The 1153433-nt window shown below is 37.6% G+C and overlaps 6 protein-coding genes, 3 long non-coding RNA genes, 2 other non-coding genes and 1 pseudogene across 31 annotated transcripts; 5 read left to right on the top strand and 7 right to left on the bottom strand.

Annotated features, from left to right (window-relative positions):
• Positions 1–6954: 6954 nt before the first annotated feature.
• Positions 6955–21414, bottom strand: LOC145503740 (uncharacterized). The gene is made up of 4 exons (XR_014051717.1): positions 21166–21414; positions 19781–19891; positions 10467–12254; positions 6955–8490 (listed from the first exon to the last, which is right to left on the bottom strand). It is a non-coding gene; the product is annotated as an uncharacterized LOC145503740 (long non-coding RNA).
• Positions 21415–114847: 93433 nt separating this feature from the next.
• LIN7A (lin-7 cell polarity scaffold A) lies at positions 114848–262773 on the top strand. 18 transcript variants are annotated; one of them, XM_081597148.1, is made up of 10 exons: positions 114848–115418; positions 159849–159919; positions 164275–164393; positions 191914–192052; positions 193180–193226; positions 193482–193514; positions 212507–212578; positions 215068–215277; positions 253789–254007; positions 260433–262773. In XM_081597148.1, exons 7-9 carry the CDS (start codon positions 212519–212521, stop codon positions 254005–254007), a joined length of 489 nt encoding a protein of 162 aa, XP_081453274.1. In that variant the 5' UTR covers positions 114848–115418; positions 159849–159919; positions 164275–164393; positions 191914–192052; positions 193180–193226; positions 193482–193514; positions 212507–212518; the 3' UTR covers positions 260433–262773. The 18 variants fall into 18 exon arrangements, with proteins under 18 accessions (XP_081453274.1, XP_081453269.1, XP_081453276.1 ...); XM_081597152.1 differs by lacking the exons at positions 114848–115418; positions 159849–159919 and adding exons at positions 128519–128775; positions 131588–131738; XM_081597143.1 differs by lacking the exon at positions 159849–159919.
• A 59911-nt stretch (positions 262774–322684) lies between these two features.
• Positions 322685–330688, bottom strand: MYF5 (myogenic factor 5). 2 transcript variants are annotated; one of them, XM_081597135.1, is made up of 4 exons: positions 330608–330688; positions 326215–326741; positions 325285–325360; positions 322685–324876 (listed from the first exon to the last, which is right to left on the bottom strand). In XM_081597135.1, the coding sequence occupies exons 2-4, from the start codon at positions 326713–326715 to the stop codon at positions 324686–324688; spliced, it is 768 nt and encodes a 255-aa protein (XP_081453261.1). In that variant the 5' UTR covers positions 326716–326741; positions 330608–330688; the 3' UTR covers positions 322685–324685. The 2 variants fall into 2 exon arrangements, with proteins under 2 accessions (XP_081453261.1, XP_081453259.1); XM_081597133.1 differs by lacking the exon at positions 330608–330688 and having other exon boundaries at positions 326215–327001.
• A 3564-nt stretch (positions 330689–334252) lies between these two features.
• MYF6 (myogenic factor 6) lies at positions 334253–336081 on the bottom strand. Its single transcript, XM_081597132.1, has 3 exons — positions 335466–336081; positions 335082–335172; positions 334253–334884 (listed from the first exon to the last, which is right to left on the bottom strand). The coding sequence occupies exons 1-3, from the start codon at positions 335982–335984 to the stop codon at positions 334766–334768; spliced, it is 729 nt and encodes a 242-aa protein (XP_081453258.1). The 5' UTR covers positions 335985–336081; the 3' UTR covers positions 334253–334765.
• A 378-nt stretch (positions 336082–336459) lies between these two features.
• Positions 336460–405052, top strand: LOC145547484 (uncharacterized). The gene is made up of 2 exons (XR_014083856.1): positions 336460–336603; positions 404549–405052. It is a non-coding gene; the product is annotated as an uncharacterized LOC145547484 (long non-coding RNA).
• Positions 359772–602343, bottom strand: PTPRQ (protein tyrosine phosphatase receptor type Q). 2 transcript variants are annotated; one of them, XM_081597130.1, is made up of 45 exons: positions 601731–601784; positions 601282–601393; positions 600382–600608; positions 589721–589790; positions 580698–580897; positions 579366–579615; positions 577389–577517; positions 574768–574914; positions 568653–568825; positions 559696–559873; positions 558142–558303; positions 557864–558043; positions 557155–557262; positions 556741–557022; positions 545902–546084; positions 545448–545549; positions 530927–531047; positions 514109–514269; positions 512973–513118; positions 508890–509058; positions 507153–507443; positions 506614–506889; positions 506096–506247; positions 501976–502117; positions 498636–498905; positions 465104–465427; positions 441525–441646; positions 434914–435100; positions 431399–431643; positions 428785–428851; positions 422574–422732; positions 421890–422112; positions 420223–420296; positions 409771–409870; positions 407297–407425; positions 390250–390276; positions 389514–389595; positions 386399–386489; positions 381320–381396; positions 374756–374890; positions 374195–374320; positions 373246–373394; positions 369678–369813; positions 360168–360291; positions 359772–359922 (listed from the first exon to the last, which is right to left on the bottom strand). In XM_081597130.1, exons 1-45 carry the CDS (start codon positions 601782–601784, stop codon positions 359885–359887), a joined length of 6900 nt encoding a protein of 2299 aa, XP_081453256.1. In that variant the 3' UTR covers positions 359772–359884. The 2 variants fall into 2 exon arrangements, with proteins under 2 accessions (XP_081453256.1, XP_081453257.1); XM_081597131.1 differs by lacking the exons at positions 390250–390276; positions 601731–601784 and adding an exon at positions 602189–602343 and having other exon boundaries at positions 559696–559879.
• LOC145504044 (U6 spliceosomal RNA) lies at positions 379792–379896 on the top strand. Its single transcript, XR_014052036.1, has one exon. It is a non-coding gene; the product is annotated as a U6 spliceosomal RNA (small nuclear RNA).
• LOC145547485 (uncharacterized) lies at positions 405135–420731 on the top strand. The gene is made up of 2 exons (XR_014083857.1): positions 405135–407437; positions 418014–420731. It is a non-coding gene; the product is annotated as an uncharacterized LOC145547485 (long non-coding RNA).
• Positions 601901–694242, bottom strand: LOC145545638 (tenascin-R-like). Its single transcript, XM_081590483.1, has 18 exons — positions 694073–694242; positions 675731–675869; positions 673037–673140; positions 671247–671456; positions 667764–667811; positions 665847–665981; positions 665314–665449; positions 664491–664745; positions 662006–662220; positions 658106–658295; positions 657694–657999; positions 655901–656173; positions 650507–650776; positions 643037–643297; positions 638089–638219; positions 637716–637845; positions 602189–602349; positions 601901–601972 (listed from the first exon to the last, which is right to left on the bottom strand). Exons 5-18 carry the CDS (start codon positions 667809–667811, stop codon positions 601901–601903), a joined length of 2583 nt encoding a protein of 860 aa, XP_081446609.1. The 5' UTR covers positions 671247–671456; positions 673037–673140; positions 675731–675869; positions 694073–694242.
• Positions 694243–694377: 135 nt separating this feature from the next.
• On the bottom strand, positions 694378–1125567 carry OTOGL (otogelin like). Its single transcript, XM_081593187.1, has 61 exons — positions 1124559–1125567; positions 1116251–1116289; positions 990117–990248; positions 967676–967740; positions 869246–869285; positions 868258–868306; positions 861405–861471; positions 859628–859726; positions 855897–856051; positions 850462–850583; positions 844397–844602; positions 840265–840392; positions 839799–839905; positions 832304–832410; positions 831450–831575; positions 830041–830149; positions 828912–828958; positions 828310–828455; positions 827077–827200; positions 824444–824621; positions 820934–821058; positions 817546–817755; positions 814258–814423; positions 813409–813483; positions 810853–810905; positions 808864–809026; positions 794176–794283; positions 793278–793416; positions 782092–782226; positions 774141–774290; positions 772030–772149; positions 766753–766869; positions 765740–765896; positions 765060–765086; positions 759841–760008; positions 757820–758098; positions 755740–755857; positions 749744–749823; positions 749392–749433; positions 744433–744506; positions 740485–740662; positions 740100–740242; positions 739834–739857; positions 739649–739741; positions 733470–733659; positions 729769–729983; positions 723612–723753; positions 720630–720815; positions 719005–719217; positions 718425–718529; positions 717697–717804; positions 713017–713118; positions 712074–712178; positions 711948–711988; positions 706691–706754; positions 705411–705589; positions 704724–704828; positions 702371–702490; positions 700450–700495; positions 696625–696704; positions 694378–695669 (listed from the first exon to the last, which is right to left on the bottom strand). The coding sequence occupies exons 1-61, from the start codon at positions 1124765–1124767 to the stop codon at positions 695469–695471; spliced, it is 7401 nt and encodes a 2466-aa protein (XP_081449313.1). The 5' UTR covers positions 1124768–1125567; the 3' UTR covers positions 694378–695468.
• Positions 717374–717445, top strand: TRNAC-ACA (transfer RNA cysteine (anticodon ACA)). Its single transcript has one exon. It is a non-coding gene; the product is annotated as a tRNA-Cys (tRNA).
• Positions 1125568–1127875: 2308 nt separating the features above from the next.
• Positions 1127876–1130572, bottom strand: LOC145546422 (WW domain-binding protein 11 pseudogene; annotated as a pseudogene). The gene has a single exon (XR_014082920.1). The product of XR_014082920.1 is annotated as a WW domain-binding protein 11 pseudogene (transcript).
• Positions 1130573–1153433: the final 22861 nt, after the last annotated feature.

Genomic DNA, 1153433 nt, shown 5'->3' with positions numbered 1-1153433 from the left:
GCATTGTGTGCCTGTCACCCACCCTAGCGGGTTCACTGAGAGATGCTGTTGTTGCACATGTTGTAGGAAACATGGAAGATGAAGGCCTGAATATCTAGAGAGACTGGATATTATACAGTATTTCCCTCCCAAGGGCCAGATATTTTCTGGTTGTCCCTCCAGAACATTGTAGAGGCAACATTGTGGACCCAGACAGGGCTCAGGAAAAGAGCATGAAACAGGAGGGAAGGGGGCAGGGCACAACTTTTGAAAGAATGACATAGCCCAAGGGTATAAAATAAATGGATTAAAATCAAATGGGTCCAAGATGACAAGTCAAATTCAACTAAACTTTGATCCTCAATCTGCAAGCTAAATGACACATCCAGAGGCACCAGGACAGTTCCAAGGAGTGGGTGGTTCCCTAATTGTTGGAATGATCCTCCCACTCATTAACATATGAAATCACCCCACTTGGAAGTCACACCACATTCCATGACTGAAGCACTCTCCTCCTGCAATGGCCCATACCCAGTGGAGTGTGTTTCTCTCTGAATCCAAACAAATCCACCTCTTACCTATGCTGTGTCTCTCACTGAATTTTTGCAATAAGATATCAGAGCCTGAGCTTCATTAGGTCCTGAAGCCAGGCACGGCGGGTTTTGGTTGGGCTCAAGTTTTGGGAAAGAGGAGCTGAAGAATGGGAGGAAAAGTAGTGAGAAAAACGTGCCAAGGAATCCCTTTCATAAGCTGGCAGAAAATCTGCTATATACCTGACCTGTGCTCACAGTTTTCATTGGCCTGATCCTTGGCATAAAGAAAAGTAAGGACAGAAGGGTCCCTATCTGCTTGGGCAACAGCTACTGGGGCCCAGCAGATAGTGCAGCTTTGGGGACACACTGAGGAGTAGTCCCTCAATTGCATCCACTGCTGCTCACCTGTTCATGGGGGATTCGAGGAAACAAGAGACACGAGGTTGTAAAGGAATTAAGATTTTGTTAGCCGTATGTCCTTCCAGCCATCAGAGCAAGGACCTCTAACTTAACCAGAGGTCTTCTTGAATCTGAGACTGAGCCGTGTGAGCTTTCTGCCAGGTTTGTTTTTGGTGCCCAGTTTCCAGCACTCTGGGCTTCTTGTCACTTCCCCTGCACTGGATTTTCTTTGTGTTCTGCTTTCACCACGGGAGCTTTCATCGTGTTGGCTTCTGCTGTGCTTGGCCTCTACCTTGCAGGAGCCAAGCTGAGGTTGTTTCAGCCAGGTTAAATCCGAGTCACGGCACCACAGGTCAGGGGAGTTTGTAATTTCCTCAGTTCTGTCTCGTCACAGCAAAAATTTGAAGCGACGGATGGACCAGTGTTACAGCCCCATATTACAGCTCAGTTTTATTTAGAAAGTAAAGGAAAATACATCCTAGAGGTGTGATGGCAGGTAGACCCAAGAGACGCGAAGAGAAGCCCCCAATCCTTCTAGGCTTCCTCCTTTTATACATTTGTCTCCTCCCCTCTGAGCCTGCCCTATGCAAATTGGGCTAGCCAGGAGGGCTGTTTGTTTTACCTGAGGTCCTCACTCTGGTCCTCGGACCTTCCTTTATTCTATTTTCGAGGGTTTTTCCCTTCTTTGTCTTTTAGCCAGAACCATTTTGGACTCTTTTTTTCTATTCTAACTACCTAACTCATTTATTCAGGTAGTCTTGAGAGGGTAACAGACAGGAAGGCCAGGGGTCTCCAAACGGAGGAAACAGGCTGCAAGTGTCAGACATTTTTTATCTCTCTCTTAAGTGGCAGGAGGAAACAAACAAGTGTTAGATTTTTCCCCTTCACTATAAAAATTTAAAAAGAGGTTTTGCTTAAAATTCTGTGTTGCCAGGATGACACCTTACTCCACCTGAACTTAACTTTTCCCAAACCTTGAGCTAACCAATGCGTTTTTCTTATGGAAACGTTTTTCTTAAGCCATGTAAATGAACTATGTATTTACCCTAGACTCTGTCTTTCTTCAAGTTGCTTCCACTGAAAACTCAGAACTGATAAGGGCTCAACAAACCAGTATGTTTTACTTATACATTGTTCTCCTAATCTATGTTAATGAAACTATATATTTACTTGGAAACCTGCCTCTCTTCAAGATTCATGCCAATCGTGTTATTGCCCGGAATGACTCACCTGGTGCCAATGTTATCTCAAAATGCATGTTGTGGGTGAGGGGCCTGGTGCCACTCTGAGTTTTGAGACATCTCCGTTCTATAATTAACAGCTTGCTAGTAGCTCTATAACATCCAGCTAAAGACTAGCAGGGGGGCACTCTTTCTGTCCCCTTCTGATGTCTATGTCAGAAGCTTTCTCTATCTCGTTTATACTTTAATAAAACTCTATTACACAAAAGCTCTGAGTGATCAAGCCTCATCACTGGCCCTGAATTGAATTCTTTTCCTCCAGAGGCCAAGAATCCCAGGGTCTTTCATGGTTCAGCAATAACCTTTTAGCAGACAGCTATTGAATATCAATTTATGTCACATGTATATAGAAAACAAACACTTTTTGTTAGATCTCATGGTGTTTACATTCTAGTGATCAGATATAGAAAATAATAGCCTAGCATATACTATAACACAATACATAAATATTATTTGAGGTAAGGATGTGGGTTGTGATTTAAAAAAATCCACTGGATCATCGAGAAGGCAAGAGAGTTCCAGAAAAAAGATCTATTTCTGCTTTATTGACTATACCAAAGCCTTTGACTGTGTGGATCACAATAAACTGTGGAAAATTCTGAAACAGATGGGACTACCAGACCACCTGACCAGCCTCTTGAGAAACCTGTATGCAGGTCAAGAAGCAACAGTTAGAACTGGACATGGAACAACAGACTGGTTCCAAATAGGAAAAGGAGTATGTCAAGGCTGTATATTGTCACCCTGCTTATTTAACTTAGATGCAGAGTACATCATGAAAAACGCTGGGCTGGAGGAAGCATAAGTTGGAATCAAGATTGCCGGGAGAAATATCAGTAACCTCAGATATGCATATGACACCACCTTATGGCAGAAAGTGAAGAAGAACTAAAGACCCTCTTGATGAAAGTGAAAGAGAAGAGTGAAAAAGTTGGCTTAAAGCTCAACATTCAGAAAACTAAGATCATGGCATCTGGTCCCATCACTTCATGGCAAATAGATGGGGAAACAGTGGAAACAGTGACTGACTTTATTTATGGGGGCTCCAAAATCACTGCAGATGGTGACTGCAGCCATGAAATTTAAAGATGCTTATTTCTTGAAAGGAAAGTTATGACCAACCCAGATAGCATATTAAAAAGCAGAGACATTACTTTGCCAACAAAGGTCCATCTAGTCAAGGTTATGGTTTTTCCAGTGGTCATGTATGGATGTGAGAGTTGGAGTATAAAGAAAGCTGAGCGCCAACGAATTGATGCTTTTGAACTGTGGTGTTGGAGAAGACTCTTGAGAGTCCCTTGGACTGCAAGGAAATCCAACCAGTCCATCCTAAAGGAGATCAGTCCTGGGTGTTCATTGGAAGGACTGATGTTGAAGCTGAAATTCCAATACTTTGGCCACCTGATGCGAAGAGCTGACTCATTTGAAAAGATCCTGAAGCTGGGAAAGATTGAGAGCAGGAGGAGAAGGGGACAACAGAGGATGAGATGGCTGGATGGCATCATCGACTCAATGGACATGAATATGGGTAAGCTCCAGGAGTTGGTGATGGACAGGGAGGCCGGGCGTGTTGTGGTTAATGGGGTGGCAGAGTCGGAAAAGACTGAGCAACTAAACCTGAAGCTGGGAAAGATTGAGAGCAGGAGGAGAAGGGGACAACAGAGGATGAGATGGCTGGATGGCATCATCAACTCAATGGACATGAATATGGGTAAGCTCCAGGAGTTGGTGATGGACAGGGAGGCCGGGCGTGTTGCGGTTAATGGGGTCGCAGAGTCGGAAACGACTGAGCAACTAAACTGAACTGAACTGAACTGAAAGGGCAAATGAGTGAATTCCCTTAGGAGGTGATATTTAAATGTAGACCTGATCTATAGGGAGGAATTGCCAATATGAGTATCTGGGGGAAGATAGGAGAAAAGAAAGAACACCTGCAGGATCTCCATGGATGGAACAAGCCTGATGAATATGGGAGTTTGAAAGTAAACAGATGATGTTGGAGCATATTAAAAGATGGAGAGATGCTGTTTAGAGACAGGAGGAGGGAGATCATAAAAGACCTTATAGAATACAGAAAGGAATTTAGATTTTACTCTAAGTGTAGTTGAGAGCTCTTGGATGGATTTTAAAAATAGAAGTGTGTCAGATTTATGTTTATAAAGTTTTGGGGTTTGGAGCCTCCTGTTCTGATCCTTGGGGCTTCCCAGGTGGCTCAGTGGTGAAGAATCCACCTGCCAATTCAGGAGACATGGGTTCAATTCCTGGGTCAGGAAGATCCTGAGAAGGCAACCACTTCAGTATTCTTGCCTGGAAAATCCCATGGCCTGAGAAGCCTTTCAGGCTACAGTCCATGGGGTCGCAAAGAGCTGGACATGACTGAGCACACACACACATTCTGGTCCTTATGTCTATAACAAAAGGCCTTCAAAGAGCTGGCTTGGGGTTTGCTAGTAGCATACTGTCTCTTTTATCTATGATGTTTGTATTTCATAACATTTTAATACTGAGTCCCACTCTGACTCAAGTTTAAGAAGCCCTTTCTCCTAGACTCTGTATTCCAGTTTTACCTGTTGTATAGACAGGCACTTAATTCTTCAATCATTCTCAGCCTTTTCTGATTCTCTTGTCTTGTCCATATTAGAGAACTATAAAGAAATTTTATTCTCCTCACTTGCAAAAACAAACTTAAAAACCTAAACAAACAAACCCCCAAATCTTCAACATCTCAAACACCATTCTAGACTTCCTAAGACTCAAGAAAAGTTGAGTGCATTAGCACCCCCCTCCCAAAGTATATAATATTAACAGTGCTAAATAATGCCAAATACCCCCTACCCCTTATTCATTCACTGTCATAACTGACAATAATTTTCCAAATTGGAGTACACTTGATGGCTACTCTAGACCCAGGACATCCAGCCTGCTTAACAAAAATCTTAGCCTATTAACGTAGGCAAAAGATCAGTGATTTTAAAGATATTCCTCACCCCTTTCCTCAAAAACATTTTTCTCAACATTATCAAGACCATGCTTTTTGCATGTATGTTCTCTGTTATGAGAAAACATTGAAAATAAACAGGAGTCACTTTGTATAAACAAGTACAGAAGAGGCAGAAACTCAGTTAAGTAGATGCCTCCTTTATAATTTATAATTTAAGAGATCAGATGCACTCAGAACTGAACTAAACCTTTATTTTGTCTTTGAACAACACTGTTTTGAATGACTTAGACCACAATCAATATTTGAATTAAAAGTTTAACTCAAAAAAACACAGTTTTCTTAAACATATACATTTATTCTTTTCAGAATTAGGTAAGCAATAATAGAAAAGTGACTAACTTTTGCTCTGTATTCTTTGTTAGTTACCTCATGTGCAATGCCCATTGAGTCAAACAATGCTGCGTGTAGTAGCACTCTATAAGACTCTACAGAAGTAAAACAAATCTGAGCCTCCACACTGTAAGTGCATTTGTGGTAATTAGAAAGACCAAACTATTATAATCAAGTTGTAATAACATATGTAACAAAATTCTTAAATTTCTGTGAAAGTCAAAATATCTATGTAGAGCGGAGTAAAGATGGTTACTGTAAAAACTAAATTAAATCTATCCTACGGATTTTAGTTATGTTCTATATAACTGAATGGTAACCAAATGTTTTTGTGATTGTTATGATAACCCCAAAGTCGACTTGTTTTTCCACAAATGTTATTAGAAAGCAACATTTAAGTGACTTATTGCAGTACACTTTTAAATCAATTCAAAATAAATAATCCTGTGAATGTTTAACTGAACTTGCTGCAGTTTTACTTTTGGCAATTTGATCAAAATTTTTGTGCAAGATCTAGATCTAAGAGATTTGGGATTCTTGCTCTGTCTCACAAAAATATGCTTAATCAGTTCAGGTTAGAAAGATAACAATCAGAAAAGCTTGCCAAGGAAAGAATGTAACCCACTTCAGATTCCTCTTTGGAAATGGAACATAGGTTAAAAAACATTTAAAAATAATAATACCATTCATATGCAGTCAAAACAGATTTATTAAGAGCAAGAGAGCATAACTCTTTTAACTCTAAACTTAGCTGTAACTTGTCCTCTTATTAAGAAAAGGAACCAAGAAACCTAATAGGTAGCACTAGTGGTAAAGAATCTGCCTGCCAATGCAGGAGACACAAGTGATGCGGGTTTGATCCCTGGGTTGGGAAGATCCCCTGGAGAAGGGAATGGCTACCCACTCAAGTATTCTTGCCTTGAAAATTCCATGGACAGAGGAGCCTGGCAGGCTACAGTCCATGGTGTCACAAAGAGTTGAACACAACTAAGCGAACAAGGGGAAAATTGTTATAACAAAGAGGATAGAAGTTCAGTTTCTTGAGGAAGACAGTCCTTGCTTTCAGTCCTTACTCTGTTGCTTACTAGCTGTATGATCTGGAACAAGTCTCTTATTCTAATAAGAATGCACCTGCAATGTGGGAGACCTGGTTTTGATCCCTGGGTTGAGAAGACCCCCTGGAGAACAGAACGGCTACCCATTCCAGTATTCTGGCCTGGATAGAGTCAGACATGACAGAGCAACTTTCTCTTTCTTATTCTAAGACTCAGTTTCCTCATATGTAAAATGGGAACAATACTGGGGAGCTTAAGTGAGAGTGTAGATAAAGCACTTGGTAAAATGCTTAATTCATAATTGGCACTAAACAGATGGTTCTTTCTATTCATTCATTCAACATATTTTTTTAGTTATCAGGTATATGTCTGGCATTCTGTTGGCTACTTGAAATATCACAGGAGCAAGATTCTTGTTGTCATGAATTTATAGTTTAATAAGAAGAGAAAATTAAAATAATCAATTACAAGAAAAGGGCTGTGGGATAATGAAAGCACTTGATCATTCTTGAAAAAAGCTGGGGAAGGAGGTAAGCCAGAGAAGTCTGCTTGAACGAGATGATTTTTAAGCTAGAAATGCAGGGACAGACAGGTTGAGCAACAGAGGAAAAAGCTTATGAAAATGGCTGTAATTTTTTCAGAGATTCAGATAGGCATATGCTTTTCTCACCTTCATCTCTGGCCATTTTCATGTGTTGTAATCTCTGTCTGGAACACACTTGAGCCGCTTTGTACTCTCCCACTGTGTACTCACTGTAACACAGAGATTGTTACTAATGGTCAAGTGAAGATGTGGCCAGGACTTATAAGATTGTATTAGGTCAGTACAAATGTAATTGCAGTTTTGGACCATGAATTTTAAATCATTATAACTAGGCTCAAATACATCTTTATTAATCAAAATAGGGACTATAAAAATCAACACATTTTTGCCAAAAACAAATAAGTCTGTTTATTTTGGTAGCATAGAAATCCATGCTTCATGATTCAACAAACTCTTGGAAAGTACTTTCTGAATCCTACTGGTTGTGGAAGACTTTTCCCTGTGAAAAGTTGTTAAAATGCTTGAAGAAGTGGTAGTCGGTTGGTGAGAGGTCATGCGAATATGGTGAATGAGTGAATATGGGTTGCTAGGAATTTCCTAGCCCAATTCCTTCAACTTTTGGTTGTGCAACTTATCGTAGGTTGTTGTTGTGGAGAAGAATTTGGCCCTTTCTGTTGACCAGTACTGGCTGCAGGCATTGCAGTTTTATATGAATCTCATTGATTTGCTGAGCATACTTCTCAGATGTAATTATTTTGCCAGGATTCAAAAAGCTGTAATGGATCAGACAAGCAGCAGGCCACCAAACAGTGATTGTGGCCTTTTTTGGTGCAAGTTTTGGCTTTCCTGGTGGCTCAGATGATAAAGAATCTGCCTGCAATGCAGGAGACCTGGGTTAGATCCCTGGGTTGGGAAGATTCCCCTGGAGGACTAAATGGCAACCCACTCCAGTATTCTTGCCTGAAGAATCACATGGACAGAAGATCCTGGTGGGCTACCATCCATGGGGTCACAAAGAGTCATACACAACTGAGTGACTAACTTTGGCTTTGGAAAGTGCCTCGGAGCTTCTTCTCAGTCCAACCACTGACCCTGGTCATCACTGGTTGTCATATAAAATCCACTTTTCATCATACATCACAATCTGATAAAGAAATGGTTCACTGTTGTTGTGTAGAGTAAGAGAAGACAACACTTCAAAACAATGATTTATTTTATTTGTGGTCAGCTCATGAGGCACCCACTTATCCAGCTCTTTCATGCCACTGTGCTCTTCATCTCCAAGGCTCTCATCTCCTTTGCAAAACTTCTTGAACCACCACTGCACTGTATGTTCATTAGCAGTTCTTGGGCCAAATGAATTGCTAATGTTGCCGGTTGTCTCCAATGCTTTATGACCTGTTTTGAACTCGAATAAGAAAATCGCTCAAATATGCTTTTTGTCTAACATCATTTCCCTAGTTTAAAATAAATATAAAATAAACAGCAAGAAATAAGTTATTAGAAAAAAAAAACAAGAAATACACATTAAAATAACATAACCACATTCATTTAAGCATGTATTCCAATATCAAATGGCAAAGTTCAGCAATGCAAAAACTGCAATTACTTTTGCAGCAACCTAATATTAGTGCCTTTTAAGCCACTTAAAACTATATGGAATTTATCTACAAAATCACAGGAAGTTGAAATTTTTTTAAATACCTGTGCATGTACCTGTGTGTGTGTGACAGTATTGTTTCCTGGAGGGTTATACTCCCCATTATATTTTATTAGTTACCTTGAAGAAAGGAGAAATGGATCTTCCTGGGCTGCTGAGAAAACAGACTGATAGATGGAATGGTCCAGAAGCTTCAAGTAATAGCATTAAGTTTCAGATAGCCCCATGGTCAATGTGAAAACAGTATCTGCTGTGATGCTAGACTGATAATATGTATCAGGAAGGAAAACTGTGCCCAACAGGATATAAATGTTTAAGTATGCAGAATATATTAGTTCAGTTCAGTCGCTCAGTTGTGTCCAATTTTTTACCCCATGGACTGCCGCATGCCAGGCTTCCCTGTCCATCACCAACTCCTGGAGCTTGCTCAAACTCATAACTTGGACTATATGGACCTTTGTCAGCAAAGTGATGTCTCTGCTTTTAAATCCGCTAAGTTTGTCATAGCTTTTCTTCCAAGGAGCAAGAGTCTTTTAACTTCATGGCTGCAGTCACCATCTGCAGTGATTTTTAGAGCCCAAGAAAATAAACTCTGTCACTGTTTTCATTGTTTCCCCATCTATTTGCCATGAAGTGATGGGACCGGATGCCATGATCTTAGTTTTTTGAATGCTATGACAGTGACAACAGACACATGACTGTACTCTGAGAAAACTCACAGAAGACTTTATGCTAAAGCAAAAGTGAAAGTGTTAGTCACTCAAAGTGTCCGACTCTTTGTGACCCCGTGGACTGTAGCCCAACAGGCTCCTCTGTCCATGGGATTCTCAAAGCAAGAATACTGAAGTGGGTTGTTATTCCCTTCTCCAAGGGATCTTCCTGACCCAAGGATTGAACCTAGGTCTCAGGCGTTGCAGGTAGGTTTTTTACTGTCTGAGCTACCAGAAAAAGCTAAATTATGACCCAGGAAATGCAGGTCAGAGACAGAAGAAGAACTGGAAAAATGATTTGATTTGCCTATTCCACTCCTTGGATGGACATCAAGAAGATAAGACCAGTCAATCTTAAGGGAGATCAACCTTGGATATTCACTGTAAGGACTGATGCTAAAGCTGAAGCTCCAGTATTTTGGTCACCTGATGCGTACAGCCAACTCATTGGAAAAGTCCCTGATGCTGGGAAAGATTGAGGACAGAAGGAGAAGAGGGTGTCAGAGGATAAGATGGTTGGATGGCATCACTGATGCAATGGACATAAACTTGCGCAAACTTGGAGACATGGTGAGGGACAGGGAGGCCTGGCATGCTGTTGTTCATGGAATCCCAACAATTTGGACATGACTGGGTGACTGAACAACAATAACATTGCACTCCAAATAGACCAAAAATTCTTCAACCTAACTTTCAAGGCCCGCCATGGCCTCACCTCTCTTTAGGTTGCCATCCTCATCTCTTACTACATCTCCAAGTGGTTCCCTGGACTTTCAGTTTCTTTATGGCTGGTTCTCATAATTCTCTGCTAATACACAGTATTTTATTTTGCCTGACTTATTATTTTTTTTCTGAGATAATTCCTCCATAGCCTTAAGATCTCTCCTTATACATTGCCTCTTCCAAGAAGCTCTAAGTACAGTAGATGCCTCTGCTTCCACTGTCTTAGCACTCATCACACTCCACCCTCTGCCAGAATAAACTCCATCTTGTGAGGTTAAGGATCAAGCTTACCTTGATATCCATGCTATCCAGCGTGGTACTGTTACATAGTAGATATTTAGTAAGTGTTTTTGGAGACCATATCTGATTTGCCATTTGAGTTAACAGGTGAGTGAATTGATAAGGCAAAAAAAAAAAAAACCCACACACAAAAAGTCAAAAATCAAAATGACAAAAAAACTTCAAGAGCATGGATAAAAAAGAAAAAGAAAGACACTCTTGATGCTTTGCCCATGATGTTTACAAAGAGTTTACCACTCATCTTATTTAAGTTTTACAAAACCTTGTTAAAATGATAGGTTTATCCCTATTTTATAGGCAAGGAATTTAAACCTCAGAAAAATTGTTGTTGTTCAGTTCCTAAGTCATGTCCAACACTTTGCAACCCCATGGACTGCAGCACACCAGGCTCTTCTGTCTTTCCCTATCTCTCAGAGTTTGCTCAAATTCATGTCCATTGAGTGGATGATGCTATCTAACCATCTCATCCTTTGCCTCCTCTTTCTCCTTTTGCCTTCAATCATTCTCAGCATCAAGGTCTTTTCCAATGAGTTAGCTCTTCAGGTGGTCAAAGTATTGGAGCTTCAGCTTCAGCATCAGTCCATCCAATGAATATTCAGGTTGATTTCCTTTAGGATTGACTGGCTTGATCTCCTTGAAGTCCAAGGGATTCTCAAGAGTCTTCTCCAGAACCACAGTTTGAAAGCATAAATTCTTTGGTGCTCAGCTTTCTTTATACTCCAACTCTCACATCCATACATAATTATTGGGGAAACCATAATTTTGACTATATGGACCTTTGCTGGTAAAGTGATGTCTCTGCTTTTTAATATACTGTCTAGGTTTGCCATAGCTTTCCTTCCAAGGAGCAAGTGTCTTTTAATCTCATTGATGAAGTCACTGTCCGAAGTGATTCTGGAACACAAGAAAATAAAATCTGTCACTGCTTCCACCTTTCCCACTTCTATTTGCCATGAAATGATGGGACTGGATGCCATGATCTTAGTTTTTTGAATGTTGATATTCAAGCCAGCTTGTTCACCTTCATCAAAAGGCTCTTTACTTCCTATTCAACTTCTGCCATTAGAGTGGTATCTGAAAAATCAATACCTTGCTAAAGACTAAACTGATACTATTAGAAGAGGTTGTCCGTCAGTCAGTTCTGTTGCTCAGTCGTGTCCGACTCTTCGCGACCCCATGGACTGCAGCATGCCAGGCTTCCCTGTCCATCACCAACTCCTGGAGTTTACTCAAACTCATGTCCATCGAATCAGGGATGCTATCCAACCATCTCATCCTCTGTCATCCCTTCTCCTCCTGCCTTCAATCTTTCCCAGCATCAGGGTCTTTTCCAATGAGTCAGCTCTTCGCATCAGGTGACCAAAGTATTGGAGTTTCAGCTTTAGCATCAGTGGTTCCAATGAATATTCAGGACTGATTTCCTTTAGGATTGACTGGTTGGATCTCCTTGCAGTCCAAGGGACTCTCAAGAGTCTTCTCCAACACCACATTTCAAAAGCATCAATTCTTTGGGACTCAGCTTTCTTTATAGTCCAACTCTCATATTCATACATGACTACTGGAAAAACCATAGCTTTGACTAGATGGGCCTTTGTTGGCAAAGTAACATTTCCACTTTTTAATATGCTGTCTAGGTTGGTCATAGCTTTTCTTCCAAGGAGCAAATGTCTTTTAATTTCATGGCTGCAGTAACCATCTGTAGTGATTTTGGAGCCCAAGAAAATAAAGTCTGTCACTGTTTTCATTGTTTCCCCATCTATTTGCCATGAAGAGCTTGGACTAGAATCAAATCAGAAATGAAATGTTTTGAGTTAGAGTGTAAAATGTAAATACAAAAATATTGTTAAGTGCTGTAGAGCTTTGATTACTAAGTAGACTCACATGTACTGATATTTACAGTGAAATAAATACAGTTACCTTTGATGTGACTATAAACTTTGGTTTTCCACAGTTTTATGGACATGATAAAATAATTGCATTTTTTAAAGTTTGAAAATATGTGGGTAAAAGTATCGCAGTCCACCTAGTACTTGGATCTTGAGTAAATTCCTTACCCAAGCAAACAGTGGGTCATGGACCACATGATCCAAAGCATACAGTGAGTCATATGGTCATGATTTATTTCACTGTGGGAAAGCTGAGAGTTGGAAATTCAGCTTCAGATATCTTAAATCTCCCCTTCATGGGTCACAGCCTTGTCATGGTAAAGGGGTTTGCATAAATCAGTGAAGCTATAAGCTGTCCCGTGCAGGGCCATGTGTAGGCAGAGGACCCAGAGATCAAATTGGCAACATTTGTTGGATCATAGAGAAAGCAACGGAATTCCGGAAAAAAACATCTACTTCTGCTTCATTGACTGCTAAAGCCTTTGACCATCTGGATGACAACAAACTGGAAAATGCTTAAAGAGATGGTAGTACCAGACCACCTTACCTGTCTCCTGAGAAATTTGCATGCCGGTCATGAAGCAACAGTTAGAACTGGACATGGGAACAACAGATTGGTTCAAAATTGGGAAAGGCTGTCTGTACATTGTCACCCTGTTTATTTAACTTTTATACAGATTACATTATGAAAAATGCCAGGATGGATGAATTACCATCTGGAATCAAGATGGCTGGGTGAAATATCAACAACCTCAGATATGCAAATGATACCACTCTAATGGCAGAAAGTGAAGAGGAAGTAACGAGCCCCTTGATGTGGGTGAAAGAGGAGAGTGAAAAAGCTGGCTTAAAATTTAACACTCAAAAAACTAAGATCATGGCATCCAGTCCCATCACTTCATGGCAAATAGTGAAAGTTGCTCAGTCATGTCCATCTCTTTGCGACCCCATTGACTATACAGTCCATGGAATTCTCCAGACCAGAATACTGGAGTAGGTAGCCGTTCCCTTCTCCAGGGGATCTTCCCAACCCAGGGATCAAATCCAAGTCTCCCACATTGCAGGCTGATTCTTTACCAACTGAGCCCCAAGGGAAGCCAAACAAAAGGAGGGAAAGTGGAAGCAGTTACAGATTTTATTTTCTTCGGCTCCAAAATCACTTTGGACAGTGACTGTAGCCATGAAATTAAAAGACACTTGCTCCTTGGAAGGAAAGCTATGACAAACCTAGACAGCATATTAAAAAGCAGAGACATCACTTTGCTGACAAAGATCTGTAAAGTCAAAGCTATGGTTTTCCCAGTAGTCGTGTGGATGTGAAAGCTGGACCATAAAAAACACTGAGCACCAAAGAATTGATGCTTTCAAAATGTGGTGCTGGAGAAGACTCTTGAGAATCACTTGGACTTCAAGGAGATCAAACCAGTCAATCCTAAAGGAAATCAACCCTAAATATTCACTGTATGGACTAATGCTGAAGCTAAAGCTCCAATACTTTGGCCACCTGACCCAAAGACTCTGACGCTGAGAAAGATTGATGGAAGGAGGAGAAGGGGGCGACAGAGGATAAGATGGCTGGATATAATCACCATCTCAATGGACATGAGTTTGAGTGAACTCCAGGCGATACTGAAGGACAGGGAAGCCGGGTGTGCTGCAGTCCATGGGGCCACAAATGGTCTGACATGACTCAGCAACTGAACAACCACAAGAAATCTACATTTGCTGGTAAACAAATATCACCTTTTTTAACCAACAACATTTGCCCAGTTTTTCTCAGAGTAAACATATTTTTAGGAGTGGGGATTTTAAAAAATCCATATCTCTAATATTTTTAATGAACATTAATTAAAATAAATGTAAATGGCACCTCCAAGCTTGAGTGACTAGAATATTGAGAGAATTAAAGTTAAAGTTCTTGATACAAATATTTTGAAGATACAAAGCAATGGGCCAGGCTCTAACATCTGGTAAATAGTAGTACAATAGATGATGAAGAATATCTATACTTCAAACACCTTTAGCTTAGCAAGGTTTGGGTGTTGTTCCTTTATTGTTAGATCCTGTCATCATAAGATTTATGTCTTATCACCCATACATATAGTAATTTATTTGCAAGAAGATCTCTTATGAGATTTTACTTTTATGATTGTCATTTTTATTATTAACCTTGAGCTTTGATGCTTGTTTACTTGAGTATTATGGAAAATTGTACTTAATCTTTGTGGATTCTTTTTAGGAAATTAGAGTTTGAAATCATTCATATTTAACCAGCTGGCAATTACTTAACTGATCTTGTTATAACAGATGCAATTTCTTTACAATAGAATTAAGTCAATATGTATACAAGGCTGTTTAGAATCTTACAGAGTTATAAATGAATGAATTAATATCAATTATGATTAAAAAGTTTCTGAATGTAACAGAAACATCTGTAAAAGAAACAAAAATCAACAAGAATCTTTGATTTTAAACCAAATCCTTAATTTCTATAGACGATTAGCAGAGCCCATCCTGTTGGGACTAATATCAATGTTCTCATCTTTTTTTTGAATGATGTATACTATCCAAGGGCTTTCCAGGTGGTGCCAGCAGTAAAAAACCTGTCTGCCAGTGCAGGAGATGTAATAGATGGGGTTCGATCCCTGGGTCAGGAAGAGCCCCTGGAGGAGGACATAGCAACCCATGCCAGTATTCTTGCCTGGAGAATCCCACGGACAGAGGAACCTGGTGGGCTACAGTCCTAGGGTCTCAAAGAGTTGGACAGGACTGAGGCGACTTAGCATGTACGCAGGCATGCTGTCTGAGCTGGGTCCCAAACCCTTGGATGAGATACACTCGATATTTTTTTCTACGTCAGCTGTCTGGCTGCACAAGTTCTGTGGAAGACTCCAAGACCTTAGAAAATGGTAAAGCTGCTTGGCAAGAATCTATGTTCCCAATAAATCATAAGGAACAGAGTCTACCACTTCCTAGGTTTGATGGAACGTGAGTGAGAAATAAACCTCTATTGTGTTAGGACATTGAGATTTAGGGATAGTCTGTTTTGGTAGGTAGTCTAACCTGAATAATACAGAGGATGTGAGGGAAACCCCAAAGATTCAGTGTGTCTCCAGTGGAATATTACTCATCCATTAAAAAGAATACATTTGAATCAGTTCTATTGAGATGGATGAAACTGGAGCCCATTATACAGAGTGAAGTAAGCCAGAAAGAAAAACACCAATGCAGTATACTAACGCATATATATGGAATTTGAAAGATGGTAACGATAACCCTATATGCGAGACAGAATAAGAGACACAGATGCATAGAACAGTCTTATGGACTCTGAGGGAGAAGGTGAGGGTGGGACGTTCTGAGAGAATAGCATTGAAACATGTATATTATCATATGTGAAACAGAACACCATTCCAGGTTCGATGCCTGAGACAAATGCTCAGGGCTGGGGCAATGGGATGACCCAGAGGGATGGGATGGGGAGAGAGGTGGGAGGGGGGTTCAGGATGGGGAACACATGTAAACCCATGGCTGATTCATGTCAATGTATGGCAAAACCCACTACAATATTGTAAAGTAATTAGCCCCCAACTAAAATAAATAAATTTATTAAAAAAAAAATAAAGTAATCTGGCTTTAGAAATAAAAAAAGATTCAGTGTGTCTCATGTTTTCCTCTCAACATCCTCAACCTTGTTGCATATTAAAGTATCATTAATTATGCACCAATTGGTCTAAATAAAGGTAGCTTTGATCTGGATATTGCTAGGAAATCTATTTGTCGCTTGCTTCCAGCATTGCTGCAATAAGAAATGTGAGTCTAAATTATAATTATATAGTGCTTACCATAGGGCCAAAGTATTCCCCCTTTGTCCCACAAAACATTGAAATGATTTTGTTAATGATTACTGATGTTTTCCTCTCCCATAAGCTCCATATTTTCTGCTAAGACAATTTCCTATCAGTAGAAAAAGCACAATTTGGAATTCTGGGGAGTCTGATTTAAAAAGCTGCATTGGTAGTTAAAATTCATTCCAATTAGAGTTAACCCTCAACTTATTTGAACTTATAAAATGAATATATTTTCTATTACAAAATCACAATTTTATGCTAGCTATCAGACTGTTTAATTTTTAGCAATATAAAGTTTCTTATTCTTTAAATGCACACAAAAAGTTTGGTCCTGATGGCTAACAAAAATAGTACAGATGTTTCTGAAGTGGTGTACACTACTTTGACTTAATTATACACAGAACCCAAATAATAAGTCTCTGTTGTTCTGAAATAGCATTTTTGACTTACTGATTTTATGGGTAAATGAAGTATTTCTCTTAATTAATTCAATATAAGAGGATATGAGCATTTTACATTGTCATTTTACAGATGAGAAAACTGAGATTCAGAGAAGGAAGGAAATTTCCCCAAGGATCCACAGCTGGTAAGGGGGTAGCTGCAATTTGAGATTGACTCTGATGGTCTGAGCTCTTAATGACAGTCCATTAACCAAAATTCTCAGACCTGAGGCCCTGCAGATTGTTGAGAATGTTTCTGTGGATCCCAAAGAGTCTATGAACCTTAGATTGAGAAATACTATAATTAAATATTAAACACATGGTTAAAATTTCTACTCAGCACATATGTCTCATTTGGTAATATCTTGGTCTAATAAAACCAGAAACATAAATTTACATGGAAATTACAACACAGTTGCATCATGACAAAATAGTCTATCAGATGAAAAAAAAACAATCTATCAGATGATCTAAAATGTGGGTATACATACATGCAAATCTATTTTTTCAGTTATTGAAGACTCTAGACTTTGTTGGGTACAAATAGAGAGCTTCAGTTTTCCTAGATCACTGGCTTAACAATACTCTCCAGAGCAGTTTTTAAACCTCGGTATGCAAACCACTATAATGCCAAGACTTTAAAAGAAATAATGGAGCAATAATGTGTTCTTTCCTGAGACAGACAGAGCTGAGAGTGACTGTAGAGAAGACTTCAAAGCTGTTTCCTCCCTCCCTTTTTCCTCTCCCTATCTCTCCTGTCCTGCTTCTCAGAAGAAAGGCACACATATCAAAAATCTCTCTGGACATCCAAGAAAGTGACTTCAAAATATTGGTGTAAGAAAACAAATCAGCATCAATGGGTAATCAAGGAAATACAGACCACCTCAGGACAGATGTCTCTTTCTGTCTTGCAGATATTGCTGTTAACACATTACTACTGACTGGGGGATTTTTGCAGAAACTAATGCCTATGATATTACTACGTCTCAGCTCAACAATGTGTTGCAAGTGAAAAACTGATGTTTAAAATGTATCGGTATTGATAATTGTTGTTTAAACATATCATTTCTTCCAGCTTTTCATATTGTCAAAGAAAGCATCAATTTCTGAGGTAGTTCTAGAAGAGCAAAGCAAATAACATAGTTAAGAAACATTAAATAATGAAAATACTTCTTATTCATGTACTTAAAATAAGCAATTCTTTTCAGCTATTCCTAAGACTCATCCTTGGGAAACATCATTTAGCTAAAAAAAGAAAAAAAAGTTTGAAGAGTTGAAGCACTCTAGCTTAATGAAGCAGATCCTTCTAACATAATTGGAATATTTTTTGAGATTACCAAAATTTTCAAGATACACTGTATAAAACTTATGGGAAAAATCCTTATGCTTTCTTTCAGATTTGGTATGTATTATTCAAAGTAGTTAAAACCTATTTTATCAAGTCAAGTCATATTGTGAGATATTTAATTATTTAATTCTCCTCTTATTTCATCTTATGAAATGACTATATTTTCTACCTTCTATTAATAAAAAGTAAAAGTAAATGTTAGCCAGACTTGTTAGTTTTGGCTATAGAGAAGTTTCTCTGTTTAGATACAGGATTAGTTTGTTTGATTATGATAGCTAGTAAAATTAATAGAGTTCCTTCTGGTTTTACACATTCTTTATTTATTCAAATGACCAAGCATCAGCGTTTGATACATGTATACATAGATTTAACAAGGAAATATTTCTAGGTTAATAAATTACTTATGATCTGAGCTATGTAGTACATTGCATTATTAAAAATAAGTAATTAGAAATAGTATATTGTTTTATTATTTTATTTTATGAATTATAGAATTGTATGAATTAATCTTGTCTTAAAAGGATGCTATCTTACATGTTCTACACTATATTTCTCAGTGGTTTTGAAATACTTTTCAAAATAAGTATTGACATACTTATTTGAGTAGAAAAGTAAAATTAGGCTTTCCATGATAGTGGCTTTTTACTTTGACAGTGAGAACTGACTTAACTAATTGAATTGCTTGGTAATCAAATTTAGCTAAATCTGCAGCTCCAAAGTTTTTTAAAGTCTATCTAAAGCACACGGCAAGATAAAAACCTTTTATCAAAAAAAATTATATTGGTAAGTATGTACTGAAATTGAGAATGCTTTTATTTTCCAAATATTTCTGAGTATACTGAGGAGCAATTTTTAGTTCAGTTGCTAAGAGAACAAACCAGAGTAAGAAGACCTGAATTCACATTCTGAATTTATCGCTTTTTATCCAAGAAATATTAGGTAAATGACTTAACCTCTCTGTACTTCAGTTTTCGTCTTTAAAATAGAATATCAACAGGACCTATCCATAAGGCTATGAAGAGGGGTGAAAGGTTAAGATATAGGTTAAATTGTATGACATTTCTGTGTTAAATCACTTTTGACCTATAATTACAGCAATTTCATATGGTTCCTGATATAGTTAGGAATATAATTAATATTCCTAATATATTTCCCAGAAATGAAGAAAGTAAGTGATTTTGACCATGAGGTAACAAATCCTTTTGGTTAGTGTTTTTCAAATGTTTAGATATTGACAAAATTGAAGGAGGACCTAATTGAGCTATGAGAAAATAGGTTATTAACAACAATTTTTGATAATTATGTTATTTTTACTTATAAAAAGAATTCAAATAATTGAGTGATATTTATATTAAAAAATACTGTCATCCCTGCAAAAATGTTTATAAAAGCCACTTTTAACTATAAAAATTTGAAATAGAATTGATGTGAACTTGTTGCATTCTGTTGCTAAGAAATATAAAAAATATTCTAACACTAAGAAATATGACATAGTCATCTCTGCATACATTAACTAATATTTTGAAATAACTTAATCTCACTGAGACTCATTTCTAAGAAATTATTAGATATTTTAGTAAAATTTTACTTTTAGTTATTGCGTTGTGATGAATTACAGATTATATTGAACCAACTGGTTCCAGAAAAAAATACATGTTAAGTGTACAATTATAGGAAATTTTAAGTAAATCACATTCACTTTATATCCATAATCTAGTTCTCTTACCTCTGAACAGATATGCGTAAATCAACAAGTATGCTGCATAAGAAAACAACTCACCTGGATAGTAAGATACCAATGTTGTTGAAGACACAGTGTTGACTTCTAATTTCTGGTGGTGGCACTTCTTGAGACTTCTCTCATGGACTTGGTAAACACCATTTCTTCACTCTTAAGGCAAAGAAGTGAAAATCCATAGTTTCTTCTTTAGGTCAATAATTCACAACTTAAATACATTTCAGTGCTCCCTGTTTGCTGGGGTTGTGCTTAAGACACTCTAGGGTTGGGATGGAGACCAGGAATGTTCAGCGGTGGCGACCAGCCATCAGAGAGCTTGTAGCCTCTGTTATTTTCAACATTCTTTAAAATGCAGAAAACTGATGCTGCTTTTTTCTCAGCTTTCATGTTTTTGTTGTTGAATTTAAGACTTAAAAACATAGCTACTCAGCACACATACACAGAATGCAGCACACATTTTTTTAAATTGTACAGTGAAATGATTGTTAAAAACCACAGAATACATCCTCAGATCCAGGTGGGCTGAAGATCCCAACTTCGGGTTCTATAAGCAGTATGGTTTCCATCTTTTAGACAGATGCCATATAAATCCAAGACAGTCATGAACTAGAGATTACATTATTCTCCACAGAATAAGTCTATACTACTATTCATAAAATGAATTTTAGTGGAGATGCATTAAAAATATAAAAATAGATATGACCATTTCTAAGTAATCTGCCATTTTATTGAGAAATTTCAAGAAAAATCATGAGGAAAATTAAGATTATCAAAATCAACATTGTAGGTTAAAACTCAGAACAACTTTTAGTACTTTAGTATCAGTTGATTCTTCAAAAACTTTATTAAAGACTAAATGTACCAAAACTACAAGAGAATGAATAAAAATATAGCAATATAATTGTTCTAATTAAATTATATTTTTATAGGGACTCTAGCAATCTAGATGAAAAGAGTATTGCTTCAGTACACAAATATTTTCTAAAAATAATTATCTAATAACATTGCTTTTTTTGGCTTGTTTTTGGTCACTGTTCTCTAATTTATCACTGACTTGATCAAGTTAACATCATTAGGGTCTGGGAATAGTCTTCAAGTATATGAAAACAAATGAGTTTTAGAGCTACATTGAAGTCCTCTGTAACATAGATATTACAGAGACAAGGTAATATTTTCAGCCCTGCAGATATCAGTATGAGTAAAAACACAGAGAATGGTTGGGAATATATAAAGAAACCCAGAGAGTTCCCAAAGGATGCTCACTAATCGCAGTTTTCAACTTATATACCACATTATCCTCTCAGGGTACCATTGCATACAATTGATCCTGGCCCCACACATGGAAAGACAGCAGATTGTAAAGTTGATGTGTGCCTTTTCTTTATAGCTAAATCAATAACTAAATAGAAAAATCATTTAAGGCAAACCATAGCTCAGTTGGTAAAGAATCCACCAGCAATGCAGGAGACCCAGGTTTGATTCCTGGGTCAGGAAGATCCTCTGGAGAAGGGTTAGGCTACCCACTCCAGTATTCTTGGGCTTCCCTTGTGGTTCAGCTGGTAAAGAATCCACCTGCAATGTGGGAGACCTGGGTTTGACCCCTGGGTTGGGAAGATCCCTTGGAGAAGGGAAAGGCTACCCATTCTAGTGTTCTGGCCTGGAGAATTCCGTGGACTGACTATGCGGTCCATGGGGTCACAAAGAGTAGAACACGACTGGGCAACTTTCACTTTCACTTTTCATATACTTGTTAATGTAATAGGATCGCCCAAGAGCACTGTGTATTATTTCCACGTGTTGTTTCTCATTGATAATAACATCTGATTTATTCAGTGATCAATCTTTGGTAAATTCAACATCTAACAAATCTGAGAACCTGATAGTAAATGGATAAAGTTCTGATTGACTGTGATACCTAGTATTGTAAGATTCATGTGTCTTGTCTACTGGCTAGACCATTGAGTCAATGTTAGATATAATGAATGTACACTTTCAACACTTGGGTATCTTACTTCTCTGTCCACATTACATTAGTAAGAGCTTCATCTGAGAATTTGTGTATTAATTTCATAAATATTTTTTAAAACTTCTCATGTGCTCAGCACTTCACTGACAAACTAAATTATTTAATAACTAAATAATAGTAAGAAAGGAAATAGGGAAGCAACCATACTAAAGCCAAGCATAAAACTGATGATTGTAAAAATGACTCTAACTGTTAAAAGGCCTAAATTATGCTTGATATTTTCTGCTTAAAAAAAGCAGGAAAGTGTGTTTATTTTAGTAAAAAATAATAGTGTATTTTCAGGTTAGTAGAATCATAACTTGAAATACATATTATTTAAAAGGTTATTCTTGATACTTAAACAATTTGTTATCTGAAGTTCATTTATTGAAGCAAAGTAATTCATAACAGCAGCAGGTGTATGACATTAGTAACAGGCAGTGTCTCACTGCTTCTTCAGGAACTTTTAGAATGTATTCTTATAAAAATAGTCACCCCTAAAGGCTGGAACAGAAAGTTAATAAGCTTGAGATTAATGATTATTGCATTATGTGTCAGAAAATGGACACTGTGAAACAAAGCACAGCTAGGTTCCCTGGAGAAACCACAGCGGTTATTTTCAATTGGCTATTTCTATTAGATACGGGAATAGCACTGTGAAGCTTTGAAAATTTAATAGTCTCTGTCCTTCCTAGAGGACTAAATCAGCAGATTGAAATGAAATGTTATGCTGGATTTCAAAATAGAATATTGTGAATTATGTACACAAAATAATATTAGTGGTCATTCAGAAGAACAATCAAGCGTTGCACATGTTAAACCAACCATGTAGACTGGCATGGGTTCATAAGTTCAAGGGCTTCATAAAATACTGCTGTGTATAAGTAAACTTTTAAATCAAAATGGAAAATATATCCCTCAGATCTGCAGCATCGTGTATTTTTCAGTCTGAGCTATATATGCATTAACACATTTTGTGATCATATAAAATTCACAGGTTCCCAAAATAAACAACAAACAGTTACCTCCAATCAAGTTATGAACAACCCAGTGAAATTGAATTTGGCTAAAAATCAAAATTGGCAATCTGATCTTCTATAGATGTCCTTTTTTCCCTGTATAATACATCCATTGTTTTAACCTAACAACATGTACCAGTACTAATCATTAACAAAAACATCTATGCATGACCATCCATATATTTTGATATGTAAAACTGATAACTGTTTCTGAGCAAATGTTGCATATTTTACTTGCCACCTACTGATTTCTAGACGTTTCCCAGAAATGGCAGTTTTGAATTGATAATCCGACATTGTTATTATTATTTTCCTATAAAAGCATTCTAATTGTTCTTAGCACTCCATTATATATAATTATAGTTATAAGTTCAAATGAAATAAAAATAAAAATTCTACTGGATGTTTGATTCATCCATTTGTAAAGCAATTGAATAAAATGAAAACCTACCATCTGTTCTATAGATTAAAAATCCACACATTTGTAACATGGTCTTTTATAGCTTTTTGATAGCTATGATTTCCAGAGGAAATGTATTAATATAATTTTTATTATACTTCTCAAGTTATTTTGGATTCTCAGCAATTTTATGAATTTATGTTTCTTGGTCTGATCAGTTTTTCTTTCCATTCCTTATTTTGTATTATAAATCATATAGGTATTTTAAATAATGAAAATAACTTTTAGCTTATTTTCTTTAATGCTAAAAAGGAATTAAAAAAAAATGTGTTTTTCTGCACCCTATCACTGAAATCTCAAAAGAATGAGTTTTTAGACCTATTACAACCAGGGAAAATAGAGCTTTTTTCAGTACTGATATTGTATAAAATCACCAGATGGCATCTTGTAGTCCTTGTAGAAGATTTCTGTTCTCTTAGTAGACAAAACATTTAAAAGAACAGCAGAAAAATTATGCTATACCAAAAAGGAGGCATTTCCATGTACTAACTACTTATTTTTGTATTGTACTTCCCTCGCTTGTTAGTCTCTTGCTTCCATTTTCACTGATTTCAAAAAATATTTATTTCCTATGTAAACTGTAAGGTTTATAGACAAGGAGAGGTCTAAAATCAGTCACTAAAATTCTCTTCTTGAAATCTCTCTCCAAGGACATTTAAGTCCAAGGTGAATGTCAAGTATCTTTCTAAAGCTCCTAATATGATAATGGTACTTCTAATTTAAAGCTGAGCTTTGCTACAAAAGACAGAGCCCAGAAGACAAAATTAAATGCACAGTGTCTAAACTGAGCTCACTGATCATTCTTCTTTCCCTCTGAGAATCCCAAGCTGTGGTTTACAGACAGTTTTCTTGCAGGGAATGCTATGAAATAGCAAATGGAATTTAACTTATCTGTTACCTTGGGGCTGTGTTTACTTTCCTAAATGGAGAAGAAGTAGGATATAAAGAAAGAATCCTGGAAAAGTATACCATCTAGAACTGTTTCCCAACCACTCTTCTAAAGAAAAACATTATAATGGTCAAATATATTGTAGAAATAACTGATTAAACACAGATAAACATTTTTGTTTATCTGCTTGTTTGAGATGGCTCAGGACTTCTATTCTAATGTGTCAGGTGAATTTCTCGAAAGGAAATATGGATTAAAGTAGTATAAACAATTCTCTCACCCCAGTATATGTATTTTGTTGATTTCTTGTCAAGATTTTTATTCAAATGAATATACTTTGGGAAAAGTTGACCAGGAGAAAGGTAATAGTAATCGTCAGTTTTAAGGGATCAATTATAAAAGTTTTCTACAGTATCATTAATGGTGTAATTTTTTGTTTGAAGTGTGATGTCAGTGAATGAGCACACTTGAAATAATTTTCTATTCCAACTTCTATTGCTATCTTCTTTCGCGATCTAAAAGTAGGATGTTTTTGTGAAAACTTTGGTTAGCAGAAATAGAGTAAAGTAAAAAAGCAGTTACCCTAGGGCACATCTTGTTAACAGCATACAAAAATAAATAGAGATAAAGCACAGATGCTCACAGACAGTTCAAACCTATGGCGGCCTGACACTGAGATGCTGAGTGTAGTCCCAGGAAAGGAGTTTTGAGGTGCCCTTTTGCTGCTGGGAGGTAAGCACTGCCTCTACAACTGGATCCCTGTAAAACAAATACTGAATACTTATGTCCGTTTTTGCCTTTTTTCCTAAAAAAGAAAACCCTCTTAAGATTTGTTTCAGCTAGCAAAAACAGGTGTTAATGTGGGTCTTTTGTAAAAGCAAAGTGGTATGAAGGAAACTTGAAAAGAGCCAGATACCTGTATATTGTATTCCATTTAGGTATTTTGTATGTTATCATGCGTTTTCTCGAAGAGAAACTTCCCTACATTTAAAAATACCTGAGTAATTGAACTTTTTACTTTTATATAAGATGTGTTGATGGAAACTGTGACATGGTGCAGTTGCTCAAATAGATTTTTTTAAAAATTTCCTGCTAAATCATATGGAATGTTAAGTATGAAGATATCAATGGGACTATCTTAACAAACTTACCTCTATCACTTTAACGAAATTCCAGCTCAGGGAGGTAAAATAGTATGTTGAAGTTTGAGTATTTTTTAAAGCAAAATGGCATAAATGAGACAAGTTTATGTCTTTCACACATCCAGAGAGCCCAGAGATTTCCAGCCTAGGCTCCTGTCTTGTAAGGACTTCCATTCCCAAGGCCACCTCAAGGTCCCTGATAACTGTTAGAGTCTCAGCATTTAGGTGCTTATTTTAACCAGCAAGAAGAGAAGGATAAAAAGATTCTCTTTAAAAGCATTTTCTAGAAGTTGTGCACCCTGTTCTTATAGTCATTTGCTAATACTTAGACATACGATCATACCTAAAGGCAACGAAGCTCTGTGCCCAGCTAAAAATTGAGAATAAAGTAAGAATAGTAATTAGGAGATAATCAGAAGCCTCTGTACTCAGGTAGCTGGTGAAGGCAGAACTTGAGATTTAATTCAGCTCATTAGAAGTCCTGTCTTTTCTTTCTTTCTCACATTTCCACTTACTATGTAAATATACACAAGGTTCTTTTTTGTTACATTCTTCAAACTGTAATTCACATCTCCTCTCCTTCACGAAGTTTTTCCTAACAACCACATCTCAAAATGAGGATATATCTCTCTAATTTTGATATTGAGTCTATACCACAAAGTCTGAGCTGTATTGTATTGTAGATGGTTCTGTGTCTCCGAGAACTTTCCACAACAGCATTGCAAGTTTCAAGAAGCAAGGCAGTATAACTTTATTACAGGGTTGTGGCTGGCCCTAGTTTGTGATTTGCTGGATCGATCCAATGGTCTTTGAGTCCACATCCTAATTTACTGGGTGTAATCTTGTCTTACCCCTTGGCTTCTGTGGCATCACTGCCCAACTCTTCTTATAAGTGCCAACTAATGTAATTTTGGAACACTGTGTACCCAAAATCCACAGAAAAAGAGATATTGAACTCTGATCCCTCTCAGTGTTCATTTATAGGATATTTTATTTAGTACCATCAAAGTTTGTAGACTATTGCTCTATAGACCGGATCCAGCTTGGAGACATATTTTGTTTGACTCATATAAGGTCATTAAAAGAATGATATAGTTGCCAACATATAAAAATCAGAGATATCAAATTGTAAAGAAAATTGAATTTCTATCTGCTCTTAAAAAATAGAAAGGTCTGGCATCACAGGTCAACATTCCCACATGCTGAGCAGCTGTCATCCCTTGTGGAAGAGACAATACTTTGTGCTCACTAAATCTCATTTCTTTCCCTGTGCACACCACTAAATTACATTTCCCAATAAATTAGGTATGGCTGTTTGATTGAGTTCAATCTATCAAGTGTAGATTTGTAACTTCAAGGAATAGCTATTGAAAAAATTACCCATAAGATTCTCAGTGCTCACCTTCTCACCCAGCATGTCAGAGTGATGTGTTTTTACTTTGATAGTTCCTAATATCAAAAACAGATACCGGAGCTTTTATGTTTTTTATGTGAACTCCCTCAAAATAGGTCCAATAACTATACAATACAGCCATTTTTAAATTTCATGCTGCTTTTTACAGAATTCTATCATCAAGATATAAAATATGTTTAAGTGGCTTTCCTACAATAATTCCTTTACCCAAAAGCATCAAATATTTCCACACTTCTATCCTTCTCTGTACTTTTTCAATCTGTGTGACCTAATTTGAAATGAAAATATGAAAGATACAATTCAAGTCACCTCTCTTCTTCAATTTTATTCATATCTTTCTCTTTCCAGAAATAACTGTTAGCCTAAATTTGGAATTTATCATTCCCATGCACATTAAAAATTATTTTGTATAAGCAAGTATCAAGTTGCATATTATTGATTACATATTATTATTGAGTTATATATTGTTGTTGTTGTTCAGTCGCTCAGTCCAGTCCAACTCCTTGCGACCCATGGACTGTAGCACACCAGGCTTCCCTGTCCCTCACTATCTCTCTGAGTTTCCTCAAACTCATGTCCTTTGAGTCAGTGATGCCATCCAACCATCTCATCCTCTGTAGCCCCTTCTCCTCCTGCCCTCAGAACTTCCCAGGATCAAAGTCTTTTCAAATGAGTCTGCTCTTGGCATCAGATGGCCCAAGTATTGGAGCTTCAGTTTCAGCATCAGTCCTTCCAATGAATACTCAGGATTGATTTCCTTTAGGATTGACTGGTTTTATCTCCTTGCAGCCCAAGGGACTCTCAAGAGTCTTCTCTAGTGCCACAGTTCAAAAGCATCAATTCTTCGGGGCTCAGCCTTCTTTGTGGTCCAACTCTCACATTCATATGTGACTACTAGAAAAACCATAGCTTTGACTATACGGACCTTTGTTGACAAAGTGATATCTCTGCTTTTTAATTCACCGTCTAGGTTTGTCACAGCTTTACTTCCAAAGAATAAGCGTCTTTTAATTTCATGGCTGCACTCACTGTCTTCAGTGATTTTGAAGCCCAAGAAAATAAAGTCTCTCACTGTTTCCATTTTTTCCCCATCTATTTGCCATGAAGTTATGGGACCTGATGCCATGATTTTAGTATTTTGAATGTTGAGTTTTAAGCTAGCTTTTTCACTCTCCTCTTTCACCTTCATCAACAGGCTCTTTAGTTCCTCTTCACTTTCTGCCATTAGGGTGGTGTCATGTGCATAGCTGAAGTTTTTGATATTTCTCCCTTCAATCTTGATTCTGGCTCAGCTTGGACTATTAATTTTACTGCTACTATTATTTAAGAAGCAACAAGTGTTGTTTTAGATCTTGATCTAGGCAAGGAGAGAGGACACAGCATGAGCAGAATCGGGAGTGAACAGTGAGAAATCAGAGAAGGATGTGCTGGCAAGTGGCATCAAAGGATTGGGCAGTAGAAAGGACTGAAATGCGAATTGGAAAATGAGAAGGGAGGCACAGGAGTAATAAGCCTTACATACATCCAGCAATATTACTTATATATTACATAAACAAGTGTCAGTAAGTTATATAATGTTTGCCTATTGTAAAAACATACGCATGCACCACACAGAATGCAATTTTCTTTTTCTTATTCAATTTTATGTTTTGTTTTGAGAAAAAGAAAATGAATTTCTGTTAAACATTTTACTTATTTTTCCCTTTAAGCCTTTAAACATTTAATTAATTTGTGAAACAGCTAATTCATTCACATAGATTCCAAAGTCAATTAGCATAAAAAACTATAGAGTTGAAAGTCTCCCTCCCACTTCTGTACTTACAGCCACTCAGCTTCCACCCACCTCAGTCCCCCAAAATAGGTACCCATGGTTACTAGTTTTTCTGTATCTTTCCAGAACAGTTTTATAGGCATAAATAAATGTTAGCATGTTATGTATTATTTTGTACATTGCTCTTTAATTTAATAACTTATTGATTAACTTTTCATACCAGTGCATAAAGAGCCTTCTTATCCTTTTTTGGTGTAGCGTCATGTTTTATTTTTGAATGAACCTCCACTTATTTAACTACTATCCTATTAATGTACATTTAGATTGCCTCTATTTTTTAGCAATTATAAATAAAGCATCAATATATAACATACATATATAATTTTGCCTATATGAGTTATGGATGGGTCACTTCAGTCATGTCCAACTCTGTGCGACGCTATGGACTGTAGCCCACCAGGCTCCATGGGATTCTCCAGGCAAGAATACTGGAGTGGTTTGCCATGCCCTCCTCATATGAGTTATATCAGCTATTTATTATAACATAATAAATTAGCATTTTAAAACTGATAAGCATTGATTATCTCATATTTTTTGTGGACCCAGAATGCAGGCAGAGTTTATCTAGAGTCTTCCGCCTCAGTAAGTCTCACAAGACTGTAAAAAGTTGGATTTGCCAGTTCTGTGTCTTCATTTGAAGGCCTGCCTGGAGAGGATCTGCTTTCCAGCTCATTCACATGGTTGTTGTCAAGATTCAGTTCCCTAAAGACTTTTAGACTGAGGGCCTCAGTTCCTCATGGATTATTGGCTAGAGGCTTTCCTTATTTCCTTGACAGATGGGCCTCTTTATAGGGAAGCCAATAACATAGCAGCTTGCTTCTTCTAGAACAAGGACTCTATGACAGAGAGAGAATGTAATGTAAATAAGGAGCTGCCCAGAATCAGAAATAAATTAATAAACACACATGCATGGGTGTGTTTGTGTATGGATGAAGAGGCTGCCAGTGGAGGGGAAGGAGCAGCAAGCAGTGGAGCCGTGGACAGGGCATGAGAAGAGAACACTTAAACAGTCACGGGCAAGTAGCCCCTCACGGGAAAACCCTGCAAGACAGTAACAACCAGACCTGACACTGTGGGGAGTTTCGGCATGCTCCAAATGTAGGTAAGTGCAAGAGCTTGTAGTAAGGAAGTCTGAAGGAGGGGACATTCTGTCTCTAAGAAGGCTTGAAATTGACCTGCCAAGGCTAACTTCCAGGGCAGGGCCCCCAGGAGTAACTTCTAGAAGTGGAACTGAAATTTAGCATGACATAGATAACAAAGAGGAAGGAAAAGGGGTGTTCAGGCAATAGTTGGGGAGAGAAGAGAGGCAGGTATGTCAGGAAGCAAGTTGCTACAGGAAGCAACAGAAGAGTGAGCTCTGTGAGATCAGAGAACCAATCAAATCAAATCAAAGCATCCTTTAAAAATTCAGGAAAACTAATTTCACAGAAAAAAAAATGAGTAAGAGAAAAATAATGTGTGAATCTCATAAGTAAAAGGAATGAACAAGAAATGGAAGAACATCTACACAATTCAAAGACCCCAGAAAAGATATACAATAGATAGATAAATATTAAAACCATGCTGAGTGACCTAAAGGTATCAAGAAAAAGACATAATAAATAAACTAATAAAGATGCAACATGGAATCAGAATTAGAAACTCTCAGCAATGATACGACAGAACTAAAAAAAATCAATTTGACTTTTTAAATGCCCTTATAAATATTTTGTACCTTTAACTTGGAACACATGTGCTACAGTTTCACTGAGCTGTGTGCCTAGATGTGAGATTGCTCTATCAAGGGATGGGAACATCTTCAAATTTGTTTCAAATGTTCCCAAATTGCTGTTTAAAATCATTGTACTAGTTTACATTCAATCAGTATCTTAGAGAATCAACAGTTCTGTATTTATTACCCACTTCTTTTGTCAGCCTGTTATGGTTTTTCCAATCTATTGGGCCTGAAACAGTATCAAAATATTCTTTAAAATTTTATCTCTGTGATTACCAATGAGCATTTTTAATGTAATTTTATCAAGCTTTCTCTGAATTATCTGCTCACATCCTTTATTTTTCTTCTGTGTTGGTTCTGTTTTTCTTACTGATTCATAATAATTCTTTTATTTATTCTGAAAACAGTATATTTTGTTATATAGATTTTAAGCATTTTTTTAAGTTAAAGATCTATCTTTTTAAGATACATCCTTTTAGTGTACAATATCTCTTCTCAAAATAAACCTTGTAATTTTAATATAGTGTATATTTCAATAAGTTTTCATACATGGATTGGGGTGTAATGTTTTTGTGCTTTTTTCTCTCTCCTACCTCAGTAACAAAAATAAATGCCCTATAAATTCTTGAACATTTTTATTAAGTTTTGCTTTTACATTAGAGTCTTTAACCCATGTGGAATAGATGTTAGGTATAATGTAAGGTATGGTTCTAATAATTTATGTTTTCATATCAATAACCACATTTAAACCAGTTTTCACTAATACAAACAATGCTGCAGCTGGTACTGCTGTGCTTCCTTTTGGTAGCACCTGGAAGTGGAGGCCTGGGGTGAAAAGGATGCACATTTTTTCGTTCAGTAGCTATTAAAAAATTATTCTCCTAATGGAATTTTCGAATTGACACTATCACCGACAAAGTACGAATTCTGCTTCCCTATGAGTGTCATCAGACATTAATTTGAACCAGTCTGATGAATACTAATTGTTTAATCAGTAGTCGTTTTACAAAGATTTTTTCTTTCAATTTGTTTTCTTGAAATATATAATTACTTCAAATTCAAAGTAGGCTGTCTGTTTTCTGAGTTTGTATGATCTGTGAATCCTAGTCTACTTCTTTCAGAGTGATAAGCAAATATCCCAAAGAAGGTATTAAGCATTCCTTCCCTGCATTGTTGCCTTGTATGTAAGACACTATTTTACAGAAGATTAAGGAAAAGGAATTTATGATTATTTATTTGAATTTTCTCATGCCCATGCTTTAAATATTCATACTACTACTACTAACATATCTGCATGGGTACTTGACAATTTTTTAAAGAAATATTTAATTGGAGGATGTTTGTTTTACAATGTTGTGTAGTTTCTGCCATACAACATTGTGGGTCAGTCATAAGTATACATGTATCCCTTCCCTCTTGAGCCTGCCTCCCACCACCCACCCCAACCCACCCCTCTAGGTTGTCATAGAGCACTGGGATGAGCTCCTGTGATATACAGCTGTTGCTGCTGCTGCTGCTAAGTCGCATCAGTCGTGTCCGACTCTGTGCGACCCCATAGATGGCAGCCTGATATACAGCAACTTCCCACTATTTGTTTCACAAATGGTAATGTATATGTTTCAATGCTACTCTCTCATTATGTCCCACCCTCTCCTTCCCCTGCTGTGTCCACAGCACTTGACAATTTTAAAGAGTTCTAACATTCATTTGGACAAGAATTTAAAACTCAGATCAGAGTTTCTCATAACTAAATCTTAAGAAAAGTGATAAAATGTTCTTTTTTTGTGTCAGTGAGTCACTTCCAGTTTTTAGTTACCTGTTATTTTTTATTTTATCAAAAATGTTTGCATATTTATATCAACTTTCTATTTATCCCTTAGATTATTCATGCCTGAGTGGTGTGCCAGCTGTAGAAATGGAAGTTTAATGAGTTTCATGGGAATACTTCATTCCAAGAACAAAAACTAGAAAAGGAATAAAACACAAGGGCTTGCATACTAATATGGCCCCTTGTTAGAGCCAATCTCAGAACACAAAATGATAGATAGTCCCTACATAATATACATTTCCTTTAGAGACGGCTTTACTTCCAATCTGGCTTTCTTTATGTAAATTAATCTCCTACAGACACCACACTAATTCCAAATATATAAATGATGACAAATACCCAAAGGCAGAGGTTACTGTATTTCTCTGCACCCGCTCAGGTTTTATTTTATAGACTATTGCTTTGTTCTGCTGTCTTTTCCCTTCTTTTTCTTTTCTTTTTTTTAAAGAACCACTATTATTTATAATAGAAATGGTTGCCATAAAAACAAACATTTAACTTATTAGCATTCTACACAGACATTCTTTTCCATTGGAAGAGAGCCTTCATTTACTTTGGTGAAGATAATGCATTATAAAGCACCTTTTTTACATATTTAATATATGCCATGTAGTACTAGTCTGTTGGGACAGCAAGCAAAGTTAATTTAAAAGAGTAAAATTTAAAAAAAAAAAAAAGAGAGTAAAATTTAAAGTTGATCTATGAAATGCATAAAAATGGAGAACTAAGGTAATTACTCATACTTTTCAGATTTAAAATTCTGATATATATATAAATAAAAAGAGAAAGACTTTAGATCTATATAATTTAGACACATTATTTTATGTATAGTTTCCTTTTTGTGTGTGTGCATGTGCAAACACAGCAAAATACATGGAATTATAATCTTGATATTCTAACGTTCATGATAAATTTGATCTTAAATTTTACAGTAAGTAAAAGATTTTCAAAGCACTCTGCATCTCTTAAGCCCAGTGTAGTTTTGGAAGCAATATTATCCAGTGGTATTTGGAAGGAATCCATTCATTTGTCTGAAACACAGGCAGAAATATTGTTTGACTTAGTTTTGGTCACTTTGAACACTTTAAGTGGGTATCTTTAAGATGGATAACTCTAAATGTTCCAATTTCCTTAGATTTCAAAGAGAATAATTTTCACTTATTAAAGGAGAAAAGCACTGATTCCTTTACACATTAAAAAAAATACTCTGATGTGGTGCTTAGGTGACAATGGGGAAGGAGACAGACAAGAGAGACAAATAGAAATGAACATTAATGACTAATTTATGCAGAGCACTTTACACATATTTATATTATTATTGTGATTGATTCTATCTCTTGTAATCCACTCATTTCATTACAAAGGAAAAAGCATTCTTCTTTTTTTGACAAAAGACCTGAGACAAGTTAGCAATTCCTCTGTTTGCATGGTTGGTATCAGAGTTGGGATCAGAATCAAGATTTGAACTTTTTAGTCTGTATGAGTACAAAGTCTGGGTCCTATCCTGTCTAAAACACTATGCAACAAGGAGAAGTAAATAGGAAATTTTGACCAAGGGTGATAATATGTGCAAATGTGTTCCTTAAGAGCATAAGTGTGCTCTTAATGCTATTCTATATTGTAGAGAAGGAATGAATATATGCCAACACCATTTACCTAAGAAACACAGGTGGCTCAGATGGTAAAAGTGTATGCTTGCAATGCGGGAGACCTGGGTTCAATCTCTGGGCTGGGAAGACTCCCTGGAGAAGGAAACGGCAACCCACTCCAGTATTCTTGCCTGGAAAATTCCATGGATGGAGGAACCTTGTAGGCTACTGTCCATGGGGTCTCAAAGAGTCGGACATGACTGATCACTTCACTTTCACATAGTGATATATTAGGTTGGCACAAAAGCAACTGTGGTACTTTTAACCTACTAGAATTTACAAAAATCTTTTATGATTTAGATACCATTTACTGAAGACTCATTTTCTGCCAGTTATAGTCCTTTTATCACATTTCATCTGTTCAACATGCCAGTGAAGAAAAGAAAAAGTATTGGAAGTATTATTAACCACTTTTATAGAAGATACTGAAGTTCAAAGACTAATCAACATCAGAGAGCCTGTCAGGGATTTATCAGAATTTAATCTAAGGTCTCCAAACTCCTCTAAACTCATGCTCTTTCCACTATTTCAAACCAATTGCTCAATACATCAAATAGAAAGGACTTGCAAGATCCCGACAATGATTCCAAGTTAGAGAAATGGAAGAAGTGTTATGACTGTTCATACTTTGAAAATTCCTTTTTTTATACAGAGTGGTCCAACTATTTGGATTCCAAACATCCAAATCATTATGTCTATCCTTTATTTCACATTGCTCCAAGAAATTAACAAAGCAAAACAAAAACCTCAAAACCCCCCAAAAAAACCAACTTCACCATCAAAATTTTTTCAATTAGATGAAGAAATAATAAAAAATACTTATTTAAACTTTTTTGAATGTGATAGTAAATGCTGCAATGTTTCCAAACATCATTTAGAAAGACCATCTATTGTAATGGTTGAATACTATAACTCTAGAGTTCGACTTCCAGAATCCAAATTCTACTTTTAGAACTTACATTCTTAGGCAATGACGTAGCAAATTTAATTTCCTCCATATGTGTAATGGAGATAATAATACATCTCAGAATCATTTTGGATTCTTGATTATAAGTTTCAAAAAACTACCCCCCCCCAATTTGAATAGCCAAAATGTATTAGCTCATGTAAATTGAGATTTCAAAAGTTTCAAGAATGCTTTGATCACAGCTCTGGCTCCATTTTTACAAGGTTGTGTGCCAGTGCTGGCTGACTTTGGACTAGGCAAATGTCTGTAGCAGTTGTGATCCTCTTGTTTCACCCTGTTCCCTCCAGAGTAAGAGAGCCCTACTCTTCCCACAAATGTCAAATACAAGCCCTTCAGACTTCATCTGGATTTAATCATCTAGAGGCTCATGCCTACCCTTTAAAACCATTTCTATCAGAGGAAAAATGGCAAAGAGTGCTCTTACAGGTTTAGACCAAATGTTGATCTGGGGCTGTGTTCAGTCTTAAACAGACCACATAGCAGCTTCACAGTGACAAAAGAGAAATGGTGGCTGGGGATGTCAAAATCAGTGTCCCATGTGGCCTGCTTTATTAGGGTAGTTGTAGACTGAAAGAAATCATGTATGTAACGCACCAAGCAGAGCTTCCGATACATGGTAAAAGACACATAAATGTTAGATAATATCCTTCTACTGTTTTTACTTTATTTTTATTTTATTTGATAATTTTATTAGTAGGCAAATGAAAATATTGAAGGAAAGATTAGATACAGAATCATAAAAATAATTGTTCTAGGATATAATTCTATATAACTAAATTAGACTGTTGTAACTTTATGTGTTGAATTTGGGCTTAGAAGAGAACCAAATCATATATCTTGATTTCAACAGTTCTTTTCTCTCATCCTCCTTCATTTTTTTCCATCAAAAATATTTATATATTAAATTAATCTTTCAGCAACAGTTGCTTTGCCAATAAAACCCACTTAATTTCATTAATTAGTCCGTTGGTTCTCAAACTGCATGTATTCATGATACACTTTCAAATGCATCAATTTTGGCTGACTACTTAAAGGGATCAAAAGAAAATGGGGGATTTTTTTTAAAGCTCATTTTAGAAAATTGAAGGGATGAAAACCCTCATTTCACAGTTATACAGCTGTCCTCTTCAGAGCTGAGCCGCTGTGTAGTTTTATTTTCTGCTCTGACCACCACATTCTCATGAACTTGCAAGGCAAATCTGCCAAATGTTCTGATGAAAATGTCATTTTTCTTTTCTTCACTTTCCCTTTCCTTCTTATGTTTGTAAGAGATTCACCAAATCCAGTTTTCCATAATGGTGATAATAGCTAAAATTTATTGAGTGCCCATTATTTCTCATAGACAATTTAAATTTTTTTATATGCATTAATTCCTTTAATCCTCAAAATGGTGACATTTCTTATGAAAGGTTGTTATGGTCCTTTATGCTGTAGTACACATTATTTGTGAACCCTTGAGTATGTCTGTCTTTTAATACAATGTATGCTTTAGGAAGTTATCTTTATAGTTTGAATAAATTACTAAAAGAAAGAATGCTTTCATAGTCATCCTTCAGCATAAATACACACAGACACACATGCACACATCTATTCTATGTGGTAAGTCTCAAGCTCTTTATTTATTTTTATTGGGGTAGTTTCTCTACAATGTTGTGTTAGTTTCGGTTGTACAACAAACAACTAAATAAGCTGTATGAATACATATACCCCTTCCCTCTTGGACCTCCTTTACACCCCCACATCCCACTCATCTATGTCATCACACAGCTCCCTGTGATATACAGCAGGTTCCCACTAGCTATCTCTTTTACACATGGTACTGTATACATCAGTCCTAATCTCCCAATTCATCCCACTTGTGCCCAAACGTCTGTTCTCTATGTCTGCATCTCTATTCCTGCCCTGCAAATAAATTCATCTGTACCATTTTTTCTAGATTCTATTTACATGTTTTAATATGTGTTATTTGTTTCTCTCCTCCTGACTTACTTCATTCCGAGTTTCGAGCTCTTTAACTAGCGTCTGTCTCCATACACAGGAGCTCTGCAGTTCCTGAAGTTACAATTTTGGATTCAAGTACACAGGAAGAATTGATGATTTTGAACTGTGGTGTTGGAGAAGACTGTTGAGAATCCCTTGGCAGTAAGGAGGTCAAACCAGTCTATCCTAAAGGAAATCAGTCCTGAATATTCATTGGAAGGACTGATGCTGAAGCTGAAGCTCCAATACTTTAGCTATCTGATGCGAAGAACTAACTCATTGGAAAAGACCCTGATGCTGGGAAAGATTGAAGGCAGGAAGAGAAGGGGACGACAGAGGACGAGATGGTTGGATGGCATCACCAACTCGATGGACATGAGTTTCAGCAGGCTCTGGGAGGGAAGCCTGGCGTGCTAGGGTCGCAGAGTCAGGCACAACTGAGTGACTGAACTAACTGACACACGGAGACTGCCTACCTCTCTCTGATCATAGCTTCAAGTTTCTGGAAGACAGAATCTAATTGACCTAGCTAGGGTCAAGTGTCCATATATGAGTCACTCAGCTGTATCCAGGAGGAGGAATCTTATAGTTTAAAAGAAGAAAAAGGAGAAGAAAGGGGACAGAAGGGAGCAGGATGAGGAGAAAACACGTTATCGATTCGTCAGTTTTTGCTGTTAGTAATAATGTCTCTGACAAAAGGAAACAATTTTATATCAGTGTTTAGTGGGACTGTAGGAAATTGGGACATACAAGAAATCAGCAGAGCCTGAACAAAGGAAAAGGAAAGATACTTTATAAGGTAGGGTCCTTCATTTTATGTCTAAGGATCTGAGCAAGTGCTTTAGTGATAAGTGTGGAAAATGTATGAATTATTTCAAGTATTTTAATTGTGTTTAACTGCACAGCACACTTGTTTTCCTCTGTAGTGTGAGTTGAATCATTCTTATTCAATTTCTCATAATTTGAGTCAGAGAAACCATCCTAATATTGTTATAAACTTATATTGGAATAGAAACTTCCATAAGAAATTATAGTGAATATTCTTACACTAGCGCAGATCACGTAATTAGCAAAATTTGTAGAACACTGCAGTAATGATACATTGCTGTCTGCAAGTATTCTGCCATTATACTTATTATTTTTTAGTTATTTCTACAAGAAACGAATTGAAGAAAGATGATAAAGGCAAACAAAACACAGAAGTGCAATAGTCAGTTCCCTGGACATGATGTCTCTATAAGTTTCTTCACATCATTTCATAGAGAGTAATATGTGCTATAACTGAGTTCTGTTTGGAAGCTTTCTATGAACCCTGCTATTCTTGTCTTGTTTGAGCTTTCTCTCCACTGTACTGAAGAATATCATAGTTTTCTTTGTTAACATGAAGAACCACAGATTTTCTTCCAAAAAGCTTACTAGTTAGTATCTGTAATGTTCCCTGAGAATATTAACATGTGCAGTAAAAGAAAGAATAAAACCCTGCATTAGACATAGAAAACAGACTTATGAACACAGCTGGGGAGGGGGAGGGTGGGACAAATTGAGAAAGTAGCATTGAAATATATACTCTAACATATGTAAAATTAGATAGCCAGTGGAAATTAACTGTATGATGCAAGGAGCTCAAACCCGGTGCTCTGGGACAACCGAAAGGGGTGGCATGGGGTGGCAGGTGGGAGGAAGTTTCAAGAGGAAGGGGACATATGTATATCTGTGGCTGATTCATGTTGATATATGGCAGAAACCAACACAATATTATGAAGCAGTTATCCTCCAATTAAAAATAAATACATTTTAATAAGACCCTAAAAGAGCCTGAATTATCAATTTAAACTTAATCTCAAATCAAGAATGTGAAGTTTACCTCATATCCAAGTTCTTTTAAAGAAGGCAACATTTGGTATTATTCATCTTCTAATGTTAACAATTCCAATTTCAGTGCAGTGAGACCTCACTAGATTTTTCATTTGCATTTTGCTGATGACTAATGATGCTGAACATGATTTCATGTTTTTGGTCACTTGAATCTCCTCTCTTTGTAAGCCTTTACCTTTTCCCCATTTATAAAATCGTGATCTGTGGTTTTCTTATTGATTGATTTTCTTAATCTTATTGGTTGATTTCTATTGAATAAGAGGTATACATATTCTGAAGACAAGTTTTCCGATGGATGTATGTGAAGCAGTTATCTTGTTCCAGCCAGTGGTTTATCTCTCTACCCTCATGACAGTGTCCTTTGTGGAATGGGTATTCTTAATTTCATAAAAACCAACTTATTTTTTTTTCTTTCATCATTTGGTTTTTGTGAACTATTTCAGGGATCTTTGAGGACCTCAAGCACTTGAAGACCTCCTATATTTTGTTTTGGAAGGTGTATTATGATCATTTTATATTTATATCTATGATCCATCTCAAATTAAAATTTTATGGGTCAAGGTTTATCCATGTTATTTATGAAGATTCAACTGACTCATCATCATTTATTGAAAAGACTGTTTTTGTACAACAAACTTCAGTGACGTTCTTATCACCAAACATGAACATTGAGTCATCGTGCACGTGTCCTCAGTCGTAGCCAACTGTTTGTGACCCCATGAATTGCAACCCACCAGGCTCCTCTCTCCATGGTATTTTCCAGGCAAAGATACTGGAGTGGGTTGCCATTTCCTTCTTCGGAGGATCTTCCTGACCCAGGGATGGACCCCATGTCTCTTGTGTCTCCTACATTGGCAGGTGTATCCTTTACCACTGAGCCACTTGGGATTTCCATGAGCACACACGTGAATCTATCTGAGAACTCTCTGTTGTTTTTCTTTAATTTGTATATCTATCCTTGCACCAATATTTCTGTAGATTTATGTATTGATGCCTAAGAATATAAGTAAGCCAGCTTTATTCTTCTTCAAGATTTTCTTGACTCATTTTTTTGCATTTTCTTAATAAAGGTTTAGAATTAGCTTGTTAATTTTAATTTTTTTAAAATCTGCTAGGATTATTATTGGAATTTTGCTAAATTTATAGATTAATTTGGGTGTGATTTAGAAATTTTATTGCTTTGGGTTTCTATTGCTGCATAACAAATTACCACAAATTTGGGGAATTAAAATGACACTCACTAATTATCTCATTTTCCATAGTTCAAAGTCTAGGTGTGGTTTATCAAGATTCTCTTCCCAGGGCCAGGGCTCACAAGGCTGCAGCCAAATTGCTGGCAGAGTCTGGGATCTGACCTTAAACTCAGGGTCCTGTTTTAAGTATTCATTTCTTCTTCCTTCGTTTTCCATTTTTGCTGCACAGAGCACTTTATTTGACTGATTGTTGTAACAATTAAGGTAGCATCACAGTTTGCTCCGGATGTAAAATAAATTGGAGGATAGGGGATGGAATGGAGAGCAGGAAAGGACAAATGAAGAGACAACTAAATAATCCAGGAAGAGAGGAGCACAAAAGAGGGAAGGAATTTATAGCAAGAGGAAATACATAAGCCCTGGAGAAAGCCACCCATCAAGAGTGCCTTGAATTAAACACTTGCAACAGGTAAAAACTGGTTCAAATTTTTCAAATCTGCATTCGGTAAGTCAGACCTGGAGGGTGGAGTAGTTAAATAACCAGCATAAAACAAAGAAGCCAGATACCCTCTAAAATGGGGGTGGGAGGGCAGAAAGCTAGTCACCTGAGGGGTGGAGAAGTAGGATGGAGGGAGAAACAGGTTCCTGCTGCCCTCCCTCACCTCCTGATCTTGTTCTTGGATGAGTTTAGAAGTAAGCAGGTAGGCAAAGTATTACGATGAAGTTTTGACCAACAGTTTCATCAACATAAACTTTCCCTTTTAGGTTAGTCCTGTCCCAAGGTCAGGTACCCGTAATCCAGTTGGCTCTTCAACCTCACAGTTTGTGAATGTGTGAAAGTGGCCCCAAACCTATGTCAATACTCTGGATAAACTCAAATATTAATTTCACCTAGGTCTCATAGACATAGACTGTGATTTTATTGTTGATTTCCTGGATGCTCCTGAAGCCCTAAGGCTGAAGGGGGACCAAGTTGAAGTGGTAGATGCTCATGGTGAGGCTCATATAAGTGTCAGATATCTGGAAGACCCAGTAGTGATCACAGGACTGGAAAAGGTCAGTCCTCATCCCAATTCCCAAGAAGGGTGGGTCTAAAGAATGTTCAAATCATTGGACAGTTGCACTCATCTCCTGTGCTAGTAAGATCATGCTTAAAATCTTGCATGCTAGGCTTCAGCATTATGCGAACCAGGAATTTCCAGACATTAGAAAAGGCAGAGGAACCAGAGATCAATTGCCAACATTTTCTGGATCATAGAGAAGGCAAGGGAATTCCAGAAAAACATCTATCTTTGTTTAATTGACTATGCTAAACCTTTGACTGTGTGGATCATAACAAACTGTGGAAAGCTCTTAAAGAAATGGGATTACCAGACCATCTTTTCTGTTTCCTAAGAAACCTGTATGGAGGTAAAGAAGCAACAGTTAGAACCCTGTATGGAAGAGCTGATTGGTTCAGGGCTGTCTCCTGTCACCCTGTTTGTTTAACTTATGTGCGGAGCACATCATGAGAAATGCCAGGCTGGATGAGTTACAAGCTGGAAGTAAGATACATGGGAGAAGCATCAACAACCTCAGATATGCGGATGATACCACTCTAATGGCAGAAAACGAAGAGTTTATAGAGAGCCTCTTGATGAGGGTGGAGGAAGAGAGTGAAAGAGCTGGCTTAAAACTAAATATTAAAAGAAAAAAACTAAGATCATGGCATCTGGCCTCATTACTTCATGACAAATAGAAGGCAAAAAGGTGGAAGAAATGACAGATTTCTTCTTCTTGCTCTCTAAAATCACTGCTTATAGTGACTGCAGCCATGAAATCAAAAGATGATTGCTTCTTGGCAGGAAATCTATGACAAATTTAGACAGTGCGTTGAAAAGCAGAGACATTATCTTCTGACAAAGCCTTCTATAGTCAAGGCTATAGTCTTCCCAGTGGTCATGAAAGGTTGTGAGAGTTGGGCTGTAAAGAAGGCAGAATGCCAAAAAATTGATGCCTTTGAACTGTGGTGCTGCAGAAGACACCTGAGAGTCCCTTGGACTGGAAGGAGATCCAACCAGTCAATCTTAAGGGAAATCAACCCTGAATACTCATTGGAAGGACTGATGCTGAAGCTGAAGAAGCTCCAGTATTTTGGTCATCTGATGCAAATAGCCAACTCATTGAAAAAGTCCCTGATACTGGGAAAGATTGAGGGCATAAGGAAAGGAGGGCATCAGAGGATGAGATGGCTGGATGGCATCACTGATGCAATGGACATGAATTTGGGCAAACTTCAGGAGATGGTGAGGGACAGGGAGGCCTGGTGTGCTGCAGTCCATAGGATCACAAAGAGTCGGGCATGACTGAGTGATTGAACAACAACATCTGTGTTACAATAGTAATTATAGTAGTAGTTAAGGGCTAAGACTGACCTACAGGAATATGGATTGCATGATCTGATAGAGCAGTTGGTAGCCCAAAGCTAGGTCATCAAATTGAATGAAGAACAGGGGTCAAAGGCACTCAACACGTGGAACTGGACACAGTAAACAGAGTTCTTAATGAGCTCTAGGATTTCCTGAACTGTCAGTGTGGGGTGAATCTGGGTGTTGATTGTGACCTGAATCATTGGGGGCGATAATACTCACTTGACCCCTGCATCAAACATGGTAAATGTTATGAAGGGCCTTATCAGCTCATTGGTTATGTGATTTCTCTTTATTAATTTGAGACCTTGGTCTCTTTCTACATTAGATCTGTCTCAGGCTCATTCAGAGATCAGAAATCAGTATCTGTTCTTTCACCATATAGAAATCAAGGCAGCTTGCTTTGTCAAGACCAGGAGGGATGAGTTTCTTGACTTCTTCCTTCTTTGCTGTCTAAACTCTTTTTAAATGGCTCATGTGATTAGCCAGACCCATTCAGGACAATGACCCTTTTAAAAAAAATAATTAGAGATGTTGATTATATCAGTAAAATCTCTTCATCATTGCCATCAGTTCAGTTCAGTCGCTCAGTCATGTCTGACTCTTTGCGACCCCATGGACTACGGCACACCAGGCCTCCCTGTCGGTCACCAACACCCGGAGTTTACTCAAACTCATGTCCATTGAGTCAGCGATACCATCCAACCATCTCATCTTCTGTCGTTTCCTTCTCCTCCTGCCTTCAATCTTTCCCAGCATCAGGGTCTTTTCAAATGAGTCAGCTCTTCTCATCTGGTGGCCAAAGTATTGGAGTTTCAGCTTCAGCATCAGTCCTTTCAATCAATATTCAGGACTGATTTCCTTTAGGATGGATTGGTTTGATCTCCTTGCAGCCCAAGGGACTCTCAAGAGTCTTCTCCAGCACCACAGTTCAAAAGCATCAATTCTTTGGTGCTCAGCTTTCTTTATACTCCAACTCTCACATCCATACATATTCTACAGAATAGAAGCAAGTTAAAAGTCCCACCCATTGTTTCAAGGGGAGGAAGTAATGCAGTAGTGTAAATCATTGGGGCTCTTTAAAAAATTCTACATGGTACAAAATAGTGAGTTCCAATGTAGGAATGTGGCATTCTTTCTATTCATTTTTGTTACTTTTAACTTGTCTCAACCATATTTTGTAGTTTTAGCACATCTATTGGAAGATTTATTTCTAGAAGTTAGATTTCTATTATTATAAATGACATTTTATTGTTATTTTCCTGTTTTCTTAAACTTTTTATTTTGTATTCAAGTATAACCAATTAACAAATATTGTGATAGTTTCAGTATTATTTTCTACTTTTTGTCTTCCATATATAGAAACAAAATTTTATTATTTTTAAAATATTATTATTAATTTTGAATCTTGCTAAATTTATACAGTAATTCTCCTAGTTTATCTGGAAATATCACTAGATTTTATAAAGATACACAATCATGTCATCTGTTTCCCTTTATCCTCTCCATCTTTATCCTTTTTCAATACTTTTTGACCTGGACAGAAGCTACAATTCAGAGTTTAATAGAAGTGGTAATAATGGCATTCTTCCCTTTTCCAACCTAAGGAAAAAATGTTAAATATTTCATCATTAAATGTAATCATAGCTGTGGATTTTTTAAAATAAATATCCTTTACGAAATTTAGGAAGCTTTCCTCCATTGCAATTTGTAGAATTTTTTTATCATCATTGATGTTGAATATTGTCAAATAGCTTTTCTGCATTGATTGATATAGTTATTTTTATTCTTCATTCTCTTAGTGTTGTTAGTTATATTAACTCCTCTAATATTAATGCAAACATGCTTTCCTGAAACAAATCACAATTCATCATGATAACACATCATATGTTTTATATATTACTTTATTTGACTTGCTAATGTTTATTTAAGGATTTTGCCTACATGTCATGAAAGATACTGGCCTGTAATTTTTCTTTCTTATATTGTCTTTGTCATATTTTAGTATCAGATTTACTCTGACCTCATAAAATACATTGGAAAGTAGTCCATCTCTTTATATGCCAAGGAAGGTTTTGCTTTGATTAATGCTATGTGTTTTTTGTATATTTAGAAGGACTCACAAGTAATGGCTGGTACTTATATTTTTGTGAATGTTAATTTATAGATTCAGTGTCTTCCGTAGATATAGAACTGTTCAGAAACTGTTTTTTATTATGTCATTTTTGGTAAATTATCTTTGTCAAGGAATTTTTCCTGTCATTTATCCTGTCTTCCTTCTGTGTTAGTCTCGTCCAGGCTTCTAGAATCTGTATCCCTACTCAACTACCAATAGAGAGTAAGGTAGTTATTGACATAAACTCTTTTGAAGCTGTTAAGTAAGCTTACTATTAATGGTTGATATATTTGAAAATTTTCCATTTCTGTCTCGTAACTAATTGACAATAAACAACAATCAGGTAAATTTTGTTTATATTTAGTGTCTTTTAAATTCTTTTTTTAAGAGATTTTTGTTTCTATAGATTTTGCTAGTGAAATCTCAGTAGCTAAAGTCAGAGAGCTAGTAAAAAGTTTGAAAGGACTTCAGGCTGTTCTTTGCATGTTACTCCATCCACTGTAGTTTGTCATGAATTAGTCATCTAAATATCCTCTCAGTAAGTCATCAAATGTGGATATACCTTAAACAAAAATGAATTTTTTCATGTCTTCATAATGTCAAAACATCCTAATAAAAAGTGAAAAATCTGAATAACCATTTGAATATTGATAGCTTCTCCCTAAAATACATGATGTTTTGACTAGTTCATCTGTTGTATGGATATATATTTTTAAGTATTCTAGAGACACTTTCGTACGTGGGTTCTACAGTATTAGGAAATAGGCCTGAATTTGGGGAAATCTGGAATGAGTTACCAGATGTTGCTGTTGTTGTTTAATTTCTGAGTCTTGTCTGATTCTTTTGTGACCCCAGGCTCCTCTGTCCATGGGCAGGATTACTGGAGTAAGTTGCTGTTTCCTCCTCCAGGGGATCTTCCTCATCCAGAGATTGAACTCACGTCTTTGCATTTCTTGCATTTCAGTCAGATTCTTTACCATGGAGTCACCTTAGCAAACACACTTGAATTTGGGGAAATCTGGAATTTGTTACTCTGTGTGTGTGTGTGTGTGTGTGTGTGTGTGTGTGTGTGTGTATGTTAGTTGCTCAGTCCAACTATTTGCAGCCCCAGGGACTGCAGTCCTCCAGGCTCTTCTGTCCATGGAATTCTCTGGGCAAGAATACTGGAGTGGGTTGCCATTTCCTTCTCCAGAGAATCACTACCCAGGGATCGAACCCAGGTCTTCCACATTGCAGGCAGATTTTTTACTGCCTGAGCTACCAGGGAAGCCACTTGTTACCATATAGCTAATGCTTATATAAGTACTATTTTAACATTTTTTAAAGATTGGGAATAATTCATGAATCTGTGAAATGACAGTATTAGATTAAACATTTGGGAATTTTGAGTTTTAATTCTTTATTATGTCTTTTAGTTTTTACTTATTTCCAACACTTATAATTGTACCAAAATTTTACTTGTTTGAAACTAATCTTAGAATACTATATCATCCTCTTGTCAGCTAGAGAGATACTTATTTTTACAAAGTATAAAGAAACAAGGTTTCAATCTATACTGTTCTGTATAAAGTAAAAAACAAAAATCAGGCAAATAAAAATTGCCTGATTTTGTTCATTAGTTAATTGCTGTTTTCTCTCTCTTGCTTTGTTTTAGGTACTCTTGGAAGGATATAGCAAGCTATTGGAGGGGTTAGTGAGGGATCGGATGGAAGGCATGCATACCCAGACAAGGACATGTACGAGTTAAATATTCTGAGCTGTGTAATAAACATTATCAGTGTTTCACACACCAGGGACATATACTGTCCCTTCTGTACACTTCAATGCTTTACCCCCTCTCTCTCCCTGAGTAGATTCCAGCTGATACTCAGCTGACATGCCAAATACTCTTTCCTCTTGCTGCCAAAGATTCCTTTGATGACCTCTGTCTAGACCTCAGTCCCTCTTTACCCATATCTTTAATGCTTAAATGGTTTACATCATTTATTTTCTTATGCCAAGGTAAACTTGAGTTTGTGCCTAAAATCCAAGGAAATAGATCTGTAACTGTTTAATATGGAGGTGCAAATGTGTGACCAGCTTTCTCTTGTCAGTATCTATTTGGTGGCCCGATCAATGAGAACATTGATTAAATATACTATACTATTCAGATTCCACCACTTAAGTACTTATCCCCTTTTGGTCCTCATTGTTAAAATCCACGTATATTTCACAGGGTAGGCTCATACCTTACACTGCTGAACACTTGCCTTATAGAGAGGAATCGGCTGAAAACTAGTGTCAGTGGGCAAAAGAACCTTATTACTAAGTTAGAAAAATATATTGATAATGGAAGAAGGAGCCTAGCATGAAAATTAAATGTTTGGGATGCAGAAAACTGTCTTCCTATAGATTTGTCACATATTTACCTATGTTGATTTTGTCAAAATACATTTATTTTGCAAGTGGGACCAACTGAAAAAGACACTTTGATAAAAGTTGCAGATTATATTTTTAATCCTTTCATATGCATAATTTTAAATGAAGAGAAGATTTATTTTTCCTGTCTGCTATATATGAAAGATTTTCAGTTAAACAAATACCTCTTCTTTGTGCATAAAAGATTTTTTTCTAAACACAGCAGATATATACAGACTGAGATTTAACTATGGGAAAGAAAAAGATAAGACACACAGCTTATCTTCTGGCAAACCCTTTGTATTTTCCATTAAGCCCCTGTTACAGCAGTTTCAGAATCTTTGCAATCTAGTATCAGCATCATGAAACTTTAGAACTGATAAAGACAATCTAATTTACACCCCTCATTTCCCAAGTGACCAACAATCTCCTAAATCCCAGTTCAGAGGTGATTCCATAACATCAAAATGCCATTGTCTCCCTTACATATTTATTTTTATTTATAGTTGTTTCAGGGATGGAACTGGTATCTGTAAGACAATAATGTTCAGATTAGTTAGCATATTGGGGTAATTTTTGAGTAAGTGCTTTAGACAAAGCAGTGTTGACTAGCTATTAGTATCAGAGGTAGAAGTCATATGTTTTAGTGTATATTTTCTTCAAAGACTAAGTAACTATTTACTTATTTTCATGCCATGTGAAGATGCTGAAATGACATTATCAGTATTAAATGCAAGTAAGTTAATATAAAATCTAGTCAAAATTCTCCCTTGGCTAAGTGGACTTACACATAACACATGTATGATTTAGAATTTCCATTTTAAAAAGCGTAAATCCAAGTATTCAAGTGAGAAGTATTAATAAACCGTCTGTCTTTAATTACAGTTCAAATTACTTGCACTTTAAAGCATGAAACTTTACTAAAAATCCTTAGTTTAAATCCACTCAGTGTTTTTCATTTTATGCAGTGCTTTAAGTATTGAGTGTCCTGCAGCTCTGTATCCTTCTATTCATTAAATGAATATTTTGAGCAAAGAACTGACTCCTTGAAATGCATGTTGTTGCATTTTACTAAGTGAATGACTAAGTAGATCAAGAAAATAAACTTAAATTCTTCTGACTTAACACAGAATATTTTAGTGCACTATATTTTAGAAGTTATAATAGGTAAGAATAACTGGGAGGAAATATTATCATAAAGTACATAGACATAGACGTTTAAAATTGTTAGAGTTATAGGGTATTTCTGGCAGTCTAGCGGTTAGGACTTCACACATCCTTCACACTGTTGGTGGGCCTGGGTTCAATATCTGGTTGGGGAACCAAAATCCTGCAAGCTGTGTGGAGCTTCCAAAACATAAAAGTAAAAATATTAGATTTATAAAATTTCTAGATCTATAAAATTTAATTGTGAGAACATTTATTTCATTAATTAGAAAGACTCTGTCTTGAGCAATTTTCTCCTCCCCTTCAAACTTCAGAAAATGGAAAACTATGGCAAAAATAAAGTAAATGAAATTAAAGAAATATTTTTAAAAACTATCTGACCACTGTTCTTTCAGGTTAGCTGTATTTTGGTCATTACTTCCTATGCTCATCTAAAATCGTGGGGCCACATTTCAAGAATCACTGAATCACTTGATTTTTATCTACTTTTTCTTCAAATCTATTCCAATTGCCTCTTATTCTAAAGCTTTATTTGTCATCCTAAAAAATGGAATCCTTGAAAGTTTTCCCCTCTTCTGAATAACATATTATTCTGATACATGAATGTATTTATTATCTGCTATTGTTTTGAATCATATAAAATTGCCATTTGGCTAGTAAAACCGTTAAAATATTGGTAGTTTTATATAATTCAAATTAATATATGCCAAGCAGTTCATGTGTGCTTTCAAATGTGTGATTTATTTCATTCTGTCACATCCTCATTGTATACTACATTTTACTTTATTATATATAATTAAATACATATCAATATCCTGTCTAAGTTATAAACTCCCAAAGAAAAGAATAGTTACATTTTTTGTTTTTAATGAAGAAGAGCAAAAAAATTTTGTTGAATGAGCAAGCAGAAAAGAAGCAAATGCTATTATTGCATTAACAAATCCACTTTTAATATTTCTTAGCCTGAGTTCTGACTTCTTATATAGCTTCTTATTGGTTAAGAAAAAAAACAGAGAAGCAATATAAAATTTCTTCAATAAGTGATATGTATCTTTTAATACAGAAACATAGGTATTCATTCATTCAACAATATGTTGTCTTCACCTACAATATTTTGGACATCATATTATAGGCATGAGAGGAAAATAATATCAAATATTTACTGAGTTCTTATATGCCAGGCTCCATTCTACTGGTTTACATATTTTAAGCTCACATGAAAACTATGAAATACTATTGACAGTTATCAAATGGTGAAATTGAGGCACAGAGAAGTAACTTTTCAAGGGTATTTAGCTCGTAAATAGTAGAGAAGGGCTTCAAACAATGCAGTCTAGTTCCAAAGTCTGTTCCCTTAACCACTGTCTAGTACTGCTTCTCAAGACAAAATCTGAACACAACACACAATACATTCTGAGGTAAAAAATAATTTCTATTGTTTTCATCATGGTATCCTGAGCACCTATACCAATACCTCTTATATCTTATGTGCAGAAAAGCTGTTGTTGAATAAATGAATAAACGTTCAAGAATTCCACTAGAGAACTGATATGATGAGATAAAATCTGCTATAGACACAAGAAAAAAGTATTGTTGAAGGTCTCAGGATGCAGGAGCTAACCTTGTCTAATAGAATTAGGACATGTTTTTTCGAGTAATTTTTGAGTAGTATTGAAAAGATATTAGCCATAAGCCTATTCTTGGTGCAGAACACAGCATTTGCAAAAGTTTGAGTCTTGAACTGAGTTAGGTTGTACTGCTGGGTGTTAGAAGACAGAAGAGACTGGAAAACTGGAAAGCTGCTCTGAGATGGGACTATAAAGAGTGATGCATCTCAATTTGGGGACATTGCATTTATCCTAAGGGCAAGGGAAAGGCAACTGACTTGTTTTCTTTCTTCTTTTCTCTCTTTCTATTTGAATACCTTTTAAAAGTGATTGTCAAGTAATCCACTAGTGTTTTTGTTATTGTTACTATAATTGCTCTCAACTGTATTTTACTTAGATTTACTGAAATATCAGTCATTAAAATTACAAGTTTCAGATTTTAAAACAAAGTAGTAATGTATTCAACCAAGCCTCTACAAAGTCAAGGTGAATGAACAATAATTTAACTGTTAGAACAAACGTAAACACTTCAGGGGAAGATGACAGAATTTAGTTTTTACATCTTTCCCCCCACACAATGTCTAACATATATAAAAAGTACTTGACCTCAAAGAATCAGGGAGAAGTGATTCATTGTCAAGCAAAAAGAATTTTAAGTATTCAGTAGGAAAAAACTCTAAGATGGCTGATGTATTGAAAATAGCAGTTTTACATATGTTCAATGGGCTTAACAGCAGATTGGAGACAACAGAAAAAGATGTCAATGGAATTGAACATAGGTCAACTGAAATTCTCCAATGTGAAGATTGAAGAAAACATTGTAAAAAAATAAATAAATGAAGAGTATCACTGAACTGTGATAAATACTACATGGTCTGACATACATGCAAATGAAGTTCTAGAAATATAAGAGAGGGAGAATAGGGCAGATTAATCGGAGAAATTTTTCACAAGTGTGGAAACCAACAAGAAGTTCAGCTAACTCCACACAGGATAAATACAAAGAAAATACACTGAGAGACCTCATAATCAAACTACAAATGAGTATCAAAAACAAAGAAAGTATCTTAAGGAGCAAGAGGGGCGAAAAGATACATTATAATCAGAGGAATAGCTGTATGAATTAAGTGGACTTGTTTCTCATTAGGGGAAAAAAAAAAAAGAAAATGCAATAGCATCTTTAATGAGAAATCAGAACTCTATGTGCTTTAAGAAATCAGAATTTTATGTTATGAAAATTATTCTTTTAACAGTAAGAATAAAAAACACTTTTTTCAGATAAGCCAAGACTGAATTCATTTCAGATATCTACACTACTGGAAATGCTGAAGACTTTGTAAAATGTGACTGAGCAGACTGTTTTTGCTTTCTTTATGTATTCTTCCTATTGCATGTCACAATATCTTACACAGGTAATAATAAATATCTTTTCAGAATCCATGTGTGTAGTTAACTAACAAATAAAAAGTAGTTTTGGATTAGTTGTCTGCACTATCGATTCTATCATTCTCTAACTTCCACAGTTTTGTTTTCCTAGTCCAGTTCTGTTTTTCCTGGCATTTTTAGGTCTTGATTTACTTATATTCTTCAAAAAACTACTAAAGTTAGGTCAATATTTAAATAGAAAATGAGATTTGTGATAGCCAAACAAATTCTGAACCACCAATAATTTTCCTTGAAAGATTCATGACTTCATTTTAATCATTCATTATGCCTGAAGCATTTTGTTTAGACTTACAGTTTAGCATGGTACAATATATTTAAATATCTGTACCTTTATTTTCTGAGCTAAAATATGGTTTTAAAAGTATTAGTATGCATTTTTCTGGAATATGCTTTAAACTATGGTCCACAAGAAATAATTATGAGAAGTGTTTTGCTGCATGCACATGTGTGTATGTGTTTGGCCTGGACAAAATTTATTATAGCCCTAAACCTTCTATTACGTATTTTTATTATCTTGATTTCCAAAACTGGAATACAAACTCCTCATGGACAGAATATAATTTGGAATCCTTTGCTACAGTGTTTTCTCCCTAGTAGCTGCTCAGCTGTTGGTGAATGAAAGAATGAATGAATATGCTAGATGATAGAATCTCTCGTTGTGTGTACAATCTTCTAAATTCTAGTTATTCCAAAGTTTGATATTAAAGTAGCTGTATTGTTTGCCACACAGTCCGACTATTTATATGTTGTTGACCTCATAGCCGATATCATAGATTTATTTATTTCCTTTCTGTGTTTGTACTCTGCTCTCCCCTTTATGCCCTGCATTCCACTGAAACTCTGTTTATCTTGGTCACAGTACTTGCCATCTTAATGCAATTGCTTTCTTTCTATTTTCATATTTCAACTTTTAGAACCAAAACCCAACCCGTTACTGAAACATTTTTCTCTATGTTTCTATAATACCATATTTGCCTAATTTTCCTCCTGGTTCATCAGCTTCTAGATGTGTAATTCTATTATATAGTTTTGATAATTTATTGAGATGATGATATTTTTCTATAATACATTGATGATATAATATCAATATCTTTCCCACTACTAATATATCCTTGAATTCCTAAATGGATAAGTCTGTGTGGTTGCAGAGGATTATTAGCTTATTGTGATTTTTTTACTGAAGCATGTGCTCAGTTGCTCAGTCATGTATGACTCTTTGCAACCCCACAGACTGTAGCCTGCCAGGCTCCTCTGTCCAGGAATTATCCAGGTGAAATGGAATTATAGAATTATCCATAATTATGGAATTACCCAGGTGAAAATACCAGAGTGAGTTGCCATTTTCTACTCCAGGGGAACTTACTGACCCAGGGATTGAATCCCAGTCTCCTGTGTCTCCCTTGGTGGGCGGATTCTTTACCACTGAGCCACTTCAGAGTGTTGAGTTAGTTTGTGGTGTATAGAAAAGTGATTCATTTTCTTTTTCCATTATAGTTTATTACAGGATATTAAATATACTTCCCAGTGCTCTGCAATAGGGCCTTGTCACTCCTCTATTCTATGTATGATGGTTTGCATCTGTTAGTTCCAAACTCCCAATTCAGTCCTCCCCCTCTTCTTGTCCCCCTTGACAACCACAGGGCTATTCTCTGTGAGTTTGTATCTGTTTCTGTTGTGATTTTTTAATGAATCCCGAAGGTGTTTTTTTAATTCTACATATCATAAGCAGGTTTGCCTACAGTGAGTGAGGGAGAGAGAATTTTACTATGTTCTGAGCTCAGGAGGATGTTCACTTCGAAAATGACAGAAAAACGTTCTATTTTTCTAACCTGTGGTAGTTTGTATAGAATCAGTTGCATCTACAGCTAAGCCATTAAGGAAAGAATTCTTTCATAAATTTAATAATGTATTTTTAAATTTTTCCATGGTTATTATAAATTTTTTTTTTTTTACTTTGGAGTCAGTATTAGTAATTTTTCAGAAAATTGCCTATTTCAATAATATTTTCAAATTTATTAGTGGGTCTATGAAAGGTCTCAAATTTCATATCTCTGTATCTCTATGTCTAAAATTAATATTTTCTTTTATCACATTTGTTATAGAGTTTATGCTTTATGTGTTACACATTCTTTCTATTCCTACTTTCCAGAAACATGCAAAAACAAAAATAAGTACAACAGAAATCACAAATTTGGGATTTACTTATGAATTGTTTCTCTTCTAATATTTTAAAAATTTTCATCTTTCTACTTTGATCCCATTTATTTTTGTTCTCATATTTCTATAAACTACTTTCATCTCTTCTATATTCTTTATTTGAATAATTTATTAAAGTTTTCTTTTTTAAAACATGATGCCCTCTTTGAAGGATGTTATATTACTTCTGAGTATACATTTGGCTGTATCCCCTAAGTTCTCATTTTTCTTTTTATCTAAGAAGTTTTTTAATGCAGATTTTATTTTCTATTTGAACAAATAGTTGCTTTGGGAATTTTTAAATTAAAATTTTAAATTCTTACCCTTTGAAGGGCTCTCTCCTGAGAGAGATTATTTCCTATCAATGTTTAATACTTGCCAATCAGAACTTCCTTTTCTCCCCTGACATCCTGCATCCAGCAGTTTCTCCTTCAGATTCCACAGGTCTCATATGTTTTCTTCATATGTACATGTGGTTTCCACAATCTGCATGCTTCCTAGTTTTGTAGAAAATATAGTTTGTAAATTCCTCCTTTTCCCCTCTCCATTCTCCTTGATGCTCTGTATGGTTTCTAGAAGACCAATGAGAAGATAAACAACTAAGCCATTGCTACTATTTTTTGGAGACTGAATTTGTAAAATATTTATAGCAACTTAATAAATCTGCTACAGCAAAAAGAATCTTTTCTCTCCACCAAAGTCTCTGATCACTGAATATATGAATATACTTTTTATAGTGTCTCATTACTACTAAAGTTAATGTTAAATTAAACTTTTTCATCAACTAATCTGACTTTAATTAATGTTCAGGGATCCTGTATCTATTCAGAGAATGTATGATTAACATTTTAAAAACTAAATCGATTTTATACCTAAGGAATTATACCAACAGTGGTAGCTAGATTATAAAGCATATTGTCTGAATGTTTTTAATACTTAGAAAACTAAGCAAATAGCTAGAATAATCTATTTTTTGTCATGGACTCAGTTATTTATATGACTTAGTGAAGTATTATTGTTTGACTTCTTTTCTGAGTTTGATTTGTTCAATTTGTATGTATGATATGATCAAATCACCATGTATTTTAGACTCTTTTAGCTATTAAATATAAAATGAAAGTCCATCCAGATTTCTAAATGGAGGAAGGGTATTAATATTTATTAATGTAAGTTTAAAAATATCTTTCATTAAAAGAGTATTATTGAGATCCTGATTTTCAAGTTTTAGGTTACAGGCTATAAATAGTGATCTATACACAAGATCCACTCTTACCCAAGCTACATGTGAGCCTGCTACATATAAGCTTATTATTCATCACAATAGCATAGTCTCTCTTCCAGCTAACAAAATTGTCTTTAAAAATCCTAGTGGTAGATTTATACCAGTGAGCACTAACCTGTCTCATAATATTAAACTGCATGCACATTTCAAACTATCATACATGATTACCTTTAAAAGTTGCTACCTTTTGCTTGGCTCATTTCCAACACTATATTTTGGTTTCAGTTTTTAAAAATTTATTTATTTATTTATTTTTGATTGCACTGGATCTTCATTGCTGCATGCGGGCTTTCTCTACTCGTGATGACTGGGGGCTATTCTTGGTTGCGATACACGGACTTCTCCTTACGGCCTCTCTTGTTGTGGAGCCCAGACTCGAGGCACCAGAGCTTCAGTAGTTGCAGCACATAGGCTCGGTAGTTGTGGCTCCCGGAACAAGAGTGCACAGATTTCGGTAGTTGTGACACAAGGGCTTTAGTTGCCCCAGGCACGTGGAATCTTAACAGCGCAGGGATGTGTCCCCTGCATTGGCAGGGGGATTCCTATCCACTGTACCAGCAGGAAAGTCCTTGGTTATAGTTTTGAACACAACATATTGTGTTTTGGTTTGTTTTACACTTGTTTTACAATTTTAATTCATACCTTTTATTGTTACTTAACTGGGGCTTCCCGGCTGGCTCTAGTGGTAAAGAATCCGCCTGCCAATGCAGGAGAATCAAGAGAGGAAGGTTCAATCCCTGAGTCAGGAAGATCCCTGGAGTAGGAAATGGCAACCCATTCCAATATTCTTGCCTGGAAAATCCCATGGAGAGAGGAACCTGGTGGTCTATAATCCATGGGGTCGCAAAAGAGTCGGACTTGACTGAGCACACACACATACACATACATGGTTAACTTGATTAATAGTTTGCAGAGGCTCTATGGACTCTGCTAAGAGTAAACTGGATACTTCTGTCAAAAGTATTATAGTAGCATTGTGGTAGTTACATTAATAATTCCTATGATACCTACATTAATACATTTTCATGTAATTCACACCAACTGCACAAACCCATTTTCTTATTAATAACGTAACTGTGATATCTACAAAATTCAATCCTTCTCTTCTTTCATGCCGTAACTCAAGTGTTATCTTCTTGGCAACATCTTTCTTAGCCATCCTATTTAAAAATACACCTCCCAATGTCCCCTATCCTCTATCCTGAAATATTTTGCTCCATAGAATTTTTAAACAATTTCTGTTTATTTGTTTACTGATTTTTTGGCTTTACCGGGTCTTCGTTGCTGTGAGGGCTTTCTCTAGTTGCGATGAGTAGGGGCTGCTCTTCATTGCAGTGTGTGGACTTTTCACTGCGGTGACTCCTCTTGTCGCAGAGCACAGGCTCTCGGGCGCGCAGGCTTTCGTAGCTGCGGCACATGGACTCAGTCGTTGTGGCTCCCCGGCTGGGGAGCACAGGCTCCGTTGCTCCATGGCACACGGGATCTTCCCAGACCAGGGATCGAACCACCGTGTCTCTTGCGCTGGCAGGTGGATTCTTTACAATTGAGTTACCAGGGAGGCTTGCTTCATAGCATTTATCATCCTCTGATAATGTCTGTTTTACTTATTTATCTGTCGTCTGCCTTTCCTCTTAAGAATTTAAGTTTTCTGATGTCTGGAATAATATGTGCCCTGTCCATGTTCCAGTCTCTGCTGCCAGAATAGTTTCTGGAATGTAGTAGGTTCTCAATAAATGTTTGTTGAATAAACCAAAAAAAGAAAAGAAAAACAGAATAATATGGACCTTATAGAAAAAGATACGTAGAAAGTGTCAGGGGTGTTATAAAGAAAGTAACGTTTGGCGCAATCTTGAGATAGAAATACGAATGGAGTCTCAGTAATCTGGATTCATGTTTACAGTGAAGATGTTAAACTAGTAGTGAAATGATGATCTGAGCCTGGGTTACGAAGGGGTGAGAATGTAGTAGGAGCCGGAAAACGGAGTCGGTTATGTTCGTGATAGGTTGCTTCTCCATTTCCCTTCAGATGCTGGGTCCCATTCGGTCATCCTCATTGTGACTTGCCTCTCACTGTAAACAATACTCTGCTTCAAAGAGACAAGACAGCTCGGAGCCGGTTGATTTTTTCCCTCTCTTTGGCATGGATGGTACTCTGGGTAATAAAAACCCTTGATATAGTTGGTTTCTCTACTATTTAAGGTGCTCCTCAGTGTTTCATGAAGCAAACTGTTCTATAACTGAGAAGGCAGGCGCATCAATACCAAAGCAGCTAAAATCGTAGCTCATTTTGCCACTAGTACCTGAAGCAGAATGAAGAAAGCAGCAATATGCCAGGTGGAGAATAGTCACTTAGCTGGCTGATTACATCAAATGACTCCCAATGTAATCAGCCAGGACACATTTACCAAATTGGCATTTTAAACCATTATAAGGAAGCTGAATTAACTACCTCTGTGTGTGTTTTTAACATTATGTATTTGGTATGTACTCATAGCAGGCACTTAACACAAAATAGAATAAAATCATAACTGATTTCTTGGTAATAATAGACTTATCTTTACATTATGACTCTGCAGCATTGTCCTAATCATAAACTCTGTTAGGTATCAATGAATGTTTTTGATTACCTGAAATCTGTACTGAGACAAAGCAGACTACATCTTCTAACACTTAGCACCTGAATTTCCTTGTGTCATTTTCCATTTAGAGTCAATCAAGACTAGATTACAACTCACTTTTAAATGCCCCTAGTTCTTCAGTGCTATATGTCTGCCAGCCCCTGAATCATACTTCAGCTGTTCTATGTCCTTCTCTTGATTAAGAGGCTTTATTAGTTGGTTGTGATGCGGTTGTGATGTGGGTCCCTTGATCCCACAGAGCTCACTGTCCTGTCATTTTTACATTTCATTACATGGAGAAAATGAAACATAGGAAAGACTGGGGCATAATATACATCGTTTTTCTAACCTTTGAAACAGATGACATGACAAATGGCAATAAAAATGCATTTTAAATCCTAGTACAGTGACATTAAATTAATATAAATGGTAAGTTCTGTGACTGTCTTCCTCTTGCACTAAAAATAATTATTGAATACCACTGCCTTCATATCATAAAAAAAAGATTTCTAATGCTTGTTTTAAAGATGTTTTCAAAGCTAAATAATTTTTTTCTTAGCAACTTTAAGATTCTGAAAACATTAAAATTACAAAGATAAAGAGTTTATGAAGGCTTTTTTATCACTTCAACATAATTCAGTCAGAGAGCCTCTAAAATTTTACTCCTGGCGCAGAAAAGAAAAGACCTACCAAACTATTAACATTGGCAACCTTATGAAGGATTACGATTTTTTGAAATTTGACTTACTAAGACCAGAAATATAATTTTTTAAATTTAAAGTATTTAACAACATGCTGCTGCTGCTGTTTAGTCAAGTCATATCTGACTCTTTGCAACCCCATGGACTGTAGCCCACCAGGCTCCTATGTCCATGGGATTTCCCAGGCAAAAATACTGGAGTGGGTTACCATTTCCTACTCCAGGGGATCTTCCTGACCCGGGAATAGAACCCAAGTCTGCTGGAAAAACCATAGTTTTGACTATATGGATATTTGTCAGCAAAGTTATGTCTCTGCTTTTTAATATGCTGTCTAGGTTTGCCATAGCTTTCCTTCCAAGGAGCAAGTATTTTTTAATTTCATTGCTACAGTCACCATCCGCAGTGATTTTGGAACCCCCTAAAAATGACATATGTCACCACTTTCACTTTCTCCCCTTCTATTTACCATGAATGCCTGGATGCCTTCTATTTACCATGGGACTGGATGCCATGATCTTACATTTTAGAGTGTTGAGTTTTAAGCCAGCTTTTTCACTCTCCGCTTTCACCCTAATCAAAAGGCTCTTTAGTTCCTCTTCACTCTCTCCCATTAGAGTGGTTTCATCTGCCTATCTGAGGTTGTTGATATTTCTCCCTGCAGTCTTGATTCCACCTTGTGAGTCATCCCCCTGAGCATTCTGCATGATGTATTCTGCATATAAGTTAAATAAGCAGGGTAACAACACACAGCCTTGTAGTATTCCTTTCCTTGTAGTACATTGCCCCATGTCTGGTTCTAACTGTTGCTTCTTGACCTGCATACAGGCTTCTCAGGAGACAGGTAAGGTGGTCTGGAATTCCCATTTCTTTAAGAATTTTGCCCAGTTTGTTATGATCCACACGGTCAAAGGCTTTAGTGTAGTCAATGAAACACAAGTAGATGTTTTTCTGGAATTTCCTTGCTTGCTCCATGATCCATCGAGTGTTGGCAATTTGATCTCTGGTTCTTCTGCCTTTTCTAAATCCAGCTTATACATCTGGAAGTTCTTGGTTCAAGTACAGCTGAAGCTTAGCTTGAAGGATTTTGAGCATAACCTTGCTAGCATGTGAAATGAGCAAAACTGTACAGTAGTTTGAGCATTCTTTGGCATTGCCTTTCTTGAGAACTGGAATGAAAATTGACATTTTCTGGTCCTGTGGCCACTGCTGAGTTTTCCAAATTTGCTGGCATATTGAGTGCAGCACTTTAACAGCATCATCTTTTAGGATTTTACTTAGTTCAGCCAGAATTCCATCACCTCCACTAGCTTTGTTTGTAGTAATTCTTCCTAAGGCCCACTTGACTTCACACTCCAGAATGTCTGGCTCTAGGTGAGTGATCACACCATCGTGGTTATCCAGGTCATTAAGATCTCTTTTGTATAGTTCTTCTGTGTATTCTTGCCCCCTCTTCTTAATCTCTTCTGCTTCTTTTTGATTCTTATTGTTTCTGTCTTTTATCGTTCCTCTCCTTGCATGAAATATTCCCTTGGTATCTCCAATTTTCTTGAAGAGATCTGTAGTCTTTCTCATTCTATTATTTTCCTCTATTTTGTTGCATTTTTCATTTAAGAAGGCTGTCTTATCTCTCCTTACTATTCTCTGGAACTCTGCATTCGCTTGAGTATATCTTTCCCTTTCTCCCTTGCCTTTTGCTTCTCTTCTCTCCTCAGCTATTTGTAAAGCCTCCTCAAACAACCTCCTTACCTTCTTATATTTCTTTTTCTTGAGGATATCTTTGATCACTGACTCCTGTAAAATGTTACAAACCCCTGTCCATAGTTCTTCAGGCACTGTGTCTATCATATATTTGTCTCACTCTGTCTGACTTATATCACTCAGTATGACAATCTAGGTTCTTCCATGTTGCTGCAAATGACATTATTTCATTCTTTGTTTTTTAATCACTGAGTAATATTGCACTGTGTATATGTACCACATCTTCTTTATCCATTTATCTGTTGATAGACATTTAGGTTGCTTCCCTGTCCTGGCTATTATAAATAGTGCTGTGGTGAACATTAGTGTGCAGAACTTACATTTCTGGCTCAAAATGTATGCCACTGGTTCAGAAAGAGTAAAGATGCAGTAGGTATGGTTATATAAGTGAGATTATTAGGATTTGAAAACATACCCTCATTATCCAATCCTATTAACCAGATTTAAAAAATCCTTTCCATTGTTTAAAAACTGTAATCACCTTGCATGAGAGTATCCTGTAGACAATTAAATCAATTTCCTCATACCCAGTGGCCCAATCGTATTCATGATCTCCAGGCTTCCAACTGGAGCCATATATCAGCATGTTTCATACAGACTCAGAGAGCTTCAGAACTTTGATATTTATGTGTGTAAATGTGTGAAAATAGAGGATGCTCCGCAAAAGAGGGAGCAATATAATTTGAAACTGTGCTGAAGGGATCAACACTTCTCAGAGAGTCCTGATTCATTTAGTGTGTTACCTCAGTTGGCTAATATGGGTCTTGCTTCCCTAAGATGACTTGTGACTGGTTACCCAATTGATCTGAGCCAAGTTAATGCCGAGTATCCCAGACTTCCCCTACAGAGAGTGAGAATGAGTGTTTACTGCAGTAAGATGGTTGGTTGAGTTCTGGCCAAAGTCTGCCTCTTGGTTGGCCCAACTGAAGACAAGTCCATGGTGATTTTATTTCACAATTCCTGACATTATCCTGTCAATTTCATTTCTGCTGAAGTTAATTGGAGTTCATGTCTATTGCTTTCAATAGAGGGCACTCACTGGCTGATGCAGATTTGTGGAAATCATCTATGTCTTTCATTGATTGGAAAAGGTACTAGTGTTAATATGAATACACTTACTTGTATTTTTTTTTAACTGTTTTTTACTACCTTTCATTCTGTTTCAATACAGCCATCATTTTAAAAAATATTTATTTGGCTGCACCAGGTCTTGGTTGCAGCAGGAAGGATCTTCGATCTTCATTGTAGCATGTGGGATATTCAGTTGCATCATATGAGCTCTTAATTGCAGCATGTGGGATCTAGTTTCCTGACCTGAGATCGAACCTTGGACCCCCTGCATTGGGAGCTCAGAGCCTTAGCCACTGAACCACCAGGGAAGTCCCCTCTACTTTTAATTTCAGCTTTGAAACTAAATAACTGTGTGACTTTGAGCACCTACTTTCTTCACTTGTAAAATTAGAAGATTTGACCATCATTTGGCTTGTTTCCAAGCCTAAAATTCTTGATTCTTTACACCATAACCGAATCTACATGTAGCATCTCCAAACTACTTTTATTTTTAACCCAGTGGTTTGATAGCTCCCAAATACTAATGTGTCAATAGAATTAGAATTATTGATAAAGCCTGCTCTAAATCTGGGTGTTTTTATTTTTCACTTTCCTGCTCAGTGATATATTCACCAAAGTTCTAAAACATAAACCTACGTTCACTAGTTTATCCCCTGAAAAAGTGTTTTTTTCCTGTTTATTTTTAACCATATGATTATTGCCTTTGATTATTAATTTACAACAGTTACAACTAAATCAATGTCTTTAGTCTACAATAGAACATAATCTCCAGGCCAAAGAGGAGACAAATACAAAGAGAATAATTTTACAAATAGAACAATTGTGGTAAGTGCCACAAAGTTTAATAGGGTGCTGTGAGATCACATAATGAGACACCTGGCAGATAACTGCCTCTGAGAGAAGCAGTGTGTGTTTCGGGGGAATGCTAAGATGAAATTTGGATCACTCTAAGGCTGGCAGCTGATGGATAGAGGGCTTCTCCAGCTGATATGTTAAATGCAGATCAAACTGAGGCACAGGGTAATGTGTACTGTGCCAGTTTGCTGACATCAAAATGCTGTATTAATCCTCACTTCCTCAGAGTTCTGGAACCTGAAACCTCAAAGAGCTAAGATCCATGTTTCTTCCCCTCACCAGCCCAAAATAGGTGTTCATTTCACTTGAGAAGGAGAGAAATGGAAAGGCAAATGCATGCCTTCTGCTTGCTTCAAACATCAAGATATCTGCAAAACTCTGCCTTATATCTCCGCAGCCTGCCCTGGTTAGTTCCACTTTCTTTTAAACTAAGAGAATAAAAGTTCTCACCTACACGAAATAAATCCAAAATTCTCCTTAAGAAGCAGTGTCCTATAAAAATTCACTGTCCACAAAGCAGAAACTAGATTTTCTTTTAGGCCTCCTGTCCTCATTTTCTTTGTCACTTTCATTTAATTTAGGCTGGGCATGAGTTTATTTTCACAGGGGTATTTATAAAGAGAAGAAGAAAAAAGAGAGAAGTTTACATTTTAATTTCTCCAATGCATTCAAGATACTGGGGCTTTCTCAAAGGCACATGAATGTATGGATTTCCTTCATGGTGACAGTTTTCCCAACATGATAGCCTGATTAAGTGCCAGGCTCTAAAGAGAGTAGGCTGGGTTATTATTGATACTGTCATCTACATGGAAAAATCACTCAATCACCTAAGCCTCAACTCTTCCAGTCTGTAAAATGAGAACAGTAATAAGGTTGAATAATATACATTTTTTAAATGCTTGGCATAGTACCTGGCCAGTATCTGTTCAATAAACATTAGTTATTAACATAGCCATCATCATTATTTTAACAAAGAGCCAATACCAGAATAATGGTGGGAGTCAAGAGAAGGGGGGTGCAGAAAGACAGGCAAAGGAGCATAATTATGTTACAAGAGAAACATACAAGAAAACATTCTAACTTAATATGCTCACCTACATTGCACATTTTAACTACTTTTATTGACTATACCTCTTTGGATTAACTTTTATTTATTGCTTGTATTAAAAAGCAGCATGTTACAATGTTTAAAAGTAAGGTCTCGGTAAGATTTTCTGTTAGGTCCTTGCATTTTGGTCCTTTATTGTGCTCATCTTTGCATGAAATTTTCTCTTGGTATCTCCAATTTTCTTAAAGAGATCTCTAGTCTTTCCCATTCTATTGTTTTCCTATATGTCTTTGCATTTTTCAGTTAAGAAAGCTTTTTAATCTTAAGAAAGCTTTCTTATCTCTCCTTGCTATTCTCTGGAACTCTGCATTCAGTTGGCTATATCTTTTCCTTTCTCCTTTGCCTTTCATTTATCTTCTTTTCTCAGCTATTTGTAAGGCCTCCTCAGAGAACCACTTTGCCTTCTTGCATTTCTTTTCCTTTGGGATGGTTTTGGTCCCCATATTCTGTACAATGTTACGAACCTCTATCCATAGTTCCTCAGGCACTCTGTCTACCAGATCTGGTCCCTTGAATCTATTAACCACCTCTGTTGTATAAATGTAAGGGATTTGATTTACGTCATATCTTAATGGCCTAGTGGTTTTTCCTACTTTCTTCAATTTGAGCCTGAATTTTGCAACAAGAAACTGATTATCTGAGCCACAGTGAGCTCCAGGTCTTGTTTTTGCTGACTGTATAGAAATTCTCCATCTTCAGCTACAAAGAATATAATCAGTCTGATTTTGGTACTGACCATCTGATGATGTCCATATGTAGAATCATTTCTTGCATTGTTGGCAGAGGGTGTTTGCTATGACCAGTGCGTTCTCTTGGCAAAACTATTAGACTTTGCCCTGCTTCATTTTGTACTCCAAGGCCAAATGTGCCTGTTATTCCAGGTATCTCTTGATTTACTACTTTTGCAAGAATGCACAGAAGAACTGTACAAAAAAGGTCTTAATGACCCAGATAACCACAATGGTGTGGTCACTCACCTAGAGCCATATTTCCTGGAGTGTGAAGTCAAGTGGGCGTTAGGAAGTATTTCTACGAACAAAACTAGTGGAGGTAATGGAATTCCAGTTGAGCTATTTCAAATCCTAAAAGAAGATGTTGTTAAAGTGCTGCACTTATTATAACAGCAAATTTGGAAAACTCAGCAGTGGCCACAAGACTGGAAAAGGTCAGTTTTCATTCCAATCCTAAAGAAAGACAATGCCAAAGAATGTTCAAATTACCACACAGTTGCAGTCATTTCACATGCTAGCAATATTATGCTAAAAATCCTTAAAGCTAGGCTTTATCAGTACATGAACTGAGAACTTCCAGATGTTTGAGCTGGATTTAGAAAAGGCAGAGGAACCAAAGATCAAATTTCCAACATATGCTGGATCATAGAAAAAGGAAGGGAATTAAAAAAAAACAACAACATTTACTTCTACCTCATTGACTATGCTAAGGCCTTTGACTGTGTGTATCACAACAAACTGTGGAATATTCTTAAAGAGATGGGAACCTCAGACCACCTTACCTACCTCCTGAGAAACCTGTATGCAAGTCAAGAAGCACTAATTAGAACTGGACGTGGAACAAGGGACTGGTTCAAAATTGGGAAGGGAATACATCAAGGCTGTATATTGTCACCCTGCTTATTTAACTTGAAATAATACAAAATTCTGGACTGGATGACTCACAAGCTGGAATCAAGAATGCCAGGAGAAATATCAACAACCTCAGATATGCAGATGATACCACTTTAATGGCAGAAAGTGAAGAGGAACTAAAGAGCCTCTTGATGAAGGTGAAAGAGGAGAGTGAAAAAGCTGGCTTAAAACTCAACATTCAAAAAATGAAGGTCACGGCATCTGGCCCCATCACTTCATGGAAAATAGTTGGGGGAAAAGTGGAAACAGTGTCAGATTTCATTTTCTTGGGCTCCAAAATCAATGTGGACAGTGACTATGGCCACAAAATTAAAAGACGCTTGCTCCTTGGAAGAATAACTATTACAAACCTAGACAGTGTATTAAAAAGCAGAGACATCACTTTTCTCACAAAGGTCCATATAGTTAAAGCTATCGTTTTTCCAGTAATAATCTATAGATGTGAGAGTGGAACCATAAAGAAGGTTGAGTGCCAAAGAATTGATGCTTTTGAACAGTGGTGCTAGAGAATACTACCCTAAAGGAAATCAGTCCTGAATATTCATTGGAAGGACTGATGCTAAAGCTGAAGCTCCAATACTTTGGCCACCTGATGCAAAGAGCCAGCTCTTTGGAAAAGACCTTGATGCTGGGAAAGATTGAAGGCGGGAGGAGAAAGGGACGACAGAGGATGAAATGGTTGGATGGCATCACCAACTCAATGGACATGAGTTTGAGCAAAGTCAGGGAGAGAGTGACAGACGCCTGGCATGCTACAGTTCTTGGGGTCGCATAGTCAGACATGACTTAATGACTAAACCACAGCAGCAAGATTTTCTAAAAAATAATTTTAAACTATGGAAGTCACATCACTCTTTTGCCTTGCTCCAACTTTTCTAGCCTTATTTCAGCTGCTTGTAGTCACTATGCTCTCGCTTGCCAAAAGATTTCTGTGGCTAGCAACCTTCTCTTTCCTCTTTTGCTAGTAAATGCCCATTCATCCTCAAGTCTCCACTCAGCTTTACTTCTTTTAGGAAGCCTTCCTCAGTCACTCTAACTACCTCAAACCCCTTCTTATGAGTTCTCATAGTGCTAGAGACTTTTCCTTTGAGAAATGTTAAGGGTTGAATTGTAGCCCCTCAAATTCATATGCTGAAGTTCTAATCCCAGTACCTTAAAGTGTGATTTTATTTGAAGACAAGGTCATTACAGAAGTCAAGTTAAAATGAGGTCACTAGGGGGGTTTCCCACATCCCTTCCTTTTTGGGGGGCTTCCCAAGTGGCCCTAGTGGTAAAGAACCCACCTGCCAAGTGCAAGAGATGTTAAGAGACATGGGTTCGATCCCTGGGTCAGGAGATCCCCAGGAGAAGGACACAGCAACCCACTCCAGTATTCTTGCCTGGAGAAAACTATGGACAGAGGAGCCTGGTGGGCTACAGTCCATAGCATCACAGAGTAGCAACTTAGCATCCCCAGGGGGCTTCCCAGGTGGCGGTAGTGGTAAAGAACCCATCTGCTATCGCAGGAGACATAAGAGGCTCAGGTCCTATCCCTGGGTCAGGAAGATCCTCTGGAGAAGGGCATGGCTACTTATCCCACTCCATTATCCTTGCCTGGAGGATCCCATGGACAGAGGAGCATGGCAGGCTACAGCCCATGAGGTTGCAAAGAATAAGACATGACTAAAGCAACTTAGCATGCATGCACAAGGTCGCTAGGGTGCTCTCAAATCCTTGGGAGTCTTTGTAAAAAGTGGAATTTGGACACTGAAACTGTCACGAGAGGGAAGGTGATGTGAAGAGACACAGGGAGAAGATGTCAAGGAGGAGACCTGGAACAGATCTTTCTCTCACAGCCCTCAGAAGGAGCCAACCCTCTTGACACCTTGATTTTAGACTTTTAGACTTGCAGCCTCCAGAACTGTGAAGCAATAAATATCTGTTTTTAAACAATAATAATAATAATAATAAACGTAAAAAAAAACTTTTAAATAAAAGTCATGTCTCTGGAGTCACAATACCTGGATACAAATGTAGTCTGTACCATTTTCAAATTCTGCAATGTCAGGCAAATTACTTATCTGAGCCTCTGTTACTACATCCTATTAAAATAGGAGTAAAAATAGTGCCTGCCTCATAGGATTGTTGTGAGGATTGTAAAGCTTTCAGAAAACAGCCCAACACTAAGTAAGCATTCAATAAGTATTCAGTTCAGTTCAGTTCAGTTGCTCAGTTGTGTCCGACTCTTTGCGACCCCATGAATCGCAGCACGCCAGGCCTCCCTGTCCATCACCAACTCCTGGAGTTTACCCAAACCCATGTCCATCAAGTCAGTGATGTCATCCAACCATCTCATCCTCTGTCTTCCCCTTCTCCTCCTGCCCCCAATCCTTCCCAGCATTAGGGTCTTTTCCAATGAGTCAACTCTTCACATGAGGTGGCCAAAGTATTGGAGTTTCAGCTTCAACATCAGTCCTTCCAATGAACACCCAGGACCGATCTCCTTTAGGGTGGACTGGTTGGATTTCCTTGCAGCCCAAGGGACTCTCAAGAGTCTTAACTCAATATAATTATAAAGTATCATAGATTTTTTATATTCTTCCCCAAGAATCAATAGTGTTCTCTTATTTCTTACCCTGCAAAGCCTGTTTAAGGATTTTGTTCAGTGTGGTAACAGTTGATCTATAAAATTTTCATTTCAAAATTGAGGCTAAACTAAGCAGTATTGCCAAATCTCAAAATTTTTAAATTGATTTAAGCAATTGCATGGTATCAGTCAGAATTCAGTCATAAAAGTGAAGAAACCAGTCTGGTATTGCAACCAGGAAGACATTTAATACTGTGAACTAGTGGCTTAAAAATACATAGGAAGGGCTGGAGAAGCAGCGAACATAGAAAGCATTCATTATTAGTCACTGTTGCATCCCCAGCCATAAGGGCATTAGGAACTTCCAGGATCCCAGGCAACTTCCAGCGATGATCTCAGGTCACCGCTACACCAGATAACAATTTCCAGGAGGATGCAGTGGAGCTGCAAAGCATCTCTTGTTGAAGCCCAGGAGGTCTTCTGATCGGATGAAGAGCAATGGTTTCTGTTTCCCTTGGCATTTCAAACTTTGTGGCCTCTGCCTGGTGGACTCTAAACCAGAAACCTGCTGACAAGAGATTCTGGGAAATGAATTTCCTAGGCTTCCAGTCACTGTGGCATAAGGACAGCAAGGAAAAGAAATTAGAGTGCAGGCTGGTTGGTTCCCAAAAAATAATACACAATACAGTCATTCCTTTGGCTATTCAGCATGCATATAGAACCTTCTACCTATATTCAAATTTTAAAATAACATTATTAAATCTAACATATTATAATTATTTCTTATTCAAATAAATATATGCTAGCTCTTTCCCTGTAAAGGTATGGTCCCAAATTCCATCAGTTACTTTATCCAAATCAGGTGATATACTTATCCTTCTAGTTTGGTCACAATTCTTTTGGAATAAATAGCCCAAACTTTAAAAAATAAGTGATAAAATTAATCACCACCAAAATATTTGAAATAGGAGAAAGCAAAAAAATGACATAGGTTAATACACATAAATATATTCATAGCAAATTAAGCATGAAAGTATACCATACTTGGGCACTATGGTGATTTCTGCACCTGGATGTGAGTCAATAGTTGATATTAGTTACTTTCTTTCTCTGGTAGCTGTTCTTTGTCCCCTTTTCCCTTTGCTGCTCTTCTGGATTTTTATCTGGTGGAGTGCCAGGTAAAGAATTCTGTGGTCCCCACCTTCATTTGGCAGCTGTAATTCTCCATTCATTTCTTCCACCCTAAATGGAAGCAATAAGAGTTTCCCAGAGAATCCCTGCTATATCACAGGCCACTCCACTGTGTAGCAAAGACCTATTTTTCCTTAATTGTCAGGACTCTTCATCTAAGACTATTCAGTAAACCTCTCCTTTGCCTGTTGGTTCATTGGTGATCTTAACTTTCAGTTTTATAGAAATTTTGTTTTGTTCCAGGGTAGAAGTATCCCTCCCTTAGGTATCAGGGAGCCCGAAGCTATTAGGACAGGAATTGAAACAATAGTACTGATATGAATCATTCCCACTTATTCCGTTAGTTCCACACCTACATGTTCTCATTGTACTTTTAGATGATTGGGTAGTGGTAAGGTCGGTAAATCCTAGGGTTTTATTTTATTGCATCACATTGCACAGTAAATGAGTTTCTTTGTCAGAAACAATGTTTGAGATTCCATGACGATGAATAAGACATTCAGGGACCCAAAACTTTGGGAAAGCATTACAGAACTAAGGAATATTCATATACAGTGGCAGACTATTTCGGGGGGCTCCAAAATCACTGCAGATGGTAACTGCAGCCATGAAATTAAAAGACACATGCTCCTTGGAAGAAAAGCTATGACCAACCTAGACAGCATATTAAAAAGAGAGATATTACTTTGCCAACAAAAGTCTGTGTAGTCAAAGCTATGGTTTTTCCAGTAGTCATGTATGGATGTGAGAGTTGGACTACAAAGAAAGCTGAGCTTTGATGCTTTTGATTGCAAAGAATTGATGCTTTTGAACTGTGATGTTGGAGAAGACTCTTGAGAGTCCCTTGGACTGCAAGGAGATCCAACCAGTCCATCCTAAAGGAGATCAGTCCTGGGTGTTCATTGGAAGGACTGATGCTGAAGCTGAAATTCCAATAGTTTGGCCACCTGATGCAAACAACTGACTCACTGGACAAGACTGATGCTGGGAAAGATTGAAGGTGGGAGGAGAAGGGGACGACAGAGGATGAGATGGTTGGATGGCATCACTGACTCAATGGACATGAGTTTGAGTAAACCCCGGGAGTTGGTGATGTACAGGGAGGCCTGGCGTGCTGCAGTCCATGGGGTTGCAAAGAGTCGGATACAACTGAGCAACTGAACTGAACTAAACTGAAGTGTCTGTTCCACAGAACTCAAATTGCTGCCCTTAATAAGATATAAAAATTCAACATGTCAGTTTGTCACCAGGTGAGTGGCTGATCCTGGGAAATGGTGCCATACTAGGGACTCAGCTTTCATCTTAAGTCTTGACAGACTGCATATTCAGCACTAGTGTTCACTGGCCAGATTACCCTTAGAGAAAGTATGCCCATGTGGCTTAACTTTTGTACTTCCATTTGAATGGTCTTGGACACTGTTCTTTAATCAGTTTGCTCACCCCAGTGAGCAAACACTGGGGTGGCTGTTGAAAGAGACTGATTAACATCTATAGGTCACGTCATCTTATCTACTTGATTATTGAGAGTCTTGGCACTGTATGCCCTTTGGTGAGACAAGGTATATATGGGATACAAATTTCTTCACACTCAGTGATTACCTAAAAGGTTCTCTTCTGTTGATTTCCCATTTTCTTCCTCCTCTGACTTCCCTATTACTTATGATCCAATTATGTTCCTTCCATATTCATTATTACTCAGTAAATTCATTGAGACCGTCTATTAATTGGTGTGTACAGACTTATGGTTTGACTTACAATTTTTCAACTTTATGATGGTGCAAAAGTGATACACATCCAGTAAAAACTCTACTTCAGATTTTGAATTTTGATCTTTTCCCAGGCTAGTGATATGCAATCTGATACTCTCCAGGGATGCTGGTCAGTCAAGTGAGGATAAACAACGGACACTTTTACAGCTATTCTGTGTCCATACAACCATTTTGTTTTTCACTTTCACTACAGTATTAAACAAATTATCTGAGATATTCAGCACTCTATTATAAAATATACTTTGTGTTAGATGATTTTTTCCCAGCTGTAGGCTTGTATATGTGTTCTGAACACGTTTAAGATAGGCTAGGTTAAATTATGATGTTTGATAGGTAAGGTATACTAAAAACATCTTCAACTTACAGTGTTTTCAGTTTACAATGGGTTTATCAAGATGTAACCCCATTATAAGTCAAGGAAGATCTGTTTCAATGTATCTTGTTATTTCCATTACCAGCCAAGTGAAACACTCAATGTACTGTAGCTCAAGCTTGTGCCCAATAGGCAGGTCTTGCCTTGTCTTCTAGGATCCCAATTGAGGGGAGTTGTTATGATATATTGTGTTGTTCTGACTGGTTGCAGTTCTGTTTTCTTGTGTAAACCATCCTTCAAAGTTTCTTTTCTCATACAACTGGCTGTAAGAACCTTCCCATGAGGTCTCAAAGTATGTGGAGGGAGTTGTGGCAATGCAGGTTGCCTATGAAATTTAGAGGGGCCTTTTTCTCAATGATAAGGGGGTGAGGTGCAAGAAGAAGTAATTTGTCTTTTACTCTGGAAGGACTATGTCACCATGACATAGGCCAATGACACTTTAGAAACATCACCAAGATAGCAAGCCCTGGAATAATCTTGGAAATTATTACTCAGCTTCTGCCACATTGTTTGTCATGCCAAGGCATCTGAGATATTTGTTGGTATATCAACCAATTAGATGTTTAAAGGATGTTATCAGTTAGTAAACCCCAAACACTATGGGTTGAAGAGATGATTAAGATTTCTATACAGAATTCCTGTGGTGAGGTAGAAAATTAAAATAATTCTGGTAGGTGAAAAAAAAAACCCTGCTACTAGCAATATTTTTTATGAGTTTAACTTCAAAGACAGACTACAGGGTTTTAATTTATGTGAATTATTGCTTTAGAAAGATTCATAATTGGATGAAAAAACATTTTCATATCTAATAAGCAGATTTATAAAATAAAGCCAGTGAATGAAAGTGATATCTAAGAATAGGATAAAATTATTATGTAAAAAGAAAAAGTAAGCATGTAAAATGGCAAGAGCTAACAAATAGGATCATAGGATAGAAGTTAGAAATTAAAATTGAATTTTAGAGAGATAATGAATATGAGTTTGGAGAAGACTTTTGAGAGTCCTTGGAATGCAAGGAGATCAAACCAGTCAATCCTAAAGAAATCAACCCTGAATATTCATTGGAAGGACTGATGCTGAAGCTGAAGCTCTAATACTTTGGCCATCCGTTGAGAAAAACTGACTCATTAGAAAAGACCCTAATGCTGGGAAAAATTGAAGGCAGGAGGAGAAAGGGATGACAGAGGTCAAGATGATTGGATGGCATCACCCACTCAAAGGACATAGTTTGAGCAAGCTCTGGGAGTTGGTGATGGACAGGGAAGCCTGGCATGCTGCTGTCCGTGGGGTTGCAGAGTCGGACATGACTGAGCAACTGAATTGAACTGAACTGAACTGAATGAATATGAGGCAAAAGTGTGGCTAAGGCAAGGGAAAAAAAACAGTGATTATAAAGAATGCTGGGATAATCTACTTATGAATTATTCTGTCTACTATAATTATTTTTTTAAATTAGTATCTATGAAAGGGAAAATACCCCTGGTGCTAAAAGCAAATATGATTGGTATAGAAAAAAATAACATTTTGCTACCATGCTGATGTAGCAAAATCATAGATTTTATTTGAAATTTAAATGTGCCCAGTGTTCATCTTTATGTAGATATTTAAAACTGAAATACGCTGATGCATTATTTTATTTTCTTAGTTGCCATTGTTCTAATAAAATTTAAATATTTCTCTTGAATAATTCAATGTCACTCTCTCCTAGTAAAGTTAGTCACCTTCATGCTACTGTTATAAATCAGAAAGATATTGCTAGTTTTAAAAATACATCTCTTTAGTTCAGCTTTAACATGATAAATACAAAAACATATTTTCCCCAGTTTCTTCCAATTTAATTTTAATAATTATTTTATTTATTTTAACAGTCACATTTTATACCTTTATTTTATGGTAATGAGCAAATAACAGACTTATTAAAAATCAGAATGTATTTCTAGATTATTTAATTTCACTAAATCTAAAAGTTTCAGAATTTCACATTCTTAATACTGCAGTGCTGGAAAAAGCTGAGAGAGAAGCATCATTAAAAGTTTGTATTAGGCATCCATATTGTAGAGTTGACAACATGTTAAATATAATATAAAGCATAAGTGCTCATTTTCATCTGGTAGCATGTAATCTAATTTATAAGCCACTCCATATCCCTCCTCATCTTATATAAAATGAGTAAATAAAATTTTAGAATCTCATTTCCTTGTTTTATAGTTTGTTTTGTGTTTTATAGCTTACAATTCTAAGTGTTTGTCAGAGTAGGTTAAATGACTAGCATTCTGTTCTTTGTTTTTATTTTCAGATTTCAGCTTTGCCATTTTGCAAATTATAATTATATTGAAATATAATTCACATACCATAAAATTCAGTTACTTAAAGGTATAATTCAGTAGTTTTTGGCATATTCACCACTATCTAATTTTAGAACATTTGATTATTCCCAAAAGAAACCTGGTAGCAATCATTACTCATTCCTCCTTTACCTCAGTCCCTAGAAATCACTATCTACTTTTTGTCTCCATGGATTATTCCATTCAATATATCTCATATGAATGAAATCATATATTTGTTGTTGTTCTGTCACTCAGGTGTGTCTGACTCTTTGCAACCATATGGACTGCAGCACGCCAGGCTTCCCTGTCCATCACCAACTCCTGGAGCTTGCTCAAACTCATGTCCATCGAGTTGGTTTTGCCATCCAACCATCTAATCCTCTGTTGTCCCCTTCTCCTCCCACCTTCAATCTTTCCCAGCATCAGGGTCTTTTCTAGTGAGTCAGTTCTTCGCATCAGGTGGCCAAAGTATTGGAACTTCAGCTTCAGCATCAGCCCTTTCAATGAATATTCAGGGTTGATTTCCTTTAGTATTGACTGGCTTGAAATCATGTATGTGACCTTTTAATCTAGTACCACTCACTTACAATGATATTTTCAAGATGTATCCGTGCTGTAGCATGTATAAGTTTCTTCCAGCCCAGCGTTTCTCATGATGTACTCTGCATATAAGTTAAATAAGCAGGGTGACAATATACAGCCTTGATGGACTCCTTTTCCTATTTGAACCAGTCTGTTGTTCCATGTCCAGTTCTAACTGTTGCTTCCTGACCTGCATACAGGTTTCTCAAGAGACAGGTCAGATAGTCTGGTATTCCCATCTCTTTCAGAATTTTCCATAGTTTATTGTGATCCACACAGTCAAAGACTTTGGCATAGTCAATAAAGCAGAAATAGATGTTTTTCTGGAACTCTCTTGCTTTTTCGATGATCCAGTGGATGTTGGCAATTTGATCTCTGGTTCCTCTGCCTTTTCTAAAACCAGCTTGAACATCTGGAAGTTCACAGTTCACGTATTGTTGAAGCCTGGCTTGGAGAATTTTGAGCATTCCTTTACTAGCGTGTGAGATGAGTCCAATTGTGTGGCAGTTTGAGCATTCTTTGGCATTGCCTTTCTTTGGGATTGGAATGAAAACTGGCCTTTTCTAGTCCTGTGGCCACTGCTGAGTTTTCCAGATTTGCTGGCATATCGAGTGCAGCACTTTCACAGCATCATCTTTCAGGATTTGAAATAGCTCAACTGAAATTCCATTACCTCCACTAGCTTTGTTCGTAGCGATGCTTTCTAAGGCCCACTTGACTTCACATTCCAGGATGTCTGGCTCTAGGTGAGTGATCACACCATCGTGATTATCTGGGTCATGAAGATCTTTTTTGTACAGTTCTTCTGTGTATTCTTGTCACCTCTTGTTAATATCTTCTGCTTCTGTTAGGTCCATACCATTTCTGTCCTTTATCGAGCCCATCTTTGCATGAAATGTTCCCTTGGTATCTCTAATTTTCTTGAAGAGACCTCTAATCTGTTGTTTTCCTCTATTTCTTTGCATTGATCGCTGAGGAAGGCTTTCTTATCTCTCCTTGCTATTCTTTGGAACTCTGCATTCAGATGGGAATATCTTTCCTTTTCTCCTTTGCTTTTTGCTTCTCTTCTTTTCCCAGCTATTTGTAAGGCCTCCTCAGAGAGCCATTTTGCTTTTTGCATTTCTTTTCCATGGGGATGGTCTTGATCCCTGTCTCCTGTACAATGTCACAAACTTCTGTCCATAGTTCATCAGGCACTCTGTCTATCAGATCTAGTCCCTTAAATCTATTTGTCACTTCCACTGTATAATCATAAGGGATTTGATCCTGAACTGAACTGAGCATGTATCAGTACTTTATTCTTTTTAGGACGAATAGAACATAGCATTATACCACGTTTTGTTTATCCATTCATCACTTGATTGACATTTGGGTTGTTTCTACAGTTTGACTACCATGAATAATGCTGCTGTAAGTATTTATATGCAAGCTTTTCTGTGGACTTGTGTTTTCAAGTGTGTTGAGTATGTGTATATGTAGATAGGACTGGTAATGCTACATCATATTGTAACTCTATGTTTAACATTTTGAGAAAATATGAAGCAGTTTTTCAAAGTGGTTGTAGCATTTTGCAGTCCCATCAACAGTATATGAGGGCTCCTGTTCCTCCACACTCTAACCAATACTTGATATTATCTGTTTTGTTTAAGCCCTCCTAGTGTGTGTGAACTGGTACTTCACTGTAACTTTAATTTGCATTTCCCTAATGAGTGGGGGTTTCCCTGGTGGCTCAGATGGTAAAGAATCTGTCTGCAGTGCAGGAGACTTGGGTTTGATCCCTGGGTCAGGAAGATACCCTGGAGAAGGGAATGGCTACCCACTTTAGTATTCTTGCCTGGAGAATTCCATGCACAAAAGCACCTGGTGGGCTACAGCCATGAGGATCACAAAGATTTGGACACGACTGAGTGACTAACACATACACACAATGAATGAATGATGGTGTTGTGCCTCTTCATGTGTATATTTTTTTCTCATTGGTTTATCTATATTGAAATATTTTTTTGCCCTTTTAAGAATTAGATCATTTGTCTTTTTATTGTTGAGTTGTAAGAATCTTTTGTGTATTCTTGATACAATTCCCTTATCAGATATATGATTTGCAAATTGTATTCCCTCCTGCAAATATTTTTTCCTATTCTTTGGGTGGTCTTTTTACTTTATTGATGCTGTTTTTTGAAGCTAAGCATTTTGGTTTTGATGAAAATGAACTTATCCATTTTTTTTCTTCTGCTGCTTATGCTACTGGTATCATATTTAAGAAACCATTGTCTAATCCAAAATCATGAAGATTTATGTTTTCTTCTAAGATGTTTATAGTTTTAGCTATTACATTTAGGTTTCTGATCCATTTTGAGTTAGTTTTTGTATATTATGTGTGGTAGGGGTTCAATTTCATTCTTTTTGCATGTAGATATCCAGTTTTCCTAGTGTTTTTCTATTGAAAAACTATCCTAATTGTTAATGCCTACAACTAGCATTTCTATTTGCTTGTTATTCATCTATGAAATATATATATATTTAACATAACAGTATAAATAAATAATACTGGAAGTACGCGTATCAGTAAAAGTAAATTTCATTCTTCTTTTTTTAAAAAAAAGGCCAGGCTAAAAACTTCATGAATGCCTTTATCCCACTTAGCGTGTACCTACTTGGATTAGTATAAACGTCATTTTCCCTCATCTATGTTAGTTGGAAACTTAAGACCATTTCTGAATCTTTCTATTCACTGTCTGTTTCCCTTGCCAACAAAATTGTGGCCTAGATTTACCAAGAAAGGCTCTCATGTGAGAAACAAAAAGCACTGCTCCTGGTCAACAGTGGGATAGATTTGAGCTTCAGTGGATGTGAAATTTTGCAATAACCTCTAAGAATTTTTCTGCAAATTATCTGCCTTGGAGCTTCAGGCAACTGTAAACCTACATAGTAGATCCCTACAATTTCTTTAAATAGCCTGAGTCTCAGAAAGCTATCAGTGAATCTGAAAGTTATGATAGCTTTTTCTTACCTTTGCTCTTCCAACATAGACAATGGTTTTCCAAGCTTCCATTTCTTTATATTAAATCTCTTCCTCTTAGATTATTTAAAGTAATTTTTGTGTTTATTTTTCAAGTATAACTGATATATTTATGTTGGAAGATAAGCCACACACATATTTTTAAGTACCATGGAATCAAAATTATACTCACACATTTAAGATTTTTTTAAGCTTAACTATCATAAGAAGCTTTCTCTTGTTGCCATCTCCCTTGCCTTGATACTGCTGTAGCTTCATCTGGAATATCTACAAAAGAGCAAAAATTTTCCACTCATATGCCTTGCTGAGATCAGTGTCTTAGTCCCTGTGGCATAATGGGTTTTGCTTTCTATCCTCTGAAAAGCCATAGCCCAGAGAATGTTCTTTCTATTTTCACCAGATGTCTCCTCATGGATGATATATAGAACCTTCTCTGACTTGTTATGGGACGACTGAGTCTATATTTATGCCTTTATTAAGGAAGTTTATGCCTTCCTTCTATATTATTCCAATCCATCCTCCATTACCATGGGATGCTTCTTTTCATAAGCAACTAATACAGTCACCTCTTGCTCATAAATTTTCAGAGGTTCCCTACCACTTACACTCTTTAGTATGGCTTAAATTTCATTCTATACTATACTATACATACCACACTTGGTTATTTGACCCCCAGAACCTACTGTCTTACTTCCTTTTCCTTCCTCCAAACTATATCTTATTCTACCATGTTTTCCCTCTGTCTTGCAATGCTTACATGACTGGCAAGCTCCTAATCATTCTTCATGTCTTGACTCCAAAGAGCACATTCTCTGTGAAGGTTCTTATGATTTGATTTCTTCAGAGAAACTCGGGCAGAACTTTTCCTCTGCTCCCGTAGCTTCTTGCATATGTGTGTAAGCAAAGTATGTCTCAGTCATAAGTTCACTGTGGAAGTTAATTATCCATGTAAAACACTCAACAGAGTGCCTAGCACACAGTAAATGCTCATCAAAATATTTGTTATTATTTTTGTGCCTTTATTACTAAGCATTACCCAAAAATATAAAATTAGCACATTGAAATTTTTAGTTCTTATTATAGCTTTCCATTTTTTATTTTTCTACCTTTTATGTTATAAATTCTTTTTAAATAGTATTTGTGTTTCTGACCTGAGAAAATCCTGAGAATATTCTAGGCAGGGCTTGATGGCTAATAGTTACCTTTGCTAAAGACTGTCTAGTTGGTTGACAAATTTGGCAACTTGAAATTGAAAAATTTTGAAAAAGTTCTTAGGCCCCTATTTTTGTAATGTTTATTTGGCAGTGTCGGGTCTTAGTTGTGACATGCAGGACCTCTGTTGCATCACTCGGGGTCTTTTATTGTGGTACATAGGCTTAGTTGTCTTGCAGCAGCCGGGATCTTAGTTCCCAGACCAGGGATCGAACCCATGTTCCCTGCATTTGCAAGGCGGCCTCCAGGGATTTCCCTTAGGCTCTTATTGAAGACAGTTTGTTATGATTACGTACATGTTGCTTTGTATCTAAATAGCATGATGGACTGGGAAGAATTGAAGTGAACCAGCTAAGCATCTCTGGTCATGGCAGAGAAGAAACACAGTTTCAATTGCTCAGCTATCTGAAAGGTGGTGGTGCCAGGCCTGCTTTCAGGAACAGCTTAATAGAGCCACACAAGCTCCTTGCCTGCTCTGTTGGCTGCCATGAAGACATACTGGTAAAGATATCACCATCTGACTAAAGCATAGAACTTGACACAGACATAGAGTCAGGTCTATAACCTGAGTAACATCCTTAGACATCACTGCTGCTGCTTCTCTTAAGTCTCTTCAGGCGTGTCCAACTCTGTGCGACCCCATAGACGGCAGCCCACCAGGCTCCGCTGTCCCTGGGATTCTCCAAGCAAGAACACTGGAGTGGGTTACCATCACTAATACACTTTAAAAAAATCTTTATAACCACAATTCTTAGCAATATGTTTGTACCACATCAGACATTGGGTGAAAGATAAAAGGAAAAAAGGGGAAAAAAGAGAGAGAGGAAGAGGGAGAAATGGAAAGAGAAAGAAGGAAGAGAGGAAGGAAGAAAGAAAGAAAAGGAAGGAAAGGAAGGAGGAAATAAAGAAAAGAAAGGAAATTCAAGGTAAAGAAACGAAAGGAAGAGACGGTTGGAGGTGACATTTCTTCCTTTTACTAAATTACCATGCCCGTCTTCACTTTCCTGTTGCCCATACCTCTGGGTTGTTTGCTAAAGAGTGTTTTTTTTTTTTTCCCTCTACATCTTTTTTACATTATGCTATCTTGAAACAGCCAGTTTCTATTGTAACTATTCTTTTATACCTAGAGCAGTTATGGCAGACATAACTAGAGCTTTCCTGGATAGACAAGAAGAAAATAGGTCCTCTTAAAATCAGGAACGTCCATGTGACTTGCTTAGGTACGTTACATGTAAGCAGCAGTAATGAGTGTCTATTTTCTTCTTTTGGATAGAAGCATTTCCAAATGGAGAGAAAATGTTCACTGTCTCTTCCCTGCCAGGGTGAATACGGAAGCATCGTGTTAAGAGAGCAATTTGGAAACTAGCATATCCTTGTGTCACCACGATACACACAGTTTTCTGGCTAACCCAAGTTCATATATGTAACATAAAAAAAGAATAAACATTATTGAAACTTCCTAGACATATATATCTTTCATAAAGTTGATCACTTGGGCTACACAAGTCATTAGCTACACTGAGTTTCAGCCTGACCTCACGGTATTATTGGTCCATCTCTCAGTGTCTTGGCAGAAATTCTTTATCAACCTTGTTGATGCGTGTGAATGAAAAGGAAGGTTGCATGCCCCATTAAAGTAATAATATAGAAAAATCTCTGGCTTACAATGAACAGCTACCACAAGTAAAATAGCCACTATTTCTCTCTATTGATATTCTTTTACCCTGATAAAAGACAAATTCTTATGACTAAAAGAATTCTTTCCTATCCAGTACTCTTCTTACAAATAAATTCTACCTTCTCAAAATAATGACCATCAATCATTTTTTTGGGTTCCATGCATTCCTAATTATATTCAGTTCCAGCCTAGCTCCTATGATCTGATATAGCCCAGTGTTCCTTTGCTCTCTGTTCCATAGTACTTAAAATTAGCTGTAGTTACTCACATATTTTAAGAAATGTGGAAGGCTAGGTCATTCTGGTTTCATTTTTCTCACTGCAGGAAAATGAAGGGTGTAATAGGAGCAGAACCGTTTCCTTGTTTCCCAGGGATGTGTCTATAGTTCTGTTGGGGGAGTTTGTAATTCCTCAGTTCCGTCTCGCCGCAGCAAAAATGTGAAGCAACAGACGGACCAGTGTTATAGCTCAGTTTTATTGGCAAGCAAAGGAAAATACATCCTCGAGGCATGAGGGCAGGCTGACCCAAAAGACATGAAGAGAAGAGAAAGAAGCCTCTGGCTCAATTTTTGCTCCTCTTTTTGTATGTTTTTTCTCCTCTCCCTGAGCTTACCCTATGTAAACTGGGCTATCCAGGGGGGCTGTTTCTTTTACCTGAGGTCCTCACTCTGGTCCTCGGACTTTCCTTTGTTCCATTTTCGCAGGCTTTTCCCTTCTTTGTCTTTTAGCCACTGCCATTTTGGACTCCTTTTTCCTATTATAATTACCTAACAGTTTTAAACTAAATTAAACACATCAGCCTGACAACAATAATTACTTTCATAAGGAGGAAGCCCTTAAAGCGCTTTGCATTCTTCATTTATTTATTGAAAAAAATATTTACTCTATAATGATAGTAGTTCAGGTAGTTTTCCAAGTACTGGTGGCCCTGCCCTCATGGAGATAACAGATGAATAATATACAAGAAACCAGAGGAACTAGAAAATGTCAGATAATGATATGGGTTACAAATAAAATTGAACAGTTGTTGGACTAGGCAGTGCCTGGGGGCGGTCACTTTAGAGGGGGGTGGTCAGCAAAGATTTCTTGTTTTATTTGTGGGCTCATACAGGTGAGTACACACCTGGAAGCAAAACAAAAATTGTAGTAGATAGAAAACTACCCTCCAAGATATTAGTGAATTGGGGAAGAACTAGGACCAGATTGACTCCAGAGAATCTGTGTTACTACACATGCCAGGCCCCCCTTCCAACAGTCAGGCCTGATCCAGATCCAGCCAGAAATTTCCACCAGAACAAGATCAGGGTTTATGAAAGTGGTGAATCATACTGCATTCTGACCCTGCATTTGGCTCTGAGTGATGCCCCAGGCTGGAGACATGTAAAGCCAATTCATTTCAGATCTGAAAATATCATCAGTATTATATTCACTAAAGACCCTCATTTTCATCACAGAGCTTTTATTGACAGACATGAAAAGGTAAATTATTCTAATCAAAACCAAATTTTTTAAAAAGTTACTGAAAAAAGTTCAAGTACCTTGGGGATACTAAAGATATTTTGTTCTGTGTCAACAGTAAATGAAATAGTCCTTTAGAAAAGCTAATAGCATGTGGATTACGTAGTCAACAAGACTTAATGCACAGTGAATTGGAGCCTTTTATTAACATCTAGGAGGGCAATTATTGAGCCTCAGTGCGTGGAAAGCTAAAAAATCTCCCTCTGAATTTCTCACTCATGCTCATACAGAGGATGACTTTCCAAAAGCTGGGCAATCATTTAGCTGACACCTACAGACTGAAGGAAAGAAGGAAAAGATAATTACTTTTTATTTAGTGTTTTTGGTGGCTACTCATCCCAGGTGCCTTTCCATTTCCAACTGGAATATTTTACCAGGGTATCAACCTTTGCCCTTCTACACACTCTTCAGTTATGTTCAGGTCATTCTGCAGCATTTACTGGGACATAAACATGGAGGCACCATTGCTGTAGTCATAGTTTATCAGTTCAGCAGAGCAGTGTGCATATTCCCATAAGACAAGTAAATACAAACTCATAAAAGATTAAAAAGTACATATTTACAGAATCAATATCGAGACTGTATTTAAGAGATGGAAAATCCTGTGCTGTAACCATTTCCAAATTACACATGCATAATATCTTCGATAAAAGAAATAGAAAACAAAGGACAAGAAAGAAAGTAAACAAAGGATTCTATTGTCTTGCCTCTAATTTTTTAAAAAAGCATTTTATAAGGTAAGATCAGCAACGAAAAGATAATGTCAATACTGGGAGGAGATGAAGGGAAGAACCAAATGCTGGAACACAGGTTGAGAGCCTCTGCGGCGTACACCCTTAGGCTAGGACAGGAGTTAATCCATCCCCCAAGGGTTGCCTCACAAGAGCAGACTGTCTATTAACGCAAGGTTGAGAGACTGTCTTATTTATTGTCTTGGTTTTTGTTGTTTCTTTTTGTAACTAAAGCATAATGGACTTTTTTCTCCTATGTTTTCATTTGAACCAAGGTTATAAAAGGGATCTGAATTGTATATTAGCCATTTTACATCCTCATGAAATATCTCAATATGACTTTTGAAAGTGAATGATTGTGTGAGGTATGTTTAGAATAGTAAAGTCATACTGGGAAATGTGAATTGCATTTTTGACATTTATCCATAAATTAATTACTCAAGTATTCATGCATGAGGAAAAATTGTTGAATTATCTTCTTATGTTAATTATTGACCAAGATCTTGTTAATATTAAGATATACATCATTCTGGCATTATTTTCTTATGTGTAGTGTGTCTCCAGAAATAAAATAAAAGCCTCTAGGGAAATCAAAATGCCACTACATTTTACAATTATCAGTAAAGTCTAAGTGATAAATATTGCTTTTAAAACACCTGGGAAACTATAATTTCTAAAAATAAATTGTAAACTAAGCATGATTTTATTTTGCAGGGGTTTGAAGCTATGAATCAATTTATGCTTGCCTCTATTAATTTAACCTATTGTTCCCTCACTTTCCTGTTTCCAAGGAGGTGATAATAATAACCCCTCTGTATCTCCTAGGTGCTACTATGAAGATAACTGGAATAATATATGTGAGCATGCTTTGGGACACTTGAATGAGCATGCTTTTGGGACAATTTGAAAGAATATATAAATTAGAATGTGGCTAAGTTAATTTTTGTTGAGGAGCTATAGAATGAGCATTTAATAAGATTTTTATACTTTAAAGAAAATTTCATAAGCATATTCAACATATTTCAGTAAAAGAATCAGTGACTTAACACATCCCCTGATTCAGGTGATTCAGAATAAATGCTATTGATTTCCTCCTGACTTTGTTATTTCTGATCCTTCTAGTAAGTCCTCACAGGTCAGCATTCACTAGCACATTTTATGGTCTGTTGAGCCTAGATTCAGAAACACACCCATACCCTCCTACCCTGTGTTACCACTATAAACAGTTAAGTCAGTGGCTATCTAGAGTTAACAAATTATATCCTTTACATTAATTTTTAAAAGTCATTGTGTTATCTTCAATCATAATTGTGTTACTTTAAATCCACCATTTTATTCCTAAATAGGGAGAAATAATGATGTAAGTTATCAGAAACAACAGATAATCCACTGATCCTTTCCACAGAATAACCAGTTGTGTACAATGGGGACCGTTATGGGGATTGTAAAAATGTGGCTGTTACTAGGATGAATTTCTTCTTTCTATATCTTTAGTATATTATTGAACGGGAGTCCCATCTGTGCTCTTCAACCCCCTTGCCAGTGGCTATCCATGGTTTCAAGGTCATCAACAGTCAGAAAATGAATGCAGATTAATATAGGGAATTGAATTTAATTCTCATTACTCTGGAGAAATAGCACTGGGAATGGATGTTATGCCTGCTTGTCTAATAGATCCTTCTTCTGTGTTCCCAAGGCACCTTACCTCCAGAAATATTTTCACTTGGACAAATAAATAAGTCAGACAATGGCATATATCCTTTAAAAGATCAAAAACATGGATTGTGAAGTTTAACCCCCAGAAACTAGAGTAGTGGTGGGAAAGAATTAATGTAATATAAAATATTTGAATGAATGAATAAAAAAATTCATTGACCATTTAAATCTCAATTTGGAAAAAAATGTTACTCTTTTATTCTGGCGTTAGATAAAAGTAGAAAAAGAGGCTTGGAAAGGAACTTTGGAGAAAGTGATGGAATTCAAATAGTCCTTTAAAACATTGATTGCTTTCTTGGGAAAGGGAAACACCTCATTAGGCTATTCAGTTACACATAAATAAAGCAAGCACTCTGCCTCCTATTTTTTGTTCTTGAGGGAAACTGGTACAATTATTTGGACCTTTTAAATCAAAACTCTACTTGATTTTTATTTTGTCCAAAATGTATTTCTCTCTTTTGTTTGAATATGTCTACAGCAAGATGTCCTGCAATGCCAAAGTATTTGCTTTGTAAACATTGTTTATTCTTCTTTGGAAAGTTACTTATGAAATAAAAAGATGAGTCAGGGTCACATAAGATGATGATAGTTTCTGTGGAGTGCTAATTTTTCAAGTGTTACCTCCATTACACTATTTGAACATGAAACTTTACAGACTAATTCCAAGTATTATGTTATAACTTTATAAACAATTCCAGACAAAATTTTCCAAATTGAAGTTTTTAAAGCAAATAAACATACTTAAGAACTATAATGTTCAGCCAAGATCTAATTTGGCATTACTGTCAATAGAACACAAATTATATGAAAACCTTGATTATAACAATGTAATAAGTAATTTTGCTGAGGGCTAAAATATTAAATTATATGAAATAAATATATAATTTGCAATTCACTTTGCTTTATTATTCATCCAAATATCTTTCTCTTTTCAACGGACTAACCAAATATGCATCATAATATTTAAACTTGTTCATTTTTGGTATTTTGCTGACCTTCAGTAATAAAAATTACCAGAGCCTAATGGATATTTTTCAATGTGTTTATTGTGAAGTAACTAAGTGTTATTCGCTCAGTTATGTCTGACTCTTTGTGACCCCAAAGATTTTAGCCTGCTAGGCTCCTCTGTCCATGGAATTCTTTTTTTTTTTTTTTTTTTTTATGTCCTGATTTTATTTATTTATTTTTTTTTATAAATTTATTTATTTTACTTGGGGGCTAATTACTTTACAATATTGTAATAGTTTTTGCCATACATTGACAAGAATCAGCCATGGGTTTACATGTGTTCCCCTTCCCGAACCCCCCACCCACCTCCCTCCCCCTCCCATCCCTCTGGATCATCCCACTGCCCCGGCCCCGAGCCCTTGTCACATGCATCGAACATGGAATGGTGCTCTGTTTCACATATGACAATACACATGTCTCAATGCCATTCTCCCAGAATGGCCCACCCTCACCTTCTCCCTCAGAGTCCATAAAATTGTTCCATGCATCTGTGTCTCTCATTCTGTCCCGCATATAGGGTTATCGTTACCATCTTTCAGATTCCATATATATGCATTAGTATACTGTATTGTTGTTTTTCTTTCTGGCTTACTTCACTCTGTATAATGGGCTCCAGTTTCATCCATCTCAGTAGAACCGGTTCAAATGTATTTTTTTTAATGGCTGAGTAATATTCCATTGTGTATATGTACCACAGCTTCCTTATCCATTCATCTGCTGATGGACATCTAGGTTGCTTCCATGTCCTGGCTATTGTAAACAGTGCTGCGATGAACATTGGGGTACACGCGTCTCTTTCAATTCTGGTTTCCTCGGTGTATATGCCCAGCAGTGGGATTGCTGGGTCATATGGCAGTTCTATTCCCAGTTTTTTAAGGAATCTCCACACTGTTCTCCATAGTGGCTGTACTAGTTTGCATTCCCACCAACAGTGTAAGAGGGTTCCCTTTTCTCCACACCCTCTCCAGCATTTATTGCTTGTAGACTTTTGGATAGCAGCCATTCTGACTGGTGTGAAATGATACCTCATTGTGGTTTTGATTTGCATTTCTCTAATAATGAGTGATGTTGAGCATCTTTTCATGTGTTTGTTAGCCATCTGTATGTCTTCTTTGGAGAAATGTCTGTTTAGTTCTTTGGCCCATTTTTTGATTGGGTCATTTATTTTTCGGGAATTCAGCTGCAGAAGTTGCTTGTATATTTTTGAGATTAATTGTTTGTCTGTTGCTTCATTTGCTATTATTTTCTCCCATTCTGAAGGCTGTCTTTTCACCTTGTTTATAGTTTCCTTTGTTGTGCAAAAGCTTTTAATTTTAATTAGGTCCCATTTGTTTATTTTTGCTTTTATTTCCAATATTCTGGGAGGTGGGTCATGGAGGATCCTGCTGTGATTTATGTCGGAGAGTGTTTTGCCTATGTTTTCCTCTAGGAGTTTTATTGTTTCTGGTCTTACGTTTAGATCTTTAATCCATTTTGAGTTTATTTTTGTGTACGGTGTTAGGAAGTGTTCTAGTTTCATTCTTTTACAAGTGGTTGACCAGTTTTCCCAGCACCACTTGTTAAAGAGATTGTCTTTTCTCCATTGTATATTCTGGCCTCCTTTGTCGAAGATAAGGTGTCCATATGTGCGTGGGTTTATCTCTGGGCTTTCTATTTTGTTCCATTGGTCTATATTTCTGTCCATGGAATTCTTTAGGCAAGAATACTGGAGTGCGTTGCCATTCCTTTCTCCAGGGGATCATCCCAACCCAAGGTTTGAATCCAGGTCTCTTGCATTGCAGACAGATTCTTTACTGTCTGAGCCACCAGGGAAGCCCTATTATGAAGTGACACTTGTCAAAGGAGGAAAGAAGAATATATTTCATTTAATGGTCTGTAGTCATAATTTATGTTTCAAATATTTAGTCTTACTATATATGGACCTACATTTGTAATATTTTCCAAGTCCCACAAATGTTAGGTATAAATCTGAGGATGATTTGCTCTGAAGGAAGTAGTCATTTCTATTTTTACTAATCTTGTGAAGAAGCTAATCAAAGTATCAAAGTATAATTTTCTAAAACTTCAAAATATAACTCACAGAAACAAAAAGTAAACTCAAATCAAAAACATTAGTGAGGGATTAAGCCAAATGTTAAACTGATTCAATGCAATAAAGAAAGGACAAAGTATACACTATAGTCAGAGAAAAAATGCCGAAATGACATTGCTGAATGAAATGCAAAACTGTTTAATAGCTTCCATGACCATAAAATGTAACCTTTTAGGTTATCTTTTCATTTAGACAGAAATAATTTGTATCTCAAATGAACAAAAATCATTAACAATTTAACAATCTTCTAAGGGTTAACAAGGTCTTCCTTGGTGGCTCAGATAGTAAAGCATCTGCTGGCAATGCAGGAGACCCGGGTTCAATCACTGGGTCGGGAAGATCCCCTGGAGAAGGCAATGGCAACCCACTCCAGTACTCTTGTCTGGAAAATCCCATGGACGGAAGAGCCTGGTAGGCTACAGTCCATGGGGTCACAAAGAGTCGGACACAACTTCACTTTCACTTTCACTTCAAAGGTTAACTTCTAACTGCATAGAGTGTGGAACTTTATCAATAGTAAATCCTTAATCAGACAAATCTGGGTCCTCTTAGAAAATTAGATAAGCCTCAAGCAGACCTGTTAGATATTGCATCCCAAGTTTTGGATACTTTTTCTTAGTAAAGGAAAAGAAACAAAAGCTGGGAATTCAGTCTTGAGAGGGACTTCTCTAACAGGAGCTTGGGCAGTGGGCCAGGAGTCTGTGAATGGAGACAGACTCAAAAACATGGCATGCGGTAAGAGGAAGTTGGCCCCAGCCATTTAGAGACAGGTCTGAAACAATACCAGGAGGTGCCCTGGGACTGGGACTCTTCAGAGATGGGCCAGGATGGGAACACTCCAAGAACAACCTTATTATAGTGTAATTATAATTTATTCTGTATTTTCAAATCCTTTATCTCCAGCCTTCAATAAAATCCAGCCAAGTGGTATTATAGCCTCACATTTAGCTGTGTTGTGGGAACTTAAAGAGAGAGTCTCTTTTCCGTTTGTGTGAGGTATCCCTGTAAGGCATGAAGTAAAAGGGCAAGGGCAGTGGTTTTCCTCATGCTGATACCAGAATAGTGATAGCAACAGTAGCTAAAGGGTATGACTAGCAAGAGAAATTACTCACCATTGAAATTGTTGGTCAGGTGCTATGTTGATCAAATACAGCTAATACCAGTGAAGATCAGTCATCTGAAATACTTGGGCAGACATGTATCTGAGATACTTGGGCAGGTATGTATCAGAAATACTTGGGTAGGCATGTATCAGAAATACTTGGGCAGGTATGTATCAGAAATAACTGGATACGGGTTCTGGAAAAAATTAGCTATTTACTTTGGACAAATGAAACAGGGTCCAGAACATCTGGCTTGTTGAATTGTAGTACCATGATTATAGGTATGAACTCTATAGAGTTATATTTCCTGGTTCAAATCCTAATTCCACCTCTTAATAGTTGTATGATACAATCTAGCTTCTTTATGCCTCAGTTTCTTCATCAGTGATAAAGTATAAAGTATATCTACCACACAGGGTTGTTATGAGATCTATATTTGTCTATCTGAAAATAGTTGAAATGGTACCCATCATATTGTATGCATTTTGGTAATCTCTTGGCATAAGTTCTATTTTTGCCTTCCTTCATTCACTTTTGAATTGTAGAAGTAGTAGCCTGCAAACTGTATTTCCCTGTTTAGTTGGGTACAGAATGTTGGAAAGCAAGAGGAAGAGAGATGCTGTCCTTCTTTGCTTCTGGAGATGCCTTCAGCAGGGGTAGTGACAGTAGGGCCACGCAGGCTCTGCAGAGGGAATATGGCTCCCAGGTTCCCCCTCAGCTGCAATAACAATGGGGACATAGCGTCCGTCAGAGTAGTGGCATGATAAGGCTTCAGCCCAGGAATGGTACCAGCTCTGTATCAGAGGATAAAGCACTAAACTCTTTGGTTCACCCAGCTTTTCCAATAATTTTGTAACTAATTCTGTGCATTAAATCCCTTTACTCTTGCAATATCTAGAGTGGTTTTTGTGTTTCTGACTGATGGACACAGTCACTACTGTGTCCATTATTATATTATATATATTATATTATTTCTATTATTAATGTAAATTATACTATTGATGTTATTATTAATATCCTCTGAAATATTATCTATGAACCAAAATTCTAAAAATATAACCTTCTTACCCAATTTTTCCGATCTACCACTCTAGTCATTTTTCTACAGATTTCATCCTTGAGCCAGAAGCATATAGACTGAATGATCAATTATTATATGAACTGGTTTGTCATTTAAATACACCACTATAGGTGTATATCTGTCACTGATCGATGACCTAGTAGGTAGGGAGATTTATTTCATTTGATACCAGTCTAAGAAAGATCATATTATTTTGGAGAATGGACTTTGAACAATTAGAAAAATGTATAATCAATAACAGGAGAGTTCTTATGTCCTATATAAGGCATACTGTGTGACTAACCTTTAATACATTATCTTTCTCCAGCTCTTTATTGATTACTCATGACATAACAGTTTGAAGGAGAAAACATATACCATTAAGTAACTTTGTTTCACAGCTGAAGCTAATGTAGTAAGGGAAAATGCCTTGGTAAGAGAAGCTATGATCAATGGATTTAGCATCCAGAAGTATAAATTCCTAGAAGGATTTGTGAAGATGAGAGCTTAAAACTGGGGAATAATTTAGAAAATGGTCTGTAAAAGACAGAATTGATATGAAGGAAAAGTACCTCAACAATTAACTTGAAATGTTCAGAGATCGATCTGGCTCACATTTTTCCTTTATTCTAATTCTTCCTTTTCTTTAAGGGTTGAGTTCTGTTTTGAAACAGCCATACTCATCTTTTCTCATTGTCTTTCTCTGTTAGTCTCTGGAGAAGACTATTGTTGGACTGTCATCTCTTTACTCTGGTTTTTGCTAGCAAGCAAGAGACTCCTCATTACACAGTTACACAATATAGCTGGTCATGAACCATGTCAGTTGGAAAATGTCTTTACTTTGAATGAAGTTTTTCCAACAGTTTATTTCAGCAAACAGCTTGCTTGGCTATGTTGACCTCTTTATTAATAACCTAGAGTTTGTAACCATACAACGTGTGACTAAAAATAAATAAGACTGATATCCAGGTATGACATGTAAGCCAGCATCATTATTACAGTTATACTACTGGAGATATCTGATTAGTCTATGCGTGAGACTTTCTGCAAGCTGGAAAAACAAAATACAAGGAACTTCTGGGATATAATTGGAAGAATCATTGATTAGAAGACAGTATGTATGCTGTTCTAAGTTGCTTCATTCATGTCTGACTCTTTACAGCCCCCATGGACTGTAGCCTGCCAGGTTCCTCTGTCCATAGGATCCTCCAGGCAAGAATACTGGAGTGGGTTGCCATGTTCTCCTCCAGGGGATCTTCTTGATCCAGGGATTAAGCCAGTATCTCTTACATTTCCTGCACTGGCAGGCACTGAGGAAGCCCAGAAGACAATATGGCAAAAGAAAAATAACACTGTCTTTGTAATCAGACCATTTGAGCTCAGTCCCTGACTCTTTCACTCTAAGGATGAATTCATATCTTGTTTATCCCTCTATCCCCCTCCTCCTCACACACACACACCACACAGGCCACACCTACAGTTTATATCTTAAGTTAGGTGACTATAATCCACAGGCCAAATTCAGCCTGTCACCTGTTTTTGTAAATACAGCTTTATTAGAAAATAGTCACATCTATTTGTTTACATATTGCCTAAGGCTGTTTTTTCACATCAAAGTCAGTTTAGTCATTGTGAGAGATAATAGGTTTCAAAGGCTAAAATATTTACTATCTGGTCCTTTACAGAACATATTTGCTTATCTCTGGCTTAAATAATAGTAGAAGCTCAAGAAATTTTAGTCCCATTTCTTTAGCTAGAAAAACAATATGACAGAACATCTAGTGCCCAGATCTTGGTTTCTAATAAAAGGATCCAGAGCTCCTCGGAGAAATGTCTGAATCTACGGGCTGAGGCACGAAATACATAGCATGAGTCTGGAGCATCTTGTAGTGCCAGAAATTAAAGAAATGCAAAAAATAAAAAACTAAACAGACAAAAGCAGGAGTGTGTCAACAGGACACAGGAGACATGAGACAATTCCCAAAGCTAACAATTTGAGTAAATAGATAAATAGATTTTATCCAATTATAGCTCAAAGTCTAAAATAAATCTCCATGAATCCATACTGATATCAATAAGTGAGTCAATAAATAAATAATGGGGGTAATAGAAAAATCTATGGTACAGAAAACTTCCAAATACTTTATGTAGATACTCTGCTCTTGAGAAGCGAAACATAACTCTCCAGCTCTCAAAGTGGGCTGTGCATGGTGACTTCCTTCAAAGAGTTACGGTAGAGAAAAGGGAAAGAAAAAAGAGTAACATTAGAGAAGCTTGAAGAACACTCCTTCAGCCAGATGATAAAGGTCAGCATCATCAATAATAAGCCAGATTGATGGGAATGTACTCTTGATATGATATAATGAGAATAATACTTTGTCTCTCTGGTCTTTCTCCACAAAATATATAACCCAGGTCTAATCATATGGAAAACATCAGACAAATCCCCATAGAGGGATATTTTGCAAAATATCTGACTGATATGCCTCAAAACTGTCCAGGTAATCAAAAACAAGGAAAATCTGAGAAAGTGTCACAGCCCAGAGTAGGCTAAGAAGATATAACTACTAAATGCATTGTGTTTTTCTAGATGGAATTCTGGGACAGAAAAAGAATATTAGGTAAAAACTAAGGAAATCTTTAACTATAGACTTTAGTTAATGATAATGTTTTGATTTTATTCCCACATTAATTGTAACAAATGTTTAATACTAACATAAGCTATTAACAATAGTGGAAACTAGGTTTCGAGTATACATGAACTCTGCTCTATTTTGTAATTTTTCTATAAATCTAAAACTATTGTACAACAAAATGTTTTAATATTTGGCAGAATGCTTGAAAAGTTATTATATTTTGATGACCATAAATTCTACATTTTGATATAGAAATTATTTCACTATATAGATCCAACAAAGCAGAATAAAATGAAGTTAGAGTTCCAAATATGTATATTCTTTCACAGTCATATACCATACTAACATGTTTTACATGAAAACTGTGTACCTTTTGAATAGATAACTAATGGTCTCCAATCCTAAAAATACTAGAGAAATAAGAAATTCTTTTTCAAGTAGAAAAGACAAAAATAACAGGAAGTAGCAGTCATATTCTGAAATACAATAAAGTCATTGAGAGGTTCTATAATAGTAGCAGCATAAAAAGGAGAGAAGGACACAGCTAAAGGGTAAAATCTACTGGGGATACATTTAATCCAAGTATTGTATTTTGGAAACTACCCAAAAGCAATGAGAGTTAGCATAACATCTGGAAAATCAAAGTGAGTGCTACAATAGAATGGCAGTTCATTTGTATATTTGGGGGAGAAAATCAGCATAATAAGAAAGAAAACAAGTTTTTCCACATTTAAAGGAAAAAAATAGTCTACATCATGGACATATTTCCCAAATAAATATCTCCGAGGTAGAAAATATGCAGCCTATAATCTGCTGCTTGAAATGCAAGGGCAATTCTATGTCAAGAATACATCTAAAATTGACATACAATTCATTTAAGAGATTGCGGAAGTTTGAATACCTTAAAAAACTTAAGCAAAGAAATCCAAAGCTGTCATCTGAAGCATTTTAAATCTGTGACAATATGCTTAGTTATAAAAGGATGGTTCAAAGCCAAATTAAGCAATGCTGGCAATCTTACTGAAAGAGTAACTGATATTTCACAAGGGCTATGTCACATCAAGTTGGAATAAGGTATCACGGATATCCTGGGCCTCTGATGCTAGAAGCAAAGTGATAGACCCTGAGTTGCTGGTGCTGCTGTTGCTAAGTCGTTTTAGTCGTGTCCGACTCTGTGCGACCCCATAGATGGCAGCCCACCAGGCTCCCCCGTCCCTGGGATTCTCCAGGCAAGAACACTGGAGTGGGTTGCCATTTCCTTCTCCAATGCATGAAAGTGAAAAGTGAAAGTGAAGTCGCTCAGTCGTGTCAGACTCTTAGCGACCCCCTGGACTGCAGCCCACCAGGCCCCTCTGTCCATGGGATTTTCCAGGCAAGAGTACTGGAGTGGGGTGCCATTGCCTTTTCCAAGACCCTGAGTTAATCCTCAGCAAATATCTTTTTCAATCGTGTTGTTCAGTCGCTCAGTCATATCCGACTCTTTGAGACCCCATGGACTGCAGCACACCAGGCTTTCCTGTCCTTTTCCATCTCCCGGAGTTTGCTCAAACTCATGTCGATTGATTCAGTGATGCCATCCAACCATCTCATCCTCTGCCATCCCCTTCTCCTCTACCTTCAGTCTTTCCCAGGATCAGCGTCTTTTCTAATGAGTTGGCTCTTCGCACCAGGTGGACAAAGTACCGGAGCTTCAGCTTCAACATCAGTCCTTCCAATGAATATTCAGGACTGATTTCCTTTAGGATTGACTGATTTGATCTCCTTGCAGTCCAAGGACTCTCAAGAGCCTGCTTCAACACCACAGTTTCGAAAGCATCAATTCTTTGGCACTCAGCCTTCTTTAAGGTCCAACTCTCTTTTCAATCTACTTGAAGATAAGCAATCTAATCATTTAGAAGACCTATGATAGTCTTTTCAAAAGACATATGAATAGGAATGTAGTTAACCACAATGAGTGGTTTCAAGGGTTTCCTCTGCCCTAACAGAAAAAAAAAATTAGACCCACCCTTCCATTGTGTAGAAAATAGATTTTTTTAAATGGATAGTCCTCAAGCAACTCAAGTGACTTAACTGTATCTATTTTGTGATGCTAGATCAGAGAATATATGTTAAGTAGAAAATATTTATTAGTTTATTGGTACCCTATGCTAATAGTTAAGCGTAGAAAATCTATACAATGTGCTATTATGAACTTAATTATCAAAGTAATTTTCAAAATCTGATTTACTGATTAACTCCAAATTGAATATATAAATTCTACATATGCTTGTTTTGTCCACATGTGGCTTGATGTCCACAGTTTGAACATTTTTTTTAAAGCAACTAATATTTCTTTCAATGAAGAGTAAAACATTAAAGGTGAAACAGACAGACTGATTCCTTTGATTGCTTGATAGTTATGTTGTTTAACTTCTTGGCTTAAAGGAATTAATTTTGCTTATTCCATTATACCTTAAAATAGATCATTTATTAACATTCATTTATTTAACAAATGTTTATTGATGGCAAAATTTGCATCAGCTATTGTGCTAAAACTCAGAGGATGCAACTGTAAACAAAATCAGAAAGAGTCTCTGTCCTCATGGAGTTTAAAGCCTAAAAAACAAGACAGGTTGCTCTTATTATAATTCCTAGGAAGGACAAGTGCATGGTGCTATGTGATTTAGTGATTTAGTCAGACTTGGAGAAAGTATCTCTGAGAGTCAGAAGGAAAATTTCCCAGGGAGAGAGCAGAATATATGCTACTAACTTACGATGGAAGATAGTTTGGACCATGGATAAGCTTTGAAGGTCATGGTAAAAATGTTTGCCTTTAAGAGGACAGGGAAAGTATTTAAGAGTTTTACCCAAAGTTACATAATTATTTTTGCATCTAAAAAATGTCATGCAGTCTATGTGTGGATAAATGGTGAGATGAGGCTGGGCTGGATGCAGGTAGATTGCTCAAAGGGTTATTATAGCACTTAGAAGTCAGTTTTTGAGAAGAGGAGGCATGATGTTTTTACTGGAATTGCTAAAAATGGATAGATTTGAGAGACATTTAGGAAATAATGTACACTGGTCTTGCTGATGGGTTGAATATGGCGGCCAGAGATAAAAGGGACTTCTGGTTAGTACAGCCTCATGGGTATTGAAGACAGCCTATAAAAGAAGATTATTAAAATGTGGGGAAATGTGGTCTGTAATCGATGATTCAATTTTGGGATGTTCATTTTAAGATACCTCTGAAACATACAAGAAGGGATGACCCAAGGAGCACTTCCAGAATGAAGTGAAGTGAAGATCAGGGTGAAGATCTCCAAAAATCTGCTCCCTATAAAAACAATGAGAACATTAACAATTATTCTCAAAGTCAACTTTTTAAAGACTCCTGAAATTAACTTAAGGCTTTCAATAATTACAGAAGCTATTATGCAATAAAAATGACTAGATCTCATAAGAAGAATAAGCATTGTGGCATTTTTAACTTGCCTGACTCCCGTCACCCCCTTTTCAGCTCTGTTGTAGAACTGAAAACTTGCAGACTCACAACTAGATAGCTGTAACAACCAGAAGTCTAGCAGCCAATGGAGGGACAGATTTTCCTAAATCTGGATTTTGATAGAAAATTTAGGAAAATCTGGCTTGGATTTTCCTAAAGTCTCATCTCCAGAGAAAGGTTATTATTTGACCTTTCTAGCAGCTCCTAGGCAAAGTTTCATTCTTAGAACTTGCCTTTATTTGACTTAACCCAGAACTCTCTCTGTGTGACTCTTATCTCCAGGATATTTGTAGAAGATATTTAATAGCCATTGTTTGATACTATAGCTAGCTGAGGCAGTGATACCATCTGTAGCTAACAAGAGGTTGACCAGAAATCTCAAAAAAGAAAAGAGGAATGAGAGGGATTTGAAAGAGTCCAAAAATTCCTGAAAATCTAGAAGGTGATGTTAATATGCAGGACTGTGCATATCCCCAGGAATGACCTTGAATTCCCTAATCTTTCACTTTTGACTGATACTGATGCTCTGCCTAGGTATGAGGTAAAGACTAAGCCATCCCTGGTAGCTCAATGGTAAAAACTCTGCCTGCCAATGCAGGAGACATGGTTTCAATCCCTGGTCTGTGAAGATCCCACATGCTGCAGAGCAACTAAGCCTGTGCTCCACAATTGTTGAGCCTGTGCTCTAGAACCCAGGAGCCACAGCTACTGAGCCCATGAACCCCAGCTGCTGAAAGCCAGCTGCCCTAGAGCCTGGGATCAGCAGCAAGAGAAGCCACTGCAGTGAGAAGCCATACATTGCAATGAAGAGTAGCCCCCATTTGCCACAACCAGAAAAAACCCACAAGCAGCAATATATATATAATTTATATATTAAAATATATTATATTTTATTTAAAAAATATAGGAATAGTGCTTGTCAGTAAAAAGGAATTAAGTACTTATACTATAACATGCATGAACCTTGAAACATCATGTTAAGTGAATAAAACCAAACGTAGAAATGCGTATATTGTGTGATTCCATTTATATTACATGTCCAGGTTAGGATATCTAGAGAGGTAAAAGTTTAGTGGCTGCTAGGGGATAGAAAGGTGGGAATGGGGAGTGGACGCTTCTGGGTATGGTGCTTCCTTTTGTGGTGATGAACATATTCTAAAGTTATATAGTGAAAGTGAAAGTGCTAGTCACCCCGTCGTGTCCAACTCTTTGTGACCCCATGGACTGTAGCCCACCAGGCTCCTCTGTCCATAGAATTCTCCAGGCAAGAATACTGGAGTGGGTTGCCATTCCCTTCTCCAGGGGATCTTCCCGACCCAGGGATCAAACCCAGGTCTCTCACATTGCAGGTAGATTCTTTACCATCTGAGCCACCAGGGAAGCCCAAAGTTATATAGCAGTGATGGCTGTACAACTTTATTAGTGTGTGTAATTAAATAGTTTAAATGGGTAAATTTTAAGGCATGTGAATTATATCTCAATAAAACTATTATAAAAAAAATTTCACGTTGAGGAAATAAAAAAAATACAAAAAAAAGGATGAAATGATAAACTTGAATGTTTGGCATTTATAGAACAGATAAGTTTGACTGCAAGTTAAAAAGCTTTCTGTTAACCATTTTTGATATGTTGATACATAAAATTTCATAACTATCTTAGTTCATTCAGACTGATAACAGTATATCAGAGACTGGGTGACATATATAGAAATATATTTCTCACGGTCCTGGAGTCTGGAAAGTCCAAGACCAGGATGCTAGAAGATTCTATTTGTAGTGAGGGCCCTCTTCCTTGTTCTCAGATTGCCGTGTTCTCTCTGTGTCCTCACATGGTGGAGGGAAAGAAGGAGCTTTCTAGGATTTCCTTTATAACGGTGCTGATCTCATTCATGAGGGCTCCATCCTCATGACCTAGTCACTTCCCAAAGGCCCCACATCCAAATGACATCGTATTGGGGGTTAAGATTTAAACATATGAATTGAATTCATTCAGTGCATTCATAGCAATAATGAAGTTACAGAGCACAATGTTTAAAAGAATATAAAAAATAACATAGGAGAGATATGAATAAGGGATTCTGTGAGGAAATAGTTTCAGAGAACATCTTGGAGATATTATATCTATGTCCCTGCTTTATACTGGTTTAAAGCTATCATGTTAGAGAACATAAATATGACAAAAGTTACTTTGAATCCAGACAAGAAATATTATTAAGATAGAAGGAGCCAACTAAGAAAATTAAAGCATCTGGTCCTTTGCTGTTTTCCAAGCTAAACTTTTCAAAGCAATTTGGGTAACAGGACAAAGCATAAAAACAGAGCAAAAACTAAAGGAAGTTATTCACAGTAGCTGAAATAGCTGAATGTAAAATGCAAAGAATTTTTAAGGCATTGGTTCTGCACTTTGAGAATACTTGAAGGTTTTTCAACAGAAGCTAGAAGATGGACACCTTTTAAATGAGTAAAGAGATCGAAATGTAAAAGAAACAAGATTTTCCTCCATGTATATGGTGCATTCAAACCACTAGGAAATTCTTAGGACCAATTATATACATCTTTATTGTTGGTGGTGGTGATGGCTGTTTAGTCGCTAAGTCATGTCCAACTCTTGTGACTCCACGGACTGCAGCCCAGGTTCCTCTGTCCATGGGATTTCCCAGGCAAGAATATTGGAGTGACTGTCATTTCCTCTCCAGAGGATCTTCCCAACCCAGGGATCGAATTCAGGTTTCCTGCATTGCAGGTGGATTCTTTACCAACCAGGGAAGCCCAGGTACATCTGTAACAAAACTAAGAAAAACATTTTTGAGAGTGTTAGTTTTCCACAAGTAATACACTGTAGCATCAAATAAATCAATCTCCTCGCTGATTTATATTGTCTTGTATAATTAGAGTGTCTCTGTCTGCTTTGTCCACATTAGAGTCTTATTCAAAAAAGTGTTCATATCAATTCAGATCCTCTTGGCCAGGCAACCTGCTGGTATTTAAACAATTGCCAACCTTTAATATTAATATCAGAACTATCAACATGAAACAAACTGGGATGGCAATAGATAAATTAGTTTTTGAATAGTGGTGAAAAGTTGATATGGTCCATAGCCAGTCTTTAAATGTCATTTTTAGAGGGGGGCGGTAACGCAGAATGAGGAAAGGTAAGCTTTGAAATTAGGCTCATGAGAGAGGGTGGTTATATTCCTTAGCTTCTCTGGGTATTGATTTTATTATCTGTAAATAAAGAATAATAATATCTTCTTTCTAGAGATTCAGCAAAGATTAAATTAAAAGTTGTAGTTAATATTTGTGTGTCCCTGCCACATAAAGGGCCCTCAGTCACTATCACTATCATTATATCTGTTATTTTGAAACCTTACTTTATAATATAACTAAAAAACATCAGTTAAAAAAGCAACACTTTGTGATGTTATAAGATGTCCAGATATTTATAAAAAATCATGATCAGCTTTGACCAACAGTTTCATATCCTAAAAACTTGGCTCCTACTTGCATGAGAAAAAGTGAGGAAAAAATAATATCTCTACTCCAATACGCCAGAGGTACAGTGTCCATGAAACAGTGTTTTCCTCATTTCCCACTTCAAAACAAAAAAGAAATAGTCACCCCAAATGGAATCATATAACAACTGGTAGAATGAGAAAAATGTCAAACTCTTTTGGACCTTCTCTTCTTCACAGATGAAAAGTAGAACACAGAAAAATGATTATTTTGCAAATAACTACACTTGCCACTCAAATACAAATAGTGCCTGTATCGGAATGCTCACAAGTATTTCATACTTATACAGGGTGTATTCCAGTCTTGCTATTCTACAAAAGAAAGTTAGCTACAGCTTTGCTTTGATGACATATATTATGGCAAATTTTCACTAAAACAATTTTCATTCTTTCTTCCCAGCTCAAAGTTGCCATGAGATCAGTGTACCTTCTTCACCTATCAGTATCCTAAGTGTAACGTCTCATCCCTGGTGTGCTGCAAAACTGACTTAATACTGGTTGAATGAATGAAATATTCAGACTAGGTATGCAAGGAACACATCTGCTACCGTGTTTCAGGAGGAAAAGATACAGGTTGTCCTTATATACATGCAGAGGCAGGCACTCCTCAGGCAAAAGCTCAATGGAGGTGATATGACAAAGGGGAAGAAGTTTGGGCTTCCCAGGTAGCACTGGTGGTAAAGAACCTGCCTGCAAGTGCAGGAGACTCAAGAGATGAGGGTTCATTCCCCAGACTGGGAAGGTCCCCTGAAGGAGGACATGGAAACCCGCTTCAATATTGTTGCCTGGAGGGTCACAGCCATAGCGTTGCAGAGTCTGACACGACTGAAGCTTAGGGAACTACAGTTACAGAGGGTGTGTGAGTGTGTGTGTGTGTGTGTGTGTGTTAGGTAGGGAGGTGTAGAGTAGATAATGGAACCGGCGACTTTAAAGGCAGAACACCTAGAGAAAACATTTTTTGGAATTCTATCTGGGGCTACATATGTGACTGAAACTTGGCTAGGTGTAATGGTAGAGGAGCCTCTTTGGTCAAGTAGCCAGAAAAAAAAATATATGCAGGAGTGAACTGGTACATTTTAGTGCAGGAGAATTATATTAATAGGAATACAACTTTTGAGTGGGATTTAGAACCTAACCCTCATTTAATTTGCATTTAATGCCTAAGCACATGAGACTGATTCCTGTTCAGTGAGGCCTCAATAGGTAGTGACAGTCTGGAAAGAAAGATGTAAGCTGTCAAGGTCATCGCCCTATCTTTTTCAAAAATGGTATGCATGTCCAACTGCTCACATGCAAAACTTTGGTTAAAATCCAGTGAGCGTTGCCCACTGTATGCCAGTGACACTTTATCTTGTTACCTCCTCCTAAGACACATTTATTTACATTCATTAAGTTTACAGAGGCTGATTTATTAAAACAGAATGGAGTAAATCCTTCAGGCAAACAAAAACATTTTATAATTCTCATCCATCATTTGTTCTCTATTAGGAATTTGATAGTTGTCATAAAGTCAAGAAGAATAGCAAACACGCTTACTGCATGCCAGACCATTTCAAACAGTTTACACGGATTATCTCATTTGACCTTCATAACAATGTATTAGGTTCATAACAACCTATTAGGTAATCCACTTTTGCAGATGTGGAAACAGAGCAAGACATACTATCATTTAGCCAAGGTCACACAGGTCCTAATCACTGGATCTAGGATTCAAACAGCAGGCTGATATCAAAGCAGAGACTCTTAATCTTGAAGCCATCCTCTCACTGAGCACTGAGTCATTCACTCCTGAGGGTTTCAACTTTGTTTTGACTTAAGTTTAGCACAGTACTCCTAAAATGTTAATGCATTTAAGAACTACTGTATCAGGGTGAAAGTGAGTGTTAGTCACTCAGCTGAGTCTCTTTTGTGACCCCATGGACTGTAACCTGCCAGGTTCCTCTGTCCATGGAATTATATAGGCAAGAATACTGGAGTGGGTAGCCATTCCCTTCTCAGGGGATCTTCCTGACCCAGCAATCAGACCTGGGTCTCCTGCATTGCAGGCAGACTCTTTACTATCTGAGCCACCAGGAAAGCCCACTATATAAGGAGATAGACCCCAAATCAAGTTTTACAGATGATAGAAAGGATTTTCCAAGGGCATTTTTTGCCTTACTAGCTGACTTTAGAACTTAACCCTAGAAAGAAGCAATCTCACCGTAATTTGTAAGATCACTGCCAGCCTGTGAAGAAAATGAAACATAAGTGGAAGTCAGTCCTCCCTAACAGGGTGCTGGGATATGCCAATTACAGATAACTTATCTATTCATTGGGGCTCAGACGTTTTTAGGTAACACTAGTCTACTTGTTGTATTGCAGTTAGTGTATGATATTTAAGATACAAAATAAATACTTAGAAATATTTTTTATTAGCAGTGTTGCCTTGTCAGACAAGTTTTCATCACTCTTCATTTGTTTGTTCATTCATTTGTCCCTTTCCTCTTTTCCTTCCTTCTTTCGATCTATTTATTATTCATTCACTACTGTATGTTAGGTATGCAGACAAATTAAAACAAAAGAAAATGAAACTCAAACATGGTTTTGTCCATGTTCAGCTTATGTCCTTTAAAAGAATAAGGAGGTTTCATATTTTTCAGTATTGGTTTAACTCTTAGAAACATGCTCAGTGTTCATTAGTGGAACTGGATCTTTTGCCTAAAACCACAGAAAAATTTTAAATGCATAGAATTATGCTTTCATATTAATATTTTAGAACTCTAATGGGTAAAATTCTGGTATAAGGATTATAAGAATCTTATTTGAATTTGGTAAATGTATTTGTTTGTCATAACAATATTTTCTTTTAATGCTGGATAATAGAAATAATGTGTTTAGCCCTAAAAATGTCCATCTGTTATCGAGCTGGGGAAATTATTTTCAGTTGTCTATATTCTGTTTTTATATTTCTACATTTAAAATTTTCTTAATAAAAATTCCTGGATTTTAGCTTCTAAACTATTCCAATGATACACATAAAATTAGACAAGTTTGATGCCCAAATGCTACCATGAAAACTTCTAGGACATGAGTAACATTAGAATATTATTAAATAAACTCTGTAGGAGAGGGAGATTCTAGACCAATAAGATGAGGAAGTTCAACCTACATCTCATTCTGGAGGAAACACAATTACAGTTATTCAATGCCATAAAGTAATGCCCATCTGAGAAGATCTCCTCTAATGGAGGTGTTGCCAAGTTTTAGAAAGACATCTTAACATATTTAATTTGTTTAAATTTTACAATGAGCTTATATGTTGTATATCCAGGAAAATGAATGTATGACTCATGGATTCTATGAAGTTAAAAGAAAATGAAAGTCACCAATAAGCCAGTGACACAAATACAACCCTTTTTACGATAGAATACATTCAGGTTTGTAAAAATTAAAAGACAATTTTCAGTGATTTTTTAAAAATCAAAATAGACTTTCTCTGTCAAAAAAATTAACTTATGGGATAAGCAAGGGAATGATAAATTTATACACATGTGTATATAATGCCCAAAGCTGACAAACTTGGTTTGTGTGATTGTTTCACTAAATTATGCAATAAAATTTGTAACTTGATGGAAAGTTGTTCTCCAGAGTTCTCTTTGAAAGGTGAAGACACAAAAGAAAGTTTTGTTTATTCCTCTTTAAAAGGATTTTTTGAATTTAATAAGCATGACAACTTAACAGTCCATAAAATGTTGTTTTATATTTCTTTCTGATACCTTCAGTTCCCTCAGGATTTGTATAAATGCTTTCCAAATTTATCAATGGAATGTCTCAAAAATAATTTCAAAAGACAATATTAATATAGGTAAAATAACCTGGGTGAAAATAAAAGCAAATACAGAAGTAGAAAATCTAAAGAGTGCAAAGAATAGAATAATACTCAAGAAGACAAGAAGCAAAATACAGGCCTTCTTTAATCTACACAAATGTTAACTTTCTAAATTAACAAAGTAGTGAAAGAACATTGATAATAATTTAAAGTCTCAAATTTGAAGAAAATTGCTACCTGGAGTTGGTGATAATTAGGCAGTAGTATCCTTGACACATTATTATACTATAACCCAGATCTAAATCACACTGTGAAGATGAGCGGTCAGAGAATATGAAGGCCGAGTTACTGAAGCTGCAGATTTGGAGTCAGAGGTTCTTTCCTTACATAGAAGAAACTAATAGTCATTGAGAAGGTGGATCCCAAAGGACTAGAAAACTACTAAAAAAGAAAAATGACCTGTCGGATGATAATTAAAATACCTGCAGGCCCAGCAGTGATGGTGCACCTCAGTCCCTGGCTTGCCAGAGAGACATGTAGTAAAATACCTCTTTCCTCACAAAATCTATTTTTCAATCAGATTACTTGGCAATATTTTCTGAGGAACTATGTTTCCAACACTATATTGAAAATGAATAGATGACTGGCATTTTCTTTATTTTTAAAACACCTTGAAAGTCAACTTTATGGACTGTATTTCTTCAATAACCTAAGGAGTCAAGGGAGGAAAAAATTCAAACATGGGAAATAAATAATAACAAGTGAAGCAAATACAAGTATAGAGATGAAGGAAAATTGAAGGGCAGAAATATAAATGCTGCAATTTTATCTCCACTTTTTCTCCGAATGATGTTGAATGCAACAATTAACCTGGCTCTAACCTCCACCCACACCTCCCATTGACTCAGTGGGAGCTCTTCACAGAGCTACAATTATGAGCTGCACATAACACAAAATTGTTAACTTGCTCATTTACCATCTCTCCTGTTCCCTAAATATTTTATCTCATCTCCTACTGTAAAAGTTCCACTGACATCAAATAGAGATACTTTAAGTCTTAAGAGTTATAACATTTATATATACCTCATATGAAAATAGAAGATTAAAAATCTCATATCTATGCTTAAAATATATCTTACCCACATATGAATCTTAGTTTTCTATGACAACTAATCTGGATAAAAATGCCAGTCACTAAACACTAACATTATGACGCTGAAAGTGGGAATGTTGTTCCAAAAGACTTGGGGTAAGGAGAGGAAGATACCTCCCACCTGATGTTATAATTTCTACAGGCTCAGTAACATGTTCCGTATTTTTCTTCAGGCTTTGTCTCTAATTTTAAAACTGGTGTTAATAATAATTTCAATGGACATCAATGATCCAGTATAGACACCACCATTTAAATCTCCATAACCACTCCCTGTCCTCATCTAGTTCATTTCTTCAAAACATTTCAACTGAATGAACATATTATTCCTTCAAAGTTTATATTGGAATGAACAAATTTCCTCAATTATTCCCTAAAATCTGTCCTAATGAATATCTTATTGATGTAATAGCAGTATCTGCATCACATCCTATCTATAACAAAATCTCTCATATTTTTTCCTATTACTTCATTGGTCTTTTTAGACTACCTGAAGATAAGCCACTACAGTTAGTAGGAGTTCATGAAAGAGCAGAGAGTTACTTGGGGTATAAACAGTGATGTTTTAGGAAAGATGTGAGGTGTTAAGAAATCTTGAGTCCTCAGAATTTCAAATTTAAGCCACCGATTACTTTTCCTTTGTACACCAGCATTACTTCTATGTTTTGTTGTTGTTTAGTTGCTCGGTCATGTCTGATTCTTTTGTGAGCCCATGGACTATTCCTCTGCCCACGGGATTATACAGGCAAGCATACCAGAGTGGGCTGCCGATCTGCCATGGTGACAATGAAGAATATGGCATTGAGTGCTTTCCAACCATTCAACCAAGCTATAGTTCTGTGTGAAGGCCTGTCTGTGTGACCTCAGAATAGGTCTGTTCTCTTCATATGTGACTAGAACATCATCAGTTGATATGGATAATTTTGACTTTTTCTACTCTATATAGTGTTTATAATCATTTTTCTATAATAAATTTTAATATACTGTTTCAAGAAGAACCTCATATCACCTGCCTGCTTAAAAAGCTTTAATGGCCTTTTGAATAAATTCTGAACTTTTTTGAGTGACTTCACAAGCCATCTATGGTACCTGCCATTTCTTTTCCCTACAAGCTTCTTCCTAATTTTACTATTTTGCTACTTCCTTCACATCTTCATACTGTTTCAATAATAACATACATGCCATTGCTTTTGAGGAATGCATTTATACATTCTGTTCAGTTCAACTGAAAGTCTATTCAGATCTACCTCCACCTAAGAAATGCTTTTGTTGGGATTTCCTTGGTGCTCCAGTGGCTAAGACTCTGCACTCCTAATGCAGGGGACCTGATTTCAATCTGTGGTCAGGGAACAAGATGCTACATGCCACAGCTAAGAAATCCCACATACAACTAAGACCTGATGCTGCCAAATATACAATTATTTTTTAAAGAAATCCTTTTGTTTCTACAGACCCAGCATAAATGCCATCTCTCTCATGATGCCAACCATGTTCCATGAATTCCTTTGTTCAGGTTTTACTGTTCTGGCATTTATCAAGCCCTACATTTTTCAGGAGAGATGAAGCCAAAGCAAAAACAACACCCAGTTGTGGATGTGACTGGTGATAGATCTAAAGTCCAATGCTGTAAAGAGCAATATTGCATAGGAACCTGGAATGTTAGGTCCAGGAATCAAGGCAAACTGGAAGTGGTCAAACTTTGGCAAGAGTGAATGTTGACATTTTAGGAATCAGCGAACTAAAACAGACTGGAATGGGTGAATTTAACTCAGATGACCATTATATCTACTACTGTGGGTAAGAATCCCTTAGAAGAAATGGAGTAGCCATCATAGTCAACAAAAGAGTCTGAAATGCAGTACTTGGATGAAGTCTCAAGAACAACAGAATGATCTCTGTTTGTTTCCAAGGCAAACTATTCAATATCATGGTAATCCAAGTCTATGCCGCGACCAGTAATGCTGAAGAAGCTGAATGGTTCTATGAAGACCTATAAGACCTTCTAGAACTAAGACCCAAAAAAGATATCCTTTTCATTATAGGGGACTGGAATGCAGAAGTAGGAAGTAAAGAAACACCTGGATTATCAGGTAAGTATGGCCTTGGAGTACAAAATGAAGTAGGGCAAAGGCTAATAATAGAGTTTTGCCAAGAGAACGCACTGGTCATAGCAAACACCCTCTTCCAACAACACAAGAGAAGACTCTACACATGGACATGACCAGATGGTCAACGCCGAAATCAGATTGATTATATTCTTTGCAGCCAAAGATGGAGAAGCTCTATACAGTCAGAAAAAACAAGACCGGGAGTGGACTGTGGCTCAGATCATGAACTCCTTATTGGCAAATTCAGACTTAAATTGAAGAAAGTAGGGAAAACCACTAGACCATTCAGGTATGACCTAAATCAAATCCCTTACGATTATACAGTGGAAGTGACAAATAGATTCAAGGGATTAGATCTGATAGAGTGCCTGAAGAACTATGGACGGAGGTTCATGACACTGTACAGGAGACAGGGATCAAGACCATCCCCATGGAAAAGAAATGCAAAGAAGCAAAATGGCTGTCTGAAGAGGCCTTACAAACAGCTGGGAAAAGAAGAGAAGCGAAAAGCAAAGGAGAAAAGGAAAGATATTCCCATCTGAATACAGAGTTCCAAAGAAGAGCAAGGACATATAAGAAAGCCTTCCTCAGTCATCAGTGCAAAGAAATAGAAGAAAACAATAGAATGGGAAACACTATAGGTCTCTTTAAGAAAATGAGAGATACCAAGGGAACATTTCATGCAAAGATGGGCACAATAGAGGACAGTAATGGTATAGACCTAACAGAAGAAGAAGATATTAAGAGGTGGCAAGAATACACAGAAGAACTAAACAAAAAAGATCTTCATGACCCAGGTAACCACAATGGTGTGATCACTCACCTAGAGCCAGACATCCTGGAATGTGAAGTCAAGTGGGCCTTACGAAGCATCACTATGAACAAAGCTAGTGGAGGTGATGGAATTCCAGTTGAGCTATTTCAAATCCTAAAATATGATGCTGTGAAAGTGCTGCACTCAATATGCCAGCAAATCTGGAAAACTCAGCAGTGGCCACAGGACTGGAAAAGGTCAGTTTTTCATTCCAATCCCAAAGAAAGGCAATATCAAAGAATGTTCAAACTACTGCACAATTGCACTCATCTCACATGCTAGCAATGTAACGCTCAAAATTCTCCAAGCCAAGCTTCAACAGTACGTGATCCATGAATTTCCAGATGTTCAAGCTGGATTTAGAAAAGGGAGAGGAACCAAATATCAAATTGCCAACATCTGTTGGATCATTGAAAAGGCAGGAGAGTTCCAGAAAAACATCTATTTCTGCTTTATTGACTATGCCAAAGCCTTTGACTGTGTGGATCACAACAAACTCTGGGAAATTCTTCAAGAGATGGGAATACTATACCACCTGACCTGCCTCCTGAGAGATATGTATGCTGGTCAGGAAGCAACAGTTAGAACTGGACATGGAACAACAGACTGGTTCCAAATCGGGACGGGAGTACGTCAAGTTCAGTTCAGTCACTCAGCCGTGTCTGACTCTTTGCGACCCCATGGACTGCAGCACTCCAGGTCTTTCTGTCCATCACCAACTCCTGGAGTTTACTCAAACTTATGTCCATTGAGTCGGTGATGCCATACAATCATCTCATCCTCTTTTGTCCTCTTCTCCTCCTGCCTTCAATCCTTCCCAGCATCAGGGTCTTTTCCAATGAGTCAGCTCTTCGCATCAGGTGGCCAAAGTATTGGAGTTTCAGCTTCAACATCAGTCCTTCCAATGAATATTCAGGACTGATTTATTTTAGGATATGCTGGTTGGATCTCCTTGCAGCCCAAGGGACTCTCATGAGTATTCTCTGACACCACAGTTCAAAAGCATCAATTATTTGGCACTCAGCTTTCTTAGCAGTCCAACTCTCACATCCATACCTGACTACTGGAAAAACCACAGCTTTCACTAGACAGACCTTTGTTGGCAAAGTAATGTCTCTGCTTTTTAATATGCTGTCTAGGTTGGTCATAACTTTTCTTCCAAGGAGCAAGTGCCTTTTAATTTCATGGCTGCAGTCACCATCTTCAGTGATTTTGGAGCCCTCCAAAATAAAGTCTGTCACTGTTTCCACTGTTTCCCCATTTACTGGACATGAAGTAACGGGACCAGATGCCATGATCTTAGTTTTCTGAATGTTGAGCTTTAAGCCAACTTTTTCACTCTCCTCTCAAGGCTGCATATTGTCACCCTGCTTATTTAACTTATATGCAGAGTACATCACGAGGAATGCCAGGCTGAATGAAGCACAAGCTGGAATCAAGGCTGCCAGGACAAATATCAATAACCTCAGATAAGCAGATGACACCACCCTTATGGAAGAAAGAGAAGAAGATCTAAAGAGCCTCTTGATGAAAGTGAAAGAGGAGAGTGAAAAAGTTGGCTTAAAGCTCAATATTCAGAAAACTAAGATCATGGCATCCAGTACAATCACTTCATGGCATATAGATGGGGAAACAATGAAAACAGTGACAGACTTTATTTTGGGGGCTCCAAAATCACTGTAATAGTTACTGCAGCCATGAAGTTAAAAGACACTTGCTCCTTGGAAGGAATGCTATGACCAACCTAGACAGCACATTAAAAATCAGAGACGTTACTTTGCCAACAAAGGTCCATCTAGTCAGAGCTATGGTTTTTCCAGTAGTCAGGTATGGATGTGAGAGTTGGATTATAAAGAAAGCTGAGTGCCGAAAAACTGATGCTTTTGAACTGTGGTGTTGGAGAAAACTCTTGAGAGTCCCTTGGACTGCAAGGAGATCCAACCAGCGTATCCTAAAATAAATCAGTCCTAAATATTCATTGGAAGGACTGATGTTGAAGCTGAAACTCCAATACTTTGGCCACCTGATGTGAAGAACTCACTCACTGCAAAAGACCCTGATGCTCTGAAGGATTTAAGGTGGGAGGAGTAGGGGAAGCCAGAGGATGAGATGGTTGGATGGCATCACTGGCTCTCGATGGACATGAATTTTAGTATGCCCTGGGAGTTGGTAATGGACAGGGAGGCCTGGTGTGCTGCAGTCCATGGGGTCTGCAAAGTGTCTGACACGACTGTGTGACTGAACTGAACTGGTGCAAGTCAATGCTTTGAGCAAGAAGTAAAATTAATAAATCTCTGAAAGAGGAAATTTCTCAGAGATGGTGTTTCAGTAAGTGGATCTACTTGCATAGCTGTGGACTTGGGGAATGGCACAATAAGATTATAGGCAACAGAAAGATCTACCTGCAAGAGCAAGAGGATGAGAGTTAATCGAGGACCAGGAAAGGAGGGAAGACAGAGAAGCAGAGAATGAGGCACTTAGTTTAAGAAAAGCATAATTTGACCCTACTGAGAAGTTTAGGAAATTGATCTTTATGCTTCAGTTTGAGCCCCAGAAAGATCATATTAAACCAATTAAATTTGTAATAATTTTTGCTTAGAGCATTGGAGGATAAAAACAAGAGTTTATAACTCTCTCCTGAACATGCTGTCCATGCTAATGTTGCATTTTGCTCTCAACTTGCTAATTACTGGCAGTATGGCCCTCAGCACACCTACAGTAAATTCTGTTACTGCCTCAATTATTGTACAGTGTCACAATCTGAGAAGAACTTGAAGATGCCCTTTTCATCTGTTCCTACTATTTTGAATTAATTCCATAGTACCAGAATTTGAGAGAAATGAATAAATTGGGCAGGATTAAGAAAAAAAAATGAAAATCAGAAATTAAGTTGAAAAGAAAAAGCCACTGAAACCACATTTTAAATAGAGCCAAAGTCCAAAACAAATAAGCCTTAGCCATCACTAGTGTCCTTTTTAAGGATCAAGGCAATAGAGTTCTCCCCTCACTATGGTAAGATTCTCTAGCAACAAAGACACTCAGTTATAATAATTATGTCCCTCCTTTTCTTTAGTTCTCAGAAAATCCTGTAGAAGATCCTGGTCCACTTGGTTAGCAATCTTTTGATTCAAAATCACATAGTGTAGCTTTCTCCTCAAAGGTGTGACATTTTATTATCTGCATACAGGAGAGAAAATATCTCCAAGTTTCCTTTAAAAGTGATTGTAAACTGCCTCCAGGAAGCATTCAAAGAATCTGGACTTTCCTTTGATTCTGTATGCCTTTAACACATAGAGATTTATTTATACTACCACTTATTCTTGTTGATATATCATTGTGTAATTAAATCTTTGATTTTTCATTGATGCTTCTATTTTCTTTCCAAATATTTTGTAATTCCTCAAAAATAACTTGAATGTCTCCTATTTCTTCTAACTCATTCCCAGGTACAGCATCCTAGTCAATACTCCATCAAATACTGGATAGATATGTTATTTTTGAAAATTTTCTATCAAGTGCAATGTGACTTATTTTCTGATCATTCTAATGATGCCTGTTCCCTGCTGCATATTTCATCACAACTTTCTCTTTTATTTTCTTTGTGGACTTTATGGTATGCTGGTAAATATTTAACAACCAGCTTTCCAGAAGAAAGCTGCTGCTGCTAAGTCACTTCAGTTGCGTCCAACTCTGTGCAACCCCGTAGATGGCAGCCTACCAGGCTCCTCCATTCCTGGGATTCTCCAGGCAAGAACACTGGAGTGGGTTGCCATTTCCTTCTCCAATGCATGAAACTGAAAAGTGAAAGTGAAGTTGCTCAGTCATGTCCGACTCTTTGTGACCCCATAGACTGCAGCCCACCAGGCTCCTCCGTCCATGGGATTCTCCAGGCAACAGTACTGGAGTGGGCTGCCATTGCCTTCTCCTTCCAGAAGAAAGAAAGAAAGCTAAATACTCCTACTTTGGCCAGTTTAAAGATACCAATGTGATGTCACAAAAAATGATATTGGGGCGACAGGCACAATAACTGGGTCTCCCATAACAGTGTAAACAGGCATATCACTGTTTGTGGTTCTTACCATTACCTAAGATTATCTGATAAACATTTGCTGGATAAAAGCATAACTATAGACTCAAAATTGAATATATTAAAAAATTTTAATGTAATGATAATAAAAATATTTTTAAAAAACCATCAAAATTTGTGGGTTCTAAAAGTTCAGAAACATCTCGTGAGTAGATGTGAGAAAGAGATGAGTCCAGTATCACTTTTAAAAGTAATTTTATCTTGCCTCTCTGTGTCTCTTAGGGTTTATCTGAAGGTGGAAATATGAGGATGGAATGCATAAACAAAATGAAGAAAAGCTTTGAATTTAAATTCATTATAAAATATCAATCATAACTTCTAACTGTGAAAATAGAAAAACGTTCATTTCAAAATGAAACAAAAACATCATTTTATATTTTATGAGTTAAACAGGCATAAATAAAACATTTTATTATCAGGAAGCCTTTGCACTTATTATATGTGCTATTGCCTATGGCAGAATTAGAGCAAACATTACATTCATTATTTGCATAACAGATAATGTAAAATAATGCAAATAAGACCCTACAAGTGAAGATTAATTACTCAGATTTCATATTTCTTTCAGAGTTTTAAAAAATTTCTTTTGAAGGAGATGAAAAATAATTAAAATTGACATTTTATATTTTTATTGCATCTTCAATTTTCTGACATCCAGCACTGAATTAGTAACTCATTCTGATGTTAGTAATTTTTAATCTAGATGCTACAACACAATTTTTTTCTTCTTAGCCTAGATGGTCTTTGTACATTTCATTGTATGATGGGCACAAAGCAATTCATGAAAGGTTCATTACATTTCTGTTAATTACAGTATCTGTCACACCCTGACTCTCCATGGCCCTCTTAGGCTTGTTTCTTATGCTCCAAACTGAACTGCCTGTTTTGCCCAAACATACACCACGTCCGCTTTTCCATCCCTGGCTTTTCTCTCCTGTATCTCAGAATACCCCTTTCCCTTATCTCTGTCTTTTGTAATCCTGACATTATTATAGATTCAATTCAATCTTTAGTCATTCTTTGCACAACACGTAGTCACTAATTAATCTCTTTCTTGTTTGTTTCTTTGTTTGTTGTCTTTCTCCCCCTATAGAATATAAGCTATGTGAGAAAAGGGCCTTTTCGTGTTCGCTACAATATAGCAGTGCCTAGAACAGCATCTGCTATATAGTAAGTAGAGTATTTATTGAATGAACAAACAGATAATAGTTATTAAACAAGTCTAAGATTTAGATATTTTGCCATGGACATATTTGCCACTCAGTTTTTAAAAAGTCTAAGGAAAAATAAATATAATAAGAGTCTCAATGATTATTTTAAAAAAACACACAAACATTTATATTCCAAAGTATAGGTTGGCACTTCATCTTAATCTAGCACTATTTTGACTAAGCTGTGAGAATTAAAGAAGATAACGTGATATCTTGAATCAGTCAAAAATAATTTCTAACACCCAAGGCTGAAAGAATTCCAGTTTGAAGGTGCTATTTTCTTCATATGAAACTTTGCTTATTATACTACATTTATAATCTAACTAAATGCATTTTCTTAGTATGCTAATGCTTTATGCAAACCTTCTCTTGATTTTGTCATATAATTCACAAAGATTCAAATAAGTGAAACAGACCTTAACGTAACTTTGAATGAATTTTTTAACAAGAACAGATTTTATATTCAAAGTAGATAGTCATTTTAATATTAACCTGTATTTATATAAAATGGAACCAGTATTGTAGTTCTTTCCTCCTTTGACCTAAATTTCCTCCATGCATTTCTCTCTTTGAGTATATCCCAAGCATAACATGAAAAGACAAAAGATACATACACACACACACACACACATACACACACACACACTCACTCTGAAATAAAAGGCTGAAATCACTAAATCTTGAATAGTGCAAGATGAAGTGTGTTTTTCAGTAGAACAAACAGGGGCTCTTGAATACAGGTGCTACTATTTTTAAGCAAGTTGCTTAGCCTTTCTGAGTCTCAGTTTACTTATCTATAAAATGGGATAATAATACCTAATCCTCTAGGTTGAAAAGATAAGGAAAGAGAAACCAACCTAGCCCCAAGCCTGGCACACAGAAAGTGTTCCGTAAGTATTTCTGAATTAATGAATTTCATCGAAAATAAAGATGCCACAGAAGTATATTGCTACATATAATTTAATGAAAAGGTGCATTGACTGTGAAACCAAATAGCTAAGATAAAAGTATAAACACAGGTGTCTTTGATAATTTCCTAATTAATACACAATCAGCAAAGCATATTCAGTATATTTGAATAGATCAAGTATACTAACCTTGATGAAACACCGTGGCTGGTACAGGAGTGATCCAGACAGTTATTCAAGCGACCTAAGTATGGCTTCCCTGGTTGCTCAGATGGTAAAGAATCCCCCTGTAATGCAGGAGACCTGGGTTTGATCCCTGGGTTGGGAAAATCCCCTGGAGGAGGGTATGGCAACCCATTCCAGTAGTCTTGCCTAGAGAATCCCCATGGACAGAGGAGCCTGACTGGCTACAGTCCATGGGGTTGCAAAGAGTCGGACACGACTGAGTGACTAAGCACAGCACAGCACACAGCACAAGTATGGTCATTATCTACCAAAGCAATAAAAGAGATTAAGGACATTTTTTTATGTTTCTACATATCTCAAATCAGTTCAGTTCAGTTCAGTTGCTCAGTCATGTCCGACTCTTTGCAACCCCACGGACTGAAGCATGCCAGACTTACTTGTCCATCACAACTCCTGGAGCTTGCTTAAACTCATGTCCATCGAGTTGGTGATGCCATCGAACTATTTCATCCTCTGTCGTCCCCTTTTCCTCTTGCCTTCAATCTTTCCCAGCATCAGGGTCTTTTCCATGAGTCAGTTCTTCACCTCAGTTGGCCAAAGTATTGGAGTTTCAGCTTCAGCATTAGTCCTTCCAATGAATATTCAGGATTGACTTCCCTTAGGATGGACTGGTTGGATCTCCTTGCAGCCCAAGGGACTCTCAAGAGTTTCTCCAACACAACAGTTTGAAAGTATCAATTCTTCAGCACTCAGCTTTCTTTATAATCCAACTCTCACATCCATACCTGACTACTGGAAAAACCATAGCTTTGACTAGACGGACCTTTGTTGGCAAAGTAATGTCTCTGCTTTTTAATATGCTGTCTAGGTTGGTCATAGCTTTTCTTCCATGACTGAGTGACTTTCACTTTACATATATACATATCTCAAATAGAAATTCACAAATGTTGTTGGAGAGACAGTAGCCACTCATCCTTCATAACAGATAATAAATTATTTGCTATTTATTTTCTACGCCTGTGCAGACATAAACTAAAGGCATTGAATTTGCCACTACTAGAAACAATAATTAAAATCTCTGACTCTTTGCAAAGATATATGGTGATTTGTTCTTCCTCTTACTTTCTCTTTCAATTCTTAAAAGAACTCTCCAGAGTCAACACAGAGGGAGAATGGTAGAGTAAATTTTCAATTAGGGAGCTCAAAGCCTAAGTCCAGAAACATGCTGTTAAATATTTGGTGCTGAGAATACATCAGGAAACCAAAAGACAAAAAGCCAACTTTCTTGGACTTCACAGTCTGGGATTTGTGTTGAAATGGCTTTTAGAATTATGAATCAAGCCACCTAAATACATATTCATGATAAAATATGTTGTTAAGAACTACTCAGGTGGCCAAAGGATCTGTATATTCTTTTCATCCTAAATTATTGAATGAGGTTTGATATTTTGTGCAAAGCCCGGGCACATACTCTCTTATTATTGTCCACAATTCAACTTCTTTCTATTGTTTGATTTAGGGGATGTGAATAATGATAATCAGCCAGAATTGTTGCTTCTTCCTCTCTCTCCCAGTATATCTTTCCATGGTGCTTACAGTACTTACTGCTCTCATTTTTGCTCAGAGCTCACTTATATTCTCACAGCCTGCTCATTATTTGTTTCCCAACTTGTACTGAGCACCATCTAGAAAAAGGGCCCAGTCTTATTCATCTTTGTTTGGCTAACACCTAGCAGAGTACTTGCCATACAGTTCAGGTGGGATGTGTGCTTGTTGTATGCATATATTTGTATATACTTTACTGTTTTCAAAGCACATACATGTGTATGAGCTCATTAGACCCTCACAAAACTCAGTGAGCTTGCAGGCAAGAATTAATTCCCTCATTTTACAGAATCTCAATAAGCTTGAAGATTAAAAGTGTCCTTGTTTGACAGATGAAGAAACTGGGGATCAGTGAGAGATTATGTGGTTTCTGGAGAGCATATAACTGAGACTTGAATTTCAAGATCGGGGTTCTTTCTAGACACTAAATGAAAACATAAGCACGCTATTATAAGCAAGAGCTATTATTTTAGGTAAGTCTTTAAGGTCTGTTAGGGTTTGACCAATCATCTTTGACTTTCTCAAATCACTCATGAAATCTTGTTTGTTTGTTTTTTCAAACATAAACCATGAGATGGGAAACGTCTTCAGAAACCATCCATACTGTAATCAGAAGACAATGACGTAGATTATGTGCAAATATTTTGCTGTAAAACAGTGTCTGTCTTCAGAAGTATACTGCTAGCCAAAACAATTCTGCTCTGTCATGAGGAGAGGGAAGGAGGCAGCTTTGTCATTTCCAATCCTGAACTCATAGTCATCACCATTCTGCTTACATAAGATATCTATATCTTAATTTCTTGATCAAAATGAGAGTCCCTATGTGGCAAGACAGTGAAAGCAATCTGTTAAGGTGAAGGGGTCACAACCAATATTTGAAAGTTCTAGTCACTGAATCTTGATTGACTGACTCTAAAGTCATCCTTTTAAAAACATCATCTCCCACTAGATCCCTGGCTACTGGAAGGCAGGGACTGTACTGAATCCCTCAAGTCAGGCGATGGCCTAGTTCAATTCCTGTCAAACACATTAATTAATCAGCAAGTGGTAACTCTGAGTAACCACTGGCTATAGAAAAACCTGGAAAAGTGCTAGGTACGTGTCTTTCAAATTTTGTGATAGAAACTTCTTTTTGTGATTTTTAATTTAAAACCATTTTAAAGAAGTTTACTTGTAAAATAAGTTATTTTCTAGGCAATATACTGAGGTCCTTAATGGAGACCTAGTGATGATGGAACCCTGGCTTTAAGTCAGTTATCTTGTGTACTGTTAAGAGTCAACATTCCAAAATAAACTTTAACAGAAATTAACAGCAACCACAATTAAAACCCCACATTTCTGAACTAGAAGCATTTTCTCTCCAGGGGATGGGATTACATCCCCTCGATTACAACTAGAGGATTGACAAACTCTCTTAATCAGAAAAAAACCATCTCTGCCTCCCTCCCCTCTATCCCCTTTCATTCTTCCCCTTTCCCCCAAACGCACGTAAGCTGTGACCATTTTATTCGAGTGGAAAGTTGAAAGAAAGCAACACGGTAGCTACACCCATCCGGTGCTCCTCGGAGTGGAACAGCAAAGTTCCTTTCCAGAGCCAGCAAGGCATTCGCTCTCCGATACCTGCTCAGCTTCACGCCGCATCTGAAGGTCTGCCCGCCGCGGAACGGTTGCGTCTCCATCTGGCTGCCAACCCACCCAGGCTCTCTTCTCCTCCACCACCACCTTCCCTCCTCCCCCTCCTTTCCGTCTTCCCTCACCACCCCCGCCCCCAATCTCCTCCTCTTTTTCTCACTACAAGCGGTTGCTGATGCTGAAGCCGAGCGTCACTTCGGCTCCCACGGCAGACATGGCGACATTGACAGTGGTCCAGCCGCTCACTCTGGACAGAGGTAAGGGAGCGGCTCGCCCTCCAGGCCACTGCGTCCCCGGCCAGCCTCCTCCTCTGGCCCCCGCCAACTCCCACCCGGACCGCCAGGCAGAGCTCGGGCAGGAGGAGCAGGGCAGCGAGGACGAGCGGAGAGGGCTTTCGCGCCGACAGCAGGACACTTTCTTCCCCTTTCTCCGCCCGCCACGTCCCCGCTGCCCCTGCGCGCTACCATCGCCCGGCCCAGGAGTGCCTCTGCGGGGCTCTCGCAGCCCTCGCCGCCCCTTTCAGCACCTCGGCGGCTCGCCTCCCGGCCGCCGGCTTTGTTGGAGCGGAGGCGCGGGGACCGCTAGGCGCTCGCCCGTGGCTCGGGGTTGGAGAGGGGCAGGGAGGAAGCTCGCCGTGCCTGGCGAGGGCGCCTGCAACCGGAGCCCAGGGAAGCCTACAGAGGGAGCCGCCTGGCAGCCTGCGCGGCTGGTGGCCCAGGACGAAGGAAGTTTGTCCTGGCGCCGGGGGGCGAGGGTCGGTCCGGCTGCGAATACCCTGGCAGCCCCCCGGGGACGGGCCAGGCGTACCCCTGGGCGGCCGCTGCCGGGGCGCGCGGCGGCTGGGAGCTGCCCTCAGCGGAAAGGGCGAAGCGAAGCGCGGACAGCGGGGCCGGGGCCGGGGCGCAGCGTCGCGGCAGCCGCGCCCGGCTCTCCCGGCTTCGCGCTCGGAAGGCGGCGGGGGTCGCGTCTGCCCTCGCCGGGGGCGGCTCTCCGGCCGTGGCAACTCACAGTTTCTCTTGCCCCAGCCAGCCTTGTTCTCTCCCAGCCCGGTGCCACGGATATACCCGGGCTGCGGAAGGCGCTGGGACGTAGCGCAGGCTGGGTTGCAATTCAACTTCTGACCTGCGACCCTGTGCGTCCTGCTTTCTGACTTGACTGGGGAAGCAGCGTTTGCTTCCTTTCTAGGACCTCCCCAAACCCAAGGATGGAATCCTTCGCTGCGATCGCGGCCTCTCCCGCGCAACAGTGCGGGGTTATACCTGTCCTTGCGTGATCGAGTTTTCTTTCTGGCTTTCCGACGTCCGGTTATGAATGCTCGGGAGTCCCACGACTCTGCTGCGGAGGACACCTGCTCATCCTGGTCCGCAGCGGCCGGATTTAGGACCCTGTGCGGCCATTTGGAAATGGTGTGCTCAGATGAAAATGATTCAGTCTGATGTGCCTCTAAAAATATTCTTTCTGGAGGATTAAACCGGACTGTGGGGCAAAGCAAAAGAGCATCCTGCTGCGAGTACAGTGAAAAAGCCAGCAAAGTTAGGAAGGTTTTTTAATTTGGAGAGATTATGGGGTGACTTTAACGCAATCTGTTGGCGCCAGAAGAGATGTTAAGTGGTGCCCATAGCAACCTTACTCGGGGTACGAGTTGAAAGACAAAAAATAATTGATTTTATGCTGGGAAATGTTGGTTTGCCAGCTAGTAAATTAATAATAGTAGTTAAAGAGTTCAGAAATCCATTGCATAATCCATGATTTCTCCCCAGTATCATCATCTCCACTAAGCAGGATAAATCCATTGCCTCTAAGAACCTAACAGATGGCAAGCTATTAGAAATTATGGACTCCCAGGTATTTCTGTTTTAATGTAATGAGATCTTATATTGTCCCATTACTATATCACCGTCTTTAAACATCCCAAGTAAAACGACTACATTAGGAAAGAAAGGACAGGAAAAAAAAAAAAAGCAAGCAAACTCCCAAGAAAATTGCATACCTGAGCAATTTTATATACTACTACTACTAAAAACATTTCACTTTGAAGGGCTTACCTTAAATGCCTGATCAATTGTGGAGAGGAAGTGCAATCAGAATAAGATCTGTTCTTAAAGTTTGTTCTTGTTCACAGTCAGACTGTACCTGTCCTTCCCAGCTGTGATTCACGGAATAAGTAGCTCAAGAGGCAAGTTGGGTGAGACTGAATGTATCTGAATAAATTCACCAGCAGCTCACTTCAAGGTCTCGTAATTTACGGATGGTGGGTTATTGACATCATTACTGTGTATGAAGTCAATACATATTCATAATTTCCCCTCTAAGTTGTTAAAATATGATTAATTTGTTAATTATATCATAAAATTGATGAAATAAACTGATGAAACATTTCCTACAAAAAGCGAAAAATATCTGAAAAGATAGTACTTATCTGGTTCCTGGGCATAACTCTGATACTTACTTTGGAGGAGTTGGTCAGCGTCTTTGGGCAGCAGTTTTCCTTTTTGGCACATAAGGAGTTTGGAGTGAACGATTCAGGCAAGGTGCAACTCTAAGAGCCTAGAATTTGGTGAATTAAAATTAGGACTCAGTTTCTGGTCACCTACTGGAGGATTTCACAGATAACTTCCTCGCCCACCTCTTCGAGGTGTTCTTTGATGTGCTCTGAGGTCACCCACTATCACCCACTACTTTGGCCTCATCGAAGTATTTCTCAAACTGTTGCATCTATCTCCTTTCAAACGGAACTCATTGAGGGAAGGGACCATTTCTAAATTCATCTCTGTATTCTCAAAGCCTTCCATAGTCCCTGATCACAGTAGAAAATTAATGTTAAGTGAACTAAAGGGTTGCAACAACTTAAGCATTGTTAAAATACAGGGGTTTCATAGTGAACAGAAAAAAGTACAGCTCATAGATTCACAACATTTTAACCCTGGGAAGAAAGGCAGGGAGAACACAGGCTAATGATTCTTAAGCTTTCTTTCCTCCCATGCTCTTGACAGATTTCCATTGCAACTATAGCTCACTGAGCTGTGATTATTAAGCAAGGAGGGTCATGGCAGGTGGGCAAAGGAGAGAAAGAGAAGAAGATGCCTTATAAAGCCCCCTTCCCAGGGCATCTTATCAAGCAAACCTGAATACATAATCCATGTGTATTCTGCAGGTTCTTTTCTAGCATCTTCATTTTTCAAATGAAAAACATGAAAGAAGCAATGATAAGAGATGTTTTCAAGGTTACTCTGCTAGTCACTGGGAGATTTTATGCTAAAATCTAATTTTTCTTGTTTGATGCCCTTTGGCATTATCGATGGATTCATCTGCAATCTTTAGGGCAGTGGTTTTAAGCAATCAGATCACAGCTAGAGCTTGAAATTAAGATGGAACACCCCCAGAATTCCAAAGATACCATCTGAAAGTAAACCTCAGTAGTCTGCACTAGCTTTCTGGGTCTTATCCAGGAAGCAAGCCTTTGCCAGAACCAGGTTGGCCCCCGAAAGGACAAATAGGGTGGCTTCATGTTTTCACTGCCCTGTGTATATCCTAAACTCTTTTCCTTCTGTGACCAAGACCTCAGATTAACTCTGTGGGGGCCTCTGGGTGGCTTTAGTCACAGTAAGTTCCTGTTCACCCTGGTCCCTGTCACTTACTGAGTGCTTACAGCAAATCAGAGCCTACTGTGGGATTGCTGCACGTAGGTGAGCTAAACAGAGTACCACATGGTCTTCATGGTAGTTAGAATCTAAGGAGGAAAAGAGATTAAGCACGCACACACACATGCTCATGTAAATCATTCATTCATTCATTGAATAAATAGTCATTTATCACCTTTGTATACAAGATGTTACAGGAATGCCAGAAAGTTTCTGCTTTTATGGTCCTTAAGAATCGAGTCACAGAAACATAAGTAAGAAATTCATTCATTCAACAAATAAGTATTGAGTGTCAGCCTTTTGGTAAGCACTGTTTTAAGCAATGTGACGGTCCTAATGAACAAAGTAGTTAAAGGCTAATGGAGTTGACATACTAAAGAGAGAGCCACACACTGAACACATAGGTATATAAGTGCTAATAAGAAAAACTAAGACTGGATCAAAGAAAGGGATGTGGTGCTGCTTGAAACTTGATAGTCAAGAATTGGTGACGTGGGAGGAGAGACCTGAGGAAAGTAAGGAAACAAAATTATAGATATCTGGAGGAATGTACTCGAGAAAAGGACCTCATGCATGCGTCCTGGGAGCATCAAGAAAGTCAGTGTGAAAATGTGAGCACAGGGAAGAGTAGAAAAAAAGACAAAACAACAAAGGGTTTGTGGACTGGCCAGGGGCCAGATGATGTAATTTATAATTAGGATTAGAGATTAGTTGAAAATGTGACGTGCTCTGCAAACAATGAACATGACACAAAGATAGAGAATAATGAGGAAGTACCTATTTAGATGGCTCACTGAGAAAGTAAAATCTAATCTGAGTTCTGATGCATTAATAAGACCCTTAGGAAAAATATTATGAATAGAGCAAAGAATACACGAAAGAGCAGTTCTCCATCTACAACTTAGCTACCATCCCATGAGTATATCCATAACCAAGCAAATAATCGGAAAGAAAAACTACCAAGAAATAACAACACTAAGTATGTATTTGGAGTAGGTATTTGGTTGTAAGTATACAAAGAAAACCTATAGATCAACTGGTTGCTTCTTATTGCTAGACTAAAGCACTGTATATTATAATTAGATTTTCAAAGACATCCTGAACATTATAATGTACATGTCACTATGAGTAGATTTACATGTGGAACCCAAATGGTGATGAGATATATTCATTTTCAGTGTAATATTTTATATTAGACTGTGATATAGAAAGTAGTAACTGTAATTTACCCTTGTGGCAAAGAGAAGATGCTGATAAGGGGATTAGTGTGAATAGTCTCTTCCAGAATATAAAATGTTCAGTGCAGTTCCTACACCTTTGCCCAGATCTTAATCTCTACACCAGGAATGACCTTCAGCTAAAATCAAGGGAATAAAGCAGTGTGCAATCCATGTACTTAATACTATCATAGCAAAGAACATAGGAATACTTCATTGTATTAAAAATTGCATGGATTCAGGCACTTTTCTTAAGTCCAGTAGCTCCAACTCTCCTTCACTTTTCATCTCAAGGTCAGAAAAGATAATACAGTGGAATTCTTCAAAATTTTCCTTCTGCTTATTTTTTTACCCTTATTTTTAACCAGAATTTTTTTTTTTTTAAATCATGACTTATAAGGAAGTCTTTACATGACTTATAAAGAAGACTCACAAAATCAACTCTTGGAGAAAAATGGATAATTAAAATAATTTCCAAGAGTAATTGAAGTTGTGTAATATTCAATACTTGAGACTTGACTTATAACATGATCAATAGTTTACAGTCTGCATTTAGGCACCAGTATGAAATAAAATGCTGGTGTCATAGCCACCAAACTTTTATGTGAGTTAAATTCAACTTGGATACATTGCAAAAATGTAAGTGTAAATCTTGATTTCTTGAATTTTAAAATAAGTTGTAATCTAAAATATTGATTAAACAAATTTTGATGTGTTTTTTTCTTTAAGAAATTAAAACTTTTGCCCTTTAAAAATTCTAGTAGAAAACCAAGAGCTTTTATTTTGTGGGTTTCAACCTTATGAAAAAGAAATGAGTGCAAAAGTTGAATGCAAATGAAAATCCCATGAGTGTCACACTTTTCATAAAATTTGTGATACGTTAAATTTTTTCTCTCTTCCCTTTTCCCTTTCCAAGGCAAGCAGAGCTTATTATTTTATGTATTTCCCAACTCAAGCCTTGGGCAACCTATAGCTTTTCTAATCAGCTGTATTCACCAGTTTATATAAAATCTGTATTTTCCTGAAAATTACTTTTGTTCGCAGTTCAAAGGACTTTTCCCTTCTCTCTCTCTTTGTTTTTTAATTATTTAGTATGAGGAGAGATTAAGGAAGAAGGATAGTAAAAATTAAACTAGTTTTTATGTTGTTTTAAGGTTGTATGCCCTGATAGTTGTGGTGGGGAGGAAAGAAAGAGGGTTTAACTGTATTTTCTGGCTCTTGTCCTAAAATCTTTTTACATCAGTAGCCAGGTATATTTTAGTCTACAAACATTAAGTATTTGCATTCTTTCTTATGTTTTCCATAAGCTTCACTAAACATTTAAAAAATATACTTATATTTAATTTTCTTTGGAAATCAATATTCGAGTTTCTTTTTGCAGTATACTTAGAGAATATTTTCCAGGAATCAGAACTGTGTCATATTTATCTTTTCTTTTTGTTGTCTGATATGTAAAGTTGGAAAGAGAAGGAACCAAACTTCTAAAAAGCCTTGATTATTGCAAAAGATATTTTCCATTTAATGAGAGTTGTAGGCACCATTTTAAAATTGAAATTGAAAAATTAAGGATGGAACTTCCAGAAAAATACAGAAATTTGGCAAATACCTTCTAGTTTCCTATTTCAGCCATCTAAGCTCTGAGCTGTATTTGGTGCACTCTGGTCATTTATGAAAGTAATGCTTTTGCTTTTGGAGTACTTTTTCAGAATCGCTAGGTAGAGTTTAGCTATTTAATAGGGAATAGAGAATACTTGGAGAGTAGTATCAAATTGGAAGATATATACTGTTAGGGGTGCTATTATAAGTGCAGAGCTAGTTCCTCTTGGAGAAAGCTCTTTACTTAGTTCTGACACCTGTCTACTAGGATTCAGTGTTCATTAGATCAGAGACTATGCTGAATTTGTTTGCATAGAGCTCAATGCATCGTCTGGCACATGGTTGGTACACTCTTCATATTGATTGATTGAATAAATGGATGAATGAAATTGACTTAGTTGGACTAGCTATTTTAGAGTCATTCTTAATAATAATAATAATAAAAAGCCTTCCAACCTGTGATAATGTAAAAGTGGTAGCTAACCATACTTAATCACTTTGCTTTGTGTGTGTATGTGTGTGTATGTGTGTGTGTGTGTGTGTGTGTGTGTGTGTGTGTGTGTGTGTGTGTGTGTAGCAGACCTAAATGTGGAATGCTCTCCAGGGCCAAGAAGGGATGTGAGTTGCCAGTGCTAATGCTTGTAGCCCTACTTCCATTGCTTGCATCCACCTGCCATCTTAACTTGTTAATTGAACCAGACAAGTTAATGCCAGAAGACAACTGAAAAGGTTAGAAAAAGAGACAGGAGGAGGGCCAAGCAGAATCCACCTCTTCCCCCCAACCCAAACACACACATAAGCTATACTGCCTTATTTTTCTTTTAACCACAAATGGATGAATGATAGAGCTGTGTCCCAATAAACAAGTTAGAATGGCTTTAATTTGAAATCACTCTGGGTTGGCAAATGAAAATACAAGCTAAGCCATGTTGATTACATAAATGTTACCAAAGGTAACATCAATATTACCAAACCGTAACTCTGGCCTATGTGATAAAGTTATATTTTATTCTCCATGACTGAGTTTTACTACCTAATGTGCTAGCTGAATTTGAAGATTTGCCTATTAAAAGTAAATGTGCCCAAAGACTACTTGAAAAAAGTTATGCTGAATTGAAACTTAAACTGAAGTTATACTCAGATAGTATCTATCTTCAAAAACAAGGGCTTCTAAATTAAACTGGTGGTAAATTCCTCTAGAAACACAGTAGCTATTTCAAGTCCAACTGGTTCTGCTATTTTTGTTTACTTGCCTATTGTGGTGATAGTTAACGAAATTGCAGTATGATCTGTTCTTTTTCTATCCAAGAATCATCTTTTACCAGAAGAAGGGAAGGGGATATAGTAATGGGAATTACGAATGGCAATAATATTTAAACTCAAGTTAGATGGACTTCAAATGAGTTAATATGTTCAAAATACTTAAAACAGGCCTGACACATGGGAACCATTTAACAATGATAGTTATTTTTTCTGAGTCCTCAAAGTCCAGGAAGGCATCCTTTGATATCCGCAGGGCATTGGTTCCAGGACTCCCTGCAGATAACAAAATCCTTGGGTGCTCTAGTCCCTTATGTAAAAAGGTGGGGTACAGTTGATCATTTGTATCCTTAGGCCCTTATGTTCCACATTCCGAGATTCAAGCAACCCATCTGTGATTAGCGGAATCCACAGACGCTGAACCCCCAAATATGGAGGGTCAACTGTACTCCTGCCATACTGCCAGGAGGCAGGGCCAGATAACGTTTGTTCTCTTCAAGCATACGGTACTAAGAGGCAGTTGTTGTTCAGTTGCTAAGTCATTTCCTAATCTTTGTGACCCCATGGACTACAACACTCCAGGCTTCCCTGTCCGTGGATAGTTCTCCATGCTATCTCCTGGAGCTTGCTCAAACTCATGTCTATTGAGTCAGTGATGCCATCCAGCCATCTCATCCTCTGTCACCCCCTTTTCCTCCTGCCCTCAGTCTTTCCCAGCATCAGGGTCTTATTTACAATGAGTCGGCTCTTCTCATCAGGTGGCCAAAGTATTGGAGCTTCAGTTTCAACATCAGTCCTTCCAATGAATATTCAGGGTTGATTTCCTTTAGGATTGACGGGTTTGATCTCCTCACTGTTCAAGGGACTCTCAAGATTCTTCTCCAACACCACAGTTTAGAAGCATCAATTCTTCAGCACTCAACCTTCTTTATGGTCCAACTCTCACATCCGTATATGACTACTGGAAAGACCATAGCTTTGAGTATATGGACCTTTGCTGGAAAAGTGATGTCTCTGCTTTCTAATATGCTGTCTAGATTTGTCATAGCTTTTCTTCCAAGGAGCAAGCATCTTTTATTTTCATGGTTGCAGTCACTGTCCACAGTGATTTTGGAGCCTAAGAAAATAGTCTGTCACTGTTTCCATTTTTTTCCCTATTTGCCATGAAGCGATGGGACTGGATGCCATGACCTTCATTTTTTGAATGTTGAGTTTTAAGCCAGCTTTTTCACTTTTACCTTCCTCAAGAAGCTCTTTAGTTCCTCTTCCCTTTCTGCCATAAGGGTGGTATCATCTGCATTTCTGAGGTTATTGATATTTCTCCTGGCAAACTTGATTCCAGCTTGTGCTTCATCCAGCCCAGCATTTTGCATTTTGTACTCTGCATATAAGTTAAATTAGCAGGGTGACAATATACAGCCTTGACGTACTCCTTTTCCTATTTGGAACCAGTCTGTTGTTCCATGTCTGATTCTGACTCTTGTTTTTTGATCTGAATACAGGTTTCTCAGGAGGCAGATAAGGTGGTCTGGTATTTCCATCTCTTTAAGACTTTTCCACAGTTTGTTGTGATCCATGCAGTTAAAGGCTTTAGTGTAGTCAGTGAAGTGGTAGATGTTTTTCTGGAATTCTCTTGCTTTTACTATGATCCAACAGATTTTGGCAATTTGATCTCTGGTTCCTCTGCCTCATCTGAATCCAGCTTGTACATCTGGAAGTTGTCAGTTCACATATTGTTGAAGCCTAGCTTGAAGAATTTTGAGCATTACCTCGCTAGCATGTGAAATGAGTACAACTGTATGGTGGTTTGTACATTTTTTGGCATGGCCCTTCTTTGGGATTGGAACGAAAACTGACCTTTTCCAGTCCTGTGGTCACTGCTGAGTTTTCCAAATTTGCTGGCATATTGAGTGCAGCACTTTAACAGCATCATCTTTTAAGATTTGAAATAGCTCAGCTGGTATTCTAGCACCTCCACTATCTTTGTTCATAGTAATGCTGCCTAAGGCCCACTTGACTTCACACTCCAGGGTGTCTGACTCTAGGTGAGTGAACACACCATCATGGTTGTCTGGGTCATTAAGACTTTTTTGTGCAGTTCTTCTGTGTAGTCTTGCCACCTCTTCTTAATCTCTTCTATTTCTATTAGGTCCTTACCATGTCTTTCCTTTATTGTGCCCATTTTTGCGTGAAATGTTCCCTTAGTATCTCTAATTTTCTTGAAGAGATCACTAGTCTTTCCCATTCCATTGTTTTGCTTGTTTCTTTGCATTATTCACTTAAGAGGCAGAGACCATGTTTATTTTGGTATTCTGTAGAAGCAAGAAGCACTTGGAGATTCCTGGAGGTCAAAATAAAAAGTTTCCTGTACAATTACCTAATCTGTCAGCTACCTCTTTCCCCAAATCACTTCTTTCTTGATGCTTCTATAACATTATTTTTCATAACTGTACTACACAATATAGAAAATTTTCATTTACACTACTGTCACCCTAGCAGCATAAGTTATTTATATTCATCTTTGTGTGTGCATTGCCTATCACAGTGCCTGAAAGATAAGTGCTCAAAGGTGTGCTGAATAAATTAATTTGTTTTTTCCTTCAAATACCGCATAGCTTCAGGGGATAAACCTAGGTAAGTTACCAAAGGATACAAGATGACAGAATTTTTATTCAAGAAAAAATTTCCTGCATTTATTCTGTTTAAAATTAGAATAGGTGCCTTCCGGGAATTCATGAACATCCTGTTACTGGATTACTGGAAAAGTACAGGTAAAAGTTGAATGACAAATTGGAAAAGTTGTTATAGATGGACTTTTAAGATTCAGTGCTTGTTAATGACACGAACCAGAATTTATGTAGATGTTTGGGGGTTTTATTTTATTCTGTTTATCTGCAATATCAAAAGTGTACTAACATGGATGGACCATGAGACTGTCATACTGAGCGAAGTAAGTCAGATAGAGAAGAAGTATCGCATGACATCCCTTGTATGCAGAAACTAAAAAGAAATGATACAAATGCACTTATTTACAAAACAAAAACCGATTCACAGACTCAGAGAATAAACTTATGGTTTCCAGGGGAGAAAAATGGGATGAAGGGATAGTTAGGAAGTTTGGGATGGACAGGTACACAGTGCTGTGTTTAAAATGGATAACCAACAAGGTCCTACTGTATAGCACATGGAACTCTGCTCAGTAGAATGTGACAGCCTGGATGGGAGGGGAATTTGGGGGAGAATGGATATATGTGCATGTATGGTCCAGTCCCTTTGCTGTTCACCTGAACCTATCAACACATTGTTAATCAGCTGTACTCCAATTGGCTATATAAAATAAAAAAGTTAAAAATAAATAATTAAACAGTTGACTGTGGAATATATAACCGAGAGTGAGTCTCTGACTCTTGTTTAGTGCTGTTTAATTGTGAAGCATCCCATGATGCTGAGAGAGGCATACAGGTGTCAGTCAGGGGTGTGAGTGCTAGATCCAGACATCTGGGTTCAAGTCCTACCTATACCTGCCACTTCCTTTGCTCTATAACCTTAGCCTGTTAAAATCTTCTCTCTGTTCTTTACTTTTCATCTATAAAGTTGCAAATAATAGTAGTGTCTTCCTCCTAAATTTACTGTAAAAGTGAGAAAACATATGTAAGTGCTCAGAACACTGCCAAGTTCATACTAATAAATAAGTGCTCAATATTAATTGATTATTCCCCACCCCCTTCTCCCCAGGGCATGTATTTTTCCCAGTGCAATAAATGTAAAGTGTACAAGCTTCAGATTTAGACAGATATGGATTTGAATTGCAGTTCTGCCACTTACTATCTGTGGGAGCTTAGAATACTGCTTACTTTCTCCATATACTGTTTCTTTCATCCTTAATATAGCAATAGTGATGCCCACTTTGTATGGTGATGCATTCCTTTGGTTCTTCCCTCTCTTAGCCATGCAAGACAGGAGAATCTGCCATGTGCCAGGTACCAAGTCCAAGGCTAGGGGTGGAGCGTGCAGTCCGGGGAAGACAGACATTATCAGATAATTTATGATAACATAGTTTGAATATTTTAGCAACAGCTCACACATATTGAGTATTTACTACATGCCAGGCATTGTGCTTAGAGGTTTTCATATTTCATTTCAATTAGTCCTGAAAACAAACCTCTGGTGTCGGTGCTATTAGTATTTTGAAGACGTAGGAATTGAGGCAGAAAGAGGCTAAATAAAGGGATTGGAACTCAGGCTGGTTGATATTGAGGCCTTGAGCTTAATCACTATGCTACACTGCGGAGAGCAAGTGAACAGGTCTGTAACAGGGTCTGTAACAAGCCTTGAGGAACCTGAGCTTGTCAGGCATGGCAGGCACAGAGGTGCTTGCAGCGGCTTCAAAGAGCAGGCAGACAGGTAAGAGGTACCACCAGGAGAGTCCGTTGTCCTGACAGAAGGGAAAGTCAAAGCTTACAGAAGGGACGTATACTAATGTTGGTAAAGACTAATTGCGATGTATTTTTAAAGTCTAGCATAATTATTTGAAAATAGCAGGTGTTTCATACACAGTTGTGCTTACTATTAATCATGTTTATTACTTTCTTAGTACAAAAGATGAGAATACCAACATATGAAATTATAAGAAAGTACTAGCAACATTCTGTTCCTTCTTTCCATGCTGTGCCAATGAACCGAGAGATAATGACTGTGACATTCGGATTTTCTTTCAGTGACCTGTCATGCACAGGTGAAACGTCTTCACAGACCTGAAGTGTTGACAGGCTCACAGAGGGAACTGAAAAAGTGATAACAGGGCCCCAGGTCACTTTCCCTACAATCTTTTCCTTTAAGTGGAACGAGTGCAGCACCACCTGACTTTTCAGGCACAAAGAGAAAAATCGTGACTTCTTTTCCTTCCTTCAAGATTGGCTCTAAATATCCTGAAGGGTATAAACACACTATGCTTACCCATGGTCATTAAAATAAGTGCCTTGGGGTTTTAACATGTGTTTCAGTGGCCCAAGCTATGCCGTATTTGTCTAGCACCTAAGCAAACCTCCTGTGAGGTAACTAAAAATTATTCCTTTAGGCTAAACTTGTTAATTTGTTAACCATTTTTCACCTGAAAATATAGGATTTATTTCCTTCTCTTTTCTGGGTACAGCAAATGTTCTCTGGAAAATGGAGTTTTTGTAAAAGTAGAGTGGAAGATAAAATAAGTAAAGCAGTACACCAGTTCATGTTACTAAAGGAATGATGAGATTTTGTTTGCATGGCTCAAAGGGAAATTCTGCATCCCACCAGCTTTTCAGACTTGTTTTAGTCAGTTGAGGTTGACAGATACTCACCTCTGGATAAATAAGGTATTCTGGATCATGTAGATGCTCATTTCTTCTGATGACTTACATTTTCTAAGTATTGACAGTTTGGCATCCAAATGATAACTTCGTATAGCAAAATATTAAGATTGTGTATGTTATGGACTGCATGCTTTTGTCTCTTCCTTTCCCATTCATATGTTGAAGTCCTAAGCCCCAATATAGTTTGGACGTGGCGCCTTTAGGCAATAATTAGGCCTAGATGAGGTCATGAGGGTGGGGGTCATGATGAGACTGTTGTTGTTTTTCAGTTGCCAAGTTGCGTCCAACTCTCTGTGACTCCATGGACTGTAGCACACCAGACTCCTCTGTCTTCCACTGTCTCCCAGAGTTTGGTCAAATTCGTGTCCATTGAGTCGCTGATACTGTCTAACCACCTCTAGAGTTCTAGGGCTCTCTCTGTCCTTGCCGTGTGAGTATGTATACATCTAGGAGGCAGATGGCTGCAAGCTGGGAAGGGATTCTCACCAGAAACTGAATTTGCTGGCACCTTGATCTTGAACTCCCCAGCCTCCAGAACTGTGAGAACAAAAGGTCTGTGTTTTAAGCCACTTAGCCTATGGTAGTTTGTTATAGCAATTTAGGCTAAGACATTGTAGCACTCATCACATGATCTTGGCCTCAGCAATCCTCTATCCCAAGTAGTTGAATAAATTAGCAGTGGGTAAGATTAGTTGTACACAGGTATACACTGAAGTATGCATGATTTCCTGCTTAGTTTCATTTTTCCCCACAGTGGGTTTAGAAATCTTTATCTTGGGGCTTCCCTGGCGGTCCAGCAGTTAGGACTTGAGCTTCCAGTGCAGGGGACACAGGTTCGATCCCTTGTAGGGGAACTAAGATCCCACATGCCACACAGAACATCCAAAAAGAAAGAAATCTTTGTCTTACAAGTTCTAACATGTTTTCGAAGCTTCTTTTCTTGGATTGTTCTCCATTGCTTTCAAATACATCGAATTATTTAAATACATTTAATTATTTTTTTCTTACAGGTTTCTCCTGGGTATCTTTCAAGGTGAAATTTTCTGTTTGTAAATTACGCCTTTTCCAAATGTAAAGGAGCTGTAACTAAGCATGTTACATTCAAATAATATTTTACTCATCTAATATTTATATAAGCCTTTGCTTATTTTGGGCTTCCCTAATAGCTCAGTTGGTAAAGAATTTGCCTGCAATGGCAGGCAATCCAGTTCGATTCCTGGGTCAGGAAGATCTGCTGGAGAAGGGGTAGGCTACCCACTCCAGTATTCTTGGGCTTCCCTTGTGGCTCAGATGGTAAAGAATCTGCCCACAATGTGGGAGACCTGGGTTCGATCCCTGGAGAAGGGAAAGGCTTTTTGCTGTAAGTCTTTCTTTAATGTCCGGGGGTAGAGTTGACAGTATGTATCTTTAACTTATCACAGCCTTCCTTAATATATTTCCAGCTGCTTCCTCCTGGCTTTTATGCTATTGCTATTTCGGTGCCATAAATGCATAATTCAATGCTACTAATCATGCTTTAAACCAGGGCTTGGTTATAGACCCCAAACCAAATTCAGCTTGTGAGCTAAAAATGATTTTTTTTACATTATTTTAAAATGGTTGGAAATATAAAAAAGAAAAATATTTTGTGACACATGAAAATTGTATTAAATTCAAATCTCCATGTTTATAAGTAAAGTTTTATTGGAACATAGCCATGCTCATTCATTTGCCTATGGCTGCTTTCCGGCTACAGGGGCAGAGTTGAATAATTGCAACAGAGACCATTTGGTCTGTAAGGCTAATACTATTTACTCTCAGGCTCTTTACGGACAACGCCTGCCAAGCTTTCAGAGCAGTGAAGAAATAGAAAAGAGAGAATGTCTTTTATGTTTGCATTCAGTTTAACCCTTTGAGTTGCTTGACCTCAGCTTTCAGTCTTCCTTGTACACAGTGTCCCAGATGGTTCTTGCTCTTTGCTCTCTCCATTCCCCCAGAGGTAGACTACTGTTGCTCGATTCTTGGTACTCGCTAGCCTGGTGGTGGGGGACAAAGGGGCTTCTCTCTTGTCCCAGCCCAGCCTTGGTCTCAGGAAGACCCTGTTCCTGAGTTTCAGGAATGGGCTTTCTCAGTGATCCTGTCTCTCCCTGGTCTACCAGACTAAACCTTTCCCTCATCCTTGGAGGGTCTTGGTGGGAGAGCTTCCTGTCCCTTCTTCAGTAGTAGGAGACCACTAGTAATACTGGTATAAGATCACAGAGTTAGCACTCTTCCCTGCCTCCCTCTCACTCCAACTTGGGGTTGGTGCATGTACGCGTGCTCAGCTGTGTCCACTCCTTGAGACTCCATGAACTATAGTCCGCCAGGCTCCTCTGTCCATGGGACTTCCCAGGCAAGAATACTGGAGTATACTGGGGGAATATTGCCATTTCCTGACCCAGGGATCGAACCCGAATATCCTGCATTGGCAGGAGGATTCTTTTTCACTGAGCCACCTGGGAAACCCCCACCTTGGGGTAGAAGTGTTTTTTCTTTTATCTGTCTCCTAGCTGTAATGGGTTTTTACTTTTACTCTTAACTGTGATCCATTCTATCTCACCAGCTCCCAGTGAAAGTTTGTAAAAAAAAGCATGTGAGAGACTTCCTTAGCGGTCCTATGGTTGAGATTTTGCCTTCCAAAGGAGGGGTTGTGTGTTTGATCCTTGGTCAGAGAGCTAAGATCCCACATGCCTCGCAGCCAAAAAACCAAAACATAAAATAGGAATATTATTGCAACAAATTCAATAAAGACTTGAAAAATGGCACACATTAAAAAAAAAAATCTTGCAAAAAAGAAGGTCTGGAATTATTTGTCACTTCCAGAGGTTTTATATTGTCATGTTAGCTCATGTTTGGACTTTCCTCAGTCAGTTAAACATTTTAGCTGATTCTCTTTTCCCCCTTGTATGGCACCTAATATCTCTCCTGCCCATGCTGGATTTGAGCCTGGCTCACCTTCCCTCTCCACTTGGATGGGTTTCTATACCTTTTACTATTACTTTTGTGCAAAGTTAACTCATCTTATGTGAGCTGTAATTCACACTAACCTAATTAAGTAAGAAAGTGTGTTCCCAGTTGGGAAGACCGACTTTGAAAGCATTTTTGCAGGCTGGTTAATATTTGGTATTTATTTGCCCATCTGAGCAACTATTTGGTTAGGCAGACTATCTTTATGTTGTTGCTCACGTTTCAAATTAAGTGACTAATTTGAGTGAATCTGTAGTATGGCAGACTGAGCTAACACAGAACCTCTCCCATTACAAACATCAAGATGTGCCAGATAAAATTCTAACAATTAAAAAACTCTCTATAGTTTGGATTGCAAGTGAGAAAGTGTAATCTCCAGGTGCCAGGAATGAAACGGGAAGTGAAGGCTGGAATGGCAGTGACATCGAGCCGACATCTTGGTAGATGAGGACAGAGGGAGATGAAGTGATGCCAAGTGGTCACAGACTGAGAAATAAGGCCCATGGCTGGGGACAAAGCAGGTGCTGGAGGTAATATGTTAAATTTTCATTATACCCATACCCTAAACTGTGTTACTTAGTTTGGACTCTGAATATATACCACTGAGTTAGCTCAGAACACTTTCTCTCAAGAAACGTAGATAAAATGAGTCTGAGCCTAGGACAGACTAGAGGAAGTAAAATGAAAACACTCTTAAGAAACATCCAGTCACACTGGTTTCTCATAGAAGAAATAATCCCTGCCAAATGGGAGCTCACAAATAAACATTAGAAACAAAGGAAGAGGAGAACACAGGAGTGAGTCAGTGCTGACAACAGGTCAGGGGGTGAGTGAGTTCTGTGTTTTGTGTAGAAGGAACAGAAATTCATAAAGAAGAATGAGAAATATAGAAGAAATCAGAAAGAGACCATAAGCATATTTATAATGATTTAAAAGTGCACTCTAAAAAATAGAATTTATAAGGAAAGAACATGACACTGAAAAATAGTAAGTATGCTAAGACAGAAGACTTTTTAAAAATAAAATAACATTAAATTATATTAAAATTTTGAAAAACTTGAAAACTTCTATGTATAAGACCATTGAAAAATTTACATATAGGAAAATTAGCACTGTTTTGCTTTATCTGATACTATGGGCTTATATTAGAAACAAATGTGGAAACTGAATGGACGCTATTGTCAGTTAAGTATCAAAACAGCCAGGAACTGGGGGTAAGGTTTATGTTTAGTTTTGATTTTCTGAAATGTGAAAGTGATCATGTCACTCCTTGCATTAAACTTTTTGGTGGCTTATCGTTTTCCAACATTTTAAATATATCTTGATATGTTCTTAATTTTATGAACTGACTATACACCAAAAATAATTTATGTATGGCGTTTCCTTTTTACTATGTATGTCCCAAATGCCTAGAACACAGCCTGGCACATTGCAGGTGTTTAATGAATGTTGAATAAAACTCAGAGTCTTAGCACTGTTCTCTTTGTGGGGAGAACCTTTCCCTTCTTCCTCCCTTTTCTTGGCAAATTTCTACTCGTCTTTTTAGCGTTTGGGTTTCAGATTCCTCAAAGAATCTTTTCTTGTTTTCTGAGACTAATTTAGTTCCCTCTGTTTTATGCTTCCTTAGCAGTTTATAAAGCCCTTGTGTGTGTGTGTGTGTGTGTGTGTGTGTGTGTGTTCAGTCACTCAGTTGTGTCTGACTCATTGTGGCCCTATGGACTGTAGCCTGCCAGGCTCCTCTGTCCATGGGATTTTCCAGGCAAGAATACTGGAGTGGCTTGCCATTTCCTACTCCAGGGGATCTTCCTGACCCAGGAATTGAACCCGTGTTTATTGCGTCTCCTGCATTGGCAGCAGGATTCTTTACCATTCGAGGTATCTGGGAAGCCCGCCCTTTTGTAAATTCACTCAGATACTCACTCCAATATTTCTTGAGTGCCTCTTAAGTCCTAACTCCTGTTATAGGTCCTGGGGATACAGCGGTGAACACAGACATAAGTTGAACTCTTGTGAAGCATCTATTCTAGTGAGGTGAGGGTGGTGGGTGGACAAGACAAACAAGTGAGTACATAGTACTTTCTATAGTTTTAAGTAATCTGAAGAAACACAGGGCAAGGAAAGCAGGGGTGGATCCGGGGAAGTCGTCCTGCGTTAGATATTAGTAAATAAGGCGTTTTCCCTGAGGATAATTGGAGAAAAGTAGCCCAGGGGAAACGGCAAGGGTAAAGGCCTTGAATGAATAATATTCTGAAACTATTTCAGGAAAAGCACTGAGGCCTGGTGTCAACAACGTGAAGGGTAGAAGGCAATGAAGACAAAGAGACTTGTGGGTCTCCAGTTGTTTTTTGGGTGGGGGTGAGGGGGCTTCCCTGGTGGCTCAGATGGTAAAGAATCTGCCTGTAATTCAAGAGACCTGGGTTCCATCCTGGGGTGGGAAAGATCCCCTGGAGGAGGACATGACAACCTGCTCCAGTATTCTTGCCTGGAGGATCCCGTGGACAGAGGAGCTGGCGGGTCACAGCCCATGGGGTCGCAGAGAGTCGTACACGACTGAGTACGAACTCGCACTCGGACAAGTCGTGTTGTTTTAGTTGTTACAGTTCTGTCTGAGACGGGCAGGGCTGAGGGGGAAGGCGCAGGGTATAGGTCCTGCCGGGAGAGTCCTCGGAAAGCTGGGTCCTAAAGGTGTAGCGTCAGGAGCAGCCGCGAGGCGGCGCTAGGCCGCTCCCGGAAGTGCGGCCCGAGGCTGGGAGCCAGGATTCCCGGCGCTGGCAGGCCTAGCCTCCCGGCTGGTGAGCCCGCGGACAGAGAAGGGTTTTGCGTCGGTGTGGGGTCCGGGGCCTAGCCCGGTGGCGCCCATCTGTTTGAGGGATAGTTTGGTTGTCCCAGCCCAGCGCAGCCGCCGCGGCAGAAGGTCTGCACGCAGCAGTTTTCAGAGCTGCCAGCGTGGTCGGGGCAGGGTCCCAGGCCGTCCGGTCACCACGCAGGTGCTGTCGGTAACCCGCCGCCAGGCAGGGGGACTGCGGCCGCTGAGGGCTGTCTGGCCGTCTCAGGGACGAGCTCCGGAGCGAGCGCTGCAGGTAGGCCACAGGCCCTCAGCCTAGAGGAGCCTGAGATAGATAGACCACAGGCCCTCAGCCTAGAGGAGCCTGAGGTAGATAGACCACAGGCCTTCAGCCCAGAGGAGCCTGACGCCTGCTGTTTTGAGGACTTTGACTTTTATTCATAAGATGATAAAGCCACAGGTGGTAGGGTTTTTAGTTTGAACAGGCTCTCACAGCTGTGTTGACAGTAGGGGTAAAAGGTAGACAGGGAGATTAGAAAGTAATTAAAAGAATCCGTCCATATCAAAGATGATGGTGGTTTGGATCTGGGTAGTAACAGGAAAGGTAGTGATAAGTGGTCAAATTCTGGACTTGCTAGGAAGACCTAGCCAGCAGGATTTGATGAAGCCTTCATTGAGTATAAGGTGTAGGAGAAACAAAGCAATTAATAGAGAATCAGGTGTTTGGTTTGAGAATCAGACAAGATGCCATTCCACCTGAGATTGAAAAGACTCTAGAAGAACATAGGAGGGAAGGGGTTATGTCCAGGAGAAATACCGAGTTTGGACTTGCAGAGATAGAAGTTTGAATTGGCAGCTGTATATAAAACTCTGGAGCTCAAGACAAGAGGCCAGGATGGAGATACAAATATGGGAATTATCAACATATAGATGGTATTTAAAGCCATCTACGGTCTGTCTAGTCAAGGCTATGGTTTTTCCAGTGGTCATGTATGGATGTGAGAGTTGGACTATAAAGAAAGCTGAGCACTGAAGAATTGATGCTTTTGAACTGTGATGTTGGAGAGGACTCTTGAGAGTCCCGTGGACTGCAAGGAGATCCAACCAGTCCATCCTGAAGGAGATCAGCCCTGGGTGTTCATTGGAAGGACTGATGTTGAAGCTGAAACCCCAATACTTTGGCCACCAGATGCAAAGAGCTGACTCATTGGAAAAGACCTTGATGCTGGGAAAGAGTGAAGGTGGGAGGAGAAGGGGACGACAGAAGATAAGATGGTTCAGTGGCATCACTGACTCAGTGGAATGCAGCAGCTGCTGCTAAGTTGCTTCAGTCGTGTCCAACTCTGTGCGACCCCATAGACGGCAGCCCACCAGGCTCCCCCGTCCCTGGGATTCTCCAGGCAAGAACACTGGAGTGGGCTGTCATTTCCTTCTCCAGTGCATGAAAGGGAAAAGTGAAAGTGAAGTCTCTTAGTCATGTCCGATTCTTAGTGACCCCATGGACTGTAGCCTACCAGGCTCCTCCATCCATGGGATTTTCCAGGAAAGAGTACAGGAGTGGGTTGCCATTGCCTTCTCCATCAGTGGACATGAGCTTGAGTAAACTCCGGGAGTTGGTGATGGACAAGGAGGCCTGGCGTGCTGCGGTTCATGGTGTCACAAAGAGTCGGACACCACTGAGCGACTGGACTGAACTGAAAGGCATATGGAGGATGAAAAGACGTGATGTTTGATGACTCAGCTCTTGGTAATTACAACGCTTAAAGGTGGAGAGGATGTGTAAGCACTAGCCAGGGAGAAAAACTAGAGAGTGGTGATCAGAGGCCAAGTAAATGAAATCTTTTAAGAAGATGGAAAGATTTATCTATGAAATGGTATTAATAACAGGTGAAGGAAGACATTGTCTAGGAATTGACCATTGTGGTTAGCAGTGTGAAGGTCACTGAGGGTCCTGACACTTGTTTGAAATAGTGGTTGAAATAGTGGTAAAAGCTTCATTGGTGTAGGCTCAAGAGAGAATAAGAAGAGAGATGTTAGTGACAGTATGGACAACTTTTTTGGATAACTTTTGCTTTCAGAGAAATAGTATAGTAGTAGCTAGAGGGAGATAAAATACTCAGCATGACTGGAACTCCTGTATCTGTAAGAATGGTAAGAACTACACTGATAACAATTACGTCCATCTTATTGACTGCGTTTTGCCTGGTACCAGTGCCCAACCAAAAGCAAATGTACAACTAATTATTTCTTGAACAATAAGTACCATTTCAGTTAAAATTGTAATTAAAAAATTTTAAGGTTTGGAAGTATTTTCAGGAGATGTTACTTTTTTTAAATTGGATAAGAATATGTATTTTGACACTAGTTAAGAAATGAAGTGATCACAGATAATGTGATCATTCCACATCTACTTACCAATTTCCCATCTGGCTCAATTATGCTAAGCACCACATACCACCTTTATTTCAGAAAAACAGTGCAATAATGACAAATTAAGTTGCTAAAAATATTCAGTGCAGGTAACTTTATAGTTTTTCAAATCATGGAGATAAGAAAGGAAATACATTTTTCGTTAGCATAGTAGAGAAACCATTAAGTCTTTAAAGAGATGTTCGTAGTATCAGAGTTATGTGTGAAAGGTTGATTCATTGCTAAATGATGGTACTCATTTATTTGATGAAACACATTTATTTGGTTTGAAGATGAGCCGTTGTAGTACAGTAGATCCTAGGCTTGACATACGGTGAACTACAGAGATGAGTGAAGTCATGAAAGATAAGATTAAACATGTAGGTTGCAGTGAGAGGCGCTTAGCTTTGTTTGATGGGTAATCTAGACAGGGAAAATAAAAAAATTTTTTTAAACTTTTGAGTAGGGAAGTGAAATCATCTAAGCTGTATATTTATTGGTTAGTTTGAAAATTGGCTGCAGGATCTAATATATGGGGAAGATGAATGCTTTACAAACATAACTCTGGAAGATTTTATTGGATGCTCTTTCAAAAACTTTTAATGGTAAAATTAATTAGGAAATATTGGGTTTCCCAGACATCAGGCTAAACAAACTGAAAGATGTTTAACGTGTAGCCTTTAAGATACTTTTTGAATCTACAAGTTGTATGGAATATGCAGATCATGGGACTCGTTATTCCAGGAACCCTGTGATTCTTTGGAACAGTTGACAATTTGGAGCTATCATCATATTACCGTTGTAATCTGAATGACATAACATGAATTTGACGAGGAGCTTTGAAAATGGAAAGGAAGGAAGAGATCATGATAGGCATGCCTTATTGACTAATAGATGGTGAAAACGGGAGAGGAAAAAGTCAAAGGGAAAATACGGGTCCACAGCTTTGATGAGCTTAGCTTAGCACCTAGTGAACTTTAAGATGCTGAAAGACAACCAAAAGTAAGTTAGAGTTCCTCTCCCCCAAGAATGCTTTTATTGTCTGAAACCATAGTTTCATGATTGTAATGAAAAAGGGTAGCAACACACTATGCTGCACACTTGAAACCGATATAATATTGTAAATCAACAGTTAAATTAGGGCTTTAACCTGGAAGTCTTGATTCAAGGCTGGAAACAAGTTTTAGCGCAGATATCATGTAGCATATAGTGCACAAGGATAATCTTGAAATGATTAGAGCATGAATTAGGGATACTGAAGAAGTATAGCTGCAGGTTTTTTTTTTTTCAGAAAAAAATGTGGGGTACAGCAGAAGAATAGTTTTAGAAAAACCGTGGCAGCAAGTATGTGAAAGTAAGCATCATTTTCTGTATTTAGACTGAGATATAAAAAGATAACCTATGTAAAATCTGTTTTTATGCTTAGCATATTAATTCCCCATGTCAGTAAAGTGTGATGCTTCTTTCAGAAATCCTAAAGGATGTCAATTAAAATCCTCTGCATACTTGGGTAGTCAGTATATTGTGATAAGCTGGAAATTCCTCACTTTTTCAGTTTTGTCATATGTCCATTGTGTCCTTATAAGGAGTACTATCCTAGGTTTATGACTCCTTTCCATGACGTTCTCACAGGTCTGCCTTTTGGGCCTCCTTGTGAACCTCTGCTCTCAAAGAAGCACTTGTTCTCTACAACTGTGCTGTCGGTACTTACAGGTGTATCATGGAAAGTCTAGGAATTTATAGAATGGTTGTGAAAGGCTGAAAAAGTGTCAGAAATAAAACCTTTAAAAAAATCAGAAAATTGAGATTAAATAAAACACAATATGTCCTTTGTTGTATTAATATCCTTTGCATAATCGCATCTACCTGCATAAGTTCTACCTGAACATAAGTTCAGAAGGAGATGCACATAGCAACGCATGTAGATGCATTTTCAAGGTCAGAATGTAGTTTGGAAGAAAAATATGGAGCAGACGGTAAGCTCATAGGAAAATTAAGTCAGCCAGCTCTCCCCAGATGGTCATCTTTATACTGTTTTTTTTGTAGTTTGCGAATTAGGCACCTGTGTTTTCTTCAACTCACTCTGTGCCCTGTGAATTCTTACATTTGACATTTTAATTGCAAATAAAAACAATAAGTTCTGATTTTTTTCCACCAAAACCCTCATATTTTTTTATTTTTTTAATTGAAATGAAATAACACTTATTCATATTTTGGAATTCCTAAGATGCTTATTTGAATTTTACAGTTTATTGCCTGGTATGATAGTGGTTCAACTCACATAAAGGATTTCTTTTTGCACTTCTCAGGACACTGGTTTGAGTAACTTTTAAGAACTGTTCAACTGTGTGTATATATATATATATATATATATTTTTTTTTTCTGTAGAATGTATTTTTAAAGGAAATATATGGTTCATGATAAAAATAGCTGTATTGATTTCATATCTAATTTAGTTTCAAATGTTCCTTTATTGTGACAGTCTGATGTTAAGTACATCATCTAACCCCATATATAAGAAGAACATAATGCCTTTAAATACACAATGATTTTCAGGTAAACAATATGTTTTTTTCAGCCACTGCTTTCAGACTTCCGTGGCATTTGAACTGGCATTCTGTTATTGAAATGTCAGATAAAAATAGTAATGCTACCTCTATCCAAGCTTAATAAACCAACACAATTTCATCTTTCTTTGCTTCATTTATATGCATTAATAAGTGTTGACATTGAGATGCATGTGGGAGAAAAAGGATTCCTAAGAGAGACATGTTAATCTTTCTCCTTTCCTGTTAAAGATATCCTTGATAAATGAAAGTAAATTTATTTAAAGCATTGTTAGAATGTGATGATGTTCTTGCACCTGAGTTAAGGTATTCAGTGTATGTATAATTAAAGATAAAACTACTTAGTAAATTATGGCAGGTGTGGCTTATGTTAATGACACTTGAAAAATAATGCTTTCAAATTAAACTTCTTAATATAAGAGTAGCTTGTTTTGCATTAAAACATGTGAATTCATACTCAGATTTAAGTATTGGGATATTATATTCAAAAGATAAAACAAAGCTAAGCTTATTTTATTTAATTTTCTCTGAAATGGACCGAAACCCAGCTATTTCCTATAAATTCAAGACCTTGTTGAGCAAGCCATTTCAAGTTTATTGCATTTGCCTCTTTGTTTTGAGGTCAATTAGATCCTAATGACTCATGAACTAAAAAAGGTACAAGTATAATTTTAAGGGCATCTAATGGTCTATGGGATTTAATTTTTTTCATCTGACAAGAAAATATTGTTATTTTAATCTAATATGAAGTTGTAGCATCTGTTTTTATCTAATTAAATGTTTTATTTGTGAATTTTAAACTTAACTCCTCATGCTTAGAGTCTGCATCCCAGCCTCCAAGTTCCATCTCCTAGATCTTCCTTAGAATTACATTTGAAAAATGTTTCTGATACATTTTCATGCATACAGCAGTTAAATTATGGTTACAGAGTCAGTGGAACAGTCTTTTTGTGCAGTGTGTTGAATAGCATCATATAAGTCACCCCTACTCCAAAATATTTCCTCCATCTCTGGCCATATATTTTCTTTTGGCTCATTTGTTTATTCAGTAAATATTTCATGAGCACCTGCCTTGTTAATGGCCTTCAACTGGGCATGGACAGCAAAGAAAAACAGAAACATGGTTCTTGTTTTCCTGATGCTTACAATCTATAGGAGAGAAGTAGTAGTCAAATAATCCTGGAGATAAACATAAAATTATAATAATGATAAGTACTAGGAAACAAAGATGGACTGTGAAGGAACCATGGCACTGAGTAGGCATTTAATAGTAGGTACTTAATATCTGTTGGCTGGATTAATGAAAAATAATTGAATGAAAGGGATAACATGGAGAATTATCCTAGAGAAAGCTTCCCTGAGGAAGTTATATTTGATCTAAGATCTGAAGCATGAATAATCACTCAGTTGGTAAAGAGTACAGGAAAGAGAGTTTCAAAGAGAAAAACAAGGTTTTGTGGCAAGATGGACCATGGCAAGTAAAAGAGAGTGAGCCTATAATAAGAGTTCAAGATAGAACATGGTGCCAGAAGACACTGGAGTGATTAGTCTTCATTCACAGACAAAATGATTGCATAAAAAATCCTACATGTATGCATGCTAAGTCACTTCAGTGGTGTCCAACTCTTTGTGACTCTATGGACTGTACAGCCCACCAGGCTCTTCTGTCTATGGGATTTTTCAGGCAAGAAGACTGGGGTGGGTTGCCATGTCCTCTTCCAGGAATCTTCCTGAACCAGGGATCGAGCGAACCCATGTCTTATGTCTCCTGCATGGGCAGGCAGGTTCTTTACCACTAGAGCCACCAAGGAAGCTCCCTAAAATGAATAGATGACTTTAGTAGGTGAGAAGATATAAGGTTACCAGGAAAATATCAATTGTACTTCTATATAACAGCAGTGAGCAATTGAAAACTAAAATTCAAAAAACAATAATATTTATGATAGCATCAAACTCATGGAATACTTAGAGTCAAATTTAACACAATTTGTATGAGAACTGTATTCTAAAACGTACAAAATGTTGCTCAGAGAACATAAAGATTTAAATAGAATGGTATACGATGCTCATGTGGTTAGGAATTCAACACTGTAAAGATGTCAGTTTTCCCCAAATTGTTACACAGTTGTAACACAATCCCAGTTAAAATGTTAATGATTTTTTTAATTGGTAATTTAATTGTAAAATCTATATGAAAATACAGACAGGATAGAATAGCAAAATTGAAAACCAAGAACAAAGTTGGAAGGTTTATGTTGCTACTTCATATCATAACTTGCTGTAAAGATATAGTAACCAAGATGATGTTAGTGTAAGTATTGATATGCCAAGCAGTGAAATATAAGATAGAGGTCAGAAACAGGCCCACAAGTGTATAGCCAATTGATTTTCAATAGTTGTGCTGGGGAAACTCAATGGAGAAAGGCTAGTCCTTTTAATAAGTGGTACTATAAGAATTTGATACTCTATGCAAAAAAATCAAACCTGACACTTCCTATCATACTCAAAATTCATACTCAAAAAAACTCAAAAATGCACCATAATTCTAAATGTAAGAGCTAAAATTATTATACTCTTTTAAAATAAAATATAGAAGAAAATCTTTGAGAGCTTGGATTAATCCAAGATTTCCTAGACTGAATGTAAAATGCATGAACCATAGTAGAAAATGATAATAAATTTTAAGTTGTTGGTATTGTCAAGAAAGGTATTGTTAAAGAAATTTTCAATTAAAAGGTATTGTTAAGAGAATTAAAAAGCAACTCAAGAACCAGGAGAAAATATTCACACAATATATCTGTTAAAGGATTTGTATCCAGAATAGCTCAGATGGTAAAGAGTCTGCCTGCAATGCAGAAGACCCGGGTTGGATCCCTGGGTCGGGAAGATGCCCTGGAGAAACGAATTGCAACCCACTTCAGTATTCTTACATGGGAAATCCCATGGACTGAGAAGCCTGGCAGGCTATAGTCTGTGGGGTCGCAAAGAATCAGACACGACTAACACTTTCACTTTCACCCCAAATATGTAAAGAACTCTTAAAACTCAACAATTTAAATAAATAACCTAGTTAAAAAAATAAACACAAAATTTAGATAGACACCCCGGAAAAGAAGATGTACAGATGGCAAGTAAACATATGAAAGGATGTAGCAGATATGAGAATATTTATTTAGAAAATGTTGCAGTCATTCTCATGAATTGTCCAGATTTGTGTATTCTGTAAGCTATTTTTAATTAAGGCTAAGTGACAAAGGCAAGTCTGAACAATTTCAATGAAATATTGAGTAGTGTTGTGGATAAAGATCAGGCCTGGGGTTCAGAGTAGCTCAGTCCTAATTCCGACTTCATCATTGACATGTCAGACTACAGAGAAAATATCAAATGTGACTGAACCATCACATCCAATGTCAAAGCATGCCTCTTCCTCCTTGCTGAAGTGGCCATTCTTCAGGTACTTGCATACCTAGTCCTGGAAATAGACTTTTAGTATTAGAAACTGTATTCACTGATGAATGGGAAAGCCTGTTTGATTATGGAAGTATAATATCATTTAATCTAAATCCTAAAGTTAAATATTAAGTAGAAACAACAAAAAAAATCACCCACTCTTTGAGAAGGATAATTTTTATAAAGGCACCTATGTCAGAAAAAATATTACTCAGAAAATAGAGTTAATAGAATAAACAATACATGCTTTAACAAATATCAGAATATCAAGAAAATAAGCTGATATGAAAAACAGTCATAAAGAGAAAATTTGGAAATAAGGAGATGGAAAATGCCATACCAGGGAAAAGTTAGAACAAAAATAGGCAGAATGATATTAATAGAATTCAAGCCAAAACTAATTATGACAAAGGATGATATTTAGTAGAGAAACATTAGTAAGAATCTATTAGAATCCTAAACCTAGCATTGATTTAGAAGTATGTGTGTATGAGTCAGAAACTGTTAGTGGAAAAAATCAGCTATTCAACACAACTTTCTCAGAGATTGACAGCTAATAAATAGACAATAAAAAGTTAGACTATTTGAAATCTCAGTAAAACATTTAACAAGCTCAAGCACCCATTTTATGTTTGTATCTGTATTATCTGTTATTTTCAAACATCTGTGACGTTTTTACCATGTATTACTCCAAAAATTTGTTAAGATGTGAAATGAGAACTCCAAGTAATTTTCTCTGATCAATATATGATGCAATCAAAAAGTAAAGAGTAAAGTACAATTCTCTTAAAGGCATTCCCTTGAAAAAAATCATTTTTCTGTAAAGTGTTCACTTTAATAAATCAAAATTAAATGGTGGGCTACAAAGAAATGATCTGTCAAAAGAAGCAAGATATTGGTATAATGGGATTCTGAGAAAAAAGTAGACCATTAAAGCACACAGATTCCCTGGTGTCTCAAACCCACCTGTAATGCAGGAGACCTGAGTTCAGTCCCTGAGTCGGGAAGATCCTCTGGAGAATGGAAATTAAAACACACACACACACACACATTAATAAGTCTAAGCAAACAATAAAGAAGGAAGCTGTATAGATAAAAGCAGATATTAGTAAATAAGTGGTGATGAAACAAAATATGTTTTATAAAATCAAATGCTGGATCTTTGAAAAGACCAGAAAATGAATAAGTATATTGCCATGTTTGATCAAGGAAAAGAGCAATGTTATAAATAAATAACTTTGAAATAAGAATTAGAACATAGCTGTAGATATTGAGTTGTTTTTTTTAAAGTATCAAGCACTGTATACAACCTTAGAGCAAAAAAAAAAAAAATGAAAATTAAGATGAAATATATATACATTGTAGGGGGACTTCCTGTGTGACTCAATGGTAAAGATCCACCTGCCAAAGCAGGAGACACAGGTTTGATCCCTGGGTCAGAAAGATCCCCTAGAGAAAGAAATGGCAACCCACTCCAGTATTCTTGCCTGGAAAATACTGCAGACAGAGGAGCTTGGTGTGGGGTATATAGTACATGGGACTGCAAAAGAGTCAGACATGACTTAGTTACCAAACAACAGCAATACCTTGTAGAACCATAGAAATTGTTTACATTAACCATGAAGTAATAGAAAATCATAACAGCCTGATAACAAGAAATTAAAAAAAAAAAAGGTAAAACTTACTGTAAGAAAGGCCACAGGTCCTGATGAATTTACAAAGATATTTTTCAAATAACAGAAAAATACTTTAACTATTCCAAAGTATATGTTAAAATTAATGGAAAATATTTGGTAACTCAGTGAGTAAAATACTAGATAGAACTCTGTTTATTATATAAAAGATGATCTGAATATAAAGAAAATGATTATCATAAAACTAAAATTTTAAAGAAATGAAATCGCCATATACCCATAATTTAAAAGTCTTTGTAAAATAATGAATTTGGGGACTTAGAGAAAAATAAAAAAGCTACTTCAATCTTAAGCTACAGTTATTCACTTAAATTACTTTGAATCATCTTTGAAAGTTTTAATTTTGAAAGAAGGATTAGTGATAGTCTTGATAACATAATAAACACTTTACACATTTTTTAAAGAAGGAAAAATGTCTAAAGCATAGGACTGAAATTCATATTTACCTATAAACCACCCTGAGAAGTGAATTATTTTGTAATTAGAGGGGAAAGTAGCCATCTGTTTCTTGGTCATCTTTAAATTTATTCAATAGATCATGTAACTATACTCATGACCAAATAGCACCTTATTAGTTACTGTTAGTTTACTATGCAAATACAATAAGTTACTCAACAATTATTTTTCCTCCTCCTCTAGTCCCAAGATTTATTTTAGAAAAGAAACATCTATGTAAAGTCTGACAAAGCAGCCCCAGGGAGCCTAACATAATGAGGAGGAACTCATTATTTCATCATTTTTAGTTGGAATTTTAAGTCTTCTTTTGTACAGCCTGAGAGTAATCACATTCTCAACAACTATTCATTCACCATAGAATTGCTGCAAACACCACGCTTCACTTTGTCCTCTAATCATCTTTTAAAGACGAAGATAGCACCACACTAACCTCACCATACAATTATCAAAGTAACTAAAAAACTGAGTGTCAGTATGATATAGTAGTGATACTGTAACAGAGGAAACATATTATTAAGTAGCTTGATAGCAGAATAATATATCTGAATGTCAGTTTAGATAAAAACATTCATCTGTTCTTTAGTTTAGGAGACATTTGAGGACATGAAAAGTTAAATTTGTAAGATTTCTTTATAATGAGCTCTTTGAAAACACCCAGCTTGATTGGGTGTCTCTACAACAATTCCCTGATAAAATTTTTCCCTTCCAACTTCCTGAGCACTATAAAAAAGGGAATTGGAATGTACTAGTAATACTTACCAGGAAAAAATTCCAGTTTTATCATATACACAGGGGGAATCAGGCTTCTCAGGTGGTGCTAGTGGTAAAGAACCTGCCTCCCAATGCTGGAGACATGAGAGACACACGTTCAACCCCTGGTTTAGGATGATCCCCTGGAGAAGGGCATGGCGATCCACCCCAGTATTCTTGCCTGGAAAATCCCATGGACAGAGGAGCCTGGCGGGCTACGGTCAATAGGGTCACAGAGAGTTGGACATGATTGAAGGAAGTTAGTACTCCTGTCTCCTTCATTGCCAATTACTTCAGGTGGAATCACTGCCAATGTAAAAGCTTGGTAATTTTTGTTGTACTAAGCTGGAGATATACTAAAACTCATAGTGTCTAAGGATCCATATCTTTTTTGTGTCTAGTATTTTAAGATTTGCTATTCAGTTCCTCAGTCCTGTCCAGCTCTTTGCAGCCCCATGGACTGTAGCACGTCAGGCTTCCCTGTCCTTCACTGTCTCCTTGAGTTGCTCAAACTCATAACCACTGAGTTGGCCATCCAACCATCTCATCCTCTGTTGCCCCCTTCTCCTGCCCTTAATCTTTCTTAGCATCAGGGTCTTTTCTAGTAAGCTGGCTGTTTGTATCAGGTAGCCAAAGTATTAGAACTTCGGAATCAGTCCTTCCAATGAATACTCAGGACTGATTTCCTTTAGGATTGACTGGTTGGATCTCCTTGCAGTCCAAGGGACTCTCAAGAGCCTTCTCCAGCACCACAGTTTGAAAGCATCAGTTCTTTGGTGCTCAGCCTTCTTTATGGTGCAACTCTCACATCTATACATGACTACTAGAAAAACCATAGCTTTGACTATACAGATCTTTGTTGGCAAAGTAATGTCTCTGCTTTTTAATACGCTATCTAGGTTTGTCATAGCTTTACTTCCAAGGAGCAAGCATCTTTTAATCTCATGGCTGCAGTCGCCATCTACAGTGACTTTGGAGCTCAAGAAAATAAAGTCTGTCACTGTTTCCATTGTTTTCCCATCTATTTGCCATGAAATGATGTGACTGGATGCCATGATCTTTTTGAATGTTGAGTTTTAAGCCAGCTTTTTCACTCTCCTCTTTCACCTTCATCCAGAGGCTCTTTAGTTCCTCTTCACTTTCTGCCATTAGGATGGTGTTATCTACATATCTGAGATTATTGATATTTCTTCTGGCAGTCTTGATTCCAGCTTGTGATTCATCCAGCCCAGCATTTCTCATGATGTACCCTGCATGTAAGTTAAATAAGCAGCGTGACAATATACAGTATTTTAAGATGTTGGGCAATAATGATTTAACTTTTTATTGAGAAATGTTAGGTAAGGAGTTATGAAAGGAAAAGTAAAATACATAGACTTCAGTTTAAAGCTTTGTGAAAAGTGTTTTTGTTCTTTCATCCAACTACATCTAAAGTCAGTTGAGGGCTTAGATGAAGCACAAATAAGGGATAGTGGATGGACAGGCTGGTTGGCTGTGATGCACTGTTGAGTATCATCTTGCTAATCTCTATGTGCTAGTTGTATTCCTGAAACTTTATTCCCAGTACTTAATTGGCTAATGAAGAAACACCCATTATATTCATTTTCTAAGAAATTTCAGAAACAATTTGTATACACAATGTAGTTTTGACAAAATATTTTAAAATACCTCCTAGAGAGTTAAAAATAAGGCTTCTCTAAAAATTTTCACAAGTTCTGAAATAAACTCTGATCTGCTTTCCAAGTCATCCCCATGGTTCTTACCCCTCCCATTTGTAGGTTAAATGTGATCTTTATAAAAAGATGGAGTCTAGTCCCTTAAATCCTAATTTTCTCTGAATTCACATTTTGTAAAAAAAAATCTAAATCTTGTCAAATTGGACTTGATATAGTATCATTGTTAACTAGTGAGGACAAATACTTATATAATATTAAAAGTATATAATATATACTACTTATCTCACAACAACATTTAATTCCTCACAATCAGTCTTATTCAGCAACCAGTTTTTAAGTGCCTACAATTATCATGATTCTGTAGTGGATACAACAGAGCATACAGAAATTAGTAGGACACTGGTGTTCTAATATTTAGTGTGAAAAAGGGTTGTAGATTGTTCCACTTCTTTTACACATGCAAGAATAGATTACATTTTGGCCAGGTCTAAGTCCTCATATATTTCCCCAACACAGTTAAGTCAGGTGTTCATTTGTGTAGCTGCCAAGAAGGCTGGAAACAAGAAAAAATGAGATGAGCTAATTTCACTGTCATTAGAAGTAAGGTTATAGTTGCCTTTCATTATGTAAAGACATGGAGGCAAGATTAAAAAGAAAAGTGAGGTGAAAATATAGAAAAAAGGGAAAGACATCAACTATAGTAGAGATAAAGCTCAAACAGAAAAGGAAGTTGAAATTTTTGATTTCCTGAGGTTTCAGGTAATAATAGGCAAATTAAGCTTCAATTTTAGGTGCTGGGAAAATCAGATGAATTTTTTTAGAAAGGAAGAAAATAAAAAGAGGAAAACGTTGAATATAGTTCCTGGAAAAACTGGCAACATGTTATTCATTCAGACCATGTAACAGGGATTGTTTGACAAAGAAAGCTGTATCTTAAGCTTTGTATACCTAAAGATTTGTTTATTGAGTAAGTAGTCACTTTCAAGTGAAATGAGTACCTACTACTTCAGAGAATCGCTTAGTAACTACAGCTTTTCATTTGTTGCATAAAGTGTTCCTCTGATTGCAGTAGGTTTGGCAAACACTTTGAGCAGAGTCTGGACCAGGATTTTTCACTCTATCAATTCATGATTTTAAGATTCTAGTATTGTCAAACTTCTTTGTGGTGATACTTCAGTGTCATCCCAAATCCTGGGAAGAGAATTCATTCAGCTTTTGATAATAAATATAAAGTGGGATTATTTTTTAACAGCATACTAAGTAAGGTTTTTAATTTGAGCACATTTAAATTGAGCTAGTTCATCCTAAGGTTTACTAAATTGTCTGCATTTAAACAACATGGCAAGTGTGGGTGGATCCAAATAGAGATGAGTGTCAGATGAGAAGGACACACTGGTTGTCATGTCTCATTATAACTTGTAAATTGTCAGAGTTGCTTTCCATATCCGAGCAATGCAAGTGCAAAGCATTATTGTCCACATATATTAATTTGTTGGTACACATGCTTTGTTGTGCAGCATTAGATTTTTAAACTGGATGTTCTTTGATCCAATTTTTGGATACATCATAAAGCTAGTAATCAGTCAGTAGCTCAATTCAGTTCAGTTCAGCTGCTCAGTCGTGTCCGACTCTTTGCGACCCCATGAATTGCAGCACGCCAGGCCTCTCTGTCCATCACCAACTCCCGGAGTCTACCCAAACCCATGTCCATCGAGTCAGTGATGCCATCCAACCATCTCATCCTCTATTGTCCCCTTCTCCTCCTGCCCCCAATCCTACCCAGCATTAGGATCTTTTCCAATGAGTGAACTCTTCGCATGAGGTGGCCAAAGTACTGGAGTGTCAGCTTCAACATCAGTCCTTCCAATGAATACCCAGGATTGATCTCCTTTAGGATGGACTGGTTGGATCTCCTTGCAGTCCAAGGGACTCTCAAGAGTCTTCTCCAACACCACAGTTCAAAAACATCAGTTCTGCGGCGCTCAGCCTTCTTCACCGTACAACTCTCACATCCATACATGACCACTGGAAAAACCATAGCCTTGACTAGACGAACTTTTGTTGGCAAAGTAATGTCTCTGCTTTTAAATATGCTATCTAGGTTGGCCATAACCTTCCTTCCAAGGAGTAAGTGTCTTTTAATTTCATGGCTGCAATCACCATCAGCAGTGATTTTAGAGCCCAAAAAAATAAAGTCTGACACTGTTTCCACTGTTTCCCCATCTATTTACCATGAAGTGATGGGACAGGATGCCATGATCTTAGTTTTCTGAACGTTGAGCTTTAAGCCAACTTTTTCACTCTCCTCTTTCACTTTCATCAAGAGGCTCTTCTTTTCTTCTTCACTTTCTGCCATAAGGGTGGTGTTGTCTGCATATCTGAGGTTATTGATATTTCTCCCAGCAATCTTGATTCCAGCTTGTGTTTCTTCCAGCCCAGCATTTCTCATGATGTACTCTGCATCTAAGTTAAATAATCAGGGTGACAATATACAGCCTTGATGTACTCCTTTTCCTATTTGGAACCAGTCTGTTGTTCCATGTCCAGTTCTAAGTGTTGCTTCCTGACCTGCATACAGGTTTCTCAAGAGACAGGTCAGATGGTCTGGTATTCCCATCTCTTTCAGAATTTTCCACAGTTTATTGTGATCCACACAGTCAAAGGCTTTGGCATAGTCAATAAAGCAGAAATAGATGTTTTTCTGGAACTCTCTTGCTTTTTTGATGATCCAGCGGATATTGGCAATTTGATCTCTGGTTCCTCTGCCTTTTCTAAAACCAGCTTGAACATCTGGAAGTTCACGGTTCACATATTGCTGAAGCCTAGCTTGGAGAATTTTGAGCATTACTTTCCTAGCATGTGAGATGAGTGCAATTGTGCGGTAGTTTGAGCATTCTTTGGCATTGCCTTTCTTTGGGATTGGAACGAAAACTGACCTTTTCCAGTCCTGTGGCCACTGCTGAGTTTTCCAAATTTGCTGGCATATTGAGTACAGCACTTTCACAGCATCATCTTTCAGGATTTGAAATAGCTCAACTGGAATTCCATCGCCTCCACTAGCTTTGTTCGTGGTGATGCTTTCTAAGGCCCACCTGACTTCACATTCCAGGATGTCTGGCTCTAGGTGAGTGATCACACCATCATGATTACCTGGGTCGTGAAGATCTTTTTTGTACAGTATTTCATGTACATTATTAAAAATGTAGACTTAATAATGACTTCTATAATACTGTACATGAACTACTAATGTGTGGCTAAATTTAGTTGTTCAGAGCCATCCTACTTAAACTCTGTTGGTCAGATATGGCTATGTCTTTAAAAAGAGGACATCTACTCACCTTTTCAAAGGAAATTTGAGTAGCATAGTTTCATTCCTATAATTTAACATTTCCTCTTCAAACATTTCCACTAAATAAAACAGGAAGTGAGGACTCATAGAAAGAAAGGGTTATAAGTATAGGTCTCATATATAGCTCATGTGCCAGGCACTCTCTATGAAAATCTCATCATAATTATATTCTCTTTCAGACTTCATAATAGCTATATGATCAGTATTACCACATTTTATAGTTCTCAGGTCTCTGACTTTTGGGTTTATATGCATATTCTCCAACTGCTTGGTGCAATGATAAAACATTTTGTATAATCCTTAATTGACCCTGAATGGAGGGATCTTATATGGACAGGAAGAGGCTAAGCAGGAGAGAAAACGCCACCCTGTTATTAATGACTCTTTAAAATAATTTTGTCTTCCAGGTTCTGATGCTTTTCTTCCACCTTGTTACTCTTGTTACTTGTGAAGTTTGTTGACACCATTTGCTTACGGGTAAAGCAGCAGACACAATTATTAATGAAGCAGGCTAACATGTATGACTGTATTGACTAATAAATCCTTTTCTGTTCAAGAGACATGTTCTTGAGACCTCATCATACAGATGTGCGTCCCCTTGGGGTACTGATTGTTCTCTCTACCCTTGCTGTCCATGTCTTGCCGTCCCCACTGCCACCATTTAATCTAAGCTTTCACCATTTCTTGCCAATGCCACAGTTATAGCCTTCTTTCTAACTGGTTTTCTGTGTATGCCATTGATCTGCTATAACTAATTTCAAACAACAATCATAATGATATTTATGAAACGTGAATCAAATTATATCATTCTTCTGCCAAGAATTCTTCAATGACTTTTTTTAGTAATTACACTAAAATAAAATCTTCTTATAAGATCTTTGCATGAAGTCTAATCTCTGTTTCCTATACAGTGGTATGTTGGAATTGGTACTTTCTGCCTTGTGAGAGCTGATTGTTAAGTAGTCAAGAATTCTTCAAGCCAGTGATACCATGTCAGTAGTTTGAAATTGGTCATGGTTGGAGTATTTGCACTACAGAGATCAGTTGTTGTTGGAGAGTCCCTCAGTCGTGTCTGACTCTTTGTGACCCCATGGACTGCAGCACACCAGTCTTCCCTGTCCTTCACCATCTCCCAGAGCATGCTTAAATTCATGTCTATTGAATCGGTGATGCCATCCAACTATCTCATCCTCTCTCATGCCCTTCTCCTCCTGCCTTCAGGCTTTCCCAGCATCAGGGTCTTTTCCAGTGAGTCAGCTCTTTTCATCAGGTGGCCAAATTATTGGAGCTTCAGCATCAGTCTTTTCAGTGAGTATCCAGGACTGATTTCCTTTAGGATTGACTAGTTTGATCTCCTTGCAGTCCAAGGGACTCTCAAGAGTCTTCTGCAACACCATAGTTCAAAAGCATCAATTCTTCGGCACTCAGCCTTTTTTATGGTCCAACTCTCACATCCATACATGACTGCTTTCCAGCTTTGACTATATGGACCTTTGTTGGCAAAGTAATGTCTCTGCTTTTTAATATGCTGCCTAGGTTGTCATGGCTTTTCTTCTAAGGAGCAAGTGTGTTTTAATTTCATGGCTGCAGTCAGCATCGGCAGTGATTTTGGAATGCGAGAAAATAGTCTGTCACTCTTTCCATTGCTTCCCCATCTATTTGTCATAAAGTGATGTGACTGGATATCATGATCTTTATTTTTTGAATGTGAACCCCATGAACAGAAACCAGAAAGTGCTGCAAATAAGAACTTTTGTGTTTTAGAGAACTGGTTGTTAATCGTTTACCAGCATACCATTGTGGCTGTTGCTTCCTCCCTGTCTCACATAGTGCTCCACTGACACTAGTTTTATCTACTCTAATATGCAGGCTTGCTCCCTTCAGTTTAGGGTCTTTACTTGCTCTTCTTCTTGTCTGAATATTCCTCCTTTTGGGTTTTCATATGGCTGGCTCCTTGTCACTATTCAAGTCTCAATCTGGTGTCAGCTTCTCAGAGAGGCTTTCCATGACCATCTTTTTAAAAAAATATATTTATTTGGCTGTGTCAGGTCTTAGTTGAGGCCCGTGGTGTCTGTAGTTGTGGCATGTGGGCTTAGTTGCTTTGCAGCATGTGGGATCTTAGTTCCTGGACCAGGAATCAAACCCATATTTTCTGCATTGCAAGGCAGATTCTTAACCACTGGGCCACGAGGGAAGTCCCTCCATGACTATCTTAATCAAAGGACCACCATCCATGTTTGACCTCAGTTTCTCAATAACATCAACCTTATTCCTGCTAGAATAATGCCTTAAAATCATTTCGTTTCGTATTAGTTTGTATTTGGCTGCAAGTCACAGACAACCAAATAGTTAAGCGTGTATTTTTCTCGTAGACAAGAATCATGGGGTTGCACAGTTCAAGGCCAGTGCACAGCTTGGTGATGACATCAAGGGCTTGGTCCCATCCTTCTTCATACCCCACCTTCCTCAGCACATGATAGTCTTTTCATGATCACAAAATAGCCAGTTCACATTTTAGCACATTTGAGCCTGGCAACAGATGAGGAAAGAGGAAGGGTGCAAAGACCAAAGTGCTGAAGTGTATGCCAGCATTTTATCCATTTAAAAAGCCTTCCTGGAAGCCATACCCAGTGACTTTACCACTTATAACAACTTGGCCAAATGACAGAAGAGTCTGGAAAGAGAAGTGTGTTTGCTTTCCAGCTTTTGTAGTAGAAGAAGGCAAGGAACGTGAGGGTTTGGATGACTTTGGGGGTAGATAATTCATGTTGTTTGCCATAGTACTCAATAAATTTTTATGAAATTTGTGATGATATGTCTTAAATGACCCAGCTCCATCTTTATCCAAGTTCCAGATGCAAATGAGTCATGGTTAAATTCTGCAGTCTAAATGTTAGAAAAGTTAAAAAAAGTCATCATTAAGGAAAGAGATGATAATTGAAGTATTCCAGGTGACTGGAAGCTCCTCCCACTAAGTTTCAATATTTTGTTTTTGGTTATAATATTCAATTATTTTAAGGAAGTTTTTCCGGAACATGTTATCTTACTATCATCAGGGAGTTGATGACAATTCGATCATTTTCATGATTAAAACATGTTATCAATATGAGCATATTGATTATCAGTTCAGTTCAGTTGCTCAGTCGTGTCTGACTCTTTGTGACCCCATGGACTGCAGCACGCCAGGCCTCTCTGTCCATCACCAACTCCTGGAGTTTACTCAAACTCATATCCACTGAGTTGGTGATGCCATCCAACCATCTCATCCTCTGTCATCCTCTTCTCCTGCCTTCATCTTTCCCAGCATCAGTGTCTTTTCAAATGAGTCAATTCTTCGCATCAGATGGCCAAAGTATTGGAGTTTCAGCTTCAACATCAGTCCTTCCAATGAATATTCAGGACTAATTTCCTTTAGGATACACTGGTTGGATCTCCTTGCAGTCCAAAGGACTCTCAAGAGTCTTCTCCAACACCACAGTTCAAAAGTATCAATTATTCGGCACTGAGCATTCTTTATGGTCCAACTCTCACATCCATACATGACTACTGGAAAAACCATAGCCTTGACTAGACAGACCTTTGTTGGCAAAGTAATGTCTCTGTTTTTAATAGGCTGTCTAGGTTGGTCATAACTTTTCTTCAAAGGAGCAAGCATCTTTTAATTTCATGGCTGCAGTCACCATCTGCAGTGATTTTGGAGCCCCCCAAAATAAAGTCTGTCACTGTTTCTGCTGTTTCCCCATCTATTTGACATGAAGTGATGGGACCAGATGCCATGATCTTAGGTTTCTGAATGTTGAGCTTTAAGCCAACTTTTTCACTCTCCTCTTTCACTGTCAACAAGAGACTCTGTAGTTCTTCATTTTCTGCCATAATGGTGGTGTCATCTGTATATCTGAAGTTACTGATATTTCTCCTGGCATTCTTGATTCCAGCTTGTGTTTCTTCCAGCCCAGCGTTTCTCATGATGTACTCTGCATATAAGTTAAATAAGCAGGGTGACAATATGCAGCCTTGATGTACCCTTTCCCTATTTGGAACCAGTCTATTGTTCCATGTCCAGTTCTAAGTGTTGCTTCCTGACCTGCATACAGGTTTCTCAAGAGGCAGGTCAGATGGTCTGGTATTCCCATCTCTTTCAGAATTTTCCACAGTTTATTGTGATCCACACAGTCAAAGGCTTTGGCATAGTCAATAAAGCAGAAATAGATGTTTTTCTGGAACTCTCTTGCTTTTTTGATGATCCTGTAGATGTTGGCAATTTGATCTCTGGTTCATCTGCCTTTTCTGAAACTAGCTTGGAATTCTGGAAGTTCACAGTTCACGTAGTGTTGAAGCCTGGCTTGGAGAATTTTGAGCATTACTTTACTAGCATGTGAGATGAGTGCCGTTGTGTGGTAGTTTGAGAATTCTTTGGCATTGCCTTTCTTTGGGATTGGAATGAAAACTGACCTTTTCCAGTCCTGTGGCCACTGCAGAGTTTTCCAAATTTGCTGGCATATTGAGTGCAGCACTTTCACTGCATCATCTTTCAGGATTTGAAATAGCTCAGCTGGAATTCCATCACCTCCACTAGCTTTGTTCATAGTGATGCTTCCTAAGGCTCACTTGACTTCACATTTTAGGATGTCTGGCTCTAGGTGAGTGATCACACCATCGTGATTATCTGGGTCGTGAAGATCTTTTTTGTACAGTTCTTCTGTGTATTCTTGCCACGTCTTCTTAATATCTTCTACTCTGTTAGGTCCATGCCATTTCTGTCCTTTATTTAGCACATCTTTCCATGAAATGTTCCCTTGGTATCTCTAATTTTCTTGAAGAGATCTCTAGTCTTACCTATTCCATTGTTTTCCTCTATTTCTTTGCATTGATCCCTGAGGAAGGCTTTGTTATCTCTCCTTGTTATTCTTTGGAACTCTGCATTCAAATGGGTGTATCTTTCCTTATCTCCTTTGTTTTGCGCTTCTCTTCTTTTCAGGGCTATTTGTAAGGCCTCCTCAGACAGCCAGTTTGCTTTTTTGCATTTCTTTTTCTTCGGGACTGTCTTGATCCCTATCCTGTACAATGTCATGAACCTCTGTCCATAGTTCATCAGGCACTCTGTCTATCATATCTAGTCCCTTAAATCTATTTCCCACTTCTACTGTATAATCGTAAGGGATTTGATTTAGGTCATACCTGAATGGTCTAGTGGTTTTCCCTACTTTCTTCCATTGAAGTCTGAGTTTGGCAGTAAGGAGTTCATGATCTGAGCTACAGTCAGCTCCGTCTTCTTTTGCTGACTGTATAGAATTTCTCCATTTTTGGCTGCAAAGAATATAGTCAACCTGATTTCAGTATTGACCATCTGGTCATGTCCATGTGTAGAGTCTTCTCTTGTGTTGTTGGAAGAGGTTGTTTGCTATGATCAGTGAATTCCTGTGGCAAAACTCTATGAGCCTTGCCCTGCTTCATTTTGTACTCCTAGGCCAAATTTGCCTGTTAATCAAGGTGTTTCTTGACTTGCTACTTCTGCATTGCAGTCCCCTATAATGAAAAGGATATCTTTTGGGGGTGTTAGTTCTAAAAGGTCTTGTAGGTCTTCATAGACTCATTCAACTTTAGCTTCTTCAGCACTACTGGTCGGGGCATAGACTTGGATTACCGTGATATTGAATGGTTTGTCTTGGAAACAAACAGAGATCATTCTGTTGTTTTTGCGATTGCATCCAAGTACTGCGTTTCAGACTCTTTTGTTGACTATGATGGCTACTTCATTTCTTCTAAGGGATTCTTGCCCACAGTAGTAGATATGATGTTCATTTGAGTTAAATTCACCCATTCCAGTCCATTTTAGTTCACTGATTCCTAAAATGTCGATGTTCACTCTTGCCATATCCTGTTTGACCTTCCAATTTGCCTTGTCTCATGGACCTAACATTCCAGATTCCTATGCACTATTGCTGTTTAGAGCATCGGACCTTGCTTCCATCACCAGTCACATCCACAGCTGGGTGTTGTTTGCTTTTGCTCTGTCTCTTCATTCTTTCTGAAGTTATTTCTCCACTGATCTCCAGTAGCATATTGGGGACCTACCGACCTGGGGCGTTCCATCTTTCAGTATCCTATCTTTTTGCCTTTTCATACTATTCATGGGGTTCTCAAGGCAAGAATACGGTGATATAATGTAACGTATTGAAGAGTTATCTTTTAGGACTTTGGGCAGTATTATGTCTGTTTGCCTCAGTTTTCAATGATGCTGCATTTAAAAAATAAATTTGCAATACCTTTATTGTTTTATTTCGAATCCACTTTTATGACAGAGTAGAAAAATAAAGAAGCATGGGCACTGGAGTCAGACACATCTGATCTTGAATCCTGACTCTACCATTTCCTAGCTGTGTAGCCTTGAGCCAGATAATTCATCTTTTTCAGCCTTAGCTGTTTTTAAAAATATTTCTTTAACTATTCAATGAGGACAGTAGTAAGTAATCCTTTTACGTGTTTTTGAGGATTTTATAAGATGATCTAAGTAAGGCACCTTTTTCTGGATCACATATTAAACTATCATTAACATACAAAGTGCATTTGTGGACCACTTCCTGCATCAGCACCACCCAAGATGACTACTAAAAGAGAAAATTTCAAAGCTTCCCTGTCAGCCTCTTTTTTTTTTTTTTAAATCTTAATTTTATATAAATGGTACAAGGCTAATTTTTTGTTGTTGTTGACTAAAATTTGAGAACCACTGATTTCAGTCCCAAGCAAGTATTTATTGATCAGATTAGCTTAATCTCTGTTAACAGGCTTGGATGAGAAGTGCTGGGAATGAAGAATATGCTTTCCTCAGCCATATCTCAAATGTAGACCAGATTCTAGAGCCATACTGCCAGGATTCAAATCCTAACTCGTCAACTTACTAGCTCTTTCCCCAGAGAAGTAATTTTAACTCTATGGGTCTCAGTTTCCTTTCCTGTAAAATGGAGATAATATTACGTACCTCATAGTGCTAAGAGAAGGAAAATGTTGCAAATTCATGCTATACCAAAGTCTATACATGACAGCAGTTAGTATTATAAGTAACATTGTTTTTAGAACCCACAGGTTACACCTTAAGAGGCCATATCAATGATTCTCAACATAGCCACACATTATCACTGGGGAGCTCTGAAGATTCTGATGCCCAGACCATATCTGAGAACAGTGAAATCATAAATAATATGTAGGTAGGATCTAGGTATCTGGTTTTTGTTTGTATATTTATTTTCAGTTCCTGCAGGTGATTCCAGTGGGTAGCAAAGGCTGATAAAAACTCTTCCCTATCATTTGAAAGCTCTCCAGAGAACTCCTGGAAGTTCAGTGGTTAGAACTCAGTGTTTTCATTGTCAGGACCTGGGTTCAGTCCCTGGTCAGGGGTCGAAGATCCCCTAAGCCAGAATAAATAAATGAAATAAAAGCTCTCCAGATAATTCTGATGACCCCTGAACATTACTTGAGAGAGGTATACTGGTAAATGAAGTAGAGGTTAATCTTTATTGAGAAAGGGAAAATAAGAGCTCAGCCTCTGACCAAGAAAGCCTGCAGGACACAGGGCTATTATAAAAGTGTTGAATGTTGAAGGAAAGAGCTATTAAAAGAAAATCTATTATTGGAATAAAAATAAAAGGCACAGGGTCTGGAATCACTTAGATCCAGACTCCAAACCCAGGTCTCCTATTTGTTAATGAAATACTTAAATTCACTATAAGCTTCGGTTTTCTCTTTGTAAAGTGTGGATATTTACTACCACATAAGGTTGTTAGGGGCTTCCCAGGTGGCTCAGTGATAAAGAACCCTTCTACCAAAGCAGGAGAAATAAAAGACAGGGTTCAATTCCTGTGTTGGGAAGATCCCCTGGAGCAGGACATGGAAACCCACTCTCGTATTCTTGTTTGGAGAATCCCACGGACAGAGGAGTCTGGCGGGCTACAGTCTATGGGGTCACAAAGAGTCAGACATGACTGAAGTGACTTAGCAGGCATGCAGCACACAAGGTTGTTAGAAGGATAAAATGGGTAAAGAGATGGAAACTCTTGGCTTGTAATGACTCCTACTCCATAGACATTAAAGGTTTATTGTCATGGTTGCTTTTTGAAGTGAGATTAATGGGATCCAGAGTGTGAGAGAGAGTGAGGAGGGGCAAAGGCAATACCCAAGTACTGTGCTTAGATAATAGGATAGATAATGGAGGTACGAACCGGAGAGTTGGTAGACGAGAGGAGGAGTTCATTTCAGGAAAGGCTTCTGAGATCTTCTTGCTTTCTTAGTGTTTATCAAGCCGCCTCCCCACTCCTTTTCTAATATTCCTTCCGATGTGAGCTATCCTGGTAAATCCAGACTCCTGTATTAGTAACCAAATTTTGTAGGAAAGTTTCATAAAATGAGTGTAAGGAGGTTCTCAGCAAGAACCTTAAGGGGACTCGTAAACAAACTACACACAATTTATTGTAGTTGTTTCAAGAACAATTATTTCACTTATTGAAAGGTTTATTTGACTTCCTTACAGATCTTGGGCCTTGCCGGTTTCTGGTACTTTTATAAAACTAAAGGGAATCAGAATTAATTTTAAACTCCATTTAAATTGCATTTTAACATCCAATTTGTCACTCACCACATCTTTGCAGTACCAGCCAGACCGAGGCTGGAAGGACCCGATTTCTGCCATTAGTTTTTAGGCTTCTTTTGGCTTTTACCAACTGCTGTATAATCCCATGACCTCACATTGCTAGATTCACTTGGGTGGGTGCCAGCAAGTGGACTCTGGTGCCACTGCTTTCCACGTCTCTGCCTATGGCCAGGTAGGCAGTGGGCAGGCAGATCACCTGTGCGACCCAGAAAGCGGTTGTCTCCCTCTGCAGGTGACCCCCAGTGGCTACAATTGGTTCTATTTGGACCACTCCTTGCTTGGATCATTGAAGAGAAGAAAAGACCTATTTTTTTGTCCAAAGTTAATGACGTAACAATTCTTCATGAATCTTTTTTTTTCATCTCACAATTACCTCTTCATAAGTACTGGAAAAGGCCTATGGTGTAATGTAACAGAGCTGGCCCAGCTTTTAGTAATTTTTGGTGGAGTGAAGGGTGGCTAGCTTCCTTGATAGCTCATTTTTGAACAGTATTTCTCAATTTTGAATGATCATAGGGATCATCTGGAATCTTAAAAACAAAGAACCTGATGACTGAATCTGACACTTAGAGATTGTGGATACAATTATAAAGTCTGGGGAGCAGGCTGGCTTTACGACTCCACAGTGGTCAGGGTGACCAGCCTTTGCTAGGAGCACTGTTGCAGAATAGGGTAGATACTTGACACTACTTACTTTCATTTATGGACTTTTACCAATAACTCTAAGACTCTCAAAAGAATCCCATTCAGTATCCTGTTATATAGGGTGTCAAAGAATAATAGAAAGTGCAGGAGTTTGGGGACTGCTGGGACGAAAGGAAACCTGAACTATCATTTTGTTCATATCTCTTTGAAACAGGATCTATGAAACAGCTTTAGAATCAGTTGAATCTTGGGATTGACATATACACACTACTCCGTATAAAACAGGTAACTAATAAGAACCTACTGTATAGCCCAGGGAACTCTACTTAATACTCAGTAATTACCTATATGGGAAAAGAATCTCAGAGTGGATTTATGTTTATGTGTAACTGATTCACTTTGCTGTACAGCAGAAACTAATACAACATTTTAAATCAATCATGCACAAATAAATTTTTTTATAAAAGCTAAAACTAAAAAAAAAAAATCACTTGAATAATTTTAACATTCCTGAGCCTTATCCTCATGGCTCCTGAATCAATGTCCCTCAAGTGGCAGTGGGGAGGATGTCAGGAACCTATATTTTAATACATTTCTCCAGGTGATTCTTAGGCACACTCATGTTTTAGAACCATTCATTTCTAGCAGAGGTTGTCAGCATGCACATCTGAATCACATAGGAGTATAAAAACACCCATGCCAACTAGACCAGGGGTTCTCAAACACGGCCTTTGTCAACCATTGGCATCACCTTGAGGGCTTCCAAAAGCCCTTGCTCAGGCCCCAGCCTGTGCCAGTCACACTGGAATCTCTCTGCGAGACCCAGGCATCCATGACTGTCAAAGCTGGCCATGTGGTTCCGGTCTGAAGCCAGGATTGAGAACCACTGTACCATATCTTCTGGTTTAATTCATTTGGGGTGAGTCTCAGGCATTGATAACTTATTGTGGCAATCATTTTGCAATATACATATATCAAATAATTATGTTGTACACTTAAACTAACACAATATTCTATGTCAACTATATCTCAATGAAATTGAGGGGAAAATAATTTCTAAATGTACCCCAGGTAATTTTAAAGTGCAGCCCAAGATAAGAACTCCTGAATAGTCATTTTCAGCTTTCCAAACTTCCAATTCAGTCACTTGATACCCTTTAGCCTACACATTCAGGCTTTTATCCTTCCTGCACATCAGACCCAACCCAGTCTTGACCAAAGCTGATAGCGATCTGGAGGCTTATTCTCATGAGAAGTTAGTTATATGTCCACCTAGACATAGGCCTTGAACCCCTTCTTTTCTAGTCTCATCAACTAATCTATCATTCATTCAACAAATATAAACACCCAGTATTTGTCAAGGACTCTTCATTGAACTATGGCTACAGTAATAAATAATACACTGTTCCTGACCTCTCAGAAAGCTTATGTATTTGCAGGGTGAAGGAGGGAGACATACATACAAAAAGAGCTATAGCAGAGAGTAGTAATTATTACAATGGATAAGTGAACAAAGGACTGTGGGAATACCAATGTGATAGCAACTAAATCTGCCTTGGAGAGTCAGGGAAGACATGTCTAAGGAGAGGCTATCTAGGCCAAGTCTTCCCTCCGTGACCTGTCACACCCTCCATGATGTGATTTCTCTCTACTGCATTTCTTGCTACTCTTGACCTGGTTTCAACTTTGAACATATTAAATGCTCAGTTCTTTGAATGCCCCACACTCTCTTGATAAAACTTCAGTAGTCTGCATTTGTTTGCCTGGAACTTTTTTCTCCTTTTCCTCATCTGTACCTCCTACCTAGGGCTCCGCTTAGCTGTTATTTTCACAAAGAGCTCCTCACTGACCTCCTGGATGATGATACATGTCCTGGTTAGACATCTGTGTACTAGCCCTATAGAGCTGCTTTTATAGCTCATGCCCACTTATTAGGTACCTGTGGTCCTTCAGACCTATGAATGCCATGAAAGCAAGAGCAACCAGTGGTCTCTATTACCAGTGTCTCTCATGCCTAGCACTACTGGATGAATAAATTATTGCATTCCAGGAACAGGGGATGATATGTACAAAATCACAGAGACATGGTGTTCTGTGTTGTGTTCTAGAATAGCAAAAACTTTGGATGATCAATGTATAGGTTCGGCAGGAGGAGGTTTTTAGAGATGAGTCAGAAGAGGTTGATTGTTAAGGGCTTTGTATGTATTCCTAAATGGTCTGAACTTCACCCTGTGCAACAGGAAGCCAGAAATAGGTTTTATGCAGGGGAGTATAATAATGAGGTTTATCACTCTATGAGCAGTGTGGAGAGTGGACTGAAAAAGAAAAGCCATTTATAGAACATTAGGGGATATTCCAGTCCCTAGGTGGAAAATAATAAAGGCTTCCATGAAGCAATAAAGCACAGGGTTTCCATTCAAAAGGCATTTTGAGACTGCACCTATAGCACTTGCTGACTAATTACATGTGGGAGTGAATGTAAAAGATGATGCCGTGGTCTAGCTTGGAAGACAGGCTGGGTGGAGATGCTGTTAATGGAAATACGTAATGTAAGAAGAGAAGAGCTACTTTCAGGAAAAAATGAAGCAAGCACAGTTTTAAACATGTTGAGAGTTCCAACTACCTGTTGGAATCTAGATAGAGTCTTTCATGTAGTTAGAAGTACATATAGTTCTTAGCTTGGTATCTTATTGATTGTGGATGCAACTGGTTTTGTCTAACTGACTATATTGACTTTCAGTTAATGTACAAAAAGACAGATTTTTGAAACTGACAGTGTCTTACCGATTTCATGATTTGTGCTTCCTTGGGCCGCAGTTGGTGATACTTCAAGGGAGAGTCCATTAAAGTTACTTTTTGGTTCTTTTCTTTAGTTAAATACATAAACCTATGCCAACCCCACCTGAATTTTTAGGTGGTAGCAATGCTTCCCCTAATAGCTCAGTTGATAAAGAATCCGCCTGAAATGCAGTAGACCCCAGTTCGATTCCTGGGTTGGGAGGATCCCCTGGAGAAAGGATAGGCTACCTACTCCAGTATTCTTGGGCTTCCCTTGTGACTCAGCTGGTAAAAAATATGCCTGCAATGCAGGAGACTTGGGTTCAGTCCCTGGGTTGGGAAGATACCCTGGAGAAGGGAAAGGCTACCCACTCCAGTATTCTGGCCTAGACAATTCCATGGACTTTATAGTCCATGGGGTCGCAGAGAGTCGGACACGACTGAGCGACTTTCACTTTCAGTCTTATTATGGGTGACTATACGGTTATGTTTTTTTCCCTCATCTGATTGTGTGTTCAGAAAAGAAGCATATCTTATTCCTCTTGTCAGTCTTAGTGGCAAGTATACAAAGTGATGGGTGGAGGGATGAATTAATTATTTAATTAATTAATAATCTGATGGCAGGGATATGGGATACTTCCTGGAGTTAATCATGTAGGAATTGAAAATCTCTATATGTAATGTCTCAATGTCTGTTCGGTGAGTTATTGGCCACAGCAACAGAGGTAGAAGAGATCACTGTAAATATTTTTAAAATGGCCTTCATCTTATCATTTTCTCTTGACAATACAAAACCTGGGAATACAATACAATACAATCCTGGGAATTTTAAAGCTATGGTTATAAACGACTGTGTTTCTTGATCTGTATCATCAGGTGAAAGAGAAGCATTTAAGCTAATTGTTGTCGAAAAACTCTTTTGGTGCTAAGAGATGGCTAGGTGGGTACATGATCAGATTTTTATTTTCAGAAGATAACTTTATGGATCATATGAAGTGGTTGTAGGAGAATAAATGATTCTAGTTGGACAGGGGAGAGATGATGTTGAGGGTCTGCAATAATGCAATGGCAGCAAAATGGAGAGAGCTCGTTCATTCATTCATAAATATGATATCAAGTATTTATTTACTGTTTTACAGCAGACTCTGAGGATGCAGTGGTGAATAAGCCCAATTAAATTCTTACCCTCAAGGAGATTATAGACAAGTAGAGAAAGGGAAAGGGAAAGGGAAAGGGAAGTTGCTCAGTCGTGTCCGACTCTTTGCGACCCCGTGGACTGTATCCTACCAGGCTCCTCCATCCATGGGATTCTCCAGGCAAGAATACTGGAGTGGTTTGCCATTTCCTTCTCCAGGGGATCTTCCCGACCCAGGGATCGAACCCAGGTCTCCCGCATTGGAGGCAGACGCTTTAACCTCTGAGCCAAGATGCACATAAATCAGATCATCATACTAATAAACATAAAAATGCAGGTTTGATAAATGTGGAATTAGAAAAGAAAAACTGAAAAAAAGCCTCTCAGAGGTAAAATTGACAGAACTCATTTGGTTATTGGGGTATCAGAATATACAAAAGACCTGCTTCCTGCTCTTTTTTGAAAGAATATTCAGACTAATTTGTGTAACAGAAATAACATATGAGAAATACCATTGAGGAAGATGTATTATGTGACAAATGGTGTAGAACAGGTTTAAATGACCTTTTACCAAAAGATGAGATCAAAAAACTATGAATTGTAAATTCTGCTTTTGCAATAAATTCCACTAACTTTTCATTGTCACTGTTTAATTGGAGTAATGGTACTTTTTGATAAGATACAGTTTACTCCATGTCTCTCTCCATTTTGATTTTTTTTTATTCAGATGTTGCCAGAGCAATTGAGTTACTGGAAAAACTACAGGAATCTGGAGAAGTACCAGTGCACAAGCTACAATCTCTCAAAAAAGTGCTTCAGAGTGAGTTTTGTACTGCTATTCGAGAGGTATGGGACTAATATTTTTATAACTATATTCTGCTGTATGCCTTCTGAATAGAAAGCATGTCTTTTCCACACAAACAGTTGAACTAGTTAAGAATGTAACTGCATCTTAAGCTTTCTGTTTTCAACTGCTTAGATAGATGATAAAATATAATTTAGTCTGCTAAATTCCAAAATTAGATTCAGTTAGGATTTATGCATTCATGTAAAACCAAATGTTGAGCTTATGGTGCCCGTGAAGTGACTACTTCAGTGGGTGACTCTACATAGTCTAAACTTTTTAGTAGTCATTTGAAGTCATCTGGAAATTCAGGTAGAAGTAGTCATCGTTAATGGGGACTGAGCTTTTCTTAAAAGAACACTCAACTAAATCTTTCTCAGGTAAATCTGAAAGAGTAACTCACTACTGACTAAAGTTATAGTTATCCGAAAATTACTGTCTAGTGCAGTGATGGGAACGGGCTGATAGGCTCTTCAGCACACCTCTGTAATGCTTTCCTGTTAATGGTTTCAAAAAGCCTGAGGTAGAATAAGTGTGTTTAAAATGACTGTTTGAATTTTTTATTAATTTGTGGTGGAATTGACTAGTCAGTTAATGAATTTCACTGGTTATAAGATAATTCACTTAAGGTATATACTTTACAGTGCTTTATTCAGTAAGCCCATCACCTCTTCCGCATTTACTTAGCACCTAAAGTGCATATATCCAGCATTATTTGTCCTGCCCGAAGTCCTCAATAGTAAATTATGTACTGTCATCCTTTCCAAAGTCAGTTGAACCCAGTGGCTGCCAAGAGGGTTTGTGTAGCAGAGGGCATGCATCTCTCAGAGATGCTTGTATCGACCTTCCTCTTTTTTAAAAAAAAAATTGTTTTTCTTTTTTTTTTTGACATAAACACACTGCTATATTTATTTATTTATGTATTTATTTTTGGCTGTGCTGAGTCTTTGTTGCTGCACATGGGCTTTTTCTAGTTGTGGAGAGCGGGGTCTGCTCTCTAGTTGTGGTTTGCAGGCTTCTCATTGTAGTGACTTCTCTTGATTGTAGTGACTTCTCTTGTTGCAAAACATAAGTTCTAAGGGTGCTGGCTTCAGTAGTTGCAGACAAGGGCTCAATAGTTGTGACTTGCTGCCTCTCGGGTACGTGGGCTCCAGCAGCTGTGGCACCAGGGTTCACCAGTTGTGGCTCATGGGCCCTAGAGAGTGCAGGCTCCAATAATTATGGCACGCAGACTCAGTGGTTGTGACTCACGGGCTCTTGTGCGCCGGTCAGTAGTGGCACTTGGGCTTCGTTGCTCCATAGCATGTGGGATCTTCCCAAACTGGGGATTGAACCTGCAACCCCTGCATTGGCAGGCAGAGTCTTCTCCACTGTACCATGAGGGAAGTCCTCAGCCTTCCACGTTGCAACTATACTTGTGGTTAATGCATGTTCTCTGCCTGAACAGTGCTAGTTTCTGAGTTGTCACTAAGTAGAAAGCCTCAAGTGACTAACATTAAGACACACAAACCTCTCTCACTGCATATTTAAGCCATGCCTACCCAATGAGGTTAATATTTGAATTTTGCTAGGATTTGATTTACACTGTGCTTGTGCTAAATCTTTACTACGTGAGGTTGTCAACTACTTAATTTTTGTTTACAGTGAATGCAGCTTAAGGAAGTAGCCATAATTCTATCTCTAAGTTTTAATCTGTGAATTTAATTTCTCCAGGTGTATGAATTCTCGGCCATCCACTGGTCAGTGGGAAAGGTCTAAGATATGTAGAAACCCCACGGGCCTCCTGCAGTCACTCTGTAGACTAAGGCTACATCCCCAATACACTCTTTTTTTCCTTCACAGAGTGCTATTCCCCTGGGGTTTGGTGGCTGACTTTTCATCTTAGATATTCTGTCACCTTTCTACTTTCCACAGAATTAACTAAAGAATAGTATCCATTAAATATATGTCTCTGCTCACTGGGAATTTGGCTTGTGATCCATGTAAAGTCTCTACTTTAATGGAACTTAAATTCCAGTGAGAAAATGCTGATTAATAAATATATAATACCATGGCAGAAAATGGCACTATGGAGAGAAATGAAGCAGGGTTAGGGGAGTTCAGGTAGGACTCTCTTAAATTAGAGTGGTCAGAAAATAACTTAATTGAAGTCACGGAACAAATCACACACGTATTGGAGGGGATAGTGTTCCAGGCAGAGCAAACCACAAGTGAAAAAACCCAGAGACAAGAATTACCTTAATCCATGGAAGCAAAAGCCGGTTATGCCTTCAGTGAAATAGGAAGGTAGGCTTCCTTCCTAGAAGCAGCTAGAGAGCAGGAAACACAAGGCCTCACAGGCCATGGTTAGAACACTGGATTCTATCCTAAGCATGATAGGAAGCCCTTGGAGCATTTTGACCTCACCTGCTCAGCTTAAAAATGTTTTTCTGACTGCTGAGAATACATGGGTCCATGCAAGAGTAGAAACAAAGATATCAGTAATAAGGTAATGTGTAGTTCAGGAGATGAGATGATGGCAGCCTGGATGAAGATGATGACAATGCAAGTTGTAGGGAGTTGTCAGATTCAATATATATGGTTTTGAGAATAAAGACAATAGGAATTGACATATAGAGTATATGAATAAGAGAAGTCTCAATGGATTCTTAAATTTGGACCGGAACAATTGGATCAATGTGATGTAACTAGATGGGAATCCTCGGGGGTGGACGAGGTTTAGAATAGACTATACAAGCACCCTGTTCTGGATATAGCAAACTGATAATTCTTTTCAGAAATTAACCTAGAGATGTCTGGTAGACATCTAAGTCTGAAGCTTAGGGGAGAAGCTGCTGCTTGAGATGTAAATACAGTGTAGATACCTGTTCAAATAAACACACAGGCCTTTTTCTTTAAAGAGTTGCTAAGGAAAGAGAAGATTCGAGTAAAAAAAAAGGAAAATGTAAAGAAATATTGGAGCCATTGTATAGATATTATAAATACATCTTACAAACTCTGTGGTAAAGTATGGTATCGTTAGTGGTCCTTGGAAATTTATAACTGATGTATAAGCAGTTCAGAAGTTTTAGAAGGGAGAAAAAAGATGATATAATTTATCTACCTTACATTTTATAAATTTCACTAATAAAATTAGTTTATATTCACATTACTGTCCTTAGTAATAATTTTAAAGGCAATACATGTTATATAACATTGATTTGGTCCCTTCATCTCAGCTAACATCTCATAGTAGTTGCATGGTGTTGTTCATATTTAAGTTTGGAATTTTTATTATCCTTATGGTATTTTTATGCTAACCATAGGAAGTAATGATAAAAATAGCCAATTTGTATACAACAATTCTGAATCGTAGAATAGCATTGTGATCCCATCTAGTGAAAGTTCTTCAGTGAAATATAAGATATGAATGCACGTAGATGGACAGGTAAATCCACAAGCCAGTAAAGAAAAGTACAACTAAGAAGTATGATGTAAGATGCTGACTCCCTGAAAATTAGCTTTAATTTTACTCCTGGTCTCTTTGGTATTGACTGTTATGCTTGAGTGAAACCACTCAAGTTGGGTTTCTTATTCATAATAGGAATAATACTCAGAGTCTCTCTGATTAAATTATTTGAGTTTTCAGAAATATTTGCCAGTTAATACTTCCCAGTGTGAAAGTTATAAATGTTGTCATCACAGGAGGAGAAAAGAACTAGAACTATAGAGGCATCATTCTTTTTTAAAAAATATTTATTTATTTTTTGGTTGTGTTGGGTTTTTGTTGCTATATGTGAGTTTTCTCTGATTGCAGTGAGTGGAAGCTACTCTTTATTATGATAGCCAGGCTTCTCATTGTGGTGGCTCCTCTTGTTGAGGAGCACAGACTCTAGGCTTCAGTAGGTGTGGCACTCAGGCTTAGTAGTTGTGGCTTGCAGGTTCTAGAGTGTGGGCTCAGTAATTGTGGTACATGGGCTTAGTTGCTTTGCAGTATGTGGATTTTCCTGGACCAGGGATCGAACCCATGCCTCCTGCACTGGCCGGTGGCTTCCTATCTGTTGTCCCACCAGGGAAGTCTGAGGCATCATTCTTAGTTGCGTTCACTGGAGCAAAAAGTAGGTACAGCTCATACCATTGCCAACAAGACTTGTAAAACCCAAATTATGCTTAAAAAGAAGGGAGAACAACCTATTGCAGTTTTTTGTAGGTTTTTTTTTTCCATATGTAAGTGTTAATAATAATTATTTTATGTTGAGGCAATCCTGTATTTTGCTTTACATTCAGGTAAAGCCACTGAATCAGCATTTGGCATATGTGCAGCAATTACATGGGGAGAATAATTTAATGAAATTTAATTTTTTTAATGAAAATGGATGATTAAAAGAGATTACATGTTTTCTCCACTTAACTAATTTTATTTAGTCTGTAAAAAGGACTGAAAAGGTTTTGTTGCGATCAGTACTGAAATAAGACCATCTATATATACAACAAATAAAGCCCTGATCTATTAATAAATGAGTTACACTTGAATGACAGTCCATGCAGAGATTTATTCATAGAATACAGATAGTAGTTGGCAATACTTATCTTGATTGTGTTTTTTTGCTCAGTGATTTTAAAAGGACTGATTAATAATTCACTTGTACCTATTCAGTACAACTAATTTTGGAGTACATGACAGAAAAATAGAGTGACGGGTAGTGCTGCTTTTCCAAAGTGAAAGGTATTAGCTCACAAAGAAAGTTCATACAAAGTTTGGGATGAGAGGTGAAATTTATAAATTTATTCTCCTGATATTCCCAGCAAAAACTATTTCTATGACTTTAAGTGGCTTTCTCAAGTTTTAGTTAATTAACTTGAGTGATCCAAACTTATAAATTAAAATATAGGGGAAAATAAGGATTGAACTAAAAGGATTATTAAATGTTGTTTTTTGATAAGAGAATTTCCTAAGATAATTGAAATGCAGTTTGAATAGCTCAATTGACAAGATATGGACTTTCCCCCAACATTTTGTATTCTTCGTGCCTCAGAGTAAGAAATCAATAGTATAGGAATGGTCATATTTTAAGAGGACATCCAATTTCTGCAACAGAATACCAAAAATTTCTTTCTGAAACTAAAGTGATTAAAAAAGAAAAACAAACAGAATTAGCCATCTATTTACTATCATTATCTTCCAAGTTTTAAGGCATTTAGGCTTCCTGCTTTTCAGAGTCATGTGCTTATTGATCTGGTGTATGCAGACTGTGGTGAGCACTTACTCCCACTATTATGCCTGTCACTTGCTTGTTTGCACCAAATACACAGAACTGAATGATATAGTTACCAAAGACTGCCTTCCTTGGGCAATCACCAGATGGTATGTGCTAGTAATTTCTAATGTAGTGTAACTATAGAATAAGAAAATAAAACCGACTCTACATAGAAGCTATCATTCTGTGATGGTGGATCATTGAAAAATATTGTAGTTCTCTTGTCCTTCTTAGCACATGTTGCAGTTGGATTTCCCCACCCTCCTTTAAGCTACATGGGGTTATGGGAACCTCTTTGGCTAAGGATATGCGAGTAGAAGTTATGTGTGCCATTTCCTCATGGAAGCCTTTGAGTCAGTGCAGTATTTGCCATGTTCCCTTCCCTTTTCACGGAGAAGGCAATGGCACCCCACTCCAGTACTCTTGCCTGGAAAATCCCATGGATGGAGGAGCCTGGTAGGCTACAGTCCATGGGGTCGCTAAGAGTCGGACACGACTGAGCAACTTCACTTTAACTTTTCCCTTTCATGCATTGGAGAAGGAAATGGCAACCCACTCCAGTATTCTTGCCTGGAGAATCCTAGGGACGGCGGAGCCTGGTAGGCTGCCGTCTATAGGGTCGCACAGGGTCAGACACGACTGAAGCGACTTAGCAGCAGCAGCAGCTTCCCTTTTCATGTGCCCTAATGGACATGAGTTTGAGCAAACTCTGGGAGATAGTGAAGGATAGGGAAACTTGTCATGCTGCAGTTCATGGGATTGCATAGAGTCAGACACAACTTAGTGACTGAACAACAACTAAGTGATGTTTTATGCGATAATCAATCATCCTGGATTACAGAGTGAGAAAATGAGAAATACAGGGTTTAGCCAACTCTTAATAAACATATCAGCTCAGCAAAAAAATAAATCTTTGCAACTCTAAGCCCCCAAGACGTTGGGGTTATCATACCACAGCAATACCCAGCTATCCTGACTGATACTAAAACAGTTACAAAGTCAAATTTACCTTGGCAAAAGGTTATAAGCTGTATCAGCCCTTTCACTGCTATAAAACAAAGTTAGTTTTTAAAAGCTAGGTTGTATGTTTAGTAAGCAGTGATAAATCTTTTTGAAACTATGTAAAATTGGTATCTGATATAAGGACCAATGCACATTAGGTGTCTCATACATTTGGTCATATTTTGTTTGCTTCTAGCTCCCATTTTCTCTTACCCTCTTTTTTTTTTTCTTCCTTAGAATGGAGCTTACTAACCTTCAAGCACCACCTCCCACCCCATCTAACTCCCACACAATTTCTTTATGAAGGAAATTTCTTTGTCTTATAGACTTAAAGGTATAATCAACATAAAAGAAATAGTTAGAATGTATTGGTCTGAAGTGCCTTCAGTCTCCAGTAAGATTTTTTCCTAGAGCAATGTGTAGTTTGGGAATTATCCCTGCAATTCTCCCACCTGTAATATGTGGGAAAAAATGTCACTACGAAATATTTTGTCTGATCAGAAGGAGCAGCAAAATCATTAGAGCCAGGTTGTAGTAAAGTCCCCCAATGTTTGAATCCCAACTTAGCTATGTATTTTTGACCTCCATAAAATTTTATTTGTCATTTTTAATAGGGGGAGTAGTACCATCAGCTTTGAGGTCATTGTGATAATTAGAGATCATACATGTACAACTGCCTAGTACTGTCTGGCAGCCAATAATTACAAAACCAGTTAATGCTATTATTATCAAAGAGTAGAGTCCCAGATTATTACTAGGTATCACATTTTTGTAAGTCATGAAATAGATAACAGTTGGGGAGAGAACTGGTAGCTTCTATAGACGAGATGTAAGAAAACCCAGCAGGCTAATAAACATATTCATTGCCCCCACTGCCATGTACTAAAACAAATTGAGCCCTTGCATCCTAATTCCACAGTCATATGGGTCATAGCATTATGACACAAGTGCTTGTTCTTGATGCTCTTTTGTTCATCTTAATTTACTGTGTGGATGAAGACACAAACAGCAACCGTAATTACCTTTATGAGAAGGCTAATGATTGGTAATATAATAGCATATAGATTTCTAATTATCTTAAGAAAACATATCCTCAAATCAATAGTGACAAGATGAGACGAAACAAGGATACACAGAAGGAGAAAGAAGAGTTGGAGAAAGGGAGAAAACATATCCTCAAATCAATAGTGACAAGATGAGACGAAACAAGGATACACAGAAGGAGAAAGAAGAGTTGGAGAAAGGGAGAGTGAGAGGAATGAAGGAAGAAAGGCAAGAAAGGAAGCTGGTTGATATTAATCATGGCATAATGTACTATAATGGAAAGACAGAAGGAACATTACATGGAGTCAGAAAGAGCATTGAGAATGCATTCAGACAACCTGGATTCAAATCCTTGCTTGGCCACTGAACTGTGTGATCTTGGGCAAGTTACTTAAACTCTGTGATCTTGGTTTTGTTTAGCTTTTCTTTTTCTTTTTTTTTACATAAAATAAGGTAACTTCCTAGGACTGTTGGGAGGATTAGATCAAATAAGATAAAAAACCCCAAAATACCTTGAGTAATATACCTAGCTAAAAGAGGAAGTAGTTAGGAAATGGTGCCTATTTTGGTGAAAAGTTTAGTGGTTTTAGTGATAATACAAAATTTTAATATGTTTTAATAGAAATATTAGTTAAAAATATAGAGAATAATAGTTCTATAGTTATCAATCATCCAAATAGATGTAGAATTTTTTTTTCTTAGGAGGAGGAACCACATTTTAAGTAAAATGTTGACAGTCTAGTAGTGTTAGAATAAACAAATATAGTAAGGAATCTGGAAACCTTGCCATATGATGGGAAGTTAATAACAACAGGGGTTATTTGGTCATATTTCAGGTTACTTTAGAAAAAGAGTTTTTAACTTAACGTAATATATATAGACCCTAGTGGCTCAGGTGGTAAAGAATTTGCCTGCAGTTCAGGAGACCCAGTTTTGATCCCTGGGTCAGGAAGATCCCCTGGAGAAGGGAATGGCAACCCACTCCAGTATTCTTGCCTGGAAAATCCTATGGACAGAGGAGCCTGGCAAGCCACAGTCCATGCTGTCATAAAGAGTTGGACACAGCTGAATGACTAACACACACCATATATAGGCTTCATGGTGTAGATGAAGTAAGAACAAGTATATATATATATATATTTTTTATTTCTTTTATTGGCAAAAAGTTTATGGCAAAATATGTTTTTAAAGTTTTACTTCAAATATGAATGGAGTGGCATGGATTCATTGTATAAAATTATCATCCTTGTTATATAATGGCATCTCATCAGAATTAACAAAAATGCATCTGAAATGATGTTTATGCATATATTTTGTTTGTATTGAACTTAGCGTAAGTTGGCAGATGACAAAGAAAAGAAAGCTTGGTTGCTCTTACATTTCCTTTGATTTTGTTTGCATTGCCAAATGTGATGGGGCACAAAAGCCAAACTTTCTCTTGTGATAAGTTTCCTGCCAACAAGAGCATGAAGTCAAGGAACCTTATTTCTGGGCATCTTGAAAGTACATTACATATTATAGAATTTTTCATTTTTTTACAGAAAAAGCTCAGCTTTTAAAAAGTGAAAATTTAACTAAGACTTCTATTTTTCCCAGTGTATCTTGACACATTTCCAAGCAAAAAGAAGCCATTAAATAACTGAGAAAAGCTTGATCAAATCATGTTTGAAATGGTGGGTTGCTCAGAAAAATAACAAAAATACTAAAAGAGTGTCTCTGTTCACTTCACTTAATTCTGAACTTTGACATTTTGCCAATATTTTGTAGCCAGTTATGGTGAAAATAATAGTTGTGCATTTCCATTTGGCATGCAATTGGGTGAAAACTATGATTGTTTCAGTAAAGTTCTGATTTTTATCTGTCTCGTGAATGCTGATACCTTAATGTGTATGTGTGTTATTTACCGCGTGAATATTTTCAAGGCCAATTGTTTCAACAGTGAAAAGCTTCTTTGTCAAGCAGAATTTCTAATGGAAGAAAACTCTTTGATACCATGTGCACATGTGGACTACATATGGAGTTTCTGCATCCAGCATCCAGCTTGCTTGCTCTGGTGAAGACAGGCATTCCCACTTTTCATAGAGACTTACTTCTTTTAACATCAGGGTAAATTAGTGTCACAGACTCCGATAATCATCCTAAAAGATGCCTGGCCTTCCCTAATCTCTGGAAAGTGGTCAAGTAATTTCACAGCTCTAGCCTGGAATGTGTATTTTCAAGTTTTTACCTAGGAATGGAGCAAAATATTTTCTTTTTATTTGACAAAAGATTCTTGGCTTTCCAGAATGTAAGTGTTAATATGCTTGGTTGAATTTGGGTCAGAAATTTCAGTGTTTATTTTTCTAAGTAAAGGATTGCTATATCTTAGCAAAGTTTGACAAGAGATGCTCATTCATGGCTGAATTTTCTTGTAGCGATAGGGCACAAGAAGGAGGCTATAGTCAGTCCCTAGATTCCACGTTTGCTGATCTTATTATGGTTACTGTTGGAAACAGCTGCCATTTTGGTGGGAGAGCTGAAAATTTGTGAGGTTTCCAGTGCTGAAAGGGTATCTGTGAGGGGAAGGGAGTTGAAAAGGAGAAAGCCTTGTCAGTGTATCTACATGGAAGATCTGCAACAACTGGAAAGCCTGCAAAACTCTTTTAAAGGTTACTTCTGCTTAGATGATTTAAATGAAAAAAGGATTCAAATGTCATTCTTTGCTGACAGAGGGCCTTGTTGCTGATGCCAGCCTTTCCAAAAATAACATCATTTGACCTGAGAGTAAAGGCTTTGCTAGAACCTGATTCAACCTGAAGTGTGTTAGAGAAAGCTCAGGTGTCAATGGAAGTCCTACTCTGCTCTGATGAAGAATTTAACCGACTGCTATTGAAACTGATCTGAACTGCTGCTTTGAGCACTTGCTGCTGTGAGAACAGACACTAATGGATTGGAAACTAAAAATGACCTAAGTATTTGTAAAGTGAAAGTGAAGTCACTCAGTCATGTCCAACTCTGTGCGACCCCATAGATGGCAGCCTCAGGCTCCTCTGTCCATGGGATTTTCCAGGCAAGAGTACTGGAGTGGGTTGCCATTGCCTTCTCTATTTGTAAAAGATCAGTCCAAGTTTCCCCTTTTTCTAAACAAATAAATCAACCTTCTTATTGAAGCATACTTTAAGTAGACACAAAGTTTTCCTATTTTGTATGAATTGTTTAATTTGGAATTATTGTATTTTACAGGAAATGATTAATTTTTACAAAAAAAAAGAGAGTCATAGTATTGTTTGTGAAGTGACTCAATGTCAAAGGCAAAACAATGGCATGAACATTTACATATCTGTTTTTCTTGGGATAACACCATATACTTCATTAGACCCTCAAAAGGGTCCATGATATGTCCTCCCACCTCACTCCTCAAAAAATGAAGAAAACTCCCTAATAAAGGGTGATGGTATCAGTTGAGAAATACTACATGACTAGTTCATCTGACTTAAGGTCCCTCCAATTCTATGAATCCATACATAGTTATATAGCAAGTAATTAATGTTTTCCTTGGTGTAGATTATATGGAATTACATAAAGTTGAGCATGTATGCATGGTAGGAATATGAGACTATGTGAGACTCTGTATCAATTAGATATGGGAAAGACAGATACCATGAGGATTTTTAAACTGATAAAAATAGTAACGTGTCCTCATTTGATTGAATTTTTTTGGAGAACCTAATCTATTAATATCATTTTATCACAGGAAATTGCAAAAGCAATGACTGCATCACTCACTGGAAACAGAATTTGTAAACTACAGTTATAGTTCTATTCCTGCAGCTTTTTCAGAGAGAAGACACATTTTAAACAATGTGAAGAGTGTTTATAGCATCAACATGTCACTTTCTGGTGGCAAGAACAGGGTCTGTGTGGCAGGAACCATTTTAGACTATAATTGCACTAATGGGTCATTGATCTTACAGATATCTAAATAGACCCTTAAAAATCGTCTGTAATGACTCTGAAGGCTGTTAGCATCACTGTTAGGTAAATACTCAGCTCCAGCCTTTCTATTTGCTACTATAAATGATAAAATAAACAGTACATATTTCCAGAAACTTGTAATTACATGTAATACTTACACAGTAGTTCAAAATAATAGAGTCTTCAGAGAAGTTGTGTTTTTTATCAGTCAGATAAAGTGAACATTCTGTCTTCTGTTGAGATCATAGGACTGGAAATCAGAACTTCTGTTTTTAGCCCCAATGATTATAAAGTTTTTTTTTTTCTCAGTGAACAAATCATTTAACCTTTCCTTGCTTCAATATTGCCAACACATGTGGAGACAAGTCTGTTTGTACAAGCCGTCTAAAATGAATGTTAAGTTACAATCAGTGTTTTTAACAAGATTGCTGTTATCCCTGAGTGTGATTTGCACACAGAAAAGGGAATGAAATTAGTATCACTTATAATTCAAATATATGCAAGGCAATTACTAACTTCCTCCCTCTCTTCTTTTTTCCCTTCTTCCTTCTTCTTTTTTTTTCTTTCATATAAGATTTAGGGCTGAAAACTGACCACTGCATCTTGCATGCATAATTTCCTTGATTTTTATATAGTCTGAGTGCTTGCGTTTAATTCTGAAGCACATTTATTTTCATTTTATGTGTTTAAAATGTTATAAAAAGGTATCATGCTGATGAAATCTTTGGGAATATATTCTTCTCCACTTAAAGTGAAAGTGTTAGTCACTCAATCATGTCCAACTCTTTGCAAATCCATGGACTGTAGCCTGCCAGGCTCCTCTGTCCATGGAATTCTCCAGGCAAGAATACTGGAGTGGGTTGCCATTCCCTTCTCCAGGGAATAATATTATAGGGCTAAGTTCAAGCTTTTTTTGTATGTATTGCTTTGATTCACTTGTTTTGACTGTTGTGTGATAGTCCATTGTGTAAATGTTTATTCACTCTCTCATTGGTGAGGATGTGAGTTGTTTCTAATTTTTCACTTACCATCATTGGTACTGCTATTAACATACATGTATGTATTAGATGATTTGGAGAAGGAAATGGCAACCCACTCCAGTATTCTTGCCTGGAGAATCCCATGGATGGAGGAGCCTGGTAGGCTACAGTCCATGGGGTCGCACAGAGTCGGACACGACTGAAACGACTTAGCAGCAGCAGCAGCATTTATTAGATGATTAAGACTTCTCATGGATATATATGTAGATATAGAATTTTTGGATCATAAGGTATAAAATGTTCAACTTTTTAAGAGATAATACCAGTTTTTAAACTTGGTTGCTCTTAATTTATACCCCAAATGCAATATAGAAATTGTGTACTCACATTACCTCTAATCCTTGGCATATGAAACATTTGAATTTTTACCAGCTGAATATACTAAAATGGGATCTCATTGCAGTTATCATTTGCATTTAATTGATCACTAAATTGTTGAGTATCCCTTCTTCTGATTATTGGTGATATGTATTTCTTTATCCATGAAACATCAGTTTAAGTGTTTTCCTGTTAGTTTGTGCTTTTATATATGTATGTGTATATACATATATATTTAGTATATTCTTGTTTTCAATTCTTTACTGGTATATATAGTGAATATATTCTGCTACTTTGTATCTTATCTTTAAGATGTCTTACAATTGTTAATTTTTAAATATTCATATTGATCATTTTTTAAATAATCAGTGCTTTTTTGGTATCTCACTTCAGATATGTTTCCCTACCCCAGGTTCTAAAAGATATTCCACCTGTATTTTCTATTAAAAGTAAAACTTTTTTTTTTTAAATTTATGTCCTTAGTGTGAGGTAGGAATCCAGTGTTTTTAATCTGTAAAAATGACTTTATTTTCAGCTCTATTTATTAAATAATTCATGGTTTCCTCTGGTTTATTGCATCATTATATACCAAAACCTATACACATGGATCTGTTTCTGGTTTTTCTGATTAATTGGTCAGTTTATCTATCTCTTCATTATTTCCCTGTTTGCTCATTGGGAGATCCAAGGCAATAAATATTGGAAGTGGGGAGAACAGGGAATGAGGAATAGTTTTAATTCTATCTAGTTTTGATCCTAGCTTTTTTGTGTGTGTAAAAGTAAATTAATAAGAGTAAGCATTTCATGGATCAGTGGACAATGATGAATATATGCCATAAATTAAAGGTTATGATAATTCCAATTCTGCTCTTTGCACCTGAGGCCCAAGGAGGGAGGGAAAAAAAACACATAGCCAAATGTTCTTAGAGAATAGTTTCACATTCACAATTTGTGGGTCTCTTTCTATTTCTTTCATCAAGGTTAATTAAGGTTTTAAATAAAGTCTTACTAGAATGAAGTAAGAGAATGTCTGTTTCAATCATCACAGTATAATTAGCATCTAGTATACATAGTGTGTGCCAAATAATGAGTATTTATAATTATTTGTTGACTGCACAAAGAAATTCATTAAGTAAGATGGCTCTTCTTCATTTGTAGATAAACATATGTTTGATTTTCATAAGTCTTGAATTTCAAATAGGACTCTTGAGTTCTTACAAATCCCAGGTAAAACATGTGTTTCTTACCTTTAGGAAGTTATAAACTTCCTTGTGATTCTGATGATTGTGAATCTGGTAAAATTATGGACGATTTTTTCCCAGAATATGTAAATATGCAGTTTTTTTTTTTAAATTCAGAGGTTGATAAATCCTCTATAACTGATCCATTTGGTATCTTTTTTTTTCATCTCTTAATTTTACAGATGAGAAAATAAGATCTTTATGTAAAGTTTACATTGTCTTTCAAGCTAGTTAGAGCCTGAATTAGTATAGAATCAAATTTCATGATTCCTTGTCTAATCTGGTTTCACTTGTTGTGAACAGTGGCAAAAACAGAATATTCTGAAATGTGGAAACAGTGAAACATTTGTTTCACTACTTATTGGTAATGAGCTAAAATAATTGGAAAATTGCATCATGATTCCATTTCCATAATTCCTCTTCATATCATGTTCCATGTATGCCAACATCATTATTTAAAATTTTTGCTTCCAGTTATTTTATTTGCTTCATTTAGCATGAGACAACGCATGGTGTTTTCATAATGTATTGTATCATATATTTATTATACAAATTTCCAGAAGGCAATGTAAAAATTTAGTTACTAATCATGGCATAATTGGCATTATATCACCAAAACAGTTATGACATTCCCAGAAAATTTGAGTCCCTTCTGCAATAACTTAGGGTTTGGGGGGAACTATAGCTGATTTATAATAATATTAGCTTCAGGCACACAACATAGTGATTTGATATTTTTATAGATTTTACTCCAAAGTTATAAAATACTGGCTATATTCCCAGTGTTATATATTACATATTACATTCTTGTAACTTATTTATTTTATGCCTCCTATAAAATTGTCTCTCTTAATCCCCTTCACCTATATTGTACCTTACCCAACCTCTCTACCTTCTGGTAACTACTAATTTGTTTTCTAGATCTGTGAGTCTGCTTCTGTTTTAATTTAGTATTTTTAAGATCAAGCTTTAGGAAGTCTTTAAGGATATATCACACATATGCATGTCTATTCAAATGTGTCCATAGTCCTTTTCTAAGTTAGCTCTACGCGCGCGTGTGTGTGCTAAGTTGTTTCAGTCGTGTCTACTCTTTGTAACCTTATGGACTGTAGCCCACCAGGCTCCTCTGCCCATGGGATTCTCTAGGCAAGAATACTGGAGTGGGTTGCCATGCCTCCTACAGGGGATTTTCCTGACCCAGGGATTGAACCTGTGTCTCCTGCGGCTCCTGTATTGCAGGCAGATTCTTTACTGCTGAACCACTGGGGAAGCCTCAGCTCTACATGCAGGGAAGCCATTTCAACCAATAGCCACAACTTTAGGGAGAAGGCTTGCTTTCCTAGATAAAGAGAAAAGAAACCTGTTACTGGTAATCTTATCTTCCAGAACTACACTGTATCCTCATGTGCACCTGTTAGTCATAAGAGACCCCTAATATTTATTAAGCCTGATACTTGAAAACTTTTGAACTGTGTTTTCTCTCTCCTGCTATTTCCCGTAAATCAGCAGTAGCACATCCCAGTCTTGGCCGACTGGCTAAAGTCCAGCCAAAAATTCCTTTGCTCTTCATTCCCAAATTGCCAGCAACTGGAGGTGAAATCACAGCATCTAGTTCTACCAGTTAATAAGCAAGAAACAGCAGTCATATTAATTAATTAATTAATTAATTATTTTTATTGAAGCATAGTTGCTTTACAATGTTGATGTTAGTTTCAGCTGTGCAGCAAAATGATTCCACTATATGTACATAGATATCTATTTTTTTCCTATTCTTTTCCCTTGTAGATTATTATAAAATACTGAGTATAGTTCCCTGTGCTATAGAGTAGATGTTTGTTGGTTATCTATTTTATATAAAGTAGTGTATCTAATTTAACCCCAAACTCCTAATTTATCCCTCCCCTGGCCCCTTCCCCTTTGGTAGCCATAAGTTTGTTTTCTCTGTCTCTGGGTCTGTTTCTGATGGCAGTCTTTTTTTTTGACAACAGTCATTTTTAAAGGCATCTTTCCAAGTTTCTCAGGGGCTATGCAAAGAAATAATGCAAATATAAAAATCAAATAAACAAAGAACTAACTAGACAACAACAAGAGCAACTCAGTAAACCATAAGGGCCTGGCTGTCACACACACTCTTCCTCTCCTCTGTCTTGCTACTGGAAAGATGGGACTTGTTGTCAGAAATACCAGTAATGGAAAATCATGGACTTCTGGATAGCTCACAAAAGCATCACCTTGATGACAGTGGACAGATGTGTACCTTCTGCATTAAATATAATAATGTTCCTCTTTCTTTAAGGTCAAGAAAAGAAAGGAAAATTAGCCTCTCTGGAACACCCAGTAGAATAGATTATTTCTCTTTCACTGATTTTCTTGATATCATTTTCTTCACACACCATGATATACAATTTTTAGGTCCTGTCCACTTGGAAATATCAGTAGGCATGCAATTACACAAAGATGATAGGGCTGTACTATGTATTTCTTAAAGAATACGCAGGGCTAACTATTCTGAGAACTACAAACTCATATGGAGTCAACGTGGGAAAGGTTACTGGCTGTGTAGTGAAATTAAAGAATACTACTGCCTGAAGTTTCTGATTGAAAGAGTATTCTGTTAAATTTTCTCTGTGACTACTTATTTAACTGCCAGATATTTTTGACTCCTTATTTCAGAAAGTGAATTATAACTGGATTCTATTAAAAATTTCTTTGAAAATCATTCAATTTCCTCACAGAGGGGACAGCAATTACTTTTGTGTCTAGGTTAGAGATTAAATAACTATCACTGCACATTGAGAGAATTGGTATTGCCAGACATTAGCTAAGTAAATTAGACTTGTGTCAACAAGCTATCAAACGTATCCTTCCTCTAGATATGACAAAGACTCATGTCACTTATATTTAAATAAATAATATATCCAAATAATTAAGTTGGAAGAAATTAAAGGACTTACAAAATTATGGAGGCCCTGTAATAGTTCGGTAGAACTTTTCAATAATAAATACTTTAAATGTTTGAAGATAGTCCCATGAGAGGTCAGTAATGTATTAATTACTGTGGTTGAAGTGTTTGTAATCATGAATATGATTTAAATCACACTGTTGATATTTCATGCAAAATACCTTGTCAAGCATAGGCAATTATTCAAACAATAGTTAAAGAAGAAATCCATTTAGAATGTTCATTTGCCTTAATTCATTGTATCATACAACTACAGCTGAGGGAGGAATTATCAAGATCTCCATGACTTAAGGACTTAAAAGTAATAGAATTGCTGAATCATACCTGTTGCCAAAATCTTGGCTCTCTGTGGGCCAGTGCCAAAGAGAAATATGGAGACAGACTTATGGAGGAGAAGGAAAGAGTGGCTTTATTACTTTGCCAGGCAAAGAGGGAACACAGTAGGCTAGTGCCTTAAGAACTGTTCCATTCCTCCCCCTCCCACCTTGTGAGAGGTTATATAGTCTGGAGAGGAGTATGTGAAAAGGATCAAGGCAGTAAGAGTCTTATATTTTTTCTTCTGCAAAGTTTCAAAATGGTGAGGTTGCTGACAAGAATAGGGTGTGTGCAGGGTCTTAGGTGATCAGTCTCCTAATCTTGATGAGATTATCTGATCCTTTATCTTGCCTCAGATGGTTTCCTGACTGCTGGTCCTTTGATTAGGAATTTTAGAACTCAGGTCCTGAAGTCTGGAGTCTTGCCTATAAGAAATGGGGGACAAAAAGACCTTCATGCCTGGAAGCCCCACAGGGCCCTGCTCTGCATCATACCTGATGTTCAGATTTTCATCTTAGAAAGAATAAACTTGGGTAATGGAACAACAGACTGGTTCCAAATAGGAAAAGGAGTACATCAAGGCTGTATATTGTCACCCTGCTTATTTAACTTATATGGAGAGTACATTATGAGAAACGCTGGACTGGAGGAAGCACAAGCTGGAATCAAGATTGCTGGGAGAAATATCAATAACCTCAGATATGCAGCTGACACCACCCTTATGGCAGAAAGTGAATAGGAACTAAAGAGCCTCTTGATGAAAGTGAAAGAGGAGAGTGAAAAAGTTGGCTTAAAGCTCAACATTCAGAAAACTAAGATCATGGCATCTGGTCCCATCACCTCATGGCAAATAGATGGAGAAACAATGGAAACAGTGAGAGACTTTATTGTTTTGGGCTCCAGAATCACTGCAGATGGTGATTGCAGCTATGAAATTAAAAGACGCTTGCTCCTTGGAAGGAAAGTTATGACCAACCTAGACAGCATATTAAAAAGCATTAAAAAGACACTTTGCCGACAAATGTCCATCTAGTCAAGGCTATGGTTTTTCCAGTGGTCATGTGTGGATGTGAGAGTTGGACTATAAAGAAAGCTGAGTGCCGAAGAATTGATGCTTTTGAATTGTGGTGTTGGAGAAGACTCTTGAGAGTCCCTTGGACTGCAAGGAGATCCAATCAATCCATCCTAAAGGAGATCAATCCTGGGTGTTCATTGAAAGGACTGATGTTGAAGCTGAAACTCCAATACTTTGGCCACCTGATGCGAAGAACTGACTCATTTGAAAAGACCCTGATGCTGGGAAAGATTGAAGGCGGGAGGAGAAGGGGATGACAGAAGATGAGATGGTTGGATGGCATCACCGACTCAATGGACATGGGTTTGGGTGGGCTCCGGGAGTTGGTATTGGACAGGGAGGTCTGGCGTGCTGCAGCTCATGGGGTCGCAAAGATTCGGACACGACTGAGCGACTAAACTGAACTGAACAAAGTATCCATATAAAATATGATTTAGTCATCATGGTATAAAAATAAAAGCAAATGAAATTGACTTATAGTTACAACTTTAATAATATTTGCATTGCCAAATGCAAAGACAGATTGAAGTGTCCAAATATTTGAACATGTGACTATACATACGAATTTCCCCAATTTGAATTTCTGTATAATTAAAATTCGACCCTGTGAAGTTAATAGCTTAAAAAAATTCCCATAACATTTATTCTGTCTTTAGTTAGCTAGTTATAATGATCTAATAGTGAGAAAAATAAATATTGACTATGTGATTATATTTCTTAAAATATTTGCATTCTGTAGAAGATAAAATGTTTTTCAATCATTGAATTTCTAGTGATTTAAATGTTTACATTTGTTCATTTATATAAGATTCCAGAAAGTTTTTGACCATCAAATACTTATATATAATTTTGAGAGATGTTTTACAATGGATGCTTAATTAGATACGAGTTTACAGGCAGAAGACTCAAAAGTTAATTATTTATCTGGCTATTTATTTATTTAATGTTAAATGTTGAGATGTTTACAAATATTGGTTTCTTTTGAGGAAAGCAGTATTTTGAATTATTAGAAAAGCACATGCTTATTGAACTATATTTCATTGTGTTTGGTATCAATGTACATTGTTTTTGTTTTCAGTTACTAAGTTGTGTCTGACCCTTTGCAACCCCATGGACTGTGTAGCCCACTGGGCTCCTCTGTCCATGAGATTTCCCAGGCAAGAATACTGGAGTGGGTTGCCATTTCCTTCTCCAGGGAATCTTCCTGACCCAGGGGTCGAATACACACATCCTTTGTCTCCTGAATTCCAGGCAGATTCTTTATCACTGCTTTGGAGAAGGAAATGGCTACCAGTCCAATATTCTTACATGAAAAATCCCATGGACAGAGGAACCTGGTGGGCTATAGTCCATGTGGTTGCAAAGGGTTGGACATAACTGAAAGACTAACACAAAGATTAACACACACACACCGATCTTTATCACTGAGTCACCTGGGAAGTATGTCAGTGTACATATTAGCAACTGAAAGAAGCAATACAATGGCTAATTTGAGTATATAAAACTATCTAATTGGATTCAGATTAGTGGCCTTGTAATTAAGCTTGTTGATTTACTTATAATGCCTCTATTATTTCTAATAGAGGAGTAACCTTTTAGAGATATCATTTCAGATACTGCAATTCAACATATGTAATTTTATATTAATGGAGGAAGTTATTTAGGAAATAAATAACATAAACTATATGCTGTGTTAACTCTGAGGGACATTTCTTGTTTTCCACTCTTCCCCACCTCTCCATTCACTTGGCTTCTAAAACCTAGTAACCACTGATATATTCTCTTTACCTTCCATCCTCCCAAAGCCTTTACCTGTTAGTGTCTGGAAGAAGGAAAGAAACAGAATGAGATGAGTGCACTCCCCCTCCAGCCCACCTCCACTCTGTTTTTAGCTTAAGGTTCTTTAATTCTGTGTATGATATTGGTTCTTCTTCTTTTTTAATGTGGCAGTCCTGGGTTTCTGACCTTGGGGCTTAGATCATTTTTATATGAATGCTTTTTCCATTTATAGCAGAATTTTCCACTGACCTTTCCTAAAGTATATACGTAATTCCTTAGAATCCTTATTTGCTGCCTAAAATGATACAGACATATTATATTTACACTTTTCAGGTACAACAGTAATTTACGCTCGAAATTAGTGAATCTGAATGTACCTATGATAGTGCAACAAAAATATTATACCCTATGCAAAGAAATACGAATTTTCAGTATGCAGCTAGTAGCTGGAGGAGCTCTTGGTGAAGTTCATAACTCATGTCTACACAGCCTGGCCATAGTCTTGGCTCAGTTGAAACCTGGAGAGTTACCTCCTGCTCACAATGTCTAGTTACAGAAGGACTTTGTCTTCCTTTGTGGCTTCCCAGTAGGCCATAGATGATGGTTCCAAGCATGGTAGGTGTTTGTGATGATAGTTATAACTTAGTGTACCTTTGGAACATTTCTTCAGTCCTCTATGTTTGCTGTGCTCCCCACTTCTGCTTATTTTGCAGCAACTGCTTGTCTTTCACCCTCTGCCCAGTACTTCTGGACACTTTTTGTATGTAATGTCAGTTGTTATAGGGATAGCAGGATTCACCCTTCTTTTTATTGAAAAGGAGAGTATATTTACATTAGTAAGTCTCCTGAACTTCTCAAGAGTGCCATGTAAAAATGTGCACTGAACCTTTCAGGTGCACCATTCAATTCTGTGGTCGTCCTGAATTTGAATATTATTACAATTTCCTGGCAGATGGCTGTGTCTTGAGGAAGGGCCAGCTTTTTCTAATAGGCACAGAAGCACCAATTGTGCTAAGAATAGGACTGAGTTTCTCATAACATTTTCTTTGTCATGTTGTGCATTTATCACAGAGAGGCAATACTATGTACACTGACATTCTAAGAGAGACCACAAATTAGGATTTAGCAGAAGTTCTTGGAGCCTTGAAACCACCAAGTTTCCTCTTCCTGATTTAAACATTATCGTTTCTTTTAACTTTCCCCATACAGCATGGCTTCCCTTCCTTTAAATCATCTAGTTATTTCCTCTCCATGAAGAACTCCGAAGTATATGAGAAATGCTTACTGGAAACATTTGATTCTATAATTTTCTATTTTGTATGATTGTTTTATGTGCAACACAGTTATATAATTCACGTCCACCTACTCTCAGTAACCCATGGGCCAGATTTAAGAGTATTCAAATGTGACCTCTTACACTGAAAAGAAAAGAAAATTTGTAAAAAAAAAAAAAAAATTGCATAAGGAATAATTCAATTGAGTTAGGCTCTTAGTAGCTGTATAGTTGTTTAAATTTATAGCAGTACATATACTGTTTTGGACTTCTCAGGTGGTTCATTGGTAAAGAATCCACATGCTAGTGCAGGATATGTGAGTTCCATCCCTGGGTTGGGAAGATCCCCTGGAGAAGGAAATGGCAACCCTCTCCAGTATTCTTGCCTGGGAAATCCCATAGACAGAGGAGCCTGGTGGGCTACAGTCCATGGAGTCACAAAAGAGTCAGACATGACTTAGCAACTAAACAACAACAAAATACTATTGTATGGCCATCTACTTCTTAGAATCTTCCAAAGTGTGTTATTCAGTGAAATGATCCCCAGCAGTTTTAAAATTAAGGATATGGCTATTTGAGGATACTTGAAAGGTGAATTTAAAAAAGTCAAAAGGTGCCAGCAGATTTGGTTTTTGACCTAAACTTCTGAGACCCTACCAAGCACATCCCATGGTGCTCTTATGGAGTACAGTGCCCTCTGCCTGAGGATGACTATACACAGCCCACTAAACACTGTGACCATTCTGACCGAATTGGGTATAAAGGGTGGACAATCCAGGTGTCCACAGAACGGCCCTCACCAAGGAATCCTCTAATCAGATTGAATGCTCTGTTTGTGTGGGACCAGAAAACATATGCATTGCTGAATGCCAGCATCCTTTCTCCACCTAATCCACAATTTAGGCCACCTCAAGTTCTCCTTATGCTTCACCTTGCAGCTTTTTGCTGGGAATTGTGTCCTTGTTTAGATTGGGTATCACATCCTTAACAGTCTTCTAAGCTGTCAAGTGCAGAGCAGTTGAGATACAGTGAGTAGGTTTTTGACACTGGAGACAGTGTCTTCTCTAGGGTTTCCTAAAGGGTGAGCCTGTCCTGCGACTTGATAGCCATTATGATTGATCAGAGCCCCTCGTGAAGCCAGCCCAGAGGCAGGTGCTGCCTCCAGGGATCTCATCCAGTAGGTTGTATACGCTCACTTAGTAAACTAAAGCTCAGCAGTGGGTCTGCTGAGCGCTGTGGCAGGTAGCATTTCTGATCTGTCTTGTCAGAGGACAGTTCAGTGAGATACTACTAGCCACTTTTTTGGTTTCTGAATTAATTAGTTCCTGGCAACTTTGACCCCAATGATACCAAAAGACAAATAATACACATTTGTGAAGAACGGCATAACTCTGTCAGTTTATTTCATTATCAGCAGGGCTAGTGTGTCTTTATCCTTGAGTAGACAAAACACTGACATGTTGGAATAACTTTGTGAATGATTACCTTGCTCCTAGGTGAATGGCCTCCCATGATTATTACTACAGTCTTGTGGGAGGCAACTTCAGCATTATCAGAGGGAAGAAAAGTTACCCAGGTGCAGTCAAGTTGTTAACCATCCATAATTTCACCACATGGGGCTTAGAATAGCTGTTTCCAGCTTTCCCTTGCTCTGCTCTCAGAGTAGTAACACTTCGGAGATAAGTATTTTCATGTGGACTGTAAATCTGAAGTATGCTTACATGAAAGTTGAAATACTACTAATATGTTAAATTGCCAATAAAAGATGCATGCAGTGAAAGTTTTTTACACATTTCTGGGCGTGAAGGGGGTAGGTTGCAAATACTAGAAACATGTAAACTGAAAAGAATGAAAAATTACTATAATAAGACTTCTATCGCAGAAGCATTTTTTGAGAATGAGACGTTCTAGGTGGTATTCCTCTGAGCCCTGACATCTTCCTGATTTCTCATGTTTATGGAGCATACTGTTCATAGAAAGAAAGGAGTGTAAGGAAAAAATGCACAGAAGTCTTGCAGAAGAGGAAACCGGTTGAGGTAGATGGCACGCTGCAAAGCAGAAAATGGAAAAAAGGAGCCCGGCAGATCCTCCAGGCTTCCTACCAAACAACTTCCCTTAACTCTCTAACTGGCAGAAATACGATTTCCTTCAGGTGCTACACCCCTACCTGTTTACTCCTGGCCCCAGAAGGACTCAGGAAAGAGTGACCCAAGCCTCAGCTAGAAACATCAATATAAGGCAGTGCCACAGGGGTATTCACCTTGTGAGCGATTGGTTTAGCAAGGTGGTAAAGGGAAGTCACTCAGTCATGTCCTGCTCTTTGCAACCCCATGGACTGTAGTAGCCTACCAGGATCCTCCGTCCATGGGATTTTCCAGGCGAGAGTACTGGAGTGGGTTGCCATTTCCTTCTCCAGGAGATCTTCCCAACCCAGGGATTGAACCTGGGTCTCCCACATTGTAGGCAGCTGCTTTACTGTCTGAGCCACCAGGGAAGTCCAGCAAGATGGGAAAGTAACCCTAATCTAGCCGAAGTGGCATGAGTTGAAGTCCTGCAAAGAGTTTCTGAGAAAGATATAAATGCTATTAAAAAGATACATCCAAGCAAGTAATTCCCTCTTTTCTACTGGATGCTATCCTGTCTGGATATAATTTTTGAAACTACAACAGTCATTTGAGGATTACAAAGAGAACAGGCTCCAAAAGACAAAGCTGACATTCTGAGCATGCCAGAGGAGTAAAAACCTGGGTCTCTGATGACAAGATGAAGACTCTTTACTGTCTAGATTCACCTTACCTTGAAATTTCTTCTTACTAGCTATTCTCAGCGCTTGAGCCCATGGTTCCCAAACTTCGCTGCACCATGAGAATTACCTGGAGCACTTTAAAAAATCCTAATGCCCGGCTCTCACCCCACTGAAGCTTGATCAGAGTGTTGGGTAGGAAGCCAGACATGAGTATATTTTAAGGATTCCCTGGTGACTCCATCATGCAGCACCATTTGGGAACCATCTGTTTTGAGCCATTTTGAATTACTTCTTTTGTTATTTCCATCTGAGTGCTCCCTAACTGAAACAACAGAATTTAAACTAAAAAAGAAGTTTAAACTAAAAACATAATTTGTACAAATAACTATACTGGATTACAAAAAAGAAATAACGGTAAGAAAACTATAATAAAAAGTCAGAAAAATGCTTTAATAGTTTTCAAAAGGAACTTAGCAAAAGGAATTGCGAAGTCAGTACTTAGCAATCTAATTGAACCATATTCAAATGTAATTAAGTACCTAAAATTCTTGATAGAGTAGTCTAACTCTACTTTTTTTATAAAGCTTTGTATCTATTTAATAACCTGAAGTTTAATTTATGTAAAAATAATTAAAAGTGAGAGAATCCTTTCATCTTTATTACATTTAGTCTTTGAAGACTATGTCTACATAATAGAAACAAATTTGGGCTTTTATTATATGTAATTTCAAGAAAGAAAATTTTATTTTTCTTGTCAGCTGTTACAAATCTCCTCAACCACACACACACATTTTTATTTAACACTGGTGAATTAGATTAAGACCGTCTGATATCTTCTTACCTGGCCCATGATTATCATAATATTGAATTTAGAAAGCATCTAAGAAATGGTCCACAGTGACTCATGCTCCACATGGGGGAGACACAGACAACAATCCTAACAGCTCAAGGTGAATCGTGGCAACAGTTTTGTGACTCAGCCACTTTATAGAAGAAATATTTTCCACTGTCTGGAAGGCTGCAGTTCCTCTTATGTTGAGGAGGGTAGTTTCTTGTCATCGCCTTTGTAGGGTGGAGATCACAGAGGAGTAACTCTTTCAGTTCATCTGCTCATCTAAGGGTCAGAGGACAGCAGCCTGTCTCTCTTCTCACACTTCCATGAAACACTACGCTTTGAACCCCGAATCTTGCTGAGAATTTCAGTGTCACCTTGTTGTGTAAGAGTAGGTATTTTGGGCATCGACATCCTGACCATGTATGTGATGACACTATATCTAATATGACACTACATCTATATCTAATATGACAGCTGCCAGAGAAAACTTCTGGTTTCTTCAAAGATGTTCTTGATATCCTACAGCTATCATTGACCCCATCCCTCTTTTCCACTGCTCAGTCACTGTACTGGGGTTTTGATTTCTTTGTCTTCATGTAAGATAAAATCTATATAGATATTATATAATAAGTAAGCATCTCTAATCTCATTAGACAGCAGAATAGACCACTCAGTTTAAAAAAATAAGCCTGGTAAATTGACAGGTATATGGGCTTTTCATTTTATTGGTCATATTAATGTAAACTTTCTTTAGTTTTATAGTGCACAGTGATAATTTGCTTAACAGAGGACAGGAGTGACTACACAACCTTATTCTTTACATTCTTTTTAAAATATACACTTATATAGGCAGTAAGAAAATAAAGAGGACACTATAGAGTTTGAACCAGGCATGCAATCAGAAGGTTGTTTTCCTTTGATGCTGAGTGGTGCTGACAATTATCTCTGATAAAAATGAACAAGCAATGTGATGGGAATAACCAGTGGCTGAGAAAGAGATTCTTGGCATCAATCTAGATTGATAGCTGTTACCTGAGTAAGGGTAGGTAGCAATGAGGCACTTCAGCCTAATTAAAACTTTCTGAGCATTTCCACCCCACCCTCTTTCAAAAGTTAGATTCTTACAGGATTTAATTTGAAGGATATGGAAATACAAAGGCAGGTTCTTGTCATGCCTAAGAACAGGTTAATTATGCATTCAGATTCAACTCATCTTCCACATTGATAAAATTGACCCACTTTTTCTTTCAGAGAGAAAATGTCTTATGAAATATTTTCACATAAAAAATACTGCATTTTGGTGCCTTTCTTCTTACATTCTATAATTAAACCTGGCATATCACTCCCAAAAGTTAAATGAATTTCAGTTCATTTTCAGGTCTGGGCTTTTTAATGAGTTAGCATCTCTGCTGCCTGAGACAAGTGGCATTCATTGCTTTGCATGCCATAGAATTTTTCTGACGGTAGTGATAATGATGCAGATGTTTGTCTTTGTGGGAATCTTCCAACAGTATCCCTAATTAAAATGCATGCCTACTTCCTGCAAATAAAAACATACCATTTTTCAAAACAGAAAAATTGAAATGCCTTTATCCTAAGATGGCAAATGTAAACAGCCCATTACTTTCTCCACATCATTTTTGCTGTATTCTGTTGTAGCCATAAAGTCATTTTCTGAAACTTCTCTTTCTGGTCTTGATATGGAACGAATTTCTCCAAAATCTTACATAGTTTCCAAGTGGACTGGGAATATTTAGAGCCGTAAATTTATAATTAGAGCATGGCATCAATCTTTGGGAATTGACTCTTGAAATTGATTTGCCATGCCATCTTGAGCCTTATGTATAGGTAAGCTCATTTGGTTTCAATAAAGAAATAAATATAGTTGCTGTTAGTATTATATCCTTAAACTTAAGAGTGTGACTTTGTCTTTAGAGATTTACAGAGATGGAAATAATGAAAGATCTATGTAAATAATCTTAAATAAATTTTTTAAATTAAAGTATAATTTATATATAATTTAACAAATCTTTTTTATTTTTTAAAAATCTGAAATTTTGCAAAAATGCAGCTGAGATTTTTCCAAACTAAACTCTAGATATATTTTGGTATTTAAGTGAATGTTTGCTGTTGCCCTATCCTCAGAGGAGCATTTTGAAGTGTTCTCCCAAAAGCTAAGTGAAGTTCAGTTCATTTTCAGGTCTGGGCTTTTTAACGAGAAGTTGGAATTCCTATACACTGTTAGTGTGTCAGTGAGAATGCAAAATGGTGCACCTGCTATGAAAAACAATATGGAGGTTCCTCAAAAATTAGAAATAGAACTGCCATATGACCCAGCAGCCCATCTTCTGGGTATTTATCCAAAAGAATTAAAATCAGGATCTTGAAGCGGTATTAACACTTATCCTATTCGTAAGCATTCTGCATGCCTGAAGGTCATTATTGCTTTATTCCTGAGCATCACCGTAAGCCTGACCCAGACCACTAGATGGGGTACAGGATGGATGAGGACCAGAGATGTGCGTTGTACCCACCATTTGGTCATTAAAAAAAAAAATAGTGTTTTATATTTACTTGTCTATGTTAGAAGACTATGTCAAAATGCAACATCAGATGGGCTGCATCAAAATATTCTCATTTTCAAGACTTATTTACTGTCAGGGGGTTATTCTGAGCCTTCTTTCTCCTTTGTTGTTGACAGTGCAATCATAGTCATTAGGACATATTACATAAAGAACTCATCAGAATAGAACGGGAAGAGACCTGAGCAATCTGGATAACCCAAGTCAAATGAAATCTGCCATTAGTAGCAGCTTGGTGAAGTTCGTGTGCATCTATGGGTAGGTGCTGTCCAGTGTTCTTAAGGACAAAAGCTATGATGTAGCTTTCACAGAGAATGTTCTTGCTAGATTAACTTTGTTTAGGCATGAGTTATAGTGCTGTTAGCCTTGAGTTCGATATTAATGATCAACAGTATATATTGAATAAGGTGTCTTTAAACAAAAACTCACATAAAAAGACTAATAATTGCTTGAAGGAAATGTAACCAGGGGGCTTGTAGGATCCAAATTCTGAATTTTCCTTAGGAGCAGTGGTGGAGACACTTGCTCCTTGGAAGAAAAACTATGACCAACCTAGACAGCATATTAAGAAGCAGAGACCTTACCTTTCCAACAAAGGTCTGTCTAGTTAAAGCTATGGTTTTTCCAGTAGTCATGTATGGATGTGAGAGTTGGTCTATAAAGAAAGCTGAGAGTCGAAGAATTGATGCTTTTGAACTGTGGTATTGGAGAAGACTCTTGAGAGTCCCTTGGACTGCATGGAGATCCAACCAGTCCATGCTAAAGGAAATCAGTCCTGAATATTCATTGAAAGGACTGATGCTGAAGCTGAAACTCCCAATACTTTGGCCACCTGATGCAAAGAACTGACTCATTGAAAAAGATTGACGACGGGAGAAGGGGATGACAGAGGATGTGATGGTTGGATGGCATCACAGACTCAAAGACATGAGTTTGCGTAACTCTGGGAGTTGATGATGGATAGGGAAGCCTAACGTGCTTCAGCCCATGGGTTCACAAAGAGTCAGACACAGCTGAGCGACTGAACTGAACTGAGTGGTTCAGTATTTGCTAATTCAGTGTTTGCAGAGACTTTATAGACTAGAAATATTGCAACTAAATGGAATCAGTGGTGGTGCTCATTTTCAATATAATCAATTCAAGAAGAGAGATCAAGCCTAGGAATGCAGTTGTATAATATAAAGAATCATAATTCATAATTCTCCAGATTTCTGGACATTGTGAAACATGATTAAGCTACTTTTGTAGGGTCCACAGAGATTACCAAAATGTGCCTCACTGTAGGGTTAGTGTATGCTGAAGGATGTGGTCATAACTGAGACAGTTATAGCTTCTGCCTGATAACTTATTTGGAAAAGGACTAAATCTGTTTCTCTGTTTTAAAGATCTACTTTGAAGGCTACACAACTACTGTCTAAAAAGTCTTTAAGTGGTGAGTTAGCACATGTTTTAAAAACACTTTCTAAATAGTAGGAGAATCTGAGAACCTTTGGAAAGTTTAAGTGATGATGAAATCATTTGGTATTAAAATCCAGACCAGAAGTCATTATTCTTTTTTTACTCATTTTCAACATGTATGTATAACCTCTTCCACTCTGGAGCTTTATTTATTAAATACTCTTTCTTTGTACTGACCTAATTTCAGAAATGATCTGTTTTAGTAATTTTCACCTTTTAATTGTTACAGAAAAATTTATCTATCGCAAGCATTGCTTCCTATGTAAGTATATAAGAACTTTGTTCCTATGGACACATAATTTGGCAGAAAATCAGATAGAGAATTACTAGAACTATAATTTGTTAATATCGTCTCTTCTTATTGACCTGTCCATAACTCAGTTTTAACTTCATTTAACTTTCAAGTAATTAAAATAGAAAAAAAAGCAAAACAAAACAAAAATAATTAGTAGTTTATAAATCACACAAGCTAATTCTAATAATTGGGGTGGGTGGGTTAGGCATAAAATTCTGTAGTTTAAAAATCTATGTCTGTCTTCAGTAGGAATTTTCCTAATTCACATTTTCTTATGAATATCAGAACCAACTATTTAACATGTCTGTGCCATTAGGATTCTGATGAGTAATGCTAATAGATAGAATTTGGGTTTGCATTTTAATGATCTGACTCTGATCTAATTGGTGACATACTGAGTTGAATTATACAGTGTATACTTTTATGCTCAGGAGTTAATATAAATTTGGCAGTGAATATGCTAAAGTAGATCAGAAAATAATTATGAATACTGTTTCTCTTTTTTATTAATCCCATCCCGTTTCTTTAGTTTTTTATCAGGCTTCTAGTTACCAGTAGTAACTGGGCCTGTATTTTCTTTAGTCTGTCAGAACACAAGACAGAGGTAGGAATAATCGAGTATGAAGTATATAAACTATGGTAAAAGGGTAATTGATAAATGAACAGATCTCTCACATGAACAGGTGATAAGATCTACACATAGAGCATCTTTCATTTTTCAGTCACTTTCATAAATATACTTGGCATGTATATAAGATTAAATATGATGGCACCACCAAAATAATATAGAAGAATATTTAATACATGGGGAAAATGTTTCCAGTATTTTAAGTGAAAAATCAGATTATAAAGGATACGCAATGACTAACTTGATACTGATTTCTTAAAAATCAATAAATAGACTAGAAATAAATCCCCTAAAATGTTAATAGTGGTTATATCCTGATACAGAATTATGAATAATTTTAATTTCTTGTACAGTTGTACAAATTTTCTGTAGTGTGTATTGATTACTTTTACTGTCAAATCACTTTTAAAAAATTTATCTCTTGATATTCCCTCTTTCCTGAATATATTTTGAAAAAGGCGAATATATGAGTTATTTAAAGTCAAAAAAGATCCTTTGACTCTATAGGTTAAATATAAGACTAAGGCTCAGTTTATAAATTACATAAATAGATGCTGGAATCCCTCAAGACCCTCATATCTTCTGACTCTAAGTTTCTCCCAGAGGATAACATATACACAAAGGACTTCGCTTACCAACGAACTAAATAGATAACTCACAAATTATATCTTACAGCCCATATTCTTCCTCTTATCTTCAGACCTACATGTAACTGTCTACTGAGCATCTCTTGGAGATGACACAGTGATTTAAACTCATTATCCTGCATCCATGCCCATGCCACCAAACTAGACCCTTTTCCATCTTTTCTCACCTAGAGGCTTCCAACACCCAGTTCTGTTTGGTTTACTCCTTAATTGTATTTACCATCCTGCTCTGAAGTATATCCAGCATCTCTTGCTTGCCAGAAAATAATAGTCTCGTTTTCAACCGTAATCCATTTATAACAACTTAAATATTGCACAGATCATACTTTAACTAAAAATTTATTCATTGTTTATCTGAAAATCCAATCTAATAAGGCATCCTGTATTTTTACTTTTACCTCTGGCAACTTTATATGAGCTATAATAATTTTATTCCAATCAACTGAATAATCAGGCTGGCTTTTACTGGGTTAAGTTTTTTCTTTACTATTCATTCAATTAGCTGATATGACTCATATGACAATGACAGTATATACCTAATTGATCCAAAATGTATAGTTCATTTTCCTGATAAATACATAATTTGAAAAGTAGGAATTGATTTTACAAATCTTGCAGACTTGTAAGTACACTGGTAAATTTCATGTCTGCTTAGCCAATATCCTAGAATTTTGGGATCCTTCATGAGATTTCACATGGTCTTAATTCAATCAGAAAAAAGGATTTTAAGCCCCAAACTTTGTTTGAATTTTACTTAAAATAAGCACATAGAGATTATCCAGTCCCTTTGAATGGTGCTACACTAATCGGAAATGACATCTTCCCAAAATTTTGTTCAAGCGTTTCCTGTCACAGGGGACTCTGGCTGTGTAACAAGGACAGGATGGGAACAACTGCCTTAAGGGATTTCTTTTTTAGACAACAGTAAGGAAGGAGATTTCTCCCTGGTGGCTTGGCCACCTGTCATGTGGACCCTGTGGAAATTCTCCATTGTGATCTTATTTTTTCCTTAAAGTTATTAAATAATTTGTACAAAATATTTAATTTGTTCAACCTTATGAAAGTTCTGTGTGCTAAAAAACCACTAGGAAATATAAGCCAATTGTAAAAATAGAGACGTGAATAGTTAATGACATAGTTTTTAAAATTATAATCATCCTTCACTTTATGCTTCTGCTTTTTATAACAGAATAATTATAATTAGTTGTGAAACTATAAAACTGAACAAAGTATCTTCTGTTCCTTTTGGAAAATTTAAGTATATCCAGAATCATTTTAATTCACTTACAACAAATGATATAACTAACTTCTGGTAATTTTTAAAATGATGGAGATTCTAAAGACTGTGATATGTAACTTAAACCAATAGTTCTATGCCTCCCTACTGAGTTCCTCCAGAACTAAAACAAGAAAAAAATATGATATGCCATCCAATAACCATCAGGCATGAGAGGGCATTTAATCCTCTTTGGGAAGTGATCCCACATTACCCTCCTTGAAGGTCCTCTCATCCTTGCCACATCATTTGGGAAGTAGAGTGCTGGAGAACTTTCTTAATGTGCACTTCTCATTAGAATTAGCCCACGAACAACATTTTAGAAAAAGTTCCCATCCTTTTATAACTTGCCTAGGAGGATAGAAAGCCATCAGTTTTACCTTCATCTATATCTAAGCATTGATGATCACTTGCAATTTGAGACTGTATTTTCCTTAAGCCTGGTAATACCGTTTTCATAAATTCACTGTAATGCACGAGTTAGGTCACAAATTATGGACCATTTTAATTTGGCTTTTCTACTGTTGTAGTCTCCTTATGTCCTTTAAAACAAATCGCAAATCGCTTGTATCACATTGCAGCAGAAAAGTCTTGAGTTACGAAGTTGAGTTTTGAAATGAGATTTGAAATGAGAACCATGAGAGGTAGACTTGAGATTTCAGTGCTATTAAGATGGTATCATCCTGGAGAAGGAAATGGCAACCCACTCCAGTATTCTTGCCTAGAGAATCCCATGGACAGAGGAGCCTGGCGAGCTACAGTCCATGGTGTCGCAACAGTCGGACACGACTTAGTGACTAAACCACCACCACCAGCACCACAAGATGGTGTCATAGCCAGTGGTCCAGGAGTGCTCAGATCCTCTCCTGCATTCCATCCATCTTCTTAAGTGAAGTCGCTCAGTGGTGTCTGACTCTTTGCGACCCCATGGACTTATAGCCCACCAGGCTCCTCCATCCATGGAATTTTCTAGGCAAGAGTACTGGAGTGGGTTGCTATTTCCTTCTCCAGGGGATCTTCCCAACCTGGGGATCGAACCCGGGTCTCCTGCCTTGCAGGCAGACGCTTTACAGTCTGAGCCACCAGGGAATCCCATCCCTCTTCTTAAGGGGGTACCAACCAAGGTGAAAGACCCAAACAGGAAACAAATGACCACTTTGTTATTAGCATGGAAATCACCCAAATCCTCCTCTCTAGTGTGTCTCTTTCTGGTAAAATGTAGATTGGAGAATGAAGACTGGGCCTAGATATACAAATGAATTCCCCATTTCCTCCAGTATGAATCTGAGATGTCAGGTTTGGCTTAAGAAGGTAGAAGAGAAAATGAGAGGAACAGGTCCATCTCCTCCAAGCTGGCAGCCCCTACCTGAGTTCCCGTGACATGGGTGCAAAAAGAGCAGAGGATGGGTCTCATGGCTCCTGACCTTTTAGAGACCCTATCAGTAACCATGGCCTAATAATAGTTCCTGGATGCTGACCAGTCACACTAACAGACAGATCTTCCTTCCCCGAGTATACTGAGGCAATAAGTAGACAGTTGTACAGAAGCTAACACGTGAAAGGGAAAGACCAGAAACATTTAGTTCCCCCACATGTCACATTTGTTTTCAGTCTTCAAATTCAACATTTATTATTTTTGGTTTTGGTTATAAGCAATGCCACTATTTCTGGCAGGAAATGTCAGCTGACATACTGATTTTACCAGTAATACCATCAAACATCTGCTTTAATGACTGAACCCTGTTTTTAAATCATTTCAACCTAATAGAGGTGTATTATCTTTTGCTTCTCTATACCTGTCAATATTTTTCTTGTCCAAAAGGGTGGCCTATTTTCATCAAAGTTGATAGTCCTAGAGAGATGTATGTAGTGTGTGCTTAGATGCTCAGTCATGTCCAACTCTTTGCAACCCTTTGGACTATAACCTGCCAGGCTCCTTTGTCCATGGAATTTTTCAGGCAGAGTACTAGAGTGGGTTGCCATTTCCACCTCCAGGGGATCTTCCTGACTCAGGGATCGATCCTGTGTCTCCTGCATTGCAAGCGGATTCTTTACCCACTGAGCCATCTGGGAAAAGACATTACTCAAGAATTTTTTTCACAGGATTGATTTGACCCTTGATGATCTTACTGTAGTAGACATGACTTGTAACCAGTGTGTGCTTTTTTCTTTTCTTTTGAAAAAGTGGTTGGTTCTAGACATTAAATTTTATGCCCTAAATGTGTGGTTTGCTGCTGCTGCTGCTAAATTGCTTCAGTCATGTCTGACTCTGTGCGACCCCACAGACCGCAGCCCACCAGGCTCCCTCGTCCCTGGGATTCTGCAGGCAAGAACACTGGAGTAGGTTGCCATTGCCTTCTCCAATGCGTGAAAGTGAAGTCGCTCAGTCATGTCCGATGCTTAGCGACCCCATGGACTGCAGCCTACCAGGCTCCTCTGTCCATGGGATTTTCCAGGCAAGAGTACTGGAGTGGGTTGCCATTGCCTTCTCCAAATTTGTGGTTTATAGGAATTCTAACACTTTGATTTTAAACAGAACATTACCACAGTTAGAAATGCATATGGGGACTATGTCTATACATGGATAGCTATAGATTTAAATGTGTAAAATTTAATTATGGCTGCCATTTTTCCAAAATGAAAGAAAAAATTCTAGACAAAAATGAGATATTTTAAAAAAATATCTCCTCCTTAGTAGATGGGCCACTTTCAATTGATCTGAAATTATTTCTACAAAACCTCCTAAAATAAGTAGACCATGTATTTGGTGACATAATCTCTATTTTTATTTTATTCTAGTCACATCTCGTACAGTGTACATATTCACATCAGGGCACTTGATTTTTGCATGCATGGACTCCATTAAATGCAATTAAATTTAAAGCCACACAGATTTATTTTATATACTATTACCTCCCTTGGCCTAAAATTTACTAAAATAAAAACTGCTGAGTTTATATTTTGATAAATACATTGGCTTAGTATTGTGAATGTTGTCCAAAAACCTAGGTGACCTTTAATTATATATGCACATGAGGGATCTCAACCTTCACTTTTAATGTTATGAAAATATTTAATATTTTAAAATCAGAGTCCACACCAAATATTTTTTCTTTATTCAACCCTTATCTGAGTTTCCAATTCTGAAAAATCAAGAAATTCATTTAAAAATTATAGATAGCTATAGATATAAGTATCAGCCTCAATACTCACATTGCATTTTTTTCCTGCTTTCTTTTTAATAAAAACCTACATTTAACAAGCCTTTAATGAACACGATAATATGGTAGGATTTGGGCCATGTAATTTTCCCATTTGGACTTTTTTCATTCCTTTTCTGTAATCTGATCATATGTCTTCCTACTTTTCTCCCTCTTGAGGTTTAATGTCATTTTCATTTTTTACAACATTGCTGAAAATTTTCTTTCTTTTTTCCAGTCACTGATATGAAGGGGTTTATTTAATCTTGACTATAATTCTATTGACATTTTAGTAGTTAGCTTGTCTGTAATAAGGCACTGGAGTATTCTATGTTTGAAAGAGATATTACCATTCATTAAAGTATGCGTTGCTTTCCACATTTATAAATTTTGAGGAAAGGGGGCTAATTTCATCTTCTTATTATATTAAATACTTTCTTAAATATATGTAGGGCTTCCCTGGTGGCCCAGATGGTGAAGAATCCGTTTGCCATGTGGGAGACCTGGATTTGATCCCTGGGTTGGGAAGATCCCCTGGAGAAAGGAATGGCTACCAACTCCAGTATTCTGGCCTGGAGAATACCATGGACTGTATATGTATAGTCCATTGGGTTGCAAAGAGTTGGACACGACTGAGCGACTTTCACTTTAAATATATGTAGGTTTTTGTATTTCGAAATCTTTATTTTTAGTTTCCAATATAACAGTTAAGTTTCTGAAAGTTCTCATCTCTTAAATATTTTCTGCCTTATTAAAAATCAGGCATATAATTGCCATAAAGTGATACTTCCCCTTTTCAGTGTATAGTTTCAGAGTTTTAATAATCCCATGTAGTCATCTTAACCATAACCTATATCAAAGTATTAGAACAGTTCTAATACTCCCCCAATTTTCTCATGCCTGATAGTCAATCTATTCCCACCCCCAGCTACTGTTTTCTGTCCTTATTATTTTGCCTTTTCCTGAGTGTCATATAAATGAAATCATTAGAGAGTCTGGTATCTTTCACTGAGCAACATGCAGTTGAGATTCATCTACATGGTTTCATGTATGAATAGCTTGCTCCTTTTTATTGCCCAGCAATATTCCATTGTACGGATGTGCTTCCATTTGATTATGTATCTACCTTTGAAGGCTATTGAGTAGTGACCAGTTTGTGGTGATTATGAATAAAGTATGCGTGCATCTCATTTTTATATGAATATCATCTTTATTTATCTTGGATAAATAGCTAAATGTAGGTAATGAATCTTACAAGATTAGGTTTAAATCTATAGAAAACTATTATTTTGTTTTCTCAAGAGGATGTGGCATTTTCCATTCCCACCAGCAATGTACAAGATTTCTAGTTATTCAACACTCTTGCCATACTAATTATTGTCAGGATTTTTTAAAAATCTTGACATTTTAGTAAGTGTGTACATGGATCTAACTATGGTTTTAATTTGAATTTCCTAGTGATTAATGATGTTGACTATGTTTTCATAGTTGCCACCCATGTATCTTCCTTGATGACATGCCTGTTCAGATACTTTACCCATTATTATTATTTTTTTTTCTTTTAAGAGTAATGGTTTGTTATTTTTTTATTTTTTTTTTATTTTATTTTTTTTTATAAATTTATTTATTTTAGTTGGGGGCTAATTACTTTACAATATTGTAATAGTTTTTGCCATACATTGACATGAAATTATTTTTTTGACTTGCCATGAGGCTTATGGAATCTCAGTTCCCCAACCAAGAATTGAATCTGGGCTACAGCAGTGAAAGTCTAGAATCCTAACCACTAGGCAACCAAAACTCTCTCCATTTTACCCAGTTTTTAATTGGATTGTTTCCTGTTACTGACTTTTGAGAGCCCTTTATATATTCTGGATAGGAGGCCATTTTTAGCTATACATTTTGCAAACATTTGCTCTCAGTCAGCTTGTCCTTTCATTTTCCTAGTTAATTTCTGCATTTTTTAACTATATTTTTATTCTTTACTCTTAGTTTCTAAACCCTCATATTAACAAATCTACTTTCATTTCTAACAAAACTTGCAACTTTTGAAATTGGAAGAGACTAGAAGAAAACAGACTCCAAATATAGCATAGTTACATATAACATTTACTTGAATAATATAGCAATGAGGAATTCTCTCGGCTGAAAATAGCATAAAATCCAACTTGAGTGACTTAGACAAATAAGACTGTTTTTCTTCATTACAACAAGTTGAGAGTAGGCAGCTGATCACAGGGATTCAGGAGTCCCATGTGATCAGAGCTGATGTCTATACGTTTTGTTGGCCTTTCTCTTGCAGTTAAAGGTTGCTATCACAGCTGATAATATTCACTCAGACAAGAAACAGAGGGAGAGAAAAGGACAGTACTTGTACCAAGACAGCAACACTTTCACAGAAACCTCTCATCCACTTCCAGTTGAATTCTCACTGGACAGAACTGGGTCATGTGTCTAGTCAGTGCTGGGAGGAGGGGGTTGAAAATAGGGCTTGCGTAAGGTGAGCCTACCTTGTCTCTGTCTTACACAACAACTTTAAAATAACATCAAAATGCAAAAGTCAATAAAACTATCTGCAAGAGCAGAAGACAACAATCAGAATCTAGTTTTGAACTCAAAAATTTTTTCTGTGCTTGCTGGCCAAGCAACTAAACTCTAAAGGCATCTTTCCAACTGAATCTTAGACATGCATGTAATAGTAATAATAAAAATTTGGCAGCTATTATAATAAAAGTGTAAGAATAAGATGTCATGGTTCATGAAGCCACATAACTTTTTCTTCTTTGGCTAACTCTTGAAGATAGTGTTTTACATAGTAGAAAAGTAAGATTCATAGATAGTACGTTCTTTAAAGTCACATAGAAAAGGGACTGAGGAAAAGAAACTCATGATATAGACTTGTCATCCCTTTCCTACATCTCTGTACCAATCAGAGTTTTCAAGATCAAGAACAATGATTCAATGTAAAGTTTATATTGATACTGTCTACATAGTCTATGATAAATGAAAGCTCAGAGGCAAAAATCCTCTTGGACTTGAATTTTAGCTATTTGTTTTAACTCTATCTAAATGGGAGCTTGGTACACAAGAGAAGCTTTTGCTATGTTTGCATTTGTTATTCTCTCAGTGACATTTTTGACCTCCAGAAAAAGTAAACTATCTGCTTTTAAATATAAAGAAAAAGTAAAATTTAAAATTTTCACTTAAAATATTTTAAAATAGCCCCTCTAAGGTAAACGTTAATATTAGTTCAAAGTTTTAGAAGGAGCCAGTATTTTTTTCTTTTCATATTTTGGCCTATATGCCTAACATACTGAGTTCAGTTCAGTTCAGTCACTCAGTCGTGTCCGATTCTTTGCGACTTCATGAATCGTAACACACCAGGCCTCCTTAGCCATCACCAACTCCTGGAGTTCACCCAAACCCATGTCCACCGAGTCGGTGATGCCATCCAACCATCTCATCCTCTGTCGACCCCTTCTCCTCCTGCCCCCAATCCTTCCCAGCATTAGGGTCTTTTCCAATGAGTCAACTTGTTGCATGAGGCGGCCAAAGTATTGGAGTTTCAGCTTCAACATCAGTCCTTCCAATGAACAACCAGGACTGATCTACTTTAGGATGGACTGGTTGGATCTTCTTGCAGTCCAAGGGACTCTCAAGAGTCTTCTACAACAGTACACTTCAAAAGCGTCAATTCTTCGGCGCTCAGCTTTCTTCACTGTCCAACTCTCACATCCATACACGACCACTGGAAAAACCATAGCCTTGACTAGATGGACCTTTGTTGGCAAAGTAATGTCTCTGCTTTTTAATATGCTATCTAGGTTGGTCATAACCTTCCTTCCAAGGAGTAAGCGTCTTTTAATTTCATGGCTGCAATCACCATCAGCGGTGATTTTGGAGCCCCAAAAAATAAAGTCTGACACTGTTTCCACTGTTTCCCCATCTATTTCTCATGAAGTGATGGGACCAGATGCCATGATATTAGTTTTTTGAATGTTGAGTTTTAAGCCAACTTTTTCATTCTCCTCTTTCACTTTCAACAAGAGGCTCTTTATTTCTTCTTCACTTTCTGCCATAAGGGTGGTATCATCTGCATATCTGAGGTTATTGATATTTCTCCCGGCAATCTTGATTCCAGCTTGTGTTTCTTCCAGCCCAGCGTTTCTCATGATGTACTCTGCATATAAGTTAAATAAGCAGGGTGACAATATACAGCCTTGACGTACTCCTTCTCCTATTTGAAGCCAGTCTGTTGTTCCATGTCCAGTTCTAACTGTTGCTTCCTGACCTGCATACAGGTTTCTCAAGAGACAGGTCAGATGGTCTGGTATTCCCATCTCTTTCAGAATTTTCCACAGTTTATTGTGATCCACACAGTCAAAGGCTTTGGCATAGTCAATAAAGCAGAAATAGATGTTTTTCTGGAACTTTCTTGCTTTTTCAATGATCCAGCGGATGTTGGCAATTTGATCTCTGGTTCCTCTGCCTTTTCTAAAACCAGCTTGAACATCTGGAAGTTCACGGTTCACGTATTGCTGAAGCCTGGCTTGGAGAATTTTGAGCATTACTTTACTAGCATGTGAGATGAGTGCAATTGTGCGGTAGTTTGAGCATTCTTTGGCATTGCCTTTCTTTGGGATCAGAATGAAAACTGACCTTTTCCAGTCCTGTGGCCACTGCTGAGTTTTCCAGATTTGCTGGCATATCAAGTGCAGCACTTTCACAGCATCATCTTTGAGGATTTGAAATAACTCAACTGGAATTCCATCACCTCCACTAGCTTTGTTCGTAGTGATGCTTTCTAAGGCCCACCTGACTTCACATTCCAGGATGTCTGGCTCTAGGTGAGTGATCACACCATCGTGATTATCTGGGTCGTGAAGATCTTCTTTGTACACTTCTTCTATGTATTCTTGCCACCTCTTCTTAATATCTTCTGCTTCTGTTAGGTCCATACCATTTCTGTCCTTTATTGAGCCTATCTTTGCATGAAATGTTCCCTTGGTATCTCTAATTTTCTTGAAGAGCTCTCTAGTCTTTCCCATTCTGTTGTTTTCCTCTATTTCTTTGCATTGATCACTGAGGAAGGCTTTCTTATCTCTCCTTGCTAGTCTTTGGAATCTGCATTCAGATGGGAATATCTTTCCTTTTCACCTTTGCTTTTCGCTTCTCTTCTTTTCCCAGCTATCTGTAAGGCCTCCTCAGATAGCCATTTTGCTTTTTTTCATTTCTTTTCCATGGGGATGGTCTTGATCCCTGTCTCCTGTACAATGTCACAAACCTCTGTCCATAGTTCATCAGGCACTCTGCCTATCAGATCTAGTCCCTTAAATCTATTTGTCACTTCCACGGTATACTCATAAGGGATTTGATTTAGGTCATATCTGAATGGTCTAGTGGTTTTCCCTACTTTCTTCAATTTAAGTCTGAATTTGGCAATAAGGAGTTCATGATCTGAGTCACAGTCGGCTCCCGGTCTTGTTTTTGCTGACTGTATAGAGCTTCTCCATCTTTGGCTGCAAAGAATATAATCAATCTGATTTCGGTGTTGACCATCTGGTGACGTCCATGTGTAGAGTCTTCTCTTGTGTTGTTGGAAGAGGGTATTTGCTATGACCAGTGAGTTCTCTTGGCAAAACTCTATTAGCCTTTGCCCTACTTCATTCTGTACTCCAAGGCCAAATTTTCCTGTTACACCAGGTGTTTCTTGACTTCCTACTTTTGCATTCCAGTCCCCTATAATGAAAAGGACATCTTTTTTGGGTGTTAGTTGTAGCTCATAAGTGAATATTAGCTGAATGAATTAATGAATGAATCTTTTTGAACCAACTCACTACACTTCCGATGCTTTTATTGAATTGATCTATATTTGTCAATTTTGAGTATCTTAGAATAGATTCTAGGCTTCCCTGATGGCTCCTCCTGCAGTGTGGGAAACTTGGGTTAAATCCCTGGGTTGGGAAGATCCCCTGGAGGAGGGCATGGCAACCCACTCCAGTATTCTTTCCTGGAGAATCCCCATGGACAGAGGAGCCTGGTGGGCTACAGGCCATGGGGTCACAAAGAGTCAGACACAACTGAGTGACTGAGCACAGCACAGCACAGCAGAATAGGTTCTAAATATACAAAATGTAGTTGAATTTGTGGGACTTATTCAAGGTTAGTGAATTATTGATTAAAATGTAAAATAAAACTCTGTAGAAGAGTTTTTATCAATTACTTGACTTTTCACTAGGAATTAAATGTAAATTAAATGTATCGTATCCAATAGAATGTGCTTAGAAATAGTGTAGCTGAAGTTTGCCAAACGTTTGGGGACCCAAAAGATTCAGAGGATCATAAGCCCCATCCACTGTCCCTTGAAGAAGCCTATACAACAGTTTTCTGTTTTCCCTTCAGAAGCTTTCTCAGGGTATCTGGAAAGTACTTTAGCTTTCCATAACAACTTTCTTCAAAAATTTATACTTTTACAATTGTCCTTCAAAAGTAAGATAGGCAGGGATAGGTTTTGCTCCTTAGGAAATAAAAGGCTAAGAAACGTTCATAAGATGACCCAGCTAATGAAAAAATAATTAATGTCTCTAGGCTTTGACTTAGAACATGACCTTTATAGCTCACTTTTGAAAGCCAAGTAATCAGAATCTATTGTATTTTATAGGATGAAAGGCTGACAATAATACTCGATTTCACTTAGTATGTTATAACCAGAAAAGATGATTAAAATGCTGTTTCACTTTCATTTGGAATGATACGGTTGTAAATTTACAGCCACCACTTGTTTAGTGGTAGATACCATATAAAACCCAGAAACTTTTATTCTGAATATAAGAACTTGTGACATCTGCACATCTGTTTCAACACATGCTGTCAAAATAGTAGTGGTCTGATGTTGTCTCAATATAAGAAGAACTGATGTGGTTAAAAGAGGAAAGATTTGGGAGGCAGTTAGATATGAATTTCTGTACCAAATTGACCACTGACTAGCTGTGTTATTGTGGGCATGTTGCCATCTCCATGGCTGTTTTATTTTGTACAGAATGCTTGAACCACAAGTTATGAGAATGAAATGAACTCATAGATATAAAATGCTTAGTACTACACTTGGCCTACACTTGATATTTGACTCCAAAAATTATTTATTTAACATTTACAAGACCCTTTACTCAGTGCTATACAAGTTATATTTTACAACTCACTAATTATTACATAGCAAAAGAAAATAGGTATCTCTATTTATTAGTTCAGGGTTTTCCAATCTCAGCTTCATTGATGTTTTGGTAGATAATTCATTATTGAAGTGGGGGCAGGCTACCCTGACCATTGTAGGATGTTTAGCAGCATCCCAGGCCTCTACATACTAGAGGCCAGCAACACCATCACTCTCCCCATTTGTAACAACCCAAGATGTCTCCAGACATTGCTCAGTGTCTCCTGGAGGTGGGAGCAAAATTGTCACTAGTTGAGAACCACAGTCTTGGATCAATTCTTCCTAAAAGTGTTCACAGCCTCCTAGTCCTTGAAGATTCTTCCTCAAAGTTCCCAGGGTCAAATACATTGGGAAACATTAAATAGTAATAATAGTAATTAATCTTTTATGCATTTACTATATCCTATGGACAGTTCTTATCTCATTGAATCTTCACAACAGAAGAACTACAAGTTAGGTGCTGCTTTAAGCACAGTTTTCTAATTAAAAATTGAGCCACAGAGAAATCAAGTAACTGATCAAGATCATACATTTAATAAGTGGCTCAGGGCTTGTTTCCTCCAGAGCCTGTGCAGTTATCTGTACACACTACTTCTTGCATAGCCTGTTTTTAGATTCACAATTCATACTGGGGTGATAAGGATAATTATTCTTAATCTGTGTTTATCACAGACTCTTAGAAAATTATTTTTTGCTTTTGTGCTTCAATTTTCCTCCTTTTATTTTTTATTGAAATATAATTGACATATATTAGTTTCAAATGTACAACATAGCAATTTGATATTTGTCTACATTGTGAAATAATCACCACAGTAAGTCTAGTTAGCATCCATAACTGTGAATAGTTACAAATTTTTTTTCTTTTTTTCCTTGTGAGGAGGACTTTTATCACCTACTCTCTTGCTGCTGCTGCTGCTAAGTTGCTTCAGTTGTGTCTGGCTCTGTGCGACCCCATAGACGGCAGCCCACCAGGCTCCGCTGTTCCTGGGATTCTCCAGGCAAGAACACTGGAGTGGGTTGCCATTTCCTTCTCCAATGCATGAAAGTGAAAGTGAAGTCGCTCAGTCTTGTCCGACTCCTAGCGACCCCACGGACTGCAGCCCACCAGGCTCCTCCATCCATGGGATTCTCCAGGCAAAAGTACTGGAGTGGGGGTGCCATTGCCTTCTCCAGATTTACTCTCTTAGCAACTTTCAAATATACATATATAGCTCCATGGGGTCGCAATGAGTCAGACATGACTAAGCACGCATATATACACAGTACTGTTAACTGTAGTGACCTTGCTGTCCACTGTGTTCCCATGACTGATTTTGTAACTGAAGTTTGTACCTTTTTGCCCACCCCAAACCCTCTCTCTGGCAACCACCAATCTGTTTTATGTATCTATGAGCTTGGTTTGATTTGTTTGCTTGTTTTGTTTTTTTATTTTACATGCCACATATAAGTGAGATCATATGGTATTTATCTTTCTCTGTCTGACTTATTTTAGTTAGCATAATGGCTTCAGGATCCATCTACTTTGTTACAAATTGCAAGATTTTATTCTTTGGCTAACTAGTATTCCATTGCATGTTTATCCACTGATGTCTACTTAGTTTGTTTCTATACCTTGGCTCTCCTAAATAATGTTGCAATGAATATGGTGTGTGCATATATCTTTTTGAGTCAGTGTTTTCATTTTCTTCGGGTAAATACCCAGAAGTGGAATTACTGGATCATAATGTAGTTCTGTTTTTAATTTTTTGAGGAAATTCCACATTATTTTCCATAGTGGTTACACTAATGGGACTTCCCTGGTGGCTCAGATGGTGCAGCGTCTGCCTACAGTGCGGGAGACCCAGGTTTGATCTCTGGGTCAGGAAGATCCTCTGGAGAAGGAAATGGCAACCCATGCCAGTACTCTTGCCTGGAAAATCCCATGGATGGAGGAGCCTGGTGGGCTGCAGTCCATGGGGTTGCAAAGAGTCGGACATGACTGAGCGACTTCACTTTCACTTTACACTAATTTACAATTGCACCAACAGTGCATGGGGGTTTTCTTTTCTCTACATCCTCTCCAACTCTTGCTATTTCTTGTCTTTTTGGTAATAGCCATTCTAACAGGTGTAAGGGAGAAGGCAATGGCACCCCACTCCAGTACTCTCGCCTGGAAAATCCCATGGACAGAGGAGCCTGGTAGGCTGCAGTCCGTGGGGTCGCTAAGAGACGGACAAGACTGAGCGACTTCACTTTCATTTTTCACTTTCATGCATTGGAGAAGGAAATGGCAACCCACTCCAGTGTTCTTGCCTGGAGAATCCCAGGGACAACGGAGCCTGGTGGGCTGCCGTCTATGGGGTCGCACAGAGTCGGACACGACTGAAGCGACTTAGCAGCAGCAGCAACAGTGTGAGATGATATCTCATTATGGTTTTGATTTGCATCCCCTGATGATTAGTGATGTGTTAGTGATGTTGAGCTTCTTTTCATGTGCCTGTTGGCCATCTGTGTATCTTCTCTGGAAAAATGCCTATTCAGATCCTCCGCCCATTTTTACGTTAGATTGTATTGTTTTTGCTGTTAAGTTGAATGAGTTTGTATATTTTGAATGTTATCCTCTAATCAGATATGTGATTTGCAGATATTTTCTCCCATTCAGTAAATTGCTTTTTCATTTTGTTGAGGGCTTCCCTTGCTGTGCAGAAGAGACTCTTAATTTGATAGAGTCTCATTTGTTTGTTTTTGCTTTTGTTACCTTTGCTTTTAGAGTCCGATCCAAAAAATTATCTCTAAGATCACTATCAAGAAGCTTACCACCTATGTTTTCTTCTATGAGTTTTATGGTTTTATGTCTACTATTCAAGTGTTTAATCCATTTTGAATGAATTTGTGCGTATGGTCTAAGATAATTGTTTAGTTTCATTCTTTTGCGTGTGTCTGTCCAGTTTTCTCAACAGTGTTTATTTGTAAGACTGTCCTTTCCCTATTGTGTATTCTTATTTCCATTATCATAAATTAATTGACCATACACATACAGGTTTATTTCTGGGCTCTCCATTCTGTCACATTGATTATGTCTGTTTTTATGTCAACACCATACAGTTTTGGTCACTACGGCTTTGTAATATAGTTGGAAAACAAGGTGGGTGATGCCTCCAGCTTTGTTCTCCTTTTTCAAGATTGCTTTGTCTATTCATGGTCTTTTGTGGTTCCATATAAGTTTTAGGATTATGTTCTATTTTTATGAAAAATGTCTTTGGAATTTTGATAAGAATTGCATTGAATCTGTAGATTGTGTTAAACTTAGATAAATGAGAGTCTTCCTTATGGAAGGACATTCCAAACAGAACACACAGCATGTGCAAAGGCCTGAACAACTCAGAGGGTGTGGTATGTTTGGTTAATGCTCAGAGAGGAGGAAAGGAAGTAGAAAAGCAAGACTAAAGAGTGGAGACTGGGTTTTGCATTGTTTTGCTAGCTGGACTTTTGTAAGAATTTGACTTTGCAACCTTTACTGTAAGGGCAACAGGCAGCCAGGAGCACCGAAGCAGCATGGTCTGGTTGATGATGATAACTAAAATCCATAGTGCTTTGTTGGTGGAAAGACCCAATTGACATTAATGCAGTGCTTTGAGCAACAGATAGTAAGTCAGGATGGAGCAAAGGGGTCAAATTTGAGAGAGCTTTAACAAGTGAAACAGGCTAGAGAAAATCTTCCTCTTAAATAGACTGAAGAGCAAATAAGCAGCATTTGTGGAAGGGCTGTTTCTATGAAACAAAATGATGTACTGTCTAGGAAGTAGCATGGAAACATGTATAGCACCTATTTTGATAATCTGAAGAATTTTCATTAACAGGTCCCGGTTCCACAAAATGCTATTCAGAAAACTGTGCTCTTCCCTGTTTAGATTTCCTACAGAAATTGGATACCCCAGTTATTTAGTGGAAGTACAAGATAAAAGGTAGATTCTAAGTAGTCTTCCTGCCTTTCTAGTCCAGACTACTTTGTCTTTCTTCTCCTTAAATATGCTACCTGGGGAAGATGAATCAGCATTAGTGGGGAATTCAACCAAATGTATTTGAGAAATGAGCCAATAAAAAAATGTTGGGAAATTAGTCCCAGACACTCAACGAATGGTTGTTGAATGGATGAATTGATCAACTTTTGAATTGACCTTAACTTTTAACTTAAGCATATAAAGTAAGATTAATAGAAAGGAAAAAAAAATCTTCAATTTAAATTTTCCTATTTTATCTTTTATTGATATAGCTTATAGGTCACTCCTGAAATATACTCCAGTATAATACCAAATGGACTTTTACCTTTGTGCTTTGCCGTGCTGTGCTTAGTCGCTCAGTCGTATCCAACTCTTTGTGACTCCATGGACTGTATCCTGCCAGACTCCTCTGTCCATGGAATTTGCCAGGCAATCATACTGGAATGGGTTGCCATTTCCTTCTCCAGGGTATCTTCCTGACCCAGGGATCAAACTCGGGTCTCCTGCATTGCAGGCAGATTCTTTACTGTCTGAACCACCTTGGCAAGAGGGAGGTGCCACTTTGAGGACACTGAATCCAGGAACAGACCTAAGCTAGGAGTATGAGAAAGAGAAGACTCTTTCTTTAGCAACTTAAATGAGAAGCTTGATGTGGCATGCATGAACAGTTCCCACCATGGGAAGATTTATTATTTAAACCTTCAAAATGAGCATATAATCAAGCATATTTAGTTATGTTATTTTTCAAAACATCTTCTTCAAACTGTCCTTTAAAAGTCATCTTCTATACATCAATTTATTTAAAATTAAGCAATATATTTTAGCAACTGATTTCCTAACCCTATCCCTGGTAGTTTAGAGGAAAAACAATATTTCTTTTTTTTTAATTAGTTTATTTTCTAACTTTGCAATATTGTATTTGTTTTGCCATACATTGACATGAATCCACCATGGGTGTACATGTTTTCCCTTTCCAGAACCCCCCTTCTACCTCCCTCCCCATCTCATCCCTCCAGGTCATCCTGGTGCACCAGCCCCAAGCACCCTGTATCATGCATTGAACCTGGACTGGCGATTCGTTTCACATATGATAATTTACTTGCTTCTTATGTTTCAACAATCTCTGTAGTTGTGTCTAGAATCATACTTAGTAATGATATGTTTTTTTTAAGAAGTACCTGTTGGGGTTGGCATTCTGAGAGTGTTATTTCAGATAAAAGGAACCATACTAAATAATTATTCTTATTTACTCATTTTTCAGACAAAAAGTATCAAAGTGCTAAAGTGGTTAAACCAAGACCTCATAGTTCCCAAATTGTATTAAAAGGCGCAAACACAGGTCCATTAGTCAGCAAAACCTATATGCTTACTATAACATCATTCTAGACTCAGATTTTACCCTCCATTCTTTCCATTTCACCTAAATGTTAACATGAACCTGTAGTTGATATGTTGTTCTATATACCAGTTCCGAGAATCTCTTTACTTGTCTTTGCTCCTGAATCTCTGTAGTTACAAATTATGAATGTGTATCAGTAACACATTCCAACATGCATACCTTCCAGTGTTCAAGGGAAAGATATTGTAATCTCAGTGTTGTGGAATATTAATTTTGAAAACTATTTTTAAAGTATCACCTAGATTCAGGAAATAATTATATACATCATTTTATTACATATTTGAGAGCTAGAACTGTAAATAATGGTAAAAATTTTTACCAAAGGGTATTTTATAAAACCAGATATAAAAGTTTTATTACTTGATAAACAAGGAATGCCAAATATAAAACTTCTGAATGAAAATAATTGCCTTATCTTTCCTACAGCAACATCCTCCACCCCATCCGAAAAAATAGGAGGCATTTTTGGATCAAATCATCAGGATAATTGATCCAGGCCTGTTTCACTTTGTGATAGGGAACTTCTGTCTTAACAATGAAAATTTATTGTCCTATCTGCAATGAAAGAATTGATATTCTTAATGTTCTTACACATTCTTTTGTTATGTGAACATTTTAGGTGTATCAATATATGCATGAAACGATAACTGTTAATGGCTGTCCCGAATTCCGTGCCAGAGCCACAGCAAAGGTAAGACTTGAGTAACTTTAAAAATATACTTGACCCCAGTGATCTAGTAATTGATTGTGCGCGTGTGTGTTTCAGGTATTCTCGTGTGTACACTGTAAGAGAATTTAGACATCAGTGGCAGCCCAGAGTCTAGAACCAGTACTACTTCCCAGGTAAAAATCCTAATGGAAAATTGAACGTTTCTGCTGCTTCTGTAGCTTAAGAAAGGAGAATGATTTCATTAAACTCACTAAATGTTCATTTGGCACAAGCAAATCTACTGGTTCATCATATGAAATACTTCTTGGTTTTCTGACACATTCTTCTGATCCAAAAGAACCTGTTAACTATTCAATGCATGGAAATTTATTTGCACAAGTCTAAAGGTTTGACTCAAGCTAGACATGGCAAGAATTCACCTGATACCCACTGATGCAGGATTTTTCCATGTACTGCTCAGAAGAGCAGCTGAACAAATACGATATTGACCTAAAGGGAAGGCTTGTCAGCTATTGTGGTAGAGACTACATTTGCTCTTGAAAAACTCCAATCCAGAGATTTCAGAGACCCTACAAATGAAAATGTTACAACAGTAGGATTGTGAGATTATATGGAAAATAGACCACAGGAAATAACAGTTTTAACCTAAAATCACTAGTGCAGTTCTTATTTTATAAGTACAGAAATGTTATAGTAGATACACATTTGCTTTTTAAAAGCTTTTCTCTTTCTAATAATATATAAGAAATAACTATTGGAAATAATCAGAATTTTCCATTTAATTCTTTTGTGTTACATCACCTCTTAACTTGGTTTCTCTCCTGACTTTTAAGTTTTCATTCTGTAACTGAACACTGTAGACTTGTGACTATTTTTTTCGTTTTTGTTTTTTCATTTTTTTTTAACCCAGGCACAAAAAGGGTATTATTATCATTACATCATGCTTTGCTTGTACTGAAGTGAAACACACACAGAAAAATGATCCCTACATGGTTTAATTAAGGGGAAAGTGAATTATGTAGTATTTTACCATTCTCATTTCTTATTCATGTAGAACAGCAGGATAGCAGCATAATGTTGCAATAGCACAATATTTTCTGGTTGTTTCTGGGCTGTCTGCATTGCATCCATGTCAGCCATTAAAACTTATGCATGACAACAGGGTTTGCATGAGCAAATGCATGTAGCTAAAAACAAGCCATTATTTCCATTTCATTCACTATCTTTCACTAAATGCAGACAGTAGCATAATGCTAAGTTGATGTGTTAATGCTGTGTGTGAAAAAGAATGTACAGTTGTTGGGAATCAGTATTTTCACAGTGTTGAGTAAATCACTTTATAATAGACATCTAACCAGCTGTGGTTAAGGCAGGTTACTGGAGGTGGAAAATAAGAAGCAGGCAATATTCTTACTTTATTTCCATGGAAGGGAGGGGGTGAAAACTAATGGTAAGTTGTTTCTTTAACTTATTTTTTTAAACTAATATATATGAATTTTAAAATAAACTTAATGTCCATATTAAATTGTATTTTGTACATCTAGGTATAAAACCATGGACTTCTCATTTTACCTACATTGCTAGAGTAGTTGAAATATTAATTTTAAATATAGGGGGTAAAAAAACCTGTGCCAGATAAGAGGACCTCTCATAATAATAGAAATACTGATGTAAAATAATTATAATCTGTTTGAATCTATTATTTTGTTTTAGCTTTTTTTCTTTTATGCATTTTCAATTTAGGAAAAAAGAAACTAAATTTTCTAAGCCAATGGTTTGGCAATAGCAAAATTCTAGATATATTCACCAGTATACATATATATATATGTAAAAGTGCTCCTTGGTGTATTGAGTAAATATTTATGAACATTTATCAGGTGTCGCTAGTGGTAAAGGACCGGGCCACCAATTCAGGAGACATAAGATATGCAGGTTCGATCCCTGGATCAGGAAGATCCTCTGGAGGAGGGCATGGCAATCCACTCCAGTGTTCTTGCCTAGAGAACCCCATGTGTGACCGTAGGGTCACAGAGTCAGACACAGTTGAAGCTAGTTCATGCATGTACAAGCACCAAGTTAGACTGTATAATACAAAAAAGAGGAAGCCACAATCTCAGCCCTTAAGGTGTTGGTGATCAACACGTATATAATATATGCAATAATTATAGTTTATGTACCGTATTTAGGTATCATATGCACCAAAGCTATTTGGAATCCAAGGATAGGAGGAATTGCATCTAACCAAGGTCTCTGGGAAAGATTTTTATGTAAAAGGGAGAACTTTATCATAATGGGTAGGATGTAGAAAGGTGGAAATAGTTGGGCTGAGCTTTACCAAAGAAAGGAATTATAAAGGACATCTAAATGAAGAAAGCCCCCTCCCTTTTGTATTCTTTCTTTCACAGGAGAATGCTATAATATAGGAGGAGTTGCCTGGTCTACGCACTGCAAATCATGTGAATAGCCTTATTTCCCTCGTTTTATCACCAAATGATCATCTTTTCTTTCAGGCTACAGTTGCAGCTTTTGCAGCTAGTGAAGGCCATTCCCACCCTCGGGTAGTCGAACTGCCAAAGACAGATGAAGGCCTTGGTTTTAACGTGATGGGAGGAAAGGAGCAAAATTCTCCCATTTATATCTCTCGCATCATTCCTGGAGGGGTGGCTGAAAGACACGGAGGCCTCAAGAGAGGAGACCAGCTGCTATCAGTGAATGGAGTGGTATGTTCATAACATAATCAGGGGATTTTCACTCTAAGTACATCCTCTCCTCCCCCCACTGCTATTATTGAAGTCAGTATTGAAATCGTAGAGCAAATCTTTATTTTTGTGTCCAAACAACTTCCTAAGCATTAATGGATAGCAAACCTACAAAAGAAATAATTTTATAGCTTTGATGTCTCATTTTGGCTTGTTCAGGGATAATAAAGAGGACCTCCTGGGGAAATCATCCCAAGATATTATTCCAGCTAGTAGAATTTTCCCCACATAATACTCTAATTGAATTAATTCTTAACATAATTTCAAGTCACTTTTATTCAAAGTTTGTTGTTGTTCATTCACTGAGTTGTGTCTGACTCTGCAAACCCATGGACTGCAGCACACCAGACTCCCCTGTCCTTCACTATATCTCAGAGATATGAATGAATTTGCTCAAATTCATTTTTTCTCTCGGAGTTTGCTCAAATTCATGTCCATTGAGTTACTCAAAGTTACTGTAAGCAAATATACACATTTAAAAAATAAAGCTAGAACTTTTACCCTATTTATTTTTCATTTTCATTATAAAGGAAGGATAGCTTTTAATATGTATAATAATAACAGACATGGAAAAGGCTAATGCACAGGTAATTCTTTAAGCCAAGTAAACAGCTACAGTAAAATAAAAATATATTAGCTCCTTTCCTGAAAAAAAAAAAAGTGCGAGTATCTATTCATCATATTTATCTTAGTTTTCACATGAAGTTAAAAGTATGAACATACATTTTTTTGCAGCCTCATATTCTTTGGATGCCATTACCTCCACATGTAATAATGGGTTGTTAATGAAATGGCTTCATGTGAAATGAATAATTCTTCCCTTATAACTTCTACTTAAATAAAAAATAATAACACAAAAGCAAAAATTTCAGAAGTATGAATAGAAACATCAAAGCTTACTTTTCTTTTAACCTGGGATCTGTCTCCTAAGAACTTAAGGTTTAAAAAAATAAATTAGATTTGTGTTCTTTGTGGTCATAGTGATCTCTGCCAAGGACATAATTTCCAAAATAAATGCATTTGAAATGTGATGTTTTGTTTATAGCCATGGAATAAATTCTTCTGTATTTATATCTTGCATTTTTTTGGCCTGACTAGTAGTTTTATAGAACCCCAAATTATTCAACTCTTGATCTCTCATGTACATCAAAATCACCAATCCATGAATATTTTATATCCCTCAGCATTCCAATTCTAAAATTACCATTTCATTTACTTTTTCCTATGCAACAATGCTTTAAGATGAGCTTTTTATTGACTTTTAGATAACTAGGACTTTTTCAAAGCATGTTTCAACTGATAATTTCATAGCCATGTTTTCTAGGGGAGGACTCTAAAGCTGGGTCATGCAATTAAGTCACAATTATGTCACAGTGCCTCACTGTGTAAATTTACGATTTCTCTGAATATATTGAATAGATCAAAGGAAGAGTATAAATTTTTTTAAAAGAACCAAAAATATATTCATAGTAAGTGTATTTATCTAAAGCCACAGAAAATTTATATTAAATCAATATTAATTGACTTTATTTAAGCTATCTGTCAAAAGGACAAAAGAACCTTCGTTTAACCCATACATTTGTAGGGAACAGAGCTGTTGGCATTTAATAATCACTCTGCCATTCCTTGCAATGAGCTGGGACTTTATCTGGCAGAGTGCGGGTGGAACTAAAGCAATGGAATCAGACACATCAGACTCTACCACTCAATATCCATGGATTTAATAGATTGTTGTTGTTGTTCAGTCACCCAGTCATGTCCGACTCTTTGCGACCCCACGGACTGCACCATGCCAGGCCTCCCTGGCCCTCACCGTCTCCCAAAGTTTGCCCAGGTTCATGTCCATTGCATCGGTGATGCCATCCAGCCATCTCATTCTCTGACATCCTCTTCTCCTTCTGCCTTCAATCTTTCCCAGCATCACGGACTTTTCCAATGAGTTGGCTGTTTGCATCAGGTAACCAAAATACTGGAGCTGCAGCTTCAGCATCAGTCCTTCCAATGAGTATTCAGGGTTGATTCCCCTTAAGATTGACTGGTTTGATATCTTTGCTGTCCAGGGAACCCTCAGGAGTCTTCCCAGTTTGAAATCATCAATCCTTTGGCACTCTGCCTTCTTTACAGTCCAGCTCTCTCAACCTTATGTTACTACTGGGAAGACCATAGCCTTGACTATACAGAGCACACCGTCTAGGTTTGTCGTAGCTATCCCGCCGAGAAGGAGTTGTCTTCTAATTTCATGGCTGCAGTCCCCATCTGCAGTGATTTTAGAGCCCAAGAATAGGAAATCTGTCCTACTTCTACCTTTTCCCCTTCTATTTGCCATGAAGTAATGGGGCCGGATGCCGTGATCTTAAGTTTTTTTAATATTTAGTTTTAAGCCAGCTCTTTCACTCTCCTCCTTCACCCTCATCTAGAGGCTCTTTAGTTCCTCTTTGCTTTATGCCATTCGAGTGCTATGATCTGCATATCTGAGGTTGTTGATGTTTCTCCTGCCTATCTTGATTCCAGCTTGTAACTCATCCAGCCTAGCATTTCTCATGATGTGTTCAGTGTGTGTTAGTCTCTCAGTCGTGTCCAACTCTTTACAACCCCATGGACTGCAGCCCGCCAGGCTCCTATGTTCATGGAATTCTCCAGTCAAGAATAGTGGAGTGGATTGCCATTCCCTTCTCCAGGGGATATTCCCGACCCAGGGATTGAACCCAGGTATCCTGCATTGCAGACAGATTCTTTACCATCTGAGCCACCAGGGAAGCTCAGTGTATAGGTTAAATAAACAGGGTGACAGCAGGCAGCCCTGTCATACTCCTTTCTCAGTCCTGAACCAATTAGTTGTTCCATGCAGAGTTCTAACTGTTGCTTCTTAACTTGCATATAGGTTTCTCAGGAGACAGGTAAGATGGTTTGGTAATCCCATCTCTTTAAGAGCTTTCTGCAGTTTGTTATGATCCACAGTCAAAGACTTCAGCATAGTCAATGAAACAGAGGTAGATGTTTTTCTGGAATTCCCTTAGTTTTTCTCTGATCCAGCAAATGTTGGCCATTTGATTTCTGGTTCTTCTGCCTTTTCTAAACCCAGCTTGGGCATCTGGAAGTTCTTGGTTCATGTAATGCTGAAGCCTAGCATGCAAGATTTTAAGCATGACCTTACTAGCATGGGAGATGAGTGCAATTGTCCGATGGTTAGAACATTCAAGTACTACCCTTCTTGGAAACTGGGGTGAAGATTGACCTTTTCCTGTCAGTAGAAAAGGATTTATTTAATGGATTAATAACCCCTAAACTGAATTTCCTAATCTGAATAAAGTGAGCAGGGACTAATTTTAAGAGGTCAAATGAAAATTAAAATGAGGCAAAATCTCTGTTGAGAACTATCCTGTGATAATTTGGTCACACACAAATTAAGCGTGTAAGTGTGGTTAGTGAAGAAACTTGAAGAGAGTTAGCAGTCCCCCTATGATATTGCTAATGCAAGTTATGTAAGTTTTAAACCAAATTCTGCTGTCCATAAAACCATATTTTAGCAAACATTTATTAGCAAAAAGGCATTAATAGACTCATACAACCTGTTCTGTTAAGTTTGATAACATCCTAGTTCTTGGTCCTTTCTATATTCCAATCATTACCTTGAAAAAAGAGTTTATTTGAGGCAGATGAAACAACATTCCAGAGCCAAGATTTTTGTTATAGTCAGCATCAGACAATCAGAAATTCTATTAAACTGGCAATTGGAAATAAGAAGCTTTAGTGATCAAACTTATCCCACTAATCCTTTGGTTCAACCTGTAATCCTCCTTAAGATTTTTGCAACTTGGTCATGCAAAGGTGGGAAATATTTCCAGAATCTTTAGTATTCCACTTATATTTAAAACCTTTAATTTTGTTGATTAAGTTCCATTTTATCATGCTAGTTCGTAAGTCACTAATTTTGCCAATAAGAATCCATTTCTGACAAACTGTTGCTAATAAACAAAACATCCTTAAGATGGGTATAACAAAGGCTTTTGTAGTGTGACCAGCCTCTGGACTCATACCTTTCTGATGTAATGTTTGCTGACCACCTAGACTGAGTTAGACTTCTCAATTTGTAATATAACATATTGCATATCTATAAAATCAAACTATGCATTATAAACTACTTATTTTAAAGTACCTAAAGGTAAGTTGTATACATTTTAACATCACCTAGTATTTATCAGGTATTCATCAAAAGGTAGTTTTCCTTCTGTAAGTGAGAAATTTCATGACCCAGTGGGTTTCCAATTGTCAATCAAAGTAGTTAATCCAATGCAATAACCCTGGGCTGCTAACACTGAATCCACAAGTCTTCTCAATATAAATAATTCCAGACAGATAGCAGTATTTAATGGAAAAAAAAATTGTTCTGTAATGGAAGGACCACAAAAGAGAAAATGTTAGCAAATGATCAAGTTTACACTTTAAAATCAAGTACCATTTGGGAAAATTAATATGGAATATTTTCAGAACATACCATCCTAAACTGAGAACAAATTTTGTAAGAGTGATTTGAAGAAATGAAGCAAACCTTACTACTTCAGTACAAGTCTTCTGGGGAAAATTTCCTACTGTCTTACTTAAAAAGTAAGGAAATTGTTGCATGGACCTTTAAACACCTGAAAAGATGTCTTAATTATGTATGTTATGTGCTCTACCCGCATTTAGAAAGGATATATCATTATTATCTGGGCTTCTCTGGTGGCTCAGATGGTAAAGGATCCTGAAGTGCAGGAGACCTGGGTTTGATCTGGCTACCCACTCCACTGTTCTTACCTGGAGAAGTCCATAGACAGAGGAGCCTGGTAGGCTACAGTCCAAAGGGTTGCAAAGAGTTGGACATGATTGAACGACTACTTTTTTTTTTATCATGATATCTGGTAAAAAGTAAAATATGTTAATGAAGAATTATTAACATGGCATGTTAGGTAATGAAGTGGCATAGAAAGGGAAAAAATCAATAAATAGAAATTTTTAAAAGATACAGCAACAGAGCAAGTAATATTTTTTTCTTAGTGCCTTAGAAATCAAAATAGAAGGCGACTCGTACCAGCTCAGCCATCATTGGTAGAGACTTTTTTTCTGTCCCTGAGCTCCAGGAGAAATTTCCCCTGGGATTTTTACAAATGAGATATTGAATTACCTAATACAATTTTATAGAAAATGCAGAGGCCTTTTGTGCATGGCTACTTCTTAGGTCAACCCTCAATAAAAATTTAGAACTGAATGCTCAATTAAAGCTTAAAGTTAACAGGAAGTCAAAATGTTACAGTTAGAATTTATAGCTTTCTAATGATCTCCTTTTCACTCTTTTATACCCAAGTGTTTCATCAGCAATTTCAAGAAAGAACTAAAGGCCCATATATAAAGGTTGCAGCCAGTGTGCAGCCAGCAGGGACTGTAAATACATTTAGTGACAGAGTCTGGATATTTTTTTTTAAATGCCAATGGAATGGTACAATAAGCTAAATTTAATAAGAATTTATGGGAAGTCCTGCCCATTTGCCAGACATTCTATCTATGTGCAGAATCAGGAAGTGTGTTAGTAGCTCAGTTGTGTCCAACTCTTTCCCATGGAGAAGCCCACTGGGCTTCTCTGTCCATGGAATTCTCCAGGAAGAATACTGGAGTGGGTAGCCATTTCCAGGGGATCTTCCCAACCCAGGGACTGAACCCAGGTCTCCTACATTGCAGGCAGACTCTTTATAGCCTGAGTCACCAGGAAATCAGGCAGGGAAAATCAAAATCAGGCAAAATCAGGAAGGAATGGCTAAATATCAAAACCTGAAGAAAAAAAAAACACCTGAAGAAAAAAAAGTCTAGGGGGTTTCAATTGATTTCGAGAGAAATCTGAAGCAAGTGAAGGGAAAAAAAAATGTGATTATAGGGGCCATTAATACAAATATGCATAAACATGGAAGGAAGAAGAGACTGGTTCAGCTCTGAACGTGCTGTTCAGCTCACACCCCACTGTGCTCTGATCCTGGTTCCATCTTTGCAAGGAACAATAAGCTCGTCCCTAGTCAAGCAGTCTTGTACAGGAAGAAGGACTTGGCTTGTTTAGGGCAGAGAAGAGACTCAGGAGAGCAATGACTGCCTTCACATGTCCTCCATCGTGTGAGACACCAGATGGTAGAGCCAAGGCCGGTGGGGGAAAGCCACAGGGAAGGCAGATTTTAGGAAAGGCTTATTGTGAGAAAGAGCCATTAGACACATAGGGAAGGACGGAATCATAAGTCATAATGTGCCCATCACTTGAAGTTTTAATCAAAGATTATAAGACCAACTGGCAAGAATATTTCAAATTATGTGTACAATACAGAGGGCTACAAGAGTTGACCCCAAGGTCCCTTCTAACTCTGTGACTCTGTGTTTCCAGATGGTATTTTGCTGAGACTCCTGTATACCCCTACACACATGCAAACACACACACTCTCCTTATGCATGTAAGGAGGCTCTCTGTGTACCTTACTAATGAGAAACTTTTCTTAAACGGAAGTATTAGACATGGACTACAATATAATTTTTTTTTAATTTAGTACTTCACAGTTTATGAACAGTATTTACCTAAGATTCTCTCATTTGTTCCTCAAAAAAGTCTTATGAATGGATAGGGCCAGAGTTTGTTTTCTCTCTTTCTCTTTTACACATACACACATGCACACACACACACAGGTACACACAGAGAAATGGATACACCTTTGCACACCCAAGCCCACACCAAATACATACATAAAAAGTGAATTTCAGCCTTTATTATGACCATAACTGATGCTTACCAAGTATAATAATTGGTTACTGAAAAAGTAAATCCCAGTGAAATCTGAGTAAGCTCCAGGACTGTGCTTATGTCAATGCCCTGATTTTAATACCATACAGTTGTTTTTTACAAGATGTTTGTGTTGAGGAAAGCTGGCTAAAGGGTCCACAGGGTCTCCTTGTACATTTCTTTTCAACTTCCTGTGACTTAATAATTATTTCCTAGTAATATTTTAAAAGGGAGAAAGTCCAAAAGAATCAGTATGATAGCCTCCCATACTGACGGGAGAGAACGCAGGTGGGGAAAAGGGAGGCACAGGATAGAAAGATAAAATAAAAGCACAAGAGATTTAAAACTGTGTCATAGTGAAAAAGAGACCTTCATTAGCTCCTGAAATCCAGGCATTGTTTTTGAGCATCACTGGTGGGGAAATTGCAGTTAAATTTGCCCAACTCTGTAGTTAATCCTAAATAAAGCTGTCGATACAGTGTATGAACAGTGCTAATTGATTTTTAAGCATAACAAATGAATGAGTAAAAGTTGAGGGATGAAACAGAATAAATTGTTTTCCTGGAACCTGGCTTTTCTCCCATTTTATAAATACTTCTGCCAAGTTAAGGGTGAGTACTCATAGCCCAAATTATGTATGCAGAAAGGCTGTCAGATGTGGAATGAGGATGAAACAAAAATGAGAACTCTCTAGATTTGAGCTTTGTGAAACTACAGAGTCCAGATGGAAAATCTATATTAAATCTTCTTTAGCTATTATCTGAACAAAGAGAAAATACAAAGATTTTTTTTAAATCACTATGAAATACACTATAAACAAGTAACAGGTTCCCTTGCTCGCTCCCCAAGGGGGTGGTGGTGAAGCTAGTTCCTTATATAAGGTGAGGGTAGGGGTCAGGCCAGAGGGATGGATTAGGTGGTTTGCCCACCTGTTTTTGTGATGTTGAGTGCAGGGTTCATGCTCAGTACCCTGTTTTTAGCTCCCAACACCTTGTTTCTGCTCCTGGCTCTTTAAAAGTGGCAGTGTGTTTTTAGTCTTTTTATATCTCATTGTCCATAATCTGCCCCAGTTGTTCATGCACAACTAAGATAGAAAGGAGACTATTACCTCCTTACAGAAAAGAAATTTACATTAACAGTTAATAATAACTAATAGTTAGCAGCTATTGAGTTTATAAAAGTTATCTGCCACAGTGGCAGATACTTTCACATACTTTCTTTTATATAACCTTCAGATCAGCCAAGTGAGGAAGATATTATCTGTTTTACAGATGATGAAATAGAATCCCCAAATTGTAAATGGTCATATTATAGTCATATTATAGTCCTTTATAGTTTCTTTGTATTTTGTTGCTGGAGGAGACATTTGTCCATTTGCGAGCACTACAGCAAGGGGTCCCAGGTCCCAGGTTGTCTCAGCCTTGGCTGAAAGAAGAGCAGGGGGAGTGGGTCATGAAGAGATGGACAAAAGGAGCTGAGGAGTGGTGGGAGCCAGACAGGTCAGATTCTTAGAGGTGCTACCAGAAAGGTTATGTTTTATTTTAAGGGCAATAGGAATCTCTATGTTGTCCATCAACCCTAAAATCTGGTCATATGCCAGGAGTTTCTGATACCTACTGTGGCTAGTCCTGCTACAGTCCATGGGGTTGCAGAGACATGACTTACAGACTGAGCAGCAACAACTATGGCTAGTCACTAAAAAATGAAATGTGTTATACATTTTCTGTTTTAGTATAATAGTATTATTTTTTCTATATTGAAATTTTCTTTCTAAACCCTTAAACCACTTGAATAAGATCTAGCATCTGATAACAACTTTAGAAGTCATTTTCTATTTTTACTTTCAATGAAAATTAGAAAGCCTTATTGTCAATTGATATTTTCAAAATTTCAAATGTTTTTACATTGCAAGTTCTTACAGTTTCTGAAGAGTTTGAGGTTAGTCTAACTATAATATGACCTTTTACAATTTGGGGATTCTATTTCATCATCTGTAAAACAGATAATATCTTCCTCACTTGGCTGATCTGAAGATTATATAAAAGAAAGTATGTGAAAGTATCTGCCACTGTGGCAGATAACTTTTATAAACTCAGTAGCTGCTAACTATTAGTTATTATTAACTGTTAATGTAAATTTCTTTTCTGTAAGGAGGTAATTGTCTCCTTCCTATCTTATAAATTAGCCTGCATGTAGATTTAAACTTTTAGCTCAGTGATTTGGTGATTTCCTCTGCTTTCTGTTTATTTTCAAGAGACAATAAAAGTCTCCCATTAAATATTCTAATTTCAGAGGCAGTTGGCTCCCACTTGTGTGCTCTCGATTATTGGCAAGTCATTGAAATTTTGGGTGTCCTTACATCTGCAAAACTGATGTAATGACACCTTTCCTAACTACCTTTCCTGATGAATATAAAACAGAATTGATAAATATAGCACTGTCAAAAACATAATGACTTTCTCTTTCCACAAAAATAAAGCATTATTGCTGTATATTATTATTAAACAGCCTTTTAATAAACTCCCCAGTCTTCATATCTTTTTTGGCAGCAAAGTCTTAATTTACAAAAGCAGAAAATTAGAGCAAGGATTGTTCTGTTGGCTGAGAAACAGGCAGTTCACTGTGAAGGAGTATAGGGTTTGCCTTCAAGTTTTGTGCTAGGTTATTTTCTGGCATCACTTATGCTTTATGGAACTCACTAAGCCCAATTATCAGTTATTGTTTTAACCATTATTGGAGAAGCCAATTTCTGTTGCCTAAAAGCTGTTCTTTATGATTCGATTTAAGCCCAACTTGCTTGAGAAGGACCATTCTTCTAACTTAACTAAATATTGGCCTGGAGACTACTGGTACCAGCCTAAAGCAAAGTTGGAAAATTTTTAATACAGCCACAGCTCCATAGGTCTACCAATAAAATTCAAACCAAGTTAATCTCAGAGTTTGTACAGTTTTCTAGAATGGATTTTTATCTTCTCCTGTTCTTGAAGAAACAAGAACTTTCTTCTCTTGTACTCAAAGAAAGAAGACACTGATACAGATGGGAATCAAATAATACTTCATGAGTAGTTACACTACATGTGATTTCTGAGAGGTTCATGTAAGATGCCTAAACTCTAAGTCAGATGTTAGTTGCTGAGTCTCAGAAATGGGAAACTCAGTGAGAGGGTCTTGGAAGTTGTGGTACCAGAACCACGCATTTCTGAGTTCAGTCATGGGTGTGGACAGTTTTAATGAAGTCGCAAAGAATGTCATATTGAACCAGAAGCCTTCCCTCCTTGGTTTGCTCTCTCTTCTCTCATGGAGGCAGAATCATCAGTTGGTAATTTTATTACTGTTGACTTTGCTCTGAAATGTAGATTACATTGTAACTATTCAGTGGCATCTAAAAGCTTCTTAGAAATCTTGTGTCTATTCATAGGTGTGCTGGCATCACCAGCAACTATGCAAATATAGGGTAGCTTAAGATTTAAGAATGTAGCTTTGAATATGAAGCAAGGCATGAGACTTTTACATCCTGGAGTTAGAGTTTGCATATGTTGCAGTTATGTTTTTGATGGAACAGGAATTTAAATCTTTGTATGATTGGTATACACAAGATCTGATCTCCTAGCATCAGCCTGAGCCTAGTTCATCACCCAGCACCAGCATCTCAACTCAGTTTTTTGTTCTGAGCTCATCACCACTATGCAGCAGTCAGTCAATATTCAGAAATTTAGTAAACTGTAACATTAGAAAACTTGAGGCTTCTAGACAGTCACTGAGCTTCTACCTCTGAAAGCCAAGGAAGCATGATGCTGTAGTAGACTTGCTTTTGTAAGAGTACATTTTTCTTCCTTGAAGTAGAAGTAGGAGTGATAAATGTAACTACAATGAGGACCAAGAGGAGATTATGTACATAAACAGAGATGACCAAGTGGGAGCTGTGGCAGTCTAGAGAGGAAATGCCCCATCACAGTTCCAGCTGGTTATTGCCATTGGATAACATGAACAGTGTTGGCTGATAGTTCAGAATTTCTGAAAACAAAAAACACCTTCTGGCTTTGTAGAGAAGATGATATATAAGTAGAATCTTAAAAGGATAAATAAGTTATCTATAAAAATGTCAGAGCGAGTAGGTTGATGGAGGGTTAATCCAGGAAGAGGAGAAAACATAGGTACTAACATATAAGGAACAACATGATGTTTGCAGTTAAAGAGTAAGGCACAGTGTGGTGGGATTGGTTTTGGAGGGATGGGCTAGGGCTATGTTGTAGTGTGCCCCATAAGCCACAATAAAGAGCCTGGACTTATCATTTGAAGGTTGTAGAAAATGGCCAGCATCACATGCTTTTATTTGCATTTAGATAATTGTTCTGGCAACTGCCAGCATGTGACTGTAGGAGTATGTGAAGGAGTGGAGAAAAACTTGGACGTGAGGAGATCAACTAGGGAACTCCTATGAGTTTTGGAGAGATGTGATGAAGGTCTTGTGAGGAAAGAGATAGGGTAGAGAGAAAGGAAGAGTTTTGAAAACTATTTTGAAGATAATGGTACTATAAGCAAGACCTGGTGGTTGACTGGATGTGAGAGATAAAGGAGAGGGAATTACCAAGGAATTCCCAGGTTTCTGGTGTGGATCCTGCCTCCTGCTGATACAGAAGAAAAGATGTTTCAGCCTGAGCTCTCGGTGGCCTTGGATCAGAGGCAGGAGCCCACAGGCACCAAGGACAGATGTAAAGAAAACTGAATTTCTAGGCCTAAGAGTACCTTTCCACTTGGTGATGATCCAAAATGTGTGCTGGTGACTTGGCAATTAAAAAAAAAAAAAAAGATGTTTCAGGTAAGAAAGTGAGAAGCCCAGTACTCAGCAAACTGTGGTGTCTGTGGGTCATCATCAGTGTGAAAGTATACAAAATAGAATGAGTCATCTGGTTTTGGAGAAGGACATAGGTTTTAGGCCATGGGTAATTTTAAATGCAGTAACTGAATTCTAGCAAACTGGCAGCATTTTAAAGTAGAAAGCTTTATTTTTTTTAAATTCTACTCTGTAAAGTTTTCTCTAAATCTGTCTTAATTGGAGTTTCTCAACCTTTGAACAGTTGAGGTTAAATGGGGTAAGGCTTTGTTGGAGAGGCTGTACTGTCTATTGTAGGATGTTTGGCAGCACCCTTGGCCACACTCCACTTTGCAGTGGTGACCACTGAAAGAGTCTCAGACATTGCCAGCTCTCCTCAGAGCGGTCAGATCATGCCTAGCTGAGAACCATTTTCTTAAACTAAACTGGTACAATTTCCTGGAGACTGATAAAAGCCAAATATTAACTGCACCATTAAAATCTAAATTGTGTACATTATACACTGTATGGTGTATGTGAATAGAATGGACTTCTCCCAAATCACAGCACGCAGGGGATTCCACAAATGAGGCCAATTCTTGCAAAGAGACTTTATCCAAGGCTTGTCTCTGAATTGAGGATCTGTGAGGAAGAGCCCTGCAGTTGATCCTAATTACTGTCTATAACAAAGGCAAGGAGATTGACAGCCCACCGTTATTAAACCTGTCTCTACAGGCAAACAGTACTTTAAGAATACCATTTTAAAGGCTTCATTCAGACTGCCAAAAAAAGAATTATTAACCACATGCCATGTGCTTGGCACTGGGAAGGGACAGTTTAACAAAACATACATCATGCCTTAAAGGAGCTCACTTTTATTGAATTCTCCTAGAAACCTCAATTTAAATTTTTCATAAATAGAGGTGGCCATATTAGTCATTGTCCTGAGCTGTAGCTTTGGGTGATTTATAGAAATTCTGTGTCAATATGCCATAAACAGAAATATGGTAAGGCCTCACTACTTTTCTGCTTAAGTCTAGAAAGCACAGTATCTGTCTGACTACTCAATAAAGCCAAAAGTGAAGTTTACAGGGAACCTGAGAGCCCTCTGAGTTTTACAATGGATCTGAAATAAGGCAGGCCACAAGGCTAGGAGAGGGATAGCTTCTAGTCCTGAAATTCTCTGTATTTTGGTGCCCATGATCTGTTTAAATTATTTTACAGTTTATATGAAATGATCCCTATTATATTGCTCTTCACTCTTACACAACCTTAGAAACAGTTTTAAATATTACTGACCAGTTTGTAGCAATTTCCAGCTAATTACCACAGGGACCTATGATATATACTGTTTCACATGGGTCCTCTTTTGTTGGATGCAACTGGCAGAAGGAATAATGCAAGAACTTTCTGATGCTAGTTATCAGATCTCACATCATTTTATGGTATCAACGTCTATAGGTATTAAAATGTAATTTCCTCCAGTTGCATTGAATATAATTTTGCACATATTTTGAGTGTTCCACAAAGTAGCCAATCACTTTAACCTTCTTCACCTCTAGTAAACATTTAATTTTTAAGGAAATCATGAGGGGTTTAATTATGTTCAATTTTTAGTAAGCATGTTCTATTATACTATGAAGAAAACAAGTCAAATATAGTCATTAAAATCCCCTTTGATGCACTTTTTATTACTGATACTTATAGGAATGAGGGTAACCTATGTTGAACTTTTAGCTTTACCTTTCTTGGTTGTGTTATTCTTCCTAGATCAAACCTTGAGCACCTGCTCAGCTATTTACCAAACCCTAAGTCTGAGAGCTACTGAATAGGGCAGTATGTTGACAAAATATACATAAAATACCCTGTCTCAGGAGCACATATGTGGCCAAATGAGGTTATACAACATTGCCTGGACATTGTCTTAATATTCATCCATTCATTCAGAAAGTATTTATTATCAATTATATTTCAATTAAAATAACTCTCTCCAAAAAAGCCATTGAAAAAAATTTATTAAGCATCTCAGTGTACCAGGCATTACTTGGGGCAATCTGGATTCTTCATTGAAAAAGAAAAAGAGAGAAAAATCGTTTCCGTCTTGGAATCTACATTTCAGTAGAGTAGAAAGCAATAAACATGTAAATAATAAGTGTGGGTATAATATGTATATATATAAAATGTATAATGTTAGATGGTGGGAAGTACTAAGGAAAAAAGAGAAATCAGTACATATGAAGGAGGGCAAGGAGTGACAGGGTAGAGAGGGGAGGATGTGATGCTGGGCAGAGTAGCCTCAGAGAAGGTGATATTTGAGAAGAAGAATCAAGATGAAGGAGGGCAGGGAGTCACGGGAGTATCTAGGGAGAAACATTCCAGGCAGCGGGAAGAATCGGTGCAAAGACACGAAGAGGGTAGAGCACTGGCATGTTGGAGAAGCACCAAGGAAGCTAGAGATGAATTCAGCAGTAGCAGCTCACATTTTTAATTTTTAAAGTTTTTTCTAATTAAAAAAAAAATGCAACTTTTAAAAAATATATCTTCTACCTAATGTATATGCCCCATTTAGCATCATAGTTTGAAAATCCCCAAACATTAGGTTTAGAAATAAAGCAGGCAGGCCCCAAGTGTAGTAACAAAGCTGATAACAGAAATAACAGAAAAGAGTTCCTTTGAGAGCTTACAGGCCAGGCATTCGCTCAGCACTCTAAATGCACTGGGCGATTTAAGTCTCACAAACTAATTCAGTGTAAATTATGAAATTTGAGGAACAAGCTGGTAACTTCTCTGAACCTTAGTTTCCTCACTGCTAAGAGATGATAATAACAGTGGCTACCTCGTCTTTATGTTTTGGTGGTTAAGTGACATAATGTAGCTCCTGACCCATAGTAGGTACTATATAAGTTAGTTGTGTTGATTGTCACGAGTTCATAATTAAGGGAGCAGCCACTGGTTTAATTAGGAATCATTATGTTTTCTCAGAGAAGTGACAACATAGTTAAGTTACAAGTTTGTTGATGAACTTCAATCCATAAAGCTTAGATATGGATTCTTTCATTCATTTGGCAAAGTATTATTGGGCCTGGTATTGTTTTAGTCACTGGTGAAATAAAAAATAAATATGCCTGATTTCACCCTTACAAGTATGAGGACAAATAGGCAGGGAAGAAGATTATCTTTGCAACATAGGTTATTTTGTAAATAAGGTTAAGTATAGGGTTCCATGGGAGATCATAAAAGAGGCATCTCACCCAGGCATGGGAGGGCCAGAGATGGTTTCTTCTGTGAAGAAAATTCACAGGCAAGTAGGTGTTGAGTAGATGAATGGAGGCAGTAAGTAAGGTGAAAGAGCTACCTCATAGTAAACAATCCTAGAGTCCAGACATGAGAAAATTGCCAGTTCATCTCTTTGGACCCTTAAGAGTTGGCCAATGAGGCTAAAAATATAAGCAGGGGCCAGATCGTAATGCAAAGCAAACTGGACTGTAAACCTGGGGCTGTATCTGAGCAATATGGAGATTCGGAGGCTTAGTCTCTCAGTGGTGTCCAACTCTTTGCAACCCCATAGACTGCAGCCCATCAGGCTCCTCTGTCCATGGGATTTCCCAGGCAAGAATACTGGAGTGAGCTGCCGTTTTCTTCCTGCAGGGGATCTTTCCAACCCAGGGATCAAACCCATGTCTCCTGTGTCTCCTGCGTGGCAGATGGATTCTTTACCCCCTGAGCCATCGGGGAAGCCATATGGGGATTAGAAGAATTGTAAGCAAGAGAATGACACGATCACGTTTGCGTTTTAGAAAGATTACTGTGATTGAAATCTGAGCAGTGGTCTAGAGGCTGGAATTTGAAGCAGGCTAACCAGGGGATAGATATAACTTAATGTTTAATGAGAGAAGAAACAGATATTATGAACCCGTTATGTAGGTAACAGCTATGTTTCTTTGTTGCAACACGTTATTTGGGGAAATGGGAGGGGAGGATCAGTAATAATCGTACCAAAGAAAAAATATAAAACCAACTCCTTTCATTTTCAAAAGAATTTCTAGGTCAACTGATTTGTAACTCACTCTGGGATCTCACATCCATCAAGCTTGAAATCACTGTAGTTTTTCATTTCAGGAGTCATTAGTGAGAAACAAAAACTTGACCATGCAGTATTTCATAATTCTTCCTCACCATTTCTCACTCAAACATCACCCTGGATTTATAGCATTCACACTTAAACATGAGTGACGTAGCAGGCCATATAACTGAAGCTAGCATGGACAAATAAACTACCAAGAGGAAATGGAGGGAAGGAAATCTCAGGTTTCAACAAATTAACAGTGATGCCAGGAGGAAAAGCATTCAGTCATGACCATTTGAATGGAATCTCCGTGGCATTCCCTTATAATTCGGGTTTTGAGCTCCCACAAACCACTGTTCTATATCCATAATTTCTGAGGTAATGTTGCAAAAACCCCTTTATTTCACCTAAATTGCCCAGGCAATTGCAGATAGAATTTATTTTTTGCTCAAATTACTTCAAAGCTGTGCCTTAAAGCACTTTTAAAATTATCCTTTGTCCCGCCTTCTTCAGTTTATCCTAGAATGCCTTTCCCTCTCACTTTCCTCATGATGATTCTGGGATACTGTATCAGAACAAATTATACAAGAAATATGTTGGATGAATCCTTATAAATTTCTGAAGAATTCAATGTTAAAAAGCTAAAATGCGATGTTTTAAAAAGCCTCTTTAATCATTTTCCTTTCCATCACTCCGTTCCTGTTCATATCCCCCCATGAGGAAACACTATGTGATGATGGGTATTTATTCAAGTGTTTTCCTTTGTACTCAAGTACACATGCCCAGAGACACACACAATCAATTATTTGTTCATTTTTAGACATAAAATGTAAAAGACAATACAGAGCCATAAGTAAGGCCAGGCTTGGCGACAGATTTATTACCCTCTAACGGTGTGCCCATGGAAACTTCCTGTGCTTCACTTTCTTCATGTATAAAATTGGGAGGACAAGATTACATACCTTACCAGGTTGTTAGGAAGAGTAACTATTTTGATAAACTTAAATCAGTTAGAAAAGTACTTGATAGAAGTCACTCATTGAATGTTAGTTCTTACTATTTTAAGTTTTTAAAATACACTAATATCTCCATATGTACTTTGCTATGACTTGCTTTTTCAGTTAGAACTATCTTGGATATCTTGTCTTCTTATTACATACTCATGTTTTTTAACCTACTGTAGAGTATTCCATGGTATGTGGGTACTAGAATTAATTCAACCATCCCCCTGTTGATGGACATTCAGCTTGCTACCCAATTGAGGTTTTTTGTTTTGATTTGTTTCATTTTTTATTGTAAACACTGCTTCAGTGAAAATCTTTATGTATATGAATGACTATGTCTTCGGGTGAACAGGTGGCAAACCAGGTAAGGAGAATATGGGCACACTTTAATAAATACTGCCAAATTGACCTCCAACTTATATTTCAATTGTATGAAAATACGAATTTCTCCAAATCCTCAGCAATACCTTATCAATTTTTTTAAAATAAGTGAACAATTTTTATTCCATTCTGGATTTAATCTGGATCTCCCTAACTAATAATAAAGTCGAACATCTTTTATCCGAGAATTTTATGAGAGGGAGCTAGTCACACAAAATCCTGGCAGGAATGAACCAGGCATGTACAATACAAAAAAAAACTCCAGTTTAATTTGGGGTTTGAATGAGGGGGAAGAGAGTCTTAGAAGGTAGAATTGGAGAGGCCAGCTGGGAGTAGAGAATGGAGGTCCTTACAGGCCTTCATAAGGTGGTTACACTTTACTTTGAGCAAGAAAATAACATATTAGAGAGTAAATGCTATTTGGAATGGACTTTGAATGATGAGTGGAGGTTTACTAAGATAGGAGAAGGAGGCAGAACAATCGAGTCTGAGGAAATAAAATGAGAAATTACGGAAAACATGAAAATATGTTGTGAACTCAAGAGCATGATGCTCATGCTCATGTTGAAGCTGAGTATAAGGAAATATGAGTTGGGCATGCCTGTGTGATGGAAGTGCTTTGCATGCAATGGGATATTTTTATTTTCATTTCCAGAAAATGGAGAAATAATCATGGGGTAAGGCAGGAGTCCTGACCCGTAGGCCGTGGACCAGTACCTGTCCGAGGCTTGTTAGGAATTGGGCTGCACAGCAGGAAGTGAGTGTTTGTCTTTCACAGAACTGGTCCCTGGTGCCAAAAAGGTTGAGAACCACTGGGATAAGGTGACCCACATTTGTTGGTGCATTCTCTGGGCCAGGTATATAGCACCCGGCACTTTACATGGGTGATTGATAAAATCTTAAATGACATCTTTAAAGGCAGTGTTATTCACACTGTTTTGCATGTTGGGAACTGAGGCTCAGGAAATGAAATAACTTGCCTGTCTTGAAGTACAGCTGGTAATCTTTGGGCCTAAGCTTCAAAGCCAGTGCTCCCCAGACTGGTTGGGGAGAAACAGTCAGTGTAGATCAGTCCCTGCTTTCAAGGACAGAGTCCATCAGAGCTGTATTCTTTCTGCCCTTCGCTGAATTGTCAGCAGGGCTGAGAAGACCAAGTGACTCAGGCTAGAATCTGGAGAATTTAGACAAGAGAGAAACTGGAGGATATTTTAAAATCATAAGAAATAAGAGGGAGGAGAAGATGAGATGAGATGGTAAATGGGGAATAAACATCAACCAGTATCCATACTTAACTGTGTGTGGGTTGAGGAGAGAGTTAACAGCGCCCCCTGGATGGGGGAGAAGGCGATGGCATCCCACTCCAGTACTCTTACCTGGAAAATCCCATGGGTGGAGGAGCCTGGTGGGCTGCAGTCCGTGGGGTCGCTAAGAGTCGGACACGACTTCACTTTCACTTTTCACTTTCATGTACTGGAGAAGGAAATGGCAACCCACTCCAGTGTTCTTGCCTGGAGAATCCCAGGGGCGGAGGAGCCTGGTGGGCTGCCGTCTATGGGGTCGCACAGTGTTGGACACGACTGAAGCGACTTAGCAGCAGCAGCCTGGATGCCTAGTGTGGGTGGCTGCATGGTTAGTGATGGGCTTCCTTGATGACTCAGGAGTAAAGAATCTGCCTGCCAATGCAGGAGACACAGGTTCCATCCCTGGGTTAGGAAGATCCCCTGGAGGAGGAAATGGTAAACTGTTCCAGTATTCTTGTCTGAAAAACCCCATGAACAGAGGAGGCTGGTGGGCTCCAGTCCATGGAGTCGCAAAGAACTCGGACATGACTGTGGGACTGGGCACAACTGTTCAAAAAGAGAGGTTTTGTTAATTATCATTTATCCACACAATGAAATGCCATACAGCAAAATCATGTTGAACTGTGATTTCAAATTATTTCTAGTAGTAATTGGCTAGTGACAGCAGGAGTCAGAGGGGAGGGGTAAAAATAATCTTTGGAGGTTAGAGCCAGTTAGAGCATTTAAAATCAGTAAAGTGGTAGTGTTTGGAATTACCTAAAAAACTTTAAACGTGAAATGTCCCTTAAATTTTCACTCCTCCTCTTGCAAGAAGGCATCTGTAATTAAATTAAGCATTATAGCTATTGTTAGTGTTTATTATTCATGGTACCTAGCAACGTAAAAGTCCCTTCTGTCTTACACTGTACAAGAAACACATTGGACAGCTCTGGATTCAGGCAACTTCTGCGTAGACTTGTTGTATTTCTCCTTTATGCTTTAAAGAATTGGTAGGGCTTTTAGGATTCTGAAACAGGTTAGATAATAAAGGGCACCCTTTGATGGGTTTGTTGAATAATTTCAGGGACCTGTTATTGCCTCCATGATACCCCTTAGAAAACAATGGTCTCTGTGAAATCACTAGAATAAGATACTGAAGGAAAAAAGAAAGCTATTCTGGTTGACAGAATCCTGATACAAGCTGACATTTAGGGTGAGGAGATGGCATGATGTATGTATGCAACACTTAGTGAAAGTCCCCAAAACTTCCTATAGGCTAAGCTTTTGTCCAGGTTGCGAAGTCTGTCAAAGAACCTTCCAGTGTTAGTCCTGTCTCCAGCACATCAGAGCTCACCTGCCATAAAAAACAGTGGATGGGCTTTGGCATTTGTCCTTGGGGATCCAGCCTGTGTCAAGGCATGCTGCCCTGGTTCAGCAACATTTAACGAAACTGAATCTGGGTACTTCTTCTAAGCTAGCTTTGCCATTTAAATCATATTGCATTATCCTCTGGATTCTGCGGTACCAGAAGGCGAGGATGCCCCATGGTATTAGTTCTGTCTTTAAGGTGTTGGCAGAATTTCAGAGTAAACAAAAATGACTCATCTGCCCTTGAACCTATTCTTCCAAACCTTTCTTTTCTCTCAGATCTCTCCTTCCCTTTCCTCATACTGCCCTTTGGTGTTCAATAGACCCTTCCTTCTTTGATGAAAGTGCTCCCCTTCATATCTATTGAAAATTCAAGTTCCACAAGGGATACTGTAAAGACAAACATTTACTGAAGAAATAGCATGTACCATGTACTATTATGGACCCTTCAATATTTACAACCTGTGTTTTAATCAATGACCAACTGTCTAGGCTTGCCCAGGACCAAGGCATTTTAGGGGACTTTCAGTACTAAACTAGGACAGTGTCCATCTGAGACCTGAAACACAAAGAGGAGAGGTCATTTTCTAAAGGTCACACTCTTCAACAGTGATCAGTTATGACTCAAACCCCTGGCCTTTGTGGCCTGTCACACTCTCACACTGGCTGTACTGAGGGCTGGTCCAATGATTTGATTGAGCAATCACACTTGATTTTAGTAACTGAGATGTATTTACATACCTAAGTGGAGCTGTAATAGCACCAAGTATGAGTATGAGGTAGGTAGTTTTAGGTGGGTATGTTATCACCACCTCCACAACCCCGCTCTTATACCAAACCAGTGCAGTTCAGTCAATTCAGTCACTCAGTTATGTCCGACTCTTTGCAACCCCATGGACTGCAGCATGCCAGGCCTCCCTGTCCATCACCAACTCCCGGAGTTTACTCAAATTCATGTCTGCTGAGTCAGTGTTGCCATTCAAGCATCTCATCCTCGGTTGTCCCCTTCTCCTCCCGTCTTCAGTCTTTCCCAGCGTCAGGGATTTTTCAAATGAGTCAGTTCTTTGCCTCAGGTGGCCAAAGTATTGGAGTTCAGGTTCAACATCAGTGCTACCAATGAATATTCAGGACTGATTTCCTTTAAGATGGACTGGTTGGATCTCCTTGCAATCCAAGGGACTCTCAAGAGTCTTCTCCAACACCATGGTTCAAAAGCATCAATTCTTCGGGACTCAGCTTTCTTTATAGTCCAACTCTCACATCCATACCTGACTACTGGAAAAACCATAGCCTTGACTAGACAGACTTTTGTTGGCAAAGTGATGTCCATGATTTTTAATATGCTGTCTAGGTTGGTCATAACTTTTCTTCCAAGGAGCAAGCATCTTTTAATTTCATGGGTGCAGTCAACATCTGCAGTGATTTTGGAGCCCCCCAAAATAAAGTCTCTCACTGTTTCCACTGTTTCCCCATCTATTTGCCATGAAGTGATGGGACCAAATGCCATGATATTAGTTTTTTGAATGTTGAGTTTTAAGCCAACTTTTTCATTCTCCTCTTTCACTTTCAACAAGAGGCTCTTTAGTTCTTCTTCACTTTCTGCCATAAGAGTGGTGTCATCTGCATATCTGAGGTTATTGATATTTCTCCCAACAATCTTGATTCCAGCCTGTGCTTCATCCAGCCCAGTGTTTCTCATCATGTACTCTGCATATAAGTTAAATAAGCAGGGAGACAATATACAGCATTGACGTACCCCTTTCCCTATTTGGAACCAGTCTGTTGTTCCATGTCCAGTTCTAACTGTTGGTTCCTGACCTGCACACAGATTTCTCAAGAGGCAGGTCAAGTGGTCTGGTATTCCCATATCTGTACGAATTTTCCAGTTAGTGGTGATTCACACAGTCAAAGGCTTTGGCATAGTCAATAAAGCAGAAATAGATGTTTTTCTGGAACTCTCTTGCTTTTTCGATGATCCAGTGGATGTTGGCAATTTGATCTCTGGTTCCTCTGCCTTTTCTAAAACCAGCTTGAACATCTGGAGTTTCACAGTTCATATAGTGTTGAAGCCTTGGAGAATTTTGAGCATTACTTTGCTAACGTGTGAGATGAATGCAGTTGTGCGGTAATTTGAGCATTTTTTGGCATTGCCTTTCTTTGGGATTAGAATGAAAACTCGCCTTTTCCCGTCCTGTGGCCACTGCTGAGTTTTCCAAATTTGCTGGCATATTGAGTGCAGCACTTTCACAGCATCATCTTTCAGAATTTGAAATAGCTCAACTGGAATTCCATCACCTCTGCTAGCTTTTTTTGTATTGATGCTCCCTAAGGCCCACTTGACTTCACATTCCAGGATGTCTGGCTCTAGGTGAGTGATCACACCATCGTGGTTATCTGGGTCATGAAGATCTTTTTTATATAGTTCTGTGTATTCTTGCCACTTCTTCTTAATATCTTCTGCTTCTCTTAGGTCCATATCATTTCTGTCCTTTATTGTGCCCACCTTTGCATGAAATGTTCCCTTGCTATCTCTAATTTTCTTGAAGAGACCTCTAGTCTTTCCCATTCTATTGTTTTCCTCTATTACTTTGCATTGATCACTGAGGAAGGCTTTCTTATCTCTCCTTGCTATTCTTTGGAACTCTGCATTCAAATGGGTATATCTTTCCTTTTCTCCTTTGCTCTTTCTTCACTTCTTTTCACAGCTATTTGTAAGGCCTCCTCAGACAGCCATTTTGCCTTTTTGCATTTCTTTTTCTTGAGGATGGTCTTGATCACTGCCTCCTGTACAATGTCATAGTTCATCATGTCCATAGTCATGTCCATAGTTCTTCAGGCACTCTGTCTATCAGATCTAAATCCTTGAATGTATTTCTCACTTCTACTGTATAATTGTAAGGGATTTTATTTAGGTCATACATGAATGGTCTAGTGGTTTTCCCTCTTTTCTTCAATTTAAGTCTGAATTTGGCAACAAGGAGTTCATGACCTGAGCCACAGTCAGCTCCCGGTCTTGTTTTTGCTGACTGTATAGAGCTTCTCCATCTTTGCTGCAAAGAATATAATCAGTCTGATTTCGGTGTTGACCATCTGGTGATGTCCATGTATAGAGTCTATTCTTGTGTTGTTGGAAGAGGGTGTTTGCTATGACCAATGTGTTCTCTTGGCAAAACTCTATTAGCCTTTGCTTCATTCTGAACTCCAAGGCCAAATTTGCCTGTTACTCCAGGTGTGTCTTGACTTTCTACTTTTGCATTCCAGTCTCCTGTAATGAAAAGGACTTGCTGAGAGTGTCCAGGAGTCTCCAGCAGAGGCATGGGTCAGTGGTGGCTTACTGCAGGGTTGGGGGCACTAAGTGTAGCATTACATGCATGCAGTCTTTTGAAGGAGGTCACCATTATCTTCATTACCTCCACCATAGTTTGGCCCCAGGTAAATAGCTGGGAGTCCCACCCATCAACAGGAAATTGGATTAAAGATTTACTGAGTATGGCCCCACCCATCAGAACAAGAGCCAGTTTCCCCCTCAGTCTCTCCCATCAGGAAGCTTCCATAAGGGTCTTATCCTTCTCTATCAGAGGGCAGACAGACTGAAAACCACAATAGCAGAAACTAACCAATCTCATCACATGGACCACAGCCTTGTCTAACTCAATGAAAATATAAGCCATGCCGTGTAGGGCCACCCAAGATAGACGGGTCATGCTGGAGAGTTCTGACAGAATGTGGTCCACTGGAGAAGGGAATGGCAAACCACTTCAGTATTCTTGCCTTGAGAACCCCAGGAACAGTATGAAAAGGCAAAAAGATAGGACACTGAAAGATGAACTCCCCAGGTCGGTAGGTGCCCAATTTGCTACTGGAGATCAGTGGAAAAATAACTCCAGAAAGAATGAAGAGACAAGAGCCAAAGCAAGAACAACACACAATTGTGGATGCGACTGGTGTATTTGAAGCAAAGTCCAATGCTGTAAAGAGCAATATTGCATAGGAACCTGGAATGTTAGGTCCATGAATCAAGGCAAATTGGAAGTGGTCAAACGGGAGATGGCAAGAGTGAATGTCAGCATTTTAGGAATCAGTGAACTAAAATGGACTGGGATGGGTGAATTTAACTCAGATGACCATTATATCTACTACTGTGGGCAAGAATCCCTTAGAAGAAATGGAGTAGCCATCATAGTCAACAAAAGAGTCTGAAATGCAGTACTTGGATGCAATCTCAAAAATGACAGAATGATCTCTTTTCATTTCCAAGGCAAACCATTCAATATCACAGTAATCCAAGTCTATGCCCCGACCAGTAATCCTAAAGAAGCTGAAGTTGAATAGTTCTATGAAGACCTACAAGACCTTCTAGAACTAACACATCCGAAAAAAGATACCAAACCAGACCTGGAAGCAAATATTGAGTCAGCAGTTTTGATGTTCCTGCTTCTGAACATTTGAAAAAGTCTCTGCTCGGGGTTGGGGGTGGGGGGGGATTTAGTGTCAGAGTGTCATGGCTTGGGAGAGTGTAGGTGGGTAGACCATATATTTTGGAAGCACAAATCAGTGTGAATCATGATTGGTAGGGTTCCTTGTAATCTTTACTTCCCACATGAAGCCTACCACTCAAAAATTAACAGATTGATTTAAAGATCTCATTTTCTAGGAATATTTTTCCACACAGCTTTGTCCTAGTTTCACATCTCTAGTGTTCACATTTGTACTCTTGAAGATGGCTGTAGGTATGTGCATGTATGTGTATACATATGTGTATATGTGTGTGCATGTGTGTATATGTGTGCGTGTGTGCATATGTTTGCATGTGTGTCTGCTCAGTCATCTCTGACTCCTTGTGACTCCATGTACTGTACCCCATCAGGCTCTTCTGTCCATGGAATTTCCAGGCAAGGATACTGGAGTTGGTTACCATTTTCTGCCCCAGGGGATCTTCCCGACTCAGGGATTGAACCTGTGTCTCCTGAGTCTCCTGATTGAGAGGCAGATTCTTTAGCACTGAGACACCTGTTGTTGTTCAGTCACTCAGTTGTGTCCAACTCTTTGTGATCCCGTGGACTGCAGCATGCCAGGCTTCCCTGTCCTTTACCATCTCTCAAAGTTTACTCAAGCTCATGTCCATTGAGTCATTCATGCCACCCAACCGTCTCATCTTCTGTCATCCTCTTCTGCTCCTGCCCTCAATCTTTCCCAGCATCCGGGTCTTTTCTAATGAGTTGGCTCTTCGCATCAGGTGGCCAAAGTATTGGAGCTTCAGCATTAGTCCTTCCAATGAATATTCAGGACTGATTTCCTTTAGGATTGACTGGTTTGATCTCCTTGCAGTCCAAGGGACTTTCAAGAGTCTTCTCCAGCACCACAGTTTGAAAGCATCAATTCTTTGGTATTTAGACTTCTTTATGGTCCACCTCTCACATCTTTACATGACTACTGGAAAAACCATAGCTTGGACTATACACAACTTTGTCAGCAAAGTGATGTCACTGCTTTTTAGTATGCTGTCTAGGTGTGTTATAGCATCTTTTGATTTCGTGGCTGCAGTTACCATCTACAGTGATTTTGGAGCCCAAGAAAATGAATTCTATTACTGTTTCCACTTTTTCCCCATCTGTTTGCCATAAAGTGATGTGATCAGATGCCATGATATTCATTTTTTGAATGTTGAGTTTTAGGCCAACTTTTTCACTCTCCTCTTTCGCTTTCATCAAGAGGCTCTTTAGTTCCTCTTTTGCTTTCTGCCATAAGGGTGGTGTCATCTGCATATCTGAGGTTATTGATATTTCTCCTGGCAGTCTTGATTCCAGCTTGAGCTTCATCCAGCCCCGCATTTTACATGAGGTACTCTGCAAAGAAGTTAAATAAATAGGGTGATACAGCCTTGATGTACTCCAGAGATCAAATAGTCAGAGTTAAATAAATAGGGTAATACAGCCTTGATGTACTCCTTTCCCAGTTTTAAAGCAGTCCATTGTTCCATGTCTTGTTCAAAGTGTTGCTTCTTGACATGCATACAAATTTCTCAGGAGGCAGGTAAGGTGGTCTGGTATTCCCATCTGTTCAAGAAGCTTCCACAGTTTGTTGTGATCCACACAATCAAAGGCTTTAAATGTAGTCAATGAAGCAAAAGCAGATGTTTTTCTGGAATTTCCTTCCTTTTTCTGTGATCCAGCAGATGTTGACTATTTGATCTCTGGTTCCTCTGCCTTTGCTAAATCCAGCTTGTACATCTGGAAATTATCAGTTCATGTACTGTTGGACCCTAGCTTGATGGATTTGGAGCATTACCTTGCTAACATATGAAATGAGTGCAATTGCACGGTAGTTTGAACATTCTTTGGCATTGCCCTTCTTTGGGATTGGAATGAAAACTGACTTTTTCCAGTCCTGTGGCCATTGCCAAGTTTTCCAAATTTGCTGGCATACTGAGTGCAGCACAATAACAGCATCATCTTTTAGGATTTGAAATAGCTCAACTGGAATTTCATTACCTCCACTAGTTTTGTTCGTGGCATTGCTTCCTAAGGCCCACTGGACTTCACACTCCAGGATGTCTGGCTCTAAGCGAGTAGTCACATTGCTCTCTTGTAGTGTTTGGTTCTTTAATAGTTCCCTCTCAGGTTTGCTCACATTATGCACCCTCATCAGGTGAATCTCTAGCACACTCTTTCTTTCCCTAACAAAGTGTGGCACTGTGGAGGGACTGAGAGAGCAGTTTTTCATGAATTTTCATTTTTAATTAGCATAACAGTTGTCATGTAGGGAACTGGTGCTTCTAAATTACTTTACTGTGATTAGAAGCAGTTGATTTACCTAAGTAGTCTTAAACCTGTTTCCAACAAATTCCATACATTATTTATTAATCTAGTTAATACATTTTTTTTCTTCCTAGATAATATAAAAGAAACTTCTACCTATTCCAAAGGCAAATTATATTTTGTTACCGCTGTTGTCCTTAAATGCCTGAAGCCCTACAATAACAGGATCGCACAGGAAACAGTTCCGCAAAGAGCCAGTGTTTGTTGGACCCTTTTCAAGTGCCAGGCTCTCTTCCAGATGCTTTGTGTATGTTAAATATAATGATTCTATAAAGCAGATACTCTATGATACCCTTTTTAAAGATGAGAAAATTGAGACTCAGGGATGCTAGGCAGTTTGTCTGAGCTCACAAAGCTGCTTTGTAAAGAAGCTCAAATTCAAACCTAGGTGGTACTGGCTCCTTAGCTTAATAAGAAATATATATGTGTGTATGTATGACTTATTCATTGACTAAGTATTTATTGAGCATACAATAGATGCTGCACATAGATAAATAAGACTCATCCTGCTCTAGGATGATCTGATGTCAGCAGAATGATTGTAAACTGATAAATTACAGTGCACTGAAATAGATATTAGCATTTAGGCAGGAACAAAGTACTATAGGAGAGAATTAGCAAATTTTTTCCAAAGGTAAATGTAATACTTTTGTATTTGCCACTTTTCTTCAGGAAAAAAGAATACATTTAGAAAGGGTATTAACCTATTTGAGAAAAGGAGAGGATCAGAGAGTCATAAAGGTTTGTTTTTGTTTTTTTTTTCCTGAATATATCCTATAATTTATGTGGGGATATTCTGTTCTTAGTTAAACATCCAATCAATATGTCTTTTTTTAATGACCAAAAATACTAACTAGAGGCAAAAATACTACACCAAGGCAATATTATAAGATTTCCCTCACCTACCCAGACCTCTCTCCTGGAGTAACATAAAAAAGGAACTGTTAAAGAGGGCATTTACTGTTCGAAGTAGTTATAGTCAAGGGCACCATGTCTAAACACTAATCTTCACATCAGTGACTGGCTGGCTGTATCAGACAGAGTTTTATGATGTTGCACGTTCCTAGGTCATACTGCTATGGATCTTGATATGGCAAGTCTAGGATACAGCCTAGGTCTCTGTATTTTACAAGTGCTTCAGTTGATTACTGTGTACATCCAAGTTCAAGAACAACTGATCTGAAAGTACCCATGAAAAGGAGAGCCACTGATACAATATTTACTTTCTATTATCTTGTTCAAGGTTATGGATTAGTTAGTAAGAGTCTAGTCTCTGGAAACAGATTTCAGTTAAGTTCCATCTGTTTCACTGACTAGTTGGGGACCTGGGACAATTTTCTTAAGCTCTGTATTGCCTTTCATACAGTGTTATTATAAGGATTATATACAATGCACACAAAGCAGCTAGCAGTGCCTTGCACTGAGTAAGTGCTCAATGAATGTTAGAATACACACACACAGGCTCACACACACATACCTAAGTTTATTACGTATAAATGATCATTTCATTTCAAATGAAATAATTTTCCACAATTACCTTTGTAGGAAAGAAGTGGGTCTGTCTTTGGCTATAGAGGGCCTTTTCAATGTTGAGAATTATAATCCACTAATAGTGAGCATGTAGTGATTCTTCACTGGCCAATTTATATGCTTTAGAGCTAGGAGTTGACACATCTTATACTCATCATTAATTCCTATCCTTCACATCCTGTAAAAACTGACCCACCACAATCTAAATTAGTTAATCTCGAAAAGCAGAATGAGATTGTTAAAAGAGCTGTCATCAAAGGTAATGAGTTCTAATCCAGCATCGCAACTAACAAATTTATAAAATGGACCAGGTCACAGACACTCTTAAGTCTTTATTTTCTTATGTATTAAGATGCAAGGAGACAAAATGAGGTGGTTTCTAAGGGCCTTTACAGCTAGAAGGTTCTGTGTTTCTGAGATGCTTAATTGTACCCAAATATCATAACCCAATATCCTTGACATAATTTCTTTCTTGATGACATCATTTGGCCTTTAATCCAAAAGAGTGGCTGATGTATTTAGGAGCCTAAACATGAACTTGACTCTAGATATTCCTACAGTAACTGAGAGGTATAGCCAACTCTTGCTTATCCAACAAAGTGTTTAAACAGCCTATCAGCAAGCTGGTCAGGACTGTGTCCATGTAATCCTCACAGAGAAAGAACTCCATGGGGTCCTGGGTACCGCTCATCTGCCAGTTGATTGTGCTCAGATAATGAGGTCCCTTTCCAGGCAGGCATCTCTTCCACTGGAGGCCTTAGATCAAAATCTAGCAGCTAGTTTCTCTATAGCAGGGAAGAGAGAGTACCTATCATGAGCAAGTATGCAATGTAATCCAAAGCTCCCTCTTTTTAAGATTCTTAATCAGCCAGGACACTGAGGGTACCAAGAAATAGCAGCCATTTTGATAACTCACAATGTGTGGAAATAAAAACTATTAAAAAATCGGAACACGACCATGTTGAAAATTTGGTTCATTCACCATCTACTGATTTGTTAAACTTCAATCAAATTAACTTTAAAGCTTTCCAGAGCTTTCTACTACTGCATGAGATTACTAATGAAACAAGTATGCATCTCGTTAATTACTGAGCGAATTTTTCTCTCATTCCTGAATGAAAATATATTGCTTTATATATTAACATTATAGACGACCCAGTTCTTAAGCCTTTGGAAATGGTAATAGAGCCATTTGAACTCTCCTTTTCATTATTGATTTCTACGTGTACTTTCTAAAACTTTAGCAAGGGAAAGAAGTAGTTTCAAGATGGGAATGTCCGTCCCTCCTTGTGCACTTTAATTCAGTGAAGGCCCCTGTCCAGACTAGGTGCTTCTGTGGGGTAGGTAATATTTTTCGGGGCTTTTCTCTTTTTGGACCACTTCTCTTTGGTCTGAATATTTCCTAGATACCTAGTTTACCCCATGCCTTCCTCACCACCCCTCACCTCCTTCATGACATACATCTTTTATCAGATGTCTGTTGGAAAGCCTCGTTAACTTAATCCATTCTAATGAATTCCTCAGATTGCAGTAGGTACAACCGAACTCTTAAAGCAAGAGGATGAAACTGAAAATTGCAAAATTTGTTTTAGAACGTATGGAAAGCTCTTATGAAAAGTATGCAATTTCAGGTTTTTTAATGGAGGAGGAGGAGATTCCACTTTAAAATCAGAAGTTTTCCTAGGTCTCCTCAAATCACATAGGGCCACATTTTCATCCTATGTGACAAGCTAGTGCTACAAGTTTTCAGTGACTTCTCAAACTGGGATAATTTTTATAAAGGACAATTCCTGAATCAGAAGGGGGTATGTGTGTATATTTATCTATATGTGTGTGTGGGTGTGTGTGTATGTATATATCTGTGATAGAGAGACAGCTTAACTGTTTTACAAATAAACTATCATATTTCAAAACATGTTTTAAATATTTAGCTTGAAATAAGGCTTAGTTTCATTAAGAGTGAGAAGGAGACTAAGTCAAAACTAGGAATAAATGATAAACTGTCAGGGCTAGGGAAACCTATTGACGGGTGTTTGTTCATCAGCATGTATATCCTAACAGAGCAGATAGCTTGACCTTTTTTTTAATTTATGGAACAGGAACTCCACAGAAAGGTTGTCTGCTTTTTTGTTCTTACTTTAAAAGGGAAAGAAAGGAGAGAAAACTGCCTTATTCTTATTAAGAAGTTATACTGATGGACTGAAAGCACTTCAGAGATAAATTATAGATTAAGAAGACAAACATATTCCCTCAAAAATATTAATAAAGTAGACAAAGCCAATGGAAAAGGAGAGACACCCAGAACAGTCTTCTAGATGCAGATTTTCTGAAAGCAATTTAAACAACAAAGTTAAGTGTTTGAAATGATACATTCTACAAAGATGTATCAAGTCTGTACAAAGATGTACAAAGATTCTACAAGTCTCTGAGTTACCTCTTAGTTTCTATTATACTGCTTAATCATGTAATGTATATTATTTTTAACATAGCATTTTTACTAGTGGAAATGTTGAAGCGTGACAGTCTGACCAGATCCCATGTGGATTCTGTGCCCCGGTGGGGAAGACAGTGAAAGGTACATTCAGACCAAGAGACCTGTTAACTCTGCTGAGCCCCTCAAAACCAGAGTCACTATCTGAGCCAAAGATAGAGCATTGAGACAAAAAAATTTCTGGATTCAAAGAATGTTGGAGTCTGCCTTTTATCAGTTGCTAAGTGTGTGGTGGAGAGCAGATGGCTCTAGTGTAAAGAACCTGCCTGCCAGTGCCCGTGCAGGAGATGTAAGAAACGTGGTTAGATCCCTGGGTGGGGAAGAGCCCCTGGAGAAGGAAATGGCAACCCTCTCCAGTATTCTTGCCCGGAAAATCTTTGGACAGAGGAGCCTGGCAGACTACAGTCCTCAGGGTCGCAGAGTCGGACATGACTGAAGTGACTTAGTATGCAGCCATGCACACATGGTGGAGAGCAGGGCTGAGGGTGAGTGAGGTAGCTTTGCCAGTTCTGCAGGGTGGAGTGTGAAACCCCAGCCATAGTTCTCTCAGCCATCCACTGTGGTGAGAGCCTTATGGCTCCATGTATTAATCCCACAGCCCTCCTGGGGCAACTCTAAACTGCAGGCAGAGTGCCTACCCGGGCATAATGAGCATCTAAAGGTCTGACCTAGAATTTCCAACCTTATTAAATGAAAGCAAATAGGACAAAAGCCAAAAAGAAGTCTGGAGACTAATCATCTGGCCTAGAAAACAGGTGAACCATTGTTATTAAAACATAGAACTTGTTAGTTTTAATATTAAAAAAGAAATTAGGGAAGGGTATGAACAAGCAAATCATCCAGTTTTCCTTTTAAAGGGGAATTCCATACATTAACAGTTCACCTTGGGGCAAATTACAAAGAAATTTCAAGCACACTGAAAGAGAATTTATACTGTATAAAGTTGTCAAAGTTTTCCCCTGTGCATGTTCTTCCAAAGAACTTAGTAGAGTATAACTAGTGGAATAAATGCTTAATAAACATCTGTTGAATGACCAAGTCTGTGACTGAGTGAATAGTTAAATGAATAAATTAATCAATGAATAAGCCTATTTTCCTAGGCTTCAGCCACAGATAAAAATTCACTCTGCTCAACAGCTATTTATAACCCCCTGCACTGTAGTTAGTCCAGATTTGGCAAAGGAGTGGTTATATAAGTTGCCTCCAGGGCTCTCCACAGTCATTTCTTAAGTCCTTAGTACCTGCCTGGCTTTCAGACAGATGACTGAAGGCTACCGATGACATTGTTTAATTCAAAGCTTTTTTTTTTCCTTAGTCCACGTCCATCTTGCTGAAGCAAATGATAGAATGGAACACAATTTCTTAAATCTTCAAATATGTATGATAGTTGTAATTATGAATCTCAAGATATAACTTGTGTGCTTGAAATGAAAATTATTTTTTGGTAACTCAATGTAATATTCACTTGAGTCTCCCTTCTGCTTGTGTTGTGAAAATGTAATCTAAACCAGTTTGGGGTGGCCTTTTCTGCCACTTCAGTGCCACTCTTCAGGGTTCTGGCAGTATTTAAGCCTGTCTTGATCCCTATCTGTCACATCACATACATTTCTTGGAGCTTTACCTGGGAAGCAAGTCAAAAAAGGCCTTTGCACTTTGATCCTATAAAATAGAGGTTATGTCATCTGCCCTGGGGGTCAGCTGAGAGGAAAGGATTGTCTCCTCTTCTCAGGGTTCTATGATGTCTGATTATAATTTTCTTCTGTTTTATTTCTCCCTAATCCCTGGTAGTTTAGTTGGTAGAGAACCTGCCTGCAATGCAGGAGACTCAGGTTCAATTCCTGAGTTGGGAATATCCCCTGGAGAAGGAAATGGCAATCCACTCCAGTATTCTTGCCTGGAGAATCCCATGGACAGGAGCCTGGCAGGCTATAGTCCATGGGGTCGCAAGAGTTGGACACAACTTAGCGACTAAACCATCAATCCCAACCTAGAGATACTTTCGAAGCTCTGGGAGAAGCCTCTTGGAGTTGACTTACAGTAAACTTAGTTACCCCAACTGTTGTTTGTGCCATTATGTTCAAAAGAGTATTTTGAGATTCAAAAGCTAAGAATTGATTTTTTTCTTTTTTTGCTTTCTGTCATATCATATTTGTCTTACAGGTATGTGTGCATGTCTGATTTTATCCTTAGTACATTTCTCTAAAGTAAAATTCGTTATTTATAAAGGGTTTTATCCATTGCATTAACAACAGTGCCCAGCAGAAAAACTGTACTAGTTTTTGTCACAATATTACCAGTGTGTGAGTACCTTTGCCCTGCATCCTTGTCAATACACCATATTTTAAAATACATTTTCACCATTTTTAAATTAAAAACAAAATATTTTTTCATCTGCATTTGTTTGATTATGAGGGAGGTTGGACATTTTTTTTCATAGGTTTATTGGCCATTTTAAAAAATTATTATTTGTCCGAGAGTTCACTTGCCCATTTTGCTTAGATCTTTATTGACTCGTAAGAGCTCTTCTTTTGGTTCATTGAAAAAGCAAGAGAATTCCAGAAAAATATCTACTTATGCTTTATTGACTATGCAAAGCCTGTGACTATGTGGATCACAACAAACTGTGAAAAAGAGGTGGAAATACCAGACCATCTTGCCTGCCTCCTGAGAAATCTGTAGGCAGGTCAAGAAGCAACACTTAGAAACAGACATGGAACAGCAGACTGGTTCCACATTGGGGAAGGAGTCCCTCAAGGCTGTATATCGTCATCCTGTTTATTTAACTTATATGCAGAGTACATCAAGCGAAATGCAGGGCTGGATGAAGCACATGCTAGAATAAGATTGCCTGGAGAAATATCAACAACCTCAGATATGCAGATGACACTACCCTTATGGCAAAAAGTGAAGAAGAACTAAAGAGCCTCTTGATGAAAGAGGAGAGTGAAAAAGCTGCCTTGAAACTCAACATTCAGAAACCTAAGATCATGGCATCTGGTCACATCACTTCATGACAAATAGATGGGGAAACAATGAAAACAGTGACAGACTTTATTTTCTTGGGCTCCAAAATCACTGCAGATGGTGACTGCAGCCATGAAATTAAAAGGCGCTTGCTCCTTGGAAGAAAAGCTATGACCAACCTAGACAGCATATTAAAAAGCAGAGATGTTACTTTGCCAACAAAGGTCTATCTAGTCAAAGCTATGGTTTTTCCAGTAGTCATGTATGGATGTGAGAGTTGGACCATAAAGAAAGCTGAGTGCTGAAAACTGATGCTTTTGAACTGTGGTGTTGGAGAAAACTCTTGAGAGTCCCTTGGACTGCAAAGAGATCCAATTAGTCAACCCTAAAGGAAATGAGTTCCTGAATATTCACTGGAAGGACTGATGCTGAAGCTGAAGCTCCAATACTTTGGCCACCTGATGCAAAGAATGACTCACTAGAAATGACCCTTATGCTAGGAAAGATTGAGGGCAGGAGGAGATAGGGGAGACAGAGACTGAGATGGTTGGATGGCATCACCTACTCAGTGGACGTGAGTTTGAGCAAGTTCTGGGAGTTGATGATGGACAGGGAAGCCTAGTGTGCTGCAGTCTATGGGATCACAAAGAGTTGGACATGACTGAGCTACTAAACTGAACTGAAGAGCTCTTCATTTGAAGAATATTAAGAAATTGACTGTTGTATATTGAAAATATTTGTTTCAGTTTATTATTTGACCTTTTTTATAGCATGTGAAATGTTCCTTTGGTATCTCTAATTTTCTTGAAAAGATCTCTAGTCTTTCCCAATCTGTTGTTTTCCTCTATTTCTTTGCATTGATCGCTGAGGAAGGCTTTCTTATCTCTCCTTGCTATTCTTTGGAACTCTGCATTCAGATGGGAATATCTTTCCTTTTGTCCTTTCCTTTTTGCTTCTCTTCTCTTCCCAGCTATCTGTAAGGCCTCCTCAGACAGCCATTTTGCTTTTTTGCATTTCTTTTCCATGGGGATGGTCTTGATCCCTGTCTCCTGTACAATGTCACAAACCTCTGTCCATAGTTCATCAGGCACTCTGTCTATCAGATCTAGTCCCTTAAATCTATTTGTCACTTCTACTGTATACTCATAAGGGATTTGATCTAGGTCATACCTGAATGGACTAGTGGTTTTCCCTACTTTCTTCAATTTAAGTCTGAATTTGGCAATAAGCAGTTCATGATCTGAGCCACAGTCTGCTCCCGGTCTTGTTTTTGCTGACTGTATAGAGCTTCTCCATCTTTGGCTGCAAAGAATATAATCAATCTGATTTCGGTGTTGACCATCTGGTGATGTCCACGTGTAGAGTCTTCTCTTGTGTTGTTGGAAGAGGATGTTTGCTATGACCAATGCGTTCTCTTGGCAAAACTCTATTAGCCTTTGCCCTGCTTCATTCTGTACTCCAAGGCCAAATTTACCTGTTACACCAGATGTTTCTTGACTTTCTACTTTTGCATTCCATTCCCCTATAATTAAAGGGACATCTTTTTTGGGTGTTAGTTCTAGAAGGCCTTGTAGGTCTTCATAGAACCGTTCAACTTCAGCTTCTTTGGCGTAACTGGTCGGGGCATAGACTTGGATTACCATGGTATTGAATGGTTTGCCTTGGAAATGAACAGAGATCATTCTATCGTTTTTGAGATTGCATCCAAGTACTGCATTTCGGACTCTTTTGTTGACCATGATGGCTACTCCATTTCTTCTAAGGGATTCTTGCCCACAGTAGTAGATGTAATGGTCATCTGAGTCAAATTCACCCATGCCAGTCCATCTTAGTTCACTGATTCCTAGAATGTTGACGTTCACTCTTGCCATCTCCTGTTTGACCACTTCCAATTTGCCTTGATTCATGGACCTAAGATTCCAGGTTCCTATGCAATATTGCTCTTTACAGCATCGGACTTTGCTTCTATCACCAGTCACATCCACAGCTGGGTATCGTTTTTGCTTTGGCTCCATCCCATCATTCTTTCTGGAGTTATTTCTCCACTGATCTCCAGTAGCATATTGGGCAGTTACTGACCTGGGGAGTTCATCTTTCAGTGTCCTATCTTTTTGCCTTTTCATACTGTTCCTGGGGTTCTCAAGGCAAGAATACTGAAGTGGTTTGCCAAGCCCTTCTCAAGTGGACCACATTCTGTCAGAATGTGTCCTGTCGATAAAGGACAGAAATGGTATGGACCTAACAGAAGCAGAAGATATTAAGAAGAGGTAGCAAGAATACACAGAAGAACTGTACAAAAAATATCTTCATGACCCAGGTAATCACGATGGTGTGATCACTCACCTAGAGCCAGACATCCTGGAATGTGAAGTCAAGTGGGCCTTAGAAAGCATCACTACGAACAAAGCTAGTGGAGGTGATGGAATTCCAGTTGAGCTATTTCAAATCCTGAAAGATGATGCTGTGAAAGTGCTGCACTGGATATGCCAGCAAATCTGGAAAACTCAGCAGTGGCCACAGGACTGGAAAAGGTCAGTTTTCATTCCAATCCCAAAGAAAGGCAATGCCAAAGAATGCTCAAACTACCACACAATTGCACTCATCTCACATGCTAGTAAAGTAATACTCAAAATTCTCCAAGCCAAGCTTCAGCAATACGTGAACTTCCAGATGTTCAAGCTGGTTTTAGAAAAGGCAGAGGAACCAGAGATCAAATTGCCAATATCTGCTGGATCATCGAAAAAGCAAGAGAGTTCCAGAAAAACATCTATTTCTTCTTTATTGACTATGCCAAAGCCTTTGACTGTGTGGATCACAATAAACTGTGGAAAATTCTGAAAGAGATGGGAATACCAGACCATCTGACCTGTCTCTTGAGAAACCTGTATGCAGGTCAGGAAGCAACAGTTAGAACTGGACATGGAACAACACACTGGTTCCAAATAGGAAAAGGAGTACGTCAAGGCTGTATATTGCCATCCTGCTTATTTAACTTATATGCAGAGTACATCATGAGAAATGCTGGGCTGGAAGAAACACAAGGTGGAATCAAGATTGCCGGGAGAAATATCAATAACCTCAGATATGCAGATGACACCACCCTTATGCCAGAAAGTGAAGAAGGGCTAAAGAGCCTCTTGATGAAGGTGAAAGAGGAGAGTGAAAAAGTTGGCTTAAAGCTCAACATTGAGAAAACTAAGATCATGGCATCTGGTCCCATCACTTCATGGGAAATAGATGGGGAAACAGTGGAAACAGTGTCAGACTTTATTTTGGGGGGCTCCAAAATCACTGCTGATGGTGATTGCAGCCATGAAATTAAAAGATGCTTACTCCTTGGAAGGAAGGTTATGGCCAACCTAGATAGCATATTTAAAAGCAGAGACATTACTTTACCAACAAAAGTCCGTCTAGTCAAGGCTATGGTTTTTCCAGTGGTCATGTATGGATGAGAGAGTTGGACGGTGAAGAAAGCTGAGCGCCGCAGAATTGATGCTTTTGAACTGTGGTGTTGGAGAAGACTCTTGAGAGTCCCTTGGACTGCATGGAGATCCAATCAATCCATCCTAAAGGAGATCAATCCTGGGTGTTCATTGGAAGGACTGATGCTGAAGCTGAAACTCCAACACTTTGGCCACCTCATGCGAAGAGTTGACTCATTGGAAAAGACCCTAATGCTGGGTAGGATTGGGGGCAGGAGGAGAAGGGGACGACAGAGGATGAGATGGTTGGATGGCATCACTGACTCAATGGACATGGGTTTGGGTAGACTCTGGGAGTTGGTGATGGACAGAGAGGCCTGGCGTGCTGCAATTCATGGGGTCGCAAAGAGTCAGACACAACTGAGCAACTGAACTGAACTGATAGCATGTGAGACACAGAAACTTAACATTTTTTAAAAAACGTTTTATTTTATATTGAAATGTAGCCAGTTAAAAATTTGGTAGTTTCAGGTGCACAGCAGAGTGACACAGATGCACACAGACACACGTCTACTCTCCCCCAGACTCCCCTCCCATCCAGGTGGCCACATAACCCTGAGCAGAGTTCTCTGTGCTGTACAATGGGTCCTTGTTGGTTATCCATTTTAAATATAGCACTGTGTACATGTCAATCTTAAACTCCCTAACTATCCCTTCCTCCCACAAGTCCCCTCTGGTAACCATAACTTTGTTCTCTTCAGTCTAAAAACTTCTGCTTTTTAAATTTGATTTTATGGGGGTGTCTTTTTTGGTATTTTTACTGAAGAACTACTTTTATGTTGCAAGATGATGAACACTGACCTATGTTTTATTTTAGTTATTTCATGGTTTTATTTTTACATTTAAATTGTTAATCACCCTGTTATATGTAGCATAGCATAGACTGTGAGACTGGAATCCACATTCTTTTGTATCATTTAATTATTATCTGTTCCAGCATTGTTATTTAACAATCCTTTCTTCCTTTAGTCTGAATTTCACACTTATCGTGTAACATACAAGTTTTATGCGGTGGATCTGCTTCTAGATTCCGTCTCGTTCTCCTCTTTTTACATCAATAAGACACTACTTTAAGCATTGTAAATTCTTTTTAAGTGCTAATACCAGATAGGAATTCCTTTTCATTATCCTCCTTCATTATTCCTTTTAAATTTTTCCCAAGGTTTCTGGACCAGTGCAATTACTCTGCCAGGTGAAATTTAGAAATCCTATTCTAAATGTTAGTGTTATCTTTTAGGTCTTCATTATTTCTCATCCTCCTAACTTGAACCTCCATTCCATCCATCCTGTATCCTAGGGCAGCTAACCTGCTCGTGGTTCAACTACAAATGCAGCAAATGATAACATTGATGGCCATAAATTTGCCATACCTTCTTTAAATTTCCAGTTGTTAGATAGAGGTTGTACTATATAATACTAATTTTGCATTTATCTCCAGAGCAAAGAACATGGAAACTCTCCCCTTATGAGGTATCACTGTTGTTTCAGAGTGTGGAAGGAGAACACCATGAAAAAGCTGTAGAACTGCTTAAGGCTGCTAAGGACAGCGTCAAGCTGGTGGTCCGATATACCCCGAAAGTCCTAGAAGAAATGGAGGCCCGCTTTGAAAAGCTACGGACAGCCCGGCGTCGGCAACAGCAGCAGTTGCTAATTCAGCAGCAACAACAGCAGCAGCAGCAACAAACACAGCAAAACCACATGTCATAGGTAAGAGGTGCCCTCTACACAAGGAAAGTCCCATACGCACATAAGTTTGGTTTTTCAAAAAGTATAGTTTCTTAGACAGCTGGAACATAATCATTAGACTTAATAATCCAAACAAAATCAATCAAACAAAACATAATGACCTCAGAAAATGTTAACGAGACAGTTGCTTATTTTATGTTTCATTTAGCCAAATTCCCTGGAAATGTAAGCTATTTTGAAAATTATATACTTTGGGAGGGCCAGGTACAGACTATACGATGCCTTTGTATAGATTACAGAACTGCAGCTATCTGTGCAGACACACATCCTCTGGCACACGGTTTCATGACAAGAGTATGGGCTACATTCCAGCCCCACTTACCTCCCTGGCCAGTTGCCTTTGCACAGTGTACAAACTAAACAATTATATAGTGCTAACCCTGGGAAGATCCGCTTTACAATACTGAAACCATTTACTAGAAAACTGCTCCATTGAAAAGGATGAAATAGAGACCTGCCAGTATTTATGCTCTGAGATTTTTGAATTCTCTTTGGGTCTTCACTTAAAATGTGTCTCAGGGATACCTGTCTTTCTAAATTTCCCTTTGTGACAAGGGTAAGTCAGGTTTTGCTTCATGTTTTTAGAAAAATTCAAAAAATAAAAAAAGGAGAGAGCGAAAATTCAGGAAAAGTTGTTAAGAGTAAGAGTCACCATCTCTGAAGTGCCTGCTGTGTGCTAGGCCCTTCTCACGTGTTATCCCTAATCCCCAAAAAACCCTTCACAGCAAGTATCATGAAAACACCATTTTTTAGATGAATGATATGAAGCTTCAATAGTTTCAATGGATTCCCCACAGCCACACTTACAAGTAGCAAAGAATTATTTCTCCTTCTTACTCTGCCAAGTAATTCATCTGCCAACATTAGGAATTCTGGAGTTACATACATTTTCCTTGCTATCCTTTGAAAGAGACAGTTTGAATCTTTGATACCTCTATACTATAATGTATGAAAATGTGTATTTAAAATGAGATTCAAATATTCTTGGGAAGATGACAGTGGGTAATGGTGGTTTTAACTCATTCAATATCAGATTACTATTTGCACAATGAGAAACACTGGATATGAGAAGAGATTTTCAATTTTTCGTGACACGCATGAAAAGAAGCTACATGAGGAAGTTAAATAAGAGCATGGGACTTGTTCTCAGAGGGTCCTGGGAATTCTACTATCTTTCTTTTATAACCTGCTAGTTTTATTACAGATACCATAGTTTGGTATCTTTGTCTGAAATTACATTCCATTCCAAAAACTACATTTATTCAACAATAAATATCTATTTGTCACTGGGAAGGGCCAGGCACTATTTAATGGGCTTTGGAAACAGCATGAACAAAGCACAGTCCTTGCTATCCAGGTGCTTACATTATGGTTGGAGGGGATAGTTAATTAACAAGTAGGTAAAAAATATGCTATTGAGACCAGTGCTTGGTAGAATCAAAATAGTGTGCTTTGATAGAGACTGGCCAGGTGATGACTTTCTGCGAGGTGATCAGGCAAGACCTCTCCAAGGAGGTGACACTGAAGCTGAGGTTGAATGACAAGGAGAAGCCAGGAAACAAGCATCAGAAGAGGAAGAAATAGGCCAGTGCACTAGCTCTGTGATAGATACGAGGCTATTTGATGTTTGAGGAATAGAAAGAAAGCAGAGGTGGTGAGCGATAGAGTGAGGAGGATGGTGAGACGGACAGAGGCCAGGTTACAGAGAGCTTTTCAAACCACTGAGGGAAGTTGGATTTCATTGCAGTGGAAACCACTGAAGGTTTTTAAGCAAAAGAGTGACATGATTTATGTGTTAAAAGAGATCACTCTGGGTGCTATAGGGAGAATAGATTATTGCAGGATAAGAGTGAAAATAGAGACCAGTTAGGATACTATTATATAATAGGCAAGAGATATGGTGGTTTGGACTGGCATAATGCAATGATTTGGATGCATACAGACAAGTCATTTTGTCCATATCCTCCTTCTCTCTAATCCATTTCAAACACAAAGGTGCTGAACATTTGTACTTCTAGAATCCTTTCAAATGTCTTTTTGCTAATAATAACAGCTCACTATTCTTCAGCCAAACATTGACATTCTTTTCATGAACTCATTTTTTCTTCCATTCTCAATAATACCGACTTGTAGCAATTCTCCTAATTATTTTACCACACTGGCCCTTAGTAAAATTGTTTAAAAGTGTTTTGAAAGAAGTATGTGCCATTTAGTCTTCTAAGATCTTACTAAAAGCTTCCTCTTATGCTCATTCAGCCATCTCTGGAAGTATACAACTTGGCCGTAAATACTGATGGACCATTTCTCTGTTCCATCAGTGTTCATGAAATCACTTGAGAATTTCCTACTGTCTCATTATCAAAGACTAACAGTTTTAATAAAAAGCATTTAAAGCCATGTTTTTTGCTACACAGGATAGGGTAAAGTTCTATTTAAGTGAACATGAAATTTATATTTATGCCTGCCAAGATAGCACTTGCAATATACGATATAATGGCCCCTTGAGATGAAACTAGTGACCATTTCAAGTACAAGCAAGGTACAACTAAGTCATATCATCCATGGATTTTTATGGTGGATTCAGTCAGAGACTTACATTAGCTCTTATTCAACTTTTAATTAATTAGATTTTTAGGGATTAAATGGGATTTGTTACACTTGCTAACTCATACTATGGTTGCTTTTGAGAAGAGATCTGAAACGGTTTACTTGGAATAGATTGCTAATTTTTTTTTTTAATTTTGACAAGTCAAGCAAAGACCAGGTAAAGCAAAATTACTTGTCAGATACTATCTTATTTTTATCACATGAAATATAATTTCTATTCCATAAATTAGAAATAATATTTTTATATGAGATGGCAGAAGTTATGAAATAACTAGCAATGGTCAGTGGTGCACACAGATGGAAAATAGGTTTAATGCAAATAGTGTATGGACAATGTGTCTTATGCCTACTGTTAATTTTAAATTCCCCTGAAGTGCATCTCAGTTGTCTTTTCCCTAACTTCCATATTTGTTTATCAGGAAGAATAGATTACATTTTCTAAAATGTAGTAAGTATGATCACCTTATAATTATATTATAGAAACCTATGAATATAGGGTTTTTTAAAAAATACTATAACCACTTTTTCTGAGAAACAGTATTACATTTCTTTAAGCATTTTTTTTTTTATTGAAGTGTGGTTGACTTCGATTATTACTTTCAACCAAACAACGTAGTGATTTAACATTTATAATACATTACAAACTGACCATCACAGTAAGTCTAGTTACCACCTGTCACCATACAGAGTTATAGTATTATTGACTGTGTTCCCTATGCTGTATATTATATCCCATGATTTATTTATTTTATAACTGGAAGTTTGTACCTGTTAATCCCCTTCACCTATTTTGCCTTCTATCCCATAGGCATCTCATTTTTAAAAGTGTGAGTCTATGTAAATCCATATTTCACTCAGATTCTCAGATTTCCAAAGAATAAAAGTGATAAGAACAGAGAAATTCTTTTTGAGATGTCAGCATTCTGAGGAAGTCAAGACCAAAAGCTTGTTTAATTTCTCTGACTTTCTGTTGCCAGATCCAGGATTCATTTACATTCAAATACAGGCTGCATCTTAGCAAATTTATTAATACACAGCAGCTGACCATTGCCAGTAGCCTCACTGACTCTCTCTCCTCCTGCTCTTCAGGCCCCCACTTCCCTTATTGTATTCACTACATCCTGTTCTGTACCTTCCTCTGCCACAGTCACAAGCCTTGTGATCTGATCCTGGGAACTACTGCCAGAACTGCCAGCCCACTTGCTGAGAGATCCCAAAGGATGACTGATAAAAACTGAATTTAAGGAACCCAGACTCATCAAGCAGAAAACTGAACCAGAAAATAATCATAATGCTGGATAAAATTTGTTAAGCAATCAGGGTACACATGTAAAATTACTTAACCCTTACAATAATCCTTTGAGTATTAGGTACTATTTTAAATCTCATTTTAAAAAAGGAAACTGAGTCATGTAGGATTTTGTTTTTAAGTCTACTGATGTCACAGCTAGGAAGTTATAGGGCCGTGATTCAAACTCAGAGATACGGGCTACAAAGCCTCTTTCTTTTAACAGCTGTGCTGCTCCACCTCTGTATTCAGTGGTACCTGCCCTTACGTGTCCCATCCCTCGTCGTAGACACGTTTGCATGAGCTTTCCAGGAATTCAGTCTCACAGCGCTCCAAGCTGGCATTAACCCTCACCAATTGCCTCTCAAACAGTGCCTTATGCTTCAAAGTACTTCATCATCACAGGTCTGTTAGTTTCCTGTTGCTGCCCCCCAAATTACTACAGATTTAATGGCTTAAAACAGGGCTCCCCAACCCCTGGCCTGTGGACCAGTACCGGTCCACGGCCCGTTAGGAACCAGGCCACACAGCAGGAGGTGAGCAGAAGTAAGGGAAGCTTCATAGCTTCGCATCACTCACATCACCACCTGAACCACTCCCCACCCCCGTGTGTGGAAAAGCTGTCTTCCATGAAACTGGTTCCTAGTGCCAAAACTGTTGGGGACCACTGGCTTTAAAGAATACAAATTAATTTTCTAGTAGTATTATAAGACAGAGCCCAGCACAGTCTCACTGGGCTTTCAGAGACTCCAGGGAAGATTCATTTCCTTGCCTTTTCTGGTTTCTAGGAAACTGCACTCTTTACCTCCTGGTTCCATTCCCCATCCTCCAAACCAGCAGTGACAGTAGAGTCCTCACATTGCACCCACTCTGACCTCTGCTTCCACCATCATCTCCCCTTCTCTGACTCTTCTCTCACTTTCTTCCACTTCTAATTACAAGGTATGGACCCACCTGGACAGTTCAGGACACTCTCCCTGTTTTAACACCAACTGTCTAGCAACCTTACTTCCATCTACAACTTTAATTTCCCTTTACCATGGAATCTTAACACATTCACAGGTTTGGGGATTTGAACGTGGACATATTTCAGAGGTCATATTCTGCCTACTATAATGGCTCATTCAAAAATTGGAAAGCGATTTGATCAATAAAATTTAAACTGTGTGGGAAAGGCTTTAAAAAAAAAAAAAGAATCATTAATCTGTTTAATTATAAATCAGGGGAATGAGGGAAATAGAGAACATTTTGTGCAGGTGGTTCTTCCCAGTGGGTATTTCAGTGACGCACCCTTCAGAGGCCCAGTGCTCTCTCAGCTGCCTGCATATCCCATGGGCCTACTTCCCCTCTGGGTAGATGAAGAGACCCAAGACTCTTACTAAAATTCACCTGCTGACTCCCATTCCCTTGGGACATGTAACTCTACGATAAGTTAAGTAATTAAAAACTCAATTATTTGGTAGCTCTGTCACTTGGAAGCTAAGGGACTAGGAGGAAGTTATTCAATGTAAGGTTCATTAAAATGGTCTATTATGGAAATTAAATAAGAAAAAATATGTAAAACTTAAAATATGTGGCAATTAATGAGCACTTAATAGTAACAGTAGTAGTGTTGGTATAATAGTCACAATATTAATGGCAGATATTTTTATGCAATATCTTGTTAAGTGATTCCTGAAGAAGTACAGTGGCCTCATGCTTGACTTTCAGTTCTACTCTGTAGGCCCAAGGTGCTTTTAGGCATTTCTCTAGAAGGCTTCGAGCTGGAGAGTGCTGATGCAGAGGAGGCAGATTGCAAACCTACACCCATCCCACACTTTTGCATCAACTTGACCAATTCGTTAATTTTTTTTTAATATGGTGTTATACATTCATTGAAATAAAAATATCCACAGCTTTAAAAACAAAGATTGAAACCACTGTTCTTTCTGAAAGAAATGACTCCATGACAGTGGGAAAGTGACAGGTCTGGGGGAATGTTTGGGGAGGCTGCTCCCCCAGGTCTGACCACATGGGGCATCTGCCTACTCTGTTCTACTCTGTGTCAGGCTCACCTCGTGAGAGAAGAAGCAGGCCTACTAACTGCTTCACAGAAGGGATATTGGTAGGATAAGCCTATCAGAGAGAGGAGCAGGGGCACCATTCAGAGTCATAACATATAAAGTTATCTCTTTGCCTTCGTGAAGAAAAACAGTCATCTGGAATTGAGAGGAAAAAATGTTTTACTTTTGAGATGTTTCCAAACTGATTTTTAAAAATTTAATCTTAGGGAATAACTGTGTCTTTTCCATCCTCATTTGATAATTACTTCCTTTGCAAACGTCAATTTTTTTTTTTTTTTTTGCCTGTGCAAGACTGCATGAATGATAGTGCCTAAAATAATCCTCGCTGTTCTCATATAGCAGGTGCTCCTTTGATATTTTTAGCATATTGTTGTTGACAAATGAATACTAATCACTGATTTCTCTTCATTCTCCCTCCACCCTTTCAGGTCCTTGAAGCTACTTGATCAAACACTCGATAGTCACAAATTTGAAACCATGCTTCAGAATCCCAGCACATAGTAAAGGAAAAGACAACACTGATAATTATATCTGTCAAGAAACTGTGAACACGTGGTGTATAAATTCTTTACCAAGACAACTCGACACCTTCTTTCTCTGGGGCTGAACCCCCGCCGCTCACGTGCTCTTCCCACACACTGACCTTCCATTCACTGCAGTGGGAATTCTCAGCGTGTGAAGGGAGAGGTTTTCCAGTCTGCAGACTGAAACAGTACAAGAAGAATAAAGTCTGTGACTTTCACATAAATCACCAAGGCCAGGGTTAAGTGAATCTTGGGTCTATAGCTTTTCCAGAGATTAACAAATCCCTTACTAGGCTATAGTTCAAACTGCATCAGTTCAAGGTTGTCGCTACTTAAAAGAAATCTACACATTGCCCCTCACCTAGACCTGTTCCACATCCGTAATGCTGAGTTGTCCAAATGAGAATTCCAGTTAATTGCAAATTCAACCTCTGTTCCCCTCCTGAAAATGGCAAGTTATTATACTATATTTATACTCTATTCAGGTTCTAGAATCAATTGGCTTTTTGTTTTCCATTTCCATGAATTTTATTATGCATTCATTAATAGTGAGGCAATTTCAGCTCAACTTTTAATTCGTTAGAAGCAAGGATAGAGAACTCTAGTACTGTTTTTTTTTCAAATTTAAGTTTTGTATCTATTCTTATTAGTTCTAACAGAATATAATGTTTATTTATTCCACAGAGTAAATATTATCAGAGTATATTTGCTACAAAATTAGGTCTTTTCTTACCAAGTGTTATGAATCTGGCAAGAGAGTACTAACAAGGATGAACTGATCCTTGTATAATATTTATATATAACCCTCTCTAAACATTTTTTGTTAACTTTATATTTTTGACTGATAAACTGAAGAAATCTCAACTCTTTTTACCTACACTGATGTTCTGACATAGAAGTCTATTTGATATTTTGTAAAGCTTAGGGCTTTACAAAACTAAATTATAGATGTGCATATATATACAGAAATACATCATACAAAATCTAGATCAGTTTTCTCAAATATAAAATGGATATTTTTGGCAATATAAGATCAAAAGTAAAATTCCTTTTCAAATTAGGCATATAGAAACCAGTGATATTAATATTGTGAGTGAAAAGTTACTGCTGCTTCCAGGGTGAAAATATACCTACTTCATTACACATGTTCATGTAGGTAAATGGACAGTGAGACATCTTCTTTCAGAAAGTATCATATACTGGAAAATTATCTGTTAGAGGCACCTATACTGATCATAACTTTTAACTTGTGAATCTAGGCACATAAGTCTGATTTCACTTCATGCTATTATCAGGAAGCAATAACTATTTGGGCGCTTAAATACCTTAGCCACACACATGTACCTGAAGAAAGAATAAATGTCCAGTTGAAACATTCTAGAGAAATCATTAAAATTGAGGGAAATATTTGAATATTCCCTTTCCTCAGATGTAGCCATTGACTCCCCAAGAGACAATTAATTTCACATTTCAGATAGTCCCCCAAATTAGAAATTTAAGAAGCTCAGTTTAGGAACTGTTTTCTTGAAAATATAACCAATTGGAGCCACCACACATGTTTCATTTTGCCCTTTCAGGTGGTCATTACAGTCAGTACCAAATTCTCCTATTCTTCATAGTCCATCACTCAGCAGAGGACAAACAGTAAGGAAACCAGGAGGTGAGCCTATTTCAGCAGTGTCTTGCCATGGTAACAGATTCCCATCCCTGCACACATATCATTTTTTTACTAGAGAGAATGGAGGTGGGGGGGAGGAGGGCAAGGGTAAGGACCCTGAATGTTATGTAAAATAGGTTTACAAAAGAGATAAGCATGACTAAAGGGAATGAATGGAGAATATGTGAGTAGTATTCAGTTTGAAAGAGGTAGTTCTCATTTTTATAAGAAAAATTTAATAAAGCATATATTTTAGTTATCATTTAACAGAAAAATATTAAAGTTATTCAGGCTATGCCGCACACTCTCATAAAGGGAAATCATTGCACCCTTATAATGAGGAAATGGTCATTTCAACACATCTCAGTACATTGTATAAATTTGGAGCTTAAGGTATATTTTCATTTAGCTGTAAGTAGTTGGTTAATATTAAATTATCATGTGTTTTCATGTCAGCATAAATATTGTCATAGTATTACAGAAGCAACTGTCAAATGAGCAGATAGCTTACATTGGTGTTTTTAGAAGTCTTTGTATTTTATGCTTCATTTGCATAATATTAAGTGCTAATAAATGTATGCCAAGTCATCTGTCTGAGTGAAGGGGCAGTCCATCACACCTAAGGCATCTAAGGGCAGATTACATGTCATGTTGGTCCTGCTTACAAATGACCAGCCAAATGGCCAGTTTTCTTCAGTAAAATCTAGTTGGTGAAATGTAAGCCTTCCTGTGAAGTTTACATCAAAAGTAGCCATCCCTAAGACTTAGAGAGGTCCTTTGTGGTTCCCTAAAGTTTCATTGAAGCCAGAAGGAAAAGGAAAAAAATTACTACAACTTGTATTAATGCCTTTTATTATTACTGATCACATTAGAGCCACTGAGATGTCCAAAATCATATCAAAATAAAGACATAGGTTGCTCCTATATGAAGTTCAAACTTTAATATCATAAACAAACGAGATATTAAAAGGGTAAAAATTTGTTGTAACTATTCATCAGTGATCCTAGTGAAATTTAGTTCCTTCCCTTGACCTGGTTGGTAGCCAGATTTTTCTAAACTCTTTCCTGCTATGATTTTTGAAGGCAAAATACACAGAACGTAGTTCAGTAAAAGAATCCTCAAACCTTTTCATTGAGGCATTTACATTTTTATTCTGTTGCTCTTTGAAATAGAACATCCACAGGGAGATAATGGGCTTAAATTACAATTGACTTCGGAAAGAATAACAGATTTTGTGCTTCCTCAATCATATAATCAATAGGGAATTCTCTAGTTATGTGAACTACCACTTTTAAGACAATGCAGAGATCTAAATGCAAAATCTATCATTCAGGAGCTTTTTAAGAATTCAAGGCTGTCTCTGAAGAACTTCGCTAGAGATGGATTACACCAATTTACAAATGCAGTTTTCAACCGTGAGAAATCAAAGTGATCTGATCTCAGTTCATTTTACTAAGCTGTGCCCATAGAACTCTGAGATATTTTGTCTACATTATTTTTAACATCTATAGGTATTTGTGGATGTGTGAATAATATCTGAATTTCTCATCTTTTGGCTAGTTTGTGTTTATCATGAACACAGCTTTTTAGTAAGACCAGCTTTCATAGCATCATGAAGTAGAAATCAATGCTCTAAAGTTTCAGGGAGACCAACATAAGGGAAATTCTCCCAAAACATGGGAGTAGTCTTGCACATCTCATCCCTCTCTAAATTATAAAATCTCTGAGAAAGGGCTGTGACTGCCTTGTGGACTGCTGTCTCCTAGCATCTGGAAAAATGCCCAGCACAATAGAGGCACTCAGTTAATACTTATTGAATGAATAAACAATTACATAAATGAATGAAATTAAATAAATGGATTTTACCTTCTGATAATTTGAAAAAATTCATCACTTTATTTTATACTGATGGGCATTATAATTTCTGAATTACATAATTAGAACCAGAATTGACTCTTCATACTTTTTAGATATATGAATTTGACATCCATTACTTCAAAGGGTTCAAGGGTTTGAGGACACTGAGATAGGCGTGTTTGCATATTCAGAGTTTTTACAATGAATAAAACTCAGCATTTCTTGTTATTTATGAAAGCTCCCTGAGTTATAATCCAAACATGGAACTCCATTTATAAACTTTGTAAAATATAATATTTTAATTTTTACAAAAGAAAATTTAAATTATCATGCATATTGTTAATAAATGTTCCTTAACAACTTTTCTCTAAGGCAATTCCTTGTGATTAGAGACACTATCTCTAAATCTCTTGCTTTCAAAAAAATCACTTTTCCTTTCTCATTTGATTCCTAGAATATATCTGAGCTAAAGATTAATCACATAGCAATTAAGACTTTTCAATGTGTTTATTCATCTAACAAACATTTTTGTGTACCTACTATATGCTAGGTTTTGGATGTAAAATGACAAACAAGACAGATATAGCCACTGCTTGGAGTTTGCTGTGAGGAACTCAACACTTGCTCTAGCAGTTAACTAGAGTTTACCGTCTCATGGGTCCTTCTTCACAGCTGATAGGAGAAATGAAATCCCTTATGCCATGGAAATCATAAAAGGCTCTCTGCACATATTTATGTAAGCTTGCTTTTCTAAAATACCCCACAAATATGCTGCTCAAGGAACCCAAAACCATAGTTAGACACTAGTGAGGTAGGTAGTAATTTACTCATAACTGACACATAGCTCTTACTAAGTTCTGTGCTCAGGACATTCATAGACTATATCACTGAATCCCTTCAACAACTCTCTTTAGTAGGTTCCATTTTATCGACAAGAAAACTGAAGCACAGGTATGTGACCTGTCCAAGGTCACACAGCAGATGGAACTGGGATTTGAACCCACACAGTGTAACACAAGAGCTCATGTGTCTTTGCATTTTCTGTGGCTTGGGGGATGCCATTACATTAAAATAAATGTGTCACTGTATATAAAAAGTACTTTGAAATTGTAAAGTAGTATACAAAGATATATTAGTAAAGTGTGATCAGCAAACCGCATCAGTGGCAGAAAGAGAGTGAGACCTCAATCTTATGTTGCAGCTTCCTCTCATGAAGAATATATGAAGCCAGGGAAATAGATAAACATACAGATTCAGACAGTTTCTGACATGCAATAAATATTGCAATGACTTTTCAGAATTATTTATTGTTAGCCACTGTGTCTATTTGGTGCTACAAAAAAAAACCTGAAAGAAACAAAATCCCTTGCTATAAGGGCTTATAATAAATACACAGTGTGGAGATGAATCAAGGATATTTCACATTTATGGGGAAAGACTGGCCAATAGTAATACTATTTTCTCACCACTGCATGTGATTGTGTCTTTCTAGTTGTTTTCATTATTTTTCTGAAAGAGCTGCAAAATTATGCAGTGGTTCAGCCTGACCAAAGTGGTATTATGCTGCTGGGAAGTAAAAGTACTAGATACCAGATTGGAAGTACTGTCTTCATTATCAAATTTAAGTTCTTTTAAAGCATGAATATAGAGGGACTTTTAAATGTTCCAGACATTTGATTACTTGGATGTTAAGTTTTTCATGTTTCTCCTTTCCAGACCACACTGTGAGATCATGCTACTGAGGGGTTAGGTTCTAAAACCAATGTGAAAGGCAAAAATTGAGATTGGGCTAACATTATTACCACAATCACGTAGATCAGTGTCCATACTTCTAGAGGTAAGCAAGAACTGACACCTTTCGGAACAGTAAACTCACAACTCCCATCTCATTCATCAACAAAGAGGAATCATATTCATTATTTAAATTTGTTCTCTCTCTGGCCCCTCCCAGTTAAATGAGCATGTGATGCAACTTAAATGCTGGTTCATATTTGTGGAAGCAAGGAGTCTTCTTATGAAGACTTTTTATTATCTCCTCATTCTTTTCAACTACCAACTAATTACTCCTTTAAATAATTAAAATTTTGGAAAGGTTAACTTCACATGTAATACAGTGCTAAGGAAACTCATAAGCGTTTTGTCCAAAGCCATACTTTACTTCTCTTGACACCTTTATTTTTACTGGAGATACTACTATTCTCTGTACAGATTTACTGATCTTTCTTATTTGTCATTCACATCAGTTCTTAGATTCTTTAGATTTTTACTTTGAAAAAGTCTCCAACTGTCTTCTCTTACACATTTTTTTATATTCCTACCTATGAATAGAAACAGTACTTCTTACAAGGACTTTTGTGAGCTTTAAACTGTTTTCCCAATTATCATGTATACCCATATATATTTCTCTATATCTTGATGCTTGATAACTCCCCCTGCATTTATTCCTTTGCTCAAAATTCTCCAAGGGGTCCCTCAAAAAAATGTAAGATTTCTACTCAAGACTCTTTAAACCAAAATACTAACATGATGATGGAAAAGAACTTTATAGTGTCCTCCCCTCACAAAGGCAAAACATAGAACATGAAATGTGATGGTATGGAAATCTGGTACATGGTCTGTGAAATACCATCATGGGGTTCTATGACACTGAAAAATATTGCAAGTTTTTCTTCAAGATGAAATCAAATGCAATGAGAGACTACCAGTGTTCTGTGGTGAAGATACAGGAATATATTAGATTATGACCTAAAAATTCCAAAATATTTGCTTGTGGTGGTGATGGTAGTGTGTGTGTGTGTGTGTGTGTGTGTGTGTGTGTGAGAGAGAGAGAGAGAGAGAGAGAGAGAGAGAGAGAGAGAACGTGCAGGGTTGGGCTAAGATGCTAACATTTGTTCAGTTGCTAAGTCATGTCTGACTTTCTTCGACCCCATGGGCCATAGCACGGTAGGCTTCACAGTGTTCTCAAGGCAAGCATACTGGAGTGGGTTGCCATTTCCTTCTCCAGGGGATCTTCCTGGATCAGAGGTCGAAGCCATGTCTCCTGCATTGGCAGGCTGATTCTTTACCACTGAGCCACTAAGGAAGCCCTATGCTAACATTTTTTTTTTTTGAAAGTCGCTCAGTCATGTCTGACTCTTAGCAACAATTCTCCAGGCCAGAATACTGGGGTGGGTAGCCTTTCCCTTCTCCAGGGGATCTTCCCAACCCAGGGATTCAACCCAGGTCTCCCACATTGCAGGCGGATTCATTACTAGCTGAGCCACAAGGTAAGCCCAAGAATACTGAAGTGGGTAGCCTATCCCTTCTCCAGCAGATCTTCCTGACCCAGGAATTGAATCGGGGTCTCCTGCATTACAGGTGGATTCTTTACCAACTGAGCTATGAGGGAATCCCCATGCTGCAAGACAGAGAATGAGTAAAAGCTCTATCTAGTTGGGAAATACGCATCTCAAACCATACTTGGGCCTAATGCATGGTTTGAGATGCGTATTTCCTGACTATATAGCACATTTTTACCCATTCTCTGTCTTGCCATCCAAGTTGACCACTACCTATTCCTGGATACTCTCAAACGTTTCTTCCCCTGAGCTTTTGATTATTTCTGAAATGCCTCTCCTTCCCCTGAAAAAAAATCCTTAACTTTTATGGCCCATTTCAGATGGTGCTTCTTCCAAAAAGCTTTTTGTAATTTTTCCAGGTCTGATGTTATCTTCTCCATCATCAAATCTCACTGTGGTATCTGCACCTCTCCTTAGTGATTTTCTTTGCTTGTCTTATGTATATCCATTTTTGTCTTTATCATCTTGATTTCCCCTGAAATTAGTAATTACATATGGCATGGGTGCTTAATATTTCATAAAAGAAATTACCTTTCACTTGTCAACTTCACAGAATGGCTTCCAGATTATTTTGGGGGCTTATCTCAATTCTCAATAGCTCACTCATGAAGTCCATGTGAACTGACAACTCAACACCAGAACTTTTAAAGAGAAAAAAGTCTTAATTTTTGAGAAATTTTTATTTTTTTTAAACAGAACATAAATATAAAAGAGACATCACTTTGCCAACCATCACTAAAGGTCTGTATAGTCAAAGCTATGGTTTTCCCAGTAGTATGTATGGATGTGAGAGTTGGACCATAAAGAAGACTGAGCACTGAAGAATTGATGCTTTCAAATTGTGGTGCTGGAGAAGACTCTTGAGAGTCCCCTGGACTGCACAGGGATCAAACCAGTCAATTCTAAAGGAGATCAACCCTGAATATTCTTTGGAAGGACCGACGATAAAGCTTTACCTATGCTGATATTGGCCACCTGATGCAAACAAACAACTCATTGGAAAAGACCCTGAATCTGGAGGTTGATGTAAATAATGTAGATGACCATCACCACCACCACTCCCTCTGCACACGTACACAATGATGTACTGCTGGTTTATCCCCACATATTTGGTTGCTTATTCCACGGGAGAAATGATGAAGGGTAAAACTAGGTTTCAAGTCAACAGCCAAACAAGATGGGCACCATAGTACCACTTCCAACTGGACTGTAGTCCTATATTAATGGTCCTCTCCATAGCTGCTCTCCAAAGGAACACAGGTCTACCTACTCTTTGTTAATTCTTCCCCACCTCCAAACTCCCCCAAATTGCTGCATTTGAAATGGGGGTTTGGGAGAATAATTACTATTGTCTCAACTGCTTTAGCTTACCCTGAAAAATAAAAGTTAATCAAAATCATAACATTTCACTAGTGTTCGTCACATATTGCGGAGTTTTTTGTTTTTTTGTTTTTTTTGGTGTGGCCAGCACAAAGTTTTATCTGTGTGTGACATTTATATAACAATATGTTCAACATTTAATTTAAATATGATATTTATTTAATCCCTCTCTCCCAACCCCAAAGGAAAAAGAAAACCCACAGCATCCTAAAGGAAAATTCCCATACTTAGAACTGCATTTCTTTTTTTTTTCCTTTGTGTTAGAATGATTACAAACAGAACTTCAAGAAATATCCTACATGAATACAATTTCAAATTTCAAAGAGTTTAATTGCTACCTGTCCAATCTTGCTTCCTATGGGTTTTTTTCATTAACTGTATTGTATCTAAAAGAGCTATAAGAGTGAGAGGCTAATGGCTGCCTCAGAAGGAGACCCATACCGGGTCTATACCTGAATTTTTGATAACACAACTTTTCTAGCATCTGGTCCTTAGCTTTGCAGACCCAGGCTCATTTTTTTCCCCTAAGAAATCTAGGGACAGTCTCAGCTAACATCTGTCTTCTCAGAATAATTACTAATAGCACCCCCTTTAACTCTCAGAAGTGCCCCAATTTAGACAACACAAGATGTTGTCAACCCACTTAGAAATGATAAAGCCCTAGGATGATAATACTTATTAACCTTCTTCAATTCACAGATTGATTGGGAGGATTCTATTTCGTTGCAAGTAAACAAAACAAGATTCAATAGAGCTTGAGTGAAAGAGGAATTCACTCCTGGCAAAGCAAGTCAGGTCTGAGATCTCATTGTTGACAGAATTCTCGCCTCTTCTCAACTCTTCCCTAAGCCCTGCTTGTCCCTCCTCTTTTTGTTTGTGACCCTTGTTTCTCTTCCTTGTCTGTTCCTCCTTACTCTTTGCACCATCCGGCATAGGTCCTTATAGCTCTTAATCTAAAAAGGAAACTCGATTCTTACTCTTCCAGTCTATATTGTACAGGCAGACTCTGAATGGCCATGCTTGGCTCTGGTGCTCACCTCCTGAGGCACTAAAGGAAAAAGGCGGCATGACTGGCTAGCCTAGGTCACACCCACATGCCTACTGGGTATGTTTGTTAGCTGCAGGAAATCCAGGAAGAGGAGCACACTAACAGTTCTATTCAAGACAAGTTAGGAAAAGAACCACAAACTAATGCAGATATCAAACGGGGTTCACCTACAGCTGAGATAACACCCAGTGAATCAGAAGAGTCTTCTTAGATACAAATTTAAGTGGATGGTAAAATCTGAGTAGGATTTGAGAGGTTTGGAAGGAGTCTGGAATAGCTTTGAGACAGACATTGATTGGAGGCGGAGCACTATCTCCAATCTTGGATTAAAACAAGAATCGTGTGTCAGTTTTAATTCTGAAGCCCACCAAGTTAAGCTGGGCTCTGACAGGAAGTCATTGTAGGTTTGGCTGTCTGGGGTTCTCCAAGTGTCCATAATCAGTTGCCCATCAGCTCAGTAGCTTACCTTCTAGGTTGGTTGACTCCCAACTGAGGTGCTTCAGCAGTCCTCCATATGGTGTCTTATCCTCCAGCAGGATAGTCTGGGCTTGGCAAAGGGAAAGAAAGCAAGAGATAGCAGGGAGGTGGGACGGAGGGTCAGGATGGGTAACACATGCATACCCATGGCTGATTCATGTGAATGTATGGCAAAAACCACCACAATATTGTAAAGTAATTAGCCTCCAATTAAAATAAATTTTAAAAAATGTAAAAAAAAAAAAAGAGAGAGATAGCAAAAGTCCACAAAGCCTTTTTTGAGAGTTAGAGTCAGACTGACACAATGTCACCTCCACTACATTCTTCTGACAACAGCAAGTCACAAGACCATCCCATATTCAAGAATTAGGGGTGAACTCTATCTTTTGAAAAGAGAAGTTCATTGCAAAGGGCATGCATACACAGAGGGACAGAAAAAGCCATTTTTTTGCAGTCAATGCATGAGTACTTTCACTGAAATAAGATGACTGGAAACGCATCCTCAGTAGGCAAAGTTAACAGAGTTAACAGGTAACATTTATTAAGTGCTTACCATGTTCCAAGTACTGTTCTAAGAGCTTCATGGATATTACCACATTTTAATTCTTGGAAAGTCTTTCATTTCAGAGAAGTAGACTGCCTGCATATGGAAGTCTAGATGTGGCTTCCTTACTTATTAGAAAAGGAAGCAGCTGAGTTCAAGGTCAGGAATTTTCTGGACTCTGAGTTGCTGTCCCTCATCAGAAGTCAGACTACTCTGCATAGTTGCTGCTTGGGTTCCCAGCTGCCTGTGTAGAAAGCAACAGCTAACAGGATGATCTATCAGTCAGGGTTCTCCAGAGAAACAGAACCAATGATATCGATATATATAAGAGGAGACTTCTTATATGAATTGGCTCCTGTGACTATGGAGGCTGAGAAATTGCAAGATTGGCCATCTGCAAACTGGAGAACAAGGAGCACCTATGTTAGACTCCAGGAGAAGACAGATGTCCCAATTCAAGCAGAGAGTAAATTCACCCTTCCTCTACCTTTTTGTTCCACTCTGGCCCTTAATGGAGACTACCTTAATGCAGACTACCCAGCTGCACAGGTGAGGGTGATAATTGCTTGGTTTGCTGATTCCAGGTGCTAACCCCTTCCAGAAACACCCTCACAGACACACCGGGGAACATTTTAGCAGGTCTCTGGGAACTGCTTAGTCCATTCAAGTTGACACATAAAATTAATCATCACAGGTGGTTTCAACCTTTTCTTCTCAAACAGAATGCAATCCACTAAGGCAGATATAATAAGATGTTGAGAGAATTTGGTTTTCTGTTGGCTAGAATTATGGCTAAAGTCCAAAGCTGAAATCAGAAATTACCATACATTCCCATAATCTAAAGAAAACCTTGGACTTTCTAAGAGGTAGTAGAACTAGCCCAACTCACTTCAACCCCTCAGGTACCACCAAACAGGGAAGAGAAAGGGAGAGAGAGATGCGGGAAATGCAGTTTTTGGAGAGAAAGCTTTCAGTCTCCACCTCTGTTCTTAACCAGGCCAAGCCATGTGAGAGAGGGGAGCCTCAAGACAATCTCTCATAAAGAGTAGAGGTGACTTTAAGGGAAAAAAATTGCTAGAAACTCACTACCCAGCTGGAAGATTGCAGAAATCTATCATTCCCCAATGTTGCCATTGCTTCTGCAGTTGAATGCGTGAGAGCGTTCTTAGGAGAATTTTGAGACAGGTTCCTTGAGGAGCGTGGACATATATAAACAGACTGAAGATTGTGGGGCCCCATGCAAGGTTCGTGCCAGCAGGATTTGCAGGGAATGTGGTACCTGAGAAGAAGATGCGGACAAATGTCCACTTCATTCCAATTCCCTTTGACCCTCTAGGTTCACAGATGAGGGCCTCAGAACTGTCACTCTGTCCATGTGATGAAGTGTGAAACTTAGAGGAGGGGCTTGGATTTACATCAATGTCGGGTCACTATGTGTGTGAATGCTAAGTTGCTTCAGTCCTGTCCAACTCTTTGAGGCCCTATGAACTGTAGCCCGCCAGGCTCCTCTGTACATAGGATTCACCAGACAAGAATACTGGAGTGGGTTGCCATTTCCTTCTCCAGGGGATCTTCCGACCCAGGGATCCAACCTGAGTCTCCAGCGGCTCCTGCATTGCAGGCAGATTCTTTACTACTGAGCCACTGGGGAAGCCCTGTCAGGTAACCTTACAAGCTGCTAAATGCTTATTCTCACTGACTTTGCCTCTGACCAGTAGCAAACCTCATGGGCCAGAAAGAATCTATCAACCACACTTTGAACAGCAGCTTATGTATACTTTGTAGAATTGTAGAATTGTGTATCAAACATAAAGATTGCACTTTTAAATAAAATCATATTTAATTTCAATAAAATAAGCTACCAGAAAATTGTGGATTCTGTCCATGATATTTCCAATAAGGACAGCAAGGGAGAAAGTCACCAAAACGTTGCTGGAAAAAAAAAGATTAGAAACAAAAAACCCCACAAGGTATAGAGATTCTTCAATAAACCCATAAACCTATCAGAATTGTTACATTCTAATTTTGAACTTTAAAAAAATCCTTTTGTGAGTGCTCACCTCGGATTAAAGTCCTAACAAAGGACTTGCTTCAAAATTTAATCAATCTGGTAACAGTGTGACCGAACCAAGGGTTCACTGCCAGAGGCTCACAGAATCCAGTATTATGGCACTGGTTTTTGAGAGGTCCACCTGCAAGGAGACGGGAGGAAGGGCTTAAATCTGTCTTCCCAATCTGGGATGAGGTCAAGCCTATTATGAACTGGAGAGCAGGACTAGTATGCAGAAGCACTGGCGGGGCAGGTTCCCATTGGAGGGCTTTGGGATTTGGCCATTCAGCGACTAAACAACAAAACAGTAAAGAGGCTTCAGCACACAATCTTCCAAGGTTACGGACCGTTCACTTCCAATAGTGTTCCTTTCTTCAGGCTCCGGTCAAGTTCTGGGCCTTTGGTTCCCCAAACCTTTGGTTCTGGGTAGTGTATAAGGTTATAATTTTTCCTCCATGCATGCTCCAGCTGTGTGACTTGCAATTTTGTTGTTTTTCTGCAAAACACCGCAGCATCTTGTTAGGAACAGGACCGAGCTGGTTTGGGGCTGGTTCTGTGGAACTGGCTTCTCTTGTGGCTCAGCTGGTAAAGAATACGCCTGCAATGGGGGAGACCTGGGTTCTATCCCTGGGTTGGGAAAATCCCCTGGAGAAGGGAAAGGCTACCCACTCCAGTATTCTGGCCTGGAGAATTCCATGGACTGTATAGTCCATGGGGTCGCAGAGTCGGACACGACTGAGCAACTTTCACTTTCACTTTCTGTGGTTACAGGAGCCTGTTATGATGTGATTTCCATTGTGTTATGATTTCTACTCATCGTGTGTGAAGCTCAGAGGATTTTAGCTGAGTACAACAATAATTCAAACTGGAGTCACAGCGGCCAGTGTGGACTGCCATTGTTAGTTGTTTTGAAACGTCCAGTATAGGACAGTGAGGATGTTGCTTTAGATAATAAATTTGTCCAATAATGTCCATGGAAAGACTTCACTGAAACTGAAGGGGATCTCATAGAGGCAAGACCCCGGAAGGCATAATTGTCTCACCCTACCAGCGGACTCGTTAAAATGAGGCCATGAACGAACTGACCAGACTCTAAGCTGTTGAGAGCTGTTCCAAAGGGATGCTGCCGGAAGCTCTGTTGGTACAGAAGGCATCTTCAGATGAGCGTGAGACCTGTTGCTGAACTGGAGACCATCTGTCAGGCTGAGACACCACCTCCTGGATCTCTCTTCAGAGTGGTTCGTAACCTTGTTTTCTCTTTTTTTACATGACTAACTTTGTGCAAGGTTGTGTGATTGTGTGCCATAAACTGAGTATATTGCTAAATTGAATATTCACTGCACTTTGTATATTTCTGATCTCCTGTTTCTTACCTCTGGGTCCTGTGACATAGCCCTGAATGATATTATTTATAACAAAAAATACAGTTATCCCTTCATATCTTCTAGGTCTGCATCCAAGGATTCAGCAATTTCAGATAGAAAATATTGGGAAAAAATTTTTTCGTAAAGTTACAAAAAAGCAACCCTCAAGTTTGCCACACACCTGCAACTATTTCCATAGCATTTACATTTTATTTACAACTATTTCCATAACATTTACATTGTAACAGGTATTAAAAGTAAAATATAGATAGTTTAAAGTGAATCAAATGATGTGCTGGATAGTTTATATGCAAACGCGACACCATTTTATGTAAGACTTGAGCGTCCTTGGGTTTTGGTATCCGTGGGCGTCCTGGAACCAATCTCTCTTGAATACAGTTAGGACTACGTTTGGTCTTTAACCCCCTTCCTGGCATAAAGCCCCTAAAACCCTTGGCATTTCCTGTGATGAGAACAAAGGTGTCTTTTGTTATGTTAATGAAATAGTTTTTGGACACAATTGGATTTTTTTAAACTATTTTTTAATTGAAGTATAGTTTCTTTTACAGTGCTTCGGGTGTATAGCAAAGTTGATTTCAGTTATAGATCTGTTAGAATCTTCTTCAGATTCCTTTCCATTATAGGTTATTACAAGATATCAGATACAATTTTCTGTTCTTTATAAATCTTTATTGTTATCTATTATATATATATGTGTGTGTGTATGTGCGTGTGTGTGTGTGTGCTACCCAAGTGGCATTAATGCCAATGCAGGAGACATAAGAGACTCAGGTTCTATCCCTGGGTCAGGCAGATCCCTTGGAGAAGGGCACAGCAACCCATTCCAGTAATTTTGCCTGGAGAATTCCATGGACTGAGGAACCTGGCAGGCTACAGTCCATAGGTCACAAAGAGTCAGACACAACTGAAGCGATTTAGCATAGCACACACACACGCATGTGTGTATTAATATATATCTGTTAATCTCAAATTCCCAATTTATCCTCCCCTCCGCATTCCACTTTGGTAACCATAAGTTTGTTTTCTATGTTTGTGAGCCTGTTTCTGTTTTGTAAATAAATTCATTTGTATTATGTTTTAGACTCCACATGTAAGTTATATCATATGATATTTGTCTTTGTCTGACTTAGTGTGATAATCCATGATGCTGCAAATGGCAGTGTTTGGTTCTTTTTGATGACTGACTAATATTCCATTATATATATATATATATATATGTTTATATATCTTTATATATTCATCTGTTGGTGGAAATTTAGGTTGCTTCCATGTCTTGATTATTGTAAATAGTGCTGCTATGAACACTGGAGTGCACGTATTTTTTCAGATTAGAGTTTTCATCTTTTTTGGATTTATGCCCAGGAATGGGATTGCTGGATCATATGACAACTCTATTTTTAGTTTTCTAAAGGAACCTCCATACTGTTCTCTGTAGTGTCTGCACCAACTTACATTCCCATCAACAGTGTAGGAGGGTTTCCTTTTCTCTACCAGTGGGCCTTAGGAAGCATCACTACGAACAAAGCTAGTGGAAGTGATGAAATTCCAGTTGAGCTATTTCAAATCCTAAAAGATGATGCTGTGAAAGTGCTACACTCAATATGCCAGCAAATTTAGAAAACTCAGCAGTGGCCACAGGACTGGAAAAGGTCAGATTTCATTCCAATCCCAAAGAAAGGCATTGCTAAAAAATGCTCAAACTACCGCACAATTGCACTCATCTCACACGCAAGTAAAGTAATGCTCAAAATTCTCCAAGCCAGGCTTCAGCAATACGTCAACCATGAACTTCCAGATGTTCAAGCTGGTTTTAGAAAAAGCAGAGGAACCAGAGATCAAATTGCCAACATCAGCTGGATCATCGAAAAAGCAAGAGAGTTCCAGAAAAACATCTATTTCTGCTTTATTGACTATGCCAAAGCCTTTGACTGTGTGGATCACAATAAACTGTGGAAAATTCTGAAGGAGATGGAAATACCAGACCACCTGACCTGCCTCTTGAGAAACCTGTATGCAGGTCAGGAAGCAACAGTTATAACTGGACATGGAACAACAGACTGGTTCCAAATAGGAAAAGGAGTACGTCAAGGCTGTATATTGTCACCCTGCTTATTTAACTTATATGCAGAGTACATCATGAGAAACGCTGGGCTGGAGGAAGCACAAGCTGGAATCAAGATTGCTGGGAGAAATATCAATAACCTCAGATATGCAGATGACACCACCCTTATGGCAGAAAGTGAAGAACTAAAGAGCCTCTTGATGAAAGTGAAAGAGAAGAGTGAAATAGTTGGCTTAAAGCTCAACATTCAGAAAACTAAGATCATGGCATCTGGTCCCATCAGTTCATGCGAAATAGATGGGGAAACAGTGGCTGACTTTATTTTTGGGGGCTCCAAAATCACTGCAGATGGTGATTGGAGCCATGAAATTAAAAGATGCTTGCTCCTTGGAAGGAAAGTTATGACCAACCTAGATAGCATATTAAAAAGCAGAGACAGTACTTTGCCAACAAAGGTCCATCTAGTCAAGGCTATGGTTTTTCCAGTGGTCATGTATGGATGTGAGAGTTGGACTATAAAGAAAGCTGAACGCCGAAGAATTGATGGTTTTGAACTGTGGTGTTGGAGAAGACTCTTGAGAGTCCCTTGGACTGCAAGGAGATCCAACCAGTCCATCCTAAAGAAGATCAGTCCTGCGTGTTCATTGGAAGGACTGTTGTTGAAGCTGAAACTCCGATACTTTGGCCATCTGATGCGAAGAGCTGACTCATTTGATAAGACCCTGATGCTGGGAAAGATTGAGGGCAGGAGGAGAAGGGGACGACAGAGGATAAGTGGTTGGATGGCATCACCGACCCAATGGACATGGATTTGGGTAGACTCTGGCAGTTGGTGATGGACAGGGAGCCCTGGTGTGCTGTGGTTTATGGGGTTGCAAAGAGTCGAACACGACTGAGCGACTGAACTGACTGATGTCTCCAGCATTTGTTTATTTGTAGACTTTTTGATGATGGCCATTCTGACCAGTATGAAGTGGTACCTCATTATAGTTTTGATTTGCATTTCTCTAATAATTAGTGATGGAAGCCCCCTGGTTTTTATTCTTAGAGGAAATTAATTACTATTGAGTGTGTGTGAGAGAAAAAGAGACCTTGCTTTATAAGAATTGAGAAGGAACTTATCCTTGGTAACAGTTCCAGTGAAGGTGTGTATAAGGGTAGATTCTGGTTTTGAGGGGCCTGAAACTTATACTGAGGAGAGTTGGAAAACAAAACTTGTTAAGAAAAGTAACTTAAAAACTCTGTGAAAAGCTGCATATTCATTTAGTGTGAGAATAGAAATCACAAGAAATTATAAAATTTCACAACTTGACAAATACCATAAAATCCAGATATTACATAATTCCTAACTTTCCCTTTCTTGCTCTTTTGTTCTTTTTCTTCTCTGTCTCTCTTTTTTCTTTTTGCTGTCTACTCTTTGAATTGCCTCATGATACAACATTGATTTAAAAATATTTTCCATGAAAAAAATAGATCTTTCAGCCATCTCCTTGAAATTTGGTTGATTAAACTTTGTTGCTGTTTTTAAATTTTTGGAAGTTGAGATGAATTTCTTACAACTTTATAACTTATATTTGGAACACCAAATTAATTTTTTAGGGCTGTGGTTAAATTTGGAAAACTTTCTGTCATATATAAGTCATAAGTTCACAGGACAGTTTTTGCTCAGTGATTTATCTTAATATTAATTCTATTTGAATTGACAATACTCTTGTAAAAATTTAATAAAGAGAAACCTCAGTTAAATAGAGTCTGGAAACCAGAACAGGAGCTCTCATGCCCTGTGAGTATAGCAGAGCCCATCTGGAAGAAAAAAGACTCCTCTTCTTTCTTGGCAGAGGGCTTCAGCCAGTGAAAATCTCTGGACTCTGCCACAGCCCTCCAGACTCCCTTTTTTCCTCTGTGTTCTTCTCTTGCTATTCAGGGACTTGCATGTGGCTCACCATGGTTGCAGACTCCAAATTGCAATTCTCTGCTGATCACAAATAAACTCATCCTTGCTGCAGAAATACTTGGCAGTCAATTTATTTTAGGACAACAGTCTGTAAACACTTTGATATCGGTGTCCTCACTGTAATATAGTTGTAGTGCATTACAAGTTTTTAAAGTTTTCTTCTTCTGTCAGTGTTTCTTATCAAATCTACAAAAAAACAAATCTTTTCCCACTCTGTTCATATGAAGTATTAATACATCCTTTTGATTGGATTATCTAGCAAGCCAAGAGCTTACTTACTAATTCCATTCAAGCTTATCTTTATCTTTACCTCTTAATGAATTGCTTTTTTGAATAGGATCTGATTTTATTGTTTCTGTTGCTATAATTTACTCTTCAGTGTCAGATTAAATGGTACTGATTTTAAGCACTCATTTTTGTGACCTTTTCTTTTCATATTTCAGTCATATGAACTGGAACATCCTCTCAGTTCATCATTAAATGCATTTTAAAGTGACAAAATTATATCCATAAATATCCATATCAAGAGTTTATAATTTCTCACTTGCTTTATTGAAACATTCCAGGCTGTCTTTATAAATTGCAGATAAAATGGAGTATCTGTAACTCAATGTGCTCTTGTCCTGAACTCAAAATGCCCAAGGCCACTGGAGGGGAAATGTAAAGAAGGACCAGTCATAGTGAAAAATGGTTTTAACAGTTTACATGAAAAGACTTTATTTTTTGCAAATTGTATAGAAACACATGATGCTGTGAAAACATTTGCTAGGGCCTCTCTCAGGGCTAGCTGCTGTGAGGAGCCCAAAGCTTAAGTCTCATTAGTTTCACAGTTATCCTGCCTCTGCTTACAGATTTTCAGAGTTACTTGCAGATGGGTAGGGTAAGCCTACCTCCTGTTGGGTGTGCATATGATTTAGGGGATTTCGAGACTTAACTTATAGAAGAGAAAACCTAGAGAGGAGAAGCTGATGCAGTTATCTTTCTAGGAATGCTGGATTAGACTGAACAGTTGCCACACTGCTTTGGGCCTGGATGTCAAAATGGAAAGTCATAATAAGTGAATAATTACTGCCAAGAAAAGCCTCTCCTCTTTGTTCGTGTGTGTGTGTGTGTGTGTGTATTATAAAGAATATGAACTGGGGAAAAGCCTAGGTCTTACCTACCATTCCAGCAACTCAGAAACATCTAGTGAAGCATCAGTCTTCCTCCAGGTTCCAAGAATGACTCAATCTCTCTTTTCCCCGTTTTGGTTCCCTAACACCTGATGTCCCAGCGGATAGCTCTGTACACTAAAAATGAAACAAAAATTTCTCTGTATAAATGTTAGGATATTATAATGGAAGGGATATTTGAAGCCTCAGTGAAATTAAAAAAAAACAACAACAACGATTTAACCTAATGCAGGTCCCAGCTGCTGATAAGATGAGAGACAATGGACTTCTGAATGCCAATTTGAAATATTATTATTATTTTCTAATGTGGTTCAGAAGACATGATTTTTCAGTGTTTGAAAGTGCAATTTTCTGTTTGACCACCAGGTAGCAGACAAATGCCTTGCAAGAAAGGCTCTTCAATCACTAGAACATAAAATGTCAAAAACATACAACAAAAGGAATGTAAATAATGCCAAAGACATAAAGTGATTGATAAACACAGTGGTTCTTTCATTTAAAAGATGCCAGAAGGCATATGCTAAAACAAAACACTTCAGCCATTTTCCTTCTTAAATATATTTAAAGATTTTATCAACTGTCATTTACTTTGTGGGTCTGGGTTAAAGAAGTGAGATCTCCTCTTTCTGAAGGTGAGCAAGTACTAATAAAAGGAATGATGTCCTGTGTACGCTGCCTGCTTCCTGGAACTACCTGACATGTCTAAAGAAGGTGAACACTGTGGATGTCTTCATAGTTAATCTACTGACAGAGACTTCCCTAGAAGTCCTCTTTAGTCATAATAAAGTGAAAAGTGAAAGCGTTAGTCTCTCAGTCATGTCCAGCTCTTTACAACCACATGGACTGTAGCCCACCAGGCTCCTCCGTCCATGAGATTTCCCAGGCAAGAATACTGGAGTGGGTTGCCATTCCCTTCTCCAAGATCTTCCTGACCCAGAGATCGAACCCAGGTCTCCCACTTTGCAGGCAGATTCTTTGCCTCTGAGCCACCAGGGAAGTCATAATAAAACTAGCTGTGAAAAGAGAAAAAGGGAATTCTCAATTAAACCTAGTGTGTAAATGCTAATAAATGGTTTAACCATTGGCAGATTTTAAATTAGACTCCAACTCACCAACTGTAAAATCAATAAAATTTTAGTACAAAATTCTTCTTTCTAGGTGACTTTAAACAAACAATCCTTTAATACACAAGCTCACTATGTATGTACTTTTCATTAACGTAAAGGACAGGCATACCTCATTTTATTGTGTTTCACTTTACTGTACTTTGTGGATACTGCTTTCTTTACAGATTGAAAATCTGAGGCAACCCTGAGATGAACAAGTCTGTTGGCACCGTTTTTCCAACAGCATTTGCTCACGTCATGCCTCTGTGTCACTTCTCAGTAATTCTGAAATTTCAAACTTTTTAATTACTGTTGTTAGTATATTTGTTATGGTGCTCTGTAATCAGTGATCTTTGATGTTGCTATTGCAAAAAGATTATGACTCACTGAAGGTTCAGATGATGGTTAGTAATTTTTAGCAATCAAATATTTTTTGATTAAGGTATTTTTTTTAGACATAATGCTATTGTACGCTCGGTAGTATAAACATAACTTTTATATGCACTGGGAAATCAAAATAATTTGTGAGTTGCCTTAAAAATTCTGTGACTTGAGTTGCTTTTTAAAAAAATCTGTGACTTGAGGTGGGGTGAAGCTGAACCTGCAATCTATCTAAGGTATGATTACAATCACTCAGTGTCATAAAAACCTCCCCTGGGTTTTATTGAAACAGGCTTTCTCCAGAGGACAATTAATCTTAGGTCGAATCAAGCTGAAAAACTTGTCTTTGATATCTGGGCGTTCTAATCTTCCCCCTCCCTGGTCTGTAACTCTTATACTATCTGTAACCCCACCCCCATCTTCCCTGAGTGCCAACTAGTCACATGATTGCTCCTCCCGCCCTCGCAGCACCTGTCGTTCTAACCTCAGCTGCCATAAAAGACATGGTGACTGGCTTTCAAAGTTACCTTCTGAGTGCTGACTATATTTTTACAGGTCTTGAACACTTAAGCTGCAGGGAGAAGGTGCAAAACTTTTAGACTCAGAAGTCAGAATGTTGGATTTAAATCTCAGCTCTGTGCCTTACTATCAAAATGCTTAACTTCTGTGTGATTTCTTTTCCTTTTATGTAAGACGGGAAATAGTTCCAGGACCTAGTCACAGACTGCTGTGAGCCTTGACTGAGATCATGGGGCAGTGTGTCTGGCATGATGCAGACTCTTAATGAGTGCTAGTTGTATGTCTTCATTACAAGGGGCTTTTCATAAGCCCCTTCTCGGGTGACTGGAATCATTACCCCTGACAGGTTTTCCCTTAAATAGGTCAGAGGATTCAGACCAAGGCTATGACTTAATGCCTAGATTGCAATTGGAAAGAACAACTGTTCATGACAACAATTGTCATGCTTTGGAGCCTTGCACAAGCCATCTAATCCTTTCTACAAATGAACCTTTTACTTTGTGAATACACATTATTGATTAGACAGACAAATATTCTATTTATTGTAATCTCAAAGCTGCTTTTCAATTAATAAGTTCAAAGGTAAGTTCTCAGATAGAGATCTCAAATCCAGCACATCCAGACTGAACTGACCACCTCACCCCCATTCAGCACCCTCACATCATAATTTATGGCGGCTCCAACCTGCTAGTTTTGTAAGCCATATACATTGGAGGGACCCCCTCACTCCCCTCTTTTTCTCACATCTTACATTCAGTGTGTTAGATAATTCTGTTGTCTGGACCTTCCAAGTATTTCCTAAAGCTGACCACTTTTCACTAATTATATTCCCAGCATCCTGGTCCCAGCCACCATCTCTCACTTGAATTACTGTAATAACTGCCTAACCAGTCTCTCTGATTCTACATCCCCAACCCCAGCCTATTCTCAACACAGCAGCCAGATTCTTTAAATATCCAAGTCCGAGTGTGTCACTCCTCTGCTGAGAACTCTGTGATGACTCTTCACCTAGAACTGAAGCCAAGGTTTTTGCAATGTCTTTCCAGGCTTCCTGTGATGCAGCTCTCACTTCTCCGCCTTGAGACCTCCATTAGCTCACTCCCCTTAGATCACATTGGCTTCTGTGCTGTTCCTCAATAATATCAGGCATGGCCACTTCAGCCCTTTAAGCTAGCTATACTCTCTACCCAAAACATTCTCCCATCTTTGACCTATTCCTGCAGATCTTGCTTTCGAAACTGTGTTCAGGTCTTATTTTCACAGTGTGGTTTACTCTGACCACTTGATTTAATATTGCCACTTGCCTGTCCACACCCCGCACATCCCAGCCCATATTTCCCTCTTTTACTTAATCATTTGCTCCTTAGCATCATCACCTCTAGCAGCATACATTTGTGTTTATATCCTGTCTCTCCCTCTGTTTGTCTCTCCATCTTTTATGCTGCTTATTTTCTTTTGTCTATTTCCCTCCACTTGACTGTAAGTTTCACAGAGGCAGGTATTTTTCTTTTTCTTTTATTTATTGATGTGTCCCAACTACCTCAAATACTCATTATTTCCTGAAACTAAATTGGAGTGTACGGGGAAAAGTAATATGTAGAGAGGAATTAAGATACATTGAAGATTTATTAATCAATAAGCACTGTTCTAAGCATTGTTCTAAGCACTTCCACATACAAATTCACTTGGTTTCCCCTTGTATGTGAGATTGGCAAAAGTCAAACTTCTGTTAACACAGATTCTTATTATCATTTCTTGCCAAGGAGATGCTTTTCGGAAGCTAAAATACAATAGTCATGTTTTATATATAGCTGGGACAGAACAGTAACAGTAACAAGAATGGGGGGGAATCAAAAAGAAAAGAACATGAAAAATTATTTGAAAGGGGTTTCAAGTTGTGCATTAGTACAGCCTTACAATGCTTCAGAGTCTAGCAGTTAGGTTCATCAAATGCAAGCTCGTGCTTGTAAAGTCATTTTCATTTTCTTAGGAAAACTGGTTTGGATCCAGATTATTAAAAAAAGTCTCAGCAGAAGTTAAACTTGATAATTTAAAAGATAACTGAATTCTACAAACGTATATTGAGTGGACATTATGTAAGCAATGTGTGAGTGACAAGTAGGATAAAAACAATGAGGCATTGTCTTTTCTCAGTAAGAGGTTATAATTGAGTAGGAGACACAAGACATGTAACACTGATAATTATAATTCACTGCAGAAAGTGATAAGTGCTATCATAAAGGTACAGCATATAATAGAAAGATAGGAATAGGAATGATTAAATACTTAGAGATATTCACTTTTAAATTTCAGTTTAAATTTGTGTATGTGTTTATCTCTTGCAAGATGCTTCAACTAAATTGACCTCCGCCAACTACCAATAATTGCTGTGGGTTTTATATTATGTTATCAGACTCTATACTCTTCATTTGTCACTACCTCAATTTATTTAAGTAATGCTTTGCAAAGTCCAAAGCCCTGAATCTTGGAGCTTAAAGATTACTTTTTTAATCTAGTAACTTTCCATAATATAAAGTGCTAACTGGATTCAATTTAATTCATCATTTTATGTGAAGTTGAAATGAATGAGAAAATATAGAATATGAATTCCATATAAGACATAATTCAAGCATCTATTGATAAAAAATACTATAGTGTTAACATTAATGCATTTATATAGATGACAAATATTATAAATATATAACCAGATCAAAAATGATGAAGAAATTCCCATGCTAATATTCACTTTTTAGTGAATGATAACGTCAGAATCAGAAACCTAGAATTATCTCTGACATCTCTTTATCTTTCCTCTCATCCAATAGCCAATCCAGCATCAGATCCTATAGACTTTTACCTGCAGAGTGTCTTTTAAATGCATCCACTTATCTCCATCTCCACTGTTATTCTAGTCCCATCTACCATATCTCACTTGGACAATCACTATGGATTCATATCTGGATATTTTACATTGACCCTTTCCCCAATAAGTCATCCTCCACTCTATGGTAAGAGTGATTCCTGATGGTGTGTGTGGTTATTTTGGGACCCCAGGTGTTGAGAATTGGGTGACTCATATTTCTCAGTTCATGGCACACTGTCATCATCAGTCCCTGTAATGTGCTTCTCTTATTTCATATTTTATTATTTGCCCCCATACTTCTCATTACCATTCTTTTCTTCCCTCATTCTGCTAATTCATGTAGGTAGATATACTTGTTAATAAATATGATATTATTTCAATGTAATGAGTTTAAAAAGTGTATTAACGTCCCACTGCCCTATTCCATGTCCTGAATCTAAATTCTTTTGTTCAGCATCAATTTATTGAGCAACAGCTAAGGGTCAGGCAATTTTCTAGGCCATTGGAGATAATAAGAGGAAATGTAATGGACAAAAAAATGTCTTCAGGAACTTATATTTTAGTGGTATTATGTGCTCAGTTGTGTCCAACTCTTTGCAACCCTATGGACTGTAGCCCACCAGGCTTCTTTGTCCATGGGATTTGCCAGATGAGAATACAGAAGTGGGTTGCCATTTCCTCCTCCAGGGAATCTTCTCGACCCAGGGATTGAACCCATGTCTCCCACGTCTCCTTCATTGCGGGCGGATTCTTTACTGCTGAGCCACTGTAACAGTACAGTTACTGGTACTAGCTGTAAAATGGGGATAATAATGGTCCCTATCTCATAATAATATTAAAGACATTAAAATATGTAAAGCACTTAGTGTTTATATAATATAGTGTTTAACATATAGAAAGTGCTTTGCAAGTTTTTGTTAAGTAATTAAAATAATGAAGTTATACCAGTGGTAACAAAAAAAAGAGATGAGTAAAACATAGATGATGTTGGATGGTGATAAATACTGGAGAAAAATAAAGCAGGAAATGAGAGGTAAGATGTGTGCAAGGATTAGGGATGTCAAGCACCTCTGTGTTCAGAGAAGATGATGTCTAAGTTAAGGCCTAAAGGAAATGAAGGTGTGAGCCACATGGGTATTTGGAGGAAGATTATTCTAGGTGCAAAAAACTGAAGTTCAAGTCCCAAGGTAGTAGTGAACGAATGTGTGCAATAAACAGCAAGGAGGGGAAAGAACATACAGGTAAGATAAGAGAAATAACATGGAAATGCCTCTTCAAGGACATTGTAGATCACTTTAAGGAATTTAACTTTTGTGCTGAATTATATGAGAAACTATTGAAGTATTTGAGCAGAGGAATAACATGATCAGATGTATGCTTCATCAGGAACTTTCCGATTAGTATGTTGAGAATAGAATGAAAGAAGCAAGGCGAGAGCAAGGAGACTAGGTAAGCAAGTGTTGCAATAATCTTGTGTGAGAAAATGGTAATTTAAACCAACATGGTACCAATAGAGATGATAAGAAGTTCTTTGGGTTTTGGTATATTTAGAATGTGGAGCCAACAGGATATTTTGATAAGTCATTATAGTGTATGAAATAAGAGTCAAAGATTACACAAAGAGATTTTCTTCTTTTGCCTGAGTAACTGAAATAATGAATTGTCATTTTTTGCATGGGGAAGATAAAAAATTGTGTCTGTCCATGTGCAGTTTGAGATACCTATTAAACATCTAAGTAGAATGGTCCATCAGACAGTTGGATTTATGAACTTATAGTTCAGAGGGAAAAAGCTAGACTAGAAAGAGAAGTTTGGGAGCCTTCACCATTTGATAATGTATTAAGCCATGAAACTGAATGAATTCACTAAGGGAATAATTACATCATTATAAAAAGACACTGATGCCTGAGTCACTCTAACATTTTTAGATCAGAGAGATGAAGAAAAAAACAGCAAAAAAAAAAAAAAAGCAAAGGATGTCCTGGGGGGCAGTTCTTCATCTAGTCTAAAAGAGATTTTCTAAAGGCATGTCCTTTTTAGTCTATGGAAATATACCTCAGGTCAAAACAAGGACCTAGGTTTGGGGATTTGATGAGTTGAGAAGACCAAGAGAAATTGCAGATAAACACCACTGAGCTCAAAAGGCTTTCACTTTTTAAACATTTTGTAAAGAAGCTAAGAGACATCCACAAGCAAGCAAAGTGGAATGGGGTAGAGGGCACAAAATACCTGTCCAGTGATTGACAGTCTTTCTCATTAGCTCAGCCATTGCTCACTTCCAGCAGATTTGTCTCCTGGTCTTATTGCAAGGCTCACCTGATGGTCTGCATGTGGCAACTTGTAGGCAGCTCTGCATATTCTGGAGGCCTCAGGGAGTCAATGTGCTTCATAGTCTGACAAGGAGACCTATATGCTAATTGGGGGAACTGGGCACTCTGGAAGGGCCTCATATTTGATTAGTTTGCAGTTGTTTCAACCTCATTTTGATTGGTTAGACCCAAAGTTACACAAGCCATTACATCATTGATTGTACAACTTTTTTGCAAGTTATATCACCCCTTATAATTATATTCCAGAACTTTCTTTACTTTTCAAAATATGTTTACACCTTTGAGGCACAGCAGATAAGTTTATCTTCTTTAACTGAAGTGCTCTGTGCTCACCCAAAATGAGGTAAACATGTTTACAACTTTAACAACTAGTGAGAAAAACAGGTTTATAAGCAAAGAACACCTTTGGTGGGGAAGTCTGTTTACCACTTTAAGCACAGCAAAAGAGATTTTTATTCATTTGATTAAAATGAAAGATGAGGCACACTTAACAAAACGTTATTTCAAACATGACACATGACTAACCATATTATCATTCTTCTGCTTCAAATTCTTCAAGGGTGTACTGCTCTTCTTAAGACAAAGACCAAAATATCTAAAGTGGCTACCAGGATCCTACAAGGTCTGGCTTCAACACATCTTTACCTCACAATGATCCTTTTCATCCATCCTGGCCCTTCTGATGGAACCTCATGCAGTTCCTTTGCTTGGAAATCTCTTCCCTGACGCCACGCCCCTACCCTCCATTCACCCAGTTAACTCCCGTAAACCTCACAGCATTTATTTATTCCTCAGGGAAGCCTTCCCTGACTTTTGTCACTTACTCTTAAAGCACCATATGTTTTTTCTTTTTAACCATTGTATCCTTTGTAATTTAAATTTTATCTGAATAATTATTTGAGCAATATCTTCCTACTTAGAAAGTACATTCCATTTCATTCCAGCAATTAGCACAATGACAGTTTAATAGCAAGTTTTTATTAATATTTGTTGAGTGAATCAGTAAATAGAAAGTACTTGTCATTGTGTTTTAGTGGAACAGAAAACAGCTTTCATTTCCTCTTCTTTTTGCATTTATTCTTTTATTCCCTTTTTAAAAATAATTTTATTTGTTTACTTATTTTTGTCTGCTAGGTCTGCATTGCTGCTCAGGCTTTTCCCTAGCTGTGGCAAGCGGGGGCTGTTCTCCGGTTGCAGTATGGGCTTCTCACTGCAGTGGCTTCTCTTGTGGAGTATGGGCTCTAGGGTGCATGGGCTTTGGTAGTTGCACTCTGGGGCTCTAGAGCACATGCTCAACATTTGTGGCAAATGGGTTTTGTTGCTCCATGGCATATGAGATCTTCTCAGATCAGGGATCAAACCCGTGTCTCATCACCACAGTAAGCCTAACATCTGTCCACATACATGGTTACAATTTTTTTTTTTCTAGTGATGATAACTTTTAAGATCTATTCTCTTGGCACAGCTTTCTTAAAGTGATTATTTTTTCCACTTAAAAAAATCCAAGTTGGAAGCACTATGTTATATTGAGAGATTCTGCATGTAATATGGTCATCTTAAATTTACCATGAAACTGAATTTTTTGCCTTAGAGATGCAGAAGCTAGAATAATGGATATTATAATTCATGCTCAGTGATGTTTCAGACAACAAATGTGACCGGTTGTTAGTCTGAATATCTAAAATCTATATATTACTTTTTGGAAGAGCACAGCTTATTAAGAAATAAATGTGAGTGGAATTTGACTCATCCATAGTTCTTATAATAAGTTTTAGGATTTTTATAGGACATAACCACAATGCCTATGGGTATGAGTCATGAAATGCCTGAACTGAATATACTCACATTCAATCAAAGAAAGAATTTTGACAACTCTGTTGACACTTCAGTGCTTCCACTGGATGTTTTTAGATTGTAATATGTATTCTGGGTTGACTAGCATCCACATTCCTTGATTATTGTTAAATAGATTTGCAGAACTTCAGACTGCCATCCATCTCATGCTACCCAAAGATTTATTACATGTCCATGTCGAAAGCCACAGTATTGTTTTTCCCATCTAAGAAGAAGACACTTTTGCTTCAGTGCCTGCTGACTGCCCACGCCCACAACCTATATTTTTAACTCTAAGCCCAAACATAACACACTTTTTTCTTCATTTTCTTGTCTTCTCCTTGTATCATTTGATTCGAGAGACAAAAGAGGGTACAGCTTGTATGATAAGAAATTTGGAGCTTGATCTTAGACTTAAATGAGTAAGAGGAAGGGATCTTGTTGAGTGAGGGTAGAAAAGGGAAGAAACGTTAAAGCAGGCAGAGGATGGAGCAGCAAGAGACTGAAGACCTTGCCCAGCTAGAGCAGCATGCCTTCCAGAAGACAGCTGTAACATCGAGTAAGCTGCAGGCTTGAGAGTTGAACAGAATCATTTGACAAAATTATAGTTTTGATTTGTTAAACTCTGGAAAAATTGCACTGATTTTTGCCTTTATTCATGCCCTCTCCTATATACTATTTTCACCATAGTATGTATCACTATCAAAAATGTTCTTACTTACTTATTTATCATTTATTTATCAGTTTGTTGTTTCTAGTTTCTTTAGTCCTACTCTGTAAGCTCTGATAGCAGAGGCCTTGATGGTTTTGTTCTGGACTGTATACCCATCACCTAGAGAGGCATACAGTACTGAGTAGACCCTCAAGGAAACTTTTCTAAAGGAATTAAATAATGCTTAAAGTCCCCACAAATATCTCTTTCTTCCCTGTAAAGTCTTTCCTGATTCCTTTAGAGGAAGCAAGTTATTCGCTCTATATTCTTAAGTATGTTTTATTCACCCATGCAGCCATTCATTCATATATTTATTCATTCCTTTGTTCTTTCACGTATAGTATACATTCTTGTAACAATCATTCATTGATTGTGGAGGGGTATGCTCAGCACTGAGAGAAGTAAGAAGGATCTATGGTTGAATAAAACTGGCTGCAGTTACCATTTAGAGAGGACACAGGAAGTCCAGGCCTATAGTAGAGATGTGCACAGACATTTATGAGGGTTCATAGGAAAGAGCTATTAATCCAGCCTTGCAGGGGCAGGAAGGGCTTTCAAGAGAAGAGATCTTTTAAGCTGAGGTCTAAAGAATGAGTAGAAGGGAATCGTATTACAGAAAGAAGAAACATCATTTACAAGGCCGAGAGGCTGAAGGGGAGCATGGCAGATGTTAAGAACTGCGTTTTTCATCTGACAGATCCCAGCAGAGAGACAATACCATGCACACAGTAAGTACTCAGCAAAGGTTTACCCCAGTGGTTGTATGGTTTCTTCATTGAAAAACAGAATAGTTACGGAAAATAAAAAATAATCCATAATGTGAGTTACTCTGTGCTTTCTTTACCTTGATTTAAAATCAGTATCATTTCTGTCTCCTGCTACATCAATACATGGCTGAAATAGCATTAATTCCTACCCATATTCTATTTTAAATGTCATAAAGGACAGAATCTGTGTCTTCGATGTGGTACCATCACTGCACCACACTTCACATTTGAATGACACAGCAATTCCTGTCGTGGGTGGCAAAAAGGGCATGAGTACCAACCATTTCCCCATCCTGCACCCTAACTGTTTGTTGTTGTTTAGTCGTTAAGTCAATCCAACCCTTTTGCAACCCCATGGGCTGTAGCCCACCAGGCTCCTCTGTCCATGGGATTTCCCAGGCAAGAATACTGGAGTGTGTTGCCATTTCCTTCTCCAGGGGATCTTGCTGACCCAGGGATTGAGTCTTCTGCATTGGCAGGCAGATTCTTTACTGCTGAGCCACGAGGGAAGTGCTGTACCCTGACCTACTCTGTGTCTAAAAGGAAAGCTTCATCCACCTCTATCTTGGGAGAAGGAAAGCAGGTGCTTCATATCTATCAAAAAGCTTTCCCTGATCTTTGGCAAAAACAACTACTAGATTATTCTTTCAGTCTTCTGGGTCTTCAGTATATTCCATGCTAGTTAATATGGAATAACTTTGGAGGATTTCTTGGCAAACGTAATTCATGGCTGGCTTTTCTCTGTTCTTTATGATTTCTAGCCAAGTCCCATCTGTTTTGTAGTTTCAGTAGGAACTTGTCATAGAAGAGATTCACTGCCCACCTAAGGTTTAAAGGAGTGTCACAAAAGCTGCAGAGATATGTTTCACATCTCAATCTGTAAGAAAAATGCAAATGCTTGTACCCAGGGTACATATGAAGCCTGTTAGAGTCATAAAATGTGTGTTATTATTGAGATAATGAAAAGACATTCAAGATAGGTAGTTCAGTAATTACTTCACTCTAAAACAAACCACCAAAATCATATGGCATATAACAGGATCCCAAGGATAGGGGTTGCCAGGACAAGGTCAGCCGTGAACTTGCGTAATATTTTGCATCCTACCTGAATGGCCATCTCAGCCCCACAGCCTTTAATCGTGTCTAGTTTTTCCCTTTCCTCTCTTTTCCTTATCATTCCTGACCTTTTCCTGACAATGCACATACAAAATCAGAAACCTTAACACAATTTCATTTACTTGACACCATTTAAAAATATAACAGTTTTACACAACAATTGAGATTCTTAGTTTCTCTTGGAAAAAACAGGCTTGCATTCTTACTTGGTGATAATTAGAGCTGACAGTGTAAACTCCCTGGATTCTGTATTTGCCCCAATCCTCACTAATCCCTTCAATCACACACAGACTCTTTTACGTGTTTACATTATCTGTTTTGTTTCTATAGGAGTTTGAATTTCATTTCCCTAATTTTCTCTTTTAGTGCCCGTATCTCTCATGTATCACAGTGCCTGCTCTTGTAGTATACAAGACCTTTCTCTTATTCAACTGTTAGCTCTATGAGATCTCTGCTTCATTCTTGGATTTCCAAAGGGCCTATAATGATGTTCAGTGAATACTTGATGAAAAGTCAATACAGTAGATTCGAAAGTGAAGAAAGGACTGGGTAAGACATTTGGCTCTTCTGTTAAATGCATTGTGCGATCTTCAGCAAGATGTATCTCCATCTGGGGGGGTCTCAGTTTCTGAGTTTTTAAAAATAGGAAAGTTAGTTTAGATGACCATAACTTTCTCTTTACTCTAGACTTTCATGACTCAGGAGTTCTTTGAACTGGACTTCCCTTAGTTTCTACAAATTTTCCAGCTGGGTCACAAAATCCTCACCCTCTTCGCCATGGAATATGAGTGAGGAATTATTCTGATTATAGTTTTGCAAAGGCAAGCAAGAGAGCATGTCAAGGAAAATAATACTTGGCACATTGTGAATGAGGTTTTAGAGCAAATATTTTTAGACTGCATTTATTCTTTGATGTGCCGTTATCTAAATCCTCCTTGCAGGGCTCTCATTTCAGATGTGATTTAGAGTTAATAATATGGTAGGAATCAAGCAGTTCTGTCTTCCCAGTTATGCCACACAAAAGGGGAAAATACAGGCACCAGAGAACTCATGATGAAGAATATGCTGAGTCATGTGTTCCTTTATATTCTGCAGAGCAGAGAGAATTCTCTTGCCATTTGGAAGATAAATAGTAATAATTGTAGTAAGTTCTTCTTTATCCCCAGCAGGGCTGTCAGAATCTGAACAGTACCTTTTTACAGTCTTACAATGAGGGATACAGGCTCCCTGGTGTATTGGGGAGGCTCAGAATCATGTCAAGATTTATTCTGTTTTCCCTGACTTGGCCTTAGACTGGACGTCTCAAGCTGAGGAAGTGACATCTTCCTTAAAATTTATCACTATAGAAATCCATTGTGGAAATTTTTAATATAAATAAAGCTTCATATTTGTGTAAACAGAAATGTTAGAATTAAAATCAACTAAAATTTTGCCGTGTAGATAGCTTCTTTTAATAATTTAAAATGCACGCATAAGTTTGAAAAGGATATTTGTCATTTTATCCTCTAGTATCTTTCCCCTTCCTCTCAGCATGGCTGTCTGTGGAGTGTCATGTCTGACTCCCCTGTGTGTAATGTTGGTGAGATGGCGAATTTGACATTAGAGAGAAAAATCGTTTCCTGACTTTTATATTTCTGTATGGAGCAGTCTTCCTCAGCCTCAGCACCACTGACATTTTGAGCCTGAACACTGTTGTAGGAGGATGTGGTTTGTGGGATGACGGGCAGCATCCCTGGCCTTTGCTCACCAGATACCAGTAACACCCTCCAATTTTGACAACCGAAAATTTCTCCACACACTGTCACAGGGGCAAAATTACCCTCGGGTGAGACCTAGCGGTATCGTGTGACTGTGCTACAGCAGACTGCAGGCCTCTTACGAAGGAGGAGTGACTTGGCTGTGTGGAGACTTGGAGGGAAGGAGCTGAGCCTCCTTGGCCTGCATCTTCTGGATTCCCTTTGGGATCAGTTTGCCTCCAAAGGACATAACCATGGTCTGCTCTTACTTCTGGTATTCCAGCTGGAGCTTGCAGTTTTGGTGGTGACTTACTTAAGTGTTCATTTTGTCAAAGCTAGCTAATAGTCAAATCTGTACTACCATGGCATGCTCTAAAGGTCGCACAGGCTTCCCAGGTGGCACCAGTGATAAAGAACCCACCTGGCAATGCAGGAGACACAAGAGACCTGAGTTTGATCTCTGGGTTGGGAACATCCTCTGGAGGAGGAAATGGAAACCCACTCCAGTATTCTTGCCTGGAAAATCCTATAGGCATAAGAGCCTGGTGGGCTACAGTCCATGGGGTGGCGAAGAGTCAGACACGACTGATCTGCACACATACATGCACAGTTGACTTTGTTTTAAACTGGCATGATTTAGTTGAGTGGCTTTAGGACTTGAGATTTTGTGAGTGCAGGCTCCATGGTTATTTTGATCTTGACAGGTCATCTCAGCATAAAGTGGCTTTATCCTCAGTCAGTTGACTGTATCTCAGCAAAAATGGGCCACGGTGGCCTTGTCACATGTTGACTGCTTGGGCTCTAGAATGTAAGCTGCTGTGTAGCTTGGCTGTAAGCAGTATCCTGCCATGGCACTGCAAAAGAGATGGAAAAATGCCTTTGTTCTTTTTTGTACATCGATAAGGAGAGAACGTTTACCACTTATATTCTGCTTTTTTCAGTCAGGCCTTCAGATTGGGACTTTGAATAGCAGAGGCTCTTGAGTTCCAAATGAACTACACGAATAATTTCGAACTTTAAATTATTAGTGCCAAGCCTGAACAGACAGTGCTAGATCAGCTGCCTGAAATTCCATCCTTCTTTTTGTTGCCTTAACTGCATTCCTGGAAGAGGAAGAGCTGACATTTTTGATTCATGTTCCTTATCCACATGTTCCTGCATGTGCACCCTCCATTCCCATCACCACATGGTCTCAAAATGGCTGGGCCTTTATTCATTACAGAAGTTCTAAGCTAAGTTTAAATTTCAGAGGCCCAAGCTGATTTTATTTATATTAGTTTGGTCGATTTTGGAAATTATGGAAGAAAAAGTAAAATAAGTAGTTTTTTTACCTTAAAGAGAATATTCCTTCTTCTTTGCTGGAGGCAGAAAAGAACCCAAAGAAACATTGCAAAACTAAAAGTTATGAAAGTAATTAAAGAGCCCTGTGCCTGAAATAGCGTATCTTGGAATCACAGTTCCCAAGAAATCAAGAAATGGTTTGGAATAATATGTTTCAGATATATACTCAGAAAGGAGCAAGAGAAGAATACAAATAAAGAAGAAAGGCATTTTAAGTAAACTTGAGGAAGAGAAAACATTCTTTAATTTTACAATCATAGATGATATTTTAGACAGATAGGAAGAGAAAAATGGCATTAGATCTTCAAGGCTACAATAAACAGATATTTTAAAAAAATAAAAGAAAATGCTTCCTGGTCTCATTTCTTGAGAAAGTATAAAATAAAAGGAATTATTTCTGTTACTCCAAGGAGTAACTAGGATCAGGTAACATATAATAGAGGAAGAGAGGCAAGATCTTAACGGGCAGGTTAAAATGCTGCACTGAGAGAAGGATCCACTAAATTGCTGACCTTGATCAGCACAGTTACTCAAGTAAAGCTACACAAAGTGAGCACACCTGGACACACACACCCCTGAATAGCTGTATCAAACAGTTTTAATATAGAGGATTTGGACCTATTGAGAAGAGAAAACTAGAACACTGATATAGAAACTCAAGAATTACTTGGTAAACTTTCAAGGTGACAGCTATTGTCAACAAGCCTGCATATATTGCCTCTGTCTTAAAAGGATATAACATTACGAATCCAAGGGAAGACAGACAAAATGATATGCTAAGGGAAGTTGGGCAGAATGAGAACAGAGTCCATGACTGCTCTGAGTGTTTGCCTGATAGAAGAGCATCTCCTAGGTGAGATTAACTGACTTGGGGAAAATAAAGGTGGATATAATTTGTTTGAATTATGGGAGTTTTTTTAGCAGCCCCATAAACTTGATGTTTTTGTCTAAAGCAGACACCAGGAAAACAAAATCTAGACAAACATGGATGAAAGATAATGTTTGAGCCAGAAAACAAAGATAGGAAAAGAAAGAACAACACATTCAAATTTGGCCAATAGTGCTAGTTCCACCTCTCTAAACTAGGAGAGGGAGCAACTTAAGAATCAGGTAAATTATAAAAGCTGGACTGAACTCTTCTAAGCAGAGTAGGAGAATCTCAAAGGGAAATAAAATATAATAAGCTCTGTAGAAATATATATGCATGGGAAAGATCTGGAACTTTCAAAAGCTTCAAGAAGACAGTGTCTTGGGGAGCACATGGCCGAGGTATTAGTCTTTGCTGGACCCTGAGACATGAGCTTCAAAATTTTGACAGCAGCATCAGTTCAGGAATCTGCTGGAGGAAAGTCTGTGGTTGAGCAAATGTGGAGATCAAAGGTGATAACCCTCCCAAGCATGCTGGTTTCACAAGCCTAAAAAATAATAACAATGAAAAGCAGTGAGGACAGCCACTATGCTTGGGCCCAGGAGGAAGCGGAGACTTAGTCATTTAGCGTAGAACCACAACATAAGAAGCACAGATTCTAGTGAGAGATGGAAATAAAGAACTTCTGAATGTGTTGAGTAAAAACAAATTAGACCTGGTCACTGGGAATCCCACATTGCAAATTTTTAAACTTTGCAAGGAAATAGCAGTATCACTGTGTTTAGCCAAGCATTTGCCAGGTTAGTTAGGAAGGAAGATTTTTCCAGAGAGAAGGAATGGTGTCTTCAAGACTAAGAGGCATGAAATAAATGTCACAATTGGAAGATTGCAACTAGGTCAAGTGATGGAATAAAGTAATGACCAGAAATGAAGTCAGAGGCTAGATCTCATGTTAAAAAAGAAAAAAAAAAAAAGCCTGATGTACAGGATGTACACTCAGTACAATATACTGAGTGTATATTAGAAGGGAATATTAAACCAAAAAATAAACATTTTTTAACATAAAGTTTTAATAATGGAAATATTTTCTTCTTTAGGAAATGTCTTGGGAAAAGTGGCAGTTAGCAATATTCACAGTAAGATTGATAAAACTGAGCTGGGAAGGGAAAAGGTGCTACTGGAAGTGGCAAGTGTATACAATCTGCTGTATCTATTGTCTATTGCTGCAGATCAGTGTGCCCCCCAAATTTAGTAGAGTAAAACTACAAACATTTATTACTCTATGATTCTGTGAGTTGGATGGGTGACTTCTGCTGGTCTCACTGGAGCTTCCTCACAGGACTGTATTCAGTTGGTGGACTGCTTGGAGATTGTGCTTAGCTGACGCAGCTGGAATGACAGGCGCTTTCTCTCCATGCACTCTTATCTCAAAAAGGTTTGATAGAGCTTCTTTACAAAGCCTTGGATTTCCAAGTGTGAGGAGGGACAGCTACAAGGTCTCATGAGTCCTAGGTTCAAGAACCTGTACAATATCGCTTACATGACATTTTATTTGCCAAAGCAAGCTACAAGATCAGCCCACGGTTGATATGCAGCAGAATATTGTGGCCATATTTTCAGTCCATCCAATCAACTAATAACCTGTTGACATTTTGTGGTCAAAATCAGTTGAGAACTGACCTCAAGTATCTGAATTAAAATCCACCTACCAGCCTGTGATGTCATCCTCCTAGTCTTAAGTCTTCGGGTTCTTTAAATGCTGCTCCCAGAGAGGCCCTATATTATATGAATTAGTCTCCCCTCTTCTGCACAATATTTGTAGAATTCATTTTTGTTTTCTTTTATTCTTGTGTGAATTTTGGGGTACATTTTGTATATTAAGTTCATCCATCCCCACTCTCCCACATTATTTTTTCTCAATACATTTAAAAACAGAAGGTATTCTTGAGTTTTCTCTTCCTGAACATATTTACTCTGGTGAATTCTGATTTGCTCCAATCTGATTGGTCAGAAGAACGACTGTCCCCTTGAAATTTCCCCTTAACCCATTCTTGTGTTTTTTTCCCCCCTTCATGGATATTATGTCTCTTTTTCTTTGAAAACTCCCTCCTACTAGTGAAATGCATCCTTTAGAAACCTTTTGCAAGATGGTAAAATTTTTGAGGCTGTGCATGTCTATTAAAAATGCCCTTTTTCTACCTTCACATTTAATTGAAAAAAAAAGTCTAGATCAAAAATAATTGTACAGAATTTTGAAAGTATTGTTCTGCTGTCTTCTAGATTTCAATATTACTCTTAAGATGTTTATTGCCTTTTAGATATCGATCATGTGAATAAATCTGTGTTCTCTTGGAAGGTCTTAGAATCTTCTCTTGCCCTCCGTCTTCTCAAACTGCAATACTGATGTTATTTGATTTGGACTAATACTCACCCATTATGTACCAAAGTCAGTTCAACTTGACAAACCCTGATCTTTATTTCTGAGGAATTTTTTTCATATTTTTCTTTCTATTGCTTTCTTTAGTCTCCATTTTTAGAATTCTTACTATTTGCATGTTAAAACACTTGACTTGGTTCAGTAAAATGTCTAATCTTTTCTATGCTATTTTCTCTCTTTTCTACTTTTTTTAGGAGGTATCTTTAATTTTATTGTTCAATTCTTCTCTTGAAAATTTCATTGTTTTATTTTATATTTCCATGATCTCTTTTGCTCTCCAAACATTCCTTTTATGTAGGACTATTTTTATTTCATGATATACTAATTTCTAAGCATCACAGAGGTTGAATCTTTTGTCTGTTCTACTTAGTACTGAATCCACAGTGCCTGACACATAGCAGGCACTGAGATAGTTGCTTAATGATTGTCCATGGAAATATTTTTATAGATTTTTGAAGACTGTTTTTTTTTCTCCTGCACAGTGTCTATTTCCCCCAAGTTTTTATTTTCCATTTATTTTAGCTTCTTTCATTGTACATCTCCTTATTCTTCATTGTCTGCTCAAGTTTAAAACCTCAACTCTGAAAAGCTGATCAGAAGCTCTATACGTATACATAAGAACTTATTGATGGTAGATTTCCTTATAGGATTAGTCAAATTGAATTTAAAATATTCAGTCCTAGTTTTTAGCATACATTTACTTAGATTTAACCACAGAATGTTCTATGTCATGTAGAATATATTGAAATTTCTCATTTTAACATGTTCAATCATTTTTTTCATCTTCCTGAATTCCTTTTAATCCTTACCATAATAGTCTACACAAAGTAGGGTCACATCAAGTGTTTCATCTCAATTTTACTATGCAAATATATTCATATAAATATGCAAAGATCTATATACAATGGTATACATTACAGTATACATTGCACTTGCTTTGTAAACAAGCAAGTGCTCATTAGTTTGTAAAGTGTAAAGCAAATGATGGTATAGTCATATAAAGGGACACTACTAATTTTAAAGAGCATGAGGAAGACCTACATGTGCTGATATGGAAAGATGTCTGAATTTTGTTTTAAGCAAGGTGTGAAACAAAAAAAAAGTAGGTGGTATTCTACTTGTATAAAAAATGAATAGGCACAGAATTTATTATCCCATTCCTACAAATAAAGCCCAGGTTGTGGTCGGAAGTGGAGGGAACACAGTCTCTACCTCCTTTGGTAACTTACTATAGGAATTAATAAAACTTATTAAAATAAATCTTATTCTAGGAATTAATAAAAATATATATCAATAAAACCATTTTCTTATTTATGTAAGACAAATTTTAAGTTATTTCTTTATATATTACTCACTGTATTTCAGGTACCCTTTTATGTACATGTATACTTCAAGTACCTTACAAGTATTCACTTTAATTCTTACAATTTTCACCATTATTGTCTGCATTTCTAGAAGAGGATTCCAAGACACAGAGAAATTAACTAGTCTGTGTAAATTTAGTATCTAAGATTTGAATCTACAAGATTCATGTTCATAACCTATTCTTTGACCACTATACTATCCTATTTCTTTAACCATTCTTTCAGCCCAAAGCATTTCTAGCTGGTATATGGTTGGAAGAGCCAACCTTGATCACTCTAAAGTTACAGTTAAAAAATTATAGTTGGTTATTCCAAAGAAATTGCAGGAGAAAATGGCAACCTTTTCTAGTATTCTTACCTATAAAATCCCATGGACAGAGAAGCCTGGTGGGCTTTAGTCCACGGGGTTGCAGAGTTGGACATGACTGAAGCAATTGAGCACATTCCAAAGAAAATGAATTTTTAAACCTTTTCATCAAACTGCTATTTAATATGCACTATTACTTGTATCTTCCTCTATTAGATTACAACTCCTATTGGTATTTCATTTTTATGTCTGCATCCTTATAAAGTCATAAATTCCAGACTTGCATTTCTCTCACCTGGTGCTGAAAGCAGCCAAGAAATATTTGTAAACTTGAAATCTAAGAGGTAGATTTTCACCACAAGAAAAAAGAAAATGGTAACTATGTGAGGTGATGGATTGACAAATATGTTAAATTATCTTGATTGTGGTGATCACTTTACAATGTATACATATATCAAACCATTAAGCAGTATACCTTAAATATAAACAATCTTTATTGTCAATTTTATCTCAATAAACCTGAAAAATACCTTCATTTGTACTTCTGTACTTTTCCTAGTGTCGTCTTTTCTGTAGCTAGAGATACAGTCAGCAAACTGGCAGATTCATCATAGCATGAGTTCAGGCTAGGCTTAGGAATAGATTCTCCTGCATACCCTCCCCTAGCCCTCTGAATTATGCCAAACAGTTCCTTTTTAAAGCTTACAAAGTGCACCATTGTTTAGTCACCAAGTTGTGTCCGACTCTTTGCGACCCCATGGACCATAATTTTAGTTAACTCATATTTATATATTATGACTGGCATGCCAAAGTTATTTCATTCCTACAACATTAAAGAAAATATAGAAGATTAGAATAATATATTCTTAAACACTCTAGCTGGGGGGCTTCCCTGGTGGCTCAGCAGTAAAGAATCTGCTTACAATGCAGGAGATGCGAGTTTGATCCCTGGGTTGGGAAGATCCGTTGGAGGAGGAAATGGCAACTCACTCCAGTCTTCTTGCCTGGGAAATCCCATGGACAGAGGAGCCTGATGGGCTACAGTCCATGGGGTTGCAAATAGTCAGACATGACTAACTAAACAACAACAATAACAGTCTAGCTCAGTTCTCATTCTCGTATTTTAAAAAATTATTTTATGGAAGGGACAGGTGGATGGTGATTTTTATTAATTTTCCCTAGAAGCCCCCTGGGAACCTTCCTATCTTCCTATCAGAAGGTCCAGTTTACCCTTCTGATAAACCCTAACTAGCCCTTTCTATAGCACTGTCTCCTACTGAGAAAAAACTGTTTCAAAGGATAGTGGACATTATCACTGGTGCTCTAGCTCTACCCAGGTCCCCACACATTCCTGATCTTGTGTGTCCATCTCCAGGTTCTGTATGCCTTGTTTCCACACAAAGTGCGTACCCTGTCTAGAACGACTTTCCCTGCAGATGCAGAGAGCAGGAAGTTCCTGGGAAGTCAACAGCAGGGCCCTTAGGCAATGACTGACTTGTTATAGGAAAGCCCAGATTCTTTGCCTACAGTGAGGACAAATTCCGAGATAGAATTTACATTCCAGAGATCCCGATGAGATCAGGCATGACTGGAACTTTGTCTGAAAGCACATCCATTCTTGGCTTTTTCCCCTTCTCTGTTCTGATTCTCTCACTCCATCCACATTTTTCTGGGAACACTTCTTCAATAAACTACTTGTACATGAATCCCTGTTTTGAGATCTACTTCTGGAGATGCCGACTTCCTAACCTAAGACATGAAAGAACAGATCTTCATCAGGTTGGTTTTTTTTTAATTTAATTTAACATTTATTTTTGTCTGTGCTGGGTCTTCCTTGCTGTATGACTTTCTGTAGTTGTGGTGAGTGGTGACTACTGTCTAGTTGCAATCCTTTAGCTTCTCACTGAGGTGGCTTCTCCTTGTGGAGAATAGGCTGTAGGGTACACAGGCTTCAGTAGTTGCAGCAATGGGCTCAGTAGTCACATCTCGTAAGCTCTAGAGCACAGGCTCAGTAATTGTGGCACAAGCTTAGTTGCCCCACTGCACGTGGGATCTTCCCGGACCAGGGATCAAACCCGTGTCTCCTGCATTGGCAGGCAGACTTCCAACCACTGGATCACTAGGGTAGTCCTTTTTTTATAGTGTAAGAGTCTTCTCAAACTCAGTGCTCACCTATGTGTCTATGTTTTTGAATGAGCTAGATCTGTTTGCTTTCATAGGATTTTTCTCCCCATCAACTTAATTCATACTATGGTGGTATATTTGTGTTTTTGTTTCTTTTTCTTGAAATTTATTTCTAAAATTTAGGGTTCTTCTGGCTACTGACCAGTGTCTTGCACTCCACAGCCTCCTAAAAACTGTATTATTCACTATCAATTCTTCCTCAAGAGTTCAGGTTGATTCCCAAATAAATATTTTGAGATCTTAAATAATTTTATGCATGCATACACACACAAGTGCATATATGTTAAAATATCTGTTTGGTAGAACAAAGTCCTTTAATCTTTCACTCTTACTGCTCCTAGGTTACTATTTCTGATTATGTGGATCGGTCATTCTAATCATCCCCTTTCACATCAAAATGACCTGAATCAGGGTGATTTTTGCTGTCACTCTCATGAAAATTATTTAACATCATGATTTGTTATACGCATAGATACCCACACATTCCTACAGGATCTTCCCAACCCAGGGATCGAACCTGGGTCTCCTGCTTTGCAGGTGGACTCTTTAGCACTGAGCCACCAGGGAAGCCCATAGATGTATACACACACAAATAACTGAAGTAGTGTTTTAAAGAAAACAATACTTATTCTTATTACATATAGTATGATCTGATTATATGTAAAAAGAGTAAGTATTGTTTTCTTTAAACTGCTATGAAGTAGTATTGCATTCTACTTCATATCTTGACTCCACTTAAATATATTAACCTTAAAACATCTCTTTTTTCTCAAACTTGTGCTTCTATTTATTTTGCTCATAGAATCTTAATACATTGTAATTGTTATGATTCAGTGTGCTTTATTGATCTCACTTTTATGATTTTCTGCATTAACGGTACATATAAAATTTAAATTTAAAAAATGAGACTTCCTCTGACTATAAAATCCTTTTAAAAATGTTTCTGTGGGATTAAGTTATGATTTTACAGTTAGTAGTAATGCATAATTGATGAAAATAGCTAATGTTTACATATCTTGATAATTATTAAACATAAAAAGTAAAATTATATTGTAAATACCCCTTAAGTGAAAGTCTGAGCCATCAGGGAAGCCCAAATATCCCTTAATGAAGTACATACTTGTTTTGAGGCAGTCATTCTTGTCAGTTCATATATCCAAGAATGACTATTATTTATCACTGAAGTAAAACAGAATTCAGATCCATTTTTTAATAAAAAAAGCACTAAGAAATTTTATTCACTTACGTATGAATGGAAGAAGGTAACTGACTAATAACTAATGTCTTTTAGTTCATCAAATTGTTTCTAAGTTATATATCAAAATCACACAGTGATCTACAACAAAACACTATTTTTAATGACCTATCAGTAAGTACCTTAATTAGATCCTCCATTAAATAAGTGAAAGGGGATGATTAGAAACCACCTGTCATCATAAGGCTATGTTAGTCAGTCATTACAGTCATTCACGGAATATACAACAGTGTTTAAATATTGTTTGCCATCCTGATGATTTTTATACCTGGGGTCAGTGTACCCTAGTAAGAGTCAGGATGCATGAGAGGAAATCTTTGACTCATAAAATGGAAAACAGATTGTTGTGAGAGGAGAGATGGAGAAGAACACATCAGAAACTTGCTGAGATGTGCTCCCATGCACACATGGCTTAAACAAGTGTCCATATGGGAATCAAGTATCTGAAAATCTATTCCTTTGAAATTATCTTGAAAAGTCTTCATATACTTTGAAATACATGAGTGACTCAGCCTGGAGACTTCTGCCCTAGGGTTTGTATATTTAGGAATGAGATTGTTTTATCATAACAGTGTTCATGATTAAGATAATTATTTGAGGGACAAGTGAATATCAAATAGTTATTCTAATTTACATTCCCACCAAGAGCATTTAAGAGCTCCCAATAGCCCACATCCTTATCAACACCTGAGACTCAGATTTTTCAACATTTGTCAATCTGGTATGCAATAAAATGAGAGCCAGTTATAGTTTCATTTTGTACTTCCTTGATTACAAATTAAGTTGACCAGCTTTCTATGTTTATTGGCCATTCAGGTTACCAATTTCATTTTTTAATGATTTTTCAGGGTTATATATTTTGTCCAGTGTTTGATTGTCTTTTTCATTATTTATTTGAAATATTTTAACATGCATATATAAAAATATATAGTATACTTTTATGTAAGTATATTAGGTACAATCCTTTATTGGTTGATGTGTTATAAAACTTTCTTATCTGTCGCTTATATTTTCACTTTTATATCATATTTTTTGATGAACAGTACTTAAAATTTTAGTGTAGAAAAATGTATCACTTTTTGTGCTATGTGCCTTATGTAAGAAATCCGTTGTTATCTGAACATTATAAAGATATTCTTCTATAAGTTCTTCTAAAGGCTTTACTTTTGACATTTATATTCTACCTAGAAGCATTCCTTCCTCCCTCCCTTCATTTCTCCCTCCTTTCTTTCCTTCCTCTCTTTCTTTTTCTCCTGGGATAATAAAATGTCCAGGCACAGCTTGTCGAAGAGCCATTTCACCACTGAATTTATGATACCACCACTTTTATACATTAAATGTATTACACTTCCTCTGCCTCACTGCTCCATTTGCTTCTGAATCAATACCAAACTGTCTAATTAATATCAAGTAAAGCATGTAACCCCATCTTTGGCTTCTTCAGTTGTATCCTGGTCATTCAGCATAAATGTTAGAGTTATGGTTTATTATTTCCCAATGAAATTATATTGACTCTAGAGGTTAAATCTGATAAAAATTGACATTAAAAATTATAGGCCCCTATTTTTGAATATTGTATACCTTTATTTTTAGTCAGATACGTTTGCACATCTTACAAGTACAGTTTTATAAGTTTCTGCCAAGCAGTAAGAAATTTTTAGATATTGATCTTCAGTTAGCCACCTACCTGAACTTTAGTAATTTTTATATTTAAGTTTTATATACAGTCATCTTCTCTTTGTCAACCAAGGACAGGTATATGACTTCCAATGTTTTTCCATGTCAGAGTTGAAACCAGAAGTTCAGCTCTTTCTTAGAGCCCTGTGTTGCTCACTCCCCTGCCACCCATTTTATAAGGGACCAGCTCCTGAATGCTACCTACCTAGAGGCATTTTGAGGGCTTCCCTGGTGGCTCAGACAGTAAAGAATCTGCTTGCAATGCAGGAGACCCAGATTCAATCCCTGAGTCAGGAAGATCCCCAAGAGAAGGAATGGCTACCCACTCCAGTATTCTTGCCTGGAGAATTCCATGGACAGAGGAGCCTGGCTGACCATAGTCCGTGGGCTCACAGAAGAGTTGGGAATGACTTGGCAACTGAGCATGAGAGCAAAAGGCATTATGGAGCACAGGTTTGGCAATAAACTCATGTTGACTCCACCATCAAATCAAGATCAACTGATACTGTTAATGCCACAAAACCAAACATAGTACAACAACCTCATATATTATATTTGGACCCGTGGCTTTCATACAGCACTTTCCTAATTTTCTTAGACTTCTCTTTCCCAGCCTCCTTCATCAGTTTCTCTTACTTTCCTTGAAATATTGGCAGTGTTAAGATCCTTAAAAGGATCCTTCTTAATCATTTTCTCTTTAATCTACACTCCTTTCGGTACCTTCATCACTTAAGTGAATATTAAGCTAATTTAAAATCTCAAAATTTCCATCCCAGTCCTTTTTTAAAACTTTAAACATATAGATCCAATTGCCTTTCATCATTTCATCACTGAATTTTTAAGAAACATCAGTAACTATTTTTGATTGATGGAGTGATCAAAGGGTGTTTTGAGCTTCTTTTTCCTACAGTGTTATTAATCTGTGAGTTCAGTAACTAGTTCTTGAAGATCATTGTTAGAGTCAAGTTGAAGCTCAAAGGCAAAAAAAATGTCTTGTTTATTTCCTCCACATGTGATTATAAACATCTTGGAAATACAGTAGGTACCACAATTTGTTCATTCTTGAAGGGCTCATAAAATGTTTTTTAACACTTGAATAATGTTAACTTGTTAGGGAAAAAAAGTGCCCAGAATAACTAATTCTTCCTTTGCACTTATTTTACCTGTTTATTGATGTCCACAAGTCAAGTAGCACTGACATAGCATTTATGTTGGCCTTAAAATTATGAATTGATGATATGGGGTGGAGATAATAAAGAGGAGGTGGTCAGAACTGGGAAAAGTGGAAAGAAAAAGAAAGATCAAAATGTAGATTATTTAGATAAGATATAATTAGATTTACTCTGCCTTTTTTTGAATGTAAATAATCTAACAAAAGGAAAAAAGGAAGGGATTCTGTCAAACACCTTGATCTTGAATGCTAGTCTAACATTTGAGTAAATTTCCTAATCTAACTAGTTTCATAATGTGTAAAATAATGCATGTATAGAAATGATAGCAGTGACTCTCCTTAGGTAAATTGCCAATAAATATTGAAAAAGCAAGAGAATTCCAGGAAAACATCTACTTCTGCTTCATTGACTACGTGAAAGCCTTTGTGTGGATCACAACAAACTGGAATATTCTTGAAGAGATGGGACTACCAGACCACCTTAACCTGCCTCCTGTGAAACCTGTATTCAGGTCAAGAAGCAACAGTTAGAAACAGACATGAAACAACAGACTTGTTCCAAATCGGTAAAGGAGTACATCAAGGCTGTATATTGTCACCCTGCTTATTTACCTTATATGCAGAGTACATCATGAGAAATGCTGGGCTGGATGAAGCACAAGCTGGAATCAAGATTGCCAGGAGAAATATCCATAACCTCAGGTATGCAGATGACACCACCCTTATGGCAGAAAGCTAAGAGGAAATAAAGAACCTCTTGATGAAGATGAAACAGGAGAGTGGAAAATCTGGCTTAAAACTCAACATTCAAAAAATGAAGATCATGACATCTGGTCCCATCATTTCATGGCAAAGAGATGGGGAAACAGTGGAAACAGTGACAGACTTTATTTTCTTGGATTCCAAAATCACTGCAGATGGTGACTGCAGCCATGAAATTAAAAGACGCTTGCTCCTTGGAAGAAAGACAATGACAAACCTAGATAGTGTATTTAAAATCGGAGACAGTAATTTGCCTACAAATGTCCAGTTTTGATCATAGTCAAAACTATGATTTTTCCAGTAGTCATATGGATATGAGATCTGGACAATAAAAAAGGCTGAGCGTTGAAGAATTGATGCTTTTGAACGGTGGTGTTGGAGAAGACTCTTGGAAGTCCCTTAGACTGCAAGGATATCCAACCAGTCAAACCTAAAGGAAATCAGTCCTGAATATTCATTGGAAGAACTGATGCTGAGCTGAAGCTCCAATACTTAGGCCACCTGATGCAAAGAACTGACTCATTGGAAAAGACCGTGATGCTGGGAAAGATTGAAGGCAGGAGGAGAAGGGGACGACAGAGGAAGAGATGGTTGCATGTCATCACCGACTCAGTGGACTTGAGTTTGAGCAAACTTCAGGAAATGGTGAAGGGCAGGGAAGCCTGATGTGCTGCAGTCCATGGGATCACAAAGAGTGGGACATGACTGAGCGATTGAACAGCAAATTAAAACAAGGCAGAGCATTAAAGTCCTACAAGATGTAGGTGCATAAATAGATGTCAGAAGTTAAGGGGGTCCAATTGTCTACTTGTTACTGAAGTTATTGAACACCAAATTAGAATTATTCAATCAGGCTTCCTTTCAGGTTTTTAACATTTCCCAACTAAATTCTTAAAGAAACCCCTGGAGAAGAGAATGGTACCCTACTCCAGTATTCTTGCCTGGAGAATCCCAATGACAGAGGAGCCTGGCAGGCTACAGTCTGTGGGGTTCCAAGAGTAGGACATGACTTAGTGACTAAACTTCTTAAAGGAACAGAGAACACTTCTTTAGTCCTTACCTGGGACCCAGAATCAGAAGACAGTTGAAAGAAGTAACAGTTTTCTTCGTTAGCACCTAAGGCTTTTCACCAGACTGATATATCCTGAGTTTTAGGTTTCATGCACACTTCACTGAATTAGCCTGAACAGTTTGAAAAGAAAGACTATCTTCTAAAGACAAACAAGAAAACTACCTTTAAATTCTCTCAACTCTGCCTAGCCATTGTGGAATCAGTTTAATATTCTGAAGATGTGCTATTCAACAAGATGTATGTCCAAAGTTAAACCTTCATGCTACTCTGGTTTCTCCAAGAACAGTTCCTTTTTCCCTAGTAAACGCTGCAAAAATGTACAAAGAGTAACTAATAACCTGAGATTGTTTTTATGTATTATTTGTTGCCTGATTCATTGTGGTCAGATTGCTTCTCATCCTACAAAAACCTAACCTCCTCATGGAGGCAGGTAACCTCCCCCTGTATTGCCTGATTCTTTTATGCCTCCACATAAGTTTTCTGCACATTGATGACTCAATAAAGACCTGACAACTGGTTATATTTTAGGTTTGTATATTCCAAACAGAGGCATAAAGAGGGTGAATTCTGACTGAACAAGCATAGCCTTCTAAAGAAGGAACATTTGGGAAACATATTTGTTAAAGAGACACTCAAAGGTACCTCCTTCTAAAATGGCAAAAAAAAAAACCCCACAAAAACCTGAAGCCAGTTGCATATCAGAAATGGCATCCATTAATCTCTTTGCCAGGCAGCATAAAGCAAAGGGACCTTTGAAAGCAGTTGCCCTTAAGAATGGAGTCATGGTTTAATGTGTTTACTTTGGAGCACCTTGCTTTTAGAAGCCAGCACCTGCACCAGACTGACAGAGTCACTGCTTCTGGGAGCAGATTGGGTAATGATGCTGATGACATTTATGTTCCAACGTTTTGAGAATTAATTTACAATGGAAATAGTTCTTAGTGCACTGAATACATCGTTGCAGTGAAAGATTGACTCCCAGTTTATCAGCTATAAACTATGCAGCCCAGCTTAAGTCCTTTAGAAGGCAAGCATTAGAGATATTACTCAGAGCTATTTAGGGTTCATAATTCACTGAGAGAATGTTTGAAATATGAGGGTATATACCACTTTAGTAAAATCAAGAGCAAAAACATAGGAAGGGATCTGGTAGAGGAGAAGAACAATGAAGAAATGTGTTCCAGGTGGCTCTCTGTCTCTTCCCTCCTTTGGTCAGACTTTCTATGAAGCCATGCCATTTCATCTCTGATAATCCCCTGTATTTTACTTCAGCAATTCCCATGAAAGAATTTTCATCATTTAGTTTCTCTTCTTTATCACTAATTTATAGCCAGCCCATCATTTTTATTAGAAAAAGTTCTGTAAATATGTTATGGAAAGTAACATAAAGTGTGCATCTTCATATTACTTTAGAATTTTGTTAAAGGTTTACATGCCCTTCATTTCCAGTCTTCAGTGAAGACTAATATTTTCCTAGTACTTCTGGAATATTCTCCAAATAACTCTGACCACCTATTTTTTCAGGGGGAGATGAGTACTGAAAAAAAATACATGAGGGAGGAATAAAGTTGTATTAAATGTACATCTAAATGTTAATTAAATTATGGCTATAGGAATGAAGCTTGTCTTGTAATTGTAAAAATTAATACAGATTATGCAGAGGGATTGGCATAAACTATCATACTTCAGTAAGCTAAAACTAATGATCGCATTTAAAGGCTAAATATTGAGAGTCAGATATAGTGGAGTTGCAAATTATGAGCACCTATTCTTGGCCTTGAAATAAACTTGGAATAAGCTCTTGGATTGAAATCATTATTTTTATGTGTCTTTAAATTACCATGGTCTTCCTCAAAGATATCTTGAGTATGAATAATATGTGGGAAGTGTCAGTTTTATAGGGGGTGCTCTAAATGATCACTGGGGCAGTAGGGAAAGACGTATACTCCAGTTAGCCTTCACGAAGCCCATTGTCAGAGTTCTATATGAACTTAATGGGTTTTAAGTAAGTCTGGTAAGTATCCTTCATATACACCTTCCTGCTCTCCCAATCCATCCCAACCCTTTCTTCTTTTGGTCAAATCTAATGAGAGCAGACATGTCTGTGTGCAAACACACATGAAACATTAGGGCTGCTTTTAAAAGCCAACAGATTGGGTAATATTGATATAAGAAGAGTTTATTTAGGTTGTTATGCACTGGTATGTTTTCTTTATTAAAGTGTCTATTTAGAAGATTTGGAAAAAAACTAAAAAGTAAAAACTAATGAAGCAATTAAATTTATAGTTCCCTCTTGCCTGGAGAATCCCAGGGACAGCAGAGCCTGGTGGGCTGCCATCTATGGGGTCGCACAGAGTTGGCCACGACTGAAGCAACTTAGCAGCAGCAGCAGCATCCAAACATACTATCATTCTTTGTACATTAATACTTAGAATATGTAGTACAAGTACTGCATGGAGGAGTTTGTAACATTCTATAAACTGTCATTCCTTTTGACTGAACGTTTACTGGGAGCTAATACATAAAGTAATTGAAAAAAATACCACCCATAAAAATAGAAATCTTTTATATAACTTACCAGCAAGTGATATGGCTCAGTGAGTAAAGCTAGAATGGGCATACCGGAGATACTCAACCCTTTGTCAGTGTTCCCAAATGCCACAGAAAATATAACACAGGAAACTTGATAGCCATGATTTTATGAATTAACCTCCGGAGAGGATTATACTAATAGTTAGAATCCTATGTATTTTAGTTTCAGCAAGCTCTAAGTCTTGCCACTCTACTTTTGTTATACCTTGACTTTGGAAGTGGTAATTTTGCCTACCATACTTGAGCAAGAGTTAAGATTGATATACCCACATATGGTGAAATAGCCATATTAACATAAGTAGATAGAAAACTGTGACTGCAATATACCAATCACTGGTATGTGATTTCTGTATGTAACTCAGATATTTTTCTCTAAGGATTATTAGGAACTAGTTTTGTAGCACTTTTGTATCATATGCTCACATATTTGTTCATATTTCAGAATTTAATTTATACTGTGAAAACATTTTAAAATTCTGTCTTTAGTTATTCATTTGAAGAATGAAGGCCAAAGTTTAGAAAGAAGATGGAAAGGAGGAGATAAAGTCTCTGGAGTTATGAAAATAGGATTTTATTAGAATTTTTAAACTAATCAAAATAAAAGGAACAGTGATTTTGGTTAGTTTATTTAAATAATTTTAATATAGCATTATGTAACTTCCTATTTAAACAGTAATATCTGTTTGAAAACTCTAGAGTTTGCCAAACTGAGGTTGAAACAATTTACCTTGGAATTTTGATTAAATAGTTATTGCTAGGCAGGAAAAAAATCAGTATGCTTATATTTTCTCTGCTGCTGCTGCTGCTAAGTCGCTTCAGTCGTGGTTGACTCTGTGCGACCCCATAGATGGCGCCAACCAGGCTCCCCCGTCCCTGGGATTCTCCAGGCAAGAACACTGGAGTGGGTTGCCATTTCCTTCTCCAGTGCATGAAAGTGAAAAGTGAAAGTGAAGCCGCTCAGTCCTGTCTGACTCTCAGCGACCCCATGGACTACAGCCTACCAAGCTCCTCCATCCATGGGATTTTCCAGGCAAGAGTATACTGGAGTGGGGTGCCATTGCCTTCTCCGATATTTTCTCTAGTTCCACATAAATATAACTTCTGGCTATGATATTTATTTTAATCTATCTCTAGTGCTGTAATGTCTTAAGTTAAACCAAGTTACCAACAACTTGTCAGATCCCTAGATTAAGAATAATTTAGTGTATTAGGAAATAATTCTCAAAATCCCTGGCATTTTGTATGAATTTTGCTGTCAATAGGCAAAACAATCTTCTCCATGTATGGTATGTGTTCTATACATAAGAATTGATTTCAGAGCTAATACATATATATCTATAACTAACCTTAAAAACAGCTTGTAGAAATGGGTGTTAAGAACTCTGTTATGACTTAGGAATATAAAACACAGAGAGAGAATGTAACTCGATCAACTTATAAGCTAGCAACCTGTGACTCGACCAAAGTCAGTCTTACTTCACAAGTCATTCCCTTAACCATACACATAACTTTCTACATTATTTATGTGGGATCAGAAAACCACAAAAAGTTTCCATGTGATAGTACTAAAGACCTCTTGAGCTGTTGAATCACATCATGGATTGAGTTGGTTGTACCAAGATGCCTTTCGTGGTCATCAAGTATACTGGAGACTTTATACCAGTACAGAATACTTAACCTTTCTGCCTGGCCAGAAGTCTAATTTGAGCAGTTTTACTTTGATGCTCTATTTTTGATTGGTTAAGCCATTCATCCTGTTTGACATTGTTGTGTGGTGTTGCTATGCTTACTTGAACCAGCTGTCACATTCCAGCCTAGAGGTGGGTGAAATGATTCGTGTTTATATGTAATTCTGAAAGGGCTTTTAGATACTTTGAGTTGCCAATATGTCAGTATAAAAGACATTTATCCTTCAAGCATAGCAAGCCTGGAAGACTTTCAAAACTCTTCATATAACTTTATAAAAGTTTCTTTCTGCCATTTAAATGTTGGCAGACTGTTCTTATGCAATTATTTCTTGCTCTGTTATTAAGCCTGTGATTGTAAAGAGCTGTCTTTGTAGCAGATACTCATTTCTTCATGTTGAATTGATTCTAAATTTGTATGAGACTATTCGTGTCATATATCCTGTCTTTCTGAAAGAGATTATAACATGTAAAGCAGGATAGATGCTCTGATCTACAATTAGATACAGGAAGAAGTTTGAATTCCTCCAATAGAGGTTCTGCATAAGAATACAGATTAATATGAGAATACGGAACTTCAATGAGCTTTTATTTTATACTCTTTATATGCCTGAAGCAAGTCCAAGTGCTGGAGATACATAGAATAGTTCTGCACTGAGAGAACTCTTAACCTAGTAGCAAAAAATTCTAAACCCACATACTTTTAGTATTCTTTAGCCACAAATTCACATTCCTTCCAAAAAGTATTGACAGCTTCAATCAGTGGAGTTGTGGGTACTGTCACCCAGGAAGTCATCTCAATTCTTTGTCACTTTCCTGTGTAGAAGCTTTTATCTTCCAAGATAATATTATCCCTGTTCACAAAATGTAAAGCCAACCAAGCAATTGAAAAAGTAACTTTAAAAATCAGTAATTTCTTCAAGAAAGAAAAAACCACCAACTCCATATCAATCAGTCTCTTTATCATCACACAAAACACCCAGTTTGCCAGTTGTTTTACTCAAACTTCAACTTACAAGTCAGGTTAGCATTTGGACATAGAATGAATATTATTCAAAGGCACTGTCTTCAATGATAAACTAATATCTTTATTTTCAAGGTATATTTAGTTTGGAGACAATTTTTCAAAGAACAAAGGTATGTTTCTGTTATGATCATTACTTAATTACAGAAATGATTTTATCAAAGTTGGCATTTCAAAAATACCTTATTATATTTCAAAAATATATTATACATTATTATTATAATACATTATTATATTCAAAATAGTTATTTAAGAGGATAAAATCTACTTTTAGTGAACTGAATCTGATATTGCAGTGCTTCGTTTTTATATCGCATTTTAACTGCACAGAAGGAAAGTGTTAACATTTAATTGTCTGTGAAATATTTTCAAGGAGTTAGCTTTGATGTGAAAAAATAATAGTTACTTAGCTGAAATGTTGTAAGCCTGAGACACCCAACCCAATGAAAATTTTTCAAATGGAAAGAGTGCATCCACAACAAATAGTATTTAAAATGCATCTCTGATCATATAAAGCTTTTACTTTCTTCACTGTTTACTAGTTCTCATTTATTTCAGTGTTCACCTGTTTACTATACCACTATTCCTATTTTAGTGATACATCAGCATTTGCAACCTGAGTAGCCATTCCCTAATTAAAAAAAAAAGCAAGGAATAATGATTGGTAAATGCTCAAGCTGAGTTAACTCAATGCTGTTTGTCTGGATGAAAAATAAGAAGGGCGGTCGATCAGTTAAAAGTTCTAAATGTTTGATGGTGATGTATCATGTAACCTTACCATCTGGATGACTGGATTTTAGTCTTTATATCCAGATGTTTGGCATCATGCAGACACAACCTCAGTGGTTCAATCAGTCGACAGTTTTCATTGAGAACCCCACCACCACCCTTGTGCTGGACAACTCAGCAAGGACTAAAGGAAATGTTCCCTCATGCCTGGGCTATTACAGTATCCTGTTAATTAGTTCTCTTAACTTTACAGTCTGTCCATTCCAAACAAACTAGGATACTAAAACATCAGTTTCAAGATCTTAGTTACTTGCTCAAGAGCCTTTTGTCTTGCCTCAGGTTTTCACTGAATTCTAGCTGCTTCGTAGGAGTGTAATAGAGTTTCCAAAAACTCTGCTTATAAATTATCATGTTATTTACCTCTCTGGGTGTAAGCCCTCCCTCATCTGTATCCTTGAGTGGATAATACTCAATTCTATGAGCTGTTTTTATGCTTAATTATATATTTTCTGCATCAGACTTAGATATCTGTTACTAGCAACATAATAGTCACTCCATTCATGGAGGTGATTATTTTTATCTACTCATGATCAACATCAAAAATCCATGTAAAATTCAATTTCTAGTAGGAAAAAAGTGATGAATAAATGTTCCTTCTTAAACTTCATTTACATTTAATACTTACCCTAAAATACATTGATATAAACTGTCCAGTTTGTAACTTTTTGAGGAGGAAAGGAACCCTGTTCCATTATGTGTAGGCAAAGACTGATTTAATAAATTATAGTGTAGGAAATTATGCTTATTATTAAGGAAATACATTATTGTTTCTACTGCCACTACTTCTATAATTTTAACAATTTCTTTTTGCATTATCTAGAAAAACTAAATTAATTGTTTTGAGGGGACGGGAGGAATCAAAAATATTCTAAAATTTCTGGCATGCTTACTTATGCTTGTGGTACCATAAAATGAAATAGGATATGTAGCGGTAAAAGATAAGTTCAATTTTGTCCATGTTGAGATTGCCATCAAGAGAGAGAGTCTGTTGTTCGCTGAATATATGAGTGGCCTTCAGAAGAAAAATTTGCAGATTAATACTTGGAGAATGTTTTATTGATTCTTTCATTTGCAGATACACTCAAGGTAGCTCATAGTGACACATGAAAAGTAAGGGAATCACTTGAGCCAGTTAGTTCAGTCACTCAGTCGAATCTGACTCTTTGAGACCCCATAAACTGCAGCACGCCAGGCTTCCCTGTCCAACACCAACTCCTAGAGCTTACTCAAACTAGTGTCCATTGAGTTGGTGATGCCATCCAACCATCTCATCCTCTGTTGGCCCTATCTCCTCCTGCTGTCAATCTTTCCCAGCATCAGGGTTTTTTCTAGTGAGTCAGTTCTTTGAATCAGGTGGCCAAAGGATTGGAGCTTCAGCTTCAGCATCAGTCCTTCCAATGAATATTCAGGACTGATCTCCTTTAGGATGGACTGGTTGGATCTCTTTGCAGTCCAAAGGACTCTCAAGAGTCTTCTCCAACACCACAGTTCAAAAGCATCAATTCTTCAGCGCTCAGCTTTCTTCATAGTCCAATTCTCACATGCATACATGACTATTGGAAAAACCATGGTTTTGACTAGATGGACCTTTGTTGGCAAAGTAATATCTATGCTTTTTAATATGCTGTCAAGGTTGGTCATAACTTTACTTCCAAGGAGCAAGCGTCTTTTAATTTCAAGGCTGCAGTCACCCTCTGCAGTGCTTTTGGAGTCCCCCCAAAATAAAGTCTCTCATTGTTTCCATTATTTCCCCATCTATTTGTCATGAAGTGATGGGACCAGATGCCATGATCTTAATTTTCTGAATGTTGAGTTTTAAGCCAACTTTTTCACTCTCCTTTTTCACTTTCATCAAGAGGCTTTTTAGTTCCTCTTCACTTTCTTCCATAAGGGTGGTGTCATCTGCATATCTGAGGTTATTGATATTTCTCCCAGCAATCTTGATCCCTGCTTGTGCTTCATCCAGCCCAGTGTTTCTCATGATGTACTCTGCATATAAGTTAAATAAGCAGGGTGACAATATACAGCCTTGACACACTCCTTTCCCAATTTGGAACCAGTCTGTTGTTTCATATCCAGTTCTAACTGTTGCTTCTTGATCTGCATACAGATTTCTCAAGGAGGCAGGTCAGGTGGTCTGGTATTCTCATCTCTTTAAGAATTTTCCACAGTTTGTTGTGATCCACACAGTCAAAGGCTTTGGCATAGTCAATAAAATAGAAGGAGTTGATTTTCTAGAACTCTGTTGCTTTTTTAATGATCCAATGGATGTTGGCAATTTGATCTCTGGTTCCTCTGCCTTTTCTAAATCCAACTTGAACATCTAGAATTTCACAGTTCATGTATTGTTGAAGCCTGGCTTGGAGAATTTTGAGCATTACTTTACTAGCGTGTGAGATGAGTGCAATTGTGCAGTAGTTTGACCATTCTTTCAATGGCAACTCTTTCAGTGGCAACCCACTCCAGTACTGTTGCCTGGAAAATTCCATGGATGGAGGAGCCTGGTGGGCTACAGTCCATTGGGTCACAAAGAGTTGGACATGACTGAGTGACTTTACTCGAACATTCGTTGGCATTGCCTTTCTTTGGGATTGGAATGAAAACTGACCTTTTCCAGTCCTGTGGCCACTGCTGAATTTTCCAAATTCGCTGACATATTGAGTGCAGCACTTTCACAGCATCATCTTTCAGGATTTGAAGTAGTTTAACTGGAATTCCATCACCTCCACTAGCTTTGTTTGTGGTGATGCTTCCTAAGGCCCACTTGACTTCACATTCCAGGATGTCTGGCTCTAGGTGAGTGATCATACCATCGTGATTATCTGGGTCATGAAGATCTTTTTTGTATAGTTCTGTGTATTCTTGTCACCTCTTCTTAATCCTTCTGCTTCTGTTAGGTCCATATTATTTCTGTCCTTTATTGTGCCCACCTTTGCATGAAATGTTCCCTTGCTATCTCTAATTTTCTTGAAGAGACCTCTAGTCTTTCCCATTCTATTGTTTTCCTCTATTACTTTGCATTGATTACTGAGGAAGGCTTTCTTATCTCTCCTTGTTATTCCTTGGAACTCTGCATTCAAATGGGTATATCTTTCCTTTTCTCCTTTGCTTTTTCTTCTCTTCTTTTCACAGCTATTTGTAAGGCCTCCTCAGACAGCCGTTTTGCCTTTTTGCATTTCTTTTTCTTGGGGATGGTCTGGATCACTTCCTCCTGTACATTGTCATGAACCTTCATCCATAGTTCTTCAGGCACTCTTATCAGATCTAATCCCTTGAATCTATTTGTCACTTCCACTATATAATCGTAAGGGATTTGATTTAGGTCATACCTGAATGGTCTAGTGGTCTTCCCCACTTTCTTCAATTTAAGTCTGAATTTGGCAATAAGGAGTTCATGATCCGGGCACAGTCAGCTCCCGGTCTTGTTTTTGCTGACTGTATAGAGCTTCTCCATCTTTGGCTGCAAAGAATGTAATCAATCTGATTTCGGTATTGACCATCTGGTAATGTCCATGTGTAGAGTCGTCTCTTGTGTTGTTGCAAGAGAGTGTTTGCTATGACCATTGCATTCTCTGGGCAAAACTTTGTTAGCCTTTGCCCTGCTTCGTTTTGTACTCCAAGGCCAAATGTGCCTGTTACTACAGGTACCTCTTGACTTCCTACTTTTGCATTGCAGTCCCCTATAATGAAAAGGGCATCTTTTCAGGTGTTACTTCTAGTAGGTCTTATCATTAGAACTGTTCAACTTCAGCTTCTTCAGCATTACTAGTTGGGTCATAGCCTTGGATTACCGTGATATTGAATGGTTTGCCTTGGAAATGAACAGAGATCGTTTTGTTGTTTTTGAGATTGCATCCAAGTACTGCATTTTGGACCCTTGTTGACTATGATGGCTAGTGACTCTGGTAAAGAATCCACCTGCAATGTGGGAAACCTGGGTTCGATCCCTGGATTGGGAAGATTCCCCGGAGAAGGGAAAGGCTGCCCACTCCGTGTTCTCACCTGGAGAATTCCATGGACTGTATAGTCCATGGGGTTGCAAAGAGTTGGACATGACTGAACGAGTTTCACTTTCACTTGAGCCAATGGACACTAAAGCAGGAGGACTTCTCTGGAATCAAGATAATTCTAAAGATCCCCACGTTAAGCATTTATAAGTCTTCATCCTAAGTCTCAATCATTGTTCTTTTTCTTTTGTTACCATTTTTTTAGTTTCTGTTATGTATTAGGCACTAAACTAAGCATTTTGTATGCCTTTTGCATGGTCAGTTGCTCAGTTCATTTCAGTCGCTCAGTCATGTCTGACTCTTTGCAACCCCGTGGGTTGCAGCATGCCAGGCTTCCCTGTCCATCAACAACTCCTGGAGCTTGCTCAAATTCATGTCCATTGAATCGATGACGCTGTCCCACCGTCTCATCCTCTGTCATCCCCTTCTTCTATCTTCAGTCTTTTCTAGTCGCTCAGTTGTGTCCAACTCTTTGGAATCCCATGGACGGTAGCCCACCTGGCTCCTCTGTCCATTGAATTTTCCTGGCAAGGATAGTGGAGTAGGTTGCCATTTCCTACTCCATTTGTATGCCTTATGTCATGTTATTCTCGCAAAAAGTCTTGTGATTTATTCTATCATTATCCACATCTATAAGTGAGTATGGGACTTCCCTGATGTCTCAGATGGTAAAAGCGTCAGCCTACAATACGGGAGACCCGGATTTGATCCCTGGGTTGGGAAGATCCCCTGGAGAAGGAAATGGCAACCCACTCCAGTATCCTTGCATGGAAAATCCCATGGACAGAGGAGCCTGGTAGGCTACAGTCCATGGGATCACAAACAGTCGGACATGACTGAGCTACTACACTTAGAAGTGAGTAAACAGCTTTTGAGAATCTAAGTAACTTACTTAAGTCCCCTCAGCTAATTAGGTGGGAATCAACTTCAACTCTTATACAGGCCTCATAATGATCAGAAATAGTGGGGACATAGTGGGTGCTGTGCTCTCTTCTGTTTCTGAGTTCACTGTACCCCACTACCACTTGGCTTCTTTGGTTTACTTAACTCAGATTGTCTCATAATTTCAGCCTGAGTATGGCCTATCACAAACTCTCCAGTCCCATCAACATCATGACCTTTCAGTTTAGTACCCACAATTAAATGGTGATTTATTTTTCTTTCTTAGTCTGAACTCATGACAATAAGTATTTGTTTATCTCAGTGCAGTATTGAGATCAAGCTATGCACTTCATAAATGTTGGTCGGTCTTTGGCTTGGTTGCCCTCACATAAGATCCACATCCCTGACTAACAGTTACTAATAAGGATAGCCAGGCCAAGCAGGATGCATGTGGGGCAGCTTCCCTTAGGAGATGAATGACTGAAGCAACTGTAGAAGCATCTCTACCATAAGAACAGGTAGGCAGGAAAGGTCCACAGTGAACCAAAAGAAAAGAGAACACACAATAGAACCATAAGAAATAAAGATCTGAAGATTGGCCAGAATAAGAGAGGTCGGTATAAGAAACTAACATAAACAGAAAAGTACGAGAACAGCAGAAAAATAGAAAACAATGTCAAGGAATTGCAAAGAGAGCTCAAAAATAAAGGATGCGTTGCACAGCAACAAAACCTTCCACAACATCAATTCTCATATGTTCCAGGGTTGAGCAAGAATGGGTCCTTGCTCTTAAGGTGGAGAAAACAAATGGTAGTAATCATAGAAATTAATGTACGATTGCAGTTCTGAGACATGTGACAGAGAAGAGTTATATAGTGTTTTGAGATCCTAGAGTAAGAAGACTTGATACTGTGAAAGAATTCAAGAAAATCTTGCTTAGACTTGATGCCTGAGTTGAGATCTGAAAGGAGTGGGAATGGACTAGAAGTAGAAGTGAGAGGAGCACTGCAGACAGAGTGTGCAGAGTGGCTTTGGCAAGAGGGCATGTGGCTGGAGTGCAGACAGCAAGGAGTTGACCAGAAAGAAGTAATGCTAGAGAGGTAGATAGAATATGGACACACACGAGGTGGAAGGTCATGTTAACGAGCATGTTCTGTGCAAATCCTACATTCAGTAAGCTGGGAGGGGAAGGGGGATGATGGGCACGATCGGATGAATATTCTGAGATGGTTGCTCTGGCTGCAGTATGTCATTGTTCAGTCACTCAGTCCTGTCCGACTGTGACGCCACAGACTGCAGCAACAGGCTTCTCTGTCCTTCACCATCTCCCGGAGCTTGCTCAAATTCATGTCCACTGAGTCAGTGGTGCCATCCAACCATCTCATCCTCTGTCGTCCCCTTCTCATCCTTCCTTCAATCTTTCCTAGCATCAGGATCTTTTCCAATGAGTCAGTTTGTCACATCAAGTGGCCAAAGTATTGGAGTTTCAGCTTCAACATCAGTCCTTCTAGTGAATACTCAGAGTTGATTTCCTTTTAGGATTGACTGGTTTGAGCTCTTTGCAGTCCAAGGGACTCTCAGGAGTCTTCTCCAGCACCACTGTTTGAAAGCATCAGTTCTTCAGTGCTCAGCCTTCTTTATGGTCCAATTCACATCTGTACATGACTCCTGGGAAAACCACAGCTTTGACTATATGGATCCTTGTCATCAAAATGATGTCTCTTCTTTTTAATACACTGTCTTAGGCTTGTCATAGCTTTTCTTCCAAGACTGCAGTATGTAGTCAAAGATCTAAGAATGACATTATGCAAGATTCTTTGTTTCAGTTAACAAAGCTCCTACTCATACTTTCTTTTTTTAAAAAAGATCTTTGTTGGCACCAAACTTTTAAAGCATGATCACGAGCAGATATTCAGGCATTTTGCAATCCATATATTTAATGATATTCTCAGGAGTATGTCACTCTACCTCATAGGTCTGATTTCTATTGTCTTGACTTTATTTTTAGGCAGGATCTCCTCTCCTGGAGTGACATGGCAGCTTCAGCCTAGAGGAAAAAACTCTCATATTATTGCCTTAGCAAAAATAGAACTTTTTTCCTACAGTTCCAGAAAATATCCCAGGACTGACACTTACTGAACAACTTGGTCACACATCCATTCATGAAATAATCGTATGGCCAAGGAAGAGGGCACACTCATGGTCAGGTTCACGAGGTACAATCAATCCCACCTGAACTACATGGCCCGAAGAGAGGAAAGGGACAGTCCCCAAAGACAGACTTGGATGCCGTCCCCAGAAATGAGGGATCCAGGGAAGTTACAGGGGACAGGTTAAGGTCTTAAGATATTCCTGAATCGAGATAACCGTAGTTTGGATTGAGGGTAGAGATTTGAGAGGTATTTAAGGAGAATAATTTTGTAGGATTTTGTAATGAATTAGACAAGAGGTAAGGGAGATTGAACTATCAGGAGTATGTCCTAAGTTTGATGTTTGTATAACTGGTGATATCTATCATTCACTGAGAGAATCACCACTGACAGGGCACCAGGTTAAGATGCAGAGAGAGAGTAGAACAGCATGAGCTTAATTTGGAATGTGTTTACCGGGAGGTAACATGGAGACATTCAAGAGATACTAAGAATCTAAAGGTCAGTTGGATATGTAGTTGGATATACAGGTCTAAAGATCAGGGAAGACATCAGGGCTGGAGGATAAGCTTGTCCAGGGTTGGAACAGTTTTATTATTTTAAAGGTTGTAATGACGATGGAAAGTGATAGAGGCAGAGCCAGATTACAGTCAGTAGAATGGGAGAATAGTAACGAAATTGTGACTACAAGTATATCCTAGTCATTAGGTAGATTAAATATGGACACAGATTCATTACTACTTCATGTGGTGTTTAGTTTGCTTCTCAGTGTTTCTTGATTGACTTTAGTAACTTTCTTGACCAGAAGAATGCAATAGACATAATTTTCTGGGACTTTCGTGCTATATCATAAGGAGCCTTGTGATTTCCACCTGAGCCTCCTGGAGTATGTTCTATGAAGAGGCCCAAATAGAGTGTTCTTGGGAAAACATTATAATCCATAAGCCTCTATTTCTTTATTTGCATACTAATACACACAGTAATTTTTAGTTGTTGGTTTATCATTAGTGTTCACTTAATCTGTAATGAAGGGAATTAAGTAACATAAAAGGTTTTCCCTTTACAATGGATTATTTTTATAAGGTTTTAATACTATAACAATTTTAGTGATAACTATTAGTGTTATCATAAGCTATCATTATGGCAAGTAAAATTAAAAGGAGAGCAATATGTTAATAATTTTAGACCCAGTTTAGACTTTGCATTAAATTTTAGGTCCTTTGCTCAGCAAATGTACTGTGTTAAACAATTAAATCATTAGTCCACTAAAATGAAACCAGAGTTCTTAAAGATATAAATTTGATGTTCTGTGCTTTTTGTGACAGTGTGGGAATATTCAGTGGTGATATTTTCAGGGGTACTTTGCCATTTGAGCAGGGCTTTTCTGAAGTTACAAATAGCTGTACTTTAATACCATTCCCAGAAATACCGCCTCTGAAAGTCAGAGAATTGAATTACTTCATTAATCTAGTAACTGTTGTAACCTCAAATAGAGAATTTCAGGAAATACCACTCTCAGATTAAGTGTTTGTAGGAATGCCACCTTAAAGAAGAATTTAGGGCTATAATAGAGCCAATAATTTTATCTGACTTGCATTTTTCAAATGAGAAAAAAGTAGGAGCAATCAAGACACCTTGATTTGTATTGCAGCTTGCTTCCAAATAGTACTTCCCAATTTCCATAACCTCACTGGATACAGTTTTCCTGTGTAACCCAGTGAACTTGCATTTCTTAGGCAGAAGGAGAAAGGAATCTCTTTTGACTCTTATTTCCAGAGAACCCCCTCCCAATCAGACTGCAAATGGGAAAGGGAATATTTTCCTTGTTTTCCTATAAATTGACTGTTAGTGGCATGTTTTCCACCAGCTGAGGTGGGTCTGATGTAGTCTTAGTGGCAGCCCACCTGTTCACTCCAAGGAATTTGTAAGATGGCAAAATCCTGTCCTTAATTGAATATTTTGTCAGTATCACTGTTTCTCCCCTCTTCTCCCCTACTTTGTTGGAGAAGGGAAGATTTTTCTGGATCTGGATTACTGTAACCAACTCCCAAGGCCCTTGTCAAAAAGTATATATGACTGGATGTGATGTGTGTTGTGCTGAGCTGTTTACTGAGCAGACACTAGGCTTCACTGTTAGTCCACTGGAAATGAGGTTAATTAAGCAAAGCTATCATGGAAGGTATTGTCTTTAATCATACATTGATCACCATCTGTATTGAATCCAGAGCAATGAAAAACTAAATACTTTGAGGCATTATTATATTAACTGAGAATATCAAATACATTTGCAAGCAACTGGGATTTGGTAGTAAAATTAATTTTTATTTGCTTGAATTAAAAATTACATAGATTCTCAGCTTACTTTTATTAAATGCAACAGAATATGGTCATGTGTTTTAAAATTGAACTTTTAAAAAAACAGTCTTTAGATAGTTTTTTCTAGTTCTACTAGGAACAACAAACTTCCAATTTCTTCATAGAAGTAGGAGACACTGTCTAACAAAAGTGAATCACTCAAACTGAAGTTGAAATTATATGTGAATCTTTATAATGCCCTCTTGAATTCTTTTCACTTCAAATCCTCACACTATCAAATCATGGATAAAGACTTATTTGTGTGCTAAAAGTCAGCATCCCATATCAGGGCATGCTGCTAACAGAGTGACAGTGGCTACAGTATTTCTTGAACCCATCCCATCTTCTCTCCTTTTCTTTATGGAATAATGTCTATTCTTTTAACCCTGGTGACTGGACAGGAGAAACATATCAGAAGTAAGGGCAAATCTTTCTGAGAACAGTACAATTGCCAAACTCCAGCAGAGCTCATATGCTTTGGCTGATGAATACATGTAACTGCAAACCCTTAGAAATTTTGAACTGATTATAGGAGAAGACAATTATCTTTATTTGCTCTCTATGAACAGCCAACTCAGATGCTTCAGTGATATTTCCTTTTTATCTCTCTCAAAGGTAATAACCTTGTGAGTATTATTATAATGATTGACTACCTAATTTTCCACTTAATTGTTGTGTTTTCATCTCAATTCATTTCTAAAGGAGATTTTTAAGTGATGAACAAAAAGGTACATGTCCATCATGCACACACAACACAGAATCATAAAATATAATTAATAAAACAAAAAAGGCTGTGAAAAGGAAGAAGGTAATTAGAGTCTGCTTCACTTTACTATACATTGTGTAAATTTTCTTATGCCAGCACTTTAGTGATAGGAAAAAAAAGCTCAATACCTTTAAATATTTTATTGACAATATTAATATACTAATTTATCAAGATATTTTCAGGCAAATAGATATATATCACCTTAACTCATGATTTCTAATGTACTGTAGCTATTATAATGACGTAATGTTGTACATTATTTTTGTTTAAAAATATGTTATTGTCCTAAATAACTTCTACCTTTGCTCCACATACACACAACTTTATGTTATATGGTACAACATTAAGATAAATGAAAAATTTTAGTTAGCAGGCACCTTTGAATATGCTTGAAGTAGAAATGTGGGATTTTCATCTGTGACACCAACAGGACCTAAACTGAGTCCATGAGATGCTATTCAGATTTATCTACAAAACCGACTGTTTCAGTACTTTTTGCCCCACTTTAAAGATACCATATCAATGACTGCCAATTCCATTAGGGGGTTCTTTTGACAAAATCATAAACCAAAATATTTTCTCGCTTAAACAATTTTATTTATTGTGGAGTTTCCAAAAATCTCTTATATCCTGAAATCATCCACAAAGTACTATTGTGTGCTTAGATTAAAAATGTATTTCTTATAAGAAAATGTTAAAATATATACCATTAGCAGTATTGTTATATTTTATTTAACACAATATAAATCAAAGGGTTAAAGAGAAAAGCAAAACAGTTAAATATATTTAAAACTCCCTATAACTGATTTACATCTATTCTAATGATTTAAAGAAAAAAAATAAAGCACTAAACATTAGAGGTAATATTTTGATAAGCAATATTTATAAAAAATATAAGTTAAGCATTGCAACAAACTACCTTTGATGAACTGCCCCTATAAGAAATAATATCATTGGAACTATATATCTAAAGCAAAGATGAAGGAAAAGAAGAAAAAAAGAAAGTATAAATTGCAATAGTGACTTTTTAAATACACTTTCTTATAAAGTGGCAAGATAATATTTACAAATTTACAACAGAAAAAAAATGTTTATTTACAGGTTGTCTTGCTTTTGGATTTTTGGTGCCTCCTTCCTCTTGTGTAATAAGCCTTCTGGCAGAGCTGATCTAGACTTTTAGTTCATAGCACGTGATAGATGAGCCTTGAACTAGAGGCGCCTGGAGTTGCAGGCTGAGAATCGGGGCTGGCAACTGGGGAGAGAGAGGCTGGATCCTGGAGAGGCAATCCAGGTTGCTCTGAGTTGGTGATCCGATCCACTATGCTGGATAAGCAATCCAAGCTGGATAAGGAGCTTTTATCCGTGGCATATACTAAGGACACAAGGAGAAAACCATTAAAAAAAAAAAAAAAATCCTTCCTTATGCTGCCGCTTAAACTGCAGGTTAGCTCCTTCGAAACCCAAAAGTCAGGTGGTCACAGAAAGCCTGATGTAGAAATTTGCAACAAATATCTAGCAATTCATGAGGATGAAGTTGGGGAGTGGAGAAGCACCCAGGTAATATTTCAAGCAAAAGCTCACGTCTGTGTGTATGTGCATGGATGTATCTGTTAGGAGGAGTTTGAGCAGAAGATGTGTGTTTATTTTGCCCTGCCAAAACCCCCATAAATACCATTCTGTTCTCTTCCCAGTACTGCATGGAAGAACAGACTCTACTTTGATAGGCTAAATTCTGAAGTTGGACTAGTCTTTAAACTCCTCTGAAGTCATTGGTTCTTACCATTTGGTACATCAGGACAGTAGACGCTGTCAAAACTGCTGCTCTTTCTGGACCAGACAGGGCTGTTACATTCAGGCTATAATAAAAGACACAGAAGAAGCGTTTGTTTTCAAGTCTTGGCGAAAGGTGCTCGGATCTCGGGTGAGGCAGTACTTGCCCACTAGCTCCATAAGCTGACCGCTCTCAATCACCTTTATTACCTTGATTTAGGAAGGGCTAGCCTCACCAAAACGCAAGGGCACTGAGGTCAATCTCTGTGCTTGGAGAAGAGGAGAGAGGCAGCAGAAAGAAGAGGGTGGGTGGAATTCAGCAGCAGTGTGCACTGGGTTAACCATGCAAAATGGATTGGAGTAGAAGGAAGCCACACTAATTCAGAGAGAGAACACTTTCCCAAGGCAGAAACACATTAAAACCTGGCAGCACTGGCGCAAACGCCCTCTGAAAAGAATGCATGAACATCTTTCAGCCAGGCCTCAGCAGAGTAGGGGCTGGGGCCATGCAGGCATTTCTTTCTGTTTCTCCCTTCAGTTACAAACGGTGGGACAGTGGAAGCCTCAGACAGTTGCCTTTAGATGTTAGTGTATGTCAAGGTCCACTGGTAGTATATACTGGAAATAAACTGAGTAATGGAGAATACATCTGATTGATCATTCACAGCCAGCTATCTCAAGTGACAACCTGCTCCTTCAATGTGCACCTAGAGTAGGTAGGAAGTCAAGACAAAATCCTGTTCAACAGCTGTCTGTATGCTGGCATCTGTCTAAATGTGGCATCTCTCTTCTCTGCCAGTACCTGCCCCACCCCGCCCCCCAGTACCCAGCTATCCACCAGTAACCACCGAATATCTGGTTGCTACACCTGGTCTAAATGAGATGTAAGGATTTCTGTAAAAGTTGGGAAGGCCCTAGCGGGTCCAGAGCCATCTCTTACCATGCCATCGGAGCAACTGGAGGTGGGGCTGGTGGGCTCAGAGCAGCTCTGCCCCGGCAGGCTATAGTAGTTTTCCACCTGTTCCCTTAGCAGCTCCTGCAGGCTCTCAATGTAGCGGATGGCATTCCTGAGGATCTCCACCTTGGGCAGCCTCTGGTTAGGGTTGGTCGTGGTGCACCGCTTGAGCGTGTCGAAAGCCTGGTTGACCTTCTTCAGGCGTCTCCGCTCGCGCATGGTGGCCGCCTTCCGCCGATCCATGGTGGTGGACTTCCTCTTGCATGCTTTGCAGGCCCACATGAGGCAGTGGCCGGCCTGGTGGTGGCCCGTAGGTGCTCGCACGTGCTCGTCCTCGTCTGAGCCTTGCAGGTCTGCCTTGTGAGCCCCGAAAGCAGCCACTCGCGGCTCAAACTCGTCCCCGAACTCGCCCTCGGGGGACGGGATGCAGGAGCCGTCGTAGAAGTACTCAGAGGGCGAGAACTGGCAGCCGTCCATCATGTCCATCGTCTGCAGAGAGGCAGGGGGTGGACCTGGACAGCGGCGAGATAGATAGGGGAGAAACCGGAGCCTGGCGCCTCTGAGGGCAGGGAAATCCCGGGCCGAGCTCCCTGGTCGGTTTCTCTGGTAATTAACAAGGGCAGACGCCTGGCGGCCTGGGTCTGCCGCTCTGGGGTTGGGGCTCTTTATATATTCTTGGGGGAGGGAGGCCGGCCCCTGTGCCCCGCACTATTAGCATATCCCACCGCAACCCCCGCCGGGGCTGTCTGGGCAAACCTCCGCCTTTTCTCTAGAGACAGTTTGCTGTTTACTGCCCCTTTTGACGCTAATGGTTTTACTGCGTTTCTGCTGGGGCGGAGGTGATGGCTCCCCAATCCGCTTACTTGCACTCCTTCGATTACCTAAACCAAGGGACACTTAGAGGGTGTCACAGACAAAAGGAACGAAGGAAATCCAGCTTCGTACAATTGCTCTCACATTTAAAGAGATAATCAGTAAATAGAACTCCCCATTTCAGTTGACACCAAAAGTGGACCCGCCTTCCCAATTCGAGACATGAGGATCAACTTTATTTTCAGGTATTTCTCTTTTTCCTGAACTTTAGTTGTGTTAGGAATTTTTTCAGCCAGGAGGCCAAATAACAGTTGCTAAAAACTGGAAGTGGCACTTTCAATAATGAAGTGGCTCTAGATTTTTTTTTAATCTGTTTTGTTTCTCATCAGATTGCCATTATGTAGGTTCTGTGTTATTGGCGGTAACCTGGGAGGTTCCTTTTCTCCAAAAACAGCTCGCTCTGAGTTTTCTCTCCGCTCATCTGAAGGGCGTGGGCACAGGAGGGCCAGGTGACCAGGAACACACCTGGCTTCCTCTCTTTCCCGCTTCTCCGCCTGTTTGCTGAGCGCCTCCTCCTGTGATGGACCTGAGCAGGCGGAAGATCCACCCTGACTGCGTCTCTAACATTTGTGCTCTAAGAAACCGGGTTTTAGATGATGAACTCCTTCACAGGGTCTCCTCTCCCTTCTCCCTCTTTCTGCCCCGCCCTGTCATTTCGACAGTCTAAATAGCCAAGCTGGGCTTCGGGGTCGCTAATTTTCTGCTTTCAGGCAAACTAACACCGTTACAGATGCGTCCCAGCTGCCGGCAGGGCAATCTTTCTCGGCTCGTGTAAAATTTCCGACTCCTTCGACCAGAGTAACTTCACACACTTTGGCGACAAAAGCCTTACAGAAAAGCAATCACAGCAGGGTCTTTGAAACTTGGTGGCTAGAAGGCGAGAGGGGAGGGCTTCCATTTAAGTGACAATGAACCTATTAATCAGCTTTTGTCAATCCTCCTCCACCCCGACTTAACTCACTATCAAAATCACTTGCGGTAGGGGGTGGGGAGAGGATAGTTTTTATATATGGGAAAAAACTATTACTTCAAGGTCTACACAAATAGACTTAAATGTTCTGAGGTTTTGGACCAGGCTTGTGGACTCCTTAAAAAGAAGCGAGTTCACACCTTGATCTTGGGTCACAACTGTTGTGACTCCGAATTAACAGGGGCTGAGGAGGCTTTCTTTTCTATTACATTTTTCTAAAATTATTTCCCGAAAGCAACCCTGGCAGACAGATTCCCCCATCTTCAGGGGCCAAAGAAGTATTAACTTTCTCAGGGTGAAATCTGCTCTCCAAAGTGAAGGCCCCAGAAATCAGGGGTAGGGGAATGTCAGTCACCGAAGTTTGCTACAAACATGCCTGCCGCTGTCCCCTTTCCCAAGTTCTGTCATCTCTAAGACAAAGACACTACCTCCACCACCACCATCCCCACCTACCCCTTGAAAATCTGGCTCCTTTTCATACCAATGGGCAGCTTAATTGGGCAGTGGGACTTAATCTGCACCTTATTTTTAGAACTGTTAACAAGTAGATGCCTTTCAAATGAATAGGTACCCAGGGCTACACCAGATAAAAGAATTGAGTTCCTAAAGGACCCACCCAGGGGAGTGAAAACATTCCAAAGCGTGCACGTTGCCACCTCAGCAGCACAGTAGTGGGTAGATATTCTCATCTAGAAATTCTCAGCCAGGCACCACAGGTTCTGGTCAGTAGCACTTTCTTTGGCTATGTAGTCCAGACTGTCACACACTGGCCAAAGCTAATACAGACCTGTGTGCCTATTTAAGATTTGGGCACAAATAAATTTGCTCCTTCAAGTTTAAGTAGAAGATAGAAGTTATGCTTCTGGCTTGCCTTTCAGGTGATTTCTTTTCACAAGGCACCTAATGTGCTTTGTCCCCAAAGTTGTTAAGCATGTGATATTTGTAAGCAAACAATTACGAAGAGTTTTCTCTTGGGAAGCACTGTTCCCGACACTTGCTATGTATGCACTCAGTTATGACTTCCAACAATTCTGTGGCAACTGTAACTGGACCCATTATTAAAAGAAGGCAGCCAAGCTCGGGGAATAAGTCATTTGCCCCAGGTCACACAGAATTGGAAACTAGGCATCGCTTCTGGAGGGCTTGAGCTCCTAGAGGTGAATTCTCCGATCAGTTCCGGCTCCGTGTCGCGCCCTTAGCGCTCCAGAGCAGACACTCGCAAACGCAGGTCCGGGGAGCTTTCCCTCAGCTCCCGGCCTGAGAAGACGCTGTCACTCAGGAGGCCCTGTCAGGAACCAGAGGTTAAGGCTGTCTTTGGTAAGGTGATCTCAAAACAAATTTACCAGAGTGCCGCGGGCCAGTGGAACTCAAGAAGCCGAGAAAACACAAGAGCCCGGCAGCTTAATGGAACTTGCTGAGGGGAAAACAGGGTCCGGGGTTGAGGACCCTTGGGACCTAAGCGCTGAAAAGAGGATCTCAGAGCACCAAAGTTAAAAACCAAGACAAAACTTTGAGACCTCTGTCAGGGGCTAGAGGAGAAAGAGATCAAAAATGGGAAGCAAGCTACAAAGAAGGTAGGAAGCCAACGCATTCAGAGATGCCTGGGCCCCCCAAATCAGGAGATACTCCCCTGTTCTTTTCCCAGGAGAGACCATGGGAAGGGAAAACGGGAAACTGAGACAGGGAAAAACAGTTTTTGTTGTTGTTGTTTTTGTTTGTCTTATTTTTGAGGGGGTGGGGAATTGAACAGAGAAGTATTTTAAAAGTTAAAATTTACTTTTTAAAAAAGGTCTTTTCCATTGCTTTTCTACTCAAGGGAAGAGAATGGCCTCTTCTCAAAATCAGACTAGATTGGCTTTTGCTTCTCATAGAAAAGAATGAAAATACAATCTGTTTTACCCTATTTCTCCAGGGACGTGGATGTCTTCCATGTTCCACCACTGACTCTGCTAGGAAAATATCACAGTAGGCACAAGATGAGAGGAAAAGTCAGCCCAGCTGGGTCATATAAATAAATGCTCACCAAGATTCTGATGAAGCAGATATAATGGTTTTTAATTTTTTTGTGTTATTTTACATTCTGAAGCAAAATAAACACATACTTAATTTTCTTACAATTTAGACTTACAAGCAGGTTTTAATTGCAAAGACCTTTAAGTAATCATCAACTTTTTTTTTTTTTGAGAGCCTATTTTAGTTTGAGCATTATGGCAACAATCCTAGTGTTGATGGACAGACCACACCAGCAAAATGATGCTCAGAGCTTCCTTTTCTAGTAAAAGTTGCCCACCCAAGGAATTCTACATGATTAAAAATTCTCCCTGTTTCTCTCAGCAGGAGAAATTAAATATACATAGGAAGATAAGTTCATTTCAATTCACTTCTGCCCCTACCTGAGACCCTTATCAACTTTTGGATAATGGAAGTTGTTCTTGAAATTTTGCTTATTATATTTGACATAACAATGTGCCAAACAATTTCAAATCACTATTAGTTCCGGGAACCAGGCACACACCTAAGTAAACACATTAGTACCTGCCAAAGCTGCTGGAAGAATTTGTGGAGAAGACAGCTGAGGAAGACATTGGCCTCTGCCTAGTTCGAAGACTCCCAGGAGAGATCAAAGGCCTAAGTGAGGACTTTAAGCAGCCTTGAGAGTAGAGAAAGTAGGCAGTCCTTGAAGCATTATCTTTGTTCCAGCACATGGCATAGGCATTCCATCTCAAAGGCTGACTCTGAACTAGGCTTACAAAAAATTGCTTTTTCAGAATGAAACCTCTAAGAAGGAGGGTCATCTTTTGTAACACTGCTGACTCTAAGGGAGTGGCTGGAGGAGTCTGTTGGAGAAATGCCTTGATGACTTGGTTCTTTAAGGAAATGCCATGTTATTGCTAATTTACTAATGCATTAGATTTGGAGATGAGATATTCAAAGTTTAAACTAAAATTTTTTTAAATATTTTTTCCAGATAAGGTGTTGTAAGAGGAAAGTTTTGAGATGAATGAAAGGGATAAAATATTACTAAGAAAAAAGCACAGACAGGTAAATTCTAACTTTGAATTTAAAAATGTCTTAATAAGGGTGAAGGTCACTATAGCTACCCAAGACTTCTCTACCAATCTCAAGAGGAGTTGGGATTGATGATTTTTAGCATCATACCTCCATCCCCAAATCATATGAAAGAGTCTGAAAAAAAAAAACGAGTCCTTTAGACGAAGGGTATTTCCACTGTGTTTAGGCTTGAAATTCAATGATCCAGGTGTGATGATTAAAGTTAGTTTAAGAAAGCTAACACTTGATGTTCTACAGATTATTTCTTTGGTAACATATAAGAGAAAATTACTTGTTATTTTATACTTAATAACCTCTGAAATGAGGCTCAGTTTAAATCTCAAATTGCTTATCTTTACCGAGTTATTAACATCTTGATTTTCTGTTTCCATAGCCCTGTTTGTTTTGGCTTTGGCCTTAGTCAAGATTACCATCATTAATATCAAATAAAAACATTTTAATTGCAAACACACCAAGGATTCATTGGGAAGCCTACCATGTCAGTTGTAGCAGTGGAGGTCACATGAAGTCTTTGGGAAATATTTGCTCTATTTAATGAAGAGACCTTCTATGGGCAAACTTATTCCAAACAATTTCTCAGGTTACTCAACTAAGGAAGATAAAGAGGATTTGGTTTGCAAAGACCAAATAAAATCTATCAGCAAGTAAAGTCCATGAATTGATAAAAAACATTCTGCTGCTGAGCAGCTTATAACACAAATCTTCTTATTATAAATACATGTGCAATTATAAAGTTAAATGAGTTTACCTGCTCAGTTATAATATCCTATATCAGTTGTGGCATGAATCTGATTTTCTAAAATATAGGGGTGTGTGTATGTGTGCATGTATATATATATAATATATTCCATATATTATATAATTAGGAAATCACTATTGATTCTCAAAAAAAAAATCATAGATACATAAAAAGCATGATTAAGAGGTATACATACAATCAAGACATTTTCAGTCACATGTATTCAGATTAGATAATTTGCAATGCTTGACCACATACATTTTAATTAAATGACTTCTCTAATTTGGAGTTTACTAGCTAATCACTCTAGAGAAAGAGCTTTTGAAAAACAGTTGTCAAATTCAGTCAAATTATCCTACAGGCCATAAATGTACCTTCTTCTTTCTCAAGACTTCTCTTTCATGATACATAAACGATTAAGGGAGAAAGTTTGAAGCCATTGTTGACTGGCTCAAAATCCTGGCTCTATACTTAACAAAAGGAAGAACTTCTCTCTGCTCCAAAGTATCTTTTTCTTGTAATAAGAAATAACAGCAGGACTTCTCTCACAGATCTTTGTAGGATTGTACGAGTTAATAGGTAAAGTGTTAGGAATGGCTCATTCATCTGGCTGTTGCTCTCATTGTTATTAATAGTATCCCCAGCCAGAGCCTGAAAAGAAGATAGAAAACTAACTCTGAAGGAACTGTGACTTTTGGTGGAAGAAAAGCTTCTTGATGGTAAATCTGGTTACTAATGAAAAATAAAAACAGCTAACATTTAATGTTTCTTTTGTGATCCATTTTGGTTAAAGACTTCACAGTGAACCTTCACAACCCCAGGAATTATATAAATGAGGAAACAGGACAAAGAGAGGCGCAGCGACGATTCAATCCAGTTATCAGCCCACAGACGTTGGGCAGTTTGCCTCCACTCACTCTCCCACCTGCTGCTCTCACACTTTTGAGAGGGATCATATGTCCAGATCAGTTTCCTTTATGTAGCGTTCTACATTTTAAAAGTATTTTAGGAGAAACTGGAATTATTCATGCGCCCAGAAATTTGCGTAACTGTTATACTCAGGCCCCACTCCAGTACTCTTGCCTGGAAAATCCCATGGACGGAGAAGCCTGGTAGGCTACAGTCCATGGGGTCGCTAAGAGTCGGACACGACTGAGCGACTTCACCACACTCAGGCAGAGGCCTTTTGAAATGCTGAAAGGGCAAGATACTGCTTCCTGCCTGCAGGGGGCGCGGTCTGTGGCGGCATCTGGGACGCCTGTGGTGGGCGTCAAGGTCCAGGCTGGGGCATTAGGTAGCAAGGTTGGGCTAGGCAATGCTGAGTTCGATTTGATTTTTCACATTTTTGAACTGAGTAATAGCTGTGGAGAAAAAGAGGAAAGGAAGCAGTTAAGGGAGGAGGGAGAGGGAGTGAAAGTGCCATCTACAGAATGAGAGAGAGAAGTAGCAATTCCAAAGCAATGACTTGCCCTTCTCCTAGGCTTTGCTTCCCACTGCGATTCTTGGTGGTCGTTTCTTCCTGAGGTTACAGGATAAACAAACCTGGCACACGTTGTAAAACCCTCACAGTGAGGAGCTCCTGGGGCTTCAGGCCTCTCTGGGGCTTTGCTGTTTAGTCCAGCTAAGAGGTTTCATGTGTGTTGTGGTCTTTTGCCCTCAGCCAGTTAACCCTTACCTCTCTGGAAGCAACCTTCCATCAAAGACGCCTACCCCACCTCAGGAGACAGATCGTCCCCTTCTTTTATCTTTCTATCTGGAAAACAAACCCAAACCACAAGAGGCCTAGAGGATATTCCAGTCTTCCAGCCACCAGTCTAGTTCAAGAAAACCAGGGAGGGACGAGAGACCTGGCTTACAGGCCAGAGCAGCCCTTGGTACACCATATGAATGCTTCCTCAGGAAGGGCCCTGCCTGTAGAGTCAAAGAGGGAAAGTAATTGGGGCAAAATTAGCCGGAAAAAAAAATTTTTTTTTTTTCTGGTGTGTGTGGTGGTTATTTCTTGTAAGGATGAGACTTTCTTGAAGATTCAGTTGTTAATTTTGATAAAGCAAATCTCACCCAGATCTGCAGGTAAACGGCTCTCTGTTTTAACTAAAACAAGAAGAAACGGGGTGTTGATAAAAGGGGAAATACAGATTCCTTCCGGATGGTCTTCACTTCTAACCACAAATGTGAGATCTACATGAGACAGAAAAGTGAACAGTTCAATTCAGACACAGGAAAACAACCCATTTTCCTCCTTTTAAATCGACCCATAGGTAAACATCCAAATAAATGGGTTTGGGTGGTGTCTAAATTAAAATGTGGTTCACCTTTATTTATGCCCTCTAAACATATTTTTTTTTCCAGTGGAATCAAATTAGACCAACTTTTGTTCATAGAGAAACTTATCTTTTAATATTACAATACCAGGATCCTCGCACGTTTTATATACAATATGTCACTCTCATTTAAAATATATTTCTTAGGTTTACATAAAAAATGAAAGTACTAACGTTATTTACAAAAATACATTCAATACCACTAACATTTAGATGCAACGTTCCCACTTTGCTTTAAACAGGAATGAACTTCTTCTGAACATGGCACAAAAGGATCACCATAATAAAAGTAAATATATTACAAAACCAACCAAACAAAAAGTAAAACCGCTAGATCTAAGCCACTCGCGGTTCCCAAGATACAAGCCCAAAGCCGAAAGGCTTTTTCATCCGAGCGTGCACAGCAGTTTCCAAAAAGTTTCTTTGTGAATATGTCTCCTTCCCTATCATAAACTCCTGGGTCTGGCTTCCTAAATATTAACGTAACGTGACCTAAAGGATTAGGCGAAGCAGGGAGGGTGGGATCTTCCTGCTCCGTGGAGAACGTCCGGAGCACTGAAGTTACTTCTCCACCACCTCTTCCATGCAGGGAAGTTTGTGTTCCTCCGAGGAAATGCTGTCCACGATGGAAGAGAGGCATCGAAGGCTACTCGAGGCCGAAGAATCAATGCTTGTCCCTCCTGGGCGCAGAAAACACACAGACACATAAACATACTCCCCATGGAAGGAAGGCAGCTCAGCTCCCCGAGCTGGGAGCGCCAGCTCGCAGGGCACATCCCGGTTCCCGCTCGGCTCCGAGAATTGCTTTCTGCCCCCAGAGAGCTCCCCAGCCCCCTCCTGGGATGTTCTCTAGTAGCCCTATGCCCTTTTACTTTACCTTCCTTAGCAGTTATCACGAGCCCCCTGGAATGATCCGAAACACTTGGCCACTGGGAGCTGCAGGTGCGCAGGAAATCCGCACCCTCAAGCTGGAGGAAAACCGAGGCAGCAGATTAGTCAAGAAACATGGGTTCCGGGGGCGGGTTAGGGGGCCCTCTGTGGGGGGTGTCTCCCCTGTTTCCTCAGGCCGGGTACGAATTTCCTGCCTCTTGCAGGCACCCCGTGTTCACGGGTCACCGGGGGTTCATTAGAGAGGGAGCGGCAGGGGCGGGCGAGGAAAGGGGACGGGAACGGAGACGGAGCAGCTGGAGGTTAAGGCCCCGAGGAAGGCGTCTAATCACCCTATCCATTCCCCGGCCCCAGCGGCAGCATCTGGGCTTACATTTTCTTGCTTGGGTCTGTAGCTGAAGGGGTCCACCCCTAACTCCTGCATTTTGTCCTGCTGATCCAGCCGGTGCAGCAGGTCCTGCAACCGCTCGATGTAGTTAATGGCGCTCCGCAGAATCTCCACCTTGGGCAGCCTCTGGTTGGGGTTGGCCACAGTCCGTCGCTTCAGTGCCTCGAAGGCCTCGTTGATTTTCTTTAGTCGCCTCCTCTCGCGCAGGGTGGCGGCCTTCCGCCGGTCGGTGGGGGCCGATTTTCTCTTGCAGGTCTTGCAAGCCCAGATCAGACATTGGCCGGGGCAGTGGGGAGGCTGCAGGCCTGGGGGCGCCAGGACATGCTCCTCTCCGCTGCTGTCGCTCCCGGCTTCCGGGGGCATTTGGTCCTGGCAGGGGGACAGGGTACCATCACTCCCTGGATACAGAGGAGAGCCCTCTGCCACTTCTAAGGGCTGCAGGGTAACATTTTCCCCGTCCAAGTAGAAGAAATAGGAGCCAGTTTCAAAAAGGTCCATCATCATGTTCTCTTCCTTGGCCTCTGACTTGGTCTGAACTGGGTGATGGGCTCAAAAACCCAGAAGGTTCTGGGTGGTTACCCAGATGGCATTTAATTAGTGTGGTGACATAAGTCGCCCCAGCTTTATATATAGTAGCTCCTGAAACTCAATCCAACTTTTAGCTGTCATGGAGCATCAGTCTCTCAATGTGATTACAGCCAGTGCTCTCTAGAACATCTAGTTTGAAAGAAAACTGAGAAGTGTCACCTTCAGAATGATGTGACAACCTATATGCAGGACAGGTTAAAGCAAAATAGACTCCTATAATTTAAACAAAGCATCGAACACTTCAATTTGGGACACTTTAGAGGCTAACCTGCTTACAGGACAAGTTCAAAACAACTGGGGATTAACACTGCACTGTTCCCCTCCCCCAGGCTCATCTGAATTCTAAGTATAGACCCATGATGAAAGATTTCAAAGGCAATAGCCATTGCTCCAAAATAGCTTGGTTAATATTTGCAGAGTGGTTCAGCTCTTTTCTCTCTCCTGCCTCTTGAAAAGATGCTATTCCTGTGATAAAACCATTACAGTCCTTCCAAGGTTATACATGACTTTCAGGCTTCAGCCTCAATAGCAGCAGGTAAATCTCTTTCCTCTCTTTTACTAAGGTTGTCTGACAGTTTGGGAGCTGGAAGGGGTGGCTAGAGGGTGCTCAGATTCCTTCCTTGGCTATCTTTTTCTGGAGGGTGGCAACTAAGATCCAAATTCCATATCCCTCCATGGTGGACCAGTAGTGCCTATAAGGTAAGGGGTGGGACTGAGGATGGGGATGCAATGAATGTAATAATGTCTCTTGAGTAATAGTTTTAGTGGAAATGTGACTCACAGCTATTTGATATTCCAGGATCCAATGTGGCGCTCTAAGGCTCCTCTGTTAAGGCTCCTGTTCTACAGTGTGCTCATGGCTTTTTCATTAGCTTTCTTGGCACCCTTTGATGCCAGATAAGTTGTTTCATAGGATTCAGCTGAGAAAGGTAGCAACGAAGACACAAATCAAGGAAGAGTGTGTTTAACTGCAGCTTGCCTGTGGTTCAGTACACACAGGTATGGTGGTTGGGGAGATGGTACAAGATAAGGATGAAGTGCAAGGCCCCTAAATTCCAGAGAAGTCCCTTCAAGTCCTAGCTAAGTTAATTTCTATTTCTGTGTGCCTAGGTAATACTAGGTTTCGATTTCTCTTAAGATAACAATGATTGCCTTCTGGAATTTTGGTGACAATTCGATTAACTGATCCCATGTGTATGAAGCATATACCCTTACATTAGCTACTTGATGAACATTAGCTATCATTGAAAGCATAAGGCTATGTCAAGGCTAAGACCATTTCTTATGAAGGAAGTGAAGCACAGCTGTAGCAGGTAATTTTTCCTCCTATTGAAATTGTTTAATTTTGTTATATCCTTTCCTTTTCCCTTCCCTTTCCTTTCCTTCTCAGAGCTCTAGAAGACTCTTTCCAACTATAAATTGCCTTTGGGATGACAGTCACCTCTGGTTTTGGCCATTAGAGTTAGTGCCTGAAAAACTAGATGGAAACATAATATCTTCTTCTTCTACCCCAAGCAATAATAATTATAGGCTATGCTCAATATGATTTCATTTTTTTAAATGAATAGGCTGAATATAATGTCCTTGGACTCAATCGTCAGACAATGTAGAAACTAGTTACATTTTTGAGTTAAGTCGCTTACTCCAGCAGATAAATCTTCATAGATTTTCCTATCAAGCCATAGACCTGAGATGTTAAGTTTGGCCATTTTGTGCTGTTTTTACATTTTTATTATTGTGCAGCTGTATAGTCCTTATGAAGTATGAGAACAATTTTTCAGTTTTTGAAAAAGTAGGAGGTACAGGGAATAGTAAGAATCCAATACTTTTGTACAGTTTTTCCTATTTCTGCCAGTCCCCTGGTTGCTAATATCAGCAGTTAAGATTACAGATTGGAGGCTCCAAGAATTCATGGAATAGCCTTGAATATATTATGGAAAATTACCCTGTGCTCTTAACTTCAGTCTGTGCTGCATCTTATAATGTGAAGACAATTTGAAAAGTCATTTTGAACAGTAAAATTATATAGCATTATTGCTAAGATTATTAAGAAAATGATATCTGAGATTCATTTATTCAACATTTTGAAGTTACTTACTGAATGCCAGATAGTGTCTTGGGTGCCAAGAATAAAGCAGTGAAAAATGATCCCTTTTCTTATGAAGATGGAATCTAGAAGGGTGAGTGAGATTGACTAAGCAATTAAAAAAATGGGAGAAATAGCATTTGAATTGGGATGTAGAAGGCCTAGATCACAATCGTTTTGGGCCTCTGAGAATTTAGTCAACCCTAATATCTCAAATTCTCAGGTTTTTCACCCATAAAGTACATAATGGCAAAGATACCATATTCTCAAAGGTCATGATAAAGTTTTTAAAAATGCAAAATCACTTCAAAAATGTTGCATACCTATAAAATAAAAGTGTTTTTGTTACTGCAGTTAGGTTTACAGAAAAAAATGAGGTAAGAAAAATATTGCTTCTCAGAATTTTGTTGCTTGGATGATAGAAGTAATGTGTAAGGTGATAATGATTCTTAGACTCACCTCTGATTTTAAGACGTTTCGGGCAGATCTGAGAGAGTCTATGCATCATGAACCTGCTAAAGAATATGGAAGTGAACTTTCTCCTTTATTTTTTCCTTATTTAAATATCGCCACTGGAGAAACAGTGAGCTCAAAATATAGACAGAGAAGATTCTAGAAAGAAGAGGAAAAATCTTTGGGGTGCTAATCAAGAGCAGCTTCCCAGATAGGGGTGGCATTTCTTTGTGTGAATTCAGCTATCACTACTTAACTGTCATTTCTTATTAAATTACAAAATCCCTTTAACAACATTTTCTAGAATTCAGGCCAATAATATTAGTCTTGTTATTCACCTTTTTCAAACAGATTTTTCCCTTTTTTGTTGTTTTGAGGGCTGAGGTAGGGATGGGAAGAGAGAAAAAAGGAAATGCCAACTTGGGAAATAACCATTTTTTATTAGATTAGGTAATGGGAAAATACACAATGATTCCAAACAACTAACTAGTGAACTCTTGGAACTCAAACTGTTTACAGAATGTGAGATGCCTGTAATTGCAATTACATTATTTCTCAGTACAACGTGGGAGACACAGATCTCGACAAGTGGTCAAAACGGGTTTATCCTCCAAGCTTTAGATAGTTCAAGTGCATTTTTTTAATTATGGAAAAAGTAAATAATAAGAGAATAATAAAATCAAATATCAATAAGTCATTTCAGGGGCCTAGAGTTCATAGCAAAATGTGAAAGTAAGTTAGTGATAGAATTGAGAGTTTTCAAATAGTTTTCAAATTATTCTTACTTCATGCTTTGTTATTTCTAAATGCATTTTCTTCCCATCGTCTCCACAAAATCTTGAATATGTCCAGCTTTTCCTCTCTGTGAAAAAGAGTAGGAGGAAAAGGATTATGGCTAGCCCAACCAACAGTGGGTTTCCGCTGTGAGCCTTTAGGAAGGTGTTGTATCTGGTGGGAAAGCAGAGTCTTGGAGTAAGTCAGAAACTAAGTTCTAGCCATTCATAATTACACATTCCAAGCTTGTTTTAAAAGAGATCAAATGGCATATATAATACATACACCATATATTTGTTGTTAGCATAAAATGGAAAAATATATGTTGAGTCCATATTATGGGGTGGGCACTCAAAAATATTAATTTCCTTCCTTCCCAATTCATATGGCTTCTGACTGAAATAGCCAAAGGGAATTAATTGAAGTATGCAGATCTGTTAAGACAGATGTTTAGGATAAATGTAGGGATTTATTTGTGTTAGTTGTGTAACAGTAGTGAAAATATTAGCACTAGTATTAGTTGCTCAGTCATGTTGAATTCTTTGTGACCACATATACTGTAGTCCTCAAGGCTCCTCTGTCCATGGAATTCTCTAGGCAAGAATACTGAAGTGGGTTGCCATTTCCTTCACCAGGGGATCTTCCTGACCCAGGGATCAAACCAAGGTCTCCTGTATTGCTGGCAGATTCTTTACCATCTGAGCCACCAGGGAATATTAGCACTAGTGACTCCAATAATCATGTTTCGTGTATTTACGCCCTCAACAAAGTTCCAGTTTACTAGGGGGGCAGACTCTGATTTAAGAAAAAATTACACAAGTGGCTAGGAAATTGGAGGAAGAGAATGTGGTTTGTTATGAGTGCGTAATGATGAAGAATCTGTCATGAATGGATGGAATGGTCTGGGAAGTTCCTTAGATGTTGGGTTGGTATTTCTAGGGAGCAGATTTGAAGATTTTTAACAGACCTGACGATTAGGGTAGTGGTGACAGTAGGAGGAAGTTCAGGGAAGAAGTAGACACAGCATTAGTCAGAAACTGATGAAGAGGTTTTTGTGGGTTATACCTGGGGAATTTGGCTGTATTGTCGCATTTGTTGTTCAGTGACTAAATCCTGTCAGACTCTTGGCGACCCTGTTGCCTATCGTGCACCAGACTCCCCTGTCCTTCACTGTCTCCCCTAGTTTGCTCAAACTCATGTCCATTGAGTCAGTGAAACTGGGTTCAAAAAAGAAGATTCTGTTAGAGCTGAGAAAGCAGAACTGAGGGCCAGCTAGAAAATAATTATACTTTTTCAGCAGCGGAAATAAAGAGGAGGAAAGGGAATAAAAGAAAGAGGAGCTGGAGGAGGAGGAGAAGGAGAGAAAGAAAATGAACAGCGCGAAGTCCAGCCTGTGGGGAGAAGAAAGATCAAGTAGCAAGGCCAGGGAGTGGCCCTAAAGAATAGAAGGTGAAGGAAGGGCCGCTGACTGAAAGGGAAAATTCAGAAGAGGTGGATTAATGCTATAAACTTGTGGCTGCTAAATGAGTAACATGAGCCCGTGCACCTGTAATTTACCTAATCTTCAGACAGTTTGTGCCCAGAGATTCCCAAACACTGTGGTAAATATAGCTTGTATGTAGACTGAAGGAACATTCGAGTTACTGGTGGGGACAAGGGGGAGGGGCCAAACCACGCAGAGGAGAAGGGAAGCTTTTTTTTCTAATTCGATAAGGATTTTATTTGTCGTTATATTTTAAACATTTTTCTTAATTGGAGGAAAATTGCTTTACCATGTGTTGGTTTCTACTGTACAACAACGTGAATTAGCGATAATTATACGTACATTGCCTCTCTTGTCAGCCTCTCTCCCCTTCCCCTATCTCACTCATCTAAGTCATCACGGAGCACCAGGCTGTGCTCCCTATGTTACACAGCAACTTCTCAGCAGCTATCTGTTTTACACATGATAGTGTGTACATGTTGACGCCACTTTCTCCATTTGTCCCAAAGGCAAATCCTCGGCAACCTCCAGATAGTGGCAGTGAAAAGCTGGGCAGAGAAAATCTGGGCTGGGCAGCGGCCTTTTTCAAGCAGCTCTGAAGAAATGTGTCTAAGACAAGCAGAGAGGAACCAGAGAGGCTGCTCTTCAGAAGTTTCAAGAAATTTATATTTTACTCTTTGCTCTTAACCCCCCTTCCCTTCTTCTTGGGCATAGAACACAACTTCCACAAAAACCTATGTTCAGTTCATGTACTAGACACGAAAGGCTACTGAAGGAAGCTGCTGCTCATTTATTTTTTAGGGAAAGAGACAATAAATAGGAGTGTTTCTCCTCTAACCCAGAAACACTCATTCCTTGGTGCTTAAAAAAAATGAAGTTCCCTTTGTAACTCTGCGCACTCCCTGTTTTCACTCAGGTTGAGGGATTTTAGAGCAACATTCGTGAAACATTACAGTGTTTCTAGGTTAAGTGTTTCTACCCAGTGGGTCGCCAGTTGGCGAAGGTTTGCTTAGGACAAGTACACTGAAGGTCCTGCTTTCAGCACTAAGCCTGGGAAATTCCCAGGCAAATCAGAACGAGCTGTAAGCACCTAACCAGGATAGACAGGTAGGATCTATTCATAGATATGAGCAATGAACAGAGTACAGGATGTATAGACTTTTTACTTTAAAGAGAATTATAGTGATTACAAGTATGGGATTTGATGTTAGATATAAGTTCTAGACTCAGCTCTGTCACTTGCTAATATTTGACCTTGGGCAAGTAATTTAACTTCTCTTAAGTCTCAGCTAGCCCGTAAGATGGAAATACTATTACCTTATAATGTTGTTTTAATGATTAAAACAGTGTTAATAAGCACCTGATATACAGTGTCCAGCACATAGTAAACCATACAAACTGGTATTATTTCACTTAATTGAAGAAAAGAAAAATCACCCAGCTACCTCTTGCCTCAATAAATCATACTTTAGTTTTTTTGTCCTATATATGACCAAAAATTTTATATAATATAACATTATGTAATGTAAATTTTATATTAAATAATTTTAAGAATATAAATATAATATAATATCATGTATGTATGGTCTTTTTCACTTAAACTTAATAGTTTATATAATCATAAACTTTTTCCATGATGCTCCATAATACTGTTTAAAATGTCTAAGATATATGGAATGGGCTTTCAGTGTTGTTTACATCTTTTAAAAACTAAATGATTGTGATCTTCAGATGATCCAAATTATAGTAGGGTCTGGTGTTACCAGCTTGCTAAGCTAAACAGATGTCTCTAGTATAGAATGGTTAGCCAAGTATTTTGTTACTGCCCTCCAACTGGCTGGTTATGACATATTGTCCAAAATAGTTGGTGCTTTAAAGCCTATGTCAGAGCCTACTGTGACAAATAGTCACCACTGTACAAACACATTTATCCCATAAAGTTTCTCTACCGGTTTGGAAAAAAACAGTTGTTTAATCAGACATACACACACATTTCACACTTTTTCAGAAGTTCAGACATTTCACCTTGAGATAATACATGTTAGCTTTTAGGATAGTAAGTGGCAGAAGCATGCCAAAAGTGGTAAAATGTTTAAATGGTATATAAACTGGTGCTTTTTAAGTACAGGAATTATTTCAATGTGTTGCTAGTCAAATAAAAATTAATCATGTTAAGTTTTGTCTTCCCTGATTTCAAGATCTGGGCTAGGTGTAATTGGAAAAGCCATGCTGTATAATTTCACATTGTAAGCACAATCATTTTATTAAATAATTAACTTTTTTTCATTTAAGTATAAACTATATGAGATTAAAAGCTGTTTGACACTGTAATATTCCAGGATTTGTAGAGTATAGCATAAAGAGTAGCTATATATACTTTATTTTGTAAAGTTGTAGCCATCAGTCAATTTTGAAAAAAAAAGTGGCAATTCCTATGTTGAAGCACTTTAGATAAATGATTTCATTATATATCACAATGTTTTGGGCTTCCCTGATAGCTCAGTTGGTAAAGAATCTGCCTGCAATGCAGGAGACCCCAGTTCGATTCCTGGGTTGGGAATATTCCCTGGAGAAGGGATAGGCTACCCACTCCAGTATTCTTGGGCTTCCCTTGTATGTCTCAGCTAGTAAAGAATCCGCCAGCAATGCCGGAGACCTGAGTTCGATCCCTGGGTTGGAAAGATTCCCTGGAGAAGAGAAAGGCTATCCATTCCAGTATTGTGGTTTGGAGAATTCCATGGACTGTATAGTCCATGAGGTTGCAAAGAATCAGACACAACTGAGCAACTTTCACTTTTCACAATGTTTTACCAATAAGATTTATCTCCATTTTAAAAAAGGGAATAAAACAATGAGAAATTAATCTACTTACCCCAAATCACATGCTTATTAACTAAATTCTGACTCTCAGAGCAGCTCTTACAGCTCATAAATTGGTTCATATCATCAAATGGAAGTCCTTACTCTGAGTCTCCTTACAGTGCCCAATAGAAGAGTAGTCTGCAATAGAAAAGAAAAGTCTAAGGGCAAGTTAACTGAGAGGGCCTTTCAGCATTTATTTGGCCACCTGTAGGATAACTTCTGTTTTTCTAGTGACCAAGAGTGGTACTGTTGATAGCTGTTGGCTGAGATCTGGACCTGTGCTGACCCATTGGGAAATAATGATGCAATGGTATTTTCCATGTACAGTGCCATATACAGGCAGCCTGTCCCAGAGGTCATGAAGTTGCTGCTCAAATTCAAATGCTTGAAACCCATGGTCTATTGTTTACTTAAAAATACACAATAAGAAGGAAAGAGAAAGACAGCATAGTTTAGCACACTTACGACAGGGTAAAGGGGGGGTGGAGAGACCTCACTATCCAAGTCTTGAGTTACACAGTGCGTATGTGCATGTGTGTGCGAAGTTGCTTCAGTCATGTCTGATTCTTTGCAACCCCATGGACTGTAGCCCACCAGACTCCTCTGTTCATGGGATTTCCCAGGCAAGGATACTGGAGTGGGTTGCCATGCCCTCCTCCAGGGGATCTTCTCCACCCAGAGATTGAACCCACGTCTCTTACGTCTCCTGCACTGGCAGATGGGTGCCCTCCTCCAGGGGATCTTCTCCACCCGGAGATTGAACCCACGTCTCTTATGTCTCCTGCATTGGCAGATGGGTTCTTTACCAGTAGTGCCACCTGGGAAACCGACATAAAAAATGCATTTATGTCCTGTCTTTCTTCCTTCCCCTTCAGTCTGCCCTGCTTACAGTAAACCAGTACAAGGACCAGAATTGAGGATAAGCAAGGAGTTTCACCAGATAGGTGTCTGAACAAATACACGGATACTCTATATACCTAGTCAAAACTACAGCTTACCTATAGTGAGCCGCATCTACTGTATCTACTGGGCGGCTAGCAGATTATGTGGACCAAACTGGATTTCGCCAATAAGTAGTCATTTTAAGACTTCTTGAATATGGGGTTTCTCAGGCACATTTGGTTGTTTGATGCTTAATTGGCCCTCCAGCCCTTTCTGTGTTGACAAGCATAGGCTGTACTCACTTTGTAACCTGTTTTCCCAATCATTTGTTTTTATATTTAGTTTCATCTACTCTCTTATACTCTATGGTAGGATTGAATATTCTTAAGTAACAGCAAGTATATATTATAGCTCCTTTCAGAATAGTTCTTTACATGTTTTCAAGTATAATAGAATTGCTGTTGCTTGATATTTTCTAGTATCTTGCCTAATTTCTTTGAATTCTTTAATATAAATCTCTTTATAAAAGTTTCATAATCTCTAATTTCTATTTGCCATTTACCATCTCTTGCTCTTTGCTTCTTTTTGAAAGTTGTTAAAAAAAATAGTTTGGGCTTGAAAGGTTCCTTTTTAAAAAAAATGGTGGGTATGTTTTGTTCCAAGAATTACCACATCAGCTGTGTGTAGAATTTCTTTCTAAATTTGTTTTCAAGATAACAGACAATCATATGCTTTTGGAGATCAACAAGGTAAGGTGCTTACGTAGCCCTTAAGAAAGCATTCTTTTCTCAAAACACAGACTAATGTGGATTGTGACAAGCATGACTCTTATGATGGATATTTGGTAAAGTATGATTTTCTTTTCATACAAACCAGGTCTCTATTAACATGGTTTCCTCAAGTCCACTTCTCACTTTCAAATCCTCTAGGAATTGACACCAACTGCCCATTTTGACACTTGCTCATTAATTTCCTTTCAATAGGACGATTCTCTCAGCTGTTGTGGCAATTTACGGTTTTACAAACTCTTCTGGTATGGCTCTTTGTTGACTATTCTTTCTGTGTTCAGGAGACGGTGTGACACCAGAGCCTGCAAGTGTGTCACAGAGTCATTAGTGTAGTTCACCATTTGTTCCATTTCCACTCTCACCGAGGGAGACTTCAGCTGACCCCTTAAAAAGTCAAAAGAACAAAATCAATTAGTTCTCTCCAGCAAGACTGAATGGTCTTGCTATCAAGTAAATCCATGCCAGTGCTTTCTTTCCTAACCTGCATTGTTCCACACACCCAACCTGACTGGATCCAATAGGTCTCTAGTTTACAGAATTTTTTTTTTTCCAATTGGAAGGTGTGTGTACACACATTGTGTGAGGGAGATCATTTCCCAGCCATGATTGGAAGCTCTAACAGAACCCAGGAAACAGAGAATGATTTTTTTAGCCCCTTGTGAAATATGAACGACCTTGCTAATTTCTATTCATGATTGGGAAAACCCCAGTACTTTGACAATTAAAGAGCATAAAAATGAATAATAGAAGGAATGGCTGTAGAAGAGTATAGTATTTGTTTTGTAATAAAATGAAGCGGAACTGACTGTATGACTTTTCTGTGGCGCAAGTTCTTTTCTTGTGTGTCAAGTTTTGTTTTGGGTTAGTGAGAAACAGCACATCACCAAGAAAGAATGCAAGAATCATGGGCTACTTTACACTTTACCAATCTGTGGTGCTGTTCCTGGAAATGTTTCTGTTTGGTGTTTTCCAGAAGGTAGCAAATTTTTGTGTGTGTGGTTGCTATGCTTAAAGATAAGTGTAATGTGATATTTGATTATTTTATTTTACCTTTGTATTCAAATCAGTGAACATGGTTTAATCTTTCAGATTTTGTTTCATCTTATGATATAATAACACTAAGAACATATGCCGCTTTAACCAAGTAATTTCAAGCTATTCATTCGTTAATGTTCCCTACATGATTCTACAACAGCTAGACTTCTTATGTTTCAAACTTTATTTTTACTTCTTGGAGTGTTTGGTATTTTATATAGCTTTCTAAAGCTCCCATAGCAGAATTTTTTCTTTAATCTTATTCATTTCAATTCACTAAAAAGATTATTTTTTTTTTTCTGACTTTGAAGAAAATCCCAGTCTTCTCTATGGAATAAGTTATCTTTTGAAGATTAAAGTGATGATTAAAATCAGCTTTTGGACATATGATAATACTATAATACTATTTTTGGCAGTGGTGTGTTACTTAAAATGTTTTATAAATGCATTATCTTAGCAATAACTTCAACCACAGGAAAAAATGAAGCACGATCTTATAAGATTAGTGTGAGATTTCCTGAGGGTGCAGTAATTTAGCTCTACTTTCAGAAGTGGGCAGCAAGACTTTTCTGGGGCTCTGGGGCTTTTAATAGTCTATCTAGAATAAAGACAAATAATGGAGCCAGAGGAGGAAGGAGAGGGGGAGAGGCAGGGAGGGAAAAGAAAAGCTAGAAGAGGGAAATGTAGGGTTATAAAATCAGTCCTGAGTTCAGAATTGACCACTAGGCTTCTATCAGAATCTACTCTTTTTATAAAACAACTCACAATGTTTGAAAATCAAAGGCCTTAGCCTAAATCACATCTTTTTAATAGTATGCTTCCTTGGTAATAAAATGTGGTGAAAAAGCATAGAATCACAGGAAGGTTGGGAGCACTTGATTTTGTCTAGTATGTTCTCATTTCAAAGTTTATGACTATAAGAAAATACTCACAAGGGACTATTTATGGCATGTGGATCATCAGGCGATTTCTATTTTTCACAACTTCCTCTTTTCCTATGTCTCACATTGATTACAGGATTTGCTTCTGTGGTTGTTCATAGCCAAGCTTTTATCACATTGCCCTCCAGTGCTCATTTGTTCATGTAGTCCACCCTGGAGAGCAGGAACTATGCAATCATCACAGTAGTGCTTAGAAGACTACCTGGGGGAAAACAGGCACTACGTAAGATCTGCTGAGTAATAATTGTCAAAACCCTCATCATCTTCCCTGAGATGAAGTAGCATCTTTCCTTATCAGATACTTGTTTCTTTTATTTCTATTTGTGTTTGTGATTTGGTGCTTTGCCCAAAACATTGTGCATCTAGATGAGTGAAAGATACAATGCTCATCTTATTTTAGTAGAAGTTCCTGGAAACTTTATGGGATAAGAGGCACTCAGCTTAAAAAAAAAAAAAAATTATATAGCAAGCTTTATTTCTGGAGCTGGAATTGCTAAGCCCTGGATACTAAATCTAAGTAATTAATTGCTTAGTCTGGCTGTCACAACAGAGTTATGCTATGCTATGCTATGCTAAGTCGCTTCAGTCGTGTCCGACTCTGTGCGACCCCATAGACGGCAGCCCACCAGGCTCCGCCGTCCCTGGGATTCTCCAGGCAAGAATACTGGAGTGGGTTGCCATTTCCTTCTCCAGTGCATGAAAGGGAAAAGTGAAAGTGAAGTCGCTCAGTCGTGTCCGACTCTTAGCGACCCCATGGACTGCAGCCTACCAGGCTCCTCCATCCATGGGATTTTCTAGGCAAGAGTACTGGAGTGGGGTGCCATTGCCTTCTCTGCACAACAGAGTTAGAGTACATCAATTTGTGTTTAGGCACTCATGCTATGTTTGTAAGAAGACAGTATGATAATTTATTGGCCACTTGTTTTAAAAGTATTGGTGGGTTGCTTGTTTCTCGTCACCCAGCTTCTGAATACTTGGTCATCCTCGTTCCTGGCTTCCATGTCATGAGAGTCTCCCAGCTGACCCTGAGAGTGAAAGTCTTGGGACATGTGGTATCTTAGTGTTGGCCATTCTTCTGGACACTCTCCAGTTGCCACCATTTCACTTCCTGAACTTTACTTGTTCAGAATTGCCTGGGTTCCTGAGGTAGAATAGTATGGAGCCCAGCACTGGCTCCAGTAATCCTTAACTTCCCTCTTTGTATCCTTCAACTTTCTTCTTAATAAAGTCTTAGCTTTATAATAATAAAAACATTCTAATTTACCTTGAAATAACTTAATTTTGTATGACATTTTTTAGTCTAATATTAATACTTATTTTTAAAAAATGGTATCTTAAATGTTTCATATCATGTAACATTTACATAGCCATGTAAGGTGGCTCAGATAGTAAAGAATCTGCCTGCAATTCAGGAGATCTGAGTTTGATCCCTGGGTCAGGAAGATCCTCTGGATAAAGGAATGGCAATCCACTCCATTATTCTTGCCTGCAGAATTCCATGGACAGAGGAGCCTGGGGTTGCAGACTTGGACACGACTGACTAACACTTTGACTTTCACTTTCTTTTCAATACGTTTATGACAACTTTGAAATGATCACAATAGTCTGCTGTTGAAATAATCAGGCCTCAGTAAACTTCTTAGGAAAGAACATGTAATAGTGGAATACTTAGTAGAGCAGACCTCTCCTTTCACGTGACTTAAGATCTTTTGATGAACTCACTTATTAAATATTTTTTCTTGTAAATTACATGTAATTCAGGCCTAAACTCTGAGAGTGAAATGGTCATACTTCTAGCCAATGCCATTAACTCCCAAATTGTCTTATTAAATAGCTTCATGAAAATGTATTTATTTATGGTTGAGCTGGGTCTTCAGTTTTGCTCTAGTGGGCTTTCTCTAGTTGCTGTAGCCGGGCAGTTACTCTTTGTTCTGGTTCCCAGACTTCTCATCGCAGTGGCTTCTCTTGTTGCAGACCACAGGCTCTAGAGCACTTGGGCTTCAGTAGTCGTGGCTTGTGGGCTCCAGAGCACGGGCTCAGGAGTTGCGGGGCACAGGCTTAGTTGCTCCGAGGCATGTGGAATCTTCCCAGTCCAGGGATCAAACCCGTGTCTCCTCCATTGGCAGGCAGGTTCTTTACCACTGAGCCACCAGGGAAGCCCTAAAATTCACCATTTTAAAATGTGTCATTCAGCGGTTTATAGTATTTTCACAAAGTTGTACAATCATCACCACTATTTCCATCACCCCCAAAAGAACTCTTGTACCCATTAGTAGTCACTTCCTGTTTCCCACTCCGTTCCTGGCAACCACTAATGAACGTTCTATGGATATGCCTACTTTGGATATTTAGTTTAAGTGGAATAATTGCAATGTCTGGTTTCTTTAGAAACCGTGGGTGAAATGCACTTCACTTACCTTTTCTGGTCAAGGTTTTAAGACTTTCACATCCTCCAGGCAGCATGCAGCCTGAACAATAAGATGCCTGCCTGAGTTGTTTTAGAGGAACTTGGAGTCAGCTGCATCTAGCTCAGGATGAGCCAAGAGTCAGCTGTGTCTAGTTCGAGCTGCGCTCCTTAGGGCTAGAAAGGACCACTGACTCCTGGTCTGGGCATGCGCAGGCATGCACGCTTGTGACCTTTAAAAGTGTGCAGAGGCCTGTAGCTTACCTATGCCTGTGCAGTGCAAAGATTCCCTTGGCTTCTCCGAGATGATCTGAGACCTATTTTCCCATCTCCTTGCTTTGCTTCAAACCTTGGCATCTCACCGTTTTGGCTTGCTGGGAGTTGGGCAAAACAAACCAGTGAGTAGCACCTTGACTTAGCATAGAGTTTTCAAGGTTGAATATTTGAATAAGTACTCCATTCCTTTTTGTGGCTGAATAATATTCCATTGTATGCATGTACCACGTTTATCTGTGTTTTGGCTATTATGAATAATGTTGCGGTAGCAACTTGTATGTGCGACTGTCTGTGTGGAGCCATATTTAGTTTGTTTGAACTGGTACCATAAGAAAGCCTCCACAATGCAGTTAGTTGATAAATCTTTTAAGTCTCTATGGTTCCTCCTCTACAGCTTTATATCTTTTCCAAAATTTTTTTTTATTAATTTATTTAATTTGGAGGCTAATTACTTTAGAGTATTGTAGTGGTTTTGCCATACACTGACATGAATCAGCCCTGGGTTTACATGTGTTCCCCATCCTGAACCCCCTCCCACCTCCCTCCCCATCCCATCCCTCTGGGTCATCCCATTGCCCCAGCCCTGAGCATTTGTCTCATGCATCGAACCTGGACTGGCGATCTGTTTCACATATGATGATATACATGTTTCAATGCTATTATCTCAGATCATCCCACCCTCACCTTCTCCCACAGAGTCCAAAAGACTGTTCTATACATCTGTGTCTCTTTTTCTATCTCGCATATAGGGTTATTATTACCATCTTTCTAAATTCCATATATATGCGTTAGTATACTGTATTGGTGTTTTTCTTTCTGGCTTACTTCCAAATTTTTTTTAAAGAATTGAGTCATTTGTCCTGTAGTTTTCCAAACTCTGAATTTTGTTGATTGCATTTTTTGGAATAATTTAACATGTTTTTCTAATGTCTATAATTTCATCAGTTGGTAGCTGGACCTAGATGCTTGATTGGATTCAGACTTGATGGGAGAGGGCGAGCTGGCAAGATTACATTGTACTTTTTTATTCTACAAACGTGTCTGGTTGTCTCTCTCTCTCTTTTTTTTTAATATAAGCAGCCATTGATGACCTTTGCCTAGATACATAATGAAATGAGAAGTTGTGATAGTCTGTTATTTATTTATTAGCTAGAATATGGTATAAAGAAAAAAAAAATCTGCCCTCAAATATTTTGTTTTAAAAGTGATTTTTATTTTACTTTTCCTTTCTGATATTTCATTATTAGTATAAAGAAATGCAACAGATTTCTGTATGTTAATCTTATATCCTGCTACTTTGCTGAATTTATCACTTCTAGTAGTTTTTGTGTGGAGTCTTACAGAGTTTTTTATTTAAAGTATTGTATCATCTGCATATAATCACAATTTTACGTCTTCCCTTTCAATTTGGGTACCTCTTATTTCCTCTTGGATACCTTTTCTTTTGTTTCATGGACATACTTGTTTGAATTCTTATAAATTTTAGATAAAATGTAAATGTTTCACATTCGGCTAATATGACCCACTCGGCATTAGACGTTGGTGTTTATCCTGAAAAGGTGAAATTATTTATGATTTTTTGAGGGAAATTAAGACCAAAGGAAATAAGGCATGGAACGTACCAAGATTTATTCACTCCAACATCCATCTTGGTTTATCGCAAGGGGGTTAAATTTGACATGATTTCATTTTTTTTTTTTTCCTAGCAGCCAATTTCCCTGCATCATTTCTGAATAGCAACGTATCTTTTCTTCCTTGGTGGGTGATATTTTCTGACATATTAAAATCTTACGATGTGGCCTGAAATTTGAAAACTTGTCTGTTTCATTAGGTATTGCTTCTTATATTAGTTAAACACTTCAACTTTATTTTTATAATAAAATATTTTAACATATGAAAGGAAAGTTCTTTTCTCATCACTCTTAATCACACAAAAGTTTATTTCTCAGTTATTAATTTTTACAGATGTTTTCATAATGTGAACTTAAGATGTCATAAATATGAAATAATCTAACACTATTTAAGATTTTTAAGTTGGCATGTTAAACTTATGAAGTAATTTGAAAATAACCATGTTTTTTTATAACAGTCTTCCCTTACTGAAAAATCTGATCATATCTTAGATTTCCCTGTTCTATAGTTTTCTTCAGAAGTGCCCTCCGAGGTTAGCCTCTGGGTACTTTATGTTTTGGATGTTATCAGTGAACTGATTTTTCCCATTATTTCTTATTAATTTGTTATCATTTTTGAATATTTATTTTGTGGTCACTTGTATTTGAGAACCTTTATTAAAGTCTTTCAGTCTACTTATTTGTATCTTCTCGGTATGCAATATTTTTGTATCAAATAATGACAATTTTGACTTCTGTTATTTTTGTTTTTCTTATTGCTTTGGTTAGATAAGCAGTATATATTTTTGGTACCTGATTTTGACAAAATCTTTGTCTCTCAAATCTTTCTCTAGTGCCTTAGTTATATGAAGCCTGTATGTATTTTTCATGCAGTTCCCATTTATTTAGTACCGCTAAGCCACGCTGAGGAGTGATATAGAGATACATGTGTTTGTGTATCTCTGTCTACATCTGTCTTCAGAAAGTGAGGGGTTATTGAAGCCGGCCTGAGTCTCTCTACTTTGTGTCTGTCCCTGTGGAAGGGCGATGCTTCTAAGTCTGGCTGGCCAGTAGGACCCTGATCCCTAATGACCCACTTCCCTTCCTCCGGCTTTTCTTGGATCTGAGCGGTGCCAGCTCCTGGATTCTCTTTAGCCTTGCTCCACCTGCCTGTTATGATACGATACCTCCTTTCAGTCCACCCTCGTGTGTCCTGCTAGCCTGATTTGCCACCTGTTGCTGGTTACTGTCCTCTCTGGCCCTCGTGTCTGTCTCCGTTTGTGTACAGATTGGCAGCTGAGTCCAGACCTGCCTCTGCATCTCAGCACCTATCTCACCTCGTGGAATATTTTGTTTCAAGTTTCTTTTGAAACTTCCTCTCTCTGCTTTTATAGTCTAGTTTTGATGGAGTCTTTGGGGAAAAAAAAACAAACATATTAAACCCCTACCTGTCTCCTTATGGAGTAAATATAATGTAATTTAAAAAAAGTGTTTGAGTACTTTGGCTGTAATATTCCAGTGGCTGTTGAAATATGTTGAATTTCTATAAGTGGTCTCCAAGTTTTATGTTTTGAAAGCTTACATGCTTTTAACATGCTTTTTACATGCTTTTAGGAAGTGAGCTGTGTGTTGGTACGCACACAGTATAAGGATATTGGCCATTAGCTTTGCTGTTTACAAACTGCTGTGTATGGAGAAATCATGTTTGTTGAAGTGTCTATAAGACAAAAAATACTGTTGAACTCATTTTTAGTATGTTGTCCAATTGTACAGAATTCCTTTTTGTCACCTTCAGTTGTTCAAAGGTGTTTTTTTGCATACTGTTAAGATCTTAGTTTCATTCTAGGTAACTGATGATCCTGAATAAATGACAAATTACTGTGTACTCATTTTCCCTGCTCCCCTACTTTCATTTGTCTTTGATCCAGTAGTGCTTGTTTGCTCCTTGATTGACAAGATATTTTAGCAAATGGAGCTTGGTAGGAAAATACACTGTTGCGTAGGCAACATTATTTTACTTCTTCTAAGGGAAACTTTCCAAGTGCACATATTAGTTCAGGTGTACCTCATACAGAAGATGATGTTATACAAAATGCAATGAGGTTAAAATTGTGAGAAAAAGTTAGTCTTATTCACAAGCAGCTGACCATCTAGTAAGAGGGGGAATATGAGTGGAGGATAAGATCTGTTGAGAATATAGGAGCTAAAGCATGGTATTGAGAACATGTAGGATGTGTTAAGGCAGCAAGTATCACAGTTTGGCTTAGGTCTGGAAAATTGGAGTAAGACTGTGGGAAAAACATTTTACGAGTTCAACTTAATAGGCAATGACAGGCTCCTGAACGGATGGATAAAATGATAGAGCAGAGAGCTAGGGAGAGAAATTTGGCAATGAGTTCCTGAGAATTGGGAAAAACAAACAGTACATCTTGGTTTGGATCAATACATATTGGAGGAGGCAGCAAATTGCAGAAAGAATATCAAACTTGATACTTGAATTCAAAGGGTAGCACTACCGCTGGCTGACTATATAATATGAATAACTTGCATAAAAGGGCTTAGTTTAGATGATATCCAGAAACGTCTGTTCTTGAAGATGAGAGTAATGAGACTTCACATGTATGTTCTGTGTCCAAATAGGCGAGATCAGAGCTACTGTGTATCTGATGGTCTCTAGGTACTACAATGGTGTGTGGTAGCTGATGCTGTAGACTCTAAAGTCAGATTTCCTCTTTCAGTTCTAGGCTGTTTCACCTACTTGATGTGTAAACCCGAGCAGTTTATTTAACCTTTTTTTTTGCTTTTGTTTTCTCACTTGTAAAAGGCAAATCCCAGTACCTACTTCCATGAATTGTCAGGAGATTAATATTTATAAAATTCTTAGAAGAATGCTTGGCACATAATGATTCATTAAAGAAAGCTATTATTATTCATGGTAAATAGAATTATAAGTATTTCATGCAAATGAGTCATATCAAAATTATAAGTGTATTCTTTAAAATATAAATAAGTAAAAACTCTGAGGTAATAGCCCAGAGAAGTAGATGTTGATCCTGTTAGTATGCACCAACTTTATGAATGTGGTGCCCTTAGATTGATGAAGCTCTGTTTTCCAGTATAAGAGTCCAGCAAGTGAATTCATATCTTCCATGGCAGTTCACCTGAAACTATAAATACTAAGTGAATAAGAACTGGTGAATTCTGTGGAAAGCACTGGCAGTATGTCAGGTTTTATTTTTAATGTTTAAAGCACTGACTGCTAGTCCTTTGGGAATGGAGTAAATAACAAAGTAAACATTTCTCTTCATATTGCCCTCATTCAAGCAGATGAGCAGGATACTTTGATAGATTAGTGAAAATAGTACATAAACATTTAAGTCATTGTAATAAGCTATTAAGGTTCATACTCACACTTTTAAAATTATGAAATATTTCAAACACAAAACTTTAAAGAATAATATTTTTTATTCATTACTTAATTTTAACAAATCTATGTGGCCATATAAGCTTTAGACAAAATTTACAAATGTGTTTGAAACCCTTGTGGTCCCCTTGATTTCATGGCAGTTCGTCTTCCTCCTGAGTTCCTCCCATGTCAGAGGAAATCACGATTCTGATACCCTTACATTACAATTTATGATTTTACATATGTACTATAATCAGTGAATCCACTAAATATGCAATGCTTGTATTTTAAAAACGTGAGTAGCTTACTGTAAATATCTTAATTTTTTTCATTATTCTATTTTTAATCAACTTTATTGAATTATAATTTACATGAAAAAAAGCATTCATTGTATGTATACAACTTAAAACATTTTAACAAATGAATATATCTGTATAAATAACACTCTATTCAAGATGCAGAACTTTCAGCACCCTCCAAAAGTTCCTTTTTGTCCATTGCAGTCAATTCCCCACATAAAATCCACTCCAGGTGACCACTGATTTGATCTCCATCACTATAGATTAATTTCACCTGCTCAAGAACTACATCTAAATGGACTCTTACAGTATGTATTCCCCTATATTTGTCTTCTTTTCACTCAGTATAATGGCTTTGAAGATTTTTCCTGTTCTCATGTGTGTCAATATTTCCTTTTCTTTTTATTGTCAAAAAATGCCACAACTTATTCGCTCATTCCTGCTGATGGGTATTTGGATTCTTTCCATTTTTGGCCATTGTAAATAAAGTTGCTAAGAGCACTGTTAATACAAGTCCGTTTCTAGAAATATTTTTTAACTTGTCTTGGATAAATGAGTAGGAGTGGCAATACTGAGTAATATGGCAATAGGGTATTATCAATAGGTCTATTTTCTTTGTGAGCTTTACAAATTTTATCCTTATCATTGGCTTTCAGGGACATGATTATGATATGCAGCTTCCATCTTTACTAAATGTGGTCTCAGGTGCATCTATTAAGCTTTTATTATGTTTATCTGTGATAATGGACACAGCAGAGGAATTTAGAATCTTAGAGGAATTTATAAGGATTACTACTGCGACTGCCAAGTCGCTTCAGTCGTGTCCGACTCTGTGCAACCCCATAGACGGCAGCCCACCAGGCTCCTCCGTCCCTGGGATTCTCCAGGCAAGAACACTGGAGTGGGTTGCCATTTCCTTCTCCAATGCATGAAAGTGAAAAGTGAAAGTGAAGTCACTCAGTCCTGTCCGACTCTTAGCGACCCCATGGACTGCAGCCCATCAGGCTCCTCCATCCATGGGATTTTCCAGACAAGAGTACTGGAGTGGGGTGCCGTCGCCTTCTGGGATTAATCAGGTATAAAAGTATTATATAGGTGTAAAAGTATTCTAAAAAGTTTCTAACTTACTAAAATGACTTCTCAATCTAATACTTTCAGTAAAAATGAAAATAATTCAAGCTTGCAATTCTAAAGAAACAATCCTGTTAACAAGGGAGAATAATGCTTTTCATCACTGTCTATTGAGTTAATTTTATTTTCAAATGACTGTATTGCGGACACTAATTTGGTATGTCCATTTGAAACATCTGAAATGGAAATCGTCTTCATTTGTTTTCCAAATCACATTTTGTTATTTATATACATGTTTATCTATTCACTTTAGTCCAAACATTCCTTGGGAATGCTCTTAATCATTCATGAAAAGAAAGTATCACTGGTCTTATTTAGCAGAAGTCAATATATCTGCTATAATTTTCTCTTTAATGTGTGCATGTGACACAGACATACAAACATGGAGCTAACATCACGAGGTACAATACAATCGTAAAGCGGGGTGTGTCATCTTACTGATAAGCATACACACTGTCCAGCCTGGATAAAATATTGTAAAAAATTATCTTTGTGTGATTCTTTGTACTTTTTGAAACACTTTCATATGTGTGGTCTTATCTATTCCTTAGAACATCTTCATGAACTGATGGGTATATGAGTTTTGATTCCAAATGGTATCTTTATGCATGTTTATGATGTCATTTACCACACAGTATTACTTGTCCTAAGAAGGCAAGCCAAGAGTATGCTTTATAAACATTTTTATTCCACATTTTCACTTTTTAGTGTCAGGCAGTTGAGAATTTCAGATCATTTTGTGTTACTGGCATCATCAGAATTTTTACGGTGAGTTTTCTAAAAGTTGGCCTACAAAAATGGACCTGTCACAATAATGTCATGACGTAGAGAGTAGTTTGCTAAACTTCAGTTTCATTTTTAAAATCTAGTGTTTGATACCATATGTGAAGAGTGAATCACCATCTCCTCTACGAAGAGGGCAAGGTTTAATTAGCTTTTACAAAAGACTTATTATACATTTCACCTATAAAGTGAAAGAAAAAAATTATGCGTTTTAAAGCAGCATGAAAGTAGAGGTGATACCCACAGCTGCTCTCATTTCTGACAAACAATTCTGAGAGGCTCCAGTTTCATTTGGTTCAGATGAAACACATGTTGCTCATTTATTGTACATATGCTTCAATGTATTTTGACAAATCTGATCTAAAAATGTTACAGATGTTCTTCATTATTTTAATTTGCACTTAGTAGCCACCTATAAAAGTTGGCTGTAAACCAGCCTTTTTCACAGTATAATTAATAGAAAATTTAGCTATTATTAATATGTGAATTTCAATTTAGTTTCAGTTACAGTTTTGTGATGCAACTAGTGAACTATACACTTAATGGGTGCTGTTACAGGTGTTTTATATATAATGAAGACGAATCTTTTTAGACATGTTTCGAATAATTTCAGGTGGAAATAAAGTTATTATAATCCTGTCTTTTAGAGATTTGTTATTCATTGTATGGCCTGAAATCAAGCAGCAATATAACTTGAGTACTTTCTAGAAGTGAAGAGTCTTAGGTCTTATCCTAGACCTGCTGACGCAGAATCTACATTTTAACACAATCCCCAGGGGATTTGTATGCACAGTTTATACACATGGGTCAACTCAATTCTGTACTTGGCTTTATATAGATACTATCGAAAATGGACTTGCTTATGGATTGAACTATTTCTTTCCTTATTTAATACATTTAAAAGTAGACTTCCAGTATGTTCCACAGGTTATTATCTGTCTTCCATGAATACAAAAGTTCATATTCATAAGTACTGGTCACCACAGGTTTTCAGTGAGTGACACATGAAGCAAATTGAAGAACTTCCCACTCCAATTTGACTATTTTAGAGTTCTCATCATTTCTTACTGTTTTCTCTAACTTTCTATAGAGTAAACTTTCTGGTTTACTTTCTGGTTGGAACATTAATGTATTTATTTACACACTCTTGCAATTAAAAAGTAGAAAGCGGAATTGCTGGGAAAACTAAAGGATTTAATTTCTTCGACGATAAATTCAATTTTTAAAATTAGTATTTTTGAGTACCTTGGGAAATGATCATATATTACTTATACTACATTACATTATTGTAATTATATATAATATACTTCATGTTAATATAATCACTAATTATATATTAACATGTGATACAAAATCAAATTTTTCTTTATAAGGACCTCTGAAATCATGCTGCAAAGTAACTCAATTCCTTAAAATTGAATTTTATTGGCCATTACATTTCTATATGTATATTCCAGCAGAAATATACTATGATTCTTACCATAGAAGAAATAAAATAATACTATTTTATGACCCTTAATTGAAATCTATGACAATAATTTCATATAGTTCAAAACTTAGCACATTGTTACTATCTAAAAAAAAGGGTGAGTTATTTTCTTTAAAAAATCTCTAATTTGCTACGGTCTAGTTAATTTTGTGTGTGTTCAGTTCCACCAAATACACTCCTCAATAATCAGCCTTAGGAAATGAAATAAAGACCATTTTATGTTATCTATTCAGAAGTGTCTGTTGGCACCACAGCAGCACATCATGGGTTTTCAAACTTGAGACACATTACATTTTTATTACTGTTTTCATACATTTCTGCTGAAAAAATCCTTCAAAATTGTTATTAGGTTGAATACATATCTGTGGACATATACTGATACATTTAACCATACAATATAGTGGTATAGCTTGTTCCTGAAAACATACAGATATAGACAGGCCAGAAAAGTACCAGACAACTTCATATGATCAATTGCACTGTTTAATTTTTCCTTCTGTTTTTTTCAAGCTAAATATTACAGTGCAACTGAAATAGCCCTAAGTGTACCCAAAGAGCTACTGTGTGTTGTATAAAGGCTAAGTAATCCGGGGAGTGTCAGGGGGTTACTGTCAGCTGTTCGAGATTATGAGATGGTATCTCAGCACTCATAAAACAGAGGATTCAAAACACAGGAGCCTACATGGAAGTACAGATCATTATGACAGTCCTGGAAGTTATCCACGAGAAAAGTCAACACCCTGGAGGCCAAAATAACACTACTGAATCAACATTTACAACTTTTGTTCAAGATCGAATCCAATATGTAGGGAAAATTCACATTGAAACATTAAATATAATTTTAAATTTGGCTCATTCCCCAAATACAGAATGGCTTCAGAAATCTCTGGGCTATCTCTTCTTAAACAATTTATAATATTCTGTACAAAACAGACAATTATCTTGAATTAGCTATTTCCTAGGACTGTTCATAAAATGTAAGTTTAGTAAGGCACAGTAAGGGCAGCATAGAGATTTACTTAAGGCTATATATTTCAAATCAGAAGAATAAAGGGATAATTTTGGCCCCTGGGGTTTGAAAATATCTTCCAGTTGTAATCTTTGGTCTGAATATTTACATGGTGGTTTCTTCCCATTCAAGCTCAACATCACCTATAACATAAAAACATGCCATAAGAGAGAATTGAAGTTAACAGTTCAAAAGATTTAAATGTTTCATGATAAAAATATAATGCACATGAAAGGCTATTATCCTAACTGGGATTAGAGAGCAATTAAAAAATTGATATGTTTGCTAGCCAAGCTTCTAAACCATTTTCAGCAAATGGTGATTGTTGAATTAATGCTCCTGTTATAGGTGGTAAACTAGTAAGTTGATATACAGTGCCTCTGTTTACCTTCCATGGCATCCAAAGAGTCCATCTTCTGAAGTGCTGAATAGTTAACAAAACAGATGAGCTGATTATTTCCTTTACTTGATAAGAGATCCAGAACGCACTGATGTAAAAAGATATACTGTGCCTAGACACCAAAGAAAGGGTGGTTAAATAAATGGATGGGGTGGGGATTTTTCTTACGAGGAGGAGCTATACTTTTACAGTTAAAAGTAATATTGAATTCATCAAATGTTAAACAGCTGAGTTAAAGGCACAGAATTTACCAAGTATATAAATGATATTTCTATCATTTCAAACATAAGGTTTGCTAACCTCCTGTGGGGTTTTTTGTAGCTTCCAGTTTTTTTTTTTTAAGTACTTGTCATTAAATACCAAGTGTTCATATGTTCTTTCTTGCTGTGATTATAAAAACTAAAAAAATTATATTATTTAAATTTGTTTATGTTTTTCCTGTTAGGCATAATTGAGTAATTTTTCTTACACTTTCCTTGTTAGAATGGCTTTTGGAATGTAGATGCTAAATTTACTTTCAAAAGCTGTGACTGAGCATACCTACACAGCAAAGGCACATGTAGAGTATATTTAACAATTCTGTTAATCACCCAACATTTGGCCTACTTAATGTCAAGGATCTGGTCTCTGTAAATACAAGGCAGTTGACCATTGAGATATCCAAAGACTCAACATTTCATCTAAAGTTTGGAATAAATTCAGTGCCACCTGAGTTCTTTAAGTTTATTCAATATAATTCAATGACCTGTTAGCATTTCTGGGTTTGGACTTTCCCAAAGGTTAGTTAAGGTTTTTTCTACAATCATAGAAAAGCACCCTCATTTTCACATAGGAAAGGTACCTGAAGTTAAAGGAATATAACCAAATGTTTAAGGTAACACACATACACACTGACAACTGATTTAAATAGAATGTCCTCTAGGTGATCATCTTAAGAAGTTATATTTATATCTATTGCTAACTATACCTCAAAACCTTTTTGGAATTACAGTATTGAGACGTTGTTTGGTCATTATCGGGAATACCTCTTTCTTCGTGGATTACAAAATGTTTCCACAGACGTCTCATCAGTGGAATGTCGGTTCTGTGAGGACAGAACTCTGTGATATTCACTGCTATATTCCCATTGCTTGTAATAGTGGCTGGAATGTGGTAGTTGCGTAATGAATGTTTGTTGACTTAGCCTCATTTAATTCTCACAGTTAGCCAATCTTTACCATTTAAGGACAGGCTTCATTTGGAGAGCATACAGAAGTCATTAGAGATCAAGTGTGTATGTAAAAAGGATGGTCAAGTTACATAATTCAATTTTGGTGAGAAAGGAAGGGTTATAAGGGAATAAAAATTGTATTGAAATTGCTGTTAACATTCTTCTCAAGGTAATTCTAAAAGAGTATTTTAAAATGGACATCACACAGGGAGTAGCATTATTAGCAGAAATACATTGACATGATATAATTTCTTTGAAAACAGCATTCATGTAAATTTATGATTTCCGTTATTTAAAAAAACACATTTGAACTTGAAGTCACATTTGATATGCAAAACTTCTGACTGTCCAGATCTCATCTTCTCCACTGGAAAGAATTATGGGTGTGAACTGTGCCAGCAGGGCAGGCTGAGCTCCACCGGGCAGTGCTACATTTTCCAAGATCTCTCTGCAGTGGTGTGTTATTGCCAAAGAGTCAGTGAAGAATTCAATTCCAGTTTCTACCCTAGATAGTCCTGTTACCATAAGAATTAAATTTTTCTGGTGTTCGGTTTCCTCATATGGGGGATCAGAAAGGCTATGTTGTAAGACTTAAGGCCAGCCGGATAGATAGAGAGATCAATTGATCGATCGATGTGGCAGCAAACAAGAAAAACTAGGCACCAAAAATAATTCTTTTTTCTTCTTCTTCAGGAGTTTACATCAGCTAATTTTCAAGAGATCCAGAGCAGGAAAGAGATTTCATTATTTGAGGTAGGAATAGTGTCTCAGGATATTATCTCACTCCGATTCTCTGAGAAGGCTCTTTCAGATCTCTTGGGGCTGCTGTGAACTGTGGCTTGGTAGACAGTGAAAGGACTTTTGGTTCTCCTTGCTTAAACCCCTCGGGTGTCTTTTCATGATGCTATGTTGCCGAGGTTCCCACCTCCCCACCCCTGGCCATGGCTACTGTAGTGTGCTGAGACAGCATTCTTCACAGACGTTGGGATCATTCCCAAGTGCAATAGGAGAAAATAAGAAACCACTCTTGTGCAAGGCAATGCTGATTTGTAAGGACAGGAGCTAAGGTGTGGTCCTTTTTTTCATCACAGAGAAAAGACAGCAGAGACCTTAGATTCTGGGAACAAAGTCAGGTGAAAGACAGCTAGCTGTGCAGTACCATGTTTTAAGCAGGGACCTGAGAATTGTGATTTATATGGTTTACAAAGTGGAGGCTAATTATTTAGTAAACATGGATCTACCTTAATTTTATAACTTCTTATGGAAAGGGTGGAAGTGAAAGTGTTAATCGCTTAGTCATGTCCGACTCTTTGCAACTCCATGGACTGTAGCCTACCAGGCTCCTCTGTTCATGGGATTCTCCAGGCAAGAATACTGAAGTGGGTCACCTTCCCCTTCTCCAGGGGATCTTCCTGACCCAGGGATTGAACCTGGGTCTCCCATATTGCAGGCAGATTCTTTACCATCAGAGACACCAGGGGAAGGTTACCTATACTTTTTATGGATACTGATGAAGATGTGCCTTGTGCTCAGTCATGTCTGACTCTTTGTGACACCATGGATTATAACTAGCCCGCCTCCTCTATCAATGGGATTTTCCAGGCAGGAATACTGGAGTAGGTTGCCATCTCCTTCTCCAGGGGATCTTCCCCATCCAGGGATTGAACCTGTGTCTCCTGCATTGGAGGCAGAATCTTTACCTGCTGAGCCATCAGGGAAGATGAAGATGTATTCATCTCAAATATCCCAACTAATATTCATGACTTCTACCTATTGATACAATGACTTTTATCAGGATTTTAATGACCCACCACCTTTTTATCCCAGAAAGCATTTGGCACAACTATACTGTCAGACATTTACTGCATGCTGGGCATTTACTGCATGCTTGGTGCTTTCAGATACTGTCTTTTATTTAATACTGACAATAAACTTGTGTAACACAGCTGTTTTACAGAAGAGAAATAGCTTAGAGAAGGTAACTAAACAAAGTCACAAAGCCAGAAATTAGCAGGACTGGAATCTGAACTCAATTCTCTGACTCCAAAATTTATGCTCTTTCCATTCCCTACCCAACCTACAACAGTTTCCTCTGGCTGGTTATTCCTGCACAATGTTTGAAGTTTATAGTGTATATTGAGTACTAAGGTGTGCGAAATTATTTGCAGGCATTCTTGAACACACTTGTTACAAAGTTTGGTTCCACGAAGTTGTACAACATGACAAAATCCAACTTTTATTATTTGAAGACTAAATCTAGTCTCTAGAAGGAAAGAAATCCCACTCATTCCCATCCTTTAACTCATCCAGGAAAGTCAACCCATCTTGAACAGTGCCAAGAACATTGCTCAGCAGTGCACATGTGTACACCTAAGAACATGGAGGAAAACGTTAGCTATTTATCCTATTATCATATTTTAATAATCAACTGTGGTGTTGTAGAAGACTCTTGAGAGTCCCCTGGACTGCAAGAAGATCCAACCAGTCCATCCTAAAGGAGATCAGTCCTGGGTGTTCATTGGAAGGACTGATGTTGAAACTGAAACTCTGATACTTTGGCCACCTGATGTGAAGACCTGACTCACTGGAAAAGACCCTGATGCTGGGAAGGATTGGGGGCAGGAGAAGAAGAGGACGACAGAGGATGAGATGGTTGGATGGCATCACCAACTCAATGGACATGGGTTTGGGTAATCTCCGGGTGTTGGTGATGGACAAGGAGGCCTGGCGTACTGCAATTCATGGGGTCGCAGAGTCAGACACGACTGAGCAACTGAACTGAACTGAATGGTTGTATTGATATTGAAGTGCTTAAAAGATCCCTAGATAAGAACCAGCTACAAAATTTGTGGGGCTCAATACAAAGTGAAAACGCGAGCTTCCTTCTTCAAAATTGGGGCTTCCCTGGTGGCTTAGATGGTAAAGAATCTGCCTTCAGTGCAGGAGACCAGGGTTTGGTCCCTACGTCAGGAAGATCTCCTGGAGAAGGAAATGGCTACCCGCTCCAGTATTCTTGTCTGGAGAGTTCCAAGGACAGAGGGCCTGGTGGGCTATAGTCCATGAGGTTGCAAAGAGTTGACTAACACTTTTCCTCAAAATTAATAAAGATTTTAAAAACAGTGACAGCAGGCATCAAATCAAGTGCAAGGCCCTTTTGAGGGTGGGGACCCATGAGTTTGAATAGACTGCATACTCATGAAACCGAGCCTGGCCACAAGTCACAGTCCATTTCTAAAGTTTTGTAAGGGAAGAGTGATAGTTCATTCATGTGTTCCCTTTCAGCATTTAAGGGAATGCATATGGATGACAGTACCTAGTTTTACTTAGCCATTACATAATTAAAGTGGCTTTAAAAGATTCCTACAAAAAGACTTGAGATTAAAGATATTATTTATCAGCAAAATACAAACGAATGACAAGAAAATGGCAGGACTGACATTTTTCATACCCCTAGAATAACCATCTTATAGCCATACTATGAGGTGAAAACAAACAATGTAATCAGATTTCTCAGTGAGCTAGATCACTTAAAAAACTATAAATAATTTAAAATATATATTTTAAGACCATTATTGAAACAGTTATTTTCTGCTAAGTATGTATTTTATCTTCTGAAAATACCTAATGATAATATAAGTAAGTATTAGTCACTTTGTTGTTGTTCAGTCACTCAGTCGTGTCCAACTCTTTGTGACCCCGTGGACTGCAGCACGGCAGGCTTCCCTGTCCCTCACCATCTCCTGGAGCAAGTTTAAACTCATGTCTATCAAGTTGGTGATAACATCTGATCATCTCATCCTCTGTCGTCCCTTTCTCCACCCACCTTCAATCTTTCCCAGCGTCAGATTCTTTTCCAAGGAGTCAGTTCTTCACATCAAGTGGCCAAAGTATTGGAATTTCAGCTTCAGCATCAGTCCTTCCAATGAATATTCAGGATTGCTATCCTTTACAATTGACTCATTGGATCTCCTTGCTGTCCAGGCGACTTAAGAATCTTCTCCAGTACCACAGTTCAAAAAGCATCATTTCTTTGGCACTCAGCCTTTTTTACAATCCAATTCTCACATCCATCATGTGATGTGACTACTGGAAAATCCATAGCTTTGACTATATGGACCTTTGTTGGCAAAGTAATGCCTCTGCTTCTTTTTTTTTTTTTGAGATTCTTTTTTAAATTTATTTTTTTTAATTGAAGGATAATTGCTTTACAGACTTTCGTTGTTCTCTGTCAAACTTCAACATGAAGCAGCCATAGATATACATATAACCCTTCCCTCTTGAGCCTCCCTCCCATCTTCCTCCCCATCCCACCCCTCTAGGTTTTTACAGAGCCCCTGTTTGAGTTTCCTGAGGCATACAGCAAATTCCCATTGGCTATCTATTTTACATATGGTAATGTATATGCTGTCTAGGTTGGTCATAGCTTTTCTTCCAAGGAGCAAGCATTATCTTTTAATTTCATGGCTGCAGTCACCATCTGCAGTGATTTTGGAGCCCAAGAAAAGAAAGTCTGTCACTGTTTCCATTGTTTCCCTACCCATTTGCCATGAAAGGATGGGACTAGATGCCATGATCTTAGGTTTTTGAATGTTGACTTTTAAGTGAGCTTTTTCACTCTCCACTTTCACTTTGATCAAGAGGCTCTTTAGTTCTTCTTGGCTTTCTGCCATAAGGGTAGTGTCATCTGCATATCTGAGGATATTGATATTTCTCCCAACAATCTTGATTCCAGCTTGTGCTTCATCCAGCCTGGCATTTTGCGTGATGTACTCTGCATATAAGTTAAATAAGCAGAGTGACAATATACAGCCTTGAGGTACTCCTTTTCCTATTTGGAACCAGTCCATTGTTCCATGTCTGGTTCTAACTGCTGCTTCTTGACCTGCATACAGATTTCTCAGGTGGCAGGTAAGGTGGCCTGGTATTCCCATCTCTTGAAGAATTTTCTACAGTTTGTTGCTATCCACATGGTAAAAGGCTTTACTGTTGTCAATGAAGCACAAGTAGATGTTTTTCTGGAATTCTCTTGCTTTTTCTATGATCCAGTGGATGTTGGCAATTTGATCTCTGGTTCCTCTGCCTTTTCTAAATCCAGTTTGAACATCTGGAAGTTTTCAGTTCATGTACTGTTGAAGCCTGGCTTGGAGAATTTTGAGCATTACTTTACTAGCGTGTGAGATGAGTGCAATTGTGCGGTAGTTTGAATATTCTTTGGCATTGCCTTTCTTTGGGATTGAAATGAAGACTGACATTTTCCAGTCCTGTGGTCACTGCTGAGTTTTCCAAATTTTCTGGTATATTGAGTGTAGCACTTTCACAGCATCATCTTTCAGGATTTGAAATAGCTCAACTGGTATTTCATCACCTCCACTAGCTTTGTTCACAGTGATGCTTCCTAAGGCCCACTTGACTTCACATTCCAGGATGTCTAGCTCTAGGTGAGTGATCACACCATCATTGTTATCTGAGTCATTAAGATCTTTTTTGTATAGTTCTTCTGTGTATTCTTGCCACCTCTTCTTAATCTCTTCTACTTCTGTTAGGTCCATACCATTTCTGTCCTTTATTGTGCCCATCTTTGCGTGAAATGTTCCCTTGGTATCTCTCATTTTCTTGAAGAGATGTGTAGTCTTTACCATTCCATTGTTTTTCATCTATTTCTCTGTATTGTTCTCTTTGGAAGGCTTTCTTGTCTCTCCTTGCTATCCTTTGGAACTCTGCATTCAGTTGGGTATATCTTTTCTTTTCTCCTTTGGCTTTCACTTCTCTTCTCTTCTCAGCTATTTGTAAGGCCTCCTCAGGCAGCCATTTTGCCTTTTTGCATTTCTTTTTCTTAGGGATGGTTTTGATCACCACCTCCTGTATAATCTTACAAACCTCCATCCAATAGTTCTTCAGGCACCATGTCAATCAGATCTAATCCCTTGAATCTTTGTCACTTCCACTGTATAATCATAAAGGATTTGATTTAGGTTATACCTGAATGGTCTAGTGGTTTTCCCTACTTTCTTTAATTTAAGCCTGAATTTGGCAGTAAGGAGTTCATGATCTGAGCCACAGTCAGCTCCCAGTCTTATTTTTGCTGACTGTATTGAGCTTCTCCATCTTTGGCTGCAAAGAATATAGTCAATCTGATTTGGGTATTGACCATCTGGTGATGTCTGTGTACAGAGTAGTCTCTTGCGTTGTTGGAAGAGTGTGTTTGCTATGATCAGTGTGTTCTCTTAGCAAAACTGTGTTAGCCTTTGCGCTGCTTCATTTTTTACACCACGGCCAAACTTGCCTATTACTCCAGGTATCCCTGGACTTCCTACTTTTGCATTCCAGTCCTCAGTCATGTCCAGCTCTTTTCAACCCCATTGATCATAGCCTGCCAGGCTTCTCTATCCATGGAATTCTCCAGGCAAGAATACCAGAGTGGGTAGCCATTTCTTTCTCCAGGGGATCTTCCCAACCCAGGGATTGAACCCAGGTCTCCTGCATTGCAGGCATATTCTTTACGGACTGAGCCATGCCATCACTATTAGCAAGGTTGTCATAATTGCTTATTTGACCTTTACCTCATGGTTTTCAATTTATTTGTGTATACTTTATAATGTACATAATTGTTCAGTCTACATTTTTAAAATATATATGTATTTTTACATGTGTATGTGTTTGTCACGCAGTCATGTCTGACTCTTTGCCACCCCACAGACTGTTGTCTCCCAGGCTCCCCTGTCCTTGGGATTTCCCAGGCGAGAATACTGGAGTGGGTTGCCATTTCCTTCTTCGGTGAATCTTCCCCACCCAGGGATCAAACCTAGGTCTCCTGCATTGTAGACAGATTCTTTACCATCTGAGCCACCAGGGACGCCCAGAAATTGAATGCTGAAACTTTTCTCCTGAAAGTGATGTACATTTTGTAAAGTTTGGTTGTCTCTGATCTAGAGCCACATCTTCTTAAGAACATTAATGTTCCATGACATGGCATTATGTGTTTTGGGGTCAAAAGGGTTCAAGGATACCATAGATATATAAGTTTGGGAAATGTTGTTCACAAAGGCTCTGTATTTATAAATGTCAATGCATATTAGCATAGAGGCTCTAAGAAATTTCCCTGGTGTCTCAGACGGTAAAGTGTCTGCCTACAATGTGGGAGACCTGGGTTCAATCCCTGGGTTCGGAAGATCTCCTGGAGAAGGAAATGGCAACCCACTTCAGTACTCTTGCCTGGAAAGTCCCATGGAAGGAGGAACCTTGTAGGCTATAGTCCATGGGGTCGCAAAGAGTTGGACATTACTGAGCGACTTCACTTTTCTAAGAAATTTTCTCAAACTTATTTTAGCAAAGAGCCTGTCTTCTCCCACCTCTAACAGCTGTAAAGCCACTTATGTTTTCTAGCTGGTACCCTAGAAAATACCATTATAGACGATCTGCATATTTACTGTGAGAAAAATCTGTGTAGTATAAAAATATCAATCCAAACATATGAAAAGAATATCTTAGTATAATTAGATTGGGATTTGAATTTTGACCCAGACACTTATAACCTTTGAATATCATTTAAATTCTTGGAACATCTGCTTCCCTATTTGTAAAGAAGAGCTGGTAATACCTAGCCTATTGATTAGTTTCATTGGACCTGCTTTACAAATAAAGAATTAAATGAGATAATACATGTAAATGATCTAGTATAGTACTTGGAAACTACTAGACACTCAGCAGAGGGTTCTCAGTTTCATTACCATTATACCATGCAATTTCTTTTATGACAGAAATCTAGATTTTAAAAATACTTTTGCTTCAAAACCAAAACAACCAAACGAAAACTCCAAGATATTTGATAGTATTCTGTAACAAACATTATTAGTACTAATATGCAAAAGGGATAAATATGGACAAGTGAAATACATCGACCAACATCATAGTTAATATTTTAAACTTTTCCCAATTACAACTTCTAGCATGTTTACAAAAGAAATTAATTGGATTCATTTTCTGTGCTTCCCAAACACTAAAGACAAATCTCTTTTACGAATTATTTTCTACATGCCTATCAGCATAAACAAGTTAGGATGAGTCGTCAGTAATGGTGTTGAAGGATGACTGGAACATGGGCTTCAGGTCTCCTATAATCTCCATCAGTTGCCAGCCCCAAGCCCTCACCCCCACCCCAGAGGTTTATAACATAAGAAAAGAGTGTCTGCTTTGTAGCCATAGTCCATGTCTAACCAGATTGGTGCCACTAAGATCCTCCCAGGAAAAATTCTAGAGCTGACACTGCTTGCAGTTTTAGATTTTCTTACCAGGTTTTGTACCATACACATTCTTTCACTTCTCAGTTCAGCTACTAATCCATATATATCCACAAAATCATGATCATTTATATGTTGTGTTAAGTGGTCCAGAGCAATAAAAACTCCAGTTCTTCCAACTCCAGCACTGTAGGAAGAGTGAAATTACATGCAAGTTATTCAGCAAAATGGTTGTTCATGTGGATGGTGATGAAGAAGATAAACTCTAGTAGCGATAAACTCTGGTTGCAATAAACTACATATAGTTTTTCTTATTTGGAAGTGGATTTTCTTTGGAGTTTCTTTGTGCTTATGTTGTTCCCAAGACTGTTTAGAAGGAGCAAGATGATTATCTTAACAAGCTATCAAATATTGGAATTTTTTTTAAAACCAGTTGAACTTTTCATCTTCTTTCATAATGTTTTAAGAGGTGTATTTGGAGAAGTACAGGAAATATTTTAAAAACTCACTGAAAAGTCTTAACACCAGAAACTTTGAATATATTTTTGGTTGCCAGTAGGGATGCTAAACATGGAAAATGTCAACTGTTTAGCCCAGATAACACTTCTTCTACATCATATTGGTAAATAGACTCTCATGTGTTCTTTTCACTTTCCCTAGAATTTCCTTTTCCTTCCATAGATAATGACATTGGAAAGCTGTTTCCTTTTAAGAATTTAGTTTAATACTGAAGGACAGTATGTGCTCCATATAAACTGTTAATTGGTAAACCTGACAAGATTTATTCAGAAGTTCCAATTAGAAAGACAAGACTCCTAAGTACTTAAATTAATATAGGAAGTAAATCTGAAAAAAAGGCATTTGAAAGGTCACCTAGTCTTACAAATGTCACTTTGAAAAATATGAAACAATACAGAAACTACTTCTGTAGGTAAAGAATAGTTGAATGTGTACATTGCTTGTGAGTCAACCTAAGAAATAGCATTACAACATAACTCTGAACATGATAATGCATATATATGCCCCAGCAGAGTAATCAATCATTACATTGTTCAGTATACTTTGAGTGTCAGACCTGCCCTAGGCATCTGGGGTACAGGAGCGAACCACACAAAGTCTCCAATACTTATGGAGCTTAGATTCTAGAGGAGGGAGGATGGGAGAGAGTCCACACAAAAAATAAACATGCATAAGGAATGCCCAGTGGCGATAAGTGCTATGTGTGTGTGCTCAGTCATGTCCGACTCTTTGCAGCTCCATGGACTGTAGCCTGTCAGGCTCCTCTGGCCATGAAATTTTCCAAGCAAGAATACTGGAATGGGCTGCCATTTCTTTACCACTTGCGTCACCTGGGATGCCCAATAAGTGCTATGGTGAAAGATACAAATTAAGGAGATAGAAGGTGACAGGGTAGGACAGGGTCATCAGAGAAAGATTCTCTGACAATGAAACTTGAATAGGGTTAGAAGTGCGCCATGTGGGTACACGGGAGAGGAGCATTACGGCCAGAAGGTGTGGGAAGAGAACAGATCCGAGTCGGGGGGTGTTCTCATGTTCAAAGAAAAGCATGGAGACCAGGGTAGGGCGAGTGTGTGGAGAGGTGATGGGGGACAGGGATCAGAGTATTTGCTATTGGATTGGATGCAGAATGTGAGAGGAAATGGAGAGTTGAGGGTGAGTCCAGGGTTTCTGGGCCAAGCAGAATGGATTGCTCTTGACCAAGATGGGATGAGAAGGAGTGAGTTTGGAGATGGGTCCAAACATTCTGTTTTGGACACATTACATTTTCAGAATATTGTGGTCATTTTATTAATAGGTTGTCATGTTGAACTGGAAGCTAAATGTATAGGTCAAAAGCTAAGGTGAGAAGTTGGGGTTGGAGATGATCATTTAGAAGAAAGTTTTAAAATGATACTTAAAGATTATTAATATAAGCATACTTTTTTCTTCTTTTTCATCTATTAAGTCACAAAGGATGAGGCTACTCTTTTTGAGTCTAGAAGAGAGAAGGTACTTTACCTTTCTAGTAAATTTTTTAAATCCACGATTATAATCCAGTGGCAGTGTATATGTAAAATAGGGAGACATTACAGGCAGCTTACTATGCACTTTAATCACCAATAATGCCAGTTTAAAATCAATCAGTGACTTTAAAAGCAAAATGTTACTGTATTTATACTATATACCAGTCTGTTAAAAATTTTATGTGTATGGAGAGTATATGGAATTGGGAGGGTAAGAATGAGGCTTTTACTTTTCATTTTATATGTTTTTAAATGTGAAAACATATCTCATAATGAGGACGCTTGTATGTATTACTCATACAATTTAAAAAATCTAAAATATTCCTGGAAAATGTAGACTCATTTAAATTATGTGTTGAGTTTCTTCATCTAAATAAAAACTGGATGGATTAATATTTTCTTAAATATTAACTACATTAATTATAGTATATCCCCATTGGAAGAATTATCCATCAATTGATTTTGGAGTTACTATAATTAATAATTACTCTATTAATGTGGTTAAAAATCATTACTTAAATGTTTATTGTAGCAAAAGATACATGACAAAATTTACCATTTTAACTGTGTTTAAATGCACAGCTTAGTGGCATTAAGCACATTCACAGTCTTATGCAACCATCACCAATATCTGTTTCTAGACTACTTTCATAATCCCAAACAGAATCTCTATACCCATTAAACAGTAACTCTCAATTTCTCTAAGTCCCTGGAAACCACATTTCTACTTTCTGGCTCTATGAATTTACCCCTTTTTTAGGTACCTCATGTAAGCAGAATCATAAAACAGTATCATTATTCACTTTTTCTCTTAAACTACAACTGTTGAAGAGACTCATGCTGAGATTAATTTAGATATAACATGTTAGAAAGCATAAATCATATCAGTATGTCCAGAACTCTGAATTTTAAACAGTTGTGAGCTTTATTTATTTTTGAGGGGGAGTATTGGTGTTTCAGTGGTATAAAATACCAATAAAAATAAAAGTGAAAACCTTAATTTATTCTATTTATCATGTTCAAAGAGCTAGGTCAAAGAGAGATATTGGAATAGCTTGCAAACATTTGGAATCATGCTTGGGTTGGTCACTTAATTTGATCTTTATTTTAAAGTTCATTTTCTTTATTCTTTGTAACTCAAATCTCGGAAGTTGTTTCTACAAAAAAGTTTAAGTTATTATAGTAGACTAATCTCAATTGAAATAATGAAGGATCAAAAGTTTATTCATAAAACTCAAAAGATTCTACACACCCAGACTCATTCACATCAGTAGTGGGCTACAATTTTTTATATATTTTAAGGGTTTTGAGAGGTATAAATCCAGTAAAGATTTCATAAAAATTCCTGTAGCAGGATATATATTTTGTCTTCCTTTTAGACACAGTCATTACTCATTTTATCTCTGCCATATAACCTTTTATAAAACTACATCTTGATTTGTTATAACCAGTAAAATATCTGAAAACTGAAAGCTGGATTGAATCTACATTAATATTCTACTAGAAAATCAATAGTGTCACGATAACATAAAGGTCACACTGAGTTTCAATCCCATTTCTAGTATTTCATAAAAGGCTCGGAAAATCTTTCTTACCTACAGTGGACAATCATGGGTGTGGTGACATGCGCTCTGCTTGCTCGAACCAGCTGCACAAAGTGAACCAGAGGGGCGCTGTTTTCAGGAACCCCGTGCTCAGGCCAAGCGGTAAAGTTACACTGTCGAATGGTCATGCAATCCCCGTGCTAGACAGAATGACATGTTAAAGAAACATGATAAAGTTATTTAAGCATCACAGTGAAGTCTGAATGTAGCTGACTTCCCACGTTTTCAAGGTGATCTTTTAAAATGACAGTTTACAAAACAAAGAAACTGTGGTTTCTTGATTTCCTATAAGAGAAGTCTTCTGCTATTGCTACACTACAGAAAATTGCCTTTGTATGAATGCAAACAGTGAGCATGATTGTTGCAAATAACATTTTGTAACACGAGACTAGTAGATTTTGAACAGTTTTGACCTAACAAATAAACAGGCTCACAAATTATTCAAAACACTGGTATTGAGTATCTGATAATGCCAGAAAGTATAAAGATCCTTATATCATTTTCTATGTGTATATGTATTTACATATTAAAGGTGGGATCTAAATGTTATTGATTCTGTATTCGTTCTGGATTAAATAGAAAATCCAACAATTAAGATATACATAGAGACACGTGATTTCAGAAATTCCTGTTTTAAATAAAATTTTACAGTTTCTTCATAAAATAAGATAAACCTAGTGATCTAGTTGTTTCCTGTTTCTTTCCTTGTTTATCTAAGAATTTGATATTAATTAGTTAATATAAACTTTAAGTAATTTGGAATTAAACACAATGACATAGATATTGAAGGCAAATGCCAATTCAAAATTTCTATTTTGAAGATAATAGAAAAGCATTACTGAATATACAGGAATATGTCTAGAAATTAATTTTACTTTAGACATTTAGAACATTCATATTTTTTATCCTGTTTGACTTCCCCTCCTCATCTTTTTTTTACCCTTTCAATTTTCAGATCTCTGATGGTCCAGTCTATCTGAACATCCTCCATTAGTTTTGTAATCACTATATCTCCAAAGACAGTAACTGGTTTGTTGTCCTCTGGCCAATATTGATGACATCTGATCTGTAGTCAAGAGAAAATTCACCAGTTATAAGAACCAGTATATATATGTGCATATATATATATAGTTCAAAGTTATTGCTACTAAGGTACAACTGCCTTATACATGCCCAAGTCATTGATATGTCAGAGTATTAGCTAAAATTGTCACACATGTGCTAAGTCACTTCAGTCGTGTCTGACTCTTTGCAGCACCATGAACTGTAGCCCACCAGGCTCCTCTGTCCAAGGGATTCTCCAGGCAAGAATACTGGAGTGGGTTGCCATCCCCTCCTCCAGGGGATCTTCCTGATCCAGGGATTAGACTCTCATCTCCTGCATCTCCTGCTTTAGGAGGCATGTTCTTTACCACTAGTGCTACCTGAGAAGCCCAACATCACACATAAATTAACACAAATGTAAACTAAGGTTTTGCGAAAAGCTTTTCAAATAACTTACCCGCCCTTTTTCAAAACACTGTGTTAGCATTACTAATGTTTTTGCTCTGGTTTCCCACACCATTCTCCAAAAGTCCCCAACTGTTCCTGGTAATGGACCTTGAGTAGCAATAAATTCATTTGGACATAAGTAGCCCTAGAATGATATAATTACAACATTGCATCAATGTTTACATATATATATAATATTTTTAAGTTTTTGAGACATATGAAAAACATACTAGTTGTAAGATAATCTAATATTCTAAAATAGTGCATATTTTTGAATGCTAAAAGATACTCAAAATTTCCAACATTAATTTTAACCTCATAATGTAATATACAACTAGCTGTTCTTAAAGTTTATTTCTAACTTTGAATAAAATAGTAAGGCTAAATAATAATAATACCATATTATGGCAGACAATATGTTAAACATCTTTCAATTAATCTATTTCTGATGAAAACCTTATGAATTAGTACTATTATTATCCTCATTTTACAGATGAAGATGGAAGCTAAGAAATCTGAATTTCCTCAAGGTCTCACAGTAAGATAGTCTGGATCCAGAGCCAGCTGTCTTACCCACTCCACTAGCTATTGTTATAAATTTAAAGAATGTACAGATGTTTTCATATAACCCTGCAAGAAATTATCTACATAAATGATGATATTGGTAATTATTCTCCAGTGCTTAAAACCAAGAGTAATGTGGAGATAATAAGAAGATTCATTTAACTATTGTAGAACCTGAGATTTGTCTCAACCCTGTTATGACAGCTCTTGCACATTTTATCAAGTTGTTCTAAAACTCGGTCTATTCACCTGGACTGTAAGCATGCCACGTGAGTAGCATCTGTGGATTTTTCTTAAAGTTTATGTATAAATTTTTAAAAAGTGATGGAATTACATCTATTTCAAACATCAAAATATTTTGAGGAATGAGGTTTAAGGGTGAATTTTATTTTTAAATTGAATTATCTCAGTAGCCGGAGAATATAGTATTACACAGAATAGTATACATTTTAAAGTTCAAGTGGTCTTAAAATCTAATCCAACCAGCTTATTTTACTTTAAAGAATGATGAGCCACTTTAGGTGATTTTTCCCAAATCACAGTGCTAGTCAGTGACAGTTTCTGGAACAAAACCTTCAGTCTCCTAAAAACAAACAAACAAAAACTATGTGCTAAAGCATTTCTGTGTTTCCAGTCTCAGTTGAAATACTTGAGTATGTAATTATTTACATTGTAAAGGGTTGTTTGTTTGTTATTTTTTTTAGGTTAAATAGTACTATACAATCAATGTAGAATGTTAGGAAAATTCAGAAATATATATTAAAAAATGTGGTGTTCATCTGTAATCTCACTATCCCGAATGAAGTACTGTTAATATTTTAATTTCTTTACAGCTTTTAAAATGCACATCCAAATAATATTTAGGAGTGCTTACTGTGTGCCAGGCACTATTCTAGGAACTGAGGATTCATCATTGACTAAAATTCCTACCCTGATTTGTCATATATTCTAGTTAAGGGAAATAGACATTAAATCTGTTAACAGGTCTATTAAATGAGCAATTTACATAGCTTTTTTAAAGTGATAATGCTATGAGAGAGAATTTCAGAAAGCAGGGTGTTCAGAAAATGCTCATTGGTGAAATCTGAGGAAAAACTTGAAGCAGAAGAATGTTGTAGGAACTGCAAGCGGGGACAGTAACAGAAGGTGACATTGGAGAGAACAAGAGAGGGAAGGCAGCAGTGCCGTAGGCCCTGGAGCAGGTAATTACAAGAGTTTGGTTTTCACTCTGGATGATACAGAAAGCCATTGAAAGATTCTGAACATATATACAGTGTGTTTAATAGTTTTACTCTAGTTTCTATACAACAAGCTGATAGTGGTATAAAAAGGGAAAGGAGGGAGAGTAGTTAGAATATTGCAACAATTCAACCAAGGAATGCAGTTTGGGTGACAGGAATGGGCATTGTGATAAGTAATAAAATCTGGTGTATTTTGAAGACAGAGCCAAGAGAATTTGCTTATGGATTGGATACTGGGTATAAGAAAGATAGGAGTCAGTAACGATTCCAAATAAAGATGGGGAAAAAAAAAAAACTTCAGTATGAGCATATTTTAAAATTTGTTTAATTGAAGTATAATTGATTTACAATGTTGTGTTTCTGGTGTAAAGCAAAGTGATTCAGTTATACATATATAATATATATTCTTTTTCATATTCTTTTCCATTACAGTTTATTGCAGTTTATGGAAAATCATTCCCTGTGCTATGCAGTAGAGTTTGTTTATTTATATAGTACATTGTATCTGCTAATCTCAAAGCCCTAATTTATCCCTCCCCACCCACTTTCCCCTTAGATAACCATAAATTTAAATTTGTTTTCTATGTGTGTGGGTCTATTTCTGTTTTGTAAATAAGTTCATTTGTATCATATTTTAGGTTACACATGTAAGTGATATCACATGGTATTTCTCTTTCCGTTTCTGACAAATTTTACTTAGTGTGACAATCTCTAGGTCCATCCATGTTGCTACAAATATCATTATTTCATTCTTTTTTACGGCCAATATTCTGTGTGTACTCATACATACACACATATATACCATATATGTAATATATATATACACACTCACCACATCTCCTTTATCCATTCCTCTATTAGTGGACAGTTTGGTTGCTTCCATGTCTTGGCTATTGTAAATAGTGCTGCTATGAACACTGGGGTGCATTTATCCTTTCAAATTCTAGTTTTCTCCAGATACAATCTCAAGAGTGGGATTTCTGGATCATAAGGTAACTCTCATTTTAGTGTCTTAAGGAGGCTCCATACTGTTTTCCATACTGGCTGTACTAATTTACATTCCCACCAACAGTGTATGTAGGTAGTTTCTTTTTCCCCACACCTAGCATAAGCAGACTTAAAAGGAAAATCGAGAATTCACAATAGACATAGTAAACTTGAAATCCCATTTGGATATTCAAGTGGAAATGTCATCAATGCAATTGGGTATATGAGTTTGGAGTTCAGAAAGAAGTCCAAACTATAGACATAATTTTAAAGTAGTCGGCAAATAGATCTTACTTAAAATCACAAGAATGGTTGAGATCATCAAGGAAATGAGTTTGAAAAGCAGCAGCAAATTCAAGGAATGGGCTCTAGATAATTTCAGTGTTTGGTAGTCAAGGAGATAAGAAAGAACCAAAGAGACTGAGATGAAAGAGTCAAAGCCATAGATGGAAAATCAAGAGAATGTTGTCCTAGAAGCCAAGTGAAGAAAGTGTCTTAAGGATGAGGACAATGAAGTGTAATTTATCAATTTTTAAAATATTTCTCCTAGTCATTTGCATTTCCCTATTTCAGGGATTAAACATCCTTTGGTACTATAATCTTCTATCAGTGTAGACCAAATCTGATGTTTCTGATATGATTATGGCTTATATGTATCATAGCCTTTAATCTTCAGTCTAACTATGGTAAAAGCTATCCTCCAAGTGAAGTAATTTCAGACATCTTAGGTTGACAGGGAAGATAATTTGGGTTAGTGGGTTGGAGTCTTCCTCTTGTCCCATTACATAATGTTCGCTCTCTTGAAAACATTTCTAAACTCACTTGTAGAATTATTAGCTATTTACAAGGATGCAGTATTTATTTTCCTCTCTACCTCTCTCCCATGGTCCATCCTTAATCAAAAATTTCCAGCTTCCCGTTGAGTCCTAGCTTTAGAAGTATAATTCCCAAGAACAGCCAAGGCCCGAGAGGTAAACATATAGTAATCTAATTACAGATCCTGGCCTGGTGTTTCCTAGTCTCAAAGCACATACTTCAGACCACCTACTGGTATTCCCTTTTCCCTTCAGATTTCACTTTTTCCCCTCATCTGAACACTTATTTTGCTTTCTTCTCTTGCTCTATAGTTCTTCTCCCTTTTCCTCTAGCATCCAAAGAAATAGGAATCTAGAGTCCATTTGTAGATGGCCTCTCTCTTTGGCTCCTGGATCAAGTGTTCATCACATGGAGGTGCCATGGAGGAAAACTGGAGAGTGGGGAGAAACTGAGGTGTCCTTCATTCTGAGAAGTCTTTACTGTCTGTGAAGTGAAGACTGCCTAAACTTGGGAATGGAAAAGTGAGAGGCCACAACAGTATTATGAGTTTATTTCCATCTTTTCCTGACATCACAGACAAAGGAGATTGCCCTGAAAGAAAAGCAATAAATATACTGCCCACTTTGATACTGAAACTTCCCTTAATGTAAAGTGCTTTCCATGTGCACCTGCTTACTATGCAGCTCAGTAAGGATGATGCATATCATTACATATGGGTCATAGTGACTTTGTTGTAAGGTTTATTATATTACAACATCACTTGACCACAGAAGAATGTGTATATTCCTTATATATTCAGACTTAGTTTATTGTTCATTCTGCATTATCTTCTTCTTATGATTGCCTCCTGACAACTTACAATATTTAGAGGGAACACTGGGAGTTAATTAGTATTCCTTTGTTTATGTAATCTGTGTGGTTCAGTTATACCTCCTAAAACTGTCTGGTAGCCTTCCTAATCATGTTCATATCCTATACTGTCATCCTGTAGCTAGTTGAACCTTTTAGGCTATGAGGTATTCATTTGTGTCTACTTAATTGGTAGATAAGACTCAATATATAATTGTCATTTTGGAGTAATTACTAACCAAAGTAAAATTTAGAATGAATGAAATTCTTTTCCCTCTTAACAGAGGCTTGTGGGGAGTGGGACATAGGACAGGTTATGTTTGATGTTGGGGAAAGGATGGAGCAATATATAAGCAGAGCCCCAGTGAGACCAGATGAAATGGCAGGCCTAGGTGAGAAGATGATGAATAAGAAAAAAATTTTTTAAAAATGGGTGTATGGGCAGTAAAGGAAAGCTTCAGATATCTGTAGAGTCAAAATGAGAACCATGATTAACCTTGCTACCTATTAGAATTGAAGTCAGTGGTGAAGATTCAAGGGTACACATCTTGTTTTTAAAAAACTGTATGTGCTTGCTTCGGCAGTACATATACTATAAGCGAGCACGTACACTAAACTTGGAAAGATACACAGAAGATTAGCATGGGCACTGCACAAAGATGACAGGCAAATTCATGAAGTGTTCCGTATTTATATTTGATCAAATTATGTATACAATCCTTTCTAGAAGAGGTGGCTTATTAACAGGGAAGAAGATTGCTATATTATAGTTCTAAGAATTAGGTAGGAATTAGCGTTAGGTATTTTAGGTTTTCTTTTTCATAATATCAAAGATACAGCCATCAGTGGGGTATTTTAGAATTCCAGGGACATCAGGAAGGAGTATCAGTCATCAGTTTTTTTTTTCTTTTAACAATAAAACATCTTCAAAGTTTTTGCCTCAATGTCTTGCCCAGGCCTGCCATTTCATTTGGTCGTACTGGGGCTCTGCTTATGTGTTGCTCCATCCTTTCCTTTCCCCATCTAGAGAAGAGTTCATTTTCTTAATTCAAACTAGTTAAATATCCTGGATGAAACAAGTCACTGATTTGCCTATTACCTTTTAGAAAAGTTGTCATTCTGTTAGAATACTGTACTTATTATTAATCTGAATTTCCGTTGACTATGTTTTAGTGTATTTATACATGGTGAACTCAGTTTCTGAAATTAAGCTTTTTATTTGCAATTTTCTAAAAACAAACCACAACTGTATGTTTGAGTAGTTTAGAGATAGAATCATCTGCCTTAGGGAGGAAGTAGGTGAGTCAGTGCCAAGAGAGGCTAATCTCTAATTATGAATAATTTTTCAGAAAGATTTTCTAAGTGACTGGATTAAATAACCATAGGAGCAATTCCTCCTCTGAGATTTCATGGTTGTGTCAACCCAAGTGGAGGTCTTGGGTGCATATAAGGTTTCTGTGTACCTAAGATAGTGGTGAGCATTGAGAGACCAGTTAAGAGTCACAGAGAAAGAGCTCCTTGGAACACTCTGGTTATATTCCATTTTCGATCCTATGTAGAAAGCATTTATTATCTGTGCTGTGCAGCATAGTATATTAAGCCTATCACAGTTCACCCCACATTGGTTCACTTAAGATATGTTTATTGAGTGGCTGCAAAAGAGTACACATTCTCTAAGTAGCTGAGGGTGGAAAGAACACGACATCATAGCCCCCTTGAAGGACTGAAAATCTCGAAGGGAAGCAGAGCACAATGGGTTTTTATATTATATAGACATGACTATCCATTTGACTGATGCTCTTTGAAAAATTGGCCCACTTCATTGTATAGAGAGGATCTTCTGACAAACACAGGAAACAGTGGAAAGTCCAGGGGATATGCAGTTTGAAGTTGTGCATCTGCTGCTTATTAGTGAAATGATTGTTGGGTAAATTATAATCTCTATTTGGAACTTCCATTTCCCCAAGTATAAAACATGGTATACCTAATGTTGTAAGGAACTGGTACATTAAATCTATGGAGGTTATAATGAATTTCTTGTTTTCAGTAGTTGGAAGAGTAACATTATTGCAGTATTTATGTTTTATTTAAAAAATGTATATAAAATAGCAACTTACAGAAACATAGCTGGCATTAATATAATCTGATCCTGGAATACTAGCATCAGCTATCAGCTTCACTCTGTTATTGTTATCTAGAAGGAAAGATAAGATATTAATACTAATTTACTTTTTAAATTACCATTACTTTTTTCTATAAAATACAAAGAAGTTTGTGATATAACATTCGAGAATTACAGATGGCTGTAAAATTTTAAAGTAGAAGTTCCCTCTTATTCCATATTTCCACAACCTAAAGACAATGACTGTTAATATGTTCTCATATTTATTTCCAGGAAGTTCTATACATAGTCATATAAAATTAACCACAAATGGAGTGCTGGTCCCTCTATTCTGCAAAAAAATTTTATTTAGCCATATCTTTCCATATTAGTGCAAATAACCATATCTATTGGGTTGGCCATAAAGTTTGCTCAAATTTTTTCGTAACATGTTACGGAAAAGCCTGAACAAATACCTTTACTGACCTAATAGTTCATTACTTTAAAAGGCTGTATAGTATTTCATTGTATGAATATAACATACTTATTCAGCTCTTCAGGATGACTGAAAATCATATCATTTTGTTATTATAAAATGCTGAATAAAGAACTGAAATTTTGTATATATGTTGGAGTCTATTTGTAGAATACATTACCAGCAGTAAAATTCCCAAATCATATTGTACTTCTCAAATTTTGCAAGATTGATAAATTGTTTTCAAATTATATCAGTTCACTCTGAACAAAAGTGTTTGAACAGTTGGAACAATTGTTTCTTCTCACTTTCACTACCATGAGATACTATTCAACATTTTAATTTATGACCTTCTGAGAGACACAAATTGATTTATCTTAGTATTTATTTTGATTGCCTAACTATGAGTGAAATTGAGCTTCTTTGCTTGCATATTAGCCATTTTAAATATCTTTTCTATAATTGCCTTTTCATATTATACTATTTTTTATTTTTTAAAATATTTTATACTAAAAATGTTACATGTATTGAAATTTTTTTGGTTTGTCATTTGTCTTTGACTCATTCAATTTATCTGTTAGCTATCTTGCCATACATAAAATTTATATATATTGTAATCAAAGTTCTCATTTTTCACTGTGGCTTTCTGTGTGATACATACAAAAGTCTTTGTCACACCAATATTCTTATCTTCACAGATTCATTCATAATGTCTTCCAGAGCTTTAATAGTTTTTATTGCTTTTGTTTTAAATATTTTGATTTTTGATCCATTGGGCTTCTTTTATTTGGAGACAGAATGAGTGGAAATCTATGTTTTATTATTTGTTGCCATTTAGAACAATAAATAGTGCATCCTTACCCCCTTATTCAAAATACCACTTTATCATACACTAGTTTTCTCTGTGTTTAGGTCTATTTCTGGAGCTCTTTCTTTAATTTAGATGCCTATTCTTCCTTTCACACCAAACTTTGAATTACTGTTATTTAGACTATTTTACAGTCCAGCAAAATTAGACAACCCTTTTCCCATTATTTTTCTTCAAAGTATCAAAAAATATTTTTCCCTGAGAATTTTTGCCAAATTGGTATTACAGTTGAAATGTCCAGTGCTAATTTTCACTAGATAAGGAAATGATACAAAGTTATCTATTACTAAATTCTTTTGAAGTTTTAAAACAAATTTTCCTGGGAAGGCATTGAGTAGTGGAGCAAAAATGGGTAAGTGGGTTTGAGTGGGAATTCCAGATGATCTATCTGGCATTTTTGGCCTTGGGTGAATTGCTTCACTTCTCTGTTTCTTTGTTATCTCAGCTACAACATATAGTTATAATATTTATTTTGTAGAGTCCTCCGAGGAAAACATATGAAAGTTTACAAAACTTATAGCTCTGTATGGAACACAAAACACGTTCTCAAGTTCTTAAAATTAAGCATATGTTATATGTTAAATGACTTTGCTGTATCATTAAGTATAATGACCCAACCAATGTGTTTGAATCTAAAGGGGGATCATTCAAGCAGATTTCGTGAACCATTTATGTCCCGAAGATTTTGAATTTGGTATGATGTGCCAATTTTAATGACGTTGTGTCCAGTCATGTAACTAAGAAAGGGAAGCCATCAAGTTTCCAGTCACTCAATATCTGAGTGAACTGTCCGAGTCAACTGAACTGTCTGAGTCAACAGCAAGCTAAACTTTTCTTCATGGTGTTGGAACACTTCTCAAGGTCATAGTGTCCTGTCAAACAGAGATTTGGAAATCTCTTCTGCACGCATTTGCTGCTAATTCTAGTATCTTAAAGCCCTGTAAGCTAATATGTTCTAAAATGCACTGTGATATTTGAAATCTTTCTTTCTACATTACTCAGGGGAAACAATGAATCTCACTTAGCTGGCTCAAGCTAGAGTTCAGACTCTACTAAAATGAATTCATTCTCTATGGGAGAAAAAAAAAACATTTCTTCAGCTTTATGGCTTCTCTGCAAACACAATGAGAGAATATATTAGTTTAAATATTGCATTTTCTTATTCCGTGTGTGTGTGTGTATGTGTGTGTGTCAGGTTGGGGTGGGGAGGGAGCTGGGAACATATGGGTCAGTTTGCCTGTATGAGCGGATGTGAGTTTACAGCTTGTCTTCCAACCCAGATTAGGGAAATGGGTTTGTTATCTCCAGACCATAGACCCTAAGGGCCTGTAACTAAATTTTAGTCACCCAGAAACTTAGAGGCTTTTAAGAGTAAGCAATTTACTGACTACTAACAATCGTAAGAACTAATATTGATTGAGAGCTTCCTGTGTTCTATATTAGGCAAAGTAATTTACATGCTTATTTTATCTAATCCTTAAAGTTATGAGGTCGACATTACTAAATAATATCCAGTAACTGAAGTAGTTGTTAGGTAAACAGAAATGTAATCCAGGAAGTTTGATTAGAGCCCACGTTTTTAGTCATTTTACTATACAGCAGGTAGTATGTACTAGTTGAATTAATAAATTCTTAATAAAATTATTGAAAAGTATAAAATTATGCCTAATAAAATTATTTCTTATAGACCCTCCAGTTCTTTAAGATGACAGTTAAGAAAAAACTTTACCCCCAAAACCCATTAAAGGATATTGGATGTGGATGTAGTATATTATTTGAAAAATGACTAAGTTTTCTGTACTGAAATCAAGAAAAAACAGAAAACAATTGGATATTATCCATTTGACTCTAGCAAAGGTGGAAAAAAATGTATGCAATGTTTATGATATTCCCAAACATCCTTGATTTACAGTTATTTATTGTCTTAGCAATCACTAGTTATTTTTGTCTTAGCCTCAGATATTGGGATTGTCTTACTCCTCAGTTCTCCTTATATTAGGGATATGTATGTAGTTATGTTCTCCTTATGCTGTAAGTGCTAGCAAGCTAGCACTGTATGACTTTAATGGCCATTATGTGAACCTAGAAAATAAGGCGCTGAAATCTTAATAACAAAAGATCAAAATGTTACATATAAAAAATCTCACATATCAAATTTTTATATATTTAAAGTCAGATATGCTTCAATCTTTGGAAATAAGCTAGATATGTTTTATTTACTTATATATAATGATATACAGTGATATACATTACTTCAACCGCATACACTACTGTAAATAAACATTAAATATTCCATAGTAACTGTCCTTCAATCAGACTATAGTATTTATTTTCACAGAATATCATTAAGCATGAAGCAGAGAATCTGAAGGAAATTTATATATGGATGAATATAAAAACCTGAGACTTTCTGTATCTCTTAAACTTAGGATGTATCCCACCCAGGTTAACTCTCTGAAAGGGAAAACAAAAAGACTTATTAAGAAAGGTCATGCCAGAGGAATTTAGAGATGTAATACTAACATTCCTTATTTCCTACAAAGATGCCTTATTTGTCAACTTACTCTTAGAGTCATTTACCTATGATTTGTTTTGTTCCGGAAAGGATTTTAAGTGATTAAAGCTATTTGTATTTTCATCCTTTTCTAATTCTTGGGAATTAACAGATTCCATTAGGTTACTGACTTCTAGATCATGTTTCCCTAAATTTGTTTACTTCATGCCTCAGTTATCCTCTAGTTCTAGAATAACATAATATGTTCCATTTTTTTGGGGGGGGGCTATCCATATCCTTATGATTTTACCTTCTGTGATTACATATTTCTCAAAGTCTGTGTCTTTCTAGACAGAAGAGTTCAATTTTTATATGTATGGAATTTTCCCCAATACAGTTTTGAAAAGGCATAGAACATAGAAAAAAATATATACACTAACTCTAAAATTAGGAATATTTTAAAACTCTAGACTTTGAAACAATATTGACAACACTTCAGAACTTAACATATCACTTTTTAATTTCATAATATAAAAATGTATTGAATCAGAATATACTTAGTAGGATAATATGTTGAAAAATATAGCAAACACAGCTATCATTTAAAGAGGAATGCTGTGTTTTTTCTTTCACATTACTGCTAATTCTTATATCAATAATATGGTTTCTTTTTTTCTCATCAGTATACACATTCATTTTAATGACATTTAAGGACATAATAACAGTGTAGCATGTACTACGGTTTCTTACTGATTGAAAAATGTTGACTGTGGTAAAGCACAAGCCTGCCTCCTTTGTAAAAACCAACCCTGGTAATCATACATTTACTCTGATCTTCAACAAATATTTTGCAATGCACTTTTTTATATTCCTTTACAAAGCACTGCCATGCTCTTAAGGAAACTAATGCACACAGTTACACATGAACTTTCTCTTTTCATTTGAGAACTAGGTCTATAGGAAGATATTAGAGAGGTTTGTTCCTTGGGTTAAATTACAAAGCTCAGAAAGTACCAGGGCTACAGTTTCTTACACCTGCATGAATAAACCTTGTGTGAACAAGCTGAAACCCATGTACATTAACTTTAGTCAATATTAACAAAGTCAAAGAGATACAATTTATAAGTTGCTGCTAATAAAATGTATTATTATAATTCAATTCATACATAATACATATTTAAGAAGAATGCTAAACTGCATTTTGCGCTCATTTGAAAAGCTTTCAGTATCTAAAACCAGAAATAGTATGTACACATACATGGTTTTATGTTTGGAAAGCGGTTTTTTGCTCTGTTCCAAGGCAGATCAGCATCGGTTGAAGAAAGATCCTGAAGAAATTTTGGTAATTCCTGTGGATTGAAGTCATTGCAAAGTTTAGATTTATTTCAGAGTTCCACTTAGTAAAAACACAAAGTTCCACTTAGTAAAAGACTAAGTCCTTTTATTTTTAAAATGAAAACACTTCTCATAACTGCAGAAGCAAGGTCAAATTAACAGTAAAAAACTTACATGAAATTACACTGAAAATATCCTGAATAGAACTGGTCCTTGGGCTCCTGCTTTCTCTGGCATAGTTTCTTTGTCCTCTGTGACGCTCTGAGGTGCGGCAACCATGCTAGCAACGCCCTTTCATACTTTACTTATGGTTTCCTCAATTATTTCCTGTGTATTATTTAATATTTTAACATCTACTTAGTAGGGGAAGGGAGTTGGTGATTTATTTTTTGTTTTTTCTCCTTGGGCAGTGTGATTTCATGCCTGTTAATTGGTACAACACTGGTCAGTTTGAGAAGATGCCAAAGGTCAACTCCTGTTCTCAGTGGGCATTGTTAAATCGATAACGGAATGCAAAGGTGTGATTAAGAAATATCAGATGCTGAGGGAGTGTCAAGGAGATCTGTTATTGATATTTTGGTGGAAAATTATGATATCCATTGATCATTTAAAAAGCTGTGCAAGAAAATAGGTTCATTATTTTATCGAGCTGATGATTTACATTTATGAAATTTATAGTTTTCCATATTAGAAATGTCTCATATTACCAGATTCCTTTAAAAGTGCTAAAACTGTGGGGTTTACAATTTTTCAGCATTATTAAAAATTATTTCTTTTAGTTGGATAATTTTCCCTTCTCCCTTATTTTTCCTCTGAGAATTCTGGACAGTCTTTTGTATGTATGTATGTGTTAGAGAAGAGGGACAAGGTTAAGCGTCTGAATTCTGGTGTTCTGGCACCAAAGGCTTCGAAAAAATTTTTAACCAAGTGAGGAATCCTAGAACAGCTTCCTTGTATCAGGTTTTGGGAGGATATATCAGCATATTTATATGAGACAAATAGAGGGGAAAAGGTGAATTGGAATCACCTTCTATTCTGTATTTACAGAAGTTTCCATTTATAGATTGAAATGACTCTGGCCTTGATAATCAATATTCAGTTACCAGGTCGACTGTTTGGTTAGTAATATTATACTCAATGGCCTCCTTATCAGGGCACATGGGGCTTCAACCAACCTTCCTAAATACTTAGCTCTTTCTCCTACTGTTTCTGCTTGTTAGTGGATCACAGCTGAGAGAGATTGTTTTGCATCCTTATGCTTTCACATTTCTCTCTAGAATACCTTTTCCCCTTTCTCTACTCATTGGACTTCTGCTCTGTCCTAAAGTTCATCTGGCTGGTCACTTTTCTGTAAAGTCTTTTCTGATTGCTCTCCAGACAGATGATGCTCACTTCTTTCTGCGTATCTCTATCATGACACTGTGTATTTGTGATTTCTTAGACATGTCTGCAGTTCTTATCATAAATATGAACTTCTTTATGGTAGAAATCATCATTATAATAACAAATGCTTATTGTGCCAGCCACTGTTCATAGTATTACACATCATTCAATCAGTTTAGTATTCACAATTCAGTAAGATAGATACAGATGGCGGACACTGAAGAACAGAGTTTAAGTAATTTGCCCAAGGTCACTTAGCTATAAAATGTTGAATTGACATATGTCAATGCCTAGTGCAAGTAAGAGCTTATTGATATTTAAAGTGTAAGTGAATATGACCTGAGTTACAAGGTTTATCAAATATATGCGTCAGAGGCATTTGTTATTAAAACAGTTTTGCTTTAAAAATTGACACAGCAGTAGGATTAAAAGCAAATAAAAAAAGCCATGTCCTTACATATTTATATATATATATATAAAACCCAAGTACTTAAAACCATGATCTCCAAAATAGTTAAATTAGAAACCTTCTCAGTATATGTGAAAATGTTATTGCTAATAAAACTTTTCAGATACTCAGTCATGTATAATGTAACTATATTTGCTATATTCTAATAAAACTACCCTTTGGTTCCTGAAAAATTGAAAGTTCTTTCTGTATAAATGCTAAGAAGAGTTTTATGGTACCACTGATTTTGTTAAGTCCAGATCAATATTTAAGTAGCATAACCAAAAAGCTGTAGGAAATACCATTAATCTTCTCACATTTTTGTTATTATTCCCTGAGAGACTGAAATATTACAATCCTGAATTATCCAAGCCAATTGTTTGAGTCTTTGTTCACACACTAAAATGTTCATGAGAAAACAAATATTTGGTAACATTTAGAAATCTGTTTTTATTTTTCTAATACAAAATAGGAAAGGGGCTCACAAATTTTAAGATAGCTTGTAGATCTAATACATGCCTTATGTTTTTAATGTAATTTCAATTATTTAGATATATAAAATGCTAAAAGCAATAAAATTAATCTTCTAACTTTCAAATAGTCTTAAAGTGACAAGTTCTTAACTTCATATATTCTCTTTAATGTGATAGAGCACTTATTCCATGACAATTTAAAAATAAGCCTGTAAAGCACAGGTGTTATTTATCTATTTTTGTACAGTTCTAAAAAACATTGTTTTTTTATAATTTCTGGAAACATCTAATTCTGTTCTCAGCTTCATCTATACCGCTAACATAAACTAAGCAAGCAAATATGAAATGAAATTATTTAGTTTCTAAATCTAAAAGTTATTGAAATATATGGTACCACCCAAACCTTGCACACATACAAAAACCAGTGCATCCAGCATTCTAGGGTTGCTTCTACTTCTGGGTGACGAGCAGGGGACAAACGGGGCCAAGTTGCCCTTGATGGGGAAGTCTGAGGAGCAGCACCTTTTCCTGACACAGTAGGTGAATAATTCTGTTCAGGTTGCACCAGAGGCTGCTCAGTGTAATGTTACTATCCAAACAATCAACCTGGTAATTGGGTATTGATTATCACGGCCAGAGTCCTTCATGGCCTTGCAAGCTTAAACTGGACATGAAATGTGACACATGAAACGACTGGAGGTCTGGCAATGTTGTGACAACTGCTAGTAACATACCGAAAATTCTTCTTGAAACTTTAGGTTGTTGTTTGTGCAAAGCTCTTCAACATGTTGCAGGAAGGATTTCTTGCTTATCGGCCTCCAAGCAAAGAAAGGTATAAAATGGAGTTATGTTAGGTTCAGTTCTTTTCCTTTAGTGTGGACACTGCCTTTATAGTTGACCAGTTAGAGGACACAGGACATTTCAAAACCACACCGCCCTTTAAAGTCACTCTGTCATATTTACAAAATTAGCTTTCCCCCTTTGAGTTCACTTTCTCTGTATTTCATGGTACAGAAATCCTTCAAATTTTAAGTGACTTTAAATGAATGATTGCACATTTTAATGAAGAACGTTTCTCAAGTAAATGTAAGGGCATAAAGTTATCATTGATTCCTAATGCATATAATACCTCTTTGTCATACAGAGAACATTTTATACATTACAAGGTTTTAGAAGATATAAAATATTGCAGTGACCTCATTCTCATAATGACATGGTTTTTAAACCCTAAGGAGTTTAAATATCCCTGTATTACTTCCCAAGCTAAAATACAGACATGCAGGCTTCACCCCAGAGAGAGAGAAAGCATTTCTCCAGTTACCATGCAATTAGTCATGCTTTTATGATTTATATCCAGCTTGGAGGTTTTTCTACCAAACATACAAAAAAGGAACCACACATTAAGATTCATTGAATCAGGGAATCTAGAGTTGGTATGCAAAAAGAAGAAAAGATACTTAACAAACTTACTTGATGGATTTTCTATAACTAAGTAACCTGCAACAGAAATTGTGTTAAATGCATTATGAGTTGAGGGTACAGCTCTGAGTTCTAGATTAAAATTAGAAAAACATGGTAAATCAGCAGTTATAACATGCTATACCTTTAACTGATAGGTGATCATTATTTTAAATTCTATATTATTTTTAAAATTATATTATTTGGACCCAAATATGGCCAAGTAATAATTTGGCTTCTCTCTCAAACCAAGAAGGTCATGTTTTATATTGCTAGGCATTTGGGGCATTACATCAGTACAGGTTACTTTTTAATATATTGCATAATATTTATTGCCCTAAAAATGTAAATGTGAATCAAATTTTTTTCTTTGTCCATGAAGAATGCTGAATAAAGGAGGGTGATTATTTGAAAAATGACATAAAATTGCCTAAATCTTGTTTCCTGAGTGTGTCTTTGTGAATATATAACCATAAAAAATGACAGTCATTTCAGTTTCTTTAGATATACATTTTTGTGACTGTTCATTAGTCAAGTTATTTATACTCTAAAAACTGAAATAATTTTGAACAGCTAAATAGACTGTGTAACGCCCAAATTCAGAGATGGGCATGTCTTTAATAACACACTTGTGATGCGCAACAAATTAGCACTGCAAAAAAACACAAAAGGCACAAAGTATGAAATAAAGTGAAGAACATACACCTTTATCAAAGTTTATGATTTTTAATATCAGGGATAATTTTACTATATTTCTTAAGTCACAAATATAAGAGGATGTGGATTTTGAAGTAAAGGGCAAATGAAAAAATAGATGGAAAAATGTGGCTTAATAAATACTATGAAAATGGTCACAAAAGGGTTTGTTCAGTGAAGAAAACGTGAGTCAGACTATGTTTTATTACAGTACAGGAACTGGTGAAAAATACAGAGGTGCTGCAGTAACTGTTATCAAGACGAATGATGGGATTCTTCATTAATGCTGTAGGTGTCTCCAGGCAGAAGGAAGTATCTCTCAGCTCCACAGGGTGTGCCATAATCAGCATGGCATCACAGTGATAAATAGCATTACTAGAGCAAAGACTTCCCTGGTGGCTCAGATGGTAAAGCATCTGCCTACAGTGCGGGAGGCCCCAGTTCAATCCCTGGGTTGGGAAGATCTCCTGGAGAAGGAAATGGCAACCCACTCCAGTATTCTTGCCTGGAAAATCCCTGGAAAATTGCCTGGATGGAGGAGCCTGGTAGGCTACAGCCCATGGGGTCACAAAGAGTTGGACACAACTGAGCAACTTCACTTTCACTTTCAGAGCAAAGTCTTGGTGGATGAGCTAGTGGGCTTCTCGCAACACCTTAGAGTGATTCTAAGGAGGCAACAGAGAAATCCTGACTAACTAGATAGATGGGCTTCCCTGCTGGCTCAGGTGGTAAAGAATCTGTCTACAATGCAGGAGACCTGGGTTCAATCCCTGGGTGGGGAAGATCCCCTGGAGAAGGATAGATATGGAGATGACTGAATGGGATATTGAATCAAAAAATTCCTTAATTTGGGGATAGGAAGACGAAGTATATGAATTGGAGGTCCTGACTTCTGACATATGCAGTGGGAACTCAGGCAACAATCAATCCCCATAGAAAATAATTACCCCTCAGCAAAGACCAGCAAGAAAAAGCAACCATGCACTAGATCCACACCAATTCAATGGCCGTGCATTTGGGCAAACTCCGGGAGATGGTGAGGAACAGGGAGGCCTGGTGTACTGCGGTCCATGGATCACAGAGTCGGACCTGATTTGGCAACTGAAGAACAACAGAGACCCACACTACCCAAACTCTTTGAAGAGCTGGGTACCCTAATGTTCGTATGCCATGATACTCTTCAGAAACAGGGACAGAATGGGGGTCAGACTGGGCAAATCTTAAGAACTGAGCTTAAGATAGAAATGAACAAGATACTTACATTAACAAGATCGATGTCTCTGTTACCATGCAGAACTGGAAATTCTTGAGTTGTGTAGAGATCATTTTTATAATATCAGGGAACATTATTCAGTTTATGAATGGTGAAGTTCAAACACCACATCTGCTTTAGTGACAAGCCTGTGATTCACCTATTTAAGGACTGTCAGATAGCTATCCTGTAATGGGGAGATTCTCTTTTCCCAGAGGATCCAGGATTATTTGAGATAGTACTGGCAAAAATACTTTTTCTGGGCTATCTAGAACCTGCAGTAGAGCTAGTTTGTAGAGCAAGAAATAGCTGAAGCACCAGATTATTATTATTCAAATCCTTGTTCTATTTTCACTAGTGATCTATTCTTATTTAAAAATTATTAATATTTTATCTTTATAGTCAGTGTCTTTTCAGTGAAGAACTCCACAGAAGGTTGATTTTATTATTTTACATTTGAAAGATCTCTCTAGAGATATGGATTTATTTTTTGTTTGTTTTTATTTTCTTTTATTGGAGTATAGTTGATTTACAATGTTTTGTTAGTTTTAGGTATATAGAGATAGTGATTTTAAACTGTACCTGGCTAGCTATTAGATTTGGGTGAATATTTGTGAATTCTTACAAAATAGAGTGCCCTTTTTGGCTTCAAATACCTGTTCCAACAATTACCAGCTATATTATTTTGAGTAAGTTACCTCAACCTTTCTTAGTTCCTAGTTTAGACAATAGGGCAAATATATGTAAATCAAGCTCATATATGTAAAATGCTAGGAAATTTCTACCCCTGACTTTGGAAGCAGTACGTAAATGTTGTATGCTATCATTACTATTATAATTGCTAGTTCTAGTTTTATTGTAAAACTCAAGTTCCTTTTATAGACCTATTCTACAATTGATACTAATAAAAAGAATGAATTTTTTTGTTTCTAAAAGAATGTCCTAAATTTTACTCAAAACTGGGAAGACTGGATTGTGCTAAATTAAGCAGGGAGATTTCCTATAGTTTATTCTTCCTAATCAGAGTCCCAGAATAAAGAGTGATCAAAAGGTCAGTTTTCTAGTTCTCAATTCAAATTCAACACCTCTAAGGACCTTACCCTATTCTATTACAGAGAAAATAATTTCTTCCTTCTATGAAACTAAACTTCTATGGACAAATCACCTTCCATCTTCTATCATGGCTATGTAAGTACATGTATTAAGGACCCATGCATTGAGGTTCATGTATTACTTGAAGGCAGGGATGGGGTTAACATTTGGCTTACTGCAAGCCGCTCATAAACTTATTTGTAGTAGACAGTGAATAAATCATTGTTAAATATACAACTGTGGATGAATATAGACTAAGATACATAGTAAACTAAATACAAGTGTTCTGATTATTATGAGAGAATATCTGAATTAAATGAATTTTCCACAAAAATATTAATCAATTGAGAATTATCATGAGATGCTACTCAGAGGCTTAAACAAACATGATCAATAGATGCATCAATAAACAGTGTACAAGTCTAAACAAAGCCATATTAAATCCTCTCACAACAGAAGTTAACAGGTGCTAGATACGTAGGAAGTTACATGAACAATGAAATTGCTCTTGTCTACACAGTAATTTAGAAAATAGATTTAATAAAACGATCCATTTTGGCTTTATTTACTTTTCAGTATCACTCCCTTAAACCCATTTTACATAGTCTCTTCTTCACATTTGTTTTTACATATTGTGAGAAACAAGGCTTCTCAAGTCTGTTTTTACGAAATTTTCCAGTCTGTGCTTATCTCACAATTATGTGTGAACTGAAATAAATACCTACCTAGATATCTTAAAATTGAGAAGATATTTTGTCATAAATTACCTGTTTCAAATAGCAATTAGTTTTTTTTTCTTGTTTTTGTTTGTAGTGCCCTTGTCATTGCCTTGATTCTTAGCCTCATATTGAACAAGTGTATTTTTCTCAAGTGTTGGCTGCATTCTAAATTTTATTTTTCTTTGAAGTTTTAAAGTTTTACTTGTAAACAAGAAAAAATAGTAATTTGGACAATTATACAGGGAAGTGGAAAAGGAGATGGCATATACTATGAAGAAAATGCACTAACTTATTGCTGATGAAGAAATTAAATTCCTTTATGGAAAATTATTTGGTTAGATAAGCATTAAAAAACTCACAGAAATTAATGTGTATGAAAATCAACAATGTTATTCAGGAGTGCTATTTCAAATAAAGTGATCTATAGACATACTCAAAGAGACTCAAAAAAACTTTTTATTAACATTTAAAAAAAACTTAAAAACTTGTTACATGGAGAGTGTTTTAGATACTTTAGTGAATAAGAGTATGTATTCACTCACAATACTAAAGGATACTGTCAAATCATATTCATTAGTGTGTAAATCAATTTGGGAATTGTCCAGATTTCAATAAGATAACTGACCAATTTCTAATATAAAGGGCTAAACACATTTTATTATATGAATCTTAGCTTAAATCCTATGCCCTTTTGTTGAAAAGGGTATTATTTCATGTCTGGGCTCATTTTTTTTAAAGTCTATCAAAAACTTAAATTCCACTCAGATTACTCTTGATAGGTCCAGAGAGGAACCATTTATTTATGTTGGCAGTGGTGATTGAAGACCATATTGTCACAGAGACTCAGCTTTCCCTCAAGGTCAATTAGTTGAAATCTATAGGGAATTAAAATATAGTCCAAATAGAGAGCTACAGATGATAGCCTATAGATGGGCAGCTTAAATCAGCATTACCAGTGGCATAGGACAAATAGGAGAAGCCGTGTTTTCTACTTAACCAGTTTTAAGTTAGGTTAAACATTTTACTGTAAAAATACGTATTTCTCACACTAATATGTACTTCATTTTCAATGAAAATTTTTTAAGAATCTACCTGGTTGCATGAGACAAATGCTCAGGGCTGGGGCAATGGGATGACCCAGAGGGATGGGATGGGGAGGGAGGTGGGAGGGGGGTTCAGGATGGGGAACACATGTAAACCCATGGCTGATTCATGTCAATGTATGGCAAAAACCACTACAATATTGTAAAGTAATTAGCCCCCAACTAAAATAAATAAATTTATTAAAAAAAAAAAAGAATCTATCTGGTAAAACATGTTAGTTGATTTTCCTAAGTTTCATAAAATATTGAGTGTGAAGTTTTTAGTTTATGTATTTCAATTCATTAATTTTTCCAATGTTCACATTTATTTCTACAATGACTGTGTTACTTATCCAAAGCATTTACTGTAATGCTTTCAAAAGGATCTTAATTTTTGTTTTTTTCTATTGTTTTTATTCATTATAGGCTTTAGTATTCTTTCAGACTTTTATCAAATCACCAATGACTTTTCTCTGGTCTTTAGTACACATTAATAATATCCCAACCAACAGCTGACTCTAAAACTTCACTTTATAAGGTAAACATGCCACCTTAGTAAGTGAGTAATGTAATTTTTTTATCACAGTATTCATAGACCCTGGCACTTGTAGATGCCCAATTGATATTTCTTTCACCCAAACAAGGTGAAATGGACTTTTAGATACATACAGAAAAGCAACGTTCTTGCTGTCGTCAAAGAGGTGATGTAAGATTTCCAGGGTGCCAAGAGTTGAATTTTCCTTTTTACTAAGCACATGTGAACACAAACTCTTGACAGATTCTTATTTTGTAAACCATGTATTCTAAATTAAAATTGTAGTCATAAACCTAGTTACCTCAGGGGCAAAAGGGCAGAAGCAGTAAAGATGGTGAGGAAACTGCCGACAGCTTTGTGGGGAGATCGGCAAGGGTTCTCAGGGAGGGGACTTAATGAAGAGCAGACAGATGACATAACACTATCTAAAAGGAAGTCCTGACAGCCTGAACCGGCAGGCAGGTAAGCACAGAAACTATTCTCTCAGGGGTTAGAAGGTGACCTCAAAAAACTAGATTTGAAAGACTGCTACATCTATTTTAACTGTTTTGATTTACATAGAGGTATTTAAAGGTTCTGACTAACCCAAACTATATAGTTCCATCAGAGTAGGAGCTTTGACCAAACAGAGCACTGTTGACTGATTCTAGGATAAGAAAATGTGGTTATAGAGGAGAGGCAGTGAGGGTTTGATAAAAATGGAAGCATTTTTCTCTGAGGTACTAATGGCATATCTGGTAAAGAATCTGCCTGCAATGCAGGGTACCCAGATTCAGTCCCTGAGTCAGGAAGATCCCCTGGAGAAGGGAATGGCTACCCACTCCAGTATTCTTGCTTGGAAAATCCCATGAACAGAGGAGCCTGGCAAGCTATAGTCTCTGGAGTCACAAGAGTTGGACACAACTTAGTGACTAAGCCATCACCACTAATGGCATAAAGCCAAAAAGGAAAAAAAAAAAAAAGTAAAAGGATTCTGTTTAATGATGACAGAGAAAGGCATTTGGCAGAGTTTCTCAACCAGACCATTTGTGAGTCTGGAACAATGAGCAGTCAGCTGTGAGTGCTGGTTGGAAATGGTATTTTCTGTGTGATGTGATCACTGAAATCTTTAGCTCAGGAGTGTTTTTGGCAGATGTTTGAATCTGATCAAGCAGGTCCTTTGAGGAAAATGTATCTTCATGAAACTAATCCTGTCAATGGGAACTTGGCAATTAGTTAACAAATAAAACAAGGTTAACTATGATTCCAAAATGTGAAATGTGGTTAGAGTAGACATGCGCCTGCCTTTCTCTGTTTGAATTATTACTCTGAGTACTACTCACAGTTAAGAGAATGTCAGGAGTCTTGGCTCCATCCAGCCTTGTGGCTCATGGGAATTGACTCCTCTGTCATAGATCTGGGATTCTGATATTAAACGCCTTTTCCTTCTCTACCTCCATTCATAGCCTTTACTGAAGAAATTGAGTATCTCTGCCACACTCAATTGCTGGGTCCCTGATAATGCAGTCATTTTGCTATGCTTCCCTCAGAATGTATACAGCAATTTTTATCCTAGGATAAAAATGGCATTGTCTGAAAGTGTGCACAGTTGGCTGTCCATTGGGTAGGGTAGAAGTCAAAATTCTATGAAACAGAGAATGTGATCATCTTGGTTCTCACAGATTACTACCTGTAGTAGTTGAAATGAGCTTGTGTGGAATGTGAACCCAGACTCTACCCATCAGACAGAATTCTTGTGTCATCGTAATAATAGGCCAGGAAACTTGTGAAGAAATCTAGGTAAAAACTTATTTTACTATCAAAGTTAACACAACACAATAACACAGCAAATTTCTCAGGCCATGCACATTGTGAGTCAATGTGCATTTTGATAAGGTTAATTTACAATAGCATGCAATATCATAGAGGACACTTAGTAAGTAGAAAGTTTAGAGTACTTTTAACTGTTTTTTGGCTTTGGAAAAAAATAGCATATTAAACAACAAAACACTTCTTATCATGTATTTTAAAATATAGAGCACACCATCTGAAAAGATTGATCACAGCAGAGCTCTGCATCACCACAGTAACTTACTGGATGACAAAAATCTCCTTTCGTCTAAAGAAAAATGAAGAGTATCTGGAAGTAAAGATTAATTTTTTAGTATAAAAACACATACTGCATTGCTTTTTATTTGCTGCTATAAGAACTTGAGCATGAAATATCTTGAATTTCATTCTACTGTAGGACATTTCTTGTCCCAAAGTCACATTTTGTTCAGACATTTCTTATCTGGATTCACATATTTTTGCCATTGCTTCCAAAATAGTTTAAGACAGAAGTAAAATTAACGACCAGAATCTGTCAGAGAACTGATGGAAATTAAAATGCTAACAATTTTACAAAGTATTTCATATATTGGTCAAATTTTGTGTATTCTTAGTGAAGTCACAGGAATTGCACTACTAAATACTTTTCAGTTTCTGCAAGATTGAACCTATACTAAAATGCTATCATTCTTTTCCCCCATATGCCTGGAGAATAAGTAATTCAAAAGAAGCAGTTCTTAGAATAGAAAAGAAAACACTACTTGAAAGAAGAAAATACTCTGCATAGAAAATACTACTTGAAGAAGGATATCATGGGCCCTTGTCTTGTTCAGTGTGTTTGTGTTGATTCCATGTAATATGCTTCAGAGTCAAATACATTCACACAAAATTATAGGTGTATGTTGATACTTCAGAATCAAACTGACCTGCTTGCTATCATCTTGGCTGTCCTGTCCTGTCCTGTTAACTAGATGCATGACCTTGGACAGTTACTTAAATTCTCCAGGCATCTTTTATTTTTCATTTGTAAAATGGAGATAGAAGTACCAACCACAAAATATTAAATGACTTGGCTGAGATTATTACATACAAAATTTACCACATAGTAATTGCTCTTAACAGTAGCAAGTATTATGTTAGCAAATCCTATATATGAAAGTAGACTGGGGTCATTTTTAAATTTACAAATATTACAAATAACAATACTGAATGTATTCTGATTTACAGTTTACAAAACACATTCATAGGATTCTTTTAAATGGTAAACTTCTGAAGGCATATATATTTAATAAAAATCTAACATGCAAACTTCTCAAGTTATTGATGAAAGATACTCTTAAAATAGCCATTCAGTTGTTTGCTTCATTTTGTTAGAATTTTAATTCCACTTATGATTACTAGATTGGGACTTGGTCTTAAGATAATGCACCATTACATTCACTTAGCTAAAATAGGCAAGATAACTAGTATTGAATGATGCCCAAAATTTGAAGGGAAAAGTTGAGGACTGGAGGAAAAGGAGTGTCTGTCAAATAAGAATATTAGTGACACCGATTAATATTTTCTATTTTTTCTGACTTAGTCACCAAAAGAAACACAACTTCTAAATTCAGTTTAGAAAGGAGACAATGAAAATTAAAAACTATTAGCCAGTAGTATCTTCATCTTTTCAAAATTCTGTTGGCTTATTTAATTTTGTGTTATAACTCTTTTGGAAAGGCAATCTGTGTTACAGTTAAATTAGTTAAAAGCAAACCACGGGGCCAGTTAGGCTGAGCAGTGTTTTTTCTCTTTAAAATTATATCTTTATTCCTTTAAACTTTCCCAATAATTTAATCCTAGGATTTAACATAGGATTTTTTCCAGGAATATAGATAATCTATACAATTAAAATATTGCATTTTTTCAACTTCATTGGAACTTTTTAAAAAAACTGAAATATAGTTAAATTACAATGTTGTGTTCATTTCAGGTGTACAGCACAGTGATTCTATTATATATATATACTTTTTTCAGATTCTTTTTCCTTAGAGATTATTACAAATACTGAGTATAGTTCCCTGTGCTATACAGTAGGTTCTTGTTGGTTATCTATTTTACATATAGTAGTGTGTATATGTTAATCTCAAACTCCTAATTTATCCCTCATCCTTCCTTTTTCCCTTTGGTAACCATGAGTTTGTTTTCTATGTCAGTGAGTCTATTTCTGTTTTGTAAATAAGTTCATTTGCATCTTTTTTTAAGGATTCCATATATAAGTGATATCCTATGATATCTGTCTGGCTTACTTCACTTGGTATGATAATTTCTAGGTCCATCCATGTTGCTGCAAATGGCATTATTTCATTCTTTTAAATAGTTCATTGTATATATGTATCACATCTTCATCTGTTGATGGACATTTAGAGTGCTTCTAAGTCTCGGCTATTGTAAATAGTGCTTCAGTTAACATTGGGGTGCATGTTATCTTTTTTAATTGGAGATTTCTCGGGATGTATGCCCAGGTGTGGGATTGTAGGATCATATGGTTCCTCTTTTTAGTTTTAGTTTTTATGGGACCCTCCATACTGTTCTCCATGGTGGCTGTACCAATTTACTTTCCCACCAACAGTGTTCCCTTTTCTCCACCATCTCCGGCATTTATTGTTAGTAGATTTTTTGATGATGGCCATTCTGACTGGTGTGAAGTGATACTTCATTGTAGTTTCTATTTGCATTTCTCTAATAGTGATGTTGAGCATCTTTTCATGTGCTTTTTAGCCATGTGTACGTCTCTTTGAAGAAATGTCTATATAGATCTTCTGCCCATTTTTGGATTGGTTTTTTTTGTTTATTTCATTGATATTGAGCTGCATGAGTTGTTTGTATAGTCTGAAGATTAATACCTTGTCAGTCACTTTGTTTGCAAATATTTTCTTCCATTCTGTACACTTTCTGTTTTGTTTATGGTTTCCTTTGCTGTGCAAAAGACTTTTAGTTTAATTAGGTCCCATTTGTTTATTTTTGTTTTTATTTTCATTACTTAAGGAGATGGATCAAAAAACATATTGCTGTGATTTATGTCAGAGAGTGTTCTGCCTATGTTTTGCTGTAAGTTTTATAGTATCTGGCCTTACATTTAGGTCTTCAATCCATTTTGAGGTGTGTGTGTGTGTGTGTGTGTGTGTGTATGTGTGTGTGGTGTTAGAGAGTGTTCTAATTTCATTCTGTTATATGCAGCTGTCCAGTTTCCTGGCACTACTTATTGAAGAGGCTGTCTTTTCTCCATTATGTATTCTTGCCTCCTTTGTCATAGATTAGTTGACCATAGATGCATGCATTTATCTCTACTTTCTACCTTGTTCCATTGACCTATAGTTCTGTTTTTATGCCAGTACCATACTGTCCTGATGACTGTATAATAGTGGAAGTCAGGGAGCCTGATTCTTCCAGCTCCATTTTTCTTTCTCAAGATTGCTTTGGCCATTCAGGGTCTTTTGTGTTTCTGTACAAATTGTAAAATTTTTTTGTTCTAGTTCTATGAAAAATTTCATAGGGATTTGATAGGGACTGCACTGAATCTGTAAATTGCCTTGGATAGTATAGTCATTTTCACAATATTGATTTTTCCAATCCACAAACATAGTATACCTTTGCATTTGTTTGTGTCATCTATGATTCTATGATTTCTTTCATTGGCATCTTATAGTTTTTGGAGTACAGGCATTTTTGCCTTCTTATTAAGGTTTATTCGTAGGTATTGTCTTCTTTTTGATGTGATGGTAAATGGGACTGCTTCCTTAATTTCTCTTTCTGATCTTCCATTGTTAATATATATAAGTGTAACAGATTTGTGCACATTAATTTTGTATCCTGCAACCTTGCTGAATTCATTGGTGAGCTCTAGTAGTTTTCTGGTAGTATCTTTAGATTTTCTATGTATAGTATCATGCCATCTGTGAACAGTGAAAGTTTCACTTTTCCAATTTAGATTCCATTTGTGTCTTTTTCTTTTCTGATTGCTGTGGCTAGGGCTTCTAAAACTATGTTGAATAAAAGACATCCTTGTATTATTCCTGATCTTAGAGGAAATGTTTAGCATTTCACCATTGAGTATGATGTTAGCTGCGGATTTGTCATACATGGCCTTTATTATGTTGAGGTGTGTTCCTTATATGCTCACTTTCTAAAAAGTTTTTCTTGTCATAAATGGATGTTGAATTTTATCAAAATATTTTTCTGCATTTATTGAGATGATCATTTAATTTTTATTTTTCACTTTGTTAATGTGGTGTATCACACTGATCACTTTTCAGATACTGCAAAATCCTTGCATCCCTGGGATAAATCCCACTGGATCATGGTATATGATTCTTTTAGTATACTGTTGAACTCAGTTTGCTAGTATTTTGTTGTGGGCTTGGTCTGTGATATTGGTCTGTAACTTTTGTGTGCGTGCTATCTTTGGTTTTGGCGTCAGGGTGATGGTGGTCTCACAGAATGAGTTCAAAAGTGTTCCTTTCTGTGTAATTTTTGGAAGAGTTTCAAAAGGATAGGTGTTAAATCTTCTATAAATGTGTGGTAGAATTATCTGTGAAGCCATCCGATCCTGGACTTTTGTTTGTCAGGAATTTTTAAATAACAGATTTAATTTCAGTACTTGTAACTGGTCTGTTCATACCTTCTGTTTTTTCCTGGTTTAGTCTTAGTTGGTTGTACCTAAGAATTTGTCCATTTCTTCTAGGCTGTCCATTTTATTGACATATAGTTGCTTGTAGTAATTTCTTTTTTTTTTTCGAACATGGAATGGTGTTCTATTTCACATATGATAATATACATGTTTCAATGCTATTGTCCCAGAACGTCCCACCTTCACCTTCTCCCTCAGAGTCCATAAAACTGTTCTATGCATCTGTGTCTCTTATTCTGTCTTGCATATAGGGTTATCGTTACCGTCTTTCAAATTCCATATATATGCATTAGTATACTGTATTGGTATTTTTCTTTCTGGCTTACTTCACTCTGTATAATGGGCTCCAGTTTCATCCATCTCAATAGAACTGATTCAAATGTGTTTTTTTAATGGTTGAGTAATATTCCATTGTGTATATGTACCACAGCTTCCTTATCCATTCATCTGCTGATGGACATCTAGGTTGCTTCCATATCCTGGCTATTGTAAACAGTGCTGCGATGAACATTGGGGTACACGCGTCTCTTTCAATTCTGGTTTCCTCGGTGTGTATGCCCAGCAGTGGGATTGCTGGGTCATATGGCAGTTCTATTCCCAGTTTTTTAAGGAATCTCCACACTGATCTCCATAGTGGCTGTACTTGTTTGCATTCCCACCAACAGTGTAAGAGCGTTCCCTTTTCTCCACACCCTCTTCAGCATTTATTGCTTGTAGACTTTTGGATAGCAGCCATTCTGACTGGTGTGAAATGGTACCTCGTTGTGGTTTTGATTTGCATTTCTCTAATAATGAGTGATGTTGAGCATCTTTTCATGTCTTTGTTAGCCATCTGTATGTCTTCTTTGGAGAAATGTCTGTTTAGTTCTTTGGCCCATTTTTTGATTGGGTGGTTTATTTTTCTGGAATTCAGCTGCAGGAGTTGCTTGTATATTTTTGAGATTAATTTTTTGTCTGTTGCTTCGTTTGCTATTATTTTCTCCCATTCTGAAGACTGTCTTTTCACCTTGCTTATAATTTCCTTTGTTGTGCAAAAGCTTTTAATTTTAATTAGGTCCCATTTGTTTATTTTTGCTTTTATTTCCAATATTCTGGTAGGTGGGTCATGGAGGATCCTGCTGTGGTTTATGTCGGAGAGTGTTTTGCCTATGTTTTCCTCTAGGAGTTTTATAGTTTCTGGTCTTACATTTAGATCTTTAATCCATTTTGAGTTTATTTTTGTGTATGGTGTTAGGAAGTGTTCTAGTTTCATTCTTTTACAAGTGGTTGACCAGTTTTCCCAGCACCACTTGTTAAAGAGATTGTCTTTTCTCCATTGTATATTCTTGCCTCCTTTGTCAAAGATATGGTGTCCATAGGTTGCTTGTAGTAATTTCATATGGTCCTTTGTATACTTGTGGTGTCCACTGTAACTTTTCCATTTTCATTTTTAATTTTGGGTCCTCTTCTTTTTTTCTTGATGAGTATGGTGAAAGTTTTATTAATTTTGTTTATATTTTCAAAGACTCAGCTTTTAGTTTCATTGATCTTTTCTATTGTTTTTTTCATCTCTATTTCTGCTCTAATCTTTGTGATTTCTTTCCTTCTACTAAATTTGGATTTTGCTTGTTCTTTCTCTAGTTGCTTTAGATATAAGGATAGGTTGTTTGAGATTTTTCTTATTTCCTCAAGTAAGTTTGTATCATTAAACTTCCCTCTTAGAATTGCTTTAGCTGTGTCCCATAGGTTTTAGATCTTGTTTTCGTTTTCATTTGTCTTTGTATTTTTTGATGTCTTCATGATTTCTTCTGTGATCCAGCCTCAGCAGTTTTAAAGAGACAGGTCTGTGCTACCAGTGTGTCTGTATGCTCATATAGCTAATATTTTCTCCTAGAAACATTTCTCACTTCAATGTGTTAATGATGAAAGAGCCATCACAAAACGTTTTTGTGAATTTGTTTATCAAATAGCAAATCCCAGGGTCATTGTCTAATCTGGTGAATGTAGAATAGATGAACCCAAATATTAAATGTTCTTCCTACTATATATTGCTTATGTTCACTAAAAATATACAGAAAATGGCATAATGAAATGATATCATTATCATTCCAAACAAGAATTTAAAACATTTTCTTTGCATATCACTGAATGTTCTCTTGGATTTATAAAGTACTAAATCTTTAAATTTCACTAGTTTTCAAGAAGAAAAAGAATGAGAGAATTCGTCTTCAAGTCCTTTATGAAACAAGGTATAATATAATCAAATGATATGAGTTTACATATATGGAAATTATAGGAAGAATCTTTAAAAATGTATATAGCTATACATGCAGATATAGTTTCTTAACTATAAGACCCTAAGTCCTAAAGTTGATTTTGAATATCAATTATTGTAATGACCATTTTTGGTCAATTAGATAACTCCATTAAAATTAATATTTTAACTGCTGATTAGATATTTTATCATTTCTGTTACAGACAAGTGACAACATATAACACTGAAGAAAACTGGCAGTCCAATTAGCATGAAGAAAATGGGCAGTTTGGAAGGAAAAGAATTTGCCTAAACCTCAAGTGGAAAGAGCATATGTTGGGTAGATTTAAAGGAAATTGTCTAAGTTCCTTCTTATAAATAACCGGCACATGGCATAAGTTACTCAACAATTTGGAAGCTAACTCAGACTCCTTGATTCTTCACTCTCAGAATCTACCATCAATCCTTGTGGCTCAGTCCTCATCAGACATATGTGGCTTTTGATAGATTTAGACTTTTCAGTACCTGAAATACAGGCAAAGAGCTTTAGAGCTTCCCTGAAGGATGACCGCATGCATATGTGCACATGGATAATTATGAATCTGTTGTTAATTACTATTTTTTCTAGTCTTATCATCTAATGTATGTGACTTTATTAACATGAAAAACCTTCAATAAATAATAAAGCTGGAGACAGTTATTTTAATAAATTTCTGTAATCAAGCAAAGCATATTAGTATGTGACATTGGAATTACCAATAAGTATTACAGTTATGATTACTAGAGTCATAACAAACAAGGAAGCAAAAAGCATTGAAAACTAAAATTTCTAACTTTGATATGATTAGCAGTAATATATACCAGTTTTCTATGAGCAAAAGTAGATAAAAATCATTTGAAATATACTTTAAAGACAATTCTACATCTATTTACAAATAAAGTGACATATATAAACAAACATGGAAGCAGGAAAATAAATAATGTTTGATGAGGCTGTCCTTGAATTTTAAGTACCCACTAGTAAATAATCTATACAGTCTTTGCCCACCTTTTCCATTAGCTGTCATGACAGATATTTAAAATATATATCTTATCCCTTTTTGATAATGGCTGTGTTCAGTGGAGTAGGGCAAGCTGTGAAAACACAGAGCTTAGAGGATCTGACCTCACATAGCCTCTATAGAATGGTAACCTTCTTGAAAAAGAATACTTTCTCCAATACTGACTGGCTTTTTTCACTGTATTATAACTCCTAAAGAGCCTCATACTAGAGACTTTTGGGGGATTAATAAAGATTCTTTGGTTTGATTCCTGGGTCAGGAAGATCCACTGGAGAAGGGAAAGGCTACCCACTCCAGTGTTCTGGCCTGGAGAATTCCATGGGCTGTAAAGTCCATGGGGTCACAAAGAGTCGGACACGACCGAGCGACTTCCACTTAAAAAAATACTGTAAACATGTTTGACTGCTTAGAAATTCACATGAACAGATTCAACTAAATTGTTCAAAAAACTAAAATTAATTACACTCAGAGATTTGAAGTTTCATTCCTTTTACGCTTCACATGTAGAAGAAAGACGAAGATACCAGGCCTTAATTGAGAAAGGGGTGTGGAAAGGGGGTTGGGCCCACAGGGGAAAAGGAGAAAAAAACTTCCTTTTACTCTGCAGCAGGACCCTTACAGAACTGAGGCATAGCCTATTACTACTGATGTTCTATTGTTACTATGATATGATTTAGCTTGGGCAGGTTACTCTGCAGATCTATTGATCTTTTATGTGGTTTAAATATATATCTTACAGTCTTTGGAGCACTATCCATTTAGATAGGAATAACCCATATTAGAACATAAACAAATGTAGATAAGTATAAAGGAATTTTCATATCCAACGAACCAAAGTACTTTGTAATTTACTGATAACACCGAGTAACTTTCATTTTGTAGCATTCAGAAGGACCCTGCTTATCAGATGACACTTCCATCTATAGCACATATTAGATGTTTTTAGACATGCTGGAAATATTTGTGCAAAGTCAGTCTATTAGGTAAAGACCAGCTTTGGTAAATAACAACTATAAATGATTAATTCCTTTTTAAGTTTAAGACCTTTGGTGTCATATTTTCATAGTAATAGCTTCTAAAGGTTCAACACAACTATACAGCTACTTTGTAACAATTGTCACATGCTTGTGAGCATCATAAAGTACTGAATCTCATAAGAATCTAAAACTTTCTGATGATAGTTTTTATTAGTTTTAAGAATTTGGTTAATTATCTTAATAGAAGTTTTTCAAATGTTTCAACATTTTGAAAAACTTATGATTTTAAAAGAATATAAAATTACTTAACATTTACAATTAAGTACTCATATTTCCGAAACATTTTGATGGCACATGCTTAATGCATACTTTAAAATTTTTCCTTTCAAAGATAAATTTTACTTTGTATTTAATCCTTAAATACTAAGCAATTTAAAAAATGAAGTGTTAATATAATTTAGACTTTAATGTAACTTTACATTAAATAAAATCATTTTTTACATTAAATAAAGAGCTTAAGAAAGGCTTTTATAAAAAATGATAAAAAGAATGTCAAGTAGTAACAAATTTAAATAAATATGTAATTTAAAACATGGACAGGAAAAATCCAATGTAAAAAAAATACTATCATATGTAGTGAATTATTGGACATAATTTTAAAGATTTAATGTATACAAATATTGTCTCAGGAAGAAAAAAACTTTGCTGAACATTATAGACCCAGGTTCATATTGAACTCAAAGTATTAGGAAGATTAAGTGATTCTCTGAACACCAGTGAGAAGTGTGTGGAAGATGGAGGTCACCCTTTGAAAGAAAATCTCTGTGACCTGTGTAAATAGAAGCCCCACAATCACTTCCAACAAGTACAGGTCACAATAGGGTCATGGCTCCAGGCCCTTTGGACCACTGTTCGCCCAGAGGAGTGTGCTCACCGCGTTAATCTCTCGTCCTTCAGTTCCAAGTCCGCCACAGTGATGAGCTGATCCAGCTTGAATTTAGTGTCAATAATTTCTGCATCCCGAGGAGAGTATGTCCCACCTTCTTTCTGCTTCTGTCGAATTCTAAAAGTAAGTGTAGTAAAGTCCAAGGAGGAACTAGCATAGAAAGCACGTATTTGTATTTAGATTTCTTTTTAAGACATTAGTCAAATAATTTCTTTGTTGGGATCACTTCTATGGACACGTTGCAAATTTACAGCTACTCAGATTCTTCTCCCTGTTTTAATTCCACAGAATATATTCTACTATAACTTTTTAACATGCTATTTTTAATGAGAATCAGTTCTTCAAGGCCTGAGTCCACTGACACATTTAAAGTATAGAGTGAATGAGACGGATGTTGTGAGCTTGTTTCTCCTCCCTCAAGCTGTTCCATAGGTTTATCATAAAAAGGAAATATGCCAATGTGGTCACAGCTCATTGCTATCAGCACCAGTTCAAATAGACAAACTTCCACTGTTTTTACCTACATAAAACACTTACATATGATAAGATACATAAGTGTTTTATAAAAATATTGCCAAGTATGTATATCTAAATATAATTATATATTCTTTATATAATCTAAGAATATAATATAGAGCCAGAAAACTCAGGTTCAAAAATAAAAGTCACCTGAATCTGCAAATCAAATTGATGTTAAATATAAAGTAATATTTAGCTTTTCTATCTTTTGTACTGCAAATATTTAATACTTATTATGATTTGTGTTGAGGATGATATAGAAAATATAACATATGGTCCTTATCCTCAAGGACATAATTTAGTTGAGAAGGATTGGAATGTAGAAAAAGCATACAGAGGAAAAATATTCAAATTACAACTTGTAAAACAGTAATTGATCAGTTATGAAATGATATTACAACTATTGGCACTTAGAAGAAATAAAAAGGAGAGTTTGACTTGGGTGTTGCAGAAGGCGGAGGAAGCACATTTACAGTTGACTGAACAAAAGCAGAAGTGTGTGAAAGCCTAAGGGATGTTCAGGTGAGATTAAACTCTGTTGGGTGAACAGCCACATGTAGAAAAGTTGTAGGGAATAAGAGGGGGCCATTTTCTGCCCCCTAGAGGAGTTCATCCTATAAAGAAATGATTTGGGAGCAGAAGAACACTGTGAACACAGTGGCTGCATGTCCCTGGGGGACAAGGACCATAGCTTGCACAGTATAACTCTCACCATCTTCTGGCTGAATCTGAGAACACTATCTAGTTTAAGAAAAATATCTTTCGAAAGCCCTTCAAATTTTCTATCAAAATGATAATTTAAAAGATTCAAGAGGAAATAGAGGATGCTTGGCAAACACAATACAGGACAACATTCTTCAGATAAAGCAGAGCCTACTGAGGTACTTAGGAAATTAGCGTAACGGTTATTTTTACAATTGGAAGGTCCCTCTAACTTGGCAATCTATCTTATGAAACTGGATTTCAGAATCACAACTAAGATTTCCCCTGTGCTGTGTGCTGTGTGTTTGTCACTCAATCTGTCTGACTCTTTGCGACCCCAGGAACTGTAATCCACCAGGCTCCTCTGTCCATGGGATTCTCCAGGCAAGAATACTGGAGTGGGTTGCCATGACCTCCTCCAAGGGATCTTCTCAACCCAAAGATCAAGCCTGATTAAAATATTTTTAATTAAACCTATCAGAGTTATTAAATATTCAAAGATGTAGAAAGCCTGGCACCTTCCCCTTTTGTGTAAACTTGTCTCTCAGTCCTACATCTACTTCTTTGTCCTGCTTTGAGATATTGGAGCTAGACTTCTTGGCCAGCTGGTGGGATGTTGAGCCTTCTTAAAAGAGGACACTAGTCATCCTGCAAGGCAGTAGGGGCAGGGAGACAGTTCCCTTGTGTGTTCTAGGGCTGCATTATTATAATTCATTGTGGAAGGCCAGTAGTCCACCTAAATGAGTTCTAGCGGCTTCTAAAGTTCATGCTGTCTCCGTCCCATCAGAGAATGATGCTAAGTAGCTTCAGCCCATCCACAGTCAGGCAGCAGGGACTGCTTTCACTGTCTAATTCCAGGCTGCCTACCCTCCAGTAACAATGGGCAGCTTCTACAGACCAGCTCCAGCCGCTTTCTCTGTCCTATTTCTTTGCTCACTGTAATAGGAGACGTGCCTGTGGTGGCCATTTCGTGACAAACTTGGGAGCGAGACAGCTTCTAGTTTGTTCACGTATTGTCCACTTTCCCTTAGGCTAGAGAGAGCAGCTTTGTTAAAGTTGCTACTTTTGGATCCTTTAGTGTTTTCTTTTACTCCTTTTAATAGTTAACTGTTTGTATTTGTTAACAGTTGTTATTATTAAATGCCTCCCATTCTAGTAACCACTGTGGGCTTCTGTCTCCTACTTAGACCGTAACTGTCCATAAAGCATCTTAGGAATAAGTCTTATGTAAATAGTCTTACCTTGCAAATACAAAAACAGCTGTTCCAAGAAGAATGATGGAAAGGATACACAAAGTGACTGAAAGTATAATCTCTACAGTTCGTTCTGAAAGTCCTTCACCTGAAGAGAAAGTGTAACATGACCATTAATTATTATTATATGGGATACTATGTTGGGTCTAAAATACAGAAAGATATACTTTGGCCTATTTCTCAATAACGTTAACAAAATGTACACATATATTTATCTTCTAGATCTTTTAACTTTGGACCTCAGTCCTTGGTCCTCTTTTTTCTATCTAAACTCACACCCTTGGTATACTAATGCAACCTCATGGTTTTAATTTTCATCTATATGATGATGTCTACTTATCTGTAATCTAAGGAACTCCAAATTTGTATATCCAATTGCCTACTATACATCTTATATAGAAATGTAATTAAATTTTAAAAATCAGAATGTCCCAAGCTGAACTCCTATCCGTCCCTCCTTTCAGCTGCATCTTTCTTCTTCTTAGTTGATGGCAACTTCATTTGTTCTAGTTGCTCAGTCCCCAAATCTTGCAGACATACTTGACTTTCTTATTCACAGAACACATCCAAAATCTCTGAGGAAATCCTGTTGACTCTGTCTTCTAAGTATGCACACTTTTCGCTAAAAGAAACTAGGGAAAATTGGAGGGATAGTAATCCCAAATTGTGATTAGGGCACAAAAGGAATTTGGGACATCTAATGGGGCAAGAAAGCTAAGAAACTATCAAAGGCTAATGGTGTAGAAAGAACAAAAGGTCATCTTTAAGAGGTCCTACTGGCCAAAGATGGAACATTTTAAAATTATGATGAATAAAAACTGAAACTGATAAAAGTATATTCAATATCAGTATAAAAATCCATGAGTTCTAATATTATTCAATGAAATAGAAATGAAAATTAAAATAAAAAATACTACTTTGTAACCTCTGGTTTTAGTTAAACTACTTTTCTTTCACTCTGAAACTTTGAAATTAAAAGGAGAAAATTAAGCCTTTTTTCCCCTGGCTTTCTATTTTTATGAATTAAAAAAAGCCCTAGTTAAGGATAAAAAATTCCTTTTTAGAAGAAAATTCTGTCTAATAAATGGGGAAGAAATAATAAAATTGGAAATTAATTTTGCATTCCTAATGAAATAACTGACTCAGGTAACAATCACAAATGCATCTTTAAATGACTAGGAGGTTGATAGGGACTTGAACAGTTAGGGAATGTCAGACTATCACCTCACAGATTATTTGCTGGTTATAAAATGGGAAAAAAACTTCCAGTGAAGAATCATGCTGTCACTATCACTAAATTAACTGATCAATTTTAACATCACTGAAAATGTGACGAGACGAGATATTATATACCTCCTAATGTGAGGTATTTTGACCTACACAGCAACACCTGTAAAGTATTCCTGCCAAAATGTTCATTGTGCATATTCAGACCTTTAGATCTTATCTCTAATTTATAAGAAAGTAGGAAAAGTAGTTCAAGAATAAAATGACATCAATAAAGAGCAATCAGACAAATTCAGAACATGGAACCACTTATAGGACAGCTCATCTGGTTGCCTAAAGGAGTCTTTGGCAGAGGAGTGGGGAGGCGGGAGGAAGAAGTCTCTTCTAGATGAAAATAGATGAGAAAGGGTGAAAACTGAAAGTGTTAGTCACTCAGTTGTGTGTGACTCTTTGCAACCCCATGGACTATAGCCCGTCAGGCTCCTCTGTCCATGAGATTTTCCAGGGAAGAATACTGGAGTGGGTTGCCATTTCCTTCTCCGGGGTATCTTCCCAACCTAGGGATCGAAGCCGTGTCTCCTGCATTGTAGGTGGATTCTTTACCATATGAGCCACCAGGGAAGCCCAGGTTAAGGGACACAACAATCAAAAATAATGTGAATCTCTCATTTGATCCTGTTTCAAAAAAATTATAAAGAAAAAAAATCAGAGGATGTTTTGAAAATATGTGGTTTTACGTAATATCAAGGATTTAACATTAATTTTGTTTAACTGAAACAATATAATAAAAACAGACTTATTAGAGAAATAAGCTAAAGTATTTGGAGTGGAAGATAATGTTTTCTATAATTTAAAATACTTCAGAAATAAAATGACAAATGCACAAATAGAGCAGATGTGGCAAACTTAATAGGTACTTGGGGTTCATTATACTATTCAAAACTTTTCTGTAATCTCTATTCACCTTTTACTACCTCTTCTGCAAGTAACCTGATCAAGGCCACCATCCTGTTTTGCATGAATTATTGTATGGACACCTAACAAGTCTTCCTGTATCTATCCTTCTCTTCTATGTATTCTCAGCATAGTAAGCAAGAATAAGGCTTTTGAAATATTACCTCTCTACTTAAATTCCTCCTGATCTCTCACAGACAAAATCCAAAGTCCTTCCAATGGCCTATGGCCATAGGTTAATGGTCTCTGGTCCCTCATTAACACTCTGGTTCCCTGTTATCTCTTTGACTTCCCTTCCAATCGCCACCTGGCTTACTGCTTTGGAGCCAGACTGTCTCCTTATTGTTCTTGGGATACACCAGGTCACTTTTGACATAGGGCTTTGTCCAGCTTCTTCCTGTGCCTAGAAAGGAATTTCTCTTGTGGATCTTCCTGGGGAGCCATGTCATTACCTTTAAGAATTTTCTCAAATATCACCTAGTCAATGAAGCCTCTTACAGACTAAATATATGTGTCCCTCCAAAATTCATATGCTGAAACCCTAACACAAATTCAATGTGACAGTATTTGAGTAAGGATGTCATTAATGTTATTTGAGATCTTAAGGGTTGAGCAGAATCAGTGTCGTTTTAAGAAGAGAACACCAGAATCCTATTCTCTCCCTCTGTGTGCACATACTGAGGAAATGCCACGGCAGGACACAGCGAAAAGGAGGCCTCCTCCCAGCCAGGAAGAGAGCGCTCACCACATACTGAATTGGCTGGAACACTTCCTACCTCCAGAACTGTGAGAAAGTAACCTTGTTGTTTAAGCTATGTCTATGGTCTTTGTACGGAGAAGGCAATGGCACCCCACTCCAGTACTCTTGCCTGGAAAATCCCATGGACAGAAGAGCCTGGTAGGCTGCAGTCCATGGGGTCGCGAAGAGTCGGATATGACTGAGCAACTTCACTTTCACTTTTCACTTTCATGCATTGGAGAAGGAAATGGCAACCCACTCCAGTGTTCTTGCCTGGAGAATCCCAGGGACGGGAGAGCCTGGTGGGCTGCCATCTATGGGGTCGCACAGAGTCGGACACAACTGAAGCGACTTAGCAGCAGCAGCAGCAGCATGGTCTTTGTAATGGCAGCCCAAGCAGACTCTGACATTACCCTGTTTAAGATGGAAAGTTACAACTCCTCCACTTCCTGTCTTCCCCCTCCTACCTCCTCTGCACTCTGTTCTACTTTTTCCCCCCTCCATAACCCTCTTAATGTATCTTAAAATCCATTTATTTATTATCTTATTACCAGTCCGGAAGTAGGATTCCTGAAGACAGGAGTCTTTATTTTATTCTAAACTGTATACAAAGTCTGAGAATAGTATCAGGCACATAGCAAATATTCAATAAATACTTTTTAAAATACTGATTAAAAATTCAGTTTTGAAGTAAAAATTAAAAGTTTTCAGGTTGAAGATTAGGCATTAAACCAAATAACTATAAAGTGTTTGTTTTTTATACAATTAGTAATTATCATCAATTTTAAGTTATATAATTTTACTATAAAAAGTATTAAAGTCAGGTGACAACATAAGTTAACTATTTGTAAAATACACAGGGATTAATGTTTCACCTTTATTCCCCTGGCTTGGTGCTTATAAATGTTAACAATCTAAAAGAGTTTCTATGGCTCCTCTGCATGGTGGATTTGAATAAATACTGAATCTTAAACATGTATCAGAGTTTCATGGTCACCTAGAATCTTCACCTAAATTTAGAAGACACTAAATGAGCATATAATAGGTCATAAAGTATTTTAGATACACCTTTTTCACACATTAAAATATAAATGGCTTGTTTCATAAATTTTCACATGCTCATTCCTAACTGGATATGCTTGAGAAAGGAAACATGAAGATAAATAAAGAATCATCTTTATCAGGTAGTATTGAGTCACTAGACCTTGGAATCTAGTAGAAAAGAAATGATTTCATAGACCATAGAAATTTTCAGATTAGATTACCATTTCAAAGTACCAGCCAAGTGAAGTGAAGAAATGACATATAATATATTAATAAACAGTAGGTAATCCTTTTGGCACATGCATTACAAATGTACTGTTAGGAAAGGACAAAATGTACTGTGATTGTCCAGTACAAATTTTGATTCACTGCTATGTATGTACCTACCAAGCATTACCAGTACAGAATGAAGTTATTCTCTAAGTCCTTTCACAGAAAATGGAACACTTCTGCTTGAAAGTATGAGCATTCTTTTTGTAATATGTACAAGTCATTTCCTAATGAGACTTAAAATCCTATGAAAGGCCAAATCATTTTATTTGCATAACAGAATGTTCTACTATAATTAAGCAAATCATAATTATAAAGCACTAATTTTTCATAAGTATTATCTTTTGATTAAAGTTATCATTATTTAAACTCAGCCTATGGATCTGACTTTTTAAGCTAATTTTATATCTCTAAGAAGAAGCTTGAATTAAATGAGTTATAAAGCTCTTAGGACAATGTCTGTCTCTTGATACAGATACATAAGAGAATGTGACTTTGAGCTTTATAACTCATTTATTATGACAGAACTTAAGTAAAAAAGTTCTCTTTTAGCCCTGTACTAGCCATCCAGAATATTTAAATACTGCACAAAGAGCTTACTAAAAGTCATTCTATGTGATAATTCAAGAAATATCTATTAAAATACCCTAAATAAATGCTACTTTCATATATCAGCTATGCAAAATATTAGAAGTAGATACTAAACAATTGTTTCCAGGATGTAGAGAAAAGTCACACCTATTGTTTACAAAAAACAAAAGGAATTACTGCATTTTTATGTGTAAAAATAAAGCATACTCATGCATTAATGTTAGCCTTAAAAACTGAGAAGGTGAAAAGAGAACAGCTAGAAATTGTTTAAAATATTGAGAAGAGAAAATGGTACAGCAAGGATAGGAAGTGTGCATGAGCAGAAAAATTAGCAATAGTAATGAAATTGAAAGCTACTTGGGCACTTAGTAATTTCTAGGCAATACAACATTGCCTGAAGTCAGGTTGCCTGGGTCTAAAAGCTGGTGGTGTACTTCCCCAGCTCTGTAACCTTGGGCAAGCTGCTTAAAGACCCAGCTTCAGATTTCTTAGCAATACATTAGGGATACCCATAAATAGGAAGTCACATTATAGGGTTGTAGTGAAAAAATACATGAGGCTATATGGAAAATACTCATGAAGGGCTTGGCACATAAGTAAACAATGTTTAATATATTTATTAATAACCTTTCTTATTCACTAATCTGTACATTCATCTGATTTAATCTCCCAGTTAAGTTTATGAAAGTGTGAAGTGAAAGTGTAGGTTACTCAGTCGTGTCCAACACTTTGCTACCCCATGGACTGTAGCCCGCCAGGCTCCTCTGTCCATGGGATTCAGAGGCAAGAATACTGGAGTGGGTTTCCATTTCCTTCTCAAGGGGATCTTCCCAACCCAGGAATTGAACCCGAGTTTCCTGCATTGCAGGCAGATTCTTTACTGTCTGAGCCACCAGGGAAGCCCAGTTAGTTTATGAATTGGGTATTATTCTACTTTTGGAAATGAGACTGCAGAGGTTAATTTGTTAAGTGACTAATAAAAAGTCACAAATTCCATATATGCCAAAATGGCCTGAAACATGCTTGTCTGGTTGCAGAGTTTACGAGCTTGACTATCACATTACTACTGCCTGTGAACATCATAAAACTTCCCCCTGTTACTTTTGCCACAAAAAATATATAGTGACTCCCTATTTTTCTTCCCAAGCGAGAATACTGGAACTTTTCATTGTTAGCACAGTAATTAAATGAGTGTTATGACAAAAAAAAAAAGAAAAAAAACAATCACAGAGTGCCTTTGCCGTGGAGCTTGTTTCCTCTCTTTCAGCTTTAATGAAGCCCTGTGAGGAGCGTAAAGGAGTGTCTGGTGTTCAAATCACAGGAATCCTCTATAATGAAACCTTGTAATCAAAACATTGCCTGCAAGCAGTTTCCATAAACTTATATACCTAAGGAGGAGAATTTGGTGAATTTGTGAATTTGTTGAATTTGTGAATTTGGTGAATAAAAATTCTAAGGCTCAATCCTGAATGCAAATAAAAGCAAGTAAGTTGTAAGTATATCTTTAGGATTAAAATGATGACACTTGTCCTTTTGCATTATTCCTACAGGTCATCAAGATTTCCCCAGGTGTGATTTCTCTTCCACCTTATTCATCTTTATTTAGCAAAAAGCCCTGTCTGGCCCCTTCTCGCTTGTCCTGCTGCTAGCCTTTTCACTAATCTTAAGCCTTTTAGTTCATCTAAACAAAGTGATTCTTTGCTCCTAATTTAACATCCCAATAATAATATCTCTACAGTCATAGCCATTATCAAAATGGTCTGTCTTGTAAGTGCCTGTCCTATACTAACTTCAAAACACAGCCTTCAAAAGGTGCTTAAATCCTGAAGACTGTACTGATAGATAACACAACTTGAAGCTCCTTGCCTGTGGTGTGCAAAATACCAATGAATGACTATACATCCAGTGATGGTTTGATGATCTAGATGGGACCTAGACTTCTTTGGCTAAAGTGTGAGATACACTTAAGGATTGGGCAGGCTTGTGAGAAATGCTGGGAGCCACTCGTCCTGTACACTAATATATGACATATTCAAGAGAGAGGACTCAAAGTACATCCTTTGTACTCTTATGACCCCGGGGATATTATACCAATGCATTTACTATTTGCTGGCCTCCACTCTCACAGCTATGAAATCATTCTTGCCATTGACCACTGCCCACTATAGAAATGATCGACTTTAGTTCTTTTTTGAGTCCTTCTACTATATCCTCCTCAGTAATGTTCTTTTTCCAAAAACTATGACTTCATGCCTTTTTTGAATATCAACTGTAGACCAGCACCTTTTCTGGAGGTGCACTTTAGTGCCTGACTCATCAGAGTGAACCTGACAGACACAGAACCACAATATCCAATAGCTAGCTTAAAAAAAAAAAAATTAATGTGAGCAGAAATTGACGGTGCTACTTCCATTAACCAGCAGAATGACTGAGCTACTTTGCTCTACATCAAAGAATTCTGCTCCAGTGGTACATGACACATTACAAATCTGAACATTTCATTTCACTATAACCGAGGGTTGCACTCCTTTAAACTCCATCTACTCCTGTCCGGTACTGTTTTACTAGCTGCTGCTGCTGCTGCTGCTGCTAAGTCGCTTCAGTCGTGTCCGACTCTGTGCGACCCCATAGACGGCAGCCCACCAGGCTCTGCCATCCCTGGGATTCTCCAGGCAAGAATACTGGAGTGGGTTGCCATTTCCTTCTCCAGTGCATGAAAGGGAAAAGCGAAAGTGAAGTAGCTCAGTCATGTCCGACTCTTAGCGACCCCATGGACTGAAGCCTTCCAGGCTCCTCCATCCATGGGATTTTCCAGGCAAAAGAGTACTGGAGTGGGGTGCCATTGCCTTCTCCGTTTTACTAGCTAGAGATAACTATCTAGGTAGCAGAATTCCACAAGGTTAGAGTGAGCATTACAGAACAAAAGCCTATTATCAAGCTGCTGTCTGTCAGGAGAGAGCCCGCTGAAGGCCACTCTAAGGAGGAACCTGAAAGGCTGTCCTAATGTCACTGGTCTATGCATGCTCAGTCGTGTCTGACTCTTTGTGACCCCGTGGACTGTAGTCTGCCAGGCTTTCTGTCCATGAGATTTCCCAGGCAAGAACACTGGAGTGGGTTGCCATTTCCTTCTCCAACAAATAACATGAGCCCTGAAAAACTGATTGTAGATACATATGACCCTTGCCTGTCACTACCCCTTACCAACCCAAGGGCATTCTACCTACCACGTCCAGTCTGGTTCCCCAGTGGCTCCTCCTCTAACCTTGCTAACATCTGGTGCTCTGCCCTTCCTTCTACATCTTACATCCTCTGACACTCCTGCTCTTACCAGGGCACACAAACATTAGCCCCTGGGTGACTGGGGTGGTGGTGATGATTTCAGGAGAGGAATCAGAGAACTTACAAGCATATTTCTCCTACCTTCTAGAATTACTGTATGCCACTGCCTTGGCTGTGAGAGAAAGGAAGGAAAAGAAGAGACCATCGCCGAGAAACATCTTGAGACCACCTGTGGCCAGTGCTGAAGGGGGCCCATCCTTGGCCACAAGGATGCTGTTTTGCAGTATCTGAGGAGTCATGTCTCTGTGGACTATGGTTCCTAATGCTTGACTTTCCCTCGTCTTTCATGCCTATTAACCCAAGTGTGTCAACTTTACATTCCAGACAACCAGTTGAATATGTTGTTCTCATATCAATAATCTATACAAACCCAAGAAGCTGTGAGATGAATAATACACAGCAAATAATACAACAAAGTAACTCTTTTTAGCACTGCATCTACAAAATGTCATTTCTCTAAGATGTATGAGCTAATCCATTTGTCCTACGTTTCTTATCTTCCATCAGTTAATATACTGGGGTCAGCATTTAGCTGTGGTAATATGTGGTTTCTGAATGCTATACTCTAAAGGAAATTATGTTGATGCCACTAAAACATTTACTGTGGCAGTGTCAGGCGTGATAAACACATCCTCCAAATGCAGAAACACTTGACAAAAGTTTAAAATGATTGAAATTATTATGTAAAAATAAACCAGTGATGTTTATGGAATTAAGCAGACAGCAAGCCAATGAAATTTGTTATTCTTTTATAAACATTAATGTAGCAATGGTGTACTACATTTCATTTCTTCAAGATCCAAAGTTTCCTTAACTAAGTGGAGGCCGCAGAAACTGGCTTTTTATACAATTAATGGTCCAGAACCAGATGAGAATTTCTAACTAAAAATGGTGGAACATTTTCTATCTTCTCTCAACCATAACTCTCACTGAAGTCTATTGCACTGATGATATATACTGTGGATCCGAACAACATACAGAGTTCCATAGGCTCAGAGACTGGTACACAGGAGATAGAAAGTTGTGAATTACTCAGAGAAATCCTAGGGAAAGAATTGCTCCCAAGGAAGTATAATTTTAAAATCTTTCATTATAGCCTATCAAAAAAGAAGCTATTAAACATTCAGCATTTTTATTAACTATAAAAGGTTAATATATTTACCCATATTGTTTTACATTAGTCTTTCAAGACAGATAATATCACCATTTTCCAAATAAGGAAGCTGAGGGTAATAGAAATTATTTTCTCAAGTGGTAGAGTCAAGATTTGAATCCAGATCTAAATCCTGCATTTGCAGTTTAATGGTTATAAAATTTGTGCTGACAGAGCCACTTAATCACTGAATCTGGGCCACAGTTTCCTCATCTGCAAGATGGAACTAACATTAGCAACCTAACCGGGTTTCTGAACCTCAGCACATTGATTAGGGGTTAAATAATTCCTTGCTAGAGAGGCCTGCCTATGCCCTGGAGGATAGGCAGCAGCATCTCTGACCTCTTTGCCCACTAGATGCCACTAGCTCGGCTCCCACACTTATGACAACCCAACCAAAAATGTCTCCAGACATTGCCAAATCCCCTGGACAGCAAAATCACTCCATTGAGAACCACTGACCTAAATTTAAAGGATAGTTGTGAAGGAGCCATCAGTTTATACATACTAAGGACCTCAGAGTGTGTCTGGCACAGAATATTTAATGTTATATATGTTGATGGTGAAGGAGGCGGAGGAGAGAAAGAGAAGTAGTAGTAGGAAGGGGAGGAGGGGGAGAGAAGGGGAGAAAGAGAAAAGAAAGAAGTACACTTGCATCTGACTGAATGGTACTTACGTTTTATCCAGGCCTGACTGGGTGGATATAATTGAAAAACTCATGAAAGCACTGATCAGAAAGAAAACTTTAAAAGACTGATAAACTTCTAACTTTTAGGATTATTTCAGAAAAAGTTCCTTAATCCTTTTTCACTTTTATGAAGTAAAAATGTTTTACATAGAAGATTACATATTAAAAAACCAATTATTTTCTTAGTGTAATATCCGTACACATCAGCCTAGACTGAATACCATATTGATATCTATGTCCAAATTTGAATAGATGGAGCATCCATCACTTCAAAGAGTATTATAAATACTACTCTTTCCTTAGTCAAGATAATTAACCTGGAAGTGATTTTATACTTGAGAACATTCAGTCACGGAATACATTTACTAAGGAATATTACAGCTATGATTAGCATGTTGAGATTATAAATGAAATTAAACTACAAAAATGTCTTACTTAAAGTCTTAACAGGATCAGAGTAATCAGAGTCAGTAAATTGTCCCATGACATTTGTGGCTCTAAATTTAAATCTGTGGAAGAAGAAAAACAATTTACATATTACTTTTTTTCTATGTATAATTTAAACAAATAGCTGTGGGAAAATACATTTTTGTTCAGAGAACATGAATTTACAAAGTATAAACTTAGAAAGCTGCCACCATCAGAACAAATAGTATCTTTATGTGAGATGAATAATTGTCTTGGACACAGACCTTTTCAATTTCATCAAAGTGTGACTAAAAATTTGACCAGATTCATGAATAGTCAGCAGTTAATCAGATTAAGTAGATCATCTCCCTCATAGATTTGTTTGGATGAAATGACTTAATGTGAGCACAAGCACACTGTAATTAAACATAACTATTACACTTCAAACCACCTTTGAAAATACAAGTGAGCCAGATTTAGAATGATCATATAGAACTTACCTTGTTCACATGTAAATAAAGAATAATGCTTATTAATTCTGAGTGTGCACAGCTATATTTTCACTTTATATGCTTCCATGACATACAACATAGAAAATGGGTGCAGAAGAAAATCAACCTTAAAGATCGCTGGATAATTCTATCACCACAAAGACAATCAAAATTTACCTTATTTTAAAACTATGAACATACAAGAATTTTAAAATATAACATCAATCTACATTAATAATCTCTGCCATTCTCAAATTCTTATGATTTTGTGGTTTATATGAAATGTTTTGGTAAAATTATGCAAAACCAATACTTCTTGGGTAAAAAACTTTATAGTGTATCATATCTGTAACTATTATTGTATGATGATTAATTTCAGGGCATAACTTAGTAACCCAATTAAGTGTTCTTAATAACAGATGGTAGGCATTTGGAAAAAAATGCTCTAACTTCTCTTTCTAAAGTTAAGTTGCCCTAAGATGTTTATGAAGAATTGAATAATGCTTTAACTAGTAGGCAAAAGTGAAACTAGCTGTATTTTTCAAATTTAGTATTAACAATTATATTTTGGAAATTAAATTTTTAAAAATTATAGTCATAATAGTCAACTTAGTAGGAAAAAAATAAGCCAAATTTAGCAAAGCATTTAATAGAGCTAAAATATTAACATCTGTTTTTATATTAGACTATTATAATCTACACAATACCAAATACTAAAGGAATTGTAAATATTTTAATACATCATTTAGATGTTTGATAATATGAAGAGCTGAAAATGATTGTTATGACTGACGTAAAGTGAAGCCACAATTAACTGGAAGACAAGGATAGTGTTTCTAAAACCGTATATACATCAGCATGCATGGCAGAATAATTAGTTGAGAAAGACAAAACATTACACATTAGTCATCCGAAAAGAATTAAATTCTCCTACCTGAGTTCTCCAATTTGCACAATATTCATATTGCCCTTAGTTACTTATTTCAAACCATAATTACTTTTAAGTTTGCCTAGTTTCCCTAGAACTGTACTTTTACTGAATGAAAGGACAATGCCTTGTTGATCTTTATAATGCATCAGGTCACAATTACATTATGGATATCCAGTACTTATTGGAAAAAATGAAAGGAGGGGTAGATGGATGGGTTAAAAATGTCAACTAGCTTGCTATCATGATGCATAGTAAGCATAAATTGTACTTACAAGTATTGCTTTTTTGGTTTCAGAGGTCCATTGCAGATTTTGTCTTCATTACCAGCAATCATACATGCATTATCAGCACCTATGATGTAAATTTCTTCATTGCCACTAAACTTTGCCTTTCCCTCTGTACATGGGGGGTTAGGAAAGCCTTCATTTGTAAAATATGGCCTTGGTTTATTAAAATATGCATCATACCACTTTGTTACATTTCCATCATGCTGAGCTATTTTCAGAAAAAAGAAGAATTATTACAAGTCATATCCAAATGTATTTTCACATTTATAAAAGACATTTCTATAATTGCATGAGGAAAATCTGGATGCAACATCTTTCACTTTCTGAACCACCAGGGATGATTCAACTGATCTACTTGGATAAGCAGGTAACCCTATCCATCCCATCACACATGAATCCATAGAACTGTTATGGAGAATGACATCTCAGAGAAAAAGCATTCTTCAGTCAAGAGTAACTCTTTCCCACCTTCAAAGAAGCTATCAAGACTGCATCCTGCCAAAATCCTACCAGCATATAGAATAAAAATATTTTAACCACATCTCTTTTAATTTTGATAAACTATTTAGGCAAAAATTAATGATGTTACTAATTTTGAATTGAAATGTCTTTAGCATTCAGCAGTCCACACTCCACAATTTAACAAGATAACCTGGCATGTGATGATACCTCCAGCTTCTGCTACAAGCACTTGTACATTTTTGATTGGTCCATGATCATCATTGTAGTAACATATTGGCATTCTGATTGTAATTGTTGTTGAAGTCACAAGAAGTTTTCCTGTGGCATCATAAATAGGGGTTGGTTTGGTTTTTGGTCGTGCTGGAGCTATAAACATGAAGAAGAAATATCACTACCTGTTGATGTTTTGTTCTTACAGAAAAGAGAAAATCATTTTAAATTCTCCTTTCATACAGGTAATTTACAGATAAAGTGATGACAAACATAAATAACATGAAACATTTTTGTTTGGATACAGCAGATATTTGGCAATTATTACCTCCTAATGATATAATTATATATTTGAGACTTGCCTGAGATAATGGAGCCCAGGTGTGATTTTCAGACATCTGATTCCTCTTCAAGTATTAAATTCAAACTATATATACATATATATATATATATAATTTTCACAAATATATTAAATCATACTAATATTTTAGTGTTTTTTTCTCTTACTTCCTTTAGCTGGTTCACTAATTTCTGTTCTAGTCATACCAGGAGCCCTGCCCTCCAACCCCACAATTATCCATACCAAACAACTAGGTGATATCCTCTCATATTTTTATGTTCACATAATCATATAAAAATACATAAAGTCATACATAATGGATTTTTCTCACGATACATTTTAATGGGGCTCTGTTAAGTATTATAATTACACCACATATTGCTTTTTTTATTACAATGACTGTGTGAATCTTTTCAAGTCACCAAGTTCTGGGTTAATTCATTCTTGTTAATAACTATATTATATGTCATGGTACAACTGCATCACATTTATTCACCATTCACTGAGCGATGGGAATTCACTTTTCCTTCAGTCTTTGAACATTTGCTTCACTAATCAGCCTTATATCTTTAGTCTTACTCACTGATTCTTTTATTTCTATAGAATATATTCCCAAGGGCAGAATTTCTGAAGCAAAAGATACATGTACTTTTAACTTTAACACAAACTTACAGAATAATTTCTAAAAGTGTCATGATAATTCACATTTTACTATCAATGCATACAAGTATCTTCAAAACTAATATTTGTAGAAGTTCTGCTTGTTTCATCTCAGAGCTCCAAACACTAGCTGTTTGAGCATCAGTAAGAGAAACCCAAGTAAGATGGTAGATGTTGCAAGAGGGCATCAGAGGGCAGACACACTGAAACTAAAATTACAGAAAACTAGCTAATCTGATCACATGGACCACAGCCTTGCCTATCTCAATGCAACTAAGCCATGCCGTGTGGGCCACCCAAGACAGAAGGGGCATTGTAGAGAGGTCTGACAGATTGTGGTCCACTGGAGAAGGGAATGGCAAACCACTTCAGTATTCTTGCCTTGAGAACCCCATGAACAGTATGAAAAGGCAAAAAGATAGGACACTGAAAGATGAACTCCCCAGGTCAGTAGGTGCCCAATATGCTACTGGAGATCAGTGGAGAAATAACTCCAGAAAGAATGATGGGATGGAGCCAAAGCAAAAACGATACCCAGCTGTGGATGTGACTGGTGGTAGAAGCAAAGTCCGATGCTGTAAAGAGCAATATGGCATAGGGAACCTGGAATGTTAGGTCCATGAATCAAGGCAAATTGGAAGTGGTCAAACAGGAGATGGCAAGAGTGAATGTCGACATTCTAGGAATCAGCGAACTAAGATGGACTGGAATGGGTGAATTTAACTCAGATGACCATTATATCTACTACTGTGGGCAAGAATCCCTTAGAAGAAATGGAGTAGCCATCATGGTCAACAAAAGAGTCCGAAAGGCAGTACTTGGATGCAATCTCAAAAATGATAGAATGATCTCTGTTCGTTTCCACGGCAAACCATTCAATATCACAGTAATCCAAATCTATGCCCCGACCAGTAACGCCAAAGAAGCGGAAGTTGAACGGTTCTATGAAGACCTACAAGACCTTCTAGAACTAACACCCAAAAAAGATGTCCTTTTCATTATAGGGGACTGGAATGCTGAAGTAGGAAGTCAAGAAACACCTGGCGTTAATAGGCAAATTTGGCCTTGGAGTACAGAATGAAGCAGGGCAAAGGCTAATAGAGTTTTGCCAAGAGAACGCATTGGTCATAGCAAACACCCTCTTCCAACAACACAAGAGAAGACTCTACACGTGGACATCATCAGATGGTCAACACCAAAATCAGATTGATTATATTCTTTGCAGCCAAAGATGGAGAAGCTCTATACAGTCAGCAAAAACAAGACCAGGAGCAGACTGTGGCTCAGATCATGAACTGCTTATTGCCAAATTCAGATTAGATTGAAGAAAGTAGGGAAAACCACGAGTCCATTCAGGTATGACCTAGATCATATCCCTTATGAGTATACATTAGAAGTGACAAATAGATTTAAGGGACTAGATCTGATAGACAGAGTGCCTGATGAACTATGGACAGAGGTTCGTGACATTGTACAGGAGACAGGGATCAAGACAATCCTCATGGAAAAAAAATGCAAAAAAGCAAAATGGCTGTCTGAGGAGGTCTTACAGATAGCTGGGAAAAGGAGAGAAGTGAAAAGCAAAGGAGAAAAGGAAAGATATTCCCATCTGAATGCAGAGTTCCAAAAAATAGCAAGGAGAGATAAGAAAGCCTTCCTCAGCGATCAATGCAAAGAAATAGAGGAAAACAACAGATTGGGAAAGACTAGAGATCTCTTCAACAAAATTAGAGATACCAAAGGAACATTTCATGCAAAGATAGGCTCGATAAAGGACAGAAATGGTATGGACCTAACAGAAGCAGAAGATATTAAGATGAGGTGGCAAGAATACACAGAAGAACTATACAAAAAAGATCTTCACGACCCAGATAATCACGATGGTGTAACCACTCACCTAGAGCCAGACATCTTGGAATGTGAAGTCAGGTGGGCCTTAGAAAGCATCACTACGAACAAAGCTAGTGGAGGTGATGGAATTCCAGTTGAGCTATTTCAAATCCTGAAAGATGATGCTGTGAAAGTGCTGCACTCGATATGCCAGCAAATTTAGAAAACTCAGCAGTGGCCACAGGACTGGAAAAGTTCAGTTTTCATTCCAATCCCAAAGAAAGGCAATGCCAAAGAATGCTCAAACTACTGCACAATTGTACTCATCTCACACGCTAGTAAAGTAATGCTCAAAATTCTCCAAGGCAGGTTCAGCAATACATGAACCGTGAACTTCCAGATGTTGAAGCTGGTTTTAGAAAAGGCGTAGGAACAGAGATCAAATTGCCAACATCTGCTGGATCACCAAAAAAGCAAGAGAGTTCCAGAAAAACATCTATTTCTGCTTTATTGACTATGCCAAAGCCTTTGACTGTGTGGATCACAATAAACCGTAGAAAATTTGGAAAGAGATGGGAATACCAGACCATCTGACCTGTCTCTTGAGAAACCTGTATGCAGGTCAGGAAGCAACAGTTAGAAATGGACATGGAACAACAGACTGGTTCCAAATAGGAAAAGGAGTACGTCAAGGCTGTATATTGTCACCCTGCTTATTTAACTTATATGCAGAGTACATCATGAGAAACGCTGGGCTGGAAGAAACACAAGCTGGAATCAAGATTGCTGGGAGAAATATCAATAACCTCAGATATGCAGATGACACCACCCTTATGGCAGAAAGTGAAGAAGAACTAGAGAGCCTCTTGATGAAAGTGAAAGAGGAGAGTGAAAAAGTTGGCTTAAAGCTCAACATTCAGAAAACTAAGATCATGGCATCTGGTCCCATGTCCTCATGGGAAATAGATGAGGAAACAGTGTAAACAGTGTCAGACTTTATTTTGGGGGGCTCCAAAATCACTGCTGATGGTGATTGCAGCCATGACATTAAAAGACACTTACTCCTTGGAAGGAAGGTTATGGCCAACCTAGATAGCATATTTAAAAGCAGAGACATTACTTTGCCAACAAAAGTCCATCTAGTTAAGGCTATGGTTTTTCCAGTGGTCATGGATGGATGTGAGAGTTGGACAGTGAAGAAAGCTGAGCGCTGCAGAATTGATGCTTTTGAACTGTGGTGTTGGAGAAGAGTCATGAGAGTCCTTGGACTGCAAGGAGATCCAGTCAATCCATTCTAAAGGAGATCAATCCTGGGTGTTCATTGGAAGGACTGATGTTGAAGCTGAAACTCCAATACTTTGGCCACCTCATGCGAAGGGTTGTCTCATTGGAAAAGGCCCTAATGCTGGGAAGGATTGGGGGCAGGAGGAGAAGGGGACAACAGAGGATGAGATGGTTGGATGGCATCGCTGACTCTATGGACATGGGTTTGGGTAGACTCCAGGAGCTGGTGATAGACAGAGAGGCCTGGCGTGCTGCAATTCATGGGGTCGCAGAGTCGGACACGACTGAACGACTGAACTGAACTAAAGTTGCTTAATCAAACTTCAATTCTCATATTTATAAAATCTTTTAAAAAAGCCTCTTAACCATGCCATAAATTTGGCACTATCATTTCCATTTTATAAATGAGGAAAACAGCCTTATGCCACATAGCTGTGAAAGGGAAATATCTAGATGTGAACCAAATCTTTTTGTATCGATTCTTTAGCTAACTCCTCTGAGATGTCAGGGTTATGATGATATTAGATATGCAGGAAGTTTACTGAGGGAAATATTTGTGAAGAATGGGGGAGCAGGGAGCAATAGTTGGTGGCAAGATCACAGTTCTGACAATTGTAAACGAGGAGAAGGAAAGAAGAAAGGATGTGGCAGGAACAGCCACCAGGTTCAAGGGAGGCCACTGGGGAGCCCCCAAGACAAGGTTTCCAGGTACAGGAATCTGCCATTGGGCAGTACTTTCCAAATTGATATGACAATTGTTAATCCAGTGTTACTCCATGTCATTAATAACATTATGCGTATTCCTGGAGAAAAATTCATTTTTTTTGACCCCATCACTGCTACCAGTACTCATCCATCTTCTCTAGATAACTGGTCATGAGTCTGCCTGCTCTATGTAAGGTGTGGGAAGTCAGAAATAATCATCTTTACTGGAGGATGAGCAAAGTATTGATATGAGAAATTTTACTAAATAAATATAATGCATCTATTGTTACATACTGAATATATAAGTCTGCCACTGAATAACAAAGAAGTAGTATCACAGTTACATAAACTACCCAATGGTGAAAAAATAAAATTTATCAGCTTCGTCTTACAGTGAATATTTCTTATTCTTAACAAAGCAAGTTTCTAGACACTGTGGGTTTTTCAGATTCTCTCTTAATCCTCACAACATGAGGTAGGAACTAGTATTATCTCTATTACACAGGCTTAGAGGTGTTAAGAAACTTGTCTAAAGCCAAACAAGGTATCAAGCGGCCAACCCAGGATTCAACCACAGCGACTTGACCCTGGACCGGCCTAAAGATGGCATTTTTAATCACTGTGCTGTACTGTAGTTATCAAAGACTGAGAGAAGCTAGTTTTCATTTTAGAAAGAGGAGGATCAGGGGGAATTCTACTAAAGCTCAATATATTTTTTAAAAAAATCTCTCTGCAGGTTTTACACAGGTTTTTAGAGAAGTGACAAAACTGTGTGTACGTTTTCAGTCTTGAGAAGGCACCTGAATAACTGAGTGGCCCTAAAGTCCTTTTAATAATCTTCTGTGGGGTTTGTGGAATTTGGTGAGGGAGGGAGTCTCTAAATTTTTATATATTTTCTATGAAAAAAATCCCTGTCAAGATGAATTGATAGATCTACTTTATAGCCAGAATCATAAAGTTGATTATATGGTAGTTCAGTAAACACCATTTTATTAACTTAAAAGAATCTGACTTTCAAAAAAAGATCAGTCAGAGAATCTGCTTAGAACTAGTCAAAGTCCAGTCATGGGTAATTTAAAGAAGGAGATTTCTTTTCAATAAAATTTAAAAAACATAAAATACAGTCATAAAGTTTGTCTCAGCAAAATTTCAGTTTAGCAGAAAAGAAATATAGCAGACATTCTTGTAATTAACATGGTAATTTGCCTCATGATTTAGGTATTTTAATTACAGCTTTAATAAGCATATATTACTACTTATTACTTAATGTATGCTTACTATATGAATATGCATCATTTAAAAGCTTAACTACATCCTTAACTAATACAGAATATAAATTATAATTACTTTTTAAGATAATAGCATTTCATGGGAAGGCAGCTCATGTACCTTTAATATCCATGGTTATTCTCATTTGAACCTTTGGCCCTGCACCAGCACTATTGATCGCATAAACCTAAAACAAAGAAACATCTTGTTATTATTTTCAAATTATTGCACAGGTGTATGGATAAGCAATTATGATTACATGTCATTTAAAAATTATTCTATTTTTTTAAAACAATTCATATAGTCTATTAATTATATTTTCTTGCACTCAAATTTATATAATATATGGAAGAAGAATGTTAGCAATAAACTAGTTCTTACAACTGATATTATGGTACTAAGCCCTGAGAACAAAGGCTCAGTGACCTAAATAGCCCTATCATAGAGACCAAGAAAGATGTGGCTTCTGTTTGAACCCGTAGGAGGAAAGAGCAGAAAAGTCACTCTGTCTACACTCTCTCTTCATCTACTCTAACATCTGTTCCTTTTCTCTGTAGCTAGGTAACTCCAGCTTTCTTTAAATCCATATTCAAGACTCTCTTTTTTTTTTTCCTTCTGAGATGAAACCCTATTCCCTCAGCCTCCCAGTTTTCCTGTATTAAATCATCCCTCTGAAAGTTGGCCTTTCTGCCCTGCTTCACCCCTGCCCCTAAGTATCTGACGCTATAACCTGCATAATGCAGCATATACACATAAAGCATTTCTGTTTGTATCTGCAGAGGGTGATTTACACAAATGTGAATCCTTTCAATCAACTTTGTGCTTAGGAAGCTGCAGACACAGGCTCTTCTTTAATTCACTGTATCTCACTATATATTAATCAAATAATCACTATGTTCTTCCCAATTTCATTATATTCAATAAACACAATTCAGAATGTATCTTTACTGGAATTAATAAATTTGTTTCATACATTAGTGGTCCACCCTCCACCCTATGCAGTTTAGAAGTATTTTGATTGAATTAAAATAACATATATGATGTGGCAGGTATAGTAAATAAACCAAGCCTATAAAATGTAGCTTAAAAAATATCTAAAGGAAATATTTACTGGTGTATGTAAACTTCAAAAAGAAAGTATTTAAAATGAAAAGTGGTGCTACAATGTGTTTAATTATTTATATTTCTTTACAACCTAACATTTAAGTGGAATAATAAAGTTGAGCAATGCTTCTCAAGTTGCAGTGAGCAAAGAAGTCACTCACAAACCCTGTTAAATGAAAATCCATAGGTTTTGATTCATTAGGTTAGGACCCATGTGAAAGTTACACATTTCTAGTAAATTCTCAGGTGTTGAGGACAATGAAAATTGCATCTTGCAAATAATCCAAAGACTGATTTATTTTTCTTTAAATTATGAATTAGTGGACTTCCCCTGGTGGTACAGTGAATGAGAGGCCACCTGCAGTGCAGGGGACATAGGTTCGATGCCTGGTCTGAGAAGACTCTACATGCCACAGGGCAACTAAGCTATGTGCCACAACTGCTGAGCCTGTGATCCAGGGGCTGTGAGCTGCAACTCCTGAAGCTCACACACCTGGAGCCTGTGCTCCACAACAAGAGAGGCCACTGCAATGAGGAGCCCATGCACTGCAACCGAGAGCAGTCACTGCACAGCAACGAAGACCCATGAATAATTTAAACATTATGAAAGAGTTGTACTTTATTTCCTATTTTCCTTTTATTTGCGAGAGCCAAAACTGTTCTAACACTTGTTTCCTACCATCACTATTAATATCTTATATAGAAATTACTATTCCTACTACTAATTTTTCAGATAAGGAAAAACAGGCACAGATTTGCAGAAACTGCCCTGAAAGAAACTAGCAGAGCCAGAATTTGAAGCTAGGTCAGTTCATTCTCTTAACCACCACCTTCTCTCTAACAGATCTTTTAGAATGGGGGTCCATTTAATGGTATGTATAACAAGAATCCTAGCAAGTCAGATTATATAGTGAGTGAGGGAAATAACACAAATTATTAATGATGGTTTTCTGATATAAAGAGTTTGTTGGAAGATTAGATACTTGACTTTTGGTTACTTGAGCTACTTGAATGCTTAGGATGAATTCTATGTTGCTTAACAGATGATTTTCTGAATTATATAGTTCTTTTTGAAAATTCCAAGACATGCTATAAAAATAGTGAAAGGGTGAAACAAATTGTATGTGTATGTATATGAACTCACATATATATTTACTTTCCAAAATGGATAATTTAGAATTAAGATATAAAGTGTTTTTAGCTTTTAGTAATAGTTGTGTGAAATACATGTGAATTTCAATCATACAAATAGTTATTTCTGCCCTTTGCCTTTGCTATTTGCTTTTCCATTTTCCATTTATAATCACACAGAAACAGTCTTCCTTTAGACATAACTATCTATATATCACTGCTCTTTAACTTTTAATGTGGACTTTTTATATACTTTATTTTTGGATTTCCAAACTGTGCAAACTTTTCTGTTATTCACATATTTTCACATCACTTGCTGTATTAAGATAGGAAATCAGCAATTCTGTTTCACCAAATCTTTTTCACTTGGCATGTCTTAAGCAATTCCACAAAGAGATAAGAAAACTGTAGTATTACATAAGCTGCAATATTTTCGAATGCTGAGTTTTTCAATCAAGTTTGTAAAATAGATAAATAATTAAAAACTATGTATACTTACACTGATGTTGTATGTATGTCCACCTTTTAGTCCTTCTAACATTGCAATGACAGATGTATCAGTTTTCTGGATAATACTGAGGTTGTGAATCTGGACAGCAGTAGGATCATCTTCTCTGTAAACCAAAGCTTGATACACTTGGATATTTCCATTTGGTTGAGAAGGAGGAAGAAATGTTAACTGAAATTTTGTAACTTCATCTGGTATCTTCTGAAATGTCATGTTGTTAGGTGGATCCTTAGGGACTAAAAATATTTAGCAGTTAAAATTATTTGAAAATTTGTGATCTCCATATAAAATTGATTTGCTTCAAATTTTTCTCAAACTTCTCTTTACAAAGGGTATTATAATGTAGACTCACAGGAAGTTGCAAAAATCATACATGCAGTTCCCTGTAACCTTCCCCCAGCTTTCCCCAGTGGTGACAACCTATATAACTGTAGTTAAATATCAAACCTGGAAACAGAACTGGCACCATAATATTAACTTGACTATAGGTCTTATTCAATTTTCACCATTTTTCATGCTTTCCTGTATTTTTGTATGGTTCTGTGCAATTTAATTCCACGTATAGATTCCTGTAACCATCACCAGAAACAGGATACAAAACTATTCCATCACCATAAAGAAAAGTCCTCCTGCTCTCCCCTTATATTTGCACTCCATGACACCTCGACATGGTCAGTCGCCATCTCCATAGTTTTATTAGTTGCAAAAGACAACAGCACATTGACCTTGAGATCCAGAGTTGCTGTGTATATCAACAGTTTATTCTGTCTTTATTGCTGAGTAGTGTTCCACTGTACTAGAATTTGTTTAATCATAAAATCATTTGGGTTGTTTCCAGTTATTTTGTCATTATTCCTAAAAAGCCTGTTAACATTCATATAAAGATATTTGTATGAACATTAAGTTTTCAATTGTCTGTGATAATTGCCTAAGATTGTAATTTGTGGATCTATGGTGAGTGTATGTTCAGTTTTATAGATTACCAAAATATTTTTCCATTGTATCAATAGTTATACCCTTTTATATTACCACTGGCAATGTATGAGAGATCTAGTCTTTTTGGACTTTTTCCAACATTTGGTATTATTACTATTTTCAAAATTATTTTATCTGTTCTAGTAGATGCATAGTGATGTATGAGTGTGGTTTTAATTTACATTTCTTAATAGATAATAGTGTTGAAAACATATCTTGAGTTTATTTGCCAATCATATTTCTTCTCTGGTGAAATATCAGTTCATGGTCTTTTTCAGTTTTCTTATTTTTTTGGCCATGTGGCATGTGGGGTCTTAATTCCCTAACCAGGGATTGAACCCATGCACTCTGCAGTGGAAGCTTGGAGTCCTAACTACTGAACTGCCAGGGAAGTCCCCTCTGCAATTTTCTAATTGGATTCTTTTTAAGTGTTGAATTTTAACATTTATTTATATATTCTAGATATTCCTGTTTATTTTTGACAAATAAAATTTGCCCTAACATATAACTAGCCAAATATAAATAAATTATTATGAAAAATAACACAGGGTAAAATTATTTTATAAATGTAAGAACTAGTTCTTGTCAAAATATATAATTAGTATTTTTTAAAATAAATTTAATGGTTGAATGAACATATTTATTTTAATTACATTGAAATGTGTATATTCTTCCATTCTAGGTAATGAATTTCTATGAAGAAGGCTGTTCATATTTGACTATGAATAGCTCAGATATTCAGATACACTTGTAGAGATATCTAGAGATAGTTCCCTGTGGCAAGCAAAACATAAGTAAATAAATAACAGAAAAAAAGAGAGAAGCAGATAAATATGTTATTGTGCAAATATCACAATGTGAAGAAATGCATAGCTGCTATAAAAGTTAAACTGGTTCAACACACATTTTCACAATTGCTATTATACATTTTTAAGATATATAAGGATATACATATTTCTTTTTATGAGAGATGTTTCTCTAAAATTAGGATCAGCTTTAAATTTGAATAAGTGAAAAAATTACCTGAGTGTTAGAAAGAACTTCCTATCCTCCAGATATCTTTGTTTTCATATCTAAAATCTACTCTTAGAGGTTTAATAAAGGTTTATTAAACTATAATACCCTCGGAAAAGGTATCACATTAAGATTTTTGATGAAAGTTTTATGAACATGAACAAGTTTAGCAGCAACTTTTCTCACAGATGGGCAGGATAAGGGAGAAGTGCAAAAAGTAAGAAAATAAGACCCTGAACTATACATGGCCACTAAATGCAAACAAGTAGAATTGTAGGGTGCTGAGGATAAATGTACCTTTCAATTTAGAACTGTAAGTTTATAGATAATAGAGTATGCAGCATAATGAAAAGACATCTAAATTTGTTTTACCTCCTATACTTACCTTACAGATAGCAACAAATAAACTATAGCAACACATCCCTTCATGTGCTCTTTCCAGAGTTATATCTGCTGGCAAAGAACATCAGGAGTCTGAAGGAGGATGGGGCAAGCGAGTTCTGGGAAGTTGACTTTCCACAGTAATTTCTCACAAGTTACAATCTTACTATCCACTCAGACCCTGTTCATACCAACTTGAGGCAATCTGTACGGATTCTGACATTTGTCAAATAGATTACATAATAAAACATGCCACTTGGCTAAGTGAAGAGAATAGATATGGTAAACATAGCTGGGTGTTTAATTGGCTCCTCTGTCCATAGGATTCTCCAGGCAAGAACACTGGAGTGGGTTGCCATGCCCTCCTTCAGGGGATCTTCCCGACCCAGAGATTAAACCAAACCCATGTCCCTCACATCTCCTGCATTGGCAAGCATGTTCTTTACCACTAGCAGCACCTGGAAAACCCAGATAACTTAATAACAGAGTGGTGGTGGTTTATGCTGCAGTCGCTAAGTCATGTCTGACTCTTGCAACCCCATGGACAGTAGCCTGCCAGTCTCCTCTGTCCTTGGGAATCTCCAGGCAAGAATACTGAAGTGGGTTGCCATTTCCTTCTCCAGGGGATCTTCCCAACCCACGAATCGAACCTGGGTCTCCTGCATTGCAGGCAGACTCTTTACCGACTCAGCCCTCAATGATAAGAGTATTGGAAGCCCTCAATAATAGAGTATCATTACTTTAATGTACATTTAAACCATGGGACATAAATAATTAAAACGGAATTTAAGGTGAAGCTTTATTGGCTATTGACAGTTGGAAAAATCATCTCTTAGGCAAGGTTGTCCAACTTCTAAAATATTTAGTGTTGAAATAAACACACAAAAAATACACTTGGATACCTTATTATGAACTAATTTATTTTTGTTTTTACAAGTATTGACTATGCTACATAATTCCATTTTGCATGAAAAATACAAATAGAAAGGTTCACTTTTGTCAGTCCCAGTGAGTCATTGAATTTATGCTTATATACTTAAAAATTTCTTGTAACATATGCTTTGTAGTGTAGAGTGTGAGAAACTGTAAGACAGACACTTAGTCAATTTTTAGCAATGATGAAGTAAATGCCTTACCTGATTCTAAAGTAGTAACAATTATTTCAGCACTTGACTTTCCTTCCACATATGCAGCACTGATATTTCCAGTGAATGCAGTGATCACCACGGAATACCTTGTGAAGATTTCCAAATCTTTAACTTCTATGGTCTTATTTTCTTCATTTGACTTGACTAATGAAATATTAAATTCATCACTATCTACCTATAGGAAAAAAAAACATAGCTAACAGGAAGCAGCACTTGAGTTACAAATCACTAAAACATAATAATAGAAGCCTACAAGTGGTATATCTTACTAGCCAAGATTTAAAATTTCTTTTATTTACAGTCAGATGGTCCTGGGAAATCCAAAGTGCTACTTTAAGAGTCTACTAACTAGCATTTATTTCAACAGTTGAAAGTAAAAGAAACAAATCAACCACAATAATCAAAAAAGCAAAAACCATCTCTGTAGTCAATGAAACTTCTACTCCAGTGTTTTACAGAGGAATGAATATAGGTTGGTACATAGTCATCAAGGGTTCAAATCCCAACCTGGTCACTTAGTAACTTCCACAGCATTTGATAAGTCATTTATGCTCTGTGTCTAACTTTCTATGTATGTAAGATCAGAGTGATAATATCTAAACATTTATAGTATTTTGATGATTTAGAAAAAAACAGATCTGAAATAGCTAGCAAAGAAATTTGTTTTTTTTATCATGACCCACAAAAGTGAAATACATTTGGCAACATAATGTCCATACACATTCAGGATGTATGTGTGTGAATGTGTATTCTCCATAACTGCAAACCGCTTTTCAAACTTCTTTCTAAAATGCCCTTTGATATTTTCTGCTCTTTTAAATTTTATTCCAATTCATTTTTAAAATGCTGGTCATAACTGAAGTTTGAAAAACTGATCTAGCACCATGCATGGTACTAAATAAGGAATTGATTAATGTATATGCAGTTATTAAATGTGTACAAATGAGTATGCTTAGGTATAATAAATACAGTTGTACTATTTATTAAAACAGTCTGTCTTTGATGGAGAATCTGGTCTACTCACTGTCGGGAGTAAACATAGCTAAAGTTTCTAGCACTAAATAGAAGGACTTTTCCTGAGATGAACAGAAAACTCAAAATCCTCTTATGCCTACTTCTATCAGGTACTTGACTTGAAACACTTAAAAACAAGTTGGATACACTGTCCTCACTAAAAAGTTCATTTTCAACTTGACCCTTTCTTATAACTTTGAAAGATGTATTTTTGTTCAATATGTTCTTCAAATGCTCTTTTCTAAGTTTTTTAACTGAAAAAGACATTGCTATGAGAAGCACAGAAAAAGCAGATACAATATCAATATTGAAAAAAAAAAATCAAACAGATCGAACCATCTTGAGAGAGAGCAGTGGGGGAAGATACTCCAACCTAAGGTGGCAGAAAAACAGGTCCGCGTAGGATTCCAACTGATCAGGTTCCTGTATCCTCTGGTAGAAAGTGTGTGTTTAATTGGTTGTCAACATTTCAATATCACATACAAATCAGGCTTTTTAAATTGCCCCTAGGACTATACTTAAATGTATGCTGGCTAACAATTATCTAAAGATGAGTGATGGGTAACTCTTATAACAGGGTAGGGGTCTCCAACTCATCACTGCCCACCACTTAGCTTCATGTTGACTGCTCTTCATGATCCTTAACCGACTACTAGAGCTATTTCAACTCTGGTTTTATAGAGTTGAGCTGAATTTCTCAAGATTCCAAGCTACTTGGTAACTGCGATAGGATTTGATCCCAGGTCTTTGAAGAGTTCAGACCTCTCTTCACTACCACAAGGTCATGAGACTTGATCTTATAAAGTAAAATTAAGTTATCCCAATGCCTTCATTAAAACATGGGTAACACATCGCAGTTAGTAAAGAAGGAAATAAAATGCATGTGATGTACCATATCTTATAAAATATATAGTAAAATTCCAAAAGAATGCTGTGCCCTCAAAAAACAGCATGTACAAAAATTCATTTTCTGTCTTCACTAAGCCTACTAAATTTAACCTTCTCTGTACAGTGTCCTCTATATACTATGTCCCCTATAACAGAAACTTTAATTACTCTGTAACATTATATTCCAAAAAGACTGGATACCTCATACTCTATAATTATCTATATTCTGGTGTTCTAGACTGTGAGTTACTTGGAAGCAGAACTTTATGTTTTGCATCTTTGTCTTGGTGAAAAGAAGCTACTAAGTATTTGGTAAGTTAAAACATAAAAGGAACATAAAACTCTTAGAGGAAGACACAGGCAGAATACTCTATGACATAAATCACAGCAAGATTCTCTATGATCCGTCTCCTAAAGTAATGGAAATAAAAACAAAAATAAACAAGTGGGACCTAATTACACTTACAAGCTTTTGCACAACAAAGGAAACTATAAAAAGGATAAAAAGACAACCCTCAGAATGGGAGAAGATAATAGCAAATGAAACAACTGACAAAGGATTAATTTCCAAAATATACAAACAGTTCATATAATACCAGAAAAACAAACAACTCAATCAAAACGTGGGAAGAAGGCCTAAACAGACATTTCTCCAAAGAAGAGATAGAGACGGCTAACAAACACAAGAAAAGATGCTCAACATAGCTCGTTATTAGAGAAATGCAAATCAAAACTACAATGAGATATCACCTCACACTGGTCAGAATGGCCATCATCAAAAAGTCTACAAACAATAAATGCTGGAGAGGGTGTGGAGAAAAGGGAACACTCTTGCACTGTTGGTGGGAATGTAAATTGATAGTCATTATTGAAGACAGTATGGAGATTCCTTAGAAAACTAGGAATAAAACCACGATATGACCCAGCAATCCCACTCCTAGGCATATACTCTAAAGAAATGAAAATTGAAAGAGACACATGTATCCGATTGTTCATTGCAGCACTATCTACAATAGCTAGAACATGGAAGCAACCTAGATGTTCATCGACAGATGAACGGGTAAAGGAGCTGTGGTACATGTATACAATGGAATATTACTCATCATAAAAAGGAACTCATTTGAGTCAGTTCTGATGGGGTGGATGAACCTAGAACCTATTATACAGAATGAAGTAAATCAGAAAAAGAAAAACAAATACCGTATACTAACACATGTATATGGAATCTAGAAAGATAGTACTGATGAAATTATTTGCAGGGCAGCAATGGAGACACAGACATAGAAAACAGACTTTTGGACTCGGCGGAGGGGGGTGGGGGAGGAGGGAAAGGGTGGGATGAATGGAGAGACTAACATGGAAGCTTACATTACCGTATGTAAAATAAACAGTCAATGGGAATTTGCTGTATGACTCAGGGAACTCAAAAGGGGCTCTGTAACAACCTAGAGGGGTGGGATGGGGAGGAAAGTGGGAGGCAGGTTCAAGAGGGAGGGGACATATGTATACCTATGGCTGATTCATGTAGATGTTTGGCAGAAAACAACACAGTTCTGTAAAGCAATTATCTTTCAATTAAATAATAAATTTAAAATGAAAATAAACAAACAAAAGGCCAGAAAATTCATCAATTTCCAGTAGAATCATCCAGGATGATATCTGAGCCCATATATCCTTACTGTGCTGTGCTTAGCCACTCAGTCCTGTCTGATTCTTCGTGACCCCATGGACTGTAGCTCTCCAGGCCTGGAGGATTCTCCAGGCAAGAATACCGGAGTGGGCTGCCATGCCCTTCTCCAGGGGATCTTCCCGACCCAGGTATCGAACCCAGGTCTCCTGCATTACAGGTGGATTCTTAACCATCTGAGCCACCAGAGAAGCCCATCTATCTTTACTAAAGAGTGTCAATTTTTACTTCAAGTCTTTTAAGGGAAGAGCTATATGCCCTTGTGGCTAGTATTTGGCAGAGGCCATGGTGCAGCATAAATCTTAAATTCAAGGGCATGTGTTCTTTGGCCTGAGAGCCAATGACTTCTGGGCTTCTCAGGTGGTACCAGTGGCAAAGAACCCGCCTGCCAGGTTAGGAGCCATAAAAGATGTGAGTTTGACCCAGCACCCAGCACAATGCTGGTATTTGAGTGTAGTTAAAGTTGTATTGGGAGTTTGAGATTGACATGTACACATTATTATATTTAAAATAGATAACCAACAAGGACCTACCCTATAGCACAGGGAACTCCGTTCAGTAGTCTATAATAACCTAAATGGGAAAATAACTTGAAAAAGAATAGGTACATGTATATGGATAACTGAATCACATTGCTGTACACTTGAAGCTAACACAACATTATTATCAACTATGCACCAATATAAAACAAAATTTAAAAAAATAAACTAGAATTGTGTTGAAAGAATGAAGGGAAGACCACTTTAGTTCCCAGAATCCTAGGGAAACTGTGAAGTGTTAGAATCTGTTGAATTTTTCCCATCTTTGATCCAAAGGTGTTTTGGTGAGCACATATTTCAATTTGGCAAATTGTATTTGCTTTTTGATGGTTCTCCTATTTCCATCATGCCATTGTGCTGGTTTTAGCCAAATCTTAACTGTTTGAGAAGTTTGTTTCTTTTTTTATCATCTCTGTGCCTCAATTCTCCTATATGCAGAAGTAAGATTGTAATATTTACATCAAAAAGTTATTAGATAAGATACAATAATACAATGCAAATGAAGAGGCTAATATGTAACTGAAACAAACTGAGCAATTACAGTAGTTATGGTTCCATCCTTCTCTCTTTCCCTTACTCATTTTTAATCTCAGTAAGAACACTGAGAGAATTAGGTGATAAATCACCTTTTGTATAATGTTTTACTTTTCCTTCCTTTAAACACAACCAAACTCCATGAGAGAGCTATTTTCTCTAATAAAGTGTCTTCTAGTTAATAGAGCACAGTGTTAACATTTTATAATTTGCTTTTAACACTATTTCTGGAGCATTTGTCATTCATGTTGATTGTTTCTGGCTAATTATGAACTAAAAGTCTTCACAAATATGCTCTAAAAAAGGAGGATCATAAACTGAAGAGTGACTGGGAGAAAAAAATGTACCAACAATCCTTTTCTTTTAATCATGACAGGTCTTTTGAGATAGAATTATTTCCACTTAAGAAATAATATAAAGGCATTTTAAAAAATCTTAAAAGTTAAAGAAGAGATGAATAAATACAGCAAGAAATGGAGGAGAAATTCACCATGGATTACCTAATTTAATGCCTAGACGCCACCAGAAGAGACTGCTCATTAGCTCCAGTAAAACTCAAGCAAGATGCCAGGAGAAATTTCCAGTTCTAACCCTAGCTAACAACTCTACATTATTCACACTGTGGAGCACCCTGTTGTAGGCAAAAGGCTTGACTCTCATGCTTGGGTTTCCTACTATCTGAATGGCTACTCCAATCCGGTGTTTCCAGGTGCCTTTTACTCAAATGTTTGTATTCCCCACGACACTATCTTCAGGTTAATCCTTACAGAAGAGTTTCTTATCCTAAATGTTTCATAGTTAATCTCATCTATTCATATTGTTTTATCCATCATCTAAATACCAATGCTTCCCAAATCTGGAAATATAAACTTCCTCTCCTGAGCTACAGATCCATGAATGATACTGCTAATGGGTTCTCTTCACCTGGGGACTCCCAGGCATCTTAGCACATCTAGTTCTGAATCCCTGCCTTTCCTCTACACGTCCGTTCCTCCTCACAAGTTTCCAAATCATATATCTTAAAAAGTCATCCTTGATTTTTATTTTCACTCACCATCCATGGGTTTTTTTCCTCCAGATCCTGTAGATTTAAATTATTTTTTGTATTCTGTTACCCTCACTCCATTTCCTTATCTTTTCTTGCCCAGTTTTACTCTTATGGTTTCCTGCCTCCTTTAATTTTGTACCCCCAGGATTGGTCTAAAACTATGCTTTACAATGTGATCATACTGATTCTGTAAAATAGAAATCTGTATCCCAATACTGCTTTATTTCCACAATTGGCACACCACTGAACTTACCATGACCCACATTCCATAACAGGTTTTAAGTCGGCCTCCCAATCGAGCCTCATCTCTCAGCTTTTTCTTTTTGAATGTTCCACTGAGGTACCTAAACTACTTGCTTTTTATTGAATGAAGCTAACTTTTTACACTTTTATTTCCACTACCTTTTCATGTTCTGCTTCAATCATTTTCAAAGTTGAGCCCTGATATTGTCTTATTTTGGAGGTATGTCTCCTAATGCCATGGCCATTCTTTTGTATTTTAAGTTCTTTTTCACTGTATTTTAGACTGATATATTACTCTCAACTTAAACTCAACTTAACCTCATTTATCTATATCATCTATACCCTGAAGATAAATAACAATAACCATGACGACAATATTTTGTTTGCACTTCTTGAATATTTACTAGGTATCAGGCAATGTTTTAAGTTCTTTATGTATGTTGACTAACTTAGTCCTCACAAAAACTCTGTACCCTTGGCAGTATTATCTATCTTTATTTTACAGATGTGGACACAGAAACATAAACAAGTAAAGGAAGCTGCCCAAGGTGTAACAGAGCTAAGACTAAAATTCAGTCTGGTTGCAAAGCCTGAATTCCTAACCATGCTCTATACGCCCTTTCACAGAAGATAAGACAGGCCTTACTGATTTGATGTCTATCAAATAGAAGGTTGCTCCAGTAATGACAGCAGGCTCACTCCAGCTGATGCTGATGCTAAGAGGTGATGTTGCTACTACACGCACATTTTCAGGAGGACCATCTGGAGCTATGAAAATAGAAAAAATTCAATTACCTTTCTGCATTTAAGCTAGTATTTACCATAATATGATGACAGAAAAGACCATAAGAAGGATAATGATAATGAATTATATATTACAGTTCACAGCATACTACAAGGCATTGCCAAATCAAAAGATGTAATTCCTTTAAAAATAATTACTATACATAAAGAACTTCCACATGAGAAATTACTGTCATAAATACATGATTTTTAATCTCAAAACAACATTTTGAAAAGAAAGCATTACTAATTGCTAAAATAAATCTATTTGAATAAATAAATAATTTTATTTTAAAATAGCCTGATAATGTTGTTTTAAGAAACTTGCAGGAATGCATTTGACTACAGAAAAATACAACTTGTTCAATTGAACTATATTTAAAATATATTTCCTTACAAATGTAAATTGGATTGGTTTATTGTCTTCACTGAAGGGATAACATAGGAAATAGGTTATACAACTGACCTTATCATTACAAATGTAAATATTTCCTGAATTCATTTTGATTCCAAACAAATTCTTTTATTTGTCCTACTTTTAATATTATTTTCTTTTCATCAGGAGTGCAGAACAAGGGATAACATTTTAAGGAATTGACTGCTGAAAACTCTTGTTTAAATTTTAATTTGTGAAACGACTAGGAACTAGGAGAGTTTTCAGTTTGTTAAGAAGGAGTTAGTCACAGTTAATTTGACATAGACATTGACTTAGAAACACTGCTGTACACATCTCTCTCCTAGTCTGGCCCCTTGTCAATACTAGGGGCATTATATATTGGGAGATGAGTATTTCCCAGCACTTCTGATTTTTAAATCCACGTAAACAAACATTACTGAACGATATCATTCCTTAGATCCTGAGAAGGTGTAAAGAAGAAGATAAAATATTCCTTTCCTGAAATAAATTTGTAACCAACAAGCTGTATAATCTTGGTCAAACAACAAAACTTCTGGACCTCAGTGTCCTCTTCATATGCAAATTTCACAGTGCTTTAAAAAGAGCTACAAGTGAGCGAGCACAAAATGTGTGAAAGTAGCCCATTGGCGTCTAGTCCTTTTTGTCAATTAATACAAAATATTATTACAAAGGGCAAAGGAATGATAAGAACTAATTAGAAATACAAATAATCTGTTATGAGAGGGCAGAGGACAAAGTGGCGAATACAGATGGGCAGGGAGTCAAGGCAAAGTTGCACAGACAGGATTGAAGAGACTTTGAAACATGAGAAGGATTTCAATAATCAGAAGGACAGGCTCAGGGGCACTTCTTTGCTAAGAGGGTCAGAAGCAAAGCCCCAAAGATATAAACAACAGGGTCCACAGACAGATAGAATTTTACTTCTGCAGCATGGCTTTCCATGGTAATCTTATGTTTATTATTTTATACACTGAAAAATATTACTCTAAGAAGGGGTCCACATGCTTCACCAGACTGTCAAAGGAACCCACGATGCAAAAAATTTTCAGAATCCCTATATTCAAGGAATAGAGATATCACAGAAAGACCAGTGTTCTTGAAGGGGTGGGGTAGGGAACAAGCCAACTAGTCATTTGGGAACTAAGTTAGGCAGCACTCGATGATTATGTTAAAGGGTTTGAAGTTCGTTCTTTAAACAATGGGATGTCACTGAAAGTTTTGAAAAGCAAAGTACTTTTCTAATGACTTAGGAGGAAATCTCAGGCAGCTATGAAAAAGATAAGTGCTCTGAAGCAGTGAGTTCAGACAGGTAATTTCCAAAACGTCAGGTGAGATCTGATGAGAGCCGAAAGTAGAAGAGTGACAGTAGGGAGAGAAAGAAGGAGATGAACCCAGAGTCCTGGGAAAATTTAATAAAAAGAACTTAAGGGCTGACTAGCTGTGAGACAGAGGGTGTAGTAAAAAGCCAATTCACGTATTACTGGGGGAGTACTGATAGAATTCACAACAGCACCTTCAAGAACAGATAAGTTTTGATAGGGATAAGACCTTGGCTGCTGCTGCTAAGTCGCTTCAGTCGTCTCCGACTCTGTGCGACCCCATAGATGGTAGCCCACCAGGCTCTGCCATCCCTGGGATTCTCCAAGCAAGAATACTGGAGTGGGTTGCCATTTCCTTTTCCAGTACATGAAAGGGAAAAGTGAAAGTGAAGTTGCTCAGTCGTGTCCTACTCTTAGCGACCCCATGGACTGAAGACTACTAGGCTCCTCCTTCCATGGGATTTTCCAGGCAAGAGTACTGGAGTGGGGTGCCATTGCCTTCTCCGAAGACCTTGGCAGGGGATGCTAAATTTGGATCTGTACTGATTAAGCCTGAGATACTCACTAGGATTGAGATGCCTACCTGGCAACTGGAAAACCGAGTCTAGAACAAGGGAGATGGGACCAAGATGAAAAGACTTTGTTAAGAAATTCCAGATAATTCCTTACAAATTGGGATAGTATCAATATGGCAAGTATATCTGGTTCAGGTGAGTCACAGGCTCTGAAGAAAGCCAGAAGGTTTATTTCAACACTAGGTAAGTATTTAAGATGCTTGTAGTAATGACAATCTTTGGACTATTAATGAGTTCTCGGTATTTAGGACATTTCCAAGAGAAATGATATTATGTGTTTTGGAATTTAGGTGCCCAACTCACCCCGGATTCTTTACCGTTGGAGCCACCAGGGAATCTCTCAACTCAGTCCATAAAGTATTTTTTAATAGTAGCATTGAAAAAAAAATAATAGTAGCATTGAAATAATTTAAAGAAGTACTCAGATGTTACTACAGAGGATGTATCAGAAATATTACGTGGGAAAATGGTTTGTGGATGACAAACATATCCTTCTACTTGTACCTTTACTGAATTTTTTGCAATACTCTGAACACTGACTCATAGATGCAGTCTATATGACATCCAGGGGAGAGAGGGAGGAAGGGATGCTCCAGGTATCTGAGGTGTGATGAGCTGAGGTGCTAATAGTAATGACAGAATACAGTACATGATTTCTCTGGTGATTAGTGTAGAAGAGATCATGGGATCTCAGCACTTAAACACTAGCTGCATATACTGAGATCTTCAGTCATATTCTAATATTAGGGTCCTAGATTTAGGAAAATTGTAGCATAATTCATTTAGATACCTGGACATAACAAATGATAGCTATGAGAGGTCTCTGCCACCAGCATAACTAATTGCTTTTGGATGCCTCACAGGATAATGCACTCCATATTCAAGAGTGGCAATCCTGGGCTCCCCTGCTGGTCCAATGGTTGGGAATCCACCTGCCAATGTAGGGGACACAGGTTCAGTCCCTGCTCGAGGAGGATCTCACATTCTGCAGAGCCACTGGGCTAATGCACCACAACTACTGAGCCCACGCGTCGCAGCTGCTGGGCTCACGTGCTGCAATGACGGAAGCCTGTGCACCTAGGGCAGTGCTGGTGCTCGGCACCCAGGGAAGCCGGCACAGTGAGAAGCCCATGCCCCAAAACAAAGAGGAGCTTTGGATCGCCATAAATAGAGAAAGTCCGTGTGTAGCAACAAAGAATGAAGACACAGCACAGCCAAAAATAAAATAAATATATGTTTAGAAAAAAAGAGTGGCGATTTCTTTCCTTCCTGGATATTGCTTAGCAATGTTATACCCATCTTAACAAGTAGTAGCTTAACAAATAGAAGTTCTGAATCTCTATATTTAACTGTTAAGAGAGGAGTGGACAGGCTTTAGGATCAGGTATTCCATTACTCATCATCACTATATACTTTCCTCATGGAGAAACCTGCTTTGAAAAATATAAGATATTTTGTGGGTTTCAATGGCCTGTCTCCTGGCTTTGACTCTAAAAGAGGATGGGTCAGAAGCTAAGTAAAACTTTATGAAGGTGTTTATTAATTAATAATATTTTAATTATTTACCCTTCATTAATGTTTTCCTCAGACCTGCCCTCTAGGTTCTATAAGAACCATTGTGGAAAAGAAGAATTTTTGGACAGGTTGCATATTTTAAGTGGTATGAGACCGGAAAATATTTTAGCCTACCTTTTTATTTATGCTCAAATTCTCTGTTGGTTTTTAGGTGAAATTTATGCATTTATTGAAACAATAAATATTTATTGCACATCTTCTACGTGCCAGGGACTGGGAGGACACCAAGCCTACAGAACTGATCAGGATAGTTATGATTCTACCCATTTAGGGCTTCTAGTACTGAACACCTAAACTCAAGGCCTTTTCATACTATTCATGGGGTTCTACAGGCAAGAATATTGAAGTGGTTTGCCATTCCCTTCTCTAGTGGACCACATTTGTCAGAACTCTCCACCATGACCCATCCATCTTGGGTAGCCCTTCAGGGCGTGGCTCATAGTTTCATTGAGTTAGACAAGGCTGTGGCCCATGTGATCAGTTTGATTCATTTTGTGTCATTGTGGTTTTCATTCTGTCTGCCCTCTGACGGATAAGAGGCTTATGGAAGCTTCCTGTTGTGAGACACTGACTGTGAGGGAAACTTGGGTCTTGACCTGATGGGCGGGGTCATGCTCACTAAATCTTTGACCCAATTTTCTGTTGATGGGCGGAGCTGTATTCCCTCCCTGTTGTTTGACCTGAGACCAAACCATGGTGGGGTAATGAAGATAATGGGGACCTCCTTCAAAAGGTCTAGTTGTATTCAGTGCCCTTGACCGTGCCACAGGCCACTATCAACCCACGCCTCCACCGGAAAACTCTGGCCACTCACAGGCAAGGCTGGGTCAGTCTCTTGTGGAGTCATTGCTCCCTTCTCCTGGGTCCTGGTGCGCACGAGGTTTTGTTTGTGCCCTCCAAGAGCCTGTTTCCCCATCCTGTGGAAGTTCGGTAATCAAATCCCACTGGCCTCCACAGTCAAATTCCCTGGGGGTTCTTAGTCCCTTTGCCAGATCCCCGGGTTGGGAAACCTGTTGTGGGTCCTAGAACTTTCTTAACTGTGTGAGAATTTATTTGGTATAATTGTTCTGCAGTTTGCAGGTCATCTAACTCAATGAAACTCTAACTAACAGTGTGAGAATTTATTTTGTATAATCGTTCTGCAGTTTTTGCCTTGTCTAACTCAATGAAATATGAGCCATGCTGTGCAGGGCCACCCAAGACGGATGGGACATGGTGGAGAGTACTGACAAAACATGGTCTGCTGGAGAAGCGAATGGCTAACCACTTCAGTATTCTTGCCTTGAGAATTCCATGAACAGTATGAAACGGCAAAAAGAAATAACACTGAAAGATGAATTCCCAGGTCAGTAGGTGCTCAGTATGCTACTAGAGAAGAGTGGTGAAATAACTCCAGAAAGAATGAAAAGCCAAAGCCAAAGTGAAAACAACGCTCAGTTATGGATATGACTGGTGATAGAAGTAAAATACAATGCTGTAAGAAAAATATTACATAGGAACCTGGAATGTTAGGACCATGAATCAAGGCAAATTGGAAGTGGTCAAATAAGAGATGGCAAGAATGAACAACAACATTTTAGGAATCGACGAACTAAAATGGACTAGAATGGGTGGCTTTAATTCAGATGACCATTATATCTACTACTGTGGGCAAGAATCCCTTAGAACAAATGGAGCAGACCTCATAGTCAACAAAAGAGTCCAAAATACAGTACTTGGGTGCAGTCTCAAAAATGACAGAATGATCTTTGTTCGTTTCCAAGGAAAACTATTCAATATCCTAGTAATTCAAGTCTATGGCCCAACCACTGATGCTGAAGAAGTTGATGTTGAATGGTTCTATGAAGACATATAAGGCCTTCTAGGACCAACACCCAAAAAAGATGTCTTTTCATCATAGGGGACTGGAATGCAAATGTAGGAAGTCAAGAGATACCTGGAGCAAAAGGCAAGTTTGGCCTTGGAGTACAAAATGAAGCAGGGCAAAGGCTAACAAAATTTTGCCATGAGAACACACTGGCCATAGCAAACACCCTCCTCCAACAACACAAGAGATGACTCTACACATGGATATCACCAGATGATCAATACTGAAATCAGACTGATTATATTCTTTGCAGTCTTAGATGGAGAAGTTCTATACAGTCAGCAAAAATAAGACCAGGAGCTGACTGTGGCTCAGATCATGAATTTCTTATTGCCAAATTCAGACTTAAATTGAAGAAAGTAGAGAAAACCACTAGACCATTCAGGTATGACCTAAATCAAATCCCTTATGATTATACAGTGGAAGTGACAAATAGATTCAGGGGATTAGATCTGATACAGTGCCTGAAGAACTATGGACGGAGGTTCATGACATTATACAGGAGGCAGTGATCAAGACCATCCCCAAGAAAAAGAAATGAAAAAGGCAAAATGGTATACTGATGAGGTCTTACAAATAGACGAGAAAAGAAGAGAAGCTAAAGGCAAAGGAGAAAAGGAAAGATATACCCATTTGAATGCAGAGTTCCAAGGAATAGCAAGGAGAGATAAGAAAGCCTTCCTCAGTCATCAGTGCAAAGTAATAGAGGAAAACAATAGAATGGGACAGACTAGAGGTCTCTTCAAGAAAATTAGAGATACCAAGGGAACATTTCATGCAAAGGTGGGCTCAATAAAGGACAGAAATGATATGGACCTAACAGAAGCAGAAGAGATTAAGAAGCGGTGGCAAGAATACACATAAGATCTATACAAAAAAGATCTTCATGACCCAGATAACCACAATGGTGTGATCACTCACCTAGAGCCAGACATCCTGGAGTGTGAAGTCAAGTGGGCCTTAGGAAGCATCACTACGAACAAAGCTAGTGGAGATGATGGAATTCTAGCTGAGCTATTTCAAATCCTAAAAGATGATGCTGTGAAAGTGCTGCACTCAGTAAGCCAGCAAATTTGGAAAACTCAGCAGTGGCCACAGGGCTGGAAAAGGTCAGTTTTCATTTCAATCCCAAAGAAAAGCAATGCGAAAAAATGTTCAAGCTACTGCACAATTGCCTTCATCTCACATGCTAGCAAAATAATGCTCAAAATTCTCCAAGCCAGGCTTCAACACTACATGAACTGAGAATTTCCAGATGTTCAAGCTGGATTTAGAAAAGGTAGAGGAACCAGAGATCAAATTGCCAACATCCATTGGATCATTGAAAAAGCAAGAAAATTGCAGAAAAACATCTACTTCTGTTGTATTGACTACGCCATAGCCTTTGAATGTGTGAATCACAAGAAACTGTGGAAAATTATTTAAAACAGAGGACTAGCAGACCACCCTACCTGCCTCCTGAGAAATCTTTGTGGAGGTCAAGAAGCAACAGTTAGAACTGGACATGGAACAATGGACTGGTTCCAAATTGGGAAAGGAGTATGTCAAGGATGTATATCGTCACCCTGCTTATTGAACTTAAATTCAGAGTACATCATGCAAAATGCCAGGCTGGATGAAGCACAAGCTTCATCAAGATTTCCAGGAGAAATATCAATAACCTCAGATATGCAAATGACACCACCCTCATGGCAGAAAGCAAAAAAGAACTAAAGAGACTCTTGATGATGGTGAAAGAGGAGAGTGAAAAAGTTGGCCTAAAACTCAACATTCAAAAAACTAGATCAGGGGCTCTGTATCAACCTAGAGGTGTTGGATGGGGAGGGAGACGGGAGGGAGGTTAAAAAGGGAGGGGATATATGAATATCTATGGCTGATTCATGTTGAGGTTTGACAGAAAACAACAAAATTCTGTACAGCAATTATCCTTCAATTAAAAAATAAATTAAAAAAAAAAGTAACATCACACACACACAAGAAAAACTAGGATCATGTCATCAGGTCCCATCACTTCATGGCAAATGATGGGGAAACAGTGGAAACAGTGACAAACAATTTTGGGGGGCTCCAAAATCACTACAGATGGTGACTGCAGCCATGAAATTAAAAGATGCTCACTCCTTGGAAGAATAGTTATGATCTACCTAGACAGCATATTAAAAAGCAGAAAAGTTACTTTGCCAACAAAGGTCCGTCTAGTTAAGGCTATGGTTTTTCCAGGAGTCATGTATGGATGTGAGAGTTGGACTGTAAAGAAAGCTGAGTGCCAAAGAATTGATGCTTTTGAACTGTGGTGTTGGAGAAGACTCTTGAGGGTCCCTTGGACTGCAAGGAGATCCAACCAGTCCATCCTAAAGGAGATCAGTCCTGAATATACACTTGAAGTACTATTGCTAAAGCTCAAGCTCCAATACTTTGGCCACGTGATGTGAAGAACTGACTCATTTGAAAAGACCCTGATGCTGGGAAAGATTGAAGGTGGGAGGAAAAGGGGATGACAGAGGATGACATGCTTGGATGGCATCACCAACTCAATGGACATGAGTTTGAGTAAACTCTGCAAGTTGTTGATGGACTTAGAGGCCTGGCGTGCTGCAGTCCATGGGGTCACCAAGAGTTGGACATGACTGAGTGACTGAACTGAACTGATACTCAAGGCAGGCATTTTTGAGGTGCTGAGTTAGAGGGAAACAACCAAAATTACAAAGATCATGGGACCTCTATTTCAGGAGAGGGAGAAAAATAATATATATCATAAAAATTTAAATATGTAACATATAATTAAATTGTATACTGTTGGGAAGTGATATCTACCATGACAAAAAAATGAATCACGATAATTGGAATGGGAAGGTGGATAGGAGTTACTATTTTAAAAAATATGGTGATCAGGCAATGCCTCTCTAAACTGGTGACATTTAAGCAAAGATGTGAAGGAGGTGAAAGAGCATGGGAATTTTTGAAGAAAGACTGTCACAGGGAGGAGAATGGCCAATGCACAGTGTCTGAGACAGGATTGTGCCTGGCGTGTTCTAGAAAATCAGAGATTCCAGTGAGGCTGGAGCCAAGTAAATCAGAATGAGAGTCAGAGAAGAAGTGGGGCCAGATTGTTCAGGGTCTTTAATGCCATGCCTCAAGTCTTTTTAAGAACTGCCTTCATAGACAAGAAAGATAAAAGCCATAGTTTAATAAACTAATATCATGAACTAGAAGAAGCCTCTATAGGTTTTGATGTTTGGTATCTAACTCCTACCAGGATGATGGACAAAAAGTCATTATATCATGAGGACAGATTATCTCCAGAAATCTGATTCCTACAGCTTTACAACATATATCAACTCAGTGACTGTCGGGACTACACTTTTAAACCTCACTGTAGCAGACAGGCAAGGTGCTACACTATTGTTGCCCTGATAAAACGGACAGCTTACTGAAAATTTCCTGTGACAAGAAAGTTGACGAAGGTTTTTTCTGTGATTAAGTTGATGGTAGCATGTTTTTAGAAATATTTTCAGGAAATAATTCTTCTATGTCTGTGTCATCTCTGCTCTGCACTTTAGATCTTTGGGGACTCAAATGAGGACAGATCCAAAACATTTCTCAAGGGAAACTTCAGCTAGTCTTGCAAGTGTGTCTGTAGACCAGCTCAGGAAACAGTATGATGCCTTGCTTCAGCTTCTCGTCTTTCATAGTAAAATGTCAACCCTGCATCCATGCCTTTAATACCAGCAATCAAAGCCCTCATCAGGGAGTGTCTGCTACCCCAAGCAGAGCTGAGAGGAAAATGACATTCAGAGATCATTCATGGAACACACTAACTACTTGAACTACTAAATATTTTAAGTTCTGTACACAAATCAATCATTATAGAAAGGCAAGGCATTTACCCCCTGGCTGAACTGTGCTTTAGTTCTTGAACTTGCCTAAAGTCTTTTTTCTTTTTTTTTTTAGGAAATAATCACTGTTAATAACATTTGCATTTTCAGTAAACTTCATAACATTTCCTGTTTTGTTACATAAGTGTTCCCTGTGTTAAATCTTTTATGAAATATTTCTCTGAGAACATATTATATTAATCTATATTCTTGAAGAATCACAATATGATGGAAAAAGACCTTCTGTATCTGAAATAAAAAAATAAACATACCTAACTAAACTTCATAAATATGAATATACTATATGCATGTAGTATATAACAATATATATTTCATCTGTGTAGAGCACTGAAAGACAAACATCTGATTAATTCATGGATATTTTAATAGAAGTATTTAGAACACCAAAATGCTCAAAGTATATTATAGAACAGCATCTAATTATTTTAATATTGTACAAATATTGTAGTGTACTTTTAAGCAAATAACATTTTCAAGTTTCTTTTAGACAGTTTTCTCTTGGAACTTATCAAAATTCCAAAAATGCATAATAAAATAATTCAGTATTATTTTTCTCTTTTATTCCAGTGTGTAATAAACTATTACTAGAATTACAGAATACAAAATTATGGGGGAATACAAAATTATCATTATGAACGTCAACTACCAAAATAAAGGCAACTGAAAGCAATAAAGGTATGGGGAGTGGAAAATATGCCAGTTTAAAAGCTTAATAATATATAAGCATCTTTGGGAGACTTTGTTTGTCTCCCCATAAACTGTCACATTCTGATTTAGGATTGTTTGTGAAATGAATCTAGTCAGTAATGGGCCAAGATATCACTATACCCTTTCTCTTATAAATCACAGCAATTTACTCAGTAGGAATGATCTATCCTTATTCTCTCATTCCCCATAATCCAATCACTTCCTCTCATAAGCACTTTTCCCCTGGTTTGCACAATAATGCATTTTCTGTAACTAACAACCATCATTTCCTGATTATCATGCTTCTATCCTTGCACAGGAATGTGGGTCCTCTGTGGGTCAGGGTCACCTTTCCCATCCATCTGTGTCCCCATGTTAAGTGTGTTAGCTGAAAGGGGAGTCTGGATACACCATCATTTTGCCTAGTCCATATAAAAGTTTGAGTGCCCCCAAGTCTATGCCACTTTGATTAAGAACCATCACATTTTGGTGTGTCTAATACTGTGCTTTCAGAATAAGCACATTCAAAGACTTATTAGTAACTTTGCCTGCAGCAGATTCCTGTAAATTTAATGATGAAAATGTTGTAGAAAATTCTCTATGGTTTTCCATGCATGCTGCAGTGACCTTCCTAAAGAATAAACATAAATAAATAAATGACTTGACAGCAGCTCATAAGAAAAAAATCTTGAGTTCCATACACATTATGATTCAAACTATCCACACATCTATTTGAATTTAAGTTCAATTTAAGTTTATTTAAAGGTCCTTCACTCCAGGGTATTTTAGTTTCAGGATTTGGTACACTGGATCACCGGGTTCCTAGCTGCTATCATCACTAAATGAGGGACTCCCATTCTTTCTTAGCTTATTCAAGTATTAACAGCCTCTAAGACTGCTGAGTTGCCATACCCGAAAGAATTTGCTATAGGTTTTACATGTCTCTCAGGGCTAAGGGAAATCTCACTGTCTGGGTGATTTCAGTGGATTCCTTACATCTTAAACAAGTCAGGGCATCAAGAGCCCTGAAAGAGTTCAGCAGTGACACTGACCATATTGATGTGGGACAAGAGCGTCTTGGGCACATCCCACTGGTCACAATTCTGCACTGTTGGCTATCCTTCCTGGTGGTGAGTGTTTCCTAGAGCCGAGTGACTTCACTGCCCAGTGTGAGACACTACTGCTGGTGTCTGAAATATTTCCTACCATTTTACAAGACTAATTTTGTTCCGGGAGGAGCTAGACTTCCCAACAGCAAGATGGTATCACAAAGGGCAAATATTACAAGCATAAGAATCTGACCTATTAGACTGATGAGTACTGAGGATGATTCGTGGATGCCTACAGTATTAGACCTCATTGTAGGTCTATTTTTTTTGATGCTGAATGAGTAATTTTCTGAGTCATTTCAGACCGGCTTAAGTGGGAAAAAATAGAAAATACCAAAAAACCCTCACTTCCAATACTAGCGAGGCCAGGTAAGAATGAAAATATTCTCATACTAGTTCCATTGCTTTTATAATCAGATAATATGAATTTTGCTAGAATTGCATTATGTTTACAAAACAACTGTTTATAACAGTAGTTCTCAAAATGTGGTCTCCACAATAGCAGCATCAATATTACCTGGGAAATTGTTAGAAAAGCAGATTCTGAGATCACATTCCTTACCTACTGAATCAGATGTGGGGAGGGCTCAGCACTCCATGCTTTAACAAGCCCTCCTAACAATTCTAATGCCTGGGGTACAAGTTTAAGAGCCATTGCTCTATAAAATCAATGTACAACTGGAAAAAGCTGTGGCATGGGCCCTTCAGATTAGAACTCTTGATAACAAGGATGGAAAGGGGGATTAAATTATTGTTTCTGTGAAGACTAGGGATGTAGTTAGAGATGAAGGGCTTGGGAGCTGGTGATAAACATGGAAATGTGCATCCAGCCAACAGATACTCCACACACTGGCTCCTTGCACCTTTCATGTATTTTAATTCTGGATGAACTATGTGGAGAATTCTCCCTACCATCACTCCCTTCTATTTCTAAAGTTTCTAGAGTAGTAAGAGATTATCATGTTCCTTAAGAATATAAGACAACATCAGTTCTATGGTACCTTGAAGCTACATGTAGGAACAAGCTGGAATAATTCAGATAAGGCCATCATCACAGCAAAGAGTTAGGACTGAGAAAAGTGTTGCTACTTCATTCTCCCATGCATTACATGTAGGTATAATCAGTGTATAATAGCTACCAAGGGTATAACTAAAGAGAAAAGAAACCAAAAATATAGTTAGAGGTTATGTGTATTAGGGCAAGTCCCATTCAATTTGTTTGAGAATGGAGACAGGTGGATTATAATTAGAAACTTGCATAGTATCTCTAGGTCTTTCTCAGATTTGGTTTTCAAAGCTAATATCACATACTGATTATCCTTTAAATTTCCTTTAACTGTCTGGTTTTTAGTGATTTGCTGAAAGACATTCAGTTATTCATGCAAATGTAGATCTCTAATTATTTTTATTTATATTCTAGAAAATTTGCTTTAACAACCTAACTTGCTTAACACCCTGGGAAAACATTTTTGACATTATAGAATTGATTTCATCAAATGTATAAGCTTTTGCATGGTAAAGAAATTATAAACAAAAAGACAACCTACAGAATGGGGGGAAATATTTGTAAATAATATGACCAACCAGGGCTTAATTTTCAAAATGTATAAACAGCTCATACAATTCAACAACAGAAAACCAAATAACTCAATTGAAAAATTGACAGCAGTTCTAAATAGACATTTCTCCAAAGAAGAAACACACATGGCCAAAAAGCATTTGAAATGATGCTCAATATCACTAATAATGAGAAATACAAATCAAAACTTCAATGAGGTACCACTTCACACTGGTCAGTGTGGCCATCATTAAAAACTCTATGAATAAGAAATGCTGGAAAGGAGGTGGAAAAAAGGGAACCTTTCTACACTGTTAGTGGGAATGTAAGCCACAATGGAAAACAGTAGGTAGGTTCCTCAGCTAAAAATAGAGTTGCCATACGATCCAGCAATCTTACTCCTGGGCATATACAGACAAAACTCTATAATTCAAAAAGATACATGCATCACTATATTCATAGCAGCATTATTCACAATAGCCAAGATATGGAAACAACCTAAATGTCCACTGACATATGAATGGATAAAGAAGCTATGGTACATGTATGCTGTAGAATATTACTCAGCCATAAAAAGAATGAATGAATGCCATTTGCAGCAACATGGATGCAACTAGAGATTATCATACTTAAGTAAGCAAGAAAGACAAATACTATACAATATCACTTATATGTGAATCTAAAATATGCACAAATGAACCTATCTATGAAACAGATTTACAGACATGGAGGACAGACTTGTGGTTACCAAGTGGGAGGGGATCAGTGGAGGGATGAAGTGGGAGGTTGGGGTTAGCAGATGTAAGCTATTATATATAGAACAGATAAACAAGGTCCTACTGTATAGCACAGATAACTATATTAAATATCGTATGATAAACAATAATAGAAAAGAATATGAAAAAGAATATATGCATAAATGAGTCACTTTGCTGTACAGCAGAAATTTTTTTAATTTATTTTTAATTGGTTGATAATTGCTTTATAATATTGCATTGGTTTCTGCCATATATCAACATGAAGCAGCCATAAGTATACATATATCCCCTCCCATCTGAACCTCCCTCTCACCCCATCCCACCCTTCTAGGTTGTCACAGAGCACAGATTTGAGCTCCCTACATCATACAGCAAATTTCCATTGGCTATCTAATTTTACATATGGTAATGTATATGTTTCAATGCTACTCTCTCAATTGGTCCTAGCCTCTCTTTCCCCTACTGTTTCCACAAGTCTATTCTCTATGTCTTGTATAGCAGAAATTAATGCAACATTGCAAACCAACTATACTTCAATAAAAAAATTAAAAAATACTGAGTTGAATGCTTGCCTGGAAAATCCCATGGATGGAGGAGACTGGTAGGCTGCAGTCCATGGGGTCGCTGGGAGTCGGACACGACTGAGCGATTTCACTTTCACTTTTCACTTTCATGCATTGGAGAAGGAAATGGCAACCCACTCCTGTACTCTTGCCTGGAGAATCCCAGGGACGGGAGAGCCTGGTGGGCGGCCGTCTCTGGGGTCGCACAGAGTCGGACACAACTGAAGCGACTTAGCAGCAGCAGCAGAATGCTTGATTATATAGTTTACTTTTATATGCATGCTGTAATTTCCTTTAAATTCTGATTTTACCTATCTTCCCTTTGTAATCCTATTTAACATCTTCCACCTCTTAGTTCTTTCACACCACCATGAGGCTTTGCTAGTCAAGATCTAAGAGCTCAAGCTCTAGCCTAGAAATGAAGGCGGCTCATGAATAAACTGATGTGTATAAAGATCTTAGACTAATATCAGCACATAGTAAACACTTGCTAAGCTCAGTTATTGCTGTCATTATTAACTATCCAGCCAAGGCGTCTCAGCTCAGTTACTGGGCCCAACCAAAAAGTGCCCTACAATACCAGACATAGCAATCCCATACTTTCTTCAGAAATGGGAGTCTTCTGTAGTCAAATCCCTACTTCTTTTATAAATGCAGAAGAAAAGAGAGCTGAAAATTTGTTAACTCAGTGCCTAATACTGAGGCAGACCCAAACTGAGGTTAATGACCAGAAATCACAAAGAATTAAACTTACTTCACAATTCTTTCTGAACCAAGAGAAAGAAGATTCTCAGAAAACTCAAAATAAATTAAATTCAACATGAAATTTGAAGTTTGAGATGAGAAAGTGGGAGAATTCATCAAATTATTAAAAGATAAAATACTGCTAACTATTATTGGAAGAAAGATTTTTTTCTCCTTTTCTCCTTTTGATAAATCAGATTTTCTATAATACTGATGATTTAGAAAAAATAATATAATAAGCATTCTTACCCTTTGATTTTTAGTGATTTTACTGAAAAACATATTCTACATGCTTATGCAACAGGATTTCAAAATATTTTTATTTATATTCTGGAAAACTGTTAATTACCTGCAAATGTTCTTTTAAATTAAATATACAGTTGAATCCTTTAAAACTAATTTTATGTAATCACTATTATGTTTTTTAAACTATGACTTCACCTAAATATCCTTTCTTTCTAAACATACTTAGCAGCCCAAATTTAGACATTGTTCTCCTTTGCCTTCTTCATGAACTATCAACCTATTATATCCCACTTCATAAATTCATTAACAATTTATTATCTCAGTTAATTATTTAGATACTGCTAAAACTTCAATCTACTCTGAAATTTATGAAGAAATTATTTTCTTTCATGGTTTGAAATACTCAATTTATGTGCATATTTCTTCCCTTTAAGCAGTAATTCATACTTATGTTAATGAAAAAACACATATCAACAATATGAAATATACTGGTTTTGTGAAAAAGAAGCTGAGCATGTCACACATGAATAGAAACTGCCTGGGAGAATTTTAATTTTGACAGGCACCATGCAAATATTTGAAAGACAATTTGACAAAAAGAAAATTTGAAGAAAATTAGTATGAATGATTTTGCAATGGAGAATTTTGACATTGAAATACTTTTACATTAAAATCAATGCCTTTCTTGAGTCCAAATGCCACATTCATCCAGTCTTAAATACTGAGTAGGCATAAAGAGTAGAAACATACATAAGACATGATCACTGGTCAACTCTGCCTTTAAGGAGCTCAGAGTTCCACAGAAGAGACAAATAATTATGTTGTACTAGGTTCAGTGTTTAGAAACAACTTTTGGAAGGTGCGACTAGAAAGAGGAATTGATAGAAGGCTTTGCAGAGGAGATATTTGGCGTGAAACATAAAGAAAAGGGCTTTTGGTCTCCAAAAGAGGACAGAAAGGACAGTAAGAAAGAGCAGCAAAGATTCTGAAGTGAGGAATTGACAGAAGGCTTTGCAGAGGAGATATTTGGTGTGAAACATAAAGAAAAGGCCTTTTGGTCTCCGAAAGAGGATAGAAAGGACAGTAAGAAAGAGCAGCAAAGGTTCTGGAGCACAAAGGGGAAACAGCAAGGGGTGTGTGGGGGATATAAGCAAAAATCAGGTAACCTTATCAGTTCAGTTCAGTTGCTCAGTCGTGTCCAACTCTTTGTGACCCCATGGACTGCAGCACACCAGGCCTCCCTGGCCATCACCAACTCCCGGAGTTTACTCAAACTCATGTCTATTGAGTTCATGATGCCATTTAACCGTCTCATCCTCTGTTGTTCCCTTCTCTTCCTGCCTTCAATCTTCCCCAGCATCAGGGTCTTTTCAAATGAGTCAGTTCTTTGTATCAGGTGGCCAAAGTATTGGAGTTTCAGCTTCAGCATCAGTCCTTCCAATGAATATTCAGGACTGATCTCCTTTAGGATGGACTGGTTGGATCTCCTTGCAGTCCAAGGGACTCTCAAGAGTCTTCTCCAACATCACAGTTCAAAAGCATCAATTCTTTGGCACTCAGCTTTCTTTATAGTCCAACTCTCACATCCATACATGACTACTGGAAAAACCATAGCTTTGACTAGATGGACCTTTGTTGGCAAAGTAATGTCTCTGCTTTTTAATAAGCTGTCTAGGTTGGTCATAACTTTTCTTCCGAGGAGCAAGTGTCTTTTAAGTTCATGGCTGCAGTCACCGTCTGCAGTGATTTTGGTAATCTTATAGAGCATATCAAAAGGAAACAGAAAACTACCAAAGATGTTAGACAGAGAAATAACAAATAGGTGTATTCAAAATCTAGGTTTAGGGGGAGGGTAGAGAAAATGAGAGCAGAAAGACCATTTAGATATTTTTTGTAATTTAACAGTATGAATTTAGAGACCCTTAACAGAGAAACATAAAAAATTCAAGAAATATTTAGAAGGGAAATTTGATTCAGGTATGGACTGAGGGGTGGGGATGGCTAAAAAGAATTAAGAATGATTCCTAGATCCCTGACTTGAACAGTTAGGTGAACAGTGTATAATACACTGAGACAGGGAACATCTAAATAGGAGAAGGCATGCAGTCGGGCAGGAAGAGTAGTAATATGGGGTTAAAGATGCCTGTGGGAACCTAACTGGTCATACTAGTAACTTCAATCTATAGTCTAGAAAAGAGAGATGTCATCTTGAATTACACATTCGGGAGCCTTGGGTAACTAACTCAGAAGACTTTCGACAGCAACTAATTAATTTTGCAGAAGTACAACTATCATGTCTAGAATAAATTATATTTGCTTCCTCTACTGCCAACAGGATAGAGCCTATTGTAAAAACCCACTGCCACCAATTGGGCTTCTTCATGTCATGAATTATATTTTCCTATTTATGGCTGACATCTCTTATTATTATATAATTGCTTCTTTATAGAAAGCAGAATATCTGCCTCTATTATGATAGCATTCACATTATAAGTTCATTACACCATTTAGAAGATATCAAGTAAAACAACTGAATATATAATAATGCATCAACAATGTCTCATTTTTTAAGATGTTAAAGAGTGCTTTGCTCTTTATTTGGTTTTCTTCTTTTTAAATCATAAAGTTGCATTCCTTGGAAGCTTCTTTGATGAGGCATGTTTTCCTGAATTTTTTTTAACCTAACAGATGTTTGGGTAGTTAAAATTCCTCATGAGTATGGTATCCCGTGGTTTTCACAACCTAAGTGTTACCCCAGGAATTTTCCTTTCTTGCTGGTTTCCAGTCTTGGTGGTCTATAGGAGATGCACATTATGAGAGCCCCATTTCATTCCATACTAATTTCACACCCACACTCTTTTAAAATTGTACATTTCCTCAGCATTATAAGTACCTATTGTGGACTGCAGAGATATTTAAAAACTTTCCATTCTCTATTCCTCCTCCATACACAACTCAAATCCCTTTTGAGTTTAAGGGTAATCAAAGAAGTAAGAGATAAGTAAAATAATCTGGAACACTTTCATGTTTCAAGTTAAATATTTCTTCCATTTGTAATTTCTGTGCTGATGTTTGTAGCTATGCATACTCAGTGTGAAGAAGAGAGCAATAGCTGTTATGCAGATGATTTAAGGAGAAAACCAATTTGGCTTCAATTATCTCGATCAGAGTAGGTGGGAGAAAGAAATGTTTGCTTGAGGTGGCTGAATATTGTTATTTTTATTCACTTCAGTGTACAGAGGTAGATCCAGATTCAGGAAATAACCCAATTTAATTCTCAGCTTGCATTCTAACATTGTTCCCTGCATCTTCAATTTGAGTGCTCTTCCTTATGAGCTCAGAGAGAATTAATACAATACATATTCTTATTCTATAAGCCATATTAGAACATTTTATAATATTATTCCAAATGGGTGGTCTTTTTATTTGAGCTGTTCAAATGTTGAATCATTTGACCTCAAACTAGCCATCAATTACTAGCTCCTTATCAAAGAAGCTCCAGGTTTTGATTAAGAGGTTCTGGTAATGAGTGCTTGGGCAAAATCTGATGCCATTAGAATAAACTGCATGAATTTTAAATACAGATTTTATATTATTTAGTGTTTTTTTTAATCACAGGAATGACTCACTTTCATCATTTTATTTTCTTATATTATAAAATGACATAATACTTTTTTGAATCATACTTAATAAATTTCTTCATTCAGATTACCTTTTATGTTTGCAAAATGTCTGTAATGCTTTTCAACTTTGGTATGCAGAATCAACATCTAATCCTTATTTACTTTATTTAATCTTAAAAAGATTACTGCTCTTCAAGATTTTTGTTGCTTGACTATTCTCTTATTCTTATACAGTATGTTAGCTCACTATATATACTGTCTTGTAACAATATACATGGTGTATTTTCATCTTTCATATCAAATGCCACCTCAGATTATCTCTCCTTGGCTTAATATAATAACATATTTTTTACTGTACATTTATAAAATTCATTTATCATTAGAAAAATGTCAACTTCATTTATGAAACTAAATGAAGAGTGACCAACTCATTCTCATAACTTCCAAAATTAATTTATTATTCCCACCCCCATATGAATACTCAGCTGAAAAGCTAGTAAGTTTGAGAATGCCAAGAAAAATAATACGTCTGTTGTCACAAATTCTGAAATATACTAATCTTTTCACTTTTCTCTCTTAATCACAGTGGTAGAAATGCTACTGTATTCTCTTTTCTATTTTATTGATAAACTGAAAATTAGTTTTTCAGTCAAAAATTAGTTTTTAAGGATAAAGAAAAAGAAAAGAGGAGAAAAGTAGTATAGAAAGTCTGCTTAACTATTAATATTTTTCACAGCCGGTTATTCTCTGATGGAGAATTTAAATTGTGGCAATGAGATACTAGACTAAGAGAGAGGAAAAGTGTCAGATAAAATTCACACTGGTACTCCACACAAAGGTACTCTTTGGATTAGTCATCAAGTAAAGATATGGGAGCTGGAGTGGAAAAAAGCCAAGATTATCCTCTCCATTGCATCAAGAACCAACAAACTAATCAACCAACCACCAATGACAAAGGAATACATCCTAATAAAATGAGAAAAATAATGCTATTTAAAAAAAAAAAGCTCACACTCATTGTGAAATATTTGAAGTAGTCTACCACCATTCTTTTAGACCAGAATGAGCAAAGTAGCATAGCAGAGAACTGAAAATGACCAAGTTCTAGTGAGTGGGTCATAGACCTTAAGGGTAGAGAGGGAGAGAAGGGTCTCTGGTAGAAGCAATGACACTCAAGTGGAAAGACTGCCAAATTTTCAGGATTAAGAATGTGGGATTCTCACCTGTCAATGCAGGAGACACAGGTTTGATCCCTGATCCAGGAAAATCCCACACAGCAACCCAGCCCATTCGCTACAATTATTGAATGTGCTCTAGTGCCCAGGAGCTGCAACTGCTGAGCCCATGTGCCACAGCTACTGAAGCCCTGCATGCCCCAGAGCCTGTGCTGCACAACCAAGAGAAACCATTGCAATGAGAAGCCCCTGCACCATAACCAGAGAGTAGGCCCTGCTTGCTGCAACTAGAGAAAAAAACCTTCACAGCAATGAAGACCCAGCACAGCCCCAAATCAATCAATTAATAAAATTATAAAAATTTAAAAAGTTTTAAAGTGTGTAACTTGAAAAAAAAAAATGTGGATTTGGTAACAATCTAACTTCCTAGTTTCCTTTACCAGCTTTCGAATTGATCAGGTAAGTTGTTTAGCACTAACCGAACATCTAGCACCACCCTGTCTAGAGTGCTCAGGGAGATAAGGCATTTAGAAACTCCAATTCCTGGCTCACTGTAGGAGGAAGAAGCAGCTACTATCCAAGGGAGATGCTCAGGAGGAGGAGGGCAGGAAGCTTCAGTGGCAGCAGATGTACAGGCATACAGTCTATTTTAACACAAGTAAGTAACGTGAAGTGTGAGTCACCCAGTCGTGCTCGACTCTTTGCAACCTATGGAGCCCACCAGGCTCCTCTGTCCATGGAATTCTCCAGACAAGAATACTGGAGTGGGTAGCCATTCCCTTCTCCAGGGAATCTTCCCAGCCCAGGGATCGAACTCAGGTCTCCTGCATTGCAGGTAGATCCTTTACTATCTGAGCCACCAGGGAAGCCCATTTTAACCAAAGGTAGCAAATTAGTTGCCCACAGGCAAGATTTGGACTACTGACATGTCTGGTTTGAAAAACTGAAAGTTTTTAAATTTAAAACAATTTGTTACAACAAGAAGTTGAGTGTTTTCACCATAAAAAATTCAGCTTTCCTATTTCTCTGAACACATCCTACATCCTAATAGCATGAATTCTCTGTAAGACAGTAATCAGCCAGGGATGAGTAGTGGTTGCCCCACAGACAGCACATTTTGTTAATTTGCCATGGTGTTCACCTCTCTCAATCACCTTACATCAGCAGTCTGCTTCATTCATCATGATACCTGTATGATGTCTTCAGTAACAGTTGTCCCTGTGACTTTAACATGTATTAATTCAGTGTCCCATTCTTCTCTCACTTGTAATTCTGATTATTGTTATTGGCTGAAGCAACTAAAATTTCTAACTTTACCTATGTTCTAATCTCTAAGCATCTGTTTTTTTTCTGTTTTCTAGTCACTTAGACTGTAAGAGTTATTTCTTCTCAAAGTTAACAGAGTAAACATAACTATACTTATTGACTAAACAGCTTGAACTTGATTTTTTCCATATTTTCATTTTCTTTGTTATGGCACTGTCATCCTCTCTATTCCCTGCTTTAGAAAACAGTTCATGCTCCCTCACCCATTTTAGCTTATTCAATCAAGTTTAACTCCTTCAGGAGATATTTATGGAGTGCCTACTGCTGCCAGGTACCATTCTAGGCAACAAGGAAATAGTAATGATCAAGACAAATTCTAAAAATAAGCAAATACATAACAATAAAAATGATCAGGTAATTATAAATTCTCATTAAATGATATTCTTGAAATACACTGCATGGCTCTTTTAGATTGGGTGGTCAGGGAAATTCCTTCTGAGTAGGAATCATTCAAGCAGAAGTATACATTACAAAGAGCTGCTCGTGCAAAATGGACATGGAAAAGCATTCCAGTGCAAAGAAACCGGGCATGCAAAGCCCTAAGTTCTAGGACTTCAGTGTGTTCAAGCAACACAAAAATTATCCAGTATGAGTGGAGGATAATGGGTAATGGGGAAATGGTAATGGATGAGGTTAGAGAGTTAGGTAAGAGTCAAGTCACATAAGGGCTTTGTTAAACATGTTAAGAAATTTGAATTGTATTCCAAGAGCAACGGAGATTCATTGAAAAGCTTTATACAAGGAAGTGGCATCATCTGATTTACATTTTAAAAGATAACTATGAAAGCTAAGGAGGTCAGTTAGGTTAAGGCAGTGGTAGCAGTAAAGGACAGGACTAATAGTAATGCAAAAGGAGGGATGTGTTTAGACAGTATGGTAAAAATAAGTCATTAGCAGAGTAGAGGAGGAAAAGAACAGTGCAAGATTCTCATTTTCTACATTTGGATGCTGAGAAAGCTTAGTGTTTAGATCACGTTAATTTTGAGAGGATATTAGACCCATCTGCCCAACGATGTCAGTTCATCAGTTACATATACTGATTGGGTTCTAGGGAGCAGTCAGACCTAGAAATAGATATTTGAGAATGATCACTATATAAGGAGACTTTAAAGCCATAGGATAGATCTCCTAGGTATTATGCATTGATAAAGAAAAGGGCCAACTATGTATCTTTGAACACTCCAATATTTAGATTTGAAAAATGAGAAGGAGAGAGAATAAGCAAAGGAAACTGAGAAAGCGCTATCAGGGAGGTAAGAGAAAAGCCAGCGGGAAGACCTTACAGAAACCAAGTCCAGGTGACACAGAGGAGAGGGTGGACAACCGCACTGAAGGCTGAGCTGTCTGGATTCTATCACAAATGCTTAACTGCATTAACAGACATTCATTGAATATTTACTATACAAACATTATTCTAGGTAACCCTGGGAATAGTAACAAGAGACACATTTAGTGACCCCCCCCCAAAAAAAAGCTCTGGATCAAACTTTATTTCACTATTTATAAAGATCTACAACAGCATCAACGAAACTCCATGTGCATGTGTATGAATGTGTGTGTGCGCTCATAAGCCTACAATCACTGACAAGGTGGTAAAGCCTGACTTAAAAGCAGCAGAGCTTCCAGATATGAAGGGAAAATGTAGGCAAAGCCAAAGGGTACTCAATGGCCAGTAGTATGGCCTGATGAGAAACCACAGAGAAGACCATAATGCTTTGTAGTAATGTAAGACTCTACGACCTTGGTGTAATTCTGGCAGTTTGAGAAAAGCCCTAATAATGACTGAAATTGAGTTTCCCATTGGGATTGAATTCAATAAAAATTAAATGCTATGATGGTAGTGATGTTATTTAAGCAAGTAGGGCAACCAGTTAATTTTAAAATATAAAACTAAAGTAACGAGAGCAATCTTTACCTATATTTTGAATGACTTCTATGGAAAAACATTTAAACAGCTTTTTCTTTAATCCAAAATTATAACACATACACAGGACAATACTTACGACCAGGCAGGGTTTGGGTAGATATCCAATTTGAAGCATTGCCATAGCCAGCATTGGTGCTGGCAGCCACTTGGAATCTATACCATCTAAATTTCTTTAATTCATATACTGTCTCTTCAGTTAGGTCAGCTTCATAGAGGTACTGAATTTTTTGATGTTCAACACATTCTTCAGAGTCCCATTCTCTGCATTTTTTAGCCCGAAGTTGAGTGGTAATCTTGTAGTTTTGGAAGTAGCCAAAGATAGTGTCAGGTCTCATCCATGTCAATGTTGCACTAGTTGACTGAACATTGGAAAAAGCAATATTCATGGGAACACTGGGAACTAAAAATTAAAGGGAAAAAAAGAAAACAATTAGAATTACTGAACACTGTGTAAATGGGATGAAGAAACAGGACTTACAAATATTTTTTTACTATGCACATAGTGGTGATCTTTCATTACAACTACCCTTAGATTAATACGCCCACATTTAATGAGCAGAAACTTAAGGCGATGCTTCAGAGAGCAATGATTCTAAGGGTTAGGGGACAAAACAATTGTGATATTTTTATTCCTAATTTTGCTCCCAAATTTACTCACAAGTTGCTTATAAAAACTTACTTTAATTCCTTATATAAACACTGGTAACAAAGGAAAATTTCATGCTTATATAATCCTATGTATTTTCGGAGGTATGGTCTGAGTTTTACTATTCAATTCCCAAGAAAGACATTCTTATGTTTAATAGACTAGATAGATATAAGCACATCTTACAGTAAATGCTGATTATAAAATAATTTAAAAAACATTATTAAATTAATTAATAATTTATATAATTGGGTAATTTTATTTTATCTTGCACATATTTAAAATTAGTAAAACTCTTTCTAGAACATCATCAACCACACTGACATTAACACACAGAATAAGGTATCACCAACAATCACATGGTCCTACTTGGGACCATTATCAGATTTCATATTATCTACTGGTTTGCTATACGCATACTATGTGTCAGGCTCTGGGGTTGGTGTTAGGAAACTAAAATACACAGGCTTATGTTTTGTTTTCAAGAAGTAGCCACTTATTAGACAAGTAATTTAAGTGTATTACAGTTGTAAATATAAAAGAACAAAGCGATATGAACACTTTCTTCAACCATGCCTGTCCTTGCATGTGTGCAAGGAACTGCACTCAGAAGGCCGAGGTAGGGAGAATGATAACAGTGATTCGTATGAAAATTACACTAGACATAAAAACATTATGTTAATATGCACATTAAAGATAAAATTAAACAATAAATGAGTTAGAAAATTATTCATTAAAAACTCATTCATTCCTAAACGTATCATATTCAGATTTCAGTAAATACCCCCACCAAAGAAGCCCAACATAACATACAGTATTTTGCACGATGATTGCATGCGTGTGTGCTCAGTCTCTGAGTCGTATCCGACTCTTCTGTGACTCCATGGACTGTAGCCCACCAGGCTCCTCTGTCCATGGGATTTCCCAGGGAAGAACACTAGAGTGGGTTGCGATTTCCTTCTCCAGGGGATCTTCCTGACCCAGAGATCAAACCTACATCTGCTGCATTGGCAGAAGGATTCTTTACCACTGAGTCAACAGGGAAGTCTGCATGATGATTACTGCTATGGAAAAAAAATAAGAAAGGGAAGAAGAGTTCCAAGATAGGGAAATTTTAAGCCTGAGTAGTCAGAGAGAAAGCCTCACTGATGAGGAGACATGAAGTTCCTGATGAAGGTAGGGAAGCTAGCCACGTGAATATTTTGAGGAAGAACATTTCCAGCAGAGGGAAATGCATGATGACATTCCTAGGTTGGAATCATGCTTGGTAATATTTAAAGAATAAAAGAGGCCAGTGGGCTAGTAGGAGGTGAGATCTGAAAAGAAACACTGAAGACTCGATTGTATATGATGTAGAACACTGGTCGGAGAAGGCAATGGCACCCCACTCTAGTACTGTTGCCTGGAAAATCCCATGGACAGAGGAGCCTGGTGGGCTGCAGTCCATGGGGTTGCTAAGAGTCGGACACGACTGAGGGACTTCACTTTCACTTTTCACTGTCATGGATTGGAGAAGGAAATGGCAACCCACTCCAGTGTTCTTGCCTGGAGAATCCCAGGAACGGGGGAGCTTGGTGGGCTGCTGTCTATGGGGTCGCACAGAGTCAGACACGACTGAAACGACTTAGCAGCAGCAGCAGCGGAACATTGGTATGACTACTTGAGCAGGAGTAATTACAAGTTCTAACATAATATTTTCGCAGAATCACTCTAGCTGTTTTGTCTAGAATGGACAAGGGAGAGAGGGTGAAAACAGAGTAATTAGTTAGCTATTGCAGTGTCAACATAAAAGATCATGATGGCCTGGAGCAGAAATGCAGCGCAGAAATGAAGTATTCAGATTCTGAATATAATCTGAAGGAGAGCTGACAGGATTTGCTGACATGTGACATATGAGGTAAAAGAGAGAGAGAGAGAGGAGTAGAGGAAAGCTCTAAGGTCTTCATCTGCAAAAAGAAAGATAAAGTCACTATTAACCAAAAAAGGGATGACCATACAAGAAGTAGACTGTGCAGAGTAAGACGAAGGATTTCTTTTGAGCATGTTAACTTTGAATTGCCTATCAGATACACAGAAGAGGTCAAATAATAGATGTATGCATAAGTCTGGAGTTCTGTAGAGATGTCTGAACTTGAGTTAAAAATTTTGAATTTTCTCTTAAATTTTTACAGCATTATCTACAATTTTTTAATGTGAATACTAATTGTATTACACAAGTCAATCCCACAAATAGCTATATCAACATTAAAAAATTTAATAAATAGTCAAGTCAATCTGCGTTTAATGGTCTCATCCAATAGTACGTCACAACTCTATTTTCATGGCTCAAAAACAGCAAATCAATTTGGTCAAGTTAGTCAAATAAAAGTCAAAAAAGCTTTTTTTTTTTAAAGATACAAACTGGAATAGTTGATATTATCATCCTGTATAGGCATAGCCTAAAACTTGATATTTATTTCTATTTGTTTTACAGACTTATAGATTATATATTAATATTCCCTAAATCTGAAAAGGGGTTTCCTAGGTGGTTCAGTAGTAAAGAATCTGCCTGCCAATGCAGGAGACACAGGAGACATGGGTTTGAGCTCTGGATCAGGAAGATCTCCTGGAGAAGGATATGGCAACCAACTCCAGGATTCTTGCCTCAGAAATCCCATGGACAGAGGAGCCTGGCAGGCTAGAGTCCAGGGGATAGCGACGGAGCGACTGAGTACACACACACAAACCTGGAAAAGAAGAAAAAGTCTAATGCAGTAGAAAACAAATAGTAGATTACTTAAAGCTATATGATCATATACAATGAGCCTGTTTTCAAATATTTAGTATTTTTTATCATCATATCTTACTGTATTTAATCAAACATTAACCTTTAAAAAAGTAGCCTTACAAACAGAACACTTACTAAACTACTTACAGTATATTCCCTCTTGTATGTCTAGTTATGAATAAGAACAATTAGAGAAAAAGTTATTTTTAAGAAAAATGTACCTTTGCAGAGAAAGAAGTTAATAATTGGCTAAAAAGTAGAATTTCTGTTATTTATTGAAATCCTTCAGCCACTAAATTTTAATTCAGACCACTTGATGATAAGATATGTTTTCAAACTACGCTAACACAAAGCAGAGAAACCTGACTGATTTGGGGGTACAGAAAAAATTTTAAGAGAAAAGGTTGCATATGAACAGAGAAGTTTTCACTAACTATAAAGGCAGAGATTCAAGAAGAGGAGGGTAAAGTGATCTAAATCAACTATGGCTTATAATTCACATTGGCAGTAACAGAGTCTGGGGACATACTACGTCACAAGATTATAGATCGCTTGTCAAGCAATAGAAAGCTATATCAAGCTGTCAGAATGAGATGTTCAGAAGTACATTTTTTCAAATCCAGTCATACTCGCAAATAGGTAAAGGGACAAATTCATAGACCATTTGATTTGTTCAGCAAAGAGAAAATAATATGGTAGCAATAGAAAAGAAGTGAAGTTTTAGATCTATTTTGGTGGTAGAATCCATAGAACAGGCAGATGAATCAGAGGATCATAGAATCAGAATTTGATGGCAGCTCAGAGATGATCTCCGTCAACCTGGCTTGTTATGTCTGACCTTTATGGAGACAGATCTCCCTAAGAATTTCAGTACATATGCCTTCTTCCAGGCTTCCCTGGTGGCTCAGATGGCAAAGCATCTGCCTACAAGGCAGGAGACCCATGTTTGATCCCTGAGTGGGGAAGATCCCCTGGAGAAGGAAATGGCAGCCCACTTCAGTACTCTTGCCTGGAAAATCCCATGGACGGAGGAGCCTGGTAGGCTACAGTCCATGGGGTGGCAAAGAGTCGGACACGACTGAGTGACTTCACTTTCTCCTTCTATGCCTTCTTCCAGTTTTTCAACCAAACACTGATATAGGTGCTGATGCAAAAAAATTTTGCAGCTATAATTAAGAATCCAAATTGGTTTACTTTAAAATAAGGAGAGGGAACTTCCCTGGTGGTCCAGTGGCTAAGACTCTGCTCTCCCAGTGCAAAGGACTTGTGTTCAATCCCTGGCCAGGAAACTAGATCCCACATGTCACAATGAAGACCTGGCATAGGCAAGTAAGTAAATAAATACTTTAAAAATAAAGACTAAAATAAAATTTATTAAAATAAAATAGAGATTATCCAAGGGCCCTGATTTTGTAATGAGTCCTTTAAAAGCAGAGAGATTTTTTTATTTTTTTGGCTAGTTACCAAAGAGGAAGTATTTTAAGCAAGAGATTAGATTCAATGTACAAATATTTCTCAACTGCTGGCTCTGAAGAAGGAAGGGACCACCTGACAAAGAATTCAGGACCTCTCTAGGAGCTAAAGACAGTTCTTGGCCAAAAGCCAGCCAGGAATTGGGAATCTCAGTTCTACAACTGTGAGAAACTGAATTCTGCCACAACCATATTAGCTTGGAAGAGAACCTTCACCCCATGGAATCTTGATTTGACCTTGTGAGACTTCGTGAGACTCTGAGAATCCAGGCATAGCACACCAGTAGGACTCTGACCTACAGAACTGTTCTCTAATAAGTGGGTGGGTGTTGTTTTTCAAATCACTAAGTTTGTAATAATTCATGACATACAATAGAAAAGTAATACAACTTTCCACTAACAAATGACCAATCTCTACTTATCTAACCTGTTCTTAAACATACAAAGGCAAACTAAAAATCTTGAGGGGCTTTTTAAAAAATTGATTCCAGAGCACTCTATTATTTTGTACAGCCTTCCTTATTTTAAACTGATATCTACCATCCTATAAATCCTAATTCGACACTGAAAATCCACCTTAAGCAGGCCTAATCCTATTTTCATTTCCACTTTACTCCAACATTTATACCAAAGATCTATAAAGGTTTTTATTCTGCATTCATATCAATAAAAAAAGATCGAGCAATTACTCCAAATTTATTTATATATTATATAAATATATACATCATATATGTATTATATATATTACATATATTATATATGTATATATAATATATGTATATATATAAATGCCAACCTACATGTTAGATTGTGTCTCTGAAGGTCTAGACTAATTCTTGGAACAAAATAGGCATTTAATAAATATTTTTGAAAGAATGAACAAATGAATAAGAGGGTATTACAGGAGATTTGATTTAGATAGATGGTCACCAGACTGTTCCTGATGAATTATAATTTAATTGGAGATCTGACAGATAAAATGTAGCCTCCCTGGTGAAAAAACATCATGTTAAGACATTGGAATAAGAAAACATAGCACAGTGGAAACACGTACAGAAGGCTACTGGGTATAAGAAGAGGTGAATGGGAAGATAGAAAGTTACAGGTGTAGGCCAGAATCAGATAATGTTGAGCCTTGTAGGCTAGATTCAAGATTTTTAGTTTTCTCCTAAGTGCAGTGGGAATACTTGATAAGTTTTGTATTGCCTTTTAATTTGCATCAAAACCATTGACTGCTTTTCTCCCATAAGATCCAGTGTGTGTGATCAGAGATTTCCTTTCTTTCCAGTCCATCACCAACTACTCCTTTCCTGTTTCCTTCACCGAGGGTTTACTAAGCAGCTAGAGGTGGGAGGATAAAAGGATGCATTCTCTATTTAGGAGCTGGAGAAGGCAGAAGAGGCTACCCTTTCCCTGTATTCAGCAGAAGGGATGATGAGATGCACATGGCTCTCTGACCAACTTTTTTATCCCCTCAGATCTCAGGAAAGAAGACTTTAATGGCAAAGTTTGTGGCACAATAAAAAAAATTTCAGCAGATTAATATTGGTCCACAGGCTCTACATTCTGTAAATAAGTTTTGAAGAGAAGAAAAGGTCTAGATAGGACAGTACTTTAACTTGACAAAGAAGCAAGACCTATACAAGTTATTTTAACCTAACTAAAGGAAGAGTAACAATAATTGCAATTGCCTTCCTTATGACAGGCACAGGGATGGGCCTGGCACAAGACGTCCAGAGTCTGGCATGGGCCACTCAGTAAGTATTGATACGTGACTAAATTATGGTTCATAACACAGTCCTTTGGTTTTCATGTGGTACAAAACTTTGTCCACATTTTTCACTCAAATGTATTTAGAAAGATGAACCAGAAATAAATCTAATCTGAGGCCAAATATATAGTATAACTTCATAGACAGTTTTTTTTTTTTTTAACAAGGCTACCTCAGATGTGCACATAAATAACTAGCAGTAAACTTCATTTATATCCAGCATCTTCTCTTTTGATGAACTGTGTGCTGAACTAGACTATTTCAAGGCAACTGCCCTATTGAATTACAGATACGAAAAGGATTACACTCATTTTAGCATGGAGAATCAGATTTCCATTCTTTAAGAATGACTAAAAACCTCAAACTTTTTCTATTCACAGATGGTACTCATTTGAACACATCATTCCATGCTTCCTGGAATAATCATGCAGCTTGCTTAGATTTTCTGAACATGACTGAACTGTGATGAAGCGATCAACATTCTCTGCCAAGGTATTCCGTAAATTATATTTTTATTCATAAATTATTCTTATCAGAGAAATACTTTTATCATGGTTGAAATGAAAGTCTACAGATCTATACAAGTAAAATTTGTTACAGTTAAAATGCATATCAGTTTTTAGTGATTACTTAGTATATCCCACTTAGAAGATGAAAATGTGTATAAAATATAATTACTTTCTAAACTTCTGAATATCAATTATTAGAAGTTGCTACACTCTTATAGGATGGTAGCATTAACCTGGTTAACTGTGGTAATATGCAAGACCAAGTTTCCTTAATTCTTCAGTCATGACTGCGTACATTTATCTTCAAGCACAGATACACTCTCTTTTAAGCAAAACAAATGTCTGAAAATTTAATATTTATAAATATCTATAAACTTACCAAAGTATCAACACAATCTTTCCTAGTTTAGGAATATTTTTGTCTCTACTAATTTTAAATAAACTACAAAACGCAAAGTACAACTATATGATCTGAGCATAAACAAACAAAAGTACAGTTTGCTAACACCAACATAATATGGATCAATATAAACATAGGAATGCCTGCAAAGTTAAGTGCAAAAAAATTTTCTCATACCGGATAAATTTTGCACTAACTTGAATTTAATCAATATCATTTACAGATTGAGTGGTGTGGGCAAGGCTTAGGGTATATATGTAAAATTAATTTAGCCAATAGAAACTATCACATATAGGTGATGCCAAAAGGAAGTTTCCAAGGAAAGAGAAGGTCTGGGAGGTATAACCTGAAGGAACAATTGATGATTAGTAGAGATGAGGGAGAAATAATGTTTAAGTAGATTAATAAGGAGAGAGATACATTAAGTAGCAACAAGATGTCTGTCATGGGCTGGGAAGTATACCAGATTAGAGAAAAGAAATTCTAAGGAAGTCATAAGAAAAAAATGGGAGAGTGGGGGCAGGTGGTTGTATTAAGTGTGCTGTTATTGAAAGGCACTGAAACTTTGAGATATGAACTTAGATGACTACTGCAGAATGTAGAGAACAAGGGACAGAGATTAACTGGTAAAGCATAAACTTAAAGAAAATCCTGAGACTCTGTATAATTAGTTATTAGGAAAAGGTAAACTTAATAGAAACTGGTTAGATACCAAGACAATGTAAATTACAATGATAACAAAGAATAATTAAGAACAGAGCTAAAAGAAAGAGGCAAAAGAATATTGGCAAAAAAATGTGGTGATATAGTAGACAGAGAAAAAACAGAAGTAAACAAGTAGAATAAACCCAAGAATCAAATTAATAGATCAAATGTACACTGTACACTTCCTAGAAGTAGGCTATGATTTGGCTCTCAGGCAACAGAAAATAATACATAGGAAAAAATTAAGACGGTAAATCTCTGTGACCATAAATAAAGGCAAATTAAATGAACAGGAAACATGCAATAAACTCTGGTATTGAGATCAAAGATATTGCTCTCCCACCTCTCCCTGACCCCCACCAAATCACACAAACAATACCATATAATTTAACGAACAACGTCATCAAAAACATCCTTACATAGGAAATACGTAGTATGTTTAACTTGGCTCTTTCTTTTGTCTCTCAATGTAGGTGGGCAGAATAATTATCAAACACATTTATGTAAACCTATTTCTTCAGAGGTTCTAATTACTCAGTTTTAAGTACACTTCTCTCTGGCAGCCTTGCTTAAAGCAGAGATAGATTCTGCAGTAGCTGAAACAAAATTTCCCAACATTTGTTATGATTTTAGGTGATACTACAAGGCTGAGAATATGGAATGATGCACTCTTATTAGTATGCCAGATTAAATCATGAAAATTTCATCTTCATGAAAGAGAACTGAGAAACTATCTATAAATAGGACTAAGGTTTTCTAAAAAATATTTTAAGTGTCTGTCATGGTGCATATATAGGTAGACAATTAGGGAACCAAAATTCTATGGACCACAGCTATAATAGTTTTTAAACCAAATATTATTAAAAACATAAGATTCAGAAAAATATCTCAGTAAAACTTCAGGGTGGAAATGTCACTTTCTTGGGGAGAAATCAAAAGAAAAATGATGACATATTCTATTTGGAGGCAAAGTGAGTTGATTTGTTTTATAGAGTCATTAGTTTGACAGCTCTGTATAGCAAGTCATCTCATGAGAATATCTATCAAAATGACAACTTTGATTTGAAGTAGTTTATCAGAAGCAGTTCTTAGGGGAGTAATTATATAACAGAATTAATTGTCTATTAAGACCACTCATATTAATAACACCTGGAGACTAAGTTGAACTACTGACACTGAAGAAGAAATGAGAATGATATACTGGTTAGTGGTGATTTGCTTGAGGATGGATATGAATAAATAAAATGCTAGTTTCAAATCTTGTTATCATGAATATATAGAGCTGTCTTGAGGGCAAAAGCTTAGTTTAGAGTAAGAGGTGAAAGAAAGAAATTCTGAGACCACCAAAAACCAAGAGAAAAGAACATATTTTAACAGAAAGAAGCAATTAAGGAATTCTACTCAAATCTTGAAAAGTTGTGAAATGAAAGTCACTCAGTCATGTCCAAAACTCTTTGTGACACCATGGACTATACAGTCCATGGAATTCTCCAGGCCAGAATACTGGAGTGGGTAGCCTTTCCCTTTTCCAGAGGATCTTCCCAACCCAGGGATCGAACCCAGGTCTCCCATATTGCAAGAGGATTCTTTATCAGCTAACCCACAAAGGAGTAAGAGGTAGGGAGAAACAATTTGGCTTTGAATCCATGAGGTGAATAAACGTTTAAGGGGGATGGTATTTACAGTATCAGAATAGCTGCTGCTGCTAAGTCACTTCAGTCGTGTTCGACTCTGTGCGACCCCAGAGATGACAGCCCACCAGTCTCCCCTGTCCCTGGGATTCTCCAGGCAAGAACACTGGAGTGAGTTGCCATTTCCTACTCCAATGCATGAAAGTGAAAAGTGAAAGTGAAGTCGCTCAGTTGTGTCTGACTCTTAGCAACCCCATGGAATGCAGCCTACCAGGCTCCTCCGTCCATGGGATTTTCCAGGCAAGAGTACTAGAGTGGGGTGCCATTGCCTTCTCCGATCAGAATAGAAGATGACCAAAAAAAAAAAAATGAGTCTCTGTCAAGTCAATATTTAATCCAGGGTAAATTAGAATAGGAAAAAGAAATTAAAAAAAAAAAAAAACTCATGTAAGCCAATAATGTCAGGCACACATTGGTACATAAGAAATATTTAACAAATAAATGAATATGTGAACCAACTAATGGATGGATACATGGATGCATGGGTGAATGCATAGATTTCAAGAAGAAAATATCACCAATGCCATCACCAATACTGATTGATGAGCAAGTGTCACCATTGCTGATTATAATCAAATGCTACTTAAAACCATTCTTTCTTAAAGACTGGCTGTATGGAAAACCTTGATAGAGTGAAATATACAAAAAGACTCCTGGATCTAAAGTTTGGGGAAAGTTCTATAAGATAAACGGATTTGGGTTTTTCAAGGATTCTGAGAGAGAAAGAATAAAAGCAGAGAAGTAGGGAAAAAAATCAAGAGGAGAAAGGATCAAAGGATTGAGTGAGACTGGAGACACGTGAAATAATGTTGTTATTGTTTAGTCCCTAAGTCATATCCAAGTCTTTTGCAACCCCATGGATTGTAACCCACCAGCTTCCTCTGTCCACAGGATTACCTAGGCAAGAACACTGGAGTGAGTTGCCATTTCCTTCTCCAGGGCATCTTCCAGACCCATGGATTGAACCTATGTTTCCTGCATTGGCAGGCGGATTCTTTACCACTTAGTCACCTGGGAAGTCCGTGAAATAATGTAGCCAATAGAAAAACTGGTTACATTTTGGATTGCCAAAATATTTAAGAACAAAAATACCATTAAAGTTATGTATATTACTGCAATGTAAACCCTTCCTTTATGTATTCACAAAATGTTCAGTAAGGCTATTACACATAAAAGTGCACGGTGTGACTAGAATTGTCAAAATCATGCAAAAATTTTCCTGAAGTAGTCAAAAATTTATATAAACACATTCTATTACCCCAACCTAATAAGTTTGAGAGATCTGTTCTGATCATGCCAGAATAGCTTGTGTGTCACACTAATCTTTATGCAGATAACAACTATGACCTCTGTGGGGGAGGGAGGGACAGCTTCTGGCTTATGGTATCAGGGATGCAGGATTGCCAGAGTAGTTAAAAAAGGAAGAAGTCACCAAGAGGTTAGACCCAAACTCTGGGTCTGAACTCCCTAGAAATCCTTGGCCATTCTCATAATTGCAAAAGTATATAGGGCATGCCAAGAAGCAAAGTGGAAAGAAACAGATGAAAAACTTACTGGAAATTTTAAATGCTTCCCAGTGCAGAGGAGATAAAATTCAGAATTTGAATCACACCAAATTAAGGAATTAAGTAGCAAGCCTCATTTCAAAATCCCAAAAGGATCATACATTTACCTTGCTCTATTGTCCCAGGACTAAGGAATTCTCTCCACAGATAAAGTTGAAACCAAAATCACACATTCACAAAACTATAATTCAGTAACTTAGTGGCCTGTTAGAATGAAAAGTTAACACCCTTCAAAAGAAGATAACAAAATCCAGAGTTTCTGCACAACATCACCAACAACACAAAATTTAGGTTTAAAAACTACTATGCAGACAAGAAAATTTCTACCGACAGAAAAATGCGTCTCAGTCAGAAGGAAAAAGTGTTCAACAGAAAGATCACAGAATAACACAGGTGTGGAAATGAACAGAAAACTAATTTAAAGAAGCTATGATAAATATTTTATTTGACTTAATGGAAAACAAAGCAAATGAGGAATTTCAGCAGAGAAATGGAGATAAGGAAACAGAACTAAATGGAAATTATAGAGTTTATAATACCTGACATGATACTGAATTTGTTTAATACCAGATTAAAGATGGCAGAATACAGTCAATGAACATTATGGCACATCAATAGAAACCTGATCTACAGAATAAAGGAAAAAAAGTTAGAAATTTTAATAAAGCCCTGTCCTTTAAGAGGTATGGAATTAGAGTCCCAGAAGAAAAGAATAGTAAAGGGCAGAAAAATAATTTAAAAATGATGGTCCCAAATTTCTCAAATTTTAGAAAATTATTAATTTACCAATACAGAAAACTAAATGAACTCACAGCAAAATAAATGCGACAAAAACCACACAAACCATATTATTGTAAAATTGCTTAAAAGAAAAAAAACCTTGAAAATTGCCCCTTAAATAATCTTTCATACATATAGATAGTGATGTAAATAGTAGTTGACATCTCATCAGAAATAAGAAGAACCAGAAGACAAAGGAAATACATCTTTAAAGAGACAAATATTGGGTTGGGTGACTATCAACCCAGAATTATATATAATCCACAGAAAAAGTTCCTCAAACGTGAAAACAAAATAAATCTATTTTCAACAAAGTAAAATCTGAGAGAATTTCATGCCAGCATACCTGCACTAGCAGAAATTCTAAATGGAGTTCTTTACTTGAAGGAGAAATGATGTCAAATATAACTTATAACTACTGGAATAGAAGAATACCAATAATGATAATTATATGGGAAACATATGGTCTTTATTTATTTTAACATCTACTGGCTATACAAGTAAAAGTAATACCATAAATTGTGAGGTTTAAAATGTAAATATATGTAAATCACTTAAAATATATAGATGGCAAATGTATGACAATATATATGTAATTGCACTTTTGCAAAGTTCATATATTTTATGTGAAGTTGTACAATATTAATTTAACTAAAATAAACTCAGGAATTACATTGTAACCCCTTGATCAACCACTAAAAATAATGACAAAGAAGTATAGATAAAATCTTATAGAGAAAATAAAACACAAAGCTAAAACCTCCAAATAAGGAGACAACAAAGAAGGAAGGCAATAAAGAACAGAGGAACTAGAAAAGAGCTAGAAAACAAATAGTGAATAGAACTAACCTCAACTAACTCAATTTAGTTTAGTTCTATTTGCTATTTGTTTTCTATCTCTTTTTTTCCCCTCTGTTCTTTCTTTAATGGGCTTCCCCCGGCGGTGTCTCAGATGGTAAAGAATCTGCCTGCAAGGCAGGAGACCGAGGTTTGATCCAGGGTCAGGAAGATCCCCTGGAGAAGGGAATGGCAAATCACCACAGTATCTGTGCCTGGAGAATTCCATGGACAGAGCCTGGTGGGCTACAGTCCATGCGGTTACAAAAACTAGGACACGACTGAGCAAGTAACATTTTCACTTCCAACTTACTTAATTACTTTAAATATAAACAGATTAAATGCTCCATTTAGAAGACAGTGATTGTCAAGTAAAATAAAAATGAAAGACCCAATTATCTGCTGCCTGCAAGAGAAAATTTGCACACCAGACAGTTTAAATGTGATACAAATAATTCAAAAGTAAAGTTAAAAAAAAACATACAAAACAGTAGAGCATGTGCCTATATTAATATTAGACTAAAGAATCTTTAAGACAAGATTTTATATTATATATATTTATATTATAAATATATATTTATATTATTTATAATATATTTAATTATTATATTATATATAATATAGTACATTAATATATACAATTAATATAATATACTTATATTAAATATTAATTATAATTAATACATAATAAACAATATATAACATATTTATATTATTAATAATATATGTTATATAATATAATTTATATAATGTATAATATATAATTATATATATTATATATTACAGATATTTACCTATATTATCTATATTATCTATATAACAATATATATTATTGGGCTTCCCAATAATATTGAGCTTATATATATTATATATTAAAAAATATATAATATATATAATATATTTATATATATTATATATATTATACATATTTTATATCTATATATCTATATTATATATTATAATATTATGTATAATTATATATATTATAATTATACATTATAATATATACTACATAATATATGATATATATAATATATATCATATCATATATTATCATAATATATATACTATATATTAGATTATATATTATATAATATATAATGATATAATATAAATAATACATAATATATAATATATATTATATATATCTATAATATATATTATATTTATATATAAGGATTATATATTTTATACATAATTAAATTAATATATTTATTAAATTAAATTATTATAATTTGTATTATATATTATAATAATATATAATATATTATTATAATATATAATAATATATTATATGTTTATATATATTTATATTATATCATATGAATAAATATATATTATATATATAATATATTCATATTATTATTATATTATTTATATTATATAAAAATATAAGAGATAATTTATAATGATTAAATGGTCAGTTAGGAAGTTATAACAATTAATACTGTGTATGTGTTTAATAAATAAAACTCTAAAGTACATAAACAAACTACTGACAGATTGAAAGAAGAAACAGACAAATCCACAATATATTTGGATATTTTAATATTTCCTTATCAATAACTGATAGCATAATTTTTGCTGAAAAGTGATAAGAATGTAGATTTGTAAAACATTATCATATTGAACTAATGGACAACAACTGAAGAATAGACCTTATTTTCAAGTATGCATGGAAGAATATTCAACAAGATAAATTATATTCTGAGCCATAGAAACTGTCCCAATTAATTCTTAAAAATTAACTTGCATAGACATAATCTCTAACAATGGCTATAAATTAAAATTTGATAGTATGTAGATATCTGGAAAAGTTCCAAATATTAGAAATTAAATATATTTTTAAATAACTATGGCTTAAAGAAGAAATTTCAATGGAAATTAGAGAATATCTTTATTGAGAGTAAAAGTCAAAATTTCTGATATATAAGAAGGAGATTTATAGCTATAAATGTTTATATTTGAAAAAAAGGATGCTTAAAATCATTATGTTAAGTGAAATATGCTAGACACAAAAAGATAAATACTACAAGATTGTATTATGTGTGGCCTATAAAAAAGGCAAGTTCATGCAAACAGAGTGGAACAATGCTTGCCAGGGACTGGGGGGAGAGAGGTGATGGAGGATATTTGTCAAAAGTTATAAATTTTAGTTATATGAATAAGTTATAAAAACCTAATGCACAGCATGGTAACTATAGTTATTTATGATGTACTGTATACTTGAAAATTGTTAAGAGAGGAGATCTTAAGTGTTCTCACTACACACACAAAAAAGGTAAATATGTGAGGTGATGGATAGTGTGATGGGGGAATCATTTCATAATGTATACATATATCAATGCACTGCACTGAATACCTTAAATATATCCAATATTTATTCATCAATCATACCTCAATAAAGCTGGAGAAAAAAGAAAGTAAAGGAAAAAAGCTATGATCTATATCCTCACCATAAAAATACAGAAAAAAGAAGAGCATATTAAAAGTAAAATATTTAGAAGGAAGAAAGTAACAGCGATCAAGACAATTCACAAACACCTGTCAAGCCATATACAAAATGATAGTGCATCTGATCAAAAGTGGTCCATCCCAGGAAGGTAAAGTGGAAGTCGCTCAGTCGTGTCCAGTTCTTTGCAACTTCATGGACTATATAGTCCATGGAATTCTCCAGGCCACAATACTGAAGTAGGTAGCCTTATCCCTTCTCCAGGGGATCTTCCCAACTCAGAGATCAAACCCAGGTCTCCCGCACTGCAGGTGGATTCTTTAACAGCTGAGCCACAAGGGAAGCCCAGGTATACTGGAGTGGGTAGCCTATCCCTTCTCCAGCAGATCTTCCCAACACAGGAATTGAACTGCATTGTAGGTGGATTCTTTACCAACTGAGCTATCAGGAAAGCCCTCAGGAAGGTAAAGTTCACTAATATTTTAAAAATTAATCATATACCATAGTAAATCATAATTTACCATAGTAACAGAAGACAAGAGAAAAAAGCATATGATCAAGGGCATCTATAGACATCCTACATTACACATCATACAAAACAGTAAAGGACAGATGCTTCCTCCTTCAACTGGGAACAATGCAAGGGTATCTGCTTTTATTACATCTTTTGATATAGTATCAGAGTCTAGCCAGTGCAATGTGGTAAGGGAAAATAAATCATACGTTTTAGAAAGAAAGAGATTTAAAATTACTTTAATTGTAGATGAAACGATATTTTTAAATGCAGAAAATTCTAAAGCAATATATACCAACAATCTTCTATGTCCAATAAACAAATTTAGCAGTTATAGGATACAATACCAAAAAAACAAAAATTACCTGTATTTCTAGATTCTACCTCAAACAACTGGTGACTAAAATTAAAATGACTCTACTTCCAATATCATAAAACATTAGATACGAATAGTTTAAACAAAAGATGTAAAATTCATTTGCTGTGAACTACAAAGCACTGCTGAAATTGGAGTCTAAAAATGGAGACATATACCATGTTCATGGATTACTTAATATTAAATGACACTTCTCCCTAAATACATGAATAGATTAAATGCAATCCCAATGAAAATGCCATAGGGTGTTTTGGTAAAAATTAACAAGGTGATTCTAAATATAAAATTTGTATGGAAATACAAAGAACTAAAATAGCTAAAACAACTTGGAAAGGAACACATTTATGGAAGTTACACTACCTGATTTCATGATTTGTTTCCTACAAAACTGTAATAAACACAATGTGGTATTTATGAAGGCAGACAAAACAATAGACGAGAATATATTTCAGAAAGAGAGTGAAGTGCATACAGTCAAATATTTGATTTTTGACAAAGCTACCAAGGTAATTAAATAAGGAAAAAGAAACTTTTTAAAAAATAGTTTTGGAAAAATTGAGTAAATATATTATAAAGGAACTTTAATTCACACCTCATGCTATGTATATATACAAAATTCTAGGTGATTTATGGATATAAATATTAAAGCTAAAACTATACACTTTCTAGAATAAAAGGATAATACTTTCATGATCTTGAAGTAGACACTATTTCTCAGGACACAAAAGGTACTAATGTGAAATTAAAAACTGCTGATTTGGATTTCATTAATATTAAAATAATCTGCTCATCCAAAGGTACCATTAAGGAAATAGTCAAGCCATTGAATAAGGGATATTTGTTATACATACATCTAGTAAAGGATGTGTATTCAAAATATATAAAGAATTCCTATAACTCAGCACTAAAAAGAAAAGCCACTCAATAAAATATAGGCTAAAGTGTTGAACAGAAAGCTCCCCAGAATGACAGACTAGTCCTCACTTTGCATGTTCTAATATGTTTGAATTTCTGTTTTTATGGTTTAATTAAATAACCCCTGTCTGCCCAAAACAAGGGTTAAACTTTGTTACCTTTATATATTAACTATGAGTACTTGCATAAAGTGCTTCACTGTTATCAGTTCTGTCCACAAAATCATTACATAAATAATAGATGCAGGGACTTTCCTGATGTTCCAGCGGCTAAGACTCAGCTCCCAGTGCAGTGGGCCTGGGTTTGATCCCTGGTCAGGGAAGTAGGTCTCATATCCCACAACCAAGAGTTTGCTTGCAGCAACTAAAAGATTCTGCATGCGCAATGAAGACTGAAGATCCTAAGTGACGCAGCTAAGACTTGGCACAGCCAAATAAATATTTTTTAAAAAGACAGATGTACATTATAACCCGAGGCCCAACATATCATTTCTTCTGAAACTCGTCATCGGTTGGTCACTGTGCATCTATTATTTAGTTCATGCACAGGCAGCAAAGTGTGTTGTTATATTGCTTCCTATCTTCCATGTTCATATGTCACATGCCCATATGCATGTTGGAAGCTAATCTGAACTCTGAAAGGAATATAAAAACTTGCCAAGTCATAGAAAAGATGCTCTCTTTATATCATAAGCTGAACAGTGAGAAAAAGAATGCAACCACTCTTGATATGTTTTTAATAAAGAAAGTTAATACTTTCATTCTCAGTATTTCTAATATTTTAAATTACAGTATATTAAATATTGTTTTTATTGTTTTTTCATTTCCCATGTATTTTTAACTGACAGGAACAGAGTTTTTAATGTAGTGGCAAACTTTTTGGAAGGTTATGGAACAATCATCACTTTCCCCATTGATTACTAAGGTTGCTTTGCACACATTTTATAGACAGCTTTGCACTCATCTTTATGGCCCCACACTACTAGGTAAAGCAAAAACTGCCTTTATATGAAGGATCAATAACCATGTTAAAGGAATTAACATCATTAAACATCACTGAAATGAAACTTGAACTCACAATAAGAGAGAAGTTATTTTATACCAGCTAGACTGTCTAAAATTATAAAGACTGATAATGCCAAATTCTACCGACACTGAGAAGTATGCTGTTGGGTGAGTATTTAAAATCATACAAGCACTTGTTAGTTTCTTGAATAGTTAAAACATGGATCTAGACTATGACCCAGGAAGTCCAAAAAAAAAAGTTTTATACAAAAATATCGATAGCACTTTTATTCATAACACTTAGTTTGGAACAGTCCATATGTCAATCAAAAGAAAGTGAAAGGGTCAGTCGCTCAGTCATGTCCTGCTCTTTGCAACCCCGTGGACCAGAGCCCCCAGGTTCCTCTGTCCAAGGAATTATCCAGGCAAGAATACTGGAGTGGGTTGCCATTTCCTTCTCCAGGGAATCTTCCTGACCCAGGGATCGAACCCAGATCTCCTGCATCGCACACAGATTTTTTACCCTCTAAGCCACTAGACATACAAATAATGGACTATTCAAATGATGGAAAATGACTCAATAATAAAAGAAACAAATTGATGAACCCTCAACATGAATTTCACAATTATGTTGAAAGAAATAGGCCAGATATAAAAGAGTACATATAGTTGAAGAACAAGTGAAACTAATCTATGTTGACTGAAATCAGGATAGTGGTTGCCTTGAGGAGTGGGTGTCCAAGGGAACTTTCTGTGGAAGATGGAAATATTCTATATGGTGTTAAATGGTGGTGGTTATATGGCTGTATGCCTGTGTGGAAACTCATTTAATTGTACAATTAAGTTCTGTGCATCTCACTATATATAATTTCCCATAATTAGAAAATGTTTAAAAAAAAGATGTTTTAAATTTAAATTTAAAATGTTTAAATTATTGTTACCTTCCCATTAGAAGGTAACAATAATTTAAAAATAAGTTATACATTTATATAGAAAATTAAAATACTAGATACTGATACACTAATATTTTATGAATCTAGATATTATGGAAAAAATCATGATCTTTATTGTATTTCTCATATGTCCATACTAGAAAAGAAGCCTTACAGATTAGTCCAAGAATGTCAACCACTACTTTCAATTCTCTTTTGGTAACTGTTCAATCTTCAGGAAGATTTCCTAATAGTAGTTATAATAATAGCATTCTATCCAGTTTCTAAGGAGTATGTCTCACACAGTTAATAATTTCTCTGTAATAATGTCCTAAACACAAAATTAGTTTCCAATTTCAAGTCTAAACTTTAAAAATGTTAGGCTGCCATACATAACAAATATTAATGTATTATTAATTAGTATTAATAGTGGCATTAATATTGAATTGTTATATTTAATAAGTTACTAATAGAATCTTGGCTTTAAAAAAATCTTATCTAGAGCTTCTGTGGTAGCTCAGTGGTAAAGAATCTGCCTGCTAATGCAGAAGACAAGGGTTCGATCCCTGACCCGGGAAAATTCCACATGCCATGAGGCAACAAAGCTTGTGTATCACAACTATTGAGCCTGTGCTCTAGAACTCATGAGCCACAACTATTCAGCCCACAGGCCACAACTATAGAGTCTGTGCTTTACAAGAGAAGCCATTGCAAGGAGAAGCTCATGCATTGCAACTTGAGAAAAGCCTGTGCAGCAACGAAGACCCAGCACAGCCAAAAGTAAACAAAATAATAAATTTTTAAAAATCTTATCTAAAATAGACCAATTTAATTAGTAATAAATGTCAGAAGGGCTTCCCTGGAGGGTCAGATGGTAAAGAATCTGCCTGCAATGTGGGAGACCTGGGTTCAATCCCTGAGTTGGGAAGATCCCATGATAGAAGAAATGGCAATTCACTCCTGGCCTGGAGAATCCCATGGAGAGAGGAGCCTGTCAGGCTACAGTCCATGGGGTTGCAAAGAGTCAGACATGACTGAGCGACTTTCACACACGCAAAAATGTCAGAAAATTGAGCTATTCGATTTTACCATATCCTTTAATTGGTGTAGATTTCATTATTGTGATCCATATGGAATTATATTATCGTTCTAACCCTGCAATTGTTTCTAAAGTAATAATTCATAATAAGGTATCCAGGCACTGAATTAATGGGTGATTCAAGGATGCGGTGAATAGGGGGTAGTGAATATTTAAATTACAATAACAAAATTAATATACTAAGAAATGTTACTTGATCTGAATTCTGAAAGTGTTTCATCATAGAGTGGCTCTTATTTATGCACATCTTATATTTACAAAATGGCTTTCTCCTCAAAAGTTGTTTTCTTATATACCATGAAAAATATTTGAAATTCACTGTTGAGGTTAACAATAATTTGTACAACTTACTATTTGTTTAAAGCCTTTTATTTATATTCATACTGCACTGATTTTTCTTAATTGTCTAAATCAATGTAATATTGTTAATGAAATTGCGCTATCATTAAAACCCATTTATTCTACATTTCAGAATTTTTTCACCATTAGTAAATATTTTTCCCTGAAGTTTATAATCTCATAAAAATAAGGAGTACATTCCTGAAGCTTTTAGGTCAAAAGGTTACCAAAAAGAAAGAAGAGGGGTTTTGCATGTATACACACATGCATAATTTACTTAAAAAGGGAAGTAAAAGAAAATAAGAAAAAAAATGAGGTGAAATTGAGGAGGAGGTTGATATGTAAAGGCTGTTATGAAAAGTATCAACTACAGCTGCATAGAACAGGAATGGAAAATAGGGTAATAAGATATGCCCCAGTTCCTAAATAGGTTAATAAAAATGTTGCTTGAAGAACAGCTGGCTTTAGCTGGAGCTGGAATGAAGAAAACAGTGGTTGCCTGGAGTCCATTTAATGAAAGGTATTAGAACATCAGTGAGGTCAAGGAGAATTATGCAGAGTAACTCAGATTCATTTTTTTTCAAAAAGGAATTACATTTAAAAGGACTTTTAAACTTATAATTTAGAATTTGATACCTATGACACAAATTCATAATGGCAAACATTACACCTTTGGAATTGATCCAGGATAAAAAATGTGATATGTGTCTAGAAACTATAAAATTTCCCAGAATGGCTTCAGTATTTCATAGATCTTATTATATTAATAACTCATAGTATTTTTAGTATCATAGGTTAAGCACATATATGATCATAGAAAATTAGTTTTCCTAAATTTTAAATCCATATTTGGATAGAAGTATATAAATATACCTATAACATAAATATCCCTGCACAAATTAATGAAATTCATATTATGTTTCTGAATTTCCCTACTCCATAATGACTCTATTTAGATAATGTGAAATAATGAGAAAAATATTTTCATTCCAATAAATACAAATGATTGGGTGAATTTCTAAGGTAAGTGAAGTATCATAATATAGTAGAAAGAGTCCTGGATCTGCAAGAGTTCTGCTAACGATTAGCTAAAGCAAACTCAGAAGATATTAAGCCTCTCTGCCTCATTTCCCAAATTTGCAAAATGAAATGACTGATGGGGTTATCTCTGAAATCTAATGAAGACCTAAGATTATATAATTCTAAATTTTAAAAGCATAAGAAAATAATTTTATTTTGTGAGAGTCTTCCTAGTAGCCCCTGGCAGAGTACTTCATACATATTAAATAAATTATTCTTCAACATACAGATAAAAAGGGTACTACACATGATATTCAACATATCCTCACATATGAACTTCAGGCTTTCGAGATGGAGTAAATATATTCACCTGGTTCCCTCCACAAAGTACAACTAAAACCATGGACATTAAATATAAAACAAACATAAGACTCTGAAAGGTGGTGAGAAGGCAAAGTGACTAGGGAACACAAGACCCAGGGAACAACGCAGCAGTGAGCTCACTGGGTTTTCCTTTTTGCTGCGTATATTCCCAAAGCCAGCAATCTCCAGCTGCACCCAGCTCAGCCTGAAAAAGCCTCAGTAAAAGCGTGCTTCCTCTAACAGAAAAAACTAACAAACAAAAAACAAAACAGTGCAGCCTAGGCAAGGTAGAAAACGTTTAGACAATAATAGCTCTATCCAAAAACTACAGAAAAAGGCTGTGGTCCTTCTCCCTCCCATGACAACAAAGGCCAAATGAAGAAACTACTCTTCTGCCTTCACTAGGCAGTAATCCCAACCATCCTTGATAGAGTGAGGCAAAATAGTGAGCCACAACTTTCACCCTTTCCAGAGGGAATAAGATCCATTCACCGTGTCAGTGGAGAATATGGGGAAAGCAGTTATGAGGCACTCCTGCTCTTCTTGGTGGAAGCCTAGTGGGCAGCCTTCTTTCTCATGCTCAGTCAGCATCCTCCCATTGGGTGTCAACAAAAGGCCAAATGGGAAACTTGGATTTCTACCCACAAGGCAGAAATGGAGAGGTGCTCTCATTTTCTCTACCAGAATGTTATCGAAGGAAACCATCACAAATTTAATATCCCTAGGAATTATAGGACTATTCAAAGAATCTATTAATATTTCATATTAGCTGAGCTGTGGTCATTGTGATTTTAAAGGGTAACTTCATTTCATCCAAGGTGTAAAATTGTTGGTATTATCCCCTTATTATCCTTTTGATGTCTGCAGTATCTGTAGTGATCTCATTCCTAAATATTGGTAATCTGTGACTTCTTTTTCCCTTTCTTGGGCTCACTAGAAGCTTGTCAATTTCATCTTTTCAAAGAACCAGTTCTTTATTTAACTGATTTTTCCTCTTGCTTTCTGTTTTTTATTTCACTGATTTTTGTTCTTATTTTTATTATTCACATCCTTCAGTAGATCTTCCTTTTCTTTTTCTAGACTCTAGTTGAGGGGAGGAGAGTTAGATTATTAATCTGAGACGCTTCCTCTTTTCCAATGTATGCATTTAGTGGTATAAATTTCCCTCTCTTCACTGCTTTAACTGTTTCACACATTTTGATATATTGTGTTTTTATTTCATATCAATTCAACACTTTTTAGTTTACTGTATTTTTTATTTCTCTTTTCTTTGTGACAAATGTATCATTCAGAAGTACCACTTTTTACAACTGATTTGATATAAATTTCAGCTCCAATTTTGCATCCTGAGAGTCTTAAACTTAATTTTAAAGCTCCTCGAAAAGATATTTCCATGCCTAGATGGTTCCACTGAAGAACTCTGCCAAATGTTTAAAGAATTCTCAGGGGGCTCTAGTGGTTAAGAACCCACCTGCCAATGCAGGAGACTTAAGAGACGAGGGTTTGACCCCTGCGCCGGGAAGATCCCTTGGAGAAGGAAATGGCAACCCATTCCATTATTCTTGTCTGGAAAATCTCATGGACAGAGGAGCCTGGTGAGAATAGAGTCACAAAGAGTTGTACATGACTGAAGTGACTACACAAGCACACAATCTTTTCCAGAAATTAGAAGAGATTTATATTATTAAGCTAGTATTCCCTGATACTGAAACTAGACAAAGACAGTGAGATGCATCATGAAAAAAAGGGAGAGGGCACAGATCAATAAAACTAGAAACAGAAAAGGGTAAGTTACAACAGACAACACAGAAATGCAGAGGATCATGAGAGACCACTACAAGCAACCATGCACAGATAAAACAGTCAACCTAGAAGAAACGCACAAATTCTTAGAAAGGTACAATCTTTCAAGACTGAATCAGGAAGAAATAGAAAATAAGAACAGACTAATCACAAGTGGGCTTCCCTGGTGGCTCAGATGGTAAAGAATCTGCCTGCAATGCAGGAGACCTGGGTTCAATTTCTCAGTCAGGAAGATCCCCTGGAGAAAGGAATACTACCCACTCCAGTATTCTTGCCTGGAGATTTCCATAGACAGAGGAGCCTGGCAGGGTACAGTCGATGGGATCTCAAAGAGTCAGACATGACCGAGTAACTAAGTCGGACACAATTGAGCGACTAAAACTTTTTCAATTACAAATACTGAAATGGAAACTGTAATTTAAAAAAACTCCCAACAAATGAAAGTCCAGGATCAGATGGCTTCACAGGAGAATTCTATCAAATATTTAGAGAAGAGTTAACACTTATTCCAAAAAGCTGCAGAGGAAGCAATACTCCCAAACTCATTCCATGAGGCCACCTGATACCAAAACTATACGAAGACAGTGGAAAAAAAAAACCCTCCACAATACTACAGATCAATATCCCTCTTGAATTTAGATGCAAAAATTCTTAAACTATGAGCAAAAAGAAATTAGTAATAAATACAAAATGTACACCATGATCAAGTGGGGTTGACTCCAAAGACCAAAGGATTGTTTGGTATTAGAAAATCAATCAATGTTATCCATCATATTAACAATCTGGCAAAGAAAATTACATGAACGTATGAATCATTACAAAATAATTTTATATAGCATTCTTGAAATGATAATATTACAGAAAATAGAGAAGAAATTAGTAGTTGTCAGAGGGTTAAGATGACAAGTACAAGGAAGGTAGGCAGGAGTTGACTGTGGCCATAAAAAGGCAACAGGAAAAATTATCCTCATTGAAATATTCCCTATATTGATTGCACTGATATAAATAAGGTGGCTGTGATACTGTATTATAGTTTTATGAGATGTTTCCATTGGGGGAAACTAAATAAAGGAAACATGGGATTTCTCTATATTATTTCTTATATATGCATGTGAATCTATAACTATCTCAAAATAAAAAGTTAAACTAAAAATATATCACAGAAGACATGCCTTTCTTAAAGATCTACCACATAATTTTCTAAAAATATTTTGTGGCTGAAATTTTCTACTTAAGGCACCTAAAGTATGGATATTGAATATTCACTGTGTCTCTATCTCTCTTCTAGGCCTATATATTGATTGTTTCATTCATTCTTTCATAATACATAATTATTGAGTATCCCTATATGCCAGACTGATTTCTGGGCACTGAAAATAGATGTGAACTGCACAAAGGAAAATTCCTATTCTCATGGAGCATGCAATGTAATGAGGACAGACAGATCCATAGACAATGACACATACAAAGTAAAGCAGGAGAGAAGGATAGAAAATCCTAGCTGGGAGGAGGTTCAATCATAAATAAGTCAGGTCCTCTTTGAAGTTGTAGCATTTGAGGGTAAATTTCAAAAGATGAGGGGCTTCCCTCATAGCTCAGTTGGTAAAGAATCCGCCTGCAATGCAGGAGACCCTGGTTCAATCTCTGGATCGGGAAGATACGCTGGAGAAGGGAAAGGCTACCCACTCCAGTATTCTTGGGCTTCCCTGGTGGCTCAGCTGGTAAAGAATCCACCTGCAATGTGGGAGACCTGGGTTAGATCCCTGGGTTGGGGAGATCCCCTGAAGAAGGGAAAGGCTACCCACTCCAGTATTCTGGCCTGGAGAATTCCACTGACTGTATAGCCCATGGGGTTGCAAAGAGTCAGACACGATTGAGCGACTTTAACTTTCACTTTCAAAAGATGAAGGGGGAGATACATACATTACTTAGGAAGCGAATGCTGGGTTGTAAAAGGACCTTACGGGCCATTAAAATGACTGTGAATTTTATTCTTCATGATTTGGGTGATTCAGTAAGTTATTTGTAATGAATAAATCTTTCTAAAGAGATTATTGCAGTGTTTAGGAAAATGGCCAAAAACGCATCACTGTTTTCAGAGTCAACGTATGTTGCTTCTTACTCTAAATTTAGCAAAGTTCCCATTTTTCCATAATATTGAATTCAAACTTCTGCTACAATTACACAAAACAGAGTAAGGTCCACCTGAGTTATTCAATCTCACTTCTTATCATCTTCAATACAACACTGTCTATATAGCCTTCCATCTCAGCCTAATCCCTGGTATTACAATCCTTTATTCTACATCAGATCTTCCTAAACCCCACCATCTAAGACTGCTCAAATAAAAAGAAGAATGTTTTTTGATATGTACAACTGACATTTTCTCACAGCATGTTGAGGAACAACAATAAAGAATATTTAGAAAAGTTAGCGAGTTTATCGATCTATATCAGGCAACCTAAGTAAACATTAGATTAGTACCTGACTGAAGAAAGAAATTGAAAGTTAAGTCGCTCAGTCGTGTCCAACTCTTTGCGACCCCATGGACTGTAGCACACCAGGCTCCTCTGTCCATGGGATTTTCCAGGCAAGAGTACTGGAGAGGGTTGCCATTTCCTTCTCCAGGGGATCTTCCTGACCCAGGGATCGAACCCAGGTCTCCCACACTGTAGGCAGATGCTTTACCATCTGAGCCACCAGGGAAGTCCTAGTACCTGATTATGAAATTCTGAAATTCAAAAACATATCATCATCTTCTAATTAGGTAACTGCATCTAAATTTCTCCTATAAAGCAGTTTTGAAGCTACCAATGAGCAATATCCAATTGCTGTTCCACTTTTTCATTACAGCCCTCAATAAAATGTATTTTTCCTGAATTCCTGTTTGATTCCTCAGTCCACAAAATTCAATCCATAAAATTCAAGGTTTGTGTTTAATTGCTTTATATTTACTAAATGTGTTTTTACAATATGGTAGAGTTATTTGGACCTATAGATTTGAGATCACCAATTCCATTTGGGATTCAAACGGGTCTTGAACCCCAAACACAGAGCCTGGGCATGGTGGTGGTGGTTTAGTCACTAAGTCATGTCTGACTCTTGCAACCCCATGGACTGTAGCTTGCCAGGCTCCTCTATCCATGGGATTCTACAGACAAGAATACTGGAATGGGTTGCCATTTCCTTCTCCAGGGGATCTTCCTAACCCAGTAATCAAAACGGGGTCTCCTGCACTGCGGCAGATTCTTTATTGACTGAGCTATGAGGGAAGCCTGGGCATAGTAAGCATTAAATCAGTATTATATTGGTCAAATGTCCAACACACCACAAGTATAAGGATACTTTTCATCTCAAGCTCACTTTTAAGGAAAGTATCCTATTTAGAAAAGGCAGAGGAACCAGAGATCAAATTGCCAACATCCGCTGGATCATCAAAAAAGCAAGAGAGTTCCAGAAAAACATCTATTTCTGCTTTATTGACTATGCTAAAGCCTTTGACTGTGTGGATCACAATACACTGTGGAAAATTCTGAAAGAGATGGGAATACCAGACCACCTGACCTGCCTCTTGAGAAACCTGTATGCAGGTCAGGAAGCAACCATTAGAACTGTACATGGAACAACAGACTGGTTCTAAACAGGAAAAGGAGTATGTCAAGGCTTTATATTGTCACCCTGCTTATTTAACTTATATGCAGAATGCATCATGAGAAATGCTGGGCTGGAAGAAACACAAGCTGGAATCAAGATTGCTGGGAGAAATATCAATAACCTCAGATATGCAGATGATACCACCCTTATGGCAGAAAGTGAAGAACTAAAGAGCCTCTTGATGAAAGTGAAAGAGGAGAGTGAAAAAGTTGGCTGAACATTCAGAAAACTAAGATCATGGCATCAGGTCCCATCACTTCATGGAAAATAGATGAGGAAACAGTGGAAACAGTGGCTGACCTTATATTTGGGGGCTCCAAAATCACTGCAGATGGTGACTGCAGCCATGAAATTAAAAGACGCTTACTCCTTGGAAGGAAAGTTATGACCAACCAAGACAGCATATTAAAAAGCAGAGACATTACTTGTCAACAAAGGTCCATCTAGTCAAGGCTATGGTTTTTCCAGTAGTCATGTATGGATGTGAGAGTTGGACTATAAAGCAAGCTGAACGCCGAAGAATTGATGCTTTTGAACTGTGGTGTTGGAGAAGACTCTTGAGAGTCCCTTGGACTGCAAGGAGATCCAACCAGTCCATCCTAAAGGAGATCAGTCCTGGGTGTTGATTGGAAGGACTGATGTTGAAGCTCCAATACTTTGGCCACCTCATGCGAAGAGTTGACTCATTGGAAAAGACCCTGACACTGGGAAGGATGGGGGGCAGGAGGAGAAGGGGACAACAGAGTATGAGATGGTTGGACGGCATCACCGACTCGATGGACATGGGTTTGGGTAAACTACGGGAGTTGGTGATGGACGGGGAGGCCTGGTGTGCTGCAGTTCATGGGGTTGCAAAGAGTCAGACACGACTGAGCAACTGAACTGAACTGAATCCTATTTAAGTCTGTATGAAATATATTGTAAAGCATTTGAACTTCAATTAAAGTAGCAATAATAGTAGCTATTTCTCTTTGATCTGTGACAAGCAATTATAATGGCTTTTGTGCTTTCTGCAATTACTGACTGGTAAGTAGAATGTGGCAATTCACTTGCTTAAGAACAAACAGGATCACACAATTTGCCTGCATGTTCGACTTCTCACGTCAACTGAGGAGAGTGATGACAGTGGGATGTAGACAATGGAAAAAATAAACTTTTGAATTAGTATATTAATTTGCAACCTTCAGAAACACTTTTACCACCTACATTCACTCTATTAAATGGTACTTAAGAATGGTCTCATTTCTTCTATATTGTATAAATATTATATTTATTTTTTTAAAAAGCTGGTAAATGGAAGTCAGATTTTGTCATAATCACACTTTTTCCAGTCATCTTGACACTGCTCAGAGAAATCCACAAAATAAGGTACCAAAGAAAGTACATAAAAACACATTTCTTAAAGCGTTCTTAGGGGAATGGTGGTCATGGCATTGTGTAAGGGGACTGAGAGTTGACATGTATGCTATTAAGCAGTACAGGGACATTTGAAAGAACCAAGAATAGAAGGGGGAAAAGAGGGAAATTAAACTTTCCTATTCAATGCTGATCCACTAATATATGTGAAAGCTCAGAGGACTTCCTCTAGGTACCTAATACTTACTATTAAAAACTAGTAAAGAAATCACTGCCGAGACTTCTTTGGTGGCTCAGTGGTAAAAAAAAATCCGCCTGCCAACACAGGGGACACGGGTTCGATCCCTGGTCCAGGAAGATCCCACATGCTGTGGGCCAACTAAGCTCATGCATGGAAAATACTGAAGCCTACACGTCCTAGAGCCTGTGCTCCACAACAAGAGAAGTCCTCGCGCACTGCAACTAGAGAAAGCCCAGGGACAGCAGCAACAAAGACCCAGCACAGCCAAAAATAAACAAACAAAATTTTAAAAAGGGAAACAAAAAATAAATCACTGCTGAAAAGAACACCCTAAAAGCCACAACTGCATATTTCACTTTCTTTCATTTATGTTTTGGGCATCCAAGGAATATAACTTCTTTTCCTCTTTTGATTCTAAATTACTGAACTTGGAAGACCTTTGAATAAATCCAAACTGTAAAACTAACTTCCAGCAAAAAGAACTTTTCAAACTCAATAGTAAATAACCATATTTACTAAGATTTGAAAATAATATGGAGAAGTGTAAGCATTTTGAATCAATTTGAGATTTTAAAAGTTAAGTCTTGTATCCACACAAACTTGCTATAATATTTTTACTGGTAAATATAATATACTTGGACACAAAATACTGTTAAAATCACCCGGTTTGAGGGGCCTTCATCTATATATACCCTATTTCAACACGTTTGACTGTGACAATGGAACCAGTTTAGGCACTGAACGCTAGTCTCCTCATAAATTCAATCATCATGAAGCATGTTGAACTGTGCCCAGATATCACCAAGTTTACACTGAGAAAAATACCCAATAATTTCTGAAAGGAATGTTAAGGTCAAACACTAGGCAACAAGGGCGTGAGGCAAATTTGATTTTACTTCATGTCAAAAATAAGTACAAAGTCAGTGACTCAGAGCTGATTTTACACTGTGACTAATCTTAGACCACCATAAATTAGAAGTTTGCAACAGCTATAAAACTGCTTCCACTCTGAACAACGAATCTCTAATTCTTACTAGGGTCTCATCTACAAACAATTCATGTGAACCCAGATAAAAGCAAATTATTTACCTCATAAAAATTGTAATCATAAATACAGTTACATATTAGATCTGAAAATTAATTTCAAAGACAAATTATTTAAATATTTTGAAGCAGCAATTAACACTCATATTTCACATGAATGACTCTCCTTAGCTGAAAACACTTTTACATTTACTGTGGAGAAAATATCTATACTTTTACCTGATGGAAATGTGGACATAATATATCAGAGTAGAGTAAAACCCTTATGAAAAATCATGAATTTCATGAGAACACAATTCATTTCTTTTACAAAAATCTGAGTGCCTAGAATGCCCATGTCTCTCTGCTCTGAACTGTTAGTAAAACAAAGACAAGTAAGACAGTCTCCACAAGCAAAGGGTATACATATACAGTGGAAAAGGATGGTTCTCAAATTTCAGCACTGTCTCACCCACCTATCTTGTTTAAATGAAGATTTGTGAGTTTTATTTTCTAAACTCTGATCCCATAGGTCTAGAGTAGGGGCCTCAGGGATGTACAGGTATGTTCTGATGCAGGGAGTTGGAAGTCCTAACTTTGAGAAACATTGTCTTTAGTGACAAGGGAGTACAGAATACTTGGTACAATATGTCTAATATCTGCCTAATTCATTAGTTTAGAATTCTGGCAACCTCCATTCATGTGGTCTTTTAATCCTGAGTTAAAATCTAATTCAAATCTTTAATTAAAGGATTTTTTTTTTTTTTTACAAAGACCCATCCTTAAGTTCAGGTGGCTCTACATCAAGTGTACATACTTTGATTATGTGTCTCTTTTCTACTCGTTGAACTTCTGTTTCATTTCTGACTGCGCAGCCACCTTGAGTACTAGTGGGATTAATAATAATGAGTCCTCTGTCTTGTTTTCTGAGTCTTAAACCTCTCATTTATCTCAGAATTTCTGTCCTGTCTTTTGTTGCCCTTTCTCTAAGACTCAGCTCCCACCCAATTATCAGGACCATTTTACCTGGTACTAGACCACCCTGGTGGAGACCACCTGCCTGGATATGAACATATTTCCTTCTCTCAGACTCTGTACAGTGATGATCTGCTGCCCACCCACTGAGGAAACACCTGCCACCCCTTTCTGGATCTCTCTGACACTGTTTGCCTGTCCTCTCTGCTACATATCACCTGCCATCAAAATTCCTAGGTCATCTAGTCCAGTCATTCCCAAAATTTATAGAGAGTCATCAGAGAGATGCTTAAAAGTATAGATTGTTAGGCTTCGCCTCTTGGGAGATTCAGCCAAGTCTAGGGTGCAGTCCAGGAATCTGTAGTTTTAATGCTTAGCATATCATTAAAGATTTGTACACAAGAGTAAGTAAAACTTCTGGAGTATTCTGGGCCATCTCTTACGCACATCAACTTTCATTATCACCTCTGTGCTTCAGATACTTAAATCTGCACATTTAATTCTTATCCTTTAGGAAATAAAATTCAACAGCTAACACATAAAGGTTCTAAATTGTATGTTAGAGCCAATTCAATCAAAGTAAGCGGGTGGAAAGATGGTACTGATGGGCAGGCTGGATAAGTATGGGTGATAAGGCCACTTTAGGGTATTATTATAGGAAGCAGCAAGTCTGAAATTAAATGGGGACAGTCAGGTTGAAGAAGAAGAGGCAAATGGCAGAGATTGAATTGATAGGCCCTGATTATATGTAGGAGAGGTGGGAGGAAGAATCACATGAAAATATGAGGCTTTGTCCCCAACTGATTATAAAGAACAGGTACAGAAAAGTGAGGAAGAAAAGGAGAATTCACATTACATCAATTCCACTTTGAATATAGTTAGGGTTGATATACCAATCAGGTCCTCAGTTGAAATTTTCTAAAATTTGTGGGATTGTTGGTATGTGTGTATGCACACAAAAGAGTGAGAAATAAAATAAAGTGTATGAGAAAGTAGATTAAATTGATGGAGCTATGTTTTAGAGGAGACATGAGTTTGAAACAAAAATGAGTAGTTAGATTCCTGAAAACAGAAAGGTAATGACATCCCTGAGGGAGGATATTTTGAGATATAAATAAAGATATGGGTAAATTTTGAAGGAAAATGAATCAATAACTTTGATGCTATTAGTAAAATGAATAAGAACATCAAAGATGGATGATTGTGGGGGTAGATTATGTTCTGAGTAAGAGCAGAATTTTCCGATGGAAAATTGATGAAGTGTAAATAAGGGATGTACACGGTATAGAAGATTGTAGGGCAGTTGGGAGAGTTAGAAAATAGCTAAACAAGGTAGAACCATTTACATTTTTCTCCAGCACTGTTCATCAGCCAGCATCTAGTGAAAACAAACAGTGAGATCCATTCAGAGTAGGGAATCTCCTGGAAGATGAGTCACAATGACATATTTTGAGATGCATCCATTCCAGATGAACAGGGAAAACCCCGAAGTCTCAAGAAATGTTGCCTTAGAAGGCTGAGAAGAAAAGAATGCTGACCTGGATGCTGAAATCAGAGAGAAGGCACACTGTGTCCTGAAGCTCTGTGGTGTATAGCCTCAAAGACAGAAAAGTAGAGAAAACTGGGTGATGCTGATTTCAAAAGGAGGAAAAGGCTAAAAGATGTTTCCAAGATAAGGATCTAGATGTGCCAGAGGTAAACAATTATGTCAACCCCCACAGTCCCCACTAGGGAGGACCTCCAGGGAAGTGGTATTACCAGGAAGGAATCAGGTTTTGATTGATATGAAGAAGTATAATAATTAGAGATGGTAGAAGATGAAAGAGGTTGTGATAAAGGATGGATCACTGTTAGGGAGGGTGAGAGTTTTCTTCTTTGAAGACTAGAGCTTAGTGACCTAGGTATCTTTATCCCAATAATATAAAGATGAAGGCTGTTATAAAGAGAAGGAAATAGAAAAAAGTGAGCTGACACTGCAACTATGGAATTCAGGGAAGCATTAAGAATGCCACAAAAATCAATTTTAAAAAGATATTATATATTTATCCCCTATTTTAAATTATGATAAGACATAATTCAATGTTTGATGTTTATATAATACGAAATACACACTTGTAAAACACAAAAGATTTTCTCTTTTTTCCTCCTTTCAATCTCCCATTGCTGTGGCGGTAGTTCAATGTACCACGCAGCTTGTCCTTACGTAACATGTGGGATAAAAAAGTATGTGTTCTATTTTTTAATATTTCTTATATAGTTTGGGGCAAATATGCTCCAAAGATTACAAATGTTATGACAAATGTAAAACACAGACCAGGAACAGTTATGTGTTTCAGGTTAGTTCCCTTTTTCAGGTAAATGACTGGCTTCAGGTCAATTACCTGTTACACATTAGTTACCTGTCTCAGGTAGCGTGCTGATGTTGCAGGTCATTTCATTACCTTCACCAGCTGAGGTTGAAGCTCTTATTTCAAAGACATAAGAGGTATTGGCAAGAAGTTTCATGAATGTATACATGTGATCTTGGGGAGAGATGTTTGTAGCATTCCTTTCAACTGTTACCGTATAATGTGTAATTATTCCGTTTGCTTTTTTGGGTGGATCCCACTTCACTGAAGCTGACTGCCAGCTAGTTGCCATACACTGTATGTTCTGTACAACATCTGGAACTTAAGAGATAAGCAAATGCCCAAAGTTAAAATTTATACACATGTAACAGATAAATGATTTAATTATGCGATTGCTAGATAAAATCATGTTTAGGAGTAGAGACAGAATAAAAATGTAACATATCAACCTTTCAAGTGTGTTAGCCGCTCAGTCATGTCCAACTCTTTGCAACCCTATTGACTGTGGCCCACCAGGCTCCCCTGTCCATGGATTGCTCCACGCAAGAATAATGGAGTGGGTAGCCATTCCCTTCTCCAGGGGATCTTCCCCACCCAGGGATCAAACCCAGGTCTCCCACATTGCAGGCAGATTCTTTACCATCTGAGCCTTTGAACATGTGCTCAGAAACTTCTTAACATGGACTGAATCAAATGGCCCATTTTCTATGTAACCATGTTAATCCTTACAATACTGAATCCACCACTGAATATTCTCCTAGACCCAACATCAACACAGCCTCAAATACTCAGAAGCAACTGGGTAGCTAGCTTCAAGTTCAGGCAGTGGTTGAAGCCTGCCCTATTCATCTTTTAATGGGAAGGAGCAGTCTTAGCCATACTTGATGATGGAACTTTCTAATGCAAAATATCCCAGGTGGCTTAGTGGGTAGAGAATCTGCCTGCAAGGCAGGAAACGTGAATTCCATCCCTGGGTCGGGAAGATCCCCTGCAGAAGGAAATGGCAACCTACTGCAGTATTCTTGCCATGGGAAAATCCCACAGACAGCGGGGTCTGGCAGGCTATAGTCCATAGGGTCGCAAAGAGTCAGACATGACTGAACGATTAAGCAAGCACACATATAGATGCAGGTGCCTCACCAATGTGGCCTAACAGTACTAGAAAACATGTAACTAAATTTGGGATTTTGCTTATATATTCAGATGACTTTTGTAAAAATCGTGAAGACCTGATCCCTCAATACTTAAAAAAAAAAGACTGAAGATGGAAACCAGTCCCAGTTTTTGATTCAGTCCCAGTTTTTTCTAGAACTTCTCTGAGTTTACTTGGAAGTAGCTGCTATAGTTGGCAGATCTGGTTAAAGAGAAATACCCCAGGCCCACCAAAGTGACCCTGAGAGTTGGTACTTCTAGGGAAATATCTGATTATCTAAATGTCCCCTCATGTTAGCATAGCTTATCTTGTTACAATACAAAGAGGATGCTGTAAAGAAAATTTGCATATTGTCAATTTGTGGATTACAAACAACAAGCAGTAAAAAGAAAAAGCCTGTCATTATGGGGAAGCATAGTTATTTAAAGAATACTCAAGTCATATTTGACTTGCCTACAGTTTTCTCCTCTGGCCTAAATTTCTGTCTTTTCAAATCCTTCATCCTCTGTAAGATAAAGACATCAGAACTAAAGGAGAAAAATTTAGGGGTGTGTGTGGCATTTAAAAAGATGATTCCTCTGTTGATCCAAGGTTCTGGCAGTTAAATATGTTTATTTGCTTTCTTATTTTCAAAAACATATACCATTATTTTCAAAAGTAAATGAACAAGAGACAGTTGATAATGTGCTTAAGTTTAGATTATAAACCTAGATTTTGTGAACATCCATTTTACTGACTCTGTAAACCCAAAAACAATTAATTAACCAGCAGATACTACAACACTTCAAGTAGAAAATTTTATTTAACCAATCAGGGCACAGGGTTTTATGGAATTATTTTATTTCACTGGTAAAATATATTTATAGGTTTATAGAACACTGTCTGTAAGATTAGCCTTAATTTTTATCAATGTAATATGCATGTAAATGGTTTAAATGTTTCATTTTTTCTTTATGGGTTTAGCATTTTTCCATAGTATCACTAATTTATGGTACACATTTCCTACAATCATGTCCACTTTTCACTAGACGTCAGAGGCTGATGTTCCAGTTCAGTTTTTTCACTAATTTTCTCAGCCCTTTTAGTCTCATCTGCCTGAATCATGGCTTCTTCATCTGAATTATAGGAACAGGGCAACAGTAATATTTTTTGAGTATTTATGTGTCCAACACTCTAATAAATGCTTTATATGGATCTTTTCAAACATTTTTTCATAACAGTCTATGGGTGGCTACTGCTAAAATATGCTTCTTTTTGGTTAAAGATACAGAGGCTCAGAAGAGTCATGTGCCTTTGCCAAGGTTTTACTAGTAAGTCGCAGAGCTTGGATTCAAATCCAGACACTGATTTCAGAGTGTGCACTTTTATCCACTATAAATACTATTTACTAAGCATGTCTTAGGGGCATGCCATGAAAAAAAAGTATCAGGTATTCACAAATTAATGTGAAATGATTATCAGTGAGTGGTCTACAATTTCAATTTAGGGATTCACTAAATGCATCCAGACCTACAGAGACGAAATGACTAGCACAGAATCAAGTGCTTATTCAATTTAAAAAAAAAAAAGAGTGAGGAAGAGATGCTTTTAAAAAACATGTGCTTCTAGTTGAAAGAAGGAAAAGTATTAAATCTTTAAATCAGTTCTATATGAAAACTATTCAACACATAAAATTGAGCTATCGCAGGTCAGTGACACACAGGTAAGTTGTTTAATTAGACCAATGGTATTTCATAGTCTTCATAGTCCCCACCACATGTCACAGATGAACTATGGAGAAATACAAGCTTACATACTGACTAGTGCTCTTCAAATGTCACAATATACATTATTGTATATATTGTGACAACATATTGCACAATATACAAAAAAATCATAGATATTTTTCATGAAAATATGAATCAACCAGTTAAAAGTGATTAATGGCTTTTCTCTTTTTTTTTCCCCAGCAATCTCAGGTAGTACTAGGGATTAGGTAATTTTCATATATATCTAGTAGTGTACTTTGCTCCTAAACTAGTCTTTTATTTCAACTTCCTTGGTCCAAAATGAAAAAAAAAGGTATAAATATATATTTGATTGCAGACAACAAGATCCAGTCTAGCCTGAAAGTACTAAAATTCAACTTCTTTGAATGAACAATTAAATATTGATACTTAGTCACGTAAACTGAGAAAGGAAAGGGAAAAGTGTTAAATACAAAATAAAACATTTTAGGATCCAAAAACCATGTCTAACCTGATTCTTGGGTTGTGAATTTTACTATGTTACTAAATTGATTGCCATTTCCAACTTTTGTAAAGGCAGTTATGCTGATGGAATAGGTGCTGACTGGTTCCAGTCCAACAAGCTTGGCTTCAGTTTGAAAACCTGAAATATTCTGAAAAGCAGGAAAAAAAAATTCTTAGTCACAATGCATCATCAAAAAACTTGTTTATAATTGGAAGAAATATTTTTAATACATAAAAATTATGTCTTCTATGTTTAACCTATGATTTAATAAGCATGGGTATTTTTAATTAAAAATTTAAAAATTAACCAGTTTTTGTGTGTGTCCCAGGGTATGCTCAGCTGACGGCACAAGGATGAACTGGACACCTATCAACACTGAAGAATATCATACTTGCCATTGGTTTTTAAAGCTGAAGTGTTTTGTTTTTATTTTGTCTCTGATTTTTACTTAGAATTACATATGATTACTTCCTTTAAATTTGCTGAAATTAAAGTCCTCAATTGGAATCCAACTTATGAACAGTCAGTGGTACTTTATTTTTCTTGAATTCATCAAAATTCATCTTTTAGTTCTCAGTAACATTCCGTTTGTAAATTAATTTATTCATCAGCTATTATATGCTAGGTGCTGGGAATACAGCAGTGTATGAGACAGAACCTCTGCCCCTATGAAGCTAAGCTTCATAAATTATGAGTTTTTCCCAGACAATTCCTAAATTTCTAATGTTATGCAATCTCCTAGGAAAATGAAAAAACGAACAAAACAATTATCACAGATGTACAAAAAAGGATATGGTTTCTCACAGAAAATTTTACCGTCAAATACAAAGACTTCATTCAAAGAGAATTGTCCTAACAGAGAGAGCACTTAAGATTAATAGTTATCCTATGGGGGAAAAAAGACAACCTCTTATGTGGTATAATTTTAAGAATACTGTATTATATCTGATCCAAAATATAAGCCACTTTGACTTATACATTAAAAATTTCAGTGGCAGAAATTTAGCAAGAATACTAACTCTCAGGGCACTCATAGTTAGAATTATATTTTAAGCTAATCTCTTACAAGTTATTGATATCCCTTATGAATTCACTGTATTGTACAATTTTCTTTCATTCTTTCTTAATTACTATTTACAAAGCACATGATTAGATAACCAGGAGATTATAAAGATATATAAGACATGGTCCCTGTCATCCAAGAACTGTTATATTCATTAGAAAAAGCTACCAACAACTCTATACGGAGAAAAAATTAAACACAAGCAGATAAATTTTGACTTGGGTTAGGAAGGGTGAGTACTCAGAGAAATGACTGAACTCAAGATATTACAATAAAAAGTGTGAGTAGCTTATGGGTAGTAGACAAAGTAAGCTGTAAAAGGGAGACATGGGTAAGGAATATTTTCAAACATATTTTTAGCAGAACTTTTTACTAAATAATTTCTTTCAGTATGTGTGAGTGACCTGACTGGGATGGCAGGAACATTTGGAGTGGTCCAAGAATTACTATGCCTCCACAGACACACATGTCATTGGAAAGGTAAGAGAGAAAAGAAAGAAAAGAAACTGACAGTTGGGACACAGAGGTAGCTGAAAACAGAGGAAAACAGGACAACACACTCAGAAAGAAAGCCACACAGTGGGAGGAAAGCAGATAAACTAGATATGGAGAAAGGAAAGAAGATAACATAAGGATACGTACAAAGGAATCTGAAAGAAACTAAGGCTATAGATGTAAAAAGGAATAACTGAAAGCAGTAGTGGATTTTAAAGGAAAACTACTCTTTCCACCTCAAAAAGCATATATTTAATACTTTATGGTATGAATATTATGTTTATAATATAAAAATGCTTATAGTGAAATTTCAATGGCAGCATTTCTATTGAGAAAATAGATGTCTAAAAATCTTAGACTATAACTTATTTTCATATTCAGGTAAAGAAGTACTGTTATTTCAGATTTAGTGTTATTACAATGCTGAATGAAATTCATTCTTTTGTAAACTATGGCAAAAAGAACAATAGGTAACATGTTTTTCACATACTGGGGATTGTTTTAAATGTTTTATATAGATTTTCCTCTTACAGGCTTCATTTTTTAATAGCTGCATCTTTACAAATCCCATTTTGCACTTGAGGAAACTGAGTCATGAGAAGTTAACCAACTGCCCCAAGGCAGCACAGTAAGTCTTGAAGGCGGGGTTCCAACCATTTGGAAATTATTGCAAATTATTCCAACCAATAATTTGATGCCAGAGTCCTTAGTTCATGACTGTGCTAATGGTGTTGATGGTAGACATCTCTGTTCTGAGGGAAAGATCACACATATACATCCATGCTTCAATATTCATAAGTGTTTATCCTAGGAATGGCCACATTCCATATTATTTAAAGATAATAAAAATCATTATTCCTTATGCTACAGCGTTACTCACTGCTTTTGATTTTTTTTATTATTCACGTTGTAAGCTACACATGCTATAAAAATAATTTACCATTTATTACCATGTAATAAATTATAATGCATATAACACTGGGACAATGTTTACGCAGAGTTTTTGCATGCTCCATGCTGTAACTGAAAAGCATTCCAGTACTTCATATGCCTTTGGGGAAAAAAATAAGAACACTTTCTCAAATAAATGCTAGTCTATTGCAATATAGTTTGGCAATTAAGTGCTATAAATCATACAGGAATATTTGAGATCCTTTGTTACATTAGTTCTTTGGGTATTTTTCACTGATTCTGAAGCCTAAAAATGTAGGAGTAAAAGGGCGTTTAGAATGGAAACTAATTAGCATTGAAGGAAAAAGAATAATGATATATCTTAAAAGACCAATTAGTGTGAAATTATACTATATCTGGGAAGGTTACTAGAAGTCCGGGATAAACACATCTCTGAAAAGGTTAAAAATATTCACTTGATACTTCTTTTAACACTTTGTCGTTTTCCCTCAGTTATGGTTGCATTTTCCACAGTTTCAGTTACCTGCAGTCAAGCTCAACTCAAGATACTAAATGGAAAATTTGAGAGACAGACAATTTATAACTTTTACATTGTGAGCTGGTCCAAGTTGTGTGATGCAATCTCCAGGCATCCTGCTTCCTCTTGCCCTGGGTGTGAATTATCCCTGTGTCCAGTGTTTCCTGCCCGCTGGTCCACAGGCTTTTTGGTTATCAGATCAACTGTGGGATAGCACAGTCTTATATTCAATACACCCTTATTTTACTTAATATGGCCCCAAAGTACAAGAGTAGTGATGCTGGCAATTCAGAGATGCCAAAGAGAAGCCGTAAAGTGCTTCCTTTAAGTGAAAAGATGAAAGTTCTCGACTTAATAAGGAAAGAAAAAATTGTATGCTGAGGCTGCCAAGATCTGTGGTAAAAACGAAGCTTCTGTGAAATGCTGTGAATCGGGGAAGGGAAAAAATTATACAAGTTTTGCTGCTGTATCTCAAACTGAAAAAGCTGTGGCCACAGTGTATGATAAATGCTTAGTTAAGATGGAAAAGGTGTTAAATTTGTACAAGAAGATGTTTTGAGAAATAGAGACAACATTCATCTAACTCTTATTACAGTTTATTATAATTTTTTAAATTTTGTTGTTAGTTATGGTTGTTAATCTCTTACTGTGCCTAACTTATAAAGTAAACTTTATGACAGGTATGGATGTATAAGAAAAAAACAGTACATATAGGTTTAGTACTATCTTTGGTTTCAGACATGCACTGGGGGTCTTGGAATGTAACCCTTGCAGCTTAGGGGGATGACTGTAGAAATATATTACACTTAAGACAATAACAGGTTTTAAATAGTCTGAAAAAATTTACGGTATACTTTTGCAGCATTAACAAAATGGTGTAATTATTTCTTAACTTGCAGATACCTAGAACTTTTAAATTCTAAATTAGAACACTCTACAAAGTACTTTATTTCCATATTTGACACACGTTTGCTGTGTTTTTCTCAAGCATCCTTAAATTGTGGGAAACCAAATAGAATTTTTTTTTTTTAAAGATGGCTTTTGTGTTATTTAAAATAGTCCATTTCCCCCCACATGTCAAAATATTTTACTTGAATTTCTAAGTTTTTGAAATAAACATATAGTGTTTATCAACCTACCTTATAAAATATAGTATCAGTTTCATGTTCATGAATTTTTAAACTATATATTTTAACAATACCGCCTGGAACAGGACTTGGACTCCATTTCAGCCATACAAGGTCTGAAGTGTAGTTGACTAAAGTCAAATTTTGAGGAGGTGCTAAAGGCACTGCAGGAAAACACATTACAAAACTTACATTCATAACATTTTTAGCAGAAAAATATCATTGTGACTCTAGCTTCTGGAAGACACTAGTTAAGAAAGATTTATAAACTGATCGTGTTTTAATTGCAGAAATAAAGAACATAGGTAGTGATGCTTTGTACTTGGAATTCAGAAGTTCCAAAGTAGCTTTAAACAGAACAATTTGTTCTGAAACTCAAATTTAAAATGTTCAGCAAAGCAGATGAATAGTTGTCAGCCTATTACAAATAGACAATCAAATATCCTTTCATTTTCCATGCTTTTCCTTAAAAAGAGAGAGCAAGGGCTGCAACAGTAAAATCATTGGAAGAAACACGGATTCGGGCTTACCTGACTCATCTGTGTAAAAGAAAAGAACACTGGAAGGACCGAGTCCTTTTATAGTTCTTGCTGCAGCAAAAAAGCTATATAATGTAAATGGTGAAAGCTCTTCCAGTATTACATAGTTATCAGAAGTAACAAAAGAATAGTTCTCACTTGGTCCTTGTAAAGTTAAATCATAACTTATTATTGCACCATTTGGTTTTACTGGGGGATCCCATGATAAAAGAACTGAGGTAGAGGAAAGGTTTTTAAAAGTGTTGATTATTGGTGAAGTTTCTGGGACTATAAAAGAAAAAAAGAATATTAAATGAAACAAAAGTGAATTAGTATCAAAAAGAAGAGACTTCAATAATAATGGGACTTAATTTTATCAACAAGTAATTATTTTAAGAAACTCTAAACCTTATTGTGTTTATTGAAAGGCTAATTATTTAAGAACAAACAGAATCTATGTAGTGATAAAAATAATGTTTTCTAGCAGAAAGCAGTATAAATAAGAGAACATCAACAATCTGCGTAATAGGCAATAAAAGGGTCCAGCCTACCATCTTCTTCAGTTCTGATGTGTAGTTGGGCAGTATATGTATCAGAGAATCCTTTTTCTGTTGATGGAGTGACTTTTAATATATAGTCAGTATATTTTTCCAGATTATCAAAATACATGCTTTTCTCATATGTGACTAGAGGTGGTCTCACGTGGCGAGGAGTCTGCTGTGAGCTCAAAGAAACATAGTAGAAGACTAGACCATTTGGTTGAGACGGAGGGCCCCAGCTTACATTTATTGCAGTTGACGAAATGGACTCGTAAGTCAGGTTTCCAACAACTCCTTCAGGTACTATGATAGGTAATGTGCAAAATATAAAAATCATCAGTCACCCGAGGTAAAATTTAAGTAAATTCACAAACCAGAGACTCATTGTTGAAAGGGTGACTACTACATCACCAGCTTCTTCTACATTGTTTAGATCCACACGTGGCAACATCATCTACTACAAAATACCTTCTAAATAATTACATTAAAATTATGTTCAAATCATTCAAGATAAACCTTGTCATCTCTAATATGTGTGAATTGTTTTATACAATACTCTCTTGGCTTTTCTTTCCTACAAAATGGGTATTATGAGCCTGTGTAGATTTTGAGTATGTGATGGAAATTATGTGTATGAGACTGAGTGTGCAACTATGTATATACATGTATACTCAGATTTTTAATTTCTTTCTTCTGGAGATTATCCTTATTGTATGTATGAAGTCACCCAGGACCTCTCACCAGGAATATGCACAGGGTTTATTATTCATGGTGCTATAATATTGACTGATAAAACATTACAGGTTGGTGAAAATCTTGGGAGAGATCTGCATTTAAAGGATGCCTGAAATGATGTTGACCACATACTGCTCTAAACATTTTAGCTAAAACTCCCCAAACTTATATACTTTGCATATTCTCTCATAGCTACGCTGCTGATCAGTGAGTAAAGCATTTGAAAGATTATCCCAACAATGGGGAAAGCATTCCCTCTTCATACTTAAAGTGTCTGTCAATTTACAATCTTCAAATAATAAACATGAAATTTTACTCTCAGCAGCAATTTAGGTCAATATCGTTTCTCAATAAGAGACTAGCCTTTTAAAAATAAATGGACCATAGAAACAACCACAAGAAGAAGTAAGCAGTGATCCATGTATCACTGTATTCTTGAAACTGAAACCTAAAAAACAAGAGCTTCAATCATTATAGTTTTCTGAATACTCCGCACAAACAGAATTCTGCAGAATCCACATAAGAGGAAATGGTCAGAGTTAAAAAAAAAAAAAAAGGTATTTGGGGCGTATTAGTCATAAACACAATAAGAATAAAATGCTGCATAAAGTCCTTTGTGAGTTCAAAGACTGAAAAGGAAACGAGTTGCTAGAGAGAGAAACAATGTCATTTCTAGAGCAAATGGATATGAAGTATTGGAAAATCTCTCCTCATACACAACAGTATTTTCACCTCCATAACCGATGGCTGTGATCTCTTTTGAAGCAATAAAGGTGCCAGAATTTTTATAAATGGATGGTAGCAGTTTCCATGAATAGAAAAGGTTGTTACTGTTGTAATAGGTTTATAGCTATATTAATGCATTGTCAAATTCCTCTGACTAGTTAAATGTGCCTAAATAAAATATAGATTTTTTTTTTTACCAATACATAACAAATAGAAAAAGATTCTGAAAAATTATGAAGTTTTAAATTAATCCTATTAAAGATTAACAAATGCTTTTCATTTACATACTGTCTTGATCTGTGTATACGTGAACTATGCCACTGCTTTTATTCCCATTTCCAACTGAAGTACTTGCTGTTACCCAAAATGTATAGTAGCTGAATATTGCCAGTTTATCTATTATTGCAGATACGGTCATATTGTCAAAGTCATTGGTTACTTCATGGAGTGTAACATTCTGAAAAATAAACATATTGTTTTAATTGTTCAGAATATATTTTAGCATACATAAGCATTTCAAAGTATTATTCATAGATTGGTTGCCTCATTGTTTTAATATGTTAATTTTTGAGGAAAATCAACATATAATTTTTTTATTGCAATAATTAAACTGGAAATATATTTGTACTAAAAGAGGAATCGATGATAGCAGTTTTATTAAATTGATACACAGATTAGCAAAGAGTTAAAACTCCAAGCTTAGCTGGCAGTAGGGAAGGTCCAGTAATGAACTGAAAAGGCTACAATGTGCTGATCAGTGTTAGTTTCCCTTACAAAACATTCAAGTATTTTTCAAAATTTGACTATATATTTTTAAACAAGTTTGGGAATATTATAAAAATTTTCTTTTTTTTTCTTCCTATCAACGATGTAGGAATTATGAAAATCTTCACCTCTCTCTATGAGTTCAAATGGTTATAATTCATCTTTCATAAACCCCTTCTTTTTCTACACTCATGTAAAGAAATAGGAAAGCAGTTGGATATACTCTCACATGATCTAAGAAAAAATTTTAAATTCTCTTGCCTGACTCCTAGCTATATTTGTTCCAAGCCATTTTATGATAATTAAAGGAATTGTAATCATTCCCCCCTTTACCAAATTTTAAATACAAAACCTGGTTAAAATCAACTCTAAAATAAAGAAAAATAGACTTTTTAAAAAGTCATGTGTGTAATTAAATATGAATTAAATATGAATAATTTTATAATAATATATTGCTGTACAGAGAAATCTGAATCATTCCAACCTGCACAAAGTCCTTAAAGTCCAAAGACCTGAATTCAATTTGGACAGAAGTCCTGGATAAATCATCTGATCATAAAACTTCTCATCCTCTAACTAAAATGGGAAGAACCTCTTCAAAAGCCTTCACATAGGGCTTTTGAAGATTAGATTATATGAGGCAAATAAAACAACACCATCTCTGGAACATGATAAAAGAAAAGTAATAAATAGTAAAAAGCTAATTTAAATTAATAACATAGGATAATCAATTTGACTAAAATTTATAGTTAGCATGGTTCTATGATGCATCAACAAACAAAATTCTGCAAAATTTTCTGGTTCTTTGACAATATGTGGGGTAGTGAGTGTCATAAAAGATCTACTTCAATTTTGTCGTGACTTATTAAGTAATAGACAAGTTAAGACATGATTAATCTCACACAAAATATGATCTGGGAACTTTAATATCTTCCAACATATATACTTTACAGATGGCATAACTGGCTTATATAATTTATCTCTTAAAATATTAATGTAGCCTTTCTATTTTTCTTTGCTATAAAATTTACTCTGATTATGTATGACCCTGATGACAATTAAGTAACAAATTATCCAGAATTTATTCATGCTGAGTGTGAGTAAACATGCACAGACATGTAACAAATTTAGAACCAGATCAGTTATCCAGATGATTATCCCATTCATCTATCTAATTTGAGGGGGAAAAAAAAGTCTTGTGCTTCAAATTATCTAATTAAGGCTTATTCTTTGAGAATAATAAAATACAGTAATAAAATAAAATAAAATAAAATAAAATAATATAAATACAGTCAGAAGGTATTTAGTAAAAACTTCTCAAACTTGATTAATCAAACCAGTACTTATTTAACACTTTTTAATAAAAGACACTGTGTCAGGCACACTGAGGGGACACAAGTGGGTAAATGTTAAAATGGAGAAAAGTAAATGTGAAACACAATGGGCCACAGCTGGAGGAGGCACAAGATGGATTGCCAAGTTGTAGCAAGGAGCTTTAACTCCAAAGTCAGAAGGACAGATTACTTCAAACCAACTCAAGCGCTCCAAATCATAACTAATTACTGAAAATAATGTTTGTCTGCTATAATTATTTTTATGTTCTGTGATTAAACATTTATTGAGCATTATGATACAGTAGCAGAGGATATCAGGGAATCGAAAGACAAGAGTCACACACAATCCTTTTCTTCACATTATCTGCTATGGGATGAGGGAGCTAAGACAAGTAGCAGATACCAGGAATAGAAAGTAGACTATGATGTGTCATGCATTAAGAGATACTACAAAGTTCTATGGGAAGAAGAAAGAGAAGGAAGAAAATAGTTATACATCCATCCTGCTATATAATTTTCATTTTGATGATTTCTTCTACTCTACCAATCCAAAACAGAAAATTAAATAGTGAAGATTTTTATGCTATATTTAACTAATTTTAGAAATAAATTAAAGCACAGATGAACTTCAAGGAATATGAGAAATGTTTTAACATCATTAGCCTGTGCCTTCTTGCAGCTGTCACACTTAAAAGCATTCTTAAGATAACTTAATAAAAGATTACATTTTTTAAGATAGATGAATTGCAAATGGGATCATATTATATACTCAGGTTTGAATAAGAAAGTTCATAAAATCACCTTGAAATTATAGTCAGACTTTTGCCCTTGATGTGGACAAACAGAACCAAAACGGAATCAGACACAAGCCATAAAGTAAACTGTAATAGAGACAAAACCTTTGCTAAGGTTCAGAACTACTGAATTTTGAATACTGAATATTGGTTAAATGCATGAACAAAAATCTGCAATTTGAATGGCCTGATGACATAATGACAAATTATTAAATTTATAAACAAACTGGGAAAGAATGCACATTAAATTTCCATTTTCCTTCCCCAAATAGAGCAGAACAAAAAGAAGCAGCAAAAATTGTTTGATGTACAGAGTTAAACAAATAAACAGATTGTCCTTTCTTATGCAACCTCACTCTTAGAGGGCCTGGAGCAGAATATTAAAATCCAACCAACCTCTGGACTGTCTTTAACTCACTGCTGGATAAGGCCTAAGACAGCGTGCAGAATTCTGCTCTGACTATTTTCACTAGCTTAAACTGCACTAAAGCAAGTCATACTTTAGAGAGGTTTCTGCTCACAAGAACTAACTCTAGTGGCTAAACTTGGGTTATTAATCACAAATTGAATTAGGCAACTTAGAATTATTGACTCCTCTCTATCCTCCTTCTACTAAAAAGGATGCAATGACTTAATAATGGTCAGAGTAATAATTAACATTCAGTCAACAGTTCCTAGTAGTAAGGTACATATTCTGTAAATGGCCATTATTTCTTCTCTATCAGTGTTTTCCAAATTATATTCCAACTCTCTGATTCCTGATTCAATCACAACTGTCCAGTTTTATTCTTTTCATATGTTAGAGGTCTGTGAAATAGTTTGGAGAAATAAAGGAATCCAGGTGAAAAACTAAAAATATTTCTCTAAATGAAAGGCACTTTAGCTATTTTAATAACTATTGTTGTTCATATTTCAGAAAGTATCCATCTGAAAATTATGCAACCCTATAACCTTGCATATCACAAGTTTAATAAGCACATTTTGGTACTTTCATTACATCTGATACTAAGTGATAACAATGATGATGATGGTGATAACCCCCTGCTACTAACAATGGAAAATTTTTAGACTTGAAGAAAAATACTCAAACACATCCAAGCATGAAAACTATCATACACAAACAAAGGGAAATTTTTTAGCTGAAAAACAATTGAGGGTAAGTGAAACCATCAATTCTCTGGAGAAATAGCACTGAGGCCCACATTTACATACAGAATGTTTAAAAGGTGGCAGCTTCATAGTTGGTAACACATTTGAAGCTGATCCAGAGATGTGTGTGTGTGAGTACATGGGTGCATGTGTAGACAGACAGATTAAAATATATTTATTTCTCCACCACATTTTTCTGTGTCAATGGGAGTTTTATAAAATGTCTATACATAATTCTCAATGTAAGATAAGAGATGTTTTCTACTATGCCAAGTCTTTATCAACAGAGTTGAGAGATATAAAGAAATAGGAGAAAACTCAGGTCTTACCTGAATGAAAGTGCCTGAAGTATTTCTGTAATAAACAGAATAATATTGTATAATCCCGTTAGGTTTTGAAGGAGGTGTCCAGAAAAGAAGTATTGATGAAGAACTGAGGTTTGAATAATGAACATCTTTGGGAGGATCACTTGGTGCTAAAATACAAACAGTTGAACACAAAATTGTACCTGTGTCTCCAAATAATGTCTGAACTGTTCCAAATGTTACCTGTGTCTAAGTTATGACTGTTAAAAATTGAGAATATCTAATTAGAAGTCAGAAATGAAATCCATAAGGCTCATTGGGCCATCCCCATTAACACTCTACCATAGCAATATCCAAGCAGAGGGCAAATGGATTTCTTATTCATAAAACACTATCCCAGTTCTAAATCATGCCAATGCCTTGGATTAAAAACAACATTATGACAAGTTTCCAATATAGAATGCATACTATGAAATTCTAATTTAACTCAGCATTTTGAAATTGAATAACAGAAGACAAAGGCACAGAGCTGACTTCATGCATTTTGCTTCATGAAAAAAAAAAAAAACACTAGGACCTCCCTGGTGGTCCAGTGGTTAAGAATTTGCCTGCCAATGCAGAGGACATGGGTTCAACCCCTGGTCCATGAAGATTACTCACATTGCAGGGTAACTGAGGCCATGCACCATGTCTGCGGAGCCTGCACACTAGAACCCAAGCTCCACAATGAGAACAGTGAGCAGCCCACACACCACAACTAGAGAGTAGCCTCCACTCCCTGCAACTAGAGAAAGCCCGCGCACAGCAGTGAAGACCCTGCACAGCTGAAGACAAAATAAATTATAAATTAATAAAAAAAATAAAAAGCACACTAAATGCTAAGTGTTGAGTTTTGTGCTGAGTGCATTTACAAATATAAATTCATTTACTCCTCAAATGGACCCTAATAAGGTAGGTGATATACCATATCCATACAAATGGGAAATTGAGGCACAGAGAGATTAACTAACTTTCCCAACCTCACACAGCTAGAGTGACCAAAAAGAAATTTTGTGTGTAACTTATGACAGATATTAGGCTTAATAAGACATCTTTATATTTAATGCATTTTTTTCTGAATAGGATATTCTTTTACTTGGGCTACATTCATAAGAACTCACCTCCCTCGGGTGTTCGGAAGCTGATGATATTGCTTCTCTTTTCCCCATCACCAAATCTGGTACTAGCTGTTACATAAGCATTATATTCAACATTGTGGTCCAAATCTGAAAACTCTAATGATGTTTCAGTTGCATTAACAGTTTTTAATGATGATCTGTCCCTAAGAAGAAAAAAAAATTATCTGTACAACCGACCTTTAAACATATATACATTTTCAGCACAAGTACATTAAAAATAAGCAACATTTATGCATATTTATTAATCTAGACTGATAGAATAAAGATGCTACTTATCCTGAAATGCTGAAAAGAATGAGTTTCAGAATAATTCAATACATAAGCTTCTTTTGCTTTCACGTATATTCAGTAGTCCAAATAAGTGTTAATAGGATGTTCATATTAGAGTTTGCTTTTAATAGATCCTATTAAAATTAACTGATTTTTAATAGATCTCTGGGAATTTTGTGTATTCAAAGTAACTATAGCATCCTTTTCATACCAGTGTTTTAGTTGTTCAAATATTTGTTCTTTGGAAGTGTAAGCATAATCTTATTCACACAGTATATTTATCAAATCAATTTTATAAATATTGTATAACAATAACATTTATTTCAGACCCAATTCAAATAAATAAATTAAAAATATCTGAATGCTGCTGCTGCAGCTGCTAAGTCGCTTCAGTCGTGTCCGACTCTGTGCGACCCCATAGACGGTAGCCCACCAGGCTCCGCCGTCCCTAGGATTCTCCAGGCAAGAACACTGGAGTGGGTTGCCATTTCCTTCTCCAGTGCATGAAAGGGAAAATTGAAAGTGAAGTCGCTCAGTCGTGTCTGATTCTTAGCGACCCCATGAACTGTAGCCTACCAGGCTCCTCCGTCCACGGGATTTTCCAGGCAAGAGTACTGGAGTGGGGTGCCATTGCCTTCTCCGAATATCTGAATAGCTATATCTAAAATAATGAGTATGGGTTATTCTTTAATTAGAAGATTTAAAATAATGGATATAAAACATAACAAGAAAACAAAAAGTAGAGATTATATCTCTTACTCAACTAAAATCTTATATATATCTAAAATATTACTTTGGAAATGAAAGTAAATATTGATTCACACTCTTCAAGTAAGTACCAAAGTCCCAGGAGAGGGGGGAAATGTCTAAAGGGCATACTGTTGCTAAGTGATATGGTACTACAGTTCATTTCAGATATGTTGCTTCAGATTCTATAGAACTGGATATAGATTAGAATCTAAGCTAAAGAATATGTATATAATAATACTGAAAACTGTGCATTTTAAAAATAAATTTATATTTTTAAGAGCAATACAATTAATTATTAAAGGATCATATTTATTAAAATATGATTAACATCACAGAAAAGATACATATCTCATGTAATGTAATGTCTTTTTTCTTCTTTAGAAACACAAGGCATCCAAGAAGTAAATGGATATTCCCTCTGAACATAAAATGCTTTTGTTTCTCTACCACTAAAATATATGAATACTGAATCATTAAGGGGAATAAAAGATTTTAAGTGAATTAAGGGTATACACAAAGAGATAGTTTTACCATTACAAAAGCATCAATTCACTCTAAATACAAGTATGGTTATCTGAAAATAGTTGGAAAGCTGACCATAGTGAGAATTATGGATTCAGAATATGCAATTGGAGACAGGCACGATTAGCCAGGCTATTCAATGATCTGAAACAGTTTCATCAGACATCCTTTTCCAGAAGCTATAGGGAGAACTGAGTTCTCTCTTTGACTTCGCTAAGACTATAGAATACCTTTTAAAACTTAATGCTGTAGCTGTTAGGCTATTAGTCTGAGAAAGATGCCTTGTTATAGAAACTTTACCCAATTCCAGACTCCTGTCATTGGTCACAGACCATTAGAACATTACAATATAGCTAATCCAGTTCAGATCTCTAAAGCTACGAAATTAGAGAAATAATATCTGCTGCACTATGTGACTACCTTCCTGCCCTGATCTTCACAGCAAAATATTGTAGATAAGTATCTGCCTACAAGATATAAAGGACTTCCCTGGTGGCTCAGTCAGTAAAGAATCTGCCAGCAATGCAGGAGATTTGGGTTGGGAAGATCCCCTGGGTAAAGAAATGGCAACCCATTCCCATATTCTTGCCTGGGAAATCCCATGGACAGAGGAGCCAGGTGGACTATAGTCCATGGGGTCTCAAGAGTTGGACACAACTTGGCAACTAAACCACCACCACAACAAGGAAAACCCCAATTATGCTCCATAGATAATACAGAATCAAGGCAATTACTTCAGAAATGCAGGTCAAACATAAATTTTGTCTTAAATATCTGGGTATTTCAGTAAAAAGAAGGCAGCCTTTATAAATTACTGAATAACAAAGTCAATAGTTCATCTCAGTAAGCATATACAGATATAGTATACATATCTACTCTAATTTATCTCCAGAGAGAAAACAGTGCTAACAAAACTTTTTCAGGTACTGATAAGTCTTGTCTGTTTGGGGTTTGTTTGTTTCCTTTTGGAGTTAATTGTGGCTGATATTTGAATAACTATGGTAGAAAAGTATCTGAGCATAAACTTCAGTGGAAGTTTCAACTTCTGATACAAGTTCAGAATGCATCTTGAGTTCATAAAGAAATGGTTTGCTATTAAACTGAGAACCAGAAGTAGTAAAAGGAGAGAAAATTGACAGTGTTCCCAAGGATCTGACTTCACCCTCTTTGTTCTTATGCTATTGCCAGACTGGAGGAAACACACAGAAACCTCTGGGCCGAAGCCTGAGCTCTCTTCTCTCTGAACAGCCATCTCATGAACAATCCTACAGTTCAGAGGGTCACTCTCTCCCATGCATGAGAAACTCACTTTGATGCTGCTATAATCAGTTTTTTCTCCTGGTTTTAACTGGTTTAGTTTAAAAATCTGTTTTGTTCTTATTAGTTTAAAAATATTTTATTTCCATTTATAAAAGCATGTTTTATATAAGGCTTTCCTGGTGGCTCAGTGGTAAAGAATCTGCCTGCCAATGCAGGAGACATGGGTTCAATCCCTGGATTGGGAAGATCCCCTGGAGAAGCAAATGTCAACCCACTCCAGTATTCTTTCCCGGGAAATGCCATGGACAGAGGAGCCTGATGGGCTACAGTCCATGGGTTCGCAAAGAGTCAGACAACTTAGTGACTAAACAACAGCATTTTATATCTTGATTTTTCACTCATGTTAAGAACAATAATCTACATTATTTTTTTCTAAGTTGCTTAATTTGAATATGTCATAGTTCTTCAGCCTACCCCTTATAAATTAACATTTAGGCTGTTTCTCTCCTTTTTTCTTTAGTTACTAATAACAACAATGCAGTAATCATTCTTATTCAAATATCTTTCCATAACGGTACTTTTATTTCTACAGGTTAAATTCCCAATAGTGTGATTGAACCAGATGGGTTTAAAAAAATTTTTTTTTAATGATAAATCATAATGATTTGGAGTCACAACAACAAGTGTGCAAACTTTCACCACTAGTCTGGATAGTAATCTTAATTTCTGCAAGTTTAATTGACCAGAAACACTTAATCTGCACATCTCTGACCATGAGTGAAAAAGAATTATCTTCTTATTGGTCATTTGCAGTCCTAATTTTGGAATAACTTCTTTACAAATTTTCTTTTATACACTTTTAGTGCCTTAAATGGAAAACAGCATATATTGAGAAGTTAGGGAGACATTTTTCTTTTAGATAGTGTTCCAAATGAAGAGATATCTTCATAAGGGGAATCATATATTCCCCATCCTTTCCATATTTAGTACTGGTATACATACAATCAATATTCAACAAAATTTATTAAGCACCTATTTTATGTCAGGAATGATGTTAGATATAAATGAGAAAGGGACAGGCCCTACCCTCCAAATAGAGAGACAAAGCAGTAAATAATTAAACAACAAATCGATTAAAAACAATAGTTTTCCCCCTATTAGCTAAAAGCAAAGAAAAAAGAGAAAGAGATGAGTGAAGAAATTAATTGGGACCAATGAGTAGAAAAGCAGAATAAATCACAGCCTCCAGAGCTGCAGAAAATGTTCACTAGAGAGCAAGTTTGTAGGATTTGAGAGTAGAATAGGGAGTTGAGTGAGATGGAGAGAGGAAGAGAGAAGGCCCATTTGACAGAGCAGGTCTAACTCTAATGTATCCAAAGTCATAAACTGCATGCAAATGGAAGGAACATAAATGGGACACAATACTTAGAAGATCAGCCAAACCTCTTACACAGTGCAGATTTTCAAACTGAGGAAAAAAACTCTGGAGAGTGTTGAGTGCTATCATTTTACTGATTTAATTCTATAAACTAGAATATAAATTCTATAAACTAGAATATAAATTAGAACATTTTTAAAGCCTTTTTGAATGAGAAATCAAAAGACTTTAATGACTGAAATTATTCTGAATAAATATAAAATTATTCTGAATAAATTTCTATTCATCTGCACTCACTGGTAACAACAAGAAAATGTCTTGAGATGAAATTAATGGAGATTTAAGGCAAAGTTATTTCCTAGTTAATTTATACTTCTCGAAACACAGGCCACATTTTGACATCAGGGCATAAAGGAAATTCTAGAACATAAGAGCAGTTTCTTTGCTCTGCTTTACCAATTCCTTTGCTCATTTCTTATCACATCAAGACTATGCCAAGCAACAATTACCTATGAGGAATCATGAGTACCAAAACCATATGGAAAGATTTAAACAAAATTCCCTATTTCCCAACTGTGAACATGAATGGTTTCCTAGACAAAGTTTGAGACTCTTTGAAAGGTCATGGTCTTAATCCTAAATTTCATAATTTGATATTTTGTTCCATGTGGGCAACCTAGCCTAATGATACATTCATTCCTATACATTCCTATGAACTTATTATAAAAACTTTAATCTGCTATTATCTGAATATTCTACATTAACCCTTTCACTCACCAGATACCATTCCCCAAAATAAAGAATTTCAATGCATTTACTTGACTCTATCAAATAATTTTCCCCCTCGCATGAACCAGCAATTTCAGTAATTTTCCTACTCTAAGGACACTGGTCTTCTACGTTGCATTTACTCTAGAATTTTTACACAGCTGAACTATATCACTAGGTTAATAATTATCAAACTAGCATGGCATAAACAGCTGCACATTCTATGATCCTAAAGCTTTTCTAGAATCTCAGAGAAAGTCTGAGTCTCAGTGAGGTATTCATTTATTGTTACTCTTACTCCTACTCTCAACATTTGGTTAGCTGGTTGATTTCATTTGATTTGGTTTGACTTTGTTTTGCTCGTTTGCCTTTAACGGAAAAGACACACTTATAAGATTAGAAGAAAAAGCCACTCTGGAGAATGAGGTTGAAGCTCATTTATACTCTTATAAACGATCCTCTTGAAGTCAACATAAGGAATTAGGATCCAGAAGACAAGATGAGGGACTGTACTTAAGCTGGAGGAGAAAGATTTCAACCCCTAAGAATGAACACAAATCCCTCAGGCCAGAATAAAGAGTTTGGGTATTATTCCAAGAGTAAAGTCAAATCCTTTGAATGTTTTCTCCTGGGTGTAATCTTTGGGTGAATGATTAAAATAAAATTTAAAAATCTCATTTAATAATGAGATTCATTCTTCTCTCTAGATAGATAGATAAATAGATGAATAGATAGATTCTTATTTAAGCCTCAAGTCTCCATGTGTCTGGCCTGTCCACCCCTCTAGCTTCATCTCTTTCCATTTGCTTTCTGTGCCATTATACTCAAGACACAAGGCTATCTTGCTATTGCCCACACGAAGCTTCTTGCTGTTAACCACATATGATGACATTATTTGAGTTCCTATATCCAGTTGGTGCAGCCCTGGACTTCTCAGCTAAATATATCATTGTTTTGTTTAAGACAATTTAAGTTGGGCACTATAACTTGAAACTAAAAGAATCCTGGCTAACACTTACTCCCATTCTTTAATAGTTTCTCATACTCCTTGATCCTGAGTATTTCCACCATCATCTTCACTCCTCGCTGAACAAGCTCACTTTTTGTCTATTTATCATTTAAACGAGGGGAACCAGTAATTAAACTGATTTACACATAAAACTGTATGATTATTCTCTCATAAGGGATAAAGTCCATAAACTGTATGTGTGTTGGTTGCTCAGTCCTGTCCGACTCTTTGCAACCCTATGGAGTGTAGCCTGCCAGGCTCCCCTGTCCATGGAATTCTCCAGGCAAGAATACTGGACTGGGTTGCCATTCCCTTCTCCAGAGGATTTTCCCAACCCAGGGATCAAACCCAGGTCTCCTGCATTGTGGGAAGATTCTTTACCACCTGAGCCACCAAGGATAAAGGCCAGCAACTAATGTAGACCAATATTAAGCCAGTGATTTTTTTTTTGGTAGAAATATGCCATATGAATTGATGCACTAGAGTTTAATCTACCATAATTCCATTAGTCTTTATCACAAAAACTGTTATCAAACTAAGACTTCTCTAATCCTGTAAGTATACTGTTGAGGTTTTAGAACAAAGGCCAATATAGAGAGCTGTCACAGCTCAGTCAGTAAACAATTTGCCTGCAGTGCAGGAGACCAAGGTTCAATTCCTGGGTCAAGAAAATCCCCTGGAGAAGGAAATGGCAACCCACTCCAGTATTCCTGCCTGCAAAATCCCATGGAGAGAGGAGCCTTGTGGGCTACAATCTATGGGGTTGCAAGAGTCACATACAACTTAGTGACTAAACCATCTAATGATTTGGGAAAAGCATGATTTGGGAGTAATACAGATCTTGTTATGATTCCAGCTCTATCATCTTCTAGGACTGTAACTTTAAGCAATACTTTAACTTTATCAAGACTTAATTTCCACAACTATAAAGTGGTGATAATATTCTTTGCTCTATGGTACTGTTGTGAAAAACAAATAAGGATATATAGGGAAGATACCAAACACAACATTTGTCCCCAAATATTAACTACTATAGTATCCCTCAAGTCCTTTTCTTTAGCTCTCCAAGATGTTTTGTTCCCCAGTCACAATCTTTCCTAGCTTTGTACGTTTCACAAATGTGATAAAAGGAGCCCTGAAGGTATTAAAACTCAAGATCCACACAGGCAAAATAAATGACTCAGTTCAGTTTAGTCGCTCAGTTGTGTCCGACTCTTTGCGACGCCATGAATCACAGCAGGCCAGGCCTCCCTCTCCATCACCATCTCCCAGAGGTGACCCAAACCCATGCCCATTGAGTCAGTGATGCCATCCAGCCATCTCATCCTCTGTTGTCCCCTTCTCCTCCTGCCCCCAATCCTTCCCAGCATCAGGGTCTTTTCCAATGAGTCAACTCTTCGCATGAGGTGAAGTATTGCAGTTTCAGCTTCAACATCAGTCCTTCCAATGAACACCCAGGACTGATCTCCTTTAGGATGGACTAGTTGGATCTCCTTGCAGTCCAAGGGACTCTCAAGAGTCTTCTCCAACACTACAGTTCAAAAAGCATCAATACTTCAGCGCTCAGCTTTCTTCACCGTCCAACTCTTACATCCATACGTGACTACTGGAAAAACCACAGCCTTGACTAGATGGACCTTTGTTGGCAGATTAATGTCTCTGCTTTTCAATATGCTATCTAGGTTTGTCATAACCTTCCTTGCAAGGAGTAAGTGTCTTTTAATTTCATGGCTGCAATCACCATCAGCAGTGATTTTGGAGCCCAAAAAAATAAAGTCTGACACTGTTTACACTGTTTCCTCATCTATTTCCCATGAGGACATGGGACCAGATGCCATGATCTTAGTTTTCTGAATGTTGAGCTTTAAGCCAACTTTTTCACTCTCCTCTTTCACTTTCATCAAGAGGCTCTCTAGTTCTTCTTCGCTTTCTGCCATAAGGGTGGTGTCATCTGCATATCTGAGGTTATTGATATTTCTCCTGGCAATCTTGATTACAGCTTATTTCTTCCAGCCCAGCATTTCTCATGATATACTCTGCATATAAATTAAATAAGCAGGGTGACAATATACGCCCTTGATGTACTCCTTTTCCTATTTGGAACCAGTCTGTTGTTCCATGTCCAGTTCTAACTGTTGCTTCCTGACCTGCATACAGGTTTCTCAAGAGACAGGTCATATGGTCTGGTATTCCCATCTCTTTCAGAATTTTCCACAGTTTATTGAGATCCACACAGCCAAAGGCTTTGGCATAGTCAATAAAGCAGAAATAGATGTTTTTCTGGAACTCTCTTGCTTTTTTGATGATCCACTGGATGTTGGCAATTTGATCTCTGGTTCCTCTGCCTTTTCTAAAACCAGCTTGAATATCTGGAAGTTCACAGCTCATGTATTGTTGAAGCCTGTCTTGGAGACTTTTGAGCATTACTTTACTAGCGTGTGAGATGAGTGCAATTGTGTGGTAGTTTGAGCATTCTTTGGCATTGCCTTCCTTTGGGATTGGAATGAAAACTGACCTTTTCCAGTCCTGTGGCCACTGCTGAGTTTTCCAGATTTGCTGGCATATTGAGTGCAGCACTTTCACAGCACCATCTTTTAGGATTTGAAATAGCTCAACTGGAATTCCATCACCTCCACTAGCTTTCTTTGTAGTGATGCTTCCTAAGGCCCACTTGACTTCACATTCCAGGATGTCTGGCTCTAGGTGAGTGATCACACCATCGTGATTATCTGAGTCATGAAGATCTTTTTCATACAGGTCTTCTGTGTATTCTTGCCACCTCTTCTTAATATTTTCTGCTTCTGTTAGGTCCATACCATTTCTGTCCTTTATCGAGCCCATCTTTGCATGAAATGTTCCCTTGGTGTCTCTAATTTTCTTGAAGAGATCTCTAGTCTTTTCCATTCTGTTGTTTTCCTCTATTTCTTTGCATTGATCACTGAGGAAGGCTTTCTTATCTCTCCTTGCTATTCTTTGGAACTCTGCATTCAGATGGGAATATCTTTCCTTTTCGCCTTTGCTTTTCGCTTCTCTTCTTTTCCCAGATATTTGTAAGACCTCCTCAGATAGCCATTTTTCTTTTTTGCATATCTTTTCCATGGGGATGGTCTTGATCCCTGTCTCCTGTACAACATCACGAACCTCTGTCCATAGTTCATCAGGCACTCTGTCTATTAGATCTAGTCCCTTAAATCTATTTGTCACTTCCACTGTATAATCATAAGGGATTTGATTTAGGTCATACCTGAATGGTCTAGTGGTTTTCCCTACTTTCTTCCATTTAAGTCTGAATTTGGTAATAAGGAGTTCACGATCTGAGCCACAGTCAGCTCCTGTCTTGTTTTTGCTGACTGTATAGAGCTTCTCCATCTTTGGCTGCAAAGAATATAATCAATCTGATTTTGGTATTCACCATCTGGTGATGTCCACGTGTGGAGTCTTCTCCTGTGTTGTTGGAAGAGGGTGTGTTATGACCAGTGAGTTCTCTTGGCAAAACTCTATTAGCCTTTGCCCTGCTTCATTCTGTACTCCAAGGCCAAATTTGCCTGTTATGCCAGGTGTTTCCTGACTTCCTACTTTTGCATTCCAGTCCCCTTAATGAAAAGGACATCTTTTTTGGGTGTTAGTTCTAATAGGTCTTGTAAGTCTTCATAGAACCGTTCAAGTTCAGCTTCTTCAGTGTTACTGGTCGGGGCATAGACTTGAATTACTGTGATATTGAATGGTTTGCCGTGGAAACGAACAGAGATCATTCTGTTGTTTTTGAGATTGCATCCAAGTACTGCATTTCGGACTCTTGTTGACCATGATGGCTACACCATTTCTTCTAAGGGATTCCTGCCCACAGTAGTAGATATAATGGTCATCTGAGTTAAATTCACCCATTCCAGTCCATCTTAGTTCACTGATTCCTAGAATGTCGACGTTCACTCCTGCCATCTCCTGTTTGACCACTTCCAATTTGCCTTGATTCATGGACCTAGCATTCCAGGTTCCTATGCAATATTGCTCTTTACAGCATTGGACTTTACTTCTATCACCAGTCACATCCACAGCTGGGTATTGTTTTTGCTTTGGCTCCATCCCATCATTCTTTCTGGAGTTATTTCTCCAGTGATCTCCAGTAGCATATTGGGCACCTACTGTCTTGGGGAGTTCATCTTTCAGTATCCTATCTTTTTGCCTTTTCATACTGTTCATGGGGTTCTCAAGGCAAGAATACTGAAGTGGTTTGCCATGCCCTTCCCCAGTGGATCACATTCTGTCAGACCTTTCCACCATGATCTGTCAGTCTTGGGTGGCCCCACATGGCATGGCTTAGTTTCACTGAGATAGACTAGGCTGTGGTCCATATGATCATAAATAATCATAAATAATAATCATAAATAAATGACTAAATGAATTTAAAAGAGAATAAAAGATTGTGGTCAGAAAGAAAGACACCAATACAGTATATTAATGCATATATATGGAATTCAGAAAGATGTTAATGATGACACTATGTGTGAGACAGCAAAAGAGACACAGATATAACGAACAGACTTTTGGACTCTGTGGGAGAAGGTGAGGGTGGGATGATTTGAGAGGATAACATTGAAACATGTATATTAGCATATGTGAAATAGATCGCCAGTCCAGGTTCGATGCATGAAGCAGGGCACTCAAAGCCCGTGCACTGGGACAACCCAGAGGGATGGGGTGGGGAGGGGAGTTCGGGATGGGGGATACATGTACACCCATGGCTGATTCATGTCAATGTATGGCAAAAACCACCACAATATTGTAAAGTAATCAGCATCCAATTAAAATAAATAAATTGGAAAAAAAAAAATAGTGTCGTAGGAACTAAGTTAAACTGCAAAGCAAATGCTCCACCTAAAGACAGGCTTTATTCAACTCCAGCTGATTTTTTTTTCCCCATGGGGAACATGGCAAAAGTATTCTGATTTTTTTAAGAAACAAAGGAAGCTGAAGTTTCACTGCTCATTTAGAAATACTACAAAATTCTGTTTAGAATTTATTAACAGTTTGTTGGTCCAGCAAAGCATGAGTGGCCTACTGCTAGCCTGCTTGTCACCTTAGTAACCAAGCTTCATCCAATTCATTCATGAAAGTGATTAATCAAAAAGAACTAAGACAGAGCTCTTAACATACCACTAAAAAACTGAAGAAGTCAAATGATCAAAAGCACCCTTGTGTTCAACCACTCCTTCCATCTCTGTATCTCCCACCACCCTAATCCAGCTCCACTATTTCATTTTTACCATACCAGGCACCAACCTCTCGACAGTCTACTCATGCTACCTCCACGCCTTCACAGGCCGTTCCCACTCTGAGATGTTCTCTTCAACTAATCTGTCTTTACCACCTTCATTTCAAATGTGAGATAAACTCAGGAAATTTGAAATGGCCCCCTTCCCACTTTGATTATTGATCTATATCATGCATTGAAACCATTAGGCAGTTTTAATAGAGTGAAAATCTTTTTAAAAACTGGAAGAAATAGGGCTAAACATACCTTTTTAGCATAACAAAAGCCATTTCCAAAAGTAAGCTTTTCTGTTACAGGGGAAATCATTTCACCAGTAACATTTAATAAAACTCTACAGTAAAACTGTTTTGACTTCCTAATATATTGCTCAGCAAGTATTTTTAAATTATTTCACATGAGCATATTTTATCTCTAATTAGTCTACAATCATTTTAAGGTTCTATATATTTTTTTATCTCCCCACAGAGTTTAATAAACATTTGTCAGACTGACTGATTCAGAATTGTTTCTCATAATGACGACTAGGAAAACTGAGAAAAGTTTAAAAGCCAAGATCTGTGTATAAGCTAGAATTTTCAACATCATTTTCATTCCACAGTCTTTTAGCTATATTTTATGGACCATTCACTTAAAAGTTTTATGAGCAAGGAAGAAAACTACTGTTAAATTTTACTGACATTATAGAAATAAAATTGCTAAACAAATCCAAGTTGAATTCAACTATAAAATAAATACATACATTGTATAAATTAGTTTACTGTAATACCACACCTCAATCCAAAGTATATTAAAAGAATAAGCTTAGAGGGCTCTAATAGAAATTCATTTATCTAATAGTGGTTGCCCCAAGAATGAAAGGATTTTTTCTCATTTGAAAATGTATAAACATAATTTACCAGTATAACTGAGGAAAAAGTGTTACTTAGATGACAAAAAATATCTTACAAAGCAAACTTTAGAATAACACATTATTTTAAAATGCAATGTGTTAAAGAAGATTTCTCAACACACTATCTACAAATCAAATATGACTCGCATAGTAGTGGTTATAAAATGATTGCACAATAACCCTCATGAGCTATTTTGTAAAGAAATACTCATGACAAAGAAAGAAGTCTCCAGTATAACAAATATAGTAGGTAACCTGCAATTTGCAGACACACTGAAAATAGCAAATATCCAAAGATGTTGCTTTTTAATTTTCCAGGCAAGAATACTGGAGTGGGTGCCATTTCCTACTCCAGGGGATCTTCCCAATCTAGCGGTTGAACTTCTTTTGAGTTTCCTGCATTGGCAGGTAAGGATTCTTTACCACTAGCACCACATGGGAAGCCCTAATGTTGGAGCAAGTCCCCAGTTATCCAGGCTAAGCCTCTTATGGCATTCAGTCTCTTCCCGTTTTCTTCCATAATCACTTGTCAGAGTCTGTAACGGTCTGAGTGCTGTCATTAGAGATTTCTGTGAAGCATTGATCTCCGCATTTGTATTAGCACTTTTTCAACATTGTCCTAAACCAGGCTTTCACCTTCTCATGTGGGGACTCACTGCCTTCCAATTGGCTCCTCAGTATTCATCATATGCTTCAACACAAAAATCTACTTGAACATTCTTCATAATTCATGAGATGGAACAGCTTGCTTCCTTCACAAAGATTTTTTTTTTTTTAAGAATTTGGTAGTTAGTGAAAGAATGAAAATAATGGAAGTTGAGTATTGTGAGAGAAATATGAACCCCTGAAACAGGAACTCTGCTAATAAAAATAGAGACCACTTACACAGTACTTTAAGAGAACACCACAGATAATTCAGTGGCAGAGTCACGATTCAAACCTATGTCTCTCCACTCAGAATGTGCTGTATGGTATCATGATACATGCCTCCTATCCTCCCCAATTAAACTGATATGGCAAGAGTTCCAAAAAACCAAGAAGGAAAGAAAGTGAAGTCGTTCAGTCATGTCTGATTCTTTGCAACCCCATGGACTGTCGCCTACCAGGCTCCTCCATCCATGGGATTTTTCAGGCAAGAAACTGGAGTGGGTTGCCATTTCCTTCTCTAGGGGATCTTCCCAACCCAGGGATGGAACCCAGGTCTCCCACATTGCAGGCAGACGCTTTACTGTCAGTGCCACCAGGGAAGCCTCCAAAATCCATTACTGATTAGTAATAGTGATACAAAAGGAACCTGGATCATGATATCCCTTTAACTACAGAGGCTAAAGCTTCCAGCTTAGGTAAGAAAATACTGGAAATTTAAAAATATCTCTTATATACTTCATTACCATTTATATCTTTCAGTCTAGTACAGCTGATATTCTTAAACTTGTTAAGATGTATTTCCTGTTTTGTTCTTTCTTTATAAGATCTAATTCTAGTCAACAGAAGGTGTCCATTGTCTGGAAAAGCATCACTACTTTTATGCCAGAAATGAAAAGATAATAAGTCTGTACTAAATTTTTAACTCTTAAAATATATTCTTCATTCAGTCATCCATTCAGCAGATAATTTAGTTTCAATTATGAGCCAGGTAGTTTCCTGTTCCAATACAGCGATGAACAAACCAGATCTTGAAGCAGATAGGATCTTAATCTCTCTGCCTCTTCTATCACACTTGCCTCCTCCCTATGTATGGTGTGTGTGAGAGAGAGAAAGATAAATAAAGCCAAGTTCTATTGAGGAAAAAGTGTTTTCTATGTTCTCTTTCCACATTAAGAGTCAGTCCAGCATGAATATAGGCCATAAAGTTTTATAATAATTCATGGTATAGAAAGGAAGAATTACATGCAAAAAGAAAGCTTTCAGCAGTCAAAAAGAAAAGAAAAGAAAAAGTTTTGCACTACTAAGAAAAGGTGAGGGAAAGAACAGGACAAAGCTGTCTGACTGGAGTGTCCTGGGACCTTAAATTGAGGGTGAAGTGAAAGTGAAAATGTTAGTTGCTCAGTCGCGTCCGACTCTGTGACTCCATGGACTATAGCCTGCCAGGCTCCTCTGTCCATGGGGATTTTCCAGGCAAGAATACTGGAGTGGGTAGCCATTCCATTCTCCAGGGGATCTTCCTGACCCAGGGATTGAACGTGGATCTCCTGCATTGCAGGCAGATTCTTTACTATCTGAGCCACCAGGGAAGATACGTTGAGAGTAGGTGGTGAAAACAAATGAATAGTTAGTGAAGGAAGTGCCAGCATAGAGCTTCGCCTTCTTAGGATGGAGAGGAAAATGGTAAACCTCTTAGAAAATCTCTGTCTTCAGTATGTCATTACTAGTTAAGTAGTTAGGTCCAGTGATTATTAATACTTATGTCTGGTAAGATCTAAGGGCTCTTCCACTGGAGCTAAGGAATGGTGTGGAAGCCACCTGCCAGTCCTGCACACTACAGGTAGGTTCAGAGAAAACAACAGACAGCATATAGCTACCTGAGGGTTGAGACAGACATGCTAAGAGATCCAGGGCACTAGAATAAATCTGAGGTTGGATCAAGGCTAAAACAGAAACTAAAAACCTTGAAACTGGAAGCTATGATGGCGGGGAGGGTAAGAGGGGGAGTCCCAGAATGGTTCCCAACAGTCAAATGTGATGAGTCACAATATCCCCGACTTGAGATCCCCTCATCCTACTTTCTGTGGTCTCTCCTACACCTACAATCCATCTTAGGAAGTGAGACAGAAATGGCACACCGCCTGAAAGAAGAGAGAAAAATGTGCTACTGGGGAGTTGAACTCACACAGCATGATCACTATACAGAGTAATGATACCGTTTATCAGAGTAGGACCAGAAACCCAACCAGAAAATCCTGCTTCTCATTAACTTTTTTCACTTTCAATTTTTTTCTAACTCAGCAAAACATTGTCATAAATCTCTGAGTCATTACCTTTGGTTCAAAAATCCAGAAGTCATCATTGATTCCATTGATTTATCTCTCTTTTCATTCCCATAGCCAATTCATCACTGGGTCCAAGCAACTTTTCTTCCTAAGTGTAATAAAAAGCTGCCACTTCTCTCCTCTATCCCAGGATCATCTATAGCCCAGATTACTAAAATAATCTCCCACCTAATATCCCTGCTAGCACGTTTCCCCCTACAATTTTTTCTGCATAAAGTACCCACACTGCTCGAAATTCTTTAATAATTCCCATTACAACTGAAATGAAAACTGAATCCTTATGATGGCTTAGCTCCTGACCTTTGCCAGCCTCCTACTCTCCAGTATAACTCTCCGTCTCTCCATCTGTAGCAACACTGACCTCCTCTATGGTTTTCAAAACAAATGTGTTTCCTCACAGAGCCTATGCACTTGATGTTCCTTCCTCCTGCAGATCCTAGAAGCTCCTTCTTGTTCAGATCACAAGTAAAGGCCATATATTCTTTTGGAAGCATTCTATCAAAAGTAATCCTCTTTCCCCTGATTCCTTCTCTTTTGTTTATTTGTGGGTATATAATCCACTTATTTCTTTAGAATGTAAGCTCCTTGAGGGTAAGGGTCTTATGTGTGTCTTGTTCACAGGTACATATCTACTCTATCAATATTATTGAATGAAGAAATGAAACCCTGAACTGATAAATGAAGGAGTAGGGGAATAGAGAGGAATGGTTACCTTGTCTCACTGCCTCTCCTCCCATTATCATCCCTAATGCCACTCCTAATTTTGCCAAAGAGTAGGCTAAGGGACTTGGAATCAGGCAATGAAGAATACAGGAAGGGTAGTCCTAAGGAGCAGTATGCAAAGGATTTAAAGAGGGATTGGGGGGGAAAAGTCTTAATTTAGGGAAGAGAAGAGTAGACTTCTTAAAAACATCGTACATAGCATCTCACCCAATGCCAGACCTTCCAAGTAAGAAATATAAAAGAAGAAATGTCTATATTCTATAAAGCATTATGTAAATTGCATTTTCAAAGTTGAAATATTTAAAACACATTAGGAAATATGTTATATCACTTATGAATCCTTTTACCAGGATTTATAGTAGATCAAAGTGAGGCTTCTAATCTATTGAGTTTCCATGAAGCAATATATTAATAGCATGTTGTTAATTGATTAGAAGCACTATAGGATTATGTCTTTTTTCACAACTGACCCATAAATAGGCAAGTAGGGTAAAGGTGATCAGTAAAAAACAAATACACTGCTTACATTTCAATGGACAATTGACCTTAAATAATAGAGTTCTGGAGAAATATCTTTTAGTTAAATTTTAGTTTAAAATATTCTGCTCAAGGAAACTTAAAAGGAGAGTGGCATAGAGAATATTGGAATAATATTCTGAACGCTTTTCACATATAGTTACAGTTGTATTCACATGACCAGTCCATGATGCTGAAGAGCAGGATTCTACTGTAATTACACATAATACATTTATTTTGTTTTGATTACAAAATTCACATTATTTGACTATGCTTGGACCTCCACATAATATGGGAAAAAGTTGTTTCTTAATAAAAGCATATAAACTAACCTATTAATAATCAGATTTCTAATGTAGCTTCACAATCTGAAATTTTAAAACTGCATTCCTATTATGTTACAGATTAATACTTGTTCTCAGAACTATTTCCAAAAAAGAAAAAAATTCTTACCAGACATAAACTGTGTAATAGAGGATAATTCCATTTGGCTCCGGGGGTGGTTTCCATGACAACTTCACCATGACACCAGACAACTGTTTTACAGAGAAGTCTTGTGGGGGAGAATCAGGAGCTGAAAAGTTAGGGTATAAGATAATATATTAATATTTTATTAAACATACATAAGAAGCAGCAAAAATAGAAATGCACAAAATTTTTATTTTGAAGTTTCTGGTAAATGAATTGGGTACAGGGCCTTTCTCCATGGGCTTGAGAAGCTGTTTACTTTCAAAATGAGATGATAAAAGAAGATTTTGCATGGTGGTGTTAGAACATCTGTTTCTGTGATTCAATGGAAAAAAATATTTCATGAGAAAAAAGAACAAGGGTTATGACACTGTGATTCACCTACCATTCAAGTAAATACCATATCTTGGTAAATTATCCTCTAATAAAAATAAAACTACTTGGGTGAGTAAATATACAATAAAAGAGCTCCCCAAACAATAAAAAGAATTGGGGGAAAAAAATCACACGTCCAAGAAGTGGTAAAGTGATAAGCCTAACATTGTGAGAGCAACTGACTGACCTCACAAATGAAGACTATACTCCTCAATTTCATTTGTGTCATTACACTGCAAAATACCATCAAAATCTGTTCACTAAATCTTCAAAATTGAATGGTTTACAAAGGAAATGCCAATGTAGCACATAAACAAATATATAGACATTTTAGGGTCTATTTCTAATTGTGCTATAATAGTGTAAGGATTCAAATATTTCAGCCATTCTGCATTGAATAAACACACAAAAAATACTGTAAACTAATTATCAAGTGTATATTTCAACTTAGATAAAACATTTAGAATGTCATTTCTCAGTTGCTATATAATAGCAGAGTAATGTCTTAAAATATTAACGTTTATTGCATGTAAAGGGGTATACATTACTACAATTTTGATCACTGTTTTAGTTATACATGGAAACTGAGCTCACACCTAGTAGAAGTTCTGAGTATTAGTTCAGATTTCTTTAAACAGTTTAAATTTATAGATTAGTATTGTGCAGATCACTTTTTTTTCCAGTAACTTGAAGATGTTGTTTGAGTTATATTTTCTTTCTGACTTTTGGGATAATCCCAACTATAGTGTATGTGTACACATACATGTGTGTTTTCATTATTTTAATAACAATTTTTCAAAAAAGAGTTTATTGAGCAGAGAAAAGCTTTATGAAATAAGTTTCACAAAATAACAGTAGCAGCTGTATTTATATTTACAGTTGGTATTCTCCCTGGCGCTGCAATAAAAATGCTATCAAACCTGATTATCACAGAATAAATATATCATGTGGAGGTGTTGTTTCCCAAGATATGAATTACCTCTAACTGAGAACTTTCTTTCATTTGTTAAAACAAAAACCTGTAATATTTTTCTGAATATCACCACAAAACTTTTATTATTGGAAAAAAAAGAATTTTAATCAAAACTAGCACTGATACAGAACATTGTATGTTGTAACTAAGCATTTCTCTTTGATAATATGCTTTATGCTTTAAGATGTTTATGTGGAATATCAGCTCTTGGTGTTTTATATTTAATCTTCAATATATTCTTGAGTAGTTTCTTTTTTATGTCAAAATTTTTATTACTAAAAAAGTGTGATTAACATGCCTTTTTAAGTAAAATAATGCATATCTACTATATCAAAGTTTTAACCATTTTAGCATTTGTCAAAATTACTTTTGCACTCTTCAGAAATAGCTTAGTTGGTAAAGAATCTGCCTGAAATGCAGAAGACCTGGGTTCAATCTTTGGGTTAGGAAGATCCCCTGGAGAACTGAAAGGCTACCCACACAGGTATTTTGGTCTGGAGAATACCATGGAGAGTCGGACACAACTGAGTAACTTTCACTTTCACTTCAGAAATGCAATTTTAAAAAATGAAATTGGAAAAACTAGAATAAATAAATGCAATATCTCTTGCAATCTATCCAATTCATCATGACAGAGATATGAGTATAGATAAGAAGGGTCTTCATAAGGCTCTTACTTTCTCTGCTTGTCATGATCATTCCTATCCCTAACCCTCCCTCTACTCATCTTGCTTCAGGCCAGAGCTTAAACATAACTTAACCTGCTACATTTTTCTGGATGCCTCAATGTAGCTAAAGTTCTTTTTTTCTCCTGGTGAACACTTATACCACACCAGTAATTATAATTATAAAAATTATTTGTCTACACATTTGTCAAATTTAGATCTCTTCTAAAGTAGGTAAGGAGTTCCTAACACCCAACAACAAGCAAAACTTCTGAGGCTTTTATCCATTCTGGATTTGCTGTAATTTTTCTATAAGGGGGCTTCATTCTTTACCCTGTTTTTTAGCAATTATGTCAGTGACTGAGCCAGGGACTTAGATGGATGTTTACCATAACTTCATATTTTGAATAGCCCAGGTATAATGTGAAACTATTGACTTGAGCAGTAATAAACTCTGACTGCTCAAAATAATAACATGTGTTGTCTACTGGTCTAGGTTCCTTCATAAACAACCTCAAATTCTTACTACGTGGGCTATTTAATTAGATAAGAAATTAAGAAGTGGGTACTACATCTAGTGAAAGTGAAATCACACAGTCGTGTCCGACTCTTTGTGACCCCATGGACTATAGCCTACCAGGCTCCTCCATCCATGGGATTTTCCAGGCAAGAGTACCGGAGTGGGTTGCCATTGCCTTCTCCGACCACATCTAGTAGGGCATTGCTAAAATGATCTAGTACATCTTTCTGAGACCTTATCTAAGATAGAAGACAATCTAACCTTCTACCTAGCCTTTAACCACTGTCCCACAGGGAAAATTTATTTATTTGGTAAATTTTCAGTTTGAGAGCAAGAACAATCTAACTATGAAAAAATGAAAATTTGTACAGGTAAGTTCTGCTAAAGAAACAAGCATAGGAAGCAAAGGGAATAACTAAGGAAGACAAACCCATGAGAAGACACAGAGACTGGGGCACCTGGTGAATGACTATAATCTGAACATCCACAAAGCACAGTTCAATGGGAAGATGGGGAAAGCTTGAGAGGGTGAAAAAAGATATTCTACAAACACATGTCACATCCAGAACTATTCCCCCTGGCAATGGGACTTACTTTTGCAGGAGAAGAAGAAGAATATTCTCAAAATACACAATGTAAAACATATAACAGGCAAATCCAAATCCAAAGTGCATCTCTCAAAAGTAATTTTCTTTTTAGCATGATAAGAAGAGGTGGCAAGAATACACAGAAGAACTGTACAAAAAAGATCTTCACGACCCAGATAATCACGATGGGGTGATCACTCACCTAGAGCCAGACATCCTGGAATGTGAAGTCAAGTGGGCCTTAGAAAGCATCACTACGAACAAAGCTAGTGGAGGTGATGGAATTCCAGTTGAGCTATTTCAAATCCTCAAAGGTGATGCTGTGAAAGTGCTGCACTCAATATGCCAGCAAATTTGGAAAACTCAGCAGTGGCCACAGGACTGGAAGAGGTCAGTTTTCGTTCCAATCCCAAAGAAAGGCAATGCCAAAGAATGCTCAAACTACCACACAATTGCACTCATCTCACATGCTAGTAAAGTAATGCTCAAAATTCTCCAAGCCAGGCTTCAGCAATACGTGAACCGTGAACTTCCAGATGTTCAAGCTGGTTTTAGAAAAGGCAGAGGAACCAGAGATCAAATTGCCAATATCCGCTGGATCATCGAAAAAGAAAGAGAGTTCCAGAAAAACATTTATTTCTGCTTTATTGACTATGCCAAAGCCTTTAACTCTGTGGATCACAATAAACTGTGGAAAATTCTGAAAGAGATGGGAATACCAGACCACCTGACCTGTCTCTTGAGAAACCTGTATGCAGGTCAGGAAGCAACAGTTAGAACTGGACATGGAACAACAGACTGCTTCCAAATAGGAAAAGGAGTCTATCAAGGCTGTATATTGTCACCCTGCTTACTTAACTTATATGCAGAGTATATCATGAGAAACGCTGGGCTGGAAGAAACACAAGCTGGAATCAAGATTGCCGGGAGAAATATCAATAACCACCCTGCTTATTTAACTTATATGCAGAGTACATCATGAGAAACGCTGGGCTGGAAGAAACACAAGCTGGAATCAAGATTGCCGGGAGAAATATCAATAACCTCAGATATGCGGATGACACCACCCTTAGAGCAGAAAGTGAAGAAGGACTAAAGAGCCTCTTGATGAAGGTGAAAGAGGAGAGTGAAAAAGTTGGCTTAAAGCTCAACGTTCAGAAAACTAAGATCATGGCATCTGGTCCCATCACTTCATGGGAAATGGATGGGGAAACAGTGGAAACAGTGTCAGACTTTATTTTTTTGGGCTCCAAAATCACTGCTGATGGTGATTGCAGCCATGAAATTAAAAGACGCTTACTCCTTGGAAGGAAGGTTAAGGCCAACCTAGATAGCATATTTAAAAGCAGAGACTACTTTGCCAACAAAAGTCCGTCTAGTCAAGGCTATGGTTTTTCCAGTGGTCATGTATGGATGTGAGAGTTGGATGGTGAAGAAAGCTGAGCGCCGAAGAATTGATGCTTTTGAACTGTGGTGTCGGAGAAGACTCTTGAGAGTCCCTTGGACTGCAAGGAGATCCAATCTATCCTTCCTAAAAGAGATCAATCCTGGGTGTTCATTGGAAAGACTGATGTTGAAGCTGAAACTCCAATACTTTGGCCACCTCATGCGAAGGGTTGACTCATTGGAAAAGACCCTAATGCTGGGTAGGATTGGGGGCGGGAGGAGAAGGGGACGACAGAGGATGAGATGGTTGGATGGCATAACCGACTCGATGGACATGGGTTTGGGTAGACTCCGGGAGTTGGTGATGGACAGAGAGGCCTGGTGTGCTGCATTTCATGGGGTCGCAAAGAGTCGGACACGACTGAGCGACTGAACTAAACTCAACTGATGCCTACAACTTGGTGAAGTAGCATTGTAAAGTGGTCTCAGTAGTAAAGTTGATTATATTCAAGTTAGGAAAGGTGAGCTTAAAAGTTGAAAATGAAGGCTATTAACATTCAGGAATAGCATTTTGGCAAATTATGGAGAGAAATCTGGTAAATAGCCTGAACTCATTAGCAAGCTAATCTTAATAACATCAAAAATGCTGCAGGCCCTTCCTGATCCCAACTCCTTGTCGCGGATTCATTGACTTATTGTGTGGCGAGCAGAATGAGCTTGGACTCCATAAAGGTCGCCCTGGGCATGAAATGACACATGTATGTAATATACCTGGCACAGGATAAATGTTATGAGTTCTGTTCTCCTGGAATGTTTTTGCTTTTAAAAGCAAGAGATTAAAAAGCAACTTAAGGAGAGAACAAGATGGCGAAGGAGTAGGTGGACGTGGAGTACATCTCTCTCCACGGATACATCAGGAATACATCTTCAGACACAGAAGTCCATGTAGAACACCAGCTGAGAGTGAACAGGACTACCTGACCAGTGGAAAAGAATATATAGAACCAAGCCAAACTTGGTAGGATGAAGGAACTTGTGGGAGAAACAGGAGTGTTAGTAGGACTGGACCTGCCCTCAGCCGGTGGGGGAACTGAAGCAGGGGTCCAATCCCCACATTGGGCAACTCTGAGTCAGAAGAGACACATATAAGGCTGAGAGTGAAACAACTGATCTGTGGCAGCCTAAATGGAATGAGAATCAGACAGTCCTTGCCACAGCCATACACACCCCAGACAGGGATGCAGGGCCCCTGGAAGGCGCAGTGGCTGGGACCTGGAGTTTAGGGATTGTGGAGTAATCCCAGGACAAGGGCTGCTGTTGACTGTGGAGACACGGATCGAGGGGATGTGAGGGAAGAGATTGTGGTGGGAAATGCCTGTGGAGGAAAGCCAGGCAGCCATGGAAGCAAGGCGATACTGCTGAGTCACGCATAGAGGGTGGAGCCATCACCATAGCCTCTCTCACCCCACAAGCCAGCATCAGCAGCTGAACAAGAGAGAGACTGGCCCATCAAACGCCTGATGCACTGAACTACAGAGTAGAACTCCACCTAGGCTGTCCCTTCAAGTGCCAGATGCACCAAAATACAGAGTAGGACCACACCCAGCGTGTTCTTTTAAGTGCCTGACAGGACGATCTACAGAGTAGGACCCCACCCAGGGTGCCCCTTTAAGTGCCTGATGTGCTGATCTACACAGTAGGACCCCAGCCAGGGGGGCCCTCTATGTGCCTGACACGCCTAACAATAGAGAAGGAGCCCAGGCAAGGGAGCCTCTAAGTGCCCGAATGGGCGGAGCTATGGAGAAAGACTGACCAAAAAGGCCTTCTGATCGCCAGCTACGAGAGGCTCAAAAAAAGATGCTGACAGGGCCATAACTCCTGCCACAGAGGCAGTCTGTGTCCCTGCACATTTAGTGCCGCCAGGGTCCCCGCAAGCCAAGCAGCTGCACCACCTTCACACTCAACTCTCACTAGGGCAGAGCTGCCACAGGCAAAAAAAGTCTTGCGTCTATGCGCACAGGGTCACTTCAGTCATGTCTGACTCTTTGCGACACTGTAGACCGTGGCCTTCCAGGATTCTCTGTCAGAGAGGGGGTTCTCCAGGCAAAAAAACTGGAGCGTATGGGCCAATGCAGGTTGCCATACCCTACTAGAGCACTATATTTCCTGCTGCCCTAGCCGCCAACCCCCCTGAGTACCTGATGCTGCCAGAACTGTGCAACCCAAGCAGCTGCAGCACCTCCACAACCTGGCCCTCACAGGGGCAAACCCAAGTCCTCTAGGGAAGACTCAGGAGCAAACCGCAGTGGACAACCCACATATAGAGGTGGAAATAAAACCACAATCGAAACCGAGCAGCAGTGTGACTCAGGAGGAAGACCCTTCCCACCAGCTGTACGAGCTGCACATTAAATCCACATGGTCAACTGGCAGACTCTGTGTCTATGGAATATATAAAAGGTCACTGAGAGCTCCCACAAAAGAAAACTCACTAGCTCTGATAGCATTGGACACTGGAGGCAAGAACACACAGGAGTAGGACCAGATTAGAATCTGAGCTGCCCCCACAGCAGGTCCAGAGATCAGCACAGTGTTGGAGGGCATCCTAGGGAGGTGAAGTGGACTGTAACTCCGGCGAGGGAAAGGACTCTGACAGCAGAGACTCCAGAAAAACATTTATTATTCTTATGTTTTGACCTGTTCTGTAGATTCTTTCGGAATTTTTTTCTCCCCACCCCCCTTTTCCCCCTCTATTGTAGTTGTCGATTTTATTGGCACTATGGAATCTAATTAAGCTTTTGAGCTTGTTGTTTTTTTTCTCAGTCCCATTTTTTATAGTTGCTATAAACCTCTGCCCCTACACTGGGCTTTTGCAGTTCTGTGGAATTTTCTTTTTTTTTTTTTCTTTTCTCTTTTTTAATTTTTTAAACCTGTTATTATTTTTTCTACATTTATTCCTTTGTTTACTTTTCCTACTGTTCTTTTTCCCTTGCTGCTGCTGCTAAATCGCTTCAGTCGTGGCCGACCCTGTGCGACCCTATAGGCAGCAGCCCACCAGGCTCCTCTGTCCCTGGGATTCTCCAGGCAAGAACACTGGAGTGGGTTGCCATTTCCTTCTCCAATGCATGAAAGTGAAAAGTGAAAGTGAAGTCGCTCAGTCGTGTCCAACTCTTAGTGACCCCACGGACTGCAGCCCACCAGGCTCCTCCGTCCATGGGATTTTCCAGGCAAGAGTACCTATCTATTCCTTACAGTACATATCTATTCCTTCTTTTTTTCTTTCCTTTCTTCTTAACATATTTGTTAGTTTTATTTTCATTGCTTTATTCCTCAATTGGCACCTTGCTTTAGTTTTGTTTTCCAGTTTGCACTTTAGTTAGTTTTGTTCTGGTAGATGTAACTTTTGCTTTCCTTTGTTCACCAGGTCAGTCTATTGTATTTTATTTTTGTTGGACTGTTTTGATTTTGCTTATGGGTGTATATGTATATGTGTATATTCAGTCACGCTTTTTATTGTTGTTTTAAACATCTGCCTCTATATTGGGCTTTTGCAGTTCTGTGGCGTTTTTCTTTTCTTTTTTTTTCTTTTCTTTCTTTTTTTTCTTCTTTATCTTTTTTATAATTTAAATTTTTAGTTTTTTTAAACCTATTACATTTTTTCTACATTTATTCCCTTGTTTGCCTTTCCTACTGCTCTTTCCCCCTTGCAGTTAATCTTTAATGTATATAAATCTTCTTTATCTACCTCTATTTAACTTTGCATATCTATTCTTTCTTTTATTCTTTCCTTTCCTCTCAACATATTTGTTAGTTTTGTTGTTATTGCTTTATTCCCCACTTGGCACCTTGCTTTAGTTTCGTTTTCCAGTTGGTGCTTTAGTTAGTTTTGTTCTTAACAGGTAAGTATAATTTTTGATTTCCTTTGTTTGCTGAGTCAGTCTACTGTACTTTGTGTTTGTTGGGCTACTTGACCTTGCTCATGGGTTTACATGTATATGTGTGTATATTCCATTATTTTAAGTATTATTTCCTGATTTTGTAACTTCCATTTGCCTGGGGTTCATCTTTGTTTTCTCATTTTTGTATATTTGTTTTAATCTCACTTAATGCCATAACAAACAACTTGTGAAATCTTTGTTCCTGACCAGAGATCACGCCCTGAGCCTTTGGAGTGGGAGCACTCACTCCAAGACTCTAGATTACCAGAGAACTAACTGTAGGGAGTATCACATAGTGAAAACTCACACAAAGGAAACACTTGAATACAGGACCTGGCATCAACCAACCACCAGTAGCACCTTGTGCAGGAAATCTAAACAACAAACAAAACAACTATACAAACCCAATCACCAGCAGACAGGATGATCACCTCACTCAGCCTTGCCCATCAGAGGAAAAACAAACAAACAAACAAAAACTCAGCACAAATCTCACCCTACACAAACTACTGGACCAAACTTAGGAGGGCAGAAACCAAAAGGAAGAAACAATTCAACATTGAAGCCTGGGAAAAGGAGACCTCAAACACAATAAGTTGAAAAAAATAATGAAAATGCAGAGAAATACTACATAAATGAAGTAACAAACTAGAAACACAGAAGTTCAAATAAATGAAGAGGAAATAGGCAAACTACCTGAAAAAGAATTCAGAATAATGATAGTAAGATAATCAAAAACCTTGAAAACAAAATGTGAAAAATGCAAGAATCAATTAACAAAGACCTAGAAGAATTAAATAATAAACATACAGAGACAAACAACGCAATTACTGAAATTAAAAATACTCTAGAAGGAATCAATAGCAGAATATCTGAAGCAGAAGAATGAATCAGTGAACTGGAAGATAAAATGTTGGAAATAACTTCTGAAGAGCAGGACAAAGTAAAAAGAATGAAAAGAACTGAGGATAGTCCAGAGACTTCTGGGAATATATCAAATGCACCAACATTCGAACTATAGGGGTCCCAGAAGAAGAAGAGAAAAAGAAAGGATATGGAAAAGTTTTGAAGAGATTATAGTTGAAAGTTTCCCCAACATGGAAAAGGAAATAGTCAATCAAGTCCAAGAGGCACAAAGAGTCCCATACAGGATAAACCCAAGGAGAATCTTGCAAGACACATACTAATCAAACTAACAAAGACTAAATACAAAGAAAGAATATTAAAAGCAGCAAGGGAGAAGCAGCAAGTAACATATAAGGAAAACCCCATATGCTTAACCGCTGATCATTCAGCAGAAACTCTGTAGGCCAGAAGGGAATGGCAGGATATATTTAAAGTACTGAAAGAGAAAAATCTACCCCACAGGATCTCATTCAAAATTGATAGAGAAATAAAAAGCTTTTCAGACAAGCAAGAGAATTCAGTACCACCAAACCAGCTTTACAACAAATGTTAAAGAGACTTATATAGTCAAGAAGTACAAGAGAAGAAAAAAGATCTACAAAATCAACCCCAAACAATTAAGAAAATGGCAATAGGAACACATATATTAATAATTACTTTAAATGTAAATGGGTTAATGCTCCAACTAAAAGACACAGATTGGCTGAATGTATACAAAAACAAGACCCATATATATGAACTGTCTACAAGAAACCCACTTCAGACCTAAAGATACATATAGACTGAAAATGAGAGGATGGAAAAATATATTCCATGAAAATGGGAAGCAAAAGAAAGCTGGAGTAGCAATCCTCATATCAGACAAAGTATATCTTAAAATAAAGAATATTACAAGAAATAAGGAAGGACACTACATAATGATCAAGGGATCATTCCAAGAGGAAGACATAACAATTGTAAATATCTATGCACCCAACATAGGAGCACCTCAATACATAAGACAAACACTAACAGACATAAAAGGAGAAATTGGCAGTAACACAGTAATAGAAGGAGACTTTAACACCCCACTCACACCAATGGACAGATCATCAAAACAGAAAATTAATAAGGAAACACAAGTCTTAAATGATACATTAGATAAGATGGATCTCATTGATATCTTCAGAAGATTCCATTCAAATGCAGAATAATACACCTTCTTCTCAAGTGCACATGGAACATTCCCCAGGATAGACCACATCTTTGGTCACAAATCAAACCTCAGTAAATTTAAGAAAACGGAAATCATATCAAGCATCTTCTCCAACCACAACCCTATGAGACTAGATATTAATTACGAGAAAAAAAAACTGTAAGAAATGCAAACACATAGAGATTAAACAACACATTTCTAAATCACCAACAGGTTACTGAAGAAATCAAAAAATTTCTAGAAACAAATGACAATGAAAACATGACAACACAAAACCTATGGGATGCAGCAAAAGCAGTTCTAAGAGGGATGTTTATACAATACAATCCTACCTCAAGAAACAGGAAAAACATCCAATAGACAACCTAACTTTACGCCTAAAACAACCGGAAAAAGAAGAACAAAAAAACCCCCAAAATTAGTAGAACGAAAGAGAAATTTATTTCTGAGCAGAAATAAATGAAAAAGAAATGAAAGAAACAACAGTAAAGATAAATAAAAATAAAAGCTGGTTCTTTGAGAAGATAAACAAAATTGACAAACCTCTAGCCAGACTCATCAAGAAAAAAGAGAGAAGAATCAAATCAACAAAATTAGAAATGAAAAAGGAGAGGTTACAACAGACAATGCAGAAATACAAAAGATTATGAGACTATTATGAACAACTATAAGGCAATGAAATGGATAACCTGGAAGAAATGGACAGATTCTTAGAAAAGTTCAATATTCCAAGACTGAACCAAGAAGAAGAAATTACGAACAACCCAATTACAAGCACTGAAATTGAAGCTGTGATCCAAAATCTCTGAAAAAACAAAAGCCCAGGACCAGATGGCTTCACAGGAGAATTCCATCAAACATTCAGAGAAGAGATAATGCCTATCCTTTTAAAACTCTTTCAAAAAATTGCAGAGGAAGGTACACTACCAAACTCATTCTATGAGGACACCATCACCCTGATACAAAAAACAGACAAAGACAACACACACAAAAAGAAAACTACAGGCCAATATCACTGATGAACATAGATGCAAAAATCCTCAACAAAACTTTAGCAAACAGAATTCAGCAACACATAAAAAAGCTCATACATCATGATCAAGTTGGGTTTATTCCAGGGATGCAAAGATTCTTCAATATACACAAATCAATCAATGTGATACACCATATTAACAAATTGAAAGAGAAAAATCATACAGTAATCTCAATAGATGCAGAAAAAGTCTTTGACAAAATTCAGCACCCATTTATGATTAAAACTCTTCAAAAAATGTGCATAGAAGGAAACTACCTCAACATAGTAAAGGCCATATATGATAAGCCTATAGCAAACGTTATTCTCAATGGTGAAAAACCGAAAGCATTTCTCCTAAAATCAGGAACAAGACAAGGGTGTCCACTTTCACCACTATTATTCAACATTGTTTTGGAAGTCCGAGCTACAGCAATCAGAGAAGAAAAAGAAATAAAAGGAATCCAGATTGGAAAAGAAGTAAAGCTCTCACTGTTTTCAGATGACATGGTACATACATAGAAAACCCTAAAGATAGTATTAGAAAATTATTAGAGCTATTCAGTGAATTTAGCAAAGTTGCAGGATACAAAATCAATACACAGAAATCACTTGCATTTCTATATACTAACACTGAAAAATCAGAAAGAGAAATTAAGGAATCAATCCTATTAACCATTGCAACAAAAAGAATTAAATATCTAGGAATAAACTTACCTAAGGAAACAAAAGAAATGTACACAGAAAATTATGAGACACTAATGAAAGAAATCAAAGATGACATAAACAGATGGAGAGATATCCCATGTTCCTGGGTAGGAAGAATCAATATTGTGAAAATAACTATACTACCAAACACAATCTACAGATTCAATGCGATCCCTATCAAATTACCAATGGCATTTTTCATAGAACTAGAACAAAAAATTTCACAATTCACATGGAAACACAAAAGACCCTGAATAGCCAAAGCAGTCTTGAGAAAGAAGAATCAAGGTGGAGGAATCAACCTGCCTGAATTCAGGTTATACTACAAAGCTACAGTCATCAAGACAGTGTGGTACTGACACAAAAACAGAAATATAGACCAATGGAACAAGATAGAAAGCTCAGAAATAAACCCATGCACCTATGGGTAACTTATTTCTGACAAAGGGGACAAGAATATACAATGCAGCAAAGACAGCCTCTTCAATAAACGGTGCTGGGAAAACTGGACAGCTACATGTAAAAGGATGAAATTAGAACACCATATACAAAGATAAACTCAAAATGGATTAAAGACCTAAATGTAAGACCAGAAACCATAAAACTCTTAGAGGAAAACATAAGCAGAACACTTGATAACATAAATCAAAGCAAGATCCTCTATGACCCACCTCCTAGAGTATTGGAAATAAAAACAAAAGTAAACAAGTGAGACCTGATTAAACTTAAAAGCTTTTGCACAGCAAAGGAAACTATAAGCAAGGTGAAAAGACAACCCTCAGAATGGGAGAAAATAATAGCAAATGAAACAACTGACAAAGGATTAATTTCCAAAATATACAAGCAGCTCATACAACTCAATGCCAGAAAAACAAACAACCCAATCAAAAAGAGGGGAAAAGATCTAAATAGACTTTTCTCCAAAGAAAACATACAGATGGCTAACAAACACATGAAAAGATGCTCAACATCACTCATTATTAGAAAAATGCAAATCAAAACTACAATGAGATATCACCTCACACTAGTCAGGATGACCATCATCAAAAAGTCTACAAACAATAAATGCTGGAGAAGCTGTGGAGAAAAGGGAACACTCTTGCACTGTTGGTGGGAATTGATACAGCCAGTATGGAAGATGGTATGGAGATTCCTTAAAAAACTAGGAATAAAATCACCATATGACTCAGCAATCCCATTCCTGGGCATATACCCTGAGGAAACCAAAATTTAAAAAGACACATGTATCCCACTGCTCCTTGTAGCACTATTTACAATAGCTAGAACATGGAGGCAGCCTAGATCTCCATCGACAGATGAATGGATAAAGAATTTGTGGTATGTATATACAATGGAACATTACTCAGCCATAAAAAGGAATGCCTTTGAGTCAGTTCTGATGAAGTGGATGAACCTAGAACCTATTATACAGAGTGAAGTGAGTCAGAAAGAGAAAAGTAAATATTCTAACACATATATATGTAATTTAGAAGAATGTTACTGAAGAACTTATTTACAGGGCAGCAATGGAGAAATAGAGAATAGACTTATGGACATGGGGAGAGGGGAGGAGAGGGTGAGATGTATGGAAAGAGTAACATGGAAACTTGCATTACCATATGTAAAATACATAGCCAATGGGAATTTGCTGAATGGCTCAAGAAACTCAAACAGGGGCTCTGTATCAACCTAGAAGTGTGGGAAGGGGAGGGAGATGGGAGGGAGGTTCAGGAGGGAGGGGATATATGTATACCTATGGCTGATTCATGTTGAGGTTTGACAGAAAACAGCAAGATTCTGTAAAGCAATTACCCTTCAATAAAAAATAAACTTAAAAAATGCTGCAGGTTGACATAACAGAATCTACTACAAAACTTATTAAATGTCTATTCTTGTGAATGTTAAAAGTGATAAACATGGTCATAACATACTCAGATTGATGTTCAAGCTATTTGCACAAAAATTTTAGCCTTAAAAATTCCCATGGAAAAAAAATTACTGATTTTTACAGAGTATGAATGACTTAAGAATAAAAAAATGCATTTTATATCTGATTTTACTGAACATAAATATGACTTTGCAAGCTTCTTTTAAATCGTGACAATGAAATCTCCATATAAAGCTGATGCAGTACATAAGTGCTACTCAAGGCAAGGAGAATTCTTATATCTTCATTTTATATACATGTTTATTGAAACATGACAGATTAAAAATTTATCAACTATTCACTGTGATATTTACCATCTTCTTCAGTAAGCACATTTATGGGTGCACTCCGAATTCCTTCACCTTTGAGTGTACTAGCTGACACCTCAATTGTATACTGCGTGTACTTCTTCAGTCCTAAATAGAAATAAGACAGATAAGACTTACACAATAACCTTTAATTATATGCAGGAAACAACTATGAAATATTTCTTAACAACCTTCCAAAAGTAAAAACTAAGCGGAAATGTAGTTCTTTGAACAGTAACTCCTATGATAAAGACAAAACAACATAGAAAAATGTGGAAAAGAACTGACTGAAAGTACTCTTTCATGTGATTTGCAATAAACTCCTATCTTATTGAACCCAAGAGCCAGAACTGTCACACTCTGCATAAAACTAATTACACTTAGCACTTTTAACAACAAGTTAATGTTTTGTGGTCTCTCAGCAAAATAAATGTAAATATCCAATATTATATTCTTTTACCTTTAATAGTCTGGATCAAAGAAGTTGTATTTATCATTCTTTCCTCATTTCCATTACTTTTCATTAGATAAATCGTATATTTTTGTATAATTCCATTGGGACTACTTGGAGGGAAGAATGACAGCTCAATCTCTCCAGAGGAAATATTTTTGTAAGTAATATTTTCTGGTGCACTATCAGGCACTGAAAAAAATATATATATACAGCATAAACAATTCTACACTAATAATGTATTCTGCTGAAGTTTTCACCCCAATGGTCTAGGATACACACACATATACACACTTGTCAAGTCACTTCAGTCATGTCTGACTCTTTGTGGCCCCAGGGACTGTAGCCTGCCAGGCTCCTCTGTCCATGGGGATTCTCCAAGTAAGAATACTGGAGTGGGTGGCCATGCCCTCCTCCAGAGGATCTTCCCAACCTAGGGATCAAACCTGCATCTCCTGTGGCTCCTGCATTGCAGGGGGATTCTTACTACTGACCCACCAGGAAAGCCCATACACACACACATAGACACACACACACACACACACATCAGAACATTCACTAGAATGCAATTATAATAAATACCCTAAATGTAGAAAAATATGGGTAAATTATAGCACTTGCAACTGTGCAAGAAAAATTTCATCTCAAAGAAAATTCATACTACAACTCTACAGAATAATGTTTATTGGATGATATTTTTTATCAAAATACTTGAGACTATACTAAACTGTCTTACTGTGCAGAACATGCAGATACAGTGGTCCCGTGGTACATGGAGGGAAATGGTTCCAGGTCCCCCATGTCCCCACCCCTTTCATGGATACCAAAATCCAAGGATGCTCAAGTCTCTTATATAAAATTCCACAGTATTTGCATAGAACCTAATGACATCCTCCTGTATACTTTAAATCATCTCTAGATTATTTATAATACCTAATACAATGGAAATACTATGTAAATAATTGTAAATACAATGGAAATGTTATGTAAATAGTTGCCTGCCAGCATACAGGAAATTTAAGTTTTGTTTTTGGGAACTTGTTTCCTGCAACTTTTTTCAAATACTTTCAATGCACAGTTGGTTGAATCTGTGGATTCAGGGCCCACAGGTACAGGCTAACTGTACAAGAAGGAGAACTTGAAAATACTTAAAAATTGTTTCTGTCTTTCATTAATAATAACATATAAATGGTTAATAGATTAGTTTTGATATACAACATGATCTATAACAAGGCAAGGATCCTCTCCTAGACAAAAGGAAAGGATATAATAACCTGGTGTAATAACCTGCATATAATAACCTGGTAACAAAACAGTCTCCTAAGGATGTGTGTGCTTAGTCACTCAGTCTTGTCCAACTCTTTGTGACCTCCTAAATTGTAGCCCTCCAGGCTTCTCTGTTCATGGGATTTTCCAGACAAGAATACTGGATGGATTTCCTTCTTCTTCTCTAGGGGATCTGCCTGACCCAGGGATCAAACCTGCATTTCTTGTTTCTCTTGCATTGCAGGTGGTTTCTTTACCCGTTGAGCCATCAGGGAAGCCCAAGGATACAATTTATCAATAAATAAAACACAAGTTTCCTGTATCTACTAATGCTTTTATTATATTGAATGTAATGGCCACAAAATGGTTCTCTACATATATTCAACTACTAATACTACATATAGGATTCAATTCTAGAAAATTGGATATTGGAAAAGGTACACTAAATTGAATGATCATTATAATTAAAAGAAGTAAAACTTTACATAAAGTTACCCTTTTTCTTGTAAGGAATTGCAGAGCTGGCAAAGAAGTCAGAAATCTATGGTGGACCAAAAACAAATACAAAAAATAAAATAAAATAAAACAAACAAAATACAAAGTAAAAATAGGAGTCCTGATATGAAAGCTGGAACTAAAGCCTGCTCTGACTTATAGGGTAATGGTTAATCCTGGTGACTTTGAGTTTCTGTATTAACTGCTGTGTGGAGAGCCAGAAAAAGAAGATAAAACATTTGGCCAGTAGAAGGGTAAAAAGTATCCCTGCATCAAGTGTTGGATCCCCAAAGAATGCAATTTCAATAAGACCCAAGATACGGGCCAATTCAGGGGGCACTCTGAATTCTTCAGCAGAGTGCCATAGAATTGAATCTGAGTGGTTCTTCCTGTACTTGTGCAATGAGGTACGTTCACTCTCACAGGACAAGAAGTGAGAAAGAAATCTACCAAGCAAAAGAGGACAGAAAAGTAACTTTTTTCCTCTTATCATGCCTCTGGATAGAGAGGTGGAATAGAAAAAAAGAAAAATAAAAAAACTATGTGTTGTTGGAACTGTAAGCCTATCTGTATGAGCACACGTGGCCCAAATTCATGGACCATATATAATCACTTAGAACCAGACATGGAACAATGGACTGATTCAAAATTGGGAACAGAGTATGTCAAAGTTGTATAATGTTACCCTGCTTATTTAACTTAGATGCAGAGTACATCATGTGAAATGCTGGGCTGGATGAACACAAGTTGGAACCAAGACTGCCAAGAGAAATATTAATAATCTCAGATATCCATTTGACACCACCCTAATGGCAGAAAGCAAAGAAGAATTAAAGATCTTCTTGATGAAGGTGAAAGAGGAGAGTGAAAAAGCTGGCTTAAAACTCAACATTCAAAAAACGAAGATTATGGCATCTGGTCCCATCACTTCATGGCAAATAGATGGGGAAACAATGGAAACAGTGATAGACTTTATTTTCTCGGGCTCCAAAATCACTGCAGACGGTGACTGCAGCCATGAAATTGAAAGACACTTGGTCTTTGGAAGAAAAGTTATGACAAATCTAGACAACATATTAAAAAGCAGAGACATTACTTTGCCGACAAAGATCGATATAGTCAAAGCTATGGTTTTTCCAATAGTTGTGTATAGGTGCAAGAGCTATACAATAAAAAAGGATGGTGGTGGTGATTTAGTCACTAGGTCATGTCTGACTCTTGGGACCCCATGGACTGTAGCCTGCCAGGTTCCTCTGTCCATGGGATTCTCCAGGCAAGATACTTGAGTGGGTTGCCATTTTCCTTCTTCAGGGGATCTTCCCAACCCAGGAATCAAACCCAGGTCTCCTGCATTGCAGAAGTCTACCTACTGCAGACTGTTTACATTTACCATTGCAGATGCTTTACCAACTAAGCTATAACTGAAGCCCAAAAAAGGATGAGCACCAAAGAATTGAGGCCTTTGAACTGTAGTGCTGGAAAAGACTCTTGAGACTCCCTTGGACAGCAAGGAGATCAAACCAGTAAATCAACCCTAAAGGAAATCAACCCTGAATATTCATTGGAAGGACTGATGCTGAAGCTGAAGCTCCAATACTTTGGCCACCTGATGCAAAGAGCCAACTTGTTGGAAAAGACCCTGATGCTGGGAAAGATTGAAGACAGTAGGAAAAGGGGACAACAGAGGATGAGATGGTTGGATGGCATCACCAACTCAACAGACATGAGTTTGAGCAAGCTCTGAGAGTTGGTGATGGACAGGAAAGCCTGGCATGCTGCAGCCCATGGGGTCACAAAGAGTTGGACACTACTGAGCGACTGAACAACAAATATAGCCTAAAAATACCTCTACTTCAGAATAGAAATTAAAATGAATTTGTGATACTGAGTTGCCATTACTCAGAAGCAACTAGCAGAAGAAAACACACATTCTCTCTGAAGAAACTCAACTTTAACTTTAGGTCACAATTAGACAGAAAAGTGATACCAATTGAAAAACTACTGGAATTCTCTACCCAGAAAAATTAACAAGAGCAAAATACCAACACAGTCAGCCAATCAGAAACAGAGAGAAAGCCATCAATCTAATCTCACTAGCTAAAACTGTAAGCAATGCATTTACACAGAAAAATACTTGCAGGAGATGAAAGACCATAGTTGGAAAGATAATGGTTTAAAATTGCCTTCATAGAACAATAATGATTAACTTGAGGTTTAAACAATATAAACTATATATATATATACATACATATATATATATTATCATTGCCAATACTAGTAATGCCATTACAAGTTCTTTTCCTTCAAGAGAAAGAATTCAACCTTTTTACTGGTATTCTAAATACAATGGATATAAATATGCTACTAATAAATTTAGTAAAGAAAATTCAGAAGCCTTGAAAATAGAGAAAAGTACCCGTCAACCCCACTGTTACCTGTTATGGAGTGTATTGCATTTAAGGCAGACTTAACAGGAAAAACTGACATAAAAATGCTGACATTTCCAAAACTCTGGGAAGAACTTTAATTCAATGTGCAGCTTGATATAACAATATAATCCTACAATCCCTCCCCAAATACTCAAAATCTTCCCTAGTATCTTCCTAAACCAATGCATTAAATTGAGAAAAATCCTGAACAAGTACTCTGTTTCCTTAATCTTCTGACTCTAAGTGAAATCTCAAAACTGCTTGAGAATACTACAACATAGCACTCTTGGGTTGGTAGGTGTTTGTTTTTCTCTCCTCATCTCTGTAACCATAGGACCTAGAACCCTTTCCATATAGAGATCTGTTCTTTCCTCTTCCTGAAAAACTCTAGGTGTTACCCCTCCTTTAAGACAATCATCCAGTGTTTCTCTGCCATTTCTCCAAACATCTTAAAAATGCAATCATCTGACAACTGACCTCTCTACCACTGTGAGATGTCGAATTGATGGAAATAACCTATGTAATTCCCTAGACTCTGTATTCCTTGAGCTCCACAATTCCAATAATTTTTTCCTCCGCCTCACTTTAACCAGTAGCCTTCATGGCAACACCTGAGGCCTTCATCACCAATAACTGCCAATATTCCTCTCTTTGGCAACTATCTACCTCTCCAGCTGATTGACCGCTATATTGTCAATTGAACAGTCACTGACCCTCATCAAGTCTTTACTGTCCATCACCACTCTTAATGTCCTCATCTCCCTGCTTACTCAGGTCAGACTTAGTCTATCACTAAAATCACTCCCTAGCAATCTCCATCAACTCCTTTTTTTTTCTTACTTTTCTGGCAAAATTTCAGCATTGGTTGAACTGAACTCCAGGCTAGTCTACATCCGCAATGCAACAGGTGAACATGTCTGAGTAAAATACCACTTCATGCTGACTAGCCTTACTTTAATTTATAACCTCAAATCTCAATCTTTTCCATCACTTGGAAGCCTATCTATTTTTCAGTTAATTCAGTCTTCTACTCTGTTATGCTTGTTTTCACCATCATCTCTCTACACAAACATCCAGTATCTCCTCCCCCTCTTTATTCAACCCTGATAAACCTGCTTCTAATTTCATGAGAAAATAAAAACAGTCAAAGAGGACTATATATTTTCCTACCATTCATCTTCAACTGCCTTCTTATCTAAAACCTAGTCCACTTCTGCACTAAATTCCATTCCATCTACCTAGTTAAACTTTAGACTTGATGTTTTTTCCTCTCTGTTGTATTTTTAGTTGTTCTCTCATCACTGAATTATTTCTATCATGATATATACATTGTATGTGGCTTCCCTGGTAGCTCAGCAGGTAAAGAATCCACCTGCAAGCAGACCCTGGTTAGATCCCTAGGTTGGGAAGATCCCCTGGAGGAGGGCATGGCAACCCACTCCAGTATCCTTGCCTGGAGAATCCTCATGGACAGAGGAGGCTGGTGGGCTACAGTCTATGGGGTTGCAAAGTGTCGGACACGACTGAGTGACTAAGCACACATACACACACATACATCGTATACGTGTGAACACACATCAGTTATTGCTCTATTCTGTCCTCCACTCTATATCCACATTTCTCAAATTTTGCCTTTACCCATTTTCTCCACTTTCTTGCCTATCATGCTCTTTTAGTCCCACTTCAGTTAGGCGTTTTCTCCTCATTTTTAACCATGAAACGTACTGTCATGGTGTCACCAATGGCCTTCATCTTGCCAAACCACTAATCAATTGTGTGTCATTACTTCACTGTCAGGGGCTTCCCTGGTGACTCAGTGGTACAGAATCTGCTTGCAATGCAGGAGACACAAGTTTGATCCCTGGGTCAGGAAGATCCTCTGGAGAAGGAAATGGCAACCCACTCCAATATTCTTGGCTGGGAAATCTCATGGGCAGAGGAGCCTGTCAGGCTACAGTCCGTGGGGTAGCAAGAGCCAGACATGACTTAGTGACTAAACCACCATCACTTCACTGTCAGTAGCACTCAACATAGGAAACAAATTGCTTCTAATTTAAAATATCTATTCATTAGACTTCCAAGATATGATCTTCTCTTCACTTTCCTCCAACCTCACTGGCCACTCCTGCTTAGTCCTTGACTGGCTCCTCCTTGACTTCCCAAAGTCTCCATGTCCTATTATCTGAGGATATAGCTGTATGCTTCTTTTCAACTCTATCTGCACTCACCCTGATGTGACTTTACCTCATCCTTGACTTTGAACACCCAACATATGGTGATGCTTTTAGATTGTGTATTCAACCCTGGATCCTGTCCATGAGTTTTAAACTTATATGCCCAATTGCCTTCACAACAGGTACTTGAGTATTTCAAACATGTTCAAAATATGAACTTCTAAGTTTTCTCCAACCTGATCTCTTCCCCAGACTTCCTCATTTCAGTAAATGGCACCTCATTCACCAAGATACTTAGGCCAAAAACCTAATAGTAAATCTTGAGTTTCCTCTTTATTCCCACATCCAATATATTCAGAAGCAATCTTCTAAAACTGCAAAACATACCAAATTCTCATCGCCTAATTCTCCAATAGCTTCACATTAAAATTAAACATCACATTTCTTAGTATGGCACCCACGAAGGTATGATCCTCCTCTGCCTCTCTCTCCCTCCTCATCTGCTAATTCTATCCCATAGCTCACACTGCTCAAATGAGAGAAATGGTCTCCTCTTTCTCAGACACATCAAGTGCCTTCCCTCTTCAGGAACTTGGTAATTGTTATTCCTCCTCTGGAACATTTTCTTCCTTATCCTCATCTAAGTAAATTTCACACATTATTAATATCTCTAGGCAAATATAACCTCCTCAGAGAGGCCTTTTCTCAGTCTTCCACCTCAAATTGCCTGCTCATTCTTCTATAACTCTCTTTCCCTGATATTTTTTTTCAAGGAATTTGCCAGTATCCAAAATCATATATATTATTTGTTTACTGGTTTATTTTCTCTGACCCTTCTAGAATGTTAAGTTCCAGAAAGACAGAAATTCTGCTTTATTTACTGCTGTAACTACAGTGCCTAGTTTAGTGGTAGTACGTGATATGGAATCCATAAAAAGTCTGTTCAGTGAATGAAAAACTATGCTCCAGATGGTATAGAATATATTTAAAACAAAGGAGAAATTTACATCTAAGGAAAGTAAGTAAAATTGAATTGAATAGCTCTTTAATTGCAAGGGAAAAAAGGAATTAGTGATGCTATGCTTTAATTTTATAAATCAGTATAACTTGTGACTTTAAAAAATTCTCATTGGAATTCACTAACTCGTCCCTGTGGATTTACCTGCCTACCACCAGTAGTCAAGATATAAATATGCAGCCCTGACCCCAGGCTGACATCCTATGCATTTTTATTCATTTCTCCTTAGGGGATAACCCATGCTGGATCTTCAGGGAAAATAAAGCAAGATAGATTTAATGACTTGGTGATTTTGGAGAGTAATCACATATTTAAACTTTTCTGAAATAGCATGGTGCTTCCAATAGTAGAAGTATCATGTAAAATGGATAACTCATGAATGAAAAGTAATTATTATATCAGTTGGAACAAGCTGGAGCTATTAAAAACTAAAAATAAAGAATAATTTAGTTCATGATGATCCTAAAATAGTGGGACATTATCTTGGGTATGCCAGATTATTGTTTAGCATAGATAGTTTTAATGTTACATAGAGAAAGTACTAAATGCCTTTCATTAACATGAATAAATTTATACAGTCCCACACAAAGTTTTGATCAACAACTAAGTTAAAATCCCCTAGTAGTTATTGCCCCAATTCAGACTTACTCAAGGCAGTAGTTAAGGCTTACTGTAAAGAAAATTATATCTTAAAAATGGAAAGGAAAGAAAACATACATATATAGATCATCAAAGGGTAAATCTGTATGGGAACTTAAAGTTCTTTATGTGGTTATTGTGCCCTAAGTATGAGAAAATATAAATTAATTTCTTGTTTGTTTATTAACTGCACATTCTATGCTTAAAACACACACACAAGATTAATCCTATATAGATTTTTCCTGCTTAAACAGAGGATTTTACGTTCAAGCATTATAAACTCTAATTACCCAATATGAGAAAACATCTGAACAAATAATTTACTCCTATTTGTAATTAGCAGCATTAACACTATTAATTAGCTGTAGTTAGCTTTTGTAGTTAGCTGAGTTAGCACAGCTCTCAATTTCTCATGAAACAATATTAAAAAGTGGGATCTTGATTTTTACAGTAAGAATAGAGGGTGTATTTACTATATTTAACAAGAACATTGATCACTGGGAATAAACAGTTGCTCCTGAGTACATCCTGCTTCAAATGACACCTTGAGATTGTGTTTAAAATTCTAGCTACTTCTATTGCAAAAAGAACTCAAATTGGTGGTTCAATTGTATTAGACATGATCTAGGAAAAGTCACTGATGCAGATTCCATTGCCTGTGAAACATCCAGTAATTAATATTAACTTTAGGAGGGTGGAAATTCATTTTCTTGTGCAGTGCTAATAGAGCCCAGGTAAAGGTTGCTATAGTATAAATTATTTGCTGAATATTTGTTGAAAGGATAAACCTCGCAGACCTTAGTTTTTCATTAGGAATGCAGATAATAATACCTTATTGCTTTATTGTAGAATTAAAAAGGCAAATTTTTGTGAAAGTCAATAGAAGAATATGCTGTAGATACTTAAAATGTGCTTCATTTGCTTTCATTAAAGTCACATTGTGGAAAAAAAAAAAATATGCTTCTTTCCTTGACATGGTGTAAAATGAAACCAGGTGGAGACTTTTGTCAAAAATACTTATTTTGCATATATTTATAAAAGCAGTGAAGCATGCTAATATATATAATAATTATTTTACACCATAATATACAATTAATGATGATTAAAAAAAACACTCTTTTCATTACTCATTCCTGCCATTACAACTGTTGCCATCCCCTATGGTCAATTTTATGTCATTTCATTTTATTAATTTATATGACAGTCTCAAGAGGATGAAAAGTGAAAAAAAAGTGTCAGTCACTCATTTGTGTCTGAATCTTTGCAACCCCATGGACTACAGCCCCCCAGGCTCCTCTGTCCATCGAATTCTCCAAGCAAGAATACTGGAGTGGGTTGCCATTCCCTTCACCAGGGAATCTTCCCGACCTAGGGATCGAACTCAGATCTCCTGCACTGCAGACGGATTCTTTAAAGTCTGTGTCATCCTCTATGGTCAATTTTATATCAATTTATTTTATTAATTTCTGCGACCAGTCTCAAGAAAGTACTTTTGCCCAAAGGTAAGCTGGTTTACTAGATTCCTGATTCCTCAAGATCAGAGACAGGGCCTCACCTCCAGCATCTGGATGAACCATAAGAAACTGCTGATATTTAGCCAATTATGACATATAGAAACAGGGACTCCAATCGTTCAGCCAGTAGCTAGTCAACAAATATTTATTTTTTAAAATGCAGGGATAAAATAGTAACTTTACATTTAGTTTTAATTCTAGGCATGTGCTACAGAGTTGGCCTAAAAGTGATACTCCAATGTATGTTTATAAGCATAATATAAACAATGCACTAAGATCATCAGGCAAATGTCTTACTTTGTGCTATTTGCTCTTGTACACTGAAACTGAAACACAATTAATTCTTTGCTTACATTATTTCATTCATATAGGATATACACCCTGGCCACAACAACCTATATAATGTCCATTCTACCTAATTCTTTAAGATTAAGGTCAAATGCTACCTCCTCTGTAAGGCTTCCCCAGGCATGTCCTTTCTGTGCTCAGACTCTACACCTCTGTCTATATGTATATCTCAAGAATGTATACAAATATACACACATACATAGACAGATGCATAGAATTTACATGTATTAAGTCTATATACATCTATGGGCTTCCCAGGTGGCTCAGATGGTAAAGAAGCTGCCTGAAATGCAGGATACCTGGGTTATACATCTATAGATATATATCTACTTACATCTTTACATATGTGGCTCAGACAGTAAGGAATCCACCTGCAATGCAGGAAATGTGGGTTTGATCCCTGGGTCCGGAAGATACCCTGGAAGGAAATGGCAACCCACTCCAGTACTTGCCTGGAGAATCCCTTGGACAGCCGAGTTTGGTGGGCTACAGTTCATGGGGTGTCCGCAGAGTCGGACACGACTGAGCGACTAACACACACACACACATCTATACATATATATGTATAAATATAGATATATCTGTAGATAGATGCATATGGATGTATACAGAATTTATATAGATTATAGATAGTATAGGATTCTATTCTTATGAATGTGTCTCTGCTATTTCCTAGTTTCAAAGCAACCTAATTTATAGGTACACTGAAAGGACTTCTGATTTCTCAAGATACTTCCCTTGAAAAAAAAAAAAACACTGACTTTTATTCCGGAGTTCCCTTATATATAAATCAGATTTTAAAAATTTACACAGCAAGTCTTTTCCCACACCTTCCCACAAAGAGCATATAAATTCCTGGATTATACAGAACAGAATGACAGACTTTAGGTTATGTTAAATATAAAACAATATGACAATTATCGGCCATGTTTACCTCATTAATATGTATAGGAAAAAAAACTTACCAGTCTCAGAAGTCCTCACAGAAAGTATAGAAGATAACTGATTGCCATGGCCGAATCTGGTATATGACCTTACAGAAATGTTATAGACGGTGAAAGGTTTTAAGTTTCTTAAAATTATGTTTGTTGTTGAAGTGTTCTTCATGAATAAGGTATTTACATTTCTACAGAGCACTTCATAGGCAACAATAATCCCATTGGGTTTCTCAGGTGGTGACCACTTCAAACTTATTTCACTAGCAGTAACATCAGTAACTTCAACATCTTGAGGTGACGATTCTGGTTCTGGGGGAAGAAAACAATATGTGTATTTTTTATGTTTATTGCTTCAGACACTAAAGGCAGCATGAGGTAGATGACAGTAAGCATGCAACACCATTTGCTTCTTTTTATTAAAACTGCACCTAACATTCTTACCATCTTCTGGAGTTCTCACGAAGATGTCATTTGCTTCAGACAAAGAACTTTCTCCAACAGTGGTTGAGGCAGCCACTCTCATTTTATATTTTGTGTATTTCTTTAACCCTGTAAGGAAAATAGGCCATTTGTTCAAAGTCCCTAGAATACTATTCCTGGAGTAGTGCCATTTAACACAAGACTAGTGAAAATAACTTATCTGGGAGACTGGTTCTCTAAATCAGCCTCCTATCATCCCAATCTCCCAAACTTCCTTGGTATGAGAGCCTTCCATCTTGATGAGGTTTTAGTTCTCTCCTAAAATATCAAGGCAATGGTCTGAGACTGAAGAAACAATTTTTGGCACACTGCAAGGAATGTAGCTGATTTGGCACAAACACCACGTCAGCTCAGTTACTTCAGCTGATGGTCACATACAGTCAATCAAGCCTTCAATACTGAGTTATTTTGATGCATCAGGCATAAAATTCCATAGGTCACATATATTTTTAGGATACCTGTGGTCTGATGACTTTATTTTCAGATAAATATAGTGAAAGAAAAACAACATTTGATGAAGTTATTTCTGCAAGTATTTTTGAAGATATCCATGGGAGCATAGCACAACAAAATCTGGAATGATGCAACATGTACCCCGCAGTGTTTAATGGCATAGAGAGATGTGCATTTTCCATCAGAAGAAGAATGTCAAAACAAAATTTTGTTCTACCTGTTATGAGAAAGTTGTTATCTATAGTAGTCATCTGGAATGCTCTGTTTGTATCCAGTTCCATTGCATAAATTGTATAATGAGTTATTTTCCCATTAGGATATTCTGGAGGATCCCAATATAACAAAATAGATGAAGAACTAATATTTTTATAGTTTATAACTTGAATGGAGCTTGGCACTTGAGAAGAAGAATGAAAAATTAATATGAATGAAAAGTATTACAATGTACCAGAGCGATATCTGCAGGTAACTATTTCAAAGGAAATATATGCTTACCTTGCTCAAGTGTCCTAACATTGAGAACCGTTGGTGGTCCTTCTCCCATGATGGTGAAAGCAGATACACTAATCATGTGCTCAGTGAAAGGTACAAGTCTTCTGATAACGTAGGACAGCTGTTCAGCAGCAATGTCAGTGATATACTGATTCCTTGAAGTTCCTATTTGAAATCAGTTTTTAAAAAATTTAACAAGTGTTTGGCTTTGTGATCAAAATCATTTTTGCTTCCACAGTGAAATTTTAAACCCAATTTCACATTATTCATTAATCTCTCCATGTAATCCCTTATATGAAAGGTAGATACATAATTAATAATAAATATACTGAATGTACTCCAATAACATATATAGACATTTTGTGCTCATAATATAGTTTTGCTAGCTATTATACACTATCCCAGAATAAGAGGTTAGTGTTTTGAGAAAATATAACTTTCTAAAAAAGACAGGTTAGGAATTCTTTTCCTAAAAAACAACCGGGCAATAGCATCAAATTGAAATATTATAAGTCAATGCTGCATTATGACATAAAAATCATGGAAATAAGATTTTATTTGGACTCAAAATTCACCACACATTTGCTAAATCCATTAATGATTTAAAGTAAGCATGCTTATAAAACTGCCACATAAATATATCTGGACAAGGATTTCAAAAAATAAGTTAGTTTTTTTTTAACTTATTTAGACTATGCACTTCCAACAGTGATAATTAGTGCTTAGGCCAAACAGAGTATTAAAAAAAAAATCTGTATCAGAAATCATGGGCCTCTTAATTTTTAGTGTCTTCTAAAAGTTGTCTTCTTTGCTCAGGAAAAACTTGTCAGTAAATGAAATAAGCATATATTGAATGCAATGTGATACTTTTGCCAAATTCCACCATCAATATAACAAATTTTAATTTGGAAGGGAACAAATACCAAATTAGAGAAAAAGCAACAGGAGAAAACTTTTTTCCTCACTTAGCATTTTAGAAAAAACAGAGATAATTTAGATCTGTTTCTTCTAACCAAATATTTTTAATTCACTGTATATGACATTCTCCTTATAGAAACAATAAGATCCCTTGACCCTGAAGAGTAAGTGTATACACTAATGATATCACCACATCACTGGGGTCACCTCCACCTGTTGATCACCCCACGCACTAGAGTTGTAACTTTCTGACCTATTTACCTTCAGTGACATTTGAAAACCTATTAGTCAAAAGCTGCAGAGAGTGTGAGGCCTGTGAATGATTTGAAGATATGTTAATCCTTTCCCATCACACCTGCTTTGGCAACTGTAATAACTGATTGTCTCTGCAGCTTGGCTGGAGACTCTAGGGTGCTACTTTCTCTGGAGGAAGGTCAGATGGGTTAGGAGGGGCCAGCTCCTGCCTGTGTGGCATTTCCATTTGCCGCATGAGGTTATCCAACAGTTAAAGAAAAAAAATCTGACTCTAGCCCATGGACCATTAATAATTGGGTTGAACTCTGAGCTAAGGTTCATATCTGTGCTAGCTAGTACTGGTGGTTTAAATACATTTCACACAGAACAAAAAAATGTACCTACCAAATGTTGAAGGCTGGTCTTCAGCTCTGCCCCTCACAGGAAAGTAATTATGTGGATGACTGTTATATATAACTGAAGCAAGTGAGTACAGGTCAGAAGACATCTCTGCTGAGCCCTCAAATAATCCTGCCATTGACTCTACTATGCTCACAGTTTCTGGAGCCATGGGGTTTATATACTGCACCTGAAAACAGATATTTGCAGACAGTGATGGTTACACTTAATAATGGCTTCAATCAAGTACTAGTTTCAAAAACTAGTAATTTGGGAATGATAAATTTTTTAAAGATAATATTATTTCCATGACTACTGTCTCCTTTACACTCCAAATTTTCATTCTGAAACTATTAAAATCCTGCATCACTGTAGCCCATTATGATCAATTCCATATCTTAAAACTCCATACTGTATTGTGCGAAAAAGGAGATAATTTATTTCTGACTCAAAAATGGTAAAAAAAAAAAAAAAGCCATCCTCATGCAAAATTTCATGACTAAAGTATTTTAACTGCTTACCACCCAATAATAAGTTGTCTAGGCCTAGTGCCTTATTAAAGTGTGTTTTGCTTTGCCATCTATATGTCCTCATTTATACACCAGGTGTGAGCAGCCTGCATGCCTACTGGGTACATGTCAATAATAATAACCTATAATCGAGTGAAGTTACAGACATGAACAAAATTACACGGAAATAGTTTTCAAACAGTTCAAGACAGACCTATGTAAGGCTATGGATCTAACGAATATTTTAGGTAATTGTGATTGTTCCAAGATGCCATAGTGTACCTCACATGAATCGAGTTCACCAAAGTAGCAAATAATGACATGAAATAAAACATCATGAGCATATTACAAGTATATACAGTATAGTTTTATATTAGGACAGCAAGAGAACTCTCTCCATTCTTTCCACACAGCATAACAGATTGAAACAAATAGAAAAAATCTGAAAATAATCTAGGTTTAAATGATACCAAGACAATATTAGTAATTGTGTTGACTGTGATAATAGAATTACATAATGAATTAGAAATTCAGTATTTTTTAGGAATCCATACTTAGTTAGGCATGTAAGAGCAAAAAGGATATGAACTCTGGAATTTATTTCAATACACCTGCATCAACAGCAAAAATGAGAGATGGCAACAAAGACAGCATGTTGATAATTACGGAATCCAGGTGATAGGTTAATGGATACACATTATATTCTTTTTTTCTTTCATTTATACCAGTTCAAAATTTTCTAAAATGAAGTATTGGGGGAAAAAAAGACAATGTTCTAAGAACTACTCTTTTTTTGTCAATTTCTACAAGACTCACCTCCAAGACCTTTTTTTTTAGAAGATTTTTTTGAAAGAAGAAAATCACTCTATTCCTTCCAAATCCATGTTCTTGCACCCTCAGAATTTCTAATTAATTCATAATATAGATTTGATTTATTTACAAATTTTGGTACACCTATCTTTTAATTATTTTTTGAGTTGAGCCCAAAACAGGCTTTTACTTCCTTATGAACATAAAGCACTTAGTATTTTTTTTTTTAAAGTAGATGCTCAGAAGAATATCAGGAAGGCAAGGAATTTTAAGGCTACTTCCTTAACCAGTTACAAAGGCAGATCATTTGAATATTAACTCTTCCGAGAAATAAAATCAAGAAAAGATGTAAGGATATATCTAATTCTCTAAATGATATTTGTAAGATAAAATTATCTAAATCTTATTTCTTTACCCAGGGAAGTATTGTGATGAAAAGCAGAGAGATATCAATAATATTTACTCAAAAAATATTATGATAAAGCACTCTGGATAAGCAACCATACTTGGGACAAACTAAAGATCTTCCACCTTCCAAGGCACAATTCAACTTTACTTCCACTGGGAAATCAGAGAAGGCATGAATCACAAACACATAATTCAGAGATGCTCTGGTATTCCAGTCAATAGTTTAACGCCTGAACCACACAGCTGTCTCCACTATCAATCAACCACCCTTTGAGAATCCAGCATACAAAGCACTACAGAGGGTACAATGGGGCAATACAAAGAATTTCCCCTGAACTATGATTTTGTGTTAAATCTCACAATATTTTATACCAATGTCAGATACATTTTTGAGAGTTAAGCCATAGTATCCCATCAATTAACTAAGTTAAGCATCTCTGTTGACAAATTACTGTTCCAGCCTAAGAGGTGACTGAGTAATTTTGACTACCTGAACTTCTCCCAAATACGCTGGAAGGACTCTCCTTAAATATAAGTGATTTGAACTTATAAATTTGAACTGGTTTTGTAAAAATCCAGAATGTTACTAATTATCACCAAGTGTGTCACGTTGTGAATATTTCTCACAGTTTCCCTCTTTAAAACAGGGATTAGGTTTTTCAAAGGATGAAAAAGAAATACTTTTAAGAGCAAAAATGATAGGAAAGAATCAGAACTTAAGAAAGTAATGAGAAGTGGCTGAGAAGTAGGAGTGGAAATGAGTGATAGAGAAGGAAATAAAGGCCTATCACAACTCCCCCAAGTTTGGACTCATTGAGTTAGTCTAGCATTCTCAACGCCAGCACTAATGACATTCCATGTTTGAGAATTTTTTTGTTATAGGGAGCTGTGCAGGGCATTGTAGGGACCAGCATCCCTGGTGCCTACCCACTGGAAACATATTCCCTGTGGTGACAACGAAAACTTCAGAGATCTCGAAATGTCTCCTGGAGAGCAAAGTTGCCTTCGATCAAGAACAACTGAGTTAGGCAATGTCGCAATTCATCAACATGAAAGCCTTCTCATATGCTACCTAGGAATCTTTGGAATTGATATGAGAGAATTAGAAGTCTTCAGAGTTCATTTCCTAATCCACCTGAATAAACCAACCTGATTCTACATGTAACAGTCTTCATTATAGCTAATATGATTGTGTTTTCAAAAACTTTACTATATCTATCAATTTACACTTTCTGGAAGTCTACTCAATTGATTTAATGAAAACGTTGACTTATTCTTAAGAATCCATATTTTATTATAAACTATGACTTATTCTTAAGAATCCATATTTTATTATAAACTATAACATGATCTGTACCATTTTCAACCAGTGGTAAAAAGAATTTTATAATTAGTATATGTTTGAAAGCCTTCTAACAGAAACTGTATCATTCTGCACTTATTTGGGTGACAGATCCTTAAGGCTTGATTCTGTCTATGTTCCTAATGCTTAATAAAGTAATCTTATCTCTAGATTTCCCTTACTACTTTTGATTCTTGTCCTCAGCCTCATTCTGGAGCAACTGGCCAAGCATTTGGCTTGCATTCTTCTTATGTTCACCACTGACAAACATTTATATACTTGAGAAATATGTTGAATGAAAAGATGTCTCTATACAAAACTCAGAAATTTGTGACACTACATAGTGAGATGTCTTTGGGGAGAAAATCCCTCAGGATTTGATCTGAAAAACAAATACAGAAGTACAGAATGAGATCTGAGTGTGAAATTCAATTAGAGAGCGGTTAATGAAGAGTGGACTTTAGGATATTTTTAAACTTTCATCTAGGTAGAATAAGTCTCCCAAATAAATTAATTTTATTCTTTGCATTGATAGAAGCAGAAAATTCATGCTAAAGGAGAAAATAATTCTGCTCAATTTGGCTCTAGTCAAACTATATATGGAATATAGTGTTCAGCTGAGAAAGTGGCTCATCGATAAACTGGAAAATAAATACACAGGAGAGTAATCAATAATATGAATGACTGATGAGAAACTGAGGATATTAAGCCTTAGGGAAACCATGACCATTATTTTCAAATGATAAAAAGTTAAATCATTATATATTGTTATTACTACTGGAGACGTCAACATTTAAAGCTACTTTGTGTCAAGTACAGTGATAAATATTTTTACCCGTGTGATATCATTTAATTATATCCCAAAGAAAAAGATATTATCATCTCCATTTTACAGTCAGCTGTTCAAGTTCATAAAACTAGTCATAACAGAGGTAGGACTGGAATACATTTCCCTGGTTGCAAATCCTAGACTCTAAGCTACTTTAAGCTACCGTGTGCGTCTGGAAAGAAGAAATGGGATAAACTGGTAAACATTAGAGAACAAATACTTCAGTTCAAAACTGTTAAAGAACATGGTAGTTTCTTATTTATATATGTTCTGGACCTATCATAGTGCCTGGAACTTTATAGTTACCTAATAAATGCATGCCTGTGAGACCACAAAGAAGCATGGTTTAAAGCTTATAGAATAGGAGCTGATTACATGGTTGTGGATACCCTACTGTCAGAGTTGATCAAATATTTTAGCAGAGGCTGTATTTCCAATCATTTATTAGTCATGTTATTGATTACCTTCATATATAAGCTTGGAAGTTGAAATAAAAGTCCTCAAGCCCTGAGATTAAATTTTCAATTATTTTTTTTCAAATATGTGTTTAAATAGTGAGAGTAAAATCCTATACATATTTTAGCATGCTTAAATAGCTCCTGTCTATTAAGAAACAAACAAGTCATGAGAGGTCACCGGAAAAAATTTCAATAAGGGTGATGATGTCAGATCAAACCTAGCATAGGATGATTATATTTTAATGCTTTTTGAAAAGTGTCATCAACATGATGTATGCAGGTAGCTAAAAATACAAGAGACGACGAAGGATTTACAATGAAAATAATATTTTCCTGTCTGTAGCTTTCCAACTGCGAGTTTTACTCTCTAGAAAAAACATTTTTTTGAGATTTTGAAATCAATTGTCTATTTTTAACTAAGATATAATCAACATATAACATCAAATTACTTTCCAGTGTGCAACATAATGATTCAATATTTGTATATTTGTTGGAAGCAACATGTTTCGTCATTTCTGTTTCAGTTCTTATGGCGTTACTTCTAAAATCACTAGATAATATATTTTTACTTTTCCATTAAGGCTCACTTGAGCTTCCCTTGTGGCTCAGCTGGTAAAAAATCTGCCTGCAATGTGGAAGACCTGGGTTTGATCCCTGGGTTGGGAAGATCCCCTGGAGAAGGGAAAGGCTACCCACTCCAGTATTCTGGCCTGGAGTGTCCATGGACTGTATAATTCACGGCTTCGCAAAGACTCACTTACTTTAGACAGTATCAATTGACTCTCTGCTACAATAGGAAAGCATTAATTACTAAAATAGATGCATATTCATGTTCCAAGTCCATTCTCATTTTTTATTTACTTTCATAGTTTAAATGCATTAATACTTTTAATCAGGATGGATTGTAATCCAGAGACTGCAGAGCATAGCCTCTTTCATGATCCTTTTACCATCCCTACCTCCTGCTGTTAATGCTTTTGTATAATCCCTTCCTCTTGCGTGGGAAGTGTGATGTTCATCCAACCAATGGAATAAGGGAAAGGCGATGGGATGTCACTCCCATGGTTACAGCATATAGAATGTCCTTGCCAGCCTGATGAAGTGAATGGCCATGTTGGGAAAGTTCTGTTGCAAGAAACTGTAGGGGACCCCTATGAGCTGGAGCTAAGGATAGTCTCTAGTCAAAGGGCCAGCAAGGATCCAGGGCCCTCAGTTCTACAATCAAAAGGAAATTAAATCTGCCAAAAATCTAAGTCAGCCAAGAAGTAGATTCTTCCCCAGTTAAGCATCCATATGAGAACACAGGAAGGTAAGACCCTTAACTTCAGCCTTATGAGACCCTAAGCAGGGAACCTACACAAGTTGTCTGGATTCCTGACCCACACAAAACTGCGAGATGATAAATGTGAATTGTTTTAAGCTTGAGGCAAACTGTTATACAATGGAAAACTAGTGTAGTAAGCTAACAAAAATAGTCCAGGCAACCCTGAGCTGGAGTGAGGACACAAGAATGGAACACAGAGGTATGAAGCTTACACTTTGAACTGGCCTTAGCATTGAATGGCTATTATATGCTAAGTATAATCAAAGTCAGATGTAATTCCAAGATTTTAAGCCCTCATAAAGACAAGATAATGGTGCCATTATCCAAAAAGAGAGACGTTAGACATATAGAAATGCCACAAAAGCCTCCCAAATGCTTCGACAATGACTTTCAGATCAGAGATCTGTGGTGTGACCAATCCAAGGGGATAGGGAATCCTAAGCCTGTTATTTTGTGTCTGGGTTTCAACTCAGTCTCTCTCCTGACCTTGGTATTGATCACTAAAACTATCAATTACCCTTACAGACTTTCTTCTTCTGTCCCAAAGGAAAACTAATAGATCCCTATCACTGTCCCAGGATTTTTATCTACCGTCTCCTCCTTCCAATCAAGAACCAAGTCCTATTATCTCAAAAAAGATGCTTGTTTTGTTGTTTTATGGGGGTAGATGAGTTTAAATGTGATGAGTCCTGGCAGAACTTCCCCACAAATGATTGTAATTAGGGATGCAGAGTGTCAGAAAAATCATCATGGAAAGCAAGGTGAAAGAGTCATGCAAATAGGAAGCAGTGACTGGAACTGTGAGGCTGTCAAAAGGGAGTATAATAACAAGGCTAAAGACAGTACTGTCTGGAATACCCTTATAAGCAAGGAATTAGAAAATAGTAGAAAAATTTATTCATTTTTCATCATACAAGGCCAAATTCTTTTGCAAAGTTGCAGTATATGACAGTGGAGCAAATACTAGGGAGAAAATTGTTGTGTCAAAAGCTGGAGAGTGGGAGGTAAAGGATTGGGTTTTGGAGGAAACAGGGAAGATGGGGACAGTTAAAAACATACATCTGCCTTATTTGACATGTTGGAGGTCACGGGTGACTTCTAACAAGACTTCAAGGATTTCAAAATTTCTTAGGACACGGTGTGGAGGCTATACTCTGAGAAGTTAAAGAGTGAATAGAAAATTCCTTATCCTACATCAAGGAAAAGGATATACTAAGCCAGAGGTTTTATCTGTTATCTCCTTTACTCCTCATCATACCCATCAATATAAGGCAGGCATATAAGTTCTACTTTAAAAATGAGGACAGCAAGTCTCCAAAAGTTGACTTGTTGAAGGTCATAGAGCGAAAAAAAGGTAGAGGCAGGGCTAGGACACTAGCTCATTTGGACTTAAAGCTTCTGCCACATGTGTCTCCCACATCAACCTCTTGAAAGGTAAACCCAGACACCAATCACACAGGAAAGCAGAAATATCAATAATGGGCCTGATCTAAGGAAGAACTATACAATCACAGAAATAAAGTATAATGTCTCCTTTTATTGAGACTGAAGGAAACTAATATTGTGTCCCAAGGGGATGAAATGTCCAATGGCGTGATTAATAATTAAACAGGTCACAATTATTCAGGTCACCAATCTTACCATACACCAGGTGGAGTTCTACACTCTTCACACATTAATCCATTAAATCCTCACTAACAACTCTGTGTTATACAGACTCTTAGAGTCCCTATCTTAAAAAGGAAACGACTTCAGAGAGGTCAGGTCTACTCTTCCAAGGTTAAACCATCAGTAAGGGCAAAACCAAGGTTTAAGCTCAGCATTCTGTCTCCTGGGTCCATGCACTTAACCTCTCTGCTGTAAACACACCAAGTGACCAAATGAGGAACATAAACCCAGATTTGTATATACCAACGCTCACTTTATCTCTATTATGTCACAGGGATTGTGGATCATATCACCAGAAGTCTTTCCAGAGTCTCTTAGTTTCAAGAGAAAAAGAGGTGTGGCTTATCATTCAATAGATGTCATTAGCAGAAGTGGGAGACCTGCCACACAATCCTAAAAGAACTAAAGTATCTAATTTGAGGTCTTCTCAGCAGGAGCAGAGGGTTAAGCTTTTGCCCTGTGCCTGAGCTGTTGACTAAAGTATCAGGGAAAGCATAACTCACCATCTTTTACACAAGAGGAATGGAGTCAACGTTGGATTAAACTATAACCCTGGGCCAGAGACGTCAAACAACTGTACTGAGTCCTGGTTGGCCAGAATGCATGAAGCACACAGTAAGGTAACTTTCAGGTGAGTGTCAGAAATGGAGGAAGTCTGGGACTAGGAATAGAATGGACAATATACATGGAGAAAAACAAGAGCACAGCTAGAAGAAGTAATGATTCTGGACCAAATGAGTGAAATCTAATTGCTGAATAACCAGCAGGTAGGGCCTCCAAGTTGCAGTGAGTGTTACACTCACTGGTCTTAAATAGATGTATTTTTTGTGAGCCCCAGGAACCACCAGTATCTGGATACAATCAGTCTAAAGTCTTAGAAGGATTTCCCAGGTGAACAGCTGGCTGGATGAGGTGAATGAAGACAGTGAAGGAAAAGTTAGTGCTGCCTATATTGGGTTGGCAAAAATGTTCATATGGATTTTTCAATACTGTTGTACAGAAAATCACAAAACAATTTTTGCCCAACAGAACACTTTCAAATAGAAACAAAGGGGGGAAAGAAGGCTTCCAGTGTGACTAGAAGAATATATTGCCCTCTTATTTTATATTTTGAAATGATTTCATCACTTATTTATTTGATTTCTTTAGTCAAATGCATATTGTTTGTTTTTAAATGAGGTAGCTTTGAGAAATCTGGCTTCCTAAGACTAAGGAGGACAAAAACATTTGTCAACAACAGTTATTAAAGTTATTGTGCCTTTCTTTGGCAACTATTCCAAATTGCAAGCATAACCTTAGGAGGAGTATTTAAATCTTAACAGAAATTTCCAAACAATTCATTAACTTTATTACCATAATAATATTCACTTATGGAAATACCTTTAGTCCCACTTAATTGCCCAATTAACATTTTTCATATGCTGAAAAAGAATAATAGCACTTAACTAATAATAAATGTCTTGAAATGAAATATGATGAGCTAGATTATCAGCATAGCTAAATTTGCTTCACTTTGTACTTTGAAACTTGTCAAATATTTTATGTTTGCATGTTGGCAAATCTCCCAAAAACAGGTAGCAAGGGCTCAACAAAATAAGAAATTTAAGTGCAGTACCTCATCTTTTCCGATGAGCAGAGTATCTTCTAAAATCACTCTTGTCTCAGAAACTAATACTTTCACTCGATATTGGTTAATGATTCCATTTGGTTGTTGTGGTTTCTTCCAAGTAATTCTTATTTCTGTGGCTTCTACTTCTGCAACCTGCAAATCAAATACTGCACCTGGAGCTAAAAAAGAGAAGAGGAGGGAACTTTAAAAATACATTCTCAAATTTCTAAAAATTCCTGAAGTCAGTTCATGACTGAAGACATATAAGCTATTCTATTAGAAAACAGACTAAAACAATTTACTAATTTATTAACAATTGGATTTGTATCAGATCCTTTAAAAACACAGATAAATAATGTTAAATTTCTATACATTGTTCTTCACATGTACACAAGAAACAGAGTAACATGGAATAATTGTCCCAAATCAAAATGACATAACATTTATTCAGAACAAATTAATTTATAAAAATAACTTTCCAGGGAAAGTTGTTTATGACTGATGAATTCCCAGTAGAAATCTTGAAGGCTTTACAAAAATTAAAACATACCGAAACATAATATCTAGAATATTCTGAATGCAATTACATGTAGCTGGTAAACTCTATTAGGCAATTTTTAATTTATGTTTGAAAAATTACTTGATTTTTGTCTGCTGATTTTATAAATTATGTGAATCTCAAATTTCAGATGCCCTTACTCTTTGCAGTAGTAAAAAAAAAAAAGAAGGAAAAATAATTGGTTTTAGATAAGGCACCAAGTACTTAAATTCCAGTTAGAAATTCACCAAGTGGTGATCATTTTGTAATGTATAAAAGCATCAAATTACTAATAAATACACAAAATAAATGTATGTATGTCATCAAGAGCAACTACTAGGAAATCTCCCAGTACAACAGGACTAATCAACCATGAAAAATTCTACTTGGGGCACTTGTCCACTTTTAGTTTATATTTCATTGTGTGATTATAAATAGCCAATTCCTCCCTCCACATTTAGTCCCCTTATCTATAAAATGGGTGTCATTAAATCTTTCCTATCACTATACAAGATTACAATAAGGAATAAATGGTTCAAAAGACTATAATACGTTGGCTGAAGAAAGAGAAAATGTGACATAAAAATGCTGTTCTTTATGATTAGGATGTGGTCATACATTAAATTTATTTCCCTAAGGTAAAATATTTCACAGATTTAGCAAACTCCAGTTGGAAGAAAAACATATTAAGGATAAAATACAAATGAAGAATGACTCTATTCTTCTTTAAGATAACAGAAAGGAATTAATGTCATAACTCCCATAAATATTATTTATAATTAATGAACCTAATTAAGCTTAAAGTTAAACATGAAGTTAGCATAATCATGTAGTATTTCATCTTAGAGATTAAGAGTTGGGTTTTTCGGTCTCTATAAGGTAATCAGTACAAAAAAAAAATCTCCTTATATATTTTAATAGAGTAAATATTTCTAAATGTTTGTTGACTAGTGAATGACTAGCTGAACTCTGGATTAGAAGCCTATTATTTGATTATTGCAGTCAAGTCTCCAGAGTCCAGTATGGGTAAAACCCGTGCTCAAAATTAAGAGATAAATGCAACATGGGTACACTTATAACTTGTCAATCCTTTCAATCTCCTTTTCTAAAAACATTTTGTTGTATCTCTATACAGAAGGATAATTCTTTACCTTGATTTCCCCACAGGTATTCTAATCTGAAGGAAAAACAATTTAATCTTTGAAAGATGGAGGAAGAGTTCTAAACTAGAACCCCAAAATAAATGATTTATTCATTTGTCATTCAACAGACTGAGGACTCATCATATGGTCACTGTTCTAGGCATTTAAGGATAGAGGAGGGAAGAAGACGGATTAAAAGCCTTGCGTAGGTCACCTCTTATATAAGCTCTATTTCATTCCATTCATTGCTACTAAACTTATGTTTCTTTCATATTTATCATAGTTACGTCATTCAAGAGTAGAAAACCTTTCCAATTAACCATAGAGTATGAAAACAACACAGCTATTTAAATGGCAAAGCTCCATTCCACCTTTCTTTGACATTTTTGGGGTTGCTGTGTAGATGAAGTCTTAGTACTGCATAATATAAATCAAAGAAAAGATCTAGCACTCTCCCACCTAATTTGAACTCATGTAGAATCACAATTGAAGAAGCCACTTTAATAACTACATTGATCAGAGTCATCAGATAACTAAACCCTACCTACTATAAAATAACTGAAACGGTCAGTACCATTTGATGCAACAAGAATTACCCACTACAGTATATTTAAATTGTACCGTCTCTTATTCTGTTAGCCAAACCTAAAAATAATGGACATTGTTTATCTTCTAACTTATATTTTTCAATATAACTTAATAAGTATTGCCCCATAACACTAATGCCTAAAAATCACAATCCAAAGTTAAGTGGTTCTCTATTACCCTAAAAATGTACCCCAAACTTGTGTAAGAACAACTGTAAGGCTATCTCTTTTTTATGAAAGAAGAAAAAGCTTAGGGGATAAAGGAAATGAAGGAGATAGCACTGTATCTTGTCTTTGGAAAGACACTCGATATGTTACACCACAAATTCTTATGGTGAAACCAGAGAAGTGTGGATTAGATCAAACTCCTTTAATATTGATACCAAATTAACTAAAGAAAATCAAACACACAAGGCAATTATTCATGGTTCAGCATTAATTCTGAAGGTGTTGTCTATGAGGATGACCTATGAATCACTCAGGCCAATACATCTATAAATTTTACTAATAAATAGGAAACAGAGTATACATACAATTGGCAAAAAAAAATATTCCAAATGATTAGAAGTACAACTGTGGCTTATTTATGTTAATGAATGGCAAAAATCATCTCAATTTTGTAAAGTAATTATCCTCCAATTGAAAAAAAACAACTCCTAGAAAACAATGAAATGGAGACAGATGGCATTGGGGTAAAGAAAATACATTAAAATAATTTTTGCCCTTACCTAGCAAATTAAACTTCCACTGGAAGTGAATTTTGTAAAAATCTACTGAATCTGAAAATTTGAAAAATAAAAATCATGGAGAATCCTGAAAAATACAAAGTTGACAGTTTCTCAGTGATCTCCCTAGAAAGATGTTACTACTATTTGCAGAAAATAGCAAATTGAAATTACTGAGGACAAGTCTTCACTTCAATAGTCTATTTATGGGGGAGCAAAGATGGATTTCAATACTTTTTTTGCTTTTAAGACATGATGTAAACTTCCTTAAAAGATATTTGACACTAGTCATAGAGAAATTTTAGGGGATTTTGAAGCAGCAAAATTTACTTAAGATTTTTTTAACCCATATAAAAATAACAAGTAAAAATCTGTTGTCAATGCTATATTCAGCAGATTGTTTCATTTTGGAATGGCAACTATGATATTTTGTAACATTGGAGATAATTATCATTTTTTCCAAAACCATCTCTTCTTCATGCCTAAGTAGAAATCTGCTCAGTAAAATATTAAGGGTATGCAGAAACATTATGAAAAACATAGGATAACTGCTTTCACAACATCATGTTGATTTTCTTTGATAGACATGGAACATATCATTCTCAGTATTAATGAAATCAGCCCCATTATACATGTATTTTCTATAAGAAATCAATTCAATATTTTTCTATGAATATCTGGAGATTCGTTAGAACTTAGGCTGTTTTAAAATATATTAATTTAAAAGCTGGCCCTAATTGTTTTCCTAATTAGGCTATAGACTATTTTTTAAATATGGAGAAGAAAATTGAGTAACTAATCAGAATATGAAGAACCTGTTATATTAATGAATAAAATGAATAGTAGAAAATTAAAGTATCAATTATAATTCAAAGTGTGTATGTGCCAATGAGTTATTTGATTGTTCTCATATAGCTTAAAGATTCCTTTATGGCAAATTTTTAATTAGTGGGGCCAGGATTAGTGTGTCAGAGTCTACATTCACTGCATTTGCCCCAGTATTTCACTGAGACCCCTATGGCTGAACAATTCCTTGAGAACTGCACAGAGGAAGCAGGTATGCAGAGGAAATAACCATGCCATGCTTGCCTTTACAGCAACGAAGGCCACCTTAGTTGCCAGCGGTTTCTGAGAGCCACTTGGATGTGGTGAGCAGATGATGAGTAATTCAGGAGGCAGTAAGGCAAAACTGAGGTAAATCACTGGGTATACCGTGCAAATAGAGTCATCTATTCAAAATAACGTGGCATCAAAAACAATCCTTGTGAAGTACATTGAACAATGTCCTTAAATATTCTATTTATTATTTTGTAAATTAAAAAATAAAGACATAAAGAAAGGGAAATAAATGTTTAAGTAATATCCTAAATAAAATGGAATTGTATGTGGCAGTGTATTATCTGGGCTTGCTTGGTGACTCAGACAGAAAAGAATCTGCCTGCAATTCAGGAGACTCAGGTTCAATCTCTGGGTCAGGAAGGTCCCATGGAGAAAGGAATGGCAACCCACTCCAGTATTCTTGCCTGGGAAATCCCATGGACACAGGAGCCTGGTGGGCTACAGTCCTTGCAGTTACATAGAATCAGACATGACTTGACATCTAACACATACACAGACACATTATATTACCTAGTTCCCCTGTTTTGGTCAAATGCTATAAGCCAAGAATGATGACAATAAAACAATTATCTTAAACTGTGGATTCAGTTTAGAACACCAAAATCAGCTTGATTTGAAATAAGATTGAATTTATTTAATTGTATAAGATGAGAATAGAAATTGGTCAATTGGATTGGTTGAGAAAAGACCAGATGCAAGGGCTCTTAAGTCTGATAAAGGCCACATTGCTGGCATGTTGTGTTTGGCAGGCATACATAAATCTGTCTAGATTTCTTGAAAATTCTTAAGAGCAGGTTTAGGTAGAAGTGGGAGAAATTTCAGGTCTAAGGGAGAAGACATACATGCTAAGACTCTTCTGATATAAATGCAAAAGAGAAATTTTGGTATGAAAAAAATAAAAACACTTTGTTTATGATGGTGCTGCTCTTTAATCTGTGTATCGAAACCATGTACACATTACTATTTTCATTTGAAATCGATGTCACATAAATTTTACATTCTTTCAATAGCAAAATATTCTCAAGGGTCATTCTTTGAAATGGGGGAGAAGTACAAAATTCCCTAATAGCTGCTGCCCTCTCATGGTCAAACACTTGAATGATTTATCTGATGAAGGTATCCCAACCTTGTTTGTGTGTGTGTATGCATGTGCTTGTGTGCACACATGTGTGTTTAACTCACAACTGATTGAATGTTAGCTATCACATAAACAAAATCTGCTTTATCAAGTGTTAATGTGATCGTAAAAAAAATTGTTGAATTTTCCTAAATAAGTACAATATATAAAGGCATTGAGGAAATTTGGTGTGGGCCCAGAAAACAGGTTGTGAAATGGCATGGTAACATTTTTCAAACACTACAGTTAGCCTTAGAATGTGGTATATAACATATACAAATAAAAAGTTTCTTCAGGGGAAATTTTGAAAATAATTTCAGTCTATTCTGGTAAATTTATATTATGCACCTTCCAGGAATCCTCAATTGCCTAGAATATCCTTTTGATTATAAATAGCATCACCGACTCAATAGACATGAATTTGAGCAAACTCCGGGAGGCAGTGAAGGACAGAGAAGCTTCAGTCCATGGGGCCACAAAGAGCTGGACACGACTTAGGTACTGAACAGCAACAACAGCATAGGCATAGTGGGATATATGGATTTCTCTGAACATTATTTTGTGGAAAAACAGAATATACAATAAATAATGGGATTTAAACCATGTTAAATGTGTTTAGTCTTCTTGAGATTTTGCCAGTACTATTCATTGTGAAGATGCAGGCTGACACAGCATGTAATGTTTGCTGTAATGTTTACTTGATCTTTGGTCCCTCTTATCATGAAGCCTGCTCTGGGTTTAGTGTTTTGAGGAACACATGTTCAGAATGTACTAGGTAGTAATTTGATAAGGAAATAACATGAATTAGATAAATATCAACTAAATAGTTTCTAATACAATGTTTAACTGATTCAATAAATTTCTCATTCACACACTAGAGGAGATGTCCTTACCTTCTGGAGGAGTGAATACTGAAATATTTGACTTAGGTCCAATCCCTGCACTGGTTTCAGCCGCAACATAAACGTCATATACCGTAAATGGTGTTAGATTAGTGAATGCAAACTTAAGGTCCTTAGTGCTATTATCTAAAATCTGACCTGCAAAAAGCAAAACATAACTGTGGATTATGTATTCTTCAAGCATGTAATCATTCTTACATTAAGTATAGAGTAATTAAAGCATTAACCTATGCACTGACATTTACTATTACAATTTTCAAAGTGAATATATGTTAAACATTTAGCTTAGAATTGTACTAGTGTCAATTTAACCAAGATGGAAAAAAAAACATAGAAATATTTCATGTTTAAAATTACTTTTGTATTAATATAAAGCTCTATTGAACTGTCATATTATTTTTTGGCATATTTTAAAGGAATGTGTTAGGTTTTACCAAAATAAAAACAGTGACAGTGTTTCAAACTCAAATTCAATTAAAATGCTAAATCTTCTATCTTTTATAAAAAGACATATTTAGAAATGTTCTGTAGTTTAGTTTCTGAGCAAAATTTCTTAACTGGGCCGTCATCAAAATTCCTTAAATCCTCAACTTTATTTCTGAATAACTTTTTCCCCTTCTTGCTATAACTGAAACCTAGCTCTTCCCTGAGACCATTGCTTCTGTTCCCTGCAGATCTTCCTCAAGGGTGGTGACAGATTGATTACTTTTTCCCCAGAGCCCTCAAGTGACTAGGTGGTCAGGTATGATATGTGTTCTCCTTGTTCCTCCTTGCTCTGTCTGAGACTATTGCTAATGACTTCCACGTTGCTAAAGTCAACAATTAGTAGATACACCTTCTTGAGTTTTAAGCCTCACAGATGAAAGAATACCTTGTCAAAATTTTCAAAAATAACACCAAATAGAAGAGGTGTATCTGGGTATCCATGTGTGTCTGTGTATTGAGCAGGGAGGGGAAAAAAGGACTATCATATTTTTAGGTCTGAAAACATTTCAGAATTTTAGGAGCCTAAATACTGTATATTGTCACCCTGCTTATTTAAGTTAAATGCACAATACATCATGCAAAATGCTGGGCTGGATGAAGCACAAGCTGTAATCAAGATGGCTTGGAGAAATATCAATAACCTCAGATATGCAGATGACACCACGCTTATGATAGAAAGTGAAGAGGAACTAAAGAGCCTCTTGATGAAAGTGAAAGAGGAGAGTGAAAAAGCTCACTTAAAACTCAACATTCAAAAAACTAAGATCATGGCATCCAGTCCCATCACTTTATGGCAAATAGATAGAGAAACAATGGAAACAGTGACAGACTTCATTTTCTTGGGCTCCAAAATCATTGCAGATGTAGACTGCAGCCATGAAATTAAAAGACGCTTGCTCCTTGGAAGAAAAGCTATGACAAACCTAGACAGCATATTGAACAGCAGAACTTTGCCAACAAAGGTCCATCTAGTCAAAGCTATGGTTTTTTCAGTAGTCATGTATGGATGTGAGAGTTGGACCATAAAGAAAGCTGAGGGCTGAATAATTGATGCCTTTGAACGGTGATGTTGGAAAGACTCTTGAAAGTCCTTTGAACTGCAAGGAGATCAAACCAGTCAATCCTAAAGGAAATCAACCTGAATATTCATTGGAAGAACTGATACTGAAGCTCAAGCTCCAATAGTGTGACCACCTGATGCAAAGAATTGACTCATTGGAAAAGACCCTGATGCTGGGAAAGATTGAGGGCAGGAGGAGAAGGGGATGACAGAGGATGAGGTGGTTGGATGGCATCACTGACTCAATGGACATGAGTTTGAGTAAACTCGTGAGTGGTGATGCACAGGGAGGCCTGGCGTGCTGCAGTCCATGAGATCACAAAGAGTCAGACACGACTGAGCAACTGAACTGAACTGAACTGAAGGTACCCAGATATGAGAAATAAAGGTCACTCATGTGATTGATGACAGATTCCTAGAAATTTCAAAATGAGTTTTTAACCTTTGTCTATTTTTCTATTCTTTCAAATAAATGGCAGTATGTGCATTTATGTTATTTCATTACTATTTGAAATAAATTTCTTTCATAGAACCATAGAATCTTGGATTAAGAATTATAGAGCTTACTTAACTTCCACTAGTATAGTTTTTGAAGCCCTCAAAATATCTGACAAGTAGATGTCCAGCTCTTGCTTCTTCATAAAGATGTGACTTCACTACACTATAAATTTGCTCATATTATTTTTAGAGACCTCCAATTATTTGAAATGGTTTCTTTGTTCTAAGCAGAAATCTGATTTAATATAGCTGAAGCCCATTTTTCTTCATAAATACATTTGCAATCAGAGCAAGTCAAGGTCCTCCTGATCAAATATTTGAAAAAATGTATATCCTCTAATGTTTATCTTCTTGAGGGATTCTCTCTCACTCTTTCAGCCCTTTGTCATGAACATGGACAAGCCTTTACCATCCTTATTTATGGCTTTAAACAAAAGGTTTTAAGAGTTTCAACATTGCTAAGGGTCTTTTAAAAACAGTTCAGTACTTTTTAGAAAGTTTGAAAATAGTAAAATATTTTATACAATTCTTACTCCAAAAGATAAACATAAAATTGATTAAGACTTACCTGATGGCCCATATAATTCAACTCTGTAACTAAATTTTCCTGTTACTACAGTTGGTGGGTCCCATGATATTGCAAAGTACTTCCCTGTAACATTGCCTGTTATACAGTTTTGTGGTGGTCCTTCAGGCACTAAAATTATTATGGAAAAAAATGAATTAAAAGCACCTTATTAAATACACAAAATAAAAAATCAGAGAAAAAATAAAATATCACACGGAAAAGCATTTTTTCAACTTAAAAAATAGGCTATAATTGAAGAATGCAAATAAATGGTGGATCATTAAACTCATTTGCAATCATTACTATTTTTATTTAATGTTGTACATGACTGCACTGAGTGTTTCATTACTATGCTGTTCTTTGTACAGTTATGTTGTCCTGAAGCATATATATTAATATGTATTGCATTCAACAAGCCCTGAACATCTGGCTTGATAAACACTCTCCCTCTGTTGTACACAGGTGGAAGGGCCAAAGTAGTACCTCAACTTTCGGAATCTACTGGCAGTGATTTTACTTTTTCTATCAATATCTGTATTTGGTTCTGAGAAGAAATTTATAACCTATATCCCAATGTAATATCGGTGACATAAAAATAATAATGATGCTTAAAAGTCTGTTTTTCATTTGTTGTTGTTCAGTCGCTCAGTCATATCCAACTCTTTGCAACCTCATGAACTGAAGCACGCCAATCTTCCCTGTCCTTCACTATCTCCCGGAGTTTGCTCAAATTCATGTCCATTGAGGTCTAATTTTCATAAATATATCTAATATTTTAAAAAACCTTTAATTGAAATAAAACATTCCAAACATTTTTTTAAAACAAACTTCTTGTCAACCAAATTTCACTTTGTGTGACTCTCATGAAATTATTTCTTTTTTTCTTAATAAGAAAAAGTAAGGAGTATGGAAGAGGAAATGGTCTTATTCAGAGATTTTTATTTAAATCAAGGTAAAAAACCTTCACACTTACATGTAATGAAATGATAAGACCTAATACCTAAGTCATCAGAAAAAATACTATGCTTTAGTGAAATTACCCTACCAGACAGAAATAATGTCCACTGACCTAAAAATCATCAATCATAACTGAATGTCTGCTACTATATATTTCATCTTGTAGTATGTAATACAGTGACATAACAGTATTGCAGCTGGTAAGAATCCTCCTGCAATGCAGGAGACCCCAGTTCCACTCCTGGGTTAGGAAGATCCCCTCGAGAAAGGATAGGCTACCCACTCCAGTATTCTTGCCTGGGAAATCCCATGGACACAGGAGCCTGGAGGGCTACAGTCCATGGGGTCACAAAGAGTCGGACACAACTGAGCCACTAAGCACAGCGCAGCCTATATAATATAATTAAACATACAAATACTATACCTGGAAATATATACTCTTAGAATTTAGTAGTAATAGTATCTAATAATGCTCATTTAGTACTAACACCATACCCACAATGAAGATGTCTCCATTCATCACAGAAAGAAACTGCAGTACAGAGAAGATACAGGTAGGTAGGCATTTTCTAACTACTGGTTTTATCTGATACTGAATGTTAATCACATGATATTCCTGCTACTGCAGGTGTTATCTCCACATCTGGTAACAGCAATATCAGTGAGAAGAGTCATCACCAGACGATAATGTAAAATGGAGACGAACAGAGGCAATTATTAAAAATTCCTGAGATCACAGAATGATAAGAGCTGATCTTAGGAGCATGGTTATTAGCTCAAGAATCTTTTCTTTCAAATCTCCTTTTTCCTTTTAGATGCTTATGTCAGTATCTTAAAAGAGTATTGAAGTTGAAGATGCTCCAAATGGCATGCTTATTATCCATTATTAGAGAGAAAAAAGTTACTCAAAGAGAAGGAAGATCTTTAACAAAAAAGATCTACATGAAAAAAAAAATGAAAGATTATTCTATGAATAATTTAACATTTTTCCTACAAAAAAAAACAAAAAAAACAACGTACCTGATTCCGGTGTTCTGACAATCGTACTATCAATATAACCTGCTTCAGTTGTAACAGCAGAAACTTCAAAAAGATACGTTGTATAAGGTCTCAAATGTGTCACTACAAAACTGATAGGCTCTTTCCACACAGAGCTAATCTTACTCCCTGACAATGTGCTAGATGAATACGTCGTACGTGATGGAGGCGTGACTCTCTCCAGGGTTGGCGAAGGGCTGGTTGTACTCCATAAAAAAGATTCATTATTCTCCTAGTGAATAAAATAAGCATAAAATGGGAAAATAATGTATCGCTTGGTAAAGATAAGTGTGATTCTTTTTTTTATATTACAAATATTATTTTGTGTGTGTACTACTCGTTATAGCTACAGATAAATCTGCTAGATTTTAATTACACTCGTTTATTTTCTACAGTTACATGGTTAATACCATTGTCCATAGTTTTAGAATAGAATATGTTTATTTACACCTTAATCTTTCTTATGAATAGGATTTCATGTGACTTTGAATAAAGGTATAACTACAGCAAAATGATTATTAAAAATTACTTTTAAATCCACATTAAAAGTTTAAGAGCCAAAAAGATAATTTTTTTTCCTTTTGTGAAATTTCAAACACTGTCTTAAACATCACTGTCTTACTATTATGATCATTTTTCCCCATAAATATTCAAAAGGTAACACCAAAAGAACATGTGGGTGTGTGTTTATGTATATTAGAAATATATCTAAATTAAAAATATTTGTGACTTCCGTTAACTTAAAGCATTTAAAAGAAAAGTAATTTTGTTTGTCTTTTCATCAACAGTATCACAATGATCACTAAAATTAATTTTTTAAAAGCATAATTACAGTATTTCCAAGGATTTCACATCAATGCTTAGCGTAGTAACAAATTCTTCACTAAGGATAATATACAACAAAAACAATCAAATTCCACAAATTTAAACTTTACTATTTTGCTCTCTTCCTCTCCTGTCACATGGAAGTATTATCTTTTTCCCAGTGATATCCTATGCTCTCCTACTTTAAGGCTTATAAAGTATCCTCCACCCTCACACAATCACCTACTTATTCCAAGACCTATCACAAATGCTATGCCTATCAAGCCTTTTCAGAGCTCCCTAAGGGATTTTTTTATATCTCACTCTTGAATTCTCAAACTCTTCTCTTATTTTACCTTAACTATAGCCAAGTGTATATAATATGATACTATAAGTAATCAAATAGCTAATAATCACTTTGGTAAAATACACAGTATCCAGATGCTGGGAGTTTCAAGATGTAATTTACCTAAAATTTTTGAGACACAGAAAATGTTCCATGAGACTTACATTACATCCTGGAAGCTTTCCGGTCAAAATGTCCTCTACTCTGATTGAAACATCCTTCACGACTATCCCACTTCTGGCATGTTTAACACTAATCTTGAAGCTTGTAATTTTGCCATTTGGTTGCCGAGGTAAATACCAAATCAGGTTTACTGCTGAATAGTTAAAGGCCTCGACGGTGAGATTCACTACTTTTCCTGGAGCTGGGGACATGTAAGGGATTGAAGAAGAAGAAAAATATTGTTATAAAACTTAGAATGACATTTATATAATTCCAGGATGTTACAATTTCCATGTTATATCAAATTAAATATGTAATACATTGGTTAAAATCTATTTGGGTAATACTCCTTAAAACGTATACTAGGGTATACTTTTTGAAATGATTTTGCCTAAAATAACAAATTAGAAATTGGGCCCACAGACTTGTGTTTAAGAGGCAAATAAGCTGTGTGGATCACAATAAACTGTGAAAAATTCTGAAAGAGATGGGAATACCAGACCACCTGACCTGCCTCTTGAGAAACCTGCATGCAGGTCAGGAAGTAACAGTTAGAACTGGACATGGAACAACAGACTGGTTATAAATAGGAAAAGCAGTATGTCAAGGCTGTATATTTGTCATCCTGCTTATTTAACTTATATGCAGAGTACATCATGAGAAACGCTGGGCTGGATGAAGCACAAGCTGGAATCAAGATTGCCAGGAGAAATATCAATAACCTCAGATATGCAGATGACACCACCCTTATGGCAAAAAGTGAAGAGGAACTAAAGAGCCTCTTGATGAAAGTGAAAGAGGAGAGTGAAAAAGTTGGCTTAAAGCTCAACATTCAGAAAACTAAGATCATGGCATCTGGTCCCATCACTTCATGGCAAATAGATGGGGAAACAGTGGAAACAATGAGAAACTTTATTTTGGGAGGCTCCAAAATCACTGCAGATGGTGATTGCAGCCATGAAATTAAAAGATGCTTACTCCTTGGAAGGAAAGTTATGACCAAACTAGGCAGCACATTAAAAAGCAGAGACATTACTTTGCCAACAAAAGTCTGTCTAGTCAAGGCTATGGTTTTTCCAGTGGTCATGTATGGATGTGAGAGTTGGACTGTAAAGAAAGCTGAATGCCAAAGAATTGATGCTTTTGAACTGTGGTGTTGGAGAAGACTCTTGGGAGTCCCTTGGACTGCAAGGAGATCCAACCAGTCCATCCTAAAGGAGATCAGTCCTGGGTGTTCATTGGAAGGACTGATGTTGAAGCTGAAATTCCAATAATTTGGCCTCCTGATGCGAAGAGTTGACTCATTTGTAAAGATCCTGATGCTGGGAAAGGTTGAGGGCAGGAGGAGAAGGGGACGACAGAGGATGAGATGGTTGGATGGCATCATCGACTTGATGGACATGGGTTTGGATGGACTCAGGGAGTTGGTGATGGACAGGGAGGCCTGGCATGCTGCGGTTCATGGGGTCACAGAGAGTCGGACACGACTGAGCGACTGAACTGAACTGAAGCTTTTTTCAGGATTAATAGGTCAATAAATCCATCAAGAAACTAGTTCAAATAAGTCTGAAAAATATTTAATCAATAGTTGTTTATGGTTATACAAATTTGAATAATGACTATGTTACCATCTGATATACTTTGGAATTATGTAAATTCCTTAGATAATGCCGTTGCTGCTGCTAAGTCGCTTCAGTCATGTCTGACTCTGTGCAACCCCATAGACAGCAGCCCACCAGGCTCCACCGTCCCTGAGATTCTCCAGGCAAGAACACTGGAGTGGGTTGCCATTTCCTTCTCCAGTGCGTGAAAGTGAAAAGTGAAAGTGAAGCTGCTCAGTTGTGTCCGACTCTCAGTGACCCCATGGACTGCAGCCTACCAGACTCCTCCATCCATGGGATTTTCCAAGCAAGAGTTCTGGAGTGGGGTGACATTGCCTTCCCCACCTTAGATAATGAAGAAGTGGCAGATTCTTAGATAATGAAGAATTGGCAAATTCAAACAATTATCCATCCATTTGAACAAAAATCACATTTTTTAATGTAAGTAAGTATCCAGTGTCTAATATAAAGTGGATACAACAAATTGGTTGTGATTATTATATTTTAACCTTTATACACCCTCAAAATCAACTTTCATCAGAATTCATGATACCTTGTTATTAAATATTAGTAATATGCATAATAATAAGCTGTGGGCTATTTTAGTTGGGATGACTGTTAATTCAAGGTTAGCTGTGGAAAACTGACCAAGTAAATAATCAATGTCCTTTACAATACAGAACAACGAAGTCACTCCCGAAAGAAAAAAAAAAAAGAAAATGATGTTTTAGATAAAACATGCCTAGTAATAAGAAGGCAATGGCACCCCACTCCAGTACTCTTGCCTGGAAAATCCCATGGACGGAGGAGACTGGTAGGCTGCAGTCCATGGGGTCGCGAAGAGTCGGACACGACTGAGCGGCTTCACTTTTCACTTTCATGCACTGGAGAAGGAGGTGGCAACCCACTCCAGTGTTCTTGCCTGGAGAATCCCAGGGAGGGGGGAGACTGGTGGGCTGCCGTCTGTGGGGTCGCACAGAGTCGGACATGACTGAAGCGACTTAGCAGCAGCAGCAGTAATAAGAAATAAAATAACTGGAGTTTAGGTGTACATGGTAGAGAGGACTAACAAGATGTGATCTGAAAATGAAAGCCATATAAATTATATAAGAAAGTTAGGCCCTGGGAAAGAGAGGTGTATGTGAATGATAGAAATTAAAGAGTAGTATTAAGAAGAGGTGGCAAGAATACACAGAAGAACTGTACAAAAAAGATCTTCATGACCCAGATAATCACGAAGGTGTGATCACTCACCTAGAGCCAGACATCCTGGAATGTGAAGTCAAGTGGGCCTTAGAAAGCATCACTACGAACAAAGCTAGTGGAGGTGATGGAATTCCAGTTGAGCTATTTCAAATCCTCAAAGATGATGCTGTGAAATTGCTGCACTCGATATGCCAGTAAATTTGGAAAACTCAGCAGTGGCCACAGGACTGGAAAAGGTCAGTCTTCGTTCCAATCCCAAAGAAAGGCAATGCCAAAGAATGCTCAAACTACCGCACAATTGCACTCATCTCACATGCTAGTAAAGTAATGCTCAAAATTCTCCAAGCCAGGCTTCAGCAATACGTGAACCGTGAACTTCCAGATGTTCAAGCTGGTTTTAGAAAAGGCAGATGAACCAGAGAGCAAATTGCCAATATCCGCTGGATCATCGAAAAAGCAAGAGTGTTCCAGAAAAACATCTATTTCTGCTTTATTGACTATGTGGTCTACTTTATTGACTATCCACAGCCTTTGACTGTGTGGATCACAATAAACTGTGGAAAATTCTGAAAGAGATGGGACTACCAGACCATCTGACCTGTCTCTTGAGAAACCTGTATGCAGGTCAGGAAGCAACAGTTAGAACTGGACATGGAACAACAGACTGCTTCCAAATAGGAAAAGGAGTCCATCAAGGCTGTATATTGTCACCCTGCTTATTTAACTTATATGCAGAGTACATCATGAGAAACGCTGGGCTGGAAGAAACAGGCTGGAATCAAGATTGCCGGGAGAAATATCAATAACCTCAGATATGCGGATGACACCACCCTTATGGCAGAAAGTGAAGAAGGACTAAAGAGCCTCTTGATGAAGGTGAAAGAGGAGAGTGAAAAAGTTGGCTTAAAGCTCAACGTTCACAAAACTAAGATCATGGCATCTGGTCCCATCACTTCATGGCAAATAGATGGGGAAACAGTGGAAACAGTGTCAGACTATTTTTTGGGGCTCCAAAATCACTGCTGATGGTGATTGCAGCCATGAAATTAAAAGACGCTTACTCCTTGGAAGGAAGATTATGGCCAACCTAGATAGCATATTGAAAAGCAGAGACATTACTTTGCCAACAAAAGTCCGTCTAGTCAAGGCTATGGTTTTTCCAGTGGTCATGTATGGATGTGAGAGTTGGACGGTGAAGAAAGCTGAGTGCCGCAGAATTGATGCTTTTGAACTGTGGTGTTGGAGAAGACTCTTGAGAGTACCTTGGACTGCAAGGAGATCCAATCAATCCATCCTAAAAGAGATCAATCCTGGGTGTTTATTGGAGGGTCCGATGTTGAAGCTGAAACTCCAATACTTTGGGCACCTCATGCGAAGGGTTGACTCATTGGAAAAGACCCTAATGCTGGTTAGGATTGGGGGCGGAAGGAGAAGGGGACGACAGAGGATGAGATGGTTTGATGGCATAACCGACTCGATGGACATGGGTTTGGGTGGACTCCGGGAGTTGGTGATGGACAGAGAGGCCTGGCATGCTGCAATTCATGGGGTCGCAGAGAGTCGGACATGATTGAGCGAATGAACTGAACTGAACTGAAATGAGAAACTTAACAATAGCTGCATTTTAACAACAACAACAAAAAAAACAATTTGGGAGGATGACTAATCATTAATAATGGATGACATAATGGATAGAAACTTTCTTCTTCAAGGGGATTTATCAGTGGAAATAAAGCTTAAGAAGGACAATGACAATATGATAAGTCTCTAATACTAAAGATTTAGCACTAAAATTTCTTTTGGGGAGATAAAATATAATAAAACAAAAAGTCTGTCAAATATCTGATGCTATGGAATTATAAGAACCAAAGCTTTTGCCATTAATATTAATCATTGTTTTAAATTTCTTTGTCTAAAGTATGTAAATTTTGTAAAAATGCCTGAAGTTTATATTAATAACAGACTGCATACAAGCTGGTACATTTTCAAATCGGCCTTAGCAATCATGAGAATCTGCTCAAGTGTAGAGAAATTTGATTTTATAAGGTAATCAAACTTTTAAAATTCCAAAGTATGATTTCAAAATATCTTTTAAAGCAAACTCAATATAATAGATAAAAATTAATTAAATCTATTAAACAACATTTAGTGAAAAAGAGGTTTTCTTATTAACTATATTATTTTTGCCCCAGTAAAATATATGTTTTCTTTTTTTGACTTGATGGTGTCTGAAGACTAATTCTGGCTCTTTTTTGTAGCTGACAGGTCTTCCTGTACTTTAAATATTCTAGTTCCTACCTCTGGACTTTTAGAAACCAAAATCCCATCATCTCTTGATTTTTATAGAGTGAATTTATCCATCTTGCTCCAAGTAAAGATATGATACTAAAGTATCAAAAAATTCTATTTATAAAGTCACATCATCTTTCAGATAATCCTTTCACACACTTTGAGATCATAGCTAAATAAGTAAATATACAAGTATGTGAAACTAACTAAAACTTTTCAAAATGTACACTATACAAAACATACATTTTCTTGAACCAGAAAAAAAATCTTTCTAAATAAAAAACAGAGACTTCTGTAAAGAATTTTCCTACATTACTAAAGATCCATCAAGTTAAAAATGAAGGTACAAGGGATATTTATAATATTTTAGAGATAAAATAATTTCTACATTTGTCTGAAATAATGATGCATGGGAGATTAAAAAGTTGAGATTTTGTACTTGTGGATGTAATATCAGCTTAGAATGGTATAATGGGCTAACTCTGTATGAATACTTCAGGAGTATTTTTATTCATGGAGAGAGAAATTATTTCTGGCTTAATAATAATAAATACAATTTATTTATTCCACAGAAATTTTCATTAAATTTGAGTTCGGCATAACATAAGTAATAAAAAGGAGGCTTTGGGGGAAAAAATTGTACGTAACTGATCTAACTAAACTTAGATTTGCATTTTAACCTCAACATTTTTTTAAAATGATAAGGTAAGAATGATTATGTGATTATGTAATTTCCCCAAGAAAACACAGCGAGTCAGAAACAGAATGAAACTCCTGTTCCAGGATTATTTCCATGCCAACCTAGAGTTTTAGTTTGTCCCAATCATAATTTGCCAAGAGAGAGAATGACTCTAGAAATTATGTCAGTTAGCAGAATATAAAATATATAAAGTTCAAAATGATGTCAAGTTGGAATCATAATCTGAACTCATAATGTACCAGGCTTTACCAAAATGAGTGTTTTTAAAAAAGATCAAACTATTTAAGTCATTCAAAAATTATTCCAATTATTTTCTCTAAAAGTGTAAGTCATAAATTGTCTTTCACATCCTAATGAATACTTAATCTTAAAAATAATAATTTTCTCAATTTTTAGTTGTGCTAATAATCTGAATATAAGTAGGTTCAATATAGTAAAAGACTTCAAGAATCATTACTTTCTAATTTTAAATAAACTCTAGAATTTTCTCTTAATTCTTCCTATGGCATAGAGCATCTCTTAATGGGGTCTCAAATAAGAACTGGACATAAAGCTTGTCACATGTTTCTTTTAACACTGACAACTGCATAATCCTCTCGAGATACCCAGGGTCCATTTCAGTTTATCCTTTTGGCAATGAACTGCTGGAAGATTTTTATCTTTAAATATACAAAATATTTATTCAGTTCAGTAGCTCAGTTGTGTCCGACTCTTTGTGACCCCATGAACTGCAGCACACCAGGCCTCCTGTCCATCACCAACTCCCTGAGTCCACCCAAATCCATGTCCATCGAGTTGGTGATGCCATCCAACCATCTCATCCTCTATCGTCCCCTTCTCCTCCTGCCCCCAATCCTTCCCAGCATCAGGGTCTTTTACAATGAGTCAATTCTTCGCATCAGGTGGCCAAAGTATTGGAGTTTCAGCTTCAACATCAATCCTTCCAATGAACACCCAGTACTGATCTCCTTTAGGATGGACTGGTTGGATTCCTTGCAGTCCAAGGGACTCTCAAGAGTCTTGTCCAACACCACAGTTCAAAAGCGTCAATTCTTTGGCACTCAGTTTTCTTTATAGTCCAACTCTCGCATCCATACATGATCACTGGAAAAACCATAGCCTTGACTAGATGGACCTTATAGTTATATAAAATTATAGAAACTTTTTTATAACACTTCTCTAGTGTATTACTTGGGCTTCCCTTTTGGCTCATATGGTTTAAAGAATCTGCTTACAATGCAAGAGACCTGGGTTCAATCTCTGGGTCGGGAAGATCCTCCTGGAGAAGGGAATGGCAACCCACTCCAATATTCTTGCCTGGAGAATTTCATGGACAGAGGAGTCTGGTGGGCTACAGTCCATGGAGTTGCAGAGTTATACACGTCTGAGCGAGTAACACTTCTATCTATTACTTAGTAACCCATTTATTTATCCTATCCCACTGGAAGATAAACTTCACTAAAAATATTTGCTATTGATTGGAGATGCCATTATTTACTAACTATTTTTCTATTTATTGGTTCTGTTTGGTGTTATAAATAAACAGCCAAATTACTAACTAACTAAATTACCTCCATTCCATAACAGCTTATTTTTATCACAAATGTTATATTCTACTAAGCTAATATTTGCAATAAAAAGCAAGTAAATGTGTTATATGTCAAGCTATTCAAATGGAGAAAAATTAATTTGTTGGCAATAAAGATGGATAGAAGGAAATAGGGGTTATTTTAGAAGGTGTAGTCAGGAAAGGTAAAGTGAGATTTGGATCAACTGGGGAGAGAGTTCTATGGATATTTCCTTAGTCATGTCTGACTCTTTGCGAAGTGGGTTGCCATCTTCCTCCTCCAGGAAATCTTCCCGACCCAGGGATTAAACCTGTGTCTCCTGCACTGCAGGCAGATTCTTTATCTGCTGAGCCATTGGAGAAACCCCCATGGATATTTAGTGAAGGAGTATTCCAGGCAAGAGGAACAGCTAGAGAAAAGACCCTAAGATGGAAGATCAGTGTGACTGGAGTGGATGGAGGGAGATGGAGAATAGAAAGAGATGATTCAGCAAGGGTTAAGGGCACCCAGAGCAGTGTAGGTCATGGGAAGGACTTAGGTTCTTGCTCTGAATGAGACAGGAGACATGTTAGGAAGAGAGAAGTAATGGTAACCTAGCTTCTGCTTCAAAAGATGATGTGACTCTAGTGGGGAGAGTACACTATAGGCAAGTAAGCTAGAAATAGGAAAACCAATGAAAAGGCTTTCAAATGATCAGGCAAGAAATGATGATAGATTTCATAGGGTGATTAACAATAAGGGTGAGATTCAGGATATATTTTGATATAATGCTGGCAGGATTTCTTGATAGATTATACAGTACTACTGATTGATTGCAATCAAGGATGACATCAAATTTTTCTTCTCAGTCACTGGGAAAATGGAGGTAGCTTAAGTTGGTTTGGTAATGACTGCAAGGTATGGAATAATATGATAACCATTACAATCCATATTTGATCAGTCCTGGGTGTTCATTGGAAGGACTGATGTTGAAGCTGAAACTCCAATACTTTGGCCACATCATGCAAAGAGTTGACTCACTGGAAAAGACCCTGATGCTGGGAACGATTGGGGGCAGGAGGAGAAGGGGATGACAGAGGATGAGATGGCTGGATGGCACCACCAACTCAATGGACATGAGTTTGGGTAGACTCCAGGAGTTGGTGATGGACAGGGAGGCCTGGCGTGTTGCGATTCATGGGGTCACAAAGAGTTGGGCATGACTGAGCAACTGAACTGAACTTAATTGAATGTCATAATACTACTTATGATTTGATTTTAAAATGCAGGATGCAAATTTGCATAAATGGCACAAGCCTATTTTCACTAATATATAGTCACAAAGGCATATATTCGTAGGAGAAAAAAGATCAACCAGAAATGTATGTTTTTATATAACAGGGCCATGGATAACTTTCATTTGGGGTTTTGGTTTTTTTTTTTGTATTTTGGGGTATTTTTAAGTTTTCTAAGATAGCACTTAGTGTTTTTACCATCAAAAAGAATAATATATATTTTAATGAATAAATTCACTATCCAAGAAGACTCTAAAAGTAACTGAATGACAAAGCTTTGAAAATTTTATGCATTTTAGTGCCAGATTTTGTTTATATCCCTATTTATTTTAAATGATGAAAACTCTTAAATAAGTTAATTCAGAATAAATAATTTAGGAAAATTACCACTTTCTGCAGTTTGGAAGAGAAATGGGTCACTAAACACTCCAATGCCAGCACTGTTTTCTGCAGCAACCTAGAATAGACCACAAAAATTACATTCAAGGCTTATACTCTCTAATTAAACAGAGTCTGAAATAATAAAACTTTGATTTGTCCGTAAGATAAATAATAAAGATACTTTCCCCTCTAATTCCTAACAATACTCTTGAAGTAGAAGCAAATATAGAGCTATTCAGTATTTCCATTTCCCTTAAGTGAATATTTGCAACATAGTCTGAATCAACAGATTTCTCAGATTCCTGGTAGAGAAATTAATAATCAAGTTTAATGTCTATTAGTAGCAATAACAATTTAAGTTACTATTTATTAAGCAACTTCTGTACACTCAGAAATTAACTAGGGATTTTACACATCTCATTTTATCCACATAATCAAAATACAAGGAATTATTGCCAATATTTTACATATGAGAAAACTGGTTGAGAGAGGTCAGGTAACTTGCCCCATATCACAGGAATAAGTGGTAGAATCAGAATTCAGTTGAAGTTGTGTTTATTTCTAAAGCTCAATTTATTTCTACTATATTCACTCTAAGATGCCATGATTATTTCTGTAATGAATATGATGAGACCATAAACACAGTGTCTGACTTTAGAGTTTACAATCTAATTAGACAAATTTTAAAAATAAATAGGTAATCATTTAGACTAAATATTCTAGAATTTAAAAGATAGAAACTATTTTGGCTTGAAACATCTAGTCAAATACACTAGAATAGACAGAAAAAGTGTCATAAATGAGAACTCTTAAGCTTTTCTACATGCCATAACTGGAATCAGACAGCCTTGATTTAAACTGCAACTCTACCAATTCTCAGTTAAAAAGGTTATCCTATTTTCCTTTACTTTAAAATAGAAACAATATATCTATGTCATAAAATTATTCTGAATACTAAATGAAATAACACACATAAAATACTAAACAGGATTTCCCCATATCATGTAGATTTGATATTAACATTTGAAGATATCAAATGCACCATGTCAAATGCCCTTTGAAATTCTGCAATGGCTAACATATATTTGAATAGAATAAAAGTTACAACAGTAGTTAATAAAGTGTGGGGTAAGAAAGAGAATAGGGGCTTCCTTATAGTCCTGAAATAAGAGAATCCAAAGGAATAAAAATTTAAATTCTGTAAAAAATAGATCTAAGCAGAATGAGGTTGGCTATATTACCTATCAGTAACAGCTTCTTATATCACATTAAAAGATAATCTTTATTATTTTGAATAGTATATCTTAACATATAAGTTGAATGTGAGCTTATGATAGAAAATATCTGTGCCAAATAATTTTCAGGTGTCAGTTAGAAAAAGGTTGCCCACTCTTTAACTCATGTTTCTGCAGAGATATAGTCATTGTTTCCCTGGTGGCTCAGATGGTAAAGTGTCTGCCTGCAATGCTGGAGACCTGAGTTCGATCCCTGGTCAGGAAGATACCCTGGAGAAGAAAATGGCAATCCACTCCAGTAGTCTTGCCTGGAGAACTCCATGGACAGAGGAGCCTGGTGGGCTACAATCCATGGGGTCACAAAAGTCGGACATGACTGAGCGACTTCTTTGATTTTTACCACTGCATAAGTAAAAGCTTATATTTTTCTTTTGTCATTTGGGGGATGCCTACTCTTGGTATGCCTACTCTCTTGTTATTATGATATTTGATTCTGCAAATAGGCATACTTGCAATTAGATTTTAAAAACAGGCAAGTGTCTCTTTCTTATCATTTCTTCCATTTAGATGGTCATCTCAGTTACGTATGATCACATATTTACACAGCTTTTTCTCTTGAGTCAAAACTAAAGAACATGTTGACATTATACTGAAAATAGGGAGGAATGAGAAAATGCCTGTATTCTTTACCATCCCCTGGCAATATTATGTGTGTGTATTGCTCTGTCGTATCCAACTCTTTGCGATCCATGGACTGCAGTCCGCCTTGTGTCTCCTACATAGGCAGGCGGATTTTTTTAACCACTAGCGTCACCACATGTCTCTTAACTGTAAACATTTTCACATGGCCTAACTAACATAAGACTGCTTTTCTCATGCTCTTCTTTAATATTTTAATAAAGTGTTCTTAGATTTTGTATATTTAGCACTGTAAAGGGATAAATTTTTTGTAAACATAAAAGATATCATACGCATCCAGGAAATATTTGTTGAATGGAACCAATTAAAATCTGTTGTTCTTTGAAACTGGTTCTTTAGAAACCTTCAAACCATTATCCAAAATTACAATAACATGGAAATATAAGCAGATTAAGAGAAAAATAACAAAGCTAACTTCAAATTTGATTAAAAAGTAGAATATGTGTGCTTGTAAAAGCTATTAAACTTTATTTTTTTAAAGTCACTAAACTAATGCTTTCTAAAATAGATACATTATATAAATACACACACACACACACACACACACACACACACACACACACAAAGATTATAACATTTGTTCAAGTTTTAAAAGCCCAGATGGGCAATGAGGACATGATTCAGATGATCATTCTTCAAGTCTCTTGCTGCAAAAGCTTGACCTGTTGGGATAAAACTCCTTCACTTTTAAAATGAATGAAATAGAGGCGGGGCTAAGATGGCGGAGGAATAGGACGGGGAGACCACTCTCTCCTCCACAAATTTATCGAAAGAACATCTGAACGCTGAGCAAACTTCACAAAACTACTTCTGAACGCTGGCAGAGGACATCAGGCATCCACAAACACAGCGCATTATCTTCAAAAGAGGTAGGAGAAATTATAAAAGATAAAAAGAGAGACAAAAGAGTTAGGGACGGAGAGCCGTCCCGGGGAAGGAGTCGTAAAAGAGGAGAAATTTCCGAGCACCAGGAAACCCTCTCACCGGCGGGTGTGGGGGAAGATTTCTTATCTTGGAGGGCAACATAACTGGGAGAAAAAATAAATAAAACCCACAGATTACGTGCCTAAAGCAACTCCCAGCAAAGAACCCTAGACGCTCGCATCCGCCACCAGCAAGTGGGGGCTGAACGGAGAGGAGAGGGTGGCACTGCTTAGGGTAAGGACCGGGCCCGAGTGCCCTGAGGGCAATCTGAGGGAGCTAACGTGAGATAGCAACCTAAACTGTGGGACAGCCAGAGAGAGAGAACTATCCCGCGAAAAGCCTAACTCTAAGGCACTGCAGGCCCGCTCACAGAACAAAGGACTGAGCGATACCAGAGGAGAGCTAGCTGGCTGCGGACCGCCCCATCCCCCGCCGGACACAGCAGGCAGGCGGGGCCAGCCAGAGCCGGAAAAGGGCAAACTCGGCCCCAGAGAGGGCACCCCCTACCAAACTGCAAACAGGCTCCCAGTTGTTAAGCAAAGATTGCCTGAGATCCCGGAGGGTCGACAGCCGCCGGGAGGGTCGCAGCCAGAGACCAGCTCCCCAGAACCGACACAAAGCACACCGGAGCCGGGCGCGCCGGTAAACCGAGGCGGGGACCAGGGAGGTGATAAGCCGCACCGCCCCAACAGGGGAGAGTGCACTCGCCAAACTCCTGGCCGCCTGAGCAGCTCCGACCGGGAACGGCACAAACCGTGGGCGAAACTGAGTCTGCGCCTTTGTGGAGTAACCGGGAGCCTGAACCTGAGCGGCTTAAACCTGGGAAGTGCACGCATCTCAGGGCCCACTCCCCGGCCCACTCCCCGGCCGAGTAACCTGAAGCCTGAGCAGGGTAGACGGGGAAAGCACACACGCCGTGAGCGGGGGCGACCCCAGTGCGGCCGAGACACTGCGAGCTCACCACACACACGCCAGGTTTGCAGTGTTCCTTCCTCCCCACAGCACGACTGAACAAGCGAACCTAAAGAGACCACCTCCACCCCTTTGTTGCAGAGCGGAAATTAGATACTGAAGAGACCTCAAACAGAAGCCAAATAAACAGAGGGAAGCGCCTTGAAAGTGACAGGCCAACAGATTAAAATCCCTGTAGTTAATACCGACTGCATTGAAAGGGGCCTATAGGTCTTGAAAAGTATAAGCAGGAACAAGGATCTATCTGAAACTGAGCAGACCCCACATTGCTCACAACAGCTCCAGAGAAAGCCCGGGATATATATATATATATATATATTTTTTTTACTATTATCTTTTTTTTTTTTAACTTTAAAAAAATTTTTTTTCTCTTCTTTCCTTTTTCTTTAAGTCCTCTATTACATCTTTAACTTTCATTTTCATAACCCACTATTAACTTGCAAAAAAAAAACCCTATTTTTAAAGCAAACTGCATACATATATCTTATACCTTTTGTATTTTCTTTTTTACTGTTTTTTTCCTGTTTTACTTTTTTTACTGTTTCTTTTTTTTACTGTTTTACTGTTTTTTTCTTTTTACACTGTTTCCTTTTTTTTCTTTTTTTATATTGTAAGTTTTATAAGAGTCTAACCTCTACTCTAGATTTTTAATCTCTGTTTTACATATTTGATATCAATTTTGTACATTTAAGAACCCAATGTTTAGGACCCATTTTTACTCAGAAGTGTGATCACTGGCCTGATTACTCTCTCCCCCTATTGATGCTCTTTCTTCTCCCCCAGGGAACCTCTATCTCCCACCCTCCTCCTTCTCTTCTCAACCGAATTCTGTGAATCTCTGAGGGTGTTCTGGGTACCGGAGAACACTTCGGGAACAGAATACTGCCCAGATCTCTCTCTCCTCTCTTGATTCCTCCCTTCCTACTCATGCTCACCTCTATTACCTTCCTCCCCCCTCTCTATGTATCTCTGTGAACCACTCTGAGGGTTCCAGACTGTGGAAAGCACAGAGGGAAGTGCTTACTGGCTAGATTGCGCTCTCCACATTTGAATTCCCCTCTTCCCGTCCTAGTCACCTCAAACCCCGCCCCACCCACCTCATCTCTCCATGTAACTCAGTGAACCTTTCTGGGTATCCCTCACTGTGGAGAATCTTTTCACCATTAACCTAAAAGTTTTATTATTGATGCTGTATGGATGGAGAAGTCTTGAAGCTACTGCAAGAATAAGACTGAAAGCCAGGGGAAACATTAATTAATAAGAGACCATCCAATAGCCTCCACATATACACTGAAACCAAGCTCCACCCAAGAGCCAATAAGTTCCAGAGCAAGACATACCACGCAAATTCTCCAGCAACGCAGGAACATAGCCCTGAGTATCAATATACAGGCTGCCCAGAGGCACACCAAATCCATAGACATCTCAAAACTCAATACTGGACACTCCATTGCACTCTAGAGAGCAGAAATCCAGCTCCACCCACCAGAACACAGACACAAGCTCCCCCAACCAGGAAGCCTTGACAAGCCACCCGTCCAACCCCACCCACAGTGAGGAACCTCCACAATAAAGAGGAACTTCAAACTACCAGAATACAGAAAGGCCACGCCTAACACAGCAATCTAAACAAGATGAAAAGGCAGAAAAATACTCAGCAAGTAAAGGAAAATGAGAAATGCCCACCAAACCAAACAAAAGAGGAGATAGGGAATCTATCTGAAAAAGAATTTAGAATAATGATAATAAAAATGATCCAAAATCTTGAAAGCAAAATGGAGTTACAGATAAATAGCCTGGAGACAAGGATTGAGAAGATGCAAGAAATGTTTATCAAGGACCTAGAAGAAATAAAAAGGAGTCAATATAGAATGAATAATGAAATAAAGGAGATAAAAGACACTCTGGAGGGAACCAACAGTAGAATAACGGAGGCAGAAGATAGGATAAGTGAGGTAGAAGATAGAATGATGGAAATAAACGAAGCAGAGAGGAAAAAAGAAAAAAGAATAAAAAGAAATCAGGAAAACCTCAGGGACCTCTGGGACAATATGAAACGCCCCAACATTCGAATCATAGGAGTCCCAGAAGAAGAAGATAAAAGGAAAGGACATGAAAAAATACTCGAGGAGATAATAGTTGAAAATTTCCCTAAAATGAGGAAGGAAATAGTCACAGAAGTCCAAGAAACCCAGAGAGTTCCAAACAGGATAAACCCAAGGCGAAACACCCCAAGACACATATTAATCAAATTAACAAAGATCAAACACAAAGAACAAATATTAAAAGCAGCAAGGGAAAAACAACAAATAACACACAAGGGGATCCCCATAAGGATAACAGCTGATCTTTCAATAGAAACCCTTCAGGCTAGAAGGGAATGGCAGGACATAGTTAAAGTAATGAAAGAGAATAATCTACAACCCAGATTACTGTACCCAGCAAGGATCTCATTCAGATATGAAGGAGAGTTCAAAAGCTTTACAGACAAGCAAGAGCTGAGGGAATTCAGCACCACCAAACCAGCTCTCCAACAAATGCTAAAGGATCTTCTCTAAACAGGAAACACAGAAAGGATGTTTCAACACGAACTCAAAACAACAAAGTAAATGGCAATGGGATCATACTTATCAATAATTACCTTAAATGTAAATAGGTTGAATGCCCCAACCAAAAGACAAAGGCTGGCTGAATGGATACAAAAACAAGACCCCTATATATGCTGTCTACAAGAGACCCACCTCAAAACTAGGGACACACACAGGCTGAAAGTGAAGGGATGGAAGAACATATTTCATGCAAACGGAGACCAAAAGAAAGCAGGAGTCGCAATACTCATTTCAGATAAAATAGACTTTAAAATAAAGGCTGTGAAAAGGGACAAAGAAGGACACTACATAAACATCAAAGGATCAATCCAAGAAGAAGATGTAACAATCATAAATATATATGCACCCAACATAGGAGCACCACAATATATAACGCAAATACTAACAAGTATGAAAGGGGAAATTAACAATAACACAATAATAGTGGGAGACTTTAATACTCCACTCACACATATGGATAGATCAACTAAACAGAAAATTAACAAGGAAACACAAACTTTAAATGATACAATAGACAAATTAGATTTAATTGATATTTACAGGACTTTCCACCCCAAAACAATCAATTTTACCTTTTTCTCAAGTGCACATGGAACTTTCTCCAGGATAGATCACATCCTGGGCCATAAATCTAGCCTTGGTAAATTCCAAAAAATTGAAATCATCCCAGCCATCTTCTTTGACCACAATGCAGTAAGATTAGACCTCAATTACAGGAAAAAAACTATTAAAAATTCCAACATATGGAGGCTAAACAACACGCTTCTGAATAACCAACAAATCACAGAAGAAATCAAAAAAGAAGTCATATTATGCATAGAAACGAACGAAAATGAAAACACGACAACCCAAAACCTATGGGACACTGTAAAATCAATGCTAAGGGGAAGGTTCATAGCAATACAGGCGTACCTCAAGAAACAAGAAAAAAATCAAATGAATCAACTAACTCTACACCTAAAGCAACTAGAGAAGGAAGAAATGAAGAACCCCAGGGTCAGTAGAAGGAAAGAAATCTTAAAAATTAGGGCAGAAATAAATGCAAAAGAAACAAAAGAGACCATAGCAAAAATCAACAAAACTAAAAGCTGGTTTTTCGAGAAGATAAACAAAATTGACAAGCCATTAGCCAGATTCATCAAGAAACAAAGGGAGAAGAATGAGATCAACAAAATTAGAAATGAAAATGGAGAGATCACAACAGACTACACAGAAATACAAAGGATCATAAGAGACTACTACCAACAGCTATATGCCAATAAAATGGACAACTTGGAAGAAATGGACAAATTCTTAGAAAAGCATAACTTTCCAAAACTGAACCATGAAGAAATAGAAGATCTTAACAGACCCATCACAAGCACGGAAATCGAAACTGTAATCAGAAATCTTCCAGCAAACAAAAGCCCAGGACCAGACGGCTTCACAGCAGAATTCTACCAAAAATTTAGAGAAGAGCTAACACCTATCCTACTCAAACTCTTCCAGAAAATTGCAGAAGATGGTAAACTTCCAAACTCATTCTATGAGGCCACCATCACCCTAATTCCAAAACCAGACAAAGATGTCACAAAAAAGGAAAACTACAGGCCAATATCACTGATGAACATAGATGCAAAAATCCTTCATAAAATTCTAGCAAACAGAATCCAACATCATATTAAAAAGATCATACATCATGACCAAGTGGGCTTTATCCCAGGAATGCAAGGTTTTTTTAACATCCGCAAATCAATCAATGTAATACACCACATTAAAAAATTGAAAGATAAAAACCATATGGTTATCTCAATAGATGCAGAAAAAGCCTTTGACAAAATTCAGCATCCATTTATGATAAAAACCCTCCAGAAAGCAGGAATAGAAGGAACATTCCTCAACATAATAAAAGCTATATATGACAAACCCACAGCAAACATTATCCTCAATGGCGAAAAATTGAAAGCATTTCTCCTAAAGTCAGGAACAAGGCAAGGATGCCCACTTTCACCACTACTATTCAACATAGTTTTGGAAGTTTTGGCCATAGCAATCAGAGCTGAAAAAGAAATAAAAGGAATACAGATAGGAAAAGAAGAAGTAAAACTCTCACTGTTTGCAGATGACATGATCCTCTACATAGAAAACCCTAAAGACTCCTCCAGAAAATTACTAGAGCTAATCAATGAATATAGTAAAGTTGCAGGATATAAAATTAACACACAGAAATCCCTTGCATTCCTATACTCCAATAATGAGAAAACAGAAAGAGAAATTAAGGAAACAATACCATTCACCATTGCAACAAAAAGAATAAAATACTCAGGAATATATCTACCTACAGAAACAAAAGACTTCTATATAGAAAACTATAAAACACTGATGAAAGAAATCAAAGAGGACACAAACAGATGGAGAAATATACCGTGTTCATGGATTGGAAGAATTAATATAGTGAAAATGAGTATACTACCCAAAGCACTCTATAGATTCAATGCAATCCCTATCAAGCTACCAATGGTATTTTTCACAGAACTAGAACAATTCATCTCACAATTTGTATGGAAATATAAGAAACCTCGAATAGCCAAAGCAATCTTGAGGAAGAAGAATGGAACTGGAGGAATCAACCTGCCTGACTTCAGGCTCTACTACAAAGCCACAGTCATCAAGACAGTATGGTACTGGCACAAAGATAGAAATATAGATCAATGGAACAAAATAGAAAGCCCAGAGATAAACCCACGCACTTATGGACACCTTATCTTCGACAAAGGAGGCAAGAATATACAATGGAGAAAAGACAATCTCTTTAACAAGTGGTGCTGGGAAAACTGGTCAACCACTTGTAAAAGAATGAAACTAGAACACTTCCTAACACCATACACAAAAATAAACTCAAAATTGAATAAAGATCTAAACGTAAGACCAGAAACTATAAAACTCCTAGAGGAAAACATAGGCAAAACACTCTCTGACATAAATCACAGCAGGATCCTCCATGTCCCACCTCCCAGAATATTGGAAATAAAAGCACAAATAAACAAATGGGACCTAATTAAAATTAAAAGCTTTTGCACAACAAAGGAAACTATAAGCAAGGTGAAAAGACAGCCTTCAGAATGGGAGAAAATAATAGCAAACGAAGCAACAGACAAACAATTAATCTCAAAAATATACAAGCAACTTCTGCAGCTGAATTCCAGAAAAATAAACGACCCAATCAAAAAATGGGCCAAAGAACTAAGCAGACATTTCTCCAAAGAAGACATACAGATGGCTAACAAACACATGAACAGATGCTCAACATCACTCATTATTAGAGAAATGCAAATCAAAACCACAATGAGGTATCATTTCACACCAGTCAGAATGGCTGCTATCCAAAAGTCTACAAGCAATAAATGCTGGAGAGGGTGTGGAGAAAAGGGAAGCCTCTTACACTGTTGGTGGGAATGCAAACTAGTACAGCCACCATGGAGAACAGTGTGGAGATTCCTTAAAAAACTGGGAATAGAACTGCCATATTACCCAGCAATCCCACTGCTGGGCATACACACTGAGGAAACCAGAATTGAAAGAGACGCGTGTACCCCAATGTTCATTGCAGCACTGTTTACAATAGCCAGGACATGGAAGCAACCTAGATGTCCATCAGCAGACGAATGGATAAGGAAGCAGTGGTACATATACACAATGGAATATTACTCAACCATTAAAAAAAATACATTTGAATCGGTTCAAATGAGATGGATGAAACTGGAGCCCATTATACAGAGTGAAGTAAGCCAGAAAGAAAAACACCAATACAGTATACTAATGCATATATATGGAATTTGAAAGATGGTAACGATAACCCTATATGCAAGACAGAATAAGAGACACAGATGCATAGAACAGTCTTATGGACTCTGAGGGAGAAGGTGAGGGTGGGACATTCTGGGAGAATAGCATTGAAACATGTATATTATCATATGTGAAACAGAACACCATTCCATGTTTGATGCATGAGACAAATGCTCAGGGCCGGGGCAATGGGATGACCCAGAGGGATGGGATGGGGAGGGAGGTGGGTGGGGGGTCCAGGAAGGGGAACACATGTAAACCCATGGCTGATTCATGTCAATGTATGGCAAAAACTATTACAATATTGTAAAGTAATTAGCCCCCAACTAAAATAAATAAATTTATAAAAAAATAAATAAATAAAATGAATGAAATATTTTAATACTATTTACAAAATAATTACCTTGATTTCATATGTTGTTCCAGGATTAAGATTAGTAAGAAGAACTTCCAGACTGTCTGGTTTTGTTCTAACTTGTGTATATGTTGCCTGCATCCATGGACAAACTTCCTTATATTTTACAATGTAAGATATAATCCTCCCATTTGGATTAGGTGGTGTATTCCAAGACAGAAGAATCCCAGCAGATCCGACTCTTTTCCCTGCCAGGAAGACTGGAGGCCCAGGTTCTATTTTTCAAAAAATGAATGTTGTTATAAGGTCAATCAATTATTGTAGTTTCACAAACATATGTAAGAAAATTTACAAACTGTAGACTTTTAAAGTTCCCAAAGACTAAGTGTCTCATAAGTGTAAGTTTATCCTCCCTAGAGCTTTGCTACCAAGAGAAAAAATTATTAAATGCTATGGGGAATACCAAAAACATTCTTTTATAAGAATGTGAAAAATGGAATGCTACTAAATACTACATGCCAAATATAGTTTTAATGCCAAATCACTTTTTAGAAACACTCACTTGAAGCAAGGCTTATACACAAACACCAGGGAAACAAGAGCCAGCCTTACAAACTGAGTAATTCTTTTGGAGCAAGTATACTGAGTTTATTTTCATGGTTTTGTATTATTTAAATATTACCATTAACAGTGTCTCTGATCCATTTCACAAACAAGTGTGGAAAAATTATCTTTGCCCTTTGAAAGTAAAGGAAGATAAAGAACCAGTAGAATGCAGGTTCTAAACAGATCACTTTCTTAAGTTTCCAGTTTGCTTTAATTACTCAACTGTTTTCATGCATTCAGTGCACATATTGCCAATGTAAATAGTTCCATCCAATAGATTTATAAAGGGTCCAAATACTTTGTTAAAAAAAGAAAGAAAGAAAATTGAAAACATATACTTACTTGTCACATTTGTTGTCACTGTTCTACTAACAGGTGAACTATATGTTGTAGCAGAAATGGAAGAGATGGTTACATCATACCTTGTACCAGGAACAGCATTAGAAACATCAACCTTTTAAAACACCAAAAATAGATGACTATGTTAAAAATTCTGAAATGTAGGAAAGCTAAAACGATAAATCTATCACAATCAAAAAAGTAAAGTTAGCACTTCACTACATAACTCTGTACTATCACAATGTGTTTCCTATTATTGTAAAAATATACATTTGTTATAGCAGAAATATTTACAAAATAACATGCAATAAAAACTTACAAAACATACTACATTATCAAAGACTAAATCAGTATTTCTATCAATCCTAGTTCATTGTCACAACCATTTAAGAGTCCTAAGAAATCTATAGTCCATTGATTAGCCCTGGTATTTAAGAGTGTGTATAAAATACCTGTGTCTCTGAAGTTCCAATAAAAAGTAAAAGAAAAATGATAAGAAAACCCATCATTATCACATTTTTCAGGCAGTAGAATCACATTGGTGGCTCTAGAGAGAAATGTTGCCTGCATTAATGATTTAAAGACAGATCCTCCTGGCAAGTGCACAATTAATGAGCCTGGATTACTCAATAGCTCTGCCCTTTGTTAAACTATTCATGAACCCTTGGATGGCTGGCTGTAGGTTCAGGGTAGACTTAAAAAAAAACAGACATTGCTAAGGTAACAGTCCACCAATACTGAAACTTACACTCATCAATTCGGCATCAGTGTTTTTGTCTTCACCTTATGCTTTTAAAGAGGCTCAAAGGAGGAAGTTTTCATGGTGGATGAGTTTCATAAAGAACTTTCCTATTTGGACTAAATATAAAATACAAGTTGGCTTGGCTAAGTATAATAATGAAAACAATACCTGATATTCTCCACCTCCAAGATCTCTGATAGTAACAAAGCCACTGTCAGGAACAAGATCCACATGAAACCTGTCCACGTGGCCAGAGGGAAGGCTCCAGTGCAGAGAAAAGGAATGTGCAGAAATATTGAAAGCTTTAAGTTTCTTGGGTTTTTCTGGTTCTGGTATTGAAAAACAGAGGTTTAGAATAGAGTTATTCTCCCAAACTTTCAAAGGAAAAAGGAAAATCAATGGTTTAAGGGCCAAGTTTCAAAACAACCACATTGTTAGAAAGTGTCAGAGCCTTTACATTATCGTTAACCCTCTGTAGGTGTTAGGCATGTATATCTTTTAAAATATCTAGTTTTAAATTTACTTATCAGAAATGATGTATCAATTTATGTATCTGTTTCTGGGATATTCCTTATCTACTAAAATCTGTTGGTTGACCAGATTGTTTTTTAAAACTTATGTTCTAACTAAAAAATCAAATCATTTTAAAAACAAGTAGGTACAAAATACTTACGCAATTACCTGGATCTTTATCAAACAGAAAATAATTTGAAAAAAATAACAAAGTATGCCAAATATTTTAAAAGATGAGTATTTCTGATGAATATTTAGTTAGGTGTTTCTTTAAAAGAAAAGTTTTCATATTGGAAATGAAAACAAGATAAGATAATTTTTAAACAATAACTAGTAATTGTCCTAGCGACTGCAACCATATTTTTTTCTACCTTTTCTTTCACTATTTCCAAAGTTTTGTTTATGCTGCCTGTACCTACTTGCAGGGAGTTTTCCACATAAAGTTCTTTGGATTGGTTGCCAGTGAGTCAGGTTTGCACTTTCTTATCTTTAGTGCAGATTCCAGACAAACAATATAGGGGGAGGGAGATTATGAAGCCAAGCATGTGAAAAACATCCTGATACAGATCCACTCTAACACCATTTCCAAAAGAAAGGAGTCTGGAATTAGTCCTTGAACTCCGTTTATCATTTTAACACTCCCTTTTCCACCAGAAGTGATTTGAAAATCAATATATTTAAAAAATTAATTGTACATTTCCTAACATAACTGATAGGGCACATTGCATAAAATACATATCTTAACAGGCAATTTCCTAGTGTATTTGGGGGGGAGGATATCGTTTTAGAATAGTTTTTCTTTATCTCCTTTGAAAAATTCCTTTAATGGTTATAATCATCTTGCTAGTGTGTGCTAAGTCGCTTAAGTCATGTCCAACTCTATGTGACCTTATGGACTGTAGCCCGCCAGTGTCCTCTGTCCGTGGGATTCTCCAGGCAAGAATACTGGAGTGGGTTTCTGTGCCCTCCCCCAGGGGATCTTCTCGACCCAGGGATCGAAACTGTGTCTCTTCTACTTGAATTGGCAGGCGGGTTCTTTAACACTAGTGCCACATGGGAAGCCCAGTGACTGAAGATAATATTGATCAATTAATTTTCACGTCACATCCTCAAAGACACAAACATTCTCTAGGCATCACCTCCAAGCTGTCTATGCAGTGAGTACCACAGTTTCATAATAACTCTTTAGAAATGTGGCACATCTAAGGTGAAAGATGTGCTTTCTAAGGTGATCAGAGAAATACCCAGTTTGTGATGGGTACAATTTCTTTGTTGGGCATAGCTGCTGGCATTTTTCCTGGATGATTCTGCACACAGACCTATGTCCTCTGTATTCTCATGCTTGAGAGAAAAGGCCTTTATTCTCCTCGCCAGTCCATGTTAAAATAGACACAAGTTTAACGTGACAGAAGTCCAACCACTACTCACACTTACTGATTGTGAGGGCTAATACTTTTTCTTCAAGAGTCCTAAAAAAGTATCTAACATTCAAGAAGTCTTACTCAAGAAACAAGAAAAAGAGCTGGGATGAGACTTGGAGAGAAAAATGAATATAGAAGTAAAGGGCTGTTTACTAAGATGGTGGTGAGGGAGAGAGGATGTAGTTTCCTGGACGGTCTACAATTACACACTGAAGAACTCTTGGCCAAGGATGAAGTCTGTCTCACTAAGAAGAGGAAGAATATATTTGTCTGGATATCTTCCAATCTGATAAAAAAAGGGAAGGCCTGAAAGCTTCAGGATAGCTTGGTAAAGGCCTCTCAAAGCAAAGTGAATAGAAGCCCTGCAAATGGACAGAATATAAAGTGACTGAGGAAAACCAGCCTGAGCTGTGGGATCATTTAGGAAAGAACAGTCTGATGGTCATGAAGGTTGCAATAAAATTTTAGATTTTTTCCCCCCTAAATGCAATGGAAAACATTGAAAATTTTTAAGCAGACAGTCAATCTGACTTATTTTTAATTTTACAAGATTACCCTGGAAGATGGGGAGATAAACTGGTGAGAGGCAAAAGTAGCAGCAAGAGGCCAATTAGTAGGATACTGTGGTTCTGAACAGACAGGAGGGAGGCTTGCCCTCAGGAAAAGGGAGGAGAGGTGAAGTGATACTTGAGTCATTGTGAGTGGAGCTTTCTGGATAAGAACTGAAAGATTCAATTAATGAAACAGATCCCATAATAAGTACATGATTTGTATTCCATGGAATTTAATCTCTGAAAAGGTAGAAAAATATGAAGCAAAAATATCACTCTCAATTTAATTGTTACTAACCAAAAAAATCAAATTGTGTGGTAGCTTTTGAGTTATATATACGTATCATATATATATATATCTTATATATATCTTTGAGTTTTATATATATATCTCACACTGTGTTCAATTTAATTAATATATGTATCTTATATATATGTATCATATATATATATATATCACATATATCTTTGAGTTTTATATATATATATATTTATCTCACTTTGTGTTCAATTTAATTAGGGCTGCTGCTGCTGCTAAGTCGCTTCAGTTGTGTCAGACTCTGTGCAACCCCATAGACGGCAGCCCACCAGGCTCCGCCATCCCTGGGATTCTCCAGGCAAGAATACTGGAGTGGGTTGCCATTTCCTTCTCCAGTGCATGAATGGGAAAAGTGAAAGTGAAGTTGCTCAGTCGTGTCCGACTCTTAGCGACACCATGGACTTTAGCCTACCAGGCTCCTCTGTCCATGGGATTTTCCAGGCAAGAGTACTGGAGTGGGGTGCCATTGCCTTCTCCGTAATTAGGGCTAGCAAGAGTAATTCTCGGCCTAGTTAATTTTTTAGACCAGAATTTTCCAAAAATTAATCCTTAGTAACCTAAATCCCTAGAATTTAATAGATGTCAGTGATCAAACCATTTTTGTCAAATAATTCCTTTTTTTACATGAAACAGCTTCCTTTATTGCAAGTTAACTCAGTTTTAAATAAGTTTAAATATGTGACTTGTGCTTCTCTAAAGCAGCACTATCTAATAAAAATATAAGATAAACCACATTAAACAAGTAAAAAGAAAAATGCCAAGTTAATTTTAAAAATATATTTTATCTAACACAAAAATATCAAAAATATCATTTCACATATAATCAATATGAAATTATTAATGAGATAGTCACTTTCTTTCATACTAAGTCTTTGAAATCCCATGTGTCTCTCACACTTAGAGCCCATCTGAATTTGGACTAGTCCCATTTCAAGGTTCAATAGTTATGTATTGCTAATCACTGCATACTGGACAGTGTAGTTCTAAAGCATCTCTCAACTTTTCCCCTTGGTATTTCAGTAAATTTACCTCAACTGCATTTTGAGAAGCTGAGAAAAAACACAAGTATGATCCTATGATGTCTATATAGGAAAAGAGTTCAAAAGAGTTAAAAGGACCACACATACTAAGTTCTGATACAAACTATGGTGGATTAACCTTTGAGACAGAGATTAAGAAGAGATTCCAAACAGAAAAGCAAGCTGCTTAGGCAGCTCCTCAGTAGATTCTGATTCTTAAAAGAGCGCATACAAAATGAGAGCACAATGGTGCATACCTTGAGATACCCATAAAGAGTCCCACAAGCCTATCAGAACAGTGCTAAGGAAACAAAGCCTCCAACGGGCAGATATTTTAAAAGAAAAAGTGAAGACTTAAAAACACACCATTATTATTAACTTTTATTTACATTTCCTATGTACTGACACTGTATATGATAAGCTTTCAATATCACATTTAAGTCTTTTAATGATTTATCATAGGTTGGGCATAATATATGTTCTGACCAAGGAAATATCAGACATGCAGAATAGTAAAAAGTAACTCATATCAAGTTTATGACACACTATGCACTGTTCTAAACTTTTCCACTGATTGTTTTATGTAACAGCCGTAACAAATCATAAGGCGATACTATGATTACTGCCAGTTAAAAAGGAGAAGGTTGAGGAAGAAAGTATGTAGGTGTCTTCACTGAGGTCTCAAGGAAATAGGTAAATAGTAGGCCCAGAACTTGGACCCAGAAGCAACATCTTCAGAGCTCAAGTTTCAAACACCATGAGAACTGCACTCTTGTAACCCTCACAAAGTGGCTTATGAACAAGAGCAGATGAAAAAATTCTAAACATATTAGCATTTTAGAAAGGATTCAAGCATTAAAAAGGATGACCTAAAATTTTTCTTTCAAATCTAAGAGGATTAGTTGAGGTGACCTCAACTGTCAAAATATGTCCTATGTCAAGGCAACATATATTTATCAAGTTCCTGTAGATTCCTCATACTTTGAAAATGGGCTAGGTATAAATTGTAAACAAAATAAACATCTTGAGACTTGCCTGGCAGTCCAGTGATTAATACCTCACCTTTCAATGCAAATTCGATCTCTGGTTGGAGAGTTAAGATCCCCCATACCTTGTGGCCAGGAAACCAAAACAAAATAGAAGCAATATGGTAACAATTTCTAAAAAGAATTTTAAAATGGTCTGTGTCAAAAAATCTTTTTAAAAATATTGAAAAAATAATATATATCCTTTACTAAATCAGCATCAAATTAGGTGCAACAGGTGTCTAAAAAAATCAATTTTTAGTAAGGGCACTGGTCACAGGTCCTATAACTGGATGTATGCTGTGCTTAGTCACTAAGCCATGTCCTACTCTTCGCGATCCCATGGTCTGTAACCCACCAGGCTCCTTTGTCCATGAGATTTCCCAGGCAAGAATACTGGAGTGAGTTGCCATTTCCTTCTCCAGGGCATCTTCCCAACCCAGGGATCGAACCTGAGTCTCCTGCATTGGCAGGTCGATTCTTTACCACTGAGCCACCTGGGAGCTCCCTTATTACTGGGTAACTGGGTTCAAATTCTAGCTTTGCCACATAAATTAAGAATTTAAGCAAAATCCTTAACCTGCCTGTACCTCTCTGGCCTCATCTAATGATGATAATCCTCTTTGCCACACATTTATGTGGGAATTAAGTTAATACATGTAAAGTGCCTAGAAGAGTCGTCTGAACACAGCAAGAGCTTAGTAAAGGCAAGCTATGATTGATAGCTATTGTTCTTTCTGCCATCTTTCCTCATAAACCCTCGTCATCTCTTAGTAAAACCACGCTTTACTTCTTTTTCACTTCTCAGTTATAGCTCTCTCCTCATATCCACTCAGTGCTCTGCCCAGCACTGCATCTTTATCACTACTTTTGCTCCAGAGGTCTGTCAGCAAACCTAGGTTACCTTCTTTTCCCATTTACTTTTATCTGATCACCTCCCAAATTCCTGCTCTCCAATACCTACCTCTAATCTCTCAAAACCATCACCTAAAATACATGATTCAACCAGAGCATACAGTTCCTGCTATTTCATGAAGTGCTTTCATCTTTCATTAAAATGGCTACTGATATTCCATATCTTCCACAAAAGTTTCCTATTTTGGCAGTATCTTGCTCAATTTTTCCTCTGACCAAATTCTAAGTGAGCAAATCCTGTCATTCACACTAACCACACTATCTCCTTGCCTTGTGCATAAATAAAACATTTTATTTATCATATATTTGCTCGACATTTGCTCAGTGTACTATTTAATCAGTGCTTAACACAGACCTACTGTGCTTTTGCAAATTTTTGGCAATTTCTGGACTTCTGGGGATTGCTAGGAAAAATATTTGGTTGTCACAGTTAATTATTCCTTAATTATCACAATTAAGAGGACCCTACTGGTATCTAGTGGGTAGAGGTCAGGGATGCTTCTAAACATCCTAAAATGTACAGGACAGATTCCCATAAGAGAATCACCCAGCCCAAACTGTCAACAGTACGGCAATTAAGAAACCTTGTCATAGACTAACTAAAACTTCTACAGTGGGTCCAGTTTTAATGTGTTTGATTAAATACTTTACCTATCATAAAATCTTGAAGAAAAAGACACTCAATACATCATTTAACTCATGTACTTTTTAAGAAATATTATTACATATATAAAAATTAAAATGTAATAAAAAATTTAAAAGTCATAAGGAATCTCAGAGATCATCAACTTTAAATCTAAGTAACTTGCCCAGTAGTACTCAGCTAGCAAGTATCAAATACAGGAATGCGGTTGGTATATGAATTGCAAACTCTGCCTGTATTCATTATCACACAAACATCACATTTAGGAGAATAATAGTATGTAAAATACATAGAATAATGCCCCCTTCGAGGATGCCCACAACCTAAACCCTGGAACTTGTGAATATATTACATTACAGGAAAAACGGACTTTGCAGATGGAATTAAGAATATGAACCTTAAAACAAGGAGAGCAATCTAGTTTATCTAGGTGGGCCCAATCTAATCATAAGGCCCTTAAAAGTGGAAAAGAAAGGCAGAAGAGTCTGATGTAACAGTAAAAATGTAAAGCCAATTGAAGCATGAGTGCAATCCAATTCTGTTTTATTGTCTTTGAAGATAGAGGAAGAAGGTCACAAGCCAAGGAATGAGATATGCACTAGAGGGGGATCAGATCTCAGCTGACAGCCAGCAAGGTTTAATCTGTGTGTAACCTCAGTCCTACAGCCACAAGAACAGAATTCTCCAAATAACCTGAATGATCAAAGAAAAGGACTCTCCCCTAGAGCCTCCCAATATCTTGATTTTAGCCTGATCAGAAACTATGTCAGACATGACCTACAGAACTCTGACACAGTCAATTTGCATTATTTTAAGCCACAAAGCTTGTGGCAATTTGTTACAGCACCACAAGAAACAAACACAGTGTGACATCCACATAACAAATGTCTGTGGACTGAGTTATCATCACATGTCTGCTTTGGATTATCTGTCAGATCCATAGCCTTAAAGCTCATTTAAATGTAGTCTCATTAGTTATTAATTAGTTATTACTGCAATCTTGTTCTCTTATGAAAATTTAAATATTAATAGGCTTAACAACTTCATTTGGATATAAAAAATGATGCTTTAAATTACTCAGAATAGGATTTTGTTCTCTTCTCATATAGAAACAAAATCTTGCAATGCTGAATTGCTTAAAATTCCACAAACACACCATATCATTTACACCTCCATAAAAGTTATGCATAGACTGTTCCCTCTCTTGAATCCTCCTTTCCACACACCCCACATGCCCCCTAATTTGATTAGGAAACTCCTTATCTTTTTGCAGCCCTGGAGAGACTTTTCCATCCATTTAGTACAGGTAATCATTCCCTTGCTGTGCAACCACAATAAGACTGAAATACTTCCAGTGCTTCACCTCCTAATTTGACTTATACTATATGTATTTCCATGTTCATAATCTTTAATCCTCTTCACACACCATAAGACTGTGCTTTTTCATATGTATAGTACACAGTAGAATATTAAAGAATACAGTTGTAGGAGAATGGATGATCCCCAAATCAACCACCTAATGCTACTAGCTGGACCTCTCATTTGATGTGATATTGTATATAGTATTAGGCATATTTATCAGAGTACTGACTATGTGCCAAAACTCTGTTATCCAATTTATATCTTACATATATTATCTCCAAAATCCTTAGAATACAATGAGTATTTTTACCCTCTGAAATATTCTATACACTATAAAATTTCAAATTTCAAAAAAATGAAATTTTATCTTAAGCAGCACAATATGCAAAATGTGAAGTTTTTAAATATCAAAAAGAATTTGTAAATATACCTGCAATGACTCTAATAAATGTGCCAGACCCTTCAACACTTCCTCTCACTCTGTATACTGTGATGTTATATATTCCACCAGGAGTCAGATCCGTAACTGTGTGCTCAGTCTTCAAGCCCCAAAGAAGATATTCTTCTACAAAAGTTCTGTTTGATATATAAATCTTGTAATGAGTGAAATTGGTCTCTGTTGGATTCCACCTTAAATGTGCAGAAGAAGTATTCACAGCTTTCAAGGTTAAGCCACAAATCCTGGATGGTTCTATTGAAAAGGTAAATATATATATAAGTAAAAACTGCACATATATATGAAAAAATAAAGGAAACATAAATAGTATAATTTAAAAATCTATGTAATAATCCTTGAATTTATTCAAGTATAATGTAAGACATCACTCCTCCTCACTCATAAACAATATGAAACTGATTTACAGTGAATTTATAAACATCAAGGAAGAAAAAAATAGAAGTTTTCTCCTTTACCAAACCCCTACCTCAATAGAAAATGAAATGTATTTATAACATTATGACATGTTACATAGCACATGTGTGGATATATATATACCTATATTCCATATATGTGGCATACATGATACATATATACATATATATATGTTCGCTTCAAATTATTAAAAAACTCTATGTAGTTCCCAATAAATGTAGACAGACTTTTTTTTAAGTTCACATATTTTTGAGAGTTCTCTTAATCATATCATGATCATCATTATTCCTTAATTATCAAGCTTTATGTTTAAAAATAGCTTTAATTATCTGGGGCCAAAATACTTTCAGTTCTCATAAAACTATAAAGTAAAAATTTTATTTATGATATTTCCTTACTTGTAGCCACGTTTTTCATTACAGATACGCTATAATCTTTGCCTCTAACTGTCTTCACATGGAACACGTAGTCCACACCTGGAGTCAGATTCTTTACTTTGGCTTTGTTGCTATATACAATTACTTGAAATAGCTTTTCCCTTCTAGATGTCATACAATAGGATATCTAGAGAAAGAGATAAATTCATATTTTTCATGATTTAAAAAGTGTCTGTCACGAACTCCATACTAGTCACATCACATAAATTAATACTGCAAGATAGGGGTTGTGATACTTCCTATCTTCACCAAGAAGTAATTTGGAGGTAGTTGAGGCTGGATAACTTAGTGACATTCACATAGCAATAAGTTTAGTGAGCCAACATAGGAGTTTATATACTAAAAGACCAATAGCCTCCAAATGTTTCTAAATTTCACATATAGGTGTATATACATATATATATATGTGTGTGTGTGTGTGTGTATATATATATATACACACATATATACAAACACATGATATATATATATATATATATATATACACACACACATAATATAATAGATGTGAGTGAGACTTTACCTGTTGGTCCACCTGAAAACAAAAACTGCTCTGTAACATTTCATGCATGCCCATTGTCCCAACTCCAGGTAAGCAGAAGACTAGAGGAAGTGAAGGCAGATATTGCTGAAGTCCCAAGTCTCTGACCCTGTGGAAGATGTCATGGCTTTCTCCTGGCTGCCTACGGGATGGAAAGAGGGTGCTTCTGCCCACAGTCCAGCTAAATGAGGAGGGCCCCGTGGATATCACAACCATGCATGGAGGATGTCTGCTAGAGAGAATGACACATTCCAGTTGGAAGGTAAGAGGCAGCCTGCTTCCCACTCATGTGTCTGGTTGATCAGAGAAAAAGGAAACTGGGAAGAGCTGACAGTAATCTGTGTGTACCTTTGCCCTGACAAAGATGCCACAGTCTCCCGTGGGTCAAGTGTGACCACACAGAGTGATCAGACTTGAACCATCTTACCAGTACCTCATCCAAGAAGTTTGACCTTTGTGCAAACACACCCGAGCAGCAAAAAGTAGTAGGATATGATATAAGAGGGAAGAAATGAGAAGGGTTGGAAAAGATAGAGCTGGACCTGGGTCTGTCATGTCAAGGACATGGGTACGGTGAGTAACCCCCACCTCCCTCACAAAGAACTCACACATGTGTCCCAGGAGAGAGACTGTATTTTAAGGGCTGCTAAACAGGTACCAATGGAAGCCAGTCAGTCTTACTCAAGGGAGCAGTAAAAAAACAGCAGGAGAGAAAACAACAAAAATAAGCAGCTGGCAGAGAGGAGGCACTTCAATTTTTGTTGACTCAATGAATGATGTGTCACGTTCCATGTCAGTTTATGCTTCATTATAACCATCTTCCATTATAGCCAATTATTCATTAAAACTTTCAGAATTGGCATTGCCTTTAGAAATTTTCAGACTTGTCTGATAGTTCCACTACTTTGGGTTTTTTTTTTTAATTCATTAGAAGCTACTTATAACAATCTTTACTCTTCTATATTCCATATTTCAAGGTGTAAAAGAAAAAGAAAGATACATCTAAATGAAAGTAATCACATTCATTTTATAATTTTAATTATATTATACTTTAAAAACCACTTGTTATGTGGTAAGAGTCAGAGAAACAAATTTCCTGGGCCGACATGTTTCTCACTGTCTTGTGGGAAGAGTATTTTGTTACTGAAGAAAGATAATCGTGAGGTCTAGAAGCATATCACTGCTTATTGATTTATAAGGTGTCATTGGCAATTATCTTGTTTGTCTGGCATATGGTAAGATAGGAAAAGTGAACAGAATGCTGAGAACTTCTGGTATGAAAAAGGATGGTAGGAGAAAGTACCATGTGGTAGAGGAAGAATATAACCTTAATGAAATGCTAAACTCAGACATACAAAGAATCATAGCAAGGCATTAATGAAGGACTGAAGGAAAAGAAATTGATTTTAGTGATCTCAAGATAAAATTATGAAATTTTTAAAAATAAATTTGTAAAATAGAGGTTTGTGGAGTTCCAACTATGTGGACTCCATATATCTAATAGAAATCAATTGAAGAAAATGTAATTTGTTCTTTTATTTCTACTTTTAAAGCAGAATTTGAAGACCTGAAATGATTAATTTTAAATGATTAGGAAAACAATCCCAATTATACATGTACACTTTGCTAAGCAACCAGGATACTGTTGCTTAATTCATTAAAATTTAACAAATAATCTCATTGGTAGAGAAAGACTAGAATAACTATTAGAGATGGTTAATATAGTTAATAAATATAATCTGAATCCAAAAGATTAACATGATTTCTTAAAATAAGTCTTACTTAATACATAAATTACAATCTCAAAAAAAGTGTTCATATAAAAATAGTAAAAAGTAATTCTAGGAGTATATATTTCATCTAACAACAAATAATTTTATGGCCTCAGCCAACCCAAGGAAAGATCATCTTTTTAGCCATTTGCCTTGAAACATGAGAATTAGGACAAACAGATAAGGGTGGAAAATGTGCATCTTCTACAATTAATACTATAAATACCTAGAATTTTCTCTAGGAAATACCTATACTAAGTATTGGAATGAATTAAATCATTCTAGAAAGGATAGAATTTTTCATGAATCATTTATTACTCAAGATGCCCCAATCATTGAATGACATTTACAAATGACAAACAGAATGCTCCCCCAGACTTGCTCATGTAAAATATCCTCTTCTCTTTCCAGTGAGTCTGAATCTTACCAGTTCCCAAAAGTTCATCTCGAGTTCTACCCTTTGCTGATAACCATGTTCAGTATTGACACCCTCCCTCCATAACCTCAATCATATATGGCAGGGGTCCCCAACCTCCAGGCCACAGACCAGTACCTCCTGCAGGGGCAGCATTAATTAAAAATAAAGTGCACAATAGATGTAATGTCTTTATTACATGCACTATGTATGTAACACATACATAATTACATGTATCATCCTAAAACCACCTCCCTCCCCCAGTCAGTGGAAAAATTGTCTTCTGTGAAATTGGCCCCTGGTGCCAAAAAGATTGGGGACCACTGATATATGGGAACACTGTTATACAAAGTTTTATTTATTTACTAAATACTTATTGATCATCTATTACAGGGAAACATTATTCTCAGTACTAGGTATTTCACAGTAAACAAGACAGAAAAGGCTTCCCATTGTAAGGAAGTTACACTCTAAGGGTGACACCTAATAACAATCAACTCAATAAACAAATGAACGAAATAGTCAGCTACATCTCAGAGGAAACAAAGAGTGGTTTTATTTAGAGTAGGTAGTCAAGGAAGGAGATGAGAATATAAAACAAAGACTTGCTCGTAGTTTAGCTCTACAAGGATTAAGTCATTAGCCACGGCAGCTATTAACCTACAGCGCACCCTGAAAGGAATTTGGGATGCAAAGCAAGATGAGGCATTCTGTGCTTTGGATAAACAAGCCCATCAGAAAGTTAGATGTATATCTCAGGAAGAATTTTCATGAGCCCAGATTCTTACATTTTTCCATACATAGAAATCATTCTAAAATCATTACCTGATGTATCTGTGTCTTGTGACTAACAGTGACCTTTTACTGAGAAGTATGCTTGACTGCATGTATTTCTTAGCCCTAAATCACATATTAGGGCTTCTCCCCTACTTCTGCACAACAGTTCCCTCAGACCTATGGAGAGGCTCTTTCCTAGGCTGCAGCCCTCATAAATTCTCTGAATAAAACTAAAACTCACAACTCTAACATTGTGCATTTTTCTTATGGTCAACAAATGATTCTGGAGCTGAGAATCCAATGATAGAAAAAAGTTGGCCAAAACTGAAGGTGAGATACACATGCAAAATGAATGTTAAGCACAAAAATCTTACTACGGGGATGTGCATGGCATGCTAAAGGAACTAGAAAGAGAGCCCAGTATGCTAGCAGCATAGAAACCAAGCAGGCAGCATAATTAGATGAAAGTCCAATCAGGTGAGCTCTTGGAGACCACTTTAAGGTTACATAAACACATAACGTTTAGACTTTAAGTGATGGGCAATGGAAATCTAAAGGATATTGTTAAATCAATGAGAGACATTATATCTCTGTCACCCGCATTCTCTCTGGCCACTATGTGCAAAGTAGATAATATGGAAATCAGGAACAGAGACAGAGGACTTCCCTGGGGTCTAGTGGTTAAGTATTTGCCTGCCAATGCAGGGGACATGGGTTCAACCCCTAGTCCTGGGAGATTCCACATGCCATGGAACAACTGAGCCTGTGTGTCAAAACTACTGAGCCTATGCTCTAGAGCCTGCAAGCCACAACTCCTCAGCACCTAGAGCTTATGCACCTAGAGCTTATGACCCATGCTCCACAACAAGAAAAACCACCACAATGAGAAGCCTGCGTACTGCAACTAGATTAGTCCCCACTCGCAGCAGTGAAGACAGACACAGCACAGCCAAAAATAAATAATTAATTTTAATTAAAAACATATATCTTAAAAAAAAAAAAAAGGTGGAGGGGCACAGTCCTAAGATGGCAGAGGAATAGGAATAGGATGCAGAGACCACTTTCTCTGCCACAAATTCATCAAAAGATTATTTGAACACTGAGCAAATTCCACAAAACAACTTCTGAACACTGATGGAGGAAACCAGGCACCCAGAAGGGCAGCCCATTGTCTTCGAAAGGAGGTAGGACAAAATATAAAAGATAAAAAGAGAGACAAAAGAATTAGGGATGGAGACCCACCCGGGGAGGGAGTCGAGAAAGAGGATAAGTTTCCAAACACCAGGAAACGCTCTCACCAGCATTTTGGAATCTCAGAGAGAAACATAATCTGGAGGAAAAAATAAATAAATAAAACCCACAGATTATGTGTCTAAAGGCAACTCCCAGAGGAGAAGTAGCCCAGACGCTTGCATCCACCACCAACAAGTGGAGGCTGAACAGGGAGGCATGGGCTGCATGCTTAGGGTGAGGACCGGGCCTGAAGGCCCTGAGGACAATCTGAGGGAGCTAATGTGAGATGTGAGATAGCAACCCAAACTGTGGGACAGCCAGAGAGAGAGATAAAGAAAAGACAGAGAGAGACAAAGAGAGAGAGAGAGAGAACTTTCCCGTGTAAAGCTCTAACCTAAGGCACAGCCTAGACTGCGCACAGAACAAAGGACTGAGCAAATACCAGAGGAGAGCTGGCTGGCTGCAGACCAGCCCATCCCCTGCCAGAGGCAGGGAGGCAGGCGGGCAGCATCCAGAGCCAGAAGGGGGCAAGCTCAGCTCCAGAGATGGCATCCTCCACCAAACTGTGAACAGGCTCCCAGTTGCTAACCAAGTTTTCCTTGGATCTTGGACGGTTGACATCCACCAGGAGGGTCACAGCCAGAGATCAGCTCCCCAAAGGAGATACACAGCACACCTGAGACAGCACTCCCGCCGCACACCCAGGAAACCGAGCGGCTGGGACCAGGGAGGTGATAAGATGCCCTGCCCACCTGGGCAGAGTGCCCTAACCAAGCACCTGGTCGCCTGAGCTGCTTGGACCTGGGAAGGGCACAAAACTCAGGCCAACCGAGTCTGTGCCTTTGTGGAGTACCCAAGAACCTGAACCTGAGCAGCTTAGACCCGGGGAGTGCATGCAATCCAGGGCCCACCTTAGACAGTTCCCCTGCAGAGCAACCTGAAGCCTGAGCAGTGTAGACCAGGAAAGCACACAAGCCATTAGTGTGGGCAAACCCAGTGTGGCCCAGGCACTGAGAGCACTCCCCACACATGCAAGTGATATTTGTTTGCAGTGTTCCTCCCTCCCCGCAGCACAACTGAACAAGTGAGCCTAAATAAGTGACCACCTTCGCACCCTTGTGTCAGGGCGGAAATTAGACACTGAAGAAACTTGCAAACAGAAGAAGCCAAAATAAACAGAGGGAACTGCTCTGGAAGTAACAGGTGCAACAGAGTAAAACCCTGTGGTTAGCACCAAATACATTGGAATGGGCCTATAGACCTTGAGAAGAAGTATGAGCTGGAACAAGAAACTATCTGAAACTGAACTTACCCCACACTGCCTGCAACAGCTCCAGAGAAATTCCAAAATATATTTTACTATTATAATTTTTAATTTTTTTAAATTTTAAGTCCTTTATTACTCCTTTCATTTTCATTTTTATAACCTACTACTACCTTGCCAAAAAAGACCCTATTTTTAAAGTGAATTTCATATATATTTTTAATTTCTGTGATTTTGTTTTTTTTTAAATATCGCATTTTTGAAAGTCTAACCTCTATTCTAGACTTTTAATCTTTGCTTTTTGGTATTTGTTATCAATTTTGTACCTTTAAGAATCCAATCATCAGTACCCATTTTTACATAGGAGTGTGATTACTGGCTTGATTGCCCTCTCTGCCTTTTAACTCTCCTTTTTCTTCCCCAGGTCACCTCTATCTCCTCCCTCCACCTTATCTTCTATACCCAGCTCTGTGAATCTCTGTGTGTGTTCTGGGCTGTGGAGAACACTTAGGGAACTGATTACTGGCTAAATCTGTCTCTCTCCTTTTCACTCCCCCTCTTCTCCTCCTGGTCACCTCTATCTCCCTCCTCCCACTTCTCTTCTCTGTGTAACTCCATGAACCTCTGCATGTGTCAGAATGTGGAGAGCACATAGGGAATAGATTACTGGCTAGATTGCTCTCTCTCCTTTTGATTCCCCCTATTCTCCTCCTGGTCACCTCTATCTCCCTCCTCCCTCTTCTCTTCTCCATATAACTCAGCGAACACCTCTGGGTGTCCCTCACGGTGGAGAATCTTCTCTCCATAAACCTAGATGTTTTATAATTGGTGCTGTATGGATGGAGAAGTCTTGAGGCTACTGTAAGAATAAGAGTGAAATCCAGAGGCAGGAAGCTTAAGTCCAAAACCTGAGAACACCAGAAAATTCCTGACTCCTGGGAACATTAATCGACAAAAGCTCATCCAAAAGCCTCCATATTTACACTGAAACCAAGCTCAACCCAAGAGTCAACAAGTTCCAGAGCAAGATATACCACACTAATTCTCCAGCAATGCAGGAACACAGCCCTGAGCATTAAAATGCAGGCTGCCCAAAGTCACACCAAACCCACAGACACATCAAAACTCATTACTGGACACTTCATTGCACTGCAGAGAGAAGAGATCCAGCTCCATGCACCAGAACACCAACGCAAGCTTCCTTAACCAGGAATCCTTGACAAGCCACTCGTCCAACCCCAACCACAGGGAGGAACTGCCACAACAAAGAGGAACCACAAACTTCCAGCATACAGAAAGGCCACCCAAAACACAACAATCTAAACAAGATGAAAAGGCAGAAAAATACTCAGCAGGTAAAGGAACATGATAAGTGCCCAACCAAACCAAGCAAAAGAGGAGATAGGGAGTCTACCTGAAAAAGAATTCAGAATAATGATAGTAAAAATGTTCCAAAATCTTGAAAACAAAATGGAGTTACAGATAAATAGTCTGGAGACAAGGATTGAGAAGATGCAAGAAATGTTTAACAAGGACCTAGAAGAAATAAAGAAGAGTCAATCAATAATGAATAATGCAATAACTGAGATCAAAAACACTCTGGAGGGAACCAACAGTAGAATAACTGAGGCAGAAGTTAGGATAAGTGAGGTGGAAGATAGAATGGTGGAAATAAATGAAGCAGAGAGGAAAAAGGAATTAAAAGAACCGAGGACAATCTCAGAGACTTCTGGGACAATGTCAAACACCCCAACATTTGAATCATAGGAGTCCCAGAAGAAGAAGAACAAAAGAAAGGGCATGAGAAAATACTTGAGGAGATTAATAGTTGAAAACTTCCCTAAAATGGGGAAGGAAATAGCCACACAAGTCCAAGAAACCCAGAGAGTCCCAAACAGGATAAACCCAAGGCAAAAAGCCCCAAGACACATGTTAATCAAATTAACAAAGATTAAACACAAAGAACAAATATTAAGGGCAGAAGGGAAAAACAACAACACACAAGGGGATTCCCATAAGGATAACAGCTCATCTTTCAATAGAAACTCTTCAGGCCAGAAGGGAATAGCATGACATACTTAAAGTGATGAAAGAGAAAAACCTACAATCCAGATTACTGTACCCAGCAAGGATCTCATTCAAATATGAAGGAGAAATCAAAAGCTTTACAGACAAGCAAAAGCTGAGAGAATTCAGCACCACCAAACCAGCTCTTCAACAAATGCTAAAGGATCTTCTCTAGACATGAAACACAGAAAAGGTTTATAAACTCAAACCCAAAACAACAAAGTAAATGACAGCAGGATCATACTTATCAATCATTTCCTTAAATTTAAATGGGTTGAATGCCACAACCAAAAGACAAAGACTGGCTGAATGGATATAAAAACAAGACCCTTATATATGCTGTCTACAAGAGAGCCACCTCAAAACAAGGGACACATACAGACTGAAAGTGAAGGGCTGGAAAAAGATATTTCACACAAATGGAGACCAAAAGAAAGCAGGAGTAGCAGTACTCATATCAGATAAAATAGACTTTGAAATAAAGCCTGGGAAAAGAGACAAAGGAGACACTACATAATGATCAAAGGATCAATCCAACAAGAGGATATAACAATTATAAATATATATGCACCCAACATAGGAGCACTGCAATATGTAAGGCAAACGTTAACAAGTATGAAAGGGGAAATTAACAGTAACACAATAATAGTGGGAGACTTTAATACCCCACTCACACCTATGCATAGATCATGCAAACAGAAAATTAGCAAGGCAACACAAACTTTAAATGATACAATGGACCAGTTAGACCTAATTGATATCTATAAGACATTTCACCCCAAAACAATGAATTTCACCTTTCTCTCAAGTGCACACGGAACATTCTCAGGAGAGATCACATCCTGGGTGATAAATCTAGCCTTGGTAAATTCAAAAAAGTTTAAATCATTCCAAGCATATTTTCTGATCACAAGGCAGCAAGATTAGATGTCAACGGACCGCACAGAAGTGTGGCAGCTGTGACGGACTGTGCAGAAGCGTGGCCGAAGAGGAGCTACACCAAGGCCGAGGCCAGGGGTGGCAGCCGAGAGGAGCTACCCCACGCCCTGAGACCGGGGGCAGCTGAGAGGAGTTTCCCCAGGTGCAAGGAGTGGCAGCTGTGGGGGCACAGGAGGGCCGAGAGGAGTTACTCCACATTCAAGGTCAGGAGGGGCCGTTGTGAGTAGATACCCCTTGTCCAAGGTAAGGAGCAACAGCTGCACTTTCCTGGAGCAGCCGTGAAGAGATAACCCACGTTCAAGGTAAGAGAAACCCAAGTAAGATGGTAGATGTTGCAAGAGGGCATCAGAGGGCAGACACACTGAAACTATCATCACAGAAAACTAGCTAAGCTGATCACATGGACCACAGCCTTATCTATCTCAATGAAACTAAGCCATGCCATGTGGGGCCACCCAAGAGGGATGGGTCATGGTAGAGAGGTCTGACAGAATGTGGTCCACCGGAGAAGGGCATGGCAAACCACTTCAGTATTCTTGCCTTGAGAACACCATCAACAGTATGAAAAGGCAAAAAGATAGGACACTGAATGATGAACTCCCGAGGTCTGTAGGTGCCCAATATGCTACTGGAGATCAGTGGGAAAATAACTCCAGAAAGAATGATGGGATGGAGCCAAAGCAAAAACAATACCCAGCTGTGGATGAGACTGGTGATAGAAGCAAAGTCGGATGCTGTAAGAGCAATATTGCATAGGAACCTGGAATGTTAGATCCATGAATCAAGGCAAATTGGAAGTGATCAAACAGGAGATGGCAAGAGTGAACGTCGACATTCTAGGAATCAGTGAACTCAGACGGACTGGTATGGGGGAATTTAACTCAGATGACCATTGTATCTACTACTGTGGGCAGGAATCCCTTAGAAGAAATGGAGTAGCCATCATGGTCAACAAAAGAGTCCAAAATGCAGTACTTGGATGCAATCTCAAAAACGACAGAATGATCTCTGTCCGTTTCCAAGGCAAACCATTCAATATCATGGTAATCCAAGTCTATGCCCCAACCAGTAACACTGAAGAAGCTGAACTTGAACGGTTCTATGAAGACTTACAAGACCTTTCAGAACTAACACCCAAAAAAGATGTCCTTTTCATTAAGGGGACTGGAATGCAAAAGTAGGAAATCAAGAAACACCTGGTGTAACAGGCAAATTAGGCCTGGGAGTACAGAATGAAGCAGGGCAAAGGCTAATAGAGTACTGCCAAGAGAACATATTGGTCATAGCAAACACCCTCTTCCAACAACATATGAGAAGACTCCACACATGGACATCAACAGATGGTCAACACCGAAATCAGATTGATTATATTATTTGCAGCAAAAGATGGAGAAGCTCTATACAGTCAGCAAAAACAAGACCAGGAGCAGACTGTGGCTCAGATCATGAACTGTTTATTGTCAAATTCAGACTTAAATTGAAGAAAGGAGGGAAAACCACTAGACCATGCAGGTATGACCTAAATAAAATCCCTTAGGATTACACAGTGGAAGTGACAAATAGATTTAAGGGACTAGATCTGATAGACAGAGTGCCTGATGAACTATGGACAGAGGTTCATGACACTGTACAGGAGACAGAGTCAAGACCATCCCCATGGAAAAGAAATGCAAAAAAGAAAAATAGCTGTCTGAGAAGGCCTTACAGATAGCTGGGAAGAGAAGAGAAGTGAAAAGCAAAGGAGAAAAGGAAAGATATTCCCATCTGAATGCAGAGTTCCAAAGAACAGCAAGGAGAGATAAGAAAGACTTCCACAGTGATCAATGCAAAGAAATAGAGGAAAACAACAGAATGGGAAAGACTAGAGATCGCTTCAAGAACATTAGAGATACCAAGGGAACATTTCATGCAACGATGGGCTTGATAAAGGACAGAAATGGTATGAACCTAACAGAAGCAGAAGATATTAAGAAGAGGTGGCAAGAATACACAGAAGAACTGTACAAAAAAGATCTTCATGACCCAGATAATCACAATGGTGTGATCACTCACCTAGAGCCAGACATCCTGGAATGTGAAGTCAAGTGGGCCTTAGAAAGCATCACTACGAACAAAGCTAGTGGAGGTGATGGAATTCCAGTTGAGCTATTTCAAATCCTAAAAGATGATGCTGTGAAAGTGCAGCACTTGATATGCCAGCAAATTAGGAAAACTCAGCAGTGGCCACAGGACTGGAAAAGGTCAGTTTTCATTCCAATCCCAAAGAAAGGCAATGCCAAAGATTGCTAAAACTACCGCGCAATTGTACTCATCTCACACGCTAGTAAGTAATGCTCAAAATTCTCCAAGCCAGGCTTCAGCAGTACGTGAACCATGAACTTCCAGATGTTCAAGCTGGTTTTAGAAAAGGCAGAGGAACCAGAGAGCAAATTGCCAACATCCAATGGATCATTGAAAAAGCAAGAGAGTTCCAGAAAAACATCTATTTCTGCTTTATTGACTATGCCAAAGCCTTTGACTGTGTGGATCACAATAAACTGTGGAAAATTCTGAAAGAGATGGGACTACCAGACCATCTGATCTGTCTCTTGAGAAACCTGTATGCAGGTCAGGAAGCAACAGTTAAAACTGGACATGGAACAACAGACTGGTTCCAAATAGGAAAAGGAGTCCGTCAAGGCTGTATATTGTCACCCTGCTTATTTAACTTATATGCAGAGTACATCATGAGAAACACTGGGCTGGAAGAAACACAAGCTGAAAACAAGATTGCCAGGAGAAAGATCAATAACCTCAGATATGCAGATGACACCACCCTTATGGGCAGAAAGTGAAGAAGAACTAAAGAGCCTCTTGATGAAAGTGAAAGACGAGAGTGAAAAAGCTGGCTTAAAGCTCAACATTCATAAAACTGAGATCACGGCATCTGGTCCCATCACTTCATGGGAAGTAGATGGGGAAACAGTGGAAACAGTGCCAGACTTTATTTTTTTGGGCTGCAAAATCACTGCTGATGGTGACTGCAGCCATGAAATTAAAAGAGACTTACTCCTTGGAGGAAGGTTATGATCAACCTAGATAGCATATTGAAAAGCAGAGACATTACTTTGCCAACAAAAGTCCATCTAGTCAAGGCTATGGTTTTTCCAGTGGTCATGTATGGATGTGAGAGTTGGACTGTGAAGAATGGTGAGTGCTGAAGAATTGATGCTTTTGAACTGTGGTGTTGGAGAAGACTCTTGAGAGGCCCTTGGACTGCAAGGAGATCCAACAAGTCCATCCTAAAGGATATCAGTCCTGGGTGTTCACTGGAAGGACTGATGTTGAAGCTGAAACTCCAATACTTTGGCCACCTCATGCGAAGAGTTGACTCATTGGAAAAGACTCTAATGCTGGGAAGGATTGGGGGGCAGGAGAAGGGGACGACAGAAGATGAGATGGTTGGATGGCATTACCAACTCGATAGACATGGGTCCAAACCCATGGGTCCAAACTCCTGGAGTTGGTGATGGACAGGGAGGCCTGGCATGCTGCAATTCATGGGGTTGCAAAGAGTCGGACACGACTGAGCGACTGAACTGAACTGAACAGGGAAAAAACTATTAAAAATACAAACACATGGAGGTTAAACAACACCCTTCTGAATAACCAACAAATCACAGAAGGAATCGAAAAAGAAACCAAAATATGCATAGAAATGAATGAAAATGAAAATACAAGAAGCCAAAACCTATGTGACTCAGTAAAACAGTGCTAAGGGAAAGGTTCATAGCAGTACAAGCTTATCGCAAGAAACAAGAGAAAAATCAAATAAATAACCTAACTCTACACCTAAAGCAACTAGAAAAGGAAGAAATGAAGTACTCCACGGTTAGTAGAAGGAAAGAAATCATAAAAATTAGGGCAGAAATAAATGAAAAAGAAACAAAGGACACCATAGCAAAAATCAACAAAACTAAAAGCTGGTTCTTTGAGAAGATAAATAAAATAGACAAACCATTAGCCAGACTCATCATAAGAAAAAAGGGAGAAGAATCAAATCAACAAAATTAGAAATGAAAATGGAGAAATCACAAGAGACAACACAAAAATACAAAGGATCATAAGAGACTACAATCAGCAACTATATGCCAATGGAAAACTTGGAAGAAATGAACAAATTTTTAGATAAGTACAACTTTCCAAAACTGAACCAGGAAGAAATATAAAATCTTAGCAGACCCATCACAAGCACGGAAATCAAAACTGTAATCAGAAATCTTCCAGCCAACAAAAGCCCAGGAGCAGACAGCTTCACAGGTGAATTCTACCAAAAATTTAGAGAAGAACTAACACCTATCCTACTCAAAATCTTCCAGAAAATTGCAGAGGAAGGTAAACTTCCAAACTCATTCTATGAGGCCACCAGTACCCTAATATGAAAACCAGACAAAGATGCCACAGAAAAAGAAACCTACATGCCAGTATCACTGATGAACATAGAAGAATCCTCAACACGCAAAAATCCCCAATAAAATTCTAGCAAACAGAATCCAACTACATATTAAAAAGATTATATATCATGACCAAGTGGGCTTCATCCCAGGGATGCAAGGATTCTTTAATATCCACAAATCAATCAATCTGATACACCACATTAACAAATTGAAAGATAAAAACCATATGATTATCTCAATAGATGCAGAGAAAGACTTTGACAAAATTCAACATCCATTTATGATAAAAAAAAAAAACCCTCCAGAAAGCAGGAATAGAAGGAACAGACCTCAACATAATAAAAGCCATATATGATAAACCCACAGCAAACATTATCCTTAATGGTGAAAAGTTGAAAGCATTTCCCCTAAAGTCAGGAACAAGACAAGGGTGCCCACTCTCACCTCTACTATTCAACATAGTTTTATAAGTTTTAGCCACAGCAACCAGAGAAGAAAAAGAAATAAAAGGAATCCAGATTGGAAAAGAAGTAAAACTCTCACTGTTTGCAGATGACATGATCCTCTACATAGAAAACCCTAAAGACTCCACCAGAAAATTACTAGAGCTAATCAATGAATATAGTAAAGTTGCAGGATATAAAATTAACACACAGAAATCCCTTGCATTCCTATACACTTACAATGAGAAAACAGAAAGAGAAATTAAGGAAGCAATTCCATTCACCATTGCAATGAAAAGAACAAAATATTTAGGAATAAATCTACCTAAAGAAACAAAAGACCTATAATATACAAAACTATAAAACACTGATGAAGGAAATCAAAGAGGACTCAAATAGATGGAGAAATATATCATGTTCATAGATCGGAAGAATCAATATAGTGAAAATGAGTATACTACCCAAAGCAATCTATAGAGTCAATGCAATCCCTATCAGGCTACCAACGGCATTTTCAGAGAACTAGAACAAATAATTTCACAATTTGTATGGAAATACAAAAAACCTCGAATAGCCAAAGCAATCTTGAGAAAGAAGAATGGAACTGGAGGAATCAACCTGCCTGACTTCAGGCTATACTACAAAGCTACAGTCATCAAGACAGTATGGCACTGGCACAAAGAGAGAAATATAGATCAATGGAACAAAATAGAAAGCCCAGAGATAAATCCATGCACCTATGGACACGTTATCTTTGAGAAAGGAGGCCAGAATATACAATGGATTAAAGACAATCTCTTTAACAAGTGGTGCTGGGAAAACTGGTCAACCACTTGTAAAAGAATGAAACTAGAAGACTTCCTAACACCATACACAAAAATAAACTCAAAATGGATTAAAGATCTAAACGTAAGACCAGAAACTATAAAACTCCTAGAGGAAAACATAGGCAAAACACTCTCTGACATAAATCACAACAGAATCCTCTATGACCCACCTCCTAGAATAATGGAAAGAAATCGTAGAAAAAAATAAACAAATGGGACTTAATTAAACTTAAAAGCTTTTGCACAATGAAGGAAACTATAAGCAAGGTGAAAAGACAGACTTCAGAATGGGAGAAAATAATAGCAAATGAAGCAACTGACATAGAATTAATCTCAAAAATATACAAGCGGCTCCAGCAGCTCAATTCCAGAAAAATAAATGACCCAATCAAAAAATGGGCCAAAGAACTAAACAGACATTTCTCCAAAGAAGACATACAGATGGCTAACAAACACAAGAAAAGATGCTCAACATCACTCATTATCAGAGAAATGAAAATCAAAACCACAATGAGATACCATCTCATGCTGGTCAAAATGGCTGTTATCAAAAAGTCTACAAACAATAAATGCTGGAGAGGGTGTGGAGAAAAGAGAACCATCTTACACTGTTGGTGGGAATGCAAACTAGGACAGCCACTATGGACAACAGTGTGGAGATTCCTTAAAAAACTGGAAATGGAACTGCCATATGACCCAGCAATCCCACTGCTGGGCATACACACAGAGGAAACCAGAATTGAAAGAGACATATGTGTACTCCAATGTTCATCGCAGCACTGTTTACAATAGCCAGGACATGGAAGCAACATAGGTGTCCATCAGCAGACTAATGGATAAGAAAGCTGTGGTACATATATGTGATGGAATATTACTCAGCCATTAAAAAGAATGCATTTGAATCAGTTCTAATGAGGTGAATGAGACTGGAGCCTATTATACAGAGTAAAGTAAGCCAGAATAAAAAACACCAATCAGTATACTAATACATATACCTGTAATTTAGAAAGATGGTAACGATGACCCTATATGCAAGACAGCAAAAGAGACACAGATGTATAGAACAGTCTTTTGGACACTCTAGGAGAAGGCGAGGGTGGGATGATTTGAGATAATAGCTTTGACATGTATATTACCATATGTGAAACAGATTGCGAGTCCAGGTTTGATGCATGAGACAGGATGTTCAGGGCTGGTGCACTGGGATGACCCTGAGGGATGGGATGGGGAGGGAGGTGGGAGAGGGGTTCAGGATGGGGGACACATGTACACCATGGCTGATTCATGTCAATGTATGGCAAAAATCACTACAATATTATAAAGTAATTAGCCTCCAATTAAAATTAATTAATTTTAAAAAAGGTGGGGGCTTCCCAGGTGTTACAGTGGTACAGAGTCTACCTGCCTATGCAGGAGACCCAAGAGATATGGGTTCAATCTCTGCGTTGGAGAGATCTCCTGGAGAAGGATATGGCAACTCACTCCAGTATTTTTGCCTAGAGGATCCCTTGGACAGGGGAGCCTGGCAGGCTACAGTCCAGGGAGTCAAACATGACTGAGCACTCACATACACACATTTTAAAAGAAAAAAAAAAAAAGAGGAGGTAAGAGATTGTCATCTGTCCACTAGGCTGTTGGTCTCAGTAATAAATGAGGATGAGGGTGGTATAGTGGAGATAAAGAGAGCTGGACACATTAAGGATCCACTTCAGAGGCAGAAGTGGCAGAACCCACTGATAGACTGAGGGATGAGGGAATGGGAAGAATCAAAGATAACTGAGCAAGTGATTTTAGGACATGGTCCTTCCCTGAGATGTAAAAGAATGGAGGAGCTGTAGTGGGCTCACCAGGGACAGGCAGAGCCTTGTAAGCCATGATAAGGAAACTCTTAAGCAAAAGAATGATATTTTATTTTATTAGTACTTTTAAGAAAGAGCACTCAAATGGCTGTGTGACAAGGGAGAGGCTTAGTTGCCCCATGGCATGTGGAATCTTCCTGGACCAGGGATTGAACCCATGTCCCCTGCATTGGCAAGCAGATTCTTAAACCACTGGACCACCACTGAAATCTGTAAGGCTACTTTAGCGGTGATAAATTTCTTTAGCTTTTGCTTGTTTGGGAAACTTTTTATCTTTCCTAATTTCTGATTAATAACCTTGCCAAATAATGTATTATTGGTTGTAAGTTTTTTCTTTCAGTATTTTTAATATATTATGCTAATCCCTTTTGGCCTATAAAGTTTCTGCTAAGAATTAATCAGTTGAAAGGAGGGTTCCCTTTCAAGTTTTTCTCTTGCTGCTTTTAAATTTCTAACTTCTGACATGTTAATTATAATGTGTCTTCATGTGAGTCTCTTCGAGTTCATCTTGCTTGGGTGTCTGTGTTTTCTGGACTTGGTTCCTTTACCAGGTTAAAATTTGTCTCAGCTGTAATTTCTTCAAATAGGTCTCCTGGAACTTTCTTTCTCCTACTGGGACCCCTTAAAAAAAGTAAATATTGGTATGCTTAATGTTGTTGCAGACATTCCTTAAGTTACCCCCATTTTAAAAAATTCCTTTTATGTCCTGTTGGTGATTTCTGCTACCCTGTCTTTCAGACTGCTGATCCATTCTTCTGTATCCTCTAATGCACTGTTGATTCTCTCCAGTGTATTTTATTTTTATTTTTTTTTATTTAAAAAATGTTATTGATAATATTGGTTTATAATGTTAACATAAATATCATGTGTAAAATGTTGTATTTCTTCTTCGGTATATGGTACAATGGGCTCACCACCAAAAGCTTAGTATCTGTCACCATACAACTCACCCTCTTCGTCCATTTCACACTCCCCTCCTACTTGTTCCACTTGGTAACAAGTACTCTGTTCCAGGTATCTCCAGATAGTTTGGCTTGGTTTGTTTGTTTATTTTTGTTTTGCTTCTTTGTTTGTTTTTATATTCCATATATGAGTGAAATCATGCTGTTCTTTTCTCCCTCTGACATTTAATTTAGCATAAGATTTCAAGGTCCATCCATGTTGCTGTAAATGGCAAGATCTCATTTTTATGGCTGAGTGGTATTTCATGATATATATATAGATATATTTATACACACACACACACACACACACATATCACATCCTCTTTATCCATCATCTTTTGATGGCACCAAGGTTGTTTCCATATCTTGATTACTGTAAATAATGCTGTGATGAACATAGAAGTGTATGTAAGTTTTCACAGTATTTTTATCCTTGAATAAATATCCAGAAGTGGGATATATAGATTATATGGTAGTTTTATTAATTTTTTAAGGAAACTTTATACTGTTTTTCATAATGGCTGCACTGATTTTAAATGTTTTAATTTTATTAATTATGCTATGCTATACACTTTCTCTCCAGTGTATTTTAAATTTCAGTTATTGCAGTCTTTAATTCTTACCAGTTCTTCTTTATATTTTCTACCTCTTTGTTCAAGTTATCACTGTATCCATCAGTTCTTCACCTCAGTTCAGTGCACATCTTTATGACTATTACTTTCAATGCCCTTTTGTTAAATTGTTTGTCTCCATTTCATTGAATTCTTTTCTGAAGTCTTGTCTTGTTCTTTCATTTGAAAGGTTTGTCATTGTCCTCCAAGTTTTCCTAACTGTGTTTGTTTCTATTTATTAGCTTTACCTAACAAATAGAATTGATGCTTTCGAAGCATCAAGGAATTGATGCTTCTGAATTGTGGTGCTAGAGAAGAGACTTTTGAGAATCCCTTGGACAGCAAAAGATCAAACCAGTCAATCCTAAAGGAAATCAATTCCAAATATTCATTGGAAAGGCTGACCCTGAAGCTCTAATACTTTGGCTACCTGAAGCCAAGAGCCCACTCACTGGAAAAGACCCTGATCTGGGAAAGATTGAGGACAAGATGCGAAGAGGGCGACAGAGGATGAGACGGTTGGATGATATCACTGACTCAATGGACATGAGTTTGAGCAAATTTCGGGAGACAGTAAAGGACAGGGAAGTCTGGTGTGCTGCAGTTCATGGGGTAGCAAAGAGCTGGACACGACTTAGTGACTGAACAACAACAATCAGTTATAGCAGTTACATCTCCCAGTCTTGAAATAGTGGCTTTATTTAGAAAGTTTTCTGTGATGCTCAGTGGCATGGTCCTCCCTGATCACCAAAGCCAGATGCCCCTGGAGTATCTTTCATGTGAGCTGTGTGTGCCCTCCTTTTGTGGTTGGGCCACGTTCACTGCAGGCTCACTGGTGGGTGGGACCAGTTCCCAGTGTGACTAGCTGTGAGGCCCAGTTACAACTGCTGCAAGTATACTGTTGGACAGAACTGATCCCCCAGGTGGGGGTTGCTTAGGGGGGCACTGGTGCCATCCAAATCCACCTGCTATACGGAACAGGTTAGGAGTCACTTTGGAGAATCTAGCCATGGTGGATGGATGAGCAGGACTGACCCTCAGGGAATACTGGGGCAGGGCCCATGGTGTTGGTTAGTTTGACTGAGAGTGATAGAAATGGTGTCTGCCAGCACCTGCCTAGCTAGGTGGAAGGAGAGTTTAGGAAAAAAAAAAAAAAAAAAACCTGCACCTACCAGTACTTCCATTCCCAAAGAAAGTTCCACCAGATCCCTGCCCTTCCAGCACACACCCTAGTCAACGAACCTTCTCTTATGATCTAGCTGTTTTTCAAGCTACTGCCTCTTCCCTGGGACTCAGAATCAGTGAGTTTGTGTGAGAGCTCTTCAAGAGGAGGGTCTCGATATTTCACAGCCTTCTGGATTTCCCAGATATAAGCCCTGCTGGTTTTCAAAGCCAGATGTCATGTGTCTCTTACCCATGCAGCTCCCCCAGGCTGAGGAGCCTTCCACGGGGCTCAGGCCCCTCACTCCTCAAGGGGGAGTTGGTTGGAACAGTACTCCCCACTTGTGGGTTACCCCACAGGGCGTGTGGGTTCTAACTAGACTGCATCTCTGCCCCTCCTACCCATCTCAATGTGGCCTACTCTTTATATTCTGAATTGTAGAAAATCTGTTCTGCTAGTCATTACGTGACTCTCAGAGATAGTTATTCTATATGTAGTTGTAGTTTTCACGTATCTATGGGAGGAGGAGAGCTCAGGGTCTTCCTACTCCACCATCTGGAGCCAGACTCTCTATAATCTCTCTATTTTAAAACCTGCTAATTAGCCAATTTAATTCCATCTGCTTCCCCTTTACCATGTAATATAACATATTTCAGGTTCTGTGAATTAGGCTGGATCTTTGGAAGGTCATCATTCTGCCTACTACCCTCTTTGTCTTTAGTACCAGCTACTATAAATAAATAAATATGGATTCTTTTTATGTCTATCATATAATAACTATTATCTTATTTCTCATTATGAACTGTAATTGTTAAGAAATTCATACTCGGATATAAAACTCAGATGTACTAATTAGTTCATTTCAAGTGTCTGGCAATTTTACTGCTCTGGTTCCTTTTAGATGTATTGATTCTATAAATTATTAAACTCTATATTGCTTTTCACTTTCAGGAAACACCTTTTGTTGTATCTGCTCAAATTTTAATGACTTTATAACCCCCATCATCCATAGATCCAGAGCCACCATTTTCACACAACATGGGACCTGCAACAACAGTTGACTGAAACTGGACTGGGTGTCTAATATTTGAAATAATCACAGTCCCTTCCTTGGGAATTTAGGGAGCATCTGTCTTTTCTGTGGCTCATAATGTACCATTTGTGCTTGGAAGTTGTGCATGGCATTCTTCCATTCATCACGTGGATTGCTTAGCAGAAAAAGTTGGTCATCAGGAAAAATAAGTAAAAATAAACTAAGGCTAATGAACAGAAAGAAGTAGACAGACTTTAAGAAAACAATCCCTGTGGTCTCAATGGCCTTAAATATCTGATTCTGATTTTCCCAAACACCCAGTTATAGTCTTTGCCTTTGTCTCCATGAGGCACTCTTTCATTAATACAATAAATGTTTATTTCTTAACTATTTTAGGTTGTTTTCTGTTCTTTATAACTAAAATCACCATCTCCTACTACTACTAAAGTGTGGAGAACTTGTTTGCCCCCATAGATTACAAAGCAACAGTGTTATCCCCAAGGACTTCCCTGGTGGTCCAGTGGCTAAGACACTGAGCCCCTACTGCAAGGAGGGGGCTGGATTCCCCATGGTGCCACAGGAATTCACATATTGCAGATAAGAGTTCACAAGCTGCATCTAAAGATCCCACATGCCATAATGAAGACTGAAGACCTGGCGCAGTCAAACAAATAATTTTTTAAATAAATAAATAATTTTAAAAGAAAAAAATAATGCTATCTCCAGAAGCTTACTCACTCTGAAAAACCATACAATGCAGGATGTAGGGTGTATATAATATATCCTCACTTGATGCCAGGTTACATTTTTAACAACAAAGAGAAACAAAAAAATGCATGTATTTATATCACAATTAAAAAGCAGCCTCTCTGTACCTCTTTCTCTCCTACCCTCTGGACTGCAAGTCTCCACTCAACTAAATCTGTAGGATGGAGCTGAAAGGAAGATAGTAGCATATCACCCAGCTTTAACTTCTGGAATCTTTGCTATAACCGGTGCTGTCACAGAAGTATTGTCCTTCAGCACCATCATTTCTTTATTCACAACTTTGTACTACACATGCATGTGTCTGTCTCCATTGGAAAACCCAAACATTTAAAGTCAAGTACCAGCTTTTACGCAAATTTGAAAAACTCCCATAACAATTTTGTACTTATAAAGCAACAAATAGAAAATTTATTTTGGAGGAAAACCTTACAGTAAAGGAGAGGCATCATAATTTCTTAAGCTATTAATGTAAAATGAAGGACAAAAAAGAGTGAAATAAAGACTTCAAAAAACATCAAGTTTGCATGACACAACTTTACCTGAAACTTCTCAAAACCTCCTTGTGGGAGTTTCCAAGACAAATATATTGTGCTTTCTTCCTGCCCCAAAATCAGTAAATCTGATGGTGGGTCTGGATCTAGGACAAGGAAATAAAATAGGAAAAGAAATCTTAAAAACAAATAAGCAAACATTTCTATCATCATGTTATCTACACTGGACTGATAACCTTGACCCTCACACTATGGAAGAGAGGCAGGATACTTAGGTTATTCTAGTCAGCTTTAGCACTATGTGAGAGTCTCAGTCTTTGCATCTCTACAGTGGTGGAAGAGGAAAAAATTTTCTAGAAAGCCTTTTTTCACAATAAAATTATGGATTTCATATTTATTTTTCTCATAGCAGAATTCAGTATGAAATTATTGGAAGTGAGATTTGGGATGGGATGGGGAGGAAGGTGGGAGGGGGTTCAGGATGGGGAACACATGTAAACCCATGGCTGATTCATGTCAATGTATGGCAAAAACCACTACAATATTGTAAAGTAATTAGCCCCCAACTAAAATAAATAAATTAATTAAAAAAAAAAGAAGTGAGATTTTTAACTGAGAATTTTATGCACTGCATAAATTAAGAGATCTATCTAACCCCCTTAAGTTTCCAAACTCCTTTTCCCTTTAAACACTTTATCTGAGGAGGTTCTAGAAACTTATTTTTCAAATCAGTAGTACGTCCCTATTTCTAATTTATATTTCAAACTGAAGTGAGGCATTTCTTTCCTTAACTGGAAGAAATATAATGCTAAAATTTTATTGGAATAATCTCATCTCTAAAATTCAAATTTTATAGGAATTTTTTTTCCTTACTTATAGATTTAAGTTTATAAGAATTCAATCAGTGGTAAATTTAAACCTGTGTCACTGATTGACAATCCTTTTCACTCTATTTTTCTTTTATGCATATTCTCTTTCAGCTGGAATTATTAATATCTTACCATCCCCCCATATTCCCATGATATATCTAGGTTTATTTCATATAATTATTAATATTCCATCTGCTTCCAAATGGATTTGAGGTGGCTTGCAAAAAAGGAGAGGCATAAAAAGACCAAAAACTATTAATTGACAGTGGAAGACAAAAGTCAAATTGTAAAGTGGGGAGAGTGTGGGGACAGGGGGAAGGTTGCCCGGTTTGTTTGGGAAAACATAGCCAAGCAAAAAATCTCTTAAAACGCAGAATGTACTGTTAATCCCAGGGTAGAAACAATGAGCTTGAGGTCCAAGTAGAATAGTGATACAAAGCCAAAGAGTCAAGAACGGGAGAGGCAGAGTCCTTCCTATGTCATAGTGGCCTTTCCACTAAAGCAGAGTGGTTACAAGGACAGAATGTGATGTCAGGGAAATGTGGGTTTGAAGCTCTATCATCCTGAAGAATCTACTGAAATTCTCTAAACCTCAGTTTCCTCATCTGTAAAAAAAGAAAAATGTATCTCATCATGATAGGTAGAATGAAGGTTGTGAAGGTCATGATTGAGAACTAAGTGACAAATAGCACAGAAAGTGCTTAGCAAAGTTCCTGACAAAGAACAAGCACTCTGTGATAACCAGAGTGACGGCAGGATGACAATGGCAATGACAACAGTAACAATGATAATAACACAAACAAATCTAAGCAGAGATCTAAGGTGCTTTCCCTGAGACAAAACAATACAAAGGCTTTTTTTTTTTTAATGCCTTTGCTCACCTATTTCTGATGTTTTAGGATGATCTTTGTGAGAGGCAGCAGAGTGTCTTCTCAGTCTGAGAGTTAGATACCTGGGTTAAATCTCACACCTCTGAACCTTAACCTACAGTTTAGGTCACCCAGGGAGATTAAACACAGTAACTTAAGCACCTGGGCTTCCCAGGTAGCACTAGTGGTAAAGAACCTGCCTACCAATGCAGGTTAGATGTAAGACACGCAGGTTCGATCCCTGGGTCAGGAAGATCCCCTGGAGAAGGGACTGGCAATCCGTGCCAGTATTCTTGCCTAGAGAATCCCATGGACAGGGAAACTGGTGGCTACAGTTCATAGGGTCGCATAGAGTCTGACGCAACTTAGCACAGCACAGTCACCATGCTGGGGTACGATAAATACTCACACTTTTTTAGTTTATTTTCCAGAATTGTTTTGACTATTGCTGCATTTTCCAGTGCTTTCCCTCCCTCCACATGGCAAACCCTGCTATGAAGCCTCCTCTCACACTCAGGCATGGGTACCTGAGCACACATCCGTGTGATTGTGACCCACAAGTAACAGGGCGCTTTGGAACATCCGTGTGTGTTCAGGGCAGGCAGACATGTAGCGATGCTAACGAGGTCAGAGGATGCAAACTGAACCCAATAAATGCAATTGAAAAGACAGCACCATCTATTTTTTCTAGCTTCAGAGTTTCGTTTTTCATAAAATGTTAATAGATATAGTCAAAATATTAGAAAAATACGAAGTATTTCATGATGACAATATCTTAGGGTTTTAGAGTACTCTGAACTTTTCACAAAAAGCTTTGCATTTGATTTTAGCAACAAGAGTTTATACCCAGGCAGGAATAATTATTCTCATTGTTTAGGTGAGAGCTTCATAGTTTTGCCCAAGGTCACAATAAATGACAGAGAAAGAACTATAATTCAGGCGTTCTCCATGTAAGTGAAATGCCCCATCTCTTCAAGCCATAGTGTCATAAACCACTTCTATTTTAACTGATGGTTAACTAGATATTGGGGCTTCCCAGGTGACTCCAGTGGTAAAGAATCTGTCTGCCAATACAGGAGATGCAAGAGCCATAGGTTTGATTCCTGGATTGGGAAGAGCCCCCTGGAGAAGGAAATGGCAACCCACTCCAGTATTCTTGCCTGAAAAATTCCATGGACAGGAGCCTGGTGCGCTGCAGTCCATGGAGTCGCAGAGTCAGACACAACTGTGCCTGCACACCACACAACTAGTTATTGACTTTAAACACAACAATTTCCCTTATTTTCCCTTAACCCCTGAAAAGTTAATTAAATATAAAATGAACTTACAAGTGCTAACCATGAGGACAGTAGGATGGCTTCTCTTTAGTCCCTTAGTAGCTATAATGCTAATTAAAAAATCAGTCCCCGGAGAAAGTCTGTTAAATGTGAATGTCCTACACATTAAAGAAAAATCACCCATTAAGATATTTAGCTCAGAAACATTTGGAATTTTATGCATTTTTTTTTTTTATTTTCTATTATGAACACAATTTTCTATGCTTAAACACAAGTGGCTATTTGGAAATCATAGCTTCTTAAGTGGAGAAATTTATGTCAAAAAGTGTATATGTCATGCATACAAGCATGATGATATCCTGAATTAATTCATTACTATCTATCCACATACATAATTTAGCACTGTACATCAGATTTAGTTATTCTAATCACACTACAGTCCAAAAAGTTGTCCTGCAAACTCTTATAATTTCTATTTATACTACACTACTAAAACAGCTTTCTAAAAGCACATATAAAATGTTAATCTTGTGTTTCATGTAACTTAACATAATCTCTTTTTAATGTTTTCATACCTTTTTGTGGAAGGCAGGATTTCTTCTTTCATTAAGCTTTTGCTGGATATTGAAATAATATATCCATCGAGAAGACTTCTGGCTGAAGGCCAACTAAGGGTTACTGCATCTGAATTCCTACTATGATTCATAAATTCAACCGCACTTGGGGCTATATCGTTTAAAACATACACATAAAATAACATTTTCTACCATACAAAGCACCTATTTTAAAACTGCTTTGGATTTCTTTGACTCTGCAAACTCTGAGGGTAACCAAGATATTCCTTTTATTCCTCCTGGTAGATATGAGAAGTTAAAAGTCAAGAGAGTGAAAAAAAAAAAAAAACCAGCAAGAATCATTTTAAACTTTGAAATACAACTTATATGTATCCCAGCAGTGTTGTACTCAGTATTTACCCTGCAGGCTGCAGTCTATGGGGTCGCACAGAGTTGGACACGACTGAAGCGACTTAGCAGTAGCAGTAGCAGTAGCATAATGTAGAAAGAGGTTATATCTTGGTTTAGTGTAACCACCAACCTCAGAAATGCCTATAAAGATTTTCAAGGCATCATTCTAGTTAAATACCAAATAGTAACAAGGTCAGTCAACAGGAAAGTTCATTGCCATCTAAATATGAAATATTACCCTTATTTTTCTGAAGAAAAATGTTAATATAGTATATAACATATATTTTATTTCTCCTTTAAAATTCTTCCACGTGTGGGAAAGTAAAAAAAACTACCAAGATATTCTCTCTCATTTCCGTTCTTTATTATTACAATAAAGGAACACCAGACCTGACCAGTTTCTAAATACATAAGTCAATCAATCTTCCCATGCCATCAGTGTCAAGAATAACTAAAATAGTTATTTTAGTAGAATAGCTGACAATTTTACTTCACCTAAATTTGAAAATGTACACATTTTGCATACACCCTTTCCAATTATCCTTTATTTCATCTGACTACCATGGAATAAGTCACCATCTGCCACTGGGAATAAGTTGCTAACACTGGGGAAATGGCACACTCCATTGTCTGTTTAACTGAACAATGGAAACATTAAATCACAAAGGGAGACTCTGGACAGAACCCAGGCAGTTAGCAACTCTATTGTCTGGAAATACACATAACAAATGAGGTTCTTCTAATTCATACAAGGGGAAGTAGAAAAAGAGACAAGAGGCAATACTGCCTGCCCATAAAGAAAATTTGTAAAGAATGAACTATTTACTAACTTTTCTCTAAAAGAACCAAATGAATATATGAACATTGAAACTTATAAAATGTTACAAGTCAATGAAACCTGGCTAAATAAATTTTTCTTTAAAAAAGAAAATAATATATAAAACAAAGCATTTTTATGGAATCCTTCTGATTATATTAATAAAGTATTTTTGAAAAGTGGAAACTTTTAAAAAATTGAACATTAAAATAATACCAAAAATGCTTACACAAGCTGTACCTGTCTGTATTTCTTTTGTGTAGGGAGAGCTGTCTTTAAAACCTTCTTTTTCAGTGCGAATTGAAAAGGTGTACACTGTGGCAGGATCCAGATTACAGAAGATTGCAGCTTCTTGAGATACCTTCTGGACCTGACAATCCAAAAGAATAACTTACCAAGTGTTCATTTAAGAAACATTCCACAATCAAACACAAGCAAAAAAAGAAAAAAAGATTGGGGGTTATTTAATTTTACTATCCAACATGCTGTTGTCGTGTCCGACTCTGTGACCTCATGGACTGTAGCACGCCAGATCATCTGATCTGATGTAAGCATGAGTAATATTGGTTTCAGCATGAAAGTTTAATTCCTCTGAGAGTCCCTTCTAACGTACCATGAAAGCAGCAGCACAGTTTATGCATGTGATTTCATAATGCTGAAAATTCCCAACAGCTCGACTCCAGAGAATTTCAATGGAAGAGTCCGTAACATTGCCCTCATGGATATTTGATGGTGCTTCCAGACCTATGCAAAACACATAAAACACTAAATTGCTCCTGGATGTTTTCTAACCAACCAGCTTTTTCTTTTATTTGTCCCTTCAAAGAGAGTAAAAAGCACAACACACACACAAAAAGGACAATGTAGTTTATTAATGAATTATCTACTAATCAACTAATTAAAAATAGTTGTTTATACATATAACAGCTTATAAAATATGATCATCAATTGTACTCAGAGTCACTGGAAACACCATTACATGCAGCTAACTCTGATGCTACAGCAAAAACTATGTGAGAGCGAATTCATGGCAGCAAATGCACAATATTCAAAGGAGGAAAATGAAATTAAAGCTTTCTGAAACTACTAAAACACAACAGACATAGAAATATGAAGGCTAGACAAAGAAGTAAAAGAATTCCTTTGTACCAAATATTGGCTGAAGTTAAGAACAAATTTTATCTGATGAGTTTTAGTGTTTAGTTTTCCCACTTTAAAGATTTCATCTAGCTAAAGGAAAATAATTGTTTTTAAAAAGCTGAAAAATGTCAGCTTTAGAGTATTGTCTTATATACTACTATTTCTGCTACTGATATAGTGATATTGATATAGTTAGAGGATCAAGTATCACTTATTTTTAAAGACAAGAACTGTAAAACAGTATGTTGCCCACAATGATTCATAATATAAAAGGCAGAGAATATAAATATAAAAAGTACATAAAAATTACAAGCAAAAGTAAAATATAAACATATATCTGAGCTGATTATAGATATGTTGAAATGCTATTAGACTAACATGACTTATGATATCAGTTTGAGATTATTTTGTGGAAAAACTGAGTTTAAACAATAACGGAAGGATTACAATTTTGGGGAAAAAGACACATAATATAATATGGTATAACAATATATGTAAAGATGTGTAATCAGGAAGAGCAAATCATTAAGAACCTTGCAACTTATTTACATTTATAGTCAGAAATATAATGATTTTAGGACACCATGCAATTTTTGTATGGCATTTATTACTACTTGCCATCAATTTCTATATCAACTGGATGCACGTGTGTGCTCAGTCATGTCCAGCTCTTTGTGACCTTATGAACCGTTGCCCACCAGGCTCCTCTCTCCATGGGATTTGCCAGATAAGAATACTGGAGGAGGTTGCCATTTGCTTTTCCAGGGGATCTACCCCATCCAGGGGTCAAACCTGTGTCTCCTCTATCAGCAGATGGATTCTTTACCACCAAGCCACCATGGAAGCCCTGAAGGAAAGGGACCCACATACACTGTCCATGGAAATATACATTGGCACAGTCACCATATAGAACAGTCTCTGAAAGCCAGGAAAAAACAATGAAGAAAGCTAAGCCTAGGATATGACATTCCTACACCTGGGCCTATATCCCAAGAAAACCATAGTTGAAAAAGGCACAGGCACCCCAACATTCACTACAGCACTGCTTATGATAGCCAAAACACAGAACCAGCAAAATGCCCACCACCCCACACAAGCTCAGAGAAGATGCGGTGTGTGCATACAATGGACTATGACTCAGCCATAAAAAACACATGACATTATGCCACTGGCCGCCGCAGGGATGGACCTTGGAGGATGACACACTAAGTGAAGTCAGTCACACAGAGGAAGACATATGACATCCCATCTAGGCGAAATGGAAAAGGAGATACAAATAAACTAGTTTTAAGAGATTCTGAGAATTCAACATAGGGTTCAAAAAAAAGTAAAAGGCCAGGGGTGAATTAGGAGGTCAGGACTAACACATGGGGGTCTCCAGTGACTCAGTGGTAAAGAATCCAAGTGCCAAAGCAGGAGATGTGGGTTCATTCCCTGGGTCGGGAAGATCCCCTGCAGGAGGGCATGGCAACCCACTGCAGTATTCTTGCCTGGAAAATCCCATGGGCAGAGGAGCCTGGAGGGCTATAGCCATAGGGTTGCAAAAAGTTGGACACGGCTGAAGCAACTGAGCATGCACGCACACATTCATGCACGACTAACATACACACAGAAATCTGTATTAGTAATAGATAATCCACAAGGATTATCATCATTCCTTCTATCCCGAAGGACCTGATGTTCAGCACAGGGAACTCTGCTCGACCTTCTGCAATAACCTCTATGGCAACAGAATCCAAATGAGTAGGTCTGCTGTTTGTATGTGTTCATATCCATGAACTGACCTGGTTCTCACACCATAATCGAACCAGGCGGTTGTACAGACAAGAAGCACATTAGAAATCAACTACACTCCGACATACCATCAGCCTGAAATTAAAGAAAAGGAAAAGGAAAAAAAGCCATGCCTAGTTTTTCCCCTCTGACCTCCCTGACTTGAGCTGCTATCCTATCCCTGGAGCCTGAGACTGGACTGTGGGGAGGTCAAGACAGTCAGGCAGGGTGTCTTTAATTCAGTCTTCTCTTAAGCCTGTACTGAATGGTTTGCTCTGTCTGGGACCAGAGTCCATAGTGCACCCAAAGGATGGTGGCCTGACCCTCTGTCCTTGGGGACCTTGGAAAAGTCACCTAGCCTCCACATCTGTTGGTGCTTAGGTTTCCAGCTCAAGCTTCCTTCCTGAGAGTGCAGCCTCCTAAGCTCAGGCACCTAAGCATCCTCTGCAGAGTGATGTGGTCCAGGTTGGGATTAGTCCATACAGGGGGTTGAAGCTTTAGAAGAAGAAAGTAGTAAGACAGAAGCCCTTGGGTGTTTGCTCTAATTTACAGCCCAGGACTTTCCCTAAGGCTATGCTGTCGCCTTGTGGACATTTTCTGTAACTACAACTTGACAAGTGCTTACTGGAACCTCCAATCCCTGGTGGCTCAGATGATAAAGAATCTGGCTGCAATTCAGGAGACCAAGAGTTTGATCCTTCGGTTGGAAAGATCCCCTGGAGAAGGGAACAACAACCCACTCCAGTATTCTTCCCTGGAGAATTTATGGACAGGGGAGCCTGGCAGGCTACAATCCATAGGGTTGCAAAGAGTTGGACACAACTAAGAGACTAACACTTCCACTTCCAATTCACAGGGCCTGGGTGGCTGCTAATGACAGCTGCCCCCAGGAAATGTCCTGGGGCAGATATAACAGAAATAAATTCCAAACACTGCCGACTTTTACAAAGCCAATTGCAACCGGTAAAATTTCCTCACTCCATTTAAGGAAAAAAGAAAAACAATCCAAACTACCAAAGGACAAGATGCTCAGCATCCCTAATTATTACAGGAATGCCAATCAAAATTACAATGAGAAATCATATCTCACCAGTCATAATAGCCATCCTCACAAGTCTACAAACAATAAATGAAGGAGAAAGCCTGGAGGAAAGGGAACCCACATACACTGTTGGTGCGTATATACATTGGCACAGTCACAATAAAAGACAGTCTCCTAATGCCAGGAAAAAAAAAAAAAGAGAGTGCTAAGCCTAGAATTTGACATTCCCACACCTGGGCCTATATCCCAAGAAAACCATAATTCAATAAGACACAGACACCCCAACATTCACTGCAGCACTACTTAACGATAGCTAAAACACAGAACCAGCAAAATGCCCACCACCCCATTCAAACTCAAAGAAGATGTGGTGTGTGTATACAATGGAATATTACTCAGCCATAAAAAAACACATGAAATAATGCCACTGGTTGCCACAGGGATGGACCTTGGAGGATTACACACAAAGTGAAGTCACCCACACAGAGGAAGACCATAGCATGTGATGGCCCTTCTGGGAAAAACAAACAAAAAAGGATACATATGAACTAATTTATAACACAAAAAGAAACTCTGAGAATTCAAACATACAGTTCAAAAAAAACAAAAAACTGAAGGGCCAAGAATGAATTAGAAGGTGTGTGTGGACTAACATATATACAGAAATCTATATCTGTAATATATAATCCACAGGATTATTTTTGTTCCTTCCACCCATCCATCATCCATCCATCCACAAAGAACTAACATTCAGCACTTGGAACTTTGCTCAAGCTTCTGCAATAACTTCCAAGGCAAAAGAACCCAAAAGAGAATAGCTATGATATACCCATACATATCGTCACTGAACCAGGAGGCTGAACACTGAAAACAAGAACAATATCGCAAATCTATTATACTCCAACATACTATCAGCATGCAATTAAAGAAACGGAAAAAAAGCCATGTTTATCCCTCCAACCTCTCTGACCTGGGCTGCCATCCCATCCCTGGAGCCTGAGCAGTCTTGGGTCCCAAGATTAGACTATGGTGGGGTCAAATTTCAAGTATTCCAAATGTTCGAAATTTGTAGAATTTTTGTGACTTAAATTAAAAGCAATGTGAATCTCAAAATGTAAAGTATTGGTATGTACACATATTATACATAGTAATTTAAAATATTCAAAGAGATTAAGAAAATATGCACTTGTTTTTTTCTAGACAAACGGCAGCATGGGGAGTGTACATGATAAGTATACACTTATCACGTGCTTTAAGAGACATTATCAGGGCTCTCAGACTCACAAAGTATGGTCTAGTTTTCATAATTTACCTAAAAATTACTCACATTCCTCACTCTTGGATTAAGTCATTGAAAGTTCCAATTAATATGCACATGTGGTTTTTAGGTAACAGATAAGAAAAACTTCATGATCTCTCAATTTTAAACAAGGTTAGCTTTATCTGTATACTAGGCAATTATAGATCAGGCTCAGTAATGAGGTTTTTGCAATAGTTTTAAAGGATCTTTGAAACTGATTGCATTACAATGAACACAGAGTACTAATTTGAAATGGCACACAAATCAAAATCGAGAAGCACCTTAGGCAAGTCCTAAAATACTTACATGTTTTTACTGCAGGTACATAATATATATTACTTAATTTAGTCCCACTGATGGTAGAAACAAAGAAATTATATTCTGTGCCTGGGGTTAAATTGTCAACAGTTATTTTGTTGTCTTGTTTCAAAAGTCTGGTTACGTTTGGACCTTGGTCACTTGCAATATGTACGCCATCAAAAACTCCAATATCAGGCATCTGAACAAATAAGATTACAGAGGTACTGTGGCTTTCATAAGGAATAACAATCTGAACTGGTTTGGGCTCTGAAAGATAAAAAGAGATATTTATAATTAGTATGGTCTTAAAACTTTCATATTTCTCTAACATGTTCTAGAATTTGTGAAACAATTAAATGCTTATGTATTCAACTTACATTTACTAGGTTAGCATTGGACAGAGAAACAAAGAGGACATTCTGACAGATCATATATACATATATATGGAAAGGGCCTCATTAACTTTCATTTTTTTGATTCTCATTAATAGTCTCAAAAACATAAAAATCTGAGATCTGTTTTTTACCTTCTTATCTACTTATTAAGAAAATACTTTTGAAAACCTACATACCAGAAGGAATGCTCAAAGAAAGTAAATAAGGCCAGATTTCTGCTTTCATAAAATTCTCAAACTGGGAACTTGCATGCTCCTGTGTACCTACAGATGATGCCTAAGTATACTATTCGTTTGTGTGTTATGTGATTCATACATTTAGTTCCATCCTTAGGATGGTGTTTGTCCAGTTCTAAAAGAATCATCGAAATACAATGAAATTTGTCATTATTTAAAAACGAATACAAGCAGATCCCTAACTAGAGTTTTGCATGGTTAGAGGGACATGAACAAAAGGCTGTTGAGAAGAGAGAGAGAATTCTAGCAGAAGTAACAACACTGGGGACGGCTTTCCAGAGTCGAGGAAAATGTTTTATCTGTCTTACAGGACAGAGCCAAGTCTCCCAGAAAGAACGTCCAGGGCACAGAGAGGCAGTCAGGAGGGAATCCCAGACCAAGAGAAAAGCATCAGCAAGGCCTGGAAAAACTGGGCATCATCGTGTATCCAGGGAATACCAAGTTCTTCCAGCTCTTTACTAGCAGGGCAAGTTACTAGTCACTAGTCGTTGGCAACTAGTTTCCAGTCACTAGTCTTTAGGAAGTTTCTAACCATGCTGTGCCTTGGTTTTTCCTAAACTGCTCAGGCACAGGCAGGCCCTCAGGGTGGTTCAAGCAGGGGGTGTGTTTGAGGAACAGGGAGCGGTCATGGTCCGAGGCTAGTCACTGTCCACGAGAGGCTTTGCCTGCCACGCTTGGTGAAAGCGACTCAGGCGTGTCCGACTCTTTGGGACCCCATGGACTACACAGTCCATGGAATTCTCCAGGCAAGAATACTGGAGTGGGTAGCCTTTCCCTTCTCCAGGGGATCTTCCCAACACAGGGATCGAACCCAAGTCTCCCGCATTGGAGGCAGATTCTTTACCAGCTGAGTCACCAGGGAAGCCCACGCTCTGGAGGTCCGACTATTCTGTCTGCACAGGGATTTTGAGCAGACATTTCATTTTTAGGAACGTGGTTCTGGCAAAAATTTGGTGGAAGGATTCATTCACATTTTATTTTCTCCCTGACATCTGTTAAAGAGCTTTATTGTGCTATTTAGAGGAGATTAAAATTTAGATAATCTCTATCCACATTATTTTTTCCTCAGATCAATTTTAATTTCAATTCTATTTTTAGATTATTGGGATACTGTCCAATATATCCTTAGGTCTGTCTTTCTTCCAAACAGATATCTTCTCAATATACATTCTAAAAATGTTTTTTTTCCCCTCTCCAGAGAATGATTAGATGACCTTCTCTTCTCAGTTTGTTTTTCTTCTTCTTCTTTTTTTTTTTTTTTTTGGTGACATCTGGTTTGATACAATGGAACTTGTTCTAAGTCACTGTTAAATATCTGACTTTACCTAGAGACAGTACTATCTAAAAGGATTTAAACACACATCTATAATTAGAAATATAGAACATAAAATCTGTGCACTATCTCCATCAATTCATTGAGCTGTAATAATAGAACTTTCCTGTTCTGTTCTTGGTGGTTATCAGGAAATGTTCACTATACTAACCATAACACTTTCCATATAGTATGTTACTGGGTTTCAAGGCACTTTTACCATGTTTTTCTTTTTCCAGTTCTTTTTACTTTTCTTCTTCTGTCATCACTAACATCTTTGGTGGGTTTCCTCTCTAAATTCCATACAGTTTGGAAAGCTCTCACAGTAAGTATGACTTTTCCAAGACTAGCATGATATCCCACAAGTATCCATCCCATCTGAATCGATGGGCAATGATCTGTGAACACTTCTAAAGATACTTTGAACAGAAATTAAACATCTGGGGTTTGGAAATGACTGACTGATATACTCATGGAGACAATCACTTGCACCTTCTTGGGTACTGAAAACATTTTCTAGGGAGACTCAGTGCTTTAAATAGGCCTAGTTTACTCTAGGCTCTAAAAGTATACAGTTGAAAACATTCCCTCCAGTGGGTAAACATGAAGTTTTACAACAATTCCACTTGTCCAGGCAGATGTAGTCAACAGTATTAACGAGTGATATGTTAAAGCAGAGGGGCACCAAGGCTGGAAAGGTGTAGAATAGGATAAAGTTATTCCTTCTCTTCAGAACTATACTGCAAACTTCTGAAACCTCAAGTGGGAGAAGGTTACACTTTAAAAAAAGAAAAAGAAAGGCATTGCCGTTTCTGGTGGATTCCAACGAGTCTCCACCTCTGTGAACATGACCTCCGTCCTTACCTATTTTCCTGCAAAATCTTTTTTCAGAGGAAGTGGCAACCTGAGAGCTGTATGAGGTTTTTTCAATATGAGATAAACTAAACTAGGCCAAATTCAAAGGCTTTTATTATAGGTTTGTTAGAAGAGCCCTCAGGGATGCCCAGTCTATCTTAAAATTTATTCTTTTGTGAGAAAAAAAAAAAAGAAAACTCAAACACCAGTTCTCTTACAGCTCTCCTTCTGTCAAGAAAAATGGGTTCATTAATTCCTCTGATAAAAAGAGACACATAAACAGCTAGAACAACTTTACTTCCCATTACAGATGGCCAAAGCTCCTCAGTGCCATCACTCTACTCCTGCAGGGAGATAAAAATAACAATCACCAAGACTCTCAGAGTGTTTGCTTGGTGTCTGAGCCTTTAAATTATATTAACTGCATAACGTAGGTAAGATTATCATCACTCCCATTTTAGGGAGAAGAAAACTGAAGACCAAAAAGATTGAATGACTTTCCAAAGGACATAAACTGGTCATTGTGGAGCTGGAACTCTAACCCAGGTAATCTGGTTCCAAGGTCCATTGTCATAAGCACCGCCTTCTCCCAAAAGGCACATTTTATAGATCAGGTGCATAGTAATAACCGGAGATCAAGTTTCATTATCAACAGTTGCTTTCGAGATAACACAGACAGATGGAGAGAGAAGATTCAAAGGAAAAAGGAATGTGCAAATTAATTTTTTTTCTACATGTCTGTAACATGTAGAAGCTCATTAAAAGGTAAAAGTCCCTCTATGCTTGACTGCCTCAAAGTGTATGGAAGAAAGAGAAACAGGACATAATATCAGGTTGGCCAAAAAGTTCATTTGGGTTTTTCCATAAGATTGAAAACACCCAAATGAAAATTTTTGGCCAATCCAATAAAGGATAATTATCAGTAATTATTTGTTAAATGAATACAAGGAAAGAATATCTATCTATGCACCTTGGGATAGGCTAATATTTGCTTAACCATCTTGACACAAGTAAAAATGATGAATGATAAATAATCAGGTGATGCCAAAAGTGATTATAAAGTTTAAGAACTGAATACAAAGACCGACAGGATTATAAGAAATAGTGGAGGGCTTCCCTTTGGCTCAGAGGTAAAGAATCTGCCTGCAAATGCAGGAGACAAGGGATTGATCCCTGAGCTGAGAAGATTTTACATGCCATGGAGCAGCTAAGCCTGTGCAACTATTGGGGCTGTGCTCTAGAGCTGGGCAACCACAACTTCTGAATGCCCTAGAACCAGTGCTCCTCAACAAGAGAGGCCATCACAATGAGAAGCCCGCACACTGCAACTAGACAGCAGTCCCCACCCATCACAACTAAAGAAAAGCTTCCCCAGCAGTGAAGACCCAGAACATCCAAAAATAAATGACGTTTTTTTTAAAAAGAAATAGTGGAGTATTTGAAGGAGCTAGAGAAAATTCACCAGAAGGAGAGAAAATATAGACACCACGAGCACATAATGGGTGTTTCCAAACATGATGGCCTTTCACACGAATCAATGAGTAGATCTGCTTTGTGACACTCTGGAGTAACAGACACGGTTCCAGACTAGAGGGAAATTATAGAGGTGCATTATACAATGATCAGAAGAATGGTATATCCTTGCTGCATTGGCCAGAAGTTCTGTTTTTGAACTTTGAAACAGTTCAAAAAAAACAACTTTAAAAAAGTTAAATAGAACTTTAAGCCCTAAAATTCTATTATCCTTCCTCAGATTTATATATGTTAACCCATGTTTCAGTATTCATGTTAGATACTGACTTTATCAATAAGTATCTGAATTAAGCAGAGTCTAGTACTCTTGCCGGGAAACTCCCATGGATGGAGGAGCCTGGTAGGCTACAGTCCATGGGGTCGCTAAGAGTCGGACACGACTGAGAGACTTCACTTTCACTTTTCACTTTCATGCATTGGAGAAGGAAATGGCAACCCACTCCAGTGTTCTTGCCTGGAGAATCCCAGGGACAGGGGAGTCTCGTGGGCTACCGTCTATGGGGTCGCACAGAGTCGGACACGACTGAAGTGACTTAGCAGCAGATCTATGTTTGCACCTGAAGATAGATATCTGAATAAGATTTCAAAGGAACTGATTATCTAGAAAGGATGGTAAGATTTGTTTTTAGATGGTAAATGAGTTGAAATATGCTAAGTTCCCTAGAGTCAAACAAGAATAGGACTTTACAGGTGAAAATCAGTTTAAAAATACATTCAGTGATCTAAATCTTTTGGAGCAAAAACTTAGGCCCAGAGACAATATGGGGAAAATCTAACCCCATCCTGGTAATGATTGGTGGCTCTAAGACAACAGCTCATTTCCCATCTACACATTTTAGTTTTACACTTCCATTCTGCATATAAATTTATGTTGGGTTGTTTAGTAGATATAAAATAGATTTTTTAGCAATATATCTTGCTTAATTATCAAACTGTCTTCTTTTGCATAACTGTCTTCTATTACAATTATCTTTAGGTAGTTTTTCTCAAAAATTTAGGTATGGAACTATGGAAATAAATTTCAGTTTAGTCTTTGAAAGATAAAATGGGAAGATTTGATGTTGGTAGAATATAGACACTGCTAACACATAATTTTTTTTTAATTAATTCATTTTTCCCACCAGGCTACCCTTACTGTTAACTAAAAGGCCTGTGAGGTCCAATGATCTTTCCTTCCTCAGAGTCATCACTATTCACCTAAATTAGTCAAGTCAAACCCCAGTTTCTCCCTTCCTCTGCTCATCATCAGGGGCTTCACTGGTAACTCATGGTAAAGAATCCACTTGCAATGCAGGAGATCAGGGTTCGATCCCTGGGTTGGGAAGATCCCCTGGAGAAGGGAATGGCTACCCACTTCAATATTCTTGCCTGGAGAATTCCAAGGACAGAGGAGCCTGGCGGGCTACCATCCATGGCGTGGCAAAGAGTCTGATGTGACTGAGTGACTTTCACTTACTCACCATAAGCACTCCAGCATGAAAGCTTGGACTTTCATATTGTAAAATGTGTCCACTACTTTCCAGCCGCACTTCCCTATCTTGCTCACCACCATCCTTTGCCTAGACCCTACAACACCCTGGAACCAGTTTCCCAGTTCCATTCTCGCCCCTATACAAATTATTCTTTGCCCGTATCAGGAAGGACATTTTTGTGACAAGGTGACCTCACCTTGTCACCTCTCCTGCATAAACCCGTCAATGACTTTCCACTGCCCTCAGAACAAACTCAGAAGCACAGCCTGCAGGCTCCATGTGCTCTGACCCCTGAATCCTCATTCAGTATCATTTCCTACTACACCTCTCCCTCTTCCTTATTCTGGCCTTTCTGTTCTCAGATGCCAAGTTTGTCCTTGTCTTACATTCTTCATGACAGTTGTTCATTTCTAAAGTACCCTTCCTCCATCTTCTTCTGCTCTGGCTCCTTCTTATCATTTAAGCCTCCATCAAATGTAACTCCTATTACAGTCCATCTACAGTAGCATCTCCATCCCTCTTCAATTACTCTTTTAAACAAGGAGTGTCATTGCCACACTCTTCTAGCAAGGAACAGTAAATCATTAGCCACTGCTGTTGCTGACCTACAACACACCCTGAAAGGAATTTAGGATGAAGAACGGAATGAAGCACACTACACTTTGTGAAAACAGGCAAAACAGGCCCTTAAACAGTTGGGTATGCTTCAGGAAAAATTTTAATGACCCCATATTCTTAACATCGTCCCATACTTGGAAAAGCACTAAAATCATTAACTGAGACATCTGTTCCTTGTGACTAGTAGTAATCTTCCACCATGATATATGCTTGATTGCATAGGTCCCTTAGCCAAAATCACCTGTATACTGGCCTCTCCCCCTGCCTCTTTGGAGCAAGTTCCTCAAAGCTCTCTGAGAGGCTGTCTCCCAGGCTACAGTCCTCAGTAAGATCCCTGAATAAAACTGCAACCCACTGCTCTTAGGTTGTGCTTTTTTTCAGTTAACACTCTCATTGACATAATTTTTCTGCTTTCCTTAAGGTTTATCACAACTTGTAAATATCTATGAATATTATTTAATGTATTTACTTTTTTTCCTTTTCTTTCTTCCCCCTTATTACGTTTTCAATAATTGTTCACTGAATTAATTTTGTTTGAGAAATGAAAAATTTTTTGGTCCTAAACCTTTTATACACTGTCAATATTTCCTTCTAGTGTGCTACAGCATGCCTCTGTGGATACAATAAAAATTACAAACAGTGCCTATATATCAGGCATTGTTCTATGTCCTTATATTTATTAAATCAGTTCTTCTCAGGACAACCCATGCAACCTGGGCTTGTGACTATTATTTTCTTTCACTTTACAAATTTGGAAACTGAGGCATAAACAGGTTGAATGCATTGCCCAGGGTTAGTCAAATAGCTGAACTCAGATTCAAACCTAGATAGTGTGACTTTGGGATGAAGTTCCGAAACATAAACAGTGCTGCCTTTATATAAGCATAGGACATTTGCAAGATACAATGGATGGAAATTGCTCCAGATCCGGAAATACACCAACAATCTATTTAAAAAGGTAAAACCTGCTACCAGAGAAATCTATCAGAAACTATTTTATAATACCCCCAAATCAGCAAATATCTGTTAAGAAATGAAAAGTATCTGATTCTCACTTAGAGTTTGTTGAATAGTTACCAGCTCGCTCAAGTTCCCACTCATTACTGTTGCCATTCCAATCTCATATGTCATTCCAGGGATTAAGTGATCAACCTTGAATCTATTAGCATCCTTTACAAAAAACTTCCTGATTTCTTGAGTATCCGATATGGATTTGATTTGAATGTAAACCTCATGGCCATCTTGTGGGAGTTCCCACTGGAGAATTATACTGTCTTCATCCACATCTTCAGGCTTTACACAAATTTTCTGAGGTGGATTAATACCTTTGAGAAATACATAAATACACACATTTTAGCTTATTGTCTGTTATTACTCATGCTGTTAAGTAAAAATATCTCAATTTAGTATTAATTCATGTTTAAAGTAAATAAATCCTCATGTCCCCATGTCTTGAAAAGGACTAAATTTTAGAGAAAAATGTGTCTTTGCTATTACTATTCAAGTTTTGGAGAATGTTCTTGATTTTTTTGTAATAACTAAACAAAGACACTAGTTTATCTTCTTACACAATTTATTTCAATATCATGCCTTACAATTTTCACTACCACAGGACTGGAAGAGGTCAGTCTTTGTTCCAATCCCAAAGAAAGGCAATGCCAAAGAATGCTCAAACTACCGCACAATTGCACTCATCTCACATGCTAGTAAAGTAATGCTCAAAATTCTCCAAGCCAGGCTTCAGCAATACGTGAACCGTGAACTTCCAGATGTTCAAGCTGGTTTTAGAAAAGGCAGAGGAACCAGAGAGCAAATTGCCAATATCCGCTGGATCATCGAAAAAGCAAGAGAGTTCCAGAAAAACATCTATTTCTGCTTTATTGACTATGCCAAAGCCTTGGACTGTGTGGATCACAATAAACTGTGGAAAATTCTGAAAGAGATGGGAATACCAGATCATCTGACCTGTCTCTTGAGAAACCTGTATGCAGGTCAGGAAGCAACAGTTAGAACTGGACATGGAACAACAGACTGGTTCCAAATAGGAAAAGGAGTCCGTCAAGGCTGTATATTGTCACCCTGCTTATTTAACTTATATGCAGAGTACATCATGAGAAACGCTGGGCTGGAAGAAACACAAGCTGGAATCAAGATTGCCGGGAGAAATATCAATAACCTCAGATATGCGGATGACACCACCCTTATGGCAGAAAGTGAAGAAGAACTAAAGAGCCTCTTGATGAAGGTGAAGGAGGAGAGTGAAAAAGTTGGCTTAAAGCTCAACGTTCAGAAAACTAAGATCATGGCATCTGGTCCCATCACTCCATGGGAAATAGATGGGGAAACAGTGGAAACAGTGTCAGACTTTACTTTTTTGGGCTCCAGAATCACTGCTGATGGTGACTGCAGCCATGAAATTAAAAGACGCTTACTACTTGGAAGGAAGGTTATGGCCAACCTAGATAGCATGTTTAAAAGCAGAGACATTACTTTGCCAACAAAAGTCCGTCTAGTCAAGACTATGGTTTTTCCAGTGGTCATGTATGGATGTGAGAATTGGACGGTGAAGAAAGCTGAGCGCCGCAGAATTGATGCTTTTGAACTGTGGTGTTGGAGAAGACTCTTGAGAGTTTCTTGGACTGCAAGGAGATCCAATCAATCCATCCTAAAAGAGATCAATCCTGGTGTTCATTGGAAGGTCTCATGTTGAAGCTGAAGCTCCAATACTTTGGCCACCTCATGCGAAGGGTTGACTCATTGGAAAAGATCCTAATGCTGGGTAGGATTGGGGGCGGGAGGAGAAGAGGACGACAGAGGATGAGATGGTTGGATGGCATCACCGACTCGATGAACGTGGGTTTGGGTAAACTCCGGGAGTTGGTGATGGACAGAGAGGCCTGGCGTGCTGCAATTCATGGGGTTGCAGAGAGTCGGACACGACTGAGCGACTGAACTGAACTGATTCTCTGGAAATTATAATGCCTTCCTTTTAATCTCATTGTCTTCTGTCATAAGCCTCCCCTAAACTTGATAGTTCTTGGGCACAATGATCAATAATTAGCTCACGTTTGTTAAGGATAATTATGCAATTTTAAACTGTTCAATAGCTTTACCTTGGTTTGGTGGTTTAGTTGCTAAGTCGTGTCTGACTCTTGCAACCCCATGGACTGTAGCCCACCAGGCTCCTCTGTACATAGGATTTTCCAGACAAGAATACTGGAGTGGGTTGCCATTTCCTTCTCCAGGGAATCTTCTCAACCCAGGGATTGAACCCAGGTCTCCTGCACTGCAGGCAGATTCTTTACCAACTCAGCTATCAGAGAAGCTTTACCTTAAATAATCTTTAAAGAATTCTCCATGATTTTCCAATCCCATTCACCATTGCAACAAAAAGAACAAAATATATAGGAATAGACCTACTTAAGGAGACAAAAAAGCTGTATACAGAAAATTATAAGACACTGATGAAAGAAATCAAAAATGACATAAACAGATGGAGAGATATTCCATGTTCCTGGGTAGGAAGTATCAATATTGTGAAAATGACAATACTACCAAATGCAATCTACAGATTCAACGTGATCCCTATCAAATTACCAATGGCATTCTTCACGGAACAAAAAATTTCACAATTCATACACAAAAGACCCCGAATAGCCAAAGCAGTCTTGAGAAAGAATGGAGTTGGAGAAATCATCCTTCCTGACTTCAGATTATACTACAAAGCTACAGTCATCGAGACAGTGCAGTATTGACACAAAAACAGAAATATAGACCAATGGAACAAATAGAAAGTCCAAAAATAAACCCACACATCTATGGGTACCTTATTTTGACAAAGGGGACAAGAATATACAACAGGGCAAAGATAGCCTTTTCAATAAGTGGTTCTGGGAAAATTGGACAGCTACATGTAAAAGAATGAAATAGAACACTTTCTAACACCATAACACAAAGATAAACTCAAAATGAATTAAAGACCTAAATGTAAGACCAGAAACTATAAAACTTTTAGAGGAAAACATAGGCAGAACACTCAATGACATAAATCAAAGCAAGATCCTCTATGACCCATCTCCTAGAGTAATGGAAATAAAAACAAAAGTAAACAAGTGGGACCTAGTTAAACTTAAAAGCCTTTGCACAGCAAAGGAAACTATAAATAAGGTGAAAAGACAACCCTCAGAATGGGAGAAAATAATAGCAAATGAAACAACTGACAAAGGATTAATTTCCAAAATATAAAAGCAGCTCAAACAATTCAATACCAGAAAAACAAACAACTCAATCAAAAAGTGGGAAAAAGACCTAAACAGACATTTCTCCAAAGAAAACATACAGATGGCTAACAAACACAGGAAAAGATGCTCAATATTGCTCATTACTAGAGAAATGCAAATCAAAACTACAATGAGATATCACTTCACACCAGTCAGAATGGCCATCATCAAAAAGTCTACAAACAATAAATGCTGGAGAGGGTGTGGAGAAAAAGGAACCCTCTTGCACTGTTGGTGAGAATGTAAATTGATGCCACCACTATGGAAGACGATATGGATGTTCCTTAAAAATCTAGGATTAAAACCACCATATGACCCAGCAATCCCACTCCTGGGCATATACCCTGAGGGAACCAAAATTGAAAAAGATACATGTACCCCATTGTTCATTGCAGCACTATTTGCAACAGCTAGAACATGGAAGCAGCCTAGATGTCCATCAACAGTAGAATGGATAAAGAACTTGTGGTATGTACTCCAGCCATGCCCAATCTACTCATCATTTCCTAATGTTCAGTCATCAGTCTTCAAAAAGCCTTTTCTGGCTTTCCCAGGGATAGTAGGTAGATGCCTCTGCTTCGGTCCTCTCTGTCTACCTACAGGCTTTTTGCCCTCCTAGCAGCATCCTTCTGGATCCCCACTCCTGTTTGGCTCACTCTTACCTTCCCTCATGACTCAGCGTATCACCCCTCCACAAAGATTCTCATGGCTATCCTTGTACCCCGGGCTGAGTTAACTGATTCCTCTCTATGCTCCTATAGTATCAAGAGCATAAGCCTTCATAGCAACTATAATACAGAATCATTATTTTAAAAAACTTGTCTCACCCCATTAATATGTAAGCCCTCTGAAGGTAGATCCTAGTCTTATTCATCTTTATATTTCTAGTCTCCAATGCAATTCCTGACACTAAAACATAATCTATTGAGTAAATAATGAATGGGAAAAAAGGAATATTGCTTCAACCATAGGAAAGTAAAAGAGCACTGGATTACTAAATCCTTAAACACGCACTGCTATGTCAGTTTATAGTCAACATACATAGAAAGTCACACAATTAAATGTGCAGACTCACATGTACCTTTCTCCTGTCCCTCTACTACACAAATAGGTACATCCCATGGAAGATTTTAATGTGATTTAAAAATTAATGAATCTGTGAGAAATCCTCCTAGTCTGCCTGTCGGTTAAAAATGAAAGCATCTTCCTAAAGTGTCAGGAACTCAATCAGGCATGTATCAATTGACATGCTTTGTCTGAGCTTGGGGATAAGAAAACATCTGCTCTCTAGTATCCAACTGGAAAACTACTTCTGATAAGGATTTGCAACACTGAATGCATGTATCTTAAGTATTTGCATTCAGTAAGCATGAAATGATGTATTTTATTATTTGTTTTACAAATAATCATCATTGTCATCTTCAAAGAATCCCAAGTATTCCCAAGTATGAGAAGGTTAATTAATCTGTGGCTGTGCACATGCAGGTTTTCCATTCCTCCTGGCTCAGTTCTCGTGTGTTTAAATTTTAGCTGGTGAAATTTCAAAGAACTTTGCATATAAACGTGTTAACTATACATGCCCAAACTATACAATGTGCTGAGTTATGTGCTTTTATGAATCGAGTTTTCTCCTTTCAAAAAAGACTGACTTTAGGGGGTAAATAGAATGCTTAATTAGAAGATAGGTTACTTTAATGATTATGTTCTAGACAATGATTCAACAACTGCTTTGCCGAGGTGAGTGTAGTTTAGAAATGTATTTGCCAAAAGTCCTGGGGTGACACTGCTTCCTAGAGATCAACGCATAACATTGCGTAGGAAAAGAGCATGATCACATGTGCACACCTACTTGTTGGGTCTGAAGCTATCAAAGAGAACTGGGTGACTAATCTTCATCTTTTAGGATAATTTATTTTCCAACAAAGGCTATGATAAGAAATATTCCTTCCAGGAACTCTGGTAGGAAAAATGCAAATACTTAAGGAGTTCATGTAAATCTAAATTAATTTAGTATTTAGAATCCATGCTTAGAATCATGATTCAACATCTAGACAAATGTTCAACTGTGATCATTTTGTACCTATAAAGAATCAACACAATTAAATTTCAGCAAAACAGTATTTCAAAGTATGCAGTTTGTACTGATCAAAAGGCAAAATGTGCCCATACCTGTAATGGCTGAGATAGGTTTCTCAAAGTAGCTTAGAGTTCCTCTTTCTGCCACACTGAATAGATAGATCAGATAATGATGGAAAAATTTGAGATTTCCAATTGTTGCGGATGTGTTGGGTTTTTCAACAAATACTTCTGATTTAGCATTTTCAGCATCCAGAATAACCACAAAATAATGGTCAAAAGATACAGGATCTGGAGCATCCCAGTGTAAAAATATTTCTGTTGGGGACACATGAGTAACTGTGACATTTTGGGGTGATAATGGACCTAGTAGATGAGAAGAAACCAAAAAAAAAAAAAAAAGGCATTATACTAGTGACACGGTTTGGCAGAGCAACCTCTTACTTCTCAGTACTTCCACGATACTCTAAATTTGGAGAGAAAAGGAAAATTAGATTTGAGCCCCGACCCTTCTAATTTATTCTCCAACTTTCTGAGTGAATTACTTATTCTGAGTCTCAGGTGTTTTGAATATAAAATGGGAATTATAGTAGTAATTATGAAGACTAAATAAAATATGGAAGGTAAAGCACTTGTCAAAGTGTTTGACACACACTACTGTTCAATTTTATTACAAGCATCACCAAAATGATACTTCTGGCACTCAGTCATTGTATGTTGTATGCGTCATTTACTTCTGCCTTGTGAGACAAGAGGGCAGGGACTGCATATTATTTATTCTTCATCCCTAACATCACGGGAACTCAGGCACCCATCCTCTTACAGAAATAGTTCCCAACTCCAAATTGCTTCATCCAGTGCCAGTTATTTCCCTAGTTAATCCCTCCATATTAGCTTTCCTAAAATGGCATCTTGCACATTATCAGCCTCAAACCTGTATCCGTTCCCTACCCTCCCAACACACAGACATGCACATTCTTTTTGATTCTTTCTTTAGAAGCAATAGTTCAACAGTTAAAATAAGACCATCTGGGTTCCTGGATTCCTGTATGGCTTAACAAGCCATGTTAGTCTAGTCAGTTTACTTATCCTTTCTGAAGCTCAGTTTTCTCATTTCTCTATAGCTACTCCAAATGCTGAGAGTCAGACTGTAAAATAATGCATTAAAAGTACTTGGAAAAGGTAAAACAAGACTTAGAAACCATCTTCATGGATTTCCTTTGTTTCTAAGGTCAAGTCCAACCATCTAAGACAGAGACTGCTGGCATGCCCAAATCTGATGCCACCTACTGCTCAAACCACTGTTACCCTCATGCCTGAAGATCTCCAGTCGATGCACACTGTTCTTTTCCTACAAATTCACATCACCACACTTTTGCTCACGATGTGCTTTTCTTCCTTCAAGTTTGAATCTAAGCCTATCCTTTCCATAATTCTGCCCCTGTCACTCACCCTCTGAATTCTAAAAAACATTTATTAAATGTACTGTGGACTGGGAATTTGGGTAATTACATTTTTCTATACAGTTTTGTTTGCATTTAATTTTATTCCTTACTAATTCTCTCCATTGTAAGTCCCTTATAATCCAGGATGCATGTCTGTTTCTCTCCTGCTTTAGCATATCAAATATTCAGCTTCACCCCAACTTATTATCTACTGTGAACTGGGAACCAGTCTAATTACTGTAAATAAGATATAGTTCCTGCCCTTCTGGGTGTATAGTTTAATAGGAAAGCCAAACACATAAACAGATTCATTGTAATTTAAAATGGTTAAAGAGAGATTTCTCAGAATGTTATGAGCAAATAGCAGACCCTCAGGAATTACGTACTCATGATGATATTAAATATTTGAAAAATTGTACTTTCAGATGTCTTGTAACTTACGTGTTTCAACAACGAATACTGGACTTAAAGTAGTTTTTGCCTCCCATTCATTTATTGCAGAGAATAAAAATCTGTAAACACGGCCAGGATACAATTGTGTAATTGCTTTCTCTGTAGTATCTGGGGGGATGCTTTCAAAATGTTGCTCTTCTGTACAATCTAAATAATATTTAACGATAATTTTATACCCAAGTTTCAGCCACTTATTCAAATTATTCCAAGCACTCAAATTATTCCAACTAAACACAACCTCAGTTGTTCCAACATCCTTTGTATAGAACAAAAGGTTTTCCTGCAGAGAAGGTGCTAAAAGAAATAGAAGAGAATTATTTTTATTAGAAATTATAATTCTATCTTTAAAGCAATAAAAGAATAAGGTGCATGAATAGATAAATACTAAAAAAACAATTACATTCATATTCACAAATATATGGCAAGGGAACATAACAGAAAAACCCTGTAAAGAAATAGTTTGATCCAGTTGAGTTTTGCTGTAAAATGTAGCACTCTGTTTCATTCTTGGGTAGTAGTGGAGAAGAAAGTATTTCATTTTCCTTAAGGTCAAAAGATGATCCATCTGTCCATGTGAGATGACCTTCTTTCTGTAATAAGATGTACAAATTAAGTCAATTTAAAAGAAAGGTCACATTTCAAATATGTGTATGTCAAGATTTTTATTAGATATCTATATTATAAAATTTTCTAAGATTGTTAAATCATCAACCAGTTTCATATTTTCATGTAGATTTCCTTCATGATAAAGATTCTGAGCTGGAGGCAGAGTTCATTTTCATCCATTCATTAGCCATGTCTTCAGGAGAATAAATTTTCACATTAAATCTCTGTTTTCTCATCTGTAAAATAGGTATAATGATAGAAACTACATCTAATTTGTTGTGAGCATTACAGGCAGTGCATGTGAAGTGCTCAAAACAGTGCCAAGCCTGTGCCCTATATTATTCAGAGGTTGTTTTGATTCAAGTCATCAAATAAGTCTTAGGCATCAGAAGAGGTTTCTATTGCCATTCTGGTAAGGACGTTAGTAGTGAATATCATCAACCTCAACTTTCACAAGTAATAAATCTCTCTCTAGGTAGTAGCTACTCTCCTTAAAAGGGGTAGTAGGAAAAGTAAAAGCTTTGACAAAAATATACCTGGATCCTAATCAACAGTTTTGTCACTTAATATCTAAGTAACAGACAACTGCTAACCTCTTAGAAATGAAATATTTTCACCAGTGCAGTGGAGCTAATCAGGACTGCTCTGCATGGCAGTCAACAAGTTTAGAGTATGAATGCAAAAGACCAGGCATATAAGAGTGCCTCAAAATCAAGTATAATTCTTAGAGACAGTGAGTTCTATGAAAACTGAGACTATGTCCATACTGTGATTATGACGCCATCCCCAGCATCAAGCACAGTGCCAAGCTAGTGGCATGGATGAAAACTAAAAAGACCTGCTCCCTTCAGATATTCTAGAGATTTTAAAGCAGTACATTCCAATTCCATCAAGTAGAATGGAGGAGTATCATTTCCCTAAAGAGTCTGCTGTATTGCATATATTGTACTGCCATTTTGAATACAGACAGAAGCTCAGAGGCAGTATGGTCAAATGATTAGGGCATGAGTGTTGGTCAAACAGATACAGGTTTGAGGTCTGGCATGGCCATTTATTAGCTATGTGACCCAGGCTATTTCTGAGTTCATTTTCCTTATCTATAAAATGAGAATAATTACATTGCCTATTCATAAGGTTGTTGCAAGAACTCAATGAGAATTACCTATGTAACCCTTCCAAAAGTAGAATATAGAAATTATTAATCTTTCATTAAGTTCCTATTGAGTGGTCAAGTCCCATTTGGAGTCTAGGACGTAATGATGAATCAGTCTTTTTCTATGACATCCAGTAACAAACTCACACTTACTCATCATGGGTTTACTTAAACGGGTGATGACTTTCTCAGTCTACCACAAGGATTGACCCAGAAGTTAACTCTGATGTCAACCTCAAGAGACCAGCTTGAAAGGTCGTAGAGTAAAATGGTTAAGATCAGACTCTGATGCCTGTCCACAGATGTGCTCATTTCCTCTTATGTCATACAAGTAAATCACATAGAACTGCATTTAGAAGATATTACCAAGGAAGGTTTTTTTAAATAGTTACTTTGATGTTTTTCTCACTTTCCAAATTATTTTTAAGTATCTTAAAGCAGAATCTGTATCTTAGATGCTTTAGAAAAATTCATAACCACCTCAAGGATTCCTTGAGAGCCTCACTTTGCCTCTTATGAGCATATGATCTAACTTCATAACAAAAACCAGTAACCATAACTGTTAAAAGAAAGCATTCTAATTTAAACAGTTCAGAACCACCATGCTAGAAGCAGGAAAGAAATATATGTATATAACTGGCCTCCTGGAAAGAGACTAGCAAACTGGAAGGGGGACTTCTAAGATGAACTGTGGTTTGAGGAATCTTTATTAGAATTTCCTTCACTGCCCATTAAAAGATAAAGAAATCTCATTAAGGGAATGATGAAAATGAAGTTAAAGATTGCCAATAGTTTCACCCAAGCTTACACAAAGTTCCAAAGGAAAACTGGTATCAAAACTGATAGAATTTGCCTTGGGTCACGAGAGATCAGGGTATCTCATGGAGAAGAGTGGCAGGAAATAAAAATAGATGGAACACCAAGAAGAAAACACAGATTAGACAAAGATAGTGTTAGGTCTCAAGTTTTCCTACAAAACTTTAACCAAAATGAGATTTCATGAGCTATTCCACAGTGTTAGGAATGTTTGGAGAAAAATGTCACTCTCTCCTCATCTTACTGGTATTGACTAAAATCTTCAGATTGTTCTGTATCTCTTTTAGTAAAACTGAATGCTAAAACCTGGATGTCTACAGTGAAAGAAGTGAAATGGAGACCTCCAAGTTTTCAGGTTCATATTATTGTATTGTTCACAGAGTCAAGAAATAGAGAAAGTGGAGCAGGTTTGATGGGAAGGATGTGACAAGTCAGTTTTGGCAATATTGAAGTGTCTGTGGAAAATTTCAAAAGGGATAAATAAGCAGAAGAAAATTAGATGATGTCTGAAACTTTTGGAACTCTGGTGTTGGAGAAGACTCTTGAGAGTCCCTTGGACTGCAAGGAGATCCAACCAGTCCATCCTAAAGGAGATCAGTCCTGGGTGTTCATTGGAAGGACTGATGTTGAAGCTGAAACTCCAATACTTTGGCCACCTCATGCGAAGAGCTGACTCATTGGAAAAGACCCTGACGTTGGGAAAGATTGAGGGCAGGTAGAGAAGGGGACGACAGAGAATGAGATGGTTGGATGGCATCACTGACTCGATGGACACGAGTTTGGGTGGACTCCGGGAGTTGCTGATGGACAGGGAGGCCTGGCGTGCTGTGGTTCATGGGGTCTCAACGAATACGACATGACTAAACGACTGAACTGAACTGAAATTCATAAGAGGAAAGTGGGCTAGATAAACACTTGAGAACTGGTTCAGGTGGAAAAAAAATAAGAAATGGATAAGATCACTCATATTTAAGAGGGGTCTGGGGAAAACCAAAATTAAAGCAAAATTAGGTAAAGAAATGAATGCCTACAAAAGAGATTGGAAGAAGTGGGGAAGGAATGAATAGACAGGGAAAAGAGGGATTTTAGGACAATGAAAATAATCTGTATTATAATAAAATGATGGATACATATTATATTTATCCAAACCCATAGAATGAATGAAACCAAGACTGAACCATGATGGAAACCCTAGGCTTTGGGTGATCATGATGTATCAACACAGGCTCCTGGGTTGTAACAGATTACTATCCTGGTTGGTGATGCTGCTAATGGAGGAGGCAATGTGTGTCTGGAGGCAGAGGGTACATGGGTAATCTCTGTCTTTCCTTCAACTTTGCTATGAACCTATAAACACTCTAAAAAAGAGAGATACTGGAAAAATAAAGAGAAACAGTGTCTGGCTTATAGGAAGTGAAGTGAAAGTTGCTCAGTCGTGTCCAACTCTTTGCGACCCCATGGACTATATAGTCCACCGAATTCTCCAGGCCAGAATACTGGAGTGGGTAGCCGTTCCCTTCTCCAAGGGATCTCCCAACCCAGGGATTGAACCCAGGTCTCCCACATTGCAGGTGTATTCTTTACTGTCTGAGCCACCAGGGAATCCCCAGCTTATAAGAAGTACTTATTAAATATTTACTGAATTAAGGTAAGAAGGAATAGATTAATGAATGAACACAGGTAAAAACAGTTTTATCACAATGCATATTCTTTATATCTACTGACCTTAAAGTCGTTAAGACCAATCCATATTATTATTTGATTCTTTGACCTGAGATGTGAAAATACAAATTTTTTTTCCTCCTCATTTTTTATATCCATCAGGTGTGCAGAACTTAAGGATAGTTTACAGTATTGCTGGGCTATATTCCATGGCTTACTCTCTTTGCTAATTCTATAACAGCTATTTTTTAATGCTACCCATCCTTGTGAACACGAACCTACCAAAAGAAAAATGCTTTTGTTAAAGATGGATTCAGCAATATAACATTTCATAATTATATTTCTTAACATCTACAGAGGTTAACTCTAAAAACCTCATAGTATTAACTGTGCACTTTCCCTATGTTTCTCCCAAACCAATAAAAGTGCTAAAGCTGCTTTATTCTAGTAGTAAGTGAATTACTACCAACTAAAATAGTTTTAAGTAGCTTTAAGAATTAATTATACAGAATTATTGCCCAATTACAAACTTTAACACAAAACCACAAATATTTTTCTTTCTAAATTACTTTAGGTTACCCTTCCTTTCCCTTACTATTATACTGCTAGAGAACTTTTTAAGTGTATTTCAGGCTTCTTTTTAATTTAGAGGGCTCTCCTGGAGTAGGAAATGGCAACCCACTCCAGTATTCTTGCCTAGGAAATTCCATGGAACAGAGGAGCCTGGCAGGTTATGGTCAACGGGGTCGCAAAGAGTCAGATATGACTCAGCATACATGTACACATACACAAGACATCATGCTTGCTATGAATTCTGCTCTTTGCCATTTGATTTCAAATGGGTGCACTTTCCAGAAAAAAAAACTGGAATGGCTGGCCATTTAGTCCTTTCTCCAAGATTACACACCGCAGAAAGACAGGAAAATATCAGCCTGTTCAGAGTAAAAACTGTTCTTCAGCTCATGCTGATGAAGCATCAGTGACCAACCCAACATATTAGAAAGATGTAAGAAGGATTTTTTTTTTAATTGGAGTATAACTGTTTTGCAATGCTGTATTAGTTTCTACTATACAACAATCCAAATCAGATATATATATATACACACACACACACACACACACATATATATATACATACACACATATATCCCCTCCCTCTCAACCCTCCCTCCCATCCCCCTCATTTTACCCCTCTAGGTCATGGCAGAGCACTGAGCTGAGCTCCCTGTGCTATACAGCAGCTTCCCACTAGCTACCTGTTTACACATGTTTGTGTATATATGTCAGTGTTACTCTCTGAATTCATCCCATTCTCTCCCTCCTCCATGTCCACAAATCCATTCTCTATGTCTGCATCTTTATTCCTACCCTACAAATAGGTTCGTCATCAGAACCATTTTTCTAGATTTCATATATATGTGTTATATATATTTTTTTCTTTTTCTGACTTAGTTCACTCTGTAAAGGATATTTTGAACTGTTGTCTTGCTTTCATTGGGGAAGAAGTATGAGAGGAAATACTTTAACTACCTTATTGTCTTTTTATTAACAAAATTTATTATAAAAGATATTGTGACTCATTTATTGTTCCTATATAGGGTATTGAAATGGAACTCTTATCACAGAAAGAGCATTGCCCCTATTAGCCATCTAGGACTCTGTTCTCAAACCTTTTCCTAACATGTGTGAGAAGTAACAGGAAATAGGAAGACACCAAAAAATTGAACACATTCAGCTCTCCCTTGCAGTATTTCAAATCTAGGTCAAGTCTGATCAGGGATGAGTAATGGAGAAACTTCAAATAGAATGAAAAATGTATATATTTTTTTCCTCCTTCAGGAAAGATAGATTTATTTGACACAGTTTCTTAAAAGAATTTTCTTCTTAAAGATACAATCCGTTGACATACCATAAAGTAATCATTCTAGACTAGATGCTAAATGTCCTAGCATCCGATCTGATGCTATGTCTCTGAAAAATAACTTGAGACCAGAGGAGTTGGTAGGTAGTGCTCTAAGTCTGCTGAGCTGTACTTTTCACCTTTTATTATTTATGAGGGTCCACTGCATTCTGGGTGTGCTAATGAAATATTTCTATGTTATACTATAGTTTTAATGATAATATCTGAAAATGAGACCATTCATTGATATATTGAAGTTACCTAAAAATTCATGGACTCTATATGTTGTTCAGTCACTAAGTCATGTCCAACTCTTTGCAACCCCATGGACTACAACACACCAGGCTCCTCTGTCCTCTAGTATCTCCTGGAAAATCTATATGAACCATAGTCAGAGTTAAAGGAAAGAGCATCCACTCGGTTCAGTTTAAAAGAGGTGGTGGAAGAAAAATTATCTTTACCAGCTAAATCCGGCTTGTTCAATAAACCAGTCAAATATCAGAATAATATAGTTAGAAAAAGAGGGCTATGCTAATTCATTTACAAGTAGTTTACACTGGTTAATACTTGGCTGAATCACTTTTTAAAGGCTACCAATTTATCCACAAGATACATAATAAATATATAAATTAATAAATATTTACATACCTGTTTCAATTTGAATATCCAATCTCTGAAGTATATTTATAAAATCCAAATGCAACTGTTTAAATTCAAGTGTAAAAACATATAAGGTAGCAGGTTTCAAATCATCCCACTCATAAAACATGACATTCTGCATAATTTTTGAAGAATTATTAAGTGATATTGACACCAAAATGTTATCAGAAGATAGCACACTCCAGTTAAAAGAAACACTCGTACTTGTTGCTACTGTTTTAATATTTCCAGTTGATACTCCACCTAAAAGATCAGGGCTAATAATTAGCACAGTTTCAAATAAAACAGAATGAAACAAAAAGGATATTGAATTACCAAAGATTCATCATGAATCCCAGGGACGGGGGAGCCTGGTGGGCTTCCGTCTATGGGGTCGCACAGAGTCAGACACGACTGAAGCGACTTAGCAGCAGCAGCACCATGATGGAAAACTTGATCTAACTATAAAATCTTTCCTGGATTATATGGGAGTTTCTAGCACTCTATTTAGAATGAATGAATTACAACAGATTACAATCCACATTATAGTATTTTTAAGGATAATCTGGATTATATGTAAATCTACACTATACCTATCTACTATATTGGCACACATTAAACGCCAAAACTGAAAACTGTATTCTTACTTTAGCTTCAATTTCCTTTAAATTTTGAAAACTAAATTATAATCAAACAAAATACTATCATGATGTGGTTTTTGATTACCATTACATATCTGTTCATCACTGTAAAATTCAAATTATCTGGTAATAAAACATTCTCCCTTTCAAGATTAGATAAGATAGCTGAACAACACATACACATTACTTACGAGTTTGAAATGACTTTTCACTTAAAATTTGTCCATATTTTACAGACTGTATACTGATGTGATAATCTTCATTTTCTTCTAGTGTTACTATTGATTTTGGAAACTTTTGTGGTTCTGCAAGAATCTTTTTAACATTCTGTAAATAAGGAGATTCATTTGCCTAAGAAATTTTTATTAACTATGTAAGATACATTATAATTAGAAGTTTGACTGCTGTATATCTTCATAAGCAGTTTTTCCAATATGAAATGCAAACATAAATTATTTTTACATAAAATATTACTTTTTAAATACTGTGTAGTATATAAAGTCTATAAAGGAAAATTCATAAACATTCTAATGATGAAATAGTCAAATACTATTTTGATCTGTTTATTAATGATATTTCATAAAATGCTAGAATTACATATATTAGTAAAATTAAAGTAATAAATTGCAATAGCTATTAAATTCCTATTTATGATGTGGCATTTAGCTGTAACAAATTTACTATGCCCACTTTTATCAGAGCCATAAAATAAAAGATGCCTTACTTTTTGAGTAAAATTATTAACAAGTTGGTATTTTAAAAAATAAAATTCAGGATTTCCTCCCTTAGGAAATTCATCCCATTCAATACAAACTGTTGTTTGTTTATCCTTTGGTATATAGTGGAAACTTTTCGAGATCTGAAATGAGAAAGAAAAATAATGCTGAAGAAAAATTAAAATGCATTCTTGGTTATTGTTTCATAAGCAAATTTACAAAAATGAAACCTGAACTATACCAAATTATAATTTAAAAATATTTTAGAAACATTAATTTCTACACATGAATTAAATAACATCCATTGGATACACTATAAGCACAGTTTGGGAAAAAACTTAAAGGCAAGTAAACATAAAAAAAGAACAAAATAATGCCATTTGCAGCAACGTGGATGGACTTAGGGATTATCATACTAAGTTAAGGAAGTCAGAGAAAGACAAATATCGTATGAGTATCACTTATATGTGGAATCAAAAAGGGAATGATACAAATGAACCTATCTACAAAACAGTAATAAAAGTCACAGATGTAGAAAACAAGTTTATGGTTACAAGGGGGAAAGGTTGAGGAGGGATAAACTAGAAGGTTGAGATTGACATATATACATCATTATATACAAAAGAGGTAACTGATAAGGTCCCTACTACACAGCACATGAAACTCTATTCAATACTCTGTAAAGACCTATATGGGAAAAGAACCTTAAAAGAGTGGGTATATGTAGAAACAATTCACTTTGCTGTACAGAAGAAACTAACACAACTCTGTAAATCAACTACAATAATAGGTAAAAGAAGGGCAAGTAAATGAAAGCAGGCAAATTTTAGATGCATGTTAGGAAACCCCATGGGCTTCCCACGTGGCTTGGTAGTCAAGAAGCCGCCTGCTGATGCAGTAGACGCGTATTCAATCCTGGGGTTAGGAAGATCCCATAGCATAGACATGGCAACCTACTCCAGCGGTCGTGCCTGGAAATTTTCATGGACAGAGGAGCCCAGTGGGCTGCAGTCCATGGAGTTGCAAAGAGTTGGACACAACTGAGCAACTAACACACACAGCACAGTAGGAAACACGGTGATCCTGGGGTCAGCCGGGTAAGGAAACAAAGGCCCAGCACACCATCTTAGCATGTCAACCCGTGTGCCTTGATGACAACAGATTCTTGACAACACTTAGAATGAACCTAAATTTGAGTGCAAAATTCTTGTCTCTAATTTTAAAAGCTTGGTTCATTTGTAGGTAAAGAAAATATTAACAATTGAGGCAAAACAGCCAGACCACATTATCAGAGACTTTTATGTTCCCAAGATGACAAATAAGAATTCAACTCTCAAGAGAATGATATATTCATCAAACTTCCTACCAAAAACAACTTTAAAATGTTTCACTATTACCTTGTCTTTTACCAAATTCTGATCCTGCTTTCTGCAGTGATTATCCCCCCAAACAATTTGCAAGCAATGAAAAACAGCTGCCACCAATATGCATACATTTGCAGAGCAACCTAGGAAAGACATTTTTTCTTAGGTACTAAATATTTAGTGTCATTTCTCTTATACTCTGGAGAAGGAAATGGTAACCCACTCCAGTACTCTTGCCTGGAAAATCCCATGGATGGAGGAGCCTGGTAGGCTGCAGTCCATGGGGTCGCAATGAGTCGGACACCACTGAGGGACTTCACTTTCACTTTTTACTTTCCTGCATTGGAGAAGGAAATGGCAACCCACTCCAGTGTTCTTGCCTGGAGAATCCCAGGGACGGGGGAGCCTTGTAGGCTGCGGTCTTCGCACAGAGTCAGACACAACAGAAGTGACTCAGCAGCAGCAGCAGCAGCTCTTATACTGTTTTTCCAAAATATTTCCAACGCAATAACCTCTTGCCCATTAGTTATTCCAAAAAGGGTACATTAAAAAATGTCTTACCTTAACAAAATATTGTATGCAGAGCAGTAGAATAATTGATTTCTCCATCTGCAAAAGTACATTCAGCTCAATTAAACATGTATATTTTTAGCTTCAAAACTAAACTATTAAACATTCCTTAGGTTGTGCATGTATCACTTTAAAATCAGGTCTTTACGATTTAGACTGCTCATCCAACCACACCTTAAAGCATTGATAAGTAAGTGCTTCATGTTATTGTCCACCCAGTAAAACTGGATACATCAATACTTTTCAACAAATGACAAAGAGCCAAACAATTTTCTTCTAGGAGCTGCCATAATTAAATACAAAGCAGGTGTTAGCAATCAAACGAATTATCAGGCAATTATACAAAATTACATTGCATTGTGTGAAAGTATTTAAGCTTAATTAATGAAAATCTAGAACACCTACACACTGCTACTTTGCTGGAAGTAATTCCTCACATTTTAAAATTATACCATCCTTTTGAAAAATATTTCAAATACTGTGGATGAAATTGAAACTTAATGAGAAAAACATTCAGTATTCGACTTCTTTTGTTTTAAAAATGCATTGATCCAAAAAGCTTGTGTAACTTTTCCCAGGAACCTTAATCACTGGGGACTTAACTCTCACATTCAACTTGAGATATAAAGAAAAAAAAACAAAACTTTTTTTTTCAAGAAATACACGTGTCTCAAATTGAGAAATACCATTAATAGCAAATAGGTCCCCAGGATCAATCTTAAAGCTCTCTAAAGCTCATTCTTTTAAAGCAGGTTTCTTCCTACAAAATCCTCTATAGGTGTTCTTAAATCTTAAGCAGGTGTTCACCTCAGATAAAATGCAGCCTGGTTAAAAAATACCTAATCATTCAATTCACAGGCTCGTCCACAAAACTGCAAAGCTTTAACCCTCTTCACTTTTCTCAGCAACCTGTTATAAGTGTTCCCTTGGCAGGGCTGTGGTATTAACTTCCCTCTCCCCCAAATCTAAGCAGTCAAGTCGAATTTCGAAGGTTTGTGTGCTATATAAAAACACCAAAGTGCAAATATCGCTCCCAGCTGCCTGTTCAAGTCCAAAAAGTATGTTAGTCGTCACATCGGACTCTTTTGCGACCCCGTGGACTGCAGCCCACCAGGCTCCTCTGTCCATGGGATTCTCCAGGCAAGAATACTGGAGTGGGTTGCCAGTCCCTTCTCCAGGTGATCTAGCTGACCCGGGGATCCAACCTGGGTCTCCTGCACTGCAGGCAGATTCTTTACCGTCTGAGCCACCACAGAAGCTCCAGTGTTAATTGCTCAGTCGTGTCCGACTCTTTGCGACCCCATGGACTGTAGCCCACCAGGCTCCTCTGTCCATGGAATTCTCCAAGCATGAATACTGGAGTGGGTTGCCGCTTCCTTCTCCAGGACAGTAGCCCCAACCCCCACTCAAATTCAGCTCTTAAGTTTCAGCGGTTGCTCCCAAAGTGAAGAAAAAATTAGCAGCAGCCCCGAGGCGCGCCGTTTTAGCAATAGTCCAGAACTTTTGACAAAGGAGGAAAGAACAGAGTTTAAAGGAAACGACGGAGATTTTAAGAATGGTTAGGCTGGTAGAGAAAGGAAGAAAGATCAGAGACCTGAAAGCCAAAGCGCGATGGGTGCTCAGAGGAGGAACCTGTGGGTGCCAAGGTGTCCCCCCAGCCCTGACACTACCCAGATCTTGAGCCCCCGCCGCGTAGCCCGCGCTTTGCAAGTTTCGCGCGACACGTGCTGCGCCCCAGCGACCGGTCGCGGAGGTGGGGAGCCGCCCATCGCCCCCACCTCGCGACCGCTCCGTGCTTCTCTCCGGGCCCCGCTCACCCAGCCCTCGCTCCTCTCCAGCTCTTTTAGCAGCTGCTCCGGTGGATTCTGTTCCCTCGGGCAACGCCCTCTCTCTCCCTGGGTTAATTAAGTGATGGTCTCCAAGGAAATGGCAAGTAGGGGGGAGGGGAAAAGGAGTGGGAAGTGAGTCCCCCAAATCAGCGATTTGTGAAGGAGACTTACCCTACATAGAAGAAGGGAGTAAAGGGTAGGGCGGTGAAGGAGAACATGAATTGGCCTCTTAGGAAAAACAAGTCGACTGGCCTTGACTGTGAAAAAAAAGGCCGGTTTTAAGTTCATCCTTGGGCTTTGTATGAAGCCACCTTCCTTCATTGTTCACAGTTGTGTGGGCTGTTTGCTTGTTTGGTTTTTGCAGCATTTGACAGTCTTGCTGGAGCCCTTCCTCCATCCTGAGGTCTTCTCAGTTAGCTTTCCTGACATCACTCTCTCCTGGTTCCTCTATCATCTTAGCCAAGTCACCCTTGACGTTTGCAACTTAAAAATTGTCTTGACCCATGATGTCTTTGGGCTTCCCTGGTGGCTCAGACAGTAAAGAATCTGCCTACAATGTGGGAGACCCGGGTTCCATCCCTGGTGGGGAAGATCCCCTAGAGAAGGGAATGGTTACCCACTCCAGCATTCTTGCCTGGAGAATCCCAAGGACAGAGAAGCCTGGCGGCCTAAGGTCCATAGGGTTGCGAAGAGTCCAACTCGAAAGTGACTAAAACACAAGATGCCTTCCTTACCACTAGGGTCCTTAAACTCTATAATTGTTCCCAGCCAGGGTTCTTGGACTTTGTAATCAATAGAAACTGATAAAAAGCTAGATAAGAAATCCAGACAAGGCTTTATTGGCACCCGTGTTGCAACAGGAGGGAGCGAAAACAAGCGACAGGCGTCCTTGCTTGCTCCCTCCCTAAGTCAGGCGAGCTGGTTCCCTACATGGGGTGAGGGTCTAGGGGTCAAGACAGGGGTGGCTTAGGTGGTCTGCTCCTCCCTTTGCTGGGTGCATATGTAGTACCCTGTTGATGCCCTGCTCTTACTCCTGACTCCTCAGAAGTGGAGTTTTGTGTGTGTGTACACCTTGTTGTTAATGGTTTCTCCCAACTACACATGCATGCAGTTATTTTTAGTTCCTTATGAGTTTTTTTTTGTATTTTGTTGCACAAGGAAACATTTGTCCATGTTCAAACACTGCAACAAAAGGTCTCAGGTCCCAGATTTCAGGTCCCAGCCTGTCTCATAATCAGTAGAAATTGGTAAGAGGCCAGATGAAGAATTCAGACATGGCTTTACTGGGGCTCTTGCTGCACCTGGAAGAAGTGAGAGCAAGAAACAGGTGCCCTGGCCCATTTCTGGAGGGGGAGTGGGAAGAGTCGGTTTCATAAAAGGAGGTGAGGTCAGGTCAGTAGGGCCGATGGAGGGGTGGCTTTGGTGGTCTGCGCACACCCTCAGTGGCTGTGTGTGCAAGGATTACACACACACCTCAAGAAATGGCCCTTGATTTGTGGCTTTTTTGTGTTTTATTGTTAATATTTGCCCCATCCCTGAATTTATGCAATTAATTTAGACCCTACAGTGTCTTTGTATTCTGTTTCTCTAAAAGATGTTGGTCTAAGTGCATGTGCCAGCATTCCCAATTCCCATCCTGTCTCACCTTCCGAGTGTTGGAGTTATTTCATTCCCTTTTGTATTTTCAGCCATATTCAGACTCCCAGTCATTCCATCTTGGATCTCATTTCTTTCCAGCACTTCAGAGCACTATATACTGGTCTGCATTGACCATTTACACCCAGCTGTCCACCAGAGGCAACTCAGAACCATCTTTCCAAAACTGAACTCATGATCTTCCTTCTCCCAGCCTTTCCTACACAGAGGGAAGCCAACCAAAAAAAAAAAAAAATCACCAACTCTACATGCTCAGACTCTTTCCCTTACTACCCAAGAACTCAAAAATCCCTTTGGTTCTTCTTCTAAAACATTTTTAGGATGATAATTTCCTCTCTACTTCCACAATCATAGGCTTAATTGAAAACCAAATTATCTTTCTCTCTGGAAAATATATGCCATGTTTAAGATATCTGAACCTCAGTTCAGATCCTATGGCTCCATTTACTAGCTGGTAATCTCTCTGAAAAGAACTTGATGCTGGGAAAGATTGAAGGCAAAAGGAGAAGAGGATGGAAGAGGATGAGATGGTTACATAGCATCAACCACTATGAATCTCAGCAAACTCCAAGAGATAGTGAAGGACAGGGGACCCTGGAGATAGTGAAGAACTTGGGGTTGCAGAGTCGGACATGACTGAGTGACTGAACAACATCTCCCTAAAAAGTTGATTGTGGCCTACAGTAAGCTTGTAAAGTATTTAGTAAAGTATAAATGCTTAACAGAGTGACAGTTAACGAGGTTCACTGGGATTACGGCAGGTAAACTCATACTTGGACTGCTGTTTATCTGATATACCCAGTCTTTCCTCCACACTGTTACCTACTGTGATCTTTCTGAAATAAACACATGAGCATACGTAAAAGCTTCTTTTAGGTGCCTACTTAAAAGTCTCTTCTGACTCTTGGCTTCTTACAATGTGCGTGCTCAGTTGCTCAGTTGTGTCCGACTCTTTGTGACCCTATGGACTGTAGCCCACCAGGGTCCTCTGTCCATGGGATTTTCCCGGCAAGAATGCTGCAGCAGGTTGCCATTTCCTCCTCCAGGGGATCTTCCCAATGCAAGAATCAAACCTGCATCTCCTGTGTTGCAGGTGGATTCTTTACTGCTGAGCCACCAGGAGTACCTTGGGCCAAATTCACTGAACAACTTCACCTCTTTTCACTCCTCCTTGGCATCCTAATTTATACCCTCAATGAAATAACAGGCCATAAACCTTTGCATCTGTGTTTTCCTATAGAACTTTGTGTACATTTTAACATAAACATTTACTCTTCATGTATTCATGTTCTTAGCCAGATTAGGAACTTCATGATGACACAGACTATGTCTTAATTCAGGCAGTTATAAATGTGAACTATACTTATATTGTTTTAATTCCTGGGGGCCCTACATATATTTAGTCTTCAAAAGTGGAAAGTGTCAAGGCAATATATCACAAAGTGATTTCATTGCAAATGAGTTAGTTTTTAGTTTTTGAGAAATATGATCAAATTAAAAAGCCATCCAGGACATTAACTAAACTTGTGGTAATCACCTCACAATAGATATATATATATCAAATCATTTTGCTGCGCATCTTAAACCGTTTAAGTTTAAACTTATAAATCTTGGGGGGATAGAAAAATCAGGAAATTGCTGAAAAATACATAAAAACCCATCAAGTGAATTAAATAAAGTTTATATATTTCAATATGGTTTTTTGTCACACATCTGCTAGGGAAACAATTGCATTTTAAATAAGCAGCCATCAAAAACACTATCACCTTTTGTACTTACATCAGTCTCTCCACTAGGTCTTTGACTATGTAGATCACCACAAACTATGGAAGATTCCTAAACAGATGGGAATACTTGACCTCCTCATCTGCCTCCTGAGAAACCTGTATGCAGGTAAAGAAGCAACAGTTAGAACTGTACATGGCACAACAGACTGATTCAAAATTGGGAAATGAGTACATAAAGGCTATATATTGTCACCTTGCTTATTTAATTTATATGCAGAGCACATCATGCAAAATGCTGGGTTGGATGAAGCACAAGCTGGAATCAAGATTGCCTAGAGAAATATCAATTACCTCAGATATGCAGATAACACCACCCTTATGGCAGAAAGCAAAGAGGAATGAAAGAGCCTCTTGATAAAGGTGAAAGAGGACAGTGAAAAAGCTGGCTTAAAACTCAACGCTCAAAAAACTAAGATCATGGCATCCAGTCCCATCACTTAATGGCAAATAGATGGGGAAACAAGGGAAAGAGTGACAGAGTTTATTTTCTTAGGCTCCAAAATCACTGCAGATGGTGACTACAATCATGAAATTAAAAGACACTTGCTCCTTGGAAGAAAAGCTATGAATACCTAGGCAGTGTATTAAAAAGCATAAATGTTGCTTTCCTGACAAAGGTCCATCTAGTCAAGGCTATGGTTTTTCCAGGAGTCATGTATGGATGTGAGAGTTGGACTATAAAGAAAGCTGAGCGCCAAAGAATTGATGATTTTGAACTGTAGCATTGGAGAAGACTCTTGAGAGTCCTTTGAACTGCAAGGAGATCCAATCAGTCAATTCTAAAGGAAATCAGTCCTGAATATTCATTGGAAGGACTGATGCTGAAGCTCCAATACTTTGGCCACCTGATGTGAAGAGCTGACTCGTTAGAAAAGACCCTGATGCTGGGAAAGATTGAATGCAGCAGAAGAAAAGGAAAACAGGATGAGATGGTTGGATGGCATCACCAACTCAACAGACGTGAGTTTGATCAAGCTCCAGGAGTTGGTGATGGACAGGGAAGCCTGGCATGCTGAAGTCCACGGGGTTGCAAAGAGTTGGACACAACTAAGCAACTGAACAACACCAATTGACAACAACTCCACTAGGTCAATAAACTTGGTAGCAAGTTAATCAATGGGCTTTCCTAAAAAGCTCTCCTTCCTGAAGGGTTATCCTGTCAAATAGTGTGGCCTTTTTCCTGCCTTATCTTTTCATTTGGCCTAGGAACTTGGGTATAGAGAAATTAAGTGAAAGAGTCAAAAAAGGGAAAGTGTAGATTTAGTACAATTTGAGGACATTTATTCTCAAGGAAAATTTATTTTTCAGACAAAGAAACATAAATGGAAGTGATTTAAGCAATAGTGGAGATCACTAACATCTTACAACGTGAATTCCCTACTAGGAAATACGTTGTTTGGGGTCTTACTTACATATCTTACATAACTATTATGAAAAGAAACCATTGTCTTCACCAGAAGCTGGTTGGATACATCTGCATTAACCATATCCCCAGTGTAAACATGACACATATATAAGTAAACACGATACCCTCCCCTTCCTCATGTTTAAATTCCAGTCATTTATTTAGTTGAAAATACTGAGTGCTAAGCACTGAGGAACTGGCAACAGATGTGGTTAGTCCTTCCTTCGTGGAGCTTCACTTCTCCTGAAGGAGCTGCTGAGTGTTGTGTCCTCTGACTGTGCATAAACTTACTCCTCCTGGCTCCCACTATTACTATCTAAATCCAGACCATCTTTCTCTGTCATCTAATCTTTCGGGTTCCTGAATTGAATTCCAACATGTGAGGTGTGTATGTGTGTATGTCTTAGCAGGGGTGAGGGGGACACATCCCCATAACACCAAGCAAACCTTGGGATACCAGCTGGGTGTCCTACAATTCAACCTATTCTGACACTATCTACCCAGAGATCGCATCAGATTCCACAGGTTGAGCGTTCAGTCCTATAAAACTGACCCTGCCCCCAGAGGGCAGTCACAAGCCCAGGCTGTTAGCTGTGCTCTGACCAACCAATTACAGATTGGAGGTTGCCACAGACCCTTCCTTGATTCAACTGATTTGCTAGAGTGGCTCACAGAACTCAGGAAACCTGTTTACTCATTAGATTACTGAACGTGAAAGCAAAGTCGCTCAGTCGAGTCTGACTCCTTGCAACCCTATGGACTGTAGCCTGGCAGGCTCCTCCATCCACGGGATTTTCCAGGCAAGAATACTGGAATGGGTTGCCATTTCCTTCTCCAGGGGATCTTCCCAACCCAGGGATCAAACTCGGGTCTCCTTCATTGCAGACAAACTCTACCTATAAAAGGGTATAATTTAGGAGAAACCAGATTGAAGAGATGCAGGAGGTAAAGCATGTGGGAATGGATGTGGAGCTTCCATGCACTCTTGGAATCACCTATTCTCCCCAAATCTCCAACTGTTCACCAATCCAGAAGCTCTGCAAGCCCTGTCTTTTGAGGTTTTTATGGAGGCTCCATTACATAGGCATGATTGATTACATCATTGGCCATCGGTAATTGATATAACCTCCAGCTCTCCTCCCCTCTCCAGAGGTTGGGGGCAGGCTTGAAAGTCAGCAAACCGTCTAATCACATGACTGATTTTCTGGCAATCAGTCCCATTCCTAGGTCCCCAAATTACCTTATTAACATAACAAGAGACAGTTTTAACATGCCTCTTACCTTTTTAATAGCTCAGTCTTATCTGACTCTTTGTTACCCCATGGACTGTAGCTCGCCAGGCTCCTCTGTTTATGGGATTCTCCAAGCCCATTCCCTTCTCCAGGGGATCTTCCTGACCCAGGGATTGAACCCAGATCTCCTGCATTGCAAGCAGATTCTTTACCATCTGAGCCACCAGGGAAACTCTTATCACTTAGGAAATTCCAAGGGTTTTAGGAGCTCTATGCCAGAAATGGGGACTAAAACCAAATATATATTTCTTAATATAAATCACAACATCACATCAAGATACTTGACATCCCCTTATCTCTTCTTGTTAGATTGATCTAAAACAAATTCTCCGATCTCTAGTTTTTCCCTACTTTAATCCATTTTCAACTGTCTTAAGGTTAATCTTCCTAAAAGTCATTTCTAATATTAATTTCCTATCAAAATGACTGTGATGGCTCCTCAGCATTCCTCATTCCTTACTCGGCCCATTGAAGTCTTCCAGAAACATTTTTAGTTCACTTTATAAGCATTTTCAGTTCTCTGTATTTTCCCTTAAAATTTCTCTTCTACTCTACCTTTTTCATGAAACTTTTCCTAGGTACTCTTTACAAGAGTCCTATCCCATTCTCTGTGCTTCTCTGGCACTTACTGCTTCTAATGGATGATTCACTGAATTATATTTTTATATAGTTATCTGTGGACATCTTGGCACCTCTACAGACTATAATCTCCCTGAAGGTAAGATTTATATTTCATTGATCTTCATATTATCTATGGAGTCAATCATAATACCTTACCTGGTAGGTACTCATTATATATTTTTTTAATAAATACATGTTGAAGTAATATTATGAAACTCTACTATCTCCCTTTTCTAGGTGACACTTGGGATTTACTACACTGTAAAGATTAAAAATGTTTTTGGAAAAAGCAAATAGAAATTTTGACTTGAGTCATGACACTATGGAAAAAACTCATACATGATTTATAATATTACTGTAAACTTCTGGTTTTGTCTTGAACTCTGTCTTTCTGAGTCCTTTGCAATGTTCATGAGAATCTTTCTTAATGTTGTTAAAAACAAAACAACAGGCCCCAAATGGAGTCTCTTATGTTAAGCCCCATATCACCAAATTGATACTTAATTGTGATTTCAGCTTCCCCAGAAATGGAATCTTAAATCCATCAATCAGGAATCACCTGATCAGCACTAGCCATGTAATCTATGCCCCTGCCACTACCTAAAGGAAAGGGACCTTGTCATAATCATCTGCTTTTTGTCTAGTATAACTTCCTTGCAGAGTATATATCATGAGAAATGCTGGGCTGGAGGAAGCACAAGCTGGAATCAGGATTGGTGAGAGAAATATCAATAACCTCAGATAGGCGGATGACACCACCCTTATGGCAGAAAGTGAATAAGACCTAAAGAACCTCTTGATGAAAGTGAAAGAGGAGAGTGAAAAAGTTGGCTTAAACCTCAACATTCAGAAAACTAAGATCATGGCATCCGGTCCCATCACTTCATGGCAGATAGATGGGGAAACAATGGAAACAGTAGCTGACTTTATTTTTCTGGGCTCTAAAATCACTGCAGATGGTGACTGCAGCCATGAAATTAAAAGATGCTTACTCCTTGGAAGGAAAGTTATGACCAAACTAGACAGCATATTAAAAAGCAGAGACATTACTTTGCCAACAAAGGTCAGTCTAATCAAAGCTATGATTTTTATAGTAGTCATGTATGGATGTGAGAGTTGGAATATAAAGCTGAGTGCCAAAGAATTGATGCTCTTGAACCATGGTGTTGGAGAAGACTCTTGAGAGTCCCTTGGACTGCAAGGAGATCCAACCAGTCCATCCTAAAGGAGATCAGTCCTGGGTGTTTATTGGAAGGACTGATGTTGAAGCTGAAACTCCAATACTTTGGCCACCTCATGAGAAAAGCTGACTCATTGGAAAAGACCCTGATGCTGGGAAAGGTTGAGGGCAGGAGGAGAAGGGGACGACAGAGGATGAGATGGCTGGATGGCATCACCAGCTCGATGGACATGAGTTTGGGTGGACTTAGGGAGTTAGTGATGGACAGGGAGGCCTGGCCTGCTATGGTTCATGGGGTCACAAAGAGTAGGACACAACTGAGCGACGAACTGAACTGAACTGAACTGAACTGAACTGATAACTTCCTTGTTCCTGATTCTTTTTGTCTAGAAGAATCTTTCATTTTATGTAGCTTCTTGGAGCTCCTTTCTGTCTGCTAGATTGGGTGCTGCTCCTTTCATGCATTTGTAAATAAAGCCAATAAGACCTTTAAAATTTGCTCAGTTAAATTTTGTTTTTTAAACTATGTGTTAACCTTTAGAGTGGCCAAAATCTGTCTCATTCCAGAGTGTATAAAAGTGCACTTTGTTAATATTTAAATGGAACTGTACTTAAAAATTAAAGATCAACATAAAAAACATTTTTCTTTAAATCTTCTGAACTGGAAAAATTAGTACTATTGGTTCGATTTTTTTGTCTTTCCTTATCTCATGTCTCCTATTTTTAATAGATTTTTAAAAATTTCCTCTTTCAAAGAAGATATTTTACTCCAACTTTCTCACAAAAACAACACTTTTAATAAGCTGATACGTAATCAAAATGAGCCATATTTCTATCACTATTTAATAGAAAGACATTGTTGCTATAGAATTCCTAAGCTTTATTTTGCTGGCATGAGTTAAAAGAGAAAGAAAATAAAAGATGGATTAGAAGCATTTTTCATCTGTATTTGATTTCTTAAATGTGATGCCAAAAAAAATTGGCTTTTTAGTTCTATAACTAGGATTGGTCTTTTATACATTATAAAATTTCCTTAAAATATATGGTATTCTCTTTTAGCATATTAATTTATACAATATGAAAAGTAGTTATTTTTATCTTTTATGAAAATATTTAATTACACAAAACAATCCAAATTAATTTACTTTGAATGAAAATGTTATGTTCAATAAAGAGTGTTTGGCTATGCTTCAGAATCCAGGACTAAAATTTATATTTCTCTACATATATTTATGTGGAATAAACAATGAAAATGTCATGTTGAAAACTGGGACTAAACAACGAGGATCTTCATCTCCAGGATGGGGGTGGTTGTGAAGTAGTTCAGAGGTCTAGTTCATTAAGTTTATGGCTTTCCTACTGGATTTGTTAACAAGCATGCCAGGATGGGTGGGAATTTATTTCTAAATGAGATTATCAACACATTTAATATATGTAATGAATTCAGTTCAGTAAGAAAGCTGAGGAGCTTTGATGAAGAAAGTATCTTCGATGGAGGGAAAGGAAAGAACACGCAGAATGAAATCCTGACTTACTGCAAGGGCTTTATCCAAAGGAGAAGGTCCACCATCCTTACACTTTGAAAAAGTTGAGAAAAAAATTAATGACCAACATAAAAGCATCCTTACTTAAATCTTCTAAGCTGGATAAATTAGTCCCTCTTTATAGGAGAGTAGAGGATGACAGAGCTCTGTAAGTTCATAGAGATGACAAACAATCCTGGCTGGTCCGAGCATAATACTCTAACCCTTACTGTAAGCAGAATTCTAGGATGACACCTAATATTCTCAAACCCAGGTAGTCGCATCTTCTACTGTCCCCCTGCCCTGTTGGTTGATGGGACCTGTAAAAACAGTAGTCACTTCCATGACTGTGTTACATTATACAAGACTTGATTTTAGCAGAACAAAAGAGGGAGTCTCCTGCTGGCTCTTAAGAAGTAAGCAGAGATGATGTGAGAAGGCCAAATGATAGAGCATAAGCATCACCTCCAATAGCTGAGTGTGCCCCAGGCCTCAGCCAGCAAGAAAACAGGCCTCAGTTTTCTGCAATCACGAGGAACTTAATTTCTGCCAACAGCCTGAATGAACCTGGAAGAAGAGGACCCCAAACCTCACATGATGGATCACAGTTCCAACTAAGAACTTAATTTCAGCCGGTGAGATCCTGAGCAGAAGGCCCAGGTAAACCCTGTCCAGACTTCTGACACTTAGAAACTGTCAGTTAATAAACATTCTGCTTCAAACCACAAAATTTCTGGTAATTCATCTCTTGGCAATAGAAAGCTAATTCGCACCCAGTAGTCAATGTAATCGATGGGTTAATAAGCAAGCCTGACCAATCATTGCACAGGATTTCCTAACTAGAGCTCAGAGAAGATGCCCATTTGTCTTTGTCAACAAACATAATAAAGACCATTTCACCAAAGCTGCGTGGTCAAGGCTGTATGCAGTTATCAAAGTTGCACATGGAACAACCTTGGGTGCAACCTGGGAGAGATGAAGCTGGCAGAGTAAGGGAAGCAGAGATGAACGCATTCAAGTCCCAGCATTTCATTCTCTCTTGCCCACCTCAGAGTCTGGTTATTTTAAATTCTTTGAAGGAATTCACTGGATTGGCACTCCTACCGTAGCTCCTCCCCCCAGATTAGTAAGTAACATCACTGGAATTTACCCAGTCTAGTGCCCAAGTCTGTTCTCCTAACCATTAATCACAAAAAGAGGTTTAGGATCTCCTTGCTCATTGACAAATAATTAATTTTGCCTTATTTGATATAATTTAGAGCAGTTGTGGCTAGACCAGGGAAATGATATAACTAAAAAAGTACACATATTTAAGTACTACTTTTAGCACAAGTCCAATACATGTATATCCTATGTACTTTCTAAAGTTAAGAAATCATTTTCTACATGTTGATTTTATTGTACTATTCTCCTAATTGAATAATTACATATTTGGCTAAATGTTTTTTAACTTAATATTATAGTCAGTTTATTTCCTTAAGACATCGCTTCAAAATTTTATAAACATTTTGTATAAAGTTGCTATTTGCTTTCTGAGTTTGTACTGTGTTAAAGTAAAATCAGTGATAAGATCTAAGTGCAAAAAGTACTGTATATGGATTATAGAATATATAGTACCAATCCAGGAAAGGAAGGACACAAAATATAAGTGTTCATCACTGATGAGAAGAAAATGCAGTGTTCTATTCCAATTTCATGTGGCACATAAACACACAGGATATGCCTGTTATTTTAGCCAAAATCAAGCTGCTGGATATGGTCATTTTTTGATAGTGACAGATATAGGCAGTGGTCCTCCTCAGTGTTTTCTAATTCTTAAGTGAAGAGAAGCAATTACCACGTTAGTAAATCTTGAAAGGCTGGTGGGAGTTTCTCTTTTAATATAAATAAGCATCATTCTTTTAAAATATGGGCCACAAATTCCACACGAATTAGAATAGAGACTCCTTTACTCCTTTAACTAACCAGTTTTCTAGTTTTCTTTTCTATTAAGTGTTACGATATTTGTTTGAGGTTTATATTAGTCAAAATGCCTAATTCTAAAGAAAAGTGCAAAGAATGAGTAGAATTCTTTACACACTGCTTAAGTAATAAAATTTATTCATTGGGGTAATTTTTATTTTTTTATCCTATCTACCAAAATTGTTTCTCTAAGGGCTTCACTTTTTCCTTTAAAAATAAATCTATATTTTAAATCCCTAAAGAAACACTTGGTTATTAAAGAGAAGTATATATTTTGTATACATTTTTGGTATGCAGATGTATACAAAAGATGTATATATCTTTGTATACATGGAAAATTTACCCATAATCCCACCAGCCCAAGATAATGAGTGTTGAACATATTTATCTGTTTCTTCCCAAGATATTGTTTGTGCAATGCATATATGTCTTTTCAACAAGATTAATCTTAAGATTAAGTATATATATTATATATATATTTATTATATATATAATATATGTATACTTTTATATATTGCCTTTGTTCACAAAACATGCTTCTTTAGTAAAGAATTTTTGAAAATATAGCCTTGAATTATGCATAATAATCCAGTTTATGGATATCATACAACTTATAAAGCAAAAACCAAACTGTAGAATTGTAGATTATTTAAGGTGTTTCCAAATTTGGGGCACTGTAAAAAATATTTAAATGAATCTTCAAGTTTAAAATGGTGTATCACCAGCACTTTAATGTATCCCTGGCTAATATTTCTCTAAACAGTGAAGAAACAAAAATATAAAAACAAAAATTCACAAACTGAAATTGTTTAACAGAACAAAATTGATTTCAGAAGAAATTCTGTTATTATAGATAGACCAATGTCTCCCAGGAGAAAGGAAAGGAAATAACTTAGATCTCTCCCATTTCCTATGCCTAAACTAAGAGTTTTGAGATCTGTAAATACCAAACACTGTTCAGGAACCATATTATCACAAAACCATATCTTTCAAAAGTAGCTAAATTTCCTTTAACTGTCTCATTGGTCTTTCTATGCCTATTCAACCATTGTAGCTCCCAGGGAACAACAGATTCTATCAGTATCCCACTGTATTTTATAAGTGGCCATCACAAAATAAACAGCATAGATGAAGAACAATGGTCAACAACAAAAACAATTGTTGTGAAAGAAGAAAATTGTAGCTTTTCACAAATTTTGATTATTTGAGCAATCAGAGAAGCATGAAAGTACATAAGGAAGAGTTGTCACCTCTGCACAGTTGAGAAATATTAGGAATTACCAGCTAGAACATGGGAAGTGAAATACGATTTGACTTTAGCTGGAAATAGAAGAAAATTTTCACCATTCCTCAAGTGGTAATAGAGTATAACCAAGAGCAATCCATGGGGCTTCCCTGGTAGCCCGGTGGTAAAGAATCTGCCTGACAATGCAGGAACCACAGGTTCTATCCCTGGGCTGGGAAGATCTTCTGGAGAAGGGAATGGCAACCCACTGGAGTATTCTTGCCTGGAAAAATCCCATGGACAGAGGAGCCTGGAGGGCTACAGTCCATGGGGTCGCAAGAGTCGGACAGGACTTAGTGACTGAACAGCAACAAAGGGCAATCCATATAATTTATTCATTAGTAAACAGCAAAAGTGACATGAAAATAAGCTATGAGACCTATGAAAAAATATTTCAAAGAATATCATTGTAAAAAATAATGACAGGAAGAACAGACTGGTTAGTGCCAGCACCCTGTTGCAAAATTTAGGAAAAAAAAATCAGGAAAGTTTTGCGTTTTCTCTAAATCTTGCAAAAAGACATGATTTTCACAGAAGTACAGAAAAAAGTATTGAGAGGAAAAAAATGATGTGGTATAAATAGAAAACAACCTGAAGTTTAAAGATGGTTAAAAGGGGAATTTGATTAGAATAAATGCAAGGAAACTAAAAAGGTATTCATAGAATTATAATCCACGGTGATGGGAGCATAGCAAGTATAAATAACTACTATGGAAAAAAAGCCTGAAAACCTCTACAGTTATGTAAAGCAAAAACACAAATAGATTATGACATATGAGAGAAATGTCACAAGTGTAAGGAGGAACAGCATACACATAATTAATATTCCTGAATATAAAACCAGATTAAAGTTAAGCATAACAAATAAAAATATACCAGCAGTAGAAGAAATACGTCTTGTAAATTTTAGAAAAGGATTGTGTGAAGATTGGAGGATTTCAAAACATCCAAAAGAATACCAACGAACCATGCCTATGCACATTTTCACATTATCAAAATTCAAAACTTGAAGGAAAATTTTAATATGCAACATTCAAAAGAAAAAGGGAAAGAAACATAATGGAACCAAATATCCTGGAACGAAATGTTTCTTTTGCAACACTCAATGTCTAAATGCAGTAAAACAATACTTACAGTTTTGAAAGCAAACTGTAACCTCCAACTTTTATACTCAGCTAAATCCTTTTTAAAAGATGATACGTGCTTTGCGAGCATTAGTTCCATTAGCCTTACACTAGCCCACTGAGAAATTTGAAAAATATGAAGTGCAAAATTGTTAAATTTACTTAGAATCACAGGAAAAGAAGGTGTTAGTATTTGAAATTGTACTTCCTTGGTCTGAAAGCCCAAGATCTTAGCTGTCATGATACACTGTGAGTAAAAATTTGGAAGATATACAATCCATGTACTTTGCTTGAGAAAAATAACTTGAAGATTGAAATTAAACAACCAAGAAATAAATCAAACATAAGAATTAATTAATGGAGCCACTGACACTGATGGTAAGGATTACAGTTTACTCACACATAGAACTATTAAATTGGGTTACAAAGCTAAAATGTATTTATATGTGTTTACAGTTTTAATAGAAAAAACCGACACATAATTTTGATACAAAATAAATTTGATTGAGAAGGCAGGAAACTTAAATTCCATACTTTTCAGTAGACATAATTTCCTTTTTATCTTCTCAAGGTTTGCTAATCTCTGTATATTCTGGTAATAGACAACATTTTTGATAAACTAATAATATAATATTTTAGCTAGAACTCAAGCCTTCAAATTAGCAGTCATTAGTGAAAAACTCTGAAATTTTTTTCTCCCAAAGATCTAGAGGCTTAATTAGAAAGAAATGAAGCTGGGAACAGAGAGTTGCTAACCTTTGTGCAAATTATCAAAAAGTGCCTACTAATGGCAGGTATATTACAAAAAGGCACAAGGTCTGATGGATGAATTAGAAAATGCCTCCCCTTTCTTACCTCAGGAGTTATTAGAAACAGGCTCCTCCCTCTGGAAAGATGCAGTCCCAAAGATGGGTGTTTGGTTTGGCAAGAGGCCAGTGCCTTTGTGCAAAGAAAAAGGAATTTCATCTTCTGTGCAAAAACAGCCTCTTGTCATGCAGGGTTCATGACCCGGCTTGAGGAACCTGAGTCAGATTTCAGCATATCTTCGCCCATCAGATGAGCACTTTAATACAGGGACCAAAATGTAAAATAATTGACAGAGATCCTACCTGGAAATATTAGCATAAATGTGAATCCTAATCCGCTTGGGCTACAGGCCCTCTGATCAGAGTCCTACTTATTCTATATCTTGGAATCTTTTGACTCTATATATTGTAATCACACATGTTCTCAATAGGTTAATTTGAAGAAATTGTTGAGATATCTAGATTTCACTAGTGTTATTTTGTGTGTAATGTGAATGTTAATCTTGAAACACTGTATGGAAATTAACAGCATAGAAAAAGCTCAGTAACCTCCCAACTCCTATTAAGAGCCTCTATTCTTTTGGGTATCAGAGCCTTAGGGTACATGTCTATTTTTTTTCAACTTCATTGAATAGAATATATGAGTAGCTTATTCAGATTCATCTCTTAAAACTCACATAAATAAGAGGTTTGTTTTATTAATGAAAACTTAATTTTTTTAAATGGAACCACAAATCCCAGAGTATATTAATTATAATACAACCGTAAAGGTAGGGACAGGTAAGTTAAAGCTTGTCAAGTTATTTGTCCTGATAGGCACACTGTGAAAGTACCACTAAGAAAATGGAAAAAGAAAAAAATAGACAACATAAGAAATAAAATAAGAAAAATATTTGAATTGAGCAGCACACGCAGACATATATACTAAAGTGACAGATGTTTTCTGTTTACTGTATCAACAAGGACTTATTTCTGTGCCTCTCTAGTGTTGATGATGATAAAGGATTAATCAAAACAAAGTCTTATAACCTTCTTGTGGGAGGAATAAGTTGATTTAGCAATTGTGAAAGACAAATAAGGAAAGACATGTGGAAAATTCTTCAGCACATTGACCCATTTGATCCCTCAGTTCACTTCATGCATAAGGATCTAAAATATCAAGACCATTTCAAGAAAAAGAAATGCAAAAAGCAAAATGATTGTCAGGGAAGGCCTTACGAATAGCTCAGAAAAGAAGAGAAGCCAAAGGCAAAGGAGAAAAGGAAAGATATATCCATTTGACTGCAGAGTTTCAAAGAATCACAAAGAGAGATAAAAAAGCCTTCTTCAGTGATCAATGGGAGAAGGCAATGGCACCCCACTCCAGTACTCTTGCCTAGAAAATCCCATGGATGGAGGAGCCTGGTAGGCTATAGTCCATGGGGTCGCTATGAGTCGTACACGACTGAGCAACTTCACTTTCACTTTTCCCTTTCATGCACTGGAGAAGGAAATGGCAATCCACTCCAGTATTCTTGCCTGGAGAATCCTAGGGACGGCGGAGCCTGGTGAGCTGCCGTCCATGGGATCGCACAAAGTCAGACACGACTGAAGCGACTTAGCAGCAGCAGCAGCAGCAGCAGTGATCAATGCAAAGAAATAGAGGAAAACAACAGAATGGGAAAGACTAGAGATCTCTTCAAGAAAATTAGAGGTACCAAGGGAACATTTCATGCAAAGATAGGCACAATAAAGGGCACAAACGATATGGACCTGACAGAAGCAGGAGATATTAAGAAGCAGCAGCAAGAATATACAGAACTATACAAAAAAATCGTCATGACCCAGATAACCACAATGGTGTGATCACTTACCTATGTGAAGTCAAGTGGGCCTTAAGAAGCATCACTACAAATAAAGCTAATGGAGTTGATGGAATTCCAGCTGAGCTATTTCAAATCCTAAAAGATGATGCCGTGAAAGTCCTGCACTCAATATGTCAGCAAATTTGGAAAACTCAGCAGTGGCCACAGGACTGGAAAAGGGTAGATTTCATTCCAATCCCAAAAAAAGGCAATGCCAAAGAATGCTCAAACTATTGCACAATTGCACTCATTCCACACACTAGCAAAGTAGTGCTCAAAATTCTCCAAGCAAGTCTTCAACAGTACATGAATCATGAACTTCCAGATATTCAAGCTGGATTTAGAAAAGGCAAAGGAACCAGAGATCAAATTGCCAATATCCAAAGGATCATCAAAAAAGCAAGAGGGTTCCAGAAAAACATCTACTTCTGCCTTGTTGACTATGCCAAAGCCTTTAACTGTGTGGATCACAACAAACTGTGGAAAATTCTTCAAGAGATGGGAATACAAGACCACCTTACCTGCCTCCTAAGAAATCTTTGTGCAGGTCAAGAAGCAACAGTTAGAACCGTACATGGTAGAACAGATTGGTTCCAAATTGGGAAACGAGTACATCAAGGCTGTATATTGTCACTCTCCTTATTTAACTTCTATTCAGAGTACATCATGCGAAATGCTGGGCTGGATAAAGCACAAGCTGGAATCAAGATTGGTGAGAGAAATATCAATAACCTCAGATATGCGGATGACACCACCCTTACAGCAGAAAGCGAAGAAGAACTAAAAAGCCTGTTGATGAAGGTGAGAGAGGAGAGTGAAAAAGTTGGCTTAAAACTCAACATTCAGAAAACTAAGATCATGGCATCCGGTCCCATCACTTCATGGCAAATAGATGGGGAAACAGTGGAAACAGTGATAGACTATTTTCGGGGGCTCCAAAATCACTGCAGATGGTAACTGCAGCCATGAAATTAAAAGATGCTTGCTCCTTGGAAGAAAAGTTTTGACCAATCTGGACAGCATATTAAAAAGCAGAGACATTACTTTGCCAACAAAGGTCGGTCTAATCAAAGCTGTGGTTTTTATAGTAGTCATGTATGGATGTGAGAGTTCGACTATTAGGAAAGCTGAGCACTGAAGACTGATGCTTTTGAACTGTGGTGTTGGAGAAGACTCTTTAGGGTCCCTTGGACTGCAAGGAGATACAACTAGTCAATCCTAAAGGAAATCAGTCCTGAGTTTTCATTGGAAGGACTGATGCTGAAGGTGAAGCGCCAATACTTTGGCCACCTGAGGAGAAGAACTGACTCCTTGGAAAAGACCCTGATGCTTGGAAAGAACAAACGCGGGAGGAGAAGGGGATGACAGAGGGTGAGACAATTGGATGGCATCACCGACACGATGGACATGAGTTTGAGCAAGCTCTGGGCATTGGTGATGGAAAGGGAAGCCTGGCATGCTGCAGTCCATGGGGTCACAAAGAGCTGGACACAACTGAGCAACTGAACTGAACTGATATTAGTTTCAGGTGTATATCACAGTGATTCAATATTTTTGTAGTTTAAACTCCATTTCAAGTTTTATTATAAAATATTGGGTATATTCCCTGTGCTGCATATTACATCCTGTTTCTTATTTATTTTATACATAGTAGTCTGTACCTCTTTACCCCTACCATTATCTTTTTCCTCACTCTTCTCCTTTCCTCGTTGGTAACTGCTAGTTTGATTTCTATATCCACGAGCCTGTCTCTGTTTTGTTATCTTTGCTCATTTCTTTTATTCTTTAGATTCCACCTATAAGTGAAAATATATAGTGTTTGTGTTTCTCTGTCCAACATTTAATAAGCATAATACCATCCAGGTCCATTCACATTGTTGCAAATGGCAGAATTTCATATGGCTGAGTAATATTTCATTGTGGGCTTCCCAAGTAGCTGAGTGGTAAAGAATCCCACCTGCAATGCAGGAAACTCAAGTTTGATTCCTGGGTCAGGAAGATCCCCTGGAGAAGGAAATGGCAACCCACTTCAGCATTCTTGCCTGGGAAATCCTATGGACAGAGGAGCCTGGCAAGCTACAGTCCATGGGGTCGCAAGAGAGTCGGACATGACTGTGTGACTAAACAACAACAACAACAACAATATTCCATCGCATGTATATATCACATCTTCTTTATCTATTTAACTGTTGATGGAAACAGATTGTTCCCATAACTTGGCAATTATAAATAATACTGCTTTGAACATTGGAATGCACGTATATTTTCAAACTTGTGTTTTCATTTTCTTTTAATTAACTAATTTATTTTAATTGGAAGATAATTACAATATCGTGATGGTTTTTGCCATACATCAACATGAATCAGCCATGGGTGCACATGTGTCCCCCATCCGGAAGCCCCCTCCCACCTCCCACAACATCCCATCCCTCTGGGTTGTCCCAGAGCACCAACTTTGAGTGCCCTGCTTCATGCATTGAACTTGCATTGGTCATCTGTTTTACATATGGTAATATACATGTTTCAATGCTATTCTCTCAAATCATCCCACCCTCACCTTCTCCTACAAAGTTCAAAAGTCTGTTTTTACATCTGTGTCTCTTTTGCTGCTTTGCATATAGGATTGTCATTACCGTCTTTCTAAATTCCATATATATATACATATATATGCATTAATATACTATATTGGTGTTTCTCTTTCTGACTTACTTCACTCTTTATAATAGGCTCCAGTTTCATCCACCTCATTAGAACTGACTCAAATGTGTTCCTTTTTATAGCTGAGTAATATTCCACTGTGTATATGTACCACAACTTCCTTATCCATTCATCTGCCAGTGGACATCTAGGTTGCTTCCATGTCCTAGCTATTGTAAACAGTGCTGCAATGAATATTGGGGTACATGTGTCTCTTTCAATTCTGGTTTCCTCCGTGTGTATATACAAACAGCAGTGGGATTGCTGGGTTGTATGGCAGTTCTAATTCCAGTTTTTAAAGGAATCTCCACATGGTTCTCCATAGTGGCTGTACCAGTTTGCATTCCCACCAACAGTGTAAGAGGATTCTCTTTCCTCCACACCCTCTCCAGCATTTACTGTTTGTAGACTTTTTGATTGTGGCCATTCTGACCAGTGTGAGATGATATCTCATTGTGGTTTTGATTTGCATTTCTCTAACAATGAGTGATGTTGAGCATCTTTTCATGTGTTTATTAGCCATCTGTATGTCTTCTTTGGAGAAATGTCTGTTTAGTCCTTTTGCCCACTTTTTGATTGAGTTGTTTATTTTTCTGGTGTCTTTTCATTTTCTTAGGATATATAGCAAACAGTGGCATTGCTAGTTCATATGGTAATTCTACTTTTAGTTTCTAGAGGAATTTTCATCTTGTTTTCCATAGTGGTTGCACCAATTTACATTCCCACCAACAATGTACTAGGGTTCCTTTTCTCCACACCTTTCCCAACATGTCTCATTTGTAGACTTCCTGATGATAGTCATTCTGATGGGTTTGAGGTTATATCTCACTATGGTTTTGATTTGCATTTCTCTGATGATCAGCGATGTTGAGCATTTTTTTCCGCAAGGCTAATATGCCTATTAGCCTTCTGTATGTCTTCTTGGGAAAAAAAAAAAGTCTATTCAGGTCTTCTGCCCATTTTTAAATTGGGTTGTTCATTATTTTTACGTTGAATTGTATGAACTGTCTATATGTTTTGGATATCAACCCTTTACAGGTCATATCATTTGCAAATATTTTCTCCCCCCCAGTAGCTTGTCTTTCTCTTTTGTTGATGTTTTATTTTGCTGTGCAAAAGCTTTTAAGTTTATCCCATTTATTTTTGCCTTTGTTTCCTTTTCCTTGTGAGACAGATTCAAAAAAAATATTGCTATGATTTATGTCAGAGTGTTCTGCCTATATTTTCTTCTAGGAGTTTTATGGTTTCTGATCTTCCATTTAGATCTTTAATCTATTTTGTTTATTTTTGTACATGCTGTGTGAAAATGTTCTAATTTTATTCTTTTACATGTAGCTGTCCAATTTTCCCAATACAATTTATTGAATAGACTGTCTTTTCTCCATTGTATCTCAATGCCTCCTTTGTGATAAATTAATTGATCATAGGCGTGTGGGTTTAATTCTGGGCTCTCTATTCTGATACATGTATCTGTTTTTGTGCCAATACCATATTATTTTAATTACTGTAGTTTTGTAGTGTAGTCTGAAGTAAGGCAGCATACTAACTCCAGCTTTGTTCTTTTTTCTCAAGATTTCTTTCACTAAAAATCCTTAAAGAAATTAAAAATTATGCTTAATTTAATATCAGATCAGGGGAGGCAGGGAGAAACACCAGCAAAATAACAATAGAAATTATTCATAGGCATGTTTTGTATTTTTTTCCTACAAACAATACAAGAGTTTATTATTTACTCTTCTTCTTTCCAACATGACAGTAAATCGAATGCTGTTGATTTAAAGAGCTATAAATCACAACTTGTAGTTTTAATGTAGTTTGACAGCTGTTTGACAGTTGTTATTTACTGAGGTAAAGAAGACTCTTCAAGGAACTGGTTTGAGGAGAGTGAGACAGAAAAAGAACAAAAGCTAATACAAGTCCAATTGCTACAGAGCAGTCCACTACTTACAAAAAACACAGATATATCTGGAAAGGCCAAATGGAACCACACATCTTGGGATAGTCATTGAAGATGAGGAGTGACAGTGAGCAGTTGACCTGCTGGTTCCTGGACCTGTCCTTCATTGTTCAAAGTTTATCCCACAGAGTATGAATTCCTCCTTTTTTTTCAGGCTGCATTTCTCAGTTCCTCAGGGTGATCAGGGGGCACAGTGCTTCTTCCAGGCTCATAAGTGGTGGGAGAAACCAGATCCCCCATGGCAAGCGTGGGGGAAGGATGCAGTCCTTTCTCCCCAGGAGACTGAGACAGTGGTCGGAATAAGGCAAGGAGGCGGATGGGTGAGTCTGGGCCCACGGCACATGTGCTGTGCTGTTCCTGCCTAGGTGCCTCAGGCTGTCTGGGAGGAGAAACTACCATGTAGATGGGAGTGGGTTCAGTGCCAGCAGCTGCAGAAACATAAACATGTATCTGACTGAATCTAGGCATGAGTACATCAGGAACAGTGCACATACTGAGTCCAATTAATCATCTGCTGCTGCGGCTGCTAAGTCGCTTCAGTCGTGTCCGACTCTGTGCTACCCCATAGACAGCAGCCCACCAGACTCCACCGTCCCTGGGATTCTCCAGGCAAGAACACTGGAGTGGATTGCCATTTCCTCCTCCAATGCATGAAAGTGAAAAGTGAAAGTGAAGTCGCTCAGTCGTGTCCGACTCTTAGCAACCCCATGAACTGCAGGCTACCAGGCTCCTCCGTCCATGGGATTTTCCAGGCAAGAGTACTGTAGTGGGGTGCCATTGCCTTCTCCGAATTAATCATCTGCTCATCACCTTTCAACTCATTTGCAATGGGCTGAATGTTTACGTTCCCTCAAAATTCATATGTTGAAATACTAACCTTTCATATGATGGTATTAGAAGGTGAGCCCTTTGGGCAGTGAATGGAACATGATAGTGGAGCCCCCATGAATGGGATTCATGTCCTTTTATAAGAGACCAGAAAGCCCTTTCACCCTTCTGTCATGAGAGGATACAGCAAGAAGACTGCTGTCTTTAAACCCAGAAGCAGACCATTACCAGATGCCAAATCTGCTGGCAGGTTGATCTTGGACTTCCCAGCCTCTAGAACTGTAAGAAATAAATGTCTGTTGTTTTTAAGTTGTTCAGTTTATGCTATTTTATTATACCAGCCCAAACTAAGACACCACTTCATTTTGGCTTTTGTTCATAGTAAGAAACACAAATCAATTCCATTTCTATAAATCAAATGACTCTTCATCAACATTTGACAGATCATAACTCCAATCCTTTGTACAACCTTTTATTTCCTTGGATTCTGTGACTGCTTCACTGAGGCTCTGGGCTTAAATCCAAACACTATGACTATTCTTTCTCAGTCTCATCTCCTGACTGTTCTTTTCTAAGATCCTTTATCAGTTCAGTTCAGTTCAGTTCAGTTGCTCAGTCATGTCCGACTCTTTGCAACTCCATGAATCGCAGCATGCCAGGCCTCCCTGTCCATCACCAACTCCCAGAGTTTACTCAAACTCATGTCCATCGAGTCAGTGATGCCATCCAACTATCTCATCCTCTGTTGTCCCCTTCTCCTCCTGCCCCCAATCCTTCCCAGCATCAGGGTCTTTTCCAGTGAGTCAATTCTTCGTATGAGGTGGCCAAAGTATTGGAGCTTCAGCTTCAACATCAGTCCTTCCAGTGAACACCCAGGACTGATCTCCTTTAGGATGGACTGCTTGGATCTCCTTGCAGTCCAAGGGACTCTCAAGAGTCTTCTCCCACACCACAATTCAAAAGCATCAATTCTTCAGCACTCAGCTTTCTTCACAGTCCAACTCTCACATCCATACATGACTACTGGAAAAACCATAGCCTTGACTAGAAGGACCTTTGTTAGCAAAATAATGTCTCTGCTTTTTAATATGCTGTCTAGGTTGGTCATAACTTTCCTTCCAAGGAGTAAGCATCTTTTAATTTCATGGCTGCAGTCACCATCTGCAGTAATTTTCGAGCCCCCCAAAATAAAGTCTGACACTGTTTACACTGTTTCCCCATCTATTTGCCATGAAGTGATGGGACCAGATGCCATGATCTTAGTTTTCTGAATATTGAGCTTTAAGCCAACTTTTTCACTCTCCTCTTTTACTTTCATCAAGAGGCTTTTTAGTTCCTCTTCACTTTCTGCCATAAGGGTGGTGTCATCTGCATATCTGAGGTTATTGATATTTCTCCCAGAAATCTTGATTCCAGCTTATGCTTCCTCCAGCCCAGAGTTTCTCATGATGTACTCTGCATATAAGTTAAATAAGCAGGGTGACAATATCCATCCTTGATGTACTGCTTTTCCTATTTGGAACCAGTCTGTTGTTCTATGTCCAGTTCTAACTGTTGCTTCCTGACTTGCATATAGATTTCTCAAGAGGCAGGTCAGGTGGTCTGGTGTTCCCATCTCTTTAAGAATTTTCCATAGTTTATCGTGATCCACACAGTCAAAGCCTTTGGCATAGTCAATAAAAGATCCTTTATACTTATAACTAATTTAAATATGAGGAATATATGATACAGATATAGTTCAAAAGTCAAAAAACATATTGTTCTTCATGGAGAAGTTCATATCTCAGACTGCATTGACCCTGACTTAACATCTCTTTATTCAGATTACTATCCAGTTGTCCCAGCACCATTTATGCAAAGTCTGCTTGTAACCCCTCTGCTGATTTGATGGCCACCTTGAACTACATTCCAAAGAATTCTGGGTTCTCCTTCATGGACTTTCTCCACAGGCGTGCTTATTTATCCAATACCTACTTTCTCACTAGACTGTAAGTGACAGGAGGGTAAGCACTGTGTCTATTTATATTGCCCGTATCCTCAGAGCTTAGAACAGTGCCTGGCACCTAGAGGTACTCAATATATGTTTGTTGTATTTAGAATGTTTGTTAAGTCCTAGGATTAGGTTTCCCTTTTTTCCCACAAATGTGTTTAAAGATAATTATGTATTTTAATATAATAGTAAATATTTAACAGAACATGAAAATAAAGAAATCGTGGTAGACAATATACAATATTATGTGCCTCATTTGAGGTACATACAGTTTCCCTTAAGCAAAGTGTTAACATATTTTAACCAAAAACATTTGATTCAGTCTAGATGTTAACAGGAGTCAATGAATATTGAAATGTTAATATCTTAGACAGAATACTTACAAGTGTTATTATGCACAAATAAGATAAAATCAATTTTTATATACAGTAGATACTGGGGCTTTGAAGATGCAATATTCATTTCATTCTTTAATCCATTTCTAAGTAACCTCGGAGGGCCCCAAATATCTAACCTGTTGTAATTTTTCTGGGTAGCATAATTGTGAAATAGAACCAAATCACCAAGCTCAGCGTAGTCCACCAGGCTCCCACATCTGCTTTTCAGTGCAATTTTACTGTTCTCTCACTGACGTTTGACTTCATTTGATCCTCACAACAATCATACTAAATGGGGAATTCTCTCCTTTTTACAGATGAAGAAAATCAAATAATTATACACTATTAGTGGCAAAGAATTGGGAGATTTGTAAAAATCTAAGAATATATTTGTTGTAAATGTCAATAATCTACTGTATTTAAAAAGTACAGCATTCCATTGTAGAATTATTAATACACTCAAACAACTTTATTTCATCCTTCATTGGCAAAACAGCAACATGAACAGAAAAATAGCATGCAACTTCAATAGTTAGGCAAATATTGAATATATTTCAAAAACCAGACATCTATGAGACAGTAAATAGCTAACTAAACATTAAGTAATAACAACCTATTTTAAAACAGTTTTAATGGTAAAAAATAAAAATAAAAACCCAAGATCTCTCTCCTCTATTTAGCAACTGATGCTATATTTCCCCATTCCTTATTATTCAGGTAACTATTATATGGATGTATATACATATGTATGTGTGGCATTTTTCCTTTTTTTAAAGGCACTGAATTTAAAATTCTTAATTCTAGGCAAAGCAAGCTCTTTAAGAGTAAAATGTTCTGTGATACACACCTTACCATACTGTTCTAAAGAAAAAAACACATTACTGGAAGGTAAAAAATGTAGACTTAATCCAACTGTTAACATGAATTCATTATATTATTTTACCAAATGAATTTGTACAAGTCACACAGCTTCTCTGGTTATGTGATAAACTTGCAAACTAAGGGAAATTTGCAATTACATCCTTAATATCCACTCAGAATTTAAATAATCTAAAATCCTATTTTCTATTATCTGTCTCTAAGCAGACCTCTCTTTATGATATCCAAATTAAAATTGTCACTATTAGCTGATTACATTTGCCAGAATAAACACTAGTAATAAGAGTATCTTAATTTTAATATCTATGGCAGATTTAAAAATAAAAAATAAAAATTGAGTGAAACTGAAAGAATCCTGCAAAACAACTTTCTAATAGATAATATAATTTCATGTTGCAATTATATACATAACAGAATTTCAGCTGATCACCTTAAGTTCATTTGATTCTGTAAAATAGACTAAATCAATAAACCTAATTTTTCTTGGAAATTGTATAGATTTTGCAGCAAGTGTTAAACTGCCATATCCAATAGTCTGAAAAATACATATTATTATTAAACAGTATAAATCTGCCAGGTGCCTTAAAAAGAGCTGATAAAAGTTAACTCCATTTGACCTTATAATGTTGCATAGAGTTCTTAGAATCCAAGAGTTTAATTCCACTGGCATGTGCAGTCTATAGGTTCCTGGAGAGTGTGCAGGACTTCAGTGCCATTGCCTGAGCAATAGAGTGGCACAGTCAAGTTGCGCACCCCGTTTTCACGGCAACACTTACAGAATCTTAGGTGGCTCTCAATATTGATGTTATATATGGTAGCTGATGGGCATTTTCCATCACAAGATGCAACATTTATCTGTAAGGAGAGACAATGAGAAAAATGTCTTAAAACTTTTAAAGCAGTGATAATGATTCCACTAAGATAGAGTCCCTTGGACTGCAAGAAGATTCAACCAGTCCATCCTAAAGGAGATCAGTCCTGAGTATTCATTGGAAGGACTCATGCTGAAGCTGAAACTCCAATACTTTGGCCACCTGATGAGAAGAACTAACTCATTTGAAAAGACCCTGATGCTGGGAAAGATGGAAGGCGGGAAGAGAAGGGGACAACAGAGGATGAGATGGTTGGATGGTATCACCGACTCAATGGACATGAGTTTGAATAAGCTCCAGGAGTTGGTGATGGACAAGGAGGACTGGCATGCTGCAGTCCATGGGGTCACAGAGAGTTGGACATGACTGAGCGACTGAACTGAACTGAAGGTAGCATATTGATTGTCCAAGATGGCAATCTGACATAACTCAAAGTATGAAACGTGCACACATAACTAGACAGATCTATGGAATGTATTAATCACTATCTCAGTTCAGTTCGTTTCAGTCTCTCAGTCGTGTCCGACTCTTTGCGACCCCATGAACTGCAGCACGCCTATATAAGTTGTATTATATCACAACTAAGTAGACTACAGAATCATATAGGTCTTATAAAAGTGGTCCAATTTAGACATAAGACTATTTTTGCTAATTAAAATTGCATACTTAAGACAATATGTGGTCAAGTATATTTAGATTTAAATTTCCATCTCTCTGGATTGAAATTATCATTCAGAACTGTTGATTATTTATGCCAAGAATAAATTCACACTTCTTCACAAACAGAATATTTCAATATTAGAATGTAGGAATAATCTCAAAGTTAAATATTTTAAGTGTTGGCATTTTGTTTGCTTACAAACTTACCAGTACTGACACATATATACTTCTGGAAAGACATAGACCATTTACATAACAAATTATATTTATCCACTTACAGAGCTTTGACTTATACAGTCCTGTTTCCGTATAATTGACTTAATAATCACTTTCTGGCATATCCTTTCTTCTCGTTTGCCTGATAAAATATAGAATGTATTTATTCATCCAAAGGTTCATGTCAAATTGTTTCTTAATTCAATTAAACATATGAATATATTTTTAACTGAAAACTGATATATTTATATGAAATATATTTCTATAATGAGATAGTTGAAATTTTACTCTTATGTAGTTTATGTTCAATATTTATTTTCAATTTCTAAATAGATTTTCTCACATATTTTCTAGCTTTATATTTATCTCTTTACCTTATTGTTTTAGAATAATTATTACTATCATAAATCAAACATATTCCACACATGGAGTAATGCTAACATCAATCTGTGTGTGCAGTGTATATTTTAACATAATATATAAAAAAATTCAACCATGTTATATATAGGTAAATATACATGTACATAATTAAGGCATACAGACATATATAAATCTCCTTTAAAATATAAACTGATAGATTTAAGATACTTTATCTTAATGGATATTAATGTAAAATTATGCATAAATGTAACTGAATCGTTACCAACCATGTTGAAATGTATAGATGACTCATACTTGGTTTTATTTCTCTGGAATGATGTCACAATTTCTAATGAAAATGCCGTGTATTAAGTAATAATATATTATCATGCCTCTGTGCGCATGATGGATTATCATTTGATAATAATACACCCAATAATATATATTTAATGCTGTATGATAGTGGATGTAATCCCTTAATCAGGATGCAAAACAACCAAGGTTCTCATCTCACCCTGTTACTATTAAGAATTTGCTTTGTCACTTTAGGAAAGCCATTAAACCTTTCTGCTGAGTTTCCTTATTTGCAAAAGACTGGAGTTAGAACTCCAATCTTCAAGTGAGTTTAGTCACAAAATCTTTATTTAAAATAAGTGCTTGTATGAAATCCCAAGAAGTGAAGTATATAAAAGTTAAACTACTCTGGCTGAAGTATAGATGAGTAGCAAGATTGCCTGAAATTAAGCTGTTCTTGTCATCCATGACCTTCAGTTGCTGTATTCAAAGGTTATATCTGTTCTCTTCCTACTTGAATTCTCAGCAACATTTGTGTCAATCCATTAGTCTTTCCTCCTGGATATACTTTCTGCACTTGGCTCTAAGAGCACACTCTGGTTTTCCCCCAATCTCTTTATGTCTCCTCCTCAGTCTCCTATTTTTGCCTTTTCATGCTGTTCATGGGGTTCTCAAGGCAAGAATGCTGAAGTGGTTTGCCATTCCCTTCTCCAGTGGACCACGTTTGTCAGAACTCTCCACCATGACCTGTTCATCTTGGGTGGCCCTACATGGCATGGTTCATAGTTGGATTGAGTTAGACAAGGCTGTGATCCATGTGATCAGTTCAGTTAGTTTTCTGTGACTGTGATTTTCATTCTGTCTGCCCTCTGATGGATGAGGATAAGAGGCTTGTGGAAGCTTCCTGATGGGAGGGACTGGCTGTGGGAAAAACTAGGTCTTGCTCAGTGAAGAGCTGTCTCATTAGAAAAGACCCTGATGCTGGGAAAGATAGAAGGCAAGAGGAGAAGGAGACAACAGAGGATGAGATGGTTGGATGGCATCACTGACTCAATGGACATGAGTTTGAGCAGACTCCAGGAGATGGTGAAGGACAGGGAAGCCTGGCGTGCTGCTGTCCATGGGATTTCCAAGGGTCCAACATGATGGAGCAACTGAGTAACAGTCTCTTATACTTGGTCATTCTCCTTCCTGGACCTCCCAACTACAGCATGGCCTGAGACCCAGTGTTGGTGACAGAGGGCAAGCTGTTTCATGTCTTATGATGCTTTCACACACTGGTTACTTCATTAACACTTTTATTGTCATATAAGTTTTAAAAGAAAGACTAGTCAAGAAAGAAACATCTTGAACATGACCTATAAGTCCTTATTGTCTTCTATCACTTTAACCCCTGTCCTATGACTGCATTTTGCCTCTTCTTCCACTTTGAACACTCTTCACTCTTCCCGGCTGGCTCCCAAGGACATTCAGTCTGTACTCAAATGAAGAGGCATTCTCTAATCACCCACTTAAATGAACAGCCAATTCCCCTCCCTCTCCATCCCTTGTATTCTGCACTGCTGTTCTTTATACCATTCGTCAGTACCTGGCGTAATGGCGTATATTTACCAGTTATTGGGTCTTCCCCGTCTTGATAACATGCACTATGCAGGCAGATATTGTTTCATCCTCTATCATAGTCCCAGTACCTAAAACAGTGTCTGCTACATGAGAGGCGCTCAACAAAAATCTGTTTATGTTAATTCATTCAATAAATGAAACTGGGACATCCTAGTTGACTGAATTTGTTTGTGCCAAGAGCCATTTTCTATTCATTCCTCAGTGTATTTATAATTGTAACACATGTCGTTTAGCATAGTACCTGTGATAATATCCAACATCTGCAGTCTTTCTGATAAAGCCTGGTCACCCAAAAGCAAACACTACAGACAGGGGTTCTCTAATGCCAAAGCAGAAACTACTTCACAGGTTCTTACACATCAGATTAGAGAAAACGAGTCAGCTTGTTACCATTCTGCAACTTCAAGGAGCTGGGCCAAACTGAAAGATCCTGAGGCCAGGCACTGGAGAGACTTAAGTCTTTCACTGATTATGAGTGTAATCTACTTTTCTGAACCTTCATTTCCTCAACTGTAAGGGAAATCATACCTATTTCCTCACATACTTCCCAGGACTGTGGTGAAGACTGGTTGCAGTGTTATCTGCAATGGGTTTAATAGAGTGTTGGTGTGTGGCTGACAATCAATAGTAGTAATACGGTCAGTCAAAAACAGATATTCCCTTGTCTGCCCTCAGATAACACAAATATACTCACTTCTCTAATAATAAACATGGGGTTATAGAATTCTTGTGACTAAGAATCCAATGCTACACAATGGCATTATTAACCTGAATAGTGTTGAAGTCTTTTCCCAAAAGCTTCTCTGAACAATATTAAAATTACTGTTTATGCCAAGTTTTCTAACACTTCTATTTTTTATCTTGATATAAACTCACAAGTAGTTGAAAAATAAATTCATAAGCATTCAAATAAAAATTGCACAAATACCGCTCTATTCTATTTCATCTTTAACATGACCTTTAATGACCTTATCCTCTGTCATCGCTTTCATCCCTGTGCTATGACTGCACTTTGCCACTTCCTCTGCTTTGAACACTCTTCAGAGGGTGTTATAAAGCACTATGAAATAAACCATATAATTCAAATAAGTATAAATTTATGTATAAATATAAGTTTATTCATATTTATGGGATATTTTATATACATATTATTTAAATATAACTCACTAAATTGGTATTTCTCAAATGTATTAATTATACAGAACCATAGGTTTGTTCAAATAGGTTTGGAAAATATCATACTCTCTATGTCCTTATTGGAATCTCATAACAATTTTGTGTAGTTTAAAGCACATTTGACCGTAGAGTACTTTTTAAACTTAAACCCTACTGAAATTCTGTGCAATACCTTTTGAGAAATGCATCAAGAAAGACATTTATAATGTTTACATTAAATTTAGATTAAAATTCATCTAAATTAAAAACTGTATTTATGTTCCAGAAGACTAAATTACAAAGTAATCAACCACTTGCCATAAAAACATTTAAATAATATACATTACAAAATACATTCCCTCATTGCAACATAAGAAGTGAATCTTATGAGAAAAATCATAATCATGAACAATTAAAACTAATCAAATTAATGTATATAATTTGTCCTCACTTACAGATCCTGCAACAGCCTTCATTATAAAGCTTCACAATCCCTTCATTCTAGGATGAGAGAAGGAATAGTGTTAAAACTCAACGTTTGTTCATTTCCTCCTAGATTAGAAATAAAAAACTAACTTTTCAATATATTTACTAAATATCACAAAGACGTTTATAGAAAAAGGATTGAAACAACTATATCTAATAACAATTTTTATTTTTAAAATTAGGAGCAGATATTTTAAATTGTTTTAAAATTGTTATTTCTTCATAAGCAATATGAAAAAGAGTGCAAAAAGATTAACTTACTTAAAAGAACACATTTAAAATACAACAAAAGATTTTCTTACCAAGTTGAGAGGTACTCTAAACAGAGATCATTGTGTTATTTAGACTCCTTGAAATAAACTACTTTTTGAGACTAGACTGAGTTCCTGAATATAACTGAATGTTAAAATGATATCTCTTTTTCTCTAATATTTTATTATTTTAAACAGACCCTCTACTTCTGAATGTCTCTTGTCAAGGCTAAATTAAGAAAATTTTATTGATTATCTTTTGGAATTCTTAACATAATTTCCTGATTGCTTTTAGTAACTCGCTAATTGTAATTAAAATAAAAGAATAATTTACTCTATAAAAATGGATTTGTGAAATAAGATGATGCCTAAGATTCTTTAAAGAGCTAAAATCTATTACTTTGTTACATATTGTATCTTATTATTCAGCCAGCTAGCTAACCATCATCACTAAAAGGGTGCATGTTGAAAAAAATCAGTGAAATCATGCTATTTCTTTACACTGAAAGAAAAATATTGCCTCACACAACAGAATAAAGTTTACTTTTCATTAGGGATTATTATTTCCTAAATAATTAAGGCCACAAATAATCTTTTTAAAAAAACTATGTGACTTTCAAAAATCTACTGTCCCAACGAGCTCTTCTCTGGGAGAATAAGGAGTTGGAAGAGCAAAACTGAAGGATCAGCTATGCTCTGGTATAAGCTGAGCTTCACAGAGGCCCATGCTCAGAGAAACTATGACAAAGTTCACTTAGGCCACCACGCATTGAAAAGCAAATGACATCAAAAATCTGGATCATCCCATTGCCCTGGCCCTGAGCCCTTGTCACATGCATCGAACATGGAATGGTGTTCTGTTTCACATATGATAATATACATGTTTCAATGCTATTCTCCCAGAACGTCCCACCCTCACCTTCTCCCTCAGAGTCCATAAAATTGTTCCATGCATCTGTGTCTCTTATTCTGTCTCACATATAGGGTTATCGTTACCATCTTTCAAATTCCATATATATGCATTAGTATACTGTATTGTTGTTTTTCTTTCTGGCTTACTTCACTCTGTATAATGGGCTCCAGTTTCATCCAGGGATGATCCAGAAGGATGGGATGGGGAGGGAGGTGGGTGGGGGGTCCAGGAAGGGGAACACATGTAAACCCATGGCTGATTCATGTCAATGTATGGCAAAAACTATTACAATATTGTAAAGTAATTAGCCCCCAACTAAAATAAATAAATTTATAAAAAAAAAAAAAAAAAAAAAAAATCTGCTGTGTGATTAAGAAAGAGGAACTTGACCCAGTTCAGATCAATTAGTTTATTAATCCATATTGAAAGAGAGGCTAAATCAGCTAATCAAAAGATTTTTCAGTAATCCTTTGGTCTACATATTAAAAACCCAGACATAGTATCATGTCCGTTCAGGGTGAGTCAAAATTATTTGGAGTGCCATATACAACTGAAACTGTCAAACAGGAAATATAATCAAGCTTTTATGTACATATGAAAATAAAACACTTACCAAAAAACCATGTATAAATAAACCATGTTTCTATGACCTTGGAAAACATATTAATGTGCATTTTTAAAATTATATTTAATGCTAAACTTTCTTGGCTATATCAAAGTACAAACCATTTTGCATTCAGTCTCATTAAAAGGTGGACAGACCATACTGTAGTTAAGAATCATTGCCCCTTCATCAGTCTTAACACATTCATATGTTGTACAATTATAGTGCCAGGTGCTCCCCTCCTAAAAATAAAAGAGAAAGATTCTGTTTGCTTATTAAAATCTGCTATATTTCATAAGTAGAATGTTTCCTATGCTACTGAATCAAAAGTCAAGTCAAGATTGAGAGAGCTTCTTGTGACATAAAATGTCTGTCTGGAACTGTACCTAAACTTATCTAAAATGATTAAAAATTCATGTATGTGGAAGGTGGGTGGGTGTGTTTGGTTTCATATTAGAACTGAGATGTAAATGTGGAACAAAACAATAGAGAGGAAAAAAATAACTCAGCATCTTTTTCTACAAAATTAATTATCTAATTTGGCCAAGTGTCAAAGGTCTTGCTCTAATATTCCTTCACTAATTATAAAACAACAAATCATATTAGTTAGTATGACTCCTCACTTGAGGCTTGTTTATTTTTTCTTCTACTCCCTTATCACAAAAAATTTAAAAATCTTTGGATGATAGTGATTATTCACCTATAGTTCTAGTTTTCTATACCTTCTTGTTATTTTTAAATGTATCCCTATTCTTTAACAAATTTTTAAGATAGTAAATGTTTATTTCACTCCTGATTTCAGAATTCCTATTTACAAATAAAATCATATGAAACTAATTATAATATAACTATTAGGCTGTAATTGTTAATCTATATATTTTTTTATAACCCGAATTTTAAAATGTTAGTCAAACTCTGACTTGAAGATTCCTTGTGGACCAGCAAAAATTCTGACAAGCTTCCTTTTCTATAGATTCTATTTTAATTTATAAATGTCTTCAAGTCCTCTACGAACCTCAACTGGAAAAGATCTACAAGTCCAGGTCTAAAAGAAGATAAAACATTCAAAATCAAATGTTAATTCTAATATTCAATTCAAATAGTATGTTCTAATTTATTTGGAATCAAAAATTAGTTGTTCCATAGGAATAAGATTTCTAGATAAATAAAAATTATCTTTGAAAGAGTCAAGAGTTATTATAACAACCTTGATGAACATTTACCTATTTTACTTGTGTTCACAATAAATATTCTAAACATAATTTAATCTTTAATTTAAATATCAGGGTTATCACTGTGAATACTGATTATATACACCAATAGTTCCTGAATTATTGACATCAATAGAGTTTATGTTGCTCTTTACTAAAATCCCCACATTACTGTATATTTTCAAGTAACCTCTGATTCATTTTCTCTCACTGACACCTGTCTCTTCATCATTTTTATAAGCTTGCTTTTTCAAGACTCCCTCTTTAAAAAATATAATATGAAGTAGAAATATTGCTATGATTAAACAGATAAATAATATTAACATTATTTAAATCAATAACACTATTTTTCACATAATTATAAAACAAATGGACAACAAGCATATGTTATATTGTTATAAAATAAGATAATTGTTAACTTTTTCTTACTTAGTAAAATGCACAGGATTAGAGAAATCTGTTTTTCTTTTGGGTATATAGCTAATTCCATGTAATTAAGAATACCATAAATAAGACCTCCATATAATTAAACTATTAATGGAAAAAACTTAAGAATAGCAATAATAAATTGGAACTATCCTCAGGTAATGCAAATTATAATCAGAATTTGTGACCCTCCTAAATCTGATGACATCACTAATAACTGTACTAAAATTACATGGTTCCCTTCTGTTCTAAAAAAGGGAAAGAGTAGGTCAGTCTGCAAACCTCCATAGAGCTATTATGAGATAATGGAAGAATTCTGAATAATTATTATATTGTGGAACGATGTGATACAGCATTCATTACTCTTGAAATTTTCTTTTAAAAATTTTCAAATATCTTAAATCTTTTCTTATATTTACCTACTGAAATCTTCAATACCTGAAATAATAAAGTACTAACATCTTGAGTTTCAGATTTTTGTTAAAATGCTTCATTTCAAATGAGTGAATAAAATAACACTCTTTTCCTTTGTTCTAATTATTAGAAATCGACATTTCTCAAAGCCCATTCCTAACATCTGGGGGAAAAGTAAGGATCTATGATAAAATAAGTTTGAGAAACCAGTTAAATATGCTCCTCCGCAAAAGGAATCATGTACTTTAAAATGTTAACTATGTCTTGTGTGCTGCAAGTGTGCTCGACATGGGTGTGCTTATTGTATGTAGAATCCTGTGTGTGTGAGAGAGATTTTTCAAATTTATGTGAACACCTTATTCAGAAAATAGCACAGAGAGCTACCCTCCAGAGGAATACATTTTAGGAATGAAGTAATTCATACCTCATATATAACTGTTGTTCCATTTTCCATTTGAAATTTGCACGATATATTTTTGCAGGTACCACAACAATCATAATCACTTGGAGGTGGAGTATATACCTGGTGCTGTGCATAGTAATAATCATTTGAATTAGCCAACAGCAGTACTGATATTTTTAATGAATTAATTCTGAAAGTGCTTCCCGTTATAACATATGCGCTCAGAGGGAGGGTCAAGAGGAAGAGGACATACGCATACTATGGTTGATTCATGTTGATGTATGGCAGAAACCAACACAACATTGTAAAGTGATTATCCTCCAATGAAAAATAAATTTAAAAAATTATGCTCTCTTAGAATATCTGTAAGCATTTCTAAGGTTGAATTTGAGGCACATCAAATAACTTTATATAGCTATATTAGAGGTGAAGTAGTTGTTAACCTTTACATCTAGCAACCAAGATTCATCAAGCAGATATAAACAGCTCAGGTTAAACAAGCTGTATAGAAAATAAGACTCCTGAAATTCAAGGTTATACACAGGAAAAGGATACTGCATTATATAGATACATTACAAATTAATAGATTATTAAAGCACCATTCAAGTGTATATTTTTAAATTATAGAGTATTTACTTGTTCAAATTCTGCAGCTGCCATTTTAAGATTAATTAACTTGTATCAGAATGACTTAGAAAAAATACTTACAATATCACATTCTTTTGAACAATTCACCATTGTAAAGTTGAAAGTGTGGAAGCCTGTATGGTTATCTTTTTCCTCGAGACACTCTACCATGTGACAAAAATCCCCTTCCAAATACCTTATCATAGATTGGCCAGGATTCAATACTGATATTTCTTGAAATACACACACATCATCCTTTTCTAAGAAAAGATACAAAAAGTTAACAAAAAGTATGATATTCAGGTTTTTTTATTCGTCAATCAATAGAACTTTTATTTAAGACTGTTTTGATTGTGATGTGCAATTTTTTAAAACCCAATAAAGATCTATAACTTTATATATTGCTAATCGCTTGAGTTCACTTAATAATGAGTGTGACATTTATTCCTTAACATACAGTAAGAAATTATATGTAAACTCAACTACTATTTACTGTTTGAACTTTCTCTAAAAGCTATAATATATAGCAGATTCTAGAATTTTAGCCTAAAGTGATCATCAAGCTACTTGCTATTACCTCTTCTGGAAACATAACATGACAGTTTGGGGGAGTGGATATAAATGAAGGCAAAAATATAACACTAGGCCTCTTCATGAAGGGATTGTGTAACATTTCATGTTTTTGTTATTTTGAGAGAAGAATTTTCAATTTTATTGTGCTGCAAAATATATAATTATATAAGTCATCCTTTACGATGAAGGTACCTGATATAATGTGCTATCACATCTTTGAAAGTGGCTTTAGGTAAGCTAGAATAGTAACGAAGAATTCAGCTCAGAAACTCTTTGTGCCTCGCCAATGCTGGATTTAATTCTTCTCTCATATAAAAATACCAAAGTTTCAAGATATTGAACAACTGTTTATTTTCTATTAACCTACTTAATATGAAGATTTGTTATTTCATAGAAAAATCAACCTCATGCCATGCAGTGTTATCATCAATAATAATAAAACAGTAATCACAAATCTGTCACTTTTAGATGTTACCTATTTTTAAATTAAATTATATACACAAAAAAGCACCTTGGCATCAACTTTAAATTCTGTGAAGCCTCTGAAAAAGAATCATTTTTATGTCTTGTTATGAAGTTTCTGAGCAACTTCACTTATGAAGTTTCTCAGAACACTTTGGAATATTACACAAGAGGAAATTAAAAAATAAAAAGTACACTTTTTATACTCAAAACTGGCAAATGGCTTAAAATGTGTAATATATCTCAAAAATAATTTTTATTTTTTAATAGTGAATAACATATACCAATAATAAGATTATCATTAAAAGTTTCAAAGACATAGTTACCACAGAGATACTGTACACATCCACAGTCACTCTGAAAGTTGTAGTCTATTGCAGTAAATTCTCCCTATTAGAAAGATATTATTATTATATGACTTACCAACATAGTTTACTGTATTGCCATTGAAAAAAATACACAATATAACATCTAATAAGTATCCTACCCCACAACCACATAGCAACGTCATAGTAAATATTTGATAGGGAACAAGCTTTGATTAACCCAGTAGTCATTTAATTAGTAACATAAGGAAAAAACTCACAATAAGCAACATGATCATAGACTACACAGTCTGTCTAAACTTTAATTTCCTTATCTATTAAATGAGTGAAGATGGATAAGATGATCTTTATCGTTTGTCCTGGGGAACACATGTAAACCCATGGCTGATTCATGTCAATGTATGGCAAAAACCACTACAATATTGTAAAGTAATTAGCCCCCAACTAAAATAAATAAATTAATAAAATAAATAAAATAAAATTATACTGTTTGACTCCGAGCTTCTAGTGGGCAATTCAAGATAAGAGAATGCTTGCTAATCCTAGAAACTTCTCTTGAGGAAAATGTTCTTGATCTGCTCTATAGAGGTGGTCCAGAACTCTGATGTATGCATATAGCACTGCTGCTATAGCATATAAAACAAGAGCAGAAGAGTGAACGATTAATAGCACAGGCTCAGGAACAATACCGCCCTTCTGCCAATCTTGCTCTGCTACTTACTAGCTGTGTGATCTAGGGCAGGTTACTTAACCAGTCTGCTCCTCACCTTCCTCATTTACAAAATGGCGATAATAATACTGCTTGCCTCTTAGAACTGTTGAAAGAAACAAATGGATCATATATATAAGGGCTTCAAATAAGCTGAGGTACAGAAAGTGCTATAATCTTTCTCTCTCTCTGCTCTGTTCTGCCCTCTGCTCAGCTGTGTGTGACTCTTTGCAACCCCATGGACTATAGCCCTCCAGGCTTCTCTGTCCGTGAGATTTTCCAGGCAAGGTAGTAAGTAAATTGCTGTCATGACCAACACTTAAACTTTTCTTTACTAGGAAAATTGTATTGATTCTTCTCAAGTAGGACTCAGGCCTAAAGTTTCAAGAATTGTATTTTAAACATTAACTTTTCCTGGGTATCTTTAATTTTCATATGACAGTAATAAAAACTAATTTGATTATCAACACAAAAAATAACTCAGATAAATTCATAGTAATATATAAAAGGCACTTCCTCCATAATTAGTAATATTCTACTTTTTATAGTGCTTTATGGGTTGCAAAGTAATTTCATAAACATTAACACATTTGATGCTTTATGACTTTTAGTCATTTACAATTCCAGTGGGACTGAAAATAAAATATTAGAAACATAGAGTTAAAAATAGTAATAAATCAAGCTCTCCCACTGCATAAACTATTCCAAAAGATTAGATAAGGAAGTAGGCTCTCACTAACTCTTTTAAGTCACTTACCTGTTTTTCAATAGTTAGAGCCACAATGCCCCAGTGTCCTCTCAAGCTTAGGTTTAAATTTTCTCATCTTCCTTCCTAACTTGTTTCCTCTGAGATCTTACTCATGGATTTAGTTACACTTTTATTCTCATAAGTACCCAATGTCAATCAGAGGAAATAGCCCCTTGAGTGTTCTACCGATACTTAATATTAATCAAATATGATGGTATTTTTTTTTATTCTCAAGCAAGCATCCCTCCCCTTTACAGTCAGTAGCAAAATCACCTCAAGACGTTTCCACTTTTTAGCTATTATGAATAGTGCTGCTATGAACATTCAAGCTTTGCGTGGACGTATGTTTTCATTTCTCATGGATATATACCTAGGAGTGGAATTGCTGAGTCATATGGTAATTATATATTTAACATTTTGAGTAATTACTAGGCTGTCTTCCAAAGCAGCTAGTTTTGTATTCCCAGAGCAGAACATGAAGGTTCCAAGTTCTCCACATCCTTGCCAACATGTATTAATATCTGTCATTTTAGTGAATGTGAAGTGATCTCTCACTGTAGTTCTGATTTTCATTTGAAAAAGTGAAAGGGTTAGTCATTCAGTCATGTCTGACTCTGCGACTCCATGGACTGAACTTCAAGCCTCCTCTGCCCATGGAATTCTCCAGGCAAGAACACTGGAGTGAGTAACCACCCCCTCCTCCAAGGGATCTTTCTGACTCAGGGATCAAATTCGGTCGATGTTACAGGCAGATTCTTTACCATCTGAGTTACTGCTGCTGCTGCTGCTGCTAAGTCGCTGCAGTTGTGTTCGACTCTGTGCGATGCCATAGACAGCAGCCCACCAGGCTCCCCCGTCCCTGGGATTTTCCAGGCAAGAGTACTGAAGTGGGGTGCCATTGCCTTCTCCGATCTGAGTTACTAACTAATAGCTAATGATGTTAAGGAACTCTTCAAGTGCTATTGTCCACTGCATATTTTATTTGGACAAATGTCTGGTTATATCCATAAAATGGAATATTATTTAAGAGTAAAAAAGAAATGAAGTACTGATACATGCTACAACACAGATGAATCTTGACAACCTTATGCTAAGTGAAAGGAATCACAAAAGACCACATCTTATATGATTTCATTTACATGAAATATTAAGAATAAGAAAATCTATATAGATAGAGAATATATTGTGATTTCCTAGGTCGAGGGAGTTTTGAGGGATACCAGTAACTCCTAAGAGGTACAGAGTTTCTTGGGGCAGAGGGTAATACAATTTTTCTAAATTGATTGTGCTGATGGTTGCACAATCTGTAAGCAAAATAAAAACCATTTAATTTCACACTCTAAATAGCTGAATTGTATGGTATGTGAATTATATTTCAATAAAGGTGTTACTAAAAAAGAAATACATTATTAAATATTTGTTTCAGTGTCTAAGACAATGTACTTTTAAAAAAAACACTGTGGACTGTAGCCTGCCAGGCTTCTCTGTCCATGGGATTCTCTAGGTGAGAATACTGGAGTGGGTTGCCATTTCCTTCTCCAGGGGATCTTCCTGACTCAGGAATTGAACCCGGGTCTCCTGCATTGCAGGCAGATTCTTAACTGATTGAGCTATGAGGGAAGCCCAAACATGTCTTCTTTGATAGATAAGGCCAGGAATACCATATCTTTCTCAAGTCTTAGAGGCATATCATAGAGGTAAATATTTAAAGGGAAAAAAAAGACTTGCAAAGAGTCATATCTAATGGTTATGGACCTATCTAAGTGTCCATCTAAAATAGTTAAATACATGATACCAGAGTCATAACTATTGTTTATAAAAGTTAAATTTTTATAATTCCTAGAAGGTTGGTATGTTCATAGATAATTCCTAAGAATGTACAGAAAGTTAGTTACCTATTTATACCCCCTCCTCCTCTGAAACAAATGCATTGTTAGTACACTTTCTCAAAGAATCACTGGGAACACTTTCAATTATTGAGATAATATATTTTCTATATTGTGCTTCATTTTGGACCAGTGAACTTATGTAGATATAAGATTGGTAGATTCAGTCACCAATGGAAAAAATAATGATTGTGTGATCACTTACCAAGAACCAGACATCCTGGAATGCGAAGTCAAGTGGGCCTTAGGAAGCATCACTATGAACAAAGCTAGTGGAGGTGATGGAATTCCAGTTGAGCTATTTCAAATCCTGAAAGATGATGCTGTGAAAGTGCTGCACTCAATATGCCAGCAAATTTGGAAAACTCAGCAGTGGCCACAGGACTGGAAAAGGGCAGTTTTCATTCCAATCCCAAAGAAAGGCAATGCCAAAGAATGCTCAAACTACCAGACAATTGCACTCATCTGACACGCTAGTAAAGTAATGCTCAAAATTCTCCAAGCCAGGCTTCAACAGTACGTGAACCGTGAGCTTCCAGATATTCAAGCTGGATTTAGAAAAGGCAGAGGAACCAGAGATCAAATTGCCAGCATCCGTTGGATCATCAAAAAATCAAGGGAGTTCCAGAAAAACATCTATTTCTGCTTTATTGACTATGCCAAAGCCTTTGACTGTGTGGTTCACAACAAACTGGAAAATTTTTAAAGAGATGGAAATACCAGACCATCTTATCTGCCTCCTGAGAAATCTGTATGCAGGTCAAGAAGCAACAGTTAGAATTGGATATGGAACAACAGACTGGTTCCAAATTGGGAAAGGAGTACATCAAGGCTGTATATTGTCACCCTGCTTATTTAACTTATATGCAGAATATATCATGAGAAGTGCTGGACTAGATGAAGCACAAGCTAGAATCAAGAGTGCCGGGTGAAATATCAATAACGTCAGATATGCAGATGATACCACACTTATGGCAGAATGCGAAGAAGAACTAAACAGCCTCTTGATGAAAGTGAAAGAGGAGAGTGAAAAAGTTGGCTTAAAGTTCAACATTCAGAAAACTAAGATCATGGCATCTGGTCCCATCACTTCACCACAAATAGATGGAGAAACAAGGGAAAGAGTGATAGACTTTATTTTGGGGGGGCTCCAGAGTCACTGAAGATGGTGACTGCAGCCATGAAATTAAAAGATGTTTGCACCTTGGAAGAAAAGCTATGACCAACCTAGACAGCATATTAAGAAGCAGAGACATTACTTTGCCAACAAATGTCCGTCTAGTCAAAGCTATGGTTTTTCCAGTAGTCATGTATGGGTGTGAGAGTTGGACTATAAACAAAGCTGCGTGCTGAAGAATTGATGCTTTTGAAGTGTGGTGTTGGAGAAGACTCTTGAGAGTCCCTTGGACTGCAAGGAGATCCAACCAGTCCATCCTAAAGGAAATCAATCCTAAACATTCATTGGAAGGGTTGATGCTGAAGCTGAAACTTCAATACTTTTGCCACCTGATGCAAAGAACTGACTCAATGGACCTTGATCCTGGGAAAGATTGAAGGTGGGAGGAGAAAGGGAAGACGGATGATAAGATTATTGGATGGCATCACTGACTCAATGGACATGAGTTTGAGTAAGCTCCAGGAGTTGGTAATGGACAGGGAAGCCTGGTGTACTGTAGTCCATGGGGTCACAAAGAGTCGGACACAACTGAGTGACTGAACTGAACTGAACTTCCTATATCTAGTAAAATATAAAATGTTGACTGCTCCCTATATCAAAGCAGATTTCTTTTAATTTACTTCATTACAACTTAAAGAGAATAATTCCATTTACTCTGAGAAGAAATCAGAAATGAAAGAAATTATTGAAGAAAAAATTTATTTATATTAAAATTCAGTCAAAGTATGTGCTCTTACCACTTCACAAGTTGGCATAACAAGATTTTCACAGCTACATTCTAAAAGGCAAAAATGAACATATTTATATCGATCATAATATACTAATACAATGTAATAAGACTTTAAAATATAAAAATTAGTTACCACAATGCCATGTTGGACAACATTGACCAGATACATTTTGTTTCACAAGATTCATATCTTCTGCACAGGTGAATAGAGGCATAGGACAAAGATTTGGCTCACACACTAAATTAAAAAAATAACATGGGTAAAGATTAACTTCATTTAAATGCTAGTTTTCACTAGCTATCATTCACTGCCATTACTGATGTTCTGGAATCTCCCCAGAGCTGCCCACCCACCACCCAATTGCAATGTGTCGATAAGGACAGAACAAAGGACTCACAAGCAGATACAACAATAGTAGTACAGCTAGGACATGCTCCTTTCGTTAAGAGCCCTGAGAAATGGCAGGGGCGCAAGAAGAGAAAGGAAGTGAAAAGGGTATGGAATCACTTGGAAATCTAGAAAGTCTAGGATGAGGAGAAACCTCATAGCTAACCTATTTTGGGGAGGCAACAAAATTGTCCAAGAAGCACTCTATATTTAATACGCTAGAAATCGACTAAGGTCTGATATAACCGTACAGCTAACATGCACTGGCCTGAGCCTTCCCTGGTGATCCAATGGTTAAGAATCTGCCTGACAGTGCAGGGGACGTGGGTTTGATCCCTGGACTGAGAGGATCCCATATGTCCTTGGGCAACTAAGCCTGAGCATCACAACCACTGAGCCCACACCCTAGAGCCCACGCGCCACAACTAATGTAGCCTACATGCCTACAGTCCATGCTCTGTAACAAGAGAAGCCACCACCCCAATGCGAAGCCTGAGCACTGCAATGAAGAGTAGCCCCTGCTCTCCACAACTAGAGAAAGCCTGCAGGCAGCAATGAGGACCAAGTGCAGCCAAGGCTAAATAAATAAAACAAATAAACATTAGTTTAAAAAAATTTTAAAAAGAGGCACTGGACTTCTTAAATGCCAAACATATCTAAATATTTTAATTAATTAAAATATATTTACCACAGTAAAATTGAGGACAACAGAAGTGTGTAGTATTAAGATCCACAGTGAGAAATTCTCCGTCAGTACACAGTGGAATAGGTTCAGTGCAAGGTTTGCAAACTAAAGATGAAACAAGAAAGCAAAGTCATACTTGAGCTAAAAACAAACTAGTTATAAGTTCAAATTACTGAATACATATAAAATCAAAATAAAATACATTATATAAAACAAAACAGGAAACAAGGAAAATAAGGATTTAAAAAACAGATCTCCTTAGTTGGTCATAAAAACAATACTATCTGAATGTATTATTTTATACTTTCCCAAGCACAGTGATATAAAAGAACCATCTTACCAGAAGTACAGCACATTGAGATTTCAGGGTAATTTGTTTTTACTAGGATCAAAATACCATTGATTTACTTTAGATTTATTACTTCATTACTCATGATTACTCCAATTTATGGATGAACAATATAATAGGCACATGTTCTTCTGAACTCTTGGTATCCTTCTTCCAACTTTTGATAATAACTTTCAATAAATTTGAGGAAATGCCCTACCCACACAGTCTTGGAGTGACTCTTAATAAAGGTGCCTCACTCTTATCAGTCTTTGTGTAGGAAAAACCCACTTTAGATGAGTCAGAATATCTTTCTATAGCATTTGAGTCATAGAAGCACATCAAGACAGGAAATAAATGGATGTGGCTGACTCAATCATTAGTGACTGCCACCTAGAGAAGCTGGTTTCTTTCCTTCCCAGGGTTTGGCTGTTCTGCTTCATCTCAATCCCACAAAATCTTGATCCCCCAATTCTCCCAATAATTGACTGTGTGTAGGCTATGCATATGGAGAAGGCAATGGCACCCCACTCCAATACTCTTGCCTGGAAAATCCCATGGACGGAGGAGCCTGGTAGGCTGCAGTCTGTGGGCTCGCTAAGACTCGGACATGACTGAAGCGACGTAGCAGCAGCAGCAGCAGGCTATGCATAGGAACCTGGAATGTTAGGTCCATGAATCAAGGCAAATTGGAAGTGGTCAAACAGGAGATAGCAAGAGTGAATGTCAATATTCTAGGAATCAGTGAACTAAGATGGACTAGAATGGGTGCATTTAATTCAGATGACCATTATATCTACTACTGTGGGCAGGAATCCCATAGAAGAAATGGAGTAGCCATCATGGTCAACAAAAGAGTCCAAAATGCAGTACTTGGAGGCAATCTCAAAAATGACAGAATGATCTCTGTTCATTTCCAAGGCAAACCATTCAATATCACGGTAATCCAAGCCTATGCCCCAATCAGTAATGCTGAAGAAGCAGAAGTTGAACAGTTCTACGAAGACCTACAAGATGTTTTAGAACTAATACCCAAAAAACATGACCTTTTCATTATAGGGGACTGGCATGCAAAAGTAGGAAGTCAAGAAACACCTGGAGTAACAGGCAAATTTGGCCTTGGAGTACAGAATGAAGCAGGGCAAAGGCTAATAGAGTTTTCCAAGAGAACGCACTGATCATAGCAAACACCCTCTTCAAACAACACAAAAAAAGACTCTACACATGGACATCACCAGATGGACAACACCGAAATCAGATTGATTATATTCTTTGCAGCCAAAGATGGAGAAGCTCTATACAGTCGGCAAAAACAAGACCAGGAGCAGACTGTGGCTCAGATCATGAACTCCTTATTGCCAAATTCAGACTTAAATGGAAGAAAGTAGGGAAAACCACTAGACCATTCAGGTATGACCTAAATCAAATCCCATATGATTATACAGTGGAAATGACAAACAGATTTAAGGGACTAGATCTGATAGACAGAGTGCCTGATGAACTATGGATGGAGGTTTGTGACATTGTTCAGGAGACAGGGATCAAGACAATCCCCATGGAAAAGAAATGCAAAAAAGCAAAATGGCTGTCTGAAGAGGCCTTACAAATAGCTGTGAAAAGAAGAGAAGCAAAAAGCAAAGGAGAAAAGGAAAGATATACCCATCTGAATGCAGAGCTTCAAAGAATAGCAAGGAGAGATAAGAAAGCCTTCCTCAGCAATCAATGCAAAGAAATAGAGGAAAACAACAGAATGGGAAAGACTAGAGATCGCTTCAAGAAAATTAGAGATACCAAAGGAACATTTCAAGCAAAGGTGGGCTTGATAAAGGACAGAAATGGTACGGACCTAACAGAAGCAGAAGATATTAAGAAGAGGTGGCAAGAATACAAAGAAGAACTGTACAAAAAAGATCTTCACAAACCAGATGATCATGATGGTGTAATCACTCACCTAGAGCCAGACATCCTGGAATGTGAAGTCAAATGGGCCTTAGGAAAATCACTACAAACGAAGCTAGTGGAGGTGATGGAATTCCAGTTGAGCTATTTCAAATCCTCAAAGATGATGCTGTGAAAGTGCTGCACTCAATATGCCAGCAAATTTGGAAAACTCAGCAGTGGTCACAGGACTGGAAAAGGTCAGTTTTCATTCCAATCCCAAAGAAAGGCAATCCCAAAGAATGCTCAAACTATCGCACAATTGTACTCATCTCACATGCTAGTAAAGTAATGCTCAAAATTCTCCAAGCCAGGCTTCAGCAATACATGAACTGTGAACTTCCAGATGTTCAAGCTGGTTTTAGAAAAGGCCTAGGAACCAGAGATCAAATGGCCAAAATCCAGTGGATCATCGAAAAAGCAAGAGAGTTCCAGAAGAATATCTATTTCTGCTTTATTGACTATGCCAAAGCCTTTGACTGTGTGGATCACAATAAACTCTGGAAAATTCTGAAAGAGATGGGAATACCAGACCACCTGACCTGTCTCTTGAGAAACCTGTATGCAGATCAGGTAGCGACATTTAGAATTGGACATGAAACAACAGACTGGTTCCAAATAGGAAAAGGAGTACATCAAGGCTGTGTATATTGTCACCCTGCTTATTTAACTTATATGCAGAATACATCATGAGAAACGCTGGGCTGGAAGAAGCACATGCTGGAATCAAGATTGCTGGGAGAAATATCAATAACCTCAGATACGCAGATGATACCACCCTTATGGCAGAAAGCAAAGAAGAAGAACTAAAGAGCCTCTTGATGAAAGTGAAAGAGGAGAGTGAAAAAGTTGGCCTAAACCTCAACATTCAGAAAACTAAGATCATGGCATCTGGTCCCATCACTTCATGGCAAATAGATGGGGAAATAGTGAAAACAGTGAGAGACTATTTTCGGGGGCTCCAAAATCACTGCAGATGGTAACTGCGGTAATGAAATTAAAAGACTCTTACTCCTTGCAAGGAAAGTTATGACCGACCTAGAAAGCATATTAAAAAGCAGAGACATTACTTTGCCAACAAATGTCCATCTAGTCAAGGATATGGTTTTTCCAGTAGTCATGTGTGGATGTGAGAGTTGGACTGTGAAGAAAGCTGAGCACTGAAGAATTTATGCTTTTGAAGTGTGGTGTTGGAGAAGACTCTTGAGAGTCCCTTGGACTGCAAAGAGATCCAACCAGTACATCCTAAAGGAGATCAGTTCTGGGTGTTCATTGGAAGGACTAATGTTGAAGCTGAAACTCCAAAACTTTGGCCACCTCATGCGAAGAGTTGACTCATTGGAAAAGACCCCGATGCTGGGAAGGATTGGGGGCAGGAGGAGAAGGGGACAACAGAGGAGGAGATGGCTGGATGGCAACAATGATTTGATGGACATGAGTTTGCGTAAACTCCAGGAGTTGGTGATGGACAGGGAGGCCTGGCGTGCTGTGATTCTTGCGGTCACAAAGAGTCGGACACGACTGAGTGACTAAACTGACTGAACTGACTCAGGCTATGCAGAATCAATCAGTTGTTGCCATTGCAGTCAAAGAAACTTAAATTATACACAAAGAAGTGCTGCAACCTACATGGGTTCATCTGAAACCTACATTAATCACCAGTCTTTGTAATAATTCCCTAATGGAATGGAAAAGAGAGAACTTTTATTTTTGAAAGTCCAGTTCATCAGACAGAATATACAGCACCAAATATAGTCATTTTCTAAACACCTTTCATTTCTCTTTTGAGATCATTGTGCTTGCACATCTTGTACATATCCTATACAGCAGATGAAGTTTTAAAGAGTTACTCTGCATAGTAGAGTCCTTTATTTACTTAATTCTTCAGGAAAGTCAGGACTAAATTTTTTCTCTAAAAAGAACTATGTGGTAGCTTTATTTTTTAATTGATTATATTATCTTTGGTTAGGTTTTGACTTATATACATAGTCTATGTCAATACAGAAAAGTAGTACTAATTGTAATAATTGTCAATAATCATTTAAAATGCTATATCTTTTTTTTTTCTACCACTCTATTTAGTTGAATTTTACTTCCCTGGTGGCTCAGATGGTAAAGTATCTGCTTACAATGCAGAAGACCCAGGTTCAATCCCTGGGTTGGGAAGATCTCCGGGAGAAGGAAATGGCCACCCACTCCAGTATTCTTGCCTGGAAAATCCCATGGACAGAGGAAGCTGGTAGGTTACAGTCCACGGGGTCACAAAGAGTTGGACACGACTGAGCAACTTCACTTTTTTTTTATGAGTATATTGGCTAAATATTGGTTACCATGAGTTCCATGAAATTCACATCAAATAAGAGCTTTTCCTTTTATCTTTCCTCTTCTTCCAAGAAATGATCTCACAAAACACTTACCACAGAGAGGAGAAAAGCAGCAAGTCTCTTCCTCTTGAACCTGAATCATGAATTGATCTTCTTTGCATTCTGGTATTGAAATTTTGGGGCATTTGAATGGGTCACATTCTGCAAAAACACAAAGATATTTGGAAATTTATATAGAATAAGATGAATAAATGAAATAGCATGGTTCATTTCTCTTTGAATTTAGTAATAATTTGTTCATTTAAAAAATCTTAATCTTAGAAGAAATATATAGGCAATAGCAGGTTATTAATATAAAAAATAAATATTTTACATAAAATATATGTAAATAGACATTTTCAAAATATATATACTTTATCTTAATCATATATACATGATTAATCATCTATATGCATGTATGTATTTGTGTATATATATGTATATATACTGCTATAAAATCTCAGCAGAAATATATAGGAAATGGCAATTTTTTCATATTTAAAATATACAAATGTATACACTTAAAATACATATTTCTACTAAAATTAAGATCTTTAAAATGAACTAATTATATATACATATAATCTATATAATAAATATAATTAAAGTTCATATATATACTTATTTACAAAGAAGTCATAGGTTTAAAAGAAAAACTACCTTTAGCAAGACAGTTCTGCAAACAATCTGTTTGATAAATTTTTTTGTAGACACAAAAATGAGAATCTAATCCACTACTCTGAGTGAACAATGAATCTCACTTTTCCTAGTTTATTACTCACCACATTGGTACTGTGGACAGCAAGAAATGAGGCTATGGCCAACCACCAGTTTTTGACTATTTGTACATGTTGGAATGGCAGTTTCACACAAAGTCATGTCACATCCTGGAAATAATTAGAAATATAAAAAAAATTGTGTACACAACTAAAATCCTTAGGTTCTAACTTAAAGCAGGAAAAGGATTCTCATTATGTATGTTTTTACACTGCAATTAAATCCATTCAACTCACAGAATGGACATATGTGAAAAGGCAGCAGATTTAAGGTTACCGATTATTGTCTTTGACCCTTGGTTATCATAAGTCAAAGATTCCCAAACCCTTTATCTTGTCATGTCTTTCAGAATGTTATTAATTTATAATAGCAAGAGTTTTGCATGTCTGTTTGCAAAATCAACAAAACTGTAATGAGGTAAAAGTTGCGTTGAGAAAGTGTAAGTGACATTTATGGCAATAGTTACTTTAACCCTGTACATTTTTTTTTTAACACCAAGCATCATACATGCCCTGTTTTTCCTCAAAGAATACCAACATATTTTGTGACATTAATAGACTGTATGGCTTCAGCCTGCATACATACTGCAAACTTCCTTTGAACAGCAGGTCCACCTATCAACGAAGCCCAGGATGACTTCAGCTTCTCGTTCACAAATTGGTGAGGGCTGTTCATCGCAGTCAGGTTCTATGGGAATAATGCTTCCATTCGCAAAACATTTGTACAGGGCACATTCGTCAATGCCCCCATTCCAAACTTCACCAGCAGTTCGAGGCTGGTCTTCACTATCAGTGCATGCTTAAAAAGACAGTCAATATTATATCACTTAGAACTTGGGCATGAAAATAAATCAAGCTGTGATGTTTGGATTTCAGACTGTGATTTGGTCCAAGGGCACAGATAACCTGTCATGTTATCTACCTTTTCACAGCTTCTTCTTTTTATTCATCAACTACTAGCTTACATTTTTCTTCAATGAACTTTTTGTAGTCCGTGGAAAATATTTTTCCCTTCTACAACTACCTGTAAATTTGCATGACCTCTTCTATAAATAAGATGATCTGTTAATTATTTTGTATTCATTTTAAGTCTTGCTAGTACAATTTATTTAGCTTAAACAAACTCAGTAACATAAACTTAAATTAGTTTTAAAATATTAACTATAAAAACTGAGTAGTATTAGAACACAAGGTAGTCTCTACCTCACATTAACATGTTTGTCATATCAAAATTCAAAAGATTTCAGCTTTAAAATCTAAATGTGAAAAGTAGGCAGTCAAGCAAATATTGTTTAACGACTCTGTTTTATTATGAACATTTTACTTAATGACAAATATAGCCCTCTAGTAGTTCTTTAAGGATAATAAAGACAAATGAAGTGACCACCATATTCCAAGCTTCCAATGAACTTTTCTTTATTTGCTACCAAACCAATCTCTCAGGTCCCTAAAAAAATATATAAGCATGCCTGTGTGTTCTCAAATTCTTCCACAAATATTTTCTCAATGGCAAATACAAACTTGTTTCTGAAACTATATATGCATTTTGCTTCTACTTGCCTTTCCCTTTAATTATGATCTTTACTTTTGACCGTAACAATGATCCTTGTGATAGATACAAAGTGCTCTATGGCAATTTTCTCAGTTTTGCACTTTTTCAAATCCACAATCACCATGGAGACTATGTGTCAAAATAAAATGGGTTGAAAATGAAAGCAGAAATACTCGATGTTTTCTCCCAGATAATAACACTTTCTGAAACTTCTTGAGTGCTTATTTTTCTCTAGGCACTCTTGCAAAATTCTTTCTATTTTTTTGTGTATCCTCACACTAACTTTGTGGTATAAGTCCTATTACTTTCCACATTTTTCAGATGCACAATTTCAGGCTCATGTAAAGCAGAATCATTAATACAAGAAATAACTGAAATTTCAATTCAGTCCACATACTATTCTCTTCATTCTTAATTTGCCATATTCTTTTCCAGTTATTATAGGCATAAGTAGAAATAAAACATATTACCACTGAAGCCCTCAATTTTGGCAACTTTTGATTGAAATCATATTACAATCGAACAACATACTTGTTTCCTTTCCAACACTTAGGTGAACTTTGACTAATCCTTCTCAGCACATGCCTCCAAGATTTAAAAAAAGTCTTACTTGTTTATTTCCTGGGTCCCTAAGGTGTTGTTTTTACTTTTCTGCTTACCACATTCTTTCTCTGGAATACACTGAGTTGAATGTGGCCTGTGAAGAATGGTTCCATTTTTGCACACACAGTCTTCTCTTAAATTCATACATGAAGAATGTCCATAGAACCATCTGTTCAGACATGTTCTTGCTTCACAAGGTCGCACACAGGGTTGATATTCCTTCCCCTCTGGACAAGTCAGAGCTATGAATAACCGAGGACAGAATTTGATAATGATAAAAGTGATCTACCTGAATTCCAGTAAGAGGAAGAAATGTCAGTTTTCTCTCTGAAAGTAAATTTTTGCACACTTTCAGCCTCTTCCAAATCCATATTTCAGTATTATGTAACCATAAATTAGAAAGAAAACAATCAATGAGTATTTTTGAGCACCTTCCAGGTGTCCAGCTGGTATTATGGTACAGAAGGGAAAGTTCATCTGATTTATATCAAATAAACACTACCAACAGGCAGCCCAAGTTTGGTTAGCATAAATATAGAGTCAACTATTATGAAGTTACTGCTCTATGCAGTGGGAAGAGATCCAACAGTCCACTCAGAATAAGCACAGAAATGTGTTTTAACTATACAACTCAACCAAGTCCTAAAAAAGAAAAATGCCACATGTTTAGGTTTAATCCTTTACTGTCAAAAGAAACTACTGTTGCTGAGCAGTTTCTAAATGATGTTTCAGAGAATTCATGTTGCTTTTACGTGATCTTAAAAAGTCATACTCATAAAAAAATGAACATGCAGAGGGCAGGGGTGTAAACCGGTAAGATACTAGCAGAGAATAATTTCACAATCTAGTGATATTGAAGATGTCATATGTTCCCAATGAATCAAGCAACCCCACTCTTGAATAGTGATTACCTCTGGGGGAAAATACCCTGATCCTGGGAAAAATTGAAGGCAGGAGGAGAAGGGGATAACAGAGAACGAGATGGTTGGATGGTATCACCAACTGGATGGACAGGAGTTTGAGTAAGCTCCAGGAGTTGGTGATGGACAGGGAAGCCTGGCGTGCTGCAGTCCATGGGGTTGCAAAGAGTCAGACACAACTGAGCGACTGAACAACAAGAGCTGGGGCTGTGGGGAGAGGAGAGGACTGGAGAGAGCACACCAGGAGCTGATTTATTTCTGAAGTGGGATCATGTAACTAGAGTCTCCAATATATTCTTTTTCTATATATTTTATCCTATTTGGGGAGGGGAGAGATGAAAATGTTTCATTGTTGAGTATGATGCTGGCTGTAGTTTTGTCAAACATGGTCCTTATTATGTAGCTATGTTCCCTCTGTACCCAGTTTGTCGAGAGAGTTTTATCATCAGTGGATGTTGAATTTTGTCAAAAACTTTTTTTTAAAACTATTGAGATGATTTTTACTCTTCAGTTCGCTAATGTGGCTTATCACAATGATTGATAGCAGATACTGAACCATCACTGGCATCCCTAGGGTAAATCCCTTCATCAGAATGCATGATTCTTTTAATGTTTTTTTGAATTCAGTTTGCTAATGTTTTGTTGAGGGCTTTTGTATCTATGTTTATCAGTGATATTGACCTGTAATTTTCTTTTCTTTGGTGTCTTTTTCTGGTTTTTGTTATCAGGGCACACTTCTCTCTGGTCTTTAGAGCTATATGCTCTAGGAGTCAGAGAAGGCAATGGCACCCCACTCCAGTACTCTTGCCTGGAAAATCCCATGGACAGAGGAGCCTGGTAGGCTGCAGTCCATGGGGTCGTTACGAGTCAGACACGACTGAGCGACTTCACTTTCACTTTTCACTTTTGTGCACTGGAGAAGGAAATGGCAACCCACTCCAGTGTTCTTGTCTGGAGAATCCCAGGGATGGCGGAGACTGGTGGGCTGCAGTCTATGGGGTCGCACAGAGTCGGGCACGACTGAAGCGACTTAGCAGCAGCAGCAGCAGCAGCTCTAGGAGTGCCCCCTACATAGCCTGTGTTCATGCCTCAGCTGTGGCAGTGCCAACTACTGTGGGTGCCCTGGTAGGCCAGGCTGGCCCTTGGCCAGGAGGCTGCAATGCCACACTGTCTGTGGGACCCTGGAGGGTGGGGCAGGCTTTCTGCATGGCTGTCTGCAGATCCTCAAAGGCTTGAGGCTGGGTCTGGCTCACTGGAGGGCAGATAAGCTTCTGGAACTAACAGACGAGGGGAGGTTTCCAAAACAGTCTTTTGCTAGTGCCAGTGTGATCACAGAATCAGCTCCCAAAATGGATGCTGTCAGCATCTCCATCCCCAGGCGAGTCCTAGTTGCCTCCTGCCTCTCCTGGAGACTCTCCAAGATCAGCAAGTCGTTCCTCCCCAAGGTCCTTTCAAACTACTTCCTCTGTTCTGGGACTGGGAGCACAGGCGATTTTGTGCATTTCCTTTAAGGGCAGAGTCTCTGTTTCCTATAGCTCTCCAGCTTTCCCAAGCATAAGCCCTACTGGTTTTCAAAGCCAGACCTTCTGGAGACTCGTCTTCCTGGTGCAGGACTTATAGGCTGGGGAGGCCAATGTGGGAATCAGACTTCTCACTTCTTAGGAAGGAGGTCTACAATTGTGTATACCTTCTGTTTGTGGGTCACAGACCAAGGGGTGTGGGTCCTGACTATACTGCATCTCTGCCTCTCCCACTCTTTCTGGTGTTGTTCTTTTCTCATCTCTTTATCTGTGAAATATCTTTTCTGCTAGTCTTCAGGTCAGTCGCATAGATAGTTCATCTGTAAGTAATTGTAATTTTGGTATGTCTGTTGGAGGAGGGGAATTCAGGGTCTTGCTACTCCACCATCTTGATCCTTCCCCTTACTTTAAATTTATACCAGGATAAAAATAGAAGTTGCTTAAGGGGGAGCGATGATCTCTAACTATAGGTTACATTTACATTCATTTTATTATTACAAAATTATTTTGTGATGAAAATAAAAAGGAAGATGTGAACGCAAAAAAACTGAAATGTTATTTGATTGTTGGAAAATACAGTTTGCAGTGTACTACTTACAGCAGTAAACAGATGTTCTCCATGGAATACAAATGTCAAACTTGTTGCATACAGCCACATATGCAGAAAGGGCATCACATTCATAGTTCCAAAAATAGGTATAATTGATCCACATCTTTTCACAAAAGTCTTGTGGTGAAACCTAGAGACACATTGTACCCTGGGGTAAGTTATGTTATTTTATGCATCTGATGATCTAAATCAAATCCCTTACAATTATACAGTGGAGTGACAAATAGATTCAAAGGATTATATCTGATAGAGTGCCTGAAGAACTATGGAAAGAGGTTCATGACATTGCACATGAGGCAGTGATCAAGACCATCCCCAAGAAAAAGAAATGCAAAAAGGCAAAATGGTTGTCTGAGGAGGCTTTACAAATAGCTCAGAAAAGAAGAGAAGCTAAAGGCAAAGGAGAAAAGGAAAGATATACCCATTTGAATGCAGAGTTCCAAAGAATAGCAAAGAGAGATAAGAAAAACTTCCTCAGTGATCAATGCAAAAAAATAGAGAAAAGAACAATATAATGGGAAGGACTAGACATCTCTTCAAGAAAATTATAGATATCAAGGGAACATTTCATGCAAAGATAGGCTCAATAAAGAACAGAAATGGTATGGACCTAAGAGAAGCAGAAGATATTAAGAAGAGGTGGCAAGAATACAAAGAAGAACTACACAAAAAAGATCTTTATGACCCAGATAACCATGATGGTGTGATCAATCACGTAGAGCCAGACATCCTGGAATGTGAAGTCAAGTGGGCCTTAGGAAGCATCACTATGAACAAAGCTAGTGGATATGATGGAATTCCAGTTGAGCTATTTCAAATCATGAAAGATGATGCTGTGAAAGTGCTGCACTCAATATGTCAGCAAATTTGGAAAACTCTGCAGTGGCCACAGGACTGGAAAAGATCAGTTTTCATTCCAATCCCAAAGAAAGGCAATGCCAAAGAATGCTCAAACTACTGCACAATTGCACTCATCTCACACACTAGCAAAGTAATGCTCACAATTCTCCAAGCCAGGCTTCAACAATATGTGAACTGTGAACTTCCAGATGTTCAAGCTGGATTTAGAAAAGGCAGAGAAACCAGAGATCAAATCGCCAACATCTGTTGGATCATCGAAAAAGCAAGAGAGGTCCAGAAAAGCATCTACTTCTGCTTTATTGACTATGCCAAAGCCTTTGACTGTGTGGATCACAACAAACTGTGGAAAATTCTTAAAGAGATGGGAATACCAGACCACCTTACCTGTCTCCTGAGAAATCTTTCTGCAGGTCAGGAAGCAACAGTTAGATCTGGCCATGGAACAACAGACTTATTCCAAATTGGGAAAGGAGTACATCAAGGCTGTATATTGTCACCCTGCTTATTTAACTTATATGCAGAGTACATCATGAGAAATCCTGAGCTGAATGAAGCACAAGCTGGAATCAAGATTGCCAGGAGAAATATCAATAACTTCAGATATGCAGATGACACCATCCTTATGGCAGAAGAAGAACCAAAGACCTTCTTAATGAAAGTGAAAGAGGAGAGTGAAAAAGTTAGCTTAAAACTCAACATTCAGAAAACTAAGATCATGGCATCTGGTCCCATCACTTCATGGTAAATCGATGTGGGAACAGTGGAAACAGTGACAGATTTCATTTTTGGGGGCTCCAAAAGCACTGCAGATGGTGACTGCAGCCATGAAATTAAAAGATGCCTGTTACTTGGAAGAAAAGCTATGACCAACCTAGACAGCATATTAAAAAGCAGAGACAGAGATGGACCAACAAAGGTCCGTCTAGTCAAGGCTATGGTTTTTCCAGTAGTCATGTATGGATGTGAGAGTTGGACTATAAAGAAAGCTGAGCGCTGAAGAATTGATGCTTTTGAACTGTGGTGTTGGAGGAGAGTCTTGAGAGTCCCTTGGGCTGTAAGGAGATCCAACGAGTCAATCCTAAAGGAAATTAGTCCTGAATATTCATTGGAAGGACTGATGCTGAAGCTGAAACTCCAACACTTTGGCCACCTGATGAGAAGAACTGACTCATTGGAAAAGACCCTGATGCTGGAAAAGTTTGAAGGAGGGAGAAGAAGGGGACGACAGAGGACACGACCGTTGGATGGCATCACCGACATGATGCACATGAGTTTGAGTATGCTCCAGGAGTTGGTGATGGACAGGAAAGCCTTGCGTGCTGCCATCCATGGGGTTGCAAAGAGTCAGACATGACTGAGCGACTGAACTGAACTGAACTGAAGGACCTAAGCTCGATTGATTTTTTTCTGCAAGACTAAAACTATTTGGAGAATCAAAAGGTAGTAGCAAGTCAATATTTATAACAGTTCCTCTTTGTCCTTAGATCTTTAAAGTTTCATAATATTAGATGTCACTTCTGAATTTATAATTGTTTAAACACACAGTTTAGATAAGATAAATGTTGTCTGTGCATGCTAAGTTGCTTCAGTCATGTCTGACTCTTTGAGACCCTGTGGACTGTAGCCCACCAGGCTCCTCTGTTCATGGTATTCTCCAGGAAAGGATACTGGAATGGGTTGCCATGCCCTTCTCCAGGGGATCTTCCTGACCCAGCAATCGAACCCGTGTCTCTTACATCTCCTGCACCGGCAGATGGGTTCTTTACCACTAGCGCTGCCTGGGAAACCCCAAGTATTGTCTGTACTAATCTACATAAACCTATTTTACAAAGATGGAAAAGAAATAACGTACGTGGTCCTAGCAAAAATCTATTTCTGATATTACATTTTGGATTATAATCCTCTTTTTTATATACTGAATAAGACTTTGATCCATTATAGATAAAAGTAAAAGCTCCAACAGCTTTCTTCCCTGGTGGTTCACACAGTAGAGAATCGGCCTGAAATGCAAGAGACTCAAGTTCGATCCCTGTGTCAGGAAGACTCCCTGGCTACCCACTCCTATATTCTTGCCTGGAGAAATCCATGGACAGAGGAGCAGGGCAGGCTACAATTCATGGTGTCGCATAAAGTTGGATGCAACTGAGTTTCTAACACTTTCACTTTTTTCACAGCTTTCTTGGATGGCATTGCTCATTAAATGAGATTACAAAAGCTTTTCCAAAAATTATGGACTAACATTGAACATTGGTCAAACAATTTGCATAATTTATCATGCCTCAACTTAATTAGGAACTCATTTTTTCCTAAAGGTTATGTTTCATTTTGATCTAGAGATACCTGAAATCTAAATAATTTAACTTGTAACAATATTTACTCCATTATTTTCTACTCATTTATTCAGCAAACATACTGAGCATCTACATTCAGATGCTCTATTTGGACAGGGAAAAGTATCAGGTAAAAATACTTTATATTTTTCATATCCCATTATTTCTTCTCCAAGGTCCATATCTATAAACTAAGACATTACTGCCTTTTTAGTCTCAACTATTGAATCTTCTCAGTTTCCAACCATTTCATTTTGCATGGAATACTTGCTTTGATCATCAAGAGGCCCCCTACTTGCCAAATCCAGGGAACACTGATATTTGTAAACCCTCCTCAACCTCTCAGAGGCCTATGATGCCATGCACGCCCCCTGTTTCTTGACGCTCTCCTTTGACTTAGACAGCACCACACTCTGGGGCCTTTTCGTCTGTTCATTGTTGTCTTCTGTTCATTGTTGTCTCCTCTTCCTGCCTCATTCTGAATGTATGTCTAGACCCTTTCTTCCATGTAGTGTGGGAGATGCGAGTTCCATCTCTCGTTCAGGAAGATCCCCTGGAGGAGGAAATGGCAACCCACTCCAGTATTCTTGCCTGGAGAATCCCATGGACAGAGGCTTCTGGTGGGCTACAGTCCACGGGGTTGCAAAAAGTCAGACAAGGCTGAGCGACTTAACACTTTCTTCCATAGCCCTGTCTACTCACTACAAATGCTCTTCCTGGGCTCATCCATTTCCCCAGTTTCTACCACCATCTTGGGCATTTATATCTTCACTTCAGTTTCTTCATAACTTAAATAGAGTTAATAAAAAACCTACTACTACTTAAGACTGCTGTGAGCTAATATATGGAAAGGGTTCAGAGCAGACCCTGGCACATCATACATGAGTTATTGTTATTTTAGAAACTCCCTATACTAATAACTCCCCAAATTTGATCTCTGGATTCAATTAGTCTCTTCTGAGATCTAGAACAGCTTCAAAAATTTTTTCTGAGTATTTTAGCCTTAAAGTCCCACACGACTTAATTTGCCCAATATGAAAAAATTGTATCCTTTCTCTGCTAAACCCACAAAAGCTGATTCTCCTGTATCCTCCATTCATCCATTCAGTTATGCATCCTTCCACAATTTGTTGGGCACCTAACTACATATTAGGCTCCCTACTATGCATAAGTAATATAAAGGTGACTAAAACAAATCTGTTCTTGTGGATCTCATAGTTAAAGCCTATATGTAGAAGCAAGAGGAGTCAGCATGCTTAAATAGAGGAGGCAGTGTTCCAGCTTAGGACACTTGTAGGCATAAAAGCCCATTCGCAGGAAAATCTTGAAATAGTGAAACAATTGAAAGGAGACTGAAATGCCTGGACTCTAGACAACCAGAAAAGTGTAGCATAAGAGGAAGCTGGAAAAGAAGGCAGGCCAAAGCATAAAGGAAATTACAAGCCCTGATAAGAAGTTAAGAATGTATTCTAAGGGTAAGTGAAAGACCCCGAAGGATTTTAGGTAGAGAAATAATCCAATCGTGTTTCCATTTGCAAAAGATCATCTGCCTACTATGTGGAGATTTGCAAACTAGGATGAATATTAGAAGTAGGAAAACTAAATAAACAGTATCCCTTCTTTTGCCGTCAAATTCACTGGGACGATCTGAAGGGAAAGCTGGGACTATCACAGATTAAATGGTATCCTGTGTTGCTTCACTATGCCTTGAATATTCAAGCTGAAAAGTCTCCTGATTTAATAATCAATCTTATAAGTTCCCAGTTAAAAAAGCAATTTTTGAAAGTTGTTATGCTTTAAAAAGATAGATTACAATGGCACTGAAATGAGTTTAAAATTATTTGCAATTTTTTTCATTTTTATACGCATGCACTTTAAAACATAAACATTTAAAATGTATTTGCCTGCAAATCTCTGAGTAAAACTGAAGCCCCAGAAAGATACACCATTTTTATCCCACGACTCCACATCCTTTGCCTTTTCCCTCAGAAAACTCATAGGACAGGCTGAGATCTACGGCATCCACACTCAGTGGTGGAGCACGGAAGATCCTGCAGAGTGAAGTCCTTCTGCTTTGACAATTCACTCGCTCTCCTTCCCAGACTCCTCCCTGTAGTCTTGCATTAAGCTATTTCAATGTTTTCCTAACACAGTCATTTCCAGCAACCCTGCTCCTTTCATACTGTTTTCTTTGCCTCAGTCTCCCTTCCTCCCTCTTCTCTCCTGGCAAACATCCTTCCAAATAATTCAAATGTCTGAAACTCTGGGAAGTCTTCTAATGTGGGCTCCTATTCATCTCCACAGTGTACACTGTGATGAATCTGTTCACAGGCTTGCCTTCCTTTTAGACTTTTTGAGAGCAAGGAGAGGGTCTTACTCATCTTTGTATCACAGGAGTTTAACACAGTGCCTAGTAGGTGCTTGATACTCACAAAATTTTCATTTAATGACTCATTAAATGCTGTATTTGCCTATCCTTTGTCTCTAACAATGGACGCTTTTTTAAAACAATACAGGTTATTTAAATTTCTACTAGTGACCCAAAGTCAGGAAGTTAGAGACTAATAAAGAACAATTAAATTGAATATGTGGCAGATTCTATTATAAGTATACACCTGAGAGGCCATGCACCTGAGAGCTGACTAAAGCCTCACTGTCTTGGGTTTTATACTGGGTTATCAAATGGCATTCATCTCTTTCCTCTATAGGAATTTATTCATAGGACAAAGTTTCATTTTTCTTGAAAGCTGGAGATACAGTTCATAAAAATACATGGGGGAAAAGATAGTTATTCTTCCTGTTCTGTAAGTCAATAAACAGTAAATTATTTTGAATTCCCCTGGGAATAAACTATTCTTAGTGGAAGAACATCATGGCAAGAACAAGAATTTATTGGCTTTTACTCTCAACATGTCTAACACAACAGTTCTGATTTATGGTTGCTTTCAACTTACTTTATCATGGCATGGGATGAAAACTCTTCTATTTAATAACTCAATGCAGTGACTGCAGTCATGCTCAGTACAATTTCTAACAGGCCTTCTTGTTGTTACTTCAAATGATTTCTCAATTTCCCAGCTCTCAATAAACAATTCTATGTCTTCCATATTTGTAATGATTGTGCCATTTTGCATCCTTAGATCATCATCTGGATCTTCATTGCAATTTCCTAAAAAGATGTGTGACATTTAGAAGAAAATTCTTTTCACTTTAACCTAATATAGCCAGCAGAAATAAATCAACTCAACAACTGCTTTAAAATGAACAAATAATTTACTGAATCAAGTACCAAATTTATGTCTTTTGACTCTAATGTTGATGGATTTTTTTTAAAAAAGTACACATGGATTAAATAGTTTAGAGCTTTCTTAACCAGGTAAGAAAGAAACCATGATCCTAGAAGTCAAGATTTGTGAAAAGATCATAGGAGAAGAAAGAGAAGATTGATTCTGTCTCAGTGTTCTTTCACTATTACCACTATCTCCTAATCGAAGAAGTAGTTCTTAAATCTGACAAGGTATTCCCCAGACTAGAGGGCATAACTTACTTTTTATCTAGTCAAGTGCAAAGCCAAGGGAAGTAGAGAGAAATGAACCTAGATCCTGATCATACCTTACCTGAATTCCACTCTACTCTAAGATATATTTTTTTCTTAATTCCTAAGACTCCTAACTATAAAAGATAGAGTTAAACATTTTTTTCAGGTATCAAATCTTAATCCTCAAGCAGTTATATAAAGATCAATAAAGGTTTCTGCTGCCATAGTTGCCCCATACCTATAAATATACAGGAAACTGAATACGGTGAAAAAAAATAAATAACCAAAACAAACAAACAAAAATAAAAATACCTCAAGTTAAGTCAACTATACTGTAAAACAGCTATTTTAAAAGTCTAAGCTCTCCTGGGGAAAGGTAATTGCTAGTAAAAATATGTTTTCATTGCACCTCCAGCCACTACTCCTGCAGACTCCACATTTCTTTGTAGAACAAGTTGTCAATATAGACCTCCCATTCTGGTGTCCCTGCTCAATTTGGGTCATTACAACTCTATCAGCCAGCACCCTGCTTTTCTTTAAACAAACCACCGCTCTCCCACTGTAGAAGTCAGGAAGTTTAGAGGGTGACCTTTGTTAGCAAAAAGGTGACCCTAGCCCTTTCTCTATAGTGATTAGTTAAGAATCCAGTTGGCATACTGTCTCCATAAAAGCACGAGCTGACAGTTAAAGAAGAAAACAAACATGAAAATCAAACAGAAGTCATAGGATACAGAAGTGATAAATCAGAAAAAAATATGCATTCCCAATGTCTCTGAGTTATTATTCAGTAATACCTATTGAATTTTTATGTACAAACAATACAATCCATACTCAATAACTATTTCCACAATGATAACTTAAATTCCAGAGAAGGCTGTGCTATGTTTAGCATGCTCTAAGCAGGCAAGGAAATTATCAACCATTTTAGCCAAACTTTCCACTAAAGGCTTTACATTTTTGAAGAAGAAATTTGGTTATTTCAGGCAGTTTGTTGAGAGTAAGCACCTGGTCTATTTCTTTTGAGTCGTCAGCATCAAGCATAAGGTCAAATTCTCAGAAACTCATCCATAAACTTTTACTCAATTAATATTTAGTGAGCTTAAAATAGGTATATTTGTGCTAAGCTAATATTTGCTGACTGTATTAAACAATGTCTTCAGAGTTTTACATTAACTTTCACATTCAATTCTAACAACAATTGTGAAGGTAGATTTTACTATTCCCATTTGAAAGATAAGGAAACTGATGCCCACTTAAACATCTGTAAATGGGATAGCCTAGCAGACATCAGTCAGAATTTTTTTTTTATGTTCAGTTCAGTTTAGTTGCTCAGTCGTGTCTGACTCTTTGTGACCCCATGAATCGCAGCACGCCAGGCCTCCCTGTCCATCACCAACTCCCGGAGTCCACACAAACCCATGTCCATTGAGTCGGTGATGCCATCCAACTATCTCATCCTCTGTTGTCCCCTTCCCCTCCTGCCTTCAATCTTTCCCAGCATCAGGGTCTTTTCAAATGAGTCAGCTTTCCGCCTCAGGTGGCCAAAGTATTGGAGCTTCAGCTTCAACATCAGTCATCCCAATGAACACCCAGGACTGATCTCCTTTAGGATGGACTGGATGGATCTCCTTGCAGTCCAAGGGACTCTGAAGAGTCTTCTCCAACACCACACTTCAAAAGCATCAATTCTTTGGCGCTCAGCTTTCTTTATAGTCCAACTCTCACATCCATACATGACCACTGGAAAAATGGTGGCCTTGACTATACGGACCTTTGTTGGCAAAGTAATGTCTCTGCTTTTTAATATACTGTCTAGGTTGGTCATAACTTTCCTTCCAAGGAGTAAGTGCCTTTTACTTTCATGGCTGCAGTCACCATCTGCAGTGATTTTGGAGCCCAGAAAATAAAGTCAGCCACTGTCACCACTGCTTCCCCATCTATCTGCCATGAAGTGATGGGACCGGATGCCATGATCTTAGTTTTCTGAATGTTGAGCCAACTTTTTCACTACCTAGAGGTATTTCTAATTTGTTTCCTTTGGCTTGTAGCTATGTATCTATATAACACATTGTGATATGAAACCTAAGTGTAAAGTTACATCTAGGCTTTATACCTCATAACAAAACTGGGACTAATATTCAGAACATTGTGTTCCATGAACATAACTTTGAAGATGACTTAACTAAGCTTTCTTTGATTTCAAACTTTATTTTTTTTAATTTTTTTTAAATAAGTTTATTTATTTTAGTTGGGGGCTAATTACTTTACAATATTGTAGTGGTTTTTTGCCATACATTGACATGAATCAGCCATGGGTTTACATGTGTTCCCCAACCTGAACGCCCCTCCCACCTCCCTCACCATCCCATCCCTCTGGGTCATCCCATTGCCCCAGCCCTGAGAATTTGTCTAAAAGTAAGTAAGAGACAAAGTTAAGTTTTTAATCAATCTATGCCCCATTTTTATCACTTATACATTACCACTGCTGCTGCTGCTAAGTCGCTTCAGTCGTGTCCGACCCTGTGCAACCCCACAGACGGCAGCCCACCAGGCTCCGCCGTCCCTGGGATTCTCCAGGCAAGAACACTGGAGTGGGTTGCCATTTCCTTCTCCAATGCATGAAAGTGAAAAGTGAAAGTGAAGTCGTTCAGTCATGTCCGACTCTTCGCGATCCCATGGACTGCCGCCTACCAGGCTCCTCCATCCATGGGATTTTCCAGGCAAGAGTACTGGAGTGGGGTGCCATTGCCTTCTCCATAAATTAACACTGGTGCATACTTATTAGAGCTACTGCTAGAATCGAATGAGTTAAAGTTTGTAAAATAATGCCTGACACTTCATTAATGCTTAATAAAGATGAGATAGTAGGATTGCAAACAGTATTGTAGCAATAGTGGTAAGCATATATCTCTAAAAAAACACCCACATTGAACTGTATTATCTTGCCTCTTGCTTTCCATTTATAGAAAGACATTGTTTCCTTCAGTATTTACATGAGGTACTGAAAGTTAGTAACATCTCTCTAATCCAAACAAAGCAGGGAATGAGGGGCCAAAGCTGTGTAATGTGAACAGAAGAAAAAGTAGAAGAAACAGATATTTGAAAAGCAGTGCTCACCACAAAGTCCTTCTGTGTAGGATGACAAGTTAAATTGAGAGCCAAAATGAATGTCTACAATCCCCGTAAGATGAGTCCACTTTATGATTAGTCCAGCTGGAGTAGTAATCACATACATTGAACCAGAATCCTCTATGGACAGATCTTGATTAGAAAAGGGCAAAGGTACAACAACAGAATCCACTTCTACCTAAAATTACATAATGCATTTACACCTGTTAGAAGAATGTTTATGTTTTAATATACACCCTGTTGCTGTCACAGTTTCTCAGAACTCCTAAATTCTTTTATTGTTCTTTTGCAGTGTCTTGTTATATTCAATATCTGGGGGCTTCCCTGGTGGCTCAATGGTAAAGAATCCGCCTGCCAATGCAGGGGATGTGGCAGGAGCCTTGGGTTCAGTCCCTGGGTTGAGAAGATGCCCTGGAGAAGGAAATGGTAACCCACTTCAGTATTCTTGCCTGGAAAACCCCATAAACAGAGGATCTCAGCAGGCTACAATTACAAAAGAGTCAGACATTACTCAGTGACTAAACAACAACGTTGCCCTTTGTTTTCTACAAAACCAAACGTTCTTCTAAGTTATATACCATTTTAATTTGCTTCACTCAATATATGTTGATTATACTATTACTTCCTAATATAAACTTAAGACAATGTTTTTTTATCAGGAGGTATTCTTTAATGTTGGTTCTCTCTTTGATCTAAATCAGTGTTTGTTTACTTATAATGCTCATAACAACCATCTGTGAGGCTTGGTAAAGATTAGGATTTTCAGAAATTCTACTTTCAAGGTTTCAGCTGGATTCTAGATTTTATATTTTTAACATGCTTTCTTTGTAATACTAATATAAGCAATCTAAGGATTTTACTTTGAAAACAGTGCTTTAAATAACAAGACGACAATGAATCATGAGCTGTATAACCATCAGTAAAATTCTCAAAGTTATACCTGACTAACCATCCGATTTCTAATATTTAAATCTTCCTCACACTGCCACCCTCAAGCTGAAACATCCTTTGCCTGCTGAATTTCTACTCATTCTTTAAGATTTATCTCAGGTGTCACCTTCTCCAAAAATATCTATTTGACCTTCCCATACATGGCATTTAAATGAGCCTTATTTCTGTTTCCATGATATCTTAGTCATGACTCGATTGTTTTAGTTCCTGCTGCCTTTAATTGGCAGAAAATTACATGTATGCGCCCCACACACAACTGCAAGTTACTTGAGATCAGGACCTGTTTCATTTTATCACATAAACTCACTAAATGATTTTTTAAGTTAATAAGGTTTCAACTGAAGCCGAAAACAAGCCCTTCCAGCGAAATGTTCACAACCATGGTGCTGACCAGGTTCAAGCATATTTCCTACCCACTAGTATATGCCAACCTTATTAAAGTCAAAGATATATATAGATACTCTAGCATCCAAAAAAGCCATGCATTCAATTTTAAGTTTCAGTTCAGTTCAGTCACTCAGTTTTGTATGACTCTTTGCAACCCCATGGACTGCTGCATGCCGGGCTTCCCTGTCCATCACCAACTCGCAGAGCTTGTTCAAACTCATGGCCATCGAGTCAGTGATGTCATCCAACCATTTCATACTCTGTTGTCCCCTTCTCCTGCCTTCAAATTTCCCAGCATCAGGGTCTTTCCCAATGAATCAGTTCTTCGCATCAAATGGCCAAAGTATTGGAGTTTCAGTTTCAGCATCAGTCCTTCCAATGAATATTCAGGACTGATTTCCTTTAGGATGGACTGGTTGGATCTCCTTGCAGTCCAAGGGACTCTCAAGAGTTCTCCAACACTACCGATCAAAAGCAGCAATTCTTTGATGTTCAGCTTTCTTTATAGTCCAACTCTTACATCCATACATCATGACTACTGGAAAAACCATAGCTTTGACTAGATGGACATTTGCTGGCAAAGTAATGTCTCTGTTTTTTGAAATGCCATCTAGATTGGTCATAGCTTTTCTTCCAAGGAGCAAATGTCTTTTAATTTCATGGCTGCAGTCACCATCTGCAGTGGTTTTGGTGCTCCAAAAAACAAAGTCTCTCATTGTTTCCATTGTTTCCCCATCTATTTGCCATGAAGTGATGGGACCAGATGCCATGATCTTAATCTTCTGAATGTTGAGTTTTAAGCCAACTTCTTCACTCTCCTCTTTCATTTTCATCAAGAGGCTCTTTAGTTCTTCTTCGCTTTCTCCCATAAGTGTGATGTCATCTGCGTATCTGAGGTTATTGATATTTCTCCCAGCAATCTTGATTCCAGCTTGTGCTTCATCCAGCCTGGCATTTCACATGAGGTACTCTGCATAGAAGTTAAACAAGCAGGGTGACAATATACAGCCTTGACGTACTCCTTTTCCTATTTGGAACCAGTCTGTTGTCCCATGTCCAGTTCTAACTGTTGCTTCTTGACCGGCACAAAGATTTCTCAGGAGGCAGGTAAGGTAGTCTGGTATTACCATCTCTAAGAATTTTCCACAATTTGTTGTGATTCACACAGTTGAAGGCTTTGGCATAGTCAATAAAGCAGAATTAGATGTTTTTCTGGAACTCTCTTGCTGTTTTGATGATCCAATGGATGTTGGCAATTTGATCTCTGGTTCCTTTGCCTTTTCTAAATCCAGCTTGAACATCTGGAAGTTCATGGTTCACATAATTTTGAAGCCTGGCTTGGAGAATTTTGAGCATTACTTTGCTAACATGTGAGATGGGTGCAATTGTGTGGTAGTCTGAACATTCTTTGGCATTGCCTTTCTTTGGGATTAGAATGAAAACTGCCCTTTCCCTGTCCTATGGCCATGGCTGAGTTTTCCAGATTTGCTGGCATAGTGAATGAAGCACTTTCACAGCATCATCTTTTAGGATTTGAAATAGCTCAACTGGAATTTCATCACCTCCATTAGTTTTGTTCATAGTGATGCTTCCTAAGGCCCACTTGACTTCACATTCCAGGATGTCTGGCTCTAAGTGAGTGATCACACCATCATGGTTATCTGGGTCATGAAAATCTTTTTTGTATAGTTCTTCTGTGTTTTCTTGCTGCCTGTTCTTAATATCTTCTGCTTCTGTTAGGTCCATATCGTTTCTGTCCTTTGTTGTGTCCAACTTTGCATGAAATGTTCCCTTGGTATCTCCCATTTTCTTTAAGAGATCTCTAGTCTTTCTCATTTTATTGTTTTCCTCTATTTTTTTTGCTTTGGCCACTGAAGAAGGTTTTCTTATCTCTACTTGCTATTCTTTGGAACTCTGCATTCAAATGGGTATATCTCTTTTCTCCTTTGCCTTTCCCTTCTCTTCTTTTCACAGCTATTTGTAAGGCCTCCTCAGACAACCATTTTGCCTTTTTGCATTTCTTTTTCTTGGGGATGGTCTTGATAACTGCCTGCTATACAATGTCAGGAACCTCCATCCACAGTTCTTCAGGCACTCTGTTTATTGGATCTAATCCCTTGAATCTATTTGTCACTTCTACTGTATAATCGTAAGGGATTTGATTTAGGTCATACCTGAATGGTGTCATGGTTTTCCCTACTTTCTTCAATTTTCGTCTGAATTTTGCAATAAGGAGTTCATGATCTGAGCCACAGTCAGCTCCCCGTCTTGTTTTTGCTGACTGTATAGAGCTTCTCCATCTTTGGCTCAAAAGAATATAATCAATCTGATTTCAGTATTGACCATCTGGTGATGTCCATGTGTAGAGTCTTCTCTTGTGTTGTTGCAAGAGGGTGTTTGCTATGACCAGTGCATTCTTTGACAAAACTCTGTTAGCCTTTGCCCTGCTTCATTCTATACTCCAAGACCAAATATGCTTGTTACTCCAGATATCTCTTGACTTCCTACTTTTGCATTCCAGTCCCCTATAACGAAAAGGACATCTTTTTGGGGTGTTAGATCTAGAAGATCTTGTAGGTCTTCATAGAACTTTTCAACTCTAGCTTTTTTAGCATTACTGATTGGGGCATATACTTAGATTGCTGTGATATTGAATTGTTTGCCTCAGAAACAAACTGAGATCATTCTGTCATTTTTGAGACTGCATCCAAGTACTGCATTTTGGACTCTTTATTGACTATGAGGGCTACTCCATTTCTTCTAAGGGATTATTGCCCACAGTAGTAGATATAATGGTCATCTGAGTTAAATTTGCCCATTTCAGTCCATTTTAGTTCACTGTTCCTAAAATGTTGATGTTCACTGTTGCTATCTCCTGTTTGACCACTTCCAAGTTGCCTTGGTTCATGGACCTAACATTCCAGGTTCCTATGTAAGATTGTTCTTTACAGTATCAGACTTTACTTTCATCACTAGTCACATCCACAACTGGGGGTTGTTTTTGCTTTGGCTCTGTCTCTTCATTCTTTCTGGAGTATTTCTCTACTCTTCTCCAGTAGCATATTCGGCCCCTACTGACCTGGGGAGTTCATCTTTTAGTGTCATATCTTTTTGCCTTTTCATGGGCTTCTCAATTCAAGAATACTGAAGTGGTTTGCCATTCCCTTCTCCAATGGACCACATTTTGTCAGAACTCTCCACCATGACCTGTCTGCCTTGGGTGCCCCTTCACAGCATAGCTCATAGTTTCATTGAGTTATGGCAACCCACTCCAGTGTTCTTGCCTGGAGAATCCCAGGGACAGGGAAGCCTGGTGGGCTGCCATCTATGGGGTCGCACAGAGTTGGACACGACTGAAGTGACTTAGCAGCAGCAGCAGCAGCAGACAAGGCTGTGGTCCATGTGATCAGTTTGATTCGTTTTCTGTGATTGTGGTTTTCATTCTGTCTGTCCTCTGATGGAGAAGGATGAGAGGCTTATGGAAGCTTCCTGATGGGAGAGACTGACTGAGGGGAAAACTGGGTCTTGTTCTGATGGGCGGGGCCATGTTCAGTAAATCTTTAATCCAATTTTCTGTTGATGGGCAGGAAGGGCTGTGTTCCCTCCCTGTTGTTTGACCTGAGACCAAACTATGGTGGAGGTAATGAAGATGATGGCGACCTCCTTCAAAAGGTCCCATGCACATACTGCCGACCTCAGTGCCCCCGACTCTGCAGCAGGCCACCACTGACCCATGCCTCCGCCGGAGACTCCTGGACACTCATAGGCAAGTCTAGATCAGTCTCCTACAGGGTCACTGCTGCTAAACTTTCTGACATTTTACTCTATATAGACTCACTCTAACACTGTTTCCAGTTCAGAATCTATGGCCTGTACTAACAGAATTATTTCTGAAAAACGTATAACATCTCAGCCATTTTGAGCTAAATTTTTATATATTACTTTCTTCTATTTTTGAGAGCACTGCGTATATCTGAGGGCTTCCCAGGTGGTGCTAGTGGTAAAGGATCTGCCTGCCAATGCAGGAGACGTAAGAGACGTGGGTTCAATCTGTGGGTTGGGACGATCCCTGAAGAAGAAAATGGTACCCTATTCCAATATTCTTGCCTGGAGAATCCAACGGGCAGAGTAGCCTTGTGGGCTACAGTCCACAGGGTTGGAAAGAGTCAGACACGACTGAGCAGGCACTGCACTATATATCTGAATGAAGCATCCAGCTTTCAATACTCCTATTGGGTAAGCATAATTCCTTGGGATAAAGGTTTTTCCTGAAAAATCAAAAGGCCCCTTTCCAACTTTTTAATGATGCATTGCTCTTCTTCCATTTATTTCAATAACTTTAAATAGTCCTTCTTTTTTTTTTCTTATTTTAGCTATCAATTAATGGTATCAATATTTCAAAACTACTCTTTCCATTTGTTCTCTCAGTAGTCTTCATTCTGGTATTCTTGGCTGCCTGCTACTCTTTGCAACCTTATGATCCCCTCTTTCACCTCATTTCTACTTTGTCTAATTTGAAACAGTAACATTAACTCTAACACTAGGAAGCTTGGCAACTCACATTATCCAGAGAGCTTTAGAATGTTTAACATGGCAGTTTCAGTTAACCTCACAAAGGGAAAAACATTTGCAACAGTTGGCAGGTTATTATAGGAGACATATAAGATTATGAAACACATTTGTGTACTGTCTGTAAAAAGAATGATTAGACATGACAGCAATGAGAATCCAGTGATATGCTTAATTCCCCTCTTTTCGGAAATAACTGTACTTTCATAATTTCTCAGTTTCATCTAAGGTGAAGATATGTTTTAACTTTGTGTTCCTACCTTTCTTGCTACCCGATTGACAAGTACTTTATGTAGAGATGTGGTCAAATTTAACTTCTTAAAACAAAGTCCAGAGACTCTTCCAGAGGAAGCCTTCATTTGAAAAAAAATTGAAACTTTATGGAGTTAAACATAATTTTAGCAATAAATAGAAGTAATTTACTAAACATTTTGCAAATACTCACTGGCTTTTTAAATGAGTTTCCATTCTGAAAAAAAAAAAGATATAAAGAAAAAACATTAAAAAAAATACACTACTTGACTTTTAAAAACATTATTTGGATTAATATTATATGCCTTTAAATATATTCACTTGAAATATATTTAAATACCAGAAGATAAATCTCAGTGAATTTTTGAGTCCCTTCTTATTGTGGAAATACTTAATGTTGTGACATACTTCAGCTACTAGATTTATGAATAAATGACACAAGAATAAATTATGACTTACCTGATTCATAGAACATTTTTCAATATGAGCAACTATAACTTCCCCAGGAATTCTTACTAAGATATAAGAAGCCATGCTATATAATGCTGCATTATTTCCATCAAAAGTAATAATGCTGAGTTCTGACAACATGGAACACCGACCTAAAAAGTGATAGAGAGTAGATTTAGTCTATTAACTAATTATTTATGTTACAGTAATAACTTCTCCTTTAAAAACATCTTTCAAATTGGTTTTATTATGTTTGACAAAAAGCAACTCTGAAAGTTATTGAAAACCAAAATCATAAGTCAAATGAACTTTGACTTGATGAAGTGACAGCTTCAAAAAAATAACCATCTCCCCTGATTTAAAATTGATTGCCACATAAGAAATGCAAACTCACATGGACATTCCCACTCAGGGCAACAGATATCACTGTTCACTTGAACAGGTCTTCCCCGGAAACCACAGTCAGGCATTTCCAAGTCCTTTGGGCAATTAAGAGACCAGTTGTACAACTTCCATTCCATGTTAAGGCATATATATTGGCTACAATTATAAACAGGATCAAATTGTAGAGGCTGTTAATAAAAAAGAAAATTAATGCATTTTTTTTCCATTTTCAACTAATGTTTTAATTTTTAAATTTCCCATTCACATTGCCTACAGTATATGCTTCCTAAATACAAAATCTTTTGAAAGATGAACAATGAAAATTTCACAATGCTTTTGTTGAGGTATCTTCTCTAAAATACTCAGCAGTATGATTCATTTAACTTACCTTAATATTGATTTGATATCAGAACTGCCCACATACCCAACTTCTGAGAAAACTGAAGTCTTGTCCTGAATTATCTAGATTAGTGTTCTGCAAGCAGACTTAAAACAGTGGCAATTGACCTTTCACATTATGTTGCATAAAGCTACTATGATTAAGACTTCTGTTAATGTCAGTTTAAAAAATTACAACAATATTATCCAAATATTTCATTAAAAATCAAATGTGATATCAGCTGGGCAGTATCTGGATAGAATCATTAAAATTTATTTTTTTACTTATATCTTACAGACTTCTAGATAAAGTTGAAGATTTTTCAAAGTTTATAAATTATATTCTGTAATAATTGTAGCAATGATAAATATCATACCACTTATTATGCTCTAGACATTGTTCTAATTAGTCCATTTTATTTCCACAAAAACACCCTCTGAGGTAGGTATTAAAATTTTTCCCTATTTCATAGATAGAAAATCAGGTTTAAGGTCAAACTAAATTCCCTGAGTTTCATAGCTAGTAGATAGTGAATGAGAACTTAAATTCAGGCATTGTTACTCTGAAAAATCAGTGCTGTTGACCACTACTTCACACTGTATCTCAGGGGATGGAGGAAGAAAAATTAACACCTCTTTAGCACCTATTACGTATCATGCACTAATGAAGTATTTCTTTTCATTTAAGCTCCCTAGATTTTGTAGATTGGTTTCTATCATTCTAATGTTATACATGATAAAATAAAAAGGATAAGAGGTTAATAATTTTCTAAATAGTAAAATTATTAAGTGAAGACTTCTTAATTTAAAAGCCAAAGGTAGGCAAATAGTCAAATTCAATCTTGCAAACTTATCTGTGTATGAATTGGATCAATTCCTAGATATTGATCTTCTTTTCCATTTAACCAAGAAAATGAAAGCAGTTAGCAGAAAACTAAAACCCCTAAACAACGTCTAAACTACCTAAAGAATCTATACCTTCCACTCTAGTAAAAAATCTTTAAACTCAGATTTGATCTACTGGCATATTTAGTACAGCTTATTACACCATCTTTCTTAATGCTTTTCTTTCCTTGGCTACCAGATCACCTACACCTTCCTCCATTTTCTCCTATTTCAGTGGTTAATATCCTTTACGTGTTTGTCATTGTTTCTCAGTCTGTTGAAGTTGTAGTGGTCCCTCTCTCTTCCATGACTACACTCAATCCCTTTGTGACCTCATCTAATCCCACAATATTAAATAACATTTGCCCACTGAGAAATATGAAAATTTCAACGTAACTGGATCTCTGCACTAAACTTTACTTGTGTTCACCAAATCTGTATACACATATTAATAGCCTTTTGACGTCTAAGAGGAATCCTTACCTTTACATGGAGAAACTGAACTCTTGGCTATACCCACCCTAGACCTTCACTTCCCACAATTTCTCCATTCTGATTAATATCAACTTTATCCTTCAGTTGTTCAAGGCAAAACTCTTAGAATTCTTAATGCCTCTTTTTCATTTTAGCGTGTACATGCATATTAAGTTGCTTCAGTTATGTCCGATTCTTTGTGACCCTATGGATGATAGCCTGCCAGATTCCTCTGTCCTTGAGATTCTCCAGGCAAGAATACTGGAGTGGATTGCCGTGCCCTGCTCCAGGGAATCTTCCCAACCCAGGGATCAAACTTGTGTCTCTTATGTCTCCTGCACTAGCATGTGGGTTCTTAACCACTGGTGCCACTTGGGAAGCCCCTTTTTATTCACACCCCATATCTAATTCTTCAGCAATTTCTACAGCCTCTCTTCAGAATAGATCCAGAATCCAGGCATTTCTCACCATCTTCACTGCTATCACCATCAATCTCTTGTCTAAATTCCTGCAATAACCTCTTATAACTGGTTCTACTGTCTCTTTACACCCTACTGTCAACACAGAAGCTGAAATGATCCTGAAACAAATCAGATCATATAATTCCTCTGCTCAAAAATCTCCCTTTGCTCTTCCTAAGTCACTTAGAATGAAAGCCACAGTCTTGACAATCATCCACAAGGCCTTGCTGCTGCTGCTGCTGCTGCTGCTAAGTCGCTTCAGTCATGTCCGACTCTGTGCGACCCCATGGATGGCAGCCCACCAGGCTCCCCCATCCCTGGAATTCTCTAGGCAAGAACACTGGAGTGGGTTGCCATTTCCTTCTCCAATGCATGAAAGTGAAAAGTGAAAATGAAGTCGCTCAGTCGTGTCCGACTCTTAGCAACCCCATGGACTGTAGCCTACCAGGCTCCTCCGTCCGTGGGATTTTCCAGGCAAGAGTACTGGAGTGGGGTGCCATTGCCTTCTCCGCCACAAGGCCTTACATAATCTATTTCCTACTATTTTACTGTGTACTTACTGCATGACCTCCTTGCCATTCTTTCATTGTTTTAAGATGTTAGGTACATTCTCAGATCAGGACCTTTGCACTTGCTGATCCCTCTGCCTGGATTGCTTTGCATGGTTCTTTGCATGGTTCACTCTCTCAACTTCTTCAGATTTTTTTCTTTAAAGTAACAGTTACTCTATTAATGAGGATCAGTGAAAATCATTTCATTTTAAATAGTTTTATTTTTCTCCTGAGCAACAATCTCTAATGTTTTATATAACTTGGCAAATTAAATGTGCTTATTGGCTACTTCAGAATCCAATAAAATGTAAACTCTGTGAAAGCAGTAATTTACCTGAATAGCTCCTAGCCAGCAATAGTTAGTGCTGAATAAATATTAGTTGGATAAATAATTGGTTTACCAGAACAAGTGGCATATTTGGAGTAAGGAGATAATTTCTCAAGTCTCAGCCAAGACAATTACTAGCTCTGGGATTCAATGACCTTATCTTTTTTTGCTTACTCATATATCTTCATCATTTTGTACAGTGCCCCAGTGGTTCAGCAGGTAAAGAATATGCCTGCAATGCAGGAGACACAGGAGGTGAGGGTTTGCGCTCTGGGTCAGGATGATCCCTTGGAGGAGAAAACGGCAACCCACTCCAATATTCTTGCCTGGATAATCCCATGGACAGAGGAGCCTGGTGGGCTACAGTTCAAAGGGTTGCACAGAGTCAGACATAACTGAACATGTGCACAGATCAACAGATGGCATATAGTAGCTGCTTGATAAATATTTTTGAATGCCTAATTTACAGAGAAACTGAAAATATATCCTTTATTACTATAAGGAATTATCATCATTAAAGAGTTATTAAAGAATCACACTTAATTATTGTTATCAAATTAATAAATTAATAAGAGTATTAAATTAACACATGTAATTATTATTACACCTAATTATTACAAACTTATTGTTATTAAGGAATCACCTTTAAGACTTCATTTGCATTTCATTTTATTTTTCTTAGTGTAACCAGAATCTAATTATTAAGAAATATCTAACAGTTAAGGAAATACAATTGTTAAAATGTAAGGCATAGTTAATTTAACAAAGAAAGACTTGAGAGCATACCAAGAGAATTTTAATAGCATTTGGATAGTGATACAGAAACATTAATAGACACAATCAGGAAAAGACAGATAGCTGTAGACATTACTCAGTCATACCTCACATTCCAAACCTGTCGTCGTCGTTAGCATGACAATTGCAGTGAAGTCTGATGGAGTAATCATTTCTGGACCTGAAGGAAATAAAGAGGTCCCCAACATTAGTGAAGTGGTATTGATCATGTATAAAATTCATTTGTGACAGACACCATGATCAGAAATTTTATATAAATTATTTCACTTAATTCTAACAAGAACCCTGTAAAGTAGATAATATTATTGTCATTTTACAGATAAGCAGACTAAGCTGTAGAGAAGTAAGCTGGTAAGTGTCAAAGGCAGAATTTGAACTTGGGAATCCTGATTCCAGAGTACTGGCTTTGAGGCACCTTACTGCCTTGATGGTGTCAACATATTTGTTTGAACTGGTAGAAATATCAACAGTATTACTAAAGACTGCTTAGGAGTTACAAATTTTGTTGAATTCTTAAAATACATAGCAAGGGTGATTCATTTCCCAGTGAATCTCTAGAATGTTTTCCTTGCAAGCAGAATAGATGATGCTATGGACTAATCAAGAACCCAGTTGAGGATATGGTAAAGAAGGTATCCAAGGAAAGGGAAAATATGACTGGTAAACATTCAGAAAATGAAGATCGTGGCATCCAGTCCCAATACTTCAGGGCAAATAGATGGGGAAACAATGGAAACAATGAGAGACTTTATTTTGGGGGGCTCCAAAATCACTGCAGATGGTGATTGCAGCCATGAAATTCAAAGATGCTTGCTTCTTGGAAGAAAAGCTATGACCAACCTAGACAGCATATTGAAAAGCTGAGACATTACTTTGCCAACAAAGGTCCATCTAGTCAAAGCTATGGTTTTTCCAGTAGTCATGTATGGATGTGAGAGTTGGACTATAAAGAAAGCTGAGCGCTGAAGAATTGATGCTTTTGAACTATGGTGTTGGAGAAAGCTCTTGTGAGTCTAAGGACTGCAAGGAGATCCAACCAGTCAATCATAAAGGAAATCAGTCCTGAATATTCATTGGAAGGACTGATGCTGAAGCTGAAACTCCAATACTTTGGCCACCTGATGTGAAGAGCTGACTCATTGGAAAAGACCCTGATGCTGGGAAAGATTGAGGGCAGGAGGAGAAGGGGACGACAGAGGATGAGATGGTTGGATGGCATCACCAATTCGATGGACATGAGTTTGAGAAAGCTTCGGGAGTTGGTGGTAGACAGGGAAGCCTGGCATGCAGCAGTCCATGGGGTTGCAAAGAGTTAGACACGACTGAGCGACTGAACTGAAACATATTTGTAAGATGCCTTCTAAAGTTTTTTGTTAGTAATAAAGATGTCTCCAAAATATTCAAAGTCTGAGGGACTGTTGTTTTTTAGTCACTCTGAGTCTTTTCCAACACCACAGTTCAAAGCATCAGTTCTTCCACACTCAGCCTTCTTAATTGCCCAACTCTCACATCCATACATGACTACTGGAAAAATAATACCTTTGACTATTTGAATCTTTCTTTGCAAGGTAATGTCTCTGCTTTTTTAATATGCTGTCTAGGTTTGTCATAGCTTTTCTTCCAAGGAGCAGTTCAGTTCAGTCGCTCAGTCATGTCGGACTCTTTGCGACCCCATTGACTGCTGAATGCCAGGCTTCCCTGTCCATCACCAACTTCTGAAGCTATCTTTTAACTTTATAGCTGCAGTCACCATCTTGGAGAAGGAAATGGCAACCCACTTTAGAATTATTGCCTGGAAAATTCCATGGACAGAGGAGCCTGATGGGCTACAATCCATGGAGTTGCAAAGAGTTGGACATGACTGAGCACACACACACAGTCACCATCTGCAGTGATTTTGGAGCCCAAGAAAATAAAGTCTGTCACTGTCTCCATTGTTTCTCCATTTATTTGCCATGAAGTGATGGGACCAGGTGCCATGATCCTTGTTTTTTCAATGATGAGTTTTAAGCCATCTTTTTCACCCTCCTCTTTCACCTTCATCAAGAGGTTTTTTAGTTCCTCTTTGCTTTCTGCCATAAGGATGGTGTCACCCAAATATCTGAGGTTATTGATATTTCCCACAGCAATCTCGATTCCAGCTCACACCTCATCCAGCCCGGTATTTCACATGATGTACTCTGCATATAAGTTAAATAAGCAGGGTGACAATATACAGCTTTGATGAACTCCTTGTGCCAAAATGTATGGCTGAAATTTTGTCTAGCTGTAATTGCAGTATCCATTGTTGATACTATCTAAAATGACCATATTAGTTTCCTGTGGCTGCTATAAACAAATTATTACAAGTTTAGTGGTTTAAAACATCACCAAATTATTATTTTGTGGTTCTGGAAGTCAGAAATCCTAAAATCAAGGTATCAGCAATGGCTGTATTCCTTCTAGAGTCTCTATGGAAGAATTTGTTTCCTTGCTTTTCCAACTATGTATTTCATGAATATATTGATGCATCATGGTCCCTTCCTCCATCTTCAAAACCACAGAATAATATTTTCAAATCTCGGTCTCTCTCTCTCTCCCTTCTTCCCCCTATCCCTTTGTCCTTCCCTGCTAATTCTGACTTCTCACATGCATTATCTCCTCTGACGCTGATCATCCTCCTTCTCTTTTATAAGGATCTTTGTGATTACACTGGGCTCACACAGATAATTCAGGAAAACTTCCCCATCTCAAAATTCTTAACTTCATCACATCTTCAGCACGCAAGATCCTATTTTCACAAATTCTGGAGATGATGACATGAACATCTTTGGGGGGCCATTATTCAGCCTACCACAATGACGTCAGAGAAAACTTTTTTAATAAATTTTATAAATAACTTATTTTATAGTTTTTAACAACATATCATAATAAAGTAGAATAAAAACTTCTATTGCTTGGTCCTAAAAGCTGGGTTCATGGTTTATTAGATGTTGTAACTTCCAGAGAATATGACATTTTTACAGACTAAAATGGGATTGCAGTTCTTGCTTCTTCTGTCTGCCCTCTGATGGATAAAAATAAGAGAGGCTTATGCAAGCTTCCTAAGGGGAGAGACTGGCTGTGGGGAAAATGGGTCTTCCTCTGGTGGGCAGAGCCATGCTCAGTAAATCTTTAATCCAATTTTCTGCTGATGGGTGAGGCTCCTTAGTTGCTTGGCCTAAGGAAGCCCAGTCCTGGAGTCTGCAGTCTCTATGGCAGCAACCTCATCCAAGAGGATTTATGCCAACATCTACTTCTGCTTCACTGACTATGTTAAAGGTTTTGACTGTGTGGATCACAATAAACTGGAAAATTCTTAAAGACATAGGAATAAGGGGCCACCCTACCTGCCTCTTGAGAAACCTGTATGCAGATCAAGAAGCAATAGTTAGAATGATACGCTTCCCAGGTGAGGCTAGTGGTAAAGAACCTGCCCACCAGTGCAGGAGACATAAGAGATGAGGGTTTAATCCCTGGATCAGGAAGATCCCTGGAGGAGAAAATGGCAACTCACTCCAGTATTCTTCCCTGGATAATCCCATGGACTGGAGCCTAGTGGACTATAGTTCATAGGGTAATAAAGAGTCAAACACAACTGAAGCAACTTAGCATGCATGGAACAACTGACTGGTTCACAACTGGGAAAGGAGTCCATCAAGCCTGCATAGTGTCATCCTGCTTATTTAACTTATATGCAGAGTACATCATGAGAAATGCTGGGGTGGATGAATCATAGCTGGAATCAAGATTTCCAGGAGAAAAATCAACAACCTTAGATATGCAGATGATACTACTTTAATGGAGGAAAGTGAGGGAGAACTAAAGAGCCTCTCGATGAAGGTGAAAGAGGAGTGTGAAAAAGCTGGCCTAAAACTCACCATTCAAAAAAAATGAAGATCATGGCATCTGGTCCCCTCACCTCATGGCAAATAGATGGCGAAACAGTGGGGAAGTGGCAGATTTTATTTTCCTGGGCTCAAAAATCACTTCAGATGGTGACTGCAGCCATAAAATTAAAAGATACTTGCTCCTTGGAAGAAAAGCTATGACAAACCTAGACAGCATACTCAAAAGCAGAGAAGTCACTTTGCTGACAAGGTCTGTTTAGTTAAAGCTATGGTTTTTCCAGTAGTCATGTATGGATGTGAGAGTTGGACCATATAGAAGGCTAAGCACCGAAGAACTGATGCTTTTGACATGCTATATTGGAGAAGACTCTTGAGAGTCCCTTGGAGATCAAACCAGTCAATCCTAAAGGAAATCAACCCTGAATATTCATTGGAAGGACCGATGCTCAAGCTGAAGCTCCAACACTTTGGCCACCTGATGCAAAGAACTCATTCACTGGAAAAGACCCTGATGCTGGGCAAGAGTGAAGGCAGGAGAAGATGGCGACAGAGGATGAAATGGATAGATGGCACCATTGACTCAAAGGACATGAGTTTGAACAAACTCCAGGAAATAGTAAAGGACAGGGAAACCTGGTGTGCTGCAGTCCATGGGGTCACAAAGAGTTGGACAGGACTGAGAGGCTGAATAGCAACAAACTCTAGGCAAAAATGCGGGGGGCATTCTCATTATCTATACTAACTGAAATGGGACAGAGACGGACCAGATGCAGAAACCATTGTGAAGATGTGGCTCATTGATCCAGTAAACAGCTACTTAGTGAAACAAAAGTGACTGCTGGGTTCTCTAGTGGGTTGGGTATAACTAACACCAGCTGCTGTTTAAGTGGGCCAAGATCTAAATTACATAATGCTAAGTCTGGTAGGCTGCAGTCCATGGGTTCGCTAAGGGTCGGACACGACTGAGCGACTTCACTTTCACTTTTCACTTTCATGCATTGGAGAAGGAAATGGCAACCCACTCCAGTGTTCTTGCCTGGAGAATCCCAGGGATGGGGGAGCCTGGTGGGCTGCCGTCTGTGGGGTCGCACAGAGTCGAACACGACTGAAGTGACTTAGCAGCAAGTTTAATGTCTAAAATTACAATACTTTTAAACATGGGTAGAGATGGCTTACCTGGTGAAATTAATGCTGGTTCTGTGGGAATCAGAAGTATGCCTACAAAGAAACAAAGATACTCTTCTTTAGTCTGTTTTGCTTAAAGTGAAGCTCACACAGTTCATATAAGAATGTTCATATAAGGAAAATATTTTGGGAGAAGAGGACGCAGGAGGAATGTTAGAAGAAAACTTTGCATGGTTTTAAAAGTAACTCAGAACCAAAAAAAAAAACTTTGAGAAAGACAATGAAGGAGTATCTTATGAAGGTTTATTGTTTGTCTAAAATGCTGTTTTTATAGTTACTTGCCACTGTAAATATATTCAAGTATTTTACACTTCAGAATAAGTTAAGTAAGATTCATACTTACAGTCTTCTGGATAAACACATTTGAGAGTGACTTCATCAAGGATCATATGTTTAGGGCAGTAGGGCAAGCATCCTTCAATCCTTCACATGAAAAAAAATTAAAGAAAAAAATTTAATATAACAATATATTGCATTTAATATATGCAACTAATATACAGTTTTCCTAAAATTCTTCTATTCTCCTTGTCAAACACTAAGGATTGCTCCATTTGCTATTATCCCATCATACCTCATTGTATGAAATCACAAGTTAGTGGATAATCACAAAATATTCATGATTGAGGCAGAATTTGAACACAGAACATTCAAAACATACACTTAAATTTGCACACACCAAGGCCATGTTCTATAAATTACTGGAAATGCAGAAGAATCCTTTATTGTGATTTTACTCTATATTCATCATACTGTTATTTTCCTACACTCCTTCACATATAAGAAGATAAGACACACTATTTGAATATTCATAAGGATGTTGGCAGAACAAAATCAGAATGTTCAGTGGCTGTCGCTGCTTATCATTAAGCCCTAAAGTCATTGGAAAGTAATTAGAAATCTCTGGATGGGAGACATGTAGTTGGGACATGGTTGTTCTTCTTGGAGGACAGGGAGGGGGAATGGCAGAGGCTACAGTTCTCTCAAGAGCCTCAGGGCCTGTGCCTGAAATAGCAGCAGTGCTCAGAGAGGAGATGGTCGTATATGAGCCTAAGGAGACTGAATTTCAAGCTCCAAAACATCTGGTCTTTTATGTGGCACATTGCACTTTCAAGAATCCCAAATTTCAAGAACAATGGATCTGGGAATCATGAGCCCAAAACAGATGCTGCTAAGTCGCTTCAGTCGTGTCCGACTCTGTGCGACCCCGTAGACGGCAGCCCACCAGGCTCCGCCATCCCTGGGATTCTCCAGGCAAGAATACTAGAGTGGGTTGCCATTTCCTTCTCCAAAACAGATGAGACCATCCTGAATGCTTCTGCTCTAAGGGAATGAAGCCAAGATGATAACTGAGACTACACCTTCCTTCTCATTCAATTGGGTCTCAGAGTCCAATTTATTTTGATTCCAAAGAAATATACCTGTCAAGTACAGCCAGTTCTTAGACTCATACATACTAGAGAGAATTAACGTACAGATGGTTATTAAAAGGCTTGCTTCTCTGCCTCTCAAATACACCAGCAGGCTATAATACTATTTTTAATATTTTATGTATTTAAATAATCTTTTTTGGCTATGTGGTATATGGAATCTTAGTTACTTGACCAGAGATTGAACCGGCACACTCTGCATTGAAAATGGAAATTTAACCACTGAACAGCCAGGAAAATCTCTCAGTATTGTAAAATATTTCCAATCGCCTTAACCATAAAGGAAAAGTTTGGACCCCAAATACTCACAACCCCTTTCCAATTCAATGTGGATATGAACTAACTTGATACTATGGGCACGTGTTGCCACCAGAGGGCACTTGTGCGTGGAAGGAAATCTATCCCAAGAAAAGCTGACTTCTCTTTTAACAGGAGTCTGCGTGGTCGCCTCTGGGATAGTTTCTTCACAAATGTTTTTAAGAAACAGCTTAATAGCTTAGCTTATGAGACCAATTATTTGTTTCATAAAATAAACTTAAATAATAAAACTTTAACCAGTATATGTTATTCCTATCCTACTCTAAACTTTGTCAAGCACATAAGAAAAAGTTACTAAATTACTGAAAATATCAGGGACAGTTCAGTTCAGTTCAGTCGCTCAGTTGTGTCCGACTCTTTGCAACCCCATGAATAGCAGCACACCATGCCTCCCTGTCCATCATCAACTCCCGGAGTCCACCCAAACCCCTGTCCATTGAGTCGGTGATACCATCCAACCATCTCCTCCTCTGTCATCCCCTTCCCCTCCTGCCCTCAATCTTTCCCAGCATCAGGGTCTTTTCAAATGAGTCAGCTCTTTACATCAGGTGGCCAAAGTATTGGAGTTTCAGCTTCAACATCAGTCCTTCCAATGAACACCCAGGACTGATCTCCTTTAGGATGGACTGGTTGGATCTGCTTGCAGTCCAAGGGACTCTCAAGAGTCTTCTCCAACACCACACTTCAAAAGCATCAATTCTTTGGCACTCAGCTTTCTTTATAGTCCAACTCTCATATCCATACATGACCACTGGAAAAACCATAACCTTGACTAGATGGACCTTTGTTATCAAAGTAATGTCTCTGCTTTTTAATATGCTATCTAGGTTGGTCATAACTTTCCCTCCAAGGAGTAAGTGTCTTTTAATTTCATGGCTGTAATCACCATCTGCAATGATTTTGGAGCCCCCCAAAATAAAGTCTCTCACTGTTTCCACTGTTTCCCCACCTATTTGCCATGAAGTGATGGGACCAGATGCCATGATCTTAAGTTTTTCGAATGTTGAGCTTTAAGCCAACTTTTTCACTCTCTTCTTTCACTTTCATCAAGAGGCTCTTTAGTTCTTCTTCACTTTCTGCCCATAAGGGTGGTGTCATCTGCGTATCTGAGGTTATTGATCTTTCTCCCAGCAATCTCGATTCAAGCTTGTGCTTCCTCCAACCCAGCATTTCTCACGATGTACTCTGCATATAAGCTAAATAAGCAGGGTGACAATATACAGCCTTGATGTACTCCATTTTGGAACCATTTTGTTGTTCCATGTCCAGTTCTAACTGTTGCTTCCTGACCTGCATACAGATTTCACAAGAGGCAGGTTAGGTGGTCTGGTATTCCCATCTCTTTCAGAATTTTCCACAGTTTATTGTGATCCACACAGTCAAAGGCTTTGGCATAGTCAATCAAGCAGAAATAGATGTTTTTCTGGAACTCTCTTGCTTTTTCAATGATCCAGCAGATGTTGACAATTTGATCTCTGGTTCCTCTGCTTTTTCTAAAACAAGCTTGAACATCTGGAAGTTCATGGTTCATGTATTGCTGAAGCCTGGCTTGGAGAATTTTGAGCATTACTTTACTAGCGTGTGAGATGAGTGCAATTGTGCGGTAGTTTGAGCATTCTTTGGCATTGCCTTTCTTTGGGATTGGAATGAAAACTGCCCTTTTCCAGTCCTGTGGCCACTGCTGAGTTTTCCAAATTTGCTGGCGTATTGAGGGACAGATGGCTATCCTCAAATTAAATAACCACCATGTTTTTATGCAACTCAATTATTTTGCAATTGCTTTATGCAAGTCTAAACCACAGCTATTCTTTTAAAAATATCTTCCAAAATCCAGTAACTTGTTCCTTTAAAATGTCTTCACGGTTGCACACAGCAGGGCTCCCTTTACTTTGTCATACAACTGGTAATTTTGTCGACTTCTGACTGATAAACATGCCTCAGATGCAGAACAGTTCTTATAATAGGTATATTATGTAATAGGAATAACTCTACTTACATATGGGCTCTGTGATATGCTAGTTGGCATCTTTTCTTAGGAAAGTTCTCATTTCCACTAGATATTTTTATTTTCAACATTTGCTCTGTGCCAGAAACTGAAATCCTCTAGAACAAGCGTGGTGGTTCTGCTGGGGACTTGGAGGAGGTATGCAGGGCAATGTTGACATGCCAACCCAGTACCTTAGTCTCCTCTCAGGGCAGCAAGGACCAGAAGGAGCCATAGTGAGGTGCCTCAGCCAGGAAAAGGGGAGAAGTAGAAAAGAAGTAGTGATGAAGACAGGGATGAGATTTGGCTTGGCAGGGGTGAAGTTTCATCCTGAGTCTCTGCTCCACGCGCTAACCATACCAAACCAGAAACTCCAGGGGAACTATAGACCAAACAGTGAACACACTGCAGATCTGGGTTCAACCACACTGGACTGTGTACGCCACAAGAAACAAACTGGCTAGATGCCACTTCAAATATAGCTCCATTTCCTTCCCGGTTCCAGGGCTGCTCTTGCTCCCTTGCAATCTCTCTTGCTCCCTTCCTCCCAGCATGCCCTCCTCCCTCTGAAGGCCCTGTTATTTCCCCACCTCCTGATGGCTCCCAGAGGAGACAGGAAATAGGTTTGTGAATGTGAAGGGTCCAAGTGAATGGTAAAGACCTCTCTTCAGAAAGAACTGGCTGTTTTCATTTTTGAGAAAATAAACAAAAGTATCGTTTCCTTCTCTCTGTGTTCCCATAGCACACGTTGCCCGACAGGATGTCGTTGTTCCAACTCTGGCTCAGCTGCCTGAAAGCTGTGTGGTCTGAGGCAAGCTGCTTAACTTCTCTGTGCCTTGGTTTGTTTTCTCTTCTGAAAACGGGAACAATGAGATTACCCATTTTATAGCACAGTGAATGTCATATTATATATAAATACCTCAGTGTGCTGTGCTTGTGGCATTTGTTCCTCTGGGCCTCTTTCCCCTACACTGTCAGTTGTCTGCTAGTCTTCCTAAAGACTTTGAGTTCTTTGAAACAGGGACTGCATCTCACTTATTCATATGCCAGAACCTTCTGTAGTACCAGTATTTGTTGTAGAGCAGAAGCTCATAAATAACTAATGGAATATGATTCATTTAAAAATATTCCCTCCTACTGCTGTTGCATTTCTCTGTTCTCCTTTACAACAAAACTGCTTTAAAAAAAAAGAAAAAGAAAGCTGTTACACTGTCAGTCTCCATTTTGCCTCTTCCTATTCTTCAGATTACCAAATCCAAAGAATAATTTTCAGTCTCAAATTTAAAATCCTCAAAACTACATTCCTAACTTTTCCTCTAAACTACTCCTCCTAATATCTTCCTTATCTCAATAACTGGCAACTCAGTCCTTCCATTAAATTGAATCATTTGACTTTGTTGATATTTGGCCAGATTTGACCACAAAAAATGGTAATTTCATATGCTTCTGAAATCAATGAAACGCTGAGACCTGACCTGGAGTCCTTACCTCCTCTTTCTCTCATGTGCATGCATGCGTGCTCAATCACTTCAGTTGTGTCTGACTCTTCGTAACCCTATATACTGTAGCCCACCAGGCTCCTCTGTGCATGGGATTCTCCAGGCAGGAATACTGGAGTGGGTTGCCATGCCCTCCTCCAGGGGATCTTCCCAAGCCAGAGATCGAACCCGCGTCTCCTGCACCACAGGTGGATTCTCCTCCTGAGCCACTGAGGAAGCCTCTTTCTCTCATAATTGATGTTAAATCTATCAGCATCCCTATGGCCTTAAATTCAAAATGCAGGCAGAATCTGTTCACTTCCTCCATAACCTCCAGGGCTACCAACCTTGTGAAATTCCCTTCATGTCCTGTCTGTGTCACTGCCCAGTTCTGCCCTTGTTCTTCCCCTCCCCAAAAGTCAGTGTAATAGCCAGTGTAAACTTGTGAAGGACCCAGTCCACTCCTCTGCCCCGAAATACACCAGAACATTACTCAGAGAAAAACACAAAGTCCTCACAACAGGCTACAAGGCCCTATATGATTTGCCAGCCACTTTTTCTGGTTTCTTCTCCTATGTCTCTCAGTTTTGTTCACTTTGCCCCAATTAACTACCTCTGTGCTCATCCTCAAACACACCAGACATATTCCCACCCTGGATCTTTATACTTTTCTCAGATTGAAAGGCTTTTTCCCTAGATATCCACATGGCTAGTTCCCTCTGCCTTGTCAAGCTGTTCTTCCCTGACCACCCTATATTAATGAGCAAACACACATACCTGTTTTATGCTCCCTTTTCCCTTCCTTTATTTTTGTCCATTATAAGTCCATCTAAACAATAGATCACATTATATATATTTACATTTTAATTTTTTATTCTTTGCCTCAGTGCAGCAAAATGCTGAAGCTAAAGAAAGGTAAATACTTTGTTCAATACTGTATCCCAGCAGCTACAAGAATTGCTGGCATAGAGCAGACTCTCAATAACTACTGCTTGAATAAAATGAAACAAATTCATGAATGAGTAACTAGAATAAATTATTCTTGAGAATTTTTTTAATCTAAAAAAATAATCACTGGGAACAGAATCTGCTAATGCTAGAATCTGTTCATTAATGGTTAAACATGACTTACGGTGGAAGAAATTTACACGCAAGAGCTTCAGGGTCACTGCACGTTTTAAAACAGGGAGTGGCACAAGGTTCGTATTTCCATTCACACATCCTTCTGTAAGGCACTGCTGCCTGGATTTCTGGGAAAAAAATGAAGTTTAGATTGTGTATATTTTTAATGGGCAGCTTGGAATGTAGTGATTTATATAGTAAACCCTTTAGGGTTTGAACCTTTTTTGATTATAATGCTGTGGAAAAGACAGGGTGGCAGAGGTGCGGGGTGGGGAGGAAACAGTGTAACTGCTTGGTGATCAAGGCATTTCATGCTCAGGTTGAACATCAAAATGCCAGTTCTTCTTCCAAATATTTAAAAAAGCAAGAGGTAGGAGGAGACTAAGGACAATTCTAAATCATCTTCCTTTATTTATGTTTTGTTGGTGTTCACTGATCTATGTACCATGATAATAGTACACACTTGTTTGGAATTTAAGTTTTTCAAAATAGCTTTTTGTCCATTATTCTATTTTATCCTTGAAACAACCCTGTTGAGTGAATATTATGTCCTTTTTATAAATGCGGAAATTGAGGCTAACGGGAGCCAAGTGACATGCCAAATTCAATTAGGAAAATGGCAAGACCAAAGACATATTGCCTGACATAAAGCTTAAGGAGAACACTCCATCTTTGTTCTTCTCACAGAATTTAACTTATTGCCTTGCACATGGTAAGTATTATCTGATGGCGTAAATGAATGAATTGATTTTAATAATACATGCTCGTAGTTACAAAAATTTCCCTTAATGGAAGCTTTTTCTCCTGCAAACTCAGCTAATATTTTCCCCTTCCCCTGTCACAGAGCAGTCCTTCTGCAGCAGTCCAAGATTATCTCTGAAGAAGAGAGCTCCATAAGGCAGAAAGTTCAGGAACCAGATTATGTTACTTGGACTTAAGATACGGAATTTAATTCCAAGGTATGAGAAGGAAAACAAGGCTTTCTGGAAGGCACTTATGCATCTCAATATTAAAATAATAGTTAAACCTGGGTTACTAGAATCATGGATCACAAAAGAGGATTGGTTCCAAGACTAGAATAAACCCAGAGTGTCTCCTAAGTTTGGAAATCCCACAAAGATGAGTTTCTGAGATTCGGATGATGCCACTGACTGCAGTTGTCCAAAGCTCAGGTAGGGCCACTGGGTCTGGTTATGATGGAGTGGATTTGTGTAATGGAAGGGAAATAATTAAACTCAAGTAAAACTATCACACTTACTCTACAGAATATTGTATACACGTCAGTGACTCTTTCTCATGAGACCAGGATCCCCATTCAATAGGCAAAAATTTGAAGCTCAGTTTGAACTTTCTAACATCCAAAGAGATTTATAGAAATTTAACCACAACAAAAAAAGCAAATGATTAGCTTTCTTAGAATGACTTAGAAAAGTTGGTTAGAAAGAAAAAGTTTGGGAGACCCAAGGCAAATATTGAGCTCTTAGGTTTTGAAAATAAAGCATGACTTTTAACCACTGGCTGAGGCAGTGAGGATTCCTCTCTGAAATTTAGAAAATCCAATAGCTATAGAACTGCAAGGATCTCTAGAAATAAGATGGGGATTCTGCTGAACCAAAAAAATCTAGAGGTCAATAGAATTGGACTCCGAAGTATTCAAAGAACACGTTCAAAGTATTCAAAGTATCCAAAGTATTCAAAGAGATAAAAGAATCAGACTAAATGAGAAGCCGCCTTCTATGAAAGAAAAAGTAGATACAAAACTCTACAAGAAGAAGACATGGGTAAGCTCTGTTTCCAAAGCTCAGACAGCACTGAAAGTAAAAATTGAGGCAATCATAAAAAACAATGTCATTTAAGGCTATTCTAAACAATTTACTACATTAACTTATGTAGCAAAATAACCCTATAAAGTAGGTATTATTTCTTCCATTAGACAGATGTAGAAACTTAAGGATAGGGAGGTTAAGAAACTCACTAAGGTCATACAACTAATTATACACATTAAAATAATTTTTAAGTTAAAAATATAATATATTTTCTGTCACTCCTTAAATTATCTACTTAATATATGGACATCTCAGGACACATACCTTCCACACTGAAACTACTTAAGTGTTCAAATTCTTCAGAATCATCATATTTTGATGCTTTGGCACTAGAATCTGTCAATATGATGAAAAAGCCTTTCTTGATGTATAACTCAAAAGCACTGTAGCCAGGAATCCAGAGGTCCTGATGGTGAAAAAATGTAGCTCTCCGATGAAAGGCTGAATTTGCTTCCCACAGTTTCAAACGAAGAGTGTCGTCGTCGTGGACACAGAGAAAGTAGTTGGGCCTTTCGGCAGATTCCAAGGAAACAAGTGCCAATGCTGGAAAACAGAGCAGTCTGTTTGACAACTCCCTGGGTTCTCTGGAGAAGGTGGATCATCAGCACTGGCATTGTAAAATTCATGTATAAGGTTGACAAAAATAGAACTGTACAATTGTCATGAATAGTTAATGCCATTCTCAAAGATTTTAGGAATGAACTACAGATCTCTAAAGGAAAAAAATAACATTTTAATGCAATGCATAAGAGTGACAGCTCCAAAAATATCAGTCTTTCGTAAGTTCTATTCTTTAAATAATTGATCGTGTTCATGGAGGAAAAGAAAAAAAGAAATGTCAATCTAGGACTCCAGAATGTACAACTCCATACAAATAGTTGAATAATTAATTGGACATACATTTGCACTTGCAAGCTTTAACATTTTCAAATGTACAAAATCTACAAATGACTAAACTGGATGATAGAAAAGAAAAAGAAATAGAGAAACAGATCAATTTAGACATGTCACTGCATTTCAATATCACTGAATTCTTAATGAGCAAATGTTCTTTCAAGTGATTTTACTACATTAAGAAATGACTATTTGCTCAACCGTATTGTCTGTTTCCCTAGAGATGATCAAAAAGCTAATGAACAACTACTAAGCATTTGAGCAGTATCATGCTTTTTTTGTTATGTGCTTTAAAAGTTTCCCTTACATTTGTAAAATCCATGGTATAAGTTTCTTAATTGAGCTCTTAGATTTAATTTCTTAGGCATTAATTTCTTTAGGTCTTAGTTAATTTGAACCTAAGGATTCTTTTATTAAAAACATGAATTATTTAAAATTATACAATAAAGAGCTCCCTCAAGTCCAATAAATGATTCAAAAAGCATTCACTGTGTGCTAAAATTTACAAACCCTTCTACTGAGCACTGGAATATGAAAAGAAGAATTTAAAAATTATAAAAGAAAAAATATATAACTAACACATAAAGGAGAACTTAGACCATGATAGGTGTTTTCACAGATTTAAAGAACTAAAGGAGCTCGTTTTACAAGAATAAAGCAATTTATTTTAACTGGAAAATCAGGAGCGTTCTCTGAATTAGTAAAAGTTAGGTCAGATTCATTCATTCAATAAATATTTCCTATGTTTATAGAACACACCATGCACAGTTCTAAGCAGGGTTAGAACAGTAACAATGTACCCTGAACATCATGCATCAGAAAGGGACACAAACCATCAGTTAGAACAGATGCAAAGTGGATACGACCAATATAAATCTCCAGGGGCAAGCCAGGAAATGTGGGGCCGAGTACCAAGACAGACAAGGCCAGTAAGGATAACAGTCTGTCTCAATGACTGTCTAGATTTTGATTTATGCTCTTAATTTCCTTGATATTAAATTATGACTTTTTTCTTTAATCTGACATTAAAATATTTCAAATGTTAATTATCAGTGGACTATTTTAAAAATAGTCAAAAGTTTTGAATTAAATTCTGTGACTAATAGAATGAATATTGAAGCTGTGCTTTACCAAGGACCAAAAACCCAACCAAACAATTGCAATTCTAATTGCATCTATATATATGCCAATAGATTAACAAAGAAATGATTTTATACACAAAAGAGAGAGCTGGCTCATGTGCCAGTGTCTTATTTTATTTCAAATCCTTTAGAGCACATAGAAAGATGTCATAAACATATTAAATTCCCCAATTAATATTTACTGCATGAATAAATGAAAAGAGTCGATGGAAAACTACATCTTTATTTTCAGTTGCAAATTCTACTTACATGATGCCTTCTCTTTGAAAAGGCCTGGAGTGATCATAAAATTAAAAAATAAATTGCCATGAATACTACTTCTTGGCAGAGAGAAAATGCTTCCACTGGTCATATTAGCTCCCAGAATAAGGCCAGTCTGCCCATAACTTGCCAGCATATATGGTCCTTCTCCAAGCCCTAGTTAAATGCAAATAAGAGAATTATAAATTTGCATAGGATTTTTACATTTCAAGCTGTCATTTCAATAGAATAAATTTTAATAACAAAGATACTCCAAAATTATTGAGCATTTAAACATTTATCATTAACAAAATAACTGAACTCTTTTCAAAAAGACTATATCGGGGCTTCCGATATATCGGGGCTTTGCTCAGTGGTAAAGAATCTGTCTGCCAATGCAGAAGACACAAGTTCAATCCCTAGTCCGGGAAGATCCCACATGACCCAGAGTGACTAAGCCCATGGGCCACAACTATCGAACCTGTGCTCTAGAGCCCTGGAGCCACGATTACTGAGTTCACATACCACAACTGCTGAAGCCCGTGACCCCTAGAGCCTGTGCCACCACAACGAGAAGCCCACATATTGCAACTTGAGAGTCACTCCCACTCTCTACAAGAGAAGAGCCAGCACAGCCACCAAGACCCAGCACAGCCAAACATAAAAGAGTAAATAAAATTATTAAAAAGGATACATTATATTGATTTGGAAAATATACATATGTATTCAGAATATGTAATTTATTTCTTTTGATGTGGGCCATTTTTTTAAGTCTTTATTGAATTTATTACAATATTGCTTCTGTTGTTTTTATGCTTTGGTTTTTTGGCCCTGAGGCATGTGGGATCTTAGCTTCCTGACCAGGGATTGAACCCACAACCCCTGCATTGAAAGGCAAAGTCTTAACCACTAGATCACCAGGGAAGTCCCTAGAATATGTAATTTAGAATATATATATACATGAATGTGTGTGTGTATGGACATTTAATGTTTTAAAACAAGTGAGGTACTATAAAACTTTGATGTTTCTTCTGAATTATCAAAATTAAATTACATAATTATTAGCTGTGTACTTTTTACAGTTATATTTAGATATTTTATGTAGTAGGTTATACAAAATTCTAACATAGGTGTGGTAGGTGATTTCATAAAAGATCAATCTGGTGGCCCTCAGTGAATTTCATTTTTCCTCTTTTCTCCACTTTTTATCTCAAGGACAGTTTTCCTTTCCCAGCCTATTCTTAAGATGGAGGGGAAAAAAAAACAAATCAAAGAAATCAACCACCTGGGTTTTTTCCACTTTCAGGACAAAGACCAGGCATAAGAGAAGGGGAGAAGATAATTGAATTAGAGGGTTTAAAAGTCTCCCAAACAGGAAGGAGAGCAAGACCCCAAATTTTCATCACAAGGACCAGGAGAAGGGGTTATAGAACAAGTTATTCTCAAGCACTGTCCCATCCACTGACTCGTCAATGAGACACTTCAATTTTGAGGAGCTGGAGACACTTCTAAGCCATGACAGAAGAGCTTTAGTAGGAACTCAGACATGGTTAGGCTTAGATGGTCAAAAATCCACCTACAATGTGGGAGCCCTGGGTTCAATCCCTGGGTTGTGAAGATCACTTGGAGAAAGAAATGGCTACCCACTTCAGAATTCTTGCCTGGAGAATTCAATGGACAGAGGAGCCTAACAGGCTACAGTCCATGGGGTCGCAACAGTCAGACACTACTGAGTGACTTTCACTTTCACTTTCAGACATCTTGAGTACACATGGAGATTTGAAAATCTTCACTCCCACACCAAAATGGAACTGATCAGATACAGTGAAGACTTTATGAGCTGTTACAAATGTATACCCTGCACAGTTTCTCTGGGAGCTAATATCTATAACATCCAAAGAGAACTACATCATCATCTCCACCACCTACAAGTTCATTTTCTAGGAAAGACAGAAGTAACCTAGACTTTTAAGAAGAAAATATACATAAACTTATAAATATATAGATTTGTGTGACTATGTAAATAATGTACAAATGGGTACATAAAAGTGCAAATTATGAAATACAATTCAAAATGAAGACATATACAAATACAGATTGTGAGCTCCAAGCACCCTCAGGCACAGATGTCCAAGAGGAGAATAGGAGAAAGGAGATAGACCACTCAACAAAATATTTTCTCCCCTACAAGACAAGTGCCTTCCTACAGCAACCTGAAGAGACCATTGTCATCTGAGAAATCCATTTGTATAAAAATTTAAAGCTTCTGAATCGACTCCCAGTTGATGGATATCTTGCATGTGAATTGTTTTCCTGTATTTTCACTAGCAATTGAGGGCAAAAGTCATTGACTTTATCATTAATCTTCTGTAGGGAGAATTATAATTTCTGTATACTAAAAGCAATCATTTCCTGTATTGATTATTTAAACAGTATTAAGTATATCCAATCTAATAAAATCACTCTGAACTTAAAACTTATGTAACAATTTTTAGCAAAATATTGAAATCTTCTACTCCTTAGAGCAACAGAACCTTTGTATTTTTAGCAAATTCCATAAAATGAACATGAAAATATTATAGAAAGTCATTGTGTGAAGGATTATAAGCTCATCTCAGCAGCAACCTCTGAAGTTTCCTACTTTAAAAACATTTCCTCCTACAGAATCACAGGCTTTTACCTCTGCATTTGCTTTGAATAATTTAAGTATTTTAATAACATAGGGTCCAGAGAAAACACCAGCTATGACTGGGCAAAGACTAGGTAAGTTTACAATAGTTGTGAAATTGAGATGAAACAAATTAAGGATAACCATTTTAAATGACTTATATTTTTATTGGTATCAACAATTTCCACAATTCTTCATTCCCCTTCAATTGCCCCTTAGGCATCACATTCCTTTCACAATCTCTTCCTCTCCTTGGCAGGTTGACTCTATCCCCTATTACTTTGACCATAGGAAACAGAATCGCTGTCACTCATGAAAGCAAAATGTCTCTTGTTCACCCTCTGAATACTACCAATACAGTGTTAACAAATGAAACTAGAAGAACTGGTTTGAAGGATCTTGTAACACATTAGGAGAAAGAAGTGCAGCAGATTTATTGACACAAAGCAGTACGTCCAAAGCACCAAGAGGTAGAAATTCAATATTCATAGAAAATTCTGCTTCTGTTTCCAAGAGACTGCAGAAGGAACACCAGAAAGTACAAAGGCACGGATGGAGATTTTTCACGGTAGAGCTGTATGAGGCAGGAATTCCTGAGTGAGGGAGTTACTGGTGCATTTTCTCATATTACGGTCTGTACGGTGTGTTAGACCATATGATAATGATGTGCTGTGGACATCCCTAGACTAGGACGTGCTAACCACTATCAGACAGTGCAGCATAGAGATCAAGCTCATTGGTTTGGACTTAGATTGTTCATAAATCCATTTATCACATTTTAGCTATATGACTTAGACCAAATTATTTCATTCATCTAAGCTCAATTTCTTCCTTTGTAAAGTGTTAATAATGACAATAATGTTATGACTTTCAGGCATATTTTGAAGCTTAAATTATATGATAAAGATATCATTAATGCAACAAAAACTACTGTTATTATTAGGTATTTGTTGTTGTTGTTCAGTCAGTAAGTTGTGTCTGACTTTTTGTGACCCCATGGACTACAGCACAGCAGGCTCCTCTGACTAAAACATCCATTTTCTTTTTAATTTATCCCCTCTATTTTACTAAAATTTTCTGGCTTTCTTTGTACTTTTATAGTTGACAGATTTATCCCTGGCTCAGTAAGTCACCAAAAACACTCTGGATTGGTGGTTTGGTTTTTTTCTGTAATGGGTCAGCTCTCCTGTAACTATTAATCTAACCTATTCATCATGGGTTTTTGTCCAGTTACGAATGAAATGGACATCTCCCTGGAGCATCTTTTTTTGTCTGAATTAGGTTTCAGCGGCTAGGCCTTCCTCATCAAATAGGTTTGACAAAAAGGAGCATCAGTTCTGCTAATGTCTGGCATTTTCAATGAGGATATAATTCTCAGTCTTTTACATCTATGCCTTGGTTTTAGGCAGCACCTCCTCTTAAGACTCATTGACTCATTGGAAAAAGACCTTGGGAAAGATTGAAGGCGGGAGGAGAAGGGGATGATAGAGGATGAGATGGTTGGATGGACATGAGTTTGAGCAAGCTCTGGGAGCTGGTGATAGACAGGGAAGCCTGGCGTGCTGTAGTCCATGGGGTCGCCAGGAGTCAGACACGACTGAGTGACTGAACCAAACTGACTCCTCTTAGACTTCCTGTTGCAAATTTGAATGCTTGGAGGACTAGGATACTTTCATTATTACTAAATCAGTAAGTTCTCATTCTGATAATAAATTTATATTTAATTTCTGTAAGATGATGGCTAAATAAATTTCTATATTATTATTTCTTTCTTTAATTTCCACAGCATAATAGAGTTCAAACAATGTCCATTTTTATTCTTAATGGTAAGAGGTATGTATATCCTTCATCCTTTTTACCAAAAAAAATTAGCTAACTTCACTCATTCATTCATTCTTTCATGTTATTCTAGGGCTACTAAGAGCTTCCTCGGTGCTGAGAACTTAGTTACAACACTCTATTGTTTTTCAAGGGAATAAATTTCAACACAAATACTTAGAAATTCAGATACATTTTAGAAGGCAAGGGCTTTCATTAAGTCATACAGTTGACACAGACAACATGATTTGAACCGTGCAAGTCCACTTCTAAGCAGATTTGTTTCAATAGGAAATATTTAGCACTGTGGGGCTCCCTGGAGGCTCAGTGGTAAGAATCTGCCTTCCATTGCAGGAGACGTGGATTTGATTCCTGGGTTGGGAAGATCCTCTAGAGAAGGAAATGGCAACCCATGCCAGCATTCTTGCCTGGAAAGTTCCATGGACAGAGGAGCCTGGCAGGCTACAGTCCATGGTGTCACAAAAGAGTTAGACACAATTTAAGCAACTGAACAACAACAATACAATCCATGGTTGGTTGAATCTGAGAATGTAGAACTGCGAATACAAGGGTGACCAATTGTGGAGGGTTAGTGCCCTCAACCCCCGCCTTGTCCAAGGATTAACTGTATGCCAAATTATGAACTATTCATACTTTGTTCCCAGAAAAGTTGTTCAAAACCTGTGAATCCAAAGATACATTTAATAAAATAGTATCCTGATATTCTTTCTATTTCACATACCTTCATTGTAGTATTCACAATCAAGTGCTAAAAGGATAAAAGAAGAAATGTTAAACTAAATAAGAATCTGACCACTTATCTTGAATATGTGCAAAATATGATTTACCAATAACCAAGTGAAAGAACTCAGAATGACATCACTATTTGGGAATCTTCTCTGAGCTAAGATTCTTTAAGAGTACTGTGTAATAATTTATTAAATTTCCTAAGATTATTTTATAGGTAGGCAAATATATTAGCCAATCTATAGTCCGCTGAAAGTGTTAAAATCATAAGCTGTTTATCAGATTTACTATCTATAGGAGTAATCGAAAAGTTTCAAAGGTCAAATCTGAATACAAATTCAAAATGATGTTTTTAGAACAACGTTTCTTATCACTAGAACAGTGGAATTTCACAGTCATAAGAGAGTTATAAACAATTTCTCCAAGGATGGTACATAATTTATAGTGCAAATGTTACAGTGCTAAGTCAAACACAGCACAGAAGAACTTACTTCAAAGTTTCTTTTATAAATCCTTTAGCTATACTACAATTTATATACCTTATCAAAAAAATATAAATTTACTCATCTTAAATTTGATTTCCATGAGTTCCATGGTATCACTTCTAAGATAAGACAACATGAATCTCCACATAAGCTTCCCACCTAATGATGATGTTCTAATTAGGGTACTCACAACAAATAGTAGATGATCTCCAATGAACAGAAACCCCCTCCTGACAACACTTGTATGCATACGCTGCTACGCTTGTGCATAGACATTCACAATCCCCACCAAGATTACAGTTACACGTGTCTTCATGACAATTTTTAGCAAAAGAAGTGACATCAATCTGAAATGAAGTAAAAGATAAATTAATCTCAAAATGTACTAACTACAGCTGATTAAAATTCAGCCTTCTAAAAGAAAGCTAACTGGTAGATTTTCAAAATTTGCTATAATCAGCTTAACACTGCCACCTAGAGAGTTCTAAATATATCAAACCTCTATTTGCCCAAACGAAGAAAGAATTTATTAGGCAATTGTAAGATCAAAGAACTAGCAAAACAGGTAATAGGATTGACAAATACAATTTCAATATCTTCAATACAACAGATTCATATTTTGTAGAAGCTCATTGTTTCATTATTGGCATATTCTGATAGCATTAAAAGAATGTTCTGCTTCCAAACGTATTTTGTTTTTAATAATATCTTAAACTACTTTTAAAACTTCTATTGGGACCTAAAATTGTTATGTTAGAAAGACATTTAGAAAGTTAATTTCTAAATAAATTACATTCCATCTTGGGATGTGCTTCTAAAACTATTTTAAATGTGCCACTAATAATTATTTTAAACTATACTTTGGGTTAAGGAGAAGAATGCCATTTGGTGTTGTTCTCCAAAGAAAACTAAGCATTTATAGCTTTGATAATGGACATAAAAATGTTTCGCAAGCTGTGAAAGACCATTAACAAATATTATGTACAAATGTACCCTGTTAATAAGATGGCATGAGGAAGAGTGTAAATCACCTAATGTGCCAGTTCTACAGAAATACAAATTACCAAATTGGTCTTCCTAATAAGGGTTAGGTAGTATACCTAAGAAACCAATGGGCAGCTAAATTATTTTTCCAGTTAATCTCAATATTAAGACACTGCAGTACTTGTTTAAGTTGGAAAGTTTAATAAAGTATTCACTTACCACATTGCGACAAGGAGCAAAAACATCACTGTACAAAATGGAGCATTCTTTCTTGGCATAAGGAAATTTGTTTTGATGTGCCTCACAGGGTTTAAATGATTCAACTGGGGTTTCACACTGTGGAAAAAGTTAAGGGAGAAAAGAAAATTTTTAATGAGGAAATTTCTGAAGCTGAAAGCAGAGTAACCTAATCTGACTTCAACCACTACAATCGTATCTAATATATTCTCATTCTTTTAGACAGACTATACCGAAAGCACCTGTGCTCAGCCAGCTCATGTTAATAGCATATATTATTTTTGAAAGTAACTAAATTTACTATTAAAACCATGACAATATTAGAGAATGAAGTTAAATAATTTTTAAACTGTCAACTGTAGTGTTACATGACTAAAAATTTTTCATAAGCAAATTATTCTTTTTCCTTTAATTTTCACGTCTTTCATTTCTATCACAAGCCATCCTCTGAGGAGTCACATGTACTCAAGCATCTACAGCTTACCTCCCATATACTCAGCAATTTGGTCTCTGCCTCTTCTAATCCACCTCCCTCAAATTGGCCTGGAAAAGGTGATCATTGATGTCCTCATTACTAAATATAAAGGCAACTTTTCAGTCTTCGTCTCATCTGATCTCTCCCTATCTTTGACTGTGTTTAGTACTTTACCCTTCTTATATGTCTCATGTGTTTCTGGTGGCAACATTTTCCAGTGGGTTTCCTCCTAATTCATTTGCTGCTATTCCCCATCCTCATTCCACTTCCCTTCTCTGCAAGGCTTGACCTTCAAGTCTCTATTTTTTTCATTTTATACACTTCTCATGCCTTCAGCAGACTCCGCGACCCCATGGACTATACAGTCCATGGAATTCTCCAGGCCAGAATACTGGAGTGGGTAGCCTTTCCCTTCTCCAGGGGATCTTCCCAACCCAGGAATTGAACCCAGGTCTCCTGCATTGTGGGTGGATTTTTTACCAGCTGAGCCACAAGGGAAGCCCCCTGTATATAATAGTAACTGCCGAATCCCATATCTCTTTTCTGAAATCTCAAAACTTGGACATTTCCATATTTCCATCCCAGACCTCTTTTCTAAAATCTCATTTCCACATAAAATCTCTGTCACTTCTCTCTCAACATATCCTGCACTGTACTTTTCTTTACACCATTGTCTTGTCCCCACTGTTCCCTACCACCAAATTTACTCTTTGCCCTGTCTTGTGGAAGAACACCATTGTCTAACCAGTAATCCAGGAAGATAGGAGACTTTCTTGAATTCTCCAAATCAATCTTTCATTTTGCAATCCTTTTAACAGAGTCTGATGTTTTAGGTGTCTCTCAAATTTGGACAGTTTTCTAAATCTTTAAAATGTAACATTTCTTAGTTGGATTATAAGCGCCTAACTAGTTAAGAGCCTTTGAGTCTAGATTCTAGCACACAAATATCGCAGCCCTACATTTTGCATTCCAGCCATTCCCTGCTTCAGACCGTTTACCAAAGCCATAATGAACTGCATAAAATTCCTATAAGGTACCATACTCAGATCATGAACTCCTTATTTCCAAATTCAGAATTAAACGGAAGAAAGTAGGGAAAACCACTAGGCCATTCAGGTATGACCTAAATCAAACCCCTTACAATTATACACTGGAAGTGACAAATAGATTCAAGGGATTAGACCTGATAGACAGAGTGCCTGAAAAACTATGGACAGAGGTTTGTAACAATATATAGGAGGCGGTGATCAAAACCATCCCCAAGAAAAAGAAATGCAAGAGGGAAAATGGTTGTCTGAGAAAGCCTTACAGCTAGCAGAGGGGAGAAGAGAAGCTAAAGGCAAAGGAGAAAAGGAAAGACATACCCATCTGACTGCAGAGTTTCAAAGAATAGCAAGGAGAGATAAGAAAGGCTTCCTAAGTGATCCATGCAAAGAAATAGAGGAAACAATAGAATGGGAAAGAACAGAGATCTCTTCAAGAAAATTAGAGATACCAAGGAAACATTTCATGCAAAGGTGGGCACAGTAAGGAACAGAAACAGTATGGACCTAACAGAAGCAGAAGGTATTAAGAAGAGATGGCAAGAATACACAGAAGAACTATCCAAAAAAATCTGCATGACCCAGATAACCACAATCATGTGACCACTCACCTAGAGCGAGACATCCTGGAATGTGAAATCAAGTGGGAATTAGGAAGCATCATTATGAACAAAGCTAGTGGAGGTGATGGAATTCCAGCTGAGCTATTTCAAATCCTAAAAGATGATTCTGTGAAAGTGCTGCACTCAACATGCCAGCAAATTTGGAAAACTCAGCAGTGGCCACAGGACTGGAAAAGGCCAGTTTTCATTCCAGTCCCAAAGAAGGGAAATGCCAAAGAATGTTCAAACTACCACACAATTGCACTCATTATATATGCTAGCAAGTAATGCTCAAAATTTTCCGAGTTAGGCTTCAACATTACATGAACCAAGAACTTCCAGATGTTCAAGCTGGATTTAGAAAAGGCAGAGGAATGAGAGATCAAATTGCCAACATCTGTTGGATCATAGAGAAAGCAAGAGAGTTCCAGAAAAACATCTACTTCTGCTTCATTGACTACCCTAAAGCCTTTGACTGTGTGGATCACAACAAACTGAAAAACTCTTAAAGAGAACGGGATACCAGACCACCTTACCTGCCTCCTGTCAAATCTGTATGCAGAACAAGAAGAAACAGTTAGAACCAGACATGGAACATTGGACTGGTTCAAAATTGGGAAAGGAAAGGAGTATGTCAAGACTGTATGTTGTTACCCTGTTCATTTAACTTTTATGCAGAGTCCATCATACGAAATGCCAGGCTGGATGACTCACAAGCTGGAATCAAGATTATGGGGAGAAATATCAATAATCTGAGATACACAGATGACACCATCCTTATGTAAGAAAGCGAACAGGAACTAAACAGCCTCTTGATGAAGGTGAAAGCGGAGCGTGAAAAAGCTGGCTTAAAACTCAACATTCAAAAAACGAAGATCATGGCATCCAGTCCCATCACTTCATGGCATATAGATGGGGAAACAATGGAAACAATGACAGATTTTATTTTCTTGGGCTCGAAAATCACTGCAGATGGTGACTGTAGCCATGGAATTAAGATGCTTGCTCCTTGGAAAAAAAGCTATGACAAACCTAGACAGCAAAGTACAGACATTACTTTGCCAAAAATGTTTGTCTAGTCAAAGCTATGGCTTTTCCAGTAGTCATGTATGGATATGAGAGCTGGACCATTAAGAAGGCTGAGTGCTGAAGAATTGATGCTTTTGAAGTGTGGTGTTGGAGAAGGCTCTTGAGTCCCTTGGACTGCAAGAAGATCAAACCAGTCAATTCTAAAGGAAATCAGTTCCGAATATTCATTGGAAGGACTGATGCTGAAGCTGAAGCTCCAGTACTTTGGTCACCTGATGTGAAGAACTGACTCTTTAGAAAAGATCCTGATGCCGTGAAAAACTGAAAGCAGAAGGAGAAGGGGACGACAGAGCACAAAATAGTTGGATGGCATAACTGACTCAATGGACATGAGTTTGAGCAAGCTCCAGGAGATGGTGAATGACAGGTAAGCCTGGCATGCTGCAGTCCATGGGGTCACAAATAGTCAGACATGATTGAGCAACTGAACAAAAACAATCACTATGCTCAGGCTTCCCAGGTGGCACTAGCGGTAGAGAACCTGCCTGATAATGTAGGAAATGTAAGAGACATGGGTTCAATCCATGGCTCAGGAAAATCCCTTGCAGGGGGGCATGACAACTCACTCCTGTATTCTCCCCTGGAAAATCCCATGGACAGAGGAGCCTGATGGACTATAGTCCATGGACTTACAAAGAGTCGGACACAACAGAAGCAACTTAGCACACAGGCACCATACTCACTCTAGTCTTCCTGACACCTTCTAAAGGTCTGCTCCTTCCTTTGCTGCTACGCTCTTTCCTATCACCTTCAGTTTTATAGCTCCTGTGAGTCTTGTGAGAATCAACTCAATGGCATCTTCCTTTGACCACAAACTCCATGTTGTACACACCTCTATCAAAGCACCTGTCTCATAGTACCATTGTTAATTTTTCTACCTCATCTGCTAAACTAAATTCCCAAGGGCAGTGGCTATGTTTTAATTATATTATGTGTTCATATCTCTTGGAAAACATTAAGTGCTAAACAGAACTTACTGAATGAAAATTTTTTTTTATTTTCAGCTTTGTCCATTAGGTATAAATGAGTTTAAAATTCTTTGATTAGCCCAAATATTTAAGTATGATTATAAATTATTTAATTCATTTTATATCAAAAAATAAAATCTTTATACTTTTCAATGTAGACCACAATGAAATATACTGCTTAAATTTTACTAAATTGGGTGAATGTTTAACCCTAATCCCCTTTTAATTTTTTAAAGAGATTTAGATACATCAGTAAACTAGGCAAAATAGTAAAACAAATAATCAAATAGTAACCAACCAGGAAATTGTAGTTTCAGACTCTATTTTTAGTTAGAAAAAATAGGTTTAAAAAAAAGAAGAAGAAAAGAGTAGAACAAATTTCCATTTTGACTGTTTTCTTAGTTCAGTGTTTCTCAGATTGTATCCCATAAAAAACTATTTCTTTGAGAACTGATATACTAAAACATAAGCTCTGTGTCAGTAAATTTGGGAATTCCTTCAAACACATCCCTCCCCTGAAGGTATATAATGCCTCAAGAAATCCTTCAAAAAAGAAATATGCCTGACTTAATTCATCCTAATTGCTCCCTAAGGTAATTGGCCACGAATTCACTCTTTACCCTTCCCCACCCCACACACAGCCATGTCTGGAGAACAAATGCTAAGAAATTCTGTCTTTATTTATTCATAACCTTGAGTTGACAAAAGGTACATCATTAGATATACAAATACATTGAAAAAGCGTTAGAAAGGAAAAGCATGAGATTAGAAGATGAGAATTTGAACATCATTTCTGTGACTTTCTGGATACACAATAGTAGACAAGTAATTTAACCTTCTTAAGCCTCAATTTCTTCATCTGTAACATGGAGTCAATATCCTTTACATTAACAGATTGTCACAAGGATTACATGAGAAATTAAATGTAAAAGCAGTTTGAGTTTGTCAACTATAAATTACTACACAAATATTACATAAAATAGTATTACCAAAATAAATTTTCCTTTAAGAATAAAATTTTTTAGTGGGTAAATATGCCAGAAAATATTTGTTTTTTTCTAAAATACATATATTCCACTTACCTGTCCTAATGCCCAACTATCTCCAAATACCTGGGCATTTTTCACTTCTAAGTTATTGGATGTGGTCATATCATTTGAAGTACATTTGTCAAAGTTTCCACATAATCCTGATAATTTGTTCTAAAGTAAAAGAAAATTACCATGAAATATTCTATATTCATTTCAACATTTTCAGACTAAAATTTTAAACATCTAAAATAATAAAAATATCTAATAGTATTTAGTACAATATTTAATAATAAGCAATCATTAAAACAATGTAAAATATAAATTGAAAAGAACTGTAAACAATCCAGACTGAGTATTCAACCATTAATGGATAAAACAAACTAGTACATCCATACAACAAGAGTATCAACCAGCAGTAAAGAGGAACAAATGATTAATTCATTCAAAAATATGAATGAATCTTGAATGTATTTCATCAAGTCAAAGAAGCCAGACTATATATTGCATGATTTCATTTATACTGTATCCAGAAAAGGCAAAACTATACAGTGGTTGCCCAGGGTGAAGGGTAAGAAGTAGCAATTGACAATAAAAGGGCAACACAGAAGAAATTTGGAAGCTGACAGATCTGTTCTTTTTAGAACTGTGGTGGTGGATACACAACTCCATGCATTTGTTAAAATTCATAGAATTGCAGATCATAAAAATAAATTATTTTACATTTTTAAAGAATTTTACTGTATGTAAGCTTAAAAATATTCAGAAAATAGAGGAAAAGATGGAATGTAAATTGTAATAAATCCAACTGTATTACAAACAATATCACATAACCATGCTGTAGGGAGTGGGAATAAAAGAAGCTGAACTCAATAACTTTGGAAAACTGGATACTGTAAGGTTGAAGTTAAAAAGAACGGTATGCAACACTTGGTAAAGTTACTATTCCCTGGGATCTGAGTTAGTTATTCTAAAGATATAACATTTCTCAAAGGAAAACATCAATCATTTTATTTTCATAAAATATTAAAAAGTCAAATGTAATTTCATTCCTTGTATCTCATTTGGATTGACCTACCAAGTAGTTGGTAGGATTACAATAAACTGTGGAAAATTCTTCAAGAAATGGGAATACCAGACCACCTGACCTGCCTCTTGAGAAACCTATATGCAGGCCAGGAAGCAACAGTTAGAACTGGACATGGAACAACAGACTGGTTCCAAACAGGAAAAGTAGTACGTCAAGGCTGTATATTGTCATCCTTCTTATTTAACTTATATGCAGAGTACATCATGAGAAACACTGGGCTGGAAGAAACACAAGCTGGAATCAAGATTGCCGGGAGAAGGATCAATAACCTCAGATATGCAGATGACACCACCCTTGTGGCAGAAAGTGAAGAGGAACTAAAGAGCCTCTTGATGAAAGTGAAAGAGGAGAGTGAAAAAGTTGGCTTAAAGCTCAACGTTCAGAAAACTAAGATCATGGCATCTGGTCCCATCACTTCATGGGAAATAGACGGGAAAACAGTGGAAACAGTGAGAGACTTTATTTTTGGGGGCTCCAAAATCACTGCAGATGGTGATTGCAGCCATGAAACTAAAAGACGCTTATTCCTTGGAAGGAAGGTTATGACCAACCTAGATAGCATATTTAAAAGCAGAGACATTACTTTGCCGACAAAGGTCCATCTAGTCAAGGCTATGGTTTTTCCAGTGGTCATGTATGGATGTGAGAGTTGGACTATAAAGAAAGCTGAGCACCGAAGAATTGATGCTTTTGAAGTGTGGTGTTGGAGAAGACTCTTGAGAGTCCCTTGGACTGCGAGGAGATCCAATCAGTCCATCCTAAAGGAGATCAGTCCTGGGTGTTCATTGGAAGGACTGATGTTGAAGCTGAAACTCCAATACTTTGGCCACCTGATGCAAAGAGCTGACTCATTTGAAAAGACCCTGATGCTGGGAAAGATTGAAGGCGGGAGGAGAAGGGGACTACAGAAGATGAGATGGTTGGATGGCATCACCGACTCAATGGACATGAGTTTGGGTGGGCTCCGGGAGTTGGTGTTGGACAGGGAGGCCTGGTGTGCTGCGGCTCATGGGGTTGCAAAGAGTCGGACACAACTGAGCGACTGAACTGAACTGAACTAAGTAGGTTGACTTACCTTCCACTGTGGTCCAACTTTGATGTGGATGGTTGTCTTTTTATCCCAAAGAATAGTGATGTCTTTCTCTGGAAAGTATACTACCATGTAGTACCCTGCCTTCCACAGCTGATATGTTGGTTTATTTTCCAGAAAAAAACCTGATTTTTTCTTCAAAAAAAGGGAAAAAACATAATAAAGAAAAAAATGAATTTCTTATTTTCTAACCAAAATGCAAACATTAATTAAATCAATATCTATCAATAAGTAGCTATGTACTAGTATTTTTGCTTAGCCCTATCCTTTCTTAATTTTATAACAAAAGACAAAACAAATGAATAAAATAGGAAAAACATAAAATTGATAACAAGACACAAAGTGGTAGATAGGCTCAACATAGATAAATGGGCAAAGAGAAAAAGGTATTTCAGTTATAGAGAAGAACACAGACAAGGCATGGACATACAGTACATTAGATGGATATACCTGCTGACCCAGCAATTCTATATTGATGGTTAGTAAGTAAGATTGAGTACCAAAAATGTCAATGGACACGAATCTGAGGAAACTCCAGAAGATAGTGAAGGACAGGGAAGCCTAGTGTGCTGCAGTCCATGGGGCCACAAAGAGTCAGACAGGACTCAATGACAACAACAACCAAAAATGTATGACTTCGCATAACTGAAAAACATAAGTACACAACGTGTGTGTGTGTGTATAGACAGAGAGAAAGAGGTGGTAAGGAGGATGAGGAGATGAATTTCCATCAAAGGAACTTAGGAAGGCTTCTTGCAAGAGGTAGGACATATATTACTGATCTGTAAGAGATCATAAAGAGGAAAATAAAAAGCGATGGAAAATAGAATGAGGAAAGAAACCATTGTAAGCAAAGGGAATCGGCTAAATGAAGGCTTGGCGGGGGCAGGAAGTTCAAGATTTTTACAGAGCTTCAGAAAGCACAGAGAGCTACAGCATGGATTCCAGGACAAGCATAGTCTGAGACCCTGTGCCTTCAAGTTACCCATTACAGTCAATGGCTGTTATTTCATGTGCTAAATGCCCTCAACAGAGGATTTTGAATAGTAAAGTGACAGACAATGTTTGTGTACTAAAAGAAAAGAATGTGTGTGCTAGAAAGGATAATAGCAGGGAGAAACTAGAAATGGAATCCATTGGGAAAATTTAGAGTACCTTCAACCTAAAGTGAGAATATGCAATGTTCTTTATGAGTAAGAGCTATACCCTATAAAAGATTATGCTGAATCTAACACTGAAATTAACTCACATAATAATTTTTAAAATACACGGTTAAGTCAAAGTAAATAAAGTGAATTTTTAACCAGAAGCAAAATTAAAATTGTGAAGGCGATATGAAATCCTCTGGTTATTTTTTCTCCCAAGTAATAACAGAAGCATAGTTTGGGAAACACTGTACTACAGTGTACATTTTTATAAATCCTTCATAGGGTAAATTAAATAAACTCATATTCACAGGAAGTTTTCAGTCTCCTAGACCAACATCATACTTGCAAGTGCTCAGTATATTGTATAGGACAGTATATATTTTGTTAGTGGACTCTACCTAACCTCATTTCTTTCTGCTTCCAAGTACCAAGTTGGAGTTATGGGGCAATGCCCTTAGAACCTGTAAGGGTCTGCATTCAACCTGGAAGTATACTTGTGTCCAAGTAAGCAAGGCATTAAGTAATGAAAAAACACTACAGCAGGACAAGAAAGACTACAAAACAAAGGGAAAAAAATCCCTGTTTTCATCAAGGGGGTATACATTTTCATTTCACCAGGTCCACAAAATGTAGCATACCAGGCCGCCATATCACTCTCTGCCATAGAATCTATTCTTATCATTTTGATTACACTTTTCAGGACCTTTTCATCATCTGATTTGTCTTTGGCTTTATTATCTGTCTTCCTCCCTTTGTGGATGTTAGCTCCTAGAAAGATGTACTTTGTCAAGTTTACGGCAGTATCTGCACCTTCTAGATCAAGGGTAACTCATATATTTTTAAAACCTTCTTGCACTGGCCTACTCATAGTTCTCAGCTTCCAGCCTGAGCAACAATAATCAAAGCAAGTAAGTGAAATGTTTGTGGCTTATAGCTCCTTTTCAATCCATGAAATACTTTGTCATGCATTTTCCTATTAAACTTCCTTCAGGCTGGTTGACATATCACTGGAACATAAAATAAATTTTTGGATAAGATTACTGCACTTCCTTCAGATTGGTTTTGTATTAGTTATCCTGATATAAAAGCACATCCTCTATATTTGCCTGTAGAGTTAAATCCTTCATTTTTATTAGACAGGGCAGTTTGCTACAAGAGAACAATCCTCTTTGGTCAGAAGGAGATACTGTACTTCTTTCTTTTCAGATTAGGAAGCAAAGATGTTTCTTCTTATAAGAATGAAGTATTACGCTTTGCCCAAAATAGAGACCTCCGCTTCAGAGGAGAATTACAACACTATAAATAAACTCTAGTGATGTTAGAAAAATAAGTTATAAAAGTGAAGAATTAAAAATTTTAAAATACAGCTTAAACAAACTCATAAGATATTTATATCCTACATACTTGATAAAATTAGAACTGTATATTTATTGAAAAAATAACAGGTTTTTTTCCTTCCCCTAAATGAGCAATCCATCTGCCATAAATTAAATGGTACTCATTTTCACTTTTAATGTTCAAGAAAAAGTATCAACCAGGGATTTGTCAGGGTCAAACTATTTTTATGATTTTTCTTCATCTTCCTTTATGCTTCACAATTGATATGAAGGGGATTCATCAACAGCTCCATTCAGGTGAAAACTGGAAGATGAAAGTTACACAGAGCTGCAATTACCACTTCAAAAATGTGTCAAACAGTGTTGATAAGAGCATTTACTATTTTCAGTTTTTCTTTTTTTTTTTAAAAACACATCCTTTTTCTTAGAGAAAACTTTTACCAATAAATGAATATCCAGCTGAAGGCTACCCTAAACCACAGTAATTATTTCAAAAAGATGTCAACATGGCTTATACAAACTCTGTTTTACTCAAATCTTGATCACTGCCTGGTTGGTCTCAACATTTCTGACTACGACATGAGCTCTGATCTAGGGCATCGATTCTTAAATGTTAGTGTACAGAAGAATTTGGGGTACCATTAAAATATTGATTGTCATCAGCTTCAGCCATTCTAATACCTGAGATGGAGTTCATGAACCAGCTCTTACAATTAATATTCTAGATGATTTGAATGCAGAATTTTTGCAAACCAGACTGAGAAATGCTAATCTAAAAATTCAGAAATAGGCCACTTTTAAAGGCCATATGTCAGATTATGTTGCTTAATTCCAAACTTTCTTCCTTGTAAAGTAAGTTCAAATATATTACACAGCCATCCTATCGACTGCCTTTGTCCCTGAGCTTCCTGCGTGAAAGTCAATATGAACACTCCTCCCTGAATCTCTTTACCTCACTCTCCCTCCACCATCCCCATCTATCTCCACCAAACTAAACTGCTTGAGTTCTCCAAACATGCCATTTTATCTTTCAACTCTGTTCCTTTCAACATGACTGTTCCCCTGTACCATCTTTCTATGTTCTCTCCTCACCTGGCTAATACCTGCTCAACCTTTAAAGACTCAGTTCAAATCTTTCTCCCCAAAGCATGTCTTCTGAGCCTCCAAAAATAAAGAGGATGAAGGTGAGGAGGAGAGGGATTTTCTGAAATACATCTTTCATTTAACTCTCATATGAACTTAAGAAGTGGGTTTCACTCAGTTCAGTTCAGTCGCTCAGTGGTGTCCGACTCTTTGCGACCCCATGAATTGCAGCACGCCAGGCCTCTCTGTCCATCACCAACTCCCGGAGTCCACCCAAACCCATGTCCATCGAGTCGGTGATGCCATCCAACCATCTCATCCTCTGTCGTCCCCTTCTCCTCCTGCCCCCAATCCTACCCAGCATTAGGGTCTTTTCCAATGAGTCAACTCTTCGCATGAGGTGGCCGAAGTATTGGAGTTTCAGCTTCAACATCAGTCCTCCCAATGAACACCCAGGAGTGATTTCCTTTAGGATGGATTTACTGGATCTCCTTGTAGTCCAGGGGACTCTCGAGAGTCTTCTCCAACACCACAGTTCAAAAGCATCAATTCTGCAGTGCTCAGCTTTCTTCACCATAATCATCCCAAAGTTACAAATGTGAAAACTATAGCTTGGAAGGGTTGCCCAAAGTGACGGAGTCAGCAGGAGACAGAACAGGGGTTCTAAGTGACTACTAACTGACTCTAAAGGCTATGCACTTTACAACTACCCTCAACATCCCAAGTTGGCTTAGGTCTTCATCTTAGGGATGGTTCTGCTTTCCTAAGCACACTCCTACCATTGCATACCACATCACACAGCCTCATTTACTTGAATGTATCCCTCTGAGTTCAGTTCAGTTCAGTCGCTCAGTCGTGTCCGACTCTTTGCAACCCCATGAATTGCAGCACGCCAGGCCTCTCTGTCCATCACCAACTTCCAGAGTCAACCCAAACCCATGTCCAACGAGTCAGTGATGCCATCCAACCATCTCATCCTCTGTCATCCCCTCCTTCTCCTGCCACCAATCATACCCAGCATTAGGGTCTTTTCAAATGAGTCAACTCTTCTCATGAGGTGGTCAAAATATTGGAGTTTCAGCTTCAACATCAGTCCTTCCAATGAACACCCAGGATTGATCTCCTTTAGGATGGATTGACTGGATCTCCTTGCAGTCCAAGGGACTCTCAAGAGTCTTCTCCAACACCACAGTTCAAAAGCAACAATTCTGCGGAGCTCAGCTTTCTTCACCATCCAACACTCACATCCATACATGACCACTGGAAAAACCATAGCCTTGACTAGACGGACTTTTGTTGGCAAAGTAATGTCTCTGCTTTTAAATATGCTATCTAGGTTGGCCATAACCTTCCTTCCAAGGAGTAAGCGTCTTTTAATTTCATGGCTGCAATCACCATCAGCAAGGATTTTGGAGCCCCAAAAAATAAAGTCTGACACTATTTCCACTGTTTCCCCATCTATTTGCCATGAAGTGATGGGACCAGATGCCATGATCTTAGTTTTCTGAACGTTGAGCTTTAAGCCAACTTTTTCACTCTTCTCTTTCACTTTCATCAAGAGGCTCCTTAGTTCCTCTTCACTTTCTGCCATAAGGGTGGTGTCATCCGCATATCTGAGGTTATTGATCCTTCTCTCGGCAATCTTGATTCCAGCTTGTGCTTCCTCCAGCCCAGCGTTTCTCATGATGTACTCTGCATATAAGTTAAATAAGCAGGGTGACAATATACAGCCTTGACGTACTCCTTTTCCTATTTGGAACCAGTCTGTTGTTCCATGTCCAGTTCGAACTGTTGCTTCCTGGCCTGCATACAGGTTTCTCAAGAGGCAGGTCAGGTGGTCTGGTATGCCCATCTTTTTCAGAATTTTCCACAGTTTATTGTGATCCACACAGTCAAAGGCTTTGGCATAGTCAATAAAGCAGAAATAGATGTTTTTCTGGAACTCTCTTGCTTTTTCGATGATCCAGCGGATATTGGCAATTTGACCTCTGGTTCCTCTGCTTTTTCCAAAACCAGCTTGAACATCTGGAAATTCACGGTTCACGTATTGCTGAATCCTGGCTTGGAGAATTTTGAACATTACTTTACTAGCATGTGAGATGAGTACAATTGTGCGGGAGTTTGAGCATTATTTGGCATTGCCTTTCTTTGGGATTGGAATGAAAACTGACCTTTTCCAGTCCTGTGGCCACTGCTGAGTTTTCCAAATTTGCTGGCATGTCGAGTGCAGCACTTTCATAGCATCATCTTTCAGGATTTGAAATAGCTCAACTGGAATTCCATCACCTCCGCTAGCTTTGTTCGTAGTGATGCTTTCCAAGGCCCACTTGACTTCACATTCCAGGATGTCTGGCTCTAGGTGAGTGATCACACCATCGTGATTATCTGGGTCATGAAGATCTTTTTTATACAGTTCTTCTGTGTATTCTTGCCACCTCTTCTTAATATCTTCTGCTTCTGTTAGATCCATACCATTTTTGTCCTTCATCGAGCCTATCTTTGCATGAAATGTTCCTTTGGTATCTCTAATTTTCTTGAAGAGATCTTGTCTTTCCCAATCTGTTGTTTTCCTCTATTTCTTTGGATTGATTGCTGAGGAACGCTTTCTTATCTCTCCTTGCTGTTCTTTGGAACTCTGCATTCAGATGGGAATATCTTTCCTTTTTTCCTTTGCTTTTCGCTTCTCTTCCTTTCCCAGCTATTTGTAAGGCCTCCTCAGACAGCCATTTTGCTTTTTTGCATTTCTTTTCCATGGGGATTTTCTTGATCCCTGTCTCCTGTACAATGTCACGAACCTCTGTCCATAGTTCATCAGGCACTCTGTCTATCAGGTCTAGTCCCTTAAATCTATTTGTCACTTCTACTATATACTCATAAGGGATTTGATCTAGGTCATACCTGAATGGACTAGTGGTTTTCCCAACTTTCTTCAATTTAAGTCTGAATTTGGCAATAAGCAGTTCATGATCTGAGCTACAGTCTGCTCCTGGTCTTGTTTTTGCTGACTGTATAGAGCTTCTCCGTCTTTGGCTGCAAAGAATATAATCAATCTGATTTCGGTGTTGACCATCTGGTGATGTCCACGTGTAGAGTCTTCTCTTGCGTTGTTGGAAGAGGGTGTTTGCTATGATCAGTGCGTTCTCTTGGCAAAACTCTATTAGCCTTTGCCCTGCTTCATTCTGTACTCCAAGGCCTAATTTGCCTGTTACGCCAGGTGTTTCTTGACTTCCTACTTTTGCATTCCAGTCCCCTATAATGAAAAGGACATCTTTTTGGGGTGTTAGTTCTAGAAGTTCTTGTAGGTCTTCATAGAACCGTTCAACTTCAGCTTCTTCGGCGTTACTGGTCGGGGCATAGACTTGGATTACTGTGATATTGAATGGTTTGCCTTGGAAATGTACAGAGATCATTCTATCGTTTTTGAGATTGCATCCAAGTACTGCCTTTCGGACTCCTCTGTTGACCATGATGGCTACTCCATTTCTACAAGTACCTTAAAGGCAAAGTACAGTGTCTTTTCATTGTTGTGGCCCCAATAATTAACACATATTTTGGTATAAAGTAAACATTTTGAATCAATGAAAGAATGAATGAAATTTATTCATTCTTTCAAATTACACTGGCTCCAAGTATACAAGAAGGAACAAAGAAAACAGTGGTCTCACTCTCACAGAACTCATAGACAAATAGAAAAGACAGACCACCACAGAATTTCACCAAAGTGTGATGCACATCCTGACAGGGAGGTTGAGCACTTGAGGAAGATTTCCTTAAAGGAGATAAGACTTCTCACATAAGAGTAGGTTAAATGGAAAAGCTGATCCAGGTAGGAGCAATGGCATTCAGGAATAATCAGAGGTGAGAGAAAAATATAGAGCATTTGAAGAACTGATCTAAGTCCCAATTTCTAGAACATGGGCTCGAGCAGAAAGTGATGAGACATGCTGCAGGAGAGGTGGCCATGACCAGATTGGTGAGGCCTTGTAGGGGCAATGGGAGGTCATCTGAAAGTTTCAAAGCACAAGGGTGACAGGAGATGAGGAATCCATCTTAGAAAAATCACCCCTGGCCGCAGTCTGGCAAGATGGATCAGAGGGGAAAAACAGACTGGAGGCTAGCTTGGATAGCTTGGATAATGTTGAAAGCCTCCAGGTAACTGACGGCAAGGAAAGAATTGGCAAGTGGAGATGTGGAGTGTAAACAAAAGAGACAAATCAAGTATAATTTACTCAAGCCACATAAAATGACAAAGAAAAAAATCAAATTCTAGTAACCACGTATAAAGAAAAGTACCTCAAACTGCTTCTATTTTCTTTTCAGTATACTCAGGACAAGTTAAAATGATTTTACAAAAAATAATTCACTAACCTGTTTGTAAGGAGAATCATTCAGGTAAATCTCAGTGGCCCCAACTGAAATCAAAACACTTTTAGAACAAACAATATCGTTGTCAAAGCATTTCTTGTTCTGGGCAATGACAGATATATCTGAATCATCTGTACTCTGAAATGTCAAAAATATTATATTAATACAAATCTATACCATACATAATTTTTACTTATTTTTCATTAAATCTTAAAGAATTCCAAGATTTATAATGAATTGTATTGAAAATGAAATACAACTTACTTCTAAAGTAAAAATCATTTTGATCTCATAATGTAAAGAATTTAATAAAAATATAGCAAGTTAGCTCAATATTTAAACTTTTATCTATAATAACTCCTCTTAAAATGTTCCAAGAAAGCTTTCTTTCCATTTTATCATTTGTTGTGCTTGTCCAGTTGCTTAATCATGTCCAACTCTTTGCGACCCCATGAACTGCAGCACGTCAGGCTTCCATACCCTTCACCATCTCCCAGAGCTTGATCAAACTCATGTCCATTGAGTTGGCAATGCCATCCAACTATCTCATCCTGTTCTGTCCCCTTTCCTCCTGCCTTCAATCTTTCCCATCATCAGGGTCTTTTCAAATGAGTCAGCTCTTTGCATCAGGTGGCCAAAGTATTGGAGTTTCAGCTTCAGCATCAGTCCCTCCAATGAATCTTCAGGATTCTATTCCTTTAGGATTGACTCATTTGATCTCCTTTCAGCCCAAGAGACTCTCAAGAGCTCTCTCCAGCATCACAGTTTGAAAGCATCAATTCTTCAGCACTCGGCCTTCTTTATGGTCCAACTCTCACACCCATAAATGGCTATTGGAAAAACCATAGATTTGACTATATGGACCTTTGTTGGCAAAGTAATGTCTCTGCTTTTTAATATGCTGTCTAGGTTTGACATACCTTTTCTTCCAAGGAGCAAGCATCTTTTAATTTCATGGCTGCAGTCACCATCTGCAGTGATTTTGGAGTCCAAGAAAATTGTGCCATTGTCTGAACATTCTTTGGCATTGCCTCTCTTTAGAATTGGAATGAAAACTGATCTTTTCCAATCGTGTGGCCAATGCTGAGTTTTCCAAACTTGCTGACATATTGAGTGCAGCACTTTCACAGAAACATCTTTTAGGATTTGAAATAGCTCAGCTGGAATTCTATCACCTCCACTAGCTTTGTTCGTAGTGAAGCTTCCTAAGGCCCACTTGACTTCACATTCCAGGATGTCTGGCTCTAAGTGAGTGATCACACCATTGGGGTTATCTGGGTCATTAAGATCTTTTTTGTATAGTTCTTCTGTGTATTCTTGCCACCTCTTCTTCATATCTTCTGCTTCTGTTAGTTTCATACTGTTTCTGTCCTTTATTGTGCCCATCTTTGCATGAAACTCTCCCTTTGTATCTCTGATTTTCTTGAAGAGATCTCTAGTCTTTCCCATTCTATTATTTTCCTCCATTTCTTTGCACTGTTCACTTAGGAAGGCTTTCTTATCTCTCCTTGCTATTCTTTGGAACTCTGCATTCAGATGGGTGTATCTTTCCTTTTCTCCTTTGCATTTCTTCTTTACTCAGCTATTTGTAAAGCCTCCTCAGACAACTATTTTGCCTTTTTGCATTTCTTTTTCTCAGTGATGGTTTTGATAACTGCCTTCTGCATAATGTTATGAACCTCTGTCCATAGTTCTTCAAGCACTCTATCAGATCTAAACCTTTGAATCTATTAGTCAGTTTCAGTGTATAATCATAATGGATTTGAATTAGGTTGTACCTGAATGGCCTAGTGGTTTTCCCTACTTTCGTCAATTTAAGTCTGAATTTTGCAATAAGGAGTTCACAATCTGAGCCACAGTCAGCTTCTGGTCTTGTTTTTGCTGACTGTATAGAGCTTCTCCATCTTTGGCTCAAAAGAATATAATCAATCTGATTTTGGTATTGACCATCTGGTGATGTCCATGTGTAGAGTCTTCTCTTGTTTTGTTGGAAGAAAGTGTTTGCTATGACCAGTGCGTTCTTTGACAAAATTCTATTAGCCTTTTCCCTACTCCATTCTGTACTCCTAGGCCAAACTTGCTTGTTACCCCAGATACGTCTTGACTTCCTACTTTTGCATTCCAGTCCCCTATAATGAAAAGGACATCTTTTTTGGGTGTTAGATCTAGAAGATCTTGTAGGTCTTCATAGAACTTTTCAACTTCAGCTTTTTTAGCATTACTGGTTGGGGCATATACTTGGATTACTATGATATTGAATGGTTTGTCTTGGAAACGAACCAAGATCATTCTGTCGTTTTTGACATTGCACGCATGTACTGCATTTTGGACTCTGTTGACTATGATGGCTACTCCATTTCTTCTAAGGGATTCTTGCCCACAGTAGTAGATATAATGGTCATCTGAGTTAAATTCGCCCATTCCCTTCCAGTTTAGTTCACTGGTTCCTAAAACGTCGATGTTCACTCTTGCCGTCTCTTGTTCGACCATATCTAATTTACCTTGATTCATGGACCTAACATTCCAGGTTCCTATACAATATTGCTCTTTACAGCATCGGACTTTACTTTCACCATCAGACACATCCACAACTGGGTGTTGTTTCCTCTTTGGCTCAGCCATTTCATTCCTTCTGGAGATATTTCTTCTCTCTTCTCCAGTAGCATGTGGGGTACCAATTGACCTGGGGAGTTCATCTTTCGGCATCATATCTTTTTGCCTTTCATACTTTTCATTTATTATTACAGCTCAAATTTATCAACCAGTTTCTTCTCATCAAACATGCAATAAGATTTGTCACTTAAGGAAATTTTAAAAGAGATATTTTCATTTAGACAATATCTTTTGTTGTATTTTAAGGAGTTCTCTGGCTAAATAATTATTTGCCTAAAGATAAAATCAAAATAAATATAAAACTTTGATACTGTGTTAGTAAATAAAATAATGCATATAATATGAGGGCTTACTTTGAACTTTACATGCATGATCTCATTTAAGTCTTATCACAATTCTTGAATTATGTATTATCTCCATTTTATAGATAAAGAAACAGAGGTTAAGGATTAAATGAACGTCCAAAGTCACTTAGCTAAATAAGAACAGAGTTCAAAACCCTGTTTTTTCTTAATGCCACTTTTAGAGAAATTAGGGAGAGTTTAGAAATGGTTGAGGAGAAAATTCAATTGTAGGTTAGAGGGAATGTTTAGTTTCAGAGAATGTTATGTAATCTCTCACACTCTAAACCTGCTCTCCATCTCCTCACCCTCACCTGCCTTCAGCCACTCCCCTCTCCAATCCACCAAGAACCCACTCTCTGGAAACACAGTTTCTGATTTTGTACACCATTTTCATGAATTGGTTTCAATAGTTCTATAAATCCTGGAAGTTCATTGTAAAAGATTGTTTTGAGTATGTGTAATTTTCTAGGAAGAAAGTCCATGATTTTCGTTACATCTTTGAAGTGGTCCTTATTGTTATGAAAGTTAAAGCCCCATTGCTCTGAGTCCTTCCACTAATTTGTGGAAGGTGGGATATCATAGAAAGGAAAGTGACAATTCTCTCAAACATCTGGAAATCACATAGGTCTTGATATGAATTCACCATACTTAGTTTTTTATATCACCAACAATATGAATACTAGTACAACATATTTCTTGGTTTGGCCAAATTCTGTCTTATTAGTAATTAGTATAGCATGTTGCCTAGAAGACAGGTTTACAATGAATGCTGTTGACTGAGTAATTAATGTGTCCCTTTGTGACCCAGTTTTCCTTGCTTCACAGGAACTGAGAACTTTTTCTTCTTCTTAACAATTCTTTTCTAAAGTACTGCCTAAATTTTGAATAGGAGAATAATAAGGGCCATTAAGATGATTATGGCATTGTATTACTCAAAAAAAAACAATGTCATACTTTTCTGCCCTTATGAATGATTTTCAAAGAAGAAACATATGTATAATTCAGGGTTTTGTTTTGTTCTTCCTCTCTGTTGTTGTTTTTCAGTCAGTCAGTCATGTTGGACTCTTTGTGACCCTATGGACTGCAGCACACCAGGCTTCCCTATCTTTCACTATCTCCCGAGTTTGCTCAAACTCATGTCTATTGAATCAGTGAAGCCATCCAATCATCTCATCCACTGCCATCCCTTTCTCCTCCTGCCTTCAATCTTTCCCAGCATCAGGGTCTCTTTGCAATGAGTCAGTTCTTTGCCTCTGGTGGCCAAAGTATTGGAGTTTCAGCTTCAGCATTAGTCCTTCCAATGAATATTCAGGATTGATTTCCTTTAGGATTGAGTGGTTTATCTCCTTGCAATCCAAGACACTCTCAAGAGTCTTCTCCAGCACTACAGTTCGAAAGCATCAATTCTTTGGCGCTCAGCCTTCTTTATGGTCCAACTCTCACATCCATACATGACTACTGGAAAAACCAAGCTTTGACTATAAGGACCTTTGTCAGCAAGAGTTATTAGATTAAGGGATCTGAAAAGCCAGCTGCAAGGATTTCTATTACCATTATATTTCTATTACTATCAATTAAAGTGCCTCAGTATTAGCTTTAGTCTGTATATTAACTCAGAAATGCCAAGAAGTAGTCTGTATTGTATGGTCTGCCTGGTAATATCATGTTATGCTGACAGTAACTTGAAACAATATCAATTCCTATGAGCCATGTTTCTCCAATTTCCATTTCTAATATATTTCAAGCTAATATTAGGTTTGAAGATAATGCTAGAGTTGCTAAGCAACACAGTAAGAAATGATTACAAAACTAGAGTAAAAAAGTCAAGAGCCATGTGCCATATGGATTCCTCAAAACTTCTATGCTTAGGTACTGAAAACGTTGATAGAGAATATTCTCCCAAGTGATTCTGAACTATAAAACATCAGTACCTCTCAAGGTACTATATTATTTTACTTGACATGTCAGTTTAAGACTTGTCATTGTCCCAGCCCCTTTGAAGGGTAACTATACTACAGAAAGTCACTGCTGATACAGCAGCCTCAGGCAACCATGGTGTATGTTCCACAGCTGAATGGCCTCAAAGCAGCACTTTCTCTGATGGGCCAAGGGACTGTATTGCACACACACACACACAAAGACAACTCTAGCCAATTAGATTCTCTCTCACATTTGAATCAAAAGGAAGGGAAAGTAAGCAAAAGATCATATGCTTATTTTTAAAAGAAATGCTTACATCTCAAATCTACAATGTGTTTTGGTCTTTAATTTGTTCTTTATTTGTATCATTTTCTTTTTCACTTACTTATATTCCTGAATATACATTTAAAATTTTGTTAGTTAATTCCATCATCTCTTTCATAACCTCTGGAAGGCAGAAAATATTTTTATTTTATGGGGAATAAATTTTACTCACAGTGAAATTTTCATATAATGTTTACATGCTACTTCTTTCTCTCTCTCTCTTTTGAAGTGCCGCACTATTTTATAATTACTGTGCCATTAATTTGCATTTTACTCTTATTTGACAGAGAAAGCTCTATCTAGATCTTTATGTTTGCCTAAATACAGTGTAATGATTTCCTTTGACTTCTTTTCCTCTCTGTTTTCATTTCCCTAGATAGACAGATGTATGGATGATGAATAGATAAATACATGCACACATACACAAATACATACAGGTCTATCCTTCAAGATATTATGAGATTACAGACAACTAAGAATTTTATAGAGGAGACAGACATGAAAATATGGAACTTGTGAGACCTAGTGTTTTAAGAAAGAGCTCACCAGAAGACACTGAGGAGGGGTCAGATACAAAGACCAGCAGAGGCAGTAGAAATACCTCAGAGAATACAAAGCAAGATCTACTTCCAAAAAGGAAGATAAACATTAAAAAGTTTCAACTGGATTTTGCAAATGTCATCATTAACTTTTACAGTTGCAATTTTATATGACTCTTGTGATTTTGTGATTTAGACTCTCTCACACCAGTCTAAATTTTGAAGGAGGCAAGACTCATATCTATGTTGCACATCCTTACCTTCACTTTTCAGCATAGGTCCTGACACATAAAAATCACACAGAAAAATAATGATATGAAAAATGATGCAAGGCATATACATTTGAGAGCAATATTAGAAGGGTTTTCAGAGACTTAAGGAGAGTACCAAACGTTGGAGGTATCAACTGAACAGAATGTTGAAAAATCAAATCTAGAACAAGTTAAAGGAAGAAAACTAGCAGGGACTGGGGCTTGTCATAAACAATGGAAGCAAAGTTTGACTCTGAAATCTGGGAGTTGGAATATTAAATTTCTCACTTTTGCTGAACACATCCAATGTTCTCTTCCTCTGAGCTTATAGCACAGGTCAAGTTGCTGTTTGCTGTCTCAACTCTTTTTACTCTTAAAAACGTCTTACTTTTTTTACTTTATTACCTCAGGAAATACAATGATGACTTTGTCATAGGTTTGCTTCAATACGCATAAAAAATAATGGGCTATATTACAAGCGCTATTTACAGTATAGCACAGTATAACATAAGCAGCCTCAAAATGAATAAAATATCAGAGAACTTGAATTTTTAAAGTTTGATAAACATAAACAAAGATAGGGTAAGTATTCGCTTGTAACCAAGTTTCCTAAGACTCCACAATCCAGAGATTAAAAAACAGGTTTACTATTCCTTTGAACGTCAGAGTCAAGTAACATTATACTTTATGATAAAGTTGAGTAAGTATTAATTTTTAAAAGTCCAACTGGCAAATAAAAGTGAAATTTTTATGAATTAGATTACTATACCCTTCACAGGGCCCAAAAAAGTAAATGATAAGTTTTACCAAATAAAAATGCTTTACAAATGACAAAGATAAAGCCAAGAATTTGTAATCAAGACAAGGAGGAAAGAGAGCTGCTTGACAAAGAAAGAGGAATTAAATATGCTATCCACAGAAGTGAATCCTGCCTCTGAAAAAGCAGCAAGTCAATGAATGGTGCTGGCAGTCATTCTATCCTTCTCAAAGGAAATGCTGATTCTCAAAAAAAAAAAAAGACCTTGCCATGAAAAAGAGAAGCAGATGGAATAAGCAAAAAAAAACTATAAAACTATTGCAGTAGAAAAATCTCCAAGCATTGAAAAATTTATTATCTGGCATGGTAATATTTCAAAGCCATGACTATTAGGTTGCATTTGTTAATCACTAATTTGTCTTTGGTATGAAATAATTATCTACTCCATGGTCAAATAAAATATTTCTTGGCTTGTCAAGCATATGTTCGCCAAACTACTCCATCCATTCTGGGGTCCTGGTTCTGGTTTATTAATTTCAATAAGTATGCTCATTACAATACAATCAATAATTCACTAGTATAATTCTAATTAATTACTAACATAAGTTTTCTTTTCTTAATTTTCAAAGATTATTTTTTGTAAGCACATTTTCTTTTTTTAAAGAACATTATTAAATAAAAAAGAATAATTCTGCTTTGGCAGAGAAAAAAAAACATATACAATTCTAAAACTTAAAACTTTAGATTTTTCATACTCTTTATACATAATTTTTGCCACATGAACCCTAGTGATAGATCTTAACCCAGATATTTAACATTTTATCCAAATGTTGGACTAATACTCCCTGCGACATGTCTTATCATTTACAGGTAGGCATATCTCATTAAAACTTGAGACTGAATATGATGCATGTATTTTTACAGAAGAATATAGCAGCAAATTAAAGTGATGAGGGGAAATGAGGTTTACAAAGCCTGCAAACCAAACTATAATGGCTCTCGCCTGCCAAATAAAACAGCACTCTTATATTCAGTACCAATAAAAATGACTGTTATCATCATTCAGCATCAGACATAAGAAGATAATTTCATTTTGTCAGGAATCAGAGTTGAGACAAATATTCTACTTTCTGCACAATCACTTTTCTGTATACTTGAAACTAACATAATATTGTAAATTAATTATACTTCAACTAAGAAAAATCATTATTTGAAAATACAATGGAAAATATTATTATTTCTCTACTGCAAAGATAGATGAGGAGTTAAGGAAGAGCCAGGCAGATCAAATAAGTAGTTATTAAGAGTTTGCTAAATGCCCAGCATTTTGCAAAACGATGGAGGGGAAGGAAAAAAGAAATATAGAGTATGATCTCTGTTTTCAAAACTTCAGAATTTTCTTGGAGAAATCTATCCTAATATATAGAGAAGGAAGGTCTTTGCTAACACAGTTTACATTTAATAGGCCCTGAAAAATGTGTATTAAATGAATGAATGTAATTAAAAGTAATTAAATGAATGTAATTAAATTAAATGAATGAATGTATGAGCAAAGACCACACATTGGAAAATGTTTACAAAGATGGTAATACATGGACAAGGTTTAAAATGTTTTTAGTAAATACTTCTAAATAATTTTTCCATACACAAAGTGAAAATAAAGTTTGGCAGAATTTTTGCTTTCCTACTTAAAATGAAACCACAAAAGCATCATTAATTAACCTTAATGATATATTCAATGCTTGATACAGTATTGTCAATGATTGATAGTCATATTTGACACAGTATTGTCAATGATACTTTGTTTTTTCTAGATGTGACAAAGTTTACTATTCAGAAGAAGAGGAGAATTTCAAAAGTAGTTAAAATTGGTATTTTAAAGAAGGAAATGCTTTACATTGTTCCTATTCAAAGAATGGACAATGGACATGAAACATCAGAGTAGTTTATTTAAAATTGCAGACTCCAAGATACTGCTCCAAACATATAAAATCAGAACCTAGATTTTAAGAAGATTTCCAAGTTATATGCATACATACTAAAGTTTAAGAACACTGCTCTATAAACTTCATGTTCAAGGCATGTGTATGTATTTATAACAAATATAAGATTACTAATTAAGTGTAACTTTTTGAGTTCTACCCTCTAAAAAATGGGTACAAACAGAGCAAGTAATTTTTTAGCTCTTATCATAATTGTGCTAGCCCTAGTGAGGAACCCAAAAGAAGTATAACACAGAACTCTGATATAAAATGATACACAATCTAATTGAGCACATATAAAATAATCAGAATGTTAACGGGTTGCTTACTTTTGACATGAGGACTATCAAATTCTATAGGATGTGTAAGAACAGAACAGATAAATATGAACTAGAAAAGTCACTTTGAGGGAGTAGAGGCAATCAGGTACAGAAAAATACCCTGAGAAAAACCCTTGAAGGATTATCCTGAGAAGTTCGGTTTTATGGAAGCTGGTAAACGGGAGTCAGCTGCAGTTCATAAAAAAGCAATGACATGATAGCAATGCGAATCTTAGAAAGATTAACAGAATGAAAAATATTATTATTATAGGGATGAACTTGAGTCAGGAGACAGCCTAGAAGTTGAAGGTCAGAGCCATCCATGTTAATTTGGAACTCATCAGCTTGTAGATGAGGTTAAGATTATAGAGGTGGATGAACTTAACAAGCATTAGGAGAAAAGGAGAGAGACCCAAGCACAGACATCCAGTTCAGTGAACATTCAGTGGACAACTGTGTTCCCAGCATGGTGCTCAGCACTACTAAAACAATGGTGACTAGGGTTTGGTCCTTGCCCTGAAGGGGCCAACTCAGTCATCTATGGTCTGGGACTTATGCAAAAAGAAAAGGTAACAAAGAGACAAAGGAGAAACCAGAAGAGACAGTGAAGGACTACAAGAGCATAACAGCCAGAAATGCTAAGGAAGAGAGTTCTTAAGGACTATCAGAGACACCTAAATATCAAGGGAAGCAAGATTTGGTATAAAACCAGTCTGAAATATTTTGAGGAAAAAAAAAAAGTATCAGTTTGTGCATTCAAATCTCTAAATTGCTTTTTACTTTTCCAGGCTTCTCAGTTTACAACCTAAACTTCAAGAGGTAAGAAAATCCTCATGTAAAATTATTTGCTAAATAATACTTGTGTGAAGAGGACAAATACTCATAGAATGGATGTGTATCCCTGTGCCTTTCCTGTGGCCCAAGATGCATCAAAACCACACATACACACACCCTACAGGGAACTTGTCATCTCCTATAATTATCTAACTACCAAATCCATTCTCAGGGATTTATTCTTTAAGAAACTTAAAATTGTTCATAAAGGAGGCTAAAAATAGTACTGAAAGGGAAACTCAATGGTTTCCCTTGAAACATAGCAGGAGCTTTGCTTAAGTTTGGAAGGCTATATATTTACTATTTGTTTTTTATTTAAAATAACTAATACAAAATGGGAATGTGCCTACTTTCTTGACATATGCTAATAACATAAAAGCCTTACCCAGAAGAAAACACACATTCAAGAAAATCACAGTTTACCTTGCTGGATGAAAAGATGTTATTTTGCTTATTCTTGGGCAACTTCTTCCTAAAACTTATATTTTTCATTTAGAAACATAATTCTGGGACTCAATGATGTCTAAATAAAATTTAGAGATACAGAAAATCCAAATGCATTAAAGATATGAGAAATTTTAAGGATTCTATCAGATATACAAAGCCCAGGGTTTACCAAAGCATATCAACAAAACAGCATGTCAAGAAATGAGAATAATGCCATTTTAATTGCTACAGCTACAAACAATACATGGTCTAATACATGATTTAATGCCCTATATTTACATTCACTAAATTAAGTCAATAAAAATAAAAATGGTAGATATTTACTAAATAGTAAGTACTATATGCAAGTTTTACATATATTTATTTCATTCAATCCTGAGAACTACCCCTGGGAGATAGGGACAATTATTATCCTCATTTTACAAATGAGAAGACAGAGGCACAGAAAGGTTATGAAATTAGCTCATCACTTACAAATAATAAAACTGTACAATTAGTTAAGGAAATTAATTTAAAATTGCTATAACTTTTATAGGTTTTACTAATGATATGTGGATGTGATATGTCATGGTCTATCATACTTGTTTTTTACATTGTCTCTACATAACTAACTAAAACAAGTAATTGTGACATTGGCTTCCTGGTGGCTCAGCAGTAAAAGAATCTGCCTGCAGTGCAGGGGACCTGGGTTTGATCCCTGGGTCGGGAAGATCCCCTGGAGAAGGAAATGGCAACCTACTCCAGTATTCTTGCCTGGGAAATCCTACAGACAGAGGAGCTTGGTGGGCTATAGTCCATGGGGTGGCAAATAGTTGGACATGACTTAGCAACCAAACAACAATAACAACTGTGACATACCTTTATCAAAAATACCTGGCAATCACTGATATAATCATATTCCAGTCCATCAAAAGAATGATAATGCCGGTCCCCATATATTGTGCACACTGCTGGGCATGGATAATATGTGCAGATGAACATTCCTCGTCGACAAACACTATTAGAAAATAATACCAACACTGTTACCTTCCTAAGAAACGTGGCTCTAATTAGTTATTTTTCAGGGAGCATAAGTATTGGCAGGTTTGTATTCAAGGGTATTCACTGAGTCAATAACTCATAAATATGGCCAATTCTTTCTGATAACATTTTATTACAGTGATAGATAAGGCATATATTTACCACTCTGTCTTAAGACATCACAGACAAGCCTAGAAATTGTGCCTGGGTCACTTTGAAAACAGGTGATGGAATGAAAAATGAAACATACACCTGCCGGTCGCCAAAAGACTATAATTCCATCTCCTTTACTTGGGTCCATTTCAATACCTTTTGTTGTTGTTGTTCAGTCACAGACAGGATTTATTCACAAGCTTGAATTTTTATCCACATTTCAAGGAAACTGTATTTTAATTTTATTTTATGGTATTCTTTTGGATTATTTCCAAACAGAATACTTTTCATCAAATATGACCTTCTCTTTGGAATATTTATTATTTATAAATTTGAGATATGTTTTTCCTATTATATTTTCATTGTCATAGTTCATTTTTTACTTCTTGTTCAAACAAATAGGTATAAAAATAATGATCCCCCTGTAGGTAGTAGCTTCTCATCAACTCCTGAAGGCCTTTAAAATCTTATTTACTCAGATTTGGTTTGCTTTTTGATGAAACTCATCACATTAAGTAAATACAAGATGATTGAAACTAGTACAATCTCTTAGAGATGTTGTGAAATAAACAGATGTCATTACCAGGTATAGCATGGTGTAGCAATCACTTCTCCTGAGAGGTACTCCCAATCTTTCCAGGTACAGGGACAGCTTTCAGGAATGTAACACTTCCCTTTGTGCTCTGCCATCCTTTTGAGTGAAGAAGCAAATGCTATTTAATATCAACTACTAATTTCAGTTTTTTAAAAAATCAGCAATCTTGTCACATTCAAAACCATCTATATTTGTTACAACAGTTGTAAGCATGTTCTATCTAACCTATGAAAGAGTCAAATCCAGTCTTTTTCCCCTATTTTACCACACAGTATCTTTCACATCACAGAAATAAAGGCCAGGCAAATGACTGGATGCAATATTTTAAACTTTTTGCTATTGCTTAGTACAATAAAAGGGAGACAAGGGCCTAAATTTCTGGGTAACATGAGATATTCTGAAAATACAATTAAAGAGGATGTAAGGGTACCTTTCTTCAATATTTGCTTCAAATATTGACAATCCTGACTTCTTGCCTCCCTCCTCTCTCAAATATAAATAATCACATATGTTCCCCTAGTTCTCTGCTTCCTCACTCATAGTTCATACAACACAGTAAAGTGATTCTTTATTAAATGTGTATGTTGTCCACTTGACTTTAAGTTTCACTCCAAAAGACCAAGAATATCCTATTAATGGTTGTGTTCCCATGTGTAGCACAGAGCAGACACTCAATTGTTGCATAAAGGTGAAGGAGTGAAACTCTCTATATAAATTATGCATCATCTCATTCAGTTTGCTTTCTTTCAGACAACAGTGCCCTAGAGCCCATAATTTTTCCCCTTAACTTTCCCAAACTTTCAGTCACTTTCCCTGAGCACAGAATCTTCTGCCTAGAAAACTAAAAGATTTTTTCTCATCACTAAAGATCCAATTTAGTGCAATCTCTTTAGTCCATTCTTTTATGTTCCATACTCCCTATACGTAGCAATCTATACAAACATTTATTGGAGGGTTCATCCAATGAACTGCAAGTAATTCATTAAATGTCTTATAGAGAAAACAGTAACAAAAACTAGTATTTTTGAGTGTTAACCATGGCCCAGCCATTGTTCCACTCATTTTAAATGTATCATTGACCCATCTAATCCTAGTGACAGTTCCATAAGGTAGACTCTACTGTTTTCTTACATGCGTGTGTTCTAGTACTGTCTTCCCTATGTCTTAACAAAATGTCCCACACATTAGGTAGTTTGTAAACATTGGATGTTGAATTGTTTAGATAAGGGATGCCTCACTGAACTGCACCACAATTTTATTTTTAAATTCTCATTTCTTTTATTTCTTAAAGTATCATTCACTTCAGTTGTTGACTGACATATACTTGATTTATGGGCCATCTGGTGATGTCCATATGTAGAGTCATCTCTTATGTTGCTGGAAGAGGGTGTTTGCTATGGCCAGTGTGTTCTCCTGGCAAAACTCTGTTAGCCTTTGATTTGTAATGTTATATTAGCTTCTGGTGTACAGCATAGTGATTCAGTATTTTTATAGACTATACTACATTAAATGTGGTAAGTACAATTCTTGTACAATCAGCCAAAGTAGTGGTTTTAAATGGTTATGCTGATGACTAATGAGTTTTTCATAACTAATCAAAACTGGAAGAAGGAAGAAGAGAGCTGTAAATCACTATGAATTGTCTGCTTTAATCAGGTTTGGGAAGTGGAGTTAGTAACAAAATAAACATTTGCTGAGCACCTACCATATGACTGGTGTGCTGCATATACTCAACCATCTGTGAAGTAGATAGTACATTTGTTTTAAAAAAACAAAGTTGAAACTCCACGTGGTTAAGATTTACCCTGAGGTACTTTAGCTAATAAGAAAGAGGGTCAGCATTTTAACCCAGTTCTGCATGTCTCTGTCTGCTATATTGCTTTACATTTATTTAATCCACAGTGATTTCTAAACTAAAGTATGATTTCTAAACTAAGGTTCATTTGTACTTGAAAAACTGCTGGGACTATAAGAAGCCCCACAAAAACAAGTGACACCAGGCTTATGGTCCTAAAATAAGCTCCCCAAGTCAATCTCAATCATAGTACCATAAGCAACATTATAATAGAAAGTTCTATGATAGAAAATTATTTCTAAACATTCAGAAGACTCTTAGTCAATTCAAATTTTATTTATTTCAATAAAACAAGAGAAGGTGGAAGAAAATTACTTTAAGTTTTTATAATAAAATTTTACCAGTAAATTAATTAATCATTCTTGAAATAAAAGTCAAAGAGGACAGCAAATAGATATTTTCTAAAATAATAGCATCAACCACAAGCATATGAAACAAAATTAGGATGTAGTTTTATCTAATCAGCCATGCATCCCTGAGTCATAATCAAGTCAAATAAATCAAGTAATGTTGTAGGGTTCAATTAGTTTACTATAACAAAGGTTTTATTTCCTTTGTCCTTTTTACTAAAATGCCTTCCTTGCTTGTTTGCTCTATGGTCTGATTTCTACCTGCGTTTATTTTCCCATGCAAGGCTTTGTTCTTTCACATTCCTTCTATGTCCTTTCTTTAATAAAGGGATTGACACAGTCCCAAGTTACTTGTCTCTTCAACCTATTTCAGATTGGGGCCATTTAGACAAATGTGACTCTCCTGGGAAACAGACCACAAAACCTCTCTCTTCTTGGCTCCTGGCTGATATGAACTGAGATCAGAAATCACTTTGTGTGAATATGTTCATTGAGAAAGAATGGGTGACCTGTTTGCCTTAGGTGGCTCTCCCTCTGTGCACTGCTTCTATTCATCATCAGAAGAGGGGAGGCCAGTGAGGCCAGATTCCACGTATGCCTGTGAGGAAGTGAACAGCCACCAGATTCTGTATTTACCTTCCATGAGTACTAGGGATTTCTGCTACTAAAGGAAATTTACAAAGGTAAGAGTACATTATGCTAGTATAAAAGAAAAGTGAAAGAAAGTGAAAGTCGCTCAGTCGTGTCCGGCTCTTTGCAACCCCGTGGACTATACATGGAATTCTCCATGGAATTCTCCAGGCCAGAATACTGGAGTGGGTATCCCTTCCCTTCTCCAGGGGATATTCCCAACCCAGGGATCAAACCCAGGTGTCCCGCATTGCAGGTGGATTCTTGACCAGCTGAGCCACAAGGGAAGCCCACCATAAAATAGTCACCCGTATTTACTGAGTATACACGCATGCACACACACACGCCACATTTCACAATGCTTAATTGGGTCTTTAAAGGAACTCACAGAAAAAGCATTCAGCTAATATTGACAGGAATGGGATCTGAAATATGTGTGTCTGAAGCCAGAGCTCCCACTGTTACCCACTGCCCTAAATAACCTCAACACACAACTTTATGTAACATCCATTAGGTAAGGAAACTGGTATTAATAATATAACTTAACATCAACAACAGTAATAGCCAACAGAGTATACAAAAGAGGGGCAGTCCCAAGATGGTGGAGGAATAGGATGGGGAGACCACTTTCTTCCACCACAAATTCATCAAAAGATCATTTGAACACTGAGCAACTTACACAGAACAACTTCTGAATGCTGGTGGAGGACACCAGGCACCCAGAAAGGCAGCCCATTCTCTTCAAAAGGAGGTAGGACAAAATATAAAAGACAAAAAGGAGACAAAAGAGTTAGGAACGGAGACCCCTCCTGGGAAGGGAGTAGTGAAGGAGGAGAAGTTTCCAAATAGCAGGAAACCCTTTCACCAGCGGGTCTGTGGGGAGTTTTGGAATCTCAGAGGGCAACATAAATGGAGGGGAAAAATAACCCACAAAACCCAGAGAATACGTGCTTAACCGCAACTCCCAGCAGAGAAGTAGCCCAGACACTCGCGTCCGCCACCCATGAGTGGGGGCTGGACAGGGAGGCGCGGGCTGCATGTTTGGGTAAGGACCCGGCCTGAATGCCCTAAGGACAATCTGAGGGAGCTAATGTGAGATAGCAACCCAAACTGTGGAATAGCCAGAGAGAGAGAGAAAAAAAAGACAGAGAGAACTTTCCCGCAAAAGGTTCTAAACTAACGCGCAGCCTGGCCGGCTCACAGAACAAAGGATTGAGTGAATACCAAAGGAGTGTTAGCCGGCTGCGTACAGGCCTCTCCCTCCACGCCCTCTGCTGGAGGCAGAGAGGCAGGCGGGCAGCAGCCAGAGCCAGAAGGCAAGGGGCAATCTCAGGCCCAGAGACCGGCATCCTCCACCAAACTGTGAGCGGGCTCCAAGTTCCTAACCAAGTCTTCCTGGGATCCCGGCAGATCTGCCAGGAGGGTTGCAGCCTGAGATCAGCTCCCCAGAGGAGACACTCAGCACACCTGAGACGGTGCTCTCACAGCGCACCTGGGAAACCGAGCAGCCAGGACGGGGGAGGTGATTAAGATGCATGGTCCTCCTGGGACTGTGCGCTCGCAAAGTACCTGGTTGCCTGAGCTGCTCAAACCTGGGAAAGGCTCAAAACACACACCCAACCAAGTCTGTGCCCTTGTGGAGTACCCAAGAACCTGAACCTGAGCAGCTTAGACATGAGAAGTGCATGAAACGCAGGGTCCGCATTGGACAGCACCCCTGCAGAGCAACCCAAAGCCTTAGCAGTGTAGACTGGGAAAGCACACATGCCGCCATGAGCTGGAGCAAACCCAGTGTGGTCCATAAACTGCGAGCACTCTTCACACACGCAAGTGATATTTGTTTGCAGTGTTCCTCCCTCCCCACAACACAACTGAACAAGTGAGCCTAAATAAGTGACCATCTTTGCCCCTTGAGTCAGGGTGGAAATCAGACACTGATGAGACTTGCAAAGAGAGGAAGCCAAAATAAACAAAGAAGAGGGAATAGCTCTGGAAGTGACAGGTGCAACAGATTAAAACCCTGTAGTTAATATTGACTAAACATTAGAAGGGGCTTATAGACCTTGAGACAATGGCAACCCACTCCAGTATTCTTGCCTGGAAAATCCCATGGACGGAGGAGCCTGGTAGGCTGCAGTCCATGGGGTCGCGAAGAGTCAGACACGACTGAGCGACTTCACTCTCAGTTTTCACTTTCATGCATTGGAGAAGGAAATGGCAACCCACTCCAGTGTTCTTGCCTGGAGAATCCCAGGGACGGGGGAGCCTGGTGGGCTGCCGTCTATGGGGCTGCAGAGTCGGACACGACTGAAGCGACTTAGCAGCAGCAGCAGCATAGACCTTGAGAAGAAGTACAAGCTAGAAAAAGGACCTATCTGAACTCTGAACTGACCCCACACTGTCCACAACAGCTCCAGAGAAATTCCTAGACATATTTTTACTATTATCATTTTTTAATTTTTTTTTTAATTTTTAAGTTCTTATTACTCATTTAATTTTCATTTTGATAACCTGTTATTACCTTGCAAAAAAGGCCCTATTTTTAAAGCAAATTTCCTATATATATATTTTATAATTTTTGTGATTGATTTTGTTTAGTATTTTTAATATTGTATTTTTGAGAGTCTAACCTCTAGATTTTTAATCTTTGCTTTTTGGTATTTGTTATCAATTTTGTACCTCTAAGAATCTAATCTTCAGTATCCATTTTCACTTAGGGGTGTGATTACTGGCTTGATTGCTCTCGCCCCTTTTGACTATCCCCCAGGTCACCTCTATTTCCTCCCTCCCCCTTCTCTTCTCTACTTAACTCTGTGAATCTTTCTGGGTGTTCTGGGCTGTGGCGAACACATAGCGAACTGATTGCTGGCTACATTGGTCTCTCCAATTTTGACCCCCCTCTTCTCCTCCTGGTCACTTCTATCTCCCTCCTCCCTCTTCTTTTCTCCATGTAACTCTGTGATGTGAACTTCTCTGGGTGTTCCTCACTGTGGAGAATCTTTTTACCATTAACCTAGATGTTTTATCATCTGTGCTGTAGGGATGGAGAAGTCTTGAGGCTACTGTAAGAATACTACTGAAAGCCAGAGGCAGGAGGCTTAAATCCAAAACTTGAGAACACCAGAAAAATCCTGATTCCAAGGAACATCAATCGACAAGAGCTCATCCAAAAGCCTTCATACCTATACTGAAACCAAGCTCCATCCAAGAGCCAACAAGTTCCAGAGCAAGACATACCATGCTAATTCTCCAGCAATGCAGCAACCCATCCCTGAGGATTAAAGTACAGGCTGCCCAAAGTCATGCCAAACCCACAGACACCCAAAAACTCACTACTGGACACTTCATTGCACTCCAGAGAGAGCAGATCCAGCTCCACCCACCAGAACACAGACGCAAGTGTCCCTAACCAGGAAACCTTGACAAGCCACTCATCCAACCCCACCCACAGGAGGAACCTCCACAATAAAGAGGACCCACAAACTGCCAGAATACAGAAAGGCCACCCAAAACACAGCAATCTAAACAAGATGAAAAGGCAGAGAAATATTCAGCAGGTAAAGGAACATGATAAGTGCCCACCCAAACCAAACAAAAGAGGAGGAGATAGGGAGTCTACCTGAAAAAGAATTCAGAGTAATGATAGTAAAAATGATCCAAAATCTTGAAAACAAAATGGAGTTACAGATAAATAGCCTGGAGACAAGGATTGAGAAGATGCAAGAAATGTTTAACAAGGACATAGAAGAAATAAAAAAGAGTCAATCAATAATGAATAATGCAATAACTGAGATCAAAAGCACTCTGGAGAGAACCAACAGTAGAATAACGAGGCAGAAAATAGGCTAAGTGAGGTGGAAGATAAAATGGTAGAAATAAATGAAGCAGAGAGGAAAAAGAATTAAAAGAAATGAGGACAACCTCAGAGGCCTCTGGGACAATGTTAAACGCCCCAACGTTCGAATCATAGGAGTCCCAGAAGAAGACAGAAAGGCCATGAGAAAATACTTGAGGACATGATATTTGAAAACTTCCCTAAAATGGGGAAGGAAATAGCCACACAAGTCCAAGAAACTCAGAGAGTCCCAAATAGGATAAACCCAAGGAGAAACATCCCAAGACACATACTAATCAAGTTAATGAAGAACATACACAAAGAGCAAATATTAAAAGCAGCAAGGGAAAAGCAACAAATAACACACAAGGGGATTCCCATAAGGATAACAGCTGATCTTTCAATAGAAACGCTTCAGGCCAGAAGGGATTGGCAGGACATACTTAAAGTGATGAAAGAGAATAACCTACAACCCAGATTACTGTACCCAGCAAGGATCTCATTCAGATATGAAGGAGAATTCAAAAGCTTTACAGACAAGCAAAAGCTGAGAGAATTCAGCAACACCAAACCAGCTCTTCAACAAATGCTAAAGGATCTTCTCTAGACAGAAAACACAGAAAGGGTGTATAAACTCGAACCCAAAACAAAAAAGTAAATGGCAACGGGACCATACTTATCAATAATTACCTTAAATGTACATGGGTTGAATGCTCCAACCAAAAGACAAAGACAGGCTGAATGGATACAAAAACAAGACTCCTATATATGCTGTCTATAAGAAACCCACCTCAAAACAAGGAACACATACAGACTAAAATGAAGGGCTGGGAAAAGATATTTCACGCAAACGGAGACCAGAAGAAAGCAGGAGTAGCAATACTATATCAGATAAAATGACTTTTAAATTATTTCAAAGTAAAGGCAGTAAAAAGAAATAAAGAAGGACACTACATAATGATCAAAGGATCAATCCAAGAAGATATAACAATTATGAATATATATGCATCCAACATAGGAGCACTGCAATATGTAAGGCAAATGCTAACAAGTATGAAAGTGGAAATTAACAGTAACACAATAATAGTGGGAGACTTTAATACCGCACTTACACCTATGGATAGATCATCCAAACAGAAAATTAGCAAAGAAACATATTTTAAATGATACAATTAAGTTAGACTTAATTGATGACTGTATGACATTTCATCCAAAAACAATGAATTACACCTTTTTCTCAAGTGCACACGAAGCATTCTCCAGGATAAACCACATCCTGGGCCATAAATCTAGCCTTGGTAAATTCAAAAAAATTGAAATCATTCTAAGCATCTTTTCTGATCACAATGCAGTAAGAATAGATGTCGACCCCAAGGAAAAGAAACACAAAAAGGCAAAATGTTTGCCTGAGGAGGCCTTACTGATAGCTGTGAATAGTGAAGTGAAAGGCAAAGAGGAAAGGGAAAGATATACCCATTTGAATGCAGAGTTCAAAACAATAGCAGGAGAGATAAGAAAGCCTTCCTCAGTGATCAATGCAAAGAAATAGAGGAAAACAATAGAATGGGAAAGACTAGAGATCTTTTCAAGAAAATTAGAGATACCAAGGGAACATTTCATGTAAAGATGGGATCAATAAAGGACAGAAATGGTATGCACCTAACAGAAGCAGAAGATATTAAGAAGAGGTGGCGAGAAGACCCCAAAGAACTATACAAAAAAGATCTTCACAACCCAGATAATCACGATGGTGTGATTACCAACCAAGAGCCAGACATCCTGTAATGCGAAGTCAAGTGAGCCTTAGGAAGCATCACTACGCGCAAAGCTAGTAGAGGTGATGGAATTCCAGTTGAGCTATTTCAAATCCTGAAAGATGATGCTGTGAAAGTGCTGCACTCAATACGCCAGCAAATTTGGACAACTCAGCAGTGGCCACAGGACTGGAAAAGGTCAGTTTTCATTCCAATCCCAAAGAAAGGCAATGCCAAAGAATGCTCAAACTGCCGCACAATTGCACTCATCTGACACGCTAGTAAAGTAATGCTCAAAATTCTCCAAGCCAGGCTTCAAAAGTACATGAACTGTGAACTTCCAGATGTTCGAGCAGGATATAGAAAAGGCACAGGAACCAGAGATCAAATTGCCAACATCTGCTGTATCATTGAAAAAGCAAGAGAGTTCCAGAAAAATATCTACTTCTGCTTTAATGACCATTCCAAAGCCTTTGACTCTGTGGACCACAACAAACTCTGGAAAATTCTGCAAGAGATAGGAATACCAGACTGCCTGACTTGCTTCTTGAGAAATCTGTATACAGGTCAGGAAGCAACAGTTAGAACTGGACATGGAACAACAGACTGGTTCCAAATTGGGAAAAAATTACATCAAGGCTGTATATTGTCACCCTGCTTATTTAACTTATATGTAGAGCACATCATGAGAATTGCTGGGCTGGATGAAGCACAAGCTGGAATCAAGATTGCTGGGAGAAATATCAATAATCTCAGAGATGCAAATGACACCACCCTTAGGGCATAAAGCGAAGAAGAATTAAAGAGCCTCTTGATAAAAGAGAAAGAGGAGAGTGAAAAAGTTGGCTTAAAGCTCAACATTCAGAAAACTAAGATCATGGCATCTGGTCCTATCACTTCATGGTAAATAGATGGGGAAACAATGGAAACAGTGAGACTTTTTTGGTGGGCGCTCCAAAATCACTGCAGATGGTGACTGCAGCCATGAAATTAAAAGATGCTTACTCCTTGGAAGAAAAGCTATGACAAACCTAGATGGCATATTAAAACCAGAGACATTACTTTGCCAACAAAGTTGGTCTAGTCAAGGCTATGGTTTTTCCAGTAGTCATGTATGGATGTGAGGGCTGGACTATAAAGGAAGCTGAGTGTTGAAGAATTGATGGTTTTGAACTGTAGTGTTGGAGAAGACTCTTAAGAGTCCCTTGGACTGCAAGGAGATCCAACCATTCCATCCTAAAGGAAATCAGTCCTGAATATTCATTGGAAGGACTGATTCTGAAGCTGCAACTCCAATACTTTGGCCACCTGATGCAAAGAACTGACTTTTTTGAAAAGACCCTGATGCTGGGAAAGACTGAAGGCAGGAGGAGAAGAGGACGACAGAGGATTAGATGCTCGGATGGCATCACTGACTCAATGGACATGAGTTTGAGTAAACTCAAGGAGTTGGCAATGGACAGTAGTCCTGGCATGCAGCAGTCCATGGGGTCTCAAAGAGTTGGACATGACTGAGCGACTAAACTGAACTTACAGGATAAAAACTATTAAAAATACAAACACATGGAGGCTAAACAACACACTTCTGAATAACCAACAAATCACAGAAGAAATGAAAAAAAAAATGAAAATATTCATGGAAACAAATGAAAAGGAAAACACAACAACCCAAAACCTGTGGGATTCAGTAAAAGCAGTGCTAAGTGGAAGGTTCAGAGCAATACAAGCTTACTGCAAGAAACAAGAGAAAAATCAAATAAATAACCTAACTTTACACCTAAAGCAACTAGAAAAAGAAGAAATGAAGAATCCCAGGGTTAGTAGAAGGAAAGAAATCATAAAAAGTTAGGACAAAAATGAATGAAAAAGAAACAATGGAGACTATAGCAAAAATCAACAAAACTAAAAGCTGGTTCTTTAAGAAGATAAATAAAATTGACAAACCATTAGCTAGACTCATCAAAAAAAAAAGGGAGGGGGAGAAGAATCAAATCAACAAAATTGGAAATAAAAATGTAGGAATCACAACAGACAACACAGAAATACAAAGGATCATAAGAGACTGCTATCAGCAACTATATGACAATAAAATGGACAACTTGGAAGAAATGGACAAATTCTTAGAAAAGTGTAACCTTCCAAAACTGAACCAAGAAGAAATAGAAAATCTTAACAGACCCATCCATAACCATGGAAATCGAAACTGTAATAAAAAATCTTCCAACAGACAAAAGCCCAGGACCAGATGGCTTCACCAGTGAATTCTACCAAAACTTTAGAGAAGAGCTAACACATATCCTACTCAAACCCTTCCAGAAAATTGCAGAGGAAGGTAAACTCCTAACTCATTCTATGAGGTCACCATCACCCTCATACCAAAACCAGCCAAAGATGCCACAAAAAAGAAAACTACAGGTCAATATCACTGATGATCATAGATGCAAAAATCCTCAACAAAATTCTAGCAAACAGAATCCAACAACATATTAAAAAGGTCATGCATCATGACCAAGTGGGCTTTATCCCAGGGATGCAAGGATTCTTCAATATTCACAAATCAATCAACATGATACACCACATTAACAAATTGAAAGATTAACAACAAGACGATTATCTCAATAGATGCAATGAAAGCCTTTTACAAAATTCAACATCCATTTGTGATTAAAAAAAAAACCCTCCAGAAAGATGGCATAGAAAGAACAGACCTTAACATCACAAAATATGATAAACATAATCAAAATATGATAAATCCACAGCAAACATTATCCTCAATGGTGAAAAGTTGAAAGCATTTCCCCTACAGTCAGGAAGAAGACAAGGGTGCCTTGTCTCTCACCACTACTAAAACATAGTTTTAGAAGTTTTAGCCACACAAATCAGAGAAGAAAAAGAAATAAAAGGAATCCAGATTGGAAAAGAAGAAGTAAAACTCTCACTGTTTGCAGATGACATTATCCTCTACATAGAAAACCATAAAGAAACCACCAGGAAATTACTAGAGCTAATCAGTGAATATAGTAAAGTTGCAGGATGTAAAATTAATACACTGAAATCCCTTGTATTCCCATATACTAACAATGAGAAAACAGAAAGAGAAATTAAGGAAACAACTCCATTCACCATTATGATGAAAATAATAAAATACTTAGGAATAAATGTACCTAAAGAAACAAAAGACCTATATATAGAAAACTATAAAATACTGAAGAAAGAAATCAAAGATGACACAAACAGATGGAGAAATATACCATGTTTACAGATCAGAAGAATCAATATAGTGAAAATGAGTATACTACCCAAAGCAATCTATATATTCAACGCAATCCCTATCAACCTACCAATGGTATTTTTCAGAGAACAATAACAAATAATTTCACAATTTGTATGGAAATACAAAAAACCTTGAATAGCCAAAGCAATCTTGAGAAAGAAGAATGGAACTGGAGGAATCAACCTGCCTAACTTCAGACTATACTATAAAGCTACAGTCAACAAGACAATATGGTACTGGCACAAAGACAGAAATATAGATCAATAGAACAAAACAGAAAGCCCAGAGATAAATCCACGCGCCTATGGACACCTCATCTTTGACAAAGGAGGCCAGAATATATAATGGAGAAAAGAAAATTACTTTAACAAGTGGTGCTGGGAAAACTGATCAACCACCTATAAAAGAATGAAACTAGAACACTTTCTAACACCATACACAAAAATAAACTAAAAATGGACTAAAGATCTAAATGTAAGACCAGAAACTATAAAACTCCTAGAGGAAAACATAGGCAAAACACCCTCGGACATAAATTACAGCAGGATCCTCTATGACCTACCTCCCAGAGTAATGTAAATAGAAGTAAAAATAAACAAATGGGACCTAATTAGACTTAAAAGCTTTTGCACAATGAAGGAAACTATAAGCAAGGTGAAAAGGACAGCTTTCAGAATGGGAGAAAATAATAGCAAATAAACCAACTGACATAGAATTAATCTCAAAAATATACAAGCAGCTCATGCAGCTCAATACCAGAAAAATAAATGACCCAATCAAAAAATGGGCCAAAGAACTAAACAGACATTTCTCCAAAGAAGACATACAGATGGCTAACAAACACATGAAAAGTTGCTCAACATCACTCATTATCAGAGAAATGCAAACCAAAATCACAATGAGGAAACATTTCACACCAGTCAGAATGGCTGCTATCCTAAAATCTACAAGCAATAAATGCTGGAGAGGGTGTGGAGAAAAGGGAACCCTCTTACACTGTTGGTGGGAATGCAAACTAGGACAGCCACTATGGAGAACAGTGTGGAGATTCCTTAAAAAACTGGGAATAGAACTGCCATATGACCCAGCAATCCTACTGCTGGGCATACACACCGAGGAAACCAGAATTGAAAGAGACGTGTGTACCCCAATGTTCATCGCAGCACTGTTTACAATAGCCAGGACATGGAAAAACCTAGATGTCCATCAGCAGACGAATGGATAAGGAAACTGTGGTACATATACACAATGGAATATTACTCAGCCATTGAAAAGAATACATTTGAATCAGTTCTATTGAGATGGATGAAATTGGAGCCCATTATACAGAGTGAAGTAAGCCAGAAAGAAAAACACCAATACAGTATACTAATGCATATATATGGAATTTGAAAGATGGTAACGATAACCCTATATGCAAGACAGAATAAGAGACACAGATGCATAGAACAGTCTTATGGACTCTGAGGGAGAAGGTGAGGGTGGGACGTTCTGAGAGAATAGCATTGAAACATGTATATTATCATGTGTGAAACAGAACACCATTCCATGTTCGATGCATGAGACAAATGCTGAGGGCTGGGGCAATGGGATGACCCAGAGGGATGGGATGGGGAGGGAGGTGGGAGGGGGGTTCCGGATGGGGAACACATGTAAATCCATGGCTGATTCATGTGAATGTATGGCAAAAACCACTACAATATTGTAAAGTAATTAGACCCCAACTAAAATAAATAAATTTATTAAAAAATAAATAAATAAAAAATAAAAGTCTACAAACAATAAATGCTGGAGAGGGTGTGGAGAAAAGGGAACCCTCTTACACTGTTAGTGGGAAGGCAAACTAGGACAGCCACTATGGAGAACAGTGTGGAGATTCCTTAAAAAACTGGAAATAGAACTGCCATATGACCCAGCAATCCCACTGCTGGGCAGACACACAGAGGAAACCAGAATTGAAAGAGACATGTGTACCTCAATGTTCATCACAGCACTGTTTACAATAGCTAGGACATGGAAGCAACGTAGTGTCCATTGGCAGATGAATGGATACGAAAGCTGTGGTACATATACACTATGGAATATTACTCAGCTATTAAAAAGAACACATTTGAATCAGTTCTAATGAGGTGGATGAAACTAGAGCCTATTATATAGAGTGAAGTAAGTCAGAAAGAAAAACACCCATACAGTATAGTAACACGTATATATAGAGTTTAGAAAGATGGTAATGATGACCCTATATGCAAGACAGCAAAAGAGACACAGATGTAAAGAACAGACTTTTCGACTCTGTGGGAAAAGGCAAGGATGGGATGATTTGAGAGAATAGCATTGAAACATGTATATTACCATATGTGAAATAGATGACCAGTCCAAGTTTGATGCATCAAACAGGACACCCAAAGCTGGTGCACTGGGACAACCCTGAGGGATGGGGTGGAGTGGGAGGTGGGAGGGGGGTTCAGGATGGGGGACACATGTACACCCAAGGCTGATTCATGTCAATGTGTGGCAAAAACCTACTACAATACTGTAAAGTAATTAGCTTCCAGTTAAAATAAATAAATAAATTAATTAAAAAAAAGAATATACAAAAGAAATGCACTTCAAGTATTTTGAATGCAAAGTGGCTCACTGTCATTTTCCCAAAATCACAGTTGGACTGGGGATAAATGCTAAGTCCATCCTGAAATGTGTTCTCCCCTCAATTTGCTGCACCACTTTAATTATATCATGTACACAACATATTGTGACATATTTAGTCATGTGTTCTATGTGGCTTGCATCTCACACATATGTGATATGTCCCATACGCACAGACAAATAACTACAGCAGTAATCTAGTTACCGGTTCAGAGCTAACCATCAATCAGAACACAATTTTAGCTATTTCTATAAATAATGTTTTTAAGTGCTCTTGTGTTTTCTATCAAATCCTAAATGTTCTGTATTATCAAGAAAAATAATGTGCTTACCCTGGAGCACAAACACAGCCACTTATGCAGGGTGACGATGGGGCGCAAGTGAAGTTCATAGCCAAATTTGCACATGTAGTTTCACAGTTTATACCACCAGCTGGTAATTCAGGGTCAGGAAACCTACAGTCGAAATACTGTTTTCCCTCAGGGCAGATGTGAACTTCAGGAACAAGGCACAGACAAAATACGTTTAACTTTGTATTTGTTCATATTTACATGCAATTGTCATCAAAACACAATTAACTATAGAACACTGTATATTTTACCAGTAATAATTGATTACCCCAGTAATAACTGATTTTACTCTGTGATGTTTATTTCATGAGCTTAAACCTTTCTCTAGCCAGATTTCCTTTAATTACCCAAATTTCCAAAATTTTGAGTTTGAAAACTTTGGCTGCCTTCCATAAGAAAACAACTAAACAACTAGTATATACCTTCCTGAGATCAAGAAACAGGTATTTTGATTAATCTAAACATATGTTATCATTTTTTGAGGATTGACAGTACCATATGTTTAAACTTTTACAAAGCTATGTGTTTACAACAAACACGTGATACTTTTAGATCTTGCTTCACCCCTGAGTCACTATTTATGTTACTCCTTCCTGGTGGCTCAGACAGTCAAGAATCTGCCTGCAATGCAGGAGACCCAGGGAGCCCAGAATCGAACCTGGGGCTCCTGGGTCTCAAGATCCCCTGCAGGGGGCATGGCTACACCTTGTATTATATCCAGTATTCTTGCCTGGAGAATTCCATGGACAGAGGAGCCTGGCAGGCTACAGTCCATGGGGCCACAAAGAGTCAGACATGACTGAGCGACTAACACCTTTCACTATAATGTGGAAGTACAGAAAATGTGCATAACTACAGGGGCTACATATTGCTCCAGAAAGCTTTTGAGTTCGGAGGGATTATCATCTCTTATGTGGGGCTAAAAGGAATTTTGGGGATTCCTCTGAGAGAAGCCTGGCCACCTGGGCTTCCTTTTGCTCAATACTGAGCCACCCGATGCAAATGAGTCAAGACAGGAAGGGCCCAGCAGCTACCAAATACGTGTGCAGTCCAAGAATATACCCTGTAAATAAGCCCTAGACAGCCTGAATCCTGATAAATTGAATCAAGGGCATATAATTAATTCAAAGCTAATTTAGATAATATATAACTGTGCAAATAAATAACAAAGCAATAGCTCACAATTGGTTTTATCAGCCTACACTCTTGCTATCCATTAAAATCAACAGAAGTTAGCTTTGTTTAGTGTTTGCCTAGAATTTCTCCACAGTGACCATAAATTTGAGGCTTTCTGTGTGGTGAAAAATAAGTAATATAAATGGTCTCCTAATATACATGATCTTAAGGAATGATATGCAATCATAATACGATATTTTCAAAAGAGATGGCAGTCAATGTCATTTTACATACTATTGTTAATTGATAGCTGCTAGTTCTAAAGCTTTGCTACTTAAAATGTATCTCTGAACCCAGTAGCATTACCATCACTTTGGCCATCAACAGAAATGTTGCAGGCATCACCCTGACCTACTGAATCAGAATCAATATTTTAACAAGATCCCTAGGAGTTTTGTGTGTATATTCAGAATCTAAGAATTGCTGGTCTGGAGTACGGTTTCCCAACTGTTGTTGCACAAGTGACTTCCAACAGGTGCCTGGATACATATCCCTAAAGCATTTGGCAGATCTGAGGTGGTTCTGGGATAGGGAGTATCAGGTAGCATCTCTGGGTTGATCAGCTCTGCCATAAGCAGCCTTACATGTTCACCCCACACTGTCCAACAAATATTATAATTCCAGAGGTGAAAAAGTTAGGAAGCACGAGAGCTCCATGTAGAAAAGCATTCCTAAGGCTATTCCTCCATGTTCATTGGCAAGGAGGGCTGTGATGAATTTGTCATTTCTGCTGTAAGAGTAGGGACAGTACTAGAGCCTCCTTCTCTCTAAGGAAAACATCTATCCAGATCTTACCAGTAGAGGGCGTTGCTAATTCATCACATTTCACAGTCCCATTTGAACACTGGCTAGTAGAAGTAAACAGATAGTTAATTCATGAAACGAACCTCAAGATTTTTCTGTTTAAAAAACAATATAACATGCAAGAATTGACAAATAATATTTTTTCCCAGAAGTTTTTGTAAATAAGTTATTGGTTTAGGACTGATTTGAAGAGAGCTATTTCAGTTCAACACATTTTTATGTGTGAGGCACTGTGATTAGCATGGAGAATTCAAAGACCAAAATTCTTAGTCTTTACCCAAGTGCCTACTATGTTCCAGCAGGAGAGAAAGACATACAAATAAATAATTGAGCCAGTGTGACATGAAACATACAAATGTTTAAGATATATTAACACAAGTAAAGCACGTAACCATCTTTCAAAATCTGTTAGCAAGTGACATTAGGGCAGTCAAAGAAGATAAAGTCTGCAAAATTTTGAAGACAGGATGGAGGATACAATACAGATAAAGTAGGAATGTTGTCACGCTGAGTGAAGATGTAGTAAAAAGTCACGCAGGGGTGGAACAGCTTTCTATTCAACAGAGTGCCATGTGGGACGTAACCGGAGAGGCAGACAGCAAAGCGTTAAAGGCCAGCTTCTATCAGGACACTAAGACCTTATCCCTGAAGTGAGTCACTAAAGACCTTAAACAGAGATGTGATATCGCTGGTTTGAATTCTAGAAGTCATTCTGGCAGCAGCGTGGAAGAGACAGTGGAGTCGCATCTTACAGCCTGAGGTCCAAAGTCAGGGCATAAGGCAAAAATCAAATTCAGGCAATATGAATCGTGAAAATCCCTTAAGGAGTTATCATGATAAGGAAAGATTTTTACATCAATTCTCAATAAGCCCAATATAAATAGTTTTGCCTCCAGCTCTGGACTAGATCATGTTTTCTACATTTGAGCCCAGATGAAGAAGCTGACTAACAGAAGGGCCATGTCGTACAAAAAATATGCTTGTTCCTTGTATAACACTAGGATGACCCTCAGAAATATGACTCACACTGTGAATGGCAGAGAGGAACTGAGACACAGGGATCTCAGGTCACAGAAGCAGGCCTTTCATATCATACTGACTCTTGGACATGGGCTTTTTAAGAGGAATGGCAAATGAGACCATGAGACAAATGGAATTTTTTTCTCACTGAGGTGGGAAGGTTCCTTTGTTTTTGCCAGGTTTACTTAAATTTAATTATGTTAAATTTAAGAGCAATATTACATCTTGGTAGAATGGAAGGAGACAAAAATAAAGACAAGAAGATCAAGTAGAAACGTCCAGGGAGGAGATGCTGAGAGACATTGCTAAGACAGTGGTGACAGAAAGGAGGAAATGGATTTCAACTGTATGGAGAAAATAAAATCCAAAGTCATTGGGAGTATATTGGGTAGGGGTGTTGAAGAGGAGGAAAGAGTCAAAGACGGCTCCCAGATTTATGGCTTGGGAAACTATGGCTAACAGTACAACCTACTGTAGGTAGAGCCAAGAGCTTGTTGCCTTTGCATCTCAACTGAGGGAAAGGAAGGGAGATGCACATAACAGTAAATACAAACTGTGCATAAACAATATTCTGCCACGGATACAAAATAAGCTGCAAAGCAAAACAGACAACAGAGCAAGCACTGCAGAGCCAGGCTGTCCAGGAATGAATCCTAGCTTTATTACCAAGGTGCTTAACTGTCTGTGCTTCATTTCCTCACCTGTACACGGGGCTGTAGCAACAGTACCTGTCTCTTAGGGTTATAGTGATGGGTGTTTTAATAGATGTTAAACTCTTAGAATGATACCAGGACCATAGAAAGTGCACAGTAAAGGATAGATATGATTATTGCTATGGTTCTTACTACTATCATCTTATGTCTGTGATTATCTGTGGGATCCTATGGTGCAACTAAAAGGAGGTTAGGAGTTGGATATAGATCTATGAGGACTGCTGCATGGACACGTCTGCATTTTTAACAGGTTACACCTCGAATGAGTGTTTTCTTACGAATAAGCATTTTCTCACTAGAATGGCTGCCCTCTGGGAGGCAGCACTCTGACTCCAAAGGGTGACATAGTGAATTCCAATTTCAAATTGCATTATCTGAGCCAATGGATAAGCCACAAAACTAAAACGCATCAGTAACTTACAGCATTTGACCATTCATCTCACCCTTAACTATTACCTGAGAACTAAGGGTGAGAGCTACCTCACCCTTAACTGTTGAGAACTGATCAAAGGCATTCCATTTCCCTGTTTGACACTTTAACTCATAGCTCTTTTCTGCAGGTATGAGCACAAGACTTAGGCATTCCATGTTGAAATGAAATATATATATATGTGTGTGTGTGTGGTTTAATGTATATATGTATATATTTGGGTTAAATATATATAAATGCAATACATATGATTTAAAAGTTTATATATTAAGGTTATCTGTATTTTTCAAATTACGGATGTCATATTTCAATTTATGGATTTGGTTAAGAAGTTATATCACTCCATGTTTTTTGTCAAGAACAATCACCATTACTGAAATCTACCATAAGCCTGAGGGTGTTGGGATGAGCTCTCCGGGTTGGTAAACACTGCCTCTGTAATGACACCGGCAGTGAAATCTGTAAAGGGAAAAAAAAGGTTAAATTAACAAAATAGGATATATTTAAGAAAAAAACAACACTGAAATTCAGGCAGACCACATGCTGTATTGGTACTTTTAAGGCACAGTCTAGCAATGACATTACTGTACAAAATTCTATGCAATTCTGTTAAACAAATGTGAAATCTTGAGCAGCTTTAGATTTTGTTTCCCAAAACTCATACTCTGTATTGTTTTAGTCACAGTACAGACTATGTTGTCTTTGTCACAAAAATGTCCCTAGAGGCACTTCAGAGAAACACAACCAATATATCATGTAACCCTATGTAGATGACAAAGTCTTTATGTCATGTGAGATTTGAGAAATTTCTGAATGCTGAGAGACATTACAATCCTGCTACTACAATTTACCACACGACAGCGAAACATAAACCTTGCTGTTATTATTATTGATACAGCAAAAGCACATAGGAATAAACTTTGGGATTACTTGTCAGATTCCTTAGCTCTTTCTGTAGTGATTTGTGAGCACATACAGGGTTAACAAATAAATAAATAAGAGTGAGGATATTAAGAAATATTAAAGAAACAACTCACAAGCAGATCCTTGCATATATGCATACTTCTTTTACGGAAAAAGTGACATTTAATAGTGGAAAAAAATTTATGGTTCTGAGTCGATTAGAATAAAAAAAAGGGGGGGTGTCAAAAAACAGGCGTGACAGCCCATTTATCCTGTAAGGGAGAAAAGAGATTAAAAACTGGATGCTGTCAACCCATTTCTGGGACGTACATGGGCACACAAAAGCTAAGTGTGTCTTCATAGTATTTGCCTTCAGGACAATTGCAGCCTTCAGCACAGTCATCGTGACACTGCTCTGGGGAAGAGAGGGAGATGCAGGAGCGGCGACAGAAGGAGGAGCAGTGATGGTACATCATGCCTTTCTGACACACCACCCCTGAGGACGAAGAAGCATCAATTGAGAAAGATCTCCACAGGGCCCAGAAGCATTGTATGCTGGGTTATAAGTCTATGACAGACACAAATCATGAAAAAAGATCTTCCACATCAATAAACCAAGAACATTACTGAATGCTATAACATAAATAAATAAACAATTCTTTGTCTCAATAGAAGTATAACCAAAGAAGAATAAAATTTCTATGTGAACTATATTTAACTGTGATATTTCATAACATTCTTTAACAGCCTGTGCTGTAATTTTCTTAATATATTTAAGGTATTTTATCTGTCTAAATAAACCTACTGTCTTCACATTTTAAACTTTTTTACTGCTATGTTGACACCATCTTCTTTATGACATTATTTAATCCTAGGTAAATAGTGTCATCTACAAGTAGCACAAAACTTGATTTTATTGATCTATACTCACAGATCCTGTTTTTTGCCTTTTAAATCATGTTTATACCTTTTGCTAAATCCTTTCAATTTCTTTTTAGAAAGAAACTGAATTGATTACAGTAGGCAAACTAAAATATTCTAAAAACACACTTGCACAGACACCTCAGAAATGCTGGGTAAAACAACTGAAATAATGTTAATCGTATAACTGATCTTGTGAGAAAAAAAAGGTGGGGGGTGGGAGGTAACTTCTTTGGATGCCAGAGGTAAAGAGAGAAAAAATATCTAGAACTTTAAGTAGAGAAAGCGAGGGTGGGTCGCAGTGATTTACGACCCTATATAAACTCTTAAGGAAGTGGAAAATTAAAGTTGGTCATTTTCAAGGCAAGTAACTTGTAGGCTCTTAACTGATACCTCCAAAAAAATCACCTAACTCAGCTGAAAATATGGATTACAGCAGAGGTCAGAAAACTTTTTTGGAATGAGCTAAATGGTTCCAAAGAATGGCAAGGAGAGATAAGAAAGCCTTCCTCAGGGATCAATGCAAAGAAATAGAGGAACAATAGAATGGGAAAGATTAGAGAACTCTTCAAGAAAATTAGAGATACCAAGGGAACATTTCATGCAAAGATGGGCTCAATAAAGGACAGAAATGGTATGGACCTAACAGAAGCAGAAGATATTAAGAAGAGGTGGCAAGAATACACAGAAGAACTATACAAAAAAGATCTTCATGACCCAGATAACCATGATGGTGTGATCACTCACTTAGAGCCAGACATCCTAGAGTGCAAAGTCAAGTGGGCCTTAGGAAACATCACTACGAACAAAGCTAGTGGAGGTGATGGAATTCTAGTTGAGCTACTTCAAATCCTAAAAGGTGATGCTGTGAAAGTGCTGCACTCAATATGCCAGCAAATCTGGAAAACTCAGCAGTGGCCACAGGACTGGAAAAGTCAGTTTTCATTCCAATCCCAAAGAAAGGCAATGCCAAAGAATGTTCAAACTACCACACAATTGCACTCATCTCGCATGCTAGCAAAATAATGCTCAAAATCCTCCAAGCCAGGCTTCAACATATGTGAATCATGAACTTCCAGATGTTCAAGTTGGATTTAGAAAAGGCATAGGAACCAGAGATCAAATTGCCAACATCTGCTGGATCATCGAAAAGGCAAGAGAGTTCCAGAAAAGCATCTACTTCTGCTTTATTGACTACATCAAAGCCCTTGACTGTGTGGATCAAAGTAAACTGTGGAAAATTCTTCAAGAGACGGAAATACCAGACCACCTTACCTGTCTCCTGAGAAACCTGTATGCAGGTCAAGAAGCAACAGTTAGAACCGAACGTGGAACAACAGACTGGTTCCAAACAGGGAAAGAGTACGTCAAGGCTGTATATTGTCACCCTGCTTATTTAACTTATTATATGCAGAGTACATCATGAGAAATGCTGGGCTGGAAGAAGCACAAGCTGGAATCAAGACTGCTGGGAGAAATATCAATAACCTCAGATACGCAGATGACACCACCCTTATGGCAGAAAGTGAAGAAGAACTAAAGAGCCTCTTAATGAAGATGAAAGAGGAGATGAAAAAGTTGGCTTAAAACTCAGCATTTAAAAAATGAAGATAATGGCATCAGGTCCCATCACTTCATGGCATATAGATGGGGAAACAATGGAAACAGTGACAGACTTTATTTTCTTGGGATCCAAAATCACTGCAGATGGTGACTGAAGCTATGAACTTAAAAGACACTGGCTCCTTGGAAGAAAAGCTATGACAAACCTAGATAGCATATTAAAAAGCAGAGACATTACTTTGCCAACAAAGGTTCATCTAGTCAAAGTCTTCGTTTTTCCAGTAGTCATGTGAGGATGTGAGAGTTGGACTATAAAGAAAGCTGAGCACCGAAGAATTGATGCTTTTGAACTGTGGTGTTGGAGAAGACTCTTGAGAGTCCCTTGGACTGCAAAATCAGTCAATCTGAAAGGAGATCAGTCCTGAATATTCATTGGAAGGACTGAGGATAAGCTGAAACTCCAATACTTTGGCCACCTGATGCAAAGAGCTGACTCATTGGAAAAGACCCTGATACTGGGAAAGATTGAAGATGGGAGGAGAAGGGGATGACAGAGGATGAGATGGTTGGATGGCCATCACCGACTCGATGGACATGAGTTTGAGCAAGCTCTGGGAGTTGGTGATGGACAGGGAAGCCTGGCGTGCTACATTTCATGGGGTCACAAAGAGTCAGACACAACTGAGCAACTGAACTGAACTAAAATGGTGAATAGTTTCAACTTCTCAGGCCATACAGACAGTCTCTGTTACAACTACCAGCTCTGCCCTTGTAGCTAAATATGCAAACATATGGGCAGTAAAATTTATTTACAAAATACAGGAAGCCCAAGGGTTTAATTTGCCAACTTCTAGATGAGAAGAAATCTGCTCATAATACAGGAGATGCCAGGATAGCTACACTCTAATTTTGCTCCTGGTAAAAATAGTCAAAGGTATTGTCTTATGTAACAGAGCTCCAATTTTAAGAAATAAAGTAATCCCCCATTTTTTTCATGTTGACACTTTATATTAGTATTTCAAGTAACTTAAGCAAATGTTGACTTTTTATTAAAAAATAGTAGTAGTTACAAATGCAAAAATCTCTGAAGTGCTATTTGATCATCTTCATCAGTGCCACTGCCATCATACTCACCACAGAATGAAATCTGAGCTCTGAAATTGATGGGAATGCCACGCTGGCCACAGAGGTAGGCATAGTGGGCAAGAGCATTGCACAGGCAGGCGCTTCCACACTTGCATGCATCATGGCGGCACAGCTGATAGTATAGCCCAGGGCTAATGTAGATGTGGCAAGGAGCAAAGAGCCCCTGGTGGATAACATCACAGTGTGCTGCATATCCAACTACAGACAAAGAACTCCATTAACACTTCATTTACTAGTCTAGCTAGTATCAAATACCCCTATCAAATTCCAGCACTAGCTAAGGCATCTTGCTTTCCTAGAAATACACTGTACTGCACATTCAATAAGAGTCAGTATCTTCAGCTTATACTTTTTTGGGGGGGAGGGTTACTTTCAGTAATATTGGTAACAGCACTTACTCCATATTTAATATTCTTTTAGCAAAAAAAGGTATTGTGTCATACCTGAATAACTTGAGTAACAGAAGAGTTAACTGATAGAAGTGGCCTCAATTACCCCATTGCCTGCAGATCATCTTGGGAAATCACCTCAATTTTGCTATAAATAATTGACGAGTATTAGAAGGTTTATCTCCAGACAACCATACACAATAAAAGTAGTGCCAAGTTATGGATGTTACAGCAACTCCCAAGGATACATTATCCAGGAAGGACTGGGAATCAGCTCACCCCAATGGAGTCTCTGAGTTAAATGGTAATGAGGTAGATGCCACATAATCATTGAATGCAATATTCACACAAGGCACAGTGCACAATGTCTGGTAAATATTAGGAGCTCAATACTATTTGATAAATGAATCTGTGAATAAATGAATAATTAATAGAAATTGATAATGGAGCATATGCTAAAAGCTCTGAGGTATCACTACCAAGTCATTTGAGGGGATCTGTATAATCAGATCTTGAATTTGTTGACTTTTTCCCTTGAGAAAGACTGATCAGGTATAATTCTCAGTGGGAGCAACCAAGTTTGACAAAACAATCTAGATTTCATCTTTCTGAAAAAAGCTTAGTGTGATTTCTTGCTGTAATGGACCTCGATTGCATTGATTTCCTCACGGAAGAAAAATTAATCAGTCTTGGAGTTGTCATTGTCTTTGGGAGACAAGATGAGCTGCTAGAGTTTTAGAATTTTTTCACTATTAAGGAATTATGCTGAACTTATTTTGTGAAGTATTTTAAATATATTATTGGAAACACATGCTAATTATGAGTAATTACCTGAGTATTATATTTTTGTATTGTTAAGCACATAATATGTGAAAACAAATGATTTAGACTATATAACAGTGTACTATTGGCATGCACACTTCCAATTACCAGGATCTCCAAGCAAAGACTTGTATCATATGCTCTAAGGATTTGTAGATCAAAAAATATTCTTACTGACATTAAGTGAAAGGGTGACTCAGAAAATCCTTGCTTAAAAATATCCTTCAGAATCTACATTAGAATTGACTTTTGTCTATTTACTTTACTTTCTTTGGGGATGTTTTTGAATTTACCTATTTGAAATTTAAAAAAACAGTTCAAGGCAAACATGAAGAAAAAGAATATTTAAAATATATAAGTCATAGAAGACATATGATATGGGGACAAAAGTGATAAATATATATATGTAACAAAATAGCAGGTAATAAAGGAAGTCATTAAAGAAACAACCAGAGAAAAACTGAATTTATCAACTGGACTCTACTCCATATTTTACATGCTGTTTTTTTTTTCAAGAGATCAAAAATAATTTAGTGAAGAAAACCTGAAGTCTAGATAGCTTCATTGGTAAATTCACTAAAAATTTCAATCAAACATGCTAGCCACTTAATTTTAGACTAGCATAACCCTAATACCACAAATCTCACAGACACTGAAAGAAAAAGATAAACAAATATGCTTCATAATAGAAGTAAAATATCTTCAACAAAATAACAGCAATCTAGTAATACATAAAAATGCTAATGACGATGCTAATCCATCATCACCAAATAAGGTTTATCTTATGAATGAAAGTTTAATTTAGTATTTGAAAATAGTCAATGCAATGCAACATAATAATGGAATAAAAGATAAGCTTAATAAATAAATAAATAAAAGATACATACTAATAAGAACATTAAAAATAAATTTATCGAAATATCAAGGAAGGAACTGAAAAATTTAGAAACAAACTGAGCAAGAAAAATGAAATGAGAAGGATTAGATCTATTAGTAAAAAGTTGAGGAGAGAATGGGAAGGAAAGTGTTGTTAAATGGAAATGAGGTTAAAGGCATTAAATCATAGAAAACAAAAGACTCTAGTCTATTCCTCTTCCTATAGATAGGAAAAATGACCCAGGATATAAATAACTTTCTTTAAGTTTAGAAGTTGACCTAGATAAAAAGACAGTACTAAAAGAAGATTCCTGGAGTAGGAAATGGCACACCACTCCAGTATTCTTGCCTGGAAAAATTCCATAGACTAAGGAGCTTTGCAGGTACATGGGATCGTCAAGAGTCAGACATGACTGAGCACCCACACACACACACACAAAATCAAGATTATCTTGTGTTCTTTCCAGGACACTAAAACCACAAATTAATAATAAGGACCACAGAACAATAAACAGAATCCCTGTAAACAACCACCACAAAATAACAGTAAACTAGCCAAAATAATTAAAGGAACAATATTAAAATATAAAAGTGTTTATTTAAGCATGCACATCAACTTTTTTCACAAAGTGATTTTACAAAAAAAAAGTGCCTTATTTTATTGAATAGTAAACTAGCCTTTCCCATGATCTGCTGTGGCTTTAGTAAAAAAAAGTATAGCCCCAAATTATTGGTATGTGAGTTGCACTATCACTGTAAACTGAAACTCTGAAGTGTGAGCATCTAAAATTATTGCACACCTGATGGCACAAAGCTTTTTTGGATCACTAGCTTCCTGCTTATGAAGCAATAATATGTTCTGTAAGTAGGAACTCATCATGTGACAGTAATAAACAGAAGAATTCACATGCACTGTCATGCTATGAAACCAAAACTGAACATTCCAAGATTATACAAGCATTATAATACTCCAGAGATTTTTCTTTAGCATTTAAAGACTCTGAAATATACAAAATGCTAGCTCCATTTGAGAACAACTGAGGGATTTCTGAGCACCTAAAACAAGGAAATTTATGAATGCAGAATAGTAAATAAAATAGTCATTTTCTGGAGTTCTGTTTTAAAGTAACCTAGATTACATAAAGAGGCAAATGTATTAAACAAAAATAAATAAGGAATGGCATTGACTTATCATAATGAAGAAAATGAGAATTTAAAATCACTAATTTTACAAAATTACAGTAATAAAGAGAACTTTTTCCTAGGTTTACATGCAGAAAAAGACTTACTGTTTTGTTGATTAATGTTGCAGGGGTCCACCATAGGAACATGAACAGGTGCAAAACAAGTAGAAGAAACTCTCCATGCATTTGCATGAAGTTGTGGGGTACCTTCTATCATGCCTGATGGAGAACTAGAAAGCAAATATTCTCTTAGTCTCTCCCATTTTTTTCCTTCCTTCAGAGTCTTCAAATATTGAAAAAAGAATACTACTTTTGTAATCTACAAGAATATCTTAGAGTTTGAAATGTTTTATTACATTTTTAAATATACATGGTTTTAGCTTCCTGTTATTAAGACTTTACACCATGTCAAATCTTGGATATATATGATTTTATTTAATAATCACTTCAATAAGCCTTGTGAAGAAAATACCTTTATCCCCATTTTAGAGAGAAGGAAAAGCAGAAGCTTAGAGAAATATTAACGTTCACTCTGCTGGTGACACTCAGTGTCGAAGAGTGGAGATTCAAATGTAATTCACACCAATTTAATGAAAATGCAAACAACCAAAACATCAACGTGTTTAGGGAGGTAGAGGTAGGGAGCTCACATGATTCTTTTCAAGGTAAAGACAAATGTCCTAAACAATACATAGTCTATACTTCTGGGATACTTCAATTTTCATTATGAGGCCTGAAATACTGAGGTTCCATTGTGAAGCTGGGAAAACAAACCAAATGAAAATTGAGGAGAAATGGTGTAAGAGGCACTCTTCATCCAAGTTTCCTCAACAAACCAAAATGGAATAGAAATATCTACCCTTCAGGCTTATAAACCACAACAATGTTTAAGAGTCTGACACTAAAACGCTCCCTCCAGCGGTCATCAAGATTTATTAACTCTTCAGACGATAAATACTGAGGGACAATCCTTACTGGAACTGTGTCAGATACTGTCAGAACCACTTAGAGAATCAGGCTGGACTAGGTTTCCTATAGAAAGATCTGACCAAGCAAAACTTTAGTAATGCAAGCCGTGACTGCATTAATTGCTACAGCATGGCCAAATAGTAGACCAGCATTTATCTTGGCCCTTTTAGTGTCTTAATAAACATAACTACTTTGCTTACCATTTATTTCAATCACCATTATGAAGCTATACGGAGCTTCTCTCTACAATGACTGAGACAGGAGAAGAAAAGGGAGCCACACAAGCCACTCCACTATCCTCATTCCTTATATCCATCCTTTCCTTCTTTTTGCTATCCCTCAAAATGAAACTATTCTAAACTATATAGAATTATAACAAACACCCAACCCAAAATCTCATTTTGCTCCAAAGAGAACACAAAGACTCACAGAAATTGCATAACCTGAACTAGGTCTTCTCCTTTGCCTCTCCACCCTTCTCCACCTTACAAAGCACAATAAAATAACTGGTCAAGGTGATGGGTGTACTCAGGGTTCCTAGGAGGAACTGACTCAGAACTTGGCTCTCTTATTTCACTTAATTCACTTAAAATAATAAATACCAAAAAATAGGAGCTAAAATGTAGACCCATTTATTTATGGCATTTCATTTCACAAAATAGCCTCTCAGTTCACCATGGTTAACTTACTGAAACAAGGCATACAAAATAAACTTTCAAGCAATTAATATTTTACATTCCATTATGTTTGCAGATTCTCATTAAGTTTTGTGATGCAAGGAATTTTAACTGTGTATGCTGGAAAGCTAAACAATGTTTGAAAATTATCTCTGAAATATTACCCATCACTGTTATCAGGCCTGAATGTTTATACATGGTGCCTTAGAAAGAGGTAGACAGATCTACCATCTGTTAAACATTGACTACTAACCCATCCTGACAAACAGTGAGAGAAAGAAAGCTTAATGCCGCCTCTGCATATCTTAACCAGTCACTTAATATATTTCTGTTTCACAAATGTGATAAAGATATCAATATTCTGACCTACCTATAAATGAAACAAAAACCTAAATGACCTAAAATCAAATAAATTACACATGAGAAAAGATAAAAGAAGCTCTCTTTTGAAATTAAAAAAATTTTAAAGCCCTTTCTCTTTGCTGATCCAATTTTTCTTCTTGGTGCTATATCAAAGGTCCTATCTCTATTCAGTTCAACTGTCTAGGGCATATAAGGTTCTATGCTAGTTAAGAATAAAAGGGTTTATTAAGGATGTGGTCTTTATTCTCAAAGCTCTTGCAGTTTTAAGTGGAAATCAGACAAATCAATGACAGATGTTTATAGATAAAAGAGTCAAAATTAACTTTGGTGGGTATAAACTCACTTTTTGAAGCAAATAATGACTGAGTTGGTTTGAAAAATAAATAGGAGTTAAGGAGGAACATTAGAAAGGCAAAAGAACCCAAAGCAGGAAGAATACGCAGAAGTGCTTTTTTTAAAATGGCATTTGGAAAATGGCTCCGTCAGGAAATGTTCCCTGCCTACCCAATCCACACTCGCCTACTTAAAATTCTGCTGTGCTGCTAGCCACGACCACACAGGTCAACACAACTTTTTGAAATTACCTCAGGATTTATGTGTTTGTATGTGTGTGTGTGCATGTGTGTGTGCATGATTAATACCTTACCTAGAATAAATTGTTTCTTTTTTAAAGATTTTTTTTACCTGGACCTTTTTAAAGTCTTTGTTGTATTTGTTACAATATTGCTTCTGGTTTATCTTTTGGGTTTTTGGCCATGAGGATGTGGGATATTAGCTCTCCATTTGAGGATCAAACCCTCAACTCCTGCACTGGAATGCGAAGTCTTAACCACTGGACCACCAGGGAAGTTCTGAATAAATTATTTCTTAAAGATAACTGTCCCCTCCCAGTCTGCAACATAAGCTCCTTTGGAATGGGGACCACATGTTACCACTTTAATTTTCCCACAGTGCTTAGCACTATTTATATTATTAGCACTATTTATAAATGCAAAGCATTTATATTAAGCTATACTCTGGGCTTTTCTACATGTAGGTGAAAGTGCTTTGTCAATACAAGGGATATACATGTATTTTATTGCTTTTTTTCCCTTATAAAACACCAACTATGACAAAATCCAATTAACTTAGATGCCATAATGTTGCTTTAGAGATATCACTCATACCAAGTGATAGCAATATTATTAAACTATAATTTACTGTCACTCATACCCAATGATATTAAGTTTTTTTTAAGGCAGCAGTTTTTAAAAAATAAAATACTGTTAAGTTTGATAGGTGGCAGGGAGAGAATAGTGGAAAGTTATTCCATGGGTAGCCCTTAGGCTCTGAGTCTCGCTAACTAAATTCAGAGTCAGCTCCACTGTATTTGAGCTAAGTGATTTTGAGCTATTTATTTGTCACTTTGGTGTTTCAGTTAGCTTCTTTATCCATAAAACGGAGTTACTAATTAGGGGATTGCTACAATATTTAAATATGATGATCCATGTAAAGCTCTTGGAACAGCGATGACTAAGCTATTATTAGTTAAGTAAACATTTTTAATGTAAGAATTTATATCCTCTAAATCGCGAGTCATCACATCATGCTCAGAGATCATACTTACAGAAAATCATCCCTTATGTTCCCGTTAAATGTGCCACACAGACCTAATGTTCTTCTTTTCCAAGCACTAGTTAGCTGAATATAAATTCTTTCCCCATCTACAGCGAACAGAATCTTTAAACCAAATGTGGTTTTTAGAAGAATAAATAAGGATGACAGAGTCTGAATTTCAACCATTCCTGCAGGAAAAGAACATATATAAATCAGCTCTGAGATTCACAGGCAATGCTCTGAAATGCTAATGTACAACATCAGGGATCTGCTTCCAAAAGACTTCTTCCCAGCTCTCTGTGCCCCAGGGCCAATTTTTGCCACCCTGTGCCTGCTTTCTTTTCTTTCATTTCCCTTCTGTCCTTCTTTCTGGAGGAGCAGATATTTTTAACAGAATGTCAGGTTTACATGTAATTTCATTTGGCAAGCATCTCATACGGGGTGAGGGTAAACAGACATTTAAAATCGGATCTATGTTCCTTTAGTTGTGTGTGTATGTGTATGTGTGTGTGTGTGTGTGTGTGAGATGTCTCCCAAATTGGTCATGATTCAATAAGGAAGTGGCACTTTTTCAAAAATTCCCCACTCCCTTGAGATATTCAGTGAAAAAGAGAGCGCAGCACTAAAGAAGCATCATTTTATGAGATATCTTTACAGAAGAGAAACTTGTGTTCAAGATTCATGTTGATGTATGGCAAAAACCATCACAATATTGTGGAGTAATTATCTTCCAATTAAAATAAATTAACTAGTTTTTAAAAAAAGATCGAACTTGACTTTTGCCACCATAAAAGTTCTTCCTGCAATCCCTATCACAATTTCTGTCATCAGTCTGTCACCAAACCGAGAAATCTGAGAATTATTCTTGGAACACATCATTTTTCTTATTGCCCTTCCATCGCCAGGTAGATAACACTTTTTTTCCTAAATGAAAGTTCAATCTGTGTTCTTCTTTCTGTCTCTACTGTCACTGCCTTGTATCAGTTCCTCCTCAAACCCTTATATGCTCTACTCTAATGACACCCTAACCATGCTCCATGTCTCCTTTCTAACATTTCTCAAATCCATGTCCACAGTTTTGTTATAGTAGTCTACCAAGAAAAAAAGGACTGTCAGTCTCCTCAGTAAAACCCACTTGCTTGTTTGGTTGAAGCATATGAGATTGTCATCTTTGTACACAAACAAGGTCAAATAACAATTGCATATCAATTTCATATCAAGTTCAATCAATGCCTTTGGGTGACACTGGGTGTGATTGTGTAATTTATAATATGAATCAAGCACTTCTGAAAGCAAAAGTGACTGTTATAAGTAACTACACTAGAACACGGGCATAAACACAGCCTCCCAGGAAAATTACAAAGTATGAATGCCCTATATATAAGGCCTTCCCCACGAGATGAAGAGATGCAAACTACTATGTATAAAATAGATAAGCAAGAAGGATGTATTGTACAGCAAAAGGAAATACAGCCATTGTTTTGTCATGGCTTTGATCTATTAAAATATTGAATCACTATGTTGTACGCCTGAAACTTATATTGTACGTTAACTATACTTCAGTCAAAAAGATAAGACCTTCCTCATTCTCATGCCCATCTCTTTCCCTATTCTGATCTCTGGACACTCTATACTTAGCTTCTTCATGCTGTAGCAATGCCAAGCTAGTTAAAGTTCCCCCTTAACATACTACTTAGTTCTCCTCTTTGCTATGCCTAGAACACTTTCCCCATCTCCTTCATCCTGGCAATTCCTCAGCTGTAAATGCTCAATTGGATATCCTTTCTTTAAGAAGAGCTTCCTGACCACACCAGCACACCCAGTGCTGGGTGAGATATACCTAATCATTTAGACTCCCAAAGTCTCTATGCATATCTTTGAGTTTATCATATCTTTAAGCAGTCATTTACTTGTATCTTCCCTCTTCCAAACTCTAGGCCACTTGAAGTGAAGTGAAAGATGCTCAGTTGTGTCCGATTCTTTGTGACCCCATGGACTATACAGTCCATGGAATTCTCCAGGCCAGAATACCGGAGTGGGTAGCCTTTCCCTTCTCCAGGAGATCTTCCCAACTGAGGGATCGAACCCAGGTCTCCCACATTGCGGGCAGATTCTTTACCAGCTGAGCCACAGAGGAAGCCCAAGAATACTGGAGTGGATAGCCTATCCCTTCTCCAGCAGATCTTTCCAGCCCAGGAATTGAACCAGGATCTCCTGCACCGCAGGAGAATTCTTTACCAACTGAGCTATCAGGAAGCCAATCTTCAAAACCTCAAGTTATCTCCATTTTCACTTGAGATCCCTAGCCTCTTTCAGTGTTTTTCAGATGGCTACCACTGTTTCAGCATCAAATCCAAACTGAAAATATCCAGGCACAGCATTATTCAATAGAACTTTCTGCAACAATGGAAATACTCTGTGTCTGCACTGTCCCATATGACACTTAAGATAAACACTAATGCCACGAGATAAATACCAAGCCCCATAAATGTGGTGGTCTCCACCAAGTTTGGCTGAGGACCTGGAAATACACAGGCACTCAATAAATGTTAGGTTAGTCAGTTAATGGGAGAAGACTCCATTTAGGTTGTGTTGTTGTTATCGTTAATGTAAGAGAAGTATACCATTAGCATTGCTTCTTACCATTCAGGTTGAAGCCTTGGTTAGGACTGGTGAGGATTTGTCCTCCCCTACTAAGGGTCACTTGTTTGTTAAAATCATCCTCCAGAATCAGAGTTACAGACTGAAGGCAGACCAAGCCAAGTTTCTGCATAAAAATCAAATTATCAATTAAAGGAATGAGAGAGAAAAAGAGAGACCTAGTCAGGGACAAGGACAATGGAAGAGAGAAATGGGAGAAGATGAAGGAGAGAAGAAAGGAGAGAGTGCACACAGATAAAAATGTCTGGTATACGGAAGACTTGAGAATAAGCAATATTATAAAGTAGTTACACATTTTATTGTGAATCTCATGTAGCCCCATTACTAATAAAATATATCTTTACATTAAATACACCATATGCATACATATGCCTTTCACAGATTACCAAATAGAAATGTTTTCAATAAAGTGCCAATAATTATGTTTTCTGTAGAATATAAAGTCCCTTTCCAAATTCATCTGTGGTATTTAGATATAAAAAATTCAGTATAGAAAAAAACCAAGAGAATTACAATTCCATGCAGAAAGCTAATTGAGGCTCTGACACACTGCACAGGAAAAAAAAAATCAAACTAAAAAAGCTCATGAACTAGATTGGAATTTTGTTGGAAACAACCATTTTATGTTGGGATAAAAGTAGAATAAAAGATTTTGGCAAAATTTTGACTATTTGATTTAGAAAGAGAAATGAAAGATCTGTGTTTCTTTGTTTACAAATTATAGATGTGTTTATTTCAAGAAAAAGTCTAAAATAAATATTCCCATATGCTAAATAAAAAAGCCATCATATCTATTTAGAATGATGTGAAACTTGTTAAATTTTGTCAAAAATCATCTTTAAGATAGCAGTTTTGAGGCAACAAAAAACCTGTTGCTTATTGTGCAGTCGTGCATGAAATGTTTCAAAAATCTATACATACAAACACCATTTTTAAGAAAGAAAATGAAATAAATATATAGTATTTAATCTAAGACTTTTTAAATATTTTGATATCTTTGAAATCAGGATACATGATATAGTTAATAGCATACATAGGTTAATCATCAACATGTTTTTTTCATTGTGGTATACAGAATAATGATGCATCTTAATCAGTAGTGTCTGATTTTTGAAGAAAATAACTAAACCCATTCATGTTACTATTTTTAACCTAGATAAGAAGTTTGAGCCAAAAAAATTGAACACTCCTCTGGTCATTTTGAAATGTTCTTACCTGTTCACAGTGAGCTTTCTGTAAAGTAATTGTGAATTTATCTTTGCCAGTTCCTTTCACAAGGATGTACTGGCACATTCCAATGAAAGAATAATGTCGACCATCAAAAGTAGTAAAATGAGAATCGCCTACAACGGAGCACTGAACTAGAGGGGTGAGGGGAGGAAGAGAAGAGGAAGAAAAAAGGAGAAGGAGGAAGAAGTTATGTTTATTCTTAAAAAGCAGTAGGTCAAAAAAAGCAGTAGGCCAACTTAGAGTAACTATTCAGGTATCAAAAAGGATAGTTAAAGTGTTTAAAATTTACTAGTTTGACAAACTCGCTAAATTATATTATTTGATTAAATTTTAAATTTATTTAATGATAGCTGTTCCACATTTTTTTAGAGTTTATAATATTTGTACAATTTTCATAAATTTTTACCAAAGTTGTCTGCTCAGAGCTATCATTTATTCAATTTTCCACTTATCCTCTGAATATCTGGATTTAAAGATCATTACATCTCTTGTTATATATGAGAAGACCTTATAAAAATCAGTGCTAGCTTCCTCCTCAATTTCAAGAAAAACAAGACATTTTCTTTAAAAATATTTTAAAAGATTACCTGGGCAGTCATGCTCAGTGCAGTTCCAAATTCCACCAGCACATACACTAAATAAAAAGATAAAAATATTGATCTAATTGCACAGAGAAACTGTATGAATGTTTGCAATAATGTATTGGTTAATGTATCAAATGTATCACATTTCTTAGGTTCAGAATAATCTGACTTGAAAAATATCTCTCCAAAAGTTCAATTAACTGATCAACTTGGACTGGCCAACACATAAATTATTATTTATTGCATGCCATGTTTAAAAAGCAATAAAGATGATACAATGGTAGTACAGATTAGTCAAGAACAAAAGTACTAAGCAGAGAACTTCTGTTTCTGTCCTTCCCTCATTGCTTAAACCAAAAAAAAGGCCACACACAATAAAGCATTTACCCATATCATTAGAGAAATACACACAATGAGTTAAGATTAAAAAGTCATTTCATCTACTAAAAACTTTTAAAGTTGGCTTTGAAGATCATCAGACATTAAAGAGACAGAAAAGATGTCCCCTTTGTAAGATAAATTCTGCCTTCTACCATCAAACAGATACTGAATTTTGGAGGAAAGAATAATCTCTGATAGGCAGGAATTCAAATCAGTATGTAAGAACAGGGTTAGTTTTCAACTGTATTTCAGTTATATACACAGACAGCAAAGGGAAAATTGCCTAGTGACATTTACACCTCTGTTTCTTTTTAGACTGGAGGGATTTAATCTTTGTCTATGGTAGCTAACTAGTTAGCTAATTTAAGAATGTTGAAAAGTCTCTAATCATGGCCCAAAATTGGTGATATGAAGAGTCACTTTTTTAAAGTACTCAATACAGAAGGACAAGAGAACCATCAAATCCTATGAGTAAAAGTATGTGCAAATTAGTGATTATTCAACAGTTCATCACACGGATATAAAAATTTATAGAATTACCAACGGAAGTGAAAAGAGTTACATCATAAAAGAAAATATAGATGGTCCCTCCTACCCCCCTGTTGCTGTAAAGGCTTTAAATACAATGAAACTGAGTCTGGGAATTTTTGGAAGAAATATCAGTAAAAAGTATATCTCTTTAAACATATGTCAGGTAAAATTGTCGCCTAGTCAGGTACCCAGAAATAATTAGCTGTAATTGATCACATACCATTCAGTACATTCTTGTTCAATTTTTGAGCCAACTGAATAAGCTAATCCACGAAAATTGCAGGGGCAATTTTCCAAGGAGACACAAGTCCCATTTTCCATTATGAGGCCTATTTAAGAAAAATATATATCAAACACACAAAAGAAATAATAAGAATGATATTCTTTGAATATAATAATTCAGCCAACTTTTATCGAATACTTGCTTTCACTAGGTGCTAGAAATGCAAATTACTTCTAAGGAGCCTGGCTCTGTCTCATTCAGTAGCTACCTTATAAGGGTCTATTTCAGCAGTTTTCAACTTTCTTATCCCATCACCTGCTATCAAGATGTTAAGATTCACAACACAGAAACAGGGCAACTAATGTCTCTTTGCTTTTGAGAGAAGAGGGGAGGAGAGGAGGGAGAGAGTATTGAATTTATTCTGTTTAATTTTGTTTGTGTGAAAATGAGAGATTTACACTATCATCACACAGATAATAAAGAGCCAGGAAATGCTTCTCAAAGGGCTAGTACAGTAGAACTACATTTGTTACTTCTTTCTAACAAGTAAAGGTGGTTGAACCAATGTTACTAAGCACATTCTTTGATGCAGCTGATCATTTTTCAGAGTAAGACTTTCTAGTCAAAGGAATTATATTCTGGTGTACGGATTTATGTTCTGGTGCAAAGTCCTTATCACATTATTGACTGGGAGCAAACGGTTCGGCCTGGCACTGGTCCAATGGACTTTGAGTAGCATTGACAGAACAATGGCCCGAAGTCAACAGATCTGATTTTAAGTAGTCTTCACTCATATTAAGTACATGACAGTAGGAAAATCACTTAACATCTCTGAGATTCTATTCTTTAATCTGCAAAAATAAAAGGGTTTGAGTAAATCCTCAATGTTCTTATAAATATCTATTAATTTGTATTGCAGATTTAAATCCCATCTCTATCATTTGCTATGTCACTTCTAATTACAAATATTAAAACTACATCATGACTAAAATCTTGTACTACCAAGATATGAAGACTTTTTTCTGAATTTGATTTTGTCTTTAAAAAAAAATGAAAAATATATAAATTATCGGTGCTGTTGTTGTTTAGTCGCTGTCATGTCCAACTGTTTTGTGACCCCATGGACTGAAGTCCACCAGGTTCCTCTGTCCATGGGATTTCCCAGGCAAGAATACTGGAGTGGGTTGCCATTTCCTTCTCCAGGGCATCTTCCTGATCCAGGTATCAAAGCCTTTTATTAAAGAAAAGCATCCATTCCTTATAGTCTCTTCAAGGATCAAATCCTACAAGGGGAGAAAATTTGCAATAGCCCTAATATCCCAAAGAGGACACTAAGACATGATTCTTGGATCACAGGGTACTAGTCACAATGAGTGCAGACACAGTTTCTTTCATGAAGCACTTACCATCTGGGCAATAACATCCATCAAGACAATGGAGATTGCTCCCAAGACACTGTTTCTCAAATGTGCAGGTTGGTGGGCAACAACTGATACAATCCCGATGGACAAAGCTGTCATCACATTTATCGACTAAAATGGGCAAACAGGTGAGCAGTAAGTCAATGCTACTCAACTCTCTTTGAAAAAGATGACAATGTTTTTTTTAAATTTTTTTATTGAAGTATAGTTGATCTACAATATTGTGTAGGTTTCAGATATACAGCACAGTGATTCAGTTATATATATAAAATATATATCATACATATTTTATATATATAAATTCTTTTTCAGATTATTTTCCCTTATACATTATCACATAATATTGAGTATGGTTCCCTGTACTATACTGTAGGTTTCTATCAGTTATCTATTTTATACATAGTAGTGTGTATATTTTAATCTCAGCCTCCTAATTTATTCTTCCCCCCACCTCTCTTTCCCCCTTGGTTTGTTTCCTATGTCTGTGAGTCTCTTTCTGTTTTGGAAAATAAGTTCATTTGTTTCTTTTTATCTTTTAGATTCCACATGTGTGCATTATCATATGGCATTTATCTTAGAATATTACTCAGTCATAAAAAGAATGAAATAATGCTATTTGCAGTAACATATGTGAGAGATTATCATAATAAGTGGGGTAAGCCAGATAAAGACAAAGATTAGAGTGTTTTAAAAGTATTCAAAAGTTTACCAATATTATGGCATCAATAACAAGTCTTTGCAGTTCACTAGTTTTGAACAGTAGGGTAAGTTTTGAGTACTAGGATAAGCCTAAAATTAACAGAAGTACACAGACACGGCTGGAAAATAAGGAAACATACTGCATGCTGGAAAGTCATCTCTCCAATCTTGAATAGGGTAGCCCGCATGGGAACAGGCTCTAGCATACTCGGTGGCTGCTCGACAATAGGTCTCATCATCATGAGTTCTGGAAAGTGAAAAGACAGATCAAAAGTCATACAGAAAATACTGAGAGGAACTGTGCCCTTGAGCTCTTGTTCTGGAGAAAATCTGACTATGTGGTGAATATTCTAATATTAGTTGATGTCAGATTATATATATGTATATAATGTATAATAATGCAGAAAACATATAAACATGGGATCCCAGATTTAAAAGACTAAGTAAATTGTTTCATTTAAGTCTTTCAATAATTTGGCCATTTTTCTTTGGGCTCAAAGGAGTACCATACTAAAAAAGATTTCTATTTTATTTATGACATTTGTTCTAGAATCTTTGTATTTTTTTGCTCCCACACAAAGCATCCCAGACCTTTCAAAATTTAATAAATCCTATCAATATTATTATTAATTAACCCTATTTAATAATTCTACCACAACAAAAACATCAAATATGAAAACGATTTCTAAGATACCATGCTCTTGATAGTTTACATGCTGGAATAAAATCAATACTAATAATATGCACTTGTGAAGGATTAAATAAATAGCATTTCATTTGAGAGTTAAAAGATTTTTAATTCTTTCAGGTTTAAATTACTAAAGCCAGTTACTTTGCTAATGTTGCTAAGAGTGAATAATCTCTAAGAATTTTTTTATAATCACCTTAGAAACTCCCCCAAACAAATATAAGAGGTCAGCCAATTCCCAAAGCAGATTAACAAGGCATCTATAAAATCAACAGTGTTTATAAGGTAGTGGGCTTGTTTTTCAAGCCAACTGAAAGTCTAAATAGCTAAATACCTTTACAACCTTAAGAATGTTGTATTTTGTGAACCTTAGCATTTTCACTGTTTCTATTGTAAAAACCACTAATCTCAAATTGCCCTTATCCTGTGTTACTATAATTAGAGTCATGCAGATTATCTAGTCCAATTAACTAAGCTTTAGAAGAAAAAAAAGGACTGAAGACTTCAGAAGCACAGAAAATATTTTAAATCTCCAAACAAGTCTCTGAAAAACAGAGTAAGTTAAAACTGTTGAATTCTTAGAAAGATGTTAAATTTATGATTTACTTTAAACATAGGCAATTTTCCTACAATTAATGGAGGCTTTGAAAGCTAATAAAGTAACTGAATATTGGTTTTCCAACCTAACACAACTTATTATTCTAATTGTTTATTGTGTCTATGTTATACTAGGAACTGTACTAGGCACATTACATATGGCATTGCATAAAAACAACAGTTGGGCAACGAATTATTTACTGAGGGGAAAATTAGCTTATTTTTCCATTTTGGATGTTAACTTTAATAAGGAACATAAGCATTAAGTAACAGTTGTTTTTAAATCAATTGACTTGGGTGTGGCAAGATTAGAAGCATTTCCTTGCTGCAAAGTTTAGCATTATTAGAAGCAGAATGAGGAGGACCTGAGCTCAAGGACTGGTATTGTATCATCCTTCAAATTCCAACTCAGCTATCATTTTCTCTAGGCACTCCCTGATAAGGTTAGTAGTTCTCTCCTCCACATTCACTGTATTTTGCATTTAAAGCATGTACAATTGCTGAGAACCTGTTTTTCTGCCCCATGAGAATCTGAGTTCCTAGGACAGGGACTATTTCTAAAGTGTTTCTGTTTCCATGGCCAACAGACACATGAAAGGATGCTCAATGTTACTAATCATCAGGGAAATACAAATCAAAACCACAGTGAGATATCACTTCACACCTGTCAGAATGGCTGTTGTCAAAAAAAAGCAACAAATAACAAATTGTTGGTGAAGAGGTGGAGAAAAAGGAACTCAGGTGAACTGCTGGTGGGAATGTAAAACGGTGTAGCCACTCTGGGAAAGAGAATGAAAATTCCTCAAAAAACTAAAAATAGAATTACCCTATGATCAAGCAGTTCCACTCTTGGGTATATATCTGGAGGAAGCAAAAGCACTAATTTGAAAAGATAAATGCATATCAATGTTCACAGCAGCATTTTTTTTTCATCAGTAGAAGGCATTCATTTTTTTCAAGCAAAATTTATCAAGATCAGAACCAGCTTCATGGGAATGTGACCTGCGCAGTCAGTCACACAGCCCCTGGTCTTAAAAAGGCCATCCCTCAGTTGGATCCTGTACTCTTTTAATGCCCTGCTGTCACTATCCTGAATGCTTAGCAATTTTTTTTAACAAGGGGCCTTGCGTTTTCATTTTGTACTACCCCTCCCCCCCTTGATTTATTACATCCTAAACAAATTAACTGACATTCTGACATAATCCAGGCTAAAACACAGTCAACCTACCTGGAATAAGCAGAAGTTAAGAAACTAGGCAAAAGGCAAATTCAGATCTCCTGAGAATAGTCAGGTTATATGAAATAAGATCAAGCAAAAATTCATACTCCTTACTATGAGCCCTAAGACACCAGGTAATCTAGACCCTGTCTACTTCTCTAACTTCATCTCCTCTCTCTCGCTTCCATTCACCATGCTCCAGCTACACTTTTTGTGTTCTGTAAACACCCCAAATTTGTTTTGCCATACTTCCCAGGAGGCACTAAAAGTGAAAGTGTTAGTCGCTCAGTCCTGTCTGAGTTTGTGACCTGAGGGACTATAGCCTGCCAGGCTCCTCTGTCCATGGGATTTTCCTGGCAAGAATACTGGAGTGAGTTGCCATTTCCTTCTCCAGGCGATCTTCCCAACTCAGGGATTGAAAACAGGTCTCCTGTATTGCAGGCAGGTTTTTTACAGTCTGAGCCATCAGGGAAGTCAGTAGTAAAGAACTCGCCTGACAATACAGGAGACATAATAGATGCGAGTTCAATCCCTGGGTTGGGAAGACTCCCTGGAGGAGGGCATGGCCACACACTCCAGTATTCTTGCCTGGAGAATACCATGGTCAGAGGAGTTGGCAGGCTTCAGTCCATAGAGTCGCAAAGAGTTGGACATGACTGAAGCAACTTAGCACATAGCATTACTTATAAGAGCCAAGATATGGAAGTAACCTAAGTGTCCATCAACAGGTGAATGTATAAAGACAATATTATATATGGAATATTATAAATGGAATATTACACAGCCAAAACAGGGAACACAATTTTGCCATTTGCAGAAACATGGATAGGCCTGAAGGGTATTATGCTTAGTAAGAAAGCAAATACTGTGTGTTTTCACTTATATGTCAAATTTAAAAAAAATAAAATGAATGAATATAACAAAAGAAAAACAGACTCACAGAGAACAAACTAATGGTTATCAAACTAGTGGGGAGAGGGGGTGGAGTGGGACAAAATAGGAGAAAATAGGGGTTAAGAGGTGCAAACTACTAGGTATAAAATAAACAAGATACAAGCATGTAATGTACAGTGTAGAGAATATAGTCAATATTTTATAATAACTAAATAGAAAATAATCCATAAACATATGGAATCACTATGTTATATACCTGAAACTAATATAATATTGTGAATCAATTATACTTCACGAAAAAAGTTTTTTAAGTAAAACAAAATAAATTAAAAATCAACATAATAAATTGTTTCTATTGCACCAAGATGTGGCATAATGCTCAGCTCAGAATAGACACTCAGGAAATATGTATTAAATTGAATTCATATTATCATAATCCAAGCAGGAAATTTGTATTCAACAGATTCATAATTATATAATCATGGTATAGGATCCCTGTGAAGCAGTCCTTTAATATAAGAAATGAACAGAATCTCCTTCAGGGGAAAAAGAATGTAGGTGAGTGTAGTCCTGGACGGACTATTGAGGAGAGTAAAAGGCCAACTCTGGTACCTTCCCTCTTCCATTTTATCAATACACACTTATTCACTTGCATAGTCTTTTCTTTGGTTTACATGCCTGCTTTGCCTGGCTTCTTCAGCTCAAATACATATCTTAAGGTGTCAGTTGATTTCAACCAGTAAAGGTGTTTCACTATTCTGCTGTTTTTATTTGCTCTAAAGAAAGCAACTAGGTTTCAAAATTCAAAATGTAAACACAACAAAATTTCAAAAGACAAAAATGTTAACTTCTTAATGAGGAAATTTCAGATGAAGCAGGTACAGCAGGCTATACTTTGTGCGAGTTTCCTCTTCTTTTTAATATTAGAACCTGCAGTTTTTGCTGGGCATATGGCTGCCCAGCCAAAGACAACATTTCCCAGCTGTCCTTACTGCTAGGGGTGGCCATGTTTCTAAGTTCTGGCCAAAGGGTTAAAAGTGAAAATGTGCATGAAACTTCTAGATCAGATCTCTTCCTTAAAAATGCTGGTGGTGGTGGTTTAGTCCCTAAGTCACGTCTGACTCTTGCGACCCCATGGACTGTAGCCCACCAGGCTGCTCTGTCCATGGGATTTTCCAGGCAAGAACACTGGAATGGGTTGCCATTTCCTTTTCCAGGGGATCTTCCCAACCCAGGGATTGAACCCAGGTCTCCTGCACCACAGGCAGATTCTTTACTGACTGAGCTATGACAATTCTCTCTTTCCTTTTCTGCCTTCCTAAGGGCTAAAAGATGGACATGGCAGTGGTGAGACAGTTTTTGACAATGAAATTGAGAATAATACCCTAGGCTCTGGGAGATGACATAGCCAATAGTATCTCTGAGTCAATGGAAAACTCGTGGAGCAGACACACACTATGAACCCAAGACCTCTTGCCAGCCTGGACTTCACATGAGAGAAATACAAGCATTCAATTTAATTGAAGCCCCTGATATTCTGCCAATTGAAGCCACCAAACAATATCCCAACGAATAAATGGAGAATGACTTTCTGGACCTGCCCGAAATAAGGGCAATGGAGTACCTACAGATCCCTCCAAAGGAGACTGAGAGAACAGAGATATACCAAGACAGCACTTAAATGAAAAGTAAAACCAAATAGAGAACAGAATGTTGTTAAATATAAAGAAAGGTCAGTACTCAATATTTTGGACAGAGGGAGTATTCTTTCAAAGCTCCTGCATTAGTTTAAAAATCCCTGAAATTTAGCCTATACATACAAATAAAAGTATAACTGTACTTAACTCAAAATTAACAAGTATCCCAAACAATCTCATTTTAATATCTGGAAAATATCATTGCATTCATTATTTTTATAATTATCTTAATCAAATTAAACGCAGAGTGATTATAAGTAACATAATTTCATACTACTTCAACCTTTCTTATTTGTTTTCACCTTTCCTGTTTGTTTCCACCTTTGGTAAACTTAAACCTCCTAACAAGCTACCAGGATTTAATTTCAGAGGTTTTATTCAAACAAAAATTAGTCTGGTCTTTCATAACAATGTTCCCATGTACCATTTATACTTCTTGGAATACTTAAAAATATAGCATATTAAAAATTTCTTGAGATACTCTCTAACATCCAAGATAGCTAATCACATACATTTGGTAATTTTTTTAAATTGAAGTATAATTGATTTACAATGTTGTTTTAGTTTCTGGTGTATAGCAAAGTTATTCAGTTATACATATATACACATTCTTTTTCATTTTCTTTTCCATTATGTTTTATTACAGGATATTGAGTACAGTTCCCTGCTCTGTTCAATAGGACTTTGTTCTTTTTCTATCTTATATACAGTAGTTTGTAGCTGCTAATCCCAAACTCCTAATTTATCCCTCCCATAGCCTTTCCCCTTTGGTAACATAAGCTTGTCTTCTACGATTGTCTGTTTCTATTTCATAAGTAAGTTAATTTGCATAATATTTTACATTTCACATGTAAGTGATAGCATATGGTATTTGTGTTTGTCTTTCTGACTTAGCCTGATAACCTCTAGGTTCATCCATGTTGCTGCAAATGGCATTATTTCATTCTTTTTATCACTAAGTAGTATTCCATTGTATACACAGATATGTCACATCTTTTTTCTTAATTTAGTTTGAATCCAAGGATATTTGCTTTACAATATTGTGTTGGTTTTTGCCATACATCAGCATGAATCTGCCATACATATACATATGTCCCCTTATGCCACATCTTCTTTATCCATTTATCTGTTCATGGACACTTAAATTGTTTCCATTTCTTGGCTATTGTTAGTAGTGCTGCTATAAATATTGCTGTCCATGTATCTCTTACTTGTTAAATTTTTGAAAAAAATATAAAGACTTCAATAATGGTAATCTATATTGATGAACATATTATGATGAGTCTCACTGAATATACTCCCTAGACAACCACTTTTGTCTGGAGTTCTTAACCCAGGAGTGAATGCAGGAGCCTGTAACCTTGGTGTGAAAAATATTACATGTTTGTTTTCCCTAATTTCCTGCTTATATTTAGCATTTCTTTCAATTACACACATAGGCGATACATAAGGCAATGTTCTTAGCAGAATCTGTAACTTTATCATCAGTATAACTCATATCTCATTTTTTCATATTTTCATTATTGTTTATACTCTTTTTTAGTTGGAGTTTCAATATCAAACTCTCAAAAATTAATAGAATGAATATACAATAAAGTAGAAGGATATGGTAGACCTAGAAAGCACCATGAACCAATGAAAAATAATTAAGACTTATACAATTTTCATACAACAGTAGGATACAAATTCTATTCAAGTTCCCATAGACTATAAACTAGGAGACACTGGAACACATCCAGGGACATAAATGCTATGCTAAGTCGCTTCAGTCGTGTCCGACTCTGTGCGACCCCATAGACGGCAGCTCACCAGGCTCTGCCGTCCCTAGGATTCTCCAGGCAAGAATACTGGAGTGGGTTGCCATTTCTTTCTCCAGTGCATGAAAGGGAAAAGTGAAAGTGAAGTCACTCAGTCGTGTCCGACTCTTAGCGACCCCATGGACTGTAGCCTACCAGGCTCCTCCATCCATGGGATTTTCCAGGCAAGAGTACTGGAGTGGGGTGCCATTGCCTTCTCCGAGGGACATAAAACAAGGTGCAAAATTTCACGGCCTAAATGTATTGAAATCATACAGAGTCTGTTCTCTTATCACTGTGGAAGTATGTTAGAAATCAATATCAAAAGATATTTGAAAATAACGCACATATTTCCAGGCTTCCCTTGTGGCTCGGCTGGTAAAGAATTCGCCTGCAATGTGGGAGACCTAGGTTCGATCCCTGGGTTGGGAAGATCCCTGGAGAAGGGAAAAGCTACCCACTCCAGTATTCTGGACTGGAGAATTCCATGGACTATACAGTCCATGGGGTCGCAAAGAGTCAGACACGACTGAGTGACTTTCATCATCATCATCATTATCATCACATATTTTCAAGTGCAATGTGACTATTACCCAGTAAGTTTTTAATAGCTGTTAGTACAGCTTATGTTTTACATTTCCCACTACATTCCATCAATTGCTGAGATAGTAAAGTTATAGAATGGTTTTTGCTCTTCTTTTTGGATAAAAGAATTTTATTATAAATACTGATTATTTCACTTACTTGCAAAGATCATTAACGCAGCTGGCAATATATAAATACGGATCAATATATTCATGGCAGCTCAAAAAGGGAAATTGCAACAGTATCTGACACTTGAAGAAGATTGCCTATGCAGAAAAAGATGGTAGTCACTAGAACATACTAAATGATACGCATGTACTCTCTTTTTTTTCTGTTGATCTATTTGCAAGATTCTCTGTTCTTACTAGGAAAGAGAAGGTATGTAGGCTTATAAATTTAAACAACATTTTCTAACTATTTTCATAATGAGCACCACTTTTATGAAGCTCATTGCATTCATCATTTTGGAAGTAAACATAAATTTATTCTTCTTGCATTACATTTCTGGAATTTAATAGTATTTAATTATGTTGTGTTTACACTAAAAATGCTTAGTGTGAAACATACAAATACAACTATACGTGTGCTGTATCCAACATGCCAAAGTTTTTCACATCATATTTACCTCAAATGCTGGCATTCCACTGGAGCAAGGATTTGGAAAATCTGAAGGTGTGGGTACACATTTGGTGTCATCTGGAGTTTGCACCGACCAACTATTTGCAAACACAGCAATGTCTTCTGTATAGTCCTCTATTTCACACAAACACACACACAAAAATATGTGTAATAGGATCCCTTTCCACAAGCACACAGTTCACCAACATAAAATTTCTGGTCAAAAAGCTAAACTCAGTAACTTTATAATTACCAATGATATTAGACTATAGAATTACTTTAGCATAATATACATAAATTGAACAAAGTTTAAGTACCAAATACCAATAATACCATTGGAGTAGAAAAAGCAAACTTCATTGAAGGAACATGGGGGAGGGTTGAAAGCAAGTGGCACCACATGCATACCAGTAAAGTACTAATTAGCCTGTAGTGTATACGGCAAAGAGGAGAGAAAATATGCATAAAACTAAAAACATAAGTAACAGTTTGGTATAAAAATTTTCAGACAGCCCTTTCATTCTACTTGACATTAGTCAGAACCTTACTAAAACTGCAGCTCCAATTTAACACTAAAATTAAAATGCTTCATATAAAATGTGCTACAAATGAAGTAATTTTTTGTCCATATTGGGACACTTCTGAGAGTGAAAGAGAGACACTATTAATTATTATGCTGGGAAAAACAAGAGAAAATCAGGGGTTCTATGATGATGTGTAGCTAGCTACAGACATGAATTATGGAATAAGAATCTCAACTAGACAACAAACTTAGATCTTTCTATATCTACAGAAATTCTGAAAAGGCTCATTTCTTTGTGAAGTCATGCCTGAAGAATGCATAGGAATGCACAGAGAAATACAATTTTAATCACTGTTAAGAAACTATGAATTCAATGGCATTCAGTTCTGCCTCTAAAGATTTATCTAATCAGCAAAGTACAGACTGTTTCAAAAAAATACTAGGCATCTTTTTTTTAAATTTATTTTTTTATTGAAGGATAACTGCTTTACAGAATTCTCTTGCTTTCTGTCAAACCTCAACATGAATCAGCCATAGGCATACAAATGGGAGATGGGAGGAAGGTTCAAAAGGGAGGGGATATATGAATACTAGGCATCTTTAAGCTAAAGGTAATACAGCTCAACTATGGACATTGTCTTGCATTATTACCGTATGGAAGAAAATCAAAAGGCAGGTTCTAGTCACATCCTTATAAATTATTGTAAGTTTTTTTTAAATCATTCTGTTTTACACTATGTACAGGCGTGCTAAGTCGCTTCAGTCATAGTCAACTCTTTGCGACCCTATGGACTGTAGCCCACCAGGCTCCTCTGTCCATGAGATTCTCTAGGCAAGAGTACTGGAGTGGATTGCCATGTCCTCCTCCAGGGATCAAACCCTCATCTCCTGTATCTCCTGCATTGACAGGCGGGTTCTTTACCACTAGCGTCACCTGGGAAGCCTGCTTTACACTATACAGTAAATAAAATTGTGAAAAAGCTGAAATCTCTCTTCAGGCTTCTTCTACATACTTTCCAGGATCCTTCTTGCCTACTGCCAGCCATAATTCAGTCAAATTTCCTCCTTCTGGTCTTCTCCCACAAACAACCTGCTAAAGTCCTTTACATGCAGCCCAATTATGTCACTGCGAGCAACCGTTCCATGTTCCAGGTTATCAAAGTCTGTCTGACTTTTAACTCAAATCCTAATCTGAATCTCTCTGCCTCTAACAAGAGCAGATGCTATTTTCTATCCCAATTTCTGTACCATGCTCCCTAAATGTCCCCGGGGAAGTTACCCATAGTAGTCTTCTTTAACTCTTTTCTAGCTCTCAATAATACTCATAAAGCTTTGATACAGAAGAAAAATAAATCAGCAATTAACATCTGATTGGCTCTGCCTGGGTCCAAAACCCTACTCCCTAATATAGTCTCAACAGCCAACTTTGCGAACTCTCTCATTTCTAACTACCCAACTGGACGCAAAATACCATTTCAGAATGATCTCTATGCTGCATATTTGCATTGTGCTCACTTTTAAACACTTTCACTTACATTTTCTCATTAGATCCTCACAATCTGGGAAGGCCTCAGGATTATTATTATTATCTCCATCTTTTATGTAAGAAAATTGACTCCTTGAAGCCCTGCTCTTTAGCTACTAGTAAACTCATACTGATGAAGCAGTATCCATCCAGGTAAAATGTTTGCATTTTAACAAGGGCCTCTTAAAGCAATGTCTTTAATCAAACATTTTCCTGTTAGCTCCAGTATAGGCTTATTGAGAGCACTTGGAGATGACTATAAATTAGCCAGTAATTAACAGTAATTAATAATAACTAACATAATAATTAACAGTAACAATAAATATCAGTAAATAATTCAGTAATTAACAATGTGCCACACCAGGCACTGTACTAAGTATTTTACACAGATTATCTCATTTAAACCTTGCAACTCTATGAAGTATACACTACCAGTATACCATTAAACTTACAAAGTTGCAAAGCAGAATTTGATTCCAGAACTCACTCTCTAAGTAGGACTTTCATTCCCTTAAAACACAACATATGGGCAACTCTTCTCATTAATTTTATAATGTAAAACAAAAAGTATTATATAGCACTTTACAGATTAAAGTCAATATCTCTCATATTTATCTAGGCATAGCATTGGGAGTGAGTTGGAGCTACAACTCAATTCTGATAGCAGCATTTACAAGCTATGTTACATTGGGCACATCACCTTGTGTCCTCATTGTAAAATTAAGAAAATACCCACCTTACATGGCTCAGCTGGTAAAGAATCTGCCTCAATGCAGGAGACCTGGGTTCGATCCCTGGGTTGGGAAGATCCTCTGGAGATGGGAAAGGCTCCAGTATTCTGGCCTAGAGAATTCTATGGACTATATAGTCCATTCTTGTCACAAAGAGTCGGACACGACTGAGCGACTTTCACTTACATGAATGATGTTGTAAGAGTTGGGAATAATATAACTATGTAGTCATATTGTTATTGTTGTTTAGTCGCTAAGTCATGTCCAATTTTTTCTGACCCCATGGACTGTAGCCTGCCAGGCTCCTATGTCCAAGGGATTTCCCAGGCAGGAATATTGGAGTGGGTTGCCATTTCCTTCTCCAGGGGATCTTCCTGATCCAGGGATCAAACTCACATCTTTTGCTTAGCAGGTAGATTCTTTACCACTGAGCCATCTGGGAAGCCCATGTATTCATATTAACTATTACTATAAATAGTATGAATCTATGTTATTATTATTAATAATACTGTGAGTTCCAAATTATTTTAATCCATATTTTACAGCTGAAGAAACTGAGTATCAGAGAGATTAACTGAAATGCCTCAAGTTATAAAACTTGTAAGACTTAGAACAAGATTCAAAGCCAGGTCTGCTGGCACTAAGCACAGCACTCTTTTTTTATTACACATTTATATATGGCTACAAATCATGAATAAGTCCTGTAATTCTCTTATTTTGTTGCCACTGCACACTAGCACCCATACTAAAACAGAACCTATTTTTAACAGCTCACTGAGATTAGTTTCATAACTTAGAATGAAGTTGAGTGAATGATGTGTACATCATCATACATGATAAAAAAAAAACTTCCAAGTTATTTTTCAACTTTTATAAATTCTGCTTAAATTTTATTATATTCACAAAACTATTGTGTGGCAGTCATTTAACTTATTCCTATCCAGACTAGAAGCAAAATATGTTTTGCCCAAAAGCAGGCAAGTTTGCCCCAAATGAGTTTGAATCACTAAAATATAAGCCCCAAGAAGGGAGGAGTTTTTGCTTTGTTCCCTGACATATCCCGAGCTCCTACAACAGTGCCAGACACAAAGTAAATGCTCAGTTAGTATTTGTTACATGAGTAAAACCTGACTTGTATTAATTTAACAAATGTAAATTAGCTCATGGAATTCAAGAATAACACAAAAACATTTTCCTGTTCAAACGTCACTTAAAATCATGTAAGCAGGCAAATAATAGCTACCATTTTTTACCCAACCTAGAACAAGTTTTGTACCCTTCTGGGCATATAAACAGAGTACTCAGTGCAGAAAGAAGACCGCAGAGGTACCCATCCATTTCTTCTCCTCCACCTGCTCACCTTGCTGAATGATGAAATCATCAGATTGAATACCATTGTAGTTTGCACATAGGCCACATGATTTCCCTTTATGCTCCTCAGACAGCTTCAAGTAAATTCCAGATATTCCATCCCAAGCCAATGAAAAACCAAAGGTTGTTTTCACCAGAATATAGTCAGCTAGTTTCTCAATGAAAACCTGTCCAATTGTCTGAGGCAATGTTAAACTTGAAAAACAGAACACAAGCAATCTAAGAATTATGGTGAAACATCAATTACAGATGATCTATTTCTTTCTTGAAGTGACTGAGAAATAAAAGATAATTATTATTCAAAATTGTTGAATAAACCATGCAATTAGATTTCCCAAGGAACCACCCTATGGAAAATCTCAACATTTTTGAAATTTTAATAGTGAAATAAATGCAATAAAAATTATACCTATTTCTGCATACTTATTTAGATTTTACACTTACAGAGAGTTTAAGATAATCTAAAAATGCTGCTCAACAATTTTGAAGTAAGAACAAACAATGCTCAAAGTGTGTAAACACATTGCTTGAGTGGTGATTTTGTTTAATTTTGTTTTAAAATTGGCTATAAGGAATTAAGAGCTCCTATCCCCAAAATATCACCTTGATACAAATCATCATTTCCCCACGAAAAAAGTCTAGGCATGATTAATTATGATTTACAGCTTTAATGCTGCCAAGTATATCTTTAAGAATAAAGATACTTTCCATGCAGTATTGCATAGGGATTATATTCATAATTTTTAAGTTGCATACAATTTGATCTGTTTAAGCAAGGGTCACACTGAAGAGTTAAACTCCTGATCCAATGTCTAGTCTTTCCATTTTTCACAAACATGTACACATACAAGAGAACTGAGACATAAGAGAAGTGAAGAAAATGAAACAGGCATTTTAAAAGCACAGTAAGTCACCTAGAATGCTTTTAAAAGAACACTCTCCTCCATCCATCAGAAAGTATTACAGGAAAGAGCAGGTGTTCGTAATTAAAAAAATGAAAGGAAAAAATCATTTTTACTAAAATAGCCATGCTAACTGAAAATTATAAACAATAATGTGAGTAAGATGAGAGGTTAGTATGTATGTTCATATATCTCTCTCAAAATTTTTAAATTATTGAGTTCCTCTCCAGGAAGTGAACATGGCTACATGAAATAAAAACTATAAAATTAAGAATACTCATTAACAAAGGGATAGTCCCCAAAGAAATGATTCAAATGCCTGTAATCATTTGCACAAGTATGTTTGCAGATAATTATCTAGTCATAAGATTTCATTTTAAGAATAAGAAAATAACTAAAATTTACACTGGAGAATAAATAAGAAGACTTTCCTGTCATAATCTATACTTATTAAAATTAGAAACACAAGAAATTCATTTTAAATTGAAGGTAAAAGTTAGTATGAATAATATTTTTTAAGTTTGCAAGTTTACAAAAACCATACTTGAGAAAAATGAGTCATGTTTTATAAAGATATTCCATTGCAATGGGATGTTCACTGCAGGGAGGTATAGTTGTTCTGTTGTGGGTATTCCTTGGTTTAGTCATTTGTCACATGATCTCTTTTCACAGTAAATTTGATTAAGTACACAATTTTTGAAAATAAAATAAAAGATGCTAGTAGAGATGAGTGGTGATTCTAAAAATTTTATAATCTCCCATAAATTTAAGAAAAACCCCATGCAACCTAGGCAGGAAACAATAACAACACAAACTAAAATGAATGCACAGATTAATTCTGAAAATTATTCACAGGTTCATATGCACCAAATCCCTTCATTTCACAGGGGAGACAACTGAAAACGAGAAAGGTAAAATATGAGGTGCAGAGTCTCACACATTTGATTTCCTTTTGGTAAACATTTCTCTAGCACCTGCTATGAGATAGGCCCTAGGCCAAGAAGAGCATTATTATAAGCAATTTAGGTGAATAATAAGGAAACCATCTTCTTTTTATTATACAAATGGAAATCTTCAAAGAAATATTTTCTCTGAGTTAAAATTTAAATGTGATCTCCTAGATTTAGCAAAGGGCTAGTATTCTTGAAAATCTAATTGAATGACACTTTTGTTTTATAAAACTATAATTTTAAGTGCTCACTATGCTAGCCTAAGTTCCATATAAAAATCCTAAATCACTATTTAAATTCAGCTCCAAGAATATATATTATCTTTCCATTCAAATGGATAAGCTATCTTTTATAAGAAATTGAAAAGTACAGAACCCAACAGATCAAGAAAATAAGCCCAAGAGGGGCTGCTTGGGGTTGTTTGACTATGAAAAAGCCTGGGTCAATGCCTGCCTCCCCCAGTGCTTCATCTAAAGCTTTTCTGCTATCACCTGCTGCCTCTTGAGGAATCTAAATTGAGAAAGAAAGCACATAGGTTGGTACAGCTATCGTACCAGAAAGCATTCCCATGGTTCAAACACTTGCTGGTGAATTCTGAATGATGGATAGAATTGTTCTATCACATAATTTACTTTTCTTGACAAAGTAATGTCAGCCAAAACAGAAAAAAAATACCTGCCCTCATAAAATATGCCCTATTAGAGGAAAACAGTTAACAAAATTTATGACAAAATGTAACTAAAATATATATTATGCTTGATGACATGAAGAAATATTAAGCAGAGAAAAGAGAGTGTGTCAAGGGTTGAGAGGCAACTTAAAATTGAGTATTTCTATACTTATTAAGCTTGGAAGATAGATTATTACACTGTATTCTAGTTTAAAATGTACAAACCTTCTATTAAATAAATTAACATCCATTTCCCCAAAAGTTTCAATTCTAGAAGTGGGCCCCTCACTTATATATTCAAGACCAGTTATTTAGTGACTCTAACAGAAAATCCTAAGTGACACCTAAACTTCATTTACACAAATTTGGAAAGGATTTTCAGAGGGTTAGTTTAATTTTGATTGTTTAAAAAAGAAGAAGAAAAGATTTATGAAAGATAGCAAAAAATAATTTTTGAGTTGAACTATGAGGATTTCATGAAGCAGGGCAAAGGCTAATAGAGTTCTGCCACGAGAATGCACTGGTAATAGCAAACACCCTATTCCAACAACACAAAAGAAGACTCTACACGTGGACATCACCAGATGGTCAACACCGAAATCAGATTGATTATATTCTTTGCAGCCAAAGATGGAGAAGCTCTATACAGTCAGCAAAAACAAGACCAGGAGCAGACTGTGGCTCAGATCATGAACTACTTATTGACAAATTCAGACTTAAATTGAAGAAAGTAGGGAAAACCACTAGACCATTCAGTATGACCTAGATCAAATCCCTTATGAGTATACAGTGGAAGTGGCAAATAGATTTAAGGGACTAGACCTGAGAGACAGAGTGCCTGATGAACTATGGACAGAGGTTCGTGACATTGTACAGGAGACAGGGATCAAGAAAATCCCCATGGAAAAGAAATGCAAAAAAGCAAAATGGTTGTCTGAGGCCTTACAGATAGCTGGGAAGAGAAGAGAAGCGAAAAGCAAAGGAGAAAAGGAAAGATATTCCCATCTCAATGCAGAGTTCCAAAGAATAGCAAGGAGAGATAAGAAAGCCTTCCTCAGCGATCAGTGCAAATAGAGGAAAACAACAGATTGGGAAAGACTAGAGATCTCTTCAAGAAAATTAGAGATACCAAAGGAACATTTCATGCAAAGATAGGCTTGATAAAGGACAGAAATGGTATGGATCTAACAGAAGCAGAAGATATTAAGAAGAGGTGGCAAGAATACACAGAAGAACTGTACAAAAAAGATCTTCACAACCCAGATAATCACGATGGTGTGATCACTCACCTAGAGTCAGACATCTTGGAATGTGAAGTCAAGTGGGCCTTAGAAAACATCACTACAAACAAAGCTAGTGGAGGTGATGGAATTCCAGTTGAGCTATTTCAAATCCTCAAAGGTGATGCTGTGAAAGTGCTGCACTCGATATGCCAGCAAATTTGGAAAACTCAGCAGTGGCCACAGGACTGGAAAAGGTCAGTTTTCGTTCCAATCCCAAAGAAAGGCAATGCCAAAGAATGCTCAAACTACCGCACAATTGCACTCATCTCACATGCTAGTAAAGTAATGCTCAAAATTCTCCAAGCCAGGCTTCAGCAATACATGAACCGTGAACTTTCAGATGTTCAAGCTGGTTTTAGAAAAGGCAGAGGAACCAGAGATCAAATTGCCAATATCCACTGGATCATCAAAAAAGCAACAGAGTTCCAGAAAAACATCTATTTCTGCTTTATTGACTATGCCAAAGCCTTTGACTGTGTGGATCACAATAAACTGTGGAAAATTCTGAAAGAGATGGGAATACCAGACCATCTGACCTGTCTCTTGAGAAACCTGTATGCAGGTCAGGAAGCAACAGTTCGAACTGGACATGGAACAACAGACTGGTTCCAAATAGGAAAAGGAGTACATCAAGGCTGTATATTGTCACCCTGCTTATTTAACTTATATGCAGAGTACATCATGAGAAACGCTGGGCTGGAAGAAACACAAGCTGGAATCAAGATTGCCTGGAGAAATATCAATAACCTCAGATATGCGGATGACACCACCTTTATGGCAGAGAGTGAAGAAGAACTAAAGAGCCTCTTGATGAAGGTGAACGAGGAGAGTGAAAGAGTTGGCTTAAAGCTCAATATTCAGAAAACTAAGATCATGGCATCTGGTCCCATCACTCCATGGGAAATAGATGGGGAAACAGTGGAAACAGTGTCAGACTTTATGTTTTTGGGCTCCAGAATCACTGCTGATGGTGACTGCAGCCATGAAATTAAAAGACACTTACTCCTTGGAAGGAAGGTTATGGCCAACCTAGATAGCATATTTAAAAGCAGAGACATTACTTTGCCAACAAAAGTTCGTCTAGTCAAGGCTATGGTTTTTCCAGTGGTCATGTATGGATGTGAGAGTTGGACAGTGAAGAAAGCTGAGTGCCGCAGAATTGATGCTTTTGAACTGTGGTGTTGGAGAAGACTCTTGAGAGTCCCTTGGACTGCAAGGAGATCCAATCAATCCATCCTAAAAGAGATCAATCCTGGGTGTTCATTGGAAGGTCTGATGTTGAAGCTGAAACTCCAATACTTTGGCCACCTCATGCGAGGGGTTGACTCATTGGAAAAGACCCTAATGCTGGGTAGGATTGGGGGTGGGAGGAGAAGGGGACGACAGAGGATGAGATGGTTGGATGGCATCACCGACTCGATGAACATGGGTTTGGGTAGACTCCGGGAGTTGGTGATGGACAGAGAGGCCTGGCGTGCTGCAATTCATGGGGTCACAGAGAGTCGGACACGACTGAGTGACTGAACTGAACTGATGAGGATTTCTCCTTAATCTCTCTTACAAGTAGATGTAACAATCTTATTTCTACCAATATAAGTGTATGTGTATACTGCACAAACATTAGGGAGGCTAAACTGTTAAGACTTCTTGTTACCTGGCTAGCTTTGGAGCTACTGCAATTTTGATGTCTGCATGCTCTAACTTAGGGCTTCCCTGCTGGCTCAATGGTAAAGAACCCATGGGCTACTGCAGGTGATATGGGTTCGATCCCTGGTCAGGAAAATCCCCAGAGAAGGAAATGGCAATCTACTCCAGTATTCTTGCCTGGGAAATTCCATCGATGGAGCAGCCTGGTAGGCTATAGTCCATGGGGTCGCAAAAGACATGACTTAGCAACTAAAGACAACAGTAAAAGCTATAACTTAAAGGTTGTTGTGTTCGACTCCACGACCCCATGGACCAGAGCCCATCATGCTCCTCTGTCCATGGGATTCTCTAGGCAAGAATACTGGAATGGGTTGCATTTCCTTCTCCAGGAGATCTTCCTAACCTAGGGATTGAATCTGTGTCTCATATGTATCCTGCATTGGCAGGAGAGTTCTTTACCACTAGCACCACCTGGGAAGCCCAACTCAAAGGTTACTGTTGAAGAAATCCTCTCTTCCTAAACTCCACATTCAGTGCCAGAGTGAGATATTTAGAAATTCTGTTAATCTGTGATGTTTTCATTATATCATTTATCATCTTACCTGATTCCATTCTTTTTTATTTCATGCCCATAAATTCGAATTTCTTCTTGGTCTGAAAAGAATAAGCTGATCGAGCGATAACAATAATACACTGAACCAAGGCACTTAGGGCTATTATGAACCTTAAAGGGTGAAAAATAAGAGAAAGCTCAGAAACCAACAACAACACATATACATGCTTTCATTTGAGCTACTAAGTCCACAATGCATGTCTACAGTTTTATAGCATTAGTTCCATGACCCTTTACAAAATTATAGCTACATTTAGGATTTCCAAGAGAAAAAAAAGATATTGACCTTGAAAATTGGACAACAGCATTACCTTCATAAAGCACAAGTTATTCTAGCTTATTTATTTAAATGAGCTGAATCTTTACCTGCAGGATGTAATATTCTATAACTATGTGGTATGTATCAGAAAAAAAAAATAGTTCTGATAGGAAGACAGTAGGGCACCACAAAGAAACACATTTCTAACTTTCGTGTTGATAATTTTTACCTGTTCATGGAACAGAAAATCATGAAATAGAGTTTCAAATGGAGTTCTACATAGAGTAATGTTTAAAGGTTGCAAAAGTAACTAAAACTCTCTAAAAATAAAATTGTGCAAGCACGTTAGGGAAGAGTAATTATCAAAAATTTGATGAGAAAATTAGTTTACTAGTAAAAAAAAATTTCTTTAAGTAAGGAAGAAAAGAGAGGAAGAAAGGAGAAGAGGAATATTAGATTCTCTTACTCCACCACCTAATGACGCCAGAAAATAACTGAAAAAAAAATAGATAACTACATAGATAGAAAAGAACTTTCAAAGCATTAAAGTGATAAGGAAAATCACCAATGATAATATAAAAGTTTAATATTGGAAGAATGTAATATATATTAATTTAGTGATTAACAGGCAAATTTTACTGATCACTTATGTACTGAGGACTGTTCTAGATTCTGGAGATGTATTAGTCAAACAAAATAGACAAAAATACCTGCCCTCACGAAACAAATTTCATTAGAAGAAAGCAGTTAATAAAAAATAAAATTACATGCAACTGAAACATATACTAGGCTAAATGACATGGAGAAATATTAAATGGAGAAAAGAGACAGAGAGTGTGTATCAAGGGTTGTTGGCAGTGGGGGTAGGGGGGAGTTTAGGTTGAATGGCCAACAAAAACCCCACTGAGAGGAAATTCTAGTAGTAAAGATGAAGGAGATACAAGAGCAAGCTATAGGGATATTTAGACCATTCTAGGCAAAAGGAATAGCAAATGCAAAAGTCTAAAGTAGAAGTATAACTAAAATATTCTCGGTATCTGGGAATCTAGACAAAGGACCTCAGGCAGGATAGTGGAAGATTTTCCTTGAAGAAACAAAATGGAAAAAGATGTACAGATACTAATGAAGTGAAAGTAAAAGTTGCTCAGTCGTGTCTGACTCTTTGCGACCTCATGGACTGTACAGGCTCCTCTGTCCCTGGAATTCTCCAGGTAAGAATCCTGGAGAGGGTAGCCATTTCCTTCTCCAGGGGATCTTCCCAACCCAGGGATTGAACCTGGGTTTCCCGATTGCAGGCAGATTCGTTACCATCTAAGCCACCAAGGAAGCCCCACAGATACCAATATCTGGGGCTTATTTAATGAAACTAGAGATTCCCTGCTCAATCTCCCACTAGGCAAGAAAGTCCCCATCCACATATTCAGAGCTACTAACCAGCTTTTAGAACCTAATATTCAAATGTGCATAAACATTCATGGATCATTTGATGAAAGCCTACAACATGAAAGGCAGATGCCAAATAAAGCCCCAAAAAAAGGAGATTAAAGGAGTCAAAAACAATTCAGAAAAATAAACTTCCAAAAATCCGTAATTGGTATCTTCAGGGAGAAAAGTGAGAAAATGCCATTCATGAAACAAGAAAGAAAATGATGCTAAAAGTGAAATTCAAGGAATAAAAATAAGCAATTGGATATTGATAATATGATAGGAAAAACTTATAACTGAAATAGAACTCTGGAAAATAAATATCTAATAATTGGAAAGAAATATCAAAACAAAAAAAGCAAAAAGATGGAAAAGAGAAAGCAATCAATGAGAAAATTAAGGAATCAGTCACTCAGGACAGGAGCTCCAATATCTGAGTTACAGAATTACTGAAAGAGAGGAAATTAAGAAATAAATATTATTCAAAACTGAATTGTTTGAAATGCTAGAAAGGGCTCATCAAGTACCCAGCACAATATATGAAAAAAAAAAGCAACTCACATGACATCTCAGAATGTTGGGGATAAAGAGAAGAACTAAACATTTCTGTAAAGAGAGGGTAAATTTTAAAAGATCATATGCAAAATGATCAGAAATCAGAATGAATTGAATTTTAAAATTCTGAAAGTGATTTCCAAACTATAACCAAAAATCTCCCGCCTATGCACTCTTGAGATGTGAGTAACCACTAGTAAAATCCATTTCACTTGCCTTCACTAATCAAGGTCATCTTAATTGTTGCTACAAAAGATAGGCACATACTCCAAGGAGCAGGTAGTCTAAACAATAAGATGTCTGCCTAAGTTGTTTTCCAGGAACTTGAAGGATTCCTGCCCCTTCAACTGACCACACACAAGTGTCCCTCTCCAGAAAGCACTACAAACAAGCTCTGTGCACATGGGCAGAGCATCCAATAAGCTTTTCAGAGCCTATGTCTCAATTATAAACAAAAATTCAAGAATTGCTAGACACTTCACAGGACCTAAGAAACAAGGGTGGCTCTAGGGGTAAAGAATCTGCCTGTCAATGCAGAGATGTAACATATGCAGATTCTATTCCTGGGTCAGGAAGATCCTCTGGTGTAGGAAATGGCGACCTGCTCCGGTAATCTGCCTGGAAAATTCCCTGGACAGAGGAGCCTGGTAGGCTACAGACCATAGAGCCTCAGAGAGTCAAACATGCCTGAGTGACGAAGCACAAGAAACAGAGAAACCAATACAGGAGAGAGAAGAATGAAACTCACCAGGAAAATGTGAAAAGAAATTCCAAATGCTAGGTGTACAGTAGGCTCAAAAGCAACCAGTCCCAACTGGAACAGGAGAATGAAAAACTGAGAAAGGGATAGCTCATGGGAAGGAAAGAGAAATCGAGACTGCCTGATTTATCTGACCACATTGAGAAGAGTTGAAGGAAGAAAATGGTTAAAGTATAGAAAATGCAGCAAACAAAAAATGAGATAACTTAATTCTATAAAATTGTACAAAGAGAAATGAAATCACAATAACATTAGGCTTGGCTCTCAACAATACTTATATAGCTGTTGTTCATATATGTAAAATACATAAATGACAATAATATAAAAACCACATATGATGTAACCAATAACAGTGATGTAATTCCATTAACAAGAGGGAAGGAAAGTGTGAGTGTGTGTGTGTGTGTGTGTGTGTGTGTGTGTGTGTGTGTGTGTGTATTAGAGGCAGGAAGGATGATATGACAGATGACTTCCCATTTTCCATAGTAAAAAGTGAAGAAATAAGTCCTAACTTTGAAAAATAAAGAAATAAAAGCACATTATAATGTGTTAGGTAAAAACAAGAAGAAATAGCTAAAAAATTGAAGTAATTGCCTTTGGAGAGTCAGATTTTAGCTGGGGTCAAGGGGTGAAGGAAAAAGGGGCTATTTTTACCTTCATTTATCTTGATGAAATCTTTTAAACTAAATATATGTACTATTTTCATAAAAATAAAATTGAATTTAAAGAAAAAGAATCAAAAATATAAAAGTATATACGCATAAAGATATTTATAAATACATGTCTTTTAAAATACTGAAATATTTTAGAATCTAAATATCTAAAACAGAATATAGTTAAATAATTTCAGTACTCCATAGTTGAAACAAGTACAGCTAACAAAATTTGTGTTTGTCAAAAACATTTGACGTGGAAAATAGTTCTTGATATAATATTAGGTGAAATTGTGGGGAAGAAAATTATACATAGTAAAGTTTCAATTTTATAAGTGTGTATAAAGTCCAGAGGAAAAATTTAGAGGGAAATATATGAAGCCATTAGCACTAGTAAGTCTTGACTGATAATTCTAATAGTATTTTTAGACTTCTTTGAATTTTTTCAATTTTCTACAAAAGAGGTGAACAACTTTACAATCAGGGAAAAGATGACATTTGACATAAATGGATTTGTTGATGTGAAAACAAATTCTACCAACCAAACAGAGCCAAGTAGAAGCAATATCTATTAACTCTGAAAGCACAGCTGAGCTTTGTGTGTTATTATCCTCTCAATTATCCAGTTGACACCTTAGTCCTCAAAAGGGCCAGACACTGGACAAGAACATTTCAGTGAAAGAGTCAGAAGGTGTTTGAGTGATAAACTCAGTAACTCCTTCCCAGAGTGGAGGAGTAAAGGACAACAGCGAGCTGAGAACAGGAGCCCTGTATGAACTGAAAACGCTTATCACTGACTCCCCTATCTAAAGAGACCTCCAACTTTTTATCCTTCTGTCCCATAAGTTAACTTTCAATAGACTTCATTTTCTTTTGAGGTCACAGCGATTTGTTGCTGTTAAAAAGCATCAGGACTGAATTTTTAATATTTCCCTCGTCTAAGAGAGGAGGAGAGTTAGGCAACTCCAACATGTCAGAGAGATTCAAAAAGAGATTCAAACAAATGATGGTTATGGAGGGTTTTAGCTTTAGAACAGGACAGCACTGAAGTTTTCTGATTTTACTTTGAGGTATCAGAAAATTCAGAGGAAGACACAGGCAGGGAAAAAGGTCCCTTCCTGACTTCCTTACATCAGCCAGAGGCACTCTGAAGCTTACATATTGAGATGCTTCTCCTATGAATTCTTCTGAAGCAAGAACGCTGCAACTAACAACTAACTCTGAGTTCAATAATATAATATAAATCTACCTAGAAATTAGCTACCTATCCCCATATCCTCTAGCTTGTGTTTATGTAATTCATACACTCCATTTCATAAACTCCAGTCCCCAGTTCACACTGAGATATGTCTTTTAAGAAAATCCAGATGACCATCACACCGGAAATGTCAAGAAGGAAACATATTCAAGTAACAAGACTGATGCCTGAAGCTACCCTCTCTTTTTGAGTTGATCAAATAAAAATTGAAAAATGCATATATCACCTGGAGTTGATATTACGATATCCATGATACAGACATTCCTGCATTGCCTACATGTTCCTACCTTATGGATCCAAACCAGTCTTCTCCCAGTCCTAGGCCCCATCTTCATAGAAACATGCTCAAAATAGTTAAAATTTGGCCCATCCCATTCAGAATCAGCCCCCTCCTTCCCTAATAAGAGCTCTAAGTATTCATACTATGATTACTATATATTTTTCATCATTTGTCTAGTACTTTAAAAATACAGACTTGGCCATAAATAATTAATTATGTCATAGGATCACCTACCCACACAGTATACCGAGGCTCCAAATTACCACAGTCCTTTGCAAAAACATAAGAACAGTTTCCTGGGAAATAATAGTAGATGCCATCAAAAGTTTCAAAGTGGTATTGTCCCCAGGTTTTGCAAATCCCATCTCTGCCACTGCCCATGTTTGGCACTGAAAAGAAAGAGGATAATATTTAATAGAATAAAACAAATGATACTTGTTTCTTACAAAGTTCAGTCATGGTAGGTGATTTTAATTTTCATTAAAATAAATGTTTACTTCTTGGTGGACAATATCACAGAGAAAAATACATAACATAAAATTACCAACAGCTCTCAAAACTATCAAATTCCCCTGAAGAAAAACATGGTCTTCAAGTTGAAGAATGAATTTATGTTAGAAACTTCCTTAATTTTTGCTTTCAAACAAAGAATTTGGAAGAGAGAAAGAGAGGGAAGAATGATACAGTAAAAGAAGGTGATAGTGATAAAGCAAAAATAATGGCTCTAAAAAAGAGAAATGTCACCACAAAGTATCCTAAAAATTAACACTGGAAGCATTAGAATGTTCTAGTCTCTGCAATTCTTTGAAAATAACAGGATCCACAGAGAAAACTAATCACTGGCCAAAAAGTCATGTTTATAAGTCTGGGACCTGGGAATGGGGAGCATTAGTCATCCAAAGTATACTGGAATTTTGGAATTCATGACCTCAAACTGGTCACATTGTAAGCAGTGTTTGTCTTAAAGCATGCAACTTCATCTCCTGTTGCCTTCATGTCTATCTCCCTTTACACCTTTCTGGATGGCCCATTTTTATTTTCTCTACCCTTCTTTCTAGATTAATATGGGAATCAGTGACATTTACTGAGCATTCATTGATTAAGACATTAGAGTATGTTAATATACTCTATAGGTAGCATAGAGAGAAGGCATAATCATATCTTTCCCTTTTGTAATTTATGTAAATGTATTAGCTTTGGCCAACTTAGACCTTTTCAGGGAAAAAATACAGAGCTAGCTATTCATTATTCAGGCAGTCTTTTCTGCTAGCATGCCTTATGTCTGTTGCATATTTTCATAAAATCTTGCACTCTATAGCACATCATAAATGTAATTACTGTTATCTTATATCCTGGTCTTCTCCTCTAGACTGTAATCTCCATCAGGGCAGAAACATGTCTGTATTATTCACTGTTCCCAGTGTCCAGCCTGGGATCTAGTAGATGTTCAGTAAATACTCATTAAAAAAATGGATTTTACTATTTATTATTGATGTAGGGTCCTGTATTAGATACTGTGGATAAAAAAATGTTTAAGAACCCTCTGCTTTGAAGATTTCTCAATACTATTTCTCTCTTAAAAAATACTGTAAGTGTTAGTTGCTCAGTCATATCCGACTCTTTGTGACGCTATGGACTGTAGCCCGTTAGGCTCCTCTGTCCATGGGATTCTCCAGGCAAGAATATTGGAGTGAGTAGCCATTCCCTTCTCCAGGGGATCTTCCTGACCCAGGAATCAAACATGGGTCTCTGGAATTGCAAGCAGATTCTTTACTGTCTGAGCCGCCAGAGAAGCCCATGTACAGAATATTCCATTAATTCAAAGTCAAAAAAGAATGAGTGGCTCCAGATAACAAATCTAATTTATAAAGCAAAAAAAAGATGAATGGAAACCTGGTTTTAATGGGCCAATACAATTTAAAATAGAAAAAAACACTTGAATCACATTTTCAAAAAGTACTTGAGGAATAAACCTGACTAAGGAGTTTAAGACTCATACCCTGAGAACTATAAGATATTAATACAGGAAATTAAAGATGATTTAAAGAAATGGAAAAATATCCCATGCTATGGGGTTGGAAGAATTAATATTGTTAAAATGGCTGTACTACCCAAAGTGAAATACCAATTTAATGCAATCCCTATCAAATTACCCATGACATTTTTCACAGAGCTAGAACAAATAATCCTAAAATTTATATGAACCATAAAAGTCCCAGGATTGACAAGGCAATCCTGAGGAAAAATAACAAAGCAGGGAGCCTAACCCTCCCAGACTTCAGACAATATTACAAAGCTACAGTAATCAAATCAGTGTGGTGCTGGAATAAAAACAGACATATGGATCAATGTAACAGAGTAGATAGCCCAGAAATAAACCCACACACCTATGGTCAATTAATCTTTGACAGAGGAGGCAAGAATATACAATGCAGAAACGACAGTCTCTTTAGCAAGTGGTGTTGGGAAAGCTGGACAGACACATGTAAATCAATGAAGTTAGAACACTCCATACCACATACAAAAATAAGCTCAGAATGGCTTAAAGACTTACGTATAAGATATGACATCATGCAACTCCTAGAATAACACAGCCAAAGCTTTATTTTACATAATCCTATCAATATTTCCTTAGATCAGTCTCCCAAGGCAACAGAAATTAAAGCAAAAAATAAACAAATGGGACCTAACCAAACATAAGCTTTTGCACATCAAAGGAAAGCTTAGAAAGAAAAGACAGCCTATGGACTGAGAGAAAATATTTGCAAGTGATGCGAGAAACAAAAGCTTAATTCCAAATATGTATAATCAGCTCACACAACACAATAACAAAAACCAAACCAAACCAAAACAAACAACATGATTAAAAAAATGAGCAGAAGACCCAAATAAACATTTTTCTGCAGAAGACACAAATGGCCAAAATCACTAATTATCAGAGAAATGCAAATCAAAGCTACACTGAGGTACCATCTCACTCTGGTCAGAATGGCCATCATGAAAAAGTCTACAAATAATAAATATGCTGTAAGGGATATGGAGAAAAGAGAACTCTCCTACTCCATTGGTGGGAAAGTAAATAGGTACAGCCATCATGGAGAACAGTATGGGGGTTCCTCAAAAAACTAAAAATAGAGTTGCCATACGATATAGCAAGCCCACTCCTGGGCATATATCTGGACAAAACTATAATTCAAAAAGATACATGCTCCTCTATGTTCATAGCAGTACTATGCACAATAGCCAAGACATGGAAACAACCTAAACATCCATTGACAGATGAATGGATAAAGTCGTGATACATACATACAATGGAATACTACTCAGCTATAAAAAAAGAATGAAATAATGCTACTTACAGCTACATAGATGGACCTAGAGATTATCACACTAAGCAAAGTAAGTCATAAAGAGAAAGACAAATATCACATGATATCACTCATATGTAGAATCTAAAATATGACACAAATAAACCTATCTTCAAAACAGAAATAGATCCATAGACATACAGAACAGATTTGTGGCTGCCAAGGTGGTTGGGAATGGGGAAGAGTTGAATTGGGAGTTTGGGACTAGCAGATGCAAACTATTATATATAGAATGGGTAAACTAAAAGGTCCTATTGTATTAGCACAGGGAACTATATTCAATCTCCTTGAACCATGATAGAAAAAATATGAAAAAAACAATATAATACTGTAAGTCAACTATACTTTAAAAATTAAATAAACAATCTAAAAACAGAAAAAATACTTGAACTAATACAGTTCAATGAGAAGTGAAAGAGGGCATACTCATTTTCTTTCACATTGTTTCAAAATTACTGGAAATAAATCGTGGATACTCTAGTTAATACACAATATGATTGTCCCAAATCCCAAAGGATGAACACTAATACAGCAAATTATGCCTTCATGCTCTCTGTAGCACCTCATAATTCTCTCATAAGTATCCCTGAAACTTACCAATCTGGCACCGTGTCCCAAGAGCCTGAAATATTTGACAGTCACATGTACCAGCCTTAGAACAGAAAGCTCCGTTAAGGCATTCATGAGGACAAGAACCTGAAGAGCAAAAAAAAAAAAACAGTTATCTTCTGGCATGCATCAGTTTTTATAAACACAATCTGTCAAGATTTAGCTTGGACTAACTGTAACCTCTGTTAACTCAAACAGAACCCTGGGCCTATTGCCTTGATAAGCTAAAGAATTAAGCTCCTCAAATCTCTATCTAGTTCATTTCATTATGTGTGCTGTGAAACAAGAAAGACAGGCTTTCACATCTCAAACTACCCTGAGAGCAAAGGTTAGCCTCCTTCAAGCAATTGAAAGGTCAAGTTCCCATGTAAGGAATCCCTGTTCCAGATGATGAGAGCCAGAAACACACAAGCTGCAGATGATTCCCTTGTCAGAGTTTGGCCCCAGCTGCACGACTGATCAGCTACTTCTCCAGGAGCAAGTGTGGTATTAAAGAAAAACGTCCATCATTAGCTTAAGGGATCAGGCACAATATAGAACTCGAAAAGAAATTCTTATTTTTTAAGAGAACGATTAAACATTCTATTTGAAGTTGTGCATTAATCCTCAGGCTTAATTACAAATGACGCATTCTTTCTGATCCATAGGTAATTTTAATGGGGCAGAAGCCAAAGCTGCTGCTGGTTGTCACCAAAAATATTTTTTTCTTTCACGGAAAGAAAAATCACCCCAAAGGATTATGTTGGAAAGAGAAAGAAAGAAACTTTGAGCTCCCGAGTGAGTTTGAAAGCTGCAAATGAATCACAGTGAAAAATCTCTCCTCTAATAAGGAGAGGACAAGAGACACTGGCAAACCTCAACAGGAAGGATTTAAGCAACACACCAAGAGAACTAGAGAACATCTTTGAGTGACCATAAAGTGTTTACTAAAGACTGGCTCTCTTTGGAATATGGTAAGGTCATGAAAGGTACTAGTCTAATTGTGGTATTTTAACCACAGTTCTGCAGAAGGCAAGAATTTAAAATTCTATTATCCTTGCACCTTAAGATCCATTCATCTAAAATGTCTCCACTTTTAAAGACATACAGCTCTCTAATTATATCTTAACTGAGGAGAAATGAGCTGTTTTAATTTTGATCATAAATATAGATAAAAATGACATTTGTCATAAATTTAAATGCAATTCTCTTTTTCTGGTGGGGGTACATATATACATGTATCTTTGAATTTTATCTTAGGTCACAATATTGTATTTTTCCAATCAATAAATGTCAAAGTAATTATATAAGCATACATAATTATCGCCTTCAAAAATTTATTTACAACCCTTGTGTATTCTCCTGAAAACAGATAACAAAACAAAACTGGTCAGAAACCCCTGTTTTTTAAATACAAAAAAAAAAAATCAAACTGAATTTCAAACTACCATTAGCATTTTGCTAAATGGAAATGAGAAACTGGTAAGTGAAAAGAGCAATGTCAAAGAATCAATTGATTCAGAAAAAAAAAAAAAACTTCTGATATCCAGTGATATCTTTTCTGGTCATACAGTTATGAGCTTTGTCTGTTTAACCTTGCTTGTTTCCAAATATAATTCATATTTCTATGTGAAGTAAACTTAAACTAATACTAAATACTATTACCACCCTGGCTCAGGTTCCTTCATGCATTATATGGAAATTATAGAGTTCATTGTTCATTCACTATATTCCCCAAAGGGGTCTTTTGAGAAAACAAATACAAAACCATAGATTTAGCACTGACCTTTTATTTTGCTCTCACCCCAATTAATAGCTTCATGGAAGAAGTATCTTGGAGAAGTTGCTTCAAACTTTAAAAGAAAGAAATCAGAATTCAAGAGAATTAAATTGTTTAATTCAAGACGAACATACAAACTGAAAAACCTGGAAAACAGCTACAAACACAGAAATCATAAAGAGCTGACTCCATATTTCCTTGGACTATTAAGGCAAAATCTTGGAGAGGCAGAAAGGGCTCCTCTTGGATTGTAGTTAGATTTGACTTCAAGGTTTGGTTTTGTTTCCTGAAACTGACAAGTCCTTCATCCTCTCTGACCTCAGTTCTGCTTCCCTGCCCTCTTTGGAAAAGAGCCTGGTCGGAATCTAATCTTTGCATTAGCTGACTGCCTTGCCTGCAGAAGCAGCAGTTTTTAAAGATTTCCAAGTACAGATGAGTTTGGAGAAAATGCATGGGGCTGAAGGACCAACAGACAGTCATGTATTGCAGCCCATCTGGGCAAGACGCCATCCACAGAAGCCTCAGCCACTGAAGTGTGAGCGTGCCATCCTGAGTCTCCAAAGAGCTGCCAATTTAAAGTTCATAGAGCAGTTAAATGTATCTTTTTATAGAGCCCAAAGGACATCAGGGTATTCATTAAAAGCATGAATTATAGAATCAAAAGGTTCTGGATTAGAGGCCTGATTCTGCCACTATTTACTCTAAGGCAAATTTCTTAACTGCTTAGCACCTTCCTTTACTTGTCTATAAAATGGGAACAGACTGTGGCTCAGATCATGAACTACTTATTGCCAAATTCAGACTTGAAGAAAGTAGGGAAAACCACTAGTCCATTCAGGTATGACCTAGATCAAATCCGTTATGAGTATACAGTAGAAGTTACAAATAGATTTAAGGGGCTAGATCTGATAGACAGAGTGCCTGATGAACTATGGACAGAGGTTCATGACATTGTACAGAAGAGAGGGATCAAGAAAATCCCCATGGAAAAGAAACGCAAAAAAGCAAAATGGCTGTCTGAGGAGCGCTTACAGATAGCTGGAAAGAGAAGAGAAGTGAAAAGCAAAGGAGAAAAGGAAAGATATTCCCATCTCAATGCAGAGTTCCAAAGAATAGCAAGGAGAGATAAGAAAGCCTTCCTCAGCGATCAATGCAAAGAAATAGAGGAAAACAACAGATTGGGAAAGACTAGAGATCTCTTCAAGAAAATTAGAGATACCAAAGGAACATTCCATGCAAAGATAGGCTCGATAAAGGACAGAAATGGTATGGACCTAACAGAAGCAGAAGATATTAAGAAGAGGTGGCAAGAATACACAGAAGAACTGTACAAAAAAGATCTTCACAACCCAGATAATCACGATGGTGTGATCACTCACCTAGAGCCAGACATCCTGGAATGTGAAGTCAAGTGGGCCTTAGAAAGCATCACTATGAACAAAGCTAGTGGAGGTGATGGAATTCCAGTTGAGCTATTTCAAATCCTGAAAGATGATGCTGTGAAAGTGCTGCACTCGATACACCGGCAAATTTGGAAAACTCAGCAGTGGCCACAGGACTGGAAAAGGTCAGTTTTCGTTCCAATCCCAAAGAAAGGCAATGCCAAAGAATGCTCAAACTACCGCACAATTGTACTCATCTCACATGCTAGTAAAGTAATGCTCAAAATTCTCCAAGCCAGGCTTCAGCAATACATGAACCGTGAACTTTCAGATGTTCAAGCTGGTTTTAGAAAAGGCAGAGGAACCAGAGATCAAATTGTCAACATCCGCTGGATCATCGAAAAAGCAAGAGAGTTCCAGAAAAACATCTATTTCTGCTTTATTGACTATGCCAAAGCCTTTGACTGTGTGGATCACAAGAAACTGTGGAAAATTCTGAAAGAGATGGGAATACCAGACCATCTGACCTGTCTCTTGAGAAACCTGTATGCAGGTCAGGAAGCAACAGTTAGAACTGGACGTGGAACAACAGACTGCTTCCAAACAGGAAAAGGAGTACATCAAGGCTGTATATTGTCACCCTGCTTATTCAACTTATATGCAGAGTACATCATGAGAAACGCTGGGCTGGAAGAAACACAAGATGGAATCAATATTGCCGGGAGAAATATCAATAACCTCAGATATGCAGATGACACCACCCTTATGGCAGAAAGTGAAGAAGAACTGAAGAGCTTCTTGATGAAAGTGAAAGAGGAGAGTGAAAAAGTTGGCTTAAAGCTCAATATTCAGAAAACTAAGATCATGGCATCTGGTCCCATCACTTCATGGCAAATAGATGGGGAAACAGTGGAAACAGTGTCAGACTTTATGTTTTTGGGCTCCAAAATCACTGCTGATGGTGATTGCAGCCATGAAATTAAAAGACGCTTACTCCTTGGAAGGAAGGTTATGACCAACCTAGATAGCATATTGAAAAGCAGAGACATTACTTTGCCAACAAAAGTCCATCTAGTCAAGGCTATGGTTTTTCCAGTGGTCATGTATGGATGTGAGAGTTGGACGATGAAGAAAGCTGAGCACCGCAGAATTGATGCTTTTGCACTGTGGTGTTGGAGAAGACTCTTGAGAGTCCCTTGGACTGCAAGGAGATCCAATCAATCCATCCTAAAGGAGATCAATCCTGGGTGTTCATTGGAAGGTCTGATGTTGAAGCTGAGACTCCAATACTTTGGCCACCTCATGCGAAGGGTTGACTCATTGGAAAAGACCCTAATGCTGGGTAGGATTGGGGGCAGGAGGAGAAGGGGACGACAGAGGATGAGATGGTTGGATGGCATCACTGACTCGATGGACATGGGTTTGGGTAGACTCTGGGAGTTGGTGATGGACAGAGAGGCCTGGCGTGCTGCAATTCATGGGGTCACACAGAGTCGGACACGACTGAGCGACTGAACTGAACTGAAAATGGGAACAATGATACATACTTCACTGTGTAGCTGTAACAATAGATTTTTAAAAATGTATATAAAGATTCCAGCATAACATCTCACACATAGAAGATTAGCAAGAAAGAGATTTATGTTAATCTGAAGAACCCAGATTAAATTATAAGGTTTAGAGAGGTTAATATGGAGTAGTAGTAAATAATTGTGGATTATTAAAACTAATCAATTATGGCTTTTTATTCCAATTTAATGCCAATTTAGTGTATGATTTGGGGCAATGTCCTTTCCAATAGGATTTTTACATTCACCAGAAGAATACATATTCCCCAAATTTGCTACATAATAGTTAAATTGACTACCAGACAATGTTAGAAAAACTGGAAAGAGTGAAGAATAAGAAGAAAGGAGGGTAAAGAATGTGATTTCAGGTACAAAGAGCCCTTTTTCAACAGATTCTGGTCTCCTTTCTACATGTTTTCTTTTAACAGGCAAAGCTGCCCCATGTCAGACAAAAGGACACCATTTCAAGGCTCTTTTCTAAAGTCTTTGGCCCATATCATGGCTCCAAGTTGACTGTTGTCTGCTTTCATTCCTCCAAGATTTTGTCCTCACTGTTCAACCTCCTCTTTTTGCCCTTTCCTCCCTTCAAACTAAGTCAGACTCACAACAGTCTATGACCTGGATTCCCCCAAGACAAGGCTTACTCTCTAGCTATATTGTCTGGGACTGCCTAAACCTAACACAACCACCAATATTACCGGGCACCAAATTCTTCTCGTGTTGGTGCTAATGAATCATTGCTGGTGCTCACTAACAGTATATATTGACTTCTGCTCTGGCTCATACAGGCTCATTAATGAGAACAAATTATTTAACCTGCTCAGTCTCAGTTTCCCAATCTGTAAAATGGAATAACAATAACTGTCTCACAAAATTGTGAGAATTAAATGAAACGAAATAAGTAAAGCACCAAAAATGGTGCTAGGCACATAATAAGTTTTTGTAAATATGTTACCTACTTATATTATTAAGCAAAAAGTGATTAAAGTTCACTAACTACACTGGATAACACTAGACCAAGACAAAAATATATAATTTGTTTTTCACTCAACTTAGGCTACACCTCCTCCATGGAAATCACAGTGATACCTAGGACACCAACCTCCTGGGCACCACAATATCCTATTCACTGCGACATTCCATGCGTCATATTATAATGTTTCACTAATGCCAAGACATGACACACAGCTTTTATTTTTGTAACAGATCTGAACTCAGAATGGCATATCTTATGCTTATAATTGGAGGGTTTTTTTTCATTTTTCATGTTATACAAACAATAGCAAATAATTGGTGGTGTCTTAGATTCAATGAACAAGTTACACAGAACAGACTTCTTTACAGGTCTGCCTCCACTAGACACTGAGTTTCTAGAAAACAAGCACTGCTGTTCATGGTTATATCTCTAGCACAGCCCCTTTTATGTTGTCAACAAATACCAACTGAACCAAAAATAGACCTTACGCAAATGGGAGTGATCTGCCTCCCAAAGCTGTTTAGAACCATGACTACAAAATGTTGTGTTGATGCCCCTCCTTATATCCTCTTAACCCATCTTGAACTTTGCCTGCATCTGGGGTTTTGAGCACATTGAAACTCTCAAGTTTCTTTTTGTCTCTGCCTTAGGGTAGAGTTCAAGCAGAACAGACAAGAGAAATGCCTTTCAGGAGATTTAAGTGCCCCCAGAAGCTGCCCTGAACCAAGGAGAGGCAGTTGTGGGTGGATAAGTATCCCAGCTACTCGATTCCGTGGAGAAACAATTCTAAAACACTCTACACAGTTCCTCAGAGGGATGCCTGCAAGACTGAGCCCCAGATGTTTAAAGCAGTAAGACCCCTCATTAACAGAGATGTGCTGGATTTTCTCCCTTCCTTGGCTCCCTTTGCCCCCCCCCCCAAAACTTCTGCACATACAAATTATCTGTGCCTCTAATAAACAATTTGCTTCTGCCTTCAGGAGAAGAATTTTGAAATGTGACACAAATGCAAAAAAATAAAAGTTACAAGCTGTGGGCGCATATATTCACATAACTGACGAAAGAGGACAGCCCATTCCTCCTCAGTGCCGATTACAGATCCACAGGAGGGCAAGAAGCACGGAGAAATCACTGCAGTGCACAACTGGCAGGTGGAGTTGCACAGGGGCAGTACAGGGACAGGGCACAGTCATAGGGACACTGACAGAAGCATGTGTCTACCCTTCCCTGCTCGCTGTTAACTCATTGCTAACGTATTCCTGAGTCCTTAGGTGCACGGATCAGTCCGTTTTCCTAGAGTGGGGAAGTGAATCTGTGGACAAGCATGGCCTTTGTCACATATGAAATTTCAGTCCTAAACTGTGCAAGGCATCATTGCAACCTCATTGCCCTTCTTTAACATTTCTTCTCTTAAAGTTTGTTCAGATGTTAAATAATGTTGGTGCATGTTCTCCAGCTACAGGAAATAGAAGTGTCCAGCTTTTCAGTCTCTCTAAAAGAAATCAAGACAAGTGCATTTCTCACTTATTAACAAAAGGAATGCATTAACATAACTCTGGGGGGGGTAAATTATACAAATTCTAAAAACATCCAAATGGTCAATAGTATAAGCCCATCCATAGGCTGCTTAACATGACAACTGTGGGGTATATTTCACAGGTTCTCCAATCTAGTAGGTCCTACCAGAATGAAGTTTTTCTCAAAATTGAATTTTCTACTAAGTCGTGTGGATGTCTTTTTGAGGCTAACATGGTCTACTGGTAAACATGTACTTAACATTTCTCAGAGAAAAACCATTTTAATCACTTCACATGATACATTAAGTACTTAAGTACACAAAATACTTTTTAAGAAAAAAAAAGTGTTTCTCTTTCATAGACAATTCTTTGCCTATTCTAGTACAAAGAAAGATCGTCATTCTTGTTGAGGATAAATTAGTTCTGTCTTCTGAATTGTCACAACAGCATATCAGATCTCTTTTTTAAAATTATCTTTAATTAAGTTTGATTATATACTAAATATATTTAATATACAGTATATAATAAAAGATATAATATATAAAATATATAATTTTATGTTAAAATATATTAAAGATATATTTATATCTTTAAATATAAAATGATCAGGCATCCACTAGAAAATGCTAATAGAAATTGATTACAATTCAGCATTTGACAAAGACCATGAATATATAAGCTGCCTGCTACATAAATACTCAAACCATATTACTTTCCAGAGAAATGCCTTTATTGAGTTAGGATTCTCTATCTTACTATCCATCTTTAACAGAGAAATATTTTTAAAAATCCACCCATTTAAAGATTCCAGCCATAATTTGAAGATACTATGATTATGTCATGCAATATCATTTAGATGAAAGGACCCAAGCAAAAAGGTGTCCTCAAATTCAGTGCTACTCAACCCCTCTAGAAAAAGAGAAGTCACTTCTTCATCAGTGCCTGTAATTTAGATTTATTAGGTAATATAAAACCTGTTTGTCAGGACACTAGGACACTTCTGGTGCCCTTTTGTGGTACTTAACTCAGATCGTGTACACCTTTCTCTGCTCCTGTTTGCTCACATCTGTCCTATTTTCATTGTCCTCTGATATTGTACTTAATTTTTAAACCAATTAAAATGTTCTGGCAAGTAATGAGATTAAATCTCTCACAAGTTGTGGTAACCTATCAGTAGGGAACTGAGGAAAATAGCAAAAAAGCATTTTACCACAAACAAGTAATTGTGAACTAAGCCTGAACTGGAGGGTCGCAGAACAGCGCTAGAGAAGTTACTTTGCCTGTTCCTCCTCCTTCTTGTCTTGTTTTTAGCATTTTATTTGCCTCCACAAAGGTCTCATTGTTGAAGTGACAGCGGAGGCCCAAAGCAGAATGGATTATTTCTCAGATTCTCTCTCCATCTGAGGCATAACCTACCTGGGCTGCTAAAAGAGCTCTTTTCTGTCGATTTTCATTAAACCCGTTTCTGGAAGAAAACAAAAAGAACTTGTATAGTCAAAGGCCCCTAGGCAACCTGAACAAGCCTTTCCCAAGAGAGAGCTGATGTTTTCCTCCTGATTTCCATCACTTTATCAAAGAGGTCTTTCTTGGTTTAACATTGAAAACGTCCCCCTCCCCCTTTTGGAGGGGTTAGATTTGTGTGGTGGCGCTGTCTCATTTTACAAAATTCGGGAATGTCCCCAAATCTCTTCAGTCTCTGATGTAAACTGCATTTTAGGAAGGAACTTTGAAATAGAGAAATAAACAAAATAGTGTAACACTGTAGCACCAACATGCACGATAATTGCTCCACATGCCCTCATAAAATACTTCATAGGTATCTGACAAGTGCAGGTTCACTTTTTTCAAATAGAATACTCAATTCTCTCTCTTTTCCATGTCTTCAGATTAACATTATTGTGAGTAAGCACATCAAACTGAGTTATCAAAATCAATGGGTAGAATTCTGCTTTTCATTAAACAGATCAGTCTAGTCCAAAAAATAATTTTCATTACTGACTGCTAGAACCATTTTATTCTTTTTATTATTAAAAACTGCTTTAATCTGTTAAGAATATTGCACGTTTCTAATCAATGATGAATACTAATAACAATAGGAAATTACCGAATATATTAATAACTTATTTTGAAATGAAAATAATGTCTCCTTAGTATCCACAGTCACTGGATACCACCAAAAAATTCCTCTTATAATTAAAATAAAAGGAAATAATTTTGTTCCATCAATAAGGAACTAAATGCTTAATAATTTTTAATTTGTGGAAATGTTTAAAGAACTACATCTCATGCCCTTGTTTTGTAAAATATTTCATTAATTTTTTTGAAAGCAGATATGCAATCTGCTGAGTTTTGCTCATTCCCATTATCTTTGTTTCAGAGGACATAAAGAACAAGAACTACTTACTTTGATGTTCTCATCAAGATGGATGATGTACAAATATAGCCTGCCAGAGATAAATATAAGTGATAAGAATGAAAAAATTATCCAAATATCTTGGCCACATGTTCTGATTATAAAACAAGTTTAAATGTAATTCTAAAATATAGACTGACAGCAAAAGAGACACAGATGTGTAGAACAGTCTTTTGGACTCTGTGGGAAAAGGTGAGGGTGGGATGATCTGAGAGAATAGCATTGAAACATGTGAAACATGTGTATTATCATATGTGAAACAGATCGCCAGTCCAGGTTCGATGCATGAGACAGGGTGCTCAGGGCTGGGGCACTGGGATGACCCTGAGGGATGGGCTGGGGAGGGAGGTGGGAGGGGGATTCAGGATGGGGAACACATGTACACCATGGCTGATTCATGTCAATATATGGCAAAAACCACTACAATATTGTAAAGTAATTAACCTCCAATGAAAATAAATAAATTAAAAATAAAATAAAAAACTGAAAAAATAATAAAATAAAATACAGACTGAGATTTTGACCAGCAAATTCCTTATGAGCCATCAGGATGACCAGTAACCCAGAAAGAATGGGCAGTGTACATACAGGGACATGATACAGTGGAATAAGCACTAGTCTTGAAGACAGAGATCCAAGCTTTAGTCCCATCCTACCACTTAGCAAATACCAAAGTTCAGCAAGCACATCACAAAATGATGGTGGGGGCCAAGTTGATCTTCAAAGTCCCCTCCAGCTCTCAACACTCTATGACTATCTCTCCTTGGAGTTTCTGTCACTACTAGGATTGGAAGATAGTGTCTGTAACCATGCTAGCTTTTTACACTTCAGTAATTTTTCCCACTTCCTCTACAAGTCACAAAATATACAGCCTTTTTTGTGATTAAATGTAAATAAACATATGGCTAAATGTAAATAAATGCTTTCTGCCATAAAAATACTTTATAAATATTAATTTATAAATATCTTGCTATAATTGAAAATCAGTTCTTAGTCTCAAATGTTAAATCCTTCTTAAAACGTTCTTTTGCCATTCTTTGACTTGATGACATCAAGAAAGTTTAAGTACTCAATGTCTCCTTGTCTACTATAAAATTTCAAATGTTTAATTTATACAAATATTTTAAGCCATTATTTAGAAGAGAAAATGAATCACTGCTTCTTCTAGTACAGTTTTATATCATAATAAAATCATGATTTTAACATTTAAAAAAGAGAATCATAAATCTAAAACTAAAAGTTCCAAATTATCTACATTATTAAAAATTTTCCCAAAAAATGATCTGAGTGTCATTTAGTATATACCCATTCTAATGACTTCAAAATGCTTTACAGTATAAGGGGAAACAGTTTCCACCATTTACAAGAAAGACTAAAATACAATAAAATAAGGTTAAAGTTTAATATGAGTTCTTACCTTGTAATGAAAACAGCAGTATATGAAGCAAGAATGTACTCCAAGGTATCATTAAATTGAGTTTTCTCACAATGTTCATTTCAGTATAGCCTTTTCCCCTGAAATGTAACTAAATTGTTGGTCTTCTCTATGATGGCATCTTAGAAGTATGAGTATTTGTAGAGCGCTCTAATTCTTATAAATATAGCTTTGTAATAAAGAAATTCAAAAAGGAATTCCAGCCTTTCTAACCACACACAGCATCTGAAGCTTTGGACCTTGCAGACAACCCTTTGGCTGAGTCTCTCATTAGCGATGCATGGCAGCTTCTTACCTGAGCCCGTATTAGTTACACCCTACCCTACTCCTGCACATCATACCCTTTGTAGCCTATATTATTAGCCTTTTATGACTTCTAAAGACAGTAACATCAAACAAACAAAAAACACTATTATCTTCTGATGTCATAAGAGATAAACATTATTCCTAATTGTTGATCTCTTCCATGTTTTATTCATGAAATAATTACTGTCCTTTGAAGGAAGATGAAATAAAATCCTATCAATCATTCCCAGAATGTCTAGATGTTCTCATAAACTTTTCTTTAAGATTTATAAGTAAACTAAAATTATGTGCATATATTTTCAACTCTAGTCCCATTGCAGTATAGTTTAAGTTGACCTGTTCATGTGCCCACAGATCTTTCTGTTAAACATTCTTCAACTGAAGCAGAAAATAATACAAGAAGATGATAGTCCAATATTTGATTTTAAAAAGAAAATAAAGTAACTCACCTAATCCTGAAAACCTTCCTTCACACCCTGTTTTTCCAACCTCTATGACATGTACCCAATTAGACAACAAGGAAGGACTTAATTCAGCAAAAAGTGCACTCTTCTCTGGAAGCAACTGATTACCTGGATTAGTATCAGAGAACAGCTCTAATATTTCACAATGAACTCCAAAGAAATGAGCTAAGCCCCATAAATGAGTGAAGGCCATGATTGTACAATGGGTGCACATTTCCATAACAGATCCCCTCAGTTACCTGCACAAGTATCAGACTCACTTAGCAGATGGGGACACAGTAGTAAAGAATCTCTAACCACACAAGAACTACCTTGAGACAAAAACACACAGCAGTTCTTAATATCTTGCTGTACTCAGATACTTTTTGTGCAGTGACTTCCTGGCCTTTTCTGTGAAAATACCCTTGATATCCTAATATATTGCATGCCCAACACCTACTATATAAACAGCTTCTGGTCTATGTCTCAAACTTAATTATCTTTTACTCTTGTTTTACATGATCTTAATGCCTTTCCACTGCCTATATAATTGCTAATTCTATGAGCCAAGAGATGATGTTTCCCTATAAATTCATATTTTAAGCATGAAAAAACACATAAACTCCCTCAAAATATAAGTAGCTCTGTGCCTACACACACACACACATATGTGTACACTCATTTTAAAATTTTGATGAATTAGTTTAAATAATTTAAGTGTAGTATGTGTTTAATAAATATTTATTAAAAGGTTATTGGTCATTACTCAAACTAATTAGACAATAAATTAATAAAATTCTAAACAGACAGACCTAGTTATTTACAGTTACACTCTAATTATTGGTCTAAAAATATATATCTACTCAACCACAATTAAAATTAATATTCTACACACTTAAGATGTGAATACAGAATAAATTTAAAAGCTTTAAATTTGTTTAGAGAACAATAATTTTCCTACAAAAAAATTTTGAATTCAATGCACCAAATTTGTTTACACAGAATATTTATTACCTCTTTCTGAAAAGCATGAAAATGTATATAACAAATACACATTACCAAGTCCCCTCCTTAATTTAAAACAGTTTCTCTTAGCTTCAGAGTTCCCTATAAAAATCAACCTAAAATGTGAAGATTCTATAAATCATATTTTAGGATTATTTTTTCCTCAATATGGTAACTGCTTGACTTAAAACTTTTCACAAGTGACATATTATAGAAAAATCAAAAATGGCAACCAAAGTTAAATTTCATGGTTCAAAAAAGAAACATTTTGATAATGTTTACAGTTATTTCTAAATACTACCAGAACTTGGTGAGGAAGGTAAGTAAACAGCAATATAAAGCCTGAGAAAAGTATTTCTTTCTCATATAATACTTAGATACTTTATGTACTTAATTCAAATGTAAGAACTCTCAACTTTTCATCTCAAATTTCATACAGTATCTTTAAACATTCAATTCAAAAGCATCACAACTATTTTCACGAGTTAAAGTTGAAAATTCCAAGGCCTGGCATTTTTATTACTCTTATTATATTTTGAACTCTATGTATTTAAAACCTATAAATTAATTTGTCTGGTAAAGAAAACAGTAGAAATTATAGTGGGACTTCTCAGGGTGACCATTCTTTTATAGCTAGAGGTTTAGTGTATGCTGGGTTTCTATTCCTCCTGTATCCAGGTTTAGAGTAGGTGGGAGATTAGTAGAATGAACAATGGCAGAGAAAACAATACCAGAAATTGCAAGTTCTTTTTCAACTGTTTTATGAAGTCATTACATTAAATGGTAGGCTGCATGAAATAAGAAAAATAGACTTCCATGAATAGCTACAATAGAGAGTTTAGATGAAAGATTAAGCCCAGAATCACAAAAAAAAGAAATTTATGACTGCTGCCACATGAAGTTATTACTGTCAAAATTTAGTTGACAGCTTTTATATTTCATTCTACCCTGACAAAGGAACTCTGGCAAAGAGTGAGTCAGTCACCAGCTTGTGAAAAGATATTAAGTTCATAAGAACTCTGAGGCGACTACATAATGCATGGGATAAGCAGTTCCCTTTCTGCTACAAGAACACTGCACATTTTCCCACATAGAATATGATCGTTAGAAAGTTGACACCTGACAAACTATTGGCTTCAACACATCACATTAAAAACAACTGGCAGGTGTGGGAAATTGTTAAGCTTACAGTTACACATCAATAATAGAGGAATATTTTTAATTAAGTTTATCATCTTTAAGAAAAATTAACTTCTTTGGTGATTTGTATAGCACTCATTTTTCATTCAATTGAAATCAAATCTAAAATAGATAACATTTGATTCCCATCATATCACATTCTACTAGTGAAATGCAATTATTCCTCACTTGCTTTACTAAACCTAACACATTTCAGGTTAGTGATTTTATCCAGAATTATGTTATCATTAAGCAGCAAAAAGAAGCCTATATCTTTGATGTGATTTTAACCACTCTGAATTTAACTGCCTTATTATAAAGTAGTTTTTCAGTGTTCTATTTATGCTTTCACGAGTGCGTTGCTTGGCACTTTCTGATATTTCATGTAATTTAATTTGCAGATGACATCTATCTTAGCTTTTCTAAATACAGACTGTGTGTCATAAGTAGATCTATGTTGGCCATAAATTCAATGTAAAGCTCACCCACAGAAGTTAATGTGTTGTATTTTATAGGGACATTCACTTTTCAACTTGCTATGGTGCCACTATCTTCCATCTTGAAAGAAGTAATGTTCCTACAACTAAAGTTTCATCTTGCTAACATTTTAGCATCAAGTTCAAGATATAAAACCAGTATTTCCTATAGTTCTCTTTTTTTCTAAAGTACTTACATACTATAGCACATTGCATGTGCATTTATAATATATCATGTAATACTCAATACACTATATGTATATATAACAATATAAATTAAATTAAGTTGGTTTCTCATGTTTTCAATTTCATTTTAATCTTCAATCATTTTGGATTGACTTATTTTAGAGTTGCTAAGGGATAAAGTTACTTGAATTTCTCAAGGGGAGGAGGTTTTTAACCTTGTTGCTGGTTGTGTTTGCTTCTCACACTTAGGGTAAATTACCTCATAGATTTTGTAATTTTGAATTTGGGGGTCCATGTCTGGTACAACATTTTCTATGGTAATTCTTTACTGCCAAGGGTGAAAATGTGCTCCTCCGAAAAAGAGTTTCTATCCACTTCTGCCAATTGCTGTAAGGAATTTCATGTAAATTTCTCAATTTGAGAGTTCCCGATGTACTGAATATAAATTCAGATCCCAGACTCAAAGTGAGGGAATGCCAAATCTAGTTTCTGCTTTGTTTTTGGCCTCTTGTGATATTCCCTACTTCCATCCAATCACTTGAATAGATGACTACTTTTTTATTCAGCATGCCCAGGTATTTATTAGCTGACAAATTTTTAGGTCATTTAATCGGCTGTACTGCCAAAAACAGAACCACCAACAATCAAAACTTAAATGCTCTTATTTTCTAGGCTACTACTCTGTATATTTGCAACATACATTCTCAACTGAATTAGACTTTAACATAGAGCCATCTATGATTCACAGGCAAATATTTACCTCATTAACTCTTGTATTCATTATATCCAAGTTATTCAAAACAAACAACTACAAACGTATAAAGAAAGCATATCAAAACATCTCCTACTTGGATCAAATTATTTAAAATATATCAAAACCTGTCGGATCCCTAAATGTCATGGTTGGGATGGCTTCATATAACACCAAGAGTCTAACTCAGACACCTGACAAAAATTTATGACAATAGCCACTGCAACCTGCAGTCTGGAGTGTCAAACATCAGCTTACCATCTTCTACCTTTACTAGGTTGGCAAGGTTAACACAGAAAAACTGCCTTCAGAGACATGGCATCATTGTGGTTTTCAGCAGAGCACAAACCAATATGAAAACATAACTCAAAAAAAACTAAGCCCTTCAGTGTGATTTGAAACTATTACAATATTGTAAAGTAATTAGCCCCCAACTAAAATAAATAAATTTATAAAAAAAAAAAAAAAATTCAGCTTGTGAAAAAAAAAAAAAAAAGAAAACATAACTCAAAAAAAACTAAGCCCTTCATTGTGATTTGAAAGTCACATGAAGGTCAGATCAGCCCCCAAAAGTGTTTCCCCTTATCTTGACATGACCTCTTCTCTGGCTCCCAGCCTGAATTAGAGTCTTACTGAGTTACATGCAAAATTGTTATCATTATCTCCCAAAAGCTGCAGTGAAAACATACTAGTTCCCTTGGAAGGTTTTTTTCAGTCTTCTCTTCTAACAAGATAAGTTTATCAACTTTACTGTAGAATACAGAGGTGGTTCTCCAACTTTGGTGTACACAAGAATCACCTAGGGAGTATATTATAAGCACAGATTCCCAAACCCAGCTCCATCACATCCAGTGTTTTCTGATCCATGAATCTAAGGAGGTTAGGCATCTGTGTTGTAAAAGGGAATCTAGCTTCGGGGAGATTAAATACGAAACTAGTCCATTCTATTCCAAAAAAAAAAAAAAAATGCAAGTGAATTACAAATATGGAGACACTGACAGATCCCCTGGAGGAGAACAAAACAGAGGTTGGAAAAATTACGTGGAGGTTGAGGGCCAGCCTCATCACCTACTAGTAAACAGTCCCTTGTTTGGGAAGATGAAATGGGTCTGTTATTTAATTTGCTAATTTGCCTCCTCCTCTTTCCACACTTCTTATATAGAGGAATTCCTCCCAGAGGCTACATAGCTTCTGCTCCATTGGGATCACATCTTTGTAACTCTCACTATGATAAGTGGAATAATGGCTCCCCAATGGCAACCCACTCCAGTGTTCTTGCCTGGAGAATCCCAGGGACGGGGGAGCCTGGTGGGCTGCCATCTATGGGGTCGCACAGAGTCGGACACGACTGAAGCGACTTAGCAGCAGCAGCAAAGACATCCATGTCCTCATTTCCAAAGCTTGTGATTTTGCCTTACACTGCAAAAGAGATTTATGGATAATATTAAGTTAGCTAATTTAATTCCCTGTGGACCCAATGTAACCACAGAGTCCTTATCAGTGAAAGCAGAAATGAAAAGAATTGGAGTGCAAGAGAGATTCAAAGATGGATGAAGCAGCCATAAGCCACGGATTTCAAGGAGCTTCTAGAAGCAGGCAATGGAAGCCTCTAGGCAAGCTCTCTCCTAGAGCTTCCAGAAGGAATGCAGTTCTGCCAACATCTTGATTGGAGCCCAGTGAAACTCATTTCAGATTTCTGACCTCCAGAACCAAAAGATAACAAACTTTAGTTGTTTGTAGCCATTGAGTCTGTGGTAATTTGTTACAGCAGCAATAGGAACTAACATGCACTTACATTCTCTGGCCACTAGGGACAGTCACTGGATGCTAAACAAAATAATACATGGTGGTCCTACAATGGATCCGGTTCTCTTTCTCAGGTATTGAAACACAAATCATAGAGACAAAGGTCACATGTTGTCAAAAGACTGCGGGCCCTGGAACGTTTTGGTCACACAGAATTAGAGATGGCAGCTACTTTCCAGTCATATACATGGTGTTACATAAGCAAAGAAAGCTATTCTGCAAAAAGAAATAGGAGAGTAGAACAGATGTTCCAAAGAAAACAGAGAAAGTGATGGCGAGGATGCTTCACCACATTTTTAGTTTCCATGACTACATCTACCCAATCACTTCCTTTTTACTTGAGTTAACTTGGTTAGGGTTTTATTCCTTTACATGCAATGATCCACAACTGAAACAGAGGAACTAAGAAAATGGAGGATGACCATAGCTGATTTTATGTGTTAACTTGACAGAACCACAGGATGCCCAGATATTCAGTTAAATATCAATAGTATTTTGAGTGTGTCTGTGAAGGTTATTTCTGGATGAGATTAACATGTGAATTGGTAGACAGAAAAAAGCATATTGCCATCCCCAGTGTGGATGGGCCTCATCCAACCCACTGGAGAACTGCATAGAATAAAAAGGCAAGTAAGGAAGGATTCATTGTCTCTGCCTCACTGTTTTGAACTGGGACATGTGTCTTCTGCCTTTGGATTCAGAATTGGACAAGAACTATACCATTGGCCCTCCTAGGTCTCTAGCTTGCCAACTACAGATCTTGGGAATGACCTCCTGTTAACTGTTCAGTTCAGTTCAGTTCAATCGCTCAGTTGTGTCCGACAATGTGCAACCCCATGGACTGCGGCACACCAGGCCTCCCTGTCTATCACCAACTCCCAGAGTTTACTCAAACTCATGTCCACTGAGTCGGTGATGCCATCCAGCCATCTCATCCTCTGTTGTTCCCTTCTCCTTCTGCCCTCAATTTTTACCAGCATCAGGGTCTTTTCAAATGAGTCAGCTCTTCACATCAGGTGGCCAAAGTACTGGAGTTTCAGCTTCAACATCAGTCCTTCCAATGAACATTCAGGACTGATTTCCTTTAGGATGGACTGGTTGGATCTCTTTGCAGTCCAAGAGACTCTCAAGAGTCTTCTCCAACACCACAGTTCAAAAGCATCAATTCTTTGGCACTCAGCTTTCTTTATAGTCTAACTCTCACATCCGTACATGACCACTGGAAAAACCATAGCCTTGACTAGATGGACCTTTGTTGGCAAAGTAATGTCTCTGCTTTTTAATATGCTGTCTAGGTTGGTCATAACTTTCCTTTCAAGGAGTAAGCATCTTTTAATTTCATGGCTGCAGTCACGATCTGCAGTGATTTTGGAGCCCCCCAAAATAAAGTCTGCCTGTTTCCACTGTTTCTCCATCTATTTTTCCATGAAGTGACAGTACCGGATGCCATGATCCTAGTTTTCCGAATGTTGAGCTTTAAGCCAACTTTTTCACTCTTCTCTTTCACTTTCATCAAGAGGCTCTTTAGCTCTTCTTCACTTTCTGCCATAACTGTAAGAGATACTAAAATTAGGTATGGTTTACTATTTCAAGGTTCCCAAATTGTCTGTTTAGACAGGAAAAGACTGGAGAACTAGGATGCACATATACCCAAAGATGTTACATTTTCCCCAAAAAGCCTTCTTGAAAAACATTAGATACAAGAGGGAGATGAAAGTTATGAGTGATATCCCCAAGAGAAACAGAAGTAAGGCAACATGAAATAGTTTTCACCAAGCAGTGTGCTGAATACAGCTATTCTGCTATCTGAGGGTCAGATCCAGGAGAACCTCTAGGTTATACTTCTTTTACAGTACTCCACTGGTAGGAGCTGTGGCAACTTCAATGACACAGGGAAGTTGTGACAAGACCGGGGATTTGAGAGACATTTTTCAGCACTGTAGCTTGGAGATGAAGGCTTTCATCTAAAAATTATGTGGTATATGCAGACAACAGGTAGGAACACCCTTGGGTAGATTATTGTTTCCAGTTCTTCATTCATATCCAATGAGTTACAGAATCATATGTTTTCTCTTTTCTGTGTGTTTTTGCAGGACCTCTCACTGGAGTAGTAGAAGTGTACTTCCCTTTGCCATTGATGTTTGAATTGGTCACATGACTCTGGTCAATATAATGGTAGCAGACATAACTCCAGCTGAGATTTTACATGTGCTTCAGAGTTTTGGATTGTTCCCTTGCATTTGCACCATCCCTCAGACAAAGAATATGCCCTGGGTTTCCACTAGTTCAAGGAGAATGAGGAAATGTGTAGAGAAGATTCCAGCGTAAAATGGCCTCAAAGAGCTGATTCACATGGTCCAAAAAAATAAATTTGTACTGTGCCATTAAGATTTCGGTTTGTTAGTTATATGCAACAATGTTAGAGCATCATTTAGAAGAATTAGTAAAAACTCAGTGCCTCAGTAGAGCCGTTAGAGGTGGTGATATGGTCTGTCCTTGGCTGGCACTTGGGAGGGCTTCCTCTCCAGGGTGGTCTTTCACCAGGCCTGGAAGAAAGCATCCAGTTTCACTTTTATTCACAGGTTATGCCTAAGAACTACTACTTCTGGGAAAACAGATGGGAAAATATACAGGATTAGACATAGGGGACCTAATATCCACTCTTTTCTGGTAGAGCAAAGCTAATTCTTGAGGTTTTTTTTTCCGCACACCACACAGCTTATGGGATCTTAGTTCCCCAACCAGGGCTTGAATCTGGGCCCTTGGCAGTGAAATTATAGAGTCCTCACCACTGGACCACCAGAGAATTCCCAAAGCTAATTCTCACTCCTCTTCTAGATTAAATTTAAACATCATCTCTACTGTGTAGCCTTCCTCCAGTAATAAGGTGCTCAGTCCTATCATCCATACCACTGTCATTGCTCTCAGAACAATATATTTTTATATATTTACTGGTCTGTGTCACCTACTGTGGGGTTTTGAGGGCATGGAACACATTTTAATCACTTCCTTTCCTCCTTGTCTCAAAACTACTTGTTAATTAATATATGCCTCTGCTATTAGACCCTTAGGGAAGTAGAGTTTTCAAAGACTCTTTTCTTTTGTATTTTAATGCATGACATTATCCAATGGATCATGTTAACTCCACCATGTGAATGAATCCAAGCATTGCTCTCCACATGTAAGTGGAGTTTGTAAAGTTAGTGAGCCAAGGGTTCAAGGAGACTTGGATGAGGCCCCATTGGTCACTGACAAATATCCGTTCCTTTGTATCCTGAATTCAGATAATGATTACAATAATTTTGGAGATGAGGAAGAAGGAAGATTACACAAAGCAGTGGATAAATCATAGGACTAATCTTCTAAGAGATGGGCAGAACGTTAATTATCTCCTCCCAGAGTCACATTTACTTTAGGAAAGATAAAACCAAAGCAGAGCACTCATTAGGATCTCAGGAAACTGCACTCCTGCTCTCAACCACTATTTGGCACTTGCTATTAAACTAATTTATACTGCAATTTATCTTTCATATTTGTCACTTCTATTAGATTAATAGGTGATTGAGAGCTGTGATTCTTTCATCTTTGTATGTCCCCACAAGCCCTCACAAACTAATTCCTAATAAACACTGTTAGTGGGGATGGTAATAATGATGTTGATGATCATCTCCCTTTCCTGATGCGTGGGTTTGGTAGGCAGGACTAGTGGCAGGATGAAGTGTGATGAAAATGAGACGAGGAAGGGAGGCCAAGTCCAGATCATAGAAAGACTTATGTTCCATGCTAAATGTAAGGGATTTGCTCCTGAAGGCAACTGAGATCCATTAGAAGGTCCAAAGGACATTTTCTTAAAAAGTCTCTGATAGCAAACTGCTACATGAAGTTGAATTCAATATTTCAGAATCTAACACCTGGCTTACTTCTTGGTTTGAGTTTGATTGCTGTGATCTTCACAGAAATCTCTCACAAAGAACTCTCTCTTTCCTATGGATGAGAAGATAGCAAGAGGCAGAGGGGAAAATATAGAGAAAATAATTATTTATTAGTATAAGTTTTAGGACATTTACTGGGGTTAAAATACTATGTTGGCTAGTATGAAGATAAAACATGAAAAAATAAAACAGTCAAAGCATCTCTTCATTGATGGGCACTATAATTAAAAGGGCACTATAATTCTAGCCAAAAAATAAAAACAACAGAAAAATGAATATGATAATCTCTTTCTTCAGTGAGGTAAAAAAACATTAAAATAATTATGAAATTATTTAATTGCAACTGCAATATACTCTTTAAAAAAGTACAAGATGTCTTGAAAGAGACTTGCAGGAAAGGGGAGGGTCAGAAGGGACTTCTAAGAGAAGGTTACTTTTAAACTGAGAACTGGAGTTAACCAGAGAGAACCAAGGCTTTACCAAGCAGAAAAAACAGCTTATGTAGATGCCTTAAGAAGGAAAGAGAACAGGAAATTTGAAGAGATAAAAGGTTTAGTGCCTCTGGAGCAGAGTGAGCCAGGGAGAGAAGAAAGTAAGGTTGGGATTTGGGAGCAGAAAAGGGAGGTCATTCAAGTGCTTTGGGAAGAAGAAGAAGTAAGAATCTTTATGCTTTCAAACTGTGGTGCTAGAGAAAACTCTTGAGAGTCCCTTGGACAGCAAGGAGATCAAACCAGTCAATCCTAAAGGAAATCAACCTTACATATTCATTGGAAGGACTGATGCTGAAGCTGAAGCTCCAATACTTCAGTCACCTGATGCGAAGAGTCAGGTCACTGGAAAAGTCCCTGGTGCTAGGAAAGACTGAGGGCAGGAGAAGGGGATGACAGAGCATGAGACGGTTAGATAGCATCATTGACTCAAAGAACATGAGTTTGAGCAAACTCTGGGAGATGGTGAAGGACAGAGAAGCCTGGCATGTCCATGGGGTCGCACAGTTGGACACGACAGAGTGACTGAACAAAAATAGAGAATTTTGGACTTTATCTTCAGAAGAATAGAAAGTAGTGCAGAGTTTGAAGCAAAGGAGTAACATAAACAGGATTTTATATATATGTACGTATATGATGGTACAGGAGCAGCCGAGAGGAGCTACCCCACATCCAAGGTCAGGGGCAGCAGCTGTGCTTTGCTGGAGCATCCGTGAAGAGATAACCCACATCCAAGGCAAGAGAAACTGAAGTAAGATGGTAGGCACTGAGCGAGGGCATCAGAGGGCAGACAGATTGAAACCACAATCACAACTAGCCAATCTGATCACACGGACCACAGCTTGTCTAACTCAATGAAACTAAGCCATGCCGTGTGGGGCCACCCAAGACAGACAGGTCATGGTGGAGAGGTCTGACAGAATGTGGTCCCCTGGAGAATGGAATGGCAAACCATTTCAGTATTCTGGCTTTGAGAACCCCATGAACAGTATGAAAAGGCAAAAAGATAGGACACTGAAAGATAACTCCACAGGTCAGTAGGTGCCCAATATGCTACTGGAGATTAATGGAGAAATAACTCCAGAAAGAATGAAGGAATAGAGCCAAAGCAAAAACAACATCCAGTTGTGGATGGGACTGGTGATAGATAGCAAGGTCTGATGCTGTAGACAGCAATATTGCATAGGAACCTGGAATGTTAGGTCCATGAATCAAGGCAAATTGGAAGTGGTCAAACAGGAAATGGCAAGAGTGAACGTCGACATTCTAGGAATCAGCGAACTAAGATGGACTGGAATGGGTGAATTTAACTCAGATGACCATTATATCTACTACTGTGGGCAGGAATCCCTTAGAAGAAATGGAGTAACCATCATAGTCAACAGAAGAGTCCAAAATGCAGTACTTGGATGCAATCTCAAAAACGACAGAATGATCTCTGCTCATTTCCAAGGCAAACCATTCAATATCACGGTAATCCAAGCCTATGCCCCGACCAGTAACGCCGAAGAAGCTGAGGTTGAACGGTTCTATGAAGACCTACAAGACCTTTCAGAACTAACACCCAAAAAAGATATCCTTTTCATTATAGGGGACTGGAATGCAAAAGTAGGAACTCAAGAAACACCTGGCGTAACAGGCAAATTTGGCCTTGGAGTACAGAATGAAGCAGGGCAAAGGCTAACAGAGTTTTGCCAAGAGAACGCACTGTTCATAGCAAACACCCTCTTACAACAACACAAGAGAAGACTCTACACATGGACATCACCAGATGGCCAACACCGAAATCAGATTGATTATATTCTTTGCAGCCAAAGATGGAGAAGCTCTATACAGTCAGTAAAAACAAGACTGGGAGCTGACTGTGGCTCAGATCATGAACTCCTTATTGCCAAATTCAGATTTAAATGGAAGAAAGTGGGGAAAACCACAAGACCATTCAGGTATGACCTAAATCAAATCCCTTTTGATTATACAGTGGAAGTGAGAAATAGATTTAAGGAACTAGATCTGATAGACAGAGTGCCTAATGAACTATGGATGGAGGTTTGTGACATTGTAAGAAATGCAAAAAAGCAAAATGGCTGACTCAGGAGGCCTTACAAGCAGCTGTGAAAATAAGAGAAGTGAAAAGCAAAGGAGAAAAGGAAAGATATTCCCATCTGAATGCAGATTTCCAAAGAATAGCATGGAGAGAAACCAAAGCCTTCCTCAGTGATGAATGCAAAGAAATAGAGGAAAACAATAGAATAGGAAAGACTAGAGATCTCTTCAAGAAAATTAGAGATACCAAGGGAACATATCATGCAAAGATGGGCTCAATAAAGGACTGAAATAGTATGCAGTCCAGGAAGCAACAGTTAGAACTGGACATGGAATGACAGACTGGTTCCAAATAGGAAAGAGAGTACGTCAGGGCTATATATTGTCACCCTGCTTATTTAAATTATATGCAGAGCACAGGATGAGAAACGCTGGGCTGGAAGAAACACAAGATGGAATCAAGATAACCAGGAGGAATATCAATAACCTCAGATATGCAGATGACATCACCCTTATGACAGAAAGCAAAGAACTAAAGAGCTTCTTGATGAAAGTGAAAGAGGAGAGTGAAAAAGTTGGCTTAAAGCTCAACGTTCAGAAAACTAAGATCATAGCATCTGGTCCCATCACTTCATGGCAAATAGATGGGGAAACAGTGGAAACAGTGTCAGACTTTGTTTTTTGGGGCTCCAAAATCACTGCAGATGGTGATTGCAGCCATGAAATTAAAAGATGCTTACTCCTTGGAAGGAAAGTTATAACCAACCTAGATAGCATATTTAAAAGCAGAGACATTACTTTGATAAGAAAGGTCCGTCTAGTCAACGCTATGGTTTTTCCAGTGGTCATTGATGGATGTGAGAGTTGGACAGTGAAGAAAGCTGAGCACCGAAAAATTGATGCTTTGGAACTGTGGTGTTGGAGAAGACTCTTGAGAGTCCCTTGGACTGCAAGAAGATCCAACCAGTACATCCTAAAGGAGATCAATCCTGGGTGTTCATTGGAAGGACTGATGTTGAAGCTGAAACTCCAATACTTTGGCCACCTCATGCGAAGAGTTGACTCATTGGAAAAGACCCTGATGCTGGGAAGGATTGAGGACAGGAGGAGAAGGGGACGACAGAGGATGAGATGGCTGGCTGGCATCACTGACTCAATGGACATGGGTTTGGGTAGACTCTGGGAGTTGTTGATGGACAGGAAGGCCTGGCGTGCTGCGATTCATGGGGTCGCAAAGAGTCAGACATGACTGAGCGACTGAACTGAACAGAAGCAGAAGATATTAAGAAGAGGTGGCAAGAATACACAGAAGAACTGTACAAAAAAGATCTTCACTACCCAGATAATCATGATGGTGTGATCACTCACCTAGAGTCAGACATCCTGGAATGTGAAGTCAAGAGGGCCTTAGGAAGCATCACTACGAACAAAGCTAGTGGAGGTGTGGAATTCCAGTTGAGCTATTTCAAATCCTAAAAGATGACCCTGTGAAAGTGCTGCAATCAATATGTCAGCAAATTTGGAAAACTCAGCAGTGGCCACAGGACTGGAAAAGGTCAGTTTTCATTGCAATCCCAAAGAAAGGCAATGCCAAAGAATGCTCAAACTACTGCACAATTGCACTCATCTTACACGCTAGTAAAGAAATGCTCAAAATTCTCCAAGCCAGGCTTCAGCAATATGTGAACCGTGAACTTCCAGATGTTCAAGCTGGTTTTAGAAAAGGCAGAGGAACCAGAGATCAAATTGCCAACATCCAATGGATCATCAAAAAAGCAAGAGAGCACCAGAAAAACATCTACCTCTGCTTTATTGACTATGCCAAAGCCTTTGTTTGTGGATCACAATAAACTCTGGAAAATTATGAAAGAGATGGGCATACCAGTCCATCGGACCTGCCTCTTGAGAATCCCATACGCAGATCAGGAAGCAACAGTTAGAACTGAACATGGAACGACAGACTGGTTCCAAATAGGAAAAGGAGTACATCAAGGCTGTATATTGTCACCCTGCTTATTTAACTTATATGCAGAGTACCTCATGAGAAATGCTGGGGTGGAAGAAGCACAAGCTGGAATCAAGATTGCCAGGAGAAATATCAATAACCTCAGATATGCAGACACCACCCTTATGGCAGTAAGTGAAGAACTAAAGAGCCTCTTGATGAAAGTGAAAGTGGCGAGTGAGAATGTTGGCTTAAAGCTCAACATTCAGAAAACTAAGATCATAGCATCTGGTCTCATTGCTTCATGGCAGATAGATGGGGAAACAGTGGAAACAGTGACTGAATTTATTTTGGGGGGCTCCAAAATCACTGCAGATGGTGTTTGCAGCCATGAAATTAAAAGATGCTTACTCCTTGGAAGGAGACTTATCACCAACCTAGACAGCATATTAAAAAGCAGAGACATTACTTTGTTAACAAAGGTCCTTCTAGTCAAGGCTATGGTTTTTCCAGTAGTCATGTATGGATATGAGGGTTGGACTATAAGGAAAGCTGAGTGCCAAAGAATTGATGCTTTTGAACTGTGGTGTTGGAGAAGACTCTTGAGAGTCCCTTGGACTGCAAGGAGATCCAACCAGTCCATCCTAAAGGAGGTCAGTCCTGGGTGTTCATTGGAAGGGCTGATTTTGAAGCTGAAACTCCAATATTTTGGCCACCTGATGCAAAGATCGGACTCATTGGAAAAGACCCTGATGGTGGGAAAGATTGAAGGCAGGAGGAGAAGGGGACAAGAGAGGATGAGATGGTTGGATGGCATCATCGACTCAATGGACATGAGTTTGGGTGTACTCCAGGAGTTGGGGATGGACAGGGAGGCCTGGCATGCTGCGGTTCATTAGGTTGCAAAGAGTCGAACACGACTGAGTGGCTGAACTGAACTGATGTGTATGTATACATATGTATGTATGTATGCACATATATTAATATATACAGAAAAATATACACACATGCATACAATAAATTGCATTATTTATCTGTTTGTTTTAAGATTACTCTACTTTCATTTGGAATGAACGTAAATGCAGGAAAACAGCTGCAAGAGACCAATGTTAAGAAATGGTTAAGAGATGATAGTAATTTGGACTAGAGTGAAAGATGTGAGAAGTGAGAAAAAGAAATTAATTCGAGAAACATTTGTACATAGAGAAATAGAATTTGCTAGTTAATCAACCATGGGGCATGAGAGGAAAGAACGTGCAAAGGATGATGCTATCTGGCAAGACTGAGTGGGTGGTGATGTCTCTAGAGATAGGCAACACTAGAGGAAAGCAAGTCTGGCCCTATGGGAAGCCCATGTAGAGTTTCTTGCTTGCTTATTTAAAGGGATATAGTTACCTATTCAAGAATTGATAGGGATAAAACCACAAAGAGAGTGTTACTAAAAACACAAACCTGAAGAGGCTGCTCAAAAGAGAACAGCTCTTGGGGAGTACCCTGGCGGTCCAGTGGTTAGGCGCGTTCACTGCTGCGGGCCCAGCTCAATCCCTGGTCAGAGAACTAAGACCCCACAAGCCATTCGGCATGGCCAAGAGAAAAAAATTTTTAATTAAAAAAAAAAAGGAGAGAACCATTCTTGAGTCATAGGAGAGCCTTCTTTCATGAAGTGTATAACCCTGAGGATGGGTGAAGTGACAAGTATGTAATGGGGATAATGTTTTAAATATGTTATCATAATATGTTTTACTCGTTTGCAATTTTTTGTGTATGACACTTCCCAAGTTAGAAGGAGACATACATCCACATTTGGGATTTCATATTATTCAGAGGGAAAAGGGGAAAAAGTAATATTCAGCTTCAAACCTACAAAATAGGATATTTTGTCTGCAAAAAGATAATAAATTTAAAAGCCAAGCTTTTCCAACAGAGAAGGAGATTTTCTATACTATAGACACTTATCTCCCACTCTTACATATTAAGAGGCAGGACTAAGGAATTGGGTCATAGAGTTTTATATAGGGTTCCCAATGTGGCAAGAGGAAGAAGTTACAGGTCATCATGCATATCCAGAAAGACTGTGGGGAGGAGAAAGAATCAATGGTAGGAAAGAAGGTGTCTCCACAAAGGACATGCTGAAGGTAGAAGCCAAGCTGGACTAAGTCAAGGGCGGACCTGAGTGGAGCTCTCCCAGCCACTGGATAGATGCCACTTGACAGATGAGACCAGGCCTCTACATGAATGCTGCAGAAGGTTGTTGAGAGGCTGACTCCAGAACCTTCAAGATGGTAGTTATCTGAACTACCTGAGAAGCAGAAGTCTGCTGGTTGGACTGCATGACCAAGTATTCAGACTTGAAAGTATTCCACAAAGCCGGTGAGAGCTGAAGTAGAGCCCAGTATCATCAGAGAAAACAACCAGAGGAACAAGGCAAGAGTTACAGAAGCTTCCATCAGCAGCTGCAAACATCAGAAAAACATGAGGGATAAGATTAATTGTATAGCAAAGATTGCTGAGGAGAAGTCCAGACCAGCGACTCCCAGCAGAGACCAGCACTAGTTCAGAGAATACTGTACAAATCTCAGAGTCAGTGTCCCAAAGACAGTCTAAGACAAGTGCATCCCCACACCCAGATGCCAGCTGGGGAAAGAACTGGAATTCTAAAGGACATTAACCTAAGCTAACCAAAGAGAAGCCCTGGATGGTGGTCATAATAAGGTCAGCTGCAGAAAAAAATAAAGAATTTAATTTTTTATTGCACACCTGTGTGTGGTGTTCATAAAACTGAGGCCCCACCACATTTATAAATAATATGATTACATCAATGCCAAACGCCATGAGAAATGTGAAGCAGAAAGGTTACAGCATTTTACAAGACAGAACCAAGACAGGTTAACCTCACTTGGGACAATCTCACTTACTACATCCTGTGAAAGATCAGAGGGGAGAAAAGAAACAACGGATGAGGGGAGAGGGGCTGCAGTCCAGTGCTCACAGACACACGGAGGCCTGCACTCACTGTCTCACCCACACAGCCCCCTCCCCACCAAGCACCAGAGGTATCCCAGAGCCATTTCCAGACCCCATATACTTGATGGTGGAGCAAGAGCCAAACTGACCTCCCAGTTCTGAAGACACTTAAACCAAATCTTCAGGAATGACTTTCGGTGCGCTCAGCCAAGCTGGACAGAGGTGGCATGTATGGTCGTGAAAATGGTGTGAGATGGCATGATTCTCAAGAAAATCTCCCCCTTTTTTAAATCAGTATATCCCGTGATGTGCTGGTAAATGTTTATCAACCAGTTCAGCGAGCAAAGGAGGGCCCAGATTTAGAGTGTTTGCAGATTTCCATCATGTAAATACTCCCACCATCACCAACTTTGAGCTACAAATGTGAAACCAACTGACTCATTTTTGCTGTTGTGTCGCTACGTCATGTCAGACCCTTTGCAACCCCATGGACTGCAACAGTCCAGGCTTCCCTCTCCTTCGCTGTCTCCCTGAGTTTGCTCAAACATGTGGCTATTGAGTCAATGATGCCATCCTACCATCTCATCCTCTGTCGCCCCCTTTTCCTCCTGCCTTCAATCTTTCCCAGCATCAGGATCTTTTCCAATGAGTCAGCTCTTCACATCAGGTGGCCAAAGTGTTGGAGTTTCAGCTTCAGCATCAGTCTTTCCCAGCAAATAATCACTCACTTCCACCCCTAGTATCTCAGAATACAATTTTTTAAAGAAGTTTGATGTTTATATAAGTTTCTTAGGCTATTATAACTAATCTTTGGAATAATGCAGTATGATATGATTTATAAACAGACGTGTCATGTGTTAACAGTGAAATCTACTGGAAACAGGCCATTCTTATCTTAATGACGTTTTAAGACAAAATTTGCAGTTTGGCTCAGGTTGTGAAACAGGGGGAAAGAATGCTCCAAAGCCTCAGAGAAGGCACACTGTCTTTCAAAAGTGAGCCAGCAGAGGGTGAATATTCAGTGAATATTCAGGTTTGATTTCCTTTAGGAATGACTGGTTTGATCTTGCAGTCCAAGGAACTCTCAAGAGTCTTCTCAAGCACCACACTTCAGAAGCTTCAATTCTTCAGCGCTCAGCCTTCTTTACAGTCCAACTCTCACATCTGTACATAACTATTGGAAAAACCATAGCTTTGACCATACGGACCTTTGTCAGCAAAGTGATGTCTCTGCTTTTTAATATCCTGTCGAGATTTGTCATAGCTTTTCTTCCAAGGAGCAAGCATCTTTTAATTTCACGTCTGACTCATTAAATTCTTGCAAATTTAATAATAGTCTTTCATGAATCAGTAGGACCTGGCTCCAGTGCCACTACAGTGCAACCCAATTAAAGTCACAGCAAGACACTATCTGTATCAAAATCTAATAGAAGTGGACCCCACAATGTGTACTTCTACCTGATAACTACACATTGCGACCTTCAAAAGAATGTTACATTAAAAAGTCAAATATTAGGTTGAAATAAATCATATAAATTTCTATCTACAACCAGCCTTTTTATCTAATTAGGTAGCTTATATCTAGCAAATTGATTTCCTTTTAATCTGAGTTTATATTTTATAAGGTAATTTTTCTTCAATTGCACTATAAATTTGCCATTAACAAGGCACGTGCAGCAAGCCCAGAAAGCCCTCTGCTGGCTCACATTTGAAAGACAGTGTGCCTGCTCTCAGGCTTTGGAGCATTCTTTCCCCGTTTCACAACCTGAGCCAAACTGCAAATTTTGTCTTAAAACGTCATTAAGATAAGAATGGCCTGTTTCCAGTAGATTTCATTGTTAAAACATGACACTTGTCAGTTTATAGCTCATATAACACTGCATTATTCCAAAGATTAGTTATAATAGCCTAAGAAACTTTTATAAACATCAAACTCCTTTTAAAAAATTATATTCTGAGATACTAGCCAATGGAGGGTGGGGGTGGATGTGAGTGATTATTTGCTGGGTATATTAAAAGAAATTACATTAGAAAGAAAAATGAGGTTTTTATACAGATTTTTGACACAGCAGGGTTAAACTAAATGCTTTTGAGAAGGAATCTGAATGAGGAAAATATCTCAACAGCCATAATATTTCACTGTTATTTTAGTCTGACTCACATACTTCTATAGCTTACTATTTGTACAACTTTACCAGTTTGGAGAATTTTTTTCTCATTTCTAACAGGAAAAGAAGCAATATTCATTTTACATAATGTTAGGCTTAGGAAAAAGCCTGAGCACATAAATCTGTATTACTTTTATCATCAGAAAAGAATGTAAATGCTATCTTAAATATAATTTTAGAGCATTCTCTAATATAATAGTATATAAGGGAAAACTTTTCTTACTGAGGAAACAAGTATTTACTACAATAGTGTTGTCAGGTTAATGACTAGAATTCAACTTTAGCCATTGTTCAAAAAAATTTAGAACATAATATTCTGATTATGTTTCTGGTCAAGGCAATTAGATAAGAGTGCTTTTATGTTTCTTATACAAATCGGACTTAAATACTCTTAAATTATTCAGTTAAGGCAACTCTGCTGGGTGATTTAAATTTAAAAGGTCTTGCTTCATTATTGAGTAGATGGTAATTACTGGAATCACAAGGTTCTTTAGTTGCAAGTATCAGAAACTAACTCTAGCCAACCTAAGCAAAAGGATTATTGGACATCTCACAGAACTAATAGGAAGGTTGAAGAATCACGCTTAGATTTCACAACGTATACAGATTTCAAATAATTATGCTGTGCACCTTAAGCTTACACGGTAAGTCAATAACATCTCAGTAAAGCTAGGGGATAAAAGAATCATGCTTAATAAAATGGATATTAGATTATAAGGTTACCTAAGATAAGTGAACTCACACTGTTTCCTATCTGCTTAAAAAAAAAACTCTACTCAAGATTTAAGTTCCTCAAAAACTAGGTCACATGACTAAACCTTGGCTATACAGAAGGAATTTCTTGGTACATGTCAGTTTGCATCGTGAGAGTCCGTACACTTCCGGGAACATAATTCCCAAAGGAAAATGTGTTTTAGAAGAAAATGTGCTTTTAGACATCTAAAACCCCAAAGCTTCATTCAATTTTATCTATGATATCACTAATTCAGTTCAGTTCAGTCGCTTAGTTGTGTCCGACTCTTTGCGACCCCATGGACTGCAGCACGCCAGGCTTCCCTGTCCATCACCAACTTCCGGAGCTTGCTCAAATTCATGTCCATAGAGTCAGTGATGTCATCCAACCATCTCATCCTCTGTCGTCCCCTTCTCCTCCCACCTTCAATCTTTCCCAGCATCAGGATCTTTTTCCAATTAGTCAGTTCGTTGCATCATGTGGCCAAAGTACTGGAGGTTCAGCTTCAGCAACAGTCCTTCCAGTGAATATTCAGGACTGATTTCCTTTAGGATGGACTGGTTGAATCTCCTTGCAGTCCAAGGGACTCTCAAGAGTCTTCTTCAACACCACAGTTCAAAAGCATCAATTCTTCGGTGCCCAGCTTTCTTTATAGTCCAACTCTCCCATCCATACATGACTACTAGAAAAAACACAGCTTTGACTAGATGGACCTTTGTTGGCAAAGTAATGTCTCTGCTTTTTAATATGCTGTCTAGGTATGTCATAGCTTTTCTTCCAAGGAGCAAATGTCTTTTAATTTCACGGCTGCAGTCACCATCTGCAATGATTTTGGAGCCCAAGAAAATAAAGTCTGTTACTGTTTTCATTGTTTCCCCATCTATTTGCATCAGGCTAAAAGAAAGACATCTACTTCTCTAAATCTCAATTTCTTCTTTGGCAAAATGAGAAGAATGCATTAGGTGACTTCTAGCTTTCTTTCTATATTTCACATTCATGCTTACTTCTTCGGTAGACATTGCAGCCACCTTTGGAGATGCTTCTGTCTAGTAAAGGGCCGTTTCCTGACCCCTGTGGCTCTAAGTCTTCACCATCCCTCCCTCATACTCACACTCGAGTCTTTAGAGAACATGTGCAGCTTTTCTGGCTCATGCACATGCCAGAGCAAGTCTCCAGAACTCAGTGGATCTCACTTGGAGAATTAAAAATCAAACACATTTTATGTGTAAGGATAAATTGCCTGAAACATAACATTTCCTTCATCGAATAGTAGGTTTTCCAGGTAATACATGCCAAAGTTAAGAAAAAGTTCCTTATTTTCTGTTTAAAATGAAGTCCTGGGGTTCCTTTTACAAAAAATAAGACTTCCTTATCTTAAAAAAAGAAAGTCTTGGTGCTCCATCTAGAGGACATTTTATATTTTCCAGATTAAGGGGGCTAGAGGGTCCATTACAGATATCCAATTCTCTAAATCTTGCTGCTATAACTCTTACAATAATTTTCTAAAACTCAACAGATATGTTTTAAAAATCATATTGAATAAGCCCATACTGTGTAACAGTGATAAGGACATTTTCTCCAATTTCAACTGATTATCAAACTAATAACTTTCTTTTTATTCATGAAATACTGAGATATATACTATATACTCACTGTGCTTACTTTTAGGAGTTTAATGGTTAAAATTTTTTAAACATAATTTCTAACAACCACTTACTAGGTTTTAATTATTTTCATCAATTATCAAAGCTTTTGATTTGACAGCTATTTCCCTCATTTAAAATGTTAATAATACATTGGACAAAAATATATGTATCCTTTTTCATGTAGAATTACACAGCATTTTCCTTCAAAAAGACCTATTAAGAGAACAGGCTATTTTTATTTTAAGTGACAAGCGTTCAGTTGGGTAATGCTTCACAGAATCTTGGAGAAACTTCCCTTTTTATGTTAAATCCAGGACCTTATTTTAGACAAAGCAACATTTCCTGCATGGAAATTCACTTTTAACCAAATGGAGCACACACGTAGCTTCTATTTTCCCATAAAGTTCTGTGAGAAAGTAAGGTCATATGGTTCAGCAAAGAAGGAGGGACTAAGCATAAGGCTCTGAGAGAGAATTCTGTGGGGGGTGACCGGCTGATCTTGGACCGAGGCCATCTCAGTCAGGGCAATGCAGCAACAGTGACAGGACACGCAGGCTGGGGCCCTCACATTACTGCGCTGATTTTGCTGGAGGTAAAAAACCAGCTGCACAGCAAGGTCTGTGAGAACGGAAACAATCGCCAAGCAGAATGTTTGGCTCTGGAGTCGGACTTGCCACACTAGTTTCATCAAAAAGTTTACCACATGTCCTGAGAGTATCCAAGAGAGACAAAATAATGTATCAGAACTTCCAAGACACACAGGCCAGGAAAGTTGATTTTTCCCATAGAAGGAAAGAGCGAGTGTTGGGCAGGGGGTCAGTGAGGGTGCATCTTGCTACCTCTTTCATAAATAATTTGGTACATATTCATGAGTATAAATTGTGGTTCTTCTAAGTGATGACTAATGTAATAATTTATACAGAGATGAATTTTTTGAAAGCAAATATGTATGAAATTTCATTTTAGAATTTCTTCAGTGAAATGCAAACAGTGTTTAAATAGTATTTAAAGCCAGTGTAGCAGTCCCTGTGCATTCTACAGCTCTAGGAACAGAGATCAAGATGATTTGCTGATAATATCACAGACCTAGTGAGTAGAGGAGCTGGGACCAGAATTCACTCATACTAGCTGGCCCTGAGCATCACTCTTTTATGTTATGTTACAACGAATCTTTAGAAAATAGTTTAACAGCAAAGCCTCTAAAGAACCAATTGTCAAAAAGGTTCTTAATATGCCATCTCAATAACAGGTCAACTGTTCGGATGTGGCATTCTTATTTTGGAGGAGAAATAACAAACAGAACAAAACTTTAGGAATTAAATTTGAGTAAATTTAAATGTATTAAGCAACACATTGAGTGGTTTTCTAAAAAAAAAAAAAAATTCACCTAGCACTTCCCTGCCTTGTTCTAAAACAGCAGGTATCTGGCAATATCCAATATTTATAAGGCCATAATATAAATATAAACTTAAAGTGTGTCTTATGGTCAGAATGGATCTATCCTAAAAAGTAAAGAGATAGTGGTCTCACACCTATGGATGAAATTACTCCCAATGCTGTCTTCCCAGCGTAGTCCCTCACGATAACAGAGTCTCTGAGCAGAGACCTGGCTGCCTTAGGTAGAGAGCTGTCCTTTCCCTCTTTGCTGTAGCCTCACCAGACCCCTTCGCACCAGCTTGGGAACAGTAAAGGAAGAACTATTCTTAAAGAGGAACCACTAAGAATACTAACACTAAATAAAACTTGAATTAATCCTCATACCAAGCTACAAGGGTTCACTCTGCCCATGCTTTTGTCATTAGATAAGCTCCTGAATAGCTTCTTACCAAACTGCAAACATTGACCTCATGCCAGTGATATCTTCTTGTCCAGAAGAAAAAGTACACATCAGCTTTAACTATTTTTTTATACTCCTTTGAATTTCTTTGTATTATTTCTAAGCATTAAGGTATTTTAAAATTGTACTAGTTGAAGTATATGTCTTACTGGACCCGGGAGGCTCTTTCGTGGGTCGCTTAAGATGCAGGGCACATTCTGTTCCCAAACAAATAGCTCAGCAGATATCAGTGTGTGCATAAGTCACATCCAAATATAATTTCAGTGAAGATAGTTCCTATTAATGCCATTGTGTGCCAAAATAAATCATAAAAACAACAGCATTGTTACACTGTTGTTTAATCATTCAGTCATGTCCAACTCTTTGCGACCCCATGGACTGTAGTCCACCAGGCTCCTCTGTCCATGGGATTTCCCAGGCAAGAATACTGGAGTGGGTTGCCTTTTCCTTCTCCAGGGGATCTTTCCAACCCAGGGATCCAACACTCATATTCTGCATTGGCAGGTGGACTCTGCCACTGAGCCCCCTGGAAAGCCCCCAGCATTGTTATACATCCAAATTTAAAAGGCAGAGTCCATAGTATTTCAACTTGCTATGAAAATGGTGCTGGAGGAGCTGGTGCCAGTTCTGGCAGGGCCCATGGTCAGAAGGCCCTGTCAGTCTATGTTCCTTCCATACTTCCAACCACCCAAGCTTTACTGGAGGTCTAGTCAAACCTAAGAGAAAAAGTGGAAACAGGTTTTAAGTGAGTCTTTTCACTACATTCAGCTGTTTTCTATCCCTCCTGACCCTCATTCCATATTGCTATCTGATTTCTTAGCTTCACTTAAAATTATTCCTCAGAAGACCACCCTAGCAAAAAGACTGGAATCCACGAGCTCACTGTCCCTATGGAATAAGGTGCATCAAATAATAGTTCTCAAACCTGGCCTGCATGTTTAGAACTATTTTAGAACTTGGGGTGTGGGAGCCAGGCAGCACTGTTCATGTTTAAAATTCTAATACATCTTTGTGGATTGAGTCACTCTCTGGCCAGCATTCAGTGAATAAGACTTTTGTGATCAATCCCTTTTGGTCTTCTAGACAAACATATTCTAGTTTCAGAAGCCTCCCAGAAATTCATTTCTTCCATGAAATGAAACAATACTAAACAGTTTCTACTAAAGAGGGGAGAAGAGGTTAAAGAAAAAAGAAAAGCAGAATAAAGCTAATTTCACTTTTATGAGACAACCAGTTTCCCAGCTGGTGGGTCTTATTTGGTCAATTGGTCAAAGATTGGATTTTCTTTGTTTTACTAAGAGACATGCTTGATATTCATCCCTCAGAGAAAATAAACATCAAGTTGAAGACAGTGTTAAGTAAAAAGATTATTCAACTGGGATTCACAAAATCTGGATCACGTTTAGCAGTTAATAGTTGTGGTACGTGGGAACCTTGAACTTACCCCTTCTATGTCTCATTTTCCCATCAGAAAAATGGAATAATATACTTCCGTCTTCCAAACTCTCTTAATCTGAGTATCTATTTGTGATTCATTCAGCAAAATACCTGAAAGGATGCATTTTTCTTTACATTACCAAAAGTAGTGCGGTAGACTTTTTCCTTATATACCCACAATAACACATTAGATTAGAGAGACCAAATTATCAAGCCCTTAGAAGATTAAAACCAGATAAAATAATTAAAGTAGTGCTGTGGGAAAGCACCACTCAAACTAACATACTGAAATTTCTGGGAGGATCGATTGTTTATGATCCTGTTCTCTAGAGACTGAAATTCTTTGGATACACCAGATGGCTTTATTTATATAGCAAAAGTTCAACTCTAGTGAGGTGCTGCTTGCAAATTCACACAGAAATAAAAGAAACTGTATTTATGGCTGTGTATATATCCTTGTCCACAAGAAGGATTTTCCATTGTTTCATACAGACCTTTGAACACATTTTAAATTTACAGTGTTAAAGAGAAGGTCCACTGCATTGGAAAGAAACAGCAGCCTCCCAAGACAGCACAGTAATCCACAACCTAAAATTTAACATGGAAAAGGGGCAGACTTTTGTGGATCTCCTCTATCCAAATGCAAGACAAATCTCATTTATCAACAATTTACTCTTTGATGTTCCTATACAATCCTATCTCCTCAAATAGCATTCTTGAAAATGAAAAAGAACCCGACCCACTTTCCATCTGAATATTTCAAGCTGCATCCTGTGTCTGCTCCTGGCACTGAGTCAGCCTTGTCAGCCCAATTTAGAACACGTGGCAGTGATCCAACTCATTGTGGCTGTTTGTGGTCCCCAGATCAGGTTTCAAAAAAGAAGGCGCAGCAATCCGGTGACCTTCTCAAGATAGTAAGGAAAAACTCTGGTCATGACTGACACCTGATCTTTCTGCTAACATTAGCTCCTAATCAAAGATGGTGCCAAGATTGCATTAGGCACCAGCCCACAACCTTTCCATCCTCCTCAGAGAGGTGTGGAGCATCCTGTCACCCGCTGAGTTTCAGTTTTAGAATGCCTTTCCCTTTCAGATCCAAGGAAGTTTGGTTTTACTGACATTTCAGATAAAGCTGAAGGCCTGCCTTAATTGAGATTTCCTGTTCTTTACAGTACATGTTTATCTACTATTCGTATTCTTTATACCTAGTGAGGTTCAGTGTGATTCATAACAAAGACATGGTTATAAAGCTCTAAAATTAATAGCCCTAGACATTCATATCATAATCAAAAGACCTTATTCACTTGGGATCTTTTTCCTGTGCATCTATTATCCTGTCATCCCTTATTTAAAATATGACCATCTTTCTTATTAAGACTTGGAGTCATTCTCCCTCTCTAATTCTTCTGGGTCTTCAAGACTGGCTCAGGTGAGGTCACAAACTGGGAACCCAGCAAGGCCCTGCAGAGGTACTCTTTATCAACAAGAACCTACTGGATATCTCAGGGAACTCTACCCAATACTCTGTAATGACCTATATGGGAGCAGAATCTAAAAAAGAGTGGACATATGTATATGTGTAGCTGACTCACTGGACAGCAGAAACTATCACATTGTAAATCAACTATACTCCAATAAAAAAATTAACTTAAAGCAATAAAGGAGAAATACTGTTTATCTTCTAGGGCAGGTCACATTATTTCTTACTTGACCAAACACCAAGTATCAGTGTGAAAAACTCACCTTGCTACTCGCCTCAGTATCCTTTTAATCTGGAGCCTGTTCTTAATCTTACAAAGCCTTTAGGGAATATATGTTCTTTGATCATCCCCTAATCTTTACATAAAAGTCTATGTTAAAATCTTAATATTCTTGAAGTTCTGGAAATGTTCAAAGTACTACTGGCTTTACTCCAGCTCTGAGTTTACATATAATATATGATTTGAATCAGTAGAGGTCCAAGTTTTCTATACAGAATTTTATCTTCTTTCTATCTTCCTAAACAAACAATCTGTGAAGCTAGATAAAATGAGAAAAGAGGATGGAATTATTTCACCCTGCCTTGTTTGTTTCCATGAGGGTTCTAACCAAAAGGAAAAGATGAGTCATTCAGCATCATGCCCTATTTGGTGGTTTGGATTCGGCTACTGTAACCAAAAGAGGGCAGCACTCCATGGGTTTTGAATTCACAAAAAAACAAAACTCCAGTTTTTAGCTGAACTCTCTACCTCAAGCAAGGCATTCTACTCTGTGTTTCACAGAATACAGAGACAATTAAGACACTGCTCTAAACATGCAGGAACAGGAAAGAGGAAGGCATTGGGGTAGTAATTAGAACACAGCTATGTGTTGGAACATGGTAAAAGATAAATCTGGAAATAAAAAGTAGGATTAGATTGTGAGCATCCCTTGAACATCAGGTGTTCATTTTTTACCTGGAGTGCAATAGGGAGCCACTCAAAGCTTTTGAGCAAGTGGATAATAGTATTAGAGCTGTTTGGGGAAGCCACATCTGGTAGGGATGTTTTTATCAGAGAGACTGACATAAGGTGAGATCAAATGGGAAAGGGGAAAAAAACAGGGAAATAATATAAAGGACATCCAGGAAGTAATGAAAATCTAAACCAGAAGGATGACGGTGAGAATGGAAAAGTGAGCTCTGATGGGAGAGGCACTGAAAAGGAGGAAGACATGGAGGAGATACAGGGAGAAAGGAACCAAGATATGCCCAGTTTTACTTCTGAGTTGGGCATATGGTAGAACACATAATCAAAATTGGGAAGACCAGAGAAAAGAACTTTCTGAAAACATTTTCTCTTCAAGAAGAGTGAAACATTACTGGTGAGATGCAAGGAGTGCAGAGTGAAAATATACAAATGGCATAACCCCAGGAACTATCTTGGAAAGAAGAAACAGCCCAAAACATGTACTCCACTCTTTTTACTTTGATAAGTTGAATTATGGCCACTTGCAGATATAGTATTGGACTTTATGGCATGTGCTTCTATGTCTCCTTGGGTTTATATGACTCAACTTTTTGTCCTTTTATTCTGATCTCTTTATATTTGTCTCCAATGATAATGCCACATCAAATCCTTTTATGAATAAATTAGACAAAGTATCAGTTAATTAATTATAGTTACATTTTCCTTACAGACTGTTAAGACACAGCCACCGACAGCAAGCACATAATTCCTTATATAAAATACACAACACTAGCATTTGCTAAAAGCAAATGTGGTAGGCACTAAATTAAAAGTTTTATACACATCACTTCATTGAATCCTATGATTAATAAAACAACTCTATGAGGTCATTCCATTATTGTCCCATCTTACAATGAGGAAATTGACTCGATGAGATGAATTAACATGTTAATATAGCAAGTAAGAGTCAGAGCCTACATTATAACCCAGGCAATCTGATCTCAGAGTCAAGGTCCCTAACCACCTCACCCACTGCTTCTCTGTCCCAATTTCCCTTATCACTGCGTTATCCCCATTTTGCTGGTTCTTCTCTGTACGTGCCATGTTCCACTTTAGGATGCCGCATTCTCATGCTGAAGGAACACTGGCCTCCAGAGCCAGGGTCTTCAACCAGGAAGTTTTGTTGCCTCTACATAGAGAATATGAATTAGTAGATTCAAGAAAAGGCACAGGGCTTCATTTCTCTAAAGCTGAATTAAATCTGTCTCCAAGTTCCCACACATCAGGGTAGAAGAATGCCAATCCAATACCAGTTGTTTGGGAGACTCAATTTCTCCCTGGATGAAATCATACAACAACCATGAGACAGTATCAGAAAAAAATGGGAGAAAGAGATGAAGGAATCATGCTTCCTTTTGATTCTTTCAGCCATGCAATTTCCTGTAATTAAGCATGACATATTATCATGTCTTTTATGACTGCCAATATGTTGGTGACTATTTAGTCTGTGATTTAAATCTACTTTTTTTGTCTTGAGTTCCAAATCAACATATCTAACTGCCTCTCCATGTGCGCGAAGTCATTTCAGTTATGTCCGACTCTGCAACTCTATGAACTGTAGTCCGCCAGGCTCCCCTGTCCATGAGATTCTCCAAGCAAGCATACTATACCCTCCTCCAGGGGATCTTCCTGAACCAGGGATCAAACCTGCATCTCTTATGTCTCCTTCACTGGCAGGTAGGTTCTTTACCCCAAGCGTCACCTGGGAAGCCCCTAACTGCCTATAGGTAAATTCAAAACCACCACAAATTTTGTATGTCTAAAACTAAGCCAAACAATCATTTCCTAAAATATCTCCTCCAACTGCCACCCTGTTTCCTGTTTTTTTACCCATTTTAGTAGATGACACAATTATCCACCCATTTCCCAAGGGAGAGGAGCCTTCTTAAGAGTCCCACTACTTTTTCGAATTTTACATCTAGAATTTCAAGTCTGAATAATCATAGATCATCAAGCCCTTGGATTATATCATTTTATAGTGTTGCTACTGGCTTTGACAGATGATAGATATGTATGCTTGCACAGTCTGTGCTCTGCACATTCAACACACTTGAGATTGTTGATGAAGGCACCATTTACTTTATGAGCATCATATATTTATATTCTTTTTACAAACGTTTCTCACTTCACAATAAAACATCCACTGTAATCAGTAATGTGAATTTTCCAATACATAAGATACCTTGAGAAAGGATTGTTGTTGTTGTTCAGTCGCTAAGTTGTGTCTGACTCTTTGCGACCCCATGGACTGCAGGCTTCCCTGTCCTTCGCTCTCTCCCTGAGTTTGCTGAAACTCATGTCTATGGGGTATATGATGCCATCCAACCATCTCATCCTCTGTCACCCCTTTCTCCTCCTGCCCTCAATCTTTCCCAGCATCGGGGTCTTTTCCAACAAGTCGGCTCTTCGTATCAGGTGGCCAAAGTATTGGAGCTTCAGCTTCAGCATCAGTCTTTCCAGTGAATATTCAGGACTGATTTCCCTTAGGATTGACTAGTTTGATATCCTTGCAATCCAAGGGACTCTCAAGAGTCTTCTCCAACACCATAGTCCGAAAGCATCAATTCTTTAGCACTCAGCCTCCTTTATGGTCCAACTCCCACATTCATACACAAATACTGGAAAAACCATAGCTTTGACCAGATGGATCTTTGTCAGCAAAGTGATGTCTCTGATTTTTAATATGCTGTCCAGGTTTGTCATAGCTTTTCTTCCAAGGAGAAGGCGTTTTTTAATTTTATGCCTGCACTCATTGTCTGCAGTGATTTTGAAGCCCAAGTAAATAAAATCTATCACTGTTTCCATTTTTTCCCCATCTATTTGCCATGAAGTGATGAGAGTGGACACCATGATCTTAGTTTTTTGAGTGTTGAGTTTTAAGCCACCTTTTATTCACTTGCATCTTTCACTTTCATCAAGAGGTTCTTTTGTTCCTCTTCACTTTCTGCCATTAAAGTAGTGTCAACTCTATATTTGAAGTTGTGGATATTTCTCCGGACAGTCTTGATTCCAGCTTGTGAGTCATTCAGCCTGGCATTATGCATGATGTACTCTGCATAGATGTTAAATAAGAAATAAGCAGGGTGACAATATACAGCCTTGATGTATTCCTTTCCCAAATTTGAACCAGTCCATTGTTCCATGTCTGGTTCTAACTGTTGCTTCCCAACCTGTGTACAGGTTTCTCAGGAGACAGGTAAGGTGGTCTGGTATTCCCATCTCTTTAAGAATTGTCCAGGACAATATCACTGATGAATATAGATGCAAAAATCCTTAATAAAATTCTAGCAAACAGAATCTAACATCATATTAAAAAGATCATACATCATGACCAAGTGGGCTTTATCCCAGGAATGCAAGGTTTCTTTAACATCTGCAAATGTAACACACCACATTAACAAATTGAATAAAAAATTCAAAATAAAAAATTCAAAATAAAAAATAAAAAATTGAATAAAATTCTAGCAAACAGAATCTAACATCATATTAAAAAGATCATACATCATGACCAAGTGGGCTTTATCCCAGGAATGCAAGGTTTCTTTAACATCCGCAAATGTAACACACCACATTAACAAATTGAAAGAAAAAAACCATATGATTATCTCAATAGATGCAGAAAAAGCCTTTGACAAAATTCAACATCCATTTATGATAAAAACCCTCCAGAAAGCAGGAATAGAAGGAACATACCTCAACATAATAAAAGCTATAGATGACAAACCCACAGCAAACATTATCCTCAATGGTGAAAAATTGAAAGCATTCCCCCTAAAGTCAGGAACAAGGCAAGGATGCCCACGTTCATCACTACTATTCAACATAGTTTTGGAAGTTCTGCCCACAGCAATCAGAGCTGAAAAAGAAATAAAAGGAACACAGATAGGAAAAGAAGTAAAACTCTCACTGTTTGCAGATGACATGATCCTCTACATAGAAAACCCTAAAGATTCTACCAGAAAATTACTAGAGGTAATCAATGAATATAGTAAAGTTGCAGGATATAAAATTAACACACAGAAATCCCTTGCATTCCTATACTCCAATAATGAGAAAACAGAAAGAGAAATTAAGGAAACAATACCATTCACCATTGCAACAAAAAGAATAAAAACTTAGGAATATATCTACCTAAAGAAACAAAAGACTTCTATATAGAAAACTATAAAACACTGATGAGAGAAATCAAAGAGGACACAAACAGATGGAGAAATATACCATGTTCATGGATTGGAAGAATTAATATAGTGAAAATGAGTATACTACCCAAAGCAATCTATAGATTCAATGCAATCCCTATTAAGCTACCAACGGTATTTTTCACAGAACTAGAACAAATCATTTCACAATTTGTATGGAAATATAAGAAACCTCGAATAGCCAAAGCAATCTTGAGAAAGAAGAATGGAACTGGAGGAATCAACCTGCCTGACCTCAGGCTCTACTACAAACCCACAGTCATCAAGACAGTATGGTACTGGCACAAAGATAGAAATATAGATCAATGGAACAAAATAGAAAGCCCGGAGATAAATCCACGCACCTATGGACACCTTATCTTTGACAAAGGAGGCAAGAATATACAATGGAGAAAAGACAATCTCTTTAACAAGTGGTGCTGGGAAAACTGGTCAACCACTTGTAAAAGAATGAAATTAGAACACTTTCTAACACCATACACAAAAATAAACTCAAAATGCATTAAAGATGTAAACATAAGACCAGAAACTATAAAACTCCTAGAGGAAAACATAGACAAAACACTATCTGACATAAATCACAGCAGGATCCTCCATGACCCACCTCCCAGAATATTGGAAATAAAAGCAAAAATAAACAAATGGGACCTAATTAAAATTAAAAGCTTTTGCACAACAAAGGAAAGTATAAGCAAGGTGAAAAGACAGCCATCAGAATGGGAGAAAATAATAGCAAACAAAGCAACAGACAAACAATTAATCTCAAAAATATACAAGCAACTTCTGCAGCTCAATTCCAGAAACATAAATGACCCAATCAAGAAATGGGCCAAAGAACTAAACAGACATTTCTCCAAAGAAGACATACAGATGGCTAACAAACACATGAAAATATGGTCAACATCACTCATTATCAGAGAAATACAAATCAAAACCACAATGAGGTACCATTTCACACCAGTCAGAATGGCTGCTATCCAAAAGTCGACAAGCAATAAATGCTGGAGAGGGTGTGGAGAAAAGGGAACCCTCTTACACTGTTGGTGGGAACGCAAACTAGTACAGCCACTATGGAGAACAGTGTGGAGATTCCTTAAAAAACTGGGAATAGAACTGCCATATGACCCAGCAATCCCACTGCTGGGCATACACACTGAGGAAACCAGAATTGAAAGAGACGTATGTACCCCAATGTTCATCGCAGCACTGTTTACAATAGCCAGGACATCGAAGCAGCCTAGATGTCCATCAGCAGACGAATGGATAAGGAAGCTGTGGTACATATACACAATGGAATATTACTCAGCCATTAAAAAGAATACATTTGAATCAGTTCTATTGAGATGGATGAAACTGGAGCCCATTATACAGAGTGAAGTAAGCCAGAAAGAAAAACACCAATACAGTATATGAATGCATATATATGGAATTTGAAAGATAGTAACGATAACCCTATATGCGAGACAGAATAAGAGACACAGATGCATAGACCAGTCTTATGGACTCTGAGGGAGAAGGTGAGGGTGGGACGTTCTGGGAGAATAGCATTGAAACATGTATATTATCATATGTGAAACAGAACACCATTCCAGGTTCGATGCATGAGACAAATGCTGAGGGCTGGGGCAATGGGATGACCCAGAGGGATGGGATGGGGAGGGAGGTGGGAAGGGGGTTCAGGATGGGGAACACATGTAAAGCCATGGCTGATTCTTGTCAATGTATGGCAAAAACCACTACAATATTGTAAAGTAATTAGCCCCCAACTAAAATAAACAAATTTATTTTTAAAAAATGGTAAAAAAAATAAAAATAAATAAAACAAACAAACAAAAAATGTATTGTCCACCGTTTGCTATGATCCAGGATACCATTATCTAAGTTGCATAAAAGTTTCACATGGGCTAATAATAACCTTGGGCCTCCCTGCTTGTAGACATTTCACCTAAGCCATTCATATACTGCTGCAGTACTGATCTTCCAAATGCAAACTTTAACATGATTTTTCCTTCAGTGGAACATAAAGGTCTCCATTTTCTGCTTTAGCCTAACTGCTGTTGTGAATGGTCTGCTTCAACCATCCTGAGCTTCTTATACTTATTTAAAGGTACTATTGCACATCTTTGCAGGTATAATTCTTTCAGCTTATAATACCAATCCACCCCATTCCTACTCCACCAGTTTTCTACCTGGCAAACTCCTAATCTTCCTTCCAGACCAACTCAAGTGTCCCCTTCTCTTTAAATCCTTCTCTACCCAAGAAAAGATGATCACTCTCTTTTGTGCCTTCAACCTACTTCTATGTGTACCAGTCACACTGTAATTATAATTATTTTTTTAACTGATATACTAAATCAAGAGCTCTTTTAGTATAACCATGTACTCTTTACTTTTCTTTTCCTATGCTGATGCAAATTGGTATCAAGGGAATGCATTAGATCAAGCAACTGGCTCTGCTGCCTGCTATCTAGTACGTTCTTTGAGCTTTGCTGCTGTGTGTTGGCAAGCTTGCACTTTGAGCTGTGCTCTCTGTGCTGCATTTGCTGTGTCCTGTCGAGCCTCTCTTATTTAACTGACCTAAGCAGAAAGTTTTCAAAACTAACATTTAGAGACAGGAGTATAAGTTTGGGGTCCTTCTTAAAGAGACCCTGGGTCATGTGTCCTGGATCAAATCTATCTGTGTATCTCAGATTGAATCATGAGTTTGACTCCAGCATAAGTTGTGACTGACTCTAAACTCAGGAGAATGACTCTTACCCTGTGACCACTGGAGGTATGTCTCAACCAGGCATGGGCCCTAATTTTAGACAGCACTCAGGAGAAAGGCTGATACACGGTGGACTATACAGGCCCATTCACATTGTATACAGACTACTTATGTTTGGTCACTTATGTGAGGATGAGTTGTCACTGTGGTACACACTGCTGTCACATTCCTAAAAGCCACTCCATCCCAGCACTGTCAAGAAACAGCTATCAACCCTCTAGGCACCCACAATGCTAAAACAAGCTCAACATTTTTTAAGCACTCTCCTTAGTGTTCCCCCAGAGACTCCTCCATATTGAGGCTTTAGCAACTCCCTCTATTGCCTGTTGAAGTCTATGGACCATCCATGATGGCTATAAGTTGCCCACAGACTTCTGGGGTAAAATATTGCCCTCCTCAGCCATATCAGATTGCCCCATTAAAGGGACAGTCACTGACCATATGCCTGGAAAATCCCATGGACGGAGGAGCCTGGTAGGCTGTAGTCCATGGGGTCGCTAAGAGTCAGACATGACTGAGCGACTTCACTTTCACTTTTCCTGTTCATGCACTGGAGAAGGAAATGGCAACCCACTCCAGTATTCTTGCCTGGAGAATCCCAGGGATGGTGGAGCCTGGTGGGCTGCTGTCTATGGGGTCGCACAGAGTCGGACACGACTGAAGCGACTTAGCAGCAGCAGCAGCACTGACCATATTCTGGGTTATCCTGGAAACTAAAGATCTCACAGGCCTTGACCATGTTCCTCCATACCCAGTGGCCCATTATGCTTTGGGTTATGAAAACAGTGTTCTGCAAGCTCAGCAAGGCCCCCAAGGCCTCTCTGCTAAAATAGAAATTGTCTCCACAGGATAGAGACAAGCTTGGCCTTTCCTACAGGAGGGGCTGTCTTACCTACAGCTCTTACCCTTCAGTACCTAGCCATATACCCTATTTCCAGAGAAAGGCAGCCCTCTCCAAGATCCTTTTGCTATCTGAGGCACCCCTTGGGAACTCAGTTCAGTTCAGTTCAGTCGCTCAGTCATGTCCGACTCTTTGCGACCCCATGGACTGCAGCACGCCAGGCCTCCCTGTCCATCACCAACACTCGGAGCTAACTCAAACTCATGTCCATAGAGTCAGTGATACCATCCAGCCATCTCATTCTCTGTAGTCCCCTTCTCCTCCCACCTTCAATCTTTCCCAGAATCAGAGCCTTTTCCAATGAGTCATTTATTCATATTAGGTGGACAAAGAATTGGAGTTTCAGCTTCTGCATCAGTCCTTCCAATGAATAATCAGGACTGATTTCTTTTAGGATTGACTAAAGGTTGGATCTCCTTGCAGTCCAAGAGACTCTCAAGAGTCTTCTCCAACACCACAATTTGAAAGCATCAATTCTTCGGTGCTCACATTGCTTTATAATCCAACTCTCACATCCATACATGACTATTGGAAAAACCATAGCTTTGACTAGGTGGACCTTTGTTGGCAAAATAATGTCTCTGCTTTTTAATATGCTGTCTAGGTTGCTGTCTAGGCTTTTCTTCCAAGGAGCAAGCATCTTTTAATTTCATGGCTGCAGTCACCATCTGCAGTGATTTTGGAGCCCGAGAAAATAAAGTATCTGACTGTTTCCACTGTCTCCCCATCTATTTGCCATGAAATGATGGGGCCAGATGCCATGATCTTCGTTTTCTGAATGTTGAGTTTTAGGCCAACTTTTTCACTCTCTTCTTTCACTTTCATCAGGAGGCTCTTTAGTTCTTCTTTGTTTTCTGCCGTAAGGGTGGTGTCATCTGCATATCTGAGGTTATTGATACTTCTTCCAGCAATCTTGATTCCAGCTTGTGCTTCCAGCCCAGCACTTCGCATGATGTACTCTGCATATAATGCATATATATTGCATTGACATGCTCCTTTCCTGATTTAGAACCAGTCTGTTGTTCCATGTACAGTTCTAACAGCTGAGGGAATAGCAAAGGAGGTGGAGGTTTTTTTGTATTTTATGAACACCAACACGTGATGGATGTTCACTGAAGGGTTGCTGCTTTAACTAGGATATCTCAAAGCATGGATGGAACCCAAAAGCCGACACAATTGAAAACTTCATGTACGGGATGATCTGGCAAAATTTTGGCACCATTTGTACATTTCTAAAAACTGTTTAGTCAATGTCATTAGTCTGTTCATCTAGTCCAGCAAGAAAAATTTCTTACTCAATGTTACTTTTTTTATTTAGAGTAAAGAGCTTTGGAAATATCTTGCCTTGTATGTATCCAAAATATAAACTTTCACATGTGTCTGCACATACTTAAAGCCAATACAAAGCCTTACTCCCTAGCTCCATCAGAGTTCCAAACATTACTGAAAGTGATCAAGATGCTCATTTCCCTTCTCAAAATCACAATGCTGGGCTCTTGCAGGGCATTTAATAAAGCTTTTACCTCCCTTACTGACCTCAGGCTACAGACTTACGTAGAGCCCTAATGATTTACTTTAAAAAGGTCAAGTTCAATTAAATGAAACATGACTCTTTTCAGTCATCAGCCAAATATGACAGTGAGTTGCAAATAAAGAGTATGACTCCATTTTTGATGTTTGAGTGTTGACAGCTTTCAAGCCTCACCACTCCCACTTCTTCTGTACCACATGTGGGCAAGCTGATAAGAGAGCTCTCCTCTGGCTCCAGCACAAGTTCAAACCATGTAAGCCTGCCCCAGGGTGAGTAGTCCCACCCCCTAATCAAAGTAAAAGCCAAGCCCATCTCCTTTTCCCTGCTGGCTCAGGCCATTTTCAGACGTAGTTGGCACCTGCTTTATTGTTTTTAGACAGCCACATTTTGTGATTAATAAGCCTTCAAATGCACAACCATTTCTATATTATATCTCAGTTCTCTACTGGGATTCAAGTTTTACCTGAAACTTCCACCTCAAAAGCAACAGTTAAAATTAAAAAGTCATAATTTACATACTAGGCAGAGAGATATAACTTTCAAAATAAAGATGTACAAATGCCTCTTTGTAGGGCAGGAATAGAGTCACAGATGTAGGGAATGGACTTGTGGACTGGCAGGGGAAGGACAGGGTGGAACGAACTGAGAGAGTAGTACTGACATATATATATGACCATGTGTAAACTAGATACTGAGTAGGAAGTGACTGTATAGTACGGGGAACTCAGCTTGGTGCTCTGTGATGACTTAATAGGGGTGGGGTGGAGGGAGGCTCAAGAGGAAGGGGTTATATGTATACTTATAGCTGATTCTCATTGCTGTACAGCAGAAACCAATACAACATTGTAAAGCAAGTATCCTCCAATTAAAATAATAAATTTTTTTAAAATGTACAAATGCTAAAAGATAAGGAGTAGAAGGAATATTTTTAAAGTAATATTACTTCTGTTTCTGGCAAAACTGGAGTAACAGGGACCAGATTTAACTTCCCAACTGAAGCAACCAAAAACCCATACAAAATGTATGAAACAATGGTTTTCAGATACTGGATGTCAGGTAACAATGGACAGTGATCACTGAGAGAAACAGTATCGAGCATTTCGATTGCCCCAGTCTAGTATCTGAGTAGAGATGGGAATCCCAGGCAAAGACTGGTGATCTCTTTGAGTTGAGAAGACAAGCTGAGAGATGCAGCAGGCTGAGACAGGAAGAGTTTGCAAGACAGAGTACTGAAGACTGGAGAGCATTCCTGAGACCTGCAGAAAGCCCCCCTTAAAAATGCAGTTGAGTATTGGTTAGTATACGCATGTAAGTATAAACCATCTGATGCCGGCAAAAACAACAACAAATAAAACTCACCTAGGGCTAGGAATAGTTCAAGTTCCCATAAGACACAGTGGAAAACTTTGTAATTCACAGAGTACTGGGTAAAGTATTCGGAAGAGTATTACTTCGGTAGTGAAGCAAATTAACCTGAGGCTAAAGGTTGCTCTGATTTATTCTAACAAAACTTAAGAGCAACCTCAAAGAACAAACATAGTATGGGTAAGCCCTGTACACTAAAAACTTCAAAATATTCTGCAAAAATTAAAAGACCTAAGTAAATAGAGACATGTACCATATTCATGGATTGGAAGACTTAATATTTGTTTGGATGTCATTTTTCCCCAAATTGACCTATAGATTAAACAGAATCCCAAACAAAGTTTCAATAGACATTTTTGTAAAACTTCAAAGGACAGAGAACCACCAAAACAATTTTAATAAAGAATGTTAAAAAAAAAATGTAGGTGAGGAATCTATCTTTTCAATTTCAAGGCCTATTATAGAGTTACAATAAATAACAACATAGTATTATTGAAAACACAGACAATGAGCTCAGAAAAATGAAACAGAGAATACAGAAATAGATCAGTACATATATGATCAACTTGTTTCCTACAACTGTGCTAATGTAATGCAATTCAATAGGGAAATGAGAATCTTCCTAACAAATGGTGCTGGGACAACTGGATAGCCACCTGGTTAGGGAACTTATACAAAATTAACTTGAAATGGATCATGAATCTTAAATTAAGAGCAAAAATTTCTAGCAGAAAATTCAAGAGATCTTCATCACCTTGTTTTTGCAAAGATTTTTTAATATAATACAAAAGACAAACTATAAAAACATCTCATTTTATTTCATCAAATTTAAAAACTTTTACTCTTCAAAAACTATTTGGAGAAAACATTTAAACAAATATTTTTGCAATAAAGTATTGATCTAGAATGAAAACATATATGCGTGTGCATATATACATATATATATTTCTTATAACTCAGTAAACAAACAACCCAATTTTTAAAAATGGAGTAAAAAACTGAATAGACACTTCACCAAGAAAGATAAAAGAAGATATATGCATGGCAAATAAGCACATCAAAAGATGCTCAACATCATTTGTCACCAGGGAAAGACAGGTTAACATTAAAAAATCCAGAACAACTGGAACCCTCACACACTGGTACTAGAAATGTAAAATGGTACAATTACTTTGAAAAACAGTTTGACAATTTCTTTAAAAGGTATTTTATACCTACTATATGATAGAAAAAATTCTATTTACAGGTTTTACCAAAGAGACATGAAAGTATCAATCCACATATAAACTTACACATGGATGTCTATAGAAGTTAGATTTATTTGTGATAGCCAGAAACTAAAAACAATCCAATGTTTTCCTCTTCTCTAATAAAGAGTGATTATTAAGTACACATATTGTAACTGGGAAAGGAGTATGTCAAGGCTGTATATCACCTTGTTTATTTAACTTATATGCACAGTACAGCATGAGAAATGCTGGGCTGGATGAAGCACAGCTGGAATCAAGATTGCCAGGAGAAATATCAACAACCTCAGATAGGCAGATAACACCACGTTAATGGCAGAAAGTGAAGAGGAACTAAAGAGCCTTTTGATGAAAGTGAAAGAGGAGAGTGAAAAAACTCGCTTAAACTCAACATTCAGAAAGTGAAGATCATGGCATCCAGTCCCATCACTTCATGGCAGATAGATGGGGAAACAATGGAAACAGTGAGAGACTTTATTTTCTTGGGCTTCAAAATCACTGCAGATGGTGACTGCAGCCATGAAATTAAAAAGTGATTGCTCCTTGGAAGAAAATCTGTGACCTAGACAGCATATTAAAAAGCAGAGACATTACTTTGCTAACAAAATTCATACAGTCAAAGCTATGGTTTTTCCAATAATCATGTATAGATGTGAGAGCTGGACTATAAAGAAAGCTGAGCGCTGAAGAATTGATGTTTTTGAACAGTGGTGTTAGAGAAGAGTCTTAAGAGTCCCTTGGGCTGCAAGGAGATCAAACCAGTCAATCCTAAAGGAAATCAGTCCTGAATATTCATTGGAAGGACTGATGCTGAAGCTGACACTCCAATACTTTGGCCACCTGATGTGAAGAACTAACTCCTTAGAAAAGACCCTGATGCTGGGAAAGATTGAAGGAAGGAGGAGAAGGGGACAACAGAGGATGAGATGGCTGGATGGCATCACTGACTCAATGGACATGAGTTTGAGTAAGCTCCGGGAGTTGGTGATGACAGGGAAGCCTGGTGTGCTACAGTGCATGAGGTCGCAAAGAGTCAGACATGACTGAGTGACTGAACTGAACTGATTGTAATTTGTCACTTATAAGCCTATATTTACTATTTTAAAATTTATCTTTAATGGGGAGGGAGGTGGGTGGGGGGTCCAGGAAGGGGAACACATGTAAACCCATGGCTGATTCATGTCAATGTATGGCAAAAACTATTACAATATTGTAAAGTAATTAGCCCCCAACTAAAATAAATAAATTTATTAAAAAAAAAATTTATCTTTAAATTACTGATAGCTTTATTTTGTGTTTTCAGAATTTACCTCAATTATTCCAAAGTCTTATTTTAAAGAACTTCATTTGGCCATTGTTAAAATAGATATATATGTCTGGGTTGTTGAAATGAAACTTCAATCTTCATCTTGGTATGGACAAAAGCTAAAAGAGCAAGCCAGGATAACAGTCACCTTGATATTGGTTCCATCATTACCCCCAGACAAGGACCACACCTGAAATGGAGTTGCCAATCTACCCAGTCCGACACATGGTATGAAAGAAGTGTTCAGTGTGAAAAAAAACTTGGGGCAGAACCTAAGGACGCATGAAAAGAAGGATTTGCCTTCCTAACTGAAGGAACACAAGTTCCCCTGAGTAAAAATGTGAATCATGCTTATTCCTTTCCGCTCTATAATCTCACTGCTGCTGCTGCTGCTAAGTCGCTTCAGTCGTGTCCAACTCTGTGTGACCCCATAGACGGCAGCCCACCAGGCTCCCCCATCCCTGGGATTCTCCAGGCAAGAACACTGGAGTGGGTTGCCATTTCCTTCTCCATATAATCTCACTAAAGAGTCTTAATCTGAGAGGCTTCTAACAGAGTAATGCAATGCTCAAAGTAACTTTAGTTAAGTCTTCTTAGACCAACACTGATTTGCTTTAAAAAACACAGTTCAGTACATTTTCCTGAATAAAACGTTTTTGTTTTAAATAATTTTCTGAGTCATTTTAATATGTCAATTTATTTTCAACTTGATTCATCTGAGAGCTTCATACCTAATACTGAGAAATTTGTATCTAACACTTTGATGATAGGTGTGTTTTGAAAGCCTTAATTTTCATAAATAGATATTAAATTAAGCACTGCATATCACCTATTTCTACCATATATATCTGTATGAGTGACTTAGATACTTCCTTGTTTTATTTCCACTGAGAATACTTTTGATGAATAGAAAATAGACTTACAACATTTTTGGATAACTACTGTACTTCTTTCATGCATTCTATGCATTTGGAGCCAAATTTGTATTTTTAATAAGGCATACTTTTGCATTGTTTGCCTCAACAGGTTGGCAAATCTGATCAGATTTTCTTCAGTTTGAAACTTTCCCAGGTATTTACTTGTTTTTTATTAAACTGTGTCTTAACTGTACTCATTCATTTTCAATATTATTCATTAAAATGTCCAGCACCATGGTAAGTAATGATAAGTGGGCAACACATGAATAAAAATATATATGTGTATATACAAACAATATCATATGTCATGAAGAGCCTTTTGTTTGAACCCTCCAGACATCTCTGATGGGTATGGGGTTTTGATTCTAAATGTGATTTCGCCTCTCCCACCATCTTGTTGGGGCTTCTCCTTTGCCCTTGGACGTGGGTTATCTTTTTTTGGTGGGACCCAATATTCTCCTGTTGATGGTTGTTCAGCAGCAAGTTGCAATTTTGGAGTTCTTGCAGGAGAAGATGAGCACACATCCTTCTACTCTGTCATCTTGCTGATATATCTTACTGATAGAGTTGCCATGTGATCCAGCAATCCCATTCCTGAGAATCTTGGTTTGGATCTGGGACAGAGTTTCATGTACAGAGCTAAGAGGGAGAGTCGATTCTTATCCAAGAGCTTTCTTGGTGGACTGAACCCAAAAGTGTCTTGGTAGCCAGGGCAGATGGCCCACCCAGGCAGTCCCCTGGTGAGCGCAGGCAGCACATACCAACTGGGCAGCCCAGCTAAGGAACACACCATGATGCATGGGGCATCTTCTGGAGCTGCAGCCTGTGTGCCCCAGAGCTTCTCAGAGATGCAGGGGCAGCAATGCTGGAGGCAGCGAGTGGCACCACGGTGGTGGCTCTGGAGCACGGGGGCTGCAGGTGCAGATTCAAACAGCTGCCCGCTTCACTAAGAAACTAAAACTCTAAAACTCTGGTAGAAGGCTAACAGAGTTTTGCCAAGAAAATAGCAAACAGCCTCTTCCAGCAACACAAGAGAGGACTCTACACAAGGACATCACCAGATGGTCAATACTGAAATCATATTGATTATATTCTTTGCAGCCAAAGATGGAGAAGCTCTATACAGTCAGCAAAAACAAGACTGGGGGCTGACTATGGCTCAGATCATGAACTCCTTATTGTCAAATTCAGACTTAAATTGAAGAAAGTAGGGAAAACCACTAGGCCATTCAGGTATGAACTAACTCAAATACCTTACGATTACACAGTGGAAGTGAGAAATAGATTCAGGGGATTAGAACTGATAGAGTGCCTGAAGAACTCTGGATGGAGGTCTGTGCATTGTACAAGAGGTGGTGATCAAAACCATCCCCCCAAAAAAGAAAGGCAAAATGGTTGCCTGAGGAGGCCTTACAAATAGCAGAGGAGAGAAGAGAAGTGAAAGGCAAAAGAGAAAAGGAAAGATATATCCATTTGAATGCAGAGTTCCAAAGAATAGCAAGGAGAGATAAGAAAGCCTTCCTAAATGATCTATGCAAAGAAACAGAGGAAACCAATAGAATGGGAAAGACTAGAGATCTCTTCAAGAAAATGAGAGATATCAAGGGAACATTTCATGCAAAGATGGGCACAATAAAGGACAGAAATGGTATGGACCTAACAGAAGCAGAAGATATTAAGAAGAGGTGGCAAGAATACACAGAAGAACTGTACAAAAAAGATCTTCACGACCCAGATAATCACGATGGTGCGATCACTCACCTAGAGCCAGACATCATGGAATATGAAGACAAGTGGGCCTTAGGAAGCATCACCACAAACAAAGCTAGTGGAGGTGATGGAATTCCAGTTGAGCTTTTTCAAATCCTAAAAGATGATGCTTTAAAGTGCTGCACTCAATATGCCAGCAAATTTGGAAAACTCAGCAGAGGCCACAGGACTGGAAAAGATCAGTTTTCATTCCAATCCCAAAGAAAGGCAATGCCAAAGAATGTTCAAACTACCACACAATTGCACTCATCTCACACGCTAGCAAGTAACGCTCAAAATTCTCCAAGCCAGGCTTCAATAGTACATAAACTGTGAACTTCCAGATGTTCTAGCTGGATTTAGAAAAGGCAGAGGAAATCAAATTGCCAACATCCGTTGGAAAATCAAAAAAGCAAGAAAGTTCCAAAAAAACCATCTACTTCTGCTTTATTGACTATGCCAAAGCCTTTGACTGTGTGGATCACGACAAACTGAAAAATTCTTCAAGAGATGGAAATACCAGACCACCTTACCTGCCTCCTGAGAAACCTGTATGTAGGTCAAGAAGCAACAGTTAGAACCGGACAGGGATCAACGGACTGGTTCCAAACTGGGAAAGGAGTATGTCGAGGCTGTATGTTGTCACCCTGCTTATTTAACTTATATGCAGAGTACAACATGTGAAATGCTGGGCTGGTTGAAGCACAAGCTGGACTCAAGATTGCCAGGAGAAATGTGAATAACCTCAGATATGCAGATGACACCACCCTTATGGCAGAAAGTGAAGAGGAACAAAACAGCCTCTTGATGAAGGTGAAAGAAGAGAGTGAAAAAGCTGGCTTAAAACTCAACATTCAAAAAATGACGATCATGGTGTCCGGTCTCATCTCTTCATGGCAAATAGATGGGGGAACAGTGGAAACAGTGACAGACTTTATTTTCCTGGATTCCAAAACCACTGCGGATGGTGACTGCAGCCATGAAGTTAAAAGATGCTTGCTCCTTGGAAGAAAAGCTGTGACCAACCTAGACAGCATATTGAAAAGCAGAGACATTACTTTGCCAACAGAATTCATATAGTCAAAGCTGTGGTTTTTCCAGTAGTCATGTATAGATGTGAGAGTTGGACTATAAAGAAAGCTGAGTGCTGAAGAATTGATGCTTTTGAACTGTGGTGTTGGAGAAGACTCTTGAGAGTCTCTTGAACAGCAAGGAGATCAAATCACTCAATTCTAAAGGAAATCAGTCCTGAATATTCATTGGAAGGACTGATGCTGAAGCTGAACCTCCAATACTTTGGCCACCTGATGCAAAGAACTGACTCCTTAGAAAAGACCTTGATACAGGGAAAGATTGAAGGCAGGAGAAGAAGGGGAAGACAGAGGATGAGATGGTTGGATGGCATCACCGACTCGATGGACATGAGTTTGAGCAAGCTCCGGGAGTTGGTGATAGACAGGGAAGCCTTGCATCCTGCAGTCCATGGGGTCTCAAAGAGTCGGACATGACTGAGTGACTGATCTGAACTGAATGTACGAGGCACTCCACCACCCTTCCTTACCTTTTGTGCCAACATCTATCTCTCCAGAGCCAGTCATAAGAAGAACAATGACTCACATTGCCAAATCTTCATCCATATGATTTGGGGTTTTTTTTCCCAGTTTTATTTTTTTTTTATGAAACTAGAGTTGATTTACAGTGTTGTGTTAGTTTCAGGTGGAAAGCAAAGGATTCGGTTTTACATACATACATACACATTTTTTTTTCAGATTCTTTTCCCTTATAGGTTATTATGAAATATTGAGCATAGTTCCCTGTACTGTACATTATATCCTTGTTGGTTATCTATTTCATATACAGTAGTGTATGATTTGAAAGAAATAAGACAAGAGCCTTGTTAACTACTGGGAGAAGGGCTGTGACTTGAACAGGCAGGAAGGTAGAGACTTGGAGCTAGAGAAAAGAAGGAATGAAAAGGACAAAAGCAGAGTGTGTTGGAGGGAAGGGCAGTGGTAGAGGAAGAAAGAGAAGACTTGAAGAAAGAAAATGGATTCTTATTTGGTACATGGGGATGAGTTAGACTACAGGTGCAACACATAATTTTTCACAAACATGCCAAATGTGTACACTCTAGCTTTTTTATCACTGGAAACCCTGAGCAAAGAACAGGTTAAATATTCTTCAGCATTCTGGGTGTAAGTTTAGCTGGCAAAGAAGAGTCAGTAGATGCTGCCACTATCATCACCACATAATTAGGTATATTGGCACCTGTAGGAGTAATCAAGTACACAAAGAAACCATTTAGGGAAATTCTGCAATCAAAAAAAATCTGGAAAACTGTTTTCTCTGACCACTTTTGCCTCACTCAGAGTAAAGCTACCAATGTCCTCTAGAGCAAGGGTCCACAACCTCCAGGCCACGAACCAGTACCTCCTGTTAGATCAATGGCTGTATTAGATTAGAAATAAAGAGCACAACAAATTTAATGTGCCTGAATCATCCGGAAACCATTCCCACCCCACCCCCAGTCCATGGAATAATTGTCTTCCACGAAACCAGTTCCTAGTACCAAAAAGATTGGGGACCACAGCTCTGGAGCCAAAGAAAATGGTTAACTCTAAGGAAATAATTATTAAATGACATAAGCAAGGCATAATGTACTTCGGGAGCTCAAAAGAGATATCACTTCACCAGGAAGTGATCAGAGAAAGTATATAACATTTGAGGAGGATAAGACTGACAGATTGAACTAAGAAAAAGGATATTCACAGTAACAGAAACATCAAAACCAAAGGAACAAAAGCATAAAATCAAACGAGTATATAAAGTGCCTACTTCATCAGCTGACAAAAATAGCATTTTAGAAAAAGTTCTAAAAATTTTAAAGTTCTAAAAGTATTTTCTTTACTAAAATACCTGCAATACAAGGTATTTAATACATGAGGGACATGTTAGAAGATGTGGCTGCAAAGGGAGGTTGGATTAGAAAGTATTTTTAACAAAATCAAAATGAAAATAAATAAAATATATCAAAATTTGTGCTATTCAACCAAAGCATTTCTTGGAGAAAAACTTACAGCATTAGATGCCTATATTATAAAAGAAGAAAAGTCTAGTGTCTATCTTAAGAGACTTGAAGAGCAAACTAAATCCAAAACAAGTAGAGGAAAGGAAATGATAAAGAGCAGAAAGCAATGAAATTGAAAAGCAAAAAACAATGTAGGACATTTATAGGACAAAAAATGGTTCTTTGAAAAAAATCAAAGAAATTGATAAACCACTAGCCAAACTGATGAAGAGTAAAAGAAAGAAACACAAACCATTAATATAAATAATGAAAGAGGGATTGTCAATACAGCCCCCATTGACCTTCAAAGAATATTAATAGTAAAGGAATATTATGAACAAGTTTATGTCCCAAAATTTAACAATTTAGGTAAAATGGGACAATTTCTTGAAAATAATTTCTTGAAATAAGAAATATACTAAAACTCACTCAAAAAGAAATAGCTAACCTGGATAGTCATACAACTATTAAATAAAATTCAAAAACATTCCAACAAAGTAGATTCTAGGCGCAAATGGTTTCACTGTGAAATTCTACCAAACCTTTGAGGAACAAATAATACCATTTCTCCACAGTCTTTTCCAGAAAATAAAAGTAGAGATAATACTTTCAAGCTAATTTAAGTGGACCATATTATTCTTAAACCAAAGTACAAAACATAAAATTACAGAACTATATGCCTCATGAATGTAGATACAAATATCTTAGGAAATTGAATCTAGGAATATTTTAAAAAGATAATACATCATGACTGAGTATAATTTATCCAGGGAATTCAATGCTGGATCAACATTCAAAAATCAATGTAATGTATCTTATTAACACACTAAAGAAAAATGACTACACGATCATATAAATATAGGCAGGAAAGGCTTCCACAAAATTCAAACTTATTCGTGATATTTTTAAAAAATCTTTTAAAAGTAGAGATAGAAGAAAACTTTCTTAACTGATTAGGGAATCTGCAAAATACCAAGTAATATAATACTCAGTGGTAAAAAACTGAATGTGCTCTAAGATAAGGAACAAGGCAAAGATGTCTGCTCTCACCATTCCTTTTTAATATTCCTGGAGATTCCAGCCAGAGCAAAAAAGCAGGAGAAGAAAAAACAAAATGTATTCACTTAGTTTGTAAAGAAAGAGATAAAACAACCTCTATTAGCAGAGGACATGATTTTCTACATAGAAAATCCCAAGGCATATTTAAAGAAAGCTTCTGGAACTAAGAGTGAGTTTAGCAGTGTCACATCAATATAAAAATTCATCCCTGTTTCTATATACTATGAATGTACAAATAAAAACTAAAACTTTAAAAAGTACTATTTACAACAACTCCAAAAAAGATGAAATACTAAGGTGTAAATCTGATAAATGCGTGCATGATACATATGCTGAAGACTTCAAAACATGGATGAAAGAAATTGAAGAAGACATGAAAAATGAAGAGATAGACAGTATCCATGTATTGGAAGACGGAATACTGTTAAGATAGGAGTCTCCCTTAATTGATCTATAAATTTAATGAAATCCCAATTAAAAACCCAGAAGAAGCATGATTCTTCTTCCCAGACAATATAAACAAGCTGATTTTAAAAGCTTTTGAGGAAGTAAAAGAACTAGAATAGCCAAAACAATTAAAAACCAAAGGAAGATCAAAGTTGGAGGAATCACAGTATCTGATTTTTCAAACTTACTATATAAAGCTTCAATGATCAAAACAGAGTAACGGTGAAAGAGCAAAGGTCAGTGAAACAGAAAAATAAACACAAGTATAGTCATCTGGTATTTGGCAATGTGCAAACAATTCAATGGAAAAAGGATTTCTTTTTAACAAATGGTGCAAGAACTGGACATCCATATGCAAAAAAACCCAAAAATTACCTTAACCTGTACTTCCACTTTATACAAAAAAAACCCCAAAAAACTCAAAATGGATCATAAACCTAAATAAATGTAAAATATAAAACTATAAAAGGGTGAAAGAAAACAAAGGAGAAAAGGGGAGGGAAGATGATGACAGAGCCAAACTAACATCTGCTACAGATACATATTCATTTTCCTAATTGCTTAAAGATGGTCTGTTTACCAAACTAGAGAGGGGCTTCTCAACAACTCTTTCTCTGGCCACTGAAAAAAGAGATGATAACATCCAAGATACGGCACTTAGCATTGAGGTTCATGATGAAAATCTATCAAGAACACTTAGAAAAATCTATTAAACAATATCCTTCAGGTCAGCCAGAAGTTACTACCAAAATAAAGTTACGTGTTACCTTCCAGAGTAATTCATATTTTTCCAGTAAAAAACTTACCTTAGCCTTTGCTCCATTCTTTTAACTTCATATCTTTATTGCTATGACTCTTGTTGATGACACGTTGCAAACTGATCGGGAACATTAAATACCGCCATCACTTATCATTTTCATATCTTAATTCTTCAGTATAGTTACTCTGAGAACCCTCTCAAAAAAACCAGCACAACTTAATAAAGCATGACATACTCTGGTTGACCTATATTTGAACTAATTGTCTTCAAAGATGCTTACTTGATTAGGTAAATCAGCATTTACTTCTTATAGCATGTATTTTTTTAGCTCTCAAAGACTGTTGCTAAGTCAACAAATGAAAAAACTAGACTAAATGAGTTAAACATTCATGTGGTGGAGGAGCCTTCTACTTATTAGGGTTGAAAGTGTTTGTAAAGTATTATGAGAGGCAACTCTTGAGTGACTGGGAGATCCTTTCAATCACTCTGTTTTTTTGCACTTCTTTTGTGTGTGTGTGTTTCACTTGGTGTTGACATGCTAAACAATATCAACTCTGAGGTTTCACGCTGTTGATTTTTTTGAAAACACATGAAGCAGTGTTCATGAGATAAGATACTATGGGTTGGAGATGTGAAGCTGCACTTTACCATCATGTTACAGTTTAGAGTCAAATAAAATATGAAAAAGGAGAAGATAAGATGGTTTGTCTTTTAAAAATTTTGGACAAATTAGCATCCCACGAAGAAAGAATTAATTATACAATTAGTAAGAGAAATTTTTAATTACAATTAAATATAAGATCATATTACTCCCAATTCATAACTATCTTTTAGGCTTTTATTTAGATTTTTAATATTAATCTTATTTGATGAAACCAACTATTAATTTATTGCCACGTTCAAATCTTGCCCCCTCCACTGCGTAATCTATAAAGAGATTTTCCAAAGTTTAAATCTGATTTTACCACTCTAAATTTTTAAAAGAGACTTCCAAGGACTATTTTAAAAAGTTAAAACCCGAATTTCTAGTCTGTTACTCAGTCACTTCACAATCCAGCAGGCGCCATATCTTTGGACAGTCTCCAACTCCCCATCACTGATACCAATTCGCACTTTTCACTCTACCAAACCTAAACTGTCACCTTGCACTGGAAAAGTTACTTCAAACACAAAGTTTAAAGGGGCACCAAAAAACCTAAAAAATCAAGACAAATACTTTAATGTAATATTTTTTAAAATCCAAGTCAAGGAACTTCCCTGGTGGTCCAGGGGTTGAGAATCCATATTCCAGTGCAGGGGATTCGGTTTCCATCCCTGGCTGGAGAACTAAGAGCCCGCATGCCACAGGAGCCTGCACGCCTCAGCAAAGGTCCTGTGTGCCACACTGAGACCCAGTGCAGCCAAAAAAATAAAGGCTTTCTTAAACGTAAATCAATGCATAATAAACAAACTATCAACATTTTAAATAAAGTATCAGTTATCCCTGCCTGAATTTCATTCAGCTTAGGAACGGCTTCCTTACATTTAAAGACTAACTGGAATGTTATGTCTCTTGGGGGTATTCTCACACCTTCCCAGAGAGTGGGCACTTTTCCTTTTCCCTACCTCTAATTCTACTGCCATTTAATTCTTCTCCAGTTGTTGTTGTGCTTCCAGTTGTTGTGCTTATCTCTCCACATATGCACCATTTCCACTGAACTGTGAGAATTTTTAAACTGTCTCTGTATACCAGTGATTAATACACACTAGGAGTTCCACAAATATCTGCTACATGAATAAATAGGTTATGGTAAGTAGAGAGTGAGACACAAAATTGAGAGTCAAACAGAAATTTCAATTCCATCTGCACAACTCACATATTTATCAATTTTATGATCCTGAGTATATCTCTGAACATCAGGTTCTCCATCTTTGGAATGGGAATAACTTTCCTTCCACAGGATTTTTGTAAGCTAGGTGTTTATGGAATTTTCTGAAAGAGAGATCAAATAAAGAGACTAGATATTTGTCCATTCACTTGCAGTAAAGAAGGTGATGAGAGAGAAAGGGGAACATGGTTTACTCAGCTGAAAGAACTCCATGTTTGAAAGTGGAGGCAGGGCAGCAGTGTTTGAGGAACTGTAGATGATTTGGGCTGGCCCCATGTGACTGAATATCAGAGGAGGAGACAGGAAACAATGCAGGCAGGATCCAGACCCCAGAGGAGGCTCTTGTCTGATAGTCCATCCAGGAATATATGGCATAACTGTGTTACCCTTGAATTTAAGAATGAGTTTCTGCTAGAATTGTACATGGGATTGGTGAGCTAAGTTGAGTTTGGCTACGAAGAAAAAAACCTAATTAAGTCATCGTACATTCAAGTTTGTGTCTATTTCAAATGCATCATAGAATAAGATTTTAAGACGAATGTAAATATAGAGTCAAAGAAATCAGTTCTTAAGATACCGTGGACTGCAGCCCACCAGGCTCCTCTGTCCATGGATTCTGAGGCAAGAATACTGGAGTGGGCTGCCATCTTCTCCTCCAGGGGATCTTTCTGACCCAGGGATCAAATCCAGGTCTCTTACATCTACCTGCATTGGCAGGGAGGTTCGTTACCACTAGCACCACCTGGGAAGCCCTGAGATATTGTAGAAGTAATATATATATAAAATTTGGCAACAGACTGCAAGGGGGCAGGGAGGTCATTGAGAGTGAGGTATTTAGGTTAGAAGTATGTCATAAACAGTATAATGCGTAAATAGAAATACCAGCACTTTAACTTTTTCTAATATAAAATAGGAACCAAACTATCTGACTTCTTTCCGCAAAACACCAGCTCTATAGTTTTGTACAAACATTGCTTAGATTTCAAATGTCATCTCTTTTATCTTCTCGCGCATAGCAAGTAAACAGAAGAAGAAAGGAAGGAAGGAGACAGGGAGAGTAGAAAGAAGGAAGGAAGGAAAGGTAGAGGAAGGGAGGCGAAAAGCCACTATACCGCACAGTACCTGCTATCTTCTCTGTCAGAGAATACAAATAGCCCTGATGAAAGCATTTTCCAAGCAGAAAGGCAAATGTATGAAATATATTTTTTAAAAATAGGATATCACTAATTCAGCAAAGCTTCCCTTTGGAAAGAGTACATTGGCACCACCTGTCTGTCAACTTCCATACTGACTTGACAGTAGAAAGGTGTATTGTCAGGGTCCTGGGGAATCTGACATCATCAGAAGTGAAGAAGGTTAGCGAAGGGGTATCTGCAAAGGTGTGGGTGGATTAACCGACAAGTACTGATGAAGCACCCCAGGATTAGTAACACTGAGAAATTATTACCAGCTCTAGGTCTAAAAGGCTAAGAAGGAGCAATTACCAGAACTCAGGAGAAGCTGGATACATACCTCCCAGGAAAGGGGGCAGGAGCTCTTACTTTAAGGAGTGTATGCTCAGTCATTACAGTTGCTTCTGACTCTTTGCAACCCTGTAAACTGTAGCCCACCAGGGTCCTCTGCCCATGGGATTTTCCCAGCAAGGTTGCCATTTCCTCCTCCAGGGGATCTTCCCAACCCAGGGACTGAACCCATGTCTCCTGGGTCTCCTTCACTGCAGGTGAATTCTTTACTTCTGGGCCATCAGGGAAGGCCTTTCAGGGGTGTAGCCAAAGCCAACTGACAAGCCTATAGAACAGGAATCAAACTCTCTTATCTCCCCGTCTCTGACCTCTCGCTAATAGTTTATTGACTGAACTCCATCGAAGGCCAGAAAGCAACAGACATCAGCCTTAGAGACAGTGCAGGGGAAAGAGTGGAGGTTATCAGGGGTGGGGGCAAGTGGAGAATATGCAGCCGCTGATAGCAGAAACCATTTTCATACATCTCTGTAAATATGTCCTCCACCACCTCCACTCTATCACCTCTACTCAGCATTAGGTACAATGCCTGGCACAAAGCTGGTCATCGATAAATGCTTTACAAATAAAAACAAATAATGCCACACTCATTCTTAGCAAGGGTTAGAAAAAGCAGTGAGAAAAGATCAGAAGACAAGAGAGAAACAAAGCACATCTAAGCCCCTCCTCCTTGAGTCCTCTCTTCATATTGACAAACCCCTAGAAAATCCTAGGAGAGGAAAGGAAAAGACCAGATGGAAGTGAGAGAATCTTTTCAAAAATTTTTAAGGACCCATCTGGGACTGGCCTCTTTCTCTAGTCTCCCACATGGGGGAAAACACTGGAGTGAGACGATCTTCGAAATATGTTCATTTTGACATAATCCCCACATTTTGTTTTATTGTCCTCTGCCCTTGGAATACCCTCTCCAGTCCACTCTGTTAATCCTCACTGAGTATCTTCTTCAGGCCAAGAAAATTTTCTCCTATTTTGTTCCTCTTCTATATTAAGGCACTACTGTACATTGGTACCTTGTGTGTCTATTTGCCTTTTGCTTTGTAATGGTCTTTTTGATTTTTAGGGATGTACACCCCTAAATTACTCCGAAAAAAAGGGAAGGGACCTAACATAAGTTCAAAATATACTATATAAAACATGTTTTATAAGTGCTTCCTCTTTATTTTTTACAGTTTTCCAATAACAGATATCATTAATCCCTGCTCATAGATAAAGAAACTGAGGACAGCCAATTTTCTCAAAAATGTGCAGTAAAGCCAAGATTGCATGTACCTTGTTCTTAGCCAAGAAAAATGTCATGAACTCCCACCCTCTATTTCACCCTCCCCAACATTCATCACTTGCACTATTTTAAAGCCTCAACTCTTCATAACCTACCCCCCATATCCATGGCCTTTGCCATGTAACTTCACAGTTCCTTTCACTGACGAGGGGAAATACATCCCATCCCTTCACCTTGAGCTCAGCCCTTTGACTTCACCAGTGGAATATTAGCAACATGACATAACTGAAAGCTTGAAAGAACTTGCACAACTGGGCTTGCTCTCTTGCTCCTCTGTCATTGCCATGAGAACATACCCAAGTTTGCTAGGAGAAAAATGAGAGACACAGCAAGCACAGTCAAATCAAAGTCAAGTGCAGCCTAGCTCAGCTGACTTCCAGATGTGTGAGCAGAGCCCAGACTGTCTCAACAGAGCCACCAACCATGTCCAGCTGAGAGCAGTCAACCCTTAGTTGACCTACAAATCTTGAAAATAAATGATTACCAATTAAAAAAAAAACAGCAACAGCAAAAACTGATTTCAAAATGCCTGCACCACATTACTAACTTGGTCCTATGATCTCAGAAACATTGACATCTTTGAACCTCAATTCTCCATTGTAAAAGGAAGAAATAAACTTTCCACTTACAAGGATCTCCCAAATCTCTAAGTTATGATGTCCTAAGATATCATTTTAATTCTATTTATATGGGATTCTATTATTCATTTTTTATTTCCTCTTCCTTATTCTTCCCTCAAATGATAATGCAGTGCTATATAACAATGTCATTTGCTCATTAGTTTACTCATTCACTTGACAAACTTACTACATATCAAGTATAAGACAAAGCCCTGTCAATAGAAACTTATAATTAAGGAAATAAGAAGGTAAGACAAATACTTAAATAAGATAAAAGTACCTCTCAAAAATTTTTCCATATCAAAATTATTGCTTTTAATCATAGGTAGACAATTATGTTGTATCCATGCTCTCATTTTTTGGAGATAATATCTTTATTCTAAAAGTAAAGAGGACTCATTGAGCAAATAATCATCTTTCAATTATTATCAATTTTCCTCCTTGAAAGAGCTGTGCCTGCCTACCAACCAGGAGATCCTTACATCTGCTCAGCAGCAAGCTTTCTATCTTTCTCAAGAAATTCCAGAGCCTTTCTCTAATATTTCTCTATATTAAAGTGGGATTTAGGAACACGTGAGTCATAGGAATATACCTTACTTATGAGGAACTGTTCTTACAGGTTGCATTGTGTTCCCCCCCCTCCCAAAAAAAAAGATACGGTAGACCCTTAATTCTCGGTGCCTCAAAATGTGACTTTAGTTGGAGATAGGGTCTTTAAGAGGTAATCAAATTAAAATGAGATCATAAAAGTATGCTCCAATCCAGTATGATTGATGCCCTCATGAAAGGGGAAATCTGGACACAGATAGACATGCATAAGGAAGACAGTCATCTATAAGCCAAGGAGAGAGGTCTGGAACAAATCCTCCCCTCACAGACCTCAAGTGGAACCGACCCTGCTCATACTTTGATTTGGACTTATAGCGTCCAAACACACGAGACAGTAAATTTCTGTTGCTTCGGCCACTCCATCTGTGGTCTTTTGTTATGGCAGCTCTAAAGACGCTAATAGAGGTGTCTTTGTATTTACCACAGTTAATTCCACTCTAGCCACAAGGAGACCCACTAAATAAAAAGGAGCTAGATGTAAATTTGAAGACTTTGCCTTTAAGCAAGGCACTTTCTCTATAATTAGAGAAGGCCATCTGTTTCTGGGACACTGCAGTTTCAGTGGTACTGGTACTTGAGCAATGATGAAATATGCTTGTGGTTTTGTGACTGACATGTCACAAAAAAGGTGATAAATGTCCACTTTATAAACCACTTTAAAAGAATAAGAATTTTCATGTCACCTTAAAATGGTAATTCCAAATTCACAAGAAGTGAAAATCATAAATGTCACCCTGGAATTTTTTTCATAATTATGGGTTCATTGAATTTGTAATTCTGGAACTGTGGCACATTTGCTAGAGAAGTGGATTGTTAACATTAGAATGTAAATTTCTAGTTATACCTGAAGTATATATATTTAAATTCTAGCATTGCCAAGGCTTTTGTTTTGAAGAGCTTTACCAAAGCAAATCCATCAGTTTAGCAGTCAGATTTCTACATGTTAATTTCAAATGAAAAACATACTCAAAATTGATTTTCTCAAAATCTCATGAATCCATAAATGACTCTACCAAAATTGGTATTTACTTGCCATCTTCATAAATATCCTATCATTTCCAAATTGTTTTAATATTTGAGTCTCTCAATATGTCATAACTTAAACATACTATCTTCCACAAAAACTTGCTCCTCTTTCTGCCTCATGTATGTATACCTGCTAAGTCAAAGTCCGACTCTTTCCTACCCCAGGGTCTATAGCCTGCCAGACTCCTCTGTCCATGGAGTTCTCCAGGCCACAATACTGGAGTGGGTAGTGGTTTCCTTCTCCAGGGGATCTTCCCAACCCAGGGATTGAACCCAGGTTTTCCACATTGCAGGCAGATTCTTTACTGTCTGAGCCACCAGGGAAGCCCAAGAATACTGGAATGGGTAGCCTATCCCTTCTAACAGCAGCACTGTTCTTTCAATTGCCCACGCAAGAACTTAATTATTCCCTTAATTATACCCTTCTGTAGTAGTCAAGATTCTCCAGAGAAACAGAATCAATAGGATATATAAAGGTATACAGAAAGAAATCAATTATAGGAAGTCCACAATCTGCAGTCTGCAAACTGGAGGGCCAAGAAAGTCAGTGGTGTAGTTCCAATTCAAACCCAAAGGTCTGAGAACCAAGACAGCAGGTCAGTCCTGGCCCAAGTCTAAAGGCCTACAGATTGGGAGTGCAAATGTCCAAGGGCAGGAGAAGATGGATGTCCCAGGTCATGCCCTTTCTTGGTCTTTCTGTTCTATTTGATCTTCAGTGGACTGGATGACACCCACCCATATTGGTGAGGGCAATCGTCCATGCTCCATCTACTGGTTCAAATACTAATCTCTTCTGGAAATATCCTCACAGAAATAAAGTTTTATCAGCTATGTGTGCATCCTTTAGCCCAGTCAAGCTGACACATAAAATTAACCATCACGCTTTCTCTTCCCCCATATCCAATTACTTATCAAGTCCTATAGATTCTATATTTGTACTTTGTTTGGCATGCCACTATGTCACTTCAGTTGTACTTACTCATCCTGTTAAATTAGCCTGTTAAATGCATCTCCATCTCTAAAAGGTTTTTTTCTTTATGCCAGCCTACCTAGATAAATACTTATTTAAGCACAATGTTTATTTAAGTCACTCTTCTGCTCAAAATTCAATGGCTCTCTGTTTCTTAACAATAAAATCCAACATTTGAAGATTTTTTTATGATCTGTATCCTACTTACTCTCTCTTTTTCCTCCTCCTTCTCCTACTTACTATTTTTCACATCCACCTCATTTTTTTCTTTTTTTCCAGTTTTCTTTAGAATTGCCTTTTTACTCAGAATTCCCCATCTCTTGTCACTTTCATTCTTCAAAGCCATTTCAATTTTTTCTTTTTCTGAAATCTGATATGACCACACAATCCCCTGTTCCAAATCCTTTGGTCCAACGAATTTCTGAATTCAGAATTTGGAGGAGTTTATATAGAGAATATATGCACATACCATTTATTACATAACATTCCCAGTGGAGTCTGATCAGTCTTATGAGATAAAACACACTCATGTTATGCAATGAAACATGTCAGTTCATTGTAATCAAATGAATTTGCCACAAACTTATTTTTTTAAAAACTCAGGTTTTCAGAGATTTTACAGATTTTGGAACTGTGGAAAAGGATGCTATGGGTTTTTTTCCTTATACTTAAACTGCCTACAGATGTCCTCATTTCTACTTGGTTTATATTTGTTTATACCTATCATCTAAGGACAAAATACTATTGGCCAGGCAGTATGCTAAATATTTTATATACATGTAAAGAACCTACTGGGAAGGCAGAATCCATGTTAAGAATTTATGACAAATAAATTAATTCAGGGAATTGGGTCTAAAGTGATTGGAGGGACTGAAACTCAAACAGGGAAGAGTGAGGTAAAGTCAGAGAGCAGTAGTGGCAGGAAGCCACCATAACCCATAGGATGGAGAGAAAAAGGAGGAAGGAGCCCAGAAGCTAGGGACACCTGCAGGAAGTAGGAAGCAAGATGTCTCTGTCCAGCAGGGGCTGGTGCCATGGAAAAGATACAGCTGTTGCCCGAGAATATCCCCGAAATGTAGAGTGTTATCACTCAGTCGTGTCCGACTCTTTGTGGTCTGCTGGACTGCAGTCCGTCAGGCTCCTCTGTCCATGGAATTCTCCAGGCAAGAATACTGGAGTGGGTAGCCATTCCCTTCTCCAGGGGATCTTCCTGACCCAGGGACTGAACCTGGGTCTCCTTACCATCTGAGCCACAAGGGAAAGGGAAATGCCTTGGCCTCTCTCTTCTTTGTGAATGTGATGTGAAAGTTGCTCAGTCGTGTCCGACTCTTTGTGACAGCATGGACCATATAGTCCATGGAATTCTCCAGGCCAAAATACTGCAGTGGGTAGACTTTCCCTTCTCCAGGGGTCCCTTCTTTCCACCCCCTCAATTTTTCACCAGCAGTCTGCTGACACAGGAGCCTGGGGAAATGCAGCTCCCAGGAGTCAGCCTCCTTAGGACACAAAGTAGAACTGGGGAAGAGCAAGGAATAGATCTGAACATAAACAGTTCCCAGACTAGCCTGATATATTATGTTCCGTAACTCTATAAGGAAGGCACTAATACTATGTTTTACAAATAAAGCAGCTGAGATACAAAGAGGTCAAGAAATTACGCGGGGCGGGGCTAAGATGGCGGAGGAATAGGACGGGGAGACCACTCTCTCCTCCACAAATTTATCCAAAGAACATCTGAACGCTGACCAAACTTCACAAAACTACTTCTGAAGGCTGGCAGAGGACGTCAGGCTTCCACAAAGACAGCGCATTATCTTCAAAAGAGGTAGGAGAAATTATAAAAGATAAAAAGAGAGACAAAAGAGTTAGGGACGGAGACCCGTCCCGGGGAGGGAGTCGTAAAAGAGGAGAAATTTCCAAGCACCAGGAAACCCTCTCACCGGCGGGTGTGGGGGAAGATTTCTTATCTCGGAGGGCAACGTAACTGGGAGGAAAAAATAAATAAAATCCACAGATTACGTGCCTAAAGCAACTCCCAGCAAAGAACCCCAAACGCTCGCATCATCCGCCACCAGCAAGTGGGGGCTGAACGGAGAGGAGCGGGCGGCACTGCCTAGGGTAAGGACCGGGCCCGAGTGCCCCGAGGGCAATCTGAGGGAGCTAACGTGAGATAGTAACCTAAACTGTGGGACAGCCAGAGAGAGAACTATCCCGCGAAAAGCCCAACTCTAAGGCACTTCCGGCCCGCTCACAGAACAAAGGACTGAGCGATACCAGAGGAGAGCTAGCCGGCTGCGGACCGCCCCATCCCCCGCCGGACACAGCGGGCAGGCGGGGCCACCCAGAGCTGGAAAGGGGCAAACTCGGCCCCAGAGAGGGCACCCCCTACCAAACTGCAAACAGGCTCCCAGTTTCTAAGCAAAGACTGCCTGAGATCCCGGAGGGTCGACAGCCACCGGGAGGGTCGCAGCCAGAGACCAGCTCCCCAGAACCGACACAAAGCACACCGGAGCCGGGCGCACCCGTAAAGCGAGGCGGGGACCAGGGAGGTGATAAGCCGCACCGCCCCAACAGGGGAGAGTGCGCTCGCCAAACTCCTGGCCGCCTGAGCAGCTCCGACCGGGAACGGCACAAGCTGCGGGCGAAACCGAGTCTGCGCCTTTGTGGAGTAACCGGGAGCCTGAACCTGAGCAGCTTAGACCTGGGAAGTGCACGCATCTCAGGGCCCACTCCCCGGCCCACTCCCCGGCTGAGTAACCTGAAGCCTGAGCAGGGTAGACGGGGAAAGCACACACGCCGTGAGCGGGGGCAAACCCAGTGCGGCCGAGACACTGCGAGCTCACCACACACACGCCAGGTTTGCAGTGTTCCTTCCTCCCCACAGCACGATTGAACAAGCGAACCTAAAGAGACCACCTCCACCCCTTTGTTGCAGGGCGGAAATTAGATACTGAAGAGATCTCCAAACAGAAGCCAAATAAACAGAGGGAAGCGCTTTGGAAGTGACAGGCCAACAGATTAAAATCCCTGTAGTTAATACTGACTGCATTGAAAAGGACCTATAGATCTTGAAAAGTATAAGCAGGAACAAGGATCTATCTGAAACTGAGCAGACCCCACACTGCTCACAACAGCTCCAGAGAAAGTCCGGGATATATATTTTTTTACTATTATTTTTTTTTTAAATTAAAAATTTTTTTTTCTCTTCTTTCCTTTTTCTTCAAGTCCTCTATTACACCTTTAACTTTCATTTTCATAACCCACTATTAACTTGCAAAAAAAAAAACACCCTATTTTTGAAGCAAACTGCATACATATATCTTATACCTTTTGTGTTTTCTTTTTTTTACTGTTTTTCTCCTGTTTTACTTTTTTTACTGTTTCTTTTTTTACTGTTTTACTGTTTTTTTTCTTTTTACACTGTTTCCTTTTTTTCTTTTTTTTATACTGTAAGTTTTATAAGAGTTTAACCTCTACTCTAGATTTTTAATCTTTGTTTTACATATTTGATATCAATTTTGTACATTTAAGAATCCAATCTTTAGGACCCATTTTTACTCAGGAGTGTGATCACTGGCCTGATTACTCTCTCCCCCTATTGATGCTCTTTCTTCTCCCCCAGGGAACCTCTATCTCCCACCCTCCTCCTTCTCTTCTCAACCCAATTCTGTGAATCTCTGAGGGTGTTCTGTGTACCAGAGAACACTTCAGGAACAAGATACTGCCCAGATCTCTCTCTCCCCTCTTGATTCCTCCCTTTCTACTCATGCTCACCTCTATTACCTTCCTCCCCCCTCTCTATGTATCTCTGTGAACCACTCTGAGGGTTCCAAACTGTGGAAAGCACAGAGGGAAGTGCTTACTGGCTAGATTGCTCTCTCCACATTTGAATTCCCCTCTTCCCCTCCTGGTCACCTCAACCCCCCCCCCACCTCATCTCTCCATGTAACTCAGTGAACCTTTCTGGGTATCCCTCACTGTGGAGAATCTTTTCACCATTAACCTAAAAGTTTTATTATTGATGCTGTATGGAAGGAGAAGTCTTGAGGCTACTGCAAGAATAAGACTGAAAGCCAGGGGAAACATTAATTAATAAGAGACCATCCAATAGCCTCCACATATACACTGAAACCAAGCTCCACCCAAGAGCCAATAAGTTCCAGAGCAAGACATACCACGCAAATTCTCCAGCAACACAGGAACATAGCCCTGAGCATCAATATACAGGCTGCCCAGAGGCACACCAAATCCATAGACATCTCAAAAATTAATACTGGTCACTCCATTGCACTCTAGAGAGCAGAAATCCAGCTCCACCCACCAGAACACCGACACAAGCTCCCCCAACCAGGAAGCCTTGACAAGCCACCTGTCCAACCCCAACCGCAGTGAGGAACCTCCACAATAAAGAGGAACTTCATACTACCAGAATACAGAAGGGCCACACCTAACACAGCAATCTAAACAAGATGAAAAGGCAGAGAAATACTCAGCAAGTAAAGGAAAATGAGAAATGCCCACAAAACCAAACAAAAGAGGAGGAGATAGGGAATCTATCTGAAAAAGAATTTAGAATAATGATAATAAAAATGATCCAAAATCTTGAAAGCAAAATGGAGTTACAGATAAATAGCCTGGAGACAAGGATTGAGAAGATGCAAGAAATGTTTATCAAGGACTTAGAAGAAATAAAAAGGAGTCAATATAGAATGAATAATGAAATAAAGGAGATAAAAGACACTCTGGAGGGAACCAACAGTAGAATAACGGAGGCAGAAGATAGGATAAGTGAGGTAGAAGATAGAATGATGGAAATAAACGAAGCAGAGAGGAAAAAAGAAAAAAGAATAAAAAGAAATGAGGAAAACCTCAGGGACCTCTGGGACAATATGAAACACCCCAACATTCGAATCATAGGAGTCCCAGAAGAAGAAGATAAAAGGAAAGGCCATGAAAAAATACTCGAGGAGATAATAGTTGAAAATTTCCCTAAAATGAGGAAAGAAATAGTCACAGAAGTCCAAGAAACCCAGAGAGTTCCAAACAGGATAAACCCAAGGCGAAACACCCCAAGACACATATTAATCAAATTAACAAAGATCAAACACAAAGAACAAATATTAAAAGCAGCAAGGGAAAAACAACAAATAACACACAAGGGGATCCCCATAAGGATAACAGCTGATCTTTCAATAGAAACCCTTCAGGCTAGAAGGGAATGGCAGGACATACTTAAAGTAATGAAAGAGAATAATCTACAACCCAGATTACTGTACCCAGCAAGGATCTCATTCAGATATGAAGGAGAATTCAAAAGCTTTACAGACAAGCAAGAGCTGAGGGAATTCAGCACCACCAAACCAGCTCTCCAACAAATGCTAAAGGATCTTCTCTAAACAGGAAACACAGAAAGGATGTTTCAACATGAACTCAAAACAACAAAGTAAATGGCAACGGGATCATACTCATCAATAATTACCTTAAATGTAAATGGGTTGAATGCCCCAACCAAAAGACAAAGGCTTGCTGAATGGATACAGAAACAAGACCCCTATATATGCTGTCTACAAGAGACCCACCTCAAAACTAGGGACACACACAGGCTGAAAGTGAAGGGATGGAAAAACATATTTCATGCAAACGGAGACCAAAAGAAAGCAGGAGTCGCAATACTCATTTCAGATAAAATAGACTTTAAAATAAAGGATGTGAAAAGGGACAAAGAAGGACACTACATAAAGATCAAAGGATCAATCCAAGAAGAAGATGTAACAATCATAAATATATATGCACCCAACATAGGAGCACCAAAATATATAAGGCAAATACTAACAAGTATGAAAGGGGAAATTAACAATAACACAATAATAGTGGGAGACTTTAATACTCCACTCACACATATGGATAGATCAACTAAACAGAAAATTAACAAGGAAACACAAACTTTAAATGATACAATAGACAAATTAGATTTAATTGATATTTACAGGACTTTCCACCCCAAAACAATCAATTTTACCTTTTTCTCAAGTGCACACGGAACTTTCTCCAGGATAGATCACATCCTGGGCCATAAATCTAGCCTTGGTAAATTCAAAAAAACTGAAATCATCCCAGCCATCTTCTCTGACCACAATGCAGTAAGATTAGACCTCAATTACAGGAAAAAAACTATTAAAAATTCCAACATATGGAGGCTAAACAACACGCTTCTGAATAACCAACAAATCACAGAAGAAATCAAAAAAGAAATCAAATTATGCATAGAAACGAATGAAAATGAAAACACAACAACCCAAAACCTATGGGACACTGTAAAAGCAATACTAAGGGGAAGGTTCATAGCAATACAGGCGTACCTCAAGAAACAAGAAAAAAATCAAATGAATCAACTAACTCTACACCTAAAGCAACTAGAGAAGGAAGAAATGAAGAACCCCAGGGTCAGTAGAAGGAAAGAAATCTTAAAAATTAGGGCACAAATAAATGCAAAAGAAACAAAAGAGACCATAGCAAAAATCAACAAAACTAAAAGCTGGTTTTTCGAGAAGATAAACAAAATTGACAAGCCATTAGACAGACTCATCAAGAAACAAAGGGAGAAGAATGAGATCAACAAAATTAGAAATGAAAATGGAGAGATCACAACAGACAACACAGAAATACAAAGGATCATAAGAGACTACTACCAACAGCTATATGCCAATAAAATGGACAACTTGGAAGAAATGGACAAATTCTTAGAAAAGTATAACTTTCCAAAACTGAACCAGGAAGAAATAGAAGATCTTAACAGACCCATCACAAGCACAGAAATCGAAACTGTAATCAGAAATCTTCCAGCAAACAAAAGCCCAGGACCAGACGGCTTCACAGCTGAATTCTACCAAAAATTTAGAGAAGAGCTAACACCTATCCTACTCAAACTCTTCCAGAAAATTGCAGAAGATGGTAAACTTCCAAACTCATTCTATGAGGCCACCATCACCCTAATTCCAAAACCAGACAAAGATGTCACAAAAAAGGAAAACTACAGGCCAATATCACTGATGAACATAGATGCAAAAATCCTTCATAAAATTCTAGCAAACAGAATCCAACATCATATTAAAAAGATCATACATCATGACCAAGTGGGCTTTATCCCAGGAATGCAAGGTTTTTTTAACATCTGCAAATCAATCAATGTAATACACCACATTAACAAATTGAAAGAAAAAAACCATATGGTTATCTCAATAGATGCAGAAAAAGCCTTTGACAAAATTCAGCATCCATTTATGATAAAAACCCTCCAGAAAGCAGGAATAGAAGGAACATATCTCAACATAATAAAAGCTATATATGACAAACCCACAGCAAACATTATCCTCAATGGTGAAAAATTGAAAGCATTTCCCCTAAAGTCAGGAACAAGGCAAGGATGCCCACTTTCACCACTACTATTCAACATAGTTTTGGAAGTTTTGGCCACAGCAATCAGAGCTGAAAAAGAAATAAAAGGAACACAGATAGGAAAAGAAGAAGTAAAACTCTCACTGTTTGCAGATGACATGATCCTCTACATAGAAAACCCTAAAGACTCTACTAGAAAATTACTAGAGTTAATCAATGAATATAGTAAAGTTGCAGGATATAAAATTAACACACAGAAATCCCTTGCATTCCTATACTCCAATAATGAGAAAACAGAAAGAGAAATTAAGGAAACAATACCATTCACCATTGCAACAAAAAGAATAAAATACTTAGGAATATATCTACCTAAAGAAACAAAAGACTTCTATATAGAAAACTATAAAACACTGATGAGAGAAATCAAAGAGGACACAAACAGATGGAGAAATATACCGTGTTCATGGATTGGAAGAATTAATATAGTGAAAATGAGTATACTACCCAAAGCAATCTATAGATTCAATGCAATACCTATCAAGCTACCAATGGTATTTTTCACAGAACTAGAACAAATCATTTCACAATTTGTATGGAAATATAAGAAACCTCGAATAGCCAAAGCAATCTTGAGAAAGAAGAATGGAACTGGAGGAATCAACCTGCCTGACTTCAGGCTCTACTACAAAGCCACAGTCATCAAGACAGTATGGTACTGGCACAAAGATAGAAATATAGATCAATGGAACAAAATAGAAAGCCCAGAGATAAACCCACGCACCTATGGACACCTTATCTTTGACAAAGGAGGCAAGAATATACAATGGAGAAAAGACAATCTCTTTAACAAGTGGTGCTGGGAAAACTGGTCAACCACTTGTAAAAGAATGAAACTAGAACACTTCCTAACACCATACACAAAAATAAACTCAAAATGGATTAACGATCTAAACGTAAGACCAGAAACTATAAAACTCCTAGAGGAAAACATAGACAAAACACTATCTGACATAAATCACAGCAGGATCCTCCATGACCCACCTCCCAGAATATTAGAAATAAAAGCAAAAATAAACAAATGGGACCTAATTAAAATTAAAACCTTTTGCACAACAAAGGAAACTATAAGCAAGGTGAAAAGACAGCCTTCAGAATGGGAGAAAATAATAGCAAACGAAGCAACAGACAAACAATTAATCTCAAAAATATACAAGCCACTTCTGCAGCTGAATTCCAGAAAAATAAACGACCCAATCAAAAAATGGGCCAAAGAACTAAACAGACATTTCTCCAAAGAAGACATACAGATGGCTAACAAACACATGAAAAGATGCTCAACATCACTCATTATTAGAGAAATGCAAATCAAAACCACAATGAGGTATTATTTCACACCAGTCAGAATGGCTGCTATCCAAAAGTCGACAAGCAATAAATGCTGGAGAGGGTGTGGAGAAAAGGGAACCCTCTTACACTGTTGGTGGGAATGCAAACTAGTTCAGCCACTATGGAGAACAGTGTGGAGATTCCTTTAAAAACTGGGAATAGAACTGCCATATGATCCAGCAATCCCACTGCTGGGCATATACACCAAGGAAACCAGAATTGAAAGAGACGCGTGTACCCCAATGTTCATCGCAGCACTGTTTACAATAGCCAGGACATGCAAGCAACCTAGATGTCCATCAGCAGACGAATGGATAAGGAAGCTGTGGTACATATACACAATGGAATATTACTCAGCCATTAAAAAAAATACATTTGAATCTGTTCTACTGAGATGGTTGAAACTGGACCCCATTATACAGAGTGAAGTAAGCCAGAAAGAAAAACAACAATACAGTATACTAATGCATATATATGGAATTTGAAAGATCGTAACGATAACCCTATATGCGAGACAGAATAAGAGACACAGATGCATAGAACAATTTTATGGACTCTGAGGGAGAAGGTGAGGGTGGGACGTTCTGGGAGAATAGCATTGAAACATGTATATTATCATATGTGAAACAGAACACCATTCCAGTTTCGATGCATGAGACAAGGGCTCAGGGCCGGGGCAATGGGATGACCCAGAGGGATGGGATGGGGAGGGAGGTGGGTGGGGGGTCCAGGAAGGGGAACACATGTAAACCCATGGCTGATTCATGTCAATGTATGGCAAAAACTATTACAATATTGTAAAGTAATTAGCCCCCAACTAAAATAAATAAATTTATTAAAAAAAAAAAAAAAAGAAATTACATGGCTAGTTAGCAGCAAACCACAATGGCAACCTAGTTCTATATCAAAGCCTATCTTCCTAAACAAGGGAATTCTAGAAAAACATCTACTTGTGCTTCACTGAATACAGTAAAGCCTTTGATTGTGTGGATCACAACAAACTGTGGAAAATTCTTAAAGAAAATACCAGAATACCAGACCACCTTACCTGTTTTGTGAGAAACCTGTATGTGGGTGTATGTGGGTCAAGAAGCAAGAGTTAGAACTGGACATGGAACAACTGACTGGTTCAAAATTGGGAAAGGATTATGTCAAGTCTGTATATTGTTACCCTGCTTATTTAACTTATATGCACAGTACATCATGCAAACTGCCAGCTAGATGAATCACAAGCCAGAATCAAGATTGCCAGGAGAAATACCAACAACCTCGGATATGCAGATGATACCACTCTAATGGCAGAAAGTGAAGAGGAACTAAAGAGCCTCTTGATGAAGGTGAAAGAGGAGAGTGAAAAAGCTGACTTGAAATTCAACATTCAAAAAACTAAGATTATATCATCCAGTCCTATCACTTCATGGCAAAATAGAAGGGGGAAAAGTGGAAACAGTGATGGACTTTATTTTCTTGGGCTCCAAAATCACTGCAGACAGTGACTGCAGCCATGAAATTAAAAGACACTTGCTCCTTGGAAGGAAAGCTAGAACAAACCTAGACAGCATATTAAAAAACAGAGACATCATTTTTCCAACAAAGGTCCATATGGTCAAAGCTATGGCTTTTCTGTTAACGGATGTGAGAGCTGAACCATAAAGAAGGCTGAGCGCTGAAGAATTGATGTTTTTGAACTGTGGTGCTGGAGAAGACTCTTGAGAGTCTCTTGGACTGCAAGGAAATCAAATAACTCCTAAAGGAAACCAGTCCTGTATATTCATTGGAAGAACTGATGCTGAAGCTGAAGCTCCAATACTTTGGCCACCTAAGGCAAAGAACTGACCCACTGGAAAAGTCCCTGATGCTGGGAAAGATTGAAGGCAAAAGGAGAAGGGAGCAGCAGAGGATGAGATGGTTAGATAGCATCACCGACTCAATGGACATGAATTTAAGCAAACTCCAGGAGATAGTGGAGGACAGGGAAGCCTGGTGTGCTGCAGTCCATGAGTTCACAAAGAGTTGGACATGACATGTGACTGAACAACATCTTCCTAAACATCACAATGTCCCAGATCTTAATAGATGTTCAAGATGTTTGTTTGTAGAATCTGGAGATACAAATATGAACAAAAGCCTGAAGTTGGAATACTATTCAACTCATCACAATTCAGCTCAACCAACACTTACTTCAGAAAGCAGAAAAAAACAAATGTTGACCCTCCATAATTTTGACAGTATTTCCAAAGAAGAGCACATTTATAAACTCCATCTTCATGTTACATTTAGACATAATGTTGACTCATTATTTCGTGTGAGGAAAATTTCCAGATAACTAGCAGCAATTTCTGAGCAACACATTAATTTCTCACTCAAAGACCAGCATTAATTTATAGGTAGATGTAAGAAAAACTTTATTTACCATCTATAAAATACAGGTCTCTGAGAATGACTACAATTTAGGAAGGTCAAACAAACCCTCCTCTAATCTCCTGAAGTCTAACTTCCTTCTCTTTACAACAACAACAACAAAAAGAAACTCACTTCTTGAACTAGGCAATATATATAATGAAAAGATAAAATAGAAATGAATCTTATTATTAAATGACCCACCATTACATGAAGCTTTCTAGGAATGTATAATCATACTATGTCATCCAAAATTAAAAGATATACAAATATGTTGAAGACTCATTATGACTACTACTACCCTGGTCCTAGCAACAGTCAGGGGGCTGCAATGCAATTAATATTAAGAATAGCCAAGTGTGACTCTTTTTGTTCCTCCCTCTTCTTTCCCATAGGTCCTCTGTCTTCCCTTAACATTTGAGTCACGGAAAGATGGAGCAGGGCTCAGAAATCCAGCTGTCTTTTACTGGTTAGTATTATTTAAAGAGAAAAAAAAAAGTTTTCAACTTCTACAGCTGCAAAAGTATCTTGCCTTAATTGCAGCATTTTAAAAACCATCGGCAAAAGTATCTTTTCACCTATATACTGCTTATCTTTGGGTGAATATCTCCATTGTTAAAGACTTATCAAAATTCTTTTTGCTGATAGTTTTGTAAGTTGACTGAAAAGTGTGGAATAAAAGAACTTAAAAGTATAAATCCAAAGCCATTCTAACCTTCTATAAAAAAACATGCAGAGAACAATTTCTAGTTTAGCAGGACAGAAAATAAGTAAACATACACTTTCCTGTAATCCTCATTCAAAAACTTCATTTCTAGTTAGAAAAAGTCCATAAAACATCATCTGTTAAATCACTTGAAAGAAAACTAATTTTGTTCAACTATGTTATGGGTTTGGAGTATTGGTCTGTGATTTTCTTTTCCTAAACTAGTGGTATTTAACTTGTAATAGATTAAAGTCCTGAATAGGCAGGCTGCTAGCTATATCTGTAAGAATTCTTGTGGAATGTCCGGGTGTTGGTTGAGCTTTCTGGAAATCTAGCTAAAAGTCAATCTGAAAAGTCAAAAACATAATAAGTCATAATGTCTAACACAAAATGCTCAATGAACATTTGTGAATTGATGGTTTTAAGTAGAAATAAAAACAAATCAGCAACAAACGCTAACTTTTTTGTTAATAGGGAACTGGATTTGTTACCTGTCCTCAAACTCTGGAACACTCAAGGGTCATCTGTGACTATAAATTGCCTTTGACCCGCAGACTATTTTACTCTAGTGTTCCTTCAGGACTCTTGGATGAGTGCCCTCCAGTTCCTGCTATTTATCTGCATCTACTTTGTCATTAGGTTTAGAACATACTGTGCCTTGGTCACTATTTGTTCTAGTACCTTTGGCCTTTCAGCTTCAAACTGGAATTTGGGAGGAAAAAGCTTCTCAGCATCTTTAGTAAAGAATGAAGCACTAGGTTGATTGGGCCTCTGCTTTTTTATTTTATTTTATTTTATTTTATTTTATTTTCTCATTTCTAAAGACCTCTTTCACTTCATCATCAAACTGTGCTATGTTGGAGCAGGCTGAGAGAACCGAGAAGTAAGGATTCTATTTTCTTTTCTTTTTTTTTTTTTAGGATTCTATTTTCTATGTTTTTTGCTACCAAATTCCCTAATCCCAAGAGCCACTATTCTCTACTGACCATGCCCCAGTGATCCATGCTCCTCTATGACAACAAGCTTAGCACTGTGTGGCCCTGATCCTTCCTGCCCTAGAAGAACTCAGTTTCATTTTACAAATTCTCACTGATAGTAATAACCAGACCAATGCCTGAAAGTGTCTCTGATGTGGAATATATCGCTCTTGACTGAGTCAAAAGGAGGGAAATCAAAAACTTGAAGTCCCAGATTTATCACAACGAGGATTTGGGGGCAAGTTATTTGACCTCTCTGACCTTCATTTCCTCATCCAAAAAATAAGAATGGTAATAATAATCACCATGTGCATGCATGCTAAGTCAATTCAGTCGTGTCTGGCTCTTTGCGACCCTATGGCTCCTCTGTCCGTGGGATTCTCCAGGCAAGAATACTGGAGTGGGTTGCCATGCCCTCCTCCAGGGGATCTTCCCAATGCAGGGATCAAAGCCACATCTCTTACATCGCTTGCATTAGTAGGTGGGTTCTTTATTACTAGTGCCCCCTGGGAAGCCCAACAATAATCACCGTACCTGGTTGTAAAGAGAATAAAATATGAGTCGTTGTTGTTGAGTTGCTAAGTCACGTCCAACTCTTTTGTGACCCCATGGACTGTAGCCCACAATTCCCCAGATAAGAATACTAAAGTGGATTACCATTTCCTTTTCTAGGGTGTCTTCCCAACCAGGAGGTGAACCAGTGTCTCCTGCACTGTGGCAGATTCCTGACCACTGAGTCACCGGAGGAGCCCAAAAGGGAGACAAGGACAGTAGCTATGAAAACTGCCCACAGAGTGAATTTCAAGGCCCTCGAGAGCTAATGGTTAGATAGTGTTGCTGGATTCCAAAAGGCATGGAATTCAGTATGCTCCTTAGTTAACAGTAATTCATTAATGTCTTTTAAGTTGGAGACCATTCACAGAGATATTACTGCCTGGTTAACTGCCCCCCTGACCTCTCAGCCCCATTATTCCCTCCATTCTGCAGCATACACCATCCACAGGAAGTGCATCTAAAGGAGAGAGTGAATACTCAAAGGTCCAAACTCATGCTGCAGAGCGGCAGCATTAACTCAAGTGTGGTAAAGGTGGTTCTACTCCCACAGAGGCTCTTTTGATAGAATTCTTTCAGTGTCTCCAGATAAACTGACACTTTAGACCTTGGAAAAATCTCAAGATGGTCTGTCCTGCCAGGATTTTGAAATTAATCTTATTGTGATTCCTATTATCTATTATTTCAGTCACTTACAATTCCAGAATTAAATAACTAAACATTACTTTTTCTTAGTAATTTCTTTAAGATACAGATACAAAACAAAGCATTATATTCCAGAACAGAGTTTAAAAGTTAAAAAAAAATAATTAAAAAATATATTTATACTTGCTTTCTATGCTCTTCTCTTTCTAGAATTACTCTGGGGTATAGACTTAGGCTTCAGAGAATCCATACAATAATACCTAAATTATGTAAAATTGTGTGTGCATGCATCTTTCTGGAGAAAGGATCCTTACTCTTCTGTGGTGATATGACTCAACATAGGCCAGTAATTGTTCTGTCTGGTCTCTGACTGAAAACCAATCAATGTAGTTGTCTGTAAACTGAAGGCCTACTTTAGAGTTTTATTTTATCAACCACAAGGCTGCAGGTCTTTTCTTCAGTTAATATAATATTTGTTTGCTGCCTTAGAAACAGTAAAAGGCCAATGACTGGCACATTACTTGCTGCCCAGATGAAAGATAATTGCAAATGGATGAGCGCTGAATGTTACTCTTTGATCTCCCTGCTTGCTGGTGTATCTCTTTGGAGTTTTCTTTGCAGGCCATTTGGAAGTTTCTTCTGAACAGCTTCATTTTTTCATTTTTATTGGATAAGAAATTACTCAGCATTCTGTTCAGCAAGGAACATATTATTCTGTCATTGCTACATAGAAAGAGAAGCCTTTTCAAAATGAATATCACATAGAAGAGATATAATTCTTGAAAGAAGTTTGGCTCAGTAAGATAAACAGAAAAAAATAATCTGAAGAGATTTGTGGGGAACAAAGACTTTTTGGTCATGCAGGACTCTCGATTTGAGAGAGAGCAAACTCCTTCCTAGAGTTTGCATCAGGCATTATATAAAGAAAGATACAAAATATCAGAGCATTGTAGATGCCTCTGAATATACCCAAGAAGTATACACATCTCTCTGGCCATGTATGAATAAATTATTCTCTGTGTATATAACCGATTCAGTTCAGTTAAGTTCAGTCGCTCAGTCGTGTCCGACTCTTTGCGACCCCATGAACTGCAGCATGCCAGGCCTCTCAGTCCATCACCAACTCCCGGAGTCTACCCAAACCCATGTCCATCGAGTCGGTGATGCCATCCAACCATCTCATCCTCTGTCTTCCCCTTCTCCTCCCGCCCCCAATTCTACCCAGCATTAGGGTCTTTTCCAATGAGTCAACCCCTCGCATGAGGTGGCCAAAGTATTGGAGTTTCAGCTTCAACATCAGACCTTCCAATGAACACCCAGGATTGATCTCTTTTAGGATGGATTGATTGGATCTCCTTGCAGTCCAAGGGACTCTCAAGAGTCTTCTCCAACACCACAGTTCAAAAGCATCAATTCTGTGGCGCTCAGCTTTCTTCACCGTCCAACTCTCACATCCATACAGGACCACTGGAAAAACCATAGCCTTGACTAGGCAGACTTTTGTGGGCAAAGTAATGTCTCTGCTTTTCAATATGCTATCTAGGTTGGCCATAACCTTCCTTCCAAGGAGTAAGCATCTTTTAATTTCTTGGCTGCAGTCACCATCAGCAGTGATTTTGGAGCCCAAAAAAATAAAGTCTGACACTGTTTCCACTGTTTCCCCATCTATTTCCCATGGAGTGATGGGACCAGATGCCATGATCTTAGTTTTCTGAACGTTAAGCTTTAAGCCAACATTTTCACTCTCCTCCTTCACCTTCATTAAGAGGCTCTTTAGTTCTTCACTTTCTTCCATAAGGGTGGTGTCATCTGCATATCTGAGGTGATTGATATTTCTCCCGGCAATCTTGATTCCAGCTTGTGTTTCTTCCAGCCCAGCGTTTCTCATGATGTACTCTGCATATAAGTTAAATAAGCAGGGTGACAATATACAGCCTTGACGGACTCCTTTTCCTATTTGGAACCAGTCTGTTGTTCCATGTCCAGTTCTAACTGTTGCTTCCTGACCTGCATACAGGTTTCTCAAGAGACAGGTCAGATGGTCTGGTATTCCCAGCTCTTGAAGAATTTTCCACAGTTTCTTGTGATCCACACAGTCCAAGGCTTTGGCATAGTCAATAAAGCAGAAATAGATGTTTTTCTGGAACTCTCTTACTTTTTCAATGATCCAGCGGATATTGGCAATTTGATCTCTGGTTCCTCTGCCTTTTCTAAAACCAGCTTGAACATCTGAAAGTTCACGGTTCATGTATTGCTGAAGCCTGGCTTGGAGAATTTTGAGCATTACTTTACTAGCATGTGCTAAGCTAAGTCACTTCAGTCGTGTCCGACGATGAGTGCAATTGTGTGGTAGTTTGAGCATTCTTTGGCATTGCCTTTCTTTGGGATTGGAACGAAAACTGACCTTTTCCAGTCCTGTGGCCACTGCTGAGTTTTCCAAATTTGCTGGCATATCGAGTGCAGCACTTTCACAGCATCACCTTTGAGGATTTGAAATAGCTCAACTGGAATTCCATCACCTCCACTAGCTTTGTTTGTAGTGATGTTTTCTAAGGCCTGCTTGACTTCACATTCCAGGATGTCTGGCTCTAGGTGAGTGATCACACCATCATGATTATCTGGGTCGTGAAGGTCTTTTTTGTACAGTTCTTCTGTGTATTCTTGTCACCTCTTCTTAATATCTTCTGCTTCTGTTAGGTCCATACAATTTCTGTCCTTTATCGAGCCCATCTTTGCATGAAATGTTCCTTTGGTATCTCTAATTTTCTTGAAGAGATCTCTAGTCTTTCCTAATCTGTTGTTTTCCTCTATTTCTTTGCACTGATCGCTGAGGAAGGCTTTCTTATCTCTCCTTGCTATTCTTTGGAACTCTGCATTCAGATGGGAATATCTTTCCTTTTCTCCTTTGCTTTTCACTTCTCTTCTCTTCCCAGCTATCTGTAAGGCCTTCTCAGACAGCCATTTTGCTTTTTTGCATTTCTTTTCTATGGGGATGATCTTGATCCCTGTCTCCTGTACAATGTCACGAACCTCTGTCCATTGTTCATCAGGTACTCTGTCTATCAGGTCTAGTCCCTTAAATCTATTTATCACTTCCACTGTACACTCATAAGGGATTTGATCTAGGTCATACCTGAATGGTCTAGTGGTTTTCCCTACTTTCTTCAATTTAAGTCTGAATTTGGCAATAAGCAGTTCATGATCTGAGTCACAGTCTGCTCCTGGTCTTGTTTTTGCTGACTGTATAGAGCTTCTCCATCTTTGGCTGCAAAGAATATAATCAATCTGATTTCGGTGTTGACCATCTGGTGATGTCCACGTGTAGAGCCTTCTCTTGTGTTGTTGGAATAGGGTGTTTGCTATTACCAGTGCGTTCTCGTGGCAAAACTCTATTAGCCTTTGCCCTGCTTCATTCTATACTCCAAGGCCAAACTTGCCTGTTACGCCAGGTGTTTCTTGACTTCCTACTTTTGCATTCCAGTCCCCTATAATGAAAAGGACATCTTTTCTGGGTGTTAGTTCTAGAAGGTCTTGTAGGTCTTCATAGAATCGTTCAACTTCAGCTTCTTCGGCATTACTGGTCGGGGCATAGACTTGGATTACCGTGATATTGAATGGTTTGCCTTGGAAACGAACAGAGATCATTCTGTCGTTTTTGAGATTGCATCCAAGTACTGCATTTTGGACTCTTTTGTTGACTATGATGGCTACTCCATTTCTTCTAAGGGATCCCTGCCCACAGTAGTAGATATAATGGTCATCTGAGTTAAATTCACCCATTCCAGTCCATCTTAGTTCGCTGATTCCTAGAATGTCGATGTTCACTCTTGCCATCTCCTGTTTGACCACTTCCAGTTTGCCTTGATTCATGGACCTAACATTCCAGGTTCCTATGCAATATTGCTCTTTACAGCATCGGACTTTGCGTCTATCACCAGTCACATCCACAGTTGGGTATCGTTTTTGCTTTGGCTCCATCCCATCATTCTTTCTGGAGTTATTTCTCCAATGATCTCCATTAGCATATTGGGCACCTACTGACCTGGGGAGTTCATCTTTCAGTGTCCTATCCTTTTGCCTTTTCTTACTGTTCATGGGGTTCTCAAGGCAAGAATACTGAAGTGGTTTGCCATGCCCTTCTCCAGTGGACCACAATCTGTCAGACCTCTCCACCATGACCCTTCCGTCTTGGGTGGCCCCACACGGCATGGCTTAGTTTCATTGAGATAGACAAGGCTGTGGTCCGTGTGATCAGATTAGCTAGTTTTCTGTAATTTAACTGATTAGCCCCATCTAATCACTTATTTATGGAATGTAAAATATGACATAAATGAACTTATCTACAAAGCAGAAACAGACTCACAGACATAAAGAACAGACTTGTGGTTGCCAAGGGGGTGGGGAGGAATGGATTGGGAGTCCAGGATTAACAGGTGCAAGCTATTAGATATAGAATGGATAAACAACCAGCTCTTACTGTATAGCTCAGGAAACCATATTCAATATCCTGTGATAAACCATAATGGAAAAGAATATGAAAATGAATGCATATATTAATACATATTTATGTACATGCATTTTTCCCCAGTAGTCATGTACAGATGTGCGAGTTAGACCGTAAAGAAGGTTAAGCACTGGAGAATTGATGCTTTCGAATGGGGACCTGGAGAAGATTCCTGAGAGTCCCTTGGACAGCAAGGAGATCAAATCAGTCAATCCTAAAGGAAGTCAACCCTGAATATTCATTGGTAGGACTGATGCTGAAGTTGAAGCTCCAATACTTTGGCCACCTGATGCGAAGAGCCAACTCATTGGAAAAGACCCTAATTCTGGGAAAGACTGAGGGCAGAAGAAGGCGGCGACAGAGGGTGAAATCATTGAACACCATCACCAACTCAATGGACATGAGTTTGAGCAAATTCAGGGAGACAGTGAAGGACAGGGAAGCCTGGTGTGTTGCAATTCATGGGGTCGCAAAGAGTAGGACACAACTTAGTGACTAAACAACAACAGCAATGTATATGTATGTATATAACTGAGTCACTTTGCTATACAGCATAAATTAACACAACACTGTAAATCAATTGTACTTCAATAACTTAAAAAAACACACACAAATTAGCCCCATCTAGAGAACTGTTAACTCTTTTAGACGAAAGAATCTCTAGATTTAGATAGTATACCTGAATAGCATACTCCATGAGCTGCTTACTCTTTCAGTAGGATTAGAATCACTACGCTATATATAAAATAGTGACAGATGCATAACATTAGGCACATATTTACTGCCCATGTTCTGCTTTCTACATGCCTTCAAGATCAAGCAACACATTCAAACATAATTAACCTAAGTCAGTCTTCTCTTTTGCATCAAAAAACTTCTGAGGTGAACTTCTGATTAATAGCAACTCTTACTTTGAGACTCAAGAGTTTTTCCTAACTATCCAACAATGCTAGAATTTTATGTGGAGAACTATACACAGCCCTATAGGACATCAGAGGTAGAAGACAAACAACAAAGAATGAAAGATATGAAGGCTGGTAAGCAAAAGAGAGAAAGAACATTTTTTCAATCACCACGGAAAAAGGGGTGTGTCTGTAAGCAGAAAGCTGACAAGTCAAGGCTGTGATGTAAGGCATTTTAGGAAAGCTTTTCCATTTCTCCTCTCCCTGCCCTCATCCTACCTTCAACCCAAATTCAGGTCGACAGTCCCTTACTGGAAACTCAAGAGGCTACCTGGAATTTGGGATAAATTCTGAGGACTTCAAGAAGTTAAAAGTGCATATACTTTATATTATGTCCCATCCAATCATGGGGTCTGACGGAGCACCACATTATACATTAATACTCCTGCTGTGAAATATACTTTAGTCACTTAAATGTGAAAACAAAGACTATCAGTAACCGTATGTCAATTCATACCAGTTTTGTAGCCAAACCTGTGTTATACCATATTGTTGACCTGTAATTTAGTTCTGGTCAGCAAATTATTTTCCCAAGATAGAATATCGCTATGCTAATTCATCCTAGGTAGCCTTTCTCAGATCTCACACCTATGCCTTCCCATAAAAATTGCTACTTGTTTGAATGGTATGAACTTCTCCAAAATTAATTTTAGTACTTGAATAAAAATGAGTCAGGTTCCCATCCAATGCAGAGTGGGAAACTTGCCATATCACCAAGCCTTCTCTGATTTGTCCTTTCAGTTGGGTTCTTGAGAGATTTCCCTATAGCCCAGATGGTAAAGAATCTTCCTGCAAGGCAGGAGACGCAGGTTCAACTCCTGGGTCAGGAAGATCCCCTGGAGAAGGAAACGGCAATCCACGCCATATTCATGCCTGGAGAACTCCATGGACAGAGGAGCCTGGCAGGCTATAGTCCATGGGGTCACAAAGAGTCAGACATGAGGTTGGGTTCTTACCTCACTCACATCTGTTTTCTGATGGCTGTTTTATTTCTCTGCCTTGTGTAATCCAACTGTGGAACACAGTCCCTTTTCTTTTTAGCGTACAGTGCAAACAAAGCAAAGTGGAGATAGAGAGGAGGAGAGGAATACAGGAGATGTTAAGGCTGTAGAATGAATGAGACTTGGCTTTATCAGGCTTCTGGAAATGAGGGAGAGACATTATGTTCCTGGTTTGGGTGACTACTTAAGAAACTGTATTCCTGCCAATAGAGATAAAAATAAGTTTCAAAAAAATATTCTACATACAATTACAGCACTTTACTGAAGACACAGGGATGGTGGAGAGGGGGTTAAATCTTGGCATAACACAGAAAATGAATTAAAATTTTAATTTAAGAACCCTCATCCGTTCCCATGCCAGGGCTCCTCTCACTATATTGTGCTGCCCAATATAGTAACCACTAGCCACATGGGCCACTGAGCTCTTGAAATCTGGCTAGTCCAAACTGGGACATGCTGTTAATGTAAAATGTATTATTAAAATTAACTTCACCATTTTCTTTTCAAGCCTTCCTACTAAAAAATTTTAAATTATATATCTATATGACACATATTTTATATATAATTTCATATATAAATAATAAATAAATAAATAAATATTTTAGATATATAGTGCTGATCTAAATCTTTCTCTTATCTTCCTCCTTCTAAGAGCTTCTCTCCTTGTCTCGCTTGATCTTCTTTCAGAAACACAAAAGTCCTCCTATCCTTATACGAAGTGAGCAGTGCAGTTCCCTTCTGATCTCAGTCAATCCTACCTTCACCAAGCGCAAAGGAGAAAAAAGGAGGCGAGTGAAAAAAGTGAAAGCTGGGTGTGTCAGGGGCAGTTTCTCAGATCATTCTCACAGTGACTATGAGGGTACTTTCTTAAACAGAGTCGATCCTTCCCCCCAAATGAATTCTGTGGCAAACTGTAAAATATATATATTCTTTCTACTACAAATATATGTATATATTGCTAGATAGATTTCTCAGTCATGAACTTTGAATACTCTGTGTAGAATGTGAGCACCCTGAAATTCCTGACTTTTATGTCCCTTTGTTGAACTGACATAAAAATCTTGATGGTGGCTGATCCTTTCCTTGAGTCTCAGAGATCCTAGAAACAAAACTGGAGAAGGAAAGCAAAAGGAAGTTGACATCCTTGAGGAAGATCACTCCAGGGCATGGCAAGACCTGGTACAGCAAGCCTGCCGGTTGTTAGAGAGCCTCTGTGATTACTCAGTGAACGTGTGTTGAGCACCTGTGGGAGCAGAGCAGAGTGAGTGCTGAGCGGGGGCCCAGAACACCCGAGTTCTCTGGAGGCAGTGCTCTTCACCCCTGAACACAAAACGCCAATAAAGCAGCACCGGATTTCCTGTGTATCCATTCCCGAGCACTTTCACCTTCTGATCATATATTTTGATGTTTGAAAAATGAAACATTAATAGTCATCTTTCCATTAGAGGAGGAAAAATAAAGATAAGATACTGTAGATGTTAATGTTCCACAAATAAGCTAACCGACAAAAGAGAGAAGATTCATTCCACAGCCTACTTTTACTTCTATAGCTAATAAAAAATATCTTGACTTTCTTTCTTTGAAATCATCACCCTACTTTAAACAATTTAAGAACTCAGGAAATGTGACCGAGTATTAATTGTCTACTTCTTCTTTTTAAAGAAAAAATTCAGTTCAATCAGTTCAGGCGCTCAGTCGTGTCTGACTCTTTGCGACCGCATGAACCGCAGCACGCCAGGCCTCCCTGTCCATCACCAACTCCCAGAGTTCACCCAAACTCATGTCCATTGAGTCGGTGACGCCATCCAGCCATCTCATTCTCTGTCATCCTCTTCTCCTCCTGCCCCCAATCCTTCCCAGCATCAGGGTCCTTTCCAATGAATCAACTCTTCGCATCAGGTGGCCAAAGTATTGGAGTTTCAGCTTCAACATCAGTCCTTCCAATGAATACCCAGGACTGATTTCCTTAAGGATGGACTGGTTGGATCTCCTTGCAGTCCAAGGGACCCTCAAGAGTCTTCTCCAAAACCACAGTTCAAAAGCATCAATTCTCCAGTGCTCAGCTTTTGTCAGAGTCCAACTCTCACATCCATACATGACTACTGGAAAAACCATAGCCTTGACTAGATGGACTTTGTTGGCAAAGTAATGTCTCTGCTTTTTAATAAGCTGTCTAGGTTGGTCATAACTTTCCTTCCAAGGAGCAAGCATTTTTAATTTCATGGCTGCAATCACCATGTGCAGTGATTTTGGAGCCCCCAAAATAAAGTCAGCCACTGTTTCCCCATCTATTTCCCATGGAGTGATGGGACCAGATGCCATGATCTTAGTTTTCTGAACGTTGAGCTTTAAGCCAACTTTTTCACTCTCCTCCTTCACCTTCATTAAGAGGCTCTTTAGTTCTTCTTCACTTTCTGCCATAAGGGTGGTGTCATCTGCATATCTGAGGTTATGGATATTTCTCCCAGCAATCTTGATTCCAGCTTGTGCTTCCTCCAGCCCAGCGTTTCTCATGATGTACTCTGCATATAAGTTAAATAAGCAGGGTGACAATATACAGCCTTGATGGACTCCTTTTCCTATTTGGAACCAGTCTGTTGTTCCATGTTCAGTTCTAACTGTTGCTTCCTGACCTGCATACAGGTTTCTCAAGAGGCAGGTCAAATGGTCTGGTATTCCCAGCTCTTGAAGAATTTTCCACAGTTTATTGTGATGCACACAGTCAAAGGCTTTGGCATAGTCAATAAAGCAGAAATAGATGTTTTTCTGGAACTCTCTTGCTTTTTTGATGATCCAGCAGATGTTGGCAATTTGATCTCTGGTTCCTCTGCCTTTTCTAAAGCCAGCTCGAACATCTGGAAGTTCACGGTTCACATATTGCTCAAGCCTGGCTTGGAGAATTTTGAGCATTACTTTACTAGCATGTGAGATGAGTGCAATTGTGCGGTAGTTCGAGCATTCTTTGGCATTGCCTTTCTTTGGGATTGGAATGAAAACTGATCTTTTCCAGTCCTGTGGCCACTGCTGAGTTTTCCAAATTTGCTGGCATATCGAGTGCAGCACTTTCACAGCATCATCTTTCAGGATTTGATATAGCTCAACTGGAATTCCATCACCTCCACTAGCTTTGTTCGTAGTAATGCTTTCTAAGGCCCACTTGACTTCACATTCCAGGATGTCTGGCTCTAGGTGAGTGGTCATCATGATTATTTGGGTCATGAAGATCATTTTTGTACAGTTCTTCTGTGTATTCTTGCCACCTTGTCTTAATATCTTCTGCTTCTGTTAGGTCCATACAATTTCTGTCCTTTATCGAGCCCATCTTTGCATGAAATATTCCCTTGGTATCTCTAGTTTTCTTGAAGAGATCTCTAGTCTTTCCCATTCTTTTGTTTTCCTCTATTTCTTTGCACTGATCGCTGATGAAGGCTTTCTTATCTCTCCTTGCTATTCTTTGGAACTCTGCGTTCAGATGGGAATATCTTTCCTTTTCTTCTTTGCTTTTCACTTCTCTTTTATTCACAGCTATTTGTAAGGCCCCCTCAGACAGCCATTTTGCTTTTTTGCATTTCTTTTCCATGGCGATGGTCTTGATCCCTGTCTCCTGTACAATGTCACGAACCTCTGTCCATAGTCCATCAGGTACTCTGTCTATCAGTTCTAGTCCCTTAAATCTATTTCTCACTTCCACTGTATAATCATAAGGAATCTGATTTAGGTCATACCTGAATGGCCTAGTGGTTTTCCCTACTTCCTTCAATTTAAGTCTTAATTTGGCAAAAAGGAGTTCATGATCTGAGAAAAAACTATAAGAATAAAAAGATCATTAGGTTCCAATAAACATCTGTAAGAGCTACAGAAAATCACTTTTTTATTGCTCTTGTGGAGCAAACTATGTTATATTAACAATTATCTGAATAATTTAATCTATGTACACTGCTTTTATTAGGTGAACTCAAAGGTTATTCTATGTATGTTTATTTCACAAATGTGGAAAACATTATTCAGTTAGTAAAATTACTGAAGTCCACATGTTTTCCCAGAAATACTAGTTGTTCTCTTTTAATAAGTCAGAATTTCATAGCATTTAGACACTTTAATGCTCAAATTCACATTTAATAAATTGGAAAGATATTAATAATAGCTGATGCCATATATGTACCACAAGCAAGGAACCATTCTAAGCACTTTATGTATACTGACTATTCAATCCTTACAACAACATTCAGAGGAAGATATTATTATCCACATTTTCCAAATGAAGAAACTGATACACAGAGAGATTAAGAAACTTGCCGAAGGTCACCAGGCTGTTAGCGGCAGAGCCTGGGTGATCCCAACTCAGTTATGAGTGTTGAAAAATGTCCTCATTTTTCAACATTGTACTCTGCTTCTTAACAAAGTAATAACAATAATAATAATAGTTGACTATTTGTTTGATGTGATTTATTTGTTTAATTAATGATGGTAAGACTGTCTGAAAATGTACACCTTGCTGGCAAAACTGGGCACAAATAATTAACAAAGCAGACATCAAAATAAACCTTAAAACTGAACTCTAGGAGCAGCCCCTTTCAAGGCCAGATCCAGTGCCATCCACCTCTACACCAATCTCAACCAGAAAAATGGATACTCCTTGCTCTTCTTTTCACGGCATAATTCAGGTGCAAATTCAAATCTTATACAAGTTCAGCTGACTGATAAGACCTAAACTACACCTGGCACTTTCATTATTAAAGAAGTCGAGGAGATGTAGTTTTTAGCTTTTCACTCTCTGCAATACAAAGGGACACATTAAAAGAAAGTTGGAAAAGATATAGGTAAGACAATCTATATGTCTGCCACATTGGACATCTTCACAGACGTGTAATTAGGCTAGGTAGCAACCATCTTCCCACCAAATAATTTACTCATTCACCACCCAAAAATTTCTGTTATTTATGTACCACCTATTAACATTAGTTTTATACTGCTACCTTCACTCTAACTTCTATTCTCTGAGTACATATCAATTAACTATTCAACTACAGTCTGTTATTATACTCTTGCCATTTTTAAAATATAAGTAAAAATGACTTAACATTTTCTTGACATTTGCTTTTATTGCTTTAAAATTCTAATTTAGCTGTTGACTTTCTATGTTGGAGTTATCTATTAAAGTAGTTGATGTTCTTATCTTGCATCTGGTAGCAAAAGCTCGCATAGCCAATCTTCGAAATATAGGGGATGAAAAGAATGCGTCACTATCTCCATTGTATTCACCTGGAGAACATATGTTCTCATCTTCATTTAATAATCATCATAATTTAATAATGGCTGTGAGGAAAATGAGAAGAATGAGAATACAATCATTTAGTACTTGTCATGTGCCACGCACTGTTCCAAACATTCAATCTGAGATTATTGTATTTAATGCTTATAACAACTTTGTTAGAGAGATTCTACAATGACTGTTATTGTACAGATGACAAAACTAAGAATATGAAAGAATTTAAATAAAAAAGTCTTATCAACCAATTGGCAGTTTTAACCAAGTATAATTATACTTCTAAGCCCCTCTTTCTAATATATAGAAAGGAGTCCTTGCCCAAGGACAAGATGCAGTAATAATCCCTTATACCCAATAGGAACACATGGATTTTGATACACAACAAGCTACTCCACATATCTATAACTGAGTGTGTGGTTGTCTAGCAAAGTGAACCTAACTTGAGTCTATTCTCCTGGAGAAGAAAATTCTAACTCTATAAACTATAAGACTCCATTGTACTAACATCAGAACATGTGGAACTCTTTCTTTTTCCATTAAGCATATTATTTTAGCCCCTCTGTCTATAAGGTTGGGGAAACACCAAAATGATACTTCTTCCTGAAGGAGAGAAACACACATTAGAGCTCCATTGTGAACCAGGTCTAGTTTCAGACCCTGGATTTTAACAGGGAACTCTCCAGTCATCGCAGCAGCATCCTCAGAAGATAAATTATGTTCCTCGGGCCTAGATTCCTGGATTATGCTGGCATCAAATCATGGCATTAATAAACTTAGAAACATGAGACAAGAGTGCCTGGCACAAAGTCCCAGTATGCTGTTAATTTGTGACACAGCTTTAAATAAGCCATTTAACTTCTTCCCCGTTTGCTTCCTCATCTGTAAAATCAGGATTAAAAATAAATTCTCAGAATTTGGTTAGCATTTAATGTTTTGAAAGCCTATTAAGGTATGAGCAGTGAGTAGAATAATATTAAAACATCTAAATCAGTGTCCTGATGTGCCCTGGCTCAAATATGTAATTTGGCAAGAGATTTTGGTCACTGCCATTTCTCAGAAGTTCATCAAAGTACTGTCCAGGCAGATTAAAGTGGTCTGTGTGAAACACCACACCAATGCCTTTCACTGTGTAAACACAAAAATAAGTACTCACAATTGATTGTTCCAGAAGCATAGAGAAGCAGATGGCAATTGAATTTTCAGTATATATCAATTCAGTGACATTTTTTTATTTGCTGCCTCAAAATTCTTTATAACATAAAACTAGAGTAACCACTGGCATTTCATTATAAACTGGACAGCTACAATCAACTTAATAGGATAAAGTTTGAGGGATTAAATATTTCTCATTGATTATATTTTAAGCAATCTTGTTTTGTTGCCCCAAAAGGAAACAGCCTTTTTGCATTAATAAGATTTCAGTTCTGAAAATGACCACAAATGTTCACTTTTTTCCTCTGACTGGGAACATTAACTCAGTTAACAAATACTTATTTAACATTATCATGTGCCATGCAATATATTCCTGGTGTTGGGAGTTTGTTAGTAAAGAAAATAGATCAAGATCCCTGTGAAGCTTATATTCTAGTGGAATGGGAGGAGAGACAGAAAAATAAGAAGTAAACATAAAGAAATAAAATAGTATTGCAGAGAATGATAAATGCTATTTAAAAAATAAAGAGGGAGAACTATTACAGGAAATGATGAGATATTGGGAAAGATTAGAGTAGGGTGAAGATAACAACTGTAAGCAGGGTGGTCAGAAAAAGCCTCCCTGATAGGGTCATTTGAAAAAAGACCCATAGTATCCTTTGCAGCTGTTTGAAGAAAATATGATCCAGGTAGAGGGGTGAGCACATCCAAGAGCCTGAAGCATTCCTGGAATGTTTGAAAACCAGCTAAGAACTAGGAACCAAGTACTAGAAGAGGTCAAAAATATACGATGTGGTATACCTCATGAGTTCCAAAAGGTATCTTACTCTCTATGTGGACGCAGGGTGACCTGGTAGGAGGCAATGATACTAATCCACTAGAAGTGCTGTGACCTGGTCACTGGCTGTGACCAGAGTAATAGTGATGAAGGTGACCGGATTCAGTGAAACATATTTTAACTTTAAAATTAAAAGAATTTACCAAATGATTTGCAATAGAATGTGAAAGGAAAAGAAGGATGGTGTTAACGATTTTTAGACAAAGTATCCAGGATAGATCTGCCATCAACAGAGATTGGAAAGATTTCAAGAAGAGCACGCTTTGGGAAAAAGCTGGAGTTTATTTTCAGACAGGTTTAATTTGAAAATGTTGTTAAATATCTGAATTGAGACAACAGAGTAGACACTGGATATACAAGATTGGAATTCAAGGGAGACATCCAGGGTTAAGAAACAAATTCAAGCCTCACAAATGTATACATAGAGAATGTTTACAGTCGTGAGGTTTTATAAGATTGCATAAGAGTGAGAATAACAAGAAAGTAAACGAAATAATTCCTTTGCTAAAATGTAAATGCTGGGACTGCCCTGGTGGTCCAGTGGTTAAGAATTCACCTTCTAATGCAGGGATCCAATGCAGCCAGGGATGCAAGCTCAATCCCTGGTCAGAGAACTAAGATTCCACATGGCGCAGGGCAACTAAGTTTGCATGCCACAACTAGAGAGAAATCCACAGGATGAAGCAAAAGATCTGGCATGCTGTAAATAATACCAATGCAACCAAATAAATAAGTACATATTTTTAAAGTAAATCCTTATCTATTATAAAAACATACATATCTTCAGAAAAGCATCAGAGATTCTGACTTCAAATTATTTGAGTAATCCAGAAAATCTCAATAATGACTCTGAATTAAGGCAATACTAGATTGCTAGGGCCCTCGAGAACTTCATAAAAACTATTACAGCCTATATTGAAGAACATATATGTCGGCCTCAAAGTATCCTACAACCAACTTCAAAGATAATATCTGATATACAATCAAAGATATTAAAGTACACAAGGAGATATGGCAGAAACAGTACACAGTAGAGAGATCCACCAGAGTTCCAGATGTTGAAATTTCCATAATTAGACTTTAAGACAATCATGTTTACTTTATTCATAGAAAGCTGACAGCTGAAAACTATAAAAAGAAATCACAGCAAATCTGAAAAGAGCTAAAATTGTAATTACCAAGATTAAGAAATCATGGAAGGATATAAAAGAAAATTATATCAGACTGAAAAGAAAAACAGAAAACTGGAAAATTCACAAAAAATAAACTAGAAAAGAAAAGTCAAGGCATGTGGTAATAGGGCTACAGTGCACTGTGAAAGCTAACATATATAACTGGATTTACAAAAAGAAGAGTACAGAAGCAACAGTTGAAGAGATGATAACCAATAATTTTTCAAACCTAATAAAATATATCAATCCATAAATTCAAGAAGATGAAATATTCTAAGCAGAATAAATAAAAATAGAGTTTTCACTGACTAAATGCTGGAGAACTTCAATATTTAGAAGTTGGAGCTATCAACAGATGAATGAATAAAGGGGATGTGTGTGTATATATATATATATATTTATATGTATACATATATTTGCTTCAAGAAAGTGGAAATCATGCCATTTGGACAACACAGATGGACTTGAGGGCATTATGCTTGATGAGATAAGCCAAACAGATACAGATAAATGTTGTATGATATCACATACCATATGATATCACATATCACATGCTTTTCTGTATATAGAATCTAAAAAACCAAACAGGGAACAGAATGCTGGTCACCAGGGGCTGAGGCACAGGAGAATAGGGGAGATGCTAAAATCCTTGGGAGAAACCAGAGCCCATCAGTTGGAAGGAAGACGTAGGTCTCTAAAGAAAGTGACATTTGAGATGGACGTTGAAGGACAGATAGGATTTCAATAAATGGAGACAGACAACTTATTTGGACTTTATTTGAAGAATAATATGAAACCATTGAATGGTTTAGAACAGGAAGATTAATCTGATGTAGTACATAACATAAGTTGAAAGGAAAAGAAATTAAAGGTTGGAAGACTTTTCTCAGTGGTCTATAGCAATACTACAGGTGAATAATAAAAGAAAGAGGATGGTAGCATTGAGAATGGAAGGGGAAGAAAGAAAGGAATTGATTTTATCAGTCAGCTATTGCTGCGAAAATGCTATTTAACAAACAATGCCGAAATTCAGTGGTTCTAAAAAGCAGTATTTTTTTCTTGATCACACATCGGTGCATTGTCTGTGGGCTGGCTCATCTAGCCTAGACTTTACTGGGTTTAGGTCCAAGCTCTAAGTTGAAACCAGGTATTCTCCTTTGCCTCTCATCTTCTTGGACTACTGGAATGTGAAGAAATGTCAGAAATAGAAAGTATTTTACTATGGGTAACAAAAAATAAAGAAAAAATCAATTAAAAATTGATTGAATGATTAGGCTGTGAAGAGATCAAGGACAGGTGATCACAGATTCTGTAAAGCTGCATTAATTTTCAGGTAAATTTCATATGTAAACATCTTCAATATGTTATCTCAAAGTACAGAACTTGATAATTCAGGAAAAATATAATGATATTTCATTGATTTAAAAGGCATCCTTTCACTCATATATTCAATAAGCACTGATTAAAACACTATATATTGGATGCTAGTATAGGCAGTTACAGCAGAAAAAAGTAAGATAACGAGCATTTTTTGAAAAGTCCATAGTTCAAAAGAAAAGGCAGACATGTAAATAAATAATTATAATGTAATATGACGATATGGGCTTCCCAGGTGGTGCTAGTGGTAAGGAACCTGCCTGCCAATGCAGGAGACATAAGAGACGTGGATACGACCCCTGGGTTCGGAAGATCCCATGGACGGGGGCATGGTAACCCACTCCAGTATTCTTGCCTGGAGAAACCCATGAAGGAAGAAGCCTGGTGGGCTATGGCACAAAATGCTGCAATAGCAGAGAAAACCAAATATTTAACTTTAACTTGGGTTGAGGGATGGGAGAAACATGGTATTCTTAAAAGAATGTTTTTTGTGGTTGAAGTACATGTGAACAGTTGAGGTTGAGTCAAAGAGAAAAGACATTCTTAAGATAGGGATCATCAGAAGAAAAGTAAGAAAAAGCAAGACAGCATATGTTCCAAAATCAATAGCAGGAGAAGGGGAAATAAAAGGGGGAAACTTGTAATAAAGTTGGTAAGGTAAGAAGGGTCAGCTTGAAGAGTCAGAGCTATCTATGTTGATATTTTATCTTTTTCCTAGAAAGAATGAGGAACCATTAACAAGTTTTTTAAATGACAATCCTAAGAAGAATATTAAAAAGCAGAGACGTTGCTTTGCCTACAAAGGTCCACATAGTCAAAGCTATGGTTTTTCCAGTAGTCACGTATGAATGTGAGAGCTGGTCAATAAAGGCTAAGCGCTGAAGAACTGATGCCTTCGAATTGTGGTGTTGGAGAAGACTCCTGAGAATCTCTTGGACAGCAAGAAGACCAAAACAATCAGTCCTAAAGAAATCAACCCTGAATATTCATTGGAAGGACTGATGCTGAAGCTGAAGCTCCAGTACTTTGGCCACCTGATGCAAAGAGCCAACTTATTGGAAAAGACCCTGATGCTGGGAAAGATTGAAGGCAGGAGGAGAAGGGGATGACAGAGGATGAGATAGCTGGATGGTATCACCGACTCAATGGACATGAGTTTCAGCAAACTCCAGGAGATAGTGAGGGATAGGGAAGCCTGGCGTGTTGCAGTCCATGGGGTCACAAAGAGTCGGCCATAACTAGTGACTGGACAACAACATTAACAAGTTTTAAGTTGGGGCAGTAGTGTCTATGTTATGGCCAGGTTGGAATTTATCTGGAGAGTCGTCCTTGATTCTATTCCCTCACTCACTCTCACTGCCATCTAGTCAACACCATATCCTAAAGATTTTAATGCCTATGGGTTTCTTATGTCCATATCTTTCTCTCCATCTCTGTAGCTACCAATCTAGTTCAAATTTTCTTTATAGTATTTTGGTAAACAGCCCTTCAGTTCCTGCATTAGTTATCTATTGTTGCATAATATACTGTCCCCCAAATCAGGAGCTTAAACTAACAAGAAACAGAATTCCTTTAGTTCTGAAAACATCAAGCTCTTTCTTTTTTGTTGCCTTTGCTTAAAATTACCCCTTGTAATCTTTTCCTCTAGCATCCATGTCCAGCCTGACCTTCATCTTCTTCCCTAAATTATCTTCTATTCATCTTTTGAGATGCCTTTCAGGATATTATTTTGCCCAACAAGTTTTTCCTAAATCTCTCTACCAACTAACTGCTCAAGACTCATTTTTCCTTCTTTAATACTGTGCACATATTTTTATCCTTTTACATATTACATTCCGTAATAATTGTCCAATTATTCGTCTGTCTCCTCTGCCAAATAGGAATATTTTGAGGTTTTAGACCTTGCCATATTCAAAGAAATATTCACAGCACAAAGCATCTGGGAAAACAGTAGATACACAATAAATTTTTGCTGAATTAATCACTGACTAGATTTTCATGTTGGAAAGATCATTTTGATAGTGATAAAAAAAATACATGTGCACTAAAGGCTGGAGAAATGAGGTCAGGGAAACCAATTAAGAGTTCTGTTAGAAACTTAGGCTGAAAGATGAGTAATTCAGTGATGATAGAGCCATAAGGATAGATTTAAGGGAGGTTTATGAAGCTGAGTCAATAGAAATAGGTGACACATTGTCTAGAGAAGGAAAGTCTCAGTAGAAAGATGATCATTGAACCAGTGGGAGTAGGAAAGATTACCATGAATAAAAGAGTTTGAAAAAAGAATCTTAAGAAGTAAGTACAGTTCCTAGGACAGAATAAATGCTCAACAAATGTTTGCTGGCTTTTCTTTTCTTTTTTTTTTTCATAATTAAAATGGAGCTGGGAGACCCAGAAGGAAGGAGGGGGGATGAAGGAGGAGAGACAGAGGGAAAAGAAAGAAGATTTTTTTTATTAAGTAAATTTTAAATACAGAAGCAAGATCCAAGTGATAAACATTAGGGTTATTTCCCTTAAAGACACAAGAAAAAGAAGTAACGAAAACCTAATCTAGGCAATGTAAACTAGTTTAGTCACTTTACTTGTATTTTAAACTCAAAAATCAGAATCAGTTCAGTTCAGTCGCTCAGTCGAGTTTGACTCTTCGCAACCCCATGAACCGCAGCACGCCAGGCCTCCCTGTCCATCACCAACTCCCTGAGTCCACCCAAACCCATATCCATGGAGTCGGCGATGCCATCCAACCATCTCATCCTCTGTCATCGCCTTCTCCTCCTGCCCTCAATCTTTCCCAGCATTAGAGTCTTTTCCAATGATTCAGCTCTTCGCATCAGGTGGCCAAAGTATTGGAGTTTCAGCTTCAACATCAGTCCTTCCAATGAACACTCAGGACTGACCTCCTTTAGGGTGGACTGCTTGGATCTCCTTGCAGTCCAAGGGACTCTCAAGAGTCTCCTCCAACACCACAGTTCAAAAGCATCAATTCTTCGGTACTCCGCTTTCTTTATAGTCCAACTTTCACATCCATACGTGACCACTGGAAAAACCATAGCCTTGACTAGACAGACCTTTGTTGGCAAAGCAATGTCTCTGCTTTTTTTTTTTTTTTAATATTTTGATCAGTGTATTAGACATATTGTTTTCCTTATAATCCTACATATTTTAATTTATGTGTTTATTTTTTTAAATTAGTTTATTTATCTATTTTTTAACTTTACAATATTGTATTTGTTTTGCCATACATTGAAATGAATCCACCATGGGTGTACATGTTTTCCCCTTCCAGAACCCTCCTCCCACCTCCCTCCCCAACCTATCCCTCTGGGTCATCCTGGTGCACCAGCCCCTAGCACCCTGTATCATGCATCAAACTTGGACTGGCGATTCATTTCATATATGATAATTTACATGTTTCAATGCCATTCTCCCATATCATCCCACCCTCGCCCTCTCCCATAGAGTCCATAATACTGTTCTATTTATCTGTGTCTCTTTTGAGGTCTTGCATACCAATTAACTAAATACCATATATATGTGTTAGTATACTGTATTGGTGTTTTTCTTTCTGGCTTACTTCATTCTGTATAATAGGCTCCATCCAGTTTCCTCCACCTCATTAGAACTGATTCGAATGTATTCTTTTTAATGGCTGAGTAATATTCTATTGTGTATATGTACAACAGCTTCCTTATCTATTTGTCTGCTGATAGGCATCTAGGCTGCTTCCATGTCCTGGCTATTATAAACAGTGCTGCGATGAACATTGGGGTACACATGTCTCTTTCAATTCTGGTTTCCTCAGTGTGTATGCCCAGCAGTGGGATTGTTGGGTCATACAGCAGTTCTACTTCCAGTTTTTTGAGGAATCTCCACACTGTTCTCCATAGTGGCTGTACTAGTTTGCATTCCCACCAACAGTGTAAGAGGGTTCTGTTTTCTCCACACCCTCTCCAGCATTTATTGCTTGTCGACTTTTGGATAGCAGCCATACTGACTGGTGTGAAATGGTACCTCATTGTGGTTTTGATTTGCATTTCTCTGATAATGAGTGATGTCGAGCATCTTTTCATGTGTTTGTTAGCCATCTGTATGTCTTCTTTGGAGAAGTGTCTGTTTAGTTCTTGGGCCCACTTTTTGATTGGGTCGTTTATGTTCCTGGAATTGAGCTGCAGAAGTTGCTTGTATATTTTTGAGATTGTTTGTCTGTTGCTTCGTTTGCTATTATTTTCTCCCCTTCTGAAGGCTATCTTTTCACGTTGCTTATAGTTTCCTTTGTTGTGAAAAAGCTTTTAATTTTAACTAGGTCCCATTTGTTTATTTTTGCTTTTATTTCCAATATTCTGGGAGGTGGGTCATAGAGGTACCTGCTGTGATTTATGTTGGAGAGGTTTTGCCTATGTTTTCCTCTAGGAGTTTTATAGTTTCTGGTCTTACGTTTAGATCGTTAATCCATTTTGAGTTTATTTTTGTGTATGGTGTTAGAAAGTGTTCTAGTTTCATTCTTTCACAAGTGGTTAACCAGTTTTCCCAGCACCACTTGTTAAAGAGATTGTCTTTTCTCCATTGTAAATTCTTGCCTCCTTTGTCGAAGATAAGGTGTCCATAGGTGCGTGGATTTATCTCTGGGCTTTCTATTTTGTTCCATTGATTTATATGTCTGCCTTTGTGCCAGTACCATACTGTCTTGATGACTGTGGCTTTGTAGTAGAGCCTGAAGTCAGGCAGGTTGATTCCTCCAGTTCCATTCTTCTTTCTCAAGATTGCTTTGGCTATTCGAGGTTTTTTTGTATTTCCATACAAATTGTGAAATTATTTGTTCTAGTTCTGTGAAAAATACCATTGGTAGCTTGATAGGGATTGCATTGAATCTATAGATTGCATTGGGTAGTATACTCATTGTCACTATATTGATTCTTCCGATCCATGAACACGGTATATTTCTCCATCTATTTGCGTCCTCTTTGATTTCTTTCACCATTTTTTTTATAGTTTTCTATATATAGGTCTTTTGTTTCTTTAGGTAGATATATTCCTAAGTATTTTATTCTTTTCGTTGCGATGGTGAATGGAATTGTTTCCTTAATTTCTCTTTCTGTTTTCTCGTTGTTAGTGTATAGGAATGCAAGGGATTTCTGTGTGTTAATTTTATATCCTGCAACTTTACTATATTCATTGATTAGCTCTAGCAATTTTCTGGTAGAGTCTTTAGGGTTTTCTATGTAGAGGATCATGTCATCTGCAAACAGTGAGAGTTTTACTTCTCCTTTTCCAATCTGGATTCCTTTTATTTCTTTTTCTGCTCTGATTGCTCTGGCCAAAACTTCCAAAACTATGTTCAATAGTAGTGGTGAGAGTGAGCACCCTTGTCTTGTTCCTGACTTTAGTGGAAATGCTTTCAGTTTTCACCATTTAGGATAATGTTTGTTGTGGGTTTGTCATATATACCTTTTATTATGTTGAGGTATGTTCCTTCTATTCCTGCTTTTTGGAGGGTTTTTATCATAAATGGATGTTGAATTCTGTCAAAGGCTTTCTCTGCACCTATTGAAATAATCTTATGGTTTTTATTTTTCAGTTTGTTTATGTGGTGTATTACATTGATTGATTTGTGGATATTGGAGAATTCTTGCATCTCTGGGATAAAGTCCACTTGGTCATGATGTATGATCTTTTTAATATGCTGTTGGATTCTGTTTGCTAGGATTTTGTTAAGGAGTTTTGCGTCTATGTTCATCAGTGATACTGGCCTGTAGTTTTCTTTTCTTGTGGCGTCTTTGTCTTGTTTTGGTATTAGGGTGATGGTGGCCTCATAGAATGAGTTTGGAAGTTTACCTTCCTCTGCAATTTTATGGAAGAGTTTGAGTAGGATAGGTGTTAGCTCTTCTCTAAATTTTTGGTAGAATTCAGCTGTGAAGCCATCTGGTCCTGGGCTTTTGTTTGCTGGAAGATTTCTGATTACAGTTTCAATTTCCATGCTTGTGATGGGTCTGTTGAGATTTTCTATTTCTTCCTGGTTCAGTTTTGGGAAGTTGTACTTTTCTAAGAATTTATCCATTTCTTCCAAGTTGTCCATTTTATTTGCATATAGTTGCTGATAATAGTCTCTTATGATCCTTTGTATTTCTGTGTTGTCTGTTGTGATCTCTCCGTTTTCATTTCTAATTTTGTTGATTTGATTCTTCTCCCTTTGTTTCTTGATGAGTCTGGCTAATGGCTTGTCAATTTTATTTATCTTCTCAAAGAACCAGATTTTGGCTTTGTTGATTTTTGCTATGGTCTCCTTTGTTTCTTTTGCATTTATTTCTGCCCTAATTTTTAAGATTTCTTTCCTCCTACTAATCCTGGGGTTCTTCATTTCTTCCTTTTCTAGTTGCTTTAGGTGTAGAGTTAGGTTATTTATTTGGCTTTTTTCTTGTTTCTTGAGGTGAGCCTGTAATGCCATGAATCTTCCCCTTAGCACTGCCTTTACAGTGTCCCATAGGTTTTGGGTTGTTGTGTTTTCATTTTCGTTTGTTTCTATGCATATTTTGATTTCTTTTTTGATTTCTTCTTTGATTTGTTGGTTATTCAGCAGTGTGTTGTTCAGCCTCCATATGTTGGAATTTTTAATAGTTTTTCCCCTGTAATTGACATCTAATCTTACTGCATTGTGGTCAGAATGATTTCAATTTTTTGGAATTTACCAAGACTAGATTTATGGCCCAGGATGTGATCTATTCTGGAGAAGGTTCCATGTGTGCTTGAGAAAAAGGTGAAATTCATTGTTTTGGAGTGAAATGACTTATAGATATCAATTAGGTGTAACTGGTCTATTGTATTTTTTAAAGTTTGTGTTTCCTTGGTAATTTTCTGTTTAGTTGATCTGTCCATAGGTGTGAGTGGGGTATTAAAGTCTCCCACTATTATTGTGTTATTGTTAATTTCCCCTTTCATACTTGTTAGCATTTGCCTTACATATTGCAGTGTTCCTATGTTGGGTGCATATATATTTATAATTGTTGTATCTTCTTCTTGGATTGATCCTTTGATCATTATGTAGTGTCCATCTTTGTCTCTTTTCACAGCCTCTGTTTTAAAGTCTATTTTTTCTGATGTGAGTGTTGCTACTCCTGCTTTCTTTTGGTCTCTATTTGCATGAAATATCTTTTTCCAGCCCTTCACTTTCAGTCTGTATGTGTCCCTTTTTTCGAGCTGGGTCTCTTGTAGATAGCATATATAGGGGTCTTGTTTTTGTATCCATTCATTCAGTCTTTGTCTTTTGATTGGGGCATTCAACCCATTTACATTTAAGGTAATTATTGATAAGTATGATCCCATTGCCTTTTACTTTATTGTTTGGGGTTCAAGATTATACACCCTTTCTGTGTTTCCTGTCTAGAGAAGATCCTTTAGCATTTGTTGGAGGGCTGGTTTGGTGGTGCTGAATTCTCTGAGTTTTTGCTTGTTTGTAAAGCTTTTGATTTCTCCTTCGTATTTGAATGAGATTCTTGCAGGATACAGTAATCTGGGCTGTAGATTAATTTCTTTCATCACTTTAAGTATGTCCTGCCATTCCCTTCTGGCCTGAAGAGTTTCTATTGAAAGGTCAGCTGTTATCCTTATGGGAATCCCCTTGTGTGTTATTTGTTGTTTTTCCCTTGCTGCTTTTAATATTTGTTCTTTGTGCTTGATCTTTGTTAATTTGATTATTATGTGTCTTGGGGTGTTTCGTCTTGGGTTTACCCTGTTTGGGACTCTCTGGGTTTCTGGGACTTGGGTGATTATTTCCTTCCCCACTTTAGGGAAGTTTTCAACTATTATCTCCTCAAGTATTTTCTCATGGTCTTTCTTTTTGTCTTCTTCTTCTGGGACTCCTATGATTCATATGTTGGTGTGTTTAATATTGTCCCAGAGGTCTCTGAGGTTGTCCTCATTTCTTTTCATTCTTTTTTCTTTTTTCCTCTCTGTTTCATTTATTTCTATCATTCTGTCTTCTACCTCACTTCTACCTCACTATCTTCTGCCTCCGTTATTCTACTGTTGGTTCCCTCCAGAGTGTTTTTGATCTCATTTATTGCATTATTCATTATATACTGACTCTTTTTTATTTCTTCTAAGTCCTTGTTAAACCTTTCTTGCATCTTCTCAATCCTTGTCTCCAGGCTATTTATCTGTAACTCTAATTTGTTTTCCAGATTTTGGATCATTTTCACTATCATTATTCGGAATTCTTTATCAGTTAGATTCCCTATATCTTCCTCTTTTGTTTGATTTGGAGGGCATTTATCCTGTTCCTTTACCTCCTGGGTATTTCTCTGCCTTTTCATCTTGTTTATATAGCTGTGTTTGGGGTGGCCTTTCTGTTTTATGGCAGTTTGTGGTTCCTCTTTATTGTGGAGGTTCCTCGCTGTGGGTGGGGTTAGATGGGTGGCTTGTCAAGGTTTCCTGGTTGGGGAAGCTTGTGTCGGTGTTCTGGTGGGTGGAGCTGGATTTCTTCTTTCTGGAGTGCAGTGAAGTGTCCAGTAATGAGTTTTGAGATGTCAATGGGTTAGGTGTGGCTTTGGGCAGCCTGTATATTGAAGCTCAGGGCTATGTTCCTGTGTTGCTGGAGAATTTGCATGGTATAGCTTACTCTGGGACTTGTTGGCCCTTGGGTGGTGCTTGGTTTCAGTGTAGGTATGGAGGCGTTTGATGAGCTCCTATCGTTTAATGCTTCCTGGATTCAGGAGTTCTCTAGTGTTCTCAAGATTTGGACTTAAGTCTCCTGTCTCTGGTTTTCAGTCTTATTCTTACAGTAGCCTCAAGACTTCTCCATCTATACAGCACCGATGATAATGTCTCTGCTTTTTAATATACTGGCTAAGTTGGTCATAACTTTCCTTCCAAGGAGTAAGCGTCTTTTAATTTCATGGCTGCAGTCACCATCTGCAGTGATTTTGGAGCCCAGAAAAATAAAGTCAGCCACTGTTTCCCTATCTATCTGCCATGAAGTGATGGGACCGGGTGCCATGATCTTAGTTTTCTGAATGTTGAGCTTTAAGCCAACTTTTTCACTCTCCTCTTTCACTTTCATCAAGAGGCTCTTTAGTTCTTCTTCACTTTCTGCCATAAATGAACTGAATTAGACTCAAGTAAAGTACACTTTTATTATAAATGTAACAGGAGAGCTGCATAAAGAGAAGGGAAGTTAACTATTCACTTTGCCATTTCTGACTCATTTCCTTGTTGAAAATGGGGGAAAACATTCATAAAGCCTAGCATTATCTTCAAAACCAACTCCATAAGGTTCAGTGTGTTTGATATGCAGGTGAGAAGAGCAGGGCAGGAAAGGTTGATTCATTTGGAATAGACACCTGGTCCTGAAAAGTGTGATGGCTAAAATGACCAGCAGACAGCCATTATGTTTTAGAGAGGAGAGGATGAACATTTAACTCATGCATCATCAAATCTTGAGCATCTGAGCAGATTTCCAGTGAATCCCAGGTAGAGCTGAGAGACGTAGAAACATAATTTATATGCTGCCATCCTTACCGATGCCCCAGCAAAGCTTGGAAGAGAAGGCAATGTAAAATCAATGACCAAAACGTTTAGCTCCTCTGACAAAGGGCATAAAGTGGCAGAGATAAATCTTACCTGAATGGATTAAGTTTCGTTTCTCATTCTGCTTCCCTCCCAGTAGATACAAAATGTCCAGGACCCTGTGAAAACAGATCTGAGGCTTATCCTGAAATATAGTAACTGGCATTCACATAAGCACACTCAGCATACAATATTTTCGTACTTTTTATGTGAGGCTTCATTCACCAAGAGCAGCCTCCAAGAATACACAGACAAATTAAAAATAGGAATTGGAAAATATAAAGGGAAATTCAAATACAGTTTAAATGATGGCATACAATACATAGACTGCAGGCATTCAGCATGACTTATAAATAAGTATAGGGCCATGTAAAGATATCGACAGTGAGAGAGAAGACAAGCTAGCAGTTCTAAGCCTTAACATTCATCGGAATCATCCAGATGTTTTTTGCTTAAAAGAAATTTGGGGGTCCCACTTGTAGAGTTTTTGATTCAGCAGGTCTGTTGTGGGGTCTGAAAAACTGTATTTCAAACAATTTTCCAAGTGATACTGAGAAACCCAAGTAGTTAATGAAGAAAGAGATGAAATGTGTATTGAAATTGTATGTTCATTCAACATTTATTCTTGCAGTTTAAGCAATGCAATATAGTAAAAGCAGATTGAAAGATTCTTGAGTTCCACCTTTACACTTACCTGCTGTGAAACTTAACACTTAACTTTTAAAAATTAAAACTTCTCTAAGCAACAGTATCATCATCTGTAAAATGACCAAATCAATGAGACCTATCCCACATAGTCATTATGAGGATTAAATGAAATAATGTATATAAATCACTTCATTTCATGCAAGGCACAATAAATCTAAATAAAGGCCAGCTGTTCTTGTTATTATTACAAGAGAAAATTTGCATGGTACCTAACACACCGTAAGTGTGAGGTAAATGCCAGTTGCCTTCTCCTGGTTCATCCCACACTAGACTAAATAAAACATGAAGCAGATTCTCTAACAACACCATCCATTGGAAATGAAACAGATGATCAATACCACCCTTTTAAAAAAGCACTTAGTACATGCTGTGTGCAGAGTCCTTTTCTGAGTGATAGAATACAAAGATAAGGTTTCCGCACTCAAGGTCTTTAAAAAAAGGTATCTTCTTAAAAAAAGGATATATACTAACAGAATTAACTGTTCGGGATTACACACCAAATGAGCGGCAGAAGGGGGAAAAAAGCTTTAAGGAGCAGTAGTAGGCACTTTGAGCTGGCATATATAGGAACAGTTAGTGGAGGAAGTTGATAGTGGGAATATATCACTTGGGGGCTCTCCAGCATCTGACCCTCCTTTTCCTAGCAATATTCATTCTTTTCAGGGGGAAAGTCCCCACTGTGTATGCTCTTGGTTGGAGCTACTATTCACTGTACACTGGGAAAACAGAGATCAAACTAGAACAAACAAATGGACGTGTGACTTAGTCTGGGTCAACTGGATGCTCCAAATCAGATCTTGGAATTTTGTTGTTCAGTCACTAAGTCATGTATGACTCTTTGCGACCCCATGGACTGCAGCAGGCCAAGCTTCCCTGTCCTTCACTATCTCCCAGAGTTCGTTCAAACTCATGTCCATTGGAATTCTGATGCAATAATAAGGCACAGTTGGAGGTCAAGATTATGACAGCAGTAGTAGCAGTGATGGAGTCCTTACCAGGCTATTTTTTGCCATAAGATGCTTGCTCTTCTTGACCTTCCAGTTTCCTTAGTTCCAGCTGTCCTAATCCTTACCATCTAGCCTTGTATGCTTTCTATGAGTTCTAATAAATTCTAACTCCCCATCCTTTTTGGGTGGGAGGGAAAGGGATGGATGACTTAAGTTAGCCATTGTTCACTGTCATTTCTTTGAACAAAGAAGTAACTGACAGCAGATAAAACACACGTGATTTTTAAAGGAAAGGTAGAATCCGTGAAAGCAGAGAATAAAGATCATAGCATGACAGACAGAATGTGGCAGAGATGTGATAATGGGCTGTGCTGTGCTGTGCTTAGTCGCTCAGTTGTGTCTGACTCTTTGCAACCCCATGGACTGTAGCCCTCGAGGCTCCTCTGTCCATAGGATTCTCCAGGTAAGAATACTGGAGTGGGATTCTATGCCCTCTTCCAGGGGGTCTTGCCAACCCAGGGATCGAACTCATGTCTATTCTGTCTCCTGCATTGGCAGGCGGTTTCTTTACCACTAGAGCTACCTGAAAAGCCCCTAGAATGGGCTAGGGGACAATTAATTACATTCATTTGGTTAAAACAATTGGTCCATATAAAGGAACTCATGGAAGAATCACACTCCTGCAAATCAGCCTAGGAAATCCTTAGCCTATTTCTTTAGACTCTTTCTCAAAACAATTGAACACAATTTTACTCCATAAGCAAAAATCACAGCAGATAGTGGGAAGTTACCATAACACACAGGGAGTTCACCCCAGTGCTATGTGACCATCTAGATGGTGGGATGGAGTGGGGATGGGAGGGACGTTCAAGAGGGAGGGGACCTATATACTTATGGCTGATTCATGTTGTTGTATGGCAGAAACCAACACAACATTGTAAAGCAATTATCCTCCAGTTAAAAGTAAATTTAAAAAAGAATGTGTTAGGAGAAAGGAACAATAAATTAGGGATTTGGAATTAATATACATGCTACTATAAATAAAATAAACAAGGACCTACTGTATAGCACAGGGAACTACACTCAATATCTTGTAACAACCTATACTGGAAAATAATCTAAAAAAGACTAAAACTAAATCATCTTGCTGTACATCTAAAACTAACACATTGTAAATTAACTGTATTTGAATAAAAATTTTAAAGATAATGTATTACTCAATGTACTGAAACAGAAAAATTTTTGACATATTAAGTAAAAAAAAAAAAAAAAACCCAGCAGAAACTATAGAACTCAGTTTGACCACTGCCCCTTCATCTGCACCATCTCTAGCAGTATAAGAATGAAACTTTGTTCAACATAGTCCATTGATTGGCTCTTTTCTTTGAACACATGCCACAATACCTACTCTCGTTTGTCCTCAGACTTGCCTGTGTTTTCTTCTTTAAAGCCCCTAATATTATTCAACCCAGATCTGCAGAAGCTATATTTCACCCTTTTAATTGCCTTGATTACACAGCCCTGACCTCTAGCCTACACAATCTGACTCCAAGCATCAGACTAAATTGGCCCACCTCAGCATTTGCATCCAAGACAGTCACTGATCTGCAACTTCACTGTAAGTATGTGTCTAGTTTTAAGGGAAATACATCTTCAAACAGATGCATTCCCAAATGGCTTGAATCCAGCCACTTTCAAGCACAGAGCATGATGGAGTGACTTGTTTAAAAAAAGTGTTTTGGGGAAAAAAATCTAGCAGTAGCTTAGTAACAGTTGGAATGAGGAAAAACTGAATACAAAGAGGCCAGTTAAGAACAAGCATGACACAGAACTTGGACAAGGGTGATAACAGTGGGATTTAGAAGGAAAAAAGGAGAAAGAATATTACAAAGGGAAAAGAGTTAAGACTTAGTTGAAAAGAGATGGAGATGAGTACAGAAAAACTTTATGGTTTAAGCCATAATCAAAATGGAGAAATTGAGAATATCTGCTGGTTTTGAGACTCAGTCTTATATAATATCACAGAAGTTAAGAGAACAAAGGAACAGTTTAAGGCAGTGAGGGCAATCCGTCACAGGGAGGTCCAAAAAATGTTAGTTTTAAGAAGTCTTTACATATGTTTCCTAAAAGGTTACTACTGAGTAACTATGAAGAAAATTCTAGGGTAGTAGGGGGAGCTGAATTAAGATCACAAGAAAATAAAGAATAAATAGGAAGGAAAGAGAGGTGACAAATATAAAACATTGTAAAGAAGTTTGGAAGTAAAAGAAAAGCAAAAAATGAGACAATGATCCAAGATATTAAAGCTGAGAAAGGGCTATCCCACTCTCATTATAAAGCTGTAAGGAAACTGTAAAATAGTCTTTTCTACTAGCATATTAAGTCAAGATTTTTAGCCATAAAAGTCATTGTATCCTAAAAGCAATTGGCATAGTTTCTTGCTGTTAACACCTGTTGGCTTGGCAGGTTATGACATAATGGCTGATTATATAGAAGCTGTTCCAGAGACATAGGAAAATATACTTAAAACACAAAAAGACTGAGGTACTGACAAGTCTTATTCACACCTTTCTACTCTCTAAATGAACTTGGCTGTGTCTGATGTGAAAGCAAGACACAGAGAAAAGCGTTTTCAATTCAAAGCTTACGTTCTCTTCTAAAAGCATGTCTAAAACTAATTGCTGTATTAAGTCCAGGGTGCAAGCAAGGACTTGAGCTGCAGGGCAACTACATGGATTTCTGCGTTTGGAAACTTGGTCTTTCCAAGTCATAGAAATGAAAACAAAGCACATATGAAAAATGACTGCCCTGCTCTTACTTGAGTGTTTGCATACTGTTTCCCATAAAGGATCAGAAACCCAGTGTCAGCCTTGTACATACTCAGAAAGGTAAAAGATAACATCTCGGGAATGAGACTGGAGAAATGTGACTCATCTCTTTTGTTCCTTGTCAAGCTTACCTTGACATTTACTTCTATAAACATGGTCAGCAAAGATTATGCAAAGAAATTATCTCCTGAATCTACATCTGGATTTTTTCTCCACTGCCATGTCTTGACCAGCTAGGAGAGTTTTCCCCTCTTCCATTAAATAATCGTGCTAAAAATTACCAATGCAATGTACACTGTATTGTCCCTTACTTTCAACTTCCTCTTTACCTGCTGTCTCATTTTTGCCTTGCCATAACCCTGTGAAATAAACAAGGACAATCGTTTTTGCCTTTCTTAATTATCAAGGTATGTCATAATGGCCATGAAGAGGGAACATGGAGGCCCTTCAGATTATTTTAGTGTTGGGTGGCAGTGCATTTTTTCTCCTTTACTGTGGGAATATTATCTTAGAACTAAGTTCATAAGGTAGACGTGTATCTTCATATGAATCTTTGATGTGATCTCAAGTACAGTTTTTTCTTTTTAGCTGTCTACATAACTCAAAAATAAAGAATAGTTTTGACAATGCTTGAATCAATCTTAAATTACTTAAATAATCTTAAATTACTTAAATAAGTTCATTAGAGCCTCAGATATATTTTTGGCTTGAGTTACTTATATTAGCTGTATGATGATTTTGCAGCTATGTCTTTCTCATGTTTATAAAATCATGTTCTAAGTACAAACAATAAGTATGTGTCATCCCATATATTCTCTGTGTATTTCTTGTAGTCTCACTCCTCAGTAACTCAGGCACACTTCTAATTACTGGAACTCAGTACAAACTGTTCCTGTTTAAGATTACTGAGGGACAGAAGGACTGGTCTCTAGCCACAGAAACCACCCAGAACTCCCACTATGGATATACACTGGATTGGCCAAAAACTTCCTTCAGTTTTTAAGTAAAAATAAAAGACATATTGTTCCTTTTTACCAAGAAGTTTATTGAACTATATATTCACTGTTCTGTTCACCACTACTTTTTGCCATTTTCCAAGCAACTTCATAATTCCATATTCCTAAAACTTTCTACCTTTTAGAGCAAAGAACTATTGTAAGTGCCGTTTACAGTCTTTCAGGGAATTGAAATTGTTTCCATTTAGAGAATTTTGTAAAGACCTAAATAAATGGAAATCCAAAAGTGCAATGTCTGGTGAACATGATAGATGAATCAGAACTTCCCAGTTAAGTTGTAACAGTTTCTGCCTGGTCATCAAAGAAACATGTGGTCTTGCATTATTCTGATGAAAGATTATACATTTTCTGTTGACTAATTCTAGATGCTCATCGAGTGCTACTTTCAGTTGGTCTAATTGGGAGCAGCACTTGTTAGAATTGTCTAGTTTTCCGGAAGGAGCTCATAACAGAAGACTCCCTTCCAATCCCACCATATACACAACATCACCTTCTTTGGATGAAGACAAATCTTTGGCATGGGTCATAGTGGTTCATTTCACTTCTGATCTCTTTCATTCCACATTATTGCACAGTATCTATTTTTCATTGCCCATCACAATTTGTTTTAGAAACATAATGTTTTCATTACATCTCAGTAGAGAGAATAGTATGTGGAAATACAGTCAAGAAGGTGTTTTTTTTTTTTTTTGCTTAACTTACGTGGAACCCAAACATCAAAGCAGTAAACATAACCAAGGTGGTGCAAATGATTTTCAAAGCTTGATTTGGATACCTTGAGTATGTTGGTTATCTCTCACATTGTATAATACTGATTCTTTAAATTTGTTTATTTTTAATTGGAGGATAATTGCTTTACAATATTGTGTTGGTTTCTGTCATATATTGACATGAATCAGCCATAGACATACATATGTCCCTTCCCTCTTGAACCTCCTTCTCACCTCTGTTCTCATCCCTCTAGATTATCACAGAGCACCAGATTTGAGCTCCCTGTGTCATACAGCAAATTTCCACTGGCTGTCTAATTTTACATATGGTAATGTACATGTTTCAATGCTACTCTCTCAGTTGCTCTCAATTAATGTCTCAACTTGATCACTATCAACCTCAACTGGTCTAGCTGACAGCGACGCATCATCCAGTGAGAAATTCCCAGTATGAAACTTCACAAACCACTTTAGACATGTTTGATCAATGACAGCACCTTCTCCATACACTGTGCAAATCTTTTTCTGCATTTCAGTTGCTTTTTCACCTTTTTTGAAATACTAGAGCATAATATGTTGAAAATATTTTTTCTTTCACCTTCAATATTAAAATGGCTATACAAAAATTCACCAATTTTTATGTTTTCTTAAATGCACAGTGATATAACAGCTGTCACAATACAATCTATTGTAACAAAATTGTTTCGAATGAAGTTAAAAACAACTTAGCACTACTAGAGCCATCATACAGTTGGTTTTGGGGCTAACTCAATAATTTTCTTTCTTTCTTTCTTTTTTTTTCCTGCGGCTGTGCAGCATGGCATGTGGGATCTTAGTTCCCTGACCAAAGACTGAATCCATGCCCCTTGCAGTGGAAGCATAGTCTCTTAATCACTGGAGTGGAGAAACAATGATGGGAAGAGAACAAATTTAGGAGATAGTTGGGAGAGAGTCTTGCATTCTTCACAGAACTCAGAATCATATTTCATTTGCCTTAGGAAGATTTACCCCTGATGCACTGCAGTCCTAATTCTAAAATCTTGGATTCTTTGGCTGTCAGCTGGGTCAAAAGTTCAGTCCCTTGATGCTCTTTCCTCTCTTCTTCCCACTGTCTTTTCTGGAGTATAAACAATCATGCTCCTCACATTCCCATCAAATAGGAAATTGTGATTCCAGGGAAATGGGCCAAAATTAGCCAGCTTCCTTCTTATAAGCAGGCCTCTTCTCAATAAATAAAAGCCTATTTACTTTGAAACCAGAAACCTTGTTTAATATCCAATATCAATATCAAGAGGCAATCTTGATAGTAAATCCTTAAAATGATTGAAAAATAGATCTAATATTAAACATTTCTTAAGACAAGCATTTTAGGATCTCTCTCAGTCAGAATCTGCCTGATAAAATGACTTTTCCAGGTTACTATTTTTAGCCATAATCTTTTTCCTACCAAAATATATTCTCACTAGTACAAAATGTTAGCTTATACGCAATAAGTCATTTCTCCCCAATTTTGTTATTAGTAAAAATAATTCCATCCAAATAAAGCAAGTGATATCTGAGTGTTTGAAACTGTCAAATATTATTTTACATTACTCTAAAGGGCTCTGGTAGAGATTTACTGGTAGTACTATTGTTTACTAAATTTTTTAAATGTAATTGACTTTAGTTGTTTGTAATTAAACATTTTTGGTACATGAGATTCAATGTCCCCTTCACCTTCCTAAGCCTTTGGGGAAAAAAAGACATTTCTTCTGACCCTTTCCCAGTCCTGCCAGATTATCCAAAACAGCAGATACATACATAGTCTTTGCAAAATTGATTAGCATCAATCTGTCTCAATCATGCTTCATAGCCTGGTGGCAGCTGAGAAAGATCTTTCTATAGGCTTGTATGATCAAGGAGCTCTATCTAGGAATATAGAACATGGTTATCTTGTTCTGGAAATTGGAGCATAATCACCTCCAATTTCCCTCATCTGAGCCTTCCAAGTTCACCTCTTCCCTCCCTGGGGCTAAGCTCTTAAACTGGACAGCAACTCAGGATGTGGCACTGATAATATAATAGCCACATGTACATGTACATACGCACATGTGCACACACACACACACACTCCCCCCCACCACATATATAGTTTTCCTTAAAAGAAGGTAAAAAACAGCCCAAATAAGAAGTGAAGAAAACAGAACACCCAGGGAAGAGATTGGCTGCTGGTGATGATTAAACCAGCAGGCCTGATGATACTGCCCGGTCTTCCTGAAGGAGATAATTTTAAAGATATGTTTTGAAGGAAGGTGAATGTTTTCAAGAAACAGCAGTAATAGAAAGGGCCTAGGGCATTTAAGATCGAGGGAAATATTTTCCAGAGAAGACATACATATGGCCAACAGGCACATGAAAAGATGCTCAGAATCGCTAATTATTAGAGAAATGCAAATCAAAATTACAAAAGGATATCACTTCATATCAGTCAGAATGGCCATAACCAAAAAGTCTACAAATAAAAAATGCTGGAGAGGGTGTGGAGAAAAGAGAACTCTCCTGCACTGTTGGTGTGTGTGTTAATTGCTCAGTCGTATCTGACTCTTTGCAACCCACTCTTTGTAGCCCACCAGGCTCCCCTGTCCATGGGATTCTCTAGTCAAGAATACTGGAGTGGGTTGCCATTTCCAGGGGATCTTTCTGATTCAGGGATCAAACCTGGATATCTCACATTGCAGGCAGATTCTTTACCATCTGAGCCATCAGAGAAGCCTGCACAGTTGGTGGGAATGTAAATTGGTACAGCCACTATGGAGAACAGTATGGGGGTTCCTTTAAAAATTAAAAATAGTGTTACCATATAATTCAGAGATTCCACTCCTGGGCATATATTTGAAAAAAAACGCTAATGCTAATTTGAAAATTTATATGCACCCCAATGTTCATAGCAAGTTCGTGTCTATTCACAATAGACAAGATATGGAAGCAACTTAACCATTCATTGACAGATGAAAGGATAAAGAAGATGTGGTACATATCCGACTGAAGCAACTTAGGACTCACATACATATCATAGAGTGTTGTTGTTGTTCAGGCTCCCAGTCACGTCTGACTCCTTGTGACTCCATGGACTGCAGCACACCAGGCCTCCCTTTCCTGGAGTCTGCCCAAGTTCATGTTCATCGCAGCAGTGATGCCGTCCAGCCATCTTTTCCCCTGACACCCTCTTCTCCTTCTGCCCTCAATCTTTCTCAGCATCAGGGACTTTTTCAATGAGTAATCTGTTAGCATCAGATGATCAAAATACTGGAGCTTCAGCATCAGTCCTTCCAGTGAATATTCAGGGTTGATCTCCCTTAAGATTGACTGGTTTGATCTTCTTGCTGTCCAAGGGACTTTCAGGGGTCCTCTCCAGCACCACAGTTCAAAGGCATCAATTCTTTGGCGTTCTGCCTTGTTTACAGCCTAGCTCTCACAACCATATGTGACCACTGGAAAGACCATAGCCTCAACTATATGGACCTTTGTTGGCAGACTAATGTACCTGCTTTTCAACACACTGTCTAAGTTTGTCTTCACTTTCCTGCCAAGAAGCGACCGTCTTCTGATTTCATGGATGCAGTTGCCACCCACAGTGATTTTGGAGCCCAGGAAGAGGAAACTGTCACTACTTCCACCTTTCCCCTTTCTATTTGCCATGAAGTAATGGGGCCAGATACCAGTATCTTAGTTTGTTTTAATATTTGGTCTTAAGCTGGCTCTTGAACTTTCCTCCTTCACAGATCACGGTCATGGCAAAGGGGCTTGCCTAACTAAGTGAAGCTATGAGTCATGCCGTGCTGGGCCACCCAAGACAGATGGGTCATAGCTGAGAGTTCTGACAAAATGTGATCCACTGGAGAAGGGAATGGCACCACCCCAGTATACTCGCCATGAGAACCTCATGAATTGTATAAAAGGCCAAATGGAATATTACTCAGCCATAAAAAGAATGACATAGCACCATCTGCAACAACATAAATGAACCTAGAGATTATTATACTAAATGAAGTAAGTCAGACAAAGATGAATATTATAAGATATTACTTATATGTGGAATATAAAAATGATGATGCAAATGAACTTACTTACAAAACTGATTGACAAACACAGAGAAAAACTTACAGTTACCAAAGAGGAAAAATTGAGGGAGTACAAATTAAGGATTTGGGGATTAACAGATACACACTACTATATCTAAAATAGATAAACAACAAGGGCTTATTGTATAGCACAGGGAACTATATTCAGTATCTTGCAATAACCTATAATGGAAAAGAATCTGAAAAAAAGTGAATTACTTTGCTTATACCTGAACACAATATTGTAAATCAACTATACTTCAATTTTTTAAAAAAAGATTGAGGAAAATATGAGCAAGGAATAACATCAAGAAAGCCCAGTATGTCCAAGAAAACCTGTGAAATCTAATTTTGTTACAATCGGATACATGGATATTAGCAAAACAGAACCAGGTAGATAAGGCAGGTTTAATTAATTTGTGGATTGTTCTATACCCTACAGAAAGATGGTTAAATTTAATTTGGTAGAATTTTGGAAGTAGTTGACATTATGAAGAAAAACATTATCAGATGCTTTAGGAAGATTATTCTGGACTGTTTTCAGAGTGAGCAAGAGAAAGAAGAGGTGGGAAGTACAGAAAACATTGGGTGGCTATTTCAGGCAAAATGTGCTCAGCCTGAATTAAACTGATGGTATTGGAAATTACATAACAGATTCGAGAGCCACTGTGGAGTTAGGTTCTACATGACCAGGCTTTTTACTGTCATTGCACAGTAAAAAGCAGCAGGAGTCACAGATAGCTCCAAAGTCTTAAATCTAAATAAGAACAATTCAAATGTCATTAATGAACAAATTAGAGTCAGAAAAATGACTTGTCTTATAGAAGACATGATGAGTTTTATTACATATGCAACAGGGCTTCCCTGTTGGCATAAATATATGCTACCCATAGATAATTATTATTGCCTCTATTTTATAGATATAATTAAGATGATAACTAAGATTCAGAGATAAAAGCTATTATGTCAGATATTTCTTATGCTTTACCACATATAGTCTTAGCCCCATGTGTCTTTGGGGTCCTTGTCCAATTGATCCACCTGAACCTTCACTTTGACAATCAATTCTATATGGATTCCAATAGTTTAACCCAACAGCATCAGACCATTCATGTCAATGAATATATCTTTCATCTCCTAGCCCAGGGCTTTCATGTTGCCACTGAGGTATAAAGACATTGCCTCGCTTGCCCAAACCACACCCATGCAAAACCAAAAGGCAGAGCAGCTAGCACTTTATGAAGTAATCCTTTGAGCAATGGAAGATAAGACTGAGGGATAATTTCTTCTTTCTAACATGGACTGGCCAGGGATGTAATTTAACAGGCTCTATTGTAAGGAGGCCTTTCAAGAGTGAGAAATCATTTGCATTTGATATCAGGTGATATTATGATCAGCTCAGAATATATCCTCCTCTAGCTCTCACTCCTTCTCTGCCTCATTCTCCTTTTAACTCACACCGGCTTCCCGGTATTCCCTGATTAAAAGTTTCACATACACTTTTGCCTCAGACTTTGTTTTCTGGACAACCTAGTCTAAGAGAATAGCTAAAGACTTAACAAAGATTGCTTGGTTGTATATTTTATAAGCATTTTTGGTCACCGAGATTGATGTTTTGTCATCAGCAGTATTCCACCTATCCTTCTAGGCCTGCAATAGATTTCCACTTCTCTCATCCCAGATTCGGTGTGACAAACCAAGGGTTTCTGTGGTAATAATGAAATGAAGATTGACAGGATGTGGGTCAACTCAGGCTTCAAAAGCTTGAAAACACAGTTCATAGTTCTCTGTGTCTCCACAGAATAATGAAGTCTTAATCCAAATTTGTCTAAAAATTCTTTAAAAAATCATATGCATCAATAAGGATAGCAAATAAAATGTCTCACAATGCATGTTTACAGCATAACTCAAAGACAAAAAAAGTACTATGAACTTAAAATTGCATGATGAAGCAAATGAATAAATACATTAATGTTTGGGGAAACAGAGTTTTCACTGAGGGAGAAAGAAGATGCAAATGTGGAATGGAAGAAGGAAAAACTCTCATTTTGATTGATTTAAAATATAGGTATCAATATGAACTCATTTTTTAATTTTAATTTATTTCCAGTCCTGACCTCTGCAAGGGCCTAGAAACAACAGCTTAGTAGCAGTGAAAACACTTAGTGTTAGATTTTTGCTTCTAAATACCTTTCCATGCCAGTCTTCTCAAAGAAATTAATGGTTCCAGATCTGGGGCAGAGAAAGCACAAGATGAGCCTGGGATATTTTATCATGTTATAAAGCAAAGAAAGGCTCAAAACCTGATAGAAACAAGTCAGAGGACACAAGAGCTATCCTAAAGCTAAATCTGTGATAATTTCAACTCAGAAAGAATAACAATGATAGTGAGTTATTTTTAAAAATCCAACTATCCAAAGTAATACTAAGGAAAGAGGAGTGGGAGAGAACTTCTTTATAGAAAAATGCCAGCTAATAAATGTAGAATTAATACTAGAATTAGAAAAACACCATGGTGGTCACGTGATTAGGACTCCACATTCCATTGTCAGGAGCCTGGGTCTGATCCCTTGTTGGGGAACTAAGAACTCACAAAGACTTGTGGCATGGCCAAAAAAAGAAAAGGAAAGAGAAGCCTCTGTGAAACCAACAAGGTAAAAATTAATTTAAGCAAAAATCATCAATGGATGTTAAAACCACTGGTTGACAGTTTGTTGAACAGGATATTTACATATTCTCATAGCATTTCTCACATAGATTGCTATGGTTTCCAACAAGGAAAAAAATGTAACACAACAATGGTAAAAGCTAGCAAATGCCACTTTAGCCAAGAAATCAACTTTCATATCACCAGTTAGGAGACAAATTGGCAAAGTGTGTGCATCTCAATATGATTCACAATGCTTAGAATAATTTATGTTAAGAAAACTGGATACAACTTCACCTACTTGCCATTAGAAAATGAAAAATTATTCAGAATTATTGCAGAATAATAATCAGAATTACTGTAAAGTTCAAATGATGTAAGGTATATGAAAGGAAAGCACATCAATACGCCAAAAATAAAATTTTCGAAAGTCAGTTCACTGAAAGCCAATCGGCCAAATGACTGAATTGGAAAAGTCCATTTTCCAAGTTCCCAAAATTAGCAGTTTACAAAGTGTATGCTTAACTATTTCAATAACATTTCACTAAATTTGTGGTAAATTTTTACAGCAGCAATAGGAAAATAATACAGTCATTCTGTAGTCTACATTGTACAGTCCACATCCAAGCTGTCCTCTGAGCTCAGACACTTAAGCAAGTCAGCGTCAGCCAGATATTAAACCACCCTATCCTTTATAAATTGCTATAACATTTATAAATAATTAAAAGACACCTATATTTGGTAAATCAAAGCACTTGGTAAATTTGTCAACTTGGTAATTCAATGTAATTTTTAGCAATTTCACTGAAGTAAAATGAACTGCTTCAAAAAACATTATTTTTCACTCTGTAGAATGACAGAAACTACAAATGAGTTTAATGTCCACTATTATGTTGTCTTCTGTAATGATTAAAATCATAGATAGCCAAAGAAGTTATAAAATAAGGAATGACTCAACCCTAATCATCATACTAATAAGGACTTACTAGTGAGGCATAGAGTACAGAACTGTGTGTTGACGGGGAGGGACATAGTACATGTGAATATGCATGTGCATATGTGTCTTTCACAAGATGGTTGCAAAATCTGCATGCCCTATAGAATATGTGCCAGTGGCTTGAAAATCTAAGAGTGTGCATCAGCTGAAGAAATATATGGAGAAGAAGAGAGAAGGAATTAGTAAAAACAGATGGAGAAAAGCAGAGGGAAGATAAAGGAAAGGGAAATAAAGAAGATGGACACTCAATCTCTGGAGAGAGAAAACAGACACAAACGTGGTCACTACTCCATTGAGAAATAAACCTAAACCAGATGAACAAAGCAGGGACATGGGGCCCTGGACATAGTCTGTGAAGACCTTGAAGATACAATGGTGTCAGCAAGAGGTAGTTCCTGGTACTGTAAAGGCCATTCTTTTCCAAAAAAAAAAAAAAAATAGGAAGAAGTGATGATATCATTAAGAAGCTGAAGCTTCTAAGAGCTAAAGAGTCTTCCTTCACTGGTCACTGGCTCATGTGTAAATTTTGCATACACAGACAGTGACTGATGACATCTGAATATAACAACTGACAAGACACCATAGCCTTGAAGGCAGCAAATGTTCTCATCAATACAACACAGTAGTTACAGTTTTCATCCCTCTATCCTTGTGGGTCTTGGAATGATTCTCTTTTATTTTTGATGATATGATATTTGGTCTTATGACTAACTCTGAACACATCCAAAAAAAAGTCTGCTCATATTTTGATGGAAATGTTTTTACCTGCAAATGGTTAATGTTATTCTTCCCAGTACTGTTTGGAACCAAGCCAGTCATGATTCCCATTGTGAATACCCTCTTGTACTCACAGTAAACCTGCAGTGTTTTGTAAGCTTTTCCATAAACCATCTTCAGAAATAGTTATTTAAATGCAGTCATGCCAGGGATATCAATGTATCACTTCTTATCCAGGATCATAAAGTCTGGGTAAAAAGGTATAGTAAGCAAAGACAAGATTTGGGGAATAGGAAAGAAAATGTTATTAGCAATTATCACTTTTTGCATTAAAATAAAGTTTCACAATGCTTGCGATTCCTAATATATATTCAAACATTTATATAGGTTGGGCTAAAAACATTAATAATTTTACTACTTTTACTTGTCCAGATGGAAAAAGTCTTAATTAGAAAAATCTGAATACTGTCTAAGAACAATAAAAATATACAGTGCAAGGATAAAATTTGTAGGATATCTTGAAATAACATCTTCTGAATTGATATCACTATTTCCATTTCCTTCAGAAATTTAGCTGGTATATGAGAACTCTTCCCAAAACAGCTAGCTGTGTGACCTTAGACAAGTACCCTAACTTCTCTTTAAAATGAAGGACGGGGCTTCCTGGGTAAAGAATTCGCCTGCCGATGAGGGAGACACGGGTTCGACCCCTAATCCAGGAAGATGTTACATGCTGTGGAGCAACTAGGCTAGTGTGCCCAAACTATTAAGCTTGTGCTCCAGAGTACAAAAGCCACAACTACTAAGCCCATGTGCCACAAATACTGAAGCTCGCACACCCTAGAGCCTGAGCTCCGCAACAAGAGGAGCCACAACGAGAAGCTTGCGCACCGCCAACTAGAGAGTAGCACCTGCTCGCTGAAGCTAGAGAAGAGCCCAAACACTAAGGAAGACCTAGCACAGCCAAAAGTAAATAAATAACTTTTTTAAAAAATGAAGGATGAACCCCAGGATGACTTTTCCCTCTTGAATTTCATAACTGAGTACAAATCAAATTTATTTTGATTTTTTCCTCCACAGATGTTTTAAACCCACAGTTACCTCTACTGCATATATTCTTAAAATAGTTCTAAATAAATCTTACCCAAATATAGGAAATTTCTGCTTCAGTCACAGATTTTTTTTCTCAACATGTTTTATTAATTTTAGTTTTATTTTCTAACATTTCTGGTTCATAATTTTATATTATATGAATTCACCAGATTTCTTAAAATATTGATGATATACAATTAGTACTAAAGCTTTTGTGTGACATTATCTATAAACACCTGAAATAATGCCTTGCCCTTAAGATGTGCTTAATCAGGCAGCTCCCCTCAACCTCACCCACACCCCTGCTCTCACCTCCTTGATCCAAGATATGCCTTTTTAGAAGAATAAGGAAGGCAATGAAGAATTACGACACTGTGGTCTTTTTATTATTAAATGTATACTTGGTCCCAACTAGCCAACAAAGTTAGGTCTTTCCCCAAGTTAGGTTAAGCGCTTGATGCCACAATTAGCACAGAATATGCCTCTCTTGAGTGTTCCCACATGGCTCTGGTGGTAAAGAACCTGCTAGGCAATGCAGGAGTTGAAAGAGGCTCAGGCTCAATCCCTGGGTCTGGAAGATCCCCTATAGTAGGAAATGGCAACCCACTCCAGTATTCTTGCCTGGAGAATCCCATGGACAGAGGAGTCTGGTGGGCTATAGTCCATAGGATTGCCAAGAGTCTGACACAACTGGGGTGGTTTAGCACACATACATGCCTCTCTTGGCATCTTTGATTTAACTGGTCTTGACTGGGGCTGAAGTATCAATTTGTTGGAACTCCCAGGTGACGATGACAAACAGCAAATTTTGAAACACTACACGCTCATGGCTTTTCTGAGCACCCCTTTCCAGAGTATGGGTTGGGGAGAGCTGTGAAGCTATGACAGCTGTTGGTGGCCAGTGGTTAGCCTTCCGTTTTCACACGGTACATCTATCTTGTGCCCCATTTAAAGGAGGCATAATATCAAAGTGATGGCATTATACATACATTCAATAAGTATTTTCTGCATGCACACAATGTAGGAACTGTTTCATTTATAAAATAATCCTGTGTTCTGGTGCCTTCCTGCCAGGACATGACGTTGCATGTAGGATATAGAATGTTATTCACGTCAGCCACAAAACACTGATTCCCAAAACATCAGGTAACTATGCAAGTGACATGGGAAGTTTTTAAAAAGTCAGAACCACGGCCCCACCACAAATTTACAGAATCTGGATATTCAAGTGTTCAGATGGTCTAAACAGAAACTTTCTCAAGGTTGTGTCCTTGAAATCTCGTCCACAGCTCTGGCTATGGGAATAGTGAGTGGAAGGTACGTTCCAAGGACAGGGTTGGGCGTAAGGAGCCTCCAACTGTCCTGGTCCAGTTCACAGGTCAACTGACAGTCGCATCCTCTTGATGACCTCCTCCAGCACTACAGGTGTTGCTACCATCTGGACTGAATATGTGCCAAACCCAGTTAAGACCTTTATATAAACTTTAAAGATTCTGGTAGAGAGATGCAGAGGCTTACCTGGTAGCTAAGCTGGTAAAGAATCCACCTGCAATGCAAGAGACCCTGATTTGATCCCTGGAAGGTCCCTGGAGGAGGGTATGGCAATCCACTCCAGTATTCTTGCCTGGAGAAGCCCCATGGACAGAGGATCCTGGTGAGCTACAGTCCATGGGAGTTGCAAAGAGCTAGACACAACAGAGCAACTAAGCACAACACAGCACAGGGAGATGCAGAGATACATTTATCTTGCAGCCACCCAAGACAAGCCTCTTATGTAAGCTCTCTTGTTTATCAAAACTGCCATCTAGCAATCTGGAGCTGCCTGTCTCTTTCTTTGGTCTCTCTTTGCCCACCTTATTTGTGGGTCACATCCTGAACTGACAAATAGATTTACAGGTCTGGAATAAATGGAGGCCTGGTTTGAATACATTGTTACATCAAAGAACAAAAGACTGTGTTAAAGAGCTAAGAATACTACAGTTGACCTTTGAACAACAAGATTTGAACTTCATAGGTCCACTTATATGCAGATTTTTTTCAACAAATATATTGGAAATTTGGGGGGAAGATTTGCAACAATTTGAAAAAACTTATAAACCAACCGCACAGCATAGAATACCAAAAAAAATAATAATAATAAGCAAAAGATATGTCACGAATGCATAAAATATATGTATATATTATTTTATCATTTACTACCATAAAATATGGCCTTCCCTAGAAGCTCAGCAGTAAAGAATCTGCTTGTAATGCAGGAGACACAGAGATGCAGGTTTGATCCCTGGGTTGGGAAAAACCCCTGGAGGAGAAAATGGCAAACCACTCCAGTAATCTTGCCCAGAAAATCACATAGATTGAGAAGCCTGGAGGGCAACAGTCCATGGGGTTGCAGAAGAGTAAGACATGACTGACTAAACAACAACATCACCATAAGATATACAAAGATCAATAATAAATAAAATTTACCAAAACTTGTCCAAACAAACACAAATTGTACATGCGCCATCAATTACACTAGGCTATCAATCATTTCACATTATCTTTTCATTTTTGAGGTTTAGTGTTATTAATATGTATTTTGTAACATATAAGATATATATTGTAATATATAAATGTGTAATATATAAGATAATATTGACGTAGGTACTGACAGACAATTTCTCTTGTAAACAGACAATGCAAACTTATGCTGTCAATAAACAGTATAGTACTTTAAATGCATTTTCTCTTCTTTATGGTTTTCTTACTAACATTTTCTCTACCTTATGTTATTGTAAAAAAACCAGTAAATAATATCTAAAATATGTATTAATCGACAGTTTATATTATTGGTAAGGCTTCCAGTCAACAGTAGGCTCTTAGTAGTTAAGTTTTGGATGTGAAAGAAAGAAAGTGAAGTCGCTCAGTCGTGTCTGACTCTTTGCGACCCCATGGACTGTAGCCACCAGGCTTCTCTGTCCATGGGATTTTCCAGGCAAGGGTACTGGAGTGGGTTGCCATTTCCTTCTCAAAAATTAAACAGGATTTTTCAACTGCATGGGGAGTTGGTGACCCTAACCCCCATGCTGTTCAAACATCAACTGTACTTGATTTCAGTTGATCCTTGGAAATCAAATACTCTTTCTCCAGAATAAAAAAAATTGAAATGGAGCAAATTAACTTTAGAGTTCTTCACAAATGACTTTCTGTTAAAATGCACTGAAGATATCACCACATCATTTTATCTGTAACAGTTTCCCCTTTACATGTAAATTATGGGACTCAGATAAACATGTACTCCAACCTCAAGTTTCCTTTGTAACTAGCTCTGTGTCCTTGGAAATCTGCTTTACCAGTGTTAGTTTTTTCATCTATTAGATGTCCATTTTTTTAAAACTTCTTTCACAATTACAACGATTAGATTTGAATCACAATTACAATGATTAAAAAATATACAGGATCAGGCACTATTTTTTAAAACCATCCCTTCTTACACTCTCTCCACATAGCGTCCTGATGAATATGTCACAGCAAGACTATAAATAATTACTTTTCTTACTTTATATAAACTGAATTATAATGCATTGTAAGAAAGCACAGACTGTAAATGAGGAGTGAAAACAGTCTCCATTCAGTCTTGTGTTTTTGGACAGCATACAAGAGCCTTAACATCAGAAAGGAGGATACTGTTGGGAAGCAGTGATGAGAAGGAAAAAGTTCTAGAATGAGGACGTATGTGATTACCTTGATTCTTACCCTAAAATATTCAAAGTACTTAAAACTCTCTGTGTTAAGAATATGCATTCCACCCACTCACCACCACAAAAAGAATTTAGAGGCATTTGGCCTGTTCTGGGTTGTACTACACCACTCTGTGTGAACTCTTGTGGAAACATCAACCTTTCACGTAGGAGGAGCAAGGAGGAGGAGCAAGTAGGATTTGTTAAAATGAGAGAACAAGAGATTCTGCAGGAACGTCTTAAGTGCTTTTAAAGAAAATATTTGAATTAGAGCAAAAGACACTCTTTTTTTTTTAAATTGGGACTTTCCATTTTGCCAATCATTGCATGCTTATCCATAAGCATGCAGGAATTATAAAATTTTCTTTAAGCTCTTGTTTTATGCTTTATCAGTGCCAGCTCTGAACCTAGTGCTATAGGAATATAAGCCTACGTAAAGAAAATGGAATAATTACTGAATGTCAAGAAGCTTCTGAGCCAGAGAGAGGAGTTAAGAAAAAGTTGCCTTGGTAACTGAAAAGAATTTTTTTAGTGTACTATTATTTTCTCCATTTGAAATGGGAAACAGCCACAGATGGAAAAAGTGAAAGTAGAGGAACTGGAAAAACAAAAGTAGGAAAGGATTTATTCATCTTAGCACAATGACTACAGTGAGATTGAATCATTCTTCCTTTGCATAAACATTCTAGAGTTGTAAGAATTGCTCACCAACACCAGTCTGAAGGAAAAAGGAAAAAGATTAACTTCTTTAAAATAATGAACTTGTTACGAGTTTTCCATAACACTCACATAGGTTAATACAGTGAATTCAGTCAGGCACTTTCTAGTAGTTTCAAAAACCATGTGTTTTCTTCAATTTTGAAATCAACTGTAGGAATCTATATGGGACTTCACTACTAAATTTCATACAAACAACATTTTTAAATTAACAAAGGTGCTATCAACAGGGTAGCTGAAAGTCCTGAGTTCTTGGACAGACTTCGAGAGTGTCAACCTGTCAAAGGCTCACTACTTTCCAGACTCAGGAAGCAGGGAAATTTAGCCCAAGGAAAAAAGGAAACTGACAGGAGACAGGTGTAATTGACCCCTGAGAAGTGACTTTTGATTAATGAATTTTTCCCATTCATGGAGAAGCAACAGCAACAATGGCCACAGAGCACAGGTCCATAAGTAGACCTGTCAGAATTGCCAGTTTCCTTTCTGGAAGGTGACCGGAACCAAACCACTGATATTCCCAACTGAGTGAGCCTCCAGTTCAGTTCAGTTCAGTCACTCAGTCGTGTCCGACTCTTTGCGACCCCATGAATCGCAGCACGCCAGGCCTCCTTGTGCATCACCAACTCCCAGAGTTTACCCAAACCCATGTCCATCGAGTTGGTGATGCCATCCAGCCATCTCATCCTCTGCCGTACCCTTCTCCTCCTGCCCCCAATCCTTCCCAGCATCAGGGTCTTTTCCAAAGAGTCAACTCTTCACATCAGGTGGCCAAAGCATTGGAGTTTCAGCTTCAACATCAGTCCTTCCAATGAACACTCAGGACTGATCTCCTTTAGGATGAACTGGTTGGGTCTCCTTGCAGTCCAAGAGACTCTCAAGAGTCTTCTCCAACACCACAGTTCAAAAGCATCAATTCTTCGGCACTCAGCTTTCTTTATAGTCCAACTCTCACATTCATACATGACTACTGGAAAAACCATAGCCTTGACTAGATGGAACTTTGTTGGCAAAGTAATGTCTCTGCTTTTTAATATGCTATCTAGGTTGGTCATAACTTTCCTTCCAAGGAGTAAGCGTCTTTTAATTTCATGGCTGCAATCACCATCTGCAGTGATTTTGGAGCCTACTATGGGCAGAAATCCCTTAGAAGAAATGGAGTAGCCATCATGGTCAACAAAAGAGTCCGAAATGCAGTACTTGGATGCAATCTCAAAAACAACAGAATGATCTCTGTTCGTTTCCAAGGCAAACCATTCAATATCACGGTAATCCAAGTCTATGCCCCAACCAGTAACGCTGAAGAAGCTGAACTTGAATGGTTCTATGAACACCTACAAGATCTTTTACAACTAACACCCAAAAATAGATGTCGTTTTCATTATAGGGGTACTGGTATGCAAAAGTAGGAAGTCAAGAAACACCTGGCATAACAGGCAAATTTGGCCTTGGAGTACAGAATGAAGCAGGGCAAAGGCTAACAGAGTTTTGCCAAGAGAACACACTGGTCAAAGCAAACACCCTCTTCCAACAACACAAGAGAAGACTCTACACATGGACATCACCAGATGGTCAACATCGAAATCAGATTGATTATATTCACTGCAGCCAAAGATGGAGAAGCTATATATAGTCAGCAAAAACAAGATTGGGAGCGGACTATGACTCAGATCATGAACTCCTTATTGTCAAATTCAGACTTAAATTGAAGAAAGTAGGGAAAATCACTAGGCCATTCAGGTATGACCTAAATCAAATCCCTTATGATTATACAGTGGAAGTAACAAATAGATTTAAGGGACTAGATCTGATAGACAGAGTGCCTGATGAACTATAGACAGAGGTTCGTGACATTGTACAGGAGACAGGGATCAAGACCATCCCCATGGAAAAGAAATGCAAAAAAGCAAAATGGCTGTCTGAGGAGGCCTTACAAATAGCTGGGAAAAGAAGAGAAGTGAAAAGCAAAGGAGACAAGGAAAAGCAAAGGAGACAAGGAAAGATATTCCCATTTGAATGCAGCATTCCAAAGAATAGCAAGGAGAGATAAGAAAGCCTTCCTCAGCGATCAGTTCAAAGAAATAGAGGAAAACAAGAGAATGGGAAAGACTAGAGATCTCTTCAAGAAAATCAGAGATACCAAGGGAACATTTCATGCAAAGATGGGCTCGATAAAGGACAGAAATGGTATGGACCTAACAGAAGCAGAAGATATTAAGAAGAGGTGGCAAGAATACACAGAAGAACTGTACAAAAAAGATCTTCACGACCCAGATAATCATGATGGTGTGATCACTCACCTAGAGCCAGACATCCTGGAATGTGAAGTCAAGTGGGTCTTAGAAAGCATCACTATGAACAAAGCTAGTGGAGGTGATGGAATTTCAGTTGAGCCTCCAGAGGTTCTTAGATTTACCAAAGGCCAAATCATCCTACAGAGGGAAAAATAAACGTCATTCTTAAACTATGATTTTAATAATCATTTTATTTTACCTTGTTGTAGGATATATCGTAAATGTTTCATATATCTCCCGTTTTGATTAAAGCATTTTGAGTAGAAAAGCCAACTACCATGATTTCTAGGTTTGTTCTCTTATAACCACTTCAGCCTCTCCCTCCTCGTGTCTTACCAGGAAGGTACCAGCTGTGGCTTTATCACCTTGTGTAGTTTGCTTAGTCTCTCAGTCGTTTCTGACTCTGCAACCCCATGGACTGTAGCCCGCCAGGCTCCTCTGTCTATGGGGATTCTCCAGGCAAGAATACTGGAGTGGGTTGCCATGCCCTCCTCCAGAGGATCTTTCCAACCCAGGGATCGAACCAAGTCTCCCACATTGCAGGTGGATTCTTTACCATCTGAGCCACCAGGGAAGCCCAGCTTTATCCCTTAAGGGTTATATTTCTATAATTCCTTTAATCTGAAGGTCTGAGAGCCCTACAAGAAAAATATCCTTATACAATTTCTACAGAAAAAGAAAAGAACAGTGGCAAATCACTTAATATATCAAAGAGTGGATATAAATCACTCAGTACCTCATCCCCTTTTTGCTGATGTAAAGTCCATTTCCATGGAAACAGGGATTAGAAATAGCAACCTACGAGAAACATTGGGTTTATTGGAGCACATGGAAGTTTTAGTTTGGTTTTCAGCCAAATCTTGGAAAAGCAAATCCTTGACTAATAACTACAACGCTATTTTCATCACTCTGAGAAGCAATGTTTGAATTACGGATTAAGGAGAAATCATTTTTTTTCCACTTAAAGACAATCAAAAATAACATAAACTAATTTGGGTATTGGGAATCATTATAAGATTTGAAAGGCTCTCCTTGATCATCTTCCCCACAATTTTCTCTCTCCTCTGTCTAATGTAGACATATGACAACAAAATAGTAACAATAATCTGTCTGGATTTGCAGATTTAGTTGCAGGTTGGACCCATGGTTTTTTATTGATATCTATCCCCAAGTGTGAAATCTCCAGTCTATTTTTATTCATGGACAAAAAAATGTTAGTTATAGATAGATATCTAACAATACTTTATTCTATAAATTAGATGCCTCCCTGTGTTTGATTATTAAACTGCTTCTTTAAGAAATAGAAAAAACTGCCTCTGAACAATACAAAACTGAATTGTAAGATTCAGCCTGGGAGACAGCATGATATCCTAGAGTAAGCAAATAATCTGTAGTCAGGAAGAAAAGAGGGTGACTGAAACTGGACTCCATAAAGGTTGGCATCTCTCCCTACCCTATCTCTCCCATCATTATTTGCTTATCCTGCAAGGGCTTCCTCAAAAACTCCCCTCTTCTATGAAGTCAGTCCTCCAGATTCACAATATACATTATTCACAGATTATGGTATTTGCAATTTCACCTACAGTACTGATTGAAATTTATTTGTAACCCTGAAATCAATACTTGTGGTGCTTTCAGTCATTTATGACATATACAGGGCAGCATGTTTCTAGCTGTGTTCAAACAAGACAACACTCTACATGGAGTTTCAGTTGTTCTATTGTAAACATGTCCCTTTTGTTGTTGTTCAGTCACTAAGTCTCATCTGACTCTCTGTGACCTTAAGGATGCACACCAGGCTTCCCTGCTCTTCACTGTCTTCCACAGTTTGCTCAGACTCATGTCCATTGAGTCAGTGATGCCATCCAACCATCTCATCTTCTGTCACCCTCTTCTCCTCCTGCCTTCAACCTTTCCCATCAGGGACTTTTCCAATGAGTCAGCTCTTCACATCAGGTGACCAAAGAATTGGAGCTTCAACTTCAGCATCAGTGCTTCCAATGAATATTTAGGACTGATTTCCTTTAGAATGGACTGGTTGGATCTCCTTGTACTCCAAGGGACTCTAAAGAGTCTTCTTCAATACCACAATCTGAAAGCATCAATTCCTTGGTGCTCAGCCTTCTTTATGGTCCAACTCTTGACATTTACACATAATTACTGGAAAAAACATAGCTTTGACTATATGGATCTTTGCCAGCAAAATGATGTCTCTGCTTTTTAACATGCTGTCTAGCTTTGTCATAGGTTTTCTTCCAAGGAGCAAGCATCTTTTTTATTTCATGGCTACAGACACTGTCTGCAGTGATTTTGGAGCCCAATGACATAAAATCTGCCACTGTTTCCATCTTTTTCCCCATCTGTTTGCCATGAACTGATGAGACCAGATGCCATGATCTTAGTTTTCTGAATGTTGAGTTTTAAGCCAGCTTTTTCACTCTCCTCTTTCACCCTCATCAAGAGGCTCTTTAGTTCCTCTGCACTTTCTGCCATTAGAAGGGTATCATCTGCATATCTGAGGTAATTGATATTTCTCCCAGTAATCTTGATTCCAGTTGTGATTCATCCAGCCCAGCATTTCACATGATGTACTCTGCATATGAGTTAAATAAGCAAGGTGACAATATACAGCCTTGACATACTCCTTTTCCAATTTTGTCCCTTTTGTCATCTACTTAATACCATGTTTTTTGTCTTTTCATGGTTTTTGTTGACAATTTTGCCATTTAAAATGACACCCAAGCACAGTACTGAAAACCTATCTAGTATTCCTAAGCATAAGGAAGCTGTGATTTCTTACAAAGAGAACATGTGTTAAATTATCTTACCTCAGATACAAGTTATATTGATATTGGCTGTGAGGTCAATGTTCATGAATCAACAATATATATTAAATGAGGTGGAAACTGTGCCCCACAGAATTAACAGAAGCTTATAACTAACGGAAATTTGTGAGCTACAGGACACCAGATAAGGAAACAGCTTGTTAAAACCCCTTTACTTGTAAATTGCCTTCACTGATTAAGCTCACTTTATTTTTTTCCCCCTTTTCTTTCAGTTTTCCCTTTCTTTAACTGCACACTTTCACAGCTTCAGGAAGCCCAGTTGTTTTACAGGAACCTGGAGTCAGCCCTGCCGAGTGCAAATGGTCTGGAGCTGGTTGGGACAATAGCCTCTCAAACTAGGCCTACGAGGGTGTCCAGTGACTCGCTTTTTGACATCAGAAGGCCAGAAAACTCCATTTTTCAACTGTGCTATGCGTCTCCAATTTAAAATACGCAGAAACATGTAATTCAGTTGTGCTTGTGCAAAGCACTGATTACCTCATCTTTTTCCTATCACCAATCACCTTTCCCCATGTCTAGGACCACCCCACTTAAAGATCCTACTCCCTCACCTTTAGGGAGGTGGATCTCAGACTTGTTGGGCAAATGGACCTGGTTCAGTAACAAGGTATCTTTATTTTTTTCTATGCTATTTTGTCTTATATTTTTGACTTTATATCTTATATATAAATTTTTTAACAGATTGCATAATACTGTCTACAGTGGAATTGAGATCTACTTGCTAGACTTCAATGAGAATGCTTAATTTAGATTTTCTTAACTTTTTTATTGAACTTACATTGGTTTACCACGTTATATAAAGTTCATGTGTATAACATTATATTTCTACTTCTATATATACTACCACATGTTCATCATCAAAAATTTAGTTTCTGTCTAAAAATTATACAGTTTATCTCACTTACCCATTTCACCCTTTTACTCCTGCCCACTCTTTACCCTCTGTAGCTACTACTCTGTTCTCTATATATCTACATGCTTATTTTTGTTTAGTTCAGTTTGTTCATTTATTTTCGTTTTTTAAATTCTACATATGAGTGAAATCATACGCTTTTGTCTTTCTCTGATTTACTTCACTTAGCTTAATACCCTCAATACCCTCAAGTCTCATCCATGTTGTTACAAATGGCAAGATTTCATCTTTTTTATGGCTGAGTAGTATTTCCATGTAAGAGAAACCCAAGTGAGAAGGTAGGTGTTGTGAGAGGGCATCAGAGGGCAGACACACTGAAACCATAGTCACAGAAAACTAGCCAATCTGATCACACGGACCACAGCCTTGTCTATCTCAATGAAACTAAGCCATGCCATGTGGGGCAACACAAGATGGATGGGTCATGGTGGAGAGGTCTGACAGAATGTGGTCCACTGGAGAAGGGCATGGCAAACCACTTCAGTATTCCTGCCTTGAGAACCCCATGAACAGTATGAAAAGGCAAAAAGATAGGACACTGAAAGATGAACTCCCCAAGTCGGTAGGTACCCAATATGCTGCTGGTGCTGCTAAGTCGCTTCAGCCGTGTCTGACTCTGTACGACCCCATAGACGGCAACCCACCAGGCTCCCCCATCCCTGGGATTCTCCAGGCAAGAACACTGAAGTGGGTTGCCATTTCCTTCTCCAGTGCATGAAAGGGAAAAGTGAAAGTGAAGTCGCTCAGTCGTGTCCGACTCTTAGCGACCCCATAGACTGCAGCCTACCAGGCTCCTCTGTCCATGGGATTTTCCAGGCAAGAGTACTGGAGTGGGGTGCCATTGCCTTCTCCGACCCAATATGCTACTAGAGATCAATGCAGAAATAACTCCAAAAGAATGATGGGATGGAGCCAAAGCAAAAACAATACCCAGCTGTGGATGTGACTGGTGATAGAGGCAAAATCTGATGCTGTAAACAGCAATATTGCATAGGAACCTGGAATGTTAGGTCTATGAATGAAGGCAAATTGGAAGCGGTCAAACAGGAGATAGCAAGAATGAACGTCGACATTCTAGGAATTAGCGAACTAAGATGGACTGGAATGGGTGAATTTAACTCAGATGACCATTGTATCTACTACTGTGGGCAGAAATCCCTTAGAAGAAATGGAGTAGCCATCATGGTCAACAAAAGAGCCCGAAATGCAGTACTTGGATGCAATCTCAAAAACAACAGAATGATCTCTGTTCGTTTCCAAGGCAAACCATTCAATATCACGGTAATCCAAGTCTATGCCTCAACTAGTAACGCTGAAGAAGCTGAACTTGAACGGTTCTATGAAGACCTACAAGATCTTTTACAATTAACACCCAAAAAAGATGTCCTTTTCATTATAAGGGACTGGAATGCAAACGTAGGAAGTCAGGAAACACCTGGCGTAACAGGCAAATTTGGCCTTGGAGTACAGAATGAAGCAGGGTAAAGGCTAACAGAGTTTTGCCAAGAGAACACACTGGTCAAAGCAAACACCCTCTTCCAACAACACAAGAGAAGACTCTACACATGGACATCACCAGATGGTCAACATCGAAATCAGATTGATTATATTCTTTGCAGCCAAAGATGGAGAAGCTCTATACAGTCAGCAAAAACAAGATCGGGAGCGGACTGTGACTCAGATCATGAACTCCTTATTGCCAAATTCAGACTTAAATTGAAGAAAGTAGGGAAAACCACTAGACCACTCTTATGATTATACAGTGGAAGTGACAAATAGATTTAAGGGACTAGATCTGATAGAGTGCCTGAGGAACTATGGACAGAGGTTCGTGACATTGTACAGGAGACAGGGATCAAGACCATCCCCATGGAAAAGAAATGCAAAAAAGCAAAATGGCTGTCTGAGGAGGCCTTACAAATAACTGGGAAAAGAAGAGAAGCAGAAAGCAAAGGAGAAAAGGAAAGATATTCCCATTTGAATGCAGATTCCAAAGAACAGCAAGGAGAGATAAGAAAGCCTTCCTCAGCGATCAGTGCAAAGAAATAGAGGAAAACAAGAGAATGGGAAAGACTAGAGATCTCTTCAAGAAAATTAAAGATACCAAGGGAACATTTCATGCAAAGATGAGCTCGATAAAGGACAGAAAAGGTATGGACCTAACAGAAGCAGAAGATATTAAGAAGAGGTGGCAAGAGTACACAGAAGAACTGTACAAAAAAGATCTTCACGACCCAGATAATCATGATGGTGTGATCACTCACCTAGAGCCAGACATCCTGGAATGTGAAGTCAAGTGGGCCTGAGAAAGCATCACTACGAACAAAGCAAGTGGAGGTGATGGAATTCCAGTTGAGCGATTTCAAACCCTGAAAGATGATGCTGTGAAAGTGCTGCACTCAATATGCCAGCAAATCTGGAAAACTCAGCAGTGGCCACAAGACTGGAAAAGATCAGTTTTCATTCCAATCCCAAAGAAAGGCAATGCCAAAGAATGCTCACACTACTGGACAATTGCACTCATTTCACACACTAGTAAAGTAATGCTCAAAATTCTCCAAGCCAGGCTTCAGCAATATGTGAACCATGAACTTCCAGATGCTCAAGCTGGTTTTAGAAGAGGCAGAGGAACCAGAGATCAAATTGCCAACATCCACTGATCATCAAAAAAGCAAGAGAGCTCCTGAAAAACATCTATTTCTGCTTTATTGACTAAGCCAAAGCCTTTGACTGTGTGGATCGCAATAAACTGTGGAAAATTCTGAAAGAGATGGGAATACCAGAACATTTGACCTGTCTCTTGAGAAACCTGTATGCAGATCAGGAAGCAACAGTTATAACTGGACATGGAACAACAAATTGATCCCAAAACGGCAAAGGAGTACATCAAGGCTGTATATTGTCACCCTGCTTATTTAACTTATATGCAGAGTACAACATGAGAAACGCTGGGCTGGAAGAAACACAAGCTGGAATCAAGATTGGTGGGAGAAATATCAAAAACCTCAGATATGCAGATGACACCACCCTTATGGCAGAAAGTGAAGAAGAACTAAAGAGCCTCTTGATTTAAGTGAGAAAGGAGAGTGAAAAAGTTGGCTTAAAGCTCAACGTTCAGAAAACTAAGATCATGGCATCCGGTCCCATCACTTCATGGCAAATAGATGGGGAAACAGTGTCAGACTTTATTCTTTTAGGCTCCAAAATCACTGCAGATGGAGATTGCAGCCATGAAATTAAAAGACACTTACTCCTTGAAAGGAAGATTATGACCAACCTAGACAGCATATTTAAAAGCAGAGACATGACTTAGCCAACAAAGGTCCATCTAGTCAAGTCTATGGTTTTTCCAGTGGTCATGTATGGATGTGAGAGTTGGACTATGAAGAAAGCTGAGCGCCGAAGAATTAATACTTTTGAACTGTGGTGTTGGAGAAGACTCTTGAGAGTCCCTTGGACTGCAAGGAGATCCAACCAGTCCATCCTAAAGGAGATCAATCTTGGGTGTTCATTGGAAGGACTGATGTTGAAGCTTAAACTCCGATACTTTGGCCACCTCATGCGAAGAGTTGACTCATTGGAAAAGACCCTAGTGCTGGGAAGGATTGGGGGCAGGAGGAGAAGGGGACGACAGAGGATGAGATGGTTGGATGGCATCACCGACTCGATGGACATGGGTTTGGGTAAACTCCAGGACTTGGTGATGCACAGGGAGGCCTGGCATGCTGCAATTCATGGGGTTGCAAAGAGTTGGACACGACTGAGCAACTGAACTGAACTGAACTGAACATCTTCTTTATCCATTCATCCCTTGATGGTCACTTAGCTTATTTCTATATCTTGGCTATTGTAAATAATGCTGTGATGAACATAGGGGTGAATACATTTTCTCAAATCAGTGTTTTTGCCTTCTTTGGATAAAATACCCATAAGTGGGACAGCTGGATCACTTGATAGAGTTCTGTGCTCATTTTTTTGAGGAGTCTCCATACTGTTTTCCTAGTAATCCCCTTATTATACAAAACCTTAGGCTCTAATTGTTGGTATTATATTGGTTAGCTCTTTGTACTTTTTGATAAATAACAACCTAACAATAATGTCAGCTCTCAGTGACTGAGCTCCCACTCTGAGACAGACAAGGTACTGAGAGCTTTACAAACATTATCCCATTTGTGGGTGATTCATATCCCAGATTCCCAGAGAAGGAAATGGCAACCCATTCCAGTAGTCTTGCCTGGAGAATTCCACTAACAGAGGAGCCTGGAAGGCTACAGTAGATGGAGTCAGAAAAAGTCGAACAAAACTGAGCTACTATCACTCACTCATATATCCCAAATTAGGCAGCAAGTTCTAGTTAGGGACCTCATCATTATTTACTGTAGAATATTGTCTAGCACAGAGAAAGGCTCATAAAACGTGCTGGAAAACTGTGGTCTTGCTGTCTTCATTCTGTCACATATTTTCTATTTCTTCCAAGTAAATTTTCAGTTATGGCTAATGATTAAGTCATAATAATCATGTTTCTCATCCTTATCACATAGTGAGTACTAATGGTTTTTCAAACACTGTGTTTAGTGATATATATGCACAATCTCATTTTATTCATTAAGACCACCCTATAGGAAAATTGATAAGAAAAAGTTTAAGTGGCTTTCCAAGTCATAGCTCCTTAGAGATGAGGTTGGATTTTAATGCAGAGGTTCTCATCCATTTCAAGTATTTTCCTTTTTAAAATCAAAACTTTCTTAAAGTCCCTGTAGAAGGTCAGATATAATAATAAAGAAACCTTAAGTGCTTATTTTGAGCAAACCACTGTCTAAGCCACTTGCATAGATCAACTCATTTAAGGCTCACAGTAATCTTATGAAATCAGTGATATCTTTCTTTTATAGTCAAAGACACTGGGCCTTAAAGAAATGAAGTAACTTGCCCAGTGTTTAACTAGCAGAAATTATTCCTGTCCAAGTAGAAAAAGAGAGCACTATTCAAAAAACCAGGACCAAGAGCCCAATGAGGTAGCACACTGGAATTTTAAAACCTAATTTTGGAATTAAGACAGCAGAGTTTTAATCCAAAACATAGTTCTGGCTGGCTTTATGACTTTGTCTTAATTACATAATTGACCTGATCTTCTTTTTTTTTTTTCCAATGTCTGCAAAATAGAGTTACTGTAAAAATTATTAGGCTAATGGTTCTACAGTCCTGGGACATAGCAGGAGCTCTAGGTAGATGGTTGTGTTTACTGACAGGGGCTGTGTGCCTGTCCTTGCCTTGGTTCTGATCACTTTCAGCATGAACCAGAAGGAAGTCTCCCTTCACATGCATCTACACCCACATCCTTTCAGTGGGCTTGCAGGACTGCTGGGCAGCAGGATGTCCACAGACTGTTCACGCTTCAGGAAAACTGCACTCTATTCCCTGGTCCTCACCAGCCATGGGAACTCCTTCTCTTCCTTCTTATCTTTCTAATTCCACTCCCTTCGCACCTTCCTCTCTCCAATTGTGTCTCCACGCCTCTGGTCCCCTCCCCCACCTCATTTCTAATTTTTGGAGGTGAAAATATGGTTCTATACGCAAGTGGCAAAATCTTCGGTCTCACACTTAGGCTAAAGCTTCTCTGAGTGTTTGTTTTTAAACCAGGGGTACTCTCAGATACCTGTAAGTGAGTAAAGAAGGACCCAAATTTACAGGAAATGAAGAGATATATCCCTTTCACACTTACGTGTGGAAGGATGAGATGGTTGGGGATCACCAGCTCGATGGACATGAGTTTGAGTTAACTTCGGGAGTTGGTGATGGACAGGGAAGCCTGGCATGCTGCAGTCCATGGGGTTGCGAAGAGTTGGACATGACTGAGTGACTGAATTGAACTGATACTTACGTGTGTTTATGTGTTATACGTTATATACTATATATTTATGTATATACTGTTGCTGTTGTTGTTTAGTCGCTAAGTCATAAGTCGCAAAGTCCAACTCTTTGCAACCTCATGGACTGCAGCACACCAGGCTCCTATGTCCACCACTATCTTCCAGAGTTGGCTCAGACTCATGTCCATTGAGTCCGTGATACTATCTAACCATCTCATCTTCTGCCGCCACTTCTCCTTTGCCCTTCAATCCTTCCCAGCATTTTCCAGTGAGTCTGCTCATCACATCAGGTGGCCAAAGCATTGGAGCTTCAGCTTCAGTACCAGTCCTTTCAATTAATATTCAGGATTGATTTCCTTTAGGATTGACTGGTTTGATCTCCTTGCTGTCCAAGGGACTCTCAAGAGTCTTCTCCAACACCACAGTTCAAAAGCATCAATTCTTTGGTGCTCAGCCTTCTTTATGGTCCAATTCACATCCATACATGACTACTGGAAAAACCACAGCTTTGACTACGCAGTTTCCCTTGTGGCTCAGCTGGTAAAGAATTCGCCTGCAACCTGGGTTCTATCCCTGGATTGGGAAGATCCCCTGGAGAAGGGAAAGGCTACCCACTCCAGTATTCTGGCCTGGAGAATTCCATGGACTATACAGCCCATGGGGTCGCAAAGTGTTGGACATGACTGAGTGACTTTCACTGACTATACAGACCTTTGCAGGCAAAATGATGTCTCTGCTTTTTAGTATGATGTCAAGGTTTATCATAGCTTTCCTTCCATATACTTATGAGTATGTATTTGTTGTGCTTATATTCTACATTTATTTATTCATTCATCCAACCACATATTCTCCAAGGGACTGCTATGTGCTGGCCATAATTTTAGATGCTGGGATACGTCTCCCACTTTCAAGGAGCTTATAGTCTAGTGGGAAGAACAAATAGTTATCAAGGAAAAAAATTATATATTTATTTCCTTGTCTGTTATCTCTCCCACAAGAATAAATAACATATAGATAATATATAGTTTGTTTTTATAGAAAGAGACTATGATGGTGTGTTGACCATCTCCCCCACAGGAAAAAAATAACAAGCACCTTCCATTATATTTGACCTTTCCTGTGTGCTCACTCTAATGGTGCTCACAAAAGCCAGAGAAGTCAGACAGGAATTAGACTGCCTTCTTACTGGTAGGAGATTCAGATGTAACTATTTGTCCTTTACTTTGGAGGGGATGCCCCAGTATGACCCTGATCACTAGGCCTTTAACAATTTCAGTGATGTGGGAGTCCTCTGAATCTCTTTACCCTTCACCCTCTGGAATGCATGAGTCTTACTAAGGCCTCCAGCCCGCTTGTCACTTTTGGCTCATCTGGTCTTATGAGTCTGCTCATCTAACTGAACTAGCTTGATCTTATCAATGTGGAGGACCATGAAGATATTTGGCAGAATTTCCAGATAATCCAGTTCCCCTTGAACATATAAAGAGAGAGGGCAAGAAAGTTAACATAGGCCTAGGAAAAGACCATAAATCTATACTACTGTATAAGAACAGAGCTTACATTTATAAACAGAAAAATATATATATAACACTTTTAACATAACAGTCATGTCTTATCCTCCTTTCTATTCCATTACCTTCAAAAATTAACACATAGGCTTAAAAAAAGAACTCTAAGTAAGAACATACAGTGTTTCGATTTTTTTCATATTATTTCATTTGTTTAAAAATACATATTCACCAGCAAAGAATGGACATGATATCCTACTTGTTTATTTCCATCCCCAAATTCTACCAGACAATTCAAAATTACTTTGTTGATATATTATATTCAGTGCTTTCAATGCCACCTTACTTAATTGTTTTGTTGATCTTGAGAATTCTTTGTTAGACTACATGAAATATACACATTCCAGATTTGCTTTTGGCTTCCAACATTACAGTGCTTCTGGTTAATGTTTAAAAAATGTAAAATTTTAACAAAATATTAGAATAGATTTATTTTAAAAATAATCGATTTAATTCTCTGTGTAAGTTTGACATGTCAAATTTATTTGGTAGTTCTCTTTTATTAAGAGTTAGTATTCTCTGCTAGATTTCTAATTTAAAAATATATATATGCAACAAGCAACAAAGGTTTAATGCATAGCACAGGGAACTGTAGTCAATGTCTTGTAATAACCAATAATGGAGAATAACTTGAAAAATAATGTGTATATGTATAACTGAATCACACACACAAAAAAAAATTCTACTTTTTGAAATTTAACAATGTTTATCTTTTTGCCAGTTTTTCTAAATGGCCTATGGACATCTAATAACAGCATATAAGATATAAAATTTTAAATATATTTATGTAGGATATGATTAATATAAATTAATATAAATCTATTATATTTAAATTATTAATGACATAGTTCAAGATGCTCCTATTCTTATTTTTTCTGCTCTTGATAAAACAGTCTCAGAAAAACCTTAATATGTCTCACTATGATTACATACTTTTTCTTTTCCCTTATATTTCTTCTGATTTTTCCTTTATGTATCTTTTTTTCTTTGTTGTTAAGGTGCCTAATGGTTTATGAAGTCTATCTTCTTTGTGAATTGTACCTTTTATCATTAAAAATATTCCATCTTTGAAAAAAATTAAAATATGGTTGCTTTGGGGAAAAAAAAAGAGTATCCTCAATGACTATAAATGTAGTAAGTAGGAAGAACGAATACCATTTTATGTACTTCACTGGCAAGGATGTTTTCTGTACATCAATCTAAGAAATACATATGGAGGCCTTATTTAAGCTATTAAGCAAGTTAAAAATGCAAATTGAGAAGGGGCTCATTAAGAAAAAATTTTTGCTTGTTTACATTGGTCCAACCAGTGAACTATTTTAGACAGCTTCTCAGCCTAGAGTCACAAGTACAGGTTTACACTGACTGGACTGAAATTCCAGCTCAGTCATTCACTGACCATGTGACCTCAGGCAACCTACTCTACTTCTTTATCTGCAAAATGGGGATAATAATAGTATATAATCACAGGGTTATTGTGCAGATTAAATGAGAAAATCCAGACAATGACTTTAGCATGGTGCCTATCATTTGATAAAAAATCAATAAATGTTAGCTGCTGCTAGTTAGTATTTCTGCCTGTCAATAATGATATTGAAGTTGTTGCTGCTTTCTGTTGCGTGTTGATTTTTTTAATGCATCTTAGGAACATTTCTCTTAGTAATGTCAATATAGCAATAAAATTAAAATATCAATTAAAAGTAAATTTTCTGACCCAATTTTTACTTTTAATTTTTCCCACTTAGAAAATAAAGTCTACAATGATGCTAACAGAAAATCAAGATTATAATATCTTACTCAGTATTTCAGAGGGAGTACTAAAGATTCACTTTACTTAGTATATTTGAGTTTATTATTGGTTTCCTTCTTAAACTATCGTAATATTACATTAGTATAGTCTCTGAGTTTTAAGCCGACTTTTTCACTCTCCTCTTTCACTTTCATCAAGAGGCTCTTTAGTTCTTCTTCACTTTCTGCCATAAGGGTAGTGTCATCTGCATATCTGAGGTTATTGATATTTCTCCTGGCAATCTTGATTCCAGCTTGTGCTTCCTCCAGCCCAGCATATCTCATGATGTACTCTGCATATAAGTTAAATAAGCAGGGTGACAATATACAGCCTTGACGTACTCCTTTCCCGATTTGGGATCAATTTGTTGTTCCATGTCCCGTTCTAACTGTTGCTTCTTGACCTGCATACAGGTTTCTCAAGAGGCAGGTCAGGTGGTCTGGTATTTACATCTCTTGAAGAATTTTCCACAGTTTGTTGTGATCCACACAGTCAAAGGCTTTGGCGTAGTCAATAAAGCAGAAATAGATGTTTTTCTGGAACTCTCTTGCTTTTTCTATGATCCAACGGATGTTGGCAAATTGACCATGGCATCTGGTCCCATCACTTCATGGCAAATAGATGGGGAAACAGTGGAAACAGTGACAGACTTTATTTTGGGGGGCTCCAAAGTCACTGCAGATGGTGACTACAGCCATGAAATTAAAAGACGCTTGCTCTTTGGAAGAAAAGTTATGACCAACCTAGACAGCATATTAAAAAGCAGAAACATTACTTTGCCAACAAAGGTCCATCTAGTCAAAGCTATTGTTTTTCCAGTGGTCATGTATGGATGTGAGAGTTGGACTATAAAGAAAACTGAGCACCGAAGAATTGATGCTTTTGAACTGTGGTGTTGGAGAAGACTCTTGAGAGTCCCTTGGACTGCAAGGAGATCCAACCAGTCCATCCTAAAGGAGATCAGTCCTGGGTGTTCATTGGAAGGTCTGATGTTGAAGCTGAAACTCCAATACTTTGGCCACCTGATGCGAAGAGCTGACCCATTGGAAAAGACCCTGATGCTGGGAAAGATTGAGAGCAGGAGGAGAAGGGGACGACAGAGGATTAGATGGCTGGATGGCATCACCGACTCGATGGACATGGGTTTGGGTGGACTCAGGGAGTTGGTGATGGACAGGGAGGCCTGGTATGCTGCAGTCCGTGGGGTCACAAAGAGTCAGAGAGGACTGAGTGACTGAACTGAACTAGCCTCCAATTAAAATAAATTAATTAATTTAAAAAAATAAGACTTCTCCTTGAAATGTAAGGGTTGCAGGTTTGATCCCTAGTCTGGGAGCTGAGATCCCAATGCCTAACAGCCAAAAAAAAAAAAAAACCACATAAAACAGAAACAATATTTTAAGAATTCAATAAAGACTTTAAAAATGGTCCAAAAAAAATTGTTTTTAAGAATGGACAAAGGATTTGAATATGCATTATCTCAAAGTATACAAATAATCAACAAGTACATGGAAAGATGTTCAACATTGTTAGTCATCAGAGAAATGCAAATCAAAACTATAAAAGAGATATTACTTCACATCTACCAGAATGACTATAATCAAAAAACAGCTAATAACAAGTGTTGGTGAGGATGCAGAGAAACTGCAACCCTCATGCACTGTTGGCGGGAATGTAAAATCACTTTGGAGAACGGTATGAAAGTTCCTCCAAATGTTAAACATAGAGTTATCATATGCTTCAACAACTCTCACTCCTAGGTATATATACCCAAGAGAATTGAAAATGTATCTTCACATGAAAACTTGTACACAAACGTTCAAGGCAGCACTATTTAAAATAGTCAAAAAGTAGAAACAATGCAAATATCCAACAACTGATGAATGAATAAACAAAATGTGATATATCCACATACTGGAATATTGTTCTGCCATAAAGAGGAATGAAGTTCTGATACATGCTATGACATGGATAAACCTTGAGAAAATTATGCAAATTGAAATAAGCCAGACACAAAAGGCCATATACTGCATAATTCTATTTATATGAAACATTCAGAATATGCAAATCCATACAGACAGAAAACGGATTAGTGGTTGCAAGGAGCAATGGAGAAAGGGGAATGGAGAGTGACTGCTAATGGGAATGAGGTTTCTTTTGGGAGTAATGAAAATATTCTGGAATTATACAGATGTGATTATTTGTGACTATACTAAAAACAACTGAATTATATCTTTCAAAAAGTAAACTTTGTGATATGTAATTTTATCTCAATAAAGCTGTTGTGAAAGAAAAAAAAGTTAAAGGGATTTCACAGTCATTCACAAATGCTTTTCAGTTACAAATACTTTATCGAAAGATGGGACTAAATGGAGGGAAAATGCAAACATTGAGTGCATTAAATATCTAATAATTACACATTTGTACTCATGTTCATTGGTTAGAGGAATTCATGGTGGCAAGCAAATTCAAATACCTTACCAAGAAGATGTGGCGTGCCAGATATGCAGGGAACACGGTGACTGTCCATCAAGATCACGTCGGGGAGAGGAAAGCATATTCAGGCAATCTTTAGAGAGTGTTTAATAAAGAGACCCTTTCCAAAGAAGTGTATGGGGTCAAGGGAAAGCGCAAGAGATAGCCCAGCATTTTTAGCTAGTAACAGGAGGACATCTTTACCATCCTAAGCCAGAAGGTGTGGGGAGGGAACAATTATCCGAGGCAAAAGGACAGAGTCTTGTGGAGGGAGACATCTGATAGAGGTCACAACCTTAGTGGAGAGGAGTCTCCAGCCCATGGAGACCCCTCAGAGAAGCCAAAAGGCAATAAATACCTGACCTCTCTCTTTTCTTTTCTTTCTGCTCTTGCTGGGGCTCCCATTGGAGCCAAACCAAACCAGAAGCCAAAGGACAAAGACGCTAAAATAGCACATAATCACAAGTTCCTAGGGCACAGAGGAGACTGCTGAATAGTAGACAATGGATCTTAAGGGATAAGGAGAAAATGTCCAGTACAAAACTGTAGTTGATATAAAAATTTTACATTTAATCACCAACTCAAGCTGATTCATTTCCAAATTGTCATCTTCTATAGGGCTCGATACCTAGAAAGTTTCCTTAATTTCACATGGCAAAAAGTTTTTTTTTTTCTTAATTAATTCCTTCAAATCTTTACCCAATGACCCAGCAATCCCACTAACAGGTATATACCCTGAGGAAACCAAAATTGAAAAAGACACATGTACCCCAGTGTTCACTGCAGCACTATTTACAACAGCTAGGACATGAAGGCAACCTAGATGGCCAGCGACAGATGAATGGCAAAGAAGCTGTGGTACATATATAACAATGGAATATTTCTCAGCCATAAAAAAGAACACATTTGAGTCCGTTCTAATGAGGTGGTCAAACCTAAAGCCTATTATACAGAGTGAAGTAAGTCAGAAAGGGAAAGATAAACATTGTATACTAATGCATATATATGGAATCTAGAAATATGATACTGATGAAATTATTTGCAGGGCAGCAGTGGAAAAGCAGATATAGAGAACAGACTTATGAACACAGGGGGAGGGGAAAAAGGAGAGGGTGGGATGTATGGAGAGAATAACATAGAAACATACACATTATCATATATAAAATAAATAGCCAATCGGAATTTTCTGTATGACTCAAGGAACTCAAACAGGGGCTCTATAACAATCTAGAGGGGTGGGATGGGGAGGGAAATGGGAGGGAGGTTCAAGAGGGACACATGTATACCTATGGCTGATTCTTGTAAACGTTTGACAGAAAACAAAATTCTGTAAAGCAACTGTCCTTCAATTAAAAAATAAGTAAATGTTTTTAAAAAGCTACAAGGATATATTGTATAACACAGGGAATATAGCCAATATTTTATAATAACTATAAATAAAGTATAACCTTTCAAAATTGTGAAAAAAATCTTCACCCAAGTAAATTTTCTCCCTTCCAATGAAAATTTTCCCAACTATCCTATCAAAATATGCAAACCCTCAATATTCTTTATTGCTTTATTCATTTCTGGAAGGAAGTGGCAACCCACTCCAGTATTCTTGCCTGGGAGATCCCATGGACAGAGGAGCCTGGAGGTCTACAGTCCATCGGGTCACAAAGAGTTGGACACAACTTGGCAACTGAGCACACACACATGCACCCTAGTGCTTAGGATAGTGCTTGACACAAAAAAGGTTTCTTAAATGTTTTATTAACTGCTTACTAGCTGTGTGGCCTTGGAAAAACTACCTAACTTCTCTGTGAATCAATTTTCTCATCTTAAAATGAGGACAATAAATAACTACCCTAAAGGTCTGTAATGAGGCTTAAATGAATTAAAATATTGTAAGTGCTTGAAAGTACCTGGCATATAATAAACATGCAAATGTTGATAATTATTTAACTTTAAACTACTGCATTAAAATTTTTATGTTTGAGCATATTTAAAAGTAATAATGGTTTCCCCGTCTCCAAGAAAATAAAAACTAATTATTTTCTTCCTGATGTTTTAGTGGATCTGATATCAAAACACACATATGATGTATTCATAGCATATATACCAATTTGAGTGTTAAACATGCATTTTTCCATTGCATACAAATTTGTGTATTTTTAGCCATGGTGGAAACAAAGCAAACAGGAACAATGCCTGCTTTCCTCATTCTTTAGAGGTGTAATGAAAGCCAAAACTTGCCAGGGAGCACCTGTCTCTTGCAATTATAATTGTTTAAGCAAATTTGACTTTTGGTGGTGTTTCCCCCCATCATTTAAAAATAAGTGATGATAATGACTACAGAGTTACATATTTTTCTTAATTTGTTCTTGTTTAGAATTAAACCCTGTTTATATTTTTAAAAACAAAATTTTAAATGCAATCCAAAAAGATACAGTTTGGCAAAACTAATGGCCTGTTTTCTCAAACAAAAATATGAGCCAAACTTAATACAGCGTATCTAACGCTTTAGAATTGAAAGTTTTAACTACTCCAGGGTTACAGTTCAGTTCAGTTCAATTCAGTTCAGTCGCTCAGTCGTGTCCGACTCTTTGCGACCCCATGAATTGCAGCACGCCAGGCCTCTCTGTCCATCACCAACTCCTGGAGTCTACCCAAACCCATGTCCCTCGAGTCGGTGATGCCATCCAGCCAGCTCATCCTCTGTCTTCCCCTTCTCCTCCCGCCCCCAATCCTACCCAGCATTAGGGTCTTTTCCAATGAGTCAACCCTTCGCATGAGGCGGCCAAAGTATTGGAGTTTCAGCTTCAACATCAGACCTTCCAATGAACACCCAGGATTGATCTCTTTTAGGATGGATTGATTGGATCTCCTTGCAGTCCAAGGGACTCTCAAGAGTCTTCTCCAACACCACAGTTCAAAAGCATCAATTCTTCAGCGCTCAGCTTTCTTCACCGTCCAACTCTCACATCCATACATGACCACTGGAAAAACCATAGCCTTGACTAAACGGACTTTTGTTGGCAAAGTAATGTCTCTGCTTTTAAATATGCTATCTAGGTTGGCCATAACCTTCCTTCCAAGGAGTAAGCGTCTTTTAATTTCATGGCTGCAGTCACCATCAGCAGTGATTCTGGAGCCCAAAAATTAAAGTCTGACACTGTTTCCACTGTTTCCCCATCTATTTCCCATGAAGTGATGGGACCAGATGCCATGATCTTTGTTTTCTGAACGTTGAGCCTTAAGCCAACTTTTTCACTCTCCTCTTTCACCTTCATCTCTCCTCCAGGGTTATAAGAGATTTACTATAGTGACAGCTTATTTTAACAGACACCTTGCCTTTTTATCCTTAGTAAGACAGACTTATAGATGATTAACACATATGATACAAGAAAAGCACAAAATATATATTTTTAAATGATTCAATAATTCTTTTTGCTAAACTATACATTTATTATTTAATAATTATTTATTAAATAATAATACTTATTATTTCCTATTATGATTTATTTAAAATTTGAATCACTATGCTGACCTATTAAAGATAAAATAAATTGTTTAATTAAATAAAGTATTTGAATGTCATCAGCCAAGGATAACAAAACATCACCACTGTTCTTGGAAATATTTGTGTGAATATATACACTGCAATGGAATGAATTTGTTCCTTCTCCTCACAGAGGCATGAACTGACAAAAATTTCACATTAATGTTACTTTTGGCATTCATTCAAAAAAGTAACTTGAAATAGCACTCACAAAATTTCCCAAAGCTTGAATAATCATTATTTTTAATTCTAGTAAATCACAGGATGTTCATCCTCTCTTCTCAGTTACAACAAATCTACAACAAATCAACATTTTATTGTGAGTTTTTTTCCTTCTTTTTCTTTTTTTTTCTTCTTTTTTTTCTTTTTTTGCTACCAAGTACAACTATAATTAATGAAAAAAATAATTGAAATTATTATAACATTAACATCTTTTGGGACTTTTTCTTAAAGCCTCTTTTCATTTCTCTTATTCCTACATCCCTTTCTCAGCTTTATTATGATTACAGAAACAAACTGCGCATGTGTGTGCTCACTTGTGTCTGACTCTCTGCAACCCTGTGGACTGTAGCCCACCAGGCTCCTCTGTCCATGGGATTCCCAGGCGAGAATACTGGAGTGGTTTGCCATTTCCTCCTCCAAGGGATCTTCCCAACCCAGGGATCGAACCCACATCTCTTGTGTCTCCTGCATTGGCAGGCAGGTTCCTTACCAATAGCGCCACCTGGGTTACACAAACTGTTAACAAACTGTAAGGGCCACTAACTGAATAAGATCATTCATGACACACTTAAAACATTGTGTACCCTTATGTAAGGTTTCTATTAATTCTGTCCAATTTCATCCAGCTCTAGGATCAATCATTATGCATCCCTTCATTTATTAAAAAGCACTGTTCCAGGTAGGGTAGATCTACAGTGAAAATAACAGATACTTTACCCCCCATTCTCACTGCTATGCCTTTTTTCTTCCTTCTATCTCAGTGAAAATAGTTATAATCACCACTTACTGAGAATTTATTAGGCAAAGTTCACAATGATGTGTTTTTACTAGAATTAACTAATTCTCACAAGATGACCTGGCAAGTAACAGACAATGTAGTACTCAGTATAGTTCAGCTTCTAGCTCTGTCATTTACTAGCTGTGTTCCTTGGGAAAGTAACTTAATGTCATCTTTGCTAGCATCAATTTCTCTTTTTGGCAAAATTGGAATAATTATAGTATTAATATCTTCCCTTTATCTGCAAATTAGTAATCATAATATTATCTAATGCAAAGAATTTTTATAGATATTAAGTGTTAATGTATTTAAGAATGTAGACTAGTGCCTAGGTTAATAAATATGAGCCATTATTATAGTTGCTATTTTATCAAAGAAGAATTTGATAGATTTAAGTTACCTGAACACAAAGACACAACAAAAAGAGACTGAGCCAGGATCTCTAAACTCTAGCCTGATTCCATGGATATCCATGTGAAGTTTTAACTGTACCAATCCAATATGCAACAGATATCACCCTCTTGGGAAGATTGAAACATAAAAAGAAGAAAATCTTGCCCTCTGAATAGAGTTATAAAGCTCTTCTAAACAGTCTAGTTATTTCTAGGACAATAGTGGAGGGAGATGTTAAAGATTTTCAAATAACTTATTGAAAGAGGAAAGGGAATAAAAATGACAGAGTTACAACAGAATTGAACAATTCAGAGGCAAAAAAAATTTTTCGTTTATTTTCTACTCACTCACTCTTCAGAACACAGATAATATTAGACACTCATCACATCACGCAAAAGGAAAAGGGCAGACTTCATGCGACTGATCATCATTCACAAGCAATTAATTCTAGACGAAAACAAATATAAATAATGCATATCTCTCACTTTTTTGTCAGTATGGCTGCCTTGAGCCAGTATTATAACATTTAAAAAACAAATTAGTCAAACATGAACCAATTCACAAATTTCTTACTTCCCAAAAGGTTGTGGAATCACAGCAAATATGAATATTAAGCTTAATTTTAAAAAGTGAAAAGTGCCTTTACTTCTAGAGACATGATCTTCCTCATCATTTATATAGAAAAATAATTCATGGAACTCTGAGTGTTGGCTGCCACTGTACTGTCACAATGCCTCCACACTAAGTTAAAGCATTCATTCACAAGGTAATTTTTTCCAAAGTGTTTAAAGATCACAAACTATACATTTCTTCAGTACTGAGAAACTAGTTAATGTTCAGTTCAGTTCAGTCACTCAGTCATGTTCGATCTTTGCGATTCCATGGACTGCCACACGCCAGGCCTCCCTGTCCATCACCAACACCCTGAGATTCCTCAAACTCATGTCCATCGAATCAGTGATGCCATCCAGCCATCTCATCCTCTGTTGTCCCCTTCTCCCCCTCCGCCTTCAATCTTTCCCAGCATCAGGGTCTTCTCCAATGAGTTAGTTCTCCCATTAGGTGGCCAAAGAATTGGAGTTTCAACTTCAGCATCAGACCTTCCAATGAATATGCAGGACTGATCTCCTTTAGGATTGAGTGGTTGGATCTCCTTGCAGTCCAAGGGACTCTCAAGAGTCTTCTCCAACACCACAGTTCAAAAGCATCAATTCTTCAGCGCTCAGCTTTCTTTATAGTCTAACTCTCACATCCATACATGACTACTGCAAAAACCGTAGCTTTGACTAGATGGACCTTTGTTGGAAAAGTAATGTCTCTGCTTTTTAATGTGCTGTCTCAGGTGGTCAAAGCTACTCTTCCAAGGTAAACAGGCGTCTTTTAATTTCGTGGCTGCAATCACCATCAGCAGTGATTTTGGAGCCCAAAAAAAAAAAGTCTCACACTGTTTCCATTGTTTCCCCATCAATTTGCCAAGAAGTGATGGGACCAAATGCAATGATCTTAGTTTTCTGAATGTTGAGTTTGAAGCCAACTTTTTCACTCTCCTCTTTCACTTTCATCAAGAGGCTCTTTAGTTCTTCGTTTTCTGCCATAAGGGTGGTATCATCTGCATATCTGAGGTTATTGATATTTGTCCCGGCAATCTTGATTTCAGCTTGTGCTTCATCCAGCCTGGCATTTCACATGATGTACTCTGCATATAAGTTAAATAAGCAGGGTGATAACATACAGCCTCGACATACTCCTTTCCCAGTTTGGAACCATTCCGTTGATCCCTGTCTGGTTCTAACTGTTGCTTCTTGACCTAAATACAGATTTCTCAAGAGACGGGTCAGGTGGTCTGGTATTCCCATCTCTTTCAGAATTTTCCACAGTTATTGTGATCCACACAGTCAAAGGCTTTGGCATAGACAATAAAACAGAAATAGATGTTTTTACTGGAATTCTCTTGCTTTTTCAATCATCCAGTGGATGCTGGCAATTTGATCTCTGGTTCCTCTGCCTTTCCTAAATCCAGCATGAACATCTGTCAGTTCACAGTTTATGTACTGTTGAAGCCTGGCTTGGAGAATTTTGAGCATTACTTGCTAGCGTGTGAGATGAGTGCAATTGTGTGGTAGTTTGAACATTCTTTGGCATTGTCTTTCTTTGGGATTGGAATGAAAACCGATCTTTTCCAGTCCTGTGGCCACTCCTGAGTTTTCCAAATTTGCTGGCATATTGAACACAACAATTTCACAGCATCACCTTTTAGGATTTGAAATAGCTCAACTGGAATTCCATCACCTCCACTAGCTTTGTTCACAGTGATGCTTCCTAAGGCCCACTTGACTAGGCATTCCAGGATGTCTGGCTCTAGGTGAGTGATCACACCATCGTGGTTATCTGGGTCATGAAGCTCTTTTTTGTATAGTTCTTCTGTGTATTCTTGCCACCTCTTCTTTATATCTTCTGCTTCTGTTAGGTCCATACCATTTCTGTCCTTTATTGTGCCCATCTTTATATGAAATGTTCCCTTGGTATCTCTCATTTTTTTGAAGAGATCTCTAGTCTTTCCCATTCTATTGGTTTCCTCTATTTCTTTGCATTCATCACTGAGGAAGGGTTTCTTATTTCTCCTTGCTATTCTTTGGAACTCTGCATTCAAATAGGTATATCTTTCCTTTTCTCCTTTACCTTTAGCTTCTCTTCTTTTCTCAGGTATTTGTAAGGCCCCCTCAGGAACCATTTTGCCTTTTTGCATTTCTTCTTCTTAAGAATGGTCTTGATCACTGCCTCCTGTACAATGTCACGAACCTCCATCCATAGTTCTTCAGGAACTCTATCAGATCTAATCCCTTGAAGCTATTTGTCACTTCCATTGTATAATTGTAAGGGATTTTATTTAGATCATACCTGAACGGTCTGGTAGTTTTCCCTACTTTCTTTAAGTCTTAATTTTGCAATAAGGAGGTCATGATCTGAGCCAGTCAGCTCCTGGTCTTGCTTTAGCTAACTATATAGAACTTCTCCATCTTTGGCTGCAAAGAATATAACCAATCTCATTTTGGTATTGACCATCTAGTGATGTCCATGTGTAGAGTATTCTCTTGTGTTGTTGGAACAGGGTGTATGCTATGACCAGTGTGTCCTCTTGGCAAAACTGTGTTAGCCTTTGCCCTGCTTCATTTTATACTCCAAGACCAAATTTGCCTGTTACCCAGGTATCTCTTGACTTCCTACTTAAACTCTTAACATTCCTAGTTACTCTTATATGTATATAAAATAAGTCCTACAAACATACAAACAAAAAAATGTGAGCAGTAATGAGAATGAAAATGAGCATAATTATCTTACATCCTATTTTTCTTACTTAATGTTTATTCAGTATACAATTACATTTTAGAAAACCCTTTTCACTCCTATTAGTGATAAAATTTACATATTTATGTTTCTTCCTAGATATATATGCACACAAAAGTATGTATATGTATGTATTTAGGACAATGATGTCTTTTTTAAATAAAAACTAGAATAAAAAAATAAATCCTAGAGACCTAACATAGAATAGTGAATGTAGATAATAATATTGAATGATAACCATCAAACTTAGAAAAGGACTAGATCTTAACTATTTCTACCACAATGAAAGAGAAATGATAATTTGTAATATGACAGAGGCTACATATTGTTACAATGTACAATATTGCTACAATGGCAACCATATTACAAAGATACATATTACATGTATTTCTGTATCAAATCAATATGTTGCATACCAAAAACTCATATAATGTTATACACTAAATATATTTCATAAAAAGCATATTATGTACCTATCTGTATATCTATTTATTTATCCCATGAAAGAAGATGAACCCAACAAGTATATTCCTCACTTAATAAAATGGGTAGAAGAGACAGCCAGAGCATATGAGTGAAGCAAACAAGAGGAATTAAATATGTCAGTCAAACACATGAGAATATTATTTGGGGTATTTTTGCTTGTAAATGTTCACGTAACATTTCAGCTGGCTAACGCTAGGCTTTAACTTATGCACATATGTGGGATAAAGGAATCTCTCAAAGAATGAAGAGGCTTTATTCAAAAGTATACAGTGGAAATTAGTCCTCACAATGGGCTTCCTTTAGAAAAAATCACTGGGTTAGCAGTATGTTTTCCATCACACATGAATTTCTAGGGTTTGACTCAGCTGGTCCAAGAAGGAATAACAGTTAGAGCACTGTGCAATAATAATTGCTTGCTGTGGCATTAATCACCTACTGTGGCCCTAACTGAAGCAAAATCTACCCTGTCCCTTTAACAGGGAAAATGTTTAAGCAAAGTATGTGACTATGATATATCTGACTACCATATCCATGAAGAGTATTTAAGCATGGGAAAATGAAAGGCAACATAACACATTCAGAGTAACATAACAATAGTGACTTCTAGCTGATGTGCCCATAAGTCTTAGGTAAAGATAAACGAGAATAAAGCACATCTAAAAAGAATTTTACTCAGAGCAATATTCCACTTTTGCAGTCAATAAAGGAGATAAAAATCTTATCAATATAATAATAAATGTAGATCCTGGTACAGATAAAAGTACCCTCCATACATATAAAAATAAATTCTGCTTGAAGGGTACATGTAAGGGATATGATCAGTAAATAAAATCTTTCTATTCTACTAGGAAGATAATTGGCTTATTTTGAGCACACAGAATCTGAAACAGTTAATCATGAAGATAAAGTCAGTTGGGAAAATCATTTGTCAGTATCTAGTAATACCAATACTCACCTAGAGCCAGACATCCTGGAATGTGAAGTCAAGTGGGCCTTAGAAAGCATCACTATGAACAAAGCTAGTGGAGGTGATGGAATTCCAGTTGAGCTGTTTCAAAACCTCAAAGGTGATGCTGTGAAAGTGCTGCACTCGATATGCCAGCAAATTTGGAAAACTCAGCAGTGGCCACAGGCCTGGAAGAGGTCAGTCTTCGTTCCAATCCCAAAGAAAAGCAATGCCAAAGAATGCTCAAACTACCGCACAATTGCACTCATCTCATACACTAGTAAAATAATGCTCAAAATTCTCCAAGCCAGGCTTCAGCAATATGTGAACCGTGAACTTCCAGATGTTCAAGCTGGTTTTAGAAAGGGCAGAGGAACCAGAGATCAAGTTGCCAACATTCGCTGGATCATTGAAAAAGCAAGAGTTCCAGAAAAACATCTATTTCTGCTTTATTGACTATGCCAAAGCCTTTGACTGTGTGGATCACAAGAAACTGTGGAAAATTCTGAAAGAGATGGGAATCCCAGATCACCTGAACTGCCTCTTGAGAAATCTGTATGCAGGTCAGGAAGCAACAGTTAGAACTGGACACGAACAACAGACTGATTCCAAATAGGAAAAGGAGTACGTCAAGGCTGTATATTGTCACCCTGCTTATTTAACTTATATGCAGAGTACATCATGAGAAATGCTGGGCTGGAAGAAACACAAGCTGGAATCAAGATTGCTGGGAGAAATATCAATAACCTCAGATATGCAGATGACACAACTCTTATGGCAGAAATTGAAGAGAAACTAAAAAGCCTCTTGATGAAAGTGAGAGAGGAGAGTGAAAAAGTTGGCTTAAAGCTCAACATTCAGAAAACTAAGATCATGGCATCCGGTCCCATCACTTCATGGCAAATAGATGGGGAAACAGTGGAAACAGTGGCAGACTTTATTTTTTTAGGCTCCAAAATCACTGCAGATGGTGATTGCAGCCATGAAATTAAAAGACGCTTACTCCTTGGAAGGAAAGTTATGACCAACTTAGATAGCATATTTAAAAGCAGAGACAGTATTTTGCCAACAAAGGTCCGTCCAGTCAAGGCTCTGGTTTTTCCAGTGGTCATGTATGGATGTGAGAGTTGGACGGTGAAGAAAGCTGAGCGCCGAAGAATTGATGCTTTTGGATTGTGGTGTTGGAGAAGACTCTTGAGAGTCCCTTGGACTGCAAGGAGATCCAACCAGTCCATCCTAAAGGAGATCAGCCCTGGGTATTCATTGGAAGGACTTATGTTGAAGCTGAAACTCCAATACTTTGGCCACTTCATGCGAAGAGTTGACTCACTGGAAAAGACCCTGATGCTGGGAAGGATTGGAGGCCAGAGGAGAAGGGGACGACAGAGGATGAGCTGGCTGGATGGCATCACCAACTCGATGGACATGGGTTTGGGTAAACTCCAGGAGTTGGTGATGAACAGGGAGGCCTGGCGTGCGGCGATTCGTGGGGTCACAAAGAGCCCGACATGAATGAATGAGCAACTGAACTGAGTTGACTAATACCAATATAGGCATCCCCCATGACCTGCAATCTAATTCTCTGTGTACAGCAAACAGAAACGCACAAAATGTCCATCGAAAGATGTATACAAGAATATTCATTGCAGCACTATTTTCTATAGAAAAAAAAAAAAAATTCAAGAAGCAACTCCAAAGTCTGTTGAATAGTAGAATGGACAAATAGTGGTATATCTACACAATGAAGTGCTAAAATATAATTATGTAATAATAATGAATGAATTTTTCATATTAAATACATATAACTCAATGAATGAATCTTACATATATCCTGAATGATTCCATGATCCATTTATATGAAGTTGAAAAACAAGTAAAATATCTGTGGTGTTAGAATTCTAAATACTGGTTATCCTCTGTGGAGATGTAATGATGATATGAGGATCCTTTGGGGGTTCTGGGAACATTCTGCTTATTGATCTATTTTCTGGTTACACAGATATATGTTTACTTTGAGAAAGTTCATCAAGCCATTCATTTTTCTATTTGTGTATAATACTTCATTTAAAAGCTTAGCTAAAACAGTACAAAGCAGACTCTGGATTCAAGTCCTACCTCCATGTCTACAAGACTCATTCTCTTAAGCAAGTTATATAACCTCTCTTAGCTTCAATTTTCCAATTTGTACAGCATAGATAATTATAGCACCTACCTAAAAGAATATTTATAATTACATAGCTAATGGACCAGGCACAAAATATGTGTTTAATAAATTAGTGCATATCATGAGGCAGAGAAAGCAATGGCACCCCACTCCAGTACTCTTGCCTGGAAAATCCCATGGACGGAGGAGCCTGGTAGGCTACAGTCCATGGGGTCGCTAAGAGTCGGACACGACTGAGCAACTTCACTTTCACTTTTCCCTTTCACGCATTGGAGAAGGAAATAGCAACCCACTCCAGTATTCTTGCCTGGAGAATCCCAGGGACGGCGGAGCCTGGTGGGCTGCCGTCCATGGGGTTGCACAGAGTCAGACATGACTGAAGCGTCTTAACAGCAGCAGCAGCAGCATGAGGCAGGTTGATTCCTCAGTGATGAGCTACAGAAGAAAACAACCTGAAAGTTAAAACTTATATCACTGGAGAGAAGGCTCATGGCAGACAAGAAAGAAGACTATTTCAAAGCAAGGGCCATCAAGCCATCAACATGCCAGGTGCTACAAAAGGTCAAGGAAGATGAGGAGTGAAAAGATTTGCTTTTATGGAAGTCATTGGGGACCTTTATCTGAGCAAACAAACAAGTTAGGAGCAGAAGTCAGACTGTAGTGAGTTAAAGCACAAATGAGAGGTTAGGAAATGGAGATATCTAAGTAACTCTTTCAAGAAGTGTGGTTGTGAAGGAAAAATAAAGAAGGTGCCAAAGATAGAGGAGGAGGATATGAAATCAAGAAAGTCATTTTTAACGGAAGAGAATACACATGAAGAACCAATAGAGAAGGACTGATAACACAGGGAAGAAGAAGATCAACAGAACAAAGTTCATAAGGAAGTGAAGAAAATGGAAATCAAAGCACAAGATAGAGTTATTCTGAGCAGGAAGAAGAAAGCCTCTCCTTGTGATGTCTCAAGAGGAAAAGAAGAAAGGATGAGTGCAGATGCTGGGCAACTGGTAGGTAGAGGGACATTCTGATTTCAATTTTCTCAGTGAAGTAAAAGGAAGCTTCATCTACCAAGAGCTAAGGTAAAATTAATAGGATAGAGGATATTGATATAATGAGATTTTTTAATATATATATATGAAATTACTGATGAGAATGGGAGAGACCATTAGAGTTAGAGTCTCTCCCATTCTCGATAATTATGTATATATATATATATATATATATATATATATATATATATATATATACAGCCAAGCAGTGTTGAAATCCCAACTGTTTCATGGCACCAGCCCACAAGCTCATGTAATCTCCAGCAGCACTTTACATCTCTAAGGTATTCTTACAGTGACTTTACAATTATTTTTAAGATCCCAGGTGTACAGCTATGACAGATGGTTAGACTGGTCCAGGTATGAGCTTTCTGTAAGACTGGTGCAAAGGCAAGGCTCATACTAATAGTTTCAAATGACAGAAACTCAACTCAAGCTAGCTTGAACCTATTTTTTTAATGATTAGGCTGTATAACTGGAAACTTCAAAGTGTATCTGGTTCCAGGAGGTTAACCACTGTCAATTGCAACCTGTCTTTTTCTCCATTTCTTGACTCTGTTTTACTTTCTGTTGTCATTTTCAGACAAATTCTTCACTGGTTGCAAAAGAGAATACTTGAATCTTAATACATTGTTACACTAGCCATCCTCCCAAAAAAGAGAGTACATCTATCCCATTAGTTTCAGAAATTATTACAGGAATGACTCCTTTTGTGTCTTCTTGAATCATAACTGTTGTTGTTCAATCGCCACCTCCAACTTTTCACGACCCCACGGACTACAGCACACTAGGCTTCCCTGTCCCTCACCATCTCCCAGAGCATGCCCAAGTTCATGTCTATTGAATCAGTGATGCCATACAGCCATCTCATCCTCTGCTGCCCTCTTCTCCTTTTGCCTTCAGTCTTTCCCAGCATCAGTGTCTTTTCCAATGAGTTGGCTGTTTACATCAGGTGGCTAAAGTACTGGAGCTTCAGCTTCAGCATGAGTCTTTACAATGAATATTTAGGGTCTTGAATCAAAGGCCCATTCCTAAATCAATTTTGTGGCCCTAGAAATGAAGAACTCTGATTGGCTACCCTCGGAGCTGGTGGGTGGGGTCAGTTCTGCTCAAACTGCATGAACCACCCTTGTAGGAGGGAGTTCTCCTAAAGAAGAAATGCAGGAATGGCAAAACAGAAAAAAATGGAAAAACTCAAAAGCACATTACTTTTCTCATTTATTTTACTTTCTAGTGTCTCCTTCGCATTCAGACTAAACATTATTTTTCAATGCCCAAACTTAACGTTATACCTTTTATATTTTTGAGTACCCAAACTTGACCTTATATTTTTTCAGTTTCTCGTTTATACACTTCCATATTTCTGTTACTTGCTTCTCACCCTCTATTCATCTACATTCAAAATACTTATTAATCTTCACCTTCTTAAATCTTTCATTAACCAAGATCATTTCAGTGTTTGAAAAACAAAGCCATTTCTACTTTTCTAATGAATTCAAGTTAATTACTTTATTAATCATTCTCGAAATGGTGATGAGTATCAAAATTCATTTTCAAAATAGCTCCCTATATTTAAGGACATGGGATGAAATAAAATGTGCTGTTGTCCTACACACATGTATTATTCCACACACATTTCAGTATATATACATTGGCAGTCTAAATTTAATTGACACTAATCTGAGGAGTTAACACAAATTGGATCTTGTTGCCTTCTCTTTAGAATACTTTAATATTTTGTATTTCCCTGAATGGAAAGGCCAAACTACTTGACGTAGCATATGGAACCCAGCACAGTCCAGTTCCTGCCACCCTGCATCATGTCACACCTTCCTCGTGCGTTCTCCATTGCACCTCCCTGGTCTTCCTTCAACCATTCCTACATACCAGGCAACCTCCACCACAGAACTGTCACAGAGGCTCTCATTTTTGCCTGGCAAGTTTTCTGTTTTCATTCTTCAGAGCTCTGCTCAAATATCTTATCTTCAGAGAAGGAGAGATTTTCCCTGACCTCCTTGACCGCAACAATCCACCCATTAGACTTATTTTCAGTTTTCTTGGAACCGTACTGGGTACCTCTCTTTGACATCTTTTGACCCAGTTGTAGCTTTATAATTGTTTGCATGATTGCTTCATTATAATCTATCATACTTGATGTACTGTAAATGCTATGGTAGAGACCATCTAGTTTTGCTCACTCTTGTATCCCTAGTTCCCAACCCCAGTTGAATACATTCTTGGTACTCAGTAAAATGAATTTATTTATAAATTCTTGATATTAAAAAAATCAACTCTTTTCATTTGATCTCTTGGTTTCTGATGAAAGCAAGACTACACAAGAGCCTAAAAGAATTTTTTTTTAAATTAGTTCATCTATTTTTAAACTTTACAATATTGTATTTGTTTTGCCATATATTGACATGAATCCACCATGAGTGTACATGTTTTCCCCTTCCAGAACCCTTCTCCCACCTCCCTCCCCATCCCATACTGAGCTCAGGATTTTGCTTAGGGGATAAGAAAAATAGTAAGTATATATATATGTGTATACACTAACATTTATTTTCTAAACACTGGCTGTTTATATATGTTCCAACTAGATTTTCTCAAGCCATTTTTCAAGAGACAATGTGCTAAGTAATATGCTTCTCTTCTGTCTGCTATCACCGCAGAGTTACAAAAATTAAAATTTATGCATAATAATTTTAGGCCTTGACCACTGCTTAGCATTGTCCGGTTATATGAAGTATAGTTGTCCGTTTGATAGCAAATGCTATATGTATCTTGGCACCAACATTATAATTTACATATAACTAATTCTTCATGAAAAATATCTCTTCACTTTATACCCTAAAGGACTTATTATCTCCCCAGGGGCAGATGGAGATTTATATATATATATAATGATAACAGCCCTCTTTACAAAATTAAAGATGCTGGCCAACTCCTTCTTTGGCAGCTGTGTGACCTGCATAATTGCATTTGCCTTTCTAAATTTCCCCTGAAGCTTCAGTTGAATAAGGTATTCTTTTATATTTGCATTTTGAAAAAGCCTAATCGTGCTACATTAAACAACTGCCCCCAGCTTCCCCCAGCTGCAGTCTCAGACCTGGCTGGTATTGGTGAACATTCTGTGTGTTGGCAAATCACTTTGAGAATTTTCCAGAGGAAAATCATTAGTATTCATGCACTTATATGGGCAAAATATTTAGATTTTGTACAATACCAGCTACAGTGAACATTTCTAAGGTAACTTTCCTACAACTCTACTCAGTCAGAGTTAAGAGCACATTCAATAGGGCTTGCTTATTAAAAATTGTGCTTAAAATGACACTAATACCACAGTCATGGAAGAAAAGTATGGGTAGGTTTTATTTCTCTTATATCCACCAAGACTATAATCTAATGTCATTTAATTGCAAATGTAAATAAACTAGGAATATGAAACTAGGGAAGTGCCCCTCATTCTCCAAGACCTGCTATACCCATAGGTACCTTCTGAAAAAGCAACATGTAACTCCTAATGCAAGATTGGCTGAGGTTGGTTGCATGTGATTAGACTATACAGATTTAAACCAACTTCCTCCCCAGAAGTAATGCACAGGTTGAACCAAGAGCCTTTTGGTAGCCTGAAACAAAAAGTTTGCATGATGGTCTCTATATTGGATGGTGGCTAGCAATCCTTTTAAGTGCTCTAGCTTTGGACATTTACATTTATCCAGTATGTACGAATTGAGGATATACTCTGGGTCAGGCAGGGCACCAAGTACTGTGGACACTGAAGAAAGGACAGCTGTTTTCTGTGCTCATTGAGCTTACTAATGGGGAAGTTAAATATTAGTCAGTTAAGTCACATGAATGAGCATACATTTATATTCTAACACATGTGCTATGAGGAAGTAAAACAGTGCTATGAGAACCCCACTCAATATGAGAGGCTCAAGAAGACTTATCTGGGGGAAAAAAAAGGTGGATTGAGCTGAGAGATAAAGGTGAAATAGAGGTAACAAGCTGAAGAATTGGAGAAGAATATTACTAGAAGAGGGAACTACAGTATTGTGAGATTCTTGTGAGCCCACTGGAAAATCAATCAGTCAGTGCCACTGGAATACAGGGATTGAGGAAAGGAATAGAGTGAGGTTAAGCTAAAGACATAGTTAGGAGCCAAACTACAGAAGCCCTTGAGGGCTATGTTCATTACTTTGGTCTCTATCTAAAACAACAATGGTAAGTCCCTAAAGGGATGGGAGTTGGGGGCAGAGAGGAAGTAACATACTCAAACTTGTATAAAGTATTTCTATAGCTGCAATATAATAAACTGATGAAAGATATAGCGTGGACTTGTACAGACCAAATAGAATAACTGCAGAAGTTCAGGCTGCAGAAAATAGCAGTACAGACTAAAGTAGTGCATTAGAAAAGGAGAGAAGTGAGTAGATTCATAAGATATTTAGGAGATAAATTTGACAAGATTTGTTATGAGGTTTAGAAATGCTGAACTCATGAACTCTTTGAGGCATCCAAGTAGAGATATTGAATAGGCAACTGAGTGTATGTGTCAGGAGGTCAGAGGTCTGGTCTGGATGTATAAATTTGGGAGGCATTAGCAAATTGGTGAAAACTGAGCCATGGACACAGAAAATGCTGTCCAGAAAGAGAACTCGTGATAGACACAAAGATGCACTGTTTACATCTCCCAACAGACATCCTCCTGCTCCTTCAGCATCGGCCTCAGCTGAAAGAACCTCCTCACGGGATCTCATGCCTTTTCTGGACACCTCATTTCTAGTAAGTGAGTAAAGGACGAGTATGAAGCTCAGCCACTTTAATCCAATGGTGGATGCATCCATGATTTAAAATTCCCCCACCTCCACTCTCAGCTTGGCCAAGGCTTTGTCAGGACTGTGCCAAAGTTCAACTTCTTTCTCAGGTCTTTACCTTCCTTCCCCAGGTGTTGATTCATAATGAACGACTTGCACACCAAACTCTATCATGACAACATCTGATCTAGTGGACCCAGCCTATGCTGCTGCTAAGTCGCTTCAGTCGTGTCCGACTCTGTGCGACCCCATAGATGGCAGCCCACCAGGCTCCGCCGTCCCTGGGATTCTCCAAGCAAGAATACTGGAGTGGGTTGCCATTTCCTTCTCCAGTGCATGAAAGGGAAAAGTGAAAGTGAAGTTGCTCAGTCGTGTCCGACTCTTAGCGACCCCATGGACTGTAGCCTACCAGGCTCCTCCATCCGTGGGATTTTCCAGGCAAGAGTACTGGAGTGGGGTGCCATTGCCTTCTCCGGACCCAGCCTATAACAGAGTACAAAACACAAAGGGGAAAGTGCTTAGAACTAATCAGTAAGAGAAGGGTAAGTCTGCAAAGTAACAGAGAAAGAAATGCTAGAAAGTAAGGTGGAAAACTTCGATAACATGGCACCCTGGAAACCAAAATAAACATGTTTCAAGAAACAAATAGTGGGTAAGAGCTCTGGGAGATCAGAAAAAATTTAGTGGAAAATATCTATTGGATTTAAATCATGAGGTCACCGGTAATATCAGCCACAGTCGTTTTGGTTCAATGCTAGCAAAAAGCCACCATACTGAAAAGGTTGAAGAGTGAGAGGTGAGAAAATGAACTCACCAAATAATGAAAACTACTCTTCAGAAACTTTAGATTTAAAGAAATGGAAAACATTGAAAGGAATTGGAGGGGGAACATGGAAGTCAATAAAAGAACATTGCTTTAGATGGAAAATACATGAACAAGTTTAAGTGTAACTGGAAATAATCCAATTTAGAAGGATATGCCGAATAAACAGCAGAGTGGAGCCAGAGAGGAGGAATTGATACGACTTCTGACAAGGCATGAAGGGATGAGATTCAAACACAGGGGGAAAGACTGGCTCTAAATGACCAGACTATATCCTATACTGAAACAGGAGGAAACGAGAAGAACATGGGTACAGATGGAATTGTATGAATTTGCTAGCAGGAAGCTGAGAGAGTTCCCATCTGATGTCTTCTATTTTCTTCAGGAAGTAGGAGGTGAAGTCATCTGCTGAGAATGAAGAGGAGTTACAAATATTTAAAGTTTGATTGGAGCGTACAATCTTTAAAACAACTTTTCAAAATGAAGAAATTTACCAGGAAGGCATGGAAGAATTGGCAGACTTAAAGAATCCAATATATTGGAATCAATCTGTCTGATAAGTGACTTTTTTGGCAGTGCCAGGCTATTCAGTTGTAGGTATAGAGAAGGCACATAGATGCATTGATTCACAGTTGGGCTTTTGTCAGATAAATTTTTAAAAATCACTGTTTAAGAGATGAAGGCACCAGGGACTTAACAGTATTGGTTGATAGTGTTATCAAATAAAGCATCTGTGTGATATAAATTAAACAATGTGGTGAAAGAAGAAAAAGATAAGGTGGGATTGTTGGCTGGGGAAAACTTTAAGGGGTTACCACATTAAAGCAATACTTCTTCAGTTTTGAAGTTTTTGCTAATAATATGCAGAATAAGATTCAAGTTTGAAGGGGGGGACCTGATATTTGGCATTTCTAACAAGTTCTAAGTTAATGCTGATATTTCTGGTCTAAGGATCAGAGTTTTTCTTATTTTTTAATTGAAGAACAATTGGTTTATAGAATTCTGTTGGTTTCTGCAAACATCAACATGTATCAGCCATAGGTATACAGATGTCCCCTCCCTCTAGAACCTCCCTCCTACCACCCTCCCCATCCCACTCCTCTAGGTTGTTAGAGCCCTGGTTAGAGTTCCCTGAGTCATCAGTAAATTCCCATTGGCTATTTATTTTATATAGGGTAATGTATATGTTTCCATGTTACTCTCTCCATACATCCCAACCTCTTCTTCCCCCCGATCCAGTGTCCATAAATCTGTTCTATATGTCTCTGTCTCTACTGTGTGTTAGTCACTTAGTCGTGTCCAACTCTTGGAGACCCTATAGACTGCAACCCACGAGGCTCCTCTGTCCATGGGCTTCTCCAGGCAAGAATACTAGAGTGGGCTGCCATTTCCTTCTCCACTGTCTCCATTGCTGCCCTGCAAATAATTTCATTAGTATCATCTTTCTAGATTCCATATATGCATTAGTATACAGTATTAGTCTTTCTCTTTCTGACTTACTTCAGTCTGTATAATAGGCTTCGGGTTTATTCACCTCATTAGAACTGACTCAAATGCATTCCTTTTTATGGCTGAATATTAGAGTTCAGTTCAATCACTCAGTCACGTCCGACTCTTTGCTACCCCATGGACTGCAGAATGCCAGGCCTACCCGTCCTTCATCAACTTCTGGAGATTGCTCAAACTCATGTCCATCAAGTAGGTGTTGCCATCCAACCATCTTATACTCTGTTGTGCCCTTCTCCTGCCTTCAATCTTTACCAGCATCAGGGTCTTTTCCAATGAGTTTTGTTCACAACAGGTGGCCAAAATACTGGAGTTTCAGCTTCAGCATCAGTCCTTCCAATGAATATTCAGGACTGATTGATTTCCTTTAGGATGGACTGGTAGGATCTCCTTGCAGTCCAAGGGACTCTCAAGAGTCTTCTCCAACACCACAGTTCAAAATCATCAATTCTTCAGCACTCAGCTTTCCTTATAGTTCAACTTTCACATCCATACATGACTAATGGAAAAACCATAGCTTTGACTAGATGGAACTTTGCTGGCAAAGTATGTCTCTGCTTTTTAATATGCTGTCTAGGCTAGTCATAGCTTTTCTTCCAAGGAGCAAGCATCTTTTAATTTCATGGCTGTAGTCATCATCGGCAGTGATTTTGGAGCCCCAAAAAATAGTCTCTCACTATTTCCATTGTTTCCCCATCAATTTGTCATGAAGTGATGGGACCAGACGCCATGATCTTAGTTTTCTGAATGTTGTTTTAAGCCAGCTTTTTCTCTCTCCTCTTTCAAGAGGCTTTTTAGTTCTTCTTCACTTTCTGCCATAAGAGTGGTGTCATCTGTATATCTGAGGTTATTGATATTTCTCCTGACAATCTTGATTCCAGCTTGTGCTTCCTCCAGCCCAGCATTTTGCATGATATATTCTGCATATAAGTTAAATAAGCAGGGTGACAATATACATTCAGAAAACTAAGATCATGGCATCTGGTCCCATCACTTCATGGGAAATAGATGGGGAAACAGGGGAAACAGTGACAGACTTTATTTTGGGCTCCACAATCACTGCAGATGGTGACTGCAGCCACGAAATTAAAAGACATTTACTCCTTGGAAGAAAAGTTATGACCAACCTAGACAGCATATTAAAAAGCAGAGACATTACTTTGTCAACAAAGGTCCATCTAGTCAAAGCTATGGTTTCTCCAGTAGTCATGTATGGATGTGAGAGTTGGGACTATAAAGAAAGCTTAGTGCTGAAGAACTGATGCTTTTGAACTGTGGTGTTAGAGAAAACTCTTGAGAATCCCTTAGACTGCAAGGAGATCCAACTAGTCCATCCTAAAGGAAATCAGTCCTGAATGTTCATTGGAAGGACTGATGCTGAAGCTGAAACTCCAATACTTTGGCCACCTGATGCAAAGAACTGACTCATTGGAAAAGACCCTGATGCTGGGAAAGATTAAAGGCAGGAGGAGAAGGGCATGACAGAGGATGAGATTGTTGGATGGCATCACTGACTCGATGGACAAGAGTTTGAGGAAGCTCTGGGAGTTGGTGATGGACAGGGAGGCCTGGCGTGCTGCAGTCCATGGGGTCACAAAGAGTCGAACATGACTGAGCAACTGAACTGAACTGATGGTGTTAGGAATTGTTCTAATTTCATTCTTTTACACATAGCTGTCCAGTTTTCCAAGCACCACTTATTGAAGAGGCTATCTTTGCCCCATTGTATACTCTTGCCTCCATTGCCAAAAATAAATTACTTACAGTACTTTATTGGGTGGGTTTATCTCTGGACTTTCTATCTTGTTCCATTGGTCTATATTTCTGTTTTTGTGCCATTACCATACTGTCTTGATGACTGTAGCTTTGTAGTATAGTCTGAAGTCAGCGAGGTTGATTCCTCCAGCTTCATTCTTTGTTCTCAAAAGTGCTTTGGCTATTCAGAGTCTTTTGTGTTTCTGCATTAATTGTGAAATTTTTTGTTCTAGTGCTGGGGAAAATGCCATTGGTAATTTGATAGGGATTGCATTGAATCTGTAGATTGCATTCGATAGGACCAGAGTTTTTGAGTAACAAAGCATTAGAAGTTCAAACAAGATCAAAAGTAGTTTTGAATTTGAGAATATGAGATAGAGAGAGAGAATATGTCACAAGAAAATAGAAGCAATAGATTTTGTATCAGAAAAGGAAAGAAGCAGAAAAAAACGAAAGCTGAGGCATTAAAATTTCAAAGGACCAATGAATGCCCACTTCTGTGGGTGGGCAAATGACCACATTACTAAAGATGCTAAAGATGCTATTAGACCACTAGAGTTGCAGTAGCTAAACACTGAACAACGACGAATAAGATTCCATGAAGGACACTCTGTAAAGCTGATAAGGAGGCTCCCTTTATTGCTATTCATCACCTCACATCTTTTCAAAATATCCCTATTCACATGACACTGCTTGAATGACTCTCTGTCCTGGCAACCTGATCAGATCTAACTAAAGATGACAAATGACACAAACATAGAGGATATATTTGCTCTTCAACATTGGCTTAATTGGGTCAACCTGAATAAATGAGTGATATAGTCATTCTGGCACTATGAACTCACTAGTAAATATGGGAAGCAATAGGTTTTTTCTGAAACTCTACAAATCACATCAACTAGGCAAATGCCCATTCCCTTGCTAGTCTTGGACATCTGTACATTTTTGGATGGAAGTCACTACTTAGTATAAACCAGAAACTTATTCTTCAGTAAGTATAACTATTGGGCTTCCCTGGTGGCTCAGTCAGTACAGAGTCTGCCTGCGATGCAGGAGACCTGGGTTCAATTCTTGGGTTGGGAAGATCCCCTGGAGAAGGAAATGGCAACCCACTCTAGTATTCTTGCCTGGAGAAACCCATGGACAGAGGAGCCTGGAAGGCTAAATACAGTCCATCGGGTCACAAGAGTCGGAAACAACTTAACAACTAAACCAAACCAAACCAAGTATAACAACACTTGGGACTGGCCAGGATTATTCTGCGAAGACTATTTGTGGTAGCTGGACAAAAAGAGCTGATGACCTAGATTTTTGCATACATGAGAAATTTGATTCTCATAGCTACTAAGTCCAATTTAGGAAGAAAAGCTTATCAGTATCATCAAGTGAGTCATTTCTTTATTGAATTAAAAAGATCTTACCTTGACAGAATACTAGATACATGACATTCTTAGTCTTATATTAGTCACTCTGTAACTGCATCACTCAATTCCAGGGCACTTGCAGATATAAAGGCTTCAGGACATTTGATATAGAAGAGAAAAGCAGGACTAACATTTGCTCCTATGTAGATCTGATGTTGGTACATAGTAGAAAACCTCAAGAGATGATTGATATTTGGTCTTGATTGCAGAGTGCTCATTTAAAATGCTGAATTATGTGCAAACTACATTTTACATAGAAATGTATCTCAAATAGTTCCCACTTGTGTTCTCTTCCATTAGAGGTCATTTCTATGTAAAACCATCAAAATTGCCTTTATAGGTCATATCCATTTGATGGCCTCTAAACCCTTCAGTGTGGTACTTCCTGAAGAGGGAAAGCAGAAGATGCTAATATTTTATGTAGAATATGACAAAATGAATGATTCCCATCCTTCCTGTTAGCCAGTGTTCATTATTTTCTAACTGTCCCCCTCATCATCTGAAATCATGTTTCTAGAATTTGACCATATTTTTGTTTTGCCTTCATATGATGATAATCCTATTTCCCATTATAATGAGTAAATTATCAGTTTAGGTATTCATAAACCTATTGGCTATAGAGAAATTGTTCTATATGACTCAGTGGTTTTAGTGAAATGCAATTACATTTCTTTTCATGAAATTTAGATGAAGTTTTAGGAGAAGGCAATGGCACCCCACTCCATACTCTTGCCTGGAAAATCCCATGGACGGAGGAGCCTGGTAGGCTGCAGACCATGGGGTCACTAAGAGTTGGAAACGACTGAGCGACTTCACTTTCACTCTGCAGATATAAACTTTAATCCAGAAAAAAAAATTGTAAGGGCAGAAGCTGGCCTAAAATGAAAGAGTTTAGTACGTTTGGAAATTTGGGGCTCAAAGATATAGAATCAAAACTTACTGGCTCTCTCTTGTTTCATTTCTAATGTACAATTCAAAATAATCACTGTGTTTCTGTTTGGTGGCTTTTGTTTTTAACCTCTCAGTAAATTACCTGATGCTTTAGCTCATCAGGTACCCAAAATATGGATCACAAATTAAAAGACCTACAGGGGTTAAGCTGATAAAGCAAAAGAGTGAAGTCGTTTTTCTGTCAAGTTTAAGAGAAAATGCAGTGGTGAGAAGTTGGCAACTTGTACAGTAATGACCAGTTGAAGGGTCTTAATATTTACTTATCTCCATTCAGTTGTCACAATGCAGAAAAGCAAGCCGAGTGTCGCCAGATGTTCCAAATTTTCAAGATAAAGTGTAAATTTGAATTTTTAAGTGCTGTCTCCTTGGTATTAAATTTGGCAATAATTTGAACACTATTTGGAAATGCATGGGGACTTCTAATTGAGATGGTTTAGTGAGCTCATAAATTACCATGCTCTTGTTGCTTCAAACCATCAGTCATGATTGGAAATGTATAAAAAGATAAAAGCACATGACATTAGCTAGGTACAAAATCAAGATAAATATCTCCACAGGCCAGAAACAGAACAGAAAGTCATGCAGTGAGCAAGACTTGGGAGGATAAACAGCCAGAACCAGGCATCCTGCCTAAGGCTGCAGCTGGGTTGGAACAACTATACACATGTAGGATGCTTAAAAAAACAACTTACTTGCTGCTAGGGACTGTGGTTTATTAGGATGTGTTGGGTCTGAGAAAGTAGGATAAAAAGTACAGTCTTAAGATCAGAAACTAGAAACTGATTCAAAGACCCCCAGCTCCATAACTGTATCCATTGTTGTTGTTTAGTCGCTAAGCTGTGTCCAACTATCTTGCAATCCCATATACTGTAGCCTGCCAGGCTCCTCTGTCCATGGGATTTCCAAGGCAAGAATAGTGGAGTGGGTTGCCATTTCCTTCTCCAGGGGATATTCCTGATCCAGGGATTGAACCCATGTCTCCCGCATTGGAAGGCGGATTCTTTACCACTAAGTCACTAGAGAACCCCTAACTGTATCTGTACTATGCCTAATACTACTGTGGATCAGAGCCCCAAAATAAAACAACTTTAGAGATTTTATCAATGTTGTCTACCAAACCAGTATGATAATTACTTAATCACACAAGCCTTTTCATTAATCTACACAATTACATACTCAATAACTATTTATCAAGCAGTATGACATGCTAGGCAGTATTCTAGGTGCTGGAGAAAAATGAATGAACAAAACAAAGTGCTTGAATATTGCAGTCACGTTCTAACTGCAGGAAAGAAAGCAATATGGGAAACAGATTTCAAATATACTTCTTTTGTTAACTTTATTCCTAAATGTTTCATTTCTGATACAATTAAAACTGGAATTATTTTCTTAATTTCCTTTTTAATTATTCATTGCTAGATAACTAGAAATACAATTGCTTTTTGTATATTGATCTCATAACCTGCAATCTTGTTGAATTTGCTTATTAGTCCTAATAGGATTTTTTAGTGTAAATTCCTTAGGATTTCTGTATATAATATCATCACCTGCAGGTATAATTTTACCTCTTCCTTCCCAAACTGCTGCTAAGTCGCTTCAGTCGTGTCCGACTCTGTACGACCCCATAGACGGCAGCCCACCAGGCTCCGCCGTCCCTGGGATTCTCCAGGCAAGAATACTGGAGTGGGTTGCCATTTCCTTCTCCAGTGCATGAAAGGGAAAAGTGAAAGTGAAGTCACTCAGTCGTGTCCGACTCTTAGCGACCCCATGGACTGCAGCCTAGCCGGCTCCTCCGTCCATGGGATTTTCCAGGCAAGAGTACTGGAGTGGGGTGCCATTGCCTTCTCCACCTTCCCAAACTAGATGCCTTTTACTTCTTTTGCCTACCTGCCCTGACTAGACCCTCCAGTACAGTATTGAACAGAAATGAACTACGTATTTTTTAATTAATTTTTATTGAGTCATTGTTGATTTATAGTGTTGTCTTAGTTTTAGGTGTATAGCAAAGTGATTCAGTTATACATACATGCATATATCTAATTTTTCAGATTCTTCTTCCTTACAGGTAATCACGAAAAATTGAGAATAGTTCCCTGAGCTATACGGTAGGCCCTTGTTGGGCATCTACTTTATATATAGTAGTGTGTATTTGTTAATCCCAAACTTCTAATTTCTTCTTCTCCCTCTTTCCCCTTATAACCGTAAATTTGTCTTTTACATCTGTGGGCCTGTTTCTATATATAAGTTCATTGTATCATATTTTTTTAGATTCTACATATAAGCATTATCATATAATATTTGTCTTTGGCTTACTTCACTCAGTATGATAATCTCTAGGTTCACCCATGTTGCTAAAAATGACATTATTTCTTTTCATGGCTAAGTAATATTCCATTATAAAAATTACTACATCTTCTTTATCCATTCATCTTTCAGTGGACATTTAGGCTGCTTCCATGTCTTAACTATTGTAAATAGTGTTGCAGTGAACACTGAGGTGCATATATCTTTTTGAATTATAGTCTTCTCCAGATATATGCCCTAGAGTAGAATTGCAGGATCATATGGTAGCTCTCCCCTTTATGGACCACAGCCTTGTTGTGACAAAAGGGCTTATATAACTCAATAAATCTGTGAGCCATGCCAGGCAGGGCTACCCAAGACAGATGTGTCATAGTGAAGAGTTCTGACAAAATGTGGTCACTGGAGAAGGAAATGGCAATCCACTTCAGTATTCTTGTCAGGAGAAACCCATGAACAGTATGAAAAGGCAAAAAGGTATGACACCAGGAGATAACCACCCCCATGGGTCAGAAAGTGTGGCAAAGAGCAGAGGGCAATTACTACTAGCACCAGAAAGAATGAAGTGGCTGGGAGAAAGCAGAAATGATGCTCAGGTTTGGGATGTATGTGGCGGTGAAAACAAGTCCAGTGCTGGTAAGAAAAATATCACATAGGAACCTGGAATATTAGGCCCATGAATCAAGGTAAATTGGATGTGTTCAAGGAGGATATGGCAAGACTGAACAACAACATCTTAGGACTCAGTGAACTAAATTGCACAGGAATGGGTGAATTTAATTCAGATGACCATTATATCTATTACTGTGGACAAGAATCCCTTAAAAGAAACAGAATAGCCCTTATAGTCTTCAAAAGAGTCTGAAATGCAGTACTTGGATGCAACCTCAAAAAGGACAGAATGATCTTGGTTTGTTTGCTAGGCAAACCATTCAACATCACAGTAATCCAAGTCTATGCCCCAACCACTGATTCTGAAGAAGCTGAAGTTGAATGGTTCTGTGAAGACCTACAAGACCTACTAGGACCAACACACACAAAGAAGATGTCTTTTTTCATCATTGGGGATTGAAACACAAAAGTAGGAAGTCAAGAGATGCCCAAAATAACAGGCAAGTTTGCCTTGAAGTACAAAATGAATTAGAGAAAAGGCTAACATAGTTTTGTCAAGAGAACACACTGCTCATAGTAAATATCCTTTCCAACAATCCAAGTAACAACTCTACACATGGACATCACCAGATGGTCAATACCAAAATCAGACTGATTATATTCTCTGCAGCTGAAGGTGGAGAAGCTCTATAGAGTCAGCAAAAACAGACCTGGAGCTGACTCCAGGTGGCTGAATCATCAGCTCCTTATTGCAGAATTCAGGCTTAACCTGAAGAAAGTAGGGAAAACCAGTAGGCCATTCAGGTATGGCCTAAGTTAAATCCCTTATGATTATTCAGTGGAGATCATAAATAGATTCAAGATACTAGATCTGATAGACAGAATGCCTGAAGACCCATGGACAGAGTTTCAAAACATTGTACAGGAAGCAGCAACCAAAACCATCCCAAAGAAAAAGAAATGCAAGAAGGCAAAGTGATCATCTGAAGAGGCTTTACAAATAACTGAGGAAAGAAGAGAAGCAAAAGGCAAGGGAAAAAGAGAAAGATATACCCAACTGAATGCAGAGTTCCAGAGAACAGCAAGGAGAGATAAGAAGGCCTTTTTTAACGAACAATGCAAAGAAATAGAGGAAAACAACAGAATGGGAAAGACTAGAGATCTCTTTGAGAAAAATGGAGTTATCAAGGAAATATTTCACGCAAGGACAAGTATGATAAAGGATAGAAACTGTAGCAACCTAACAGAAGCAGAAGATATTAAGCAGAGATGGCAAGAACACACAGAGGAACTATACAAGAAAGGTTTTATTGACCTAGATAACCATGATGGTGTGGTCACTCATCTAGAGCTGGACATCCCGGAATGTGAAGTCAAGTGGGCCTTAGGAAGTATTACTTCAAATAAAGCTAGTGGAGGTGATGGAATTACAACTGAGCTATTTCAAATACTAAAAGATGATGCTGTTAGAGGACTGTACTCAGTAAGTCAGCAAATTTGGAGAACTCAGCATGGCCACAGGACTGGAAAAGGTCAGTTTTTGTTTCAATCTCAAAGAAGGGCAATGCCAAAGAATGTTCAAACTACTGTACAATTGCACTCATTTTACATGCTAGCAAGGTTATGATCAAAATCCTTCAAGATAGGCTTCAGTAGTACTGAACTGAGAACTTCCAGATGTACAAGCTGGATTTAGAAAAAGCAGAGGAACCAGAGATCAAATTGCCAACATTTGTTGGATCATGGAGAAAGCAAGGGAATTCCAGAAAAACATCTATTTCTGCTTCATTGACTACACAAAAGCCTTTGACTGTGTGGATCACAACAAACTGTGGAAAATTCTTAGAGAGATGGGAATACAGACCACCTTACCTGCCTCCTGAGAAACATGTATTCAGGTCAAGAAGCAACAGTTAGAACCAGACATGAAACAATTGACTGGTTCCAAATTGGGAAAGGAATACAACAAGGCTGTATATTGTCATCCTGCTTATTTAACTTCTGTGTGAATACCAGGTTGAATGAGTCACAAGTTGGAATCAAGATTGCTGGAAAAAATATCAACAATCTCAGATATGCCAATGATACCACTCTAATGGTAGGCAGTGAAGAAGAACTAAAGAGCCTCTTGATAAAGGTGAAAAAGAAAAGTGAAAAAACTGGCTTAAAACACAACATTCAAAAAACGAAGATCATGGCATCTGGTCCCATTAATTCATGGCAAACAATTGAGGAAAAAAGTGGAAGTAGTGACAGATTTTATTTTCTTGGGCTCCAAAATCACTGCAGGTGGTTACTGCAGCCATGAAATTAAAAGAGGCTTGCTCTTTCGAAGGAAAGCTATGACAGACCTAGACACTATGTTGAAAAGCAGAGATATCACTTTGCCAACAAAGGTCTCTCTAGTTTTCCAGTAGAAATGTATTGATGTGAGAGCTGGACCATAAAGAAGGCTAAGCACCAAAGAATTGATGCTTTTGAACTGTGGTGTTGGAGAAGACTCTTGAGAGTCCCTTGGACTGCAAGGAGATCAAACCAGTCAATCCCAAAGGAAATCAACCCTGAATATTCATTGGAAGGACTGATGCTGAAGCTGAAGCTCCAATACTTTGGCTACCTAATGTGAAGAGCCAACTCATTGGAAAAGTCCCTGATGCTGGGGAAGACTGAAGGCAGGAGGAGAAGGGAGTGGCAGAGGAAGAAATGGTTAATAGCATCACTGACTCAATAGACATGAATCTGAGAAAACTCTGGGATATAGTGGAGGACAGAGGAGCCTCGTGTGCTGAAGTTCATGGGGTCAAAAGAGTTGGACATGACTTAGTGACTGAAAACAACAACAAAAATGGTAGCTCTATTTTTATAGATAAAGGACCCTCCATACTGTTTTCCACAGTGGCTCTACCAGTTTATAATACAATCCCTTTAAACTCACAATCAAACATGATTTATGTCAGGAACATAAAGGCCATTCAATATAATATTATAAATTAAAGTGATATATTGAATGAGAAATTTCAAAGAATCAATTCAATATATTTCTATGACCATGACTATGACCATGTGAAGTCGCTCAGTCGTGTCCAACTCTTTCCGACCCCATGGACTGTAGCCTACCAGGCTCCTCCGTTCATGGGATTCTCCAGACAAGAATACCGGAGTGGGTTGCCATTTCCTTCTCCAGGGGATCTTCCCGACCCAATGATCGAACTTGGGCTCCCGCATCGCAGGCAGACACTTTACACTCTGAGCCGCCAGGGAAGCTCTGTATTTCTATAAGGAACCTTAACATCATGTTTGCTATATGCCAGATGGCTGTAAGCACTTTACAAGTATTAACTCGTTGAATCTTTACAACAACCATGTGTTTAGGTGCTCTTGTCCCCTCTATTACACATGAGGAAATTAAGTCAGAGTTAATTTGTCCAATGTAACACAAGAAGCTAAAGGCAAAGAATAAAAGGGAAGATATACCCATTTGAATGCAAAGTTCCAAAGAATATCAAGGAGAGATAAGAAAGCCTTCCTCAGTGGTTAATGCAAAGAAATAGAGGAAAACAAAAGAATGGGAAAGACTAGAGATCTCTTCAAGAAAATCAGAGATACCAAGGCTACATTTCCTGGAAAGATGGGCACAATAAAGGACAGAAATGGTATGGACCTAACAGAAGCAGAAGATATTAAGAAGAGGTGGCAAGAATACACAGAAGAACTATATAGAAAAGATATTAATGACCCAGATAACTATGATGTTGTGATCACTCACCTAGAGCCAGACATCCTGGAATGTGAAGTCAAGTGGGGCTTAGGAAGCATCACTACAAACAAAGCTAGTGGAGGTGATGGAATTCCAGTTGAGCTATTTCAAATCCTAAAAGGTGATGCTGTGAAAGTGCTGCACTCAATATGACAGCAAATTTGGAAAACTTGGCAGTGGCCACAGACCTGGAAAAGGTCAGTTTCCATTTCAATCCAATCCCAAAGAAAAGCAATGCCAAAGAGTGTCCAAACTACCACACAATTGCACTCATCTCACACACTAGCAAAGTAATGCTCAAAATCCTCCAAGCTAGCCTTCAACAGTACGTGAACTGTGAGCTTTCAGATGTTCAAGCTGGATTTAGGAAAGGCAGAGGAACCAGAGATCAAATTGCCAACATCCGTTGGATCACTGAAAAAGCAAGAGAGTTCCAGAAAAATATCTACTTCTGCTTTATTGAATAGGAGAAGGCAATCACACCCCACTCCAGTACTCTTGCTTGGAAAATCCCATGGATGGAGGAGCCTAGTAGGCTGCAGTCCATGGGGTCGTAAAGAGTCGGACACGACTGAGCGACTTCACTTTCACTTTTCACTTTCACGCATTGGAGGAAATGGCAACCCACTCCAGTGTTCTTGCCTGGAGAATCCCAGGGACGGCGGAGCCTGGTGGGCTGCCGTTTATGGGTCGCACAGAGTCGGACACGACTGAAGCGACTTAGCAGCAGCTTTATTGAATATGCCAAAGCCTTCGACTGTGTGGAGCACAATAAACTGTGGGAAATTCTTAAAGAGATGGTAATACCAGACCACCTTACCTGCCTCCTGAGAAATCTGTATGCAGGTCAGGAAGCAACAGTTAGAACTGGACATGGAACAACAGACTGGTTCCAAATTGGGAAAGGAGCATATTAAGGCTGTATATTGTCACCCTGCTTATTTAACTTATATGCAGAATATATCATGCAAAATGCCGGGCTGGATAAAGCACAAGCTGGAATCAAGATTGCCAGAAGAAACATCAATAACCTTAGAGATTGATATCTGAGGTTATGGCAGAAAGCAAAGAACTAAAGAGCCTCTTGTTCAAAGTGAAAGAGGAGAGTTAAAAAAACTGGCTTAAAACTCAGCATTCAGAAAACTAAGATCATGGCATCCAGTCCCATCATTCATGGCAAATAAATGGGGAAACAGTGGAAACAGTGAGAGACTTTATTTGGGGGGGCTCCAAAATCACTGCAGATGGTGACTGCAGCCATGAAATTAAAAGATGCTTGCTCCTTGGAAGAAAAGCTGTGACCAACCTAGACAGCATATTAAAAAGCAGAGACATTACTTTGCCAACAAAGGTCCATCTAGTCAAGGCTATGGTTTTTCCAGTAGTCATGTATGGATGTGAGAGTTGGACTATAAAGAAAACTGAGCACTGAAGAACTGATGCTTTTGAACTGTGATGCTGGAGAAGACTCTTGAGAGTCCCTTGGACAGCAAGGAGATCAAACCACTCAATTCTAAAGGAGATCAGTCCTGAACATTCATTGGAAGGACTGATGCTGAAGCTGAAGCTCCAATACTTGGCCACCTGATGCAAAGAACTGACTCATTTGAAAAGACCCTGATGCTGGGGAAGATTGAAGGTGGGGGGAAAAGGGGAGGACAGAGGATGAGATGATTGGATGGCATCACCTACTTGATGGACATGAGTTTGAGTAAACTCCAGGAGTTGGTGATGGACAGGGAAGCCTGGTGTGCTGCAGTCCACGGGGTCACAAAGAGTCAGACACGACTGAGTGACTGAACTGAACACTGACGTAAGTGACAAAGCTAGAACAAAACCCAGGCATACTGGTCAAGAGTCCTATCTCACAAACATCTGGAATGCTGACACACATATACATTTACACATCAAGTAGCTTAATGATGAAATTTGAGAAGCATTCTTTTAAATGTCAGCAAAAAGACAGGGCTGCCAGTTACCACTACTTCTACTGAACACTTTAGTGTAAGTTATAAAACATAAAATAAAGTCAATAAAAATTTTTGGCAAAATAATTGGAAAGAAAGAGACATGTCATTATTTGTGGAAAATATGGTTGTCTCCACAGAAAATTCAACAGCCCCTATATTCAGGCATGACAATTTTTAAAAGCCACCAGGTTTATGAATAAAAAATCAACATACAAAAGTTGATGACATGTTTCTAAGTACCAGTAATAATCTATTAGATAATATGTACTATTCCATTCAAAACAAATACTATAAGATTTCTAAGAATAGATCTAACAAAAGTTAAACAAGTAGTGAAATGAAGTGTTTGAGAAAAGAAAAGAATGTAGCCTAGTGTGACCACAGTATACCATTTCTTCAGGGGCGAGTTCAGAAGGGAACTTAGGCAGATTAAATAGGCTTCAATGTACACTCCATAGAACATTTCTGAGCAAGGAAGCAGCAAAATTAACGTAATAATTTAGGGAAATTTAATCTGACACAAGTGAAATGGAATCCACTGATCTAAGCAGCCCAGAAAATGTGGTACTCGTATTCAGCTTCAACGACCTTCTCATGTGCAGATTTTTACGGCCAGATCAACCTCAATGAAGAGCAATATACTGCCACTGGCCCAAATAAAAGGAAAAGTAGTGCTTTAGATCTGATTATATTTTTCCTGTGCAGTAAAACTGAAAAGAAGAAAAGACCGCTGGCAGTGCTGCTTGTCAGACAAACTCTGTTTGGCCCTCATATTTTCAATATGAGGTCAAATAACGGAATCTTGAGTCATCCAGTGGCCTGGTTAATGATCAGGTCTTCTATCTAATGACTGATTATGGCATTTAGGAAAAAAGACTAAAACTATTACTGTGAACATGGGCAGAATCTACTTATTTAAAAAACTGAGACTTCACACTAGTTTCATAAAATTGTAATGGAAGCATGGTAATAAAAGACAATAACTCAGGACTTCACTGGTGCTCCAGTGGCTAAGACTCTGTGCTCCCAATGCAGGGAGCACAGGTTTGATCCCTGATCAGGGAACTAGATCCCACATAACACAATGAAGACCTTGCATGCTGCAACCAAGACCTGGCACAGCCAGATAAATAAATAAAAGACAATAACTCTAAGGGTTAAACTACAGAGTAAGAACATTTTCACATCTGATTCTGATGTTAGTTTGGCACTATATAGGGTCTTAAGTCCCCAACTGACCTATTTTTGCTAATCAGAAGTGAATATATTCAGGGCCTTATCTTTTCTGACTTCTGCCTAACAATATTCATTCACCAAATAATTACTGGGCACCTGCTCTCTATCAGGCACAATGCTAGGTCTGGGGACATCAGCCAAGAACAAAGCAGACACAGCACCTGCCATCTCAGGGTTTACATTCCTGCCTAAGCCCACATTGCTGCACACGCCTCCTAGGCTTCCAGGAAACCACTCTCCAGTGCTTTCTCCTGTCTCTCTCATCTCTCATCCCTGTCTCTTTAATTGGCTTCTTGTTTTTTTTCTTTTCTCTTAATATCAGTTGCCTTCATTCCTCAGCCTTCTTCTTCCCCAATATTCTCCCAGAATAATCTCATACACTCCCATTTTTTTATTTCATTTATTCTTAAAATTATATGCATATGGATTTCATATGTAAATTAATATACATGTGTGTATTACTATATGCCAAACTGCACTAAGCATTTTGCAAATATTAACATATGTAATCCTCATAACAACCACTTGAGGTAAATACCATTACGTTATCCATTTTCTAGATGAGGATGCCAACAGACAGATTAAGAAAGTGGCTGACAGAATGCCCATCGTTAAAAAGTCTACGAATAACAAATGCTGTGAAACAGGGCACTCAAAGCTGGTACACTGGGATGACCCTGAGGGATGGGATGGGGAGGAAGGTGGGAAGGGGGTTCAGGATGGGGGACACATGTACACCCACGGCTGATTCATGTCAATGTATGGCAAAAACCACTATAATATTGTAAAGTAGCCTCCAATTAAAATAAATAAAATAATTTTTTTTTAAAAAATGCTAGAGAAGGTATGGAAAAAAGGGAACCCTCCTACACCATCAGTGGGAATGTAAGTTGGCCCAGCTACTGTGGAAAACAGTATGGAGGTTCCTCAGAAAACTAAAATTAGAATTACCACATGGTCCAGCAATCTCACTCTTGGGCATACATCCAAATAAAACTATAATTCAAAAAGACAGGGACTTCCCTGGTGTTCCAATGGTTAAGACTTCACCTTCTAATGCAGGGGGTGGGGGTTCAATCCCTGGTTGAAGGGCTAAGGTCCTACATGTCTCACAGCCAAAAACCAAAACATAAAACAGAAGCAATTTTGTAACAGATTCAATAAAGACTTTCAAAATGGTTCATATCAAAAAATTATTTAAAAAATGATACATGCAGCCCTATGATCATAGTAGCACTACTCCCAATAGCCAAGACATGGAAACAACCTATATACCCATCCCCGATGAATGGATAAAGATGTCATACACACATACCTTGGAATACTAATTAGTCATAAAAAAGAACAAAATAATAGCATCTGCAGCAACATGGATTCACCTAGAGATTATCATACTAAGAAAGTCTGAAAGACAAAGATAAATAGCTTACGATATCACTTATATGTGGAATCTAAAATATGTCACAAGTGAACCTATATATAAAACAGAGACAAAAATTAGGGAAATAGAGAATAGACTGATGGTTGCCAAGGGGAAGGGGGAGTTGGAGAGGGTAGGAAAAGTGAAAGTGAAAGTCGCTCAGACGTGTCCACCTCTTTGTGACCCCACGGACTACACAGTCCATGGGATTCTCCAGGCCAGAATACTGGACTGGGTAACCTTTCCCTTTCCAGGGGATCTTTCCAACCCAGGGATGGAATCCAGGTCTCCCACATTGCAGGCGGATTCTTTACCAACTGAGTCACAAGGGAAGCCCAAGAATACTGGAGTCGGTAGCCTACCCCTTCTCCAGCGGATCTTCCCAACCCAGGGACGGAACCCAGGTCTCCCACATTGCAGGCAGATTCTTTACTAACTGAGCTATCAGAGAAGCCTGGGAGAGGGTAGGAGTGGTTAATCTGTTTAGGATTAACAGATGCAAACTGATATATATAGAGTAGATAGACAATAAGGTCCTACTGTATAGCACAGGGAACTATATTAAATATCTTGTGATAAACTATAATGGAAAAGAATATGAAAAAGAATGTACATGCATAAATACATGTGTATAACTGAGTCCCTTTGCTGTTTAAGTAACACAACACTGTAATTCAACTATAATAAAAATAAGTTAAAAAAAAAAAAAGAAAGTGGCAGAACTAGAATTTAAAATAAAGCAGCCTATACCTTAAACCACTATGATATTCACAATCCCATGACTTCAATCTATGTGTGGACAACTCCATTTTACAGATCATTAAACCAGACTTTCTATATTCAGACTCATATCTTCTAAAGGCTACCAGAAATCTGTACCTGAGCTTTTCACAGACAACTTAGAATCAGTGTGTTCCATTTCTCAAATCGCTTTTCTTTCACGCTCTACATTCTGTGTTCACCTCTATTCAAGTTCCTGTTGTAACAGCCTCCTAACAAGTCTCCCTACCTCAGCAGTTCTCACAAATGATCCAAGATCATTGGGGAGTTTGGAAACCTTTTCCAGGTGTCCATAAGGTCAAAATTATATTTACAAAAATACTAAGATGTTATTTGCTATTTTCACTGTGTTGACATTTGTACCAGTGGTACAAAAAACAACAGAGATAACAACTGCGGGAAACAACATGAGTAAGTCCGTGGCAGCAACTCTACTAGAATGTTATTGCATCACTGCTTCATCAAAAATTACTGATTTTTCAAAATCTTAACTCTTAAATATTCTGTGGGATTAACTTAAAAGTACATATAAAGCACTTCTGACATATTGAAAGAATGCTTGTCTCAAAGAAAAGCAATTATGTGAATCCTTGAGTTTCAAGTTGAATATCTAAAACACTTTTTTCATGAATATTAGAAAAGCATACAATTCATCTTAATTAGGATGTTAGGAAAATTGAAATTTTGGAAATCTTATATCTGATTCTGTGAGCCTCACTGTTTCCCAATATTTAAAGATTTTTTTTTTCTGTTACTGTTAAAAATTATATGAACAAATGTAATCTTTTATTCTGTATATGGAAATGTGTCAGTATTAGGAGACTGATGTAACCTAGGAAACCAATATTTTTCAAAAGATCAATATGTTACAAAATTATACATGGGTAAAATAATTGCTCAAAGATGGAGATAATTTTAATACAATATAGTAACAAATACTGCTTCAGATTCTACATCGCAACTAAGCTCTCTGAAACTATTATTTATTGAGTTCCAAAGAATATCATGCATACTAAGCTTGAAGTTCCTCAGCTATGACACAAGCTCACTGCAAGAAGAGCGTGGACCTGAGCTTCTCTGCCTTCTCCCCCTCCCCCTCACCACTGGGATTCAGGGAGGAAGAATAAAGCTTGCAAACAAGAGGCTCATGCTGATTGCTGTGCTGTAAGTAATGACCCAGGAATTTCAAGTCTTCTTCCCTGAAACTGTGGGAAGCTTCCCCCTCACCACTGGGATTCAGGGAGGAAGAATAAAGCTTGCAAACAAGAGGCTCATGCTGATTGCTGTGCTGTAAGTAATGACCCAGGAATTTCAAGTCTTCTTCCCTGAAACTGTGGCAGGCTAATTTGTTAGCTTCTAAGTAAGGTAAAATTTCAGACTAGTCATAGTTCTCAACAAACAGTGAACAGGGAGAAAATCTTTTAACTAGGTGAAATAATCATGTGAAACATTCCTGGGGAATAAATTAAAAGGAGTAGGTTAGAGATAGTCTAAGGAAGACCACTATTACAAGTGTAGGCAATCACTGAGAGAGTTTAGCGTGAATAAAACATGACAAAAGTGTTACTTGCATAAAATTAATCTGACTGTGGTATGCCAAGGGCTAATGTAGAGCTGGAACTAGACCCAAACAGTGACAGCCACAGCAATTAGTATTTACTGAATATTTATCGTGAAGAGGACTTCCCAGATGGCACTAGTGGTGAAGAACCTGCCCACCAATGCAGAAGACATAAGAGACATGGGTTCAATCCCTGGGTTGGGAAGATTCCCTGGAGAAGGGCATGCAACCCACTTCAGTATTCTTGCCTGGAGAGTCCCAAGGACGGAGGGCCTGGTGGGCTACAGTCCACACGGTCGCGAAGAGTCAGACACGACTGAAGTGACTTACTTAGCAAGTATTGTGAAGAAGGCATTATGATACAAATTCTATTTCATTCCCTTTTCAGTTGAATAAGGTAATTACAGTATTAACACATATAGCACTCACTATAGAGAATGGCTGATTCCATGGACAGAGGAGACTGATGGTCTATATTTCATGGGTCACAAAGAGTCAGACATGACTGAGTGACTAACATGAGGCAATAAAGCCAGTAAGAAGTGAAACCAGGAGTACTCTGCTAATTACAAAAAGAGTGAGACTATGTAGTCAGTTATATAAATTTCAGTTTGTAGACTTATTTTAGTTCTTATCAACTAACCTTTTTTTTGGTTGTTTGATACATTTGTTTATTGCAGTACAGTCACTACTGTAGTCTTAGCTAACATCTTTATCATATCACTTAATTATCATTTCTTTTTTGCATTAAAAACAATCTTGTCTCTTAGCAACTTTGACTTTTATAATACAGTATTGATGACTATAATCACTGTGTTGCACACTAGATTTCCAGAACTTATTTATCCACTAGTTGCAAGTTTATACCCTTGAACAACATCCCCCCATTTCCCCAACCCCTAACCCCTGCTTACCTCCATTCTACTCTGTCTTTACAAGTTCAGTTTGTTTAGATTCCACATATAAGTGATTCTGGCTTTTTAATATCTATATTACACTCTTACTAGGGGCAGTTTTTAAACTTAAAATAATATCTATTATTTTTTAACCACTTGGTTTGGTGTTTTTATATATCTTAGCTAATTCAACAAATTTAGCATTTACACACACACACACACACACACACACACACACACACACACACACACCATTAAAATGACTGAAGATGCTGAGGTCTAGAGAGATTGAGCAGTATGCCCAAGCTCATGACCCTTATATGTTGTATAGCCAGAGTTCCCATCCAAGTCTGTCTGACTTCCAAGTCTACCTTAATACCTCAGCAGTATTTGGCTAAACACACACACACACACACACACACACACACACACACACATCTTAACTGCATCCCTAGCTATTGCACAGTTAATGCTTTTTTTGCAAGACATCAGTGAATATTCAGTCTAAGTAGTAATGCTCACCTCCTAAAACAGTGGCACTTTTCTCCTCACACACCCAGCATGGAAGTCCCAAACATTCACAATCATCACATTAAGCTACTTGTTTATAGAAGTCCACATCTAGAATACTGTGGGCTGTCAAGAACCAGGACAAATTTGTGTTCTCATGGTCCAGAGATGACTTTCTAAAGTTATCTTCAGGAACAAAATCATCACCTAAAGATGTTGGATGGTGATGAGAAAACTCTTTTCTGAAATTTTGTTTTTTCTACCAAAGAGATTTTCTTCATACCTAAAAACCTCATTTAGGGGAGAAATCAAACAAAGCCAATTTCAGGGGGGAGAAAAAGATTACTAGCTGTTAGACACATCACTTATGTGTCAACACCTCTCCTTCTGGAAGCGACGCTGGTACAGTTACCAAGAAAAGCAAAAACAAAAAAAATCTTAAGTGAGCCATGTGAATCCAGCAGGGATGACTGAAGAGAATGGCCACATGGTATTAGTAAGCAGGATAGCTATGAGTTAGAAGGGAGCTGTGAGGTGTAACACAAAACTCTGTTTGTATTTCACAATGATGACTACAGAATCATGTGAGATAAAACACAGTAGTTACTGAAAGCAAAAACATTTTTTTCTCTTTTAAAAATTATAGAATAAATTGAGCAAATATGAATGAATATTTAAGTAAATATGAGTAAATTGAGTGAATCCAATAAAATTATATTACAGAAACAATTCTCTATAAATTTTTCTCTGGGATCAAAAGGACCAAAGAGTTTGGACAATGCATTTTCAGGTAATTGTGCTTCCCCCACTTCTTCAGTTTTCTAAAATAAAGCTGGAATGTACCAGTTGATGTCACTGACAGATCCTGATACCGCTGAAGGAGAGAAGATAGAAAAGACAGGAAAATAAATTTAAATTGACATTCTCTTGACTTCACCCACTGGCTGAAAAACTATTCTTCTTGGAAAATTGGAGATAATTCACAGCCTAACTGTAATGGAAAAAAAGCCCTGTGATTGCTTAAATAAATGTGCAAATAGTAATATATGTGTGATGGTTTTGATATTGAATCCTTATATACTCTTGTTTATCTGTATAGTTGAGTTGATAAAATAACATGTGTGTATGCTGTAATAACTGTAACAGTAACTATGTTTTTTGGTAGGAGAGAACTTATTTGTTTTATGTGTGAGTTTGGGTTTGTGTATGTGTAAACCATTCAATAGGAGAAAAATTTTATGTATCCACACAACTAAACAAGCTAATTCCAAAGTTTATATATAAAGAAGACATAAAAGAACAGGATAATTCTGCAAAAATATACATAAAGTGGAGGAAATAGCCTTATTAGATATTTAAAATATATAATAAAGCTATGATAATTGAAACAATCTTTACCTACATACAGAGTGTATGACAGAGAGATCACTGAAACACTACAAAAAATCCAGGATTAGGGTCAAATACATACTAGAATTTAGTGTAAAAGCTGGAATCAAGACTGACAGAAGAAATATCAATTACCTCAGACATGCAGATGACACCACTCTTACAGCAGAAAGCAAAGAGGAATTAAAAAGCCTCTTGATAAGGTGAAAGAGGAGAGTGAAAAAGCTGGCTTAAAACTCAACATTCAAAAAACGAAGATGATGACATCTGGTCCCATCACATCATGGCAAATAGATGGGGAAACAATGGAAACAGTGAGAGACTTTATTTTCTTAGGTTCCAAAATCACTGCAGACGGTGACTGCAGCCATGAAATTAAAAGACACCTGCTCCTTGGAAGAAAAGCAATGACAAACCTAGAGAGCGTATTAAAAAGAAAAGACGTTAATTGATAAAGGTTCATATAGTCAAAGCTACGGTTTTTCCAGTAGTCATGTACAGATGTGGAGAGGGACAATAAAAAAGGCTAAGTGCTGAAGAATTGATGCCTTCAAACGGTGATGCTGGAGAAGACTCTTGAGGATCCCCTGGACTGCAAGGAGATCAAACCAGTCCATCCTAAAGGAAATCAACCTTGAATATTCATTGGAAGGACTGATGTTAAAGCTGAAACTCCAATACTTTGGCCACCTGATATGAAGAGCCAACTCATTGGAAAAGACCCTGATGCTTGGAAAGATTGAAGGCAGGAGGAGAAGGGGACAACAGAGGATGAGATGGTTGGATGGCATCACCGACTCAGTGGACATGAGTTTCAGCAAGCTCCAGGAGATGATGAATGACAGGGAAGCCTGGCGTGCTGCAGTCCATGGAGTCACAAAGAGTCAGACATGACTGAGGGACTGAACAACAACAAGTAGCGTTACAAACTGTGGGGAAAGATGGATTAACAAATAGCGTTGGAAAACTAGGTAGTCTTCTGAAAATTAAGTTTATTCTATTTGTTAGCCCCTTTACACAAAATAAATTTCAGGTGGATAAATTATAGAAATGTAAAAAATAACTATAAAAGTTAAAGAAACCATGTTGGGTTTTTTTAAAAATACAAACTCAGATTTTGGGAGACTTCCTAAGTCTGAATAAAAACCTAAACACATAATACAAATACATACAATTATAAGAAAGAAAAATTTTCAGCATAGCAAAAACTATCATGAGCACAATGAAAAGACAAATAACGGATTTGGAAAATACATTTCAACCAGTGTTACTAAGAGCTCACACAAGGTAAATACCAAAGCTATCTATCCAATAGAAAAAGTAAAATAGGAAAAGAGTACAAACAGTTTATAAAAAGGAAATAAAAATGAGAAATGCAAATATATTTCACACTGAAATGTCATTTTTCACATATCACATAGGCAAAGCTCTAAAGTTTTATGCATAGTCTGTTGGCAAGTATTTGGGATCTGGCACTTTCATGCATGTTGATAGAAATATGTATTGGTAAAACCTTTTTGGAGTGAATTACAGCAATGTCTATCAAAGCTACAAGTATATATAATCTTTAGCCCAGCAAAGATTATCCTATAGATTTACTCACACATAGATTTGAAACATGAAGACATAATATTATATATTGCAGTTTTAAAAAAATAGCAAATTATTGGAAACAGCTTAATATCCTGTAATATGGGCTACAAAGTTTGTACATCTATTTCATTGTGCTTACTTCATGAAACTCCAAACAACAACAAGGAGACCCAAAATCCTGGTTTCCAGGGTAGTCTGTGCTTATGCTTTTTGTCCTGGCATTCCATCCAATTAGCACCACCTTTTACACTCGAAGGATAAAAGGCTTATGGAAGCTTCCTGATGGGAGAGACTGAATCAGGGGGAAACTGGGTCTTGTTCTGATGGGCAGGGCCATGCTCAGTAAATCTTTAATCCAATTTTCTGTTGATGGGCGGGGCTGTGTCCCTCCCTGTTGTTTTACCTGAGGCCAAACTACAGGGAGGTAATGAAGATAATGGTGACATCTTTCAAAAGGTCTCATGCACTGCTGCACTGCTACACTCAACGCCCCCAACCCTGCAGCAGGCTCCTGCTGATCCACGCCTCCACTGGAGACTCCTGGACACTCATGGGCAAGTCTGGGTCAGTCTCTTGTGGGGTCACTGCTCCTTTCTCCTGGGTCCTGAAACACACAAGGTTCTGTTTGTGCCCTCCAAGAGTCTGTTTCTCCAGTCCTGTGTAAGTCTGGTGGCTCTGTGGTGGATTAATGGTGACCTCCTCCAAGAGAGCTTAGGCCATACTCAGGTCAGCTGCACCCAGAGCCCCTGCCCCTGCAGCAGTCCACTGCTGACCCATACCTGCGCAGGAGACACCCAAACACAGTTCTGGCTCAGTCTCTGTGGGGTCTCTGGGTCCTGGTGCTCACAAGGTATGTTTGAGCCCTCTGACCATCTCTGGCGGGTATGGGGTTTGATTCTAAGGTGATTTCACCTGTCCTACCATCTTGCTGGGGCTTCTCTGCCCTTGGACGTGGGTTATATCCTCACAGCCACTCCAGGGCCGCACAGCCACCACTCCAGCACCTATCGTATTCCTGGGGCTTCTCCTTTGCCCTTGGACATGAGGTATCTCCTCACAGCCACTCCAGGGCCACACAACCGCTGCTCCAGTGCTAGCCTTGTCTAACTCAATCAAACTATGAGCTATGCCGTATAGGGCCATCCAAGATGGATGGGTCATGGTGGAGAGTTCTGACAAAACATGGTCCACTGGAGAAGGGAATGACAAACCATTTCAGTATTCTTGCCTTGAGAACTCCATGAACAGTATGAAAAGGCAAAAAGATAGAACATTGAAAGATGAACTCCCCAGGTCAGCAGGTGCCCAATATACTACTAGAGATCAGTGGAGAACTAACTCCAGAAAGAATGAAGAGATGGAGCCAAAGCAAAAACAACACCCAGTTGTGGATGTGACTGGTAATGGAAATAAAGTCTGACTCTGTAAAGAGCAATATTGCATAGGAACCTGGAATATTATGTCCATGAATCAGGTAAATTGGAAATGCTCAAACAGGAGATGGCAAGAGTAAACATCCACATTTTAGGAATCAGCAAACTAAAATAGACTGTAATGAGTGAATTTAACTCAGATGTCCATTATATCTACTACTGTGGGCAAGAATCCCTTAGAAGAAATGCAGTAGCCGACATAATCAACAAAAGAGTCTGAAATGCAGTACTTGGTTGCAATCTCAAAAACGACAGAATGATCTCTGTTTGTTTCCAAGGCAAACCATTCAATATCACAGTAATCCATGTCTATGCCCAAACCACTAATGCGAAGAAACTGAAGTTCAATGGCTCTGTGAAGACCTACAAGATCTTCTAGAATTAACACCCAAAAAAAAGATGTCCTTTTCATTATACGGGACTGGAATGCAAAAGTAGGAAGTCAAGAAATATCTGGAGTAATGGGCAAATTTGGCCTTGGAGTACAAAATGAAGCAGGGCAAACGCTAACAGAGTTTTAACAAGAGAACACACTGATCATAGCAAACACCTTCTTACAACAACACAAGAGAAGATTGTACTCGTGGACATCACCAAATGGTCAATACCGAAATCAGACTGATTATATTATTTGCAGCCAAAGACGGAGAAGCTCTATACAGTCAGCAAAAACAACATCGGGAGCTGACTGCGGCTCATATCATGAACTCCTTACTGCCAAATTCAGACTTAAATTGAAGAAAGTAGGGAAAACTACTAGACCATTCAGTTCAGTTCAGTTCAGTTCAGTCACTCAGTCGTGTCTGACTCTTTGCGACCCCATGAATTGCAGCACGCCAGGCCTCTCTGTCCATCGCCAACTCCCGGAGTCTAGCCAAACCCATGTCCATCGAGTCGGTCATGCCATCCAACCATCTCATCCTCTGTCGTCCCCTTCTCCTCCTGCCCCCAATCCTACCCAGCATTAGGGTCTTTTCCAATGAGTCAACTCTTCGCATGAGGTGGCCAAAGTATTGGAGTTTCAGCTTCAACATCAGTCCTTCCAATGAACACCCAGGATTGATCTCCTTTAGGATGGATTCATTGATAGGTAGGATGGATTGATGGATTGACCATTCAGGTATGACCTAAATCAAATCCCTTACGACTATACAGTGGAAGTGAGAAATAGATTCAAGGGATTAGATCTGATAGACAGTGCCTGAAGAACTATGGATGGAAGTTCGTGACATTGTACAGGAAGCAGTGATCAAGACCATCCCCAAGAAAAAGAAAGGCAAAATGGTTGTCTGGGGAGGCCTTACAAACAGCTATGAAAAGAAGAGAAGCAAAACGGAAAGGAGAAAAGGAAAGATATACCCATATGAATGCAGAGTTCCAAAGAATAGCAAGGAGAGATAAGAAAGCCTTCCTCAGCGATAAATGCAAAGAAATAGAGGAAAACAATAGAATGGGAAAGACTAGAGATCTCTTCAAGAAAATGAGAGATATCAAGGGAACATTTCATGCAAAGATGGGCACAATAAAGGACAGAAATGGTATGGACCTAACAGAAGCAGAAGATATTAAGAAGAGGTGGCAAGAATACACAGAAGGACAGTACAAAAAAGATCTTCACAATCCAGATAATCACAATGGTGTGATCACTCACCTAGAGCCAGAAATCCTGGAATGCCAAGTCAAGTGGGCCTTAAGAAGCATCACTATGAACAAAGCTAGTGGAGGTGATGGAATTCCAGTTGAGCTATTTCAAATCCTAAAAGATGATGCTGTGAAAGTGCTGCACTCAATATGCCAGCCAATTTGGAAAACTCAGCAGTGGCCACAGGACTGGAAAAGTTCAGGTTTCATTCTAATCCCAAAGAAAGGCAATGCCAAAGAATGCTCAAAGTACCCCACATTGCACTCATCTCACATGCTTGCAAAGTAATGCTCAAAATTCTCCAAGCTTCAACAGTACGTGAACTGTGAACTTCCAGATGTTCAAACTGGCTTTAGAAAAGGCAGAGGAAGCAGAGATCAAATTTCCAACAACCACTGAAACACCGAAAAAGCAAGAGAGTTCCAGAAAAACATCTACTTCTGCTTTATTAACTATGCCAAAACCTTTGACTGTGTGGATCACCACAAACTGAAAAATTCTTAAAGAGATGGGACTACCAGACCACCTTACCTGCCTCCTAAGAAATCTGTATGCAGGCCAAGAAGCAACAGTTAGAAGTGGACATGGAACAACAGACTGGTTCCAAATCAAGAAAGGAGTACGTCAAGGCTGTATATTGTCACCCTGCTTATTTAATGTATATACAGAGTACATCATGAGAAATGCTGGACTGGGTGAAGCATAAGCTGGAATCAAGATTGCCAGGAGAAATATCAATAAACTCAGACATGAAGATGACACCACCCTTATGGCAGAAAGTGAAGAAGAACTAAAGAGCCTCTTGCTGAAAGTGAAAGAGGAGAGTGAAAAAATTGGCTTAAAGCTCACCATTCAGAAAACTAAGATCATGGCATCCGGTCCCATCACTTCATGGCAAATACATGGGGAAAAAATGGAAACAGTGACAGACTTTATATTTGGGGGCTCCAAAATCACTACAGATAGTGACTGCAGCCATCAAATTAAAAGATGTTTGCTCCTAGGAAGAAAAGTTATGACCATCCTAGACCACATATTAAAAAGCAGAGACATTACTTCGCCAACAAAGGTCCGTCTAGTCAAGGCTATGGTTTTTCCAGTAGTCATGTATGGATGTGAGAGTTGGACCATAAAGAAAGCTGAGCGCCGAAGAATTGATGCTTTTGAACTGTGGTGTTGGAGAAGACTCTTGAGAGTCCCTTGGACTGCAAGGAGATCCAACCAGTCCATCCTAAAGGAAATCAGCCCTGAATATTCATTGGAAGGACTGATGGTGAAGCTGAAACTCCAATACTGTTGCCACCTGATGCGAAGAACTGACTCGTTGGAAAAGACCCTGATGCTGGGAAAGATTGAATGTGGGAGGAGAAGGGGACGACAGAGGATGAGATGGTTGAATGGCATCACCGACTCAATGGACACGAGTTTGAGTAAACCCCGGGAGTTGGTGATGGACAGGGAGGCCTGGTGTGATACACTCCATGGGGTCGCAAAGAAAAGGACAGGACTGAGCAACTGAACTGAATTGAACTTTACTCTCAATAGTATCCTTGTCTACAGTGATAAATAATTTGTCCATCCTAAGTTTAATTTGGGGGAGTGAGCAAAAGAAGTGGGGTGTGAGTGAAAGAAGTGTGTGAGTTATGGCACAATATGAGGGTAGGTGAAGGGAAAAAGAAGGAAAAGGCAATTTGATGTTTCCCAGGTAAGACTTGTTGTTGTTCAGTCGCAAAGTCATGTCTGATCTGTGACCCCAAGGACTGCAGGATGCCAGGCTCCTCTGTTCTCTACTATCTCTCAGAGTTTGCTCAAATTCATGTCCATAGAGTCAGTGATACTATCTAACCATCTCATCCTCTGCCGCCCCCTTCTCCTTTGGCCTTCAATCTTTCCCAGCATCAGGGTCTTTTTAGTGAGTCGGTTCTTTATATCAGGTGGCCCAAGTATTGGAGTTTGAGCGTCAGTCCTTCCACTGAATATTCAGGGTTGATTTTCTTTGGGATTAACCAGTTTGATCTCCTTGCAGTCCTGTCTGGGACTCTCAAAGAGTCTTCTCCAGCGCCACAATTTGAAAGTATCAATTCTTCAGCATTCAGCCTTCTTTATGGTCCAACTCTCACATCTGTACACGACTACTGGGAAAACCATAGCTTTGATTACAGGTAAGCTGGTTATATGCCGGGAGCCAGCTCACAAGATCCCACCCATGACAGAGTCATGAGAAAGAGGAACGATTGAGCACGGCTTCTCAGGCCTCAGGGATTCTCGGAAGGCTGCCTCAGCGCTCACCTTAAAGATATCTGTCTTTCTGATATTTACTATAATAAACCTCTTCTTATTTTCTATGACTTAGGCAAAAGGCCTTTCCTGATTCCCTTCTAAAATAGATCATTCTGAAACCTCAAATCAACAAGGCCCCTGAACGGTAGCACCCTAAATAAAATTATCTGGGATATAGAGTATGCTGATCTAAATTCCTTTTGCTAACATATTGGTTTGTTTAATAAATGTACCTGTGCCTTTGGAGCTAATGTGCATAACTGCTCCCTAGTAATAAAACAGCATTGAGAGCCTCTGCACAGAAAGCCCCTATGGGCACAAAACCCTTCGCAGGAAAAAAGGCTTGTTAGGAAATACAAAAAATAGTGCTTTGTGGAACTGTTACTTAATCTATATTTACTCACTATGTTTTTACTCTTAATGTATTTAGCCTATATAATAAAAGCATAATAGTTAGAGATTTATATAAGTAGAAGTTTAGCATTAATACAAATAATAAGACAATTGTAGATTTAACTGATGATTCTTACTTAGAGCTGACCTTCAGCTTGCTCTTCTATGACTTTATGGAACTACATTCTTTTCTGTTAAGCTCAAGGCATAGAGTAAATTACCAAAAACAGGTTTTACCTTGAAACTTCCTGTTGATGAATTCTTTCCTGATGTGCCCTATACAAAAGTATTCTGATTGATCAACTTTTATCAATAGAGAGTCACAGGGTGTTAGCAGGCCACCAGGCCAGAAGATGATGTAAACAAAATGAGGCTTTTTTGTAACTAAAGACATGCAAACGGCTTCGATAAGGGTCGAAGCTGCTGGCCCATTGAGCTAACTTGATAGGCCCATTAAGATATACCCATTAAGCTGAATTGGTATGTCCCTTAAGCTGAATTGGTATGACTCTATACTTTACATTTGTTTCTATGTACCACAAAAAATATAAAAGCTGTCTTAAAAATAATAAAATTGGAAGACACTAGGGAGACACTTGGAAACGCCGAGACTCGCTGTGTCTTCTCATTCGCATCGCCGACGCCGTCCATCCTGAGGGAACCCCTGGACCTGATGGAGCTGGACTCCGGCAGTAATACTTAATTCTTCTCTTACTGCTATTGAGACTGTAAGTCTCTGGAGCCAGTCAACCTGAGTTCAAAGCCTGGTTTCACTACTGACAAGCTATGTGATGTTGGTAAATTTCTTAATTGCTCTCTGCCTCAGTTTCCTCATCTGTAAAATAGGGGTATTAGTAATCTCATAAGATTATTGCAAAGATTAGATGAGTTAACATATTTATAGCACTTAACATAGTCTTACACCTACAAAGCAAAACAGATGTGTTAGTATTGTTGTGATTCATGGTTTGCCATAGTCAACACACAAAAGACAACAGCTATAAAAAAACAATCACACTTAAGATCTAAATAGATCCACTTGTTCAACAATATTTCATTGGGCACTTATATTTAAGGCTCTGAGCTAAGCTCTAGGAAAATAAAATTATATAAAACCCATCAGGAAATTAAGGTGAGCTGGTATATAGCACATACACATAAGAACTCTTTGCTTTATTACAGGATTTACTGCGTAAAGCTTTAACTCAATTAAATAAAGCAAAAACAAATGGTCTAGTTTTCAATAATTTATTAATCTGTTGACTATCTGGCAGTCTTAATAAAACTTCAAAACAGAATGCAAACCTACTAGTATAGACGAATTGGCTAATACTGAACAATAAAAAAGGACTTAAATGTGCTCTCATGGTCATGAACTAGACCTTTGGAACCAAGATAGGCTTAGGTATAAAACTGGTTCTGCTACTTTTCATGTGTGACATTGGGCAAAACACCTAAATTTCCTATCCATTCATTCTACGTATTTAAAATGAGTAACTCTAGCTACCTACTTCAAGTGTAGTTACAAGTATTAAATGTAGGGCATTTACCAAGTGTTTGGCACATAACAAATACTTAATAAAATCTTCTTCTTTATCCAAATTTAAACAGTAGTTATCTTTCTATCCATGTTATAATATGTCTTCTCCACCTGACTTATCTCCATTTATCTCTAAGCAAATGAGACAAAAGATAATTTGTTCTTGTTAAAATCAGTATTTTTAAAATATATTTTCAAAATGCAATGACTTGCGGATATTTCTCATAGCAGAAGTATAAGCTCAGTCTGCTCTGAGTCACATAGCTGTGTCTTTGTTTAGGTGATTTCCAGATTTCCTATTTAGACAAGGCCCTGATCTCAAAGACATAACATCTTACAATCCTGCTCTGATAACACGGCACAAGTGATGGAGCGACTACCTGCTCCTGCATGAAACGTGTATCTGCAGAATGAGGATTCAGTTAATGGAAATTCACTTGTAAAAGACAACTGCAAACTATTTTGTTCAACACACATCTCAAGCACCAAAACTTTTCAGCTGGACGCCATCTCCCTTACCATTAAGTTCTAAGCCAAAAGAAAAAGTTTTCCTAAGTAATCCATGTTTGTAGAGATTTGATTTGTTATCTTAGAGAAATAACATTGAAAGCAATTTAAAATTATTTGAAGATCTAAAAAAAAAGAAAAGAAGTTGATAAATTACTGGTATAACTACTAAATTGCATCTTAGGCATTTTAATGTCACATAGTTTAATGGGAAGAAAAGTGTGTTTGAGAACTAAAAAGATTAACCGAGAACTGAACTCACAGGCAGGTATTTTTAGGAATCTTTGGTAGAGTTTTAACATCAGTTACTTAAGAAACAAAGTAAAATGTTTGTTTCTCGTGGTTGCTAGGCAACATGTTGGGTTTGATTCGGTTTCCATTTTAAATAACAGTGCCATGATTATAATAATAAATAGCATCAACTTTTTGTCAGTTTAATATTAAAATACTTAAGAACAGTTGGCTTTAGAAATCATTATTACTTAACAGATTTTTTTCCATTGTTTTCCATATCCTTATTTTAGAATCCTAGAACCACATACTGTACTCTTAAAAGAACAACTTACATTCCAACTGTGCATTAGGCTGTATTTCTATTTTCAATCAGAAATTCACATAAAATTCAAGTTACTGAACTTTGTAAACTTTTGTCTGAGTTTCTTCCCTAATCATCATATCCCTGTATCATCAAATATTCTTTTTTAAGGCAAGGGAGCAGAATGTAACTTTGATTTTCACTCAAAATAATTGAAATGTTGCTACTGAAGAAGGATAAACTTCAGAAATTTAAAAAGGAACAACAAAACCCACTTATACAAAAACCTAATACAAAAACCCAACTTCCAATGAAGTTGGAAATAAACAGTTGTTCCAATTAATGTGTTTCCATGGGGTTTTTAACATAGATAATATTTTTGTTTTCTTCTAGGTATAATAAAAGTTTAAATTATTTTTTTTAAGTCAGACACTACAGAGGAGTGAAAAATAAAAAGTGACATCCCTCTTTCTATCTCCTTCTCAAGTTCAATCCTACTCCCCAGGAATAATCACTGCTAACACTTTTTTGTGAATATATATGTTTTTAAATTATTCTTGGGAACTGGCACTTTAGATTTTGACACCAAATTCATCTATTGTTAGAGTTTCAACACAATGTTAACACTTAACCAAAACTTTAAAAAAAAAAAAAAAAGCAACATTTTTCTAGGAAAAAACTATAGCCCTGGACCTAAACTTCTCTCTTCTGACCTCTTCTCTCATAGCACCTTTCTTCCATTTCTGAAAAACATGCACACTCAGTCCAAGGACTCAACCAACTAACCACTATTGGATGGGAATTTCTGGGTGTATATTTTTAAAAGGTTAATGTTTCTAAAGCAGTTTCCCAGTACTTAGTGTAATCTAAGTTTAAAGTACCAAACAATCTCTCCCAGCTTCCCTCCTGTCTCCTCCTCCCTTCCCCCTTTCTTTCTCTCTCTCCTTCTCCCCTTCCCCCATCATTCCTTCATTTCTATTAACTTCCTTCTGTCTTTTATTATTTATTCTCATTTATACAATATTTCATACAAAAGTATTATTATGTGAAGTCTGGAGGGCTGGCATGATCTAAGCCCCTTAGAGGTACAGGAAACCCATTCTAGGCACATGTATAAGTTAAAACTGCACTAAGAAATTATTAAGAGCCTTTGTCTCTGTCTCTGTCTCTGTCTCTCTCTCTCTCACACACCCCCCCCCCCCCAGAGGGCTTTTCCTCTAAGTACTGTCCTCCAGTTTCCAGTTTTCTGGACAGTCTAAACAATTTTTATCCTCTAGCCCAAGGATAACCTACTGTTCTTACACCCATTTTTGGTATCTGGAAGATTAGTTTCTTTCCTGTTTAGGACTGGTTTCTATAATGGGAATTCAGTATTCTCTCTCTCGTTCTCTCTCTCACACACACACCATTTGGAACCTCTGCCATAAGCTGTTTTTCCAAATGGTTTCTCAGCAACCACACTCTGAATTAAAACGGTGCTGGGTGTCCAGCTTACTGCTGGTCATGGGCATGTTTGTGTTTGCCCGGCTCGTGCCCTCTTCTGAGAGCTGCCTCAGCCGTCTGTTTACATCACACAACCTCATGCCTCTGCAACCAAGAACTGATTGCATTAGAGTGGACATCTGACCCTTGTTCTGGTCCTATCAGACCCTCACTTGAGAACTCGGAACTAAAAACCCAATAAGTGGGAGTCAGCTAGAGCTAGAGAGACATTGTACTGGAACAAGGGTGGCCATTTGGGTATAACTACTATAAGGAAGCAGAATGAACCAGATTTCAGAGAGAAGAAAGCAAGATAACAGATTCAGAAACAGGCAGAGGTATGAGGCCATGTGACAAGAGAAAGCAAAAATAAGACCAGGAATAAAAGAGAGAACAAATCTTTCTTAATTATTAATATCTTTCCATTTCTTCATAAAGCAACAAATGTATTTTCTTACACTGAATCCTTTAAAATACCCCAGAATTCTCATAATAAACTAACATTACTTTAAGCTACTTGACTCAGCTTTTAGGTTCTATAACCAAAAAAAATTCCCTGATTATGATCTCTCTTACTCTTTTATGTCCTCCACCCCCCTCTCTTTTCTTCCTCGGTTTTCCTTGACCCAAAGGATAATACCTTCTGGATATTTTCTCTTCATCTCAGAATCATGCCTAGAAATTACATGGCAAATAGTCAATAAATACTGGTGGATTTTTACAGCACCACGAACACAAATGAGAGGATGATGGATTATATTGTACAATTCAATATAACCTTCCTTTCAGAGGGTAACTTTGAGGCACTGCATCAGATACGATATATGCATCAACTCTACGAACAAAGCTAGTGGAGGTGATGGAATTCCAGTTGAGCTATTTCAAATCCTCAAAGATGATGCTGTGAAAGTGCTGCACTCAATATGCCAGCAAATTTGGAAAACTCAGCAGTGGCCACAGGACTGGAAAAGGTCAGTTTTCATTCCAATCCCAAAGAAAGGCAATGCCAAAGAATGCTCAAATTACCACACAATTGCACTCATCTCACACGCTAGTAAAGTAACGCTCAAAATTCTCTAAGCCAGGCTTCAGCAATATGTGAACCGTGAACTTCCAGATGTTCAAGCTGGTTTCAGAAAAGGCAGAGGAACCAGAGATCAAATTGTCAACATCCGACGGATCATCGAAAAAGCAAGAGAGTACCAGAAAAACATCTATATCTGCTTTATTGACTATGCCAAAGCCTTTGACTGTGTGGATCACAAGAAACTGTGGAAAATTCTTCAAGAGATGGGAATACCAGACCATCTGACCTGTCTCTTGAGAAACCTGTATGCAGGTCAGGAAGCAACAGTTAGAACTGGACATGGAACAACAGACTGGCTCCAAACAGGAAAAGGAGTACGTCAAGGCTGTATATTGTCACTCTGCTTATTTAACTTATATGCAGAGGACAACATGAGAAACGCTGGGCTGGAAGAAGCACAAGCTGGAATCAAGATTGCCAGGAGAAATATCAATAACCTCAGATATGCAGATGACACCACCCTTATGGCAGAAAGTGAAGAAGAACTAAAGAGCCTCTTGATGAAAATGAAAGTGGAGAGTGAAAAAGCTGGCTTAAAGCTCAACATTCAGAAAACTAAGATCATGGCATCCGGTCCCATCACTTCATGGCAGATAGATGGGGAAACAGTGGAAACAGTGTCAGACTTTATTTTTCTGGGCTCCAAAATCACTGCAGATGGTGACTGCAGCCATGAAATTAAAAGACGCTTACTCCTTGGAAGGAAAGTTATGACTAACCTAGATAGCATATTTAAAAGCAGAGACATTACTTTGCCAACAAAGGTCCATCTAGTCAAGGCTATGGTTTTTCCAGTAGTCATGTATGGATGTGAGAGTTGGACTATAAAGAAAGCTGAGTGCTGAAGAATTGGTGCTTTTGAACTGTGGTGTTGGAGAAGACTCTTAAGAGTCCCTTGGACTGCAAGCAGATCCAACCAGTCCATCCTAAAGGAGATCAGTCCTGGGTATTCATTGGAAGGACTTATGTTGAAGCTGAAACTCCAATACTGTTGCCACCTGATGCGAAGAGCTGACTCATTTGAAAAGTCCCTGATGCTGGGAAAGATTGAGGGCAGGAGGAGAAGGGGACGACAGAGGATTAGATGGCTGGATGGCATCATCGACTCAATGGACATGGGTTTGGGTGGATACAGGGGGTTGGTGATGGACAGGGAGGCCTGGTGTGCTGCGGTTCATGGGGTCGCAAAGAGTTGGGACATGACTGAGCGGCTGAACTGAACTGAACTTTTCTTAAAGCAACCATTCAAGGTAAGAGTTATTAGTCCCTTTCACAGATGAGAAAACAGGAGTCTGATATTAACAGTGCTTCCCAAAAACTCATGGCTTAAAAGCTGAAGAATCAGAGCTATAATACCAGTTTACTGAACTACAATAAACCCTATGCTACAGTAAATCCATACAATTTGTGCTTCGATACAATACACAGACTTAAAGAATCACAATCCCCACTAGAGTCCTCACAAAAAAAATGAATATGAAATGATGAAAGCAAGGTGTCTTAAGCACTACTGGAGCCAAAGAAGCAATGCTGCAACACAGATTATGGAATGAATGAGTTCTGTGCAGAGAAAAGCACAGCTACGAGAAAATGGACATTTCTTTTGCTCCCACTTCAGTGCCAAAGCAGAATAAAAAAATCTATCCCATCTCATCGGCACATCAGAAAATATGCAGAACAAGGAGGCTGTCCAAGGATGCTCAGACATCCCTGGAAGAAGGAGCAGTGGTTGAAAACATTTTATTGAGGCATTTTATAGAGCCTGTTGTATTCTGAAGGCTTCAAGAGGGCAGGAATGCTGTGCTGCAGCACATCACACAGTGCCTGGCACATATCAGGAGCTCAGCAAATCCTATTGAGTGAATGAGCTCCAACTTTTGTGAGTTTCAGTAACTGCACTGATGCAGACAGCCCTAAGTAGGAAGAGAAGTGCAGAAGTACATTAATGTTGAGGACAATTGAAAGGATAAAATCCAAGCAAGTGTTGATAGAAAACCTGAGATAATCCTTTGTAAACTGGAGGGAAGTGAGAAGTTCCCAACAATGCAGAGTAACCATTTGGACACAAACAAGAGTGGAGGAAGAACTAACACTGGAGCAGAAACAGTGACTGACCGAGAATCAGGGGAGTTAACTTAGAAAAGAAGACAGAAAAAAAATCAACAAACTTCTCCCAGTGAAATCTCTATGAGAATTTTGCCATTCTAGTGGGAAGGGTTGGAAGTTAATGCTGTGAATATATATATCACACAGTAATGATAAGGATCATATATATTAATAATATAGCTAAATTTTATTGAAGACTTACAAAAGTATTTTAAATGAACTCATTCATTCGAACTTTGAATCCTTACAACAACTCTGTTAGGCAGCTACTATTACTATTACCATTTTTGCATATAAAGAAACAGAAATTCAAAGAGCAAAGTAATTTCCTTAAGATGAAAAAGTTTGTAAGTAATAAAACCAAGATTCTAGCCCAAGCCATTTTGAACAGTAAGGTCCATTTTCATAACCACTGAGTCACAGTTTATAATCAATGCAAACTGTATGTAGTATATTCTTCTGTGTGGTTTCAGTCATTCTCAGTCCACTGTATTGTCATTATGAAGTTCTGAGTTTAAAAGAATGAAACCTTTTCAGGCGGTTATAGATCATATCCGGATCCAAGTCAGCCCCACTGGACATTTGTAGACTGATACAGTAGCCAGAGTATCTATCTACGCTTTGCCTCTAATTACTCAAAACTTGCCCCTCATCAAGAGGAATACATTTTTTTCTTTTTCTTTTATTTTTTTAAATCTATTTGAGACTATGGCTATTCACTAAACTTATTATGATAATCATTCCATGAAGTCAAATCATTATGTTGTACATCTGACACACATACAGTGCTGTATGTCAAATTACAACTCAGTAAAATTGGGGAGAAAAACAGGTCTATGTTTAAAAAAAAAAAAAAAAAGAACTTGCCTCTCGTCCATGACCCACAGGACCTGAACATAAATCTAAGGCAAGAAGTTATTGCCTTTATAAAGAATTTTAAAATTATTCTAGGCCATCTTCTGGTCATCTCTCATTGCTACTGATTACTATACCTCATTTTCAATTCATTCCTGTTTTAAATCTTTCTAGATTCATGGATTTAAAAATACTGATAATATAGACAGATTAACACCTGTCTAGTATTTAGAAAAGGCAGCGGAACCAGAGATCAAATTGCCAATATCCGCTGGATCATCGAAAAAGCAAGAGAGTTCCAGAAAAACATCTATTTCTGCTTTATTGACTATGCCAAAGCCTTTGACTGTGTGGATCACAAGAAACTGTGGAAAATTCTTCAAGAGATGGGAATACCAGATCATCTGACCTGTCTCTTGAGAAACCTGTATGTAGGTCAGGAAGCAACAGTTAGAACTAGACATGGAACAACAGACTGGTTCCAAATAGGAAAAGGAGTACGTCAAGGCTGTATATTGTCACCCTGCTTATTTAACTTATATGCAGAGGACATCATGAGAAACGCTGGGCTGGAAGAAACACAAGCTGGAATCAAGATTGCCGGGAGAAATATCAATAACCTCAGATATGCGGATGACACCACCCTTATGGCAGAAAGTGAAGAAGAACTAAAGAGCCTCTTGATGAAGGTGAAGGAGGAGAGTGAAAAAGCTGGCTTAAAGCTCAATGTTCAGAAAACTAAGATCATGGCATCTGGTCCCATCACTCCATGGGAAATAGATGGGGAAACAGTGGAAACAGTGTCAGACTTTACTTTTTTGGGCTCCAGAATCACTGCTGATGGTGACTGCAGCCATGAAATTAAAAGACGCTTACTCCTTGGAAGGAAGGTTATGGCCAACCTAGATAGCATGTTTAAAAGCAGAGACATTACTTTGCCAACAAAAGTCCGTGTAGTCAAGGCTATGGTTTTTCCAGTGGTCATGTATGGATGTGAGAGTTGGACAGTGAAGAAAGCTGAGCGCCGCAGAATTGATGCTTTTGAACTGTGGTGTTGGAGAAGACTCTTGAGAGTCCCTTGGACTGCAAGGAGATCCAATCAATCCATACTAAAAGAGATCAATCCTGGGTGTTCATTGGAAGGTCTGATGTTGAAGCTGAAGCTCCAATACTTTGGCCACCTCATGCGGGGGGTTGAGTCATTGGAAAAGACCCTAATGCTGGGTAGGATTGGGGGCGGGAGGAGAAGGGGACGACAGAGGATGAGATGGTTGGATGGCATCACCGACTCGATGAACATGGGTTTGGGTAGACTCCGGGAGTTGGTGATGGACAGGGAGGCCTGGCGTGCTGCAATTCATGGGGTCGCAGAGAGTCGGACACGACTGAGCGACTGAACTGAACTGAACTGAGTATTTGGATTATCTTCTTAGCCTTGGCAACTGAAATTTTTGGCTCATGGATTTGAATTAGTAGTTACGTTTCAATTCTATGCACTCTTCCGGTTTTGTTATAATCACTAACTTTGTGTGCTCTGGTTAATTGATTTGATTTCATTTTTCCATACTCCCTGTTCACATATGACCCATTATCCCATTAGGCGTCAGTTGAGGCAGTTGAGAACAAAGAAATGTCAACATTTAAAACTTTTGAGTCACTAGGACCTGACCTATATAACTTCAAAAGTAGCTAAATAAAGGGCTCAGGGCATAAACATATGCTATAAATAATATCTTTGTGCAATCATATTATTATTTAGAGGCAATATTTATGACTCTCTTTGGAAACCAGGTCTGACGATGCAGAGAATGAAAGAAAAGAATATGGACTCTGGGTCTCTACAGGAGTCCTGTGTCCTGACTTTCAGTTCAGTTCAGTTGCTCAGTTGTGTCCAACTCTTTGTGACCCCATGGACTGCAGCACACCAGGCCTCCTTGTCCATCACCAACTCCCGGAGCTTGCTAAAACTCATGTCCATTGAGTCGGTGATTCCATCCAACCATCTCATCCTGTCATCCCCTTCTCCTCCTGCCTTTAATCTTTCCCAGCATCAGGGTCTTTTCAAATGTGTCAGTTCTTTGCAACAGGTAGCCAAAGTACTGGAGCTTCAGCTTCAGCATCAGTCCTTCCAATGAATATTCAGGGCTGATTTCCTTTAGGATTGATCCTTTGGATCTCCTTGCAGTCCAAGGGACTCTCAAGAGTCTTCTCCAACACCACAGTTCAAAAGCATCAATTCTTTGGTGCTCAGCCTTCTTTATGGTCCAACTCTCACATCCATACATGACTACTGGAAAAACCACAGCTTTGACTAGACGGATCTTTATCAGCAATGTCTGCTTTTTAATATGCTGTCTAGGTTTGTCATAGCTTTCTTCTAAGGAGCAAGCATCTTTTAATTTCATGGCTGCAGTCACCATCTGCAGTGATTTTAGAGCCCAAGAAAATAAAGTCTCTCACTGTTTCCACTGTCTCCCCATCTATTTGCTGTGAAGTGATAGGACCAGAGGCCATGATCTTGGTTTTTTGAATGTTGAGTTTTAAGCCAGCTTTTTTACTCTCCTTTTTCACTTTCATCAAAAGGCTCCTTAGCTCCTCTTTGCTTTTTGCTATAAGGGTGGTGTCATCTGCATATCTGAAGTTATTGATATTTCTCCTGGCAATCTTGATTCTAGCTTGTGCTTCGTCTAGCCCAGCATTTCACATGATGCACTCTGCATATATGTTAAATAAGCAGGGTGACAATATACAGCCCTGACTTTTCCCACCACCAAGTCTAGGATTAGGGCAAGGGAAGAGGGAAAATGGACAATGACAGAGACTTGAGTTCCCTTTCTCAGAAGATATTCAATAAACTAGGGAAACTCTGAGATTCTAGTGTTTAGTAAAGCACAGGACCAGTGTAGTAGTACTGGCTGAAAGGAAATTGCAGGCAGAAGGAGGCTAAGACCACTCATAGGAATCCTATAGCTCATAGAGGGGACAAGTAGCAAACAAAGATTTCTCCTTCACACTAGACCATAAGTGAGAGACTGTCTAGCATCAACCTGCAAGTACTGATGAACAGGACCAGACAATGTCCATCTCAGCACATTCCCACATGAATTGGATAAAATAATCCAAGGAAGATGTAAAAGCTCCTCACTGCTGCGTTGATATTCTATAAGCGGTGTTGCAAACCAGCCACAAGCTTAGGGAAAGGTAGTGGTGGTGAAATCCTGAACTGACTGAGGTGATGTTTCAGCCACTCCATGTAACAATTTTCAAAATGAATATTAATTTCAATTACAGAAAAATTATACAATTTACTTTTTTACACACATGTTTGTGAGCTGATACCACTACTCTGCTATAACTCAGCTTTTCATTTCATCCCTTTATTGAGATTACTTTGGGGCACTATTCCTTTCACCAAATTCTGGGTTTGACAAGCATCCACAATTCCCAGAGAAGCCAATCAATACTTTTAGTCTTAATTCTTTGAGTGTTCCTAATAATCTAGTATCCAAAAGAGGTCACTTATCCTATATTAAAGTTAATATTACGAATGTGTTCTAAAGAAAAAGAGAGAGAAATGAGTTTTTATTGAACTGCAAAACATGAAAAATATTTGCGTATTTCTGCATCTTGGAGCTATAACTATCATTTGCATTTAAAGGTATAAGAAGGAAGATATACAGAGGTAGTTAAGAAAGTTTTCTGTCATGACAAAGGTCAAAACTTTCAACAAGATGAAGATTTTTGCTTTTTATAAGATCTAATTTTGTGGATGTGTGGTATAACCCAACAAAAGAAAGGTCAATTAAGGCAGCATACCAGAAAAGGTCAACTCAACAAATAAGGTGGAGTCAGAGTTTGAGGCATGCTTAGAGCAAGCCTGGGGGGATTAGGATGGCCTTGTTCAAAGCTACAAGGATAGGCTGGATTACTAAAAGTCAGTGGATTGTCTAAAATTGGAATTAAGATCAAACACACACACCAAATCCATGCTTCTAATCCACATGCTGCAGTCTAGGGACCAATAGTGTTCTCCTATAATAAAACAAGTTGACAGAGCTGGGAGTTGAGACAGGAACCATCAGACTGGATTAGGGCCCACTCGAAAGACCTCATTTTAACTCAGTCATGTTTATAAAGGTCCCATCTGCAAATGCAGTCATATTCTGAACTACTGGGCGTTAGGGCTTCCACATATGAATTTGATGGTTGGGAGCAGGGACACAATTCAGCCCCGAACACATCTCTTATCTAAAATTAGATGAACACTCAAAACTACAATGAGGTACCACATTTCACCAGTCAGAATGGCCATCATTAAAATCTCTAAAAATTACAAACGCTAGAGAGGGTGTAGATAAAAAGGAACCCTCCTACACTATTGGTGGGAATGGAAAGTGTCACAGCCACTGTGGAAAACAGTACGGAGGTTCCTAAAAAAACTAAAAACAGAGTTACCACATGATCCAGCAGTACCACTCCTGGGCATATATCTGGAGAAAACTCTAATTCAAAAAGGTAGATGTACCTCAATGTTCATAGCAGCACTATTTACAAGAGGTAAGACATGAAAGCAACCTAAATGTCTATTGACAGATAAATAGATATAAAAGATGTGGTTCAGTAGTAAAGAATCCACCTGTCAATGCAGGAGACATAGGAGACACAGGTTTGATCTCTGGGTCAGGAAGATACTCTGGAGGAAGAAATGGCAATCCACTCCAGTATTCTTGCCTAGAGAATCCCATGGACAGAGGAACCTGGCAGGCTACAGTCCATGGGGTCACAAAAAGTCAGACATGACTGAGCACACACACACACATATAGTTGTTCAGTCACTAAGTCAAGACCAGTTCTTTGTGATCCCATGGACTGCAGTATGCCAGGCTCCCTTGTCCTTCACTATCTCTTAGAGTTTGTGCAAATTCATGTCCATTGAGTCAGTGATGCTATCTAACTATCTCATCCTCTGCCACTCCGTTCCCCTTTTACCTTCAATCCTTCCCAGCATCATGGGCTTTTCCAGTGAGTTGGCTCTTCGCATCAGATGGCCAAAGTATTGGAGCTTCAGCTTCAGCATCAATCCCTCCAATAAATATTCAGGGTTGATTTCCTTTAGGATTGACTGGTTTAATCTCCTTGCAGTCCAACGGACTCTCAAGAATCTTCTCCAGCACCACAATTTGAAAGCATCAATTCTTTGGTGCCCAACCTTCTTTATGGTCCAACTCTCACATTGGTATATGTCTACTGGAAAAATCATAGCTTTGACTATGTGGACCTCTGTTGGCAAAGTGATGTCTCTGCTTTTTAATATGCTATCTAGGTTTGTCATAGCTTTCCTTTCAAGAAGCAAGTGTCTTTTAATTCCATGACTGCAGTCACATCCAATTTACCTTGATTCGTGGACCTAACATTCCAAGTTCCTATTCAATATTGTTCTTTACAGCATCAGACTTTACTTTCACCAACAGACACGTCCACAACTGAGCATTGTTTCCACTTTGGAAACATTCATTCTTTCTGGAGCAATTTCTCCACTCTTTGCCAGTAGCATATCAGACATCTACCAACCTGGGGGGGAGGGCTCATCTTCTGCTGTCATATCTTTTTGCCTTTTCATACTGTTCATGGTGTTCTTGAGGCAAGAATACTGGAGTGGTTTGCCATTCCCCACTCCAGTGGACCACGTTTTGTCAGAACTCTCCACCATGACTCATCACTGGCCCTGCATGGTATGGCTCATAGCTTTCTTTTTTCATTTTGGCTAGCTTTCTGTGACAGTGGTTTTCATTCTAGAGCCTGTGGGACTGTAGTTCTTGCTTCTTCTGTCTGCCCTCTGATGGATGAGGATAAGAGGCTTGTGTGAGCTTCCTGATGGGAGGGACTAGCTATAGGGAAAACTGGGTCTTGCTGTGGTGGGCAGGGCCATGCTCAGTAAATCTTTAATCCAATTGCTGATGGGTGGAGCTGTACTCCCTCCCTGTTAGCTATTTGGCCTGAGGTGACCCAGTTTGGGAGTCTACAGGCTCTATGGTAGGGCTAATGGCAACATGCACCAACAGACATCCCATGCAGAACCAGTTTTAGTCAGTCTTTAGACTAAAAGAAATAATGTGAGCTCACTCTTTTCCATTTCCTCCCCCTAAGGATTTACTTCCCTCCAGAATCTGCCTAATTTCATTCATTTATCAATGCCTTCAGGATTCCCTGGTGGCTCAGATGGTAAAGTGTCTGCCTGCAGTGCGGGAGACCTGGGTTTGATCCCCAGGTCGGGAAGATCCCCTGGAGATCCCCTGGAGAAGGAAATGGCAACCCACTCCAGTACTCTTGCCTAGAAAATTCCACGGATGGAGGAGCCTGGTGGGCTGCAGTTCATGGGGTCGCAAAGAGTCAGACACGACTGAGCGACTTCACTTCACTTCAGGTAACTGATACTTGCATTTTGTCTAGGATTTATATTGTGTCTGTGAAAGTCAATCTCATACGAGCTTACCAGCCATAGCCAATGCAGAAGTTAGGGTAATTTTTACAGTCATTTGAAAAACTATTTGATGGCATTTATTTAAGGTGAATTGCTTCATATCCTATGAATCAGTAATTTTATTTCCAATATAATTATATATGTATGTTCATACAAAAACATGTATGACTATATTTATAGCAGGATTATTTGTAATAGCCAGAAACTGGAAATGACTCAAATTTCTATCAACATTAGAGCAATAAATAAATTGTGACACATTCAAATGATGGAATAACATACAATTAGAATAAAGTATTGCTAATGAAACAACATGAATTTTATAACAGAAGGTTGAGCAAAGGAAACCTAATACAAGGGAATACCTACTAATAGGTTCTGTTTCAACGAAATAAAAAAAAAACAACAATAACCAAAAAACAGGAAAAACTAATACAGAGAGTTAAGAGACAGAAATAATGGTTACATTTTGGGAAGGAGAAGACAGAGGTTTTCTAACAATATTCTGTTTCCTGGACTGAGTACATCTAATTACCAGGATGTGTTCATTTTGTGAAAAATACCTTGAACTATCAATATATATGTGCTATTTGTGTGCTTCTCCATACATATATTTCAATAAACATTTCAAAGAAACAAAATAAAATTAGACTAGCAAAAACAAAATCAAGAAATAGTCTTTTAAGAAACAGATTTTTCCTAATGTGGATAAACTGTTTTAGGATGCTGTACCGAATCTTTCAGATTAATGATCTCGTAAAGAATACATAGAAACATTTTATCACATTCTTTGATCTACAAAAGTCTGTGCAACTGCCTAAGAACTCTTAAAATCATAAAATGCTTCTATCTTGGGACTACCTGCTTTATTTAAAATTATGTTTACTTTGAACACTGTACATTATGAAATTCAGTACACACATTATAATATAAATTCTCCTTAGCTTTCTTTTGTCTCTTAACCTGTTTTCATCTTCTTTCATTCATTTTTGCCCTGGGCCCCAATTCCCAGGAGTGGGGACTTCTTTTTCTAAAACATATATACTCTTCCTAGGGACTAATAAAGGCTGATTGATAAAAAATGTACACCTGTTCATCCATTTATGATTCCTTCGAGGCCAAGTTCCTCCAGTGAACGTCAGCCCCAGGGAGAGGTTCCATGTATCCAGAGAGGTCATGACCATCCACACTCATTCTTTTATGCTTTAAAACAACGTATTAGTGCTGCAGGGCACCAGAATAGTCAAACCTTTGTTAGAAGACAGATTCATTCTGTGTAAAGCCATTAACTGGATATTAACATTTCACTTCTGTTTTCCTTCTAAACTTTTTTCCCATTGCTTTTTACAGAGAAGTGGCTAATTATTTTTTAAATGCTTAATGCCTTGCTCTGTGTTTCATACTATTAAATATTTGTAATTCCATCAAAATATACACTGATAGTGCAGAAACAATCAATCCATATACTTAAGCCAGAATTGTTTAAAATATAAATAAAGATTTATCATGCATCAGACTTTCCATACAGTGAATGGAAATTTAACTTTGTAACTCTCTGCAGACCCTGCATTTCCGATAAACCACTTGATAAATTTAATCTACTTTTCTCATTGTTAACCATACTTCAGAAAAGTGGACGATGGGGGAGGGCGTCTAATATTAATAGATTCAGACATTGTCAACACTGCTGCAAAGGAATGATACTGTACATATTTAAAGTCAGTGTCCAAATATTCTGGAAAGCTGAACCACATAAATATAGAACAGCCTCACATTTTACACCAGTCACTACATAGTTGGGAAACTATGCATCAGTTAAACAAAGAAATTAAACACATAGGGCCTGCTATATTTAAATATTTAAGTGCCATATTTTAAACAAATCATATTACTGTAGGCCAGAGGATTTCCAAGAAAAAAAAGTAAATTTTTTATACAACCTCTTTTTTTTCTCGAGATTTTGTACTTCACACAATAATGCTTTTCATTTCTGCACTTTCTCCAAATGTTTTCAACTTCTTAGAGGCTACATTGTTTTGTAAGAAACTGTAGGTTTTCCAAAGAGACTCTCTCCCACTCAGCTGCCCTGAGGGAGTTAGAGCCTCTACACACAACTTATTTTCATTTCCCTCACCCCAAAAATGATCAAATAAGGACTGTTTTCCCACCAACATTTCTAGGGCAAGAGGCCTACAAGTGCAACTTTTATCACCACAAACATCTCTTCTCTTTCCTGTTCTGGCACATTCAAAAAGATTATCTAACACACACCAAGTGTGTCAGAATCAGGGCTCCTGCAATTACAAAGACACACAAGGTGAATATATAGTTTTAAGCCATTGGAAAGGGGATATCTTGAGTGTCTCTGGGATCTGCCACTAACAATTGGGAAATCTCAACAAATGCTACAGAATTAATCTCAATACAATTGCTTTTGAGACTCTGCTGCTTTTTGCCACCAAAATAGACATTTGTTGGCTGCACAATTCTCAGTATCTTGGTTCAAATAAGGATACTGCATATTACATATTCTGTACTATTTTGGAGTTGCCATGGCAGAGAAGAGAAAAGATATTTTGGTTGATGGAATGTCTCTTAACAGAGCTCCTTATTTTGGCCTTCCTGACTTTTTGACGCAGTTTTCAGATCTACTTTAAATACTTCCATGACCTTCATTATTTTTTTTCTTAATTATTTGAAACAGTAAACATACCAGTGTCCCAGAAAGAGTAGAAGACACAGTATTAAATGTGCAAATAGGCAGATGATCGGGATTTAAAGAAATGAGATTTAGAAGAAAAGAATGAATAATCTGCTAGAATTTTAATGAGCTCTTTAACTTTCAACCCAAACTCCTCCTGGTCCTTTCTCAGCTGCCTTTCTCTCTTTATCTTTCCACTGATGTTTCTCTTCTAGTTACTCGTTGCTGTCTTATCATTTAAACACAGAATTAGTGTAATGGATTGGACTAGCTAATGCTGTAATTTGAAAGAGAATCTTAGTGGCTTAAAATGACAAGTTTCCCGCCCCCCACCCCCCACAGAGAGGATATCCTCGTGGATCAGCTCAAGGCTTGGCTCTGCGTTTTCCTTCCCTTAAGAATCAGGTCTGTCGAGTAGCTTTCATCTAGAACAGGAGCCAACAAACTATGACCTGCAGACTAAATCTGGCCTGCTGCCTGATTTTGTTTGACCCAGGAACTACGAATGATTTTTACATTATTTAAGAGTTGAAATGATTTTGGAAAGAATAGTATTTTATGACATATTAAAACTATATGAAATTTCTATTTCAATGTCCATAAGTAAAGTGTTATTGGGATATAACTATGTTCATTCATTTATGTATTGCCTATGGTTGTTTTCCCACCACAACAGAGTTGAGTAGCTGCAACTAATACCATGTGGCCCACAAGTCTAAAATATTTATTACCTGGTCCTTGACAGAAAAATGCTGCCAACTCTTGAACTAGGGCATGGCAGAGAATATAGAAAATAACAGCAAATCAGGCAAAGACTCTTAGGGCTTCAACCCAGAGGTAAAACACAGACTTAGGCTCATCTTTCATTGTCTAAAACAAATCACATGGGCACACCAAATTTTAACAAAGGAGTAAGAACTCCAATCCTACTCTGTGCCTAGGAGAAAGCAAAAATATTTTGATGACCAGCACTGATAACTATCACAGTCAAGAAAAAATAAATTAGAATTAGATACAGGTTAAATAGATTCTCTATTTTACAAATAATCTATTGATTGTCCTAGAAAATATGGAAAATTAACAAGAGCTTCTGGCGCTCTCTCTAGAAATCAAACTCTGAAGATGCCAAAGAAGTGAGATGGAGGTTGAGGAATCGCAGAATATTGTACAAGAAGTACAGAAAACTCTTAGGGATAGAGGTTAAGGCCTGATGTAACTGGGAGCAGAGGGATGAGGGTAAGATGGCAACCAATTGCAGAAGACTGAGATACAACAACAGGAGAAAGGCTGGTAAAGGGCTTTCTAATAGTGGCCATTTATTTCTAACACACTACCCTAAAATGTTATTGCCCCTCTCCAAACCAGAGCCAACAAGATGGGGGAGATAGCATCAGGATAGCCCAGGAGTTCAGCTGGAATTAGAACAAAAAGCTACAAGTACAGGCAGGCTAGATTCCATCCTCAGCATTCCCTTCCCTCATTTCTCCACTCTTTTTTCTATCCTTTGTCACTATTTGTCAAATTTTATAGTTACAGCTGCAGGAGACAGCTTCTAAAAGGATCTATAAGACCAGGGAAGAGTAACTAAATGGGATATGGTCAGGGTCAGAGGACCACATGAAAGAAAGTCGTCCAGCCTAGAGGCTCTCCAATCTGGGATCATCTCTCCTCCCCCATGGAGAGGAGTATAACCTAGGACTTTTAAAATTAGACAAAAGAAGAAAAATACATACAAACAATGCAAATACAATGGAGGTTAAAACATATTGCAAATAACAATATGTCAATAAATATAAAACTAGATGAAATTAATAAATTTAACTTTAAAATGCAAAGAGAAAGCTTAAATAAATTAATATTCATTAAATAAGTTGAAATATTAATCAAAGACCTTCTCAGAAAACACCCCAAGAAACCCCACATGCAAATAATTTTATAGGTGTATGCTCCCAAAATTTCATGTAAGAAGTAATCTATTCCTTATCCAAATTATTCCAAAAAATTTTCTAGACTAATTTATTATTCCAAATAAAAATTTAAAAAGAATACCAAAAATAATAATTTAAGTAGATTTTTAAAAAGCATTTTATGGATTTAACACATTTATGCAGGAAAAGCTAAGAACACTAGAACTTCATTAATTTTATAAAGAATATCTATAAAAATAACTAAAGTAAACATTACAGCTAATGGTGAAAATTTAAATATACTTCCTCAGTATCCAGAACAAGATAAGGAATAGTGCTATCACTGCTACTATTCAATGTAGTACGTGAGGTCCTACTAACAAAATAAGGCAAAAAAAATAGGGATTGCAAAATAAGAAAATGATTTTTAGAATGGACAAAAAAGGAACTCGATGCTGCCTACAAAAGACAACTTTGAATATAAACACACCAAGTGGGTGAAAGTAATTGGATGGAAAAAGATTTATCGTATAAATAGTAAGCATAAGAAGGTGAAAGAGATGTATCAACATCTGTTCAAATACACTTCAAGACAAAGGTCATTACCAGAGTTAGAGACATTTTATAACAATTAAACACTCAATAATCACCAGGAATACACTTCCAAAATCATGAAACAAAAGTGACAAAATTAAGTTAGAAATATAAACAAAGCCACTACTGGAGATTTTAACACTCTCAGAAACTGATAGAACAATCAGACAAACTCAACAAAATACAGAAAATTAAACAACAGTACCAACCTGCTTGACCTATATAAATTTATATAATACTATAACTGGCAAGAGCAGAAAAAACATTCTTTCAACTGCACATGGAATGCTTACCAAAACAAAGTATATTCTGGGCTCTAAAACAAGTTTTAATGAATTTTAAATAACTTTAAGGGATTGAAATCCTAAACAGAGTTTGTTCTCTGAGCATAAAGGACATAATTTAGAAATCAAAAAATTTTCAAAATCAAAAATGTCAGAAGTATCTAAAATACTTAGAAATTATAACACACTTTAAATGGTTTATGTGTTGATGAAGGAATCACAAGGGAAATTAGAAAATATTTACAAAGTAATGACCATATTGAAAATATGGACAATTAATTACACATGACAATGACAATGAAAATATATTTCAAATTGTGTGGGATTTCAAGCTAAATATCAAGGAAAATACAACATATTAAAATTTGCTCCCAGAAGAAAATGTATAGCTTTAAACGCTCATTTTTTTAAAAAGAAAGATATAAAATAGCTCTAGGAAATTATAGAAAAACAAAAGCAAAGAACACCCAAAGAAAGTAGAAGAAAATAATACAGAAATCTAATGATATATAAAATAAATAATAGAAAAAGTTAACAAAGCCAAAAGGAAAAAGGTCAACAAAATTGATAAACCCATAGTTAAAACTGATCAGTAAGTACAAAGAAAGAACTATAAATTATAAACATCAGAAAGTAAAATCACTACAAATCCTATGGATATTAAAAGAATAATAAGAAATTCTGTGAGCTAATTTATGCCATAAATTAAAGCAACTTAAATGAAATAGACAAACCTCTTTAAAAATACATGTTAATAAAACTGACACAGATGAAATAATAAATCTGGATAGCCATATATCTATTGAATAAGTTAAATTCATCTTCAACAAACAAAGAAATCCTTTTCTTCCCACAAAGAAATCCCCAAACCTTTACAAGTGAATTCTACCAAATAAATAGTAATGAAATAAAATAATCTCACACAAAACTCTTCTGTGGATATGATGGAAAAAGGAATTATTGACCCAATTATGATCATAAGAACAGGCTCGTTAAATATTGCCTGTGTTAGCCACAACAAAAGCTGTAGAGACAGAAATGCCTGAAGAAAGATCTTGCTATGAGTGTAATAAATGCATGAGAGAAGATAAGAAGTGCAGAAGCAGCCTTTCTATAGAAAACAGAATTGGTTATGCAAGTTATGTATCATCTATGCAAAATTTTTTCACTTTAAAATGAAAAGGCCTAGAAGGAAAGTCATTTCTGTACTTGGTCTTCACACACTATTCACCACAAAAAGGAACAGGAACTTCTTTAAGAAATCGTTGATTCCATGTCTCTGACAGGAAATGGGAAATATGGGTCTGAGAAATCTTGTCATTAGAGAAAGCAAAAAAGTTGTCAAAAAGTGATCTGGTCATGTCCTAGGGACATAGGAACAAGCTTGAAGAGTCTCCCACTAACCAAAAAGGGACAACTTAAGCATCAAGAGGAATAAAGATTGCAACTTAGTAATGCATGTGAACATATATAAGTTCAGAAGGATGTTTTAAAAGTGACGGGAGGACAAAACAAAACTCGTTAGATACTATGGAAATTTCCATGGGTAACAAATCACCACTCTGTAAATTGACAATGAAAGCAAAAAAATTAAACATTTATCCTGTCTCTCTAAATTTCAGTGATAGAAAACTATCTTTCAAGTATCTTTGGTGGATGAGAACAAGTAGCTCCATTCATCAAAAATATCAGCTAATAAGTGCAGATAAAATGACATATTAGAAACTTGTCATTTGCAAATCTTAATGAAGTAATAGATTCATCCTATGCTCCTCAAAGGATCTAATACCTTTAGATTAATGGATGATGGGAAACTATGAAATGAAGGGATCAGACTATTCCTACTTGTACTGATGGGGCAATCTAAACAACATTAAAGTGAGACTGTTGTTGTTCAGTCACTCAGTCGTGTCCGACTCTTTGCGACCCGATGGAAAGCAGCACGCCAGGCTTCCCTATCCTTCACCATCTCCTGCAGCCTGCTCAAACTCACGTCCATTGAGTCGGTGATGCCATCCAGTCAATTGCCCTCTGTCGTCCCCTTCTCCTCCTGCCTTCAATCTTTCCCAGCATCAGGGTCTTTTCTAGCGAGTTGGCTCTTCATGTCAGGTAGCCAAAGTATCGGAGCTTCAACATCAGCATCAGTCCTTCCAATAAATATTCAGGATTGATTTCCTTTAGGATTGATTGGTTTGATTTCTTTGCAATCCAAGAGATTCTCAAGAGTCTTCACCAACATCACAGTTCAAAAGCACCAATTCTTTGGTGCTCAGCTGTCTTTATGATCCAACTCTCACATACATACATGACTACTGAAAAAACCATAGCTTTGACTATATGGACCTTTGTTGGCAAAGTAATGTCTCTGCTTTTCAATAATGCTGTTTAGATTTGTCATAGTTTTTCTTCCAAGGAGCAAGCATCTTCTAATTTCATGGCTGCAGTCACCATCTGCAGTGATTTTGGATCCCAAGAAAATAAAGTCTTGCACTGTTTCCATTTTTTCCCCATTTATTTGCCATGAGGTGATAGCACTGGATGCCATGATCTTTGTTTTTAGAATGTTGAGTTTTAAGCCAGCTTTTTCACTCTCCTCTTTCACCTTCATCAATAGACTCTTTAGTTCCTCTTTGCTTTCTGCCATAAGAGTAGTGTCATTTGCATATCTGAGGTAATTGATATTTCTCCCAGAAATCTTGATTCCAGCTTGTGCTTCATCCAGCCTGGCATTTGGCATGATATACTCTGTGTATAAGTTAAATAAGCAAGGTGACCATTTACAGCCTTGATGTACTCCTTTCCCAATTTTGAACCAGTTCATTGTTCCACACCCCATTCCAGCTGTTGCTTCTTGACCTGCATTCAGGTTTCTCAGGAGGCAGGTAAGGTGGTCTGGTATTCCCATCTCTTAAAGAATTTTCCACAGTTTGTTGTGATTCACACAAAGGCTTTAGCACAGTAAATGAAGCAGAAGTAGGTGTTTTTCCGGAATTCTCTTGCTTTTTCTATGATCCAACAGATGTTGGCAATATGATCTCTGGTTCCTCTGCCTTTTTCTAAATTCAGTTTGAACATTTGGAAGTTCTTAGTTCACATACTGTTGAAGCCTGGCTTGGAGAATTTTTAGCATTATTTTGCTAGCATGTGAGATAAGTGCAATTATGCAGCAGTTTGAACATTCTTTGGCACTACCTTTCTTTGAGATTGGAATGAAAACTGACCTTTTCCAGTCCTGTGGCTACTGCTGAGTTTTCCAAATTTGCTGGCATATTGAGTGCAGCACTTTCACAGCATCATCTTTAGGATTTGAAATAACCCTGCATTATATGTTATCTGATGGAACAGGAAATAATACATGTGAAAAATACACAGAATTAGCCAAGATATATTCTTGCCAAAATAATTTGAACCTAACTTTCTACTTCTAATTCCAGTCTATAGGAAGTATTACAGACAGAGAAACAAGTTAAATGACATTATAGGAAGAAATGTGCCAAATTCAGAATTTCTCAGGACACCTGATACAGTTTTTTCAACAAGTCAATAGAATGAAAAACCAAAGAAGAGAGGACTGTTCTGTTTGAGAAGTAACACAAAAAAAGACATAATATCCAAATATAGTAGGGCTTTCTGCTTGGATCCTTAATCAAATTTCCTCCAAAAAGACATTTTTAGATAATTGGGGAAATCTGAATATGAACTGAAAATTTGAAAATTTCATGCAAAGATGTGCACAATAAAGGACAAAAATGGTATGTATATAACAGAAGCAAAAGATATTAAGAAGAGATGGCAAGTATACACAGAAGAACTGTACAAAAAAAGGTCTTGATGACCCAGATAACTATGATGGTGTGATCACTCACCTAGACCCAGACATCCTGGAGGGTGAAGTCAAGTGGGCCTTAAGAAGCATCACTACACACAAAGCTAGAGGAGGTGATGGAATTCCAGCTGAGCTATTTCAACTAAAAAATGATGCTGTTAAAGTGCTGCACTTTAAAAGAAGGGCAATGCCAAAGAAAGTTCAAATTACCGCACAACTGCACTCATTTCACATGCTAACAAGGTAATACTCAAACTCCTTCAAGCTAGACTTCAGCAACTTCCAGATGTAAAAGCTGGATTTCAGATGTACAAGCTGGATTTAGAAAAGGCAGAGGAACCAGAGATCAAATTACCAACATCTACTGGATCACAGAAAAAGCCAAGACAATTCCAGAAAAACATCTACTTCTGTTTCACTGACTACACCAGTCTTTGACTGTGTGGATTACAATAAACTGCGGAAAATTCTTTAAGAGATGGGAATACCAGACCACCTTATCTGCCTCCTGAGAAACCTGTATGCAGGTTAAGAAGCAATAGTTAGAAAGGACATGGAACAATGAACTGGTTCAAAATTGGGAAAGGAGTATGTCAAGGCTGTAAATGGTCACCTTGCTTATTTAACTTATATGCAGAGTACATCATGCGAAATGCCAGGCTGGATGAAACTCAAGCTGATATCAAGATTGCCAGGAGTAATATCAATAACTTCAGGTACACAGATGACACCACCCTAATGGCAGAAAGTGAAGAGAAACTAAAGAGCCTCCTGCTGAAGGTGAAAGAGGAGAATGAAAACCTGGCTTAAAACTCAACATTCAAAAAACTAAGATCACGGCACACAGTCCCATCACTTCGTGGCAAACAGATGGGGAAAAAATGGAAACAGTGACAGATTTTATTTTCTTGGGCTCCAAAATCACTGAGGACAGTTACTGAAGGCAGGAAATTATAGATGTATGCTCCTTGGAAGAAAATCTATGACCAACCTAGACAGCATATTAAAAAGCAGAGACATCAATTTGCCAACAAAGATCCATGTAGTCAAAGCTATGGTTTTTCCAGTAGTCATCTATGGATGTGAGAGTTGACCATAAAGAAGACTGAGCACCAAAGAATTGATGCCTTCAAACTGTAGTGCTGGGTAAGACTCTTGAGAGTCCCCTGGACAGCAAGGTAATCAAACTAGTCTATCCTAAAGGAAATCAACCTTAAATATTCACTGGAGGACTGATGCTGAAGGTGAAGCTCCAATACTTTGGCCAACTGATGTGAAGAGTCAACTCACTGAAAAAGACCCTGACGCTGGGAAGGATTTCGGGCAGAAGAAGGAGGTGATAGAGGATGAGATGGTTGGATGGCATCATTGATTTAATGGACATGAGTTTGTGCAGACTCTGGGAAATAGTGAAAGACAGAGAAGCTTGGCATGCTGTGGTCCATGGGGTTGCAAAGAGTTGGACATGACTGAGTGACTGAAGAACAACGGAACAAAAAGCATTTAAAATAACACAAGATGTGATAATGTTGCTTTGGTAATGAAGAATATCTCCCCCTTTTTTGAGATGCATGCTGATATGCATTCTGATATGCATACTGAGATGCATATGTCATTTCAAAGGGATTGAAATGACATGATTCTGAGATTTGTTTTGAAATACTTCAGTAAAAATAATTGGAGGATAGATGAAACAAGTATGTCAAAATGTTTATATTTGTTAAAGTTAAGTGATGGATAATTTTTCATAATAAAAATTTTAAGAGAAGACAAAAGACCTAATATCGTAAAAGTGCCAACCTATGCAAACTGGTTTATAAAGTCAAAGCTATTATGATCAAAATCCCAAATGGATTCTTGATAATATTTTATAAAATTATTCTGAAATTTATATGGAAGCTCATAGGGTCACACAGAACTAAGACATTTCTAAAGAAGAATAAGATCAGAGTGATCTGCCTACCAAATTTAGAGATTTATTGTGACACAGTAATAAAGACAGTGAACTGTCATTGGCATAGGAAATACACCAGTCAAAGGACTAGAATCAGTCACACATAAAAATTAATTTTTGAAAGAGTAGACTTCACAGAAGGGTGTGAAAGGACAACTGTTCAATAAATGCCACTAGGAAAATTGAGAATCTAGTAACACACATGATAGTGACAGTCACTCATTCGTGTCCGACTCTGTGACCCATAGGCTGTAGCCCACCAGGCTCCTCTGTCCATGGGAATTCTCCAGGCAGGAATACTGGGGTGGGTTGCCATTCCCTTCTCCAGGGGATCTTACCATCCAGGGATCAAACCTGGGTCTCTTATATTGCAGGCAGATTCTTTATGGTCTGAGCCACCAGGGAAGCCCAGTTACACACAAAATCAAATCAAATGCCAGTGGATTAAAATTTTAAAGTTGGGACTTCCCTGGTGGTACAGTGGATAGGAATCTGCCTACCAAAGCAGGAGACATGGGTTCAATCCCTGGTTTGGGAAGTTTCCACATGCTGTGGAGCAACTAAGCCCATCTGTCACTAAGACTGTGCTCTGGAGCCCGTGAGCAGCATCTGCTGAGCCACAAGCCATAACTACTGAGCTCTCATGCTGCAACTACTGAAGCCTGTACACCTCGAGCCTGTGTGCTGCAATAAGAGAGGCCACCACAATAAGTCTCTGTACCGCAACAAAGAGCAGCCCCATCTCACCAAAACGAGAGAAAGGCTGCATGCAGCAATGAAGACCCAGAGCAACTAAAAATAGTAAATGAATAAAAGAAACAAATTACTAAAAAAGTTAAGGGTGGAAGACAAAACTGTGACACTTTAAAGGACATATGTAATGGTAAGATTACAAATAGATCACTATTTGCTTACATTGCTGCTGCTGCTGCTGCTAAGTCGCTTCAGTCGAGTCCGACTCTGTGTGACCCCATAGACGGCAGCCCACCAGGCTCTGCCGTCCCTGGGATTTTCCAGGCAAGAATACTGGAGTGGGTTGTCATTTCCTTCTACAGTGTATGAAAGGGAAAAGTGAAAGTGAAGTCGCTCAGTCGTGTCTGACTCTAAGCGACCCCATGGACTGCAGCCTACCAGGCTCCTCCGTCCGTGGGATTGTCCAGGCAAGAATACTGGAGTGGGGTGCCATTGCCTTCTCCGTTGCTTACATTAGGAGCCTCCATTTAGTTCTAAATTTCTATACAACTGACAACATTTCTTGGCAAGTTTTCTCTTTCTAGAAAGAGATTTTAAGATGTGGTCTTCATCACTGAGGCCATATGGCCATATAAGCAGCTCATACAAGTCAATACCAGAAAACAAACAAAACAATCAAAAAGTGGGCAAAAGGCCTAAACAGATATTTCTCCAAAGAAGATATACAGATGGCTAAAAAACACACAAAAAGATGCTCACCATCACTCATTATTAGAGAAATGCAAATCAAAACCACAATGGTATCATCTCACACCAGTCAGAATGGCCCTCATCAAAAAGTCTACAAACAATAAACGCTGGAGAGGGGGTAGAGAAAAGGGAACCCTCTTATACTGTTGGTGGGAATGCAAACTGGGATAGCCACTATGAAGAACAGTGTGGAGACTCCTTAAAAACAGGGAATAGAACTGCCATATGACCCAGCAATCCCAGTGCTGGGCAAACACACCAAGGAAACCAGAATTGAAAGAGACACATGTACTCCAGTGTTCAATGCAACACTATTTACAACAGCTAGGACACGGAAGCAACCTAGATATCCATCGGCAGATGAATAGATAAGAAAATTGTGATACATATACACAATGAAATATTACTCAGCTATAAAGAGGAACACATTTGAGTCAGTTCAATGAGGTGGATGAATCTGGAGCCTATTATACAGAGTGAAGTAAGTCAGAAAGAGAAAGACAAATACTGTATATTAACGCATATATATGGAATCTACAAAGATAGTACCAATGATCCTACATACAGGGCAGCAAAGGAGACACAGATGTAAAGAACAGACTTTTGGGCTCAGTGGGAGAAGGCAAGGGTGGGATGATTTAAGAAAATAGCATTGAAACATATACATTACCATATGTAAAATAGATGACCAGTGTGAGTTCGATGCATGAAGCAGGGCACCCAAAGCCGGTGCTCTGGGAAAACCTAGAGGGGTAGGTTGGGAAGCAGACGGGAGGGGGTTCAGAATGGAGGAGGACACATGTATACCTAAGGCCGATTCATGTTGATGTATGGCAAAAACCATCACAATATTATAAAGCAATTATCCTCCAATTAAAATTAATCAATTAAAAAATTAGGTGTGTGGGCTCTCTATTGTTACATTTCCACTCAATTAGGGAAAATCTGTGTGGTTTGTTTCTTGTTAGGGATTTCTAATTCAGTTTGGATTTGAAGTTGGGTTCCAGATAACTAAAATGAATATGAGAAATAAAGCATGCTTACATATGTAAATATGTAGATAAATATGTGATGTGATATGTATATTACATACATTCAACATGTAATGCAGCTCCCCTCTTCACCCTCGTTTACCTATTCCTAACTCTCACTCCCCAAAAAATAGCTACCTGATGTTTCTCAATGTTCAGTGTACCTAAGATTTATTTGGAATGGTGTGATAAGATGCAAATTCCCAGCTGATACCTAGAGATTCAGATTTGTAGATTTGTGGTAGACTCGAAACATCTGCTACAAGTGGGCAATAGAGCACAATATGAGAAACACAGAATCAGGCCATGCAGTGCAAGATGGTAGGAGCAACACCGGCCCAGGGTGACAGAACTAGAGGAAAATACTAAACAAAAACAATGCAGGTGCAGAGAAAGATGACCCTAAGATATTCAGTTTTGATGTAGTAGCTCTACCTAGTATCAAACATGTTTATATTTGACAGTTGGACAGTGTTACGTTGGGACTTTGGAGTTGACCTGATCTACCTGAAGGCTTAAGAAGTCTAGCAATTAATTATTACTAACTATATAATCTTGCTCCAATTACCTCATTTCTGAGCCTGTTTCCTCACCCGTAAATTGAGAAAAATGATGCCTATCCCATCACATTGTATTATAAATGTATTTTATTTAAGACTTTTTTGGATGGTTATTCTTACGGGGTCTCTGTTTTTCCATAACAATCTTGGTACACTAGTTGGCTTGAGATACACAAAACACACACACACACATACCCCATTCCTTGTGGCTGTTAACCTCCAGCAACTTATTCTCTTGGCACCTGCCCCAGCTCCATTTTCAGGGAGGCAGATTGTCAAAACCACAGGAAAGTTCTCTGCCCACACACCATCTTCTCTTTCATGCTATAACCAGAAATAGTACCAGACACCTGTGGATGTCTAAAACTCTAATGAATCTCTGCACTCCTCAGTGAGAGATTTAACACCTACTTCCCTTTCCCATCCCAACTTCCTACTGAGTCTATGGAGAGGTATTCTTGGGTTTATATCTTGCATACGCACACATAGAAAGTGCACCTTTGGCTTAGCACCTAGTGTGAGCCATAAAAGAAAAGGATGTTGATGACTGAAGTCTCCTACTCTTGTCATTTGCACTTTCTTAAGAGGGAATTTCAAAAGGATCATCCTTGTTTTAAAAATGAATACAAATGATGTTTTGACCAATTGTTAGCTTGTTTCTAAAATTTTCTGTGGGAAGAGTTGTCTGCCTGGCTTCACTGTTACCATTTGCTGATGTACTTTCTCATGCATACCAATGTCTGAGAGAGAGAAACCCAAGTCCCACCTCTTTCAAACAAGATTTCCCATAAGGAAATCTTATTTGGAAGTTTGGGCAAGTTAGCTGAGCTCCCATTTCTATATATGCAAAATGGAAATAGTGATTCTTAACAAGATATGCTAAGGATCATAAAATGAGTGTGGCATCATTTTGAAAGTAACTGCAATATAAAGTCAAGTAAATTCAGATAATGAAATTCAAGTAATGAAATTTCAATTGCATTGGCAACTCAAAGTCTCCTAGTTGGGTATCATAGTATTCTTAGATCGCACTGATTACAAGTAATGCAAACCACATAAAACTAGCTTAAGAAAAATGGAAAAATGTTTTATAAGAATGCCATAGTGTCTTCATAGACCAACAGAACAGAATAGAGAACCCAGAAATAAACCTATGCAGCTATGATCAATTAGTCTATCATAAAAGAGGCAAGAATATACAGTGGAGAAAATACAGTCTCTTCAATAAGTGGTGCTGGGAAAATTGTGCAGCTGCATGTAAAAGAATGAAATTAGATAATCCTGTAACACCATATACAAACATAAACTCAAAATGGATTAAAGATCTAAATGTATGACTGGAAACTACAAAACTCCCAGAAGAAAACACAGGCAGAACATTCTTTGACACAAACCATAGAAATATTTTTTTGGATCAGTCTCCTAGAGCAAAGGAAATAAAAGCAAAAATAAACAAATGGGGCCTGATTAAACTTAAAAGCTTTTGTACAGCAAAAGGAGCCATTGACAAAATGAAAAGACAATCTATACTGAATGGGAGAAAATATTTGCAAATGGTATGATCAATAAGGGATTCGTGTCCAATATACATAAACAGGTCATACAACTCAACATCAAAAAATATGCAACCTGATCAAAAGATGGGCCAAAGACCTACACAGACATTCCTCCAAAAAAGACATGCAAGAGACCAACAGGCACATGAAAAGATGCTCAACATCACTAAAAATAAGGGAAACGCAAATAAAAACCACGAGTATCATCTCATACCTCTCAGAATGGTAATCATCAAAAAGAACACAAGTGATAAATGCTGGTGAGGATGTATAGCAACGGGAACGCTCAGACACTGTTGGGGGGAATGCAAACGTGTGCAGCAACGATGGTAAACAGTACTTCGAGTTCTCAAAGAACTGAAAATAGAACTACCATGCTGCTGCTGCTGCTTGGTCGCTTCTGTCGTGTCCAACTCTGTGCGACCCCATGGACTGCAGCCCACCAGGCTCCTCTGTCCATGGAAATTTCCCAGGCAAGAATACTGGAGTGGGCTGCCATTTCCTAGTCCAGGGAATCATCCCAAAGCCAGAGACTGAACCCGCAACTCTTGCATTGGCAGGCAGATTCTTTACCACTGCACCACCTGGAAAGCCATAAAAAAGAATAAAATCTTGCAATTTGCAACCACATGGATGGACTTGGAGAGTATTATGCTAGGTGAAATAAGTCGACAGAGAAAGACAAATATGTGTGACATCACTTACGGTTCCCAGGTGGCGGTAGTGGTAAAGAACCCACCTGCCAATGCAGGAGACATAAGAGATGCAATAGGTGATCCATCCAACTATCTCATCCTCTGTCATTCCCTTATCCTCCTGCCTTCACCTTTCCCAGTATCAGGGTCTTTCCCAATGAGTTGGGATCAGATGGCCAAAGTAATGGAGCTCAGCTTCAGTATAATGGAGTATAACCTTTAAAAATTGTGAATCACTATGTTGTACATCTATAACCTATATAACACTGTACATGAGCTATGCATCAATTTTTTAAAAATTAAACAACAAAAAACCTGAAACCTGTGAATAAATTTGCAATTAAAAAAAAAAGAATACCATAGTATCTGAAAAACAAAAAAAAACTAGGGCAGGAAAACAGCAGAACCTTGCAAGGGGCTAAAACCAGGAATTGGAAGATCCCTGGAATTTTTTCTGTCTTGTCTCTCACTTTATTAGTTCTACCTATCTTCTTCTCCAATATCACCTTTAGACCCAGGCAGGAGTGACCTGTGCCCAGGCTCAGAGCTTTAGAGGCCCACCTCTTGCCCTTCCCAGACTGTGCCCTTTCCCATGAGGCAGAGTCCATGGGGTTAAAAAGATATACCCTCAACACAAGCATAGTCTCTCCCATGTAAGAATGGGGACAGAGAGTATATAGAAATGCTGCTATAAGAACCTCTGCTCACTACTGCTAAACACGTACCTAAAACTGCTCTAAAAAATAAAGCTTTTTTTTAAAAGCAAAACAAACAAACAACAACAACATAATACTGTGCCTTTCCAGAGCCCACATAGCCCTCTCAAAAAAAAAATGGTCTGGACACCTGAGGCCACAGAACTCTCTGCCCCCAGCAGGCCTGAATTTATTCCCAGGACCTGCACTAGCCTCTTTTGTGGGTCTGTTTTCCTGAGGACAGACTGCCCTGCAAGTGTGCCCCTCTAGTCCCAAAGCATGGCCAAGGTGGATGGTGCTTTGATGAGCTTCTGAAGTGTTTAGTATATGCAGTGAATGGCCCTTTGTGTGCTTGACGGAAAGAGGAATAACTACAGACCATCTCTCCCCTAAAAGCCACATTCCTTTGCGGGATTCTGAGAATCTCAGAACTTTAAATTTTCAAACTTCACCTCCAAGGTTGTTATAAATTATATTTGTCACGATAAGAAGGTAAAAATACCATATTTAATTGTTTTTATAATATATGCCTTTTCAACATTTGGGCTTCCCTGGTAGCTCAGACGGTAATGTGTCTGCCTGCAATGCAGGAGAACTGGGTTTGATCCCTGGGTTGGGAAGATCCCCTGGAGAAGGAAATGGTAACCCACTCCAGTACTCTTGCCTGGAAAATTCTATGGGTGGAGGAGCCTGGTGGGCTACATACAGTCTATGGGGTCGCAAAGAGTCAGACATGACTGAGCGACTTCACTTTTGTTTTCCAACATTTAAATATATGATATGAGGGCCATCATTTCTAGTCTTGCTCCTGGCCCAATTAATGTTAGGGGTAAACCAATTATTCTTTCCCAAAGACAGGTTGTATTCCAACTTCAAGGTTACAAGCAATGGGCCCAGGTGGAGAACTCCAGTCTCTCAGCTTTGATTTTAACTTCCTAGAAGACAGTCTGGTTGGCTCAGCTCAGGTTGGGGAGGAGAGGACAGCTGCAACCCCTGGGTTCAATCAATTGACTATTTTCATGCCCAAAATGGGCATCTTCATAGAAATAAGATTATTATGGGAAGGAAATATCCTGTGGTAGAATGAGCAGTTCCCAGAGAAATGTGACTGAGTAAATTCCCCACAAAGTATTCAACTCCACAGATAAAATAAATGTATATTTTATTCCTTTTATAAAATAAATGCATTTATAAAATAAATAAATTCCATTAATAAGATAAATGCAAATTTTATTCCTCTTATTTCAAATGGGTAGAAAATATGGAAAATCAACATATTCCAGTTACAAGACAAATTATACCATAGTCGCTTCAGTCATGTCCGACTCTATGCGACCCCGTAGACAGCAGCCCACCAGGCTCCCCTGTCCCTGGGATTCTCCAGGCAAGAACACTGGAGTGGGTTGCCATTTCCTTCTCCAATGCATGAAAGTGAAAAGTGAAAGTGAAGTCACTCAGTCGTGTCTGACTCGTAGCGACCCCATGCATTGCAGCCTACCACGCTCCTCCGTCCATGGGATTTTCCAGGCAAGAGTACTGGAGTGGGCTGACATTGCCTTCTCCGAGATTTACTTTTCTGTGGTTGACTTTAATAGGAACAACTAATATGAACTAGGGTGGAGAGGAAATTTATGTTCAGAGAAGGTGAAGTTTTATTAAAGTAAGGTTCAATCCCCATTCTTATACTGTATTTTTAAAAGGTAATCTTAGTGTTAACACAAATCTGATATTTTTTTCCTTATTAGAAAATTAAGCTAAAGTGTTTTTTTAAAACATTCCATTGACTTATTCTTCCCAATCTGATCTGTTAAAAAAAAAAGCAAGAAACCTAATAAGGTATACAATGTTTCATTAGAACTTACTTGCCAAGCCTTCTAGCTATAGCAGGATTAATACAATTCATAATTGGGAATTCTTAACAGTTCTATTTGAAAAAAAATATAAAAGACTGGAAATTAGTATTTGCTTTGGATACAAGAAAAGCATGTACAATAACATTGTTTCAGCAAGATTATCTCCATGTAACGTATCAAATATGCCAGGAATGAGAAAATATACTTTCAACCTTTTCTGGGAAAAAGAAAAAAGGGAAACCTCATCAAAAGAAGAAAAAAAGACAAGCATACATTGTTAGTGTTCCATATAAGTTTCTTCACTTCAAATAACCTAATATTACTGTTTAGACTTAAACTGAAAGGCTCATCCATTCTACCCAAGTCTGAAGCTTAACCTCCTCTACACCTTATGCAGACAAAACTTCTACTGATTTCACTTGGCTCTCATAGACGTCACTCAGTCGTGTCCGACTCTTAGCGACCCCATGGATTGCAGCCTACCAGGCTCCTCCGTCCATGGGATTTTCCAGACAAGAGTACTGGAGTGGGTTGCCATTGCCTTCTCCAATGGACAATATGAACCACCTGATCCACCAAGGAAGCGCCTCATCATTACTATTAGTCATCAGTCATTGCAAACATCATAAAGGACTGCACATTTGCAGTACGCTAGAATGCAGATGAGCAAACAGTAGACCTTTTTTAGTCAAGTAGGTGGACAATTTTAAAAGGAAAGGCAGCAAAAGAGAAATATAATGCCTCTCACCCATAGGAAAAATTCTTAGATAGACCAATTTTTGGAAAGAATAATATGAAAGATTAATATCTATAAATGGATCCTCTTAAAGTTATATGTGCCTAAGTACCCACTGGAATATCTCCTTTTACCCCAAGGATTACATATTTTGCTTTGAAGATCTTTGAGCTAGATAAGTTTATATGAGATTTCTTTTACATAGAAAGCACAGTCTTTTTACATAGATAGCTTGTGCCAATCAATAAACCATTAAAGTTTGCAACGATGATCTTATAGAACATTGAAGAAAATCTATTTGAAAATGCATTATTTTTTAATTTGGACTTGCTTTAAGAAGCAGTTGGTAGAGACTGACAAGGAACCAAGCATCTTCTTGCCACTCCTACCATTAACAAACACCTGTATCATTGCTAGTTTGGTCTGCAGAATTAATTGGTTCTTTCAACTCTTCTTAAATTACTCAGTTCTTAGAAAACTTAGATTTCTGGCCTACGTAGAAAGAACTTCTTTTTGGAAAGTTGCATTCCTTTCCATCTCTGCTTACAATTGACTCACTCCAGTCTGAATCTATATTCACCTTGAAAATTTTGTTGAAAGAATTAAAGAAGCAGTCAATAGATGCCAACATCTTGACTTTTTTATTTGTTTGCTTGTTTTTACCTTTTCTCTTAGAGTTATGGTCTCTATGAGTGCTTGGTTCACTATCCAAGTTATTGCAGATGACACTTTTTGAAAATTTTTTCAATTGTAAAATAATGATAGTCAACATTCCAGACTGCAATAACTGTGTTCCAGTACCACTACTAGCTGATCAGTTTAGGTACCAAATTCTGTACTTTTTAAGATACAGGTTCAATGACTGTAATAAAACCCAGAATAGCAGTGATTTAAACAAAATGGTTTATTTTCACATAACAATTCAAATTTAAGCAGAACTGGCTGATAGGGCAGCTCCATGGTATTAGGAACATAGGGCTTATGTTATCTTGTTTTTCTCCTGTCCTAAATAGTTGCAGTCATCAAAGAAATCTCAGTATAAATTCACATCTCAGAGAGCAGGAGGAGACTAGAGATGCAGGGAAAGATTAAGGACATGACCCCAGAAGCTGTACACATTACTTAAGGTTAAACACACTGACTAGATCATATGGCCACACCTAGTGGCAAGAAAGGCTGAGAAATGCAATCATTGGATGGGGTGGCCATGTTCTCAAGCTAAACATTCAACCACATAGAAAAAGAGAGGGGACTGGATACTGGGGGACAACAAGCAGACTGCTATAATACTCATTTGAAAAGCTAAGCATATTACCTATGCATTGCCTGAGGAGTCATGTGGACAATTCCTCTCAGTTGTAATAACAGCAGTAATTGCTTCTTGATCAGGTCATGAAAGATTATCTGTTAAGTGAGTGAATGTTGCTCAGTCATGTCTGATTCTTTGTGACCCAATGGAATATACAGTCCATGGAATTCTCTAGGCCAGAATACTGGAATGGGTAGCCTTTCCTTTTTCCAGGGGATCTTCCCAACCCAGGAATCGATTGAACCCAGGTCTCCCGCATTGCAGGCAGATTCTTTACCAGCTGAGCCACAAGTGAAGTTAAGAAGTACCCTTCAAATAAAAATTCAAAATGTGTGAAATGGCTTTATATCTCATCAAACAAACTGCTGAGAGCAAGTAGATTGATGTTTTCTCAAAAGAAACACGACTTGCTTAAAAAGACACTGAAGAAAATACAAATTTTCTTTACATAAAGTTTTCTTTTCATTAGAATGTTATATACAGAAAGCAACTTTTCTTTCCCTTCCTCCTTTTTCTGTTTTTCTCCTTCCTGGATTCATATTAAAATAATCAGATATAGAATACTTATTTATGCCAGGAACATTCACATGTATATTATCCAACTTAGTTCAGTTCAGTCCAGTCGCTCAGTCGTGTCCGACTCTTTGTGACCACATGAATCGCCGCACGCCAGGCCTCCCTGTCCATCACTAACTCCCGGAGTTTACCCAATTTCATGTCTATCGAGTCGGTGATGCCATCCAGCCATCTCATCCTCTGTCATCCCCTTCTCCTCCTGCCCCCAATCCTTCCCAGCATCAGGGTCTTTGCCAATGACTCAACTCTTCGCATGAGGTGGCCAAAGTATTGGAGTTTTAGCTTCAACATAAGTCCTTTCAACGAACACCCAGGACTGATCTCCTTTAGGATGGACGGGATGGATCTCCTTGCAGTCCAAGGGACTCTCAACAGTCTTCTCCAACACCACAGTTCAAAAGCATCAATTCTGTGGCACTCATCTTTCTTCACAGTCCAACTCTCACATCCATACACAACTACTGGAAAAACCATAGCTTTGACTAGATGGACCTTTGTTGGCAAAGTAACGTCTCTGCTTTTTAATATGCTATTTAGGTTGATCATAACTTTCCTTCCAAGGATAAGTGTCCTTTAATTTCATGGCTGCAATCACCATCTGCAGTGATTTTGGAGCCAAAAAAAATAAAGCCTGACACTGTTTCCACTGTTTCCCCATCTATTTCCAATGAAGTGATGAGACCAGATGCCATGATCTTAGTTTTCTGAATATTGAGCTTTAAGCCAACTTTTTCACTCTCCTCTTTCACTTTCATCAAGAGGCTCTTTAGTTCTTCTTCCCTTTCTGCCATAAGGGTGGTGTCATCTGCATATCTGAGGTTATTGATATTTCTCCTGGCAATCTTGATTCCAGCTTGTGCTTCTTCCAGCCCAGCGTTTCTCGTGATGTACTCTGCATATAAGTTAAATAAGCAGAGTGACAATATACAGCCTTGACGTACTCCTTTCCCTACTTGGAACCTGTGTGTTGTTCCTAGTCCAGTTCTAACTGTTGCTTCCTGACCTGCATACAGGTTTCTCAAGAGACAGGTCAGGTGGTCTGACATTCCCATCCCTTTAAGAATTTTCCACAGTTTGTTGTGATCCACACAGTCAAAGGCTTTGGCATAGTCAATAAAGCAGAAACAGATGTTTTTCTGGAACTCTCTTGCTTTTTCGATAATGCCACAGATTTTGGCAATTTGATCTCTGGTTCCTCTGCCTTTTCTGAAACCAGCTTGTATAGGAATATGCAATCCAATAGATCAGAGAAACTGATTTGAAGAGCAATTTTAGGACTTCATCGGTTGTCCAGTGGTTAGGCACCCATCTGCCAATGCAAGAAAAATGGATTTGCTCTCTGGTCCAGGAAGATTTCCACCTGCCATGGGATAACTAAGCCTGGGCACCACGACTACTGAGCCTTTGCTCTCCAAAGCCCGTGCTCCACAAGAGAACCCTTAGCAACGAGAAGTCTGCACCCCACAACGAGAGAGAATCCATGTGTAGCGAAGAAGACCCAGTGCAGCCGAAAATCAACAAATAAAAAGAAAAAGTTGACATCTCTCCCTTATCTGTCCCTCTCATTTTTTATTCTCCAGAAAAGTTATTGGTCTATAAAATTCAAAAAATTCAGACCCATTCAACTAGATTGTATGTTCTCTGAGAGCACGGCCCATGCCTTATATTTCTTTTAGGTATATAATATTATATGAGTAACTGCTCAAATGGATTGATAATGTACATGTTTCTCTTTATAGTCCCAGCTTTTTCTAAACTTGTTGCTATATCTCCATGGTAAAATTCAGTAAGCATATTTCTGTATAGCTATTTGCTTAATACCATTAATAATGTTAATTAAAAGTCAGACTTCTCAAAATTAAAAAAATAAAGAGCAATTTTAGACCACATGGCAGAGATTGCTTGCTGTCACTCAATATGAATTCATTTCTTCTCCGTTAGTAACAGAATCTCCAGTTTACCTGGTCACAAAGTTGGTCAACGTTCTTTGCACCCAATTATGACCAGTGTAAGCAAAACTTTTTATCTATCATATAGAAAGTGTCTTTAGAGGAAAGAATCATAGCTTCCTTCTTTATTACTTTTGCAGGATGGAAGGTAAATATAATGTTGGAACCTGTCATACCTCCTTCTAAAAAATAAGATATGGTGAATTCCTAACCCTCAGTTCCTGTGGATGATACTTTATTTGGAAATAAGGTATTTGCAGATGTAAACAAGTTAAAATAAGGTAGTTAGAGCAAGCCTTAATCTAATACAACTTGTAAGTGGAAAGCCTGAACACAGACATCAAGGAACAACACCATGCAAAGACACCCTGACAGGCACAGAAGGAAGATGGCCCAGTGAGGACAGAGGGAGAGATCAGACTAATACTTCTACAAGCCAAGGAAAACCAAAGAATGCCAACAAGCAGCAGAAGCTAGAAGAGGCAAAGAAAGATTCTTCACCACATGTTTTAGAGAAAGTATAGCCATACTCCTTAATTTCAGATTTTCAGCCTCCAGAACTGTTAGACAATCAACTTCCATAACTGTAAGACATCTAGTTCATGGCCTTTGTTACAGCAGCCCTAGGAAATGAATACAGCACTTAAACAGTCATCTTGGGTCATGAAATGGCTTGCTACGGATGTCAGAAAAGCAGGAAACAAGCCTAGAGTCTTGATGATTTCACAGAATAGGGTCTGAGCTATCTGTCCCTGGAGTTTTACATGATAGAGAAACAACTTTCAATCTTAAAGTAACTATTCTTTTTGGAGTTCTTACTGTTCACAGATGAACCTAATTCTGATATGAGCTACATACCTCTCCTTTAAAAAGATATTATAAATGGCTGTGGCGCCTAATACTAGCCTTCATGGAATATTCTGCTTCTCCATCGATTTTCTCAGTGGAAACAATTGGAAGTATGATAAATCTAATTATAGATTCTAGCTTTACCAAGGAGACAGTAAAAATAAGGCAGTATTTTAAGATTGCTAGGAACTGGAGGCAAATGACTCAGGGTTGAAATCAGGTTATTCAGGTCAAACATGATAGTAGCATAGTATGGTGAATAAAAGAACAGACTGCGGCATCAAACAGTCTTGGAATCCAATTTTACCCCTACTAGACAGCTAAGTGATTTTGAATAAGTTATTTCACATCTCTACTCCTCAGGTTTCTTATCTATTAATTAGATGATAAAAAGAGGTATGTTAATGTATTGCTTAACTGAGGAAAGAGAGCATGAGTAAGAAGATAATGAACTTACAGGATTGTTAAAGGCAATAAGTGAAAAATACACAGGTTTGTTAAGGTGAATGAGTGAAAAATTCAGCAAGGCCATAGGACTGGGAAATGTCAGTTTTCATTCCAATACCAAAGAAGGGCAATGCCAAAGAACGTTCAAACTACCGCACAATTGCACTCATTTCACATGCTAGCAAGTTAATGCTCAAAATCCTTCAAGCTAGGTTTCAACAGTATGTGAACCAAGAACTTCCAGATGTACAAGCTGGATTTAGAAAAGGCAGAAGAACCAGAGATCAAATTGTCAACATCCGTTGGATTATCAAAAAAGCAAGAGAGTTTCAGAAAAACACCTATTTCTGCTTTATAGACTATGCCAAAGCCTTTGACTGTGCAGAGCACAACAAACTGTTGAAAATTCTTTAAGAGATGGGAATACCTGACCATCTTACTTGTCTCCTGAGAAACCTGTATGCAGGTTAGGAAACAACAGTTAGAACTGGACATGGCAAAACAGACTGGTTCAAAATTGGGAAAGGGGTACATCAAGGCTGTATATTGTCACCCTGCTTATTTAACTTATATGCAGAGTACATCATGTGAAATAATGGGCTGGATGAAGCTCAAGCTGGAATCAAGATTGCCAGGAGAAATATCAATAACCTCAGATATGCAGATAACACCACCCTAATGGCAGAAAGTGAAGAGGAACTAAAGAGCTTGTTGATGAAGGTGAAAGAGGAGAGTGAAAAAGCTTCCCTAAATTCAACATTCAAAATACGAAGATCAAGGCATCCAGTCCCATCACTTAATGACAAATAGATGGAGGAAAAATGGAAACAGTGACAGACTATTTTCTTGGGCTCCAAAATCACTGCAGATGTTGACTACAGCCATGAAATTTAAAAATGCATGCTCCTTGGAAGAAAAGCTATGACAAACCTAGACAGCATATTCAAAAGCAAAGATATCACTTTGCTGACAAAGGCCCATATAGTCAAAGCTATGATTTTTTCAGTAGTCATGTACGGATGTGAGAGTTGGACCATAAAGAAGACTAAGAGCCAAGGAATTGATGCTTTTGATCTGTGATGCTGGAGAAGGCTCTTGAGAGTCCCTTGGACAGCAAAGAGATCAAACCAGTCAATCCTAAAGAAAATCAACCCTGAATATTCACTGGAAGGACTAACACTGAAGCTGTAGCTCCAACACTTTGGCCACCTGATGGGAAGAGCCAGCTCATTAGAAAAGGCCCTGATGCTGGGAAAGATTGAAGGCAAGAGGAGAAGAGGGCGACAGAGGATGGGATGGTTGGATGGCATCATCGACTCAATGGACATGAGTTTGAGCAAACTCCGGGAGAAAGTGAAAGAAAGGGAAACCTGGCTTGCTGCGGTCCATGCAGTCGCAGAGAGTCAGACACAACCAAGTGACTGAACAACAACACACATAACATGCTTAACACAGTTCCAAACATGTATTAATTTCCTTCCCACTACAAGGTTTTTGCACAAGTAATTCTATTTTCATAGATCCTGTCTTATTGTCATCAGATTCTGGTAAAAGTATACTCTGTATGATTAATTCACATTCATGCAATAACCTCAGCTCAGATCTCTTATCTTCAGAAATTCCTGTTTTGATCTCCCCTACAACCAGGTCACATATAATTTGATGATTTTTAATCATAGCTGTTACTGAAATTTAATCTAGGATAATTATTTGGGTTATTATTTGACTGATTTCCTTCCGTCCTTCAGAGTAGCACTACTCAAAGTATGGTCTAGTGCTGATCTGCAAATTATTTATTACTTATCCTCCAGGAGATAGAAACAGAAACTAAAATTAAGTATTTAGAAACTTTTATAGCAATATGATGCATAATTGTGCTTGTATTTTTCATATTTGATTTTTTGTCTTTCCAGTAATTCATTTTTATTATAATGTACAAAAGCATCTGTCCACAATTGACTTTTTAAATTTTTTAACTGATCTTAACAGAAACAACTAATAAAATGGTAACAGTAAAATTTTCCATAGCAATAATCACTTTAAATGCAAATGGATTAGACTCTCCAATCAAAAGACATAGTGTGGAGGAATGAATAAAAAAAAAAGACCCAACTACATGCTATCTATAAGAAATTCACTTTAGATTTAAGGACACACCTCAGCTGAAAATGAAAAGATGGGAAAAGATATCCATATAAATGATAACCAAAAGAGAACACAGACTGAAAAAGATACTCCATTTAAAAACAATAACCAAAAGAGTCACAAGTGACAAAGGATATTATATACCGATGAAAGTATTGATCCACCAGGAAGATACAAGACTTATATATGCTTATATACAGCACCTAAACAATACATACAAATGTCGACATCACTGAAGAAGAAATAAACATCAGTACAACAAAAGAAGACTTCAATTTCCTACCTTCAGTAATGGACTAGAACATCTGAACAGAAGATCAATAAAGAAATAGAGGGCCTGGAGCTTCCCTGGTGATACAGTGGATAAGAATCACCTGGCAATGCAAGGGACATAGGTTTGCTCCCTGGTCCAGGAAGATTCCACATGTCATGGAGCAACTGAGCCCATCCACCATGACTACTGAGCCTGAACTCTAAAGCCTGCAAGCCACAACTATGGAAGCCCACGTGCCCAGAGCCCATGCTCTGCAACAAGAGAAGTGACTGCAATAAGAAGCCCATGCAATGCAACAAAGAGGAACCCCCACTCACTGCAAACTAGACAAAGCCCATGCACAGCAACAAAGACCCAGCACAACTGAAAATAAATAAATAATTTTTGTTAAGAAGAAAGAGAGGACCTGAAGAACACTACAGAGCAACCATATGCTAACAGATATATGTAGAACATTCTACCCTACAAGAGTAGAATGTATGTTCTCCTCAAGCACACACAGATCTTTCTCCTGGATAGCTCATATGTTAGGTCAAAACACAAGCCTTAACAAACTTAAGATTGAAATCACACCACAAAATATTTCAAATAAACAACCTACCTTTACACGTCAAGGAACTAGAAAAAGGAGGAACAAGCTAACTAGCAGCAGGAAGGATACAACAAAGGTAAGAGCAAAAATAGATGAAGTAGAAAATAAACAATAGCAAATATATTTAAAATGGATAACCAACAAGGACCTGCTGTATAGTACAGGCAAATCTGCTCAATGTTATGTAGCAGTCTGGATGGGAGGGGAGTTTAGGGAAGAACAGATACATATATTTGTATGGCTGAGCCATTTTGCTGTACAGCTGAAACTATCACATTGTTAAGTAGCTATACAACAATATAAAATAAAAAGATTTTTTTTTTAAGAAAAACAATAGGAAAAAATGAGTAAAGCTAAGAGTTGTCTTTTTGAAAAAATAAAGTTAGCAACATTTGGCCAGTCTAAGAAAAAAAAAAAAAGTTCTAAATATTAAAATCAGAAATGAAAGAACAGGGACTTCCCTGGTGGTCTAGTGGTTGAAAATCTGCCTTCCAATGTAGGGGGCACAGAGTGCACTGCAGCTATTCACCCTGCATGTTCGTGTGCCACACCAAAGATCCAGCCAAAAAAATTTTTTTTTTAATTTTAATTTTTTTAAGAAATAAAAGAAGAGACACTGCAACGGATGCCACAGAAACAAAAGGATCATAAGAGACTATGATGCACACCTGTATGCCAACAAATTGGATAACCTAGAAGAAATGCATAAATTCCTAGAAACATACTATAAATAAATCATGAAGAAATAGAAGGTAGGAATTAGCCTCTAACCAATAAAGAGATTGAATCAATAATCCAAAAACTTCTGAAAAAAGAAGAGTCCAGGACCAGATGGCTTCACTAATGAATTCTACCAAACATTTAAAGACAAATTAACACCAATCCTCCTCTTTCAAAAAGCTGAAAAGGAGGGAACACTTCCAAACTCATTTTAAGAAGCCAGCACTACTCTGCTACGTAAGCCAGACAAAAACTCCCCAAGAAAATTACGTGCCAACAGCCCTGATGTATACAGGTACAAAAATCCACAGCAAACTTCTAACAAACCAAATTCAATAGCATGGTAAAATGATTATAAAGCATGACAAAGTGAGATTTATTGCTGGGATACAAGGATGTTTCAATATACAAAAACCAATTGATGTGATACACAACATTAACAGAATAAAGAATGAAAATCATATGATCATCTCAATAGATGCAGAAAAAGCGTCTGAAAAAATCCAACAACTTTTATGATAAAAACTCTTAATAAACTAGGTATAGAAAAAAATGTACCTCATCATTATACACAATATATATGACAAGCCCACACCAACATACTCAATGATGAAAAGCTGAAAGCTTATCCTTTAAGATCACAAACAAGATAAGGATGTCCACTCTCACCCTTCTACTTAACACAGTATCAGAAGCCTTAGCCAGAGAAATTAGGCAAGAAATGGAAATAAAAGCCATTCTAATTAGAAAAGAAGTAAATGTGTTTGTGTTTGCAGAAAATATGATCTTATGTATGTGCATGTGTGCATGCTAAGTCGCTTCAGTCGTGTCTGACTCTTTGCAACTCTATGGACTGTAGCCTGCCAGGCTCCTCTGTCCATGGGATTCTCCAGGAAAGAATACTGCAGTGGGTCGCTATGCCCTCTTCCAGGGGATCTTCGTGACCCAAGGACCAAACCCATGTCTTCTGCATCTCCTGCACTGGCAGGCAGGTTCTTTACTACTAGTGCCACGTAGAAAGACAAATCTTATTTATAGAAAACCCTAAAGATTCCATTTTTTTTCAAGTTATTATAAGGGGACATATGTATACTTATGGCTGATTCATGTTGTAAGTCAGAAGCCAACATAATATTGTAAAGCAATTATTAACTGCTCCAATTAAAAATAAATTTTAAAAAAGTTAAGAAGGAAAAAAGCTATTAGAACTAATAAATTCAGTAAAGTTGCAAGTAACAAAATCAGCATACAAAAATCAGTCACATTTCTATAGACCAACAATGAACTATCTGAAAAGGAATATAGGAAAACAATTCTATTTATAATAGCAAGTAAAAGAATATCCTTAATTAAAGAGGTGAAAGACCTGTATACTGAAAACTATCAATACAAATCACTGATGAAAGAGATTAATAAGATACAAACAAATGGAAAACATTCTGTGTTCATTGACTGGAAGAATTAATATTGTTAAAATGTCCATACTAACCAAAATAATCTACAGCTTCAATGCACTATCAATATACCAGAGGCATTTTTTACAGAAATAAAAAAAGTAATCCTAAAATTTATATGAAACCACAAAAGACAGTGAATAGGCAAATCAATATTGAGAAGGAAGAAGAAAGCTGCAGAATCACAGTTCCTAATTTCAAAATATATTACAAAACTAGAATAATCAAAATAGTATGGCACAATATCATTCTAATTAAAACAAAATCAAAACAGAGCAGAAAGCCCAGAAATATATCTATGAATATGTGGTCAATTAATATTTGACAAGGAATACACAATGGGAAAAAGACAGTTTCTTCAACAAAAAGTGTAGGGAAACTGGATATCCACATTCAAAAGAATGGAACTGGATCCTTACTTTACATACACAAATATCAACTCAAAATGGATTAAATATTTAAACATAATACCCAAAACTGTAAAGCGCCTGGAAGAAAACAGAGGGGGAAAGCCTCGTGACATTGGCCTTGGAAATGATTTCATAGATATGACACCAAAAGCACAAGCAACAAAAGCAAAAATAAACAAGTGACACTACATCAAACTAAGAAGTTTCTAGACAGTAAAGGGAGTAATTTCTTTGCCTTCCCTGATTTGATAGCTCAGTTGGTAAAGAGTTCCACCTGCAATGCAGGACACCCCAGCTCAATTCCGGTGTTGGGAAGTTCCCTTGGAGAAGGGATAGGCTACCCACTCCAGTATTCTTGGGCTTCCCTTGTGGCTCAGCTGGTAAAGAATCCACCTGCAATGTGGGAGACCTGGGTTCCATTCCTGGGTTCGGAAGATCCCCTGGAGAAGGGAAAGGCTACCCAGTTCAGAATTCTGGCCTGGAGAATTCCAAGGACTGTATCATCCATGAGGTTGCAAAGAGTTGGACACGACTGAGCGACTTTCACTTCACTTCACTTTCACTTCACAAAGACAATAATTAACAGGCAACCTATGGAATGGGGGAAAATATTAGCAAATCACACATCTGAAAAGTCGGAGAAGGCAACGGCAACCCACTCCAGTACTCTTGCCTGGAGAATCCCAGGCATGGCGGAGCCTGGTGGGCTGCTGTATATAGGGTCGCACAGAGTCGGACACTCCTAAAGCGATCGAGCAGCAGCAACAGCATCTGAAAAGTGGTTACTCTTTAAAATAACATGAGGAACTCCTACAACTCAATAGTTAAAAAAAAAAACAAAAACACTAATAACCCAATTTGAAAATGCACTAAAGGGCTTCCCTGGTGGCTCAGTGGTCAAGAATCCACCTGCCAATGCAGGAGACACAGGTCAGATCCCTTATGCAGAGCAACTAAGCCATGTGCCACAACTACTGAGCCTGTGCTCTACAGCCCAGAAGCCACAACTGCTGAGGCCCAGGTACCAGGTAGCCCACGCTCCACAACAAGAGAGGCCACCTCAATAAGAAGCCCACACACCATGACTAGAGAGTGGCTCCTGCTCTCCACAACTAGAGAAAAGCCCCCGCTCTCCAAACTAGAGAAAAACCCACGTATAGCAAAAATAAATAAATAATATTTTTAAAAAATGAGCTAAAGACTTGAATAAACATTTCTCTAAAGAAGACATACAAAAGGCCAATGGTATATGAAAAAATGTTCAACATCACTAATCATCAGAGAAATTCAAATCAAAACCACAATGAGATACCACCTCACACTTGTCAAGTTGACTATCATCAAAAAAAAAAAAAACACAAAGATAAGAAGCATTGGTTAGAATACAGAGAAATTGGAACCCTTATATGTTGTTGGTGGGAATGCAAAATGGTGCCCCTGCTATGGAAAACAATATGGATATTTCCCTAAAAATTAAAAATAGAACTACCATATAACCCAGCAGATCCACTTGTGGGTATTAATTCAAAAGAATTTAAATTGGGACCTCTGAAAGATACTAGTGCTTTTATTTTATTACAGCAATATTCAAAATAGCCAAAATGTGGAAATAACATAAATATCAACCAACAGAAGAATGGATAAAGAAAATGTGGTATATATGTACAATAGAATATTCTTTGACCTTAAAAAAAGGAAATTCTGCAACATGCAATAGCATAAATGAACCTTGAAGACATTATACTAAGAAAAATAAGCCAAGCACAGAAAGGTAAATATTGAATACTTCCACTAATATAAGGTATCTAAAATAACCAAATTCATAGAATCAAAGAGTAGAATGGTGGTTGCCAGGGGCTAGAGAGAGGGGGAAATGGGGAATTACTAGTCAATTTCAGTCAAGAGAGATAAACAAGCTCTAGAGATCTGCTGCTCAACACTGCACCTGCAATCAACAATAATACACACTTAGAAACTGGTTAAAAGGGTAGATCTTATGTTAAGTGAGCCTCTTACTACAAAATAAAATACTATCTATAATAAAATTGGTCTTTGATTATATACAGTTCAAGAAGCACTGTTCTGGACCAGGGACCAACAAACTTTTCCTGTAAAGAGTGAAACAGTAAACATGGGCTTTTCAGGCCTATCAGCCTCTGTTACAATTGCACAGCTTTGGCGTTACAGCATGAAAGCAGCCACAGACAGTACGTAAGTAATGTGACTATGTTTCTAAAATTTTATGTTCAGAAAAAGAAGATGGGCCAGACTTGATCCACAGGCTGTAGTCTGCCCACCCCTGTTACAGCCATGAACTTCCAGGGAACAGATGAACAGACTACTTTATGAAGCAGGTGCAAGCCTTGCTTGAACTGACATAGAGGTCATATGTCCAGGGCTATCCATGCCACAGATGACAATTAAGAATGTTAACTGACTTTGGTTAACCATGGATAAACAGATAAAACCCCCAGATACTCCAGGGATCAAATATAGTCTGAGAAGCAAAGGCAATCACCAGTTGCTTGAGAAAAGAAAGAAACGGTATTGGCACTTGGTAGGATTTTAAGGAAGCTGTGAAAGTTTGGGAAGAATGGTGCATGTGAGCTGGCTGTGTCTGACTCTCTGTGACCCCATGGACTGTAGCCCACCAGGTTCCACTGCCCACGGCAGTTTTCAGGCAAGAATACTGGCGTGGGTTGCCATTTCCTACTCCAGGGTGTTTTCCCAACCAAGGGATCAAATCTGCATCTCCTGCACTGGCAGGCAGATTCTTACCACTGAGCCACCTGGGAAACTAAAAGTGGTGTGTGATAGATGCATCACTTAGCTGAGATTGGAGAGCATAAGTGAGAAGTGGCAATGACCCAAAGGGCAGCAGTGTCCTCTAACAAGGCTCTCGACTTAGTGTTCCAGGTAGATTGCCTAGAAGGAAGACTATTGAATATCTCATCCTTTTCCTCTTTAAAAACCTCTGATGATACCACAAGAGTGGGCAGGAGGACATAAACACCATTTCAAGGCAGCTCTAAGCACCCTGAGTAGATACCACAAGCAAGGCTTACCAACCCAAGGTGAAAAAATATAAGGACAAGAAGTTATCATTAAAATTAAACAGCAGCATATGTGCCCAAGGAGTATGTGAAGATGACATCTGGGGCAAGAGAATATTGGAAAGGGAATAACAATGCAAGTAAACTGTATTATCTTCTTATTAATAGAATCCTCAGAAGTATAAATCATGGCTATATTCAGCAGAGGAACTGGTTGCTTCCAAATGTCCCATCTCCAAGTGTTGTGTCAGTAGCTCAGTCATGTCCGACTCTCTGTGACCTCATGGACTATAGCCTGTTAGGCTCCCCTGTCCCTGGAATTCTCCAGGCCAGAATACTGGAGTGGGTAGCCATTCCCTTCTCCAAAGGATCTTCCCAACTCAGGGATCGAACCCAGGTCTCCTGTATTGCAGTGGATTCTTTACCATCTAAGCCACCAGGGAAGCCCCTAAATTGCTAAGGTCAGGTCCAAAATCCTCTAACTGACATCAAATGTCCTTCATCATTTGGTTCCAATCTGCCTTTCTCATGACTTCATGCCAGAAACTCCTTCCCCAGTATATATTGTTCCTAGAGCCACACCAGACCATTTACGCTTTCCCTCAATGTGCCTCTTGCTTGACACCTTTGCTCTAGCTATTCTCTTCCCTGCAAAGCCTTTCTTTTCCTCTTCATCCAACAAGCTCTTAGCTTCCTTGGAGAAACTAGACTGTGAAACCTTCATGGCTCACTTAACCAGACAGTTTGTTGCTCTTTCCACTGCTCTGCCATTACATTCTACATCAATTATTTGTCTGCACATCTGCCTATGTACTGAGACAAAGAGCTCCTTGAAAGCTAGTTTTAATATATTCTGTTGCTTAAGCAGAATTGGCAAAAGTCAAACAGTCCATGATCTGCATTTAAAGCAATTATAGCTGTATTTTGTCCTGCATTCTCTCTTACTACATCGATTTTCCTTCCTGCATTCATCCCTTCCCAGTTGAATCTTTCCTTTTGCTCTTCTCAGACCCAAACACAGGAGAAAAATCTGTCTATGCAAGGCTGACAAGCTTATCTGTAAGAAGGGCCAAATAAATATTTCAATTGTATTTTAAAGTCATTGAATGTCCAGGCCCACAAAGACATTTTAGAGGACTTTTCAATCTCATGGAAATTTTCAGGGAAGAGTATCTAATATATTTATCTAATACACTTTTATAGTTAATTTATATATAACTTATCAACATAGTATACTCTCAGTCATTATACTCCAAATTTAACACTATGGGAAGCATAATTGCTTCCCAAAGCATAACAATCTATTAGAAAGCATAACAATCTATTTTTTTTCTCTATTAACAGGGTGTTGTTTTTGCCAACTGTAACTTGACACATAACAATATTAATTAAACTGAATTTGCAGTTTTTTCAGCATAAAATGTCCAAATGAACCAAGAGAGTGCAAGATCTTAGTACCATCCATGAGGGGACTACAGTGGAATCCAATGTTTTCCTTCCTTCCTTCCACCTTTCCTTCCTCCCTCCCTCCTTCTTTTCTCCCACTCCCCTCTCTCTCCCTCCCTCGGTTTTTCTTTTTCTTTTCCTTTCTTTCCTTCTTACTTTGTTGTGTCATGAAACAGTTTAATATCAAAACATTTTACTTTTATCTTGATAAAAAATATATTTTAAAGCTATTCGAGGTTACATGGAACACACTCAAAAGCTGTAGCACCAAAATGAAAGTCTGGATTTTTCAGTTAATAAACATCCTTTTGACATTTTATTTCATAATAAGTCTTGAAAAAGTAGATTCATTCTTTCCAAATTTGTCTCACTTAAAACAGTTATCAAGGTACAAGGTATCAAGGAACAAGTTTTCCTTTTGTAACCCCTCAAACAAAATGACAACTCTGACAAGCAATGTAAATTTTCAAATGGGCATGCTTGTTCAATAACTACTTCCTGAGCAAAATACTGTACTGGATATAGGGAAAGAAAAAAAAAGTTTCATGTATCTTGAGAATCTACCAGATGTGGTCCAATTAACAGCAGAGTAATGAAGGAGCGGCTCAGCTCTGATAAGAGACTCATCTGTGGGAGGGGGACAGACATTTGGAACTGACTCTGCCACAGATGTTGGGAAGATACCCAGTGAGAGAACACCACTCTGTATCTGAAACACTGTAACAAACAATAAGGGTAGCCTAGGAAAGAGTCCCTCCGGTGGCCTTTACAGGGAAATAGGAGCACTTCTTACCATGAGGTGCCAAATGACTGGAGTGCAGTCCTCCAGGAGTTCACAGAAATGTGGGTAAGTCACGTCAGCAGTACCCGTGAGGTCAGACAATTAGTGTATTCATAACCTGTATTTCCAGATCCAAGCAAGAATAAGGCAAAGAATCAAATTTTCAGGGACAAATTACATACAGTGGCACAGGCCCCACATATCAAGGGGGTGGCCCATTAACAGAACTGAGGCACAAAGTCAGAAACCAGTTTAGGAGGAAAATCATGATGATGTATCACAGGGCAGTTTAGATTACTGTTCCCTCTCCTCAATATTGGTCCTGAAGTTCAGGATGAGGCTGAATATATTTTTGGGTTCAAGTGCAATCAGCAGGGGGGAGGAAAGCACTTCAGAATCCAACAAACAGGGCTGAGAATTGGTCCCTGATGTTATGACTCTGTAAGAACTGAGAGACCGACAGGGGAAATGGGCTCCAAGAAGAAATGTGAGTTACTGGTCATGGAGGAAGAGTTCACAGATATCAAGTTGGCAAAAACAAAAACTGTCCTCTACTGTGAGGTTTAACACAGTGTTGCTGTCTAATGAATAAAGAGCAGGAAAATGATACAATTATTCATGTAAGATTTTAAGTTCAGTCCAGTTCAGTCGCTCAGTCATGTCCGACTCTTTGCGACTTCATGAATCGCAGCATACCAGGCCTCCCTGTCCATCACCAACTACCGGAGTTTACCCAAACCCGTGTCCATCGAGTCAGTGATGCCATCCAACCATCTCATCCTCTGTCGTCCCCTTCTCCTCCTGCCCCTAATCCTTCCCAGTATTAGGGTCTTTTCCAATGAGTCAACTCTTCGCAAGAGGTGGTCAAAGTATTGGAGTTTCAGCTTCAACATAAGTCCTTCCAATGAACAACCAGGGCTGATCTCCTTTAATATGGATTGATTGGATCTCCTTGCAGTCCAAGGAACTCTCAAGAGTCTTCTCCAACACCACACTTCAAAAGCACCAATTCTTCAGCGCTCAGCTTTCTTCACTGTCCAACTCTCACATCCATACATGACCACTGGAAAAACCATAGCCTTGACTAGACGGACCTTTGTTGGCAAAGTAATGTCTCTGCTTTTCAATATGCTATCTAGGTTGGTCATAACCTTCCTTCCAAGGAGTAAGCGTCTTTTAATTTCATGGCTGCAATCACCATCTGCAGTGATTTTGGAGCCCCAAAAAATAAAGTCTGACACTGTTTCCACTGTTTCCCCATCTACTTCCCATGAAGTGATGGGGCCAGATGCCATGATCTTAGTTTTCTGAACGTTGAGCTTTAAGCCACCTTTTTCACTCTCCTCTTTCACTTTCATCAAGAGGCTCTTTAGCTCTTCTTCACTTTCTGCCATAAGGGTGGTGTCATCTGCATATCTGAGGTCGTTGATACTTCTCCCGGCAATCTTGATTTCAGCTTGTGTTTCTTCCAGCCCAGCGTTTCTCATGATGTCCTCTGCATATAAGTTAAATAAGCAGGGTGACAATATACAGCCTTGACAGACTCCTTTTCCTGTTTGGAACCAGTCTGTTGTTCCATGTCCAGTTCTAACTGTTGCTTCCTGACCTGCATACAGGTTTCTCAAGAGACAGGTCAGATGGTCTGGTATTCCCATCTCTTTCAGAATTTTCTACAGTTTATTGTGATCCACACAGTCAAAGGCTGTGGCATAGTCAATAAAGCAGAAATAGATGTTTTTCTGGAACTCTCTTGCTTTTTCGATGATCCAATGTATGTTGGCAATTTGATCTCTGGTTCCTCTGCCTTTTCTAAAACCAGCTTGAACATCTTTAAGTACTGGACAGGATTAAAGCTTTCAGTTTGTTGAAAGTTCTAAGTGTACTTTGGACTGATGATTGAGTCTCCTATTGAATAAATGAACTTTGCTCTCTCGGTTTCTCTTTCTCTCCCTCTCACCCACCGCCCCCCCAACCCTCGCCATTCCCCTCCAGCTACTGAAATCTAAAATCCTAAAGCTATTAAATATATATTTATAGCTTATATTATACATACAGAATGTGCTTCAAGAACTTGCAACCATTCTTTCCAGTACTGTAGGGTCAACAGCTAATTAGTGACATCAAGAAATTCTAAAAAGATAAAGAGATAAATGCTATTTGAGATCAAACTCATGGCCATTGTCGATCTAGCTCAGAAGTAGAGAATGGGTTGATTCTATGACAGCAACCACCAAAGCCTAGGAACTGATAACAAAACCATCCTCAGTTTCCTTTTACAGCAGATACGGATTTTCATCATAAGTCAATGGTATTTTTTTCAAAATCATGCCTTTACTAACTGTGAGTTTAGACCCGTAAGTGGGTTTGTAAAATCATTTCAGTGGATTGGGACTAGATTTTTAATTAAGCAGAAAAGAAAAGAGCTGAAGCATAGAGAAGACAAGTAAAGAGAAAAAAGAAAACACATGTTTTAGTTGTGTGTGTGTGTGCTGGGTCCCTACACAAAATACATTTTTACATTTTAAAAATACATAGACTAGACAGGGATATAAATATATATAGCTATGTAAAAGATATAGCTGGCAAAGTCACCCAAAATACCACCACCAATCCCATGGAAGGCATTCTTCACCATATTCATGAGTATCTACAAAAATACAATTATAATAAAAAATGACTACATTTGAAAGGCCAGGGGTAACTAAAAGTTAAAATTTAAAACAAAGAAAAAGTTACTTAGTTTTGAAGACAAACTTCAAACTTAAGCTGAACTTCTCCAAATTTAATTTTCTCATGTTTAAAAAAAAAAAAATTGGAGATGATTTAAAGAATGTCTAAGCTCTCAAAATACTTGATTCTATTCTATTCTTCTGTTCTGCCAATCCCAAATCTGAGTATTGTCATTCACTTTCTTCCAATAGTAACATTAAACATTTTTCATACAAAATAAGTATGACGACTTTCTTACTTTAAGGAAGTTTCTTTTTCCCTAAAGAATGAATTTTCACTCAACACAGAAAGTGTGGAAGAAAGAAAATCACTCTGAGGCTTAACATTTGAAACAACAGTGAAAATTTTTCTAAGCAGCATAAATTATGCAATTCTTTCAGAGATTTACTTTAAACTGTAAGATAAGAACAAGTTTACAGATTACATTATATGGGGTCTTCTCCTTTGACTTATAGCTTTGAGTTATGCAGGCTATACAAATGTTTCCTGATAAAATAGAAAGCCAGTCAGTATAACACTGCAGTGTCAGCCTGTGTGTTGGCAGAAATGCCCGTTGATATTTTGGAGTGGGGGTGAATACTGGAATTCCTTTTAAACAGAGTATCAGCTGCATAATTCTCCTCTGACCTCACACCCACTTGTGCCGATCTTCCTTTTTCTCTGCCCAGGCACAGAGTGGAAAGAGATCAGAACACGATTCTTACACTCCCATTCTGCTCAACTCCAGTTCAAAGACAGAAATGATTTCCACGCAGGGTGTGGTTACACTTGTGGGATGTGAGTTTGGCCAGAGCCTGAGCATTGTTATCTCATCTGTTTTATCCACTCCCTGCGCTCTCAAAGTCCTATCTCTGATTCATTCCTTCTCAACCCTCTGAACCTTGAACAGAAAGAACTGCATTGTAGGACTAGAGCAGAGAGAAGTATCATTTAAACCCCAAGTTCTTGCTATGGTCCATAATGTGCTCCATCACCAGGCGTCTGTCTATTCCTGTGGCCTTCGCTTCTGCAACCCTCTCCTTCCTTGCACTGCCCTTCTTGTGAGCCTCAGACCCTTTCAGCATCCTCCTGCCACACAAGCTGTTCCCTCTGCCTACAAAGTTTGTCCCTCAGCTTTCTGCATGGCCTAATTCAGATCTCTACTCTACCTCTGTATCTAGAACTTCCCGGGGCCCCTCACTCCGGATCCCATATACCTTGCTCTATTTTTCTTCACAGCACTTAAGTGCTTAGTTTGATATCTTCTGCCACAAAAATGGGCTTCAGGGTCAGATGCACTTAAGTCAGAACCCTGTCTCTGCCTTTGCTCTGATCTTAGATAAATTACATAACCATATAACTTGGAATCCACTTTCTTACTGGTAAAAATAAATCATTGTATTGTTAAAATGGAATTACATGTAAAAGTTCTGAACTCAATGCCTTATTAATTTAGAACTCATGTTTCATAAGAGCAAACACTTTGTAGGTTTAAAGCTGTACTTTATCACCCAGAATACTACCAAGAAGTAGTTAAATGAGCACTCCACCTTGCAGGAAGCAAAAAGGAGAGGGACAGAAGGAGAGGGGGAAATATAGATGAAGGAAGGAGAAAGAATGATTATGTAATCAATTTAAATTATGATTATTGTTGTTCATTTTCTCCTACCAAAGTGGCTCTAAAACGTTTCTCTGAAAGAAGACATGCATGGTAAATGAATATAAACCTAACTTTTCCTAATGGACAAGAGGTCCTCATCTTCCTTCTCACCATCTGATTCCTAAAAGCTATTTAATCTTTATTTCCAATGACATATGAAAATAAAAAAATAAAGTAAAACATGGGAAATAACATACTGAAGCTCAATAGCAGTGGTATAGGTTAGACAGGCAATAGTTGACGCCCAGAGTCTAAAGAGACCTGCTAAAATGAGACAGTCCACACAGCTGAAAACCCAGACTATAAAGGTCTCCAGACAAGAGAATGAATTCTTTGCAAGTTCAGTGTTAGAGACTCTGTGGCAGGCCAGCAAGCAAAGCTCAGAATCACAGGTATCCATCAACAGCTAATGGGAAGAAGTCCAGATAGGCATGAAATCAGCATCATGGAAATCTAACAGTGGTCCTCCAGCTAAATATGAGTTCCATGAGGTCAGGGACTTTCTCTTCCATATCCACAACACCTAACCAATTCTTGGGTATTGTGCATCCTCAATGATTATTTATGGAGTGAATGAATTATGAATCAATCAAGATTATTTTTCAATTGAAGGTAACTGCTCTAACTTCTTAAACAAAAAAAAATATAACTAAGCAAGCCAGGTTCAGATTTGACTACAGAAGCAGGGCCCAAATACATCAGGTTGTAGTCTCTTCATTTTTTCCTTTGAATGACTTCATTCTCAGACTATCAACACTTCCTAGGGCTACATGTTTTGTAGACATGCATCAGGAAAATTCACACATATGAATGGGGTGGACAGGGGAATACAGAAAGCTAAGGACAAACTTTGTAGGCAGAGGGAACAGCATATGTGGCAGGAGCATGCTGGAAGGGTCTGAGGCTCACAAGGAGGGTGGAGCATGTTGCATTGCCTCTGCTTGGGACATATACCATTTTGAGCTATTCACTGGAGCACACGAGTTAAGGAAATGCAAAGCACTGATTGTCTGAAGCCTCTTAGAGAATAGCATACAGTATTCACAGTAACCACCTGTGCTGACAGAAAAGATTAGAAGGTAGGATTCACCAAAGGGAAATCTGGTTATGGTTATTTCTGAGAAAAAGTACGAGTGTGAATGAATCTGGGCTCCATAAACAATAAACGTAACATTGAGGCAGCGGGACCAGGCATGAGGGTGCCGCCCTGAATCAGGGCAGTTCTGCAGCAGGGTCCCAAGAGAGAGGTCTAGAATAGGTTCCAGTCTCTGGGAGCACTGACTGAAGTAAGGCAATCCTGGAGGTCCTGGAGTGCAACTTAGGTTAGTCATAGAAGTATGACTCAGTCAGGAGCCAACCTGATTAAGAATCATTACTAAAACTAACAAGAAAGGCAAGACTGCAGGTGTAGTTAAAGTGGGATTTGACGTTAAGCTCTCAAATGCTTCCTTTGAATGAGAATATGGTTGGCTTTGGTGAAGTTGAAAAGGTGGTAGCTTTCATTGATAAATTAAGAGTATGTGGGGTATTTCCACTCCAGTATTCTTGTATGGGGGCTTCCCTGGTAGCTTAGCTGGTAAAGAGTCCACCTGCAATGCAGGAGACCCTGGTTCAATTCCTGGGTTGGAAAGTTCCCCTGGAGAAGGGATAGGCTACCCACGCCAGTATTCTTGGGCTTCCCTGGTGGCTCAGATGGTAAAGAATCTGCCTGCAATGCAGAAGACCTGGGTTTGATCCCTGGGATGGGAAGATCCCCTGGAGGAGGGCATGGCAACCCACTCCAGTATTCTTGCCTGGAGAATCCCCATGAACAGAGGAGCCTGGCGGGCTATAGACCATGGGGCTGCAAAGAGTCAGACATGACTAAGCACAACACATGTTTCTGAATTAGTGAACAAAATTCTATTTTATTGCAATCTTCTGATTAGGCTACATGATTTACTTTAATCAGAGATTTGCAGATGCAGAGGCCTGAGGTTTGGTACATGCAGATTATACATGTGACAATGAAAAAAAAACATTCCAAACTTGGGCTGTCTCCCTTAATTATAATTATAGATAGCCTACTTTACACTGTCATTCTGAAGAAGACCCAGAATATCTTTTCATCAGTTTGAAAACTCTATCATAATAGTGTAACTTTGTGTTACATTCACTGCTTAACCAATGAAAAGCTCAGGGTAAACAGTGACACAACATTCTTACCATGAGAAGACAATGAACTTTCTTCTGGACTTATGGATTAATAGACTTGGTTATACATAATAATTTTGGCTCACCTACTTAAATGGTGCTTTGATTATGTAAGATAATAAAAATTTTAATCATGTTTCTAGGTTACCACATATGTTTATCTTTGTTTGGATTATGATATATGACCTGCTTTAACTATTCAGTTAAGAGACATTATGTTTATAAGTATGTGTTTACAGTAAAATTGCTTAGATGAATCTATAATAGGCTCTGATTCTAATACTGAGAATTTTTATTTAATGTGCTTTCTTCTTATTCTTCTTTGCAAAAAAATTCATTTAGGGGGAAAATGTTATCATTTTAAAAGGGTAAAATTACCTATTGATTTTTCACATTTTTATAATGTAACCAATGGTTACATTTTAAAATGTAACCAAAACCTCTTTTTAAGCACTATTTTTGTCTTTCTTTTTTTAAAAAAAATGTATCATTTTAGAGAATATTTATCTTGTAATTCCAATGTATAATCCAGAAGTAATATTGATGAATCTGCTCAAGACAAAGCCTTAGTGCTGTATGATGAAAAGACTATAGGTAATGGATGCTTTACAGAAACAAGAGATCTAAAGTTTAACCAAAAGCTCAAGGGCAAAAAAGAGGCACAAGTTAGGGATAATGTTATGTTCAGAAGCATATTGGTATATTTTAGAACTGACCAAATATGCAAAATGAACTGTAAAATCACTCCAAAAGGTTTAGAGCTTCATTCTTTGAAAATAATACATTACGCTATTTAATGATTTGTGTATTTTTCTGTATGTATGCATTATACTTTAATTTAAAAAGCTTACTTAATAATTTTACATGCTCTAACACATACAATTGTGTTTGAGCAAGTTTGAGCAAGTCCCCTTGGATTGCAAGGAGATCAAACCAGTCAATCCTAAAGGAAATCAGTCCTGAATATTCATTGGCAGGACTGATGCTGAAGCTGACACTCCAATACTTTGGCCACCTGATATGAAGAACTGACTCACTGGAAAAGACCCTGATGCTGGGAAAGATTGAAGACAGGAGGAGAAGGGGACGACAGAGGATGGGATGGTTGGATGGCATCACTGACTCGATGGACATGAGTTTGAGCAAGCTCTGGGAGTTGGTGATGGACAGGGAAGCCTGGCATGCTGCAGTCCATGGGGTCACAAAGAGTCGGACACGACTGAGCAACTGAACTGAACTGAACACATATATTAGGCACCTGATACGATGAATTCTAAACTACCAACACAAAAAAGTAAAACTCACTGTTATTTTATGTTTATCTCAACATGCAGCTCTTAATTCATGGCAAGGGCTGCCTGTTTCTATTAATGATTTATAATGTGTTAGCATGTATTAAAAGTTAAATGAAGATAATAACTGTAAAGTCAAGATTTCTGTCACTTTCAAGTGGCCTGATCTAATAAGTTCTGGAAACTCTAGTTATTCAATGCTTACATATGCTTACTAGACACCAGCACTGATATACTAGACTGAAGATTATTACAGCTTTATCTGTAGAGATATGGACCCTGGCCTTTCAGGTTTTCAATTGCATAGTGACTTCTACCAAGGCATATACGTTACACAGTGCCTCTGGGTGTGTATGCGTATGTGTGCATGTAATGAGAAAGAGAGAGACAGAAGGCAGTTTTTTTTCCCCAGTGAGTCAGTGGTGTTGGGTCAGTAAAATTAACATTACTATCTCACCCATTAGGTGGAAACAAGTTCACACACCAATGGGTGTGTGTGTGTGTTGATACCTGGTGAAGCCTTCATCCAAATATACAAATTATATTAGTTTTCCTAAAAAATATTTAACAAATATTAAATAGTCTTTTCCTTATTTGTACAATAATATGTGATCATCTACATCTGGCGTTCAATGTTTTATGCAGCAGAGAAAGATGAGAATACCACAATTTAGGGTGAAGGGTCACAAACTGGTGGCTCACAGCGAAAATCTATCCAGCAGATAGATTTGTTTAACAAACACTATTATTTTTAAAACTCCCAGTATTAAATAATTTGGAGGTTTTGTAAAAAATCTACATTAGAAGTTTGTCTCAACAAACAAAAGCTCTGGATATACTGGAAACTCATTATTACATGGCTTGAGCTAAGTGTTGCTTGACTCTTCAGTTCAAGACTGTCTCCGTGCTATGCATACCCTGCTTCATCCACGTAACCTTGCCTGGCTTCTGGAGACACATGAGGTTGCAATCTTTGGTTTCCAGGGAGAGTCTAATTTATTTTGGTAAATTCAGTTCAGTTCAGTTCAGTTCAGTCACTCAGTCATGTCGGATTCCTTGCGTCCCTATGAATCACAGCACACCAGGCCTCCCTGTCCATCACCAACTCCCGGAGTTTACCCAAACTCATGTCCATCGAGTCGGTGATGCCATCCAGCCATCTCATCCTCTGTCGTCCCCTCCTTCTCCTGCTCCCAATCCTTTCCAGCATCAGGGTCTTTTCCAATGAGTCAACTCTTCGCATGAGGTGGCCAAGGTACTGGAGTTTCAGCTTCAACATCAGTCCTTCCAATGAACATCCAAGGCTGATCTCCTTTAGGATGGACTGGATGGATCTCCTTGCAGTCCAAGGGACTCTCAAGAGTCTTCTCCAACATCACAGTTCAAAAGCATCAATTCTTCAGCGCTCAGCTTTCTTTATACTCCAACTCTCACATCCATACATGACTATTGGAAAAACCATAGCCTTGACTAGATGGACCTTTGTTGGCAAAGTAATGTCTCTGCTTTTTAATATGCTATCTAGGTTGGTCATAACCTTCCTTCCAAGGAGTAAGCATCTTTTAATTACATGGCTGCAATCACCATCTGCAGTGATTTTGGAGCCCCAAAAAATAAAGTCTGACACTGTTTCCACTGTTTCCCCATCTACTTCCCATGAACTGATGGGACCAGATGCCATGATCTTAGTTTTCTGAATGATGAGCTTTAAGCCAACTTTTTCACTCTCCTCTCTCACTTTTATCAAGAGGCTCTTTAGTTCCTCTTCGCTTTCTGCCATTAGGGTGATGTCATCTGCATATCTGAGGTTATTGATATTTCTCCCGGCAATCTAGATTCCAGCTTGTGCTTCTTCCAGCCCAGCGTTTCTCATGATGTCCTCTGCATATAAGTTAAATAAGCAGGGTGACAATATACAGCCTTGACAGACTCCTTTTCCTATTTGGAACCAGTCTGTTGTTCCATGTCCAGTTCTAACTGTTGCTTCCTGACCTGCATACAGATTTCTCAAGAGGCAGGTCAGGTGGTCTGGTATTCCCAGCTCTTTCAGAATTTTCCACAGCTTATTGTGATCCACACAGTCAAAGGCTGTAGCATAGTCAATAAAGCAGAAATAGATGTTTTTCTGGAACTCTCTTGCTTTTTCCATGATTCAGCGGATGCTGGCAATTTGATCTCTGGCTCCTCCGCCTTTTCTAAATCCAGCTTGAATATCTGGAAGTTCATGGTTCGCATGTTGCTGAAGCCTGGCTTGGAGAATTTTGAGCATTACTTTACTAGCATGTGAGATGAGTGCAATTGTGCGATAGTTTGAGCATTCTTTGGCATTGCCTTTCTTTGGGATTGGAATGAAAACTGACCTTTTCCAGTCCTGTTGCCGCTGCTGAGTTTCCCAAATTTGCTGACATATTGAGTGCAGCACTTTCACAGCATCATCTTTGAGGATTTAAAATAGCTCAACTGGAATTCCATCACCTCCACTAGCTTTGTTCGTAGTGATGCTTTCTAAGGCCCACTTGACTTCACATTCCAGGATATCTGGCTCTAGGTGAGTGATCACACTATCGTGATTATCTGGGTCATGAAGATCTTTTTTGTACAGTTCTTCTGTGTATTCTTGCCACCTCTTCTTAATATCTTCTGCTTCTGTTAGGTCCATACCATTTCTGTCCTTTATCGAGCCCATCTTTGCATGAAATGTTCCTTTGGTATCTCTAGTTTTCTTGTAGAGATCTCTAGTCTTTCCCATTCTACTGTTTTCCTCTATTTCTTTGCGTTGATCACTGAGGAAGGCTTTCCTATCTCTCCTTGCTATTCTTTGGAACTCTGCATTCAAATGGGAATATCTTTCCTTTTCTCCTTTGCTTTTCGCTTCTCCTTTCACAGCTCTTTGTAAGGCCTCCTCAGATAGCCATTTTGCTTTTTTGCATTTCTTTTCCATGGGGATGGTCTTGATCCCTGTCTCCTGTACAATGTCACAAACCTCCACCCATAGTTCATCAGGCACTCTGTCTGTCAGATCTAGTCCCTTAAATCGAGCTCTCATTTCCACTGTATAATCATAAGAGATTTGATTTAGGTCATACCTGTATGGTCTAGTGGTTTTCCTACTTTCTTCAATTTAAGTCTGAATTTGGCAATAAGGAGTTCATGATCTGAGCCACAGTCAGCTCTCGGTCTTGTTTTGGCTGACTGTATAGAGTTTCTCCATCTTTGGCTGCAAAGAATGCAATCAATCTGATTTCGGTGTTGACCATCTGGTGATATCCATGTGTAGTGTCTTCTTCTCTATTTCCTTCCCCCTATAGGCTCCTCCAGCCAAGAATACTGGAATGGGTTGTCATGCCCTCCTCTAGGGGATCTTCCCCACCCAGGGATCAAACCCACATCTCCTGTGTCTCCTGTATTAAAGGCAGATTCTTTACCCACTGAGCCACCTGGGAAGCCCATAGTGGAGCGTATTGATATCTTAACTAAAGTATTCTGTTTATTAGATTTCAAAATGATCCTTTGTAAGTGTCTTACAACACTGTAAACAGAAACAAAACAAAATCCTTTTCATTAGTTATTTTTCAACCAAAGAGTCAAGTATTTCTATTTAATCATATATAAATAGAAATAGGCTTACCATATTTTTAAAATATATAAGTTCACATGTCCATATAATTATTTACCGCTTTACTAGAAAAAGCAGTCTTAACAATAGTTGACAATGTTATCTTCATATACAAAGTGTAGCATATTTCCATGAAGGTAGCCCAAGATCAAGGCACCCAGCCATGAGCTTGTGGAAGTATCTAGGTGTATTCATATATTCTGCCTCTTATATTATTAAACATGATTTTAAAAAATAAAAGCAATCTTTTGGGTTTTTTCTTAAAGCATGTAGGAGAAGTTCTCAGTATTGAATCATGATGGGAAAACATAAAGAAGTTATTTTTGCTACTGACATCCAGTATTATTATTATGTCTACTATAAAATTCCTATTTGTTTAAACACCAGATGCAGGGGAAAACCAATCATATGAACATTTCACACACTGTCCATATTTATGGTAACTTTAAACTCAGAAATTTATACAACAGTCTACTGAAAGACAGATGTAGTATTCAAGTTTTACCTTAAGGCATTTTCCTGAGGCTGAGTTAGAAACAAGTTCTGCTATGGAAACACTGAGGCATCCTTAGCTAATGTTGGTGAATGTAGCCTGCTGTATTTAAAAAGTAAGCAATTTTTGTCTCCTTATAAGGATGCAGGAGATTAACATCTAAATTTTTAAAAATAGCTTCAAGATCTATTTAATGTGCATAGAAAGAGAGCTACATGTTTACGTGCCGATACAAATATTTTAATAAAGTAATTTCACCAAATGAGACATTTTAGAAGTAATAGCATTAAGTAAAACATTACCAACCTACCTTGAGATGTTATTATGATCTTTCTCCATAAAGGTAAATCTGTGTGAAAAGAAAAGAAAAAAACTCTTTGTACCAATTAAAGCTTTGGGAAAGAGTTTGAGAAATTTACCATTTATTGTCTACTACCTCTTACAAAGATGGTTCTACCACAAACGTTGAGTAGCCTTCAGCTGTTTGTCCAGGAATAGGAATGTGTAATGATTTAAAATTCTCCCAATGCCCCATGCCACCTGTACTTGATGACTTAAATTGTGAGTAGGATGTTGATTGTGGCAAGAACAAGAATAATTTAGCAGGCTCTGTAGGGAACTGAATGTGTGACAGAACTCTAACCAGCTTAGTCCACAGGCTAAGGCTACATAAAACTGCTTATCCAAATAGTATATAATTTAAATTTTCCCTTCAAACCAGATCATCCCAGTCTTACCATCTCTTCCACCATTCCACAAGGTTTTTACTAGTAATTTTTTCTCCGTATAAAATAGAATAGGATCTTCTGAAAACTCTGTCTTCAATCATATCAGGAGCCATCTGCCCTTTGCTACAAATACATATGCCAGTTCAGCCTCTTCACCTTTGGTTTAACATGGTTCACCCACTCATACCCACAGACCCAAATGTGGGAACACCCAGAAGCTGGAAAGACAGGTAATAATAAATGTCTGTTAGAGCTTTTTGCATAAACTCTGTCCTCTCTATGTTCCACATTACTACCCTCTGAACAAAGATTGTTATATTATTTTTTGTGGATAAGAGTACACAAAAGGTATTTAAACAGTTTTGCTGACTTAATAAAAGAAAATAGGGAATTTCATGCCTTAGAGTGGTTCCTAAATTTTAGTATGCCTAAGAAGTCACCTGGCGGGGGGTGGAGGGGTTGCTAAAACACAGATTCTTAGGCTCCATCCTAAGAGTTTCTGTCTCAGGAAGTCTGGGTTGGACCCCCAAATTTGTAATTTTAACCAGTCCCCAGGTGATGCTGATGCTGCAAGTCTTAATATTACACAGTGAGAACTATTAACTTAGATCATAAGGATGTATTACTACAAGACTCTATGGTGCTCCATTCTGATACGCATAAATCCCTTTTCTACTACTAGCCTAGTTCTTGTTCTCACTATGATAGAAATGCTACCTAGGATTTAACACAAATGTGGCAAGACTATAAAAATAAATTGATTTCTCCAAATTAGACAAGAAAATTTGTTATTTTACAGTAGTGATGATGTGTGCTAATTGGGGCGGGGGGGTGGAATGGCACAGTTTGAAAAGAGGGGAAACTGGAGGGTGTTTCTGGGAACAAACAACGAGGGTGGAGTTGCCAGCGGCAAAAATAGGACAGCTCTGCTCAGAAGCTATGCTGCCTGGCAGCTTTAAAAGGGTGAACCTGAATTTTCTCCTCACCCAAAGACAGATGTAGCTGCTCTGCCATCTCCCCAGTTCTCTGTCCTCTGAAACAAGGAGGGCCCTTAGCCTAAGCTCTCTCCATTCTGTGGGGAAGGCAGGAATCATATTCTTCTTTGCTATTTCGCCTAAGCTTTAATATAATTTAAGAAAAGTTGATTTTCAGTGCCATTCACTGAGCCCAAAATGCCATAGTGTAACAGCATCAACGAAAAATGACCCAGTTAGAGGTCTAAAGAACATGTGAAAAATCATGTTAGGGATTAATCTGCTTTCATTGCAAAGAAGGCAAATGCACATTCAATGAGAACTTAATGTAGCAAGCAGCAAAAAGGGCTCAGTGGAAGTGAGCAATCAAAATGCCCGTATTTAGATAGAAAGTTTCTTCTTTTATTTAGAAAAAAGTCTCCAATTCTAGGTAGAGCTCAATGTTTCTCAAATTTGAATTGCTTTCTCATGTAAGAAGTTGGAATTGTTCTTACGTATAACATTTTTAAAAATTCTTTTATGTTGAATAAAATGCCTAGACCAGCAGCTTCAGCAAGTTATGCATATAAAGGAAAAGGGTTTTCAATAAAATCTGAGGGAAGCAATCCCTGCTTAATCTGTCTTCAAGACTAAAAGGTCTTTCAGGCTTCTCCGATCAAACCCTTTGGTAGCTATACATAAAAAAAAATGGCCATTTTGCAATTTGACCTTGCCTTCAATGAGTTTTTAATTTGTCATTAAATTTGTTCTTTTTTTAATTCTTTCTCCTGTAAAATGGAAATTGTATCTAAAAACTTAATATAGATCAAACATTTTTGACACAAACACTTCATGATACTTAACACTACAATCTTGTGACCACATCTGGAACCAGGTAATTCAGCTTGTCTGTCAGTGTCACTAGGTTTGACAGCTGTGTTAATAGGTGATATCTATGTTAATAGGTTAACAGGTGATCAGGGGTCTCCACTGCAAAGATAAGGTTTTTACCCTTTGCAAGTAATTCACTGGAAGTAAGTTTTTATTCTCTGTGTAATTATGTTAGCAATTTGATACACAGTCAAGGTTTATTTGTTTCTGTTTCCAATTTTAGAATTTTTCTTTTTAAATTAATTGTGTTTCTAATATATAAAATATTTAAATGATTTAAAAGCTAAGTTAAATTGAAAAGCATACTTTGGGACTGGTGTTACATAATAGGATTTGTTCAGTGATTTTCAATTTTGATAAAACAATCTACTCTTTTTAGCTTATAAAAACAAAATATATCTAGAGAAGAAATGACAAACTGTTGACAAAATTTGCTCAGAAGCTAATTCTAGTTTGATCAGTTGAGTGCTTTAAACTTAAACTAGTTTCTAACACTCAAAAAATAGGAAATGTCACTTAAATTTTGGATTTCCAGCTTCTCAAGGAAAAAACAGATGATGTGGCAAGTCTGAGCCATCCAGAAAGTGCATGAGATAGGTTACCTGCTTCCCAGGTCACCACAGTCTCCCTGTTACATCCCAACTCTGAGGCTGTCACTCGCATTCACTGACTTACTCTTGGTCTGCCCCCTTCATTATATTCCCTACATAATCTGACAGACACTTCAATTTTCTATTCTGGACTTGCCTCAAATATAAAATGGAAATAACAACTGCACTCACCCCATATAGTTGTGAGAAATAAATATTTTAATTCATGAAAGGACTTAGAAACTGCCTCATAGATGCTATCCAGTATTACTGGAGTCAGGTTGTAGAACATATTGAAATCCCAAAACTGATAATTTAGGCAAAAAGTTCTTAGACTTAGACCATGATGTGAAGAAATTCTCAAGTTAGGGTAAACTGTTAGGCTCAATGCTATGTAAATAAATTACTGAGAGGTTCTTTTCTAGATATAGACCAAAAATCATGGACAAAACCACCTGGAGTTCTCAGGTAGCACATTATTAATATCTGCTGCTATATATTTTCAAAATGATGTTTCTACTTGCTCATCATCTTTTACACCATTTATCTACCCAACTATTCCCTTACAGTCACATTTGCTCAAATCTTCGTTTGCTCAAAGGTCGTGTTACTGCTTTTTCCTCTTCACACACTATCTCTGGGCCACCTGCCCCTCCAGGACTGAAATCATCTTCACTTGAGCTCTGAAAACCTTCAGAAAGCAATTTATTCATCTTTACATTATCCAGCCCCAAAGTCTCCATCTGGGGATAGGAGATATCTGCACGTGTTGCTTAAATTGAACTGAATTTATAGGGAACATGGCCTAACCAATTGAAAAATTCCTTCTATCTGCAGCTTCCACAGCATGGAACTTCTCATAATCTTTGTGTTCTTATATGAAATTAAATCACTATTCTATGATGGCTGATTTTCCAGATTTACTAAGTAAAAATACAGAATGTCCAGTTTGATTAGATTGTCAAATAGATAACAAAATTTTTGCTAAGACTATTTCACATGAAATGCTAGAGACATACCGATGCCAAAGCATTCACTTATTTTCATTTGAAATTCAAATTTAATGAAGTCTCTTGTGTTTTATCTGGTAACCCTAACATGAGAGGCACTTTATCTTTGCTTACCCTTAACATTTACTAACTTATGCCATTTATGCATGTTCACTATTGTTTCAAGTATCTATCACAGGAAGTTTCAATAAATGCCTTTTATAATGATAATCACTGGGGTTTCCTCTTGGATTTAGGTACTATCTAAACAAAGCCAAATATGCTATAAAATGGAGATAATAAATACCTGAGTAATTTTTTTGTATTTATGGAAGATTTATATGCAAACTTAGTAATTATTTCTATCTCAGCATTTCTAATAAACCTTGTTGGTCGGCTGCGAGGTTTACTGTTCTCAGAACATGTTCTGTAACTTTTTAATACAAGTTTTCATTCCCTAATGATATGGAGAAATTACTGTACTCTAAGACACACTGGGAGACTGAATCGGAAACAGGGCATCAAAGCTCCAGCTGTATGAGAGCTTTGCAAGAATAAGGCCTGGCAAGAGACAATGGTAAACATGCTCATCACCTAATATGGGAACATAATTCCAATTCTTTCACATGATTTGGCTCCTGACTACTCTGTAAACAAGTATAATGTACATGATCATGGATTCTCAGGCTTCTAGAAAAGAGACAAACTTATAGTTGTATCTGCAGAATCCATTTAATTAGACATTTTAAAATATTTTCTGAAAAAACAAATAAAAGTTAATGCACGCTCTATAAAATACAAGATGCCACTTCACCCTACCATGACTTAGATTCTTAGTATGCTGAATGTGAGTCACTAAAAGCCATTCAGATCATTTGGACCACAGCAAATTCAGTCATTCAAAACTCAGTATTCCAGTTACAAATTAGGCTTCCATCGAGTCATATAAACAGGGAATCCCATGGTGGTCCAGGGGTTAGGACTTTGAGCTTTCACTGCCATGGGCCCTGATTCAATCCCCAGTTAGAGAACTAAGATCCTGAAAGCCATGTGGGGTGGCAAGAAAGAAAACTGTGGAACAATTTTTTTTTCAGCTACACAGAGTTTGTTTCCATTATGGAGTGGACATGTCTAGTTGTAACAGTCCAATATTTTGTGTATCTTATAGTAACAATACCCTGACTTTCCCTGGGAAGCCACTCTTCCTGTATTGTCAGTACGCATACCCCAATCACAGTTCTCAGTTCTAAGGAAGGATAAATGCCATAGAACTGATCCATCAGTGCACATCATCCTCCTGTCCATCATGAACTATTTAGAGGTGAACATGGAACCCAAGATAGGCCAATGAGATTCAAGTGCCCACTAAGTTTTAAATCCAATGGATGAAAACAGATGCCCCCAAGAAAAAACACTATAAAATTTCAGAAAATTAGGAAAAAGGTTCTGGGAGGAAATATCTGGTCAAAACCAAAGGATCAAGAAATAGAATGACTTTGGACTTCTCCACAGCTAACGTGGTCACTCAGCAGTAAAGAATTTGCCTGCCAATGAAGGAAACACGGGTTTGATCGCTGAGTTGGGAAGATCCCCTGGAGGAGGAAATGGCAACCCACTCTAGTATTCTTGGCTAGGAAATCCCATGGACAGAGGAGCCTGGAGGGCTACAGTCCATGGGGTTGCAAAGAGTCAGACATGATTTAGTGAGTAAACAACAACAAAAGCTAACCTAGATGTAAACAACAACAAAAGCTAACTACAAGATGTTGGGGCAACACCTTCAAAGTTTTTTTAAAAAATTATTTTCAATGAAGAATGATATAGCATACCAAACTAATTAGTTGAGAGGGCAGAATACAGATATTTTAAACAGGCAAGATATGAAAACTTTACCTTTTGTGCACTCTTTCTCAAGGAGCTATCAGAAGATGTGATCCTCCAGAATGAGGAAGATTTATATGCAAACTTAGTAATTATTTCTATCTCAGCATTTCTAATAAAGATTGTTGGTTGGCTGTGAGATTTATTGTCCTCAGAACATGTTCTGTAACTTTTTAATATGAGTTTTCATTCCCTAATAATATGGAGAAATAATTATACTCTAAGACAATTTCTTGGGAATAAACCAAGAAACAGAAAGCCACAGCACATTAAGAACAGATTCAAGATTCCAGTGAAGAAAAGCCCTAGAACGATAGTTGTCTCCCTGGTAGAGCTAACAAGTCCAGATTAGGGCAAGACAGAAGACTCCAGGAGAGATTACGTCAGGAGCACAGAAATGAAAAGGACACTTAATCCATCAGAAGGTATCAAGAAGCTGAAAATTACAGAATATTTCATGTATCTAAAAGTACTGAGTTATTTGGATAGTGTTAGAGAACTGATTTTGAATTCATGAAAAGAACATTCTAGCTTGAATGACACAATGCCAATACTTAATAAAATTGGCAATTTCATATACTTCAGCTCAGCAGAAAGCAAAGGGATCAAAAAGTCAAAAAGTATCTTCAGAGGAAAAGGTTGTGCAGAAGGGAAATGTAATACTAGATATTTTACAAACCTCAGTTATGACTAACATTTTCATAGTCATAATAATGGAAACAACGAATAGTGACTTAATTAGAATAAAAGTATAAGGATATTGCTAAACTCAGTATTCAGAAGGAAGTCCTGTGTGTAGTAAGTATGAAGAAGATAAAAAAAGAAATTAAATCTTCATCTTTTAAAGTGACTGGTAAATAAATAAAGCCTAAATCTGAAAAATCAGGAAGTAGCTATATAAGCTTATTATTATATAAAGCTTGGTATCCAAGGAATAAGATGAAAGACTGAAAAGTAATAGACAGCAGGCTGGCAATTTCAAAGATTCAAGAAAGAGATAATGAATGAGGATCCTAAGACATAGGCTGAGAAAGTGAAGGGAAAGAGGGAATGAGAGAAATTAACAGGATTGTATAAATAGCTACTGGTGATTAATTAGAACCCCACATTTCTGGTTTGATCCATTAGACAGATGATGCAGTTACTCACTGAGTCAGGATATAGGAGGAAGAGTAAACACTGGAGTAAGGGGATACAGTATTGGATATGTTACATCTGAGGAACATGGAGGACAAACAGATGGGAATATCATAAAAGCAATGAAAATATGAGTCTAGTAACTCAAGAGTCCATCACAGTCCAGAGTAGCAGATGTGACTCCATGCACTGTGACTGGCTTGAGGCCAGAGGGAAACCTACCTTACTGACATATGAATCCCAGCATCTGGCACAAATAGTGCCTAACATGATTACTTATTCATGCATTCACTCAACAACAACAAAAAAGTATCATTTGAAATACCAAGGCTGGGGAAAATGGAAATGAGAGTAGGAAGTTGAGGGAGTTTATGTGAGAGAAATCATTAATATTTACTCTGTGAACAAGGAAGGCTGGTGGTTTTTTGGAAGGCAAGAGGGCAAGGAGCAAAGGAAGATGAAACACAAGAAAAGGGCTGAACTACATAAAGTATTTTGACTGCCGGAATAATCAGCGAAAGGAATGGAAGAAGCTGCCGGATAAGGTCTAAAGTCAGAATATCAAGAAGCACTGTGGGAGAAGCTGAAACTGGACTCCTTATTGTAGTGGGAGCGATCCCAAAAGGTACTTTTCTCTAGCACTGCTCTCCCTTTCACTCAGGAAGACTTATGCCTCCATGTTCTGCCTTCTCTTAAGACTGTGCTCCTATAGCATTTATCAATATTTTATTATAATTGTCTGGTCTATCTACCAGGTGGCGCTAGTGGTAAAGAATCTGCCTACCAATGTAGGCACATACAGGAGCTGAGTTGGATCCCTGGATAGGGAACATCCCCTGGAGGAGGAAATGGCAACCCACTCCAGTATTCTTGCCTGAAAAATTCCATGGATAGAGAAGCCTGGCGAGCTAGAGTCCATGGGGCCACGAAGAGTTGGACAAGACTGAGCATACACACTATCTGCCCTTACACATCACTTTGTATTCCCAGCACGTGGCAGATAGCCTGCCAGGCAGCATGCACACAATCAACGTGTGTTCAATTGAATACCTAAATCGAGTGATTAACTCTCCTACATATTATAATCTGAAAAGGAAGCTAATTAAAAATGCTTGCTTTCACGGGAGTATAAAAATGTGGTCTGGGGGGAACCACTGAGGTTTGACTCACAATTTATGAGACCGATGTAATTCCAAAGGGATAATCCTCGTTCGGCCTCTCCGAGGACCCCAACAAACACAATGAGCACACATGAGGCGCAGCCCTTCCCCCCACCGCTTGGCCAAGGACTTCGACAAGAGTGAGGGGTCTGCCTGCGGGGAGCTCAAGTCGCAGAGCTCTACCGGGCTGGGCGGTACGAGCGGGACGTGGCCGAAGCCCGAAGGACGCGGTGCTTTGGACGCGCATCGAGGGCGTCTCCCTTCACACGTCCCCAGGGGCGCGCACTACCTGAGAGAGACGGGGACAGCGTGGCTGCCGGAGACGGGGACAGCGTGGCTGCCGGCCTCCAGGGGGCCCCCCAGCAGCGGCGCGGAGCGGCGACGTCCGCGTGCTGACGCTGCTCGGGCCCATCCCGAGCGTCGCCGCGGCCGGCGCGGCCTCCACGCCGCCCGCGGGCTGCCAGCCCCGCCCCATGCGGCAAGTCTCCCAGCGGACATCCGGCGTTTACCACAAGGGCTTGGTGGCAACGACGGGCCCCGCGCCGCGAGCTAGGCCACCTCTTAGAGGGGCCCCAGGGGGCGGGAGCCTCCATGTTTGTCGCGAGGGCCCGTCAACAAGGCTTTGACTTCGTCGCCGACCTGAGGGCCCCATACGCGCGGCCGGGCCTCCCCCTTTCTAGCACCTTCAGACTGTGCCCGCCCATCCCCGCGACCACACCAGGCGCCCAAGCCAGGTCGCGGGGGACACGCGCAAGCACAGAGGCCTGAAGGAAGGCCTTCTAGCCCGCACAATTTCCAGGACAGATTGTAGGTAGCCTCCCCCAGCCCCTCTGCCCGGGCAGTTCCAGGCACAGCACCTGTGTCCAGCCTGAGACCCACCCGCCTGCAAGCCTGGCGCTCTCCTCGCGACCCGTCAAGAGACGCTCCAGGCTCGAGATGCTCCACCTGCCAGGTGTCTGGAGCCCCCGGTGCGCCTTCACTCAGTATGAACACTTGACACCATTTCTTTCCATATCTATTCCAAGATTTCGGAGCAACACAAGTGCCCTTGCACGAGGTTTTCTTTTGCTAGTGGATGTGGCAGAGGAAATGAAACACCCAGCATTTTTTTTTGCCCAGAGGGAAGCTCAAATATCACCCCCCGCCTCCCCATCAACCCCGCATTTTAAAATAAACGCATGAGGAGGTTTATTTGGGTTTTTTTAAAAGGGATGAACTTAAAAAAGCAAATACCCTTGTATTATGGATTGCTTTGAGCATGTTTATGGAAAAATGAGATTAAAAGCAAAAGTTTCTGGACCAAAGTTGCTATGTTGTTGCTTTTTGTTGTATGTAGCTCTATAGTTCCTCATGAGATAATCATCAGATTCTGTCAGACTGTTTCTTGTGCAATGTCAACGTTAACTGGGCGAATGAGTTTCAAAAATAAAAATGGGTTTACAGCAGAATTGAAGTGCTGTAATCATTCAAAATGTTGGTGCCACTTCTCATGACCCATCTAAAAATACTTAAAGCTCTTACATGGATGGTCGGCTCCTCTGTCAAAATTTTCGACTCTTCTGTTAATTCAGGAGAGTAAACTAAGTATCTTAGGTGTTTATAAACATAATAGGAGATAGGACCTAATGAAAAGGATTGATCCAAATCTGATAACTTTTTTTTTTAAGTTTTGTAAATAAAATTCAAATTAAGTTTTTGAGGAGATTATCTGATAGGAAGATGGGAAAAGAACACTTGGGGAGAAAATAATACCTATGCGAGGGCACCAAATTGTCCAAGTAAAGAGGAAGGATCGATTCAATTTCAAGTCACTGATCAGGGACTTCCCCGGTGATCCAGTGATTAAGACTGCATGCTTCCACTGCAGGGAGGGTGAAGGTTCAATCCCTAGTCCAGGAATTAAGATCACATATGCCACCACCACCACCACCGGAAAAAAAAAAAAAAAAAGGTAGGGCCCTCTCTGATTCTCTCCCTTCCAGAGCCATCATTGTATTAAGCTGGGGCTGGTTTAGCATATCAGAGACCTAAACAGCTAGATTACCTTTGATCTCACACTTACTTTTATTACATGTGACCAGAATAAATGTGAGCGTAAGTGTTAGATGGTACTTTGGCATAAGGCCATTTAAATCTAACTAGATTAGGAAAGAGGTTGCTCCCCTAAAATAATAGGTCAGAATATCATATTTCTCTGCATTGAGGTTAGGAGTCACAGTGCTGACTCTGTTTACCTTGCCTTGGTTTCTTTTACCTATTTCTGCCACAGGAACTTTTTGGAGGGTGTTGAGTAGGATTTAGGTAATTGTGCCCTGGCCAAACTACCTTAAAATTAACAAAATTTTTAAAAATGATAATTTCTAAATATTGGAATGCATATTCCTAGGCATTGGTTTGGCTGTGTAATGTCACTGAAATTCTTTCCTTATAGGTTTATTTCCTCTGTAGTTTCACTTCAGTTCAGTTCAGTCGCTCAGTCGTGTCCAGCTCTTTGCAGCCCCATGAACCACAGCACGCCAGGCCTCCCTGTCCATCACCAACTCCCGGAGTTTACCCAAACTCATGTCCATTGAGTAGGTGATGCCAACCAACCATCTCATCCTCTGTCGTCCCCTTCTCCTCCTGCCCTCAATCTTTCCCAGCATCAGAGTCTTTTCAAATGAGTCAACTCTTCTCATGAGGTGGCCAAAGTATTGGAGTTTCAGCTTCAACATCAGTCCTTCCAATGAACACCCAGGACTGATCTCCTTTAGGATGGACTGGTTGGATCTCCTTGCAGTCCAAGGGACTCTCAAGAGTCTTCTCCAACACCACAGTTGAAAAGCATCAATTCCTCTGTAGTTTAAACTACTAGTTTCTTTCAGAAAAAAAGACTGTTTTCAGTCTACTTTATATTCCTCGGATATAACACAGAACAAGGCACATAGCAAGCAATCAGATGTTTGTTGAGAGGGACTATTTGTCCAGTGCCAGTTGTATAATTAAAATTTCTTTTGTTCTTGCAGAATTAGGAACAAAGCTGCACTGACCTCCTGCTATTTTGAGATGCTGACTATCATGGAAATTTTCCTGATCCACTTTGTTGGGATTGCCCAGCCATAAGAGCTCTAGTTGATGTAAAAACTGTATCAAGTATCTTTTGTAAAACCTTGAAGTAGGGATCATGAGGCTATGCAAGGAATACCAAACTTGAAACATTCTCATCTTGGCTCTACTACTTACCTATTGACTATGAGAAAGCTACTTAATCTCTCAGAGGCCTTAATTTCCTCCTGAGAGGTTTGTATTAAATTATCTGCAAATTACTTCTCAACCTCAACAACCACATTAAATTAGTCTTTGTATTCCTAAAACAATGCTGGATTCATATATGAGTTTGATATTTATTCCTTAAATTAGAGTGAAGTTCCCTAGGGTTTCTGGTACATTGCTTAATATTACTTTCAATGTTAAGGTTTTGCGGTTTTTGTTTTGTTTTGTTTTTTGGTGTGTAGCGTGTGGGATCTTAGTGCCCGACCAAGGATGGAACTGACACCCTTGCACTGAAAGCATGGAGTGTCAATTACTGCACTTCCAGGGAAGTCCCTCAATGTTAAGTTGTTGTTGTTTTTTTTTTTTTCTTGGTGTAGAACATTTATTTTATTCATTCCATCGAACACTCAAAGTTTAGATCAGTGGGAATTTTAATCAAAGAATTGTACATTTTCTTCCCACATATATCGCTTTGTATTAGGAAATGACATTGTGATCCATTTCACCACAATATTACAAAATATTTACAAGAAAATATTAAAAATAACTCAAACATGAAAGGCAAGATGGGGGTGAAATAAACTGGTTTTTCCAGAAATCTCTACTCCAGTGCCCACAGCACACAATAAGAGAGCCAAAACAAATAACCAAGTTCCCCTTGATCACAAGTTTCCAAGGAATTGGAGTAGGGGAAGAAATCGGATGAAAATGATGGTATGAAAGGGGATGGATGTTATTGGCAGCACTGCTTCAATAACCAATTTATTTTGCATGAAATACCCTCTCTTTTATATGCAGTAAGTTCTGAACAAGGCTAAACTTTAGGATATTCCTTGAACTGAAATTAAAAATACCCTGACAGTGAAAGCAACTCTTCCACCTAAGCCTCTTTCTCCATGAACCACTGATGTGAACAGAAGCCTGTTCTGGCATCCAAAGCTGTCACAGCAACCCTTCCATCTCTTTCATGAAAGCCTCATATACATCGTCCTTAGTCTGCACCGACACGGGAACAGATGGGCCAGATTTGGGCGCTGTTTTGGCAAGAGGCACAGCAGAATCATCCTCCGACTTTCTCTGGGGAGCAGCAGCAGCCCCTTTATTCTCTCGACGCACCCGAAGTGCAGTGGGCACGAATCGCGTGATCTCTGCCTTGGGATTAGTGATCTGTGGCTTGGCACTGATGGTTGCCGTGGCTTTCTTCTCGATGGTGGCTGCGCTTGTGTCATCCGCCTTGGGTCGCTGGATCAAGTTGGGGGGAGCACTTAGAACCCCCGGGTTGGGCAAGGGAGCTGGTGGGAAGAGCCCAGGTGAGGCAGGTCCAAGTGGAGGCACCAGAGGTGGGCGCATCATGCCAGGACGGGGTGGAGGGATACCTGGAGGTGCAGGGGGAGGTAGCCGTGGTGGGGGTCCCCAAGGAGGAGGACCAGGAGGCAGACCTGGAGGTGGACCTGGGGGAGGGTCAGGGGGTCGACCTGGTGGTGGGCCTGGAGGTAAAAGTCGGGGTAGAGGCCCTCGGAGTCCTGGCATTCCAGGTGGTCTCAGGAATGGAGGAGCTCCTGGCAGTGGTCCAGGAGGAAGGCCTGTAGGTGGTCCAGGTGGCCGTAAAGGTGGAGCAGGTGGCGGTCCTGGCGGAGGTGGTCCTGGCATGGGGGGTGCTTGTATCTGAGATGGAGGAACAGACTGTGGAGGGGCTTGCTGCTGGGAAGCTGCAGACATGCCATCAGAGAGAGATTCCTCCTTATGCTGTTTCTGTGATTGCTTTTCTGCTTCGGAATCATCCGAATCTTCATCATCGTCCTCTGAGAATTCCTCGACTTCTCGTCCCTCCTCAGGGATTTCCTGACCTGCCATTCGAAGCATCATGGCTTGGAGAGGAGTCAGCTCCTTCATGTTCTTCTTCTTCTTCTTCCTAGATTTTCCAGGCATATCTGCAAACCGTACACTCAGACCTGATTTTTTTTCTTCATTGTTTTCTCTCTCAGTGTCATCACGATGCACAAATTCATCCCCTTCACTTTCGCCATCTGATCTGTCACTGTCGCTGTCATCAGTACTGTCGTCATGCTTATCCTGGTCCATGTCTTCAGGATAGCCATCATCTTCACTGGTGCTAGAAACATCATCGTCATGACCCCGCTGAGCAAGTTCAGGACTATATAACATATCTTCATCTCGCCTACGAGCAGGAAGATCTAGGGCAAAGCCCACTTTGCGGCCATACATTTGTAAGACTTGAGGAGGAGGTGGGCCTGGGGGAGGACCTGGAGGCTTCCTGCCAGGGGGCAAACGTGGAACGCCATGTCCAAGAAGAGGAAGTATAGAAACTGCCCGAGTTGGAGGTCCATAGGCTGAGGTCTTCTTAAGGATGGAGGGTGGCTGGGCCCCAGGAAGTGGAATGTCCTGGATCAAGATGTTGGAAGGAGCATGCGGCATATCTGGCAGAGGAATACTCTCCACTTCCACATGCTGGGCATTCTTGACAGCATCAAAATATTGGCTAAGTTGAGCCCTCTTCTGTTCATATTCTACTTCTAGCTTTCTCAATTCTTTGTAAATATCTGGATTCTCTTTCTCATAGAGTCGTAGAATACGTTCAAATGTTTCACGTAGCTTTTTACGCTTGTCTTTCAGCACTTTTTCATTTAACTGTGGCTGCTGCACTGGGTTAAACTCCATTTCATCCAGTTTTTCCATGTCCCGGATAATTTGTTTGGGATCCTTCATCTTTAAAACTGCAGCTCGTACCATCATGCGCTGTTTTTTGTTCTTCTTTAATTCTCTTTTCCGAGCTTCTTTTCTGGCTTGGTCTGTAGGGTTCATAAATTTCCCACTTTTGGTGGATGATGTGGATCTCCGCCCCATGTTGTCAACTTGTTTGATTTACCTGCTTGTTTGAAAAATAAAACCTAAAACGCTTCTGCTGGGCTCCTGGAGCTGTGAGAAGCGGGGAGGGGACGATTCTCGGCCCGTTTGACTTCGTAGGGGCCTTCACCTCTGCCTTTCGGTCAACCACCCAACCACCGCCATCTTGAAACCTCGCGCCCCTCCTAATGTTAAGTTTTAAATTAACTAAATTGTCTCAGAGAAAAAGGTGATGTTCCCCACATTTTTCTTTACCCAGCTTATATAAAAAACACAGTGAAAAAAATCATAGTAAGTGAATCTGTACTTTTAAAAATCTGAGTTGACATATTTTGCCTTTAGTGAGTAAGGGATTCTCTTACAGCAGGGGTCCCCAGCCTTCAGGATCTAATGTCTGATGATCTGAGATGGGACTGATGTAATAATAATAGAAATAGAGTGCACAAGAAATGTAATGCACTTGACAGCTCATGCAGATCAATACCAGAAAAAAAAAAAAAAAACCCAATCAAAAAATAGGTGGAAGACCTAAACAGACATATCTCCAAAGAAGGTATACAGATGGCCAATAAACAAATGAACAGATGCTCAGTGTCACTCATTATTAGAGAAATGCAAATCAAAACTATAATAAAGTATCACTTCACACTGATCAGAATGGCCATCACCAAATTTCTACAAACAATAAATGCTGGAAAGGATGTGGAGAAAAGGGAACCCTCTTGCACAGTTGGTGGGTATGTAAATTGATACAGCCACCATGGAGAACAATATGGACGTTCCTTAAAAAATTAGGAATAAAACTACCACATGATCCAGCAATGCCACCACTGGTCATATACCATGAGAAAACCATAACTGTAAAAGACACATATACCTTAATGCTCATTGCAGCACTACTTACAATAGCTATGACATGGAAGCAACCTAGATGTCCATCATCAATGAATGGATAAAATTTTGGTACATATACGCAATGAAATATTACTCAGCCATAAAAAGGAATGCATTTGAGTCGGTTCTAGTGAGGTGGATAAACCTAGAGCCTGTTGTACAGAATGAAGTAAGTCAGAAAGAGAAAAACAAATATCATATATCAATGCATAGGGTTCTGGGGTGGTGCTATTGGTAAAGAACCAGCCTGCCAATGGAGGAGACATGAGATGCAGGTTCCATCCCTGGGTCGAGAAGATCCCCTGGAGGATGGCAGGGCAACCAACTCCAGTATTCTTGTCTGGAGAATCCCATTGGATAGAAGAGTTTGGTAGGCTACACTGCACAGAGTCACAAAGAGTCAGGACTGAAGCAACTTAGCATGCATATTTATGCATATGTCAAGTCTAGAAAAATGGTACTGATGAACCTATTTGCAGGGCAGGAATAGAGACATAGATATAGAGAATAGACTCACAGACAAAGCAGGGGAAGGGGGGACAAATTGAGAAAGTAGCATTGAAACATATACACTACCACATGTAAAACAGATAGCTAATGGGAAGTTGCTGTACAACACAGGGAGATCAACGAGGTACTCTGTGACAACCTAGAAGGATAGTATGGGGTGGGAAGTGGAGGGGAAGTTCAAGAGGCAGGGGACTTATGTGTACTTATGACTATTCATGTTGTTGTATGGCAGAAGCCAACACAATATTGTAAAGCAATTATCCTCCAATTAAAAATAAATTTAAAAAATAAATGTAATACACTTGAATTATCCCGAAACCATCCTCCACCCCAGTTCTTGGAAAAATTGCCTTCCATGAAACCAGTCCCTGGTGCCAAAAAGGTTGGGGACTGCTGCCTTAGACAATGAAATTTCAGTGAGAGGAAATCTTTTAAATTACCCGTGCAGATACCCCATGAAGTTTCAATAGCTCATAAAAACTTGTTAACAATCTATAAGTGAAAAAGTGCTAATTTTGCATCTATAACAAAATGTATTCCCCAAAGGACTCACTGAAAGCCCTTCTTATAGTTTACTTATTAAATAAATTTTAAAGTAATGTAACTATCTTTGTTGTTGTTGTTCAGTCACTAAGTCGTGTTCAATTCTTTGCGACCCTATGAATTGCAGCATGCCAGGCTTCTCTGTCCATCACTATCTCCCCGAGTTTGCTCAAACTCATGTCTATTGAGTCAGTAATACCATCCAACCATCTCATCCTCGTGTTGCTCCCTTCCCCTCTTGCCCTCAATTTTTCCCAGCATCCAAGTCTTTTCCAATAAGTCAGCTCTTTGAATCAGGTGGCCAAAGTATTGGAGCTTCAGCTTCAGGATCAGTCCTTCCAATGAATATTCAGGGTTGATCTCCTTTAGGATTGACTGGTTGGATCTCCTTGCTGTCCAAGAGACTCTCAAGAGTCTTCTCCAACACCACAGTTCGGAAGCGTCAATTCTTCAGTGTTCAGGATTGGAGAGTTATGTCCAACTCTCACATCCATACATGACTACCAAAAAACCATAGCTTTGATTATACAGATCTTTGTCAGCAAAGTGATGTCTCTGTTTTTTAAAACATTGTCTAGGTTTGACATAGCTATTCTTCCAAGGAGCAAGCATCTTTTAATTTCATGGCTGCAGTCACTGTCCGCAGTGATTTTGGAGACCAAGAAAATGAAATCTAACACTGTTTCCACACTTTCCCCATCTATTTGCCATGAAGTTATAGGACCGGATGCCATGAACTTAGTCTTTCAAATGTTTAGTTTTAAAGCGGCTTTTTCACTCTCCTCTTGCACCTTCATCAAGAGGCTCTTTAGTCCTCTTCACTTTCTGCCATTAGAGTGCTATCACCTGCATATCTCAGGTTGTTGATATTTTTCCTGGCAATCTTAATTTCAGTTTGTGATTCATCTAGCCTGGCATTTCACATGATGTACTCTGCATAGAAGTTAAATAAGCAGGGTAGGGGATACAGCCTTGACATACTCCTTTCCCAATTTTTACCTGTCCGTTCCATATCCGGTTGTAACTGTTGCTTCTTGTCCTGCAAACATACAGTTTTCTTAGGAAGCAGGTAAGGTGGTCTAATATCCTGATCTTTTTAAAAATATTCCACAGTTTGTTGTGATCCATACCATCAAGGCTTTAGCATTGTCAATGAAGCAGAAAGAGATATTTTTCTGGATTTCTCTTGCTTTTTCTATGATACAGTGGATGTTGGCAGTTTAATCTCTGGTTCTTCTGCCTTTTCTAAATTCAGCTTATACATCTGGAATTCTCAGTTCACATATTGCTGAAGTCTAACTTGAAGGATTTTGAGCAAAATCTTGCTGGCATGTGAAATGAATGCAATTGTATGGTAATTTGAACATTCTTTGGCATTGCTTTTCTTTGGGAGTGGAATGAAAACTGACCTTTTCCAATCCCGTGGCCACTGCTGAGTTTTCCAAATTTGCTTTACTTATTTATTAATTTTTCTTAGAGTATAATTGCTTTACAATGTTGTGTTAGTTTCTGTTGTACAGCAATGTGAATTAGCTATATGTATAAATATATCCCCTCTCTTTTGGATTTCCTTCCCATTTAAGTCACCACAGATAATTGAGCAGAGTTCCCTTGCTATACAGTATGTTCTTATCAGTTATCCATCTTATACATAGTGTAATTACTTTTTAAAAAATCTGTAATTCATGCTTTTTTACTAATTCAGGTTTTTTTCCTAACAATAAAATTAGTGTGATTCTACATATTTATATTACACAAAATTATGCAGAATTCTACATGAATATGAAATTAAGTGGTCATTGTTAATATTTTGAGGTTAAACACTCCTCTCAACAGCATTAATGAGTATCTGCTGGATGTAAAGCATCATTATGATTATGAAGAGGAAGAACTGAGTTTTTTTTTTCCTAATTATCATATGACAGACACCTTGGATTATCACATTTAACCCTCTCAACAACCCTCAGATTATTATCATCTTCATATTTTTAATGCTTAATGAAGTTGTTATACACCCCTAGAGAAAAGAGTGAAATTCAATCTTAAGGTTGTCCAATATCAAAGCCCATATGTTCCTAAACATTATGCTCTATGAACTTGCTTAGATTAACTGTCTTACATAACATTTTCAAGAGGAATTCCAGGTGGTATAGACCCCACCTCCAATTCAGGAAACGTTAAGAGACCTGGGTTCCATCTCTGGGTCAGGAAAATCCCCTGGAGGAGGATATGGAAATCCACTCCAGGTATACTTACCTAGAGAATGCCATGGACAGAAGAGCCTGGCGAGCTACAGTCCATAAGGTTGCAAACAGTTAAACACGACTGAAACGACTTAGCACGCATGCATGGAAGTATTAACACTTTTCAAGAATTCATGAATTTGCCTAACCATAAGTTATTGAAAAACTTTCTCTAAAATTCAGATAACTAGATAGTTTCTTAAGGGTAAAATGTCAATATTTGCCCAAGATCCTTGAGTTACCAAAGAAAGGCTTTAATTTCTAATATGAATTTACCACTTCTGCTGATATGTGATAACCAAACTACGAAGATAAAGAATCTTTCTGTCACTGGTAGAGACATTACTAATGCTTAGCACAGCTGCTATCACAAAATCAACTTTGGTTTGGTATTTTACCTTGGCAGATATTGACATCAACACTTTGATAATTAAGTTTATTGAGTTTATCCAAAACTTTAGACCACAAAGATTATCAGAAGTTTCTTTACTAAATAATAGTTTCAAAATAATTGTCAGTGGAGCGACTTAGAAGTACTTTGGAAATATACTTGTATATCTTCATTATGGCTAAAAGATTAACAGTTCCAAATTAGCTAAACAATAGTTGTGTCCCCGTAGGCAGTAATACGTCTGATGATGAATAAATAGGTATTCACTGATATGCATGGAGCTCAAACTTCTGTTAAGCAATCCATTTCCAGGAATTTTCCTTTAAGAAAGATGAATGAACTATAAGCAAGGTGAAAAGACAGCCTTCAGAATGGGAGAAAATAAAAGCAAATGAAGCAACAGACAAACAATTAATCTCAAAAATATACAAGCAACTCCTGCAGCTGAATTCCAGAAAAATAAACGACCCAATCAAAAAATGGGCCAAAGAACTAAACAGACATTTCTCCAAAGAAGACATACAGATGGCTAACAAACACATGAAAAGATGCTCAATATCACTCATTATTAGAGAAATGCAAATCAAAACCACAATGAGGTACCATTTCACACCAGTCAGAATGGCTGCTATCCAAAAGTCGACAAGCAATAAATGCTGGAGAGGGTGTGGAGAAAACGGAACCCTCTTACACTGTTGGTGGGAATGCAAACTAGTACAGCCACTATGGAGAACAGTGTGGAGATTCCTTAAAAAACGGGGAATAGAACTGCCATATGACCCAGCAATCCCACTGCTGGGCATACACACCAAGAAAACCAGAATTGAAAGAGACATGTGTACCCCAATGTTCATTGCAGCACTGTTTACAATAGCCAGGACATGGAAGCAACCTAATGTCCATCAGCAGACGAATGGATAAGGAAGCTGTGGTACATATACACAATGGAATATTACTCAGCCATTAAAAAAAAATACATTTGAGTCAGTTCTATTGAGATGGATGAAACTGGAGCCCATTATACAGAGTGAAGTAAGCCAGAAAGAAAGACACCAATACAGTATACTAATGCATATATATGGAATTTGAAAGATGGTAACGATAACCCTATATGTGAGACAGAATAAGAGACACAGATGCATAGAACAGTCTTATGGACTCTGAGGGAGAAGGTGAGGGTGGGACGTTCTGAGAGAATAGCATTGAAACATGTATATTATCATATGTGAAACAGAACACCATTCAATGTTCGATGCATGAGACAAATGCTCCGGGCTGGGGCAATGGGATGACCCAGAGGGATGGGATGGGGAGGGAGGAGGGAGGGGGTTCAGGATGGGGAACACATGTAAACCCATGGCTGATTCATGTCAATGTATGGCAAAAACCACTACAATATTGTAAAGTAATTAGCCCCCAACTAAAATAAATAAATTTATTAAAAAAAAAAAGAAAGATGAATGAAATATGCTCAACTGTGCATTTTTATGACAAAATTTATAAGACATGAAAATCATTAAAAGAAGGTTGATGAAATAAAGTACACAGAATGATAGTCATGTACGGTAGACCTATATTTGTTGATGTGGGAACATATCCATGATATATCACTATGAAAAGATAGGTACTAGATTTATGTATAAAGCAACTTTGAGGGGGTTATGTTTTAAAATATAAATCTGCATATGTATTCATGAGTATACTAAAAGAAAACAGTATGGAAGATATGCTGTATCTCAAATTGTTAATAGCTCTCTAAGGAATGGAATTATGTGACATTATTTCCTTCTTTAGATTAAAATTTTTTTCTTGATAATTTTGCAATGAGAATAAATTAGCTTTGTAATCAGAATGCAAAAACTTTTCAAAATAACTCTGATAAGCATTTGTGGGGAGTTTAATATATTGCCTCTGAGAAATTATTTCAGTGTACATGTGTGTAAGATATTTGAAAATAAAAAAAAAAACTTCTGTATTATGTCTGATACAATCCCAGTTGCAAACAACATTATCAGCCAGTTAAGTGGTCTAAGCATTGGTTGCATGTGCATGCTCAGTCATGTCTGACTGTTTGCAGCCTCAAGGACTATAACCTGCCAAGTTCTTCTGTCCATGGAATTTATCAGGCAAGAATACTAGAGTAGGTTGCCATTTCCTTCTCCAGGCAATCTTCCCAAACCAGGGATCGAACCCATGTCTCCTGCATCTCCTGCTTGGCAGGCAGAGTCTTTACCACTGAGCCACCTGGGAAATATTTGTTAAACATGCACGATTGTGAGGGACATCATGCTTCACAACATAGGAGGCTAGAGGAAACTGAGTTTACCTTGGAGGATCTTAGAACTAGCTGAACAATGAAAACATGCTGATATGATCCATTCTCACTATTAACTAGCAAGGACTATATTAACTATTAAGAAAAGCTTACTAACTTATGTTCATAGGGAGAAGGAAGTTTGTCTTTTAAGTGCTTGTTGAAGCAATTTCATGCTTGTACCCAAGATGAGGCTGATACAGATCTCCAAAACTTTTTATATCATTTAAAATTTCTAATTTTAAGGTTATTAGTACTTGGGATCTGTTGGTCTCTGCAGTACCAAAACTTAAATTTATTAATTTATTAATTTTTCTCCTGAAGAAATGGAAAAAACTAACAGACTGTAATATAATTAAATTTTTACTAAAAGTCATCTAGAACTGTGATAGTCCTCATATCTAAATTTCCTTAATGTCCAAAATTTACACTTCAAAGGGCATACTTTTTAATATTTTACTAAAATATTCACCAAGTATGTTCCCACAGTCTTAAATATCTAAATAAAACTACTTTCTCCATAATTTATTATAATGAATATCCACTATTAGACAGAGATTTGTTCCAGACTATTGAAGAATATAGGACTATCTGTTCTTATGTTGACTAGATCCACACTGTTAAGTTCTCTCATTTCTTGAGTCCGCTTTTTGCTGTCATTTTTAATCTGTGTACTATTTTGCTCTATACACGTGACACGTGCCATCTCTTACTTGGTACCAAGAATCTGACTTTAATAGCACCCCTCCTCTAGCTTCCCCCTACACACTAGTTTACTGAAGGTTAGGAAAGCAAACGTGGACAGGAAAATGTAGGCACTCTCATATGTAAAGTACATGGACCCCTGGGACTTTGAGACATTTACATCAGTTACTCTGAGACATTTGTTATCTTCCAGATTCTCAATACTACCAAAGATTACTGAGGTTTTCATAACCTCCAAGTTTCTGAGATGTTTTGTATTTCAGAAAACTTTAAATGGGATCCATTAAATTGATTTTTGGAATCTTCATAATATTTTAAGTTTGAAAGCAGGTATCCTTTAGAAGAGAAGGATAAAGAAAACAGGTAGAATAAATGATGAGAGGTGATGCAAAAACAAAAGAAAGAAAGATATACAAAAGGAAAGGGAGAGGGCAGCAGAGAGAAAAAAGAAGGGAAGAAGGAGGGGATGGCAAGAGGAGCAGGGAAAAATCTCTTTGCTATGTGGGTATCTCAGTAGGGCTGTGTGAGTGTCCTTGTGGAATAACAGCTTCTCTCAGAGTGAGTGATCCTTGAGAATCACAGAGGAAACACTCTGGGATTTCCTCAATATGCTATTGGTTACACAGGTCAGTCCTTTGGGTGGTGGGAGTAAACTACACAGAACTATGAACCCAGGCAGTGAGAATCACTGAGCCCATTTTGGTATCTGGCTCTCTACTCCACTTAGTTAACCAGTTTGACACCGTTAACTGAACTTTAAACTTCTGAAAAGCAAGTGATTGACTATAAGATGGCTTTTAAGAATAAACTGTTTTCTTTCAAAGTTTTAAAGAGGACAGTAACTAAGCTATATTGAAGGTTATCTTAGTAATATTCAGTACCTTAACAGGAATATTACTATCTGAATGTGACTTTATCAGTGTTTTGGTTTTTTTTTTTTGGCTGTAACTTTGACAGTCTTAGAACTTAACTTGTTTCTCTCTTTCCTTTTTTTTTTTTTTTACCAATAGTAAATCTCACTCTTTTTCAAGTATAGTTCTATAATTTTTGACAAATGTACACTAAAGAAAGGCAATGCCAACGAATGCTCAAACTACCACACAATTGCACTCACCTCACATGCTAGTAAAGTAATGCTCAAAATTCTCCAAGCCAGGCTTCAGCAACACATGAACCGTGAACTTCCAGATGTTCAAGCTGGTTTTAGAAATGGCAGAGGAACCAGAGATCAAATTGCCAACATCTGCTGGATCATTGAAAAAGCAAGAGAGTTCCAGAAAAGCATCTACTTCTGCTTTATTGACTATGCCAAAGCCTTTGACTGTGTGGATCACAAGAAACTGTGGAAAATTCTGAAAGAGATGGGAATACCAGACCACCTGACCTGCCTCTTGAGAAACCTGTACGCAGGTCAGGAAGCAACAGTTAGAACTGGACATGGAACAACAGACTGGTTCCAAATAGGAAAAGGAGTATGTCAAGGCTGTATATTGTCACCCTGCTTATTTAACTTATATGCAGAGTACATCATGAGAAACGCTGGGCTGGAAGAAGCACAAGCTGGAATCAAGATTGGCGGGAGAAATATCAATAAGCTCAGATATGCAGATGATACCACCCTTACGGCAGAAAGTGATGAGGAACTAAAGAGCCTCTTGATGAAAGTGAGAGAGGAGAGTGAAAAAGTTGGCTTAAAGCTCAACGTTCAGAAAACTAAGATCATGGCAAACAGATGGGGAAACAGTGAAAACAGTGGCTGACTTTATTTTTTGGGGCTCCAAAATCACTGCAGATGGTGATTGCAGCCATAAAATTAAAAGACGCTTACTCCCTGGAAGGAAAGTTATGACCAACCTAGACAGCATATTAAAAAGCAGAGACATTACTTTGCCAACAAAGGTCCATCTAGTCAAGGCTATGGTTTTTCCAGTAGTCATGCATGGATGTGAGAGTTGGACTGTAAAGAAAGCTGAGCGCCGAAGAATTGATGCTTTTGAGCTGTGGTGTTGGAGAAGACTCTTGAGAGTCCCTTGGACTGCAAGGAGATCCAAGCAGTCCATCCTAAAGGAGATCAATCCTGGGTGTTCATTGGAAGGACTGATCTTGAAGCTGAAACTTCAGTACTTTGGCCACCTGATGGGAGAACTGACTCATTGGAAAAGCCTCTGATGCTGGGAAAGATTGAAGGCAGGAGGATAAGGGGACGACAGAGGATGAGAGTGCTGGATGGCATTATCAACTCAATGGACATGAGTTTGGGTAAACTCCAGGAGTTGGTGATGGACAGGAAGGCCTGGCATGCTGCGGTTCATGAGGTAGCAAAGAGTCGGATACGACTGAGTGACTGAACTGAACTGAACTGATACTATTGTGTAACCACCACCGTAATCCAAATAGAGAACAACTTCATCAATTCAAGATAGTAAGACTCTCTCTTTCTCTTTTCTTCCTTTACCTAGGCAAGAAGAAATGTTTGTCTTCAGAATTAAGTCAATAACATACCAGAAATCTTAACAATAAAGAAAATTATACTTTTATCTCTAGAAAAGAGTAACAGGGTTGAACTATGATAGAATTGGTAGAGACAAAGCAAGCCAAAGAGAGTGCCACAGTAAAAACACTGAGTGGTTATACATGTACAACACCAGTGCTAGAGGAACCAGTTGTCAAGCTTTCATTTCATGTCTCAGCTAATCTGATGGTGTACCTGTATTTCTTATACCTGAAGGATTAGAACATTGCAATGACTTTTATGCAAATAAGCAGAGAAATGGTTATTCCTCATTAATTACCTTTATCATCCATTCCAGAGTTTCTTTTTAACCTATGATAAAGAAAAGAGAAAATCATCTACCTTCCCGTATAGAAAAACGTTAGCAGATTGCCTACTTGGATTTAATTAAAAATAGATATTCTCGTTCATAATTTCATGTATTTATATCTTACATATCTATCCACCTACATATGTGTGTGTATATATATATATATATATATATATATATGTATATACATATCTGACAACTATAACCCTCACCCCTCTCAGTATATATTTCATATTTTCTTTTACAACCATTAAGTGTGAATGGAACACATATAAGCTTCTTTATCCTTAGCTACTCAGATAACCCTGTGTGTGTATTAGTTGCTTAGCAGTGTCCAACTGTTTGCAACCCCATGGATGATAGGCCACCAGGCTCCTCTGTCCATGGACTTCTCCAGGCAAGAATACTGGAGTGCTTAGCCATTCCCTTCTCCCGGGGATCTTCCCGACCTAGGGACTGAATCCAGTTCTCTCACACTGCAGGCAGATTCTCTACCATCTGAGCTCCCAGGGAAGCCCAATCATGTAATAAGTATTAAACTGGTATGAAGAACATATTATATAATTATATCTATAAAAGTTAAAAATAAGATATAAGAAGATAAAATTTACAAGGATGAATGTGAAATAGAATTAAATTAAAATGAAATAAAATAATTTGAAAAATAAGAGAAATTATATATAACTTATATATAATATATAATATACATATATATAGTATATGTGTATGTATGTATGAAAGTTTATGAATCAGTGGTTAAACATATATACAAGGAGTGTAATAACACTGGAGATTTAAGTATAAGTCATATCATTTGGGAAATCTAGAAATATCTAAAATCCAAAAGACACGAGAAGAAAAAATAGGTCACTATGTTGATAACAACAAACCAAAATGAACAGGGAAAAAAATGGAAAAATAGAGACTAGGATAATGCGGAGTATACTAAAAGAAAATGGAAAGCTGATAGATTTGGAGAAATTGTCAGGCTAAGAAATCCAGTGTCTATCATGTACCTGTCAAGGCAAAATATCTAAGAAAAACTTTGTATCTTTCAGTCTCTCTACATTGTTCTGATCTAGCCCCACATTTTTAAAAGATATTTATTTATTTGGCTGCACCAGATCTTAGTTGTGGCACGCAGAATCTTCAGTCTTTGATACAGTGTGTGAAACTTCAGTTGCAGCATGTGGGATCTAGTTCCTGGACCAGGGTTCGAACCCAGGCTAAGACCTTGGAGTCTTAGCACCTAGACTAGCAAGAAGTCCCACATTCTTAACAAAGCAAGCAAACACACAGACAAATATACTGATGAGATTAATTGAACATGGCTCATTTTTCAAGAAACTTTAATTGTTCACTCACTTCATGTTCAATTTGCTTTCCTAGACTATTACTCAGAGATGGTGTGCAATCTACTGATGTATAGTTACTAGGGATATGTGAAAATACATCCAGTGAACTGATCACTCTGAAAAGCAAATCTATTTAATAATGCAAGAGAACTTATCTTTTTCTAGTAAGTGTGATAAAAACTTTTAAGCAAAATTAGACTATCATTCATTACCTATTCAAAAAAATCTCCTACCCTCGTCCCATGTTTTACACCTTCCATACAATTGTTAGGTTTATTTCTGGTCCCTCCTCTCCATTGTACTGTCTCATCCCTGGAGGAGGCTGTCTCCAATGTCACTCCAGTTCTGAAAAGCTCTTGCCTCCTCCTACCTACCCAGGTGTTTCGGAGGGCAAACACTGTCTGGGCAAGATAATGAATCTGTTACCCACCTCTGCTCTAGAACGTATAGATTAATTTCTTTACAGTTCCCTTTCCTATGCTCCAAAATCTAACCTCTATTTTTCTTTCAGAATGATCTCTGATCCAATATCTGATTATACTACCCCCTGCTAACATTTCTTCAGTGGCTCCCCAGCATCTGAAGCAAAAGTAGCAATTGCCAATGGCCACAGGGGCCAGGCAGGCAACATAAGTGACATTTGAATAAAGCAGATCACTAGGGACTATTGCAGAGTACTGACAGCAGAGCCTGTCAAATTCGAGGAAATGTGGCCAGAATTCCCAAATCTTCAGAACAGGCTAGAAGTCCAGGTTCATATGTGAAACTTCTCAATTTTTAAATGTTGACAACTAATTCCACTTTTTAAAAACACAGTAGGAGCCATCCCTTGTATAGTTTGTGGGCAATCAATCTGCCAACTCCAATCTGATAGGATAAAACTCAAACTCCTTAGCATGGCGTTTATGACTCTTCATGATCTATTTCCTTCCTACCTTTACAACTCTACCAATTCTTCCTGCCAGAAAAGCATGTAAGCTTCATCAGTTGTGAATTACATTCACTTCCAGGAGAAGTGTAGTTTTACTTGCCTTTGTGCTTCTTCTGTTTCTGTTCTTATGGAGTCTACTCCCTAACTCACTGCATCTCCCCCTCAAATACCTCATTCAATTCCTCCTTGATTAATTGCCACAGTGAGGTGTCATCTCCTTCTAGAAGCCATCCCTATGCCATCCCTTCCTTCCCTTACCACCTAGGATAGATGTCTTTAGAGTTGGTTCCTAAAGCATGAAGTAGATACAAGTCTATGTGGGAAACTGTTAGATTCCATTTTATAATTGTTCAGTTCAGTTCAGTTCAGTCACTCAGTCGTGTCCAACTCTTTGCGACCCCATGAATTGCAGCACGCGAGGCCTCCCTGTCCATCACCAACTCCCGGAGTCCACTCAAACACGTGTCCATTGAGGCGGTGATGCCACCCAACCATCTCATCCTCTGTCATCCCCTTCTCTGCCTGCCCTCAACCTTTCCCAGCATCAGGGTCTTTTCCAAAGAGTCAACTCTTCACATGAGGTGGCCAAAGTATTGGAGTTTCAGCTTCAACATCAGTCCTTCCAGTGAACACCCAGGACTGATCTCCTTTAGGATGGACTGGTTGGATCTCTTGGTAGTTCAAGGGACTCTCAAGAGTCTTCTCCAACACCACAGTTCAAAAGCATCAATTCTTCGGCACTCAGCTTTCTTCACCGTCCAACTCTCACATCCATACATGACTACTGGAAAAACCATAGCCTTGACTAGATGGACCTTTGTTGGCAAAGTAATGTCTCTGCTTTTTAGTATGCTATCTAGGTTGGTCATAACTCTCCTTCCAAGGAGTAGGCCCAGGTATTTCATGTCAGTAAGCAATTGTATGGGCTTCGTTGGCAGCTCAGTGGTAAAGAATCCACCTGCCAATGCAGGAGATGAAGTTTCGATTCCTGGATTCCCCCTGGAGAAGGAAATGGCAACTCACTCCAGAATTCTTGCCTGGGAAATCTTATGGACAGAAGATGATGCGGGGCTACATTCCAGGATATGACTTAGCGACTAAAGAGTTGGATATGACTCAGCAACTAAAACAACAAAAAGCAATTGTATAGAACCTAGATGCAATATCTGGCCTTGAGGTGGGGATCTGAGGAAAGAACTTAGTCAGGTGAAACAGAAGAGGGCTATGGATGAAATCCTGTGAAATTAAATGTAGGCAGAGAAAAAGGAGTGTATGAGAGGAGTCTTAAAAGTAGTCAGAGAATTAAGAAAACCAAAGGTAAACTGTGTAATGAAAGATGAGGGGAAATTTTCAAGAAGGAAGAAGTATTCATCATGGTCAAATACTGCAAAATGTTCACTGGACTTAGCAATGCCATCAGTGGTCATTCTGAGAGGATCAGCTTTTAAGGAATGGTGATTGTGAAACCAAAAAAAAGTGAATTAACCAATGAAAAGAAAATGAGAAAGTTGAAACCATAAATAAATGTTACTCTATCAAGATTTTTTTTTATATATTTTGCGGATTGAAGAAGATACACTTGAATTGTATATGGGAGACTTTGGGATGAAGAGCTACTGATTGGTTTATTTTTAGTACTTCTCAACAGGGGAGATAACGGCATATTGAAAATTGTAATTCATTGTTGAGTGAAAAATTCCCTCACGTTGCAAGTTATTTAGCATCCCTGCCACCTCCCTCCTCACCAAATCACAATGCTCCCCAGATGTTTTGATAACCAAAAATACCCTCATCGTCCCAGATGCCTCTGGGACAGTGATAATGGCCCCATTAGGGAATCACAGCACAGTCTCCCCACAAAAGGCTCTTTTTCTCTCAAAAAATTTTTTTCTCAACATTTTAGTATGAGAAATTTCAAACAGAAAAGTTGAAAGAATAGTAAAATAAACACTTAAACATTCATTAGCTAGATTCAAAAATTGTTAACATCTTGCTAAATTTGCTTTATCTACTTACGTGTTTATTTTTTTATTTTGCCAAACCATTTGAAAGGAAGTTGTCAACATCATGTCATTTTATACATGCATTTCCTTAAATTAAGGACAGATTTTGTAATCACATTGTTACCACACATCTTAGAACACAAATAAAAAAATTATTAATATCAATCTAAAACCCAATCCATATTCAAATTTTCCCAATGATCAATTTCAACTTTTTTTTACAAATTAGAAACCAGTCAAATTTTACATGTTTAATTTGGTTGTTACATTTTTCAGTCTCTTTTAATCTAAAAGTTTTCACTTTTTTTATTTTTTACAAGATTGATTTTTTTTAAGAGACCAAGCCAATTTTCCCTTAGACTATTCTACATTTGAGTTTTTCTGATTAAATTCTTATGGTTAATTTAATACCTTTTTATCACCTCCCCTTTTTTTTTAATAAAATAATATCTGATTTAAAAGGCCTGATTAGACTCAAGGTATTCATTTTTGGCAAAGATATATCATAGATAATAGAAGGGCCGATCATGAAGACTGTTCTATTATTTATGGTGCTATGTTTGATCACAGAATTGTTATTGATTGTTGTTGATTTAAGGGGATATACGTTTTACATTATTATAACTTTAGCACTAATACTAGGTTTGGCACATGTTAAGTGATCATAAATATTTGCTGAATGAACAACTGAATAAATGAATGATATAAACTGATTTCTTTATAGATTGATTATAAGTGACCGCTAACAAACAAGAGGCAGTCAAGTTCTGATACACAAATTCTAGAATAGCTAGTTAGAGATCTAATTGAGGAAGAAATTATTGAGTATTATTCATAGTTTTAAATCTTATTTCATAATGAGAATATAGTATCCTACTCATTATTATCATTATGCCAGTGCTCAGAAACACATATTCTGATATCATTTGCTTATGAGAAGTGAATGTTTGAAATATTGAACTATGTCCTAAGGGGAAAAGATATCATTTGGTGGAACAGAAGTCCTGGAGAAGTAAAATATCATTAACAAGTTTGAAATCCTTCTCTGATGATCTTCACACAATAGCAATAATGTTATTATCAGGCAGAGTTCTTTGTTCCAGTGCAGAAACTGACTATTTTTATGCAAAAAAATCAATTTGTTAGGATATGGGATAGTTCACAAAATTGGAAAAAAAGAAACACTAAGAAAGCAAATAGTACAGGAACTGATGTAGGTGATGACAAAAATACTAGACATTCGCTTTGGGGCATAATCATCTGGACACATCAACTTTGTCTTCTAAGTGCTAGGAGAGCTAATCTGATTGGTTTCGATGGAGTTAAATCATTTTTCTATTGGTTACCTAGAATCTGAGCACTTTTTAATTGGAGACAATTCCCATTTTGTGAGTCTTGTTGAGAGAAAGGACCATGCCACCCACTAGAGAAGCTACATGGAGCTAGACATTCTCTCTTCTAGTTCTTCAGCAGTTAAGTCATGGGCACCTGAGCTAGGTTTAACTGACTGAGCATTCAAACCAACGACTTTGAATTTGGAGAAAATGTTGGGAAGTTTGTCTTCAGTAGTGGTGGTAGGAGGATCAGCAGACCTTATCTGTAGAGGGCTAGATGGTAAATAGTTTAGACATTGAGTCTACATGTAATCTCTTTCTCATATTTGTCTTTTTGGCTTAAAACCCTCAAAAATGTAAAGGTCCTTCTTGGGTTGCTGGCAGCCAGAGCTGCAGTCATTTATTTGCAGGCTTAATTGGGGCCAGAGGATCTGCTTATAAGGAGGCTCATTCATTTGGCTGGAGGCTTCAGTTCCTCACCAAGTGGACCTCTCCAAAATGCTGCCCAAGTGTATTTACACATGATAGCCCAAGTCCCACAGAATGAATGATTCTAGAGAGTAATCAAGCAACCAAGACTGAAACCACAGCATCTTCTATTACCTAATCTAAAGAGTGACAGATCATTACTTGTGCTGAATGCTATTGGTCAGTCAGAGCAACACAGGGATGTGAGGACACCATACAAGGTATGAATACCACAAGGAGAGGATCATTGGGGCCCCCCTTGGAGGGTGTTTACCACAGTTGTCATAACAAGTACTAGCTGGTGATGGCACCAGCAATGTCATTCTATAAGAGTTTTCCTATAATGTGATCTTGACTATGTTTGTTATTATTGCCTGGCTTACATTTGTTCTTCCTCATTTTATGGGTTCATTCTCCAGCCTTCTTACTAATTCTGGAACCATTCAATATCCTTTCCATAAATGTCCTTTCTGCTTATGGAACTGTGGTGGGCAAAATTCTAAAATGCCCCCCAAGAGTCTTGTCTCTGATATAAACCATTAACCATGTGTAATTCCCTCACCTTGAGTATTAGGAGGAACTGTGAATACAGTGGATGTCACTCTTGTGATTGTTATATGAAAAAGGTGAAGGAATTTTGCAGGTATAATTAATGACCCAAATCAGTTAATTTTGAGTTAATCAAAAGTAGATTTTCCTGTTGGTGGAAATGTAAAATGGTACAGATGCTATGGAGAACAGTATGACGGTTGCTCAAAAAATTCAAAATAGAACTACCTTATCATCTAGCAATTCCACTTCTGACAATATACCCAAAGAATTTAAAACAGGTGCATGTGTATATCTATGATTTCAGCAATATTATTCACAATAGCCAAAAGGTAGAAGCATCCCAAGTGTCCACAGATGAATAGATAAACAAAATGTATGAAATATCATTCAGCCTCAAAAAGAAGGGCTGGACACATGCTACAACGTGGATAAACCTTGAGGATACTCAAGCGAAAAAATTCACAAAAAGACAAATACTGCATGATTCCTCTCAGATGAGATACTTAGAGTAGTCAAATTCATAAAGATGGAAAGTAGAAAAATGGTTTCCTGGGGCTTGGGGTTGCGGTGGATAGAGTTATTGTGTAATGGCTACAGAATTTCAGTTTTTCAAAATGAAGAACTGTGGATGAGTGGTGGCAGTGGTTGCACAGCAGTGAGGATGTACTTAATGCTGCAAACCATATACTTGGAAAATGGTTCAAATGGTAAATTTTACATTATGCATATTTTAACACAAAGCATTTTTTAAAATCATTTATTTATTTATTTATTTTGGCTGCACTGGGTCTTCGTTGTTTTGAGAGGGCTTTACTCTTTCTGCCACACACAGGCTTCTCATTGCTGTGGCTTCTCCTGATGTGGAGCACATGCTCTGGCGTGTGGCCTCAGTAGTTGCAACACATGGGCTCAGCAGTTGTGGCGCTCAGGCTCCGTGGCACGTGGAAACTTCCCAGACCAGATATTGAACCCATGTGCCCTGCATCAGCAGTTGGATTCCTATCCACTGTGCCACCAAGGAAGTCCACAAAACATTTTTTAATTTAAAATTTTAAAATATGAAAAAAAAATTTTTTAAATAAAGGAGATGACCCTGAGTGGGCTTAAAGTAACAGGGAAAGCACTTTTTCAGAGAGGGACTGGGCCCTTCCTAGAGGGAGATTCTTCCTGGTGGCTTGAACACCATGTTGTGAGCTGTTTATGAAGGGGCCACATGGCAAGGACCTGAGGGTAGTCTCTAGTTGCTGAGAGCAGTTTCTGGCTGTCAGCGAGCAAGAAAATGAGGACCTCCATTTTACAACAGGAGAAGGCAATGGCACCCTACTCCAGTACTCTTGCCTGGAAAATCCCATGGACGGAGGAGCCTGGTAGGCTACAGTCCATGGGGTCGCGAAGAGTTGGACACGACTGAGCAACTTCACTTTCACTTATCCCTTTCATGCACTGGAGAAGGAAATGGCAACCCACTCCAGTATTCCTGCCTGGAGAATCCCAGGGACGGCGGAGCCTGGTGGGCTGCTGTCTATGGGGTCGCACAGAGTCGGAAACGACTGAAGTGACTTAGCAGCAGCAGCAGCATTCTACAACAAAAGGAAATGAATGCTACCAATGACTAGCAAGCTTGGAAGAGGACCCCAAGCCTCAGTTGAGGGTACAAATAGCAACGACTTGATTTCAGCCTCAAAAATCCCTGAGCAAAAATGTTCCGACTCCTGACCCACAGAAACTATGATTTTAAAATCTGTGTTGTATTAAGCCACTGAATTTGTTGTAATCTGTTGCACAGCAATAAAAATCGAATACAAATAGGAAGTATCTTGTTTGTAGTCAAGAGTCCTGACTGGTTCACACGTCTACTCTTGGACAAGGAAACTTGACAAATAATTCCAAGACTGTCCCATGAAATAAACAATTCCTCCTCTCTTCCAAGAAAACCTATGCATCACTATTAATAGAAGAGGAAAGGCATGCCAGATAGGTGAAATTAAAAAACAGCTATTCACTATACTGAGTGTGCATGTGTGTGTGTGTGTGTGTGTGTGTGTGTGTGTGTGTGTGTGTGTATATGTATGTATATATATATATATATACACACACACACATTTAACTTAGAAGTTAACTAGTTATCTATATATTCTTTTATATCTAATTTCTCCCAACTTTAGTATTAATTTTAAACCACAAGTCTCCATCATCTTAAGAGTGGTATTCCAAGTCTTCATTCATTTTGTATATTTAAGTTATGATGGTAGAGTAGAAATAAATTTTCTCCGTAAATTCCAAGGAACTGTGAGGTCATTTAGTCTAGCCTAGCCAAACACTTTTGACTAAAGCATAATTGAGGACAACCCAGTAGGATATGCCTAGTGCTCCAAGATGCAATCAGAATGGACAAATGAGCAGAGGAAGAAAATAGCAGGACACACATTCCTCATTATCCCATTAGCTTCCCTTTACAACTCCAGCTGCCATTCAAACTAACCTTTCAAATAGAAAGAAAAGGCTTTGCCCAGTCTGGCCTAGATATATGAGGGCTTTGGTGGCTTCATTGCCCTGATGACTTTTCAGTATTTGAGAATTTTCTTTTAAAATGCAATAGATAGGCCACATTTTAAGCCTTATTAGCTAAGATCTTAATTCTCAGTTTATGCCAATGATTGATTACATCTCTAACAGCAAGAATGAGTCATAGGATAAATGCTTGGGGAGGAGAGAAAAGTTCCAAAGATAAGCTCTCTTCACATTTTATCTGGGGCTATTTGAGCTACTCTGAATAATTCTGTGTGACCCTTTTAAAAATCTGTAATCATCCCCATCATTTTAATGATAAATACACCCCTCCTTCTTTGTATATAAGACTTTCTGTGATAAAATTGTTTCTCCAGTTTGTATCCTGCTAAGACTTTAAGGATGTTTTTCGCTCTGATACTATGAAACTGTCCCTCTTTTTGCCTTTGTACGTACAAAATTCCCCACTCCCTTTGCTCCCTACCCCTCCCCTTCACACATACATCTATGTTTGTGCCTGACCAATTCCTACTCTTCCTTAACGTGAGTTCAGGTATCACTGCCTTCTCAGATTTCCCTGACAGGCTGTGCCTGTTTGCTCCTCCCCTTATCCTCCCCTCACCGCCCCCCCCCATCCAAAGTACACTCTTCTGTGCTTCAACAGTACACACCACTTTATCTGTATCCCTCCCCTTTATCTGTATCCCTTCCTTTGCTTTGTAAGGTAATACGTTCATGCAGTGCTTATAACAGGAATGGGACTTTATAAATTCTAAGTATCAACTCTTATCATTGTATTAAAATTACCTATTTCAGTAGCAATTTCCTCTACTAAAGTGTAAACTCCTTAACCTAAAGGGCAATATCTTATTCACTTTCTTTATCTTAGTTCTTGGATTATAGTAGATGATAAAGAAATGTTCAGTGAAATGGAAGATGGTAAGAAACTATTATTTATAGAGCCCTGTGTCAGGCAAGATTTCTAAAACAGTCCCTCAGAGATATTCCTGCTTTAATCCCTGGAACCTGTAAATAGGATATTATGACTAGGTTCTATTATATGGTCAGTTGATCTTAAAATAGAGAGATTATCTAATCTCAGAGACTCTTAAAAACAGACACCACTCTCAGGTTGACGACAGAGGGAAAGCCAAAGAGAGAAAGTGAAGTATGAGGAGGAGTTGACACACTGTGGTTGGCCTTGAAGATGAAGGGGCCGTGTGTAAGAAACAGAAGAGACCGCTAGGAGCTGAGAGGCATTCCCAGTCAACCGCTAGCAAGGAAGAGGGGACATCAGCCCTGCAACTGCAATATGACTGAGCTCCCAAGAGCCTCCAGCTAAGAGCCCAGCCCAGCTGATGCCTGGCTTTTGGTCTCCTGAGCACAGAACTGAGCTGAGCCCACCTGGACTTCTGACTTACAGAACTGTGAGATAATAGACGTAGGGGTTGTTACGTTTGCGGTAATTTCTTACGGCACCCATAGAAAATGAACTATACGTCAGCTACATGCAAGACTCTTTACATATGTATCTGGAATGAACCTCACTTAAAGACTCATTTTGCCTAACATTCTATAAATAACTTAATTTTACCCTACACTCAGTCCTTCCTGAGGGTCTTTAACCTCCACAGGGTGTGTGTCAAGTTTCTGAAATTATACTACAAGTGCTACAGCCATGTTTACACACTAGTTAAGGCTGGAACATCTATCTTACCCTGAAGGATCCCTTCAGGTGGCTTCCTGACATTTAAGTTCCAGCTAGGGGAAGATTTACCGTTAAACTTCAGGGGCTCTCACTTGAATAGGTCCCTTCCAAGGCCCTGCACCTAATTTGAGTATTTGTAATTTTATAACCTTCTTCTTAAAGAGGAATTCCCAAGTTGCATAAATGTCAGACACCACAAAACTGGATACCCTTTCAGCTTAGAACTTTCCTTGTTAACTAATTAAAGCTAATTTTTCTTCCCTACCTCATATCCCCCTAACTGCCAGTAACTTCAGATAATTTTTATTTTCTCTCTTGTCCTAATACTTTATTCACAATACTTCAGTTCAGTTCAGTTCAGTCGCTCAGTCGTGTCTGACTCTTTACGACCCCATGAATCGCAGCACGCCAGGCCTCCCTGTCCATCACCAAATCCCGGAGTTTACCCAAACCCATGTCCATCAAATCAGTGATGCCATCCAACCATCTCATCCTCTGTCATCCCCTTCTCCTCCTGCCCCCAATCCTTCCCAGGATTAGGGTCTTTTCCAATGAGTCAACTCTTCTCATGAGGTGGCCAAAGTACTGGAGTTTCAGCTTCAACATCAGTCCTTCCAATGAACAATACTTAGCAGTAGCTAAATTGATTTATTCATCTGAAATGTGTTCATTTTTCCCCTCCCTACTATAATGCAAGTAAATTGAAGGCAGGCATATTGTTTTATTCCTTCCTATATATATAGAATGTAAAATGATGCCAAATAATAAGTGTCAATATATATTAACTGATTAGCCTCTGGTCTATTAAACTGCATTCTGGCTGTCTTCATTTAGGCTGCTATAAGAAAAGAATAGCAAGGAGAGACAAGAAAGGCTTCCTAAGTGAATAATGCAAAGAAATAGAGAAAAACAATAGAATGGGAAAGACTAGAGATGTCTTCAAGAAAATAAGAGATACCAAGGGAACATTTCATGCAAAGATGGGCCCAATAAGGACAGGAAAAGGTATGGATCTAACAGAAGCAGAAGATATTAAGAAGAGGTGGCAAGAATACACAGAAGAACTATACAGAAAAGATCTTCATGACACAGATAATCACAATGGTGTGATCACTCACCTAGAGCCAGACATCCTGGAATGCGAAGTCAAGTGGGCCTTAGGAAGCATCAATATGAGCAAAGCTAGTAGAGGTGGTGGAATTCCAGTTGAGCTATTTCAAATCCTAAAAGATGATCCTGTGAAAATGCCGCACTCAACATGCCAGCAAATTTGGAAAACTCAGCAGTGGCCACAGGACTGGAAAAGTCAGTTCTCATTCCAATCCCAAAGAAAGGCAATGCCAAAGAATGTTCAAAGTACCACACAATTGCACTCATCTCACATGCTAGTAAAGTAATGTTCAGAATTTCCCAAGCTAGGCTTCAAGAGTACATGAACCAAGAACTTCTAGATGTTCAAGCTGGATTTAGAAAAGGCAGAATAACTAGAGTTCAAATTGCCAACATCCACTGGATCACAGAAAAAGCAAGAGAGTTCCAGAAAAACATCTGTTTCTGCTTTATTGACAATGCCAAAGCCTTTGACTGTGTGGATCACAATCAACTGTGGAAAATTCTTCAAGAGATGGTAATACCACACTACCTGACCTGCCTCTGGAGAAATCTGTATGCAGGTCAGGAAGCAACAGTCAGAACTGGACATGGAACAACAGACTGGTTCCAAACAGGAAAAGGAGTACATCAAAGCTGTATATTGTCACCCTGCT

Source organism: Giraffa tippelskirchi, chromosome 4 (assembly GCF_054371585.1).
Source record: "Giraffa tippelskirchi isolate mGirTip1 chromosome 4, T2T-mGirTip1v1.2.pri, whole genome shotgun sequence".
NCBI classification, from domain to species: Eukaryota; Metazoa; Chordata; class Mammalia; order Artiodactyla; family Giraffidae; genus Giraffa; species Giraffa tippelskirchi.
This window is presented reverse-complemented; position numbering and strand designations above follow the sequence as displayed.

What these genes read in the sequence shown, in the direction of transcription:
- LIN7A (XM_081597136.1), top strand. Translation starts at nt 115,337, where the DNA reads ATGCTGAAGCCGAGCGTCACTTCGGCTCCCACGGCAGACATGGCGACA. An exon ending in GTGCCAGAGCCACAGCAAAG is followed by an intron (nt 212,579 to 215,067) that starts GTAAGACTTGAG and finishes CTTTTCTTTCAG; the next exon opens with GCTACAGTTGCAGCTTTTGC. An exon ending in TGCTATCAGTGAATGGAGTG is followed by an intron (nt 215,278 to 230,564) that starts GTATGTTCATAA and finishes TTCTTCCTGCAG; the next exon opens with GGGATCTTTCCAACCCAGGG.
- MYF5 (XM_081597135.1), bottom strand. Translation starts at nt 326,715, where the DNA reads ATGGACATGATGGACGGCTGCCAGTTCTCGCCCTCTGAGTACTTCTAC. An exon ending in CCAGTTGCTCCGATGGCATG is followed by an intron (nt 325,361 to 326,214) that starts GTAAGAGATGGC and finishes CTTTTATTATAG; the next exon opens with CCTGAATGTAACAGCCCTGT. An exon ending in CTGTCCTGATGTACCAAATG is followed by an intron (nt 324,877 to 325,284) that starts GTAAGAACCAAT and finishes TTGTGTCCTTAG; the next exon opens with TATATGCCACGGATAAAAGC.
- MYF6 (XM_081597132.1), bottom strand. Translation starts at nt 335,984, where the DNA reads ATGATGATGGACCTTTTTGAAACTGGCTCCTATTTCTTCTACTTGGAC. An exon ending in ACAGACCCAAGCAAGAAAAT is followed by an intron (nt 335,173 to 335,465) that starts GTAAGCCCAGAT and finishes GTTTTCCTCCAG; the next exon opens with CTTGAGGGTGCGGATTTCCT. An exon ending in CGTGATAACTGCTAAGGAAG is followed by an intron (nt 334,885 to 335,081) that starts GTAAAGTAAAAG and finishes TTCTGCGCCCAG; the next exon opens with GAGGGACAAGCATTGATTCT.
- PTPRQ (XM_081597130.1), bottom strand. Translation starts at nt 601,784, where the DNA reads ATGGGTTTTCTTATCATTTTTCTTTTACTTTTTATTGGAACTTCAGAG. An exon ending in GAAAGCTTCCAGGATGTAAT is followed by an intron (nt 579,616 to 580,697) that starts GTAAGTCTCATG and finishes TTTATTCACTAG; the next exon opens with GAGAATAATGAATCTTTTTT. An exon ending in CTTCCGAACACCCGAGGGAG is followed by an intron (nt 513,119 to 514,108) that starts GTGAGTTCTTAT and finishes TTTGTATTTTAG; the next exon opens with CACCAAGTGATCCTCCCAAA.
- LOC145545638 (XM_081590483.1), bottom strand. Translation starts at nt 667,811, where the DNA reads ATGGAGAAATCAATTATTCTACTGCTCTGCATACAATATTTTGTTAAG. An exon ending in AGTATTCGTTGTTGAAACAC is followed by an intron (nt 656,174 to 657,693) that starts GTAAGTTACAAG and finishes CTCATCTACTAG; the next exon opens with GTCCATTATCACCCCAAAAT. An exon ending in TTGGAGGTGGAGAATATCAG is followed by an intron (nt 601,973 to 602,188) that starts GTATTGTTTTCA and finishes TTTTTTTTTAAG; the next exon opens with TCTACCCTGAACCTACAGCC.
- OTOGL (XM_081593187.1), bottom strand. Translation starts at nt 1,124,767, where the DNA reads ATGTCCGCTGGGAGACTTGCCGCATGGGGCGGGGCTGGCAGCCCGCGG. An exon ending in AGATGACTTTCCAGCATGCA is followed by an intron (nt 831,576 to 832,303) that starts GTATGTTTCCTT and finishes TGCCCATTTTAG; the next exon opens with TCGATAAATGTGATGACAGC. An exon ending in CCAACACCCTCAGGCTTATG is followed by an intron (nt 810,906 to 813,408) that starts GTAGATTTCAGT and finishes TACTTCTACTAG; the next exon opens with CCAGTGTTCAAATGGGACTG.